Source organism: Sus scrofa, chromosome 2 (genome assembly GCF_000003025.6).
Source record: "Sus scrofa isolate TJ Tabasco breed Duroc chromosome 2, Sscrofa11.1, whole genome shotgun sequence".
NCBI classification, from domain to species: Eukaryota; Metazoa; Chordata; class Mammalia; order Artiodactyla; family Suidae; genus Sus; species Sus scrofa.
This window is the reverse complement of record NC_010444.4, coordinates 18056309-19209741: the sequence shown is the minus strand read 5'-3', so window position 1 is coordinate 19209741 and position 1153433 is coordinate 18056309. Positions and strand designations below refer to the sequence as shown.

Sequence of the window (1153433 nt, the reverse complement as noted above, 5' to 3'; positions counted from 1 at the left end):
TGCAAAGATAAAGTTTTGAATAACATTTTGAGAAATGTTAACTTAGAGATATCAATTAGATATCCATTGGAGAGATCAGAAAGGACTGGAGTTAAGAGTTCAGGGGCTGTGTATATAATTTGGAGCCTACTATTAGAATAATGAAGGCTGCTAAAACAGATAAACCCCAAATTTCCAGGAGCTTTTCAAAACAGTTTATTTCTCACAGGTGAAATCCAAACAGATAGGTATTTCTGATTTGGTGAATGGCCTTTCTCCTGGTTATTCAAGGACCAGACTTCTTCAGTCTATGACTCTGCTCTGTGTCAGAGCCCCTCTGCAATCAATCAGAGTGTAGGGAAACAGGATGAGGACAATCTTACGAGGGAAGTGTCTATGGACCAGGTCAGGAAAGGACAAAGGCCACTTTGCCACATCTAATGGCAAAGATGGCTGAAGTAGATAGTCCAGCTATGTGCTCAGGAAGAATAAGACATGGGTTTAGTGAGTTTTACTTGCTGGTGTCTGCTACAGGCAACCCTCCTGGTGGCCAAACACTCATTTCACCTTATTCTACATATGCACACATACTTCCTCCCCAAAGGATACAACCTCAAATTCCATTCAGTCCCTAGATCCAACTCAAATCCAGGCACTGCAAATATGTACAGTCCTCACCCTTGAATCTGGGCATGGCTCCTCATTATTCATCCACAATCCATCTATGAACAACAACAACAACAAAAATGAACTGCTTTTCCCCACACTCTCAGCCAGTGTTCACTACAGGAATAGGGAAAAGATAACCGCAATTAAAACTCTCACTCAGGAGTGTCCATCGTGGCGCAGTGGAAACGAATCCGACTAGGAACCATGAGGTTGCTGGTTCAATGCTTGCCCTTGCTCAGTGGGTTAAGGATCCAGCGTTGCCGTGAGCTGTGGTGTAGGTCGCAGACAAGGCTCAGATCTGGCGTTGCTGTGGCTCTGGTGTAGGCTGGCGGCTACAGCTCCAATTAGACCCCTAGCCTGGGAACCTCCATAAGCCATGGGTGTGCCCCTGAAAAGACCGAAAAAACAAACAAAACAAAACAAAAAACCTCTCACTCAAAAAAAGGAAAGCTAAGAAAAATACTGCAGTCACTGAACTCCTGCTGGGTGAGCAGTGAAGATGCCTTCCCTGCAGGTGAGAAAAATTCCTTGTCCATGCACCGATTTTGCTCTCTGGGAAGAACTCCCTTCCCCATTATTCTCTGGGCAGACATCTGAGCTGCATGCTCTGGAGTATGCCCTTCCATGCGGCTACTCAACACTCTCAGCCCATTGGCCACTGGTTCAATTTGGAGGCTCCCAAAATGGTGTTAGAGCTTGAATAATCACAAGCTTTTTAGTGTGAGCTTATAGTTCCTTGGCAGTACAATCTCCTCATAACTGCAATTCTGTCTGCTGTCAGTACCCTTGTCAGCTACTGTACCTCGATATAATTCTCAAGCTGATGCTGACCAATGATTTGGCTTCCTTGCTTCTTACTCTTTCACCCCTAGTAAACAAAAGCCAACTTGAAATCAGCTTGAAAAACAGGCTTATGAAGAAAAATCATATTCTTAATCTTATCATTGCTTCAAGCCTCAATCATAACGGGCTTATGTCCCTCAGAGTCTTTTTAAAAATTGTATCTCTTACCATTTGGGATCTAGAAATAGCAGTTAGCTCTTCCAACTGAATATCTGTATTCTTTCTATGCCTTTCCTTCTGTTTATAAACCAGCTTATTCTTTCTGGAGCTCACCTTTTTCTTTTAGCTCTTTATTAAATGCAGCCAATGACAACCAATATACACCACCACACTTCTACTTTTTAATACTTTTCCCTAGAGCTATGAGTTCTTTAGCAACATGTCTGCCTCCCAACTCATCACAGAAAATGTGTTAACCAGATGTTTTTCTCTTCTTTACACAGAAACCATCAATGCCGCCTGCCATGCAACCACTAAGGAGCACCTCATAGTCTAGGTTTCTGTTATGGTAACACCCATCCCATATACAAATTTCTGTCTTAGTTAAGGTAATGCTAGCTACTGTAATAGCCAAATCCTGAATTCTCAGTGGCTTAACATAATCAAAGTTCAAACTAATGTTCTTTCTCAATGGGCAGTCTTTCATCTAATTATTCACGGATCTATGCTCTTCCCATCTGTGGCTCCATCAGTGGAGTCCTCTGCATGTAGCCAGGAGAAGGGGAAAAAGGACTGAAGAGCAGAAGTGGGAGATGTTTCCGGGCTAGGCCTGGAAATAGTGCGTGTCACTTCTCAACTGCATTCTTTGCCTTGGCCTCAGTCAAATGGCTGTATCTAAATGTAAAGAAGACTAGAAGTGCAGTCTAATTGTGCCCGCTGGATGAAGCAGCTATCTAGTCTCTGACATAAAAATAATCAACATATAAATGGATATTTAAAACCAGAAGACCTGATGAGATCGTGGTGGAATAATTGCAGATTAAGAAGACATCAGAAGACTGAACCCTGGGGCACTCCAGAATTTAAAGGTCAGGAAAGTAAAGAGGAATCTGCAAATGAGACCTAAAAGAAACAAAGGCGAGTTCAGAGGAAAACCAAGGAAGCAATGACTCTCAGAAGCAAAGACAGCTTTTCAAGGAAAATAGAGATGAACACTTATAAAATGCTGCTGATAGGTCAGGAAAGATGAAGAATGAAAGCTGAGGACTAAATATTACAATGTGGAGGTCACGACTGCACTTGACAAAAGCATTTTCCAGGAAGAGAGGAAATGAAATCCTGGGTGAGGTGGGACTAGAGACAGCGAGCATGTGTAAGTCTTTTTTTTTTTAAGTTGTATTGAAGTATAGTTAATTTACAAAGTTGTGATAATTTCTGCTGTACAACAAAGTGATTAAGTTATACATGTACATACATCCATTCTTTTTCAGCTTCTTTTCCCACAAAGATTATCAAATTATATTGGGTAGAGTTCTCTGTGCTATACAGCAGGTTCCCATTGGCCAATCATTCCATATACCTCAGTGTGCCTATGCAAATCCCCCATACCTGGGCTTCTATCCAGAGAAATCATGGCTCAAAAAGATACATGTACCCTAATGTTCATTGCAGCGCTATATACAAAAGTCAAGACATGGAAACAACCTAAATGTCCATCAACAGAGGAATGGATAAAGAAGATGTGGTACATATATACAATGGAAAATTACTCAGCCATAAAAAAGAATGAAATAATGGCATTTGCAGCTACATGTTTAAGTCTTTTAGAGAACTTTGTGGTGAAGGACAGGACATAAATGGGCTGGTAGCTGAATTAAGATGTGTGGACAAGTGAAGGTATGGGGTTTGTTTATGTATTTGTTTTGTTTGTTGTTTATTAAGATAGGAACTATTACAGTATTTTTCAGTATGGATGGGAGACTGAAGAAAAGGGAAATGTTATGATGCAGAAGAGAGACGGGATATTTGAAGAGTATCTGTGATAGCATAGAGGGGATGTGATGAAATGCACAAGAGGAGAGCTGTCCTCAGATAGGAACAGAGGTAGTTCATGGTAGCAAAAGGCAGGCAAAGAATGTGATACAGATGCAGGGACCACTGATCCATCCTGTCCAGCATGTAAGGAGCTTGGAAGTCACCACTCACTCTGTCCTCATGACAAGAAAAAAACTGAAAAATCAACAACTCTTCTTAGGTCCATTGGAGAACTGAGGTCAGAAGGCAAAGCACTGCCTCCAAAATTGAGAAGACATACAGGTGGCTACAGAGGATCACAGCCTACCAAAGCAGAACCTAAAAGCAGAAATCTCCCCTGGAATCAGTAACAGGATTGGAAAACTTAAACTGTAAGTGACAAAATGCTGGTGATTCTGTGTGGACAAGGTTGAGAGTTAAAAGACTCCAGAGGGGCCCAAACTTATGGTGACTTCATCTTTCACGTGATTTACCTAAGAAGCCCTAGGAGCTTCTGGCAATGGGAAGGGAAAAGTAACCATTCTGAATACGTTCTGAACATTCTTTTTTTTTTTTTTCCTATGTAGGGCTGCATCTACTGCATATGGAAGTTCCCAGGCTAGGGGTCAAGTCAGAGGTACAGCTGCAAGCCTACACCACAGCCACAGCAATGGGCGATCCAAGCCGCATCTGCAACCTATGCTGCACCCTGCAACAAGGCGGATCCCTAACCCACTAAGTGAGGTCAGGGATTGAACCCACATCTTCATGGATTCTAGTTGGATTCTTAACCCACTGAGCCACAATGGGAACTCCCAGAATATTCTTTTCTTAATGAGGCTTTCTCTCAAGGGAAGCTATTTTACCAGAGCCTAAACCACTTGAGGAATGGGAAATCTCCAACTCCAGCCCCTTCTATCCTTCCTATCTCACCTAAGAGAGAAAAAAAAAAAAAAAACAAAACTGAGAAGCACTTGTGAAGGTCACAGTCTAGAGACAACAGCTCACTAAATGACAGACTGAATCATAGAACTCTAGAACACTTCTCCTCCCCTCACACCTCACTAGCACATCAATAGGGCTCCAGGACAATGCAGAGAAATACAAATGAAAGAATCGTACATCTCAGCTCTCATTTAAGAAGAAGTTTCTAGGGAAACTCAAAGACAATAAGAGAGATTAAAAATGAGAACATCAAAGGACATTCTACCTGTAATACCTACAGCTACAGCATAGAGTAGATACAGCCTAACTCCTAGCCAGACAAACATGAAATTTTATATTAAAGGCCTATTCACCTCAGTTCCTTTTACCCAGTACATATGCCCAGCTTTCAACCAAAAAATCACAAATCTTACTGAGACAAAAACGCAATTTGAAGAGACAGAGCAGGCATCAGAAGCAAACTCAGACCTTGCAGAAACTGCGAAATTATTAGGCTAAGAATGTAAAACAACTATGATTAATATTCAAAGGCTATACTGGGAAAAAGTGGAAAATGTGCAAGAACAGATAGGTAATGTAAAGAGATAAATGGAATATTAGAAAAAATTAAAAAAAAGGCTAGAAATAAAAAACTCTGAGTTGTTCCCTAGTGGCCTAGCCATTAAAAGATCCAGCATTGTCACTGCTTTGGCTTAGGTCACTGTTGTGGCACAGGTTCAGTCCCTGTCCTGGGAACTTCCACATGTAATGGGTATGACCAGAACAAAAACAAGAAAAGCACTCTAACAGAAATGAAGAACGCCTTTAATAGGTTTATCAATGAACTAGACACAGGTAAGGAAAAAAAATCAATAAGCTTAAAATGGTTAATAGAAACTTCCAAACTTAAAAAGCAAAGAGAAAAAAGAATGAGAACAATGGAACAGAAGATTCAAAAACTGTAGGATAATTACAAAAGGTGGAGCATATGTGTAATGGGAATACCAGAAGGAGGAAAAAAGAAAGGAACAGATGCAGAGCGTTTATTCAAAGTGATAGAGAGGAAATACATTCTCTTTTAATTTCCTCCATTCTCTCAGGGAAACAGGAAGCAAGGTCATCATCTGAGAGTGGGGATGGAAAAGGAGGTTTAGAGGTTTGAGGAGAAGGGGGTGGAGAAGGGGAGAGAAGGAGAAAGAGAGACAGACTTGGAGAGTGTTTACCACACATAAACGATCCAGAATCAAAATGGCATTAGCAGTCCTGACAAGAACAGTGGACATCTTCAGAATTCTTCGAAGAAATTATTAACAACCTAAAATTTTTTTTTATCCAGCCAAATCATAAATCCAGCATGAATAAGACATCTCCTATGTACTCCTTCTCAAGAACTTTCTAGTTTCTCCAGAAAAATGAAATAGCCCAAAAAAGAGAAAAATATAGGACCCAAGAAATAGGAGATAGAAAACAGGAGAGAAGTAAAGAGAATTCCAGGATAATACAGAAAACATCTAAGATGACTTCTGGGTACTAGGACTAGAGAGGGTCCACACTGGAGCAGAAGCACAGAGGTTCTAGGAAGAATACTTCCAAGGAAAATTAATGGAACTGATGTTTGAGCACATGGATGAGAATTTTATGGTTCTGATGCACAGTTTGATGTGTGTGTGTATATATATACATAGAGGAGGAGGTGGGTAATTGGGTTGCTTTACAACAGAAATTGAAGAAATATTGTTAATCAACTATACTTTAAATAAATAAATAAATACCCCCAAAATTAAATTAAATTAAAAAAGAAAAAGATCCCGTGGTGAGAGAGAGGATGAAGATGTGGGCTGGAGGGGGGGGGATTGTGTTTAAGGGTAGTGGGAGGTCATTGCTGGAGCAAGGTCTCAAAGGAGATTGGGGAATAGGAGCTTAGATGAGGATTTGGTCTTGATTAAGAGTCGTAGAAGATATGGTTCATCTTCTGAGACTGGAGGAAAGAAGGGTGGATACAGAAGATGGATAAATGGGTTGGGTGGGCAGGGGTATATTAATGGTTAATAGAACTCCAAAATTCACATGTTGAAGCCCTAACCCCCTAGTACTTCAGAATGTGACTGAATTCAGAGATAGGGCCTTTAAAGAGGTGATTATGTTAAAACGAGGCCATCAGGGTGAGCCTTAATTCAAACTGACTGGTGTCCTTAGAAAAAGAGGAAATCTGGATGCACAAGGAGACACAGGGGTGCATATCACAGAGGGACAACTATGTGAAAAAGCAGCAAGAGGTCAGCCATCTGCAAGCCAAGGAAAGATGACTCAAAAGGAAACCAACTCTGCCAGGCAGATCTTGGACATCCAGGCTCCAGAACTGCAATGAAATTCATTTCTATTGTTTAAGCAACCCAGTTTGTGATATTTTTGTTACGGCAGCCCTAGTAAACTAATACGGAGTGGGTAGAGCAAGCTTTCTTAGTGACTTAGAAGATGATGTGACCTGAGCATCAAGGGAGGCACTGTGGCAGCTTAAAAAGACTGGTAAAAATTGGAAATAGTTGTAATTTAGGATTGTTTCATTGGGGGCTTGTCCCCTCTTAAAATAAATGTATACTGTGGCCAGATTACATAATGAATATTATACTTCTGGTCCTAATGGTTCTCAACCTGGGACAATTTTGACCCAGAGGGGACATTGGACAATGTCTGGAGACATTTTTAGTTGTCACATCTGGTAGAGGGAGGCTACTATGCGTACATAATGAGTTGACACAAGGATGCTGCTAAGCATCCTACAATGCACGGGCAGCCCACCACAAAGAATTATCCAGCCCAAGTTATCAATAATGTTGAGATGCAAAACCCTGATCAAGACAAATCAGAATCAGATTCCTAGCACAGTGTCAGGTTCTGACACATGGGTTTACAGACAATAAAAATCTGTAGAGATGGGGAGCACAAAGACAAACTTTTATCCAGAGATTCATGTTCAAAACAATGTCAGCCTTCACCATGCTATCCTATAAGAGCAGCATAATGAAAAGAACATGGACTGAGATGCAAATAAGATTGAGTTCAAACCCCAACTCTGCCACTTTATAGCTGTGTGATCTTAAAGAAGTTATTCGACAGTAGTGAGCCTCAGAAGATTGAGGGGAAACAACAGCTTGAACAAGTATGTGGATAAAGAAGATATGCACATAAAACAACTGCCTCAGAGTAATAATGGCTAACTTTTTCAATGCTAACTATGTGCCGGGTGTTTTTCTAGTTATAAGAATTAGCTTATTTCAGAGTTCCCGTTGTGGCACAGTGGTTAACGAATCTGACTAGGAACCATGAGGTTGTGGGTTCAATCCCTGGCCTTGCTCAGTGGGTTAAGGATCTGGTGTTGCCATGAGCTGTGGTGTAGGTCACAGACGCGGCTGGATCCCGCGTCGCTGTGGCTGTGGTGTAGGCCGGCGGCTACAGCTCTGATTAGACCCCTAGCCTGGGAACCTCCATATGCCACGAAAGCGGCCCAAAAAATGGCAAAAAAGACAAAAAAGAAAAAAAGAGAAGAACCAAGAATTAGCTTATTTCATCCTCACAACAACCTTATGTGGTAGGGACTATTATTATATCCATTTTAGAGAAGAAGAATCTAGAAGGGGAGCTATCTTCCAGAACATTCCTCATCATCCTCATGTAACACATAAAAATATATATTAGGCATTCATTACATATTTGACCTTGATCTAAACCCTAGTAGAAACAGTCTGGTTCTACCTCCCCAGTCTACAAAAATCACACAGAATATTTACCAGTTTTAGAAATTAAACAAAGGTCTAAAGGGGAAGGAAGTTTCCTTACTCATTTCTCCCCACAGGGTCAACCTCTTCTTGGCACTTTTTCTGTACAAGATTTCTCCTACATTTGCCAATTTCACTACTGTATTAATAATGGGCTTCCAGAGAGGGGAGTCCTAAAAAGTGTGTTTTCCTGACCTTCCTCCTCAAAGCTTTGGATTTAAGTTGACCACTACTTATCAAAATCATTCTAAACCAGGAGGCTATAGAAGATAGGCTGAAAAGCAAGGTCCGTCCCACAAGTAGCTCACACCCCCAAGGGAAAGCAAATTCTGGAACAATTCACTAATCTCTGCCAAGAGTGATAAGTATAATTATAGGGAAGAAGACAGAGTATTGTTAAGAGAAAAAAGGAGTTCCCGTCATGGCTCAGTGGTTAACAAATCCGACTAGGAACCATGAGGTTGCGGGTTCGATCCCTGGCCTTGCTCAGTGGGTTAAGGATCTGGTGTTGCCATGAGCTGTGGTGTAGGTTGCAGACACAGTTGGATCCTGCGTTGCTGTGGCTCTGGCATAGGCCTACAGCTATAGCTCCAATTAGACTCCTAGCCTGGGAACCTCCATGTGCCGCGGGAGCAGCCCTAGAAAAGGCAAAAGACAAAAAAAAAAAAAAAAAAAAAAAAGGAGAGAAAAAAGGAAACAGAAGGAAAGTTCTGAACATAAATCTGAACATAAAGGTTATGAAGACAACAGAGACTGGTAGCAGAAAAGAGGGACAGTGGAGTGAGAATGTGGGGACAAGGTCACAAAAATCCACCCTTTGAGACAAATTATCAACAGTCAACATGTAACAGTTAAGATCAGCCATCTTGAGAAAAAAATGATTCTGAGAAATGAACTTAAGTCTTACCAAAGATCACAGTCCAACAACTATACTAGATGCTAAGAATCGAAAACAACCTGTCTCACCATCAGAGAGTTCGCAGATTAGAGGGGGAAACAAACAAGACATCACAATACGATGCAGTATCTGCCATGGAAGAGGCAAGCATGCCACGAGCACCTGGCTGGGCACTTAAGCCAGGCTTGAGGGGCAAGGGAGAGGTTCTGGGAGCCTTCTGGAGAGGGTGACAGCTTCCTCTGCATCTTGAAGCTGTGTAGTTGGCCATTCATGGGCCCAGGAGAAAGAGTAGAAGCGTGTTCCAGCCAGAGTCCATTGATGTGTCTCAGACAGAGGAGGCTCCTAATTAGATTTGTATTTTAGAAAACTCACTCTGGATGCAGTGTGAAGAATGAATGGTGCAGACAGAAGCAGTTATGAAACTGTTGTGGGGACAAGCACCTGAACTAAAATAACATCAGTGAGGATGGAACATACGGATTTACATGGTGTTAAGGAATCGTAGTCAACTCTAAGACTTTATTTAAATAAAAATATTAGCTAACACTATTTACTAAGTGCTTGCTGGGCCCTGTTTCAAGTACCTTCTGGGTATTAATATGTTTGTCATTTATAGCAACCACATGAAGAACAGATGAGGACATTGAAATGTCTGTTGAGTGGAAGAGTTGGAACTCAATCTGAGGTAACTGATCTAGAGTCTAGGTGCTTAATCACTACCCACCCTTGGCAACCAGCTTTCTACTTTCTGTTTCTATTATATTGACTATATCAGATACTTCACATAAGTAGACTCATATCAGCATGAGTAAAAGAACAGCATTTGCTCTTTGTGACAGATTTATTTTGTTTTTTGTAACATCCTAGAGGTTCATCCATGCTGTCTCATGTGATAAGATTTTCTTTTCTCTAAAGTTGCAAAATATTCCACTGTATGTATATACTACATTTTTAATCCATTCATCTGTCGATGGACACTGTTTTTTCCATAATGCAAAAAAAAAAATTCAAAGTTTATATTACAAAGAAACTTGTTCTCAAAGTTGTGGTTATTTCAGAAGACACACTGGAAAGGGCAGGAGATTCCAGGGCAGACAGAGTAAGAATCTGGATTCATGTGAAAGCAGGATAAGATACCAACTCATGTGTACCTGTCTATACTTCAAGACTGAAATCTGTACATCAAAATTTTAATTCAAAAGCAATAATATCACTATCCTCACCACCATTATTCAAATTAAAAAGGAAATTCTTTATCTCCTCCTCCAACCAGTCAGTTTATCTCCTCCTCCAACCAGTCAGATTATCTCCTCCTCCAACCAGTCAGAAGTGATTCTCAAATTCATAAAACCTGGAAGGAGGGAGAGATAATGCAAGGGAGACTACATTTAGCAACAGACTACTTCAAAGTGCTTCAGACAAACCATAACTTATGTTGAAATTGACAATAAAAGACTTAAAAAAGAATTTATGGTCCTCATGCATTAATAACAATTGCAGAGGTATTTATTTTAGTTTGTTTCTCCATATCTCTTATTACAAATACCCTAAATCAGTGAAAAAGCTATTTACTCCCTTTTAATGTTCTGCATATTCTAGGACAATGATATCTAGCTTCCAACATCACCCAAAAAGAGGAAATCAAAGAATTTCTGCAATGAGATGTAAGAAGCTAACTCCTTCCATCAGCTCAGATTTCCCTAGATTCTTTCTCAGACTAATTGACCAAGGATGAAGAGTTAACTTTCGTGCAGGAGACTCTTTTCATCTTCAGCCTCTGTAACTCCGCATTTGAACATGTTTGTTTAAGATGCCTAACTGGGCATACAATCTACACCATGTGCCAGACCCATCCTGATTTAAAATAATCCAGGAAAGCAGATGAGGAAAGAGTTTCCATTAGAGACACATTACAGAATTCAGTCGTGCTGACACATAATAATCTTGTCTGCATTACAGCCAATGTTTTAGATAATTACTGTCATATGTGAATTCAGCTCTGTCCAGCACTTGATTGAATGAGGTACATATTCTAAAGCTGTGAAGGGGAATGAGTGGAGGTGAAACACCCACTCATGCATAAGTTCCAGGGCAGGGATCGAACCCAAGCCATGGCGGTGACCCCAGACACAGCAGTGACAGTGCTGTATCCTTAACCCACTGAGCCACCAAGGAACTCTGGAAATTTAAACGTTCTGTGGAGATTATGCTTTGGGAGAGAATCTTAATGGAAAAGGATAAGTATTAGGCTCTCAAGTGGAAGAAGTTCTATGTTACCACAGGCACCACTTTCCCCAGACTTCAGCAAAGTTTTCTTGAGGTTTCTAATAGTGTTTCTAGAAACCAAAGAGCTTCTCAGGATTACTGCGGAGATATGCTAGGTGGGCAAAGACAAAAGAGCCACAAGAGCAACTGTTACGGAGGAAGCATCATAGTAGCAGCATAGGACATTTTTTGCGCCCTGAATTAACAGCAGGCCAACTCTAGAGGAGATGTAATTACCTCATATTGAGAATAGGAGAATAACAGGTCAAATGATACACTGGCACAATCCCTAATGTCACAATATCTCAACAAGCTAAGAACAGAAAAAACAAATTTACACCTTCAAGCATGTAATTTTCTCTACTCAAAATACAAACATGACCTATTAATTCAAATCAAACCAACAACTTGTGACATTTTTCTCATTTGAAAGATTAATATTCAAGCAGGCAACTTAATTTCTGACCCTGAATTCAAAAATCAAGAACTTAACCCCGCAAGGTTCAAGAACCCTGGTTCCTCTGAGGCAAGAAACACAATGCAGGATAGATTGTGATTCATTAGTCTCTTCACAACGTCATGAATTCTCCAAGGGTGGCCAGTCAAACTAACCTCTCCTGCCAGATTCAGACCGGGGAATAAAGGCACGTGAACTCAGGAACTGCCCCATCTGCAGGTGCTAATTCAGTTCTCTATCTTTAATTGTTCTTACTCTGCACAATGTGAATCTCTTATATAAACTCTTTCTACTATGTGTTAGATGCTACATGATTTCTGGAGATAAAATAAATGTTATATTTGTTAAGTCACACATTCTCACTAGGTCTTCCTGGCATGCATTTGACACTATGAAGACAAACTTCATAAACCCATTTATGTCTCAGTACTCCAGTGCTGGACTCATTAACTGAATGCCCTAACTAAAGAGAAGAACTACTCGTTGATCATACCAATCACACCATTTGTACAGCAATATCCATAAATATCAAGAAATGATACACTGTTAACTTTTAATTATCCACACTAATGAAGAGGAACAGTGCCATGGTTAATCCAAAAGAGTTTACAATCCAATAATAATTTCTATTAGGATTTGGAATTTATTATGTGATTTTCTTCCCAGAAGATTTGCCTTCTGATTATGTTTTCCATGATAAATATTCAAGTGAGAAACTTAATTTCTATCTTAAGAGTTTTAAAATGTGTATGCTTCAGCCTCCATCCCAGGCTTACAAAACTAAGATGAAATGTCCTTCACTAAAGTTTATGATACTACCACAACTTCAAATAATCGCAACTTGAACTTCCCATGGATGATGAGTTATCATTAGGTTCCTAATGTCATGCTTTTCCAAGAAATAAATGCACAAGGCTTCAACTCATAACTTCAACCTCTTCATCTCTTATCTTTTTACTTCATCTTTCTTAGGCTGTTTGGGATGCTATAACAAAATACCACAGACTGGGTAACAATACACATTTCTTTGTCACAGTTCTGGAGGCTGTCAAGTCCAGGATCAAGACACCAGCATGGTCAGACTTTGATGAAGACTCCTTTTATCGTTCATAGCTGGCACCTTCTAGCTGTGTCCTCACATGTCTAAAGGAACTAGGGATCTCTGCGGGGTGTCTTTTATAAGATGCTAATCCCATTCATAAGGGCTCCACCATCATCTTTGAGGGCTAGTATTTGAACATATGAATGTGGAGAGGACACAAATATTTGGACCACGGCATCATCTTATTTTCTGTATTACTCATCCATGTATTGGTTCAAACATTCGAGTATCTATATTAGTCAGCCATCCCTGTAATAATACTGAGTGACAAACTACTTTGAAGCCCAGTGACTTACAGCAACAGTACTTATTTCTTGCTCACAGACCTCAAACTGGCTGAACTCAGGTCAAGCTTTTAATTGTGCTTAATTCTGCTCCACATGTGTCCCATTTGCCTTGGACCAGTAGCCCCAGTGGATTTCAGGAGCACAAGAAGACAAGACAAGTCATCCAGGTGCATTTAGAACCTCTGCTTATATCATGTCTGCTCACATTCCACTGGCTAAGGAAGTCATACCACCAGGCTTAAAGTCAGTGAAGCAAAAGAAGTTAGACCACTCACCCCAAAAAAGGAAAGAATGAAGACAAATTTTTACTGAAAAATACCCCAGTCTATCATTTAATATGCATAAGACTTTTCAGTAGATTCTGGAAATACCAGAATGAATAAGTCATGATTTCTGTCCTCAAGGAACTCACATTTCGAGGGGAGGGAGGAAGTACTAAAAAGGCAGTGTTAAAACTGCTAAGTAAAGATCCATCCAGGGAGTTCCCATTATGGCACAGCTGAAACAAATCCAACTAGCATCCATGAGGATGCGGGTTTGATCCCTGGCTTGCTCAGTGGGTTAAGGATCCAGTGTTGCTGTGAGGTGTGATGTAGTTCACAGACACAGCTCAGATCTGACGTTGCTGTGGCTGTGGTGTAGGCAGCTGTTGCTCCAACTGGACCCCTGGCTTGGGAACATCCCAAAAGCAAAAAAAAAAAAAGAAAGAAAGAAAGAAAGAAAGAAAAATTCATCCAAAAATGCTAGGTGAGAAAGGAAACAAATGATGACGGACGGAGTCTAATGTTTCTTGAACTGTGGAACCAGCAAAGACTTTACATTTGAGTGCCTGAGGTGGAATTTGAAAATAAATATGTTTCCAAGGGAGAAGATAAAAATGTAGAAGTATGGGAGTAAATGGTCCCTTCAGTAAATGACAGATCATACAGTATGATTAGAACTCAATATATGTGAAGGTGGCTGAGGACAAAATCAGTCCTATAAGCTAAGTTCAGGTTATAAAAAGCTTTATGGACCTTATTAATAAGTCCAGAATTCATCCTCTTGGCAATAAGGACACTGATATCCAAACAGAGGAGCAAGAAATATCCCTGATATCACCAGGACTTGATTTTTGAAAAGATACTCAGTAGCAGAGTGGAAGAGAAATTGGAGGGATGAGGGAGATTGGGGTGGGAGGCTCAGTTAAAGGGCTATGACAGTATTTCAGGCAGAATAATCAGGACTTGAACCAGGACAGCACCAGAAGCAGGGAGTGAAAGAAAGCCAATTTGAAAATGATTTGGATGTAGAATCAGAAAATGATTAGATGAGAGGGAGAGATGAAGGGAGCTGGAATTACTGTTTTCTAAGCTTTTACACGTAGTCAAAAAGTTAAGCGATTTCTTCTTTCTGCTTTCCAGAGAACTCTGCACTCCTGCTCCTCCTTTCCGAATCTACCCGGAAGACAAAGAATTTTGCCTCTTAGCCTAATTGAAAGTCCTAAGGTAGCAGAACAGAAGAGGGGTTTAGTCAAAGGAAGGCTTATTTGATGAGAAAAGATTGATATATCCCCTTCCATAATCAGTGGAACACAGGTGAAAGGATTGAGCAGGTTCTTTATTGAGTGCCTTTAATCACCTAATTCAAATCAATATTCCTTTAGAGGCACATAAATTAATTCTCCAAACAAACAGCTAATGTCTGTGAAGAGACGCCTGCAGTGTTTACACACTCCAGCTCCTTGGTGATGGGGAGTGATGAAAGAAAGGGAACTATGAACCCAAAGGAAGAACCTATACTTGGAAGTGCACAAGGTCCAAGGGCAAAAACTCCTAACTGTACCGACACTTAAATCTATTACTTTAACAGCTTCCAAATTGACGCAAGTAGACGGTTACCTGCAGATGGATATGGCCCCCTACTGGTCTCAAGCATTCAGATGCTAGGGAGGATGGTTCTGCTATTTCTTCACCCTGAGCCCTTCCCATCTTTCCACATCCACTAGATTGGAAGGAGAAGTAGTGAGAGGGAAGGAGCTCAAGGTACCTCCAAGAACTCCAATCTCCCAACAGAGCCTAGTGGAAAAGACCAGAGATGGAGTTCCCATTGTGGCTCAGCAGGTTGTGGATCCTACTAGTAACCATGAGGACACAGGTTTGATCCCTGGCCTTGCTCAATGGGTTAAAGGATCCAGCATTGCTGTGAGCTGTGGTGTAAGTCGCAGACACGGCATGGATCCCCATTGCTCTGGCTGTGGTGTAGGCCAGAAGCAGCAGCTCTGATTTCTAGCCTGGGAATTTCTATATGCCGCAGGTGTGGCCCTAAAAAGACAAAACAAAAAACAAACAAGCAAAAAATGAAAAGACCAGAGAAGGACCTGTGTTCCAAGCCTGGTTTATCAGCCACGGGACACTGGACAAGTCTCTTCACCTCCGAGTCCCCATTTCTGCATCTGTGAATGAAAGTTCATACCTACTTCTCAGCTTATAGAGGTGTTGGAAGAAGATAACCCCAAAGGTCTACGACCTCAAGTGCACTTGAAAGTGTTAGAATATTTTCTCCCTCATCCAATACATTACTTTGCTAAATAGGGCTGATTTGTTTAAAGGACTGTCATGTAAAATTGCTTACAAAACTTCCCCAAGTTGAAATTCTGCAGAGATAATATGCAGTTTGTGTAATAAGAGCTAGCACGATGCTTATTTCTTATCATCAATCTTTCCCCTGCTATTTCCCCTGCCAGGAAGAGCCACACCAACATTCTAAAGATCAGCCATGCATGCTGAGAGCAAGGCCAAGGGTTAACACATGCCTTTTTAAATGATCCCAGTTGTTGTTCTAAATAATGGTAGTCATTATCAGTATTATTAATAAGGGCTATTCCAACAAACTGGTGTGTGTGTCCTGCTTAAATGGAAGGCAAAGAGGTCAAGGCATGAAGGATGAGACTGGATTTCTTTTTTCAGAATGACCTCAGGGCAATTTCTAAGAGATGCAACCAACAAAGGAAATAGGCACACAGCTTCTTTCTGCTTCAGGCTCCTTCCTCCAGATCTGATATCCTTTCTGAAGCATACAATACTCCTCCAGTTAGAGAATTAATATGCAAATTCCCTAATTAAATAGCCAAGAATTTTATAGGTCTCACCTGGAGTGGTAAATGATTTCTTAGGTTTCTGCCTTCCTCAGTAAAGGGTCTAGGAACCTCAACTGTAGAATTGTCATTGAAAAACCTTTAGTGTCAAGAAACCAACCAGCCCTCAGAATTAGTTAAGGAAAGTGTGTATTGATCTGACTAAGCGATGTGAGAACAGAAGCACTTATTTTTACGATGAACCTTTTCAGAGGTCTTCTTAGCCCACTCATGCTTCTCAGCTGATGGAAAGATTACTGAGGAATCATTAAAATGTTCCTGGAACCACAGAGTCTTTGTGCCACTATTTTTCTTAAAATAATCAAATTATTTCTACCTTCAATTGTAAAGCTCTTTTTAGAGTTATTTAAGGCAAAGATATGTAGATATGGAAATGTAAAATAATGGTCCCTATCCCTTAGGAAACTCACCATTTAATAGATAAAATTATCGTTTTCTACATCATGCCAAAGTTAACAAAAGGCTTTTCATATAATTCCATTAAAATGTTCACAACTATAAGAGATGGATAGTACATTTATCTTCAATTTATAGGTAAGAATAATAAGACGAAGACAAGTAACACAATTTGCCAAAACTCTCATAGTATTAAGAACCTAGATGAGGGGCAATTAAGATGGAGTGGAAGTATGCAAGATCAGGAAAACCTACAGAGAGTGATGAGGTTCTGGGTTCTGAAGGACCAGCAAAAGTCCGATGAATCAAAGAAATGATGTATAAAATATCTACCATTATCTGAGCATTATGCTTGAGACTGAGGCACATAGATGCAAGGCAGCTATCATCCTCGCCCTCTAGCGACTTACATTCTAACAGTAGACAAGGCTCACCAAGGTCACCTTAAATTCCACCTGTGATCTGTGGGTAAAGTTCAGCTTAAATCCCACTGGGCACTGTATGCCTCCACGTTGGCCACCAGTTCTCCCTCTCTCCATTAAACCATTAGTCACACCAAGGGAATGGCCAATAAGTAGCTTGGAATTTTTTATCAGCAGCCTACATCTGGAATCCAGTTGGTGAAAAGAAATGAAAGCAGGAAGATGGCCCACTCCTTGGGAGTCAGGAACCCTCTGCAGCAATTAATGTGCCTAGGCAGTCCTGGGCCCCAGGGGTCATAGGACTAATCTCTTACTGGTCAGAGAGAAAACAGCAGAAGAGTCTTCTGAGGGATAGGTACTTGTAACCAGGCTTTAAGGATCTGCTCAAGATTGTAGCCTTGAGAGTTCCAGTCATGGCTCAGTGGTTGACGAACCCAAATAGTATCCATGAGGATGAAGGTTTGATCCCTGGCCTCACTCAGTGGGTTAAGGATTCAGCATTGCCCTGAGCTGTGGTGTAGGTTTCACCCCTGGCGGTAGTGTAGGCTGGCGGCTTTAGCTCTGATTGGACCCCTAGCCTGGGACACTCCATATGCCGCAGGTGCAGCCCTAAAAAGACAAAAAAAAAAAATGTAACCTTGACACAAGGGGGACAAGAGGACCCATTAGATGCATTGGTTTTGGGAGGGGGTGATAAATAGAGGTAACACAGAGCATTTGAAGGCCAAACTACACTGATTTGAATGTCAGCTTTACCATTTAACTATATGACCTTGGGCAAGTTATTTAATTTCTCATGATTAAGTTTTCTAATCTGTAAAATGGGGATGCTTAATAATAGTGTATACTTCAAAGAGTGCTGTAAGGATTAAAAGAGTTCATTTAAAAATGCCAAGCACTTAGAATAATGCATGGTACATAATAAGCACCATTTAAGTGTTAGATATTTTTATATGTCAGGGCTGAAGGTTAATAGAGAGACTCAATCATTCTGACCTGCTTCAAAACCATGTCATATAATCAATTAAATTCATTACATTTGACTCTTCAAATAATTGATTCCAATACACAATTCAAATGATCACTCCAAAGCAAGTCATTTACCTCCTTCAAGCCTAAGAAAGCCCAACACCTTCAGAAATATGACAGATTCCTGGGATGATAGCTTTTATCAGTATCGTTTGATATTGACTCATGATTTGCAAGAGACACTTACACATATACTTAAACACACACACACACACACACACAAACACAGCAGTATGGTGTAAGTTCTTTTGTGTCTGATAAACCCAGGTTCAAATCCCCTACTATTTACTATGTGATAGTGGGCAAATTATTAAATTTGCTGGTTTCAGTGTCCTCATCTTAAAATGGGAGCATTAAAATACATCCTAAATAAAATGAACTCCCGTCTCTCAGCATGCAGTCAGGATCTGTCATGAGGAAGCAAGCATTGCTCACCTGGAAAGGGGCCTCATAGAAATGATGCAATTTTTCTTTACAATGAGGTTATTGATTCCCTTTAAGGAGACTCTCAGCAGGATAAATGACCCTTCATTATTTCTGTGGCAGACTCCTGGCATTTTGGGGTTCCAAACAAATCTGATTTACCACATCTGTGAGTCCCAAAGGTCAAAAGACATTGCTTTGTAATGGCAGAAAATTATCACATCAATAAAAATTGACCATTGTTCAGATACTGAATTGACCATTGTTCAGATACTGAATTCCTCCAAAGAGCATTATCTGGGGACTTCTGGAATGGGGGAGGCAGGGCCAATCAGGATCTACCATCTTTATCCAGAGGATCCTTAAGGGCAAACCAAGCCAGGTGCAGTCACATAAGAAACCAGAACATAGAAAAGAACAACTGATTTTCTGCCTCCTGAAAATCATCAATCCCCAACACTGGTTCTGAAGGGATTCTTAAAAGCCATACTGAGTAATGTCACTTCCTCTTTAGAATACTTCAGTGGATCTCCATTTCTAAAATCCACCGGAACTTACCTTCCCTCACTGCACCTCTTCAGCCTCATCTTCACCATTCTCCCCACTGATACAACCTATACTCCAGCCCACAAAATCTCAGTCAACTCATCACACCCCTCCCCAGACTCAAGATATTTTACACATTATCTCTCTGAGTCAACCATTCTATTGTCAGCCACTCTGACTGCAATTCAACAGACTTTGTGATGATTATATACCTTGCTCACCTTTCAGTCATGCCAAATCAACAAACCAGAGAAAGACTTTTATAGTGTCCAATCTTGCATGCCTTGTTTTAGATCATAACCAACTTCCCATCATTTCTGACACCTATGGGGCTTATTATTTAACTTTACTAGAAGATCAAGCTCTGCATTTGAGAATGTCTCCAGTGGCTGAGCTCACTCATTCAAATTGTCCTTATACTTCAGCTCACTTTGAAAATAGCACCGGGAGTCCTCATCGGGGCTCAGCAGAAATGAATCCAACTAGTATCCATGACGATGTGGGTTTGATCCCTGGCCTTGCTAAAGGATCAGGCATTGCCATGAGCTGTGGTGCAGGTCACAGACACAGTTCAGATCTGGCCTTGCTGTGGCAGTGGCGTATGCTGGCAGCTGTAGCTCTGATTCGGCCCCTAGCCTAGGAACTTCCATAGTGCCACATGCGGCAGTAACTGACTTTTAAACACTTAAGTGAAGGAATTTATTGAAGGGGTTGATTGGAAGTTCTAAGGTCCAGACATGAAAACCAGACATGAACCAGGATTGCTGCAGAGCTTGACAGCAGGATTCCCTGGCAAGAGTCACACAACACGGACAAGCTGGCACACAGGACACACCTGCCACCATAAGAAACCTGACATTCAAACCTCCCTCCATATATGGGTCCCCCACTCAAGGCTTAATGCCTCTAGATCTAACAACACCTGGAGCACATGCGTGCCCCCAGCAGTGAGAACACACATGAGGAAGGATCTGACCTCCTTTGCTTACAAAGAAGGGATAGGCAATGTCAGGAATAACCCTACTACCAACAGAAGGAGGAATTTCCAAGCAGGGGATGTAGATACTAATAGAAAGAAAGGGTTAGATGGTGAGCAAGCAAAAATGACATTCATACACATTGAGAAAAAAGGGAGATAAATGACCTGCATCACTCTCCCAGTTTTTTTATTTCTTTTTTTCTTTCTTTCTTTTTACAGCCACACCTGTGGCATATGGAAGCTCCTGGGCTAGGGATGGATTGGAGCTGCAGCTGCTAGTCATGGCAACATTGGATCTGAGCCACATCTGTGACCTACATCACAGCTTGTGACAACACCGGATCCTTAACCCACTGAGCCACAACAGGAACTCCTTTTCTCCTGGTTTTGAAACTGGCTCCAACATACCTCCATCCAATCAACAAGCATGTACGGACTAACTACAATTTCCGTTCACTGAGGAGACAGTGGTCAAAGGCTCATGATGATCCCTACCTACAAAAAAAGAAAATAAATAAAAACAAGTAACTGTCATAGTAATGTAACACCTGCAAGTAAACACATGTCAGGGAACCTGATCCAGTCCTGGAAAAGAGATAGGCAACATGATCTTAAATTTAAAACACAAAGTAAAAAATAAATCTACCTCTTTGCCCAACATCTGTACTTCTGTACCCACCACTTGCTTCCTATCAATAGCTGTATCAGGCCCATCCTTTGAGAGTCTGCTCTGATTTAACCCCAGACGTCCTTATCTCTCGCCTACCCCAGATCAATAATAATTAAACTAGCTGGCTTCACCCTTATAATAAGGGGAGGGACTAAGTCCAGCTCAGAGCTAAATTTTGGAGCAAACCATCTGTGACTTTTTCCCACTTCTTTTTCTGTCTTTGCTGCACCCTCTCACATCCTAACCACCTTTCTAGTAGATACTCTAAAATCCCAAACGTTCACTGTACCTACACCCACACCCGAAACGATCCAAAAGTCCACCATCAGCACTTAGAAATAAAAACTTGCAAGAAAGAAAACAAAACCGGCTTATAAAATTTATATTCTATTTCATGGGGGTGGTTAGCATCCCCCCACACAGAAATCTGTAAATAAGTAACAGAATCATTATGTAAATTCAGGCACCTAAGTGGAGCATTCTGCTAGATTCCTTCCTCTCACCCCTCCTGATCTATTCTTTATCTTTCTCTACTCTGTCATTTCCTTGTGAAGTCAACCTGAATAAACCATATCAATAAGCTCCCTTAATGAATCAGCTAACGAGAGGTCAGAGGCAGCAGGCGAATGGAGTCAAGCATTTACTACCCTGGCTTTTTCTCTCTTCCAGATTGGCTACCTCTTTACTGGAGGTCACAGTACCTGGCAAGCAGCCCTCTCCTGATTCTGGGAGCCCCTCCCTCCATTTGCCCCTCCAGTTCTGAGTAATAAGAGGTCCCAGACTGGTAGCTTCAGTGTACTGAAATATCCCTTGCTGATTTCTTTAAATCAAGGGTTGTCAACTTTAGTTTTGTTAACATTAGGACAGATGACTGTGGGAAACTGTCCTGTGCATTATACATAGGATGTCAGCGGTATCCTCAGCCTCTGCCTACTAGATGCCAGTAGCACCCTACCTCCCAGCTGTGAGAGTCAACAGTGTATTCAGACATTTCCAAATGTCCCCAAGAGGACAAAATCACCCCCTGTGGAAGATAACTGATCTAAACCTTTCTACAATTTTACTAATAATCCTTTCACCAAACTTTCCTCAAATAATCCAATTTAAGTGTTCTTTCCTTTTCCTACCTAGACCCTGAAGGACAAAAGTCTGTGCACAAAGCTTGCAAAATTACCATATTAAAGCATAGTTAAGGAGTTCCTGTTTGGCTCAGTGGTAACAAACCCAACTAGTATCCATGAGGTTGCGTGTTTGATCCCTGTCCCCACTCAGTGGGTTAAGGATCCAGCGTTGCCAAGATCTGGTGTGTGTCACAGACGCAGCTCAGATCTGGCACGTACAACAGATAGGAGATGAAGATTTGGCCAGTGGCTTCAAGTACTGGGGCCCCTCTGTTAGGGCAAATCTCACTGTGGAATAGTCCCTCAATCTAGCTTACCAGTGGGACTAATACTAGGATCATATCGCTTTGTCATACTTGAATTCCAAGCTTATCAAGACAAACTACCGTATAAATGCCATCAAAGCTGAGATATAGCCTGCTCAGTTCACCATTATATACCCCTGCCTTGCTCAGTGTTTGACAAATATTTGCCAAATGAGTGAATCAATGAATGGGCCATCTGATTATGATGAGACCTCCAAGTGACTTAGCCATAGGGAAAAAGATCTGGTCTTATGACCATCACGAACATCAAGAATATTGTTTTAATATATACTAGTAAATGGAAATTATAGTATTTCTCTGTCTTGTATGCCTTTTAGTTATTCTGACCAACCTCACAGAGGCTGATCACTCCTGACTCAAAGAAAAGTCAGTGGATTAGACAAGCAGAGTTCGATTCTGGAATGTGGAAACTTAATTGAAGTTCAGAGTAAAACTGCATGGCTTCTTTGAAAGCATCCAGTAGCAAAAACAAATAAAAACTGAAAATGAAACAACTTTCCTACATGGCCAGATAAATGCCTAAAGATTTAAATATTAGCATAAATACATTTTAGTATAAAGGTGACTACACTTTACACCTTAAATTTATATCATAAATCAATTACATCTCAATTTTTTAAAGATTTAAATATTAGAAATTAACTTCTTTAACACATGGTTTTGTCCCCTATTTTAAAGGTGCATGTATTTGTTATCTGTTGCTGCATAACATACTATTCCCAAAACTTAGAGGATGAGACAACACACATTTTATTATCTCAGAGTTTATGTGGATCAGGGATCTGAACACAGCATAGCTGGTCCTGAACTTCAGAATCCTTCCTAGGCTATAATCAGTGCCCATGGAACTGTGGTAATCTCAAGGTTCAACTAGAGAAGGATCGGCTTCCAAAAACCACTAAATGGCAGTTGATAAGATTTAGTTCCTCAAGGACTGTTAGCCAGAGGCCACACTCCGTTCTTTGCCACGGGGAATTCTCCAGCATGGCAGCTTGCTTCTTCGAAGCGACCAAGATGAAAAGGCAATAGAGAGCCTGCTGACAAGGTGGAAGACACATCTTATATAACCTAATCACAAAGATGACATCTCATCACCTTTGCCATACTCTATTGATTAAAACAAGTCACTGTGCCCAGCCCACATTCAAGGAAAGGGGCTAACGGAAGAAAATGAGGACCAGGAGGTAGGGATCACTGGAGACCAATTTAGAAATCTGCCTAACACAACACAGATTACCAAAAGGAAAATGATCCTTTTCACGGATTCAAAGGAATCTGTGGAATTTGTGGAGCGGTGAAGTTTGAAGCCATCTGATGTCTTGGTTGGAAAATGAGGATAAAGTGGAAGCTCAGAAAAGTGCTAGGGGCATGGAAGGTACATTTTGTCAAATCTAGTATTATCTTGAATATTGGAGCAAAGGCATTCAGGACCCCAAAGCACAGAGGAGGGAGAGAACCAGCTTTCCTTTTGTTTGTTTGTTGTTTGCTTGCGTCTTTTTTTTTTTTTTTTTTTTTTAAGGGCTGCGCTCTCGGCATATGGAGGTTCCCAGAATAAGGGTCTAATCGGAGCTGTTGCTGCAGCTTACACCACAGCCACAGCAAAGCCAGATCCAAGCCGTGTCTGCGACTGCACCACAGCTTGCAGCAACGCTGGATCCTTAACCCACTGAGCGAGGCCAGGGATTGAACCAGCAACCTCATGGTTCCTAGTCGGATTCGTTTCCACTGCGCCATGATGGGAACTCCCCAGCTTTACTTTATCATCTATTACTTGGAACATACTTTAAGTTTTCACTTCTTCCTCACTTTACTATTAAAAGCTGGATATTCTGCCTAGTTATACCTAAGGAAATTGATGAACAATAAGGTTAAATTTCTATTCTGAATCAGCTAGTAAATAACAATTCTAATCAACATAAACATCAGAATCAGACAGAAATGGACTGAAATCTACACCCCACCACTTATTTGCCATGTGATAATTTGAAAGTAACTTGTTTGTATTGTTTATGGCTATATCCTGACTGCCCAGCAAGCACTTAGTAAATGTTTCCAAGAATTAATTAATCAACTCAGTTCTCTCTGCGTAAGATGGACTTAATAATGGTACCTACCTCAAATGTTGCTGTAAGGATTATATAATTATCCAGAAACTTAGCATAATGCCCAACTCTTGGAATGAGCTAAAAAATGACAGGTTTTACAATGAGATACCACCTCACACAGGTCAGAATGGCCATCATTAATAAGTCTATAAACAACAAATCTAGAGAGGATGTGGAGAAAAGGGAACCTTCCTACACTCTTGGTTGGAATTTAAATTGGTACAACCACTATAGAAAATAGTATGAAGGCTTCTCAGAAAACTAAATACAGAACTACCATATGATCTAGCAATCCTACTCCTGGGCATATATCCAAACAAAACCACAATTCAAAAAGACATATGAGGAGTTCCCATCGTGGCTATGCAGTAATGAACCAGACTAGCATCCTTGAGGACATGGGATCAATCCCTGGCTTGCTCAGTGGAGTGAGGATCCAGCATTGCTGTGAGCTGTGGTGTAGGTCGAGACACAGCTCAGATTCCACGTTGCTGTGGCTGTGATTGTAGTGTAGGCTGGCAGCTGTAGCTCCAATTTGACCCCTAGCCTGGGAAATTCCACACGCAATGGGTGTGGCCCTAAAAAAGGGGGGAGGGGATACATGCACCTGTATGTTCATAGTAGCCCTATTCACAACAGCCAAGACACGGAAGCAATCTAAATATCCATTGACAGATGAATGGATTAAGATGTGATACTTAGTATGAGAAAAAGAAAGTGTATATATGTATGTCTGGGTCACTAAGCTGTACAGCAGAAATTGATATGATACTGTTAATCAATTATATTCTAATTTTTAAAATGTGTTATATATACTAATCTCTCTGTGTACATGTATCTTAAATAAATTTATGTTTATATGTCCTTGAAAAAAACAAAAAGCAAACGAAGATGATGTGGTACATAGACACAATGGAATACTACTCAGCCATAAAAGAGAATGAAATAGGAGTTCCCGTCATGGCACAGTGGTTAACGAATCTGACTAGGAACCATGAGGTTGCAAGTTCGATCCCTGGCCTTGCTCAGTGGGTTAAAGATTTGGCGTTGCCATGAGCTGTGGTGCAGGTCGCAGATGCAGCTCGGATCCCGCGTTGCTGTGGCTCTGGCATAGGCCATCGGCTACAGCTCTGATTCAACCCCTAGCCTGGAACCTCCATATGCTGAGGGAGTGGCCCTAGAAAAGGCAAAAAGACAAAAAAAAAAATGAGAATGAAATAATTCTATTTTGCAGTAACATGGATGCAACTACAGATTCTCATACTAAGTGAAGTAAGTCAGAAAGAGAAAAATCAAATACCATATGCTATCACTTACATGTGGAATCTAAAATACGGCACAAATGAACCTATCTATGAAACAGAAACAGACTCACAGACATAGAGAACAGACTTATGGCTGCCAAGGAGGAGAGGGGAGGGAGTGGGATGGACTGGGAGTTTGGGGTTAGTAGGTACAAACTATTGCATTTAGAATGGATAAGCAGTGAGGTCCTGCTGTATAGCGCAGGGAAGTATATCCAGTCTCTTGGGATAGACCATGATGGAAGATAGTATAAGAAAGGGAATGTGTATATACGCATGACTGGGTCACTTTGCTGTACAGAAGAAATTGGCACATTATAAATCAACTATACTTTAATAAAAAAATTATAGTTTTTATTATGTCACTTGCCCTGATTCCAATCTTAACTTCAAATTCTGTATCTAGTCTAAACACAATTTACCTATAAGATACAATAAGTCTCCAACTTTCCAGTGCCCCCTCACCTAGTTTCTTCTTCACACCAAGTGTTAGATCCCAGTTCATTAAAACAGACATTGTCTGCTCCAGGAAAACTGTTCCCTACCCATCCTGCCTAGGCATGGTCTCCTATGGTATGGTCTCCACATCCTCTGCTCCAGAAAAACTGGACCCCACTCATTCCCATATAGATACTTCATGGTTCCACATCTTCCACACCAAAAGAACTGGACTCCACTTCTTCCCACATAAACAACACATGGTTCTCCCCTCCTCTATGCCAGGAAAACTAGTCTCTAACCTTCCTTGCATAGGCATGATATGGTGCCGTATTTTCTGTTCCAGGACACTGGACCCCACCTCTTCCCACATGAACACTGTATGGTGACATTTTCTATACCAAGAAAACTGGGTCCCATCCTTCTTGCATGGACACCACATGGTTCCTGTATCCTCTGCTCTAGGAAAACTAAACACCATCTTTTCCTACAGGGATACTACATGGTTTCCACATTTCTATGATTGCTGACATTTGTGCCTTGTTTGGTTACATGGAGACAAACCAACCTAGATCCAACTTCCAGCTAGTTCCTAAGCCTCTCTGAGCTTTGAATGCAATAGCTGGGCAATGTAATCCTTAGCAAATGACCCAATGAAACATGCTGAACAATTACAGTGTCCTTGGCGGAAGCCAGCAAAGATGGTTGCCCTCTTTCGCTGGTACCTTGCTTTGGGCTGTACAGGAGCTTAACCTCCAGAATAACACTGCCTTTTTTTTTGCTTTATTTGGCCTTATTGTTTCTCCATTTGGGAGCCAAATTATAGTCTCATAAAACAGCAGGAGTGCCAAAGAAATTGCTTAAATACAGTAACTATTAAAACCTCAAACTGCTGTGCTAATTAAATTGCCTTATTGCAACAAATTTTGTAATACAAGGCAAGTAAAAATGCCAGTCTCTCTCTTTGGCAAGAGGAAACAAACTAGCTATGCTCATATTTGACTCCAAGGCAGACCTTGGCCCAGGAGGAGAATGTATGCTCAGATCAGCTGGCTGCATTTCCCTCTTATCCGGGGAGGCTTCTTCCACTCAGTCAGGGAAGGTTACTTGGGGCTGGTGGGTAACAACAGGAAAACAAGGGCCACTGAATAAGGGTTGGTTGCTGACGGATCTGAGAGTTCAACAGAAGAGCTCTCAGAGGATTTCGTGCAAAACTGGTAAGTAATAACTGACACCTGGTGTCTACATGTAATACATTAAGTCCCCTTCACATGAAAAAATGATGTTAGTGTCAAGTTCTTGCATAAAAGAGATAGACTGGCCAAAGGAAAAGAATACATAATGTAAATTTCTAGGTCAAGAAGGTTAATAACATAGACTCTGGAGTGGGGTCACCTGATTTGCACTCTCATCTACCACTTACCAGCTGATGTCCTTGAATTAGTACTTGGCCTCTCTATGCATCATATGTAAGACCAGGCTAATACCAATAAGTGTAAAAGAATACTTAAATACTTAGGTTGGGTTGAGTGAGAAATAAATAAATAAATACATGAGAAGAGTTTAACGTGAAACCTGACACAAGTCTATCTGCACTGAATTTGGGGAGCATTCACTACAATTAGTATCACTCAACAGTGTGAAAAATACTGATCAGGAAATCAGAATGCCAGTCTCAACTTTACCTCTTATCTGAGGCCCTTCCCTTCTGTGTCTCTAAATGTATTCAATTGTAAACTAGATGAATAAGAAAGGAGAGTTGAATTATCTCTAAAATTCCTTCCAGCACTAAAATATTATGACCAGCTAGGGTTGTACCCATTTAAATGTGCACAGTATGGCATGGAGCAGGGCGTCAAGAAAATGATACTAATTCAAGTGTCTACTGAGCACCTAATGGGTGCCAAGCATTGTGCTAGGCACTAATTATTTGCCAGAGTCAATAAAAGAAGGACAGTGGGTTGAGTCCACATACATCAAAATATAAGCTCCTGGCTACATGGACCTGACTCTCTACCCTCTGCCTTTCAGAGTCCAGAAAACATGCATGGTGCATCAGTCAGGGTCACAATAGGGGGAAGCTGCATATCAATTAGGATAATTAAAGGAGGGTTTGCTAAAGGGACTATTTATAAAGGGGAGGGTAATATGTGTAGGGAAACTAAAGAAGCCGCCCTGTTAAATGTTCCTAGGATTTTGTTTTTAGTTAGATATGGTGAGATCAACAGACCAGAGATTACAGCCATTGAAAAGATAGCTTGCTACTCATAGTTCCGAGAGGAAGGGGCATCTCACATCATGGGGGTCACATGGGGAAGCAACAGGACCAGTCCGGAGGCAGAAGAAGCAGGAGGAAAATGTGGGCAAGAGCCTTTATTTTGAATTCCTCAGGAAAGAACAGGCCCACAGCTGTGGGTTCTAGTTGTCTGGTACCCAGTCCTGTGCAGGGGGGTAGTATCTCTGATTACAGGAGTTTTATCTTATAAAAGAAGGTGGTGGGGGTGAGGACTTATTGTTGGTAGGTTTTCCTATCAGACATGCTCCGGCAAGTCTTTTACTATTTCTAAGAATAAGCTATTAGGGGAGGGACAGTCTCACCCTTTCCTTGGATCCACAAGGCCCAAGATGTCAAAGCATCATAAATACAGTAAGTGAAAAACATGACGAATGCACATCTGCAGACCCAAAGGGACAAGAAAGAAGTGGTTACCAGAACCCCAAAACAGAGAATCACATGAAAAGGGACACTTTGAAAGGACCTGCATCCCAGTCAAAGGATCAGCAGTCAATGGTGACCAAGCATAGACAAGCAAGGAAGGAAACATCCAACCTCTCTCTTCCTTTCCTCTGACTCCTTAGGGTGCCCCAGTGGCCAATCCCAGCTAAAAGCCAGAGGGCAAGGAAAACTACTGATGTGGTCCACACAGGTCTGTCAGCCCTCAGAGAGCAGGATGGAGAAGGATGGAGAGTAGAACTGGAGGGGCAGAGAGAAGACATAAACACACACAAGGAATACATCCAAATTTGGACTGGAACCACACCAGAAAAAAACTGCAACTGCTTCTACTTCAGGGAGAACTTGCAAATGGTCTACCAAAAAATCTGGGTTGAAGGCTGCCTAAGGTGAACAACCCGAGATGAAAGGAGAAATTTATTTCTTTCATCCCAGTCCTTAGCCTCTTCCTTCATCTCAGCACAAATGTGGAACACCGTGGGGAGAGGCAGATATGAGTTCATTCATCTCTCTACAGGAATCTTCCATGAGAGCATCCTTCAAGGTATTTAAAAGCCTATTGTGTTTCAAAGACTGCTGACCTCACCTCTGCTGCCAGGAAACCTGCTGCAGACCCTGGTGCCCGAGCACCCACATCACTGCTATCCCTGGTGATTCAGGAGGAAGCAGTGGGCTGCTGCTGCTGCCTATGGTTGGAGTGGAGTGAGCAGCGCCCAGCTGAGCCATGAGAGAAAGCCAGCTCTGTCCCTGCAGCTGAGACTAATGCCTGCAGGACAGAGTCCCAACAGGCTGTTGAGGAAGAGTGAACTACATGGTTCAAAAATGGTTAAGTGAGCCTACCCTGGCCTTGGTTCTAAGACTATGAGACAAGCATAAATGGACCCTGCCCTCCAGGAAGAGGAGAGAGAAATAAACTGATGATAACAATGTGGTGCAGAAAATCAATCACAGAACATCATGTCTGGTCTGCTGCTAGGGATGGTAGCAAAAGTCTGATCAGCCCAGACCATGGGGGTAAATTTTTTTTCTTGAGGGCATGTCAAAACAATCTTACTCTTTTCATGTATAAGGTAAAGCTAGACATGCAGTACATAAACAGATATACAGTTCTGTGGCATTTCAATTTCATAAGGAGTGGGACAACTGGGAAATAAAATCTCTTCTAATTTTTTAAAAGTTTTATTGACATATACTTGATTTACAACGTTGTGATAATTTCTGCTGTAAAACAACATGATTCAGTTATGCATATATACACATTCATTCTCTTCCAAATTTTTTCCCCCATAGATTATCACAGAATATCGGATAGAGTTCTCTGTGCTATACAGCAGGTCCCTGATGGCCAATCAAGTAAATAAAATATCTTAAAAGGCTCCTTTTTTTTTTTTTTTTGGCCACCTCATGCATGTGGAGTTCGTACTCCAGAGATCAGATATGAGCCACTGTTGTGACCCATGCCACAGCTGTGGCAGCTTTGGATCCCTAACCCATTGTACTAGTCCAGGGATTGAACTTGTGTCCCAGCACTCCAGAGATACCACCGATCCCATTTCACCTCAGCAGGAACTCCTTAAAAGGCTTCTAAATGAGATGATAATGGAAGAAAGGCTGGGAAACACTGAGCTTCATGACTAAGAGAACAGGACTCCGTCTAGACTCTGAATTCCAGTTCACTTCTCATAGATGTGACTTTACACTTGGCTTACTCAGCTGTGCCTCAGCTTTGTCATCTGCAAATTAGAGGTAATAATAGCACCATCTCCTATATACATTGATTAAATGAAATAACACATATAAAATGCCTAGAAGAGTATCTGACACATAACAAATGCCCAACAAAACATATGCTATGGTTATTAATCCATTCAACAAAATGTACATCTACCAGTACAAGAAAGTATAAAGCCCAGCTATGGTCCTTAAGGAAAGTTAAAAGCACAGAAGATCAGAGCTTCAGCTCTGAAGGCAGACAGGAGTTTGAATTCAAGATTCACCACCTATCATCAGACCATTTACCTTCACCCAACTTCAGGCCTTTCTTCTATAAAATGGTCAGGAATAATACCTACAATATTTACTGGGTTCCTACTCTAGACCAGGAAGGAAATGTTGACAATAGAACAGAGAGTGAAATAGTTTCCCTCCTTTTGGAGCTTATGTTCTAAGAGAGTAGATAAATAGTAATATATAAACCAATAATTTGGTTTAGAATGTTAGGGAGTGATAAGAATCAAAAAAAAAAAAAAAGATACAGCAAAGCGGTTGTAGAATGGAGAGTGATAAGGAGTGCTGTTAGAGTTTCCAGGGAAGGACTCTTGGAGGAGGTGACATTTAAGCACAGACTTGAATGAAGTGAAGGCATAAATCCTGCAATATGTAGGAGATAGTGTTCCAGGAAAAGAAAACGAAATGCAAACATCCTAAGATAGGAATACGCGTGGTGTCTGGGGACTAGGGTTGCTGGAGCATAGTGTTCAAGGGAGAATGTGGTGGGAGGTGAAGCCAGAAAGTGAGCCACGGGCCAGGATTTTATTTTAGGTGTGACCGGGGACAAGAAGAGGGAAACAACATGATCTGACTTAGGTTTCAGGAATATCTCTGACTGCTATGTGGAGACATGCAGAGGGGCAGGAAGGAGAGCAGAGAGAGCTATTGGGAGGCTACTGCTGTGGGTAAAGCACTTAACACTACAGCTGACATAATGCAGATTCAATAAACAGGACCTTAAAAAATATATACTGAGAGGCAAACAGCATGAAGAATTTTCATCATGCCTCCTCTTTATTTCTTGGTGTTCATGTCAGGGCTGTATCCAGGGCCAAATAAAACCACTGGTCTCATCCAATGTGATGTCTCATAAGGAACATTTTATCAATGCCGAAAAAGCTCTAAAACTATACCATCATCAGCTTCCCAAACTCCCTTTTTAAGGCAAGACTTTTCTAAGCCTATGGCATAGGTAATTTCATCCTGGTAGCATAGGACATCTACAAAAAAATCTGCATATTAAAATGGTATCAACTTAAAATGACCCTACCAGATCAGGAATATATTTGAGAGTTGTGCTTCTCACTAATTTTATTTTTTTTATTTTCTATTTTATTTTTTGTCTTTTTGCCATTTCTAGGGCCGCTTCTGCAGCATATGGAGGTTCCCAACTAGGGGTCTAATTGGAGCTGTAGCCGCCGGCTTACACCAGAGCCACAGCAACTCGGGATCCAAGCCACATCTGCGACCTTCACCACAGCTCATGGCAATGCTGGATCGTTAACCCACTGAGCAAGGCCAGGATCGAACCCGCAACCTCATGGTTCCTAGTTGGATTCGTTAACCACTGAGCCATGACGGGAACTCCATGCTTCTCACTAAATTTTAAGCATGAACGAGCTTCATATTTCTGCGCCTGGAATACATGCTAGGAAATCAGCAAATTTCTGTTGAAGAATGAATGAATGAATAAACAACTTTAGAACAAACTATACTGTGACACAAAGAACCTAAAGAAAGACTATTAATTTGTCCCTTTGGGGCTGTTTATCTTACAATTAGTAGAAGTACAGTGTCTCCTCTTGATAGCGTATTTTTAGAATTCACTGGGTATAAGACCAACACTTGGCTATACACTTTAAAATGAATTTCAATCAAACATAGTTTCATAAATGGAGATAATTATAACAGTGATAACAAGTACAGTAATACCTACAAAAGATCAATGCCTAGGCTTTAGTAGATACCAAGTAAATATCTGCCAGTTTAGTTGAAATGCATATTAGTGGGATTCTGTCTGAAAGGATGTCTGTGTCATTTTCCTCGTTTCAATATATTAAACTCCTATCCAATTCCCTGCATGTAGAAAAATCAGTGACTTCTGCTTCACTTAAAACCCATTTTGGGAAAGTGATGGGCAAATAAAACAAAGGTCCTTTTTCACCCTGAGAATAATGCCTTGTACATCAGGAGTCAACTCCAAAAGCTTCATCTTGAGCACATTGGCGAGCCAATGGATGTAACGGTGCTCAATGGAAAACCCTACTGGAGTCATGCTTATTACTCTTAATAATGGCTGTCAAGTTGAGCCATCTATTCAGAGAGGAGGAGATCATACATCACAGAGGATAGAACAAGGATTGATGAGACAGCATCTCCTATCCATAAAGCAACAGGCTGAAATGGAAGAGATTTTTCAGATACATCTGTCTTTGAGAGACAGCATCCCCCACCTTTTTCATCTGGAACTGGATTACCTGCCTGGGATTAGATACTTGAGGAGTTCCCCGACACCAAGGCAGTTTGAATTTACATACCCTTCCTTGACCCTATGCCTCTGCCCTCCACTGTCACCCATCTGAAACAGAACAGAATGCCTTCCCCAGTCTCCAACCACTGGAAAATGAAAAGAAATCTGACTTTCACCCCATATCATTTTCATCTTTTATCTTAATTATCAGCACCCAAAGTACAGAAATCATTATCTTTACAATGATGAACGTCCAATTAGCATTTCCCATATAAATTTCATATTATAAAGGAGGTGGTAATGGATAATGCAAATTGCTAATAGCCTTTTTTCCTGATCTAAAAAATTGAGGTGCTTACCAAAATGAAATTAGATCTGAGCCATTTTCAAACAAGTCAAGAACTTTAATTACTTGATGAGAAAAGAGAAGGAGAGACAAGCTAAAATTTTAAATGATCATATTTTTAAATATTTTCCCTTTCCACCACACTGCTCAAGCTGTCCCTCTATATAGCTAAGCGCTTGTTTTGTTGAGCTCAATAGGTTTTAAACCACTGTGAAAGTTGTTAAATGTGAATTTTTCATTAGCAGTACTATTTAGTAAGTTGGAAACTTATTCCAAATAAGCATTCTGTTTGTTCTATGGCTGTTTAACTGGTTCCCATCCACCATAGTTCCTCACGAAGACAGATATTGTGGGTGACACCATTCCCCCCACCACCAATTAGAACATGTTTATTTAAGCAACAACAGAAGATACTATGATTTAATGAAGCAGACTCCTAGAATTATCCAGTCCAGTCAAGCTTCCCTATGTGGTAGGCAACATGACAGTGTTTGAATATCTCTGTTCTGATGTCACAGACCTAGGTTCAAAGTCTGGCTTCACCTCTTATTTCTGTTACTTAATCTTAAAAAAAAAAAAAAAAAAAAAAAAAAAAAAAAGATGAAAGCAACCTCTGAGAACTATTGTGAGAATTAAATTATATAACACCTAGAACAACGGCTGAAAAATAATCAGTGTTCAATAAACAGTAGAGAGAAAAGTAACCTTAATTCTGACTTAAAAACTTATGAACGAATTTATCTATTCATTCAATAAATATGCATGGAGGACTTCCCCTTGTGGCTCAGTCGGTTAAGGACCTAACATTGTCTCTGTGAGGATGCGAGTTCGATTCCTGGCCTCGCTTAGTGGGTTAAGGAGTCAGAACTGCAGTAAGCTGTAGCATAGGTTGTAGGTCGCCTCAGATCCAGTGTAGCCATGGCTGTGGCACAGATTGCAGCTGCAGCTCCCAAATCAACCCCTGGCCCGGGAACTTCCATATGCTGCTGCAGGTGTAATCATAAAAAAAGAAAAAAAAACATGCCTTAACACTCAGTATATACCAGACAATGTTCTAGACACTTGAGATATATCAGAGAAGAAAAAAGATCCCCAAAAAGTCTCTGGGAAGATAAACAATAAATAATAAACATAACAAACAGGTAAATCATGTAGTAAGTGCCCCCAAAGAGACATAAAAATAAGGCCAGGTAAGAGAGATTGAGAATGGGTAGATAGTTTGCTTGTTGCAATTTTAAAAAGGGTAACCCAACTGAATTCTAGATTTTGAAGGTAGAACCAAAAAGATTTACTGAAGGATTGAATGTGGGATGTGAGAGAAAGAGAGGCGTTAAGGATGACTCCAAAGTTTTCTGGCTTGAGCAACTGCGAGGATGGAGTTGTCACCAACTGAGACAGGAAAGACTGAAAGTGTTGCCAGTTGGATGGTGAGTGTCTCTGTGTGTGGATGTGAGATGTGAGAAAAAGAGTTAAGAATGACTCTAAAGTCCTTGGCCTGAATAACTGCAAGGATGGAGCTGCCACCAATTGAGATGGGAAAGACTGGAAGTGGTGCCAATTGGCTGGCGAGGGTCTGTGTGTGCTATACCACCTCCTTAGCATCCAGAGATGGCAACTGCCTTAATAAAATGTTAGGGAAACATCCAGATCTTCCATTCTATGATGTTTTTACTTGGCTCTGATGATGTTTCATTGTATTATCTCAGTAGAGGTTCTGGTTTAACAAACCTCCCTTTCTCTGTTTTATAGTGGCAGGGTGTACATATGCATTAGAAATAGTCATATATCACAGGCATTTATACATGTGCATGTATTACTAACTGGTTATTGGAACTAAAAGTACTCAATATGCTTTTTAAAATAAATATGACCACATGACATGAAGAAATGAGCAGACTATAACAGAGGGCCATGAATAGTGCTGTGCAGTGACGATATGGCATAGCAGAAGTTACACCCACAGGGAGTTAGGGTGCAACCATTCTTGTCAACATGAGACTCTCCTGGGTTTAGCACTGAGAGTCGTATAGCCCACAAAACCCCCCAGCTCCAGGAAAACTAGGACAGGTGGTCATCCTATCAGGAGATGTTAAGCTTGGCACATGTTAAATCTGGAATGTCTATTTGACATCCCAAATATAGGTGTTAAGTAAACAAATATATGAATCTGGAGTTTAGGAGTGAGAAAAAATAAATTTGACTGTTGCCAGCATAAATATGGAATTTAGGATTTTCCATGTTTTGGCTCAGTGGTAACAACACCAACCAGTATCCATGAGGACGTGGGTTTGATCCTGCCTTGCTCAATGGGTTAAGGATCTGGCATTGCCATGAGCCGTGGTATAGGTCGCAGACACGGCTCAGATCTGGTGTTGCTGGGGCTGTGATATGCAAGCAGCTGCAGCTCCAATTTGACCCCTAGCCTGGGAACTTCCATATGCTGCAGGTTCTGCCCTAAAAAGACAAAAAAAAAATTAAAAACATGGAATTTAAAACAATGAGAATGTACGATCAGCACACAGTAAAAGCCAAGCCCAAGGAATATAGGTAATAGTTCAAGCCCTTTCAACAGGCATGGTATAGAAGGAAAAACAGACAAATAACCAATTCTTTACAATATATTTTGATGTGTGTAAGTTCAGTGGTGGTCCCATTAATGATAAATGAGAGTAAAAGGTCTTTGAAGGATGAATAGGAGCTTTCAAGGTAGATGAAGTGGTAGAGGAAGAAGACAGGAATTCAGAGCAGAAACCGTCTGAGAACAACAAGCCAAAAAACCCTCTAGCTTATCTTTAGTATCATGTAGGGACAAAGTAAACCCTTATTCCATGTCTTACCAACCTTAAATCATTCTTACATATGATCACGCACTCCAATTTTTTAATATATACCTCCAAAATAAATGTACTCTCATGCTGTAAGAATTCCTAGCTGTACTTACTAGAAAGCCTATGATCTCTAATACAGAGTTTCTAAGAATTGCTGAAAGGCCAAACATAAAAATTATCATTCAAGAAAAACAGGCTCCTATTGCTACTCCATTGCCCTCCTCCCTACTTTTCACCCAGTCCCACACTTTGATGCAGGTTTATTGCAAAAGAAAAAAAAAAGGCAAAGAAGAAATCCAAAAAAAGGAATCGGTTACACTACATTTTCAGGAAATCTACTTCCCAACAGATCTCAGCCGTGAGAGTGGGAAATTAGCACAGACACACAAAACAAGATTGAACTGAATTATGCTTTATTCACTGTCTCATATATCCAGAGCCTATTCATTCATACTCATTAAGTGCAATCAATATTTTATAATGGAACCATCAACTGCTATATGCCTGACATAAACAACCAACACACCCAATCCAAATTAAGAAATAGGCTTGGCTTCCAAAAATAGGCTTGAAAATCACTGCTCAACAGTACAATGAAGAGTTCCTTCCCCCTGGGAGGCAATCACAGCATTATAAGTATCATTTCATATCATATTTAACAGTTTCTCCTGTCCCCTTACCCTCTTCCTGAAATCTAATTCCTATGTCCATTTTTATCTCTCTTTAAACAAATAATAAAAAGTTATATTCTGTGTTTTCTCTTCCATATTTTAACTAGTGTAAGTTAAGAGCTTTCTTACCCATAAACATCAATCAAGAGTATGTATTCCTACAGATGGCTCAAAAACACATGGAAAGATGTCCAACATCACTCATTACTAGAGAAATGCAAATCCAAACCACTATGAGGTACCACCTTACACCAGCCAGAATGGCCAGCATCCAAAAGTCTACAAACAATAAGTGCTAGAGAGGGTGTGGAGAAAAAGGAACCCTAGTACACTCTTGGTGGGATTGTAAATTGGTGCAACCACTGTGGAAAAACAGTACAGAGATGCCTCAGAAAACTAAAAATAGAACTACCATTTGATCCAGCAATCCCACTCCTGGGCATCTATCCAGAGAAAACCATGACTTGAAAAGACACATGTACTCCAATGTTCATTGCAGCACTATTTGCAATAGCCAAGACATGGAAACAACCTCAATGTCCATTGACAGAGGAGTGGATCAAGAAGATGTGGTACATATACACAATGGAATAGTACTCAGTCAATAAAAGGAATGAAATACCAGCATTTTTAGCAACATGGATGGACCTAGAAATTACCATGCTAAGTGAAGTCAGCCATACAATGAGACACCAACATCAAATGCTTTCACTGACATGTGGAATCTGAAAAAAGGACAGATGGAACTTCTTTGCAGAACAGATACTGACTCACAGACTTTGAAAAACTTACGGTTTCCAAAGGAGACAGTTCGGGGGGTGGGGGAATGGGCTGGGGTTGTGGGATGGAAATCCTATAAAATTGGATTGTGATGATCATTGTACAACTATAAATGTAATAAATTCATTGAGTCATAAAAAAAAAGTGTATGTCTTCCTTGTAGCTTTCAAAATAAATCTAAAGAGCCCTAGGACTTCCAACTAAAGGTAGAGGATTGGCCCCATACCTTTAATTACTACCTCTCCCAGGACTCTCAAAATTATAATAAAGGAATCAAAAAACATAAATTCATAATGACATAGAGAATAAGAGAGAGAAAGCACTAAACATAATAGTGCAATAAAAATTCCGGAAGACAGAAAGAGGAAGAGACAAGGAATTAAGGAGGAGAAGAAGTCAGCTTGAGTGAATGAAGAAGAGAAAGTAGCAGTTAAAAGAGCTAATTTTTTTTCACTCAACTCCGCAAAGTCTCAATCAGGGCTTAGAATCACCAGATGCAAATGATGTATGCAGGGTTGCAGGTCAGAACCTTGAACTTTGGCTAAATACCAACATTTGGAAGAATCAGTCTCCCTCTTCCCCCACACTCCCCCTTGCAAAGACTTGAGTTACCATAATGAAAGGGCACACTGAGTGACCAACATAGTAATGGCAAAAGACTGACATCACCGCACATCAGTGTGAAATTTCAGAATATCAGTCATAAAGAGCTGGCCCTACAAGTTTCCAGAAAGAAATATCACCTTTAAGGGAATGAGAATCAAGAAAGCATCAAACTTCTCAATAGCACAACAGGTTTCTAGATGACAAGACATACTTAAGACTCTCAGGGTAAAACATTGGGTCAAAAATTGATTTTTATGTGCAGTAAAACAATTTAAGTATAAGGGTAGACAAAGGGTGTTCCCGTCATGGAGCAGTGGTTAACGAACCCGACTAGGAACCATGAGGTTGCAGGTTCGGTCCCTGCCCTTGCTCAGTGGGTTGGGGATCTGGCGTTGCCGTGAGCTGTGGTGTAGGTTGCAGACGTGGCTCGGATCCTGAGTTGCTGTGGCTCTGGTGTAGGCCGGTGGCTACAGCTCCAATTAGACCCCTAGCCTGGGAACCTCCATATGCCGCAGGAGCGGCCCTAGAAATGGCAAAAAGACCAAAAAAAAAAAAAAAAAAAAAAAAGGTAGACACAGAATTGTGTGAATATGCAATAATTAAGGGAATATTGTTCCTGTAACCCTTTCTTGAGGAATTTCTTATGGACCAAGACTCAGCTATCAAAATAATGAGAAATAAATGGACCAAAGGCCAAAAGATGAGTATAAATATATATTTACCTGTAAAACTAAGATCAAATGATCTTTATAAAGGAGATGGTATAATGGGTATATGCTCTTACAATGTAGACATAGAACAATTATCAAAAACTAGCCTAGAAAAAAAGAAGGGGTGTTCCCTGATGGCTGGTGATTAAAGGATCCGATGTTGTCACTGCTGTAACTCAGGTCACTGCTGTGGCATGGGTTTGATCCCTGGCCCAGGAACTTCTCCATGCTGTGGGCATGGCCAAAAATAAAAGCAATTTTTAAAATAAATTTTTTTTAAAAAACTAGCCTATGGAGTTCCTGTCACGGCTCAGTGGTTAATGAATCCAACTAGGAACCATGAGGTTTCGGGTTCGATCCCTGGCCTTGCTCAGTGAGTTAAAGATCCGGCGTTGCCGTGAGCTGTGGTGTAGGTTGCAGACATGGCTTGGATCCCGTGTTCCTGTGGCTCTGGCGTAGGCCAGCGGCTACAGCTCCAATTCGACCCCTAGCCTGGGAATCTCCATATGCCACAGGAGCGGCCCTAGAAAACACAAAAAGACAAAAAAAAAAAAAAAAAAAAAAAAAAAAACTAGCCTAGAATGGTGAGAGTATTTGAAAAGTAGATCAAACTCACTGATTGTCTTATAGACATTAAGTGAGAATAAAAGAACGCTACTTCAAATCAATTGCTTGATATAATGGGGGAGTAGAAAGAAAAGTTTACCAGCTGGTTTCAATACTGTTCATAGTTGGGAACAAATACAAAACAGACCAAGAAAAGAGGAGACTAAAGAGAATTATACAAATGTATTTGAGTAAAAGTTACCATTAGAACAAAAATATAAATCAAACCGCCCAAAATAAATGAAGAAACATACCCCCCAGAAAAGATAAGAGAAAGTAGATAAAATACATAAACTACATAATGAATTACTTTGTAGGTGTGTATTCTTGTTTATGTACTTATATGTCTGCTCACGTCAAAAAAAATTGAAGTCAACATATTTTTTAAAAGATTACCCATAGAGTGCAGAAGGAATAGACTGGAAGAGACAGGATTTGAAACTAGGAGTTCTTGGAAAACACCTTGTATTACAGATTAGACTTTGTAATAGTGTAAAAATTTTACATAATTATAAAACAAAATTAAACTAAGAGCAATTCTTAAAATTTAAATAAATTAGCATAACTACATATGATTAGTGATATAGTTATGTGACTTTAAATTATAATAACTTGGCTGTGCATTCCAAGTGGAAGTATGCCAAAAAAATTTATTTATTTTGAGTCATCATATCATTGATGATAGTACTGGTACCATTATTCTGAGACTGATTACTGTGTAATGCAGGATAAAGCAAACAAGTATTGCTGTTATTAGCACCAGGATTTTAACACTGATGAAAATATACAGATGTAAAATTGACAAGATTAAGAAAAAAACCCTGTAATCCTAAATTCTAATTGAAAGAATCAATATAAGACTATGAAATACTTTTTCTCTAAAAATTAAAAATATACATTCCTTAGGTTTCGGTCAAGGCTCAGAAGCAATAACCCAGCCAGCAGTAATGAGTACTCCTAGTATCCATACTGTGGCCTCTAAAAACTATTTCCCATTGAAAGGAAACAGATGTTTGTGGAGAAAAGGCTGAATCTATATCTGGGGCATAAAATTCCCATCCTGTCATTGGAAACATAGATTTTTGTCATGGATCATAGCAAAAAGATTAAGGAATAAAATCTCAATAAGTTTCCATTGGGCAAAGGTGGGCTCATTTGAGTATCAGTGAAGACAATAACTAAACAAAAACAGTCTCATACACAGAGAACAGACTTGCGGTTGCCAAAAGGGAGAAGGAGGGCAGGGATGGACTGGGACTCTGGGGTTAGTGGATGCAAACTATTACATTTAGAATGGATAAGCAATGAGGTCCTACTGCACAGCACAGGGAATTTACATCCAATCTCTTGGGATACAACGTGATGGAAGATAGTATGAGAAAGAATGTATGTACATGCATGACTGGGTCACTATGCTGTACCACAGAAATTGGCACAACACTGTAAATCAACTATAATTTGAAAAAAATACAATGGAAAAAAATAACTGCAATTACTTTAAACACATGGTATATATTTAAATGCATAAGATCATAATTACCCACAAAAAAATTTATGAGTGACTTTTGGAGAGTGGTAGAAAACAAACTCAGTCTCTTAAACACCAGTGAAAAAGAGGAAAAATTAGGCAACTGTCCTGCCTTTACTATATATGTCTATAGGGAAATTATAAAGTTGGAGAAGAAAACTGAGGCATAGAAAAAGCACCATGATTAAGACCAATATCTAAGAAAATGGAGATATGGAACCTTGATAGAGTGTCCAGCTCAAACCTGTCCCTGGTTTAGCACTAAAAGCCCCGTATCTCAGGAAACCTAGGACTGATCCTAGGCAAACCAGGACAGTTGGTCACACCACCTACGGAAACCCCCAAGGTCAAAAGCTCACATGGGGACTGAAGCTAGGTTGTAACAAAACTAATCTAGCACTTATTTGAAGGCCTAGCTTCTATCCTTGTAGCTGCAACTTTGTTCATTTTAAACGGGTTTCTGGTATTGAATTGCAGTTTGTACATAATGATTTCTTTGGATCCATAATAATAACAGTAGCTTTTAATTACTGAGAACCTATCTTCTGTCAGGCATTGTATAGCCTTTTACAAGGAATTTCTCATTGAATCTCCATGCTATATAAGTACCATTTAAATTTCCATTTACAGATGAGAAAACTTTCCATGGGTTAAGATATACTCCTAAGGTATCCCAGCTCCTAAGGGGTAGAGCCTAGATTAGACCTTTTAGGTCAGTCTTACTCCAAAATCTTTCCTCTGCATCATTACACGATATTGTCTCTTGCTTACTCTTAACAAAAAAATATCCCAATCATCAGTAATCAAGAATTAAACACAGGCTCATCCATCCTCTGTAAGTTCAAGAAATGTTTTGGATGGGCTCAAATATAGAATATAATTCAAAGAGTATTATTCTCCAAAGTACCAAATCTAGGTCTAGACTATCCAATATCAATTTAGCTTTACTTTACAGACAAAGAGAACTACGCGTCCTTATAGCCTGTAAATCTAATTGGTGTTTGTCTTATAAAAGCCAAAAAGATTACATGGAAGAGTACCAAAGTTTTACTACCACACCAGAGAAATAACCACAGAAGTTTAAACTTCCTGACAGGAAACAAAAAAGCAAACTGACAAGTGAGAATCAGTGGAAAAGTATGCAGTGGATCCTCGAAACGCACTCATTAAGATGTCTTAATAGTGACTGGCAAGTCATTGCATTTACGGAGACAGAAAGGTGAGCAAGGAGACCTCTTTCAAGTTCCTGACTGACAGCCAAGGATCCAGTTTCTAAAATGCAGTCTTTCCAAGAATTAATGCAATATACCCATCACAAAACTAAATAGAGACCTTTTGCAGTGAGAGAAATCAAACTCTGAGCCTTGAGCTCAACTGAGGCTCTACTACTACCAGGGTTACAGCTGGAGATAAATACACAGATAATACAGCTATGACAAGTGATTAAAAGAAATTATTAAAAAGAAATTAGTGGGAATCCATTCATTTAATGAATATGTGGGAGTCATAGCATAATACCTGGTATAAAACAAAAGTGTGCAGACCTTAGACCCAAAGAGATCCAAGATCTCATCTTAGCTCTTCCAGTTAGCAATAATAATCACAATTATTACTATTGGTAGCATTTATGAATTGTTGAGGTGTTCCCAGGACTGCAATAACTATGTGATTTATCTTTCCATAAAGGTCACATAAGTGGTGAGAGCTTCTAATCCAGGTCTGACTTTAAGATCTACTCTTCACACCAGAAAGATCTTACAGACAACTGAGATAGCCTTGCACTTCCAGAGAAGCTGGATTCCTTCCTCTCTAGCCTTCCCACGCAGCCCCTCATTCTCATCCAATGTACTTAACCAGATGTGGGAATTTGAGGAATTGCTATGAAGCCTCAACTTCTTCATTTTTAAACTGTTAATAAAAGCATCTGCCTCTTTGGGCTGTTGAGAGAATTACATGAAACCACAGCCCAATAGAGGCTTACCTCAACGCAGGATTTTAGTAAGTATTAAGCTCCCATTGTATATAGCTTTACTAGGTAATAGTGTGAAATTCCAAAAGTATAAACTCCAGCCTTTTCCCTGAAAATGTTTATAGCAGATTTTATGTTATCCATTAGGAGGAGCAAATATTCTAAACTTACTACCCATGCCTTGATATCCACATTTGGGCAAAATTCTGGGCTAGATGATGTGCTCATTTGATCCAATGCAACATTTCATTGTCTTTAGGTTTTTAGCTTGTATAATGCCCTCCCTTGATCAGTTTCTTACCTCTCAAGGAAAACAGACTATCCAAAATCTTGTTCTAAGACTTGGTCTCCAACAATGGAAATGCACCAAACTTCCTGGCACAACCATGACCTCTGCCAGGCATCTTCCTGGAACAAAGTACATACCATGTGGGCTTTAAAATGCTGATAACAGAAGTTTTGAAATGCAATATGTCCCTGTTCTTATGAAGACAGAGTCATAATCCATTTGTTATCAATAATAGTAAAAATGCCAAAATCACCAACTGCCTTTTTCATAAATATGACATCATCATAACAATTAAAATATTGTCAATATTATTGCTAGCTTTCTGACATACTTTGCTGAGTGAGAGAAAGGGTGGAATTATGATCTGCCCACAGGAAATTGTTCACATGAGGATCATCCAACATAGACGTCATGCCAGAAAATTAGAGAATTATGATCTGTTGGGCCAGCAGCTTTGGGAAAAAAAGCGAAAGGGATATTTATCCTGAAATAGAGTATCAAAATATATTTATATTATAACATCTTCTTACATCACCATGCACTCTCCTAATACATGAATTCAAATTACCAGAGAATAATTTAATTTACTACCTACCCAGGTTATAGATGCCCTGTTTCAAATAACATTCTCACACTGTCTTTCCTCTCTTACCTATTGTACTTCTGAGTTTTCTTCTCCAACCCCAAGTTAAAGATTATCTAATTATTATATCGCCATCACATACAATTAGAAAAGAGTCTCTTCTACCATTTTCAGAATTCTACAACCAATAAAAAATGATCTTCAGTTCCTGCAAAAAATACCACTGTTGAAATGCACATCTCCATTTCACCATTAATGGTGACTATTAAGCAAATATTTATTAAGCATCTACCAACTGCCTGGCCCTCCATCAAGCATTCACAAGGTTAAATGAAGACCCTGCTTTGGGGGAGTTTATAACGCTGTCTTGAAAATAAGATATATCCATCAATACCAATTTATTCACTACAGAAAAAATAGTAAAGCACAATAGTTAAAACTTCCACCTTTGTATTCAGGGAGCTTAGAGCTGAATTCTGGCTCTGCCACTGCACAACTCTGTTCCTGGGAGGGACAGTGGTGACAGCTGTCTTACTGGGGAGTATTACACTGGTAAGGTCGATTGTGGGGGTTGCAGATTAGGGTTGTTGTGGTGAATGTGGGGGCTGATAAAAAAGGAGTACACACGCAGTGCTGCCAAGTTCCAAGCAGGGAGGGATGCATCCGAATTGAGGTTATCAAGAAAGGCCTCGTGGAGAATGTGGCATTCCAGCTTGGCGTGGAAGGATGAGTAATTACGGACATATGGAGGAAGACCAGAAAAAGGGCATTACAGGCAAAAGAAAAACATGAATTAAAGTAATGGAGATGTAAGAGGTATGCTTTGGAAACACAGGTAATGCAATTTAACTAAAGGACAGAGACAGAAATAAAGTTGGAAGGTAAGGTGCAGGTCAGACTGTAGAGAATTTTAAACTTCACATAAGCTAAGGGATTTAGAATTTAATTAGCATGAACATTCACAAGAAGCGTAGGAGTGCTTCTTAAGGGAAAGTAATCTTTGTGAGTAAAGCATAGGTCCCAATAGAAGGTGATAGTTTAATAAATTTCTATGACTATTATCACAGAAAAATCAATAACTCTACAGTGTATTCCATGCTGGAATCATGCCTGCTACCTGTCAACAGACCAGTGAGAAATGACTTCTGGCAACTAAAAATGTAAGTTGAAGGGAAATGTGTTTATTGATGCTTAGTTTAATTTATTGCTGCTTCAAGGGCTTGAGAAAAAGAAAAGGCAAACTTGGAGGAAAACTTCAAGGGTGGTAACATGGCTCAGATCATTTTAAGGAAATACAGAAAAGTTTTGTTCTCTCAAACTACCAAGACACAAAATTGAGTTACTATTGAAGGAGGCTCTTCAAGGATTTAGAAATTGAAAGAGATTCATGAAATCAACCCAGAGGTTACCAACTCAGGTTCCCCCATGAGTAGTTACTCACTTTTTCACATTGCAGCTAATTAAATAAAAATTCTTTGAGGGTAAAAAATCAAAGCACTCTAAGACTTCATAAAGCACTGCAATTACATATGGCTCTCACTTTAGCTTCTGGTTATATTAGCCAGGGCTCTTTAAGCTGTAAGTGACAGACACTCAACTCGAACTAGCTTAAAAAGAAAGAAAATAATTAGCTCACATAACTGTAAAGCCTAGGAATTTAGACATGTACACTTCCAGGTGTTCAAATGGTGTCACAGCCCTCTTTTTTACCATCTCTCAACTCTGCTTTTCTCGGGGTTAGCATCATTCCTTTCTTAAGGAAAAAGGAATAGCCACGGTAATGCCAGCTTATTATTATTCCCCCTCCAAATTAAAATACCATCTCTCTGTTTGTGTCACATATCAGGTTTTCCAGAATGCTCTGATTGGCCATGCTTAAAACATGGGACCACTCCTTGAGTCAATCACTATAATCAGAAAAATTCCAGCCTGTTCACCTTTATCATTAAAGGTAACACCCTTAAAACAGGGTATCATAACAATCCTGAAATCTCATAAACATAAGACAAGTTTATTTCTTGATCACTCATGAGTTCAGAATGGATGTTCCTAATTGGCAGAGGGGATCCATGCTCCGTGCAGTCAGCCAGGGTCTATGTATATACTCTACATATATTAGAATAGCAAAAGATTTTTGAGCAGGGAAATGAAATGACATGTTCTGATGTCTCTGTTTTACAAAACAGAGAAAGGGATATAAAGAGACAATGTATGTCCATTACTATTCTGTCCAAAATATCAGTTCTAGACCCCAAACAGTGACTTGTTCACCATGTGACCTGGAATACCTCTCTTTGTCTTATCTGACAATCCCCTCCCTCGTTTGTAAAATGAAGGCACCAGGCCATGTCACTCCTCTGCTCCAAACCTTTACTTTTTAAATATCTACACAGTGTATACAGATACAGTACTCAATATTCCTCATAAAAATTAATTTATCTCTGCAAAATATAGATAACTGAGACTCACTATGATAGAATGAGAAGGATAGAATGAGTGAAAATGCTGTGGGAGTTTGACCCTAGCCTATCTGGATATCAAAAACAGAGGTGATGCTGTTCTCAAAAGATAGAAATAATGCTCCCTACACCCACCTATTGACACATGGATGTGGATGCGTATGGCGTTGTGTTGACAGTGTGAGGAGCTATTGTAATTTTAAAGCTTATATAATTTTATGAAAGCCTTATTCTCCAAATCAAGCTTGGATTAGGAAATTGTACCAATAAGATCTCCTAAAATTCTATCTGCCAAAAAAAAGTCTCTTATTTATCTCCTGACTTCAATGGAGTATAATTTACTAATAACAACAGGAAGGGTGGCTGGTGCTTGAAATGTCTAGATTCTAAGACCATAGATTTGATTGCCTAGCATAGATTAAGCATCAATAATGTTTGAGGAAGGAAGGAGGGAGGGAGGGAAGGAGACAGAGTGGAAAGGAGAGAAGGAGTAAAACGGAAGCAAGAGAGGAAGAGAGAAGGGAAAGGGAAGAAAAGATTGGTAAATTGAAGGTTTTATAATGGTTGGAGAGGCTTATCTCACGCCACACACACACACACACACACACACACACACACACACACACACTTGCCCTCTACTATAATCTTAAAACATTCCCTTGTGCCCAAGGAAACTGCTTTTAGCAAATTTCCCCATCAGCTGCTCTCAGAAACCTTCCCTAACAGGGATGAAAGGGGACTGTTGTAGGAAAAAAGAAGGCTCATTAAATATCATGTTGTCTGCCTGCGCCTATTTTGTGCAGATGACATTCCCATGTGTGTCTGTTATGGAGACCAGTCAGGAGGGAAATATTTTGTTTTTGATAACCACCCTTGTAACAAGTAAATACCAACAGAGGAAGTCAAATGCTATAATAACTCCAAAGTGTGATTAACTTAAAATAGAGACAGGCAAGTTCTCCTATCACAGTGTAGTATGGGTTAGCCATGTGGAAATGGGTCATTCCGTGACTTGAGCTCCTTCTATCTGGGGGCTCCACAGTCCTCTAAGTCTTTGAAATTCTCAGCTATCAGCTGGTGACAAAGAATGGAGAATCGCAGGAGGTGCACCAAGCCTACAACTGCCTAGAATCCACCCACGTCTGTTGGCCAGCACTCAGTCATACGGCCCCACCTAACTGCAGGGGAGGCTGGGGATGTAATCTAGCTATGCTCTGGGGGAAAAGGAAAATGGTTTCATGAAAAACTAGCTGGTCTCTGACACATATTACACATGATTCCACCACTAATTCCAGAATCGTGCTACATTTCTGTGATTTCCAATGCAAACAACTTTTTTTTTTTTTTAATAATCTTGATGCTGGCTATAGTCATCCAGGGAGGATTTGACTAACTGGAAATAAAGAGGCTAAGACAACACTTCTACCATCTATCTCTCATAATTCAATAGAACTTTAAGAAAAGCAGTAAAGAAAAGAAAACATTGAGGTTGCCAAGGTGAGCATCCCATGTTAACCAACAAGTAGATTCTGGTCTCTGATCCTCTCTCCAGTCACAGTCTAAGCAGGTGCTCCAGAAATGTGAGTAGCCTCAGCTCTATGGCTGAGAAAGAAAACCTAGCTATGCAGAAAATTGCCTGGAATTCTCGCACGAATCCTGTCATATCCTTTCTTGTCAATAATAATCTTGATGCTGGCTATAGTCTTATAAGATCATCAACCAAAAAGCTGTATAAATTCCATCTTAAGACTCCCTCCCTGTCCATGGGGAGAAAAGTGGCAGAGTTTATCCCCTGGCTTCCTTCTCCCACTGGAAAAGATTTGCCTTATTAGATATTAACAGCTTTTGGCACACTTTCTGGTTACATGGACATGTGATCTGCTTAAAGTCATGTGGCATTATACATCACATTACAGGTCAATATCAACAGAGAAATCATGAGGCAGGAAGTAAGAAGTATGTGAGGTGGGCATGAAGAGAGGTACTGTCACTTGTGCCTATGTATAGTCAGGCAGAGGCCAAACAGCTAACTGCTGCAGCAACTGAGGCCAGGAGGATCTAAAGTGTTGCAAAGAGGAGTTCCTGTCATGGCACGGTGGAAACGAATCTGACCAGGAACCATGAGGTTGTGATTCGATCCTTGGCCTCACCCAGTGGGTTGAGGATCTGGCGTTGCTATGAACTGTGGTGTAGGTTGCAGATGTGGCTCAGATCCTACATTACTATGACTGTGGTATAGGCCAGCAGCTTCAGCTCCAGCTCTGATTCAGCTCCCAGCCTGGGAACCTCCAAATGCCATGGGGTGGCCCTAAAAAGCAAAAAACAAAAAAATAAATAAAGTGGTGCAAAGATTCCTCAAGAGACCTGATACAAGATTCCTCAAGAGATCAAGAGGCCAAAGTGGGTTCTTCCAAGAAATAATATCCTGGAAATCTAGAGGATAAAATGAATAGTCAGAATTTAGCTCACAATGGGGTGAAATACTCCTAGAGCTCTTACCTGCACGAAGAAGGCAGTGAATGGAAATGCTGTTTATTCAAGAGTCAGAGCCTGGACGACACTTTGTCTACTTTTGGATGCAACTATGAGCCCCTCTGAAGATACTAGAGAGCTGTTTACTTCATATTTCACAAAGCTTAGGCGACTCTTTCCTGATATCTCCTTGGGGGTGAATCCAACTCTCTTACTTATGCTATAGTCAAATACATTTTACTTATAAGGGGTCTTCAGAAAAACCTTCAAGTTACAAAGAAAAAACATCCTCTTGGCTATTATCAAGTAAAAGGTTAGCTTGAGGTAAGTGTTCTGTGCTATCTCATGGAAATCCAGGAAAAGCTGAGCAAACATACCTCAGCAACAGCAGAAACTGAAGCAGTTCCACAGGACAGCCACTCCCCATCTCCATCGTTCCCTCAGCTGCCTGCTTCCCTCTTTCTCTCCTGAGGTCCTCTCGATTTTCATTTCTTTCCCAATCACATTTCTCTGAGTACCGTTCTCTCAATATGTGGTTATGTATGTGTCCCCATGGTGACTACCCCAACTCAAATATTATGTGACCCTTTAAGTACAAATACTACTTGTAAGTCTCCCTGGTCCTCTTTCAAATTTCCAGATGGGAAATCTTCAGTTTTTTTAAAGCCATTCCACAAATATCATGAATCATTAGCTATACTGTAGATTTTCTCACTCCTAGTTGTATTGACTGTAGCTAAGGGGTAAAGCCCTCAAGACAGCAACCAGGGAAATCCTTAAGAAACATAAATCAGATCAGCCATTCCCTTGTTCCAAACCTTGCAATGGCTTCCTATGCCACTGAGAACTTTGGTTTCCCCAAGTGCATATAATAGTACAAATAGCTGCACACACTGGGTGTAAGCAAGAGCCAAGGGAACAGAAAAGAAAACCATGAGATAATAGGAGTAATTTGGTTTTTTCTTCTTGAGAGAAATGGCAAGGTAAAAGAAGGGACAGATAAGGTGGGGGGGGGGCTATAGAAATGGTGTGAATATGAGGACCAAGTAAGGTAAAGGAGCCAGTGGAGAAAACCCTACAGCGTAAAAATCAAAACCTGTTATAAACAGAGATATCCAATATTCAGTTTGAAGTTGCTTTGATAAGCTTCTCCTGTTTCCTCAACGCATAAATCTTGATTAAACTTACACTCTGCCTTATGCGCAGTTGAAGGTAAGGCACCAGCACAAAGTACCCAGCCCTTCCATCTGGGCAGATGGAGAGCACCAGGCAGGAGGTGCAGGAAATACAATCAAAAGACCAGAATCTGAGTTCCTGTGCCGTCACTTCTTAACCATAAATCTCTGGGCATGTCTCCAGGCTTTGGTTTTCCTAACTGTGTATAACAGATACAAAGAGCTACATGCATTCGAGATACAAATACAGGGAGTTCCTGTCATGGCTCAGAGGTAACAAACCCAACTAATATCCATGAGATACAGGTTTGATCCCTGGCATTGTTCAGTGGGTTAAGGATCCAGCATTGCCATGAGCTGTGCTGTAGGTTGCAGACCCAGCTTGGATCCCATATTGCTGTGGCTGTGGTGTATTCAACCACTAGCCTGGGAACTTCCATATGTTGCAGGTGTGGCCTTTAAAAAAAAGCAAACCAACAAACAAATACAGTCACATCATTACTCTTAGCTTTATTGGTAATAAAGCCAATATCCCCCCTCTTGAAGCTCCTCATTCCCATGAATTATCCAAGAAACTCAAGGGATTTAGAGACCCATTAAAAATGTTTTCTGGAGTTCCTGCCATAGCACAGTGGAAACGCATCCGACTAGGAACGATGAGGTTGCGGGTTTGATCCCTGGCCTCGCTCAGTGGGTGAAGGATGTGGCCTTGCCATGAGCAGTGGTGTAGGTTGCAGACGTGGCTTGGATCTGGCGTGGCTGTGGCTGTGGTGAAGACTGGTGGCTACAGCTCCAATTCGACCCCTAGCCTGGGAACCTCCATATGCCGCGGGTGCGGCCCTAGAAAGACGACCAAAAAAAAAAAAATGTTTTCTCTTATGCATGAGAATGGAAACTAGAGTCTGATCAGATCAGTCAACATACCTGCTCTAGTTTCTTTGATGGAGCTTGTTTTTTTTACAAAGTTGCTGCAGGTCCACCACTGTGATATTTCACTGCTCCAGATTCCAGCACAGCCAGCAAGTCATTCTTCAAAAAAAGTAAGTCTTAACCCCTTTACAGTTAGGGTCAACCTACAAAGCCCCAAAGTTGGACTTCTGCCAGTTATAGATCTAATGGCCAATACTTGTAGTCCCATATAAAGCCACTTTCCAGGAAACCATCCAGCCCCAGGAGTATGGGATAACTCTTGTGTCTTTATCCTCTGCTTTTCAGATCCAGAACCACCTATCCGCCTTCTTTCTCAACCAGAGATTCCCTCAAAACTAAAAAGGTCTGATTATAGCCTTTGACTTCAGAAAGGCGTTGGTTCCATCCCCAGCCAGCACAGTGGGTTAAGCATCTGGCATTGCTGCAGCTCTGGTATAGGTCAAAGCCAAGGCTTGGATTCATTCCTTGGCCGGGGAACTTCCATATGCCAAGAGTGCAGCCAGAAAAAAAAAAAAAAAAAAAAGAGAGAGAGAGAGAGAGAGAAAAGAAAGAAAAAGAAAAAGAAAAAGTGGCTGTCCAGGGTCTTGAGAAACACAGAGCCCACCATTTTAAGTATAACTAGCTGCTGTGGCTTTAAACACATTTACCCTTTTTAAAGGATGGCCCCTATGTGATACTAAAGTCACCACACCTATATGTTGATTCCAAGATGATTTCCTGGCAGCCAGATAAAAGAAAAAAACAATCTCTTTGGGGCCACAATGCTATATATACATATTGGAAGGATTGCATGTAATAATGTCAAGATGCCTCATAAACCATGGTGCAATATGCAAACATTAATTGTAACCATAAACTTGGATGAAAAAGTCTAGCATAGTGCAAAGAACATAAGCCACAGGGTAAAGCAGACTAGGAAAAGAACCCAACTCTGCCATTTACTATGTATGCAACTTTGTGCAAGTTAACTTAAGCTCTCTGAGCATTTGTTTATAAAATGGGAATATTGTATTAATATTATAATATTAATATATTATACCAATAATATAATATTAAGAATTATATCTTGGAGATATAAAAGAATATCAATCAAGGTATCAAACAGGAAAAATATCTGCATTTGATCCAGCCACAGAGTAGTTAGTGCTCAACAAATTGCAGCCATGATTATTATACTTACAGCCCTAAACTATAACTAATGTTTATTAACTACAAGATACAAAGACACTTATATGTATTAATTCATTTAATACTGCCTATATGGTAGCTATAACACTGCCCATATTGCAGACAACACAAATGAGACTTAAAGAGAGTGGTGTGCCGTCAGAATTATACTACTAGAAGGAAGCAGAGAGAGTATTTGTATCCAAGTGTCTCTACCAGCTGCAGAACAAACCACATGCACATGCTCAATGACTTACAACAACATTTCTTTTCAGGCTCGGGAATGTGCACGTCAACGATGATGCAGCTGATAAGCTACTCTCAGTGGCAGATGGTAGGTCAGCTCCATTCATTACCTAACTCTTGAATCCCAGGCTGAAAGGGTAGTGGCTGTCAGAACTGCGTCCTTTCTGTGATGGATAACCAAAGCACAAGGGGGCAGCCAACCACACAAACACAGTTCAAGTCTCTGCTCCCATCACCTCTGCTAACATCCCAAAGCAGGTCACATGGCTCAGCCAAACACCAGCATAGAAGGGAAGAATACTCCACAGTGCTGTACAACAGGGGCCAAAGATTTTCAGAACAATAACTCAAACTATCACATCAGGTCTCACCGACTCCAGAATCTAAGTTCTTATTCATTGTCCTACAATTCTCCACTGTTCTAAGACAGTACCTCTCTAACCAAAAAGTCATTACTAAACCTCTTTCTCACTGTTAATCTGCATGGGATCCTGGGTTGTTGCTTTTACTTATTGCCTACAGTCACCTGGCTGGGCTCTTCCCAACAGCTCAGAGGGCCCAGCTGGAGGGTAAATGTAAAGTGGATAGCCCATCATTCCATGCTCATAGCAGAAGCCAGACTGTGCAGCCCCAATAAGCAACCTGCTGGGTCTACAAATTTGCCATGCTTCGCTCTGTAAAACTTTATTGGGCACAGTATGGTAACTCAATTAATAGTGAGAATGACACTGGCAAGTGTCACTGGAATTGCAACCAATTATTTTTTCCTTAATATCTTTTTAAATCACAAGCTGACCAAGCTCAACAGGAGCCATGTCCTTCCACAGGGCACATTTAGTCTGTCTCTGCCTTCCCCATTAGCCTCCATCGCCAGGGTCCATCAACTATGTCACCAGCTATAAGCCTCTCTCTTCTCCCAACAGCAGCAGTGCAGCTTCCCCCCAAAGGAGCTAATTGAAAACACAAATCAGACTGTTTGGCAGGATTTTGTGTCATTGGTAGATTTTTGTTTTGTTTCCTATAAATCAAAAATTTGCTGATTTTATTCCCCCTTCTTACACTTGTCCTTACAGGCAGAAAGAAACCTTGAAGTCAACCTGAATAACCACTGAAAGAAATGCATGAGAATGGATTCAAAACCACCAGCTCCTGCCTTGAAAAACCCATAAGTACCTTGCCTTCCAAAGGTCCTGGATCCCAGTTGTCCCATTGGACTTGACATCTTCAGTCCAGAGTTGGAGCATGTCTAGCTCACAAGTAGCCAGCTGAGCTGAACATCCTCATGGCTAAAGGTCAAGGGATGACTGATTTTATGGATAAGCAATTGGCTCGCCAATCAATGAACTTAAAAAAAAAATTCTACTATGCACAATGTTCAAAACAGAAAAGTATCATGATTGGGAGTTGTGCCAAACCTTTTAAATTAAGGCCCAGATGGGCAAGGGATGATCCTATATATTAAATACATATCTGTCAAGGTTGAAGAAGTCCACGTCATTGAAAAGAGAGGATATATGTACCTAGAGTTTCTCCCAAAAAGAAACTTCCCATCGTGTCCTTGGGGTTTGAACGTTATCGACTGAAGAATAGTCACCTGAATGGGTACTAGTACACCTGTTGAAAAACTGCAAGATCTGCCATCCCCAGTCCTGGTATTCCTTGTCCCCACTTGAACAGTACAGACAGAAGAGACTCTCCACAGTCTCAAGTCAAAGCAGATTGAAATTGTCTTCAGGCCAGATCCCCATATCCTTATGACCAGCTTTGGGGTTAATGTTGAAGTACAAAATTTCTGGACTCAGTCCACTCCTAAACTGATGATACATCTGGTAATAGGTTTCCATAAAAGCTTCAGCTCTAGCTCCATGTGGTCAGCAGTCAGAGCATGACGTAAACCCAAAGCCAGGGTTCCCTAGTTAAAAAAACACATTAAATGATCCATCTTGGCTTAGAATTTGCCATCCACAGCTTCTCCCACAAAACTCAGCTTGCTGGGCTCAGACTGCTGAAGCAAGTACTTTTTACTCCTTCTGTGGCTTCAAGATAGTCTTGCAGCAACCGAATTTCTTTCTTTCTTCCTTGGATCCACTGCTTCAGCAGACCTCTGGTGAAGATCCACTGAAAGGAAGAAGCCACCGTCGGTATAAATGAAATTTGGCACTAACCCATTATTCTTCCCGGCAGAGAATGCATACACTTTGTCACTTTCATCACAATCTCCTGAAATGTCTTCTCTCCAGCGAGACGAGAGAGAGCTAGGAACTCAAAACTGAACGCTTGTCATTTTTGACACTATGTGACATCTAAAAAGACCTCAGTAGTGACAATGTTTCTATCTATGGAAAGAAGTTCACACCCAGTCAGAAAGTCTCTGAGGAAAATAATGAGAAACTGTAAAGGTAATGTCCCTTTTCCCATACAAAGCATCCCTCACCAGCGGCGGCTCACTAAGAATGCTAGTCACTAAGGTCACTCCCCAAGGCGGTGGTGCTGCCTCGGAGCAGACAGACATCAGAAGACTTTTAGCTTCGTTCAGCTTCCGGTTTCCTTCGAGGAGCACCGCCCCCACCAGAACCCCGCCCCCACCAGAACCCCGCCCCCAGCACTGCGCCTGCGCCTGCGCCTGCGCCTGCGGCTCAGTTTGGCCAATTTTTAAACTGAGGGAAAGTTTGGTTCCTTACGCTGTAGGCATTGGGCAGACCTAACCTTGTGGTTTAATAGCGCTGGACGACACTTTCTGTTGTGAGAATCTCTTTCAGTGGGCTAATGAAAAATAGGACCGGTAAACCACCTCGGCACAGAGACGTTTTAACTAAGCCTCCAACGAACTCTTGAGCAATGCTTCTCAAACTTGTGCATGCCTGAGACTTGTCGGAGGGCTTATTAAAATACCCGCCGCTTATGCCCTCGTTTCCAGAAATTGTGTTACAGCAGATGTAGAGAGGAGACTGCATTTTTAAAGGTTCCCACGTTCTGCTGATGTTGCCGGTTTGGGAACCTCTGCTCTGATTCCTGGCAGTTCGGGAAGAAACTGGTCAGAGGAAGGGGAAATGTCAAGACTTGGGACCATCTCTCGCCTCCTAACATCAAACAAGGTATTACCTATGTGTTTTACATATCGGGCTTCAGGATGAGATTTCATTTGGGTTAATGTTTCTCTCCTTAAAATGGTTGGAAAACCACTTCTCTAGACGAAATCAATGGGATTGTGCAAACTAAAGGCAGGGAAAGAGTAACTTACTTTACTTCAAGAAATCAGAGGCAGGAAAGCAAAAGTTTTCCTTTCATTTATTCAACAAAATCTGAGAGTTACTAAATGTTCAAAGGTTGTGCCTGTTGCTGAGGCAAAAAGACAAACCAGAGCCCTATACAGCAGGACTCATATCCAGAGCAACAAGATAAATTTGTGAAACAAATGAAGTCAACTAATGTTACATAGTTTCTAGGACAGAGGCCCCTTTTAATGTGTGGCTCAGGAAGTATCTTCCCGCCTCCCATTCCAGAAAAGATTTTACTAATTGATCCTTCCCAACATATCTCAGACTTGACCTCAGAATCCCTCTCAACCTATTACTCTAACACTGAACCACAAGCAATTGGCTGAAGTTAGCACTCAAATGGAAATAAGCAGACTATTACTGATTCAGGTTCTAGTGGGAATACTCTCATAATTTTATCTATATAGGTTCCATAGACTGAATGTATGCGCCTCCCTCCAATTCATATGTTAGAACCTAATCACTGGTGTGATGGTATTTGGGTGATGTCTTAGGGAGTCCTTATTAATAGGATTAGTGCCCTTATAAAAGAGGTCTCAGAGTGCTTCCTTACCCTTTTGGCTTTATGAAGACAGAAGGAATGAGGAAACTGGTCCTTACAAGACAGTGATTCTCCCAGTGCATTGATCCTGGAATTCCCAGCCTCCAGAACTCTGAGAAAGGATTGTGTGCCCTTTATAAGCCATTTATGATATTTTGTTAGAACAACCTGAATAGACTAAGAAAATAGGTTTAGGAAACAATTCCTGGAGGAGATGGTGCTTGACAGGATCATGAAAGATGAATATAAGATATTCAGGAATTTAGGTGAGAAAAGAGGGAGGTGGTGATGGGATATTCCAGCAGGTGGAAAGGGATGAAAGAGGATTAAGAAGTGGATGGTAAGTGGAGCCAGCAATTATAGACTAATGAATTTTGTATCAGAAAAGGGAGGAAAAAAGTTATTAGAGGTACCTAGAAGTGCTTGCAGGGTCAAGGGACAAATTTTTAAAACTTAACCAGGTCTTGATTATGGGCTATGGAAAATGACATAGAGAGGTTGGAGGAAAAAAAAAAAAAAAGACAAGAAAGGGAATAATATATTGAGAAAATCCTCAGAGGAAACCTGAGGCCAGTACTCCCTCCCAGCATTGCCTTGAAGTTGTCTGATCCCCACTCTTGATAGGGAGGCTGTGATAGAAGTGGGGCTGCACAGCCGCAGAGGAGGAACACCAGACATCATATCTGAGCGAAACCAAGGTTGAACCACAGAAGTGTGCCAACAATGGCTTGAGGAGGGAGTGTCAAGGAACTAGTGAAGTCAAAATAACAAGCATCAGAGTTCTCTTGTGGGTTAAGGATCTGTTGCTGGAACTGCAGTGGCTTAGGTTGCTGCTGTGGCGTGGGCTTGATCCCTGGTCCAAAAATTTCCATATGCCATGGATGGGGGGGGGTGATGGGGGGAGGGTGTTGTGGGGGAGGGGACAGTTGCCTGGAGGCTTTGTAGAACAAAAAGAGATAACATGCCCATTATGCCCATTGGGATTTGCACTGCTCCCGACAAAGGTCTGTATAGAAAGACCAAGGAATTTTTTAAAGAGCTAGGTTAAAATAGACAGAAGCTCCATTCTAAGATTGTGACCAATCCTTAAGGAAATCATTTGCCCAACCATTGTTGTTGTTGTTGTTTAAGGTTATTATTTTTTTTTCCTATAATGAGAATAACCAAACTGTGCCAGGCAGTATGCTGAATGCTTTATATGTGTCATCTCCTTTAACTTATTCCTTATAGTACCAATGAGGCATGGACTATTGTTACTTTAATTTTACATATAAGGAAACAAGTTTGTAGCAGTTAAAGCACTTGGCAAGCATGTGTGTGTGTGTGTGTGTGTGTGTGTGTGTGTGTGTGTGTGTGTGTGACAGAGCTGGGATTGTTAGCTCCCAGGGCCTAGGCTTCTTCCCTATCAACCCTATTCTATTCACTTTTTTTAAAACCACCTCTGGCCCCACAAAAATGCTTGACTCTTCACTTTTTACTGAACAGAGGTTGTTTGTTTGTTTGTTTGTTGTGTTTTCTAATCTTCCTTCAAGGCCCATCAGCCTTCCCCCTGGGAAACCTTAACAAGCATTCTGGAAGTCAGTTAGGGCTACCCTGCTCTGCCTTCCCCTAGGGTCCCTGAATACTTTATACTTACCTCTCCCAGAGCTTTCACCCATTTGATGATAGTCAGCCACCTGTTGAATTTCCCTCTGCCATTGGGCTGAAGCAAGGCATAGTGGAAGAGACATGGGCTTTAAATTTAGTGAAAACTGGTTCAAAATCCAATTCTTCCTCTTTTTAGCCTTATGAACTTGGGCATATTTTAATCTCTATGATTTGGCTTACCTCATTTGTAAAATCAGGATAATGCCATGAGGGAATTGCTGTGAAAATTTAAATGAAATAAGATTATGTTAAGCACTGACCCATGGTAGATACTCAATAGATGACAGAAATTATTATAACTGTATAAACTGTTTGGTGAAGGAAAAGCAATTTTATCTTGACCTGCCATTGGTTCTAAATGAAAATTTCTGAAATTCTGAAAATTTCAGATAGCAACATTTATCTGAAAACATTTATTAGAAGCCTTTTTATAAGCACATATTTACAAACAGTGAAGATATTCCTTTAACTGTCTCTCTACTAATTATCAAAATAGATTCCAAAAGACCTTGGCTTCTCAACAGTTAGCTTAATTTTAGTTAGTAGAAGACTTTAAAAATAATAAAACTACAATTTTCTTTAAAAGGCTTGCAAGTTCTTGCTAAATTTGATTCCAACCTCCTTCCTCTAATTTCTCTCAATGAATAAATTTTATTGTGTTTATATTTCAAGTTCAAGAGTAAAGTAAGTAGGACAAAGAAATCTCAAATTCAAATGTTGTTGGAGAATCATATCAAAAGTTTCTTTCAGATTGGAATTCCTGTTGTGGTGCAGAGGAAATGAATCTGACTAAGAACCTTGAGGTTTTGGGTTCGATCCCTGGCCTCACTCATTGGGTTAAGGATCTGGTGTTGCTGTGAGCTATGGTGTAGGTTGCAGACACAGCTCGGATCCCACATTGCTGAGGCTGTGGCATAGTCCAGCAGCTAAGCTCTGATTAGATCCCTAGCCTGGAAACCTCTGTATGCTGCAGGTGCAGCCCTAAAAAGCAAAAAAAAAAAAAAAAAAAAAGTTTCTTTCTGATTAATTGTAGGATAAAGTGCTGTTACTAAAGGAGACTGAAAACAATCCCTGTCTATAGCAAATACATTATCATCTGAGGGTATGTGTAGACTAGCCATGAGAGGGATGGGTACATTGGGTTTCACTGTATTCCCTCTATATTATAGAGATGTTTGAAATTTTCCACAGTAACAAAATGGAGTCCCTCTTGTGGCTCAGCAAGTTAGGAACCCAACTAGTATCCATGAGGATGCGGGTTCTATCCCTGGCCTCACTCAGTGGGTTAAGGATTCAGCGTTGCCATGAGCTGTGGTGTAAGTCACAGATGTGGCTCTGATCTGGTGTTGCTATGGCTGAGGCACTGGCCAGCAGCTGCAGCTCCCATTTGACCCCTAGCCTGGAACCTTCCATATGCCACAGGTGCAGCCCTAAAAAGACAAATAAATAAATAAATAACAGAATGTTTAGTAAGAAGCCAAAAATAACCTCCTCCTCCTCTTTAGCATCATCAGCATCATCACTGTCACTTGCTAAATATATTAAGAGTTTTCTAGGCATAGCATCTCTCTTAATTCATGAAAAAACTGTTTCTTCCTTTTGAAGAGAAGGAAACTTAAGCTTAAAGAGATTTACATACATTTCTCAAATTCACACTCCTAATAAGTAGTGTATTTCAGGACCCCAAATTTTAACCAGTTCAAGATATTCAGAAGGAGAAGGGGTGGGAAATTGGTATTCTCCAGGGAAAGGAATGTTTCCTTCTTCTCTGCAAAAACTTTTAAGTTGCATTCAAATAAAGACACCCTCTCCTGCCCAAGCTGGAAGCAATGCAACAGCTAGAGACACTTCTGTGGCCTGTGGATGCCTGGGGAGTGGAACCAGTAGAGCAGACCACAGTATGCCTGGGGAGTGGAACCAGTAGAGCAGACCACAGTACTAACTGGAGATGGAGCTGGCAGAAGGGAGAGAATAGCACATCCATTGGGATCTATCAGAAAGGTAGATGAATAAGAAAGTTTGTTGAATCAGAAAATTCAGAACATGCTGTGTGCAAAACCTGGAGAAGGAAAGAATAACCTCCCTAAATGGAGATTCATCTAGATGTTTCTTCTCCAAGAAGTGTAAAGTGAGTACTTTCCATTGAGTTTCAGGAAATGCAGGCAGCGTAACCAAATGAAGCACATATCCTAAGATATCCTAGGCAGAACAGGGTCTCCCTGTGGGTAGAGGGAGAGAGTGGCCATTCAAAGCCCTAAGTCAACCAGAAATTCTCAATGATAATGTGAGATACTCACACTCAATGTTTTTTGTCAACATGTAACAAATATGTATTACATTCTGCTTGGTGCTAGATGATTGGTTTCCCCCACTGACTTGGGAGTGAAAAGTGAAGAAAAAATCTATCCCAGGTCAGTGGAGGAAACCAACAAAATAAGTCAAAGAAAAAATATATAAAATTAAAAAAATTTTAAGTACCACTGTGTTTGTTTTCCACACTGCCACAGCAAAATATCAGAGTGGGTGGATAATACATCAGAAACTTGTTTTTTCACAATTCTGGAAGATTAAAGTCCTAGATCAAGGTGTCAGCAGGTTTGGTTTCTTTTGAAGCCTCTGTCCTTGGCTTGCAGTTTCCCTTCTCTGTGGCCTCACCTGGTTGTCTATCTATGCACTGTCTGTGTTCTAATTTCCTCTTCTTACTAGGACATCAGTCAGACAGGATCAGAGCCTACCATACGACCTCATTTTACTTAATTACCTTTTTAAAGGCGCATCTCCAAATATAGTCATAATCTGAGGAAGTAGTGGTTAAGACTTTTAACACACAAATTGTGATTTGTAACCACCTGAATAGATTAGACCCTAATTTCTCATAGCATGGGGCACAGCCTCCTCTTGGTGCCTTTGCAGTTGCAACTTTGTTTCCTTGTGTGATCACCTCACTGTAAACTCCAAAAGGATGAATCTCTTCTGCTTTTGCCTATCATTGTATCCTAACACATAGATCGTTGCCTGAAACACACCAGGTAAGATGTCCATAAATGTGTTAATTTATGGAAGTTCCCATTGTGGCTCAGCAGATTAAAGACCCAACATTGTCTCTGTGAGGACGTAGGTTTGCTCCCTGGCCTGGGCTCAGTGGATTAAGGATCCAGTGTGGCACAAATTGCAGCATAGTTCACAGATGTGGCTCAGATCCAGTATTGCCATTTTGCCAGTATATTGTTTCTATATGTATGAAACAAAGAAACGAATGAATGAGCATCAAGATTGAGAGCAATACTGGGGCAAGAGAGGCCATCTAAACTGAGATCTGAAGGTTGAGATGCATAGGTAGCTATTGGAATAGTATATGGGAGAAATACAACTCTTGCCAGGGGAGCATATGTGTGAAAGTGATAGGGATGGAGTAGGCACAGGTAGTTGTAGAAGTTCCAGTAAAGGACCATATTTAAAGAGGGAAACTTAGAGGACATTGGGAGATCACTGTAAGCTGATAAATTGCTAAAGAAAACCATTAGCACAAGGCAGGCTTGCTTCATTAGTGGAGCCTTGAGAATTGCCTCAGGTTGTTGGGTAGAGATGGGATTAGGCCTGCATTCATATTCAGACCAAGAGCAAGAGTTTGAGGACCACACTTCTGTGGATTTGAATACACACCTTACTGGATACTAAGGAGGAGCTACTGCTCCCAAAAAGAAAGAGGTGGGCTTTTCCAACCCCCACTCCCCTTGGATGATAAAACTAGCCCACCAGATCCCTGGGGCAGAGCTCCCATTCCTGCCTGCTTGCATCTCTCACAAGCGTCCTATCTTAATAAATCTATTTCTTGCTTATCACTCTGTCTCTCACTGAATTCCTTCTGCACAGAGACATGAAGAACCTGAACCTCAGTGAGTCCGACACAGGGAGTCCTGGCACATGGGTTCAAGTCCCAATCTGTGTTCTGGCTAGGTTCAGGCCATTAGTGCTGCCAGTTTCAAAAGAACCTGACATGTTATGAAATATATGCATTACACAGTGCCATATGTTAATTAAACTTAATATGACACTGATGTAAGATTGTTTTTGTTTCAGATATTCTTGGATTTGTTGAGAATGTTTAGAAGAAAGGGCTAACAATAGCCTATGAAGCTAATTCAAATAAAAATTAACTAATAAGAAAGAAAAAAATTTTTTTTTAATTTTTAAGAAAAGAGCAGGGAGCAGTTGTTCATATTCTCTCCCCAACCTCAAACTAGGAAAGTGTCTTCCTTAATCAAAAGTGAAACTTCCCAGATTGCTAAGAGTAACAATCACCAATCTATAGAAATTTAGCTACCATGACTACCCTGTGACTCTAAGACTTTGTTGTGATTTTGCAGCTACATTTTGTGGGACTTTGGACTCAATGTATTGTTATTGTACATGGGCTTTTTAGAGCACTGAATCTGTTATAGGAATTCAAAGTTTCCCCCAGTGGTTCTGCAACTCCTGCAAAGGAATAATTCTTTCTGGGTGTGCACAAAACTTTGAAAGACTGATAACACAAAGCTTTATAAGTCTTCACAGAGAGCTGCAGTTGTTAAGATAAGCAATAAACATGTTCAAGTTTTTGCTTCTAAGTTACACATTACTGGAAATACATAAATGTGTACATCTTTCATTAAATACTCACCCACACAATGCACTGCTCACAGGGAAAGAACAGAGTCCAATAGTCAAAATATCCCATATTTGAATCCAACTTTGCAAGTAGGCAGCTGTATTACCTTGAGTACAATATCATCAGGATATATTCATTTGTGTGTGTTTATCTCCATCACTAGATTATAATTCCATAAGGGCAGAGGTCATGTTTCAATTTTTAAAAATCTTTACCATCTCTTTTGTGTCAGGCACTAATCAAATGAATGTTGGGTGACTAGATGGAATAAATAAACAGTCCTTGCAATAGCTGAAGAGGTATTATCCTGTCTACAAATGAGTTAACCAAAATAAAACAATTGCAACTTGAAAGTTATATCTAATTAAGGTAAAATGATATGGTATTTATGATAAGTTCAGTAAAAGAGAAAATAAGAAAACCCAACTTGTCCTTAAACTTAGCCAAAGTCATATTTGACTCACTTAAGAATAACTCTGGTTGAGTGTATATCAATTGTCTGGCAAGGAGGCAACAAAGGATTAGTGGTTGGTTGGTGCCTGGGTTCCTACCCTGGTTCTCCTCTTCTCCCTACTTCTTAAGCCCTTTAGAATATATCCATACTTAAGTCCTTCTGTAAAGGAAGTGATAGATTCACTTTTTTTTTTCAATTGTTATATTTTTTCAAATATTACATTTTTACTTGGTTCCATTTTGGAAGATTATTAATATCTTCCTTTATTTCCTTAAGTATATTTATCGTACTTGTGCTAAATTCTCTTTCCATCTGTTCCAATACTTTTGCTTCAGATGGTAAATGTTAACTAGTTTTGTGTTATCTCTCTTTTGGGGAAATGGTTCTACTCTGGTGTCTGATTGTTTGGGCTTGTGCTCTTATGTTCTCCTGGGTGACAACCAGCTCCTTTGGCCATGCATACTGAGTAAGAAAGATCCAAAGGCCAGGCGCCATCTTTGTCATTACAAAGAGGGTAGAGAACCCCAGCACTAGTGATAGGGATGTAGTAGGATAGTTACACAGGTAGTTGTGGAAGTCCCCCTAAGGGACCAAAGATAGAGAGGCAAAACTAAGGAACTTTGGGAGATCACTGTAAGTTATAATTGCTCAGAAGGCCATCAGAATGAGGCAGGCTTGACTGACTAGTGCAGGCAAGAGATATGCCTCAGGTCATTGGTGGGTGCTGCTAGCATTCAGGTTAGAAAGGGGCAGGAGTTTAAGGACCACCCTTCTGCTAATTAAATAAGCACCACAACAATCCTAGTTTGACCTCATAGGGTCAAATACTCTCTTACTAGATACCAAGGAGGAGCTACTACTCAAAGAAAGAGGAAGGGGCAGTCTTTTCCTTCCCCTACTCCCCTTGGATGATAAAACTGTAGCCAGTGTAAGCCTTGGGGCAGAGCCTCCTTGCCAGCCCACTTGCACCTCTCATAAGCATCTTATCTTAATAAATATATTTCTTGCCTATCACTTTGTAGCTTGTTAAATTCCTTCTGTGCTGAGGCACAAAGAACCTGAACCTCAGTGAGTAGTGATTCTAATTAAAAAACCGTGGGTTCAAGTCCCAATCTGGTTCAGGCTGGGTTCGAGTCCCAGTGTGGGCTCTGGCTAAGTTCAAGTCATTAGTGCTGTCACTTTCTCTAGAACCACCACTTTTGATGGCTGCCACCTCACCAGAGACCTCTGGCCAATTTCATCATTAAATCCTTGTATAGGAATGAAGGGGTTTAAAACAAGCTCCACATCCAAGGCTCCAAAAGTGTGCTACTTTGGCATGTGAATTACTTTGAGCTAAAGTCAATGAAAGCCCAAAAGACTGAGGAAGAGTTTTCACCTTTCCCTTAATTGCCTAAAGGAACTGAGATAGAGGGCCTTGTCCAGGAAGAGAACCATCACCAGAAATAACCGCAATGGGTTAGGTATAGTAAACTGGAAGGATGAAGGGAAGGGAGCTCGGCAGGGCCTGGAGACCAAAATCTTCTCTGTATCCTATTGCCTCTGCATGGCATGGCATGCCAAGCATTTGTTTACCAAACCTTTGCTCTTCCCATTTCCTATGAATTGTCTTCCTCTCAGACCCAGACACCTATCCCTTCTCCTTAGCTCAGAATAGCATATAAACCTCATTGTTTGACTGCCTATGGGTCTCATATTCTTGTAAGACTCCACATGTATGTAATTAAATTTCCCCCCTGTTAATTTGTCCTATGTTAATTTGATGATTAGACCCCCCAAAGAACCAAGAAAGAAAAGTTTTTCCTTCCCTAAAGGGAGAAGCAACATGGGGAGGAAGCATCTCTACTTTGCCATATAGAGGCTCCTAGGGTCAGGGGAATGGAGGAGTAAATTCCCAAGGTTCTTCAGTCCACATCTATTTCCATCAATTTCTCACCCCAACAGGAGTGTCACTAGCACCAGTAGCCTAGCACTGGAAGAGTCAGGCATAGATTTGTCTTAAGGCAGAGGTAAGGGCAGGGTGTGGGGAGATGAACCCAAAAGATTTCTGCTAGCCTCTGGCTTCCCTGAGCCTCTAGCCCCAGCCACCTACCTCTCCTGCTCACCACCCAGACGGTCCTCAGTGGCCCAGGGCTTCTCACACTTTGTTTGTTCCTGGATTCCATTATCGTGGATCCTTCTATAGATTCTCTAAGGTTGACTTTGGGTTAGGTTGCCAGAAGCCCAAGCTGGTTTGATTGTTTTTAGGACCTGGAAGCATGTCTCCTCAATGGGTTTCTTATAACAGAGTTTTGGGCCAGGTTTCAGGTATCATTAGTCAATATGCAAATTGTGTTTGAGAAGCAGTTTAGGCATATGAATCAAAGTCTTCTAATGTGCTTAGCCATTCCATTTTTTAGAAATATATCCAAAGGAGATAAGCCAGTACATATGCAGAAGTCACTATTGCAGTGTTATTGCTAATAGGAACAATATGGAAACAAATAAGTACTCATCAACAAGGGATTAGTTAAATAAAATCTGGTATACAAATGCAACATGATGCTATTTAGTCATAAAAATGATGATATAGACCTATATTTATGGGCATAAACAATATACGGAGTGATTGTTAAATTATATTTATAACATGATTCCATTTACATAAAATGAAAGAGGAAGAGGGGGTAGAGGTCTGGACCTCTTACGCACAGCAAAATGCTACCAATGATTATCTCTGGGCTTGGAATTGAGGATTATTATTACTTTCTTCATTATGATTTTCTATATTGTTTGATATGCAAAGATTTATTTTTATATCTCTATGATCAGAAAGAAAATATATCTATTTTTATATTTGAAAATTAAAAAACACTGAACATCCCCAAATATGAGGCCACAGACTAAACTTCCCTGACTTTAACCCCATACATATAGTGGCAGGGGCTTCAGAATAATATGCTGCAGGCCCTCAGCAGTAATACGCCCGTTTTATAACTTTTAAACTCCTGTAACCCAAGGGTACAAGAAAGTAGGAATGCTAATTCAGTGGAGCTGAAGGAAGACTAATTATCTGGGGAGAGGGCTTCCCTTGAGCTTAGTCACTTATAACCCATGGTGGGATCACCAGGGCAAAGATAGCAACTGCAAGCTGTTGAATTATTCATGATCTTGACTGCTTGGAGGGCTCCACTGAAACATTGTTTATGCTGGTATTTCCTGCAAGTTTGAAGTGACCAATCAGCAGATGATAGGCTGGGGAAGGGGGCAGCAATGAAAGCAGGAATCAACAATGGGTCAGATATCTTGTTGATGCTTCCTGGCCTTATGACCATGAGATTCTTGGTTAGAATCTGGAAACTTAATTCAAATGAGCTAATGGGCTCCCCGGAGCAAAATAGCTTTTGGTCTTGGTGATAAATGAAGAAACAGCTACAGTTTCCTGAGGCATCAGGAAAGGATCAACACTTGGGCCAAATACAATGGTTGAAGCTTCTCACAGTGAGAGGAAAATTACTCCAGGTCAGCAAGATCTGGGGGCTGCTTAGTGTTTATTATTAATATTAAAATGCATTTATATTTATGAGAAGCTTCAAGAAATTAGGTTTTCTCCACTATTCAAAGAGATACTGAAAAAAGAGACCAAGTTATTTCACAATGTACCTCCACTAATATAAGGGGGTACAAATAAGCAACCCCAGCTTGGCAGGTAGACTAAATGACCCACGAATAAGTCATTATGCTGATGATTTCAGAGTCAATTTTGTGACTAAAAACTGGAAGGAAACTTATCTACACTGTGCCACCAAACACTCTGCTGGGCACTTTACGTGCATAATCTCTATTTTTCACAAAAGTGAATAAGATAGGAAAATTATCCCCAAGGAAAAGTGAGGATCAAAAAGTAATTATCAGGAGTTCCCACTGTGGCTCAACAGAAATGATTCTAACTAGCATCTATGAGGACATAGGTTCGATCCCTGGCCTTGCTCAGTTGGTTAAGAATCTGGCATTGCCATGAGTTATGGTGTAGGCTGCAGACGAGGCTTGGATCTGGCATGCTATGACTGTGGCTGTGGCCAGCAGCTGTGGCTCCAGCTCGACCCCTAGCCTTGGAATTTCCACATGCCACAGATGCGGCCATAAAAAATAAAAAAATATAAAAAAAAAAAAAGAAGAAAAAGTAATTATCTTGACCTGTAGGAGAAAATGTCCCAATAAAATGTAGAAAGGAGAGACCCCAGCCATGATGACTAAGCAAAGTCTAGCCAACTGCCCCAACCAGTCCTCCCCCATGCATCTGCTTCTGTAAATTTGTTTCCGCATCTACTACCTTGCCTGATGTCACTCCAGTCCAACCAGCCAAGCTTGGACCCGGAAGAAGTAGCCCATAAAAGCCTTGTGAAACCCTTCTTCCGGGCTCAGACTCTGGAGAGCGATCTCGTCTGAGCCCGCTGGCGTAATAAACCTGAGTTCTCCAACTCTCCGAGTGCTCGCTTGGTTTCTCGCCGGGTAAAAGAGCTGATCCACTATGGCCACAGAGCTACTGGAGCTGGTACGCTACAGCCCGGGGCTGTCGCCAGAGCTGATACGCTGCAGCACAGGGCTGCTGGGTATCTGCCATAACAGGCCAAGATTCAAAGCCAGTTAAAAGGTTCATACCCAGGTTCAATATTCAGCTCTGTCTGGTTTACACCCACTTAGCACATTGCCTCTCAGACTCCTCTCATGGCCTAAATAACTGCAAATCAAATATACTGGAGTGTGAGCTCCACAATGAGTGTTAAGTTTGAGCCTCTAATTACATGGCTATGTTGGTTCAGTAGGTATATCAACCCTTCTACTATGGACTGAAAATTTGGTTATTGATCCAGTATTCAATCCTCTTTAGCTCTTCCTGGTTATACCTCCAAGTAGCCCTTATACTTGAGAAAAGCCTGACTCTATCCCATAGCTCCAGGGCTTAACCCTAATTTACCCAAGCCAATCAGCACATTCATCCTCCTGGCCACAATGATTGGATTCAGGTGGTCATGTGATCCAAACCAGGCTATGAAGGTGAATTTCAGGATTCTTGCTTGGAATGCTGGTGGGGCCTGGTGTGCAGATGCAAAGCCTGAAACTGCTGCAGCCTTGTTACCATCAAGTGGCAGGCCCAGGTTGGGATGCAGTTGACACAGTAAAGAGCAGAATGAAGGGGGGAGAAAAAAAGAATGAATGAATGAAACTGGGTCCTCAATAACAGCACTAAATTGCTAGATCAGCCAAACTTGTGTCTGTATTTTCCTACTATGTGAGTCAGAAAATCGTTATCTAAGGCAGTGTGAGTTTTGATATTGTTTCCTGATGCAAAATATGATATCAGAAGTGGAGTAATGGAAGTAATAAACCTATACATGTGCAATTGGCTGGATAGAGAAGGTAAAGGGAAGGGCAGTGAGAACCCATCCATCTTAAACTGACGTCTTTGTTCCTTGATTATGAAACAACTGGTTATATTACAACCTATTAATGTAATGATCATAGAGTTTATTGTCCGAGCTAGAGTATATCTGCAAATGAAATAGAGGTGCCATTAATAATTAAGTTAGATAATCCTTCACTGTTCACTGTTTTTTTTTCTTAACCCTTGGAGCCCAGCAGTGCATTTAGGGTACATATTTGTTGTAATTTATCCAAGCCCCGGTATTTTTTCAGAGTATGCAGCATATCTTTACAGTGAAAGCTGAAGTTCATAATGGTTTCACTATGGCTGGACTGAATTTCCATGTGAGGAAGAAGAAAGCCAGGAGAATAGAAAATAGGCAACAGAAAAGTCACTGAAAGCTTTTTGCTGAGCTAAGGATGCTGACTTTATCATGAAGGTGATGGGAAACCATTACAAGAGTAAGAAAAGTAGTGTCCTATCAATCTTACATTTTTTTTTTAAAGTCATTCTTGTGCAGTGAGAAAAATAGATAAAAGGTGAGGAAGCCATGTGCAGATTATTGCTCTAGGAATAATGAGTCTTTAACACTGATAGTGGCAGTGTAGAGAGGAGGGGACAGACCTGAGATTGAGAAGCAAGAAGGAATCAGACTGATTTACCTGAAGCCAGTTCTCATAATGATACATTGGCCTAAAATTCTAAGTAACAAATTAGCATTTCAAAACATGACAGCTTCAGCCTGTTTTGAGGAATTTCATTCTTTTAGGCTTCTTTTTTTTTTTTTTTTCCTTCCACATTGTTCAAGGAAGTTTCCTCAATTTATCTGAGGGCATTTTCATATTTAGATCTTAGAGCCTTTAAGTGTTTAACAGATACAATGCATTTTATATACAAAAATATTGGTATAGTCCCTTTTGTATATTCTTTTCATTCTTTCAGCCCTCTTTTCCACTTATGCCTACCACTGAGCTTTTCAAGGATTTTCATTCAATTAATCTAAGGGCACATCTGCCTAAGTTTCATTTTTCTAACATGCTTATCACATTTGTAGAATTCCACAGGACTCTCAATTTATCCCCTTTGAGGATACTTCCCTCTTTCTCACTGCATTGTGTGTGTGTTTATGTGTGTTTCACATCTTCTGAGTACCAAATGGATTTATTAAGCAAATTAGATCATTCTAATATTTTCCCAAGTTTCACTAAGTACGACTTGTTGTAGAGTAGATATCAAAAGATTTAATGGGAGAAAGCCTCTTTAGTGCCACAGAATTTCATATTATAGAATACTGGTTCACTAAACCCTAAAAAATAAAACCACCATAATATTGCACATTATTAGGAACTTCATGCTGATTATCAGAAGAATTTTTATGGTCTAAGTTCAATGTCATTTGGCTAATTTAATGAGTCCAGGACTTGAAGTCAGACTTGAACTTAAATGCTGGCCATGACTCTTCTAGGCCATGTGTCCATGACCAAGTTATTTGACTTTTCTGGGCCCTAATTTCCATCATCTCTATAGTACTAAGACTTATTTCCTAAGACCGTTATAAAGATTAAATAAAATAACAATTAAATAAATTTAATTAAAAATGATAAGAAAATAAAATAAAGGACTCAATGCATACATGCTTGGGAAGTACTTTTAAAATAGTAGCTATTGTCAAAGATTTTATTCCAGGTTGCTCTGCCCTCTGTGAATTGGATAAAAACCCAATGGTATGACAGCTAAAAAGCTTGTGGCAGTTTTCTTATCTGGAAAATGGGACATTAGTGTTCTCTCTTTTGTGGAGCTATAGCGAGAATTAAATCACATAGTGAGTGGGTTGGGGATCCAGTGTTTCCATGAGCTGTGGTGTAGGTCCCAGGTACAGCTTGGATTCCCCATTGCTGCAGATGCAGCAAAGTAAGTGGGAAATGTTGTCTTTATTTGGGGTGGCAATGTGCCCAGTTAAATCTTAGGGTTCTGTTATTATAGAAATTAAATGAGAAAAGATAAGAAGAAACAACTAACAAACTCTAATTAAAAGCAGTTTAGATTGGTAGTTAAGGATACACTCTGTGGAAGCTGAGAGCCCGGATTTGAGTCATGGAATAACAATTAAGTAGGTGGATTAGCTATCAATTGGCCGGGTGACCTTGGCAAAGATATTCATCTCACTAAGCTGCCATTTCCTCATAATATAGTACCTATTTCATTGGATTATTGAAAGGATTAAAACCACTAATCCAAGTAAATTTCTCGGAGTAATTCTTGGCACTTAGTTAAGTACTCAATAATGTAAACTATTATTATCAGTAATTAGGAACATCAGTTCCTCACGAGGGCATTCTTCTAGAAGGGACGGAGGGCAAGGACTGTATCTTGGATTTTTCTCTTGGAGAAGGTGTGAATATATTTTTGCATTTTTTTCCACATAGTCTCTTTAAGTAATCTCAGTATCACTGTGTTAAGTGTTGAAGGAAGTGTGCCCAGTTTTATAGGGTAAGTAATGATTCCCACATACTGTCTGGCCACTGGCTGCTTTAAAATCAACTGATTCTTGGTAAAACATATGGATTCCTAGGTGTCCCATAAACAGAATCTTTAGGAGTATGTTCCAGGATCTGTATTTTTAATAAGCTCTCAGAGATAATGCTGATGAGCTGCTAAGGTTTTAGAACCATTGTTGAGTAACAATACTAATACTAATAAGTGTTTGCTGTCACTAACAATAAGTACATTTACTTAGCCTTACTATGTGCCTGGCATGGGTCTAATGGGTTTATGCCATTAACTTAATCCCACAATAACCCTATGAATTATTACTTTATCTTCATTTTCCCAACTAAGAAATGGAAATAAAGAGTTCCTGTTGTGCCCAGTGGGTTAAGAACCCGACATAGTGTCTGCAAAGATGCAACATAGTGTCTGTAAAGATCTGGTGTTGCCACAAGCTGCGGCATAAGTCACAGACCCAGCTTGGATCCTGCATTGCTATGGCTGTGGTGTTTGCCTGCAGCTATGATTCAACCCCTAGCTTGGGAACTTCCATATGCTGCAGAAAGAAAGAAACCAAAACACAAACACTTAAGTCATTTTCCCCAATCACAAAGTAAGTAGCTGAGCCAGTATTTGGACCCAGCTGTGTTCAGAGTCCATATACTTAACCACACTATTCTGCCTCCATTGTCAGTGGAAGGGAAGGGAGAAGTGGAACTGGAGCCAACTGGGGGACAGTCAGGGCTCCATTACAATCTGAGGTTCAAGGAGCCCCCAGTATGTGTCCACCACCCCTCTTGTTCACTTACAGAAACACCGACGAATGCTACAACAAGCTGGAATAAACTGCCCCTTGAAGGGCATAACTCTGTAAGAAACATTTTTCCAGACATGACAAAAGACAGCCAAACTAGATCTGGGACTGTTAAATATCCAAAGTAGATAGAAACTACACTGAGCCATGCTGGGCACTTTCTAGCCATAAAGCTAATTTCAACTTTCCTGAAACAGATGCCCAGCTGAGCTTCCAGTTGTGCCAGGTTCCTCAGGGGGAGGGTGTGGGGCAATGATGCAGGAGTAATGCAAAGTTCTACTTGGAAAATAAAGAAGGGTTTCCAGGGCTAAGTCACCACAGCCATGACAGCTTCTCCCCACTGAATCTGCCCAGTACTCAGGCATTCCAGGACCCACACTGGCCCTTTCCTCAAGGAAATCTCTTGTCTTAAGGGAACTCCCAAGCTCTGTGCTGCACAGAGCATTTTAGAAGCCAATGAGATAAGCAGTCCTCATTTATAAGCCATTCTCAAAATACCTCTCACTTACCTGTTTGCACGTCACTTTTCTTCACCAGACCAAGTGACCTGGCAGAAAATAAGTGTGGTGGACTGCAAAACTGGTTATAAGTATCCCCACCACCACCACCCAAGTGGTGGAGTCTGATTCTCCATTCCTGAAATGGGTTGACCATGTGACTCACTTTGGCCAAGAGGACATTGGCTAACAGGGAGAGAGGAAGGGAGTCAACAGAGACTTGAATGTGATGGTGCACCGGGGCTTGCTCTCTTGCTGTGCTTAGAACCCTGAGACCAGCATGTGGACAAGACCAGAGCAGCCATTGAAGGATGAGAAACTAGGGAAAGGAGAACCAGGAAGCCTCAGCCACTGGCCAGTCAATCCTCAGACATGTATGACTGAGACCAGCTGGTTTCCAGCCACCTGTCAGCCGACCACAGACACATGGGAGGCCACAGTAGAGATTGGCTAATACAGCTAAGCCCCCAAAACCTCCCAGCTGAGACACAAAGTCATGAGCTTAATAAAATGACAACTGTTTAAGCCTATACTTTTTGGAATAGTTTGTTACCCAGCAAATGAGGTAAATTATTAAGGGAGAGGCTTTGGATTCAAAAATCCCTGGGTTCAAATCCCAACTTTTCCTCTTATGAGGTGTGTGGCTCTGGACAACTAATTTAATTTCTCTGACTCTTGGTTTCTTCATCTGTAAAAGTGGAAAAATAAACCTAGCTATATCCTGGGCTCTTCTAAAGAATCAGTGAGAAATGTGGGAAACACTGTATTTGTTACATGATTTGATGATGATGATGATGTTGCTTTGAACTGAGCTCTATGTTAGAACAGATCTATTGCCAGTTGCCAGAGATAAAGAAATGAATATAACAAGATACTGGCCTGAGCAAGGAGTCAAGGACCATCTACAGACAAGAATTGCCTGTGAAACCACTATCTGAGGTTGCACAGGGTTTGTCATTCCCAGAAAACATCACTAAATCTCCAGTTCTCAGGTTTTTAGGGAGAGGAGGGCAGGAAGCAGCAGCAATCGGATGGGAACAGGAGAATCCTATTTCTACGGAATAGCATCTGAGAGAGTGGGGTGGAGCACTGGCTTTAGATAGAAGTGTCCAGGAGGAAGCCCCACTGGCCTTCAGGATCCTTATGAAATAGAAATAAGAACCAAGCATCCAGGAGCAGCTTGATGTAATGGGAACAACACAAATTCTGGAATCAGAAAGACTAGTTCAAATTCCAAATGGGTCTTGGTTTGCTTATCTCTAAATTGGGATTAGAGCTCCAGTATGACTCATATGTTGTTTCCTATGGTGATTGTGAGAGTTTAACAAAATGCTAATATAAAATGCCTCACATAGTTCCTAGCCCCTGGTAGGTGATCAACGTAATTTCTTTCCCCACTTCTTCCACATTCATAAAGCCACTTTGTCGTTCATCTCCTGACATAACTAGTGTTCTATAATCTGGTCATGCCGTGATATCTGAAGGCCAGCACACTGACCACAAATACTAGTTTTGGTTTTGTGACCTTGACCAAGTCATTTGGCTTCTCTGTTTATCAGCTTCTCACTGATGAAATGAGGATAATACTTCCTATCCCTGATGTAGTGCTCAAGGATAATGGGATGATTCATTCAATTTTAAAACCTAACCCAGGGCTTGATGACGCTGTATAGAAAATAAATAAAACACAAAAGGAAAGTCAAATGACTAATATTTAAAGTCCTGAGGCACTGATGCATAGTCAGTGACATTTCCATCACTGCCAATTCCTTTTTGTCTCTCTCTTTGTAATCCTAGACCCTCTCATGAAGAGATGCCTCCTTAGCCTGGCCTTGCTGTCTCTCTCTTTTCCTCTTTTTCCCCAACCCAAGCCTCCTCAACAGGGACAGAAAGCCAAAAATGAGGGATGAATATGCAAGCAAGCAAACAGAGGTAGAAACAGGCCGAGGGAAATAACATATTAATAATTTATTGAGCACTGGCTCTGTGCTGGGCACTCTGCTATATACTTTAAATGTGTTGTTATCTAATCCCAACAATTCAATGGAGATACTACTTTAAACTTAGGAAGATTCACACCTTGTCAAGGTCACAGGGTTCATAGTAATGGCAGAGTTGGGACTGAAATACAAACTGGCTGACCTCAAGCTCGCTAGAGTTTTACCCTTTAGAGTATAAGGTATATTCAAGATCAGTATGGCATTGTGGTTGAGACCATAAGTTCTGGAATCAGATGCCTGGTTGAAACCCAGATATCCCATTTCAGAATGACTCTGATCAATCGCTTGGTAATACCTAAGATATATGATATATGGAGTTCCCTGGTGGCCTAGCAGGTGAAGGATCCAGTGTTGTCACTGCTGTGGGTCATGTTGGTTGATTGGTTTGATTCCTGGCCCAGGAACTTCCATGTAGTGAAGGCATGGCCAAAAAAAAAAAAATATATATATATATATATATACACACATATATATACACACATATATATATACACACACACACACACATACACACACACAAGATATATGATATATGTATAGTGGATTATGTTATAGGTATACCTACCTATATTCTACTGCCACCAGTAGTATATATGATATGCTACATATAAAGTATACATACATACTAATAATATATTAGTATAGTAATATATAATATAGTTATATGTGTGATATACATTATATAGTAGATATTGTTTATATATATTGTAGGTAGATATATAGGTAGATACGTGTGCATATGTGTTTATATGTATATATACATACATACATACATACACTTGCCAGAGTCCATGTGGAAAGTGATAGTATTGTCCCCACTATATAGGTAGATACGTGTGCATATATGTTTATATGTATATATACATACATACACACACACGTACACTTGCCAGAGCCCATGTGGAAAGTGATAGTATTGTCCCCACTATTCCCACTTTACTAATGGGACAATGAGATACAAGAGGTCAGGAAATTTGTCCAAGATTACATAGCCAGTAAATGGCAGAGGCAGGATTCAGAGTGTAGTTCCAGAGTCTATATACCCTTGACCACCACATCATTCAGCTTCCACTATATGTAGATGCTCCAGCTCCACTTTTACCCTGGCTCCTCACCATGCCCTTGAGAGCCTTCTCCAGCGTTGCTGCCCACCAAAGTCTGGGGGGCACAAATCAAGTTGTCCCCAGAACTCTCACCACACTCTTTCCAGCCAGGGAAGCTTTGGGAGCCCTGGAGCTCCTTCAGCCCAGCAAACATTCTCCCAGACTGGAGCACAGATGCAAGAGATGCCATGTCTCTCCTCATGCAGATAGCACGCTCTCCATGACACGTTCTCCAAGGGCCCCTCTTTTGGCTTGAATGCTGTGGTGGAGAGAGAACACTCTTTCTAACCCACAATTTCCCTTCCTTCTGTAAGAGAAACTGCTGCCGCCATCGCCACCACCGCACTAAGTCCCTGGGGGTCTCTTTTATCAGCTCTTCTCCCAACTTCTGCAAAACTTTGCTTCTAATAGGACACTCTTGACCTTCAGAGGCTCGCCCTTGGGCACCAAGAGCTAAGCGGAAGTACAGAAACCCAGCTCCTTTGCCACCAGACAGGACAACATAACTGAGTGCCATGGGGATCAGCCCAACCCTGAGACCCGAAATAGCGCCCTCCCTGTGTTCTCCTCCTCCCTGTTGCTCCTCTTTCTCCCATGCTGGTTCCTTCTTAATAAATTATTTGCACATGAATCTTTAGCTCAGGATCTGCTTCTGAAAGAACCCAACCTAATAGATAATTCTTATTTTATTTTGTCGTAATGACTTTCTAGTCTCTTCTTAAATGCACTTACTAAAAATGACCAAAGTTGGTGGACATCTCCTAGCAAGTCTTGTGTAGATATGATTGACATTTTCCTAGCACAGGGTGTGAGCATTTATCAACCAACGTCCTCAGCTTCAGGGCCACAGCTGAAGCTCTAGAAAGAGCAGGACATTTTCTATTTAACACCCTGTTCTGTGATTTTCCCTCTCTGTGCTGTCCAGACTCTGTGATAAGAGCAAACCTCTTTCTTTTCTTCCTTTTATGCCTGTTTTAAAGTGAAACTTTCTCCTCAGTTCTGACATATTCACTGGGGCTCTTACGCTTCAGCTGCCATGGAGATGAGTTTGGCACCATTTGGAGAACTGACAGGCAGGAAAAATATTTATAAAACAAAAATCAAAACTAAGACACCTGGCTGCCACCTGGGAGCCTGATGGTGTCACATGAAGGCTTTCTCCTCCACAAACCCTAGCCAGCACCTCTCGTGCTAACAGGCTGCACATACATTCTCTCCCTTCCTCTCTTATGTTCATTTCACAGAGGCCAACAAATTCCTTCACTATAAAGCAAGTCGTGTCGTGGGAAACCACTCCTTCAAGTCATGAAGTCATGACACATGCTGGGGTAAACAGATTAGGTTGCTAAGAGCTGTAAGTGATCTTTCTAGGGCTTCCTGCTGCCCCAGATCTGCACTACCATAGTGGCTCCCCGACTTGGATGTAGGAAATAGGCACAGTGCCTGAAATTAAAAGTATGATGGAGGAGTTCCCATTGTGGCTCAGCAGAAACAAAAATCTGACTAGTATCCATGAGGACACAGGTTTGATCCCTGGCCTCGATCAGTGGGTTTCGGGTCCAGCATTTCCATGAGCTGTGGTGTGGGACACAGATGCGGCTAGGATCTGGCATTGCTGTGGCTGTGGTGTAGGCCAGCAGCTACAGCTCCAATTCAACCACTAGCCTGGGAACTTCCATATGCTGTGGGTAACAAAAGACAAAAAAATAAAAAATACAAGTATGAGGGAGAAAACCTTTATTTCCCATTCTAATTCATGGGTTTAGCATCTGGAAATCCCTCACCAATAAGTAAAAGTTTCATCCTTTGAAGGAAGGATCTTTGTCAATAAAGAAGTGATATTTTCATCCTCCATCTGTCTTATGTTATTTAGCAGTTGGTTTAGAACTTAGCCATGAAAAAAGGATACTGCTTATTAGACCACTTCAGACACACCCCCTACCCCCGCCACCACTCAGCTGTTAAGACTCAATAAATGATGATAATAATAACCTTTTGCTTTTGTAAGGGTTCAGTAGTGACTCTTTCATAAGCATTATGTCATAGGCTCCTCCAACAAGACTGTGATGCAGACAGCATTAAATAGCGGCATGCTACAGACACTGCCCCAGAACTCAAAGGACCTGGGTTTTCACCCTTGCTCTGCCAACAAGCAATAGTTCCCTCACTTTCCTGAGCCTCAATTTTATCTACAAAGGGAGAATCTATAAGGTCAAATCCCAGCAGATCCTTGGTCTATTTTTATTTTCATTTTACCTAAGAAGGGAAAAAAAGGAAATTGCAAGAGATTAAATAGCTTAATTTAATTATTTCCAAAGTACGGTCCCTGAATCAGCAGCAGCAGCATCCCCAAAATTATTAGGAATGCAAATTACCAGGCCTCATTCCAGACCCACAGAATCAGAAACTCTGGAGGTAAGGCTCAGAAATTCATGCTTTAATAAAACCTCCAAGTAATTCCAATGCATGCTCAAGTTTGTGAGCTGCTGGTTCCATCAATATCCCACAGCAAAAGGTAAGTGGCTTCACCAGGACTTGAACCCAGGTCTTTGACTCTTTTCTGGTTGTCTGATGAATCTGGAGAAAAGGATCTGATAAGAACAAATTCATTTAAAGACAAGGCAAGTCAAAAAATATAAGTAAAAGAGTAGAATTAATTTTTTTTCTTTTTTTTATTTTTTTCACATCTGTAGTTGTATAATGACCATCACAATCCAGTTTCAAAGGATTTCCATCCCACAACCCAAGCACAGACCCCCATCCCCCAAACCGTCTCCTCCAGAGACCATAAGTTTTTCAATGTCTGTGAGTCAGCATCTGTTCTGCAAAGAAGTTCAGTCTGTCCTTTTTTCAGATTCCACATGTCAGTGAAAGCCTTTGATGTTGGTGTCTCATTGTATGGCTGACTTCACTTAGCATGATAATTTCTAGGTCCATCCATGTTGCTAAAAATGCTGGTATTTCATTCATTTTATTGACTGAGTACTATTCCATTGTGTATATGCACCACATCTTCTTGATCCACTTCTCTGTCAATGGACATTGAGGTTGTTTCCATGTCTTGGCTATTGAAAATAGTGCTGCAATGAACAATGGAGTACATGTGTCTTTTCAAGTCATGGTTTTCTCTGGATAGATGCCCAGGAGTGGGATTGCTGGATCAAATGGTAGTTCTATGTTTAGTTTTCTGAGGCATCGCCATCCTGTTTCCACAGTGGTTGCACCAATTTGCAATCCCACCAGCAGTGTACTAGGGTTCCATTTTCTCCACACCCTCTCTAGCACTTATTGTTTGTAGACTTTGATGCTGGCCATTCTGGCTGGTGTAAGGTGGTACCTCAGAGTGGTTTGGGTTTGCATTTCTCTAATAGCGATGTTGAACATCTTTTCATGTGTTTCTTGGCCATCTGCATGTCTTCTTTGGAGAACTGTCTGTTTAGCTCTTCTGCCCATTTTTTGGATGGGGTTGTTTGTTTTTTTGGTATGGAGCTGCAGAAGGTGTTTACAAATTTTGGAGATGAATCCCTTGTCAGCTGATTCGCTTGAAAAGATTTTCTCCCATTCTGTGGGTTGTCTTTTTGTTTTGTTTAGGGTTTCCTTTGCTGTGCAGAACCTTTTCAGTTTGATTAGGTCCCATTTGTTTATGTTTGTTTTTACTGTCAGTACTCTAAGAGGTGGATCTGAGAAGATGTTGCTGTCGTTTATGTCAGAGTGTTTAGCCTATGTTTTCCTCTAGGAGTTTGATAGTGTCTGGTCTTATATCTAGGTCTTTAATCCATTTGGAGTTTCTTTTTGTGTGTGGTGTTAGGGAGTGTTGTAATTTCATTCTTTTCCATGTGGCTGTCCAGTTTTCCTAGCACCACTTATTGAACAAGCTGTCCTTTCTCCATTGTATAGTCTTGCCTCCTTTGTCATAGATGAGTTGGCTGTAGGTGTGTGGGTTTAATTCTGGGCTTTCTATCCTGTTCCACTGATCTATATTTCTGTCTTTGTGCCAGTACCATGTGGTTTTGATGATTGTTGTTTTGTGGTATAATCCAAAGTCCAGGAGCCTGATTCCTCCAGCTCCGTTTTTCTTTTTCAGGATGTCTTTGGCTATTCTGGGTCTTTTGTGCTTTGAAACAAACTTTAAAATATTTTGTTTGAATTCTGTGAAAAATATCCTTGGTAATTTGATAGGGATTGCATTGAATCTGTAGATTGCCTTAGGTAGTATAGTCATTTTAATAATATTAACTCTTCCAATCCACGAGCATGGTATGTCTTTCCATCTATTTGTGTCCTCTTTGATTTCTTTCATCAGTGTCTTATAGTTTTCAGAGTACAGGTCTTCTGTCTCTTTGGGTAGATTTACTCCTAGGTATTTTATTCTTTTGGATATGATGGTAAACAGGATTGCTTCCCTAATTTCTCTTTCTGCTCTTTCATTGTTAGTGTATGGAAATGCTGTCAATTTCTGTGTATTAATTTTGTATCCTGCAACTTTGCCAAATTCATGGATGAGCTCTATAACAGTTTTCTGGCAGAGTCTTTAGGATTCTCTAGGAATAGTATCATGTCATCTGCAAATAGTGATAGTTTTACTTCTCCCTTTCCAATTTAGATTCCTTTTATTTCTTTTACTTCTCTGATTGCCATGGCTAGGACTTCCAAAACTATGTTGAAAAGTAGTGGCGAGAGCAGACATGTTTGTCTTGTTCCTGATCTCGGCGGGAATTCTTTTCAGCTTTTCACCATTGAGAATGATGTTCACTGTGGGTTTGTCATATATGGCCTTTATTATGTTGAGGTAGATTCCCTCTATGCCCACTTTCTGAAGGGTTTTTATCAGAAATGGGTGTTGGATTTTGTCAAAGTTTTCTTTTTTTTTCTTTTTTTTTTTTTCTTTCTAGGGCCACACCTGCAGCATATGGAAGTTCCCAGGTTAGGGGTCAATTCGGAGCTGCAGCTACCAGCCTACACCACAGATCACAGCAGTGCTGGAAACTTAACCCACTGAGTGAGGCCAGAGATTGAACCTGCATCCTCTCAGAAACTATGTTGGGTTCTTAACCCACTAAGCCATAACAGGAACTCTAAATTTTGAGTAATATTCTTTAAAAAAAAAATCTCAGGGGTCTACAATTGAGATCTTTTGATCTCTGCCCCTAGATGGGGCTGAAACTGTACTTCATCTTCATCTTCATGTCCCACACAGCCATCAGAAATTCTTGCTGGATTCTTCCACTGAGCTAAAACAACTGTCAGATGGCAACCAAGGATTCTGTAACTAGTAGCTATAGGCAGAGTGCAGCAGAGAAAAAGGAAGGCACTAACTGTTCAAATTCAGCACCTGCTTTTTTTTTTTTCATTCATGTTATTTCTTTTAACATATCCACCTATGTATTCAAAAATGCATAAACAAGATAAATTCGTGTATGCATTGGGTATTTTTAAGTTCCATATTTCACTTATTTTCCTTTTTCTTTTCTTGTTTCCCATCTCCCTCTTCTTCTCTACACCCACTCAGATAATGCATATCAATAACCGGCTGTATTTTTCTCTGTGGTGATGTAATCAAAACCACATATTTTCACACAGATCTTGTTTGATGAACACTTCATGTAAATTCTTCCACAATGAGAGATATAGTCTCATCCACGTATCTCAAAAGCTATGTAATAGTCCTATAATGTGAACCTACAGTAATTTATATGGGCAGTCCCTAACTAATGGGAATTCACTAGGTTTCCAATTTTGCACCACCTCAGGTGTTACTACAATAAAAAATTTTATACATATGTGCTCATATAGTAGTGATTTTATTTGTATAGGATTTCCAAGTATAGAATATTGGGCTTAAAGTCTGTATGTATTTTTCATGTAATAGATATTGTTACATGGCTCTTCAAAATGGCCATAACAATTTACACTTCCAGCACAATGTATGGGAGTGCCCATTTCTTGTATCCCAACAGACAGTGTTATCTGTGATTTTCAAATATGTTGTTGTTTAAACATTGGAACGTGATATCCAACTGCTATTTTAATTTGCATTTTCCCAATTTACATTTCAATTTGATCTTTTCATGTGTTCGCTGAGTATTTTGGCTTATATTCTGTGTCCATGTATCCATTCATACTCTTTTCCACTTTTTCCGTTTTTAGTCTTTTGTCCCATTCTTGTCAATTTTTATGAGTTCTGAATATATGAGAATAGTAGTACTCTGTCTTTCATGGGAATTACAATTATTTTTTGAAAGCTGACATTTCTCTCTTAACTTTGTTTATACCACTTATTATTGCCATATGTATAAAGCTTAAGAAAATCTGACTCTAGAGTAGATATACAACTACTTAAATTTCTTACAAAATTGTTATTATTTCCTTTATTGTGTTTATAAGGATTTCAGAGTTTTTGTACTTTTGTGAATAAATTTTTTCCTTTCTTTGGTGGTTACTGATAAAATAGAAAATAGTTACTGATATTTGTATATTCATCCAACTACTTACACATGCCCTTACCAATTCTAATAGTTTTATAGCAGAGTCTCTTGAGTTGATTATGTACACAATCATATAGTCAGAAAACAAAATAAAATCATCTCTTAATTTTCCAATATTTTACCAGTTTTTGAATATTTTTCATATTGCATTCACTAATTACATTGAAATTATTCAAAATTTCAAAATAGGAGTTCCCGTCGTGGCGCAGTGGTTAACGAATCCGACTAGGAACCATGAGGTTGCAGGTTCAGTCCCTGACCTTGCTCAGTGGGTTAACGATCCGGCATTGCCGTGAGCTGTGGTGTAGGTTGCAGACACGGCTCGGATCCTGCGTTGCTGTGGCTCTGGCGTAGGCCGGTGGCTGCAGCTCTGATTCGACCCCTAGCCTGGGAACCTCCATATGCCGCGGGAGCGGCCCAAGAAATAGCAAAAAGACAAAAAAAAAAAAAAATTTTTCAAAATAATATTTAACAATAACCAAGATAGAAATATCTACTCCTGATTTTAATAGAAAAATTTTATAAGTTGTTTATAAAATTATTTTTAAATATTTTTAATTATTTTTAAAATTATTTTTAAATTATAGGATATAATTTTTCTCCTATAATTTGTTAGTAAATTTTCTGTTTTTGAGTCACCTTTGCTTTCCTGGAAGAAAACTGCCCTTGATAATGGGATGTATTTTTATAGGTAGGTTACTACAATATCATTTAGAATTTATCCAATTTATATTTATATAAATAAGAGTGGTGTACGGTTTTCTTTTTCATACTATTTAAGTTAGGTTTTGTTATTAAAGTTCTATTGCAGTCATAAAACAAGTTGAAGAAGTTTGTGTTTTATTTAATGGCCTGGAATAGTTTAAGTAACATAAAACATATGCATATGTATGTAAGTATAAATAAAACTTCTCAATGGAATTTAACATTCTGGTAGCTTTTTCTGGTAAAAAGTAGGTTTTAAAAATCACTTTTCCATTTTTGTCTATGACAACTGACCTATTTTTGTTCTTTATTTCTAGAATAAGTTATAGTTTGCCAGAAAATTATCTACTTCCTGTAGGTCCAGGTTGCCACATGTTTTCTGCAAAGGGACAGATAATTTAGCCTTATGGGCCATACAGTCTATTGGCATTCAGCTCTGCCACCATGTTGCAAAAGCAGCCACTATGTGTAAATGAATGGGTATAACTCTATGTCAGTAAAACTTTATTTACATACGACTGACTTTTTGATTTTATGTACTTCTCACATATCTCAAAATGTTATTCTTTTATTTTCGTTATTTTTTTTTTTTTAATTTTTTAAATTTTTAAATTTTTTTTTTTTTTTCGCCATTTCTAGGGCCGCTCCCGTGGCATATGGAGGTTTGCAGGCTCAGGGTCAAATCGGAGCTGTAGCCGCCGGCCTACACCAGAGCCATAGCAACACAGGATCCAAGCCGCATCTGCAACCTACACCACAGCTCACAGCAACGCCAGATCCTTAACCCACTGAGCAAGGCCAGGGATCGAACCCGCAACCCCATAGTTTCTAGTCGGATTCACTAACCACTGAGCCATGACGGGAACTCTTCAAAATATTATTCTTTTAAATTTTTTCAACATTTTAGGAATGTGAAAGCCATTCTTGTCTTATGAGTCATACAAAAACATGCAATGCGTCAGCTTTTATCCAGGGGCCTTGGTTTGCCAACTCTTGCTCTAGATTTTCAAAATGTTCCCTTATAGATGTGTAGTATGTGTTCATATTTATTAATATTATAATTTAGGATATAATGTTATCTTATAAATACCTTCAATATCTGTGACTATTTTGCTTCACTAATTTCTAATGGGGTAGTGGTGGTTCTTGTTCTATTTTCCTTAGTGAGACTTACGAGGAAGATATCTGGTTCTTTACAAAGAACTAGCTCTTTTATATTTGATTATTCTCAACTTTTATCTTTAATTATTCCCTCTCCCCAATTCCTTTGGTTTATTTCATTGACCTCTTTCTCAAGGGAAAAAGGAGTAACTATGATTTTTCTTTACTAAAATTTTCTTGGCTAAAACTTTTCCCCTAAGTCCTGCAGTCACTTTTCTCTGCTTTGGGATGAATAGTGTCCCCAGCAATATGCTTAAGTTCTAACCTCTGGTACTTGTGACTGTGACCTTGTTTGGAAATGGGGCCTTTGCAAATGTAACCAAGTTAAAATGAGTTCATACTGAATTAGAGTAGGTCTTGATCAAATAAGACTGTTATCCTTATAAGCAGTATAGAGACACAGACACAAATTTAGGGAGAAGTCAACCATGTGAAGATGGAGGCAGAAATCAAACTTATGCTCCCACAAGCTGAGGGCAGCCAAGGGCTACCAGAAGCTGGATGAAGCAAGGAAGGAGCCTTCTCTAGAGGGTAAGGAGGAAGCATGGCCTTTCTAACACTGTGATACTGGACTTCTAGCCTCCAGAAATATAAGACAAATCTTGTTGAGTAAAGACACTCAGTTTGTGGTATGTTGTTGCAGTAGCTTTATAAAACTAATATAGGTTTCCCTTATAATAGATATTACATTATCTATCTCTTTTATACTGCCTTCTAAATGGGCTGCAATTTCTTTTTTGATTTATTTTTTGATCTAAAGGTTATCTAAGGCTATGCTTCTTAATATTCTAAGTAACCAAGACTTTTTGGAGTCATCTTATTTTTTTCAATATGTTGAATCATAATTGAAGAAGAGGGCCTGTAAAATCTCTATATTTTTGATTTGTAAATGATTCCTCCACATTCAAATTTTATGATTGATTTTTGTAAACATATATATGCAAAATTATGTGCATGTGTAATCGTATTAATAAATTTTTATTTTCTTAAGTAGTTTTTATCTAGCATACCTAAATAATTCTGAAAGAGAAGTATTGAACTCTCCCACTATTATTGTATGTTCAGCAAAATTTTCTGACATCTCTCAGCACTTTTTTCTTTTTATGTATGTATAGATATATGTAAGTGGCGGCTTTGATTCAATTTATACAAAAATGTATAAATTTTACATTTTACATTTTGTAACAAATCATTTATTTTAATTAATTCCCCCTTCACTGTTTATTATTTTTAACCTGCAGTTTCATTTTGTGTGATATTAACATCCCTTCTACTGATTTTATTTCCCTGGATCTCTTTGCTCACCCCTTTCTTCTCTTTCTATTTTGCTTACTTGCTTGCTTTCTTAACATCGGATGAATATATAATTGGCTTAGTTATAATACTTGTTCCATAAACCATTTATATGCTTTTGTTTCTTAAATATAACATTGTAACACACCTATAGATATAGATATGTATATAAATATCTCTATATATATCTTTATGTGTGTGTGATATGTATGCAATGGTATCAGCAGATGGGATCTTTGTGAGATGATTAGATCATGAAGATGGAGCCCTCACAAATGAGATGAATGCATTTTTAGGGAGCTAGAGACTAAAATTCTCCCTTCCACCATAGGAGGGCTCAGAGAGAAGGCAACCATCTATGAACGAGGAAGCAGACTCTCACCATGAATGAATCTGCTGGTATTTTGATCTTGGACTTAGCCTCCAAAACTGTGAAAAATAAATCTCTGTTGTTATAAGCCACCCAGTCTATGCTCACACATGCATACACACTCTCTCTCTCTCTCTCTCTCTCTCTCACACACCTCTAAATTCTTTTCTGATCAATGCTTCTGCAACTCTGTAAGCCCTTTCAGCCTGTAGACTCAGGCTTTATTAATGGCAAGGAAATATTTATTTTATCATTTGTTTGCTTCCTGACTTCCCTTTTTCTACTAATGTAAAGCATCTATTATTCTCATGCTATGTTTCATGGCTCTATTTATATTTCTCCTCTATTTTCCATTTCATCACATTTTTGTTCAGCATTTGGAAAGAAACTTCTTCCATTTGCTCTTCCAGGCCAGCTATTTTTATCTTAAAAGTGGTCATTTTGCCTTAACTCATCTATGGAAGTAGGAGGTGGTTTTTTAGCTCTAAAAAGTCTTTCAGGCTATACTTGAATGTTTTAAATGCACTTACTTTTCTGTCCGTATTGTCATGTCTCCTTTTGCAGCTGTCTATTTGTGGCTGAATTCTGTGTGCTCTGCTGGTTCTGGCTATCTCTGACTTGGACATATTGTGATTTTTCTTAATAACTTAGTCTCAGGGAGTTTCTGTGGTGGTTCAGCCGAAACGAATCTGACTAGCATCCGTGAGGACACAGGTTCGATCCCTGGCCTCGCTCATCAGGTTAAGGATCCAGCATTGCTGTGAGCTATGGTGTAGGTCACAGATGTGGCTCAGATCCTGCATTGCTGTGGCTGTGGTATAGGCCAGCAGCTACAGCTCCAATTTCACCCCTAGCCTGGGACCCTCCATATGCCATGAGTGTGGCCCTAAAAAGACAAAAACAAAACAAAACAAAACAAAAACAAAAAACAAAAAAACTGAGACTCAGGTGTTGGAATATCCTACCAGGGAGCAGTCCCCAAGTGAAGGAAGGCAAAAATGGAAATTCGCAGGAGCCTCCCTGTTCCTCAAAGGCAGAGATGACTAAGCCAGTATTTGGGGCTTACTCCTTGGCATCTTAGGTGCCATAGAGACCTGGCATGCCCGCGTGCGCGCGCGCACACACACACACACACACGCACGCACACATACAAGCCATCAAACTTCTTCCCCAAATCCACAGATCTCTTTGGACAAAACTCTTTTTTATATATTTTTTATGGCCACACTCACAGTATATGAAAGTTCCCTGGGACAGGGATCAAATCCCAGCTGCAGCTATGACCTGCAAGCTGTGACAACACAGGCTCTTTTAGCTCACTATACCCTACTGGGGATCAAACCTGCACATTCACAGGGACCCAAGCTGCTACAGTTGGATTCTTAACCCACTGTGCCATGGCAGGAACTCCTGGACCAGACTCTTCTTAGCATCCCCATTTTATAAACCCTGCTTCAAGAATTTCTGTCGCCAGTAGATAGACATTTTCCCAGCCCACAAAACAGGAAACCCTACACCAGTTCTCCCCATTGGGACTACCACAGAGTCCATGGCATCCTTTCCATTCAGCAACCTGCAGACCCAATCTAGTTGATTCAAGAGAAGAAGCTATATTAGTGTTAATTGATTCTGAATGGAAAAGAGAGTCAGGTTCGTGCTACTGTCTTTCCAGAAGCCCCTCTAGAATCAGCATCTTCATCCAACCCCACATCCTATTGAAGGTGTTTCTTCTACCACAAAGCAGGAAATCCTCCTGAAAGAGCATCACCTTTGGAGTTAGGTATTTGTGCTCAAATGTGCCCCTTATAAGTGCAACCTTGTGCATTCTACAGAAATAGTATTTCTGAGTCTCTGTTCCTCATTTATAAAATGGTACTTTTGTGAAGCATAAATAAAGTAATACATTTAAAGCACTTTACCCAGTGTGTAGCACATGATTGGTTTTGCAGAAATGTTAGTCCCTTTCCCTTGTAATTTGATTTTCAAGAAGTGATGGTTGACCAATTGGCCTCCTTCTTGGTTTGACATTTCAGCAACAACTCTTCTTCTCAGTTGCCATTCTTTATACTTGTTCTTACTCAATCCATCATCTTGACGTATACGGGTTAATGGTCAATGTTTCAGGCATCTTCACATCCCAGTACCTTCCTGAGGGTAACAACTAGGCCTTACAAATTATGAAAACCACATATCACAAAAGGGGAATCACCACTGACCTCGAACATACAGTTAGAGGCCAAACTGGAAAAGAATGTTCAGAAATCGGGTCTGACAACAAAAGCTGAAGGCATTAAGAACATAATTATCCTTTTAAAGGTTATCATGTAATTGAATCTCTAATTTTGCTTCAATGTAGATTAATTCACTGCACTGAGATCTCTGAGAAAAAGCAATATCCCCAGAGCTCTGCAGGAAAGCCAAAAGAATTTTTAATTGCAACAAATTACATGAAGAGATTCTGCCTTCTGAAAGGGGAAAACTGGGGGATAATGGAAGTGAAGATATCAAAGACCTGCTAATAAGGGCCCTAAAATTCATACACTGAAGAATAATGTCAGTGGACATTTTTGAAATGTTCATTTCTGTCTGTAGATAGATAGATAGATAGATATACACACACACAAGTAGAAAGAGTTCTTTCTCTCTTTTATTCACTTCACCCCCTTCAAAATAGTCAATGACTATATTTACTCTGTATCAGAATAATTCTGGGCAAATGATCTCTAGGTTGTCCTGACAGACATGAGTATTTATTACTAGTACCACTTTAAATAGATTAATTGACTGACTTAAAGTCTTGCAGTTAGTAAATGATGGCTCAAATACTCTAAATAGGCTTTCTGACTCCCAGTCCAGTCTTCTATAGGAATGAAAAGGATGGGGGCAAACCGTGCTCTTTGGCCAAATGTCAAAGAGAAAAAAAAAGAAAGGGGCAAACATGAAAAATATGTTCTCAACTCCCTGGAAATAGCCAAACTCAAAAAATGGCATTATTTTAATTCATACTTTCATGAATCAACAATACATCAAACCAGGAGTTCCCTTAGTGGTGCAGTGGTTAACGAATCCGACTAGGAACCATGGGGTTGCGGGTTCGATCCCTGGCCTTACTCAGTGGGTTGTGGATCTGGCGTTGCTGTGAGCTGTGGTATAGGTTGCAGATTCGGCTCAGATCCCGCATTGCTGTGGCTCTGGCATAAGCCGGTGGCTACAGCTCCGATTAGACCCCCTAGCCTGGGAACCTCCATATGCCTCAGGAAGTGTCCCTAGAAAAGGCAAAAAAAAAAAAAAAAAAACCAATACATCAAACCAAAGAGTATTTATTGAGTTCTTACCATGTGAAAAACACTATATTGGTGACAATTAAAAATGGAAAAGAGTAGTCCTTTCCCTGAAAGTGTTTACAGTCTTCAACAGGGAACACAAGGCTTTTTTGATTCCTACTCCTACCATTGGCCTCTGTGTACAGCTAAGTAAGAGAAGGTTACAAAGAAGTAGGCAATAAGAACCCAAATGGAGACAGAGGAAAAACTAATTTAGAAAATCTATTGTTTGTGCATACAAACCCATTTTCCTCCTTACCTCTACCCTAAGCACACATGCACACACACTTTATTAGAGGTCTGACAACTAAAATTGAATGAGAGGAGCAATTATGCAGATTTCTGATGGTACTGATAATGTCTCTGTTGAGAGAGCAGCTGGCAGATTCTCTGCGCAATGCAGCTCAGGACATGGTTCTGCCTGCCCCAAGGTGGCTTCTGATCTCTAAGTCAGAGTTTTAATACCTTCAGAACTTTTCCTCATTTTTTTTTCACCAATTTGGATCACTTATGAGTCTTCAAATGCTCTGTGCAAATGTACAAAAGAATTTCTGCGCCTGACAATGAAAAGTGGTAAAAACACTGCTAGAGGGAATTAGTATATATAAGGGACATTGGTAGATCTCCTTCCTTGTTTCCTTAAAGCGCAATTTGAATTGTTGTCAGCATGACCAGTAAAAGGATGAAAAAGCGGGAAGCAAACATGAAAGTCTGCTGGGAGGCATCACTTGAAGATGATTAACAGGCGTTGACAGAGAGAAGGGAGAAAATAGAGAAAAGTGGTATTGGCCCTAAAAATAAATGTGAGGGCCACATGAGAATACATAGCTGAGTGTCCATATAAAAAGTAGAATAAGTGGTGCTTCTAGCCATGGGATGCTGCTCAAAATAAAAAGGGAACAATTGATATACACAACAATCTTCAGAGAATTATGCTGATCACAAACAGCCAGTCTCAAAAAGCTACATACTATACAATTCCATTTATATAAACTTCTTGAAATCATAAAATTATAGAAATGGACAACAGATGAGTGGTAGCCAAAGGTTAAGGATAGGGTGGGGACAGGAGGGAAGTGGATGTGGCTATAAAAGGGCAACATGAGGGCTTTTTGCACTAATGGAGATGCTCTGTAGTTTGACTGCATCCATGTCAATATCCTAGTCATGATATTGTACTCCTGTATCTGTTGGGGGGAAACTGAGTAAGGAGTACGTAGGACCTTTCTATCCTATTTACTTTAACTGCATGTAAATTTACAGTTATCTCAAAATAAGTTTAACCTAAAAAATAAGGTAAAAATCCCAGAAAATAATTAACCAATAGAATCAAAAGTAGTTGACTCTTAGAAGCAATTATCAGGGGTGGAGAAGGGAAAAGGCTATTTATTTTCATTAAACACCTTGTACAACTACCTAAATTTATTGAATCATATGCTCATAATTAATTTTTAAGTGCTGAGAAATAATATCATGATGAAAGATACTAAAAAATGGAACGGACCTATGAGGTCTCACCTTTTTCTAACAGAAAAAAATTACTAACATTTTTTGAGTGCTTGTTAATTGCCAACCACTTCCTGAACTTTTTATGTGCATGGTCTCATCTAATCCTCAGGAAAGTCTATGAAGTGAGCACTATATCTTTCCCTCCATTTCACTCATATACAACCAAGGCTTAAAGAGTTTGAGGGATTTCCCAGAGATACCTGGCTAGTAAGTGGCATAGTCCAGCCAAGCATTTAAACTTCAGGGCGCTTGTTCTTCATGATATCCCTTGAGAAGAGAACTATGTCAGCTGCCAAAGTCTCTTGGTGCCCACACCTACTCTTGGGTAAGCAAATGGGGATGAAATGGACCTTGGAATCAGACAGAACTGGATTAGAGACTGAGGTTCACATATAAAAGTCATGTTACCTTGGATGAGTGCTTTAACCTGTGCAAGCCTCTGCTCCCTCATCTGCAACATAGGAGCAATAGTACCACCACCCACCTCAGAGGGTTATTGGGAGAATTGAATGAGATAATGTGTATGAAGTGCTTGGCACAGTACCTGAGAGACAGTTCTCAAAAAATGGATAACAGTTGTTACTGTGATTCTTGTAATGTTTGACATTGTAATTTCTCATGACAGGTTTCAGGTAAAGCTCTTTGTCCAAACCATATCTGGAAGCCATTGGACTTTCTTTCGAGATGACTCTGAACTTTATGTTTTTTATCAGATGAGAGAGCAGGAAGGAAGGGTCGCTTTTCATGAATGACATTAGTCAGAAAATCACCAGGGATTCTGTGATTGCTGAGCTCTCATTTGGTATCCAAGAGACTCAGAGGGGAAGAAAAAATGCTGGCTGGCTAAGTAGCTACTGCTTTTCACTTTGTTTTGTCATTTTGTTGTTTTCAAATGAAATATATCAAATGGGCAAAAAAGGCAAAGACTATTATAACACTCAAGTTCCCCTCTCTCAGGTTTAGCCAATATGAACACCTTTCCATATTTGTTTCACATCGTTTTATTGAAAAATAAAAACATTACAAATGCAGATGGAGGCTTCTCCCAGCCCCATCCATCTCAATCTTCTCCCTCCCTCCCTCCCCAAGGGATAATTGTCCAAGACAGCTTTGAATGGGTCTAGGTGTCTCGTGCAGCTCACTTGCTAGTCTTTGGGGTTGACATCACACAAAAATCCATCTACCAGGAAGTCGTTTTCAAGCTTCTGTTCGATATTAAGCATGAAAGAGGGGTGCAACATTTTCTTCCCAGTAAGAGTTTACTATTAAAATGGGGTGGCAGGAGTTCCCACTGTGGCACTGTGGGTTAAGAACCTGGCTGTAGGGGCTTGGGTTGCTGAGGAGGCTTGGGGTCGATCCTTAGCCCAGCAGCAGCTGGTTAGAAATCTGGCATTGCCTCAGCTATGGAGTAGGTCACAACTGCAGCTGGGATTCAGTCACTGACCTAGGAACTTCCGTGTACCATGTATGTGGCCATTAAAAAAAAGGGGGGGGGGAGTGACAGATTTTGAGCTAGACATACACTCTGATTTCTCTTTGGGGAACCCCTAACTCTCCACTCTTGTCTCTAGGGGCTGACTAATGAGGATCCCCCTGGCTACAACCTTTGGTTCACTAGTAGACATGTCATCTGAGTTGGGCTAATTAAAGCAAGCCCCAGAATTTTACTGGAGCTAACAGAAAAGAGGTGCTGCCTACCTGCTAGTGTGGAAAGGTATAAACCTAATAGACCACCACAAATAGAATATCTGCCTGGGAATCAAAGCAGCACAGAGAAAAAAACATTGCTGAGTGACACCACCAAGTCCCTGGATTATGTCGATGCCAACTGCAAGTCTCTTTCTGGACTTTCCAGTTAACTGGCCAATTAATTCCGTTGTTATGCTTACATGTGTTTGAGTTGAATTTCCATCCTGAATAATATAAAGCAAAACAATTCATGAGCAAAGCATGACAAAACAGCAAGCACTTATGTAGTCCTTGCTATGAACCCTGCATTCTTCTAAGCATTTTGCCTGTAGGAACTCATTTAATCCTCATGAGAACACTCTAAGGTGTAGGTTCTACAATGGTCCCTAGCTACAGAAGACGGAAGTGAGCACAGAGAAATAACTTGCTCAGGCACACTGAAGTATTAAGTGGCAGAGCTATGATTCAAATCCAGGAAATCTAAATCGAAATCTAAATTGCTAACTATTACTGCACCATGAAGAAAAAGGAATGGTTGTGGAATTCATGATAAAAGAAAAAAAAATGTAAACCATAGTTATCAAAAATTAAAAATATTTAAATTCCCTTGTGACACAGCAGGTTAAGAATCTGGTGCTGTCACTGCAGTGGCTCGGATTGCTGCTGTGGTACAGGTTCAATCCCTGGCCTGAGAATTTCCACATGTTGCAAGCATGGCCCAAAAAAACCCCAAAAAAACAAAAACAAAAAACCTCTTAAAGGATATCATACTTTTAACTGGGCTTTAAAGGATGGGAAGCATAAAATGATGGATGCAGAAAGGCAAGGAGAATTCCAGGAAGGAGAAGACGTGAGCAAAGGCAAAGAAGTGAACACAATAGTACTCTCTTGGGGGAGGATGAGTAAAGACCTTATATTGATTTTTTTTAATGCTAGGGAAACAAGGAAACTGTACGTAAGATTTAGCATGCACCATGGTGCCTTTACTCTGTAATTACTATTTCAGAACACTAATGGGAAGAGAATGAGTTTAGCCAAATCCCTGAGCATGTCTGAGTTGGAGCAGCTAACCAGGAGAGCCAAATAACCTTCTCTATGAATCTCCCAGGCTCTTCACCAAGTCAGAGCCTCAGAGAGCATATTCTGGCATCTGGCTAATGGTTAAGAGCTTTAGAATTGGATAAGTTGGGTTCAAAACGCAGCATTGAAACTTATTAGTTATGTGACCACGGGCAAGTCATTTAATATCCCTGAGGTTGTTTCCTCATCTGTAAAATGGGGTCAAGAAGCTAACCTCCCAGTATTGCTTTCCAGTTTAAGTGAGATTATGTACCTATGTGCTTAGCAGGGTGCCTGGCACAAGTAAATTCCCAATAAATGGTTGACACTAGCAGTAATATTATCAACATCAAAATAGCATAAGAATAAAGGAGCATGCTGGTCCTCACTGCTGCAAAGATCCAGGCCATTGGGCTGGATCCACTAAGCTGTCTGCCCCTCCTGGGAGAGGGAAAAAAGAGCCATCAAGGCCAATAGAAAGTATCATCACTTTCCCTTTCCAAGCCAGCCAGAGTAATATTTCAGTCACCGAAATAATAAAGAAGATACTCAATCTGCTGATAACTTGATTCTAATTAGAACCTCCATCCACAAATGCTGGAATTGCAAAGGAGGTTGGGAGATGGGGGGAGCAGAAATGAAACAGCAATTAACCTTTGGTTCTGAGCTTTATTTGCTCCTACCCAACATGGGTCAGTTGCCATAGAGATTATACCTACGTGATCTGCAGATGTGACCAAAGCCGCCTGGAGCCTCTGAACCGGCCTCCTCTCAGTGTGGCTTTGGGATAATTAAAAATCTGCTAAAAGAGAATTGAAAGTTGATCTGAAACCCTAATCCAAAACTGACCTGAATGGAAGTGGAAGGGAAGGGGAGAAGGCATGGAGAACTTGAAATCAGTGGGGGAAAATTAAAGAACACACTCTACTCTGCCTGACTTTTCATTTAAAAAGCTAGCTTTGGAGTTCAAGTCATGGCACTGCGGAAATGAATCTGACTAGGAACCATGAGGTTATGGGTTCAATCCCTGGCTTTGCTCAGTGCATTAAGAATCCAGTGTTGCTGTGAGCTGAAGTGTAGGTCACACACTGGGCTCGGATCTTGCATTGCTGTGGCTGTGGTGTAGGCCGCCAGCTACAGCTCTGATTAGACCCCTAGCCTGGGAACCTCCATACACCATGGGTGCAGCCCTAAAAAAAAAAGCAAAAAAATTAAAAGATTAAAAAAAAAATCTAGTTTCTTTCATCCACCACTTTCCAACATCTAACTGTCTTTGGCTTAGAAGAGACTGAGATAATGAGTAGGAGGAAATGAGGGGTGTGGAAAGTTGTCACCTCTATTAGAAGGGGACAGCGTGCTTCAGATTGTGATCCAGCCTCCCTTAGCCAGGGAACCTAAAGAGGAGAAGAGGGTAGCTGCAGTTATGCTCTAGAAAGGTGAGTGGGAATGAGGCAACCAAGCAAAACTAACAAGTGACATGCATATTTCTCAGTCCAGGTCAAACCCACACTAGCATGGGAACAGCTATCTGGACCGTGACTTCTAATGTGAAAGAACTAGAGGCTGACAAGCCCAGTCCCTGGAATCTTAACCTCCCTTCAGGAAGTCCATTTCCCATTTGCCTAGTGGATTCTTTGTGGCCAGATCAAGCCTGGTCCACCTGTCTCTACCACCCAGCTGGATCCTGGCCCCTTTCATATCTTTTGACTGAGCACTCACAAAATCAAGGTCGGGCAGATAATTAGGTTATTTTCCCCTCCAAATCTAAGAGCTGTTAATTACCCAAGACAGTGCCGATGACTATTAGGGAACAAACTAGTGCCTGACTTAAGTGGAGTCTAATTAAAACTTGAGTAGTATCTCCTAGAGCAGTGACTTTGAAAGTATTTTTTTTATACACACAAGCTATTTAACATCTATATAGCGATGCAGCATTCCCAGGAGCCTCCCCACATGCCCCCTCTTCAATGAAGCCTTCCCTGACTACACTGTCTAGAGTAGCATTCCCCTGATCATTCTGTTATGAATGAGTTCTTAGAATGCATTACTTGCTGAATAGTCTTGTTTTATTTGTTTGCTAATATTTGCTATAGACTCATAAGAACAGGGACATTGGTGCTTTCCTTTTTTTTTTTTTTTTTTTTTTTTGTCTTTTGTCTTTTGTCTTTTTAGGGCCGCACCCGAGGCATATGGAGGTTCCCAGGATAGGGGTCGAATCGGAGCTGTAGACACTGGCCGCAGCAACATGGGATCCAAGTAGAGTCTGTGACCTACACCACAGCTCACGGCAACACCAGATCCCTAACCCACTGAGCGAGGCCAGGGATCGAACCCACAACCTCGTGGTTACTAGTCAGGTTTGTTAACCACTGAGCCACTACAGGAACTCCCAAGTGCCTTACTTTTTGCTGTATTTGCAATGCCAGACAGAGAAAATACTTGATATGCCCTTGTTGACTGAATAATGTTCTGTAGGCTTAGTCAGTTTATGTACAATTTACAGCAAATAAGTTATCATTCATCCCCTCTTTCTTTTCCTCTCTAGAAAGTATTTCAGAATGTGTGAGTAAGAGTGACAGAATTATTGTGCTATTCATTCTTTCTTTCAACAAATATTTATTGCATGTTTACCACATGTCAGGTACTTTGCTAGGTGCTGGCAATAAAATGGTAAATAAGTTAGACAAGGGCCCAGCCTCATAGCAGTCCTATTATACTGGTGAGAATAGCTGCTGTACATTGATATACCAGTAAAAAGTAAGATTTAGTTGTTAACAGTGGTGATCATTGTTGGGAAACCAACAGGTGAGGTGGTAGAAAAGGGCCTCAGGACTGAAAGCGTGGAAGGCTGTCTTAGCTCAGGTGATCAGGGAAGTCCTCTCCATAAAAATAACACTGGCGTTCCATTACGTGAAGAGACAAAATAAAAGAATTCTAGGCAGGAATTCCTGTGGTGGCTCAGTGGTAACATATATGACCAGTATCCATGAGGACACAGGCCTGACCCCTGGCCTCGCTCAGTGGGTTAAGGATCCAGCCTTGCCGTGAGCTATGGTGTAGATCACAGACGCGGCTTGGATCCTAGCTTTGCTGTAGCTGTGGTGGAGGTTGACAACAACAGCTCCAGTTTGACCCCTAGCTTGGGAACTTCTGTATGCTGCAGGTGCAGCCCTAAAAAAAGACAAAGAAAGAAAGAAAAGGAAGGAAGGAAGGAAGGAAGGAAGGAAGGAAGGAAGGAAGGAAGGAAGGAAGGAAAGAGAGAGAGAGAGAGAGAAAGAAAGAAAGAAAGAAAGAAAGAAAGAAAGAAAGAAAGAAAGAAAGAAAGAAAGAAAGAAAGAAAGAAAGGAATTCTAGGCAGAGGGAGCAGAAAACAACAACTCCCTAAAGGTAGGAAAGAACTCAGCACTCTTTGGCGCTCAAGGGTAGTGGTCCAGAGGGTGTGGAGAGGTGTAGCATTTACTGCAGGGTCTTGAGGCTGGGGGAAGGGATTTGCATTTGGTTTTTAGTACAATAGGACAGCACCAGCATATTTAAGCAGGAGAATGACACGATTACTCTGGCTGCTGGGTGGAGAAGGAAAGGAAGGGCAAGGCTAAATGTGACAGAGCAGTAAGGGGGCCATTGCTCTTTGTTCTTGGCATGGCACTTTGTCCTTGGCATGGCAACGCTGAAAAAGAAAAATAAAGATAACCTCATCCTCTTCTAATAGTTATTACTATGACATTTAAAAAGAAATCACTTGCAAAGCTGTGTTCTTCATTATAGTAACAAAAACATTATACTGATTAGGACACACAAGCATGCCATGACATAATGACTGCCAGCTGCTGTTCTGGAAAAATTGACCCTGGTGCAGCAGACTGAGAAGAGACCTAGGAAGTCCAGTGTCTACACACATGCACTTTTGGACCTGTAGATATGACAGCTTTGCCAGCCTCTCCAAGCCTGTTATTGGAATTTGTCACCTCTTGTCACCACAGATTAACCTGGGGCTTGACCCCATCAATGCCACTTGGATCATGTCCCTTCAGGGCAGTGTCCATGGCTGCCTGGTTAGTTAGCACTCTGACTCCTCTGTCAGCACTCTCAAATGATCAATACTTCCCAACAGTGGCCATTGTAGGACACTCACTGGTGACCCGCTAGCAGGGAACTCAGTGATATTGAGATGGTGGTGGGGGTGAACAGTGCTTCACCATCAAAACCATTTGTCTCCTAGGATGGGCCAGTCCAGTGATTCTCAACCTAATGCACAGTGGGCATCCATGGTAGTCTTTTAGAAACTAAGGTTGCAGAGATAAGAATCTCTGAGTGTAGAGTTCAGAAATCATCATGTTTTTAAATCTCCCCAGAGGATGCTAATGGCAAGCAGGGTTGAGAACCACAGGCCCTAACCTGGCTGTCTTACATGCTCTGGCCTACATTGTTTAGGACTCTGTAGGACTTCCTGCTTCCCAATGCTTGTTCCCATGTTGGGCTTTGACAAAGGAATCCATACTTTTAGAAGACTCTATTAGCTGTCATTTAATTGGTGCTTACCAGATGCCCAGCAAGGTTGTCAGTACCTTCCCAATATACTTCATTTTACCTTCATAACCGCTCTCTGAAATAGCAACATCAAGAGAGGCTGAAAAAACTCTGGGTCAAAAAAGTTATGTAAAATGCCCAAGGTCCCAAGACTAAGACAGGTCAGGGTCTATACCCAGGTCTTATGACTCCACAGCCCATGTTCTTCATCAGTAAGCAATTGTAACATTGTCCCTTAGAACAACCAAAGTTTCAACCCCAGTCTTGCCCTTGACATGCTGTGTGACTTGGGGCAAGTTATTCAACTTCTCTGAATCCCAGGCCCCTCTCTATAAGGTTTTTTGCCCACTCCAGGTCTCCCTTCCCCATACTTTGTCCACGAAGAGTTAACAATTCGCAAAAGCACTGCATCTCTCTGCTACCCACCTTGGTCTCTATCTGCCACAGCCATCTCACTATGGGACCCTGCAAATCTTGACCAGGGACCCCAAGCACCTAGCACAAAGTAAGAAATAAATGTCCATGGAATTGAACAATGTGGCCTCCATCTGGTATATGTCACATAATTTGGGAATTTAGGTTGTGCTCTGGCATTCAGCCATTCACCCTCCCCTGACTAAAGCCACTTTGACCTTTATTGATCTCTCCTATAAGGCAACCAGGAGCACTTGGTGGAAAACTGCAAAGGGCAAGCTGTCTGTTTGACCCCAGTAACTCATTTAGGAGGACTGACTATATTTGCATCACTTTGCATATGTTTTGCCTCAATCTCTGATATACTATTCAAGGCAAAGAAGTTGCAGGTGTACAATACCAAATATAAGAGTGTTTTCCCAAATATAAGAGTGTTAGAAAACTATGCAATTCTACAGCCCTCTTCCCCATCATTGCCAAAGTTGGGACTTCCATACCATCAAAAGGTGACCCTTGTAGCATGAGAAAGAGGATAAGCCTAGGGCAGAGTTGAAGATCTAATCAAGAAAAGCATGCTTAAATCAGCATCCCTTGTCTCTAATCCTAGCCTCTTACTACTTTGAAATCTGAAGCCTAGAGGAGAGAAGATACAGTGCTCACTTTTGCACCCTAGACCTCTTGCAAACTACCAAGAGGATATTTGCAGTTTGAGGATACTTGCGTTAGAGAAAGTCGACCCTCCCTTCAATCCCAGAAAGGATTTTTCTTTAAAAGATCTTTGTGTGGTGGCAAGTACCTAATATAATAATAAGAATTTCACAGTACTGATTCTTGTCTTTTTTCATTTAGTCATTCAACAAATATGTGTTGAGTATGCACTGAGTACATTTACCCCCTTCACTGTGCTACAGGGGTTACAAGAGAGAATATGATGAGATCCTTATTGATATAGAAGTCATAATCCAAAGAGACAAAAAGCAACAAAATACCATAGGAAGCTGAGCAAATTCATTCATTGAGCCTCAGTTTCTTTACATAAAAAATGGAGAATAAACTATCAATTTTCCATGGTTATTGCAGTAGAATATAATAGTCTCAGTGTGATTTCTGGCATAGAGAGGGTACTCAATGAATGAAAGTCATCATCATAATTATTATTGCTATAAGGAAGTATCACGAAGGCACTGTGGAATCACAGAGGAGGAACACCTAACACTGAGAACGATTCAGTGGGGGAATAAAGACATCATGTCACCAGATCAACATCATACTCCAGAGTTTTAGAGCATCACTGCTTATGTACCACTTAGCAACTCCCAAATGCCTAATAATATGTCATTTGGAGACCTTAGCTCAGGGCTCTGTGTCTCTTTCCGTCCACAGCAATATCTGATGTCTGGCTCTTTCCTGATGGACCTGGGTGGGGGGTGTGTCTGCTAAGGAGAAATTGAGGGCACGTAACCATTAAAATTAATTGCTCACAAACACTAGAACCCAGACACCCACTGCAGTCATGAAATATGGATGAAGATTTGCTGAAAGCCATTTATATTAAATTACTTTTATAATAATATTTAACTTTTAAGCATTAAATATTTAGTGCTCCTCTTTGTCATTTGCAAAGAAGCTTGGAGCTGTTTCATAGCTGGAGGAATCTCTGCTCATCCTATCTTGAGAGCCTACTCGTCTAGACATCAGACCGGGAGCTCTGAGAGTTGAGACCAGCAGATGTCAGTGACTCAGTATCAGCCAACTCTCATTCATTTAACAAAACCTTCCTGAAGCCCCTGGTGTTCCAGATACCTGGTTATAAAGACATACAAAGTATGATCCCTGAACTCGAAAACTAGCAAGAAAAGATAGATACAAAAATTCCACAATTACAAAATGTTGCCTATGTTTCCTCCACGCTCATTGCCTGCGAAATTGCATAATAGTTTTTGAAATGCATCGGGCTCTTTTTCACCTCCATGTCTTTGCCCATGCCCATCCCCCTGCCTCAAACAGGTTCCCCCTGACCTGCCAACTCCCAATTCTCCTATGGGTTTACTTCAACTGACACTGCATCATCCCATCCAGGAGGCTTTCCTGGGTACCATCTACAGTGTGATGTAGATGCATCTCTCACTAACCCTCCACCAACCCTGTGCATACTTCAGTCATAACACCCATAACAATTGCCCTGCAATTGTTAATGCATTTCCGGGTCTCCCCTACCAGCTTGTCAGCTACTTGCCTTGAATTCATTGTTATATCCTTAATATCCTCCACATTGACTGACACAGAGTAGGTGCTCCAGAAATTTTTGCTAAGTCAGTAAATTTATCAAATAATTCATTAATTTGATATGTGTCCTAAAATATGTATTTATTTATTGTGATGTAAACATAATGGAGGACACAACCAACTTCCTGTGGGGATGAGGAGAAGGGATGCTATCAAGGGATACATAAAAATGATCAGGACATTTGAGCAAATTCCTGGAAAAACTGGATACATTGTAATCGTGGATATTAAGAACTGAAATTACTGTATTATCATCAAGCCCTCAAAAAACTACTTCAAGTATTTCCACATCTAATTAGCATTGTGTGGCCTCTGGTTCTCCCCTTACTGCAGCGTCCATCTCACCTCCATCACAATCTTACCAACACCAAAGGGCAAGCAGGAACCAAAGGAAGAAGAAATAGTCTTTCTTCGTCTCCTTCTCCTACCTACTTCAGATGATGTAAAGTCCCCTAACTGTTAGCCCTTCTCCTAAAGTAAACTAAAGAATTCCAGCCAGGCACTTAGCTAAGCATTAAGTTTCCTCATAGGCAAGTCTTCACCAAACCCCACCCTGTGATTCCAATCCATAAACTCATTAAAACCATCCTTTTTTTCTGGGTAGACCTTTTAATCTACCAGATACAATAGAAACAACAGATCCACAGAGATACCAATTGCCTCCTGCCTCAGAAGGTTTTTTCAAAAGACACAGGATTAAAGAAAGTTCTGGGATCCTCTAGTCCTAAATTAAGTAGAACCTGTGATTGTCATGATCTAATTACCAGATAAAGCTGCCACCACCAAGTAAAGTTGATGATACACTAAATGGGAATAGAAGTCTAAGTGTTACTATTTCTAGGAAAAGTTTCTTATGCGAGTAAAAGTTTGGCTGCTCTCTAAGCAATGGGGCAGGACCTTCATCTTCTTTCTCTATAGGTTTGAATCTATTAGGCTTTGCAATGCCCTGAAACTTCCGTTAAGCACACCCAAGAGAGATACCCATCCCTGTGTGGATACAGGCTTTGTTTCCTTCTGCAAATCCCTTTGACCCACACTCAATCTGTATTGAAACAGCCCTGCCATATCCTCTTGATAAAAATATCACATTCTGTATTATGTAAGCAACCTAAGAAATAAATAAATTTTTAAGTAGGTCCCAAATGTATGACAGTTAAACTTAAAAGAAGTTTACATGTCATGTTATGTATGTAACAATATAAGGAAGTGAACTGATTGTGGAGTGCATGGAGTAGGGGGTTAAGGTCCTACTTTACACAGTCATTCAAGGAACTACTCTAATCGATACCACCATCTTTCACGTATAGGTTCTGTTACCCCAAAGAAAATCTCCATGACAACTAGTTACTAGAAGACCACCTGGAAATGATAAGCCTTGTTTCTGCTCATCTTCCATTGTTTAGAACTAGGTCATATGGCTACTTGTACCAGCAAGCAAGGCTGGGAAGTGTAGTCTAGCAGTGTGCTCTAGAAAAAAGAAACACAGATTTTGCTACGCAGCAGCTGTTAACAGAAAACATATTGGATTTTTCTTTTTAAAGAGCATTCATGAAACAACCAGCCTGTCCTGGTCAACAGCAAGCTTAAGGCAGCAAGGGGCAAGAACACAGGTAGACCTCATCAAAACTTCCTCCTCATTCCCAGCTTCAGGTTCCCCTTTCCCAAAACAGAGATACCCCCTGACACAGGATTAAGTGAGCTAATGTGTGTAAAATACCTATCACAGTGCCTGGTACATGGTAGGTGTTCAACAGATCGGCAGGGCTGGTGGTAACTTGCAGTTTGTCATTTTCATGGGTAAGAGATTGTCATTTGCAGTACAGAAAACAAGTAAGCTCCAGGTTCTCTCCAGTGCCAGGAGAATCAGCCATCAATTCAGTTCACACTCTCCTTCTCCATCTCAGCACTTGCTCCCAGTGGCCCCTACTCCTTCTGCAGGGAAATTCTTAGCCCTTGATAAGAGACCAAACATCTAGTCGCTATCCTGAGAGTGTTCCTGTTCAGCCTTTAAAACTGCAGCCCGGACAAACCCCTGAGATGGTTCTGCCTGTCACTGCACACAAAATTCGAACCATCATATGCTGATGACATCGCACCCACCACCGGGTGCACAAATAAGCACTGGCTGGAAGGAGGTCTGATTGCCCAGCAAGTCCATTTGTTCCTTGCTTTAAAGCAATCAATCATTTACTCAGATTTCAGTGAAATGGCCTGAAACGGGTAAGGGAAAAAAAAAAGCACAGAGCTTGGGCACAGGAGATTGGAGGCAAGTCTCAGCAGTGGCACTGATCAGGCACCCATGTCAGGAATAGCAAAGCCCCCGGGCCCTGGTTTCTCAGCTAGGAGTCGAGGGACTGCTGTGTGATTTAGTCTCAGTAGGGATCTGACACTCCAGATCCCACTAAGCTTCAGCTGCAGTCACTACCACTGAGGTACTTAGAGCCTTTTCAGTTCAAGGTCATTCCTGGAGTACCTCTCTCAACTTCTGGAGTACCAGTCCCTTTGATTCATTTCAGCCAGCTTTTCTTTAGCAACTTCCAATAAATATGTATCTGGAAATTTCACCCACCCACTCAGATTCTCTGGCCCAGCAATTCTACCTTCAGTAATCCATCCTAATGAAATAATCCCGAATGTGCAAATAGCCTTACACACAAAGATGCTTACCAGAAATATTATTACAAAACAGTGGAAATAACCTATATAACTATTGGAAGATCATTGCCAGTCCAACAGTAAGAAAATTGTTTAAATTAGAGGGTGAAATCTCAAGACATTAAAATACATGTTTATCATGAATTTTTGATAAAGTGGGTTGACTATTATGTTAAGTGAAGAAGTAAAAAAGAACAGTAGGAGTTCCCTGGTGGCTCAGAAGGTTAAGGATCTGGCATTCTCATTGCTGTCACTCTGGTTACTGCTGTTACATGGGTTTGATCCCTGGCCTGGGAATTTCTGCATGGCACTGGTGTAGCAAAAAAAAAAGAAAGAAAGAAAGAGAGAAAGAAAGCAGTAGTATGAGTATAGCTCTGTAAAAATTAATAAATAGCAGAACTACAGTTATGTGAGATATTTTCATTGCCAGGTAAAGCTGGGTGGAGGTATACAGAAATTCCCTGTACTGTTTTTGGAGCATCTTGTGAGTCGTTATTTCAAAATTAAACTTATTTTTTAAAGAAAAGAGAAACAGTTGTGCTTGAGGAGGCACATAGAATAAGGGTTAATAGCACATGCTTTAAAAAACTAAGTGTAGGGAGTTCCTGCCGTGTCTCAGCAGAAACAAATCTGACTAGTATCCATGAGGACGCAGTTTCAATCCCTTGCCTTGCTTAGTGGGTTAAGAATTCAGTATTGCCCTGAGCTGTGGGGTTGGTCGCAGACTTGGCTCGGATCTGCTGATGCTGTAGCTGTGGCATAGGCCAGTGGCTACAGCTCTGATCGGACCCCTAGCCTGGGAACCTCCATATGTCACAGGTGCAGCCCTAAAAAGACAAAAAAACAAAACGCAAAAAACAAAAACAACGAAATGTAAGGGATCAGTTAAGGAAGGAATTTTTAATCTATTCTTTTCTTTCCATTTAATCTCTGCTCATAACAAGGCTCCCATAAGAACCCTTTCTGACAATGCCCTCCTCCTTGCAGCCAACCATCCTATTACTTGAGTCATTTTGGCAGAATAGTCCAGAAACTACAGCTAACTCACAAAGTTGGTCTCTAATAACCACAGTCATCCGAAGAGTAGTAGCTTTTATTCATTTACTACTGTTTGCCAGGCACTGTGTTGGGTGTTTTACAAATAGGAGTCCTCACCATAACTTTCAAAAGCAAGTATTAAGCATTCCATTTTAAAGATGAGAAAAGGAGATTGAGTGATGTCACGTGTCTTGTCCAGCATGTCATAACCAATACAGGACCCAGGCAGGACTTAAACCAGAGCCGTTTAACTTCAAGTCCCAGGTTCTTTGCAATACAAGGCATTTATCAATTATTTCATTTTTTTTTTTAAGTTTCTTTATCTGAGGTAACAGCAGATGAACCTCCAAGGCCTCAGTTTCTCATCTGTGAAATTGAGCTATGAATAAGGGCTCAGCCTGAGACACCAGTATTCCCATCACCTTTCCATCTCACTCTCCCTGAGATGTTTCTCCCCCCAAGAAATGGTCTCCTAAATCAGAGCTGCCAAACCTCTCAGAGAGCTTTTAATCCCACACCTGGGACCTCAAACCCAGAAATTCTGATTTACCTAGCCTGGGATGAGCCTGGCCATAAGTACCACAGCCAAGGATGAGAACCACCCTGCTGACATGTTGACCTTTCTCCTACTCCAATGTTTACCCTGTCCCATGACACCCCAACAGCACCCTTCGTCTGTGTTTTTAAATCATGCTCCTTACTGGAACCAGAACAATCTCTCTGAAACAGATATGACCATGGAACGCCCCGGCTAATACAACTTCACTAGCTCCCCAGAGTTTACCAGGTACAGTCCTTAAGAGCTCCCAGGGCCATTCCCAATGTGGCCTCAGACTACCCTACTAGCATCTTCTGCAGCCCCTCCAAACCAGCACCCCACGCTCAACTCTTGGTATTTCCTGACATATCATGCACTACCACACCACTCAGCCCAAGCCCAACCTCTTCCCCCTTATCTACCCCTGTTACTGTCTTTATCTGTTCAATCAGCCTTCAAATCCATGGACCCTCTCCTGCCTTGCTGTCACCCTCACACCTCCCTGCATCTTCTGAGAATTCTTTCCTGATTCCCTCAAGCAGAGCTAAGACTTCTGTCATTCACGTTCCTATGTATCTCATAGGCAGCCCCAATTTTGCTGAATTATTAAGGGCTCCAGTTTTGCTCACTTCTCCTCTGAGACTGTGAATTCCTTGACAGCTGGACCCTGTTCACTGCTGCACCCCCAGAGCAGAGTAAGAGTCTAAAATATCCCCTCCAGATTTGTTGCAGAATTGGTTGAATAAATAATGGAATGAATGAATGAGTGAATGAATGGACAGAAGCAAAGAACAAGCAAACGCTATGTTCAGGTTCCACTAAGAAAGGTCTGAACACTTTCCCCATAGCTTTCTCCTCAGCCCAACATGGTCTTCTGGTTGACAGCTGAAGTCAGGGTTCTAATACTGGCAGTCTACACACTAAACAAGCCCACAGAAGATTCTGTTTGACTCAGAAAGTGTTTTTAAAATGAGAAAATTTCACGCCTAATCAAGCTCTACACTTTCTCCTGAACTATGAGACTCTGGCAGTTTTCAACCTGCATTTCCACCAGGCTACAGCAACTGGAGCTCAGTAACTGCAGAGAAAGTGCATGTGCTTGCCAGTCTGCCATAGTCCCCACCTGTCCCTTTTATCGTCACCCACCTCACCTCTTTCGAGTGATGTTTCCTGCCTGCAGGTATTTGAGTTTGCAACCACTGGTTGAAGGAAACTGCTCGGCTTAAGGAGTTAAAATGCTTGGGCGTGCTCATTCTTTACACCAAGAAAAAGAGAAAAGATCTTTTCAGCTCCATTTCTTTCTAAGCTAGGGAGTTTAATAAAACCCAGCTAATGCCAGGGGCCAGGGCTAGGAAAGGAGACCAAGATGGGGGAGGAGTGGGCCGTGTGTGACACAAAGAGGCTATCTGGAAGTGTGACCCTTCGCTCCACTGGGCTGAGATAAGCTTCTCAGCGGGACTGTTTATGGGAGGTTTGGAAGGAGCTGGACACACACAGAGGAAATGGTCAGGCAGGAATTCCCGAGCCGGTCTGCTGGACCAGCAGCCATCTCATGAAGCTTTAGCTCCACTCACTGGCTGGCTATAAATTAAGCTCCAGAAAATCAGCAAAGCTGACCGAAGGCTTCATAGCCCCAAGGCACTGCTCAGAAGAGGAACTTCAGTTTGAGCTTTCACAGAGCCCCTTGATGGGAGTCACCACCTCTGTTAGGAAGAGAGTCAGCTAAAAAAGGGGTTAACAGCCCCCACCCCCGGCCACCCCTCAGCAGTGGTCCATGTAACACTCTGTTTCATCTTCCTCCTTCTGCTCTGAGACCAGACCATTGGAGAAAAGGCAGCTCACTTCTTTTAAGTATCTATTCCTGTTAGGCTCACAGACCCAGGTTTGAAGTTTAGTCAGATTCAGATGCCCATTTTCAAAAAAGGAAAAAAAAAAATCTACTAAATCTTGAATACAAAGCAGGCTTGGTGTCTTAAAAAGGGAAGTTCCTGATTAATCCCCTTCTGGCCAGGGGTTCTCCACATGCTATCTCAGAGCACAGGGGCTGGGCTCAACTTCTGATGCTGCCACCTCACAGCTGGCAGGCAAATAATATAACTTCTCTGTTCCTCAGTTTTCTTTTCTGAGAAAAGGGGATAACACCAGAGCTCACTCACACTGTTGTTGGGAAGAGAGAGGTAACATGTAGATGGTATTTAATCCATGTGAGTTGTTACTGTTACCACATTTATCCTCAGGACATCCCTGTAAAGCTGTCATTATTCTCTCTACTTTAGAGGAAAAGAGGGGAGCCCCCTCTCCCACCACCCCTGCCTTTGCTGGGTGGGATCCCAGAGCATCTGGACCTTCTTTTTTTTTTTTTTTTTTTTTTGCTATTTCTTTGGGCCGCTTCCGTGGCATATGGAGGTTCCCAGGCTAGGGGTCTAATCAGAGCTGTAGCCACCGGCCTACACCAGACCCACAGCAACGCAGGATCTGAGCTGCGTCTGCAACCTACACCACAGCTCACGGCAACGCCGGATCGTTAACCCACTGAGCAAGGACAGGGACCGAACCCGCAACCTCATGGTTCCTAGTCGGATTCGTTAACCACTGCGCCACGACGGGAACTCCTGGATCTTCTTTTTATCTCTTCAACTGTGACCAGGACTGACTAGTTGCCTTCTGCTCAGTGAAGGACAAATTGTTCATCTGACCATCCAGCTCAACCTGACAATACAGCTGTGGTGTGTGAACAGGCAATAAGGTATAGCAGTAACCATTTCCTCCTTGGTAGACATTTCAGCAGGAGTCTTTAGAAAAGAAAGCTTTTACCCAAGAGATGGAAATGTCGGGCCCAGGGAAGTGTCACTGAGAAGTATGAATCAAAAAGGAAGACATGATAGCACAGAAAGAGCATCCAGTTAAAGTCTGCAGACCTGCTAACTTGTGACCTGGTCAAATCAGTTTATTTCTCTTAAACTAGTGGCCTTATTTGTAAAACAGGAAGAATTAAAAATAGCATAGTGTTATTATGTAGTACAAATGAGGCCAATGTATACGAAAATGCTTTTGCAGTAACATCAAATGGATTGGGAGCTTGGGGTTAATAGATGCAGACTATTACCTTTAGAATGGATTGGCAATGAGATCCTGCTGTGTAGCCCCGGGAACTAGTCTAGTCACTTATGATGGAGCATGATAATGTGAGAACAAAGAATGTGTACATGTATGTGTAACTGGGTCACCCTGCTCTACAGTAGAAAATGGACAGAACACTGTAAACTAGCTACAATGGAAAAAAATAAAAATCATTATAAAACTAAAAAGAAAATGAAGCAGGAAAAAGTTTTTTAATTTAAAATTTTATAATTATATTTTTAATAAAAAATAACTATACCACTCATTTTCTGAGTACTTATTTCATGCCAGAAACTGAGTGTTTCCCATACATTAAGATTCACATTTAATATGCCCAAGAGCTCTGTTAGATTCTATTTTTTTGTCCTTTTTCAGACAAGGAAATTGACTGAAGCTGGAAAGCCTTTGACCAGTCTTAGGTGGAGGAGCCAGCAATAAACTGTGAGTTTTAAGATTACTCTGTATGACTGAGTTAGGGAACGAATAAATGAATGAACATTGCCAAAGCCCATCTACCCAGGCTTTTCTTCTCTGCAGTCTAGATGAACGTAATTTCCCACCTTTTCATATAATCATAACAATAAGTAATTATATTTCCTAATCAATAATAGATTTTTTTTTTTTTTTTTTTGTCTTTTTGCCATTTCTTGGGCTGCTCCCGCGGCATATGGAGGTTCCCAGGCTAGGGGTCGAATTGGAGCTGTAGCCACCAGCCTACGCCAGAACCACAGCAACGCAGGATCCGAGCTGCGTCTGCAACCTACGCCACAGCTCACGGCAACGCCAGATCGTTAACCCACTGAGCAAGGGCAGGGATCGAACCTGCAACCTCATGGTTCCTAGTCGGATTCGTTAACCACTGCGCCACGACGGGAACTCCCCAATAATAGATTTTTAATGCAAGAAGGAAGTGACTCCATTAACATTTCTGAGGAATTTCTGTGTCCTATATGTTTTAGCTTTATTATCATGCAAAGTTAAGTCTTACTGCCCCATTTTACAGATGAGGCTAAGAGATGTCAAGCAATTTACTTCAAAGCACAAAGACGTCAGTAGGGAGAAGTCTGTATTCAAACTCAGGCCTGTTTGACTACAAAGCCCGTACTCTAAGCTTCTCCACAGCCTATATTCTATGAAAAAAAATATATTTTCTTTGAGCGAAGACTATAATTTTCAAAGAGGAAGCAATTGCATAGTCTAGCCATGTGTCAATATATGAATTTTCCAATGAAAACTAACATTTTTAACATACGCTATTACCTCAGCATCCATACAAATTAAAAAAAGAAACTCTTCCATCATATAAAGTTTCTTATCGGGAAAATAGAGCATAAATGATTCAAGCAAAGGTGCATCTGAACTGAAAATATTACCCCAAAGGATACTGCCGAACGCTGACAGGACTGCAGCCTCAAAGGCTTCCCTAACAAATGTTTGTTTTGATGCTCACATTCCTTAAAAGCATGTAATCAAGGAGAATAAAAATAATACTTTATCTTCATTTGTAGGGGGTGGGGGAAAAGTTTTAAGTCAGGAGATCAAAAAAAAAAATAAGTTCAGACTCTGAATTGCTGGGTAATGTGGGTCCAGACAGTGATCTTTTTTTAATGGAAATATAGTTGATTTATCATATTACGTCATTTTCATGTGTACAGCCTAGTGATTTGGTATTTTTGCAGATTATACTCCATTGTGGGTTATTACAATATAATGGCTATAATTCCCCATGCTCTATAGTAATGTGTATCCTTGTTGTTTATCTATTTTATACATAGTGGTTTGTATCTATCAATCCTGTATCCCTAATTTGTCTCTCCCCAGTTCCCTCCCTCTCCTCTTTGGTAACCACAAGTTTGTCTTTTGTTTTTTTGGGGGGAAGTTTGGTCATGCCCATGGCATGAAGAAGTTTCCAGGCCAAGAATAGAACTTGCACCATAGCAGTGACCCAAGCCTCAGCAGAGATAACACCAGATCCTTAACCCACTGAGGCACCGGGGAACTCCACAAGTTTGTTTTCTGTATCTGCAAGAGACAGTGATCTTTTTTTGAACTTCAACTTGCTCATAGGTAAATTTGGAACAGTAATACCTATATCACAGAAGGCAACCTGCAGGCTGTTTGAAAGTGTAAACTCTTATTCTATATGAATTATCAATCCTTAAGACATTAGGGAAAAACCATGTAGGAGCTCAGAATAGTTTCTTGTTCCGAAGAGTATGTGCATTTTAAATGAGAGAGCCTAAAGAAGATAGTGTTAAGGAAATAGATCACACACTGCTCTTATGTTGTTACATCATTTCACCTATCATGAAAGGACAGTATTTGGGGTTGTCCTTTACATCTTTTTTTTTTAAATAGGAAGTATTTTTTAATTGAAGAATAGTTGATTTACAATGTTGTGTTAATTTCTGTTGTACAGCGAAGTGATTCAGTTATACATATATATGCATTCTTTGTTATATTCTTTTCCATTAAGGTTTGTCTCAGGATATTGAATATAGTTCTCTGTGCTATACAGTATGACTTTGTTGTTTATCCACTCTACAATATCTATAATAGTTTGCCTCTGCTAATTCCATATTCTCAGTCTATCCTTCCCCGACCCCTGCTCCCCCTTGGCAAACACAGATCTGTTCTCTGTGAGTTATGTTTTGTAAATAGGTTCATTTGTGTTGTGTGTAAGATTCCACATGTAAGTGGTATCAATGGTATTTGTCTCTCTTTCTGACTTACTTCACTTAGTATGATAATCTCTAGGGCCATCAAGAGTATTGCAAGTGTTACTGCAGTGTTGCTTTGAGTGGCATTATTTCATTCATTTTTATGGCTGAGTAGTTTTCCACTGTATGTATGTAACACATCTGCTTTATCCATTCATCTGTAGATGAACATTTAGATTGTTTCCATGTCTTGGCTATTGTGAATAGTGCTGCTGTGAACATAGGGGTGTATGCTTTACATTTTATTAGAGAGATAGCCTCTTGATCAAGATAGCATCTCTTTAAGTATTTGCCTTTGCACTGCATACAGCTAGCTAACTTAGGCAGGGCATTGCCCAAGAGCTAGTGGTACCATTCACATAAACTGTAGCAACTGGCACTTCCTAGGGTTGGATAGTGTCCAACCTGTACAACTGTTGACCACAGATCTGGATGGGTGTTAACAAGTTTACTAAATCAAAATGGGTTTCCCCTATGAATTCTCAAATGAGAAGATGCCATTGTTAGGATGGGGAATAAAGATCAACTTCTAACATCCCTGGTGTGAACCTCGCTTCTACTAAAGAACAGCACAGAAAGCTTCTGCTTCCATGCAGGGTGAGGTCAGAACCCAGTTTTCTCACTTTGTGAATGAAGTCAATAACGATTGACCACACAGGGTTGTTATATAAATCAAGATAGGGCATTCCCTATCCACCAGTAAAAAATTGTCATTAGTAAAGCGAAAAGGCTCACACAGGCCCTACTGAGGCTCGGATTTAGATTTCCAAGGTTAGTAAACAGAGGATCTGCCTAGAAATGCAATTTTGCACCATCTCTACATTCTAAGAAAGTGTCGCTTCTGTGAAACAAAGGTTTGACATCACCAAAGCTGTGGCTCTCAACCTTTTTATATATCAGAACACCTAGAGAGTTTAAAAATACATTAGTGATGGAGCCCCTCCTCTCCCCCCGAGACTCTGATTTAACTGGTTTGTGGTTGGTGCCATGTATCCAGAAGACCAAGTTCACAAGTCAAGAGCACTAATGTCACCAAGTCAGAAAGGAGACTTCTGTGAGACTAGAAAGGGCCCAAAGGAATCAGAAGACCAGATTTCTAGTTCTGGTAGTTTGTTCTTGGGCAAGTCATGAGCCCTCTCTGTAAAGCCCCTTGGCATATTTATAACATCAAGAATCTGACCTCCTGAACTCTAAGCTCCCATCCACTGATATATTATGAGATAGGACCCCAGATTTTTCCTTAAAGTGTGACTTTCAAAACTTTAGCTTCTTTGAGCCTCAAATTCTCCACCTGTCAATTCAGGGGAGGGCAATGGATTAAAAGAACAAGATTAAGGATTGTTGTAAAAAACCATATGCTCTGTCTCCCTGTGATTTTTGTCAGCCAATAAAAGACCTCTTGGGTGTATTTGGGAAAAACAGTTGCCCCTACATTTTCATTGGTTTCTCCTCACAGGAGAGGAAATGATTTATCTAACATGGGAAGTGGTAAGAGGCAGAAACATCCCATCATCCACACATCTCTACTGGGGAAAAGTAAACCTGCCACAGGTCCTGTGCATAAAAGACCATCCTCTCCTAAGCTCCCTGCGCTTACCTGGTGTGAGGCAGCTGGCTACAAACCCAGCCTTCCCAAATGCAGATCCCAATGTCCAGCTGCAGCAGGACTTTGGTGAGAGAATGAGGGAGGGCATTGGGCCATAAATCTAAGACATGAGATCCGATCCAAACAATAAACCTGAAATTGGAACCCCCAACTATTATATGTATTTTGCAAATGATCCAGGGTTCACAAACAGGATGAATCTGATTAACATGCCACTAAAATTCCAAGCTAAATTTCCCCCATATGTCTCCAGAGGGTTGTAGCAAGGATCCAAAGAGATAACGGATGAAACAGTCCTTGCTTCCCCATCACTCCTCCAGTAGAAGAAGGTGAATTTCTTAGACACTGATCAACCAGGCTCCAAGGCAAAATGTAGAAAACCACTTATTCCAGGGATTCTCTTAGATAGGCAACCTCACTTTTTTGTTTCATTTTGTTTTTTTGTTTTGTTTTATAATGATTTTTATTTTTTCCCATTATAGCCAGTTTACAGTGTTCTGTCAATTTTCTGCTGTATAGCATGGTGACCCAGTTACACACACATGTATACATTCTTTTTTCTCACATTATCATGCGAGACTCTCATACTGAGTGAAATAAGTCAGAAAGAGAAAGACAAATACCATGTAATATCACTTATATCTGGAATCTAATATATGGCACAAATGAACCTTTCTACAGAAAAGAAAATCATGGACTTGGAGAATAGACTTGTGGTTGCCAAGGGGGAGGGGGAGGGATTGGGATGGATTGGGAGCCTGGGGTTAATAGATGCAGACTATTGCCTTTGGAATGGATTAGCAACCTCATGTTTTAATCTGGACTTTTAGTAATTGCTTAATTAGCACGGCATTTTCTTTCCCCCTAGTGCCACTATTGTACACCACATATCAGAGTTCTAATAGGAATTTCTCTTCCAGCTAAGTCCATTCCTCGCCTTTCAAGAAAAAATTCAGAATGATTTTGTCATTCACTGTGTTTTTTGGTAAAGGGAGGAGGAAAGTAGAGCTGGAGTGAAGCTGTTGACAGTACAGCACAGTGCGGGGAGGAAAAGTAGCAGAGTTTTTAAAGACTATCAACTTTAGGATCAAGCAGGCTAAGCCTGCATCCTTGCTGCCTGTCTTAGCTCAGGCTGCAACCAAAGACTGGGGGGCTTCCAGCTAGCTGAAATCTGTCCTTCATGGTTCTAGAGGCTTGGAAGTTGAGCCTGCCTCCTGGTTCATAGATCACTGACTTCAGGCTGCACCTTCACAAGGCACAAAATGGCAAAAGAACAATCTAGAGACTCTTTAGTAAAGGAGTGATGGGGCTTTACTCTCGTGACTTAATCAACTCCCAAAGGCTCCCACCAAATAGCAGCAAACTGAGGAATTTCAGCACATGATTTGGGGATGAACACAAGCATTCAGTCCATAATACTGACTGTGAGACCCTGGACAATTTGTTAATTTTTTTTTTTTTTTTTTATGGCCACACCAGCATATAGAAGTTCCCAGGCCAGGGATTGTATCAAAGCCACAGCTGTGACCTACACTGCAGCTGCAGCAAAGCCAGATTCTTTAACCCACTGCTCCAGGCTGGGGATCACACCTATACCTCCACAGGGACCCAAGCCACCGCAGTCAGATTCTTAACCCATGGCACCACAGCGGGAACTCCAATTTGTTTGATTTTACTGGGCCTTTGTTTTCCTGACCATAAAATGGGGATAAATGGTAATTCTCGTCTCTGGTAATGTGGCGATTCCATAAGATGCTGTGTGCCCAGCATCTAAAGCAGTCCCTAGAAGGAGTTACCCACTCAATTAATGCAGTGACTGTATTTTCAATTAGTCAGTTACTAATAGCTGGGAAATATACTTGGCCTCCCTGGGCTTCACTATCCTCCTTGGAAAACACAGTTAATAAAAAACCTTCATTGAAGGGTTGTCATGAGAAATGGAAAGAGACTAACATCCTTTCTATCAATTAGAAGCTACTCAATAAATACAGCTATTATTAAAGTGATCATGAAACTGAGGAAATTAAATGTAAGTATTTATCAGAAAACATTTTCTAAAAGCCTCTGTTCAATAGGCTATTCAAGAGAAGAAATTGTGTCTTTTTTCATCTCTGCACTCCCAGTGCCTGATGCCTGCAACGCAAGAGGGACTTAGCACAACCTCGTGTATGTGAACTAGACAAATTCCCTCGCCCATACCTCAAGCTTGATTTCAAGGAGCAACTATGGTAAATTTTCAGCCAGTGAAAAAATATTCATTACGATATTGTTCCTTGGAATTCCCGTTGTGGCTCAGCAGTAATGAACCGGACTAGTATCCATGAGGACGCGGGTTCAAGCCCTGGCCTCGCTCAGTAGGTTAAGAATCCAGTCTTGGTGTATGTAGGTCACAGACTGAGCTCGGATCCTTGCTGTGGCTGTGGCTGTGGCTGTGGTGTAGGCCAGCAGCTGCAGCTGCAATTCGACTCCAAGCTGGGGAACTTCCATATGCTGCAGGTGCAGCCCTAAAAAGACAAAACAAAACAAAAAAATTGTTCGTTAAACTCCTGCATAACTTTCTAAATGTAGCTGGAAATAATACAGTTTTCTCCTGCAATATGTGGACAAGAAAAAGCCCCACACCTTTCATTAATCCCACAGTACGCCCTCTGGGGAGCTTCCTTCTTCTTCCCATCTTCCATCTCACATCTGTTCCTTCTTTCCTCAACCTTAATAGATACTTTCCTGGTCATTCTATAAACCTATGCATGCTCACTTCTAAAGGACTCACAGAATCAAGGCATCATAAAGCCATGTGAGTATTTTAAAGACCCTCCTGGGAAACCCCTCATCAGATGCAATACCACCTCTACAAAGAGTTCTGTTGAGTGCTTATTCAGTTTAGATTTAAAAATTTGCATGACACAAAACTCATCTTTGTATAAAAGAGTCCAACCCACCTTCAGTCAGTTCTGTTAGAAACTTACTTTTAGCCCAGACTTTTCTCTCTGTAGCTTCTATCACTTTCTTGGCCGGAGCTTTGCTTTTTGCAGGCTCCCAGTACGAGATGACTCTGTCTTCGATGTTACAAACTGAATTTAACTTATGGTGCATATATATCCTATCCTCACAACCAGATTAAAACTTTCTAGTGGGCTGTCACCATGTTTTATGTCCTTTGTGCCCAATAGGTACTTAATAAATACATACTAAATAAATGTTGGAAACGCTCCTTTACTGTGTCGCCCGCTTTCTCCTGGTCAGACTCATCCCACTGGGGCCACCATAAACAATTCCTTTTTCTCCTCAGGTGCTTAACAGCCCAAGTCACGTAATGCTGAGTAAATGGAACGAGAAAGGGAAGGAGCAAGAAACATTTTTTAAAATTCCATCTTCAGGTGCACCAGGAGGCAATTTTCTTTTGCAGGCACATTATTTGCAACCCTGACAGTCACATATCAAAGTAAGGAATAATCTAAGTGCCGTCCATTTCCCTCCCAATGTGCATAGGAGCTCACATTATGTTCTGGTGAGCTGTGAACAAATGGAAAGAAGTAAAATATATCCCTAATTGCTGTTTGCTTGGATTATTTTGAAAGTGGTCAGAGGACCTTCCACTTTGCTCAGCGTTTGATACAATGCATCCAAATTTCCACTCAATATTTAAATGTTTGGTCCACTTGCAAGTATTTGACAGTGAGTTGAGCTTTTTTAAACCAAAAGAAGATAAAGGGCCTCACGCTTCCTATAGAATATTGAAGAAGGAATTGTTTGACTAATGTAATACTCTCTAGAGTAAAAGAACTCAAATCTGGTCCAATTCAGAAAATATTCTGATTTTTTAATATAAGAATGATCAGTGTTTTGTCTGTTTTATACGGTGGCTGAGGAAGTAATGTGACTGGAGACTATATTCATTACAATTACACAAATAATAAACATCTGATTATATGTATCACTCTGCAAGAAAATATTAAAACGGTACTTTTCCTTTTGTCTGGACTGAAACCCTCAGATTAAGAAAAATGGATGTCAGGAGTTCTTCTGTGGAGCAGTAGGTTAAGGATCAGGCACTGTCACTGCAAAGGCTGGGGTCACTGCTATGGCACAGGTTAGATCCCTGGCCTGGGACCTTTCACATGCCACGGGCATAGACAAAACAAAACAGAAAAATGGATGTCAATTACGCTCACACTATAGAACAAGGTGCTAGGTTTGCAAAGATGATAGTATAAAACAAGGCTTGCAATAAGCCCAATAAGCTCGACCAGCCAGTTGAGGGGTGACTAGGAAAGTTTTGGTGGGTGCTGGGCAATTTCCAAGTGAGGGGAAGCTTTAGCAAAAGCATTTGGAAAGCTTGGCAGTGGCTCCTAGAATTTGGAATAACACAAAAACAGTTATGTGAAGGAAGCCGGGAAAAACTCTAAAAGCAAGAGTTTGGTCAGCTTAATAGCAGGGTAAAGACTAGTGGAAGTTGTTTGAAAAACAGTTTCAGGAGTTCCCATCGTGGCTCAGGGGAAACGAATCTGACTACTATCCATGAGGATCCAGGCTTGATTCCTGGCCTTGCTCAGTGGGTTAAGAATCCGGTGTTGCCGTGAGCTGTGGTGTAGGTCGAAGACGCTGCTCATATCTGGTGTTGCTGTAGCTGCCATGTAGGCCTGTGGCTACAGCTCCAATTTGACCCCTAGCCTGGGAACCTACACATGCCACCCATGCTGCCCTAAAAACACACACACCAGAAAAAAGGGAAAAAAAGAGAGATAAGGAAAAACAATTGCTCTCTTAAAGTTTAGTGAGACAATGAGCCCACCTCCTCTTGCAAGATGCCTGCCGTCTCCTCCAGCTCTAAATCTCTTTGATAAGGGGTTCATTCAAAATGACCACTTGGGGGTTAACATCCAGCAAGAGAAGCATTTTTGGCTTCAAGGAAACTGCAGGTGCATTAAAGAAATCTCCCAGGAAAAAGATAACCTCATTCCTCGTCTACTTGCAACCCTGGAGGATCCAGAGGTGGCACATTCAGGGGAAGAGAGGGAGGAGAAAAGCAAGGTAGAGAAACTGATGATCACATCCTTCCCCGAAAGCAGGTTTGAAGCCCACCTTAGGCCTTGGATAAGGGAAAGAGAGAATTTTATAATTGCATACAAATGTGGGGTTTTGATATTAAACTGAACATACATTTCATAACCTAAAAGAGATAAGACAATTTGTTCCTATCTAAGAGGAATCATAAAAGTAATGCTTCCTAGCCAAGATCTCATCCAGAATCTAGGAGGGAAAATGACATAATGGAGCAAGTTTAACAGAAAGTGATAAGAAAGAATGAACTTGTTTTCTGCTTGTACCCCACTGAGTCCAGCTGCCAAAATACATTAGCTATAAATGTCTTGCTTTAAAAAGACAAAAAGCAAAACAATAACAAAATAGTGCTCTTAGAATAAAGCCCCAAATCCTTGCGTGGCATGCCCCTGCCAAGCTTTTAAACTTTATTTCATGCCATTCTCCACCTCTGTGACTCTGGCCACCCAGCTTTCTCAAAACTCCTCAGAAATACCAGCAACTAATCCCTCAGGAACACACTCATGCCTCTGCCGTGGAATTGCTTGCCCCTTCTCATCCTCACCTGACTAATTCCTCCTTGTTCTTAGACTGTTTGGGTTGTAAGAAATAGATACTAACAGAAACTTAAGCAGGAAATGAACTTATTGGAAAGGGAAGAAGTAGCTCACACAATCAAAGACTATTAAAAATGAATTAGTGTAAAGACACATTTGGAAAAGTACAGAAGCCAGGGAAGCCTAAGCAGTTAAGAAGCCAGGAATAGCTATTTTTGGTTTGGTTTGGTTTGTTTTAAGGAAGAGTCAGTCCTATGTTGGGACATGTGCCCACTCCTAACAAGGAGAGGACAGAGTGTTTAGGTACAATGAGGGAACAGAAATTCCTCCAAAGAAAACCAGGACACAACCACCACAATAATGGTAGGCAGGCAACACAACGAAATCCACTTTGTTTAAGGACCACTTTAATGTTTCTTTCTCTGCCTGTTAATAGCTACAGATTCTTAAGTGAGCTATTTATAGCTTATGTCTATGTCTATGTCTCAGTTTATTAATCTCAAGATGGCACAAGTATCTGCCTCAGAGGTTAGTGGTGAAAAATAAATTAATGAATATAGGTAACCCCCTGAGCAGAGTACTAGCACATAGTGTAAGCTGATATTATTTTTTTAGCAAAATTTTCTATAACTGTGGTCATTAGTAGATGGTTCCATTTTATTCTCCCATCCCATCTTGTATTTCTCCTTTGAGTGCTCATCATATGTAAACTTGCAGAATTATTTCTGTAGTTTTTATTTAAATGTGTGTAGCCCACTAACCTCATTGGAGTTCCCATCGAGGCGCAGCTTAAACGAATCCGACTAGGAACCATGAGGTTGCATGTTCAATCCCTGGCCTCGCTCAGTGGGTTAAGGATGTGGTGTTGCTGTGAGCTGTGGTGTAGGTCGAAGACGTGGCTCGGATCCTGCATTGCTATGACTGTGGCATAGGCTGGCAGCTGTAGCTCCTATTAGACCCCTAGCCTGGGAACCTCCATATGCCATGGGTGTGGCCCTGAAAAGACAAAAAGACCAAAAAATAAAAAATAAAAATAAAAATAAATGTGTGTAGCCCTCTAACCTCATAAGGCCAGAAGAAACATTTATCTTTTTCACCTTATATTCTCAAAGCATAGTGCGTAGCATAGTGTATCAGGCTGAAGAATAGCCCCCAAAGATAACCAGGTCCTAATCCCTGAAACCTGTGAGTGTTTCCTTATATGGCAGAAGCAGTGTTGGAGATGTGATTAGGTTAAGGATCTTGAGATAGGAGGATCATCGTAAGATTATCTAAATGGGTCTAAATATAGTCACAAATATCCTTGTAAGAGGAGGCCAAAAGAACATTTGACTACAGAAGAAGAGAAAGCAATGTGACATCGAAAGCAAGAGGCTGGAATAAAGCAAGGAAGGGCTGGCAAACCGAGGAATGCGGGCAGCTTCCAGAAGCTAGAAAAGACAAGGAAACACATTCTTCTCCAGAACTTCTAGGAAGAAATAGCCCTGCCAACCTTGACTTTAGCCCGGGGAAACTGTTTCTGGACTTATGGCTTCCAAAAATATCTGAGAATAAATCTGCGTTGCTTCAAGCCACCAAGTTTGTGGTAATTTGCTATGGCAGCCTTGGGAACTAACACACAGACACTAAAAATGTACTTAACATATAAATAAATGAAGCTTAAAAAATGACCCCCAAAAGTATAAATCAAAGCTAGCATAGAAGCTGGAGTACAAGGCCAATCTTCATGACAAACATAGGAGTGATCAACTTACCTGACCCATACATCTAAAATTTCTTTATAGGTACTTCAGTTAAATACTAAACATCCCTATATTTTTCAAGGTTCTTTGTTGAAAATTGAAGATGTTATCATTGACTGGGTATAATAGGGGCAAGGAATTTATTTAGAGGATAGTGCATATCTCAGACTCACCAGGATGACTGAAAAACCAGGTTCAAGGCCAGCTGTGTATGTTGTGCATTGTAACAGAGCAGCCCTGTTGAAGCTATGCAGCCAGGAGCACCACTCAAAGTATGCCACACCACTGGTCTGGGGAAGATACCTTTGCCTCTGCCACCAAATCCAGATTGCTTTACCAAGCACTGACTGCCACTCTTATTACTGCAGGGTTTTTTTTTTTCTTTTTTTTTTTTTTTTCTTTTAAGGCCCCACTCAAAGCATACGGAGGTTTCCAGGCTAGGGGTCGAATCAGAGCTACAGCTGCCACAGTAACGCCAAATCTGAGCTGCGTCTGCGACCTACACCACAGCTCATGACAATGTCAGATCCTTAACCCACTGAGTGAGGCCAGGGATCGAACCCGCAACCTCCTGGTTCCTAGTTGGATTCGTTTCCACTGTGCCACAATGGGAACTGCAGCAGCTTCTAATCTTCCTCCAATACTGTAGCCAGAGGGCTTGTCAAGAGTTCTGAACTGCACCAAAGGCCAGGAAAATAGGACTCATCATCTTCAGCCTCTGGAGTAGGAGGCATCTCAGCCTGTCATCAAGATTCAGAATGGGGACAAAGGAGATTCCCAAACATAAGAAAAAATGGGTCAGGAGATGGGTGACCATAAAGCAAAGATAAATAATACTACAATCTCATAACCAAAGCTTACTGTGAACTTATTTTCAAGCACCAGACTTGAACATGAATTCATGAAAAGCAGAATGTGTAGTCATGCATCTATGACCTCCTATGTTTTATCATTTCTAAATTCAAATGTTTTATCATTTCTAAATTCAAATTAAAGCAGATAACAGAATATGGGAACTATTGACGTTAAATATGTCTTCTTCGATCTCTAATTTGATCATTAAATTAAATGAAAATACCTTAACAAATCTTTAAAGACTGATTTCCTTGGTCAGAACTACCAAATGACATGAAGAAATGCCTGGTTTTATCTCTCTGTCACATATTCCCATTAGACTTAATTAAAGCCATATTAACTACCTGTCCAAAAAATAAGTAATACCCTATTTGGGCAACCAAATAACTAAATTTGGAGGTAAATATTAGATGTCATTATAATAAAAGGAGAATTAAAATCCCAGATCTTGGGTTATCAAATAGCCACACAACTAGTATTTTGCCTTCTTCTAAGCACCGAGATTTTGGTTTTTGGCCACGCCTGCAGCATATGGAAGTTCATGAGCCAGGGATTGAACCCACACCATAGCAATGACCCAAGCTTCTGCAGTGACGAAGCCAGATCCTTAACCTGCTGAGCCACAAAAGAACTCCTACTGGGATTTTTTTTTTTTTTTTTTTTTTTTTTTTAGTTATTAAGAAGGATTCCCTAAAAGAATTTATATTCTACAGAGGGGTTAAGGAATAAAGATGTAAATAACTAATTACAATAATAATAATTTGTAACAAGTGCTCTAACAGGTGTGCTATGTGCCGATTTGAAGCCCCCCCCCAAAAAAAATTTTATATGTTGAAGCCCTAACTCCCAATACTTTGGAATGTGAACTTATTTGGAAGTGGGATCATTGCAAACTCCAGGAAGAAAACAAACATTGACATTAATCTTGACAATGATTTCTTAGATGTGACACCAAAAGCATATGCAGCAAAAGCAAAAATAGATAAAAGGAATACATCAAACTATAAAACTTCTTCACAGCAAAGGAATCAACCAACAAAATGAAAAGACAATCTACCAAAATGGGACAAAATATTTGCAAACTTATATCGAAAAAGGGCTAATATCCAAAATACATAAGGAACTCATACTACTCAATAGCAAAGAAAACAAACAATTTGATTTAAAAATGAGCAAAAGAACTGAATAGCTATTTCTCCACAGAAGACATACATATGGCCCACAGGTATATGAAAAAGTGCTCAGTATCACTAAGCATCAGAGAAATGCAAATCAAAACCACAATGAAACAGCTCTTCACACCTTTTGGAATAACTATTATCAAAGGCAAGAGATAACAAGTGCTGGGAGTTCCCCAGTGGTCTAGTGGTTAGGATTTGGTGCTTTCACCTCTGTGGTCCAGGTTCAATCTCTGATCTAGGAACCGAGATCCCACATCAAGCAGCTACAAATCATGGCTGGAGAAAAACAAACAAACAAAAAAGAGATAAGTGCTGAAAGGGTGTGAAATAAAGGGAACCCTTGTACAATGTTAGTGGGAGTATAAATTGATTCAGCCTTTATGGAAAATAGTACAGCCATTTCTCAAAAAAATTTTAAAAATTGACAATAAAGATACCATATGACCCAGAAATCCCACTTCTAGGTACATATCCAAAAAAATGAAAATAAAATCTCAAAGATATATTTGCACTTTCATGTTTCATTGCATCATTATTCACAATAGACAAGTGGTGGAAACCATCTAAATGCCTATTGATGGATGAAAGGATAAAGAAAATATGGCATATAAATGCAGGAGGATATTATTCAGATGTTAAAAAAAAGGAGAAAGAAATTCTGCCATTTGCAACACCACAGATGAACCTGGAAGACTTTTATGTTGGGTGAAATAACTGAAGTTACAATGTAATAATATTTATTATTATTATTATTATAATTAAATAAGGCAGAAGGAAACTTTTGGAAGTGATGGACATATATATGGCATAGATTGTGATAATGGTTTTACAGATGTATATCTCCAAACTCATCAGGTTTTATACATTAAATATGTACAGATTTTGTATGTCAATCATGTTTTAATAAAGTGGTTTAAAAAATCAAATCCGGAGTTCCCGTTGTGGCTAAGCGGTAACGAATCTGACTAGTATCCATAAGGTTGCAGGTTCGACCCCTGGCTTAAAGATCCAGTATTGCCATGAGCTGTGGTGTAGATTGCAGATGGGCTCAGATCTCTCATTGCTTTGGCTGTGGCTGTGGTGTAGGCTGACAGCTGTAGCTCCGACTTGACCTCCAGCGTGGGAACCTCCATATGCTGCAGGTACGGCCCTAAAAAGCAAAAAAAATTAAAAAATAAAATCTGAAGGTGTAACTCGCTCTACCGTCTTCAACAAATAAGCAGAAATTATATAATAATTATAATATAGGACTACATAAAAGGTGAAATAACATCGACCTAGTGCACTTTTAGTAATTACAAATTAGGCATTCTTGTTGAGAGGCTAGAATCTCACACCAAATCATGAAGAACACCTCTGTAATTTGGAATATTTATAGCTAATGGCATAGAGTTCCCAAAACACATTCTAAGTTACAAAATGTCTAGCATAAATGTCTACAGATGGTTCATTCATTAATTCCACAAATATTGATTGAGAGAAGCTTTGTGTTAGGCATTGTATGACGATAGATAAAGCTTTGCATAAGAATATCGTAAAGTAAGAAAGATACATAAATTATATACTAAATGGAGACATTTATGTACTTAGACTGTATAACTATTTCATTCTTTTTTACAGTGAAGAGTTAGTTTATATTCAAATTAATTGATAAATCCAAATGCATTGCTAACAAAAATGCTAACCATTTTTTGACGGAACATATATGTCCATTTAAAAATTCATATGCAAGATTAAAGGGGAAAGAATAATCATAATTATTCTGGGAGAACTAATAGAAGACCTACCTTACCAGATACTAAGATGTATAAAGCCATAGTAATTAAGACAGCGTTGTTTTGCTTCAAAGAGGACTGATTTACTAAGGAAACAAAATAAAGATGCCAGAAAGAGAGCTACATATGTATATGGAAATGTGGTATAAGTCAAAACTGGTATTTCTGATTCCTGGGAAAAGAATACAAATTCAATGTTATGTTGGAATCATTGACTTTCTATGTAAAATAAATTATATCCATTCATATATGAATTTTTATAAGTCCCAGATGGACGAGAGACTTGAAAGTACAAAGCAAACTTTTAGAGTTTTTAGGAAAAATATGTAGGAGAATGCCTCTATGACTTTAGAATAGGGGAATATTTCTTAGATAATGCATAAAATTGACCACATAAAAATTAAAACCTCTGCAAGACCAACGCCACAACAAGCAGAATTAAAAACCAACCAGCTGTTTGGGAATAGATTTGCAGTGTATATGACAAAGAATTAAATATGCAAAAAGGATGATGTTAGGGAAAAAAAGACTTGGATGAGAAAAACAGATCTAAGAACAAAACATTCAAGATCAGGAACCTCCAGCTGTCACTCCGTTCAGAGCTCACTGAGAGATGCAGGTTCAGCAGAACTGACTCTACCATAACCCCTAAACCTCTGATTCACATGTGGCTGGAAGGAACTTGTACATTGTCTCTTTTTGTAAACAGAAGCTATTTCCCTTCTTTCTCCTCTGTCTGAGAGAAGGGAAGGCAGAGCTTCTTCTTCCCCAAACCAAAGGAATACTCAAAACACTAATTGGTAAATTTGACCCTGGCTGCAAGAAGGACCTGTTGGTATTTTGCCTCTGGTAGAATGTTTACTTAGCCGCTGAACTTGCTGATCTTCCTCACACTAATGGACTAGGAGAGGAGAGACTTGGGAGTGATGGCATGCTGGCAGACCGCGAGGCAAAGAGAAGCAAAGCCAGGTCTCCTGGATCCCAAACTTGCATTCCAGTTTCCAAGAGGACTGCCGTCTTGCGGGTGGTGGTTACAACAGAAAGCAAAGGCACACTCAATTCAAAGACATGCTCTGAAAAGCTGCCAATTAAGGATCAGTGGAAGATAGAGCCAATGATAGAAGGAACACACAGTGCCTTTGGAAGCCGTTTGAGAGGAGGCCATCATCCGCTGAATCTGCTGGAGCCATTCTCTTCCCCTAGGAAGCCCATAGACATCAAGTTCAAACACCATTTAAGGCCAACCAAGGAAAGAACTAAGCCTCAACACTTTAGAAGCAGTGGAGCAGGGCAGAATCTGCCTCCTATCACTCTTGCCTGCCCAGCATCCCAAAGTGTGTTGAGATTAGACATGTCCCCCTCACACCCACACACACCCCGTTCCAAACTTCAAGCCCTGCAGGTCCCACCTATTCAGGAGAAAGATCTAAGATTTTTTTGATCAAATAAGAGACCTAGTTTTTAAAACACACAAGAGTAAATCTTAGAAAATGTGAATGAAAAGTAATGAAGATGCTGAGATACTGTCCTAGTGGAAAAGGAGGCTTCAACAGTACACTTAGTAACACCTATGTGAAAAGCAAAAGCATTTGAATTTTTACAGTTGAGATTCCTCACCAAAACACTAGGAATCGGCACCCGTAATATATAAAGAATGCATTCTAATTAATACCAAAAAAGAAATGCCTACAAGAAAAATGGGTCTTTTCATTATCTAAACTCAGTGGCTCAAAACAACAATCATCATTTCTTTGCTTTTGAGTCTGAAATGTTGGCAGGGCTCCAGTGGGAACAGCTTGTCTCTGCTCCATGTGACATTTGCCATGACTGGAATGTCCAAGGTGACTTCTTCACACATATGTCTGGCACGTCAGCTAGAATGGCTGGAACAGCAGGGAGGCTAGAGGGACATCTCTCTCTCTTCATGGCTCCCCACGTGGCTTGATTGGACTTCCTCACAGCAGGGCAGTCTCAGAGTAGCTGGACCTCTTGCATAGTAGCTGGCTTCCTCCAAAGAGCAAAGGCAGAGCTTGCCTTGTTTTCTTAGGCCCAAACTGGCACTATGTCAAGTCTGCCACATTCCATTAGCTGTCCTAGAGAAACGCACCCTCATTGTGCCAAGACATAAAGATGTTCATCACAGCATTGTTTGCAATATCAAAATACTGGAAACAACCCAAAGGTCTAATCAGTAGGCCTTAGATGACTAAAATATGTTATATTTATGTAACGAAGTGGAGGAAAATTAACAAAGGGGATCATCTTTCATCAACAAAAATAGACCCCAAAACAATATTGAGTAGAGTTAGAAATCATATACTATCAAACAAATTATACAATTTTGTGAAAAGCACAATACAGAATTACAATTTTTTTCTTTTTTTCTTTTTTTTTTTTTTTGGTCTTTTTAGGGCTGCATCTGAAGTATATGGAAGTTCCTAGGCTAGGGGTCGAATTGGAGCTGTAGCTGCTGGCCTACACCACAGCTACAGCAACTCAGGATCCAAGCCGTGTCTGCCACCTACACAGCTCATGGCAATGCTGGATCCTTAACCCACTGAACGAGGCCAGGGGTTGAACCCGTGTCCCCATGGATACTAGGAGGGTTTCGTTATCACTGAGCTACAACAGAACTCCATACTTTTGCACATGTATATATATATATATATAGTGAAAGTATTAAATCATGGACTGTAAGGAGTTTGCGACAGTGGGGAAAGCATTAAGTTTTAAAGTATAACTTTGCCAGTTTGAATCCCAACTTTGCCACTTTATAGCTTTATGACCATTAGCAAGTCACAACTCCTATAATCCTTAGTTTCCTCAACAGCAGGATGAAGAGAGTATTTAAGGATATGTAGTGAAAGTAAATCCATGGGCTGTAAGGATTGCCTCTAATTGCCTCCAGGAAGGAAGAGAAAAGCAGTGTTCTGAGAAAAGGACACAGCAGAATTCAGATTTATTTGTTATGTTTCAACTATTTTATTTTTTAAGTCTGATGTAAATAAGATGACATTTTAATATTTTTGATAGCTCTTTACTATGAGTATGAAATATTCTGAAGCTTAAATCATCCTCAGAATTAAGAGTTTGTTGGTATCAAAACTGCTAATCTAGGTGGTAGGCCCAGGATAATGTTGTTTGGAAGCTGTCAAAAACTATAAAGGGTCTGTGATTTTATCTTATTTATAAGATAGCCATGTAGCCTGCCACAGTTTTATGTATGTTAACAAAACACATGAGATTTCTGGGTCAGAAATAAAATGCTTACTACTTATGATAATAACAATAGCCAGAGTCTCAGCATCTGTGCCAGCTCCCCAAATCCCAATTCCCATAGGACAATACAAAGAATGCTGTATTATAGGAGAGTAATACTTAGCTTACAGAACCTTCTTTTTCTATAATGAGCAGAAGACTACTTTGCCTATGTTCTAGATTCTCTCTCTATTTTCCAAGGTTATAGGCAAATCTGCTCCAGGAGATATTATATCTCTCTTCCAAGGAGGAATGCTATACAAGCATCCTTGAAAAGACAGTCCAGGACAAAGGCAGTCAATGCTTTTGTTCATAAAATGTTCAGGAAGGTAAGTGACCTATGGAAAATTGTCTCCTAACATAACAAATTTTAATGTGTGCAAAGATACCCCATTGTAATAGCAGTCTCATAGGACTAATTATTACATGGGTTAGATAAAGACGTATACCTAAAGTTTTCAAATTTCAAAAAGTACTTCACTTATTCTTACTATAAACCCCTCTGTTGCAGGGAGGTCATTGAGGAGCGACTGCTGGTGATTGGAGAACCAGACTCAGGTAAACGGAAGCTCCTCCTCACCCCTTCTCCTGTCCTTGGACTGTATGTTGTTCCCACCATGCCCATAGCCAGAGCTATGTCAAGGACACGGCCTTGGGAGTGTAAGATGTTGTTGAGACCATCTGGACCAGATATGTGATGGAACTCAATTAAGGCCTCTATATAAACATTTTAAGATGTTGGCAGGTGGGTGCAGAGATGTACTTATGGTCACCCAAGACAAGTCTTGTAAATAATTTCTCTTGCTCCTTAAAACTGTCACCTACAGTCTGGAGAGGTCCGCCTCTTTCTTCAGTCTCTCCTCGCCCTCCATGTATGAGGCCCAGTTTGCAAACCAACACTCTGCAAGCTAAAAAGTAAGGATTATGTAAAAAGCTAACTTGTAACAAAATAAAACAGTCTTGCACCTCAAGTACAGCGTTTTTTAAAACACAAAATGTCATTTTAAATTTTTATCAGGAAAGAAAAAATAACTACATAAGACCAGAATATTTAAAGGTATCCTAACCCATAAATATGCTACACTATAAACAAGCTACCATAGCATAAAATAAAATGAGCTATAGATACGCTTTAGAATTAACTCCAGTACACATTATGATGCATAATAGCTACTGCAATCTTTAAAAAAAAAACTTATAATGTATGTTTTACTTCTTTATGTTAGTACAAGAAAAAAATTCAAAATGCCATACAAAGTTTTTTTAAAGGCCTACATTGAAATTCCAAGAAAGTCAACCTGAGTTCTGACATAAGGATAATGATAATGGATACTTATATAAAACTTTTTGGTCTATAAAACACATAAAACATTTTTACATGCAAAATATTAAAATGCTGATTCCCAAACAACTTAGAAGCAAAAAAAAAAAAAAAAAAAAAAAAAAGAAAATTCTTATACTATGTCCCTGTAAGGGCTTTTGAGTACACAATGGGTACTCATTAAAATATGCTTACTGTAGTGTCCAGGCTCTGGACAGGAGTTTGAGACAGTGTGAAAAGGAAAAATTTTCAAGTCCAACTTTGCAGTTGGACTTGAATCCCAACTCTGCCATTATTGCTTTATGAACTTTAGCAAGTCACGATTTCTACAATCCCCAGTTTCTTCAACATCAAAATGAAGAGAATGATATCTAAATTATATCTCAAACGGCTAGCTCTGTGTATGGCACGTAATGGGTCTCAATATTAATTCTTTAAGTTCTGAATGTCTCTATATTTAACGATACTAGTACATAGATTAAAAAGTAGAGGTCAGTGTGGGTGTGCACTTTACATACCAAAGAGGGGCGTGGTTGATTGATTCTTATTAGGGAAAGCAATTTAAATGTGCTATCTCTTACCTAAGTTCCAGGAGAAACACATAACTTGTATAAGTTAGGCCATTCTGTCAAACATTCGACAAATAGAAAGAAAACATATTGCATTAACTTTTCTGTAAGGAATAAGACAAAAACAAGGATGTGGCTTTACTTACAGGAACAACTCCAGGCCAGAAGTTAGCACTGGTGAGTTAAATTTCCATTTATTCTCCTAAATAGCTGTATGGTCTTAAGGAGGGGGGAATCATATATTTCCTACTCACTGGGCCCCAGTTTATCTGTCCAAGAGAGTTTCATTTATTCTAATACTTATGGATTTTTTTTTTTTTTTTTTTGGTTAGGCTCAAGTATTTCTAAAAAAATGAATCAGGGAAAACCCTTGCCTGTGTATGGGGACACCATTAGATTCCTTTCCTATCAACATTAGCTCTTCTGCTCCACAATATTCACAACTTAAAAAAAAAAAAAAAAGAAAGAAAGGAAGAGAGGAAGGGAAGGAGGGAGAGGGAAAGAAAAGAGGAGGAGAGGAAGGGAGGCAGCAAAACCCTGTTTTGGTCAAGCATCAATCTACCCGAATCCAAAAGATAAGTCATGATTTTTCTCAATGAGTCATGACAATTCTTTTCCCCTTTGCACAATATTCTCTTTCCTAGCCTCGCTTGAAATTAAAGGATGGCTACATTGCCCAGTTCTGGTAAATAAGGCATAAGAGATCATCAAGTGATTTTCTGTGATAAATTTTTTTCACTCATAAGGAGATGTTTTCCCTACATAACTCCCCTTCTTCCTGCTTGGAATGCTAGAGACACAGTATCTGGAACTGTGGCAGCCATATTGTGGCCATAAGGTCACAAACGCAGAGATGAATCAATTCCATTCAGGATGATGGGAAAATATTGGGCCTTTAATAATAATCATTGAGCCACTGAATATTACCTCAGAACTTTTTTTTACTGAGTAAACGATATATGTCATTATGATTTAAGCTACTCTTTCTTTTTTTTTTTTAAACGCCTTTATTCTCCTTTATTTTATTTTATTTTTGTCTTTTGTCTTTTTTGTTGTTTTTGTTGTTGCTATTTCTTGGGCCGATCCCGCGGCATATGGAGGTTCCCAGGCTAGGGGTCCAATCAGAGCTGTAGCCACCAGCCTACGCCAGAGCCACATCAACTCAGGATCTGAGCCACGTCTGCAACCTACACCACAGCTCACGGCAACGCCGGATCCTTAACCCACTGAGCAAGGGCAGGGACCAAACCCGTAACCTCATGGTTCCTAGCCGGATTCGTTAACCACTGCACCACGACGGGAACTCCAAGCTACTCTTTCTTGGTATATTTTTTACTCACAGCTAATTGCGTTCCCAGCTGATACACTGCATTCATGGGAGTTTTCCATCTGGTAGTGGAGGCAGACAAATTATTAGAAAAGTGCTATAGAGTTAAATAATTACTGTAATAGAGATGTAAATAATTACTTTACCTAGCTGACAGGTTCCTGCAAGGACAAAGAAGCAAAGATATGAAAACATTGTTGAGAAAGATACGCAGTTCAATACAAAAGATCATATTGGTATGAAAATATGAGTGGCATCAAACATACAGAAATGCTAAAATCCTGCAAGAGAATAGGGTGGTAATAATGATAACAGCTAACTCTCATTTGAAAAATATCTCTATGACTTCCCTTCATGGCTCAGCAATAACAAACCTGACTGGTATCCATGAGGACACAGTCAATGAGTTAAGGATCCAGTGTTACCCTGAGCTGTGGTGTAGTTTGCAGACATGGCTTGAATCCAACTTTGTGGCTGTGATGTAGGATGGCAGCTACAGCTCTGACTTGATCCCTAGCCTAGGAACTTCCATATGCCACAGGTTCAGTCCTAAAAAGCTCCCCCCCCAAAAAAAACCCTCTATGTATTTGTTACAACAAAAATAATAATGAGTTGAAGTTAAGTGATCAAGCTATTTGAAAATGCTCCTAGAAATTATTTTCCCTCTATGATGGAGGATATTAACATTGATTTTTCTGATGGCATCTTTTTTAAAAATAGATGCATTTAGTGAATATCTCTCCTTTACCCTAAATATTCCATTGTTACTATATTTGAGCTTAACTTTAACTCTTTTTTGTGCTGACATGGGATCAATTCTCTTAAATCTTAAAAATGTAATACATTATTATTGACTATATACATGTATATAACATTACACAGCAGATTTCTAGAGCATGTTCATCTTACTTAACTGAAAGTTTGTGCTCGTTGATTAATAGCTCCCCATTTCCGTCTCCCTTAGCCCCCAGTAATCACCATCTAGTCATTGACAGAGTTTTACATTTTAGATACATCATATGAGTGAGGTTATATAGTACTTATCCTTGGCTTAATTTCACTTATTTGTTCTCAGGGTCCATCCATGTTGTCCCATATTGCAGAATTCCCTGTTTTTTAGGTCGGGTAGCATTCCATTGTATGTATATGGCACATTTTCTTTATCCATTCATCTGTTGATGAACATTTAAGTTGTTTCCACATCTTGGCTATTGTAAATAATGCTGCCGTGAACCTGAGAGTGCTAATATCTCTTTAAGATCCTGATTTCAGTTCTTTTGTATATATACCCAGAAGTGGGATTTCTGAATCAAGTGGTAGTTTTATTTTTAACTTTTTATGAACTGCCATACTGTTTTCCACAGCAACTGCACACCAGTTTGCATTCCCACTATTGGTGTGTAAATCTTCCAATTTCTCCACATCTTTGCCAACACTTGACCACTTCTAACTCTAATAAAGTGATCCCCTTGGCCCAGGACTTGTTCTGAGGCTCTACATATATTAATTCATTTAATTTTCTAAACAGCCCCAGGATATCAGCTGTATGACTAGCTCCATTTTAGGATTTAAAAGTAGCAAAATTTGCACAGATAGTAAAGCAGCTGATATTTGAACCAAGGCAATCTTATGCCAGAACTGATGGATTCAACCACCATACTCTTCTACCACTCTGCAAAGTTTTTTTTTTTTAATTACTTATCTTACCTATTTTTTAAAAAGTAACAGGAGTTGACTTTTAATTTTAGGAATAGTCAAGTCCTTCAAGAGATAGTTAATACCAGAGCACAGTCCTCATTAAGTGCTGAGAAAATTGCTCTGGATAAAATGGTACAGAGTGAATCATTCTGCCTTTTATTAAACAGGAATGAATACACATTCCACACATTTGATGAAGGCATAATTAACTATAAAAGAACTAATCAAATGCCTATAAATCATGTTCCCTCCTCTTCCATGCTATCTGTGCAAAGTTGCTGTTCTGAAAGTTACTTGCATGTAGGGCCATCACACAGAGCTGCACAAGCTGTGTACTACACAGCCCTGGAGATGCTATTCACATTTTAACTTATGTGAATGGCACTGCCTGGAATGGTAGAGTGTGGCAACCCTGCTGACACCGCCTTGTTCAATCTTGCTTTCTTGCCATATTCCTTACACCTAACTGGTATTTTATTTTATTTTATTTTATTTTTTGTCTTTTTGTTGTTGTTGTTATTGTTGCTATTTCTTGGGCCGCTCCCGCGGCATATGGAGGTTCCCAGGCTAGGGGTTGAATCAGAGCTGTAGCCACCGGCCTACACCAGAGCCACAGCAACGCGGGATCCGAGCCGCGTCTGCAACCTACACCACAGCTCACGGCAACGCCGGATCGTTAACCCACTGAGCAAGGGCAGGGACCGAACCCGCAACTTCATGGTTCCTAGTCGGATTCGTTAACCACTGCGCCACGACGGGAACTCCCTAACTGGTATTTTAAAAATATGGCATTCCCTTGTGGCTCAGCAGGTCAAGGATCCAGCACTGTCAATGCTGTCGTTCATTTTGCAGCTGTAGAGCAAGTTTGATCCCTGGCCCAGGAACTTCTGCATGCCATGGGCATGGCCAAAATAATAATAATAATAATAATAATAATTGAAGCACTAAGCAAAATGGTTTGGAAGCAAAATAAAAGTTGAACATAGCCATAGACAGTGTATGTGCACATGCACACACACACACACACACACACACACACGCACGCACACACACACAGAGAGATATAGATTCACATGACTATAATGACAGACTGATTATGTTGAACCATTTTGCCACTTGTTAATGGAAACTTAGTCTATGTATAAGAGACTGACCAGAGGCCATCTTCGGTGACATTACCAACTAGACTCAACCCTCCGAAAAGTTAAAATACTTTAACTAGAATCACTAGTTAAATGTCATTAAAATACTTTATCTAGAATCTCAAGATTATTCTGGTCTCTTACCAGTCAGAACAAGTTCAGAAAATGTCTCAGGAACACACATAATGCAGTAAGAGCTTTGAGTCAATCTTGCAACCAGTAAATGTGGCATCTCAATTGCCAGGTTTATCTGTCACTTTACTAAATGTTTACTCTGTAACAGGAATGGTGCTGAGTGCTTTACGCAGATCATTTTACTTAATAGTCTCTGGATACATGACATATGCATATGATATTGATGGAAAATGTGAAGCTCAAAGGAGGTAGCAAATTGCAGTGTGTACTCTCTCTTTTCTAACAGACCATCAATTTTGTACAGGTATCCACTCCTCCCTCAAATTATTCAGTGTGATCTTCATCTCAAACTCCAAGACTAGAAATTTTTTAGCTTCAGTTCATCATAATATTCCTCTTCCCATGTCATGATTGATTTATAAGTGGACATATAAGCTTATTCCGTCCAATGAAAAGTGAGGAGAATTTTGCTATGAGGCTTTTAGGAAAGATGCTATCACTTCTATAGAAGAGACAGAGAAATAACTAGTCTGCCTTAGTCTTCTGGAGAATTTCCCATCTGGGTGTGTTACCCAGAATCACTGCTGCCATCTTTCCACACACTTGAAATTTAAGCCCACTGCTTGGCAAGGACAGAACCAAGAGAATCACAGACACAGAGCCAGGGTTCTGACATACTGACTTGCAGCCTACCTTGCCTCATCATTTCTTTCTTCTTTTCTTTCTTTCTTTTTTTTTTTTTTTTTTTTTTTTGTGTGTGTGTGTGTCTTCTTAGGGCTGCAGCAGTGGCATACGGAGGTTCCCAGGTTAGGGGTCGAATTGGAGCTATAGCCGCTGGCCTGCACCACAGCCACAGCAATGCCAGATCCAAGCCATGTCTTCGACCTACACCACAGCTCACAGCAGTGCCGGAACCTAACCCACTGAGTGAGGCCAGGGATCAAACCTTTATCCTCAAAGTGCTAGGTCTGAGATTTGGGCATAGGTCTGTCCATTTCCAAGGCCAAAGCCCTTAACCAGGGCACTGTATTTCCTGTGAGTGCTGAATATTTCTCTGGTGTCTGAGGCATAGGCATAAGCATTTCTTCACATCCTTCCCAACACACACACTTGTCCAAGTCTGTGAAACTCAGCCTTTGACTTGTTCCTCCTCCTACCCCGACCCAGCACTCGTATTTCCAACTACTTGAGCTCATTTGGTAATTAGCCTATTTAGTGGAGACAGAAATTGATTTAGGCCTAGTTCAACGTGCAAGCTCCATCTCAACTCTCTCAATCACTGGAATGGCTGCTTCTTAGAACCACCACCAAAACCACCACCAAGGACTGACTGGTCATTTCCAGTCTGAGATGTACTTACATTGTTGAGTTTATGCAGAGGTCATTCAGCTCATATCTGTTTCCACTATTTGAATGACCTGCTATGTCTTACTTTGTCTCTCAACCCAAATGATATAGAGCTCTTCCTCAAATAAAATGTTTCCCTCACTACTATATTCTTCCTTTAGAAACTCCAAATATCAGATTTTAGATCTACTGTAACTTGAAATAATTTCATTGGAAAAAAAAATACAAGAAATTGGACACCTAACTTTGTAATCAGGAATTACCACTGTCCCTTGGGAGCAGTAAGACAGCATCCACTGCCAGAGTTCCCATTGTGTCTCAGTGGGTTAAGAACCCAACTAGTATCCATGAGGGCATGGGTTCAATCCCTAGCCTCGCTCAGTGTGTTAAAGATCCAGCATTGCTGTGAGCTGTGTGTAGGTCACAGATGCTGCTCAGATCCCACTTTGCTGTGGCTGTGGCATTGGCCAGCTGCTGCAGCTTCAATTCTACCCCTAGCCTGGGAACTTCCACATGCTGTAGATGTGACCCTAAAAAAGCAAAAAAAAAAAAAAAAAGCATCCACCACTAGTCAAAGAAGAGAAGGAACCCAGCATTAATTCAGCATCTTTGCCAGACTCTGTGTTAAACTTTTTATATTACCTCATATTTTACTCAGAATAATCCTATAAGATAGCTGTTGCTAGTGGAGTTCCCGTCGTGGCGCAGTGGTTAATGAATCCGACTAGGAACCATGAGGTTGCAGGTTCAATCCCTGGCCTTGCTCAGTGGGTTAAGGATCTGGCATTGCTGTTAGCTGTGGTGTAGGTCGCAGACGTGGATTGGATCTGGCATTGCTGTGGTTGTGGCCTAGGCCCATGGCTATAGCTCTGATTCGACCCCTAGCCTGGGAACCTCCATATGCCGTGGGAACGGCTCAAGAAAAGGCAAAAAAGAAAAAGATAGCTGTTGCTAGTGCCTCAATGGACAGACAAGCAAATGAAAATAAGATTAAGTAATTGCCTTTAGGCAACATAACTAGTAAATTTAGAGTGAGAATTGGAACCTGTGTCCAGCTGAGGCTAGTCTCTTGCAAAGAAGATCATCCATGAGCATTCTAAACCATCCCAGCACACTTCCCTGATTAAATAAGTGCACTTATGGGGGCGTAGCTCTGGCCTTTGGTGTTATTTTAGCCAGGGATAGGGCCTGTGCTTTTCCTGCCAGATACATTGCCTGATGCATTGGTGAGGGGGAATCATAATAAGAAATTAGATATGACTATTGTAAAAGCTTTAATGATAGTCATGACTGCAGAGAAAGAAGTAAACAGTGTCATTATCTACCTTAAAAGAAAGTGTGGGTCAGGAAATAGCTAAGGTTAAACTAAGTCTGGGCTCATCATAATTCAGCACCACGGGCAGCAAAAGAGGGGCAATAAAACTGAAATATGAGACAGACAAGAGATAAAGGGAGAAGAAAGAAAATGCTTAACTCCCAGGTTCCTCCAAAAGAATTTCAAACTGTTGAGGGTTTTATTCACCCTTTCATTCAGAGCTATTTGTCTTCCTTATGCCATCCAAACTCCTTCCTGCAGGAAAGCCATTCTCCCTCTTTCTTGACAATGCAGATCGCTTCCTCTGTGGTACCCACACCAGTTTATTTAAGGCCCACAGTGGCTTAACTGGTACAGAGGTCAGCCATCTTTCTAAGAAACATTTTGAGGAGAAGGAGGTGGGGGCTGACCACGTCCTTCTCTGGTAAAGGTCCAGCAGCACCCAAGACCAGAAAGGATGTGGCATAGGACTCATCTGTATTAGTTATGCAAGCGAAAATTGTTTCCATTTTATTAATACTGTGAAGAGGACTTTAAACCTAGTGAAGTGGAGACTCTGATAAAAAGCTGATCGTGGCTCTTCATCCTTCATAAACTACAGAAACAGCTCATCAGGAAGGAGTGTTGGGAACAAAACTGAAGTTAAATAGGGGAATATTGTGAAGACAGGCAGGAGTTTACCCAGGAATATGCATGAAAGACAAAGATGAACATTTCTGATTTTAGCATATGTGTTTCCGAAGCAAGAACATTTCCGGAAAAGAATACTGCATTATATGCATTCCCTGAGGGATTTGTGAATACGTTCAATCTATTATGAAGCCAAACTACAAATCTGTAAGAATATATCAGAGCAGTCTCAATTAAAGTGTTCACATTCTAATGGATCCCAATTCCACTCTGACCATCCCTGCTCTATGACCTTCATTGGATCATCCTGCCCTGGGCTTACGCTCTTCTTTGAGGATTGTACTATTGTTAGACTATATATGTACAATCATATATTATCTTATGATACCATTATACTCTATAAAATATTAGACTCTATATAGTATTCAGCACATATATTAACATATATGTGCTATAGATATAATGTACATATATATGTAACATATATTATTATATTAGATGTTATGTTATACCGTTATACTACTCTTTGAGTTTATTGGGCAAGAATATCACAACTTTTACATTCCTAACAAGCTTATGAACAAATGTCAGAATCAAAGTTCCATGTTTCTCTTAAAATGAGCCTAATAGTATGCTTAGACTTTAGTAGGAAAAGAGAACTACTTTATACTTTTTTTCCAAAGAAAAGTTTTCTTCTGTCTGAGAAAGTTGTTCTTCTCAGTGGAACAGAAAGTCATACCTGAAGTATTGTAGAAAGAATAGACTATCTACACCAGCTATCAAATCAGCCAGACAAACCAAGGTGGAAGCTGTCCCATAGGGTGACGATATCAGGAGTGACATACAACCTCATTCTTAGAATTAACTCCCAAGCTGACTTATGAGTTGTGGGAGACCCTTTATTTAACAGTGTGACTAAAAGAGCACTTTTCATTGTGGGATACTAACTGGTATTACTGAAAGTCAACTTTGTTTAGGAAATTCTAGGTTAAAGAAATCTTTTTTTTTAATGGAAGCACTTCTTAGATACTATCCTGTCCATCTGTGTTATGAATTTCAAAGAGTAGTGGCACATTATGCAGAATTTTCCAAATAGGGGAGTCCCGTCGTGACGCAGTGGTTAATGAATCCGACTAGGAATCATGGGGGTGCAGGTTCGATCCCTGGCCTTGCTCAGCAGATTAAGGATCCGGCATTGCCAGAGCTATGGTATAGGTCACAGACGCGGCTCGGATCCCACATTGCTGTGGCTCTGGTGTAGGCTAGTGGCTGCAGCTCCTATTGGACCCCTTCCCTGGAAACCTCCATGTGCCATAGGAGCAGCCCTAGAAAAGGCAAAAAGACAAAACAGGGGAGTTCCCGTCGTGGCGCAGTGGTTGACGAATCCGACTGGGAACGATGAGGTTGCGGGTTCGATCCCTGCCCTTGCTCAGTGGGTTGACGATCCGGCGTTGCCGTGAGCTGTGGTGTGGGTTGCAGATGCGGCTCGGATCCCGCGTTGCTGTGGCTCTGGTGTAGGCCGGTGGCTACAGCTCCGATTGGACCCATAGCCTGGGAACCTCCATATGCCGCGGAAGCGGCCCAAGAAATAACAAATAGACAAAAAAAAAAGATAAAACAAACAAACAAACAATTTTCCAAAGAAAAAAAATTTGTTTGGAAGTTCTTTTTAACATGGAGCAACTTTCTATACTATACTAGTGTTCTGAGGAAACACTGGGAAATAATTGTACATGACGCAAAGAGAGGATTATTATCTTGAAGCTTGCATTTAATTGTAGGTATAGTAACCAGATCATAAAGGCATCTTCACTGACAGAAGAAGAAGGAGGGGGAGGAGGGAAGGGGGAGGAGAAGAAGGAGAAAAAAAGAGGAAGGAAAGCTAAAAGGCCTTTCATTTGTATGATTTCTATGACTCTGACAGTGTTTGTTGGTGTGTCAAGTGGGAGATAGTATAATATTTAAACAGAAGATAATTTAACTGAAAGAACTGCCTCAAAGACTGTGCCTATAATGTGAAATTATCTGAGATTGACTAAAAGGTGCAAGCAATGATAGCCCTTAACACAGATAAGGAACTTGGGCTTCTTTTTGTAAAACTCACGAGAATGAAGGCCTCTTTGATGAGAGAAAACTGCATGCAGTTTAAGAATCAGACAAAAGAGATGATTTATCATAAAGTTAATTTTATGAATATTATCCTTTCTGGGAGGAGAAAAAGCTTTCATACTCTGAGTCCTACTTTTCTTCCCTAAACTTTCAAAACTCCACTTCCAAATTGGTGACACGGTGTTCTTATGTGAATGACCAACCGAGTGACTATTTGGTACCATTATGAGCAGAAAGTAATGTTCAGGGTAGTCACACTTCAATTAGTTATCTTTTAGAAAGAAATAAAGAAACAATCAAACAGCAAGTATACATATGTTTGCTCCAAATAGTGATCTGTTTATGTACATGCTATTAGTACAAAAAGAAAAAAGAGGATATGAAAACTTTCCCCAAAGCCTATTTGGATCAAATCATGCAGCAGATAGAAAGCTCCTACTAATCCAAAGGAAACAATGAATTATTCTTCCATAATCCCTCTGCAAAATGGATCAGTTATAATTTATTCCTCCTCTGTACTATACCAATGCCCTCTAGAAGAGATGGTAATTCTGCCACTATTTGCCAAAGAAGCTTTGAACACTTGAGCACTTTGTTTATTAAAAGACACAGTAAGGCGCCTAATATCTTCAGACTTAGACTTTCAGAATAGCCCATGATCTCATTCTTCTTATGCCCCAAATGAAAGAATTAGGGGCAGGAAATGAGTCAATGCCATCTCAGGTCTCTTCACTTAAGAACTTCAAGTAGCAGAGACATATTCATCTCTTTATACCCCCCACTTCAAGCATGAATATGGTGGACATTAGGTTTTTTCCCCTCTTGGAAAGAAACATTGTTTTCCAACTTTGTTTTAAAGCATTTCTACCTCCCTAGAGATTAAATCTTAAATCTAATCTAAAAACAAAAAGGTAGAGTTTTAGAGTTACAGTCTCCACTATTGCTGCATATCTAGATCTCCAGATCTATTTGAAACTGTAACCTCCTCTGAGACCATCCTTAATTCTCAACAACTGTTATTACACATTGTAATTGGTTAGCAGCACCTAGCACAGTGCCTGGCACATAATAAGTATTCAATATATATCTGTGGAAGAAGGACAATAGCAGAAATGGGGTAGTTTTACCAAGACTAACTAGAATTCACTCCTTCATTCATTCATTCACTTAAGAAATATTTGTCAATCGTGGCACAATGATACGCTCTAGAAATAGAACAGTAGTCTGCATCTATTAACCCCAGATTCCCAGTCCATCCCACTGTTGACAACCATAAGTTGACAACTACGAGTCTCTTCTCCAAGTCCATGATTTTCTTTTCTGTGGAAAGGTTCCTTTGTGCCATATATTAGATTCCAGATGTAAGTGATATCATGTGGTATTTGCCTTTGTCTTTCTGACTTACTTCACTTAGTATGAGAGTCTCTAGTTCCATCCATGTGGCTGCAAACGGCATTATTTTGTTCTTTTTTATGGCTGAGTAGTATTCCTTTGTGTATATATACCACATCTTCTTAATTCATTCACTTATAATCAAAAAAATAAAAATTATTTAAAAAATAAAATAATTATGATGGGTTTAGCTAATGACCAAAAAAAAAAAAAAAAAAGAAAAAAAGAAAGAAAAAAATAGAGCAGTAAACAGAATCTAGGCTCTACCATTAGGACTTTTCCAAAACCCTAAACAAAAGCAGTGTTTCTAGACCTCAGAGATCAGGGAGAAGTACATGGAGGCCACATTATTACAGAGCCTTATAAGCCATGTTACAACCCTCTGTCTTTTTCCTGAAAATAAAGGAAATCATTGAACAGTTTTAAATAAGTGAGAGAATTATATATGACTTGTCTTTTTAAAAGACAACTTGGATTCTTGGGGAGGCAAAGGGGTGTACAAGATTCGAACCATTACTGGATTTTTCTATAGAAGATAAGCTCAAAAAGTTCTACATCATAACTGAGATGTTCTTAACAAGTCAACTGGGTGATATCATGGGCACCAAGATAAACCTCTTGCCCAGAAAACCCCTAATCTGCAATTGTGTTAAACACAAAAAGGCCTTTAATTCCATAATTCAAGGGACTCTTTCAAAATCAGATATTCCTGGAGTTCCCGTCGTGGCTCAGTGGTTAACGAATCTGACTAGGAACTATGAGGTTTTTCAGGTTCAATCCCTGGCCTTGCTCAGTGTGTTAAGGATCCCACGTTGCTGTGAGCTGTGGTGTAGGTTGCAGATGCTGCCCGGATCCCACATTGCTGTGGCTCTGGCATAGGCCGGCAGCTGCAGCTCTGATTCTACCCCTAGCCAGGGAACCTCCATATGCCATGGGAAGCAGCCCAAAAAATGGGGAAAAGACAAAAAAAAAAAATCAAACAGTCCTGGGAGGACTGGTTTAATAAAGGAGAGTGAAGAGAATTGAGGATGGTTATAGTGATCCCCTGGTGGAGAAAAAACAAAGTGAATGAGGTAGAGGTATTAAAACACACTTCTGCTGGAGTTCACTGGTAGACTAGCAGTTAAGCACCCAATTTTGTCAGTGCTGTGGCTCAAATTATGGCTGTGGCATGGGTTCGATCCCTGGCCCAGGAAATTCTGCATGCTGCAGGCATAGCTGAAAAAGACAACCCACACTTCTACTTTACCCTAGTGCCTTAAACCATGTACACTTCTCTGTCTTAGAGGATAATTGCACAAAAAGTTGTCTGAGAACCAAAATCAAGCACCTTGACATGCCCAAATCCTCATTTCTTCAAATGTTCAAAATACATTTTCTCTGATCATATTTCTGTTTGCTTCCTTTTAGAGTTAAAACATTTTCACTGCTTCTGAAAACACATTGTTCTAAACACAATAAAATGCATTTCTACACGAAGGGAAAATTAATAAGCCAACTTTCATGTAAATTAATTTCTTATTCTTCCTTCAGGATTTCATGTTTCTGTTGCAATCATAAAAATAATGTAGAGAGCCCTCCAAAGGATAATTAAATTAATTACTTTAGTTTTTACCCAGTGACAATGTAGCCTACAAATTTCTCTTAGTATCTTGTGACTTACAGTGATCTGTTCACCATGTATATGGAGTTCTACTGATAGTCTCTCTTGAAAGTCTTACACTACAAAAACATCCCTTCATACAGGATGATCTATTTGATACAGGCTCAATTAAACCTGGAATTTGTTTTAAATGAGCTATGAGCACTTCAGGCAATTGATCATTTGGTTTTGTTACAGTTCAGCAAGTGGCTTCTGCTCTTGGCAACAGAATAAGACTGCTTCAGTACCACGGATAGAACCTGGCTCCCACCTTTGGCCATATATTCGCATCTACAACTTTCTCAGGCCAACACACTTCTGGCAATAAACAAAAATTCAATATTAAGTATAAGAATAATAATGAAGGTATGAGTAAGAAGTTAAAAATCAAGAGAGTTTGCCTTTGGAGTTCCTGTCGTGGCTCACTGGTTAACAAATCAGACTGGGAACCATGAGATTGCAAGTTCGATCCCTGGCCTTGCTCAGTGGGTTAAGGATCCAGCGTTGCTGTGAGCTGTGGTGTAGGTTGCAGACGCAGCTCGGATCCCGCGTTGCTGTGGCTCTAGTGTAGGCCGGCGGCTACAGCTCCAATTAGAACCCTAGCCTGGGAACCTCCCTATGCCCTGGGAGCAGACCTAGAAATGGCAAAAAGGCAAAAAAAAAAAAAAAAAAAAAAAAAAAAAAAAAGAGTTTGCCTCTTTTAATAACACATGAAGCATTTCTGGGGGAAAAAAAAGACCAAAATCTGAGCCAAGTATGTTAAAGCCCTACAGAAATAATACTTTCTTGAAAAAGTGTTCAATTGTAGGATCTTCACAGAAGCTGAGAACCTATTAAATTTCATTCCTTCATCAACTGCCATGCTGTTATAAGATTCATGCATATTTCTTGGGATATCAGTTTTTCTCAACAATGTTTATTAAGCAACTACTGTAGCTAATATGAAAAGGACTTGTTAACTCAGTCAAACTATACCAGAATGTTGAATACTTTTAATCTTTGCATAAGACCCACTCTGTTATAGGTGTTAAGGTCTTGGTCAAGTATGAACTCTGAGGTAGTTATTAAGTTATAATCACAGGAGTTACCATCGTGGCTCAGTGGTTAACGAATCCGACTAGGAACCATGAGGTTGTGGGTTTGATCCCTGGCCTTGCTCAGTGGTTAAGGATCCGGCGTTGCCGTGAACTGTGGTGTAGGTCTCAGACGTGGCTCGGATCCTACAGATCCTGCATTGCTGTGGCTCTGGCGTACGCCGGGCTACAGCTCCAATTAGACCCCTAGCCTGGGAACCTCCATATGCTGTGGGAGCGGCCTTAGAAAAAGCAAAAAGACACACAAACACAAAAAAGTTACAATCATAAATCTTGGTTCAGATAATATGAAAATATCCCTTAAAAAAAAAAAAGAAAAAAAATCCTAGAAAATATTTTACCAAAATAACCACACATGACATTACCTAGAATAAGCCAATGCAAAAAAATTTTTTTCCATTGTCATTTTGTACACCCAGGCCTCTCAAGTTGGCTGTTCTTTTGTTCTCTGTATATCCCCTGCCCTACCAGTGCCTGCTTCACCTACACCCCACATACAGGACTGGCCTTCCTATGTACTTACCCATAACCTAACTAGTGATTGCTGTTATCAAAGGGGCCAAGGGAGGGGCACAACATTCTGCTGGTTTCCCTGGTAACTAAGGAGCCTACCGGACTTCAGTTCCCCCTGTAACTGGCAATTTCCCCTTCTCCAGGGAGTGAAAACTGCCACCATGCCCTGCTCCCCTCCACCATGCACACTGGGACGTCATTCCAGGACTGTACTTCAGAGGTGTAAACTCCCCATTCTGAAAGCAAGAAATAAATACAGCCTAAAATCCCTTATCTGAAATCCTTGTACATCTCAGAATTAAGGAAATTTAAAAATTTTAAAAATTGTATAACTGCATATTATGTAGCTCCCCTAGAATTGTCTAAGACAGCAAAAGTAATCAAACACATATTTATGCAGTAAAATACATGAATATTCACTTTTGCATAGGGTCAAGACTATAAATAGCTTTGTATGATGAGGCAAAATTTTCTATCAGGTAAAATCAGATCAGATAGTTAAGGTTCACCACCAAGAGGGTTTTAAGAAAATAATTTTCACAACTTTTAGATTTCAAAATTTTGAATATAAGGCTGTGGACCTAGATTTGTTGAGCAGTGAGCATGAACAATACATTAAAATTTAATATTTATACAGATGGCAAACAAGCACATGAAAAAATGCTCATCACTGATTATTTGAGAAATGCAAATCAAAACTACTATGAGGTACCACCTCACACCGGTAAGAATGGCTGTCATTAATAAGTCCATAAATAACAACTGCTGGAGGGGGTGTGGAGAAAAGGGAACCCTCCTGCACTGATGGTTGTAAGCTACTACAACCACTATGGAAAACAGTATGGTGGTACCTTAGAAAACTACACATAGAACTACCATATGACCTAGAAATCCCACTCTTGGGCATATATCTGAACAAAACTTTCCAGATATATGAAAAAAGACATATGCACGTACATGTTCATTGCAGCACTAATCACAATAGCCAAGACATGGACACAACCCAAATGTCCATCGACAGATGATTGGATTGGGAAGATGTGGTATATATACACAAAGGAATACTACTCAGCCCCAAAAAAGAACAAAATAATGCCATTTGCAGCAACATGGATGGAACTAGAGACTCTCATACTAAGTGAAGTAAGTCAGAAAGACAAAGACAAATACCATATGATATCACTTACATCTGGAATCTAATATATGGCACAAAGGAACCTTTCCACAGAAAAGAAAATCATGGACTTGGAGAAGAGACTCGTAGTTGTCAACTTATGGTTGTCAACAGTGGGATGGACTGGGAATCTGGGGTTAATGGATGCAGACTGTTGCCTTTGGAATGGGTGGGCAATGAGACCCTGCTTGTATAGCACTGAAAACTGTGTCTAATCACCTCTGATGAATCTATACATGTATGTGTAACCAGGTCAACATTCTGTGCAGTAGAAAATTGACAGAACACTGTAAACCAGCTATAATGAAAAAAATAAATAATTAATTTTAAAAATAAAAAAATAAAATTTAATATTTATAATAAATTTATGAAAAACATTTTATTATTTCCACTTTATGGATGAGAAAATGTAGACTCAAAGAAAATAAATAATATGATTTATTTATTCTCACACACCAGAAAGAGGGGTTATCAAGAATCAAAGGAAGTCTTTCTGCCTCTACCCCTGGTGTGTTTTCTGCTCTACTTCCTCAAAGGCGCCATTGTGACACATAATTGGACAGTCATTACTTCTGTCTGCATTCTGTTCAGGCTCAGAGAGTAAAGGAAAGGAGTGCAATATTAGTTTTACAAGCTAAAATTATGACTACAGATTTCTTTGTTTGGGATTTTTTTTTTTTTTTTTAGGTCCCTACCCACGGCACATGGAGGTTCCCAGGCTAGGGGTCTAATCAGAGCTATAGCTGTCAGCCTATACCACAGCCACAGCAATGTGGGATCTGAGCCACGTCTGCAACCTACACCACAGTTCATGGCAACACCAGATCCTTAACCCAGTGAGCAAGGCCACGACAGGAACTCCTGTTTGGGATTTTTTTGGCCATACACATGGCACATGGAAGTTCCTGAGCCAAGGCTCAAATCCAAAATGCAGCTGTGACCTACACCACAGCTATGGCAACACCAGATCCTTAACCCACTGTGCCATGCCAGGGATCAAACCCCTGCTGTTGCAGAGACAATGTCAGATCCTTAACCCACTGCACGGCAGTGGGAACTCTGTAACTGGAAATTTCTTACACTTCACTGAACATGTTTGTAGCAGAGAACTTTATTTCACTTTATTCCACTTCAAGCATAAAAAATGGGGTCCATTTCCTAACCTAGTGTCATTTTGATATCTTTACTAATAAAGTCAGCCTCCCTTCTGATTTCAGTTTGTCATGAATATTATCTGACACTCATCAATTGATGAAAATTACAAATTCCACTCTCTGCAACTGGCAGGAAATGAATTAGCAACAGTTCCTGGAATGTACCCAAATTGGCTGAAAAAAAATTGCTAACATGATCCCAGGTCCTGAAATTTCTCTCCCTGTTGTGATTAATGGAAAATTTAAGGAATCTGAGAGATGGAAAAGCCTTTCGTTATCATCTAGTCTAAATCATAACAGTATAGATGAAGGATCTGAGACCCTGATACATATTTTTCTTTATCACTTTATAGGGCTTACTTTGAACTTAATTATAATTCCAAAGAGAAGTAAACTAATATTTACCAAGGAAACAAAACATGATGATTTATGCAGGCATCACCTTAAAGTAAAATTTTCCATAAAGCTACCAAACACCCCCATCAGCAGGAGCAGAGTTTGGGGAAACACAAGCAAAAGAAGAGGTGACCTGCAATCTGCCCTAGCCAAAAAGTATGCCAAAAAAAAAGACCAATTTATATATAATATGAGAGTATTGCCATCAAGCTAGACTTGACTTTTCAGATCACTAGATACTCTCTAAAATGAGCCGATATATCACATATGAATGTTGATTCCATTTGCCTCATTGGCTTTTCCAGCTATAGTTACTATCATGAGGCTGTTACCACCACCTCCAAAACTGGCTGGCGATTTGACCAAGAGAAGTTCCGTTAACCTATGTTAAAGACAGATGGCACTGTGCAAAACAAACAAATGGTCTGAACTGAGATGTGCCAGTATGTTCAATAACAATGAATCTGACCCTGTACGTGAGTCAGTCAAAGGTGACCCACCATGGGGAAATGGGTTCACACAAAACTGTGGTTGAAAGCATAGATTCCTCGAGGTTAGTCCCTTACCGTGCCACTTATTAGATCAGCATGACCTTAGGCCAGTTACAAATCTATTGTTTCAACACTTTGTATACTGATTATATATTACCTTCTTAGTAAGAAAATAATTAAATGTGTTAACTGAAAAAAAAAAGCTGCTTTTACTATCTATGACTGAGTTATGCTTCACTCACATGTTTAGGGCATCTAGAGGTCAGAAAAATATCAAACTAATATATGGGAGAAAATTGTGTCAGAGAAAGAGCATAAGCTAACACTGCCCTTTGTAGATCTCTCACTATTGTGCATTTTAGTTTCCTCCTGTTTCCTCATCAGAATATTTATCCAGCAAGATTGCGCAAATATTTGTATTTTTAAAAATCCATCCTTGTACCTAGTGCATGCTATCTGTTCAAAATATAATAGCTATCTATGATGCACATAAAGCCTACATATTTTCTTTAAACCCTGATTCAAATAAGTTCACAAAGATTGTTAGGAGTGATATTTTCTTTTTATCCAATTTATTTTTCTAAGCACCTTAAACCCCTAACTCTCTCCTCCTGTAGGGAACACAGTCTGTTAACTTTGGATTCAATTGAACTGAAACAGCCTGTATCCAGGTGATATCCAGGAAGTCTACTCAGGAGGAACCCAGACACCAAGGAAAGCCCAATCTGGTGCTTGGGAATATCTTGGCAGGCACAGCAAGATATAGGGAGGGAGAGAACTGTGGACCAAAGCAGCATTGTGTCCAGCTGTAGGGGGAATCCACTGAAGGGGCAGGGACCAGAATTAGATGATGCTGATGAGGAGGAGGAGGAGAAAGATGGTAATGATGAGGGAGAAGATGTCAGCAGTGATGATGAGGAAAGTGAATTACAGAACTGTTAAGGGAATTGTTCAAGTTTATACAGCAGGTAAGAGGTAGAATTTAAATCCACATCTTAGAAATCTGGCTCTAAAGCCCTTGCTCTTAACCTCAAAGCAATGAGGTAAGTATAATTCCCAATTCACAAAAGAGGAAGGCAGCCCACTTTACTGCCATGGGAGCAGGTCCAACTGTTTCTATTTAAAAAAAAAGAAAGAAAGAAAAGAAAAGAAAACCTACCACTCAGAACTTGGCTTTCAGACTTAACTGTTTCTCACTCCAAGCCATTTTTTTGTTTGTAATGATTTAGGTAAAGAACTTCCTAGAGGTGAGATAACCTGGTAAGGCTATCTTTATCCCTATAATCCTAAGATTTAGTCAAACCTTAAAAGGGGAATGTAAACCAAGCCTGGTTTTATCTCTGCAATTGTAACTCGTTATGACGTGGTTTAGGTGGACAACATCCTTGGTTGTTCCCAGTATAATTACAGCCCGCAGCTTTGATGAAACAGAATTTGAGAAACAAAATGAGCTTTTCTTTCTCTTTCTTTTCATGTCTTTTTCAGCCCTCCCCTGCGGCATATGGAAGTTCCCAGGCTAGGGACTGAATCGGAGCTGCAGCTGCCAGCCTACACCGCAGCCACAGCAATGCCACATTGGAGCCACATCTGTGACCTATGCTGCAGCTTGCAGCAACACCAGATCCTTAACCCACTGAACATAGATAGCCAGGGATTGAACCCATGTCTTCATGGATACTAGTCAGGTTCTTAACCCACTGAACCACAATGGCAGCTGCCCAAAATGAGTTTTTCTTAATGACTAACAAGGGATATATAAGTGCATGTAGCCACACAAATGAGCAAGATGTGGTGAATATGTCTGCTCATGTGTGCAGAAGGACAGAGAGAGAGGGGTTTTCTTCAAAGATATGCCACTGAAACCTGGAACTGAGCCGCTCCGTTGTATGAATGAGAACAAGCATCCTTTTAGGATGATTGCAGCCACAAGGGAACACAGCTTGACTGACATGGGTTGCTTCTGGGTGACTTAGAAAAGAGTACCTCTTTCTCCAGATGGATACTCCTCTGTAACAGCGTATATGGCCTGGCAAGCAAACCATAGAATAGTTTAGTCCCCACTTGGCCCTTGGTTAAGTGCTCTTTATTAGCAACTCTGAATATTTTATAAAACTAGTTACATGATAAGTGGAATGAGACATTTAATTTACACTAGGTTTCTGTGTACAAAATGTCTCAGAAACAATCAGCAAGCAGGCCGATTGCAACAGCTGACTCCAAAATGTCAAATGTAACTCAGTAGTCTACTCGTGGCGAGGGGTGCATTGCAGTGCCTTTAACCTGGGTTTCTGATATTAAGCGAAATGGGTGCAGCATTCCTTTGGGGGAAAAAAATGTCTTTTCAATTGGTACATTTTTCCCCCCTCATGTAAGTTTTCTTTAGAGTACATTGTGGATGGCACAATCTGCATAGCATACATGGTGCCCGTGCCTGGGGACATCTAGTTGTCCTGGAGTTCGGAGGAAGAAAGAGCCAACTAAGCCAGTGGCGTGACACTCTGGGAAACCAGTGGGAGCATTCAGACAATAAGTGTTGACAGAACATAAGAGTTACAAGCACTTCATAATTCAAAGAAATTTGCCAGCTCTCACCTTGGTGTCAGAGACATAATTACCTAGAGTTCATGAAGAAAAGACTGGACATCCAAAGTAAGGATGTCACATCAGAAACATTTGAAGCCCCTCGTGATTCCCCCTCACTTCCTCTACCAACCTAGTTAGACTCCCTAGTTATACTTCTGACCTTTGTCATCAGGATTGATTCGTGGGAACATAGGATCATTATTAGACTTACCCCAGTAATGCCCAGACTCGGCAGACATTCCAAGGCCTAAAAAACATTGCTGATGGAAACCAAGTCAAAAGTTAGAAAAATAAATCCTAGAGTTTCTGTGTGGGTTAAGGATCTAAGGCTTTGTCTCTGTAATGGCTCAGGTCACTGCTGTGGCACTGGGTCAGTCTCTGGCCTGGGAACTTCCATATGCCATGGTCATGGCCAAAAAAATGTTAGAAATAGCTTTTAAAAAATGAATCCTTATGTTACTTTTTTTTTTTTTTTTTCTTTTCTGTCTTCTTGATGATGTCTTCTGGCTCCTATCATGTTCCTGGAAGACTTTAGCTTTTTACACAGATCCATTCATTGGCGGTCATCTGCCAAAGAGTATGGCCTTCCCCTTTGTAAGAGGTACTTCAAACCCCTCTCCTCGTTGGCCTTTCCTACCAACCGTGTTGGCAGTGACATGCATGGCATGATTCACAGGACTCCAAGAGGGTCTTTACACCAAAATCATCTCCCAGAAAAGAATGTATATATGTATGTGTGACCAGGTCTCTTTGCTCTACTGTAGAAAATTGACAGAACACTGTAAACTAGCTATAATGGAAAAAATTAAAATCATTTTTAAAAAATCATCTCCCTAATTGTCATCTGAAATACTACTATTGTGCTTGCTTCGGCAACACTTTTACTAAAATTGAAATGCTACTGTTAACATTTTCTTTCTATGAGTTGAACATTTCCTTCTCCCTGGTTCTCTAGCAAAGATAATAGAACACTTCCCCCAGTTATCTGCATGGCTGTCTTCTTCACCTCCTGATCTTTACTCAAATGCTGGCGACACCATCCCCGATGACTTATCTAAAATTCAACTCCACACCATCTTTCTTGCTTTATCTTTTCCCATAGCACTTATCATCATCTGACATATGTGCATCTTATTCTCTATTTAATTATTCTGCTAACTCCTTTCCCCCCTTCCATCTTGGATATAAATTCCACGAGTGCAGAAATTTTCATATATTTTGTTTATACTTACATTCTCTGAGCCGGAAGAATACCCAGCACATAGTAAGAATTCATTAAGTATTTGCTGAATGAATAAATTTATTATTATGAATCAATAATAAATTAATGAATCACATATTTGGTGTAAATTTTTTTAGTGAAAAAGATCAGTCAGGCAGATTTAAAAGGAAACCCAGAAGAAGTAACATAAGAAAGAATTTGAAAAAGTAGAGAGAAGAGACCCAAAAAGCCCATCTTACATCTTTTGTTGTGTGATTTTTTTCCAGCATTATGTAGAGCTGCATAAAAACCAGTTTTTATAAATCAATGAAAAAATATGACTGTCTTCAATAGATATGACCCATTATAATTTAATTGTCCCCATCCAGTATGGGTCCCAATGAGTCTATTTTAACATTGCTTTCTTCAGTGATGCATGTATGAATTATTTTATCTCCCCACCACTTCCTCTACATTTGTATATGTGACTATGAATGTGTCCCCTTGGTCACTGAAGGTTGCATTTTTCTTTCTTTCCTCTACTTCCCTGTGTCTTCCCTTTAACTTCTCCTGCCAAAGCCACCTACCCAGACCTAAAATTCTGGAGGTTCCACAGACAGCCCAAACAGAAGAACCTATAAATAAAAGAGGTCTTTATATTCCATCTAATGGACTGATGAGAAGAGGGTCTATTAGAACCATAAAAACACTTTAAAGCATTATTTTTAGCAAAGCAGTCACTGTTTTGAAACTAAGTCCAAAATTAATTTCTAAAGGACTTAACATTTTACATGGTTTTATGTAAATTAATACTATTTAGGTCAACACAATTCAAAAAGATACATGCACTCCAGTGTTAATTGTAGCACTATTTACAATAACCAAAACATGGAAGCAACCTCAATGTCAATTTTCAGTGGAATGAATAAAGAAGATGTGGTACATATATACAATGGAATATTATTCAACTATAAAAAATAACAAAATAATGCCATTTGCAGCAACATGGATGGATCTAGAGATTATCATACTAAGTGAAGTTAGACAGTGAAAGATAAACATCATAGTATATCACTTATATGTGGAATCTAAAAAAAAGGATACAAATATTTGCAGAACAGAAACACACTCACTCACAAACTTTGAAAACAAACTTATGGTTACCAAAGAGGACAGATGGCGGGGAGGGATGGACTGGGGGTTTGGGATTGGCATAAGCACATTGTGGTATATGGGACAGATGATCAATGAGGACCTGCTGTATAGCATAGGGAACTCTACCCATATTCTATGATAATCTATGTGGGAAAAAGGATCTGAAAAAAAAGGAACGTGTGTTCATGTATAACTGAATCACTTTGTTATATGGCAGAAATACCAAAATATTATAAATCATCTATACTTCAATAAAACTTTAAAAATGGAAAAAAAAATATTATTTAGGTTAATGCTCAAGTTTTTAAATCACAGTTAATACAGTCGTTTTCTGTGTATTTTTTTAAGCTTTGCCTATTATTTAATATGGTTTTATTACTTCTTTGAGCCATATGTTCCCCATAGGTGTTCCCAACTCCAGGTCAGCCCTCTTCTCTCCGTTTACACTAAGAAGAGTCCCATTGCATTAGGAAACATTTATATGCTAAAATCAACTGCTGGAAAGGTAATCACAAGGTGTTGGGGGAGAAACAGGGTGTTATTAATCAATAGGCATAAAGTTTCAATTACAATGAATAAGCTCTAAAGATCTGTCCTACACTGCACCTGTAGTCAACAATAAAGGATTGTAGAGTTCAGATTTGTTAAGAAATCAATCCCATATTAGGTGTTCTTCCCATAATAACTTTTTTATGGCCACACCCACAACATATGGAAGTTCCCAGGCCAGGGATTGAATCTGAGCTGCTGCTGTGACCTATGCCGCAGCTACAGCAATGCCAGATCTTGAACCCTCTGTGCCAGGCTGGGGCTTGAACCCACACCTCTGCAGTGACACAAGTCACTGCTGCGGTCAGATTCTTAACCCACTGTGCCACAGCAGGAACTCCCGTAGTAATAATTTTTTATTGAGGTGTAGTTGATTTACAATGCTGTGGTAGTTCTACTAGTACTGCAAAGTGCTCCAGTTATATATATATATTCTTTTTCATTACAGGTTATTACAAGATATTGAATATAGTTCCCTGTGCTATACAGTAGGCCCTTGTTGGCTCTCTGTTTTATGTATACTAGTGTGTCTTTTAATCCCAAACTCTTATTTTATCCCTCCCTCCCCCATAATAATTTTTTAAATGATGGTATCTCTATGCTGCTAACTCCCTTGTATTTATTTACCTCTAAATCACATTTTCCCCTAGTGCCAGCTCATAGAGCCACTTGCTCCCTGGACATCTCCACTCAGACGTATATTAAGCAATTCAAAAGTAACAGGTCCAGGAGTTCCCATAGTTGCTCAGTAATTAACGAACCCGACTAGGATCCATGAGGATGTGGGTTCAATCCCTGGCCTCGCTTAGTGGGCTAAGGATCCAGCATTGCCGTGAGCTGCGGTGTAGGCTGGCAGCTACAGCTCCAACTCGAGCCCTAGCCTGGAAACCTCGATATGCTGCCCTAAAAAGCAAAAAAAAAAAAAAAAAAAAAAAAAAAAAAAAGGGTAACAGGTCCAAAATGGAGCTCTGGATTTCTGACCAGCATTAAACAGTATGTGAGGTATAAAACACTTCAGGTATGTTGTGAAGTGTAGCATTTTTTATCAAGGCTTTCATAAGCTAGAATAGGTTGTTATTTTCCGAGAGTTTTCCAGACGTGGGAATGCACTTGAGAAATGCTGTTCCAGAACACCCTTGGGAAATGTCAGTCCAGATTCAAACAGCCTGGATGCAAAACCTATGGTTTCAGGTTAGCTAGAAAATACGGAACCAAGTTTGTAGCCCTCAAGTGAAGCCATCCCTAGCAGCTTTAACAGGGCTGAGGGAGGGTGGGCTGCCTACAAAGAGCTGATGTTGTTAACAAAGGCAAGTTGATGTGCCCAATGGACCAGAGGCCGAACAAATGGAAAGGTCAGAGTGTGGAGCAGAGAAAGTCTTATTGCTGGGCTATGCAAGGAGAAAAGGTGGCTGATGCCCCAGAAGACCCCGAACTCCCTGAAAGCTGTCAGCAAAAACTTATTTTTTTAAATTATTTATAATGATTTTTATTTTTTTCATTATAGCTGGTTTACAGCGTTCTGTCAATTTTCTGCTGTACAGCAAGGTGACCCAGTTACATATACATGTATACATTCTTTTTTCTCACATTATCATTCTCAATCGTAAGTGACTAGATATAGTTCCCAGTACTACACAGCAGGATCTCATTGCTTATCCATTCCAAAGGCAGTAGTTTGCATCTATTAACCCCAAATTCCCAGTCCATCCCACTCCCTCCCCTTCTGCCTTGGCAACCGCGAGTCTGTTCTCCAGGTCCATGATTTTCTTTTCTGTGGAAAGATTCATTCGTGCCATATATTAGATTCCAGATATAAGTGATATCATATGGTATTTGTCTTTTTCTGACTTACTTTACTTAGTATGAGAGTCTCTAGTTCCATCCATGTTGCTGCAAATGGCATTATTTTGTTCTTTTTATAGCTGAGTAGTATTCTATTTTGTATATATACCACATCAAAGACTTTTTATAGGCCTGGTGAGGGCGCGGCATCTCAGCCTTGTGATCAACCTATGTGAGGTAAGAGAGCAGTGGGGGTTTTAGCATCTGAAAAACTCAGAAAACATGCATGGGATATATTATCTGGGTATTATAGAGAGGAGCTACAGCAGAGGATATGGAGAAGGGGGTCTTTCCCAGGTTCCATAGGGTCCCACTCAGTTACAATATCTGATTTACAGGAGCAGGTGTGTGTAACTGACTTCAATTTACAGTAATAATTCAAAATAACAAGGAAATGTTTTAGGAAGAGGAAGTTAGAATCTGACCTGATGTCTTGATGGGTAAATATCACAAACAACTTTGAGGACCATCAAGACCCAATTCTGGATCAAGAGAAAAGAAGCTGGCAGCCTCACTCTATAGCACTGGGAACTCTATCTAGTCACTTGTGATAAACCATGATGGAAGATAATGTGAGAAAAAGAATGTATGTATGTATGTGTGACTGGGTCACTTTGCTGTACAGTAGAAAATTGACAGAACACTGTAAACCAACTGTAATGGAAAAAATAAAAATCATTTTAAAAAATGTAAAGAATAGAAGAAGCTGGCAGACTCTCTACCCCTCCACACCTGAGTTTTTAAGAAGACACTGATACTGGACATTCTTACATCTTGGAATTTGAAACTAAGATAATATAATTTTCAAATTGCACCCATTCAAGTTTGACAGAGAAGCATCCTTCTGACTCTCTCCATCCGTTCATATCCCTCACTTGATCAGTGTCTTTCCCCTGGGTTTATGCAATATCTGCCATTCCAATCTCATATAAAATTTTATTTTTATTTTTATTGTTTTGCTTTTTTGGGTGGCACCTGCAGCATATGGAAGTTCCCAAGCTAGGGGTCCAATCAGAGCTGCAGTTGCCAGCCTACACCACAGCCACAGCAACATGGGATTGAGCCAAGTCTGTGACCTACACCAGGACTCACAGCAATGCCAGATCCTTAACCCATGAGCAAGGTCAGGGATCAAACCTGCATCCTCATGGATACTAGTCAGGTTTGTTACCGCTGAGCCAGAACAGGAGCGCTCTCATGTGAGTTTTTAAAAGATGATTCTATCTTGTTGCTAGGCCATGAAATCATAAAGATAAGGAGGTGAGGACATCAGCATACCTGCTGCTCCCAGGAAAAACGAGTACCTTCCTACAAAATGATGGTAGCAATGATGCTGCAGTCAAAGCCCATTATCACATTACGAACCCCATTGTAAGAGTTCCCATAATGGCTCAGTGGTAACAAACCCAACTAGGATCCATGAGGATACAGGTCAATCCCTAGCCTCATTCGGTGGGTTAAGGATCCAGTGTTGCTGTGAGCTGTGTTGTAGCTCACTACTACTCCTGCATTACTGTTGCCGTGGTGTAGGCCAGCAGCTGCAGCTCCAATTGAACCCCTAGCCTGGGAACTTCCATATGCTGCAGGTGTGGCCCTAAAAAGAAAAAAAAAAATCCCTTTGTATTATGCAAAGAACTAGCTCTGTAGTCAGGTTGACCTTGATTCCCAATATGGTTTAGTGATGATTCCATGCTCTTTGGAGTAAGTTACTTAACTGCCATGAGACTTCGTTTCCTCATATAGAAATAGGAATGATCAAACCTATCTGGAAGGGTTACAGTGAGAAGAATTAATTTATATATTCATGTATTTAAGTGCCTGGGCAGTACCTGTCTCATAGTAGGCTCTTACTATTAGATTAACTCTTAAGCCCCACAATATATTTTAAGGCACTACCATTTTAATACTTTCTATATTTTGAGTACTGCAGGAAGCTGCCTCCAAAAAGGAGAAGATTTATAATCTGAATAGGTTAGGGTTTCATAAAGCACAATGAAGCATGTGAGGGGCTCTATCAAAAACCATAAATAAGCCAACATGCATGAATTATGCAATTGACTCTCAATATTCATGTAAGGAAAGAAAGCAGATGGGGACAGTCTAAAAGAGTGAGTAATGTAAAAAAAAATCTTAGATTTTTCTTGACATTTGCAGTGAATTCAGATGTACGTGGTAATTCAGGAAAAAGGGATTTTTAATGTATTTTCTGAATGAAATCCAGGACAATCAGCCTGACCACAGCATTTCCCTACGTCTCTTCCCACACAAGGACAAAACAGAGGCTGATTCAGAAAAAAAAGTGCAGGCCAGTGTTCACTCACTCAAACTTCCCCAGTGATAGAGACAGCCTCATTCCCTGGATAAAATCTATATGCCCAATAAGTACAAAGGGAACTGTTAAAGAAAAAAGGCCCAGGAGTTCCCATGGTGGTGCAGCGGAAACAAATCTGACTAGGAACCATGAGGTTGCAGGTTCAATCCCTGGCCTCACTTGGTGGGTTAAGGATGTGGCCTTGCCGTGAGCTGTGGTGTATGTCACAGGTGCCGCTTGGATCCTGCGTTGCTTTGGCTGTGGTGTAGGCTGGCACCTGTAGCTCCAATTGGACCCCTAGGCTGGGAACCTCCATATGCCATGGATGTGGCCCTAAAAAGCAAAATAAAGAAATACAATATAAATAAAAAATAAAAATTAAAAATTGTTGCAATTCTTACTTAAAGTAAAAAAAAAGTTTTAAACTATTTTTTTTAAAGAAGGCCCAAAATGGCATCACTTGTTCTAAATCCCAGGATACCAAACCTAGACTTAATAACACCTAACCTAATTGCAGTTTTGACCTTCCCCAGAAATGTAATCTTAAACAATCAGTTTGGGAATTTTCTAGCCAGCACCAATGAGGTATCAGCACTTGAGCTCTGGCCAACTCCCTAGGGGAAGAAGATGTGATCTGTATGATAAAACCTTTGCCTTTTCTTTCCCAAAAAAGATATCTTGGCCCAAGAAGAATCCTTTCTTACCTTTTGCTAACAGCTCCCTTGCCCCACCCTTCTTCGTATAAAACTCTTCTATGTCATACAACCCCTCTGAGCACCCTACTCATTGCTAAAGGGAATGCTGTCAGATTCATGAATCACCTAATGACGCCAATGGGATCTTCAAACGGAATCGGATGCATTCTGCTTTTTAACAGAGTGAAATATGGAAATACCCACAGAGCAAGGGATTGAGTCACCAGGGATAAATCAAAACACATGTAATCAAAACATTAGATAATGAAGATTTGGGGTATGCTGTCCTTTGGCAAAATTTCATAGTATTAGTTTTGATTTGACAGAAGGCCTAGCGACAGAGATGATATTAGGGTGGTATAAGAACTAAAGAGAATGTTCCATGGAAACCCAGACCCAAAAAGCACTTGCCTTGGGCATTGCCTTGGTAATTGGAAACAAAAAGGGCATTTCACTCATTAACCATGGAGACTGCTAAACTCTAAAGCTACACTTTGAGGAGTTCCTGTCGTGGCTCAGTGGTTAACGAATCCAACTAGGAACGATGAGATTTCGGGTTCGAACCCTGGCCTCGCTCAGTGGGTTAAGGATCCAGTGTTGCCGTGATTTATGGTGTAGGTCACAGACGCAGCTCGGATCCTGAGTTGCTGTGGCTGTGGCGTAGGCCAGCAGCTACAGCTCCAATTAGAACCTAGCCTGGGAACCTCCATATGCCACGGGTGCAGCCCTAGAAAAGACAAAAAAAATAAAAAAATAAAGCTACACTTTGACGTTCATAAAAAATGAAGTCGTGTTTTTCCCAGGCTCACTGAGACCAAACCTCCACTGGCTTAAAAAATCATCCTAAATTTTCTCCATGCCATGAAATATTGCTTGAAAAACATGTTCTCAATGATTCCCCTCCTTATATCCACACCCCTTGCAATGTGACTTGGTAGATTTTTCTATCCAAAGCCAGAATTTATTTCCCCACCTCTCTAGTCAGGACTGGCCTTGAAACAGGCTTCAATCAACAGAATGCTGCAGAAGAGCCTATGGAAGTTCTAGAGTCTAAAACTTAAGAAGTCTGGAAGCTTCCACACTCACAGAATCTTGCCAAAACTTGCCATGTGAACAAACCCGGGCTAGTCCGCTATAGGATAACTGTCCATAGAGAGCAGAAATAAGCTATTCCCACTGAGGCCATTCTAATCAACCAGCCATAGGAGAGTCTGGCGGTTAATACAAATGAATGGGCCAGCAAGGAATAGAAAAGTCACCTAGCTGAGCCCAGCCCAAATCTCCAACCAATGGAATTATAAGGTATATACTGGTGGTTGTTTTAAGCCACTGTGTTTGGGGGAGGGAGTAATTTGTTACACAGCAAAAGCTAACAGACAGGAGTTCCCCCTGTGGCTCAGCGGGTTAGGAATCCAAATGCTGCAGCTCAGATTGCTGCAGAGGCACACGTTCAATCCCCAGCCTGGTGCAGTGCATCCGGTGTTGCCACAGTTGTGGTGTAGGTAGTGGCTGTGGTTCAGATTCAATCCTGGCCTAGGAACGTCCATATGCCCCAGGTGCAGCCATTAAAAAAAAAAAGCTAACTGACATACCATCTCAGGAAGAGATGTTAGAAAACAAGCTTCAACATGCAACATAGATAAGCCTGGGTCTCAGGATTTCTGGATGAAGGATTGACTACTGAGATTAGAGCAAAGGAGTTCTGACCGTGGGGTAATACCGTGGCCTGGCATCACCTCACAGACCTCCATGTGGCGTCTCCCCTCAGAACACTGTAATCATTACACAGAGATGAATTTTTACGGATTTCCTACAGTCATCAAATGGCTACTGTGAACAACTACGGTGCTTTACCAAGAGATAACGTTCACGTTCTGTAATTTCCAGCAAAGTGTCTTCTCTTAGTGAGACTTCATAGGCTCATAGATTTGCCCCACGAAAGACCTGACTGAAGGCCTCTGAGTCTCCCTCACATGGGGACTAATCTCCATGCGCTTCAGATCAGATGGCAACAACTCGGATCAGAGGGCTCAGAATTGCCCTTGGGAATTGGTCTGAGATGACCAAACCCCTTCCATTGTTATTTAAATCTTTGGCTGGAGATTTTCCTCAAGAGAATGAGATTTTGTTTGACAGCAACGGCACATCACAGAGACATTTGTAAAAGCATATTTTTTTCAGTTTTTATGAGTTACAATTAAAAAAGAACCATCAGAGGCCAAACATAACAGGCTTTCACAAGCCTTTAGAGTCAGCAGACCACACAGAGTTATAGGACATTGTTTCTGTTCCTTGAAAAAGCAAATTTCTTTGGACCCACAGAGAATGCTTAATGTTCAGTAACAGACAACTTGGGCAAACACAGGTGAGTGTAAAGTGGGTACAAGTTAGTAGCCTGGGAGGAAAGAAAGAAATTCACTTTGGTTTGGAAGTGTAGCTGAAATGTGGCCTCTGTACACTGGTACCAGTTAAGTCTTGGAGACAGACTCTTGGATGAAGCAGAAGGAACAGCTTTATTGCTCTGCCAGGCAAAGGAGACCACAGCAGGCTGATGCCTCAAACCTGTGTCCTCCCTTGAGAGGGGATGACAAGGGGCCTTATAAGTTTAGCTCAGAAGACAGGTTATTGATTATGCTGTCTACATCCTTCTCCCTCCATAGATCATTTCAGAGTCATCAAAGCCAGCATCAGGGGGTCCAGTGATGGTTTCTGGTGGTCTTTGGGGTTATGGCTCCTTGACCTTCTCTCTGGAATGAAGATTGTTAGGGATGTTTCCATTACAAAAAAAAAAAAAAAACACTAGGTGCTATATTACTCTGAAGAGTAAATATTAGTACAAGAAAGCAATTAAGCAAGGAAGAAATCATTTGTGAAAAGCCTGGAGTACCCTCGTGGCTAAGCGGAAATGAATCTGACTAGTATCCATGAGGATGCAGCTTCATCCCTGGCCTCACTCAGTGGGTTGAAGGATCTGATATTGCTGTGAGCTGTTGTGTAGGTTGCAGGTGCAGCTTGGATCTGACATTGCTGTGTCTGTGGTGTAGGCCAGTGGCTGTAGTTCATTCAACTCCTAGCCTACCTTGGCATGCCGTGGGTGCAGCCCTAAACACACACACACACACACACACACACACACGAAAAAAGGTCTGGAGTAAGTTCGTGGGCCAAGGTTGGACATAACATCATGGAGACTGTTTTAACTAGTTTTTCGCTGTAACAATATTTCCTAATTATTAACTCTTGAGGCAGCCTTTTGAGACTGAGGGGAGGCCTGCGAGGCTAAAGAAAAGCCTTTTACTTCAAAACACATGGACTCGGGGGCTTATACATGGTTTCAGAAGCAATCTTTGTGGGGGTTCCGGGGGGAAAGAAGTTTGAGGGAAAATTTTAAAAGTTGCACATGCCCAAGAAGGTCAGCTCGGGAAGAAAAAGAGAGCATAGGAATGTGTAGGATCAGGACAATTCTTGGAAGAAAATTCAGTTCAGACAGAAGCTCTGGGTTGGTCTTTTCTGCTCTATGGATTAATAAGAGGAGAGAGAAAAAAATAGACAGCTGAAGGAAGACATAAAACTCTCCTCCCTTAGTCCTGAAAAAGACATCATTTCCCTTTCCCCTCATCCATGACAGTGTTAAGGTTTGGTCCTCACCTCCAGGGGCAATAGGCTGACAGGAGCCACCCATTCCAGGGGTAGCTGCCCCCTCCCAGCCCACTCTAATCCTGGCCCTGCCAGGAGAGAGAGAGCTTAGGGCTAATGGCTCTTGCATAAAAGCAGCTTGATGGAAAAGGGGAAACATGGAGAGAGCTGTGTAGTCAATATCAGTGTCTCGGAGATACAAGGACACTGAGCATTTGACCTTTGGGGAGGCTGCCTCACAGCTCATCTCTCATCCGGGCACCAGGTCTCACCTGCTTTCTCAGAGTTAATGTAGCATAAGAGCTCTCTGCTCAGATGGACCGAATAAAAGTAGTCATCTTCTCTTGACAGTGTTCTCCCTACACCTTGTGCTCTTCTGTCACTGTTCTCTCTCCTGCTGCTCCCTCTGATACACACGAGTTTCATTTTTAGGGCCTGAATGGAGAAATTGTCCTTATATGAAATACCCTTGCAGACCCCCAGGGCTATCTGATAGAAACCACAGCCAGTTAATTCTTACGGTTAGTTTGGCTCTGTGGTCAGATCCCAGGAATACTGAGCCACGAGATGGTTGTTCTCAGGACGTCCTGTCACACATCATCCGTCCGACACCCACCCTGGAGTGTTGATACGGTTGACTCAGCACTGATCCAACCCAACGATGAGAAACAAACGAATCAACCAGGAGTCCAGGGCATAGCAGGCGTACCATTAACTCAAACAAAGAACAGCTCCTTGTTGCAAAGTGTTATATTTCTTTTCCCCATTCAGAAACCATACTTTTTCCACCCATGAGGAAATTGTTAGACTTCGCTCAATTGGAGCCCTGGTTTATTTCTTTTCATTCCTTTCTGAAATTTTCCTCTAGAAGACTTAGGTACGTGTCACTACAAAAGGTAAACCTTCAAAACAGCCAAAGAGGCACTGATCTTGCTTGCAAGTTTTTCTGAATCCAACATGAAAGGCTCATGGGAACAAGGCTCCTTAAGGACCTTCTCTCAGCAATGAAGTTGAAGAAACTGCCTCAGATCCCTTCCTTCCAAAGCAAGTCACACGGCATGGCAACAGGACTAACTGCCCAGATGTGTGGGTGTGGGTGTGTCTGGATTTGAAAATTCTGCCAGTATTTTGGCAGAAAACTTTTTTTAAAAATTCACAGTTCTATGTCCATTGGCTACTTGGTCTTAAACTTTCTTCTCTGCGATTTCCTATTGCAAAAGTCAACAGCAATTTTGTTGGTTGCCTACTGCCAGACCTCCCCAACGCTCTCTCTCCATCCATCCAACAGCTATCATTATGCAGCATTTACTGCACACCTGGTAGTGCACTAAGGCATTACTTACAGTATCTCATTTAATTCACAAATCTATACAGAATACATAATTATCCACTTCTTATGGATCATAAAGAGCTCAGAGAGGATGAGTGGCTTGCTTAAGGTCATAAAATAAGAAATAGCAGAGGTCAGGACTCAAAACCTTGTAGAACTGACTCCGAGCCAAATTCTTTGTGGCAGTGATCTATCATCCTGCAATTCATTCACCTCCTAATTGACTCAACCATCTCCCTGAAGGCTTGCTGAGCCCATTGCCAAGAACAGCTATTGACATCCAGGAAATCATGATGCAGCACTTGCTTAAAGGTCATGCATCTTGCTCCAGGTCCCCTTAACTATTCTGACCATGAAGTTCAGGAACAGAATTCATGTGTCCTGTCTTCCTAATGCCCACCAGTCTCCTCTGGGATCACCAGCCATGGGTGTTCCAATTAGAGTCTCCAACATTCGATGGTCAAATGTGCCTGTCTGAAGTCAGTCACCTCCAGATTAGAACAGCAATTCCACCTTTAGGGCAGTTCCCTTATCTCATGCACTTCTGTTTACTCACATGTTAAGAGAAAAAAAATCACATTGCACCACCTCTTATAGGATAGTTTGGGTGGTTAAAGGTAACAACTGAGATGAAGTGCTTAGTTGACATAGTAACGGACGGTAAGGTTAGCTACCTGGAAGTCAGGTGTGTTGGTATTGGAGCTATGGGTCAACATTTTTACACAGTGAAAATCAGATGTGCAGAAAGAAACATTAGTTTGCTTTCTTTAATTGCACATTAAGTAGCATCATATTGGATGATTCCATCCCATTAATCACTGGAGTGGAGGGGTTTCTGTCCTCTCAGCTCTATTCTTTCTAATCCCTACAAGGATTTCTACTTCCCCTTCTTGCTGGGTAGGAATTACCTGTACATCATACCTTCCTTCTTTTTTACTTTGCAGACACTGCTGCCCAGAAGGAAGTCCTCTTTCTCTTATGTGACACAAACTCTCATGGCTTAGCCTAAATGGTAGACAGGATTAGAGGAAAGAAGTGGACATGCCAGTAAAGCAAGATTAAATGGTACTTTATAAACACACTCCTTAAGAAATCCCATGTTGAACAGAGATGAGATCCATTTATCAGATTTGAAAAATTATATGGCCTAGGCAATATAATTATATTGGCTATATTATATATACACTATATATAATATTATAATTATATATCCTATGGAAGATGTGGGAAAATGGAAACTCACATGGCTGTGAAAAAAATTACAAATTGGTATAATTGCCTTAAAGAGCAACCCTGTGATTCTAATCTACTTTTTCCCCAACTCTATTTGAGCATGATTAATTTTCAGTACTTAAAATGTACCTGGAGCTTTTGTTTATTGATTTATTGATTGATTGCTCTATTTTACTTCACAGATACTATGTTTTGTACAAATGAAAGGTTTGTGGCAACCTTGCATTGAGCAAGCCTATTGGCACCATTTTTCCAACAGCATTGATTTTAATTAAGGTATGTACGATTTTTTTTAGACATAATGCTATTGCATACTCAATAGACTACAGTAAAGTATAAACTATAACTTCTACATGCACTGGAAAACAAAAAATTCATGTGGTTTACTCCATTGCAAAATTAACTTCATTGCAGTGGTCTTGAACTGAACCCACAATGCCTCTAAAGTATGTTTATACATATATATATATAGATATGTATTTATATATACTTTCTACTGTTCTCTCTGTCCTATAATTCTTACTTTTGTAACTCAATGGATTATCTAACATAATATAATGTAAAAACCCAAATTTAATCCAAAATTGGGTTACAAGTGTGATCCAAAATTACACTTAATTTTAAAACTGTATTTCATTAGAAGTTTGATGTTTAATTTTAACCCAAAAGTGATTAGCCTTTTTAAAAAAAAACTTCTAATACATATTAATGAGAATTCAAAATAGATGAACTAATTTCTTAACACAATGTCTGCATTTTCTCATAAAGTCAGATACTATCACCTGTAACAAACTCTCTGCATTTGAGCATTTCTCAAGTAACTTTCATCTTTGGTTCTTTGTTAAATGTTAGTGTTTTAGACAGAAAGATAACTTCAATTTAGTTTTGACTTGCTATATTTTATAATACAGAGTAGATAAGTGGATTTAGCCAGAAGAAATATTCTCTTGCCATCCTCTCCTAGACTCAGGGGACCTGGGCAATAGAATTATCATTTAATACTGAATGACAGAATGAGCAATACAAAACACACTTTTTCACCCAGGCAGTATAGCATAATGTTTAAGAAAGTGAGCTCTGGAGCCAGATAGCCTGAGTTCAAATGCTAATTTACATTGCTTACTAACTGTGTGACTCTGAGTAAATTAGATAATGTCCCTGTGTTTATATCTCAAACTGGATATATTCATGCCACCTGCCTTACAAGATCTTTAAGGATCAATGAGGCTGACCAGAGAGAGCATTCAGAGCAGTGGCCGGCTCTCCATAGATGGTAGCGTAGTTAGCCTTAGAATCATACTTTCCTCCTGATATTTTTCTGAGTAGAGGGGCTACTTACGAAGGAGGCTGGCCTCAAATCAGAGCCTCCAGAAGGGAAAGAACTGAACACTTGCTTAAGAAAAGCTTCAGGATATATATTGCTGCCTTTAAGTGGGCACATTTAATCATTTGGGTGATCAATTTCATCGATATATACCATGTACATACTAGCAACCAAGATCTAGTAAGGGTAACATTCTGGAATACTGCTCCAGTTTGCAGAATTCTAGACAAGTGGTTCCAGGACTCTGAATAAGGTCAAAGTAGAAAGAATAGCTACAAGCTCAAGAAACAATATTCTCGGAGTTCCTGCTGTGGCCCAAGGGATTAGTGGTTTCTCTGCAGCACCAAGACTCAGGTTCAGCCCCTAGCCTAGTACATGGGTTAAACTATCGTGGGTTGCAGCTGCAGCTCGGATCTGATCCCTGGCTCTGGAACTCCATAGGCTGAGGGGTGGCCCAAAATGAAAAAAATTAAAATAAATTAGAAAAAAACAAAGAAACAATATTCTCTATGTCTGTGAGTCTGTTTCTCTTCTGTAGACAGGTTCATTTGTGCAATATTTTAGAGTCTACATATAAATGATATCATATGGTATTTGTCTCTCTTTCTTTCTGACTTAGTTCACTTAGTATGAGAATCACTAGTTGCATCCATGTTACTGCAAATAACTTGTGGTTGCCGGGGGTGGGGGGAGAGGATGGAATGGGAGTTTGGGGTTAGTAGATGCAAACTATTACATTTAAAATGGATAAGCAGGGAGTTCCCATTGTGGTGCAGTGGAAATGAATCTGACTAGGAACCATGAGGTTGTGGGTTCAATCCCTGGCCTCACTCAGTAGGTTAAGGATCCAGCATTGCTGTGAACTGTGGTGTAGTTCGCAGACATGGCTCAGATCCTGTATTGCTATGGCTGTGGTGTAGGCCAGCAGCTTTAGCACCAATTAAGCCCCTAGCCTGGGAACCTCCATATGCCTCGGGTGCAGCCCTAAAAAGCAAAAAAAAAAATTTTTTTTAATATTTAAATAAATAAATAAAATGGATAAGCAGGAGTTCCCATTGTGGCACAGCAGAAACAAACCCAACGAGTATCCATGATACTGTGGTGTGGTGTAGACGAGCAGCTACAGCTCTGATTCGACCCCTAGCCTGGGAATTTCTATATCCCATGAGCATGGCCCTCAAAAGCAAATAAATAAATAATAGAAAAAAGAATTGATAAGCAATGAGGTCCTGCTGTATAGCACAGGGAACTATATCCAGTCTCTTGGGATAGACCATGATGGAAGATATTATAAGAAAGGGAATACATATATATATATATATGTATTGGGTCATATATACTGGGTCACTTTGCTATACAGCAGAAATTGGAACAACATTGTAAATCAATTATACTTTAATTTTTAAAAAGGAGTTCCCATCATGGCTCAGTGGTTAACAAATCCAACTAGGAACCATGAGGTTGTGGGTTCGATCCCTGGCCTCGCTCAGTGGGTTAAGGATCCGGCATTGTGGTGAGCTGTGGTTAGGTTGCAGATGTGGCTTGGATCCTGTGTTGCTGTGGCTGTGGCGTAGGCCAGCGACTATAGCTCTGATTAGACCCCTAGCCTGGGAACCTCCATATGCTGAGGGTGCGGCCCTAGAAAAGACAAAAATGAATAAATAAATAAATAGTCAAAGAAAGAAAGAGAAATCTTATTCTTATTCTGACTCTGGCACTACCCTCTGAATGCCCTTGAGTAAAGTCCTTTACCTCTTGGAATCTTGGCTCTCTCATCTAGGGCATGAGAACAGTGATAATCCATGTCCTATATTGCACATGATGCACATGCATGTCTAACTGGTTGTTTTGTGCAGATGAAAGGGAAAAGCTTAGCAGATTGTAAAATGCTATACAAATATGAGTTATTCATTATTATTACACTTAGAATCTTTCTTTGGGTGAATTGACCCATAAAAGAGCCTAAAGCAAAGGTTTATTGTATGTGCATAGTTAATTTGGAAACATTTTCCCTGGGATCAGGAAGAAGTAAGGGATGGGGACTGAAATAAAAAAGGGAAGACCAACCCAAACATGTCTTCTGGGTTCGCCACTGTGATGCTTACTGGATTCTCCAGAACCTTCTTGGATATATTCCAAAATGCATATCAGAACCATCCTCTAGGAAAGTAAAAGGGGAGAATTTTTTAATCAATTTCTGTCTCAAATTCATCATGAGTGGCACCCCAGGAGCACTGACTCCTTTGCATTTGAGAGTTGCCTCTATTTCCATAGATAATGGCAAGAAGTAGGAGAGAGAGCATAGGGCTTACCCCCACATGAAGCTGGTCTAAGCCTACAGAACATGTTGCCATATAATGGCTGGAATAAAAGACTTGAGATGATTTTAGTGGTTATTAATTTAAAAAGGGATGTCCTCAGAGCTCTACTCTAAGATCATAACCTTTATCATCCCTTTGCTGTCTCTGGATAATGAAGAAATGCAAGCACAGGGTCATTACAGTTTGGAGGACAGAATTTCTTATCTTGCAGGCAAACAGATAGCCATTTTACCAAACTTCTGCCATCCACCCTCACATCTTCCTCTCCCAAGGAAGAGGTGCCCCACCCTACAGCTACAAGATGTAGCTTTGATGTAAAATCCACAGTTCAAAGATTTTTCAAGAGAGCTCAAGGTTGGCTGGATTCATTTTTCTTTTTTCTTTTTCTTTTTTGTGGAATGAAGTGAAAAAATATAATTGGAAGGCTTGATGGCTGCATGAGCACAATTTCCTATCTTCCCAACTATAGCAGGGAGATGATGCAGCCATTGTGAACTGCCATTCTGATGCAGGGGGTCCTGATCTGTAATCAGATAAATGATGCACAAATCAGCATTTGGATGGCTTTAGTCACATATGAGGGGGAAAATGTCTCAATGCAGAGTATTGTACAGAGGAAAAAAGCGTCACCTTTGATACCTTTGGTGTCAGACACAGGATTCCTTTTCATGCTCTGGCACATGCAGCCAAGTGATAACAACCACCCCCAAGTCTATATTTTCCCGTCTGTAAAAAGAAACCAATACCACAGAGTCATAATGAAGATGAGACATTAGAGATGAAATGTGTTCTCCCCTAAAACGATGGCTAGAAAATAGGAAGCACGCACTAAAACGCACCATCATCATCACCACCACGATTATTTTTCTTAACCTTTAAATTTGTGATGCTTCTTACACAAAATGTAAGCTGATGTCCCCAGCTCCAAATTTGAGATCAGTTATAGGCCAAAGAGGAAAGTCAAATCTACTGAACAAAGAGACCCTCCAGTTCAGTGATATGTCTGCTAGATATAGAAACTCAGTCCACTCAAGAAACATTTATTGGAGTTCCCGTCATGGCGCAGCAGAAATGAATCTGACTAGGAACCATGAGGTTGCAGGTTCGATCCCTGGCCTTGCTCAGGGGGTTAAGGATCCAGCATTGCCACGAGTGGCTTGGATCTGGCATTGCTGTGGCTGTGGCATAGGCTGGCAGCTACAGCTCCAATTAGACCTCTAGCCTGGGAACGTCCATATGCGGCTGTTGTGGCCCCAAAAAGGACAAACAAAAAAAACCAAAAAAACATTTATTGAACACCTATTGTATGCTAGGCACTGTGCTAGGTACTGTACAGAATATAGACATGGTGAAGGCTCACAATTTGATGGGAAGACACCCACTCTCATCTCTATTATTGTTCAATTTTTATCTTTAAATTTATCCTCTTTCAAGTTATCTATTTTTGCTATATTCTAAGAAATGATAATCACAAAATTCTAAATTTGATGTGAGAGTAATATATTTTCCCAACACAGTTAGCACCCTCTTAATAAATAATGTTCACCTTTGTGCTACAAAGAATCACACAAACCACATGTTTGGAAACATTAACCTACCACAATGCCAAGGACACAAACTTGCCAATTGGAAAAACAAGTGAATAAATGAATCAGTGTATCAATCAGACCTGTGATTGATTCTAATAAGAACTCAGCTGGGAGAGGGAGGGTCTCAGACTGAGTTCTGAAATTCCTTCCTGAGCTAATAAATTAGTGTCCATTAAATGAATTGATTCATTAATCAATCTCATGCCTAAATCTGGAAGCTGAAAAAAAAGTACAGAAGTGGCTTCTGAAATTCCTGACGAGGAATTTCAGACAATGCGGTGTTTTAAAAGAAAGACATTTGTAATCATCATCAGGCAGCAGTTACAAGCACCTTCTGTGGCTGCATCTAAAGCTGTGTGAACATCCTTCCTCTCATGGTCCATTAGCTTCCAGGAAACAAGTAAAGGGTCTGGCAACTGTCTTTCACTTGATTTTTGCTTCCCTCAAATGAAGGAAAGTGCTTTCAGGCTGAGCTCTAATGGAATTGGAATCCGTCTTTGCTTTGGTCATTTTCGTTTACACCACAGCCCTCCCAAATCCAACCACTGCCTGAGCTCAGAGTGTGTGTCCACATGGGGGAGGGGGGCATCAGTAAGGAGTATGGCCAAGTTGCATGACTGACCCATTAACCATGTCTCCCAGTAGTCGCAACTTTAGCCAAGTGACTTTGCAGTTCCTCCGATAGATCATATTTCTCTGTCCCTTATGTATGCTTTGGTCACATGACTTTTCTTGAACCGAATGAGGTTAAAAAGACAGTGTGTCAGTTCCAAGCATAGCCTTGAGAGTCTGTGCGGGTTTCCACTCCCTCTCTTATACTCTACCGTAGCCCTAAGAAGAATATACCCAGGCTAGACCCCTGGCCTGAGGAGGGCGAGAAATGCATGGAGTAGAGCCAAGCTTCTCCAGCAAGTCCAGCCTAGATCATCTGATCCCCAGCCAACACCCAGACATGCGAGCACACAAGCCCATAGCTGAGATCAGCAGAACCACTGAGCGAAAACAAATCCATGTCAGCCAGTTCTCAGACAATCCATACATACACGAGTTAAGCAAATACTCATTGTTTGGGGTACTTGTTATGCAACACTAGTTAAGCAATATAACACCATAATTCATCTCTCTGGGCAGAACGCCAAACTTCCCTACAGAATTTTTTTTTCTTTGCCCCCAGAGCTCAGCAAAAGTGTGAACAATGTGCAGATCCCAAAGAAATGCTATTTTTCAAATTTTCCTCTCTCTTCTCCTACTCTCTCTGTCCAATTCTAAGAGGTCTTGTCCAGGCTGTGGCTACACAGTTTGCCCTCACTCATTGTTTAGTTAGTCCCCTCAAGGCCTAGATTCTTTGTTTTAACTGAATTCTGTTAAGTTAGGCTTTCACCTAGGCAGTGAGCATGAAATGCCTCGTCTGAATAAATGAGGGTGGGGGCGGTTGCTAGGAGGCTAGGAACATAAGGAATGGGAAATGAAAGGGGAAATTTTCCTTAATATTTCAAAATAGTACCAAATCATATTTGATATAGAGAAGTTGCCAATGTGGGATTTTTATAATGACTTAGAACCCTCAAAGTGTCCATTGCATAATGAACTTCTGAAAAGATGGCTCTCTTTCACAACAGCCACATTTGGAGACTATCCCATTTAAAAATATCCATCCTCTCCCCAGGCAGAATAGAAGAGAGTGGACAGAGCTTAATTTGAGAGATGTTGGAGGTCTCCTCACTCCAGAAATATCTTCCTGCCTGCCTATATTTGGAATCTGAAATTTCTGGTTGCACCTTCATCCATTTGCATCTCTATTATTACATTTTTTTTTTCTTCAAGAGTCTCAGGGTGATGATAACATCTTGAGTCTTTAAAAGAGATTAATTCCCACCTGAGTACTGGAAAGAGCATCATCTGAGATCAAGAGACCTAGTCTTGTGTCTGCATCTGACCAGCTGGGCAGTGTACTTGAATTCAGTTCATTTGGGGGCGCCTCAGATTCCCTGTCTATAAAATGAAGGGTCTGGACTGTTGCTTCTTATAACACCGAGTCCTAAGACATTGTGACTTATAAGACAAAGGATAGACCAATGCCTCTGAGAGAAGAAAATAGGCTAGATTGGAAAGAGGATGGGAATGGAGTGAGTATGGGAACAAGAGAAGGCGGGATTCAGGAAGGCTTTGTAAAAAGGCAGAGGGCCTCCACATTGAAGCTTTGTTTGTTTCCTAATTTTTTCCCTAGTCACTTCACCTCTCCCCTCCTCATCCCCTTGTCTCCAGCTGCAAGAACAGATGTGCAACCAAGAGACCCAGATGGATAGGTTTACACGTGCCACCTATTCCAATGGCAGCTCCCACTCCCAGCCCCCTCCCTTTCACCACACCCTGGCCACGCTCCATCCTCTGTGGCCTGTATATCATCTTTATAGGCTCAGGTACTAAAACCCAGGAAGTTATTAAAGCCCAGGTCTGGCAATTCCACTGAACTTGACACATCATTAAGAAGATTCATTCTAAATACATTCAGATCAGCTCTGGCACTTTCCCCAGCCTGAAAGATAGGCTCTCATCACACAGGGCAGAAGAAAGCCAGCTTTGTCCTATCAGCTCCCTTTGCCTCTAAGACTGTCAGGGATCCTTTGGTATACAATTCCCAGAGCAAGAACTGGAATTGTAGATCCTGGTAGCCAGTTCTTGTATCATGGGGCAACTCTTCTGCAACAGATAGTTTTAAGCTCTCTGTTTTTGCATATGGTTTGCTTATTTGGGGGACATAATTGACATTAATTTGCTGTCAGTTTTTGTCACTTCTCAAACTGATATTTTGATACTATTTTTCCTTTGAGATTGTGTCTTGATTTTCTTTTATCTTTTTCTTTTTTTTTTTTTTTTGTCTTTTTGATATTTCTTGGGCTGCTCCCATGGCGTATGGAGGTTCCCAGGCTAGGGGTCTAATCAGAGCTGTAGCCGCCTACCTACGCCAGAGCCACAGCAACGCAGGATCCGATCCTCGTCTGCGACCTACACCACAGCTCACGGCAACGCCAGATCCTTAACCCACTGAGCAAGGCCAGGGATCGAACCCACAACCTCATGGTTCCTAGTCGGACTCGTTAACCACTGAGCGGTGATGGGAACTCCCTTGATTTTATTTCTTATGGTCTATATATTATAAGTGACTGCTTTACATCAAATGTAAAGAGCACAAGTCAAGAGATGAGAAAGCCAACAGATTTTTTTTATTTTATTGGAGTATAGTTGATTTACAGTGTTGTATTAGTTTTCAGTGCACAGCAAAGTGAATCAGTCATACATATACACATATCCATTCTTTTTTCTCATATAGGTTATTACAAAATATTGAGATTTCCCTGTGCTATTCAATAGGTCCTTGTTAGTTATCTATTTTATATCCAGCAATATGTATATGTTAATCCCATTCTCCTAATTTGTCCCTCCACCACAAGGGTGTACCCTTTGGTAACCATAAATTTGATTTCAATATCTGCGTGTTTGTTTCTGTTTTATAAACAAGTTCTTTTGTATCTTTTTTATTAGAATCTAGTATAAGTGATATTATAAGATATTTATTTTGCTCCATCTGACTTCACTTGGTATGATAATTTCTAGGTCCATCTATGCTGCTGCAAATACAGCCAAGAGATTTTAAAAACCACCTATTCTTGGAGTTCCTGTGGTGGCTCAGTGGTTACCAAACCTGATTAGCATCCATGAGGACACGGGTTCAATCCCTGGCCTCACTCGGTGGGTTAAGGATTGGTGTTGCTGTGAGCTGTGGTGTAGGTCACAGACTCAGCTCAGATCCCAGGTTGCTGTGGCTGTGGCGTAGGCCGGTGGCTACAGCTCCTATTCAACCGCTAGCCTGGGAACCTCCATATGCCGTGGGCGTGGCCCTAAAAGACAAAAAAAAAAAAAAAAAGAAGAAAAGAAAAAAAAAAGAAAAAACCTACCTATTCTGTTTGGTATATACAGGTTACTCAGTTTTTTTTTTTTTTTTTTTTTTTTTTTTTTTTTTTTTTTTTTTTTTTGTTTTTTTGTTGCTATTTCTTGGCCGCTCCCGCATATGAGGTTCCAGCTAGGGTTGAATCGGAGCTGTAGCCACCGCCTACGCCAGAGCCACAGCAACGCGGATCCGAGCCGCGTCTTCGACCTACACCACAGCTCACGCAACGCCGATCGTTAACCATGACAAGCAGGACGAACCGCACCTCATGTTCTAGTTGGATCGTTAACCACTGCGCCACAACGGGAACTCCTACTCAGTATATTTTTGAAAGAATAAATGAATGAATGAATTCTTACTCCAAATGAGATCTTAGCTAGACATGTGTATCAATCGGTTGCTGTTTGCATTATAAACACTCCCAAACATACAGAAGTAAGTGTATACTATCATATGTGTCTGGCTATGCCTCACGTGTCTCGCTCTGGGGATCAGGATGGAGGAGCTGTAGCTACCTGGGGCATATTCTTCTTGAAGCTGAATTTGAAAGTTCTCAGGGCAGGAGGAGGGTAGTGAGTAGAAACAGCAATGCCTCTTGAAGGCCTAGGCTCAGAAAAGGTACCTTGTCATTTCTACTCACATTTCATTGGCCAAAGCATATTACAGAGCCAAACCCAACATCAGTGTGTGGGTAAGCCTTCTTCTCCCATGGAGGCAGAGCAGGTAGGGGAATTAATGTTTGAAAAAAAAAAAATCTGATCTATCACAGACTCCAAATATAAAATAGGAGCTATAGCTTCCTGGTGAATGGTTGATATAAGCCAGCCCAGAATCTTCTCTAGAAACCTAATTTTTCTCTCCTGCCCTCTATGGTGGTTCCTGAGACACTTCATCAGAAGCCAGGACTCTGCAGGACGCAATTTTTAAATAAAAGCAGTGCTTACATTTTCTCTGGATGTGGTATCAAAGTACCAGATTCATGAGTAGGGAGGGAATTCTAGGCTGACAGAACAGAATGAACAAAAGGCGGTTTGGGTTTTAACTTTTTATCCCTAGCACCAAGTACTATCCCTAGTACAATGGGGATAGTCATCAATCAAGGTTTGACATAAATGAATAAAAATCATAGTGAAGGCAGATTCAACCTAGCTGGACAGAACAATGTGTACAATTTTCAGCTACGTTTCCAATTTGAATTTAGTATCAAACACCCTTGGTCCTTCACCCCAAAAGCTGTTAATGGAGTCAGAGTAACTAGGACTCTCAAGATGCAGGTAGAATAAATTTTGTTCAGGACCCATGACCCTGAAGGCAAGAACCTCATACCTGATTTGTTGGGAAGAGCAGAGCTAGTGTCCAGAATCCTGAATACACTGAGAACTTACTAATAAGATGCTGAGGCCCAAGCAAAAGACATAAACATGCCCATTAAGCATTTTATCCTTATGGAACTGCTGACCCAGATCCAAAGACTTAGTCCAACCATTTGGCCATTCCAGATCTTACCTTCTGATCTCAGGGCCCCAGGGCTGGCTGACCCACTTTCTGAACTATTTAGCAACTTTTCAGGGAAGTGTTCATGCAGGCAGACCAAAGGGCCATAAACTTCATGACCAGCCCTCTCTTCCTAGTATAATAACTAGCAGCAATGAGGCTGGCTGTATTTATTACTATTGAGATAATTTTCAGGTAAGAGAAGCATAGCTGTAGAATTTTCCTCCCAGTTGCACCAATGCAGCTTTTAAAATCTGGACTATTTCCCCACACCCAAATGGGGCCACTTATAGTTTATCATCCACTGATAGGAAAAGTTATCTGCACAGCTGTGGATCCACATTAGTTATGCTCTGAGAAGGACAACATTGTAAATTATTTGCAATATGCTGGAACTCAACACTCACTGAGTTTATAAATATGACATAAAACTCTTAAGAGGGAGTTGCGAACCTTTTATAAAGCCATTAATTTTTTAAATGATTTAGAAGTCCAAATTAGCATCTGGATGTGGGTGCCATCTTCCAAAAACAGATGGCATTGGCATTTCTAAAAGCAACAAGATCCTGAGATCAAATGGGAAGATTAGGACTCCGATTTCTTTTGGAAATCTACTTCAAAGCCCTGAATAATGAATGATTCAAAGTCCTTTTCTTAGGAGTTCCCTTGTGGAGCAGTAGGTTAAGGACCTGACATTGTCACTGCAGGTGCTCGGGTTGCAGCTGTGGCAAGGGTTCAGGTCCTGGCCCAGGAATTTCCACATGCCTAGGGAATGACCAAAAAATTTTTAAAATGTTCTTTTCCTAGAGGCTTTCCTGACCACCCAGTCCATGGCCCGAAATTCCCTCTGAGCCACTATTACCTTGCTGCATGCTGTCCTCATTTTAAAGCGAATAATACACAACTTTGCATTATATATGAAATTGCATTTCTCTTACTTATATCATATTGTATTTCCTAACAAAATACTAAAACACTGAATGACTAAAATACTTCCACTTTCTATAAATCTTCTAGGAATATATTACATAGAAAGAAAAATTCCCCCATAATCTGACTTCACAGAGGTAACCACTGTTAACCAGTGCAGAATTCTTTAGAGATTATTATCAATCGAAGTACTGAGATATATATACACACACACACTCATATATATATATATATATACACACACATATACATATATATATATATACGTATTTTTAATAGAAATAATACCTCCTGCACTATTTTATGACTTTCTTTTTTCACATTCCCCAATGTGCATGGTAAATTCTTTAAAAGCAGGGATTTAGCTCAATAAATTTTTTAACCCACAGTTATTAAATACCTACTATGTATTAGGTGCTACCAAATATGAAAATGAATACAGCAAAAGCTTCAGTTTGAGGGAGATTACTACCTGGCAAGGAAAAAAGCATGAAATATAATTACTGTAAAACAGTGCGACATGGGCTGTAATGCAGGTTTATATAAAGTGCCATGAAGAAGGCTTTCAGTCAGCCTACAGGGAGAAAGAACACACATCTGTCTGACTAACCCAACCATCTACAAAGGAACTGGCTGGGATCAGTTCTCAGCTCTTTTTTTTTTTTTTTTTTTTTTTCTGCTTTGTTTTTTTGGCGGGGGCCAGGAACTGGATCAAACTGGAGCCACAACGGTAACCAGAGCCATAGCAGTGACAATGCTGGATCCTTAACCCTCTGAGCCAGAGGGAACTCCAGAACTCAGCTCTGGGCTCCTCTTCCCACATACCCTCCCAGACCCTGAAAAGTCTGGCTCTGTATGATTTCTGGGAGCCAGTTGGTGTGAGTTATGTTAAAAATTCTTGTTCTCTCCGTCTTTAGCTGACCACCCTGATGTAAGATGTAATTGCTACATCTAACTTTAGGGATCTCTGCACTCTCTCTGTCCCAGGGGATAAAGAAGTAATAATTTGCAAGGAACTTGGGATCTCAAATGACCAAGATAAGCACAGCTTTCTCCCTGACCTGACTTGTTTGCATCAGGAATGTTAAAATGAGAAACTGACTTTTTTGATTCTTTCAACTGCTCTGTTGTTGGACCTGTTTGTTAATAGCAGCTTAGCATCTCCTAATAAACACACTAGCTCAACTAAAGCTGCAGTCTCCATTCATTTAGAAAACTGGGGCAACAGATATTTCAGCATTTTACAGAAAGAACCTGAAGTCAATCCTAAGGCCCTAATGGCCCATGGCTTAAAAGGGGAAAAGAAAGCAATGGTTTGGGAGTTCCTGTCGTGGTGTATCGGAAACAAATCTGACTAGGAACCATGAGATTGTGTGTTCGATCCCTGGCGTCGCTCAGTAGGTTAAGGATCCAGCGTTGCCATGAGCTGTGGTGTAGGTCAAAGACGCAGCTTGGATCTGACATTGCTGTGGCTCTGGCTTAAGGCGGCAGCTATAGCTCCGATTAGACCCCTAGCCCGGGAACCTCCATATGCTGCAGGTATGGCCCTAAAAAGACCAAAAAAAAAAAAAAAAAAGGAAAGAAAGCAATGGTTTGGGTACTTTTAAGTAGATGTGAGTTATGAAGGTAGTGGGGGCGGGGGCAGTATCATACTCTGCCAATACTTTGTAAATATATTCATTCATCTAGAAGCTGGAATTCTTCTTGTTTGACAAATGCACATCATGAATCTTTAGCCTTTGCCTAAAGGACTTTTGATTATGATTGCCGGGACCGCAGAGCACCAGAACATTGAAATTCTGACGTCAGAAGTTGCTGATGGAGTCTGTCATTCACTAAACTTCCCTCCCAGCTGGAGTCTCTGAAAATGTGGAAGGATGGTGGAAACGGACTTGAAGCGTGATCAAAGAGATCTTCCAAATTAAGAGGAACGTCATTACTGAACTTTAAAGGAGGCTGGCAACTCAAAGGGAGAATCATATTGCTCCTCTATTTTTAAAATCTTCAAAGAACTCCTAATTTAAAATTTTGAACGAGGGCTGCAAGGCCTCTGAAACTACACCGCCTCACCTCATCTCCCTGCCCTCTTGCTTGCCTCCTTCCTTTGTTCCTACCTCTCTGGCATTTGCCCCGTCTCTCTGTTTGCACTCAATTTCCTTTTGAATGTCTCTGCCTGGATAGTTTTCTCTAGATTCTCTGCCTAAGCCCCATTTATATTTCAGACCAAAGCTGTCAGTTCCTCCAGGACATCTCCCTTGGACCTGCAGGCTAGGATGGAGCCCTCCTTTACATGTTCCTAGGACCCTTCAGAGCACTACAACAATTATAACTAACAAGTATTTCTTTAATGTTGAATGCCAGACTCACAGTCCCTTGAGGAAAGGAATTGTGTCTATTTTCTTTACAGCTACATACCAGCACCTAACCCAATATAGGAGACCGTCCATAAACATTGAATGAAAGGAATTCCTGGAGTTCCCCTTCCTGGCTCAGTGGTTAACAAATCCCACTAGGAATCATGAGGTTGAGGGTTCCATCCCTGGCCCTGTTCAGTGGGTTAAGGATCCAGCGTTGCCGTGAGCTGTGGTGTAGGTTGAAGACGCAGCTCAGATCCCAAGTAGCTGTGGCTCTGGAGTAGGCCAGCAGCTACAGCTCCGATTTGACCCCTAGCCTGGAAACCTCCATATGCCGCGGGAGAGGCCCTAGAAAAGGCAAAAGGACAGAAAGAAAAAAAAAGAAAGGAATTCCTGTTGTGGCACAGTGAGTTAAGGATCTGGTGTTGCAGCTGTGGTATAGGTGATCCCTGGCCAAGGGAGTGTGGAAAAAGAAAAAAAAAAAAATTTGCATGAAGGAATACATAAATAGATGAATGAAGGGGCAATGTCAAGGAGAGAAAGAAAGTGGGGGAGAGAGACAGACATAGAAACAGGACAGGCAGAGAGCATCAGCTTGCCTCTTGAGAGGATGATTCACAAGTCAATGAGATCCTGGGGCCCACACCCCCTCCTGATCCCCGGAAGACACAAAAACACCTCCTCTCCATGTCTGACTAGTAATTTCAGATGTCAGCCAACTTGCTTCGTTCTCCTTGGAAAGACACAGCCCTGAGGAATAGGAACACACCTCCCAGCACATTCCCTTGTAATAGCAGACACGGTGAATTGAATCAGCAGCCTGGGCTGAGGGACAAATTGCATTTGGAAATTGTATTTATGTATCAAAAAACTAATTACTGCCAAGTTCCACCTCAGTAGTACTTGATGATTTCATTATTAGATCTAATTGCACTTCTATTCAGGATAAGCATTTACTGTCTTTTAATTGATATGGAAATTAAAGATACAAAAATGTGAATGGCTGTGAGGCCTCTTGCCTTAGCTGATTTCTGGCTCTTGACAAACAAAATAGCCTTCACCACTTTCAGGCCAAAAATATAAATATTTATTTTATGTTTACCCAAGTTTTGTGGCCTACTGGGGTCTTCTGGACTCTAAAATTTAGTCGTAACAGTTCATACCCACTTTTAGGAATACACCCAAGCAACAATTTTCAGATCTAAAGTGCTCCCTTTTACAAAACCAGCAATGGCTTATTTCTAAAACATCCACCATCCTTCCTCTGATATAAGGAGCAGAGCAAAGGAAGATACATTGCTTCATAACCTCTCAAGTTGGTACCACTGTCTCTAGACTTGAGGCAGCTGTTTCCAGCTGAGATGGAAGGAGCTTCTGGCTAATCATATGGAGCCACTGGCAGGAGAGGGGAGGAGGGTATTTTATCCACTCACCAAACTGGGACCAGCAGGGTCTCCCGTCCCACTGGGTCCTGCCACATTCTAATGAGGTAAAGCACTGGATTTTCCCTGTTAATGTTGTTTCTGATTTGTCACTTTATTGAGTGGAGAAAAGCGAAGCCAGGCAGCTGAAGGAGAAGAAAGAAATTGAACTCCAAAATCTAGCAGGAAGATACCCATTCTGATTTACACCAAAAGAGAAGGAACCTCTCTGCCTTAATAATAATTTTTTTGATTAATGTATAGTTGATTTACAATCTTGTGTCAGTTTCTGCTGCACAGCAAAGTGACCCAGGCATACATGTATATACATTCTTTTTCTCATACTCTCTTCCATCACGTTGTATCCCAAGAGATTGGATGTAGTTCCCTGTGCTGTACGGTAGGGTCTCATTGCTTATCCATTCTAAATGTAGCAATTTGCATCTACCAACCCCAAACTCCCAGTCCATCTCACTCCCTCCCCCCTCCCACTTGGCAACATATGTCTGTGAGTCTGTTTCTGTCTTAATTTAAAAAAAGAAAAAGAAAAACGAGTTCCTGTCGTGGTGCAGTGGTTAACGAATCCGACTAGGAACCATGAGGTTGTGGGTTCGATCCATGCCCTTGCTCAGTGGGTTAAGGATCCAGCGTTGCCGTGAGCTTTGGTGTAGGTTGCAGACGCAGCTCGGATCCTGCATTGCTGTGGCTCTGAAGTAGGCCAGTGGCTACAGTTCTGATTTGACCCCTAGCCTGGGAACCTCCACATGCTGTGGGAGTGGCCCAAGAAATGGCAAAAAGACAAAAAAAAAAAAATCCAGGGTTATAGATCACTTAGGGCTTTGCAGATATTTTCAAAGCTGTGGCCTTCCTGCCACCTCTATCAAAGGAGCAAACATTGGCTGGATGACTGGATGGCTTGCGTGGTTCCTTCTTTTGACCAAAGCTCCAGTTGTCTGGCCCCTCACACCTTTACCTCTTCCCAGGGCCTCTCTCTGGCTTGTGACTCTTGAGCCTGGGGTCTCTGCAGTCCATCCGTTGGAGGGTGAGAGCACATAACAGAGGTATGCAGAGATCCGAGGGCCAATTGGCAGCCAGAGGGCAAAGACACATCCTCTTTAGGAGATGACGTTTGGCGGGGCTCCCACTGTTTAATCAAATTCTTAATAGGTTTCACTTCCTGGCTCCATCACATCCTGCTCTCTTCAGAACAACTGACCTTCTCACTGATGCTCTCTGTGTCTCTTTGCTGTTTCTTTTTCTGTCTTCCTTTTATTCTCATCCTCTCTCTGTCTCTCCCTCCCTTGCTCTCTCCCTCTCCCCACTCCTTCTGTCTCTCTCTTTCTCCCTCTCTTGGTCTACCTCTCATCTCTCTCTCTCTCTATCCTTTCTGTGTCCCTGCCTCTTCACATGTCTCCAATTTCCTCTGTCTCCATTTCTCTCTCAATAGGAGAGCAGAGCCCAGACCTTGCCGCCTGTTCAGGCTGAGCCAGTTTCCATCAGCCCCCAACATCTCCACAAGTTGGATGCTTTCTGGCCCCTCCTCTGCCCTTCTGCCTCCTCCCTAGAAATCCAGGACCAGCTCCTCTTTCCCATGGACCCATAGCAACTCTACTCCCTGACTTTGCTCCAATTCTCAAGCTCCACAGCTTTCCAGTTTCTCGTAGTGTTTGCTCCCCAGAGCCTTGATAAGCCTTTCCTGACCACCATCCTCCAGTGTCTCATGATTCCCCTCCCCCTCCCACTCCAGAGTCACTCCAATATTTCCTTCATTTTCCTGCCCCATGGAGCAACCCACTGGGGCACTCAATGCTTATCCTTTACTAACAATCCTGAGTGAACCACAGAGCAACGTTAAGTCATTCCTGTGCAAAGCCAATATGTGCATTTCGAATGTTCATTTTTAATAAGATTGCGCCATTGCTTTTGGCCAATTCAAATAAAGAAATGCCCAAAGCCATATCCATTTTGAAGATGAGAGATGTTGCTATACAATCTCTGCAATGTTTATTTGAAAATATTTCCCCTGCAGTTTTGAAAAGGAAGAATTTATTCATTCCACAAACTTTTACTCAAGACCTACAACATCCTAGCACACAGGGCCATTGATATCCAAATGAAAAGCCACAGTCCCTGACACGCTCAACAGGCCATGGATCCAGCACAGCCATCCCTTGCTTAATGACGCTCATTTGCTCCTGAAAATCCTGCATCTATGTGAAAAGCCATTCAATGAAACAATATTGTCATTAATTTCAATCGAAAAATTAGAATATGCATCATCCTAACCAACGATAACCAATTCACACAGATAGAATAATACATCATTTGAACAGTGAAGGCAAGTTTTTACAAGTAATAAACAACCTTTTGAAAATAAATGCAGTTGGTCCACGAAATATGGTACAATCAAGGTTTATTATATGCCACACCGGATGAAGAGCAGGTGGTGATGGGTGAAAGGAGGTGAGTGGGAACCAGTCTGGGAAAAATGCCTTCTCTTTTCTGCACCATCGGCATCATCAAAATGCACTCAAAATAAAGTTTTAGCACAGAAGAATACTTTTAGGGGGACGTAAAGTCCAAACAGAAGAAGGCTTCTAAACCCAGAGAGGTAATGCTCTTACCTAACACACTGAGACATGATCTCAGGGTGTGATCTGAGGGATGTGATCTCCTCTCCCTCACTGGGCCTCTGTGTGCAAAGCAAAATCTTTTGGGGTCACCCAAACATGGTGTGCAGGTCAAACAGTCCCATATATTCTCTGATGAGAAACTGCTGGGTGTATCTTTGCCAACAAACATAATGCCAGCTTATCACGCCTTATAGCATTTGTTAGTGTGTTTTGAGGTTTAAAAAATAAGCCATCACACCAAACACAGGAAACATCAGTGTCCAAAAAGTAGAGTAACTTCTCAGGAGCTATTGCAGTAGAGAGTCTTTAGCTGAAGAGTTGTCAAGTGACATGAGCCTGCAGCCTCGTAGTTCAGAGGCTGAGTGGGGAACATGGGGGAAGCAGGTAGTGAGGGTTATGCAGCTCCAAGCGACAGCTAACCTAAAAAGTAGGCTCACCCCAACCAAGACAAGTTGCTTCACAAGAACAGCATTTGCTCCAGAAAACTGAGTATCAAACCACTCAGAAATAAAGAATCCCTTCAGCCCGTCAGAGATCTCTGTCAGTCATACTTCACTATTAAATTTAACCTACCCATGACGATCTGCTGTCACCCTAATCCCACACAGTTGTCTGTCAAATGACAGACTGGATGAAAAAGTATGAACAACACTGGAACCCTGTTTCTGCTGGAATGAATGATATCAGCATCACTGCATAAGGCGCAATAAAGTACATTATTCTTCTAGGGTCCAATAAATATATTTATCTCAAAATTGAGAACCTCTTCTAGCCTGTACAGTGCCTTTAGCAATTTTGAAAAAGGTGTTTGGTCTGAGAAAGTCATTTAGATGCAGCACCAAGGCCCAGTTCAGAGATTAGCAAGTGAACACATTCTGTGTTTTAGGCCTTACTCACCAATTAGTCTGGGTGCTTTTGTGCAGTGCACAACATACACATCCATATACAACAGCCCCAATCAAAACCTGTATAAAGGAAGATGGCAAACCCAACCTACATACTATCTCTTTTTTTTTTTTTTTTTTTTTTTTTTTGTCTTTTTGCCATTTCTTGGGCCTCTTCCACGGCATATGGAGATTCCCAGGCTAGGGGTCCAATCGGAGCTGTAGCCACCGGCCCACACCAGAGCCACAGCAACGTGGGATCCAAGCCTCGTCTGCGACCTACACCACAGCTCAGGGCAACACCGGATCCTCAACCCACTGAGCAAGGCCAGGGATCAAACCCACAACCTCATGGTTCCTAGTCAGATTCACCAACCACAACGGGAACTCCCCCATACTGTCTCTTTTAAGGACTATTCAACAGTTGCTTACGTTTAAATTCCAGAACACAGAAAATATTCTGGAATCAAGAGATCAGAGTTACATACGTGGTTAAACCATAATAGAATGTGTCAACAACAATGCTTCTCTGTCTAATCACAGTTTTTCATCTGCAAAAAAAGAATTTGAACTTGCTTATCTCTAAAGCTACTTCTCCTTCTGGCCTTCAGGTTTCTAAAATGGTACCAGAAGTATACAGGGTAGCATTCTTTGCAGTGATAACGACTATTTTTTTTCATGATAAAGAAAGAAAAATAACACTGACCACCACCCAAATGCCCACTGATAAGGAATGGAAGTAAATAATGGTACATCTATGCACAGTAATCATGTGCAAGAGTATTTTAATGAACAAGATAAATCTATAGTTAATAATATAGAATAGTGTCCAAGATATGGTGTTAAATTAAAACGAAATCGCTGTCGGGAGTTCCCATCGTGGCTCAGCGGAAACGAATCTGACAAGTATCCATGAGGATGCCAGCTGGATCCCTGGCCTCGCTCAGTAGGCTAAAGGATCCAGTGTCCGTGAGCTGTGGTATAGGTCACAGATGTGGCTGAGATCTGGCGTTGCTGTGGCTGTGGCTGTGGCGTAGGCCGGCAGCTGCAGCTCTGATACTACTCCTGGCCTGTGAACCTCCACATGCAACAGGTGTGGGCCTAAAAAAAAAAAAAAAAAAAAAAAAAAAGCTGGAAAGATGAGATATGATGAGTATGATTTATACACATATAAATATATATTGTTTTTATTAAAAATTATCTAAAATGCCTAACACAAGAAATTATTTACAGTTGTTAGCCGCAAAGGGTGTGATGAACGGACAAGGGATAGAGGGAGTCTTTTATTTTACACCCCCCTGTGACTTTCTGAATTTTATCATAAGCATTGATTACTTTGAGAGTAAAAAGTAGGTAACATTTTTTGAATTAAGATTAAAATATAGAGGAAATTTTGTTAACTCCAAAAACTTTACATTGTTATCTGGCTACCTGGTTATTCCAGGGTCCACAGCTGTGCTGAGGGCACTCCCGTGGGGGGCGTTTTTAGCCTTTGGGTTTTCCTGAAGTGCTGTTCCTCCAGCCTCCAGCCTCCAGCCTCCAGCCTCCAGCCCCGCCCTGCCTCCTTGGCTTCTCCTGGTAGAAAAGAAGGCACCTCACAACATCCTCTTTTCCCTGATTTACCCTCTCCATGAAGCCCCTGGAGGGTTTTTCAGAAATAACAACACCCTCTTCTAGACCTTAATTAAAAAGTCCAGCTGCCATTTCACTGATTCTCCTAAGGTCCAAACAGAAAAGCCTCACTTCTCTGACTCCACGGAGGCCAATAAAGTCTCTCTGAGGAGACTTCATACAGGCAAGGAAAATTCATTTGAAAAGCTGAAGCCCATCTATCAGAGGGAAGCTCCCAGTCCCATGGCAGGTCCTTGCCAGTTGCTGGCATCCAGTGTAACAGTATCTGTTTCTGTGGAGAGTGAACTAAATTCCATCTGGTTTGGCTCTCAGGGCCCCAGTGCACAATGCAGCGACCTGTGCTGATGCCTCCTGAGGTAAATCTGCTTTTTCATCATCTCCCCCACTCCAGTTTCACCATCTCTTCAATGAGGATGACCAACCAAATATGTAAAATGCAACAAAACAATCACAGCAATTATAACTTAAAAACCCACCAGGGCCCCCAATCACTTGGGAAAAGCATTTTCTATGTGACTATAAGTCACGCCACCGGAGTTCCCATCGTGGCTCAATGGAAACAAATCTGACTAGCATCCATGAGGATGCAAGTTCGATCCCTGGCCTCACTCAGTGGGTTAAGGATCTGGCGTTGCCGTGAGCTGCAGTGTAGGTTGCAGATGAGGCTCGGATCTGATGTTGCTGTGGCTCTGGCGTAGGCCAGCAGCTACAGCTCCAATTCGACCCCTAGCCTGGGAACCTCCATATGCTGTGGGTTCGGCCCTAAAAAAATAAAAAATAAAATAAAATAAAATAAAACCACCTGCTGCACTCCCCTAGTGTTTAAACCAGATCACTGCCCAATCCAAACATCAAAGAAAGAAAACAAGACCATTTTGAGTTTTTTTGTAACTTCAGGCCTCTTCACCCCACAGCAGCTTACTTTTTCCTTCTTAGACCTAGGTCTTCCCCAAGGACATTCACTCAGATCAACTTCTCAGTTGACTGACTTTAAAAAAAAATGTATACATCACACACGCACGCACGCACGCACGCACATACGTGCCCTGGAAGGCACTTTCCAAATACTGAAGAAATTGGATTTGGATTATCCTTGTAGGAAGGAAGGAAGAGTTTTAGAAACTAACCAAACTAAGGGTATGAGTCCAAAGAGGTTGGTAAAATAGACCAGAAAGTAAAGGATCATCGTCACATGCAAATGTGTAGCCTCCTCCAACTTCATTCCGTAAATATGTATTAGTCACCTGCTAGGAGAGAGGGGGAAGGCTGGAAAGAGCACAGACTTTGGGAAAAGGATGAATCTGGCTCTCTGACTTGCTGCTTCTATGGCTCTGATCTGCAGTTTTCTATTAAGTGGAGATTTTAATATCTCCTTTAGACAGTTAAAACAACTGTCTAAAGGAGATATTAAAATCTCCACTTAATAATTAATAATAAATTAATTATTAATTTATTAATAATAAAGCATATGTAAAGTACTTAGCCCAGTCCTGGCATATGGGAGATATTCAACGTCTGTTATCTAGTCTCATTCTCTATCCCAAACAATGACTGGAAGAGAAACAAACAGGCAGCTCTGGTCCTCAAAAGTGCTCACCTCTTACAAGAGGAACGCTCCTCTCAAATCCTTTCTTGTTTAGGGAAATACCAGGTCACACCTAGATTGGAGATGTTAACATCTCATCTGCTTCCAGATCACAAGCATAGATGAATGACACGTACCCAAGGGAGGATCAGAAAGCAAGAAATGCTTTTTTAAGGAAAACTGGGGCCAACCCTGAAATGCAAAACTGTGTCACACCAATTATTTGATCCAGGCAGAGGTGTCTGGGTACAGTGGATAATTAGTGGCTGCCCCAGTCTTTGCACTGACATGACTGGTGCTATTTAATGTAATTACATTACAGTAAAATGATGATTTTCCCCATAATTGATAGTTACAGCGTAATTGTGACTACACAGGATATTAACACCCTAATTGCCAGAGTCTTTCAAAAAACGTTAGCTAAATAAATGTTTCCCTTCTCTCTGGGCAGCAAGTTGAGGGAACCAGAACAGCTTTCTAGGACAGCCTCTCACACCTGCCCTTCTTTTATTTCATACACCAATCTTCTCAGATTTTTCAAGGGAGCCCACTGCAACCTCAGCAAAGACCCATTGTCATGGACTTTCCACCTTGCGTCCCTATTAAACCTGCAGTGACAACCAGCAAACATCTGACAGATTCATTTCGCTTACAAGAATGATAGCAGGCCCTAGGCTCAGGGTGAGGCAGGCCTGGTTCAAATCCTGACTTGCCCGCTGATTTGCCTGTGACTTTGGCAATGATGTAACCTAGCTAAGCCTTCTTTCCCTCAGTAAAATGGAGACGACACCACTCACTATATTTACTTACTATATTAGTATTTCAGTACTAATATAGTAAGTAAATGAGAGCACAAAGTAGGCACTTAAGAAATGTTAGCTGAATTTGAGGATAACTTACTAATCTAAATTAATAGCATGTTATCCAACATTCCCACTCCTAGGCATATAACTGGACAAAACTGTAATTCAAAAAAAACACCTGCACCCGTATGTTCATAGCAGCGCTATTTCACCATAGCCAAGACATGGAAACAACCTAAACATCCATCAACAGATGGATGGATTAAGAAGACGTGGTACATATATACAATGGAATACTACTCAGCCATAAGAAATAACAAAATAATGCCATTTGCAGCAACATGGATGCAACTAGAGATTCTCATACTAAGTGAATTAAGTCATAAAGAGAAAGACAAATACCATGTGATATCACCTATATGTGGAATCTAAACGATGGCACAAATGAACCTATCTACAGAACAGAAACATACTCACAGACATAGAGAATAGACTTGAGGTTGCCAAGTGGGAGGCGGAGGGAGTGGGATGGATGGGGGTTTGGGGTTAGTTGATGCAAACTATTACATTTAGAATGGATAAACAATGAGACCCTACTGTGCAGCACAGGGACCTATGTCTAGTCTCTTGGGATAGATCATGATGGAAGATAGTATGGGAAAAAGAATGTTTATCTATGTATGACTGGATCACTATGCTGTACAGCGGAAATTGGCAAAACATTGTAAATCAATTATACTTTAATAAAAATACAAAAAAAATTAACCAAGTAATTAATAGGATGTTGTTCCCAGAATTATTTCCATTTTTAATGATAAAACAGATACTTTGAATTAAATCAAAGTCATTTTTCAATGGGTAGATATTTGAGGAAGTAGAACAAGTTTTTCCAAAACTCTTTAAGTCTCAGTATAGTGTTCAGCCGCTTAAGAGGTAGAGTAGCATGATGGTTTAATGCACATACCACAAAGCCATATGGCACAGGTTCAAATCCCAACTCTGACACTTTCTAGTCATGGGAACTTGAGTGAGTGACTTAGCCTCTGTTACTATCTCCATCTGCAAGGGAGGATTAGTAATTGTACTAAACTCCTGGGGTTGTTATGAGGACCAAGGAAGTTAAAACAGATAAAGCTAAGAGTAACTGGCACATTGTAAGCACTCAATAAGTATTGATGTTATCATGATTCTTCTTCTTTTTTTTTTTTTTTTTTTGTATTTTTAGGGCTGCACCCACGGCATATGGATATTCCCAGGCTAGCGGTCAAATCAGAGCTATAGCCATGGCCCATGCCACAGCCACAGCAACTCAGGATCCACACCACATCTGTGACCTAAACCACAGCTCGCGGCAATACCGGATACTTAACCCTCCGAGCAAGGCCAGGGATCAAACCTGTGTCCTCATGGATGCTAGTCAAATTTGTTTCCACTGAGCCACAATGGGAACTCCATGATTATTATTCTATTGATTGCTGATCTAATTATGCTTTCACTGATGAAAGGGCTAAAATAATCACTAGAACTGGAAGAATTTCTATTTGCATCATGAAAGGCTACAAATGCAGATTTACACAAGGAATGGAAGGTTTATAGTCTCACAGCAGCAATAACTCATATTCACTTTATGGCAAATGGTATAATCATTAGGAAAAGAAAAAAAAAGTGAATTTTCCCAAATCTCACCAGTGATATAAAAGTGTTCATGTTGGAGTTCCCATGATGACTCAGCAGTTAACCAACCCGACTAGCATCCATGAGGATGCAGGTTCAATCTCTGGACTTGCTCAGTGAGTTAAGGATGCCACATTGCTATGAACTGTGGTATAGGTCACAGATGTGGCTCAGATCCCAAGTCACCATGGCTGTGGCATAGGCCAGCGGCTACATCTCCAATTGGACCTCTAGCCAGGGAACCTCCATATGCCATGGGTGCAGCCCTAAAAACAACAACAACAAAAAGACAAAAGTTTTCATGTCATTTTGAAACCTCAGGCTACCTGGGAATAGACCAACAGAAGTGCTCATCACCAGAACTGGGAAGTTTGGCCACAAATAACGACCAAGTTTATCAGTAAAGAATATTTTGTTATTTTTAAATTCAAGGACTGTATTAATTAAGCTTTAGCAGAATATAAATTGATGCTTCTCCTTTTCAAGTTTAACCTGTTCAATGAAATGCTTTTAATGAGCATTTTGTTTGCCTTATATTTTCACCACCTTCTATCACCTTATATTTAGAAAGGGGATTGAAATTACTGAAAGACAGCAATTTGTGTCTTAAATGTCATCTCAGAATCTCCAGAGAGATGAACATCTAGGCAAAACAGAATTCGTTAAGTAAGAGGAGACAGGTTTACATCTAACAGTGGAACTGCTATCCTTTTGTCTACCCAGCATTTCCTTTCTGGTGGAAACACCATTCCCTGTCCACTCTCCCCACATACAAACTCTAACCACAAGGTTTATATAGGGGTAGCCACATTCTTACAGATCCCAACCCCATGACCACTAATGATGGGTCCTGGATTCAGGCTTCAGAGTCAAACAGGGCCAGTGATAACATCCCATCCACCTGCCTGCAAGTGATTGGCTCATGGGAGACCATCTAACTCCTCCCTTCAACCCCAGCAAATCAGGTGCTTTCCAAGGACTGGGGCCAGAGATTGTCTGAAAAAGTTGTCTCCCATCCTAGGAGCTGTACCATACAAAACTTAAAGCCACTAGTAGCAATGGTATCCCTCCCTGCCTTAAAAAGAGAGAAAAAGCAGCCTCCAGTGAGAAAAAATGTAAGTGACACAGTGACAAAGAAAGGGCTAGTGATGTCCTAGCTTGTGTTCTAGTCTTCTCTGTTCCCCATATTTCCAGGATTTGATTAGCCAGCCTCTCTTAGATTCCATGGGCTGATCAATTCTCCTTTCTGACAAGTTGTATGTCTGTCTCTTGCAAGCAAAAGAGCTCCAGCAAATGTGCCCCTAAATCCTGGGAAGAAGCATCTTTAAAAGTCGTAATTAGGTGAGCTTTGACACCTTCACCAGAACTTTCTCAACTGCTTCCCCAGAGGGAAAAAAGAGACAGGAGTGGTGAGTAAGACAGGAAACAGAAAGCGTGTCAGGCCGCAGGCGAGACCTCTCACCACTCTCTAGTTGCTTGGGCAGGCCCTTCAGCCTATTTAAGTTAGAGTTTCCCCACTTGTAAAATAAAAGGACTGGATTACAAGACTTCTAAGCCCCTGAATCTTAGTTTTCAGTTTCATTTCTCTAAGTCAACTGCTTCTGGGCTCTCAGGGTTCCCTGGCATCTGTCTAGCTAAAGTTGTTTTTCAAAACTTCTTCCCCATCTGCTTTGGTTTATCTGGAAGCTTGTGTTAGCATTTGAGCCACTAATTTTCTCACCCGTCCTTTCTCCAGTTAAATCCAGCACTCCTTGGAAACTGCTGGAAGGCTACAGCTTGGGTGGCAGAGAAAGAGGATTAACAAGAGCGGCTCATTGGTGTGATAAGACTAATGAAGAAACAGTGTGTGGTGATCGCCTCTCTGGAGAGGAGTTTAACCTTGAGAAGGATTTCTACCAGTGGCGGCTGAAGACACTGGTTCCTTTGAGAGAAGGTTGCAGAAATTAACCTAGGATTACTCTCAGTAAGGCAGGGGGCCTTAAGGAAAGGCACTTGGAATTTGTTCAGGCCAGTCTGTGGGGAGCAGATGTCACCAGGAGCTTGGGGCTGGGATGTGAGCCAAGGTCAAGGAAGAAGTCAGGAAAACCCTAGCGACAGATCTGCAGAGCCAGTGGCCATGTCTGTTATAAAAATGAAACGCTTACTTCCAGCACTTGCAGCCAGCTACGCAGTCTTTGAGTACAATCAGAAGGAAGATGAAAAGATGAAAGGTACCTTCCAAGCAGATGGAAGCCTTGCCTGGGACGTTTGAAATGGCACCTTTAATCACTGTAGTGCACTTTTTCCAGCCTCCTAATGACAGAAGGATGTTCCTAATGAAATTATTGCTCTGCTGACCAAATTAATGATGTCCAGTTAGGATGCTTGTAAACACACTGTTCACGTGTTGTTGAAGGAGACAGCACTGTGGGGACCCTGCCCCACAGTTAACTCATCACAGGTAGCAGAGTGTTGGGAGAAGATGGGGCTAACCAAGGGGAACCAACTGTGGTTGCCAGACCATCCTGAGCCTGGAAACGTACTTCTGATTAGGAAAAGGGGGAGACAGGAGAGAAGAAGATGAGAACTGTGTCTAAAGACAGGAAGGCAGGCGCCAGAGGACAGACAAAGCCACTCTGTCCCTGATGGGCAGCCTCTGCCAACTCCCCCACCCCCTTTCATACCTACTCTGGCACCTTCACCCTTCCCATCTTCCACCCCACAGGCTCCTCACACATCTCACAGTTTGAAGCCACACTGAATATATCTGCCCAATGGTGAGCTTCATACGCAGTGACCCAACATGTTGGAGAAGGAGAAAAAACAATTTTTTTTCCCCTGAATGTGTTTTTAAAGCCATCAGAAGGGTATGCATCTTCAGAGGTGACAAGCTCACCTGTGGCCTCGCAGGGTCCACAGCGAGGATGGCACACACCAGCGGGTTTCAGAGGTGACAGGCCGCATCTCACTTCCTGTGCTGCCACTGCTGCCATCTGCATCTGAGTCAGTCGGGGACGGAGGCGCAGCGGGCCAGGGACAGAGGCTGCCAAATTACAGAGCGAGCAGCGCCGAGGTGGTGGGGGTGGGGAAGAGGAAGCCCACTAATAGCTTGCAAGCATGTCTTCTCAAAGCGTGCTAACCAAACAAGCTGCCACCCCTTCATCCCCCCCCCCACTCCTGCCTGAATGTACACTAATTGAAAATTAAGTTTTCAATTTGAAGCCATTTTCTAATTCCATCTCATTCAGGAGCAGTGCCCCAGTGTGTTGCTCAATTCCCAACGTGTTTTTCAGGAGCTCCCTCAGGAAGCCGACAAAAGAGCCTTGTCAACGTGTCCCTGACAGCAGCAGGGGGGCAAGACCAGGCTAAAAAGTCTTCAATTCTTGATGGGAAGACATATCCTCATTGCTTTTCACATCCCCTCTGTCCTCAGTGAAACTGTCCTTGCAGCCTGGCAGAGGGAACCCTCGTGCTTATCACCCAGTGTGACAGGGACAGTTCCCAATAAAACCATAAGCTCCCCGTGGGCAGGTACTCTGGTACCTAGATGGCCCTTGATCTCCTAAAGTGATGGACTCCAGGAAAAAGACCCACTTAAAAGGAGAGCAAGATGTAGAGAAAATAGTGGAAAAAAAGGTTTATAGGGGTTCTGCATTAAAAACTGAAGTGAAGAGTTCCCTGGTGGCCTAGTAGTTTAAGAATCTGGTGTTGTCACTGCTGTGGCTTGGGTCACTGTCATAGGCTGGTTTGGATCCCTGACCCAGGAGTTTCTGCAGGCCATGGGCACAGCCAAAAAAAAAAAAAAAAAAAGCCACCTGAAGCGAAGGTTCTAAAAATTGATTTATTTTTGATAAAAATATGTCATCATTACTCCACAACCAAGAATAAACCATGCATTGATTCCTCCAGCATAATTTTTCCCCATTGTATGATTACCCAATAGGGCATTCTTGATTTAACTTTCATAGCAAGAACAAATAAGAAAGTCATTTTTAAAAAATATTTAAAGTCTTCCTCAGTTTTCCCAAGGAGTCCTCTCAGATTGAATAGTCTAATCATTCTCTCTTGCAGAAGCTCAGCCGTCCTCATCCTTGTCTCCTGCTTTAATTTTTTTTTTCATCTTTTGTCTTTTGAGGACTCCACCTGCGGCATATGGAGGTTCCTAGGCTAGGGGTCGAATAGGAGCCACAGCTACTGGTCTACACCACAGCCATAGCAACTCAGGATCCAAGCCGTGTCTTTGACCTACACCACAGCTCACAGCAACACCAGATCCTTAACCCACTGAGCAAGGCCAAGGATCAAACCTGCGTCCTCATGAATACTAGTCGGGTTCATTAACCGCCGAGCCACAACGGGAACTCCCTGCTTTAATTTTTAAGGGTTTTTCCCAATCCCGTTCTGCCAAATGATGGGGATGTCATTCAGACAGGCTTCCAATCTCAATTTCTTTTTCTTTTTCTTTTCTTTTCTTATCTTTTTTTTTTTTTTTTTTGTCTTTGCCTTTTTTTTTTTTTAGGGTCATACCCGCAGCATATGGAGTTTTGAAGGTAGGGGTCTAATCAGAGCTGCAGCTGCCGGTCTACACGGTCTACACCACAGCCACAGCAACAGCAACGTGGGATCCGGGCCGCGTCTGCGACCTACACCACAGCTCATGGCAACGCCAGATCCTTAACCCACTGATCGAAGCCAGGGATCAACCCCTCCCCCCATGGTTCCTAGTCGGATTCGTTTCCCCTGTGCCATGATGAGAACTCCCCAACCTTCATGAAATCCTACACCTTTCGCTGTATTTCCAGGTTTGCTTTGCAATTGGCTTTCATTGCATTTGCTTTGAAATGCAATGTTATCAGAGATTCACCCTTCACAAGTCATCAAGAGCCTGACACCACCCACAAAGACACTTCATGATCCAAGGGGGTCGAGAGGGGAGAATGTCTGACTGGGAGCTGTTGTCAGTGGCAAGTTCATTGGTGGATATTTTCACTTGCAAAGCCTTTCCTGTGCAATTTCACAGCACTCCCATGATTTGTTAGGTAACCCGGATATCTGCCACAAGTTGTTTACCAAGTGGTAATTTCAAAATAATCTAATGCTAATGAATGGCTGGGTTATCAGGAAAGAGAAGGAAGAAGACTTTGGGAACTTAATTAATGACATCTTCCTGAGGCATCACTATAAATAAACTATGATATAAGACACGGCCACTACACCCGTCTTCTCAATGTCTGTGTTAAGCAAGGATCTCAGATGCTTTGACTGAAATGTAGGTCTGAAAATGCAGATTTTATGATTAATTGGAACTTGAGTGACATAAGTGGAATGCTAGAGAGACTGAAATCTGGAGGACAGAAGGAAATGGGTAAATAATATGTGTGAATTTGCCTGGGGCTTGAGGAAGGAGGCAGAGGGAACAGGGGTGGTGATGCAGATGCTTAGGGAAGCTTCAGATGGCAGGTAAAAGAATGTGAGGAAACTCTAAGCTCAGGTTGGAGAGGAAAGGAAAAGAAAGATTCAAGAAGTTAAGGTATCAATTCCCCCTGCTGAGAAGGGACCAGGACACCAGCTATTAGAAGTGCAATTCACAGGGAGAAAAGCAGTGACTTATGGCTTGAACGCTTATAGAGAGTGTCATTTCAACATGGAACTTGAAAGTTGCGCTTGGTCCCCCACCAGACTGTGGCTGAAAAATCTGACCCAACCACTGCATGACCATTAGGTCAGTGACCTAACTTCTCTGACCTTCCGCTTCTCATTCCTAAAATGTTATGTCACTCTCCATCCTGAAGTCTTTGAGGGTTAGAACTAGTACCCATGTTATTGTGCTAGGTACTCTATACTGTGTGGCACACATCTGATAAACGTTAGCAATGATGATGATGGTGGTGGTGGTGGTGTGGGCAGGGCTAAGGTGTACCCAAGCCAACCTGGGAACAGACAGGTAGAACTGGGTTAGGCTCAGCCAACAACAGAGATGGATGCTGATTCTGTTACAAAGCAGACTTTGTTCTCTATACAAGTGACTAAGGCACAAACACTAAGGAAGGGGCCATCAAAGTGATCTGGGGAAGATCAAAGTGTGTCACAGTCCAGCATTGAGGGAAAGTGAAGAGAGGTGTCCCACACACTCTCAGAGTGGCCGGGACCCATGAAGGAGCAGCTTTCCCTGCATGTGGCCTGGACAGTGAGACCAAAATCAGAAATCAGTCAGTGTGTGTTGGAAAGTTTTGCCATTCTTGGCATTACAAGATTAGTGGCGGAATTCCCACTGTGGCTCAGTGATAATGAACCCGACTAGTATCCAAGAGGATTCGGGTTCTATTCCTGACCTTGCTCTGATTTGACTCCTAGCCTGGGAACTTCCATGTGCCACAGGTGTGGCCCTAAAAACAAACAAGCAAAAAAACAGTATTAGGAATTCCCTTCATGGAGCAGTGGAAACAAATCCAACTAGGAACCATGAGGTTGCAGGTTTGATCCCTGGCCTTGCTCAGTGGGTTAAGGATTCGGCATTGCCATGAGCTGTGGTGTAGGTGGCAGACACGGTTCAGATCCCACGTTGCTGTGGCTGTGGTGTAGGCTGGCAGCTGTAGCTCTGATTGGACCCCTAGCCTGGGAACCTCCATATGCCATAGGTATGGTCTTAAAAAGCAAATATAAGAAAAAGAAGATGTAATTGCAGTACCAGATCATGGAAAAGGCAGGAAGCTTGGGAGGTTAATTCCTGGTTCCTTGAAAATGATAGTAACAACATCAATCTAATGCTTTCCTCCTGGGTCTTGAGTTCCCTAGAAGCAGAGCCTGAGGCAGGGACTCAGATGAATGCAACTTATTGAGTCCATGGGCTCCAGAGGGATCTATAGGGAGTGATGCAATAGGAAAAAGATAAGCAAGGATGTGGTCTCAGGTAAAGTCTAGACTTGGTCAGTAAACCAGGGAGGGGAGGTCAGCCTCCCAGGCATCACCAACAAGGTGGTTCCTGTCAGTCAAGGACGACAGAGAAGGTCACTGGGGTGAGACGTTAGCCATAGATCAGAAAGGGTGCACCTGCTGGTGAAGGGATTTAGGAGAGTCGCGAACGATTTCTACTGCAACACTGTTCTAGGTAGGTGCTTTAGGTGTATTACTTCATGAGATTCTCCTGATTTACAGAGCAGAAAAGTGAAGCTCAGAGGGTCTGTGTAACTTCCTCTCAATCACCCAGCTTACGTGACAGAGCCAGCATGTACTCAGGTTCTGGATCTCACACATCCTGCCACTATTCTACCTTATGAGATACTGTTGCAGCTTGAATTGTGTTCCCTCCAAAAAAGATGTTTAAGTCCTAATCCCCAGTACCTCAGAATGACCTTACATGGATAATATAGGGTCATTGTAAATGTGATTTGTTAAAATGGGGTCATGTAGAGTAGGGAGGACTCTTAATCCAACATGACTGTTGTCCTTATAAGAAGCCACAGGGGGGAAGACTATCACATGATGACAGAGGCAGAGGTTAGAGTTGTGCAGCAGCAAGCCAGGGAATTCCAAGGAGTACCAGCACGACACCAGAAGCCAGGAAAAAGCAAGGAAGGATTCTCCCCTCTAGGCTCCAGAGGGAGTGTGGCCCTGCTGGTGGCTTCACCTCATACTTCTAGCCTCCAAACTGGGAGAGAATACATTTTTTCTGTGTGAAGCCCTCCGGTTCATGGTACTTTGTTATGGCTGCCCCGGGAAACTATCATAGGTGCTAAGAGAAGGTACTAAATACTGGGGAAGAAACTCTTCCTGTATTGCTATTCATTTTAAGCTCCAAAGGATGATTTACTCCAATGTGCATGATAATCATAGGCAAGTGTTTCAGAAGGACATACATACAAGGAATGGACGCAACCCTCAGAGAGATCTTAGGCAGCTGTGTTTAAGCTCTGGAGCTTGGAATCTCCCGGCTTGGGTTATAATTATGATTCTAGATCAGTCTTATATGTAGCAGTTGAGTGGCCTTGGGCCAATGTATTGATCTCTTTACTCTTCTTTTTGTTTGTTTTTTGTTTTTTTCTCTTTAGTTTTTTTCGTTGGCAAAACAGTGACAATAACAGAACTCTCTCCTTAGCATTGTAAGGAGGTTATATGAAACAATCCATTTAGCATTTAGCATATAACCTGGCATATAGTAAGCCCTGAAGTTTTGCTATTATTTCTATTACTGCTTTGAAATAACTATGGACCTGAGCTCCCGTCTGAGTTCTAACCTTGGGTAACCATACACCTCTGAGCCTCCCTTCCTCTGCTATGAATGGGGTTGAGCTAAAGTACTGTGGAAAAAGTAAAGCAGTCAAACAGGAGAACGCATACAAACATCTCTAGGAATAATAATTGCTCTTTGTAAATATGACACATGATGAAGAAGCCACTGAATTAAAGAGAACTAATCAGGGGGCTTTCCAGAGGAATTGTTTCCTTCTGAGATCTTGTGGGCCAGAACGTCTCAAGCTTTAACGACTGTACGTGTCCCCTGGGTTGCTGGTTAAAATGCAGATTCTGAATCAGCAGAGCTGGGATGAAGCCTAATGTTCTGCATCCAGGTGATGTCCACCCTGCAGGTCCAAAATTCACTGACCTGTACTTGCCTTACAAAATACCATGAGATTTACCATTCAAATGGGGTTCACAACCTGGAGTTCCCATTGTGGCATAATGGAAACGAATCCAACTAATACCCATGAGGTTGCCGGTTCGATCCCTGGCCTCGATCAGTGGATTGGGGATCCAGCATTGCCGTGAGCTGTGGTGTAGGTTGCAGACATGACTCAGATTCCACATTGCTGTGGCTGTGGCATAGGCCAGCAGCTGTAGCTCTGATTCTACTCCTAACCTGGGAAACTCCATATGCCACGGGTACAGCCCCTAAAAAGCCAAAAAAAAAAAAAGTAAAAAAATGAGGTTCACAACTTGACCGTTAGGACTGCACCCCCTCTGGAATTTAGCAAGATAATGTATCCTGTGCTGGGAACACAGTAGAAGGTCTTTTGTTCTAAAGATATATTTTGTATCTGTGCCTGATGTATTGGAGATTAAAGGCTATCAGAAGAGCCCTAGAGCAGTGCCCCTGGGGTGGAGGTGAACACCTGTTTGTGCCTTGGAGGGATGCTTCCTGATTCCCCAAGAAGCCTCCTTAATCTCAACAGTTTCCACCGCTCCCAGTGCCCCATCCCACCAGCCAGCAGCAAGGCTGAACAATATGTGCTGGAGGAAGAAAAATGATGGAGACTTATCGCCACCTATTGGATTAGGAAAGAAAAGTAAGGGTATTATCGTGAAACGTTTCAAGGATTCCAGCTCTTAAATCTGAGCAGAGCCAGAAAAAAAAAGAGAGGAATTATTATATAACTGGAAAAGATCTTGGAGACTGTAGGTTCAACCCCCTGATAATTGAGTTCATCCCTGGGCCATAAGCATCTAGGCCTGATGCCATCTCTTTCCTCAGTCTTTCTGACGGTTCCTGGAAGAATAACAGCTTTAATTCACTGAGGGCCTACTATGTGTGTCCAGGGGCCTTTTTTTGTGTTATCTCATTTAATCCTCATGGCAACTCTCAAAGAATATTTTTATCACCACCTTTGCAGGGGAGGAAACAGGCTTAGAGAAGCCACGGAATTTAAGGTCACCAGGCGGTAGGTAGCAGCCTGGATGTAAACCTGGGTCTCTTTGCCTTGAAGCCTGAACGTACCAGGTAACTGTGGGCAGGCTTGGACCCAACCAGCTCTCTGCCTTCTGGGCCTGTGGGGAAAGTGCAGTCACTGATGTGGGCAGGCAGATTTCCCTTCTCTTCTCTTGCCTGTTCCCCATCATCACCAAACCAGGTCTTTAAGCTTAGTTTTTGAAAAGACTCCAGAGTTGAGGCTTCTTTGATCTGCAAGCTACAGAATGGCACATTCTCCGTCCTTGAATGTATATTCCATGGCACTATTTTTCTACAGCTGCTGACTCAGGGTACTACAAACTGAATGGCTAAAAACAGAACTTTATTCTCTTAGGGCTCTGGAGCAAGAAATATGGACTCAGGCATCAGCAGGGGCCACGCTCCCTCTACAGGCTCCCACATTCCTTCCTTGCATTGTCGTGGCCTCCAGTGTTTGCAGAAATCCTCGGCATCCCTTGTGTGTAGATACCTTACTCCAAAGTCTGTCTCTACCATCCCATGGCCGTCTTCCCTGAGTGTCTTTTTATAAGATGACCAGTCACATTGGATTAAGCCCCCCCCCCATATAACCTCGTCTTAACCAATTACATCTGCAACAACTCTATTTCCAAATAAGGTTACATTCTGAGGAGTTCCCATTGTGGCTCCGTGGATTAAGAACCCAACTAGTATCCGTGAGAATGCAGGTTTGATCCATGGCTTCGCTCAGTGGGTTAAGGAGACAGCATTGCCTCAAGCTACAGTGTAGGTCGAAATTCACCTTGGATCCTGCGTTGCTGTGCCTGTGGCGTAGGCCAGCAGCTACAGCTCCGATTCAACCCCTAACCCAGGAGCTCCCAAATACCACAAGTGCAGCCATAAAAAGAAAAAGATTACTTTCTGAGGTTCTGGGAAGGGCTTGAATGGGGGGAGGGAGAAAGGACACTATTCAACCCAGCGTATCCACTCCAGTGGCTTTGAGAGTATCCACTGAGGTCCAGCTACCTAGGTTCAAATCCTGGCCTCAACCCTAGCCAGCTGTATAACTTGGGACAAGGAACCTAATTTTCTTAAACCTCAGTTTCCTCAGCTATAAAATGGGTATGATAATAATTATCTCCACCTCATAAGCTTATTGTGAAGACTAAGAGAGTTAGTACACACAAGGTAACTCTCAGAACCAGACATATGATATAATTTCTAGAGCCCAGTTGCCTGGGGGTTAAATCTTGATTTTTCTGCTGAGTAGCTGTATAGTCTTGGGGAAGCTACTCCACCCTTCAGAGTCATGGGATCCTAGTTTGTAAATTGAGGGTCAGTGATGATGATAATCATACCTACCTAGGAGTAGGGTGGTTGTGACATTTAAGGAGGTCAAGCAATGCTTGGCACACAATGCATGCTCAATAAATGTCCCTTAATGTTACCTAAGATCATCCCTCTCAGAGCCCTAGCAAAGGATTAAATGATAGAATCCATTTAGACCCTGGGTCTCGGTACCTCCTCAATAAATATTGATGACAATGATGAATTTACACTTGGCTTATAAGAGAGAGAAACAACTGAAGCCTTAGGCCAGAGAGACTCCATAGGCAGGAAAAAACAAAGGTAGTATTCTCCCTTCTCCGATTTTAACTTCAAAGTAGGGATTAGGAAGGTAACTGAGTTTAATGAGCCTCCAGACTGCTAAGGCCCCAGGGTAACATCTCTGTTCCCCTCCCTCGCACACAGGACCAAAGGCACTGCCATCTTCCAGCCTCCTGGTCTACCTCCTGCGTCTCTTTATCTCAGGGTGTGCTGTGATACGTCTCTCCAGGTCCTTCCTTCTTTGCAGTCCATGCCGTCAAGCCCACAGTTTACTTTTTACTTGAAGGGTTCGATTCATAATCTCTGAAGGAGAAATAAAATACAACAAACTGGGAAGGTGATCCTTGTTCCTTAACTTACTGCCTTATCCCAGAGACAGTCCACAGTCTGTTTCAAACTCCCTCTCTTCGATGACGCCTGCAGATCTGATGGTCTCCTTTTCTCTTTCTTTCCTGAACACCTTGTTCACCGGTCCCCTGACTATATCACAGATGCAGCCTTCCTACGTGCATAGGCCTAGTGGTGTCATCTAGGGAGACTCAAAATGAATAATTTGCATTCATTCATCTAAAAGATATTTATCAACAGTGTCCAAGGACACATGCTATACCAGGCTCTCGGGGCTGCAGCAGGAAACCCTGAGCTGGCTAGAGCTTTGCTGATATGTGGCTATTTCTATTTAAAGTAATTGAAACCAGGAGTTCCCTCATGATTCAGTGGGTTAAAGATCCAGTTTTGTCACTGCTGTGGCTCTGGTTATGTATCTGGTCTGGGTTCGATCCCCAGTATGGGAAGTTCCATGTGCCTTGGGCACAGCAAAAACAAAATTAATTGATTAATTAAAATCATTGAAACCCAATAAAAATTAAAATGTATTCCCTAAGTTTCACCAGCCACATTTTAAGTATTCAAAAGCCACTTGTGGAGTTCCTGTTGTGGCTCAGTGGTTAATGAATCCGACTAGGAACCATGAGGTTGCGGGTTCGATCCCTGCCCTTGCTCGGTGGGTTAAGGATCCAGCATTGCTGTGAGCTGTGGTATAGGTTGCAGATGCGGCTCAGATCGCACATTGCTGTGGCTCTGGAGTAGGCCAGCAGCTACAGCTCCAACTGGACCCCTAGCCTAGGAACCTCCATATGCCGTGGAGTGGCCCTAGAAATGGCAAAAAGACAAAAAAAAAAAAAAAAAGCCACTTGTGACTTTGGGCTACCACATGGGGCGGTGCAGATCTAGACTATTGTCCTCATTGCAGAATGTCTGGTCAGATGATGCTGGTCCAGAAGAGGAAAGGGGCACTGCACAAACCCATAAATAAATGGATTCAATACTTGCTTCTCTCAGCATCTCCAGAAAGGATGGTGTCAACCTTAAAGGCCCTCTGACCCACTTAGAAAAGTGTCCAATGCACCTCCTGGGTGTCCTTACACCAGGGGTCTCTGAGAGGGAGGGGAAGCCGATATCAGTTCTTGAAAGCCCCTTCCCCGCCTGGACTCTGGACGCAGAATGACACTCCAGGGCTGGGACTCTGCTCCTGCACTTTCACAGCTGAGGGAGCAGAGGCTGAGATGTCATGCCAGAGGGAGCTTGAGCTGAAGTCGCACAGAACCAGCGAAGGGTGAGCTGGGAGTTGAGCCTGCATGTGCACACAGCCTGGGCTGCCCTCCAGCAGAGTAAGCCCACTGAGAGCTCTCTTCCATGAAGCAGAACGCGATGACACAGAGAATCTTCTGGGGACTCCTGAGCCCTAGGGCCCCCTGAGTGACCCATGTTCTCACTTTCTGTCATCCCGCAGAAGGTCAGCCTTCTTGGGATCCACGGCCTAGAAAATCTGCCTTCCGGCCTGGGTCCCCACTATTTATTAGCTGTACGCTGGCCATTATTTAGCCTTTCTGCCCTTCAATCTTCTCACTTTTAAAATGAGGAAGGATGGCTTTCCCATTGTGGCTCAGCGTAATGAATCTGACTAGTATCCATGAGGATATGGGTTCAGTCCCTGGCCTCACTCAGTGGGTTAAGGATCTGGCGTTGCCGTGAGCTATGGTGTAGGTGGCAGACAAAGCTTGGATCCTGAGTTGCTGTGGCTGTGGCGTAGGCTGGAGCCTGGGAATCTCCGTATGCCACGGGTGCAGCCCTAAAGAGCCAAAAAAAGAAAGAAACAAACAAAAGGCATAGGAAAAGCTCTTACCTCCTCCCCTTAACCACTCAAAAGTATTTAGATAAAGGGCCTGGATGGATAACTAGAGTATAATATGCACAAGGTGTGGCCCACGGAGGCGGATGGGGGTGGGGAGACTTACCAAAGCCTGTTGGATCAAAGTCCTCTCTGTGCCCCATGGTCTCCCAGTGGCCCGGCAAACATTTGCTTATCAAATATCTGCCCTTGCTCATGTTCCTGTAAATTGCCTTCCTCCCCTTTGCAGTGCTAACTGCTACCCCCTTCTCTTCTCAGATGGCATGTAGGCTTCAAGAGACTACTTTGTGCTTGGGACCATATCCTAATGGAACTCCTGTATATATGTAATTAAATTTGATTTTCTCCTGTTAATCTGTCTCAAGTCAATTTAATTCTTAAGCCGGCCAGAAGAAGAACTAGTATGGAGAGGAATTTTTTTTTCCTCCCTGAAAAGGTCAAAGCTCTAGGTCAGACAACCTGGTTTAAATCCTGCCTTGACCCAGCCAGCACTAGCTTTGCCTCTTGGGCAAATTCCTATCCTCGTTTGTAAATTAAGGACAATGATGCCTACCGTAAAGAGCCCTGGTAAGGATTACATAAAATAATCTCTGTGGAGCACTTAGCATGGTAACTTCTCATAGGAACTATTGAAACCAAGGAAGACCATGTGAGGCTGTCCCAGGCCTAAAAACCTTTCTGGGTCCCAAGGAGGCTTTCAGCCTCCCAGACCTTCCCTGAGTTCCAAAGGGCAGATTGAAACAGTTACTAATTAGGAAAGTAAGGGAATTTGGAAAGAAACAATAGGGCAGGATGGGGCCTCGGCCTGGTCCCTCCTGGGGTTGGATGGAGATCTCTGAAGTCTTCTATAGGAACTAAGGCCTAACCTCAGCTGAGCCCAACCACCTGGACTCCAGACTGGGTGGAACCAGAGGAGGATGGAGATTCTTGGAGCATGGCTCTGTTACCTCACCACCACCGAGTCAGAAGAAGGTGACACATTCTGCAATCCTCCCCCTAAATTTTGCCTGTAAAAACTTCCCTTGGAGAGTTTGTGTCCTTTGAGCATGAGCCACCTGTTCTCCTTGTGTGGTCCTTGCAATAAACTTTTCTCAGCTCCAAACTCCGGGTGTTGGTTTGTTCGGCCTCACGGTAGGTGGGGCACAAGAATAACACTGTTAGGTCTCATACTGTTAATATAGTGCAATGAGAAAGAAGGGAAATAATCAAACCCCTGAAGTTTCGGGAATGGAGGGTGAGCACCATCTAGTGGCCCCTAACTGAAGGCCAAGTGTCCCAAACAGTACAGCCAAAGGCCCCAGACTTCATTTGTAATTGAATACTTTCAAGAAAAATCTTCTAGCTTCCTGCCCACTTCTTCAAAGTTATGTCCAGGCTCTAGAGGCTGATATAGGAACAGTGGAGGAGGGAAAAAGCAAAACAGTTTTCTGAAGCCTGCTAAGCCAGTCCTAAGTAAAATGCTCAAAACTGTAAGCGGCTGCTGCCAGGAAATGTTTGGAAAGCCCTTAAAGCTTCAGGGATAAAATTAATGGACTTCAGAGAAGTTAGGCTTCATCTCAGGCGCCTTTCTTTCCCACTCCGTCAGGGTCTTTTTCATTTACCCCAGTGTACAACGTAGTGCCTGGGGAAAAAATCATCTCAAACCCGAGTCCAAGCCCCAACTGCCCTCCACTAACTCTGAACTTCAGGAAAGTCATTTAACCTCACTAAACCTCAAGCTCCCCATCTGTAAAATGGGTCCGTCCTGCCCAGTGGGAGTGTGAGCGAGCTGGGTTCATGTCTTGAGCCCCAATTTGGCCTTTCCAAACTGCCGAAGTCTCTTCCACCAGGTGCAACAAAGAATTCCAACCATGGTGAATTGTTAAGAAAATGACATGAACAGAAGTTTATAAACCACTGGGCAGACAGAAGCCACTACACATATCATAGCTTTCTTCACTAATTATTCTGCATGTTTGTTGTGAGGTTTGAATGACATGATGTTTATGAAAGTGCATCACATGGTGCCTGGTCCACGGTAGAAGCTGTATGTTGTGGATGCCATGTGACATCACTCAGATCCGCCTAAACCCATCAGCACAGAGTGGGGAGAGCTGAGAGCTCACAGTGGAGTTTTCCTCTGGGAACTGTGCTAAAGACAGCAGGTTTGACCAAGGTCCCCACCCAATGAATGGCCAGTTTGTGGGTTTAAAGGCCCAACGCGATTGCCTCATTTGCATCAACTCTGCAGGGTTTTTCCAGCTTCAGAGGCTCCTGGTGGGATGACTGAGGCTTTGCTGCAGCTGAATCTCACCCTAGCTTCCTCCTCTGCCCATTCCCGCTTCTTTTACTTGCCCACAGCACTTCCAATGAACTTGCCACATGCAAATCTTCCCAGAGTCTGCTCCTTAGGAAATTCCCCTGAGACACTTAAACGCTCATTTTTTCCTGCCCCTCCCAACTCCTTGCTTCTTTCTTCCCCACCTGTAACCTGAGGGTCTGGAGCAAGTACACTTGTCTCTCACCAGCTTTATTGGGCAAGAATAAAGATAATTGGGACAAACAAACAAAAAATCTCACTTTCCCCTCCTTTGAAGTGAGATTATTACTGTACTGCATACTCCCAAAATTTTAGGCAAATCAGTGAGATATGGAAATGAGAACACTATAGGTAAAAATATAATCTACAAAAATTGAAGAAATTAGGAAAGTCCCTGGAATTGTGAGTTAATAATTATAATAAAGACAAATTACGTTGCTGTGGCTGTGGCGTAGGCCAGCGGCTACAGCTCCGATTTGACCCCTAGCCTGGGAACCTCCATAGGCCTCAGGTGCAGCCCTGAAAAAAAGACAAAAGACAAAAAAAAAAAAAAAAAAAAAAAGTGGATGGGAGGCAGGATTGGCTTCTAGGCAGTTTGATTCCCTTCTCCACCAAATACATGGCCAACTAGAGCTGAAATAGTCGCAAGGAGGGGCTGTCATTTCCTCGATGACTGTGCAGGAATTCTGATTTTTGAAGACCTTTACTTAGAATTCTAGGAATTTTAGTAGAAATTCTAGGAAATCTGAGACTTCTGGGCAGTCTGTGGATGAGTAGGTCAGAAGCTATCATTTTATGGGGATGGCCGAACCTTTCTAATGATGGAAGGAGAGTATCAGGCTCAGAGCTTCCATGGCGTTACTTCCACGGCCCCTCACACAGCGTGAGGTCATCCTGCTCAGACTCCTTGGAGCCTTGGGGTCCCAGGGCAGGAGGGGGGAGTGGCCCCCACTCAGGAACGTCAGAACCGGCACTGTCCACTCCCAGTGGAGGGAACATTTCCACAACCATGTCTTTTTGGCCCTTCTAGAACTTTCCTATGGGAGGCTTAAAACACATGCTGCTGACTTTCTAATGTTCCTGGAGTCAGGTCTTGGAAAGAAGGGCCTTCCACCCTGGGGAGCCATCGGGAATGAAGCCACACAGCGGAATGTTCTCAGGAATGAGGGCACCTGGAAAAAGGAGGCTACTGTGGCAGGTTGTTCCTGTTATTTACTGCCACAAAACCAACGGTCCCAAAACGTAGTGGCCTAAAACAGGGCCAGGAAACCACAGCCCAGGGGCCAATTCAGCTCATCACCTGTCTTTGAAAATAAAGATTTTTTTTTTTTTTTTTTTGGAAGACAGCCACACTTTTTTGTTTCTATGTCATCTACAGCCATTTTCCCACCATCACGGAAGAGTTGAGTCATTGTGACAGAAATCATATGACCCCAAAAGCCTAAAATATTGACTCTCTGGCCCTTTCCAGAGATAGTTTGATGACTCCTGGCCTGTCAATGATTTTTCATACTTCGCATTACAGTGGTTCGACTGTACTGGTTTTCCCAGGCTCACTCAGGCAACCACACTCAGCTAAAGGGTGCGCCGGGGGATGGACTCAGCGGAGACCCCTGGGGAAATGGAGCCTCTGTCCTTGGTGGGTCGTCGTACTCAAGGAGGCCAGACCACAGTTTCCCATGTGGTGCTGGCACAAGTCCCAACACACAAGTGCTTATCAACCCTCTACCTACATCATGCTTGTTGATGTTCCATTGGGCAAAGCAAGTCATGTGAGCAAGCCCAGGGTGAAGGTGGAAGGGTATGAGTGCTGGGGGGATGAATACTGGCAGGGCTGGTTCACTGGGAGCTACCAAGGTAACTAGGTACATTGGCTTCCAATATTTTTTGGTTGAATAAATAAGTGCAATGGACCTGCCTGGAAAATAGCACTTATTCATTTACTCATTCAGCAAAGATTTTACAAGCCCCTATCATACACCAGGCCTGGATCAGGTGATTGTCATGGTCCTGAAATTTATCTAAAAGTAAGCCGGTGATATATTTTTTACAAAAGCTAAACTTCTCTTGCAGTGAAGACATATTGAGCTTTGGTGTTTTACCCAGTATATAAGCATTTTAATGTATCCTAAGAATATTAAGCTCAATGCGGATGACATGCCTCCCAAAAAAGAACCCACAATAATTGTCCCTATCTCATATCCAGTTTATGAAATGAAACCATGCTTATGAGAAGGACATGGGGAGCTTCTCCATTTGCTACCATGAAGTGTCGTCTGGGTGTGGTGATGTCAGTCTTGCTTCATAGAGAGCTTATGGTAGTGCCACCTCCAGAGGGGAGGATCCTGGACTGGAGGTCTAGAGGTCTAGATTCTCAACCTGGCTTTGCATAAATGTAATAAGGTCAAGGTCAATATTTCACCAGACATTAACACGTTTTGTCAGTATCCTATTTCCTGCTCCTTTGGGGCACAAGGAAAGTTTGCACTCCTCCGCCACATGTGGTTAAGTGTAGCTGTAAAACTTTCTCTGGCCAGGGAAATATGGAAGAAAGTGACCTGTCACTTCCAGATGGAAGAATTAAATTGCCAGAGCTCAGTCTCCACCTCACTCTTCTGCTGAGGTGTTTTGACAGCACATGTAGAAAAAGGGTGCAACGTTCAGATATCATGCAGGATGGATGCCCCAAAGTCACTCAAGCCCACCAAAAAACAAACAAACAAACAAACAAAGAATACTTTACATGGGTAAGAAGTCAACCTTTCTTGTTTTAAGCCACTGAGATTTTGGAGATGTTTTTTACTGCAGCATAACAAAACCTAGCCTAACAAAACCAGATTTCTTAGAAACAGCACCACTTCTGTGCGTGAAAAATACTCTGACATGCTCTTGGTGCAAAAAAGGAGACTTTCTCTACAAGGATGTACACCACAGGGAATATAGCCAATACTTTGTAAAAACTGTAAATGGAATATAACCTTTTAAATTTTTAAAATAAATTTCTTAAAGAAGGAGCCTTTCTGACACACTCAAGCAATAAACAATAAGCTTAACATCTATGTGTGAGATAGGGAAAGAAAATATTTTGCTCCAGAGAAGGAGAGACAGCAAAGAGAGAGAAGGAAAAACCACAGCATGCTGGAACTCTGTATGCCTTGTGACCTCCCCAAGTCTTCAGTAAAGTGGACTTTAAACATGTATGTATGCTTAGTGCAAGAATGGAATTGTTTTGCTCATTTATTAATATGCTTTTGTTTATTGTTCACTTGTTTGCTGTCAGTTTCGTGGGGTTTTAAATTTTTGTTTGTTTGGGTGGAAGCCAGGAAGAGGCTGAGTTTCTTTGAGTCAAGCCAGGAAGAGGCTGAGTTTCTTTGGGTCAAGACACGGGCTGACCCAGGGAGTAGAGACAGCTAGTGCCATCACACACAGGACTGGAGGCAGAGGGGGCCATCAAGTAGAAATGAAAGCCCCTGGGAACCAATAGGGTTCACCACCACCAGCATTCCCACCACAATAGATGACACTTCCAAAGTAACTCCACGTGCCGGGCGATGATCTAAGCACCTTACACGATGGGCTTGTTACCTCCTCATAATATTACCTTTAAATTCAGTGCTTTTGTTCCCCTCATTTTATATGAAGAAACCAAGGCATTAAGTTGGCCATGTAAACAGCTCCCCTTGCGGACACCTCTTGGAATGACCGGTTCTCTCTTATCCTGCAGGTCTTAAGGCACAGGAGACCTTTCCCCAGGCACTTTATCCATCTCTGTCATTCTCTATCACAGCACCTATCACAATCCATGGCACGTTTTTTTGTTTTTTTGTTTTTAATTATTTATTTATTTATTTTTGTCTTTTTGCTATTTCTTTGGGCCGCTCCCATGGCATATGGAGGTTCCCAGGCTAGGGGTCGAATCGGAGCTGTAGCCACTGGCCTACCCCAGAGCCACAGCAATGCAGGATCCGAGCCGCGTCTGCAACCTACACCACAGCTCACGGCAACGCCGGATCGTTAACCCACTGAGCAAGGCCAGGGGCCGAACCCGCAACCTCATAGTTCCTAGTTGGATTCGTTAACCACTGTGCCACGACGGGAACTACAGAAATTTTTAACAAGAAATAATGAAATGCTCTTAGTGATTTGGAAATTTCAGGGGATGAAGGCAAATTCTTGTTCTGAAAGGTTCACATGTGTGCCAAGTACTGGGAATGCTTGTTTGAGTGCACTTTTTGTTGGGAAAAAAAAAAAAAAAAAAGGATGAATCTGACAAGGGGAAAGGACTGAGCAAGGGCAGGGACCGAACCCTCAACCTCATGGTTCCTAGTTGGATTCGTTAACCACTGGCCACGACGGGAACTCCCATGGCACGTTTTTAATGTTTTTAATTTTTGTTTCGTTTCCCTCGGTTCATTTGATCGTAAGCTCTGTGACCACAGGAGCAGCGCTTGCTGTGTTTACTGTTTTATCCCTCCCAGCGTCTAGTGCAGCCTTGGCTGAACCGACATGATGTGAAGGTGAGCTGAGCTAACGGTGCTTGGGTCAGTCAAGTGGGAGATCAGAATGCTTTCAGCAGCAAGTCACAAACTACCTGATTAAATGACGTTAAAAAATAGGAGGATTAGCACGACATTGTAAATGGACTATAATTTAAAAATAATAAAAAAATTTAAAAGGATGGTTTTTTCTTTTCACAGAACAAAAATTCCAGTGTTTTATATAAATTGGAATATATATTTTTTACCTGTAAATAAGAGAAAAAAAATTTTTCCAGCCAACATGCCAAAATGTTAACAGAGGTTATCTCTCAGGGTAGGCTAGCAAGAGACTTTTATTGCCTTCTTTGTGCTTTTCTTTGTTGTTCGAATTTTCTTCAGGGAGCATCTATTACATTTGTAATTTTAAAAAATAAACGTACAAATCATTGATAGTTTTTAAACATCTCTTCGCCTTTAAGTTTGTAAATGAATTCTGGGGTCATTCTCTTCCACTGTTCCTCTTTTTCTGGACAAAATGAAGCCAACGCCAACCATGTCACTCTGCATACAGTAGGCATTTCTACCTGTTTTGATTAATGAATGGGGAATGTGAAGGGACTCTGCTCATTCTCCAGGAGGGTAAAGCAAACGGAGGGAAGAATTTTCCTCACTGGCTTCCACGGGTTGTTGCAATGGAGGATAGTGGGAAAACACAAAACCAAGACCTCAGGTTTTAAAGTCAGATGGATCAGAGTTCAAAGCCCACTTCTATCACCAATCAAGCCAAGTAACCCTGGGAAATGCATGTAGCCTCCTAACCTCTCTGATGTGGCACAGAATTAAACCTTCACTTCACAAGCAGAGACAGAGAGATGGAAATGCCACAAGGAAAAGCACCGAGAAAGTGCTCGATGTGTTAGCTGCCGTCCTGTGGCCATCATTGCCGTTATTATCAGCAGCAACGCTATATCATCTCGGCCGTTCTCCTTCCCTCCCTCGTGGGCTCTCCACCCACTGAAACCCCATAAAGGGTTGGCAGTTGATTCATGCTGGGAAGGTGGGACCAGCCCTAGCCTTCAGGCACCTTCATCACTGTTATTCGCAAACTGTTAAATGTCCTGATAATCAAGGATGGACTATATTTTCAGAGCTCCTGTTGTGACTCAGTGGGTTCCATAGAGTGGGAACCCTATGCTGCCTCTCTCAGGATGTGGATTCAATCCCTGGCCTTGCTCAGTGGGCTAAAGATCCAGCATTGCCACAAGCATCCGCATAGTCTGAAGGTGCAGCTCAGATCTGGTGTGTCTGTGGCTGTGGTGTAGCCCTGCAGCTGTTGCTCTGATTCGACCCCTGGCCCAGGAACTTCCATATACACCAGGAGCGGCTATAAAAAGAAAAAATAAAATAAAAAAAATAAGGGTGGACTATTTTTTTTTAAACATTTTGCACTGCATAGAGTACATACAAAGCTTTGTTTTTTGTTTTTTTTTTTTGCTTTTTGGGGCAGCACCTGTGGCATATGTAGGTTCCCAGGCTAGGGGTTGAATCAGAGCTACAGCTGCTGGCCTATGCCACAGCCACAGCAATGCAGGATCCAAGCGACATCTGCAACCTACAGCACAGCTCACAGCAACACCGGATCCTTAATCCACTGAGCAAGGCCAAGGATCAAACCTGAAACCTCTTGGTTACTAGCTGGATTTGTTTCTGCTGTGTCACAGTGGGAACTCCCAGAGTGCATACAAAGATTTTTGCAGAAGTTGCCATCCTTCAGACAAAATGGACTTTCTTTAGGGAGGCATTTGCAATGATTCCTTTCAGTTCTACAAACTCCCTAGTTAGTTGAGAAATCTAGAGCAAATTTCCAGAGCTTTAAGCATTTTGCAAAGTAAAGTGGCTTTCAAAGGTAAGGTTGGGTTTTTTTGTTTTTCTGTTTTTTTGCTGTTTTTGTTTTCAAAAAAATGAAATAAGTGATTCCAGCTGTTAATAACTTAAACCTGGGCCCATATTCCTTCAAAGAAAACAAGTGAATCGTCTTCAGTGTGCTTTTAACTTATATCCTTTAAGTCTTCACAATACATTAATGTAGAAGTTGTTCTTTTCTGCAGATAAACCAAGAGACTGGGGGGGTACATTTCTGAGTGATTGGCAAAAGAAGCTTTATCAATAATTGTTGCTATTAGCCTCTTTCAATTTTACTTAATCTGAGAATCGCTTGTTTCATCTTTAAAGTGGAGGTGCCCAGGGGCATGTCACAGAGAAGCATTCAAATCTTGGTAGCAGTTTATTATTACTATTGGCCAGTCACTATGCGACAGGCTCTAGGCAATGCGCTCTCATTTTAACTTCACAACAGCCCTTTGGTGTGGCACTATTATTATTCCCATTTTAGGATGCTAACACTGGAATTCCCATGATGACTCAGTGGAAAGGAATCTGACTAGCATCCATGAGGACGCAGGTTCGACCCCTGGCCTTGCTCAGTGGGTTAAGGATCCAGTGTTGCCATGAGCTGTGGTGTAGGTTGCAGAAGCGGCTTGGATCTGGCTTGGCTGTGCCTGTGGTGTAGATTAGCAGCTGTAGCTCAGATTCAACCCCTAGCCTGGGAACTTCCATATGCCACAGGTGCGGCCCTAAAAAGTCAAAGAAAGAAAGAGAGAGAGAGAGAGAAAGGAAGGAAGGAAGGGAGAAAGAGAGAGAGAAAGAGAGAAAGAGAAAGAAATAAAGAAAGAAAGAAAGAAAGAAAGAAAGAAAGAAAGAAAGAAAGAAAGAAAGAAAGAAGAAGGAAGAAGGAAGGAAGGAAGGAAGGAAGGAAGGAAGAAAGAAAGGAAGGAAGAGAAAGAAAGAAGGAAAGAAGGACGATGGGAACCCTGAGATTTTACAGGGGTAAAAATTTGGTTGGTCTCCTCGGTCAGGTTTCCAATCCAGTGCCATGAACCACTGTCTCTCTCCCCACTGCTCTTTGGTAGCTGGGGTCATATTGGCCACCATCTGGGCTACTGCATGACGACAGGCAGCAGACCGCGTTGGAAGTGGGCTTTTCCCAGCAGGTGGCCCACCTGGAGCTCGTTTCCAGGTAAACAATTCAACTTTCCCACGGCTGTTACCCCACCCTTAGTTAGCACCTAAGAACACACTTTGGGATCTTGGGCTTTGTGACACAGTAAGTTCTCAACCAATGGTTTGCAGCATCGAACGGTAATCCTCCATGATGATTAAATTGCATGTGTCAAGTTCACTGGGCCAGGGGGTGCCCAGCTATTTGGTCAAACTTTATTCTGGGCATTTCTGCAAGGGTGTTTTTGAGTTAATTTACATTTTGGGAAGGGGGTGCACCTGAGGCATGCAGAAGTTCCCCGGGGCCAGGGATCAAACCTGCACCACAGCAGTGACCAGAGCCACAGTAGTGACAACCCCTGATTCTTAACCAGCTGCACCATGGAGGAACTCCCAGATTTATATGTTAATCTGTAGAATCAGGCCTAATAAAAAACTATGAGACAGCAGGCATGACTTAGCCCACCTAAAAAAATCAGCCCATTTAACCAAGAGGCAATTAGGTATAGGAGTTAGTGGTGAGACCATCAGAGGCAGAAAGCCAGGATAGGAACCCCCAAACTTCTACTCATCAGCTCTGTGACCCTGGGCAGGTACTTAACATTGCTGTGCCTTGATTTCTCCACCTCTTAAATGGGGATAATACTGGTATCTGGCTGTTGTGAATTAAAGCATGTAAGTATATAGGACGAATGCTGGCAGAGAACAGCCACTCCGTAAGGGGGAGCTTCTACTGCAACAACACAGTTAAGCACATGGATATTGACTATTATTATCATCATTAGTACAATTAAGATCCAGCTGGACCTTAATACTTCTCCGCTTCTTCTACAGAGTTGTGATCTTTTTCTACTAGACTTCAAAAGGCCTCCTTGAAAGACAGAAATTGGATTAAAATAAAAGCTCTCAGAATGTAGGCTCTCAGACCGATCCAAAATAAAAGGCATATAAAGTAATGGCAGGAGCGGGGGCAGTTCTTTCAGCCTTTCAACATATATTTAATAGAGATTTAAACTTAATTTCAAAATCCCAAAATAAATGGATTGAAAAATAGTCACAGCACCTGAAACGTCATAATTTATTAGGGCAATGAAACGTCATAATTTATTAGGGCAAAAGCCACTGATTGTTAGGTAGGTAGAGGGAGGGGAGGCCAGGAGAAAGAGAAGGGTTTTCCTAAAAACACAATAAAATAAACATCAGAAAATTATCACAACATTGTAAATCAACTATACATCAATAAAACTTTTTTAAAAAATGAAAAATAAATATACAAAATAATTATTTTTTAATAAAAATAAAAACAAAGTGAAAAATTCCTACTGCCAAGAAATCCTCAGGATTTCTTGCCATACTGTTATATACTGGGGTCAGAAAAGTTTGAACTACTCTGTTTATTATTTAGTTCATTCTTTCACTATTTAGCGTTTATTACACGTTAATAAGCAGTTCCAAATTTATTATCTAGTGGCAGTGTCTATAAACAACTGCAGTGTAGTCTGGAAAGAACTGAGGGCTGTAGCAGAACAACAACAACAACAATAATAAAAAAAAAAAAAGGAAGAAATATTTACTGCAGATTTTCAGGGAAAGTGCTAAACCAGACGACTGACCAGATCTTTTTCTGTGTCTGTAAAGCTAATTACAGACCATGTCAGCAATCACATCCCACAGTGTCTAGATATGCAAGCTGTCTATTGGCTGGTTTTACTGTATATCGATGTTATCAATCTACTTTCGTAAATCAAAAATATTTCACTTGTGCATTTTTTATTGTTTTTCTCTCTCTACCAGAACATAAGTTTCATGCCCGTTTGGCTGCGTTCTAAAACATCTGCCTGGCTCATAGGAAATGTTCAATAAATATTTGCGATGAGCCAAACCACAACCTCTATTCAAGCTCTCAGCTTGATAGAATGGAATCCAGATGGCCTTTAAGCATCCCCATTGATAGAGGATGCTACAGCAACACTCCCCTCACCTTGCCCTTCTCTGGGAACAGTCCCTCCTCCTCCATTTGTACCTGTGGGACCCTGGCTGCCATGTTTGTTTCCTGTGATCTTGCTCTCTTGGTCTTAACTGATTGGACCAAAGAAGATATGTGACCTAAGCTGAGCCAAACCACTTCTCTTTTCTGGGATTTAATTTTGCCTTTGTAATACTAGAGGGAGTTTGGAGTTCCCATCGTGGCTCAGTGGTTAACGAATCCGACTAGGAACCATGTGGTTGCAGGTTCGATCCCTGGCCTTGCTCAGTGGGTTAAGGATCTGGCGTTCCCGTGAGCTGTGGTGTAGGTCGCAGATGTGGCTCAGATCCCGAGTTGCTGTGGCTGTGGTGTAGGCCGGTGGTACAGCTCCGATTAGACCCCTAGCCTGGGAATCTCCATATGCCGCGGGAGTGGCCCTAGAAAAGGCAAAAAGACAAAAAAAAAAAAAAGACTAGAGGGAGTTTGACAACATGACCTCTGAACTCATTCACAGATCCAGTGGCAGGGAGAGACAAGGTATATGAAATTACAAAGTTGTAGAAAAGCTGGGATTTTCCATCATGGCACAGTGGAAACATGAGGTTGTGGGTTCGATCTCTGGCCTCGCTCAGTGGGTTAAGGATCCAGCATTGCCGTGAGCTGTGGTGTAGGTCACAGGTGCAGCTTGGGTCTGGTGCTGCTGTGGCTCTGGCGTAGGCTGGCAGCTGTAGCTCTGGTTGGATCCCTTGCCTGGGAACCTCTATATGCTGCATGTGCAGTCCTAAAAAGACAAAAGACCCAAAAAAAAAAAATTGTAGAAAAGCTGGACAATTTGGAAAAGCACACAGAAGGAGATCAAAATCACACAATTAGAGTTTTTGATGAAAAAACATGGGATACAAACTACCAGTCCAGAACAAAAATGTGTTCTGGACTGGTAGTGGCACACACACACATATATATAAAACTACAAAGTATATATAAAGGTCTGTAAGAGTCTAAGCCATACTGAGAGCCATAGTTACCTCTGGGGAAGAGGGATGTGGAGAGGAACTTTTGAGTTTTATGTGAAAAAATTGTGTAGCATTTAAATATATTAATATGATGTTGCAGTCTTATGTTAACTTGTTTAATTAAAGAAAAAACTCAAATTTTTTTTTTTTTTTTGTCTTTTTGCCATTTCTTGGGCCGCTCCCGAGGCATATGGGAGGTTCCCAGGCTAGGGGTCAAATCGGAGCTGTAACCACCAGCCTATGCCAGAGCCACAGCAACTCGGGATCCGAGCCGAGTCTGCGACCTACACCACAGCTCACGGCAACGCCGGATCGTTAACCCACTGAGCAAGGCCAGGGATCAAACCCGCAACCTCATGGTTCCTAGTCGGATTCGTTAACCACTGCGCCACAACAGGAACTCCCAAAACTCAAAATTATAAAAAGATACTAAGTAGTAACGTCTGCTGAGATCAGAGACAAAGAAACTGCTTAGGAAGCTGTGGGCATTCCTCAAATGTGAGGGGATTGGGCCTGAGCTGGGGCAGAGGGGACCATGAGAAAGAGATACACGTGTGATAGATTTAGGGTGTAGAATGGAGGCTTGTGATTGATTGAATGTAGCGGGGAGTGCCTGCGGGTGAGCCACGTACACTTTCACAGTAAAGATCACAGGCTTTGGAATTCGGCTCCTGGGGCACTGGACAAGTTAGTTCACATCTCTGGGTCTCCTTGCTCATTGGTCAACAAAGATGAGCTCATTGAGCTTTTTTGAATCAATTTGCGTAAAGTGTTTAGAAATTTTTTTCCTAGCTCATTGAGCTTTTTTGAATCAATTTGCGTAAAGTGTTTAGAAATTTTCCATTGCTCAATATATGTCAGTTATCAACAGAATGGCTCTGTCATTTCCATCCTCATCATCGTTGTCCTCAATATTCTCATCATTAGGACCAAATCTGGTCCCTGAGCTTAGATGACCAGCTGGAAATAGAGGAAAACATATAATGATTTGAAGCATTTTCCAGGACTGAAAGTCAGAAGAATGAGGAAACCAAGAAGAGTTCACAAGCCTGATTATTGTTAACTAATAAATGGTTAACTAACAGATGCAACAGGAATTCTGGTTGTGGCTCAGGGGGTTCTGAACCCAATTAGTATCCATGAGGATGAGGGTTCAATCCCTGGCATCACTTAGTAGGTTAAGGATCCAGCATTGTGTGAGCTGTGGTGTAGTTCATGGATGTGGCTCAGATCTGGTGTTGCTGTGGCTGAAGTGTAGGCTGTTAGCTATAGCTTTGATTTGACCCCTAGCCTGGGAAATTCCATATGCAGCCATGAAAAAAAAATAATAATAAGTGCAATGGAGAAGGAAGAAAATAATGCTGCCTGGCAAGTGAGTTAAGGACTAAATTTGAAGGAACTTGTATTACGTGGGTGTGGCCCTAAAAAAAAAAAAAGAAAAAAGAATGAGGAATCCGAGACCCAAGGAACTCTTTTGTAACAATTGCCTGCATATATTTTGCACAAGTGAACCTTGATGTTTCAATCTTTACATTTCAATATTAACACACATGCACATAACTTTGTTTTGTATGCTTTTTACAATATGAATATGATCTATCTATACCTATTTGGCCACTTCCATTTTTTTTTTCACCTAAATTTGTATGTTAGAGACTTTTATCAGTAAGTATATATGGTTTCATTTGTTTACTATACTCTTGGATATTAGACAAAAGTGGCCCTAACTTTATGCTGGCAGGAAGCAAAGATAAACTTTTTCAGCAGGCCAAATTTTACTCCTAGACTTGTTTAGCTTGGTGGACAAAAGTTTTTTGGGTTTGGGGTTTTTGTGTTTTTGTTTTACATAGAATGCTTTTTAAAATGACACGAGGAGTTGCCGTTGTGGCACAGCGGAAACGAATCCGACTAGGAACCATGAGGTTGAGGGTTCAATCCGCCTTGTTCAGTGGGTGAAGGATCCGAAGTTGCCATGAGCTATGGTGTAAGTCACAGACGCATATCTGGCGTTGCAGTGACTGTGGCGTAGGCCAGAAGGATTAGACCGCTAGGCTGGGAACCTCCACATGCCGTGGGTGCGGCCTTAAAAAACAAAAATAAATAAATGAATAAATAAAAATAAAATGACACTTGAGTGGGCTTATTTTTTTTTAATCCAAAATTAAAAAATAAAAATAAAAACTCGAAATCCATTGCTACAGATTTGCCCTACCTTCCTTGAGTCGTTTGGAGTTTATGATTTCCCATGCAGCTTGCACTCTCACTCATCATTCTGTTTTTCTCCCTGTAAAATTATTTTTTGGCCTAAGTGAGATTTTTTTAGGGGCAGAAATGCAATGGTCTTTGTATTTTCCTTCAACCCGCTCCAAGAGCTACTAGCCAGGCACAATCCTTCCAAAAATGATTATGGATTAATTTAATCCTCCCTGCCGCTTTTTGCACCTCCCAGCGCTAGAAGGCGATAAAACCCCCGATGGTGCATTGGAAGTCAGTGAAGACCGCTCTCGACGCGCACGTCTGTACGTAGACGTTGGGGGCGGAGCCGCCCTGTGCGCGGTGACTGGCGGCGGCACTGGCGGCAGCTGGAGGCGTAGTAGTACGGGTCGCAGGCTTGGAGAACTTCAGAGGCGGCGGTGGAGCCGGCGACGACCACGACAGCAGGAGCGGGCCCTGGGCTTGTCGCTCACCATGCCGACCGTAGAGGAGCTTTACCGCAACTATGGTATCTTAGCCGATGCCACGGAGCAAGTGGGCCAGGTGAGTCCTCCAGCGGCCTGCAGGGCCCGGCACTCTGCGGCCTCTCGAAAGCGCTCCCGGGGCCGGGCGGGGGCTGCTGCTTCGCCTTCCCGCTGGCTCCCAGCTGCCCCGGCTGTTTCGTCCAGGTGGCGCTTCTCCGAGTGCAGACTCGGGCTTTACCAGGGAGAGCGCGGTCCCCGGGTCCCAGGCTCCTCTGCCTCCCTTGGGCAGCCTTTTCTCACCGTGGCGTTTCCTAACTGAGGCGCTTCAGCCCCGGGTTCATTCTCTTCCCGAGCCTCGCTCTCTAGATTTCATTGAAGTCTTTCTTTTCGGTGTCGCTCAGTCCTTCGGAAGATGAGATTGAGAGTTCTGGAGAGAGCAAAAAATTTATTTCTCTAGGCAGAAATCTGCAGTTAATTTAGGAAGAGCTCTTGGGAGACAGAAGTTTTTGAAAGACAGAAGAAGAGCCCTTTTCGTACAGACTTTAATGAGGGCTTATGTTTTCATTATTCAGTACATTTTTCGAGCGCCTACCATGGATCAGGCGCTGCTCCAAGCGCTGGAGATTGAGGATGGAGAGGTGCTTTCCATACTCTCTCGGAAAGCACCTTCAGTGAGGGAGATTATTGATAAATAAGAAAGTTAGATTACTTTTTTTCTTTCCCCAGTGAAGAATGTTGTGGAAAAAAATATATAACGGAGCCGTGCCGGGGGCGGGGAAAGGCGGAGGGTGCAGCTTTAAATAGAGTTGTCTGGCAAAAGTTCTCTAAAGTGTTTGCCCAGACACACCGTTTTAGCAGTGTTTAATTGCCTCAGCGAGCCATTGTATCTTTGGAAGTTTTCAAGTACTGAGGTCCATTGAACTTGAGCTTGTAAGTGGTTGTGTGTTTTCTTGGGAAAAGGACCAGGCTCTCCCCGACGTAGTCCTGATCATTGTTAGAAATCCCATTCCGTATCTTTTCAGTGCTTAGAACGTCATGTGATTCATCCGCTTACCCATCCCATGGAGTTGCAAGTGGGAGATCCTAGAGTCTACTAACATTAGCAAAGCTGTGACTGTACCCCTCCCATCCCTTTTTTCTGGAAGGTGTGATTCAAGTAGAACCTTTTCGAGCCAAACCAAAAAAAAAAATTATTTTTTTTATGTTGGAACCTTATTTTAGCTTAATCTGGAATTGTGAATATATCATTTTCAAGTATCAGATGATTTTCCTTCCCTACATATTTCCATTTCAGTAGGAAATTTTGACGTCATCAATGAGAAGTATATATGACAGTCTGTTGAAGACGTATATAGGGTGTATCTTAGGTCGGCTGTGAAGGAGACGTTTTCTGCCCATTAAGGCAAGGTGGGAAAAACTTAAGGTCTTTCAGTATGTGTTTGTTGTTGTTCTTGTTGTTGGGAGAGAAGCGGTAGTGAGGATATTCTCTCTCATTCGTTCGACTGGGTTGGGAAAAACTGTAGCGAAGTGTTCTACCTAAAATTGACTTTGTTGCACATCAGCTGAGAGGATGAGGGAGAAAAGCTAGACAAGTGCTTCTTGGTCAGTTTGTAGATGGTGCTCTCCCAAAGAGTTGATTGAGGAATCTTCTGTGGAAACTCTGCAACTGCAAACATGAGAGCCCTCTCATAGCCCCACTCTCTCTTTTTTTTTTTTTTTTTTTTTTTGCTGGAATAGAAAAAAAAAGGTTGGCATCCACCTACTTAGAATATATTAGAGTAAATAGAAGCCAAACTGGCATTTATATATATACTATGAATAGTTGAGCGTTGCGCCCATTTTCCTCTAATGTCGTCTTTAATTATAAATACCAGTTTGGATTGAGAGTTCTGCGGAGTTCCCATCGTGACTCAGTGGAAATGAATCTAACTAGCATCCATGAGGACACAGGTTTGATCCCTGGCCTTACTCAGTGGGTTAAGGATCTGGCATTTCCATGAGCTGTGGTGTAGGTTGCAGATGTAGCTCAGATCTCAGTGGTGTAGGCCAGCAGCTATGGCTCCAACTAGACCCCTAGCCTGGGAACCTCCATGTGCCACAGTTTCAGCCTTAAAAAGCAAAAAAAAAAAAAAAAAAAAAAGGTTTCTCAAGGCAAAAATCTGCTTTTAGTTTAGGGGAAGTGCTTGGGAGACAGAATCTTGTGAAAAACAGGAGGGGCCCTTTCATGCAGACTTTAATGATGACTCACAATTTCATTTATTCAGTATAGTTTTTGAGTACCTACCATGTACCAAACACTGTACTACTAAATAAACTTTTAGCAGTTTCCTTAGATGATGGGAGATCAGTACCTTCATGACACATTAGTGACAACTGTCAAACAACTAAATAAGATAAAAAGTCCTCTTCATAATGAAGTGTAGTGATTTTCTCAGCCTGAAACAGTGAATTCCAGGAGAATTGAAGCTGAACTAAACCGTAATGCTAGCTAAAACTCCTCTATTGTGTAATACTTCTTCCCTTTTAGAGAAGAAACCTAAAACTGCTCAGCAAAAAAGGTATATTGGGCTTCAATATACTGCTTGTGAATTTTAAGTAACAAAAGCAAAAGCCAACTTAAATGGGAGGGACGCCATTCACATTTTTTTAAGGAGAGGAAAAAAATGTTTACCTTCTTAGTGTAGCAAACCAGAATCTCATGTTACCTTATAAAATTTAAAGTTGGGGAGTTCCCATTGTGGCTTGGTTGTAATAAACCAATTAGTATCCATGATGATGCAGGTTCAATCCCTGGCCTCACTCAGTGGATTAAGGATCCGGTGTTGCCAGTGAGCTGTGGTGTAGGTTGCAGGTGCAACTCCAATTTGACCCTTAGCCTGGAAGCTTCCAAATGCCACTGGTTGGGCCCTAAAAAGACCAAAAAAAAAAAAAAAAAGATTTACAGTGAGGAATTTAAATTTTGTAGCAGGTACCTATCTAGACACTTCTGAGCCCGTATTTAAGTTTCTTGGTCTAGAACTTCCTTCTGACTTTTGTTTTGATTTTCATCCTTTTTGAAGAGGTGAGTACCGTGGTTTCTCATGTAGCTGCTGCTGAGGGGAGTGCCTCTCTACTACTGTCAGTGCTCCTTTTAGGGTGTGCTCTCTAAATATGTCAGGAAAACACAAGTCCTCCGAGTTTATCAGCTGCTGTGCCTCAAACAGATCAGATCTTCCGCTTTTGGAAGCTCTTTGGTACTGTGTATTCATATATAGTACAGGTGTGTATTTTATTTCATGTGAGGACTTTCTTAATTCCCTTATGAATTGTGAAGTCTTGAGATTAAGGATTAAAGCCTTTTTATTTATTTTTTGTTTGTTTCTCTCCTTGCACTGCCCTTCAGTAGACATTTGAAGAAATGCAAAGAAGCAACGGGTACATACACATACACATACATACACAAAACCCTTGTTTTCAGGGATTATCTTTTGTGAATGAAGAAGGGAAGTATACATATACACACTCACACACACATTTATTTAAACTCTGAGCATGTGTTTTCTAATTAGCAAACTGCAGGTGATTCTAAGTGAAGCATCATTGATACCTCAAAACCTTCAAGTCCCTGTGTTATCTTTCCTCTTTGTAGCTCCAGTGTTCCACCTCCTTATTCAGCCTCCCTTTCCCCTACTCTGCCACCCCATAGTTAAATCTCCTTCCTCTGCTGTGTGGATTTTACCTCCCTAAATCCTTTTTCCAATGTGGCCCACCATTAACATTTGTCTCAAATGTTTAAGAATGTACTTTTTTTTGGTCTTTTTTTTGCTATTTCTTGGGCCGCTCCCACGGCACATGGAGGTTCCCAGGCTAAGGGTTGAATCGGAGCTGCAGCCACAGGCCAACGACAGAGCCACAGCAATGCCAGATCCGAGCCACGTCTGCAACCTACACCACAGCTCACAGCAACGCCGGATCATTCACCCACTGAGCAAGGGCATGGTCCAAACCGCAACCTCATGGTTCCTAGTCGGATTCGTTAACCACTGCGCCATGACGGGAACTCCGTACTTAATTTTAAAATGTAGAAACTTGGAAGTCCCATTGAGGCTCAGCTGGTTAAGCACCTGACATTGTCTCTTTGAGGATGCATGTTTGATCTCTGGCCTCACTCAGTGGGTTATAGATCCAGTGCAGTAGCAGGTGCAGCTCAAATCCAATGTGGCTGTGGTGTAGGCCTGTGGCTGCAGCTCTCATTCAGTCCCTGGCCCTGGAACTTCAATATGCTGCAGGTGTAGCTGTAAACACGAAAAAATAAAAAATGTAGATACTTAATTTTATATTAAATAGGCAGAAATTTTTAAGTTAAAAAAAAAAAAAAAACACTTGTTAGGGGATTTTGACGGTTAGGCTGACCTAAAATTAGATCAATCAATATAATGCCTAAACTCTCCTTTCTCCTATGTTCTCTTACACAGGAGAACGTGGCTCTTCAGGGTGGAAGAGTGTAAACTGTACTGACTTATATTTCATGAAATAGCATTCTTTTGTTTTTTTGGGTTTTTTTTTTTTTTTTTTTTGTATGCTTAAGCTAAAATCACAGACCAAAAAAGTTCATAAAACCTCAGAATTATGTAGAACTTGTAAACTTAAAGTTTACTGAGTTTATTAATTGGGTCTGAGGAAGACAGTAATACTGTTTAATTTACCTCTTTTTTTGTTATGTCATACTTGAAAAATTTGTTGAAAATACATCCTTTCTGGAGTTCCCATCATGGCTCAGCAGAGACGAATCTGACTAGGAAGCATGAGGTTTCGCGTTTGATCCCTGGCCTTGCTCAGTAGGTTGGGGATCCAGCGTTGCTGTGAGCTGTGGTGTAGGGCCCAGACGCAGCTCCCATCTTGCGTTGCTGTGGTGTAGGCCAGAGGCTACAGCTCCAATTCCTGGATTCCTCCATATGCCCTAAAAAGCAAAAAAAAAAAAAAAAAAGAAAGAAAATATATCCTTTCTCCTTTGAAATGAAGCTTTATTTAGTACAGGCTGCATCATGGTCCCAAACATGGCTTTACCTGGTGTCACTGACACTTAGGTATATGAGTTATGATTTAACAATCATAATTACTAAGTTTCTCTTTTAGGATGTGTCTGCTGAATGTGGATGGAATCGTAACTGACTTTTTACTTTAAAATATAAATTTCTTTAGAGTTTACTCTTTTAATTAGATATTAAAATCACACATAAATACACAGTTTTGGAAATGTATTAAATGTATTTATAATTAAAACTTCTTATTAGGATCATAAATTTATTTATCCAGCTAAAATATACAACTGTGTTGGATGAGGAAAAATACCCAGTGTTGTGTAGTATCTTAAATATTTTATTGTGGTTACATTCCTATTTATCACAAAATCACTGTGATTACTGAAAATATCATTTATATCCCCCTACTTGGAAAAGCAGAAATAGTAATTCCTTTAGGGAGATTCTGTTTTTAAAAAAATTCTTGTCCCTATACTACAATTAAAAGGCAAATAATTCAAAGAGCTGGCAAAGAAGAATATCATTTTTGCATTTCATAAAAGGTAATTATTTGAGGTCTATTAATGATGTTTGTGAAGTTATTTAATAAAACTGATGCCTATTAATGGTAGAAACTGATTTGGTTTCTAGTTTGAATATGTTAAAATGTCTAAACTTGCCAAGATAAGCAGTGAGGTCCTGCTGTATAGCACAGGAACTGTATCAGTCACTTGCGATGGAACATAATGGAAGATAATATGAGAAAAAGAATGTATATATATGTATAACTGGATCACTTTGCTGTACAGCGGAAATTGGCACAACATTGTAAATCAACTATAGTAAAAATTTTTAATTGTAAAAAAAATTAAAAATAACAATCTTAAAAAAAAAAGTAAATGAAGAAACTTTCCAAAGGTCTTACTGTGTTTAGGAGAATAGTATATCCCAATTTATGTGCCTGTGTGGAATCTATTTAGGACTCAAATTTTACCTTTGACGGTCCTATTTCTTTCTCTCTTCCTTTGTTAATTAAGCTCTCAGGATACTAATTTGAAAGACACCAATTAAAGCTTGGTATTAGGCACAGTTCTTGACTCAAGAGCCTATCAGAACTATGTTCAGGTCTTAGATCTGCTGCTTAACTAGCTGTATGGTTCGGACAGATTATTTCACTTCTCTGAGTCTTGGAAAACAAGACTCCTCTGAAAAACAGGGATAGTAGTAACACCTAACTCACAGGATTATTGTGTGGCATGTATGCAGCACATTCCCCAGTCCCTTGTAGGCTTCCTATAAATGTTGCTAGTAATTCTTTTCTATTCCAATTTTTTTTTTCTTTTTTTGGATTGGAGAATGATTCTGTTCAAGCATGAATTCTTCATTTAGTTTTAGGTGGCGAATTTTTGACAATTCAAAGGGTTTTCCAAGAAAAGTGTGAAGTTTGAGTTAAGATTGTGGTTCTCAGCAAAAAGGATGTCAGACTGCTTGGTTTTATAGTGTACAAGAAGCTGTGAAGCAAGCTGCAGGAATGTACGTGGTAGAGAGGTCAGCCAGGATTGTTTTGAACCTTTGCACTGAAAAGTGTATGTTTTTGAAGTAGTAACTCCTAGAGACTGCTTTTGTATCTGCATTTCATGAGGAAGATTTCATAGAATTTCTGTTACTTGGGGGGGTTGGTAATGTTTAAGATGTAGAAGGAGTTGTCGTTATTAATTAGATGGAATTTGTTCATTAGAACTATTTTTTTTTTAATATATTTCTTTTAGTTGCACCTGCAGCATATGGAAGTTCTAAGACTAGGGGTGAATCAGAGCTGCAGCTGCTGGCCACAGCCACAGCAATGCCAGATCCAAGTTGAGTCTGCGACCTATGCCGCAGCTTGCAGCAATGAATGCCAGGTCCTTAACCCACTGAGTGAGGCCAGGGATCGAACCCCTATCCTCAGGGACACTATGTTGGGTTCTTAACCGGCTGAACCACAACAGAAACTCCCATTTTTTAGAATTTATTGTTTAAATAGTTTGGCAGTATATAAACCCTTAGAGTAATCTAGCAATTATGCATATTATATTAAAATCTTTATCTTTAAAAGATCGAATTGTGACCTATAGCCTTTTGATACATAGAACACATTATTTTTGATCCTAAAAAGATAATAATAATAATGTCCTTGAGATCCCACCTAAATAACTTTGTATCCCTCCTTTATTTTTTTAACTTAAAATAGTATTGTCCATGAAAAGAATTATTACAAAACTAAATTTTTAGTAATTCTATAATCCATTGGATGTTCACTAGTCATCCCCTCTTCATGGCATAAAGTGAGCTCACATATCCAAAGCATCTAGAGCTTTGCCTTGTACAGAGTAAATCGTATGCTGTGACATATTTGGCATCAGTATTGTGTTTAAGGTTTTCCAGTAATTCAAAGTTTTGTCTCTATGTACAAACAGATTTATCTATAGTCTTGGTATTTTTTACTTTGTTTACCAGCTTGATCATTGTCATTAATAAAAGACCGGTTTGGAGGCACCTGTGTAAAGGGGATTGGGAATTTGTTGACTTTTTTTTTTGGTCTTTTTAGGACCACACCCATGGCATATTGGAAGTTCCCAGGCTAGGGGTCGAATTGGAGCTGCAGCTGTTGGCCTATGCCACAGCCACGCAGGATCTGAGCCTTATTTGTGACCTACACTGCAGTTTATGGCAACACTGAATCCCTAATCCACTGAGCAGGACCAGGGATTGAACCCATGTTCTTATGGATACTAGTCAGGTTCGTTACTGCTGAGCCACAACAGGAACTCCCAGGGAAATTTTTTGACTCTTCACATTATGAGTATCCAAGGAAAAACACTTCTGAAATTTTTTTTTAAGGAAACAAATGAGCTTCGAATGTATTATTCTAATAAAAAGTTAAATATATGACATTAGAATCTGTTTTAATCCAAATTGACTGGCTGTACAGAATGATATATTTTTTTCATATCCAAAAATATGGTGCAAAATAAAGCTTCCTAACCTTCCTGGTTTTGCTTAATTTCAGGAATGTATTCTCTCCACCTTCTGCAGGGTGCCAATTGGAAACAGATAAATATATTTAAGGAAATGTAACACAATTCTTTGAAAATTCTATGGTATTCATTACAGTTTTTTAAAGCATGATAACAATCACAAGGCTAGAGTCAGTAATCACTAGAATGAAGACCTATTGGTACACAACAAACTTATTTACTTTTTCCACTTAAGATTAGAGTCATTCTTCCCTTTTCTCAGTTCACAAATAGTAGCACAGGGGGCAGGAAGCAAATAGAAGGAAGGTTAAGTTTCAGATTTAAGCAGCTAGGAGTTCCCGTCACGGTGTAGCGGAAATGAATCCGATTAGGAACCACGAGGTTGTGGGTTCAGTCCCTGACCTCAGTGGGTTAAGGATCCGGTGTTGCTGTGAACTGTGGTGTAGATCGCAGATGCGTCTCGGATCTGGCGTTGCTGTGGTGTAGGCTGGCAGCTGCAACTCTGATTGGACCCCTAGCCTGGGCACCTCCATATACCACAGGTGTGGCCCTAAAAAAAAGCAAATTTAAGCAGGTAAAACTCCAAAAATAAGCCCTATTTCTTAGCCTATGTAAAATTTTACTAATTTAGACTCAGAGAAGTTTGTTTAGCTTCCCACCTTCAAAATTGTATTTCTTGGAGTGTCCGTCGTGGCCAGTGGTTAACGAATCCAACTAGGAACCATGAGGTTGCGGGTTCGGTCCCTGGCCTTGCTCAGTGGGTTTACGATCCGGCGTTGCCGTGAGCTGTGGTGTAGGTTGTAGATGCGGCTCAGATCCCGAGTTGCTGTGGCTCTGGCGTAGGCTGGTGGCTACAGCTCCGATTCAACCCCTAGCCTGGGAACCTCCATATGCCGCGGGAGCGGCCCAAGAAATAGCAACAACAACAACAACAAGACAAAAAGACAAAAACAAACAAACAAACAAAAAAACAAACCAAAATTGTATTTCTTTTCTGCTTTATTCTTTCTTTCAGCATAAAGACGCCTATCAAGTGATACTGGATGGTGTCAAAGGTGGTACCAAGGAAAAAAGATTAGCAGCTCAGTTTATTCCAAAATTCTTTAAGCATTTTCCAGAATTGGCTGATTCTGCTATCAATGCACAGTTAGACCTCTGTGAGGATGAAGATGTTTCAGTAAGTTTATGGTTGACACTTTTTCAATAAGCTTTCAGATGTTGCTTTTGCTGTTTTCAGTCATTTTCTATGTGTGGCTAATGTAACTAAAGTACCAGTCATATCAGTGCACAATAAAATACTGCAGTATGTCCTCGCAAGACAACACCCAGAACTTAAGTCTGCATGTGAGAAAATATATTAGCTCTTTCACCACCTTTCAACTGTGAAAAACACTTAGAATCACATAGTGCTTTGTTTTGCTTATTCATTAGCCACTGTTGAAAACAGTTGTGGCTCACAACATTTTCATAGTTTTTTATACATGGTGCATATGAAATTAGACTAGTGTTAGTTTGTAGTCAATTTATGCTTGTTTAGATATTTAAAATATTAATAGTATTGCAGCATAAAATATGGCATCAGCACCCCAAATAATTTGCATAGCAGAAAAATAATTGACCTGTGTAACAATTGTATGTGATTACTAGGATAAAAATAAACAGTTTTTCTTTGGAACAGAATTAACCATTAGCATTTCTGTCTGCTGATGAAAAGTTCCTAAGAATTTTCAACTCTTAGCTCTTGGCTTTTCAAATGAAAGTAGTAAATCACCAACATTTCATGCATAACTTGCTAGATTTAACTCTTTTGCATTTTTATGTTAAACTAGATACTCCAAGACTACATATTTGGAATTAAGTACACAGAATGTATTCACAAATTCTGAAGTAATTATTTACTAAATGTGACATTGCCACTGTAGCCATTCTTGAAGTATCATTCAAACCATCTTGAAGGATACTATATTATGTGCCCAAAGGCAGTGCATACCCCACAGTTGGATATAATCAGCACATAAACCATTGTTAGAATCCCAAATCTATCTACTCCAGTAAGATTATTGTATTTAATGTCCTTTTCCACATTTTGTTTTACTCATCTGTGAAACTTAAATTGGAGTAAATTATTTCTAAAATTACTGAAAATCTCATGTTCTATATTTTTGTGACTGAGATGCCCCTAGTTATGGTTTCTCTTTGGTTTTAGCTTTCTTTAAAGGTTGAGGTTGTTGTTTTTATTTATGATAGTATTTGGTTAATTTTTGTTTGAAATTGTATTCAGATTCGACGGCAAGCAATTAAAGAGCTGCCTCAGTTTGCCACTGGAGAAAATCTTCCCCGAGTGGCAGATATACTAACCCAACTTTTGCAGACAGGTAAGGAATTTTATTATTACCCTTTTATCTAAATATAATTTCTGTCTGAAATAGGGACTCTGGTTTTTTTAGTTTTTTTGCCCTGAAGGTGTTATCTGTGATAGAAATTTAAATTCTTTTTTTCATTGAGTAGTTTGAAGCTTAATGACTTAGAATTATCTAATTTCTAGTTTTGTGTTGAATTCTGTTTATAAAGCTATAATGACTGGATTCTTTGGGGAATTTTTGCTGTATCGTGATTTGCCTGCAAACCACCCCTTCCCACAAATTTCCTGTAGTTTCTTAATTGTACCATCTTAACATAAGAACTTTCCAGGCATGGCAGATCGGATTCTCTTCCCCTACAAGGAACATGTGTTTTCTTGGTACTTGAGAAAGATGCTTAATTATATGTCTCTTTCCAATGTAATCTGAGAAACTATGTTGAGCCTAAGTTTGAAAATCAAGTGTATGATGGAGTTTCCATCATGGCTCAGAGGTAACAAACCCAACTGGTATCCATGAGGATGTGGGTTCCATCCCTTGGCCTTGTTCAGTGGGTTAAGGATCCGGCATTGCCACAGAGCTGTGGCATAGGTCACAGACTCAGCTCGGTCCCGTGTTGCTGTGTCTGTGGTGTAGGCCGGCAGCTACAGTTCTGATTCATCCCCTAGCCTGGGAATTTCCATATACCAAGAGTGAAGCCCTAAAAAGACCAAAAAAAAAGAAAAGAAAATGAAGTACATAGTATGTTTCTTTTATTTTATATATTGTACCACTTTTTCTCTATCTAGATGACTCTGCAGAATTTAACTTAGTGAACAACGCCCTATTAAGTATATTTAAGATGGATGCAAAAGGTAAGGCCACTTCTTGTTCTGAATTATGTTTGATGTCCTAAAAAGTTGGGGAGTTTGGCAGTACTTGAGGAATAAAGTCTGAGATTCACCCAGAGATGTATTTCTTAAAAATTCTGAATGTTCTGGAGTTCCTGTCGTGGGGCAGTGGTTAACGAATCCGACTAGGAACCTTGAGGTTGCGGATTCAATCCCTGGCCTTGCTCAGTGGGTTGTCGATCTGGTGTTGCTGAGAGCTGTGGTGTGGGTCGCAGACGTGGCTCGGATCCCGCATTGCTCTGGCGTAGACTGGTGGCTACAGCTCTGATTAGACCCCTAGCCTGGGAACTCCATATGCCACGGGAGCGGCCCTAGAAAAGGTAAAAAGACAAAAAAAAAAAAAAAAGAAATTCTAAATGTTCTAAAAAAAAAAAAAAGGGCTGATTAGCCCAAGATTTTCGTGACTCAAAAAACCAGCAAAAATAATTGCAAAAACAGGTCAAACTTTTCCCTTAGATATGTGTTGGAAAAATTCTTTTTGCCACATAAAGAAATTCTTCTAAAATACATGAATTTATTATTAATAATAATAAAAAAATGTCATACTCAAGCTGATTCTGAAATCATGAGCAGAAGTGTATGACCCCTCTTATGGTTGGAGCTATGGGAAATTTCAAACTAGTTTAACCAGTATCAGTGATGATCAGGATGTTTATTAATTATCTCACTTGAAAAGAAATAACTAATTCAAATTTTAACTTGGAAATTTTCATTACTATGTAGAATTGACTTGCTACATGCAACTGTTTTGTTTTGCAGGGACTTTAGGTGGCTTGTTCAGCCAAATACTTCAAGGAGAGGACATTGTTAGAGAACGAGCGATTAAGTTTCTTTCTACAAAACTTAAGACTTTACCAGATGAAGTCTTAACAAAAGAAGTAGAGGAACTTATACTAACTGAATCCAAAAAGGTAAGCTTCGGTTATCATTTAGTAGAACTCTAATGCACAAGAACTTATTTGAAATTAGCAGTGTTCATCAAACTGTATGTAGCTTGTGTATAAAATGATGATATCCCATAAGGTCCACCATAGAACTTCAGGATTTTCTTATGTTGTATTTTGTGCTTAGGTCACTTGTAATGATGAATGAATGTGTTAATTTAAAGGGTTTGATCACATTTAAATCCTTTATGGTATCATCCACAAAATTTATGCGTTCATCAGCTCTCTGAACAAATCAGTTCCTTTGGGAAATTTTACCTAATTCCCACCCTTCTCCCAGAAAGGATTAGACCCACTGATGTGGAGTACTTAAAATTTGCATGGTCTCCTGTTTTGCGTACAGTTACCATATTAGTGTGAACGAGGTTGCTTTTAACCATAGGGAACTGATCTGATTTAATAGTTTACTGCAGAATATTTTTGATCTTAATTTTTGCTATCACTCCCTGGAGAGCTTTTTTATTGTTTTTAATTTTTATTATCACTATTTTTTTGGCTGCAGCATGCAGCAGCTTAGTGTGGAATCTCAATTCCCAGACCAGGGATTGAACCTGGACCACAGCGGTGAAAGCTTTGCATCCTAGACCCTAGACCACCAGGGAACTTTCTAGAGAGCCTTTTAAGACATTTGTTTCTTTAACCACATTCCCATGAAATTTTAATACCACAGATATACTGTAAATCTGTGTACTATATGTGTATCTGTGCTGTATATATATATAAAATAAAATTTTCTGAGAACCTAATTTTGTCCCCTTGGAAAAAATGTAACACAGAATTCATGGCTTATTCTGAAGCTAAATTGACTGAAGCTAGAAGTTGTCCTGTCTTTCATATTTCAGAACCGTTAGCAGCAAACTGACTTTTGCAAAATAAATTTGCTGTGATGTTTCAATATTGATCTTTCCCATTCAAGTGATGAAAATAATAATAACTATTCTGAATTGTGTCTTTCTAGGTCCTAGAAGATGTGACTGGTGAAGAATTTGTCTTGTTCATGAAGATACTGTCTGGTTTAAAAAGCTTGCAGACAGTGAGTGGAAGGCAGCAACTTGTAGAGTTGGTGGCTGAACAGGCTGACCTGGAACAAACCTTTAATCCCTCGGATCCTGACTGCGTGGATAGGCTCTTACAGTGCACTCGGCAGGCGGTACCCCTCTTCTCTGTGAGCTCTTTGTTTTACATAGCTGATAGTTTGATTATTCGTTTAGATTCCATTTCTATAGCTAGACGCTTGAGCATTCTCCTCAGACCTTTGCATTTAGCGCTGAAGTAGTCTAATGAGGTTGTTTCTGTGGTGCTGTAGGGAAAGCACGCTGTTGTAGCTGTAGTACTTGATGCTCTGGTACTCAGCATTTATTGAATGACACTCTGCTATTATATTTGAGAAAAAAATACATAAATATATAGAAACAACTCTATGTTCTTTGGATTTTTACAGAAAAATGTTCATTCCACAAGGTTTGTGACTTATTTCTGTGAGCAAGTTCTCCCTAACCTCAGTTCCTTGACTACCCCAGTGGAAGGTCTCGATATACAGTTGGAGGTAAGAGAAAATTTCTACTATTTTTTGGCCACACCTGTGGCATGTGAAAGTTTCTAGGCCAAGAGATCGAACCCACCCCACAGCAGTTCGACCCAAACCACTGCAGTGACACTGCTGGATCCTTAACCGACTGTATCTCAACAGGAACTCCAAAAATGTCTGTTTTTACCACTGGAAAGGCATTTCCATATCTTAACATAAATGTAAACCACTAACTTCAATCCCATTTCTAAAAGATTAAAGGCCTGGTGGTGGCCAGCTTGTAACCTGTTTTAGGATTAATTACGTAGGATTTCTTCATGGATTCAGTGAGAGTTTGCTACACTGAGAAAGCATTGACTGTCGTTTTCATTATGGTCATTCTCTAACTTTGTAGCTTTAATACTTGTAAATCCATTGTTCAGTCATGACAGTTCCTGTCTCTATTAACTAATAGAGTCAGATTTAAGCTGAATAAGACAAATGTCTTTTTCTCTCTCCACTTTGTATCTCAGCTGTAATGTACATATACATTTTTTTTCACTGCATATGTAATATTTTACGTTAATCTTCCCACATCTAACCTTATTCTTCTCTCAATCCCCAGAATCTAATGCAGAGCCTGATTCTGAAAAGCACTTAATAATGATTGTTGAAATGAAAACATGGCAATGTATGTGCCATTTCCCTCGTAGGTCTTTGGGATAGAGAAGAGTCTCAGTGTGCACTAAGACTGCAGTTTGCTTCACCTGTCCTGGGTTTGGCTTATCACACTGGAACTGAGTAAAGCAAAGATGAACCTCAGAAATAAGAGCAACTACCAGTCCTTTGAATTAGTGTCCAGAAATTAAGTTTGATAACAAAGGAGGCCCATCCTAAATGTTAGCAAATAATTGTTGGCTGTTAAGAGTTCTTGCTCATTGTCTCTTCATTGTACATTACTAACCTGTCGCAGAAAGTGGCACGCGTGTTCTTTTCCTTACTTATTCTCACAGATATATTGAGTCAAGAGGTCTGAGTTAAGAGTCTGCCCTGCCACTCACATACATTTGCTGAGTCACATAATCTCTGACTTTCTTCAGTTTCCTCAGCAGTAAAATACAAGGTTGAACCTCTAAATGTTATTTCCAGGTCAAACACTATTATTCTGTAAAAGCATAATTGAAAAATAAGCAGTCTTAAGTAGTTATCTACAATCATCCTTATCTTGCAGCCCCCACTCATTCAAAAAAAGAATGCAAATAACAGTGAATTATGTGTTGTAGGTATTGAAACTGTTGGCTGAAATGAGTTCATTCTGTGGTGACATGGAAAAGCTAGAAACAAATTTAAGGAAACTGTTTGATAAATTATTGGTAAGACCTTTTTTCTTTCCTTATGGCATAGTTGGTATAAAGCCCTAAAGTCTAATAGTATATAGTATTAATTTCTAGATTATGGAGAACTAGCTTTTGAAATGATTAGGTAATTCTAGCAGATGTTTTTAGCTGCTCAGCCTACATGTTGTGTACTTTTAAAAAGAAATCTGTGTTAATCTTTGACATTGCTTCTGTTGTTGATGCTTTAGACAAACTATAATACAAGATTTATATAGTAAGTCTTTCTGCTATTCCTTTATCAAAATATTTTAATGTTTGTTCCAGATCACCATCAAGTTTGCTGTCCAAGGCCAAATAGATTTAGTAGCCTGGAAATAAAGTCATTTAAGTCATAATTGTGGAGAAAATAGGCCATCTGATGAAATCATTATCAGCATAGTCAAGCGATTCTCTTGTTGGATCACTTGTATAACTGACACTTGTATAACTGACACTTGTGTAACTTGTATAACTGGCACTTGTGTAACTGACAAAGGGATAAGCATTTAACCCATAGCATGAATTGAACCATCCACACCTTGTGCTCTTAGACCTGTGGTACCTACTGGGGTGTTACAACACTGATACTGAATGTCTTTGGCAGTACTTTGTAGGCAGAGAGTCAATACTTAAACAATATAGACCACTGTTCAGAAAAGACTTGGAATTAGCATAATGTAGTGGTAATGAGCATCGACTCCTTCCTCACCCCCTTCTTCCCCCCAGTTTTATTGGGAAATAACTGACATACATCACTATGTAAGTTTAAGGCTTATAACATGATTTGATTTACATATATTGTGAAAAGATTACCACAGTTAACATCCATCTTCTTGTATAGATACAATAAAAAGGAAAAAAGTTTTTTCCTTGTGATTAAAATGCTTAGAATTTACTATCTTAACAACTTTCCTACATACCATTCAGCAGTGTTAGCTGTAGTCATAATTTTATGCATTACATCCCTAGTTCTTATTTATCTTGTTACTCAGAATTTGTACCTTTTGACTACCTGCCTCCAGTTCACCTCCCACACCCTCCTCCTCTGATAGCCACTAGATCTCTTCCTGTGAGTCTAGTTTGTGTGTGTATACATACATACATACCACACTTCTTTATTTATCCATCAGTGCACACTTAGGTTGATTCCATATCAATATAAAGAATGCTGCTATGAACATGAGGGTGCACGCAGATATCTTTTTGAGTTAGCATTTTCTTTTCCTTCAGGTATATTCTTAGAAGTAGAATTGCTGAATCATATGGTGATTCTGTTTTTCTGTCCTTTTTTTCTTTTTTGACTGCCCTGAAGTACATGGAGTTTCTTGGGCCAGGGATCAGATCTAAGCCATAGTCTCAGTCTGTGCCACAGCTGCAGCAATGCCAGATCCTTAACTCACTGTGCTGGTCAGGGATTGAACCTGCATCCTGACACTGCAGAGACTCCACTGATCCCATTGTGCCACAGCGGGAACTCATATTTTTTCATTTTTTGGCAGAGGTTCCCTTTTCTCCACATTTAGGACAGCATTTATTTTCTCTCTTGTTCTTTTGATAATGGCCATTCTAATATGTATGAGCTGATATCTCATTGCGGTTTTAATTTGCATTTCCCTAATGACTAGTGATATTGAGTATCTTTTCGTGAACCTCTTGTCCTTTAGTATATCTTTAAGAGAAATGTCTATCCTTTTGCCTGTTTTTTGATATAGTTATTTGGTTTTTTGCATTGAATTGTATGTATATACTTTGGATATTAACCCCTTGTCAGATACATGGTTTTGCAAGTATTTTTTCCCATTTTGCAAGTTGTCTTTTCATTTTGCTGTATAGAAGCTTTTCAGTTTGATGTTGATGTAGTCCCACTTGTTTTTGATGTTGTGGCTTGTGATTTAGATGTTATATCCAAAAAATCATTACCATGGCCCTTATCAAGGTGCTTTATTCCTGTTTTCTTCTAGGAATTTCATGGTGTCAGGTTTTACACTTAGGTCTTTTATGCTTTTTGAGTTAATTTTTGTGAGTGGTGTAAAATACATGTCTGGTTTCATTCTTTCACATGTGCATGTCCAGTTGTCCCATCAGCATTTATCGAAGAGACTATCTTTTCTCCATTGAATATTCTTGGCTCCCTTATCAAATATTAGTTGGCCATCTCTGCTTGGGTTTATTTCTGGGCTCTTGATTCTGTTGCATTAGTCTGTTTTTAGGCCAGTACTATATACTGTTTCGATGACTAACTTTATAATACAGCAAGAAATCAAGAAGTGTGATGACTCTTGCTTTGCTCTTCCTCAGGACTTCTTTGTCTATTTGGGGTCTTTTTTGTTTTTATATAAATTTTAAAAATATTTTTTTCCTAGGAGCACTGATTTTTTTTTTTCTTTTTTCTTTTTTGAGTTTAGTTGATTTACAATGTTGTATTAATTTCTGGTGATTCAATTATACATATATACATTCTTTTTCATTATGGCTCATTACAAGATATTGAGTATAGTTCCCTGTGCTATACAGTAGGACCTTGTTGTGTATTGTATATATAATAGTTTGTATCTGCTAATCCTAGTCTCCTAATTTATCTCCACCCCCTCCTTCTCCTTTGGTAACTATAAGTTTGTTTTCTATGTCTATGAATCCGTTTTATAAATAAAGTCATTTGTATCATATTTTAGATTCCATACATAAGTGATATTGTATGATATTTATCTTTATCTGATTTACTTCACTTACTATGATAACTTCTAGGTCTATCCGTGTTGCTGCAAATGGCATTATTTGATTCTTTTTTATGGCTGAGTAATATTCCATTATGTATATATACCACATCTTCTTCATCCATTCATCTGTTGGTGGGCATTTAGGTTCCTTCCATGGCTTGTCTATTATGGATAGTGTTGCTGTGAGCATTGGGTGCATGCATCTTTTCAAATAAGAGTTTTCTCTGGATTTATGCCCAGGAGTGGGATTGCTGGATCATATGGTAACTCTGTTTTTAGTTTTTTAAGGAACGTCCATACTGTTTTAGGAGCATTAACTTGACGTCAGACCTAGATTGAATTCTGACTCTTCAGCTTACCAACTTTCTCACCATCGTAAAGTTACCTAAGCTCTCAGAATTTCAGTTGCTTCATTTGCCTGGTGCCTAATAAATGTTAGCTGCATTCATGCTCATTGGCAGTAGTGATAGCACTATGCTAGTAGTAGTATAGTAGTACTGTACGTTAATATGGAGAGTTGACAGGCAGGGCCATTGATCCAGTATGTGAAAGGGATATCTTACCTAAATTTCTGATCTTGGTAATTTTTAATGCTTCATGTCTTAAAAGCATGCCTTATAATTACTTGAATATATGTTTATAGAGCAGATTGCATACATCTCTATGTTTTCATCTCTTAGGAGTACATGCCTCTCCCTCCAGAAGAAGCAGAAAATGGGGAGAATGCTGGTAATGAAGAACCCAAGCTGCAGTTCAGTTATGTGGAATGTTTGTTGTATAGCTTTCACCAATTAGGCCGAAAACTTCCAGATTTCTTAACAGCCAAATTGAATGCAGAAAAGCTCAAAGATTTCAAAATCAGGTGAGGTATTATTAAAGTGGCCCAATCCTTGACAAAGGTTGAAGACTATCTTGAAGCTCCCTGGGTTTTGTTTTCATTGTTACACAAGCTTTCTCCCCACCCTGCCTAACCACAGTGCAAAAGAATGGAAGATCCACAAACTAGGAATGCATATAAACATACAACTATTGTGACATAACACATCCACATTTTTCAAAAATGAACTCTGTATCTACCCCCTTGCTTTATGATCTGGGGTGGATTCCCTAACATCTGTAGCCTTAAATTTATTGATAAATAGTGCTGCCTTGTAGGGCTATGAGAATTAAATGAGACAGTGGATGAAAAGCTTTAAGCATAACGCCTGGCACATAGTGGGTACTCAGTAAACTGCAGCTGCTATTAATATCTTATAGTGGCGCTGGAGGAACAGCACTGGAGAAATCAATATAAGTGGTTTTCATGAAGATACTTTATATTAAATCATTCCACTAACAAATTCACATATTAAGTTTTGAGATGCTTGGCCACTGTATCATCTGTTATTATCTTCTGTGCTTTGGTAAGGCAGAGGTTTAATATTTGGTGAAACATTTGACCAGAAGCAGGCATCTCAGGAAAATACTGTAAAAATGAAAAAAACAATGATGTCATGTTATTAAGCACAGTTCCTAGAAGTCAGCAAGATGGAGTTATAGTACCACCTTTCTTCACAAATTACTTGGTAACAAATTTGAAAAAGAGATTACTCCGGACCCTTTGCAGTTGATATGAGTTTATAATAAATTCTCCAATCTGCAATTTTGTTTTATTTTTAAATTGGACCCTGAGTGCAAATGAGTCAACCACAGTCTCTTGTTAAAAACAAGGTCGAAGTGATAATTTGTTAATTAACAAATACTTCTTCATTTAGGCTGCAGTACTTTGCACGGGGCCTGCAGGTTTATATCAGACAACTTCGCTTGGCCCTCCAGGGTAAAACGGGTGAGGCCTTAAAAACAGAAGAGGTAAGAATTCTGGGTTACATCTTGTATGGAAATTTTTGTAATAGCTACTATTTATTACAAATTCAGACTGAATTCATATATTGAAATGTAATATTCGACTTTATTCAAACTAATGATATAAGTCTAAGTTGAAGGTATGTCAGAAAACTCCGAGTTTATTTACATGCTGAGTAATATATAAAACTTTTTGTCTATTGTTGAAGTGTCTTGAATGTTTCCAGTGTTTGTGAACAGTGTTATCAAACTTTGATACATATCAGTCTTTCACTAGGATCCCATTAACGGCACATTTTTTAAGAATATTTAACAGTTGTGGAGTTCCCGTCATGGCGCAGTGGTTAACGAATCCGACTAGGAACCATGAGGTTGCGGGTTCGGTCCCTGCCCTTGCTCAGTGGGTTAAGGATCTGGCGTTGCCGTGAGCTGTGGTGTAGGTTACAGATGCGGCTCGGATCCCACGTTGCTGTGGCTCTGGTGTAGACTGGTGGCTGCAGCTCCGATTCAACCCCTAGCCTGGGAACCTCCATATGCCGTGGGAGCGGCCCAAAGAAATAGCAAAAAGACAAAAAAAAAAAAAAAAAAAAAGAATATTTAACAGTTGTGATTTTTTTTTTTTTTTTTTCCACTGCACCCAGGGCATATGGAAGTTCCAGGGCCAGGAATCGAATCTGAGAGCCGCAGATGCAACGTACACCACAGCTGTATCAATGCCGGATCCTTAACCCACTGCCCCAGCTAGTTTTTTTTGTTTTTTTTGTTTTTTTTTTTTTTTTGTCTTTTTGCCTTTTCTAGGGCCAAACCCGCAGCATATGGAAGTTCCCAGGCTAGGGGTCAAATTGGAGCTGTTGCCCCAGCCTGCGCCAGAGCCACAGCAATGCCAGATCCAAGCCACATCTGTGACCTATAGCACAGCTCACAGCAATGCCAGATCGTTAACCCACTGAGCAAGGCCAGGATCGAACCTGCAACCTCATGGTTCCTAGTTGGATTCATTTCTGCTGTACCACAACAGGAATTCCCAGTTGTGATATTTTTTAATTTCATCTTTTTGAAACCCAAATATTAATGTATATTAGAAAAAAAAGAGTAGATTTCCAATCCTATACCAAACTATGGTTTGGCTTTCCTTGATCTTACCTGTTTTTTTGATCAATCTTCATCCTGGTCCTAATGAAATATTTATGTTTTCATTTTGTCTTCCTATAACTTAAACTGATATCTTTTAAAACAACTGCTATTCCCATGACCTGTCCGTTATTTGTTTTCCAAGTAAATTATAGATACAACAATTTAATGTTCTAACCTGTCAGAGGAATATAAAGATTTTTTGCTTCCTTTGACATTTCTGTACTTGTTTAGAGTCGAGAAATAGGGATAAGCATTATCTGTAAATATAAACCAAGTGGAGTTCCTGTTGTGGGTCAGAGGCAACAAATCCAACTAGTATCCATGGGGATGTGGGTTCGGTCCTTGGCCTCGCTCAGTGGGTTAAGGATCCACTGTTAACATGAGCTGTGGCATAGGTTGCAGACGCAGCTTGGATCTGACGTGGCTGTGGCTATGGCGTAGGCCGGCTGCTGTAGGTCCAATAGCCTGGGAACCTCCATATGCTTCAGATGCAGCCCTAAAAAGCAAAAAAAAAAAAAAAAAAGTGTGTGTGTGTGTATGTATGTATTGTATATGTATGTGTATGTGTATATATATATCTCCACACCCAGGATTTCTCTAACTGTAGAAATGATTCTAGAAGAGAAGGGGAATTATTCAAGTTCTGTATGGGAATGAAATATGCATCATAAAAATTACTGGCATTTTAATTTAATTTAGTTTTTTTTTTTTTTTTTTTTGCAGAACAAGATTAAAGTTGTTGCATTGAAAATAACAAATAATATCAATGTTTTAATCAAGGTAAGTCTTCCTGTCTTACTTATCCCAGCTAGCTAGAAAGTTAGTGCAAGAGGTTTTCATGTGTCTTTATGTCTATAATGGTACTGGTTGAGGAGAGATATACCATTGCATTCCAGACATTTGGCCTTTATAAAGCTTTATCTTTATGCCTTTTATAATACCAAGTGACATTCTTATAGCTATTATAAAATAATACAGTTTTATTTATTTAAAAGTTAAAACCCACTGTCCTTGCTCAGTAGGTTAACGGTCCAGTGTTGCCATGAGCTGTGGTGTAGGCCGCAGATTTGGCTGGGATCTAGCATTGTTGTGGCTGTGGCATAGGCTAGTGATTGCAGCTCTGATTCGACCCCTGGCCTGGGAACCTCCATATGCTGCGGGTGCAGCTCTAAAAAGACAGAAAAAGTAAAGTAAAATAATAAAAGTTATTGCAGAAGATACTGCAAACAAAGGGAAGCATACAGAGTTCTTCTGACCCAAGAAGAACATCTGGAGCAGATAGATTTAGACTTAGGAATTTCATTGGCTTAAGTTCTGGTGGTTTTAATGCTGTCAGGTCGTTTTGAATGGCCAATCAAATCCTGCTTTGCTTACACTAAGAATGGCCAGTCCTCTGTGGCACGTGAATTGTCCTGTGGTCTGTTCTGTTAACTTGTCTATGTAATAAATGGAGAGTTTTCCATACTGTAGACTAAGGTGTACCTTACCCTTAAGCCATATCCCTCAGTTCTGTTTACCCTCCCCAAGTATCTATTAGCCTAAACAAAAAACTAAACCTGAGAGAACAAAAAAGGAATCACAACAAAGTAGCTATCCTTTGATACTATAAGTTGGTTGGGGGATTTTTGGTTTATAAAAGGTATTTTTCTTTTTTTCCCTTTATTAAAATATAGTTGATTTACAATGTTCTGTCAATTTCTTGCTGTATAGCAGAGTGACCCACTCATACAAAAAATTTATTATCTTTCACCTGATACTATAAATTAACAGTATTGGAGTTCTCGTCATGGTGCAGAGGAAACAAATCCAACTAGGAACCATGAGGTTGCAAGTTCGATCCCTGGCGTCGCTCAGTGGGTTAAGGATCCGGCGTTGCCATGAGCTGTGATGTAGGTTGCAGACTCGGCTCGGATCTGGCATTGCTGCGGCTGTGGTGTAGACCGGCAGCTGTAGCTCCGATTCGACCTGTAGCCTGGGAACCTCCATATGCCTCAGGTGTGGCCTTAAAAAGCAAAAAAAAAAAATCTGCAGAAGCTAATGCAGATTACACCATAGTATTTTCTTTAAAGCAAATCAAATGACTCTCTGTGCAAAAGAAAATAACTTGTGGACTTTATTAAGGTTTATAAATACTGGTATTTTGTCCTGTGACTTGAAATGATATTCAGAAACTTAGTTGCAGTTTCTTAAGTGATGTATACAAAATAACATAAACGAGGATGTAATTTGTAAACAAAATTGTCACTGTTTACTTCTCTCGCAGTTTTTTGTTTTTTTGGGGGGGTGTTTAGGTCATTATTTTAGTCACTGGCACAAAAGCAAGAAGGATAAATTAGTTTCCTCTCTTAAAAAAATTAAGATGTTTCTCCGTTTCCAACCCTTATCACTACTCCCCACAGCATGAAATACATTAGAAATCTCTAATTTTGTCTCTTTAGGATCTCTTCCACATTCCTCCTTCTTATAAGAGCACAGTAACATTATCCTGGAAACCTGTACAGAAGGTTGAAATTGGGTAAGAAAATTTTTTTTTCCTTTTTGCATTTGGAGCAGAGAAAGGTTTATTAATCAAGAGGGCACTGACCAAGAAAATGGGAGACGTAGAGATGTCTCAGATCTACCTTTAAGAAACATTTCAAAGGAGTTGCTGTTGTGCCTTAGTGGTAACGAACCCAACTAGTATCCATGAGGACATGGGTTCAGTCCCTGGCCTCACTCATTGGCTTAAGGATCCATCATTACTGTGAGTGCAGTGTAGGCCACAGACTTGGCTTGGATGTGTTGCTGTGGTTGTGGTGTAGGCTGGCAGCTATAGCTCCAATTTGACCCCTAACCTGGAAACTTCCATATCCTGCAGATGCGGCCCTAAAAAGACAAAAAAATAAAAGAAGGAAGGAAGGGAGAAAGAAAGAAAAAAGAAACATTTCTAAAAGGGATTAAAGCATTCTAATATATGATTTATGGATGTAAAAAGTTGGAATTCAGATAATATATTTCTGTACAAAATGGTACATTAGTTAAATGAGTTTTTGTAAGATGTTAAAATATGACTATTAGAAGCATGACTTAAAAATGTAAAATCTAATCTAGTATTTATAAAATAAATGGGTGAAATTACAACCCTGGAATTTTCAGGCTTGTTTGTATTTCTAGAACCTAATTATACCGTATGGACAAGTTTTATAAGATGAGTCACTTGTATATGACCTCTGAAGGTACATACTTCAAAGTGTTTTAAAGTCTTATAAATACCCCTCTAACAATGGCTGCATTTTTAAAAAGCACAGTTAATTTGATGACATCAGAATGTCATTTCCTTTTTTCTGATGTGACTGTCATCTTTAAGATGTCTTTTGTAACCAGTGTGATAAATTACAAATATATTGATAGCTTCTATTATAAAACCATTTTTTAAATTGCTCTTCTTCTTTTTGTTATAGGCAAAAGAGAGCCAATGAAGATACAACTTCAGGTTCACCACCCAAAAAACCTCCAACAGGACCAAAAAGGGATGCCAGGCAGATTTATAATCCTCCTAGTGGGAAATATAGCAGCAATTTGGGCAACTTTAATTATGGTGAGCGTTTCCGTTTGGGTATAAGCTGTATGAAAGACTAGGCAGAAATTGTGTTGTGCTTGATTTTAATTACTAATTAAAAAGAGTATCATAACTCTTTCAAGTGACTTTTTGAGTTAGCTTGAAAACTTGAACTGTTGGGGAAACAATGTATCCCATTCCTTTCTAACCCAGCCTTGAGGGCTCACTGACTTAAGCATGTAACACTAAGAATTTAGAAAAATATGCCTCTTGTATTCAGAAGAGCCAATAGAAAAAAAGGTAGGAAGATTGCATGAACCATCTCTTCCTAGTTTTCCCTATTTTAGCTTCCAGGAAAGACATTTTGTGCATTCTCCCTCAGGAATGGAGAGCTTCTGGCAGATGCAGAATTAATGATCCTTCTTGGCCCTTGTCAGCCTACTGCTTGTCCTCCCATCTTCTGTACTGCTTTAGAAGGAGAAGGCAGAGTCAGATGTTAAAACATCACCTAGCGAGGAAGATGTGTCCTATTGCAATCTTCCTCACTGCTCAGAAGGGAGTCCTTTTACTGGCTTTAGCTGGTGGTGCCGGAGAGCTTCCAAGTAGCCCAGTCTCTCCTGGGGCTGTTCACTTCAGAAGTGGTTTGTTTCATTGGCTCATATCCTCATAATCTTTTTAAAGAAGAATAGACAAAGATATCACTGACTCAGATCCTTAATCTTGCTTAAGACTGATTTTAACCTTAGGAACTAAACATGCTTGTGATTGGTCTTAATTACAAATCAGAATTAATTCTGTAGTAATTATTCCCCCAAAAGTACATTTGGAAGCATATACTCTTAATTGTTTTCATGGTGAGATGATTGTGACATAAGTAAATTCCTCCTTCAGTGGCTAAATTCCTCTAATATCTGAGTAAATAGATTATAGAAAAGCAATTTTAGATTATGAAATGAACCTTTCTATTCCAATCAGACTCTTTGAGGAAACTTTAGTATAAAAAAGATTACTGAACTCTTTTACTTATATAATAATAGGTAAATATGCAGCTCTTAGCCTCTTTTCCTATCTGAAAAATTGGGATAACATAGAGCTTAATAACTTTAAAAAACTTTTTTTTTTTTTTTTTTTTTTTTTTTTGTCTTTTTGTCTTTTCGTCTTTTCTAGGGCCGCTCCTGCAACATATGGAAGTTCCCAGGCTAGGGGTTCAGTCGGAACTGTAGCCACTGGCCTACGCCAGAGCCACAGCAACACGGGATCCAAGCCAAGTCTGCAACCTACACAGCTCACGGTAACACTGGATCATTAACCCACTGAGCAAGTCCAGGGATCGAACCTGCAACCTCATGGTTCCTAGTTGGATTCGTTAACCACCGAGCCACCACGGGAACTCCTAAAAAATATTTTTGAATGCATTTTGTAAATGGGAAATACTTTGTTACTTCATTGCACCAAATACTGTCCTCTGTCAACTTGTATGATTTTTTCAGTTTTTATCAGAATTGTCTTTACAATCAGATTACTAACTTCGTTTGGCTTAAATGAAAGCATCAAGAGCTATGGCAATACATAGAGAATTGTATTCATTTTCACTTAGGCAGGTCAGTTACTCTGAGTTTCTATGAGGTTTCTGCCCTGTGAAATTCATTGCCTGCCTGATAGTGAGAAAGATGTGAAAAATGCAAAGCCTTAGGTTCTTTGTGATTTTTTTAAAAATTATCAATGTGAAAAAAATAAGCAGTTTTACTCAGGACAAAAATCCGGAGTCACTTCCCACTTCTCTTGTTCTGTGGTCGTCAAAGTAATAGAAGGGCAATACAAACCTGCCTGTTAATTGTCTTTTGTGTCTAATACAAATAACTTTAATATTCCTATAGGAGTCAACCTGATAATTGGAGTGCTTGTTATAAATTGAATTACAAAGCAACCTAAACTCTGATCGTTCTTGTTAGAAAGTAGTGACAAAATTTCTGCTAGTATTTTTGTATTTGGGAGTTGAATGTATCAGAAATAGCCTCACAATAACAATTTGAAGAGCTTTCACCCATTCAGTTGGAAACAGTTCTCAGTACTACAGATGAGAATTGGTGGACCTATATACCTCAGATTTTTTCTACCTTTTTTATGTCTTTAGGGAACTGGATCAGGAAGAAGGAGAAACAATGTTGGATTTTTTTTTTTTTTTTCTGGGAAGTCAGTGTTGCTTCAAAATTGCAGGGGAAAAAATGTTTTGTGTTCTTTAAGTCTTTAATACATAGATTTTATTATCCACATTTGGCAAAGTCATAGTAATTCCACTTTTCTATGTCAGCCAAGCTCAGTTTTATTTTTCTAGGAAAGACTAGTTGCATGGGGATTTCTTTCTTTCTTTCTTTCTTTTTATTTTTTTTAGTCATATACACTGAGGGATTGGAATATTTACTTCTTTTGTGTTAGAAAGAAACCAGTTAATATTAATGTCACTGCCTTATTACAGTGAACAAGTCTATTGCAAACAGAATAAATTGTGTCAGTGTCATGGGCCTGAACTTGCTCACTACAGAGAAAGAGCCAGAATTTGTGATTGTTCTTTGAGTCCATGCAGGCATATTTTGACTTTTCCTATCTAAGTTTATTACTTTCCTAGCCAATGTCTCTGTTACTTGCTTTATCAAGTGGTATTTGTTCCCACAACTTATTTTTAAGGTATAATTTTAATTAGGAGCAATGTTAGTAATGTAAGCTTGAGACCATTGAAAAGATCATTAATGTGCAGAATAGTCCCTTAGATGAAAAAAGAAAGTTTAGTGTACTATAGAAATGGCTGCATGAGTTGCAGATCAAAAAGCAATAGCCAATGTACAAAAGATAATCACCTTTTTGAAATAATACCTTCATAGCGTGTATTTAATATACTTATTAGATATAACTGCACAATTGAGGGGAGTTCTTCATATTGAAATTGAGGGTGTTCCCGCAGTGGCTCAATAGTTAACAAACCTGACTGGTATCCATGAGGACACAGGTTCGATCCCTGGCCTTGCTTAGTGAGTTAAGGATCCGGCATTGCTGTGAGCTGTGGTGTAGGTCACAGACATGGCTCGGATCTGGCGTTGCTATAGCTGTGGTGTAGGCTGGCAGCTGCAGCTCCAGTTGGGAACTTCCATATGCCATGGGTGCAGCCCTAAAAAAAAGACCAAAAATAAAATGAAACAAAATTGAGGAATTCTGTTGTGGTGCAGTGGGTTAAGGATCTGTTGTTGTCATTGCAGCAGCTTGAGTCACTGCTCTGGCACAGGTTTTATCCCTGGTTCACGAACTTCTACATGCTATAAGAGTGCCCCCCCCCAAAAAAATTGAAAAACAGTTGAAAGGATAGATATAATAGTCCGTTAGCTTAGAGCTAATAATGATAGCTCTGGGGTCTTAATTGGTTAAGTGTATTAATGTTAACCAAGAAAATGATGGTTTTTATAATGAGTATGACGGGGGAAAATATGCAGGATGAAGCCAAGCCTTTTTTTTTTTTGCTTTTGCTTTTTAGGGCTGCACCTATGGCATATGGAGGTTCCCAGGCTAGGGGTCGAATCTGAGCTACAGCTGCCAGCCACAGCCATAGCAACACAGGATCTGAGCCGCATCTGTGGCCTACACTGCAACTCACGGCAATGCCAGATCCTTAACCCATTGAACGAGGCCAGGGATCAGAACCCGAAACCTTATGGTTCCTAGTCAGATTCGTTTCCACTGCGCCATATGGGAACTCCAAAGCCAAGTCTTAAACAGTCAAAAATGCAGGACTTAAGAGTATAAAGAAGTTGCTATGTTAATGTTGCTATACTCCCATAATACACTACAGTCATTGCATCTACCACTGGAAGTTTCTTACCCACAGACTGCCTCTGATTTTCTGAGTATGTTAACTCCTGCTGGTTTCATTTAAATAGTTTGCATACCAATCAATTTAGAAAAATATGTTAAGAGAAGTGACTTTAAATCAGATCACATTCTGTTACACAAGTAAGTATTGGAAGCTGAGGAAAGGTCTAGTTAGTTTTCTGTCAGTTTCTGGAGGGGGAAAAAAAAATAGAGACAACAAAACATCACCCAAATAAGGTAACTGTATTTCTAGCCATAATGGCAAAAAATGAATTACAATACGGACTTAATAGGGATTTTTCAAGCCTCCAAAATTATGGATCAAAAATGGCAACACCAGATTGTTTTTACTGTTTCTGACAAGACTGCTGCAATGAGGAAGTTTGAAAGTTCCAATAAGGAGATCAGATCTCTGGAATTAGAAGTTTGAGACTCTTACTCATTTATGTATAATAAAAAGTCCAGCCTTGCTGATGACTTCAATCAGTTTTCTTCCCTGGAAGGACTCCTCTGAGGAATATTTCTCTGGAGCTATAAAACAGACTGACCAATAAATCAAAGACTCATTCTACCGTATGACACAAGTGACTTTATTTTTCAGCAAAAGATATGCTTAATTTACATGAGTAACCCAAACACTGTGTATACACATCACCATTTTGGCAGCACTGTGAGCAGCTCATATGTAGCTATAAAGCAGTGTAGCTATAAAGTGTTGGCATTTATATCAACATTATTTTGAAATACAGTAACTAAAACAAATGGACTATTGCACTTGAAAGATAGATTTTTCGAAGTTCCCATCATGGCCCAGCAAAAACGAATCCAACCAGGAACCATGAGGTTGCAAGTTTAATCCCTGGCCTTGCTCAATGGGTTAAGGATCCGGCATTGCTGTGAGCTGTGGTGTAGGTTGCAGACATGGCTCCGATCTGGCATGGCTGTGGCTGTGTCATAGGCCGGCAGCTGTAGCTGCAATTAGACCCCTAGCCTGGGAAACTCCATATGCTGTGGGTGTGGCCCTAAGCAAAATAAATAAATAAATAAACAAGACACATTTTTCATTCTAGCCTAATTTTTTAGAATTGATCATTGATAGCTTAAGATATTTTACACATGTGGCACTAACTTTTGAAGGCTAGTGGCTTTTTTGTTAATTCCTTACCAAGTATAGAAATTTGTATAGTTTCATTAATTATCTTTAGTAGTGGGACACTAAAATAAAGAACTAACATAGTTACTGTAATTGTCACCTTGACATATCTTTGTTAATGGGATATATTTAATTGAGTAACTACAATGAATGTATTTGGCACCTTGCCATAAATGCTTTGTTGTGTAGGATGCCCTGATTTTATGTACAAATTGAATTTGTAGATGGACCAGCAAAATACCAGTGCTGTTTTTCTAGAGCCTACTGTTACATTCAAAGGTCTAAGCTGCATTTCTTCTGTGTTTGCTTTCCCATGAAATCCTGAACAAGACCTAAATCCTTGTTCGCTTTTTCGTAGAGCAGAGAGGAGCCTTCAGGGGAAGTAGAGGTGGCCGAGGTTGGGGAGCACGAGGAAATCGTAGTCGAGGAAGACTCTACTGAGTAAGAAGTCAAATTCTTCAGCATTGCCGTGAGCTTAATATACTAAAATTCTACTACTCATTGGATTGCCGGGGATGTCCCTTTAAAAAGACTGCTGCCTTCAGCTAAAAACTTAATGTTCTTTATACCTTTGTATGTATGATCTACTTTTGTAACAGACCATGGTTGTGTCCAAGGTAAAACCACAGCGATATTTTTGGATGCTTTGTTCGCAATCTTGACTTGTTTTTGCAGTATCATCATTATTCATACTTCATATTGTGAATATTTTAAACATCTTGATAATTTGTTATTGAGAAGAGCTATTCAAATCTAATATGTAATGAAATTCAGTCCATTTCTGATAACTGGTAAAGACCATCAGTTTTGAAAGGTTACTGACTTTCTTGTCCCCTCTTCCTCCCTCCCCAACATATGGAGAAGAGTAATGACCAGTCTTAACATTTTGTTTTCATTGTTATTTAATGAAGCTGCTAGGCAGTGGTGCAGCATTCCTGCCTTGTGTCAGAAAAGCAAAATACTTATCAGCTTTCTTAAAATGTAGAAATGACATTACATTTTTAAGGAGGAAGTTGCTTTGCACTGCTTACTTAACTCTTCTCCATATGTTGTGATATAAACTTTTGAATATGGGATCTTACAATTTGCATAGAAATGTGTGTGTATAATATACATACATACATGAGCATATATCTGTGTGTGTGTGTGTATATATATATATGCATGCTGTGAAACTTGACTACACAATATAAATCATTTTTTAAAATTCCAGGAACGGGTAGTCTTTGACACGGTGATTATCCTTTTGAGGCTGAATCCATTATTAACTTGTTATCTAGTTTTCCTCCCAGTAGTGAGGGCTTTTGAGTCAGTTGCACTTACATGATTATTGTTATTTAAAACTAAAAATAAATAAAGGCTGCATTTTCAAAGATAAATTTAGAGATCCCTGTTGGAGAAATACAGCCAAAATATTGAATCTGATGTACATATAGGTTTCTACAGGATGAGATAGAATAATTTAGAATTTGGGGACTTAATAACCAGAGCAGCCTAGGAAAAGTGACTTGGTAACCTGGTATACCAACAAGTAAGGGGGGTGCTCTCTCAGTTTGCTTTTGCCACTTTCAAGATTTTAACTTCTCAGGTTATTAATCAAAATTATTGTATAAGTTAGCCAATAGAATCTTTAGGTTAAACAACAGATGGGGGGTTTGTGGAGTGTTTAATGTCATGGGCATTTTTAGTAGCATAGGCCCTTTGCTCTGCATTTGAATGTTTCATATATTTTTGTTCCACAGTTAATCTTCCCTCAAGTTTGCTATTCAAATCCAATGCCTGAGTGACATTTTCTAGTAGTTTGACATATTTTTTGAGGAATAGTTTGTGATTCCAAGGCAGGTGTCTTTATTACTGTTACCTCTACATTGGGGGGAGAAGCAAAAACCCCTAACAGTCTTAACAGACTGCACATGTTTATGGGGAAAATATTTTTTAAAGACTAGAGTGATGCGGGTGAGCAAAGAAGTCTGTCGGCTTGACTCTGGAGTGGTGGCAATAATCTCTATAAACATTCCGAAAGATTGTGAGCTAAACCTGAGCTCCCTTGGAATCTGAGCAGGCATAGGAACATGGAATTGCCATTTGAAAACTGTGACCAGGTAGTCTGGACCTCAGAGGCAGTTCAGCCACTGGCCTAAAGCCATTTCAAGTACAGAAGCTGTATTGGGACTACAGTTATCTAAATTTGAACATTGTGTAATTTTTTCTCTTTTTCTTTTTAATATTTGTAAACTCAAAGCTGAGCAGAAGTGACTTTACTTTCTCATGTTTGATATTAAGTTGACCATGTTCCATCCTTTACCACCTCATTGTTCCCCTTCCCTTTCCTAAGGCAATAGTGCACAACTTAGGTTATTTTTGCTTCAAAAATTTGAAAGAAAAACTTCATGGATTTTTTTTTTCTTTTGCAAGACACCTGTTTATCACCTTGTTCAAATGTAAATGTTCCCTTATGCTTTTGAAATAAATTTCCTTTTGTAATTTTGTTTTTTGTCTTGTTGTGTTATGATTATAGCTTCAGATTCTTGGATATTTATTAAACATTTATCGATTGCCTCTCATGTGCCAAACACAGTGTTAGACCATGAAAATACAAAGACTGCTCTGCCTTCAGGGAGTTCAGTATTGCAAGTTATCTTTAATTTTCATCCTTTTGGAATTTCCCCCCCTCCCAGGGCCAGGGCCTCATGTATAGCATATGGAAGTTCCTAGGCTAGGGGTCAAATTAGAGCTACAACTGCTGGCCTACACCACAGCCACAGCAACACAGGTTCCCAGCAGTGTCTGCAACCTGCACCACAGCTCACAGCAACGTTGATACTTAACCTACTAATTGAGGACAGGGATTGAACCCACATCCTCATGGTTACTAGTCAGGAACTCCTTGCATTTATTTTTAAAGATTTTTTTTTTTTTTGTCTTTTGTCTTTTCGTCTTTTGTTGTTGTTGCTATTTCTTGGGCTGCTCCCGCGGCATATGGAGGTTCCCAGGCTAGGGGTTGAATCGGAGCTGTAGCCACCGGCCTACGCCAGAGCCACAGCAACGCGGGATCTGAGCCACGTCTGCAACCTACACCACAGCTCACGGCAACGCCGGATTGTTAACCCACTGAGCAAGGGCAGGGACCGAACCCGCAACCTCATGGTTCCTAGTCGGATTCGTTAACCACTGCGCCACGATGGGAACTCCCTTGCATTTATTTTTAGAGGCTAATACACTTCTGAAAGAAGGATTCGGTTCTTTCTATCAAAGCAAAACATTAGATACTTGCCAAATTATTATGAAATAATTTCCTTCCTTAATATGTAAAACAACTTTGTAATTTGACTACTAGCCTTTATTAAAAAGTCTTCCTGGAATTCCCATCATGGCTCCGTGGAAAGGAACCTGACTAGCATCTACAAGGATGAAGGTTCAATCCCTGGCCTTGCTCAGTGGGTTAAGGATCTGGTATCGCTGTGAGCTCTGGTATAGATCACAGATGCAGCTCCAATCCTGCGTTGCTGTGGCATAGGCCAGCAGTAGTAGCAAGGGTGGTTAGGAGGGTTCTAAAGCTGAAGGTTTTTCTATGTCCATCGTTTCTTGCCTGGAGTTTCATAGTAGGCTCCTGATTGATCTCCTAGCTATTATACTTGATTCTTTATAGTCTGTTCTAAACACAGCAGCAAAGAAATGTCCATCCTTCTACTTGAAGCCGTTTAATGACTCCTCATTTTAGAATAAAAATCAGAAGCACTGCCATGGCTTTTCATTTCTGACCTCCACTGCTACTCTTCCCCCTCTGTCACTCTGCCCCAGTCAGTTGGCTTAATGCAGGCTAAGCAAAGACACACTCCTGTCTTAGAATCTGCACTAGCTGTTCCTTTTAGTCACATAGCTGCTTGTCTAACTCTATTCCTTCAGTTCCTCAAAGATCACCTCAGGGAATCCTATTTAATACTGCAGTGCCCCCTCAACCCTGCCAGGGCGCCAGTCCCACTTACCCTACTCTATGTTCTCTGAAGCATTTGCCAACAATCTAACATACTATCCTAATTATACTATATAATTTACCTGTATTTTTACTCTGTCTCCCCCTGGCAAAATGTAATGTGGATAAAATGCCACAAAGGTAAGGATTTTTAGATTTTGCTCACTGGCAACTGCAAGCATTTAAAACAGTGCTTGGTACTTAGTAAGCTTTCAGTAAATAAAAAGTAAAAGGCAGTGTTCTATGCTGAGGATGCAGTGGTGAACAAGACAGACTCATGCAGTTCACATTCCATAATGCAGAGCCTGATTAATAAGCTGATTTCAGAGAGAAGTGCTACGAGGACACTGAAGCATTCTACTGTGATAATTTCTAAGAGCAAGCATAGAAAGTATGGTTAGAAAATGTCTGGGGAATTCATTTTGAGCTCAGTCTTGGATGATGATTTGGAGCCAGCCTACTGAAGATCTCAAGGAAAGGTATTGATGGAGTTCCTGTTGTGGCGCAGCGGAAACAAATCCAACTAGGAACCATGAAGTTGAGGGTTCAATCCTGGCCTGGATCAGTGGGTTAAGGATCCGGTGTTGCAGTGAGCTATGGTGTAGGTCACAGACGAGGCTCGGATCCCATGTTGCTGTGGCTCTGGCGTAGGCCAGCAGCTGTAGCTCACGTTAGACCCCTAGCCTGGGAGCCTCGATGTGCCGCAGTTGTGGCCCTAAAAAAAACAAAAAAAGTCAAGGAAAGGTATTGAAATGGAGGCAGTACAAGGTGCAGAACACTTGGCTTTAAGAATACCAGGCCATGAGTATAGAACGGAAAAAAATATATACCAGGTTATGCTAAAAAAAAAAAAAAAAAAAAAAAAAAAGACCTTTCAAAACTCTCAAGCTCCTAATCTTGATCTCAGAACTAAATTCCTCACCTATAGTGAACTACTTTCAATAATTCAAAGGCACCTTACCCTTTATGACACTAGGGCAGGTTTCCTCTGGAAAACCTTTGTTCCCTGATTCCCTCTCCCATTCACCTGGCTGATTCCTTGCTCACATCAGACTAGATTTCATTCTCTCGGGGAAGTCTTTCCACCTTAGTTAGGTACAGGACCATCCATACCCATGTGCTCCCTCAGCTCACAATCCTTCCTCCAAAACCGTAGGAGGCCCACAAATAAGTTCCGGTGGGTAGAAAACAGCAAGTGGGATTTAATTCTAGCAAGTGTGATAGAAACTAAAACTTAGACAAATGAAATCTAATTTATCAAAATCCTAGGAAATTATAGACTTATTCCTAGACATTGTACATTTATTCCCTAAAACCAATACAGCCACAAATAAGAAAATCAAAATTCTGGTCATTTTAAAGAGCTGACATTAGAAACAGGATCTGAGACAAAGCCTAGATAGATTACTACATACAGTTCCAGTTTGTATTCTGCAAGAAATACCTAAGTAGAAGAGGAACTGAAAAGAACAAATAAAAGATGAGGGGATTGTATTTCTATGAGGAAAATCTAAGACTTAATATGCTATAAAGTGATAAATAAGAAAGCACAAACTCACTACAGGTTTGAATAAACTTGGATTTAACCATAAAAATTAGCATATCAAAACTTGGATGTATGTGAGAGAATAAAAGCTGGGGGGTGGCGGTGGGTATGACCTTAAACTTTATACAGATTGAATGCTCATAATACAGCCACTCCATAGAAACTGTCCTCCCCAAAAGCATTAACAGTTGCGATGATTTGGATAAGTTAATGGCTGGTAAGTTTGTATCAGGGAAATTCTTTTGAGGCCAGCTATCATGTTATCTTCAGAGCAGCCCTGGTGTCACTGTGAGTTAGAATGCAGGGCTGATTTGATACTTGGTCTCATCCAAAGTAGTTCTCATGCTTCAGACTGCCTGATCTATTTGGCAAACTATTTCTAAATGAAATTGCCATATTTTATAATCTCTAATGAAATTACTATTTAGGTATCCTCTGTCTCCCATTTGAAAGTCCTCTTCATTTTGCATATAGCTGTTGGGGAGATACACCTGTACAGCCCTTCCTGTAATAACCAGCCCCCTTTCCTATCCACCCCTTCAACCCTCACCAATTCAAAATCACTAAAGGAATTAACTATATGTACTAGGCTACCAATAATTCCTTCTACTTCAGATCAAACATGCTGCTTCATTTAGCAAGATGAGTCTATTTCCATTTCCCTTTAAATCTGGGCTAGCCTTGCTACTTTCTTTGACCAATAGAATGCAGAAGTGACACTTTACAACTTCTGGGCCTGGCCCTCAAGGAGCCTTACAGCTTCTACTTTTATTCTTTTGGAGCCCTGAAGCCTCTGCAATTACCCGGACTGAGAGAAAGAAGTCCAGCCACCCTGGCCATTTTAGCCACTCCTGCTAAAGTGCTAGACATGAATGGAGCCATTTGGGAACATTCCAGGCCCAGCCAAGGTCCTAGCTGAATGCATGCAACCTTATGAGTGGCCCCAACCAGTGGCAGGAGAAGCAGAACCACCAGCTGAGTCCAGACAAAAAACTGAAATATAGTAAATCATGTCTTACAGCTTAAAATTTATTCCACAAAGATTTAGTATGGTTTACTATGAAGCAAAAAACAATTAATAGAATTTAAAGTAGGGTGTCAACTTTCTTAGGAATATTTATATTGTAAGTAAGAAGGAATAAACAGTATAGAGATCCTTTGCAACACTCAAATAAAATGCCCAAAGGAGAAATTAATAATCCAGAAAGGTCATTCTATCATTGTCCAATTCCCAGATTCAAAACTTCTATAATTTATGACAGTAATAAATTAAAGGAACTATTTGCTAAAATACTTTGTTAAAACACCAAATTACATGCAGTTATGGGTTTTCCTATCATTTGTTCAACTAAGAACTGAACCATAATTTAGAGATTATCAGCAATTTTGATAACTACTATCTTATACAGGTTTTCTCTAAGCTAACAGAGAAAATACGTTCTTAATCTGGAAAAAAGAATATCAGGTTTTAGAACAACAGAATAAAAGAGTAACAAATGATCTGTTTGGCTGTAGAAAATTGGCAGCAACAATTTTATGTGAGCAACAAAAAATGGGAAAGCCACCTTTTAGCGGGTTTAAAAAACTAAGTCAACAAACTAACCACTTATTTATGGAAGCTTTATGTAAGATAAAAATAGATTAGCATAGGAAATGTTTCCTGTCCTCAGATGCTAACAGTCTAACTAGTTGAACAAAGAACTGCTCAAGAGTTTAGCTGTTCAAAAAATACAAAGTAATATCACAAAGCAACATGGTATTAACTGCCACTAGTGTTACAGAATTCAGAGACAAAGATGTTGACAAGCTTTTACAATCTGGGATTTAAGCTGAACCTTAAACAATATATTTGAAAGAAAGATCAAGGAAAGGATTTTAGGCAGGGAACAAGGTGAGCAGGAGCACTTCTAAGTGTTAACTGTGTGACGCTTAAAACAGTTGAGTAAGACTAGAGGAGTGGAACTTGGCAATCAGGACCGGTGGCAGGCAGAATTCTAAAATGACCTCCAATGATCCTTGCCCTTATAAAATCTCCTCCCTTGAAAGTGGGGAAAATAGGTGAGTATGATATTATTCCTCTGATTTTGTTATGTGGCAAAGGGAATTTTTGCAGATGTCATTAAGGTTATTGAATTCATTTGGGGTTATTCAAAAAAGGCATTATCCAAGTGGACCTTACCTAATCACATGAGCCCTTTAAATACGGGCCTGGTGTGCTCACTTCGGCAGCATGTATACTAAATATGGGCCTGGCGATCAGAGATGGAGGGAAGTCAAAGATATAAATGTGGAGACAGCTCACATACGCCATGCCAGATTCTTGACCCATAGAAACTGAGATAGGTGTATGTTAAACTGCTAAGTTTGTGGTAACTTATTACATAACAATAGAAAACTAATACAAGATCCAGCGTTGCTGTGGCTCTGGTGTAGGCCGGCGGCTACAGCTCTGATTAGACTCCAAGCCTGGGAATCTCCATATGCCGTGGGAACGGCCCTAGAAAAGGCAAAAAGACGAAAAAAAAAAAAAAAAAAAAAAAAGGAAGTTACTATTCTGCCTCTTTACACATTAACTTGTGCATGTCAAAGAAATTGCTGACTGGCAAAATAAGTGATGTAGCAGCTTCTTTCAAATTCCTCACCATCCTTCATCCATGCTCAGGCTCCAAAGTCAGGTAGATCTGAATTCAAATCTGAGTTAGATATCTGAGATCTGTTGCTTATTAGCTGTATGATATTGGCCAAATTACTTAACTAGCCTACACCTGGTAAGTTAGTAAAGATTAATAGGAACCATGTGTGTACAGAGCCCAGTATGTATTAAACTCAACAAATGTTAGATGATAACTGTCATTATTTAGTAGCTTTATATGCAAGTAAGAAGGTTTACCTCTTTGCCTAAAATCAAGATGCTGAGAATATACAAGAAACCCTTACAATCTGCCACTGATTTTATCTTTTCACACTTAGTGCTGATTTTGCCTGAAACAGCACCTTTGCTCCAAGCCCTTCACTAGGTTGGTCCATCTCTTCTACACCTGAGGACTTATACACCCCCACTATCCTATAAACTGTTACCTTGCCAGTATCCCACCAGATTGCACACTGCTCAGCAGTCAGATTTCCATACTCAGGGTCTAGCAAAGTACCAGGCAAAAAGCAGATAAGCCAAGTCCATGGTACGCAGAAGTTCCTGGGCCAGGGATCAAACCTGCATCACAGTGTCAACCTGATCCATAGCAGAGACAATGCAGGGGATCCTTAACCCCCAGGGCCACAAAGTAACTCCAACACACACATTTTAGACCAAATCAGATGCATTCAGGGTGGTATGGCTGCAGACAAGCCATATATTTTAAATGAATTTAAGGCTCATCACTTCAGTACTCTTAAGAAAAGCTGCTATAAGAAGGTATAAAAAGCCAGCACTGTGGTCTCATTGCTTCCTTAGCATGAAGTGATGTTTAAACACTTGACAATTATTTATTTTCTTTCAATATACCTGTGTAGGGAAGTGGTCAGGCAAAATTCTCATCATCCAAAGAAAAAGTCAAAAGCCGAAGGAACCTGAATACAATATGAAACACCTAAAACGAAAAAGCTAACTAGAAGCTAGAAGCCAGGCTTGCGCACTTGGCTCACCTGTTGGTTCACTAGAAAGAAGTGCTTCTCAAACTTTAATGTACATACCAGTCACCTGGGACTCTTGTTAAAAGGTGGAATCTGATGGGGAAAAAGAGCCAACGATGTGCTTTTCTAATATGCTCCCAGGTGATGCCACTGCTGCTGGTCTCCAGATCTAGCTAGACCTTTGATGCTCAATAAGGTAGCCACTAGCCATGTGTAGCTCTGAAATCTGGCTACTGTGAATTTAGATGAGCTGTACGTGTAAATTACAAACTGTTCTCGAAGACTTGGTACAAAAATAAATTCATCTCAGTAATTTCTATAGATTTCACACTAAACTGAGACTATATTGTACAAAATGAGTTAAACTTTAGTTAATCTATCCTTTTTCTTTTTCTTTTCTTTTTTCTTTTTTAAATTACATTGGGGTTCACGGCTCGTATTACATTTCTACTGGACAGCGCGGCCCTGTACTAACAACCTCCCAATTCGGAAGCTCCCACTATTTCGGGACTTTAAGAATAAAAGAAAAACCTATCCCTTCCTTTAGGTGTTTTGAAAGGACACTTTTTATTTCCAAACCATTTGGCACAATCAGAAATAAAAAATAGTTTCTTTAAACCAAAGATGAGAGGAAAAAAATAATGTACGTATGTACACAGATACATTCTGAGTCTTCTCGGTGTGATTTAGCTTCCAAATTGAACACTACTTTTCTCTCCCTCTGGTTCTCACGCTCCAAGATCTTATCGCGCACAGGAAAACAATAACAAAGTGGTCTCCGACCTGAAGCCAAACCGGGTCAGCGCCGGAGGCCACGCTTAGCGGTTGCCCAAATCAAGGCCGAGGGATCAGACTATCCCCCGGACAGCGCCCCCTCGACTCCTCCTCCTCCAGCGCCGACCTCACCAAGATGGCGAGCCGCGAGGACCCGTTTCCGCTTCCGGTGTGAGTGGCCGGGCTTGGGGGGGCAAGATGGCGGCGGCAGTAGGGGTCCGCGGCCGGTGCGAGCTGCCGCCGTGTTCCAGCCCAGGCTGGTTCCTCAGCCTTTCCGCCTTGCTGAGTGTGGCAACTCGAGGGGCCTTCGCCACCACGCACTGGGTCGTCACAGAGGACGGGAAGATTCAGCAGCAGGTAGCGGCCAGGGTGTCTCCGCCCGCGCCCGCCTCGCCCGGGGGGATTCCTTAGCCAGGCCCTGGCTTTTGGCTCCGCGCGGCCCCGCCCCCAGCCTACCTTCCCACGGTCCCGATGTCGCGGCCCGGGCGACCCCTGAGCTTGGACCCGGCTCAGTCCCCTCCCCACTGGTGTCCTGGCCCTCGCCTTGGCCACCTGGAAGTTCTCCGGCTTCCACCCCTGAGGTCTTGCGCCCCTCGGGAAGAATCGCATGGTTGTGGGGGGTCGGGCCCTGGGGACATTTTCTGGCGCTCCAGCTTTAGAAACCAGATTCATTATTCCTCCTCTGGTGCCTCTAGGGCCCACGCGTCACCAGCCCTCCCTGAGGAAGTAGAAAGCAGGTGGCAGCGCCCGGGTGTGCGGCAGTCCCAGCGAGTCCCAGGGCGGTGACAGCTTTGGCACCCCCAGGCAGTGTGTCATCTAATGTCATCTAACTTCCCCCAGTTTGCTCTCCCATGTGCTGGAATTCGTGTCAAGCTGTGGTGGTTTCAGCTAGTTCCGTTACCTGGGTCAACAGGGGCTCATTAGAGACAACACGCATACTCTCCTTCCAAAGGAATACTTAAGGATGCCTCTGGTGGCGTTGCCTGCATCTTTTCGGCTGTAAACTGCCCTCCTTTCCCAGTGTTCTTTGCATTGTTTCTTTACCTAGTTCCTGTGACCCAACCCCTCAAGGAGGATGTGCAATTTCCCGGATTCTTGTCAGGTTGAATTAATTCCTCAGGGGAGAGGCGGCTTTTCTTACATAACTTTGTGATGGCCTGCATTTTGTGAGTCCTGGTGATGCCTAAAGAGTGCCTGTGTATGTTTGTGTTCTGCTACAGAAACTTGTAAACTTAGTGACTGCCAGCCCTTGAGAACATTCCTGAGAAGTCCAGGAAACATTTAGAAAGTGACATGTGTACCCCATGCAATTTATCCCACTAATCTGTAATGTATTAGCTGTTGTCTCGTGAAAGTACTTGACCTAGGCTTGTGTGTAAAGAATGGTAATAGGAGCACAGTACAAAGTTTACTTTTGTGTAAAGTGAGGGTCACATTTAGATTCACCATGTGAGGACAAATTTTATTTCAAATGTAATGAATGAGTGAAACAGTTTAAAAGCCAGCAATGGTATTGGTGAGAGGTTTTCACTGTATAGCTGAGAAAAGACTTTCTACTGGGTGGCTTTTTATCTATACCCAACTTACATTAGAAATATTTTCTTGGAGTTCCGGTAGTGGCTCAGTTGTTAAGATTCCGACTAGGAACCATGAGATTGCGGGTTCAATCCCTGGCCTTGCTCAGTGCCTTAAGGATCCAGCATTGCCTTGAGGTGTAGGTCACGGATGCAGCTCAGATCTCGTGTTTCTGTGACTCTGGCGTAGGCCAGCGGCTACAGCTCCGATTCGACCCCTAGCCTGGGAACCTCCATATGCCGCAGGAGCAGCCCTACAAAAGATCAAAAAAAAAAAAAAAAAGAAAGAAACATTTTCTTTTCATGACCTTTCCAGCTGAGATTTAAAGTATGTATGTGTGTCTCAGAAACCCTAGACACCACTACAGGTTTATCTCTAACAAAAGATTGGATATCTTGTGTGAATCCTGGTTGCTTCTGTCCTTCTTCTGTTTCCTGATGGTGGTTTTTCTCCGAGGCCTTTATGAAGGGCGACATGGAATTTAGTCACTCCTGCTGCATTTTGAGGAGCCCTTCTCCTGTTGGCTCTTTACAGTATTGTTTGGGTTCACAGCTATGTATACTCCCCGACCATTGACTTCTCCTTCCCATTTTGATGTCCTGCTACTCAGCTGAGAAAGAGTCCATCTAAAAAGTGAAAGCTGGCAGAAATGTATTATATGCTGGACATTGCAATGGCAAAGTAGAATCTGATTTGGTTTTTGTGTTTTAACACATCACTTCTTTTTGCACATTGTATACGTGTTACATGTTTTACATGTGATACGTGTTTTAGTGGGAAAAGGTAGGGGTTACTGATAACTTGCTTGAGAAAAGGAGAAATCTAAAGAAAGAATCTTCTGGATCAATTTCAGGTCACCCCTGCAGTAAGTAGTTAGGCTTAAAGTTAGGAAAGCAAGATTTCTTTCTTGCTTGCTTTCTGTTTTTTTGTCTTTTGTCTTTTGAAGACTGCGCCCACAGCATATAGAGGTTCCCAGGCTAGGGATCTAATCGAAGCTGTAGCTGCTGGCCTACACCAGAGCCACAGCAACGCCAGGTCTGAGCCTCATCTGCGACCTACACCACAGCTCACTGCAACGCTGGATCCTTAACCGGCTGAGCACGGCCAGGGATCGAACCCAAAACCTCATGGTTCCTAGTCGATTCATTTCCTTTGCGCCACGAGGGGAACTCCTCTTTCTTTGTCTGTCTGTCTCTCTTTTTAGGGCTGCAGTCGAAGCATATGGAAGTTCTCAGCCTAGGGGTTAAGTCAGAGCTGTAGCCCCCAGCCTATGCCATAGCAACACCAGATCCTTAACCCACTGAGTGAGGACAGGGATCAAACGCGAATCCTCATGGATGCTAGTTGGATTCTTAACCTGCTGAGCCACAACAGAACTCCACCCCACTGTGCTTTGAAGGGTGTGCCCTGTTCCATTGGCTACTGTGACACAAAATTCTCATTTTTCTTTAGGAGTGAGCAGAGAACAACTCATTCTTAACTGGTGTTTTTTGTTTTTTGTTTTTGTTTTTTTGTTTTGTTTTTTTGTTTTTTTTTAATTCTTCCCCCTCCACTTCAAGACGTGGTTCTCAAACTTTACACAAAAATAATCTGGGATGCCTGCTTAAAATTCAGATTCCCAGGTCTCAGACTGTTTGATTCATTAGGTTGGTGGTGGAGCCAAGTTTTCTACATTTTTATCAAACTCATCAGGATATTATGATGCAGATGGGTCACAGATCATTTTGAGAAATTCAGTTTTAGATTTGGCTTTTAGATCCTCCAGCTTTTGGTGCAGGCTTTTTACTCTCTACATATACCTGGGCAATTTCATCCTTTCCCAGGACTTAAGTTACCATGTATATGCTGGGAATATCTACATATCTTTCTAAACTCGGATTTTTTTCTCCAGAGTTATAAATTCAAGACTTCTTTGTTAACTTTTAACTCCTTATGTATGTTCTCTAGGTACTAAAAGCTTAATATGACCAAATCTAAACTCAGTTTTACACGTACACCTGTGTCATGCCCTATTTTCCAAAACTTAAAGATACCACCATTCGCCATCTACCTATTTGTCCACATCAGAAATCTAGTTATCCTTTTAAATTTCTTCCTCTTCCTTTCCAACATCTTTCAGTTTTACTTTCTAATTATATTTTACTTCCTTCCATAGCCACTATCATTACTCTAATTCTGGTCACCTAATTAATCACCACAGCTTCCTAACTGCTCTTCCTGCTTCTAGTCGTGTCCTACTTCCAGTCCATTTTCTGCACAGTGCAATTAATCTTTTAAAACCTTAATTGTTTTTGTTTAATTAAAAATTTGAAGGACAGAAGTGATGTGTGGCGTTGTAAAAAATAAATATTTGACATTATGGGAGTATTTAAAGAAATAAAGTCCTACTACCTCTACACATTCTTACTCCCCAAGGAAATCTACCTTTAACAGGTTGGTATGCCTCCCAGGATATGGTACAGGTTCGCTAGTATGTCTTGTGATCTGGCCCTACTTTCTAACCTGTCTCTCCTTATCCTTGAGTGCCCCACTCTCACCTCAAAGTATATACACATACGCACTTAGCCATACTTTTGTCATACATTATCCCCAAATATGCTCTGTTTTTGCTCGCTTCTGGACCTTTGTGCATGTTTTCCACCTCCCACCCCCGACCAAAGTCTTGCTTTGACTAACTCACATTCTTCACAAACTTAAATATCACTTTCTTAGGGAGGCTTCTCTGATGCACACATTGAGTAAGTTGTTCTTTCAGTTCACTTTCAGAGCCTCCTGCATTCCTTTATGAAAGCATTTACCATACCATGTTGTGTCTGTTTACTTACGTAAATACCCTACGAGACTATTGTATACTCCATGAAGGAAGTGGCTATATCCATCTTCTCTGCAACTCTAGCAACCCTCACACTGCTTAATCACATAGGCTACAATAATATCTATTGAATGGATGATGTAAGGAAGTGTGAGAAGTGGTGCCTACTTTTTAGGAAATTACCCTTTTCTAAATGAGTCAATGTGTAGTTATCTGGGGACTAGCTTCAAGGAAGTCTCAGACCTTCTGGAAGATCTTTAAATCTCCACTTAAACCACCAGTGAATCAGCCCCGAGGCCTTCAGAAATGGTGCCGTACATAGGTCAGAGCCATGATTTCAGAGATTACTCTTGCCTCTCTGTTGTGGTCAGGCTGTGTATGCAAAGAAAGTCATCCTCTTCGTCACTGATGTTATATCTAAAAAGGTCAGCTATCGCTCAGACATAAAAAAGTATGGAGAAAAGACCAGAAAATGATAAACAAGAAAAGCAGAAGAAGAATCGGAAAGGGCTGAGGCAAGGTAGTTGGGAACTGGCACCTGCACTGCTGAAGAGGGATGAGGATCATCTGTGGGGCCAGCAGTTGCAGTTTGGAAGCAGCTCTGGTGGAAGTGAACAGAAGGCACCCTGACAGCGAGGAATAAGAGGGCTTACCAGCAGGCCAGGTCAAAAATTAGAACAGCTTTGCACTCCAAAGTGCAGGGAGCCTGGTGTGAGCAGTGCCTGCATCTCAGCTGTACTCCATGAGGGCAGGAGCAAGGGGGATTCCTCTGCTGTGTGGCTCTTTTATGGCCAGACACATCAGCAGGGTTGTCTGTACTCACAGACTCTCCTTTATCTCTTCATGTAGGTCTCTTATAAACCCAGTCCAACCAGTCTTTCATCCCCACAACTCTTTTTTTTCTTGTTTTGGCCATACACACAGCATGTAAAAGTTCCTGGGCCAGGGATCACACCCTTGCCAGAGTAGTGACCTGAGCTGCTGAAATGACAACACGGGATCCTTAACCCACTGTGCCACAAGAAAACTCCATCTCCACAACTCTTATCAAGATACCCAGAGCCTTCCATATTACCAAATTTGGTGCTCAGTTCTCATTCATCTTACTTTAACCTCTTAGCCACCAGGCATTTGTCTTCATACTTTCTTGAACTGTTTTCTTACCTAACTACCAGAATGTACAATCCTGGGAGTTCCAGTCGTGGCTCAGTGGAAATGAATCTGACTAGTATCCATGAGTACACAGGTTCGATCCCTGGCCTTGCTCAGTGGGTTAAAGATCTGGTGTTGCCGTGAGCTGTGGTGTAGGTCGCAGATGTGGTTCAGATCCCGTGTTGCTGTTGTGGTGGTGCAGGCCAGAGGCTACAACTCTGATTCGACCCCTAGCCTGAGAACCCCCATATGCCTTGGATGTGGTCCTAAAAAGACAAAAAAAAAAAAAAAAGAAAAGAAAAGAAAAAAGAAGGTACAATCCTTCTAAATCCTTGGCCCCGACTTTCTCTCTTCTGCTGAATTCTTTTTTTCTTTGTAAGTCTTAAGTATTGGTGTGCCCCTTTTCTTCCCTCTGTACATGGGCTCATCAGACAACCTTATGCAGTCTCATGGCATAAAATACATTTATCTGCAGTCCCCAAATCCTATGTGTAGGTGTCTCACTGTACTCCAGATTCAGGTATCCAGCTGCCTACTCAATATCTCCACTTAGCTGTCGAATAGACACCGTGAGCACATCATGTCCTAAACTGAACTCTTAATGTCCCAGCCCACCACACCAATTACCAAATTGTTCAGGCCCAGAATCTATGTATCTTCCTTGACTTTTCATTTTCTTATATCTCGTATGTAGTCTATCAACAGCGTGTCAACTTAACTTCCAAAATGTATTCTGAATCCCGCCATGTCTTTCTGCATCTACTTTTACAACTCTAATCCAGACTATCTTCATCTCTCTCCTGAACCTATTTAGTAGACTCCTAACTGTTCTCCTTACTTCTGTGTTTGGCCCATAGAGTCTTTTCTCCCCACAGAGCCAAAGTGATCTTTGAAAAAATAAGTTTTGTTCATGCCACTCCTTTAGGGGTCATAGGGGAAGGGAATCAGAGAGTAGCAGAAAACCTTCAGTGGTTTCCCATCACACTTAAGCAGTAAGACCTAGTTTTCACCGTGGCATGTAACCCCTGCAGGATCTGGGACCTCGCCCCTGGCCACCTCTCTGCCCTGGATACTCCTCTCCTTCTTGTGTGCTGTGTTTCAGCCATACTGGCCTTCAGGTGGTTTCCAGGGTACCAGGTTCACCTGATTTGGATTCACCAAGATCTTTGCTCTTGCTACATCTTCTGCCTAAAACACTCTTTTGCAGACATCTTCATGGCTCATCCTTTCTCTTCTTTTAAGTCTCTGTTCTCATGTCACCAATTTTCTGACCAAGCTAAAACTGTATCTCTTCCCATTACTCTGTTTTCTTACTCTTATTTTTCTTCATAGTATTTGTTACTGGCGCTATATTGTAATATATACTTTATTATCTGTCTTTCTATAAGAACATAAGCTCTATGAAGGCAACAACTTTGTTTTGTTCAATTAAGTAACCCTAGTGCCTAAAACAGTGCCTGACTCATGATGTACATTGAGGAGATACTGTTTGCATGAAAGAGAGAGTATGTACATATTTGTATATTCAAGCAATAATTATTCCTGTATTAGCTCCTGCATCTCATATCAGCGTACTGAAGGGCCTCCATTGTTTTAATAGTCCAGGGGAGGAGATGCATTTACTTTAAAGAGGGCAAGCTAATTCATTCATTCTCCCTGTTAACAATAAAAGGTCTAGACAGGGAGTTCCCATCGTGGCGCAGTGGTTAACGAATCCAACTAGGAACCATGAGGTTGCGGGTTCGGTCCCTGCCCTTGCTCAGTGGGTTAACGATCCGGCGCTGCCGTGAGCTGTGGTGTAGGTTGCAGACGCGGCTCGGATCCCGCGTTGCTGTGGCTCTGGCGTAGGCCGGTGGCTACAGCTCCAATTAGACCCCCTAGCCTGGGAACCTCCATATGCCGTGGGAGCGGCCCAAGAAATAGCAAAAAAAAAAAAAAAGGTCTAGACAATAAGACTTTTCTAAGAACGTGGTATTTCTAAACCAGAGTTGTAAAGCGGATGATCTACTTTCCTGTTGGCTATTTTGGATTTGTTATGTCTCCAACATATCTTTTATGATATGTTCAAAGAACTCATATTTGAGATTGTGATGTTATTTAAGTTAATTGAATATTGTATAAATTTAGGTAAGTTACTTTATATTTTGCTTTCAAGACATACTGTTAGGAATTCACACTGGACAGATCATGTTGTGCTTTGTGTACTTGTTTAGTCAGTAGTAACTACTTCATGAGTCTAACTTTTGAAAATAACTCATTTATGTATTTTTTTTTTACTGATGTTTTCAGTCTTCACTTTCCCCCGAGGAGCTTAGTTATTTAAAATCAGATGACTGGCAAGAAGCCCCACCCCCAATGGTCAGGCCTTTTCACTTTCCTTCTAATTGCTTGGTGGGGAATTGAGATTGGTAATTAATCTTCATCAGAACCCAAGAGAGTGGTACATGTCAAAAGGGGTCAAATGAAGTCAGGAATGTTTTTATTAAAGCAAGCATTTGCTAAGTGCTTTTTGTGTGCCCATTGCTGCACTTGGCACATTTAGCTCACTCATTGAACACATACTGGATACTTTCTGTATTAGGTACTTGAAATAAAGTTGGGAGGAAGATATAGTCTTTGCCTTGGTAGAGTTTGCATTTTATGCAGTCATACATGGAAGTGACTCTAACTTAGGATATCAACAAGTGACTTTTATTTTAATAAAAATAATTTAATATCTGTATTTTACTGAACACTTTACTCAGTATTTTCTTGTTCATTATCTAATTTTATCATCATACATACCCACTAGGATGTGGATATTGATCTTCTCTCTGTTAAGTAAATTTAGGTGGAATGTGGTTAAATTCCATGCCCAAGGCCATGCATGTAGGAAGTAGCAGAATGTGAACTCAAGCTCAGATCTGATTCTAAACCTAGTTCTCTTTTCTATAGTGCTAAACATTGCTACTGACGTAAAGAAAAATATTTCTGTAGTTTTATTTGTAAAGCAAATACTCATCAAAAATCAAAATTTTTCTTTTAAAAATTTTTTCAATTTTAAAATTTTAAATTATAAAATATATGATAACTGTTGAAATTTTTTCATGCTATTTAGTATGTAATCAAATGAAAAGTGAAACTTTCAGAACTACACACAGTCCTTCTTCCTAGAAACAATCTGAATTATTTATATATTCTTCCAAAAAGTTTCTATGTGTTTGCAAACACATAGTTTTTTTAAAATGCACAACTGGAAACATTTTGCCTCACCATTAGTTTTTATTCACTTCATAAGACTTAGATCTTGTTGAGACTACAATGAAAGAGATTAGTCAAGCTGATTTCTTTTCCCCCACAGTTGATGCTACTTTTTTCTTTTTTTGTTATATTACTAATGTTTTCATGAGTAATCCAGTTGAACTTTATCCAGTTGTCTCTTTTACAGCAGCAATTTCCAGTATGAAATAGCAGTGTAATTTCCTGGCTTTTGAGTTTGCCCTCACCTGAATAATGAGAAAATTCAATTTCTGGCACCGATTTTAGTGTTTCCAATATTTGATTGACAAATCTGTCTTATCTTGGGCTGCTGTAACAGAATGCCATAAACTGGTGACTTAAACAACCAAGGTTTATTTTCTCACAGTTCTGGAGGCTGGAGGTCCCATCAGAGTAACAGCCAGCATGGTTGGGTGCTAGTGAAGGCTCTCTTTCTGGTTTGCAGACACCTGCATCTTGCTATGTCCTAGCATTGTAGGGAAAAAGGGAAAACAAGCTCTCTGATATCTCCACTTATAAGAGCACCAGTCCCAGCATGAGGGCCTCAACCTCATGACCTCATCTAATCTGATTACCTCCCAAATGCCCAGTTTCCAGTTATCACATTGGAAGTTAGGGCTTTAACATAAGAGTTTTTGAGGGGAGCACAGTTCAGTCCATAGCACCTCTCTGTTTAAGCTCACACATGTTTTTTTCATCACCATAGGGCCTGGCATTATTTCTGGTACTTAGTGGATAATTGTATTCGTTTTCTATTGCTGCCATAAAAAATTACCACAAATTTAGTGGCTTAAAACAGCATAAATTTATTGTCTTACTGTTGTGTATGTTAGAAGTACAACCTGTATTTATTTCACTAGCTCAGATCGAAGGGATGGCAGCACTGCTTATCTTTCTGGAGGTTCTAGGGGAGGGTCCATTTCCTTGCCCTTTCCAGTTTCTGAAAGCTACCCATATTTCTTGGCTTGTGACCTCCCCCCTCCTTTTTTTTTTTTTTTTTTTTTTTTGCATCTTCAAAGCCAGCAATCTTATCCCTCTCCTGACTTCCGTATTCCACTTTTAAGGATGCTGTGATTGCATTGCTCCCCCGCCACTCCCCCCCCCCCCCCGCCGTATAATCCAGGTGAGACTTTCTTAATTAAGGTGATCTGACTAGCAGCCTTAAACTCTGTCAGCAACCTTAATTCCCTTTTGCTGTGTAACGGCATGTTCAAATGTTCTGGGAATTATGACATGGACCTCTTTGTTGGGCCATTGTTCTGTGTTCAGTATTTGCTGCTGGAATGAGAGTCACTTCTGAGTTACCTATAAATGTGCTCTAACTGGAGTTCCCGTCGTGGCGCAGTGGTTAACGAATCCAACTAGGAACCATGAGGTTGCGGTCACTGAGCCCTTGCTCAGTGAGTTAAGGATCCGGCGTTGCCGTGAGCTGTGGTGTAAGTTGGAGACGCGGCTCGGATCCCGCGTTGCTGTGGCTCTGGCGTAGGCCGGTGGCTACAGCTCCGATTCGACCCCTAGCCTGGGAACCTCCATATGCCGCAGGAGCGGCCCAAGAAATAGCTAAAAAAAGACAAAAAAAAAAAAAAAAAAGTGCTCTAACTGTACAGCTACACTGTTTCTGTGTTTACAGGAATATCTTAAGTATACAAATGAGAAATATTCATGACTCTTCTATCCTGATCCAGTGTTTTATTTTCTTTCCTTTTAAAGCTGTGAATTGTCTACTTTATTCATTGTCATTTGTATATTTCCTGGTGACATAAATCAGAAAATGTAGACTGATAACACTTTTATAAGAAGTTGTTCATTAGTTGTTAATGTTGAAAATGGTTACTCATAAGTTAGGAAAATGGTGATTGTTTGACATGAATGTTCTAGTAAAATTGGCTGTTCATGTTCAAATCTAGATTATAGCTATGTAATATACCTCAAATATGTACATTACTTTATGTGAGTTTAAATTGAAGGTAACTTTAGAAAATAGGGATATGAGGCCATAAAAATTCATGTAATGGTTAAGATTCAAGATTTTTATTTATTTAAAGTTTAATTTTATTTTGGTGACTTGGTATTCTATAAAATTGAGACTGGTTTTTAATTTTTCATTAAAATACTCTACAGGTACTCTAAGAGGGAAAAAAGTCATCTTTAATGAAAATATTTCCTAATCTCGACAGTTCATACCAATAGTATTTTATTGATCTCATACAATTAAATTTTTCTAGTAAAAGTTCTGTTTATGTTCCATATTAAAGTTTTGACAGTTATTATAGCCAGGAACCTGTGTAAGTGTCTCTTAAGAGCTGAAGCTCTGAAGGAAAAAGAAAAATACTGGAGTTCCCCTTGTGACTCAGTGGAAACGAATCTGATTAGTATCTATGAGGACGACGCATGTTCAATCCCTGGGCTTGCTCAGTGGGTTAAGGATCCAGCGTTGGCATGAGCTGTGGTGTAAGTTGGATCCAACCTGGCTGTGTGTGGCTGTGGTGTGGCATAGGCCTGCAGTGACAGGCTCCAATTCGACCCCTACCCTTCCCAGGGTTTGAACCTTCATTTGCCACAGGTGTGGCCCTAAAAAGACCAAAAAAAAAAAAAAAGAAAAAGAAAAACCCCAAAACCAAATCAAAACAAAAAAACCCCCAAAACTGAAGCTGAGCTAGTATTTTGTGCCATAACACTTCTCTAGACCTAGGATTCAAGACTAACGTCCATGACAGACTTGAATCCTAGAGAGAGATGAATACAAAGTCAGACAGCAGACTTTTCTGCCTCTCTCATTCTGTCTCTCTAAAACTCATCTTGTTGCCACTGTTTCAGCCTGATAGGATCACAGAGGTGAGGGCTCCTTAGTCAATCATTTGAAAATGGCCAACTAGGTTTGAGATAAAGATAAAAATCTAAGCGGAGAAAGGAATAAGAAAATGCTGTAGATGTTGCCTTTTTGAGTGTTTGCCTTGCCCAATATCTGAGAGGGATTTTTTTCCCAGGAATGTATAAAGAAAAGCTACAGGGTTATTCCTCAGATCTGAGCTTATACTTGTCATTATAGTTTGTTGTTGTTGTTGTTGTTGTTATTATAATACGGTAAAATGTGTTACGGAGTGCTCTAAAGTTTCTTTTCTTTCTTTCTTTTTAGGGCTGCACCAGAGGCACGTGGAAATTCCCAGGCTTGGGGTCGAATCAGAGCTGCAGCTTCTGGCCTTCACCACAGCCACAGCAACGTGGGACCTGAGCCGTGTCTTACCACAGCTCATAGCAATGCCGGATCCTTTTACCCACTGAAGGAGGCCAGGGATTGAACCAGCATCCTCATGGTTTTTAGTCATTTGTTTCTGCTGCACCACAACAGGAACTCTTCTAAAGTTTCACTTTAACAAGATGACCTGTTCATAGCACTTTAGAAAAAGAAATACTTTATATAAATTTAATTATATGTGTTCACTGAAGAAAAGTCAGAAAACACAAATGAGAATAATCATCTGGAGTCCCACCAACTAGAAACCACCATTCATAAGCGATGATATATAAACTGTCAGATGGATTTTAAAATAGGCAATGATAAAGATTTTTTTTTTATAAGTACACAAAAGAAGTATGTGTGGCCAACAGAAAGATTAAAATGTTTTTATGCTTTTTCTTGTGTTCTTAAGAGTGTATAAAAACTCACTGACCGTTGTTAGGAATTTCAGTTGATTCATTTATTCTGGAGAAAGCTAGTGACAAATGTAAATTTAAAAGTGCAGTCCCTTTAACGTAACGGTTTTTGTTCTAGGAAGGGAATAGACAGCTGTCGAAAAAATTTAGGTGTAAAGATATTCATCATAATATTGTTAAAAAGAGCACAAATTGTTAAAAAATATGTTATTGGAGTATAGTTGATTTACAGTGTTATATTAGTTTCAGATGTACAGCATAGTGAATCAGTTATACATCCATTCTTTTTTCCCATATAGGTTATTATAGACTATTGAGTAGATTTTCCTGTACTATATGTAGGTCCTTATTAATTATCTATTTTATATCCAGTAGTGTCTGTATGTTATTCTCATCCTCCTTTTGTAAAAAAAATTTTTATTGTAGTTGATTTACAGTGTTCTGTCAATTTCTGCTGTACAGCAAGGGGACCCAGTTATACATATATCTATATATATATATTCTTTTTCTCACATTGTCCTCCATCACGTTCCATCACAATCGCTTAGATATAGTTCCCTGTGCTGTACAGCAGGATCTCATTACGTACCCACTCCAAATACAATAGTTTGCATCTACTAACCCCAAACTCCCAGCCTCTCCCACTCCCTCCCTCTCCCCCTTGGCAACCACAAGTCTGTTCTCCATGTCCATGAGTTTGTTTCTTTTCTGTAGATAGGTTTATTTGTGCTGTATATTAGATTCCAGATGTAGATGATATCATATGATATTTGTCTTTCTCACTTAGTATGAGTCTCTACTATCCATGTTGCTGCAAATGGCATTATTTTGTTCTTTTTTATGGCTTAGCAGTATTCCATTGTATATGTGTACCACATCTTCTTAATCCACTCATCCGTCGTTGGACATTTAGGTTGCTTCCATGTCTTGGCTGTTGTGAATAATGCTGCAGTGAACATAGGTGTGCATGAATCCTCTTCAATGAAAGTTTTGTCCAGATGGATGTCCAGGAGTGGGATTGCTGGGTCACATGGTAGTTCTATATTTAGTTTTCTGAGGTACCTCCATACTATTTTCCATAGCGGTTGTACCAGTTTACATTCCCACCAACAGTGTAGGAGGATTCTCTTTGCTCCACACCCTCTCTAGTATTTGTAGACTTAGTAATGACAGCCATCACATCTGATTGGTGTGAGGTGGTACTTTATTGTAGTTTTGATTTGCATTTCTCGGTAATTAGTGTTGTTGAGCATTTTTTCATGTGCCTGTTGGCCGTCTGTATGTCTTCTTTGGAGAGATGTCTATTCAGGTCTTCTGCCCATTTTTCATTTGGGTTGTTTGGTTTTTTTGCTGTTGAGTTGTATGAGTATGAATTTTGGAGATTAAGCCCTTGTTGGTTGCATCATTTGAAACTATTTTCTCCCATTCTGTAGGTTGTCTTTTTTTTTTTTTTTTTTTTTTTTTTATGGTTTCCTTTGCTGTGCAAAAGCCTTTAAGTTTGATTAGGTCACATTGGTTTATTTTTGTTTTTATTTCTGTTGCTTTGGGAGACTGACCTAAGTAAACATTTGTAAGGTTGATGTCAGAGAATGTTTTGCCTATGTTCTCTTCCAGGAGTTTTATGATGTCTTGTCTTATGATTAAGACTTTAAGCCATTTTGAGTTTATTTATGTGCATGGTGTGAGGCTGTGCTCTAGTTGCATTGATTTACATGTGGCTGTGCATTATTCCCAGCACTGCTTGCTGAAGAGACTGTTCTTTTCCCATTTTATATTCTTTCCTTCTTTGTCGAAGATTAATTAACCATAGGCGTCTGGGTTTATTTCTGGGTTCTCTATTCTGTTCTGTTGGTCTGTATGTCTGTTTTTGTACCAGTACAACACTGTCTTGATTACTGTAGCTTTGTAATATTGTCTGAAGTCTGGGAGAGTTATGCCTCCTGCTTGGTTTTTTTCCTCAGGATTGCTTTGGGAATTCTGGGTCTTTTATGGATCCATATATATTTTTGGATTACTTGTTCTAGTTCTATGAAAACTTTCATGGTAACTTGATAGGGATTGCATTAAATCCATAGATTGCTTTGAGTACTATGGCCATCAGTAGCATGGAATATTTTTCCGTTTCTTCAAATCCTCTTTAATTTCCCTGATTGTTTTATAGTTTTCAGCATATAAACTTTTCACCTCTTTGGTTAGGTTTATTCCTAGGTATTTAAGGATTTAGGGTGCAATTTTATTATTATTTTTATTTATTTTTTATTTTTTTGTCTTTTTAGGGCCGCATCCACGGCATATGGAGGTTCCCAGGCTAGGGGTCGAATTGGAGCTGTAGCTGCTGGCCTATGCCAGAGCCACAGCAACGCGGGATCCAAGCCATGTCTGCAACCTACACCACAGTTCACGGCAACGCAGGATCGTTAACCCACTGAGCAAGGGCAGGGACCAAACCCGCAACCTCATGGTTCCTAGTCGGATTTGTTTCCACTGCGCCATGATGGGAACACCTAGAGTGCAATTTTAAAAGGTATTGTATTTTTATATTCCTTTTATAATATTTCATTGTTAGTGTACAGAAATGCAATTGGGAGTTCCCGTCATGGCGCAGTGGTTAACGAATCCGACTAGGAACCATGAGGTTGCGGGTTCGGTCCCTGCCCTTGCTCAGTGGGTTAATGATCCGGCGTTGCCGTGAGCTGTGGTATGGGTTGCAGATGCGGCTCGGATCCCACGTTGCTGTGGCTCTGGCGTAGGCTGGTGGCTACAGCTCCGATTCAACCCCTAGCCTGGGAACTTCCATATGCCACGGGAGCAGCCCAAGAAATAGCAAAAAGACAAAAAAAAAAAAAAAGAAAGAAAGAAATGCAATTGATTTCTGGACGTTAATCTTGTATCCTGCTACTTTGCTGAGTTCATTAATCAGTTCTATTAGTTTTTTATATGGAGTCCTTAATATCATGTCATCTGCATAGAGTGACAAATTTACCTCATCTCTTCCAATTTGGATACCTTTTATTTCATTTGTTTGTCTGATTGCTGTGGCTAGGACTTCCAATACTATGTTGAATAAAAGTGAGAGTGGGCATCCTTGTCTTGTTCCAGATTTTAGTGGGAAGGCTTTTCTCCATTGAGTGTTGTGTTGACTGTGAACATGTCATGAATGGCTTTTATGTTAAGATACGTTCTGTCTATACCCACTTTGGTAAGAATTTTTATCATGAATGGATGTTGGACTTGTCAAATCCTTTTTTGCGTCTATTGAGATGATCATATGGTTTTTTACTTTTGTTTATGTGTTGTATGACACTGATTAATTTGAGTATGTTGAACCATCCTTTTGAACTTGGGATGAATCCCACTTGGTCATGGTGTATGGTCTTTTTTATGTGTTGTTGGATTCTCTTGGCTAAAATTTTGTCGAGAATTTTTGCATCTATGTTCATCAAAGATATTGGCCTATAGTTTTTTTTTTTTTTTTTTGGTCGTATCTTTGCTTTTGGTATTAAGGTGATGGTGGCTTCATAGAATGTCTTTGGGAATGTTTCTTCTTCATCCTTTTGAAAAAGTTTAAGAAGGATGGGTATAAGTTCTTCTTTGTATGTTTGATAGAATTCACCTAAGAAGCCATCTGGTCATGGACTTTTGTTTGTAGGGAGTGTTTTTATTACATATTCCATTTCATTTCTAAAGATCAGTCTGTTCAGTTGATCTATTTCTTCTTGATTTAGTTTGGGCAAGCTGTATGTCTCTAGAAAGTTGTCCATTTCTTCTAGGTTGTTAGATTTGTTGGCATATCATTGTTCATAGTATTCTCTTATGGTTTTTTGTATTTCTGCAGTCTCTTTTGAGATTGCTTCTTTTTCAATTTTTATTTTTTTGTCTTTTTAGGGCTGCACCTGTGGCATATGGAGGGAGGTTCCCAGGCTAGGGGTCCAGTTGGAGTGTAGCTGCCAGCCTATGCCACAGCTGCAGCAGTGAGGGATCCAAGCTGCATCTACAACCCACACCACAGCTCATGGCAGTGCTGGTTCCTTAACCCACTGAGCGAGGCCAGGGATGGAACCTGCATCCTCATGGATACTAGTCAATTTCGTCAACCAGTGAGCCATGATAGGAACTCTAGAGATTTCTCCTTTTTCATTTCTTATTTTATTTATGTGAGTTCTTTCTCTCCTCTTCTTGGTGAGTCTGGCCAGAGGTTTTTCAGTTTTTTTTACCCTTTCAGAGAACCAGCTCTTGGTTTTATTGATTTTTTTTTCTTTTATTTTTCGAATCTCTATTTTACTGATTTCCTCTCTGATCTTTATGATTTCTTTCCTTTGCTGACTTTAGATTTTGTTCTTCTTTTTGCTGTTCCTCGTGTTTATTGTCTCTTTTACAGTATATATTTTTTTCCTTTAGATCTGTATACTGACTTATTTAAGTGATTGCTTTCCCATTGTGATATCCTCCATCCTTTTTCTTCCTATTTCTTTTTTATTTAGAGGAGTCCTTTCAGCATTTTTTTAGAATGGGTTTAGTATTGCTGTACTCTTAGTTATTGTTTGTTGGAGAAAATCTTTGTTTCTCCTATTTTTTAAATGATATTCTTGCTGGGTAGAATATTCTAGGCTGCAGATGTTTCCCTTTTAGAACTTTGAATATGTCTTGCCACTCTCTCTTGGCCTGTAGGTTTCTGTAGAGAAATCAGCTGATAGCCTTAAGGGAGTTCCCTTATAATTAACTCTTTGTTTTTCTCTTGCTATCTTTAGAATACTCTTCTTAACTTTTGCCATTTTTATTAGACTATGTCTTGGTGTGGGCCTGTTTGGGTTAAACTTGTTTGGGGCCTTCATGCTTCCTGTATCTTGATATCTATTTCCTTTAGATTTGGGAAGTTTTAAGCCATAATTTCTTCAAATATATTTTCAATCCCCTTTTCTTTTTCTCCTCCTTCTGGAATCCCTATTATGCATAGATTGGTCTGCTTGATATTATCCCATAGATCACGTATATTGCTTTCATTTTTTTCGTTTGGTTTTCTGTCTGCTGTCCTGATTGCGTGATTTCCATTATTTTATGTTCCAAGTCACTAATTCATTCCTCTGCATTATTCATTGTGCTTTTCAGGGCCTTTAACACAATTTGTGTCTCTGCAAATGAATTTTCTAATTTTTCTTGGTTCCTCCTTATGTTTTCTAGTTCCTTTCTAAAGTAATCTGCATTACTGTTCATATCTGCTTTTAATTCCTTCATATTCAGTCTTAATTCCTTCAGTATTTTCACTATCTCCTTTTTGAATTTGGTGTCTGTTAGACTTAAGAGGTTTGTTTTGTTGTTTGCTCCTTCATGTGTAATTCTCCTGTTCTTTTAACTGGGAATGGTTCCTGAGCATCTTCATTTTGCTTATATTTTTCTTATTATGTGAGTTTAGGGAAAACAATTACCATAGCCTTGGAGAGCTATTTATATGTGGTATTTTGTGTGGGCTTATTATTTATTTTTAGGATGCTGTAGTGCTTCCAGGGAGACGTAGGCAGTGTGTAGGGCTAGTAGCCACTGCCTGGTTGTTGGGCCCTTAAAAGTGCAAGGACCCATGGGATAGTGGCACAGGCTGCTCCTAGTACAGGGCCTTGTGAAATGGCAGTGATCCTCAGGCAGGTGTAGGTGGCACCCAGAGTGTTTGGCAGTGGCAGTGGTAGTGCATGTGCATTCCCAGGGGAGTGAGAGCAACAATTTATGGTGCTCAGTTGCAGTGCCTTCCTCTGTGCTGACCTCTGAGGTAATTGGGGCTGTAGGTGGTGCCTGTTCAAGGATCCCTAATGATGGCAGGCCACACCCACCACTGGAGTTTGAGATGACTGCTTTTGCCCCCGAGGCCTGTAGACCACACAAGAAGCTCCCCACTGCGTTTAGCCCACACAGGAGGGACTGCCACCCATAGCCTGTGCAAGAGGGGCCCATCATCCATAGCTCCTGCAAAAGGCACCTTGCTGCCCATGGCCCCGCCCTCTGAGAGTCTGGGTGTGTGCTCAGAGAAAGATGTTCCTATGGAGGTCCTCCCCTTCTCTTGCCCTCCCCAGCAGTGGCACCTTGCTTCCCCTGAGGGCCCAGACCTCCTCCCAGGTTCTCCAGCACTTGGAGCACGGCCCCCTAGCCCATTCAGCTGTTTCCACACAGCCAACCCTAGTCCTCTCCCCGGAACTGACCTTTGGAGCCTGAGTCTCAGTACCCAACCCCTGCCCAGGCATCTCAGGTTGTGGTGTCTTGGGAGGTGGTACCAGTGGTTTCTACTTTGCCCACTTCAGTCCAGCTGCTACGCTTTTCTCTGAGGCTTTGAGGTCCCTTGATATCTGCTGATCTCCCAGGGTGTGGGTTCCTTTCCTCTTTCACAGCTCTCTCTCAGGAGTGCTAGTCCCATCCTGATTCTTTTTTTCTCTCTCTCTCGTTTTCCTTTCGTTATACCCAGTTATATGGAGGGTTTCTTGCCCTTTTTGGAGGTTTAAGGTCTTCTGCTAGTGTTCAGCAGATGTTCTGTGTGAATCGTTCTACATGTAGATGGTTTTTTTGGATGTGTTTGTGGGAGAAGGTGAGCACCACATCTTACTCCTCTGCCATTTTGGTCCCATTCTCCATCCTCCTAATTTATCCCTCCCCACCATGCTTTCCCCTGTGATAACCATAGCTTGATTTTGAAATCTGTGAGTACAAATAAATTCTGTTGTATAAATAAATTCAAAAAGATAGTGAATTTTAGTAGGAACCTGGGTAAATAGCTTTAATATATTAACTGCTAAATATGGTAATGTAAATCTATATTTACTGGGAAAGAAATCTGATAAAATTTAGGGAGAAATAGAGAGTGGAATGATATAATCTCATGTATATGTATTATCTGATTTTTGTGAAAATATTTATCTATCTATATATCTTTGTAGAGAAGTTATCCTGCCATATGTATTTGACAGTAGATCTTTCTGAGGTGAGATTTCAAATAAATTTAGTTTTCTTCTTTATATTGTCTATAATGTGTTTGTTTTATAGTAACATGAATTTAGCTTATAATCAGAAAAAAAAGATGTTTTTTTAAGTTGATCTTTGTTAGAATTAAGCAGCATGACAGAAAGGACTAACTTTGTCAATGATACAGTGAACAACTTAACTGCTCAGAAATAAATAGCCACTGCTAATTGAAGCCTTGGTTTAATTTGACAAATTAACGGTTTAAAAGAAGATTTTAACCATAGCTTTGGAAATAGTCCCTGTCTAAAGTGAATACAAATTTATATGGGCCAATTTTAAAAATGATAATTTCATTCATTAGTATATCAGACTACCTCAGTGGTATAGGTTAGGCTGATTAAAAGTGATGCTTTTATGATAGTGTTGAATCTTTAGAGAGGTGGCATTGAAAAGTACAAGGAATTTTTAGAAGTCATTAGGCTGGGTTCCCTCAGGTTATAGATGAAGAAATGGAAGCCCTAAAAGGGAAGGTGATTTGCTTAAGGTCACAGCTGGTCATAGCCCTGTCAAGGAATTATTTCTTCCTGATTCCTGGTGGCATCTCTACTTATCCTCCTTTCCAGATAGTCATCAGTGAACAATGATGCTTTAGGAGATGGAGAATCTAACAGATGTTAGATGCTGTCAGATGTTAGATCTATCAGATACTTTGGTCAGCAGTGTATAATGTACCTAACATGTACCTGAAAGCGTATTGAGTACTGAGGATAGAAAGAGCAATATAAAATTTTTTTTTGGAAAGATAGCCATATAATAATTAAACAATATAATAAATGCTAATACAGAAATATGTATACATGAGTGCTATGAGAGCTCAAGAGAAAGATGGTGATTCCAAGAGAAAAGAATCCACTGATCAATCAGGCTTCCTATGTGGGAAGGATGCTTCCAGCCAAGCAAGGCAGGTGTTTTTCCATGAGGAAATTGCAGTCACTGGGTGGGAAAAAACTGTATTAAGTGGGGTCATTTAAGGAGAGGTGAAATCTTGATTGGTTTGAAGACTTTTATTTATGTTTTCTGTCATATTGTCTCTATTTAAATAATCTAAAATTCTGAAAAAAGATTTAAATATCCCATCCCATTTTTAACCTTTTTTGATGAATTATGGCCTAGTGTAAGATTTCATTAATCAGTTTTAAACTGCTGGTGGTAACAGTGAGTTCCTCATTAACATTGCTTCCATGTGCTCATTTGAATACCATTTAAAAAAAAATAGTAGGTAAAAATGTTCATCCTATATGAAGAATAAGTTGCATATGAGGGGTGGAACTAATCATAATAGATGGAGGACCAGTGGAAAGTGATTGACTCAAACTTGATTTTGTAGAACTTAAAAATGTTTATATCCTTAAATTGGTTATTTTAAGTTTAAAATGTTCATCCTTTATCTAACTTGGCAGTGTAATCATTACCTTTATATAGTGACATTTCTGTCCACTACCATGTGATTTTACTGAAATCACAAAGACAGGGCTCCATATAAGAGATGTAGAAATTAACAATATCTTGGTTAGAGATGGCAGCAAATGAAATATATGAAAATGAACTTGATGTGATATGTGATTCCATATAGCTCATTTCTAAACACATGGTCAGTTTTTTTCTTACAGTTTCAATTTTGCTCTAAAATGTATTTAATACTTTCTCACCTTCTTAAGTAGAGCAAATTGAAAATAGTTCCGCTTTTCCTTTTTGACTCAGGTCATTATAAACATCCATTTATTGTGCTGTGTAGTAATGGAAAGTTGTAGTGTTGTTTGTTCTTTGTGAAAAAACCATAAAGAGCTTTGAGATCTTGTGTATGCATCGTGTCGTTTTTAACCTACCTCTCTTAATTTCTGCTACTCTTTGCTCTTGGGCTTATAGCAGCCACTTCAAAATGCTAAAGGTTTTGAAGGGATATTACCATCCCTTTTTACATTGTATATAAATTAGGAATATATAGGCTCCAAATATTGACTCATAGTAGGCCTGGTTTATAGAGGCCTAATAAACTTTTATTGGTTGAAGAGATGTAATATTTTACAGAGTTGTCCAGCGTACCCTCTTTCATAATCTTCTGAGGAGAGGAATTCAAAAGAAGAGACATTCAAGCTGATTGGCATTTGCCAGAGATAATTAGCATAAATTCTTAAAATTTAAGAACTTGAAAGTACCTCAGTAAAAATATGTCAGGCTATAAATCTTCTGTAACTAACCCTTATCTGGCAGAGATCCATGCCATTTGCTGCCATGCCAAAAAGAGAAACACAGCTGTTAAGCTGTCAGTGGACTCCCTTCCTTCCTTCTACTAATAGTTTTATAGTTATACCTTTTCTTGCTACTGTATCTTTGTTGAAGTTAATGCTCCAAGGAAATGAAAAATACTTCTTCACAGTTGAATGTTGGCCAAATTCATGCTATTCAAATATGGTAAAGCCCTGGTTATCTGGTATATTTTTAAACTAAAATTAAGATTATTCTTTAATCATTTCTCTAATGTAAATCTTTGTCTTATTCTTCAGTTTCCTCTTGAAGTTCTCCAAATGTCATATAATCAGACTGATTGGGTATTGTGGAATGGGAATGTCATATTCGCATGTTCTTTCTCCTTTCCCCAATTTTTTCCCCTAAAACTTCATTTAAATATACTTATTGAGTCACTTATTAAACCACTACCTCTTGAGAGCCGGACAGAGTTGCAAAGTATCAGACTTGCTTTGGCTTCCTTTTAAAGCTCTTTTGTACACTGGCCACTGGCTATAGTTTTCACATTTTCTCCTATAAAAATTTTGCTGTGCTGTAATACATTACAAATAATACGTCATATGGTTGTGAATATTATAATGGCTTTCCCTGTCCTACCCACATGTGACTGTTAAATATGTTCAAATACAATGAAAAGAGAAGCAAAAATTTCCACCCTATTGACGTACACCTAGCGTTTTGCTTGCCGGCCTTTGCTAAGTTTGATTGATTGATAGAGAAGATTTACAGCTGAGGTGGTCAAGTATAGGCCTTGCTATTATATATTTTTTGTGCCTTTTAAATTTAGAGCCCAGTTGTAATGTAAATTCCAATATAGTAAGAAGGCCAGGGAAGCAGTGAAGAGATTTTGTCATAAAAGCAAGACCATGGGAGATGATAATTATCCATCACTGCATAATGATAATTATGTAGTTCAGACAATCGCGGTGAAAGTATGAGTGGAAGTTACTCCAGGCTAACACCTCTTTTTTTCTCTAGCACCTTTGAGACGGTAGAATGAGCAAAGGCAGAGGAGTTTTATATGCCCTCACCCAACATTATTCAGTTGTTATTGAGCATATTATTCAAGCAAATGTATTTCATGTTGTTCTTATTCCCTCTTTCTAAAATAGCTCCCATTTACCAAAGTCTAAGCAAGGCTGTTTTCTGCATTTAAAAAAGGTAGCTCTGAAATTAATTAATTGAGCTGATGTCAGGTTCTTTGAGATTACAGAAAAATATTTTCTGTTCAAAGCGGAATTTCCTAACGAGATGGTATACAGTTTATCCAGGTTACACTATTGGTTAGCAGGAACTTCAGTTCATCTCTTAGGTACTAAGGCCATTGTCTTAAGTTTTTCGTTGTTTTTTCCTTACTATGAATATATTGTGTGTACATTATAGAAAATTTAAAAATATAAGTGTGTAAAGTAAAAGATATGAATGTACATCTCCTCCTCTTAATCCCACTTCCCAAAAGGAATCACTGTAAACCAATTTAGTTTGGTGCATTTACAGTCATGTATACATTTATATCTATAAAAATATATACATGTAATTCCTTAAAAAAAAATCATAGCATACGCTTTATTCTTTATCACTTTTAGTTTCCAATACATTGTGAATATCTTCCCATGGTAGTAGATCGGTATCCCATTCCATTGGAAAATGGATTTCCCTATTCCCTCATTGATGGACTTAGGTTTGGTGTGTTTGTTGTTGTTGTTGTTTGTAGCTATAGGTACTGTAGTGAGCATCCTTCTATATATCTTTACCCACTATTTAAGAATGCCTGTGGGATAGTTTCTTAGAGTTTGTATTGCTAGGTCAAAGGGTATGTGCTTTAAACAATTTGATATATCTTGTCAAATGACCTCCCAATAGTAAATTTATTAGCCTGCTGCCAGCATATAAGTGTTCATTTTTCCTGTATCTTCAACAACATAGTTACTTGTTTATGATTCAGAAATGAATTATAAGTCTCAGGGTTATTTTATATTATCTCTGATTTATGGCTTTCCTACAAATAACTTTCAAAAATAGTTGCTTTTCATACTTTCCTTTTATTGCCTCCTAACCTATTCCAGTATGGAATGTGCTATCAAGGTAAACAATCCCTTTTTTATTAGTAAAGGTGTAAAATATCTTTTTTTTTTTTTTTTTTTGTCTTTTTGTTGTTGCTATTTCTTGGGCCGCTCCCGCGGCATATGGAGGTTCCCAGGCTAGGGGTTGAATCGGAGCTGTAGCCACCGGCCTACGCCAGAGCCACAGCAACGCGGGATCCGAGCCGTGTCTGCAACCTACACCACAGTTCATGGCAACGCCGGATCCTTAACCCACTGAGCAAGGGCAGGGATCGAACCCACAACCTCGTGGTTCCTAGTCGGATTCGTTAACCACTGCGCCACGACGGGAACTCCTGTAAAATATCTTTTAAGGAACTTATTGTTTGCTTCAAAATACTTCTCTTCTTGAATATTTCTTATATGACCAGTGAGGTCAACATATTCACTTCAAAATCTTGCTCTTTCAAGTTGGATTGCGAGAAACAGCTATTGAACCTCTGATTCCCTTTGCTGAAATTTACACGTGCTCACTTTTGAAGTACCCCTTGAGTTTACTGGGCACACAACACTGATTATAATGGTGATTGAATAATTTAAGAGATATTAAAGGAAACTTTACTAATCCAAACAAATGTTAATGAAATCTGAGCTTTACTTTTTGTTGTTTGTTTGCTTCTAGGTGGATTCACCAATGAACTTGAAGCATCCCCATGACTTAGTCATATTAATGAGACAAGAAACAACAGTTAACTACCTCAAAGAATTGGAGGTGAGGCAAATGGACATGTGATATGCAACTGAAATTTATTGCAGGGCCTAGTGTGCAGCCTATAGAAGTTTCCAGGCTAGGGGTCAAATTGAAGCTACAGCTGCTGGCCTACACCACAGCCGCAGCAACTCGGCATCCGAGCTGCATCTGTGACCTACACCATAGCTCACGGCAACACCAGATCCTTAACCCACTGAGCGGGGCCTGGGATCGAACCTGTGTTCTCATGGATACTACTGGGTTCATTACCACTGAGCCACAATGGGAATTACTGTGTGATTCTTGACTCATTTAATCCTTGAACAAAGTTTCCATGTGTAAAATTTTCCAACAAGTATGAAGAGGAATAATCTCTGAAGATATTCTGGAAGGAGAGTTTGAGTAAAATATCAAGAGGAAGAATGTTTTGAATACCTTATAAAAGTATAATTTTGTTAATCCCAGGTAACAAAAACTAGCATCTTTCTATTTTGTGTTCATAAGATTGAGGTGAAAAGCATTCATCACTTTGTACCTTGAAAACCTGATATTTATTAGTGCTAATAAAAGCTGACCTTTTTGTTTCTATATTGATTTTCATAAACTGATTTTGCTTACAGCAAAAGTATTAACTATTTGAAAAACAGTCCTTTTTTTCCCCCTCATAGAACCTCTGCTTAAAAGTTACAGTGTATATTGAATTCAAATTTTAAGGAAACTTTTAAGTTGTAGAAAAAATAATCTAATTTGCAAAATGAGATTTAGAAAATTATTGAGAATAATAAGAATAGAATCAGAGTTTTTGAGTAGAATCGTAAAGATCACCCTTGGAGTCCCGCTGCAGCACAGTGGGATTGGTGGTGCCTTGGTTAGCACCGGGATGCAGATTCAATCCCTGGTCAGGCACAGTGGGTTAAGAATCCAGCCTTGGTGCAGCTGCAGTTTAGGTTACAGCTGCTGCTTGGATCTGATCCCTGGCCTGGGAACTCCATGTGCTACGGGGCAGCCAAAAAAGAAAATAGGTAAATAAATATCTTCCTCATTTTAGAGGCAAAGAAACAGATCTAAAGACAGTTGAATTGTGTGATTTCACAAAGCAAGTTATAGCAGAGTCAGAGGAAAATGTTATGTCTCTTGACTTAAAAGCTGGCATACAAGTTAAACCTGTAAAAATTCTGAATTTCACTTACATAAATTCAATCTGGTACATCTATCAATAGCAGTAGTTATATATTTCTAAAATTTCTGTAAATTCACATGTATAAAGGAGAAGCATTTTAACACATGTTAATTGTATGTAGGTAGTAGCACTTTAGGAATATCTATAAAACTTGAACATCTCACTACTTTGTTCCTGCCAGTTTTATTACTTATAAATTTAGAAATGTTGATTTTTACGGATACTAGGAAAATGACAGTAGATACATTTATAGAATTACATGCTTGGAAGGTTGATCTGTTTTTACTTAAACACAGTATTCAAAAAGATGCAATGGTGCAGAAAATAGTTCTTATTTTCAGATGCATAGACAATGTTATATGTGTATTGATATCTCTCTTTTTAAGGGAAGTATTATTTGATATAGAGAGGAGACTTAAAATGAGAGTATATGTAGGGGGAAAATGCCATTTACCAAGTGAGAATGCAAATGAGAAATACCAACTCCCCCAATTTTTGTTTAAGGTAGTGTAATGACTTCATACCTAGTACACCCCTTCTGCTTTATATATATAGCAATGACAGGTAGAATACAAAATAGAAATCAAAATAAAATGTAGTCAGGCCTAAACACAAATATCTACATGGACTAGAAATGGAATGGAAACACTAAGTCAGGAATGTGGCTAAAACTACAAACCTGCTTGTCTCCAGGGCCAGGAAATGACTCTATTGTCTAGGGGTTTGGTTCTCTGGAGTAAAGGTGACAGTATTTTGTGCAAGATAAAGGAAGAGAACAAAGCTTACTACTTGAAGAGTGGAAATGGAGCCATTCTGTTTGCAAAAAGAGTCTGGCTGGGGGGAAAAGCTGGAGACAGAATAGAACCTACTGACAAAGAAATGAACTAAACCATTCAGTAGTTCGGTACTTGCATCTTTAATTCCTGAGCACCATTTCAGGGCAGATTATTACTCTGGGGTAGAAACTCCAAACGAAAATTATATGATCTGATTATGGACTTGGGAACTGGATAGAACCTGGAAGCAACTACAGAACTGCTAGACGCAGGAGATGGTCATGGAGTGGTTGGGAAGAGACGGAGATGGAGAGAGGGTAAAGGATGGCTCCCCAAATTTTTGACTTGAGCTGCGTAAAGGGTAGAATTAGTGTTAGCTGAGATAGAGACGGCTGAAGGAGATAGAAACTGGAGAGGAGTTTGGCTTTGGTATGTTATGTTTGAGATCCCTGTTGGGCGTCTAAGTGGAGCCATCAAGTAAGGAGTTGGTTTTTCTAGTCTGGACTCCTGGGTAAAGGTCTGAGTTAGAGATATAAATTTGTTATTCATTAACATAGACTTAAGCCATGAGGCTCATAACACAGTTTATCTACAAAGTAGTAACAACTAGATAGACACCAGAAGACAGTGGAGGAATAGCACCAAAATGTTAAAGCTAGAATTTTGTATTCTTTTAAATTATTCAAGAGTGAGGACAAAGCAGTCTCTGACACACAAAAACAGTTTACTAACCACGGACCCTCGCTTAAAAAAAAAAATTAAAGATGTTCTTCTACAAGATGAACATTGATGAAAAAGTTGCTAAATTGATTGAGTCATTCATTTTCTGTGTTTGAAAGGTAAAACTAAATAAAATTACCAATTTGTAGGTGGGTTGGGGCATGCTAGGTGATTCGTTAAAGCATGTTAGGCTATTTTGTCATGTTCAGAAGGCAAAAATAACTGAATAAATTAAAATCCTGTTGGAAAATTTATGCATATTAAAAATGGCATACATATTAAAAATTTAAGAATATTGCCACCTTTCAAGCAGTCCTGACAAAGAAATATGAATCTAATTAAATCACAGTATAATATGCTTTTCGGAATAATTGGTTTCTTTTGTCATTTTGTGTATTTTATATATTTTTAAATTTTTTATTGATTTTTATTTTTTCCATTGTAGTTGATTTACAGTGTTCTGTCAATTTCCACTGTAAAGCAAAGTGACCCAGTCATACATATATATTTTATATATTTAAATGATTAAGGAGAGGAATATAGGCTTTATCAAACTACCAAAGAAATCCGGACACAAAAAAATTAAGAACCTCTGAATTCTACTGTCAATATTCAAGAAATAGAGGACAGAAGAACATGTTAAACTTGTGGGATTCAGTCAAGAAAATCCTGTAGAGAAATAAACTTTATAGGACAAGTGACCTGGTTTTGTTTACAAATGAATTATAAGGATTTGAAAAAAAAGGAAGTAGAGTGGTAACCAGTAGGTTAAAAGAGACCTAAGAGAGAAATTGGCCAAATGCAGTATGTGGACCTTATTGGATTTTGATTCAAACAAACTATATTTTAAAATAAAGAGGAAAGAAACAATTGGGAATTTGAACACACACTGAATATTTGATATTAAGGAATTACTTTTTTTTTGTATGTGATAATGGTGTAGTGGTTTTATTTTATTTTTTTAAGTATGCCTTTCAGAAACATACAAAAATATTTATTGATGAAAAATCTAACAAAAAATAGAGTCAAAAAAATAACAATCTATAGTTTCCAAACCTACAAATAAAGTGAAGACACAGGAAGGGGGAGGAAACGTAGAAAGTACATCAAGCACATGACAGGCAGGAAATGAGAAGAAAATCAAAGGAAAACATAAGATAAACAGAAAACCCAAAATAATGTGGTTGAAATAAATCTGAATAGATCAGCAATTGCAATAAATATAAGCAGATTAATCTCCCTGATTAAAATTAATCCCTGAATTTCCTATTTAGTTCAGCTGTAGAGTACATATGAAAAATATGTACTATAACACAAAACCAATGTAGTGATAATTGGATGGAAAAAGTACTTACTGTGCAAAACTAAGCAAAAGAAAGCTGTTATGGCAGTATTTATACAAGTTCACAGTCCGTCATCCAAAATCACTGGGGCTATATGTAGTTAGAATATAGCATTTCTTTTTTGTTGTTGTTGTTTTTGTCTTTTTTTGTTTTGTCTTTTTTAGAACTGCATCGAGGCATGTGGAAGTAACCAGGCTAGGGGTTGAATCAGAGGTGCAGCTGCCAGCCTACACCACAGCCACAGCAGCACAGGATCTGAGCCACACCTATGACCTACATCACAGCTCAGGGCAACACCAGATCCTTAATCCACTGAGCGAAGCCAGGGAAACCCACATCCTCATGGATACTAGTTGGGTTTTGGAACCCACTGAGCTGCAATGGGAACTCCGAGCCTTTTCTTTCTTTCTTTCTTTCTTTTTTTTTTTTTTTTTTTGTCTTGTCTAAGACTCCAGAATCAGATGCATTAATACTTCTCCAGCAAAATGTATGAATATTCACACTAAGAGAATAAGACTGTAAAATGGCTTTTCATCAGCCTTTACTACTACATAAATTGTATTGCAAAACTCAAAAATCTCAGTGTTTTCAGAATTTTAGATTTTAGAGTCGTAAAGTATAATAAACCTGCCTCAGACAAAATAAGAAGAAAATTCATTAATAGAGATAAAAAGAGGGGCTCCATATTAACAATCACCAAAGGGATATATTACATACCTATGTCATGGATATGTATAGATTTATTTCAAAATGGCAAAAACTGACAGAATTACATGAAAAATCCATAATCAGAGTAGGAGATTTTAATAGTTCTTTATTAGAAATGGATAAATCCAACAAAAATATAAAATATAGGAGGAAATTAACATACTTGATGTGACAAGAAAAAGAATGTATGCTACGTTTTTCGTAATTGGTCACTACCAGGAAACAAAGACTATAAACTACAGGATTTTTTTTTTTTTTTTTAATCATGCAGAACATGTTCTCTGACCACAGTGCAGTCACAGCCAAAAAAATAAAATATACTTGCCCACTGGAAAAAAAGGAGAAAAAACTGAAGTACTTGAAAATTTCTAAATGCATTCTTAAACCATGAGATTTCAAAACTTGCACAATGAAGCTTATATATACATAGAGGCAAGTTTAGAGACCACAGTGCATTTATTAAAATAAGACAAAAGAAATGAGTTAGTTGTTCAACTCAAATTAGAGAGCAATGAAATAAAAACCTAATAAACGTAAAGAAGCAAATAACAATAGAAATTAAAAAGTCTTAACAATAGTTTAAGAAGTAAATTAGACAAAACTCTAGCAAAACATGTTAAAAAGAAAAGACAAAAAACTGTTAGTATGAAAAAGCAGATATAAAGATTTGTTTTAAAAGATCATTAAAAACTTTATGCCATTTGAAATCTTAAGTGTAATATAAAGAGTTTTAGGAAAATACAAAGTGTCAAATTTGGGGAAAGGATAAACTCTTTGTAAATGATATTAGAAAAGTGATTGTGCGGAAAAAAATTAGATTCTTACCTTTCTGTACACAAAAATTTTCTACGCCGTTTAAAAACCTGAATCCATTCAGGCTGTTTTAACAAAACATGTTATACTGGGTACCATGTAAACAACAAAAATGTATTTCTCACAGTTCTAGAGGCAAGAAACTCCAACATCCTGGCACCAGTATGGTTGCCTTTCTATGACGGTCTCTTTCCTGGTTCACAGTCAATACCTTCTCACCATGTGGAACCCTGGAACCTCTTTTATAAGAGCACCAATCCCATTCATGAAGGCACAGCCTCATGAACTAAGCACCTCTCCAAAGCCCCACCTCCTAATACCATCACCTTTGGTGGTTAGGATTTCACTGTTACCAATTTGAGAAAGACAATTAGAATATAGCACTAAATATGAAAAGCGAAACATTAACACTCAAAAAAAAAATAGAATACATTAATATATTTACACATCAGAATAGAGAAGGATTTCTTGAAAAAACAAATCACAATTAAGAAAATAATTGATGAAGTTGACCATTTTAAAGGAAAACCATCTCGTTAGCAAATGACACCATGAGCCAAATTAAAAGATAAGCTACAAGCTGGGAGAAGAGACTCGAAATGCATATAGACTTGAAATGATAAAGAATGAGTTTACAGATCTGTTTTTTTCATAAATTTCTATAAGTCAATTTTTAAAAACTAACGGGGAAAATGGGCAGAGTTGGAAAAGCAATTCACAAAATATCTCATAAAAATGAAAATATGTTTAATTTCATTAATGATTGCTTTGTTAAGACGGTCTATTTTATTGCAATATATTATCAACTTTTGTATTGTCAACAGTTTCAAAATCTCAGTGCTGTTCTCACAAAGGAACGTTGAGATTCAAGGAAGAAAACCAAACAATATGAGCATTCTTATAGTCTCTCCTTAGAGGTGGTACACATCATCTCTATTCTTATCCCATTGGCCACAGCAAGTCACCTGGCCAAACCAGAAGTCCATAGGGCAGGGTAGTATAGTTTATGTATGGGAAAACAGCAGGAAGGAAATGAATAATTGGAAAGAGATCCTTTATTTATTTATTTATTTATTGTGTGTTTTTCGTTTTTATTTTTTTATCACATCTGTAGTTGTATAATGATCATCACAATCCAGTTTCACAGGATTTCCATCCCACAACCCAAGCACATCCCCCCACCCCCCAAACTGTCTCCTCCAGAGACCATAAGTTTTTCAATGTCTGTGAGTCAGCATCTGTTCTGCAAAGAAGTTCCATCTGTCCTTTTTTCAGATTCCACATGTCAGTAAAAGCCTTTGATGTTGGTGTCTCATTGTATGGCTGACTTCACTTAGCATGATGATTTCTAGGTCCATCCATGTTGCTAAAAATGCTGGTATTTCATTCCTTTTAATGGCTGAGTAATATTCCATTGTGTATATGTACCACATCTTCTTGATCCACTCCTCTGTCGATAGACATTTAAGCTGTTTCCATGTCTTGGCTATTGAAAGAGTGCTGCAATGAACATTGGAGTACATGTGTCTTTTTGAGTCATGGTTTTCTCTGGATAGATGCCAGGAGTGGGATTGCTGGATCAAATGGTGGTTCTATGTTTAGTTTTCTGAGGCATTGCCATCCTGTTCTCCACAGTGGTTGCACCAATTTACAATCCTATCAAGAGTGTACTAGGGTTCCTTTTCCTCCACACCCTCTCCAGCACTTCTTGTTTGTAGACTTTTTGCTGCTGACCATTCTGGCTGGTGTAAGGTGGTACCTCATCATGGTTTGGATTTGTATTTCTCTGATCATAAGTGATGTTGAACATCTTTTCATGTGTTTTTTGGCCATCTGTATGTCTTCTTTGGAGAACTGTCTGTTTAGCTCTTCTGCCCATTTTTGGATGGGGTTGTTGGTTTTTTTGGTGTGGAGCTGCAGAAGGTGTTTATAAATTTAGGAGATGAATTCCTTGTCAGTTCATTCGCTTGCAAAGGTTTTCTCCCATTCTGTGGGTTGTCTTTTTGTTTTGTTTAGGGTTTCCTTTGCTGTGCAGAACCTTTTCAGTTTGATTAGGTCCCATTTGTTTATGTTTGTTTTTACTGTCAGTACTCTAAGAGGTGAATCTGAGAAGATGTTGGTGTCCTTTATGTCAGAGAGTTTTTGGCCTATGTTTTCCTCTAGGAGTTTGATAGTGTCTGGTCTTATATCTAGGTCTTTAATCCATTTGGAGTTTCTTTTTGTGTGTGGTGTTAGGGAGTGTTGTAATTTCATTCTTTTCCATGTGGCTGTCCAGTTTTCCCAGCACCACTTATTGAACAAGCTGTCCTTTCTCCATTGTATAGTCTTGCCTCCTTTGTCATAGATGAGTTGGCTGTAGGTGCGTGGGTGCAATTTTTTGGAATAGTTTCAGAAGGAGAGGCGTTAGCTCTTCTCTAAATGTTTGATAGAATTCACCTGTGATGCCATCTGGTCCTGGACTTTTGTTTGTTGGGAGTTTTTAAATCACAGTTTCAATTTCAGTTCTTGTGATTGGGCCATTCATCTTTTCTATTTCGTCTTGGTTTAGTCTTGGAAGATTGTACTTTTCCAAGAATTTGTCCATTTCTTCTAGGTTTTCCTTTTGATTGGCGTGTAGTTGGATGTAGTAGTCTCTTAGGATCCTTTGTATTTCTGTGATGTCCGTTGTTACTTCTCCTTTTTCATTTCTAATTTTACCAATTTGAGTCCTCTCTCTCTTTTGCTTGGTGAGCCTGGCTAAAGGCTTCTCAATTTCGTTGATCTTTTCAAAGAACCAGCTTTTTGTTTCATTGATCTTTTCTATGGTTGTCTTTGTTTCTATTTCATTGGTTTCTGCTCTGACCTTTATGATTTCCTTCCTTCTACTAACTTTAGGTCTTGTCTGTTCTTCTCTCTCGAGCTGCTTTAGACGTAAAGTTAGCAGCTTGTTTATTTGAGCTTTTTCTTGTTTCCCGAGGTAGGCTTGTATTGCCATAAACTTTCCTCTTAGAACGGCTTTTGCTGCATCCCATCGGTTTTGGAGTGTCGTATCTTCGTTGTGGTTTGCTTCTAGGTATTGTTTACTTTCCTCTTTGATTTCTTCAGTGATCCATTGGTTGTTTAGTAGCGTGTTGTTGAGTGTCCACGTGTTTGTGTTTTTTGCCGTTTTTTTCTTGTGGTTGATTTCCAGTCGTATAGCGTTGTGGTCGGAAAAGACGCTTGATATGATTTCAGTTTTCTTAAAGTTGCCGCGGTTGGATTTGTAGCCCAGGATGTGATCAGTCTTAGAGAATGTTCCATGTGCACTTGAGCAGAATGTGTATTCTGTTGCTTTTGGATGGAAAGTCCTCGGAATATCTATGAAGTCCATCTGGTTTACTGCATCACTCAGGGCCTGTGTTTCCTTCTTGATTTTCTGTCTGGTTGATGTGTCCCTTGCGGTAAGTGGGGTGTTAAAGTCCCCCACTGTTAGTGTGTTCTTGTTGATTTGTCTTTTTGAGGTTGTTAGCAGTTGCCTTGTATATTGTGGCGAACCTGTGTTGGGTGTGTAGATATATAAAATTGTTATATCTTCTTCTTGGATTGATCCTTTGATCATTATGTCGTGACCGTCTTTGTCCCTTAACATAGTCTTCATTTTAAAGTCTCGTTTGTCTGATACGAGTATTGCTACTCCAGCTTTCTTTTGATCCCCGTTTGCATGAAGTATTTTCTTCCATCCTCCCAGTTTCAATTTGTATGTGTCCCTAGAAGTGAAGTGGGTCTCTTGAAGACAGCATGTATTTGGGTCTTGTTTTTGTATCCATTCAGCCAGTCTGTGTGTTTGGGTTGGGGCGTTTAGTCCATTAACATTGAAGGTAATTATTGATATGCGTGTTCCTATTGCCATTTTCTTAATTGCTTTGGATTTGTTTTTGTTGCTCTTTTTTCTTCCCTTCTTTTCTTGTTCTCTCCTCTTCTGGTTTGATGACTATCTTCAGTGTTGCCTTTGAGTTGATTTGTCTTTGTTAGTGTATCAGTTGTAGATGTTTGGTTTGCAGATATTCCAAAGTTGTGATATAAGAGTCTATATGTATGTGACATTGTTTTAAGTTGCTGGTCTCTTAATTGCACGTTCATCTCCAGCGTCCTGTGTTTGTACCCACCTCTTCTCATGATTTCTGATTTGGGGGGCATCATTGTGCGTGGATGCTTTCGTCTCTTTACTGTGTGTATACCTTTACTGGTGAGCCTTGTCATTTGTGATATTTTTGTTTCCTGCTGCTGTCTTGTCTTTTCTGCCTAGAGAAGTTCCTTTCGTATTTGTTGTAAGGCTGGTTTAGTGTTGCTGAATATTCTCTCAGCTTTTGCTTATCTGTGAAGGGTTTGATTTCTCCTTCAAATCTGAATGAGAGCCTTGCTGGGTAGAGTAATCTTGGTTGGAGGTTTTTTCCTTTCATCATGTTAAGTGTATCATGCCACTCCCTTCTGGCCTGCAGTGTTTCTGCTGAAGGATCTGCCGATGATAACCTTATCGGGGGTTCCCTTGTATGTTAATTGTTTCTTTTCCCTAGCTGCTTTCAGGATTTTCTCTTTGTCTTTAATTTTGGTCCGTTTGATTAAATATGTGTCTTGGTGTAGTCCTCCTTGGGTTTATTTTACATGGTACTTGTTGTGCTTGCTGGATTCAAGTGAGTGGTTCCTTTCCCATGTTAGGGAAGTTTTTGGCTATTATCTCTTGGAATATTTTTTTCTGTTCCCTTCTCTCTCTCTTCTCCTTCTGGCCCCCTATAATGTGGATGTTGGTGCGTTTAACGTTGTCCCAGAGTTCTCTGAGACTCTCTTCATTTGTTTTCAGTCTTTTTTCTCTTTTCTGTTCCGCATCCATAATTTCGACTAATCTGTCCTCCCCCTCGCTTATTTGTTCTTCTGCCTCCTGTATTCTGCTGTTGGCTGCTTCTAGTGAATTTTTTATGTCAGTTATTGTATGTTGCATCTCTTCTTGTTTACGTTGTCTGTCTTGTGTCTCTTTGGTCAGTGTTTGCTGTAAGCTATCCATCTTTGGCTCCAGTTTATTTCCAGTGTCTTGCATCATCTTGAGCATCAACAGTCTAAGGTCTTTTTCCTGGAGGCTGAGAATCTCCTTATCACCTAGCTGATTTCCTGTGGTTTTTTCCTTTCTCCCTCCTCTGAGTTATAGTTCTCTGTCTTCTCATTTTTGTAGGTTTTTGGTGTGGTGACCTTTTTACAGATATTAGAGTTGTAGCCTGTCTTACTTCTGGTGACTGCTGCCCTTGTGGCTGAAGTCGGTATGGGGGCTTGCTGTAGGCTTCCTGATGGGAGGGGCGGATGCCTGCCCACTGGCAGGTGGAGCTGATTCTCATCCCTTTGGTGGGTGGTGCTTAGTGCCTGGATGGGATTAGAGGAGGTTGTGTGCCTGAGGGGTCTTTAGGCAGCCTGTTTACTGAGGGGCGGGGCTGTGATCCCACCTGGGTTGTTGTTTGCCCTGGGGCTTCTCAGTGCTGACTGATGGGTGGGGCCAGGTTTTCCCAAAATGGCCACCTCCAGAGAAAGGCATGCTGCTGAATATTCCCGAGAGCTTTGCTTTCAATGTCCTTTCCTCACAACCAGCCACATTCAGCCCTGTTTTCCCAGGATGTCCTCCAAGAACTGCAGTCAGGTTTGACCCAGATTCCTATGGAGCCTTTGCTTTGCCCTGGGACCCAGTGCATGTGAAAGTCTGTGTGCGCCCTTTAAGAGTGGGGTCTCCGTTTCCCCCAGTCCCGTGGAGCTCCTGCGCACAAGCCCCACTGGCCTTCCATGCCAGATGCTCACTCCAGGGGCTCTTTCTCCCAGTGCCAGTTCCCTGCACGTGAGAGTTTGATGTGGGGCTGAGATCTCTCACTCGTGTAGGTGAGTCTCTGTGAACCAGTTAGTTTCCAGTCTGTGGGGCTTCCCACCCGGGAGGTATGGGGTTGTTTATATCATGTAATTGCCCCTCCTACCCGTTGATGAGGCCTCTTCTCTGTCTTCTGGAGTAGGATATCTTTTTGAAGGTTTATGGTCCAATTGGTTGAAGATTGCTCAGCCTTTAGTTGTGAATTTTGTTGTTTTTAGGGGAGATGTTGTGTTCCAGTCCTTTATTCTGGCATCTTAATCCCATCCTCTTGAAAACAGATCATTTAATAACATCCTAGTAATCTTTTTCTTTTTTTTTTTTTTTTTTTTTTTTTTTTTTGTCTTTTTGCCTTTTCTAGGTCCATTCCTGTGGCATATGGAAATTCCTAGGCTGGGGTCTAATGGGAAGCTGTTGTTTCTGGCCTATGCCAGATCCACGGCAACAAGGAATTCGAGCTACGTCTGTGACCTATAGCACAGCTGATGGCAATGCCCAATCCTTAGCCCACTGAGCAAGGCCAGGGATTAAACCCGCAACCTCATGGTTCCTTGTCCGATTTGTTAATCACTGCGCCAGGACAGGAACTCCAACATCCTAGTCATCTTAATGGCTTAAAACAATAAGGTCATACTAAATGTCACTCTCATTCTTACGCCACCCCAGGCTGACACTCTCTGAATATTGCTATTCTCAGTAACTGAGAGAAAAGAGTGAACATAGTGAGGCATACATTGGGTCTAAAAATGCTTCCCTCCAGAAGGGGCAGATGGCACATCTCGTGTTACATTGACCAGAGGAAGTCATATTGGCTGCATCTGAGTCCAGCAGAGCAGTGATATAGAGTCTTCTTAAAAGGAGGGGCAGCAAATTTGTTCAGAAATTATAACAAGATGACATTTCATAACCATCAGGTTGACATAAATTAAAAAATAGGACAAAACCAAATGTTGGTAAGTTTGTGAGGAGATGGACATTATTCTAATCTGTTTGTAGAATTCTAGTTGTTATAAGCACTTTGAAGAGCAGGTTGACAGTGACTGAATAAACAAAAAGTGTGTGTCTAATACAGTCCCTGCTGGAACTCTTACACAATGACATTTTTGTAAGAATATATAGCATATTTAATAGCAAAAATATTTTTAAAAAGAACCTAAAGGTTTATAAGAAAATAGATAAATACATCTTTATACAGCCATTAAAATGAAAAATGTATAGCTATACCAACCAATGTAGATAAATCTCAAAAATATAGTATTATGTATAAAAAGAAAGTTGTAGAATGATATGTACAGTATAATACTATTTATATAAAACTTTAAAACTTCTAATGCAGTTGTATATGTGACTTTGGAGATATAGGTATGTATATATATATATATATATATATAAAGTAATATTTTAAGAGAATAAGGGTAATATAGTAATATTTTTTAAAATATACATAAAAATTATGCATAAATTTAAGGTAGTGAAAACTTTTGGAAGGGAGAGATGGATTTCAAAAGTGGTTAAGAGGGACTTCTCCTTTTTTTCTTTTAGGAAAATATGCACTGAGTATGGGAAAATGTTATAATAGATATGGGCAGTAGAAACATGGCTGTCATGTATGTTTTGGTCAAAAAATGTGACTGCCAGGAATTTTCATGGAGCACAGGGCATTAGGGGAAGTTATTCCAGGTATCCCCGTCAACATGCTGGATGTCTGGAACTGAACTATGACATGTTTGGACACTTCAGTGTAGTTTTAATTGCTGAGCCATTAAATTGCTGTGTTGATAGATGTAGGTTTGTAGGTAGTCAGAGATCATATTAAAGTACTCATGTGCCAGTACTGTTCTGTTGCTTTCTGTATATGGACACCTCTTTCAAGAAGCTTATTTTTGTCAGCAATCTAAATGTCCAGATGAATGGATAAAGATTGTGATACACACACACACACACACATATAAAATACAATGGAATATTACTCAGCTATAAAAAAGAATGAAATAATGCTATTTGCAGCAACATGAATGGACCTAGAAATTATCATAATGAAGTAAATCAGGGAAAGGCAAATATATATCACTTATATGTGGAATCTTAAAAATGATAAAAATGAGCTTATTTGCAAAATAGAAGCAGACTTACAGACATAGAAAACAAGCTTGTGGGAATGGGGGATTAATTAGGAGTTTGGGATTACAGATGCAAACCATGTATACAATAGATAAACGATAAGGTCCTGTACTGCATAGGAAACTATTCAATATCTTGTAATAAACTATAATGGGGAAAAAAATCTAAAAAAGAATGTGTGTATCTCTCTGTTCATAACTGAATCACTTTGCTGTACCTGAAACTAACACAACATTGTAAATCAATTATATTTCACTAAATAAATTCTTACATGGTATCTATTGAAATATTAGAAAAATCCATTGTGTTCTTATTTTCTTCTCAACAGAAGCAGTTAGTTGCTCAAAAAATTCACATAGAAGAGAATGAGGACAGAGATACAGGACTGGAACAGAGACATAATAAAGAGGATCCAGACTGCATCAAAGCCAAAGTGCCCTTAGGGGACCTAGATCTGTATGATGGCACATACATAACTTTGGAAAGCAAAGACATCAGGTAAAGAAATTCTCTTTTCAAAGATAAAACTACCTCTTCCCGAACAGACCTTTCTCAAATCAATAAAAATTATTTCTCTAATGAGAATAAACCTCAGTCACTGATGAGTTTATTGAAATTTGAAAGTTTAAAATATATACTATGTCTAGAATTCTTATAAATCAATTAAAATATTTAATAGCACAGTATAAAATTGAACAGTGTATGGTTAAAAAAATACAAATGACCAATAAACATGTGGAAAAAAATGTTTCTCAGTAATAATCGAGTAAGCACATACAGAAATATTTAGATAGATTTCATCTATCAAATTGGAAAAAATATATAAAAATTAATGACTGGTAAAGCAGTGTAAACTGGTTTAACATTTCTAAAAAGACTTTAGCAGTATTATATTAGCTTTTGAAAAGTCCAGCTTAACATTCCATGACTTAGCTACTATTTTCTCTCTAGCTCTTAGTTTATTTCCTTTAAGTTAAAATTCCAAAATATTTTACTCTAATATCAGCTATGTGAAGAAGGTTGCATGTTGACTGATAACGGTTGTAAAGTGAGATGCTTTAAGAATATGAATTAATTAAGGAAAATTGGACATTTTGTCACTTTTAGTTCATTCATTATCTCTTGCTTCTTGGTTTTAGCCCTGAAGATTATATAGACACAGAATCTCCTGTCCCTCCGGACCCTGAGCAACCTGATTGCACTAAAATTCTAGAACTTCCATATAGTATACATGCTTTTCAGCACTTACGAGTAAGTAGAGTAATTTAGGGTTTTTTTGTTTGTTCATTTTCATTTTTTCTTTAACCTCTTACACATACTGTTTTTCTTTCTTTTCTCCTAAATAGCTCTATAATTTAACAAACATCTCCTATTTCTTAAAATTCATTCAATGTAAATGATGTAAGATACCAAATTACTTGTGATTTTTTTTATGTTTTATAATCTCCTTTTCCATTTTTTTTCTTCTCTTCAGGGCGTGCAAGAGAGAGTTAATCTTTCTGCACCTCTTCTACCTAAAGAAGATCCAATCTTCACATATTTATCTAAACGATTAGGAAGAAGTATAGATGACATTGGTCACCTCATTCATGAAGGCCTACAGAAGGTAAGTTACCAATGACTTAAAGAGCTGGGAGCCTCTGTGTGAACAGAGATATTTTTCTCTCCTAGCTTGTTTTTGTCTAGAGAGTGATTTGAAGTCATTATTACATTAATGTAAACTGTATAGTCAAAGTTATAGAGAAGCATTGGTAATCCAGTTCTTGTTACCAGGAAGAGATACCAAAAAGTTTTATTTAAACTAATTCATGAAAAAGAACAAATTATAAACTAATATAAGCAACAAGGCTCACAGGCTAGATCATATATTTTGAATGTGAACAAAAATTTGACATTAATGTCTTTTATATATCTACACACAATAAATACATAGATTGTCACTGTTCTCTGAACAGAAAGAAAAATTGCCACCAACCGTTAAATCTTCATGTAATTTTCTTTTAACAGAACATTTACTTTTTTTTTTGGCCATACCTGCAGCATTTGGAAATTCCTGGGCCGGGGATCAGTTCCATGCCACAGCAGCAACCAAAGCCACAACAGTGACAACACCCAGTCCTTAACCCACTGCATGACAAGAGAACTCCAAGAGAACATCTCCTTTTTTTTCCTTCTGTTTAAAATATTTGTTTTTTAATTAACTAATTTTTTTATTAAAGTATAGTTGATTTATGATGTTGTGCCAATTTTTTTATGAGCTACCTATATATTAAAGATATTAAACATTGGCTGCCATGTGTTTTTCCTATTTTATCTTAAATCTTATGATTTTTTTTTACATGCAGAATTTGAAATTTCTCTTCTTAGGTAAACTTACATTGAGGTTTTTTTTTTTTTTTTGTCTTTTTGCTATTTCTTGGGCCGCTCCCGCGGCATATGGAGGTTCCCAGGCTAGGGGTCCAATCGGAGCTGTAGCCACCGGCCTAGGCCAGAGGCACAGCAACGCGGGATCTGAGCCGTGTCTGCGACCTACACCACAGCTCACGGCAACGCCGGATCGTTAACCCACTGAGCAAGGGCAGGGACTGAACCCGCAACCTCATGGTTCCTAATTAGATTCGTTAACCCCTGCGCCACAACGGGAACTCCAACATTGAGTTTTTGATATGGTTCAGTTTTTTTTTTGCTTTTGGTTTCAGATTTTTTTTAAAATAATTCTTTTGAAATGTAGTTGATTTACAATGTTGTGTTAATTTTTGCTGCACAGCAGTGATTCAGCCATACATATACACTCCCATATAGGTTTTCGCAGAACATTGAGTAGATTTCCCTGTGCTATAGCAGGTCCCTGTTGATCATCCATTCTATACATGAAAGTATGCCTTTACCATTCCCAGAACTCCAGTCCATCTCTTTTCCTTCCCCTTTGGTAACCATACATTTGTTTTCAAAGTCTATGAGACTGTCTCTTTTGTAAATAAGTTCATTTGTACCCTTTGAAAAATTCCACATACAAGTGATATATGATATTTGTCTTTTTCTGTCTGACTTACCTCACTTAGTATGATAATCTCTAGGTCTATACATATTGCTGTAAATGGCATTATTCTTTTTTGTGGCTGAGTAATATTCCATTGTATATATGTACCATATCTTTCTCTCTCTCTCATTTTTTTTTTTTGTCTTTTTAGGGCCACACCCGTGGCATATGGAAGTTCCCAGGCTAGGGATCGAATCAGACCTGTAGCTGCTGGCTTACACCATAGCCACCACAACAAGGGACGGGATCCAAGCCGCGTCTGTGACCTATACCACAGCTCAAGGCAATGGCAGATCCTTAACCCACTGAGCGGGGCCAGGGATTGAACCTGCGTCCTTATGGATCCTAGTTGGGTTTGTTACCACTAAGCCATGACGGGAACTCCTGTACTACATCTTCTTACCCATTCCTCTGTTGATGAACATTTAGGTTGCTTCCATGTCTTGGCTATTGTAATTAGTGCTGCAGTGAACATCAGGATACATGAATCTTTTCAAATTACGGTTTTCTCCAGATATATGCCCAGGAATGGGATTGGTGGATCATATGGTAGTTCTATATTTAGTTGTTTAAGGAACCTCCATACTGTTCTCCATGGTGGTTGTACCAGTATATATTCTACCAACAGTTTAGGAGGGTTCCCTTTCCTTCACACCCTCTCCAGCATTTATTGTTTGTAGCCTTTTTGATAATGGCCCTTCTGAGTGGTATGAGATGATACCTCATAGTTTTGATTTGCATTTTTCTAATAATAGTGTGTTGAGCATCTCTACATGTGCTTTTTGGCCATCTGTCTGTCTTCTTTGGAGAAATGTCTATTTAAATCTTCTGCTGTGTTTTGACTTCCATACGTCTAAAATTCAGTATATGTTAGAAGATAAAAAATCCGAGCCATAAAAGGAGCAAATCTATTTGAAGTTCTTTTTAACTTGATTTGAGCTGTGGCATAGGTTGTAGACACAGCTCGGATCCTTTGTTGCTGTGGCTGTGGTGTAGGTTGGCAGCTGTACCTCTGATTTGACCCCTAGCCTGGGAACTTCCGTATGCTGCAGGTGTAGCAATAAAATAAAACAAAATAAAAATAAAATAAATTAAAAAATGAAGTCCTAAAATAGGGCCCAAACAGTTGTGGCCATTTGGTGGGCTTTTTGGCTTTATTTCCCCCTTGGAATAAGAGCCTGGGGTCAGATGTTCTCTCTGTTTCCATCATACTTAATATACTTGCTCATCTAATCATTAGAAGACTCTTTTGACAGGAGTAGTTTATTTGTACTTTATCCTCTGCTTTATCCCTACTGTAGTAAGTCTTAATCGTCATCTTAAATTTCAAATGAGAGAAAGGTGTTCACTTTGAACATTATGAGTTGAAGAAACTGTCTTACGTTTAATAATCATGTTATTTGTTCACTTTCTAGAACTCTTCCTCGTGGGTACTATATAACATGGCCTCATTTTACTGGAGAATAAAGAATGAGCCATATCAAGTAGTAGAATGTGCAATGCGAGCACTTCACTTTTCTTCCAGGTAGGACTCCTCCCCTTCTGGACTTCCTGATTTTCCATGTAACTCAGCACTGTTAAAGAAGCGATACCTAAGAAAACCACAAGAAGCAGCATTGTGTTGTGCTTACATTCTTCCCATCCCTATTCCCAGAAATTAGTCCCATTCCAAAAATGATAGATATCAAAGAGTTCAAAATGATAATAGCATAATATACTTCTGATTTCTATTAAGGATAAAAAATATGTAATGTAGATGCCCTCTGATTCACTTAAGACTTGAAAGTAAGGACCTTGACTAGAGAAACTATGATAAATTAAAATTTTCTCAAAGTAAATTTAAGCCCTAGGTATAATCTAAAATCATAAAATCTCTGCCAGACCTTATATTTATGGCAAAATTTGTAGGTATCAGATTGAATAAGCATCATCAATTATGTAAAATTGAACATTAGGATTTTCTTAAATTATTTTCCCCATTTATAAGTAAACTCAAAGTTATTTTCTTAAGCTCAGTAATTTTGAATGTAATTTCCCCTTGTCAGGTAGTTATACGTAATTGTAGAGCACATGTTTTTTTTTTTTTCCTAACATCTAATTATGTCTCCTCTTTTAGGCACAATAAAGATATTGCCCTGGTCAACTTGGCGAATGTTCTGCACAGAGCACACTTCTCTGCTGATGCTGCTGTCGTGGTCCACGCAGCTCTGGACGACAGTGACTTCTTCACCAGCTATTATACTTTAGGAAATATATATGCAGTAAATACAACTTTTTGTTTATGTGAACAAATCCAGTTGGTATTTTTTCTTTTCCTTCCTCCCTCCCTCCCTCCCTTCCTCTCTCCCTTTCCCTTTCCCTCTCCCTCCCTCCTTTCCTCCCTTCCTTCCTCTCGCTCTTTCTTTTTTTCTTTCCCTTTTCAATAAAAAATACCTTTCCCCCTCTGTGGTCCAAACATGAAAAAGGATAGAAGTGAAGAAATTACAGGATAAAAACTTTTATGACAGTAATGAATTATAAGTGTCCTAGTCTCTTGACAAAAAAGAAAATAGTTAAATTGATAGGAATGCAGAGTACCCCTCTTAAGATGGCAGTACTTCCAGTTGAGCCGTCTTATATAGTGTTGCTTCATGTTATGGAGATTTGGCCACTGATTGAAATAATGTTCACTGTGTGAGACTTGGTGTGATTTTGTAAATCACTAGAGGGTTTGGACACATGCAGCCAGGCTAACATTTTTCTCCTTGCGTTTGTGTATGTGTGTGTGTTTGTTTTTGTCTCTACAGATGCTTGGGGAATATAACCACTCAGTGCTCTGTTATGACCATGCTTTGCAGGCTAAACCTGGGTTTGAGCAAGCTATAAAGAGGAAGCATGCTGTTCTGTGTCAGCAAAAACTTGAACAGAAATTAGAAGCTCAACATAGGTAATTGGGAGAAAAAATTTCACTGCATAAGCACCATAGAACCTTAGGTTAGACCTGTGTAGGATATCAGTGTTAATTTGTTCATTAGAATTAAGAAAAAACATCTTTTCACTACAGCTAGCCCTGTCCTTTTTCTCCAAATCCAGGGGGTTTAGCACAAGTCAGTGTTTATGTAAAGGATTCCAGGATATAGAGAATGTTAATAGTAAATGCTGTCAATCAGTTTTTTTTTTTTTTGAAAATCAGATCTTGACAATTTGGATCATCAGTTACTTTTATCAAGTTAGATGGAGGGGGTACTGCTGCCAGATGCTCAGTGATTTTATTGATTACATCTTTATTTTTATAGCGTACATTGTCAGTAAATCACTTGCATGTGCTATACTTTATCTTTCTGCCCTTTAACTCCTAGGGCTAGGCTATTGTTATGTTGGTTTAGTGATGTTGAGAGATTCTTTGGCCCCCATTTTAATCCGACTTGTGTAAGTTGTACAGTGATGGAAATCTATTGTACTTGGTTCTTGTAGTTTACATACTTAATTTAAAAATATACTGTATTTAATTCTGTAAATAATAGTGCCAGTAAAGGAATGTCACATAACTCAGAAGTGAATTGTTCATCTCTATAGAATTTGCCTTAATATTTTCAGTCTACTTGAATTATTAGAGAATTATTAGATACTTATTAGAGATTTATATTTCATTAAATTTTTATATTTGCCTATTTTCCAATCTGTTTAAAAGCCTAATGTAGTGGAAAGGAAAGAATGACAGCTTATTTATGCCTGGCTTCTGTTATACCTGATCAGAGCTTGCCCTGGCTGAACTTCCTCCAGCATTATACTCTTATACCATCTATACAGCTTCTAAATCTCCACATGTTTACAGTATAATAGGCATTAAGATTTTTGTGACTAAATATAACCAAGCAATACCAGGTGATAGGAAATATTCCTTCCTAAGCAAAGTTTCTGTGATTTCCGCCCCCCCGCCAAATCTGTAAGCCAAGGAACCAGAGCACAAGAGCAAGGTTATGTGCCCTTTTCTCTTAACCTTGTCTGTAGGTAGAAGCAAAGGAAAAGATGAAAAGGAATATTCTACAAAGGTCTTGAATGTCCATGGTACTAATACAATCTTTGTGAAGAAAAATAGTGTTGTTAAATGCGTAAAGCTTTATAGTGTACTGATATGTACTTTTTTTTCCACCGGAAAAGTCCAACATACCATTTAATGTCATTAATTGTGGTTTATGGGAAGAATTTCACACTCACCTTTTGCTCCCAAATTTTAATAAAATAATAGCATTTATTTAGCTCTATTATTCTTAAATTTGTGGTACAGTGATTGTGTGTTAAAAGGAGAAATTGAACAATTTTTCCTGAGAAACAGAAAATCAGTGCATTTAAGCGGGTTTAAAAATTCACAATTTTAGAGCTTTGTAACATTTCCTGGTATTAAAAAATGTTAAGATCCCTCCAGCGAACACTGAATGAGTTGAAAGAATATCAAAAGCAACACGACCACTACTTGAGACAGCAGGAGATCCTAGAAAAACATAAGCTGATTCAGGAGGAGCAAATCCTAAGAAATATCATCCATGAGACTCAGATGGCAAAAGAGGCACAATTAGGTAAGTGCTGACTCCAGGCCATTGAAGACAGGTTAGGAGCGGTTCTAGTGTGCTTTCTTTACTTTCACACTTCGAATAGCCGGAAAGCTGTGTAAGGTGCACTTCTGGCTTCTCTCAATCTGAAAATGAAATTCTCACTGTGGGTGTAGCAACAGGCCTGGGAAACTGGTTTGGCCATTCTAGCTTTTTTAAATTCACATTTTAAAGTAAAAAACAAATCTTTTGTGTCTTGGGAGTCTTAAGAGTTGTTTGCCCTCTGTGGCTTACCTTTGGTGCTTCTCTGACTTTAAGTATGCATATCAATCTCCTGGAGATCGTCCTATTTTATATTTTTTTTATTACTCAAATGAATTTATCACATCTGTAGTTGTATAATGATCATCACAATCCAATTTCACAGGATTTCCATCCCATAACCCAAGCACATCCCCCCACCCCCAAAACTGTCTCCTCCGGAGACCATAAGTTTTTCAATGTCTGTGAGTCAGCATCTGTTCTGCAAAGAAGTTCAGTCTATCCTTTTTTCAGATTCCACATGTCAGTGAAAGCCTTTGATGTTGGTGTCTCATTGTATGGCTGACTTCACTTAGCATGATAATTTCTAGGTTCCTGGAGATCTTCTTAAAATGAAGATTCTGATTCAGTAGGTCTGAGGTGGGGCCTTAGATTCTGCTTTTCTAACATCTCCCATTTGATGACTGTTGCTACTGGCCTGAAAACATTTGTGGCCCTACACCAATTTGACACAATTCTAGACACACCCTAGAAACAAAGCATACACACTTTTCAGCCAGCACTGGCAATGAGGCCAAACAGTCTTTTTTTTCCCTTCTTCCGTTAAAGAGAAATGTTTTATTTAGAAGTAAGATTTTAGACTAGAATTTGTCTCAAGCAAGAAAGTAATTAACAGATTACTTTCAGGGGATTCTGAAATCCTCCCCCAAGTTTTACACAGTATTGTGTCTGTGCACAATTTTTTTTTCTGAGACGAAGGTGTATAGCTCTAATTAAAATCTCTTAGAGTCTGTGACCGAGAAAAAGAACTACTGGTCTATAGAAACTTGGTTTTACATGATATCAATGATTTGGTTGTCTCCAGAATGTTTCATTTCTGATTAAACCCTATGGGAGCAGATAGCAAGCAGTACAGCTTGACCCAAAGAATAAATGAATAGAATCCTTCCTTCTCCCATGATAAATATATTGGTCTGTACAGCCTCTTACCCTTTGGACCTTAGTTGTGACCATTTAAGTCCATCTTAAAATTCACCTGACAAGTCTTTGCTATTTTAGTATAAAGAGTTATGTTCAGTCCTGGGAATCATTTATTCAGTACTAGAATGCAACCAGAGTTGTTTTTTAGGGTTTTTTTTTGTCTTTTTATCTTTTTAGGACTACACCCGCATCATATGGTTATCCCCAAGCTAGTGGTCAAATCAGAGCTGCAGCTGCTGGCCTGCGCCACAGCTGTAGCCACACAGGATCCAAGCTGTGTCTGCAGCCTACACCACAGCTCTCGGCAACATCAGATCCTTAACCCACTAAGCGAGGCCAGGGATTGAACCCATATCTCATGGTTACTAGTTGGATTTGTTATCACTGAGCCACAATAGGAACTCCCAGATTTCTTATATATAAATTTGAAATAGAGTTATGAAGTATATAAAGCAAATTCTCTCCAAAGAGATGGGCAAAGTCTTAAAACCATTTAATCAATAAATTTTACAGGAGTTCCTGTTTCAGCTCAGCGCATTAAGAACCCAACTCGTATCCATGAGGATGAGAGTTCAATCCCTGACCCCACTGAGTGGGTTAAGGATGCGGCTTTGCTGCAAGTTGTGGCATAGGCCTCAGATACATCTCAGATCTAGTGTTGCTGTGACTGTGGTAGGCCAGCAGCCACAGCTCTGATTCAGCCCCTACCCTGGGAACTTCTATATATATATGCCACAGGTGAGGCTGTAAAAAGGAAATAAATAAATTAATTAAAACAAACAGTTCAAGTTTAAAAAAAAAACAGATTTTACAGTCATAGAATGTAATTGCCAGAAGATATCTCAGTGATTATTTAGTGGAGTCCCTTTGTTCTATAGGTGGAGAAACTAAAGCTTCTTTAGAATGATTTAATTTAATTATCCATTTATGAGTTTTCCCCTGGATAAGTACCCCCTCTGCAAGTACTCTGCCAGGCTCTGAAAAATACAAGGTGATACTACATGATGTAGACTAAGAGAATCATTTGACACTGCTGATCTTTCACATCAATTTTAATTTACTTTCTTATTTCAGGAAATCATCAGATATGCCGTCTGGTCAACCAGCAGCACAGTTTACATTGCCAGTGGGACCAACCTGTGCGCTACCATCGTGGCGATATCTTTGAAAATGTGGACTATGTTCAGGTCTTTTTCTTAATCTCTTCCAGTTCTTAGAAACTTTGGCATATCTAAGAGTAGTATCACTCCTCCGATTAATTCCTTGTATATTTGATCTCTAAAATGAATGACTGTCATTTAAGTTTTTTTTTTTCTTTTTTTTGTCTTTTTGCCATTTCTTGGGCCACTCCCGTGGCATATGGAGGTTCCCAGGCTAGGGGTGTAATCGGAGCTATAGCTTCTAGCCTAGGCCAGAGCCACAGCAACGCGGGATCCGAACCGTGTCTGTCACCTACACCACAGCTCACAGCAACGCCAGATCCTTAACCCACTGAGCAAGGCCAGGGATCGAACCCACAACCTCATGGTTTCTAGTCGGATTCGTTAACCACTGCGCCACGATGGGAACTCCTCATTTAAGGTTTTGAGTTATCGTTTATGTTTAGGAAGTCAGATTTTTAAAAACATTTTTAAAATTTTTATTTATTTATTTACTTTCTTTTTTGGCCTATGGAGTTCCCAGGCCAGAGATCAGATCCAAGACTTAAACCACAGCTGTGGCAACGCTGGATTCTTTAACCAACCCATTGTGCCATGCTGGGGATTGAATCTGTGTCCTGGCACTACAGGGACACTGCAGATCCGGTTGCGCCACAGCGGGAACTCCTAGGAAGTCAGATTTTATGGAGAGTAGTCGGTTACCCATGAATGACATTTCTATTTCCCAGAGTATTAGCTTTGTTTGTGTATTCATATGTGTTTGATTCTTTTCTTTACCATGAAAGACTACAAGGTTGATACTACATGAAAAGTCAGAATTGGTCTATAACTCAAAGCCTTCACATCCCCTTTTAACTTATTTGAGTAAGACCTATAATTTAAAATTTGGGAAAGAGTAGCCATGCTCTTTCCTGAAGTCAACAGTCCAGTTATGTTGCTTCAACCAAATACATCAACAAAATGAACAACAGCAAACTTTTATTAAGCACCATTGCTAAGTACATGTTTTTCTCTCTTTCTTTTTATATGTCCACACATGTAGATACACACACTTAAAAGTCCTAGCCTGTCTAGTTAGGAAGAAATAATGCGTAAATATATAATGATACCAGATAGCGTGTAGCTGATGCTGATATGGAGAGTAAGCACAACCAGAGTTCCAATTATCATCCAAAAGGATACTGGTAATAAAATAACATTTATCGAGTCTTATAGAAAACCCATCATGTCCTAAATCCTAGATATTGAAACTTCCAGAGATAAACAGTTAATATAATTGAGGGATCAGGACAACTTTGATAGGAAGACAAGCCATGAAAAGTCAGAACTCTTTAATCTGGAAAAACCAGTACTGCATTGGTAAAGAGTAAGAACCAAAAATTAAGAGGCTGTTTAGGAGGAGAAGTAGTAGTAGAGACCAAAAGCTTCCTGTGATTTTTGGGAACCAGCTCCTAGCAATATCCTGTGTTTGATTTTCAAGGGTAGTAAAGGAAGAATAGACATGCCCTCTGGAACTGTAGCTTCCCGTCTTAAATCCAGGCATTTTAAGGGGGAAGAGGGGAATATTTAGAAATTAAATAGACTGAAACCCAATGTAACTTTAGATATAATGGTCTCAAGACAGACCATTTGGAAGACTGCCATGCACCAGTGTAGCTTCCAGGATTATATGTCCATAAATTTTATCACCACTATATAGTGAAAGAATCTATTCCTATTCATAAAGGTATAGAGCTACAAATTCATCATATTCATTCCTTTTTCTCATGTCTTTCCTACTCCATCCATCCTAGTCCCATTCTTTTTTTTTTTTTTTTTTGCTTTTTAGGGCTGTACCTCTGGCATATGGAAGTTCCCAGGCTACAGGTCGAATCGGAGCTACAGCTGCCAGCCTACACAACAGCCACAGCAACTCAGGATCTGAGCCGCATCTTCGACCTACACCATGGCTCGTGGCAACACCAGATCCTTAACCCACTGACCGAGGTCAGGGATCACACATGCATCTTCATGGATAGTAGTCAGATTCATTTCCACTGAGCCATGACGGGAACTCCCTAGTCCCATTCTTTTCTCTAACAAGATTTCAGAAATATGCAGGAACTGTGGTTATCTTGTGAGAATGTCCAATATTACTGTGCCTTGGTTTGGAGGAAAGGTGTAAATATTTGAAATTAATTGTACTGTCGTCTGTAATGCCTAAATGATAGCCGTATGTTAAACTCTCAGAACCTTTAAGCACACAGATTTTATAAAGTAGTGATCATTTCAGTCTAGATAGGGGAGGAGAATAATGAATCACACCTCTAATTCAGCTAAACGTTGAACCTAAAACAAACTAAATCCTAGAAAGGAAGTTGAAGGAAAACAATCCATGCTATTTTCCTCGTACATCAATGGCTTAGTTGACTGAAAGTTGCTGGCTATGCATTATCTATGAGAGAATACTCTTGGGGCATGGTTCTGAAAATTAAAAGATATTGTTGCTTTTTTACTGACCTACTTTGTGATTTCTTTCTGATTTTGAGTATTCACTAATGTTTTGGGGTTGAGTTAAAATTTTAGTCACAACTCCTTTTCTGCTTCCAATTTGATTGAACTTTTCATTTTCTAGTTTGGTGAGGATTCATCAACCTCGAGTATGATGTCTGTGAACTTTGATGTTCAAGCAAATCAGAGTGATATCAGTGACTTGGTCAAGTCTTCTCCTGTAGCCCACTCTATTCTCTGGATCTGGGGCAGGGACTCTGATGCATATAGGGTAAGTTAAGAGGATGAAGGAGATTTCTCAGACAAGGTTTCTTAAAGTAGTGGCCCTCAATTTCACTGAGGAATATGGCCCGAGTTACTGTTCAGGTTAGTTTAGCAAGCACTTGTTAGACGAAATGAATGGCATTCCGCTAGGTGGTGGACAAGTAAGACACAGGGTCTGCCTTGAGTTCTTGCCAGTCAAATAGGGCAAATAGGCCCTTGAATTCAACTGAAAGCTGTGAGTATAATTACCAACCCTCACAAGTTTCTAAACTTGGCTGAGTGTATGCTTGTATATACTTCACTTATTTGATCAGTATTCTTTTATTGATCTCCCAACTGTGTACCAGGCTGCTGTTATATAAATATAGTAAAGAAGTTCCTTGCTCTGCTGGGGCTTGTCTTCTTGCAGAAGATGCAGATAATAAACAAGTAAATAAGTATGTATTTCTAAGCTAATACAGAAATAATTATATGTTAACCAGGGGGATACCAAGCTATGAGAACAGAAACCATGTTTCTTTTTTATTCCCTATTACATTTTTGGAAATTGAGTTTTTATTCTAACAGAATGAATACATCCACTTAGATTTTTCTTCATTTTTACAGCCACACCTGTGACACATGGGAGTCCCTGGGCTAGGGGTCAAATCGGAGCTGCAGCTGCCGGCCACAGCCATAGTCACACTGGATCCAAGTCACATCTGTGACCTATATCACCGATTGCAGTAGTGCCAGATCCTTAACTCACCGAGCGAGGCTAGGGAGCAAACCTGCATCCTTATAGACATTATGTCGGGTTCTTAACCCACAGAAACTATTTATAATATATATATTATATATATTATATAAATTCTCAAGTTTGAAAGATTTAGGATATAAGTTTAGTAAACTTCTAGTACATGTTATTTATATTTAGAAAAATGAAATTTTACAAATAAAATAACAATCGTTAAACTTTTGCTTTGGCAAAGAAAAGGTTTTATAAGGTGCCAGTTTTATAAGTGTATATATGCTTCCAGGTACAAGTCACAAACTCCACCTTAAATTGGCTGAAACAAAAGAAAGTTTACCTTGTATTACAGGAAGTCTAAAGATAGAGCAAACTTTGGCTATAGTTTATTCAGTGGTCCAGTAATGCCACTAGTGACCTATTTCTTTCATTTTCTTTAATTTGCCATCCCTGTATTCGTTCAGTCCCAAAGCCTGTCTTTCTTATGGTCATGAGGTGAAGCCAGCAGCAGCTGGAACAACCTGGTTTTTGTTTCTTTGTGGCATAAGAGACTAAGACGGGCTTTTCTCTGCCAGGAGCCCCAGTCAAACCTCTCCCTGTGTCTTACTTGCTCAGTTGACTTAGTCCTGCCCAACCCTGAACCAGTGTGTGGTAAAGCTGGTAGAATTACTGACTTAGGCTAATAATCTTCAGTAGAGAGAATATTGAGAATATTATTGAGTTTATCACAGTGTCTATATATATCTTAAAATACTAAATTATGGTTTGGTCATTTATATTCTTTTCAAAGTTCGTTTAGCATGTTGAAATATTGAGTCCAAAGAAATTTATGAGAAACTTTCTCTCTTTATTAGGACAAACAGCATATTCTGTGGCCTAAAAGAGCAGATTGTGCAGAAAGCTATCCTAGAGTCCCTGTTGGTGGGGAATTACCAACATATTTTCTGCCTCCGGAAAACAAAGGACTCAGGCAAGTGCTGATGGATTTGGCAAAGCACTTGATTCTGCATGATTGTCATCTGGCAGTTCTTTGAGAGCACCAGCCTTGGACTTGAAAGGTTAAGTCTTTATTTTGAAGTCATCCAAACTTTGAGAATATGAATCTTGTTCCTTTTTCTTGTGCCAGGATCCACGAACTCAACAGTGATGATTATTCTTCAGAAGAAGAGGCCCAAACCCCTGACTGTTCCATAACTGACTTCAGAAAAAGCCAGACTCTGTCCTACTTAGTGAAAGAATTAGAGGTCCGCATGGATCTGAAAGCCAAAATGCCAGATGACCATGCACGAAAAGTAAGGCTCGCTTAGGCTGGTGTTTATTGCCGTCCATTCTGGGTGACTTCACAAGCCTCATAGGTGCAGCAAAAAATTGATAGAAGGTAGTTTTTTAGCTGAAAGTTTATAAAACTGAAGGATAGAATTAAAGAATTAGTGTAATAATTAAGAATTAACTTAGTCATGCTGTTGAAAGAATGCCATTTACGTAGACAAATGCTATTTACGTAGACAACCAACACTGTTCCTCTAAGAGGGCTACAAAGATGAGTAATACAGAACTCTCTGTTTACCTAACAGAGGCCATTCTGACTACCACAGTTTAGCTTGGCATCCTCCATACCTCCAGAAGGATTTATACATTGAAGGCTGGAAGATTCCCTCTCCTTGGCCTTATCAGTCCTGCTCTGGGCTCATGTGAGGTCCTCAGGAATTTGTATGAATTTGATAACCCGCTTTGCAAACATTATAAATATGTTTTCTTTGGTTCATATTAGTTATATATAACCAGGAATGTTATCTTCTGAGTATAACCTTCCTGTATTAGACACCATTCCATGGATACAAATGATGAGAAAATGTCCTTTTTACAAAGAAAACAGACCGTCACAGTTACCGTTTTTGTTTTTTTTTTAATTTAAAATTATGAGCTTTTACTGCTTACATTCCACAAACATTTACTGAGGCAAAAAACATTAAACACCAGGCACTGTTTTGAGTGCTAGGAATATATAGATAAACAAACCATGATCCCAGCCTAAGAGTTGCTTATAGTTATATAAGCGCTGTAAGAATATAAAGTAGATTGAGAATCTGGTGCTTTGCCAGCTAGGAAGTAGCACATTTTAATTGCATCAGGTATTGCATGCTTTGTCTTCTGAATAATTCCCCACTTGGTTCTAGACACTTATGTTGACTTTAATGGGGAAATGATAGATCATCTTAATAAGTACGTAGTGTATATATCTTTTAACTTTTTTTTTTTTTTTTTTTGCTTTTTAGGGCTATACCCACGGCATATGGAGATTCCCAGGCTAGGGGTCGAATCAGAGCTGTAGCCACCAGCCTACGCCAGAGCCACAGCAGTGCCAGATCCGAGCCTCATCTGTGACCTATACCACCGCTCATGGCAACGCTGGATCCTTAATCCACTGAGCGAGGCCAGGATCGAATCCACAACCTCATGGTTCCTAGTTAGATTTGTTTCCGCTGAGCCATGATGGGAACTGCTATCTTTTACCTTCTTCTAATAAAAGGAAACTAAGGCATACATATGAGCAGAGCAACACCTGTTGATATGTTAATGACTTCACGTTATTTATGTAATTATAAATATCTGTTCAAATTAGCTGTTCCTGAGGTGCTCAAGTAAAGACTGCCATCTATAGAAATTCTTTTCATGGCTTCCCTGTTATTTTCAATTGATTCAGTCTTCTTTTGATGTTTTCAGATTTTGCTTTCCCGTATTAATAACTATACTATCCCAGAAGAAGAAATTGGGTCTTTCTTATTTCATGCTATTAACAAGGTGAGTTGCCTACTTCAGACATCTGAAATTTAAATGCTCAGCAATTATAGGTTAAAATGCATTTATTAAAATTCTTTTTAGAACAAGTACTTTTGTATTTTTGTATTAATGAAGTGTTTGGGGTTTTTCAGCCAAATGCGCCTGTCTGGCTAATACTCAATGAAGCTGGACTTTACTGGAGAGCGGTAGGAAACAGCACTTTTGCTATTGCTTGTCTCCAGAGGGCTTTGAATTTGGCTCCACTTCAGTACCAGGATGTTCCTCTTGTGAACTTGGCCAACCTTTTGATTCACTATGGCCTTCACCTTGATGCTACTAAACTGCTGCTTCAAGCTTTGGCTGTCAATAGCTCTGAGGTGAGGTTTTATGTTTCTTTGTAGCATATATATTCTAAGTAATGATAACTTAAATTCAGAGTATAATTTGTATTTTTATAGAGAAGGCATGAAAAAGCTTATATGTTTTGTTTTTCAGAGTAGAATTTGCACATTTTGAGAGGGTATAAAACAGATTTTTGTTTTGTTTTATTTTTAATATGTTTATCTGTTTTTAAATGAATGAAGTTTATAAATTGTACAGTTAATTTTTTAGAAAAACATTTAAATAAGAATGACCTAGCTGTGAAAAATATACTGCCACATTTTTATGTCTGAAATATCTGCTTCTCATTTTGTCCTACTCATTACAGTATGCACATTGCTTAATATTATACTGTTTTACAACTTTAGTTTCTAGCTATCTTTATACCAACAAGGCCAAAGTACAGTTTAAAGGTTGTTTTGATAGGAATAGACAGGTAGATCAATACTCATGCCCTGAACCTCCCACATACAGTCCACAGAATCACATCACTGCTTTATGTTAATTCCATAGTTTCTTTTTTTTTTTTTTTTCTGTCTTTTTGCCATTTCTTGGGCCGCTCCCGCGGCATATGGAGGTTCCCAGGCTAGGGGTCTAATCAGAGCTGTAGCTGCCAGCCTATGCCAGAGCCACATCAACTCAGGATCCGAGCCGCGTCTGCAACCTACACCACAGCTCATGGCAACGCCGGATCCTTAACCCACTGAGCAAGGCCAGGGACCGAACCCGCAACCTCATGGTTCCTAGTCGAATTCGTTAACCACTGCACCACGATGGGAACTCCCATAGTTTCTAAAATATCATTTCTTTATTTTCATATTTTAACATCTCTGAAATAAGGATTCATGTTATAGTTGATGATATTTAGGTTTAATGAAATGTAGTTGTAATAAATATACAATTAAATTGCCTTTATACTTAGTGTCTAAATCTTTCTGAGTTTCATCCCCAAAGAAACTTTTAGAAGAAGTGTGCATAATAGCTTAGATTTATTTGAAGTGTCCCAAATATGTTTTTTTTCAATATTGGAAAAAAAAAAAATGTTGGCTGCGAAGAGTTTCCTTTGAAATAGGCAAATTCACAACTGGATTTTAAGTAAAAGTTTACAATCACTGTTTTATAGCAGGCCAAGTTGTCAGAGAAGTACATCAAATATTTATCAAATGTTTACTATGCACCAGGTGTGGGTATAGCAGAATAGATGCTCTATATGGGATGTGATGAAGTGAGCACCCAAATGGAACACTCAGCACAGCTGTATTCCCTTGATACTTCTCATGGTTCATGTTTTTCTGCCACCAGCTGAGGCAATTAGGCAGTATTTGTCTGAAGACAAAAGAGCACCTTTAAAGATTAGTTGCCTTTCCATATTTGAAACTTATATGAAAATTTCAGATAAATACTGTGATACTACAAGAATAAAAAGATGAATCAATGAATCAATGACTATCCCCAAAATACATCTTAATCAGACCCTATCTCCTGTCAGATCCTATCAGCATTTGGAAATACTTTTTTTTAATTATTATTATTACTCAAATGAATTTATCACATCCGTAGTTGTATAATGATCATAACAATCCAGTTTCACAGGATTTCCACCCCATAACCCAAGCACATCCCCCCATCCCCCAAACTGTCTCCTCCAGAGACCATAAGTTTTTCAGTGTCTGTGAGTCAGCATCTGTTCTGCAAAGAAGTTCCGTCTGTCCTTTTTTCAGATTCCACATGTCAATGAAAACTTTTGATGTTGGTGTCTCATTGTATGGCTGACTACACTTAGCATGATGATTTCTAGGTCCATCCATGTTGCCAAAAATGCTGGTATTTCATTCCTTTTAATGGCTGAGTAATATTCCATGGTGTATATGTACCACATCTTCTTGATCCACTCCTCTGTTGATGGACATTTAAGCTGTTTCCCTGGCTTGGCTATTAAAAAGAGTGCTGCAGTGAACATCGGAGTACATGTGTCTTTGCGAATCATGGTTTTCTCTGGATGGATGCCCAGGAGTGGGATTGCTGGATCAAATGGTGGTTCTATGTTTAGTTTTCTGAGGCATCGCCATCCTGTTCTCCACAGTGGTTGCACCAATTTACAATCCTATCAAGAGTGTATAGGGTTCCTTTTTCTCCACACCCTCTCCAGCACTTCTTGTTTGTAGACTTTTTGCTGCTGGCCATTCTGGCTGGTGTAAGGTGGTACCTCATTGTCGTTTGGATTTGCATTTCTCTGATCATGAGTGATGTTGAACATCTTTTCATGTGTTTTTTGGCCATCTGTATGTCTTCTTTGGAGAACTGTCTGTTTAGCTCTTCTGCCCATTTTTGGATGGGGTTGTTTGTTTTTTTTGGTATGGAGCTGCAGAAGGTGTTTATAAATTTAGGAGATGAATCCCTTGTCAGTTGATTCACTTGCAAAGATTTTCTCCCATTCTGTGGGTTGTCTTTTCGTTTTGTTAAGGGTTTCCTTTGCTGTGCAGAACCTTTTCAGTTTGAGTAGGTCCCATTTGTTTGTTTTTCTTTTTACTGTCAGTACTCTAAGAGGTGGATCTGAGAAGATGTTGGTGTCATATATGTCAGAGAGTGTTTGGCCTGTGTCTTCCTCTAAGAGTTTTATGTTGTCTGGTCTTATATCCAAGAGCATGGTATATCTTTCCATCTATTTGCATCGTCTTTGATTTCTTTCATCAGTGTCTTATAGTTTTCAGAGTACAGGTCTTTTGTCTCTTTGGTTAGGTTTACTCCTAAGTATTTCATTCTTTTGGATGTGATGGTAAACAGGATTGCTTCCCTAATTTCTCTTTCTGCTCTTTCATTGTTAGTGTGTGGAAATGCCGTCAATTTCTGTGTATTAATTTTGTATCCTGTGACTTTGCCAAATTCATGGATGAGCTCCAACAGTTTTCTGGTAGAGTCTTCAGGGTTCTCTAGGTATGGTATCATGTCATCTGCAAATAGCGATAGTTTTACTTCTTCCTTTCCAATTTGGATTCCTTTTATTTCTTTTACATCTCTGATTGCCGTGGCTAGGACTTCCAAAACTATGTTGAAGAGTAGTGGCGAGAGCAGACATGCTTGTCTTGTTCCTGATCTCAGCAGGAATTCTTTCAGCTTTTCACCATTGAGAATGATGTTCGCTCTGGGTTTGTCCTATATGACCTTTATGATGTTGAGGTAGGTTCCCGTTATACCCACTTTCTGAAGGGTTTTTATCAGAAATGGGTGTTGGGGAGTTCCCGTCGTGGAGCAGTGGTTGTCGAATCCGACTGGGAACCATGAGGTTGCGGGTTCGGTCCCTGCCCTTGCTCAGTGGGTTAAAGATCTGGTGTTGCCGTGAGCTGTGGTGTAGGTTGCAGACGCGGCTCAGATCCTGCGTTGCTGTGGCTCTGGCGTAGGCTGGTGGCTACAGCTCCGATTCGACCCCTAGCCTGGGAACCTCCATATGCCGCGGGAGCTGCCCAAGAAATGGCAAAAAGACAAAAAAAAAAAAAAAAAAAAAAAGAAATGGGTGATGGATTTTCTCAAAGACTTTTTCCACGTCTCTTGAGAGGATCATATGGTTTTTATTCTTGAGTTTGTTAATGTGGTGTATCACACTGATGGATTTGCAGATACTGAAGAACCCTTGTATCCCTGGGATAAATCCCACTTGATCATGTTGTACAGTCCTTTTAATGTGCTGTTGGATGCGGTTTGCTAGTATTTGGTTGAGGATTTTTGCATCGATGTTCACCAGTGAAACTGTCCTGTAGTTTTCTTTTTGTGTGGTATCTTTGTCTGGTTTTGGTATCAGGGTGATGGGGGCCTAATAGAATGAGCTTGGGAGTATCCCTTCCTCTGCAATTTTTTGAAGTAGTTTCAGAAGGAGAGGCGTTAGCACTTCTCTAAATGTTTGATAGAATTCACCTGTGATGCCATCTGGTCCTGGACTTTTGTTTGTTGGGAGTTTTTTAATCACAGTTTCAATTTCAGTTCTTGTGATTGGGCCATTCATCTTTTCTATTTCGTCTTGGTTTAGTCTTGGAAGATTGTACTTTTCCAAGAATTTGTCCATTTCTTCTAAGTTTTCCTTTTTATTGGCGTGTAGTTGCATGTAGTAGTCTCTTAGGATCCTTTGTATTTCTGTGATGTCCGTTGTTACTTCTCCTTTTTCATTTCTAATTTTACCGATTTGAGTCCTCTCTCTCTCTTTTGCTTGGTGAGCCTGGCTAAAGGCTTCTCAATTTCGTTGATCTTTTCAAAGAACCAGCTTTTCGTTTCATTGATCTTTTCTATGGTTGTCTTTGTTTCTATTTCATTGGTTTCTGCTCCTCTGATCTTTATGATTTCTTTCCTTCTACTAACTTTAGGTCTTGTCTGTTCTTCTCTCTCGAGCTGCTTTAGACATAAAGTTAGCAGCTTGTTTACTTGAGCTTTTTCTTGTTTCCCGAGGTAGGCTTGTATTGCTATATAAACTTTCCTCTTAGAACGGCTTTTGCTGCATCCCATCAGTTTTGGAGTGTCATATCTTCGTTGTGGTTTGCTTCTAGGTATTGTTTACTTTCCTCTTTGATTTCTTCAGTGATCCATTGGTTGTTTAGTAGCATGGTGTTGAGTGTCCACGTGTTTGTGTTTTTTGCCGTTTTTTTCTTGTTGTTGATTTCCAGTCGTATAGCGTTGTGGTCGGAAAAGACGCTTGATGTGATTTCGGTTTTCTTAAAGTTGCCGAGGTTGGATTTGTAGCCCAGGATGTGATCAGTCTTAGAGAATGTTCCATGTGCACTTGAGCAGAATGTGTATTCTGTTGCTTTTGGATGGAAAGTCCTCTGAATAGCTATGAAGTCCATCTGGTTTACTGCATCACTCAGGGCCTGTGTTTCCTTCTTGATTTTCTGTCTGGTTGATGTGTCCATTGCGGTAAGTGGGGTGTTAAAGTCCCCCACTGTTAGTGTGTTCTTGTTGATTTGTCTTTTTGAGGTTGTTAGCAGTTGCCTTGTATATTGTGGCGAACCTGTGTTGGGTGTGTAGATATATAAAATTGTTATATCTTCTTCTTGGATTGATCCTTTGATCATTATGTCGTGACCGTCTTTGTCCCTTAACATAGTCTTCATTTTAAAGTCTCGTTTGTCTGATACGAGTATTGCTACTCCAGCTTTCTTTTGATCCCCGTTTGCATGAAATATTTTCTTCCATCCTCCCAGTTTCAATTTGTATGTGTCCCTAGAAGTGAAGTGGGTCTCTTGAAGACAGCATGTATTTGGGTCTTGTTTTTGTATCCATTCAGCCAGTCTGTGTGTTTGGGTTGGGGCGTTTAGTCCATTAACATTGAAGGTAATTATTGATATGCGTGTTCCTATTGCCATTTTCTTAGTTGCTTTGGATTTGGTTTTGTTGCTCTTTTTTCTTCCCTTCTTTTCTTGTTCTCTCCTCTTCTGGTTTGATGACTATCTTCAGTGTTGCCTTTGAGTTGATTTGTCTTTGTTAGTGTATTAATTGTAGATGTTTGGTTTGCAGATATTCCGAAGTTGTGATATAAGAGTCTATATGTATGTGACATTGTTTTAAGTTGCTGGTCTCTTAATTGCACGTTCATCTCCAGCGTCCTGTGTTTGTACCCACCTCTTCTCATGATTTCTGATTTGGGGGGCATCATTGTGCGTGGATGCTTTCGTCTCTTTACTGTGTGTATACCTTTACTGGTGAGCCTTGTCATTTGTGGTATTTTTGTTTCCTGCTGCTGTCTTGTCTTTTCTGCCTAGAGAAGTTCCTTTCGTATTTGTTGTGAGGCTGATTTAGTGTTGCTGAATATTCTCTCAGCTTTTGCTTATCTGTGAAGGGTTTGATTTCTCCTTCAAATCTGAATGAGAGCCTTGCTGGGTAGAGTAATCTTGGTTGGAGGTTTTTTCCTTTCATCACGTTGAGTGTATCATGCCACTCCCTTCTGGCCTGCAGTGTTTCTGCTGAAGGATCTGCCGATGATAACCTTATCGGGGGTTCCCTTGTATGTTAATTGTTTCTTTTCCCTAGCTGCTTTCAGGATTTTCTCTTTGTCTTTAATTTTGGTCCGTTTGATTAAATATGTGTCTTGGTGTAGTCCTCCTTGGGTTTATTTTACATGGTACTTGTTGTGCTTGCTGGATTCAAGTGAGTGGTTCCTTTCCCATGTTAGGGAAGTTTTTGGCTATTATCTCTTGGAATATTTTTTTCTGTTCCCTTCTCTCTCTCTTCTCCTTCTGGCCCCCTATAATGTGGATGTTGGTGCGTTTAACGTTGTCCCAGAGTTCTCTGAGACTCTCTTCATTTGTTTTCAGTCTTTTTTCTCTTTTCTGTTCCGCATCCATAATTTCGACTAATCTGTCCTCCCCCTCGCTTATTTGTTCTTCTGCCTCCTGTATTCTGCTGTTGGCTGCTTCTAGTGAATTTTTTATGTCAGTTATTGTATGTTGCATCTCTTCTTGTTTACGTTGTCTGTCTTGTGTCTCTTTGGTCAGTGTTTGCTGTAAGCTATCCATCTTTGGCTCCAGTTTATTTCCAGTGTCTTGCATCATCTTGAGCATCAACAGTCTAAGGTCTTTTTCCTGGAGGCTGAGAATCTCCTTATCACCTAGCTGATTTCCTGGGGTTTTTTCCTTTCTCCCTCCTCTGAGTTATAGTTCTCTGTCTTCTCATTTTTATAGGTTTTTGGTGTGGTGACCTTTTTACAGATACTAGAGTTGTAGCCTGTCTTACTTCTGGTGACTGCCCCCCTTGTGGCTGAAGTCGGTATGGGGGCTTGCTGTAGCCTTCCTGATTGGAGGGACGGATGCCTGCCCACTGGCAGGTGGAGCTGATTCTCATCCCTTTGGTGGGTGGGGCTTAGTGCCTAGATGGGATTAGAGGAGGTTGTGTGCCTGAGGGGTCTTTAGGCAGCCTGTTTACTGAGGGGCGGGGCTGTGATCCCACCTGGGTTGTTGTTTGCCCTGGGGCTTCTCAGTGCTGACTGATGGGTGGGGCCAGGTTTTCCCAAAATGGCCACCTCCAGAGAAAGGCATGCTGCTGAATATTCCCGAGAGCTTTGCTTTCAATGTCCTTTCCTCACAACCAGCCACATTCAGCCCTGTTTTCCCAGGATGTCCTCCAAGAACTGCAGTCAGGTTTGACCCAGATTCCTATGGAGCCTTTGCTTTGCCCTGGGGCCCAGTGCATGTGAAAGTCTGTGTGCACCTTTTAAGAGTGGGGTCTCTGTTTCCCCCAGTCCCGTGGAGCTCCTGCGCACAAGCCCCACTGGCCTTCAATGCCAGATGCTCGCTCCAGGGGCTCTTTCTCCCAGTGCCAGTTCCCTGCACGTGAGAGTGTGATGTGGGGCTGAGAACTCTCACTCGTGTAGGTGAGTCTCTGTGAACGAGTTAGTTTCCAGTCTGTGGGGCTTCCCACCCGGGAGGTGTGGGGTTGTTTGTATCATGTAATTGCCCCTCCTACCTGTTGATGAGGCCTCCTCTTTGTCTTCTGGAGTAGGATATCTTTTTGAAGGTTTATGGTCCAATTGGTTGAAGATTGCTCAGCCTTTAGTTGTGAATTTTGTTGTTTTTAGGAGAGAAGTTGAGCTCCAGTTTTCTATTCTGCCATCTTAATCCCATCTCCTGCCTGGGAGCTCCTCTAGCTCCTGCCCTTGCCCGTGGCGCCAATGTCTTCATCAGCCAATCCCTTCCACAAGGTAGATGGGGGCATCATCCTGTCCAGACTGTGTCCTGCATTTGGGTGTCCTGCGTGGACATACTTCATTATAAGCCTCTCTTCTTTGCAAATATTTCGTAGTGTTGTAACTGTACTGGTGACTTTTTCTTGCGGACCGTGTGCAGAGCATGTGGAAGTTCCCCAGTCCAGGGATCAAACCTGTGTCACACCAGTGACCCAAGCTGCTTCTGGACAACACTGGATCTTTAACACACTGCACCATCAGGGAACTCCTGTAGTAGTAATCTTTAAGACATTATTCGTTAAAAAATTGGGAGTTCCCTGGTGGCTCTTTGGATTAAGGACCTGGCATTGTCACTGCTGTGGCTCTGGTTGCCACTTTGTTTCAGACTCCTCCCTAACTCAGGAACTTCTGCATGCCACAGTTGATGCAAAAAAAAATTTTTTTATTGCTACATGGTTTTTATAGCCATCAGTTTAAATGATTGTATAAATTTTCATGAATTGATATATCACAGCTTACTTCTCTGTTGCTAGACATTTAGGTTGCTGACAGTGCTTAGCTATTATTAGTAATGATTTTATGGATAAGATCGTTTCTGTATTCCAGATAATTTTAGCAATGATTGCTAGCAGGGTAATTACTGGGTCAGTAAAAAAATGAATATTTTGATAGCTTTGATCCAAAATAACAATCTACAGCAAGATCTGGGGCAATACATATTGCCATAATCAAAATGTATAAATATTCATTTCACTTATGTTATCATCAGGAGCAGACAATTAAAATAACTGCTAACTTTTATTGATTGTTTACTAGACCTAGGCACCATAGAAAGCACTTTACATGTAATAACTCATTTAATAACTGGTAAGAACCCTGTTAGCTAAGATTTACCCATTTGATAGAAAAAAGAAAGCCAGAAGGATTTACTGAAATTCATAGAGCTTGGATTTAATCTCAGAGAGATTGGCCATAGCATTCACACTGTTTATGGTCAAGTCACACTGCTTCTGTGTTAACATTTGTGAAACAAATTAACTTAAAAAAATTTCACTTCTCTGTTGTAACATAAATTTCTTTATCTTTTTAAAAATATATTTTATTGTATTTTAAAGTAACAGTTTATGTAGGCATTTTGTTAGAATTTGGGGTTTTTTATATGAACTCTTTATACAGTAAAATCTTTAACTCCATCTGTCGTGTTAAAAATATTTTCTCTTTGCCTTTTTATCTTAGCTCTTAAAAATTACCTTAAATTTTTCCATCTTTCCCTTTTGATTTCTAATGTTAGGTTTAAGATGTCCTTATGAGAAGTTTTGGGAAAAAAATAGTTTTATCTTATTTTTGTTTTTTTATGGTTTGTCTTTAAATAGTTGAGACTGAAACATGCAAATATCTTTTCCTCTGTTGTCTTCTAGATGTTTTATAGTTTCAGGTTTCACTTTGAGGCCTATTATCCATTTCAAGTTAAATTTTCTTTGTGATGTGAAGTAGGGATCAAAGTTGTTTCATCCAGGTTCATATCCACATGGATATCCAGTTGTTCTAGGACCACCTCTTGAGAACACAATACTTTCCTTATTGAATCACCTATCACCTTTGCTCTCAACTCCAGGTTCCTTTATCTGGCAGCTTAATTTACATTTCCACTTGAATGTCCAAAACAGACTCTAAAACTACAGGCCCACACTAAGCTCCTTAACATCCTTCCAATTTGTTCTCACTCTTCCCCATTTGAGGAAGTAGTAAAGCCTGTAGCCCAAGACAAAAACTTAGAGTCCATCCTTTATACCTTTTTCCTTCTCCCAGTGCAAGCTCAATCTGTTAGCCAACCTTGCTGGTTCTGTTTTTATAATACCCAGAATTTCACTATCATCCTCTCCACTGCCGTCTTATCCAGACTATCATTATCTTATATCTAGATTATTTCAGTAGCCTCCAAACTAGCTTCTTAGCTCTTTGCCTTGGTCCTCCTACACTCTATTCACAATGCAACACTCAGGGAAGTTCTTATTAAAAGTCAGATGTCATTTGTTTGTTCAAATCTCTACAGTGACTCTCCATGTAACTCAGAATATGAGACAAGAATTTATAATGGTGTAGAACATTCTCCGTGACCTTGTTAGTTTTCTGACCCTCATCTCCATGAGATGATTCCTTTGGTCATTCTGTTCTAGTCTCACTTGCCTCCTTGCCATTCATGATATTTCCTCAGGGCCTTTGCATTTTCTGTTCTCTCTGCTTAGAATGTTTCACCCCCACTAAGATAGCTTCCTTATAGCTGGCTCCTCATCTCCTTAAAATAATTTTACAAATATCGGGAGTTCCCATCGTGGCACAGCGGAAACAAATTTGATTAGGATCCATGAGGATACAGTTTGGATCCCAGGCCTTGTTCATTGGGTTAAGGATCCGGTGTTGCCATGAGCTGTGGTCTAGGTCACAGACACGGCTCGGATCACCTGTGGCTGTGGCTATGGCGTAGGCCAGCGACTACACCTCTAAATCTCTGATTCAACTGCTAGCCTGGGAACCTCCATATGCTGCAGATGTAGCCCTAAAAAGACAGAAACAAACAAACAAATACAATAAAATGAAAAAATGTTACAAATAGCAGCTTCTCGGTGAGTCATTTCTTGCTACTCGAAATGGCAGTCTCTTCCGCACTCTCAGTTCTTCTTATGTCTCTTCCCTCCTGTACTTTTCTGCATCCTGTTGCACTCACAGTTGTGTGACATCCCCACAATTGTGTGACATGAGACTATTATATCCACTAAGGCAGAGATTTCTCTTTCTTATTTTCCACTGTATCCCCAGTGTTAAAAACAGTATTTGAAACATAGTGAACATTCAGTAATTATTTTCTGAGTGAATTCATGAAAATTATTTTTTTTCCTAAAATGCTAACCTGTTCATCTCAATACAAGATACTTGCACAACTATCATTATAGTCATAGGGATAATCACCACACTTCGTTTCCTTATGGAAAATATAAAGACATTTTTGAAAACTAAGTATGGAATTTAATTTTATATCTGAGTGTGAACCACTAAGTAATACTTTAAATGTGATCTGAGAGCTTCTTAGATTAGGCGTCTTTAATCTGGAATATTTTGTACACCTTGCCTTGGTTACGTTGAGACATTTCTGATGACCTAATAACCTGAATCAAAAGCAAGTAGTTGATAAATTGTAAGCATTGCTTTCCATAGGGATACACTGTGCAGTTTGAGAATAAAACATTCTTAGAACTCTTAAAATATTTTTAACAGTAATAAGTAAGTGTAGAATAAATGGTTTGCACACAGCAGATACTAAGCATAGGTGTATTTCTGCTTAAATGATTTAAACAATACTTTGGGCTGCTTATAAAAACCAAGTCTCAGCAAACATTTGGAAAGTAGATTTTTTTTTTTTTGGTCTTTTGTCTTTTTGTTATTGTTGCTATTTCTTGGGCCGCTCCCGCGGCATATGGAGGTTCCCAGGCTAGGGGTTGAATCGGAGCTGTAGCCACCGGCCTACGCCAGAGCCACAGCAACGCGGGATCCGAGCCGCGTCTGCAACCTACACCACAGATCACGGCAACGCCGGATCCTTTAACCCACTGAGCAAGGGCAGGGACCGAACCCGCAACCTCATGGTTCCTAGTCGGATTCGTTAACCACTGCGCCACGACGGGAACTCCGGAAAGTAGATTTTTAAAACTATTTTAAAAAGCATCAAAAACATCAAATATCTAAAAATAAGGGAAGATGCATAAAATTTGTATCTTGATTACCAAACATTGCTAAGAGAAAGAAAACCTAAATAAATGCTGATATACATCATCATATTCATGGCTTGGAAGATTCGGTATTGTTAAGACTTTAAGTTCTTTTCAGTTGTATTTATAGATTCAGTTTGATTCCAAACACCCAGCAATCACATGTATATGTGTGTGTATTGATAAATAGATTCTAAAATCTACATAAAAATGGATCTAGGAGTTTTCTCTACACACAGTAATTAAAGAATTCACCTGCAGCAGCTCAGGTCCCCAGCCCAGCAGCAGTGTATTAAAGCATTCACCATTGCCTCAGCTGTGACCTATGCTGCAGATTCAATGCCTGGCTCAGAAACTTCCATATGCAGTGGATGCAGCCATTAAAACAACACCACCAAAAAGAATCTGGAGGAGGCCAAACATTTGGGAGTAAGGGGAAGGAAAAAATAGAGTTGGAAAGCTTTTATTACTAGATTTCAAGACTTGGTATAACTAAGTCCGTACAGTATTGGCACAGAGATACTTGAATGTATCAATGTAACACAAAACAGAAGTTAGAAATAGACCTCTGAGTATATGGTCACCTGATTTATGACAGAGGCACACCTGTAGTTCAGTGTGTGGCAGTACTTTCCGTTTTCCAATAAGTAGTAATACAGTACTTAGAAATCCCCTATAGAAAAAGAAATGAACCTTGATGTCCTATACAAGATTGGTTTAAGGTGGGTCATGTACCAAAATGGGAAAGTTAAAACAATAAAACTTCTTGATAAAAACATAGAAGAAAATCTTTGTTACCTTATGGTCTGCAAAGATTTCAGAAAGTACTCACTGTAAAGGAAAAAATATATAGGAGTTCTCTTGTGGATCAGTGGGTTAAAAATCCAATGTTGTCACTGCTGTGGCTTAGGTCACTCCTGTGGCACAGGTTCAGTCCCTGGCCTGGGAACTTCCACATGCCACAAGTGTAGCAAAAAAAAAAAAAAGAAAAAGGGAGGGAGGAAGGAAGGAAGGGAGGAAAGAAGGAAGGAAAAATGTATAAACTGAACTTCATTAAAATTAAGAATTTCTGTTTTATCAAAAGAAAAAAAAAATTTTAAACTACGGCTGCACCTGTGGTATATGGAAGTTCCTGGATGAAGGGTCAAATTGGAGCTGTAGCTCCAGGCCTATACCACAGCCACAGCATTGCCAGATCCAAACCACATCTGCGACCTACATTACAACTCATGGCAACGCCAGATCCTTTAACCTACTAAGCAAGACCAGGGATTGAACTCACATCTTTACTAGTTCAGCTTTTAAACCAATGAGCCACAATGGGAACTCAAACCTAGTTTTTTTTAAGAGGAAAACAGCAGGTACCTCAGAAATAAGGGTATCCAAATGGCCAATAAGCATATGAAAAAATATTCAACATTTCTAATCAAGGAGATGCAAATTAAAATAACAGGGAGATGCCACTTAAACATCTCACTAAAACAGCTAAATTTAAAAAACTGACAATATCAAGTCAGTGAATTCTCATGCTTGCTGGTACAAGTATAAGTTTGTACATCCACTTTGGGAAAATATTTGGTTTTTATCTCCTAAAACTAAATGGATACCTAATTTAATAATCACTACTAGGTATATGCCCAAGGAAAATGGGTACATATGTCTTTCAAAAGACACATGTCAGAATGTTCTGGAGTTCCCGTCGTGGCACAGTGGTTAACGAATCCGACTAGGAACCATGAGGTTTCGGGTTCGATCCCTGCCCCTGCTCAATGGGTTAACGATCTGGCATTGCCGTGAGCTGTGGTGTAGGTTGCAGACGCGGCTCAGATCCTGCGTTGCTGTGGCTCTCGTGTAGGCCAGCGGCTACAGCTCCAATTAGACCCCTAGCCTGGGAATCTCCATATGCCACGGGAGTGGCCCAAAGAAATAGCAAAAAGACAAAAAAAAAAAGAATGTTCATAGTAGCCTTATTTGTTGGGTTTTGTTTTTGCTTGTTTGTTTTTTGTCTTTTTGCCTTTTCTAGGGCTGCTCCCATGGCATATGGAGGTTCCCAGGCTAGGGGTCTAATGGGAGCTGTAGCCACTGGCCTACCCCGAACCACAGCAACTTGGGATCTGAGCTGCATCTGCAACCTACACCACAGCTCACAGCAATGCCAGATCCCTAACCCACTGAGCAAGGCCAGGGATCGAACCTGCACCCTCATGGTTCCTATTTGGATTCATTAACCACTGAGCCACAGCGGGAACTCCAGTAGCCTTATTTGTAATAGCACCAAACTGCTAACAATCCAAAAACCGCCTGTCAGTGAGAGAATGGATGAACAAACTGTGGTATATTCACATGATAAAGCTTGATACATCATTTTTTTTAAGAATGATCAAGTAGGGAGTTCCTGTCGTGGCGCAGTGGTTAATGAATCTGACTAGGAACCATGAGGTTGCAGGTTCGATCCCTGCCCTTGCTCAGTGGGTTAAAGGATCCGGCGTTGCCGTGAGCTGTGGTGGAGGTCGCAGACTCAGCTCGGATCCTGCGTTGCTGTGGCTCTGGCGTAGGCTGGCAGCTACAGCTCCGATTCGACCCCTAGCCTGGAAACCTCCGTATGCCATGGGAGCAGCCCAAGAAACGGCAAAAAGACAAAAAAAAAAAAAAAGAATGATCAAGTAGTACACAAAAAAACATTAAGTTTCTTGAATATTAGGTATGTTGAGTGAAAGAAGCTACAAAATGGTATGTATTATACACATAAGAGAGCAAAATGTTTGATTCTATTTATATGAAGTTCAAGAACAGGCAAAGCTAATCTTCGGTGAAAGAATCACAATATCACAGCGTGGTTACCTGTGGGTTTGAGGTTGGGGCACTAAAAATGTTCTAAATGTTCTAAATGTTTTATGTCTTTAGATGAGTGGTGATTACAGGTATATATACATGTATAGAAATTTCATTGAACTGTACACTTAATACAAGTGTGCATTACGCACTTAATTTTGCCTTAGTAAAAAGGTAAAAAATAATTTATATTAAACAGTTTAGAATTAGCTGATATAAATAAAATGGAAAATTGGAGTAGTATTTAGTTGGTAACCTGAAAAACCTTTAGGGGGTAACCTAAAAAGAGCCAAAAGACATCCTGTAAAGGCTTGTGACTTTCCAAAAATATTAATTCATTAACATTTTGCTGATTTTTTTTTCAGCCCCTGACGTTTTTGAGCCTGGGAAATGCGTACCTTGCTCTGAAGAATATCAGTGGGGCACTTGAGGCCTTTAGACAGGCTTTAAAATTAACTACAAAATGCCCAGAGTGTGAAAACAACCTGAAGTTGATTCGCTGTATGCAGTTTTATCCTTTTCTGTACAACATCACTTCTTCTGTTTGCAGTGGTAAGCAGCTGTTAAATGCTGGCAAAATAATGAGTTCAACCAGGATTTCTGTTTTGAACAGTAGAACACAGAAAATGATGTTCTCAATTTTTCTAAGGATTTTATATAACTAACATAATTCTAGGTACCTGGGAAACAAATTAATTCATTGTTTATAATACAAATGCTTTGGAGTGTCAGGCTTAATTTTCTCCTGGAACCCTAGTTTGAGAAAGACTGATTAAAGTATATTCCCCTAGTTTGAGAAAGGCTGATTAAAGTATTCAATGGAATTGTTAAGCTTGTGAGGTTGTTTTTTCTTTCCCCCAAAACTCTTTCTGTTTTATGACGACTGATATTTATAGTAAAGGATATTTTTTTTTCCTGCCATGAATTCAGACTGTAAGGAGATTTGATGCAGTGTTTCTATCCTCATTCACTGAAATACAGCTCCTTGACTTTGAGTGAAGGTGATCTGGACCTTTACTTCATGGTTAAAGTAATTGCCTTACATGAAGTGGTATCTACTTTGCATAATTTCACTTCCTCCCACAGCCACCATGCATATATACAAATGCCTGTGCATGAGTGTATCCACCTGGCTCAAAAATATTTGGGTTAGTTAATATCTAAACTACTGTAAATTTATCAGTTAGAACTCCCTTTCTAAGAATTCTGTGATACTTGATTATTTACTTGTTTCACCCTTCACCCTTCACTGGAAGAAAAAAAAATGTTTAACTTGAATTATGAGAGGTGCAGTTTACATATGTGTAGAGCACATGGTAGGTGCTCTGTTAATTTTCCAAATTAGATTCATTCACTTCAGCTATTAAAGAAAAAAACCAGAGTTCCCATTGTGGCTTATTGGAAATGAACCTGACTAGTATCCATGAGGATGTGGGTTTGATCCCTGGCCTCAGTGGGTTAAGGATCCTGAGTTGCTGTGGCCTGTGGTGTAGGTTGCAGAAACAGCTAAGATCCCAGGTGCTGTGGTGTAGCCCGGCTGCAGCTCTGATTTGACCCCTAGCCCGGGAACTTCCATATGCCACAGCTGAGGCCCTAAAAAGGAAAAAATAAATAAATAAATAAATAAAACAAAACCTAAAAAAGTGACACCTACTTTGTTAAGTAATCTGTCTAAAACAATAATTACTAGGTTTGGTGACCAAAACTGATTTTCCTGGTTCACTATACCATACTACCTTTAAATTTTAATGGAATGACAGGCAGTAAGCCCTTTTAAATATCAGAGCTAGTTTTTTGATGAAAAAAGAAAAAAATCTCTCATCAGTGTACTCAACAACTCAGTTTTTCTTTTTTGTTTGTTTTTATTTTTTATTTTTTATGGCTGCACCTACAGCTAGGGGTCAATTCAGAGCTGCATCTGAGGACCATACCACAGCAACACCAGATCCAAGCCACATCTGCAAGCTATGCTGCAGCTTGTGGCAATGCCGGATCCTTAACCCACTGAGCAAGGCCAGGGATCGAACCCAAATCCTTACAGAGACAACATAGGGTCTTTAACTTGATGAGGTACAATGGGAACTCCTACAGCTCAGTTGTAGATCAGTGTTGAGCACAGTCTAAACTGCTGTGGCTCTGGTTACAACTTGTGGTTTGGTTCCATCCTTGGCCCAGGAACTGCATGCCATGAGCGAGGCCCAAAAAATAAATAAACTAGAATTGTTATGTGAATGCTGAAGGCCTAAGAAATGTTTTCATAAGGCAGTATATTGGAGTGGCTGGTATCTGAGCCATGCAGGCTTATGGTTGAGCCCAGGCTCTGCCATGACTGTCTTTCTGTTTCCGGTGGTCATTTGTGTCCTAATCTATAAAATGAAAGTCAAATTTGATACACTTCTTGGGAGAATTAAATGAGATTGTTATCACACAATAGGTATTAGGTAAAGTAAGCTTTAGAAATTCATAATGAATACAGCATATGGCTTTAAGGGTGCAAGTTAAGGATCTTATCTTCTTATTAGAAAATATATTGTGGTCTTTTAAATTTTGTAGGTTACCTAAGCACAGCCTTGTAAACAGAATTTCACTTTTTTCAATGAGCTGCTAGTCTTTACTTACTGTCATTACCCTCACCTCTCTTGATTCTTTTCTGTTGTTGGGAAGAAGGGTTTTGTTTGTATATAATGATCCTTTTGCAAAAGCCTTTTCTTTAGCATTGGATTTACATGCTTTTGCTTAGTATTTTAGTTCCTTGAAGTGTATTCTTATTTTATGTCAGTGATATCAAGAGAGGAAATTCAGTTGTCTTAAGCTTTTTCTCCAGAATATAATCTCAACTAGCCCAAGAAACTATTAACTTGAAACATCTTTCTCAAAATTATAGTATCTGATAGTTCAGATTATTCCAAGAATATTATTGGATATGATACAGTAACAATAAAAGAAAATAAATTTTTTTGCCCACGCCCATGGCACGTGGAAGTTCCCAGGCTAGGGATCGAACCCATGCCAAAGCTATAACCCGAACCATAGCAGTGACAATCCTGGATCCTTAACCCTTTAGGCCACTAGGGAACTCCATAAAATAATTTGACTTGGGAAGAGGAAATACCATTTTCAGTTCTTTCAAAAAGCTCATTTAAAAATTTTTTTAATTAAAAAAAAAAGCCTTTTTAAAAAACCATTGTAATTGATTTAGAAAAGAATCCAACATCTGCTAATGCCTAAACAAATACTGTTACCACTAGTGGAAATATATGCTATAGCATTTTCTAAGTTTAAAAATTCATTGATAATGCTGAACTCAAGTTTCAGCATTAAATTTCTCTTTGACAGTTTTTTTGTATTATTTGTTTTCACAATAATCCTTTTGATTGACAGTTGCTTTGCTGAGTCCCAGCTTTGAAAAGCTGAAACTTGAAAGAAGCAAACACCTCTGTAGAAACTATGACCTTTTCTTTTTTAAATTCTTATATTCTAAAACCTAACAGTTGCATTTACTCCAGTTATCTCTGAGCTTTACTAAACAGTTGATGAAAAAAAAAAAAGGCAAAACCTCTCAGTAATGATTAGCATTTCCGTACCTGCAGATGAGTCTGTATGCCTTTTCCTTTTACAATATTGAAAGAAGCTTCATGAATTATCATCGAACTCATCTGACATATTATCTGGTTTTTAAAATTTTTTAATTATAATGTTCTGTCAATTTCTGCTGTACAACAAAGTAACCCAGTTATACATTTATATACTTTCTTTCTTTTTTTTTCGCATTATCCCCCATCATGTTCCATCACAAGTATCAGACATAGTATTATGGCTACTACAAAGGTTTCAAGAGACAAGTGAGTCTTGTGATTCTCTTTCCATGTAATAATCAAGAAATTCATATTGTAATTGGTTTTTATTGGACAAGAATTTGAACTGCCCTTATCCACCCTTTTCCCACCTAAAACATTTGCAAAGCTACCAATTTAAAAGCTTTTCAGATAAGTTTTTCAAGATAAAAAATAATTAAGTATTCTCAGAAAACATTTTAAAAACAAATTTTCTGACCAATGTTATTGATCTTCCACAAATTATTTTCTTTTAAAAATCCATGTTAGACACTGTTTTTAATAGTGACTGTAATACAATATATGATGTCTTGGGTAATAACTAAATGGTAAAATTATTGGCAGTCTTTTAACATCAGCAAATATTTGATTGCTTTTCATATATAGTCAAGGAGGTTTTCACACAGTTTTTCAGTTTATGTTTCTTGGAATATGTGCACAGGTAATGTTTTTAGCTTTGAATACTGATTCATTTAGCTTAAAATTAAATAATCATTATGCTCACAAAATTTTCCTTTATAGCTAAAAATGTGTCAATTAGTACAGAATCATTTATGTGACAGTTTTTCCATATTCTTATTAATCTAGAAATCATCTTATTGACTGCCATTTATTAGGTGCATATGTTCTTATAACAAGTGCTTATTGTCATCTCTCTCTCCTTTGAACAGCATTTAATAAATCCTTTTCTTTCATAGGTATTTTTATATCAGCATCACATTTTCAAGGATGCTGCGAAGGAAAACATAATAGGTTTTTTTTAGTTGCCCACTCTCAAGTTGATTGTGAAAGAGAAGCTAGTGCTTCCGATTTTGATTAAACATTTTATTTTGGCATTTTTGAAATACATACTTTTTCCTACACTTATTGGTTTGCTAGTTTACTTTTAAACTTAAATAAAATTGAATTGGCCACATTAACAAACTCATTCTTCAATAACAACATGCTTTATCTTTTTTAAAGTAAAATAGAATCTAAATAAACATAATGTTTTTGAGTGTAAGATCTCTTGAATGCTCAACACTAAAAAACGACTTTTTTAAAATTGGAAGTAACAGGTGTCACAGAAAATGAAATTTCATGAAGCAGTAATGGTTATCCTCTCGACCAAAAATGGAAAATAATTTTTAATAATAATACAGGCAAAATGTAGATATTGAATCTATAACATTCATGATCCTGGATTTTCCAAGCATGTTTTACTCTTGTGTATTTTCTAAATACATTTATTCTTCAACTTCACTGATTTGAAAGTTCAAAAGTTACATCTAACAAAGATGCTTTCTACTACTTAAGCAATATATATATTTTACGTTTTATGTCTCATGTACATAATTTTATTTTTAATAGTCTTTGTTCAGTATTGTTTTTCTTATACTAGAAAACATAAGACCAATGGTTGATTATATTTACTAGACTTCATTTACATGAGGTGCTTATTATAAGTATGCCATTAACAATGGCATTGTTATTAACTAAATATAATTAACATTCTGAATGTTAGTCTTTTCTTAATTCACTGAAACACATGCCCACTTAAAATTATTAGCCAAATCTTTAGAAATTATGAGTAAACATAATACAGAACTCAGGCTTTAATGTCTAGGTATGCTTACAGTTTTATATAAGTTTCTGTATAATATGTATTTGAAAGCTCGTCCCAATGTAGAAAAAGAATTTCCAGAACATTCACGTGATCTTTAATATCTGTTCCAGTGTGCAGAAGAATTGTTATCTTTATAATGTTTCTGTATATAAATGGATGTGTTTACTATTTACCTGGATCTTATCTCCTTTTATAAGTTGTTTCATTCCCTGTGGTTGTAGTCTGTATCCTTCAAACTAACTTTCTGTAGATGTATAATTTGTAGTTTAAAGCAGTTTACATGGAGTTCAGGTTTTGAAGAAAAAGAAATGGTGCATTTTGCTGCCCTCCTGTGGACTATAGAGCTTAACACTTCAAGTGTGGGAAGGGTCTTTGCCGGTGTTACAGTTACTATCTTGAGTCTCCAAAAAGGAAGTGAGTTATATTTTTGAGGTTGTAAATTTAAGTTTAGGTCATGGTACTGCTTCCTTTTTGCTCTCTGCGTAGTGTGGGACACCCACTGAAAAGCATCATATTTTGCTATCTCTTATCTACACGTGGGGTTCGAAAGTTATATTTAAACATCTTTCTTCGTATACAGGCTTCATTCTGCATCAGAAGCTTACTATGGTTTCCTGTACTCACAACACTGAGGACACAGGATTGTGCACACCAGCAAAAAATATGAGGGATGAGCAAGATGGGGTCTGTTTTTTCTAGCCCCCACTAGTTAGCAAACAGGATATTTTTTAATATGATTTATCACTGCAGTTATATATGTCTCCTGATAGGAACTGAAGGGGGCTAACTTTTTGTTCAAAATACTTTGTGTGTTATAAGTTAGGCAAGTCCCCTGGATGTTGTCTTTTACATCTTCAGTTTCCATTCATTGTTGCAGATGTTTTGGGAGATATTTCAGTTTTTGACATTAAGCTTTGCTATCTCTTTTTTTATATGTGATTTTTATTTTTTTACATTATAGTTGATTTACTGTGTTCTGTCAGTTTCTACTGTACAGCAAAGTGATCCAGTCATATATATATATGTGTGTGTGTGTGTGTATATATATACATATATATATATATATTCTTTTTCTCACATTATCCTCCATCATGTTCCATCACAGGTGACTAGATACAGTTCCCTATGCTATATAGCATTTGCTATCTCATATAGCAATCATTTGCTTAACTCTTTCCCACTCAAAAATATTCTTCTTTTTTTTTTTTGTTTTTGTCTTTTTAGGGCCATACCCACAGCATATGGGGGTTCTCAGGTTATAGGTCAAATCGGAGCTGTAGCTGCTGGCCTACACCACAGCCACAGCAACACCAGATCTGAGCCATGTCTGTAACCTACACCACAGCTCACAGCAACACTGGATCCTTAACCCACAGCCACAAGGCAAGGGATTGAACCTATGTCTTCATGGATATTAGATTTGTTTCCGCTGAGCCACGATGGGAACCAACTAGTTTTGGAATTTTTGTTTCAAACAATGAGAACCAAGTATTTAAAACCTTTAACAGATTTAATCATTGAATTATTTGTTTTACTCAGTTCCATAGCCTGATGGAAATAAAGAAATTGAGCCTGGTAATCACTAGAAAAGAGCATCAGTGATATTTAAAAATACATATGACCGAGGGTACCTGGCATATATATGTGGTTCTATGTGTATGCTCATTTGGGTTTTTCTCCCTCTTTTTTTCTTTCAGTATTAGTTATTACTAGTAGTTGAATTTGTTTCATACTAAACTATTATGCTTTTTGACCAAGAAAATCTCAGTAATCTGTTACTTTTCTTTTTTAAAAAATTTTATAGTTGATTTACAATGTTATACCAGTTTCTGCTGTACAGCAAAGTGACCCAGTTTTATATATATATATATATATATATATATATATATATATATGATTGGATATATATATATTTTCCTTTTCCATCATGGTCTATCCCAAGAGATTGGATATAGTTTCCTGTGCTATCCAATAGGATGTTATTTTTTTCTTAACCACCAAAGTTTATTTAGCATGATCTTGAAAATGCGGGGGAAATTTAAATCACATTTTTCATAGTTATTGAAAAGAGCACAGCCTTGGATTTCTGTCTTCTCCTTTAGTTGCTTTTTATAACAACAAACCTAAATTTGTCATTTAAAACTTGCCACTCTCAAAGCACTTTAGCTGTCAGACATTATTTAATAACCCAGTCAGATCACAAATATCCTAGGTGACGATTATAAAAAATAAAAATGCAAATCAGATTTCAGGGAAAGAGCTAGAGGTCAGTAGCAGCTGATAGGATGGGTACTTGGTGTTGAGCAAGACTTCTTTTTTTTTTTTTTTTTTTTTTTTTTTGTCTTTTGTTGTTTTGTTGTTGCTATTTCTTGGGCCGCTCCTGCGGCATATGGAGGTTCCCAGGCCAGGGGTTGAATCGGAGCTGTAGCCACCGGCCTACGCCAGAGCCACAGCAACGCGGGATCCAAGCCGCGTCTGCAACCTACACCACAGCTCACGGCAACGCCGGATCGTTAACCCACTGAGCAAGGGCAGGGACCGAACCCGCAACCTCATGGTTCCTAGTCGGATTCGTTAACCACTGCGCCACGACGGGAACTCCCGAGCAAGACTTCTGATTCCTGGTACACTCATAATAGTATAGCCGAATTCCCTCAATGATATAAAATACAGCTAGGAGAAAACCTCACATGCGCAAAACAAACAATTCACTACTTCCGTCTCACTGTACAATGCCTAAAAGCTATAATTGGGAGAGAGCTGGAAACCACGTTTTATCATGTGCAAAATGGCAAAGTGGAAGTGAATTCCTCCAGGTGACTTTAATGTGACATAAAGCAAAAGCAAATAGTGTGTACTATCATGTATTTTTCTATACTTTTCATTTGATTTAGTACATTGGCCATGTATACTTAGATGTAGGTAGATAAGCTCAAATTAAAGTCTTAATCCCAAATCCCTGAAGTAGGTCTACAATTCGGCAACTAGAGAACTTTCTTGGTCACATCTATAAGGCCTTCCAAAATATTCTGTGGTAGGACTTCAGTGGCCTTTTTTTAAAAACCTTGGTTTAAATAGCATACTTGGAGTTCCCGTTGTGGCACAGTGGTTAACAAATCCGACTAGGAACCGTGAGGTTGCGGGTTCGGTCCCTGCCCTTAATCAGTGGGTTAACGATCCGGCGTTGCCGTGAGCCTGCGGTGCAGGTGGCAGATGTGGCTCAGATCCAGAGTTGCTGTGGCTCTGGCATAGGCCGGTGGCTACAGCTCTGATTCAACCTCTAGCCTGGGAACCTCCATATGCCGCGGGAGCGGCCCAAGAAATGGCAAAAAAAGACAAAAATAAATAAATAAATAAATAAAAAACAAATAAATAAATAAATAAATAGCATACTTACTACCCAAACCAGTATAGAGACAGTTCCTAACCTTTGTCCTTATATCTAAGTCCTATGAGATACTAGGCTCAAGTCTTTCCTAATCATGGAATAACTAGGATCTTGTGTTCTCATTTAAAGATATTGTCCTTATTATTCACTTTGTCTGAGGAGCAAAAAAGACCAAGTAGCTTTTGACACATTATTAGCTTCAGCTTTGCATATGTCTTTGCTCCAGGAAAAAGGGAAAGCCTGAAGCAACAAGTACTTCTGATGGTAGGTCCCTTTCCCATTATTCATATCTCTGTACCTCCATTTGTAGTTTGGGAAAGAGGACCAGAGTTAAGGTCTATAGATTTTCCTAGTAGATTTTTTTTCTTGACATCAGCAGGTGACCAGTCACTTGCAGCTGGAGAAAGGAGAGGTAGATATAAACCACGACGGTTGTGAGTAGCTGGGAAATCTAAGCCCTCCCCTGTCCCTAGCCCCCAACCCTCTGTGGGCTTATTCTAGGTCTTAAGAATTGAGTGAAGCCACATCATTGCAAAGTGCATGGTTGACTTGAATAGGTGTGCTTAGTTTAAGCTCACTGACCACATAAGGACTCTTAATATCATTCCTTTTTTTTCCCCCCTGTCATTTACAAAGTCAATGGAAATTGTACCAAACTGTGACATACGATAATGCTACTGGGGGTAGCCTGTTTTCTTTACCACATACACCCTGTTTTCCTGCTTCTGTGTTTGCTTATGTTGTTTTCTCTAGCTCTTCCCCATAACCTTCTCTCCAGTATTCCCCACACACAGATTCTAATCTTGCTCATCCTTCAAGGCCCACTTTCTTCCACATGCCTTACCTGATCCCTTAATTATAAGTAATTCATAACCAGCCATTCTACCTTTGGCTCCTGTGACTTGCCATTACAGTTACTTGTGAGTTTCTTGTGTATAAGACACAACTCTCATACAGGACTTATCCAGCTTATTGGAAACAGGGGCCAATCCTTGTTTCATCTTCATACCTTGGCCCACCATGCATTCCACACCTTCCCCCCAATGGTTAGCCCATAGAATGTACTCAAATGGCAAATTTGATGGTACGAGTTTGAACTACTGAGAATATCTAGTAATAAAGGGTAATTAACTTGTATCCACCCACCGTTTACCTAAAATGCTTCATATCAAACCCCCACTCAACATGCATATATAGATAGAGATCTTCTTTTAAGGTCTGCAACTCCCACACCATAGGAGGGAGAAGAAAAAAGAAATTATGTTGTTTCCCTTGTCGGTAGAAGATGACACATCTAATAGATAGCCTATACTCTCACCTCCTGTCTGTACTGTTTTTCATGAAAGTTACAAACAAATGTCCTTGTTGACCCTCATTGAAAAACATGGGTAAATCAGTAAGTGAGAGAAAATCTTCTAGATTTGTTTCCCCAGCATTCTTGCTTGAAACAAATTTCCCTAGGCTGAGGTAAGCCAGAGATTTAACTTTAACGATAATGTTAATAATAACAGCAGCGGCGACAGCTATGGCAGTTCAGCAGCTACAGCAGTTAATTTTCTTTTTCAGTATTGTTTCTGCATGGGAAAATCTTTCATAGTAAACTTCCAGTAAATGTTTGAATTCCCTTGTACAAAGATCTAACCTGACCTTTCACATTTCTAGAGGAAGTTATAGCTGTGGAGAGTTTAGATTCCATTATTGGAAGTCATTTCTTCCACAGCCTACGTGTCACAGTATCTGTATCTCAACTGGTGCTGGCTTTGCTCCCTGTGCTTTAGTCACTTAAGGGAGGTTCACTTGGCAAGACAAAGAGGCCAGATTTATGGCTAGTTCTCCTTTTTCTCCTCTAAAAAGAGGCAAGATGTATAGGTCTATAGAAACCAGTGTATTTCAGATTCTCCCACCATGTGTGAACAGAGTGTTCCCTAGGATAGAATTTAACTCTAGAATATGTGGTAAAAAGGAATCAATCTCTCCATCCCTCTCTCCTTCACCCTTCTCCCCCTCACCACCCCCCCCCCGCCCCAGCCTCCACCCTCTCCCCTCATTTGTTTTTGAGGTTATACGCTTTCCTTTCCTAAACTCACTTCTGACTCATACATCTCACCATGAAGGAATGCCTGTGTAATCCTGAGGTTGCTGATTTCAAGTCTTCAACATGATCTGTTTTCTCTCTGGCATTGCTGCACTTTTAAGGTCAGTCAGTACATAACCATTACTTTGAAACTTCCCACAAAGAATTTCACTCAGCAGTAATTGCTCAATAAGAACGAGTCTTAAGACACCATTACTTTCATCTTTCAAAGTGGAGGGCAACACAGGCAAAGGAGGTGAGGCAACTTCACGTGACTTGGGTGCATTCATCAGCAAGCTAGGTTTCACCCAGATTCAAGAAGTTTGGTATGCTAATGTTCGTGATGGTTCAGCAGTGGGGCTGCCTGTCACTCCTCTAACTGTAGGACAGTAGCTTATCTCTCCATTTCAGATAAAGAACCTAAACACAGAGAAGTGAATGATTTGCCCAAGTTCATATGCTAAGGCTACAGCTAAGGCAGGATTTGAGTTCATACCATGGAATACTCCTCTTAGAACAAGGTCTGCAAGACTTTGTTACAACTTCTGGAGGTGGAAATCATAAAGGAATCTGCTCCCAGTAAGGTTTCTTACTTCTTCAGATATGCCTCACGTGCCACCCACAGTTAAAGTTTCCTGGTAATATTTTAAAGTAATCCGCAGAGCACTGTTGAGTAACTGAAAGATACAGTTTTGTTCACTTCACAATTTATTATACTATCGTTGCTTTAAAAAAGTTTATCTCACTAGAGAAATAAATATCAAATTGGGATAGCTAAAACTGTAGTAAAAGAAAACATTCAATTTGTTTCTAAGTTAACCTATTTATGGAAAAAAAATTGTTTTAGAGTTGCATAATTTGAGTGCAGTTGAGTAGAAAGGTAAGGAGAAAGACAAACACTGTAAAAAGTCACTCATCTCTCTTAAGAGAATGGTATGATCTATATTTTCCATCTAGGTACCTTCTATTTAATTTTATGTATCAGAATGCTTCCTATAAGGTAATTTTCTGATAGGTAGAAGAAAGGACACTTTAGAGTATGACATAATCCCGTTAGAACAGGAATGATAGGAATATCTTTAGACCATTTTTCTAACATTTGTTGCTTTGCCTTTAGCAGCATAAATTGAAATTTGAATTTTTATTCCCACTGCAAATTATTATTTGTGTCTTAGAAATTCATTATATAATAAGAAACATGGGAGTACACTTCCCTGTTGTATGGGGGAGGGGGAAGGGGAGAGTGTGCTAGAGGAAGAAAGATTTGTGGGAAGACAGAAGCAAAAATAGCAACCTACCACGAATTGTTGAGCAGCAAAGAGGCAAGTGTTGAGTAACTAAACGTAGATTCTATAGTGCATTTTCATCTTGGAAGGCAGTGGATTCACACTATCTATTAAAAATGTCCTTCAGGGACTTCCGATTGTGGCGCAGCAGAAACGAATCCAACTAATATCCGTGAGGTTGCAGGTTCAATCCCTGGCCTCGCTCTGGGAGTTAGGGATCCAGCTTTGCCGTAAGCTGTGGTGTAGGTTGCAGACTTGGCTCAGATTCCGAGTTGCTGTGACTGTGGTGTAGGCTGGCAGCTACAGCCCCAATTCAGCTCCTAGCCTGGGAATTTCCATATGCCATAGGTGTGACCCTGAAAAAAAAAAAAAAAAGCAAAAAAATAAAATGTCCTTCAGAGAATGCAGAGTGGTCCGTGAGGCTAATATTTAAATGTTTTAGATATTTTATGATTTAGATGTGCTGAGCAGTTTAATCTGAATTAATTGCTGTTTTCTTCTGAATGACTGGTAGAAATAACTCTATACTACATCTCCTACACACACATGTTGGAAGTTGAAATTAGGCAAATAACTTTGATATCTTCTTTTTTTTTCTTTCTAGGGCCACTCCTGCAGCATATGGAAGTTCCCAGGCTAGGGGTCAAATTGGAGCTGCAGCTGAGACCTACACCACAGCCACAGCAACACAGGATCCAAGCCAAGTCTGCAACCTATGCCGCAGCTTGCAGCAACACCAGATCCTTAACCCACTGAGCAAGGCCAGGTAATGAACCCACATCCTCATGGATGACAATCAGGTTCTTAACCCACTGAGCCACAGCAGGAACTCCCATAACCTTGATAACTTCTAAGAGCCAGTTGCTCATTCTAGAAATTCAAGGTTGGCTATAGCTAAAAGACCTTGTTAAAGAGATTATGTTGAGATAACTTCCTATTCTTTTGCAACTTTTAGGGAAACAGCAATAATAATAGCAGCATACCATGTGCTCAGCAAAGGTCTGTTTGCATAATCTCAACAATGAAGTAGATACTATTATTAAACTCAATTTGCAGATGATAAAACAGATAAAGAGATTTAAAACAAACATGAGTTCCCGTGGCTCAGTGGTTAACAAACCGACTAGCATCCATGAGGACACGGGTTCGATTCCTGGCCTCGCTCAGTGGGTTAAGGATCTGGTGTAGCTGTGAGCTGTGATGTGGGTCGAAGACGTGGCTCAGATCCCGAGTTTCAGTGGCTCTGGCATAGGCTGCAGCTACAGCTCTGATTCGACTCCTCGCCTGGGAACCTCCATATGCTGCTGGTGCAGCCCTAAAAAACAAAAATAAAAAGTAAACAAACAACAACAATAACAACAACAAAAAACACTTGCCCTGCTACGCAACTAGAAGCTAGTAGAAATGTGATTTGAACTCACTTAGTCTGGCTCCAGACTGTGCTCTTACCCACTGTGTTCTAACACTAAAAGAATTACACAAGTCTGTCAATAGTTTTACTTGGCTCACTCTAGTTACTTGGCTCTTACAAGGTTCTGATGCCTCTCAGTTTTGTGTCATTTCTTTATTATAACTAACCCTAAAGAATCTAAAGGAACCCTGAAGCCATTCCTATTCCAGCCAGGAATCTCTTAACCAACTTATGCGATTCAGAAGGGAAGAAGTATTTTTAACAAGTAAGTGCTTATCCAACTCTAGTTAGAAAATAAATATTATTGGACCTTTATAAATAGAATTATCATGAGAAGGTAAGAGATTTCCTTAACCTTGGTCATGATAGGAGTTCCTAAGAACTTAGTTTATTCTGAAAACCTGCTTAGCCACAGGATAAATTGTGCCTTTATCCCATAGGAGACTTAAGTTTTGACAAGGTATATTAAATATTTAGTTGTTTTCCTGAACATCCTTATAGGGTATGTTAATATTAATAACCCAATTTATTTAGGCAGTATTCTAACAGCAGAAAAGGATGTTGCTATGTCTAAGATCTCATAGCTGTTCTAGAATCAGAAATACACTCTGGAGTTTCAAGCTTAGTTGGTATTAGCGTATATTCTCTTACATCTATGAAAAACAAGACTGCCAGGATTTGAAATAGGTGCTAAATGCTTTGCAAGCAAGTATAGAGCATTAAGCAGAGAAGAGTGTTCCCATTTTCACTTGGGACCTTGTTATCTAAAGCATTTCATTTAAATCTTTAAATCACGTAAAAAGAAAAAAAAATAGCTCTCAAAATTAGTCTAAGTCATATAATGTCCTCACTTTTGAGTCAGCAAAAAATAATAGCCATAGCATGGAAGATTGACTTGTTACTTTTTAGATGTCTTTCCATTTTTCCTTCTCTAACATTTTCTTGTCTTTTTAATGAGAATATCATCTCTACCTTGCTGGGAAGAAATTTTTTCCACAGAGGCAACATTTCTAGTTCCCCTTTTGAGCTGGAGTAGACCTATATCATACTCCTAAGAGCAGAAACTTCTATTTTTCCTCAAGTTCTTCAGTTCTCCCTCAGACAGTTACAAGGAGTAATTTAAAAATTAGGCAATAGAAAAAAAAAAAAAAAAGGAGTTTCCGTCTTGGCACAGTGGTTAACGAATCCGACTAGGAACCATGGGGTTGCGGGTTCGATCCCTGCCCTTGCTCAGTGGGTTAACGATCCGGCATTGCCTTGAGCTGTGGTGTAGGTTGCAGATGCGGCTCGGATCCCGCGTTGCTGTGGCTCTGGCGTAGGCCAGTGGCTACAGCTCCGATTTGACCCCTAGCCTGGGAACCTCCATATGCCGCGGGAGTGGCTCAAAGAAATAGCAAAAAGACAAAAAAATAAATAAATAAATAATTTTTAAAAATTAGGCAATAGGACTTTTATTGCTAGCCCAGATAATCGTGGAAATCATACCAGAATGCTAAACCAGTCTGTTTTTAACTGCCAGCTTAAGAAAATTCATATTAATAGTTCTAATTTTAAAGCATGTAGTTTTTACTTGATCATTTTGATTCTGCCTACTTCTAAGAAATATCCTAACTTAAACTTGTTATTCTTCCTTTAATTCCCCCCTCCCTTTTTCTGCCCTCTTCCTTAGAGGAGTTGGTCCCAGTTTCCTGAGATGAAGGGCAAGACATTCTTAGAATGCACAAGGCTTGCTCTGGGAAGGGTTGGGTTTGAGGTCATGCAGGAGGACTAATTTTAGCTTCAAGATCTTTTGCACATCATAGCTTGTAAATTACCTATAAAGCATTTTTAAATATTGCAGACATTTTAAAAGATGAAACCAATTAAATTTTTATAATGGGAAGAGGGTAGGAGGAAAAATAAGAGATGCAAAGGTTGGAGGAAGAAATCACTGGCAGAAAACACAGCTAGAATTTCACTTGTTAAAGGTTAAAAGTTTGTCCTTTTGCATTACTCAGCCTGTGTCAAAATGAAAAATGCTTTAAAGGCAAATTCACCAAAGCTGAAGGCAGAGAATATTCACTGGGAATAACATATGCTTTAAAATCTTCAGTATTATTGTCTGCTTTTAATAGTCATGCTTATTTATATCCCAATTAAGAATTGTCTCTGAGAAGTGTGCTGTTCTTCACAGTTTTAGTCAGTTTGGTGTGTAAAATTGTCTGTTATCTTTACTCTGTTTTATTTATTTATTTATTTGTCTTTTTAGGGCTGCACCCACGGCATATGGAGGTTCCCAGGGTCGGGGTCAAATCAGAGCTGTAGCCACTGGCTTACACCACAGCCACAGCAACGTGGGATTGAGAGCCACATCTGTGACCTACACCACAGCTCATGGCAACACCAGATCCTTAACCCAATGAGTGAGGCCAGGGATTGAACCTGCATCCTCATGGGTGCTAGTCAGGTTTGTTTCCACTGACCCCTCACGGGAACTCCTTGCTCTGTTTTATTTTAATGCTCTTCTGCTTGGTTTTCCCATACTAACTTCCACATACCAGATGGTGAAGAGAGAAGTAGAGGCAAATCAGCAACCTCTGTCCTTTCAGGAGAATCCAGAGAAAGAAAGTGACTACCATTTCTCATGGCTTCTTTTCTGTTAGCCCTCCAGGACTCACACACTCGCTTTGCCTTCCATCTCTAGCAATTTGTCCTTCTTATTGTCTCCCAAACACAAATGAGAATTTCCTTTCCTGTTGCTTTGCTCAGCACATTATTCTTCCCTGCCTAGAATGCCACCTTCCCTACTTTTTCTGCAAAAGACGTAGGATTAATGAGATGAAAGCCAAGAAGCTTTGTAGTAACATAGAACTGATTCATATCCCAGTCTACCACTTAATTTGCTGTTAGATCTTGGGCAAGATAGTTAACTTCACTGAGATTCAGTTTCCTGATTTATAAAAGTAATATTTCACAGGGTGTTTTTGAGGGGTAAGTGGAAGAAAAAATAAAGAGTACTCAACAAGTATTGGTTCCCTGGGGTTCTCTTGTAGCATAGAGGGTTAATTAAGCATTAGGCACTGTCACTACAGCAGCTTGGGTTGCTATGGCGGTACAGGTTCAGTCCCTGGCCTGGAAACCTTCACATACCACAAGGTGCAGCCAAATATTACCTTTTTTTTAGTTCCCCTTTTTAAGCTCTCTGTTTTTAAGTCTTAACATATTCTTCAGAATTCAAGTTCTGCCTATTCAGAGCTTATTCTCTGAAGCATTTATTTGGCACAGTAGGCTACCTCATTATTGTTTGTTGTATTTACTGTCTCCCCAAGTTGTTTGTAAGTTTATTGAGAGCAAAAGCTCTCTTGAAACAGAGAATCTTTAGTTTCTGATGTAGCGTTGTTGAAAATGGTAGCCTTAGATGTGTGATAGTGTAGATTGAAAAATGGAAAGTGACCCCCTAAGCATCCAGTCCCCTTTCTTTAAACTAGTAAGTTGGGAACAGTCTCGAGTCCATTATATCTTCTGGTACCATAAAGGAAAATGGCTTGAGAAGTATTTTCCTAAATTATGGAATCTAAAAGGGAGTCATCAGATCCAGAAAGAGACTTCTTGTACTTTCATAGCTGTGAAGACAGCTTGACTGGGTACGTACATCTCTTTGAGACAACATTCTCTTTAAAAAAAAAAAAAAAAAAAAAAAAAAAACAACTTTTAGAGTATGTTTGGATATTCTGATAAAGGAGGAAAGTTACCTACACATCCTTACCCAGAGAATTGTCCTCTCAGAGGCATGTGGGCTTCCGCTGAACATGCATCTTCGGTAGTAACACATGTGGAACATAAGAAGAGACCTCTTCAGCCAGCCAGATCCCCACCACAGCAGACGTAAGGGCCCAGTAACACAGTCCCCTATGCAGAGAATGACCAGGTGGAGCTGGATAGTGGCTCTCTGCCCCTATTTATACACAATCCCTAATAAGATCAAAGCTCTTGGACTCCTGGGAAAATTGTCATAAGGGTCATGCTCACTATACATCAGAAAGTATCAAGGAGTGCTGTGATTACATTCAAGATGTGACATTTTATGCTTGGGTGAATCTTTAATCCATGATCAGATCTTGTTTTCCAAAAGAAAGAGAGGCTACCTTTGTGCTCTGGCAGTCTTAAATGTGGATTCTTTGCCACCGTCACCCCAAGTGCTTGGTTTTTAACTTATAATCCTTTACCTTTTGGTATAGCTTTCATTTTAGGCTCCAGTGCAGGAATGGTATGTTTCTCTGCTATAATTCCTCTATCTCCAGCCCTATTCAGATACTAATCCATCATTTCTCACCTTCAAAAAGCAAACAAAAGGAAAACCATTTTTTATGATGTTTTATGTTTCAGAGAAGTGTTTCGCAATCATTCATTATGAATAGAATGAGATCTTGGGACTTGATCTTTGGTGTTATAGTTTTGTTTTTTTTTCTCCTCAATACTTGGTTCTTACAATAGCCTAACAGATAAAACTTGAATTTCAGTGCAAAATCTTGAATCACAATAATGATCTGGCTTTGGGCACTCTAGCTCACTGATTTTTGTGTGTTCTGCTGGGAAAAAACAGACTGTCACTTTTTTGCTCTTCCTGATACTTAGGGACCTTGAGCTGTGGGACTACACAAGAGAGAGTTTCTAATGTGTTCTATCTGTGTCTCTTGTCATTGAGGTAATTGTCATGAGAAAACCCTGGACAGCAACCATGACAAACAGAAATATTTTGACAACTCACAGTCACTGGATGCCGCTGAAGAAGAGCCCTCTGAGACAGGAACAGAGGAAGACCCTGTGCTTTCTGTTGAGAATTCAGGGAGGGACTCAGATGTCCTTAGACTTGAAAGTAAGTTGATTTGACCTGAGCTCTGCTTCTGGGGTAAAATCAACTCTCAGGCTTTAAGCTTAGACTTTGCTCTGCTCTCAAGCATTTGTTTCCTTTTTAACAGTCACTTCCTATATTGTAGAATCATGAGGATGACGGAATGTGAGGCAGAAGACAGACTATAATGTAAAAATGCTCTTCACACTTCTTTTTTTTTCTCTACCTCAACATCTTTTTGGAGGACAAGTTTGATTTATATGCCAGTCTTTCTTCTTAATGTCATTAGTCTATTGAGTAAGTCATGGGGAAAAAAGCAAGTTGTATTTACACTAACCTAATAAAATTTGATTTACATTAACCAAATAAAGATTTGGAATAATGGGCATACCTACCAGGCCTACTAAAATTCTGTTTTATGACCACATTTGGAGCTGTGCTTTGTTGAGCAATTCTTAAGATTATCAGTCAATTTATAATCGCCAAAACAAGTGACTTCTTTTTAGTATTCACCCTCCTCAGCCTCTTCACTGCCTCTGGAAGTGTACATACCTTCCCACTAGAAACTCTCCTTCTCCTCTTGGCTTTTGCGCAGCCAGTTGCTCTTGGTTCTCTTTCTGTCCTCGGAATATCTCTTTTCAGTTTCATTCACTTATTCTTTACTTTGCCCTTTATTTTTTTACCCCAGGATCTTAACTTTGGACTTCATTTCTTTGTCCTCTGTCATCCCTTGGTGTTCAGATACTTTGGAGAATACCAATGACTCTAAATCTGTGTTTTCAGCCAAAATATTCTCTATGATTCCAGATCTTATTTCTGTGTTTTAATGGTCTCTTTATCTGGATATGCCACAGGCACTTCAAATTTAACATATCCAAAACTGAATTTGTCCTCATTTTGCCCTATATCCTGAACTGCTGCTAATTCTTATATTCCAGCTCCCTGTTAATGGCGCAACTCACCCAGTCATCACCATATCCAGTCAGTACCTAAGACCTATTAAGTTTATCATCTCTTCATCTATCCCTCTGCACTGCCTGAATTTAGACTTTCTTCATTCCTTCCTGAGCTATCACAATGGCTTCATGATTGGCTTCCCTATATCTAGTCCCATACATCAGTTTATGTATGGAGGGAGAGAGGTGGGGGGTATGTATGTGCATGTAGGAAAAAGAGAGATAATGCATATAAATTTGTGTACAATTTTAAAAACAAAAGCAACCCCATTACCAATGTATTGTGTGTCTAAAAAATTGTTTCTAAATCATATCTGATCCGTTAAGTTGCCTGTGTTTAAAATTTTCAGTGGCTCTCTTACCTTCAGGAAGAATCCAAATGTCTTAACGTGGAATATGAGGCAGTTTGGCCCTTGATTCTGTCTCAGCTGTACCATCTACTAGTGCTCTACATAGCAGGAAGTACAAATCTTTTATTATTCCCTCACATGCCTTGCTGCTTTGAGCCTCCACACCTTTGCCCAGGCTGGGAATGGCCCCTGCATACTCTTTGCTTTTCTTTTTCTTTTATTTTTATTAAAATATGGTTGATTTAATGAGTTCCCATCATGGCTCAGTGGTTAACGAATCCGACTAGGAACCATGAGGTTGTGGGTTCGATCCCTGGACTCGCTCAGTGGGTTAAGGATCTGGCATTGCTGCGAGCTGTCGAGCTGTGGTGTAGGTTGCAGACACGGCTTGGATCTGGCGTGGCTGTGGCGTAGGTGGGCGGCTACAGCTCCGATTAGACCCCCTAGCCTGGGAACCTCCACATCCACAGGTGCCGCCGTGGGAAAGACAAAAAGACAAAAAAAAAAGATTTAAAGTGTCGTGTCAATTTCTGTTGTATAGCATGGTGACCCAGTCATACATATAAATACATTCTTTTTCTCATACGACCTTCCATCATGTTTTGTCCCAACAGATTGGATATAGTTCCCTGTGCTGTACAGTAGGACCTCATTGCTTATCCATTCTAAATGTAATAGTCTGCCACTCTTTGCTTTTTATAGACAACTCCTGTGCATCTTCAAGATCCAGCTCAAATGTCATCTCCTCTGTGAAGGATTCACAAAGGTCTCCAGGCATTTAGTTGTTCTGTTTGCTGTCTTACTTTTAGTCAAGGCACATAATATTAGTTGCTTGCATGTCTTACATCCCATCAGACTGTGAGCTTCTTATATATTGTGTTCTATATAACTTTGTATTCCTGCATACGGTAAATATTCGTTAGTGATGAAATGTGAACTTTGCCTTCCTGGGTAAATTGGATTAACATATTCAGCAATTACAAAATCGTGTATTTCCTTCTAAATGGTATTGTGTGTGTGTGTGTGTGTGTGTATATATATATATATATATATAGTATGTAAATAAAAGGTCTAAGAGAAGCAAGCTAAACCTCAAAGGGGAAGATTGTGACCTTTATTTTTGCAGGTTTAGAAAATTAGTTTCCTCAATTCTACCAGAAATCATTGGACTTTGAGAAAATTAATTTCCCACTTATCAACTCAAAAGAGATTGATTTTTAAGCCAGATGGCTAGTTTGTTTAATCACAAGAGGGTTACTCCTCCCTGCTGCCTGGCAGCCTCATGTCTCTTTCTGGCGTCAGGTACCCACACAAACAAATGAACATCAAAGGTTGTTTGATAAACTCAGAATCAGCACAGATGAAACTGAGTCATGTTAAGGGATGTTTTTTCAGTTTATAGAAACTGTCCCTGTTCCAGTACAGCTCGATAATGACCAGAATCCTCATGACTACCGAATTAGTCTTTTCCTAGGACAGTTCCGAATGAAACCCAACCGAATCTTATTCTTTGTCTCTTCATTTTCTGAATACAACATTGCTCAACACAGATAACCTCGGGTTTCGATTAAGTTTCTTTAGTTCCATGTTTCCCATGCAGTTCCATTCTATCCCTATGCTGGGGCTACAGTGTAGTTGCCCTGACTGGGACTAGGTGTTTGCCAGGTCCCTTTAATATTGTGCAGACTGTCTCTTAGGGTGGATTCCTTTCCACATTTCTAATTTAATTCTAATATGATAGTGAATCTTTACTAGTTTTACTCTTAGGTTCTAATTTTTCTTTATCATATGAAATTCTGGGAGTACCTTCTTTTTTTCCCTAGATACTGACAAGTCCACAGGCACCACAGTTGTGATAGAAGTTGGTATGTTTATACCAGCCGACTTCCTATATAGTATGCTTAAGAATCAGAAAAACTATTTTTTAATGCAGATAGTACAGTTAAGTAAAAGTCAACTATAGACATTAAAGAATTTTTGAAAACTGTTTTTGGAGGAAAATTTGAAGAAACACAAGTAGTTAAGCCCTCTCCAGTAACCATAAATTATTATGATAATCACTACATTTTTGTGGTGCTTACAAAGTGTTATGAATTGAATTGTCTTAACGTTGTGACATAGATATTATTATTAAGCCCATCTTATAGATGAGAAAATTGAGATACAGGGAAGTTAGGTACCTTGCCTAATATCTTCAGCAGGTAGCATATAACTAACTAAAACTCATCCTCAGGCCTTCTGTTTCCATAACTGTGTCATTTGCCTGTGGCTCTTAGAAATAGGGGTTTGATAGATCAGAACTTTATTTTTTCTTTCATTTTCTTTCTTTTTTCTTTTTACAGGCACACCTGCAACATATGGAAGTTCCCAGGCTAGGGGTCAAATCAGAACTGCAGCTGCAGGCCTGCATCACAGCCACAGAAACATGGATCCTAGCCACATCTATAGCCTACACTGCAGCTTACTGCAACACCCAATCCTTAACCTACCAGTCGAGGCCAGGGATCAAACTTGCATCCTTACAGAGACTAATCAGGTTCTTAACCTGCTGAGTCACAATGGGAACTACAGAACTTTATTACTATTATTATTTTTTTTATTATTATTATTATTTTGCTTTTTAGGGCTGTACCCACAGCATATGGAGGTTCCCAGGCTAGGGGTCAAATTGGAGCTGCAGCTGCCAGCCTACACCACCGCCATAGCCACAGCCATAGCAATGCAGGATCCAAGCCACATCTGCAACCTAGGGGTCAAATCAGAGCTGCAGCTGCAGGCCTACACCACAGCCACAGCAACACAGGATCCAAGCTGCATCTGAGGCCTACACTGCAGCTTAATGCAACACCAGATCCTTAACCCACTGAGTGAAGCCAGAGATCAACGCTTGTCCTCATAGATACTAGTCAGATTTGTTTCCACTGCACCACAACAGGAACTTCAAAACTTTATTTTTTTAATTGGTAAAGTCATTTTTAAAGAAAACAAGTACCTGCTATTACCATTATTTTATAAAAGATTTTAATGTCAAAAAGGTACAAAGGCAGTCTTAGAATAAAGGTCAGTATTTCTCAAAAATGAACACTGGCAACTTTATACCAACAAATGTATAGCTGGACGTGTGTGTGTGTAGTATAACTTTAGATACATGTTCCTTTTTTGTTTCTGATTTTGCTAAGGATTGGTTAAAATTGTGTCACCAATTAACATTTGAAAAATCACTACTTTAATGCCTCATCATCTGATCCACAGTTCCTTCCTGGGAAACTATCTGTTGAAGGAAGAGCGTAGGTTTTGTAGTCAGAGATATTGTTCTCATGTCCTGGCTCTACCACCTAATTGTTTAATTTAAAAATAAACAAACCAGGAGTTCCCGTCTTGGTGCAGCAGTTAACGAATCTGACTAGGAACCATGATGTTGCAGGTTCGGTCCCTGCCCTTGCTCAGTGGATTAACGATCTGGCGTTGCCGTGAGCTGTGGTGTAGGTTGCAGACTTGGCTCAGATCCTGCGTTGCTGTGGCTCTGGCGTAGGCTGGTGGCTACAGCTCCGATTAGACCCCTAGCCTGGGAACCTCCATATGCCACGGGAGCAGCCCAAGAAATAGCAAAAATACAAAAATAAATAAATAAATAAAAATTAAAAATTAAAAAAATAAACCAAAAAAAAAAAAAAAGCCTCAGAATACTCTTGAGTATTTAAATAACTTACAGAAACATTTATTTTAGTTCCTGGTACACAGATGGAACTCAGTAAATACTCTCTTCTACAAACACAGGCATGAGTCTACTGCTTCCCAGCTTAAAGCCTGCTCGTGAGCCAAGTCCTCACATGTACATACACATCGTATCTGCTCAATAAATGTCAGGAGAGGAGGCCCTGGCATATTTGTACAAGAGTTGTTACAGGAGCAATTCCATATTTGCTTTTTTTAGGTTATCTTGTTGGAATTACCTGTTTTCTCTTGCGATCCTGACCCAGCTAAAAGAAGGAAGGGTACTATTGGTGAAAATGAAAACTCATGATTGTTTTCTTCTCAGAAGTGAATCATTTCCGACCTACCTTAGCATGAGCGATTTAATCTAAGCCTTGTGTGCTTTCTCATTACTGACTTGAAATTTTGTGCCATTGTTTATGTGTTGTCTTTAATCCACAGCTTTATACTCTGACTTCAAAAAAGAGATCACTGCCTTTTTTAAAAATTAAAGTATAGTTGCTGTACAATATTATATGCTACAGATTGACAATTTTTAAAGGCCATACTCCATTTATAGTTATGATAAAATATTGGCTGCATTCCTCATGTTGTTACAATCCCACCAACAGTGTACTAGGGTTCCATTTTCTCCACACCCTCTCCAGCACTTCTTGTTTGTAGACTTTTGGATGATGGCCATTCTGGCTGGTGTAAGGTGGTACCTCAGAGAGGTTTGGATTTGCATTTCTCTGATCATCATGAGTGATGTTGAACATCTTTTCATGTGTTTTTTGGCCATCTGTATGTCTTCTTTGGAGAACTGTCTGTTTAGCTCTTCTGCCCATTTTTGGATGGGGTTGTTTGGTTTTTTTTGGTGTGGAGCTGCAGAAGTTGTTTATAAATTTAGGAGATGAATCCCTTGTCAGTTGATTCGCTTGCAAAGATTTTCTCCCATTCTGTGGGTTGTCTTTTCGTTTTGTTTAGGGTTTCCTTTGCTGTGCGGAAACTTTGAAGTTTGATTAGGTCCCATTTGTTTGTTTTTCTTTTTATTGCCAATACTCTGAGAGGTGGATCTGAGAAGATGTTGGTGTCGTTTATGTCAGGGAGTGTTTGGCCTATGTTTTCCTCTAGGAGTTTGATAGTGTCTGGTCTTATATCGAGGTCTTGAATCCATTTGGAGTTTCTTTTTGTGTGGTGTTAGGGAGTGTTGTAATTTCATTCTTTTCCATGTGGCTGTCCAGTTTTCCCAGCACCACTTATTGAACAAGCTTTCCTTTCTCCATTGTATAGTCTTGCCTCCTTTGTCATAGATTAGTTGGCAAGACTGACAAGGGATTAATCTCCAAAATTTATAAACAACTTATGCAGCTCCACATCAAAAAAACAAACAACCCCATCCAAAAATGGGCAGAAGATCTAAGTAGGTTCTCTTTATTATAATTTCTAGTCCCTTCACCATCCTTAAAGTGCTTTCTCTGAAATTTTTTTAATCCTTCTAGCAAAATATTTTCAAGTCTGGGGGCAAGTCTGCATGTATGTGCAGTGTTTCAGCTACTCTTCCTGCTGCTCTTTCTACTTCGTACTCTTCCTTCCACCCCTGATTTCTTTGGTCCTTCTTCACTTAACATGATTTTGAATACTTTGATCAAGTTACTTTTCTATGAATGTGCTCCACTTTGAAAAATCTCTTGAAACTGGGGTACCCAGACCTAACCATGAATTTCCAGATGTGTCTGGAACGTTGCAAAGTTATAGTGAACTTTTTTTTCTCCTTTTTTTCCTTTCTTTTTACTCTTTTGTTTTTTTTCCTCTTCCTTCCTTTTCTTTTTATAGTCAAAACTGCATATGCTTCTCTCCATCTCTCTGCACTTCTTCTTGTCCCTGTGATTCTTACACAGTTACGTCACAGGGCTGAAACTCAGCTCTGAATTTTCCTGGTACGTCAAGATAGGATTCATCAGAATGAATTCATAGAAGCCTCACTGTGGGTGTTCACAGTCTTTTCACTTTACAATATTTATTCTCCTTTTTCCTGTGTGAAAATGGTACAGGTTGAAGATAATTTAAAAAAATAAAGATATGGGTCTCAGTCTCTGTATCCAGTTTATATCATACCATCTGCTCTAGGAGCAGCAAGCTTAAAATTTACTTTTTCTTCTTGTTTCACCTGTGATTTAAAGCCTTCTGAGATTCCTCTAAAATTCCTGACTTCTGCATTTCCAGATGCTTATTGGACAGTATCTAGAGATATGTCCCTCCATCCATTCTGGCCTAGACTATAAGCTCCATGGGTTGTTTTATTCTGAGCTCTCAGCACTTCATTAAGCACATAACAACAAATGTTTAAATGTAATCGACTTGCTTTTTTTTTTTTTCTTTTTTTGGTGCACCTGTGTTATGTGGAAGTTCTCAGGCCAGGGATCGAACCCATGCCACAGTAGTGACAATACGAGATCCTCAACCACTAGGCCACCAGGGAACTCAACAGATATTTAAATGAATTAAGTGTCTGAAATCCTAACACTTTATCTTATTGTCTTCTCCTAATGCCATCGCCTTTGTAAATAGCGTTATTATGTTTTCATATTCACAGATTCTAAAATTTCACATAGTGAAAAGCTGACTATTTCACATCAGGCTTTAAAATCTTGAAATTATCTTTGGATTTATTCTGTTTGCCATTATATCATATCCATTTAATTACCAGATTCTGTTAATTTTTCTTCATTGACATTTCCTTATATACCTCTTTCCCCTCCCTTTTTAAAAGTTCCCCTTTACCACCACCCTAAGTCAGCTTCTCTTTAGGTAACTCATGGAGACTGTTGAAACCGCTCTCTAACTGGTCTCTGAATCCTCTGTCCTCCTCCTCTCTTCCACCCCAGACCCCTAACACACCAACTGATTTACTGCTCTGTATAAATATTATGGCTCTTGTCTTGTTATTCTTTGCTTAACAAACCAGAGGAATCTTCTTCCCAACTTTCCCATTCTCAGTGTCACCCGCCTTCCCTAAGTATCGTATTTGCTGATATACTCTATATGCATTCTTTGTTCAAGTTCATTTGAAGTCAGTAGTGCCTTCACATATACCTTCCTTATCCTGTATCTGTATGTGTTCATGGGTATGTGAGTATATATGTACCTGATTTTTTAGTTTTGTCACTCTGGGAGTACCCTCCCTAGACTTCTCTTCTGTCTAAATCCTGCCTCGGGTAGTCTGCTTCGTGTCAGAAGCATTTTGCGACTACAATCAATTATGTTTTTCCTTTAGAAAAAAATATTTAAATGCGATTGTTCTCTCATTGTTTCATATATATATATATATTGTTTCATAACTATATATATATATATATATATATAGTTTTGTGCCTCCAACTTGATTATGTTTAATTCCACAGGATCAGATTCTTTTTGTCCCCACCTGTATAGCATATAGCACGGAGATGGCACATAGTAGGCTCTAAATAAATAAAGGTTGGTATATTCTTCTGCGTCATAGCACATTTATGATTTCCCCATTCCTCACCTTTCTTTAGTATTGTTCTTTAGGAATTGCTCTCACCCCAACCCTAGTAGCCTTTGAAAAGGCGGAATGGCTGCCAGCAGCAGAAACCTGCAGCAAGTTCTATAGTCTTTCTTGACTGAATATTCATTTCCCTTAGGAAGGCCCTTTCTCTAAGAACTTTTTAAATAATGTATATTATTACCTTGTGATAAGGGCACAGGGAAGTATTAACCTTTGGGACCTGGGCCTGCAGAACTCTTCGCAACTAAACATGAATGTTTTCTTTCTTTCTTTCATGAATGTTTTCTAAATAGTAGTAGTTACTGAATGGAAATAAGGCTTCCATACCCAGCATCCTTATGCAGCCTAACTATACACTGGAGAATTAGTTACCTGCCTTCTGCCTTTGACCAAAAGCCACTTTTCTTTAAGCCCATATCCTTGACTATGGCCACATCAGTCAGAAATCCTTTTCTGTCTCAGGACTACGTGCAGAGAATCCCATGATAGCCACAGGAGAAGGAAGGAGCAGAAGCTAAAATAAACATGAGGAGTACTTAGAGAAAACTGTTGCTACAAGTCATATGCCAGGCAATTCAAATTCAGTTCCTGGTTGGGATTCCTATAGCAATCTTTTTCAGCTGCTTCCTGGGTTAGCTACTGAGAAGTTTGTAAGTCACATAGGGTGCCAGACCCTCTGCTAAAGATGTTGATGTCTGCCTTTCTGTTGCCTACTTTTCATCTTGGTTGAAAGTACACTTTTTTAGAGTTTTAAAAGTCTTGAATTGCTAAAGCAAAAGAGAAACAGCAGGTCTTCAAAGACCTCACAAAGCAAATTATTCCTGAGTTCCCATTAATTGAGTCTACAATTTTTTGTGCCTGCTGTATGGCAGGTGCAATGCTAGACATTTGGAATACAGTAGCAAACAAGATAGAAACTAAAAATTAGAACTCTTCGTCAACCCTACATTTATACTATTGACCATGTAGTTTTAGCACGTAACCAACCATTTTAATCTAAATATCCTAAAAAAAGGAGTTTGCAGACTCCCATTTGACTTTACACTAATGTTAATAATAAGCAATAGAAACCAGCAGATTGGTTCAGAAAACCTAAAAGAAATTTACTTGAAAGGACAACAGTACATTTTGTAGTTACTTGCTAACAAATAGAAGAGCCCTATTTGCTTTCTCAAGAAAAGAATGATGGAGAATCTCTGGCCACATTTTGAGCCTCATATATTTCTAGGGGTCCCTTGTATAAGTAAGTAGTTAAAAAGTTTTTCCCTGTTAAAAAAAATGAAAGAAAAGAAAGGACGACAGAGGTTTCTAGTTTCCAGCCTAGCAGCAGACCTTCCCACCTTCTGGAATAGAAACTGGGATGGGAGATGCCACCAGAGAGCTAAGGGTGGTACTGTAGACCTTCTGTGAGAAGGGCTCAAAGCTTTAGTTGTTTTTAGCCATGACATTCAGCTACCTTTCTTACCTCAAGCCTCCTCAGAAACTAAAACTATGCGCTTCCTACCCCCACCACTCCTTTTTCAGCCACACCCACAGCATATGGGAGTTCCTGGACTGGGGATTGAACCTGAGTTGTGCTGCATCCTATGCCATAGCCATATCCTTAACCCACTGTGCCGAGGATCAAACCTGCCATACCACAGAGACAAGCCAGATCATTAAGCCAATGTGCCGCAGTGGGAACTCCCTAAAATGATACATTTCTAAGATGAGTCACTCACTTTGGCTATAGGCCTGGTGATGTGGATCTGAGGTTCCTGACCTTGGCCTTATTAATGCCATGTTCTAAATTACAGAACAAGCCAGAATTACCAATTAAAGGTTATTGGGATAACGTAGACTGGCATTTTGTGAGCAATCAACCACAAGCTCTCAGGCTGTCCAAAAGGAGTCATTTTACTTTGTTACTTGTTTTTGTACCCTGTATACTTCCAAAAGGGCCTGGAGATAACTCTCACAGAACACACAACATACGATTCAGCCATTAATTCAAAATAGCCAAAGTTAAATAGTAAAGATTTTTTTCTTAAAAAAAGAAACTTTCTATTAAGACTTTCAGACTAATTTTGTCCAAAGCTTTCCAGTTAAGCATAGAGAGGAACTTGTAGGGTTGTGTAACCTTCAGTTTAGAATAATGGAAACATTGACTTCTCAGGAGAAAGAATTTTTATTAGGCCATAGCACTGAGAAACATCCACAGAAGTCTACATCAGATACATGAGCAACATAATAAATATCCTGCTAACCATTTTAGGAAAAATTACACTAGTATATTGCTATTTCTTATATCAACCATTAGTGAAAATGGGAGACTTCATGTGAAATTAGGATAATTTTCCATTAAATAAATTATTGTTCAGTTAAGGCAACAGACTGTATGGTCTGAACATGCAGCTGTATTTCATATGCTATTTGAATAAAGCTTGAAGAAGCCTATAGATTAAATAGCATAATAAACTTTATCTTTGCCATCTATGTCTTATATCTAGAGCAGATTGGTCTTTTTTTTTCCAAAAAATATATGCATATAAAATAGCCATCTTTATTCTTACTAATGACATAATCTATGACTACCTGCCATCAAGCTGTTGCCATTTTTCTCAGCCAAGTTTTTTTTATAAAAGCTAGATGACAAAGATGGTATTTTATTATGAATTTTGAAGATGTCGAATGATGTTTTTAGGAATATGAACTATAGAAGTACCTCTGAGAAGAGCCAAAACTTTTCTCAGAAAGCAAAGTTGGAGTCACTCTGGTAGTCAAATGAGTCCTGTGTAATTTTTAATAACATACTGGCACTTGAATTTCAGGTACAGTGGTTGAGGAAAGCAATGGTTCTGATGAGATGGAGAATTCAGATGAAACAAAAATGTCAGAAGAGATACTGGCTTTGGTGGATGAATTTCAACAGGCATGGCCTCTGGAAGGCTTTGGGGGAGCATTAGAGATGAAAGGAAGGCGTCTGGATTTGCAGGGGATACGCGTACTGAAGAAAGGTCCCCAAGATGGAGTGGCCAAGAGCTCTTGCTATGGAGACTGCAGAAGTGAAGATGATGAAGCAACAGAATGGGTAAGAGTTTGCCAGCTCAGGTCTTAACAAATTGTAGTCCGTATTTTTGGATGGCTTAGTTTGCAAGTATAATGTTTCTGTTGGGTATGTGGCACTACTTTACTCCATGCTCGAGTCAACCCTCACATGGGAATTGTACTGCCAGAAGCATTTCACGTTACTTGGGTGTTGCTGGCTCCTCCAGGAAGCAGAGGAAATGGATGGGTATGAAGCCATCCATGCTCAAACCTGCAGACTGGGAATGGCCTAGTTCAGACATCTTAATTTTTAGTTTCCTCTGTACCCTTCAAGGCTAGGTTATTTTGCTGATTTCACTAAACACTTTTCATCTAGACCTTTAATAATTAAATGGAAGTAAAGACGCTAAGCCTAGCACAGAACTGATTCTTCTTAAAGCCACCAATCCCACAGCCCTGGACAGATGTGATAATTGTTCTCATTTGTCCCTAACATATTTTCATTTCCTAGATCACATTCCAAGTCAAACGTGTAAAGAAACCCAAAGGGGAGCATAAGAAAACGCCTGGAAAAAAGGTGGAATCCAATCAGGTAGAAAATGTACATCGTAACCAAGCAAACCTGGAGATCACTGGCCCAAAGGTGGCATCTCCTGGGCCACAGGGTAAATTTGAATGTTTAATATGCCACTTTCTTTCAGATTTCACTGTCTCAATTCTCACAAAGTGTGTGTTTGTGACTTGAAGTAGATCAGATGAGAAGGTAATTGAGCCAAGTAAACAAGAAACCAGTCACTGATGTAAAAAGTTTGTTTTGGAGTTCCCATGTGGCTCAGCAGATTAAGTATCTGGTGTTGTCACTGCAGTGGCTGGGGTCGCTTCTGTGTACAGGTTCAGTCCCTGGCCCAGGAACTTCTACATGCTACAGGTGCAGCCAAAAAAAAAAAAAAAAAAAAGTTTGACATGTACTTGATCTTTTTAAAATTGGCCATTTGGCTTATATTCTTACCATCTTAAATACCTTAATTCTTACCTTGACAGTCAAGTTTAATATTAGTTTAAATATTAATATTAAGTATTAAAATGTGGCTTTGAGACAGACTCCCTGAGTTTAGACACCAGTTTTTCCATTTAGTTCCCTGTGCTTCATTTTCCTTATCTATAAAATGGGGATAATTGCATCTGTCTTGTAGGGTGGTTGTGAGTATTACATGAGTTTATACATGTAAAGAGCTTTAATGAACTGGGCACGTAGGGCTCAAAAATATTAACCACCTAGTAACAGTTTTGTGTGTCACATATTTCTTTACGTATTCGATAAATGCTTTGGAACTACTTTGCATTTTCATCAGAGTTTGGTGTGTACGTTCAAGGTTCATAGTTGTTCCAAAGTCTGTCTTTGGACCCCAGGTTCAGGGCCATTGCCATGAGTCTATTTACTTTCTTTTCCAACAGTGAAATAGTGGTGATAGAATTTCTTTAAAAAACACACACACACACACAAAAACTTCTTTAAAAGGATATTTTCATTGTCTTAAACTTCTAAAGTTCAAGATAATTTCGTGAAAATGAATCTTAAGTTGTACTTACCAGAGCTGAAAGCAAGAGGACACATGATAAAATATAAAGATTGAGGTCAACTTGGCTACATCCAAGAATGATCTGTGACTTGAGAAAAATACTAAGAACATCAAAAAGGACATTTTGTCATGGCTGTTTAAGAAAGATAGCATGTTTTTAACAGGTTACGGAAAGAAAGTAGCACTTCCTCTAGTACATCTGTCTGCAGTAGCAAGGAAACAGATGTCCAAACTGTAAGACATCATTATAGCAAGGAAAATTCCAGTGGATTAAATAGTAAATGTAATAAAAACATAAAAGAGGAAATTTTACATGGATATTTAAATACTTTTAAAGTAAGAAAGGACTTTCTAAAGCACAGAGAAAAAGAAAAAAATAATTCTGGCATCGGAAAACACTGAAAAATAGAAAGACAAAGGATTGAAACAAAGTATTTTTGCAGAATATTTGTTTCTATTTACAGAATATAAGCAAAGGGTATCAACATTTAAAGAGCACCTACACATTGATAGGAAGAATACCACATTTTAATAAAATATGTGCAAAGTACATGGGCAGTTCACCAAGTACACACACACACACACACACACAAACAGCCACTAAACCTGAGAAAATGTTCAGTCTCACTAGCAATCAAGGGATTATAAAGATAAAATGTGACATGCTATTTTTTTCCCTAATTGATACAAGTCTCAACAAATACTTGATTTTGAAAATGTTTCTTCCCTTACCTTAAACCTGGTTTCTTTCTATCTTTTTTTAAATTATTACTCAAATGAATTTATCACATCTGTAGTTGCATAATGATCATTCACAGGATTTCCATCCCACAGCCCAAGCACATCCCCCCACCCCCCAAACTGTCTCCTCCAGAGACCATAAGTTTTTCAATGTCTGTGAGTCAGCATCTGTTCTGCAAAGAAGTTCCGTCTGTCCTTTTTTCAGATTCCACATGTCAGTGAAAGCATTTGATGTTGGTGTCTCATAGTATGGCTGACTTCACTTAGCATGGTAATTTCTAGGTCCATCCATGTTGCTAAAAATGCTGGTATTTCATTCCTTTTAATGGCTGAGTAATATTCCATTGTGTATATATACCACATCTTCTGGATCCACTCCTCTGTCAATGGACATTTAAGCTGTTTCCATGTCTTGGCTATTGAAAGAGTGCTGCAATGAACATTGGAGTACATGTGTCTTTTTGAGTCATGGTTTTCTCTGGATAGATGCCCAGGAGTGGGATTGCTGGATCAAATGGGAGTTCTATGTTTAGTTTTCTGAGGTATCTCCATCCTGTTTTCCACAGTGGTTGCACCAATTTACAATCCTATCAAGAGTGTGATAGGGTTCCTTTTTCTCCACACCCTCTCCAGCACTTCTTGTTTGTAGACTTTTGGATGATGGCCATTCTGGCTGGTGTAAGGTGGTACCTCAGAGAGGTTTGGATTTGCATTTCTCTGATCATCATGAGTGATGTTGAACATCTTTTCATGTGTTTTTTGGCCATCTGTATGTCTTCTTTGGAGAACTGTCTGTTTAGCTCTTCTGCCCATTTTTGGATGGGGTTGTTTGGTTTTTTTTGGTGTGGAGCTGCAGAAGTTGTTTATAAATTTAGGAGATGAATCCCTTGTCAGTTGATTCGCTTGCAAAGATTTTCTCCCATTCTGTGGGTTGTCTTTTCGTTTTGTTTAGGGTTTCCTTTGCTGTGCAGAACCTTTTCAGTTTGATTAGGTCCCATTTGTTTATGTTTGTTTTTACTGTCAGTACTCTAAGAGGTGGATCTGAGAAGATGTTGCTGTCATATATGTCAGAGAGTGTTTGGCCTGTGTCTTCCTCTAAGAGTTTTATGTTGTCTGGTCTTATATCTAGGTCTTTAATCCATTTGGAGTTTCTTTTTGTGTGTGGTGTTAGGGAGTGTTGTAATTTCATTCTTTTCCATGTGGCTGTCCAGTTTTCCTAGCACCACTTATTGAACAAGCTGTCCTTTCTCCATTGTATAGTCTTGCCTCCTTTGTCATAGATGAGTTGGCTGTAGGTGCGTGGGTGCAATTTTTTGGAATAGTTTCAAAAGGAGAGGCGTTAGCTCTTCTCTAAATGTTTGATAGAATTCACCTGTGATGCCATCTGGTCCTGGACTTTTGTTTGTTGGGAGTTTTTTAATCACAGTTTCAATTTCAGTTCTTGTGATTGGGCCATTCATCTTTTCTATTTCGTCTTGGTTTAGTCTTGGAAGATTGTACTTTTCCAAGAATTTGTCCATTTCTTCTAGGTTTTCCTTTTGATTGGCGTGTAGTTGCATGTAGTAGTCTCTTAGGATCCTTTGTATTTCTGTGATGTCCGTTGTTACTTCTCCTTTTTCATTTCTAATTTTACCGATTTGAGTCCTCTCTCTCTCTTTTGCTTGGTGAGCCTGGCTAAAGGCTTCTCAATTTCGTTGATCTTTTCAAAGAACCAGCTTTTCGTTTCATTGATCTTTTCTATGGTTGTCTTTGTTTCTATTTCATTGGTTTCTGCTCCTCTGATCTTTATGATTTCTTTCCTTCTACTAACTTTAGGTCTTGTCTGTTCTTCTCTCTCGAGCTGCTTTAGACATAAAGTTAGCAGCTTGTTTACTTGAGCTTTTTCTTGTTTCCCGAGGTAGGCTTGTATTGCTATATAAACTTTCCTCTTAGAACGGCTTTTGCTGCATCCCATCAGTTTTGGAGTGTCGTATCTTCGTTGTGGTTTGCTTCTAGGTATTGTTTACTTTCCTCTTTGATTTCTTCAGTGATCCATTGGTTGTTTAGTAGCATGGTGTTGAGTGTCCACGTGTTTGTGTTTTTTGCCGTTTTTTTCTTGTTGTTGATTTCCAGTCGTATAGCGTTGTGGTCGGAAAAGACGCTTGATGTGATTTCGGTTTTCTTAAAGTTGCCGAGGTTGGATTTGTAGCCCAGGATGTGATCAGTCTTAGAGAATGTTCCATGTGCACTTGAGCAGAATGTGTATTCTGTTGCTTTTGGATGGAAAGTCCTCTGAATAGCTATGAAGTCCATCTGGTTTACTGCATCACTCAGGGCCTGTGTTTCCTTCTTGATTTTCTGTCTGGTTGATGTGTCCATTGCGGTAAGTGGGGTGTTAAAGTCCCCCACTGTTAGTGTGTTCTTGTTGATTTGTCTTTTTGAGGTTGTTAGCAGTTGCCTTGTATATTGTGGCGAACCTGTGTTGGGTGTGTAGATATATAAAATTGTTATATCTTCTTCTTGGATTGATCCTTTGATCATTATGTCGTGACCGTCTTTGTCCCTTAACATAGTCTTCATTTTAAAGTCTCGTTTGTCTGATACGAGTATTGCTACTCCAGCTTTCTTTTGATCCCCGTTTGCATGAAATATTTTCTTCCATCCTCCCAGTTTCAATTTGTATGTGTCCCTAGAAGTGAAGTGGGTCTCTTGAAGACAGCATGTATTTGGGTCTTGTTTTTGTATCCATTCAGCCAGTCTGTGTGTTTGGGTTGGGGCGTTTAGTCCATTAACATTGAAGGTAATTATTGATATGCGTGTTCCTATTGCCATTTTCTTAGTTGCTTTGGATTTGGTTTTGTTGCTCTTTTTTCTTCCCTTCTTTTCTTGTTCTCTCCTCTTCTGGTTTGATGACTATCTTCAGTGTTGCCTTTGAGTTGATTTGTCTTTGTTAGTGTATTAATTGTAGATGTTTGGTTTGCAGATATTCCGAAGTTGTGATATAAGAGTCTATATGTATGTGACATTGTTTTAAGTTGCTGGTCTCTTAATTGCACGTTCATCTCCAGCGTCTTGCGTTTGTACCCACCTCTTCTCATGATTTCTGATTTGGGGGGCATCATTGTGCGTGGATGCTTTCGTCTCTTTACTGTGTGTATACCTTTACTGGTGAGCCTTGTCATTTGTGGTATTTTTGTTTCCTGCTGCTGTCTTGTCTTTTCTGCCTAGAGAAGTTCCTTTCGTATTTGTTGTGAGGCTGATTTAGTGTTGCTGAATATTCTCTCAGCTTTTGCTTATCTGTGAAGGGTTTGATTTCTCCTTCAAATCTGAATGAGAGCCTTGCTGGGTAGAGTAATCTTGGTTGGAGGTTTTTCCTTTCATCATGTTAAGTGTATCATGCCACTCCCTTCTGGCCTGCAGTGTTTCTGCTGAAGGATCTGCCGATGATAACCTTATCGGGGGTTCCCTTGTATGTTAATTGTTTCTTTTCCCTAGCTGCTTTCAGGATTTTCTCTTTGTCTTTAATTTTGGTTTGATTAAATATGTGTCTTGGTGTATTCCTCCTTGGGTTTATTTTACATGGTACTTGTTGTGCTTGCTGGATTCAAGTGAGTGGTCCCTTTCCCATGTTAGGGAAGTTTTTGGCTATTATCTCTTGGAATATTTTTTTCTGTCCCCTTCTCTCTCTCTTCTCCTTCTGGCCCCCTATAATGCGGATGTTGGTGCGTTTAACGTTGTCCCAGAGTTCTCTGAGACTCTCTTCATTTGTTTTCAGTCTTTTTTCTCTTTTCTGTTCCGCATCCGTAATTTCAACTAATCTGTCCCCCACCTCGCTTATTTGTTCTTCTGCCTCCTGTATTCTGCTGTTGGCTGCTTCTAGTGAATTTTTTATTTCAGTTATCGTATGTTGCATCTCTTTTTGTTTACGTTGTCTGTCTTGTGTCTCTTTGGTCAGTGTTTGCTGTAAGCTATCCATCTTTGGCTCCAGTTTATTTCCAGTGTCTTGCATCATCTTGAGCATCAACAGTCTAAGGTCTTTTTCCTGGAGGCTGAGAATCTCCTTATCACTTAGCTGATTTCCTGGGGTTTTTTCTTTCTCCCTCCTCTGAGTTATAGTTCTCTGTCTTCTCATTTTTATAGGTTTTTGGTGTGGTGACCTTTTTACAGATACTAGAGTTGTAGCCTGTCTTACTTCTGGTGACTGCCCCCCTTGTGGCTGAAGTCGGTATGGGGGCTTGCTGTAGGCTTCCTGATGGGAGGGGCGGATGCCTGCCCACTGGCAGGTGGAGCTGATTCTCATCCCTTTGGTGGGTGGGGCTTAGTGCCTAGATGGGATTAGAGGAGGTTGTGTGCCTGAGGGGTCTTTAGGCAGCCTGTTTACTGAGGGGCGGGGCTGTGATCCCACCTGGGTTGTTGTTTGCCCTGGGGCTTCTCAGTGCTGACTGATGGGTGGGGCCAGGTTTTCCCAAAATGGCCACCTCCAGAGAAAGGCATGCTGCTGAATATTCCCGAGAGCTTTGTTTCAATGTCCTTTCCTCACAACCAGCCACATTCAGCCCTGTTTTCCCAGGATGTCCTCCAAGAACTGCAGTCAGGTTTGACCCAGATTCCTATGGAGCCTTTGCTTTGCCCTGGGGCCCAGTGCATGTGAAAGTCTGTGTGCACCTTTTAAGAATGGGGTCTCTGTTTCCCCCAGTCCCGTGGAGCTCCTGCGCACAAGCCCCACTGGCCTTCAATGCCAGATGCTCCAGGGGCTCTTTCTCCCAGTGCCAGTTTCCTGCACGTGAGAGTGTGATGTGGGGCTGAGAACTCTCACTCGTGTAGGTGAGTCTCTGTGAACCAGTTAGTTTCCAGTCTGTGGGGCTTCCCACCCAGGAGGTATGGGGTTGTTTATATCATGTAATTGCCCCTCCTACCTGTTGATGAGGCCTCTTCTTTGTCTTCTGGAGTAGGATATCTTTTTGAAGGTTTATGGTCCATTTGGTTGAAGATTGCTCAGCCTTTAGTTGTGAATTTTGTTGTTTTTAGGAGAGAAGTTGAGCTCCAGTTTTCTATTTCTGCCATCTTATTCCCATCTCATACACCTTTTCATGCAGGGGTTAATCGTCCTCAGCAAACCGACAGGGTTCCATTTCTTTCAAGGAACTTCTACCTTCAGTCTGGAAAGGAGCTCCATCCCAGACTTGGCCCTATGGAAGTCACTCACTACACATCATCCCAGAGGCTCCCTCCAACAGCGCCACTTACCCCCTAAACCACATTATTAAACCAGTGCTTTGTGAGCCTATGAAGGGAAAGTGGAAATCATTAAGGGCCATGGTAGATTGTTCTAAGAATTAATAAAACCAGTAGTGTGTAACTAATTTCATTTTGTATTTTGCTGAGGGCTCCTATACTGAGAGACCAGGGGAGTGTCCTAGACATAATGTCTCTGGATTTAAACAAAGCATTTAACAGAGCCTCTTATGATATCCTTGTGGACAAAGTGGAAAGAGGTGGGCTCAAAGGCTCCCCAATGCCTGTAGCATAAAGACAGACTTGACAGCATGATGCATAAGACCATTTATAACCCAGCCTCTCTCCCCTCTTTGGCACCATTCTGTGGAACAACCATGCTCTTATTTTACCTCCTTGCTTTTGCACATGCTATTCCCACTGACGTCTCAGTGGTGCTAAAATGTCACTCGTCCTTAATCTTCACATTTCAATGCCATGTCTTCCTTGGAACCTTCAGGCAGCATTAGTTGCCCTCTCCTCTGTGCAGTTATTCTTACCTTATTCTGTACTCTAGTACTTACTCTGTCATGTTCCAATAATTTATGTTTAGTTTCCTCGCTCAATGTGAGCTCAAGGGCAGGCTCTTTTATTATTCCTCTTTGTATCCCTAGTCTCTTAACACAGATCCCAGTCCTTTATAATAGATGCTCAATAGATATTTTTCAAGTGAATTTCTTAAACATAAAAGAAAAATAAGCTTTATTATGAAATTTATGGTTTCACTATTTAAGTTATTAATTTAAACAGGTTTCATTTGAAACTTTTCCAAACTTTTTTTGTTTTTTTTTTAATCTGAATCTAAATCCCTGCCTGTATCTTAAGTAGTTGTTAAATTCATGTAGTATAAAAAGAGTTATACAAGGAGTTCCCGTCATGGCTCAGTGGTAACAAACCTGACTAGTGTCCTCTAGGATATGTGTTCCATCCTTGCCCATGCTCTGTGGGTTAAGGATTTGGCATTGCCATGAGCTGTGGTTTAGGTTGCAGATGTGGCTCAGATCTGGCGTTGCTGTGGCTGTGGCATAGGCTGGCAGCTGTAGCTCTGATTTGACCCCTAACCTGGGAATCTCCATATGCTGTGGGGGCAGCCCTAAAAAGACTAAATAAATAAATAAATAAAAGTTATACAAAACCAAAGTTCTCCATCATGTTCATTCCACTGGCATTTCTTCAGAAGAATCTTTCCCAGATAGGACTTAGTTCTGTTCTTTTTGGGGGCCATACCCAAAAGATAGTACCTTTGAAGCTTATCAATAAACAGAGCTTTAAAAGACCAGTAAAGGAGTTCCCATCGTGGCACAGTGGTTAACGAATCTGACTAGGAACCATGAGGTTGCAGGTTCGTTCCCTGACCTTGCTCAGTGGGTTAAGGATCCAGCGTTGCCGTGAGCTGTGGGGTAGGTCGAAGACGCAGCTCGGATCCCGCATTGCTGTGGCTCTGGCGCAGGCCGGCGGCTACAGCTCGGCTACAGCTCCAATTAGACCCCTAGCCTGGGAACCTCCATATGCCGCGAAAGCGGCCCCAGAAAATGCAAAAAGATAATAAACAATAAAAATAATAAAAGACCTGTAAAGCTTTAAATAGCATGATTGGGGACATGCACATTAGACCTGGATCTAGATCCCATTCTGCCACCTAGTAGCCAGATGACCCTGGGAAGTTCACTTGATTTCTCTGAGCCCCTGGTTTCTCATCTAAGAAACAAGGATTAAAACCTTCCTTATGAAGCTATGGATGTAACGCACTTAGCATAGGGCCTGAACACACTGTAAGTACTCTGGAAATAAGTGGTAACCTTTCATTGTGATCATTATTCCCTGTCCTGCTGCTTTTCTTTACAGCAGGGGTTCTCTAGCAGGAGTGATTTTGCCCTCCCAGGGAACTCTTGGCAGAATCTGGAGACATTTTTGGTCTGGGGGCAGGGTGCTACTGATAACTATTGAGTAGAGGCCGGGGGTGCTGCCAGCCATCCTCCAGAGCACAGGAGAGCGCTCACAGCGTCAGCGCTCACAGCGTCAGCTCTTCCAGGTTAAGAAACCCTGCTTTAGAGATGTATGTTCCTCCTGACTTAGAGTTGTCCTTACAAAATACAAATGTAGAGAGGTAAAAATTTTTGATAAGAATGTGAATATTGCAGAATATTTTAACTTTAACCTTAAATTTGTCTTAAATATAAAGGATTAATTTATTTTTACTTCATCATCTATCTTTGAGAACAAGGTTTACTCAAAGGTGGTCATTATTCCTATTGCTATGAGTGACAAGATTTTAGTTCTCAAGTGGTAGAAATTCTGTAGACAAGAAGAATGACTGGCACCTCCAATGTAACAATCTGGATGACATAATCGTCGGGGCATAAGACACGACACATTATCTTCCTTTGCAGTTGTGTGGATTGATGACATACTTTCCTTCCAGGAAAAAAGCGTGACTACCAGAGTCTGGGATGGCCCAGCCCGGACGAATGCCTCAAACTCCGCTGGGTAGAGCTGACAGCCATCGTGAGTACCTGGCTTGCAGTTTCTTCGAAAAACATTGAGTGAGTATTTTAAACCTCTTCCTCCTTCATGGCATTTGTGTACCAGTGATCCCACTGGGCCCCAGCTGACTTCAGGGATGCCCTTCTTTGTCAGCAGCTGTTAGAAGAGGCATCCTTTCGAGGCTCGGTGGTTCAGAGCATACCCATTGCTGACCACAGGCCACAGGTGGTCTCAGCCCATTGTGCCGAAACACAGCCTCTTCTCAGTGTCTTCACCCATACTTTCTAAACTATCTGGAAGTCAACTCCGTTTGAAGACTAAATCTCTCTTCATTAAAGCATAAAACCTTTGGTCTCTCACTAACCTCATGTGCTTGGAAAGGGAGCCAGAGCAAATCCACATTTATGAACACCTACCAGGAAACAAGTTAGCAAGGCTGCCTCTCCAATAACTGCTTTTTCCTCCCTGGATGTTCATTCTCTTTTGTTGGCCCCTTTTCTTCCCTTTAAGCATTGGCGTTGCCTAAGATTTACCACTAAGCCTTCTTATTTTACGATTACTCTTAGTTAGACTGCTCTTGCTCCCAGAACTTTTGTCAGCACTGATAGTTTACAACTTCCAGATTTGAATCTCAAGACCAGACCTTCCTTCAAATCTTTCAACTCATGTCTCCAGTTACCTATCTGGTCTCCCTGCCTGGATATCTCTCAGGCACCACAAGCTCAGGAAAACTGAACTCATCATTCTCCTTACAAAAAAAACATTTTTTTTTTGTCTTTTTTTTTTTAACCTTTTCTAGGGCCACTCCCACAGCATATGGAGGTTCCCAGGCTAGGGGTCTAATTGGAGCTGTAGCTGCCGGCCTACACCAGAGCCACAGGAACGCCGGATCTGAGCCACGTCTGCAACCTACCCCACAGCTCATGGCAACGCCGGATCCTTAACCCACTGAGCAAGGCCAGGGATCGAACCCGCAACCTCATGATTCCTAGTCAGATTCGTTAACCACTGTGCCACAATGGGAATTTCCAAAAAAACATTGTTTTGTTTGTTTTCTATTTCTTATTCTTATAAACAGCTCCAGCAGTGCTTAGGACAAACCTTGGAGTTGACCTTACCCCTCAAATCCAAGCCATTGCCAGTTCTTATCACTTTTACCTTCTGAATGTTTTTCAAAGCCATCTGCTTTTCTTCATCCCCATTGCTGCCTTCTTAAGCCAGAGCACTGGCATCTCCACTTAGGTTCATTCAGCAGCCTCCTAGCTGGCTCTTCTGTTTTCTCTTCAGTCCATTCTTTCTGCATTACTGAAAATACTTCCTCAACTATAAGTCAAGTGAGTCTCCAAATGCTCCAATAACTTCTTATTGCTATTTATAGTGGCCTAAAATGCCCTTCATGATCTGCTCCCTGCATGTCTTTCCATCTTCAATTCTGCCCTCCCTCCCTTCACGCCTTCACACATGGAGTCCCCTTGCCTGTGGCCATGTTCTCACCACCTTTTCCCTACATGGTTAATTCATACTCCTCCTTCTAGTCTCAGCTTAAATCTTACTTCCTCGGGAAATCTTTCACTAACCACCTCCCCCCTCCATCAGAGGAAATATATAACCCCCTGTAATAAAGTGACATGGTAGTATATTTTTATCTTTTATAACTCATCACATCTGTACTATCACCAGACTGTGAGCATCATAACAGTGGGAACTGGGTATGTTTTGTTAAATTTTATAACCCTGATATCTGACATGTAATAGGCTCTCAATAAATAATGAATGAATGGGAGCTCATTTGTGACACAGTGGGTTAAGGATCTGGTGTCACTGCAGTGGCCCTGGTTGCTGCTGTAACTCAGGTTCGATCCCTGGCCTGGAAACTTGCACATACTGCAGGTGCAGCCAAAAAAAAAAAAAAAAAAAAAAAAAAAATGAATGTTTGCCTAATTATATATTAAACTTTTTAAGTAGCTAGAAATAAAATTAGGCAATGCCAGTTTGCCACATCAGTGTATATGATAGTGTGTAACATTTAGCCTGTATATACCAGGAAAATGACCACTTTGGAACCATAAAGAGAAGTATTTTTATCTTATACATAGTTACAAGAAATAGCTGGATCTATGTAACACTGTCTAAACTTTAGGTAACTTTTTCTTTGGGGGCAAGTGTGCTTCTGTACATAAAGAGAAAATAAAAGAAAGGAACTACTTGTGGGTATTTATCACTATCTGTACCCTGGGAAAAGAAATCCTAGCAGAAAACACACTGGGGTTTAAAATCTCCCCAGTGAGAAAAAGTAGCCAAGCAGCAATAAGCAAATCAGATACCATGTTGCACGGCAAGGGGGCAGCTTGAGTAGATTGAGCAAATGCTGAGTTCAGAACTCAGTTCCCAACACTGCTACTTTAACCTGGGGTATGAGCTCTGTTCATACATGCAACACTCAATGCCCAGGCACTGGAGTCCTTGCATCTATAAAATGAAAGATCTGACTAAATAAATTCTGAAGTCTCTGCCATTGTGAGATTCTGCAGTTCCAGACAATTCTAATAATATCTTGAAGTTATGGTCAGCTGATTGTTGATACCTGCTCAACTTTTCCATGGCTAAAAAAGTGTTCACCTCCATTTTTCAGCATCACGGAACACATAGACTTTGCCACTCCAATACAACAGCCAGCGATGGAGCCTCTTTGCAATGGTAATCTCCCCACAAGCATGCACACCTTGGACCACTTGCAGGGGGTTTCCAACCGAGCCAGCCTACATTATACGGGTGAGAGCCAGTTAACAGAGGTGAGTGCTCGGCTTCTTTCAGCCTGTCTGTAGTTTTTAGTCCCACAGTTAGAATACGACTAATAGCAGAAAGCACAAGTGGCCAGGCACTTTTTTTTTTTTTTTTTTGCCTCTTTTCAAATGGGCTATCATTTAGGTGGCTTTTTAGGCCAAGCCTAATTTCTCTTAGGCCCTGTGGCTGAGCTTATCCTTTTTTGTTTGTTTTATGACCAGGAAATTCTAGCTGATTCATTCCTCGAAGTACATAGCATTCTGCTTGCCATCAGACAGAGCCTCTTTGCAAGAAATATTTGGGGTAGTTAATCCTTCTATTGGCATTCTTGAGGAAGGGAAGAAGGGCAAACCTAGCATATACCTAGCAAGGAGTTTATCTAGAAGAATAATTGGAAAACATGCCACAAATGACCAACAGTAAGAGGATTTGTTAAATCCTTTTTGGTATAGATGTAAGATAGTATATACAGTAAGAGCCATTAAGAAATATGGAGTAGAAATATATTTATTGGTAAGAAGAAATTTTTAGGATATATTTTGTGAAAATGTAGGTGACAGTATATAGTGTGATCCCATATTCTGAGAAAAGTAATATATGCATACATAGAAAAAACCTGGAAGATATATGAGGTATTAATAGTGGTTGTGTCTAGGTGACAGGATTACAAATGCTTTTTCTTTACTCTATTTTCTGTAATGCTATAATGAATGTGTTTTACATATCTGTAATTTTTGTTAAGTGAGAGAAGGCTAAGGGGTTGGTAAAATGGCCTTCAATATGCCTCCCACAAAACGCTTTGCCGACAGGACCACAGCCTGTACCCCAGAGAAATAGTCTGCTTCTGTGTTACAGCGCCCAGCTCAGCATCAGCAGTGTCGTTGGAGCTCTCTTATTTTCACTCCTCTGATCTATCATCTTCCTCCCTATACCAGGTGTTGCAAAATCTTGGCAAAGATCAGTATCCACAACAGTCACTTGAACAAATTGGCACTCGAATTGCCAAAGTTTTGGAAAAGGTAAGTCACCCTGTAGGAAAGCTTTAAACTGACTGCTCACTTTTTAACTTTTCCAGATTATTTGCCACTAAGTGGCTCTAACCTCTCTTGTTAGTTGCTTAGCACTTGGTAACTAAAGGGTTAATGTGAAATAACACCGCACAGAATGTTTTAATCACTTTAACATTACTTTTTCCATCGCTTAGTTGGTTTTTGTTTTTTTGGGAGGGGGTATTTTTTTGTTTGTTCGCTTGTTTTTAGCTGCTTTGCTTACTTTCTGTGCTGAAACTTACCTAGTCAGTTTTCTCTTCTTTATTCCAGCTTGGATATATTCAGGTGGTGCTACTAAGAACTATGGAATCTAGGTATGGGAGATAAGTTAGGTGTTCCTCTTCTGGTGATAAAGAATATTTGTTATTTTGGATGGTGGGTGGGAATCACATCTTGAAGTGGCTTTTTTCTTTGAAATCATGAAACAAGGTATTTACAAAACTATATTTTTATTCAGTCTACAAAAAATATAATTGACAGTCTTTAAGATTATCCATCTGTCTCTGTATGATGCTTTTATAAGGAAGAGGTTTTTAAATTTTTAATTATTTACAGTTAAGAGTCTCTCCATTTTATTAATATATGATATTGAAGAGGTAATATAATAGTGATTAAAGAAATCAATTCAACTTCTGTGGAGTTCCCGAGTGGCTTAGTGGGGTAAGGATCCAGCATTGTCACTGCCACGGTGTGGGTTTGATCCCTGGCCTAGAAACTTCTGCATGCCATGGGCGTGGCCAAAAAAAAAAAAAAGAATCAACTCAGCTTCCAGTATGAACATGACAGTATGGTATAAATAGGAAAATCACGTCAGTTTAAAAGAGAGGAAGTGGAAGGCACACAGCAGTCACTGTTCCATGGCAATTCTTAAATTCTATCTGGTTCCCTCAATTTCCAGGGTAGGAAATATTCCTTGGTTAGAGCCTGTTTTGATTCCCTGGAGTTGGTTCCCTAATCTATTACTCAGCTCTTTCCTCTGAGCTATCTTTCCTTTTCCTTAGAAGTGTCCTGTGGCGTTCCCATTTTGGCACAGCAGAAACAAATCTGTTTAGGAACCTTGAGGTTGTGGGTTCAATTCCTGGCCTTGCTCAGTGGGTTAAGGATCTAGCGTTGTAGTGAGCTGTGGTGTAGGTCACAGACTCGGCTTGGATTCTGAATTGCTGTGGCTCTAATGTTGGCCAGCAGCTGTAGCTCCGATTGGACCCCTAGCCTGGGAACCTCCACATGCCACGGGTGTGGCCCTAAAAAGCAAAAAAAAAAAAAAAAAAAAAAAAAGTACCCTGTATTTGCAGCTGAATACCTTACTCAGCTGCTGTCTGCAGCACAATTTCTTAAAAAAAACTTTATGGACTTTGAAGTCATAAGCTATTCCATCAGACAAAAGCCACACCCACAAGTCTCTTTAAGAATGCCCCTGTCTACTTTGAACGTAAGTCCAGGGTAATATCTTTAAGATTCTTAGATACTTTTGTTTGAGAGTCTATGAGGCTTAAAATCAGATTTTTTTCCTAGGTGGTAGTAACAAAGGGTCTTATTGCCATGCTTTTGATTTTACCTTGATCCTGAAGCCGTAGTTTTTGCTGGTAGCACCCTGGATCTCATTTTTTTGTCAAAACCTTATGCTGACTAGAGAAGCTGGCAGTTGAAAAAGTTTCATTTCCCAACCCTGAAAGTCTCAGGTTGGAAGAATTTTCTCTAAATTCTGCTTAGAAAACTGTACAGTTCCTTGTATAGTTCTCTTCTCTCTTTTAATACCTTTATTATAGGTGATTTAAAAAAAAATTTGTTAGGAGTTCCCATTGTGGCTCAGCAAGTTAAGGACCCAACATTGTCTCCGTGAGGATGTGGGTTTGATTCCTGGCCTCGCTCAGTGGGTTAAGTAGCCGGCATTACCACAGGCTGCAGCATAGTTCACTGATGAACTTCTGATCCAGCATTGCCATGGCTGTGGTATAGGCCTCAGCTGCAGCTCCAATTTGACCGCTAGCCCAGGAACTTCCCTATGCCAAGCTACTGCCTTTAAAAAACAAAACAAAACAAAAAACTATTTGTCACTTTCAGCATTCTTCCTAGAAGTCTTCCTAGCCAGACCCACAACTTCATCAAGTATTTTCCTATATTATAAAATACAGCCTCACTGTTTATTTGGCCAATAGATAATAATGCCTCTTCTCTAATCTCCATTAATCATCTCATCGCTGCTCCTTTCAGCAAGTGTTTTCAACTCATTCCCCAAACTAATGTCATGTGTTTTAAGTTTCTATTATGGCAACACTCCATTCTTGATACAAAATGCTATTTTCAGTAGTGTTTTTTTGTTTGTTTGTTTGTTTGTTTGTTTTGTTTTGTTTTGGCCTACTAAACCATGCCAAGATTTACTGGTTTAAAACTATTATTTGCTCAAGATTCTATAATCCGAGCTGGACTTTCCTCTGGTCTGACTTGGAATCATTCATGCAACTACAGACATGTGGAGACAGTGGGGGCTAGCCCCCAAAGAAAGCTGGAGCAATTAGAATAGCTGGGACACAGCTGGGTCTCTTCTCTCTCCAAATTGTCTCTCCAGCAAAGAAGCTGGACGTTTTTACCAGGTGGCTTAGGGCTCCAAGAGGGTGAAAGCAGAAGCTTCCAGGCCTCTTAGAGTCTGCACACAGAACTGAAACAGCACCACTTTCACCCATTCTGTTTGTCAAAGCAAGTCCCAGGGCAGGGGAAATAGCCTCTATCTGCTTGTAGTGACCAAGACTATGGGCCATCTTTAATCCATCGCTGTTCCTTTCAAAAAGAGCACCTATGAGACTGACAACTTTTCAATGGAAATAATGGGAACTAGAAGCCAATGTAATGACATCTTTAAAGTACTAAAGAAACAAAACTGCAACCTAGAAAAGATATTCTTCAAAAATTAAGGTGAAATAAAGATGTGTGCAAACTAGTAAAAATTTGGAGAATTGGACACCAATAGACCTGCACTGAAACAAGAATTAAAGGGAGTCCTTCAGAGAAATGATCCCAGATAGAAATATGGACATGCCAAAGGGAATGAAGAACACTCAAAGAAAATGTAAATGAAGGCGTTCCTGTTGTGGGGCAGCAGAAACGAATCCAACTGGTAACCATGAAGTTGCAGGTTCGATCCCTGGACTTGCTCAGTGCATTAAGAAACCCACATTGCCGTGAGCTATGGTGTAGGTTGAAGACAAGGCTCAGATCCTGCATTGCTTTGCCTGTGGTGTAGGCCGGCAGCTGTAACTCCAATTCAACCCCTAGCCTGGGAACCTCCATATGTTGCAGGTGCGCCCCTAAAAAGGAAGGAAGGAAGGAAAAGGAAGGAAGGAAGAAGGAAAATGTAAATGAAGAGTAACTGTACAAAATAATAACTGTACTGCCCTGAGGAGCTTCAACTTTATGTATAACTAAAATTCATGGTAATAATAACATAAGTGATGGAAGGGAAATAGTTTAAAAGTTGTAAGCTTTAATTGGTGTTGGTCAAGTAGTGAAAGAAATAATTTGCTATAATTAGTAATGCATATTTTAAGCTCTAGGTTAACTACTAAAAGTGTTTTTAAAATGTAATTCAGTAAAAACATTTGATTAATACAAAGAAAGTTAAGAAATGTAAAGGCACAAAAATAGAACACAAATAGCAAAACAGTAAATATAGTTTATCAGTTAACTACCAAAAAGATCTCTAATTTAAGCATTTTGTATGGAATGGATTTTTTAAAAAATCCAACTATATGCTGCTTATAAGAGAAACATTTCAAATATCAGGATAGAGAATGGTTGAAAATACAAAGATGGAAGATAATATACCATGCAAACAATTAAAAAAAAAAAAAAAGGAGTTCCCATCGTGCCTCAGTGGTTAACGAACCCGACTGGTATCCATGAGGACATGGGTTCGATCCCTGGCCTCAATCCAGTGGGTTAAGGATCCAGCATTGCTGTTAGCTCTGGTGTAGGTCACAGACATGGCTCAGATACAGCTCCAGTTGGACCCCTAGCCTGGGAATCTTCATATGCCGTGGGTGCAGCCCTAAAAAGACAAAATAAATAAAAAAGTAAAAGCAGACATAGCTACACTCTTATTTAAAAAAAAAAAAAAACACTTTGAAGCAAGAAGCATTCTGAGAGTTAAAAGGGCTAAAGTGAAAAGGATTGGTAATACAAATGTTGGAGACTATGGAACAATCAAAAATCTTATATGTTGCTAATGAGCGTGTAAAATGGTTCAGTCAATTTGGAAGATGGTCTGGAAACCTCTTAAAAAGTTAAGTTCCCGTCGTGGTTCAGCAGAAACAAATCTGACTAGTATCCATGAGGATGCAGGTTTGATTCCTGGCCTTGCTTAGTGGGTTAAGGATCTGGAGTTGCTGTGAGCTGTGGTGTACGTCACAGACGTGAGTCAGATCTGGTGTTGCTGTGGCTGTGGCGTAGACTAGCAATTGCAGTTCTGATTCAACCCCTAGCCTGGAAACCTCCATGTGCCACAGGTGCAGCCTTAAAAAAAAAAAAAAAGTTAAGTACTTGTGACCCAGTAATTCTACTGCTAGGTATTTATCAAAAAAACATGAAAACATATGTCCACAAAATACTTGTTTAAAAATGTTGACAGCAGGAGTTCCCATTGTGGCTCAGTGGAAATGAATCCAAATAGATCCATGAGGATGCGGGTTCAATCCCTGGCCTCGCTCAGTGAGTCGGTGATCCAGTGTTGCTGTGAGCTGTGGCACAGGTTGTGGACATGGCTCAGATCCCACATTGCTGTGGCTGTGGAGTAGGCCAGCAGCTTTAGCTTCAATTCGACCACTAGCCTAGGAACTTCCATGTGCCATGGGTGCGGCCCTAAAAAGCAGAATAAAAAAAAAGTTCACAGCAGATTTATTCATAATAGCCAAAAACCTGGAAACAGTAAGATGCCCATCAATAGAAGAATGGATAAACAGTGGCATATTTACACAATGGATATTATTGTGCAAGAAAGACCCTATATCTATATTGATGGATCTTAAAAATGTTATGCTAATAAAGATCATTAGACACAAAGAAGTGTGGCGTGTATGATCTCAACTATATGAAATTCCAGAACAGGCAAAACTAACCTGTGGTGATAGAAATTAGATCAGTGATTGCTTTGTGGGTGGAAGGGGTTGACTGGGAAGCAACTTGAAAGGATTTTCTGTAGTGTTGGAAGTTTCTGTGTCTGTAAATCAAAAATGAATATTACACCTAAAGTCTGAGCTTTTCTATTTAAATTATGCATTATTATATTGGCTATAGTTTTGTCATGAATGGCTTTCATTATGTTATGTTCCCTCTATACCCATTTTGGTAAGAGTTTTTATCATGAATGGATGTTGGATTTTGTCAGATGCTTTTTCTGCATCTATTGAGATGATCATGTGGTTTTGACCTTTCTTTTGTTAATGTGGTATATAACATTGATTGATTCGTGTATGTTGAACCATGCTTGTGAACTTGGGATGAATCCCACTTGGTCATGGTGTATGGTCTTTTTTATGTGTTGTTGGATTCTCTTGGCTAAAATTTTGTCGAGAATTTTTGCATCTATATTTATCAAAGATATTGGCCTATAATTTTATTTTTCTGGTAGTATCTTTGATCTTGATATTAGGGTGATGGTGGCTTTGTAGAATGTCTTTGGGAGTGTTCTTTCTTCTTCATCCTTTTGAAAAAGTTTAAGAAGGATGGGTATAAGTTCTTCTTTATATGTTTGGTAGAATTCACCTATGAAGCCATCTGGTCCTAGACTTTTGTTTATAGGGAGTGTTTTTTTACCTGTTCTATTTCATTTCTAGTGATTAGTCTGTTCTTCTTGATTCAGTTTTGGCGTCTGTATGTCTCCAGAAAGTTGTCCATTTCTTCTAGGTTGTCAAATTTGTTATCACATAGTATTAGGTCATAATATTCTCTTATGATTTTTTTGTATTTCTGCATTATCTGTTGAGATTTCTCCTTTTCCATTTCTTATTTTGTTTATTTGGGTTCTCTTGTCTTCTTAGTGGTCTGGCCAGAGGTTTGTCAATTTTGTTTACCTTTTCAAAGAACCAGCTCTGGATTTTATTAGTTTTTTTTTCCGTTGATTCTTGAATCTCTATTTTATTGATTTCTTCTCTGATCTTTATGATTTCCTTTCTTCTGTTGACTTTAGGTTTTGTTTGTTCTTCTTTTTCTACTTCTTTTAGGTGGTAGGTCCAGTTAGACATTTCACACTCATGAAATCAGCCTCACTTGGCATGGGCTTCACTCAGAAGGCTAAGAAGGTAGAACACCACAGCAGCATCACATGTGTACCTTAGGCCAGGGACCATTCTCTGCTTATCCATTTTTCCTACCATGTGACAGTCCAGGTGCAAGGGAACAAGTCAAATGATTAAATGGGAGGAGTTATGGCACAGGGGGTTAAGGATCCACTGTCGTCACTGCTATGGCATAGATTTAGTCCCTCACCCAGGAATTTCTACATGTGTGGGCATAGCCAAAAAAAAAAAAAAAAAAAAAAAAGGCTTAAATGTGGGAACAATCCTGGCTTAGATGTTCCAAGTTCCATTTGAGAACCATCATCTTTTATGATAGCCCCATAAGTGACTGCTAGAAAGGGACACAGCTAGCTACAAGAATCAAGGCACTTGAAAGCTCAAATTGGTGGCTTTCCCAGTTTTTCTTAGTTCCATTAAAGCTTATACCAAGGTCATTTTTATTCTAATCTGTCTTGCCTGGTGACAGCCGACATTACCCCTTTATAGGTCTTCAGGGAAACAGGGCTAAAAGGTAACCCAACATCAGTTTCCATTGTAGGCTTACAGACTGACCTCATTGACCTTGAATTATTAACTTTAGTACAGTAGTTCTCAGCTTTAGGGTACACCAGAATCACCTGTAGGGCTTGTTAAAACATTGCTAGGCCTTTATGACTCAACTTACTGATTTTTGGTAGGTCTAAGGTCAGGCTTGACAATTTACATTTCTAATAAGTTCCCAGATGTTACTAGGTGATGCTGCTGATCTGAGGAGCACACTTTGAAACCACTGCCTTAGAAAATGGCAGTGATAAAACATAAGTAGCCCTTTCCCATTTACCTTTCACAGAAGAACAGAGATCTCCATATCCTCTCTTGGCTTCAACTTTTAAAATAGTCATTATCCTCTATTATTTTTTCAAAAGCTCATCTGTAGTTATCTCTTTAGGAAGTTTTTAATTTGCATTACCATAATTATCACCATGTGGCTGGAGACAATGTGGTCAGACTCCATTTTAGGGCTAAACCATTATGTACTATCAGAACTCTCAGGGAGCTGCTGAGGTTGCTGTCTACATGTGGTGCCCAGAAGCCTCTGTGGTGGACTCACCCATGGCCCCAGATGCACACTACACTGCCACCATTGCCACTGCCAGGGTGCCACATAGTCCTCTTTGACCGTGTGGGCTAGTGTGGAGTAGCTCTTCTGCATTTGTCCCCCAGTTCTTCAGATGATGATTTGTGGGCACTATTTCTATGCTGATTAGGTCCATGGCCAATCCAACTTGCATCAGGGCTATGCTGCTCCATCCTCTTCTTTGATCCAGACCTAGTCACAAACATGGAGTCCTGAGCACATGTGTTTGTCTCCTCCCTGCCCTCTGTCAGGCATCAATGCCTAGTTTGGCTCATGTGCATCAAATGATCAATTGTGTCAGTTATATCCAGGCAGTATCACTCTTGCCAGCCAGCCCATTTGCAACTAAGTTTTTGTTCAGCTCCATTTCATGGATAGTGGGGCATTTTCTTTCAGCATAATATTGTCTTCACTTTTCATCCATTCCTACAAGGGGAAGATTTATCTCCTGTCATACAATGTCAAGCTTTTGCCATTAGCTCTGAGAAAGTTGACCCCCATTGAGGCTTCAGTCTTATTACCATCTCCCTCTCCATTCCTTTTGTGTCATAGTGCCTAGGCGATATTGAACCAAGGACTTAAAAGTTTCTTTCACTGCTGCTACCACTCTCAATGCCCACTGCCTATAGTTTAAGATCAGCTTGATAGATACTTCATACTTGTACGACTCAGTAAGGCACTTATCTTGCTATCACTCAGGAGGATATAGAACAGAAAATACAACATGCCAGCAAGACAGCTTTTCATGTGTTCTTCTGGGAGTCCCCATAGCTCTCTGGCAGCAGTCCTGGATTCTGTTCTCTATCCCAATCCCCCAACTGACAGCTCAGGAATAAGGAATCAAGATTACATGAATGAGTGTGGGAACCATCCTGGCCTGGAAGTCTCAAGTTCCATGTAAGAACCAATGCCTCTTGTAACAGTCCTGTGGGCCTAGAGTCCAAGATTTCCAACAAGGAACAAGAAACATCACACTCAAGAAAGCCAGAGTTACCAGGTCATCACAGTCTTCCAGTCCACTTGCAGTTTACAGTCAGGTCATCTTTACTATAAGCAGCGTTGCCTGGTAACATGGGTGACATTCTGCCTTTATTAGGTTTCCAGGGGAACATAGCTAAAAAGTTAACATGAGATTAATTTCTCATGAGTACACACAGACAAAGTGTTAATTTAACATCTCAGGAAAGTACTCAAAGTAATAATTTATATATTTAGTCTAGTAATTCAAAGATGCATATTGTACTTTTAGGCTAATCACTAAAAGAACAGTTAAAGAATATATAATTAAGAGAAAATGGAATAATAAAACATTTGATTAATTCCTAAAAGAGGCAAGGAAAACAAAGGAATATAAAACAGGCATATGAAATAGAATACAAATAGTAAGCTGATGGCAATAAACCCAATATATTAGTAATCACAATAAATATAAAAGGACTAGGTACCCCAATTAGAATGCTAACATTATTAGACTAGGTTAAAGTGTTGAACCCAATTATATGCTTTTTACAAGTAACACATCTTAATATAAGATATAAAATTGTTGAAATTAAATAGATGGAAAAAAGATACATCAAACAAACACTGATCCAAAGAAAGTATTGTAACTGTACTAGTATCAGACAAGTGGAATTTAAGGCAAGAAGCACTGCTGCAGAAAAAGACAAATCATAATGATACAGTTGTCAGTCCAGCAGAGTATTAAAAATTGTAGGAATTCCTGTGTAAACTCAGTGGTAACAAACCCACCTGGTATCCATGAGGACTCGGATTCAATCCCTGGCCTTCCTCAGTGGGTTAAAGATCCAGCATTTCCCTGAGCTGTGGTGTAGGCTGCAGATGTGGCTCAGATCTGGTGTTGCTGTGGCTGTGGCATAGGCTGGCAACTACAGCTCCATTTCAACCCCTAGCCTGGAAACTTCCATATGCTATGGTTGTGGCCCTAAAAAGACAAAAATATATGGAACTAATAGCATAATTCCACATCATATAGACAAACATTAAACACTGACAGGTTAAAACAGAGAAATAAATGAATCTACAACCAAAGTAGATTTTAACATACCTCTTAATAAGTGATAGAACTAAGCACAGAGAAAAATAAGGTATAGAACATCTTGCTAATAAACAAATGACATAACTGATATTTATATAATGTACACATTCAACTATGACAAAATTCTCATTTTAAAAATGCAAATGGAGCATTTACCATATTGATCATAAGCTGAATCATAAGCCTAAATATTAGACCATTGAAATAATTTAGTTTTTTTCTGACCAGAATGGAATTAATCTTTTTTAAAAATCATTTAAAAAAGGATAGAGAATCCCCAATGATTTTGATGAGATTAAGCAGTACACCTCTGAATAACCCATGGTTCAAGGAAGAAAGCAAAATTAGAATATATTTTGAAATGAATGACAATAGAGGTATGGCATATCAAAACCTGTGGGATATAGCAAAAGCAATGCTTGAGGGAAGTTTATAGCCTACATGAATGTATTAGTTTTAAGAAAAAAAATAGATTGAAAATTAGTCATCTTTGCTTCTATCTCAAAAACTAGAGAAAAAGAACAAAACTACACTGATATATTTCTTGCCAATCTCATTGGCAAAAATCTGGAAGTTTGACAGGATACCCTTGGTGAGGCCATGGGAAAACGCACTGTCATACATCGCTGATGGAAATGCAAAATGGAATAACCTCTATGGAGAGAAAATTAGCAATACCTAGCAAAATTATACATTAATTTACCCATTTAGCTCAGAGTCCTACTTTTAGGAATCTTTCCTAAAAACACAACGGCAGGAAAAAAATTTACCTGACAAAAATACCTATGAATGAGGCTGTTGATTGTAGCCTAATTTGTAATAGTGGATTAAAAACAGTCCAAATGTCCATGGAATTCCTGTTGTGGTTCAGCAGGTTAAGAACCTGACTAGTATCCATGAGGATGCGGGTTCAGTCCCTGGCTCTCTTTGTGGGTTGAGGATCCAGCATTGCCACAAGCTGTGGCATAGGTCACAGACGCAGCTCAGCTCCCAAGTTGCTGTGGGGTGGCCCTAAAAAAAGACAAAAAAAAAAAAAAAAAAAAATCCGCAATAACCCAAGTGCCCAGTAGCAGGAAGTCCCCTGTGGCTGCTTATTGTGTGTGAACATCCACACAGTGGAGACTTCTGCAGCTATTAAAAGGAATGAGGACCACCTCTACAAACTTATATAAGTAATGTCCAGGATATAGCAAGTGAAAAAAAGAACAATTGAAAAAAATTGTATCCTAGATTACTATTTTTCTCTTTGAGAAAATGACAATTAAAATAAATAAATAAATAAATAAAGGCGGGGGGAGTTCCCATTGTGGCACAGCAGAAACGAATCCAACTAGGAACGATGAGGTCGCAGGTTTGATCCCTAGCCTCACTCAGTGGGTTGCCATGAGCTGTGGTGTAGGTCGCAGAAGAGGCTCGGATCCCACTTTGCTGTGGCTCTGGAGTAGGCCAGCAGCAACAGCTCTGATTAGACCCCTAGCCTGGTAACCTCCATATGCCACGGGTGTGGCCCTGACAAAAGACCAAAAGAAAAAAAAAAGAAGTGCAGGAGAGGAATAAATGTTGAAAGAAACAGAAAGATATTTTAGAATGAAAGACTAAATTTGAAAAAAAATTTAAATGGTTTCCTGTGGAAGGAAGATGGACGTAAGATAGAAAAGACAAGAAATGAAGTTAGATTTCCTTGAATCTACATTGTTATTTGTTTTAATTTGACTTTGGAACCAAATAAATATTTTGCATAATTACTAAAAAATTTTAAATAAGGCAATTCCTAATTAAGAGTAAAATTAAATGAGCTTAACTCAGCATTCAGTTGGCAGTATAACCACATCAAGACCAACTATTCCAAGTGGTTTTAAAACACAGTTATTTGGGAGTCCCTGTTGTGGCTCAGTGGAAACAAACCTGACTAGTATCCATGAGGACGTGGGTTTGATCCCTGGCCTCGCTCAGTGGGTTAAGGATCTGGCATTGCCATGAGCTGTGGTGTAGGTTGCAGATGCAGCTCAGATCCTGCATTGCTGTGGCTGTGGTATAGACCAGCAGCTATAGCTCCAATTTGACCCCTAGTCTGGTAACTTCTATGTGCCCCCCCCCAAAAAGAAACACCCACGAAGAATTATTTGACTGTACATCCCTAATGGAATTTACCCTAAGGACAAAAGAAAACCTTATACAGTTTTCAGTAGTACTATTGTATTTAGTAATACTGTTATTCTTTTGAATTGTAAGTGTATGTATTGCAAAATAAATGAGTAGTTTTGGTGGTGATGTTGAAAACTGGAATTTGGGTATGGGTCAAGGACATAGAGATATGAGAATGATGATAAGTAAATATCTGTAGTTTTGAATTGGAAGTATTAGAATTCTGATATATTTACATATTTTCTAGCTTTATTTTGCTGAAAAGACTAGAATCTGTGACTAGCTCGATATTAGTTTATCCTTAGTGTCCAGATTATCTTTAGATACCATTTTCCACTTTAAAACAAAGATAAAGAAGGCCATTATATAATGATAAATGGATCAATATAAAAAGAGGATATAACATTTGTAAACATATATACACCTAATACAGGAGGACTTATATAAAGCAATTATTAACAGACCTACAGATTGACAATAATACAGTAATAGTAGGGGACTTTAACACCCCTTTTATATCAATAGACAAATCATCCAGACAGAAAAGTAATAAGGAAACAATTGCCTTAAATGACCTGCTAGACCACTTGGACTTAATAGATATATCAGACGTTCTATCCGAAAACAGCAGAATACACATTCTTTTCAATTGCACATGGAACATTCTACAGGATAGATCACATGCTGGGCCCCCACACAAGTCTCAATAAATTTAAGAAGATAGAAAGTATATTGAACATCTTTTCACACAACAGTATGAAACTGGAGATGAATTACAGGAAGAAAAATGGAAAAACACAAACATGTGGAAACTAAACAATGTGATACTAAAAACCAGTGAATTAATGAAGAAATCAAAGAGGAAATCAGAACATACCTTGATACAAAGAAAACAAAAACACAACTTTCCAAAATCTGTGGGATGCAGCAAAAGTAGTTAAAAGAAAGAAGTTTGTAGCAGTGCACAGATACCTCAAGAAACAAGAAAAATCTCAAACAACCTAACCTACTCTCTAAAGTAATTAGAAAAATAAAAACAAACAAAGCCCAAAGTTGGCAGAAGTGAGGAAATAGTAAAGGTCAGAAAGGAAATTTAAAAAGAGACCAAACACACACCACACACACACACCACACACACACACACACACAAATAAACAAAACCCAACAATACAAAAGATCAGTGAAACTAAGAACTGTTTTTTTGAAAAGATAAAATTGATAAGACTTTAACCAGGCTCATTAAGAAAAATAGAGGACCCAAATAAAATAAGAAAGAAGAGAAATTAAAATGTATCACAGAAATACAGTCTTAAGAGAATACTATGAACAGTTATATGCCAACAAATTGGACAACCTAGAAGAAATGGATAAATTTCTAGACATATACAATCTTCTAAGACTGAATCAGGAAGAAATAGATATTCTGAACCATCCAGTTACTAGTGTTAAAATTCAATCAGTAATCCAAAAATTTCCAACAAACAAAAGTCCAAGACCAGATGGTTTCAAAGGGGAATTCTACCAAACATATAAAGATTAATAATTTTCCCTCTCAAACTACTTTTAAAAGTTAAAGAGAGGAGTTCCCGTCGTGGCGCAGTGGTTAACGAATCCGACTAGGAACCATGAGGTTGCGGGTTCGGTCCCTGCCCTTGCTCAGTGGGTTAACGGATCCGGCGTTGCCGTGAGCTGTGGTGTAGGTTGCAGACGCGGCTCGGATCCCGCGTCGCTGTGGCTCTGGCGTAGGCCAGTGGCTACAGCTCCGATTCAACCCCTAGCCTGGGAACCTCCATATGCCGCGGGAGCGGCCCAAGAAATAGCAACAACAACAACAACAACAACAACAAAAAAAAAAACAGTTAAAGAGGAGAGAGTACTCCTAAATCATTTTATAGGATCACTATTACCAGATACCAAAATCAGACACTACCAAAAAAAGAAAGTTACAGGCCAATATCTCTGATGAATATAAAGAACCTCAATAAAATATTAGCAAATCAAACTCAACAATATGTAAAAAGACCATATGCCATGATCAAGTGGGATTTATTCCAGGGATATAAGGATGGTTCAGTATCTGCAAATCAATCCATGTGATACACCACATTAATGAAAATAAAAAGGATAAAAATGACATGATTATCTCATGGATTCAGTAAAAGGATTTGACAAAATTCAGCACCTATTCATAATAAATATTCTCAACAAAGTTAGTATAGAGGGAACATAATAAAAGCCATTTATGACAAACCCAGCTAACATACTCAATGGTGAAAAACTGAAAACTTTTCATGTGAAATTAGACACAAGACAAAGATGCCCATTCTCACCATTTCTATTTAACACAGTATTAGAAGACCTAGCCATTGCAATTAGACAACAGAAAGAAATAAAAAGCCATCCAAATTAGAAGGGAAAAAGTAAAACTGTCACTATTTGTGGATAACATGATATTGTAGAAAACTCTTAAATCTCACAAAAGAAAAACTATTAGAACTGGAGTTCCTGTCGTGGCTCAGTGGTAATGAACCTGACTAGTATCCATGTGGACACAGGTTCAATCCCTGGCCTCACTCAGTGAGTTAAAGATCTGGCATTGCCATGAGCTGTGGTTTAGGTCACAGACACAGCTCGTATCCCACATTGCTGTGGCTGTGGTGTAGGCCGGCAGCTACAGTTCCAATTTGACCCCTACCCTGGGAATTTCCATATACCCTGGGTGTGGGCCTAAAAAGACAGAAAAAAAAAAAAAAAACCTATTAGAACTAATAAATGAATTCAGGAAAGTTGCAGAATACAAGATTAATATACAAAAATCTGTTGTTTTTCTATACACTACTATCAGAGAAAATAAGAAAACAGTCCCATTTTCAATCATATCAAAAAAAAAAAACCTAAGAATAAACTTATCCAGGGAAGTGAAAGACCTATACTCTGAAAACTTTAAGATATTGATGAATGAAACTGAAGATGATACAAAGTGGAAAGCTAACCCATGTTCATGGTTTGAAAGAATTAATATTGTTAAAATGTCTATACTACTCAAAGCAATCTAGAGATTTAGCACAATCCCTATCAAAATATCCATGACATTTTTTTCACAAAACTAGAACAAATGGTTCTAAATTTTTATGGCAGCAAAAAAGGACCCAAATTGCCAAAGCAATCTTGAGAAAAAAGAACAAAGCTGAAGGTTTCATGCTCCCTGACTTCAGACTACTACAAAGCTAGTTATCAAAACAGTATGGTACTGGCACAAGAACGGACACATAGATTAGTTCATTGGAACAGAATAAAGAGCCCAGAAGTCGACCACAAACATGTTGTCAATTAATCTATGACAAAGGAGGCATATATATATATACATATATATACAATGGGGAAAAGGCAGTCTTCTCAGTAATTGGTGTTGGGAAAACTGGATATCTACGTATAAATGAATTAAATTAGAATATTTTTATATAAATAAAATATACTGAAAGTGGACCAAAGACCTAAATGTGATTCTTAGCAATATTTTTTTTTGATATGTCTCCTCAGGCAAGGGAAACAAAAGCAAAAATAAACAAATGAGACCTAAATAAATTTAAAAAGTTTTACACAGCAAAGGAAACCCATCAATAAAACAAAAAAGCAACCTTCTGAATGAGAGAAGATATTTGCAAATGATATGTCTGATGAGAGGTTAATACCCAAAATTTATGAAGATCTCATACAACTCAATATCAGAAAAACAAGCCTTAAGAAATCAGAAGACCTGAGTAGACATTTTTCCAAAGAAGACATACAAATGGCCAGCAGTCACATGAAAAGATGCTCAAGAACACTAATCATCAAGGAAGTGCAAACCAAAAGCTAGTGAGATGGAGCTCCCACTGTGGTGCAATGGGATTGGCAGCATCTTGGGAGCATGGGATGTGGGTTTCATCCCCAGCCTGGCACAGTAGATTAAGGATCCAGCATTGCTGCAGATGTGGCTTAGGGCACAACTCCAGCTTGGATTGGCCCAGGCTCTCCATATGCTGGGGGATGGTCAAAAATGAACAAAACAAAAGAAAACCCAGTGAGATAGCCCTCATACCTGTCAGAATGGCTTTTGTTAAAAAGACATAACAATTGTTGGCAAGGATATGGAAAAAGGGAAACCCTGGTTCACTGGACCCTGGTTAGTGGGAATGTAAATTGGTATAACTATTGTGGAAAACATTATAGAGGTTCCTCAAAAAATTAAAAATAAAACTACCATATGATCCAGCAATTCCACTCCTGGATATATATCCAAATAAAATGAAAACATGAATTCAGAAAGATACACGTACCCCAGTGTTCATGGAAACATTACTTACAATAGCCAAGATATGGAAGCACCCTAAGAGTCTGTCAGCAGATGAGTAACAAATAGAGAAGATACACACACACACACACACACACACAATGAAATATTAGTCATAAAAAGAAGTGAAGTTTTACCATATGGAACAACATGGATGGACCTAGAGTGTATTATGCTTAGTAAAACAAGACAAAGAAATACTGTATATTATCACTTATATGTGAAATCTAAAACAAATTAAGCAAATGAGTGAATATAACAAAAAAGAAATAGACACATAAATATAGGGAACAAACTAGTGGTTACCAGTGAGGTGACAGGTGGCAAAGAGGCAAGATAGGGGAGGGGATTGAGAGGTACAGACTACCAGGTATCAAAGAAATAAGACACAAGGTTGTAATGTAAAGTATGAGACATATAGGCAATATTTTATGATAACTTTAATGGAGTGTGATCTGTAAAAATACCCAATCACTATGTTGGACACCTGAAATTAATATAACATGATAAATCAACGACACTTCAATTTTAAAAAATTACCTTGCCAGATCCTTCTAAGAAAAAAGAAAGTTGCAAGTATGTATCCTTCCTTTCTAAATGAACAGTACTTTGGGGTAAACAAATAACTGAGGCTGGAATGTCTTTATAGGAATATTACAACTAATAATCTAGGAATAATAAAATTAGAATATTATAGTTTTATAACCCCCAACCAGTTTATGGCAGTGACCATCACTGGCTGCTAACATCACAAATAGAGACACAGACAGTATGTGTGTACTGTTGGAAGTTCATGAATCACCCATGAAATAGTTTTGCCCCCATTCCTCCCCAGTAAAGTCAAATCTAAATTCAGTCAAGTAAGTCTCTACCAATTCACAATAAATACAGGGGACAAAGGATCATGTCAGATGCTTCCATGAGGGTGCAATAGCCAGAGTCCAGTCAGTGCAAAACTACAGGATAAATAACCCTATATTCTACAAAAATAAATCTTAAAAATGGGGTGAAGGTGGACTCTAGAGATCAGAGACTTAAGGAATACATTAGCCAGTTGCAGTGTGTTATTTAGATTATGATTAAAACTGTAAAAGCAAAACAAGCTTATGAGAGAATTGGGGGAAATAGGAACACCAGAACAATTCCTAATGATATTAAAGAATGATTTTTAATATTTTAGGCCAGATTTTTAAGTTTATGTTTCAAACATGAAGTTTTATTTTTCAGATGTAGCATCGAAAAACTTATTGGGATTTACTTCAGATTAGCATGGATAAGGATTTAGACAAAATAGGATTGGCCATGAGTTGTTGATAAGTATTGGATCTAGGTGATGAGTACATGGAGTTCATTATACTGTTCCCTTTATTTGTATATATTTAAGAGTTTTCATAAGAAAACACCTAAAAGATAAAATCACAAAGGCAAGCAAAAAAGGCATATCAGAAATGAGTAGGTAATTTTTTTTTTTTTTTTGTCTTTTTTAGGGCTGCTCCCATGACATATGGAGGTTCCCAGGCTAGGGGTCCAATCGGAGCTGTAGCCTCCAGCCTATACCAGAGCCACAGCAACGCGAGATCCAAGCTGCATCTGCAACCTACACCACAGCTCACGGCAATGCCGGATCCTTAACCCACTGAGCAAGGCCAGGGATCGAACCCGCAACCTCATGGTTCCTAGTCAGATTCGTTAACCACTGAGCCACAGTGGGAACTCCGAGTAGGTAAATTTTTAAAAATCAGGGGGTTCCCTTCATGGCTCAGTGGTTAACAAACCCGACTAGGATCCATGAGGATGTGGGTTCGATCACTGGCCTCGATTAGTAGTTTGAGGATCTGGAGTTGCCATGAGCTGTGGTGTAGGTTGCAGACGTAGCTCAGATATGGCATTGCTGTGGCTGTGACATTGGCCAGCACCTGTAGCTCCGATTCGACCCCTAGCATGGGAACTTCCATATGCTGTAGGTGTGGCCATAAAAAGGGTAACAACAACAAAAAATTTAAAAATCAGTACCTCTTAAACTAAAAGTGTATTTGTTTAAGTGATTAAGTCAAATAGTCAGTGGATGAGTTAGATTTAGACACAGATAATCAGTGAACTGAAAGCGTTGTGTAAAAAATTACCCGGAGTATTATAGAGACAAGGAAATAAAGCAACAGATTCAGGAAGCACCAAGTATCCCAAGCTGGATAAATAAAAAGAAATCCATGCCAAGATACATTACAAAAAAGACAAAGACATCCTAAAAGCTTCCGTGTCAGTCAGAGTACTGTCAGGAAAACAGGAACAACATTAGGTATTTCCAGAGAGCAAATTTAATTTAGAGAATTAATTACAGGCAGACCTTGTTTTATTGCACTTCACTTGACTGCACTTTGTACATGCTATGTTTTTTGCCAACCTGACCTATCAGTGCCATTTTTTTCAACAGCTTTTTCTCACTTTGTCTCTTTGTATCACATGTTGGTAATTATCACAATACTTCAAACATTATTATTTTGGTGATCTGTGACCAGTGATTTTTTTTTTTTTTTTGTCTTTTTGCCATTTCTTGGGCCGCATATGGAGGTTCCCAGGCTAGGGGTCGAATTGGAGCTGTAGCTGCTGGCCTACTGCCAGAGCCACAACAACGCAGGATCCGAGCCACGTCTGCAACCTACACCACAGCTCATGGCAACGCCGGATCCTTAACCCACTGAGCAAGGCCAGGGATTGAACCTGCAACCCCATGGTCCTAGTTGGATTCGTTAACCACTGCGCCACGACGGGAACTCCATGTCACCAGTGATCTTTGATGTTACTACTACCCTTTGCTAAAGTTTCAGATGATTGTTAGCATTTTTTAGCAAGAAAGTTTTTGTTTGTTTGTTTTTTAGGGCTAAACCCAAAGCCTATGGAAGTTTTCAGGCTCGGGGTCAAAAAAGTTCAGCAGCCAGCCTACACTTCAGCCACAGCCACACCAGATCTGAGTTGCATCTGTGACCTACACCACAGCTCATGGCAACGCCGGATCCTTAACCCACTGAGCAAGGCCAGGGATCGAATTCACTTCCTCATGGATCCTGGTTGGGTTCCTTACTGCTGAGCAACAATGCGAACTCTAGGAAGAACGTATTTTTTTATTAAAATATATACATTATTTTTATAAACATAATACAATTGCTCACTTAATAGGCTACAGTGTAGTGTAAATATAACTATTACATGCACTAGGACACCAAAAAGTTCGTGTGACTAGTTTTTATTGCAATATTTTCTTTATTGTGGTGGTCTGGAACCGAACCCACAATATCTCTGAGGCATGACTGTACATTGTGGTGGAGGGCTGAACAAGAAAAAAGGAAACACAGGGGTAAACCAGAGATACTAACTGTAGGGAATGGCTTCTGCCCCTACGGGATGAGAGAAGAATGCAAGCAATTAAGGTTTGCAAAATCTAGGAGTTTATCAGAGAGCTCTGGGTGGATTCCTGCTTCTGAGGAGGGAGCTCAGACTGGCTGCTGGGCCTGGGGGTGCTGCCCATGCAAGTTGCTACTGCCAAAATGACAATGATGGGAGAAGCGTGCAAGTGGGAGAAAAAGTCCCCCTCTTTCTTCTCTTCCAATCCCCTAACACACATATTTTCAGAACCTTATGAGAAGCCAGGGAGCAAAGGAGAAATATGGTTTACAGAGTTGCAGCCACAGTATCACAAAGCAGATTATAGAATTTTGGATTTGCATCTGAGAGAAAATAGCTTAAGAAATAACACAGCAGGAGTTACTGCTGTGGCACAGCAGGTTAAGGATCCAGAGTTGCCGCTATTGTGGTGTAGGTCACAGCTGCAGCTCAGATTCAGTCCCTGGCCTGGGAACTTCTGTATGCCATGGGTGCAGCCAAAAAAGAAAAAAAAATTTTTTAAAAGAAATATCACTAAAGCCTTTCATTCATTCAGCCAACAGATATGTAGTAAAGACTATTTGTGGCAAATACTTTTGAGGAGCTTGGCACAAATGAGTGAAAAATATTTAGACGAAGATCTTTGCTCTGTGGAGGCAGAAAGGATATCACCTATAGAGGAATGATGGCTAAAATGACAGTCTTTTTCTCATAGCAACTGTCTAAGCCAGATGACAATTTTGGATGGATACTGGGCCCCCTAGAATTGTATATTTTATAATGAGGGAAGAATAAAGGCGCTTAAAGATAAAGAGCTGGAAGTTTACCAATAGCCGCACCCTAAAGGAACTTTTCTGTATGGTAACTAAAGAAGGACTGTCTGAAACAAAAGATTTACTAAGCAAATAAAATTATACAGGTGAGCAAACTCAAATAGACATTGTCTGTAGAAGGCACTTTGGGAGATTTTAAAAGAAATGACTGAACTGAAATACTAAACAAAATTGAATGTACATTTGAAAGTGGGATGATCAGAGTTATGGCATTCAAAGGCCCTTTTAGTGAGGGAGTGAGTTAATATATTACTAGGACTTTGTTAAATATTGAGTAAAAATTTAACCTTTAAAAGAATGTGCAGGGAGTTCCTGTTGTGACACAGAGGAACAAATCTGACTAGTATCCATGATGATGTAGGTTTGATCCCTGGCCCTGCTCAGTGGGTTAAGGATCCAGTGTTGCTGTGAGCTGTGGTATAGGTCTCAGATGCAGCTTGGATCTTGTGTTGCTATGGCTGTGGTATAGGCTGGCAGCTGTAGCTCTGATTCGACCCCTAGCCTGGGAACTTCCATATGCCATGAGTGCAGCCCTAAAAAGACAAATAAAAATGAAGTAAGAAGGGGAGGACAAAAACAAAAAATCCAAGAAGTGGCCAAAAAATGGGAAAAAAGCATTCAGGAATCAGGATAAAGAAAATAAATAAATAAATAAATAATCTTAAAAAGAATCTGTGATATAACAGTCATAATAATGTCAAATTGAAAAATTTTTAAAGGAGCTACATGTTTTTATAAGAACCATACCTAAAACATATTAGAAATATTGAAAATAATGGGAAAATACTAATAAAAAAGGAATATACTAATCAAAAAGAAGTAGATATAGTTATATTAGTTACCTAAAAAAATATATTTCAAAACAGGAAAAATTATTAGGGTCAGAGAGAATGACCATATAATGATAAAAGCTTTAATTTACCAGAAATATATACAATTTCTAACCTTACACATACCTAATAAAAGAACCTCAAAGTACATAAGGCAAAAATGATTGATTTAATGAAAGAAATTGACAAACCAACATATACACCTTTCTCTACTCTTGATAAGGCAATCAGTCTATATCTGAATCTATATTCGTGAAGTATATTAGTCTGGTTTTCCTGATATACTTTGTCTAGTTTTGGTATTGGGATAATAATGACTAATTATACATAATGAGTTGGGAAGTTTTCCCTCCACCTTATTTTTCTGGAAGTTTGTAGAGAATTAGTATTGTATCTTCCTTAAATGTTTGATATAAATTCACCACTGAAGCCATCTGGACGAGAAGTTTTCTTTGAAAGGTTTTTAACCATAAATTCAATTTATTTAATGAGAGTATTCAAATTATCTTAATTCTTGAGTGAGCTTTATTGTGTCTTTAAAGGAAAGTGTAAAGTCATTAAATTTATTGACATAAAGTTGTTCATAATAGACCTTTATCATAATAGTCCTTTAATATCTGTAGGATTTGTAGTAACATACTATGCTTTTCAGTTCTGATCTTGGTACTTCATATACTTTTCTCTTTTTTCCTGATCATATTGATTACAAGTTTATCAATTTTTATTGCTCTTCCCAATGAATGAGTGGATTGGATGCACTGATTTTTCTTTATTGTTTTTGTTTTTTCTTTCATTGATAATCTGTTCTAATCTTTATTATTTCCTATCTTTCCTATCTTTTACTTGCTTAGATTTAATTTTTTTTTTTTTTTTTTTTTTTAGTTTCTCAGTATGGAAACAGTTCTGTTTGTTGTTATTTTTCTTTTTCTTTTTACAGCTGCACCTGAGGCATATAGAATTTCCCAGACTAGGGATCAAATAAGAGCTACAGCTGCAGGCCTATGCCGCAGTCACAGCATCACCAATCCAAGTCATATCTGTGACCTATGCTGTAGTTTACAGCAACACCACATCCTTAATCCACTGAGCAAATTCAGGGATCAAACCTGCATCTTCATGGACACTATGTTAGGTTCTTAACCTGCTGAGCCACAATGGAAACTTCATTTCTTGTTTTTCTAATGCAGGGGTTTACTGTTAAAAATTCCCTCTAAATTCTGCTTTAGCTGCATGGCACAAATTTTAGTTGTAATATTTTTATTTTCATTCAGTTAAATGATTTATATATATATATATATTTTTTTTGTCTTTTGTCTTTTTTGTTGTTGTTGTTGTTGTTGCTATTTCTTGGGCCGCTCCCGCGGCATATGGAGGTTCCCAGGCTAGGGGTTGAATCGGAGCTGTAGCCACTGGCCTACGCCAGAGCCACAGCAACGCGGGATCCGAGCCGCGTCTGCAACCTACACCACAGCTCACGGCAACGCCGGATCCTTAACCCACTGAGCAAGGGCAGGGACCGAACCCGCAACCTCATGGTTCCTAGTCGGATTCGTTAACCACTGCGCCACTTGACGGGAACTCCCTGATTTATAATTTTCTTATCTAATCTCCTTTTTATTACCCATAAATTATTTAGAAGTGTGTTATTTGGTTTCCAACTATTGGATATTTTCCAGATGTCTTTCTTTAATTGATTTCTAATTTTTTGTGTGTGGTCTTTTTGTCTTTTCTAGGGCCGCACCCACAGCACATGGAGGTTCCCAGGCTAGGGGTCTAATCGGAGCTGTAGCTGCCGGCCTACACTGGAGCCACAGCAACACGGGATCCAAGCAGAGTCTGCAACCTATACCACAGCTCATGGCAACACTGGATCCTTAACCCACTGAGCAACGCCAGGGATGGAACCTGCAACCTCATGGTTCCTAGTCAGATTCGTTAACCATTGAGCCACAACAGGAACTCCTTGATTTCTAACTTCATTCCATTGTGGCAAATGAATATACTTCATGTGATTTGAATTCTTTTAAACTTACTCAGATTTGTTTTATGCCCAGAATATGTTTGATAAATGTTCCATGTGCACCAGAAAAGAATGCGTCTTCTGCTGTTAGACTGTTCTAGAAGTGTCATTTAGGTCAAGTTGGTTGATAATTTGTTCATGTCTATATTTACTGATTTTTTTTAACCTACTTCTATCAGTTATTGAGAAGCATGTTGAAATCTACAGCTATAATTTTGAATTTGTTTATACCTAATTCTATCAATTTTTGATTTGTGTATTTTTAAGTTCTGTTATTAGGTACAGAAATCAATGAAATAGAAAATAGAATGGAGATCAGCACTCCAAAAGTTGTTTCTTTGAAACAACTAGTAAAATTAACCTCTAGCAAAATTAAGAAAAAAGAAAGCACAAATAACCAATGCAAGGTACAAGGGGAAACAAAACTATAGCTATATCAGACTAAAGAAATAAGGATACAGGTAACAACTTTATGCCAATAAATTTGAAATCAGATAAAGAACACAAATTTCTAGGGAAAAGGTAATTTATCCAACTGATTTGGGTCTTACAACTCCGAAATAGATTGAAGCAATCGGTTTAAAAAAATCTTTTCATGGAGTTCGCTGCCAACTCAGCAGGTTAAGAATCCAGAGCTGTCACTGCTGTGGTTTGGGCCACTGCTGTGGCATAGGGTACAATCCCTGGCCTGGGAACTTCTGCATGCCATGGGCATAGCAAAAAAACAAACAAACAAAAATCTTCTCACAAAAAATAAAACAAACTCCATTGATTTTGCTGGTGAATTCTACCACACTTTTGAGAAATATACCATCAGATTCTTCTGGATTTTAGAAAAAGGAACAACTGCTCAATTTATTCCTAGAGACTAGTGTAACCTTGAAAACAAAACTAGACAAAGACATTATCAGAGAGAAAAACTATAGGTTAATCTCACTCACGAACATTGGTATCAAAACCATAAGCAAAATATTAACGGACTGAATCCACAGGCATATGTGTGTGTGTGTGTGTGTATAGTAGTTGCAACTTAACCAAGGTGGGTTTATTCCAGAAATATAAAACTAAACAGTCTAACTTTAGGAAAACCTTAAATTTCATTCAGCTGATTAAAGGGAAAAAATTACATAATCATTTCAGTAGATTGCATTTGATAAAATTCAGTACATCCATAAAGTAAAGCTAATGCAAATTAAGAATGGACAAGGACTCCTTAATCTGATGAGAACAATCAACAAAACGTCTTTATCAAAGATAATTCTTAATGGGGGAATAAGTAAAATAATTCTTCGAAATCAGGGAAAAGAATGCCTACCATTATCACTTCTTTTCAACGTTGTACTAAAAGCCCTAGCAAATACAGTAAATCAAGAAAAAGAAATTAATAGCATAAGTATTATGTAGGAAAAAACAACATATTATTCATAAATATTGATTATCTACATAGCAAACCTAAAAGAATCTACAGATTTTTAAAAAGAACATTTTTATCAAGATGGCTGTATGTAAATTCAATAAATAAAAATAAGTTGCATTTCTATACAGCAGCAATAAATATTAGAAAACATAATTTTTAAAATGTTACTTTGTTACAAAAATAGAAGGTTCCCAATACTAAATCTAATTTTAAAAAATCATAGGATCTATATGCAGAAATTAATAAAACTTTATTGAAAGACATTTTTAAAGGCCTCAATAAATGGAAAGATATGCAATGTACATGGATAAGAAGACGCACACCGTAAACAAGTCAGTTTTCCCCAGTTCGATTTATAGAGTCAATGCTATTAAAATAACAGGTTTTTTTCATGACACTTGAAAAGCAGATCTTTACATTTATATGGAAGGGTAAAGAATTGACATGACATTCTTGAAAAGAAGAACACTGTTGTGAGAATTGCCTGACTTTTATGAAAAAGTATATACTAAGATAATGCCATTTGCTTAAGGAATAAACAAAAATAACAAGGGGGAATAAATCGAATGCCTAGAAACAGTCTCCAGCATACATAGAACTCTGGAAGATCAACAGGGAGAGGAGAGACTGTTCAGGAAGCTTGCTGGGCACTTAGTTAATTTCAATCCTCACCTCACATCATACACAAAAAATTAATTCTATATGAATTAAAGACTCAAGTATCAAAAACAAACCTTTAAAAATTAAAATGCGGCGAGTTCTCTCGTGGCTCAGTGGTTAATGGATCCGACTAGGAACCATGAGGTTGCAGGTTCAGTCCCTAGCATTGCTCAGTGTGTTGGAGATCCGGCGTTGCCGTGAGCTGTAGTATAGATTGCAGACGCGGCTCGGATCCCGAGTTGCTGTGGCTCTGGTGTAGGCCGGCGGCTACAGCTCCGATTCAACCCCTAGCCTGGGAATCTCCATATGCCGAGGGAGCAGCCCAAGAAATGGCAAAAAGACCAAAAAAAAAAAAAAAAAGAAAAATTAAAATGCGGGAGATGATCTTTCTGGCTTTGCAGTAAAAAAGGGTTTAAAGAAGATATAGAAGCACAAGCTTAAGAAAAGAATGTTAATAAGTTCCACTACATTAAAGTTTAAAATTTTTAAAAATTAAAGACATTTTTTAAATTAAAGAGAAGGCAGAGTGAGAGAAAATTTGTATTACACACTTAACCTACAAAGATTAATATGCAGAACGTATAAAGTGATGAGAAAGATAATAGAAAAATGTATAAAAGATATTAACAGACATTTCACAGAAAAAAGGGGATATGTATGACCAATCAACACAAGAAACAGTTCTCAATCTCAATAATAATTAGAAAATGCAAATTAAGACCACAGCAAGATGCCACTTTATCCCCACTGATAAATTAGAAAGGATATAGAGCAAGAGGCAGTTTTAAACATTGCTGATGGGGTTGTAAATTGTAACACCTTTAAGAAATAATTTGGCTTTCTCGTTATGTTGGACATTTGCACATCCTATAACCCAGCAATTTCACTCCTAGGTATTTAGAGAAACTCTTTGCACATTTATTGGTAACAGGAAACTTAAAAACAGAAAATAACTCAAACCAACCCCCCCATTTACAGAAAATGGATAAATGCTATCTTATACTATTTTCACTTAATGGACATTTAATTGTGCAGCAAGGAAGTTGAATAAACTAAAGCTACATATAGCAACAGGGGTGAGTCTTAGATCTAGAGTATTGAATAAAAACCCCAAATCCCAGAAGAAGACACCTTATAGTATTATAGCACTTGTATAATACACAAGAAGTAAACTAAATATTGTATTGTTGGGGCAAATGTGTGTGTGTGAGTGATAGAACAGTGTTTAAAAACAACAGCGGGGGAGTTCCCGTCGTGGCTCAGTGGTTAATGAATCCAACTAGGAATCAAGCGGTTATGGGTTCAATCCCTGGCCTTGCTCAGTGGGTTAAGGATCCGGTGTTGTCATGAGCTGTGGTGTAGGTCGCAGACGTGGCTCGGATCCTGCATTGCTGTGGCTCTGGTGTAGGCCGGCAACTACAGCTCCAATTAGACCCCTAGCCTGGGGACCTCCATGTGCTACAAGTGTGGCCCTAGAAAAGACCAAAAAAAAAAAAAAAACCCAACAGTGGGATAATAAACACAACAGTTGGGATAGGATGTGCCTCTGGAGAAAAGGCAAGAGGATGGTGTAAGGACATACAGGTTCATCCTGTCTTAGAGTGGTGGTTTCTGCGATAGTCATTATTTTATGCTTTACACCGTAAGTGTTTATGTTATATAATTACATATAATATACACACACACTATATATTTTTCTCCCTTTGGTATGTATGTATCAAATATTGGCATTAAAAAAAGATAATTCTTTTAAAAAAAAAAAAAGAATCCTTTTGGGAAGCCAGTCAAAAGAATCAAGTCATGAAGAAGGACGAAGGAGGAGGAACATATCGGGCTAGCTTCAGATTTCTGTGCAGCACACATTCACACCAAGAGGCAATGGAGCAATGCCAGCAAATTATCCAAGAAAAGAAAGAAGAATGAGCCATGGTTTTATATCCAGCCAACTGTCCTTCAGGCGTGAAGGCTGCAAACAAAAAGTTTTGAACTTACATGATTGTATTAGTTTGCTAGTGCCACCATAGCAAAAATGTACATAAAAAGGTGGCTTAAACAATGGAAATTTATTTTCTCACAGTTCTGGGGGTTACAAGCTAGAGATCCAGGTGCCGGAAGGCTGTTTTCCCTTGAGGTTCCTTGGCTTGCAACTGGCTTCTTTCCTTGGCTTGCAGCTAGCCGCCCAGTTAAATTAGAGCCTCACAATAATGGCCTTTTTCTTTTTTGACCAACCACGAGGCATATGGAAGTTCCCAGGCCAGGGATCAAATCCAAGCGGGAGCTGCAACCTACACCACAGCTGCAGCAAGGCCAGATCTGGGCCAGGGATCAAACCAGTGCCTCCACAGAGACAAGTGGATCATTAACCCATTGTGCCACAGTAGGAACTCCTAAAGGCCTCATTTTAACTTAATCATTCCTTTAAAGTCTTTATCTCCAAATATAGTTACATTTGGAAGTATAGAGATTGTGACTTCAGTATATGACTTTTGGGGAACACAACTCAGCCCATAACAACAATCTCAGAGAATAATTTTCCCATCACTTTAGCCACCCAGGTGTAGTGTCTAGTCATCAGGGAATGTATTTTAACTGTAGAACCAATTCAAGAACAGAGATGGGAAATTGGGTGACAATATAAATACTACATGCCCTGCCAATGAAAAATGATAAAATTACCAAAAAATTAGATTGGAAGAAAGAAAGAAAATAGAGTAAGTTTTCGGATTGCCTCATCTATAATGGCTAGTAGTTAGAGACTCGCCATTGAAAGAGGCAAATGAAATAGGAAGATTCAAAACTAGACCTAAATTACCGAATATTAGACCTAAGGGAAGTATGAAGATTTTGTATATGGTAAAGTGGGGGTAGAGATGAATTATTCATGAAATATTACTAGGACAACTTAGTAGCCATCTGGAAAAAAATTAAATTGGAGCCATATCTTACTTTACACCAAATTAAATTTTAAATGGATCAAAGATTTAAATGTGAAAAATGAAACTACAAAAGTGATGGCAGAAAAACATGGTAAAAATTCTTGATAACCTTGGAGTGAGACCTTCCTAATTACAGCTGAAAATTGAGAAGCCGTCAGGAATAGATTAATGAACTGAACTATGCAGAAATCAAAACCTTAAATCACACAAAGCACCATAAATCCAAAGGCAGACTTCAGACACCTGAGGGGGTGTATCTATAATTCATATACAGGCAGGGGACTAATCTCCCTAATACATAAAGAGCTTTTTCATATATGTAAGGCAAAGACCTCACAGAAAAAGTAGCAATATCAGAACAGGTACTTCACAGAAAAGAAATACAAAAGGCTGTCAAACATGAAAGGATGGTCAGCTCCACTTATAAGGAGGGAAATGCAGATTTAAATCACATTTTCAGCTATCAAAGATCCAAGAGTTTAATAACAGGCTCCTTGGTGAGGCCACAAGGAGACAGGAATGTGTGTATATTTCTGGTGGGAAATTAAATTGCTACAATCCTATGGAGGGCAATTTGGTGGTTCCTACCAAAATAATGTATGTATTCCCTTAACATAGATAGCATGTCCCCATCTGGAAACGTATCCTACAAATGCAAAATCATACCTATACAAGGTCACGTTTGCAACATTGTCTGTAATAGTGAAAAATTGAGGGAGAGAGGAATATTCACTACTAAGGACCTAGTTAAATAAATAATGGTACTTCTAAACAATGAAATATTATGCGGCTGATAACAAAAGAATGAAGAAGCTTTCCACACACTGATGTAGAAAAATCTCCAGGGTGCATTGTTTAGTGAAAAAAGCAAACTGCAGACAAATGTTACCTCTTGTATAAGTAATAGGCTACCTCATATAAAAGAGGGGTGAGAAATAAGTCTTTATTCATATTTGCTTATATAAAGCATAAAGAAATCCTAGAAGATTACATAAGAAACTAAAACTGCTATGTAATAGAGGCAGGGATGGCAGGGAGACTTTTCACTGTGTAACTTTATATAGTTTCTGATTTTTGAAACATGAATGAGTTACCTGTTTAAAAAGCTAAGTAAATTTAAGAGTAGAAGAATATGGGCATGAAGTATAATTCTGTTTAGAAATGGGATTTGAACAAGATATTTAACCTCTCTGGATCATAGTTTTCTTATCTATCAAAAGGCTGTAATTGTAGAATCAAGTTCTAGGATTGTTATTAGGATTAACAAGAGGATAAACATAAGGTGCATGGCAGACTGCCAGCACCAGCCAGGTAAATACTCCGTTAAATGGTCGTATACGTGTGTTAGTCACTGCTTTTAATCTTAGTATGTTACTTAAGAGACATCAGCCTTCCCTGACCATTCTTTTGTAGAACCAGACGTCCTGGGTCCTCTCCAGCATGGCGGCCCTCTACTGGAGGGTGAAAGGCCAAGGGAAGAAGGCAATTGACTGCCTGCGCCAGGCCCTCCACTATGCTCCACACCAAATGAAGGTGAGTGGGACTCAGGGGTGGGAGTTTCCACCCCTTGGTCCTTTCCTTTGCCCGGTGGTCTACTCTGAGGTTTTGGCTCAGCCAGGAAGAAAGTGGCAAAAGGCTAAGATGGGGCAGAAAAACTTAACAGCCCCACTCGTGCCACCACAAGCCTGTGAGTTACACCCACTCTCGTACCCTCCCTACCTCAGGCTCAGCAAGGTGGCAATTGGGAAGATAACTGTAAAAAACTTACATTTAATACCCCTTCTCCTGTATTCAGAGCCACCCAGCAGACAGCAGACACACTGGGCTAGGCAGGCCATCAGCCTAGAAGTCAACCGGGTTTAGCTCATTGTGCAGGATCCTGGCCTGTTGTACTTGTTTTGCTTATACTTCTTTTTTTTTTTTTTAGGGCCGCCCCTTAGCATACGGAGGTTCCCAGGCTAGGGGTCAAATTGGAACTACAGCTTCTGGCCTACACCACCGCCACAACAACACCAGATTTTTTTTTTTTTTTTTTTTGTCTTTTTGCTATTTCTTTGGGCCACTTCCATGGCATATGGAGGTTCCCAGGCTAGGGGTCGAATTGGAGCTGTAGCCGCCGGCCTACGCCAGAGCCACAGCAACGAGGGATCCGAGCCGCGTCTGCGACCTACACCACAGGTCACGGCAACGCCGGATCTTTAACCCACTGAGCAAGGGCAGGGACCGAACCCGCAACCTCATGGTTCCTAGTCGGATTCATTAACCACTGCGCCACGACGGGAACTCCCTGCTTATACTTCTGACTGGCATTTGCTTCCAGACAGGGAAATAGGAGCAGATTTCCATTTCTTTGTATACATCAACCGGATCCTGGTCTTTAACTGAAACACCCAGCTTCAATCTTCTCCAAAAGCCATTGTTATGATGACAGAGAATGTAGTTTTTTAACAGCACATTTGTATCCTCATGTACTTAGTTCTGTGTTCATCCCCAGTCTCACACTTCCTAAAGACATGGCTGTGTCCTCTTTGCTCACACGAGCAGTATGTGGAATGGTGGAAGAAGCAAGCTTCCCTGTCAGACATTGCTGAGTTCTGCATACACTCACTAGCTTTGTGATCTTAGGCAAGTTATTAAACCTCTGGGACCTCATATAATGACATGTACTCCATGGGTGTCCAGCAGGGACAAAGATGGGTCTTTTTTTTCTGTTTCTTCTGTATCTCCTATAGAAGAACCCAGTGACCTAGAGCATTGCAATGTAAGTAGCAGCTGCTCAGGTGATGAATTTAAAGGGAATAAATATTTGTGATATTAGTAAATATTTGTGGTAACAATACTGCTACTTGTTCAACCCATGATTCTGTGCTCTGTACTGCTAGGTAACAGGGAGGAGCCAAGACTCTAGGTCAGGGGGCAAAGAATTTTTTTTGTAAATGGTCAGATAGTACAAATTTAGGTCCTGAGGCCAGACAGCCTCTGTTGCATCACTGAGTTCTGCCATGATAGCATGAAAACAGCCACAGAAATCCCTAAGGGAATGGACATGATATGTTCCAATAAAAAATTACAAGAGTAGGCGTTCCTTCATGGCTCAGTGGGTTAAGGAGCCAGTGTTGTCACTGCTGTGGCTATGGTTACAGCTGTGACATAGGTTCAGTCCCTGGCGTGGGAACTTCCACATACTGCAGGTGAGGCCAAAACAAATAAACAAGTTACAAGAATCAGTAGCAGGCTGGACAGGGCCTGTGGGCCAAAGCTTGCCAGCCCTGGCTTCAGATGGTACAGCAGTCCTTGCTGAACACACTGTGGCTCTGTGGCAGCATGCCTCAGAGTGTGGTCTGAGAACAGTGTCTGGCCTCGAACCATTCCTTAGCAGTCCTCAGTGAGACGAGCAGCTTGCAGCAGGATGGAAACCAGCAACCTCACTCAGCAGATTCTTTACCCAACTGACATTTTTGTTTTTGTCTCTTTGACTCTCTCAATGGAAGAAGTACTGCCTGGATGGGCCAGAGCGAGTGCCTTCCCAATCCCAGACCCGTAGCAAACAGCAGCCCCTCCCCATCCAGTTGCACGACTCTGTCATTTGCCAAAACACTGACCGTATTACTTATGAACACCACAGCCAAGACTGAAAGCTCAGAAACCAACCTGCCTTCCCTTCTCGCATTGTCCTTCCTCTCCCAGGACGTGCCCCTGATCAGCCTGGCCAACATCCTGCACAACGCCAAGCTCTGGAACGATGCTGTCATCGTGGCCACCATGGCGGTGGAGATCGCGCCTCACTTTGCTGTGAACCACTTCACGCTGGGCAATGTCTATGTGGCAATGGTGAGGTTGGCACGTGCCGAGCAGGCCTGCTCTGCCGCCTTCTCTCTGGGGCACATCTTTGATTTCAAACCTTCTTTGACCATGTCAGTGTCCTTCCAATTTCCTCTAAGTTTTGTGTCTAAACTTGCTAGCTCTCCACCAGAAGTATAATTTTATAGGTAAGGGATATGTTAGTTTTTTCTTTAAATAATACAGGAAATTCATCCAATGGTTTGCAACTACATAGTTCCTCACCATGGGTTTAACGCTAATAGTAGAGTCAGGTTTACCTGCAGTTTTCTGGAGACTCCACTGTTCCAGAAAACCTTACCCAGCGCTCCACGTGGACACACGCACTCTCTTCCTTCCAGGTCGGGCTTGGTCCTTGCGGTTGCACTTACGATGCCCTGTGCATGTTTCTCTCTTTGTATCTTCACCTCGTTTTATAATTTTTGAAGTATCTGTCCCTCCCCCTAGAGCAGGAGCTCTTAAGGAAAGACTCATTCCCCTGTTCTTAGCATTCCACAGTACTTGGTGCATAGTAGGTGCTCACCAAATGTTTAATGAATGATGGAATGCCACTGTATTGTAGGATACCAGTTACAGACAAAATGGCAGAGTTGTCATCTAGAACCCTCTATTCTGGTCAGAACAAAAACTGATTTCAAAACTTAAGTCCCAGGGGCCCGCAGAAGCTGTCATAGCTGAATTTACCCTGAGAATCATGCAATCCACTTTCATCCAAAGCTTAGGGTCCCTCATGGGGTTACTCCCAAGGTGCTCTCAATAAAGGTTAATAGAACGAGCAGCTTCAGGCTCGAAGTTTTATGTGTCATCCTTGATTTCAAAGGCAGGAAATATAATTTGGCCAGGTGGGTATTGCTGAGTGTGCAGCTTTCCCCCTCTGCTTCTTAAAATTGAAGAATCTATTTTCGTCCCCAGTAAATGTGAAAACTGCGGCTATGAATGAGGAATTCCGCCTCTCCTTTGGCTAGGAGGAGTCCTTTAACCAGCCGGTTAGGACTCTTCTTTGGGAGCATCAGTCCGAGTAACAGACGAACACCTTCAGTGTGATCGTGATCGCTTCCAGGCCGTGGTCATAGTTTCAAGGGTTAGAAGAAGAAACGGTTGTAAAATTTACAAGTCTAATTGAGATACATGGTTTTACTTCCGTCTTTCCAATTTCAGTAGAAAATCCGGGCAGATGCTTAATAAGTTTTTGCCAGACATAGTTCTTGAGGTTTCTGTGAGGATGAGAGGATTTCCTAAAGCACCGCGCACTGAGCCTGGCACGCAGGAGGTACTCTGTCATGTCGATTCCTACTGTCACGACCTCGATTGCTGCTGTTGTTGGGCCAAATCTTGGTAAAGCTGACGTCCCCTTTCCCTCTGGCCCTGGGGTTCTGCCATCGTTTCCATTGAAATGTACCTTGGGGATGGAGGTAGCTGTTTCTTCCAGACCTTAGACTTTTCCTCAGAGATTTAGATCCACTAAGAAGACACTGCAGGGTTGTCACTTCCACAGATGTGCTTTTCCGAAAAAAAGAAGTCACCATATATATTTAGTCTGGTGGTAGCACACCTCTCACATTTGTCCCTTTGCCCCTCACAGGAGGAGTTTGAAAAGGCACTGGTGTGGTACGAATCTACACTGAAGCTGCAGCCCGAGTTTGTCCCAGCCAAGAACCGCATCCAGACCATCCAGTGTCACTTAATGCTGAAGAAGGGACGGCGCTCTCCTTAGCTCACCCCTCCCTTCTCTCCCGTCTCTCTCTCTTTTCTCATGCTCTTCAAAAAAAGAATAAGAAACCAATCACTGTCAGTATCTACTTTTAATGATGTGTGTGAAAATAACTGAATTAAGTCATATAACAGGACTTTTACATATGTGGGAATTGGTTTAAGTTCCTTCTTTCCCCCAGCCAACCTCAGAAACATAAATTTCTTAAAAGGAAAATGCAGCTTAAAGATATTCTGTAAATACTGAGCCAAGACACTTCTGGAGCTGTGCTCTGTCTCCGAGACCTCGTTGCCTTTAGGGCTTTTCTCCTCTTTGGCAGAGGACGAAACCGCATTGCACGTTCTCTGCTTCCTGTCGTAGCCTCTGTGGTCGGTGGAAATGCAAAGCCTGTCTGGTGCCCGGGCGTGCGGAGCACTGTCCTGCGCTCTGTCCGCTAGATCTGCTGCCCCTTGGTCCTGTCCGTCCCACGCTGCTCGTTCCAAACTCTCAGAGGTAGTTTGCGGGGGAGGAAGGGGAAATGATTTTAAAAACAAAATACTTACAACAGAAACTCTTAGGATCACCTGACCTTTGTGATGTTATTTATGTTGGGGAGGGAGGGGGGCTGAGAAGGGGAAATCAGCAATGTACAACATCTGTATCATTTGTACTTTAATTACAAGTCACAAGGAACCAATAAGTTGAAATCCTATATAACAGGTTTATATATATAGAATATGTATATTTGAAGCCCTCTACAGACTGAGTCTGTGTTTTACTAATTCTTTGTTCACTGTGTTACCCATCTTGGAAAAAGGCGTGAGTGTCCGCTCGCTCTCTCTGAGGCCTTCAAACGTAGCCCCTCGGGAGAGTGATGAGCCGGGGTCGAGTGTTTCCGTACAGTGCTTATACCTCTGGTCCCAGGAGAGTCAGAAACTCCAGACTTTTGGGAATCTTCAAGGGCACATACTGAGGACAAAAATAAAAGTTGTTTATGAAGAAAACAGGTCTGTGGTGTGGTGTATCTTTAGAACCAGGCTTGTTTGCACAGCTCTGAAGCCTCGCTCTAACTCCGGACCAGATCTTCTCAAGTCTTAGGCTGAGCTGAAGAAAGTCTCCTTCTGTCTCTCTTTCCACAACAGCAGGGTGAGGGGAGAAACCGTCCATCACTAGGCTTTACAGTGGATGAGCTTACTAACGTGATACATTTGACCTGGAAAGATGCACCATCAGTTCAGAGTTGATACCTGACCTTCCCGGGAAGGGAAGTATCATCTAGGCCTTGAAGTCGCATCCCCGACAGTGAGCACTGATCCTAAAGTTCACCCAGTAAGCCTCAGGGGGAGCCTTGGTGAGAGCCACACCGCTGTGAAAATGAGCCTTCCCTCTGGACAGGACTGCGCTGAGCACAGGGTTTCGGTAGACCTTCCCAGAGCATTATCAGACCATGGTTCTCTCAAGAATTCTCCCCAAATTCTCACTGAACCTAGAGAATTTGGTTGTAGCACAGACTTTGCCATTTCTTAGAAGGAGGTGGGAGGTCAGACATACCTGTGAACTCTTTTATGCAGCTGGAGTCCTGTTTCAAACCGTTCTGTCAGATGACTTTTGAGGACGAGCCTGTTTGTTGCTGAATAATGTGAACTCTTCACTCGGAGAATACTTATGAATTAATGTGTCTGAATAGATTCCCCACCTGTCCACAATGTGGCATGCAGTTTTTCCTGAAACTCACCCACAGTTCGTTTTGGTTTGGTTTGGCTTTTTAATTTACAAACCATGAAATTCACTCTTTGGTGAACAGTTCTGTGAGTTTGGACAAAGGCATAGAGTCATGCAGCCAACACAACAATCAAGATACAAAACTTCCAACACCCCCAACAGACTCCCTCACCCTGCTCTTTTGAAGTCAAAACACTATTTTAACCCTTGGCAACCACTGATCTTTCTGTAGTCCCCCCCCCTCCATGTTACATAAACGAAAGAATTCAGACTCCGAAGGCCCTATCCTCTGTAATCCCTTTACATGACATGGGACAGCACAGGTAGATGTCAAAGTTTCAAAACATAGGCCAGTGTGGCTGAAGAGTGAGCAAGACGGAGAATAAGAGGAATAAGCCAGAGAGGTGAGCTAGATTATACAGTTTGACTGGGGTTTTTTTTGGGGGGACGGGGGTGTAGGACTTCATACGTCATTGATTTTGAGCAGAGGAATGACATGATCTGACCTCTTCTAAGAGGAGTCAGAATTACTCTAGGATCTTTTGACCTGAGTCATCAGGAGGAATTTGCTGTGAACCAGGTGGGAAGACCAAAGTTAGAAAAGAGCTTGGGGGGAAGGTAAGGAATTTAGTTTTGTACAGACCGTATGAATTTGTTGAGTGGACAGTTGGATAAATTTGGAGTTCACAGAGGGTATTTGTGCTGGAGGTGTAACGCGAATTCCAGCGCTGCAGGGTCAGAGCCCACACTCCCAGTAACAGGAGCGTTCCTGATGTATAAGAAGCGATAGAGCAATTTGAAAAGACTGCTGAAAATGTTAGTTAAAAGACAAGCATCCATGTAGCAGATGATGAAACATGAGCAGGTAGACATGGTGAAAAAGAACCACTTGGGAATCCTCTGGGTGAGACGTATTGTTGAAATTAAAATCTCAATGGACACGTTAAACCCGGTAGGTTAGACACAGCTGAAGAGAGAGTGAATTGGAAGATAGAAAGGAAATCCGCCAAAGCACAAAACAAAATTTTCCTCAAGTATTTGTATCAAATGCTCTCGGAGGGCAAATCCCTCACCTTCTAGGCTAGAATCACTTTCCTAAGCAATCAAGCTTTTGAATCAGTGTCCAGAATTGAACTAAAAGTCTTAATTTCTTTCTAGAATTGGGAAAAGATGCGGTGGCAGGATCGAAGACTCCTGCTAAGAAGGAGAGCTGACATCTGTAGGTCCTGCAGTGTGTGCGTGTCCCTGTTAAAAGTGCTTTACATGGGTCAGGAACAGCGGGTGGCTCAGGGCCGGGGCTGAGAGGCCGGACAGTAAGCACCCTGTAGGTTAAGTGAGAACAGCTTCCCCACATGTCCTCCCCGGAGTTGCTCCCGATGTAGTCTTCCCTCTCCCTCTCAATTACCAGTCTCTTCTTCCTGATGCCGCTATAGCTTTTCTAGGGCATTGCTGCATCCGTTCACCGTAAAATAAGCAACTGTGTACACCAGGCCCATATGTTGTAAGAGCAGGGGATGTAGATATTTTCAGACATGGCTCTAGGCATCTCGATGGAAATAAGAGACACAGTCGGCTCATTTCCATACAGGCAATGAGTGTCACCAAAGGGGTTATCACCCTTGCAGTAGGAGTGTGACGTCCTGGTTTACAGGGACAATGCCTCAGAAAACCAGTTGAATTCAGGGGAGAAAGGGGGAGAAGTGAGAGGAGTTGGCATTCAGGTAGTGACAACAGCGTGATCCCAGGCACGGAAATGTGGGAGTTCACTGCATGTGGGAAACACTGAAGTGTAGCTTCAAGTGCAAGCTGGAGGGGGGCTCTTCATTTTCCTCAGGATTGGAAACCCCTTTGGCTCAGCTTACGATGTCTTTGATAATCGGCCCCAGCCTCACCTCTCGCCACTTTCCCCACCCTCACTCTCTTCTCCCACCACATAGGATCACCAGCAGTGGCCAGCAGCGTCTGGCACATGGTAAGCACGCAACGCGTGTTTGTGGAATGAAAAATGAGTTGCAGGGATTCCCGTCGTGGCACTGCTGTGAGCTGTGGTGTAGGTCACAGACAGCGTTCAGATACAGCATTGCTGTGGCTATGGTGTAGGGCGGAAGCTGCAGCCCCGATTCAACCCCTAGCCTGGGAACCCCATATGCCACAGATGTGGCCCTAAAAAAGCCAAAAAAAAAAAATTTAAATGAGTTGCAAAAGAAAAGCATGGAAAGCCAGGTAGGGGCTGAGTCATGGAGGGCTCTTCTTGGAGTGTCCAAACTGAGGTGTGTGCCCCCAGAAGAGGCTGCACCCCCCAGAGGACTGGGACAGTGAATCTGTCAGAGAATTCTTTTTTTTTTTTTTTTTTTGTACATGAATGTTCATTGCAGCGTCATTCATAATAGCCAAAAAAGTAGTCCATCAACTGATAAATCAATAAATCAATGGTATAACCAGATAATGGAATATGATGACAATAAAAAGTAATAAAATATTGAGAGAATTCTGTTTCTGGGTCTTTGACATGCAGGAGTGGGCTCTGCGCCCTCTAATTCCCTCAGCCTCATCTCTTCAACTAGATTGTGACTCCTTGAGGGCAGAAGCCTTGTCTGTTGCGTCATTCATCTCAATGGGGGCTGAATTAAACGTTCGTAGGTAGAGCTGGACTTGTCTGTTTGCATCTCCACAGAAAAGGAAAGCATGGGTTAGATCCAGGGAGGCACTCTGACCAGTGGGATAACCACAAAAGCTGAAGTTCAAAGCCAGTCTGCCCTGCTGCTGGCTCGTCCACTGCTAGGGAGACAACAGCAGGCAGGGACTTCAGAGTGGATCCCTTCCCTCACTGGATCCAGGAAGGGGAGTCCTCTGTACAAAGCTGGCCTCGCCTCCTTCATCAGTGATGCGGGACCCTTGGGCAGTGACAGGTGACAGGGTTTCCTTTATCAGCCTATTAGCCAGACTGAGAGCAGAGACTCTGGGACAGAAGGGTGTGCGTGTGTGTTGCAAGTTCCATTACGGAGAAGCAAGATATTTCATTCCCTTTAGACTGGTTTACTCAAAAACCGTGCGATGTAGGTGGAAAGCCCAGAACCCCAACAGCAGGAAGAAGAAGATCACATGAAGAGTGCTATGTCATTCATTCAGCACTTACGAAGGGTTTACTATATACTGGGTGCCGCCTTCAGTGCTAGGAGACATGAGCAAACACACATGGCAGAGGAAACATCAACACGCCTGGAAGCACAACGAAAGATGGAGAACTTGCTGAAAATAATGTGCACGTGGAAGTGTAGAAGGACAGTCAAGAACACTAATCTGCTGCACAAATTGAGGCAAACCTGGGATTGGTTTGACTCTGAACTCTACCACACACTATGGGATGGGGAACCAGCTACTTCACCTGTGAGCCCTGCTTCTCTGATCTGTAAATTGGGGATAACATAATCTCCCTCATTTGCCGTTGGGAGCAGTAAGGTGATCACCAATGTATTCAGCACGGTGTTGGGCGTGCAGGCTCCAAAACTGGACTGCTTGGACACAAACCTCGACTCCATCACTTTCCAGCTGTCATCTAGGCAAGTTACTTCATCTCAAAGTCTTGGGTTTGCCATTCTTTTTTTTTTTTTTTCTTTTCTAGGGCCACACCCACGGCATATGGAGGTTCCCAGACTAAGGGTCAAATTGAAGCTATAGCCGCTGGCCTACGCCAGGGCCACAGCAACGTGGGATCCGAGTCGCATCTGTGACCTACACCACAGCTCACAGCAACGCCAGATCCTTAACCCACTGAGCGAAGCCAGGGATCGAACCCGCAACCTCATGCTTCCTAGACGGATTCATTAACCACTAAGCCATGATGGGAACTCCGGGCTTTCCATTCTTAAACTGGGAGTAACAATAGCATCTACATTATTGGGTTGGCATGAGGCTTGAATGGGTTTTATCCCATGGAAAACTTTTAGAACAATCTTGGCAAAACAGCAAGAACTCAACCATCTACAACAGGATAACAACCGCTGAGCTATTTTCACAAGAGAAATGAAAACCTATGTCTATGAATGTTTACTGCAGCTTCACTCATAATCTCCAAAAGCTGGAAACGTCCCAGAGTCCTCAACAGATGAATCAGTGATGCAATACTACTCAACAACAAAGAGTAATGGACCATGGGTGCATGCGACAACATGGATGCAATTCAGGACATTGTATGAAATGAAGGCAGTCAGATTCAAAAGGCTGTACTCAACATTGTAAATCAACTATATGTCAATAAAACTTTTAAAATACAAAAAAAAAAAAAACCAAAAAGCTACAGACTATACAATTGCATTTATATGACGGTATGAAAAAGGGAAAATTACAGGGAGAAGAGACTAGCAGTTACCAAGGGTTAAGGGTGGTGTTTGACTACAAAGGGGCATCTTTGTGGGGGATGGAAGTTTCATTCCTGGATTCTCTCAAAGATCCACTTGGCTCCCCTCCTCACCATCTTCTCTGGGAAGCTTCTCTAATCATGATATTTTAAATGGTGACATCTACCTCTACAATTTCCCCATCTTCTTTTCTGCTTTCCTTTTCCCAGTAACTTTTACCATTATTGAGTCTACTGTGTATGTTATGTATTGTTTGTCAGTCCCACATGTAAGTTCTAATGATGCAAGATCTGTCAGTTTTAGAGTTCCCATTGTGGCACAGCGGTAACAAACCCAACTAGTATCCATGACGATGCAGGTTCGATCCCTGGCCTCGCTCAGTGGGTTAAGGATCAGGCATTGCCTTGAGCTCTGGTGTAGATCACAGACAGAGCTCAGATCCCATGTGGCTCTGGCTGTGGCATAGGCCAGAAGCTGTAGCTCCAATTCGACCCCTAGCCTGGGAACTTCCATATGCACAGCAGGTGCAGCCCTAAACAGCAACAAAAAAAAAAAAAAAAAAAAAAAAGAAAAAAGAAAGAAAGAAAGAAAAAAGATTTGTCAGTTTTGTACCCTGGTGTATCTCTAGGCCTGGTACAGAGTAGATGACCAGATGAAGCTGTTGGATGGATGAATGAATGAGTGGTGTCAGACTTCCTCATATGACATTCTCTGTCCTTCTTTGGCAGGTGTTAACATCCGAGGAAATCCCACAAGTTCCTGGGATTGAAGACACCCCCCCTCACCAGGGAGGTTTTTGAAATGGCCTCTACTGGAAACTCTAGAAGGTCAAACATGTGTGTATGTTAGTTTCTGAGGTTGGGGTTTGCACCCAGTATGGACAGTGTGAATTAGGACCCCACCTTCCCACAGGTAGGAGGCTCAAGGTCTGTGTGTGTGTGTGTGTGTGTGTGTGTGTGTTTAGGGCTGCACCTGCAGCCTATGGAAGTTCCCAGGCTAGCGGTCAAATTGGAACTACAGATGCCACCTTATGCCACAGCTCATAGCAATGCTGATCCTTAACCCACTGAGTGAGGCCAGGGATCGAATCTGCATCCTCATGGATATTAGTCTGATTCATTTCTGCTGAGCCATGACAGGAACTCCAAGGTCCTAATATTTTTACCTGGTGCATAGGGGCTTGTCCCTGGCTCCTGGCCTCAGACAGAGTCCAGTTCCATCTCTCAGCTGTCCACAAGGCCTGATCCCTGTCCCCACCTGGAGCCTCAGACACAGTTCCTCAGGCCTGTAGGAATGCTCAGGCAGGCCCACTCCATTGCTGGCACCTGGCAATTCCTTTTTTTTTTTTTCTTTTTCTTGTCATTTATTTTTTTGGCCATGCCTGCAGCACGTGAAATTCTGTGCCTGGGATCAAACCTGCACAGCAACAGCAACCAGAGCCTCTAGAGTGACAATGCTGGATCCTTAACCTGCTGCACTATGAGGGAACTCCACCTGGCAATTTTTCTTTCTTGATTTTTGAGTTCACTCAATATTTTAAAACATTCTATCCTGGAGTTCCCCTGTGGCACAGCAGGTTAAGAACTGCTCCCCAGCCCAGCACAGTGGGTGAAGGATCTGGTGTTGCCCCAGCTGTGTTGTAGGTCAGAGCTGCAGCTCAGATTTGATCTCTGGCCCGGGAACTTCCATATGCCACGAGTGTAGCCAAGAAAACAAAACAAAGCAAAACAAAACACTCTGTCGTGCATTGTATGTGTTGGAGTTGGAGGTGCGGGAGTCCAGTGTGTGCTTTCCATGGGCTAACGTGACTGGAGGTATGGAGACGCCAATTCTAGTGCACACAGGATCTTACCTCCAAGAAGCCTGGAACCTTCCCCTGGGGGACATAAACCCCTGTGTGAGCAGCACTGCTACAGATAGACATGAATTTTATCCTTCACATGGGATGAAATAGAAAAGGACAGCCAGATGTGCTGGCTTCACAGCAGACGCCCATTCTGTATAGACGTCCCCTCCTCCATTGTTAGGCCATGCCCTCCAACCCCAAATCTCTGTGGGGACCTATCGCAGCAAGCCCAGCCTCTCTGAAAATACCCGGCTTCTCGGGGCAGGTGGGGTGGCCTTTATGACGTGAAAATAAGCCCAGACCCCTGTTGAAAGTAAAGCCCAGCCAGACCCTTATCACACGCCGACTCCATAAAAATGGCAGTTGGGAGCATGGAGCTTCTCCACTAAGGCCTCTCTAAGAGTTTTAAAATGTGTCCAGGCCAAGTGCCTGGGGGTGAGGCTAGTGAAAATCGGGAGGCCCAGCCATAAGAGACAGGCCAACCTCTGCCCATTGCTCTCCAGATCCTGCAGGTGGCAGCTGGACACAAGGCTGAGTATCTGAGGACCAAACTAAGGGGGAGTCACGTGGCCTTCCAGGCACAAGGATGCTCACAATCAGGGCAGCTCAGAGTCCTGGCTGCAGAGGATGCAGAGGCGAAAGAGAGGTGGAGGAGCCCACAGACCTGCGCCGTCCAGGGTGGTAGCCACTAACCAATCTGCCTAGTGATCCTGACTTTCCAATTCATCAAAATGGGATAAAGGGAGAAATTCAGTTCCTCGGTTGCACCAGCCACATTTCAAGTGCTCAACAGCCCTGGGGCTCCTGCATTGGGCAGCGTAGACGGGACACATTTCCATCATCCAAGAGTCCCATGGGGAGCCCTGCCCCACGCGTACCACCAGACTCCAGACCGGTCTGCGTCACCCCTGGAGAACGCCACTCCCAAGGCCCCGGAGTGCGGCCCTCGACGCAGACCCCTCCCCACCTCCTGCTTCTATTCCTCTCCAGTTTTATGGGGCTGTAACTGACACACAGCCCAAGGTGTGCAGGGAATACCACCGTGAGTTCACTGAACAGCCATCATCTCATCTAGACACAAAAAGAAGAAAAAGATAAAATGTGGTTTTTTTTTTTTTTTCCTGTGATGAGACCTCTTAGGATCTATTCTCTTAATATGACAGGATTAACTACGGCCATCCTGTTATACACCCCCAGTATGTTCTCATCTTATAATCACAAGTTTGTACCTTTTGACCTTTATCCAATCCGCCCTCCCGGCCTCCCTCTTGGGAGATAATTATTTCCCCTCAAACTAGGATGGTACTGGGGGAGTTCCCCTTGTGGCTCAGTGGGTTACGAACCTGACTAGTATCCATGAAGATACCGGTTGGTCCCTGGCCTCACTCAGTGGGTTAAGGATCCAGCACTGCCGTGAGCTGTGGTTGTAGGTCACAGACATGGCTCAGATCCTGCGTTGCTGTGGCTGTGGTGTAGGCTGGCAGCTGTAGCTCCAATTAGACCCCTAGCCTGGGAACTTCCATGTGCTGTGGGTACGGCCCCAAAAAGAAAAAGAAAAGAGCTGTGGTGTAGGATGGTACTAGGGATTTAGGGCTCCAGGTGGAACTGGGTGTGAAAGGGGACAGGGCCCTGGTTCTTCGGACTGAGAGAAAATCTGGAGAGGGGTTTTGAGGGCCAGCTACAGATCCTGCTGCCCCGCACCCCTCCAGGCCACAGTGCCTTTGAACATGCTGTCACCTCTCCCAGGGATGCTGGGATGCTCTTTCTCTCACACTGACTTGGCCAACCGTGAGCTCCACGCCAGGGTCGCTGGTGCCCACCCGTATGCCCCCAGCACCGCTTTGACACACCCACAGCCGCTGCCTCTCACTCAACTCTCTCTCAGAGTTGAGGGCTCTGTGGGGGCGGGGGGCAGGGCTCATTCTGGCTTGGGGACCCATTGGCCCTTGCACAGGTCAAAGGCCCCAACGAATGTGTGCTGGTGGGTAGAAATGCCCTAAGATCACTCTGAGGCCTGTTCTACCCTTACTCCCACCTGATTTCAGCTTTGCTCTCGAGGCCCTGTTCTAATGTTGTCCCAGAAGGGTATTTCTTAGTAAATTTAAATACGATCTCAATCACCATGCAGCCCTGAGTATGACTGCAGTCTTAACAAAAACACCCAGTTATTCAGAGTGTCACACTCCCCTCCTGTCTTTCTTTTTTTTAAATTTTTTTTATTTTTTGCCTTTTTTGGCCACACTCACGGCACATGGAAGTTCCCAGGCTAGGGGTCAAATCAGAGGTATAGCTGCTGGCTACACCACAGCCACAGCAACACCAGATCCGATTCACATCTTTGACCTACACCACAGCTCTCACAGCAACGCTGGATCCTAACCCACTGAGCCAGGCCAGGGATCGAACTCGCATCCTCATGAATACTAGTTGGGTTTGTAACCTGCTGAGCCACAAAGGGAACTCCCATCTTGTCTTTTTCAATGGGCATCTGGGTACAGGGAGAGCTGGCACACCTTAATGGGTGGGGGTGGGCCTGGAAGATGGGATGCTGCTCAATGCCAGCCCTTAACCTTGGGTGGCCTCATCTGCAACAAGATGAGTCGGGGCTTCAACAATTAAACCTCAAATCATCATTTGATCCAGCAATCCCCCTTCTAGAACTAAATTTCCAAAAGAACTGAAAGCCGCCGCTTGCACACCCATGTTGATAGCCGTGTAATTCACAATAGCCAAGAGGTGCAGACCAGCCAAGTGTCCATCAACAAATACAAGGATGAATAAAATGCGGTCTATGCCTACAACGGAATATTATTCAACCTTAAAAAGGAATGAAGTTCTGACATGCTGCCACAGGGATGAGGCTCGAAGATGCTCTACTAAGCGAAATCGGCCAGACAGAAAAGAAAAGATATTACACGATTCCTCTTCACAAGGGGCCTAGAATCATCGGGTTCACAGAGGCAGAAAGGAAACAGAGATTGCCAGGGGCTGGGAGAAGAGCGGCGTGGGGAGGTCTTTGTTTAAGGGGTACCGAGTTTTAGCCGGGGATGATGAAAATGTTCTGGAGATGGACAGTGCTGATGGTTACAGATGATGCAAACAGGTACTTAACGGCACTGAAAGGGATACCCTGAAATGGCTAAGATGGTGACATCTACGTTATGGATGTTTAACCACAATTTTTTTAAAAAAGGAAGGAAGGAAAGAGGGGAGAAAAGAGAGGAGGAAGGAGGGGAGCAGGGGAGGAAGGAAAATTGAGAGACTTGCCACCTAGTGGCTGTGGAAGTGAAGGAGAGGGGAAAAAAGTCTAGAATGACCCCCTGTTTTTGGCGTGAGTGACTGGACAGGAGAGCGCGCCATTCCCTGAGTAAGGAATGGCAAAGGCAAGTTCAGCTCCAGGTTAAAGGAGAGGAGTTGGGCAGGTGGATCTGAGGTCTGTGGGGCCCACCCAGCCATGTCTCGGGGGGAGCTGACGTGGCTCTGGGGAGCGATGGAGTCAGACACCAGCCATGTGGAGGGGGGCTAAGGAGATAGTGGGAGAGAGTAAATAAAGTGAGAAAACAAGAGTGACGACAGAGCCCTAGAAAACACCGGTGTATTCTCACCCTAGCCCTCACCCTGGGTCCGCTGGAAAATATCTCCATTCCCCACGCCTCTGCTTGCACGTCGCCTCTGAGAAGCCTCTCACCATGCCCAGCGAAGCAGAGCAGAGGACCTGGGGGTTCTCTGGGCCCTGCCTTCACTTTGGTGCAGCACTGGTCACCTTGCAATAATAACATGTGTCTACCCTCGCCCCAGCGTGCCAACGTCAGGGCTGGGTGCTGTCACATTCAAGTCCCTGGTGCTCCGTACAGTGGGCAGTAAAGGTTTGTGAGTGAATGAATTACTGAAAAAGCACTTCCTCTGAGGTTTGTGACATAATCTGCATCTCTTGTCCTTCTAGAAGGAGACTTTTGGCCAACCAGGTGTGAATGACCTGCCCGAGGAGCAGGTCCCAACCCCATGGCCTGGCTTTAAAGCCCTCTGTGGGGAAGGTCCCTCCTTTCCTCCATTGCCTGTCAAAATCCTAGATTTTCTTCAAGATTCCTATCTTTCTTGGAGTTCCCATTGTGGCTCAGCAGTAACCACCCCAACTAGCATCCATGAGGATGCAAGTCCAATCCCTGGCCTCACTCAGTGGGTTAAGGAGCTGGCGTTGCCACGAGCTGTGGTGCAGATTGCAAACACAGCTTGGATCCTGTGTTGCTGTGGCTGTGCCATAGGCCGGCAGCTACAGCTCTGATTAGACCCCTAGCCTGGGAATCTCCATATGCCGCAGGTGCGGCCCTAAAGATCGCATCTTTCCTGATCATGTCCTCCCAGTTATTTGGAGGAACTGCTCTAACCCTCTTAGCCCCTTGTCTGATCTCACTTGTGGCACTTTAATCACACCCCACCTTCTCTGTGTTTATTATACATACTCTGTATTTATAGCCTTTTTTTTTTTTTTTTTTTTTTTTTTTTTTGGCTGCACCCATATCATGCAGAAGTTCCCAGGCCAGGGACTGAACCCGCACCACAGCAGTGACCCAACTCACAGCAGTTCCAGTGCCAAATCCTCAACCTTCTGTGCCACTAGGGAACTCCTATACTCTTAAGAATATTTTACTTGCCATAGCACTTTGAACATGGTAGGTGGAAGATGCTCTGTCATATTTATTGAACTCAGAATGAATTTCCTTTGTGAGCAGTGCCTGGCCATTCAGTTATCTAGACAAGGGAACATCTACCGAAATCTCTGATGAAGGGGCTTTTGTATCAGTCAGCTATCACTGCGTAACAAACTACCCCAAACTCAGTGGCCTGAAACAGAAGTCACTTATTATTATACCTTACCTGTCTTTGGGTTGGCTAGGAGTAGGTGGACTAAGGCTGGGCTCAAATATGAACCAAGGGTCTAATGAATTCACTGAGCTCACTTCTGTATCTAGAAGTTTGTTTGGGGGGGGGTGGTTCTCTAGGCTGAACACCTTCATTGGGGCCGCTCTGCTCCATGTGTCTCTCATCTTCTTCCAGGGACCAACAAGCTAGCCCAGAATATTCTCATGGCAATGGCAGAGGCACCGGACACCAAGACCAGTCATGCGAGTGAGTTTAAACACTTTGCTTGTGTCATGTTTGCTATTATCCATTGTCCAGGAGTGTAGAATTACAATTTGCCTTCAAGCCACATGGCAATGGGCACAGATACAAGGAGTGAAGAATTGGAGCCAGTAACACAATCTACCACGGTCTTCTTCCAAGTTTTGCCTTCAGTGGGCCAGATAAACAGAATATTTGCTTTGTGCTCTGCCCAATTCACAGCCCTGGAAGGATGTGTCATTTGGGGTAAACAGTGCTTTTGGGGTGAGCAAAACACTGAGCTTTTGGGGTGTCACCTCCCCAGTTACCCATCTGGTATAACACATCCACGTGGTTCTACAGCTGGTTCTTTGTGTGTCGGTCTCCTCTGTTATCCTGGGCACTCCTTCTTGTTCACCTAGGGTCATAAATACCTCTAGAATGCTGAATGAACCGCAGTACATTCCTGCCCACCACAATTCCTCCCCGCTCTGTCTTCCTCTACATATTCTTTTTGCCCTTTATCTCATTTATCTCATTTTCTGGGTAGTGCTGGTTAATCTGTTATGCTTCCAAATTCATCATGATGGAGTCACTGGCTGACTCTTTCTGGCAGACCGTTCAAAGCAGTCACCTCCAAGGACCCTACTTCTCTATACCCTACCCCGACTCTGAGTGCTCAAGAAAGTCTCAGGATCTCCTGAAGTGATGCTGTCATGTTCACTTGAATACTCCTGAGGGTGACAAATCTTTGCCTTGTTAAGGTGGATGGAATTTTTGGAAACAGCTGACAGTCATTTGGATCCAAAGCTGGTGACTAAGGTGGGTGATCAAGCTGGGTCATTCTGGGAACAAAAACGAGATGTGGTCAGGAAGAAATGAGCCTGAGACTTTTCCGCAGTTTTAAAGCTATCCCTGAGGACAGGCCCAAAGGAGCCCGGGATGCAAGAGAAAACAGTTTCATCTGAGCATATCAGCCTCTCCCAACGTGACTATTCTGAAGGGGCCTGTTCACCAATGGGTGAGAAGGTTTTCATCTCATTTACTTTAGCTGTGATTCTGATTCTTTTAAATCCTTTGGGAATCTGATGAAAGCTCTGGACGTTCTCTCCAGAAAAATGCCTGTTTTGCCTATAATTTCAGGGGGTCCAGGAACCCCCTTGAGGTCCATCCAAGGATCCCAGTGAGACCTTCTGTTTGGAATGAACATACTAACCAGCTTGAAGGCACCAGAGAGCAACAGGTATGCTTTCTTCGTTTCTCAGTCTGCCCACACAACCCTCCATGAGCCCAGCCCAGGCCTGTGACATCACAAATGCTCCAGAAATAGTATGTGAACTACTGGTTCGCTCTTCTTCACTCTGAGATCATCTTTGTGAGTGAGATCCCCACAACCAGCTTGTCCCATCCACCACCCTGTCAGGATGGCAGTGGCAAGCCTTCTCAGAATGGCTGTTTCAATGTCCACAAGGTTCTTGCTTGGGAAGAAGCAGGAAAGAGCCTTGGTGCTCCAATTAGATTCCAGGGTCCAGGCTGGGAATGCTCTTTTTTTGGGTGCGGGGGGAGGGGGGGTGTGTGTCTGGCCAGACCAGTTCCAGGGCCTCTGGTGCCCCTCCCTTCAAGCACCTGGCAGGGGGCTCTGAGCTGCCGCCAAAGGCATGTGAGTGGAAAATGTCTGCCATGAGGCCTTGCGGCCACAAGAGGGAGCCATCTGTTCTGGAAGGACGTCTGGCTGGGATCGTGACTCCCGCCTTCTTCCCCCAACACCCACGCAGGCTCCTGGTCGTGCTGGGTGTTGACTGCCGGCGGGGACAGAGCTTTGGATGAAGGTGGCCACCCGCTGAGAAAGATTCTCCCCCAACCACCTGCTTCTATGCAGGCGGGTGCAATGGACACTGCTGACCCCACAGCCTCTGAGGGTCAGACCTTTTGCAAAGGTGTGCTTCATCCTCTCTTAACTTTGTCTTTATGGCAAAAGCAGCCCAAGTTCAAAGGGGAAAATGAGACCATTCAGACAAGCAAAGGAAACCCACAACCAGCCCCTCTCCAAGACAAGCCTGGTCACCATTAGGCATCACCTGCCCGGGGCCCTCAGAGGGTGAACGGGAATTGGGGAGCCTCTTAGAGAAAAGGGGGTGCCTTTGTGTGGACAGGCAGTTGGTGTAGAGCTGGTAATACCTCCAGGGTTCTGAGCCTCGGGGGCCTGGAAGAGAAACATGTGGCTGGGGAAGGAAGGGAAGGAAACTAATCCCCAGTGAGCCACACTGTGCACCCCACCCCCACCCCCGCCCCTGCCTCCAATCCTGCTCCGCAGCTAGGAAACAGACTTGGATGAAACCACTCTGGGTCACACAGCCAGTGAAGTGATGGAGCCAGATCTGAAGCCAGGGCATTGCCAATACCTTTACAAAACCTCGGGGCCTTGCAGGACAAAGGTCTGCCCTCTCACGGAGAATGTGGCCAGCGCCACACGCCTCACCTGCGCCCACAGCATCACACGCATCCCAGAGTTTGCAGGACAACCCCTTGGGCCTCTCAGGCCATCACCCTCCTGTCCTGGCCCTAAAGCAGCCCTCAGGAGTTCTCAGAGGAGGAAAGGTGGGCATTAAGGAAACATTTGCAGCCAGCTCAGCCCAGTCTCCACGTGGGTGGTAGAAGCTGCTGTCCCCTGACTCCCTCTGAGGGTCTGCAGAATGGGTTCACTGAAACTGATCACCTGCTCTGGAAAGAAGCCCCTGCCGCCCTTCCTTGGGGAGCAGGCAGCTCTGAGAACAGGCACACCCCCACCCCTGCCCAACCTCCCTCCCTCTCTTAGGACACCTCCTCCCAGACTCAGCCTGGAGGCCCAGGGAGAGGCCTCCCCTGGTTGCTAGGGCAACAGCTCCATTGTTCTTGTGGCGGGAGTGTAGCCAGCAGCCCCCTCCATCCACCAGTTCCTGGACCCTCTCCCTACCCTTCTTGAGCCAGAGGAGCCCATAGGGCCCCATTCTACTCCTCAGGGCCTCTTTGTCACAGCAGGATGCAGAGGAGGGGGAGACAGGCTGACTGGTCACCATGCCAACATCACATTGCCCACATCCCTGCGGCGAGGGGAGGGGCTGGGGCAGTCGGACCTGCAGCAAACTAGGGCGTGGTTTGTTTGTCCCTTGGGTCACCTGCCAAGGGTCCCTGCTTCTACCTCCAACCCCACCCTTTATTTATTTATTTGCTCAGTTAAGCAAAGCTTAGGCTTCCTCCTCCCCAGCAGGCAGGGCCTGGGCTATGGGAGAAGAGCTAGGCTGTGTCCCCTACCCAGCCTGAGCTACCCTCATCCCTTCACTCATTCACTCACTCTATCTCATTTATTCAGCAACATTCCCTGGGGCTGACTCAGGACCACTTCAATATTATTAAAACCACTTTACAGAAGGAGAACTCTTACTCCAAGAGGTAAATGGCCCAGAGTGCCCAAAACATTAAGTATCAGAGGCAGGTTTTAATTTCAGGTCTGGCTGGCTCCAACATCGCTGCTTCCAAGTCAAGAAGAGATTATATTCTCCCACCACTGATAGTATCTTATGACCCTGGACATAACGAGTGACTGATTACTGACTAAAAATAAAGCCATTACAAGGAAGTTAAGGGCAGGGCGTCTTGCACGTAGTAGCCGCGTAATAAGTAGGGAATGGATGGATGGATGAACATATTAACAGTTACTAGTCTATTCAGATTATTAAGGGCAACTGTTCATTCCCTCATTATTCATTCATTTGTACATTTATTCCAAGTGCTGAGGATTTCTGTGTGCCAGGCACTGTGCTGGGCACGGCAGGCGTAAGGGAAACAAGACCTATCTGGTTCCAAGTCTGGTGAGGGGGGCAGAGAGGTAAACTGTCCATTATAATACAGTGGGGTGAGAGCTAGAATGGGAGAGCTCAGGCTGATCTCAACAGCATCTCTCATCTCCTGAGTCACTGAGTCACAGATCCTCTGGACTGAAACAGATCATAAAACTCTTCTAGCTCAGTATTTATGCTTTGGTCATTTCATATACCAAATTCACCATTTTTAGTCTGCATACGACTAGCCATTATTTCACTACTATTTTTCTTTAAACTGACTCTCTTATTAGGATCTAAAAAGATTATGTAAGATGGAAACTTTGTGTCACTACCAGACATGGAAGACCAGGGGGGAAAATCAATTCATGGCAAACAAAACAATGTTATTAAATTCTAGGGACAGATGGTGGCTGCCTGGACCCTGATCATTAGACCCACTCTCTTTACTTTAAAAGGAAATTCACAGTAAAAATAGAACTACCGTATGACCCTGCAATCCCACTCCTGGTCATATATCTGGACACAAATATAATTCGAAAAGATACATGCATCCCAATACTTATAACAGCACCACTGACAATAGCCAAGACATGGAAGCAACCTAAATGCCCATCAACAGAGGAACGGATAAAGAAGATGTGGTACATATATGTAATGGAATACTACTCAGCCATGAAAAAGAGTGAAATAATGCCATCTGCAGCAACATGGGCGGACCTAGAGATTTATCATACTAAGTGAAATCAGTCAAAGACAAATATCATATGATATTGCTTATATGTGGAATATTTTTTAAATGATACAAATGAACTTATTTACAAAACAGAAATAAACCCACAGATATAGAAAACAAATTTATGGTGACCAAAGGGGAAGGGGAGGGGAGAGCTAAATCAGGAGTGTGGAATTAACATATACACCACTATATATAAAATATCCAGGAAGGACCTACTGTGTAGCAGGAATTATATTCCATTATTTTTTAATAACCTATAAGGGAAAAGACCGTGAAAAAGTATATATATATATATATACATATATCTATACATGTATATATGTGTATATATGTATACACACACACACACAAATAAAACTGAATGACTTTGTCACACTTCTGAAATTAGCACAACTTTGTAAATGAAATATACTTCAATAAGTAAAGGAAATTCACAAATGTCAGTGAGGTGTTAGAAACATGGGCACCAAGTTGATTCCTTCTCTTTGACTTAAAAAGCTTAAAAGAGGAGCTCCCATCATGGCTCAGTGGTTAAGGAGACTGACTAGTGACCATGAGATTGTGGGTTCGATCCCTGGCCTCGCTCAGTGGATTAAGGATCCAGCATTACTGTGAGCTGTAGTGTAGGTCACAGACGCGGCTCAGATCCTGCATTGCTGTGGTGTAGGCCAGCAGCTACAACTCCGATTTGACCCCTAACCTGGGAACCTCCATATGCCAAGGGTGTGGCCCTAAAAAGACAAAAGACCAAAAAAAAAAAAAAAAAAAAAGAGAGGCTTAAAAGAGAAGGACTTCTTAGCGGACGATTTAATGTTCTTTAGGGGCAGGCAGGCAGTGAATCCCTTATCATCATCTAAGGAGCCAGGGGTTTATTTCACTCAGCACAAATCCCGATGTGTCCAGCCCCTCTCTGCACAAGTTACCATGTCCCCATGGAGGAGCCACGTGGACTAAAGGGCGGGTCGCAGCTTCTGGATGACCTCTCCGCACAGCCCTCTGGGCCATGCTGTGGGCTCACCATGGCTCCCCTCTCTCCACCCCACCTGCCGCCTCCAGATCAGCACCGAAGGGTCTGTTTCCTCTGGTGCCGACTCCACAGAGTCAGCTGGTCTCCCGCTCAAGAGGGGAGCCCCCAAGGGCAGGGATCCCCACAACCCTTTGTGCAGGGTTCAGCAGGGCCCCCGCCACCGCAATGATTCATTGGCCTTCTTGATTCTGTAGCTGGTTGGCTTTTGACATTTTCCCTTCCAAGCATGTTTTGAGAGGAAAAATAAACGGGCTAGTTTTAGGCACAGGAGGAGGATCTGAGTCTCCAAATCCTAAGCCCTCCCTAAAACACACACACACACACACACACACCTGTTGCTAGTACCCAAGACTCCACTGTTAGTGCTTCATCCCTTTGCACTTAAAAGGAATTTAAGAAGAGAATTTGTGTCTTGCACATTCTGATCCTTTTTGGTTTGTTTGTTTGTTTGCTAGGGGTTGAACTGGAGCTAAAACTGCCAGCCACAGCCACAGCCACAGCCACAACCACAGCCACTTGGGATCTGAGCTGCGTCTGCAACCTACACCACAGCTCACGTCAACACCGGGTCCTTAACCCACTGAATGAGGCCAGGGATCAAACCAGAAACCTCATGGTTCCTAGTCAGATTCGTTAGCGATGGGAACTCCCTGATCCATTTATATGAATTGTCCAGAATAAGCAAATCATAGAGACCGAAAATAGATTGGTGGTTTCCTTGGGGGCCTTGGGGGGTGAGAACTGAATGATATGGGGGTTATGAGGTGATTAAAGTGTTCTATAATTAATTCCAGTGAGGGTTGCACACCTTTGTGGCCACAGTAAAAATCATCAATGCGCGTGGTTGTAGGGCCTGTGGATTATATCTTGATAAAGCTGTTATGGGGGAGAAGAGGGGAGGAGGTGGTAGCGGGTGTCTTCACCAACCCTGTGATGGAAAATACCAACAGCCAATGCCATTCCTTCCCGGCCCCTTATTACCACCAGATCTACGCCTCTCTCTGTCACCGCCATCCACCCATCTTCTATTTCTTCTGCGGTCCCTGACTTTAATAATAATCCGAGCCAACATTTTATGGGTGCCATGTGTCTGGCACTGTCCTAAGTGGCACCATCCTTCATTTAATCCCTTGGTGAGGTCATGTGCTCCCAAAGTTCACTAACAGGGGCCACCCATTGCCCCAGTGCAGAAGGGTAGACTGATGGGGGGCACTTCTTGGCGTCCTCTGGCTGCTTCCAGGCCCCTCTGCCAGTGGGTCCTCCTTACAAAACCGGGTCATTCGCTTATATCATCACCACCACCTCCCCTCTTCTGTGTTATCGACCAGCCTACAGGATCCCCTCCCGTTGAGTACGCACACCTGGCGCATTCATGGTGTCCGTCCCCTCCCTTTGTCCTGTTCTCACGTCCACTGATTTGCACAACCAGGCTAAGGACTTAACCGCTTGCACCACCTCCGCTTGAACTGATGTTTCATCCATGCTGCACTCAAGCCAGCCAGAGGCAAGGCTGTATCTGGACCTTGTCATCCTTCACAGCGGCGCTGCTCCTGAGTCTTGAGCTCTGGACACGCCTCCCTATATAATGACCTCGGCTGTCTGTTCCCTCACCCATTCACTCCTTCTGAACTTGCTCTTTGTCGTGAGGTTTTCCTTCCATCCCCAGATCATCTGCCAGTACCACTGGTTCACCCGAGCTCTTCTTCCTATTCAACGTCAGTCTGCCTCCAAGAATTTGCTCCTTCCATTACTTGCCATACTCTTTGCATCCTCTAGCTCTTCCATTCCATTAGGCTGTTTTCTTAGCCTACAAATATCTGTATTCTAGAAGTCCTTCATGGAGTTCCCTGGTGGTCTAGTAGGTTAAGGAGCCAATGTTGTCACTGCTATGGCTCCGGTTCGATCCCTGGCCAGGGAACTTACACCTGCCATGGGCATGGCCAAAAATGTTTAAAAAAAATAAAAAATAAATAAAGTCCTTCATGAGTCATGCCATCTCCTAATACTCTTTTCTTTGCCATCAAATGTCATGCTGGAGTTCTGTCCTCACCCTCTTCATGGAGCAATTTCTGTCCTAATTTATCATCTACAATCACATGGAATAGGTGAATTTTTAATGCTATGGCTTTGGCAGAACAAACAGCAAAGACCATGGCACGTCTTGAGAGTCATGAGGAGTACAAGGACCGTGAGAGAGGCTGGCTGCTTCTGACCATCCAAGAGAGTTTAAAGAAATAGAACGACAAGCTCAGGGCTTTAAATTCATGGGTCAATATTTAACAAGAATACTGAGGACGTCCTACAATTGCCTTAAGAGAACGTCTTATGAATGCCTTAAAATAATATCTTCTCTCTCACTGCTGGTGACTTTATGGAGCCAAAAGTCAAGTGTAGGTTCTCATTCTGTAGGTTTCTGATTTACAAAATAGGTTGGATTCATGGCCCACCAGATTTCTTTTTCTTTTTTTCCTTTTTACAACTGCACCTGTGGCATATGGAAGTTCCCAGGCTAGGGGTCGAATCAGGGCTGCAGCTGCTGGCACGGCAACACCTGATCTGAGCCACATCTGTGACCTACGCTGCAGCTTGTGGCAATGCCCATCGTTAACACACTGGGCAAGGCCAGGGATTGCACCTGCATCTTCACAGGGACTATGACAGGTTCTTAACCCATGGAGCCACAATGGGAACTGGCCCACCAGATTTCTCACATGAAGTTAGGGCGATGATTAGGAATGACCAGAGCCCCCAAATAATAGAATGGTGGTATTGAGGCGAACCTAGTTCAGTCTAATGACCCTGGACCCCTAACTCAGCAGGCTTCTCTCACTGGTAGAAACAACCCTTTCAACCTTCCTAAGGAGGCTGGTCTTGGCTTGCCTGGTGACTCTGTGACCATCCTCCACCCCGCAGCCTCACTCATCCCCCCAGATCCGTGGGCAAAGAGAATCTCCATGTGCCCAGGGAGGCAATTATAAAAGTGTGTCTAGTAGACACTTAGATGCCTAAATGTGCAAATTTATGTATCAACAAAAACCTGGGGGATTCATAGGGAGAGGCTCGAGCCACGGTAGAGTATAGAGAAGAGAATGCAGTTTTAAATCTGGCTGAATTTTTCAGTACACATGTGCTTACCAGAGATTCCAAAGCTGATCGAAGTTTTGTTTTGTTTTTATTTTCTTTGCTTTTTAGGGCCTCACCCATGGCACATGGAAGTTTCCAGGCTAGGGGTCGAATCAGAACTGTAGCTGCGGGCCTACACCACAGCCACAGCAACTCGGGATCCAAGCGGTGTCTGTGACCTACACTGCAGCCAGGGATTGAACCCATGTCATCATGGATACGAGTCAGGTTCATTACTGCCCCACAATGGGAACTGCTGATCAAAGTTTTATTGTTACTTCAATCGGTAAACTGAAGCCTGGCCTCAGTGATAGCCAAATGAAACCGATATGCCAAAAAGTTCCTGGGTATAATGTAGAAGAAATCCAAAGGGCCCAGGAACTAGCTATGAAGAGATTTATCCCATGTGACTGGTCCATCCAAGCCTTAACTATGGATCTTCAACTTGATGATGGCGCTACGTGAAGCTATCTTAGGTTGAAAACACCATACACTAAAAATGCTTTTAAGGAGTTCCCCCTGTGGTGCAAGTGGGTTAAGGATCTGGAGTCAATCCCAGGCCTAGGAACTTTCATATGCTGCAGGTGCAGCCATTTAAAAAAAAAAAGGTTTTAAAAAAAGGCTTTTAATGCACTCAACCTACCAAACATCATAGCTTAGCCTAGCCTACCCTAGACGTGCTCAGAATAATTATGTCAGCCTACAGGTGGGCAACATCATCTCACACAAAGCCTATTTTATAATAAAGTGTTTACTAGCTTGTGTAATTTATTAAATACCGGGCTGAAAGTGAAAAAAAGAATGGTTAAGCGTATGGATTGTTTACCCTCATGGTTGCATGACTGACCGGGAGCAGCAGTGACCACCCAGCATCACAAGAGAACCAAGTGCATACCACTGACCCGGGAAAAGACCCAAACTCAAAACTCGATGGAAGGTTTCTACTGAATGTGTGTGGCTTTTGCACCACTATAAAGATGAAGAATTGTTAAGTTTGAACCGTCAGAGGCTGGGGGCTGTCTGATATCCCCCCAAGAGGGACAAGAGGACTCACTCTTCACTAAGACATCACAAAATACATTGATGAGGAGACCAGCTTCCTCCAAAACGCTAGAGCTGCCGTCCTCTACATGCTGGGCGTGGCGAAAGAAGACACTGTCATCGAAATGTGTTCCTGGGTTTTAATTGGGATAATGAGATCCCAGCACTGATTCTGTAGTGACACTTACTGACCATAAGTAAGGTGGACATAGAAGGCATCAGGGCCAGAGTGACAGGACAGAGCAACATGCAGGCATCTTAGCGGTGGCTAACTGATCGTCAATACCAGGGGCTAAAATATACGTAGCACTGCATTAACACCCTACTGGATCTATAGAATTTATTTATTCAATTAATTAATTTAGTCTTTTGTCTTTTAGGGCCACACCTGCGGCAAAGGGTGGTTCCCAGGTAAGGGATCGAATCGGCACTATAGCTGCAGGCCTACACCACAGCCATAGCAATGTGGGATCCGAGCCATGTCTGTGACCTACACCACAGCTCATGGCAATCCTTAACCCACTGAGCAAGGCCAGGGATTGAACCTGTGTCCTCATGGATACTAGTCAGGTTCGTTAATCACTGAGACACAATGGGAATGCCTGGATCTGTAGAAACAAACTAGAGCTCTAATGATCTGACAGTGCCAGGAAATCAGAAGCTCTAGGTTTTCACTAAACTCCCATACCTAAGTCGGGTGAATAGAGAAACTGTGTATGCTGTACCACATGACATTACAAATTTATGCTGTGTACATCTTCCTCCCAATTTTTCCCCAAGGGAATTGTGGTCATTTAGTAGTGAGTGTGGAGTGTGCACTGAGAAGAGAGAAACAGCAGACTTTTCAGAGTGTATTACTGGTGCTGAGCTAATATTAATCCCAGGACAGGGGTTGAGTGGGAATTAATGGAGCTCAGGAAATAAATGGAGTTGGGGCCCAAACCACTTCATAGGGAGCTGCATAGATTCATATCCACCCATGATTGTCCTTCAGGTCCTGAATGTATGGTTGAAATATATATATACTTAGCAATAGGCAGAATACCCTAGGGATTCTGTGTGACTTATGGACTAAGGGCCATCATGATAGGACAAACCAAGTGAAAACTTCTGGTGAGCCTCTCCCTAACAGGGAAGGAAGGAAGGGAGGCAGGGAGAAAAAGAGAGAGAAAATGGCAACTACGTAAAGTAATGGATATGTTAATTCACTTGACTGTGGTGACCATTTCACATGCACTTATATCAAAATATCACGTTGTCAACACTGTCGATCAACTATACTTTAACTAAAAAATTTTTTAACCAACATCAAGTTGTATACCATATATATATATAGTGTATATATACATACACACCATTTGTATTTGTTACTGGTACCTCAATAAAGCTGAAAGAAAGAGAAAGTTATGAATAAGCCTAAGGTAAATGCTTCCACTCTCATATAGACAGGCTAGCACACTGTCCAGTGTGCTAGTTGACCCATAACCTGCATGGTTCATCATGTATTTATTTTTGACTCTAACACACCACCATATTCTCTTTGATGGACTGTAAATACATGTGGATACTAAAGTCCTTTGCAATTAATATGAAGATAACTAAAATTTATATGCTACTATACCAGTGGAGATTTCTATTTCAGCTATAAAATGAAAACTGATACCCCTATGAAAGTCTAGTTCACAAAATGTGATAAACAAAATCATATATGTAAAAGAGCATTGTAAACTTACAGTGCCCTGCTTAAAAAAATTGGAAGACGCTAATAACACTAGGTGGTTTCTAAACTCAACTGAAATGGAGAATCTTGGCAATTACATTATTCAAGGATGAAACTCTCTGTGTCTTTAATTATCTTTATGAAATCCTTTAATTGTATATTAGGTGTACATCTGATTTCAACTAAAATTAAAAGATGAATGGATAGATAGATGGTGTTTTGTATAAAGGGATGGTTATATTAGGTGGAGCATGTCGCTGTTGCTGTTGTTTTATTGGGATTTAACTGTGGGGATAAAGGTGTGCCTTCCCACACATCTGAGAATGAAAACCCCAAAGCTTCCCAGACTGTTTTGCCACTAGATTGTGACTCTGGTTCTGTCAATGAGAAACACTTGATGAGACTTGAATTTGAAATCTTGGGCCTGTATCCAAAATTGCTGCCCAGCTTCCTGATCCCTGCATGACAGCTAATGGGTGTGTTCCAAGGATCAGCAACTGCAGCAGTGGCTTCGAGGACTCCCTGATTTCCTGACCATGGTAGAGGTAGCATGTCCCCTTCAAAGGTCAGTGATGAGATGCCCTGGGTTCATTCTTGGAGTCTCAGTTTAGAGTTTGGACTTCCAGCCTTTCCAGTGATTTTTGTAAGCATCCAATTCACTATATTAAGTCCTTTTTTTCTTAAAATAGCTACCATGGATTGTTAGCTCCAACTGAACTCTGACTAATACACCCTTTTCAAGTTTTTCTTCCCCTCATCATCTCTACTATCCAGCCACCTCCCATCTTGCTCCCTAGAGATGAATCATCTCTTACATTTTAGGAAAAAAACCTAGACAACATCATTGAGGAATTTCTCAAATTCCTGCCTATCCACCTAAGGTTTCCGGACCCACCTCCACTACATCTTTCCTACAAGGATGAGCCAACCACCTTCGCTCTGGACCCTACCCTTTTCACCTCCGGAAGTCTTCCCTTTCAAACTCTCTATTTGACCTCTCCCCCTCTGCTACTCTGTTCCTTCATTACAGAAACACCACCAAGTCTTTCTCCTGGGGGCGGGGGGAACTCCACATCCTCTGTCCTCCTCTAGCTACAGTCTATTTTTCTCCTTCCCTTCACTGCCAGGCTTTCTAAGAGAAACATCCATACTACGCATCTCCACTTCCTCCCCTCTTGTTCATTTCTCAGTCCACACAACTGAACCTTTGCTATACTCACTCCACTAAAATTGAGCCACTGCCGTAGCCAGTGACCACCAAACAGCCAATCCAAAGGATCCCTTTCATCTTTTTTCCTACCTGATCTCTGAGGGGCCTCAGATGATATTAATTCTCTCCTTTGTGATGCTCACCAGACCTTTCTCCAGGATCATCTGGTTGACCTGACTCCATCTCCTTTCGAGGCTCTTCCTCTCACTCACACGTGGAGTGGCCTTTTCCTCAAACTTCTGTCCATGAGCCCACACTTCATTTCCATTCTAAAGGCTCATCCTGGGTAGCTTCATCCAAGTCCACGGCATCAATTACTGACAGCTCCCAGACCACTTCCCTGACTTCCAGACTATGTATACTACAGCTTTCTACTCTATATTTCTACCCGACTGTCCCACAAACATCCCATCACCCTCTCTTCCTCCTAAAGCCCAGTCTCGTGAAGGCCACCCTCATCCATGTAGACATTCAAACCAGATATCTGGACATCACCCTAAGTTCCCTACTCCCTTGTCCCCAGCCACTAAGTCGTCCCTAATAGATTTCAATTCTACCCCTAGTACTCTGCGTTAGTGGTTTCTCCCCTTTCCATCCCTACTGCCTTGGTCCAGCCCTGTGCTCTTTCTCTCTCACTTCCGCCCACTCATTAATCTCCCAGGCTCCCCTCACAACCTCCTCAGTCCATCCCCTACACAAAAGCCACATCTAATCCTCTCACTCCCTCCTTAAATCCCCTAGATGACGTCCCCCACCCCAAATACACACATACTCTTGACAAAGTTTTCAGGATAAGTTCACCTTCCTTATCCTGGACCCAAGGCCCTTCATGATCTGGCTTCTCTAAAGCATCTCCCTTCACTGACTCTGAAGCCATATACTCTCACCCACACAAATATGCTGTACCCACTCCCTCCATGGTTTTCCCTCCACATGCACCTCCCTTCTACTTCTTCTCGCCCTGGGCCACTCCTTTGTCCTCCATGGAGATTCAGGTCATGTCATCTCCCCCAGGAAGCCTTCCCTGATCCCCTCAAGTAGCTCAAGTAGAGCTGACCACACTGCTCTTTGTACCACCACTATGTTTTGTATACTGTATGCTTCCCTGTAAGGTTACATTAAACTGTGTCCTATATCAAGTGGGTCACAGAGACGTATGAAAATAAATTTATATTAGACTTTTTTTTTTGCTTTTTAGGGCTGCACCTGAGGCATATGGAACTTCCCAGGCTAGGGGTTGAGTCAGAGCTACAGCTGCCACCCAAGATCCAAGCCGCATCTCTGACCTCTACCACAGCTCAGGGAAACACTGGATCCTTAACCCACTGAGCAAGGCCAGGGATCGAACCTGCATCCTCATGGATACTAGTCAGGCTCACTACTGCTGAGCCACAATGGGAACTTGCTATCATAGCTCTTTAACAAGAGCTGCATTACAAGCTTTGGCATGTCAGTAGTCTACCACAAGATCAAGTGTATCTTTGGGGTCAAGCCCACACTGAACAGTGTATCTGGTACAGACAGAGTAAGCACCTGGTACATATTTGATACATGACTTTGTAAATCCTGCTTCAGTTTCATTTGGTAGTTGTGATGGGTTAAAGTGTCTCCTAAAAAGATATGTTGGAGTCCTAAAACCTGGTACTTCAGAATGTGACCTCATCTGGAGACAAATCTTTACAGATATAATCAAGTAAAAGTGAGGTCATGAGGGTGGGCCCTAATCCAATAATGTCCTTAAAAGAACGGAAATTTAGGTACAGACACAGACACGAGTGGAGGGAAGATAATGTGAAAAGAGACAGGGAGAAGATGACCATCTACGAGCCAAGGCGAGAGGGATCCCTTCCTCACAGCCCTCAGGAGGAACCAGATCTGCTGGCACCTTTGGTTTTGGACTTCCCATCTCCAGAACTCTGAGACCATAAATGTTTGTCATTGAAGCCACCCAGTCTGTGGAACTTCGTTATGGTAGCTCAGGCAGACAAATACAGAGGTATTTCCTATGCCTGTCAAGCCACCTTCTTTCACTGAAGCTCTGGCCATAAGCTAGTAACTCCTGGTTTCTCCCTGGAGTCCATGAGGTTTAATTTTCTAGCATCTCTATCTCTGTTTCTCTGTCTCTGTCACACACACACACACACACACACACACACACACACACCATGTGATCACATGTCCCTCTAAGGGACATACATGTCCACTTCACAAGCAAGTTCTTCCTTGCTTGTCAGAATTAGATCCCAAGTAATAGCTCCCCTTTTTTGCCTTCTCACTTTTCGGTAAGTATCAGGTCAAGAATATAGGAGTTCCTGTCGTGGCTCAGTGGTTAACGAATTTGACTAGGAACCATGATGAGGTTGCAGGTTCGGTCCCTGGCCTTGCTCAGTGGGTTAAGGATCTGGCGTTGCCGTGAGCTATGGTGTAGGTTGCAGATGCGGCTCAGATCCTGTGTTGCTGTGACTCTGGTATAGGCCGGTGGCTATGGCTCTGATTTGACCCCTAGCCTGGGAACCTCCATAGGCCAAGGGAAGCAGCCCAAGAAATGGGAAAAAGACAAAAAAATTTTAAAAATTAAAAAAAAATTTAATCCACTGCAATGTTATGACAGACAGACCACCCAATGGTTATGCCTATGAACCCAGATCACTGCCTCCAAGTTAGGCTTTCCTGGACAAGGAAAGCATCGCAACACTGTTAGCTAGGCTGGTGGTTTGGGCCTGCGCTAGCAGCATCACTTGTCTCTCCTTTCATCCCCACCACTGCTTTCCATGGTACCATAGCCAGCTTTTAGGATGTCAAATCAAGCTCCTCTCCTGCTCAAAACGCCACTGCACTCAAAGCCAAATCTCAGCTTGCCATAGCGGCTTCTCCTAGGTTCATGGAACATCTGGGAGACCCTTCCAGCCTCAGAATCTTTGAATTTGCTCTTCCCTCCTCTTCTCCCATCTCCGGCCCTTTGCCTGGCTAAGCACAGTGTCACATCCTCAAAGGAACTTTCTCTGAGGCTCCACTCCTCATTAGCCTCTACTAGATGCTCTCAGAGAAACTTGTAGTCATCTTGCCAAGGATTTATCATGGTTTCTATCTATGTATTTATATTTGTGCCTATGTGATTAATGTCCTTCTCCCCCACAGACTGAAATCACCCTGAAAGCTGGCTGTTTGCCTGATTTGCCATCGCCAACTCCCCCGTCCCTACCACAGTACATGCCACACAGGAGATACTCAATAAACATTTATTAAAATACATGAACCGCATTCTCCTTAACCCACTGCAATGAGACTAATTTATTTGGGTGAACGGGCTCCTTACCATCATAGAATTCATGTCATAAGCATCATCCAACCAAGTCTTGGTGGCGACGTTGAGCTCACACCAAGCTCATGTCACAGTTTCTACTGCATGTCATTTAATAGATTACGGTAATGGCTTAGGGTCCCAGCAGGAAGTGGTTGATAATCTCATATGAGGTAACTGAGGGTTTAATGAAGGGGCTGGTTAAATAGCGTGGGCAACAGTAAGGGAAAACAGTGAGCAATAGAGCTACTAACGGGGGATCTGTTACCATTCCAAGCTCTGGAGAGGCAGAGGGCAAGGTAGGTAACAGACTCTGAAGAGAACTGCTGTAGCAGGTCCCCCCCACCCACCGACAGGAGCTGAAGTCTTTATTTTATTTATTTATTTATTTATTTATTTTGTCTTTTTAGGGCCGCACTGGGAAGTTCTCAGGCTAGGGGTCAAATCCGAGTGGCCTGCACCATAGCCACAGCAATGTGGGATCTGAACCATGTATGCGACCTACACCACAGCTCACAGGATTGCCAGATCCTTAATCCACTGAGCAAGGTGAGGGATTGAACCCGTGTCCTCATGGATACTAGTTGGATTCGTTACCACTGAGCCATGGTGGGAACTCCAGAAGCTGAAGTCTTTAGAAGAGGGACACAGCCAGCACCCAGAGACCCAGCTGGGAGGGAGCCAGAGAATAAATATCCCAACTTCACTCTTCTCTCACCTTCCAATCTCCTGCTGGCAGACTCTTACTGGTTAAACCCTGCAGAAGCCAGAGGGCCTGAGAGCCCACGGATGCATCCATGAAGACAAACTTCCAGGACTGAGGGCAGAATGTTGAAGAGAGGATGGAGAGGAGAAGGAAAAGGAAAACATCTCAGGAACAGACTTGTGGTTGCCAAGGATGGACTGGGGGTTTGGAGTTACTAGATGCAAACTATTGCCCTTGGAGGGGATAAGCATTGAGATCCTGCTGTGTAGCACAGAGAATTATATCTCATCACTTGTGATGAAACGTGATGGAGCATAATGTGAGAAAAAGAATGTATGTTTATGTACAACTGGGTCACTTTGCTGTACAGCAGAAATTGACTAACATTGTAAATCAACTACAATTTTTAAAAAATTTAAAAAAAGAAAGGAAACATCTCACGCCCACTCTGACACCACATAAACATTGTCACTGAACCCAGAATGTCTTTGCTTCTATTTTTCAACAATACCAGGCTTTTACAATGTCCAGTTTTCATGGCAGATGGATATTTTCCCCTCCCTCTTTCTCTCAGAATTTCAGTTTAAGTTACTTGGATCAGGTGGGAGATGTTCCTGCCAACCACCATCGCCATGATCCCTTCCAGATGTCCTCTGTCCTTGGTTGAAAGTCCAATTTTATTTTATAGTCTTAGTTTAGAAGACCCAGCTCTTTCTTTTTGTTTTTCAGGGCCGAAGCAGCAGCTTATGGCAGTTCCCAGGCTAGGGGTCGAATCGGAGCTGTAGCCGCCGGTCTACACCACAGCCACAGCAACGTGGGATCTGAGCCGCATCTGCGACCTACGCCAAAGCTCACAGGGTCACCGGATCCTTAACCCACTGAGCAAGGCCAGGGATCGAACCCACGTCCTCATGGATGCTAGCCGGGTTTGTTAACCACTGAGCCACAACAGGAACTCCAGAAGACCCAGTTGTGATCTTTAACACTAGGTGACTGTTTCCCAGGGCTTGTTTCCTCTGTCAGGCTGACTACAAACAAGAGTAAGAGAGGGGCAAATGTTACTTGGTCTTGACTTTGGAGGTTCCATTTCCGCACCCCCCACCCCCGCAATTCCTGCGGCTTCCCAGGCTACCAAGTTACTAAGTTCCATCAAAAAGTAGCTATACCCATTCCTGGATCCTCTCCCTAGGGCCCAAAGCATGCCAGCTGCCTGGATGCTTCCATCTCAGGGATGTGGGCAGCAGGTCCCCCTGGATATGCTCAGGCGTCCCTTCCATCTCTGGGATCCTGGGGGTCCATGGTTCTGTCTCCACATCTCCATCTCAGTTTCTGGCTTCATGGTGCCACACCCAGACCACCTTACCTTTCTCTCACCTGACCTTGCTCAGGGCCTTCTGCCTCAGGCATGAAGCCTGCTGATTACAGAAAATTCTGACCCCAGTGGCCATAGGCTAAATATGGATGGGTTCCTTTGATGTTTTAATTTCCTTTAAGATCTCATAAACATCTAAGCAGCTCTAAACTGTCTTGAGTAACCCATGCCATTTCTCCCTCCCTTCCTGGAGCCTGACCCCTGAATTCTCTCTGCTCACTTTCAGGGGGACTGTGAGCTTCTGCATGCCTCCCCCACTGGGTCAGCAGAGGAGAAAATGCCCTGCAGAGACGGTGGGATCGCCTGGCCTCCCAGACCAGTAGAGGGTCAGACTGCAGGTGTGTCTGGGAGGAGCACGCAGGGGTGGCCCGTCCCTGTCAGTAACAGCCGGCCTCAGAGCTGCCCTGTGGCTGAATGGGTCTCCAAAGCGGGAAGTCCGCTGAGGCTTTGGGGGCTGAGGCTTTGGGGGCTCAGGAGAATGCAGGGATGGGAGGGAGCCGAGCAAGGCGGCTGCTCTGCTCATCATCTGAACCAGGGGCTCCCCATGCCTCTCCCAGCACCCCATCCTCCAAACTGCTGTCTTCCTATTCTTTCATGGGGGTGGATTTTTTTTTCTCCCTTCCAAATATTTTAAACATAAAAAAAAAAAAAAGCCAAATCCCCAAATCCTAACACAATAAAAAGCAAAGACATGAGGAAAAATAACAAGGGATAAAAGCTCTCAATCCCAACCCCAGACGAGAACCTGCTCTGACGTCCTTGGGCGCCGGGAGGGGTTAACCCTCTGCTGCCCGCGGGGAAGCCGCCTCCCTCCCTGCCTCGCGCCCCTCCGCCCCGCCCACTCTCAGCAGAGCCGGCTGCGGTCGTCGGCCTTGGGTCGGGCTTGGGATGGGTAGGTTTCCTTCTCTCTTTTTGCCAAACCTGCGCGAGCTCTTCTCCACCCCACCCCCACCCCCGAACCTTTTGTCTCAGCGCCTCCTTCCTACACCAGTCACAGAAATTTCCCCGGTGAAGCTGAACCATTAGCCAGACGGCTCCGGGGGCATGAAATGGATGCCTTGTGTGTGCTTCTCACCATCGCTTTGCCTTCTTTCTCACACACACGCTCCCCGTTAGCGAGCGACGGGCACGTGCCTTCCGCATCCCATCTTTGTGCCATGAGTGACAGCTTTTGTTGTCGTGTGGACAGAAAGGAAGTGGACAAAGGACCCCAGATGGTTTAAACCACACCCCTTACCTTCTCCGAGAACCCGAAGCCAGGTTCTTCCAAGAAGGAAGAAGGGAGTATTTTTAAAGCCCCCATTTTCTAAAGCAAATACCAAGTCCGCTGTAGGGTGTACCAAGAGAAGTATTTTCACCACCCCATTAAAATTACATTGTCTCAATTTTTTAAACAAAAAGGGAATTTAGGTTGAGGCTCCCAAAACTCCAGGACAGGGCAGTGAGATAAGAGGACCTGCAATCATGCAGCAGATTCTTGGACAAAATCTGACCATAAGGTGTTCAAATCCACCCTCTACCCCATGCCAGAGGGCCCCCCAGTGGGTCTCACACACCAGCCAGGACCAGTTGCTCAGGAATTGCACTGAACTCCAGGGTGAAGCTCAAATGAAACCCCACACAGAATGGGGAGAAAGACATACTTCTGGGACTGTGGACAGAGCACTTTGGAAAGCAGCCTCTCTCAGGCCTGAGACTGAAGTGGTTATTATTTAAGATATGGATCAGGACCAGCTGGTTTGTCCAAGTCCCTTCGGTGGGTGGGGGAAGGGTGCCTAATTGATAGAGAGGGAGACTGGGGAGAGAAGAGGAGGAAGTGTTACAGACACCTGGAGCTTATCTGAGAGACTCTGTGAAGTGTAAGCACAAATACCATGTATTCGTTCTCTCAAACCATATGGACTGTATCCCTGTCCTTGGGGATACTTCAGCGATAGCAACAGACACAGGCCCAGTCCTCAGGGATGTTAGTCTAACATAAAAGCCTCCACACCAAGTGGGAATATAAATTGGCACAGCCACTATGCAACAGCGTATGGAGGTTCCTCAAAAAACTAAAAATATAGTTGCCACACGATCCAGCAATCCCCCTCCTGGGCACATATCCAGTTAAAACTCTAAATCGAAAAGACACATGGACCACAATGTGCAGAGCAGCACTATTTACAAGAGCCAAGACATGGAAGCAACCTAAGTGTCCATCAACAGAGGAATGGATAATGAAGATGTGGTATATATATACATACAATGGAATACTACTCAGCCATAAAAAAGAATGAAATAATGCCATTTGCAGCAACGTGGATGGACTTAGAGATTATACTAAATGAAGTCAGAAAGAGAAAGTCAAATACCATTATGACATTGCTTACATGTGGAATCGAAAATGTGACACAATGAGCTTAATTATGAAACAGGAACAGATTGCAGAAAAAAAAAACTTACAGTTACCAAAGGGGAAAGAGGGTGGGAAGGGATAAATTAGGAGTTTGGGATTAGTAGATACAAACTATTATATATAAAATAGAGAAATAAAAAGGTCCTACTGTATAGTACAGGGAACTATATTCAACATTCTATAATAAACCATAATGGAAAAGCATATGAAAAAGAGTATATATGTATAACTGAATAACTATGCTGCCCACCAGAAATTAATACAACATTGTAAATCAACTATACCTCAATTACAAAAAAAAAAAAAAAAAAAAAAAGCAAAAAAAAAGGAGGAGTTCCTGTCGTGGCTCAGTGGTTAAGGAATTCGACTGGGAACCATGAGGTTGCTTTGGCTCTGGCATAAGCTGGCAGCTATAGCTCTGATTCCACCCCTAGCCTGGGAACCTACATATGCCGCAAGTGCAGCCCTAGAAAAGACAAAAAAAAAAAAGAAAAGAAAAAAAAGACCACACCAAGGATCTAGTTTCCAATTCCAGTTTCCAGTCTTAATCTCTTGCTCAGTTTCTGCATCTGTAAAATGAAAGTATCAAGTTCTTTACTGCCTTATGGAGCACTGAGAAGACAGAGCTGGAAGTTTATAATTTAATTTGAATTAAAATATAATAGGCTCGGAGTTCCCGTCGTGGCTCAGTGGTTAACGAATCCGACTAAGAACCATGAGGTTGTGGGTTCAATCCCTGGCCTTGCTCAGTGGGTTAAGGATCGGGCGTTGCCATGAGCTCTGGTGTAGGCTGGCGGCTGCAGCTCCAATTCAACCCCTGGCCTGGGAACCTCCATATGCTGCTGAAGCAGCCCAAGAAATGGCAAAAAACCAAAAAATATATATGTATATATTTTATATATATATAATATATATTTATGTATATTTTATGTATATATTATATATACTCTATATTTTATGTATATATTATGTATACAATATATAATATATAATGTATATAGTATATAATATATTTTTATATATATTATGTGTGTGTATATATATATATATATAAACAGGCTCATATAAACCCAAAAAAACTGAAAGCAGAAATTCCAACAGATTTTGTACCCCAGTGTTCCCAGCAGCTTTATTTACAATAGCCAAGAAGTGGAAGTTACCCAAGTGTCCATAAACAGATAAAGGCATCAACAAAATGTGTATCCATATCACGGAGTATTATCCAAGCCATGAAAGGGGATGAAGTTCTGATACATGCTTTAACATGGATGAACCTTGAAAACATGCTAAATGAGTCTGTCACAAAGAACAAATTCTATATGATTCCTCTTAGATGAAGTTCCTAGAATAAGCATATTCTTATAAACAGAAAGTAGAGTGGAGGTGCCTCTACAGGAGCTGAGGGAGAGAAGGAAATGGGGAACTACTGTGAAATGGGCACAGAATTTGTTGGAGATGAAAAAGTTCTCTAAATCGATAGTGCTGATGGTTGCACAACTCTATGAATGTTCTTTTTTTTTTTTTTTTTTTTTTTGTCTTTTCTAGGGCCACACTCGTGGCATATGGAGATTCCTAGGCTAGGGGGTATAATCAGAGCTGTAGGCGCCGGCCCACGCCAGAGCCACAGCCATGCCAGATCCGAGCTGCGTCTGCAACCCACACCACAGCTCATGGTAACACCGAATCCTTAACCCACTGAGTGAGGCCAGGGATCAAACCCGCAACCTCATGGTTCCTAGTCAGATTCGTTAACCACGGCACCACAACAGGAACTCCTATGAATGTTCTTATTGCCAATAAATTGTACACTTAAGATGGTTAAATATTTATATTACATCTGTTTTACCATAAAAATGCAAATGTGTGTGTGTGTGTGTGTGTGTGTGAGATATTGTACTAAGAAATATATATTGGATCTTCTGGCCCAGAGCTCCTAAAGCCCCTGAATTCCCTAAAAGAAGAATAAAGGAGAAAGGAACATCTTTTGTTATTTATTGCAAGCCCCCTATATATCACACCTGAGTTTATTAATGAGGTGACTTTTGAAAACCCCACAGGATGGCATCTGGTTGCCAGGGGAGCCAACCATGTGATTAGAGGGCTGGAACTTTCAGCCCCTGACCTGACCTCCAGAGAAGCGAGAGGGGCTGGAGGTTGAATTCATCACCAATGCCCAGTGAGTTGATCAACCATGTCCAAATAATGACGTCTCTGCAAAAAACCAATAGTGTGGGGTTCTGAGAGCCTCTAGGTTGCAGAATATGTAGAAGTGCTAGAAGAGCGCTGTGCTGGGGGAGCATTAGGCTGCACCCCACAGGCCTACTAGTCCTGTACTTGCCCAACTTCGAGACCCAAAAAAGACCCTGGAGTCAGCAATAGAGACATCAATAGTATAATGGATGGGGGAGCTTACATATCTGGAGCAAGGTCTTGGTGTGACACCACACCCTGTGTGGCAGACGGGTGATGAGGAGAGGAAAGGAGAGGTTACCAGTTCTAGGGGGGAATAACGTTCAGTTGGCTCATTGGGAAACCAGCAGAGGGGCACACCTCGAGGGGCACACCTCTCACTGCCCCTTTGATAAGCTATCATAGTGGAGATCTTCTCAGCTAAAGCTTAAAACAATCACTAGCCAGGGTGTGGGCATGTAAGAAGTTCAGCCCTGTGAGTAGGGTGGAGGTGAGAGAGGACGGAGAGCAAGAGAACAGCCATTTGGGGAGTTCCCATTGTGGTTCAGTGCGTTAAGAACCCAACTAGTGTCTATGAGGATGTAGGTTAAGGATCTGGAGTTGCCACAAGCTGTGGCATAGGTTGTAGATGTGGCTTGGATCCAGCATTGCTTTGACTGATGGGTAGGCCAGCAGCTACAGTTCCAATTCAACCCCTAGCCTGGGAACTTCCATATGCCATAGATGCAACCCTAAAAAGAGGAAGAAAAAGAGCAGTCATCTTGGGTAGATTGATCATGCACTCCACCCCTCACACCCTGCCTTATAATCTTGGTCTGCCCCTGTTTCTCAATGTCCTTGGGTATATATGTAAAGAGGTACTGCAACCAGATACCACAAATACAACACAGACACCAGCAGTTAAACAATATCAAGAGTAAGATACCTAGTGTGCCAAGAGGTCATTTTCCAGGATGTGGCAAATTTCAGAACCAAGTGATTACCAGATCAACGGGAGAAGAAGTCAAACCCAGACGGGAAGGCCCTGGCTCTAAAAAAAATATTCTGGTAGCCTAGGCAGGAGTCAGTAGTCATAGGCACAGGTCTGCCACCCCATGTTAAGTCGAATGCCATTAGGGGTGAACCTATTAGATCTTTCCAAACAAAAAACAGTTAATCCCACTAATTGGACTTGTGTATCCAAAAGCCAGCCTATCCACTCCGCACTGCATAGCCCGGGGCTCATGGGCTGTCAGCTGTACAGTAACACTTATGACGGAGGTCCTTCTGATGTGCTGACATGTGAGACAGAAGAGGGCGAGTCTTTCGCCTTCCATTGTCAGTCATCCCCACATGGTCACCTTAGCTGGGTGGATTTTTCATGAAGTCCAGAGGAGGATGACAACAGCATCTTGCTGTATACCCAGCAATTAGACTCAGTTGTCAGTGAGGCCAGTGTTGCTGCTCAGTTCTCAAATAGTTTCCCTTCATTCAGACTAGGGATGAAGTGTAAGACATCTAACAGGTACCACACAGCAGCAGCCATGAATATTCAACAAAATATAAGCTACACCTGAATTCTGAGATAATAACACACCTGCCTGTGGTTTTTGTCCTGGTCTGCAACACAGTCAAAAAACCCAAGTTTTCAGAAAGATAGAACATGTCCAAAATCACATCTACAATGGCCACCTAGTTTTACCTTGGCTGTCTCAACCATAGCTACTCCACTTTGACTTCCATAACAGCCAAAGCAGATGTACAATTCACATTTGACAGGCCACAAAACAGGCCACTGTGGTCAGTGAAGTTTAAGTTAAACCATGTAAAAGCCAAAATGACTTCCCCATAACTCCATATGTAAAGATTTTCCCATCATTTCCCCTTTTGATTGCAAATCTTTTGACGGACCAAAGTACCCATCCCTGGAAGCCAGCGTGCACACTGCCTGCCCTGGGTCCAGAGTATGTCCCTCAGTGCTAGGCCTCCTTTATATCTGCCTCATTAATTACACTGAGGGAAAACTGATCAGCTATTAGAACAAGCTCAAAGGCGTGTTAATGGCGAAACATTTTATAGGCTATACATGTTATCACTTATACTGAACTGTTACACAAATACTTTACATGTGCTTTTTGCCACCAACTTAAAACAAGCAGTGATACATCATGAGTAGCTATTCTCTGGGACAACTTCACTAGACAATTTTCCTTCCATGCTGAACATCAGGGCAAAAGTATGCCTAACATAATAACTTTCATGAATGCAGACCTCAATGAGCAGAACTAGAATTTAACATCCTCTGAAACATAATACTTTCCTCTCTAAATTACCCTCATCTCCAGAGTTCCCGTCATGGCTCAGTGGTTGACGAATCCGACTAGGAACCATGAGTTTGTGGGTTTGATCTCTGGCCTCTCTCAGTGGGTTAAGGATCTGGAGCTGCCCTGGGCTGTGGTGTACGTCACAGATTCGGCTCGGATCCACGTTGCTGTGGCTGTGGCTGTGGCATGGGCAGGTGGCTACAGATCGGAATCAACCCCTAGCCTCTGGGAACCTTCATATGCTGAGGGTGCAGCTGTAGAAAAGATAAAAATAAAAAGTAAATAAATTGCCCTCATATCCACCAAACACAACCAAATCAAGACTAATTTGCTTGCAAAAGAATTCTGGTCAACTGACCACATAGGCTCCTCCAAACTAGCTATGGTAGAACTCCTCAGAAGGAATCTTAGACTGGATTCCAAAAGGCCAGGAAAGCCAAGCCAAAGACCTGCCAGCAGACTCCACCTCAGTGGATTTCCCTCTTTTAGAGGTCCCCAGAATATCAGGATTCCTGCTCATGCCAGGAGACAGTCTTTCCCAACCACCTGATAAGACTACTTAGAACCCAAGAGTTTCTGGAGGGACTACGCAGAGAGAAACAAAAGTATTTTGATCCTATCCACAAGTGTATTTTAGTAAATTGCTGTAAGTCATAATGTGTTTGAGGGGAAGGGCTTCCCTAGACCTGGAAAACATATATCAAAACCAGTAATATTCCAGACAAAATCCTTAGAAAATTATAGTCATACTCACCAGTTTACTCATAACCAATTCCTTTGTTAACTTTTTAATGAAGCTATCAGGTTTTCATAAGGAATCTTTAATTCCTTAGCCATTTCAACAGTATAATCTGAAATTTATGAGACCTATACTTCCTATGAATCTTCTAGATGATGAAGCACTTTTACAAAAGCATCAGAGTACTTATACATTATAGCAACTTTCCGTAAACAGCAAAAGACCTTAAAAAGGCATAGACACCTTACTACAATGTAATCAATAAACTTGTTACAGTAACTAGAATTATGACTGATGGTAATTTTAACATTTAAAGAACTTAACCTCTGGCAAAAACTGAAAAGTAAGTAATTGTGAACTGTTTGCCATGCCAGCATTTCCTGATCAGACAGCTCAGGTTTTAGTCTTCCTCGTCTAAGAATAAAAAGGCAGTAAACTTAGACCCATTCAGCAATTAATGTTTTAATATTTCATCCTATTTGAAATGACCCAGATAGTCGATGAGTTCTCTTCATTTAACTTAATTTAGTTGACAGTTACCAAAATCTAGAGCGATTAATTTATTTTAATTTTTTAAATTTGAGTGGTTTTTGTTGTTTTTTGTTTTTTTACTTTTTAGGGCCATAGGTACGGCATATAGAAGTTCCCAGGCTAGGGGTCGAATTGGAGCTACAACTGCCAGCCACACCAACTGGGGATCCAAGCCATGTCTGTGACTTACAACACAACTCACAGCAACGCCCGGATCCTTAACCCACTGAGCAAGGGATTGAACCCGCATTCTCACGGATATGAGTCAGGCTCATTACTGCTGAGGCACAATGGGAACTTCCTAAAGGAACAAATTTTTAAGGCTGCCCCTGCAGCATATGGAAGTTCCCTGGCCAGGGGTCAAATTGGAGTTACAACTGAGGCCACAGCCATGGCAACACGGGATTCCAGCCGCACCTGTGACCTACGCCTCAGCTTGCAGCAATACCGAGGTCAGGGATCGAACCCGCATCCTCAAGGAGACAATGTTGAGTTCTCAACCCGGCGAGCCAGAACAGGAACTCCTAGAGAGACTATTTCAGATACACGTTCCCAAAACATATTATTCCTATAGGATTTTTAAAGACCTCTCCTTTTTTTCCCCCTTCATTCTCAGGGATCCAGTGATTACAGTTCCTGAGGGACCAGGTAGATCTTTACATTTCAAAGGTATAAGAAGAGAAATACCAATTCCTCCTAGAAAGCCAACTTCCTCTAACTGTTTTAGAATGTCAAGAGAGAACACCTTCAGGGATTTTTATTTTCATTTCTAAATAACCAATTCAGTTTAAACAATTAAGAGTAATACGCAATAATACATATTATTCACTCACATTCACTTTCCTCACTTTCAGAGGATTACCGGGACCTTTTAACAAAGGTCAAAACCAGGCAGAGAGGACAGGATCTGGACAAACGTAGTGAGGTACCGTGCATGCACCCCAGGTAAAGGCCAAATCAACTGCAAAAGATTCACTTTGATACAAGAGCCGAGCCATCAGGGGCCACTGTTCTCTTGGTGGGCCCCATTCCTCAAGGACAGACACCACGGGGCCCCACATACTAGTGGACAGCCACACCATGATTCCCCCCACAACTTTCGGGATCACCCCTGGAACTTTTGGGCCCCATATGTTAGGGGTCGGCCCCCGTAACTTTCCAGTCCTGGTCCTTATTTCCTGATACCTCAATGCTCACAGGAGTTACCTGGGTTTCCTGGCTGGCTCTGCCAATTGCTGGGCTGCACTGCAGGTCTGCAGGCCTTGGACTTGTCCAGCCTCAAGACCCAAGAAAGAGCCCGGAGTCAGCAACAGCGACGTCAGGCGTTTAGTGGATGGGGGAGCTTACCTGTGTGAAGCAAGGTCCCGGAGCAACACTCCACCGTGTGCGGAGGAGGGCAGGCCACCCGGGGGCGGCGAGGGGAGGGGAAGGCGGAAGGGGAGATTACCAGTTATAGGAGGAATTGCCGTCAGGTTGGCTCAATCAGTGATGTCAGATTAGAACAATCACCAGCTGGGCCTGGGACAAGTCTGTAGGAAGGTCAGCCATGCGAGCAGGTGCGGGGGGAAGCAGGTGCTGGGTGAGCAGGGGATGTAAAAAGAACATGAGAACAGCCGTCTTAGGTGGCCTGATCATACAAGGCTTGGAAGTTCCCCACCCTCCCCACACACGTTGCCCTTTGCATCTCTTCAATCTGGTTGTTCTGAGTTTATAGCCTTTTATGATAAACTGATTACCTAGTAAATAGGCTGTTTGCCTGATGCTAGCAAATTATCAAATCCAAGGAGGGGGTCATGGGAGCCTCTGATTTATAACCAGAAGGTGAGAGGCACAGGTGACAATCTGGACTTGGTGACTGGCCTCTAAGGAGGGGGAGAGGGCAGTCTTGTGGGACTGAGCCTTTAACCTGTGGAGCCTGTGCTAACAGGCAGTTATTGTCAGCACTGAGTTGAACTGTAGGACACCCTGCTGATGTCTGAAGAGCTGAAGAATTGCTTGGTGGGGAAAAACCCCCACACATTTGGTGGAAGAAGTATTCAGTGAGTAGTGAATAAAGAAAACAAGCGTTCTCCTTTCAATATTTAAAATAGGACCCATGAAAGGCGAGTTTAATGTTCTAGTATGAATCACAGGGCTTAGCAAGCAGTAGGTGTGCAGGGCAGGTTTAATGAATGGTGCTGTGCCAAGGGTCAGATCTACATCCCAAACTGAGGCTCTCCTCTGAGGGGGACGTCACCTGGGATCAGGTCATCCTAAAGGTGGTTTCTGATCTAGCCTCCCGCCCACTTTGCAGCACTTCTGCAACAAGTGTAAATTAAGACCACGCAGGAGCCAGGTGAGTCCCAGAAATGAGAGAAGAGGCCCTAGAAGAGGGCATAAGACATACCTACATGGGAATTTCCATCATGGCTCAGTGGAAATTAATCTGACTAGTATCCATGAGGACACAGATTCGATCCCTGGCCTCGCTCAGCGGGTTACAGATCCAGCATTGCCATGAGCTGTAGTGTAGGTCGAAGATGCTGCTTGGATCCTGTGTTGCTGTAGCTGTGGTGTAGGCTGGCAGCTGCAGCTCTAATTCGATCCCTAGCTTGGAAGCTTCCATATGCACGTGCGGCCCTAAAAAGACAAAAAAAAAAAAAAAAAAAAAAAAAAAGACATATCTGCATGTAAAATGGGCTTAATCTTTTTTTTTTTGCAAGTTAGATTATTTTATTTTTTTTACTCAAATGAATTTATCACATCTGTAGTTGTATAATGATCATAACAATCTGATTTCACAGGATTTCCATCCCACAGCCCAAGCACATCCCCCCACCCCCCAAACCGTCTCCTCCAGAGACCATAAGTTTTTCAATGTCTGTGAGTCAGCATCTGTTCTGCAAAGAAGTTCCGTCTGTCCTTTTTTCAGATTCCACATGTCAGTGAAAGCCTTGGATGTTGGTGTTTCATTGTATGGCTGACTTCACTTAGCATGATAATTTCTAGGTCCATCCACGTTGCTAAAAATGCTGGTATTTCATTCCTTTTAATTGCTGAGTAATATTCCATTGTGTGTATGTACCACATCTTCTGGATCCGCTCCTCTGTCGATGGACATTTAGGTTGTTTCCATGTCTTGGCTATTGTAAATAGTGCTGCAATGAACATTGGAGTCTATGTGTCTTGCTAGTTGTGGTTTTCTCTGGATAGATGCTGGGTCAAATGGTAGTTCTATGTTTAGTTTTCTGAGGAATCTCCATCTTGTTTTCCCCAGTGGTTGCACCAATTTACAATTCCACCAACAGTGTACTAGGGTTTCTTTTTCTCCTCTCCAGCACTTACTGTCTGTAGACTTTTTGATGATGGCTATTCTGGCTGGTGTAAGGTGGTACCTCAGAGTGGTTTGGATTTACATTTCTCTAATGAGTGATGTTGAACATTTTTTCATGTGTTTTTTGGCCATCTGTATGTCTTCTTTGGAGAACTGTCTGTTTAGCGCTTCTGCCTATTTTTTTGATGGGGTTGTTTTTTTGGTATGGAGCTGCAGAGATGTTTATAAATTTTGGAGATGAATCCCTTGTCAGTTGATTCACTTGCAAAGATTTTCTCCCATCCTGTGGGTTGTCTTTTTGTTTTGTTTAGGGTTTCCTTTACTGTGCAGAAACTTTTAAGTTTGATTAGGTCCCAAAATGGGCTTAATCTTAAGAGGGCAGCCATAGCTCAGCTCTGCTACTGATAGGCAGGACTGTCAATTCCGTGCTGCCAGATCTTCCAACACTGCAAAACAAAAACAAAAACAAAAACACAAGCCAAACATCTAGATTTTTTAAACAAAAAACTCCTCATCTATCATTGATTCATTGAAATCCTTAAAAAATACATGGCAGCCCAAACAATACACAGAATGGCTGCTGAGAAACTTGCCTTCTTCCAATTTCTATTCCTCATGGCTTCCCCAAGGAGAGGCAGAACAATGGTCTTCTAATATGAGTTTATTTTGGTCTCAGGCCCGGATGGATCCCAGATTGAGGACACTGGAAGCAAAGAGATAAAAAATTCTCAAGTCAAAACTTGTATCCTAAAATAAAACTACACTGGTCAGAAATGGTTAGGCCACTCCAGTTGGCTGTTCTCTTACCCTCTGCACCTCCCCTGCTCAACCAGGCCCTGTTTCTCTCACATGACTATCCAATCCTCTTAATTATAGGACTTAATTAGTCCTTAGTCACTGATGAGACCACCTGATGTCAATTCCCCCTATAAATGGTAGCCTCCTTCTCCCCCGTGTAGCAAAAGCTGCTGCTATGTCCTGCCCACCATCTGCCATACATGGTGTGGTGTTGTTGCTGAAACTCAGCCTCTGTCCACTGGTGCCAAATAGAAACACAGAGACAGGGTTTTGGGTGAAGGAGAAAACTACAGCTTTTATTGCATTGCCAGGCAAAGGAGGCCACAGCAGGCTAATGCCTTAATGACTGTGCCCTCTTATGGGAGAGAATAGGAGATGGACTTATAGTTTGGGAGTAGAAAATAGGGCCTCAGATAAGCATCAGGGTTGGTGCAAGCTTGACTTCTTCAAAGCTTGTATTTAGTAGCCCTGGGACTGGTTCTGGTGGTCCTCCTTCTTTCTGGAATGAATAATGCTTCATCAAGTAGTTAACATCTTTCATTTTGGGGGGTTTTGATTCTGCAGAAGAGCTCAAAGATATGTGTATCCCTTAAGGAGGACCCAAGGCCCTGCCCCAAGGCTGCACTGTCATTTCTTGCCTGTTCCTCCCTGGTCTCTGCATCCCCTCCCTTCCCTGATTAGCAACTGTTTGAACCCATCTTTTGGAATTCAGGGAAGGACATGGAGGCTGAAGCTTATTCCCCAAAAACAAGAAATGGGGGACACAAAAGCTTTTGTTCCCTGGGAACCCCAGAGGGCCCTGCTCAGTTACAGTGTCACTCCAGGACATTTTGTGTAAGATTATCCATGTCCAATAAACATAACTGTCTCTGTCACTGTTTCTGGGTTCTTTCCTTGGTCTGGAGGCTGGGCAATTACAAGGTCTGCAGGCTTGTGGGGTGCAGCCCAATCACAGGATACCCAGAATCAGAGCATCTTAGCATGGGAAAGTCCTCAAGAAGTAATCTCTTATTCAACCTCCCGCTGTTCTTTCCACAACATTCCAGACAGGTGAGCACTCATGTGTTGTAGCTTCTGGATCAGCCCACACAGCCTCAAAGAGGTGAATCACATATAGCTGGCACAGGAAAATCCAGAGGAAGACTGAAGGCTGAGGCTAGGGGAAAGAAGGTTAGGGAGACAAAAGAAGGAGATAAGTGATTTTCTCAGCAGAACATTTCATGCATGTCCATGTGAATATGTGACAATTGTGAATAAAGCCATATGGGTGGAGTTTGGAAAATTTTGTCCAGCCCATTCTAATCCTATTGCTCAGCTCACTTTTTGCAACACTGGATAAACTGGGTTATTTTTCAGTATATTTTCCTCGCCCACTGATGTTAGACCTGGCCTCCTGACTTTCTTTGGCTAAAGGAACGTGGGCAGAGCCACACATGCCAGTTCTGAGCCAAGGTCTTAAAACATGTAGTGCTCCCTGCCATGAGCTCCTATAACTCACCAGGAGAAGAATATGTCCCAAGTGGTGCTTGTTCTCAGGAAGATGAGAGAAATAGACCAGACCTAATCACAGTCCTTATCCTGAGGCCAACAACCTTAGTTATCCCGCAGCCCAAAGCAGAAATTACCCAACAACCGCACAAACCCATACATGAGAAAAAAAAAAAAAAAGCTAAACACTGTAAGTCACTGAGTTTTGGGGGTGGTTTGTTACACAGCAATAGCTGGCAGATACAGACTATTGTCAATAAATTAAACATCTGCTATTTTTATCACCCACCTTCCAATCAACCTTCCTCTTGTCACCTTGCCTGGGTGCCCCCTGAAAACCATCTCCTCTCAATTTCTCAGTCCTGTGTTTTGAATGGGGTGAAACCCACCCAAAATATAGGCACCTTCAGCCTATATCAATGGAGCATCAAACTCCCAGAACCACCACAGGAGAGATCTATGCCAAGAATGCTGGAAGAGGCCCAGAGGCCCAGAGGTTCTTTCCCAGTGGACTTGAATCTATGGGGAGAGGGCATGCAAGACTGGAATATCTGGAGCCATCTCACAGCCAGCCAAGAAGAAACCAGATCCTAGACAGAGAGAGAGAGAGAGAGAGAGAGAGAGAAACCAGGTGTCTACTCCCCCCCCACCCCCATCCCCCATCCCCCCCACAGCTGGATCCTTAACACACTGTGCCAGGCCAGGGATCAAACCTGCATTCTAGTGCTCCAGAGACACTGCCAATCGCATTGCACCACAGTGGGAACTCCTAGGTGTCTGCTTTAAGCCTCTACAGGAAGCCATGTCTGAGGGCTATTCTGCCCTATGGACTTGCCAGTTGTGTAAAAAAAAATAATAATAATAATGCTTTAAATTAAGTCAGTTAGGCTCCATTTTCAGTTACTTGCAATTGAAATAATCCTGACTCGGAGTTCCCGTCGTGGTGCAGTGGTTAACAAATCCGACTAGGAACCATGAGGTTGCGGGTTCGGTCCCTGCCCTTGCTCAGTGGGTTAACGATCCGGCGTTGCCGTGAGCTGTGGTGTAGGTTGCCGACGTGGCTCAGATCCGCGTTGCTGTGGCTCTGGCCTAGGCCGGCGGCTACAGCTCCGATTGGACCCCTAGCCTGGGAACCTCCATATGCCGCAGGAGCGGCCCAAGAAATAGCAACAACAACAACAACAAAAAGACAAAAGACAAAAACATAAAAAAAAAAAAAAAAAAAAGAAAGAAAGAAATAATCCTGACTCTCTTTAGAAGGATTGCCTTCGCTACAGCTCTGGTGAGACCCCCTAGCCTGGGAACCTCCATATACCAAGGGAGCAGAGAAAAGACAAAAAAAAAAAAAAAAAAAAAAAAAGTCACTCTTTGGAGTTCCCGTCGTGGCGCAGTGGTTAACGAATCCGACTAGGAACCGTGAGGTCGCGGGTTTGATCCCTGCCCTTGCTCAGTGGGTTAACGATCCGGCGTTGCCGTGAGCTGTGGTGTAGGTTGCAGACGCGGCTCGGATCCTGCGTTGCTGTGGCTCTGGCGTAGGCCGGTGGCTACAGCTCCGATTCAACCCCTAGCCTGGGAACCTCCATATGCCGCGGGAGCGGCCCAAGAAATAGCAACAACAACAACAACAACAACAACAACAACAAAAAGACAAAAAGACAAAAAATACAAAAAAAAAAAAAAAAAGAAGGATTGCCTTCTAACCAACTGAGATACACATCTTCCTTGGGTGGCCCTGGTACCCAGGGAAGTACTGCTCTAGGGGATATGGAGTTGGGGAGGGAGGCGAGTGTGTGTGTGTTTGGGGGGGGCAGTAAGCACTGCCTTTCAGGCATGTAAAGCACCGTAAAAGAAAAACCAAACCACTACCGAAGGTTGAATCATTCTGGAATCAATAGCATGCATTTGTTCTTGCTTAGCAGCATCTGAGGGGGGTGTTTGCCACCCGGGCATCTTGGTCAACAGGTATCCCTCTTTTAACCTAAACCAGGATGGAAAATGAAAGCAGAGGGCGGGAGTGAGGTTTTTACTGATCCAGCTCACCAGGAGAGAGAGGCTGGGTTGCTGAGACCCAAGCGACTATCGGAACCATCTATAGATCATCCTCTGAAATTCCTCCATGAACAAAGGTTGAAATCTTAGAAGGTCTGACATCTGCAGGGGTCACTCTGGGAGCCCCCAGGCCCCTTGCAGAGCCATCCAGACCCACCACTATCCAGTTTCAAGGCGTCAAGAATCTCATGGCAGTTTTCTGAGTTATCGTTGTTCTATTTTCCAGTATTTATTGAGGACAACTCTTTTGGTGGTAACTTAGGTCCATTTTCTCTGGGAAGACATACAACAACCAATCAGCATCCTTCCCCCAGTGACAACCCTTTGAAACAGGGCTAAGGGCAAGCTCCTAAAAAGAGATTCATATGTGGGAGTGGACAGTGGATGAAGAATGCTGCCCTATACTGTGCACACGCAGGGGGAAAGGTTGTTGCACCAGGTGGTTTCATGCCTCCATAACTGAGTAAGGAGGTTCTCTTTACAGGAATATTCTTCCCTGCCTTGTCTGCCCAAGATCTAATCTACTTTTGCAGTCAGTCCAAGCATCACCTCTGGAAATCTGTGGCAGATAGTATTATTAGTCCAGATATTCACCACCCCTTCCACTGGACCCATTCTGTGGAAAGATTCTACTTCCTGCTCTATTTATGGCCAACCTAATCACATGACTTTCTTTGGCCAATGACAACATGGCTGGGAATAACATATACCACTTTGGAGCATAAGCCATTACATGGCTCTGCCATCTCTATTTTCTCTCTGCTGTTAAGATTAGCCAGACCCAGACCCGGAGTTCCCATTGTGGCTCAGTGGGTTAAGGACCCAATGTTGTCTCTCTGAGGATGCAGGTTCCATCCCTGGCCTCGCTCAGTGGGTTAAGGATCTGGTGTTGCTGTAAGCTTCAGCGTAGGTCTCAAATGTGGCTTGGATCTGGTGGTGTGGCTGTGCTGTAGGCCAGGAGCTGCAGCTCTGATTTGACCCCTAGCCCAGGAACTTCCATATTCTGCAGGTGCAGCTCTAAGTAGGGAAAAAAAACAAACAACAACAACTAACCAGACCCATGCAACTTTACCTTTGGTTCCAGAATGAAGAAGAAGAGAGTGTGCAGCAGAACCACAGGAGACCTCTGGTGGACATGAATGCAAGAAAAATAAAACCTTGATTGTTTTTAGCTACTTGAGATGCTGGAGTCATTTGTTACAGCAGCATAATGTAGCCCAAGCTGATGGATACGCTCCCCAGGGCAGATTTCGGAGCATTTCATATTGCATCTCATGAGCAATCCAGTTATATCAATTATTTTGCTGAGATAAAATCATTTACTGTCTTCTCAGTGGACCCCAAACTCCCCACCAACAGAGACCCTATAATTTTTAACTGAGTCTCCCCAGTGCCTTGCACAAGGCATGGAACACAGTAAGCATCAAGAAACATGAATGAATAAATAAATGGTCAAAGGATCCAAAAGCTTCCTCCTCTAGGAGTGCATTCCTCTCCTGGGGCCTTTTTCATGTTTGCATATAAATCCGTTTTCAAGGTAATACCACCTTGAAAGGTTACAAAATCAAATCAAAAAGAACAAGCTGCTGCTCAAGTGTATGAAATGACTATGCTGAATAACAGGAATTCTGAGGACCGTGGCCTGCAAGGTAGAGGGCTTTCTGAAGGAGGCCCTCAAGCTTCTAATGTCCAAGGCTACCAGACTCAACAACCCCAGTACGCTGGAACACAGGAGGGCCCAGGGGACACTGAACCATCCAACCAGACTTCTCTTTTGGAGCTGAAAAATCTTGTTTGCACGGCAGCTTTCAAGAGCCTAATCAGGTCAAACTCTTAGCAGCTCTTGCTAGAGCCTTGAATCTCAACCCCTAGCCCTGCTGCCTCTCCCCTGGTGAAATCTCAGCTAGGGCAACTGCCTCCTGGAAAAGAGGGCCCCAGGTCTGTCTCTTACTTAGGGATGGCACCCAGAATCAACCTCTGTCCAGGGGAGGGGCAAAAAACAGCTTTCATACAGCTCCTCCCTTAGAGGAGTGAGCCTACACTCTTCAGCTCACGGTGCTCCCAATGGGGAGAGCGCCGGGTCTGATTTCTGTGCATCTCCTGCCTTTTTTTTTTGGCTTTTTTTTTTTTTTTTTTTAATATTTATTGCTCACCCTACCTCCGTGTTCAACACTTGCCATCTTGTCTCAGACCCTGCGTCAGCCGCATGGCAACCCAAGAGGAGAGAGACCTGGGCCAAGTTCTGCTGCCCAGTTACCAGAGGCAGCGAATGCGTCTTCTGGGTGCCCAACAGAGCCAAACCACAATATTTACCCCGGGGTGGACACGTGCGTGGGTGATCAACAAGGGGAGGGTGGAAATGAGCTGTTTAGGCTCCATCTACTCCTGCGGAGCCCCTGCTTGTTTTTCCACTGCCCCGTTCCCAGAGGGTGTAGTCTGTGGCCCTCCACCCCATCCACCCCCGTCCCCGCCAATACCCATGCAGACTCTGGCGGTAGAGATGTGGGATGCCCAGAGAAAGACAAGGGAGTTTTCAATGCTACAGAGGGCAACCAGATGCAGGACACACACAAGTGTCCTGTGGGGTGGAGAGGGACACGGGGGCTAGGCTTCGGAATGACCTGGTATGGGAGGCACATTACTTGGGTGGGGCAGGTAAGTGGGGTGCCTGGCAGCTGGGCAGACCCGAGGGTGGAAAGCTCAAGGGGCAAAGCTGGGAGCCAACCTCCCCGCCCCCGCGTACACGCTGCGGAATTCTGCCAGCACGAAGCAGAGTCACGAGCCAAGCCAGAGCAGCGGAGCGGGCAGGACATCATCAGCGCCGGGAGAGCACGCGCGCGTGGGTGGATGGGGGGGCAGGGTGTGAAGGGGGGTCCTCGCATTCGACTGCTCGCAGCTGTGTTCCGCATCCCTGCTTCTCCTCGTCCCAAACCTAGAGAAAAGCCGGAGGGTCCGGGAGAGCCTTCGGAGGGGCTAGGGGAGGGGGCCTGCCCGGGCGGAGGACGTTGTGCAGCGCTAGGCGTCAGCTCCCCCCCTCCCTCCTTCCCCCAGCTCCTCCTCGCCGGGCTCCAGCTCCCTGGGCTCCGCGACCCGCCCCCGCGCGGGAGCTCTCAGGGCGGAGGTGGCGCGCGCAGCGGCGCGGGGGCGGTGGCGCCGGGCGGGGAGAGGCAGAGCGGGTTGGGGCGGGCGCTGCGCTCCTACGCAAGCAGCCGCGAGAGGGGATCCTGGGCGCAGGCCCCGCCCCCTCACGTGCCTGCGGCGCAAGGCCGCGTGCCGCCCGCGTGACCCGCAAGCCCCGCCCCGCCTCGCCCCGGCAGCTGCTTGGCTCCCACGCGTGGGAAGGAGGCAGGGGTGGTCGGTCCTGGGCAGGTTGCAGGGAAGTTTACCTCCTGCAGCCGCGCCTCCGCCCCAGGCCTTAAGACCCTCCTGCCCCCGCACCCCCCACCACCGCAGGCCCCCTCTCTGTCCTGGAGTTGGAGGTCAGGGTTGCAGAGCGCCAAGCTTACCCAGATTTGGGGGTGGGGGAATGGGACTCGGTGAAAGGAGGTCGCTCTTCCCTACCCCCAACCCCCTGAGTTTCAGAAATGGAAGACGGAGGAAGAGTAGGGGAACTTTTCCACAAGCGATTTAAACCTAAGCTTGGATTGGGAGGGAGGTGGGAAGAAAAGGTTTTGAAATGAAGGGGGGGGTGCCCACAGCCCTCTGTAGCCCCCGTTACTGCGCCGAAGCCATGGCATAGCCACCTGGGTTGGTCTCCACTACTAGTCTCTGAGCTCAGTTGGGTCAGGGGCCCTGGCTTACTGGATCCTGGGCCAGCATCCAGTTGAACCCATGGGCAAGAAATCTGACGCCTTTGTCTTTCCTGGGTGGGTGACCTCGCTGACTCCCCCGGCCTCCAAACCTCGCCAAGAAATGGCAGGGGGAGCATTTGGAAAGAACCAGTCAGCCTTGGAGGCCAAAGGACAGGCCAAGCACCCAACTGAGCGTCCACAGCAACAGAGAAAGAAACCCATCATCTGTGCCTTTGCATTGTGTCCTTAAGTGACCCATGTTCCTGCAAGGTGGCAGGTGTTGAGAGAGAATCCACCTAGCCCTGTTGCTGCCTTGAAACTTGTGTCTCACTGCTTGCTGTTTCCAATGGCGGGTGAAATGGGATGGGGGTGTGGCTCCAGGGCCTTAGCCCCTAAAGTAGGTAAACCATCTCTGGGAAAAGCACGTATGATGTGGCACAGAGCCTAGGAGCAGGATGCAGGGAAGGTGCCAGGAGCTGGAGGAGGGGCAGAAGTGCTAGGAGGAGAGGGGAGCACACCACATCTGACCCAGGCCCTCTTTCCTGTCTCTCTATGGGCTTGGTATAGTCTCTTGAATGTGGATTATATTCTCTGGAGGAGAGAGAATTTCCCAGGAATTATCAGTTCTCTCAGGGAAGGCGAAACCTAAGTGTGTCCAGTTCTTAGTGTGTTTAGGGGATAGCCAGGGAATGGAAGACAGATAGTGGCAAGGAGATGGGTTCCCTGTATGTCTAGATGTCAGTGTATCTGGACAATTGCCTTTCTACTCTTGACTCTTAAAGAGGCAGCCTGGCTTTCAACACTCACTATTAGGTCTGAGGGTGGTCAGTATAATTCAGTGGCTACTGAGTGCCAGACACTATGGAGAAAACAAAGGGAATGCCCAGTAATGTCCTTGACCAAAAGGAGCTTATATCTCCCAGGGAAAGTCCTATGTTCTTGAAATACATACTTAGGAAAATGGGAGTTCGAGATTAAGAGCCAACATGGGTGGTGTAGACAAGTGCTTTGATAGAAGGAAGAGAGCAATAGAGGCCAAGGAGTCAGAGAAGAATGGGGAGGCTTTGAATAAATGGAGCTGGGGAAAGTGTCCTAGGTGCTGAGAACCAGAAAAATAAAAGCAGGGAGGAAGGGATGATTGTGCACAGCCCCCTGCTTAGGGAGAAGGCTGGTCTGGCTGGAACAAAAGATTTAGGATTGAAGAAAGTCAAAGATCTCCTTAATGAATGGATATACAGAGACCCAAAGCAGATGCTTCCAGGTTCCCCTGCAGCCTCTAGTTTCCCAGTGCTCTCTAGAGCTCAGCTCTGCTCACACAAAATCCTCCTTAAGAACCTGCTGTGGCTCTCCATGGCCCGAACTCTGTCCTGGCACGCCAGGCCCTCTGTGATGTATCCCAAATCCACCAGACCAATCTGACCTCCTAGTCCACCTTGTCAGGCTCCCTGTAATCCACAGAATTACTCCTGGGCCCCAAACATGCCTTCTCTTTCCCTTTTTTGTGCTTTCCCTCGTATGTTTTTCTTTCTTTGGAACGTCCTCTCCTCCCTCGCCATTTCTACCCACTCATCCTTGAAGACACAGCTCAAGTGCCAGCTCATCCCACAGCCAGATGTAATTTTCATCTGAGCTCCCACAACACAGTGTACTCTATCTTGGCACCTCACGTTTTACGTTGTGTTATGGATATGGAGAGGCAGCAACTTTCCCAGTGGATACTGACGATCCAATCGCCTCTTCCTCTGATGTCAGCCTCGCGCAAGCCATCTCTTGCTTGACTGCCATGATAGCCTCCTGACCTGTCCCAGTGCTTCCGCCTTGATCTTGTCAGTCGGTTCTCCATGCAGCAGCAAGTGTGACCCTGGAAAAACATGAACCAGCTCATGTTACTTTTCTACTCCAAACCCTACAATGGTCTCGCATCATATTCAACGTAAATCAAAATTGACATGACCCTCAAGACCCCATGTCATCTGGCCCCATCTACTCTCACAGGCTTACTGACCTGTAGCCACCCTATTTTTCCTATTTCTGGAACATTCCATTTCTGCTTCAGAGCCTTTGTTCTTGTTGGCCCCTATTAAAGGAATGCATTTCTCATAGAATTTACAGGGTTCACTTCCTCATCTTGGTCAACTTCCTTCTCTTTAGAGACTTCACCTTAGTTCCCTGACTACATTCTCTAGAATAGGCCTTCCTACCAGTTACTCTCCTTACCTTTGCTTTCTTTTTCTTTTTTCTTTACTTTTTTCCTTTTTTTTTTTTTTTTTGCTTTTTTAGGGACACATCTGCGGGATATGGAAGTTCGAAGGCTAGGGATTGAATCAGAGCTGTGGCTGTGGGCCTACACCAAAGCCACAGGAACTCAGGATCCTTAACCCACTGAGAGAGGCCAGGGATTGAACCTGCATCCTCATGGAGACTAGTCTGGTTCGTTACCACTGAGCCACAAGGGGAACTCCCTCCTTAACTTTTCTTAAGAGCCATGACCACTGTCTGCACCATATTATGCTGCTTTGGTTAGTTCCCTGTTAATTGTCTCTCACTATCATGAAAAGATAAGCTTGGTGAGGTCAGGAACACGTCTTGTTCACTGATGCAGAACGTGCTTCCTTGCACATTGCAGGTGCTCTTCTTTTTGGCCGCCCCGTGGGGTATGGATCCAGCTGTGGCAACACTGGATCCTTAACCCACTGCACCTGGGCTGGAGATCAAGCCCACTGCTGCAGAGACACGGTGGATCCTGTTGTGCCACAGCAGGAACTCCTTAATCTGTTAAATGAATAAATGAGTGGACGAATCTGAATTTTTACTCAACTATAAGCTCCTTGAGGGCAAGCACCATGTTTTATACACGTGGGTCCTGGTTTCTATACACATAAGTCCACTCGGATGCTCACTGAGGGAATTTCAGGTTCTGGAGAGAAAATCTCCAACTGATTTTTGTCCCCATTAATGTGTCTACATCTGTTTACCTATTCTATCACCTCCAAGGATGTCCTCATCACATTGAGCCCCAGAAGATCCACCAGGTCACTGTTTCTCCGTTGATGAGCTAGGACCCACATTGTGTGTGTGTGTGTGTGTGTGTGTGTGTGTGTGTGTGTGTGTGTGTGATGAAATAAAACAAATGAAGAAATATCAGAGTACACTGCAAATAGTAAGGCTAAGAATTATTATCTTTCAGGTTTTGTGTATGTTATCTTCAGGTCCGGATATAGAATGAATGTCTTACTGTTTGTTGGCTGTGGGCCAAAAACTCTGAACGTTCTAGATGCCCCCATAATGGTCATCTGTAGAAAGCACATAGTCTTAATAGTTAAATAGCTAACATTTGTCATGGGTTAACTTTGTGGCAGACGCGGTGTCACGCACTTTCACATACATTACCTTATATTGTCCTGTCATCATTCCTCTTAATTCTAAGAGTAGAGTGTTGTTATCATTAGTATTCCCATTTTACAGGGGAGGAAACTGAGGCTTAGAAGAATTAGGTAACTTGCCCTTGATCACAAAGCTGGTGAACAGCTAAGCTGATGGTCCACTTTCAGAGCTCCCCTTAACTGCAAGCTATCTCCAGCAGCATCTGTTCTTTAATGTACGTAACTGAAAAAGCTCCCCTTGTTTTATGTCCATAACACAAACCCAGCATTCTGATGGGAGATTTTTTTCGGTAGCCAGTAGGAGCCAGTGAGGAAGGTGGCTTCAGGGACTTGTGCCCTGCTGAAGAGGAACACAGCCACAGACCACCCGTAGCCTGGCGGGAAGGAAGATGCCGCTGTCTTTCTGTCCTCAAATTTCCCTGGCAGGGTCCCCCATTGGCTGAACCAGAGATCTCAGCCTCTTAATGCAGTTGATGGTGGTCGACATCTAGGGGCACAGAAAAGAACAGAGAAAGTGCCAAGTGGACCTGGAGGGGCAAATGGAGACTCCCCAGGTCCCCATCCTCGGTGTGCAGACCAGCACGAAGTCCAGGGCCTTGGAATGCCCAGTCTTGGCTCCCGCAGTACTTGACAGCTCTCCACGACTCTCACCTCTCCCCAAAGGACAAGATCTGAACGGGCCAAGTGGAGCACTGTGTAGTCTTGGGCCACATTGCAAGCCCCTCCCTTGGCGCTCTCTTTGTTCACCAGGCTGCCAAGAGAGGAAAACCAAGCCAGAAAAAGAATTGGCCCCCCTCATCCACCTAGGCATTTGCAGCTCTGCCAGCCCCTGGGCATCTCATCCATGATCTAATCATGGGCGAGGTCAGTAGGTTTTTATACAGGCTGGGGATTCAACCATCTGAATGGCAGAAATGTGTGCCTCCCAGGGAAGAAAGCGGGGCCAAAAGTGTGTGTGTGTGTGTGTGTGTGTGTGTGTGTGTGTGTGTGTCTAAGAGGGGTGGGATAGAATATAGCCTTCTACCTAAAGGCATTTCCTGCTGTGCACATTTGCTCAGCCTTTGCAGGCAAATGTGTGGCTGCAGTTGTGGCTAAAACATGAATGAATGTCGTTGTGTGCAGGTGCATGAATGACTGTAAGTTTCTGTGAATGAATGCATTTGTGATGAGGAGTATATGGGAGCCTTGCAAGTGGGGTGGTGGCTTGCAGGTGTCTATCTGGACGGAAGCAGGCACTGATCAGTGTCTTTACCAAAGTCTGTAAATACTGGGTTGGGGGGGGAGAGAGGAACACTGGGATTTCTCATAGCGTCTCCCTTTTTGCTGCTGCTGCTGCTGCTGCTGCTGTGTTTGCCTTGTCCTCCCTGAACCCCCGGAGGGGAAATAAGGGAAAAGACAAGGAAAACCACACGTGGTCAATCTGTCATCAGTTGACGTTTGCTCCAAACACCAGAAACTGTCCTTAGATAAACTCTAGCCCCACAGCCTCCAGATTAGTCCTCAATGCTTCTCCTTGGTGCTCAGCAAGGGGCAGATGGGGTAAGGTTTCCTCTGCCCTCTACTCCCCTAACTTACTAGCCTGGCATGGTAGAATTAAGCATTTTCTGTACTTGTCTGAAAGTGTGGAGAATGCAAGATCTTACCCTTGTCTCTCTCTCTCAGCTAGATCTCAGGGAATTAAAGATAGGGCTCATTCATTTAGGAAATAATGATAAACCACAAACAATTGGGTGATGATGAACTGAACACCTGACTTTGTGGGTACATCAAAAAAAAAATTGAAGGCCCTCTTAATTTTAAGTTACATTATTTAAATACATCACAGACACCCCTTCTACGCCACCCAAGGCCCCCCACATCCCTTGTCTTCCAAATACGTCCCAAGAGGGCCCTGTACACAATCGCCCTAATTAGTCCCCTCATTAACAGTCTCAGCAGAGGCCAAAGACTGAATGGGTCAGAGAAACCGAATTCTTTTATCACCCAGAGGCACAAGTACAGCACACTGGAGGAGACTGGGTCAGGGAGAGAGAGTTGAGACGCAAGAAATGTGGGCAATGAAGACTCTACAAAACTACTGTAAATTGTCCCCCTGAAAATAGAAAAATCGGAATATCCCCTTCCCCAAAGTTTTGACAGCGTCATCACTCACTCACTTTGCTTCTAGGGGAGAGGCACTGTACATTCACATATATAATTCGCAAGTATACAGAAAAATATGTGGTTGTAAAATAGACCTATTAGAACTGTATTACGAGCTACGTGACAGGGGCAGTTGCTCCCCTATAAAAAGCAGGTGTTTAATACACGCAAATTGCAATAATATAATCTAACCATCAGATTGACTATGGAAATTCCTCCCCCCAGTTTAATTTAAACCTGTTTGGGTGGGCTGCTGTGTCTTTTCTGCCAAGCAACCGTGAGAGGAAGGAGGATCCCAGAGCCTTTGCTTATGAATGTACTGTCTGCTGAGTGTGAAGGCCCTGGTGCTTTGTGTTTGTATGAATGGGGGTTGCATGTGCTGGTCAGAGGCCACGTGAGACACGTGGGGTGGGAATCATATCTTAAAAAGCTGAATTGGAAAAAAAGGAAACAGTAAAGTGTGAATGGCATAGCTCTCCCCAGAGCGCCCCCTCTTCTTTATTACCCACCACCACAATGAGACGCACCTGTTTTATTAAAATTAATTCCTGGCTTTGCAAATATCAATAGATCGATATCTGCACTGTGTTCCACCCTTCAGCAGGACCACACCGCTAAAAGCAGAGAGCTGCAACACAAAAGATACTGCAGTCAGCTCAAGCAAGGGGTTATTTTTAGATCAGAAAAAAAAAAAAAAAAAGAGAGAGAGAGAGAGAGAGAAAGAAAAAAAAAAAAAAGAAAGAAGCAGTTCTGGGTTTTTGCAATCTAATTTGGTCCCTTTTCTTAAGGAAGAAAAAAATCCCATCAATGGCATTTTCCATACAATCTGATTTCTATTTGGCTCCTAGAAAAAGAAGAAGAGATCTAGGGCTGAAAATTCTGGAGTTTTATGGCTGATTCCAGCTAGTAGCCTTTCTTCACCAGGCTCCAACTGAATTAATTTGATACTATTTTTGAAAGTCAGTGTTTCTAAGGGAGACCTAATGACGCACTGACGTCAATGCAGGTCAATAGCACACACTGCTGGAACTGGGCGTGCTACACCAAGCCAGAGCTGGAGCCTTTTCAAACAGCCCCAACTCTGCAAATATCCCAGCTTTGCGGGGAGGGGTGGGGGAAGCCAGGGTCTGGTAGGCACTGAGACCCCCCCATCCCCCTCCAGCACCTTCAAAATTGATGCATGTTTTCCTGATGCCAAAAAAGAAAAAAAGGAAAAAGAAAATCCAAACAGATATCATCAGACGCACTGCAGTGCAAAAAAAAAAAAAAAAAAAAAAAAATTTAAATCATACCTGTCAAAGGAACCGTATGTAATCCGCGCACACATTTACGCTCAGAATGCAATGCATATCATTAGGGTCTGTCTATAAATAGACCCTGAGAATGTGTGCATCGGGATTTAGTCCCCAAACGGGGTTTTCGAACGTGGGTGATGAGTTCTTTGCTCTGATCAGTTACTCAGGAGGTGCCTGAATGTGTGGGGGTGGGAGCGTGGGAGGGGGGCTGCCTCCTCTCCCTCCTCCTTTCCTCTGGCTCGCCCCCTCCTTTCTTCTCTTTCTCTCCCCCCCTCCGCTTACCTCCCCTCTTTTCTCCCTCTCTCTCTCTCTCTCATTTCCTCTCTTTCTCTTCTTCTCCGTCTCTCCTCCAGTCTCCCCCACCCTCTTTTCTTACTCTCCCCCTCCCTCTCTCCTCTCCTCCCCCTCCCTCTCTCCTCTCCTTCTCCCTCCAAGTCTGGCACTGAACGCGAACTGTTTTGCTTTGCTCCGGGAAGAGTGCAGACACAGAACGTGAAATCCCGAGCTTTTTTGCGTGGTGCATTTAAAACGCTTCCTTATTTATATTACCCTCATTCCCTCACCTCTCCCACCCCCTCACCAGTCCTTCCAAATTTCCCTAGAAATCTCTGTAAAGCGTGCGGAGGGGAAAAAAGTGAAGGAGCTCGCCAAGGTAGGTAATACCATGCACTGTCTTGTGTTTGGCTTTTGCAAAGTTTATGATGTCAGTTGGTGGATGTTTGGAGGAGTAGAGCTGCATGACTGGCCATGATTCCTGTCTTTTTCATTGAACAATTATATTTGTACAAATCGCCTAGACTTCTGGAGCAGGCTTTCTTCGGGTTGGGTGTGTGTGTGTTTGTGTGCGTGCGTGTGTGTGGTGTGGTGTGGTTTTTGCAGGAGGCATGCCAGTTGGAAGACAGTCCTGTGGTGTCAAACTGGGGAGGGGAGGCGGTCTGCTCTCCTCTCCACCCTGATGGTTTGGTGTGTTTTGGGGGGGGAGGGGGCTTCTGGAGTGGGCAGTTTGTCCACTTTGTCATATTTTGATTGATTCTCATTCACCAAGTGGCTTCATTCTTGTAGTTATTTTGCATATGAAAATTTAGTTCGGAAAAGGCTTCATGAAGTCAGAGCAAAGTGGGGGAGTGTGGAGAGATGAAAAGAGTCAGGGCATGATGGTGGTGATGGTAGTGGTAACAGTTCTTGCATAAAGGATTTAATCTCTCTTCCTATTATTTGGAGAAAGGCCAAGTATTCAGTGGGTGCAAGCACAATAATTTTTTAAACCCTTATTAGCGGGTAAAATCAAATTTAAAAAAATGTTTCTCTTGCAAGAGCAAAAACTGCTACAGCTCACAACCACCTGTAGAGGGAAATCTTTATGCATGATTTCTAGGGCCGGTTGTGTGGAGGAAAACCGCCGGAAAAGGCGCCTGGCAAACTTTGCAGCTTGAAGACAAGCGAGGCTGAACTCCGCAGGGTGGACGGGTAGATCTCGGGGGCGGCAGCGGAGGAGGGAAAGGCTGGCGCCCAGCCAGGGCCTCGCACAGTCTGGGTAGCTGCGGAGTTGGCCTCCTTGTTTTGGGAGGCGGGTGCTGGGATGGGCCCGGACAAGGTGAACCAATGCGGGCGCGGGCTTGCAGGCTGTGGGTCGTGATGAGGGGGTGGGGGCGTTCTGCGAGGTCGGGGACGGGGTGGTGCCCGACGCCACGTGGGGGGGGGGGGAAGGTCAGAGGCCAGTTGTTCCAGCTGAGCCCTGGCTTCGCTGCTGCCGCCCACAGCAAGGTGGGTACCAACAAGTGTTTCTCCCGAGAAGATTAGTTTTGACAGAGACTTCAAGGGCTTCTCTAATCTGGGTAAATCCACCAGGGCTTTATTGTGTGTAGCAAAGAGAGTCATTCTTTGTTGGGAAGGAGCTTGGGGAAGAGAGGTGGTGGAGGGACAGAGAGAGGGGACTCTGAACATCAGCCATTTGACCTTGGGGGCCAGAGTTCAAATCCTCTAGAGGGTTGAAAAGGCTGAACCCTATCCCTTCTCCCCACCCCCCCATCTTTCCTCCTGAGCCATACGTTTAATGGGAACAGTTCAAGGCCTGGTGTTGGCTAAACCGCATCAATGGGAATTCCGTGACTGAGAGCAGGCTTTTTTTGGTTTTTTGTTTTTCGGTTTTTTTTTTTTTTTTTTTTTTTTTTATAATCTAGGGAAGCAGGCAGCACTCTCAGCAGGAGTACTGTATTTTCCCCTGCAAATGATCTTCTAGAAAAGCTGAATCACCTCCACTCGGATGAGTGGCCACTTCTGGGAGGTGGAAGGCAAGTCTCTTTAGAGGGGGGAATCCCCCATCCATTGTCTTTAGATAGAGATGTGGGGGTGCCGTTTGAATGCCTGGTTAAAATGCACGTGGAAATATGGCAAAGATAAAAGGCAGTGGTTCTTTGGTGGGCTGCTGGTGAGAAGGACCACCCAGATGGGGATGTGATTCTGAGGCAGTGAGGTAGTGGCTTTTTTCCTTCGGTGGAGCTGGCTGGGTTACCAAAGTAACAGGAGAAGGGAATTGCTTTCAGCAGAGGGGGTGGGAGACTTTGGGGGGGGGTGCTTGGACGTTAGAATCAGTGGTGCCCTTGTTAACCACCTGGCTCCAGAGCTAGACTCCCCCAGAGGTCTATACCAGGGGTGGGGGTGAGGGGGGGTAGAAGGGGGCGCAGACCAGCACTGAGCCTGCTGTTACTGTGAAGCACTGTCCAGCTAAGGAAGGCAGAGAGGATGGTGACTCCATCTGTATGGACCCGCTGTTGTGGGGTGAAAGCAGGCCAGCAGGCCCGACACCCACTGTTCCCATCACCTGTGGGCCTTGTTCATGAGACGGTCCCCTCGTTTTCCGTCCAGTGGAGGGCATAGGCTTTAGCCTAAGAGGCAGTAGGGTCACTTGTGTCCCTCCTTTCAGAAGGAAATTAAAATCGTTTCAGTTCTTTCCCTAAGTCAACGAGGGTTTGTCTCCTGATGCTATAAAGGGAGAGGGGCGTGCTTATTAGAAAAACTAGTCCTGGAAATATAGCCATGGGTCCCCCAGAGTCCCCCAAGCCCATCGGGATGGCTCTCCACCTTAGCTGTGGTCTCCCGAGGACCAGGTTCCAGAAGGACCCCTTTCACCGTAGCCTTAAAGCTGTTTCATGTAGGTCATCCAGCACCCCCACTTCCCCAGGAGCCATGTAAAGACCACCTCTCTCAGGTGTCACCAGGTGCCCAGGCACGTGTCACACACAGACCCTTATGTGCAGTGTACATGCACGAGTATGTGCCAGGACCACAGGTGCATGTGTGTGTGTATATGTGCGTGCAGCGTTGTCTCCACACATGAGCTCAAGAAGAGCATACAACAGAGCGGACCACCTTCATCTCTGTCAAGTGTGAAGATACCCATGGAGAAATGCCACCTTCGGTTTCGGGGTGGATCTGACATCCCTGAGTGTATGTGGTGAACCTGAATTTGCCTTGGGTTTCCTCATATTCATTCAGGAGTGTCAGTTCCCCCTTCACTCAACGTTGGAGACCGTTACGGCCAGCAGATGTCCACCTGCTTAGAAGACTCAAGTCCAAGTTTTCCCTTCATCGCCCTGGATGAGCTTCTGTTTCTCAAAAGAAAAATAAGGGTAGGGGCAGGGCCAGCTGCATAATTCGTGGGACCCAGTATGAAATACAAATGTAGGGGCCTTTGTTCGAAAAGCAGGAAAAAAGTGCTGTAAGAGCACTAAAATTTAATGCTCTTTTCCCTTGAGTCTCTCTCTCCTCTTCTCATGATGTGTCTTATTTGCTGTTTAATGTCATGCTAAATATAAATAAAAACTTTTAATTCTTAGCATGAATTTTACCATCCATCTTTATAATGCACAATGCTAGTTTTAAATGCAAATATACGAGCATTTAATTTATCTGCATATCATCACAATTGCAGTTTGTATTTTATAGGTTGCGTATGCATGTGTATTTAGTTCTTACCAGAACACACTGGACACGTTGAACAAAGTGAGCTCAGCTGCTTTTATCTGACTTCTTAGATGTGAACATTCTACCAGCATCTCTGACTTGAGCTTGTTGATGAGTAAGGAAGGACTGGAAGGAAAAGGAACTATGGGCTGCTCTATCCTTCCCTTCTGCTCTGCATCATCTTTTTGAGCATAGGTGGTGGCCATATACAGGGAGGCAAGGCAAGTAAGAAATGAAAGGGTAGGTTCCTTGGACATTAGTGAATCATAGAACCCCATTGCTTTCTTTCTCCATGTGAGCAAGTTCTGGTTCCAATAGCATGACCTCTTGGTGCTACCTCTGCCCCCTCCCCGCCTTCTCATAGACTCACCATTGACTTGCTTTGTGTCTCACTGGGCTCCCACTGGAATTCTGTGCTCTGGGGGTCCTGCCAACCCTGTGGAGCAGAAAGGAATGGTGAACACATGTATGGCACTGGCATATCTCCTCTACTCAAGCATCCTCCATTGTCCCATAGACTTTACTTACAAAACACAAGTTTAAAGATAAAATTATTAAGAATTTCAATGACAAATGCTGTCCATTTCAATGACAGCAGAGGATTGAACCAAGCATGCAGCCCTTCTGAGCACAGGGACATGTGAGACGACACAAGTTGCACACCCATGAAGCCAACCTAGGCAGGAGGAGGTGAGAAGTAACCCAGATCCCAAACTGAGAACACTGTTGCTCACTTTTTCTCATCAAGCAAATAACCCATCTGCAGCAGAAAAGCTTCAGCAGCCTCCATTTTTCACCCATTGGGGTTTTCTTCTCCATTAACCAAGTCTCACTTTGTGAAAAGTCCACCACTTCCTGGTGATGGTGTCACAACTTTGAAGAGAGAATTCATCTCCTGATCTCTTCTGGGTCTGCAGAAGCCTTGGGTAGGAGCCCAGACCTTGGAAATGAAGCATCTGTCTAATGCCCACCCACCACTTTTAGGCTTGGCTCCATCAAGCAGATCTTCTGCCTGATATGTACATAGGTTTTACTATCTACAGTCAAATGCAAAAAAAAATACTTAGCTTGCTTCATGAGTAATTTTGCTAATTGTTTAGTACTTAATTATTATTTATCTCACCAGTACTCTGAATTCTGCCCAGGGATCTCTCCGTCTAGGATGACAGGTTCTCAACAATGCCTTTGGTAAAAAATTCAGTTGATGTTAATATGGAAGAATTAGGGTTTGAGTCTCAAAAGGTCAAGAAGAAGACAGTCATATTCCTGATAGACCTCAGAAGAAAGGAACATTTTTCCTTCCATCATCAACTGCCTCCCTGCTCCTTATGCTCAAAGGAGCAAAGCTAGAGGGCACCTCAGATATTTAAAGTGGACTAGAATGGAAATAGAATGGCATTAAAAATGCATCCAACATAGAGAGCAAAGACACTATTGACCTTCCATCATTGGTTCAGGGACTTTGAGATTTGAGTTTTTCAACCTTAATCTGGTTTTTCTTTCTTTCTGGTCCTTCAGATGACAACAACACCCTTTTGTGAAATACTGAGCTTGTACTTAGCTACTGAGACTACCTAGAGAAAAGAGGAAAAGGAATTACTCTTATTTACTTTTTTATATAAACTTTACTAGATTTGGGGACTACTGCAGTGATAGCTCAAGTTGGTGGACTAGAAGAACCAAGCCATGAAGAATTATTTACTCTTTGGGAATGAGCTTAGCACAGTGCTTAATCCACACTGGATGCTTAATAAATGCAAGCTGATTCTGCATATGTCTCATTATTGTGGCAATCTGTTATAGTGAAAGACTCATGGGTTTGGCATCCAGCTACATAGATTCAAGAAACCAAGTGAATGTGTGATCTTGAGCACATTTAGCTTCATTGTGACCTGCTTACCTCACCTAAAAAGTGGGAGTATTCCCATTATAATGCCTCCCCCATGGAGAATGAAATGAGAAATGAGATGGCTTATCCAAAAGCACTCTGTTCTGCATACACAATACATGTGTCTGCACATATGTGTGTGCATAGAGGAAGATGTTAGATTTTAAAAACAAAAACAAAAACCCTGCCTTCCTCTCTCCAGTTTCACTTGACTGTAGAGGGAGATACAGGTCTCTGATAGGCTAGACTCTCACAAGATCATGAGTATAATGGTGAATAGTTCAGGCTTTGCAGCTGAACAGACATGGGTTCAAATCTTGGCTCCTGTATTTGGTTGGTTCGGTGGTTTTTGACAGGTTATTTAAATTCTCTAAGTCATGGTTTCTTGACACCAAGAGAAATGAGTGTAGTAATAGTACCTACTTCAAAGAGTTACTATGATTTATTGAGTAATTTGCAAAGGGCTTGGCACAGCATCATCCCAAGTATCTGATATATTACTATTATTTTTATTGTTATCTTTATTATTATACCTCTGGCCACCGATGGGCCCAAGGAAGCATCAGAAAAGTGGCTTGGAAACCTCTTTTCATGGCATGTTATGGGCCGGCATTTCCACTTACACCTTTCTTTCCTGGGTAGATTCTTCCTTTTCTGAAGCTAGCAGAGTTGTTCGTAGATCTTTTCACACACACGGGTGCTCCTCTTGGGAGATGCTGGGTAAAATCTACCTTCCCCCTCCTTACCCTCCTGAAAGTCAAAGGAACTATTTTCATTGACCCTGCCCAATAAGGAACAGGCCTGGGAAACTTTCCAGGACCCTTCCCCTTCAGCTCAGACCCCACAAACCTTTTTCTTCCAGCAGCTCCCTGTCCTGAAAGTGGAGGCCCCCAAGAGAGGAGAAAGTGGCCTAGTCAGTACTGAGCACAGGTCTGCACCTCAAGACCATGGGTGAAAGAAGGTCATCTGTGTTTGACCCACTGGAGCCCAAAGGGCAAGACTTGAGCCTCCTCCTCTCCACTGGGGCACACGTTCCAGGTTCTCCTTGGACATTGTGAGAGTCCCTCAGTGATTCCTGGGGGCAAGTATGACTGTCTCCTCCTCCTCCAGGTCTTGATTTTCAAGGACCTATTCTCTAGTGGAGAAGAGACGAAAGCAATTATTTACTTGATCCCCACAGCCTCACTGAAATCATGGAGGGTCCACTAGCTAGCAGGCCGTGTACTAGGCGCTGTGCATTCAGAGATGACCAAGACCTGGATCCTGTCTGCCACCACGGCGCTCGTGGTCTAAAACATGAATGTGGCCTTTAGCAGCCCACATTTTCTTTTGGTAAGACCTAGTCCTACCCTGAGTCCTTATGAACTTATATAAAGCCATTGCCTGACCAATAAGCCACCACCGGCTTCCTTTCCCTGTTCCAAACTCACGTGTCTTGGGTCCCACTATACCAGGAATTCTTTCATCCATCCATGAGTTTATATGAGCATGTTCATTGGTGTGGATGTACAGGGTGGAAAGGAAAAAGTTCCATCAAGATCCAGATTTTGGAGTTCCCGTTGTGGTGCAGTGGTTAACGAATCCGACTAGGAACCATGAGGTTGCGGGTTCGGTCCCTGCCCTTGCTCAGTGGGTTAACGATCCGGCGCTGCCGTGAGCTGTGGTGTAGGTTGCAGACACGGCTCGGATCCCGTGTTGCTGTGGCTCTGGCGTAGGCCGGTGGCTACAGCTCCGATTCAACCCCTAGCCTGGGAACCTCCATATGCCGCGGGAGCGGCCCAAGAAATAGCAACAACAACAACAACAAAAGACAAAAAGACAAAAGACAAAAAAAAAAAAAAAAGATCCAGATTTTAGTGCAGAGACTTGGTATTATGTGGTGAGGAGACCAGGCTTTTATGGAAGTTCATCTTATTGACATTCCACCGGCTGATTATGATAGAGTTCTTGGGTCCCAGAATTACAGGACTTACCCAGGGAAGTCCTATAATTGGATATTAAGAACCACCGAGTCTGAGAAGAGAGTGGCTTCGTGAGGGTCCCAATCTCTCACCCTGGGGCAGCCGTTAGGATCCCAATTCACCACAAGGGCGATTTGCTTCGACTCATTTTTCTCTACAGAATTCACACAGATTGGAAAACAAAAATTGTTTGGAGAGGTGATGTAAGAGAAAAGGGAAGAACAAAATAGCCGCTCTTCCTCCCCGAAAACGTTTCTCTAGCCCCTTCCTCCATGGCAAGAGGGTTTCTTCTGCTCTGCATTAACCTGTGGATGTATAAGCTCTTCAGACTTTTAAAAGCTAACCACCCACCACCTATATCGTGTGTGGTGGACATTTGGGAAGCGAAATCAATGAGCTCATTCCCTAACTTGGCCTGTGAGCTGGTGCAAGCTGACTCTCCCCCCAGGCTTTAGTTCCCTACGTAGGTTAGAAACACACCTTCCTTTCTTTTCTTAGAAGTGGGGTCCTGATTATTGGTAGCCTCCCTTATCAGCAACGACTGTATTCTCTTATCTGTCCCCCAGTCTTCAGACACCCTGTGATCAGATAGCTTGACAGAACCAGGAGTCAACCAGGTTCTAGTCTAAGCTTCGCTGCCCTAACCTAGTGGACTTAAGGCGATTCACTTGGCCTCTCTTGACCTCATCTCTAAAACAAGGGGGTCAGAGTCCACCTGCCCTATAATTTATGTAATATCATGGCTGTTGCTCAGAGCAAGTTGAATAATTCTTGTCCCTAAGGAGCTCCTAGGGTGCCTGGAGGGTGTGTATGTCTTAAAGGTACTGGTGTCACTGTGAATCACAGTCTTAGCTTCTGTGGCCCTGGGGTGGAGAGGTTAGAGGTTGCTCAAACCTTTGATGGCAGGTTTCTTTGAGCCAATCAATCCTTGCACTGTCTGACTTCTACAGCAAACACACCACCAGCCCGAATATGGATCCCTTTTCATTTGGGACCTATACATGCCCAGCGTCATGCCAGCACCTTGGAGATCCTGCCATTCGGAGGAGAGAATCTCGCACAGGACTCAGAGCATGAACTAGACAGCCTGGATGAAAATCCTGCGTACTTAAATAGCTCTGAGACCAGTCTCTTCCCTGTCTCTTCATCTATAAGATGGGAATAATGATAGCGCCCACCTCCTAGGATTACCTGGAGGAGTAAATGAGGACGTGAAGTGCTTTGGACACTGCCTGGTGTATAACAAGTGATCAGTGAATGCTTAATATTTTATTAATGTTTTCCCCATTCTTAAGGCATCTCTGTCCCTAATACCCCGCCCTTTGGAGTCCCTCTTAGGAGACAGTCATGCATGTGAAGGGGATTTCAGGAAAAACGTAAATACTCTGCAATCAGTCTGACTCTGGAGGGCTCTGCGCAGGATGCAGATGAAGAAGTTGCAGCATGTTGAAGGCTGGTCCTTGCTGAGGGCTCGATGCATACTTGTTTAAGTAAACTAGCCCACAGACCCCTAATCAGAGTGAACCCATCATGTACACGAGCCCTAGATATAGCCCTAGATATAGATTAGTAATTCCCTGCGTTACAATCCAGACCAAAGCTTTGTTTGGATTTGTAGCTGAATGTATCATTTTAAATCAGTTGGAACCTATATATTTGCTAATACTAGTGGCCCAGAGCAGCAGTTTATTCCCTGAGTCAAAACATTTGGTATCAACCCTAGAGATGAGAGGATAAGAAGTCAGGGCAGGAGGGACCTGGGACAGGCATGGGCCCTCTTCCTGTAGCCAGTGGTTCTCAGGCTCTTAAGGCAGTATCTTTTTTTTTCCTTCTTGTCTTCAGAAGCGTACCTTCTTGTGGCTGTGGTGTAGGCCAGCAGCTAGAGCTCTGATTTGACCCCTAGGCTGGGAACTTCCATAGCCACAGGTGTGGCCCTAAAAGGACTAAAAAGAAAAGAAAAGAAACCTACCTTCTTATTGGACAGCTTCCCTTTGTTGCCTCAAGGAGTGGAGGACAGCAGGACCAGTCAAGTTCATGGGGTGATGCAAGGCAGGGCCTTTGTCCTCTATGGTCAAGAAGACGTGCCTCCTAAGATGTTGCTACACCAGCCTCTGCTTTCCCTGCCTGGTCCACGCCGCTATATCAAAGGCGCCAGCAGGGATCCTTAACCAGAATTGGGTAAACAGAGCCCAGCAAAGTTACAAGTCAGGGTAGATGGAGTCAGGGCTTGAGAGTTGCTGATAAAATCCATTACCTGTCCCCAGTACCACCCCCAGATTAATGGCAGTTCCCAACGAGTCTTTTTTTTCCTGACATAGGGCCTAAAGAATTCTATTCCTGAATGAGATCCCCAGCTGTCAGTCTTCCAGCTCATCCCCAAACTCTAAAAGTCCGGTGAAATTTCCCAAGATGTAATGAGTCCCTCCCTTTCGTTCTTTGGGGCTTGGCCAGGTGTCAGAGGGATTATCTTAGAGATTGAAAAGGAAGTAAAGAGCTTCATCCTGGTGGTAATTTCTTCTTCCCGAGACGGGTCACACTTACCCTATGGAAATGAGATGGTGGAATGAGAGGGAACATCAGATGCTTCCACTGGGCCTGACTGGGACTCAACAAAGCGTATCCCACTGTCCAGATACCCCTTGCCCTTGGACATGTCCCCCAATGCTGAAGGGAACTCCACTGTTGTCTGTTCTAGAGCATCCAGCTAAGGCTCAAAGAGGGGTTGCTTTGTATTGCAGAGTACGGCTAATACACTTAATAGCTCTTGGGCTCAAGGCAGGTTGTTCAGCCTCTCCAAGCTCCAGTTTCCCCATTTTAAAATGGAAATTGTAAAGGAACTGTTTCACTGGTTGCTGTAAGGATTGACTTGGAAAATGGATACATACCTCTTAGCACAGTACCTGAGGTTAGCCATACTCAATAAATACCAGCTGTTGTTACCCTCGATATCATTCCAGCAGAAAGAGGGAGAGGAGCATTCATATGTTCTTAGCTTCCTGCATGGCAAATCTGCATCTTATTCTGGGTTCCTCTTGAGCTATGCATCATCCTGTAAGTAGGTGAGACACAGAGCCCCATGGGTACCCTAAAAGAAAGGAGGCCACTTCTAATCAAAACCAGACTGTGAGCAAATGTTAATTGTAAGAAAGACTGGAAAGATCTCCCGCCATCTCTTGGGGCTCCTACTATTGCATTGATTAACTATAAGCCAGAAAATAAGTGTGGGGGAAAATGGGTTTGTGCCCTGATAGGGGGTTTCCTGGTTGACCCAAGGAATCTGAGCAGAGAAGGAACCGTAGAAAAACGTGGCTCAGAGCTTCAGTGGAGTCCTTCTTGCAACCTCTTGGCAGCTACTTTAGGTCTTTTACCTGAGAAGGATTTCATGTTCATCATTTAGTTTCTCAGATACATGCATTTAAAGACTCATTGGGGAGTTCCCATTGTGGCTCAGCAGTAACAAATTCAACTAGTATCCATGAGGATGCAGGTTCAATCCCTGACCCCTCTCAGTGGGTTAAGGATCCGGTGTTGCCGTGAGCTGTGGTGTAGGTCACAGATGTGCCTTGGATCTGGTGTTGCTGTGGCTGTGGCGTAGGCCGGCAGCTGTAGCTCTGGTTGTACCCCTAGCCTGGGAACTTCCATATGCTGCATGTGTGGCCCTAAAAAGCAAAATGAAGTAAAAGGCTCTTTTGAGCAGGGAAGGACTGCTTCCTTCACTCTGCTGCTACACAGCCTGACTGCCTTATGACAAATTTGTAATAAGATCTTTTTTAGGGACTATGAGTCTAGGTTTTTGTAGGGACAGGAGGATGAGAAAGTTAGAACATATACAAAATTTTAAGGGTCAGAGAAGCATTGCCTTCAAAAGTCTCAGCCCCAAGAGAAACTTTCTGTTCCAAGTTGCAACTCTAGTCCAGGAGTGAACCTTGGCGTGGGACTCAAGCTGTCTCTAAAGTTCAAGAATCCTTGGGTTCTCTGAAAGCAGGCCTGGGTCCAGTTCTTTTGAGGAGGGCTCCAGTTTTCTCTTAGTAAAAGATTTCTGGTAGAGAAAAAGTCTGGAGCCTCTGGGTAGAGATTTGTTTTACAGAGAAACGAAGTGCAATGTAGACCAGAGAAGCATAGTTTTACTTGAGAGCTCCCTCTACTGGCTCTTTGATAGAAATTCCATAGCAGTCATTCTGCCCTGCCCTGTGGGTAGCAATTGGAGGCATCTGAGCATCTTGGTGTCTTGAACCAAGGAGAAAATAAAGTATTCTGAGGCACCAAGGAAGATGAAACTCCAGAGAATGGTTTCTTCTGCCTCCTTCATAATTTAATTTAACATTTACTGGGTGCATGGAGTTCCTGTCGTGGCGCAGCAGAAATGGATCTGTCTAGGAACCTCGGGGTTTTGAGTTCCATCCCTGGCCTCATTCAATGGGTTAAGGATCTGGTGTTGCTGGGAGCTGTGGTGTAGATTGCAGACGTGGCATAAATCTGATGTTGCTGTGGCTGTAGCGTAGGCCAGCAGCTGTAGCTCCAATTGGAACCCCTAGCCTGGGAATCTCCATATGCCACTAGCACGGCCCTAAAAAGCAAAAACAAAACAAAACAAAACAAAAAACCATTTTCTGGGTGCCAGCACAGTCCTAAGAGTCTTACTTGCATGATCTGATTGAATACCACAACTGCAGGAGTCAGTGAACACCTGGAGAGATTAAATAAGTTCCTGGCATCACCAGAGACTAGCAGGATCCATTCCTCCCCCACCCCCCCACCTCCATGGGCTTACGATTCTTAGAACTCCCCTGAAAGAGAGAACACAAGAGAAGCAAGGACCAAGGGACTACATAAAATTGGAAGTGTTCTTATCATCGAGATAACTTGTTCTTATCATCTAATATAAACACTTTGTGCCTGGCTCCATAAACTTCCTGGATCCTAGAGCATTTTGGTCCTGTTTTTTTTTTTTTTTTTAAAAATTTCAGTCCAGAAGGCAATTACTTCCATGGCAATGCTTGTCCAATCTGTGGTCTCTGAAGCCCAGACTGAAAAAAGCAGAGTAACTATCACAGTGACTAAGAAGAATTTCCATTACAGAGGTGAGGCCTTTTTAATTTGGGGAACATGTTCACACCTATGTTTTTAAAAATAAAATCCTGGGAGGGAGGGAGGGCAGGTAGCAGTATGCACATTTTAAAAGATGGGAATTTAAGGTACTGAGTGCTGTGTTCCCGATTTCAGTTAGGAGCAAATGGCAGAGTCAAGACCAGAATCTTCACTCTCAGCTTAAGTTCTGAGTTTCTGGTTGGTCTTGGTTGAAACTGAGGTCTGGATTGGGCTTTTTAGCTGCAGAAGCTAAAGATAAACCATGTCCTTGATTTACACACAGATGCTGTCCTGAGTTACTCCTTTCCCTGTTTCAGGGTGGTTCATGATTGGGCTCCCTTGATATAGAGCCATTCGGGATTTGGGAATTAGAGAAGCCATTTATCTCTTTAAAGGTGGTCTCACACCAGCCCACATTTTAAAGGTATCTAGGTCCCTGGGAAAACCCCCTATATTATTTCAGCTCTCCTGTGCCATGGTAAAGATGTAATTCTTTTCACTTCATTCAGGAGAACCTTAAAGCGTTTTTCCATGTTCATTCTTTTGGGGCTTTGAGATAAGGGTAAGTCATAGGATTCCCACTCCTCTCTTTGGGTTGGGTGATAGTTTCCAGTTTCCCTCCTGTGTCTTTAAATCAACACAGTGGGACAGCAGTCACATTAGATATTACCTACGTCCCCCACCCCATCTCAAGACCTCCTCCTATCTGCCTTTCCCTAGAGGCAGAGTGATGTCATACCGGAGCCAGGATGGTACCTGCCAATAATAACACAGCAGATACACGAACAGGCTTTCTGCAGCACCTCCTGAGCAATTGGACTGCCCTGTCTTAAACAGAGTAGTTGAGTTAAATATATTTGTCCACGATGTAACCTTCTGGCCCTCAGCAACCAGTGGAAGTAGCTCTCTCTGGTTTGACCTGTTAATATCACAAACTGGATGCCAGAAATGGGGCTTCTTGATGAATCGTTGGTCCAGACCTGCCAGTTTGGAGGGAACTCATATTTGGCCACCTGCTGGTAACGCTGAGCATCCCTTTATCCAACTGTAACCCTCGTGTCCATGCCGTGACCAAAGAAACCAAAGTGATACCACTGATGGAAAGGAGGGGAGAGCCTGGAACTGAGTGCTCACAGGGAACTGAGTGATGGCATGTAAAACGCTGACACCCTTTCCCTTTCATTCTTGCTGTTGTAGGAGCGCCAGAGACGGAGAGGAGACCAGATGAGTTTTCAAAGCAGTCCTCAAACACCCAGGACACACCTCATCCTTTGCCTCGTGCTTTCTGCAATGTTGCTGCTCACATTCATCTTCCTGTGTTAACCCTCGCCATCATCACCCCTTCCTGATCACCATCCTTCCTCCATTCACTGCCCGCCCAGTTCTTTCTCCGAGGTGCCCCTCTTAGGGGTGGTGGCTTTGCTCTCTTTGCAAGTTCCCCTCTGATTGACATCCAGACAGCTAACATTAGTTTCTCTCTCTCCTCCCACTGCCGCGTGCCCGGCTCAGCCCAGCACTTAGCCCCCAGGTCAGGAAAACCACAGCAAATTTTACCTCTTCCAAAATGAAGTTGCAAGACTCTCTGCCAGAGCAGACACACTCAATGACGGTACCCAAGGTATCTGAGAGTGATGGAGAGACCAGAAATCCCTTAATCCCAGTCATATACAGAAAAAGAGCCTATTTAGGACAGTTTAGACTGATTGAGAAGGGGGGGAGGCAGTAAGGAGGAGAGAAAGAGAAAGATCCTCAGAATTGGATTGCCTCTGAATACAGGATGGAATCATCGGGATCCAATTAAATTTGCATTTCATTCTACCTCATTGCGATGGCTTCACTCCAGACATTTTCATTTGAGATTGAAGGCTTTTCTTCATGGGTTCTGAGCCACAGGTTCCTGGATGGTGAGGTAAGTGACATTTGCCAGCGCCGTCTAGGATGACTGGTGATGACCTCAGAAACCAGTGCTTGGGAGACAGATCCACCCCGTGAGGCTGTAAGATATGCTGTCTGTTGGTTCCTTTTGACCTGAATTGCCCTTTCGGGATCCCAGCCCTGCCACAGATGTTAGTCCAGCCTCACCGTGCTCATTTCGCCCGCTGCAAGACAAAACAGACCCCCCAGAATCTAACAGATCAGACTGTGTGGAAGTCAGAATGCTCTTTCTCACAGTCACTACAAACAGTGTAGTTCTGGGAAAGCCCACCATACCTAGAAAGTGTACTTTCTCTCCCTCCCCCCTTTTATTTTTACTTTTAGGAGTAAGCTGGAACTGATGGAAGATGCCAGGGTTTCACATGTGAGCTGAAGATCTCTTCTCATGAAAAGATTCAGATCCAGTTCATTATTTGACTCATAGTGTGGCCAGTAAGTACAAAAAAACTGGCTGATCAGCAGATAGGTTAGTCTAGTCTTCCTCTGTTCCACAGCCTATATCTATTGGACTAGGAATTAAAGAGATGCAAGGCTTTTTTTTTTTTTTAACTGTTGCCCTATTAGATATAGCCATCCAAGTCTAGTAGACCAACAGCTAATTGCAAGGTGTTTGAATAGTGAAAGGCTAAAACGTTCAGCCAATTCAGACCTACTGGGAACCACCCCTCTCCCATGAATTTGTGCCTACTGATTTCAGGTGGGGTAGACAACTGTCCACCCCGAGATTAAGGCCACCCTCAGGCAGGTATCTTGAAGCACCCCTTCACATTGTTCTTTTCTCCCCATGGTGCAAAACTCTGACCCTTTTCTACTTAGCCTCTGCTACACTAAACCATGCTGGCTTCCTGAGCCCCACCGCACCCTACTGCTTCAGCCGCAGCCTGCTGTCATGTGCTTGCCCTGGCTTCCTTGTCTTTGCTTAGATCCTCACCATGAAACCCACTTGAGATATTCCTGGGTGACTCTCTAGATCCCCATTCTCCCACATATGCCTTTTATCTGGCAAGGCATGGGAAAGCCTATTATCAGATTCTCCAAGCAGTTAGACTGGCCTAGGTTAGGGAGGAGAGCCTTTGAAAGAGCTTGCTCCTTGATAACAGAGGTGTGCAGAGAGCAGATGCGGTCTTGACTGTTCTGGTACCGAACACTGCAAGCACTTTCAGGTGGATAGAGGGTTGAGACTTTAGAGCGCTGATGGCCACAAAAGGCAAGGGGGGTGGGGTGGAATTTGAGTCCCTTTCCTTCAGCATGCAAGTGGTCCTTAAGAATATCACCCTCAACCCTCCTAATATGCTGGCTTCTAAGAAGTGTTTTCCAAGAGCGAGTGTACCTCTTGATCAGGGTAAGTGATGAAACATGTATTTAACAGAGGCAGGGGATGGTGGAAGAGCTTGTATGACGCATGCTGGGGCTCACCTCCCCCACCGTGCTAATGGCTTGGCCTCTGAAGTTTTCAGAGCAAAATCAGGGAATCGGGGAAATGATCAGGGGTGCCAGTTGTTTCTAAAGGTGTGAAGGATGACTAGCCAATGCAAAGGCAGATTTCTGCTGTTCTCACCTTAAAACAGCTTTCTTGGGAGACAGGCCTGAGGGGTACCTTACTCCTCCCAAGTAGCACTCACAGGATTTCCTCAGTGGAGAAAGAGACATGGGTGGGTGTAGCAGCCTGAATGGACAGAAAGTTGACGGCATCTCCACCTCATACTGGCTGGTGTCAGACAAGTCCCCTGAGTTTTGGATGAGATTGAATCAGCTAGGACGTTCCCTGATAGAGAAAGGGGATGTCTCTTCTCATAGGCCGGTAGCCTTGCTGAGGGGGTGGGATGCTGCATTGGTTAGCGGGCTCCTTAGGAAGAATACATCAATTTCATTATTCAGGTCACTGTGGAAAAAGTCTCAGACATCACTAATTTGTAATGATGGAGCCTAGACCTGGAATATAAAAGACCAGATATTGGAGTGGAAACATGATGGAGGGATGCGAGCATGAGTATGGGAGCCACACAAACACGAACTTGATCGGATCCCTAGTTTTACAACTTCAAGCACAACTTTTACAGCTTTTGCACAATCACTCAAACTGTCCACTCTCCGTTTCCTCAACTTTAAAATGGGAAAAAGATTAATATTTGGGGACTGATTTCCATGCTCAACAATTAAATGGGGGTAGGTAATATTATTTTAATGACCCCCCCCATAGAACCACTGTATTATATAAGATGATTTATGTAAAAGCACCCAGCACAGTGTCTGGGACATAACAGGTACTCAGAAACTTTTTTTTTTTTGTCTTTTTGTCTTTTTTAGGGCTGCACCGGTGGCATATGGAGGTTCCCAGGCTAGGGGTCGAATCGGAGCTGTTGCTGCTGGCCTACACCAGAGCCACAGCAATGCCAGATCTGAGCTGCGTCTACAACCTACACTACAGCTCACAGCAATGTCGGATCCTTAACCCACTGAGCGAGGCCGGGGATTGAACCCGCAACCTCACGGTTCCTAGTCAGATTCGTTTCCGCTGTGCCATGAAGGGAACTCCCAGAAACTGCTGATTTATTCTCCCCCAACCCTGTGCCTTACTTAAGCCGAAATGGTTCTACTCCCTGATGGAGGCATCTTTAGGCAAAGAGGAATCTCTTTCCTGGACTTCTTTCCTGATAGACTCCCCTTGGTTGATTTCCTGGGACCTGGATTTTTTTTCTTCTTCCAAACCCAGTGCTTTACCTCCTGGCATTTTCTTTAGTGCTTGGAGAGGAGACAAGAGACACAGGCTGGACATTTCTGGCCTTCACTGACCCTGAAAGAGAGGAGACTCAGTTCTTTTCAAGGGCTTCATGACAGCAGCCTGCCCCCACAGGCCCTCTGGGGGAGCATTAGGGGAAAAGAGTCCTCTTCATGCTTGGGATGCACAGGGATGGGTTGGCAGTACAGAAGGCGGTTTTCACCTTGGACAGAGTCCACGTCAGGCTATTAATTCCTGGGCCCTTAGCTTGACTGCTCAGACAGGAATTGGGCACCACTGTCCTTAGCGAAGAATGGTGGGACGGCTTGGAAAGCCAAGGTCACCAGCTCCAGTCCAGGAATGGACCAAAGGACCTTACTGATGTGTAGAGAAATTAGAGACGCTGTCTGTGGAGGATGAACTTTCTGCAAATGTTTCTGCTGAGCTTCCTAGGCACCTCCCACCCCCAGTGTAACCAGTCAGCTTGATTAGAGTAGCAAGACCAGGACAGGGAAGAGGAGTGTCCTCTCCTGGCCGGGGGGCGGGGGGAGGGCATGGGGAGGAGCAGAAACATGGAGTCCATCAGGCCACCAAGGTTAGATTAGTATAATTTTGTTTGCTGCCCTCAAAAGTTTGAAACGCAGAGTCTGAGCACATTTCTTCTATTTCCAACTAGGGCTACATTCAGGGTTTGCTGACAGCTGTTGGGGGGCCAGCAAAGTGACCTTTAATGAAGCTGCCTTGGTCTCAACATCAGACACTACCCAACCACTGAAGAGAACCTGGAAATAGAATGCAGGTCACACAATTCTAAATTATCCCTTTTCTGTACAGTTTAGTCTAATTAGGAACTGTATAGGGGAGTTCCCGTCGTGGCGCAGTGGTTGACAAATCCCACCAGGAACCAAGAGGTTGCGGGTTCGGTCCCTGCCCTTGCTCAGTGGGTTAACGATCCGGCGTTGCCGTGAGCTGTGGTGTAGGTTGCAGACCCGGCTCGGATCCCGCGTTGCTGTGGCTCTGGCGTAAGCCGGTGACTACAGCTCCGATTCGACCCCTAGCCTGGGAACCTCCATATGCCGCGGGAGCGGCCCAAGAAATAGCAAAAAGACAAAAAAAAAAAAAAAAAAAAAAAAAGAAAAGAAAGAAAAAAGAAAAAAAAGAAACTGTATAGGAGTTCCCGTGTGGCTCAGTGGTTAACGAATCTGACTAGCATCCATAAGGACGCAGGTTCGACCCCTGGCCTTGCTCAGTGGGTTAAGGATTCAACATTGCCATGAGCTGTGGTGTAGGTTGCAGACGCGGCTCAGATCTGGCGTTGCTGTGGCTGTTGCGTAGGCCAGCGGCCGTAGCTCCAATTAGACCCCTAGCCTGTGAACCTCCATATGCCTGGGGTGTGGCTTAAAACCTTAAAAAAAGAAAGAAAGAAACTGTATAGTTATCTGAATTTATGCTTACAAATACCTAGTTTCCTATCTCTAAAAAATACCTACTCTGTGCCTTTAAAAACACACTTATCCTGACACTTTCATTAATACAACATGACTTCATTGAAACGCATAATGGGGAAGCTTTCCTGATGAACAGCTGATCCCATGTGATAAGCCTTCTTCAGTGCAAGAACCCAGGTGGACTATCTCATTGATATTTCTTCTGACTGCCCACCTCCCCACTGCAGCCATTCTCACATGCATACCTACCGTGCATTCATAGAGCTAAAAATAAACAGCAGTTGATGGGCTGCCAGAGGGTGTCCTCCATTCCCTGTTAGTAGGCAAGGCTTAAACCACAGACAGGAATTGAGGGTACAGGACGTGAGTTTAAATGGAAATCTCTCAGGCAAGTTAACAAAGGTTAGGAGGGGCTGAGGAGGGAAATGAGAAGGTATTAAAGACCCACACTGATTAAATGTCAGCTCCATGATCACTCTCTCCCAGCCCTTATTCCCCAAATCCTAGTGGTAACCTTTGGAAAATTGTTTATTGGTATTGACAGGGAAAGTTAATAATTAAGGTTGATAAAGGAGATGGATCAGGCATCAAGCCACCATGGAAACAGCTCTCTGCTTCTTCCTGTAGGGTGGTTTCTTCTTTCTCAGGGCAGAAGTTATGTGAGGTGGCTCTGGGGTGCTGTGTAGATTTGGGGAGGGTGAGCGGTGTATGTGATTTTGTTCAGATATTCCAGTCTGCAAGAATTCTTCCCACTTCCATCACATCCCCAATCAATAAACTCTCTGTCATGCTGAGGTGTGGCATGCCTTCTGCTGAAAACCTCAGATTCAGATACAACACTGAGACACAGGCGCGTGCATGCGCGCGCGCGCGCGCGCACACACACACACACACACACACACACACACACACACAGAGTCATCCTCATGAAACAAGCTCCATTCAAATCGGTTTAAAAATAGCACCAATCCATTCAGCTCATTTTTCAGGGACCCTATTTTAAGAAGAAAAATAGAAGATCCCCTGGCCTTTGAGAGGCAGAAGGTGTAAAGAAAGCATCACCTAATCTTAAAAAGTCTTGATAATGTCGCTAGAGACTTTGCAGTCTTTGTTCAATTTTCTCCTCCTTCTACGATTCAACAAAAGTTGTTCATTCGCTAATACCCTGCCATCTGGGTATTTATAGAGGTGGGTTTCCTTTCCGGGTGGTGATGCGAGGGCAAAGCTGCAGCAGCAAGCCCTGTCCTTCGACTCTCTGTCTGCTGGCTCCCCTCCGCTCCCAGCCCTGACTGGAGGCCGGTGGATTTGTGAATCAGCTTCCCACACACACAGGGGCGCCCCTAAACGCTGTTGGCCATTTGCAAAAGGCTGTGCATATGTGTGTTTAATTGCAAGTTTATTTGTTCCTGCTCTGGGAGTCTGTCTGTCTGTAACTAGGATTATTGCTCTCTGGGAAGCTGTAGCTGGCTGATTCCGTGGGCGACCGAGAAGGATGCGTGGGCGCAGGAAACAGAAGAGGGAAAAGAAGGAGGGAGGGAGAAAAGCGGAGCAGGAGAGAGAGCGGGAGCCGTAGAATCTGTTATTTGCGTCACTGGAGGAGCCGGGGCTATCTGCCTGACAAACACACAGAATTAATCCGAGTTATAGCCATAGCTGTCTCCGTTACAGCGGGCAGTTGCGAAAGGGCGGGGAAAGGACGCTCGCCTTGCGTCTCTGCGGAGCCGAGTTTGCACCGAGCGGTGGACGGGGTTTGGGGAGGGGGCTGTCCTGCTGGGCACGCCCTTGGGTCCCCGCAATCCAGGCGCACACCAGGCTGCAGCCTCCTCTGCAGCTGCCCAGCCTAAGCTTGGGGTGGCGCCCGCCTCGGCCGCCTTGCTCGCTCAGTGGCTGGGCCGAACACAAAGCGCTGTCTCCCAGCCGAAGCCTCTTCGGCTGAACCAGACCCACCAAAGAGGAGAATCTGCACGTGACGTCAGTAGCTGATGACTGACGCAGGCTGGCAAAGGAGACTCAAGGCGGCTGCTCCGCGCTGCCTTTCTGAGTCTATTTTCTCCAACCCCCTCGTAGTGAATTACTAGAACGCAAAACACACACACACACACACACACACACACACACACACACACACACACAGCTTTCAAAACATACATTTCCAAAGGCGGTGTGTTGCAAACACAGCGCGATTTTGCAAAGCATGAGTGGGAAACGTGGGAAGGGTATGGAGGATTTTTTTTTTTTTCCTATCCTCATTTGGGAATCTCCAGCACGGACAGCATTAGACTCTAGAGCTTTCTTGGGAAGCTCCTCTGGGGAAGGGACCTAAGCAACCCCCTCCCCCCTTTTCCCCAGCATGTAGGGAATCTGGTCAATGGAGACATGCAGCTCTAAAAAAAATACAACCAGTCCAAAGCCTTCTGCTCGGGGAGACTGAGAGGAGCTTGCAACAGGCAGACGGGAGTTAAAGGGAGGGAAGGAGAATATGAGCAATATTTAGTAGGCATTTTTCTGCTTTGAAAAACATCTGCAAGTGAGTCTGGTGGTGCACGATAAAGTGGGGAGGGGGCGCTTAATGCACATTTAATGTTTTGGACATAACGTTCCAGCGAAATGCCTTTGTGTGTGGAGGTTTTTTTCAGCACTTGCTAAAAATAGCATCAGGGTTTGATCGTGTTCCAGAAATAGACCGAGGGCTGCACTGGGATAAAAAGCCAGCGCGGGTGGAAGAAAACCTGGACATCACTGCATCCCCCCCCCAACTGTGTCTGAAAATTAATTGTTGGATTTTTCCTTTCCTTTCTCCTGTCTCCCTCTCTCTCTCCACTTTCTCTTTATCTTAAGGAGTTCCCGTTTGGGTAAGTAATATTATGTCATGTGCATGCCGCAGAGTGTGAGTATGAGCTGAGGCTTACTTTGTGCATGCTCCGGGGTTCTTTTTTGGCTGCCTTTTCACCCCATTCTAAAGAGGAGGGTGGGAGTGAGTACGGAGTGAGGGGTATAGTGTGTGTATGCTTACTGAATTTTAGGTTGCATGAAAAGGAACTGAAAGGGGGAATTCTTGCAGAGCCGGGAATCACCCTGACCAATCTCTGAATCAATAGCTGCAACTCTCTCTCTCTTTACTGGTCGGCGCTGTTGAGCCTGGTTCTCCTGACTGCCCCCTCCCCTCTCCATTTTCTCTTTCTTAAAGGGTGCCCAGATAAAACCTAATGGGCCGTCTCTCTGCGAGATTAATGGAGACAGTGCGATATAGATTAAAATTGCATGGATGGGGCTGAGAGGTAAAGAGAAGGGGAAAAAAAGATTTCTATTCCTTTGACAAACTTCCCTGCTCGCTCCGGTCCAGAAAGCCGAGGACCACGACCCTGGCTGGTCTCGGTTGGCTCAGGCCGCGGTAGCTGTCCAGGGAAGGCAGGTGCTGAAAATTCCCTGGTCCTCTGCGAGTTCAGCTCCGAGCGCCAGGGGGCGGGGTTGGCGCCAGCTGCGGATAGCCCCGCCCTGAATGCAGAAGAAGCTACGGAGAGGAGAGGGTTAAGGATGTTCAAAGGGGATAGTCGTGACTTCGGTGAGAGCTTTGGGGAAAAGGAGGGGTGAGTGGGAAGGAAAGAAAAAAAAAAGTAAAGGAGGGGGAGCAAAGTGTTAGATTCGAGGATGAGCCGAGGCCCAGCGCTCCAGGAACCGCAAGACGGTGGCTAACCGGCTTTCTCCGCAGAGGCCAGTCACTATCAGGGTCTCCATTCCCAGGCGCCCAAGCCTTCCCGCCAGTGGGTTTGAAGGATTTCTCTCCAGTGATGGTGCCTTTCAATGTAAGAGGCTATAGGTTGCTTTATTTGGACCCTCGTCCCCTCCGTTCCCACATTCTGCAGTTTCCAGGAGGTGTGTAAGGACGTTGTCTGTGCATTACAGCATTTTTCTTACTATTCCCCTTCCTTCACGTCCTAGTCATAGGAGCCCCAAATGAGTTGGTGGAATGAGTGAATTAGAAGCCAAAGCACAGGAGTTGCTGATGCGATGCGCAGAGATTCCAGGCTCGGAAACATCGCACGGCTCCTTAAAGCCAAAAGCCAAAGGGTTTCGGAAAACCATCTCAGAAGGAAACTGGGGGGTGCGGGGGGGGGTTTCTCCAAGTTCCCAAGTGTTATTGGTGAGACCATCAACTCCCTGGGGTTGTGGGCTTGACCCAGAATGAGATTCATTGCAATCAGCTCCAGACACTTTGGCCAAACCTGTAGCCAGACAGGTGAGGAGGGAGGAAGGTTAACAGAGGCCAGAGGGGGGATGAACATCACGCGCATACAAAGACATTCATGCAGATTAACTCCTCCGGGAGGAATAATAAAAATGCATCCTTAAATTGGCCCACAAGGGTGGGCTGTAGACAATGGGAGGGGAGAAATGAAGCAGTCTTGCAGATCTGCAGTAAGCGTGTGTGCATGCAGGGATAGTTTCTACAAACCTGTAACAATAATTAAAAAAAACAAAAACAAAAACAAAAGCAAAACCTCAGAACGGTGAGGTAAGTATCTGCGGGGGCAAGCTTTCAAGCCAAAGAGAAGGAGAGCCCAGGTACTCTCCGCTCCTTCTACCCCATCCTAATCCACTAACAACCTCTGGCTTTAGTGACCTGACCCCCCATGCAGAGCACCCAAGGCGCAGCCCTAGGGTGCAGGGGGGGAGGTCGAGTTATTTTTAGCTCAGAAACAATCTCTCTCTGGGAAGATTCCCTGGCTGAGACGGAGTATTCGTCAACTCATAACAGTAACAAGGACTGTTACTGATGTTGTGGAGAATAACACAAGTAACACTGCAACCCACACTTTGTCTTGACAATTCAGCTCAAACCAAAGCTGCTCGCAGCCTCTCGGCCCACCCCTCAGCCTCCTCGTCATTCACCCGGACCTACTCATTCCCTTTCCCAAGCCTCGCCCCTCTCAGCCCTACAAGTTGCGTGGTTGTGTTTACAAATTCTGCCACATTCGCAAAAGCAATAGTTGGGGGGGGGGCGAGCTAAGAGGGGCGGCAGCGCAATAAAACATTTGCTACACGTGGAGCGGTGGTCATGGGGTCCAAGGGTCATTAAGAGGGAAAGGAGGATGCCCCATGTCCTCATTTCCCCCAGTCGCCCCTCCCCATCGCTTGGCACAGTGCACAAGTTTACCCCTGAACTGGATCCTATTAAATAATTCAATGGTAGCGGTGTAATTTTGGTTGGAACCAGCACGGATTCCCAAGTCGTGACTGCAAAAAGTGAGTAATGCGCGCTGGCTGCGTCATGGCTCTAGTCACAGTTCATTCCGAACTGAGAAGGAATCGTGACTTCGCCTGGAGACGTCCCCTACAAGGGAGACGGGGGGGGGGGGACTAAGCCTGGGGGGACGGGGGTCGGGGGGAAGACCTATCCAATGAAAACCGCTGCCAGGGGGACATTTGAACTCCGCCGCTCGCTGTCTGGCTCTCCTCTCCCGGCCCAGTGCACCTCTCTCCCCCCCTCCCGGCCGGCGCACTCGCTAGCGCGCTCGCTCGCTCGCTCTGCCGCTACCCGACGAGTCCTCAACAAGTTGGAGTAAGGCAGGAACGCAGGGGTTAAGCTCGGAAAGCCGCAATTACCAAGATCGTGACCCTCCCACACAGTACTGTAACTTATATACTTACCTGGAAGAGCCTGCTTTGCCACTGGGCCAACACCCGTGGGGGGCGGGGAAGGGCGGGAGGGGAGCGGACCGGTTGGAGAGGGGCTCCTTCAAGCTGGCTGCAGTGCGGACTGGACCGGCGCGCCCCCGCGGCCTCGGGACCAGGTAAGGAGAAGGGGGCTGGTGCACCGCTCGGCCGGCGGTCGGTAGGCTCAATGGTCGGCTGAATAGAACTTTTTTTCCCAGCGGCCCGCACCGCAGGAGCGGCGGCAGCGGCCGTGGACTGTGGAGCCCCCTCTGGCGTGGCGGGCGCGCGGACGCTTGGAGGGTGTGTGCGTGCGTCTGTCGGCAGCAGAGCCGAGGGGATGCCGTGGGAGGGTGGGTGGGTCGCAGAGCTGCAGGAGGGTGATGGATGGGCGGAGGGGGTGGGCCGATAGAGACTTGGAAACAGTCTTGATACGTTTTCTCTGGGCAAGCCGAACAAGAGTGTGCGTGTGCGCCCGCGCCCGCCCCGCACGTCGATGCCAGGGTGCCAACGAAAAAATATGGCAACTTTACCCCTAAGTTCTTACAATGTTTGCAGCCTCCTACCCTGACTGAATTTTTCCCCACTGGGAGACTACCGTTGGGAAAGGAGGTGGGCCGAACGTTCCTTTGCCCGAGCCCTTCTTAGACCGTGACGGGGCGGGGAGGGGGGCACGGAGGGGAGGAAGACCGTCAGAGGAAGGGTGGCGCTGCTTTGGGAAGAAGGAGGGCAACCCCTCGAAGTTTGGATAGGTTGGATGGCAGAAGGGGCCTTAAAGGGAGAGAGGGAAGAGGGAAGGAGGGATAACGTAGGAAAGAGATCTCCCTCCTCCTTCCACCCTAGTCTCCCTTCCCCTCCCCTCTCCCTCCTCCTGCAGAGGCTGGAATCTCCCTACGTGGTGGGAGCCGGCGGTCAGTGAGGGACTCACCCCTTGTTATTCCCCTCAACGTCCTGCAGAATGGGTAGGGAGTGTCGGGGGGCGGGGGGGGGGGCTGCAGCAATGAAAAGGCACCTGAGGCAAGTGGGCCATTAGACTCACAACATCTAGACCGGCTGGGGGAGGGTACGGAAGGAGGAGCTTCACCCATTCTCTTGAGCTTTCAGAACTTTTTTTGGGGGGGAGGGATTGACAAATCCTCATTTTTCTAGAAATAGGCTGGCTAGCGTGCAATTTGGATATATTCTGTGTTCATCTGGGCCTGTCATTTTACGTCTGAATCTTCTGGCTTGGGTCCGGTTTGGGAGAGGTCGCTCTCTTAAATCACCCCACCCCCCACCCCACCCCACCCCGCTTTGCCCAATATCTCTCGCCCTTCCCCTCACTTGGGCTGGAATGGGGGCAGGGGTCGTGGCTGGATTTTTTGCAACAACAATATTTTAACATGTTCCAGTCTGGGTTTTGTTAAATAATTAGAAATGGAAATATTTTTTTCCTCCCTCCCCCTTCTGAAAAAAAAAAAAAAAAAGGAAATGTGAGCTCTCTCCTGATTGGTGGGTGACGATTTTAGTCCGCACCAATGAGCTGGCGGCCTCGTCTGTATTTATTTAGTGCTCTGGGGGAGTTTTTCTCTTTACGCAGCGCCTGTAGTCACGGCTGGAGCCTCTGCTGGGGGACTAGGAGAGACAAGAGGGGGTTCAGGGGGAATCCGAACTGTACCTGTTCAGAGATCCGCGACCTTGCAGCCGGGGCTGGCGGAACCCTGATAGGAGAAAGAGGGTGATAGGACAGATAGGCGGGGAGGCTCGAGGTGCTGGGGTACCGGAGAGGGGTGGAGGCTGGGCGCCGGGATCCCTAGTCCCTCTCCGCGCTCCTCCTCTCGCCCTCCACACACCTCACTCGAGGCTGTGAGGGCTAAGTTGGGGGTTCGCGGACCGTGTGGAGAAATGGAGGGATGGGTCTGGGGGCGCTGGGAGTGGCGGGAGCCGGTCGGGCGGCGTTCGGGGTGGGAAGACGGAGCCGCGTTGGAGCGCGCTGGGGAGACCCAGCCTGCTCGGCTCCGGGGTTCGGAGCCATCCTGGGCTGAAGGCGGCGGCAGCGGCGACGGACTGAAGAAGCCGGAGGACTCTGCCCTTCGTGAATCTTTTTGCGGTCTGGGCTTGCTGTACATAACTCAATAGCCGGAAGCCCTTACCCCAAAAAGCATTCGCGGAGGGCGCACTCTTCGAAAAGACAGCAGCCACGAGCTATCGCCGAAGTCTGCACCTTCCCGAAGCGGCTCGGTCCGAGCCTTTCCCAGCCCTCTCCCCGTTTTCCACGGAAGACTCGATCCTTTCTCTCCCGTCCTTCCCGCGCTCCCTGAGGCTTTGGTCACCAGCCTGTCCTCCACGCAGGTCCCCCACCCCCAACTTTTTAATCGACTTTGTATCACAGGGGGAATTGGAGCAGGCGGTGTGCGTGTGTTTTCAGAGAAGTAGGAAGAAGCTTAAAATACAATAAAAGTTTACACAAGTTGTGTCTTCCCCCCAACCCCCGCCCACACCCCGAATAACCCCGTTCACCCACTGCAAAAAAAGGAGCTGGTCTTAGGGCCAAGTTGGTACCTGGAATATGAAGCAGTTTAGGACATTTTCTGGCCGTTTTTTGGCCCCAATGATCCACCTCTGCAATATTGGGGTGGGGAAGCCCTCAGCATCCCCTGTCCTAGCGGGGGATCCAGAGGTGAGGCAAGCCGCGGTGCATTGGGCAGCTCCGTAGAAGAGGGAAAACATCCAGGCACCGCCCGATCCCTGGAGTCCCTTCTTCCCCCCACACCTGCTTCCAACCTAATTTGAGGCGGTTTGCAGCCTCGGGTCCCCCCCATCTCGTCTTTTTCAAAACTAAGTGACACAGAAGGGGGTAAAACAGGCAAAAACTGGGGAAACTCCCCCGCAGAGAAGGAGCTTTTAAGAGATGCGGCTGCACCCGACTCAGAAGCTTAGCAGTAGCAGCAGCAGCCCAGTCCTGGCCTCTCTAGGTGCCCCGTCCTGGGGAGGGAAGCAGAGCTGCAGGATTGGGGGTCGTCTTGGGTCCCCCTCTTCTCCTTCCAGTCCTTGTAGTCGTGACCACTTCGGTCACAAGTGGCACAAATCAGGCCTTCACCATGCTCTGCGTCCCGTGCCCTTCGTCAGCTAGAAACACTGCTAGACGCCCTTAGGGACTGGACCAGAAGGACATACAGACATACACGGGCGCCCACAGAGATGGACACAGATAGAGGATGAGTCTAGGGATATGAGTGTCCAAGCCCTGTGGACCGTGAAGCTTCGCATTTTTGGGGAGGGCCTGAATTCCCCCCGCACCCCAACCACCGTTCTTCCAGCAAACTAAACGCCCACCTTCATTTCTCATCTCCGTTAGCTGAGCACCCAGATTCTACCCTCTCTCAAATAAGAAAAAGGGCTCTGAAGTCCGAGAGTGCTGGACAGAATCACTCTTTTCTAGCACAGCCTGCGAGAAGTCACGGAAGGCGAGGACTCCAAGGTCCAGGGCTAAATCAGAGCCCCTCTCTCCAGATAAAGGAGATTTTCCCTCCCTGGTTGCGTTTTCTGAAAGAGTAAAAGGGTCCCTAAGATCTGCAAAGGAGATGGAGCAAAAGCAAAAGCTCTGGGGGGGTTCCTCCCTGCCTCTCACTTGGGGCCGTCTGTGGAGCGATAGCTTCCCGGCGAGAGAGGCGTAAGAGCCACGCTAGATTAAAAATAGCTTCACCCTGTGTCCCTTCAGCTCTTCTTTTGTCTTTTGCTTCTTACATCTCCCTTCTCTCCCCAGCCAGATAGCCCTCCTGTCTACCAAAGCCGGGAACCTCCACCAGATTTTGGAGAGAGGTGACCTAAGCGAAGTGAAGTTGCACCAAGGGGTTGAGCAACCTGAGCGCAGGCGGCTCGGGGTTACTGCGCCCCTGGTCCTCTCACTGCTCCCTTGGAGGCTAGGCTTGGGGCTGGGGCTCCAAAGCCCAGGAGCACCCGGCCGAAGCCGGCGTCGTGCGCGCCGGAGCGAGTCCTCGCCTCGCCTCGCCTCAGCCAGACAACTGTTGCTGCCTTGAAGAAGCTACTGCTGCTGCAGCACAGCTGCTGGAGCGACCGCACGCCAGGGCTGCGGGTGCTCACTTCTGATCCGGGCCGGAGGGCTTGAGGAGAGGGGTGTCTAATTTCGGGTGGGATCAGAGGAAAGCCCCCCTCCCCTTCCCCCTCACCATAGGTGAAAATCAATGGCTTTTTTGTGCATCTTTTCTTCCCTCCTTAGGACAGTTGCGTCAGCCTGAGGCCAGTGGGAGCTGGTCTCCCCCCTTCTCCCCACTTTGTCTTTGCTGAGGAAGGAGGGCAAAGGGGGGGGGATTTTTTTTTTCTGAACCCTCAAACTGCTAACGCACTCATCTTTGAAAAAAAAAAAAAGCCACGTCATCCAGTAAGCCAGGGGCCTGATGGAAACTTCCAGGCATTTGCATCTGATGCAAACTCTGGAGACCTTAATTTAGGGAATGGAGTAGCAGCTGGAGACCCTTCCTCACCGTGTGCTTCTCCATGAGGAGTGGGAAGTGTCTAGGGAGCCACTGGGGATACTTGGTCCCTTGAGCCTGTCAACTAGCTTAGCTTTTGCCTGTATTAGAAAATCAAGACCGGGGGTGGTCTCTGGAGCTGGGGAAGGGGTGAAGACACCACGAAGCCCCCTCCCTACCACCTGCCCCCTAGCGGCTGAATCAGGCTAGGGGAGTTCTGAGTCTTCTCACCCTCAGGCCCACTTTTGGCTGCTCTATGATAGCACTGCTCCCCCTCTGCCTCTCCTCTTCTACCCATAGCTACAGCCAGGTTTCCTCTCCTTGTCTTGCGTTTTTGCTCTTTCTGTCCTCTTCCCAAAACCTATGGTTGCTTTGAATCCCCGCCTTACTCGCCTTAGTCTAGAGGAAAAGGAAGGGATCCCACACTTGCTGCAATCTCTGGCCAAGACCCTCTTCTCTGTTCCAGCAACTTCTCCCACTGGGAAGGGGGCCACCCCCCAAGGGGTGGGGGATCATGGGCATCTCTTAAAAGCTCTCCTCTTGCTTCAGCTCCTCTGCCTTGTGGCTCTTGGCCCAGATGCAACCCCTGCCCCTTTCCTTCCCTGTAGCCTGTTTACTCCATGATTTCCTGCAAAACGTCCCAGCCCCCACACTCTCCCATTCTTCTCCAGAGCCAGCAAAGTAACCTTGCCCATCTTTGACCTTTCAGGTGATCAAAAGTGCCCTGACACCCAGAGGTCTGCGTGAGGGGCGGCCACCAAAGGAAGGGGTCTCAGGCCACAGGAGCTGAAGAGTCTGGACAGATGAACTCTGGAGTCTCAGGTGAGTGCCAAGATACCTCAGCCCATGGCCCCTTGGCCTGGGCAGTGCCTATACACTCCCTGCTTGGTGATGAGACACAGAGAGATCCAGTGCTTGGGGATGGTCCTAGATGGCTTAGCCTTTGGCGAAGAAAAGCATTCCTCACAGAGGTGGTAAGGAAGGACCCAGTGCCCCATGAGACAGGCCCCTTTCCTGTTTTCTCCCCTCGCAGGACTTGCGCCTGAGTGCTTGGTAGCTCCCAGGTCCCCAGCACTGAGGGATGCAGGCTTTCCTCAGTGGGGCCCGCAGTTGCCTCTCTGCCCCCACAGCCTGAGTATGTCAGGCCTCTCAGGGGCTCAGGAGAAGGCTAGATTTGAAGGATCATTCGCACCTGGGCTTGGTGTCTCTGAGGAAGTCAAAACATTGTTCTGCCTCCCTGACTAAGGTTCATCATAGGAAAGATAAGAAAAGTTTCAGGTTATGGATTCTTTTTGAGGGGCAAGGCATTAAACGCTAAATACATTTGCTTTTCCTGCTAACTAGCAAAATCCTTTGCTACAAAGCTTTTGTTTAGCTACCTTTCTAAGCTTCCGAGTCATACTGTGATTCTTCTTGAGGAATTCAGTTCGGAGCTCGGCAGAGAATTTTGAAAACTCAGGGCTGTTAGATTTGTAAGGTAGGGAGAAACTGAGCTACCTGACTAATCCTTGGCTGGTATGCGAGCAAAATGTAGGAAGCTGCCAGAGGTCTTACAAGGAAATTTGAGGCTCATGGCAGAACAGAAGTCTATTCCATGGAAGACCTTCAGATCATAATACAACAGACCTAATTGCTGTATTAATTAAATGACTGCTACATGGATTTTGTGAAATGTTTGCATCTGGAGACTGGAACTTTAATAATAGGTTAATTGACTGATACCCCCTGTAATCTCACCATGTAAAATGAGGGCAAGGTCTTCAAATCATTGGCTGAACCTAACTTCTTTTAAACTCCCCTTTGGAATATGAGGGTCTGAAGTTTGCCCATCTGCCTTGGAGCAATAAGGCCGTTGTTCATTCCAAGAGGTTAACATCTAACCCCACCCCCCGCCCCGTCCCCTCTTTAATTGATATTCAATTGCCCTGTAAAGAAATCTAAGAAAGTAATAATATAGGGGGTGGGGTTTTCTTGCCTGAAGGATGACCTCGTCTAAGCACATTTGAAAAAACCTGTCAGTGGGTTAATCCTCAAACTTAGATATAATACATAGCATGCAAAAGCTGGAAAGAAGCTATAGATATACAGACCTATACCATTCTTTTATAAATCAAGAAACAGGTTCAGAGAGGTTAAGTGATTTTACCGAAGTCACACAGCTAGGGCTCTAACTCTGGACTCTTCTTTTTTCACTAAGTAATTCTTATCACTAGCAGACAATACAGGTAATCCACAAACACAAATCATAACAGATTCCCTTTCAAAATGACTTGCATTTTGGATGCCAGGGTTCAAAGAAGCGTTGACCTAAACTTTCTTTTGCTAGCAGTTAGCATTCTGGGGACGTCAGTAGGTTAGGCACGGCGCTCTCTCTCACCTCTGACATGGCTTAGACCTCAGAGCCTCCGTGTTGGCCTCGATCTGCTTAGGAAGTCATCAGCACAAGAAATTTGCTGTGTCACAGAATCCGAGCGCTGGTCTCTTTCACAGTCTCTCCTAGCATGAAGCAGTTCCATGAGGCCCAGGCCTCTCTCCCTTATTTCTTTCATCTGGGGGAGTAGTTTGAATCTCAAACTACCTTGCCTTCTGAGCTTGACTATGATCTGTTAGGAGGGTAGTAAGCCCTGATTGAATTCTCCCAGGATCTTTTAATTACTTTACAAACAAGGCCCTCCCAAGGAGCTTCCAAACCGAGCTGGGATCCATTTGATCCTGTCTCTCAGACCTGCTCCTAGGACAGCGGCTTGGCCTGGTAGGTTTTAAGCTTCAGATTTACTGCTAACCCCTCGCTCTAACGTCCCTGTTTCAGCTTTACATCCATCCATCAATGGTAGCCATTTTGATGCCATTATTAATCAGGTCCTCAGCACATAGGAATCTTAGCCATGCTGTGCTGCTAACACCAATGAATTATCCTGATGGCCTTTTTCACACTCTCCCCAGTGTTGGCTCCCCATCCCCACTTCCACTTCTAGATGTGCGTTTACCGGCAGCTTCTAACTAGGAAGTAAGATGCATTTCTCTGCTTCATGTATGGCACAGCAGGTTAAGGACCTGGCATTGTTATGGCAGCTGCTCAGGTAGTCGCTGTGGTGCGATCCCTGGCTGGAACTTCCACATGCCTGCGGGTGAAGCCAAAAAAAAAAAAAAATCAAACAACAACAACAACAAAACAGCCTGGGAGGAAGGAAGATGAAATGGAGTGAAAGATTCAATTAGGTTAAAATGTAAAACAATGGGGAGTTCCCGTCGTGGGACAGTGGAAATGAATCCGACTAGGAACCATGAGGTTGTGGGTTCGATCCTTGGCTTCACTCAGTGGGTTAAGGATCTGGCGTTACCGTGTGCTGTGGTGTAGGTCACAGACATGGCTGGGATCCCGAGTTGCTGTGGCTGTGGCGTAGGCTGGCAGCTGCAGCTCTGATTGGACCACTAGCCTGGAAACCTCCATATGCCTCAGGTGTGGCCCTAAAAAGACAAATAAAGGAGGCAAAACGATGAGATTGACAAATGGTGGAAATCATTAACAGAGCTAGCTCTATCTGGTCTTGACTACTTGGGTTCATGACCCTGAAGGAGTAATTTTATCCTTCCTAGGCTTCTACGTCTCCATCTGTAAAATTAAGTGCTTTAGAATTCAGAGCCTTTTTAGCCATTCATTTATTCAACCAATGTTGAATGTTTATTGAGTCCTTACTATGTATCAGGCCTTATTATAGGCATTGGAGATGTAAGTAACTTATTCTCCTTTTGATAACCTGATGAAGTTATGGACCTTCTTCTCAGAAAAACAAAACAAGAAAGGGACATAGGGAAAAAAAAAAAAGAAAAAAACACAGATATCTTACATACAATTTCAGAAGATCATGACCTCCCTAGGCTCCATGGGCCCCAAATTAAACATTTTTCATCGAGTTAGTCCCAAAGTCCTCTGTTGTACAGTATTAAGGTTTGCAGTTTAGGCTGTATCATCAAATCTTGATCTGTAGCTGTCTTGTTGTTGTTGTTGTTGTTTACCCTCTGGTAGCACTCTGTTGCATTTTTAATCATGATTCTTGGTCCCCCTTTTTGGTAGCACAAATATTTGGAACTTAATTAATACTGCAAAAGTCTGGAATAAGTGCTGAACAGAAAATTAGCACCTAAAAGGCAGAGCAGGCATGGAGCTGAGGGATAGAAACAGACGAGAAGTTTTAATGACCAAACCTAGCCCAGTCATGCAGAGTTTCGAAGTGACAATCCATCTTATGGGCTAAATGTTCTTGGCAAAGTCTGGTGCTTTGGCAAAGGGAACAGAGGTCGGTGCTGGAGCTGGACAGTACAGTGTCTTGACATCAGTGCTTATAGCAAAGATGGATTTCCCCTGGTACTTCTGACCACCCAGGAAAATCAGAGCTAGACAGGACAGGGATTCCTTGAAAAGGAAAGGAACAGTCTATTTGTTGGATTATTCGGTTGGTAGACTGACCCCACTGGGTTGGCCCTGTTGCATTGCTAGATTGTTTCTGCATAGCGCAGCCAGGGGCTTTATGGCAGGCACTTCTGCCGAGGTCTTTTGCAAAGGAGAAATTGAGTCTTCAAGATTCAAAGTGGACATGGAGTGGTCAGTATGCAGATGTTTTGCCCTCGTTCCAAGTCTTCCAAAGCCTCTTTCTTCCCTGCCCTTAGCAGCCTCAAAATTCCTTCTTGCAACGAGGAAGGCCTGGTCTCTTGCCTTCAGGGTAAACGGTGTTTACAGACTTTAGTGCTAATCAGCTTCTGATGCAAACGTTACTTTCAGGGAGCTATAGATGCTCTTATTCAACACTCCCAGGGTGAACAGCTAGTGGATGTCACTGCTGGGAGATGGCCTTGTAAGTGGAAGGTCTGGATTAGGATCTGAATTTGTAAAGACTTTGTGGTAGATTGTGGGAGGATCTGGTGAAGTGTGTGAATTTCTACTTAAGCAAGAAAGCAACAGATTGCTGATGCTGAGGGTAAAAGATAGATCCATTTAAATGTACACCAGTCCTTTTCGTCTTCTCAATTTCCTTTTCTGTAAAATGGGGATGACAATAGCAACCATGAGGTTCTGGTGAGGATTAAATGAGATTATACACGTAGAGAGTTTCACACCTAGTCAGTGCTCAATAAATGTTACTTGTTGTTGCTATTTTTTCCTGCGTGACACATATAGCAATGGCATACAAGCCTTAGATCATAGAATCAGCAGTCATAGGACCAGAGCTATTCCCTAGCAGGAGATAAAAGATAATCTTTTCTGAAAGCATCTGTCCATTTGCTCCATAGCCTGCCAGTGCCCAGGATTACCCGGCTGGGAGCAAATCAGAAGGGCTGATGGGAAAATCTTTTTCTCTACTTGATGCATCCCTCCACAAAGATTATCTCTCTGTAGTTTCATTCCCCTTTAATTCCTTGCTTTTAAGTTCTTTTAAAAATCTATTGAATTTAATCACAATTGTTTTTGCAAATCATTCCCTTTTTACTTTTTTAAGAAACTTTTTGATCAGCGAGAAAAAATGATTCCCCTAGAATACTTACCATTCACCATTTACTTTCAGCTTATATACAGTCCTAAATTTTCAGAGCTTAAGGTGAATCCCACTAAAGAAAGAGTAAAGGAACAATAAAAGGGCAAGAATAGATAACACTATTTGCTCTTATAAATGATGTGTTCTTTCCTTTTCATAAATACTTTGTTCTTTCCTCCCTCCAGCTTCACTTTTCTCTGTCTTATAAATCTTTTTTTGTCTCCTTTACCCCCCCACCAAAAAAAACCTTTTTTTTTTTTTTTTTTTTTTTTTTGCTCTCTTCCCTTTGATTCACTTAACTTGTCTATCAGGCATTTCCTTTAAGTCTTGGCTGCAGACTACAGGGTAATTATAGGAAGAATTTGATGTGGTCTCTACATTTTCTGGGTAACACTAGAAAAAATGGGCCAGGGCTACTGTTTATACCCCTGAACCTATAGAGCACATCTGAAGCCATTCCAAAAGACGTTTGGTTTTGGTTACTTTTTATGTATTTTATTTAATGTGCATAGAAAGAGGTGCCGTCTCTAGAGACCTTTGCACATTTTTACCTAGAACCCACCCATTGACTCTATGCAGTGATTTCTCTTTCTTTTTAAAAAATCATAATAAAAACCTCAGAGGCATGTCAAATGCACTCTGCATAGTGGTCTGCTGTCTCCTCTTTCAACCTTTTAAGGGGAGAGTAAAAGCAGCATAATCCGAGGAAGCAGTACAACCTATTCATTCAGAGTCATGGGCTATGAAGCCAGTGAGAGCTAGGTTTACTTGCCAGTTCTGCTCTTTTCAGCTGCATGCCTTTGAGCAAGTCATACCTCTGAGTCAGTTTCCTCATCCGTAAAATGGGGCTACTCCAGTACCTATGTCATAAAGTTATTAGGAAGATGAAATGAGATGTCAGTGAACCCACAATTTGGTACTTTCGGTATCTAGTATACACTCAATCAATATGAACTGTTAGTGTTAAGATAGGTCCCTGTGGACCCAGGGTCTAGATAGAGTCCTGGCCTGGTTGAAATAGGAACAAGGAAGCAGGTAAAGTCACTAGGAGTTGTGAGGTGGGAGATGAGTCTAAAGTCAAGGAGTGTTGGGATCATACTGAGATTTTCCAGGTGTTATGAATTGGGCTGAGAAGGGGTCTGGAACTGAACAAATAGTGATAGCCTCTCACGGGAACTGCCATTCAGACTGCAATAATTTATACCACATTGACACTTTAATATCTAACAGGCAAATTAATTAGATTAACCCTGTAAGAAGTCATGTTCCCCAGGGTCAACCCCTCTTTAAGGCCCAAATATTACGTTAGTAAAAAAAAAAAAAAAAAAAAAAAAAAAAATCAACTAAAGAAATAGTTTCACTCTTTATATCAAAATGGAATTAGTGATTTTTTTTTAAATTAAGGGGTCTCCACCCTTTGAATTTGTGGCAAGAATACTGGGTCAGGGATAAGAAAAAGAGCAGAAAACCTACTTGCCAGAGATAGGGAGTTCTATGAACCAAAAGGAAATTTTCCGAGAAGTCCTGTAATTCTCAACTGATTAGGGGGCGGTAAGTAAACTGGCAGCCTATAAACTGATTTTGAAAAAAAGGAAGGGTGAATTAGCTATAGCCCTGCAAATTTTATCCTTTAGATTTCCACTACCTCTGAACCTCCACACTACATTGAATGAAATGACATTTAAATAAAAGAGGAAAACATTTCCCTCCTAGTGAATTTCCTTATGCCTTTCTTTTTTAATTTTAAAATATATGTAGGTAATGGAGCACAGAAGCAGTCATTTATAGTAAAATTTTAAAAAGAAAAAAACAATTTATTGCTAGCTTCCTGAATTAAAATTTGCTCACTAAAATGTTAGAAAGTTAAAATTAAAATATTAAGAGAATACTTTAATCTGTAACACTAATTTAGTGTTTTCATGTATTTGCAAGCTCTCAAGACCCCTCCAGTTTATAGCTATTTTCCTCTCAAACTTACCATTCAGGAAGTTTATCCAGAAAAAAACCTGCTTCAGGTATTTTACACAAGGAATATTTACATTTAAATATGAAGCAGTTGTGAAAACAATTGTTATCTCTTCAAACAACAAATTATATTTTAAAAATACAAATACAGGCTTACTTTTTGGAGGATTAGCTGTTAGCTTTTGGATTTTTTTTTAAATCATGCTTTTTATTCTGAGAGAAAGAAAAATGTTTTTTAAAAGAAGGTAAACATTCAAAAAATAAATTGTAAATTTTTTTTTCATTTTATGATTGAAAATTTTGTCAGTGAGCTACCTCTCCGCTAATCTAAGATTTTTAACATGAAATTTTGTTTCTTTTTTATTTTGTTTTCTGTATCAACAATTTGTATAACACTAAAGACAGTTTATCCCAGTAAAGCCCATCATTTAACCAAAGCTCAAATATCTAAGAAGATATCTTATTTATGGTTACAAAACATTATTTTTTCATATGACACAGAGGAAATATAGCTTTTCACAGAGATATGTGTGATATGCATTAATATGCTTATTTGGGGGAGATGTGCCATTTTCTCCTTTTATTCATAAATTAATTCCTTAATTTAAAAATAAGACCTCTTTTTAAAAAAAACTTATTTTATATATATACTGTATATATATTAATTCCAATCTCCTAGTTTATCTCCCCCCTCAGCTATCCCTCATAAATTTGTTTTCTATGTCTGTGAGTCTATTTCTGTTTTGTAAATAAATTCATCTGTATCTTTTTTTAGATTCCGCATATAAGTGATATATGGTATTTATCTTTCTCCGTCTGACTTAACTTCACTTAATTTGATAATCTCTAGGTCCGTCCACGTTGCTGCAAATGGCATTATTTCATTTTTTTTAGTTAACCCTTTTTAAGTTAGAAATTAAGTTAGAATTTTTAATTTTTAATTTTTAAGTTAGAATTTTCAGTGAAAATATTTTGCCAGATATAATTTTAAACAAAGCACATTTTTTTAAATTAACGTAAATTTTAAGAGTTTACTTTTTAGCACTAGACTGAGTCTATCTCTATTTTTCCTCTCTGTATATGCTTATAGATTATAAAATTTATAGAATTTAATATTACACATCAAAATAGGTTGTTTTATTTAAAATATTAATACTTATAAAAGGATTATACATGGTACTAAATAGGAACTGTTTATTGCTTTGTTTTTTGGGCAAAAATTTTTTTGTTGTGTTTTCTTTTTAATGTAGGAGGGCCTTCTCGTAAGTTAACATAGTAGATTCTGACAGATGCTTGAGGAGTCATAGTATAGAATTAAATGAAGTTTATGGAAATTTCACAAAAGCATTAAAATTTAAAAATCATCTATCCCCCCAAAAATATAAAACCCTAGGTCACAGAATTGCTCCAAATTAAATTTTTTTCCAAAAACTTCACAAATCTTTCATTGTTCTCATGATTACCAGCCTGTTGCATTTAAATGTACTAAGTCTGCCTGAAGCTGAGACATGAGGTGATTAAAATGATGAAATTCCTCAAGCAATCGCTCACCTCCTCTCACTGCCATTTTCCTGGACAGTCAGGCACAACCCCGGGGACAATTTTTCCATATACACAAGTCTTTTTCTTTTGTCTTTTTTTTTCCTGTTGCCTGTTAATATGCACCCTTACAGGGGAAAATATGACTTATAGAGCTACCTCTTTTTTTTTTTTATGGAGATTTTATGATCGTCAGGAAGAAAAGTTGATGCCTGTTAATTATTCTCTCATTTCAATGGGGTCAGAATTATATTTTTGATGTCATGCACTCTTGGAGGCTAAAATACATTTTCTCAAAGTAAGCGAGGGAGGCTCTGATCTTAAAAGATCCTCAAAGAATGAGGGTCACTAGTTAGGGAGTGACTCGTGGAGGAGAGAGTAAAGAGAGATACAGGGACCTTATCCCAACATCTTATAGCTCGTGATGTCATCAAAACACTGACTTTGTATGCTTGACATCTGTCCATATTGTTTGTTACTTTAATTATGGCTTTTTTGTTGATACACCTGCGTGCATATACACGCACACATATGTGCTACCACAAGCAGAGATGCTGGCCCCTCTTTCTTTCCTAGAAGGTGGAATGTAACCACTTGCATCTGAAGTTACTGTAATGTTAAAACAAAGTCTCATGCTGGCTTAGGCTGACTGTATACTAGAAGACATGAATTCCTCCAAATTTCATTTAAAATTAAAGAGGAGTCTCCACATAAATGAACTAAATGTAGACATTATTTTTGACATAGGATAGGCTTTTCATCAAAAGTAGGTTACCCTCAACTCTGAATTAGACCTTAGAACCTTTTGGCCTAAAAACCACAAAAAAAAAAAAACCAAAAAAACAAAACGAAACAAAACTATGTCTGACAATACTAAATAAAAACATCTTTATATAAATAAAAATTTAATCTCCAAGCTTGACTATGAGAAATTCCACTAATGACGTAGAAAAGACACTATCCAGCATGGTTTAGCATCAGTATCACATACCCCTAAAAATTAGAATTGTTAAATTTCTAAATCCTGTGACAAGAAAAGGAACAGTGGTTTTATTTTCTCTTTGTAAACTATCTTGAGATCCTTAGAAGGAAAGCAATAAATAATATAATTATAACCTTCACTGTTGCTGTAACTACCATTATTTACTGATGATCTTCTTATTAAAAATATTGCTAGTGAGCAAAAAAGGAAATAATATGTATAACAGGATAATTAAAGAAAGAAAAAGTAAAACATAAAAAGAAAAGGGAAAGAAAAAATCCTGACCATAGGAAATTAAATTTAGAGGACTATTTGAGGTAGATTTAAACCCCTAGTATAAATATCAAAAGAAATTCTCTGCCCCTCTCTACTTGCAGGAACACACATACAGAAACCTAAGATTTATACAAAAGAAGTATTTTTTAAATTGACAAGTCAGGCTTATTTAAAACGTCACTGCTGTTAAATTTGCCATCATCTTTTAGTAAACATAGAACTCAGTATTTTCTGAAAGAGATTTTTTTTTTTTTCCAAACTAGAAATAGGATTGAAAAGAGAAAAGGTCAATTCATCATTTACCCTGATAATTGGATTAAGGGTTTTCTGAGTCATAAAGATCGTTAACTTTTAAAAATCTTAATTACTTAATGGCACAATCCTTAAAAAAGTAGTAATTACTTTTAAATATCCTGAATTAAAAAATGCAACTTTAGGGAAGGATTTTTTTTTTCAGGAAAAAGAAATGCTAGCAAATTCTGTAAAAATAAAAAAGTTAAATCTATTTTATTAATATATTGAAAATACAGATTTGGAGGGAAATGTTCTTTGGGGGGAATCCTCAGTATAAAAAAATACATATTTGATTTTAGCAAAGGCATTCAGGGCAGTGAGAAAAAATACTTTCGAAAAGATATGTATTAAAATATATGAGGACATTTTCTTAAAAATATTCTCTTGAAATTTTGGCTGAAAATTTTATTCACTGATTTGGGTTTCTTTCTTTTAAATTTTTAAACATTATGTTGATTTAACAACATCGATCTGAAATTGTGCCCCTCCGTGTAGACTGGCTTAGTTTGGCCTCCTAAGAGCTAATGAACTGACTGAAATGGTCTCTGTTTCAGAAGAGCCCTTCTGCTCCCATGTTTGCATTAAAAATATGCTTTACCCTGTGAAGTACACCAGTCACTCTGCCCTGTTTCTTTTGAATATTTTCTTCTCTTCCAAATTTTACATCATGTGACCCACCCAATCCCTCTGAAAACTACCCAATCAAAAAAAGTTTTGTCTTCTTTTTTTCCTCTGTTTTCTTAAGTTTTTTTTTTTTTTTCCCCCTTGCCGAGCAAATACCTTTTACTTACAGCAAACTAATCGTTCTTATGTAGTCAGAGCATTTTTACTGGGGCCACCGTGGCATTTCTATATGTGAGACCCATTATTATGCGCCTTTGGCTAAAATAGTCCTGGTGAAATATCAGAATTGCACAAAGTAAACATTTGACGGAAACAAAGATGTGAGTCTGACCTTGACCCTAGCAGCCCCCAAGCCCTTGTTTATTCTTGGTTTTCTCTGACAGTAGAGGGGAAATTCCCTGTATCCCTGGGGAGGCAGAGAGCTGTGGTGGGCCCCACCAAAATCAAGCTGGAGGTTCCCAGGCTCCTGTTGCTATGTGTATATGCCCACGCTTGGTATATAAGCTGTGTCTTTTCACCCAAACATGTCCAAGGGGAGATTTAGTCCCATCGAATTGATGGTTTTGAAAATAGCTGAGTCTAGATCAACTGGTTATTAAGCAGTGAGTGATATGCTTTCACTGACTATCTGACTAAAATCAATTGTTACACTCTCCGTCTCTCCTTGTAGAAGTTGATGCAATACTGTTGATTTATTCATTCATTGAAAAGAAGATCCTTCTGGATGATTAGTCATATGCTAGTTGTAGATGAAGAGAACGTACTTGTTAATGTTGATCATTGAATTCTATAAGTCTGTGGATTTTTTTAGGCCATTCTCCATTGTAAGATTAACGGATTTAAAATTAACCTTCATTAGTTTCTTATTAACGACAAAAAAAAAATGGTAACCCCTAGTGGGGAGTAACTAAACAATGTTTTTCATGTTTAGGTATTCACTTGAATAAATTTTAAAATGTTTTAAAAATAGACTTTCATGGATTGACAGCTTGCCACCTCTCCCCTCAGTGCACAGACACAAAATAGTCTCAGAACACACACACACACAGAAATCTATTGTCGTGGTTACATAATGTCCCATATTTTGGTGTATGCAGGTTGGCCTGAAGAATTAGCCAATTCCCAAGTCATTTTGTCTCTGCTGATTCAACACAGAATCTTAGGATTTTATGGAACTGATAGGGACCCTGAGGTCATCTAGCCCAAACCCCCCATTTTACATAAGGGAAAAACTGAGGCACAGTGAAGGCCTCTGTCTTGCCCAGAGTTCACAGAGAAGTAGTGACTGGTCTAGGCTTAGAACCATCTAGCCTGTTGAGGTCTGGCTCTGAGCAGAACAGGAGATGTGATGCTGAGTTCCTGGGTGGGGCAAAGAAAAACAAGCAGAGAAAAAGATGGTGTTGTTTCTCTGGCTATTTTTCTAAGATAGAATTATCAAAGACAACGTATTTATCACCCCTTCTCTATGCCATGCAACTGAGTTGATCAGTCTCTTTCTCTCATTTTTTTTCATTAAGTCCCCGAAAGGAGATATATTTTAGGGACCTCCCCTCTGAAGCTCAGAAATCAAACAGTTCCCCTTGTCTTCATACAACGACCATTTAAGAACACCTGAAATGTGTGAGCATATTAGTGCATATTAGCCATGAAAGGATAAATTAGATGATGTCTGTGAAAGCGCCTGGGATCCAAAGTAGATGTTCAATAAATGTTCACTCACTTACTGCCAACGAGGACAGATTTCAATCAAGACAGATTTTAACAGTACGTAATAGAAGGCAAAATGAATTAACTCTAACTAGAAGTCAATACAAATTGCTGCGGCCCTAAAAGGAAGGAAGCATAATTCCGACGGGAGGGCAGGGGTAGGGAACACATGTGCTGTGCCTTGTAAGTTGAGTAGGATTTTGATAACAAGATAGCGAAAAAAGGCATTCCTGGCTGTGGAACTTCACGACAGAGGTTGGGGGTGGGGGAGTGCATGGTACATTCTGGAAATGTGGTGTGATATATTGTGATGGGAGCGTTGGCTGATTGGGATGATGGGATGGAAAAGGAAACTACAAAGGCAGTCAGGGGCCAGGTTGTGGAGGAAGCCGAGTGCCGAGCGAAGGACTTCGTACTAAATTTCAAAGGCATTACAGAGCCTCTAAAGGCTTTAGACCAGGCAGTTGATCTCTGATGATAATAGTAGAGAGTGGTTTCGAAGAGCAAGAAAATGGAAACAGGTGGCTCAACTTGATTCTGGTCATTAAGAAAGACCTGCTCCTTTTGTATTGCTTCAGGAGGTCAAGCTATTATGACGATACTTAATATAAAGTCGAACAGGGTGACACGTTCAGCTGATCTCAGAGTCCGGTGATCTGAGGAACTCTGTGGGTCTTGGTTATCTTCCTTGTGGAATTCAGGGGACCTGGGACCAGTCAGCACCCTTCAAGAAGCATCCAAGTTATCGGGCATCCTGTTGTGTATGCTATGAAGTGTCCCTCCTAGGGTGAAGAAAGCTCATGGTGTGGGTGAAAGGGTGGCCTCTGAACACCCAATGTCTTTGCCCAGAGTTACATTATGTGTCTTATGTGTCTGGTCTCTTGGGTCACTTATGCACCTTTTGAACTGCATCCCCAGGTAAAAATAGTACCTCCTCCCCCAGGTAAGGGAGCCCAACCTGGGTCAGGTGTCTAAGCCCCATCTTGCTCCAGGGGTACTGGATGTAGGCCTCTCTGATAAAGGCTGTTTTCTCATCATGATTTTGAACCTCTGATCAGTTCCTTGTTCCCCAAAACTCAATCTCAGTGAAGTTGATCTTCCCTTGCACCCCTACTCCTGTTCATGCCAGTTCACTGCCAATAGGAAAGGGTCTTTCTATGGGACTTTTACTTCATTCTGCAGCACTCCTTCCTTCTTGCTCTGTTTCCTCGCCCGCCATGCCTGCCTCATGTCCCTTTCTGCTCCTAAGGGGTCATACTGCTGTTTAAGCCCTTTCCCTCTCTTAGTCCTCTTGGCTTCAGCTGCTCCTCCTTTTGAATCTTTTCTCTTGTATGGATCCCAGGTCTCTGCTCTGATGTCCCTGTACTGTGCCTTCTGTGTCATAGTGACAGATCAGGCAAGGGAAATCCTTTTTGTGGGTGCAAATAAGACTCAATCAGACCTCAGGATGCTCTAGACACCAGGCGAGCAGGCCGTATATGTGTGAAAGTGGCACTGCCCAGCAGTGTACTATCTAGTGAGGCAAATATACTTGAGGGCCTAGACCCTAAACTGGGTGTTTAAAGATCTGGGCCTGATTTCTTACGTCACTTTGAACAATATCGGGGTTTAGGAATTAAGCGGAATCTTTTTGATAGTAAATAGCACATATAATCTCATTTCATTTAACTTTTTGTGGGCTTCCCAGCTGGCTCACAACATAACCACTCATTAACTTTTTGTTAAGCTTCCTTTTTGATCCCTTTTTGCACTGTTTAAATTCCTAATAAGAAATCAGAATACTGGAATGGAATGAACATTGCTCAGATCACAACAGCCTATGTGTCCCTTAGTACTTAATCTTTCTGGTTTTGTTTTGTTACATTTCATACCAGTGACTCATTTATATTGTAACTGAAAATTTGCACCTCTCAATTTCCCTCACCTATTTCTCTCACCCCCCCACGCTCCTCCTCTCTGGCAACCACCTATTTGTTTTCTGTATCTATGGCTCTGTTTCTGTTTTGTTAAGTTTGTTCATTTGTTTTTTAGTTTCCGCATATAAGTGAAATCATACTTTTTTTGGTCTTCCTCTGTCTGATTTATTTCACTAAAAATAATACCGTCCAAGTCCATCCATGTTGTCACGAAAAGCAAGATTCCATTTTTAAGGCTGAGTAATATTCCCTTGCACAAAAGGCAATGTTTCATTTTTGAAGGCTGAGTAATATACCACATCTTCTTTATCCATTCATCTATTGATAGACACTTAGGTTGCTTTCATATCTCAGCTATTGTGAATAATGCTGCTATGAACATGGAGGGGGTGAATATATATTTTTGAATTAATGTTTCTGTTTGCTTTGAAAAAAAAATGCCCAGAAGTGTGATTGCTGGATCATATGGTGGTTCTATTTTTAATTTTTTGAGGAACTGCCATACTGTCTTCCATAGTGGCTGTATACATGCTTGTTTTTTTTTTTTTTACCATATAAAAGAGGAAGAGATTTTAAAAGGCCTGTCTAGTCCCCCAAATCCATTATTATAACTTTATTTCTCTCTTCAAATAAAAATCACTTTGTTTTTGCTTTTAAAGACAGTTTATACTTTTGAAAACTGTTTGTGATTTTAAAGATTTTTTAGGTACACACAAACAGAATGATGAGGAGTTCTCATTGTGGCTCAGAAGTTAAGAACCCACTGTAGTTGTAGCCTCCGTGAAGCTGTGGGTTTGATCCCTGGCCCCCTTAAGTGGTTAAGGATCTGGTGTTGCTGTGGCTATAGTGTAGGTCCTCAGCTGCAGCTCTGATTTGACCCCTAGCCCAGGAACTTCCATATGCCACAGGTACAGCCATAAAAAGAAAAAAACAAAAAAACAGAATGATGGATGGATGAATGCATGAGTTTTGTGAGCCACAGGGGAAGTCCAAATGAATGAATGAACGGATGGTGATAGATGCTCAATATATTATTGCTCTAATGCAAAATGAGATCATACTGCTATTTTGAAATAGAATGATTGCATTTAATTTTACTTAAAGAAGAAAAAGAAATTGAAAGAATCGCTAAACTTCAAGTAAACATTTCTTATCACAAAAAAATCGCTTCTTAAAATATCTCTTGTAATTTTAAGATGATATCATGAAGTACCTTAAGAAGTTATAGCCCTTATTTTTTCAGTCTGAATGATTCTGTTCTAGGCAGTATTGATTTATTTCCCACATGTAAGCACTCTTCTTCTTCCTCCTACCTCTTTCTTCCTCGTTTTGATTTTTACTGTTATATCACATTATTTTGTTATTGTTTTTGGTTATGTTATTATTATTTGTGCATTGTCATGTTTTGTATCTTTTCTATAGCTATCATTCATAGCTGTTGTATAGTATGTGTTCTTTTATTATATTCTTTTACCACAGCTTCTCCATCCTTGAGTTCTTTATTTGGATTCATTTTATAATTCACTGAAGTTCATTATAAACATTTTTTCTTCCAAAACAATTTACTGGTACTGGTTTATTGAGTTCTTTTATATACGTTGCCTTTATATTTGAATAGGCATACTGTTCTTGGATCACATTTTATTTCTAAAGAAATATGAAATATTAGAAATAACTATGTCAGTTATTTGTCAGGATATCAGTATGATTATTTCTCATTTTAGGTAATTTGCATTTTTTGACTAAATGTGTGAAGAGTTTTTTCTTTATCCTTGATGTTATATTTTGGCCTCGTGAGTTTTACATTCCATATTTCTGGAACCCAGGGAGTACTTTTCAGGAGCCAGATTCAGTTCTACTTGGCTTAATATCATTAATTGTAAGACCTTAGCAAGTTGTTTAATCTCTTTATGCCTCAGCTTTTTTATCTATAAATGTAAATAATTAGGTCCTCCTCATAGAACTGCAGGACAATTTGAATTAATGTATGTAAGGTGCATAGGATAATGTCTGGCACATAATCATCTCTATTTTAAAAGTAACATTTTTTAGTGAAATTTTCTTATGTTAGGTCTTTTAATACTTTTTCCCACTTTATTTGTTGAGTTTGCTGCTTTAAAGATACCAATTATTATTATTTTTATTATTATTAATCTTTACCCCCCATGTTTATTGGCTTCTCCCTGACTTGCTTTAATTTGTCTTTTCCACATACATTTACTTGATATTTCAACCTTAATTCTATAACTGTGATTTATTTTCAGCTCTGTCTATTCCATCCCTTTGGTATTTTCATCTATCTGTATTTTTTTAATGATATTGTTTTAGCATTCATTTGTGCCTTTGATCAGCTGTTTTCTTTTTACATCTCATTCTGGTTTTCTCTTAACTTTTCAAAAACAGCTTTATTGAGGTATAATTTACTTAAAATGAACCACACATATTATATTATAGTTGATTTACAATGTTCTGTCAATTTCTGCTGTACAGCAAAGTGGCCCAGTTATAAATATATATATATATATATATATTTATATATATTTCTTCACATTAGCCTCCATCATGTTCCATCACAAATGATCAGATATAGTTCCCTGGGCTATGCAGCAGAAGCTCATGTCTTAACCATTCCAAATGCAATAATTTGCATCAAACCATGCATATTTTAAGTGTGTGATTTGAGAAGGCAGAGATTTTATATATGTGTGTGTGTGTGTGTGTATATACAACCATCAACATTGTCGAGATAATGAACATATCTAAAGTTTCTTTGTGTGCCTTTGTAATCATCCTCTCCCGCTCAGACCATTCTCTGGATAACCACTGATCTATTTCCTGTCATTATACGTTAGTTTGTCTGACCTAGAGTCCTGTATAAATGGAAACATATGATATACTCTGTCTTCTTTCATTCAATATTACTTTGATAGTCTTCAATAGTATAACAGGTATAAATTATTTGTTAGCTTTTTCCTTAGTAAGCAGTACTACATTATATGAATCTGCTACACCTTGTCTATTCCCATGTAGACGATGTTTAGTTTCTTTCCAGTTTTTGGCTATAACAAAGAAAACCTTTCTGAACATACTGGAGAAGTATTTATATGCGTATCTCTGTGGGTTTTCATTTCTCTTGAGTAAATAGCTAGGACAGGAGTGACTGGATCACATGGTAGGTGTAATAGTTCATTTTTTAAAAGAAATTGCCATTTTTCCAAAGTAGTCTACACTATACATTCCTCTATCATTCTGGTGTCTTCGTTTTTTTATTTGTTTTCTTTTTTTCTTTCTTTTCTTTTTTTTTTTGGCCACCTGTGGCGGCATATGAGTTCCCAGGCCAGGGATCAGATCCGGATCATATTTGTGACCTATGCCACAGATATGGCAAAGCCAGATCCTTTAACTCACTGTGCTGGGCTGGGGATTGAACCTGCATCGTGGTGCTGCAGAGATGCCACTGATCCTGTTACAGCACTGGGGGAGTCCTCATTCTGCTGCTTTTGGTCATCTTTATTTTATTGGGGTATAGTTGATTTGCAGTATTGAATTAGCTTTAGGTTTACAGCTAAGTGAATCAATTATACATACACATATATCAGTTCTTTTTTCCCATGTAGATTATTACAGGCCATTAAGTAGAACCCCCTGTGCTAGTAGGTCCTGTTAGTTATCTACCCGGTATATAGTAGTGTGTATATACCAATCTCACTCTCCCAATTTATCCCTCCCCCTTGAGTTTCCCCTTTGATAACCCTAAGTTTGACCTCAAAATCTTTGAGTCTATTTCTATCCTACAAACAAGTTCTTTTGTGTTATTTTTAATTAGATTCCACATGTAAGTGATATCATATGATATTTGTCTTTCTCTACCTGGCTTACTTCACTTAATATGATAATCTCTACTTCCATCTATGTTGCTGAAAATGGCATTATTTCATTCTTTTTTATGGCTGAGTAGTATTCCATTGTATATCTGTACCACATTTTCTTTATCCATGTCTCTGTTGATGGACGTTTAGGTTTCTTCCGTGTCTTGGCTATTGTGAATATGGATCCTATGAACACTGGGGACACATGTATCTTTCCGAACTATGCCTTTCTCCAGATATATGCCCAGGAGAGGCATTGCTGGGTTATATGGTAGTTCTATATTTAGTTTTTAAGGGACCTCCATACTGTTCTCCATAGTGGTTGTACCAATTTACATTCCCACCAAATGTGTAGGAGGGTTCCTTTGATCATCTTTGAACTCGTGTTCTATTCAGTTATTCTTTAGTTAAATGCACATGTGAGAAATTTTTCTTTTCTTACTTGAGTTATATTTTCTAGGTTGATTATTTGCATGCCATATGGTATGTGTGTCTCTGTGTGTGTCTTGTATAGACTTGTCTTGTTGCCATTCCATTTCCTTTTTATCTTGGTCATGCTTTGGGAGTTCTATCTATATTATATTTTCTCTTTACTTTTACAGTGTTAGTGATGTCTTGACTCTCATCTCACAGTATCATTTATTTTTTCCTTAAGTCTACACTTTAAGAGCTATTCAGTTTTGTTTTTGTTTTTTCTATAGCCTGAGAGCAAGGGAACAGAGAGACTCACCTAAGGCAGGCTTTGTTAAAAGATAGCTTGGGCTCTGCTGTCCCTTCAGAAGTTTTATTAGTTGTCCCAGACAAGTGTTCACACCACCTCATTTGGGTGGAGAATAGGTCTCTTTTTGCTGATAGGTAACTTCTGGCCTCTGAGCCATGCCGCATTCAGAACATACCATGAAGTCTGCAGTTCTGCCAGAGGCAGCCTCCTTGTCCACTTCCTCTGTTTCTTTCAAGCAGCTTGTGGCTATTTCCATTACTTCCCAGTAAAGAAGGAAAACGCTAGGATAGCTTCAACCTTCATCTTACCAGGTTTGGAATTTTAAGTGAGAATTCTCATGGTTGCTGTGACTTATCCCAGAGATTTTGAGAAATCAGGATGTAGTTAATGGCCTTGCCATTCTGCTGCTCAGTTCCATCCCAGAATTGACTTCCTTTTCTATCTCACTTTTTTTTTAATTGCCACACCCATAGCATATGTAAGTTCCAGGGATTGAATCCCAGCCATCACTGCAACCTACACGCACCAGTGGCAACACTGGATCCTTTAACCCACTGCGCCAGTAAGAATCGAACCTGTGCCTCTGCAGCAACCCTATACACTGCAGTCAGATTCTTAACCCATGCAGCCACAGCTGGAACTCCTTAGCTGTCACTTTTTGAGGCTTGCTTCCTGTATTGGCTGTGCCCTACACTTGTTAGTTGCTAGTAGCAAACGTTGTTGTTATTGCATTAGATACTGGGGAAGGCGTTTATGCGAGGCAGTTCTTTTCTCATAACCAGGGTCTTTCTCTGGACCTCATTCATTTCCATCCGTCTTGCTTTTGTCTCTCTGGAATATCGAAGGATTGATGGTAAAGTTTAAAAAAACTTCTATGGAATTATATTTAGTTACAAAACAAATACATGTTCATTTAAACTAGTTAAATAATACAAAGATGTATAAATACAAAGTTCATAGTTCCTCCCAGCAAGTGCCCATTTCCATTTCTGTGAGATGACAGCTTGGGTGTGGGAGGTAATGTCTTTAGAACATGCCTTTAGAATCAAGGTACACTGTGAATCTGCTTACCAATGATGTGCACACACAAATTTGGTCCTTTTATAAAACTAGCTAATTTGGTGGGATATTCCCAGTGTGGTCTTGGGAGACAACATGGAGAAGGATAGAAACTCCATGACAGCAGGGATTTGGGCTTTCCTCACCTGACACACACTGCAAATCCTCCATGCCTATAGCAGCACCTGGCCCATTACAGCACCCAGTTCATTTTTATTCAATAAATAAGAGAGTGGATGCATAGCAGTCCTCAGGTGTTTTTGTTTAGAAAGGCATTTATGCCATTTGTCTCAGTCAACACAAGCTGCTATAACAAAATCCACAGACTGGGTGGCTTAAGTAGCAAACATTTATTCCCATAGTCCGGAGGCTTGATGTCCAAAATCAAGGTCCTGATAGATTCAGTTCCTGGGGAGAGCTAGCTTCCTGGCTTGTGGACAGCCCCCTTCCTCTGTGCGCTCCCATGGCCTTTCCTCAGCAGGTGCGCATAGAGAAACAGGCTCTGGCTCTCCTCCTCTTCTTATGCCATCATGGAGCTCTACTCTCATGACCTCATCTAGACCTAATTACCTCTGAAAGTCCCTGCTCCTAACACCATCACATCAGGGGTTAAGGCTACAATATATGAATTGTGGGGGAACACAAATATTCAGCCCATAATACCATTTGAGGGCAATAGGTAAGGACTGGAAAATATGGCTCTAGGCTATTTGAGTTAATATATGTCATATGGCTGTGTCATCTTTTTAGTATTTATTTTTAAATTAAGTGTAGTTGGAGTTCCCGTGGTGGCTCAGTGGTTAACGAATCCGACTAGGAACCATGAGGTTGTGGGTTCATCCCTGGCCTTGCTCAGTGGGTTAAGGATCCGGCGTTGCCGTGAGCTGTGGTGTAGGTTGCAGACGCGGCTCAGATCCTGCGTTGCTGTGGCTCTGGCGTAGGCTGGTGGCTACAGCTCCAATTCCACCCTAGCCTGGGAACCTCCATATGCCGTGGGAGCGCCCAAGAAATGGCAAAAAAAATAAAAAAAAAAGTGAAGTTGATTTATGCTATTGTGCCCATTTCCACTGTGTGCGTGTGTATGTGTATAATGTCTTTTCTTGTATTATCTTTCATCATGTTCTATCCCAAGAGATGGATGTAGTTCCCTGCACTGTATAGTAGAACCTTATTGCTCATCTATCGTAAATGTAACAGTTTGCTTCTGCCAACCCCAAACCCCCAGTTCATCCCATTCCTTCCCCCCCCCTTGGAACCACAAGTCTGTTCTCTATGTCTTTGAGTCTATTTCTATTTTGTAGATAGACTCATTTGTGCCATATTTTAAGTTCCACATATAATTGCTGTCATATGGTATTTGTCTCTCTGCCTGGCTTACTTCACCTGTCCAAGAATCTCTAGTTGCATCATGTTGCTATAAATGGCATTATTTTATTCTTTTTAATGGCTTAGTAGTATTCCATTGCATATATGTGCCACATTTCTTAATCCCTTCATCTGTCTTTGTATATTTAGGTTGTTTCCACGTCTTGGCTATTGTGAATAGTGCTGCAATGAACATAGAAGTGCATGTGTCTTTTTGAATTATAGTTTTGTCTGGATACATGCCCAGGAGTGGGATTGCTGGATGATTATTCTAATTGTGGTTTTGCATCAAGAGATGGATGGGAAGAAGCACAGGACATGGATCTAGGAAGAGAGTTGAGTCTGGGTATGGGTTTTCCCTTGTCGAGCAGAAAGGATTATTTCTTCTCCGGGCTAACCTTAGGGTTCATTATGTTCCAATCCTCTCGTTAAGGGTCAGGATTACAGATGAACCTAGACAGGATGTTTTATTTCAAAGACAAGACTTCATCATAGAAGCTTCCAGAAAGCTGTATTGCAGACACATTGAGGGTGGGGGTGAGATTGTGGAAGGTTTTGTGCCCACCCAGCTCCTGACAGAAAAGCTCCATGCATCAAGACTGGCAGAATTCTAGTTTGGTCAGTTTAAGAAGGCGGGAGTTCCCGTTGTGGCTCAGTGGTAATGAACCTGACTAGTATCCATGAGGATGTGGGTTTGATCCCCAGCCTCATTCAATGAGTTAAGGATCCAGCATTGCCATGAGCTGTGGTGTAGGTTGCAGACACTGCTGGGATCCCACATTGCTATGGCTGTGGTGTAGGCCAGCAGCTGCAGCTCTGATTTGACCTCCATATGCTGAAGGTGTGGCCCTAAAAAAAGACAAAAAAAAATTAGAAGGTGAAGCTGCAATTGACTCCACTTGACGTTTTCTTCTGAGGATTCTTTTCAGATTTTTTAGTCCAAAAGGACAGTACAATTGGAAGTGTACTTTTGCTGTTAATCACGTTCCACATTTCCTCTGCAGGGATGAACACACATCAGTAATGAGTGAAACAAATCTTAGTTTGGTAAATTTTAAAATCCTTTTGAGTGAAAAGATGCTGTAAAATGTGACTGTGTTTTTATTAAAAGTTTTAGTGTTAAAAAAAACTTAAGATGTAATTTTACTTTGTGTGTATGTGGTTTCCAAGCATCTTGTCTTATTAGGATGCTATCTTTTTAAAAAAATATATATTAAAGAATCAGCATTTGCATTGTGGGTCAATGGGTTAAGAACCTGACTAGTGTCCATGAGGATGAGAGTTAAATCCCTGGTCTGCTTAGTGGGTTAAGGACCTGGTATTGTCACAAGCTGCAGCATAAGTTGCAGATGTGGCTCAGATCTGGCGTGGCTGTGGCTGTGGTGTCGGCCGGCAGCTGTAGCTCCGATTTGACCCCTAGCCTAGGAACTTCCAAATGTAGATTTGGCCCTAAAATAGAAAAAGAAAAATATTTAAAAATTATGTTAATTTGAGAAAAAATTCATTCCAAGTGGAAGAGTGGTACAGAGGAGACATATAAATTTGCTGGTATTCGTAAAGGACACTTTTGTTGGCCAGTTTGAAAAAAGATACTGTAAATGATGGGTTTTAGAAATGAATTTGGAATAATTATTATTTATAATTTAAAATTCCTTGGCTTCATCTTTCAAAAGATCTTATTTTATTTTTATTTTTTTTTATTTTGGTCTTGGTTTTTGGTGATTGAGTTTTTGTTTGGGGGAGTACATAAATCTATGCCCCGATTATGCCGAATTAAGTTTGCATTAAGCTTTATTTTAATATGTTATTTCTAATTAAAAGAATCCTTCAAAGAATCGGGCCAATATTTTCTCATATTTATTTTTAGCTCAGTGGTAAAGTTATATAAGAATTTAATCCAAAATTGTCTCTGAAAATGTAGATGTAATCTGTTAATACAGAGGAAGACATATAAAATTGATGTACCAACCTGATAATTTTGTAGCCAACATTTAAAAATTGTGATGCTGTTTGAGCAATATTTGAAATAAATGAGATAACATGGGGCTTTTGTGTTTAAAAGTCATTATTATGTAACATAGGCTTATTTTGCATTATAATATCTCAACTACATGCTTTCATTCTCCTTATTAATTCCCAGATATATTTTACCTTATAATATGCACTGTGTATGAATAAAATGTGTATTATTTAAAAATAAACCATAATTGCAAATATTGAATAATTTCTTATTTCTCTTCTTTCCATTATTGAGAATTTATTATATGGAGATACATACTCATTTTGGCCTAGACTGGTTGAGTTCTTTGATGCTCAAAATTTGCCAGGCAAAAAAATCTTTGATTGAAGTAGAGATCCTTTATTCTATAAAGAATGGCAATGTTAAAACAGCATTAAGGGGCTTATATGGGTAAAGGTCCATTTTATTTAGATTTACTGTTGGTGAAAGTTGGCGATTTTGTCAATGTACACCTATCTGAAAATGCTATACTTTATCTGGGTTTTGTGATTTTTAATATGCTTTAATGTTTAAGTGCCCCAAACATCAGCTGAAGTAGCTACTACTGTTAATAAAATAATGGGGTCGAAAAAAATTGAAACACAAAACAAGAGAAACAGTTAAAGCCAAGGTTGCCATCATCATCTGTTACCCGTACCAGATACAGGATTCTTCTAATGAGTTAGTCTCTGTCATGGATCCACAGCCCCCTGAATCTGGGTTGTGTACCAGCTCACATTGTAAGACAAATCTCAGCTTCCTATGTTGTATGTAGTTATGTGGTCTTCCTTCTACCTCTTAAATGTGATTTGAAAATTGCTTAAAGTTGAGGAGTTCCCATCGTGGCTCAGTGGTAACGAACCCAACTAGTATCCATGAGGATGCGGGTTCAATCCCTGGCCTCCCTCAGTGGGTTAAGGTTACGGCGTTGTGGTGAGCTGTGGTGTAGGTCGCAGACACAGCTAGGATCTGACGTTGCTGTGTCTGTGGCGTAGGCTGGCAGCTGCAGCTCCAATTGGACCCCTAGCCTGGGAACTTCCATATGCCGAGGGTGTGACCCTAAAAAGACAAAAAAAAAAAAAAAGAAAGAGAGAAAGAAAAAGTTGCTTACAGTTGAGAACTTTCCAATAATTTCTTAGAGTTCTCATGTACTTTACAATGATGCCGTTTTCTACTTCTGTCACATTGCAACTGCCCTTCTGCAACCCTCGCCAGCTGTTAATTCTGTGTTTAGGCAGGATGGAAACTTGGGCTTCCTAGAGTTAGGTCCTCCATCCTGGAGTGTCTTTGCAAGAAGATTCCAGGATTTGCTGTTAGGAGCTGCTATGTATGGGAGATTCCCATATACACAAGAGTAATACTTAGGTTTTCTGTGGTCAGAGTGGGTAGAATATCTAATTCCAGAAAAGCAGGTCTAGCTTAGAGAGAATTACCTGGGACGGGATGAGTAAATACCTATGTGAAGACTGGCCTGGAATTCCTTGTCCTGTCTTAGCTGTTTCTGTTGTAGGTGGTCCATGGAATGAAAGTGGATTTTTTTTTTCTGTGAGTGCTGGAAAATGCTCTGGATCTAGAAGTTAGCTCAGCTACTAACTGACTGTGTGGCCTCAGGCAGCTTGCTAAACCTCTGTCTTCAATTTGTCTTTTGTAAAATAGAGTGTAATAATTGCTTATCTGAAAGTTCCCATTGTGGCTCAGTGGAAACAAATTAGACTAGTATCCATAAGGATGCGGGTTCAATCCCTGGCCTTGCTCAGTGGTTAAGGATCCAGTGTTGCCGTGAGCCATAGGGTGGGTCACAGACTTGGCTTGGATCTGGCATTGCTGTGGCTGTGGCCTGGGAGCCTCCATATGTCAAGGGTGTGGCCCTAAAAAAAAAAGGAACTGCTTATCCATATTACAGTAGTATCTCTAAATCTAATGAAATGGAGTATACTGGAGGGTATAAAGCACTATACAAACATGATATTTATTATCATCATAAGTGTTAATTACAGACTTTTCTGGAGAAATTTAGTGCCATAGTACCTTGTACTCTGAGGTATGTAAGAGTCAACATGTGTTCTTTGGAGACTGTGCTTGAAAACACACCAAAGAAATTAGACAGTCCTAATGAGTTACCTTTGGTATTGTGGATGCAGCTGATTTAATGGACAAGGAGCCCAGAACATCTAAATGAGGATGCTTGGCCACACCAAGGAAAGGGGTCTGATGCTGGAGCATCAGGGCCACACAGAAGTAGAAAAGATCTTAGGAGGTCATTTCATCCAAGCCTCTACCTCTAGTCAGGCCAATTCTCAAAACATTCAAGGGAGAAGGATCTATTATATTTTAAAATATCTCTCAAATGGAGTTCTCAGAGTCATCTACTTAGTGTAGTTCTTCCTGGTGTCCGACTATGCCCGTTACTGCTACAATTCAAGCACATCTCTGTACACTGGGTGCTTTGAAGATATGGGAGATGGCATAGCTGCATCCTGATGAAATCTGACTCTGGGCACATCACTCCCAGCGCCACCCAACTCAGATGTTCTCCGAGTGGCATGGATGGCTAAGGTTGCTGTTCGTGGAAGTGGAATCAGGCATCACTATGCATTTATAGCTGGGGTTCATCAGAAGGACATTTTAGGAGTTCCCTTCGTGGCTCAGTGGTTAACGAATCCCACTAAGAACCATGAGGTTGTGGGTTCGATCCCTAGCCTTGCTCAGTGGGTTAAGGGTCTGGCGTTGACGTGAGCTGTGGTGTAGGTTGCAAACTCAGCTTGGATCTGGTGTTGCTGTGGCTGTGGTGTAGGCCAGCAGCAACAGCTCCGATTAGACCCCTAGCCCGGGAACTTCCATATGCTGCAGATAGGGCCCTGAAAAAGACAAAAAGACAAAAAAAAAAAAAAAAAAAAAAGAAGGACATTAAAAAATTATTTTATTATAGTTGATTTACCATGTTTTATGTTAGTTTCTGGTATACTGCAAATTTCAGTTATACCTATATATACATATTCTTTTTCATATTCTTTTCCATCATGGTTTATTACAGGATATTGAGTAGAGTTCCCTGTGCTATACAGTAGAACCTTGTTTATCTATTCTGTATATGAGTTTGCATTTGCTAATCCCAAACTCCCAATCCAATCCTCCCTAACCCCCTCCCCCTTGGCAACGACAAGTCTGTTCTCTGTGTCTGTAACAGGAGGACATTTTTTTCAATAAACAATCATCCTACCTCCTGTCTGTGGTTCATTATGGTTTACAGGACACTTTCTCAAACATTAGTACATTTGGCCCTAACAGCAAACTTCTCTGTCACTCTTTCCACTTTGACTATAAAGGACATGATGCTTGAAGAGTTTAAATCAAATCACTGTGTTCACCCAGCAGCAAAGGGTGAGAAGGCAGGAATCAAACACAGGACTTTCGCCTCCAAGTGCAGAGCAGTAATTAGGGTTCCCTGGGGAAGATTCTCCTGTCCCCAGTAATTCCCGAAACAAATTAGGAAAGCCAGTGCTCTCTGCAAAAGAGAGAGGAAGTAAAACTGGGACCACCAGTGTCTTCTAGTTTGAGACCAAGCAATTAATGCTCATTCTTCTAGAGATTACTCCCCTCTGGGAATTACACGCACCCACATAACAATAGAATGACTTGAAAACGCATATCTTCCCAGGACTGCCTTTGGAGTCAGTGGGAATAGTGCTGTGTGACCTTGGGCAAATTACTTAGCTTCTCCAGACCTATTTTCTGTATCTGTAGGCAGGGAATCTCAAGAGTTGCTATTTCAGATAATTCTTGTAGAAGTTAAATGAGTTAATATACATAAAGTGTTTTACTCAGATGAGAGCATATTCAAGGCATAGTATGTATTAACTTAGTTACTATTGCACTTTTCTTTCATTCTAGAAATGTCCTAGTTATATCTTAAATCATATTGCCTTCTTCTGCAATTTTTTTTTTCTTTTTAGGGCTGCACCTGCAGCATATGGAAGTTCCCAGGCTGGGGGTCAAATCGGAGCTATAGCTGTTGGCCTACTCCACAGCCACAGCAATGCCAGATCCAAGCCTACACTACAGCTCACGGCAAGGCTGGATCCTTAACCCACTGAGCAAGGCCAGGGATCCAACCCTCATCCTCATAGATATTGGTAGAGTTCGTTTCCACTGAGCCAAAATAGGAACTCCCTTTTGTGACTTTTTGATGATGAGAGTTCAGGGAATCAGAGGAGAGAAGAGGAAGGTGATGGATGAACTGACACGTATGAAGTGTGTGAGTGTGTGTGTGCACACGCATGCATGTGCGCATGCTTGTGCACACACGTGTACGTGTGCACCATCAGGTATAAAAGGCCTGAGAACCACCAATTAAACCAGGAAAGTTTCCAAGAACAGAAGATAGATGTCAAAGATCATTCCATAAAGCTCAGGCACTTTGTTCATGTCAAAGCCCTTCAAACTCTGATTCAGAACCCACTTGTTTTTAATTAACTCTAATAATTTTTCATTTTTCTTTAATAAGCACTTACTCATTACTTTATATGTGTCAGACCCTGGTCTATGTGCCTTACAAATAATAAGACCTTTGATTGTCACAACAAGAGTATGAGGTAGGTACATTAATATTCCCACTTCCCAGATGAGGAAACTGAAAGAGAAATCCTATAAATGTAAATCCATTCATAAAATAATAGCAAAAGCATAAAATAATTGGAGCATATATATTTTCAGAGTACTACCATGCTTTCTAGATGGTTTTCATATGCATTTCATATGATGATTAATTTCCCACCCCACTTCGGATTAGAAGGTGTGGGCTAGAAGTTGAGGGGAGGGTGGCACTGGTGGTGACAGGACAAAAGAGCTGATCTTGAGATAGTAATTGATGGTGACAGGATGGAAAAGCTGAATTTGAGATAACCCACAGAAAGACTATAAAGGCAGTCTTGAGAACTCAAAGAGCACACTGGTCCAAGACTGTTTAATGTAGTGGAAACAAACCCGCCACATTCCAGTACATCTCGAGTACATACCTCCTGTCTGGGGCAGTTACAGGGTCATGCTAATGACTGGGCCCCCAGGAAGATGAAGCGACATTCCTCTGAAGATGAAGGGAATATATATATACACTTTTTAGTTTGTCAACATGACTTTTAAAAATTGAGCTATAATTGACATATAGCATTAGATTAGTGTCAGGTGTATATGATTTGCTCTATGTCTATGTTGTGAAATCATCACCACAATAAGTCTAGTTAACCTCCATCAACACATAGGAATTTTTTTTCTTGTGATGAGAACATTTAAGAGCTAGGATCTCAGCAAATTTCAAACCTACCATATGTTATTAACTGTAGTTACTATGCTATATATTGCACCCCAGGACTTATTTACAGTTGACCCTACAGTTGGCAGGGGGCAGGGGTGTTAACCCTCTGTGCAGTGGAAAACCCACATAAGTTTACAGACTGCCCTCTGTACCCATGGTTCTGCATCCGTGTGTACAGCCCACTGTGGATTTGTAGTGCTGTAATATTTACCACTGAAAAGAATCTGTGTAAAAATGGACCTAGGGCAGTTCAAACCCATGTGGTCCAAGGGTCAGCTGTATTTTAAAATTGCTAATTTGTACCTTTTAACCACCTTCACCCATTTTTGCCCACCCCCACATCCCATTTCTGTATGTCTGAGTTGGTTGCTATTGTTGTTAGTTTGGATTCCACACATAAGAGAAGCCATACAGTCTTTGTCTTTCCTTGACTTATTTCACTTAGCATAATACCCTGTAGTTCCATCAATGTTGTTCCAGATAGCAAGATTTACTTCTTTTATGATTGGATTATATATGTATTTTTCTTTATTCGTTTATCCATAGATGGACACTTAGGTTGCTTCCGATCTTGACTATTGTAAATAATGCCGCAGTGAACATAGGGGTGTATATATCTTTTCAAGTTAGTGTTTTTCATTTCCTTTAGATAAATGCCCAGAGGTGGAATTGCTAGATCATATGGTAGTTCTATTTTTTTGTAATTTTTTTATGGCCGCACTGGTGGCATATGGAAGTTCCTGGGCCAGGGATTGAATCCAAGCTGCAGCTGTGACAAAGCCAGATCCTTTAACCAACTGCACTGGGCCAGGGGTCAAACCCAAACCTCTGCAGCAACCCAAGCCACTGCAGTCAGAGTCTTAACTCAGGAACTCCTATTTTTAATTTTTAAAAGAAGCCATACTGTTTCTGAGAGTGGTTGCACCAATTTGCGTTCCACCAACAATGCACAAACATTCCCTTCTCTCCATATCTTTGCCAACACTTATTATTTCTCATCCTTTTTAATAGCTGTTCTAACAGGTGCAAGGTGATAGCTCATTGTGATTTTGATTTACACTTCCCTGATGATTGGTGATGTTGAGCAGATTTTCATGTACCCGTTGGCTATTGTATGTCTTCTTTGGAAAATATCTGCCCATTTTTAAATCAGGTTGTTTGGGTTTTTACTATTGAGTTGCATGATATATGCATTTTTAAAATGTGACAATAGCATTTTCTTAATTTAAAAAGCAATTTATTTTCTTTGGAAAGAAATTAGCACACTCAACCAAAAAGAAAAAAATATACCCATCATCCTAACACTCAAAGATAGAATCTTAGGGTGTGCATCTGTGTATGTATAGTTTAGTTTTACAAAAACAAGCTTATGTATAGATTTTTCACATAGCATATTGAAAGCAAGTTTTCATGTAATATCTATTCACTATAACATAATTTTTAAACGGCTGAATAGGGAGTTCCCGTCGTGGCTCAGTGGTTAGCGAATCTGACTAGGAACCATGAGGTTGTGGCCTCGCTCAGTGGGTTAAGGACCCTGCATTGCCATGAGCTGTGGTGTAGGTCACAGACATGGCTTGGATCCCGTGTTGCTGTGGCTCTGGTGTAGGCTGGTGGCAACAGCTCTGATTCGACCCCTAGCCTGGGAACCTCCACATGCTGTGGGAGCGGCCCAAGAAATGGCAAAAAAAAAAAAAAAGGACAAAATAAATAAATAAAATGGCTAAATAGAACTCCAATACATGCATATTATCATGATGTAATTAACCAATCCCTTATTGTTGAAAAATTTTTCAACTTAACAAAATTGGTGGGGGAGAGTTCCTGATGTGACTCAGGGGGTTAAGAATCTGCCTAGTATCCATGAGGATGCAGGTTTGATCCCTGCCTTGTTCAGTGGGTTAAGGATCTAGCATTGCCTTGAGCTATGGTGTAGGTTACAGTTGTGGTGCAGATCTGGCATTGCTGTGGCTGTGGCTGGGGCCAGCAGCTGCAGCTCTAGTTCAACCCCTAGCCTGAGAACTTCCTATATGCTGCAGGTACGACCCTAAAAAGAAAAAAATATATATATATTGTTGGGGCGGCAGGGGCGGGGGGGGAGGGCGATTATAAGTAATGCAGCAATGAAAATATTTGTAGCTAAATTTGTGTGAACATTCCTGACCATTTCATAGACTAAATTATTGACAAATTGCTTTTCAGGAAAGTTATTCCAAATAGTGAAGCACTTTGGAAGGTCTTATGTGAATAGCAGTTGAAATGAGAGTTAAAGCAAGGGGGGCAGGGAGGCTGCATAAATGGCTGTGCTTCAGTTAACTGGGAAAGTCCCTCTATTGAGACATGTCTCATTTCTAAATTAAGCCAGATACCTAAGGTCCTGCTACTTTTCTAAGGCCTCAAAGAGCAGGAGTTTCTTGGTATATTATTCTGTTTCTCTGCCTGCCTCACACTCAGTGGGTAGGAGTTGTAAGATAGTAGATCGGAAAAACCCAGATAGATGTTCTGTCTCTGCCAAGTGCTGTGTGACATTGAGAAAATAGTAATATTCTGCTGAGTCTCACTTTGCTCATCAGCAAAGTGTGAATAGTAGTTTCTCCCCTCACTGCCTCATAGGGGTCTTCTGAGATTTTAAAAATCTCAAAATGATAACGTTCGTGTATCCCCTTTTTTAAAAAATGAAAACCTTTACACATGTAAGATATGATGGATGTAATTTAGTAGATATTAATCTCCTGCACCCCTGTTGAAGGAGGAGAACCCCCAACCTAACAAGGAGGCATGGGTTCTAATCCCACTTCTGCCATCAGATAGCCCTGACAGTTACTTTAAGCAAGTCACTTTCTCTCTCGACTATTTCCCCGTTTGTGAAAAGAGGGGGTTGTACCAAACAGCTTCCATCAGCAAGATTTTGATAGGATCCCTATTAGTGAGTCTGATATATATTCTGGACAGGAAATATTAGTCCCATAAAGAAAGCAAGATCTAGAAACGTTAAATCTATTATCTATGGTTGCATAGTTTATGTTTTCATCTGCTCCTTCCTGGAAGGCTAGTATCAAGAGCTAAAATGAAGGTGATTTTTCCTAAATATTACTAGAAAGAAAAATTTGGAATATCGTTTTCCCACCCCTTTTCCCTAAAGAATTCCTTTTTCATTGTATTTTTTCTCCTTTAGCCACTTGGATTGTCCATTATCATTTGGCTAAATTCAGATATAAATGGTTCAAAAATATATTTGGTTGCAAACATGTTGCTGCAAATGGCGTTATTTTGTTCTTTTTACAGCTGAGTAGAATAAATGTATCACATTTATATGGTATATATGTACCACATCTTCTTAATCCAGTCATCTGTCAATGCACATTTAGGTTGTTTCCATGTTTTGGCTCTTGTGAATAGTGCTGCAATGAACATAGCGGTGCAAAAATTCAGTCGTTTTGAATTACAGTTTTGTCCAGCTGCATACCCAGGAGTGGGATTGCTGAATCATATGGTAGTTCTATATTTAGTTTTCTGAGGAACCTCCATAATGTTTTCCATAGTGTTTGTACCAATTTACATTCCCGCCAATAGTGTAAGAGGGTTCCCTTTTCTCCATACCCTCTCTAGCATTTGTTGTTTATAGACTTGTTAATGATGGCCATTCTGACCAGTGTGAAGTTGTACCTCACTGTAATTTTGACTTGCATTTCTCTAATAATTAGTGATGTTGAGCATTTCTCATGCCTACTCACCATTTGTCTGTCTTTGGAGAAATGTCTGTTTAGGTCTCATACTTAGTAAATGAAGTCAGAAAGAGGAAGACAAATACCATATGATATCACTTGTACGTGGAATCTAAAATATGGCACAAATGAACTATCTTCAAAACAGAAGCAGTCTCATGGACGTAGAGAACAAACCTGTGGTTGCCAAGGGGGAGGGGGGAGGAAGTGGGATGGACAGGCAGTTTGTGGTTGGTAGATGCAAACTATTACATTTAGAATGGATAAGCAATGAGGTCCTATTGTACAGCAAAGGGAACTCTAATCTCGTGGGATAGACCATTATGGAAGATAGTATGAGAAAAAGAATGTATATATATGTATGACTGGGTCACTATGCTGTACAGCAAAAATGGACACAACACTGTAAATCAACTATATTCTAATAAAAATAAAATATATGTGGTGTTCAGGTACCCAACATAAAACTGAGTTCCTTAATACATGATGAGATCTTTGAGACCAGAGATGCCTTATACATTTTCATATCCCCAGCATCTGATATAACGTTTGGCACATAATTGGTGATTAGTGATGATTGTTATTAAAGGCAGGGTGATGGGCAGACAGGAGTCCAGACAGAATACAAGGTATCTGGCTTCTAGTGGATTCTTGGTTTCTGACAACTAGCTCAGGAGGTGTCTTAGGACATACGTAGAAGGTACAGGAACTTAGGAGGAAGCCAAGTGAAGATGAGGATGTGGACTGAAATTCTGACTCTGTCACTTACTAGCTGAGTGGCCTGAACCTCAGTTTCCTCATATGGAAAATATTGGTAATATTGCCTACCTCACTGTCATGGTTGTTTATAGTAGGAGGATATAGTAAGGGCTCATTACAGAAGGGTAAATATGCTTTGGTGGGGGACTATGAACAGCAGGAGATCTTTGGAAAATTTTGTTCTTGGGCATCTTCAAACTAATACCACTAAAAAATGGTGTTTTTCATCATTGCTCCACTCACCAGTGGAATGCGTGCATGAACCTGCATAAATACACTGATGGGTGCACCTACTCTTCAATCTCATGGATAAAATGATACCTGGGGAACAGATAAGGTGTTCTGAAGGAACATGATATTTTTCCTCCTGTGGGCATACTTTTAGCACTTCAGAGATTGCCACTCGGCAGACAATGAGCACATTTTCTTGGAAATCATTAGGAAAGTCCAGTGTTTCAAGAGCTTTAAATCTGGTCCTTCCTCAAACCCAGTGTATTTGATTTTCTGTTGTCTGCATGCGGACTGCCTATTTCAGGTGTAGTAAACTCGGCCATGCATCCAGCCCGTCTTCTTTCTGACACGTTAAATAACTCCAACAAAAACCCTGGATAGGAGTTCCCATCGTGGCTCAGTGGTTAAGGAATCTGACTAGTATCCATGAGGATGCAGGTTTGATCCCTGGCCTCTCTCAGTGGGTTAAGGATCCTGTGTTATTGTGGCTGTGGTGTAGGCCAGCAGCTACAGCTCTGATTTGACCCCTAGCATGGGAACCTCCACATGCCACGGGTGAAGCCCTAAAAAGCAAACAAACAAACAAACAAACAAATCCTTGATATCTTTAATTGAATTGCTCAGGGAACGTGTTATTTTATTTTATTTTATTTTACTTTACTTTATTTTATTTTACTTTATTTTGCTTTTTAGGGCTGCATCCATGGCATATGGAAGTTCCCAGGCTGGGGGTCGAATCGGAGCTATAGCTGTCAGCCTACACCACAGCCACAGCAACAACCACGACAGATCCGAGCCATGTCTGCGACCTACACCACAGCTCACGGCAACGCTGGATCCTTAACCCACTGAGCAAGGCCAGGGATTGAATTCACATCCTCATGGATCCTAGTCGGGTTTGTTAACTGCTGAGCCACGAACGGAACTCCTGGGAACATGTTATTTTAATATAATTTTTTTTTTTGTCTTTTTGCTATTTCTTGGGCCGCTCCCGCAGCATATGGAGGGTCCCAGGCTAGGGGTCGAATCGGAGCTGTAGCTACTGGCCTACGCCAGAGCCACAGCAACGTGGGATCCGAGCTGCGTCTGCAACCTACACCACAGCTCAGGGCAACGCCGGATCATTAACCCACTGAGCAAGGGCAGGGACCGAACCCGCAACCTCGTGGTTCCTAGTCGGATTCGTTAACCACTGCGCCACGACGGGAACTCCTAATATAATTTTTTTTAAAGGAGAACAACAACAAAGAAAATAGTACCACAAAGAAAATCTTACTTTAAAAATGTGTAGATGGGATCCCAAATATTTGGGGCTACCCTATGCTTCTGAATTACTCATCCCCTAGCTGAAATCTCATTACCCCACAGGAGAATGTTACCCATCCTTCCAGATCCAGCTTGAATGACACTTCCTGTATGAAGACTTCCCTCCCCCCAACTCCAGAGTGGTCAATTAATTCTTGCTTAGGGCCAGTTTTGTAGCAACTCAGAGACTTTAATTTGTTTAATGTGAATAAAATATTACAAATAAAAATTTACAGAAAAGGAGGGTGAGTTGTGCCCTGGTGGCTCCTGGATTAAGGATTCAGCATTGTCACTGCCGTGGCTCTCGTTGCTACTGTGGTGCAGATTTGATACCTGGCCTGGGAACTTCTGCATGCCATGCATGCATCCGAAAAAAAAGAATTTACTATATAAAATTTATGTTTGAGTTGTTAGTGCTTTATTTTGTTTTGTTTTTGTTCTTCAAAACAGCAGACTCCCAGATTGCTTATGGAGCCTCACTGGTTCTGGCCTAAGAAGGATATAGTTTCCTCAGTGATCAAAAAAGCTCTGGACATGAGTTTCCTTGCGGTACAGTGGGTTAAGGATCCAGCATTGTCACTGCAGGGCTCAGGTCACTGTTGGGGCAAGAGTTTAGTCCCTGCCCCTGGAAATTCCACATGCCATGGGTGTGGCAAAAAAAACCCCAATAGTTAATATTTTCAGTTCCTTCTTATTGTATACTAGCTACCCATTGTATATTATTTCAAATTCTGACAAAAACCGTGTAGTAAATTTTCACCATTTCAGGGACAAGAAAGTGAGGTTTAAAGAGGCTAGGTTATTGCTGTACAGCAGAAATTGCCACAACATTGTAAATCAACTATACTTTAATAATAAAAAAAGTCTCAAAAAATACAAAGAGGCTAGGTTGCTTTCCCAAAGTTACCTCGTATATACTGATTCTGAGTTAATTGTCTGGCATAACTTAGTCTTGCTTGGGCTCATAATAAGTTATTAGTAAATAGTGGTTGTTTTGATTATATTTTAAAGTGATGAACATAGGTCTTCCAGAGACTTCCAAGTCCCATGTTCTTTCCACAATGTCAGGGTAATGCTGTTGCTTTCCTATGTCTGACTCCTTTCTGGAGAAAATAACAACAGAAAAAGATGGCTCTTCTCTTGGTATCGGATGATAGAATTCATAGGAAAGTGCTTTGAAAACTAGAAATTTCAGGTATTAAAATGACAACTAATAATTACGAGACTATTACAATGGTTTAATTATTATTATTGGTCTATCTTTATCGTTATTAGATTGTGAGTCCTGCTTGCGTAGGAATCTTGCTTCATTCTCTGCATCCACAGAGCGAGTAGTTACGTGATGCTTAGTATATTGTGCATGATCCATGCATTTTACTTGCTTTAGGATGTAGACTGGGATCTGTGGACAAGTCTAAGTTTGGTTTGGGCTGATGGAGAGGTAGGCTGGTTCAGTGGCCTGATGGGCTCATTCATCATTCAAAAAGTATATTGAGCATCTAATCCCTGCCAGGTATAGCTCCAGACAAAGGGAAACAGTTGAGAACAAGAGAGAGAAAGTCTGGCGAAGGAAGCAGATAATGCATAAATGGGAAAATTACCCACTGCACTGAGGAGTGAAGAAAATGAAAATGGCTAAAGTGAAAGAGAGTTTTTGTAAAGTAGGGCAGAGGATGTGTCTACTTTAGATAGGGTGGTAGAGAGAGGCCCCTCTGACACCTGGATGAGGAGAAAGTATCAACATGTCCAGATCTGGGAGGACAGTGTCTCCGTCAACATTAAGACCAAGAAGCAGAGACTGGTTTTGCACACTTGAGGGACAGTAAGGCCAGGGTGGCTGGAGTGTAGTGAGCAAAGTGAGACAGAGGCCATAAGATGGGTCAGGAAAGTAGTCAGGGAGTTCCCATTGTGGCTCAGCGGCAGTGAACCCTACTAGTAACGGTGAAGATGAGGGCTTGATCCCTGGCCTCACTCAGTGGGTCGGGGATCTGGTGTTGCGGTGAACTGTGGTGTAGGTCGCAGATGTGGCTTGGATCCAGCATTGCTGTGACTGTGGTATAGGCTGGCAGCTGAATCTCCGATTTGACCCCTCACTTGGGAACCTCCATATGCACAGGTTATGACCCTAAAAGGCCAAATAATAATAATAAAATAAAACAAGAATTAAAAAAAAAGTAGTCAGGAGCCATGCCATTTAGACCTTGTTAGTCCCAGTCAGGAACTGGGGTTTAATTCCAAGATCAATGAGAAAGCCAGTGGAGGGATTGAAGCGGGAGAATGACGTGCTCTGACTGACTTATTCTTAAAAATATCTCTTTGGTGACTGGTGGAGGATGGATTGAAGGAAGGCAAAATGTAAACAGGAAGACCAGGTAAAAGACTTTTGCAGGTGAGAGAAGACAGTGGGAGATGGTGAGGAGCATATGTGTCTTTGGTCTATTTTTTTTTTTTTTTTTTTTTTGGTACGACTCACGGAGTGCAGGCTCTCAGGAACTTGGGATGGCGCATGGCTCCCACTACCCTAATTTTCTCTAAGGCTTAATGAACAAATATCTGCCTATTCAGGGCAAAAATTGGAATCTTAGGGTGGAAAATGATGAACTTTCCCATTTTACAGATGGAGATAGATGATGGTAAAGTGACCCGTCAAAGTCGCAAGGTTTTTTACTGGTGAATCAGGCAATAGGGCACTTGTCTCCCAGAGCTCTTCCCATAGCAGAAAACGATTCCTCCAGAGCAGTGCTCTTTGTCTCTGTTTTGGCCTAAACCTGAAAGGTCAGGGGATATTAGGGGGATTTCCTGGCAGTTGTCTACATGGTTATGTGGTTTGGTGACTGGTGATGCAGTCAGCAACCTCACTGGTCCTGATCCTGTTTCTAGTACAAATGTCACCCAGGAATAAAAATAGTTTTGCTGCTGCTTTTTTTTCCTCTCCCTTAAACTTTATGGATTCTGTTTCTTTTTTCTTTCTTTCCTTCTTACCCTGCCTAGGACATTCGGTACAAGGTTGAGAAATGGAGAAAGCAGACATTTTCACCTTGTTCCTGAACTTAATGGGGTGGGGGAAGTTATCCGTAAATGCCCTTTATCGGGTGAAATAGGTTCCCGACAGTCCTCGTTCACGAAAACTGTTTTTATTTTTTCACGATTGGTCATTGTAAGTTCTTTTTCTACATATGTTGAAATGATTGTGTTAGTGTTCTCCATTATTTTGGAAATGTGACCAATTACATTGATTTACAAATATTAAACCAACATTGTTCCTGAAATAAGTTTTACTTTGTCATGATATATTATGATTTTTATGTATTGTTGGATTTGGTTCGCTAATATTTTATTAAATATTTTTGTCTATGTTCATGAGAGATATTTATTATAATTTTATTTCTATATAATGTCCATGACTATTATCAGTGGCATTATAATGCCTCATAAAGTAAATTGGGAAATAGTTCCTCCTCCTCTGTTTTCCGAAAGAATTTATATAAAATTGTTATCATTTCTTTTTTAAGTGTTGGTTAGAATTCACCAGTGAAACTATCTCAGCCTGGAGTTTTCTTATAAAAGGTTTTTAATCCCTTCCCATAGGTAAAAGATACAGAATTATTTGGATTTTCTATTTCTTCTTATATCAGTGTCTAAGACACGAATTCTATTTCAACTAAATTCTCAAATTTATTGGCATAAAGTTGCTCATAATAATCTTTTATTATCCTTTTAATGTTTGAAAGATCTGTAATGATATCCTACTTTTATTCTTTATATTGTTAATTTGTATTTTCTTTGTCTTTTTCTTTCTTTCTTTTTTTTGTCCTTTTGTCTTTCTAGGACTGCACCCGAGGCATATGGAGGTTCCCAGGCTAGGGGTCCAATTGGAGGTGTAGCCACCGGCCTACACCAGAGCCACAACAGGGCAGGATCTAAGTCTGTCTGCAGCCTACACCACAGCACTCACGGCAACGTCAGATCCTTAAGTGAGGCCAGGGATCGAACCTGCGTCCTCATGGATTCTAGTCAGGTTTGTTAACCACTGAGCTACAATGGGAACTCCCTCTTTCTCTTTTTCTTTATCAGTCTCCCTAGAAAATATTAATTTTACTGATCTTTGTCAAAGAATCAATTTTTGATATTGTTGCTTATGTTTTTCTGTTTGATCTATTATGATTTATGCTCTTTATCATTATTTTTATGACATATTTTGGCCTAATTTCCTCTTTTTCCAGCTTATTGTATTGTTTATTTCAGTTTATTTATTTTTTACTAAAGTATAGTTGATTTTAAATTGGCAGTAATATTGTGCCAATTTCTGCTGTACAGCAAAGTGACCGAGTCATACATGTATACATTCCTTTTCTTATATTATCTTCCATCATGGTCTATCCCAAGAGATGGATATAGTTCCTATGCTATACTGTTGGACCTCATTGCTTATCCATTCTCAATGTATAATTCCATCCCACTCCCTTCCCCTTCTCTTTGGCAACTAGTCTGTTCTCTATGTCTGTTAGTCTGTTTCTGATTTGTAGATAGACTAATTTGTGCCATATTTTAGACTCCACATATAAGTGATATCATATGGCATTTGTCTTTTCCCTTTCTGACTTAACTTCACTTAGTATGATAATCTCTAGTTGCATCCACATTGCTGCAAATGGCATTATTTCATTCTTTTTTACGGCTGAGTAGTATTCCATTGTACATATGTACCACATTTTTTTTTTTTTTTTTTTTTTTTTTTTTTTTTTTTTTTTTTTTTTTTTTTTTTTTTTTTTTTTTTTTTTTTTTTTTTTTTTTTTTTTTTTTTGTACCACATCTTTTTAATCCATTCATCTGTACATGGACATTTAGGTTGTTTCCATGAAATAGTGCTGCTATGCGGGAGTGCATGTATCTTTTCGAATTACAGTTTTGTCTGGAGCAAATGTGTCTTTTCTAATTATAGTTTTGTCTGGATATATGCCCAGGAGTGGGATTGCTGGATTATATGGTAGTTCTATAGTTAGTTTTCTGAGGAAACTTCGAACTGTTTCCCATAGTAGTTTTTCAAATTTATACCCCTGCCAATAATGTAGGAGGGTTCCCTTTTCTCCACACCCTCTCCAGCATTTGTTATTTGCTGACATATTAATGATGGCCATTCTGACCAGTGTGAGATAGTACCTCACTGTAGTTTTTTTTAATTTGCATATCTCTAATACTTAGTGATATTTAGCATTTTTTCATGTGCCTACTGGCCATCCATATGTCCTCTGTGGAGAGATGTCTATTTAGGTCTTCTGCCCATTTTTCAATTGGTTTGTTTGGTTTTTGTTATTAAATTGTATGAGTTATTTATATATTTTGGAGATTAAGGTCTTGTTGGTTGCATCATTTGCAACAATTTTCTTCCATTCCATAGGTTGTCTTTTCATTTTGTTTATGACTTCCTTTGATGTGCAAAAGCTTATAAGTTTGATTAGGTCCCATTTTTTTTAACTCAGCTAAGACAGCAGATAATTTATTGTACATGTGTTACATTCAGCCACAACTGAGAATAGAACTAGTCCAGAATGTCACAGGTCCAGGGCAAAAAACTAAAAGGGACCATTTTGATATGAGCAAGGTGGGTCTCAAAATGGTTGAGGCCATCAAAATGGCAAAAAGTTGTTCTAGATCCATTGAGAAAAGTTCTAGACAGAAGGCATGCAGTCCAACAAATTGTACCAGCGTCCCTGGCCTCTGGGGTTTCCTGGTTTCTGCTCCCGTGGCTTCCATGGGTGTACAGGTTTCCTTGGATCTCTGCCTCATTGTTCGTTTTTTGTGTTTCAGCCTGTACATTTGTTTCTTCCTCCACTTCACTCTCATGGAGCAGAGGTTTCTCAGAAGATGGCACTAAGGCCGAACAGGTCCCATTTTTTAATTTTTGTTTTTATTTATGTTTCCTTGGGAGACTGACCTAAGAAAACATTTATACAGTTTATGTCAGAGTATGTTTTGCCAATGTCCTCTTCTAGGAGTTTTATGGTGTCTTGTCTTATGTTTAAGTCTTTAAGCCCTCTTGAGCTTACTTTTGTGCATTGTGTGAGGGTGCGTTCTAGTTTCATTGATTTACATGCAGCTGTCCAGTTTTCCTAGCACCACTTGCTGAAGGGACTTTTCCCCATTTTATTTTCTTGCTCCTTATTCGAAAATTAGTTGATCATAGCAACTGGGTTTATATCTGGCTCTCTATTCTGTTCCATTTATCTATATGCCTGTTACACACTGTCTTGATTACTATAGCTTTGTAATATTGTCTGAAGTCTGGAACAGTTATGCCTCCTGCTTTGCTTTTTTACCCCCCCCCCCCCCCGCCTCAGGATTGCTTCCTCCTCACTCTGGGTCCTCTATGGTTCCATACAAATTTTTGGATTATTTGTTCTAGTTCTATGAAAAATGTCATGGGTGATTTGATAGGCATCACATTAAATCTGTAGATTGCTTTGGGTAGCATGGCCATTTTAACAATATGAATTCTTCCAATCCAGGAGCATGGGATATTTTTCCATTTCTTTGAATTCTCTTTAATTTCCTTGATTAATTTTTCCCCCAATATTTAGGGCTGCACCCACAGAATATGGAAGTTCCTAGGCTAGGTGTTGAATGGGAGCTACAGCTGTTGGCCTATACCATAGCAACAGGAATGCAGGATCTGAGCCATGTCTGCAACTACACCATAGCTCAATGGCAATGCCAGGTCCTTGACCCACTGAGTGAGGCCAGGGATCAAGCCTGCGTCTTCATGGATACTATTTGGGTTCATTTCCACTGCACCACAATGGGAACTCCTTGATTAATGTTTTATAGTTCTCAGCATATAATACTTTCACCTCCTTGGTCAGGTTTATTCCTAGGTATTTTAATTTTTTGGTGCGATTTTAAAAGGTACTGTTTTTTAATATGCTTTTTCTAATATTTCATTCTTAGTATACAGAAGTGCAACTGATTTCTGAATGTTAAGCTTGTATCCTGCTACTTTTCTGGATTTGTTGATCAGTTCAGTAGTTTTTGTGTGGAGTCCTTAGGGTTTTCTATGTATAGTATCATGTCATCTGCATATAGTAACAATTTTACATCTTCTCTTCCAATTTGGATACCTTTACTTTCTTTCTCTCTTTCTTTCTCTCCTTCTTGATTTCTCTCTCCCTTTCTCTTCCTTTCTTTCTCTCTTTCTTTCTTTTTCTTTCTTTCTTTCTTTCTTTCTTTCTTTCTTTCTTTCTTTCTTTCTTTCTTTCTTCTTTCTCTCTTTCTTTCTCTCTTTCTCCCTTCCTTCCTTCCTTCCTTCCTTCCTTCCTTTTTTCTGTCTGATTGGTGTGGCTAGGACTTCCAATACTATACTGAATAAAAGTGGTGAGAGTGGGAATCCTTGTCTTGTTCCAGATTAGGGTGGGAAAGATTTCACCTTTTCTCCATTGAGTATTACATTGGCTGTGGGTTTGTCATAAATGGCTTTTATTATGTTGAGATATGTTCCCTCTGTGTCCACTTAGATAAGAGTTTTATCATGAATAGCTATTGAATTATGTGAAATGCTTATTCTGCATCTGTTAAGAAAACCATGTGTTTTCTTCCTTTGTTAATGTGATGTATCACACTGATTGAGTTACATATGTTGAACCATTCTTGTGTACTTGGGATGAATCCCACTTGGTTGTGGTGTACAGTATTTTTTATGTGTTCTTGGATTTGGTTGGCTAAAATTTTGTTGAGAAATTTTGTGTATATATTCATCAAAGATATTGGCCTCTAATTTTCCTTTTTTTGGTAGTATCTTTGTCTGTTTTTGGTATTAGTGTTATGGAGGCTTCATAGAATGTCTTTGGAAGTGTGCCTTCTTTTTTCAATCTTTTGGAATAGTTCAAGAAAGATTGGTATAAGCTCTTTGTATGTTTGGTAGAATTAACCTATGAAGCCATCTGGTCCTGGACTTTTGCTTTTAGGGAGTATACTATTATTATTATTATTACATATTCAATTTCATTTCTAGTGATTGGTCTGTTCAAATGACCTATTTCTTCTTGATTCAGTTTTGGCGGACTGTATGTTTCTGCAAAGGTGTCCATTTCTTCTGGGTTGTCAAACGTATTGGCATATAATTGTTAATAGTATTCTCTTACAGTTTTGTGTGTGTGTGTGTATTTCTTCAGTATATGTTGAGATTTATCCTTTTTAATTTCTTATTTTTTGGGGGGGTTTGCACTGTTTATTTTAAATCATTCTTCTTTTCTAGTAAAGAAAAATATATAACATCCTAAATTTCCCTCTGAGCACTGCTTTAGCTGATTCTCATAGATTTTCAGATGATATTTTAAAAATTATTATTTATTTCAAATTCAGTTTAGGAACAGCTTACAACTCTTCTTGCTAATGATTTATAATTTAATTCTTTTGTTTTCAGATAACATACCATATGTGACTTTAATCCTTTGAAAATTATTTAAAATGGTTTTATATCCCTATATACGTTCTATCTTGTTGAGCATTCCCTATGCACTTGGGGGAAAAAAAGTGTATTCTTCAGTTGTTGAGTGGCATTAATTAGGCTAAGGTGTTGATAGTATTGTTCCAAATCACATATTCTCACTAATATTTTGTCTGCTTGTTTTTTCAGTTACTGAGACAGGAGAGTGAACATCCTACAATAATTGTGGATTTGTCTGTTTCTCCCCTTAGTTCTGTTTGTTTTGGTTTATGTATTTTGAATCCCTGTTATTAGGTGCATACTCAATTAGGATTGTTATTTCTTCTTGATAAAGTCACTCATCATTATGAAATAATGATTATGTTTATGCATTATATCTTTTCCCACTTTTTTTTTTTTGTGTGTGTGTGTGTTTTCTAGGGCCGCTCCTGCAGCATATGGAGGTTCCCAGGCTAGGGGTCTAATGGGAACTGTTGCTGCAGGCCTAAGCCAGAGCCACAGGAACGCAGGATCCAAGCCGCGTCTGCAACCTACATCACAGCTACATCACAGCAATGCCAGATCCTTAACCCACTGAGCAAGGCCAGGGATGGAACCTGCAACTTCATGGTTCCTAGTTGGCTTTGTTAACCACTGAGCCATGAAAGGAACTCCTCTTTTCCCTCTTTTTAACTCGCCTGTTTTTTATGTTTAAAGTTCAACTCTTGGGAGTTCCAGTCATGGCTCAGTGGTTAACGAACCCAACTAGGATCCATGAGGATGTGAGTTTGATCCCCAGCCTTGCTTAGTGGGTTAAAGATCTGGCATTGCTGTGAGAGGTGGTATAGGTCACAGATGCAGCTCAAATCCCGCATTGCTGTGGCTTGTGGTGTAGGCTGGCAGCTGTAGCTCCCATTTGATCCCTAACCTGGGAACTTCCATATGCTGCAGGTGCAGCCCTAAATATAGAAAAGACAAAAAAAAAAATCAAAGTTCAACTTTTAGCATAAAGTTAGGTGTTGCTTTCTTATGTGGCCTGATAACAACTGCCTTTAATTGGAGTGTTTAATACATTTACATTTAACGTAATTGTTAATATAGTTGGATTTAAGTCTACCATCTTATTTGTCTTCTATTTGTTCCATCAGTCTTTGGCCTTTTTTTTTCTTTCTTTCATAGTAATTTAGTATTCTGTAGCACTGTTTTATATCCCCTATTAGCTTTTAACTATTTCTATTTTGTTGGGGTTTTTTCCTTGTTGGTTTAGGAAGTATTATTTGCATTTTTAACTTATCAAAACCTTCCATGAATTTGTGTCATGCCATTTCATGTATATTGTAAGATGCTTACAATGTGGTATTTTCATGTATTTTACTTTTTCATGTATTATAAACCTTACTTTCACACAATTACTTTTAAGGAAATTATAAAATCAGGAAATAAAAATTCTTATATTTACCTACATATATAATGATGTTCCACTTTGTGCAATTTTTCCTTCAGCTCAATGGACTTCTGATATTTCTTATACTGTTCTAATATTTCATACTGTTAGTGATGAATCGTCTCACTTTTTTGTTTATCTTAAAAAGGCTTTATTTTGCCTTCACTTTTTGAAGGAGATGAAATTCTCAGTTGGCAAGTTTTTCTTTTTTCTTTTTTCTTTCAGCATCTAAAAGAGATCATTCCATTTTCTTCTGGCTTTCATAGTTTCTGATGAGAAGTCAGTATTTATTTATTTATTTATTTATTTATTTATTTATTTATTTATTTATTTTGTCTTTTTTTGCTATTTCTTGGGCCGCTCCCATGGCATATGGAGGTTCCCAGGCTAGGGGTCCAATCGGAGCTGTAGCCACCGGCCTACACCAGAGCCACAGCAACGCGGGATCCGAGCCGCATCTGCGACCTATACCACAGCTCATGGCAACGCTGGATTGTTAACCCACTGAGCAAGGGCAGGGACCGAACCCACAACCTCATGGTTCCTAGTCGGATTCGTTAACCACTGCGCCATGACGGGAACTCCAGTATTTAAATTTTTGTTCCTCTGTATGTGATTGCCTAATTATTTAACTTTTTCTATTTATTTTTGTCTCAGAAATATAACTACAATGTGTCTAGGTGTTGGTTTGCTAGTACTTTTGCTTCTTGAGAGTGATTGAATTTCTAGGAACTGTGGGTTAATATGTTTCTTCAATAATAGAGGAAAAGTCAGCCATTGTGTCTTCAGATAATTTCTCTGACTCAATCTGGCTTCTCTTTCCTTCTGGGACTCCAGTTACACTTACATTAGACCATTTTATATTGTCCCTCAGATCCATGGTATCTATTCGTTTGTTCAGCCTTTTTGCTTTCTGTACTTCAAGTTGTTTGATCTCTTCTTCTGCAATGTCCAATCTGCAGTTTAGGCCATTGATAAAATTTTAATTTCAGATACCATAATTTTTACTTTTGGGATTTCCATTTGGTTCATTTTATAATGTCTACTTTTATATTAATATTTCATATCTCCTCACCTTTATGTCTAGTCTTTGCTTAAAGTTCTTGTTATGTTTTAAAGTCCTTATCTACTAATTCTAATATCTGTGTTATCTCTGGGTCTGTTTCTTTTGATTGTTTTTCCCCCTTGGTTATAGGTCACATTTTAAAAATTTCCTTACATCACTAGTGATTTTTTTCATTGTATATTGGAAATTGTGGTTTTACAGTTTTGCAAATGGCTTATTTGTCTTCTTTTGAAGAGTGTTGACTTTTGTTCTATCAAGTAGCTAGCTAATTTACTCACAGATTAGCTTGATCTTTTCAAGACTTGTTTTTAATTTTTATTTGTTTTTTGCTTTGTTTTGTTTTTAATTTTTTAAGAAGAGTATAGAGTAATTCTTTTTCTATAGCTAGAATAGACTTACTCCTAAGTCTTTGCCCTTTCACAATCTGAAATGAATTCCCAGTGTGTACAGTGAAGTCTTTCTATTCTGGCTTGTCAGATGTCGAGTTTCTCCAACCACTATGCAATGTCTAGTATCTTTGTACGGGTCACAGTTTCTCTGAAATTATTCTCTGCCATGGCTCACAGAGCCTTTTTCTGTACATGAACAATTTAGTGTCCAGTGAAAGTTTCAGGGAGAATTATGCATATTTCAGGGTTATCTCTCAATATACAGCCTCTTTCTCTCTGGTAATCAACACACAAATTTTGGCCGCCTAAGCAAACCTAAACTGCAATCGTTATCTGATCAACTGAGTGGTATCATTGTGTTTTAAGTTACCCCTTCAGAAGGTGCTTCTAGGCAAGAAACTGAAGGTAATTATGGGGCTAACATCGTGTGTTTTCTTTCTCTTGGGGATCACATTCCTTCTCTGATTGTTGTCTAAAGTGTTAAAACTTCTGTTTCAGTTTTATATATTTTTTGTATCAGGAGAACTCATCTGCTACTAATTATTCCATAATAGCTGAAGATGGAAGTCTGCGAATATGACTGGTTCATATTCAATTGTTCATACACCTCCATCTTAGATGGCTCTAGTTTGTTTTGTTTTGTTTTGTTTTGTTTTAGTCGTACTTGATTTACAATACTGTGTTAATTTCAGGTATACAGCAAAGTGATTCAGTTTTATGTGTATATATATTTTTCAGATTCTTTTATATTACAGGTTATTACAAGTAAGATACTGAATATAGTTCCCTGTGCTATATAATAAATCCTTGTAGTTTATCTACTTTATGTATAGTAGTATCTGTTAATCTCATACTCCTGATTTATCCTTCCCCACCTTCTTTGCCCTTTGATAACCATAAGTTTGTTTTCTACATCTGTAAGTCTCTTTCTGTTTTGTAAATAAATTCATTGTGTTGTTTTTTAGATTCCATACATAAGTGCTATCATTTAATATTTGTCTTTCTTTGACCTACTTCACTCAGTATGATAATTTCTAAGTCCATCCATGTTGCTGCAAATGGCAATATTTCATTCCTTTTTATGGCTAAGTAATATTCCACTGTATATTCCATATACACATGTAAGTGTATTCCATATGTATATACTACATCTACTTTATCCATACATCTGTTGATAGACATTTAGGTTGCTTCCATATCTTGGCTATTATAAATAGTGCTGTTATGACCACTGGGGTGCATGTATCTTTTCAAATTAGCTTTTGTATTTTCTAGATTTATGCCCAGGAGTGGGATTGCTGGATCATACAGTAATTCTATTTTTAGTTTTTTAAGGAGCTTACACGCCGCTCTCCACAGTGGTTGCAGTAATTTATATTCCCACAACAGTGTAGTTCACTTTTCTCCATACCCTCTCCAACATCTATTATTTGTAGACTTTTTGATGATGGCCATTCTGAGCAGTGTAAGGTGATACTTGAATATAGTGTGTTTCTCTATAATTAGCAATTTTACAGGTGGCTCTATTTTTACCTTTGAGAAATGGGATGTCTCTGAAAATGCATGTGAAGCTGTATATATTTTACAGACAAAGAGCATGGCCAAGGTGATATGTGGAATTCAAGATGTTGTTTACAAGTTCTTGTTTAATGTTTTTCTTGTAAGTGATTTTGTATATTTGTGTGTGATAAAGTAAGTGTTCGAGAAAATGAGTATTAGAAGAAGGAAAAGAAATCAAGTAAATATAACAGTAGGGAAGACACACTGGAAAGTTCAAACTCTTTATATATATAAAAAATAGGAGTTCCCTGGTGGCTCAGCAGGTTAGAGATCTGGCGTTGTCACTGCTGTGGCTCGGGTTTGGCCCAGGAACTTCCGCAATTGTGGCATGGCCAAAACGAACAAACAAAATGCTATGTTTTAAACCTGTGTACTCCTCTCAGACCAGAGAAGGATCTTGTTACTCTCTCTTCCCTCCTTCAAGTCCATGTTCCCAAACTAAAAAAAAAAAAAAATCCATGTTAGGTTTTAGTGAACTATGAAAACCTCACTAGGATTTGGTGCTGATGAGAGAGGCTTGACAACTGAAGAGACAAGCATTCTGTTGGTCCACACATTTTTCACTCTGGACTCTGAGCATCTTCTGTTTCATCAGCTTCAGTAACCAATATCTCTTTTGATATTTAAGTGACCTTCAAATATGGGCAAACATTGATGAGTGACTCAGTGAGATTTTTTAGTGCCTTATTTCTTAATGGGGACTGCTTGAGAAACCAGGTGCCGATTGTCATGACCCATCTTTCTTAAGATATAGGAAGTTGTTGGGAAAAAATCACTTCCCTAAGTCATTAGTAATTCAGATCGGGAGACTTTGATTCTGCTTCTGGCAGGGATGGTGAGATTGGGAGGGTGGGTTGGGATCCTGATCCAGACTCGAGGCTCTGAGGCTCTCTTGGATTTTGGTTCCACTTTTCTACCTGAGAGTTGATATCTTCCTGGGATGAGTTCATCCTCTGATCTTTGAGATTTCAAGAAGGAAGAGGATAGCAGATTGCAGGCTATTATTATGGCGAGATCAGTTCTCTTAGGCCACCAAACAGTTGTTCCCTGAGTCATAAACCACTCCGTTCTGTGTCTGTCAAACTAAACTGCCTTTGAAATTTAGAGGAGAAAGTCTGTGTGTGCCGAAACAAGCCCCTGAGTCACCCAGCACCCAGCAGGAAGACAGCAATGGATAGGGTTGGAAGGAGTGCCAGGAACCACGCCTTGCAGCTACCGTGGACCTTCGAGTGCCTACTCCATAGATGTGGAGGATTTCCAGGTCATAAAATCTCAGGTCCTCACAGACACGAGGTGCCATTTTCTACTCTCTGTGCTGTCTGGAAGGGTCCTGATTAATGAATCATCTCCCTAAGTATCTTTTTACACGGATTGAGTCGTGTACCAGGGAGATCATATTTTATTTGTAATGTCTAAGGAAACTGCATTAGACATTACAGTTTATGAAACAAAATAAGGGGAGTTTGTGTTCGGAAACATAACATTTTATATACTAGGAAGACCTGAATTTGGACAGATCTACCTGGGCCCATTTGAACACCAGAAAACTAGTGTCCTTTTTCTCTTGTCAACCAGAGTTCTGCAATTATTCTATATAATTGTTATTTTTCTTTTCTTTTTGGAAGGAGTCTCCTGCTGAAGAAAGAATCTAAAGAGATGCCTAAGTTCCAGGGAATTTTCCTCTAAGACTAATAACATCAAGATAGCTTTGATTTTATTTATTTATGTTCATTATTTTTTTTCCACGAGAGAAATATATGTCATCTTCAGAGATCCTGGGTTAGATTTTTTAATTGTTCTTGTGCTGATTGAAGACGAATCTCAAACCCTGATGCTGTTTTTTGTTTCTTTCATGAAGAATTTCAGATGGTGCATGACAACTGATGCCTCCTATAAAACCAAGAAAAATTTTCTTATATTATGTGTATTAAAGAGGTCTTCCAAGTGTCTTTTCACCACGCAAAGAAATGGAACCACCTTGCACTATATATTTTTGGTTAAATATTTAAAAACTATTATTTTAAAAGTTACCTATAGTAATCACAGCCAAGTCAAAAAAAAAATGCCCCACAGAAGGGTCAATTAAATTTGGGCTCTACTTCTACATTTATACCCCATCTTCTCCCTCTTTAATTCTTCTGGAAACAAAACAGAATAGCCCTCCTCCAGCAAACCACTTGCAAAATTCCACGTAAGAAAATGCCAAACTTCAAACTGTGAAACATCCTCATCAGTTTCTGAGGATTGCAGGGCTAGAACTCAACCAGAAACTTTATAATTTAGGACTCAAGAACCTAGAACATTAACTTCTGAGTTGAATGGTATTGGCTCCAAGGTTAAAATAGAGACCACAGTTTATTGCGTGTGATCATGACATACTCCCCGTGAACCTCAGTAGGGCTCAAACGTGTACTGAAGACAACCAAAGGGTAAATAAATTAAACAGAAGTGACTCAGAAAGCACCTATGGGGCTGGGAAATGCTGTGGCAATATGGGACTTTGTTCTTGAGAACAGCCCTTCTCAGAACTCAAGGAAGGAGTTCCCACCGTGGCTCAGGGGTTAATGAATCTGACTAGGAACCATGAGGTTGCGGGTTTAATCCCTGGCCTCGCTCAGTGGGTTAAGGATCCGGCGTTGCCGTGAGCTGTGGTGTAGGTCGAAGACGCAGCTTGGATCTGGCATTGCTGTGGCCCCGGTGAAGGCCAGCGGCTACAGCTCTGATTAGACCCCTAGCCTGGGAACCTCCATATGCTGTGGGTGCAGCCCTAGGGAAAAAAAAAAAAAAAGAACTCAAGGGAGAGAGACTCCCTAGAAACCTCAAAGAACTATAGTACTAAAATGAGTTCCATTTATAAGCTTTTTCTACCGATATGGAAAAATATATATATGATGACTTAAGGGGAAGACTATTATGTTTGGAAGTAATAGGCATTTCCCTACATTCGAGTCAATGCACTTTTCCTTTTAACCCAACAAAATACCTAGATCACACACACTGTGAATGTCTGCTAAAGAAGAGAGACTAAAATATGTTATGTTAAGACCTTGAGACTTTCTTCAATTCCTCTTACCAGCTTGCTTCTTGAAATACAATGAGCTACTCCTGAAGCTCATCTTTGTAGCATTATTTTTTTTTTCTCAGTGAGTTGCCTTTATGACTTAACCTTGCTGCATTTTTCTATACCAAGACAAGACCCTAGTCGTCCATGGACTTTCATGAAGGCATCTGTGGAAGGTTTGAAGTCCACTGGTTAAGAGGAAAAAGTGCTTTTGTGTTTGATCAGTAAGTGGGCAGAAGGTGGTTGGGAACAATGCTGAGTCACACTTTAAAACTGCTGCATTGCAAACAAAGTGAGAAGACTCCGTCGTAGGCTTTGAAGGCCGCACGCCTGGGTACTGCTCTGTGTCGCATCAAGGGCATGCCTCTCAATGTCTCTCAGCTTCGTTTACCTTTTTGTTAAATACCAACATTTACTGAGCACTTATTCTCTGCCAACCACTGTACTCAGCACTTTTATTCATTTAAACCTCACAACAATCCTGTGTAGTAAATGTTATCATCACCCCCATTTTACAGATAAGTAAACCGAGGCTCAGAAAGTTTATGAAGCTTATTCGGCATTATATAGTTAGAAAACTAAGAGGACCAAGATTCAAATTCCCATCAGTCTCATTTCAGAGTCTGAGCTTTCAACCATCCTGAAATGGATCTAATAATAACATCACTATTGATGCTGTGAGGATCAAAAGAGAGAATGTTTGTAAAAGCACCAAATTCTTATAAACACAAGTAAGGTGTTATAATTATTACAATGAGGTCGTTTAAGAACTAAGACATAGTTATATGACATGGTTATGGAAAAGTCCTTTCAACTGTCTATAAACCAGAGCTTACCTGTTCTACATAAATCAAATTAGAATTTCCTAAATACATTATTTTTCTTGACTGTACCCCATTAAAATATTAAATATGATATGTTACATAAATCAGGTATGATGAATAACCATTCCACCTTAGATTGTATCTGTTTTTAGAAATCTGGGCAACCCAAAAGGTGAAGAGAAGCATCTCTGGTCCATTTGTTACCTCCGAGCCAAGCTGTACTAGTTTGCTTATTTGTTTAAGTTATGAAGACATTTGCACAGAAATTCAGCCCCAAACACCCGAGGAGCAGTAATGTAGGTTACTAAAAGTGCTATTTGTTTGCTTATAGGACATAAGAGGATCAGAGTATATGGGACAGAGACATGGTGCTCCTTAAAACACCACCACAATAAAATATACAAAATACCAAGTTCTTTTACTTTCAAATAGAAATTTAAATGGGAGTTCCCATCATGGCACAGTGGAAATGAATCCGACTAGTATCCATGAAGATGCGGGTTTGATCCCTGGCCTTGACCATTGGGTTGGAGATCTGCATTGCTATGAGCTGTGGTGTAGGTTACAGAGGCAGCTCAGATCCTGAGTTGCTCTGGCTGTGGTGTAGGCTGGCAGCTGTAGCTCTGATCTGACCCCTAACCTGGGAACTTTCATATGTTTTCATATGCTGTGGGTATGGCCCTAAAAAGCAAAAAAAAAAAAAAAAAAAAAAAGAAGAAGAAGAAGAAGAAATTTAAATGGACTCTTAGAAATAGTAAATTTAGAGACAGAGTGATCAAAATGTTTTGTAGATTTTCAGTTTAAAACAGCCCAAATGGGAGTTCCTTGTGGTCTAGGGATTGGGATTTGGCACTTTCCCCTTTACGGCCTAGGTTCGATCTTTGCCCTGGTCTGGGTACTGAGATCCCACATCAAGCTGCTGTATGCTGGACCAAAAGAAATTTAAAAAAAACAAAACCAAAATCCACAACCACAATTACAACCCAAAGAAACAACAACACAAAATCCCAAGGATTTTGAAAAAATTTATTTGGGTTCCATATGCTCTTTCTCAGAAATTTATAAAACCCAAGTGTTTGGGCCACAGAGCCAAAATGTACTCTCTCCTCTGTGGGATCCGTTGGTTCCTCAGATCCAACAAGCCCTTGGCTTCTGCTGTCTGGCCTGTCTTCTGCGCTCAGAGCTCTGTTGACGTGTGGCCCGTGAGGTAGAAGAGAAGGCTCAGGTCCTTCCTTCCCTTCCTCTGTTGACTGTGTCAGGGACTCAACAGAACCCTTCAGTCATCGGGGGAGGTCACGGCTGCGTGGGCCAACCAGGAATCTCTCGTGCAAACTGCCTTTCAGAGTCAAACTACTGACTTGCCTTTTTCTAGTTCCTACAGTCCTGATGGAATTGATTAAAGTGATGGTTATTTTAGGGTTATGTAAACAGATATGAATGGATAATAGGTGGTCATGAGTATGTTTCAAAATAAAAATACAAACCCAGGAGTTCCCATCATGGCGCAGCGGAAATGAATCCAACTAGGAACTATGAGGTTGTGGGTTCGATCCCTGGCCTTGCTCAGTGGGGTAAGGATCTGATGTTACTGTGGCTCTGGTATAGGCCGGTGGCTACAGCTCTATTGAACCCCTAGCCTTGGAAACCTCCATATGCCACGGGTATGGCCATAAAAAGCAAAAAAAAAAAAAAAAATATATATATATATATATATATATATATACCCATACCCTTTGGGGAGCCAAAGACTGAAAACTTAGAATTGACACTTATATCCTTTATAAAGATTTTTTTGTTCCAAATTTTTAATCTTGATGGTGACAATAATTCTCCAACTAGAAATGGGAATTATTTTATCTGATTGGTGTCTTTTTCCCGAATTATGAGTCTGTTGATAGAAAAACTCTTTCAGAATTATAAATTTGCATCCCATTTCGTGCATGTTTAAGAATTCACTTTTACTGAAAAGAATAACATGTTCTGAAATTGGGGCTGTACCAAAAAAGCCACACAGAATGAATGGTCTCCATACTTATGGGTTATCTTAGCTGATCTCCATCTGCTGGGTTGTAGAGGCTTCTCTTCTGAAAACCAAAGCTGCCTATAGCTGAAGGTTTAGTTGAGTCATAGCCCCATAGCTGGTGCTCCAATCTTACCCTTTTTTGTCCAAAAATAGGAAAGGGTTTGCCCCCTAAACAAGTTGAAGTGGTTTTGTAAAGTTTCATGAGCACTGTCCTTGGAGAAGGTGAATCAGAGGTGGATTATCCTAGGAAAGAAGATAAAGGATGAGATAATTGAATGCACTGTATGAAGTTTGAAGGACAGGGAATTTTTCTCATTGTTTTGATCCCTATGGGACCCTGCTGTCTTCCAGAGCCCTCGGCTCCCAACCATTCAATAATAGCTGTTATTATCTGAGGTTGGACCCTCACTTTCATTGCATCAGGCAGAATATTGAAAATTACTTTTAGGAGTTCCCATGGTGGCTCGGTGGGTGAAGAACCCAACTAGTGGGAGTTCCCATTGTGGCAGAGCGGAAACGAATCTGACTAGTATCTATGAGAATGCAGGTTCAATCCCTGGCCTCGCTCAGTGGGTCGGGGATCCAGAGTTGGGGCGAACTGTGGTGTAGGTTGCAGACGCGGCTGGCAGCTTGCAGCTCTGATTTGACCCCTAGCCTGGGAATTTCCATATGCCATGGAAGGAAAAAGAGAGAGAGAGAGAGAGAGAGGGAGAGAGAGAGAGGGAGAGAGAGAAAGAAAGAAAGAAAGGAAAGAAAGAAAGAAAGGAAGGAAGGAAGGAAGGAAGGAAGGAAGGAAGGAAGGAAGGAAGGAAAGAAAGAAAGAAAGAAAGAAAGAAAGAAAGAAAGAAAGAAAGAAAGAAAGAAAGAAAGAAAGAAAGAAAGAAAGAAAGAAAGAAATGAATTACTTTCAGAGTCAATAGGAGAGGATATGTGATAAAGAAGGTGACCAGATTTTACAAAGACAGGATTTGCAGCCAATCGATGAAATTTGCAATTTAGGGGGAAGGTGATTGTGTAGACTCAGTAGCCCAGTCTCCTCTCTCCTTAATTTGACTAGTTCATGCACTTTGAGAAGAAAAGACGGCATAGGTAAGGAACCATCACAGGAAAAATGAAGAGGTCAATCCCCTTGGGAAATTTTTTTTTTTTTTTGGACAGGAAAGTCCTATGAGAATTTATCTAGTGCACCCAGACCAAAATGGCTTAAGAAAGGACCATTTTCAAAAGGTAATCTCATGAATTTTAACATCGGGATAGAATCTAACAGTTCCATAAGGTTTGTGATGAAATCCTTTTTTGCTTTGAATATGTTTTGTCAATTTGTCAACTTAAGCTCAACTTGTTAATAGTGAGGAGGTACCCAGAGTTCCTGTTCTGGCTCATTGGGTTAAGAACCCAACATAGTATCCATGAGGATGTGGGTTTGATCCCTGGTCTTGCTCGGTGGACTAAGGATCTGGCGCAAGCTTCGGTGTAACCGCAGGTACAGCTTGGATCTGTCATTGCCGGCTGCAGCTCCCATTCAGCCCCTAGCCCAAGAACTTCTTGTGTCACAGGCGTGGCAGTAAAAGAAAAAAAATAGTGAGCAGGTACCCTTTGTGATGTTAAAGAGCTACCTTATGGGTTTCAACAATAACGACAAGGAAAAAGAATATTGCTAGAGTAACTTTTTAAGCCTAATTGATTAACAAAATTCAAGTGGTTGTATAGTTTGGGACTTTGTGGCTGATGCTCTACTCCCAGGTTTTAATCTGGAGGGAGAAGGAGTAATTTATTTAAAATGGCTGAAAATAGAGAGCTCCCATTTTGGCTTAGCAGAACTGGAACCCAAGCAGTATCCATGAGGATGTGAGATCTATCCCTGGCCTGGCTCAGAGGGTTGAGGATCCAGCGTTGTAGTGACCTGTGGTGTAAACACAGACACAGCTCAGATCTGGAGTTGCTGTTGCTCTGGCTGTGCTATAGGTCGGCAGATGCACCTCTGATTCAACCCTTAGCCTGGAAACTTCCATATGCCCCACCCATGGCCCTAAAAAGCAATAAAAATAAAATGGCTTAAAATGAAGGATTCCATGCAAGCTCTTGTTCTGTCAATATAGCAATAGCAATTATTGGAGCCCTAAGCTGACAATTATTAGAGCTTCCAAATTGATCATGTTTTTAAATTTTTTATATCTTTTTATTATTTTTATTTTTCAGTTTCATTGTTATAATTAACATACAGCACTGTATAAATTTAAGGTGTACCAACATAATGATTGACCTACATATATTGCAAAATGATTAACACAATAAGCTCAGTTAACATCTATTACCTCATAGTTATAAAAACTTTTTTTCTTGTGATGAGAAACTTTTGAATTTATTCCCTTCGCAACTTTCAAATGTACCATATAGCAGTTAACTACAGTCATCAGGTTGTGCATTAATCCCCAATAATTATTTATCTTATAACTGGAAGTTTGTGTATTTTGACCATTTTCATTCAATCCCATTTTAAACTCTTTCCAATCTGCTTTTAGCCATTTGAAAAAGCAATGACTCGGAGTTCCCACCATGGCGCAGTGGAAAAGAATCCGACTAGGAACCATGAAGTTGTGGGTTCGATCCCTGGCCTCTCTCAGTGGGTTAAGAAGATGTGGTGTAGGTCACAGACTTGGCTCAGATCTGGCGTTGCTGTGGCTTGTGGTGTAGGCTGGCAGCTGTAGTTCCGATTTGACCCCTAGCCTGGGAACCTCCATATGCTGCAAGTCTGACCCTAAAAAGAAAAAAAAAAAAAAAAAAAGCCACAGTGATTAAAACTTCAGACTTTTTTGCTTATTCTTCAAACAACATCATTTTTTAAGTAGCCTATTTTTTCTTATGAAATGATCAATAAAGTTTTAAAAAAGGGTTTCAGCAAAATGTAACTGAACAAATCTAACAAATTAAACCGTTGCTACATTTAGGTTTTTTTTTTTTTTTTCTAAAAAAGAGTTACCTTTAAATAGGCTTTTAGCAATGTGTTTAAAAAAACCCACAAATATAGATTTTTTTTTTCCATTTGTATAAAAAGGTGAAATACTTGTATTTGTTCATGAAAACCGGGTAGGGAGGAGAGATGATTTATGTTTTCCTGCATATATATCCCGCATATACATGCATATATATTTCTGGATGACTGTTTAAAACGTCACGAGATTACGAGATTTTCGGAAGGCCTCAGATTCAGACAGTGAGGTTGCGTATGGGAGATAGTAAGAAATAGAATGCAAAATGCAATTTCAAAAAAAAAAAAAAAGGCAGTTTCAAAAATCATAGTCCTTCCAAGCCTTATTCAGTGTAGTTTCCTGTCTAGACATGCAAATTGAACTGAAGAGTTGAAGCAATTATTCAGATAATTCAAAGGAAAAAAAAAAAATCTCCTCCCTGAAAAAAGAAGATTTTGAGGAGCCTCAACTAAGTGAATTGTTTGTCCTCACTGATCAATTCACCAGATAATTGTACTTCACCCTGAGAGTTTGAAAAAGGCCATAGGATTTGAGCCAGAAAGAAATTTCATGAACATTTCTTTTTTTTTTCCTATGCATTCAACCTCAATGAAATGTGTATAATTTATAGGAAAAGAAAATAAAGCTCTTGGAATATCTTTTTTCAAGAAAATCTGAGGTTATTTTGTATTGATAATGATATCCCTCTCCCCTCAAAATTTTTTTTTCTTTCAGGTCTAACCTTCTAAGTACCTTTCTTTTTCAGATGAGATGACAAGATTTAACGAGAAGACAAAAGAAACTCATTAATCTATCTTCACCTGGGTGTGATACCCTTTGGTTTTGTTCACGTGGTATTTGTATGTTCTTGTGAATTACACGATTTAAATAAAGGAAGGAATTATTACCAGCATCTAGTACACATCAAGATTTTTATTGATAGATGCTAAAATAACAGCCAAGCCATGTAATTATAAAGGTTCAGAAATTCAAAAGTAATTGCCTTAATCCGGTCAGCTAAAGAAAGATGATCTTTTTAAAAATATTTTAAAAAATACATGATCAGTATATTTTAAAAATTTAAAGAAAATGTACACATAAAACTGAACTGGGCTGCAAATTTCAAGGTAAAAATCAAGTAGATTAATAGCCCATGAAATATATCAGATATTTAAATTAAAACAAAATTCAAAACCCATTTATGCCAGAAATTACTCCTGCCAAAGCCTGTGTATGTCCTATTAGAAAATTAGACGTATAATATTTAAACCAGGAATAGTTAAATAAGTATTAAAAGGAAGCTTATTATTCATCTCACTGTTCTTCAAATATAGATAAATGGAATATAGTCAACAGAATCACATTAATTCTAATACTGGTTTAAAGAAAGGTTCAGGCATACAAAATTTCAATAACAGTTCTGCTACAAACAAAAGGATCAAAACAGTGATTTCAAATATCAGACATGAAATGGCTGTTATCTGTTTGCAAAAAGCCTAAATTATATAGATTGACAAAATATAAAAAGCGAACAGGACCAAAAATTAAAATTTCTCCAGAATTAACTTTTAGGATCTTTTCATTACAATTTTGTAACATTTGAAGTTTTTTTCAAGATGGCCTAATTGTTTTAAACCCTTAACATAAAGCTCTTATAAAGCCTGTGGCCAATACTGACCTTAATCACTAAATGTTAAACTCATATTTCCTGTTAAAAACTATGTGCATATTTTTTTTAAACTTCATGTATCTTCAGGATTAAAGTAAAAATAGATAATTCTAAAATAATCTGAAAAACTAAATTTTGTTTATTAACAATCAATTTGACAACTGATTTATAGTTTAGAATAAAAGAAGATATGATTAAAATATGTTTTCTTGGGAATAAAAATCTTATAAAGATGTTGTAAGCATGTCTAGGTGAACCTTATTTTAAAAGAAACAATCAAATCATAGAAAAAGGATGTTATGTTTATAAGTTACATTGTTTAAATTTTTGCCAAGTTGGAACATTTTGATGAGGGCATAATTGATAACTATAGAAATTCATTGTCAGCACAGTCCTGAAATCTGTCTTTAATAATTCAAAAAAATATTACAAAGACCAAAACAAACAATTTTGGACAAATAGTTAACATGATACTGTTAAAAACCAATATAATTCTCTATCTTTTCCCATAAGAAATCATTGACAATTTCTAAATTTTAATATGAATTATTTTAAATTCACAAATATTTTTACTTAGGAATAAAAATTGTAAATATTGAAAACCCTTCTCATGTTTTTAAAAGCTAAAGCTTAAATTCTTGATATTTGAAATACTAATATTTGAAAATCTAAAAGGAAGATAGCTTAATTTCATTAAAGTTTTATTTCCATGAAAAGCAGAGTTGCTAAGAAAGTATTAATTGCTTAAAATTTTTTTAATTTAAATTTTTGAAAAATTGAATTTAAAAACTCTGCATATATCTATTTGTAAAACAATGGAAAACTATACATTCCAGGTAAAAAATTCTATTTAAAAACATTTGCTAAAAACCAAAAGTACTTTCAACTAAATAGTAACAATTTTTAATTATTTTAGCTAAGCTCTTTTTAGATTTGTAAAGCAGAATAACAAAATTTAATTTTGATTGCCAAACATTTAATTAAGTTGGGATTTTATTGCCCAGATTTTTGTACCCTTTAGTTGGAATATGAACCTCCTACTTACTTCAGTTTACTTATAAATTCTAAAGATAAAGTATATATTCTAGAATTAGCCACATTTTTTTTTACTGGTTTTAAAAATGCATATAAAAATAAGGCAATTTTGTTTTTACAAATAAATGAACTAGTAGCCAGAAACAGAAACCATATGGCATATCAGAGATTTCTTACATTTTATTTTTTTTTAAGTTGCTAAAACAATTATTTCAGAAGAAGGATTATTTTTATCTGAGACCTATGGTAAAATAAGTAACATTTACAAAGGAAAATAATACCATTCTTTCTAAACTTTCCATTTTGCCAACTATTAAATGATGCAGCAGATTACAATTTCGATGCAAAACATAACTCAAAACATGGTTTGTAATATATCTAATAAAACTAAGTTTTTACATTGATATAGTAATAAATATTACATGTTGTAGGGTATAAAAAAAATAAAATGGATTTACCCAGCACGTAAGAACTACTATAGAAAGAATCCATGAGGAGGGAGATTGTAATGCAGTTTTAGAACCTTCAAATCCAGGACTAACCAGTTGCATTTACTTTGCTTTACTTTCTTAATGAATTAATCTTACAATTTTGAAAGCTACAGAGGGATAGCTTGGCTTTAGAAGGTACACAAACGTTATATGACTCTGTTCTAGCAACTGAGGTTTATACACATCCAGTTCTTAGCTAACAGAGTCCTGTGCAGATTTTTGGTTTTCATACAGATATACTGACATTATAAAAACACAGTAATGGGTTTTCTAATGATTATATGGAACTATATCAACATTAAGAGAAATGTGAGGGATAAGCCCTACTGTCTCCCGAATGTGCTATTTAAATGTTTAGGTATTAGTCCTTGATTTAAAAAAAAAATCAACTCAATTGCAATGAACTGCATTTAAGAAAAAAAAAAAAATATATATATATATATATTTAAGTTAAAACAAAAGGATATGATTTAACAAAAAATGTATAATGATATTAAATAGGAATCATAGATGAAAACCACAATGGCATTTTACTGTTTTACTATTTACTATTATGCATTCCCTAGATATTAAAAACATTCAAAAAATAGTGATATTGTATCTGTTAGCATGTAATTTTTAATTAATTTTTTTAAATTTCATAGTATTAAAAAACTATATTCTGATCTCAAAGTAGGTACCAATATCAATGGAAGCTTATAAGTAAATTGTTTCTATTTCTAAAACATATTTTCAGATATTCTAAATGATAATCCTCTCTTTAGTTTTTGATCAAAGTCGGATCTAAAGCTAACCTTTAGAACCTTAAATATGATAAATAAATATTTAAGAAGTTTCATTTTACCTAATGTAAAAAACTTTTATCTGTATTTTAAAAGTATTTTTAGAAAAAAATTGAAAAGCAGTGGTAAATTTTTTTTGCCAGTTTTAATGGAGGGAAAAATAATGTTTTAAAATTCTCAGTATTCGTCCAGAAGTTTTTGTCCTTATGACTTTTTTTTTTTTACAAAATATCACATAAGAAGAAATATAAACAACAAGGATTTACTATATAACACAGGGAACAATATTCAATATCTTTTAATAACCTATAATAGAAATAACCTGAAAAAAAATATGTATACAGAACTGAAATCACCTTGCTATACGCCTGAAACTAACACAAATTGTAAATCAACTATACTTTTAAAAAAGGAAGTAGTATATAATTATGGTTTAAAATGTTTGCAACATGCCACATAAAATAAGTATTACAAAGCAATATTTTTTTAATTACTAGAGAAATTGGGTCCCATTTTAATGAAGTTTTCTTTCATTTTTTTAAATAATTTTTTTTAATTTTCTTTTTTGGGGTCAGCTTCTCATGTTTTGTTTTTATATAAATATCTCAATTTCCTAAAGAACTTTCTGTTTGAAACTTAACCCCCCAAAAAATCAATGTGAGCCTTCTCTGTGACATTATTGGTTCAAGCTTGGCAGCCAGGGACTAGGTTTCTTTTGCTATCCAAATGTTAACAAAAACAACAACAAACAAAACCTCTGGGCTTGATCACTTTTCACTGTCACTATTGACTAGAATTTCAGAAGCATTTTTAATTCTCAAGATTTGTTAGATATTCAGGTGAGCACCGGCTCACAACTCAGATGAAAAAGAAATCTGCTACCCAAAAAGAATATGCCGTGCAAATACAACCATTAATGAAAATGGACAAGCAGACCACTTCCCCCCTCACAATTTTTCATGATTTGCCTTAAAAACACTGTATCCTAATACACATTTGGCTGGGTTAGAACTAGTCTCTAGAGCCGTGTTAACTTTCTAAAACTTTTTTTTTTTTTAAATCTGCATTATAGGCATAGCCAAAAAAAACAAGAAATGAATGGATGTATATGTATAGGCTCCCCAAACGTACCTCTATGGTCCCCAAAGAATATAGACTTTTGTTTTTATATATTTATTGTATTCATGGTTCTAACTCAACTGTCATAGAGCTATCCCGAAACTCTCTTAAAAAGCTCTGAGATTCATCTAAGTCATTTTCAAACAAGTCCTGTTGACTTTTGCCATGTCTTTTGACTGGCTTAATCAAATGCGTTATGAGCTATTCAAGTGAGCATTTAAGAATGTCAATCATCTTTACTGATAATCTATATCATTAACTGCAGGACTACATTTCACCCATGGCCTGGGTCTATATTTTAAATGATGCAAAGCAGTTACATGGCCAAACATGATACTACCCCGGCTATTTTTTTTTTTTCATGTTGATGGAATTGGAAGTTGATTTATTACCTAGGCCTATTTTTCCAGGGAAACATAGATGAGGAGTGGGGAAGAAGAAGAAGAAGAAACATCTTTATTCCTCTCTGTCTACAAACCTGGAAAGACCTACTTCATTGCCAATTTTGCAACCCCTTTGCGTTGAACACATTATCTGGACTTCCTGACAAAATATAATCATTTTTATAATATCATAATTTTCCAAATGAGCAGCGTCAAATCATTCTAATGAGGTCCTGTAACGTCTTGGTATTTCAAGTTGTGGTCACACGTGGCATTTCTCTTCATAACAGGAGTAAGTCTGGTTCCTTATTTCTGAATGTACCTTGAGAAAGCTACTATTATATCTTTGTTTGTCCTTGGTATCTGTTCCATTTTCTCTCTTTCTAAGCTTTAAATGTATTGAATGATGTTAACCAACATAGATTATGGTGTCCTTAGAAGAGCCCACTGGCAGATGGTTCAAATCTCTGACGGTCCCATTCATGGAGTTTCTTGAACCTACCTGGTGAGATTGCCTCTGCAGTTGTCAATGCTCCCTAGCTCCAAACAGGAATTGCTACCTCGACCATAGGCTCAATGGGCTTTATACCAATTTAATTTGGTAAATTCCTGGTGACCACACTTTCTTTTTTTGTGTTAAATGATTGCTGTGAAATAGGAAAGCCATAGGATTGGACTTCCCTCCCAGGTATGGCAAAACCAGACGTTAGGCCAGAAGGTAATTTACAAATCAATACATTCTCCGTAAGTGTTCAGTGGGTAGGTGGCAGTGTTGAAATTCATTTTCTTTCTTTTTTTTTTTTGCTTTTTAGGGCTGCACCTGCGGCATATGGAGGTTCCCAGGCTAGGGGTCCAACAGGAGCTACAGCTGCCAGCCTACGCCACAGCCACAGCAACATGGGATCCAAGCCACATCTGTGGCCTACACCACAGCTCACGGCAATGCTGGATCCTTAACCCACTGATCAAAGCCAGGGATTGAACCCATAACTTCATGGTTCCTAGTCGGATTCCTTTCCACTGCGCCACAACAGGAACTCCTGAAATTCATTTTCTTGAGGGAACTATTTGTATTTAGCCTGATCTCCAATTCAAACAGGATGGGTTTAATTGTGCTTGCTTTTTTTTTAATTGTTTTTTTTAAAAATCATAATATACAAAGTAGGAATGTAGACCCTAAATAAACAGAAACTATTGTTTTCAGACCTCAGTTAAGGAGAACATCTGATTCAATGTCTAGGAGATCTGACTTTAATTATGATTCTGGCAGTGACTTTTAGTATAAACTTCTATAGTAATTTCTCTGTCTGGAAAATAGGGATAACTCTATAACAGAGACTTCCTTACAGGATGAAATGAGGTCATGAATGGTTAAATATTTTGGGAAGGTGAAATCCGGTGCAGAGAAAACAAACAGAATTGGATGGGCAGGCGGAAGTCCTGGATTTTTCGACCTGTTGGTTGTATGACTTTGAGTCCTTTCCCTCTTCAGATCCCAGTTTCCTTATTTACAAAATGTGAAAGCTGAACTAGAAGAGCTTTAAGTCCTCTCATAGCTTTGACAACCTGTCTTAGAGGATGACAAGGAACATGAGGGCCAAGGTCTGTTGACAAGATAGCAAGGTTCCGAACTACTCCCCAAATGGGGGCTGCCAGGGTGCTTTTTAATTTTCCCTGGGCTCAGGTTAATAATACCCTACATTTCTGTTTGCTTCTCGTGCCTCCAACCTGTTTAGGGGATATGGCCCTGGAGGGTATTAGAAACCATGACAAGCCCATGGGCATCCAGGTATCTGTGAAAAGCAGAAGAACTTTGGTCCAAATGCCCCACATTGGGGTATCTTGCCACAGACTGAACTGTGGACGAAGGCTGGCTATTCAGCCACCTCAACTTTTGTGTCTCTGTGACGTTCATCTCGTTGTAAGCACCTGATTGGATAGCTAACTGAATGGGTAAAAAGGATGAAGGTTCCAGATGGTTGAGTTTTTACTGCCTTAATTAATACATCACCTCTATCAAGCTTCCCCAGCATTGGCCTTCATGCCCCCTAAATGGAATCTTAATAGTCCAAGAGGTTTCCTTTCTTTAGAAAAAATAATGTACCTTTGTCTGTCTAAAGTCGTTTGCTCGGACACATGACTTAGACTACAAAGGAGATTTAGGTTTGATGCAGTTAGAAAACAGATGGTGGATGGTGTGGCCGGGGGTTAAGAAAAAAAAAAACTATAAAATGTTCTTGAACAGATACAGATTGGGTAGAAAGTAAGAGATCTCAAGTGTCTCTTTATATGTATTTAACAAGAGAGCTCCTCTTATTGTAAGAGGACGTTCTAAAATATATTTTAGAAATAAACACAATTTACTTGTTAAACTTTCATTGTTATTGGCAAGTACTTTAAGAAGCCAGACTCTAAGTTTTTAATACTATAAAAAATTAAGTTAATTAAAAGTTATCCCATGTCAGGAGACTGAATGAACCACCACCAAAAAAAAAAAAAAAAAAAAAAAAAAAAAAAAAGGAAAGTTTCTCTTCTTTCCCCTTCCTTTCTTTCATTGTTAAGAACTGTCCTCTATTAACCCTGAGCTGCTTGGCCGTCAAGGTACCATGCAATGAGCTATGGAATCTCACAGGAAGAACCCACCTTATCAATATTTGATTTGCTGCTGACTCTGTAGGGATCCTGACATTCTCTGAACCGTGGCTTGGACTGTGTATCAGGTAGCCTGGATGTCCTATAGCCAGGTCCTGCTCCCCCCCCCTCCGCCCCCCCACCCCCCGTCCTCCCATCTCTCCCTCTCACTGCACCTGGGCTGGAGAGGATTCTGGGAGGCAGCTGGTTGACCCCTCCACAGCAGGGTGTGTAGGTGAGGGAGCGGGAAGCGAGAAAGGAGGGATGGGGAAAATGGTCAGAACCTTTCCTTCTTCTGAAAAGCTGGCAGAAAGGACAATTCTTCATGTTTGAGCTTTGCCAGCTCTTCTCTAACATGCCCCTGGCAGTTCCTTCCTTTGAGCTCTCGGCTATCCTTTGAAGAAGACGAACGGTTCGGGAAGCTGTGTGACCTTGGTAAGTCATTTTACCCCTCTTGGCTTCCTCTGGAGAGCACGGACATTGAATTAGATGATCCTATGGACCCTTCCATCTTCCAAGACCAATGTTTCTATTACCAGGCATGTAGAGGTAATCAATAAGGATTTATTAGATGAGTAAGTGATGCCAATATTCTGTTTCTTGGACATTCTGTAAAGGACAGTATAATACAGGATTACTTATACTGTAAATTTCACTTAGGAAGTGACTTTGTAGAGGGAAATAAACTCCTTTCTTGTGAGGCATTTAAAGTCTTCTGGGTGTGTGTGTGTGTGTGTGTGTGTGGACGTTGTTTCTTGTAACATCCTGTTGAGTGAGGGCAGGAAGGCATCCATAGGGATGACCACAGGGCAAGTGTGGTCACGTGGGCAGAGACCGTCTGTCCATCCGTCCGTGTATACATTGAGTGGCTCTGCAGGCAGTGTCTGAATTTTAAATCTCCACACATCCCTTACACCTTTTTTCTTTCTTTCTTTTTTTTTTTTTTTAACTTTGTGTGTATTTGCCATTTTCCTTGCCTTACAGCCTTTATTCAGGAGAGTGGTGAGGGGAGGTAGCCAATAAGTAAGTTATTTATTGTTTTTTCTGAAAAGCTTTGTGTAGCCAAAAGAGAAGACTGAGGACTGTCTTTGGATTCTGTTTTCCCAAACTGGCTTTTGGTCCCATTTTTGGAAACAGTTCACTCTGGTGTTGTCCACTTAAATTATCATATCAGATGTAAACGTATCCACACATATATTTTTGTAAATGTACACATAGGCATGTTGGCATGTCTAAAAGAATGAGGTTCTGGGAGTTCCTCTCGTGGCTCAGTGGTCAGGAATCCGACTAGTATTCATGAGGTTGCAGGTTCAATCCCTGGCCTCGCTCAGTGGGTTAAGGATCCAGCGTTGCTGTGGCTGCGGCATAGGCCAGCAGCTGCAGCTCCTATTCCACCCCTAGCCTTGGGACTCCCATATGCCACAGGTGCAGCCCTAAAAAGACGAAAAAAAGAAGGAGGTTCTTCAGAGGGCAACACATGGCTCAGTGCTAATGTGCACGCCTCACTCATTTCTGATATTATCTAAATAGCATAGTAAATACTATTTAGTATACTAAATCCTAAATTTTTCTGCCTCATACTTTTCTTATAGTTCCCTTATTGAAAAAGAAAAAAGAGAGAAAAAGAGTACTATGCTTTTGATTACATGGGAAAAGGGAGCTATCTTTATCTTTTTCCCACACAGTTTTACCTCAGTGAACAAACCAAAATCTGTTATTTCCTTAACCAGTTCAGTCAGTCATAGGTAAACCAACAAAAACACGAATTTAAAAATAATAGGAAAGGGAGTTCCCTGGCGGTCCAGTAATTAAGATTTGGTACTTTCACCGAAGCATCTTGTGTGGATTGGGCCATAAAGACCTGTACAGAGTGATCAGGCAAAACAACCCCATTTTAAACTGTGTGACTGTATTTAGGGTTTGTGGTCCTCTGTCTCACTCTCTTTGCTTCCCAGTGCTCACTGATTATTGAGAGGAAGCATATGTCTGAGATTCCACAGGATTTTTTTATCCAGTTCTCATCAATGTTTGATTTAATGTGACATCCCCACAGGCCAAAGAGCAAGAGGAGAAGGTGCCTGCCTGATGGTTCACCAGATAACAGGCTTGGAGCAGTTTAGGGTGGGCACTGCTTCCTTAGAAGAACTGATTGAAATTAGCCACTTTAGAGGTGGCTTTTATTTAAGACATGTGTATACTGTCACTGATGACAGAATAGAGACTTAAGGATATTATCAAGAAAATTAGATTTCAAGTGGAGAAATTAGAATATGGCCTGGGTAATAGGGAATTATTTTTAATTTTGTAGGAGTGGTAATGGCATTCTGGTTATGTAGGAAAATGTCCTTACTTTTTAGAGGCGCACGATGAAGTATTTGGAAGTGAAATGCCATGATGTCTGTAATTTCCTTCAGATTACCTCAGCAAAGAAAAAAAAAGGAGGTGGGGTTAAAGATGAAGCAAATATGCCTAAATGTTAATAGGTATTAACATTTAAATAGAAATGATGTATGCATGGACGTTTATTATACTCTGTTTTTCATTGTTTGAAAATTTCCATAAGAAATAGTTTAACACAAGCCAACAAACAAAAAACCCTCAGGATCCAATGTTTTAATGTTACAAAAATTCCATGTAAAATCTTACTGAGATAATATTTTTGCACATATGCAAGAAGGGAGCATGAACTTAAAATTTCTGTGAACTAACTGATAGGCAAAGGCAAATTTAAGGTTCTGAGATGGGGCTTCAGTTCTGAGAGTATGGTTAGTAACACATAAACTAGTACAAAATGAAAATCCTGGGTCGTTCCCATGGCGGCTCAGCAGTAATGACTCAGATTAGTATCCACAAGCATGTTGGTTCCATCCCTGGCCTCACTTAGTGGGTTACGAATCTGGCATTGCCACGAGCTGTGGTACAGGTCGCAGACAAGGCTTGGATCCCGTGTTGCTGTGGCTGTGGCATAGACCAGCTGCTGTAGCTCTGATTCAACCCCTAGCCTGGGAACTTCCATATGCCGCAGGTACAGCCCTAGGAAAAGAAAAAAAAAAAAAAAAAAAAAAAAAAAGAAAAGAAAAGAAAAGAAAGAATAAAAGAAAATCCTGGGCAAGAATGCTATTTATTGAATTTTCTTAATGCATTTAAAATTCCAGAATTGAAACTATACAAAAAGCACAGTACCCATTTAAAAATGAAGAGATGTTTGTTTTTATTTACCTGAGCTAAATGATGAAAAGTGTGGGGTTCTGACCTCAGGGCATGGTGGAATGTTGCTTGAAGAAGGTCACAGAAGTAAAAGGGATTGAGGAACTTGGATTCTTGGATAAGAAATTGAGAAGAAATTAGAGTAGCCAGTATCATGGCCATATAAGCTAACTGAGAGTCTGATGCTAATGATGTAAATTATGAAATGATAAACTGTACCGAGATGATTTTATTTTAATCATCTTTCGAATTACCAGATTTCTGTGCTTCTTAAAAATGCTTCCTTTATTTTTTGAACAGTAATTTTATTTTTTGAACACAGTAACCACAGTAGCTGTGTTCTACCCAAGTAATGTAATACCTTTTTGGTATGTTAGTACAGCACTTGTGTGGCACAAAATGTGTATGTTTATTTACTGCCATGAGGACACAGAAAGAAAACATACCTCCAGCAGCAAAAGGGTTGTTTCTACATAAAATTCTAGAGTACAGAGCTCAGCTTCAGCTGTGTTGACATCAAGCCCTTTGATTCTTTGCTGTACACAAACGCATGTCCGAAACTACAGGCATCATAATTAATATGTCACATTGATTTAAAAACATAAATATTACCCGCACAACCTTTGCAAGTCCTGGTTTTGTTTATACAGGGAAGGAGATCTATCCTTCTGAGTACATTTTTTTTCAGTTGATAAATATAAAATGGGCTCATTTTCAAGTATGGGGCCTCTGGTGAGAAATACATTTCACCAAATCAATATCACCATTTGAAAAGACTTTAAGCCCATAGTCAAGATGGAGGTCATTTGTAAAAGATACAAAGCCTCTGGTGAGCTTGCTCATCCAAAAACTGTTAGCTGCTGCTGACTTACAGGTTAGCAAAGCCTAGCTGTGCACTAGGAGGTGAAGACAGGCAAATCCAGACACTTCGAGTCCCTGGAATTTGCCTTTTAGCAAGAGCAGTGTGGTTCAATAGCTAAAGCCCTGGACTAAGAAATATCAGTCGTGGGATATTTTAAAGTCTTAAAATTTAAGTGAGTCTCTGTGGTTAGCCTTGCATTAGGCAAATGGTATTTTTCAAAAAGAAGCAGGTGCATTACTCCGGGGTTCCAGTCCTAGATTTTCCACTAATTTCTGACCTTGGTGTCTTAATTTGCCAAGTGAGAGCTCCCCCATTAAATAATTGCTGATGTTTTTCAAACCATTTACTCTGTGCCAGGCACTGTTTTGCGTGCATTACGTTACATGTCCCCAATTCTCACAACTCTATAAAAGTAGATATTCTGATTATGCCTCAATCATCAGTTAAAAGATTAGATATTCTGAGATAGTTAATGCTGGGTAATCAGAAGCTTTTAGAGTGGGACCACCCAGGGCCGTTATTTACGCAGAGAGGCAGTGCATTGTGGTGGTTAAGGGTGCAAGTTCTGTCCCCAAAAATGTGTGGTTTTCCAACATGGATCCTTCACTCATTAGGAATACGCCTTGGGCACATGCCTTTGTTTACCTCAAGTTCTTCATCTGTATCCTGGGGATGATAATAGCATCTGCATTCTAAGGTCGTTAAATGTGCAGTGCTTAGAACAGTCATTTGTCTTCTAGGAAGCTGTCATAAATGTTGTAGATGAGGAGGAGGAGGATGATAGTAAATACACACTATTGTTTGACTTAGATATGTTACAGTGTTATTAGGAGAACCTCAATCAAGTCAGAAAAAGGCTGCCGGTGGTAGTGATGGTCTTGATGGGGAGGGTGGCGTTATCACTATCAGTGATACGGATGGTTTCTTAGAGAAAGAAAATCATTACAATTTGAAGAAGCAAGGAGAAGAGCCCAGGGGGGCAGGAACATGTGTGTTATATTGTAATTCAGCAAAAAGTTTATAGAAACATAGTGACAGCAGGAACACACATAGCATGGAGGTCCAAATTTGGGTGCTTGTATGGAGTTGTTCCAGTTTCTCTGGATCATCAGAGACACATATAGAATGTTAGAGCTAAATGGGACCTTGGAGATGGTCCTGGACAACCCCCTCATTTTCCAGCTTACATTTCTATGAGAACAGAGTTTGCAGAAATTTGGCCAGGAGTGCTGTACAGTGAAGCCAGGGAAATTTGTGGTATGTTTAAAGAGGGATGTCAAGTAAGGATGAAGGGAAAGGGGGAGGAAGTTTTTTAGTTTTAAAGGGATCACCAGGTAGAAGAGCAAAGTAGAGAAGGGAGTGAATTTTCCCAAATTAAGTAAAAGAGAGAGGGAAAGAAAGAGGAAAGGAGGGAAGGAGAGACAGAGAGAGACTCTAATTTTATGCTAAACAGTGTTAGACTGGATTCGTGGTTAATGTTTAAAAGCCCATGATAAAGAAAATTTAAAAAAAAATTATTTCTAGGAACGTGGTTTCTAAAAGGAAAAGGAAGTTTGGAGGAGAGTTTTGCAGCATTGATGCTTCCAGCAAATGAAGAATCAATCCATTTGCAGCTGGTGTTGAAACTGCTAAGCAGTTCATGTTCATCTGTTACTATTCAGGATGAATCTCTCGTGGCTTTTTTTTTTTTTTTTTAAATCACTTTTAACTAAGTTTAAGCTTAGTGCTTTCTCTTAAATAACGGAGTGTCTCAATAGGAGCTAATGAATCAGATTAATCTGGCGTGGAGTTCTGAACAGGGGAGAGGGCAGGAATCCTCCTAAACACTCATAATGCTTTGCTGAGTTTCCTTACAATTCGCCCAAGCCAGGGTTAGGTTGGAGGGAGTTTCTCTGAGGGGTTTAAATGCTCCCCACTGCGTGTGCTCCCCCAGTTACAATAGCGTTGGTTACTGAATGAGGACTGGTTTGCCTGTCTACATGGAGAAAAAGAAGCCAACAGCCCTGAGGCTGAAGCAAAGATAAAGGTTTTTAATGGCTCTGAACCCACTTGTAGATTCTTCTTTACAGAAAGCATTTACCTTCCATGTCAGTATTTTAGACAGAGGTTTTTGGTCTGAATTTTTTTTAATTAAAAAAAGAAAAACATTACTGTTATTTCTGATCATAGTATTGTCTGCACTGTTGTAGGGTTTAGAGATATTGGCGGCTCTCCATTTTGTACCCCTCAACCTCAACCAAACCACAGACCACCTCCGTTGCTGGGAAGCTTCAGGAAAATGGGTGGAGCTGAGAAGTAAGGCCAGATTAGTTTAAGTCTGTCTTCTTTTGATGCTGCCTTCCCTGGCTTGTCCCACTGCAGCATCTGCTTGTTGTCCTGGGTCAGGGAATCAAGTTGGAGATGAAGACACTGAGGCTCAGTGTAGTTATATGCTTATCTGCAATCCCTCAGGAGCACAGGACACGCAAAATGAGAACTCAAGCTTTTATTAGTCTGGGTGGAGACCTCATAGGTCACGTTGCTTCTGCCCTAGAAACTGGTTGGACCTGTGAATGGCTGATTCACCTACCCTCAAAAGAAACCTTGGCTTTGCAGGTGCACGTTATACCACGAAGGTGACATCCTTTGAAAAAATGGCCAAGAGTAACATAAGGAAAGGAATTTTCTAGTGCTTTTGCATGTGAATTTTTAAAGCTCTAAAGCATCAAGGTAATTATGAGCAAGACACTTTCAGAGATGTGACTAGTGATGTCTGTGGTTGGCATTCTTTCTTGGGGCTCTAACTCACCCATGCTCTCCAAAACTTCATTCATCCATATGTGAATCCCAAATGGGATGTCCTGGTGAAGAACGAGAAATTGCTAGGGTTGGAGTTCCCCTTGTGGCTCAGCGGAAACAAATCTGACTCGCATCCATGAGTAGGCAGGTTCGATCCCTGGCCTTGCTAAGTGGGTTAAGGATCCAGCATTGCCACAAGCTGTGGTGTAGGTTGCAAATGCGGCTCGGATCTGGCATTGCTGTGGCTGTGGTGTAGAGGCCAGTGGCTACAGCTCCAATTTCACCCCTAGCTTGGGAACCTCCATATGCCATGGACGCGACCCTAAAAAGACAAAGAAAAAGAAAGAAAGAAAGAAAGAAAGAAAGAAAGAAAGAAAGAGAAGGAGAGAGAAAGCGAGAAAGAGAAAAGAAAGGGAGAGAAATTGCTAGGATCTGGTAAATGAAAGCCCATAAGTCCCTAGTGGGGAAGGAAAATATTTATATTTGGAGTGTGAAGACGTACCATTAGCCAGACTGTGATACATGCATCAAAACACAAAAACAAAATTAGAATATGTTCTCGAATGTTGGGGAAAGAATTGTTAGACAAATCTTGTTGGTGTTTAAAAAAAAAAAAAAAACTAAGTAGGGTTTTTTTGGAACAATACCAGAAGGAAGAATTAGAAAACAGGCCTAGGAAAAGAAATTCAGGGGAGAAACGCATAATTAATACTCATTAGTACTCACTTTGAAATAGTAGATCCTTATGTGAAAATAAGGGAAAATGCAAGGAACCTGAAAGTTTTCCAAGCAGAAGGTAATTTTTTTTCTTTGGAGAGAAGGCATGTGAGTTAATGAATGTAATCCTGAATTAAAGTGGAGAGAAAATTATGAGCACAAAGAAGAGAAGGAGGAGCAGGATAATTGTTTTTTAAAAGTTCAGCCTAATCTTACTCTGTCTTACAGTAATAGTATATCGGCCACAGAGCATGTAGCATTTAAACATCTCTTTGGGGGGGAATTGATTTGAAACTAGAAGAAGCCTTTTGAAAGTTAGAAAATGTAGCATTTGGATTTTTTTTCTTTCACATATTTATTTGAAATTTAGACAAGAGAAACTACATATAAAGCAAGCATTATTATGAACTAGAAAACGTCTTAAAACAGATAAGGATAGCTAGTGACTTCAATATATTGAAAGAGAATTTAAAATACTGAGTCTTACATAAGAACTACAAAATATTTCAATGGCAGAATTAAATGCAGAACAACGAAGCATAAGAAACTACTACCTTGTGATAGTTCTGTGATGAAGTTTTGTGAAATCACAAAATTTTTATCACAAAATTACAAAACAAGACGATTTTGAAATGGATGGCATTGATTTAATTAAATTCTATTAAGGCCCTGCTTTCTAAAACCAAGACTCAAAAAATTCAAATATCCATCACATTATTATGACTTTTCACAGAGTAGAAGTGATCATAATCATTAACCTGTATCTTTTTATTTCTGCAGGAAAATAAAAGTTTTATCTCCTGAGGAACCTTGAAGATTCTTTTAAAGGTGAAACGTTTCGTCTTTCGGTAAGGAAATATTTTCCATTATCTATCCACCTGTTGAAAAGAGAGCATTTGGACTAGAGGAAAGAAGTAACATGTATTTAACCTTTGCTCATTCTAACTGATGTCAAACATTATGACGAGGAGGGAAAGCAAGGTTTTTAAGTTAAATAAAACAAGTTAGGTGGACAAGTTTCATTTAAAAAGGTCAATTTGTTGGGAAAAAAAAAAGAGACCCTTTTTTGCACTTTCTCATAGACTGATATAATAGGATTCCCATCATCCAGCTTTTCTAAATAGTTAAGATATTTATTTAAAATTATATTTAGCAAAATCAGAAACTCGAGATTTTTCAGACAACAAGAATACTCCTAAACATAAATGTAAATGTATGGTGATAATAAAAAGTAGACTATTTTGAAAAATTTGAGAAACTGGTCACTGCTTTAAAAGCAGGTCAATGAATTAAAGTTAATTAAGATTTCAGCAGTAACAGAGAAGCTTAAACGCTGGGATAGACTCACAATATTGCTTTGTAGGATTATAACGTAAATGTAAACAATTAGTTTAATCAGGCAAGAACCTATCCTTTGTGTGTGACCTCTTTTCAGTTTTTGCTTGTGTCATACCGGTAATGTAAGAAAAGATAAGAAAAGATGAGACAGGCTAACTTTTTGAGCATAATAGAGTATTAGCAAACTCATTCTATTTTTGGCAGTAATTCTATTAGTGAGTTTACTTGCATGAACAGTATAAATTACATATATGAAAATCAGATGTTTTAAAGCAGATAAATTAAAAATACAGTTAAAACGTCTAAACAAGCATTTAGAGATGCTTTGAAGTATGTTATGAAGTTAAAAGAATAAAAGAAGCAGTTACTGAAATTATATATAGAATCTTTTATAAGGTCTACAAGTCTGTACATTCTAGCTTTGTCACCAATATCACATTTGGAAAAAGAAATAGATTGCAATGTTTATCTTCTGTTAACATATATTCTCAAGATTTAACAAGATTTCTCCTAATTTTAAAAACAATAATACAATTACATATGAATATTTTAAAAAACTGTAGTAGAGAGCTTTAGGTTTTTAAGAAATAGACGTAAAATTCATGTGATATAATATAAAATTTGGGAAGAAAAATACTAAATTTTGGTATGAATTTGAAGAATTCATTTCTAGAATACCTTTGTTTTCTCCTTATAAAGAAATTTATTATTAATATTAAGTATATGGATTAAGACGTGCTTAAATTACTTAATTAGGGTATACCAAACTTTTCAGGTTATTTTTAAAAGAAAAATTATGGTAACCTGGAAAAAAATAAAATTACTTTATTGTAATCTTTAAATGAAGCCTTTTATATATTATACCAATATTTAAATCTTGTATTTAGAAGGATAAAAGAAAAAGATGACTAACCTCCTAATGGAAAATATAATTTCATAGCACTGAGGAGAGAGTTGTAAGCCTGTGGTAAATAGACGAGGAGTTCAGTTTCATTTCTGACTTGCTTTTGAGCCTTTCTTTATGAATCATATATTTTAACATCAGAAGACTAATATATAAAACATGCATTAAATTTTTATGGTCCGGAAGCTATTTTTAAAATGGGGGGAAAAACAATGAAATTTTTCCTAAATTCTAACTAAAATGTTAAATGAAAATTAGAAAAATACAGAAGCTAAAATACTACAATGAACTAAAATTCAAAATATATTTGTATGTACAATTTTTAAGTCTCGGTATGTAGCATTTACCTTAATTGTTAAGGAAACTACATGCTATAACATGAGTGAAAAAAATGATGGAGAAGTATTTTGCTCATTGTAGTTTGCTAGATCAAAAAATTTAGCAATAAGCTAAAGCAATATTAAGGGACACATTTAAAATAGAATACTGTATAATAGAGTTTTGCTGAAGACGTTATCTTTCCACAATGTTTTGGGGGTTTTTATGTGTATTAGGATTTCTGAGGTCTGTGATTCGAAATTCCTGATACATTTTGACTGCTCTTTCAAATGGCAAAATGTTTCAGTGGAAAAACCAGACACTGCGTACATTTTATTTTATATTTGGGCATGAGAAAAATAGCAGATACTTTAGGAGAATTCTAGAGGTTTTTTTAGTGCATGCATCAAATACCAGACAATTATTTTGCCTGTCAGTCAGATAAACGTCTGAGCAAGTTAGTTTGTGTACGTACAGCTTAGATATTTAATTTATAGTGATGATACAGTGATCTCTAAATGTGATTGTCATCCTTACTGAAATTATGGGCAATATATTTAAAAGCAATGTATTTTAAACCTTATTTTTAATTAAAATAAGAAAGACTTTGAAGGAGTTCTTTCGTGAGTAAAATGTGCTTGTGCAGTTTTCTGAAAGAATGAAGTCTTTAGTTTATTTCTCAAATTATATTAAAATGTTTCTTTACCTATTGTTTGCTGATATTTTAAAGTCGGAAAGGAATAAATTAGCAGTAAGTTATATCGGATTATCCATAGAGAGAGAAAAAAGAAAGCAAAGTATGTTGGCACATAGGGTTTTCCCTTAAAAAAAATTAACTTGAAATTCAAAAGATATATTGCCCATAACTAATTTGTCTTATTAGGACTTATTTGGAGTTTCATGAATTATCTGAGTCAGATATTTGAGGAAATTCATCTTATAAAATGGAGAGATGTGGAATATTGTGGTCAGTTATAGGATAATCTTTCTCTCTTGTAACATGCCAGAACTTTAAAAACAGATTTTTAATTAATAAAGTTAGTACCAAAACCTCTAGGCTATACTAACTTAGAAAAATGCCAGAAAATTATAAAGGCGACAGGGAAGATTAATTGAAGTGAAATATCCCTTAAATGATAAACATTTGGTACTGTAAGGCGAGCTCTGGAGATAACAAAAAGTTCTCTGTCAGGGATAATTCTCTCGGCAGCTGAGGTTGCTTATGAGATAGAAGGAGGCGCCGAGATAGCATAATTGTAGTTGCTGGACAAAACTTCCAAAGTTATTTTCGGATCGTGAGGATAAAGTAAGTGCAACAATTGGGTGTTAGGAGGGGGAGGGAGCAGCGCCAAACCCGGCGCCACGACAGGGTTAACGGCGGCGCCGCCCGGTGCACTCTGGGAGTTGTAGGCCGCGGGCATTGTGGGAGTTGTCGTAAAAGTTCGCTTTCTTGCTGTGATGGCCGCCGGGGAGGCAGGAGTTGGAGGGTTTTGCCTTTTTGGACGGCTTGGGGGGCTCTCTGTACCGTTAGAGGGCCACCAGCAGCCCCCAGGTTGCCATGGGCCTGTTAGTCGTGTGCTTGGGAGGTGGGAGAGCGGCCTGACGAGTTAATTTGGGGCCCTATTGCCGTTAGAAAGGCCAGGGGGCCTTTGACGGCTACCGGCTAGGTGAGGGGCCTCAGCCTTCTGGATCCTGACTTTCTGGCCTTTTGCCTCTGGAATATCTGTGTGGCTAGCACCTAAGCGTTTTGGAGTCTGCATTATTTTGTTGTGGTTTGTGACCTGAGCCCCTCCCCCCTTTCTTACAGCGTTCGACTCTGTCCCTGTAGCTGTTGATGCTCACTATCCTGTTTGGGGTTGGGTTGGGTTCGTTTTCTTGGGTCTGGTGGGCTTCTTTACAAGAGCTGGGATTTTGGAAAGTTGTAGACAGAATATCAGGGTGCTGTGTTTCTTGTTTCAGATGTGGGAGATTGCATGAGTTATCAGCCTGCGTGTAATTCGCTTTCTTTTGCAAGTAGTGAACTTGCCCTTGTTTGCCAATGCTGAGAAACAGTGGCAGGCAGTTTCTGCTTGTGAAATGCTTTTCTGTTAACTTGGATGTGTTCTGAAGTTTTTGGAGCCTTCAGAAAAGTGTTTTGCAGTTGTTTGTAGAAAGGTATTGGGTGCAAAAATGAGTTTAAAACAAATGCCAGCCTCACAAGTACATGTAGTTCTAGGGAGTAAGCCTCTTTGGCTGCTCAGATGCTGTAAAGTTGTTTGGAAACTTTTGTGGGAATCAGACTTGCTTGTAGGTGTGTTACCTTACTCTTGGCTCACAGGTTTTTCTGCATGTCAGGACACTTTGATCTTTGTTATTGAGTACTTTCTCATGGTGTGGCAAAAATGCAACACTGTACAATGACATGTGTCAGCATCTCAAGATAACACCAGATTGCCAAGCAGCTCAGTACCTATTTTTACCGGTGATTTCCGAACAGGTCAGCACCTGCCTTACTTATATACTTGGACCTCACTCTTTCTGCTGCCAGGTATTGCTCCATAAATTTTGCCTTATTTCAGTAGTCTGGTTGTTGTCTGTGTAACTGAGGCCAACCTGGCCATGAAAAGGCATTTCTCGGACAGAGTTATTTAAAAGCTCCCTACTCCCCGCCCCCCAAGTAGAACTGGTGTCTAGAAAGGTTTTACACTCACGTTTGGTGAAGTAGGGATTTGAAATAATGCACAGTAGGTGTTTTGGAAATCAGCCATCAGTTTTTAGTTTGGGGTACAGGCCTAATGACAGAAATGATTAAAGAGAGTAAAGAAAATTATGTTCCATTTTTTTCTGGTATTTTGGTGTCTAAAACCTATTTCTGTGTTATTGCCTTGGACTACTTCATATATCATTGAAAAGCCATTTGATGCTTTGTGGTGAAGTGAGTTTTCATAATTCTCTTGCCTGGGTTTCCTTAGTACTTGACAATTTGAGAGTATAGCAATGGTAGAAAAAGGAGCAAAGCTGGATGGGTTTGTATGTGCATTTCTATTGAATGTGATTTCAGGTATTAATTGATAGACTGACATTGTTGCTTGCTGTTCAGGTCACTTCATTTCTGCTGCTGGTATAAAATGTGTTTTATAATACATATAAGTCATTTCCTTTCTTCTGACCTGACCCTAGTGTATCTCAGAATATTTACCAGTTTTCCAGTTGAAAAAAAATTGGGAAACATTTTTAAATGATCTATATTGTCCATATTTGTTATGGTTTGGTGATGTAGTAGAGTAACTGGTGAGATGGTTCTATATCTCAAAAAGACTGGATAGCTGGAAGCTGTAGATTTTAGAATCATTCAGGATCATTCAAAACCCACCATAATGACAATTTGCTTTGAAAGAAGGTGCATAAATTTTGAATTGCCAAGTTACCTCTGACTTAAGCAGAACAGATGGTTCATAAGAAAGTGCTTTGAGAGAGGATGAGTATATATAAGTTTAGAGGCAAACTTATCAATGCATTTGCAAAGAGCCCTTCTGGACATGCATAAGTAGACATATCTCTTGACAAAATGCTGACGTTTTACACCCCAAAATTCTGACATTTGATCTCTGAGGCCTTTATTGTGTACTCTGCTTTCTGGCTCCAACACTTCAGTTCTGCTGCTGGTGTAAAATGTGTTTTGTAATGCATAAAGTCAACAGGAGTTTTAGGAAGGATTAAAAACAAAACCAAAAAAGCATGACAAAGTCCACTACCTTTTGGAGAAGATGATCCCTGAGATTATGTATTGCGTACATGTGTCAAAAGCTGTCTTTTTGAAACTTAGACTTCCCGTGGTTTGATGAAACTCCTTTCAATGAGATAAAGCAAAGAGAAACTTTCCTGACCTAGGTGTTATAAGTGAAAGCCTTTGGTTCTGCTGTTCTTTCAAAAAGAAACACAAACTTAGTTCCAGATATAGGCATACTTTGTTTTATTGTGCTTCACTTTATTGCACTTTGCAAATGCTGAGGTTTTTTGTGGGGATTTCTTTGTTTTTTTGGTTTTTTGGGTTTTTTTAACAAATTGAAGATTTGTTGCAACCATGCATTTAGCAAGGCTGTCAGTACCATTTTTCCAAATGCATTTGCTTGCCTTGTGTCTTCATGTCACACTTTTATAATTCTCACAGTATTTCAGACTTTTTTTATGATCGTTATGTTTGTTATGGTAATCAGTGATCTTTGATGTTACTGCTGTGACTGACTGAAGGCTTAGACAATGGTTAGCATTTTTTAGCAATCAAATATTTTTTAGTTAAGGTCTGTACATTTTTTAGACATGTTGCTATTGCACATGTAATTGACTACAGTACAGTGTGAACATTACTTTTATGTGCACTAAGGAACCAAAAAAATTTGTGTGACTTGCTTTATTATAATATTCTCTTTATTACGGTGGCCTGAAACCAAACCTGCAATATGTTCGAGGTATGCTATAATAGAATTTGGAAGATAATAAAAACTTAAGATTTCATTTTAGATTGTAGCCAAAATTTGGTAATATTTGGCGGGGGGGAAGGAATATTTGTTTGAGGCTTTTACTCAAGTCCGTTCTAATTATTTCCTATACAGAATTGTTCATTTTGCTGAAAGTAAGCTCTCCCTTTTTTTTTTTTTTTTTTTTTTTTGGTCTTTTTGCCTTGGGTTCCCAGGCCAGGGGTCCAATCGAAGCTGTAGCTACCAGCCTACGCCAGAGCCACAGCAACGCGGGATCCAAGCCGCGTCTGCAACCTACACCACAGCGCTCAGCAACGCTGGATCCTTCACCCACTGAGTAAGCTCTCTTATTAATGTATTTCTGTATCTGTGAACATTTAGGAGAGGCAAAACTGCATATAGAAGACAACAAATCACTGATTCAGAATTTGCCCTTATTTTTCATTTACATTATTTGGAGAGGAAGAATTATTGATTGTAGTTTATGCCCTTGTATGTGTATGTTGTTTTTTGAGTTTAATACATTTGTTTTTAGATTGCAAGACTCTTAAACATAGAGTATATCTCCACTGCTCACCTCCATTTTCTTGAAGGATTATAATGTTTCTGGGAGAAAGAGGAAAGGTATTTAAATTTTTTCCATGCCCGTCAATGAGTTTTATTTTTTGATTCTTCTTCCTATATATATTTCCAGGACAGAATATATTATCTCTGCTCTCCTGGACCTTATTTTTTTTTTAAGCCAGAGTGTTAGGCATATGATTTGTATGGGCAAGACACAGCAAACCCAACAATTACTTGAAAATACTGTGTCTAGGGGTTCCCGTCGTGGCTCAGTGGTTAATGAATCCTACTAGGAACCATGAGCTTGCCAGTTCGGTCCCTGGCCTTGCTCAGTGGGTTATGGATGCGGCGTTGCCATGAGCTATGGTGTAGGTCACAGACATGGCTTGGATCTGGTGTGGCTGTGGCTGTGTCGTAGGCCAGCAGCTACAGCTCCGATTGGACCCCTAGCCTGGGAATCTCCACATGCCCCAGGCGCAGCCCTAGAAAAGACCAAAAAAACACAAAAAAACAAAAAACCTGTGTCTAAATTTTAAAATACTAATTCATTTCAGTCAGGAAGAAAACAAGATCATGCGCGTACATGTCATATATCCTGCCACTTAAAGCACTCTAGCTACATGTTAAAGCTTCAGAAGACCTTAAGAGATCATTTGCTCTGTCCTCTGTCTGCCTTGTTTTTCTTTTTGTTTAACTTTCTGCCTCCATGTGCCTTTCGGTTCCACACTTAAATGACACTTTAGTTTGGAATTTGTTTTTCCAAATTAATTTGCTTCAACTTTAAAAGCGATTTTTATCTGAAATAGTCATAATAAGGACATTTTCATAAAGGATTCTTGTCATATTACAGTTTTTTTTAATAAAAATGCTATACTTATTATATTTTCTGTGCTGGGGAAAAGTGAGTTAATAACTACCTTAAACCTGAGCACAAAGTGCCTGAATTTGGCCTGCAAAAAAGTCCAGGGCATATGACTTTAATTTGCTTTTCTGTAATTAATAGTCTTTAGTTAAATGAAGAGATGCATGACTTGTATTTCAAACAAGTTTATCTGAAGACATTATTACTTCTTGCTTGACACTCATGAAATACATATTTGTGAGAAGTTTTACTGAGACTATTAGAAGTCTTTGAATTCACATAACAGAAGAATGCAATTCTGTGTGTTTACTAACCCCCCAAAAAACTATTTGTGTATGTCTTTCATAGTTTGCTTTTTTTAAAATAAGTTTTTTGAGGGGGTGAGAGCCATATTGTCAATGAAATTGTATTAAAAGAGTGGGTGACATGTTCCTTTTTATTTTAGTATTGTCCAAAGGTATAAAGTATATGCAGTTTATGAGGGAAAAGAAAAGGCCCATTGTACTAGAAAGTTAAAATGAAGACATCAGTGATTTTAAACTTTTTGTGCCATTTCTTATAATTACTCTGTTGTAGAATTTGAATTTTTAATGTAATAGGGTTAATCTAAAGTTTTTTTGGGTTTTTTTTCCGGGTCTTTTTAAGGCCACACCCACAGCATATGGAGATTCGCAGGCAAGGGGGCAAATTGGAGCCACAGCTGCCAGCCTATACTACAGCCACAGCAATGCCAGATCCTTAACCCACTGAGCGAGGCCAGGGATCAAACCTGCATCCTCATGGATGCTAGTCAGATTTGTTTCCACTGAGCCACAACGGGAACTCCCCTTAAAGATATTTAGGAAATGGCTTATTCCTTGGTAAGATCCTATAAGATGTAGCATTAATTTTTTGACACACATAGATTGAAGTAATTTTTTTTATCATAACAAAAGGTTTTTAAGAGTTCCCATTGTGGCTGTGCAGGTTAAGGTCCCGACGTTGTCTCTTTGTGGATGTGGGTTTGATCCTGGCCTTGTTCAGTGGATTAAGGATCCAGTGTTGCTGCAAGCTGCAGTGTAGGTCATAGGTGCAACTGCGATCTGGTGTTACCGTGCCGTGGCTGTAGTATAGGCTGCAGCTGCAGCTCCAGTTTGACCCCTGGCCTGGAAACTTGCGTATGCCATGTGGCTGTAAAAAGAAGAAAAGGCGGGGCTGTTTAGAGGGAAACTAATAGTGAAGTAAATGAAGCTGTCATATTTTGCTACCTGAGGAGAAAAACTTGGAAAAAACGTAATTTTTATAAATGAGAAGTTTTGAGATATGTGATGTAAGTTTTTATAAATCAGTAGGAAAAGATGGAAAGGCTAAGCCATGGTTTGACAATTCACAAAAGAAAAAAAATCAATTAATAATGTGGCAGACTGTTTTCCAAAGTTGGCCACAACATCTTCCAGCTCGCATGCTCTTCTGCAGTGTGATATCACTTTCATCAAAAGGTAGCATCTCTCTACTTCCTTGATTTTGGGTAGGGCCTTTGACTGCTTAGACCAGGAGAATATGGTAGAAGTTCCAGTTGTTGCTTTTATCTCGCCTGACAACTTCTTCCTGTCTTATGGAAGCCAGCCACTATGTAAGAAGTGTAATTACCCTGAAAGCACTACATTGTCAGAAGCCCAAGGTCATGAAAAGAGGCCCTGGAGGATGAGATATCAAGTAGAGAATTGAAGAAGCACCAAGAAACCACAAGTGAAGTGTAAGTGAAGAAGACATTTTGGAAATGGATCCTCCAGCCGCACTGCCTTGACTATTGCTGCGCAAATCAGGTGAACTGCCCAGTTGGAGCCCCTCCCAATTTTTGACCAATGACGTGATGAGCAAAATAAAATGGTTTTTTTTTTTAAACTTCTGAGGTTTTGAGTGCTTCATTATGCATCCGTAGATAACTGTAAAAATACTGAGAAACAAATTTCATAATTTATGATAGAAAAGAGTATTGGTGAATACATTTGCAAGTCAATCCAATAAGGAACTAGTATCTGTGATATAACAAGGAATGCCTAGATCATCAAACAAAAAAAACAAGACCAATAGAAAAATGCACCAAGATTACAACGTAGAAAGATGTACTCAAACTCATTAGTAATCATAGGTGTTCAGAAAAAAAGCCACAGTAAAATATCTCTATACCCAGAAGACTAAAAAAGTTTGAAGAGTAAATAAATCAAGTGTTGATAGAGATGAGAAGGTAGGAACCCACGTACACTGGTGCTGAGAATATAAAGTGGTAGGACCATTCTGGAGAGCAACCTGGCGGAGTTCAGTTAAATGAATACAGATATTAATAAACTGTTTCTGGGTATGTATGACTTAACACAGGTCTCCAAAGGGACAAAATTGTGAATATTGATCTCATTGTTTTTGGTGGCAGATGCTTAGAGCCAACCTGGAATGCTTAATCCCTTTGGGGAAGTGGGAGAATAGGTAAAATACGGTGAGAGCACATATATAGAACTATGCTTTAGATAGAAGCAAAGTACTATGTGTACCCATCATGTAACATATTTTTTTTGAAAATACGGTATTTAGTGAAAGTAATAATGAAATCGATAATGTAATAGCATTTGTATGCATTTAAAAACATATGGACAGGTGTTCCCCTTGTGGTGCAGCAGAAACAAATACGACTAGTATTCATGAGGCGGTGGGTTCAACCTCTGGACTCAGTGGCTCAAAGATCCCACGTGGCTGTGGCTATGGTGTAGGCAGGCCGCTACAGCTCCAACTTGGCCCCTAGTCTGGGAACTTCCATATGCTATGAGTGTGGCCCTAAAAAGCAAAAAAAATAACAAAATACATGGACACAAAAATGTCTTATAAGAAAATATTCAAAAACATGTCATACATATGATGGTTTCCTAAGGATGACGGAAAAGTTGCCCATAGAAGGATAAGGAGAGAGAACAGGAGTGGGAAATGAGGTGAAAGAAACTAAAAGACCAACCATTGCATACGATCAGACTTTCTGTGCCTGAGGTCCAACAATAAATCTTCCCCAAAAGAAAACATAATTCTCCAATAGTTAAAGTAAATTCAAAGAGTAGAACTATCTTTTAAGTCTACCACACTTGGAAAAAATTTAAACGAGATCAGCACTTAAAAAAGTGTGGTCAAACAGGCATTCTCATATGTTGTTGGGTATACAAATTGGTATGACCTTTATAAAGGACAGTATTTAGCAACAGCCTTAAAAATGCTTGTGTCCTAGCAACAAATTGTAAGTTGAAATTAAGAAATAAAAACATTTAAGTATCACCAGTAAACATGAAATACTTAAGGATATATTTAACAAGGTGTGTGCAAGACCAATATGCTCAAGTTGCTGAGAGAAACTAAAGAATATCTAAATAATGAGAAAGTTACCATGTTCATGAAATACACAATATTGTTAAGATTTCACCTCTTGTCAAATTTTTCTGCAGATCTAAAGAAATCCCAATTACAATACCAGTAGGGGTGAGGCCTCTCCCCCTCCCCACATAGATAATTCAAGAGGCTAAAATTTATATGGAAGTACAAAGGCTAGAGCAGCTAAGACAAGAAGAACAAAGAGAATTTGCGCTATGTGATTTTAAGACTTACTTTAAAACTACAGTAATCTAAGTATAATTTTAACATAATGAAAAGCCAATGAGACAAAGTGCAAATGTACACAAGTAACATTGAGTAACTCTCAATAAAAGTTTCAGGCTAAGTCATTCAACAAAAATAATCTTTTCAACAAACGGTGCTGGAATAGTTGGGTATCCATATGCAAAATGATGAGCCTTGTCCCTAGCCTCATTCTACTCACAAAAATTAATTTGAAATGGGTCATAAATCTAAACATAAGAGAAAATTTCTAGGAGAAAACAGGAGAAAAGTCTTTGTGATCTTGGGTAATTCAAAGACTTCTTAGATAAGACAAAAAGTAGGAAGTATAAAAGAAAAAATTGATAATAGTATTTCATCAAAATTAAAAACTTCCTCATCAGAATACACTCTGAAGAAATTCTCTTGTGACATAGGGGGTTAAGGATCTGGCATCACTGCAGCAGCTTGGGTCACTGCTGTGGTGCGGGTTTGATCCCTGGTCCTGGAACTTCCACATGCCGCAAGTGCAGCCAATAATTATAATAATAATACACTTTTAAAAAATGAAATGGTAAGCCAAAGTCTGGGAAAAAAATATTTGCGACACATCTCAGTAGTTGCATTTCTAAGAATTTAATATAAAGAAATAATCAGATGTGTATAAAGACGTACTAGAGTGTTGGTTTCAGCATTATTTATTATTTTTTAAATGATTTTTTATTTTTTCCGTTCTAGCTGGTTTACAGTGGTCTGTCAGTTTTCTACTGTACAGCAAAGTACTATATATAGTTCCCAGTGCTATAGAGCAGGATCTCATTGCTTATCCATTCCAAATGCAAAACTTTGCATCTATTAACCCTAGATTCCCAGTCCATCCCACTCCCTCCCCCTCCCCCTTGGCAACCACAAGTCTGTTCTCGAAATCCATGGGTTTCTTTTCTGTGGAAAGGTTTATTTGTGCCATATGTTAGATTCCAGATATAAGTGACTTCACTTATTATGAGAGTTTCTGGTTCCATCCATGTTGCTGCAAATATCATTGTTTCATTCTTTTTTATGGCTGAGTAGTATTCCATTGTCTATATATACCACATTTTCTTAATCCATTCATCTGTTGATGGACATCTAGGTTGTTTTCAGGTCTTGACTATTGTGAATAGTGCTGCAATGAACATACAGGTGCATATATCTTTTTCAAGGAAATTTTTGTCCAGATATATGTCCAAGAGTGGGATTGCTGGGTCATATGGTAGTTCTATGTTTAGTTTTCTGATTTACTTCCATACTATTTTCCATAGTGGTTATACCAATTTACATTCCCACCAACAATGTAGTAGGGTTCCATTTTCACCACATCCCCTCCAGTATTTGTTATTTGTGGACTTGTTAATGATGGCCATTCTGATTGGTGTGAGGTGGTACCTCATAGAGGTTTTGATTTGCATTTCTCTAATAATTAGTGATGTTGAGCATTTTTTCATATGTTGTTGGCCATCTGTATATCTTCTTTGGAGAAATGTCTGTTCAGGTCTTTTGCCCATTTTTCCATTGGGTTGTTGGTTTTTTTGCTGTTGAGTTGTATAAGTTGTTTATATAGTTTAAAGATTAAGCCCTTATCAGTTGCATCGTTTGAAACTATTCTCTCCCATTCCAAAAATATAGAATGCTTCATAACTTTACGTGTCATCCTTACATAGGGGCCATGCTAATCTTCTCTATATCGCTCCAATTTTAGTATATTGTACTGCAGAAGCAAGCACAAGAATATTGTTTAGAACTATCTATGGTATATCCATTCATAGAATCTGTCAAGCCATTAAACTTATATAGAAAATAGAACTTGTTTACTCTTTTAAGTGCAAAAGCAGATTACAATAGAGTATACACTAATTTTTTTGCTTTTATTTTTTTTGAAACTGGCAGTTAAAAGAATAAATTATTCACTATCTCATTGATAAATAAGGGGTGAAAGGGATTTTTGTGATCTTGTGCAAATGAGATCTAAAAATCTGCCACCTCCATGTCTGTTTTCTTCTCATCAGAGATGGAAGTGATTAAAATTTAAGACCAGTGTTCTTTAGCACCAAGGTAGACTAAGTTCACCGTTTCCTTTTACTATAAAACAGGGATTATACTCACCCAGAAGGATATTGACTAATGTTTGCAAATCCCCAAACTGACACCCTTCGGTTTGACTTATTTAAAAAATCTCTCTAAATCAGATTAGGAGGACTCTTACTCATTTGTGCCTCAAATCAGAAGAGAGTTGAAACGAGGTGTCAACAAGGGCAAAGTTATAATTAAACATGGATCCACAGCACATTCCCTGATGTACAGGAAGGGTCAGAATATCTCATCTCAGGTATAGCCTGCACATAAAATTTCCCATCTTATTGGTTGAGTAGCCCCAGAGCAGGAGTTCAGGGCCGCTTAGACTCTTGAATATTTCCACCTTGAAGCAGGGAGGATAATACAGGTCATCTGATTAGTGTTTGAACCCATATTCCATAGGGAATAAAGAGCCTATGAAATTCTTTCATTCATCTCTATCTTGGTGCCCTGAAATTTTCATTTCATGATTAAAAGAAAGAATGAGTTAATTCCAAGGTCTCCAACTTTGCACTTCCAAATTTGACCAACCCTTAAAACATCAAGGAAGTATCCAAACAGGAAAAAGAATTATTAAAATAATTGTATAGATTTTCAGTATCAGTTAACTTTTTGAAAGTAAAGTAGAAAAATGTTAGAGGTAGTGTTCAAACATTTTAAAACCATGTCTTCTATATACTTGGAAACCTGGATTCAAAAATTATATTCTTGGGGGTTCCCGTGGTGGCTCAGTGGAAATGAATCCAACTAGTATCCATGAGGACGAGGGTTCAATCCCTGGCCTCAATCACTGGGTTAAGCATCCAGCGTTGCCGTGAGCTTGGATCTGGTGTTGCTGTGGCTGTGGGGTAAGCTGGCAGCTATAGCTCCAATTCGACCCCTAGCCTGGGAACCTCCACATGCTGTGGGTGTGGCCCTAAAAAGCAAAAAAAAAAAACCCAAAAAATTATATTCTTGGAGTTCCCATCGTGGCTCAGCGATAACAAATCCAAATCGGATCCATGAGAATGCAGGTTGAATCCCTGGCCTCACTCTTTGAGTTAAGGATCCGGCATGGCTGTGGCCTGGGGTGTGGGTTACAGATGAGGCTTGGATCTGGTGCTGTGGCTGTGGTGTAGGCTGGCAGCTACAGCTCTGATTCAACCCCTAGGTGTGGCCCTTAAAAAAAGACAAAAAAAATCTATAATCTTGTCCACGATTTTTTTGTTGTTTTCCTCTATAATGTGCAATTAATTGGGTTTTTAAAAACAAGGTCTTTTGGAGTTCCTGTCGTGGCGCAGTGGTTAACGAATCCGACTAGGAACCATGAGGTTGCGGGTTCGATCCCTGGCCTTGCTCAGTGGGTTAACGATCCGGCATTGCCGTGAGCTGTGGTGTAGGTTGCAGACGCGGCTCGGATCCCGAGTTGCTGTGGCTCTGGCGTAGGCTGGTGGCTACAGCTCCGATTCGACCCCTAGCCTGGGAATCTCCATATGCCGCGGGAGCGGCCCAAGAAATAGCAACAACAACAACAACAACAAAAAGACAAAAGACAAAAAACAAAAAAAAACCAAGGTCTTTTATGTTCAGCCCAGTTTATTAAACACTTTACATGAATAATATATATTCTTAGTTTTAGAAATCATCTTTTTCATATTCCCATTAAAGGATTAAAATACCTCATTCATGAAATGATGAATGAGAAGTTTTGTTTGTGTTTTGCTTTTTGGGGCCACACCTGTGGCATACGGAAGTTCCCAGTCTAGGGGTTGAATTGGAGCTACAGCTGCTGGCCCACACCACAGCCACAGCAATTTGGGATCTGAGCCTCGTCTGTAATCTACACCACAGCTCAACACAACGCCAGATCCTTAACCTACTGAGCAAGGCCAGGGATCGAAATCTCATCCTCATGGATCCTAACTGGGTTCATTAACTGCTGAGCCACAAAGGGAATTCCCTGAGCATCTTATTTATGAGGGACTTGTGAAAATATTAAAACTGAGCCCTTTGGTCTCCCTACGAATTCAAACTAAAAAGAGACCTATGTTAAGTAACTTATAGAAAGAGTGAGCATTTGTGCATATCTTTTTTAAAACACACGCACATATATATGTATGACAAAGTGCAGAGACCTATGTTAAGTAACTTATAGAAAGAGTGAGCATTTGTGCATATCTTTTTTAAAACACACGCGCATATATATGTATGACAAAGTGCAGAATATTGTTATACTTTTTTTGTTTGTTTTTTTAGGGCCGCACCCGCGGCATATGGAGGTTCCCAGGCTAGGGGTCTAATCAGAGCTGTAGCTGCCGACCTACACCACAGCCACAGCAATTTGGGATCCGAGCCTCATCCTCGACCTACGCGACAGCTCACGGCAAAGCCAGATCCTTAACCCACTGAGCAAAGCCAGGGATTGAACCCACATCCGCATGGACACTAGTCGGATTTGTTAGCCACTGAGCCACAGTGGGAACTCCAGAAAATATAAATAAGACAATTCTGAAGGAAAAAAAAAGTCTAAGGGACAGTGAGTGTATGATTTGGTAATAAAAAAACAGAACCCTAAGGACTACACATAAACTCGCACAAGGATTATTTATTTATCCCTAACAAAAAACTCAAGTTTCTTTTCCTTTTCTTTTTTTTATTTATTTTTATTTTATTTTATTTTTTTTGCTTTTTAGAGCTGCACCTGCGGCACATGGAGGTTCCCAGGCTAGGGGTCAAATCAGAGCTACAGCTGCTGGCCTACGCCAGAGCCACAGCAATGCAGGAACTGAGTCTTGTCTGGAACCTACACCACAGCTCACAGCAATGCCGGATCCCCGACCCATTGAACGAGGCCAGGAATGGAACCTGCATCATCATGGATCCTAGTCAGGTTCCTTTCCTCTGTGCCACATTGGGAACTCCCCAAAACTGAAGTTTCAAAATTTTATTTTCAGATAATTGGCGTCAAAGAGCTATTCTCATTTGCACCCATATTTTCCCTTCCCCTCTGAATTTCATTTAAGACAAGTGTGCTTGAACCAAGAGCAGTTTTTTCCCTTTGTGTCTAACTATAAACAAAGTGCTCCAAGAAGGAAGCTATTTCACCATAAGAATATTCACATTTTCTATTTCTTTTTTTTTGTCTCCCTGGTGGTATTCAGAAAGTGGAATGTTTTCTCCTAAACGGACCTGGTTTACACATATTTCTCATGACTCCTTTGTGGTCAGTCTCGTGGCTGATTTTACATACATTTTTAGCAACTCACTTCCAGTAGTTCTTTGGGTAGTTACCTCAATAGCCATTTTCGCAGCTTGTAAACTTTTTTCATGTAATTCTACTTTCTTGTCTATTTTACCTGGTCATCAAAGTGTTCTCAATTTGATGAATCTTCCATGTATGTATGCTTGAAAATTTCAAAGATAAAAAACATTTGTGCTGTGTGATGTAGTAGCATTATAGTTTTCAAAAGAGCTGTTCCAAATGCCAGGTTCATGTGCCAGAGGCACAGTGAGGCCAAACAAAAACATCAGCATTTGGAGCAGAGAAAGGTTTATTGCACAGCCAAGCAAGGAGAATGGGTGACGAATGCTCAAAAAAACCGGGTTTTCATGGAGGAGTTCTTACAGGCAAAGTTAGGGGTGAGGACTGCAGGGTGTGAGACTTTCTTCGGATTGATTGACTGTGAGGTGACAGGATGGTGATCCAGGATTGTGCTCAGCCTGCTGTAACCATCTTCCACCTAGGTGGGGCCTTGGTTTTGGTAGAAGCGCTCAAAGATATTGCATATCCCTTGAGGAGGAACCAGGACTTAACTGCTGCACTATTGTTTATTTTATTTTTTTTTATTTTAAAAAGTTTTTTGTGTGTCTTTCTAGGGCCACACCCTTGGCATATGGAGGTGCCCAGGCTAGGGGTTGAATCAGAGCTGTAGCTGCTGGCCTACACCATAGCCACAGCAACGCGGGATCCGAGCCGCGTCTGCAACCTACACCACAGTTCACGGCAACGCCGGATCCTTAACCCACTGAGCAAGGGCAGGGACTGAACCTGCAACCTCATGGGTCCTAGTCGGATTTGTTAGCCACTGCACCACGACAGGAACTCCTGTTGTTTCTTTTTAAAAAAAAAAAAAAATTTATGGCTGCGCGACTGGCACATGGAAGTTCCTGGACCAGAGACTGAATCCAGGCTATAGCTGTGACCTACACTGCAGCTGCCGAAACGCTAGATCCTTTAACCCACCTCACCAGGCTGGGGATTGAACCCTCTCATCAGCAGAGAACTGAGCCACTACAATTGTGTTCATTTTTTGGTTTGTTTTTTGTTTTCCTAATGGAAAGGAAATTTCCCAGGAATTTCCCAGACTAGGGGTCAGAATCCGAGCTGCAGCAACTGGCCTATGGCATAGCCACAGCAACGCCAGACCCTTTTACCCACTGAGTGGCCTCACCAGGGGTGGAACTCACATGCTCCTGGATGCTAGCTGTGTTCTTAACCTGTTGAGATACAATGGGAACTCCTGCAGTCAGATTCTTAACCCACTCTGCCACAGTGGGAACTCCCACACTATTATTTCCTGATTTCTTCTCCTTTGTTTCTGCATTCCCTCACTTCCTGGGTTAGTAACTATTTGGATCTGCCCCTTGGAACTCAGGGAAGGTCTTAGGAGGCTGAATGAAGCCTATTTCCTACAAACAAGAAACGGGGGACACAGAAAAATTTGTATTTGGGTGGGACCCTGCTCAGTTTCAGAGCCAGTATAATTTTAGATATACATGCTGAAATACTTGACAGATAAAATGATGTTTCCTGTGATTTGCTTCAAAATAATTCAGGAAAGGGGATGTGGATAGTGGTATAGATGAAACAAGAGTGGACATGAGTTATGGAAGTTCATATTCTGTCTTTTCACATGTTTGAAATTATCCATACTATACCAGTAAATGTATTTTGAGAAGGGTTAATCACTGTATACTAATAACCTTGTAATAACATTTTACAGATTATTAAAATAAAAAGAATTATACCCGTGAGCAAAGACATGAACAGGCAATGTACAAAAGCAAAACATATAAATGGCAAATAAACATTGGAAAAAAAACTTCAGCCTCAAAAAAATCCAAATTAAAACTGTTGCAGGAGAAGGGAGAACAAGAGAATTGTCATACTCCAGGTCTTGGGCGAATTCCTGAGACAGGCCACCAAGTGAGGGTCCTTGGCTTAGCACAGGAAAGAATTCAAGAGCCAGCCATAACAAAGTGAAAGAGAGTTTATTTAAAGAGATACAGGGAGTTCCTGTTTGGCTCAGCGGTAATGAGCCCAAATGGTGACCACGGGGATGGAGGTTCGATCCCTGGCCCTGCTCAATGAGTTAAGGATCCAGTGTTGCCATGAGCTGTGCTGTAGGTCACAGATACGGCTTGGGATCCTGTGTTACTGTGGCTGTGGCATAGGTCAGCAGCTATGGCTCCAATTTGATCCCTAGCCTGGGAACTTCCGTATGCCATGGATGTAGCCCTAAAAAAATAAAATAAAATAAAGAGATACACATTTGGAGTTCCCATTGTGGCTCAGCAGGTTATGAAACTGACTAGTACTCATGAGGATGAAGGTTGATCTCCGGCCTTCTCTCATTGGCTTAAGGACCCAGCATTGCCATGGCTGGCTCCCCCAATTTGACCCCTAGCCTGGGAACTTTCAGGTGTGGCCCTTAAAAAAAAAGAAGCAGGGAGTTCCCGTCGTGGTGCAGCAGAAACAAATCCAACTAGGAACCATGAGGTTTCGGGTTCCATCCCTGGCCTCGCTCAGCGGGTTAAGGATCCGGCATTGCCCTGGGCTGTGGTGTAGGTCTCAGATGCGGCTTGGATCTGACCTTGCTGTGGCTGTGGCTTAGGCCGGCAACGACAGCTCCAATTAGATCCCCAGCCTGGGAAGCTCCATGTGCTACAGGTGCGGCCCTAAAAAGACAAAAAAAAAAAAAAAAAGAAAAAGAAAAGAGGAGTTCCTATCGTGGCGCAGTGGTTAACGAATCCAACTAGGAACCATGAGGTTGCAGGTTCGATCCCTGCCCTTGCTCAGTGGGTTGATGATCTGGCGTTGCCCTGAGCTGTGGGGTAAGTTGCAGATGGGGCTCGGATCCCGCATTGCTGTGGCTCTGGCGTAGGCCGGTGGCTACAGCTCTGATTCGACCCCTTGCCTGGGAACCTCCATATGCCTCGGGAGCGGCCCAAGAAATAGCAAAAAGACAAAAAAATAGTAGTAATAATAATAATAAAATAAAAAGAAAAAGAAAGACAAATGAACAAACAAATAAATAAATGAAATAAATAGAGAGATAAACATTACATGGGCAGAATATGACCATCTTAGAAAGTAAGCGAGGCCCTGAGATGTGGGCGTTGTTAGATTTTATTTATCCATTTACCTATGGGTAATTTCATAGGCTAACAAGTGGGCAGATTATTCCAATTATTTTCGGGAAGGGGTGAAAATTTATAAGAATGGGGCCATTGCCCACTTTTTGGCCCTTTATGATCAGCCTCAGAACAGTCAAGGCTCTTGTAAATGTGTATTTAACATGCTAATATATTACAATGGATGTATAATGAGGCTCAAAGTCTACTGGAAGTCAAACCCTCTGCCACCGTGAGCCTACTACCCCATTTTGAGGGGGTATCCCCATCAGCTCTGTCATTCTTCTAAATGTTCTGCCCAGACCCCTTCCTGCCTCAAAACAATGCATGATATTGTGATTTACAACGAGAAACATATGTTTTGTCTTCCTCCGCTGTTCCTGCTTCACAGATTTCCAAGCTGTTGGAATTTCCTAGTTGAAAAAAACAATGGGAGGGGGCATCGTTTGTTGTAATAGCCACTCTTTCGTGATCAGTTCCTGAAATAGCTCCAGAGGCATAAAGGTGAAAGGAGTGTCTGGTTATTCAGGCCAAGCCCCATTCAGCCACTGCTGAGTTTATGTTAATGAAGTGGCTTTTGGAAAACTCCTAAAGATGGGCGCTGGTTGCCAGCAGAACCAACCATGATTGGAGTGTTGAAACGTTCAGTCGCAACCCTCTGCCCACTTCTAGGGAGGAGAGAGGGCTGAAGGTTGAGTCAGTTGTCAGTGGCCTGTGATTTTTTTTTTTTTCTCCTTTTTCAGCCACCCCATGGGCATATAGAGCTGCCAGGAACCTCAGTTGTAACCTATGCTACAGCTTTGGCAATGCCAGATCCTTAACTCACTGTCCCTATCAACACCATCTACTGGCAGATAGCATCAGGCGCCACAGACTGAGTCCCACAAGACGGCCCCCACTTCGGATACCAAATACAAGTCCAGGTTGTTACTTCTCTTCTGACCACCTAGTTACAAATTGGAGGTTCCTATTGATAGGGATGGAGTAGGATGGTTACACAGGTAGTGGTAGAAGCCCCAGTAAGGGACCATAGATAGAGAGGGAAACCTAGGGAACTTTGGAAGACCATTGTAAGTAAATAATTGCTCAAGGCATCAGAATGAGGCAGGCTTGCTTAACTAGTGGAGGTGCCAGATATGCCTTAGATCATTGGGTAGAGGATGGGGTGAGGCCAGCATTTAGGGTCAGACCAAGGGCAGGAGTTTTTGGGGGGTTTTTTTTAGGGCTGCTTTCATGGCATATGGAAGTCCCCAGGCTAGAGATCTGAGGCATGTCTGCGACCTACACAACAGCTCAGGGTAATGCCGAATCCTTAATCCAGTGAGCCAAGGCCAAGGATCAAACCTGCATCCTCATGGATACTAGTCGGATTCGTTCCTGCTGAGCCACAAGGGGAACTTCAAGGGTGGGAGTTTAAGGACCACCCTTCTGCTGATTTGAATAAGCACCCTGCACTCCTAGTTTGACCTTACAGAGTCAAATACTCTCTTACCATATACCAAGAAGGAGCTACCGGTCAAAGAAAAAAGAAGAGGCAATCTTTTCCCACCCCAACTCCCCCTTGGATGATAAAACTGTAGCCCACCTAATCCTCAGGGCAGAGCCTTCTTGCCTGCCCACTTGCATCTTTCACGAGTGTCCTATCTTAATAAGTCTATTTCTTACCTATCACTTTGTCTCTCACTGACTTCCTTCTGCACTGAGGCACAAAGAACCTGAACCTCAGTAAGTCCAGACAGTGGGTGAGTGATTCTAATTTAAAGCTGTGGTTCAAGTCCCAGTCTGGGTTCTGGCTGGGTTCAAGTCATAGTTAATCTACTTGCTTATTGGTGTTAGTAAACACACATTTGGAAATGTGAGACTTTTTTCACTTGTAGGATTTAGAAATGCGTTGAATAATGACAAGGGCTGTTGACAAGGGCGAGGTGAAGCCAATAATCCACCCACCCCTAGTGGGCATGGGAATCCAGTGGGCACCCCAGGTTGTCATCTCTATCTTGTCAGGAAAGTAGGCATTATTTGCCATCCCCAATGTACACGGAAGCTAAGTACTAGAAACGCCCAAGGTCACACAACTTAGGGCTTGTTCTTTTCCTCATACCACTGAAAAAGGAGATTCTTTTGATGAAATATTTTTTCAATATATATGATAATGAGTTGTTTTCTGACCTGGGTGATCCAAGAGGATTGTGAAACAGAGCAAACATAAGCCCAGCCCATGGGCTGGAGCCAAACCTTGTCCCCCCAGGGATGTGAGAGTGAGATATCTATGTAGTTAATCACACACCCAGGAGGCATTGTGGGCTTTTCACCTCACCTCCCTTTCATACCCTTTCCTGCCCTAAGTCCCTTGCACGCCAGTGACCTGCTCTCTCTTCCCTGAACTCTTCAGACCTACAGCCTTAGGAATAGAAGGGAGCTAGAAATAGGAAAATATTTTAAGTCCCCTTTCTAGAAAATGTGAACACAGTTCCCTCATGATGAACAGAGTCGTAACCACTCTTCTGATGTCTCCACCTCCCCGTAAACTGGGTAGCAGGGTGGAGGTGGTATGCCTAAGATCTAGTCACCTCGGGTAAGAGGTGACAGTGAAGTTGGTAGACCTACCGGAGGAGCCTAAAAATCATGACAAAGAGTAACCAGCCCATTGTGTACTTCTTTTAACAGCTTGCTTTTCCTCCTGCAGAGAGTAAACAAACTGATTTGAACTAGGTGAGGCAGAAAAGTGTGACTTCTTTCCAATTCTTGGTTTCCTTAAGGAAAAATCATGAGTTAGAACTTAAGACAACACCCAGAACCAACAGAGGAGCTATTTAGTTTAAAAACTGTGACTGGGAGTTCCTATCTTGGCTCAGCGAAAATGAATCTGGCTAGTATCCATGAGGATGCAGGTTTGACCCCTGGCGTCACTCATTGGGTTAAGGATCCGGTGTTGCTGTGAGCTGTGGTGTAGGCAGCAGACGTGGCTCGGATCTGGCATTGCTGTGGCTGTGGTATAGGCCGGCGGCTACAGCTCCAAGTCGACCCCTAGCCTGGGAACTCCATATGCCACAGATGCGGCCCGAAAAGACAACAATAATAATAATAAAGACAAAATGTTCCTTTTGGAGGTTCTTGGGGAGAGTTTGTTTCCTTGACTGTTTCAGCTTCTAGAGGCAGCCGACATCCCTTGGCTCTTGGACGGCTTCCTGCATCTTCAAAGCCAGCGTCATTGCATCTCTCCTTCCACAGTTAAATCTCTCAAAGTAAGGCTGAGAAAAGTTCTTGAATTTTAAGGGCCTGTGTGATTATATTTTTCTCACCTGGATAATCTCCTCACCTCAAAGTCCTTAACTTAATCATATAATCACCATATGTTGTCCTATAAGATAACATTCACAGGTTCCAGTGGTTAAGACAAGAATATCTGGAGGGGGGGAAAGGCATTATTCTGCCTAATACACACAGTATTCTGCCTAATTCCCACTGTGGTGCAGTGGGTTAAGGATCCAGCGTTGCCCCAGTTATGGTGTAGTTTTCAGCTGCAGCTTGGATTTGATCTCTGGCCCCGGGAACTTCTATACACCATGGGTACAGCTGAAAAAATAAATAAAATAAATAAAATAAAAAATATATATACACACACAGAGTTTTTTCTTAAAAAATTTGAAACGAAGGAACAAACAATAATACTGTATCCCAAAACAGCTCTTTTTGGCCAAGGATAATTCCCATAGAGGGAAACAGCTGTGAGCCCTCAGCATCTGTTTCTTTCTGCAAATGCAAGTGTTGGTCCTGGGGTGGGTATCTGGGTTTCATGTGCTAGCATTTGTTTACACTGTGGGTTTTTTTGCTTTTTTGTTTTTTTGTTTTGGTTTGGGCTTACTTTGGCCAGGCCTACTGCATGCATAAGTTCCTGGACCAGGGATCAAACCTGCACCACAGCAGCAACCCAAGCCACTGCAGTGACAATGCCCAATCCTTAGCATGTTATGCCACAAGGGAACTCCCTCACTATCATCTTTTTAAGGGTATGTTGAGTGGAGAAAGGAAGTGGTTGGCTTATGTTTGTATGATCTCAGCTTTTACTTTTCCCCCCTTTTTATTGAAATGTAATTGATGTACAGCATTTTAGTAGTTTTAGATGTTTTACAGAGTGATTTGCCAATTGCATATATTATGAAATGATCACCCCAATAAATCTAATATCCATCTGTCCCCACACAAAGTTACTGCAAAATTATCAAGCATATTCCTTATGCTGTATATTAAATGCCTGTGGCTGATTCATTTTATAGTAGAGTTTTGTACCTCTTAACTCCCTCTATTTTCACCCACCGTACTCTCCTCTGGCAAACACCCATTTGTTCTCAGTATCTGAGTATCTTTTCATTTTGTTTTATTTTTTGTTTAGTTTCTTAGATTCCACATTTAAGTGATATCATACCTATTTATCTTTGTGTGACTTGTTTCATTAAGCATAATACCCTCTGGGTCCGCTCATGCTGTTGCAAATGGTAAGATTTCACTATTTTTTATGGATGAGTAATTCTTATATATATGTTATGTATATCACATCATCTTCATTCATTCATCTGTTGCTGGATACGTAAGTTCCATATCTTGGCTTTTGCAAATAATGCTGCTATAAATATTGGTGTGCATGTATCTTTTTGAATTGTTTTCATTTTCTTCAGGTAAATACCAGGAGTGGAATTGCTGGGTCATATGGTAGTTCTATTTTTAAATTTTTTTTTTTGAGGAACCTCCGTACTCTTTCCTATACTGGCTGCACTGATTTATAATCTCACCAACAATGTATGAGGGTTCCCTTTTCCCCACGTTTTCACGACACATGTCATTTGTGGTCTTTTAGTTGATAGCCATTCCAAGGGAGTAAGGTGTTTCTCATTGTGGTGTTGATTCAAATTTATTTCCCTGATGACTAGTGATGTTGAGCATTTTTTCAATTTCATTTGCCTGTAAAAATGTGTATTTAGGTCCTCTGCCCATTTTTTTAATTGGGTGTTTGTTTTGTTTTGTTTTGTTTTGCTGTTGAGTTGTATGAGTTCCTTACATATTTTAGATATTAACACCTTATTGGACGTATTGTTTGCAAAGATCCTCTCCCTTTCGGTAAGAAGCCTTTTTGGTTTTGATAATTTCCTTTGCTGTGCAAGAGCATTTTAGTTTTCTTTTTCTTTTGCCTTTTAGGGCCACACCCTTGGCATATGGAAGTTCCCGGGCTAGGGGTCAAATTGGAGCCACAGGTGCCAGCCTACACCACAGACACAGCAATGCTGGATCCGAGCTGCTTCTGACCTACACTACAGCTCATGGCAACACCGGATCCTTAACCCACTGAGTGAGGCCAGGAATTGAACCCGCATCCTCATGGGGTGTCAGATTCATTTCTGATGCACCACAACAGAACTCCCAAGAGCATTTTAGTTTGATGTAGTCCCATTTGTTTATTTTTGCTTTTGTTTCCCTTGCCTGAGGAGACATTAAAAAAAAAAAAGGAGTTCCCGTCGTGGCGCAGTGGTTAACGAATCCGACTAGGAACCATGAGGTTGCGGTTCGGTCCCTGCCCTTGCTCAGTGGGTTAACGATCCGGCATTGCCGTGAGCTGTGGTGTAGGTTGCAGACGCGGCTCGGATCCCGCGTTGCTCTGGCTCTGGCGTAGGCCGGTGGCTACAGCTCCGATTCGACCCCTAGCCTGGGAGCCTCCATATGCCGCGGGAGCGGCCCAAGAAATAGCAACAACAACAACAAAAAAAAGACAAAAGACAAAAAAAAAAAAAAAAAAAAAAAGGGTACAAAGATCAATGTCAAAGAGCACACTGTCTGTGTTATCTTCTAGAACTTTTATGCTTTCATTGCAGGAAGATGGGGTGCAAGAGGATGGTCCTGTCCCAGGTCTTGGAGAGGTCAGGATGCCACCAGGTGAGGATCCTTGGCTTCGAACAGGAAAAAATCCAAAAGTGAAAGCTGGTTTCTTTAGAGAGATACACACCCCATAGGCAGAGTGTGGTCTGTCTCAGAAGGTAAGAGTGGCCTTGAAATATGGAGTGGTTAGTTTTTATGGGCTGAGTAATTTCATAGGCTAACAAGTGGGAGGATTATTCCAATTATTTTGGAAAGAGGTGGGGATTTCCAAGAATTGGGCCATCACCCTTATTTTTCTTTTTTCTTTTGGTTGTCTTAGGGCCACACTCACGGCATATGAAGTTCCCAGGCTAGGGGTCGAATAGGAGCTGTAGCTGCCCACCTACATATACCACAGTCACAGCCATGCAGGATCCAAGCAGCATCTGTGACCTACACCACAGGTCATGGCAATGCCAGATCCTTAACTCACTGAGCAAGGTCAGGGATCAAACCCGAGTCCTCATGGATAATAGTCGGGTTCTTAACCTGTTCAGCCATGGTGGGAACTCCCCATTGCCCATTTTTTTGACCTTTAATGGTCAGCCTAGGAGCTGTCATGCCTGTGGTTAAGTCATTTAGCATGCTAATATATTATAATGAGTGTGTAATTAGGCTCAAGGTCTACTGGAAGTTGAATCTCAGGCCAGCTTGGGCCTAGCATGTTCTACCAGATTTGGTTGTGCCCTCAAGGGCTAATGGTTGTGCCCTTCCAGCTTTGCTCCTGTCTCAGTTTCAAGCCTTACATTTAAGTCTTTAATCCAGAGTTAGAAGTGCCTCAGTGGAAACGAATCTGACTAGTATCCATGAGGACGCAGGTTCTATCCCTGGGCTCGTTCAGTGGGTGAAGGGTCTGTGTTGCTGTGAGCTGTGGTGTAGGTCACAGACGCGGCTCAGATCTGGAGTTGCTGAGGCTGTGATGCAGGCCAGCAGCTACAGCTCCGATTTGACCCCTAGCCTGGGAACCTCCCTATGCTGCAGGTGCAGCCCTAAAAAAGACCAAAAATACATACATACATACATAAAATAAATCTTCAATCTACTTTGAGTTTATTTTTGTATATGGTGTGAGAAAGTCGTCCAGTTTGATTCTTATGTATGCAGCTCTTTGGGGCTTAGTAGCACGCTCCTCTCTGGGCAACAGACCTATGTGCTCTAGGGGTGCCCCTTATGTGAGCTGTGTGCACCCTTCTGCTGTGATCTGGTGGACTCCTGTGGGCTTGCTGGTGGGGGGCTGGCCCCTAACCAGATTGGCTTCAAAGCCGTGCCTCCTGCTGTGGGTGTGGGCTTGCTGGGGAGCGGATATGAGGCAGGAGGTACATGGGCCCCTGGGCTGAGAACAGCTGGGAGTTGTTAGGCCAAGTAAATTGGGCCTTGCTTCTCTTCGGCACTTCAAGGAAAAATGCAATGATGGGAGCTGAGCTCTGCTGGCGTAGAAAGATAAGATGACCCCTTCAGTCACTCTGGGGGTCAAGGAGACTTCCCTTTCACACATGCGCAGTAAGACTCCTAGGGGTCCAAAAGGGAGGGGTGCCAGGACGCGATAAGTCCTGATACTGTCCTGGCACACGTGGCTCCGGAATCCATCTTTGCCAAAATTATGCACACGCATATCGGGGAGGGTCCTGTGTCATCAGGTGTGAGAAATAAAACAAGGTAATTGGCCAAAGGAAAGCAGAGACGTGCAAGAACTGTGCCATATGAGTGATTTAAATCACCTCTCTGGCGCGCTCCTCATTGGGGGCGGGTACCTGCCCCCACACACCTCTTTAGGGTACGTATTACTTTTTTGCTTCTGACTTAAACTGCTTCTCTGCGTGCTCTCCCATGTGTGGTGCTCTGTCTCCAACCATAAACTTCATACCTGTTTTCACAGTCTTTGCCTCCTTGAACATTCTTGCTTTCAACAGGGGGCTAGAATCAGGGCAATTCTGCTTTAAGCCTCAAGCTAGTCTAGTGGTTGGGATTCCTGGTTTTCATCCAGGCTGCCCAGGTTCAATTCCTGAGCAGAGAAGTAAGATCTTACTCCAAGCCATCACTCACTGCTGTCTCTCCGAGATCAGGTAGGCTTCCCTTGAGGCTGTCTGCGTAGCCTGGGGTCTTGGGGCCTGGGGCCTGGTGCTCCTAGGCATATAATGGAGAGTTACAGAATGGCACTTGCCAGCACCAGTGTTACTGAAATAGAGTAAGCTTCTCAAAATAGCTGCCACCAATGTCTCTTTTCCCCGGGGGAATTCCAGTTGCCTCCTGCCTCTCTTGAAAGTGCTCCAAGATCAGCCCAAGGGTCTGACCCAGGCTCTTTTCAAACTCCTGCCTCTATGCTGGGGCTTGGGGCATGTGAGGTTTTGCACACATCCTTAAGAACAGAGTCTCTGGAGTTCCTGTTGTGGCTCAGTGATTAATGAATCTGACTAGGAACCATAAGGTTGAGGGTTCGATCCCTGGCCTTGCTCAGTGGGTTAAGGATCTGGCGCTGCCGTGAGCTGTGGTGTAGGTTGCAGACACGGCTCGGATCCCGCGTAGCTGTGGCTCTGGTGTAGGCTGGTGGCTACAGCTCTGATTCGACCCCTTGCCTGGGAACCTCCATATGCCGCGGGAGCGGCCCAAGAAATGGCAAAAAGACCAAAAAAAACAAAAACAAAAACAAATAAAAACCAGAGTCTCTGTTTCCCGTAGGTCCCTGGCTCCCCCAAACATAAGCCCTGCTGGTTTCCAAAGCCAGATGTTCTGGAAGCTTTGTTTTTGTTTTTTTAGGGCCACACCGGCAACATATGGAAATTCCCAGGCTAGGCAGTTGGAGCTGAATCAGAGCTACAGCTGCAGGCCTACACCAGAGCCACAGCAATGCCAGATTCAAGCCACATCTGTGACCTGCATTGCAGTTTGCAGCAATGCTGAATCCTTAACCCATTGAGTAGGGCCAGTAATCAAACACGCATCCTCATGAATCCTAGTCAGGTTTGTTACTTTTGAGCCACAACAGGAACTTCTGGAGGCTTATTTTTCTGGTGCGCCACCCCTGGCTGGGGAGCTGGATGCGGGGTTTGGACTGTTCACTTCGTGGAGAGGACGGCTGTGATATGCTATTTCTCCCGTTCGTGGGGTGCCCAAGCAGGGGTGTGGATAGTGACTATACAGTGTCTCCACTCTTGCCATCTGTCTCATTTTGTTTCCTTCTTTGTGTTTTCCGTTGTGAAAAATCTTTTCTGCTAGCATTCAGGTCATTCAAATAGGCAGTTGCTTTGTAAATAGTTGTAATTTTGGTGTGTCTTAGGCAAAAGGTGAGTTCAGGGTCTTTCTACTCCACAGTCTTGGCTACCTCCTCATTGTTTTTACTTAAAAAAAAAAGTATGTTGTATATATCATATACACAGAAAAAGAAATGGAAGCATGCACTCCAAACTGCCAGCTGCAATTAATGGGAATAAGAAATAGGATGGGATACTTTTTCATTGTATATAGTTCTGTGAGCTTTTGAAACTTAACAGTGAAATACTAAAACATATTTTTAAAAATCCCTTTTTTCAAAATGATTGATTTCATTTTACATGTTTACAGAAGATTGAATGAAATGTGAGCAGAAGTTCGCTTATAGGAGTTCCCGTTATGGTTAAGTGGTTAACGAACCAGACTAGTATCCATGAGGATGCTGATTCAATCCCTGGCCTTGTTTAGTGGGTTAAGGATCCGTGTTGCCATGAGCTGTGGTATAAGTTGCAGATGGAACTCAGATCCCACGTTGCTGTGGCCGTGGTGTAGGCCAGCAGCTACAGCTCTGATTCAACCCCTAGCCTGGGAACCTCCATATGCCGAGGGTGCAGCCTTAAAAAGACCAAAAAAAAAAGTTCTCTTATAAACTAGGTGATAGAGTAGGAAGAGCCCTGGATTTTTAGCAAAACATCTTGGCTCTAGAAATAGGCCCATTGCACCAGTGTGGTTCTTAGGCAAGAAGTTCACCTCAAAGAGTTTGCTTGTTGGGAAAATGAGTGCTGTTGTGATATTTGAATGCATGATGTGTGTGACATCACTTTGAACATGATAATGCAATATCGAAGCGTATAAATGTTCACGTTCATATTCTATGGTGAAATTAACTTTTAACTTTTTGGAAACCTCAATTTCTAATGTCAAAGGTTTGTTTATCATTGCATTTTTTTTTTCCTAGAATTGCACACCTTCTCATCTGAGCTTAAAGGAGACGTTAAGTGTGATATTTTGAACTATGTTTAAATGAAGATGAGATAGAAGACAATAGAACTGTTAGAAATATGTAAGTTTTATTGTACAGCCAAATAAGGATTCAGCTGTTGTAGTGTGTTCTTTAAGATTCCTAGTTTCTATGTAATTCTCTAATTTTGTTTCATTCTATTGAACTACTCCTGATTTCACCCTGAAAATCTGACCTGAAACTCAATTACAGAAATACTGCCAATGAATTTAAAATCAAATGGGAACATTTGTATATGAATACGATACAATATTGTTGATTCACATTTCTTTCCATATTAAAGACTATTCTGAACTCTAAATCTTTTAAATAAATGAGACTGAAATCCAGTGTGGTGGTGTCTAAACATGTTATTTGTGTAATCAAATATTTCTAGAGACTATTCTGTTCTCCCTTAAGCACTTTTTTATTTTTATTTTTACTTTTATTTAAAAATTTTTATTTTATTTTATTTATTTTTTGTTTTTTGTCTTTATAGGGCTGCATCCACAGCATATGGAAGTTCGAAGGCTGGGGTCGAATGGGAGCCACAGCTGCTGGCCTACACCATAGCTCACCACAAAGCCGGATCCTTAACCCACTGATCGAGGTCAGGGCTCAAAACCACGTCCTCCTGGACCCTACCTGGGTTCATTAACCGCTGAACCACTAAGGAAACTCTAAATGTGTTCATTTTAAATAAGAAGTACTCCTGTTGGTTTCACGGCTAGTGCCCAGGCTTTATAGAAAAATTATTAATACCAGAATGAGGTGGTTTCAATCTTCAGTGTTCCTTGAGTTAAAACAATATACTTAACATGAGTTCTAACAGCAAGGGTACCTGTCCTTATTTATTTAAAAAAAAAAAACAACAATTATTTTTTAATGCCTGATTCATTTTATGTCAAGTGCTATGGTAGGTGCTAGAGGCATCTGTATGTATTCTTTATTTTATTTTTTTGTCTTTTTGCCTTTTCTAGGGCCGCTCTCGTGGCATATGGAGATTCCCAGGCTAGGGGTCTAATCGGAGCCGTAGCCACCGGCCCATGCCAGAGCCACAGCAACGCTGGATCCAAGCCTCATCTGCAACCTACACCACAGCTCATGACAACGCCGGATCCTTAATCCACTGAGTAAGGCCAGGGATTGAACCCTCAACGTCATGGTTCCTAGTCAGGTTCATTTCCGCTGTGTCATGTGGGGAACTCCTAATGCTCTATTCCTTTCTTTTTTGTATTTATTATAGTTTTTATCATGTATTAGTTGGACTTTGCCTAACGTTGTCTCTCCTGCTAGACTGTTTTCCTGTATTCATTCATCATTCATTCATTCAACAGGTTTTTATTGAATACCTACTAAGTGTTAGGTATTCTCAGGTACACATCTGAGGTGGAGAGATACAGTGGTAAATAAGAAAAGGTCACCGTCCTTAGGAACTTAATGTTCTATTGGCAAGATAGACAAAAATTAAACAAAAAATTTGAAGGCATTAAATATAAGGAAAGCGAATTAAGGCAAAAGGACAAGCAGTGATGGGGCAAAGGAGATGAGGCCATTTGGCCATTTGGCTTATGCAGGACAGTCAGTGAAAACTACTCTTAAGTGGGAGGATGCGTGAGCAAAAGCATAAATGATGTAAAGGAGTGAATCTTGGGAAATGAAGTGTAAGAGGTGCCAGGTAGAGGGAACAGAATATAGAACTGCTTTGAAGCTGCAATGAACATGACTTATTTGAGGAACTGCAAAGAATGTGGCTGGAATCAAGTGAGCACAGGAGGGGTGGTTGATATTTTTGTAGCCACCAGGGCAGATAAACTAGTATTGGAGGATTTTCTTTTTCATGTGATATGAAGTCCTGGAAGGGATTTGAGCAAAAGAAATATCTAACTATTGTTTGTTTGTCTGTTTGTTTGCTTTTTAGGGCCGCATTCATGGCATATGGAGGTTCCCAGGTTATGGGTGGAATCGGAGCTGTAGCCGCTGGCCTATTCCAGAGCCACAGCAATGCCAGATCCGAGCCGAGTCTGCGATCTACTCCACAGCTCACGGCAATGCCAGATCCTTAACCCACTCACTGAGCGAGGCCAGGAATTGAACCTGTGCCCTCATGGATGCTAGTCAGATTCATTTCCGCTGAGCCATGATAGGAACTCCAATATCTAACTAGTTTTAAAAAAATTCTAGTTGCTTCATGTAGGACAAACTTCCAGAGAGGCTTCAGGGAGACCAGTTAGGAGGCTATTGCTATACTTCAGGTAAGGAATGCTTGTAACTTGCATTAAGTTGGTGGTAGCAGAAGTGAGGAAAGTTGGCCCATCGGGATGTATTTTGGAGGTAGAGTGAACAAGACTTGCTGAAGATTTGGATATGGGAATGAAATGGAAAGAAAAGAATTAAATTGAGGTGGACCTCTAGGTTTTGGGCCTTAGAAAGAGGGCATATAGTGGTGCCTTTAACACAGATGGGACAAAGAGGGGAAAGGAGGTGTGTGTGTGGTGGGGGTAGAGTTCTGTTTGGAAGATGTGAAGTTTGAGATGTGCATTTTTGTTGTACATCTGAGTGGAGATGTTGAGTAACTACTCAACGTAAGAAAAGGTCACTGATCTCAGGAACTTAATATTCTATTGAGAAGACAGACAGAACTTAATTTGAGAGTTCCCCTTGTGGCACAGCAGAAACGAATCCGACTAGGAACCATAAAGTTGAGGGTTTGATCCCTGGCCTCGCTCAGTGGGTTAAGGATCTGGCGTTGCCGTGAGCTGTGGTGTAGATGGCAGAAGTGGCTTGGATCTGATGTGGCTGTGGCTGTGGCGGAGGCTGGCCAGCTGTAGCTCTGATGGGACCCCTAGCCTGGGAACCTCCATATGCTGGGGGTTTGGCCCTGAAAAACAAAATAAATAAATTTTAAAAATAAATAAAATTAAAAATAAACAATATGAAAGTGTTAAATATAAGGAAAACAAATTAGGGCAAAAAGATAAGCAGTGATAGGGCAAAGGAGATGAGGCTATTTGGTCTATTTATGTAGGATAGTCAGCGAAAACCACTCTTAAGTGGCAGGATGTGTGAGAAAAAACTAGGTGGAGATAATGTATGTGGGGTGTGTGTGTGTGTGTGTGTGTGTGTGTGTGTGTGTGTGTGTCTGTATACAGAAGTTGACCCTGGCCAGAGACATTTAGAAGTTATCTGCTTACAGTTGATATTTCAAAATATTTTAAATATTTAAATATTTAAAAATAAGGAATCTGGAGTTCTCATTGTCAGCGTATGTGAATCTGACTGGTTCCGCGAAGAGGCAGGTTTGATCCCTGGCCTCACTTGCTGGGTTGGTGATCCTATAGGGCCCCATCCAAAGCATATGGAAGTTCCCAGGCTCGGGGTGGAGTCGGAGCTGTAGCTGCCGGACTAGGCCAAAGTCACAACAATGCGGGACCCCAGCCACATCTTCACCTACACCACAGCTCATGGCAACGCAGGATCCCCAACCCACTGAGCAAGACCAGGGATTGAACCTGCATCCTCATGGATGCTGGGCAGATTTGTTTCCGCTGAGCCACGACGGGAACCCTGAAAAAAGATATTTAAAAATAAGAGACTAAGAGTTCCCTGGTGGCACAACAAGTTAAAGATCCAGCATTGTCACTGCTGTGGCTTGGGTTGCAGCTGTGGTGAGGGTTTGATCTCTGGCCCCATAACTTCTGCATGCTGTGGGCGTGGCCAATAAAATAAAAACAAGAGACGAGATAATGTAGGTAGACTGTATTGCAAAGTAAAGAGAGCTGGGTCTGAGACCAAAGGCACTGCATCATTTAGAGGCCAGCAAGAGCATTGACCAGCAAAGGACACTGTGAGGGAGCAGCTGGAGAGGAAATAAATAAAACTATTATTAAAAAAATAGATAAAAGAAAAAATAAACTATTTGAAAGCATTAAATATAAGGAAAACAAATTAGGGCAAAAAGATAAGCAGTGACAGGGCAAAGGTCACCTACTGTCGAATGGTAAAATTGTTCACTATTGTATACCTGGTACCTAGCTCAGTTACTGGCACATAATTAGAGCAGGATAATATTTGTTGAATGAGTGAGTCTTTACTTCTACTTACTTGTTAGCCATTTATTGAGTGGCTCTAGTTTCCAGATACTGTTCTAGGTCCTGTGGATTCACTGCCTCGTGTTCCCAATTTAATCATAAATCCTAGTGCAGGCTGTACATACATACATACAAATGCAGCAGAATATGTATTTTTAGTTTACATAACTCACTCCTCCTCCTTCCACCCTCTTCTAAGAAGAATGGGATTGAATAGCTGGAGGGCCCTTTGTTGGTGAGCAGTGATGAATAGGGATATATACATTTGGGCTGAACGGAGGCAGAAATCTCGACAAGAGAGAGAGGAGGAAGGTGAGGTGGAGGGAGAGGAGTGATGAGACTTCAGCTGAATTGGACAGAATAAGATATTAAATTCAAATAAAATAAAATATGAGATTTCCTGTCGTGGTTCAGCGGAAACGGACCCACAAGTACACAGGTTCAATCCCTGGCCTTGCTCAGTGGGTTAAGGATCCTGTGTTGCTGTGAGCTGTCATGTAGGTCACAGACGTAGCTCAGATCTGGCATTGCTGTGCCTGTGGTGTAGGCTGGAGGCTACAGCTCCGAATGACCCCTAGCCTGAGAACCTGCATATGCCATGGGTGCAGCCCTACAAAAGACAAGCCCCTCCACCCCCCAAAAAATACGCACCAGCTCAACTCACATGGCTGAATTTTGCTGGACAATTGACAGTTTATGAAGAAGTAACAGACCTAGGGGCAATCCAATTTATCCTATAAGAGGAAGTGGAGAAAGAGGGAAGGGGTTGGGCAGGGAGAGGGAAGTCTCTTTAAATGTTAGAAAAATTTGAATTTAGCTGCAAGATATGTTGAATTGTTGACCCTTAGAATTATTACCCTTAAAATTTATTACCCTAATTGTTGCCCTGCCTTTTAAGAAACTTTCTCAAGTCTTGAATCAGCAGCCGCTACTGACTAAGATAAAATTTTAGGTATCTTTCTATGAGCCCAAATCCCTGCCAGAAAGGAAACAAAAACTCTTGATGGGCGTACGAAAGAATATGTGTGAAGCACTTTAGGGCATTACACAATTTCTTTAAAAAATTCTTTTTTTTTTTTCTTTCTTTTTGCCTTTTTAAGGCCACATCCACGGCATAAGGAAGTTCGCAGGCTAGGGGTCGAATTGGAGCTGCAGCTGCTGGCCACAGCCACGCTGGATCCAAGCTGTGTCTGTGACCTATACCATAGCTCACAGCAACTCTGGATCCTTAACCCACTGAGTGGGGTCAGGGATCGCCCCAGTCCTCATGGATTCTAGTTGGGTTCATTACCGCTGAGTGACGACAGGAACTCCTAACATTTTTAAAAATTAAAGTGTAGTTGGTTTATAATGTTGTGCCAATTCCTGCTGCATGACAAAGTGACCCACATAGATATACATTTCTTTTCTTATATTATCTTCCATCATGGTCTATCTCAAGAGACTGGATATAGTTCCCTGTGCTGTACAGTAGGACCTCATTGCTTATCCATTCTAAACATAGTAATTTGCATCTACTAACCCCAAATTCCCAGTCCATCCCACTCCACACCTCCCTGCAACCACGAGTCTGTTCTAAATGTTTGTGAGTCTGTTTCTGTTTTGTAGATAGGTTCACTTGTGCCATAGTTTAGATTCTACATATGATATATATCATACAGTATTTGTCTTTCTCTTCCTGACTTCACTTAGTATGATATCTCTAGTTGCATCCATGTTACTACAAATTTCATTCTTTTTAATGGCCGAGTAGTATTCCATTGTGTATATACACCACATCATCTTAATCCAACCATCTGTCAATGTACATTTGGGTTGTTTCCATGTCTTGCCTATTGTGAGTAGTGCTACAGTGAACATAGGGGTGCGTGAATCCTTTTGAAATATAGTTTTGTCTGGATATAAGTCATTAGACAATTTCTTAAACTTACCTTGGACTCTACTCCTCTGGAACTTTGGCGAGGTGGTTATACATCTACTTGGACTGTACACTTTTGTGCGCCTTCATCATTCCTCCCTCTGTAGCCCTTTAAATCCCAGTTAAAACATGGAGTCCTCCAAACTAATTGTTCATCAAGCTGTGTTCCCATAATCTATTTTTCATTCATTTTATAGATCTAAAACCGTTGGGTATTATAGTCATTTAACTCTGTGATCCCTCTTATTTACCTTTCAGTCCAAGACATTGGGAACTATGTTGTTTAATGCCAGTGAGGGAGGGAGTCTGGCACTTAGAAAGCCCTCCATTAGGATGTGTAACCGGAGCGAAGGTGTGCTGTGGGGACCGTACAGAAACAGGAGATGAAAACATTTATTCGGAAAAGCTTATGGGAAAAACGACACCACACTTAATGATGCAGAATTGTTTAATAAAGACATGAAAATAAAACCGAGGCTCCCCGTCCACTTCTTACTACAATATTTCCTTCCATTCACCCATTTCCTCCTCAAACCCAGCTCAAAGCAGGTTGGATCTGATTGGCCAATCCGAGCACACGCTACCGCTGGGGCCAGGACTCTCCAGCAATGAGAGACCCGGGCAATTTGGTGAGGGTGAGACGTCCTGCGCTCTGGCGGAATCCTGGGGCGCGTTGCCGCGATGCACAGGGCTGAAGCTTGATTGGCAGGTGAGCGATCAGCCGCCTTAAGACGGAAACGCCAGTGGGCGACAGCTAAGGGGAGTCTGGGCGGGGCAGCGCAACTAGAATCAGCCAATGGCTGATGAAGTACGCGCAGCGAGACCCACAGATCCACCAATTGCGGCACGGAAATGGTGCCATAGGCGGGGTTTAGGCCAAAATCTTTGTAGGAGCAGCGCCTATTGCTGTAGTCTTCACCGTCACGGCCGGCGCTTCTTCTTGGATTCATTCATTCGTCTTTTTCATTCGCGAAGGTAGTGAGGCCCGGTTGAAAGCCATGGAAACAGCTCTGCCTGCAGCGGGCTTCCTGTACTGGGTGGGCGCGAGCACCGTGGCCTACCTGGCTCTGCGCATCTCGTGCTGGTTCTTCACGGCCCTTCGGGTCTGGGGTTTGGGTCACGAGGCGGGGGTCGGCCCGTGGCTCGGTGAATGGGCAGGTGAGTCGGCTCCAGCGCCGCCATCCCCCTCGCTCCTTCGGCGGCCCGCGCGGCTCCCGGCTGGGCCTGGTCTGCGCTGACCAGGTCCTGGCCCAGCGCTTGGCCTTCTGGTCCCCAGCTCCCCTCTCCTCTTTACTGAGACTCCTTGGTTCCGCGTACCCGCCTGTTCCCTGTTCCGCGTACCCGCCTGTTCCCTAAGCAAATCTTCCGGCTTGCTTAGACTTGTGGAGTTTGTAAGTACTTAATACATTGCTGGCCTAACTCAGAGAATCTGAAGGGCCACTTGGTGGGTGCGGGAGAAATCTGACCCCAGCTCCCTGGATCTTGTGACCTTTAAATCTTTCCGGCTTCACCGACTGGAGTTCGTCGCCCGGCTGCTTGCTCGGTCACACTCTATCCACATGGCTAGTCCCTTATGAGTATTTTTAAAATAAAGTTTTTGGCTTGAACACTTGCCTTGTGCTAAAGATGAAAAGCATTCTGTTGCTTGTTTGGGGTGAGGGTGAAGGAAGAGGACAGAGAATTTCAGAAGACTTTCTGCTCTTTGGAGCCTTGGGTTTGGTCTATTTCATATAATTTACTTTTTTTTTTTTTAATCTTTGCTAAATTGGTCTGGAGTTCTAATGGGTGGCAAGAACTATTGCTTTTGCAAAAACGGTAACTCTTCAAGTAGAATTCAGAATTTTTTTTTTTTTTCAGGACATTTGCAGGAAAAAGTATTCCCATAAAGAGTGAGCTAAACAAATGGATCTTGTTTATCTAGTTAGAGGAAAATGGAAGGGAAAGGTCAGATTAGAGAAGTTGAGAAAATTATCTGCAGGGAAGTTTTGCGTGTGCCTTTTTTCTTTCTCTGCCTTTTTTGTTGATTTTCTTTCCTTATTTTTCTTTTCTTTTAGGGTTTTTTTTTTTGTTTTTGTTTTGTTTTAACTGAGTGATGTACAGATCGAAGATGTGATTATGTGTTCTTCAGTTTTTTTTTTTTTTTTAGGGCCTCCCACGTGGCTTCTGGAAGTTCCCAGCAAGGGGGTCAAATCAGAGCTATAGCTGCTGGCTTACACCATAGCCACAGCAACGCCAGATCCCAGCAGTGTTTGCGACCTACAGCGCAGCTCAAGGCAATGTGGGATCCTTAACCCACTGAGGGAGGCCAGGGCGAACCCACGTCCCAATGGATACTAGTTGGGTTCATTACTGCTGAGCCACGATGGGAACTCCTGTTCTTCAGTTTTATAATAAAATGTTCACAAAGCATTTTATGGAATGCTGAGTGGTTCGGGGTTGCATTCAGACTAGGCTCAAATAAGATGTGCAAATAATGGTACTCTATATTCTTTATTCACTTGAAAACATTTCAACAACTTGGTAGGAAAAACAAGATAAATTACACTTTGGGGATAGCAACATAAAGAGAAAACATCTCAAGTAGGAATGAATCTGTGAAGCAGCTGTTAACATTATAATATGTATTTTAAAAAGTCACTGATTTTCTAATCGTTGAGAAAGCAAGTGATGTGTAATCAATTATAATTTCACAGTTGGTTTGCTCAAGTTCTTAGTTGTTTGGCTCGGAAAACTTGCTTGTCGACTTTCGAAATAGTTGCATAAAACTCCAGTGCCTTAGGAAATTATATATTAAGATGGATTAGTTTTGTAATTTATAAGTAAAACTCTTGGCAGTCCCTGTTGTGGTACAGCGGAAATGACTCCGACTAGTATCCATGAGGACTCGGGTTCCATCCCTGGCCTCGCTCAGTCAGTTGATCCTGCATTGCCATGAGCTGTGGTGTAGGTTGTAGATGCGGCTCAGATCCCAAGTTGCTGTGGCTGTGGTATAGGCCGGCAGCTGTATGTAGCTCTAATTCAACCCCTAGCCTGGGAAGTTCCATATGCTGAAAGTGTGGCCCTAAAAAGCAAAAAAGACTCTTGGGAATAACTTTTTTTTTAGCTATCTAAAATTGACTGTAGTTGCTGATAACTCAGATGGTCTAAGTTGTTTCTATATGAATCCATAGTAAAAGCCAAGTGATGTGACATTGTCATTTTATGAGTAATACTTATATTGAAAAGATTTGGCCCCAGAGGAAAGATGTTTGATGAATTAAGGGAAATACTGACAAGATTTAGAAGTAACATTTAACCTAGAACAATAGGATATAGCAGAGAGGCTCACAGTGTGGTAAAGTGAAATACTGTTCAGTTTGTGTTTTGGGGAATCTCTTTTCAAGTATGGAAGCAGAAGAAATGATCAAGTTATTTGTAACACTACACACGTGTGGTGGCCTGGATATTAAAAGAAACTACTTCTTGCTTTCTCTCTCCCAATTCAGGGACTCTTTGAATAACAAAGAAAAAGTGAAATTTTTGGAAAACAAACCAGCGGAGATAACACTTGCATAATTACGGTTAAATTTTGATTAAAAGTAGGTAATTTGTTCAACCAAAGTTTTGGGATTTTAGAATTAATGTTTGTATGTAATACTGATAAGTTTTCTCCTACAAACGCCCTACAAAACTTTTATCATAATCTTGTGCAACCTTTGAATAAATGCTAGTTGCAGGCCATGTTAGTGAAACCAAACCAGGATCTTGTGCCTGTGGCGCTGAAAGCTGAACTCCGACAACTGGAGTGGGAGACAAGTCTCGGATCCATTCCAACTTGGTCTCGAGGTTAGGATTTTTGTTTTTTGTTTCTTAAAGGGGAAGAATAGGAGTTCCCATTGCGGCTCAGCAGATTAAGAACCCAACTCTACAGGAGGATTCAGGATTGATCCCTGTTCTTACTCAGTGGGTTAAGGATCAGGCTGCGTTGCTGCAAGATGTGGGCGTAGGCCGGCAGCTGCCGCTCCCATTCAACCCTTAGCCCGGAAACTTCCATATGTTGCAGGTGTGGCCCTTAAAAGACAAAAATAAATAAATAGGAAGAAAGACTGGGATGGTCATCATCTACTTACAGTTCTATGTTTTTTTTTTTTTTTTTTTTTTTGCCGCATCTGCTGCATATGGAAGTTTCCTGGCCAGGGATTGACCTATGCCACAGCTTCAGCAGTGCCAGACACTTAACCCACTGTGTGGTGCTAGAGATTGATTCCAAGTCTCAGAAGAAACCTGAGATGCTGCAGAGACAATGCCAGATCCTAAGCCCGTTACACCACAGCAGGAATTCCCCTGTGACATTTCTTAATTACAGTTTCAGGAATCAGGATATCTCTGGTTTATGATTCTTAGGCCAAGTGGTCCATGGCTTGGGGGTCTGTGAGCTCTTAGCCAAGTGGTCCATGGCTTGGGGGTCTGTGAGCTCAGCGTGCCCTGGAGAAACAGCCTGAGTTGGTTTTTTTTTTTTTTTTTTTTTTTTTTTGTCTTTTGTCTTTGTTGTTGTTGTTGCTATTTCTTGGGCCGCTCCCGCGGCATATGGAGGTTCCCAGGCTAGGGGTTGAATCGGAGGCATAGCCACCAGCCTACGCCAGAGCCACAGCAACGCGGGATCCGAGCCGCGTCTGCAACCTACACCACAGCTCACGGCAACGCCGGATCTTTAACCCACTGAGCAAGGCCAGGGATCGAACCCGCAACCTCTTGGTTCCTAGTCGGATTCGTTAACCACTGCGCCACGACGGGAACTCCCTGAGTTGGTATGTTAATGACACCTACAACAGCAATTTTAGTACTTTAATGATGTTATTGGCAATGGCAGTTTTAGTCACCTGGCTCTGGTTGATTATTGTTCAGTTAGCACAGGATTGAGGTCAAAGGGAAAAAGAAAGGGGATAAAGTTTTGGATAGAGAGAGACTAATCATAAACTCTATCAGGGAACTCAGTTTTAGGGGGACTTGGTGTCATTAGGGAAGCATTGCCTCTTTTTTTTTTTTTTTTTTTTTTTTTTTTTTTTGATGGCTGCACTTGTGGCATATGGAAGTTCCCAGGCTGGGGCCTATGTCACAGGCACAGCAACTTGGGATCTGAGCCACATCTTTGACTTACGCCACAGCTTGCAGAAGCATCGGATCCTTAACCCACTGAGCGAGGCCAGGGATCGAACCTGTGTCCTCATGGATACTAGTCAGGTTCTTAACTCACTGAGCCACAGCAGGAACTCTGGCATTGCCTACTTTCTAATATTGATGTTCATTTAACATTTTCCTGTCCATAACCAATTAGTTTTAGCATTATAAAATAATGTTAAAGTGTGTTTGATTTGGTAGTATCTTTTTATACCAGTAATTTCTTCCCCTCAGATTTTAGAATCTGAGAGGCAGGGACTGTGGGTCCTCATTTTTCGTCTTTTCCCACAGTAACTGGCACTTTTATAAAAAAAAAAGCTTGGAAAATCTCTGAAATACAGTTGTGCTTTGCAGTCTGTAAAAATATTCCAGACCATAGAGTCCTTAGTCTAGCGAGTTTTTCAGACCAGCCTTAACATGGCCCATCCTCTAATTTATCTCCATCTTATCAAGACCTGTGTCAGCCCTTCCCTAGTTCTCTCCAGTAATCGTTCAAGTGAATTACGCTGATTTCATTAGGCCCCTAGCAGGTGGGTTTAGCCAATTTAGTAGGTAAGGCTCTCTTGCCAGCCCATTGTCATGCAATGCTTTGCGCATTTCTTCTGAGAGCAAAGAGATCCCGCTAAAGAGGATCTTCAAGTTGTTTGCGGGTCACTGTAGGAAGTAATGAACAGAAGATTGCGAATGAAGTTGGTCAATTTTTTCCAAGAGAACTGTCGTTGGTGTGGAGCAACGAAGAATGTAATCTGTAGACTTTGGTTGGAGCGTGGACACATTTTGCATTTATCTGAGCTAGTTTCCATCATTGGAGTTCATCTTAAATGATTGGTATTGAAATAAAGTGGAGATGACAGGTGCAAGGGCAAGGTAAGCGAACTACCAGAGTCATGGTATTTTCTCTTTAAATCTCAGACGGCAATCCGGCAATCCGAGCTCTTGGTTTTTAAAGGAAAGGATATTGCTTCAGGCAGTGAAGAATAAAGGATCCACTAAGAAGTTAATGAGTTGCATTTAAAAAAAATGTTTCTTAGGGCCGCATGCTCAGCATAGGGACGTTCCCAGGCTAGGGGTCAAATTGGACCTGTAGCTGCTGGCTTACACCACAGCCACAGCAACATGGGATCTGAGCCACATGTGACCTACACCACAGCTCATGGCAACACTGTATCCTTAACCCACTAGGCAAGGCCAAGGATCAAACCCTCATCCTCCAACAGTGGAGTAAGTTGGAATTTTTAAATCTGCTTTATTGGACTATAATTCATATACCATACAGTTTACCCATTGAAGTGTACAATTCAAGGTTTTCATGTATTCTAAATGGTTGCGCAAACACCACTGCAACCTAAATTCAGAACATTTTCATCTTCCCTAAAAGAAACCATGAACTGATCAGCTGTCACTCCCTAATTCCCACCCCTTTGAACCCTCCTCAACCATTAATCTACTGTCTATATACATTTCCTTATTCCGGATATTTCATGTAGATGGAATGCTACAGTATGAAGTTTTTGGCAACTGGCTTTGATTTAGCCCTGTATTTTCCAAGTTCATTCATGTGGCATATTTCAGGGCTTCCTTCCTTTTTATGGCTGGGTAATATTCCATTCTGTGGAGCGAGTTCGTGCAAAGCGTCTTTACCTTTGCATTTTGCCCTCTGCACATCTGCATTAGCAGATTCCTGAGATTTTCCAAAGCTCATGAAACTCATTTGGCTCTGTAGTGTTCTAGGGTTTCCCTAATTCAGTGAGGCCTTAAAAAGAGTATGAGGTGCTGGTGTTCTCTTGTGGAAAGGCCATCCATCCACATGGGCCCGATTTAGCCAAGCTCTGGGAATCAAAGGATTCTCAAAATCAGGTGTGGTTCATAATTTCTGTTTTTACGTTGGATAGCTATGCAGGAGTGGACTAGTTACCTCAGATACTTGAAGGCTCTTCGAGGGACCAGGGCCCATTGACAGCAGGTCCGTTTCTTTAATTGGGCTTTGAGGTATCACATGAACTATATAGGTACATATGAATGTATGAAATGTGAATTACTTAATTTGGAAAATCCAGAAGAAATATTGATCACTACCCTTTATTGAATGAATGAATTGTTCCAGGCACTTGACTTAGATTATCTTTAATTTCTCCTTGAACTGTGCTGCATTATCCATAGTGTATAGAGGAGGAAACAGAGGCTTCCGTAAATGACTTCTCTTGTCTGCAGTTCCACACCTCGTGAGTTACAGAATCAAGATTCGAAGCCAAGTTGTCCCTTATGCCACATCTACAGGCTGTGTGTGGTGGTGATTGGCTTACAGACTGCGTGGGTACTTGGGGGTGGATTTCTTTATACCTTAGGAACTTAATTGCCTTTTGATTTAAGGCACACTTTCAAGTTTGGACGTGATTGGTATTTCTGGAAGCATTGCATAATAGGTAGCACATTTTAGAATCGGATAGCTCAGGATTTTCTTCAGATTTGCAACAATGAATCTTGATGCATGGGAACACACTGCAAAATCACTCAGGGTGCTTAACAAAGGAAAGGGTTTGACTGTCACCAGTATGGCTGAGTCTGACCTTGACTGCTATTTTCTGTTTATCCCTCTGACATCCTCCAGTGGTTTTAGCGACTTTCTGGAGGTCCAGCTTGGCAAGCGTACTATGCTCCCTGTTGACGTTCAGGAAACTAGTAGACCTATTCTTGCGGGTGAGCTTGTTCTTGATGTTGATCACAATAGTGCTGTATTTTTTTTTTTTTTTAAACTGGATTTTGTGTGTATGTGTGTGTTTATTTTATTTTTTTCTTTTTAGGTCCGTACTTGCAGCATGTGGAAGTTCCCAGGCTAGGGGTCAGATCAGAGCTACAGCTGTCGGCCTACGCCAGAGCCACAGCAACTTGGGATCCGAGCCGCTTCTGTGACCTACACCACAGCTCACAGCAACACTGGATCCCCAACCCACTGAGCGAGGCCAGGGATAGAACCTGTGTCCTCATGGATACTAGTTGAATTTGTTTCCACTCTGCTGCGAAGGGAACTCCATGTATTTGTGTGTGTGTGTGTGTGTTTTAAAGACGGGCAGGTGGTAGAGAGTAGAGAAACAGATGAACTTGGTCATAAAAGTTCTTGAAGATATTTCTGCACTTCAGCCCTGAAAAGGGAGTCCATAGGCCTGAATGGAACAAGTTCTCCAGACTGGAGTTCGCAGGGCAACCCTAAAGCACTGTTGCTAGAGCTGTGTGAGAGGAGGCAGATACAACTGGAGAATCGGACCTAAACGTATGCCCTGATCTTATCTGGAGGGAAAAACCAAAGGGGATGGTTTCTTGGAATTAGAAGTACAGCCTCCGTGCTCTGAGCTGGAATATCTCCCCATTCCCTCAGACCAGTCCCCATTGTTTCCTGCTTCCTCCTTTTATCTACCCCCCCCCCCCCCCCCGTTCTTCCTCTTTCTTTGCAATATTGTTTCCTATTTAAGGATCAAACCTGAGACCTTGGAGACTCAAACCAAGACTTGGATTCTAGTTCCTCTACTTAATTAGAGTGTGACCTTGAGTAAGGCAGTAAACAGCTGTGAGCCTCACTTTCTGCATCTGCAAAATGGGGATCATACCGTGTCTGTCCCACAGGATTGCTGCAAAGGGTAAATGAGAATCCTCATTCTGTGTAAAACAAATGGAGCAGTGCCTGGTACATAAATGCTTAATAACTTCTTAGTGATAGTGTTCGCCTCCGTAGCATCATACACTAATTACTTCAGCTAATTGACAAGGTAAAGCTCAGTAAGAAAAAGTTACTGCTTGGGTGGCTTCATCGTCAGAAAACTGAGATTATTTTCGCTAGTGCGTGAGAGTGATGAGCTTCAAGACGAATTTTTTGTTTGTTTTTGTTGGTTGAGAATAATTTGTTTCAGTTTCAGAAAAAAATTTATTGAAAGATTTAATGAGCAGAATCCATGGGTAAGTGGATTTGAACAGATCAGTTCCAGTGCCATTAAATGCCATTCATAGATAAGGGTAAGTTTCAAAAAAAGTTTTTAAAAATAGTATGTCTTAGTGCACTTGGGCTGTATAACAAAAATACTACAGACTAGGTGGCTTCAATAACAAACGTTTGGAGTTCCTGCCGTGCAGCAGTCAGTTAAGATATAGGACTGCAGCAGCTTGGGTTTTTGCAGACATGTGCCACTTGGTGCATTGGGTTAAAGGATCCACCATTGATGCAGCTGCAGTGTGGGTTGCAGCTATGGCTTGGATTCAGTCACTGGCCATATGCCATGGGTACGACCACAAAATAAAAATACAAAATAAATAAAAAGAAACATTTATCTCTCACAGTTCCGGAGTCAGATCACGGTGTTGGCAGATTCTGGTGAGGACCTGCTTCCTGGTTTACAGATTGCCATCTTGCTCCGTCTTCACATGACAGAAGGGGCCAGAGATCTCCAGGGTCTCTTATGAGGACACCGATGGTGTTTGTTAGGGCTCCATGCTCATGACCTGATCACCTCCCAAAGACCCCTCCTCCTAAAACCGTCACACTGGGGGTTAGAATTTCAGCATATAAATGTCGCCTCTAGCAAATGAATTCAGTTTGTAGCACAGTGGGCCCTTTATTCCATCTCTCTCCTGCTCTTCCTTCATGAAAATAACAATATTAAAGTGTCACAGCCATTTGTATCTCTGCCTTCTGGAATCGATCACGATTAAGGCTGAGAGGCAGGGAGGGTAGAGTCTTCACTTTCTTGGTGGAGAGTGTGATCCAGCACCGTCCGTGTGTCTACCCACCATCCAGATCCTCCTGAGCACTGGCTGTGGCCTTGCAACAGACTGGTGGGAGGGAAAACGGGGGTCAGGAACCAGCTGCCCTGTTAAGGGGTGGGAAGCAGACACACTTGGTTCTATGAGAGCTTGTGATGACTCAGCTGAGGTCTGAAGGGAAGTGAATGAAGAGTAGCAGACAGAGCAGAAGGAACAGCAGGTGCGAGGCTCCTGAGATGGGGAAGAGCAGGGCCCCCTTAAAGCAAGGCCTGAGGGCCTGGAGCCCAGAAGGGGAAGGCCTGATGTCAGATGGGAGTGGAGCCGGGAGAAGGAGCCAGGGAGCAGGGCTGTTTAATCGAAGACCATCAAAAACAATTGTCAGGGATTTTAAGCAGAAGGGTAATGCTGAGTTGAGCTTTAAACAGAAGTCTTTGTTTCCTCCTGAAGTTGTTGCATTGCCACAGAGATACACCAGTGCATGTTATTCATATAATTTCAGTTAAAATTGCCTTTTAAAAAATTGCAACTTTATACTTGATAGTAAAGGGAGGCCATTTTTGTGCACTTTCTGGTTATCATCTTTCAGAGACTGCTTCTCTCTGGGGTAAAATCTAATCACTGTGGTGTGGGAATTTTTACTCTTAACTAGGGACTGGGTAATAGCATTGCTGAATGACCCCTGAAACTGGGTATCGCTTTCTCGAGGTCACTCCGTAAAACCACGGTGTGATAGTTGAAAAGCCGCCATACATTGCTTATCAGAGGCAATGCGTTGTTTCATGATTCATTTTGTCTGGTGCAGCAGTGTGTTTGCCTGGTCTCTCACCAGCAATTCCAGGGAGACGATCCAGTCTCTGAGAAGCTATCCTTACTACTTTTAAGCGAAGTTATTTCTCTTCAAGTGATTTAGTCTTTGGCAGAAGGGAGGAAAGGCTAGAAAACGACAAAGTTTTGAACCAATTACTGCCTCTCAAGAGTGTGACATTGGGGACAGGAGTGCTAATGGGAAGACTGGCTTTGGGGTCAGTGCAGCAAATGTGAGCTTTGCTACTTGCTAAGCTGCTCGACCTTGGGTGAAGATTGCTAACCTCTGAGCATAATTTCCTTCAACTATCAAATGGGGTGATACTTTTCAGGATTATTATGATAGTGATAGGAGGTTTTCGTGTGCCCTTTTGTGTGTTCTTATGGATACCAAGTAACATATATTTAAGAACTTTTTTTTAATTTGTAGACATTGCTCTTATTGGATGCAAAGGATTGTTGAAACCAAGAAATAATGTCATGGAGTTCCCGTTGTGGCGCAGTGGTTAACAAATCTGACTAGGAACCGTGAGGTTGCAGGTTTGATCCCTGGCCTTGCTCAGTGGGTTAAAGATCCGTTGTTGCCGTGAGCTGTGGTGTAGGTTGCAGATGCGGCTCAGATCCCGCGTTGTTGTGGCTCTGGCGTAGACCGTTGGCTGCAGCTCCAATTAGACCCCTAGCCTGGGAACCCCCATGTGCCGAGGGAGCGGCCCTAGAAGAGGCAAAAAGACCAAAAAAAAAAAAAACCAAAAAACAAAAAACAAAAAAAGAAATAATGTCATTCACTCAGTAAGTAAACTGTTGGAAATCTGAAGTTAGGAACACATTGATTAGGAGGCGATATATGCGACCGCAGGAGAACTTCTTGCTTTGTGAAAGGACTTATTACTAAGTGGCTCCTTGAAATAGAGTTTTCCATAATGAACCTAAGATATGATAGACTTAGAAAAATTGGGTTCTATGCAGCTTTTCAATGACATGGGTCAAAACCTTGGGTCATCTTCACCTCTTCTTCTTTTACCCCGTATACCAACCCTTAGGAACTCTTCTTGACTAACTTCAAAATATCTAGAATCCAGTCCCTTCTCCCATTCTAGTGTAAGCCACCAAAATCTCATGTCTCCACATTATAACAGCCTTCTGTCACTCTGATTCCACCTTGGCTCCCCTGCAGTTGATTCTTAGAGAGCAGCCAGTGGTCCTTGAAAAGCTCTGGTAAGATCGCGGGATCCTTTGCTCAGATCCCTCCAGTGTTTTCTCTTCCTGTTCAGATGGAAACCCCCGTTCTTCCTGTGGTTGATGAGGCCTTTGGCTACCTGCCCCCTGCCTTCTTTTACCTCTGATCTCCTCTCTGTCCATGACTCGCCTCCCTCTCTCCCTCCCTCCGAGCCACACTCCCCTTGTCCTTGAACTCACTTCCTTGAACATGCTTGGCATTGCTGCCCTGGCTTTTGGTCATTCCCTCTTCCTGAGTGCTCTTCCCCCAGAAATGCAAGAGGCTAAGTCTTCTTACTTCCTTCGAGTCTTTGCTCAGAAATCACCTTCTCAATGAAAGCTTCCCTCCAATCTCCTCCTCCCCTCTTTTGATTCCTTTTACCTTGCCCTGCTTGTCCCTCTTGTCATAGCACTTGTCACCATCTCCCGTACTGTATACTCTGCTCCTTTATGATGTTTCTTGTTTATCTCCCTGTTAGAATGGAAGCACCCTGAAGCCAATATCTGTCTTCTCTGTTCACTTATGTATCTCAAGCACCTAGATCAGAGCCCGCCTGTAATAAGTGCTCATACATAATTGTTGAATGAATGAAAATATTTAGGAATTCCAGTATTTTCAAAGGATCATATTTTTTTTTTTTTGAGGGCGATTATCTTCTCTTTCTACATCCTCTTAAATCATGAGTTATAAATCTAAGATATATTAGCAGTCTCCCCACCTCTAAAAATGAAATTATTTAGTCTAAAAACAGGAGTTCCTATTGTGGCTCCGTGGGTTAAGAAACTGACATAGTGTCCGTGAGGATGTGGGTTTGATCCCAGGCCTTGCTGAGTAGGTTAAAGATCCGGTGTTGCCACAAGATGTGTAGGTGGACCATGTGGCCCAAGTCCGGTGTTGCTGCGGCCGTGGCGTAGGCCTGCAGCTGCAGCTCCGATTTGACCCTTAGCCCTGGATGACTTTCTGTGTCCCAGACATGCCTGTAGTTGCCCGCTTCTTTCTGCCTCTGTGTCTCTTTGCTTGTGCAGAGATATTTAAAAGTTTCAGTGCTTGTTGAATGTTGATCTCACTCTGCCTGGCATGCTCTTTCTTCTGTTGCTCACTCTTTACTCCTTCTGTTCATGAAATTCTACCTGCTTTTCAGAGTCCAGATTATGAATTTTTCCAGGCAGCTGCCCAGGTGGAAGTCGTCATGTTCTCATGGAAACTCTGATAGTGCTTGTTTTGTTCTTTTTCGTGGGCTTTTTCACACTTTACCGTTTCAGTTGTGCGTGTGTCTGTGTGTGTGTGTGTATGTGCACGTGTATGACTTTGCTCTAAACTGTAAGCCCCTCCAGAGTTTACAATAAACAATATGTAGTGAATGAATATATATATGGGGTGGGGTGTTCTGCTTTGGTTTTATAATTTCTTGGTTATATTTCACAAAATAATTTGTAAGCTGTCTTCCTCTTTGTTTTAAAACCTCAAGTGACACTTAAAAAGCTAGATTCAAATTAAACCAAGGTTGGTTCGACAAAGACTGATTACAGGACTTTTATAGTGAGGCTGGGATAATAGTTTTGAAAGTGTGAAATGCAGTGGGAGAAATCTTTGCATAGCAAGGGTAATAAGTTAATCTTCCTTCATACACATGTGAGGAAATTGCTGTAGGAAACCGAACACTTTGCCAGATTTAATAAATATTTTGGTAATATATTTACTATTCATCCTCAAGTCTTTATAAAATTGTTACAAGTAGACTTTCTTATAGTAAGAAAGACTTCCAATGAAAGTTTCAGTAAAGCTTTTTAATTAGTAAGGCTGAGGTAAACTGGTGAAAAGAATTGACTTCTAGGATGTGTTGACAGAAATGGAGTTTTGTTATCTTAAAGGCCTGATAGAATGAACCCATGCCTTCTAGAGCCTTTGGGGTTTTTGAATCGTTGGGGACATTGAACTGAATTCCTTGGAAAATCTTTGGTAGTAAAGGCATCGAATGGTCAAGGGGTATAGTTAATAACTGCTCTAGTTAACCATGCAGCATTGAATATATGGTTTGTTTTGCTATATGGAAAGAGATGAATACTATGATTGGTGGATAATCTACAAAAGTTTAGTTGGCCAACTTGTGAGGACCTTGAGAAAACTGAAAACTCATTAAAGGCAGAAGAAACTAATGATAGACTAACAAAACTGGAAGAGCTGTTGGTGTCCTCTTCAGTGGACCCATCTGGGGAACATGCTGGAAGAGGGACTGACTCGAAGTTCATGCATCCAGTTAGAGCATGGCTAGGCAAGAAGGTCGGTGGCAAAGGACAGGAAGTGGGGGAGATGCATCTGTGATGGGGCTGATTAAAAGCCCTGGTAGGAGTGATGAGCAGCAGGCTCTGACCGCAGAATAGAGATTTGTCAGGGATGAATTAAGAGAGGAAAACCCGTGAGAGGGACAAGCAGAGGAGATAAGTGGTCACTGTGAGGAGCTGGCAGAACTGGACTTCATCACACATTTCCACAACTGGTATGGGACAGAAGCCCTCTGTTCAAGAGCCTGAACTCCTGAAGACATGCCACTCATCTCTGTAGCCCCCTAGAGTAGCAGTGTGCCATGCTCTTGGTACAGTCCTGCGTGGACATTAAGACTTTTTCAATGTGTTACAAGCTAAGTGGCTCGATCCAACATCTCTTACCTATAGTCGTGGCTGTTCCTATAGCCCTAACTACAGATGATGTTGAGAACACTTAATGGCCAAGGAAATAATGCACAGTTTTAGGATCTGCTCCTCAAGATGGCCCGGAAAGGGTATAGTATCCTTTAGAAGTTTCAATTCCAGTTAAAATTCCTTTAACCTTCCTAATATGTAGAACCTCATTCTCCAGATTGGTTTTACTGTAATGCCTGGCAGTAACGGCTCACCACCAAGCTCACATCCAGTAGAAATATTGCCAGGCTTGCTTTAATGATCACTAAAACTCCTGTCTTGTCACATAAGCAGAGCTAATAAAGTAAACAAGCTCCCCTAATCTTGCACAGGGCGCCGCTGTGGATCTGTGTGTTCCAATACGTATCATTGCCTGTCATGTGAAAGGGATGATCTCTTTCTAGATAATGTGAAGAAAACACAACGGGTTAGACAATGATGTTCACGCCTTCCGAACTAGAGGAGGCCGAAGTAATGAAATTTTACTGTAACGATGACCTCTTCATTTACAAATTGCTTTCGCAAGTATTCTCAAGTGGTTCCCACAACCACCCTGCGGTCGTTACTTCCACATCCTATACCGAGACCAGAGGGAGCTGCAGTGACTGGTGTAAGGGTTGGTTACACAGCTAGTAAATAACAGAAGAAATTGAATCTGGGTTTTCTGACTCCAGGTTCCTGCCAAATTTCCTGCCAAAGCCTCCTGATAAGGGTTATTTTAAGGCAGTTTGCTATACCTGTACCAGAGCTTATGTGTCAGAGAGTCCCTCAAATACTGTCTGAAAGCGAAAGGTCTCTTTATGCCATGACAATATCCATGGGATGTAAGAATCAGTCGGATGTTCTTGTTAAAAATAGGGTCTAGGGCTTCACTACAGACTCACTAGATCAAAATCTTTAAGAAAAGAACATGGGAAAATGTGTTTTTAACAAATTAAGTTGAAGATCACGCATTTGGGGAAACACTGGACTGTGGTCAGGCCAGCCCTCGAAAAAGGCAGTGGACTATACATGCAGGCTTTCTAGCCAGATAGCTATTCTGGGTACCAGGGTTTGGTTTATAATAGTGTTAAGACTTCCCATGATTTCTCTACTAAATATTTACTTATAATTTTGACAGTTAAATAGAGATTCTATTTTAGGCTAGTTCTGTGTTTGTGCATTTGAAATAGATTAGAAAAAAAGAGAGAGAGAGAGAGAACATTTGAAGCTTCCCTATGTTGCTATGCAGTGAGCCCCACAAGCAGCACATCCAGTGTCGCCCAGTTTTGACTAATTGGAGGTCAGGGGGTGAGGGTAGGGGAGTCAAAGAAGAATGGTTTTTGGAAGAGGCAAATCATGGGAAATTTGCTTTGCTTTTGGTAAAACCATAGGAAGGATAGCCTATGAAATAAGTAACATTTAATACAAGGTGTGGGAAGATATAACATTTAATCTAAGGTGTGGGAAGAGAGCCTATGAAATAAGTAACATTTAAGCCAAGTAGACGGAAGATGATGTTAATAATGGTAATAAGGCACAATGTTTATTAAAAAGCTTACCATGCACCAAATACTCTTAAGTACCTCAGTGAATTCTTTACTCCTCACATGATCCAATGAGATAGATCCTGTTAATATCCTCATTTTACTGAAAGAAAGCTAAGATAATAGAGAGGTCAGCAATTTGTCTGAAGTCACATATGAGTAAACGGAGGAGGCCCTGGGATTCAAACTCCTGTGAACTCCCTGCAGACTGCATTGATACGTGAGAAACAGGTGCAGGTGAAGGGGGTGGAGGGAGGACAGGGGAGTTTTTGCAGCAGAGAGAACCCTCTGGGTGAAGACCTTGAGGAAAGTGAAAACCTTCGGGAACTTTGGGCAGACAGTCCTTGGGAGGAGGGAGGCAAGAGAGAAGACTAGAGAAATGGGCAGAGGGCCAGTCATAAGGGCCTTTGAGGCCATGTGGGGGTCTCGTTTTATCCTAAGGGCAGTGGAAAGTTGATTTGAAGCAGTAGATGTTATGATCAAGTTTGTAATTTCGGATAGTTTCCTTTGGCATTTTGGAGGTGGAGCGAGCAACCCAGGAGGTTGGGAGACCAGCAGGAGGTTGGAAAGCTAGGCTCCGATCAAGGTCATGGGCAGGGAATGAATGAGGGGGTCAGACATGGGAGAGGTGGGAGCTGGAAGTCGTGGGCCCTCGTCTTACCGATAGGCTGTGAGAGTGAAGGCGGTGGCAAAGTCAAGGACTGCGAGGTGTCTGGGCAGATGCTGGCACTGGTCACTGACTTTGGAAACAAAAAGGAGGAGCAGGGTTTGGGAGGAAAATAATAACTTCTGTGTGGTTCTCTGTGGGTGTCAGGCAGCCTTCCTGTCGATGAGCATCGGGCTGAGCCTGATGTGCTAAGTCCCTTCCCAGAACCCTTTGGCTCAGCAATCATTTATGGTTGTCGCAATGATATGCTCCATCTTATAGTCCACAGAAAATTTGGAGCCTCAGCATGTGATGTTTCAGGAAAAGGAGCGCATTATTTTTGAGCGGTTTGAGTGTATTCCATGTAGTGCCTGAGTTTGGTAAAGGTTTGTTATTTCCATTTTAGGCAGAAAAGCAGGGAAGCAGACTCAGAAGACCTGAGTTCATAGACCATCTTCCCACCTTTGACAGTTACTAGCTGTGGAATCGTTAGTCAACCACTCTATCTAATATGTCTAAAAATTATTTCATCTATCAAATATGTCTAAAAATACCCACTTTGTCCATCTTCAGGGATACTGAGTCTCTGAATTGTGTTTAGAAGCATGTGTACAAAGTACGAAGCGGTTATGGACAAACAAGACATCAGGCCTTCCCCCCCTCCCCTTCCATTTTCAATTAGAAACCTAGAAGTAGAATTGCCCCCTGAGTTGATCAGATCCTTTGTGTGAGGTTCAAATTGCTTCAGAGATTTATTTTGGGGTCTGTTGCACCTTTATTGGGACCAACACCTAAGTCTCTTTTGATGTGATTATCTAATGCATGTCCATTTTAGAATGTACCTAAAACTGTTTGTTTGTTTGTTTTGGCCGTACCCATGGCATGTGGAAGTTTCCAGGCCAGGAATGGAACCCGTGCCACAGCAGCCACCCACGCCCCTACAGGGGCAGTGCTGGATCCTGAACCTGCTGTGCCGCAAGAGAACTCCTAGATGGTCTTTTTTGAAGACTTAATCCCACCCAAGTTATTTTGTCCCATTTGCTACTTTAAAAAGTTAATTTGGTCTATCTATAATAAAAAAAACTATCATCCTTTGTTATTTGACCTAATAAAACATGACTCCCTGGGTAATATCCATAGAGTTGTTCTCTATCACTTTACTTTCAACACAATAAAAGCTTGGAAAGCTTACTGATAAGTTGAAGCCTAGAAATGGTTTTATTCAAAAGCAATTTTTAAAACTACAAAAGACTGTTGTTTTATAATCTCCTTTGAAAGCTGTACATTTATTGACTTTATCTAGAAGTGCAGTTTTTAATGTGTCTTTTTACTAATCTTCTTCCTAAGCATATTGAAACTGCACCCTCCTCATTGATTAGGTTTGTAAAGCAAAGGCAGCTGTAAATGAATTGCTGACTAGCATCCCCTATTGGCTTATCTCTAAAGTGATAATGCAAAAAAATAGAAAATAAAAATAAACTGGTTTCGCTGAGCATATGATTTATGTTATCACAAAAGAACGGAGTGATTCAAGACCTTCTCACCGTGCTGCCTTGTTGGGGCCGCAGGAGTCGTGTATATGCTTGTCGAAGAGGAGAATTTCTGTACTTACTCGTTAGATTATTCTGTACCTAAAGTGGGTCATTTTCACCATTTATTTTTAAAAAATCATTCTTTGCTTTCTGGCTCATCTTTCATTTATACTTTATAGACAGGGGTGTTTGGGCCATAGTTTTTTGTTTTAGCTGTTAACCAATTAGTGATTCTCTTTTATAATGGCTTTCAAGAAGAAGGAGTTCCCGTCGTGGCGCAGTGGAAACGAATCCAACTAGGAACCATGAGGTTGCCGGTTTGATCCCTGGCCTCCTGTGGCCAGCAGCTACAGCTCGGATTAGACCCCTAGTCTGGGAACCTCCATATGCCATGGGTGTGGCCCTAAAAAGACAAAAGACAAAAAAAAAAAAAAAAGAAAAAAAGAGAGAGATAAGTCAAATTCAGAAATACTACTGAAACATCCTTTCTGAGAGCAGCTTTAACCTCATTTACCACTCATACTTTTTCTGGAACTGTAGAACAGACCAAATTAGATTTCACCAAATTTTCTTTTAGCTAACTGTGCCCTCCAGTGGAGAAAACACAGGGCAGTGAAGTAGCTCAGGTAATAAGCAGCAGAGAGGAGATGATGTAACATCCAGGTAAAATCCGAGGTGCATAGCTAGTTTCTACAATGAAAGAAAGAGCTTATTTTCACACCTCATAAGCAGGAATACTGTGCATAAGTTCTCCTCTTTATGAGTCTGTTGAAGATCCAAAAAGAGAATTATCACTAGTGCTTTGACGTCATTGCTTTAACAAAGTGGTTGGTGCAGTTCTTTTTCTTTTGTCCCCTCCATGATGACATATTCAGTTTATGAGACATCAGGCAAGTTTAGAAAGAGTTGAGAGAGGGAGTAAGAATGAACTCAGTGACTTTTTTTTTTTTTTTTTGCTTTTTTTTAAAGGGCTGCACCTGTGGCAAATGGAAGTTCTCTGGCTAGGGGTCGAATTGGAGCTACAGCTGCCACAGCTAATGCCAGATCAGAGCCACGTCTGCAACCCACACCATGGCTCACAGCAATGCCATATCCTTAACCCACTGAGCGAGACCAGGGATCAAACATGCATCCTCATGGATACTAGTCACGCTCATTACCACGGAGCCTCAACAGGAACTTCCAAAATGGAGGCTTTAAAAAAAATTTTTTTTTAAGAGACAAAAGTAAAACCCCAAATTAGTTTAGTGGGTGTAAACAACATTATGCCTCTGTATAGCTATGAATATTTAAAGCAAAATAATTTAGTGGGTGATAGCTAAGAAATAGTAGAAACTATTATTCTATTCATAGTCTTTTTCTTGACTGCTAAAAAACCTGGTCCTTACAATGAACTGCCATTTGAAATTTTCAACATATTCAAAAAATATAAGCTTCCTTTACCTTATTCTAATGGAGTATATATTGTGTGAACTTTTTTTACACAGACTGGTTCTTAAAATTTAGGCATAAGGAGGACAACTAGAAATAAAGCATGTGACTTAAAAATCTTAAAAATATATGTTTTGAGTAAAGATCTTTGCATAGTATTTTTCTTCAAACTTCAAAAGGCATAGTATCTTTCACTTGAACCATTTTTTTTTTTTTTTGCAAAACAGTGAATGAAGAGGCACTGCCAGACTGAGCTCAATTTTTTTTTTGTATTTTTGTCTTTTCTAGGGCTGCACCCATGGCATATGGAGGTTCCCAGGCTAAGTACAGGTCTAATCGGAGCTGTTGCCGCCAGCCTACTCCAGAGCCAGCCTACTCCAGAGCCATAGCATCGTGGGATCTGAGCCATGTCTGTGACCTACACCACAGCTCACTCACAGCAACGCCGGTCCTTAACCCACTGAGTGAGGCCAGGGATTGAACCCAAAACCTCGTGGTTCCTAGTCGGATTCATTTCTGCTGTGCCGACAGGAACTCCTGAACACATTACTTAAAAAAGCACACGTGCACTTTTAGAGGGGAACTTTGAAAATGTTGGGGGGAAATTATGCTATGACTGTGATTTAAGTTCTTTAAAAATCTTTATCACATTTATTTTAAATAGTGAATTACTATGTTTTAAGATCTGGTTCACATTGAAATGTAATAATGGACTCTAGAGGGCGTTGTTGAGCACAAACACTTTCTGAAAATTTGTATTGAAGGTGATATTTATTAAAGTTTCCTTTGTTTTTTAATTTTGCACTTGAACATAAATATATTTTTGCCTCCCAAGAAAGCCCAAAGCAAATAATTACCATTATACTTTGAAAGTCTTTGAAAATTCCATTCAATTTGTACACTTTCTGTAAACTGCTTTTGCATCCAGGTTTTAAAAGTTTGTTTAATGTGTCAAAAGAAATATTTGTATTTAATAGCCTACTTAATGGATATAAAATACAAATTTTAGTACTAGATACATTTTTCATCTTTTAAATTCGGGTACAGAGATGTTTATTTTTATTTTTAATTTAATTTTATTTCTTTGTCTTTTGTCTTTTTAGGGCTGCACGCGAGGCATACGGAGGTTCCCAGGCTAGGGGTCTAATCGGAGCTGTAGCTGCCGGGCTACTCCACAGCCACAGCCACACCAGATCTGAGCCTCGCCTCCGAACTACGCCACAGCTCACGGCACTGCCGGATCCTTAACCCACTAAACGAGGCCAGGGATTGAAGCCTCAACCTCATGGTTCCTAGTTGGATTCGTTCCGCTGCGCCAAGACGGGAACTCGCTATTTTTTTATTTTTTGCATTATAGTTGGTTTACAGTGTTCTGTGAGATATTATTTTAGCTTTAGCAAGAAGCCATTAAAAACATGTATCTAAAATTGTATTTTATAGAATTAACACTTAAGCTATTAGAGTCCCAAATAAAATATGCTTTATATATTTTAGCAGATAAAATACTATAGTGCGATATATTAAAAATATGAAGAAAATGATCTTTTAAGATGGGAAGGTTTTTAGACGTTTGCTCCTTTTACCTGAACTCCAAAAGTGATGGTGTTGAACATGTATCTTAAGAAAAAGATCTATGTTATAGGGAAAAAATTTTGCTAAACAGAATGAATTGTCACTGATGGAAGAGTAGTCACTTCAAAGAATGAATTTTTATGGAAACTTCTGCATCCTATCAACATATGAAAAAAATATATTTCCTTATTTCCTGACTACCTCTTCTGAAATATCACACTGTTTTCATTACTTTAGTCCGAAAGCCATACTGAAAGAATTCTCTCACTAATCTGATGTGAAACTGTTTCTTTCACTGAAGGCAGTGTTGTCCAATAGAATTTTCCATGACAATGGAGATATCCTATGTCTGCACCCTATGATTTGGTAGCCACCAACTCCATGTGACTTTTGAGCATTGAAATGTGGCTAGTGTGACTGAGGGACTGAATTTTTAATTTTATCTAATTGAAATTTCATTTAAATGAATAGCCATGCGGTTAGTGACTGCTGTGGTGAACAGTGTAGATTTAAAATGCCTCTGCTGTTGGAGTTCCCTTGTGGTACAGTGGGTTAAGGATCTGGCATTTTCAATGCAGTGGCTCAGTTTATAGCTGTGACATGGGTTTGATCCCTGGCTGGGGAACTTCTCCAAGCTACAGGCGTGGCCTAAATAAATAAAGAATAAATAAGTATCTCTGCTGGGTGATAGATGTATATCAGGGATTGAATTATGACTCTGATGGTATGTATCTTTATCTGTTCAGTCCTCTGCATTTTTATAATCTTGTCCGAGATACTATAATATGTGAACATCTTGCTTTCAAACAAGCACATTTAATGTGGAAAGAAGAGGAACTGTGTCCTGAAAACTAAGCTGATGCATCTATTTAGGTCTAGAATTCTGTGCCTCTGAAAAACCCACAAACTAAAGTTTTTTTGCCCTTTGGATGTAGCACAAATCATGAAGCTTTTCTTCATGTTAAATACAATTACATGTTAAAATAGAGTTACACAGGCTATGGCAGCTGACTGGAAAATGGAGTGACTGATCAAAACAAAGCAAAAAACGTAGAAAACCCGAACAAACCAGAATTCACATGAACCTGCATAAGAACTTGAGTTTTGGAAAGAGGAGATTTGTGTTCATGTCTGGTAAATAACGTTAAAAAGTTTGAATGATGCTTTATATCTTCCCAGGCAGTTGCAATTCTGTCTTCTCCTTGTATTATTAGCCCCATTTTACAAGTGAGGGAACCATGATTTAATCAAAGTTTTAAGGCTCATTCATTCAGTAGACATTTATTGTTCCTTTACAATTATATATAGATTTCTAGGACAGAAATGGAAGGAACAGTCCTTCCCTGGAGGAACTACCAATCTAGTGGGGGCAATTAAATGAATGAATAAGAAATTATAATATGGTATGTTCAATACTATGCTCTATATATGCAAAGGATGCAGTGAAAGAGCAGGAGAAGCACCTGACTGATGGGGGCATCAGGAGTCATCCAGGTGAAGAATGTGAGAGAAGGGCACTCCACAGAGAGGAGACAGCAGGAGCAAAGGTGTGAAAGTGCGCATGGTCTAATCAGGAAATAAATTTAGTACATTGAAGATACCTGAAAACTCAGGTGTATAAAATTTACCAGTGGTATTGCGTCATCTTGACCTTGTTTTTCTTCTATCTCAGCCTGAAGAAGGTCTGGGCTAAAAATAGCTCCTGATACAGTGATAAAGCATCTAAGTAACAATTTCAAGGAGAAAGTTAAAACTCGATTTAGTTATTTGACAAACACTAACTTATAATATTGATGTGCTAACTAGGATAATTTTATTTATTAAAGCAGATCCCTAAAGGGCTCTCCTTGTTCCCACTTTTCAGACCTTTGCATCTGCTTTCTCCACGGGGCTTTAATTCACTGCTGTTTTCCAAGGGCCTAGAACAGTGCCTGGCACTTATTAGATACTCAGTAAATATTTCGTGAGTGAAGAAATGAATCCTAGGTTATTATCCTAAAGTTCACTGTGAATGTTTAATGGCATTAAAATGTGTTTTTTCAAAATTGAAAAATTCAGACATTTCCATTATTCAGACTGCCCCTCCCCTAATTTTCACCTACCTATTGTATACGATGAACTATCCTAAAACTCAGACGTTTAAGAAAACAACTAGCTATGTTATTGCTAATGATTTGTGAATCAGAATTCAGGCAGGGATCAGTGGATACAACTTGATTGCACATAATATTGGCTGGGGCAGCTTCACTGGGGCTAGAAGGTTCAAGATAGTCCCACCTGCATATCTGGGGCTCTGGTACTCACTGAGGAGCGCCTCACTTCTCTATGTGGCCTCTCTAGATGGTCTCTCATCATTCACTAGACTGGGTTGAGCTTCCTTCCATGGCACTGAAATTGTCCCATGAAGGTAAAAACAGAAGTTGTGGGGTATCTTAAGGCCTTGACCTGGATATCATACATTGTCACTTATGCCACATTCTTTTAGTCAAAACAAGTCACAGGATCCTCCCAGAATCAAGTGGAGGGGAAGTGATTCCACCTTATGATGGAAGAATGGCAGATTCCTATAGCAAAGTGGCATAAGATGGGAGGTATTGTTGCAGCCATCTTTGGAAATGATCTACCACTGTCGGCCCTCTGAACATAAGAATTCACATCTCTTCCACATGCGAAGTACACTTAGCCTTCTCCCAGAGGGGCCTGTGAACTCAGACCTCTGGAAGTCTGTGAACCAAGAAGACTAGTTGCCCACCCGACCCATACCCAGCATACCCTTGTGAGACAGGGACAGAAAAAGTGCTATAGGTACTCCTATTCGAAAAAAAAGAAGGGGAGTTCCTGTCGTGGCTCAGTGGTTAAGGAACCCAACTAGTATCCATGAGGATGCAGGTTCAGTGGAGTTAAGGGGTTAAGGATCTGGCATTGCCATGAGCTATGGTGTAGGTGGCAGATACAGCTTGGATCCCACATTGCTGTGGCTGCGGCATAGGCCGGCTGCTACAGCTCCGATTCGACCCCTAGCCTGGGAACCTCCATATGCTGTGGGTGTGGCCCTGAGAAGACAAAAGACAAAAGCTAAAAAAAAAAAGACTGAAAAGAACATAGCCTTCACTGGTCCATAGCAATTTTGAAATCCAGCTGGGCATTATGTTGCCAGATTTCTTACTGTACATATTGACCATGTTCCTTGATTTTTGCCCATTTCTGCTCAGTGGGAGTTGTTCCCCACTGTATTGTTTTCTGAGGCTTTTAGCCCCACTCTTTGGTCTTTTGGTTTTCTCCTCTGCTGCTTTTCTTTTTCATAATAAATGAGTTATATTGGCAGCTGAGTAGCATTTCCAACCTGCTTCCTATGTATATGAAGTTGGGACCCTCAGACACTTCTTTTTCATTTTGAACTGTTTATTTCTCTTTTAGTTCAAGATGATAGTACTTTTAGCATTATAGTCCTCTTAAAAACTTTGAGGGTTTTCTATGAATTTTATTAAGAGTTGATTTTGTGTCCCCTAAGTTACATCCGTAATTTTTTTCCAAGACAGACTTGTCTTTGCTTTGCATCTTTAAGACAAGCTCTTTAAGATTCTTAGAAGTTCCTTTGTATAGGTGAGAAGAGTCTTCTAGGCAATGTCTTTCCAAGGTCTCAACAAAAGATTTTAGGGACAAACCCTTGATTTGATGTCTATTCTGCGACCATCTCTTAATTCAAGAATCTTTTGCCAATTGGAGAGTCTGTCCCATGCCCTCTATATCCTTGGTAAATTTAGCTTGAAAATTAAACACGTCCCTATTTAGTTTATGTCTTTCTGAAAAATTTCATCCAGGAAGTTGTATATCTGACCCCTCTTCAACAATAGTAAGCTATTGTACTGTGCCTGCATTTCCACTGGAAATTGCCTGCTTTACTCACTTAGGCCACCTGCCTGCTTCTTTGGTATTTGAGTTTGTATTCTTTGCTGCTGTAGATGATTGATTTATATGGTAGGTTGTTAGGAGGTACAGTGATGTGTAAGACAGACGTAGAGATTATATTCAAGAAGGGAAAGTTGGGTAATAATTAGCTCCATAAATAATAGAATCACAGATGGTGATAAGTGCTTTCATAGAATAAAGCAAGGATAAAGAGGATAGAAAGTAACTGTTGTGTGAATGGTGGGACTATTTTAGATAGAGTGGTAGTCGAGGAGGCCCTCTGAAGACATGATATTGAGTGGAGACCTTAGTGATGAGAAGGAGCCAGTCTTGTGAAGCTCTACAGTAAGGATGTTGCGAAGGGAACGGCAAAGTAAGAAGACCCAGGCATGAGACCGGGCTTGGTGTGCTTGAGCAAAGGCAAAGCCTTTGGCTGAGTTATGTGAATAGGTGGGGAATGAAAGGTGGGGAAATGGTAGTAGGAGAGGTAGGCATGGATGAAGTCATGAAAGATTCCATAGGACCTGGAAAGGACGTTGGGTTTTATTCATTCTGAGGAATGAGACGTCATGGAGGAATTCAAGAAAGGTAGGGCTGTAATGTGATGTCATTCCTTTGTGTAAAGATGACTTCGGCCGATGTATGGTGAGTAGGCTGGAGTGGCCAAGGGTGCATTTGTTTAGGGGAGCTGTGAAGGGTGGTGCCTTGGACTAAGGTGTGGTGCTTTAGGGAATGAGAGGTACTCATACATGGTGTGTGTATATATATATATATGGCAGAGAGCAGACAAATCTTGTGGGTGGATTGGGTGTGGGATATGGGAAGGAGAAATCAAACCTGACTTCTGGGCTTTTGGCTTGAGCATCTGAACAGGTGGTCCCATGGGGAATCTGAAAAAGGAGCAAGCTTGGAGTAGGAATCAAGAGTTTTACTTTGATCACTATTAAGTTTGTGATAACTACTATGACAATAATATTGCTCATAATAGAAACTCCTAAAAATGAATTTTTTATAGCTATTTATATGTGTTTTTTTTCCCTTCTTATTCATCAGGAAACCTTGCTGATAATTTAGATTGAGAGGCAAGCTGCAGTGGAGCATATGGATGTGTATTGGAGGATGTATACTTTTTAATGTGAAGCCATCAGTTGACTGAAATGAGTAGCACAACTGAATACCTTCAAGAGTTAGGCATTGTTTGTTGTACTTTGTTGTGAAAACTTCATTGATCCCTGAAGAAATGTCAATTTCTTTTTTTCCCACCTATTTATTCCAGCTGGGTATGGTCGTAAAGGATCATGTGTCATTTTTGTAAAATTCTTTTTGCCTTTCTTTTTTAGGGCCACACCCATGGCATAGGAGGTTCCCAGGCTAGGGGTTGAATTGGAGCTACAGCTGCCAGCCTCCATCACAGCCACAGCGATGTGGGATCTGAGCTGCGTCTGCAATCTACACCACAGCTCACAGCAACGCCAGATCCTTAACCCACTGAGCGAGGCCAGGGATTGAACCTGCAACCTCATGGTTGCTAGTTGGATTCATTTCCACTGCACCACAACAGCAACTCCTTTGTGTTGTTTGTTGTTCATGTTTAGTGTATGGGGAATTCATTCATCTTTACTATTAAAAATGGTGGCATGATAGTTCTGGGAGAGTCTTCCAGAGATTTGCAACTCTTAGCATTGAAACCAGGATTTAGCTGAGACCAGAATCATAACTATATAAGGCAGGATTGAGGAAGGTGAATGGATTTGATGAATTAAAGTGCTGCTTGTGAAGGACAGTAACTTCACTTTTCCGTTTGAGCTAATAGCTTTTTATTGTGGAATTCAGATGCAAAATGAGATAATAGGTTTCTTACCCCATCTCCAGAGTCATTTGGAGATAGCATTTTGACTAGATCTGCCATTGAAGTCAGCATGCTTTAGAAATAATTCATGATTTTATTTTATAATTGCGATTTTAGGCTCTTATCATGAGATGGCCATGATGCCCCTCTATTTCACTCTAATTGGTCTGGGAGGAAATAATCTTTTATATAAGGTACATTAATGGTTTATTGCTATTACCACTTATTTTACCCTTTTTAGTAAATGAGAATCATTTCAACTTCAAATTCAAATGTATATTCTATAGAGTGCATAACTGATTGAAAACCACATAAAATGTGTTCTCTTGCTAAAAAATGAGGTTTTTTCCAACCCTGAGTCAAAATGTACTAGTGAGTGAGGGTGTTTGTATTCCAGTGGTGTAGCTGAACCAGACAGGTCTGCAGTGCAAAGGGTTATTTTTAGACACTGGGTTGCCATTTTTATCCTGCAAAAATATTCATCAGTATCTTGCTGACAGGCCTTCAGTTTTATAAATGTGTCACACAGACCAGATTTTACTCTTTGTCTCATTTTCCCTCCAACTCTTTTCTTTTCCCTTTGCTTTGTTCATACAACTGTTTAGAGAATTTTTTTTTTAATTTCAATTCATGTATCAGATACTTCAAGTCACAGATTTTCAGCATCACATCATTCATTCATCTGTCTGCAGCTGCTTATGCATTTCTGCTTATTATCTAGGACAGGAAAACGGTTCCAGATCACTGAGCTGTAGGCAAAGGAAAGAGGAACATATGGGATGGAGGCTCTCTTCATGGCTCCACTCAATTGTTGGCTGCCTTTGCCAGATATGTTACTTTATGTATGTATTTGTATGCAGTGTGGGTGTTTATTTACTTGTCCCATCCAATTTGGGACTAGCATTATTTTTGCATGAGCAGCAGCCGCCTGAGGGCCTAGGGGTCACCATATGTGGCAGAAAGCCTATTGATATGTGTTGAAAAAAGTCCATCATTATCTCTAAATACATACAACACCAATCATTTAATTTGTTAGGAGGCCCTTTTTATAGTTGAGATAGTTGAGTGGCAAATGCAACCACAGCAGAAAGAGAATCTCTATAATCAAGAGAGAGCAAGGGGAAACTCATAAATAGAGAACATTCATTTTTTTAAAAATTGTTTAATTTTTATTTTTACGGTTGCACCTGTGGCATATGGAAATTCCTGGGCCAGGGATTGAATCAGAGCTGCAGCTAAGGCCTATCGCACAGCCACAGCAAGGCTGGATCCGAGCCGCATCTTGAGACTTACGCTGCAGCTCACGGCAATGCTGGATCCTTAACCCACTGAGCCAGGCCAGGGATTGAACCCACATCTTCACAGAGACAATGTTGGGTCCTTAACCTGCTAAGCCACAGCAGGAACTCCCCCCTCCCCTTTTTTAATTAAAACAGGCTATATTTATGTCTCATTGTTATGAAAGTTTAGCTTTCCAAAGTGGGTGTGGTATTTACTTGTCCATCTTTCTAACAAATGTTTACCAAGTATATGCTTCAGATCCTAACACATTAATTGTCCTGGTAGATACCAAGGCTTGGAAAACAGGCTTCTTGACATGTAGAGCTTCTAGTTATTTATTTATTTTTAATTAAAGTACAGTTGATTTACAGTGTTGTGGAGCTTATAGTTATTTTAAGGAACGAAGATATTTCACAGACATGGCTTGTTGACTGGGTAAGAATGTAGGCGCAGGAGCCAGAAATTTAGGTTTTACAGCTTGTGCTTGTCATTTCCTAATTCTGTTATCTTGGGCACATTGTTTAGCTACTCAGAGCCTCAGTTTCTTCCCTTAGAAGTGTTTGACTGTAAAAGTTAAAAAAGCTGGCGCTTATTTAGCAGTGTGCTAAGAATATGGACCATCTTCCCTAGCATATAGTAAGCACATAAATGCTATTTAATTTATAATAACAGTAATGGCAACAACAAGGGAAATAACACATAATTGATGAGTATTCTATAGTGCTTTTTAAAAAAAATTTAATTTTATTGGCGTAAGGTTGATTAATAACATTGTATTGGTTTTAGGTGTACAGCAAAGGGACCCAGCTCGCAGCATCCTTAACCGCATCCTTAACCCATTGACACGGCTAGGGATCAAACCCTCATCCTCATGGACACTATATCCAATTCTTAACCCGCTGAGCCACAACAGGAACTCCCTTTTTCTTTTTCTTTTTCTTTTAAGAGTTCTAAATTTAAAAGTTTTTCTGGGAGTTCTTGTTGTGGCTCAGCGGGTTAAGAAGCCGACATAGTGGCCGTGAGGATGTGGCTTCCTCCCTGGCCTCATACCGTGGATGAAAGGTCCGGTGTTGCTGCAAGCTGCAGCTCAGTTCTGATCCCTGGTCTGGGAACTCCATGTGCCATGGGGCGGCCAAAAGAGAGGAAAAAAAAAAAGTTTTTCTGTGTTATGGTTATTATTCTCACTTCATGTAACCATTAGCCATCAGATACTTCAGACAACAATACTGATCCTATCATAATAATGGACTTTGATGTCAAACACTGTTCTAAACAATAACGCTCATAAAACATCAGGGCTGACACGTATGATTAGCACATATAATGCTCATTATGTGCCAGGAACTAGTGTAAGGATTTGATACCCATATTCATGCTCTAATTCTCTGAGTTAAGTACTATTACTCTTGCCATTGGATGCACTGAAGTGATTTAGGAACTTGGACCAAGGTTATTCGTCTTTGAGAACGAGGAAAGAGGCTGCCAGAGAGATAGCATCTCATTCTGTAGCTCAGAGGATTGAGAGGATCCTCAATGAGAGAAATGCTAATGGGGTACAAGTAGGTTAATCCCTAAATCCTGAGCAAAGGAACAAAGGAGAAATCGAGGGCATGAGTTGGCCTGAGATGGCTCGCACAGACACTGCTACCCCCGATTTCTACACCTCAACTTACAAAGTTGGATGCTATTTGGTCCAGGACACTTCATCATTCGCAGGTAGTCTTCCCACGGCTAAGCCTCAAGCTCATACCTTTATCAACAGGTACCATTAGCATCCTTTGCTCATAGAGTGTCTTTTTTTGTTTGTTTCTTTACTTGGTTATGTCTTGAATTAAAGGAAAAAGGAAATTTCCTAGCTTCAACGTTGGTCTTCTGATGGACTGCGTTTCCAAAATTAATTAAGTACATTTAGGTAGTATTTGAATAGCTCTTATAGAACAAATGTTATGACATGGCTTGTCTCTTAAATTTTCCGTCTGTTTCTTATACACATTGTCCTAAATTAGAAGCTGCCAGTCTGTCAGAGTACAGGTGTAGTTAGTTCACTCTTAAGAAAATCTGGTGTAAGGAAATATAAATTTACAAAAATAGCTGAAGTAGGAGGGGATGTTTGCCTTCCAAAAAAGATTCTTAAGGCTTCTATTAAGTTAATTGGGGAGTTTCGCTTTACGTAATGATTCGAGGCACAGATTTTATTTAGACAGTGTATAAATATGAGACCACAGTTATTACCTAAAGGGTAAACGTATGTGTACTTCATATTGAGGACTCGGTTGTGATACAATGTCAGGCTTATTCTCAGGGGAAGGGACCGTTGTGTAGCCAGGTAGGTCATGCAGAGAAGACTGTGGCCTGTCAAAGGCCAAGAGGCATCAGATTCAATGTGAAATATTACAGCCGTCAGTCCTTGCTATTTTCCGTGGATGTTTCCTTAATCATTCTTACGTTATATGGTATCAGATAACTCACCAAAAGTGGCTCTGTTGCCTTTTTTTTTTTTTCTTTTCTTTTGGCTGCCCCGTGGCATTTGGAGTTCCCTGGTCAGGGATCAGATCTGAGCCACCGTTGCAACCTGTGCTGCAGCTATTGGCCTTGCTCAGTGGATTAAGGATCCAGTGTTGCCCTGAGCTGTGGTGTAGGTCACAGATGTGGCTCAGATCCTGTGTTACTGTGGCTGTGGCGTAGGCTGGTAGCTGTAGCTCTGAATGGCCCTCTAGCCTGGGAACCTCCATATGACACAGGTTCGGCCCTAAAAACCAAACTAGAGAAAGAAAGAAAAAAGAAATCTGAGTAGAAGACTCCAGGCCTGAAACATCCAGTTTAGAGGCAACTTTGTAGGAACTTCGGGTCTGCATCTTCCGCATGCTGGAAAAGTCACTCATGACTGTAAGGCACTTTGTTGGTATAAATTACCTTACAGAAGAAACCATCATCTCTTTCTTTTAATTTTTTTATTTTCCCACTGTACAGCAAGGGGGTCAGGTTATCCTTACATGTATACATTACAATTACATTTTTTCCCCCACCCTTTGTTCTGTTGCAACATGAGTATCTAGACAAAGTTCTCAATGTTATTCAGCAGGATCTCCTTGTATATCTATTCTAAGTTGTGTCTGATAAGTCCAAGCTCCCAATCCCTCCCACTCCCTCCCCCTCCCATCAGGCAGCCACAAGTCTTTTCTCCAAGTCCATGATTTTCTTTTCTGAGGAGATGTTCATTTGTGCTGGATATTAGATTCCAGTTATAAGTGATATCATATGGTATTTGTCTTTGTCTTTCTGGCTCATTTCACTCAGTATGAGAGTCTCTAGTTCCATCCATGTAGCTGCAAATGGCATGATGTCATCCTTTTTTATGGCTGAGTAGTATTCCATTGTGTATATATACCACATCTTCCGAATCCAATCATCTGTCGATGGACATTTGGGTTGTTTCCATGTCCTGGCTATTGTGAATAGTGCTGCAATGAACATGCGGGTGCATGTGTCTCTTTTAAGTAGAGCTTTGTCCGGATAGATGCCCAAGAGTGGGATTGCAGGGTCATATGGAAGTTCTATGTATAGATTTCTAAGGTATCTCCAAACTGTTCTCCATAGTGGCTGTACCAGTTTACATTCCCACCAGCAGTGCAGGAGGGTTCCCTTTTCTCCACAGCCCCTCCAGCACTTGTTATTTGTGGATTTATTAATGATGGCCATTCTGCCTGGTGTGAGGTGGTATCTCATGGTAGTTTTGATTTGCATTTCTCTTCTAATCAGCGATGTTGAGCATTTTTTCATGTGTTTGCTGGCCATCTGTATATCTTCTTTGGAGAAATGTCTATTCAGGTCTTTTGCCCATTTTTCCATTGATTGATTGGCTTTTTTGCTGTTGGATTGTATAAATTGCTTATATATTCTAGAGATTAAGCCCTTGTCGGTTGCCTCATTTGACACTATTTTCTCCCATTCTGTAAGTTGTCTTTTTGTTTTCTTTCGGGTTTCCTTTGCTGTGCAAAAGCTTTTCAGTTTGATGAGGTCCCATGGGTTTATTTTTGCTCTAATTTCGATTGCTTTGGGAGACTGACCTGAGAAAATATTCATGATGTTGATGTCAGAGAGTGTTTTGCCTATGTTTTCTTCTAGGAGTTTGATGGTGTTCTGTCGTATATTTAAGTCTTTCAGCCATTTTGAGTTTATTTTTGTGCATGGTGTGAGCGTGTGTTCTAGTCTCATTGCTTTGCATGCAGCTGTCCAGGAGAAACCATCATCTCTTAATGCTGAATTTTATGACTCTCTTTCTTCAAGGATTTGGTATTGTGGTAAAATACTAGAAAGCCCACAGTAATTCCCTTCTCTCTACCCTCTTACCCTCTGACCTTTGGCCAGTCTTGCTTCTCCGTATTTTCCGTGCTATACCTCTTTGGGTCTCAAGTCGAGAGAGATGGACTGAAGTAAAGAGTTTCCAGTGGGTGATGGCTCTTTACTTCGTTAGAAGTGGTAGGATAGGTTCAGTTCTTTATTTTGTTTCATTCTAGAAAGCCTGAGTTTATTAAGTGCTTTCTTATCCTAGGCTTTAAATGCTAACTGAATCAAACAGACCATTTCACTGTGGTAATAACCACACAGGAGCTTCCATAGTGCAGGTCTGTTTAAATTGACACTTACAGAATATAATTTTATTTTGAATTTTAAACTTTATAAAAAATTACATAAGGGAGTTCCCATTTTGGCTCAGCGGTTAACGAACCTGACTAGTATCCATGAGAACATGGGTTCGACCCCTGGCCTCGCTCAGTGGATTAAGGATCCAGTGTTGCCGTGAGCTGTGGTGTAGGTTGAAGATGAGGCTTGGATCCCGTGTTACTGTGGCTGTGGCGTAGGCTGGCAGCTACCGCTCTGATTTGACCCCTAGCCTGAGCACCTCCATATGCTGCAGGTGTGGCCCTAAAGAGAAAAGACAAAAAAAAATTGTATAAGAAATATATTTAATTATTGTAGAATAATCAGAAAATACAGCTAAGTAAAAAGAAGAAGATAAAAATTATAGTCTTCTACCTAGAGGTACCTGCTGCCAACTTCTGGGTCTATGTATGACTTTCTAGACTTTTCCCAACATAGACACACATTTTTACAGCTGCACTTGTGGCATATGGACATTCCTGGGCTAGCAGTTGAATCGGAGCTGCAGCTGCCAGTCTACACCACAGCCACAGCAAAGCAGGATCTGAGCCGCATCTTCGACCTATACCACAGCTTGAAGGAACACCAGATCCTGAACCCACTGAGCGAGGCCAGGGATCGAACCCACATCTTCATGAACGCTATGTCATTTTCTTAACCCGCTGAGTTACAACAGGAACTCCTAAGCTAGGTTTTTGATAAGCTTTTGTTGGCTCATCATTAGATAATGATCATCAGAAATTCTAACCAAGGGTCTTTAGGAGAAATAAATAGCATTTAAAAAATAGCCTTTTTTGTTCCTCGTGGTTTTTTCCAATTTGTCTTCACTCAGGAGTATATCATAGATACTTTCCATTGTCAATAGCTGTTCTTTGGTGCTAGAATTTTTGATAGCTGTATTGTGTTTCCACTGTATTGATATTCTGTCATATATAATATAGATATTGTGTATTTAATATATATAGTATACATATGTGTTTATACTACATGTTACTATGTATACTGTAATTATATACTATATATATGCTATATGCATATACCCTATATCTATTCTTCAATTATATATTATATGCAATTTATTTAGTGCTCCCTTATTGTCGAATAGTTTCAATTTTGCTCTTGCAAACATTGCTGCAGTATACCAGCATCTTAAAAGTCATGTTCATTATGAAAAACTAAAAAGCAAAGGCAATAGAGCATTAAGTTAATAAGGGCCAGCCGATAGCAGGGGAAGGCGTGACATTTAAAGAATTGCTTCAGATGCCCTCATTTCTTAAGGATCAATGACCAATTAGGAAAAACAAGGGCTACTGTAGATCTATCAGAATCTAGTAGAACACTGACATTCATGAGTTTAACCGGGAGTTCTCCTAATCCAGTGAGGAACTGAAGGTGTTTTCGAAACATTAAAGAGCAGATAGTATTAATTCTTCCATCATACCTGTAAGGTAGGTGAGTTTTCACATCAGGCATCCTTTTTTCTTTTCAGCTCTAGTTCAGATAGTGAGACTTTGTTGAATAATTTACATTCAAAAAAGTGGAAACTTTCACTAGAGACCAGTGAGTTTCCACAATCCCTATGCAGAATAAAAACAGGTAAAAGTAAATAAAGGCTGCTAAAAAGTACATAAGATGGCATTTTAATCACCCTTCTGTTAGAAGGTCTTTATTTATGTAAGAGGAAGCTTTCTGAAGGGAGGAGAGCGTGCTTCCTTTGATTCCGTAATGCTCCCAGACAGCTGTCCATGCCACTTAACCATTGCATCTGGGACAAGGACCTACACCACAGCTCATGGTGATGCCAGATCTCTAACCCACTGAGTGAGACCAAGGTTCAACCCACATCCTCATGGACATTAGTTGGGTTTGTTAGCAGTGGGCCGCAACGGGAACCCCTTGAAGTTCTTGACCAGGCCTGGGTCAGGCATGACAAGTAGATGAACTTGATTTCTCCTAGGGGTAAATTACCTAGGAATGTGGTGAGGCCTCTTTGGCTGAAGCACTAACATTTAGGCCTAGGAGGAGTTCCCACTGTGGCTCAGCAGGTTAAGAACCCAACATAGTGTCTGGAAGGATATGGGTTGGATCCCTGGCCTCATTCAGTGGGTTAAGGATCTGGCATTACTGCAGGCTGTAATGTAGGCCCCAGATGTGGCTCAGATCTGCCTTGCTGTGGCTGTGGGTGCTGCTATAAAAAAAAAAAAAAGAGAGAAAAGCAAAAAAGCATTTAGACCTGGGGAAGTATTTGATCCTTGAATTAGAAATTATTCACTGGGAGACTCTGGCTCAAAGTACTACTTTATTGTAGTGTTACTGTGATAAACCTGTGGCTTGAAAGCAGAATAGCTTCTTAGTGGGGAAGACTTATTTAATCAGTGTGACTAAAATCCAAGGTGTTTTTGTTGTGGAGGAAACGATCCACTTCTTATCTGAAGGATATTGTTCAGAGCTTAAAACTGGATGAGTTAGGTTGAAATAAACCAAGTAATCTTCACTAGACCCTCCTTATATATATTTACCTTGGTAGATAAAAATTTGACCATTCACAAGAAGTTAATTATTGCAATTACCAAGTAGACATCATTGTTAACTTTCACCTTTATCAGACCTGAGTTATATATTATATGAGGACACTTGTGTAATAGACACTGTTGTCCTACTAGTGTGTTTGCTTGCTGTTTGTAAGCTAAGGAAATGTTTGATTTAGTTATTACTCTACCAGTTAAATGTATGTAATCATGAGATATGTTATATTTGGGAAACACCGGAGAGATTGGCTGGAGTTAATAGACTGGTTAAGGACTTTCCTGGTCTAGCTTTTGGTGAGAAGCTAATTTTTATTAACTTTTTTTTCAAAAGAGATTTTTAAAAATTGAGGTAAAGTTCTCATAACAAAAAATTAACCATTAACTTTTTTTTTTTTTTTTGTCTTTTTAGGGCCGCATCCACAGCATTTGGAGGTTCCCAGGCTAGGGGTCGAATCGGAGCTGTAGTCACTGGCCTGTGCCACGGCCACAGCAACGTGGGATCTGAGCTGCATCTGAGACCTACATCACAGCTCATGGCAACACCAGATCCTTAACCCACTGAGCGAGGCTAGGAATTGAACTTGCATCCTCATGGATACATGGATACTAGTTGGGTTCGTCAACTGCTGAGCCGTGAGGGGAATGCCCACCATTAACTATGTTAAAGTGAACACTTCAGTGGGATCTTGTATGTTCACAGTGTTGTGCAACCTTCACTTTTGTCTAGTTTCAACACATTTTTCTCACCCTAAAAGGAAACACCATACCAAGTAAGCATTCACTCTTTATCCCTCTTTCCCTGGCTCCTGGAAACCACTAATCTTTCTTTGCTGTGGATTTACCTATTCTGGATGTTTCATGTAAATGCAGTCATATAGTGTGTGAAATTTTTTTTTCTGCTCTCTCTTTTAAAAAAATTTTTTTGATAGAAATATAGTCTACAATGTGCTAGTTTCAGGTGTACAGAAAGTGATTCAATTATACATATAGGTTCTTTTTTACATTCTCTTCCATTATAGGTTATTATAAGATATTGAGAATAGCTCCCTGTGCTATACAGTAGGTCTTTGTGGATTATCTATTTTATATACAGTTGTATGTATATTTCAATCCAAAACTCCTAATTTATCCCCACCCCCACAAGAGTTTGACCTTCGTATCAGGCTTCTTTCACTTTGCAAAGTGTTTGTACTTCATTCCTTTTCATGGCTGAGTAATGTTCCATTGTATGGATATACCACATTTTATTTATCCATTCATCAGTTGATAGACATTTGAGTTGTTTCTACCTTTTGTCTATTGTGAATAGTGCTGCTGTTAATGTACAAATTTCTGTTCCAGAGCCAGTTTTCACTTTAGGTATATATATTTGAGTATATACCTAGGAGTGGAATTAACGGGTCACATGGTAAATCTGGGTTTTATCTTTTTGAGGAACCATAAGCAGTTTTCCTCAGTGTTTGCACCATTTTGCTTTCCCACCAGCAATATATGAGGGCTCCACTTTTTCGACATCCTCACAAACACTTGTTATTTTCCATTTTCTTTTTTAAACTATGGCCAAAGTTGTTTATCATTTTGGATATTGGTCCCTTATTAGATATATGATTTGCAAATATTTTCTCTCATTCTTTGGTTTGTCTTTTCACTCTCTGATATTGCCCTTTAATGTACAAAAAAAGGTTTTTTGTATTTTTTTTTTAGGGTCACACGTATGGCATATGGAGTTTCCCAGAATAGGGGTCAAATAGGAGCTGTAGCCCACTGCCTACGCCACAGCCACAGCAACGCAGGATCCAAGGCATGTCTGCAACCTCCACCACAGCTCACGGCAACGCTGGATCCTTAACCCACTGAGCAAGGGCAGGGATTGAACCCGCATCCTCATGGATACTAGTGGGGTTCGCTAACTACTGAACCACGATGGGAACTCCAAAAAAGTTTCAGTTTTGATGAGGCCCAACTTACCTTTTTTTTTTTTTTTCTTTTGTTGAATATACTTTTGGTGTACTTTTGGTAGCTTCTTAATTTTCCTCTCTATACCAGCATATGGAGGTTCTAGTACTCCTTGTCTATTGCTAACATTTGTTGAGAATTTACAGTGCGTTAAATTCCATGCTAAGTACATTGTATTCATTGGAGCTGTTTAATTCTCAAGCAATCCAGCATGGTGGGTACTATTACTAATATTGTTTTTGGGTCTTTACAATAGCTCTGTGGGACAGATGATGTCTTCACCTCATAGAGAAAGAATCTGAGATGATAGAGGTTAACTAGCTTTTGTGATAGATGTCAGAATTGCATTTGAACCTAGGCTTGAACCTTAATGGTCTGAGTTTAGCACCCTGGTTCTTAACCACTTCACATGCTTCCTTAGTATTAAAATGGCAACAGCCTAAAGGCTTTCTGCTGTGGTTTCTCACTAGGTCTGTGATCCAGAAATGGTAGGCCCTTTCTTCCCACTCAAAATTCCAGGACCCCCCCCTCCTGTGTTACCCTCACATTTTGGGTATTCTCAAAGGAAGCCACAAGGCAGTTTGAATCCACTAAATCACACTGAGGCATAAGGATTGATAGCCTTTTAATTCTTATACAAGGGTTTGCATTTTTAAAGAGGTTGTGGTATTAGCCGAAATGAATCATTATGTGGAAAGGTTTTCAGTTAACCAAGTAAAGTGAAAAAATCAAGGCAGAAGGTATTTTCAGGTTTTGGTGCCACCAGAATGTATTACACGGCCTTGCCTGGAAGTCGGCCCACGGGATGAGCTGCTTTAAATGGATCCTGCTTTTATGCAGTTTCTTCCTTTTCTCTATTCGGAACCTGTAGGTGCTTTGAATGTTGTTTTGTTCTGTTTTGGTTTTGTTAGTTTTTTAAGTGACAAATGATCCCTGTCTGTAATATTTGGTTGAGTTAAGAGAAGAGGTGGACAAGATAAGAGGGAGGGCTGTTCAATAGGGAACCCAAGAGGACTTCCTGGGAGAGCTAGCACATACGACACTGGGACAGCATGTGTGTAAATGGGGCTTTTTCCTTCCATAGTAATATACTTCCCATGAGGTTGTGGGAAATGCCCACCCTATCAGGGTTGATGCATAATTGATTTTTTTCCTGTAAATTATTTTTTATTAAAATAAGATAGGGGAATATGTTGGAATTGTCTTTTCTAATTTGCATCACTTTTACACTTCTCTTTAATCAAAATGCAGGAAGTTGCCACGGTTTTATTAACTTGCAGGCTGCATGCCTTCTCTTCTTTGTTCTTTGTTAAATATGAGCTGGCATGTGTTTGACTGCCTTAGCATTTGCTCTCTGGGACTTCAGTGGTTTCTAAATTCAGCCCAGCTAAGCCAGTTCCCTGTTTGCCTGAATCAATTGAGACTGCTATTTTTAGCAACAAAAGGGAATTGAAATAGCAATTTTCTTTCCATGTAATAGATCCCCAAGAGGAATACTGATGCAAGCTCTATCATTTTCCATTCTCCCCACCCCCAAAAGCACTCAGAGGAAAGGCAGCTGTCATGGTTTGCGGCAGTATTAATCTTTAATCAATCGAGTGTTTTCTGCATTCAAGTGTTCAGGGCCAAAAAAAAAAGGGGGGGGGGTCACAAGAAGGTACCTGCCTGGAATAACTAAGCTCTTATGCATAGGCTCTGCAGTCAGAATTTGGTGGGTAGTGGCAGGGAATAGACAGAGGAGCTAAAAATAGCATGTTTGCTTCTAGTGTTCCTCTAGTCTATTTTTGATGTTTGCTTTTGATAAGGTTGATTGGATTCTTACTAAATATATCTGTTCCTAGCAAGTTGAGGACAAAAAGAGTAGAATATTTTTAACCTACACAAACCAAAGCATTTTTGTCGACTGTATAAAATCTGGAAGCCGAGCCCTGGTCAGTTGCCAGTATTTTATATAATCTGTACCAAGCTAGACACTTCTGGATGCCAAATTGGGATATTCTTTATGGTTGTCAGTTTCCATCTTCTCAAAGGCTTGCAAATGTGGTTCTGGTGTTATATTTATATATGAAAACATGAGCCTTTTTAAAGCTCCCCTCCCCTCCCCTCCCTCCCTTCTCTTCTTCCTCTACTTCCATTCTGGTCCTGTTGGTCTTAAACACTCTCCCAGCCTGTAGGGTTGTAGGTAATACCCAAGGCCATTGGGTTATGAGCGGCCGTCCCTGTGGCTTTTTCCTGTGCACTGAAAACTCCTTTAACTTTGCCACTCGCTTATTCCATAGCAAAATGGAATCTGAGAAGGGTACGTGTTAACTGAAGAAGCCCATCTCCATGACAAGAACCCCAAGCTGTCACTACTTTGGTCATTTGGCACACTTGGTAAACCAAAAGGATTCACCTCCCCTTCCCCTAATTCTGCTGTGGATTCATTCCCTTCCCATCCAGCCTGGCACCTGAGCAGGGAAGTAGTTTTCGCTAGCATTGAAAGTCGTCTCTTTTTAGGGACAGTCTCCGAATCGTGGGAAAACGTGTATCTACAAATCAGTCATAAACGAAGTTAAACTTCTCTCTGTAAGATTTCTTTAATTTCTTTTTTTACGTATTGAACTGCACCCGCGGCATGTGGAAATTCCCTGGCCAGGGACTGAACCCGCGCCAGAGTTGCAACCCGAACCGCAGCAGGGGCAACGCCGAATCCTTAACCTGCTGCCCCCCAAGGAAAGTTCCTCTTACTTTTTACTTTAGATCACTGATTCTTGATGTCAAGAGGGGCTGAAAAGTATGTGGGGTTGTGTACAGTGGGTGATGAGGTATTATTTCTAAAAAAAAGTGTGGCGAAAACCATGGGGAGTGTCCCAAGAGGCTAGTTTTCCATTCCTAATCTCTTTTCATTCCTTGACTCCTGTATTCGGCCCACAAAACCTCATTCACCATCTACTTTTTGCCGGGCACCAGGCGAGCACTTAGAGGGTGGTGACCCAGACGCTTCTGGAAACCTACAAGATGAATGTCACTGGGAGAAGTACAACAGAGTGCCATGGGGCCAGGCAGCTACGAGAGCCTGTTAGGCTAGGGGTCAAGGAAGGGTTAAGGGAGAGGAGATGTCAAGTGAAGACCTCAAGGTTGAGGGACAGACACAGGTGGAAGTGAAACTGGGAGTAGAGGGAACAGCATTGGTGAAAAGAGAGCATGTTACCTTGTAGGAACTGTAAAAAGGTCAGCATGACCTGGGCAGTGGGTGGTAGGAGGAAAGTGATGGACTGTAAGGTCCGCTCAGGAAAGACCTTGTAAAGAATAAGGGCAGGGGGAAACCAAGGACAGATTTTTGGGCAGGGACCTGATGGCAGATTTGCCCGTGGGCGTGATCACTTGGGCTGCAGTGTGGAGGGTGAATTGGAGAAGAATAAGAAAGGGAAGAGGTGATGTGTTAGAAGAAGACTGTCGCAGTAGTTCTTGGGGGAGATGAATGCTGGTCGCCCTGGGTGGTGGCGGTGGGGAGACATGGATGGATGTGTGTTCCAGGTTTAATGTAATTGGCCATAGGAAAATATCGTCACTTCTCGGCAGAAGAATGAGATCATAAAAACGGCGTTTGAGAAAGATAGGTCTCAGCTGTGTATTGCATGAATCGAGCGAGAAAGAGCTGAAAGGGTCATTGCACAAGTCCTTGTGTGTTGGGATGATGGCTTACACTGTGGTGAGAGCTGTGGGGAGAATTAACTGGATGAAATCAATGAAGCACCTTGAGCCAACATTCCTATAATGACGTGAATATTCTTGATGAAGATAATCAATAGACAATCACTAATAAGATTAGAAACAGAGTTTTATTTGAACCAAATTGAGGACTATAACCCAGAAAACAGCCTCTCAGATAACTCTTGAGAAACTGCTCTGGAGAGCATGGTTTTCGGCAAGGTTAATTTTTTTTTTTTTTTTTTTTTTTTTTTTTTTTGCCACAACCATGACATGGGAAAGTTCCTGGAACAGGGATCAGACTGGAGACACAGCAGTGACAATCCCAGGTCCTTAACCACTAGGCCACGAGGGAACTCCTCAGCACAGTTTTATAACTTGTCAGAAGAGAGAACATTAAACAGGTCAGAGATACATTTTGTCAAAGTTTCCAAAAAAACAGACTAGCACATCCACAGGGAGTCAGTATGGCCTTGGCACCTGCGAAGGAGCCTTATCTTCAAAGGAGAGCTAGCCCTGGTGTCCCAGGAAGGGAGGCATTTCATCTTTATTTTTAACATGGACATTTTTGCTTCTGGTCAATGCGCCCTTTTCTTTAATAATTAAAGCAGATGTACAGCGTATGCTTGATAGGCCACAAACGGGCTGTTTTAGTTAATGTAGAATTCGAGTTAACTCATATAAAAGCCAGAATGGCTCCCTCATACCTCAGTATGTGAAAGTTTGTTTTAACAGTGCTAAATATTTTGTTTTAATAATTTTACTTCACTGACCACTTCCTCCTGCTTTTCTGGGTCTATACCCGTGACTTTAACAGTGCAGTTGTTTATTTTTCACTCAGTTTAAAGAAGACTAGAGAGACTTTGTGTATGTTTGATTCTCTGTAGTAAGCAGTAAAGAAAAGAAATGATTGGTTGATAAAAATCAGCATAGACATTCCATCGAGTTGTTGGAAACGTTGATTTCCATGAGTCTGTTCCTTCATTTTAGCCCATGGCTTCTACCGTCAAGGTTACTTCATGGTTTCAAGACTGCTGGAGCTACAGCCATCGCTTTTGAATTGACTAGATGGAGGGCAAAAGGGGCCTCCTCCTGCTGAGTCATCCTTTAAGCAGTGTTTCTTAAAGCTTCTCACAACACTGCCCGCATCTTATTGCCAGGGTTTAGTCACATGGCCACACCTAGCTGCAGGGAAGTTGTATTTCAGGCTGCAGTTGCTGCAAAGAAGGAAGGGGAAGAATGAGGACTGAGGAAGGCAGTTAGCAGGCTCTGGCCCATATGTGGATTTAACATAGGAAGGACGGGTCCCCAGGGTTGTTTTTGCACATTGCATCTTTCGGTGTGGCTGTGAGTGCCTGATTTTTTTCATTTTAAGAAACCACGAAAAACAAGCAGGACTTCTAATTTGGACAGTTTGGAAGCTGGTCTTTTGGGTGCAAGCTGGTAGGTATATGAGGGTGATGGTACCTAGATACTGTTTCCCAAAAGACCAACCAAGAGGTGATCTTAGGTACTGCATTGATGACTAAATTTTCTATATATATATAGTTTACATTAATATTCTATTTATATTAATTGAAACTGGTGGTCTTTTGCAGTAATCAGAAATAAAGCGTAATCTAGAAATAAAGAGTAACTTTCCTATTAAATATTATTTCTGAAAAATCAGTTTTAAGGAAGTATTAAGTGACTTTAGGGAAACACTGATTTAAGCAAAGCTACACTGATTTTGGGGAAACTGGCATAGATGAAGAGTCTGCTAGATCAGTTTACACCACCTCTCTGTTCTTACTAGGAAAGGATTTGGTTTTTGTTTTTTTTTGGAAAGGCAATACATGCACATGGTTAAAAAATACCACAGGTAAGAAGAATAAAAAATAGTAACCTCTTTCCTGTATGTCCCCAATGTCTCAGAAGCAGCTGCCAAAAGACTTTTGATTAAAGAGGATATGCTTGGTGTTCCTCTTGTGCTGCAGTGGAAATGAATCTGACTAGGAATCATGAGGTGCGGGTTTGATCCCTGGCCTCCCTTAGTGGGGTAAAGATCCGGTGTTGCCCTGAGCTGTGGTGTAGGTCGCAGACGTGGCTTGGATGTGGTGTTGCTGTGGCTGTGGTGTAGGCCAGTGGCTACATTAGACCCCTAGCCTGGGAACCTCCATATGCCGTGGGTGCGGCCCTAAAACGACCAAAAAAAAAAAAAAAAAAAAAAAAGCAAAAAAATAAGAGGATATGCTTTAATTAGTCTTCCTAAAGACTAAAGTTAATGATGAAGGGTTGACTACCTGGACAATAGAGTAACATCTTAATAGCCAGAATCACACAAATAAATAAAATTTATTTGATTTAATAAATTAAGTACAAAAAATTATTGAACTTGATTAAGGGATTTTTTTTTTCTGTCCAACTACAAGTTGCTGTATCTGCTGCTACTGTTGGAAGATATGTAGCTTTAAAGCAAAGAAAATATCTTCATTTATTTTTATTATTATTATTATTTTGTCTTTCTGGGGCCGCACCTGCGGCATATGGAGATTCCCAGGCTAGGGGTCTAATCGGAGCTGTAGCTGCCAGCCTACGCCACAGCCACAGCAATGGCAGATCCGAGCCACATCTGCGACCTACACCACAGCTCATGGCAACGCCAGATCCTTAACCCACTGAGCAAAGCCAGGGATCGAACTTCAACCTCATGGTTCCTAGTTGGATTCGTTTCCGCTGCGCCACAACGGGAACTCCAAAAGCAAAGAATGTATCTTTAAAAGCAAGGCGGAACAATCCTTGACCCCATCCTCCCTGTCTTGAGGTTTTTTGGGGGGAGGGGCATCAAGTAAAACGTTTATCCTTGACTACGTTTGACAGATGACTGATGACCATGTTTGGACATTACTACAAACACATTATCTACCATTTGACTTAGAGAACTCAAGAATTTGTCATTTCCTTCTATGGGGAAATGATACTCCATCCCCCATTGCCTAGCCATTGTAGATGACTCTGATTATTATAGAACTGCAGTGGTGCCTATAGAGATGACGAAGAGAGGCTCTGGGTTTCCAATTTTATTCTTTATTCCTTTGTGCCCATAAAAATAATTTTTGTACTTTTCTATTTTCTCAGAAAAAAATGTACTCGTGAAGCAGGATCTAACTTATGTGTAACTCTACAGTGCTGGATTCGGTGTTGAGAATTATTAAAATATGGAGGAATGAATTTGTATCTATCTAAAAAGATCAGAGGCTAAATTTTTAATATTTATACAATTTAGAGTCATTGTTTCTGCTTCATATTTAAAGTCCTAACCACGAAATGGGCAATTTATGGAACACCTAATATCCACAGTGGATCTTATACATCATTGTATTCTGTAGTCGTGCACATAATAGTTTCTAAAAACTGTTAGTTTGATTTAAATTTGATAGTTAGTAATGGGAAATGATAGAGAAAAAAATGTTCTTGCTAGGAGCATAAAGCTCAATCCTTTTGAGAAACGGGCTTAGTATCTTATTCTCAACTAAAGGTAGTCCACTTTAATATATGTTTAAGAGGGACCTTAGGGAACTTGCAGTTTTAAAATGGACAAGTAAGAGTGTTTCTGGCTTTAGTCTCTTGGAAGTCCTTTCAAATAATTAGGAGAATAAGAAACAGAAAGCATCATCTGATGAAGCTTGGGAACTTCTGAAACCCCTCATTCCCAGTCACAGCACATGAAGTTGGAAGAGTGGTAACTGACCTCACAGAGCAGACACCTTGGTGGTCCCAGATGGTCCACAATGGGAAGCAAGCAGGTTTGCCTTGGGCCCCAGAAAAGCACAGGCGTTTGAAGTACCTCAGAAGATACGGATAGGGAAGGGCCCTGAGCCAGATGTGCTTGAGATCCTGAAAAACTGGGCACAGACGAGGCCCGATGTGAAATACTTGACTGAGAACGGGGATTAAGTGGAAAGTCTATGAACTAATTGCGGCCCAACTACCCAGCAGTGGGAAGACTGGAAATTGGAAACTGCTGAAGAGACGGGAAGGTTCCCAGAAACAATACAGATACTGACTTTTGTGGATTTCCTACCCAATGAGCTGGTTTGCGCTTTGATTATCCTATGGTGAGGGTCGCAGTATCGCTGTCCCACCCATGCGCACTAATCGCCAAGTTATTGCCTCCAAGATGAGACCGATCAAGACAACCAAAAGGAACTTAGAGGAGACAGAATAAAAGAATACAATAAAGTATAATTAAGTCTAATTAATGGGCTCAGAGATAAGAGAAGATAATGGATTTATAGGAAGAACAAGATGCTGCTTTAAAAAGAGAGAGTAAGAACAATCAGAATAGAGAAGAGCTCTTTACAATTAAAAAAATTGACAACCTAAGTTTCAGAAGTCAAGAGAATGTTTGGAAGATGAAAGTTGAAGAAATTTCCAGGAAAGTAAACAAGAATAAAAATAAGATTAATAGAGAAATTGTTATGTCCGAAGTCTGATTAATAAGAAATTTTAGGGAAAAATGTGGGGAATTAATTATCAAAGAAATAATACATTAAGAAAATTGCCAGGGAGTTCTGTTGTGGTGCAGTGGAAAAACAAATCCAACTAGGAACCATGATGTTTTGGGTTCAATCCCTGGCCTTGCTCAGTGGGTTAAGGATCCAGCGTTGTCATGAGCTGTGGTGTAGGTCGCAGACGAGGCTCCGATCCCGTGTTGCTCTGGCTGTGGTGTAGGCTGGCAGATGTAGCTCTGATTGGACCCCTAGCCTGGGAACCTCCATATGTCGCAGGTGTGGCTCTAAAAAGCAAAAACAAAAAAAAAACCAAAAACCAAAAAACAAAAAAGAAGAAAATTGCCAGGATTGAAGATCATGAATTTTAAGGTCCTTCAGTGCCTGGCACCAATGAATGGAAAAACATCCCTTGCAAGGTCTATTATCATGACAGAGTACTAAAAATTAAGTCGAAATCCTAAAAGCCTCAGTGACCAAAAAGCAAGTCATTTGCACATTGTCTGAAATCAGAATGATGAAACTTTTTAAAGCAATACTGGTGCTAGAAAGCAATGGAGAGTTGTTTTTACTTTTTTGTTAAAAGTGGTCTCCTGTGCCTAGTGTCAACTGGAAAAAAAGGCACGACGTTAAAAGTTGAGAATTATGTTTTATTCAGTGGTCATACTGAGCACCTAAGCCTGGGAGACAGCCTCTCAGATAGCTCGGAGGGACAAGGGAGGAGCCAGGATATATAGGTGTTTTTGCCACAAAAATCAAGTAATCACATGATTACTGTTAATTAAAGAAAACCAGATAACTCAAGTTAATGAATTTATGATATATGGGAAGTTGCAAGAGTGGGCTTACCAAAATGCTTTGAAATGTACCCTACCTGGCCAGCATCCTCTTTTTCTCCATCCTGAATCCCCTCGGGGTGCACAGTCAGGGGTGGCTGTAGCGCATGGCTCGATGTACACAACATCCTTTGTCCACACTAGCTAAACTCTTACATGTGAGGTTAGACTATAGACTTTGTTTTTAAAGATATACACAATTTAAAAAAATTTGTGTCTTACCACACGAAGAGATGTGATAACTAAATTTAATATGATATTCTGGAGGGCATCCTAGAACAGGATATTCAGTAACAAGACAGTCTGAAAAAAATAGTAACTTTAGTTAATCATCATGTATCATTATTGCTTCATTAATTGCGGCAAAGTTACCATACTCATGTTAGGATGTTAGTAATAGAAACTGACTTGGCGTATAGGGAACACGCTGTATTAGCTTCACTTTTTTAAAAAATGAGTCTCAAACTTTTAAAATTTAAAAGATTTTTTTTTTCTTTTGTCTTTTTAGGGCTGCACCCGTGGCATATGGAGGTTCCCAGGCTAGAGGTCCAATCAGAACTACAGCTGCCGGTCTACACCAGCGCCACAGCAACTCGGGCTCCAAGCCATGTCTGCCACCTACACCATCCCTCATGGCAATGCCAGATCCTTAGCCCACTGAGCAAGGCCAGGGATCGAACCCATGTCCTCATGGTTAGCAATTGGGCTCGCCAACCCCTCAGCCATGACAGGAACTCCTAAAATTGAAAAGATTTCTTAAAAAAGGTACACAAAATGTGTCTTCACACATCCTATCTTGGAAGCTACTGGTGGATGCACCCTGTGATGAGGGAATAGAACATGGTCTGGAGAACAAGAGCTTCAGCGTGAGAGTCCCAGGGAATTCCCAAGATTTTGTCTAGAAGAATAGCTGTGCCACAGAATCTCCACTCCAGATTGGAGTAGGATAAAAGCCGGCGTGCTCTGTGACAGTGATTGCTGAGGGGGAAAAAAACAACAAAGAAAGGGAACAAACTGATGGGGTTGATTGTGCGGAAAGTTGTTTTGCGAGGCTATTGGAGAGTGGGGGAAAATTTTAAACGAAAACTACACAAGTGTAAGTAAAAGGCAATTTTAACTGCAGGAAAAGAAAAATGTTGATTAGGAAAGGAAATGTAATTCTATACTCTTTGGTTCAGTAGTGGGTAATGTATTTTTCTAGCCACAGCGATTGTTGTATATTAAAGAATTTGACTGGCTTTTGTCCCTGGTTCCCGGGAGAGAACATCTGTCCTTTGAATTTAGAGATTGATTGGAGCGTCTTTTTTATTCATGGTGGGCCCTGATAATTTATATTAGCATCACTCAAGGCGGGTGGGACCCCATGGAGCTTCAAGTTGGGACTGGTCCTGCCAGAAACACCAATGAAGACTGGAGGTGTGTGATAACCAGCTCATCCTTTCATCCTCTGGGGAGGGAAATGAAGGGGGGAGATTGGGTTCAGTCATGTGGCCAGTGATTCAGTCAACCACACCAGGGTTGTAAGGAAACCCTGTAAAAAGTCTAGACCCTGGAGCTCCAAGTAGCTTCTTCCTGTGGGTGAACACATCCCTGTGCTGGGGGGAGGGGTGACACACCCTGATTCAGAGAGGGTGTGGCAGCTCTGCCTTTTGGACCCTCCTAGACCTCACCCTGATTGGCTATTCATTGGGTTGGCCCTGATTTGCAGCCTTTATTACAAAGCTGTAATCATGAATTTAAGTTCTCTGGAGTTATCTAAGTTATCCTGAGTCATTCTAGTTAATTATTTATTATACCTGAGGTGGTATGGGAACCTGGAACTTGGTAGCCAATTAGTCATAAGTGTGGGTGGCCTGGGGACCCCCGAACTTGCAGCTGGTGCCCGCGTGGTGGGCAGTTTTGCTGGGGACGGTCTTTAACCTGGGGGATCTACTGTCACTCTGGGTGGTTAATACAGAATTGAGTTGCAGTATTACAGTGTTGTGAACATTGGCTGTTGACACACTCATGTGCTATAACATCATTGGAAGATTGGGGAAAGGAAGAAGGGAGTGAAAGTTCTCATCAACCCGAATGAGTCAAGTAATATAAAAATTGATTAATCAGGAAATCACAGTGTAACATGGGATTTAGAAAATGGACATACAGATAAAGAAAAATAGTTAAAAGCAATGAAAATGGTTGCTTTCTGGGGTTAGACTAGGAAGGTGCGGAAAAATGGGGTAAAGTACTCCGGGGGTTGTTTTCGATGTTTGGTTTTGGTTTTGGGTTTTGGCCATGCCCAGGGCATGCAGAAGCGTCTGGGACCCGAACCACAGCAGTGACACAATGCCAGATCCTTACTCTGCTGACCCACAAGGGAACTCCAGTGTTGCTGTTTTTTGGTCTAAAGCTTTTATAACTATTTTCTTTTTCAAACTAAATTATGTATTACTTAGATATAAGTACAATCTCTTTAAAAAGAAAGGAGCTTGACTACAGGCTCTTCCATCAGAAAACGGACTCAGACAGTGAGATGTGTGTACATGGGGTATTTGGGGGATGCTCTCAGGAATGACACTTGGGAGGAAGCAAAGGAAGCAGAGGAGGGCAGAGGGACAAGTTGAACTGTGATGCAGGAGTCATAGCTAATCCCATGGGCAGCTCTGAACCTGGGACGGCCCTTCAGAGATGCTTAAGTGAGGTAAGGGAGCTAGATCTTTGTGTGGACCAGTCACACAAGGCAGCTCCCTTTGGCTGCGGGCAGCTCCTGGGAGGGTGTCACTTGTGAGCTGACCTCAGCCAACACTCCTGACAGTTGCGTGAAGGTCTCTGTCCTGGAAAGGAGGATATGGTTGGTGCTCTAACAGTGCTCACTGCAAACTAAAATCTGGGGAATCTGGAAGAGGAAGATTTGATATCCATTAGGCAAATTTTATAATCTTTAGTCTTGGTATATTCTGGGCTTTTCAGGACTTTTATTTTTTTGGCCTTGCTTGAGGCATATGGAAGTTCCCAGGACAGGGATCAAACCTGTGCCACATTGGTAACGTGAGCCACAGCAGTTACGATACTGGATCCTTAACCTGCTGAACCACCAGGGAACTCCCAGGACTATTTTTAAAGTTTAGAGCAGTCTGGGGTTGACATTTTTTTTTGTCTTTGATCTTTTTAGGGCTGCACCCTTGGCATGTGGAGGTTCCCAGGCTAGGGGTCTAATTGGAGCTGTTGCTGCTGGCCTACGCCAGAGCCACAGCAACACCAGATCCACCAGATCTGAGCTGCGTCTGCAACCTACACCACAGATCATGACAATGCCAGATCCTTTAACCCACTGAGTGAGGCCAAGGATTGAACCCACAACCTCATGGTTCCTGGTCGGATTCATTGACCACTGAGCCACGAAGGAAACTCCCTGGGGTTGACAATTTTAAATACACACATATATACGTACACACACCACAGCTATCTACTTTTTTTTTTTTTTTGCTTTTTAGGGCCGCACCCATGGCATATGAAAGTTCTCAGGCTAAGGGTTGAATGGAAGCTCCAGCTGCCGGCCTCTGCCACAGCTATAGCAACTTGGCATCCAAGTTGCATCTGAGACCTACACCACTGCTCACAGCAATGTCGGATCCTTAACTCACTGAGCGAGGCCAGGGATCGAACCGAGTCTTCATGGGTCCTAGTCGGATTTGTTAACCACTGAGCCACGCCAGGAATGCCCATTTATATATATATATTTTGAAATATACATATTCCAAGCAAAAATTCTAGATGCATTATTTGGAGTGATTTTATTGTAGTTTAGTTACTGAGCGTTTTCTTATTGAGGGATTTTTAAGCACCCACTCTGAGAAGTCTGATATTGCCGCTAATGCAATGCTATAATCACATACAGGATTTGCGTTACTCCAGTTGGAGAGAATAAACAGACCAATCTAGGTTCCAAGGCTCTGTGAAAAGACAGACGAGCAGCAGATAGGTTGGAGAATTATGGTCTATACTTGTAAAGATCTGAGAAATCAGGTTCTCAGGGAAGCAGTCTCAGCCTTGGGTGTGTTGTAGTTTGTAAGGCCAATTGACTGTCAGCCTCATCCATGCATTCAGCAGGTGTCTACTGAGCATCTGCCTGGTGTATGGCACACAGCAAGGAGCCTGGACTCTGGTGAAGAGCTCAGATGTATGCACATAAGGAAATGCGGTTCAGAGTAGAAGGTGGTTAAGTGCTGTAAGCTAAGTGCATATAAAGAGCTAGGGGAGCTTAGGCGGGAGAAAGGTTTCCTTTGTTTGAAGTGATCTAGACAGTGGAGTTGGTTGGTGGAGTTTGAACAAGACCTTGGAAGGAGAGTGAAGGAGGTGAGGTTCTGGGGATTTTGGAGCGAGCAGAAAAGTTTAACACAGGAGAAGGAAACGAGAATTAGAAACAGAAAATATTTATCCTTCATGTATGAAACATTAGTGCATCGGTAACAGGAATACAGTATAAAATTTGAGTCTCCATACTTCCAAAATACTCAGGAGATGAAAAGTTACAGAAATGTGCAACTGAATTGACCCTGAGGCTGGAGGAACTTTCCTAGGATACTTAATTTCCTGTAGATGGCTTCTGCTACAAATGTTCAAATCCATAATGTTTCTTGTAAACAAAACCACAATCATAAAAACAGGTGGGTTATTTTTGGGAGATGCCAGAGAACCAATTTATTTTGAAAATTGGTAAATAAAGGAGAAAAAAACCCAAACATTTATCTTGTGTTCCTGTGCAAACTCTGTATCATTGTAAAGAAACAACTGATGAGGAGTCATTTCTCTATGGAAATATTCCATAGATGAAATGATGCTGGGATTCAAATCAAACATCACCATTTTGCATCCATGTTGCTGCAAATGGCTTTATGGCTGAGTAGTATTCTGTTGTATGTATGTACCACATCTTCTTAATCTGTTCATCTGTGAGTCTTATTTCTATTTTGTAAATAAGCTCAATGTATAATTTTTAAAAATTCCACATAAAAGTGATACCATATATTTGTCTTTGACTTATTTCACTTGGTATGATAATCTCTAGGTCTGTCTGTATTGCTGCAAATGGCATTATTTCATTCCTTTCTATGTTTGATTAATATTCCATTGTGTAGATTGTCTTGTATATCATTGTCTTGTAGATTAATATTTTGGCATGTTTACCAGCTATGGATAAATAAAGCTAACATGGACATGCTTTTGGTAGACATGGTGTTTTTTACTTCTTGGGAATTATTAAGTCATAGATAGGTACACGTTTATTACTGGACATACTGCAAAATAATTTCCCCAAAATGATTGTCAGTTTACAGTACTTTCCAGCAATGTATAAGAGTTTCAGGCGCTCTGTGTCCTTGTCAACACTTGGTTTTGCAGCCTTTAATTTTAGCCATTGGGATATTCATTCCTAAATTTGAACCTCTGGCAATTGCTTCAGATTTTATATCAAAGTACAGTTGATCCTTGAACAACTCAGGGACTGGGACACTGACCTTCCACGTAGTTGAAAATCGAAGTATGATTTTACACTTGGCTCTTTGTGTCTGAGGTCCACATCCACTGATTCAACCAACCTCAGATTGTGTGGTACCCCCGCATATTTTTATTGGAAAAAATCCTTATATAAATGGATCCGTGCATTTCAAACCTGTGTTGTTCAAGGGTCACCTGTTTTACACGGGTCCTCATGTCTAATAGGTGAGTCCTAACTATGATCAGTTCTGCATTGTAATTCCTAAACTAAACTGACTTTTTCCTTTTCTCAGTTGTCACAGGTGGTACTGATGGAATTGGAAAATCATATGCAGAAGAGGTAGGTAATTTTCAAGTCGTTTCTTTTTGGTATAAAAATATAGGAACATATATAGAATGATCTCTTACACTTGTTTTGATTTTCAAAATTCAAAACGCAAATACAGTGTTATACAATATAATAGATGCACTTTGTTTCTCTCTTGCTGGAACTACTATGTTTGCTTAAACACAATTTTAAAACAAATTTTTGTGCCAAGTACGTGTAAAACTTTTTATCCTGGTAAGTTGGAATTGTCAAAAATTTAGTGTAATTTTATTTTAGATTGTGTAACCGCGGACAGTCCTCAGTTTTTAAAGTTAATCGTTTTGAATTATTTTCTGAAAGGTAGATAGATTATTAAAGAGTGGTTACACTCTCCAGATAAGTCCACGGCCTCATTTTCACAAGGATCATGATTGACAGACTCTGACAGACAGAGGCAAAGGATTCTAGTTCTCTGTCATGTAATTGAAAGATAGGAAACCATAGTAGTTTGATGATTATTATACAAAGCAGGAGCCTTGGCAGAGCTGTTAAGGCTAGCTTCCCTGCCTTCCAGCTCCACAGAGGTACCTGTAGCCTCTGAGCTAGCTCGGTTGTGTTGAAGATCCTGGCACAGATCCGCTGAATCTCTCCTTTGTCCTTTCAAAAGAGTGGTTTTTTTTTTTTCTTTTTTTTTAAGAAAATCCTTTATTTCCCCATCTTTTCATTTTGAATATTAAAAACTGCAGAAAAGTTGCAAGAAGAATTCAGTGACTATCCATATATCTTTCACCTGAATTTACCAATTGTTAACATTTTGCCACGTTAAACTTTATCATTATAATTACTCTTTGGCTGGACCATTTAGGAGTTATGGATATTGTAACAATTCACTCCTATATATTGCAGCACGAATCCTCTAAGGACTAGAACATTCACCCTTATAACCGCAGTACAGTGGTCACACATAGGAAGTTTAACTTCACACAATACTATTATGCAATATACAGCCCCTGTGGAAATTTCCCAGCTGTCCCCATTATAGATTTGTCAGTTAGGATATGTCTGGTCATTTCCTTATGATTAGATTCAAGTTTAACATTTTTTAGTAGGAATGTTATACAGGGGATCCTATTTCCTTCTGAGTTAATATCTTATAAGGAGCCACAAAAAGTCCATTTGTTGCTTCATTGATTATGTTGAGATAAATCACTTATTAAGATGCTGTCTCCTACAGGTTTCTGTTTAAAAGGTACCTTCCCCCCTTTGTAATTAGTAAGGAATCTGTGGGATGGTACTTTGAGACTGCATGAATATCTTGTTCCCCAATAATTTTCCACTCAACATCTGTTGCGCATTTTTGCCTAAATTAGTTATGACTGGGTGGTTTAAAATGGTGATTTTCTAATGCTATCTTTCCTTCTACATTTATATTAGTTGCTATTTTTCTATAAATAGAAGCTTTTCCTTTTTCTTCCTCCCCCATTCATTTTTTAAAAAGATAATAAGGGAGTTCCTGTCCTGGCTCAGTGGTTAACGAATCCGACTAGGAACCATGAGGTTGCAGGTTCGATTCCCTGGCCTTGCTCAGTGGGTTAAGGATCTGTCATTGCCGTGAGCTGTGGTGGAGGTTGCAGATGTGGCTTTGATCCCATGTTGCTGTGGCTGTGGCGAAGGCTGGCGGCTATAGCTCCAATTAGACCCCTAGCCTGGGAACCTCCATATGCTGTGGGTGCGGCCCTAGAAAATAAAAAATAAAAAAATAATCAGTATATTTTCATGAGTTCTTTAGTGGGTTTTTTGTTTTTTTTTTTTTGTTTTTTTTTAGCAATTTAGCAAATTATTACCAACCTTAATTATGTTTTTATAAAAAAATTCTTCCTTCTCATTTGCAGTAGCACTCTTTATTTAATAAAGGTTGACTTTAGGATTTAAGACTGGAAAATTAGTTTACTAAATCACTTATAGTTCATAGCACCTAATTTATTTCCATTTACATACTGTCTGGAATGGTTCACTGAAAAGGTTTGTATATATCAGTGGTTCTTTTTCCTCTCTATCTATTTTTAGGGGTTTCTGGGGTAGAAACCCCATTCATGTAAATCTTATTCATTCTCGATAATGCTTATAGAGGGGAAGCACGGAGAGGTACTCCTCAGGAAATCGCTATGAATTCATCCAGTTAACTTTCTTAGTTTGCCTTTCTTGTCATAAAGTATGATGTATAAGCATTTAGTTTATTTTGTTTTTTGTCTGTTTAGGGCCTCACCCATGGCATATGGAGGTTCCCAGGCTAGGGGTCTAATTGGAGCTACAGCTGCCGGCCTGCACCAGAGCCACAGCAATGCCAGATCCGAGCCACATCTGCGACCTACACCACAGCTCACGGCCACACTGGATACTCAACCCACTGAGCGAGGCCCAGGATCAAACCTGCGTCCTCATGGATAGTAGTCAGATTTGTTTCCGCTGAGCCACGATGGGAACTCCAAACATTTTTAAATCAATTCTGTTTTTAGGAATTTCTAACATTTTAGCATTTTAACGGGCACTCCCTTATTTATTTTAAAAATTCATTGTATTTTTTATTTTGGGCCTCATCTGTGGCCTATGGAAATTCCTGGGCCAGGGATCAAATCTGAGTCACAGCTTCGACCTACCTAGGCCATAGTTGTGGCAACACGGGATCCTTAACCCATGGCACCACTGAAGAAAGTCCTAAAGTTTTAATTTTAATTTTAAAATTAAAGAAATGATAGATGATACTGACAATGAAAAAAACTATGTAGACAGGTACAAAATAAAAGTAAGTCTTCCTTCTTCTAAAACCCTTTGACTTTTATATACTAGCTTCATTTAGAAAGATAACCCTTTGGTGAATATTTTTGTAAAGTCTTAATTTTGGCTTGCCCGTTCATTACACTTGGGTTTATTTGTCTTTTAACTTGGATTGTCATATGGTCAGGTTTTCTTAAAATGGGACTGTGTCTAATTTACGTTTTCAAGTGAAACGTGCGGGTGTGATGCAGCTGTTTGGTGTCTCTTTTATTGTTTTAGTTAGCAAAGCGTGGCATGAAGATTGTCCTTATCAGCAGATCCCAGGACAAACTGGACCAGGTTTCCAGTGAAATAAGTAAGTTCTTATTATCCCTGTCCATTACTTTTATGACCGCAAAAGGAATACAGCTCATCTAAATTTAATGTTTCCAAGCAGATATCTAGTACTGATACATTTATTTATAGTTCAGAAAGCTGCTTTTTCCTGCCAGTAATGGGATGTTTCAAAGATGGATCATCAGTTTTTTCAAATTAATACAGGACTATTGTCATTTCCTTAAAATGTCTTTTACTGACTCATTTCGGTTCTTTTGTCAGGAATCTAATTCCTGATTGTTTTATCACGTGCTCTTTAAACATCTGAACTCCTTTTCTGTTGCTTCTTTTAAATACTTTCATTTTTTCTCTTTGACTTCTTGTCTTTGAATATCTATCATATATGATTGAGGAAAAAATGCAAAACGGAGCATGTATATGTGGGACAGGGAAACTATTTTGAACTGTCTTCTTAGACTGCTGTGCTGGAGATGTGAATTCTCATATGGCCAAAACTCTTTCAAGTGATATCCAATTAACCAACCAGGTGGATAAACCAGTGCTGTCCATTTCCCTGGTAAAATGTGCTGACTGATATTCCCAGTATGCTGACCATTTGTGGCCGAAAGGCTTGTGTACTTTTATTCCTATAAGTCAAACGGTTTACTTATTACCGGTCAGCTTTGTTAATTTCCAAATGTACTTATTCTGGGTGCATTCGTTATTAAATATTCTGTAAATTGATGCAATATTATTGTAAAAAGGGGAGTACAAATACTAAGTTGAGCACTTTGAACAAAATGAGAAAAGGGAGTTCTTTTAGAAATTGGCTGTCAACTTAGGGGTAAACAAGAGAAAAAGCAAAATGTTGGGAAAAACTGTGAAAGGTAAGAAGAAGTTTGTTTTGGTTGCCTCGTATGTGTTGAAGTTTTTGTTGCTTATTATAAGAACTGAAACTGCACTAATAATGTATTAACGGGGCGGTTCATGTAAGAAGGACTGGAATTCCAGGCTACAGATCTAAACTCAGATGAAGCCTTGGCCCTACACAGAGGGTGGGTGGATGAATTACCCTTATTCATGGTTTAAATGAAAATAAAATGGTTACAATGTGTAGGTAACATTTTCTAGGATTCCTTGCTTTAACTGACTGCTCTGAGCAGCCAGCTAACAAACTGCCCTAATTCTTTCAGAGGAAAGAGGATATCAACCGTATTCTTCTCTTATTTTTTTCCCCAGCGTAATTGAGATGTAATTGACATATAAGTTTAAGGTACACAACATGCTTTACGATTAACGTTACCCCTGACTCCTCACATTTATACAGTGTGTTATTATCTGTTTATTCCCTCACAGGTATTATCCTCTTTGATCCTCCAAACATCCTTGTGAGGTGTATATTTTTGTTATTATTTCTACCCATAGCTGGTCCTGCTGGACAGATTACACATTGATGTACTTCATCTTTAGGTGAAAAATAGATCTTCATAGATTCTTAATGTAAAACGTTAAATTTTTTTTCTAACCCTCTTGAGAGCACAAATCTTTACAAAGGGGAGACATACAATAAGCTTTTGGCATATAAGGATTTTAAGTTTCAAGATTTCAACCATGCAAATGCAACCCTGAGGTTCAAGACATATGATATCTTGCAGATTTGCTAAGGTGTGAATTTGAATTAAGCTGTGACACTAATGAGCCTGAAGTAGGTAGGTAATAGGTCAACTTAACCTACTGCCAGGATCTTAGTGCTGTTCCTCTCCGTTACTTGTAGTCATGTGCATAATAACTTACAGGTTAAAAATGTTGCGTGTGTGTGTGTGTGTGTGTGTGTGTGTGTGTAAAGCTAGCTGTTAATGAAAACACTAGTTGCTAGGCATAGAGGTTCATAGGCAGAAAATAGAAGCTTTTGATTAAACAGAACATTGATTTTGAAATGCTGTGCTATGAATGAATCCACCATCTGATACAGAAACAAGAAAAGCTACCTCATGACACTCACAGCAAGTGCTCCAGCCTGTGCGAAAATTGCCCAATGAGTCAGAAGATATACTTTAATGATATTTGAGAATTTGGTTAACTTGTGATACAAGGTGACACATGACTGTGGGCAGAAATGTGATTCTGGAGAAAGACAGGATCCTGTTCAAACATTTTTCATGAAGGAACAGATGGTGAAGGCACTGAATTGACCTTTATTATGAGAAAAAAAACAAACAAACCTGTTTTTAGTTGTTGAAAATTGTGAGAAATGTTTTTCTGGGCATAATATAAATTTAATGGAAGAGGATATCAGCAGACTAGGTCATCCATTCTAAGCTGAAAAAATAAATATGCAAAGGAGATTTATAAGTTTGTACAAGTTTTCAACTCAGATGTAAATCATCTTTGGGAGGGTAATGTTTTCATGAACATATCTATTCGAGGAGAAGGAAGGACCAGAAGTGAATGTTGGTGAAGCTTCGGCCCTCTCTATGGAATGCCTGTGTACCAGGTACCTGCTAGGCAGTCCAGATACAGCAGTCCTTGCCCTCAGGGAATGGATATGCGGGTGGAGGAGACAGGAAACTAATAGGTTAAAAAAATAAATTAACCCCCCCCCCAAAAAAGACAAATAAGTTAAATAATTGCAGTGGTAGTAAGTGCCAGGAAAGAAACAAATCAGAAGCCAGAGAGAAATCGGGGAGGTTCTTAACTCATAGCAACATGTTTAATTTTATAACTGGTAGAGTGCTCAAGGGCCAGACTAATGATCTTGCCCATGTGATGGACAAGCTGGCGCCTTGGTGAAGAGCTATGTGCAGGGTCTGCTTGGGGGTGTAGTGGTAGAGGGATTGTGTGTGCAAGTTGCAATGATAAAGGCACTCTAGCATTTCTATTTTCTTGGGCCTCTGGGTCCTTGACCCTACATTATGCTGTGGGAAGTAGTGGCTTCCCTGGTTTATTAACTGGGCCATCATGGCATCCAAGTTTAAGTCAGCCAACCAAGTTAACTCTTAGAGCCCCTTCTAGCTGTCTAAGCTAACTATTAAACCCTAAATCTCTACTAAGTGACTCATATAAAATACGGTGGTCCAATCTGCTGTTATATTTTGTTTCCCTTAGTCTAACACTCTTGGAATCTGTTCTCACACAGATTTTTCCAGGTTTCTACCAGCACAAATTAGCAAAATTTTACAGTTATTCTTGTGTCTTAAGTTATTACTGCAGAGACCAGACCTTGTACCTGTACCCCAAAGAATGCCAGTACCTGACCCTGTTGTGAGGGGTGACAAGACATGGCCCAGCACGGTCTTGAGGAGAAGTGGAATTGCCTTGTAAGCAAATCGCCCTTATATTTATGGTGATGTTATTACCGGATTTTCAACCAGGGAAAGCTAATCTCTTCGGACACAGACAGCGGACTCTTTCTGTTTCCCCAGGCAAGGAGTAGCAAGGGGGGCAGAATCCAGGATTCTTAGCTTCGGCAGAGTCCACTCAGACATCCTTGTCCCTGGTCTCGGGGTCTCATTCTTCCTCCTTCGGTTTCACTTCATGTGTGACACATGGTGGGTGTGGGATTCAACATCCATTGTAATTCTGCAAGTGGCACAGTTAAATCTGATGTTAGCTAGGTGAGCTCTGTGGCTGGAAGACATAGAAGTTTTTATTGCGGTTGCCATAGATGCTCTCTGGATCCTGATCATAACCCTAATTGTGAAAGCTTAAAGACCCAAGCTTGTCATTTTCTTTTGGTAAGAGCTCCAGTGTGTTCAGAAGAAGCCACAAACTACAGTCTATTTATTGTGTGTTTGTTTTTCAGTGAAATATAGCTGATGTCCAATATTATATGTTACAGATGTACAGTACAGTGATTCACAATTTTTAAAAGTTATCTTCCATTTATAGTTATTATAAAATATTGGCTGTATTCCCTGTGTTATACAATATATCCTTGTAGCTTTTTTTTTTGGTTTTTCTTTGTTTTCGTAGCTTCTTTTATATATGATAATTTGTATGTCTTTATTCCCTACCCCTGTCTCGCCCCTCCCCTCTTCCCTTTCCCCACTGGTAACCACTGGTTTGTTCTCTATATCTGTGAGTCTGCTTCTTTTTTGTTATCTTCACTACTTTGTTGTATTTTTTAGATTCCACATATAAGTGATAACATACAGTATTTGTCTTTCTCTGACTTATTTCACCTAGCATAATAGCCTCCAAGTCCATGCATGTTGTTGCAAATGGCAGAATTTTAGGGTTTTTTTTTTTTCATAGCCGAGCCGTGTTCCATTATATATATGCATATAATACATATATATTTCTTCTTTTTTGTCCACTCATCTGTTGATGGATACTTAGGTTGTTTCCATATCTTGGCAATTGTAAATAATGTTTCTATGAACATGGGGGTGCATGTATCTTTTTGAATTAGTATTTTTGTTTTACTGGATATACACTCAGGAGTGGAATTGCTGTTTTTGGTCTTTTGAGAAATTCATACTGTTTTCCACAGTGGACCAATTTACATTCCCACCAACAGTGTAGGAGGGTTCCCTTTTCTCTACACCCTCACCAAGGTTTTTTTGTGTTCTTTTTGATGATGATCTTTCTCTTAGGTGTGAGGTGCTATCTCATTGTGGTTTTGATTTGCATTTCCAGTCCTTGTATTCATCATTTCTTCCAAATTCAAATGCAGCCGTTTACTGGGTCCCTTAAGGCCCTTCAGTAGATTCTTTGCTATAATCAGCAACTACCATTAATTTGATTACTAATGCTACGGCATCAAATCAAACCAAGATAGAAAGATTTGAGGTCTCTATTTTGGGCTTTCACTCCCGATACCAGTTTCCCTATCAGCCAGAGTTCAGTCAGGAGACAGAGGTCAAGCAAGTTTGTTTAACGGGACCAATTTGTGTCTCCTAGTCCAGTCCTTAAAACTCACCCCAGTGGGTTAAACTCATCCCTCTTTCCTCCCTATCTCATTGAAAGGAGAAAAGGGGAAAGGAGGAGATTGAAAAGGAAACAAAGTGCCAACCCAAGAAAAATAGACTCCTCTAACCTTCTCTCTACTCTCATGGCCTAAACTTGGGGACTCTGGCCTTGAGAAGTAATTCCTTGTGATTGAGGGGGGTAGCCTCCTCATCAAAGTTCTTCAAAAAAAGGTTAAAAGGATACAACTTCGTAGAGAACTAAATGGTTTGCCAACCATGGATAAATGCTTTCTCAGGATTGACGGCTTTGATGAAATTTCGCTTCTTTGTAAGGATACCTGTCACCCATTGAATTAAGACAAGCTGAAAGTCATCACACATATAATAAGCTTATTTTCCTATCATTGTTAGCCAGGATTATGAATATGTTAATTGTTTTTATCAATTTTGATTTGTCAAAGAAAAACACTCCTGGAAAATTTTTGCGCTCTGATTTTTTACTTGCAAGAAAGCACAATGCAAAGGAGGCTGGCTTTCAGAACAACCCATTCTGAGTAGAGTATAGAGATGGGGATGTATTGTTATGTGACAGAAATTCTGATTGTGTACAGTTTAATCAGCTTTGATTTTAAAAACACATTTCTGTCTTCGATTTAAAAAAACAAACATGATGTTTCTCTTTTCTATAACTTATGCCAAGGAGAGAACCACTAGGATGGCCCTGAAATTCTATGGCTTTATCTCTTGAAATGCAAAGCTTTGAGAAATGTCAATCTTACCGGTCTATAGTTGACAGAGGAATAAGTTAAGATGAAAAATACCAGTTTTACTTCTTCAGTCTTTACCTGTGATCATGCCTGTGCAGTTAAGATGTGGTTTTGACCAAAGGGGTTTGTTCCACAGTTTTCTGATGCCCTCTCGGTAGTGTTCATATGATGCTTTGTTGTATTTAGCTTATTTTGTCTACATAAGGACAAGGAGGCATTATTGAACCACATGAAGATCTTTTTGTTCTATGTTTAATAAAATTAAAACCACATGATAGTAGGATCAGCGAATTAATCTCATGCAGCCCTAGAGGCATATCTTTTGGGGGGTTATTTCTATAGTATCAGAAATGTTCTTATTGCTCTTAGAATACATATATTTCAAGGTCGGGAACCAGGAAACCATCCGTGTACCTCTACTGACTTTGCTTGTGGTACTTATGACTATGGAGGTATCTTTTACTTCAAGATCCCTAAATTCTTCAATGTTTCTGGACTTCCAGAAAGTGACCTTCTATGCTCCCTGTAAGACTGAGACTCCTCAAGCCATAGAGCAGGAACCAGGAGAGTTACCTGCAAAGTCTTTGCAGACATTGTTTCTCCATGTGGGAATGTAATCCTTGTTCCTCACTGGTGAGCTTGTCATGCCTAATTAAGTGAGATTTACCATTAAATGAAACATTTCTGCCATGGTCATAGTTACAGATTTGTTTTATGTAATTATATCTTGGTTGGGAGAAGGATAGATTCTTACTGAGCCTATGCAAATAATTATATTGTCATGTAAAGTAAAAGAACTCAGTAAAGACATGTTTTTTAATCATTTAACCTATTGTTCTGAAGGCTAATCAATATGTGCTGTATTTTCTACTCAATTTCCATCTTTAAAGTGACCTAACAGTTTACTAGTTATGATCCAGTTATTCTCGCTGCATAACAAACACCCTGGACTTATGAATGTAAAATAATAACCATTTTAGGTGCTTATAAATTCTGCTATGAAGGAATTTTGCTAAGGCTCAAGGTGACAATTCTTTTGCCCAGCAGGGCATGCCCAAGGGCACTCAGTGATACTCAGAAGGTGGATTATCTGGCCTGGAAGATCTGAGATGGCTTGTTTCACAGTTGGGTGCCATGGCGGGGAGGGACCAGAAGACTAGACTTGGCTGGAGATGTTGACCACCATGTGTCTGCATCGCTTCTCCAGCATGTCCATCCATGTCCAGCATGGATTTTTAACATGGTAGCTGCCTTCTCCCAGAGTGAACGTTCTAAGAGAACCAAGCAGAAGCTGATGTATTTTAGTGACCTACTCTTAGAATTCAGATGGTATTGCTTTTACCATACTCAATTGGTCAAAGCAGTGATTAGCCTGCTCAGATTCAAGGGGAAAGGAAAATACACCTTTTGTGTGTGTGTGTGTGTGGCTATGTCCTTGACAGCCAGGGATCAAACCCACAGCAGTGGCAATGTTGGATCCTGCCAAGGCATCAGGGGACTCCGAAAGAGTGCCACCTCCCCCCTCCCACTTTTTTTTTTGGCCATTCAGTAGCATTTGGAGTTCCTGGGCCAGGGATCAGATCTGAGCCACACTTGCAACCTATATGGCAGCCGTGGCAATGCCGGATCTTTAACCACCATGGAAGGCCAGGGATCAAACCTGCGTCCTGATGCTGCAGAGACGCTACTGATCCTATTGCGCTGGAGGGGAATCTCCCCGTTGATGAGGGAGTGACATGGTAACTTTGGGAAATATGTGGGAAGGGAGGTTTTTTTTTTTTTAAAAAGAAATAAAATCTGGGGAGTTCCCATCATGGCCTAGGAACCATGGGGTTGCGGGTTCGATCCCTAGCCTTGCTCAGTAGGTTAAGGACCCGGCGTTGCCATGAGCTGTGGTGTAGGTTGCAGACCTGGCTTGGATCTGGCCTTGCTGTGGCTCTGGCGTAGGCCGGGGGCTACAGCTCCAATTCGATCCCTAGCCTGGGAACTTCCATATGCCCTGGGAGCGGCCCCAGAAAAGGCAAAAGAAAAAAAAAGAAAGAAAGAAAGAAAGAAAATCTGGATTTGGAAAATACTTTATACCACATTTTATCAGCTATATTAGGATTTCCCAGAGAATATTTTTCCTGAATTCAGAGGGATCGTAGGAACAATGTATCATTTGAAGAGTGCTTCACTCCAGTTTGCCCAAGTATAGCCAGCCACCAGAAGACTTAGTGGAAAATTAAGAAGAAAGATGTTTTCTCAAAGCCACTATTAAATTTCCCTCATTGGCTCCATTCTGTCTTGCAATTTTTTTTTGTTTTGTTTTGTTTTGTTTTTTAGGGGGATATGGAGGTTCCCAGGCTAGGGGTCAAATTGGAGCTACAGCTGCCAGCACATGCCACAGCCACAGCAATGTGAGATCCGAGCTGCGTCTGTGACCTACACCACAGCTCACAGCAACGCCAGATCCCCAACCCACTGAGCAAGGCCAGGGATCGAACCTGCAACCTCAGGGTTACTAGTCGGATTCATTTCTGCTGTGCCACAATGGGAACTCCCTCTCTTGCAAAATTAATTCTTGTTCCCACGATCTAACTCTGGATCCTGGGTCAGCAGCGTGAATTTACAAAGTGTCTGATTTTCAAATAAGAGTCTTGTAAAAATACTGACTCAGTTTCCTGGTACAGTCTGTCTAGTAGTCTTCTCTTTGATGGCACTGTTGGGTTACACTGGGAAGGAAGCCTGACCCATGCGTCAATAAGTTATGAGTACTGATGCAGGTCTTCAGAGATTTTATTTTTCAAATGTTTCTTCCTAAAGATTCAGTTTTCTCACCTGCAGTTTATGGCTTGGCCTTTTAGCATACTTGAAAGAAAAGTAAAAACCACGTGTTAATAAGATTGATAGTCTCTGGTTAATATATTACAGTAATTAACAGTGTCAGAATGAATTCCCCTATTGGGGTACAATATAGAGCTAATTAATGATTTAGTCAATGATTATCCTTATGGCATGAGCCTTATGATGGACACTAAAGGCATTGGTAAGTAAATTTCTAGGGGCTTTTATAAAGTATGTGTTAAACCTGCCCCCAATTAACCAGAGTATTTAATACTTAGAAACAATCTTAGAAATCATTTTGTTTGCATTGTTGTGCGGTCTTTGCACAGGATCACGAGACTGTTCCATTTACCTTGAAAGGTAAACCAATGTTGAACCATATTCGTTATTCGTTACACCATGGGTCTACCCATATTATGGGCTTGATAAACAGGGCAGCTCTCCTAATAGAGATGAACTAATTAGAGCTGTGGAGAATAGCTATGTCTAGTTCTTCCTAATATCCTCTTTGCTCAATAGTGCTACCTAGTGGCTGTCTTGGAAATACCAGAGATAGTTTGAGCGTAAAATATACCTTAATAATTTTATTATTTTTAATTTGTGACCCAAATTTGCAAAGACAATATCATAAAAAGTTCCATTCTACCCAAAAAGTTGCCAGAATACTAGTGATTACAGCAAATTATAAGCATAAGTCATAGGTGCCCAAGACAAGAAATGATCACCATCTTGGTTTGGAGCGACAGTAATGAAAACACAGCATGGCTTCGGGAAACAGTAATTATTATGAAATCCAGCTCTTTAAGAAACAAGAAACTTGTTAAAAAATGAGTCAAGGGCATGACAAAAGTCTACACTAAAGCTCAATAAGTTAACTGTATTAGGAAGTGAAAGTGTTCTGGGAAGAAAAGGAACCTTTGCTGGCCAGGTTAAGTACTGGCACAGAATAATTTTTTTTATAGCTTTCTTGTTATGTGAAGACTATATTATCAAAGATCAAGTTTCTTAACAACTGGTTTTAAGCTGTTTAATTCATAAACTTTCTTTGTAGATTTTAATAAATTTTATACACCCACTTATACGTATATTTAGATAAGTTAACACTTTCACCTGTAACTTAAAATGTATTAACTTTGTGTCCTCTTATTACAAGATGATGCACATTCCACAATGAATTTGCTATCCTATTTGGAATTTTCTTTAAGAATTTTAGTCTTTAGAAATTGGCCAGGTAACCAAAGATTCTTCCTTATTTAACTATAATATTAGTGTGGCATCTTAAGGCCAGGTAAGAATTAGAGAAATTTAGAGTTCCCGCTGTGGTACAGTGGGTTAATGATCCACCATTATCTCTGTGGCGGCTCCGCGTTCCAGGGATGGAACGCGGAGCCTGGAAACTTCCATATGCCCTGGGTGCAGCTGAAAAAGGAAAAAAAAAAAAAAAAGAATTAGAGAAGTTTATTTACCACGATGTTGCAGAACAATGCAGCTATTATTGATACCAAATTTATCAGCGGTGGCATTTGAAAGGTTTACCCAGAAGATAGGAAGAGTGGTTAAAACAAATGATTTGTGGCATTGTCTGTAATTTAGAAGAGCTAATTGCCCTTTAATAAAGACATTGATTTTTAAAACATTAGTTTGCCAAAGCAGTGGTGATACATCTAACTGGTGAAACCTATATAGAACATTTAAAAGTTCAAAGAATGAAGTGTTTCAGTGTATTATATTTTGTACTGTGATATGATAATTAGAAAGAAGACATGGAGCTATTTTCAAAGTTAAAATGATCAAACCATTTCTAATTTAGCCAAGGATTTACCTTAATTAGGAGTTATGTACAAGATGGAGTCTTAACAGTTGTTAAAAATATCTCAAAGAATTATATTAGTGCAGTTCTAAATAACTATTAATTACTAGCTAAATGTCTGTTTGACTTTTTAAACTATCACTGCTTAAGCCGATCATTTCTTTGAGAATACTTTTTCTGAAATTTCCTGCACGTATAAAACATTAGAAGTTTTGTCTGTCCTTGTTTGGTAAGTTTTGAGTCTTCTCAGATGTGAGTGAGTCCTTGTTCGTCTCTCTAAGCCAGTAAGAACAGGTACTTTTTAAAATTTAAAACAGACTTGCTTGATAGTATTGTTCCTTGCACAGAAATCTACTGTGTCCAGCTTTCTTTTGATCAGTGTTAGCATGATTTATCTTTTTCGTATTTATTGTCGTGTCGTATTTTTTATCGTATTTATTGTTGCTCTATATGCTGCACTTTATCTTTAAAGTGGGTTTCTTGTAGACCACATATATTTGGTCTTTGGTCTTACTTTTTATCCCATTTGATGATTTCTGCTGTGTAATAATATGCTCAAGCCATTACATTTAATGTCATGATTGGGTTGAAATTTACCAATTTACCCTTTGATTTGTTTGTCCCATCTTTTTGTTTCCTTTTTTTTTTTTTCCTGCCCACAATTGGATGAATAGCACAGTTTTCACTATTCCATATCATTTTCTTCCTTGGCTTACTGGCTGTCCATCTTTTTTGTTTCCTTGTTTTTAGCGATTGCTTTTGATTTTGCAGGGTACGACTTTAACACATCACAGGGTTGTACTTCGTGTGTAGCATACGAACCTGATAACCCTATACTTCCACTGCATATGTCCTATTTCTCTATCTGTTAGGACTGTATAACATACTACTTTTGATTTAGTCGATTATATTTTAAAGAACATTTAACTTTATTTTTTAAGTCTTTTGTATTTACATACGTATTACCATTTTTGATGCTCTTCGTTCCTTGGTGTGAATAAACACTTCAATTGGGATTTTTTTTTTCTGTCTGAAAGATGTCCTTTAACATCTCATGTAGTGCTGTTCTGCTGGTGATGAATTCTTGTATATCTGGAAAAAACAAAACAAAACAAAAAAACCTTTATTTTTGAAATACATTTTCTCTGGGTATAAAATTTTAAGTTGACAGTCTCCCCCCCCCCTTTTTTTCCCCTCCTCTAGTTATTTTAAAGATTTTCCTCTTTACCACTGGCTTTGCATAATTTAGTATTTTTGTCTCAGTGTAGTTTTTGTTTGTTTGTTTCTCCTTCTTGGAGCTTGTTGAGCTTAAATTTACGTGTTTGTAGTTATCATATTAGGAAAAATTTTGGCCATTAGCTCATCAAATTTTTTTCTATCCTTCATCCTTTTCCTGGGACTCCAGTTATGCGTATATTAAACCAGTTGAAATTGTCCCTCAACTCACTGATACTGTGCTCTTTCTATTTTTTTCAGTCTTTTTCTCTGTATTACATTTTGGATGGTGTCTCTTGCTCTGTCTTCACATTCACTCACCTTTTGTCTGCAGCATCTAATCTGCTGTTAATCCTGATACTGTATTTTTTTTTTTAATCCGGACATTGTATTTTCCCTCTATATAAAAATTTAGGTCTTTTTTATATCTTCCTTACCTCTTTTTAAAATGTTCACTCCTTACATTCTTGACTACTTAGAATGTAGCACGTTCTCTCTCTCTGCCTATCACCCTTGAACAACACTCGTTTGAACTGCATGGGTCCACCTACAGGTGGATTGTTGTCAGTGCCATACTCCATGATCTACAGATGCACAGCCGTGGTTACGGAGGGCTGACTGTAGAGTTGTATGTGGATTTTCTTTTATTTATTTATTTATTTATTTATTTATTTATTTATTTTTTTGTCTTTTGTTGTTGTTGTTGCTGTTGTTGCTATTTCTTGGGCCGCTCCCGCGGCATATGGAGGTTCCCAGGTTAGGGGTCTAATCGGAGCTGTAGCCACCGGCCTACGCCAGAGCCACAGCAATGCGGGATCCGAGCCACGTCTGCGACCTACACCACAGCTCACGGCAACGCCGGATCGTTAACCCACTGAGCAAGGGCAGGGACCGAACCCGCAACCTCATGGTTCCTAGTCGGATTCGTTAACCACTGCGCCATGATGGGAACTCCTGTATGTGGATTTTCAACCATGCAGGTGCCCCGACCCCCGAATTGTTCAAGGGTCAACTCTATGTGCCTGTTTTTCTTGCTCTTGTTCACACTCTCTCTCTTTAGTCCGTCTGCTGATTCTACAGACTCTGTCTCCCCCAAATGCTCAAGTCTGTTTCCTCAACTCAGGGGGTACTGTTAATCTCCACGTGAGTTCTTCCCTCTTCATCCCAGTTTAGAAAATAGAAAACCTAACTGGGCAATACGCTAGGGCAAGCATAGGGGTCACAGTATTTCCCTTCTAGTAAGTGTTGTTCTCCTGAACTCTATTGTCCAGTGTCTAAAAACCATTGTTTCATATATTTTGTCAGGTTTTTTTTTTTGTTTGTTTGTTTGTTTGTTTTTTAGTTTAAAGTGAGAGTAAATCTGGTTTCTGTATCACCATCATGGCTGCAAGCACAAGGCTCCCCTCCCTGCCTTTTTTTTTTTTTTTTTTTTTTACCATTATAGATCTCCTGGTAAATATAATTACTGTCTTTACACACGTCTGGTCTGCAGACGACTTCAAAGAGAGAAAAGGACTCAATTCTTCTGCAAATGTTTGCAAGGGGCCTGCCATGATTAAGGGGAGGTGCCCATTTAGCAAGTATTGTTTTGGTGACTGAAGAGTCGTTATGAAACCTCATCGTATTCTTAATATTGCACAGAAAGATGCTTTTGACATTTAGCGGGTGTTCCAATTTTGGCACAAGTGTTTTTCTGAGCTAACGTGGGATCCTGTTGTAAAGCTGTCCAACCAAGCAATTTCACCAAGTGTAGCTTATTTCAACTTCATTACTGTTTGTTACCAGTCGTTTACTCTGACAGAGAACAACATCTGTAATATGGGTGGATATTTTGTTAGAAATGTAGCATACCTACCAATTAGTTGGCCCAGCCAAATTAGCATGTGTTGGTCTGCATCTCCAATTAAGGCAGCTGCTTGAATACTGTTATTCTACAGCTGGCATCAGGCATGTGGGAGTAGACTGCACCATGGCCAGACACTAGCTATACCTCTTAATTAAGATATTTGCTTATGTTTGTGTGGTTTCTTTAAAACAGTAAGTGGTCTTTCCAATTGGATTATTGATGGTTCAGTGACTTTTGTGTAAAACACTTTTTTTCTTTGGTTGGGGAGATGTGGGACCAAGGTGTTCTGCAATGGCTTTCTTTTAAATAGATGATTGGTGTTTCTCCTCTCACTTTTAAATTGTTAGTTGTTGTTTTAAGTGGATAATTGTAATTTGGAGTACAGCCTTCAGCTTTGGTAAAAGAATTTGTAGAAAGGCATATTCTTTGAAACATTTATAAAAGTTCACTGGTTTTATATGGGGATTGCTTTCTTTTATATGGGGATTGCAAAGTGTTTTTGAAAGTTCTATAGCAAAGTTCCACTTTATCTTGATTTTTCCATCCGGTGAAGTTATATGTTTACTTAGCAATTACCCATTGTTTTAATAATCACTTTAAGCCGTCACTTGTTACTAAATGCTTACTTTATGTTATATGCTAATAGTTACAATACCTTCAAGTCAACCAATTTAAATGGCATGCTGTTGTATCTAATCCTAGAACCTAAGAGAAGATGAATCCATTAAAACTGACAGGAAATTTCACAAATTTTGAATTATTTTATTCCTTTCCTATTAAAAAACAATGGAATTAATATTTAATGAGAGCAGGCCACTAGTAATAGAAAGAATATTGATAGAGTCAGCTATTATTGTGGTTCCATTCTTTTTGTTGTTGTTGTTGTTTTAGAGCCACACCCATGGCATATGGAGGTTCCCAGACCAGGGGGTCTAATCGGAGCCACAGCCACAGCAATGCCAGATCCGAGCCATGTCTGCGACCTACACCACAGCTCATGGCAACGCTGGATCCTCAACCCACTGAGTGAGGCCTGGGATCGAACCTGCAACCTCATGGTTGCTACTCGAATTTGTTTCTGCTGTGCCACGATGGGAACTCAGACAAATATAAATATTTTCACTTTTGTAGAATACATAGAATCATGTAAGCATGTGTAGTTTGAAAAGCACACTCCACGCGATTTTAAAAGGACCTCTCTCTTTAGGAACTACTGATGGACTAAAAGTCTCAATTTATAAATAATGAAAACGAAGTCTGAGAAGCCAAGTCATACCTCGTTAATGGCAGAGGTGGGCAGAGTTCAGATCTTTGGCTTACTGTGCTGTGTTTTCTGTTAACCCCATCCTCTTACATATACTGGACATATTATAGTCGGGTAACGGAATAACTTTTGAGGAGGAACATTCCAGAAACGTAGTGTCAGAATTAGCATCAAGAGAGTAAGGAACTAAGTGAAATTTGTGTTATGACTATTTTTTATGATTATTTTTGAATGCAGTTGCCTATTGCAGTTATTATCATTGGATCATTTAAAGGACATTTGAGCATTTGGATTAAATGGATGTACTTGTTCTTTTCCTTATTTTAAGATGGCTGTGTCCAGCAGTGTTAAGGAGGACTTCAAATTAGTAAAACTCTTATGTAACTAAAAGTATTTACACTAAAACAAGCTTTGATTGAAAGCAAATAGGAGTTCCCGTCGTGGCTCAGTGGTTAACGAACTTGACTTGAGGACATGGGTTCAATCCCAGGCTTTGCTTAGTGGGTTAAGGATCCCTCATTGCCATGAGCTGTGGTGTAGGTCATAGATGCCACTTGGATCCTGCATTGTTGTGGCTGTGGCATAGGCCAGACTCTACACCTCTGATTGGACCCCTAGCCTGGGAACCTCCATGTGCTGAGGGTGCGGCCCTAAAGAGACAAAAAAAAAAAAAAAAAAAAAAAAAAAAGGAAAGAAAACAAATAGTCTTCTAGTAATATGTGAGATAGTCCCTGAATAGATAATGAAATAAATATTCATAGTTGATCCTTAGAACAATTATGAAGATGACCTGGCAAGGTTACCCAAGATGGCATAGTAGGCAATATGATCTTTAATTTCAGGCCATCTATCTATAAATCTAATTCTCCTTCCACTCCTAGGTGATACTTCTCATTATTCATCCCTCTTCCCCCAAGTTATCCTTTGTGGTGTTAATTGAGATTCCCAAGGTGTCTTTTTTTTTTGTCTTTTGTATTTTTAGGGCCGCACACATGGCATATGGAGGTTCCCAGGCCAGAGGTCTAAATTGGAGCTACAGCTGCTGACCTACCCCATAGCCACAGCAACACAGATCCTTAACCCACTGAGCGAGGCCAGGGATCAAACCCACAACTTCATGGTTCCTAATCGGATTCGTTTCCACTGCACCACCATGGGAACTCTCCAAGGCATCTCAAGCGTGTGCCTTGTTTTCCAGTCTTGAATCACTTAGAATCTGTGTTTTAGACTCCATTTCTGAATGGCATGGAGGGATGCTGCCGTCACACTCAATTCTAGAAGGCCATTATTCATCCTTTATGTGTATTTCGGTAGTGGTCTGCGTGATTGGATGTTGGACCTCCGCCAAGGTAGGGGGGGCACTCTGATGGGTAGGACTCCTGCTTTCATTCTGCTTTGGTATTGGCCAGTCTGCCTTGATTGGTTTTGTACATGGAGTTTTGTGGTCTTTTGATAAAAGGGCCTGTTGCTGTGAAGTTTGGGAACCATTGCTATAGAGATCTCCCCACGTTTTCTCTCTGCCATTCCTTATTGTTTCCTTCCAACAAGGGACCCATTTTACTCAGCGTATGTCTCAATATGCCTAGACTTTTTAAAATTTATTTTTTATTAAAGTATAGTTGATTTATAATGTTGTGCCAATTTCCTCTGTACATCATAGGAATCCAGTCATATATATGGAATGTATATATGGAATATATAGCCAGGAATATATATATATATATTCCTTTTGTTATATTATCTTCCATCATGTTCTATCCCAAGAGATGGTATATAGTTCCCTGTGCTGTGCAGTAGGACCTCATTGCTTCTCCGTTCTAAATGTAATAGTTTGCATCTACTAACCCCAAACTCCCCGTCCATCCCTCTCCCTTCCCCCTTCCCCTTGGCAACCACAAGCCTGTTCTCTGTATCTGTGAGTCTGTTTCTATTGTGTAGACAGGTTTGTTTGTGCTGTATTTTAGATTCCACACAGAAGTGATATCATATGGTACTAGGACTTTGTCTTTCTGACTTACTTCGCTTAGTATGATCATCTCTAGTTGCGTCCGTGTTGCTGCAGATGTATACGCCTAGATTTTTATCCTCTTCAGAGGAAGAAGTGTTATCTTCTCTAAAAGCCAACCTTTTGCTGAATCCCAGTCTCTTGCTGGTATCTTAAGGGCTCCTTCCCATAGCAGTCTTCTCCTGTGATATCTCAAATATGTATCTTTTAGGTAAATTTTATGAGGCTGCCTTTTCTTTTAAAAACAGCATGTATCCCTTAATTACGTAAACCTTCATTTATGTCTTTTTTTTTTGTCTTTTTGCTATTTCTTGGGCTGCTCCCGCGGCATATGGAGTTTTCCCAGGCTAGGGGTCTAATCGTAGCTGTAGCCGCCAGCCTATGCCAGAGCCACAGCAACGCGGGATCCGAGCCGCGTCTGCAACCTACACCACAGCTCACGGCAACGCCGGATCGTTAACCCACTGAGCAAGGGCAGGGATCGAACCCGCAACCTCATGGTTCCTAGTCGGATTCGTTAACCACTGCGCCACGACGGGAACTCCCATTTATGTCTTCTTTTGAAAATCCAAATGATCTATTAACCCTAAGTCCCACATTCCTCTAAGGCGTCAATGAGCTGATGCGACCCACTCGCCGTTTAGGTAGGGACTCTCCTGTCAGGGGTGTCCCAGCCCTTCCCCCCTCGCACAGTCTATGCAGATACACTTTTATTAGGCCCTCTTCACACATGTGAGCAACATACTTGGCCCCTGAGGACATTTGAGTTTGCAACTTCTGTTAACCTGTTATCGTCTTTCTAAAGCAAGCACATCTAGAGAGACAGTCTTTTTTATTTGCGGGGTGTTGCAGAACGTTTGCATCACGTGGCTCTGCCTTACTGTCAATAAAATATACTTCTTGTAGTATGGTATAGGTACACCCTGTAAATATTCTCTATATTAATTTTGCTTGTGTCTTGTAAAGAAACATACCTATAAATGTGAGTACTGGAAACAACATAAACTTAGGATGTAGGCAAACCATCAGATATACTCACGTAAAGGCCAGTGAGTGATCAAAACATTGAGGGTGTCACACGCTCCTTCCCAATTACTACGCCTTCTTTCCTCCCCTGAAGGAACCACTCTCTTAATTTCTCATATTATCATTCAATTTTGACGTCGTTGGGCTTTATGTACCTTGCATAATACACTATGTGTTTTTTCGAGTTTTGTCATCAACTCAGCATTATGTTTGTGCGTGTCGTCCAGATGTTTACACGTAGCTCGAGTTCTTTCACTTTCATCCCTTGATGAATATACCCCAATTTAATTATCCATTCCATTATTGATGGACATTTGGGTTATTCATACCAATAATGTTACCGTGAACAATCCTGCGCATGTTTTTGGAGCACACGTGCATGTATTTCTGTTGGATCTATACCACAGTAGACCCGTATTCTTGACAGCCTCTTTGTCATACATAAGGCATAGCTATTTATTTCAAGGTCTTTGGTAAAGCGGTATCAAATACATTTCTTAAGATTATGTTGCAAATACAGCTGCAGACTCAAAGCACTGAAGACCTTGATTCCTTCTGTGCACTACCACCTTAAAAACAAAAAAAGGAAGGAGTTCTGATTGTGGCTCAGCAGGTTAAGAACCTGACATAGTATCCATGAGGATGCAGGTTTGATCCCGGACCTCACTCAGTGGGTTAAGGATCTGTGGGTTAAAGATCTGGCGTTGACGTGAGCTGTGGCTCAGATCCTGTGCGGCCATGGCTGTGGTGTAGGCTGGCAGCTGCAGCTCCCATTCAACCCCTAGCCTGATTCAGCCCCTAGCCTGGGAGCTTCCATATGCCACAGGTGCAGCCATAAAAAGAAAAACAAAAACAAAAGTGAAATAAACCAAAAAACATCTAATGAGAACACAAAGAGCACCTCTTTATTTTTATTTCTTTAGTTTGGATACGTTTTATGAATACACACACACACACACACACACACACATATAAAGCTTGAACATCTAGCCATTTTACTGAATTGCTTTAAAACTTTTGAAACCTAGAAGGATTTTATAAGTTGGTTCATCTGGCAGTTTGCCGTCATAAGGCATGGCTCCAGGTACTCAGAAGTTACAGTGAGGAGCTTAAAGTGCATTTTAAAGATCATGCTAGTGATAATGGAGACTATGTGGTAAATTACTGCCTTGAATGAAAGATAAGAGTTGTAAGCTCTCCGCCCCCGCCCCACGCCTCACCCGTTTTCTCTTAAAAGTTCATTCTTAAAAATGTTGCAGGACAGATATGTGTATTCATATAATTTCGCATGTACCATCCTAATCAAATCATGAATTAAAATACTTTTATTTTTCGGCTTTGCCTTTCCATCACCCTTTCACACACAGAGCTGAAACGTTATTAATTGAATTTTCTCTTGGCACAACTACAAGATGATTTCTGCAAGAAGGGCTTAATGTTATTTAAATCACCATTTTACACAGCAGCATTGCCTCTGGGGCTTTTGTACAATGCAGCTGCTTTTGGTAGATGGAGGAAACCAAGTACTGCTGCACAGACTTTTAGGAATATTAATGTGTTTTTAAAAGCAAGTAAAATAGCCTGTGTACTAGCTTGTGGACCTTTATGAGTGAAGACTACATCCATAGGACTGGTTACTTTTTCTTGAAGAGCAGAGAGCATCCTGGGAATGTGGACTGTTTCCAATTTTTTTTTTTTTTTTGTGAAGGGGTTTTAAGTTGTCAGATTCTTAGGAAGGATTTGGGGGGGAAAGAAAATACTTTCCAACCATTTTGACGATGTTGAGAAAAATTGAAGACTATTTTATGAAGCAGACATTATCTTACTAGATTTAAAAAAAATTGTAGTTTATTTTTTAAAATAGGCGTCATTCTTTAGAGATGGTTTTGGAGTCACAAACTGAATGGATGGTACAGAGATTTCTTATGTACACATAGCCTTTCCCACTATCAAAATCCTACTCCAGTGGTAGCATTGTTACAGGTAATCAATCTGTGTGTTGATACAGCATTATAATACCAAATCCATAGTGCAGTATAAGTTTTTCATAATCTTGGAAGGAAGAAATTTAAATCTCAAATTTGTGTTGTTATATACTGCCTATAAAATGTTTCTCTTAGATGTCTGTGTTTGGATTCCTAGGCTTATCTTTGGCTTAAAAAAAGGGGGGGGTATGGAAAGCAAATTTTTTGCTTTTAACTGTTTTATATTTTTGTAAGTTCAACATTTAATGTTTTCAAAATAAATATTTTACTATGTGCTTCTTTTCTGCTTGTATATTGTACACTGGGCATAGGCTGAAAGGGATCAAGTTTAGACCCCAGGTCACTAATACAGATGCTTATGGAAACCAGGAAGGGGTGGAAAATGAATCAAGTGGTCTAAAATGAGGCAAGAGGGAGTGGTGAGGCCTGGAGAACCAGAGAGCGCTTGCTCCACAAAGATTTTGGTGCTCGCTAGTTGTTACTATGTGCCAGTACCTCATTTTCTATTATTTAAAAAGACTTTTTTTTTTTTTTTTTTTTTTTTCTTTTTTGGGCTATACTTGCAAGGTATGGAGGCTCCTAGGGGGTTGAATTGGAGCTGCAACTGCTGGCCTACATCACAGCCACAGCAGTGCAAGATCCAAACTGCATCTGCAACCTACACCACATCTCATGGCAATGGCCAGATACTTAACCCACGGAGTGAAGGCCAGGGATCGAAGCCACATCCTCATGGATACTAGTCAGGTTCTTTACCACTGAGCCACAGTGGGAACTCCTAAAAAGAATTTTAAAAGGGAACTAAGATTTCTTACATAATAAAATTTTACAATTTTACATCAACGTAGCCCTCACAGGGGCCAAACAAAATTGAAGAGGCCCCTACAGTCTGTGGGCCACTGTTTTCATTTATTTATTTTTACCAAAACACTATTTGTATGATCATTAAATGTATTGGTGACTATTTCAAGAGCTTTGTCGAAATTAGCTCATTGAATCAAACAGCTCTCTGAGATTGCTACTTTCATTGTCCCCATTTGAAAGGCAACAGAAGTCAGATACAGAGGGGGAACTGTCTGTGAGGAGCAAACTTCTAAGACGCTCCTGTCGATTTGTGCCACATCCCCCATGGTGGCCATCCTCCATCTCATTCCCTCCCCTTGAGCCGGGGCAGGACAGGGCAGGACAGGGCAGGACAAGGCAGGACTTCTTGTGATCAGGTTCCCTTATATGGCAAAGGTGAAAGGAGTTTGCAAGTAGACGTAAAGTCTCTTCATCAGTTGCCTTTGAGTTCATCAAAAGGGAGATTATCCTTGGTGGGCCTGAGCTCATTAGGTGAGCTCTTTAAAAGCTGCCTCAAGCCTTCCCTGAGGTTAAGAGAGTGGAAGCTGGAATCCATGCCTTTTAGAAAATGTCCCATTTTGGAATGTGACATCAACTGACAACATTGTTTTTAGCCAGCATGCTCTATTAAATACCAAGAACTGCTAACAGCGTATGATCCCCTAACCATGGATTAGCCTTAGGTGACCTGGATCCATCTCTGGTTTTCCCCTGAGGACCTTTGTCCCCTGAGGCACCTGGTTGCCTATTGCACTTTGCTAGGACAGGTAGATTCCCATCTATGATATTGATATAAGAGCTGCTTTCTGTAACTTAGAGGATTGTTGTAAGGATCAAACAAGATACTATACTTGAGAAAATTTTGCTTGTAAGGGGAAAGCTTACATTTCAGTCTTTGCCTTTCTGGGTATAATATGTTAATTGATTTCTTGGAGCAGAATGAGAAATATATCTGCTGTTTACCCAGGACCGTCTGCAAAATGTCTTCCACATGATCCACTACTGCCTTCCCTTTTGGGCAGGATGCTCAAGGAAAGCTCATGAACTTTTGCTTATCTTTCTGCTTTTCATCATCCTGATCTCCAGTACCTATAGAAAAAGAAAACTTTGTCCCATTTCTGATCCCAAGTGGCTGCCACCTTAAGAGTTGTTGGAAACTGACATTTGCAAAATAATTTTGTGGACTTGGATATTTGAGAGAATAAAGGTTAGTGTCTCTGTCACTTCCTGGGAGACATTGGTAGCAGGATATGGGTGCTCCATCCCCCGGTCCTCTCCCTACTTCCTTCTGCCCCATATTCTATGCTCCACACTCTCCATACTCTGCCCCATACTCTCTGGTACATTTGTGACATATCATACATATGTTGCATAATCATATATTAAGGATATGATCTCATTTGTATCGTCTTAGTCTTTGTAAGGAAGATGCAGAAATTTCTTTCCCTCCTCCTCCTCCTTTAACAAAATTCTGCAGAGAACTGCTTTTCATGACTTTCCACTGTAATGTAATTCATTTACATAGCTCTTTCTTTAAAGTTTTATTGACGTATGATTGATTTACAATTTTGTATTAGTTTCAGATATATAGCAAAGTGATTCATTTATACGCATTATATATACACCTATTCTTTTGCATATTCTTTTTTTCTTTTTCATATTCTTTTCCATTATAGGTTATTATAAGATATTGAGTATACTTCTGTGTGCTATACAGTAGAACCTTTTTTGTTGCTCTTAATTCTTGTTTATTGGTGGCATTTGATAATGAGGACTAGGAGAGGATAAAAGGAAGATAAAAGATGTTGGCCCTTGCCCTTCAAGTTAACTTTTCATGGCAGTGGCACTGTGGTCATTATTGAATCCTATAAAGGAAAAGGAGATGGTGCTGCAGAAGGATAGTGACTGCGGGACTAGTTCAGTGACTGCCAGGCATCTGGCTGGGTTTATTACCTTTAGGATTTATGAATTGGTTTCCTCAAAATTGCAGGTTAGACTTCCACAAAATTCAACTGGAAATGCGTATATCAAAGCATGAAATTAATTGTTATTATTTTTTTTTTTTTGGTCTTTTTGCCTTTTTAGGGCCACACCGGCAGCACATGGAGGTTCCCAGGCTAGGGGTCTAACCAGAGCTACAGCTACCGGCCTACACCACAGCCACAGCAATGCCAGATCCGAGCCACATCTGCAACCTACACCACAGCTCATGGCAACGCCGGATCTTTAACCCACTGAGCAAGGCCTGGGATCGAACTCACAACCTCATGGCTCCTAGTCGGATTCATTTCCACTTCACCATGACGGGAACTCTGAAATTATTAGTGATGGATACATTGTGCTTTATATTTTATATTAAATTGTATAACATTTATCGGAAAAATTTCAAGCGCTCAGTTTTTGCTTAGAAATAATCAAAAGGTATAGCAAAAACAAGTGAATAGAAACTACTTCTTGAGGATTTTGCATTCAATCAGTTGTATAATTTGATCCATTAATTACCTGTGATACTACAAATCTGTTGCACAGTCAGAATTGGCACAGAAATTTAAACAGAATGTTGTACCAGTTTAATATATTTGGAATAGACAGTTTCTTAGCTTCCAAAAGCATGCTCATTCTTGAAGAATTGTTGTTTAGTCATTCCTTTTCCCTCTTACCTAGGTTTTTTTTTTTTCCTTCATGACATTTATTACCAAACTTGATGCATTGTACTTTTACCTGTTTCTTTCCTGGTTCCCTCCTCGCCTCCCTCCACTCTCTCGCAAGAGATAAGTTTCAAGGTAAGCAGATTGGTTTGAGTCGTGGCTGATGGTCCCACACATTGCAGGCACTCAGTGAATATGTGTTGAGTGAATGAATGACTGTCCATAGCAGCAACTGCCTTATAAAGAAACGTTGGAGGGTATGCTTTTTAGGTGCCGAGACTATCCAGCTTTGAAGTAGACTAGCCCGACTCAAGGTGTTCAGGGCCATGTTTTCAGATATTCGTACCCTGAGAGTTTCAAAAGTGAATTTATGGGTCAATTTAAATGTATGGGTTCCCTGTAGCAGTAACCCTCAGCAAGGCAAGAGTAATTCTGAAACTGAAAATCTTGTTCATTTTGTTCCTCGCCAAAATTTGGATCTAAACGTAAGGCTGCCGGCCTCGGGAAATAAGGAAGCCGCGCCGGACATCATCAAGCGAGAGCGGGCTGCGGGTAAGGTGCCTTCTCCAGCGCCGGATGCCTGGCTTCCCCTCTGGTCTCCAACAGAACTTTCTGATGTGAGACAAGCTATTTCCCTCCGTTTAACGTGGAGATAATCCTAGCACTCTGTTTTAGGATTGCCCTGAGAACTCAATTAGATGATTCATGGAAAACACTTGGCACAGTGCCTGGCACGTGCGAAGGACTCAGAGGTTGCCATTGTGATTTTTTTTTTTTAAGAAGAGCACTGAGAGATGAGAGAAATTTTACATCAGAAATAGAACAAGAGAGTTCCAAATCGTAAGAGGCATCTGGCTGTGGGCGGGCTGCTGTGGCCGAGGGGCCGTGTGCCTGGAGTGGCACAGTATCGGTTGCTGCCAGAGCTGGGGTGGAGAGAGTCCATGTGCCTGCGTGCCGAAGACTGAGAGCTTACATTCCACAATGTTTCATGCAAAAGGAAACTCCTGCAGAATTGGTGAAGATTTAGAAATTGGCACATGCATTTGTCGACCCCGAAACCTGATTTTGTCCGAATGAATGTGCCTTTCAAGGGTAAATGACCTGAAACCGAGTTTAGTAGCTGATAAACAAAATCAAATGCCCAGCTTTATTTTTTTATTTATTTACTTATTTATTTAAAGGAAGTATAACTACGGTAGAGGCTCTCATACTCATCAGTGTACCTACTCCCTGTGGGCAGATGTACAGAGGAAGGCAAAATAAAAGCAGAAGTTCCCTTCATTGGCATACCGTCTATCGCGCAGGGAATTTGTGTGCGTAGGGGCATCAGGTGAAAAGAGTCTGGTGTCTCCGTTTCCACAATGGGAGCGGCCTTGCCAGGAGACCTAACTCTTTGCTGCCTCTGGCTGACTCCCCTCAGCCTGTGCCTGGGTGAACATTTCTCTGACTTGCCTAAGTGACTCTCATTGTTCCTACCATTCAGATCTTTCCAGCATTCCCCTCTTTCTACTCAACACTTCGTTTCTTTCTGCATTTGACGGCTTGCAGCCCGGGCCTCTTAAGAGCTGGGGTACACCTGGGAGCCAGTCTTAACCAAAGGAAGTATTTTCTCTTTTAAAGTAAGAGACGCGCCCCTGGCTTTCTGAAATTCATCAGCTAATTAATTCAAACTGTAAATAGTGAGAGTTGATTCCCCTTTCTTCTGTACTCAATCTAAAAACACATATACCCTTTGATCTGACTGTTCTACATCTAGGAATTTATCCTGTGGAAAAACTTAAGTAGCTGCACAAAGATTTATGTACAGGCTATTGAACACAGTATTATTTACAGTAGTGAAAAATGAAAAACTATTTAAATGTCTATCAGTGACTCCCTCATCCATTCTCCTGTGTGAGCAGAGGCAGGGCCCAACCTCTCGATGGAGATAGTAAGAGCTAGATTGCTCCATGTTAACAGACCAGCTTAAACACAGGGCAGTGGAAGCATAAGCCACCTCCTCTTGGTCCGCCATTCCTTCCAGACCGTGATATGTATGATTAGAACTGCAGCCACGTGATTTGTCTTGACCAGAGTTATGAGGGTAAAACTGGTGATCAGAAAGTCCACAAATACCCTTTGCATGCTTTGTCTCAGTGTGGCTTTTTAATATAGGACTCAGTTTTTTTCCTTTATGACTTCATGCCTTTGTTACCTTTTTGGTACAGCCTTTCCCCAGTTCTAACCTAGACCATTCGTCCAGGTGGCCTTAACTAGACTATAAGTAGCCCTGCCTTGAATTATGATTTATTTTCCATACTTAGTATATGAATTTTTTTTTTCTCTTTTATTATCACGACTTTGGCCCGGGGCAGGGTCTCGAAAGCTGGGGTGGGTGTGTGTAAGGAGAGCAGCCTTGGTTGCAGCCATAATTCCTTTTGGCCAAACTGCTTTCAGCTTTGGTGTTAACAAATGCAGACATTCTGTAGTTTCCTGGGTTCTTATTTTGTCTTTTTGTACACACACGTATGCACACACAGGTACAAGATCCTGGTGACCTACCAAAAATCCCTCTGAATTCCCTGACTTTTCACATTCTGTTATTATAACTTGCCAGGATACATTCTCCTTCCATGATACAATGAATTCTTCCTTTGATCTGTGCCGGCTCATATGATGCTTTGAATGGCTGATTAAATTATGGCTTAGCAATTAGATGCAATTAAAAATGTCTCTCCGTATGTCCTGACATGGAAGGCCATCTTTAATGAAAAAAACAAGGTGCATAGTAGCATATTTTTTTTTGGTCTTTTTAGGGCCACGCCTGTGGCACATGGAGGTTCCCAGGTTAGGGGTCCAATCAGAGCTGTAGCCGCCAGCCTATGCTGGAGCCACAGCAACGTGGGATCCGAGCCATGTCTGCAAACTACACCACAGCTCATGGCAACGCCAGATCCTTAACCCACTGAGCAAGGCCAAGGATCGAACCCATGTTCTCATGGATGCTAGTCAGGTTTGTTAACTGTTGAGCCACGATGTTTATAGAAAGTTTAGTCTTAACTTTAAAAAAAAAAAATGCCACATACGAACAAATACTAAACTCATGAACCAACTCTGTGTGTCTGTAAGTTGATAGGCATCAAAAAGGTCTGTAAGATCACAGCTCAGACTGTTCATGGTGATTATTTCTGGGAAGCAGTTATACCAAAAATGTTTACTCTTTTGAGGGTCATGGACCATTTGGTGATTCCAAATGATAAAAACCGTATTCCTATAAAAGTATTTTTATATACAGAATACTTTGCCCACAATTTTAGGGAGTTTAGGGACTCTTCTGGTAACTGCTTTTGAGTCAACCAGTGCATATTGGTATTACAGTCTAATATCTATCTTAGTTTGTCTGTTTTTAAGTACTGAGAAAACTCCTGCTTTTTGCCTTCGTGATACCCACATTCTAATAATATCTGTTGAGGTTCTGTTATAAGGGCAACTATAAGGTCAATGGAAATGACACTGCCTCTGTCTGCTACAGAGACATGTGTTAATTAATTTGTTAATCAAGCTCGTATTTCTGTGACCTTTTTTTTTAAAGGCCCATACTGCCCAAATCATTTTTGCAGATTCTAAGAAGGCAGTTTTTATTGTATATTAAGTGGGACTCACTAACACGTTTTAAGGCCAAATTTATGATATGATATTTACTTTTTTATATGCTAAATATATCCTTTTAAATTGGGTCCCTAAGACAGTCAGTAATTGGGAGCATAACTATACTATTTTAAATTATTACGGAGGCTAATGGTATTATATGTTTATGTATTTATGTTACATTATCGGGCTTAGCTACGATTGACTGCAGTAAGAGAAATTCCAATTACAAAATTGTTTTTGTGGGCAAATAGGATCAACTTTTCAATAGCTATCTGGTATACTTTCTGGAAATGCTTTGAGCAAAGTGTGAAGTGGTGTATATATATCTTTAGCCTGGAATTCCCTAAGTAACCAAGAGCTTGTTTGCCCTATGCAGCTCAATATGTTTTTAGACTTAACTATCAAGTGAAGGCCACAAATAAAGCTATTCCTTCTTAAACTAAGGCTTAGATTCCAGTGTTTTATCAGCCTTTATTACACATTAAATATCAAATCCATTTACATATGTAGTATCTAAGATGATTTACAATGTTCCAAGCTCTGGAGAAGAACCCCCAGGCCCAAGCACTGCATCTTTGCCTCCTCCCTCGAAGCCTCGCAGGTTGTGTCTCTCAGCGGCAATTAAGTCCTCTGTGGGACGCTACCCGATGTGTGTGACACTGCACAAAACTGGTTGCCAAAGCTTATGGTCTTTCCTGGGAGCAGCAAGACCCCACTCACAACAAGCAAACTTAGGACCCAGATTTTAGTTTCTAGATACTGTTTTCTAATAAAGGATCCAGGGCTCCTGGGAGAAGTGGCTGGTTCCAGGGCTGGGCAAGGAGCATAGAAAGTGAGCCTGGAAGATCTTCGTGTGCCAGAAAGCAAGAACGTATTCAAAGAATCATGGGGACATGTCAGAAAGACACAGAAGCCAGCTTGAAAAGGGGTTCCTTCCCATTATTTGAATCTGGGATACATTGAACATTAAACTTAAAATGATAGAAATTATAATCTGCTGAATAAAATAGGAAATTATAAGCCTATACTAATAATGAGAAAGGAATACATTGAAATTTTGACGAGAAATGGGATTTTACATAGCCTCAAAATGTCTCTCTGCAAATTTCCAAAACACTTGTTAATTACCTAGGGGAAAACAGTAACCTTACAGTGGAGAACCAGGCCGACACCACCTTAAAGAGAGCAAGCGTCATCTTCACTGGTAAAGGAACAACTGATAGGATGCAATGAAACACAATTTCATGTATACGATCCTCCCACCAAGGATGTATGTATAACCTGAATCGAATCATGAGGCAACATACAAGCCTCCACTGGAGGCTATTCTACAAGACAATGGCCTGTGATCTTCAAAGTGTGGAAGTCATAGAGGTCAGGAAAAGACTGGAAAACTGTTCTCAATTGAAAGAGACTAAACAACCATGGCAGTTAAGTGCGACAGGTGATTCTGATTTGAATTTGAATCCTTTTGCTCTAAGGACATTGTTGGGACAATTGATGAAATTTGAACAGACTCCAAGAATTAGAAGATGGGAATGTAGCAAGGTAAATTTTTTGATTTGATGGTTATAGAATATATAGGAGACCAGCTTTGTGGGAAATATTACCAAAGGAACACTCTCAAGTGTTTTTAGTTTCAGGACCCCTTTATACTCTTAAAAACTATTGAGCACCCCAAAGAGCTTTTTTTAAATATCGATACAGCTGTCATTGTTTATTGTGTTAGAAATTCAAACTAATTTTTTAAAATATTTAGTTCATATAAAAATAGTAGCACTAACTCATTCTATGGCAACATTATACACACACACACACACACACACACACACATATATATATATTTATTTTATTTATTTTTTTTGTCTTTTTAGGGCTGCACCTGCGGCCTATGGAGGTTCCCAGGCTAGGGGTCTAATCGGAGCTGTAGCTGCTGGCCTACGTCAGAGCCACAGCAACGCCAGATCCGAGCCATGTCTGCAACGTACACTGTACACTGCAGTTCACAGCAACGCCGGATCCTTAACCCACTGATCGAGGCCAGGGATCAAACCTGCAACCTCTTGGTTCCTAGTCAGATTCGTTTCCACTGCACCATGACAGGAACCCCAACATGATATATTTTATAAGAAAAATAACTGTGTATTCTGAAACAAAACAAGATTCAGCGAGAAGATGGCATTATTTTACATTTTGGCAAATCTCTTTAATATCTGGCATAGAAGATAGTTGCATTTGCAGATCTGATACTGCATTCAGTTTCCTGAGATATTTTGGTTGAAGTATAGGAAGAAAGTCTGATTTTACGGATATGTAATTGGAAAAGAGAAAATAATTTTGTTTAGTAGCCTCTTCAGCTAAGTGTGGATGTTTTTCTTTGATACTACATCAAAACTCCTTAAGTGGAGTTTTCTTGAAAGTTAGATGCAGTATGGAGTCTGAAAATGTATTAATGAATTTTTCATACAATTACCTTTTTTTTTTTTTTTTCTTTTAACAGCCGCACCCGTGGCATTTGGAAGTTCCAGGGCTAGGAGTTGGAGCTGCAGCTTAGGCCTATGCCACAGCCACAGCAATGGCAACACCAGTTCTGAGCTGCCATCTGTGACCTATGCCGCAGCTTGAAGCCACACCAGATCCTTAACCCACTAAGAGAGGCAAGGGGTCGAACCCGCATCCTTACAGACTATGTCACGTTCTTAACCTGCTGAGCTACAATGGGAACTCCTCATACAATTACCTGAACATCCATTTGTCTACCTCGTATTTTGAATCGATTTTTCGGTCCACCATATGAATTGGTCATTGGAAAATATTGGTTCTTGAGTTTTGCAGATCTTACACATGTTGACACAGTACCAGAAACATTATAATTATTTATATTTCCCCTAATCTTATCAGAAAAATCTTTTCCTTCAGGCTCATAATGGTAGATACAGATTTTCCAAAATCCTAATTTTCACCTAAAATCTCAAATTTTATCATGGACAACAACTACTGTTGCTTTTTTTTTCTTGAAGTGACAGTCTCACTTCATTCATTTTTTAGGATTTGTCTGCCAAATTTGAATAAGCATAATTTTTCTGTCAGCTGTTCTTTGAAGTAAAATGATGCTCCATTAAGAAAAGGGGGGGGGCGCTCATTCAGCTGACAAATCAGTTGCACATGCTTTTTCTCAAGAAGGCCATTGTATTAGGTACACAGAAAAAGTGCTTCATGCATTTTGTCACACAGAACTTTAAAAAGAGGAGTTCCTGTCGGGGTTCAGCAGTAATGAACCTGACTATGAGGATGCAGGTTCAATCCCTGGCCCCACTCAGTGGGCTAAGGATTTGCCATTGCTGTGAGCTGTGCTGTAGGTCGCAGATGCCGCTCGGATCTGGTGTTGCTGTGATCTCTGGTGTAGGCTGGAGCTGGAGCTCCAGTTCGACCCCTGGCCTGGGAACTTCCATATGCTGCGGGTGTGGCCCTAAAAAAGACAAAAAGGAAAAGAAAAAAAAGAACATTAAAAAGACATGTACACAAGGGTAGAGATTTAATAAAATTAATTCTTTTACTTCATCAGGAGACATTCTTAAAGGAAACGGACTTTTTTTCTTTTTTACTGCCATTACGTGAAGAATACAGGGACTTTTAATATAGTTGGGTGCTACTACTTTGCTTCCTGTTACAATTCTAGCAGTTCTACCCACCGTTGCTTTTGTATCATTGGTGCAGTTGTCCCCACACTGAAGAAGCCAAATCATGTCTTAGTACTTTTGACTCTCAGGAACCCTCAGGGTCCTGGACCGAAGTTTGAGAGCTGCTGCACTGAAGTCTTAATGGGTGATGGTGTCTTCTTAGTAAAGGAATGAAATATAGTTCAGGAGAAAGAGTTAGTTCCTTGTACAACATTTGCAACTTTTCTTGAGATTATTTTAAAAATTAAAAAAACCATAAGTAAATGATTATCTTTTACATGATGAAAACTGAAATTTACGAGCATAGTCATTTGCAAGTTTCAGCAGGATACCACTAAATTCTTGGGCCGATTAGGTGACATGGTGTCATTTAGTAGACTTTTTGGCATCTAATTGATTTTCAGTAATTGATAACTACAATAGTTATTTCTTCTGTTTAGTTGGTAGAATATCAACTGCAACCTATGCATTTTACATGGTACCTCTCAGTTCTTTTGGCCATCCTCGAGTCAGGATGATTTGTGTCAGGTTCTTATCCTTAGTTCCAAGAGTACTGGAGGAAACTTTGGAGTTTCCATTGTGGCTCGGTGGTAATAAACCCGAGTGGTATCCATGAAGATGTGGGTTTGATCCCTGGCCTCACTCAGTGGGTTAAGGATCTGGCGTTGCCATGAGCTGTGGTGTAGGTCACAGACACGACTTGGATCCTGCATTGCTGTGGCTGAGGCATTGGCTGGCAGCTGTAGCTCTGATTTGACCTGGGAACCTCCATATGCTGCACCTGTGGCCCTAAAAAGCAAAACAAACAAACAAACCAAAAAAAAACCCCCCAAAAACCAAAACAGTATTAGTATTGGAGGAAGCTCTAAATCAAGCACTTGCTTTTTACTTTGGTATAATGTGTGAAAACTGGATCCTTAACCCACTGATCGAGGTCAGGGATCAAACCTGTATCCTCATGGATGCCAGACAGATTCGTTTCTGCTGAGCCATGATGGCAACTTCTCTTTTAACATTTTAAAAGAGGTGTGTGTGTTGAACAGAAAAAATGGTTCTACTCATGGCAAAATGTTGAACTATATTGATCTTCAAATCATGAATTGCCATTAAATAAATACTCATTTCAATACTGATATTTTGAATCTATGGTAACTTTTTTCAAAAGTTCCTAGTTTTGTTTTGTCTTTAAAGAAATAAAAGTAACTGTTAAGCTTCCCTTTATTTAAATACCAAAGTGAGAGACCCAGATCGCGAAAAGAATACTTTTCCTTGTGGCAAGATTTCACAAAGCCAGAGTGGAATCTTGTAAGAACAAAGTGACAGGTTGAATATAAAAAGAGGTCATTTTTTAAAAAAAAGTAACGTAATCAGCATTTTTAGAAGAAAGGTACTGTGAGATGTTTGACCTCTAATTAATTCTGGCTATCGTTCTCTTTGTAAGAAGAAAGGAGAAATATTATGGAAAGTTGGGTTCCAAAAATATCACTTTTGATTTTCAACTTGATTTTTAGTTCATGGTTTTCCTGCATGGAAAATTGGTCAACTGTGGCCCGGATCTTATTGGTAGTATCCCTGGAGCTCTGTATCCACAGGTTCCGTATCGTGGATTCAACCAACCACAGCATCATGTATTGACTGGTTGAATCCGTAGATACAGAGGGCTGACCACGGACTTGAGCCTCTGTGGATCCTCTCTGGGTACCAAGAGAAGGGCTACAACTTTGTTTCTCAAGCCAACAAAGAGAAGTAAGCCACCTCTAGAAAAAGTTTCTTGGAGTTCCTGCTGTGGTGCAGCGGGTTAAGGATCTGGCATTGCCACACCTGTGGCCTAGGTTACAGAGTTGGCTTGGTTTCTACCCCTGGCTTGGGAACTTCCATATGCCGCAGGGGTGGCCAAAAAAGAAAAAAAAGAAAAAGTTGCTTTACTAAAAAACAAACAAAAAACCCCAGAGAAGCATTTTATGTGATTTAAAAAAATTCTGAGACATCATCATAGGCATGGTTTCGTACGTGAAACCAGCAAAGACTGTTTCAGCTAAGATATGACAGTTCATAAACTAGACAGAGCAAATGGATAAGAACCATGAGTCCTCTCTCTCCCTAACTCAGACTCTAACTCCAACATCTCCCATTTCCCCTGCCGCCCATTACTTTTGCTCACAGGCTCTGTGTCCTCTCCTCTACCCCAGCATTTGTTTCCTAAACACAAATGTGCTCAAGTCGCTTCCCAGCCTGAGAACCTCTGCCACGTACTCTTTACACACAGGACACTGGTCAGCCTGTTACAGGGCTGCCTTCACAGGTTTATATCCTGTGCGTCTGCCCAAGGCCCCTTGGTTTAATGCTCTGCTGTCGCCATCTTGCAATTCTTCATATTTGAACCAGGGGCCCTGCATTTCTGTTTTGCACTGGGCCCCCAAGCATTATGTAGCTGCTCCTGCTTGTTGTCTTGGTGCATACAGCCCCTACTAGTGTCCTTCTATAGAACTTCTTTTTTCTACTTCCCCCTGTGTACCACCTGCTCTGTCCATGTGCTGTTTCTTTTCCCCACTCTCTTCCTTTGCCTGCTTCTGCTTCTCTCCCAGCCCGTTCCTACTCAAGGACGCAACATCAATCTCACCTCCTATTTAAAACCCCATTCTGCAAGAAGAAGGATTGCTTTCTCTTTGTACATTTTGTTTCTATTTATCAGCACATCGGTTGGGTTCTTCACCAAACCATGACCTGTTTGAGGGTATCTGCTGTTATCTTCTAGGTAAAATCTGACATGTGGACACTACTCAGTGTGTGCTTCTTGAATTTAATCGGTCCAAATGTGTTTATTGAGCTCCTATCATGTACCAGGTACTCTTGGGCTCTGGGTGTATAGTGGTAAAGAAAAAAAACGGACATGGCCCCTGCCTGATGATTTAGGGAATGAGATGCTTTGCATCAACTCCATGAGTGATACAAGTAATAAATAAATCTTTTTGTTGTTGTTGTTTTTGTTTTTTTAGGGCCACACCTGCGGCATATGATGGTTCCCAGGCTAGAGGTGGAATTGGAGCTGTAGCTGCCAGCCTACACCACAGCCACAGCAACGCCGGATCCTTTACCCACTGATCCAGGCCTGGGATCAAACCCGCATCCTCATGGATACTGGTCAGGTTTGTTACCACTAAGCCACGATGGAAACTCCACAGATTGAATCTGACAAATTTAAATTTAAGAAGCTAAGCTTGTTAGTACTATTTCCCCAACTTTCTCTCTTCTCCCCCTGTTTATCTCTTTTCAGGACTGGGGAGAGGCCGAGTAGTCCCAGGACTAAAATATCTTAAACCTTCATCTCTGAGTCCCTGAGCTGAGGTCCTGGAATACGTCATTCATGAGAGTGGGTGGTTTCTAATATCTCTAAAATGTTTCTGCTCCCGTGTGGACTATAGTCCAAATCACGCAGGACACATGCAAGACCGGGGTTTTTTCTCAGTTTCCTTAATGCTTTAAAATGCCTAATAAGTACCTTACGTTGTTATGGCTCACAACGGCATCTCTTATCAGCGTGTAGTTTTATTTCTATAGAGAGGAGTTCAAGACGTACTGAGAAGATGATTTCGATAAATCAGCTGGGTTGGCCCAGATATATTTATTCACTCAACAAACATTTGGGTGACCTCTGCTATATGCCAGACATTGTGCTAGGTGCTGGGAGTACAAAGATAACAAAGAATGTGTTTGTTAGGACGTAGAGACTCTTTGCATAATATATTATGGGAAGTGCTTTATGGGGTTAGGTAGAAATCATCCAGGAGCACCTTTGAGAGAAAGTTAAGTAGCTTTACCTTGGAGGTAATGGGAAATCATGAAAATGCAGTCAACAGAGGTGGTGACACAACTTGAATCTTAAATGATGATATATTTCTAATATGGAAAAGATGAGGAAGGATGAATGTAACAGGAATTACTTTTCTTTCTTTCTTTCTTTTTTTTTTTTTTGTCTTTTTAGCACCGCACTCATGGCAGATAGAGGTTCCCAGGCTAGTGGTCGAATCGGAGCTGTAGCCTCTGGCCTACACCACAGCCACAGCAACGCCAGATCTGAGCCACATCCTGGCCTACACCACAGCTCATGGCAACGCCAGAGCCTTAACCCACTGAAGGAGGCCAGGGATCGAACCTGTGTTCTCATGGACACTGGTCAGATTTGTTTCTGCTGAGGCACAACAGGAACTCCAAGAATTTCGTAAATAGTACCTGAAACTTAGGGAGAAAGGCAGATTGTTTATTTACAGCAAATGTGGAGATAAAGAAGAATCAATATACTGTTTTTGGTTGTTATTAATAGAAAAATTATAACTAATACATGTGTTTCTGTAGATTAGACTTCTTTTCTAGCATTCTCAGACCTAATATCCCCAGATACCCAGTGGGGAAAATGAGGAAGGTCTTTCCAAGACTTAGGAAATTATTCTTAGAGAAAAACTGTTAGATTTGAAAGATGTCCATTTGTTGAGCAAAATGAAAAGTGACATCTAGACCTCACAGTGAATGAAACATAAGGCTCTTATGAATATGTTCAGGACCTTTCTAGGTTTGAACCTAAACTCATGTTAGTTTTAATACTGAGAGGTGTTTTAGCAGCATCTTGACCCTACCGTGGGGGTGAAGTTCCTTCTCTGTCAATTCCTGACCTGACCTTGACCGCATTCAGGCTGCTTTGAATGAAAATCAGTTGTGTGAGAGCAAGAGTAGGGCATTCATGCTTGGAAGTGACGGACTGACTCAAGGCAGTGAGGACACCCACTGCTGTAACTCTGTATTTATGAATAATACTTGCTTTCTGTTATTCCACCATTGTTATTCCGCCATTGGGGTTATATGGTTCGGTGGAATAATAGATAAAAGGGGATGAATAGAATTAGCTCAGGTATTTCTTAGCTTCATTCCCCACTTTTTAAGCCAGAACCGATTTTCTGCCCCCATTTCTAATGAGTTGACTGCCTTGAACAGATCACATCTCTCATCAAAGAGTCTTTTGCTTCTTAGTGTTTGGTTTTAGCCACTAGGTGAAGAGATAGTGGGCCCAGACTTTATCAGAATCATATCAGAATCAGATCAATCTGGAGTTCCCGTCGTGGCGCAGTGGTTAACGAATCCGACTAGGAACCATGAGGTTTCGGGTTCGGTCCCTGCCCTTGCTCAGTGAGTTAATGATCCGGCGTTGCCGTGAGCTGTGGTGTAGGTTGCAGACGCGGCTCGGATCCTGCCTTGCTGTGGCTCTGGCGTAGGCCGGTGGCTGCAGCTCCGGTTCAACCCCTAGCCTGGGAACCTCCATGTGCCGCGGGAGCGGCCCAAGAAATAGCAACAACAACAGCAACAAAAAGACAAAAGACAAAAAAAAAAAAAGAATCAGATCAATCTGCAAAAAGGAAGGGGGCACATGGTTGTATTTGACTACAGCTGGTAGCTAGGATGCTAGGCTATCCAAGTTCAATCATTAAATGGTTTCAGTCAGTACAAATATTCAGTAGTATGGAGTGTCTTTGCATAATGGTGTGTCGTATTCTAACAATGGAGTTCTTTAGTTCTTTAATTATTTATTCTTTAATTTTTTTTTTCTTTTTCTTTTTAGGGCTGCACACATGGCCTGTGGAAGTTCCCAGGCTAGGGGTTGAATCAGAGCTGTAGCTGGCAGCCTACACCACAGCTCACAGCAACACCAGATACTTAACCCACTGAGTGAGGCCAGGGATCAAACCTGAATCCTCATGGATACTAGTCGGGTTTGCTACTGCTAAGCCGCAGTGGGAACTCCCTGGTTCTTTAATTTCTTTAAGAATTTTTATTTATTTATTTATTTATTGTCTTTTTGCTATTTCTTGGGCCGCTCCCGCAGCATATGGAGATTCCCAGGCTAGGGGTTCAATCGGAGCTGTAACCACTGGCCTACGCCAGAGCCACAGCAATGTGGGATCCGAGCCGCGTCTATAACCTACACCACAGCTCATGGCAACGCCGGATCGTTAACCCACTGAGCAAGGGCAGGGACCGAACCCGCAACCTCATGGTTCCTAGTCGGATTCGTTAACCACTGCGCCACGACGGGACCTACTAATTTCTTTAAGAATTTATAATGCTGGATTTTACAGAACGAGCCGGGAGGGAAAGCCACGTTGTCATTCTTCATATATTTAGTTGAAGTGTGGAATGTAAGCCCAGTGAAAACCAAGACTAGACAAGAAAGGATAATCAATAAACTTTTGAAAAAGAGTAATAGTAAAGGCGCATTGCACCTCTAGAAATAGTGAAACATAAAGTTAGAACAATTAAAACTGGAACATTTTGAAAGAACGAAAAAACAGGAAATAGACTGTACTTTTGGAATCAGAACCTGGTTAGTAAAAGCTGTCCAATGGTTTTATTTTCACCTTAATCACTTATTGGATGTGGACATCTTGAGGGAGGCGTGCTCTTGGTTCAGACAACTCTCTGAGGCTGAGGCAGTTCCCTAAAGGGGCTGATATCTGAAAGCTGTCTCCTGATGATACCCCAGCAGCTGGGCCAACTAGGAGTTCCTCGAAGGGGCAATTGAGATGCTCATCTCTTTTCATTGCAGCCTTCAAATTCGCTTGTTTGTGTATCGCTATCCCACACACACTTGTAGGGTATTGATTTTAATTTAGCACAGCTCCTGTCCTAGAGGAAACATCTCATGGAAGCTGTCATCTCAAGGACCTTTGTGGTGAGCAAGGATCGGAGTATTCAAAAGTATGTCTCTGAAGGGTTTGGTAAAGTTTTTACTCTTCCCCAGCAGTGGGCAGTTGCTGAGTTGTGGACTGATGGTCTTATGAAGAGCCTTGGGTAGGGGAGGTGGTGAAGGTGAAAATGAAGTCTGTGTTATGAGTATGTGGTCCCCACTTCCAGGTGCTTCTTTTTTTTTTTTTTTTTTTTTTTTTTTTTTTTTTTTTTTTTTTTTTTTTGTCTTTTGTCTTTTTGTCTTTTTTTGTTGTTGTTGCTATTTCTTGGGCCGCTCCCGCGGCATATGGAGTTTTCCCAGGCTAGGGGTCTAATCGTAGCTGTAGCCGCCAGCCTATGCCAGAGCCACAGCAACGCGGGATCCGAGCCGCGTCTGCAACCTACACCACAGCTCACGGCAACGCCGGATCGTTAACCCACTGAGCAAGGGCAGGGACCGAACCCGCAACCTCATGGTTCCTAGTCGGATTCGTTAACCACTGCGCCACGACGGGAACTCCCCAGGTGCTTCTTACATCTTTGTACTGATGTTTAACATTGAGGATTCATCTGTGTTGGCTTCTTTTGGCAGGGTCAGAGGAGGGCCGATGGGCTCTGGGAAGGGAGAAGATGCCTAGCTTTATTTTCCCAGTTCCCGAGGAAGCCAGCTATTGCTCACCTCAGCCTTTTAGAACATCCAGCATAATCTCTTCCGATTGCCTTAGCCCAGAGAGAGGCATCTCCTGTCTTCTTCTTACCTATTTTTGACTCGCCCCACTTGGTGGTAGTGGGCGCAGTTCATGAAGTCCAGTTCATATTAGCCTTTCCCAGAATATTTCCCATAATCCTGTGGAAAGAAAATGTGAGGGAACTCTGCTGGGTTCTCCTGGGGAAGTTTTCTTCACTATGAAAGGGACATATAACAAGCTGTTCCATTTCTGCCTCTGAACATTGCTGCATGGATGCTTGAAATGGGAGTGGCCCTCTTGAAGCCAAGAGAGGAGCCAGCCTAGGGGAATAAGAGAGGAGGGAAGAAAGGCCCTGGAGCCTCGGTGACATTGTTGAGCCACTGACTAAAACAGATCCAAGCCCTTATCTTCACAAAGTGTCATTCTAGTGGGAGCAGATGACAGACCACAAACACATGCGTAATTAAAATACATAGTGGTAAGTGTGATGGAATGAAATAAAGCAAGAAAGGGGAACAAGGAGAGCTGGGAAGGAGTGGTCACATTTTTTGAAAGGTGATCAGTGAAGTCTTCTCTAAGATGGTGACATTTGCTTGAAGACTCAGCGAAGACAAAGGATGCGGAAGAGCATTCCAGGGAGAGGGTACAGTAAGTGCAAAAGCCTTGAGTGTATCTGGAGAACCTTCTGTGTTTGAAGAACTGCTAGGACTCCCGGGAGCAACTGGACATAAGTAGGTAGAGATGTGTTCAGTATCAGGCTGTTGCTGAAGACTTTGGTTCTTACTGTAAGTGAGATGGAATCCTCTGGAGATTTGTAAGGCGGGGGTGACAGGATCCGACTTAATGTTAAAAGGAAAAAAAAAACAAACCAACAAAAACTCTTGTTAACTGGAATAGAACATGATTCAGGGTAATTTAAGTATAAGTTCAGATTTTTAAATTTATCTTGAAAAACGTGCATCGGAAGCCATTCTGCTTATCCTAATGTGAAGACAGGAGAAAGAGCTTACTGGAGGGTTCTTCTTCAGTAATGTTCTTTCCAAAAGGATCTCTGAAATTTTTTTTAGCCGCGTATCTATATGACACTGTGCCATATAAGTACATTCACCAAATCCTGTGAGATCTAAAAGTAAATTTGATTCAATAGTTGTGAAGTAGCTTTTATTGCTAGAGAGAAATTTTCCTAAATGTCAGTATGCTCGTGTGGAAACAGACTTTGCTTTTCTCAAATAAATAGATGCATTTTATCTTATTTTATCCTTGGAATAAGGTTTAACATTTAATAAAAGTTACCCTTCAGTCTTTTGATTTTGGTCTTTTTTCTTGTGAATTGGTGACTCTAATAAAGAAAGGCAGAGCTCTTCACTTACTTGTGGTGAATTCCGTAGGACATGTTGGACCATGACAGCGCTGTGTCTGGCTGGCCATTACGTGAACACATAAAATAACTCATTTATATGGGAGTGGTGGGTATACCTTTAACACCAGAGAAGGTATTTTCCAAGTCAGTTATTATCCTCTCTAGTTTATTCAAGGATTCTTATCTAGAGTTGATACTTTTCATTGAGTCCAACTGAGAATCAAATCTCTTGTGAACCAGCTCTTTAGTTTTAGACATAAGTCCTTTTAGATCAGGAATGGAAACCTCCTGTGTGAGTTAATGCTGCATATTCTAGGATGAGCCGGCATTGACTTCGAATGAAGAAGATGTTATTTTTGAAGCTGGATTTTTAAATCAATTCCTTTGCATTCTCATCAAGTTCCAAAGAATAAGCATCCTTAGCCAAGGGAACTTCACTAAGTGAAGGGAGAGTAGGGTTCGCTGAGGAGAGAGCGAGACTTTCTGAAGTGCCTCCTGGATGCCCGCACATGGTAGTGTTGATGGTGCTAAAGGTAGTATTTTGATACCTTCCTGCTGGCAGCCCTCAGGTGAATATTATTACCCTCGTTTTCACAGGAGGATACGGAGGTCCAGAAAGGATACATGACTTGCTCAAAGTCATTTAGCAAATAAGTGTGGAAGTGACATTGGTACCCATATTTGGGTGACCTTGCAGTCCACGCCGTCTTCTCAAAGCGGCTCCCTAGTGAAGACAGAAGTCAGCATGACACGTTCCTGCAAATGAGTTTGGTTTCTCTAGGGTCTCATTTCTTTTTCTTTCTTTTTTCTTTTTTTTTTTTTGGCTTTTTAGGGCCACACCCACATCATATGAAGGTTCCCAGGCTAGGGGTCGAATTGAAGCTAACACTTAACACTACAGCCCCAGCCACGCCAGATCCGAGCCACATCTATGACCTACACTACAGCTCACGCAAGGCCGGATCCTTAACCCGCTGAAGGAGGCCAGGAATTGAATCTGCGTCCTCATGGATACTAGTCAGATTTGTTTCCTCTGAGTCATGGTGGGAACCATCCCCAGGGTCTCATTTCTGAATCTGTGGTTTCTCTTAGCTCTGTTTGGACCCGAATAGCCCTGTATGAAGTAGAACATTGAGGTCTTTCTTGTGTCACTTTGTAACTCTGTTACTGCGCATTTTGTGTGGCTTTTTTCAATGTAGTGACTATTCACTGTTAACCAAACTGCTAAATTCCAATATGATCATATTCATTTTATTTCTATTTTAATAAGATGGATTTTTTTGTTTTAATAGATCACTCTTCAAAATTTTTGATGACGTAGACTTCTTGAAATTATGAAGTATCAGTTTGCAATTAAAAGTCAAAAAACCAGTGATATTTAAAGAGTATAGAACATTATGATATGAATCATGTTTTATTATTTGTACCTAATGGTTTAAAAAGTAGTCATTATTGATTTATAGGAGAACTGATTAAGACACATTCAGCCAGCTCTGATAACATTGAAATTTTTATTGCAGGACTCTTGTGTTGACTCTGGATCACCTCTTAAATGGTCTCATGATTGCTTAAAATTACCCTGGGCTACATTTCTTTTTTGGTTTTGGCCATGCCTGCAGCATATGGACATTCCTGGGCTAGGGATTGGGCCCACGCCACTACAATGACAACGCTGGATCCTTAACCTGCTGTGCTGCAAGAGAACTCTCTAGTCTAAATTTCATATCAGGAGTTCCCGTTGTGGCGCAGTGGTTAATGAACCAGACTAGGAACCATGAGGTTGCGAGTTCGGTCCCTGCCCTTGCTCAGTGGGTTAACGATCCAGCGTTGCCGTGAGCTGTGGTGTAGGTTGCAGACGCGGCTCAGATCCCGCGTTTCTGTGGCTCTGGCATAGGTCACCGGCTACAGCTCCGATTCGACCCCTAGCCTGGGAACCTCCATATGCCGCGGGTGCGGCCCAAGAAATAGCAACAACAACAACAACAACAAAAAGTTCATATCAAACTGGGGAGAAAAAGTGTTTGAAAGGATAATATCATTGAATGCTTTCATCCGAGTTACTGTCTATTAATTTTTCCTCTCTCCATTTTTTTTCTCCTAGGTGAAAAATTCAAAGTGGAAACAAAGACCATTGCTGTTGACTTTACATCAGAAGATATTTATGATAAAATTAAAGCAAGCTTGGCAGGTCTTAATATTGGTGTTTTAGGTTTGTATCTTTGTCACATTTATAGATGTTTCTCACATTTATTGACGGACTGTTTTCTTTTTGGATGTTAGATGTTCAGTTGGTGAAATGACTAGTGAGAAGAAAATTGTCTTGTTAATGCAATTGATCATTAGATGATCATTAGATGATATAAATCTGCACACGCTGGTATCTGTGTTTGGGGTTGTATCTTAATGACGATTCTATAATTTGGGTTGTTATGTTAGAGTGTAAGAAAGATCTAGACATTATATTTATGGCTGTCCCATATAAACTGAGGATGAGAGACACCCAAGGCGAACTAGAGCAAGATGACCAGTGCTGGGCACATGTGGCTACTGAACACTTAAAATGTAGCTAGCCTGAATGGAAATCTATTATAGTTGTAAAATACATGCTTGACTTGAAGGCTTAGTATGAGAAAAAGAATACAAAATATTTCAAAGAATTTTATGTGAATTAATGGTAAGGTGATACTATTTTGGATATAGTGGGCTAAAATAAAGGACATCATGGAGTTCCCTTGTGGTGCAGCAGGTTAAGGCCCTGTTGTCACTGCAGTGGCTCAGGTCACGGGTTTGATCCCTAGCCCGGGAATGTCCATGTCCCGTGGGGACAGCCAGAAAAAAAAAAGACATTATGCAAATTAGTTTATTTTCTTTCTTTCTTTCTTTTTTTTTTTTTTTTGCTTTAAAAAAATGTGGCTACTAGAAAGATGAAAATTACGTGTGTGGCTTGCATTATATTTGTGGGGGGCAGTGCTGAACTTGTGCAAAAAATTATCCCTCCCTCACGCTCTACTTTCCAGGCAGCCTTTGATGACAGAGAGCTCTCTCCTTAGCTTTCTCTTTCCCTTCTCTCCATTCTCCTTGGATCATGTCCAGTGTCCTCTCTTCAGTGGGTTTACCACTCAGAGATGACTTACCTCCAAACTCTAGTTCAGAGCTCTGTTAAAATGTAGACCCGTATGTCTAGCTGTCACCTTAACAACTCCACACTCGGACATCCTAGAGGCACCCCAAACTTGAATGATCCTCATTCCCAAAAAAGGCTCCTTCTCCAGCATTCCCCATCTTATTCGATGGCACTATCGATATAGATGCTCAAGCCAAAAACCTGAATGTCATCAAGAGGTCCACCTTCTCCTAAGGTGGACCCAATTGCAGTTTCACACAGTTGCACTTTCACACACGTAAAGTCCTGCTGCCTCCACTCCCTCAATATTTCTGGACTCATGCTTTTTCCTACCCCACGGGCTAGGCCACGTCACCATTATCTCACCCCATATCGATTCCCTCTTCCCTTCGAACGTGCTTATTACACCCTGCCCTTCCCTTCTCAACACTTATCCCACAGGTAAGTATTTTTGCTCAGGGCTCTCTTTCCTATTAGAACATTATATGACCTAAAGTCAGGTGCTTTTTTGTTCATTGGTGTAGTTCCCGTTCACTGACTGGTGAATGAATGAAGAGGGTTTAAACTGCTGACTCACAGGTAGCAACTTACTAAGGAGCTGGACGATGAAAACAGTGGTTCCCTTAGCATAGGTGGCCCAGGAAAAGCTCAACCCTTATGTCTAATTATCAGTGCTTATGTACTGACACAAGTCCTAGGATTCTAGAAGTGGGGAAAACGTGCTTGGGTACCATGTACACTGTACCCTTATCTGCAGCAGATCTATCTGTTGTGCCTAAACTCACCCTGCAGACTTTCTCTACTGGGTCAGGAAAGAACAGCTGAAGAGTGCCTTTTATAGCCCTCGAGCCCTGCAGCGACCTGATGCCAACATCTTCCATCTTCAACAGCACAGTCTCAGAGTAGTTCTCGTTTCATAGTTACCCAGTGAAAAGCAGCTGAAATTTATCCAAAGCTAAGAACTGTGGTGATTAACTGAACTACTTCTGAGAGAAGGTTATTCTCCAAGAACAGAAGTTCGAGATATGTCTCCTCTCATTAGGGTTCCTGGATCCATCTCCTTGCTTAAGCCCGCCTTCACTTCCCATTCCATTGCTAGTTTGAAAGGGGTTTGGAGTGAACCATAGCAGCGTCTATCCTCACCAGTAAGTGAGAGCTGCTTCTGATGTGGAAGTTCAAAAAGTCAAGAACTTTACGGATTTGGAAGTTTAAAAAATCAAGAATTTTATGGATGTTAGTGGTGCGTAACCCTAAGCTGAAGGAAGAAGAGCTTGGGGAAGATTCCAGGCATATTAGAGAAGAGCCCAAGGCAAAACAGACCTGAGTGTTCATTCCTCTTTTGCTGCTGGTTTTCCCGTAAGTGTGGGAGTAGCTGCGGGTGTAGGTGGGGCATGGGGGTGTCTGATACGGACCAGGCAGGGGCTGAAAAATAGCAGGTCAAAGCCAGGGTTCACCTCAGGCCCAAGAGTACTGCGTAAGCCTCTATGTGGTTAACTTTTTAAAAATTGCCTTATCAAGAAATTATATGAGATCATTCTTTTATGGTGTGTGGAAGAAAGGAGGGGTCTTGACTAAAGAAATGTTAGGAAACATTTTTTTAAGTATTTTCTCTTTATTATTCCTCCTTTTAAATTCCAATAAAGAAAACAATGGCAGTGAGCAGGTTCACAGCAACTTAGGCAGTGGGATAAAGAGATTTGGGAAAGAAGTGACATTTTTCTAGAAGAAAACTGGAAGAGAACCAGATGCTCTTTATCTTTCTAGAAATGACTCAGAATCCTGGGTAACTTTTTGAAGCCTGTTTTTGTTTGTGTGTTTAAGATCTGGTGAATCTTTCATAACATGGTCCAATACTGCCACATCTCAGCAAAAGCATCAGTTTTTGGTAATAAGAATAAGGCATCTGAAATGTAACACGAAGGAGTAGTAGACACAGAAAAAACAGACAGTGGCGAAGTCCCAGATGTGGTGCTCAGTCTCTGTGTGAACTTAGGCCAGTCGCTTATCTCTCTGAGCCAGGCCTTCTCTGCTGGATGACAGCTCCTCCAAGGGGTCAAAAATTGGTTCAGGGGTGTGGTGTGAAATCCTATCCTTTTTATGTTTAAAGCACAGATAGACTTACAGCAGGGAAACAAGATAGGCAGTGTATCTGTGGTTTTACAATTTCATGGGAGGGAGGATCAGGGGAAAATAATACCCAAAAAGGCTCCTTGTGCAGGAAGGGGTAATACTGAACAAAAGGCTAAGAAACACCTTTCTAAGCCTTCATTTCCTCAGCTGTGAAAACAGGTAGTAGGAGTTCCCACTGTGGCTCAGTGGATTAAAATCTCAACATAGTGTCCACGAGGATGCAGGTTTGATCCCTGGCCTTGCTGAGCGGGTCAAGGATCCGACCTTGCCCCAGTCTGTGGCGTGTGTAGGTCGCAGATGCCACTCAGATCTGGCGTTGCTGTGGCTGTGGTGTAGACCAGCAGTTGCAGCTCCAGTTCGACCCCTAGCCTGGGAACATCCAATAAAAAAATGGGTCAGTATCACCCACCGTAAAGGATTGTTATGCTATAACTGTATCTGGGAGTTCCTGCTGTGGTACAAGAGGTTAAGAATCTGGCTGCAGTGGCTCGGGAGAGGTGTCGGTTCAATACCTGACCTGGCTCAGTGGATTGTAGGATCAGGCACTGCTGTAGCTGTGGTGTAGGTCACAGCCGAGGCTTGGATTTAGTCCTGGCCTGGGAACTTCTGAAATATGCCGTGAGTACAGCCATTAAAAACCACCACCACCACTGCAATATCTAAATATATACAGAGAGAATGAGAGACTGGAAATAAAGCAGACGGGGGAAATATGGTTTCCACCAGGGACAATTTTGCGATGTCTGGCAGTGTCCAGACGTGTTTCTGGTTGTCACTAATTGGGGGGAGAGGGGGGAGGAAGTGCATCCGGCCCCGAGTGGGTAAAGGGGAGGGACGCTGCGAAACATCCTACAGTGAGGAGGACAGACTCCCACAGCCAAGAGTTGTTGCTCTGAAATCGCAACAGTGCTGAGGCTGAGAAACCCTGCTTGAAGCTGGTCTCCGATTAAACAGTGCTGATGGAGTACTTTCGGAGAAACACACGCACAGACAACTTAATTTTTTTTTTTTTTTTTTTTTTGTCTTTTTGCTATTTCGTGGGCCGCTCTCGCAGCATATGGAGGTTCCCAGGCTAGGGGTCGAATCGGAGCTATAGCTGCCAGCCTATGCCAGAGCCACAGCAAGGCAGGATCCGAGCCGCGTCTGCGACCTACACCACAGCTCACGGCAACGCCGGATCGTTAACCCACTGAGCAAGGGCAGGGACCAAACCCGCAACCTCATGGTTCCTAGTCGGATTCGTTAACCACTGCGCCACGACGGGAACTCCACAACTTAATTTTTGATGTCTGGGTCGGTTACAGGTCAATAATAAAAATGATCACAGCTCATGTTTACATAATCCTTTAACGTTTATAGCAGCACTTTTACATACATTTTACCGTTCACTGGCTATACATTTCCTTTTCTTCCGAATCTACTGGAAGACAGAACTGTCTCCTTAATCACAAGCTTGGTATAATTATTATTGACATTATTAGCAGATACCACATACTTGCATTGTGATTTTAATTTGTCAAGATTTTATTTATTATTTATTTTGATTTTTAGGGCCACACCCGCGGCATATGGAAGTTCCTAGGCTAGGGGTCATATCAGAGCCACACGGGCTCTGAGCTGTGTCTGCAACCTACACCACAGCTCATGGCAATGCCGGATCCTTAACCCACTGAGCAAGGCCAGGGATCAAACCTGCAACGTCGTGGTTCCCAGTCAGTCCACTGCGCCACAACGGGAACTCCTATGTTTTCTTTTTCTTTGATTATTTGGGCCTACAGCCCCCTCGCTTAACTTCCCTCTCTTCTCCCCACCGAGATCCCACATATTCCCAACCTTTGTTAATAAGAGGAAAACAGCCTTATTTCTTCTCCTTCCTCCCATGCTCAATGTCAGTCTCACCTTTATAACAATCCTTAAAATAACCGATGTGTACCCTGATTTCTAGCAAGATGGACCAAGCAATCCATATTAAGTCATAGGAAGGAATTTTTTTTTTTTTAACCAAGTGTTAATGAAACCAGTAAAGATGAAAAGGAATATAAATTATCCCCAAGGTCATTCCATTGTTTGAATAGCATTAGCCACCAAAGCATAAGCAGTGCTTAATAAAGAACATTAGTATTTTCAGAATTACAAAGAAAAATGCTGAAGTGCTTTGTCATGAAAGAACCATGGGGTTTTCAATAAGATAAGCAGGAAGAAAATGGCCATGAGTTGTGTGAATTTGTACTGAAAGGTCACCGTAACTCAATAAGACTATACGTGTGTAAGGTTGAGCCAATGGACTGTTAACTCTGTTGTGTAAAGCCAGCAAGCACCTGCTGTCTTCTCTCAGGCAAATGCCTGGAACCACAGATTTGAGAAAGCTTCAAACCCTGTTGAGGGAAAATGACAGCATTCCTGCTTTTAGTAAGCACACAATCATGACTGCTATAATGCGTACTTGATTCCTCAGGAGAGACTCATGTGGGTTCCAAATTGGTTTGGGGACTTCATACAATACATTACAGGAGGTGTCGTTTAGCAAGTCCCGAGAAGTAGCCTGGGATTTGCCTGTGTGCCACAGAAAATACTTTTATCAAATTCCGCTATGTGACTTTTTTAACTTTTAAAAACTGGTATTCTTGCCGTTCCCTGGGGGCTCAGCAGGGTAGGATCTGGCGTTGTCACTGCAGTAGCTCTGGCTGCTGTTGTGGCACAGGTTTGATCCCTGGCCCAGGAACTCCTGTATGCCAAGGGTGTGGCCAAGATTTTTTTTTTTTTTTTTAAGTGGCATTCTTTATTCTAGAAGCAAAAATAGAATGGTCCTCCTGGGGAAAGATGGTTACTTAATTAGTGATTCATTAAAAAAAAAATCAACTATAGGGTTATTCAGGCTTTTACTGCATCCTGGACCAAGAAGATCACCGTGCCAAATGCTGTGAAGTTCTTCTCCACCCACATTGTCATTTTTTATGTAAGTGTATTCAAGAGAATCAGTTGGTTAGGGTGACTTGTGATGGCTTAGTTCTTCAGGCCTATTTATTACCTATCACCTTTTTTTCTATCTGTACACACTGCCCATAATTTTATTAAGAAGCAGCATTTAAATAACAATATGTAGAGATAACAAAAGTCGGCTGATTGCAAAGAATCATTGATTGCAAAAGCTGGAATGGACCTTTATTATTCTCTTTTTTTTTTCCTATGCCCTTCATAAATGAATACTTGCTCCATTAATGTATTGGGTGAGTTATTTTTTAATTAGTATCCTTCCCTTCTCAGCTGAATGAGAAAATATCTCAATTATTTTTGCCCAGGCAACCTTATGGATGGGAAATAGTTGGAAAGCATTTGTGTTCTGTTTTTCTCCCCTGCAGCCCAATATTTCCCAGAATGTTCTGGGGTAGAGAATAGTCGAGTGTTGGAAATAAATATCTTAAAAGATAGTTTGAGCAGAGATGAATAGTTCAGATCAGTCAACTCTATGTCTGTTTATACTTAATTTTCTAAGCTTCTTAACAAAAGACTCAAGAGTATTATTAGTTACTTGGGGGAAGGAGCATTTAGCATCAAAACAGCAAACTCCCAGATCATTAATTTGGTTGAGATCCAGAGATGGCTTCCTTCTAGTTGAGTCCGCAAGTGTCAAAGGAAGAGGAAATAGATGGAGGCCTAGGAGAGGGAGCCATAGGGCTGCAGGAACTGGGTTGAGGAAGACTTTTCCAGGAGCCCTGGGGAGGGAGAAAACTTGAGCACACTGGGAAGTTAGGTGACTTTCCAGTCCTAACGGATGAAGGAGTTTACAAGCAGAAGAGTCTTGCTTCTTCTTCAGAGGTTTAACCATATATAAAGCTACAGATTATCTTCTTGGCATTCTCAAGAATGTTACTTATTAGAAGTTAGTTTAAATCACCTTCTTTTGAAACATAAATATCTCTGAAAGAGCAGTGACATCTTCATTTACATCTTATTGGGATTCGTACATTCAGTTTATTACCTGTCTACGTGCTGGATCAGTCCCCTGAGGAAGTGGCTATTTTAGTTGATGAAAGACATGGAGAAATCACTTTGAAATGGAGAATATTATTCTAAGTACATCGGAAGTGTTTCTAGGAGCATGGTAGGGTGATAGTTTGCAGAGTGTGTGGAGTTGATTATGACAGGATATGAGATGCGTGCCTTCTACGGGGTTAGGATACTTGCAAAATTTCCCTTTTATAATGCAATCGAATTCTGTCCCTCACCACTCAGAGTTAGTGTAGGCTCCACAAGTTCAAGGACACAGTCCCCAATAAGACCTCCCTCACATCAGACACCAGCTGCAAGTATAGGGGTCCCCAGGCCACCTGCACTTGTGACCAACTGGCTACAAATTTGGGGGTTCCCATGACTACTTAGGCTTGGATAATTTGCTCTGTGTAAAATTACAGTTTTATTAGGAAGGATACAAATCAAGACCAGCCAGATGAAGAGACACAACGGACAAGGTCTGAGAGGGTTTCGAACTCAGAGCTTCTCTGCCCTCTTTTTGTGGAGTCAGGACTCATCACCCTTTCTGCACATCTGTGTGTTTACCAACCAGAAAGCTCCACTGAACTCAGTGTCCAGAGTTTTTACTGAGGTTTCCTATGTGATGTGATGAATCAAATCATTAGCCAAATGATTCAGCTCAATTTCTAGCCCCCTCCCTCTTCCAGAGGTTGGGCTGGCTCAAAGCCCCAGCTCTGGTCACACAGTTGGTCTTCCTGCTGACCAGCCCTTATCCTGATATGTCTTGTGAGCATAAACTCAGGTGTGTGCCAGAGGCCTGCCCTGAATAACAAAGACGTTTGCATGACCCTTGAAATTCCCAGAGTTTAGAACCCCTGCAGGGATCTGGGACAAAGGCCAGGCAAATTCTTTGTTATAAGGCCCTTTTCTTTCCTATTTGTTGATTGATTCCTTCCATCAGTCATCCACTACTCATTCAACAAGTAAGATTCCAGAGGTATAAAGCCGTAAATGTAACTGATAATTGTTTCTGCTTTTATGCAAGACAGACACTGAACAGGTCGTTGGGAGCGTGTTGCACGTAATTAGAGGTTATGCTACTGAGAAGGTGAAAAGTGTCTGAGATGATCCTTCTGGGAAAGTAATGTTTAAGTTGAGACCTGAATGAAGGCTGATGAACGCTGGGAGAAGAGAGGTTTCCAGATGGAAGAAATTGGAAGTACCAAAGCCCTGAGGTGAATGTGCTTCGCAGGTTGGAGGCACTGACCAAAGATCTGTAAATCTAGAGCCTGGACTGCAAAGGGGACAGTGACTAGAGTCTGAGGATGAAGCAGCGCCACATCGCAAAAGGCTTAGAAAACCAGGTTGATACAGGTTGGACTTGACTGGAAGGACAATAGACACTGTAGAGCTTTAAGCAGTAAATTGATATCAGACCAGAATTTTAGAGAGCGCGTTCAGGCCCCCAAGTGGAAGAGGCAAGAATTGGTACAGGAGCCCAGTAAGGCCATATCAGCAATGAAATATAAAATGAGGATGGCTTATATTAGGATAATGGCAGTAGGAATGGGTAGAAATGAATTGACGAGAGCGATGTGTAGGAAACAGAAACAGGACTAATTTGTGATGAGGTCTTGTCTGACAGAAGGAGTGAAGCATAGTCATAGGAGTTTGTTTTTAATTACTATTGCCAAGATTCATGAAGGGTTTTTTATGTGCCAGGCCATGCTAGTGAATCTCATTTAATCCTCAACAGTCCAACAAGACAGACATGAGTATTTCTATGCCCATTTTACAGACAAGAAACAGACTGACAGTGGTTAAATGCACTGTTCAGGATTATACAGTTACTAATTAGCAACTTCCAGGTCAACTTGAGCAACTGGGTGCTATCTGCCTACGACAAGAGACCCTGGACCAGGAGCAATTCTGTAGAGAAAAAAATGAGAATTTCCTTAGGCGATATGTGAAACACGAGAGAGCTTTGAGCAATCCAAGAAGAGATTCAAGTAGGCAGAGGGATCTGGCATAAGTCCCCTCTTTGTGTTGATGAAGCCGGAGCCTGGTATAGCCAATCATGGGGAGCAGAATAGGTATGTGGAATTTTTTTTTTTTTTTTAATATACTAGGAGACTCAGCAGGAACATTATTAGACTAAGTATAGGGCTTTATAGTTCCATTCGATGTATTGAATGAGATTGGATTTCTAAAGTGAGAATAAGACTGAATTCCAATGTATTTCCTTTTCCTTGAAAACCACTCATGGTCTTAATTAAAAGCAAAACCTTTACCTTAAAACTGGGTAATTAGTTGTGGTTTCAGAAATGTAAGCGGAACCATCATTCACGGAATTGATACCTCTTTCTGCTGTTTGCTGATGTTTAACCACCAACCTCCTGCCCTGCTTCTTTCCTCATCGTCTCTTCCAACTTAGTGTATGGCAGATCTTACATGGTTTTGTAATGAGCATCACGTAGCAGTTTATAATTAAACAGTGGAAATGAAAGGTTCTGTTGTGTTGCTTCTGACTCAATCTTAATTTTTCAATTTCTGAGTAAAAGCGCTGCAAATTTAAAGCCTTGTAAACTCTCTTTTATTTAGAAATTGCTACTCACAAGTGTATGAAAACTGTAAAGTTTGCAAAATGTTTTACTTGGTGTTCCAAATATCATCTGTCAGAGTAGGAACATGTGCTAGCTACAGCAATATGTTAAATAAGGCAAGGAAGGAATTTTCTTTGCATCACTTTCCAAACTCCGCAGACTGTAAGATCAGATCTACTCGACTGAAGTAAAGAGAGTAGGGGAGCAATTAGGATAAATTCAATCGGTAGAAACCATTATTCTGGTTAACTGTTGCCTAGAAAACTCTTTCCGAAGGGTCTCTCCACTTCGATGCTGGACCCATACAATAAAAGCAGAGACCTTGGCTGTCCTGCTGCCACCTCAGTACCTACCTTTCAGTAGTGTTGGGTGCAAAATAGGAGTTCAGTGAATCCTTGTTAAATAAATGACCTTGCAACAATGACAACTCTTTCTCCTCCATTTATCAACATAGTAGTGTGTTCTAGACATTGGGGTAAAGATTTTATGCCTATCATCTCCTCCTTTAATTCTGAAATGGATGTTCCCATTTTGTATATAAAGGTGATGAGGAAACTGAGGCTTATTGGGGTGAAATCGCTCCCCCTTGTTAGGATTTGGTCATAGTAGAACAGGACTGAGCCCCAGGGTCTATTGGACTGCAAGATCCATCCCCTTCTAGTTCAAAAGCTTAAGAGAGGAGAGGTTTCTCCCCACTTGTGGTATTAATTAGGTCTACATTTAAAATTTGTAGTGTATTTGGAAATATAGTGAGGTGGCAGCGTTTTTTAAATTCGTTTTTATTAATAAACTCTAACAGGCTTCCCTTTTCTCTAGTCTTTGCTTTGGATGCTTGCACTGCATCAGTGTATCTAACTACCAATGTGAACAAAATGTAAACGTAATGTTTTCTACTTCGATATGATGGGAAAGAAGTGGAGGACCCTTGGCTTATTTGATATCTTTATTAGGAAGCCCAATGTATTGTTAAACCACCTTAATTTCTTATCTGGTTAATTTGGGAAAGGCAGCAGGTGGAAGGTGGTCTGTCTTTACTATCGTGTTTGTTCAAATGGACTTTTATTCTCTAGTAATTTATTGTTATTTGCTCCTCCCTCATGCCCAACCCAGATACCAAGAATCTAATTTCCTAATGACATCATTATCTCTATAGCAGCTGGTTTTGATAAAGGAGTCTTAAGTCTATAAGGTCAGAGGCAGCAGCAAATGAATTTAGAAGAAACAAATCTTGTGGGTGTTCTCATCATTTTTTTTTTAATAGTGTGAGATGTGGAAATGATTTTAAAACAGGAGCACGATGTAATTTAGAATCTTTATGTAACATTCAGAAATACGCTGGATTTTCTGAATTTGAAACTACTACCCTTATCGGTATTGCTGCTTTTGAAACTTCGGGATGGTGGGCGTGGAGAGCAGCCCTGCCCATGGTGAACTGACCTTTTGTCTCTTCGAGGATCCCGCCACCTCCTTTTCTTTCCATGGACCTTGTCCTTGTCCTTGTCCTTGGTCTGTCTCCATCTCTTCTCTGCCTCATCTGTTCTCTTGAGCTCTTCCCAATCTTAGAACGCCATTGAGAAGGTGATGGGAAAGATTTTGTATCTGTTCATGGTCCTGTGGTGATTATTGGGGTAGAGGCTGGAATTCTGAGGTTACGTGGGCCACCTTCATTTTCTGAAGGACATGATGAGTTGCATGAGTTTAAAGGGCTTTTCAGCTCATTGAATAAAAAATGTTAAATCTGCCTCTGGTGCCTCACTTGAAGAATTCAAGAAAACTCACTCATGAACAGATACTTAATGCCAATTTTTAATGCTCCCATTTAAAAGAGATTTTCTACTATCTGAATCATGTTGGAATATCTTGTAGCATTGTTTGGTTTGGTGAATCCTATAATGAATCCTGTAATATATGAAGATGGCATTGCCTGCACCCATTCTTAATGAGATTAAATTATAATGGAAGTATTTCCATCCTTCACTTCCCTACCCAAAGCCTCTTTTCTTCCAAGTCCCTGAAAGCTTTCTGCCTGCCATTTGGCAATTGCTGCCACCTAATGTCTCAAAATAAAATTGCAGTGAGTTTGCCTTTTCCAAAAGATTCGCCGCATTGTGCGATTTATGGAAATAACTATTTGAGAGCAACAGCTGTTTTTCTCTAACTCTGAAATAATAGCGCTCTGAAGTGATTACTTATTGTGGAGAGATTATGAGTAGCATCTATTCTACCAGTAAAAGATGCAGCTAATAAAGCAGCAAGGAATTTAAGAGTCCTAATTCCCGGTAAAGGACAATTTGCCAGTGTGACCTTGGCGTGCTTGTATTTCCCTTCGTAAAGTCAGGCTCAGTGCTCTGAGAGATCTATTCTGGCTTTCACGCTTTTTTTTTTCCTGGGTGTATTTTTGGTTATAAAAGCATAGCCCTTATACATGATACTGTTTATTTCTTTGGGCTAAACTTCTCAGGGTTGACTGTGTTTTCTTTTGCGGCTGTGTTAAGTAGATGGTCATGTTTTCATTGTGTGAGTACAAAGCTTTGATAGCTTTCCTTCGCTCTATTAGTAGAGACAGATCTAAAGACTTTCGGTTGTAAATACAGCCTTGACCAGTGTATCACTTCCTTGCTCACTTATCTGTGGGCTTCCTTAGTTCAACTTTGGCCTTGTAGCACAAGCTGCAAAGGTCGCAGTTAACTACTGCTTACAAAGTTCCTGGATTTTTTTTTTTAATCCAAATCCGGATTTTTAAAGATTCATAATTCCACGATTTCATTTTCTTTACGATTTTGAAGTTGAGTATGACTATCTCCATGAGGTAGGAAGAGATCTGAAAATAGAAAGTTTTCTAGGTGTAGGATAATGAAGGGAGATAAGAGTTCCCTGTATGGGACACAATTGTCTTTCTTCCTTTTTTTTTTTGTCTTTTGTCTTTTTAGAGCCACACCCACGGCATACCAGGCTAGGGGTCTAATCAGAGCTGTAGCCACCGGCCTACCAGAGCCACAGCAACGTCAGATCCAAGCCGCGTCTGTGACCTACACCACAGCTCAGGGCAACACCGGATCCTTAACCCACTGAGCAAGACCAGAGATCAAACCCGAAACCTAATGGTTCCTAGTTAGATTCATTTCCGCTGCACCACGACGGAAACTCCGAGACACAATTTTCTTAAATCTTGAAGAATATCATAATTTGGTAAAACCTTTCCTTGAGGATTTTGTAATCTCAAACTGCCTTTGGAAAGAATATTTTGTGTACGTGTATTTTAAGAGATTTTTAAGGGTAACAGATGTTTTGGTTGTTACTACTTAGTAACACTATAACGTTCATTCTTTGTAACTGAAGATGGTTAAGGCAAAGTCAGAGAACATAAACCCTCACCTTCCGCTAGTTTCGGCTTAGTTGGTAACAGATCTTTTATAGAAGTGATTCCTAGAACCTCTAGTGCGTGGAGAACCTTTTGAATAAAATAAAAATGGATTCCAACCTGCTATCATTTTTTTTTGAAGTCCCTGTTCAGATGGGCATGAATCCTAATTAAATACCATTTGCTTTGCCCCTGTCCTTTGCTTCCAGCTTTTCAGACGGGTTTCAATGAACTTGTTCAAGCCATCCTGACCGAATTGTGCCAGTAAAATCTTGAGACTCACAGCCTCAAGTGACTGGCTTACTGCTAAATATAGAACTCTTATTGAGTTCCTTTGAACTACTAATTGTGTTCGTCTATTGAAAAAGTTACTATTACTACTATCAGGTTTATCTGGAACAATTCTTTATAAGCTTGAGCAGACAGATCAGAATTTCATTATCTTTTTGCTACTGAAACCTTTCTTTTCTAATACTTTACAGTTTTATTAAATGTTGCTATCAGATTTCTGTTTATTATCCATTGATTTCTGACATCTTTCCCTGAACTGAATACTGAATGTTGACATAAGATGGCTTTAAAATAGTGGTTAAGAAGAGCCTAGTCTCTGAAGTCAAATTTCCTGAGCTGGAATCCCAGCCTTACTTTGCTCGGTGAGCTTGGGCAGGTCGTTTCACTGCTGTGAACTTCAATTTTCTAATATATAAAAGAAAGATAATAATAGGAAATACCTAATAGGGATGTCATTATGATTAAATGTAGATAGGTGATCCAATTCATTAACAGTTACAATAAATTCTGAGATGGGCGTTCCCTGGTGGTCTAGTGATTAGGACTTGGTGCTTTCACTGCTATGGCCCAGGTTCAGGCTTGGTCTGGGAACTGAGATCCCATATCAAACCACTGCACACTGGGGCCAAAAAAAAAAAAACCCTGAAAAACAAAAAACCCTACTGAGGCTCATTCATTAAAAATAAATGAGTAAATAAAATACATTCCAAGATAGTTTATTCTTTTTTGATGCCTACAAATATTCCTTATTCTGGATTTGTCTTTCCAGGGCTAGGGAAAACCATAGGATATCTGGGCATTAATCATGTGACTAATTACATATAAATTATTCATGGCTTCTCGATTGTCTTATAGCCCCAAACTCAGGTTAAATTATTGTGGAGAGAGGATAACAAAGAAGACTTAAGTCATGACCTTGACTTTCAGGGCTTATGGTCTAGTAGGGCCAGATGAATCACTGGAGGTAGTAGGTCCACTCTCTTGGCCTCCAGAGAGAAGCTTTCCCTCACGCCCCAGATGAGGATGGGGACAGGCTTCCCTGGCGTCTGTCCTTGATGGTGAAATAATTGCTTAATCCTTTCTGTTTAGTGCCTTTCTCTTCCCACTGGTTAGTTTGCTCCATGATGCCAGAAACTGCCTTTTTTCTTTCTGGTTTTCTTTTTTTTTTTTTCTGATGTGTCTTGCACATGAGTGTATGGCAAATTCTTGTTGACTGGTCAAATGAGCTCATCTTAAAGATGAGGAAACAGAGATGCGAATCCTGTGTGCCTTAATCCCAAGTCATGTTTTCTGAAACAGTTATAAGCAGAACTCAAGTTTCCGGTCTCCCACACTGTAGCACTACCTGCTTTTTCTACTACACTGTGAAAATTAAAGATCTAGGGTTAAGCGATGTCTACCAATTGTATTGCAGAGGCAGAATACACACGTGGGGCTGTAGAAATTGAGAGGCAAATAAAAAGTTCTATTGCCTGGGGTTGGGTAGTAGGTAGAGGAAGGCTTAAGGAAGGAAGAAACTTCTGAACTGTCCATGAATTCCTGGTAGATTTTGGATAGAAAGTTCACTCAAGACATAAACAGCATTTTATGTAATTGTTTCATTTTAGTCTTCCTATCTTTAATCTCTGTATTTCAATAAATCTATAAAATGTGCATGCTAGCCAGCTCATGATCTTGTTTTATTTCAGTGAACAATGTGGGAATGTCATACGAATATCCAGAATACTTTTTGGACGTTCCTGACTTGGACAATGTAAGTCTTTCCTTGTAAATTATGGTGACAAAAAGGATGCATACAGGAGTTCCCTGGTGGCTCAGCTGGCTAAGGATCTGGCATTGTCATTGCTGTGGTGTGGGTTTGATCCCTGGCCTGGGAACTTCTCCACGCTACAGACATAGCCAAAAAAAACCCAAAAAACAAAAAAAATTACAGGAGCTCCCATTGTGGTACAGTGGAAACGAATCCGACTAGTATCCATGAGGATGTGGGTTCGATCCCTGGCTTTGCTCAGCGGGTTGGGTATCTGGCGTTGCTGGCAGCTGTGGTGTAGGTCGCAGATGTGGCTCAGATCTGGCGTTGCTGTGGCTATGGCATAGGCTGGCAGCTGTAGCTCTGAGTCGACCCCTAGCCTGGGAACTCCCATATGCCGTGAGTGTGGCCCTAAAAAGAAAAAATGAAAAATTAAAAAAATAAAGAATACATGCAGGTATGGGCGAGGCAAAATGGTGTAGTGTGCAGTGTTCAGATTGTGGGCACTAGAGTCCATCCGCTAACTGCCCAGATTCACACCCTGATCCTTCTGCTTGGATTTGGTACGTTAGCATGACTTGTTGCATTTGGTGGAAAGGCACTATATAACACAGAGTAAAATAAAGTCTGCCTCTTTACCCCAACTCCTGTCCTCTTCCAAGGTCTCTACTTTATCTGGGGAAACTTTCAATGCATCTCTGGATCCCTTATATGTGTATATCTAATGCAGTTACTTCCACGATCAAATCTATATAAAATTATGAATCCTTCTGTTGCAGACCATCAAGAAACTGATAACTGTCAATGCTCTTTCTGTTTGTAAGGTAAGCAGCTTCTTTATAAATAATGTCATCTTTTGGGGGTTCTTTCTGTTTAAAAACACTGAACTAATCGGTGTATTCACTTCAGTCAGCTCTTGTTTCGATAGAAGTATGTATTTCAGAGGAATGCAGCTATTTCCTTATGTCTTCAGGAAGTAGAAAGCATTAAATACCAGACAGGTGTCTGTACAATTTTACTTTTTAACAACTGAACATTTATTAAATGCCTCCTATACGCACACCCTGGGACTTTACACACTCACTCGGGCTGACGGTTGCTTTTTCACAAAGCCCTCCTCTGCATGTAATTCATCCCTGATAAACTGTTTCCATTCCATATCCTCTGTGGTCCATGTGCGTTGATGAGCTAAATGTGGTGGGAAAGCTTTATGTGGGGAGTGTGGTACCAAAGAGTAATGAGGATGATTTTTATGAGCCCGCACATAAAAACTACTCTTGTTTCCAGTTGTTACGCGTGCATTCTAGCCCTGTCACTGGTATATGCCGACAAAGGGATACCACGGCTAATATGTGCTAAAAGGAAGGACAGTTGGCAAGTATGAGCAACTGAGCACCATTTCCCTTCTATTTTAACAGTAACCACAATGAGGTATCATACCTCGATTATACACACCAGACCAGCAGAAAATATTGCCTCAGGCAGAATTTCCATACCTAATGCTGGACGCTTTAAATTTGAACACGCACATTTGGTCACAGACACAGAGAACAGACTTGTTGTTGCCGAGGGGGAGGTGGGAAGAAGTGGGATGGATGGGGAGTTTCGGGTTGGTAGATGCAAATTATTGCATTTAGAGTGGATAGGCGATGACATCCTACTGTATAGCACAGGGAATTATGTCCAATCTCTTGGGATAGAACATAATGGAATACAGTGTGGGAAAAAGAATGTATGTTATTAATTTTCACTTTGTGGCGTAGTATTTATTTAGCTTTTTCTCTATTGTGAGTGTTTAAGGGAAGGTTCTTGTGTTTTCATGTCGCGAGGAATCATAACCCTTACAAAGGTGGATTTCAAGTTCAAGGACCCTAAAATTGTACGCCTTGTTCAATTTTTCCTATATGGCTGTGCTTCTTCCTGGGTAATGTAGATACTGCTTTTAAAGCATGTAGTTAATTCAGTCTCTATATGATTTTAGCAATATGGTTGATTCAGGTAAACCAGCTCTTCCAAAAAGAACTCTCTGTCATTGATGCATCATAACATTTGGCAGCTTGTTACTTAAAGGAACTCCAATGAATCAGACTGTAGTATGACAAATAATTTTATAAAACAAATAATCACTCTCTTTTTCGTTGTTGTTATTTATTTATTTATTTATTTTTGTCTTTGTGCCATTTCTTGGGCCGCTCTCGTGGCATATGGAGGTTCCCAGGCTAGGTAGGGGTCGAATCAGAGCTGTAGTCACCAGCCTACACCAGAGCCACAGCAACGCGGGATCTGAGCCGCGTCTGCGACCCACACCACAGCTCACAGCAACGCTGGATCCTTAACCCACTGAGCAAGGCCAGGGATCGAACCCAAAACCTCATGGTTCCTAGTTGGATTTGTTAACCACTGAGCCAAGACGGGAACTCCTCGTTGTTGTTATTAAGCAATATTTTTTCTCAAGTGTCCATGTAAGTGAGACAAACTACGAACAGGTGGATTTGTGAGTAGATTCAGAGCAAGACCCACATCCAGAAAATTGTTGCTTTTAAAACATGGTTATCTGTATAGTTTTAAAGGTATTTTCTTTGGTATCCTTCTCCAATAATCTGTATGAAGTTTCAAGTTAATTAAATAACTCCATCCTTTACTAATCATGTGATCTTGAGCAAAGTACTTACCCTCTGCTTCAGTGTTTTCCCTATAAATTGAGGATGATCATTCTCTTTACCTCACAGAGATGTTTTAGGAAATAAACACGGTAATGTGTGCAAACCTCTTAGAAGAGGGCCCAGATCAGAAGGAGGGCTCTAAAAAATGTTACTGTTACTTTGTGAAACTCAGAGGTGATAAAGATTCTTAGTAAATTTGTGCAGCTATGACTTTTTTAGCAGGCAAAGGTTTTTGATCACAATTAATATCCCTTCTAGTCTCTAATTTGCTTGTTTTGTGGTTTTGCCTTTTGAAATGACACATGTGTATGGTTGTTGTGATAATCTTGTCCAATTCATCTGGGCACATTCTTAAAAATAAGGAGTGTGAAAAAATAAGGAGTGTTGTATGGTGTACATGTGTTTCATAATATATTGTGAGGAGTTAATGAGAAATATGTTCAAGTATTTAAATTGCCTTTTTTAGAATTGTTCATGCGTGCTCCCAACTAGTGTCCTGATAATTTTAATTCCTCTGTCAGGTAAACTGTGTAAAGCTTTTACTCTAGATGCATCTTTGTTTTCTCCTGTCACCTCCTGCTTGTCAGTACTTTTGTGTTTGTATACCCTTATAGCGTAACACCCAGGTCTCCTCATGTTGGGCCGCATTTGGGGCTGGGAGTCTACAGAATAGTAATGATGAAAGGCCAAGGTCCTGACCTTGATCTGTTGAGAGCTGGTCAACCTGCTATGCTCCACGGTCACCCACGGCACCCTCCCAGACCAGGATGTGCTGGTGGCAAGCGCCTTCTGGTCCTGCTGAAAGATGAGTAGTACAGTGGGTGAAGCAGCGGCAACCCCACAGCACCACGGAGTACCTTTCAGCTTTTATGAAATGACAATGAAATAATAAGGGGGCACCCGTCCTAGTATCTTGACAAGTTATATAGTGCTTCTCCCACCTCTTCATTCTTCCTCTCCTACTTTCTTTTTTTTCCTGTGCACACAGATACCCTCTCCCACGAAATGAGTTAGTAGAGATCAGTGCCAACTTACTCCATCAAACCCTATCCTCTTGTGAGCCCTACAGATGGAAAGTATCACCCGCAGAAGAGCCGGGTATATGCTTAAAGTGTTGGTACGTAAACTTCTCTTTGCGAGTCACATCCCATTCACAAAGTACTAAGGGAGTTTGTGTGCTATTGAAAACGCTTCTTCATTAAACCACATAATCATCCTCTAATTTATCTTTAGTGTGGGTATGCCTTTTTCTTGTCCCTTTGTGACACGCACTTTTAGGGAAAAACAGTACAGAACTCTTGATTTATTTGTCATGGAATTCATAATGTCTGGAGGACAGCCTTTTAGTCTTCGCTGTCCTGAAGGCTGGAGCTATGTCGTTATCATCTTTGTAGCACAGGTGACTGGTGACAGTGCAGGGATAGACACCGTTTGGCTCTGACAGCAGGAGGGGCCTGGTGTGCGGTGACCGATGAGAAGGCCAGGAAAGTAGTTAGGCCATGATGGTGCAGCTCCCTGAGTGCTGTGCTCAAGAGGGCAGAGAGCCTGAAGGCAGAAGTAGGGTGTGACCTGGAGTAGCTCGTAGAAAGGCAGTTCTTGCGGCAGAGCGGCCTGGCGATGTGTGTTTTATGGTAGATGTGTTGATCTTGTTTGTGCTGAGAAGAGGGCATTCACCTTGATGGAATTCTGTGTCTGACGCTCCTGGGTTTAGTGTTCTTTTGTGCTGCTGTGATTTGCCCTAGAGTATATTTTGATGAATTGTGCCTATTGTCCTTCGGTTGACTGTTATGTCACAGACCAAGGCAACATTTTCCATTGCGGTGGCCGTTTGGAGCCCTGGGGTAACTTCAAAGAAGATGAAGGAGTTCCCGTCATGGTGCAGCGGAAACGAATCTGGCTAGGAACCATGAGGTCGAGGGTTCGGTCCCTGGCCTCGCTCAGTGGGTTAAGGATCTGGCATTGCCATGCTCTGTGGTGTAGGTTGCAGACAAGGCTCCGATCTGGCATTGCTGTGGCTGTGGCGCAGGCTGGCAGCAAGAGCTCTGATTACATCCCTAACCTGGGAACTTCCATGTGCCGCTGACACAGCCCTGAAAGGACAAAAGACAAAAAAAAAAAAAAAAAAAAAAAAGATGGAAATTGGTCTGCCTCCAGCATCCTACAAGATTTTATGGTGGCTGGACATCAGGGGACCCAGGGTGTGGATGTCTACAGCCTAAAACCTTAATAAATGTATTGAAAAAGGCTTCTATGGAAAAGAAAATAATCTCTTCTCAATTTCATTATTGGTCCAAGTTTGAACTTCTCACCAAACTACATGATAGGGAGTGACTGACTGAGAAGCGTGCCAGGAAAGACCGGAGAAATCAGCCTGCTCTTGCGAGCTTGGGTTTGTGCCCCTCATTTGCAGACACTGGCTGCACAAGGCCCAGCATCTAGTTGTAAGCCCTGTGCTGCACCATGAGCGTTGAATGACCTAGCTTGTCATTCCTTCAGGTCCAGGATTAGTGCTTGATCTACATGTTCCTGTCCTGTATCAGTAGGTCAGATGATAAAAATCATGTAAGTCCCCCAGTCCGGTAGAGGAATAATAAAAGGGAAGTACCCCAACCGAAGGAATTAAAAGGTCATCACACCAGATGACGTGGCGGTGAGGGGTCCCCAGGATATCAGGGAAGAAATATTAACAAGAATAGTTGTGACTCTCGACCCCTGATGTTTAATCGTCAAGTTCACTTTCGCTTCCCCAGGCCTTTATCCCTCCAGTTCCATCTGATTATTTCAATTTTCACCTTATCCAATAATTTGGGAGTATTCCTATCTTCTCTTTCAGTGACTTGCTCAACTGGACTTTCCCTTTACCAGGTTAGTTGAGATAACCCAAGGGGTACAGAGAAGCCTGCGGCCAATTTTGCTCTCAAAACCTTCAGGGAAAGAAAAGTTCTCCTCCTCCTAGCCAGGGCTTTTTTTTTTTTTTTTTTTTCCTTGTGACTTCAGATGTTCTGTGACTAAAATCTAAGAAGGCTTATTTTTCCTGAAGAACAATGACCTTCAGACCAGACATGGTGGAGTTTACAGGTAATTAAACCTCCAGCTCTGCTACAGTAGTTCCGGGTTTTTGTGCCTGGAGGGGTTTCCGTCTCAGAGTCCTGAGATGGAAATTGTTGCATTGCTCTTGGTTTTTCTTAGAGAAATCACGGGAGGTGGAAAACGTGCCACAACTCCAGAGGCAGGTCAGTACAAGTCCAGTTCCAAATCGGCACTGAGTGCCACTTGTTCAAAGACAAGTTCTGAAACAGGTCTGATCTTCTTTGCATTCAATCAACTGCAGTTTGTTACCGCTTCGAGGTCACTTGTTTTAACATCTGCCAAATTCGGAGTTGGCTGCCTTCTCTACACCTGGCTGTTCTTTGATTCCTTTAATAACAGTCTTGGGACTCAAGACACCCCAGATTCTTTCACTCCTTTTCAGACGAACATGGCCTAAACAATATTATCTGCACTGCCCACAGCTAACCTAAGGGTGAGAAAACCATCCCTTCTGAAGGTACTGGGCCCTGAAGCGCCCAGTAGCAAATACAGAGGACAATAGGGAGTGGCCCTGCCCACACCTGGATCCCTTAGGAAGTTTCCAGACTATCTTTCTGACAAATGGAGGGGATATCCCAACCTTATTTATGACCTTTCTGACAGCAGAGAAGGAGGTTGGTGGAGATGTGACCCAAGGTAAAATTTATTAACAATTTCCCCTGATAGCGAAGTATTGCTGAGTTTTGTTTTGTTTGGGGATAGGAAGGAGGAGATAAGCAGGGGATCAGGATGTAGTTCTTCTTTCATCAGATTATCTGAGCCAAAGTGGAGATTTGAAACCATGTCCTCCTAGGAGTGGTTGAAACAACTAGTGATGTTTAGCATGGAGAAGGGAAGCATGACGTCTCTCACACACACATACACACACACACACACACACCCTAAGCAATGCCAGTCAGTTCTACCTCCTAAGTGTTTTGTAGATCAACTCGCTTCATTTTATTCTCAGTGATTCCTTCCAGGTTCCAAGCCCATAGATGTCTCAGGGGGATGCATCAGAATAGCCCCGCCAGCCTTTTTCATCCAGCTGGTCTTGCTCCAGTCCAGTGTCCGTGCTCCAGCCAGAGTGTTATTTCATTTCAAGTCTTACCATGCGCCTGTTAAATCCCTCTGTGGCTTCTTTCCCTCACATCCAGAATCTTTAGTGTGACCTGCACGGATGACCCTACTGAATGGGCCCCACTTGCCTCTCCCTCCCACTTCGAGTCTCTCTCCCCCTGTGCTCAATCTCCCGAAGCTACTGTCCCCCTGAGCTTTCCCTCTCCTCGGAAAGCTCCTGCATCCCCCACTTTACAAAGTCTACTCACCCTTTAGTTCCCAGCTAAAGGGTTACACAGTTGGTGGGGAGGGGCTGGGAGGCTTCCCGACCAGACTAAGTGTCTCAGCCAAGCAGTTTCATCACACGCTGCGTGTCTTCCTTTCATTTTTAAGTTACTGTCTTGCTACAGGTTCCAAGCCCTGCAAGGGCTGGGACCATGTCCTTTTTGTCCTCTGCCATTTCCTAGCCCCAGTCCTCACCTATGGCAGATATGCAACAAATGCTTTTTGAATGCATAAATGAATTTAAAAAAACCAGAAAATTCTAGTCCTTTAGAAATAAGGATCATGCTTACTGTGTGTGGCCCTGGAGGGCTGGCCTGAGGTCAATTATTGATATTTGCACTGAAGTAAGTTGAAAGAACTTCCTAAACTTTGGACCTGCCAGAAGTAGAATGGGCAGAAGGTGAGTTCTAGGTCAGAGGGTGCAAACCAAGAGTCTGGGATGGATGTGCCCTGCAGCATATTTTGGTTGCAGTTCCAGCAGTGTTTTCAAAATGGGACATTTCACAGCTTCTCTTGGGAAAAATCTGAAAACAGGGTAACATAGGCCTGAACTCCTGCACAGCAACAAGTGATTCAAGCTGAGTAACAGCTGAGCATGCTCAATAGCTAGGCCTGCACACTCTAGGTTACCACAGTCCCCACTGGCCCCTATTGTCTGACTTATGACACTCATTTATATTAATGTCACCTACCTGGTGGCCCTTTTAGGCATTTGAGTTCATGTTCCCCGTTCAGTGACTCCAAGTATTCAGTCAACTCAAACTGAATAAATGCTTTCTTGGTGGAGCGGAAGGATTAGAATGGCTTTGACTAAATCAATCAAATCCCTTGGAGTATGAGGCCTCTGCAGGCTTTTGAGAAGCCAGTTTCTTTCCTTATAATACCACTATGTATTCATTCTATGCCACTTGGCCATAATGCTCTACTCTGCCTATGAAGTAGATAATAAATGTATGGATGGATGGACAGATGGATGAAAAGGCACAGGAGAAGCATTTGTTTCCTTTTTGGTTTTTTTTTTTAACATGGATTTGCCTCTGGCATGTGACATAGTACCAGCAGGGGGAGCCCTCTGTTAATCTGGAAATCCATCAGAAGAATCTGTTCAGCAGTCTAGTTGTATTTAATTTAGGGATTATGCTAAGAATTTATCCCCCACTCTGCCCGAAGCATTCAGATTAACAACATTAGGGGAGTTCCTGTCACGGCTCAGCAGAAATGAATCTGACTAGCTTCCACGAGGATGCAGTTTTGATCCCTGGCCTCGCTCAGTGGGTTAAGGATCCGGCATTGCCATGAGCTGTGTGGTGTAGGTTACAGAGGTGGTTCAGATCTGGCGTTGCTGTGGCTGTGGTGTAGGCCAGCCGCTTAGAGCCCTAGCCTGGGAACCTCCATATGCCACAGGTATGGCCCTAAAAAAAAAGAAAACAATATTAGGAAATTGATAAATTGTAGGCAGAAGAGTATGACCCTCCCTTCTGCCCCTCCCAGGGCTTTTCAGGATCAAGACATTCCAGGTTAATATCTAGAGCCTTTTAATTCCTTTGAAAGCAGCTATTATTAAGCTCTTAAAAATTTCCCAATGTGGGGGCACATTTTAGCCCTTAGGGTCTCGCGGTAATAGGCTGTTTCAGGCACAGCTATAAAATGATGGGTTTGCCAAACTATTTGATGACCACTCTTTCCAGAATGTGCATCTTTAAGAAATGAGGGAGTAGTTGGAGATTGGTTCTAAGGTTCTTTCCAACTAGTTTTTAGGAAAAATGCTTTATAAATGGATGAAGATGTACAAGTCTCTTTGAGAACTTTAGCAATTATTTTTTCCTGCCCCAAACTGTCACTTTTGGAGAAGTCAGCTTATTTGGGGAAAATGTGAGCATTGGAAACACAAAGCATATTATAGAATGCTCAACTTGGAAACGGTGTGATTGTATTTGCGTTCTTTTTATTTTCATTTTTTGTTTAGAGTTTATAAATGGTGGCTTCAGTTTCATTGTTAATTGGCATCCAGTTCTCTGTTCTGGAACGTTCTTTTCTTTTTGTTAACTTATTTTAACAAAATCAAGCCAGCATTTATGACAAGAGGAAAGGCTTTGTTTTTTATGGTGTGGGGGTGAAATTTCAGGTGCCGTTCAATGAGGGAGGGAGGAAATGGCCAGGAGGCTCATAACTTCCAAAAAGACCTGAACATTAGTACAGATGAAAACCGTATAATCCTCAGAGATCTCAAAGCACTCTAAAAACGTTAGCTAATTAAGCTTTTCACCCCCTGTGCAGTAAATATTCTGTTAGCCATCCAGGTGAGATTCTAAGAATTTCTCATTAAGTTGTATTCTCAGTACCACAGAGCTCAAATTATACAGTTTGTCAAAGGAAATGTGTGCTGTGTCATTCTAGTACGACTTCCAGTGGAGTTACTACCTAATTTTTCCAAAACAGGCATTGTGTAACATCGTTGCTACTTCATGCAATTCTTTTTGCTATTATACTGTGATTTTTAAAGTTATTGTTAATGATTCCAATGGAAAATGTGCTTAAGGCATTTGCATCTATTTCCTTCTAATTTTGTGCAGGTTCATTTTTTCAGTTGCTTGAATTCAGATCCTGTTTACTCGGAGCAGCCTTCTCTGGAGTAGAAAGCAAGGCAGAAGTGGACCAAGTGGCTATTTGTGGTGTTCTAATTATTTGTAGGAATAGCCTGGATTCTCGAGGCTTTGCTCAGATTCTAGGGCAAGTTGTTACACTTTATTTCCTACTTATATGTAATGGTGATACAGGTGGCAAGATTTATTTTCTTATTTTACGAAAGTATCTTGAATTTTAATTGATTTTTTGATTGTATCTTTTGAGCATTATGCCATAGTGTTTTATATTTATACAGTTCTCTCCAAAAATGACCAAACGCCAGAAGTTACATGATAACAAAAATAATTTGCTTGTAAAAAGAAATTACTTGCTGGAGTTCCCATCATGGCTCAGTGGTTAGCGAATCCGACTAGGAGGTTGCGGGTTCAATCCCTGGCCTTGCTTGGTGGGTTAAGGATCCGGCGTTGCCATGAGCTGTGGCGTAGGTCGCAGACACAGCTCGGATTCTGCATTGCTGTGGCTCTGGCATAGGCCGGTGGAACCTCCATATTTCTTGGGAGTGGCCCAAGAAATGGCAAAAAGACAAAAAAAAAAAAAAAAAAAAAAAAGAAAGAAAGAAAGAAAAAAATTACTTGCTTGTAAAATAATTTTCATAATTTGTATAATTTGCTTGTGTTATCAGTTTTCATACCAAACCAAAAAGTGGGAAACTTAGACTGGCTTTTGAGTATAAGATGCGGTTCCTTCTTCCAACTCTTGATTACTGATGCCAGAGGAGTAAAAAGAAAAAGAAATTCACGTTAATTTCTTTTAGAAATGACATTAATTGTGGAGGCTTTTCTAATTGTGAAAGCAATGCAGTTGCCAAAAATAAAATTATTTCAGAATACTAAAATGGTTACAGCTTAATATAACATTTTCAAGGATTTTCTAGGCCAGCCAAGGCATTTTTGAGTTAGATATCTCAACCGAATGATCTAATAATACAGATTTTGATTTTATATGAACTAATTCAGCTTCCTATTCATTTTATTTCTCAGCCAGACTATTCATAGTTGTGGCAATAAATGCCAGTAAATATTTCACTCCTGAAATAGAATATGTAGTGTCCCCAAGAGGAATTCTTTTTTGTTTTTTCTTTTTTAGGGCTGCACCTGTGGCATATGGAAGTTCCCAGGCCAGGGGATGAATTGGAGCTTCAGCTGCCAGTCTAAGCCACAGCCACTGCAACACCAGATCCAAGCCATATCTGGAACCTACACCGCAGTGTGCGGCAACGCCAGATCCTTAACCCACTGATTGAGGCCGGGGGTCGAACCAGAATCCTCATGGATACTAGTTAGGTTCTTAACCCACTGAGCCACAACAAGAACTCCCTCAAGAGAAGTTTGAAACTGAACTATCATTGGTGAAGACTCATGCATCTTTGTATATGTGTATGTTCTGTGGGCAGCTTGCATACAAAGTGTAATATCTAGGTGTAATATAACATCTATTGACTTTTCTCCCTTTGACTTTAGGCTTCTGGGTCTTTTTTATGGTAAGGATTGATGAAATTTACTAAAAATATATATCTATAAATAGGAAACGTTTTTTTTTTCTGCAAGGATTTAAAGCTTCTATTGTTGTAGAGGTGCTAGTACAGGACTTTTATCTACCTTTTAGGAAAGACATTTAAGTTGTTTGCTATATACTTTTGGAAACAGTTTCAACATAGAAGAAAACAAGTGCAGAAATCATGTTTCCTACTATGTTTCTACTATTCTTAACCACAGAATTTACACGAGTTCTGGTAATCTTATTTTAGCAATATCTTAAGAGGAACAAAAAATTTCCTGGTATAGCAATTATCACCTGCAGATGGCCTAAAATTAGCATAGTGAGTTAACTCCAGAAACAGCTTGTGAGCTGTGAAATGGAGTTAGGATAGATAGTGCGATTTCACAGAAACAGTTGGTATATGGTATAAATAACTAGATATCAAGATACCAATCGATGCATATAAAGAAAATGAGACTACTAATAGCTTAGTTTAAATAGCCTATGTAAAACTTGATGTTAAAGAGAATTTAATTCAATATTAACATATTAGTGAAGCCTTCCTACTTATATACAGAATATTAAGAATTATTTGTATACACATACCCAAACAAAGAAGGCTTGAAATTGAATTTATTATGATATCAAATCTGATTAGAAGGAAAGATAAGTACAGGTAAAAAGCCTGCAGATTTCAGGCTAACTCTTCTTAGGCTTTTTCAGTGTTGTTATATTTGACAGATACAAGAAGATATTTGATTTTATGAGGAGAAATAATTTAGAGTCAGAATTTAAAAGGAGAAGCTAATGAATAATACAAAAGAGTTTAACTTTTTCATGAGTGGATTTCTGTCTTTGCTGGTGAATCATTTGGTCATTGAGCACTCCAAAAAGTTTTTCTGGCCCTTTAATAGGCAGGCATTGAAAATATTACCTCTTCCTTGTGTTAAATTATTAAAACTCGAGTTTTTGGAGTTCAAACTTGAGTTTTTGGAGTTCAAACTCGAGTTTTAGGAGTTTCCCGTTTGGCTCAGCAGTAACAAACCAGACTGGTATCCATGAGGATGAAGTTTCGATCCTTGGCCTCGCTTGTGGGTTCAAGATCCGGTGTTGTCATGAGCTGTAGTGTAGGTCACAGACAAGACCCCGATCCGGATTGCTGTGGCTGTGATGTAGGCTGGTGGCTCTAGGTCCAATTTGACCTAGCCTGGGAAACTGCATATGCCGTGGGTGCGGCCCTAAAAAGACACACACACACACACACACACACACACACACACACACACACAGAAGAATATGTTTTAATGCTCTTTTCAGCAGCACATATACTAGAAATTGGAATATACAGAGATTAGCATAGTCTCTGTGCAAGGATGACACGCCAATTTGTGAAGCGGTCCATATTTCGGGGGGTGGACACTGACAGCATATGGAAGTTCATGGGCCAGGGATCAAATCTGAGCTGGAGCTGCAACCTACATCACAGCTGCAGCAAAGTGGGTTCCTTAACCCAATGCGCCAGGTTGAGATCAAACCCCAGGGTGGGATCAAACTGGTGTCTCCAGAGAAATAAGCAGGATCATTAACCCACTGTATCATAGCAGGAACTCCTAAGCATTCCATATTTTTGATATTAACTAAACTGATTGTGGTAATCATTTCACAGTATCTGCATATATCAAATCATTATATTGTGTACTTTAAACTTATGAAACGTTGTGATCCTAACTACAAAGCAGAAACAGATCATGGCCAAGGAGAGCAGACTTGTGGTTCCCGGTGGAGAGGGAGGAGGGTGGGCGATGGATAGGGAGTTTGAGGTTTGGGGAGTCAAACTGTTATATTTGGAATGGATGGGCAATAGGCCCTACTGTACAGCACAGGGAACTGTGTGTGATTGGGTCACTTTGCTGTACAACAGAAACTGAATAAGCATTGTAAATCAACTATACTTTAATTTAAAAAAAAGATAGAAAAGTAGGTGACACTTGTAGCCACATATAGTGTAAGGCAGGAGAGCTTCTGTTAATTCATTCAAACTCCATTATATCTGTCAAAAATGGGGGCTTGCTCATCACTGGTCTCTGGTCTCATTCAACAGAAAAAGCCAGAAGATGCTCTGAGTTACATTATTTTGCGTTTAAACTTTATTTGTTCATTGCCGATGTCTTGACTTTTTTGGCGTGTTATTGAACAAAAACAAATATAAAGTCAGTTTGTCAGGGCTTACAGAGTCTGGTAAATGCTTACCAAACTTTTTGGCAGTTGTGAATATTATATAAAGGCACATCCTGAAGTAAGATGTGTCCCAAAAAAACTTATATGTCAATTATATTTCAACAAAACTGAGAAGAAATAATAATAGATTTCAAAGGTGTCTAAGCATCAAGACCGATTTATTGTTTAGCATGCCGATGATATAATTTTGTAAGTAAGATTGTATCTTATGGGGGGGTCTCAGATCATTTTCTGGATAATTTTTGCTGTTCAGAAAGGAGACATTTAATATATGACACGCACACAATGTAAGGAAAAAATAGCTCCCAATGTGTACATTTGTATTTCCTTAATATCCCAGCTTAAAGTGATATTTCTTATTGGACTATATCTGAATGTGTAAATTTATGTCTTGGGAAAAAAAACCTAAATTGAACTTTAAAACTCCACAGGACCACTTATTAAACACTTATATGTGTACTGAGATACCCTGGTCAGAACAAAGGAATTCATCAGCGGACCTTGTAGACTTTCCTGGTTGTTCTCTAGATCAATGCCTACAAGTCCTACCCCTCTTCCTCTCCTTTCTTGTCATAAAGCTAAAAGTCAGTGGCTACTCCACTAGCTACTTTGCAGTTAACAAGTCTCTTTCTCTCTTGCAAATGCGCATCTGCACGCACATGTGTACACACACACACACACACACACACACACATGCACACTTACCTCTGGGTGAGGACATTTTTATTACTAGTCTTCTCCTTCCTCATCCTCTTCCTGGTGATCTCAGAACTTTGGGGAACTACATAAAAGATTCTCTTCACAAAATGCTTGGGGACCTCTTTATTATACAGTAGCTGTGCATTGTGGTCCCCTGATGAAATGTACTAAATAAAAAAAATGTTTTCAGATACAGCAGAATGCACATTCATCTATCCTTACAAAGAAAATCCTCCATAACAGTTACTATGCCTGATGTACTTCTGTTTGAACCAGCATGGGCAGCTGTCCGTGATGCAGTCTGATATGCAGGTTATGTGCCATGTATAAGAGGATGCCAATATATTTACTTCTTTGTATACTTCATGCCACAGAAAGTTTTAAAAAAATGCACCAGTTCTCTAGCGTACATTGTAACTTCTTGCAGCCATTTGCATTATGTATTCTGTTCCTTTGTAGAATGGTTTTTTCTGCCTAGTCAACGCTTACTTATGCTTTCAAAACTTATCTGAAATGTAATCTGTGAAGCTCTACCTGGATTCCCCACACATAACTAGACCCTCTCCCAAGCCTTAGTGCCCTCTGACCTTCCTGCTATTGTACTACTCATGGCATTGTCTTGAAATGATTAATTTATTCAAATATCTGTTCTCCTGCTTGATCTTGAGCCTCCATTGCCCAGCCCTAGTTCATGTGCATGATGTGCCCTCTGCTGGGTAGGGAAGAATGCCTCTACTGCTTAAAGTCACTCCAGGCCATGAGTTGATATGCAGAGAGCATTCTGAGAGCTCTTTTGTTTCCTGTGTTTGATAAAGTTACATCAGATATATTTTGTGATTCCAGTTTATTATGATCCAAAGATTATGGAAGTGTTCTCTTAAAAAATAGCTTTACGAGAGTTCCCATTGTGGTTCAGCAGGTTATGAATCCAACTAGTAACCATAAGTATGTGAGTTCAATCCTGGGGACTTCCCTGTGCCACAGGTGCAGCCCTAAAAAAATAAATAAATAAATAAATTTTTAAAAAAGAGGCAGGATCCCTGGAGTTCCTGTTGTGGCACAGCGGAAACGAATCCGACTAGGAACCGCAAGGTTGCGGGTTTGATCCTTGGCCTCCATCAGTGGATTAAGGATCCGGCATTGCTTTGGTGTAGGACACAGATGCAGCTCAGATCCTGAGTTGCTGTGGCTGTGGTGTAGGCTGGCAGCTGTAGCAATGATTCGACCCCTAGCCGGAAACCACCATATGCCATGGGCGGGGCACTAAAAAGCAAAAAAAAAAAAAAAAAAAAAAGAGGCAGGATCCCTAATGATTGTGGAGCTACTATGCCAAAGCTTGATTACCTACCTGGCTTTTTATCTGACAGAGAAAGAAATTTCTATTTTGTTTAAGCCATTACAAGATCTCTGTCATGGCAGCCAGTATTCTAGTCAACATATTTGACCATGACCATTTGGGTTGCTAAAGACCAACCAAGGTTAACATTTTAAGACTTAGAAGAGAAACAATCCCCACAGCAAACCGAATCAGAAATTCTGCTGACAGCCCAAATGGCTTCAATATTTTAGTTTGTTAAAACATGACCCTGTTTCTTCACTGTTCTGTGTCTGTTTGACTCAAGTCAGAATGCGCCCCGCTTGGCCTTAGACCAAATTGTATAGAACCAAGGCAGAGAAAAGGCTGATTTCAAAATTTATTCTTTCAACAGTCACCTCGTCTCAGATTAAATAACTCTTCAAATTTGCCCGCATGTTTCCTAAGATTTGTCTTTTTTATGGGAGTATAATCATTGCTCAACACGTACATAGCTACTGAACGTTTAAGGCCATGTGGTATGGAGTCAGGCCATAGTGCTAATTCTGGCTCTTTCACTTACTGATGGTGTGGCCTTGAGTTTGTTCCTTATCTTCCTCTGCAGAGTCCTTCTGTACTAAATAAAGAAAGTATCTATAGCACAGCTTATTATATTCTGCATCTCAAATAAGATAATGGACCCAGCACAGAACACACCACAGAGCAAGCCCCTGAAAGGAAATTAGTGTTCCTTATTGCCAGCATGCACTATGCTTTCAGGATGCAGCACCGCTAAGTATCTAGGCCTCCCCTAAGCATGCCGGGCCCTTTGCAATTTAGAGCCAAACACAGTGACACATTTAGAGGTTATCTAGTTCAACTCACCCCACAGAAGTTTCTGGATAGTTCCAGCAATATTTTAAAATACCTCAGTTAGGAGTTTCTTCGGGTAAAAGAATTGTTCTAAAATTAGATTGTAGTGGTCACACAATTCTATAAATTTACTAAAAACCATATAGTTGTACACTTAAAATGGATGAGGTTTATGGTATGTACATTATCCCTCCATAAAGCTTCTTTTTTTTTTTTTTTTTTTTTTTTTCTTTTTAGGGCCAAACCCGCAGCATATGTAAGGTCTCAGGCTAGGGGTCAAATTGGAGCTGCAGCTGCTGGCCTATGCCACAGCCACAGCAGCGCTGCATCCTTAACCCACTGAAAGAGGCCAGGGATCGAACCCACATCCTCATGGATACTAGCTGGGTTCTTAACCTGCTGAGCCACAATGGAAGCTCTTTTTTTTTTTTTTTTTTTTTTTAAAGTATAGTTGACTTACAGTGTTATGCCAGTTTCTGTCTCTTTTTGTCTCATTGCTCTGCTACCAACAGCACATGGCTTTCACCTTGGGGTCTAGGGTGACTAACTCTTTCCATCACATCTAACCATCAAGAGGAGGAACAAGCAAAGAGAAGGACATGTATTTTTTTTTTTTTCTGCTTTAATGGCATGACCAAGAAGTTACATACATTACATGTATTCACATCTTATTAGGTAGAACATATTCATGGGGCCACATGCACTATGAGAGAATAATGCAGGATGTAGTTTTTTTATGGAAGGCAGCAAGGATAGGAACAAGGACATACCTCCAAGTGAAAAGTCAATTGTTATATTAAAGAAAGGGTGAATGTTGGGGGCATGTGGCACCGACTGTTCTATGAAGAGTTTAACATGAAAAGTGTAGATTATATATAAAAAGGAGGGAACTATGGAGGCTTCAGGCTGAACTTTTCTCATAGTTGCTCCTTTTTCATCTGGGCCAGAAGATTGAGCCAATCTGGATACTTCTGTTGAAATGATTCCTCTAGGCTTTGAAGACACCACGTGGTCTGTTTCAAAGTGGGAGGTGTGTTAGTCTATATTTTGCGATGCAGAGTCAGTTTGAAATCTTGTTTTTCCTGGAAGAGTGTATGCAATGGCTCCAGGGTTGGTTATCTGGGTTGGAAGTACCGCAGAGCAGATTCTGTGTTTGGGTAAAGTGTGGACGTGTTTCCTTCCTTCCTTTTTCCTTTCTTTCTTTCCTTCCTTCCTTCTTTCCTTCCTTCTTTCTTTCTTTTGTCTTTTTTAGGGCCACATCCATGGCATATGGAAATTTCCAGGCTAGGGGCTGAATCAGAGCTGTAGCTGCTGGCTTACACCACAGCCACTGTAACGCAGCAGGATCAGAGCCGCATCTGCAAGGTACACCACAGCTCATGCCAACAACAGATCTTAACCTACTGAGCGAGGCCAGGAATGGAGCCTGCGTCCTCATAGATTCGTTACCACTGAGCCATGATGGGTACTCCTGGATGTGTTTTCTTTCTCTGAAATATTTCTAGGAAGAAATGCTCATCAGAATGACAATTTAATCAATACAATGCTATTTTAATTAAGACACGGTATCATTCAAGATAGAAGGCTTAACGTTGCTATGCTTGGGGTACACACAAAATTTTCTGTAACAAAATGGCATTTATTTCTCAGAGAATTGTTGAGATGTGGGAGTCCAGAGTTCACGTACCAACCTCAGTACTTAACTGATGTGACTTTGATTCGTGGATGTCTTAACTTTTCTTAGTTAATATCTTAGAGTTTAGAAGTGGTTTCTCTCATCAGAGTATACATGTTTAGCCAACGATTATGAAGTCCTTTAAAAATGCAGGTGTCATTTTTTTTATTGTTGTTGGCCACTTGAGATCACAGGTTTCTTCAGCTTTCTCAAAGAATGAGTTTTACTCACAGCTAGCTTGGACAACCCAAGAAATAAGTGTGGAGATAGACTTGGTCTTTGCCAGCCTGTCACTTGACGGCATTCTTCTAAAGGCCTTTTTGATGGGAAAAGATTATTTGAGGCCTTGAGATTAGAAAGCTTAAGTAAGCTGGGTAGGCAGGGTATTTCTTGTTGATAACATATGTCCTTTTCTGAGAATGCATTTTGGGAGACATGGATTTCACCATAAATCCTTAATTCTTTGAAGATTTCGGTGCCAGTATTACGTTTCAGGCAAGACTAATTTCAGCCAAGTTCGCTGAAGGTGTTTCCAGTGTTATTGCCAGTAATTTCATGATTCCTTTTTATGTGTGCTGGCCACAGCCAAATCATAGAGGGTATGTGAAGTCAACGACTGTCTGCCGAAGTGGCGAGCGGTTTCGGGATTCTCTCCTTGTTTGTGTGGGTGACTTCTCTCTACTCTCTCTCTCTCGCCTGCATCCTCAGTCATCACGGATGTTTTGTTTTTCTCTTTTGCAGATGACACGGTTGGTACTGCCTGGCATGGTAGAAAGGTGAGTCATAAGCTCACACACAAGCACTAGAGTGACAAGCTCATGATTATTTATAGGGAGAATCCTTTCTTTGAAAAATTCATTAAAGTGACTAATGAACCTCTCCTCCGTGTCTTAGCGACAGAGTAATGTGCCAGGCGAGTCACAGGGTGCAGCGTGAGTCATCTGGTCGTGGAGGCCTCTTCCACTCGATTCCCTTTTTATTTCCCTCTCCGGGGTTGTGGTGGTTCCTTTAGATCAGGATTAAAAAGTCTGCCTGAGTCACCATCACTAACTCAATTGCCTGCTCTTCTGAGGGGGCGGACAGAGTTCCCGGGATATTCCCTGGAATGCCTTCTTAAAGTCATAGGCTCTCAGAGCCCAATCAGTGGAGTTTCATGAAGCGAGACCCCCATCCTCTGGTTGTTCTGTTCTTACTTGGAGAACAGATGTGCAAGGAACTTAGGTGTGTTGTAAAATGATTATAAGATGTCAAACCACTCCCGCCCCGCCCTATCTGTGTTCCAGTTTGAATTGGGTTCCACTGGGATACACAAGGTATCTTCATCTTTATTGATAAAGGGGTGGCACGTCCTTACTTTTGAAATGGAAGTACGTGTAAGAAGGAAATGAAGCTCTGGTTCTCCCTTGGAGAGGCCTGGGTGAGGGCTAGACTGTCAAAGAGAACCTGCTGCACAGAGCTGGGCTTGCTCAGTCATTTGCTAAATTTAGGGCTTCATAGTCATCCTTCCTCTGCAAAATAGCTTTGAGTTTGGAAGGGAGCCAAAGGAATCAGGTTTGCAAAGGGAAGACCCAAGGACCCCTCCTCTCTCTCTCTCTCTCTTTTTTTTTTTTTTTTGTTACAAGTTAAATACATAGTTTATTTAAACTGCAGACATCACAGTTCAAGAATACGATTTGATTCACAAAAGTTTTCTTCACCCACTTTCCCAAGGACCCTGCTTCTGTGAAGAAACCTCCATGACCAGCGTCAGGCAGGAATTACAAGCCATGTTTATTGAGTACATATTATGTGCAGAGGTTGGACTGAGGACTCAGTATGAGTTTGCTGATTTAATTCTGATAGCCTCCCGCCATAGCACAGATGAGGAAACTGAGGTTACGAATTCATTTTGTGGAGTTCCCGTCGTGGTGCAGTGGAAACGAATCCGACGAGGGACCCATGAGGTTGCTATTTTGCAGAGGAAGGATTGATCCCTGGCCTCACTCAGTGGGTTAAGGATCTAGCATTGCCGTGAGCTGTGGTGTAGGCCAGCAGGTGCAGCTGATTCGACCCCTAGCCTGGGAACCTCCATATGCCGTGGGTGCGGCCCTGAAAAAACCAAAAAAAAAAAAAAAAAGAATCCATTTTGTTTGGCATCTACTTCTTTTTTTATTTTTTATTTATTTATTTATTTTTTTTTGTCTTTTTGTCTTTTGTTGTTGCTATTTTTTGGGCCGCTCCCGAGGCATATGGAGGTTCCCAGGCTAGGGGTTGAATCGGAGCTGTAGCCACCGGCCTACACCAGAGCCACAGCAACGCGGGATCTGAGCCTCGTCTGCAACCTACACCACAGCTCACGGCAACGCCGGATCGTTAACCCACTGAGCAAGGGCAGGGACCGAACCCGCAACCTCATGATTCCTAGTCGGATTCGTTAACCACTGCGCCACCACGGGAACTCCGGCATCTATTTCTTAGCAAGTCTCTTTGTAACTGCATTTTATATGTGGTTTTTGTATATTTTAGTCGCTTTATTTTATTTGTTTTAATTCCCTTTATGAAGTTCCCTTACAGCGCAGTGGGTTAAGGTTCTGGCATTGTCACGGCAGTAGTTTGGGTCACTGCTGTGTTACAGGAACTCCCACATGCCACTGGCACAACCAGTGGGAATGTGCCCCTGATGATCAGATATGGAAGTGACAGTGGTCAAACCAGACCAGAACCCTGGAAGATTACAGAGAATTAGGGCAGACTCAAAAAGGATGCAATTTGGGCCATTAACTTAATTCTAGTTTTTTTTTTTTTTTTTTTTTTTTTTTTTTTGGTCTTTTTGTCTTTTGTTGTTGTTGTTGTTGTTGTTGCTATTTCTTGGGCCGCTCCCGCGGCATATGGAGGTTCCCAGGCTAGGGGTTGAATCGGAGCTGTAGCCACTGGCCTATGCCAGAGCCACAGCAACGCAGGATCCGAGCCGCGTCTGCAACCTACACCACAGCTCACGGCAACGCCGGATCGTTAACCCACTGAGCAAGGGCAGGGACCGAACCCGCAACCTCATGGTTCCTAGTCGGATTCGTTAACCACTGCACCACAACAGGAACTCCAATTCTAGTTTTGATATCTGTAAGTGACACGGTATTAATTCAGGATAGTAAGTTCCATCCATTAAAAAAGAAACACTTATATACCACAAAGGAATTTTTAAATGTGTTGGTAAAAGCCATAGCAAGAGAGGTATTGGTTATGAAATCATTTTGCAGACCATGAAGTATTAGATTTGAAGAGTTGTAGAATTTCAGTAGTTTGAATTAATTGAAACCAAGCCCCATCATTTGACATAAAAAGACCCAAAGAAGTTATATTATTAGAAATTATATAATTAGTTAGTCAATGATACCAACATTAGGTGCTCACCCCTCTCTCTAGACCTAGCGGCTGTTATCACAGTTATAGCTGGAGCATTAGGTAAAGACAAAGAATGCAAGGATCCATCCATTTAACAGGCGTTCACTGAATAAAATTTATCATCAGAAGATGAATTGGATCCTTGCCTTTAAGAAATCAAATTGGGAGTTCCCGTCATGGCTCAGTGGTTAGCAAACCTGACTAGTATCCATGAGGACTTGGGTTCAATTCCTGACCCCACTCAGTGAGTTAAGGATCTAGCGTTGCCGTGAGCTGTGGTGTAGGTCGCAGATGTGGTTCGGATCTGGCATTGCTGCAGCTGTGGTGTAGGTTGGCAGCTATAGCTGTGATTCCACCCCCTAGCCTGGGAACCTCCAAATGCCTTGGGTGCGGACCTAAAAAAAGAAAGGAAAGAAAGAAAAGAAATCAAATTGATTTTACACTGAGGCTGCAAAATGATCTGGTGGAAAGCCATCAGAGACTATGGATTGAAACTGATGTCAGAGGGGTGCTAAGAAGTAGTAAGAAGTATAAGTGGGTTTTATGAATGGGCACTTTTGGATAGGAGAAGGACCAGCCATGTCTGCCAGAATTAAAGGAGTTACTAGTTGCATTAGTCAGGGTGGGCTGACTGTAACAGACCCCCCAGACCCTCAGTGGCTTCACACCCTACAGGTCGATTTTTCCCTCACGTCCCAATCCAGTGGGGGTCCGGGGTCCGGGCTCTGCTCTACGCAGTCATTCAGGGATCTCAGATTCCTTCCGTCCGGGGCGGGGGTCCACTCTTCCCTCAGGCTTTGCAGTCCTTTCTAGAATCCTCTGCATCCAGCCAAGCAGGTGGAGGAAGAGAGAGGAAGGATGGTTTTATGGGAATTTTCACGGGCCAGGCCTGTGAGTGACATACCTCACTTCTGCTGTCGTTCCATTGTCCAGAACTCAGACACAGGAGACAGCTAACTGCATGGGAGGCCAGAAATATTAGCTGTGTGCCCAGGAGGAAAGAAAAACTCCCAAGATCACAGATGATCTAACCCATTATAAGTGATTTGATGATAGCCTGCCCTTTATCCCATCCCCAAGTGGCATATTTCTATGGTTGGTTACCATAGGTTTCGTATCTCCATTGAGGAACAGCAGAGTTCTTTATAAAGGTCCTTTGCTGTTGCTGTTGTTTTTTTCCCTTTCACTGATTCTACCTCTGATGTATGCGATTTTCCAGACCCTCTAGAATGATACCCTACGGCCAACTGACTATCACTAAACAAGTCTCTGTAATCAAACTAAGGTGTTATTGCCATAGAAGTAGAGAGTGCATAATTACATTATAGAGGAAACTTGCTCTTTCCACTTCCCTGGAATTATAAACATTGTGTACAGCTGGAGCCAGAAGGTGGTTGCCATAACAACCGTGGAAAAGCTAAAAATAGCCTCTTTCATACTGTATTGCTTAAGGTGGAATTATGACATGTTATGGTGTTTTAGAGCAGGCAGTTCCCTTTCCTGTGGGAAAATGTTTGCAAACTTTCTTCAACAAAGCAATATTTGGATAATGTGTAGAGATTGCTGGTTCTAATTATGTACCTGACCCCTGTGATCCAGGATTCTTTTCGACATAGAAAAAAATGTTTTGATGCCTTTCTCAAGTCCTTCTTGAGAATCTGTTAAGAGAACCATCTGTACCAGTTTCCGTGTTAGATTTAAGCTTAAGAAAGAAAGTAATGACCCTCCAAGAGCACACTTACATACTCCCTGACAAGAGACTTGGGATGTGGTCTTTGTTTTTATTTTTGCTTTTTTTTTTTTTTTTTTTGCACAATCTTTCTGGTCTGTAGTCACACTCTGTAGCCAGGTAGCTGTCCACATTAGGACCGATCCTATGTTCCCCTGCTTCCCAGCAATATTTATGCCTCCCCTTCTTGTTCTCCACACCTGCAGTGTGGGGTAGTGATGAGGGTTCCCCGGGAAGGCAGAAATCAGTGACTTGTTTAATGGAAGACCTATCACTTCCCCTATGACAGCGGTATTTTAATAAGCGCTGTGCACAAGGACACTACAGAGGAGGCTGATAGAATAGTGGGGCGTGTATGGAAGAAAAAAGGCGTGGTAATTCTTTTATCCAAGTGATCATTAAGGAGAGTTTTCTAATTGGGAATGTCACAGGACTGAGGAAATTCTAGGGAGCGTACCTATAGGAAGATACCGAATTGTGTAGGGTTGGGTGTGTTTAGTGTTTGGCTTGTGGGAGTGCTAGTAATTGAAGAGAATATTTTTATACAAAAAGGTGCTTCTTTATCAGCTGTGGTGTCTTCTGCTTTGTTTTTGCAGTATTTAGTTCTAGTAGAGCCTCGGTAACTTACACCACTGAGACACCGTGGCGTGGCTGTTAGCAAGTAAGCAGTGTGATGAATTAAGAATGCTGGTATCGCAGAGAACATTACTTGACTTGTTTATTTGGATGTCTGTCATCACAAACTGGAAATGTGCAGAAGTATGAGCAACATGAGTCTTCATTATGGAGCTTCAGCAAATATTCTTAATGTGCCTTTGAATCTTAGAATTGTTCCCCAAGTCCCCTGAAAATGAGAGATTAACCAGGGTTTGTTTTATGTTTGTTTCTGCGTGCAATTAAGCACGGCCCATTTTGTGCTTCTGCATGATAGAACAGAGTTGTCCTGAGTCTGGCTGTGCCATGGAAACTGGTTTGACGTCACTAATTCTGCTTAGATGGTGGATTAGTGCTAGATGAAGTAGTTGATTTTAAAGACGACTCCTTTGTGCCCCCCAGTCCCAAATGTTCAGCCCTATCTCTCCGTAAAGAATAGATACTGTAGACAGTGCAAGGATTAGGATGGCTATGCAAGTGTATTCTTTATGATTCAGACAAAACTAAGTTGAATATCATCATCCTTGGAGAAAAGGAGAGAGGCTTATATGCTATTGGGAGTGGGTGTGGGAGGAAGGGTTTTTGCTAGACAAATACGCATGCTTCTGTGTATCACAGCGTTTTTTGGCTGAAGGGGTGTTTTCTCTGCTATCATTTGGGTTCAGTGATAAATTCCTTTAGTGTTTACTTAGGTCTAGTGCATTCTCACTTTTTGCTCTGTTGGCGTTGGATTTGTTTTACTGCATTTTAGGGTACACATAGGGTGTTTTGCATAAAGTATCTTGCAATTCTGCCTTTTTACTTAACTCTCTCTCCCGTCTAGAAATTTTAAATTAGGGTAGAATATTTGAGAAACAAAAATCTCTATTGCCTCAAGGAGGAAACAATTCAAAGCATATGCTTGCATGATTGTGGCATATTTGATTATTGGTCTGTATTAATTTTGCAAACAGGAACGAGTTTATTATCTTTAAATGAATTTTCCTGTATTGAAATCCTTGCTTTGGTGAGTGAAGGTTTAGGAATCTATTTTGGTGAGGATAAAATTTAATTTTTAGAAGGTTTTTGATAACATTAAAACTTTGATTTTGGAAGACTTTTTTTTTGGCTGCACCTGCGGCATGTGGCAGTTCCCAGATCAGGGATCGAATCCAGCTGCAGCTGCAACCTGCGCCTCATAGGCAGCAACACCAGATCCTTACTCAGCAATCCTGGTTCCTAAACACACTGCACTGGCTGGGGAATGAACTTGCGCTGCCAGAGACAGTGCCTGATCCTTAAACCACTGTGCCACAGCAGGAACTCCCGGAAGACATTTACACTGTATTTCATTTGTGAGGAATGAGATAAAAAACGTGAGATTTTTGTTCAAGGGCACACGCAACCACCTGAGCTGATTTAAGTATAATGGAGCACAGAGTGCAGCTGATAAAACCAGCAGTGGTAGGCTACAGGGAAAAACAACGTCTTCTACAACTACTTCAAACCGGCTTTTCTTCACTTGCTGTGAATGGGTGAGGACATCTCAAGTCCTGGTTATATTAGAAAAGGGTAAAATAAAACACCCCCTAAACCTACAAGGATGCTCGGGGCTCAGGATGGAGTGCAACTTGTCAGGATTTGAGGTCACTTCTCAGAAAGCATGTTGTATTGCAGAAGATAGAATAGCTCTCTTAGCTTCTACTGGATTGGGATCTGCTCTGAGCTTAAAGGTGATACATTCAGATATGTCATAAACGTATTTTGCGTTCTCTCCCTTTAATAGATTTATTGAGATATATTTCACATATTATAAAATCCACACATTTTAAGGCATACAATTTGGTGGTTACTAGTATAGTCACAGAGTGTGTCATCACTGCAGTGTAATCTCAGAACATTTTTAACATTCTAAAAAGATAAAGCGATTTTAAACATCATAAATTAGTAACATATTAAAAGTCTCCAACAGTGGTTTTTAACCCATTTTCATCAAAGGAATTTCTCACAAATACCAATAAAATGAAATTGCTAGATAATCATTACTAATTCACCAGTTTTTATCATAGAGCAGTTGGGTTCTAACTTCTGATAGGCAGTCTTACTCTTAAAATATAAAAAGAAAGCCTATTCTGTCTGAGAGACACAAGCAAAAAATACAAGAAATATGTCCAACTTTCTTCAAAACAGTAATAGAAGAAGTTTGAGATTTGATTTCTGTGATGAACGTGTTAATAGATTTCACTGCAAATGAAAGTGTATCTTGCTAACAACTCGGTTTCAGGGACTTTTTAAACTGAGGGTCCAGACTTGCATTTGATGGTTGAAGTGGCGTCTTTGCCTAGAGGATGGCAGATGGACTGGGTGTCCTTTGTGGATTATTTCTTTTCAGATTTATGTCTGAAGTAACTGAAATGCCATTTAATCATGTTTCTTTTAAAATTTGGCCTAAGAAGTGTCTATATAGTCCCTTATTTTAATACCAAACAAACAAACAAACAAAAAACCCCCAAGGCCTTGGGAAGTAAATTCAGATAAAGAATAATGAGAAACTAAGTCAAAGGAAAGGATCTGGAGGGTAGGAGGTAGGTGCGGCCAAGTTTCAGTAGCTTAATCCAGAGACCGGCTTCCCTGAGAAGAATGGATTTGAGGGGGAAAAGTTGGTGTTAATTCTGTCTAAAATTCCTAAAACCCTGATTTCACACCCAAGCCATATACAACTAACAACTTGCATAGGTACAGAATTGCTTTTCTCAAACTAATTTCCATTTATTTCTAGAACTAATAATTTCTGGTAACTTTCTGACTTTGAGCTTTCAGTAGTCTCTAAAAGTTACAGTGGAAGTTGAGCTTTGCCTTTTGGCAAAAGAATATGTTTTGATAAACCCCAGCATCACATGATTTTATTTTTATTTTATTTTTTGCTTTTTAGGGCTGTACCTGAGGCATATGGAAGTTCTCAGGCTAGGGGTTGAACTGGAGCTGCAGCTGCATGCCTACACCACAGCCACAGTAATGCAGGATCTGAGCCATGTCTGCAACCTATACCACAGTACACAGCAACGCTGGATCCTTAACCCACTGAGGGAGGCCAGGGATCGAACCCGAATCATCATGGATACTAGTCGGATTTGTTACCGCTGAGCCACAATGGGAACTTCAAGTCACATGATTTTAGAGTCAACTCTTCATGTAGTACCTGAAAGTCTATAACCCAGGGAAAATAGGAGGCAGTACATAACCATTCATCCATGTAAGTACTGTTCTATCCTCAGAGTGCTTTGAAGAAAAGCATAAAACAAGGGCTGTGATGTCCAGAAGTGTATTTTTTTTTGAAGGAGAAAAATGTTTATACTCATAGAACAATCAATTACTATATGTAATGTGATGATATGCCAAATTAAAACCATATAAGGGATATGAGTGTTTTTATGAGTGAGAATTCTTGGTGCTATAGCCAGAGAAGACCTCAGAGGAGAAAAGTCAATTTTAGGGAGTTCTCCTGTGGCAGCGGGTTAAGGATGCTGCAGTGTCACTACAGTGGCTTGAGTCCCTGCTGTGGTGTGGGTTCGATCCCTGGCCTGGGGAACTTCTACGTGTCACACCACAGGGGTGGCAAAAAAAAGAAAAAAGAAATCAACTCAAGGAGACTGAAGATCTAATCTGGTCCTGCCCCAGATTGCCAAACCTCAGAAATGAGCTAAGTGCAAAGAAGAGCTATTTTCAGTTGAGTTATGCCTCCTCATTCATTGATCAAGCATATCCCATGCTAATGAAAGGTAAGGAAAGATACGTGTTAGAAAAACAGCAGCCAGGTTATTCTGCTTCAAATAATTATACATCTTGATCTATAATTTGCAAACAATTGTATACATGATTTCATTCTGTTTACTTGAATCTTCCCTTTTAGATCTAAAGGGGCAATTCTGAACATCTCCTCTGCCAGTGGCATGTACCCAGTTCCACTGCTGACCATCTACTCTGCAACCAAGGTGAACAATTTTTTAGTAAATCATGTCAGATTAAAAACAAGGAATGGAATAGAATGTGTGTGTGTGTGTGTGTGTGTGTGTGTGTGTGTATATGTTTGTGTGTGTCTGTATGTATAACTGAATCACTTTTCTGTACACCTGTATCTAACACAACATTGCAAATAAACTACACTTCAATTAAAAAAAAAGAAGGAATAATTTACAGTCTGAGAAATAAACATGGAATTTTCTTAAAGTTCTATTCTTGGGGTTCCTGTTGTGGTGCAGCAGAAACGAATCTGACTAGTATCCATGAGGCTATGGATTTGATCCCTGGCCTCGATTAGTGATCCAGCATTGCCATGAGGCTCGGATGTCGTGTGGCTGTGGCCAGCAGCTGCAGCTCTGATTTGACCCCTAGCCTGGGAACTTCCATATGCCTGGGGTGTGGCCCTAAAAAGTAAATATATATATAATATTCTTAGCAATTTCAGATAAACTGGGAAGAAAGGGAAAATAGGCAACACTAGTTTCAGAGGAGCCAGAGCTGGAGATACACTGATTGGTATCAAGTTTACAAGTGAGGCACCGAGATCTCAGATCCACAAATGCTTTTTTCCTCCCAGTGGTTTACTGGTTTTAAAATTGGTATTTGTACTTTCCCAGAGAGAGCTGGTCCAGGCCAGTTAGCTCAGTTGATCAGAATGATGTTAACGAGTCTAAGACTGGGGGCGATGATTCATGAATGACTCAGCATACAGCTTAAGTTCTGCGTGTGCAGAGCTGAGTAGAAGGATCACAGCCAATCAGCACATGGGCACACATAGTAGGCACAGGATAGCCGGGGGAGAGTGTGCAAGTGTTTTGCCACCTTATTGAAAATTCACAGACATTTATTGTCACTTCTGAAGTGAGACAGGAATTTCCCAGAGCTCTCTGTAAGATGTCGGTTGTACACAACCTCACCATTCAACCTTTTCACATTACTGCGAGGTTGATAATTTAGAATGTATTCGGTATCGCCTGCAGGTCAATAGCATCATTTTCAAATACATTCTTGACGCCTAGGATACGTCTCTGAAATAAAAATGACCACTGAGGAACTGAAATTAAACAAGCTTTCAGGAGGAAATGAGCAAAATAAAATGTACAATAAGAACTTGCACTATGGCAGGGAAGGAAAAGAACAAAACACCTGCCTTTTTCACTTGGCTCTGTGTCCCCTGGAAAAATGTAAAGGAACTACCTACTGTATTTTGAAATAAGCTTGGTACCACCCCCCACCCCCGCAATCTACTTGCTTTCTTTGAAGCATACAGTGGGCATGTTTAAAATGAATACCATCTTTCTTTTCTTTCTCTTCTTTTCTTTCTCTCTTTCTTTTTTCTTTCTTTCCTTCCTTCCTTCCTTTTTTCTTTCTTCCTTCCTTCCTTCTTTCCTTCCTTCCTTCCTTTCTTTTCTTTCTTTCTTGGCTGCACGGGTGGCTTATGGACATTCCCAGGCTAGGGGTCAAATCGGAGCTTCAGCCTCCACCTTACACCGCAACAGCAACATGGAATCTGAACTGCGTCAGAGGCCGACACCACAGCCCACGGCAATGCCAGATCCTTAACCCACTGAGCAAGGTCAGGGATCGAACCTGCATCCTCATGGATGCTAGTCAGGTTCTTTACCACTGAGCCACAGCGGAACTCCAACACCATGTTTCTTGAAGCAGTTGGCAAATTTGACTTCTTTCTGCCTGTTCTCCTCCACAGACACAAGACTCTTACTGATGGATCCTGGTAGAGTCATCATTGATGCTTTACATTTCAGGCCTGAGGTTGAGTCAGCACATAGGCACATTTGAATACATTTGAAAAAATGGTACATTCGATTTTACAAATAGATTTAAAGTTGTTCTGTTGGAAGATGATGATCACATTCATCTCTCCACTTCTTGGATCTTGCTGTCCTAAAGGACCAAGACGAGGCTTGCTCTTTCTTCTCTTTACTGACAACAAAAAATCCCTGTAGAACAGATTTGAGCAAAATTTATATTGTGTCTCTGTTGAATGGCAAGTGGGGAGGAGGAACACATCCTTTGTTATATAATAAGACATTTCTTCTTGGAAAGTAATTTTCTGAAAAAAGACAAGACATACCTCTTCCAATTAAGTTAAAATTTGATCTAGATATTATAGTTGGTAAAAGAAAACTTAATTGAGTGGCAGATACAGAAAACTTCAGGTTTTAAGGGTTTTTTTTTAAGGTCTTCTGTATTTGAAATGAAAAGAATGATTAGAAACTATAGTGTTAAATGGTTAGTTGATTATTTCTGTTTCCATGGCTACGGACTACAGATCAGGCTGATTGATGTAATGTACATGTGTGTTCTCCTTCCTACCCCCTCCCAGGCTTTTGTAGATTTCTTCTCTCAGTGCCTCCATGAGGAATATAAGAGCAAGGGCGTCATTGTGCAGGTGAGTGGAGTTTGTTTCAGTTAAGTATCCCTGTTTTTGTGAGGTTTCCACAGCAACCATTGCTGTCTTGGCAACGAAAGAAAATCACATTCCTAAGTAAGTGAATGTGACGTTAGCACACCATTAAAGACACAGTTTCTTTTCCTTTATGCATTTACGTCTAGGTTTTAAACAATTACTCCCTAGAATTTTTAAGTGGTTAACACCTAAAGTAGAACAGCGTAAATGGTTGGTGCATAATAATTGTAAGTTCTTATGATTTTATTTTGAGAGAATTAGACTATCCATATCTCTCAGCTGTCAGGTATGTAAGGAGCACCGTGGTTATTCCAAAGCCACAGTGTAATAATCACAAGAGAGGAGAGAGCTGACTAAAGCTAACTTTTACTAGAGTGAGGATGACCGCATACACCAGGAAGACGTATGTGCGGTAGTGATTTTTTTACTTTTTAAAATTTTGGTTAAAATATATATAATCGAAAACACCATCTAAGTAACTTTTAAGTATTCAGTTCAGCGGCATTAAGTATATTCACATTGTTGGGCAACTCTCACTACCTTCCACCTGCAGGACTTTTTTCATCTTCCAAAACTGAAGCTCTGTATCCATTCAATAGTAACTTTGCATTTCCCCCTCTTGCAGCCCCTGATAACCGCCATTCTACTTTCTGTCTCTCTCACTCTGACTACACTAGATACTGTGGAAATGGACAGTATTTGTCTTTTTGTGACTGTCTTGTTTCACTTAGCATATTGTCCTTGAGGTTCATCCCTATTGTAGCATGTGTCAGAATTTCCTTTTTAAGGCTGAATCCCATTGTGTTTATTCATTCATCTGTTGATGGATATTTGGGTTGCTGCTGCTTTTTTTTTTTTTTTTTTTCTTTTTAGGGCCAAACCCGTAGCATATGGAGGTTCCCAGTCTAGGGGTCAAATTGGGGCGACAGCTGCCAGCCTACACCACAGCCACAGCCACGCCAGGTCTGAGCTGTATCTTTGACCTACACAGCAGCTCACAGCAATGCCAGATCCTTAACCCACTGATCGAGGCCAGGGACCAAATCCTCATCTTCATGGATCCTAGTCAGGATCGTTAACTGTTTGAGCCACAATGGGAATTCTGAGTTGCTGTTCCCTCTTGACTGCTACGAATAATGCTGCTGTGACCATGGGTGTACACCTATTTTTTTGAGACCCTGCTTGCAGTTCTTTTGGATGTGTATCCAGAAATGGAATTGCTGGATCATGTCATAATTCTTTTTTTTAAGGATCACTTTAATGCTTTTCACAGTAGCTACCCTATTTTACATTCCCATCAACAATGCATAAGGGTTCCATTTTCTCCACATCCTCCCCAATACTTCTTTTCTTTTCTGTTTGTTTTTAATAATAGCCATCCTTATGAGTGGGAAGTGGCATCACATTGTGGTTTTGATTTTGATTTGATTTCCTTAATGATTAGTGATATTGAGCATCTTTTCAAGTGTTGATTGGCCCTTTGGTTATCTTCTTTGGAGAAATGTCTATTCACATTCTATGCCCATTTTTTTCATTTGGGTTGTTTACTATTTAGTTTTGAATTGTAGGAGTTCTTTATGTATTCTGGATATTAACCCTTTACTAGATACACGATTTGCAAATGTTTTCTCCCACCCCATGGGTTACCTTTTCTCGCTATGGCTAGCGTCCTTTGTAGCCCAAAAGTTTTAATTTTGATGTAGTCCAATTTGTCTATTTTCTGTGGTTGTCACCTGCGCTTTTGGTGCCTTTTCCACCTTTTAATCATTGCAAAATTAAATGTCATAAGGCTTTTCCCCATGTTTTCTTTCAAGTGGTTTATAGTTTAGCTCATAAGATCCATTAGACCTTCAATCCATTTTGACTTAATTTTTATAGAGGCTTTGGATTTTTTTTTTTTTAATGTAGCTAACAAAATACAAGAGAAAGCAAATGTAGGAGTTTTATGGGTATTTATCTCAAATCAGTTACTGTTCCACACAAAGAAATAACAGTTCACAGTATTTTCGTGCTTAGGCAGACTTTAAACAATGTCTTGGGAGAAGCTGCAGGTCTTTCCCTTTCCTGCTCACGCCCACAGCCTTTAGCCACCTCTTTACACGTCTGGTATTCACTATGGTTTCAACCCTCGGATTTTCCGTTTTGTACCCTGATGCCCCAAATGATCAATCATAATAACAATAGCTACTATTTAAGGGGGTACTTTTTGGGCACAGTGCTGAGCACTTCTTATGTTTCCATGTATTTCATTGCATGTCATATCGATTCCCCTAAGATGGTGTGAGCCTCATCTTTAAATTTATGGAAGTCGGGGTTCAGAGAGGTTAAGCCCAGACTGAGGTCCGAGTCTGTTTGGCACCAAAGCCTTTGCTTTTAACCACTGGGCGACCTGCTCCAGGCCTTTGGGACAGCACTGAACACTCATTCATGCTCAGGCAGCTACGAGCCAGAAGGTGCTGGTCTGCTTAGTTCCGTTTCCTCCCTTATGTCCAGAAGGTAAATGTTTCCTCAGTTTCCAGGGTCAATTTTGAGCCTCCTTCCTCTAAATCCTTACCCCCCAGGGATCCTTCAATGTCATAGCCCTTTGGTGTTAGTCTGAGTCTCAGCTTCCCATAAATATAGGGTACCCTGGGGAGGACGGAGTTGTCGAGATTCCTGAATTTGAAATGGAGCTGCCATACTCCCTCCTTTCCCCCTTCCCTCACACGAGTTACTTTAATGCTAACAGCTTGAACCTGCTGCGTGGCATGTGTTGTATTTTGGTAAAAAGGAAATTAGCAAAACCCTTGAGGGAGGTCGGGCGTCATGTGCCACCCAGTGTTGTGCCATTTTCTCACTCTGATGAATGTATTATATTCAAGCTATTAATTTAATAATTTTTAAACACTGCTGAGACCAACCGGGAACCTTAAAGGTCCATTAGTGGGTGACCTGGGGGCAGAGTGACCAGAAGCTGCAAGTGTTTCAGTGACAAAAGGGAGCCTTAGGCCTTGTGAGCATAGACGAGAGATTTCTAAAATTCCATGAACAGATAAGACTGTGTCTCTCTCATCTCCACGTCTGGCTTCCCTCAAGAGATCCTTTCTGCATATTCTGCCCATTGACCTGATGTGGCTAGCAGCTACTACGAAAATGTGATAGCATTTGTTTTCTGAAATATTTTGCTTTGATAAACTTTTCTTTTTCCCCAATATCGAGTTGTACGTGATGTAATGCCATTGACCCCTGTATTCCTTCATAGGTATTCATTCAAGGTTTAAACTTACAATGAATTTGGTGAACAAAAACTGAAAGATTTGTGAGGAAAAGTACTGCTGTCATTTCTATGTGAACACATCAGAATGCTGAAGTAGAAGAGAATCTCATGCTAATTCTGACAAGGGATTTAAAAAAAAAAAGAAAGAAAGAAAAAAATCTGCTCCAAATGAAGCTCAGTTAAAAATTATTGGTTTTTCTCTGGTGCTACATTATGTCTGCCCGCTTTTTTGGTCTGGGAGTGTTTATCAGCTGGTTTCCCCTTCCACTCCATCCCACGTACTCTTTTCTGGGTGATCTTATTAAAAACAAGTCAGATGGGAGTTCCCTGGTGGCCTAGTGGCTAAGGATCTGGCATCTTCACCTTTCCTCTGGTTGGGAAAATGAAACCTTAAGGGATGGTTTTGGTTAGCAAGTGATCTCCTTGTTGAGAGCATTTCCAGAGACATGCTTCCCAGCTCAAAGGAAGAAAACTATGGCGTAGAGTCGCACCCTGGGGAGAAGCAGGACACCCCCAAAAAGAGCACAGACCTTGGTGGTATTCAAACCCACATGACCAATCCGGATGGCCTAGCGGGTAAGGATTTGGCATTGTCACTGCTGTGGCTCAGATCACCAGTGTGGCACAAGTTCTGTCCCTGGGCCCGTAACCTCCACATGCCACAGGAGTGGCCCAAAAAAGAGTCAGATGACGTCGTCGCTTTTCTTCATCGTCCTAAAATGTCCTTTAGTCCTTCAAACCACATTAAATCTGTATCCAGAAAGGACTCAGATATTCTGGTGGTTACGTCAGTCACTTTCTATAGAAAATGGTGTTCTTACACCTCTTACAGGATATAGAAATTCAGCCAAGTTTTTCTTTTATTTATTTATTTTATTTTTTGCTTTTTTGAGGGCTGCACCCGCAGTATGTGGAAGTTCCCAGGCTAGGGGTCGAATCAGAGCTACAGCTGAAAAGAAAAAAGTTACCAGGTTTGGCTCCAGGGATTTTTTTAATAGGCTAAGCAAGGACAAAATATCACCAGCTTTGCTTTATGGCCTAGTTAATTATTTTCAGTTTGGGATTCTAAGTGCAAAGACCAGGGCACTTGCCTGCATCTGTGGCTGTCAAGGTTCAGGTTGTTTCCAAGCTGGCAATATTTATTGATGGCAAATTGTTGAGTTTAAGCAACTTTGAAATTTGTTCTGCCCTAAATACTTCCTGCAAAAGTACAAGTATCTTCTTGACCTGTTCACTCTAATAGTTCCCTGAGTAGACAGGAAAAGTGGATTAATGATCATTCATTGGGTTTTTGTTGAACTGTTTATGGATATGCCTAGACGACACTGACAGATAAGACACTTCTTTACTTCTACATAACTTGAAATACTCCTTTTAAAATTCTGGGCAAGTAACTGAGACCTGTAAGTTTGCCTTTGTTTAGATAATCTTGCTTAAGCTTCGGAATGTCTAGAATTTTGGTTTAAACTCTTATATTACACTGTCACCTTCCTGGTAGCATTGATTTTCTGGACTGCATTAGAAGAAAGGGATGCTACAGCTCTATTCAGTGTTGCCGTAATGAAGTGCTCTGTTGCTAATTCATTCAGTAGATCTTTGTGCCGCTCCTGCGTGCTAGGCTAGGGCCATGTCATCACAGAGTTTATGCTGTGAGGTACTGTGATGTACTGGTGGCGACTGGATTTCGTTATCAGCACTGTCTAGCCTTCCTCTCACCACTGCTTCACACATTTCCAATGTTGGAACCGCACTGAGCTACTCATATCCCTGAGAACATCCTGCTCCCTGTATCCCCTTTGCTTTGCTCCCGCTGTTCCTATTACTCACCATGTTCTTCCCTTCTGTTTACCTGGCGAACTCTTCCACTTTATTAAGACTTAGCTCAAAAGTAATTTCATCTCTGAATCCTTTCCATCCTCTGCTAGGCCATGTTAACTGCCTTGATTCTAAACCACTGTGCAAACAAATACCCTTTCCAGAATAGAATTTCCTTGTGTATCTGGTCCCCTCCTCCAGAGACAGGACCTTGTCTAGACCAACTGGATGCTTGAGCTGAATGATGAGTTAACCTGTGGCACCATCAAGTGGTTCAGCCAGGCAGTGCGACTTAATTCTTCTATGAGATCAAAACAGTCCAACGTTATGCCACAGAGAGAAAAGGAGGGAGGATTATAACATAATTATGTGATTGGAAGGTATAATTATTAGAGCATTTTTATCCTGAGAAGCTCAAAACTATGCAGGCAATACTCTTGGCAGACTTATGATCTATATATGGGGAGGTTTTTTAAAAAAATTTTTTTTCCCTTTTTTGAGGCATAGGTGTGTGCCATGGTTCACTTATATTCCTTTGTTATTTGAATCAGAGTATATGCACGCTCTCTTTACTTTGTTTGCTACTCAGCTCAATGAACCAACTTTTCTTTCCCTACCCACTATTAGAGCCTCATTGAGCTCTGCATTTCATACTCTGTCTTTGGTTTGGGCTTTCATATACTGGATCCTTGTAGCAACATGATTTTAAAAATAAAGACCTGGCGTTCCCGTCGTGGCGCAGTGGTTAACGAATCCAACTAGGAACCATGAGGTTGCGGGTTCGATCCCTGGACTTGCTCAGTGGGTTAAGGACCCAGCGTTGCCCTGAGCTGTGGTGTAGGTCGCAGATGCAGCTCGGATCCCGCGTTGCTGTGGCTCTGGTATAAGCTGGCAGCTATAGCTCCGATTCGACCCCCTAGCCTGGGAACCTCCATGTGTCGGGGGAGCGGCCCTAAAAAAGGCAAAAAGACAAAAAAATAAATAAAATAAAAATAAAGACCCGTTTGACAAAAAAGTTTTCCTTTTTTTAGGGAGGAATAAGTGTATAGCACTAATTCCAATAAACAAATTCTAAAAATCCAAAGTCACCTAATCAAAGTTGGCCCAAGTATTGAAGTACTTTGGGGAAGTTAGTTTACTTCGTGTAGGTTTGTGGCTGCAGGGATTAAGAGAAAGCGAGTGACAGTCGTAGGCCCTTGGGGTTCATGGTTCTAACAGGCGAGCTGAAGTTACATGAGGCAGACTCATACCTGGGAGTGGGAAGAATACAAGAGATAAGGGAACGGCCCAGCTCTCAGCAGGAAGACAATCTAGGGTCTGGAGCACATCTGTATCTTATTGCTCCCTCAATTAATGAAGTTTCTGATGGGGCCCACCATGCATTGAAATAGATCCTCTTCCTTGATGGAAGTTTCATTGTAGTTTACACCTTTTCCTTTCACACATGTCAGATAAACAGCGTCCATTCACTCCTTGGTATACAACTATGTCTCACTATAGAAGCAGCCTCTTGTGTCATGATCCAAGCCTTGCTGCCATAGAGTTTCCTTACTTTCTGTGTTGAAGCATCTCCAAAATGCAGCAAGTATAAGCAATAAAGAACCTAACCTGGTTAAGTTCCTCTAAAAGGTAGTATTCAGATATTTCATCCCGCATCAGTCCTGTCTAGAGTCTGTTAGTTACCCAAGTTGTTTCCATACTGTTATCCTGTCTCCCTGAAACAAATAAAGAAAAGGAGGGGGTCCTATCTTGTCACTGGCAAAGTTTATAAAACTCAGAAGCAGAATAGTAAGAAACTAGGGAAGAAAAGTGGTGACCAAGGAGTTCCTGTTGTGGCTCAGCGGGTTAAGAACCCAACTAGTATCCACCAAGATGAGAACTCTTACCTGTGGCCTCCCTCAGTGGGCTAAAGGATCCCGTGTTGCCTAGAGCAGTGGAGGTTGCAGGTGTGCCTTGGACCTGGTGTTGCTGTGGTATAAGCTGACAGCGGTACCTCTGATTCGACCTCTAGCCTGGGAACCTCCATATGCCGTGGGTGCTGCCCTAAAAAGAAAATGAAAAAAGAAAAAGGTGGTAGCCCAAAGCGGAGAATGTGAAATATTTACTTTAGAGGGACCAAAGCTAATCAAGCTTATTAACCATAAATGATAGAGAAAATTAATGTTATCTCTTTAGAGGGATAAAATGTCAAAAATCTCCTATGTAGTGGAGATATAGTTTATGCTGTTTAGTCAGAGTAGAAAGCATTGTGCCCCCGAATCTCCACCCTCTAGATTTAATGCCTTCCTTTAAAAGGCTCAAAAAAAGATATGTTTCTGCTTATTTCAAATACTTTCTCTAGTCTCAAACTGTTGTATTGATAGGTTGGTTTTTTATAATTTGTTTTATGCTGTCATATGTTCTATCCAGGTAGCTTCACATAGCTGCTTCTCTTTTCTTCTCTCTCTGAAGATACAAAGTTTAGATTTCTTCAGAATATTTCTGCCACAAAGAACAGTCAAGCATCACCAAATTCTGAGTTTGTAGCCTTTCTAATCAATGGTATGCTTTTCTGGGGGCGGGTGTATCGCCTTTCTAGAGTGTCCTGCCCTACTATGTCGCCACAAAACTGGCTAAAATTAAAAGGCCAACTTGGGACAAGCCCTCTCCAGAGACGTTTGTGAAGTCTGCAATGAAAACCATCGGCGTGCAATCTCGAACCAACGGATACCCGATCCATTCTCTTGTGGTATGTAGATTTTTTAAGTCCCAAATCAGTACTTTCGTTTGAGGTTTCTTTCCCATTGCATCCCAAAGTAGTATGTGATACATTAGCATATAGACATTGTCTAGACTTACTAACAAGACATCTGTGTTTTATTTTAAACTGTATTACCCAAGACTCTAAAATCTACCTATCAATAAAAACAACATAGAGTAAAACTGTAAGATCCTATGTTTCAAATGAGTTCAAACTGTAGGCCTTAATTGCCAAATCTCCCCATTTCTTTCCCTAGGCCTCAGTAAGCGCAAGCCTGCCTTCCTGGCTGTATTTCAAAATCGCCATGTATTCAGGCAACTCCATACGGGTTCGCTATCTGAAGAAAATGAAGATGAACTAAGCATTGATAACTGCATTGAGTAACTTGGCCAGATGCTGCAGCCTAGGCATGTTCACAGCAAGGCACGCACCATCTCCAAATCTTCGGTTGTCATGTTAACAGTTACTGATAAAGTTAAATGTTGTCATAATTGGAAGGAAAGCAGAAGTTGCTCTCGGGAGTGCCTGACATGTATTCTGGATGCTACTAAGAGCAATTCGAAATTTAACATGAAAAGCTCATATAAAATGGCTATAAAACTTACATTACCAAGACCTGCTTAACAGGAAGGAACATGATGATAGCAAATCACAGAACGAGAGTGTCAGACATAAGGCTTCAGAGCTTCATCTGGTCCACCTGCCAGTGATAGCTATCCTTGTATTTTCTCTGAAACATACTCTAAAAAATAATAGCCCGCTACCCCCCCCTTTTTTAAATTTTTTAAGAGATTTTTTATTTTTTTGCTTTTAATACTTTGAAGGAGTGGAGATTAATTGATTCACTCATGGTAGGACACACTGCAATTTGCATAGCTCTCTGTTAAGGTTTTCTAAAAGTATGTCTCAGATCACACATTTATATGGAACTTTTCTTTCTCAAGGGGTAGCTGATGACGTAAACATGATGAAATATGAAGTTATTTTTGACTCATGAAGCCCATTGAAATATGCTTTCCTCTCATACATATTTCTTCTCAGTTTAAATGTATGCTTTATGGTGTGGTTTATAAAGGTAAACAGGCCAAAATGTACACTGAGAGGCCAAAATGTACATCCAGTGCCACCCAGGAAGGTGGCTTCTTTGGACCCCCGCTTCTTTGCTTTTGCATTGTACCAGTAGTGCTCACATGTGTGACAATAGGCTACTCCTCAAACAATAATGACATTAGAGAAGCTGCATTCCAATTTTAAATTGGTATCCTATATAGCTAGCTTTAATAAAAGATGAATATAACCATGGTGTTGATTGAAAATGTATTTCTTTGGTGCGGGAAATTACGGCCATGTTTATACTGGTTTAATATAAATTAAGACTTTCATCCTGCTACATAACTTGTGTGGGAAAATTGCTAAGAAACAATTCAATGTTGTAAACATGCAACATGGAAGGTAAGTCTTCACCTAGGCTGGCCCTGAGTTTTAAGCACTAGTAAATTTGCAGAAGACATTTTTTAAATTGGGGTGTTTAAGCGTTTCTAGCTTTCTGACTTGCCAGCTAAGGACCTAAAACAAAAACAGAAAAACCCAAGTTACCATCTGCTATTGGCATCATTATATAAAAGAAAAGACATTTTAGCACTCCCCAAATAGGAAGAGCATAATTTCAGAATAAAGAAGTCACGTAAATTGAATAAATTTAGTCTGATGAAAAACGCATTGCCTTCTTTTCCCTCTTATTTTGTTGTAGTAATGTTGACACCACAGTGACCTGGGCAGTGTGTCATTTGCTCTCACACTTCTGTTGGTTGGTTGTGGTCGTGGTTTTGGTGGAGAGTTGGTAGTGAGGGAGAGGGATTGGTTCACAAGTATATAAAGTACTTCTCTTTATATCCCATTTAGAAAATAGTTGTCTTCTGGCCGAGGGATCCCTTAGCACACTCAAAACTTCTAAGCTATGGCTTTGACTGCTTCAGCCTAGCAAGTATCCTCTTGTATTTTACACTCCAAGTTGAAGATGACAACATGAAAAATCGATGTTTCCAGGCACATGAAAAATAGTACTGAAAGGGAAACCACTATTCCCAAAACCTACAAAACAGTGATGCATGATTTTTAGACTTAACTTTACACTGACTTGATTTGATAGTCTGATGTGCACTAGAAAGGGTTTGAACACTAAAGTAGAGTAGAAGATAGTATTATTTATCTAGACTCAGCTTACCTCACGGCATAGAAAGCTGGATTTTAATTTATTATTCTTTCATTTTCCTTTCAGTATAATAGCATGAGGGGTGGACTGGGGTGGGAGAGGCCTTGTCCTACACACAGAATGATGTGTGCCATTCTGATTTGTCCTCAGGTCAAGCCCACATGCAGTGGGAATAAATAAAGATATTATTGGTCATCATTTCCTCAAAAGGGGCTCTACCCTAATGAGAAATTCTGAGTTCTCATTTGATATTTGTTGCATTGAAATACAAGAGAACCTAACTTTATATAAACAGCAATGCCAATACCAATACAAATTGTGCTGATTCCGTGTGAAAGAGGAGATTTACTGTGATAATAGTGCCCAATGAGGAGGAAATGAGCTGAAGTAGTACTATAATTTCTGAAGCCTTTTGACACCAAAAACTGCCTGAGATTTTGGTAGTCCTGGATTCTGCGACTTCGCTCTGTAGATTACCAGTATCAAAACAAATAAATCTGGAGTTCTCTTGTGGCACAGTGGGTTAAGGATCTGGCATTGTCACTGCAGTGGCCCAGGTCACTGTTAAGGTGACAGGTTTGATTCCTAGCCCAGAAACTTCCACATGCTGTGGGTGTAGCCAACAAATAAAAAACAGCACAAATGATCAAAGCTTATTTAATATGTTGGAAACTAAATTAAAAAATGTTAAGGACTCACTATTTCGTGACTTTCTATTATTTTTAGGTTAGCATATTTATGCTATTCATGATGCAAAACAGAAATATGGTCAGAATTAAAATTCCCTTGTGGAAATGTAATTCTTCTTTCCACTGAGATTTATATGGAAATATCTAGAAATGAACCATTGTTTCTAGCATGAACACAAACATATTAGATGAAAAAAATGTGAACATGATAAATGGTAATATTCTGGCTTTGTCCACTCTCCTTACCTGTGTCAGTGAAAAGCAAGTGAAGTGGTGAAATTACCGCAAACAGTAATCCTTAAAGGAAATAAGGCTAGCTTGTGTTCCTTGTCACAAAATTTTCTAGACAAACTGTTGTGTGCGGTTTGGCTGCCAACCATGTGCCATTTATTCTGGATGCTGGAGAAACTACAATGAACAAAGCAGACAAAAATTCTTGCCCCAGTTGAGCTTACACTTGAGCTGGGGCAGGGGGCGGGGAAACGGGGAGGGAGCAAAGGAGGAGACAGGTAATAAACAGAAGGAATAATAACGCAGTGTAAGTGCTACATGCTGTGGGGAAAGTGAAAGAAGGTTAAGTAGGCTGGGGAATCCATGTGTGTCAGGGTGAGGATGGGAGGCTTGCAATGTTACATAAAATGCTCACGGCATTTGAACAGTCTTGAGCAACCCTTTCTGCTCTCTGGGGCAGAACATTTCAGGCAGGCCAGTCCTCAAAGAACCCAAGGAGAGAGCACACCTGGTATGTTTCAAGCATAGTATCTGAAGTCCATACTAGGTTCCAGAAGATTTAAAAGATCTTGCTTTAGTTTAGTTTCAACTTTCTAGTATTAAATAAATCATCTTTACATTCTTGGCCTTATTTCACTATCTTTATTCACTACTGAATTCAGTTTGCTGGTGTTTTATGTGGAATTTCTGCATCTGTATTTAAGAAATGGGCTTGCAATCTTTCTCATATTTGCCTGGGTATCATATAAAGATATAACTGCATTAAATGAGCTGGGAGTGCTGCCTACTTTACTATGCTCTAGAAAAATCTGTAAGATTGAGACAAACTTTGCTTTAAAAGTGTGTAAAATAACCTAGCCCTAATATTTATTTGTGGCAAGATTTTTAACTACTGATTATGTTGCTTTAAAGGTACTAAGACTACTCAGGGTTTCTATTTTTTCCTTCAGTTAATTTTGAAAAAAAAGTTTTTTCTAAGTATTTACTCATCCCTCCCCCCCAAGTTTATTAGCATAAAGCAAACTGAACTTTCTTTTTTTTTTGTCTTTTTTCTTTATAAGGCCACACCCCTGGCACATGGACGTTCCCAGGCTAGGGGTCAAATCGGAGCTGTTGCCACCGGCCTACGCCACAGCCACAGCAATGTGGGATCTGAGCCCCGTCTGCGACCTACACCACAGCTCATGGCAAGGCCAGATCCTTAACCCACTGAGTGAGGCCAGGGGTCGAACCCTCAACCTCATGGTTCCTAGTAGAATTCGTTTCCGCTGCACCACAATGGGAACTCCTGAGCTTTCTTATTTTTAAATTCTCTGTGCTTATGTTTCCTTTCCCAACGTTGTTTGTGTCTTCTCACTTTCTTTTCCTTGACCATTTTGCCAGAAGTTTTAAAGAACCAACTTTTGGCTTTGTTGATCCTCTCTGCCTTTTTGTTCTCCTGCTTTTTGGAGGTTTGTTCTGCTATTTTTCTTATTTCATAATTTGGACATTAGGTTCAATATTTTTTCCTATCCTTACATAAACATCTAAGGCTCTAAGTTAAATTATCTTTTACTACACCCCACAATTGTGTGCACACAAACATGTATATATACAAATGTCTTCTTCTTCAGTGCTAATGTTAACAAATTGACATTATGATTTCTATGACCTATAAATTGTTTAGAAATATCTTTAAAGGCACAAATTTAAGGGCATTCCCCTTGTGGCACAGCGGAAACGAATCTGACTAGTATCCATGAGGATGCAGGTTTGATCCCTGGCCTTGCTCAGTGGGTTAAGGATCCAGCGTTGCTGTGAGCTGTGGTGTAGGTCGCAGACATGGCTTGGATCCCATGTGGCTGTGGCATAGGCCAGCAGCTGCAGCTACAATGGGACCCCTAGCATGGGAACTTCCACATGCCACAGGCACAGCCCTAAAACGCAAAAAACAAAAACAAACAAACAAAAAAACCCCACAAATTCAAGTTTTTGTAAATGTATTTCCTTTAAAAAAATTTGTATTCCTATCACCATTAATAAGACAATTTTACATTATGTGCGTTCTGATGTGATGAGCTAAGAAGCTACGACATCACTTATGTGGTATTCCTAGCAAAAATGTGTAAACTGAATGTAATCAAGAAAAAAGGTAAAAATAAGCTGAAGGACATTCTACAAAATAACCAGCTTATGCTTGTCAAAAGTTTCAGATGAAAGAAGACAAAAGAAATGGGACAGGTAAAGGCAAAACACATGATCTTAGATTGAATCCTGGTTGAGAAAAATTTCTTTTTGCTATGAGGGACAATTTTGAGACAACTGGTGAGATTTGAATAAAGTCTGTAGATTAGATAATAGGAATGGTATCCATGTTAATATCCCGAGTTTGAACACTGTGCTGTGGTTACTTAAGAAAAAGTCCTCGTTTTTTTAGCAAATCCACACTAGAGTATTGTAGGGATAATGGGACATTATATATGCAAGTTTCCAAAAACAGGTATATAGAAAATGATAAAGCAAATGTGTTAAAATAAGAAGGAAGCAGAGAGGAATTCCCCTTGTCGCTCTTTGGAAATGAACCTGACTAGCATCCATGAGGACGCAGGTTCAATCCCTGGCCTTGCGCAGTGGGTTAAAGATCTGTGCTGCTGTGAACTGTGGTGTAGGCTGCAGACACGGCTCAGATCTGGCATTGCTGTGGCTGTGGCATAGGCCAGCAGTTGTAGTTCTGATTCCACTCCTAGCCTGGGAATCTCCATATGCCCTGGGTGCGGCCCTAAAAGGACCAAAAAAAAAAAAAAAGGTAAGCAGAGAAAGATCTCAAATAGAAGAGGAGAAAAAAATGTGACCACAGAGGTAGAGACTGGAGTAATGGAGCCACAAGCCAAAGAATGCTATGAGCCACCAAAAGCTGTTAGGGGCCAGGAATGGATTCTCCCTGGCCATTCTGGAGGAGGCAGGGCCCAGCCAACACTGACTTGGACTAGTAACTGAATTTGGACTTCTGGCCTCCCGAACTGTGAGAATAGTCTTATTTTAAGCCCCTAAGTTTGTGATACTGTTACAGCAGCCACAGGAAACTAATACAAATGTAAACTTTTTAAAAAGTACCTCTTAAAAAAAAATTTTTTTTTTTTTGGTCTTTTTATGGCCGCACCTACTGCAGAGGAGGTTCCCAGGCTAGGGGTCTAATCAGAGCTGTAGCTGCCGGTCTATGCCACAGCCACAACAATGCCAGATTTAAGCCGAGTCTTCGACCTAAACGCTGGATCTTTAACCAGGGATAGAACCCACAACCTCATGGTTCCTAGTTGGATTCGTTAACCACTGAGCCACAATGGGAACTCCACCTCTTAGAAATTTTTGAGGCTCATTTTATGTCTAGGTATGACCAATTTTTTAAATGTGCCATATGTGCTTAAGAAGAATGTTTATTTTCTGTGATTTTTCAATGTCCATTAATATATGTCCATTTTCATTGTGTTCAAATCTTCCAACTCTTTACTAACTTCTGTCTGCCTAACTGTCAATAACAGAGAAATATTTCGAATTCTCTCACTGTAAAGATGGAGTTGTCAAGTTCCCCTATTTTATCAGTTTTCACTTTATACACTTTGAGTCTACTTTTTTAGGTGAATAAACTTTAGAATTCTGTTTTCCTGGCGAGTTGAACTCTTTTTTGGTCCTGTGCTGACAGCCTTGTTAAAAAATCTGTTTTCTATGATATCAAATTAGCTACTTCTGCTTTATTTTGGTTAGTCTTTAGTAGTATTTTAAAATTCCGTTCCCTTCTATCATCCTACATATTTATGTTTTGTAAGCCAAATAAACTTGGATTTGGGAGTGGGGTTTTTTAATTTGGTAGTCTTTGCTTTTTATAGGCAAGTTTATTCCACTTACATTTATCATAACTCTTAAAACATGAAGACTTCTTTCTATCATGTTATTTTGTGCTATTTATCTTTTGTATGTTCCTTTTTTCTCCATTTTTGATTGGCTCAAAAAAAGGTTTTTTTTAGTCCATTTCTTCCCCTGTACTAGTTTGGAAGTTTTATACTCTATATTTTCCTTGTCTTTACTCCTGAACATTTTCAGTGCATATGCGATACAACCTAAAGTTGCCTGGGATCATAACCCCTTCTTTAATAACATATGGTCTTTAAAACACTATTATTCTGATCAACACTTTCCTAACTTACATGTTTTTTGTAGATCAGAATTTTAATTTCTGGGGTTTTTTTAACCCTATAAATGAGAGGTTTTCATTATACAAACATGTTGGCATACAATAAATTACTATATGTTTATCACTTTGCACACCTCTCATATCTCAGAACTTTCTGGTGCATAGAATAGTTAAATTGGCACTCTTTTTTTCCCCTTTGTTGGTGCTATATTTAAAACAACGGCATGATGTAGAATTGATAGCATTTTACTTTTTTTTTTTTTTTTTTTTTTTTTTAAGGCTGCACCTGCAGCATATGGAAGTTCCCAGGCCAGGGGTCGAATCAGAGCTACAGCTGCTGGCCTACACAAGAGCCATGGCAACTTGGGATCCGAGCCTCATCTGTGACCTACACCACAGCTCACAGCAACACCAGATCCCCAACCCACTGAGCAAGGCCAGGGATCAAACCCAAATCCTCATGAATACTAGTTGGATTTGTTTCTGCTGTGCCATGATGGGAACTCCCAGAATCGACAGCATTTTAAAGTTAATGAAATACATGATCATTCCACTGACTCCTGGCATCTGTTGTTAGTGTTCAGAAGTATCTGTAGGGCATGGAGGTGATATATCTCTAGCCAGTGTTATTTTTGTGTGTGTGTGTGTGTGTCTTTTTGCCATTTCTTGGGCTGCTCCCGCAGCATATGGAGGTTCCCAGGCTAGGGGTCGAATCAGAGCTGTAGCCACCGGCCTACACCAGAGCCACAGCAACACAGGATCCGAGCCTCGTCTGCAACCTACACCACGGCTCACGGCAATGCCAGATTCTTAACCCACTGAGCAAGGCCAAGGATCAAACCTGAAACCTCACGGTTCCTAGTCAGATTCGTTAACCACTGAGCCACGACGGGAACTCCATCTGGCCAGTTTTAAGATACCCTTTAACTTGGGGTTCCTTAGCATTATGACAATGCATCTAAGTGTGGAATTTTGAAAATGTATCCTATTCGGTTAACATTATGCTTCTTGTACCTAAGAATTCATGTCTCTTGCCATTTCTGAAAAGCCTTTATTCTCTCCATCCAAGTCTCTTGTTACCTTTATTCTGTCTCTTACCCTCTCTTTCATATTTCCCATCCTTCCTGTCTCCCTGAGTTATGCAGGCTGCATAACTTCCTGACATCTACATTCCAGTTCCCCGATTCTCCCTTCATGTATTTTATCTGCTGTTAAAGCTTTCACTGCTATTTTAATTTCAGTTACATTTTTCATTTTTAAAAGTTCTTTTTAGTTCTTGTTTAAATCTGCCTGGTCATTCATGGTTTTTTAGTGCAGGCTTATTTTAAAAATTCAGTTGTAAAGGTTAACAAAGGTGTTTCATACCTTGGCATTTCACATTCCATATCTGGTGATTCTTCTATCTGAAATTCTTAGAAGTCAAGATACTTCTGCTCTTACCTGGAGTTTTGTTTGGTGTTTTTATTTTGAAGTCCTATGAGGTTGATTGTAAACCTGGAGAAGAATCCTGAACGGTTTGTGTCTGTCTATCTGTCAGCAGCCTGGGCCCTCTCCCAACGCAGCTCCAGTCTCACCTCCTTAGATCAGGTAAATCTATCATTTTCTTAAAACAAATGGACTTGACAACAGTTTCAAAGTATTCTACGAGATAGAAAGTAAGAAAGGGAGAGTGCATGTTTAATGTTAACCATATACTTCATCTCACATATAAATTAACATTTAATGTTTATTATGCTTCTGATGGCCTGCACCATCTGACTCCTTTCCACCTCATCTTAGAAAACTCTTTCCCTCACTCTCTGTTCCTATGTGAACTTTCTTTCCATTTCTCCAATGCTCCCACCACATGGTGTGGTAGAATGACTGCAAAAAAAAGGCTCTAATACTCTACTCCTCTCAGTATCCACACCTGCATGTGACGTTGCAACAACTTCAATCAAGAAGTGAAGTCTATTTCCCCAATCCTTGAACCTGGGCCAGCCTGCTTTGGCCAATAAACGAAGAAGTGGTTCTGTGCCACTTACAAGCCTCAGCCTAGAGAGGTCTCCTGTATGTTTGTACACACCTCCCCTGATGCCACTATTAAAACGCACATGCTGAGCTTGTTCAAGGATGAGAGACTACATGGAGCTAAGGGGAGTCTAGACCAGCCAACCACCAGCTGCTAACCCGCCAGCTGAATTGGGTCCAACTCACAACCAACCTAGGACTCAGCATACAATGGGGACATTAATTCACTAGGTTAGGTCTCCCTTTGATAGCCTTATATAAAATAGGACAAACGGAATATTTTTAAAATGTCCACCTCCCTGGCTAGACTACAACCTCCATGAGGGCAGGAACTAGGTCTGTTTTGATTAGTACTTTGTCCCTAGCATCTAGCACTGTGCTGGCTATAGGCAGTACTCATTATTAGTTGGTTAATTTAGTATATCAGTGAATGTACAAGTGAATCTTCACACAATCCAATAGATGAGGAAAACTAAGCTTGGGAGGGCTTAAGTAACTTTCCTAAAGCTATCCACCAAGAAAGCAGCGAGGCTGAGACACAGTTCATACACTTGAAATAATGCAGTTCACACCGCTCTGAGGACTGGCTAACTATAAAGAGGGATCTGCTAAGCCATCTAGAGAAAGCCATCAGGAACAACTGGATCTGCTGGATTATATTGCTACCAACCCTTCACTTTTAAAGTCATTGAAGGACACTAGCTGTGAGGTCCCAGGAAATGGCTCCATGTATCATTCCTGGAATGGTCCTGTCTTTCCTAACTTGACTTTCATTTTGCCAGGCAGTTGTAGAGAAGTGGCATGGTGGCATCATGGAGCAGGATAGTTCAGTTTTCTCCTTTGTAAATGGGACAGATATTTGTATTACTACATCATAGCCTGCTCTGAAAATTACATCAGTGTATGCACGTAAGAATTGAAGCAGCACTTAGCATGCAAGAAGCTCTCACAAAATGTTAATTTATGATATTATTTGCTATTATTTAGAAACATGGATGTGGAACTGTAGCCTACTCTTTTTAGGGGTAGTGTAACTATCAGAGTATATTTGAACCATTTGAATGCTACATCTTTTTTTTTTTTTTTTTTGGTTTTTTGGTTTTTTGGTTTTTAGGGCGCACATGTGGCATATGGAAGTTCCCAGGCTAGGGGTTGAATTGGAGCTGCAGCTGCCAGCCTACACCACAGCCACAGCAATGCAGGATCCGAGCCGCATCTGTGACCTACACCACAGCTCACAGCAACACCGGATCCTTAACCCACTGAGCCGAGGCCTCATGGGTACTAGTCTGATTCATTACAAGCATATTCATGGGAACTCCCTGAATACTACATACTTTAAAACCCTACATAACTCCCTGTTTGCCATAAAGGTCTTTGCTGCTGACCATTACCTCTAGTGGTCTCTCCTGTCCCTGATTTCTGTCTGCTTTCTATAATTTCATATCTCATGATACAGTTCTTTCATTGTACCTCATATCATTTACACTCTGGTTCACTGGAAGGTTTTATTTCCAGCAGCATCTGCAAGCATGCTGGGCACTGAACGGGAGGAGTTCCTGTCTGGAGCCTAGAGAAGCATCCCCTCTCCCTTAACACTGTTTAAAGTTGGCAGAGACTTGAAAACCTCCCAGCAAACACCCTCCTCCCTCGAGCCAGGAAACACCAAGCCTCTGGCAGTTGAGACATGAGCTGGGAATTTCTCCATGACACCTTAACTGAGAGCTATTAGCATGCTGGCCTTGGATTGGATTTTCTCAGGAATTCAGCATCTAGAGCTCCACAAGTAGCATATAACTGAATGTTTGGCAAGAACCTGGAGTGAAAATCAGCAAGTGAAAATAGGTTACGGTGTGTGGCTCACCAAGCATTATCACTGAAAGTATCTATCAGTTTTGCCATCCAGGGATGAGAAAACTGTTGGGTGAAAACGTAATCACCTGAAGAAAGCAGGCAGCTGGGAGGGGTAAAGTGAACTCTGAGAGCTTCTTGCAAAATGAAACAAGGCATGGAGTTCCCTTCCTGGCTCAGTGGAAATGAACCTGACTAGTAACCATGAGGACACAGGTTCAATCCCTGGCCTCGATCAGTGGGTGAAGGGTCTGACTTTGCCGTAAGCTGTGATGTAGGTCACCAACACAGCTTTGATCCGACTTTGCTGTGGCTGTGGCTGTGGCCAGCAGCTACAGCTCTGATTCAACCCCCTAGCCTGGGAAGCTCCATATGCCATGGGTGCAGCCCTAAAAAGACCAAAAGAAGAAAAAAAGAAGGCATCATTATTGCTGGGCCCTGCCTCATCCCACCTACGTCAGAATCTTGTTGGGGGCGTGGAAATTTCATATTTACAAGCAGTCCCTGCTGACTCCGGTGCAGATGGTCCTCCAACCACATGCTGAGAAATGCTGATTTTGCCGTAGAAGCTAGATAACAGATCCAGCAAAGCTGGTTTTGAACTAGAGACAAGACAACAGATCCAACAAAACCTATTGGGACTCCAGGGAGGTTGTCTCAGGTGAAGAGACTCAAGAAGGTATGTAAGGAGTTAAGAGCCAGGGATAATAAGTACCCAAATCAGAGGCAAACACATTACTCACAGTTTAAAGCCCACCCTGGAGGCAGCCACTTGGTAGCCATTGCTATCACATGCTCACTGTACCAGTCAGGACTCGGAGTTTCCTTCGTGGCTTAGTGGTTAACGAATCCGACTGGGAACCATGAGGTTGCGGGTTCGATCCCTGGCCTTGCTCAGTGGGTTAAGGATTCCACGTTGCCGTGAGCTGCAGTATAGGTTCCAGATGCAGCTCGGATCCTGCATTGCTGTGGCTCTGGCGTAGGCCGGTGGCTACAGCTCTGATTTGACCCCTAGCCTGGGAACCTCCATATGCCGAGGGATCGGCCCAAGAAATGGCGAAAAGACAAAAAACCCACACAGTCAGAACTCAAGCACGAGACAGAAACCATGTAGTCATTCAAACAGGGAAGAATAATAATTAACTATAATAGGGTATTACCTACAAGGGGGAAAGGAAAACTCTAATATACAGAACTAGAAGATACAGAGAGCAGCCCCTGCCTACCTCTATGCTGAAGCACAACAAAAAAGGAAGCACGAATCCAAAAGCACTCCCTCCCTTCAGCAAGCACAGACCTAGGCTGTACTTTTCAGGTCATCTGCTTCAGGTGAAGGTTTCACAGGGTTCTCAAGAAAAGGACTAGTCTTCTCAGACACAGGAGAGCAAGTTGCTTCCACTGCCAAGGGAGGCTCGGGGTGCTCAAGTGGTCAGTTTCATCTGGGTTCAAGCAGATGTTCCCTATTTCAAGCTTAATAAGGGTGTAAATTCAACTCATTCAGCGCACAGAGAGGAGCCAACCACAGCTGGTCCCCAGGCACCTGCAAAGCCAGCTGAGACGCATACCCTGGAGTCAGGGAAAAGAGCCCTTTCTTCCTCTAATATTCCTCCAGTATCCTTCACTGATGAAGCTTAACCCTGAGCCAAGTGGCAAGAGAGAAATGTAATACCACTGCAAGCAGGGCAGTGAAGGATGGCATTGGAGCCGAGACTCAAAGAGCTAATGACTGGCAATACATCTCATCTTCATTCTCTCTCCCATGGTTTCCACTACCGCCCCCTAACAAAAACACAAATACTGCAAATAGAAATGAGGAAACCCAGGATGCCAAGACCTATGGAGAACATCTTTCTAAAACTATACACCCACATGTTTACAGTGTGACCAACCATCTTGGTTTTCCCAGCACTGTTCCAGCTTTAGCACTTGATGTCCTGTGTCCTGGGAAACCTAAGTCCCAGACAAACTGGAACAATTTGTCACCCTACATGCATCCCAAAGGTTTTCAAACATTCTCAGAATTACCTTGGGCACTTGGTAAAAAAAATACAGGCGATTCTATTAAATCTGTTAGAGGTGACGTGGTTATTTGGGGGTGCAAGCAGACCATGGACTGATTTTTAAGAAATGTTCTACTTTGAGGACAATCCAGGACTTCTTTGTTCCTGTTCCAAAACGATAATCATTGAAAAGAAAGAAATGACATCCTTTGGAAGATACAGATAAGTTCCTGAGTTAGGAGCAGACACTGAAACAGTATTAGTTGATGGGGGCAGGGGAGATAAAAATTACAGGCTGAACTTACCATTTTCCTCTCCTTTCAGTTCAAGGATAAATCATTTCCCTTCAATGTCACAAAGTATAACAGAGAATAATGGATGCTATGAAATTAGACTTGATAGTAGCAACAATTGAGGGTTGTTGATGGGGTACACTGAGCTTCCTGAAGGTAGCACTATATAATATAAAGTATATTTTGAAGACTTCCACAGTGACTACCTATCCTTTGGTAGAGCTTAGAGAAAAACGTGCACAAAGTAGTTCATTTAGTGCTACTTTCGCTATTTTCACACTGTGAGGTACTTGGTTTAACATGGCTAATTTAAAGATGTTTCTCAAGAACTCGGGGTGAAGGGAAGACACTCTTCTATCAACCTTTACTGAGTATCCATTGCGTTCCAGGCATTGTGCTAAATTATTTAAATGCACTGTCTCATTTAAATCCTCCCGAGAGAGCCTAAGTCCACTTTATACAGAAGCAGGGTACTCGACCTAGATTATACGCCTAGTAAATGATGGCATATAGACTCTAAAGCAAAATTTGTTAGCACTGTAGAACCATGATGAATAAGGCGTGGTCCCCAGTCCTGTGCTAAGTGCTATGACTTAGGTATGTACAGGCGGCAATTGGAAGATAAAGTAGGTGCACCTTACACTATCAATGGCTTTTAGGGTAAAAGTCAAATCCTTTCTTTCAGCACATTATGACCAAGTTCCCGAATGCCTCCGCCCTTCCACCAGCCCTCCCTAGTACTCAGTCGCTCTCTCGGCACAGACCAAAGAGGTGGGAGGGAGCTTGGACGTCTCCAGTTTGGGAGAAGGGAACGTGTGAGGGTGATGTTTAGAGGGACCTCGACCTTGGAAACACATTTCATTCCTACCTTCGCCACATCCCTGCCCCTCTCGGGGTTCCACCGCACCTTCAGTCTCTGTGCTCCCCTCGAAGCCCAGCCCTCCCACCTGCACCTTCAGCGACTCGGCCCTCTCGCCGCCGAGGATGCAGAGCTACCCGGATTTCGGGCGGTGGCGCCGGAAGTAGCGGCGGCGCGTGACGTCAGAGGAAGTGCCTGTTGCCGCGGCCTGCGGTTGGCAGTTACTGGAGTCGGTGCTCCACTCTCAAGGTTCCCCCGACAGCAGGCGGTGGAGCAGGCTGAAGCAGCGGGAGCAGCGGGGTTTGTTTTAGGACCAGCGGCTTTGAACCTGCGCGCCCGGCTCCGAGGGCAGGTGCGGTCTCCTGGCTTCCCGCAAGGTGCCCGGGGCTGCGAGTGTGGGGACTGCCCTTCACGGACGACCGCAGGGACCTTATGCAGGGTCGAAAATAGGGAAAGTTGCCAAACCTTAGTGAGAGGACCTGGCTCTTGCACCTGCGAGGATCGCTTAATATGCACTTCGACCGTGAGGAAAGTATTGGTTCCTCTGTTTACAGAGGAAGAAACGGGCTCAGAAAGGTGAAGTCATTTGCCCCAGGCCTGCAGCTGAGAACTGTCAAGATTCACAGCGAGTCCTTTGGTGCCAGAGCCCTTGCTCTGCACTGCCCCAGGTTCTCATGCATAATTTGGGTAAAGAATCCTGGCATGGACGGTGGGGTTAGTTAACAGTTTCTGGGACACTGAAAATGCAGTAGGTCAGGAATGGGGCTCTGGAAGCTGTATTTTCAAAAGCCGTGGGAAGTATAACACATCGTTTCCCCGTGAACAGAGCAAGAGCGATAGATAATTGTCATGTTAAGCTTTTAAGGCCTCAGTTGAGAGAAAATGTCAAACGGCGGCTTCCTCTACAAATCTTGTGGGATTGGAAAGTTGGTATTTGATTCTGTCATTCACTATTGAGGCAGATGGCAGCCTCTGTCCTCTCCCCACCTATTAAACGAGAAGCCTGACTTAGTACAAGGGGGAATTTGTTATACATACACATTCCCGAGGCCAGCCTGTTTCTACTGAAATCGGAAGGTCTGGGGGTGGGGCTGGGAATCTAGGCTAAATTAGCTATACAGTGAGCCTGTTACCTTTGAGAACTTGAGATGTAAAGCTGTCTTAGACCCATGAAGAAATGGATTTTAGGTTCAGAAGGTGCCCAGAACCTTCGCGTTTTTGTTTTGTTTTGGCTGTGCATGCTCCTATATTTGCTGTAGGTTAAACTTTCATTAGCAAAAATGTTGAATTAGTGTTACTGGGCATTATGAGGTGGATTTTTTAATTAGCTGAATACTGAAACACAATAACATTTGAACTTTAATCTGCCTACTACTGATTGATTTCCTGGGTGACACAGGGTGAGCCACTTAACTTGTGGTCCTTATATACTTGTTTGTGATGCTCTCTTATGTCTTATAATCATGTCTTGTTACAAATACCTGTATCCATCCTACATCAGATCTCCTAAGACAGGCCATGGGTATTTTTAACAAGCTCCCATAGAAGTTTGATGCAGCCTGTGATAATGGAATATGGAAATGCCCTAGGAAACTGAGTCTTAGCCTATTTCTGAGTGTTCACGTAGGTGGAATTTTATAGTTTTCTAATATTCTGCTCTTGGGAGACTCACAAGAGTAATGTATTTTATGATAGATCCTGGGTTTAGTTTTTTTAGTTTTTGTTTGTTTATTTTTGCTTTTTTAGGGCTGCACCTGTGGCATATGGAAGGGGTCAAATTGGAGCTGCAGCTGCCAGCATACACTGCAGCTCATGGCAATGCAGGATCCTTAACCCACTGAGCAAGGTGAGGGATTGAACCTGCATCCTCAGGGACACTAGTTGGATTTGTAACCTGCTGAGCCACAACAGGAACTCCTTAGAATTTTTTAACATTTACTTTCTTGTGAATGAAATGAAAGTACTGTGCTAAAATAAGCATTACAAAAGATAAACATTAAAAACAACATCCCAAAGGAGTTCCCGTCGTGGCTCAGTGGTTGGCGAATCCGACTAGGAACCATGAGGTTGCGGGTTCGATCCCTGGCCTTGCTCAGTGGGTTGACGATCCGGCGTTGCTGTGGCTCTGGCGTAGGCTGGCAGCTACAGCTCCGATTAGACCCCTAGCCTGGGAACTTCCATATGCTGCAGGATCGGCCCTAGAAAAGGCAAAAAGACAAACAAACAAACAAACAAAAATCCCCAGGTGATTTAGTAGGCTCCTTGATTGAGGTATTGTGATGACAAGTTGATTTTATGTAGAAGCTATGATTGCCATTGAGCCATCTTGTCTGCGTGAAAAGATTATAATTACCTCTTGGTTGTCCAAGCCGTCACAACTCCAACTAAAAAGCATCTTTTTTTTTTTTTTTTTTAAACAGATACTATTGTGTGATCTAAATCAGGCAATGAAATCTTCTGGAAGCTAAGAGCAGAAGCCTTTTTGGTCAACATGGAGGACAAAAGACGGCGAGCTCGAGTGCAGGGAGCCTGGGCTGGTCCTGCTAAGAGCCAGGCCATTGCTCAGCCAGGCAAGAACCTATGGGGATCTCATGTGTGGGGGTGTGTGTGTGTGTGGTCGAGTATCCTCTTCTTTTATATATATCCTTTTGGTTGATAGTGGTCTCGCATTTCAGTGGATGTTATTTAAAATGAGGCTGATGTTTTTTTCTAATTCTGTTGACGATGAGCTAAGGCTGATCTTTAGTATTCTTCAGTTTAGTCACGATGCTCAAAGCTTTCAGGTGTGTGTTGAGGTCTTCGATTGACTTTCCTAATTACTTTTTAGATGTCAGAGAGGTCATCTCCAAGTGGATCTCATTGGTCCTTGCTCAGTAGAGGGTGATGAGAGCACACTTTCCCCTGGTTTGAGTCTCCTCTCTCTCCTTGCTTCAGCTACCACTACTGAGAACCGTCTCCCACAGAGACCTGGTCAGACCTGGATGAACAAGGAGCATCTGTCTGACAGACAGTTTGTGTTCAAAGAACCCCAGGAGGTAAATTCTTGTTTCTTCTTCAACAGCAGCAAAGACTTCTTTGCAAATAATACTCATATAGTAGGTACTCAAATAGTGACTGAATAGAATCACTGGGAGGAGAGTTGAAAGGAATCTAATAATAATGAAATGTGGAACATCAGTTTCTTAGTATGTCTGAGGAGTCTTTGTGTTCTGCCCCCAATTTATAGGAATATATAATTCCTGTTTTGTTTTGTTTTTTTGACAACGAGGCACACCATGACTAGAGGTTAGAGGTTAGACCATGACCAGAGCTTGCATTAGTTATCTTGGTTCTGACAGTCCTGAAAACATGCTAGTGCAGCAAATTGCTCTGGAATTTGAAATTTTAGCTACTACAATGCCTGATTTTTCTAAGCTCCCCTCCCCCACACCATGGGCAAAATGTAAGAAATGGTGAAGATTCACTTTTTTAATAACGTAGGGAAAAAGAGCTAAAAATCAGTCATCTTGCTATAGTAATAACTGCATAAATAATGATTAACCCCTTTTTTTCTAGTATATTTTCTATTTTTAAAAATCTCTTGAAAAGAAGGTTTTTCCAGAGCTGCTGGCTGCTGGGAAAATGGATTAATTCTAATTTTTGTCATCGTTTACTGCCCACTAGCAACTATGAAGTGGTTCTAAGAAGAATAAAAACAAGAGTTTCTGGTGGCATAGTAAGAGCTTGGAATAACAAAGGGATAATTTTAACCCTGATTTATTTTGACTACAAATGAGAGGATATGGCAGTCCTGCAGGTAAACCTCCCTGGGGATTTGGGATCATTTCACAAGTAAGATCTGGCTGTTTTCCTGCAGGTGGTACGAAGAGCCCCAGAGCCAAGAGTGATCGAGTAAGTAATTTGCTGCCTTCCTGTAACTGTTGCCTACAATGAAATGAAGGGCCCAAGATCTATTCCTATCTCAGATGTCTTTAAACTTGGTCTTTTGAGAAGCCTTTCTGAATTTGCTGATGGTGTGGAAAATGCAGCAAGATATCTGTACATTAAACTCTGACTCTGGTGTAGATTTCCTGACCCTATTTCACTGATGTATCTGCAGAGAGTAAGCTAAAATATCTCCTAGGTAGAGACAGAGAGGCATTTTTCCTGAGTCATTGAAAGATGGCTCTTTGAAAAACCCTTAGGTACCATTTTACTAGCTGTGCTTATAAAAACTGCTGGAAATCTAGATGCTCTTTCAGTTCATTTAAAGCACATAATTGTTCCAGAGCAATTAAATGAGAGTAAACTTTTCTCTTATGTTGATCTGTGTCTAAAGTATTCTTTTCCAAAATTGATGAAAGATGCTTTGACTCCTCTTTTCCTTCTTCTCATTTTCCATATGACGTAGATAAATTATCAGTAGAAAACATCCTTTTATTTTAGCAAATTAGCATTATTGCTAATGCTTATTAGCAATCTGTTACGTTGTCTGGCTCTTTGCAGATTGACGTACCTATATCTTAGAAAAATTTGAAACTAACACATGTCATCGTACCTTCAAAGAGGGTATGTAGTTGTGGCCTTGCTACTAGTTAGCTACATAACTAGTTGTTAGGCAAGTTATTGCCATCTCTCTGGACTTCTGTTTCCTTGTCTGTAATATTTAAGGTTTGAACTACATAATCACTTAAGACGCAGGAAAGGTTTAGAGAAGGTGATCCTGAGCTGAGATTTTGAAGGATGAATTAGAATTTTCTCCTGGACCAAAGCTGGGGGTGCTGGACGGCAGGGAGGCATTCCAGTAGGTAGAAGAAAGCATGGGGTACATGGTGGGGTGTATTCAGGAGATTCCAAGCAGTAATTACTGAGGATGATGAGTCCGTGGGAAGTGTTAGTAGGTGGAGCTAGATTGGGGGACCTTGTACCTGTCTACTGTATCTCTGTTCCAGGACTCTCCAAGGGGGTGCTCTATTTGGTGCCCCTTTGTGTGATAGTTTGTTGCACCATATCAGCCTCCATTATAAAGGGATGGAACCAGAGTTAATTTTATCCCAGTCTTTGTCTCTGTGGTCTGATTTTGTCAGATTCTATTCCCAGTGCCATTTATGATGTAACACCATCTCGCCACTTACCTCAGTGATAGAAGAAGGGGAGGCTGTGCTTGCCTCATAATGCACACTTACCATGGAATTATTTTGGTGAGCTAGCACTTTGTGAACTCCAAAGGACAGTCCTTCCTTCTACTACATGGAGTATATTGATTTATCTGATACTAATAAGTCTGTTTTCTTTGTTTCTTTAGTAAAGAAGGTGTGTATGAAATCAGCCTGTCACCCACAGGCATATCTAGGTAAGTAAATCCTCTCTGGAAAGGGACTATAATTACCACTGAGTTATAGTCTCTTAAAATATTCTACTCCCTTGCTTAAAGTAGGTAACTTCTGCCCCATAAATTCATGGGGAGCAAGTGTTTGGTAATATCTCCTTTTTTGTTCGTTTTTTTAGGGCCTCACCTGCAGCTTATGGAAGAAGTTCCCAGGCTAGGAGATTGAATTGGAGCTGCAGCTGCTGGTCTTTACCACAGCCGCAGCAGCCGGCCTTTGCCACAGCCGCAGCAATGTGGGATCTGAGCCGCATCAACAGGAACTCCCATTATATCTCCTTTTATACAGTATTTCTAGTTTCAAAACTTTTTTGTAGCCTCTCTGTCATGTATAGTAACCGTTATTTCCCCAGTTTTTCAGATGGGGAAATGAGTTCCAGAGAGATTGAGTACTTTTTCCTAGAGCCTAGAGTTGGGTCTAGCCTCAGCTTCAATGCTGAGAGTGATAGGTTATATCATTATTAGATTACATAATATGCATCACTACATATGTTATTATATTAATCATATGTTATATATATTATATAATAAGTTATTGTTACATAAAGTTAGATTTCAGTAGAATTAAAGCATATGTGATTTGGGGTATGTTAGGCATTAGTCATTGAAAAACACTTTGGGGAGCTCCTGTCGTGGCGCAGTGGAAATGAATCTGACTGGGAACCATGAGGTTGCGGGTTCAATCCCTGGCCCCGCTTAGTAGGTTAGGGATCTGGCATTGCTGTGAGCTGTGGTATGGGTCGCAGACGCAGCTAGGATCTGGCGTTGCTGTGGCTGTGTCATAGGCCAGCTGCTTAGATCTAGCCTGGTAACCTCCATATGCCACGGGTGTGGCCCTCAAAAGACCAAAAAAAAAAAAAAAATTTTTTTTGGAAGCATCACCTTAGTGCATGTCACTATAAAATAATGAGACATTTAAAACAAATAATCAGAAGTTACATATCTAAATGAATTGCTTAAGAAGAGTTGCAGTTGGACTTGTAGTCTCTGTAATTAGTCCAATGGCACTGCCATTGTTATAAACCTTTTTGGAACTTCCTTTTTAAAGCAAGTTTTAATAGTCGCACAAGAAAACCAGTTTGCATTATTTTGGTTATGGCTCATTTTTAACCTGGTATGGCTTCAGGTGATCTTTGGCTCTTTTAGTTTAGTTTAGTTTTTTAGGGCCACACCTGCAGCATACGGAGGTTCCCAGGCTGGGGATCGATTTGGAGCTGTAGCCACTGGTGTATGTCATAGCCACCGCAACACAGGATCCAAGCCATGTCTGCGATCTACACCACAGCTCAGAGCAATGCCAGATCCTTAACCCACTGAGCCAGGCCAGGGATCGATCCCACAACCTCATAGTTACTAGTCGGATTTGTTTCTGCTGCACCACAGTGGGAACTCCAAGCTTTGGCTCTCTTAAAAAATCATTTTACAATATGTGTAAATCAACTCGCTGTGCTGTACTCTATAAACGTATACAGTGCTCTGGGTCAATTATATCTCAGTAAAATTGGAAAAAATAATAATTCAGATATACACATTTTAAATTGGGCAACTGGTTAAAATTAATTAATAAACTACGTGTTATACTATTAAAAAATCAAATGCACCTTCAAAGAGTGAAATGTTACTACCAACAAGGCTGTTGAAGAGAATGTTCCATGAGCTTTCAGAACGTTTCTTAAGAAAGATGCCCAGAAAGATTTTGAGCTGAGTTGGCATTGTTGAAATAAGTGCCTATTCAATGAGAGGAAGAACCCCCTCATTCGGATATATTTCTTTTGACGCAGTTATCAATGGTCACTTTCCCCTGCAATTGGCATAGTCTCAGAAGACTACCAGTTGTTAAAGGAACACAGGGCCAAGTATTTTATTAGTTACTTTAATAGTCACTTTTCACAGTCACCCTATGAGGTGGAGATCATCTTTGTGTTACAGATGAGCACAACCAAATTTCAGAGAGGTTAAGTAACTTGCCTAAGGTTTCACAGCTAAGCAGTGCTGGAGCAATATTTGATTTATATCTATGAAAGCTGCCATGTACCTCTTTATCCTTCACTGCCTCTTTTATTTATCTTAATATGAAGGAATTTATTGTACATCCAGAGCATTGTGACCTGGGTGATATTAAGCTCTGCTTGCCACAGGAGGTGTGGTGAGATGATTTTATCCACCCACCAAAGGAAGCATCATCCAGATTAATTTGTTCTGCTGATGGTTAGAGTCTAACCCATCTTGTTCTGTGCTCTTTAGTTAATAACTGTTCTTTCTGCATCAAGGGTGTGTTTGTATCCTGGCTTTGTTGACTTAAAAGAAGCCGACTGGGTATTGGAACAGCTTTGTCGGGATGTTCCCTGGAAACAGAGGACCGGCATCAGAGAGGGTAAGCAGATCTCTGAGATCACGGTTGTTGCTGCCTGGTCTCCCTTTCCAGGACGTTTTCCAGTACCATTGCTTCTTTGCACCACAGCATCCTAAATAGATTCAAGCTTAACTGGTTCCCTAAGGATGAGTAGGAAGTAGCCTGTCAAAGGGGACAGGGAAGAGTGTTCTGGCAGAAGAAACAGCAAGTGGTTCTCAGAACATAGCAGGATATGGGAGTTCAGGGAACCAAAGGAGGTTTGGTTTGGCTGAACTGTGGTTGACACATTTATCTCCCTTTGTGTTTGCTCACTATTTACTCCTTCAAATGGTGCCAACCTTCCTCTTTCTTCGTAGAAACTTCCAGAGCTTTTTTTTCTGATTCTATTTGGTGTAGGCTCTTTTGTGGTACTTCTTACCAGCTTTTGATTCTCATTTTAGTGTCCCTTAGCTTCTGCATCTGTAGTATGCTCCTGAGCTTGTCCAGGTTACGTGACTTGGAACAAGCTCCTCCGTGGGCATCCACAAGTGACAGAACCTGCTATACCAGAGGTGGTCACTGGGGGGCGTCTGTGCTCTAGCATAGACTTTCCTTTCCGGCACATTGAGAAGTTTAAATTTTCTGTGAGGAAAAAGGCAAAGAAAGTATACTGGCATTTTTGTGACTCAGGCATCAGAATGAGACTCTGCTCTTTCAGGGCAGCCTTCTCATAATTTCTAGCAGTATCTTTTGCAGAGCTTTTGGTGACAGACTTGGCTTTGATTGCTGGCTCTGTCTTTCAAAGTAATTGTTAATTTTAGCAATTAAGTCATTTTCTGATCCTTAGTTTTCTGATCTATAAAATAGAGGTGATAATAATACCTATCTTAAAAGGTTATTGTGATAATTAAATGAGATAACACATGATAAGTACTTACCAGAATGCCTGGTATATAGTAAGCCTTCAATGGATGTTATCTGCTTTTATTCTTACTGTTTCTATTTGTAGTGGTTGATATCAGTTGTAGGAAAAATAGCATATCGATGAGTCACTCCCTCTCCAAATAAACTGCACATCAAAAACTTTTGACTAGGAGTTCCCGCTGTGACACAATGGGATTAATGGCATCTTTGCAGCACCAGGTTGCAGGTTCGATCCCCAGCTCAGCACAGTTGGTTAAAGGATCCAGCATTGCTGTGATGTTAGTCAAAGTTGTGGCTCAGATCTGATCACTGGCCTGGGAACTCCATATGCTGTGGAGCAGCCAAAAAGAATTAAAAAAAAAAAAAAAAACTCCAAAACCCAAAATAACTTCTAAAATTAGCTACATGCGCTGGTTGATCAGAGCACTTTTCTTCATTTGGGATCAAAAGGGCTTATACAGTGGTGGCACACGGGTGAACAGATTGTCTTATGTGGATGTTGGTGCCCCAGGTTCTTGCCTACAAGGGTTCAGACTCCATATCGTACATTTTAGACCTTCGCTAATCTGAACCTGTTCCACAGTGTGACTCTCACTCTTGTTTATGTCAATCACTGATGCAAATAAGTCATACGCATCTTCACCTCAGAGCTTTACCCATACTGTCTCTGCCAGTGTACCTTCTCTCTTGTCACCCCTATTTTAGCTGTAAATCCCACGCCCTAGAGGAAGGTAGAAATTTGGGTCAGAGCTCATCCTTGCTCTTTTCTATTTCTCAAAGCTTCTTCTACATGGCAAGGCGTGGTGTTGCCACTCAGTAGGTACACCTTGAATAGCATTAAACTGTTTCAAAGGCCCTGTATTTTCTTTCTTAGATGTAACTTACCAGCAACCAAGACTTACAGCATGGTATGGAGAACTTCCTTACACTTACTCAAGAATCACTATGGAACCAAATCCTCACGTATGTTGGAATGTTGTTGTTGGTATGACTTTATAGACTATATACTATAAATGTAGAGTACTATAAAATGATAAATTACCTTGCAGAGCTGCTCGATGGCTCCTAGCTCAAAAAATCCTCTGGGTTCAAACCCTGAGTCTTTGTGCTCATGCCCCTTGATGTGCTTTGGATCCACATCGAGTCAGAGGATGAGAAAAAAATGAACTAAAATAAACTAGAACCAGACTCAAGGGTTTCAGAAAAAAATGAATCATTTCTTTTCCTAATCTCCCCCTTCACCAAGCTGTTCTGACTGTAGCCCTTCTGTGTCCATCCTGGTACACATTTGCTGGGGGAACAAATCCTTATGACTGGACATTGAGGTCAGAATGTTTCTTTCCATTTCTCAAGCTCTTTTGCCATTTGTGAAAAAATCCAGTGCCTTTCTTGTTGACTTTGTATGCATTCTATGGCTGCAGTTCTTAGACTTCTAGCTTATCATTGCTTTGGCTTGTTTCTACTGCCTCTTTTGTTTTTAAAAATTTCCATGACAGACAAAGGATTGTAGTATATAAATTAAGCTTGTCCAGATGACGGAATTAAGATCCAAGAAATAGCTCTCTGTTTAGTCCCTGGAATCTTGCCTTTGGCAAATAATAATATGTTTTTACTGAAAGAGACTTTGAAGGAAATGGAGTTTCGCTTATGGCACTGGAATAAAGAGAAATGTGACACATTGTAGAGCCTCTGGTAATTTGTAATCATAAACTATTTTGCTAAGATGTTCAAGGATAAAATATTGACTGAAGGGAACGTGGCTTTTTCATGTGAATAGATAGTCGTATGCTTTGGTTTCTATGGCTGCATTTAAAATGTGATCCAGGGAAGTGTGAGACTCTTAATATCTGATTTGGGACCATGAAGAGAATTGAATGAGGTCCGTCCAGCATAGACTGCTGGCCGTGTTTCTGTCAGAATTAGTTGTCTTCTTGTCAACAGCCATAGCAGAGAAGTTGAGGATTAAACAGCCTGTGGGGAGGAAGTTCTTTCTTATTCAGTCTAGTTAATCTTTTAGAACAAGACTTCTCAACCTTGGTATTACTGATAATATTATTACTTAAGCTGGATAATTCTGGCCTAATATTACTGATTGTCATTTAAGCTGGATAATTCTTTCTTGTTGGGGTTGTCCTGTGCCCTGTAGGATGTTTAGCAATATTATCCATGAATTCTGCCACTAGATGCCAGAAGCACCCCTCACCCAGTCATGACAACCAAAAGTGACTCTAGACACTGCCACACATCTGCTGAGCATTGCCCTTGATCAAGAACTGCTTTAAGACACATAAGATTTGCTGAGTAGAGCGGCCACTTATGTTTAGGGACATTTTGACAATTCTTCAGAAGAATTTTTAAAATGACCATCCTTTTCTTATAATGTGAGTAGTAAGCATTTATTATCGAACATTTAGACACTATAGATAAATATGAAGAATATTAAATTTTTTTGGTCTTTTTTTAGGGCCACCCCTGTGGGATATGGAAGTTCCCAGGGTCAAATAGGAACTGAAGCTACTGGCTTACACCTCAGCCACAGCAACTCCAGATTTGAGCCATGTCTGAGATCTACATCACAGCTCGTGGCAACCCTGGATCCTTAACTCACCAAGTGAGGCCAGGGATCAAACCTGCATCCTCATGGATACTAGTCGGGTTCATTATCACTAAGCCACAATGGTAATGCCAAGAATATTAAAATTTTGGGTAACACTTCTGCCTCATGTTTTGGTTCCAATCTTTTTTTTTTTTTTTTTAAGAGCCATACCCACAGCATATGGGAGTTCCCAGGCTGCAGTCAGATCACAGCCACACCCATAGCAACGCCAGATCCAAACCTTGTCTGCAACCTATACCACAGCTCATGACAACACCAGATCCTTTAACCCACTGAGCAAGGCCAGGTATCGAACCCATGTCCTCATGGTTACTAGTCATGTGCATTACCACAGAGCCTCAACTGGAACTCCCGAATCTTTTTTTTTTAGACAATCATATGTAGAGAATTTTTCTATAAAAATAAAACCAATTATATATATACGGCATTTTACTATATCATTAATATACTTTAGTGTCATTAAATGCCCTTTTACAACATTATATTGAATAGATAAGTAGTAGTTCATAGTCTATGTATAATGTAGTTTATTCAAGCAGGCCTCTTTGTTGGATATTGAGGTAGTCAAATTAGAATTCTTTTTTTTTTTTTTTTTTTTTTTTTTTTTTGGTCTTTATAGGGCCGCAACCACAGCATATGGAGGTTCCCAGGTTAGGGGTCGAATCAGAGGTGCAGCTGCTGGCCTACACCACATCTCCCAAAAACCAATGCCAGATCCTTAACCCACCGAGCAAGGCCAGGGATCAAACTTGTATCCTCATGGATGCTGGTCAGATTTGTTTTCTGCTGAGCTCCCAAATTAGAATTCTTAATTTGAATTTGGCTGGTTCATAACTTTGTATTTATTATTTATTGCTAATAGATTGAGTTTTTATACCATCTGGAACAAAATTAAAAGAGATGCCCTTTTCTCAGATTTTTTAAGGGGGAATTTGCTAGTGCGTGTGTGTGTGTGTGTGTGTGTGTTGGGGTACTAATTTAATTTAAAATTTTTTATTACCTTCAGCCTAGTATCCCTTAGTATAGGGGCAGATTCAGTCACAGGAAATTAAAGTTTTAGTCTTTGTTCAAATTAATCTTATATGAACCCAGTGTGTGAAAATGAAAATGTGCCTCGACTCCCTGGTCGACCCGCCAGCTTGACCTCTCCTTTCTCCTGCTGTGATCCCAGAGGCATCTCTGTGGAACCTAGCTCTCTACAAAACACTGTTTGAAATCCACTGAATAGGTTCTTTTATTTTTGTGATTCATGTTTTCTCATACTCTTTTCCTCAAATGTCTTTTAAGGATAGAATGTCTTCACTACATGGTGAGATGACGCTGAATTTTAATGTAGACGTTTGGTTCAGAGGGATCTGTATATAGAGTATTGGTTGGAGAGTCTAAATTAATCCTCTAGATCATTATTCCCTTTTCACTCCTTTCCTCCTTACTTCACCACCAAAAATAACCAAGAAAAAATATATACCCACTTAGAAACATAATGCCAACTTGGTGTTATCGCAGTGCTCTGTCCCTAAGCAAGTCAGGGAAGTGCTAATTAGTTTCTCAGTCACAGTTTGAAAAGCTATCATCCTCCTCTACATCCTTGCGATTTTTGCTAAGTGTATAATCCTAATAACATCTGATCCTTATCCCAATGAAGATAAGTTTAAAGCTGTAAAATAAATGGAAAATACATCTTGCTAACATTATTACGGAATTTCACTTTGAAATTTATTCTCTTGGGCATAGGTTAATTTAATAACATTTGTTTTATTTATTTAAGCTCTGTTTGTTGTTATGGCTTTTTATTTTTTAAAATCCTCTGCTTCGAGTTGCTGAATAGACATTTTTCCAAAAAAAGACATACACATGGACCACAGGGACATGAAAAGATGCTTAACATCATTAATTATTAGGGAAATGCAAATCAAAACCCCAGTGAGATATCACCTCACACCTGCTAGGATGGCCGTTATCAAAAAGGCAAGAAATAACAAATGCTGGTGAGGATATGGAGAAAAGGGAGCCCTCATACACTGTTGGTGGGAATTTAAATTGGTATAGCCACTATGCAAAACAGTGTAGAGATTCATCATCAAAAAATTAAGAACTACCATATCCAGCTATCCCCCTTCTGATTATCTACCCATGTTTGAAAAGATATGTGCACCCTTGTGTTCATTGCAGCGTTATTTACAGTAACCAACATGTGGAAACAGCCTAAGTGCCCATCAGTGGGCGAATGGATAGATACCGCCCCTGCCACACACACCACATTAGAATACTACTCAGCCATAAAAAAGAAGAAATTTACCTTTTGTGAGACCATAGGTGGACCTTGAGTATATTCTGCTAACTGAAATAAGTCAGAAGGGAAAAGGACAAATACCATATATTTAACTCATGTGGAATATTTAAAAAAAAAAACTAATAAAATAAATGAACAAACCAAACTTGTAGATGCAAAAGACAGAGTAGTAGGGGAAGGGACAGAAGGGAGGGCAAAATAGATGAAGGGGATCAACTGTATGATGATTGATGAAAATTAGATTTTTGAGGATGAGCTTGTTGTATATAGAGGTAGAAATATAATGTTATACACATGAAACTTCTATTGTTATAAACCAGTGTTACTTCAATTAAATAAATAAAATTCTCTGCTTAGAATGTAATAATGATATCCATAACAAAGAATATCAGCTTTTCGTATGATTTCCACCTTACAGCAAAGCTGAGTGATTCCCACATATGCTCCCGGAATTTTTCCCTCACAGTAGTCATGGAATATACCTAATAGTAATAATACCTTTCTTTTACTGAACATCCATTCCTTCACTGTCAAACGTAGGCCATGGACTTTGAGGGGGTTCTCTAAAGTAGCAGTTCTTAAAAGTAGAATCTGTGGGATTTCCTGTGGGGGCTGGGCAGGTTACGAACCCAACTAATATCCATGAGGATGTGGGTTAGGTCTCTGTCCTCGCTCAGTGGGTTAAGGATCCGGCATTGCTGTGAGCTGTGGTGTAGGTTGTAGACGTGGCTCGGATCCTGAGTTGCTGTGGCTGTGACATAGGTTGGCAGCTGCAGCTCTGATTTGACCCCTATCCTGGGAACTAACTGCCACAAGAGCAGCCCTAAAAAGCAAAAACAAACAAACAAAAGTGGAATCTATGGATCCCTGGAGGAGGTCCATGAAATCCTTTTTTGGGAATCCACAAGGTCAGAATTATTTTTACGAAGTACTAAGGCTAGGTGACATTTTTCACTGTGTTGAATTTGCGCTGGTGATACAAAAGTAATGGTGGATAAAACTACTGGTGCCTTAGCATGAATCAAGCATTGTCACCAAACTACTATTAATCATTATTTTCTTTACCCCTGCACTTCCAGTAAAAGAAAATATATGTGTATATATTACACACACACACATGTTTCATTTAAGAATTCCCCTTGATTTTATTAAATCTTGATCTTTTTCAATCATTTGATGAAATGGGAAGTATACATAACGCACTCTTGCTACAAACCAAGTATGATGGTTGTTGAAAACTACTTGTGTGATTGTTTAAGCTGTAAGCTGAGCTAGCTACTTTTATCATGGACCATTCTACTTGTGAGAACAATCACTTGTAAGAACAAACTAATCATTCAGACCTGAGTATTCGGCAGACGTTTTCTCATAAATGGATGAAAATGATGGATAGAATTTGTTACTTATGATAAAAGTTGAGGTTTCAAGGAAATAGGAATTTAAGAAAAATAAAGGAATCTTCTAATAAAGGAATTTTAGAAAAATTCATACCCACCTCCTGAGCCTGAGCTCTTCCCATCACTTAGCTTTTTCCAAAGAGGTGAGGGGCCATGTTAATAGAGGTGATTTTGTTGATATTATATAATGAAATGTGTCAACAGTGAGGGCATATGCAGTGAACCAGTATTTTCCAAAAGACTAATGCTCGATGTTACAAAATCACGCGACATTAAAAGATCCCTTCAAAGTGCAAGCTGGATCAGTGGATTTAGATGTGCTAATATGAAATGTTTATCGAGGGGAGTTCCCGTCATGGTGCAGCAGAAACGAATCCGACTAGGAACCATGAGCCTTTGATCCCTGGCCTCGCTCAGTGGGTTAAGGAGCTGGTGTTGCCGTGAGCTGTGGTGTAGGTCTCAGACGTGGCTTAGATCTGGTGTTGCTGTGACTGTGGTGTAGGTCGGCAGCTGCAGCTTCGATTGGACCCCTGGCCTGGGAACCTCCATATGCTGCAGGTGCAGCCCTAAAAAAAAAGAAAAAGAAAAAGTTTACTGATATGGTTTCAGATTCCACATTGTATCTAACCTTTAAGAAGATAGTACCTGTTGAGTTTCGGTGTAATATCAAAGAATATCTACAATAATCTGAAAAGGCTATAAAAGGTTCTTCCTTTTTCTACTCTCTGTGTGAAGCCAGTTTTCTTCAAATGTTCAACAAAAACAACATGTTGTAACAGATTGAATGCAGAAGCAGATACTAAAGTCAACTCTCTTCTATTAAGCGAGACATTAAAGAGATTTGCAAAAGAGTGCCACTGTTCTCACCAGGTTTTTGTATTGGAAAACAGTAAATTTTCATGAAATAATACTTAGGTTAACATGTAATGGGGTGTTACTTTTTAATGAATTAACCAAAAATTAAATTTTTTCAGTTTTATTTTTAATAATGGCAAATATCATAGCTATAGTGTATGTAAACAGAAGTTCTTTGGGGTCCTCAATTTTTGATAGCCATGTGAGAGCCACTGTCCTACAGGAAGCTCTGTAAAGCACTTGAGGTTTCTCAGAGGCAAGAAATAGACTTCCAACAAGAGCCAGTACGAGCTATGCTGATTGTAGCTCCCGAGTACGACCTAGGGTCAGGGGTCATAGCTTCCCAGAGTATACGTGGCAAGATGATGAGTTCCGAATACCAACTACAGAAGTGAGCTCAGTACTCAGGAGGCAGGACTGTGCACTCTGTTTAAATCCATAATGCGCAGCCATGTTGTGTTCCATTCTGTAGGTTGTTTTTCCCTCCAGGTTCTGTTTTTAGGAAGTTAGCCACTCTGGAAATATTAAATGTCTTAAAGAGCAGTTCTGCCATTCAGGATAAAATAGGAATGGACCAGAGGGCCACCCAGAGAGTTGTTTCACTCCTCAGACCTCAGTCTGCATCTGCTAACTCTCAGGGCCCATCAGCTGTGATGGCAAACCAGGCTTGCTGCTCCACTTGCCACCCCAGTGCCTTCCCCAGGTGACCGACCGCCCCAAGTGTATTGGCAGTTGTTTCTCTGCGAGGGTAATGTATTTAACATGGAAAGGGTGAGTTGGGTAGATAGGCCTGGTCCTCAGGACATTACTATACCAAATTTAGTACCTTAATAAAATTGCAGAGATCAGCTTGCTTCAAAGTAGAAATAGTCAGAGGGAATTAAACTACTCATTTCAGGTGGTTTGCTCCTTCCATGCCCTTGTTTATAAAGTGACTGATTTTGCACTTTCTATTTTTCCATGTGGCTGCCACCTTGTGTCTTGTGTGAACTGACTCTCCCTTTTCTTGGCTTGTTGATTGCAGTGGCATCCTGTGTTGCTCACACTAAAGAACCAAATCGAGCAGAACACTGGCCACACCTTCAACTCCTTGCTCTGCAATCTTTACCGAAATGAGAAGGACAGCGTGGACTGGCATAGTGATGACGAGCCCTCGCTGGGGAGGTGCCCCATCATTGCTTCACTCAGTTTTGGTGCCACTCGCATGTTTGAGATGAGAAAGAAGCCCCCACCAGTGAGTAGTCTCTTTACTTCTTTATTCTATGTTCTTCCTGCCTCCTAATATTCTGTGAAGAAAAACTGAGCTCTTAAAAGGCTCCTATTTTCAGATTCAGAGGACAGGAGTAAGGGTTTTGCTGCTGAAATGTTTTCAACTGGTTCCTTAGCCCGTGGTTAACCTTTGACTTCCAAAGAGGCCATTGGTTCATTTCCTTATGCGACAGAAATTGCCTGCCCATATGCTGGGTGCTGGGGGCTCATTTCCATCGGCTGGAAGGACAGACACGGGCCCTGTCCTCATGGAGGCAGGCAGCAGACAGATTTTACTGATGACTCAAGTAATTGGAATTATGGTAAATGCCAGGAAGGAGGGCTTCTAAAGGCAGGGTTCAAGCTAGTGGGGGCAAGAAGGGAAAGGAAGGAGGCTCAAGGAAGATGCCCCAAAGGAGTCTTTAAGTCAGTGTTCTTCACGGCAGTGTCACCTCTGTTCTGTGAGGAGCGTCACGTGCATCCTCAGTGCTTTCTTAGCCTACTCCAGAAATCCAGATGGATCTGTAGTTCTTTCAGAGAGAGGAAATTCATGCCAGATTTCAGACAAGCAGTTACTAAACTGTATAATAACGTTAGTTATCCACCCCAGCTCTTACCTATATTATAAGACATTTGAGGGTTCTGAGGGCTATTCGTTTTTTAAGTCGAAGAGTATAGAACTTTAGGATTAAAATAGGTAGAAAGACAATAGGAACGCTAAGCAAAGAGCAGACCTCTACCAAAGTTTGTGTCTTTTTCTAACAGGGGTTCCTAGTCGTTGCGCTTATAACATCAAACCAGACCCAGTCAGTGTGGAAGGCCCACAAGGCTGTGTTTTGAGTATGACCTAATCCAGACCACATAATTATCAGGCAGCCAGTGCTTGTGTCTGTTCTTCATCAGATATACTTCTTTGGGCTGTTTTCCTGACATGTATTTGGGTTTCCAGACATGGTATTTTAAAGCATAGTGTGTTGTTTTGCATTTATGCCATTGAGCCCCTTTCGTTGGTATATTTTTCCATTGACTGGGTTTTCTTTTTTTCTTTTCTTTTTTTTTTTTTTTGTCTTTTTGCTTTTTCTAGGGCCACACCCCATGGCACATGGAAGTTCCCGGGCTAGGGTTCTAATCGGAGCTGTAGCCACCGGCCTATGCCAGAGCCACAGCAACGAGGGATCCAAGCCGCGTCTGCGACCTACACCACAGCTCACAGCAATGCCCGATTCTTAACCCACTGATTGAGGCCAGGGATTGAAGCCACAAACTCGGCTTCATTAACCACTGAGCCACGAAAGGAACTTCCCATGGGTTTTCTTTTCTTTTGTTTACCCAGAAACTTTTTTTTTGAAGACAATATAACTATTATTTATTTAAAATTATTTTTTATTGAAGTAGAGTTTATTTACAATATTGTGCCAATTTCTGCGGTACAGCAAAGTGACCCAGGCATACAAACATATACATTATTCTCATATTATCTTCCATCACGTTCCCTCACAAATGATTGGATATAATCCCTGTGCTATACAGTAGGGTCTCATTGCCTATACATTCTAAATGCAGTAGTTTTCATCTACTCATCCCAACCTCCCAGTCTGTCCCACTCCTTTTCCCCTACCCGGAAACTTTCATCTGTTAGTGGGGGATTGTCAGTTGCCAGCGACATACCGGGTGAACTCACTCCCTGAGCACTTTGAATAGCCTTCACAGTTTCTTTGGCTGTCAGCCTTCTTGTGTACTGTGGTACCACTTAAGAAGCAGGCTCTCCAACCTTTGCCATATTCTTTTTAGGTATGGTTATGCCTTCATATGCAGATTTCCACTCAGTTAAATCCCAAGTTCACACATGGGAAGAATTCATCCTGCCCTTAATAAGTCTCCTGTTATATGAATAGTAGAGAAACACCACATGTCTGAAGTTGCGGACCTCAGAGTTCCCACTGTGGTGCGGTGGATTAATAATCCAACTCTAGCGGCTTGGGTCGCTGCAGAGGTGCGGATTCAATCGCCTCGCCGGCCCTGCACAGTGGGTTAAGGATCTGGAGTTGCCACAGCTGTGAGGTAGGTAGCAGCCACAGCTCAGATTCAGTCCCCAGCCTGGGAACTTCCATATGCTGCGGGTGCGGCCATAAAAATAAATAAGTAAATAAAATTCAGACCCTCTTCTCAAGCCAGACATACAGAACACCAGCTTTTTGCCCAGGGTGGTCCTGGGAGCTGGGGCGATAGAGTGAGTAAGTAAGGTGAAGTCATCTTTCCCCTCCTGGAGCTCATGATCTAGCATGTGCTTGTGCTCCGCCTTCCTCCCAGCGTCATCCTTCCAGCTTTCTGATGGGCAAACTGTAATCTATCCAGTATAGCCTTTAGTATAATCCTGGTCTTTGGTTCTTTGCAGTTATTTCTTTGTTGCCAAGTATTTAAGTATTCAATTACTACTCCTTTACACACGCGCATTCACCACCACCACCATCCCTTTTAAAAAACATTTTGGCCTATTTATTGATTTTAAGCGTAGGAATTCCCAAAGCATGCTTTCTGGATAATTAGTTTTACTGTACAAGCAGTTTCCAGCTATTAAGCATTAACAGTGTTTTGGTGTCCAGAACACCCCCATTCCTTTTCACTTCTAGCCAGCTGAAGGTCTTCGCTTTCTTAAATAAAAACATATTCATGGTGATTAAGAGCTATTTCTTGGTAATATAATTCAGTTATGCTACAGGTTAATGCATGGATGGAAAATATAAGTACCATGTAGTATTATTTCTGAAGCCAGCCATTTGGAACAAAATCTCTATGTTAGAGGGAGACTGATGATATGTAACTGAAACTTTGTCTTCTCACGGCCTCTTATTTTTAGTAGAAAGCACAGACCATGAAAGGTGTGGTTAAATCCCTTTAATTGTCTGCCGGTAGCAGGAGAATCTGCACTATAACTATGGTAGCTGATTTGATGAAAATGCAGATCTGATAAATAAGAAAATTTGAGATCTTGAAACAAAGTTGGCTGAGGAAATAGATTTGGGAAGAAATATGAATGTATCAGTACTGCAGGTTACTGACTCTAGTAAAGTGTCAGCTTCTGGCATAGTCTTAGCTGTGATTGAATTTGATGGAGTTGTATATTCTTTCAGTTCTGGCTTTTGTTTAAGATGGGAAAATTGAAGGTTAATATATTTGGAATTATAATCATGTATGACTGAATATAGTTTAAAATTATTTTTCCCCCAGTACCTATGAACTCCATTCTGGGTAAACAAGACCCAGGTTGGAACTTTTGGAAAGATTTCTTGAAGTCTCTTTAACAGGTTTAAAAAATCTCAGGCTCCACAAATCTAGCTAAACTACAAGTACAAAAGCCTTTCTTTGAGTTGACAGCCTTGGAAATGTACCTTAGAGTACATCAGCTTTATCTTAGGATAATGACTCCTTTTCTGAAGGATTGAAAGGAAATGGTTTTTGCAAATCTGTCTACTTTTTCAACTACGGTGATAGCTGTGAGAACATGACTCATGATTCATACAACTCAAGGCAAAAGCATAAGTTAAAAAGTATAAATTAGGTTAGTCTTCTGTGTGGGATTGTTAGGAGCCTGAATTTCTGTATCTCCTAGTAACTTATCTTGCTGTGCCACTATAGATTGTAATTTTTGTGTCTGTCAACAAGACATTTGGAGTGTGCTGGAAGTTGTGGAAGGGAATCTCCTTCAAACTCCAGTTAGTTTTAACCTATCAGAGGGGAAGGTCATACCGTTTTGACTTAAATCAAAATTTCTCATCTAAAGCTGACATAGAAGGAAGAATCATGAGATTTCCTGTGCTTCATTTAAGTATGATGTTTTGAGATAGAAAATCATGTTTGGGGCCACTTTCAAAGAGAATTAGCCTTTTTTTTTTTTTTTTTTTTTTTTTTTAACATTCAAACTCCTCCACCCCTGCAAAAGCTATTTGTTTTGCAGTCTGGCACCTTAAGTAGTTCTCTGTAGCTGCTGATCTTCTGGAAGCTGCCCCAGTTCCACACATCGCATTCCTAACAATTTCTCACTGTGCTGAGATGGTGAGGAGACCTTTGTTTCCTAAGCATCAGTGCCCCTCTGATTCATGTTATTGGCTCAGGAGCTTCATGCATGCATCATCCCGGGGATTAAACAGTCACTCCTCCAAGATGCCAATCCTTGTTTCACTGTCCTCTAGTCCAGGTCTGTCAACTCCTGCTCATTCATTTTGACTTCAGCGTCAGCTCCTTTAAAGATATTGGTCCTTGGGGGCATAGTACACCTGCCTGATCTTGCTCTTCCATTCATCCCATTCCTTCTTTTGTTAATTCAGTTAAACCTGAGTGAATAGCATCATATCTGTCTTCTGGCCAACGTCAGGATATACCGTCTTAAGACAAAAGTAAAGCTTACCAAATATACCTCAGTAGACATTTTTTAGAAACCAAGAACCTTTTTTATTCTACCAAGCTGAGTTCATTAAAGCTTTTCTACATTCCTGTCCCAAACCCAGTTGTACTTTTCAAACTGTATCGTGTCCCTATTATAAAGATTAGTCTGATTCTTTTCCCAGGATAGCTTTAATTTTATACTGAAAAACAAGCTGGAAAAGGAACTACAAAAGCCATTTGGCAGGCTGCTATTTCTCTGTCGGTTACCATGGAAACAGTGATGGCTGAGTGGGGGGGTATTAGATAATAGCAGGAAGTTTGTGATGCATTGGAGGTTTAGATGCCAAAAGCCCTGTTTTTCTAGAAAATTGCCCATGAATAAGCTCTGTCCTTCATCAGCTGAATCCTGAAAATGCAAGTGGCTTCTGTCCACCTCAAGGTGATTGAGTTGAGGCAAGCTGGGCATTTTTCTAACCATTCCTCTCTCTGGCATCTTCTAAAGGATGTGAACTCTGTTCATATCACCAGAAGAGATGGTTGTGAAAGCACTTGTAATGGTAGAGGTTCTGAGAGGTCCTAGCGCCTCCCTTGCTAACTGGTTTTTATATACTGCTGAGAAGAGTGAAGTAGGAAAAGGTCGGTTCGATCATAGATACCAACATTTTCCCAGGACCTTAGAAGAAATGAAGATATGGGAATCCAAAATAATACAAACTGACTAGCTTAAAGTTGAAAATTGGGTAAACTAGATGATATACTATTTCATGGAATGGTGGCTGAACCTTGACCTCAGCCAGAACCCCCACTGTGGCTCCTCCAGGCAGCCATGCTTCTTACTAGTCCGTCTTCTGTTACAGCATCTCTTCTGAAAACTGACAAGAACTACTTGAAAGAAACTGTGGATACCCATCATCTTTTTAATACATACCTTAATGAAATATAGGAAATCAGGTTTTGGTTCTTGTTTCTGTCATTGATGTTTGTAAAAAGCACTTATCTGCCTTATTTATACTTACTCCTTTTTTTTGTAAATGGGGGTGATAATTAGAAAGTAATATTATGGGAGTAATAGAAAAGTTTTCCCATGAAAAACACTATGAAAGTTGTTGCAGTAATCAGTGAATTTTTAAGCTATTATAAATGGTGGATGCTAGGGTGACTTTTCTGATGTGGAAATTGAAAATGAAAATGAATAGCAGTGAAGCTAACCTTCAAGTTTCCCTTGGCCTGTAAATGGCATTCGTTGAGAGAGTGCAGGGGAGACTAGGGGAAGGTAAAGTGGCCTGGGATTAGGAATGATGACTGTCTTTGAGCTCCTGTCTCTAGGGTCTTGTGATGGTTTGGAGAGTGTGAGTGAGTGAGTGAGTAAATGATTATGCATGTTTAAGTGGATAAAGAGAAGTAGTCTGGGAGGATCTGGTTTCTCTGCAGATGAGATCTTTTGGGAGTTGGAATCAGCATTTGCTTCCTTGGGGCCTTGTCTCAGGCTAGAATCTATCCATGTCCTGACGGTCAGTGGAAATAGTTCATTTTTGCAAAAGGCTTCCCAGTTTTGTATTGCCACCAGGAGTAATTTCAATCTTGAGAGAGCAGCCTTTTCCCAAGTGATCTGTCAAGTTTGTGTGTACCCTGATCAGGTATGAGATCTGCCTGCAAACTTGGATTTTTTTTTTTTTAAACCCCTTTCAATGGTAGAGTTTTTTTCCCTCTGCTTTGCCATATTCGAAAAAACTACTCCTAAGCCTTCTGGTAATTTTCTCATTTTTCAAAAGTCACATTTTCCTGGTGGATGACTGCTTAACTGAGGCAGAAAAGAGCTTAGTGAGTTTGAGGAAGGAGGAGGGGGCCCCACGCTGGAGCAGAGGGAGCAAGCAGGAGAGTGAGTGGCAGGTGATGAGATCGAAAGAGTGGGCAGGGGCCGGATCATGCAGAGACTTATGAGCCTCAGGAAGGAGCAGAGTTTTAGTTCATCTAGAGGCCACTGAAGTGTGTTAAGCAGAAGAGCGACATGATCTGATTAAAATTTTACGAGATCAATTCCTTCTTTGTGGAACTCAGACTAGACAGGAGCAAGAATGGAAGCCAGGGACCAATTAGGAGGTTGTTAGATCTTGTATATTCCTGGGACCAAGATAGAGAAGAGAGGTGGACAGGTTCAATGATGTCAGCTCAAAGGAGCAAGGATCTTGAAGAGAGGCATGGGAATATGGTCTGAAAGTGTTGCTGAGGAATATAGATCTTAGAGACATGATCGTTTTCCACAGGGGAGGATTTCACAGAATCTGGAATCTTCTGGAGAGAGCTAGGTTTTGACTAGGTCAAGAAGTAGGGGGAACCTTCAGAGCACATGAGGTTGAAGATCTAGGGGTATTTGCTCATCACTGAGTGGGAATTCCAGTGGATACAGTGGAAGGCGGCAGGGGTGGGTGTGGGGAATTATGCCTGATCAGGTTATGTCCAGGAACAGTTTGGAAGAGTGTTCTGATGTAATGGATCAGAAAACCCTGCACTTTTTGCTGGTGACTGGGGTCAGTTGGATGTCAGGCTTCATGGAATTTGTTCTTGTATGATCTTCGAGGAGAGAGAGCTTTTATTTGTTTTCTTTTTCTTTGTTTTTCTTCTTTCACGGCAGCACCCAGAGCAGATGGAAGTTCCCAGGCCAGGGATTGAATCCAAGCCGTAGCTGCAATCTATGCTGCAGCAGCAGCAGTGCTGTAGCCTCTAACCCATTGTGCTGGGCCAGGGATCAAACTTGCACCTCCTCAGTGACCCGAGCCACTGAAGTCAGATTCTTAACCCACTGTGCCACAGTGGAAACTCCTTTTTTAAAATTGATTGATTGATTGATTTGAGAGCTTTTATTTCTGGCGCTACAGTCTTGAGTGGAAGCTCTTTCAAGATAGTAGTTCCTTTAAGTTGCGTTTCTTGGAAATTTATCAGCAAGAGTGGAATCTTCATTACATTGTCCTCTGGTTTCAAAAGTACATTCAGTGTAGCTAGAATAACTATAACAGTAAGTGTAAAGCCAAGCTTGTTTTTTGCTTAAAATCAGTAAACTCCTCATCCCAATCCCACCCCTGGAACTTTATCAACAACAAATCTGAACTACAAACGCCATGGGCAGGCAGGTGTTTCTCTGTAAACTGCATTCACCTTCTACCATGTCCAGTCTAGAAGGAAAGGCAGGAGTCCTCATGCTAGTCTGGTCTGCGGTGCTAAGCTTGGGTGCCTGTGGAGAGAGCCTCTGCTGCACTGAATGACTGCCCAGACCTCCCAGACCCGCCTCTCTGAGTGAGGTGTAGGTGAGGTCCTGCCTTACTGAGCTATGAGGATCACTGGGCGGCCCTCTGTAGGTTGCTTGATTGCACTTGCCAGTCCCTCATGCTTGGTATTCTCACGCACCTCACCAGAACCTTCCGTTCCAGATCCAGGCCCCAAATCAGGGGAAAGGTTTGATAAAAATGCCAAGATTTCTGTGTGGCAATTGAGCTCAAAACCATTTTGAACAGATAACCTCAGTCATTTCAAATTTATGCTTTTCCAGTTAGCCTCCAACTTTAGCAGATCTTATTTCAGAAACAGCTGCTTCTCTTTTTAAAGTAATGTTTTTCAGATCAATATTGAGGATGCCATCATTGGAAGTGTGGTTTGAGTCAGCAGAATAACTGTAGAGATGACTTTGTGGGGTTGTGGCTTTACTCTGTTTCCATAATTTCCATAACTAATGTGTTTTGTTTGTGTCAGATTTAAAAGATGTTACGGCCATGAACAAAAAGTCCAGCTGTGTTCTTATATCTGCGCTAGAGGAACAGCTTTGCTGTCCAAATATAGCCGCAAGCTTTGATGATCCATGAAGCCATCTAGAAGCCAGGTTCTCAAGGACAAGGCTACACCACAATTTGATTGGGAAACCAAGCTGGGAATAAAGGACTTAAAATGAGGAGCAGGCAGGAGTTCCTGTTGTAGCTCAGTGGGTTACCAAGCCAGCTAGTATCCATGAGGATGCAGGTTCAATCCCTGGCCTTGCTCAGTGGGTTAAGGATCCAGCGTTGCTGTGAACTGTGGTGTAGGTCGAAGACGTGGCTCAGATCCCGTGTGGCTGTGGTATAGGCTGGCAGCTGCAGCTCTGATTTGACCCCTAGCTTAGGAACTTCCATATGTCTTGGGTGCAGCCCTAAAAAGCAAAAAAAAAAAAAAAGAAAGAAAGAAAGAAAAAAAAGAGGAGAGGGGGACATTATTGGCATAGTTATAAGTTGGGAGGTAGGGCAAGTAAAGGGACAGTTGGCTCCAGCAGGCTAAGTATCTGTAGCACATGGTAGCATTTAATTTTTAGTATCACTTCAGTCTGCAAAAAAGCCTTGACCAGACCTGTCAACAGCTCTACCATGTAACTGACTCTTGGACCGGAGAGCTGGGGAAATCCCTATTCTGTCTCTCACCATCTTGAGAAAACCCTTTGCTGGATTCTGCAGACACTCTAATATCTCGGGGGTTTCTTGATTTTGAAGCACAGATTCTGGAATACATTGTCTACATCTGCAGTTTCTCTTTCCTCTGACATAACTCACTTTTGTAATACCTGCTCTTTAGCGCCGTCCCGCCCTACTGCTTAATGTGCTGATACCACTGTTCTAAAGAGCGAGTACTCTGTCCTTTTCTTATTCTCCTCTGCCTTGTACTGCTCATCACCAGTATCCAGCACCTCTCTGCCTGAAACTCAGCCACTTGTTAGCTGCTTTTGCTTTCTCCTTTTGGCTTCTGAAATATTGTATTATCGTAGCTATTCCCACACTTATTGCTACTTTTCTGCCTCCTTTGAGATTTTTTCCTTTACATTCAATCCCTTAAATATGGCTGCTCAAGATTGTCTTTGATTCTGTTATCTTTGTCTACATTCCTCTTTTTTTTTATTTTTTATTTTTACTTTTTTGGCCATGCCTGCAGCATGTAGAAATTCCAGGTCCAGGGATCAAACCTGCTCCACAATAACAACCCAAGCTGCTGTGGTGACAATGCTGGATCCTAAACCTACTGTGCCACAAGAGAACTCCTATCTATATTACTTTTTAGGAATTATGAACCAGTAGTAGATTGTAAATGCTGTATAGGCAAGATCCGTTTCTCTCTTGTGTACCATATGTCCCCAGCGTTTAGCACTCTGTGTCTATTTTGATTGAATAAATAAGTAAATGAGATTTCATTTGTTCTTATAGCTTCAACCATTTCTTGTTTGGTGGAGCAACTTCTGAGTCTTATTTCCATCTTTGACTTTTATCTCAGGTTCTAGTTACCATTTTGTACATGTTCCAGTTGCAACAGCATATGTAACTTCTAACCTGAAATTGAAAATTAGATTTATTATTGTTCTCTCAGAAAACGCCACAGTTTTAAGTCCCTTTATGTTCATGATGTCATCATTCTCTTGGTCAGGCTTACATCCTAAGTTATTTTCAGTTCTTCCCTATTCTCTCATTTTAATTGTTTCAATCCCCAACTCTTCTTAATTCCTTCTTGAAATGTCTGAAAAACGCATCCTTCTAACAGCGGCTTCATCCCAGGCTCTTTTTACCACATGTCTGAAATACTAAAATGACCTTTTTCCACACTGATATCTTTAATTCCAATAGTTTCTCCTTCAATTCTGTCTGATACCCAGGTGCCAGGTATTTTCAGGAATAGCTCATTCATTTATTCTCTCCCCCCCCCAAAAAAAAATTAATTAAGCACCTACTATGTGTCCAGTACTACACTGAACTCTGGGGATATAGCAGTAACTACAGCACACATAGGCCCAGCCCTCACAGATGTTACAGGAACTAGAAAATAAATAAGCAGAGAGACATAATTACAACTTGTTAGAGCTCTGAGTTTGGATTTTACTCTGAGTGCAATGGGAATAAATGAAGTTGTGACATGATCTGGTTTATAATTTTAAAAGAGCACTTTGGCTGCTGTGTGAAGAATAATTCAGGGAGAGGCAGGAGTGGGAGACTGAATAAAAGGTTGTTGCAGTATTTTTAGAGGGAAACTGTTGACTTGGATTCATATGGTGTCAGTGGAGAGGAACGCAGTGAATGAATTTGAGGTAGATTTTTGAGGGCGAACCAGGTTTCTGGCTTGAGCAGTTGGTGGTTGGAGGTGTTTACTCAGATGGAGGAGGAGCGGGGGACGGGGGCTGCATTTGATTGTGCTCGTGTTTGGGGAGGATTTGTAGAGGGAATCTAGAGTTCCTGCCTCTACGTGCTGAGTTTGAGATGTTCGAGTCTTCCAAACGTGAAGTTGGACATTGGCTATGAAGTTCAGGGTTCAGATGTCAGGCCAGTTCTGGAGGTATATCTGGGAATTGTCAGGATAGGAACCACAGTAACAACAGGAAGCGGATAGTGGTAGATAACAAGTGTATAGGACTGACTGTGCCTGGCTTTGCGCCGAGTGCTTTACATGCAGTCTTCCAGGAATCTTCCAGAGTCAGTACTGCTACTCTCCCCATCATACAGACGAGGCGGCTGAGGCACCACATTGAATCACTTGCTCCACGTGGCATAGACAACTCTTTGTTGAACTGAATTGAACCTAATAATCTAGATAGTATGTAAAGCTATGGAATTACACATTATCAATTCAGGGCAAAAGAATAGAGAAAGAGGAGCAGAGAGCCAAGATTGAGCTCTCTGCTGTCATCAGTTTGTTTTCCAACTCAGAAGTCTTTATTTGCTCCTACTGGAACAAAGGATAAAATGTAAACTCCTCAGCCAGACTGTCAGATCTTTACATAACCTGTGCCCGACCTCCTTTGGTGTCTGACTGTTCCCAGTGTGATTGCCCCCTTCTGCTGCATTCTCTCCTTGCTCCTCAGGCATGGACTCTGCCTTCTCATTCGCTTAAGTTCTCTCCATGCCTCAAGGGCCCACTGTTGCCTCGAAGCCTTTCCCAATGCCTCCAGTGAAGAAACTAATAACAGTTACTGCACGTCCAGTGCTACCCGTGAGCTTGGGGAATGAGAAACAGATAGTGGGCTTCTACTTTGTTTTGTCCGACCTTTCTGGTCATTTGTGTTTTGTTTTTATAAGCATCTTCTTAGTAACAAGATGGACATTTTTCTAGGTAAGTAGTTCATCTAGGAGATCAGAGATGACTTGGAGAACCATTATTTCTCACTCTTGTTTGAGATCATTAATTTGAAAGCATCTTTTGCCTCCAAAAGATGGCCTTTTATTTTATTTACTTATTTATTTATTTGTTTATTTATTTCCACTGTACAGCATGGGGACAAAGTTACACATACATGTATACATACTTTTTCCTCCCATTGTGCTCTTGGAATGGATTTACAATGAGATCCTGCTGTGTGGCATTGAGAACTATGTCTAGATACTTACAGCACAACACAGCAATGGCCTTTTCTAATTGCGTTGGGGTCACTGAGATTAAGAATATGACACTTGGAGTTTCTGTCGTGGCTTGGTGAAATCTGACTAGTATCCAAGAGGACACAGGTTCGATCCCTGGCCTTGTTCAGTGGGTTAAGTATTGGCCACTGCTGTGAGCGGTGGTGTAGGTCGAAGACACGGCTCGAATTCTGCGTTGCTGTGGCTGTGACGTAGCTCCGCTTTGACCCCAAGTCTGGGAACCAACATATGCAGCAGGTGTGGCCCTCAAAAAAAAAAAAAGAAAAAAAGAAAGAAAAGAAAAAAAAGTATGACACTTAGAGTAGTATATGTGTCCTGAGCTTTCTGTCAGACACTACCACGTGGAATGCAAAAAAGGAGGATCAGAGAAGGCCAGCAGATAACACGTGGCCTTGCTCGGGAGCTGACATGGGACAACAGCCATGGGCATAAAAGGAGTCATGTGATGGGTCCACCAGCAGTGCAGTTGGACAGCTCTTAAGCTGAAATTGGTCCTCAGACTTGTTTTGTTTATACTTCCCAGTGTTTTTTTTGTTTTTGTTTTTGTTTTTCAATGGCCACACCCTTGGCATATGGAAGTTCCCAGACCGGGGACTGAATCCAAGCTCTTGCTGTGACCTGTTCCACAGTTGTGGCAATGCTGGATCCTTTAACCCACTGCACCAGTCTGGGGATCAAACCTGCACCTCCACAGAGGCCCGAGATGCTGCAGTTAGATTCTTAACTGCCACGTCAGGAACTCCCACTTCGTGTTTTAAAGTTGCCAAAATTTATAACTCAGGAGATTTCACGTAAAAATCCCACTTACTGCTTTCCTGGAAAACTCAGAAGATTGGGCAACACCAGAGGAGCAATGAGGGAGCTGCAGTGTGGCCACCCCTGTATGCAGGCCCCATGCTCTCTAGTTCTCCATGGTCCCCACTGTGTTGTACCTGGCCCCATCCCTTGTTTATGCTCCTTGCTGACATTTGTGACCCTTACAGAATAGTCAGGGTGCCATATAATTCAGGTGGGAAGTATTATAGGATTTAAGAAGGAAGAGCTACCACTTTAGAGAGCACTGCAAGGTGGAAAGAATGCAGGCTTTTGAGCCGAAGATCGAAGTCTAATACTTGCCTACCTGCCTTCTGCCAGCCTTTTGCCTTAGAAATGTACTTTCCCGCCAGTTCCCTTTGCTTATAATAAAATGAGGGATAGCACATTCTTAACAGGGCTGTGGTGAGAATTAGCAATGGTGGGGACATATAGTCCCTAACATGCCTGGCACTTTAGCAGCATACACCATGGTTGACCGAGTGAGTCCACAAAGTCTAACAGGAGGCTTAGTTTGAGTACCTGGAAATTGTTGTGAAAAGAAGCCTGGGACAGAAGGTAGAAAGCCAGCGCCAGATGAGTTAAAGAGTTAAGTTTTAAAAATGTAGACTTTTTTTAACTAAAAGGAAATGGAGTTGTATATTTAACATCCTAAGGATGGGAAATGGCTTTCTAAGCATAAAAAATATGAAGGAGAGCCAAAGAAAGATAAGTGGAGTTAACTCTTAAAATTTTGGAGCTACTCTATGTTAAATATAAACAGTTAAAAAGCAAATAACAAATGAGAGAAAAATATTTACAGAAAGTATAACAAAGGGAAAATATCTTTTACTATCTATGGTTATAGATCAATAAGAAAAACAGTAACACCCTGTAGAACAATGGACAAAGAACGAACAGAGAGTTTACAATAGAAGAAATGCAAACAGCATGTGAAAAAAAAAAAAAACAGTGAACTGGGTTAGTAATTAAAGAACTCTATGTTTGAAGAGTGAGTTGCCATTTCTCTCTCATGTTTTTCATCATTATCAGTTGATAACATTCCATGTTGGTAATATGGTCAGAAGATAGGTACTGTCATATTTTTCTTGATGGAATTATAAATGGCTGTAACCTTCTTAATGAAGCAGTTTGTAGTATAAATCAAAGTGCCTTAAAATTTGTACTCTTAGATCCAGTTATTCTGTTTTAAAGATTATAATCTAAAAAATACTCAGAGATGTTTTGTCCAAGATCTACTAGCAGCAGCTTTTTCTTTCTTTTTCCTTTCTTTCTTTTCTTTTCTTTTTTTTTTTTGAAGTATTCCTGGTATATTAAAATCTTTGTTCCCAACCATGTACACATCACTGTTTGTCCTTAGCACTAGCCCAGCACCTCACATATACAGGTGATCAAAAAATAACTTGTGAATTTAAAAAAGAAAGAACATATTCATACAAAGGAGTGTTATATAACCATATTTTAAAAATACTGTATATCGAAGATGCAGAAAATGCTCACAATGTAATGTTAAAAATGAGTACATGATTGTGTGTATAGAATATTCACTATGTACGTGTTGTATGAATTCCATGTGACAGGATTAAAAGTGATTTTTGTATTTTCTCGATGCTTTTCCTCAGTCATTTAGGACATATTTGTCGACGTGTGATAGGCACTGAATGTATTTCAACAGGGAAAGACATAGCTCTCCCCTTATGAAGTTTGTCAGAGAGTAAGAAGGCAGACACTGCACAGGACATTGCAGTTGTGTCATTTACTCTGATGGACTTATGTTACTTTTATAGTAGGAAGAAAAAAAAAGGTGCCAGTGATGATTTTCAAGTGTCAATGTTTGTAATTTCTAGGACACCTTTTTAGGTCAAGAAAGACACGATTACATGAAAAATCCACAAAGATCTCGTACAGGGTGAAGTTTCCTTTCCAATGAAAAGAAAAATGTTTAGATTTCTTGTCTGTTGGGTGGTTGGTAATGATATAACAATAAATGCACCCAGGCTTCCCCACCCCCCAAAATAGCATTTTTCTAAAGGAAGCTGAATAGGTTCAGATCTTGGTGAGAGTTGTGGAACTTTGGAAAGCCCCAGCATTTGCTGCAGATTATAATTAAGCATTCAAATGAATTGGCTATGGTTGGAGAGGGAGTGAGAATATTGATTAACATTAATATAAAAATATCGTAGTTAGACCCCTAGCCTGGGAACCTCCATATGCCGCGGGTGCAGCCCTAGAAAAGACAAAAAAAAAAATCATAGTTTTTGCTTTTCCCTTCTACTTGTGTGGTTTCAAGTCTGTGGAATGCCAAGAATATCAACAGCAAAGCCCACCTGGTAGACTGATTGTGACCCTAGAAGTTTCTTGAAATGGGGATCGGGAATGGAAAATTTTATCCTAAGCCGTGGCTCTTTTAGGAGTGTCTTGTTTTGTTTTGAAGAAAGACCTGAGTAAATCAGAAGGGTTACAGAGCTGTGTTTGGGTAACTTAACCAGGCTTAATGGCTGTGAATGTTCTCCTCTAAACAGTCCGACCCAGCATCCCTGTCACTTCTCCATTTATCAACTCAGCCCTCATGCACAACCTTGCGAGCTCCTCTGCCTTTTATCTGCTTCCTCAGTGGAAAAAGTCCCTGTGCATCTTGGTGAAGTTAAAGGGAGGCGCTGTGGCCTGGTGCCGCTCTGGTCTCAAGAGAAGGAAGCATTGCCTTGGTAGGATCCCTTGCTCTCTTCTCTGTCTGTCCTCTGTGAACTAGGAATACACTTCCTAAGCCAAGAGTGTCGGCAGGAACCAGTAAGAAGCAGCAGAGTAACAACGTCACCTCTCACTGTGGGTGCGCTGGTATCACCGTCTCCTTCGGGGACTGAACAGAGCAGCTCCCTCCAGAGTGAAAGCTCCCCCTCTCTTGCTCTTTGGTACAACTCATGGTGATACTGGATGTAATGTGTTTTATACCAACCCGAGGCTTTCTCTCATTTGAAAAACTCAGATCTTAGGAACAGGAAATGAAATGTGTCCCTCTCTGTCCATGGCGATTTTTTCCCTCTTGCGCATGAATTCTCTTTCATGTGCTTCACGCCTCCAGGTAGAGTTACAGTGCTCGCATCTTCCCTTCCACTCGCCCTAGCACCGTCCTCCTCCCCAGTAACGTGGGGTTTTTTCCTGTTTGGAAAACAGTAAGTAGTTCCATTTATTTGGAGCACAGGGTGCCCATGAGAGAGATGTAGGAGGTGAAACTACAGAGAAAGGCAGGCAGGTCCTCAGGCGCTGTGGGTGCCAAGCTAAGGGATTTGAACCTCATCCTGAAACCTTTGGGGTGTCATGTAAGCATTTAAACAAGGGAGAGGCATTTGAAATTATATTTGCACTTTATCACAGCGGTTCTGGCAGAGCAACACCAGATTAGAAAATGCTGGCTTTTAATTTTTCCAGCGTCTTCTCCAAATCACTCCTCACACCTACTCTCTGTGTACACAGGATGAACCTTGGTTTCTTGGCCTCTGGGTTGTTGCATAAACAATTCCTTCTTCTTAGAACATGCTTTTCCTCTTTAGAGTATTTTTTTCTTTTCTTTTTTTTTAATTGAAGTGTAGTTGATGTACAGTATTATCCCAATAATGTTTTAATGTTCTACTTCCTCTCAGAATTGTCTTCATGTTGTGGTTAAGCGTTTTTCCTGTCTACTTCATTTGACTGTCCTGGCCTAGTGTCTGTGCTTGATGTAGCACCAAGTAAGGCCCTGCTGAACTTCCGGATTATGTAGAGGGCGGCAGCAGTTCTGTTTCTAGCTAAGCTTAACCCTGATCTGGTATGGACTTTACACCTTACCTCACGGAGCCTTGGGCCCTCTCATCTCGTGCGCAGTGCTTTCCCTTGATACCTTTCCCTCAATAGAACATACACCTCTGCTGTCTGGAATCCTTTTTTCAGAGAGCAAACTGTTGCTTTTCTGAGATGGAGCTGGGCCGCCTGAGGACAGGGTCATCTTCCCATTGCTCTCTGGTCGGCTGAGGGGTCAGAGGTAAATGTTGTGGTGCTTACTTATGACTGGAAGACAGAAGGTGTCAGGCACAAAAATCAGTCACTGAGACCGAAAGTTGTTTCAAGCCTTGCTTTATCATCGGCTTGTAACAGTTATGACAGTGCTTGATAAAGTCACTGCCAAGGGTTGGGGCCTGGAACCTAGACTGTTTATGAAAGTTCATTACTGTTTTGATTTTGATTTTCCTGGGGGAAATTATTGTAAACAGTTACATTCTCAGAAGCACCCCTACAATAATAAACATAAACAGAGCACTGCAGTGAAATCAGTCCTGCAGTAACCCAAATGTAATCTCTTGCATTGGAAGCAAAGCAGATGAATGGACAGATCTGCCCAGAATGGAGGTGAAGAAATCAGGAAGCTTGGGTCTGTCCCCATCTCAATTCTTGAGTTGTTCTTTGTGGCTGTGAGCAAGGAAGTTGTTTAATGCACCCCTTTGTCAGCGGTGGAGGAGGAGTAATACCACCTGTTGGCCATATTGCAGCCTGTGCTGCGAAGCTTCATTCCGATAATGGACATGAACTGACATTGAGCTCTGGAAGACGGACATTGGTGTCCTAGGTCCTCAGGAGTTGCCGTCCATTCTCCAAGGCTTACAACAGCCAGTCTCAGTACTGTTCTAGTCAAGGCAGAGCTCGCCTCTTTGAGAAAATCTTGCTGTTGACTGTTCTGGAAAGAAACAGGAATCTGTCTCCAAAATACCAGAATAGCTCTTGGAAGAGTTGTGACTAGTTTTTAACATAGATACTGATTAGTGAATTAGCATAAATTGTGAAAAGGTGATCAAAACTCATCACACCGTGTCTTATTTGAAAGCCTATTCTCCTAATACTACGTCAAAACACAGGGCACAGCATAAAGCAGATGTAAAGAGTTCTTGTATAAATGACTGAATTCCTTCATAGGCCAGAATGTGCTTTTCTGCATTTTGGATGCTGATAATACTAATGCTAATAGCTGTTATCTGGTACTTAATATGTGCCAGTCTCCAGTGATTCACACATATATCGGTTGAGGCTCACATGAGCCCTATATGGCAGGTACTGTCATCATCCCATTTTACAAATGAGTAAAATCAGGAAGAGAGAGGTGAAATAACCCACCTAAGGTCAAACAGCCACCAAGTGACAGAGCCAGTAAATGAAGCCCTGAAGTCTGGCTGAGTGGAGGTTGACATTTCTTTGACCAGTGTCACGTTCTGTTGAATCTCGATCATAGAAGCAAAACCATTCAGTACAATGAATGCTGTTTTCTAGGAAGAGAATGGAGACTACACATATGTGGACAGAGTGAAGATACCCTTGGATCACGGGACCTTGTTAATCATGGAAGGAGCCACACAAGCAGACTGGCAGGTGAGAACGTGCAAGTCATGTGGCTTCATGGTCATGTGGAGGCAGTCTCCCAACTGGCTTACAATTATTCATCTCTGCAGCAAATGTGGTGAACAGCAAGTTGCTTTAATAATGAGCAAGAAGGAATAATATGACATCACTTACAAGGAATTTTGATGCTAGTGACAGGCAGATGGCCTTCTACCGCAGCGGTGTCCTCTAGAACTCTCTGTAGTGAGGGCAATAGTCTGTGTCTGCGCAGCCCAGTGGAAAAGCCACTAGACACAGTGACTGTTGATGTCTTAAGATGTGACTAATGTGCTCAAGAACTGAATTTTTAATTAATTTAAAGAGCCCCCCCCCCAAAAAAAAATGGAATTCCCGCTTTGGCACAGTAGGTTAAGGATCCAGTGCTGTCTCTGCAGTGTCTCAGGTCGCTGCTGATGTATGGGTTTGATCCCCAATCTGGCGCAGTGGCTTAAGGATCCTGTTGCCATAGCTGTGGCATAGGTTGTGGCTGCAGCTCGGATTCGATCCCTACCCCAGGAACTTCCATTCACTGTGGGTGCAGCCAAAATATAAATAAATGGATGGATGGATGGATGGATGGATGGATGGATAGGTAGGTAGATAGGTAGATAATAGATAAGATAGCTTTAAGCAGCCAGTGGCTGCCATTTGGGGCTGCACAGGCCATCTTTAAGGTGTGCAAACCAATGTGAGAACACTTAGCATGAGAGGGGAATCTGATGCCTTTCAGTGGTCTCAGCCATTTATGTGTTTTCTTATGAGCTTTGGGGAAATGGCAGGAGGCCAAGAGGAAGAGCAACACTTAGAAAAGATGAAAATATCTCCCCATGAGGGTACTAGCATGTTGTAGTGAGGGTGGGAATGAGCATTTGTTTCGGAGACGATCTTTCTCCATAAGACTTTAAAGAGCTATTGCTGCTCATTCAAGAGGGATAACATTGTAATATGTCTGTCTTCATGAATAAGTTTTATTGCTTTGGAATAAAAGCATAAGTGTGTTTATGTCAGGGTTATTCATATTTCCATTTAGCATCGAGTGCCCAAAGAGTACCACTCTAGAGAGCCAAGAATAAACCTGACCTTTCGGACAGTTTATCCTGACCCCCAAGGGGCGCGCTGGTGATGGGAGATCTTGGAGAGAGAAGCTGTGCTGAGACTGAACAAACCTGCCACCATGAAGACACTTCCAGAGCTGGGCCAGCTGCTCTTGTGGTGTGGCTGTTTGGAAGATGAGGATGGGATTTGCTTCCCAGCTTGGAGTCCTATTGAAAGACAGCAGTTTGTGTTCATAATATGTTTACTGTGGAAACAGTAATCCCTAATCACATTTTGAAATCACATCTTTTCTTTAGGCAAATTAAACACTGCTGTGGCTGTGTTCACAGATGATTTTGTCCATAAGCGGTTTTTTCCTGCCCTCTCCTGCTTCATTTGAAGAAATATGAATGGACTTTGCGTCTGGCCTAAACCCGCACGTGTTTGTTCCTTGTGCCTTTAGCAAAGTGGAGAAATAAATATGCGTCAGTGACTCTGGAGCCTTCCGTGGGTAGACAGCTGCTGAAACCCAAACAGAGGTTTGTTGAAGTCTGGCTTGACTCCTGAGCATCTTGGCTGTGTGCTCTGTGATGGAAAGCTGCACACTCTGGAGCACTGTATTTAACTGTGTCTCCTTGCTTGTCCCCCCTCCCAGGACACCTCAGACAGGGCACAAGCCTCTGGATAAAGAGGGAAGGTGGAATTCTCCAGAATGTCTCCAAGCAGCCACCTGGACTACTTGCAATACGAGGGAAAACAGGCCTCTCAGAGGGAGGAAGAATTGAGTGATGTCATGAGAAATTTCCGGGGAAGAGCAGCAAATGCCCTGCTAGTTGCAGCTGTTCCACATAGATTAGTTTCCCCCGGAGAATTCCTTGAGTCATTTAAACCCAAGCCAGATAGGAGCGGGAGCAGTCCTGCAGGGCAGAGACTCAGTTACCTAATAGATTTTAGATTTCAGCAGCCCCATGACTAAGGCTTTCTTCTGACTCAGTGTTCTCTTCTGCACACATTCTTGAGATTCAAAGGTTAGTTTGTGATATCACCAAGGTTCCCAAAACAGAGCAGGGTGGCTGCCCCTTATTGCGTCATGAAAGCACGTGTCTTCCTGACCTCTTGACCTAGGCACAGCCTGCCAGATCAATTCCAACCCAAGACAGGAAAAGCCAGAAAGAAGGAGAATGGATGAGAGGAGGGCAAGAGAGTTAAAGTTTCCCTAGCTCCCTGTGGAAAGGTTTAGACAGCCGTCTTGCTTTTGACGTTGTTTCTGTTCTGTGATGTAAGATTGATGACCCTATGATCATAATAAAGTGCCCGAGGCTGGCCGGGCTCTTCCCTAGAACTGAGATGAGTGCCTGCCTGGCCAGGCTCTGTTCTCTGACAAACTCTCTGGCTTCTTGAACCAGAGTCTCTTTCTTTTAAATGTTGCTGCCTATGTGTGGCTCCTTCCTCTAAGGAATACCAGTTGCTTTAGAAAATCTGAGCATCTTACTAAGCCTTCTTGTGAGGGGCTTACAAATCACCATAACAATAAAATAAAAGCTTTTTAATTTCTAGCTTTACTCCTATTCAAACAAACAAAACCTGGCTAGGGTCGTGGAGCCAGCTTTGGTTATGAGTTGGATACACGACCTGGGGAAATTCCTCTTCCATTCCCACAAGCGAAGGAGCCGGCGGATGACTCCAAGTCTTACCACATCCCTCCTCATGCAGGGTCATGCTTTGCCCTTGCGTCAGCTGCAGATTTGATCCCTTCCCTCATCGCTGCCATGTCTGCCAGGGAACGAATTCCTGCCTTCAGCACACAGCCTGGGCCGTCACCTGAGTTTCTTCATCTGAGAGCAGCAGTCTTAGCTTTTGTTTCTTGCTGTCAGGTGCCAGAACTGCCATTCTTTCTACCATTTCTAAGATAATGCCCTTTCTGAAATGTCAAGGAGGTACTTGCCAGAGAGTAAAAGCACAGGGTTTAGGACTAGACAGGAATTCCAGACCGTGGCACAGGGCGCCTGTGCTTAGTGACTGCACCAGCCTGTTGCTCTGTTTTTACTGGGGGTAGGTCTCAACTAGGAATTCGGGGTGAAGCTGTTTTTGCCACCATTACCTATAGAGCAGAGGGAGCAAATATAACGGCTAAAACATGAAGAAGAAGAGGTAGTTTTTTTTAGCCATCCTTCTTTTGAGCTGTAATAACCTGCCAGGACAATTTAATACCCATCCTAAGAGATTTTTGTGCGGAATCCCTAATCCTTCCTGAAGCCCTGACGGAACAAGATCCTGTTCCCATTGTAGAGACTAGGCAACTGAGTCTCCAAGAGGCGAAGTGATTTCCTAGGACTTAGGAACAGCAGAACCAGAACATATGGCTCAGGCTAATCGCTGGACTGTGCTTTTGCCTCTGCTATGCAGAATTGAGGCAGCATAGTCTACTGGGCACCCCAGGCCCCTGAGCCTCAGGGCTGGCGACCCAAGTTCACCCTAGTGCCCTGCTTGGCTGGGCTGGCTGCCAGGCCAGTCTGTTTCCTGGCTTCCTGTGCACCAGGGCAGGCATCAGCCCCTCATCTCTCCTTAACTGACATTAGCATCTCCTGTTCAGCAACTCTGTTGCCACCCGGACGAGAATAGCCCAGTTTACTGGGGAAGGCTCATTGGTGGGGCGGGGAGAACACAATCCATTTTATGGCACATCAGGCAAATTCTCGTCCAGCCTTCCTGGCAAATGAGAACCGTGTTCCTGGCCATGTTCAAGCAGACTTTCAGAGCTAGACAAGCAGTCCCTTCCTTCCTTCCTTCTCATGTGGGAGTACATTCGGGGTCTCCGACACCCAGTCTCAGCATCTGGCCCCATCACAATCCTTACCATCACCGCCACCACCACCGCCACCGCGCTCATCAACAGCCGGCCAAAGCAGCAGGCCGGGGCTGTACACCGAAAACATGTTGACAACAGGCAGCTTGCTCAGCACACAGGTCGGAACAATGTGACACTTAACATCCATTGTCTCCTCTGTATTGAAGTCAGGATCCTGGTTGTTGTGGACTAAACCACTAATTCACACGGCATTGATGGTTCCAATAAGTTTGGTTCACAGCTTGTAACCCTGCTGTTCTCCTGTGACACATTCACTCCCTGCTGCCTCCACGGCTGGTATGACCTGCCCTCGCTTGTGGCAGGTCTGTCTGGACCTGGTCAGTAAGCGGCACCGTCTCCTGGCTTGTGTCCTGGCAGCCCCAGAAGAGTTAAGTGGGCGCTGCAGTGAGCAGAGCCCTCCAGTTGGAGGGCTTCAGAGAAAGCCCTGACACATGATGGGGCCCTGCCCTCTGGGAATATTTCTTCTGGGTTCTGGCAGCTTTTCCTTGGCTGTGGAATATGTAAGACCCACTTTGCCTTTTCTGGTCATAAACACTTGTAGTGTTGAATCTGAAGTCTTGATTGCTTTCTTTTTCTTCGCGATGCCTTTGAAAAAGCCGACTGTTTCCATAGTGATGCATTCTGTTTGTTTAAATCTTACTTATACATGGTTCCACCCACATGCTCGCTCAGAGGGACCTAGTCCACAACGTCCCCTCGCCCCCTCCCATCTTCTCTTTGCAGGCAAGGAAGCCCTTTGCAAGACCCCTCTCAGCTTCGTGCTTCTGGAATCCATTCTTGATACGAGGATTCCTACCTACGTCTGGAGGTCATCAGGGGACTATTTTGATGTTTGTTAATGAGAGTGAAACACAGGCTAATGGTGCCTTTTCCAGCTGGCTTAGCAATGCTGTGCCAAATTAGAAAAGCCTTCCCAGCCTGTGAACAGAGCCCCACGCTGGGCTGAGCTTTCAGCTGGGCATGGGGGCCGGTGTCAGAGAGGCGTGTAGGAAAACAGGAGAAATTATATAGTATTTTTGTAGCCAACATTACCCAAAAGATTGTTTTCTCAAATGAGCCAACTTAGTGCTGACCGAGATGTGTGTGCCAGGGTTATCATTGCAGTTGTTTCTATGTTGTCACTCGCCCTCCATGTAATGGTGACATCAGCTCCCTGGACCCCAGGGAGAGCCCCTGTTCTCATGAGGCCTCTGCAAATATAGACGTGCTCAGGCAGGATCCTGGCCTCTGAGTCCACTAGCTTTTAACTCTGGACACAAGTTCTAGGTTTCTGAAAGGAAGGGAAAGCCAGGGAGAGGCTTAGAGTGTTTACCAACCGTATTATGTTCATAATCTGATTTATTCCTAAAAGCAGTCCTGTGAGGTGCTTGGTTGGTTTTTTAAGCAGATGCGGAAACTGAGCCAGATAGATCAGATCCTGAGATCCGGTGTCCAGTGGGGAAGCTCCTGCATGGTTCCTGGACAGCAGGCATTTATGTGGTCTCTGGGCCTCCTCTGGCCCCAGCCCCGGGCAGTGGGTGGTGCGGAGGGCTGTAAACAGAGTCTCCTGGGGTTGGAGGGACTGTGTGTTCTCGGCCCCTTCACCCACTGGCAAAGCCTCAGGTCCTTGCCTGGGAGCTTGGAAGCTTTTCCCCGTGGGGCGGGAGGCAGGAGGAAGTGGTGGGCCAGGCACGGGGCTCTCAAGGGCCGCGTGATCAGGTTGCAATTAGCCTCCCACTGCAGGAAGGGCGTGGGCGAGCGCTGTGACAAGCGCCTGCCTGCCGTGCGCAGCGCCTGTGATGCTCCAGATGCCCCTGAGAAGGCAGCGCGAGTCTGCCTGAGCAGCCTCTGGCACCAGACAGAATGGAGGCGCACCGGACTCTGCTACTGGGTCCCTCCCCGCACCCTGCCCCCCCTTATCTGCACGTGAATGAAAGGGAGCCCGCACCCTCCAAAAAGCGATTCTGAGTTGAGGGCTGTATGCTCCCTGCCTAAGGAATGCTTGTGGGATGGGTGGATGAGAGCGGCCATGGGGGCCTCCCAAACTCTGGCCCCAGGTAATCAGGCTGTATTCAAGGGTCTACTCATGCCCTTGTTGGTTAGAGAAAACTTTTCTGGAATATTTTCTCTGCAAATGTATCAAGAGAATTAGCCACGGATTTCTTCCCTGCACCCTCTCTCTGATGTTAGCTGTTAGCCTCTGTTCGCCTTGTGTGAAGGAGACAGGACAATTAGTCTAGAGGCTTCCCTGTCACCGCCCTCCCCTGGCCCCAGTCTGCCTGGGGGCTGGGAGGGCACCGGTGAGCAGAGCTGGTGGACTCTTGCACACGCCTTGCCTGTTGTTCTGAAAGTCCTGTGAGGGTGTAGGTTAGGAACTGCTCTCCCCATTGAACAGATAATAAAACTGAGGCCCTGGGGAATTACATGCTCATCTGAGGGCCACCCAGGGAACGAGGCAGAACCAGCTTGAGCACCCATAACAAGTACTAGACCAGTGTTCTTTCCACCACTCTTATGTTCTGTGACCTCTTCTGAGATCTGAAGCTAAAAGCAGAACCTGGTGACAAGAGGGAACCACTGGCACAGACAGCCCCAGAAGGTCACAGTGCCTGTTGAGGCAGCCCTTCAAGGAGTGGTATTGACAGTCTCCTGGCCATACCAGCCAGGTGGCTTGAGGTAGCATCCTCCTGCCAGAAAGAGTACAAGCTGAGCTCAGCACCAACTGCTCAGGGAAGCCAGCTGGACAGCTTCAGGCAAGACTGGCTCAGATTGATTGCTCTTCGCAAGGGGGACTGTACGCCCCTTATAGTCATAGAGCTGCCTGCAAGGATGGAGTTAGGAAAGAGCTTTGACACCCCCGCTGCCCCAGCCTCCACATCTGCCAGACTTACTGCAGACAGAGCCCTTGTGGCTCGAGCCTCAGCTTGAGCCAGGCTGACCTGGGCTTGAATCCCACCTGCCCTTCTGGGCTGAGTCACTTTGGACCCATCAATCCATTGGTCCCCAATCCTCGGTCTCTTCAGTTGTGAAATGGACACAGAAGCAGCCACCTCTCCAAGGTCTTGTGAGGGTCAAGAGGATGAATGCGACATGCCTGATGGTAACGTGCTTAGCAGTAGAATTGTTTTAAGTAGCACATTACGTGTGCCCTGCAAGCTCCAACTCTGACCCTCAGGCTGGGTGGGCAGTCCCACTGTGGCTGACAGATGGCCCTATGACCCTGCCCTTCCCCTTGCCAGGCTCCCTGGGTGCCCGCACCTCTGTTGGCATCAGCCAGGGGAGGCCCAGAGGCTTTAGGGAGGAAGGGCAAATGGAAATGGTGCACAAGAAGGCCGATCATATTAAGATCCAGCTGCACTTAAGCGTCTCCTGGGAAGTGCTTTAGACGAAGCTGAGGAGTGCTCCCAGATGCCAAAGTGGCCTCACATCGAGGTTCTGTCACTCTCGGCAGCCCGACCACATGCTCCCCAAGTAATTGGTCTCCTAATGCATCGGCCCTGGCCTGGTTCCATGCCAATTCCCACATGGGATCAGTTCATGATGTTTCCCAGCCGGGTCAGCGGGTCACAGACCAGAGTGACGCACCCCTGCCCGTTGCGTTGTTTTCTTGTCCCTGCAGGCCATTTCTAGATTCTGTACAGAACGCCATGGCCTGGAAGAGTAAACAAGATTTCCAGGCTGGGATTCTGCTGAAGACCAGGGCTTTTATGTCCAGAAATTGTGTGTTAGATGCAGAGGGACCATATAAAAGAAAGACACGATTCTCTCCTATAGCAGATAGAAGTAAACCAGCATGGCTTTGATTTTCTTCCTCAAAATTAGTTTTTATTCCTAACTACAAAAGGATCAGGTGTTCTTTGCAAGAAATTTAAAAGAAAGATGAAAGGAAAAAGGAAAATCATTCGTAACTTTATACCAGAGATGACAACTCCTCACATTTTGCAGTGAATTTTTTTCCTACACATTTATACAGTTAAAAAAACAAAAGCAACTTCACACTGAACTCATCATCTTGTAGCCTTTTTGCTACTTGTTTTTTGATTGGTGTATGAAATTAATTGTTGTTCCCTAAGGTGATGTTGAGTGTCTGCATAGAATTGTATAGAGTTGTATCATTATGTAACCAGTCTTATTGTGTTGGATAATTCAATGGTTGATGAGCTTGGAGTTGTTTTTTGTTATTAGTAACCATTCTGTTGACTTTGGAAATCATGAGAGTGGATGTGGATGGTGGGAAGCAGGGTTGGTGGTGTAGCTAAGAGTCCAGAATTTAGTCTCAGTAAGACCGCATTCAAAAAATAAAAGAACAGGTAATTAATATTTTTATAGAGGCGGAAATGGCACCAGGCACTGTGTTAAGTGCTTTACGTATGTTAACTCATGATTTATGAATCCACACAACAGCCCATGGACTAGGCACTATTTTTATCCCCATTTTCCAATTGATGAAATTGAAACAGTGCCCCCTCCACTTATGCAGCCATCACGTGGCTAAACCGTTGTGCACATGTATGATTGTTTGTTATAATGCATTCCTGAAAGTGGGGTCCTGGCCCAGATTCAGAAGGCTCTACATATTTTTAAGGCCTTGAGTGTCGTATGCCAATAATGAGCCAGGCCGGTGTTCTAGAAATCTCCTCTCCTTGAAGGAGAGGCTGTCCCATGCCCAGCATGGAGGAAGCCAGCACTCAGTACATCTTAGCCAGTGCTGGCACTGTTCTGTTCTGAGTCATTCATTGAGAAGACAAGACACACACTTGAGGAACCTCCATATCAAGGGGTCCTGACAGTGAGGCTATAGGCCTTGGAGGGACATGGGACAGCACTGGCAGTGGTGGTCAGGGAAGACCGCATGGTGCAGGAGGCTCTTGGAGAATCAGGAGGGGGACCCTGAAGTGACAGCCCGATGGCTCCTGAGCAGTGGAGCCCTAGGTGGTTTGTGTCCAGGGCTTGTGTCGGGAGTGTTGCGCTGGAGAAGAGATGGTGAGAGGAAGATGAGCCCAGATCAGGCTCGGGAGTCCTGATCTGGGAGGCAGAGGGCTCTGGTGCTGGGGAGCTTCTGAGGGCTGAAACTTAGGAAAACTTAGGAGGGAAGGAGGGGGTAGGACTAGAGGTGGGGAGACCAGTGGAGACCAGGACGGGAGCCCAGGCAGAGAGACCTGCGTGTGTGGCCTGGTAGGGTCCTCCGGGAGTGGTGAGGAAAAAAGATGGGTTTCCTGGTGCCGGAACACCCCTTCTTGCCGTGAGCACTGAAGCAAAAGAAAAACAGACACAGGACTCAGCTGTGAGGTCAAAATATTTGACAGAGCTGGATGGGAGACCTTGGCTTCCATCCATGACCACAGTCAGGCTCCTGATACTCGCTCAGCAAGCCTGGGCCTCGGGGCACCCTGTTCAAGGAAACAGCCAGCTGCCAGGAGAGTCACTGTCAGGCCCGCTGCACCTGCTCGTGGAGAGCAGAGGCAATGGCCCTTCCTGGTACCCTCCCTCCCAGGCGGGGGACCCAGGAGCCGAGCAGCACGCACACTCTCTGTGGGCAGGCAGACCTGAAAGTGGGCAGGGAAGGGATTCCCCATCCCCCAACCCACTCCCTTCTCCCAAGCTCCCCTCTCAGAGAAGGGGGTCAGGGCACTCCGGGGAGCATTGCCAGTATTCTGCCCTCCCACAACTGCCTGCTGTGTGCCTTCCTCGTTGCCACTAAGGTAGGAGATGCTGGCCCCTCCCCCACGCTGTCATCCTGCCCCATCCAGGATCCTTTGGAGGAAAGGCTGCCAGGGATCTGCCAGGTGGGCAAGTGTCCACGTGTCCATTCTGATGCCATGTGGACCCGGTTCTAGAGCCCACTCCTCGACTCCCTGCTGCGTGACCGTTGGCAAATCTCTTAGCCTGCGTTTCTACCCCTATGAAACGGGGCTGTAAGAATTGAGTGTGACAGTATGGCTCTGTCTCGGTTATGAGTAGCTGTTACCATCAAATAATGCAATGGGAAGGCAAGTCCCCCAACCGGCGGGCTCGGGGCAGACCTCACTGCGATGGAGATAGAGTGGCTGCCATGTAGACCCATCAAGAACAACGCTTGGGGGAGAGAGGGCCCGGCATGGCCAAGAGAGACCGGAAAGGCAGGTGTACAGGGGCCTTTGCGGAGGCGGATGGGAAGAAGTGGGGGAAGGGACCAGATTCTGGGGTGTCCCCACAGCAGGGTTGGGAGGAGGGAAGGGGGCCAGGGAAGAGCCAGAGAAAGGAGAATGTTTGTCCCAACACTCCCATCCAAAGCCCCTACAAAGCCCTAGATTCTTTCCGCTCTCACCTGGGAGCAACGCAGAGTGACCCGTGTCCCAGGTTAAAAGGTGAGTATGCAGTCAGGCCTCGGACAGGCAGCCCCTGGGCACTGGGGCCGTGGGGTTCCAGCATCAGGACAGAGTCCTGTCTCTGGCCCCTGGTTTTCCTATCTGCGGAATGCAGAGGCTGAACACATTTAATGTTTTTTGTAGCAGTTTTGTCCACAATTCATGGTAATTAAAAAAAAAAGTTTGCCCCCCCCCACATTTTACTAACACTGAAGCTTCATGACATAAAGCATGTGTCTTCATCACGTGTGTCTTCTCTGGGGTTTTCTGCTGTGCATCCTTAAAAAAACACCGGTCGTGGCCCCCTACCTGATGTGGTGGCCCCCTAACGAGTCCTGCCCCTTGCTCTGAACGCTGACCCAGCTCATGTGGAAGGTTCCTTCCTGCTCTGGCAGCCTGCAGTCCTAGTCCATTTCCTCTGGCCTCATGACCCCCATCAGCCAAGCCTTTGTGGTTTTCTTCTTGGTATCTTCAAACGGTAATTTCAGCTCGGGAGGGAGACCAGACCGAAGCTGCTCCCAGTGCCCTCCCACCTCCTGGGAGGTCCTGGCCTGTCCACTCTCTGCTGGGCGCTCTCTGCTCTGCCTCGAGTGCCTGGCGTCCGTGGGTGGGGAGGGGCCCCTGTGCCTTCTCCCGCCTTCCCCACGGGACAAGGAGTGGGTCGGATGTCATCCCCACTCCTCTTGCCACCCCCCCACCCCTGACTCCTGCCTGGGCCAGAGGACACCCGTCTTCTCTCTAGTTGAAGTGGAGCCTGGCTTCTCATTGGAATTCCAGACTCTTCTCCAGGCCCAGCCTCTTCACCCCGTCCCTCCTCACACTGAACCGGGCTGGTCCAGGAGTCACCATCGTGGAAGCTGCTTATGGATGATGAGATGAGCTTGGGCAATGACAAACCTGGGTGCAAATCTCAGTTCCATCTCTGCCTGGCTGTGTGGCCTTGGGAAAGTTCCCTAACATCTCTGAGCCTGAATCCTCAACTAGGGTTTAGAGAGAGTAACCCCTGTCTAGGAGGATAAACTTGAGGGTGAGAGGTACAGAGTGCTTTGTGTTGGTGCCTGGCCTGAGGCAGATGCTTGGGAAAACTCATTCCTTTAAATCCCATCCCCTTGGGTGTCCTTGTGACAGCTAGAGAAATGGCTGCTGTTGTCACCTCGTAGAAGGAAGGGGGAGATGCCTTCCACGGGCCCGTTATTGGGTGCGGGCGGGGGGGGGCAACGTTGAGGAGAAGCTGCTTTAAGTGGGCTGTTCTGGGAGTGACCCCTTCCACCCCAACGTGCCCCAAATGTGCAGAGACTGGGGTGTGGCCTGTACCTTGTGTCTGCTGGGCAGCCTGAGACAGTGTCTGAGGAGGGAGACACGAAGGGACCATGGAAAATGGACTCCCCGGGGCCCCAGAGGGGGACAGTGGCTTTTCACAAGGATGCTGGTGTGTGCCAGCTCAAGGCCAGGCGCTCAACAGGCCACAACGACAGGGCATCATTTCAACCTGATTTTTTTGGACTCCATTTAGAAATTGACCCTCCTGCAGGGCACGTTTTGCCCCAGTATGCTCTCATAAAAGAATCTGGTTTGATCCTCATAACTGCCACCCCGGAGAAGGACAGGGCAGGCACAAGGCCTCCACATTCACCGGGTAGCGAGAAGGAGTTTCTAGCAAACACTAGATCCAGGGTATCCAAGCAGGCAGTCTGGATGTGCCGTTTGCCTCTTCTCGTGCTGTTAACCCCTTACCAAGGCTGTGTGAACGTCATCTTTATGGGTTGTCTTCAGAGCCCACAGCACTTCCCTTTTGCCCCCCACTGTGATGGTAATTATTGACAGATCCATATATTGGCTCAGATCCAGATGATTCTGGGTCTGAGCCAAGCTGGGGACAGGCACGTGGGCGCCTCTGTCTTCAGGGACTGCTGTTCCTGGGCAGCTGCTCCCAGAACATGGAAAGCTGTTCCTCCCAGGGCTCCTGTGCCCATTGGCACTTGAATGCTGTAGGCAGCAGGGCTCTGATAGCCGAGGTGACTCGCCCAAAGTCACAGCTCCAACAGCAAAGCCCTTCGCAAGGCTGCCTGCTGCAGCGGGGTCTTGGCACTGCCTCGGAAAGCCTCTGCCCCCTTGCCTCTGTGTTCCTGGCTGGCTCCTGCTGCCCTCGCTCTGTTTTGCTAATAACCAGAAGATCTCCTTCCCAGGCAGAGGCGCTTTAACCTTGGAACATAAATAAGTTCCTGTGGGTTGCTTTAAGGAACACATGGGGCTGGCTCGTGGTTCAGTAGAGACTGTGAAATTTCTCAGGATCTGAGGTTGCAAGCGCTGCCTTATCCATACCAGCTGGGGCATGTCGTTGGGCCTCAGTTTTCCAGCCTACATGTGAGGGCCAGCACCAGAGAGAACCGTTCCAGAGAACCTGTCCTTGCAGAGGGCAGTGAGGCTGGACCAAAGTTCAGGACTGGTGGAGTCAGTGGGTTAAGAACCCGACTAGTATCCATGAGGATGCGGGTTTGATCCCTGGCCTTGCTCAGTGGGTTAAGGATCCGGTGTTGGCGAAAGCTGCAGTGTAGGTTGCAGATGCATCTCCATCTGGCTTTGTTGTGGCTGTGGTGTAGGTCAGCAGCTGCAGCTCTGATTCGACCCCTAGCCTGGGAACTTCCATATGTTGCAGGTACGGTCCTAAAAAGAAGAAAAAAAAATGTTCAGGACTGGCTTCCATTCTTATTCTGCCAGTGCCTTGCTGCTTGCTGTGTGACCGTGGTCTAGTTCCCTCCCCTCTCTGAGCCTCTGTGAGCCTCTCTGGTCTCAGCTCAAAAGATAGCAAAGAAACCCATGCTTTTCCGAGGTCATGGAGGGGAAGGTAATAGCAAAGCTCAAGGGCCACCGATTGTGTGGGATTTTATCCTTATCTGTGTAGTGATTCTCAGGCCACTGGGCCCAGGAGAGGGACACTCAGTCCTATAAAAACAATCATGTGGGAAGGATTGAGCCACAGACCCTGGGCTGCCAAAGCTGTGCCAGGGAGCTAGCCCTTGGCAGGGAAATGTGCATCCAGTACTCACATCAGCATAGCCAGGCCCATAGCCTGGGCAGGATTCTTGGGGGGGGGGTTTCCTCTGGGCTCCACCTCCCTCTGAGTCCCCAACAATCTCCCTGCCCCCCACTCCAGCCTGGTGTTTGCTGGAGCTCATCCTGGGAGTGGGGGGTGTCAAGGTGCCTCCCCCGGTGGGAACAGCCCTGCCATGCCAGCTCTGGCAGCCTGCCTGCCAGCAGCTGGTATTCTGTTGTGCTGTGTACAGTGAGGCCCAGATTAGACAGTGAGCTCATCATGACATGAATGGGGCCACTGGAGCGGGGGCACTGGAGGCTGCAGATCTGACTTGGCGATATCACAGGGGACCTCCCTGGACCCTCTCCCCTCCTCTCGGTGTCTCTCAGGCTCTCTCCCCCTCCCTCCCGTGCACACACGGACACCCTCTCAGAGCTTGTTGGGGATTGTCATGGCAACCCTCCAGCAAAATCATCAAAACACTTTTATGCTCACAATCGTTCCAGACCAAGTGCTAATTCTGAGTGAGGCAGAAGCAGTTGGTAGGATGCTGAGGCCATGCGCTTTGTGTGCAGGGCCCGCTAGGGGCTAGAGTGGGCAGCAGCAGGAGGTGAGGGTGGGGCCAGAAGGCAGGACCACTGGGAAAGGCCCTGTCACTTGTCTACCACAGCTGACTCCTCCCCACCCCCTACGCCACATTCACATTGCATTCCATCTCTGCACACCTGGATTCATGTACATGTACACACACACACACCACACATGCACACGCGCACACACATGCACACAGGCAAATGATAGCTGAGCCAAATACACCCAAAGTACAGACTGACCCAAACAGCAACATCTGGAATAACCATGACCTCGTTCAGCACTCAGAGTCCTGAGATCCACTCTGGGAACTTCTGGGTGAGCATGGGGGCACAGCCAGCTGACCCAGTCTTCTAGCTGGCAGTAGGTCTGTGCTGGGGCAGCAAAGCAGCCACAGGAAGGGGTCCGGCCCTCTTCTTAGGAAGCAGAGAAGGACCTGTGACCAGAACCACCCCAACCTGGTTCTTCCCACCTTGCTGTGACTCCTCGGAGCTCACTGCCTCTCTGCATCCCAGGATGACTCAGCATCTCAGTTCCTTTCTGACCCAGGCCAGGGTACCACAGGCTCCCCTGGAAACAAAGCCCTGTAGTAGCTGATGAAATGGTGGTTGCTATTTTTAAACCCTGGCTCTGCCCCAGAGCCAAAGTGTGGGTGAGGATGGTGGAGGAGATGATGGCACAAGCCCCTTCCCGGGCTGCTGCCATCTTCCTGCCCCATCTGCTCCCCCAGCACCCCCTCCGTGGAGGCGAGCCTTCCCCCACAGCCTTAGCCGGGCTGCTTGCCATTCTCTGGCCCAAGAGGAAGCATCTTCTTCCTGCAAATGGGTCCTGTCGTCTGCACATCTTTCTGAGGATTCTAGCATATTGGACTGAAGGGGTCCCCAGCAAATCAGAGTCTAGCCTCCTCACTTCATAGATGGGGAAACTGAGACTCAGAGGTGGGAAGCAATGGATTCCAACCACAGGGTACGTGGATGATGGAGCTGATGCTGCAAACTGGGCATCTGACCTCTATCCAGCGCTGCTCCTGTCACATCAAAAGGATGATGAGATGAAGTTTTTTGCCAGCAGCAAGCACTGATTTGGGTCAGGCAGACCCGGTTTGAGTGCCAGCTTCAGCGCTTAGTGCCAAGAGTGGCCTGATAAGCTCCACAGCCCCCTCAGTCCTCATCTGTAAAATGGGGTGATAGTACGATCCCCCTCAAAGGATGCCGTGAGGATGATTTCAGTGAGGCACGTGCAGAGCACCATTGACCCATAGTAGGTGTTCAACAGATGACACTCTGTGGTCCTCCTCTGCAGTCCCAGGGCGACAGGCCTGCTGAGAAGAAGGGCCACCTGTGTCCCAGGGGGCCAGGGGAGGCACCCCAGCCCGTGCGGGAAGAGCAGACCACACTGACGGGTACAAAACACAGGAGAAGGCCTTGCAGAGAGCGCTCCAGAGTGACCGAGGGGGAGCCCTGAAGAGGGCGTCCAGGCTGCCCTGAGGAGGACAGCCCTGGAGCTGAGACTCCACAGGGTAGGGAAACAAACGCTTGGCCCAGGCCTCCCAGCAGGTTCGGGCGAGCCAGGCTAGGACTCACCTCTGAACTCCCCTACCCATCACCCCCCTCCTGGTGTCCCTCTCACCCTGCTGGACGTTGCTTCTCTGAGTCCTTGACTGGCTCCCTCCTCCTCCCAGTGTTGGCTGGTCCCCCTCTTGTCTGTCTGGAAGGTGGTGCTTGACCCACTGCCCTGTCTACACCCTCATGACTTCCAAACCGCCTCTCTCCTCTAAGGCCCGGTGTCCCTCTGGACCTCTCCACCCGGGTGTCAAGTGGTTCTTTTGGTTAGGACAGTCTGAGTCAGTGTAATAGAGACCCAGATTAGAGTAAAAATATTTGGCTGATGGTTCTCACACAAAATAGCTCAGAGTTTCAGGTTGGTGGAGAGCTCTGTTGCGGGGGGTCATTTAGGGCTCAGACTGATGGCAGCAATGCTCTCTCCAACACAAGGTCTCCAGGGCCTCTCTGGTCATCACTCTTCCAGCCAGTGTAAGGAGAGGAAATGGAAGTTTTGGACAGACGTTTCCTCTTAAGCAAGTGAGACCAGAGCGTTTGACTTCTGTTCACATTCCACGGCTGAGGGCTTAGACCCGTGGCCCCACCGCAAGAAGCTGGGAAGTGGGCCCAGCTGGCCAAATTCTGCCCTCATCCACCCTCTAGAACAGAGAGGACTTCCCGCCCTGGTGGGAAGGCCCCTGGTCCTGTGTCTCCCCGGCCCTGGGCTTTGGCCTTGGGAAGTTCCTTCTCGTCTGTGGCTCTCCACTACCACCCAACAGGGGTTGAACGTTGGTCCTCTCATGAGTTTGTTTAGGGACGTCATGGGCTTTTAAAGTCCAGCCTTGCAGTTTTGTTGGTAATAACAATTCCTTCAGAAACGTAGTAGGCTTTGGGTCTTTTTACTTCTGGTCCGTTCCATATGCAGTAACCACACCCCAAATTCGTTTCTTGATAGAGTTTTTAAGTCTGTCTGTGTTGCCCAACCCATCTTTCTCTCTCATTTTAAGGAAAGTTACCCTAAAGACATCTGAAATAATAGACTTGGATGACAAAGCAACACCCCCTAATAGAATATTTTGCCACAAGGGTGATCCATTTGTTTGTTTGGCCTAATAGACAGGCTTGGAGAAAGGCTCTGAGCCACGATGGTCTAATCTGCACTTTGGACAAAACCAGTTGGTCTCTCCAACCCTGAGGACAGTGACTTTTCTATAGGTTCTCCTTTTCTCTCCATCTCTTCTTGCAAACTAGCCAATCTCTTTCCTGTAATATCTTCCCAATGGCAGCATCCAGCCGCCAACACAGGCAAATGTTTTTGCTCTTTCCAAGCATTTTTCTAGAATTAGAGGCTCAAGTAGGCATGTGGTCTGCCTTCCTAATGATCTCAGGTAATGTTTTCTTTTTCGTTTTTTATTTTTATTTTTTTATTTTTTGCTTTTCAGGGCCGCACCCGTGGCATATGGAGGTTCCCAGGCTAGGGGCTGAATCGGAGCTACAGCCACAGCAACATCAGATCTGAGCTGTGTCTGCAATCCACACCACAGCTCATGGCAACGCCGGATCCTTAACCCACTGAGTGAGGCCAGGGATGGAACCCGCAACCTCATGGTTCCTACTCAGATTTCTTAACACTGCACCAGGATGGGAACTCCCAGGTAACATTTTTAATAGATGTTTTGCCACAGCATAACAAGAGTCACTGGTTTTCCATTCTCCAATATTTGTTTCCATGTTGCTCACCACCTGTTGGCTAAGCCAGTGCCACACATTTTAGGGGTTTTGTACATGGCAGCTTCCCATTCCGGTCCCAATTTCTATATCAGAGTTTTGCTAAGATGCTGTTGAAAGGAACTCTAAAATACAGTGGCCTTAGGATTATAGGAATTAATTTTTCCTTCACATAATGCAGTTCCGATATGATCATTTTAGGCCTTGGTGCTTAGTGGATTTGGATGGATAACTTGCAGACCCCACAATGACTCTTCCCTCCCCAACCTTCTCTTCCCCACAACATTCCCTATCAATCAATGGCACCACCATCTAACATTTGCTCAGGCCAAATACAAATATGTCAACCTGGATTTTCACCCCTTCCCCCCAACACTGCCCCCCCCATTGAATCCATCAGCAAGTCCTCTCAATTCAATTTTCAGAAAGATCCCAAATCTGACCGTTTCCCTACCTCTCTGTTTTCTTCACTCTAATCCATGTCTTCAATGTCTTGTATCTGGGGGTCATAGGTGGGCTCCCTGCTTCTTCCCCCAACCCCTTTCCCGTTACTCCCCGCATGGCAACCAGAGTGAGCTTTTCCAAACATAAAATGGAACATGTAGCGCCTGAGCACAGAACCCTCCAGTGCTGTACCATTGCCCTTAGGATAAAATGCTACCTCCTTAACATGGCCATCGAGGCCTCCGTGACTGTCTTACTTCTTGTGCCCCTTGCCCTCTCTGCTTTAGCCACATAGGTCTTCTTGCTGTTCCTGGAATAAGCCAGGCTTCCTCCTGCCTCTATGCCCTTGCACCACGTTCCCTCTGCCCTAAACACTCTCCTCCCAGTTGTCACACACTGGTTCCTTCTTTGTCCTCCACAGGGCAAAGGGCTTCAGCATAATGGATAAACAAGAGGCCTTAGGAACTAAGTCGTCTGGGTTTGAATCTCAGCTCTGCTATTAACTAACTGTGTGACCTTAGGGGAAGTTGCTTAGCTTCTCTGTGCCTTCGCTTTCCTATCTGTAAATGAGCATAATAGGAGTTCCCGTCATGGCTCAGCAGAAATGAATCTGACTAGCATCCATGAGGACACAGGTTCCATCCTTGGCCTCGCTCAGTAGGTTAAGATCCAGCATTGCTGCAAGCTGTGGTGTAGGTCGCAGATGTGGCTCAGATCCCGCATTGCTGTGGCTGTGGTGTAGGCTGGCAGCTACAGCCCTGATTTGATCTCTAGCCTGGGAACTGCCACATGCCACAGGTGCAGCCCTAAAAAGACCAAAATAAATAAATAAATAATAAAAATACTTGTTACCTGGAGTTGCTGAGAGGATTAAACAAAATAATGAGCACATTAAACGAATTAATGCATAAACAGTACTCAAAGCATGGCATCTGTTAAGCACTTAGTAGTGCTATTATTGTCCTTCTGAGGACACCTTAAATATCACCCACTCCAAAGAGCCTTTTGTGCGCCATCCCCCAGCATCTCTCCATCTGCATCCCTATCACCACCCACAGCTCATTTCTTGTTTAGGTGTTTAGTGTCTGCTCTGCTCCCTTCCCTGGACTGTAACTTTCCCAAAGGCGGGGACCCTCCTGAACCAGTACTTAGTATGTTCTCAATAAGTCTTTGTCGGATGGCTATGGAAGGAATGGCGGCCAATTTCCATTGATTTCCTCCTTTCCCAGCCTTCCCATGAGCCTTGCTGGATGCTAGCACCCCAGGCCCACATGTCAGAGCAATGCTTATTTATGGTTTCCTCTTGGGAATGTGGGAAACCCAGGCAGAGGATCTGCTCTGAGAAGCCTTGGGGGCATTGGTGGCTCTCAGCCCTTAGCAGGACTCAGCATTGGTGGCTCTCAGCCCCTGGGGTTGAGCCCCCTTGGTGCCATCAGCCTCTAGTGGACGAATTGCTTCTCCTCTCTGTGCCTCCGTTCTCTCATATGTAAAACTGGGAGACTACCAATTACCTCGCAGGGCTGTTAGGAAGATTAAGTAGGATAATATATGTAAAGCAAAGCTCACTGCCTGGCTTGGAGTAATGCTCTCCAGATGGTTACTTATCATTATTGTTGTTGTTGTTAGTCCCATATCTAAGTGTCATTCTTTGAGCATGAATGTGGGTGCTCAAGGGACTTGGAGGGTGCAAGTAGTGAGGAGACAAACATAGAGAAGACAATTAGGGAAGCGAAGTGGAATGGAATAATCCAGTGTGTTTGTATTTGTGTGTGTGTGTGTGTGTGTGTGTGTATGTGTCTGGGAGTGCTGGCATGAGTCCAGAGAAGAAATCCAGCCCTTCCTCCAGACTCAGTTTTGGGGAGCCAGGTGGCATGGCTCTCCCTGCAGCAAGGAGACTGGGAGCTGCCTCCGCTCCGCGCGCAGCGCAGAACCCTCCGCAGCATAACCAAGCGTCTTGATTGTGTGCCTCTGGGATTAGGAGGCTGGAGAGGGGGACCTGCGTCCCCGCGGCTACCACGTTTCCTCCAGGCTTGGGGGAGGCCCAGGACAAGACCCTGCACCTGGGCCGCCCGCCCCTGCACAGCCGCGTGCTTCGGGGCCTTGGATGCTCCCGGAACCCCCGCGGGCGGGGCCCGCCTTCCGGAGCCGGGTTGGCGGGCGGCGCTGGGGAAAGGGCCGCTACTTTCCCAGCGTGGCGGGGCGACGTCAGGCGGAAGGGCGCGGGGCGCACACGCTTTAAATGGCATTCGCTGTCATCCGAGCTCGCAGCCGTGTGGGCAGGAGCCGGCTATATAAGCGGTGGGCCGGGCCGCCGCGGGGCAGACGGCGACAGCAGCGGCGGCGAGCGCCTCGGAGCGCAGCGGAGCAGCATCCCCCAGAGCCCCGTTCCCCACGACGGGCCCGCCTGCCCGCCCTCCCGAGGAGCGCCGACCCGGGCCCGCGAGGGCCGCCGCCACCCCACAGCAGATTTGGATCCCCCGCCCGGCGAGCCCCAGGCTGCTGCCTCCCGGGGGGCCCCGGCGCAGCGGCCGCCCCTGGAGAGCCCCGGCGCCCCGCCGCCCGGCCCCGAAGACACGGGCAGCGCCATGGCGGCCGCCAAGCCCAGCGAGCTGATGGGCATCTGCTCCAGCTACCAGGCGGTGATGCCGCACTTCGTGTGCCTGGCCGACGAGTTCCCGCAGCCCGTGCGGCCCGCCAAGCTGTCCAAGGGCAAGGGTCGGCTGCGGCGGCCGCGCCAGTCCCGCTTCAAGACGCAGCCGGTGACCTTCGACGAGATCCAGGAGGTGGAGGAGGAGGGAGTGTCCCCCATGGAGGAGGAGAAGGCCAAGAAGTCGTTCCTGCAGAGCCTGGAGTGCCTGCGCCGCAGCACGCAGAGCCTGTCGCTGCAGCGGGAGCAACTCACCAGCTGCAAACTGAGGAACAGCCTGGACTCTAGCGACTCCGACTCGGCCCTGTGAGGGGCGCCGCCCGCAGCCGGGACACACGCGCCTCGGAGGCCCGCCGGCGACCGGCGTTCGAACCCGAGAGAGCCCGCGCCCGCCTCCCCGGGGCCCAGGAAGACCGGGAACCAGCGCCCCTCGAGCACTTGGACCTTCGCTCGGCTGCGAACTGGTTGGGGCGCCTTGCGCCGCGCCGCGCTCACCCTCGGGCGACAGGGAGGGGGGCCGCTTTCTTTGCCCTTGTAAATGTTTATTTTTAAACTCCTTCCAGTACGAACTCTGCTGTGAGTGTGTGCGGGGACGCGCCCGCGCCGAGTCGCCCCGGGTCACCAGGGCTTCTCGGAGAGCAGCTCCACGCCCTTGTCCGATGGTTGCAACTCCGACTTTGCACACCGCTCCACCGTGCCCCCCAGCGCACTCCCGTTCACACTCACGCCGACACACTCTCGCTGAACACTTTTGTAATTGTTAGGCTCGGCCGATGGGACTTGGAGCGCAGCTCAGTTGCTGCTGTGGCCGAAGGATTGATATTTATTTTTGCATTGCGATGGCTGACGGCGTTTATTTAACGATCTTTTTACCTGATATGTCTGTGAGGCTCCCGAACGGAGACAAATAAAGTCAATATATTTGCACAGTGCATTTCTCAAGGCTCTTGACTTCTTGAACCTTGGGGGTTCAGGCTCTCAAGACAGGGGGAGGATTGGGGAAGATTAGCTGGAATGGGGGGCCAGGAATCCCCGGGTGTAGAAAACGTCACCAGAACGAGGTCGCGTCTTGGGTGCATGGGTCCATTACCTGCCTCCCCGACTGAACGACTGAATACACCGGGCCCAGAGCGCTCCCACCTCTTGGGTCTGTTCCCCACTTTGTCCAGGATGGGGTGGATGGAGGCGAAGGTTGGTGATGTGAGGATGGAAAGCGCCTGCCTGGGTGCATTTGACCTCTCAGGGAGACCCTGGTCGGGATCGTCGCCCTGTACCCACTGCAGAAGACCTCGCTCACCCCATGCCCTTTCCAGGTGGAGAGTGGGGAATGCCCGCGCCAGCAATGCGAGACCCGGGCGGGAATATGTGTGTGTGTGTGTGGGGGGGGGATCCGAGGGAGAGCTGGGAGCCCGAGAGAGAGTGAGTGTGCACTCAAAGTCTCTTTTAGGTGAGGGCCCCCCTGCTGTCCCCTCTGACTCAGCGTAGTGGCCGGCGCCCCAGCGCGGTGGGGAGCAAACAGCGACTGTTTCTGTTCTTTGGTTCTTTTCTCCAGTTCTTTCCTTTTGCCCTTTTTAAGGTTCCACAAGGAATCTGTCTTTGGTCAGAACCTGAAGGGCACTCGGATACCACGGAGATCCCCCCAGCCCCCGCCTTTGTTTACAGATGAGTAAACAAACCTTGCAGCGAGGGAAAGGTCACATGAAGTGTAGGGCTGGGCAGCCAGCTCTCCTGACTCCGCGTCCAGTGCTCCTTCGGTCACACCACTCTTTCTCCACTGCTTTCCAGAAGCTGCCCTCATCCCTAATCTATACCCTAAATCCTCTGGGTTGGCAGCCTGGCAGCAGGAGGCGATCAGGGTAATAAACAACATTCGGTTGAGGAAGGCCGATCCGCACACTTGGGGCCTCCTCCCCAGCCCACCCCTTCCGGATCACTCCAGAGTTGAGCCACTAGGGCCGGTCTTTCTGCGGACTTGTTCAGAGAGACACGGAGAGGGTGGATGCTCTTCCTACTCTTCCTTCTGTAGGTAGCCGTGTGTCTCTGCTCGGGTGCCCCCTGGTGGTGGTGAGGGCTGGTGCTCAGCTCAGTCCAGCCCGCGGGGCATCTGAACTGCTTTTTACTCTTCATACCGCCGCTCTTGTAGCGCTGAGTTCTGCAGAAAACCTGAAGGCAGAGGAAAGGAAACAAAGAAACAATAGAACACACCAGGTCTAAAAATATGTTCTCCCTGCTTGCTCACTGAGCTCTCAACGTCTTGGGGACTGTCGCCTTTGGTGCTGTCTGGCCCATGGGAACACACTGACCCACACACTGCCCAGTGGCAGTCAGTTCCATTGTGCACATGACCAAGACACTTAACTGCAAAGGCCTCAGCCCGGTGAGGCAGCTTTGTGTTGATGCTTTCATGCTACTCTCTGCAGCGGCCACGGCTAGGCTGGTTTGAGCTTCTTGGGGTGGGAGGAGGGTGGCTGAAGCGCAGAACTACCTCCCTGAGCACCCTCCCCATTTTCTTCCCTCATTCTGTCCCCCCACCTCATCTTATCTTACATCTTTAGCAGTAGTTCCTGTTTGAACTCTTCAAGAGACAGGTGCCCCAAGCCTTCCCATGGGTTCACACTTCTGATCGGAGATCCTGGCTAGGCATCCCCCTCTAGGCATGTGCCTCTGCCAGTACCCTTCTTCCGGCTGGAGAGCCTCCTTCTCCAGACCCCTGCCTTAGCCCCTACCCCAGCTGCAGGCTTCCTGAAGGGTCTTCTTGAGTCACCCTGGCCAGTATCTGGGGTTGTTGTGGGGACCACATCTGATCACTCCAATTCCTGCCGAGCTGCTGGCAGAGCCTAGCACCCAGTGGGTGCTTCCTCCCCCAGAATGTGTTGGTTTAAAATGAGTAAGGGGCTGGAGTTCCTGTCCTGGCTCAGTGGTCAACCAACCCGACTAGTATCCATGAGGACCTGGTTTGATCCCTGGCCTCACTCAGTGGGTTAAGGATCTGGCTTTGCTGTGAGCTATATGTAGGTCACAGATGTGGCTTGGGTCTCGAGTTGCTGTGGCGTAGGCCAGTAGCTACAGCTCCAGTTCGACCCCTAGCCTGGAAACCCCCATATGCCACAGGTATGGGTGTGGCCCTAAAAAGACAAAAAAAAAACAAAAAAAATAAATGAAATAAATGAGTAAGGGGGCAGTGAGGAAGATTGATACTCATTTCACCTACGTCCTGGTTGGTTTTAAAATTATTCTAATGTTTTATTACCCAGGAAATATTTGTTCATTATAGTAAAAACAAGTCACTCCTCCTCCTACCACCCGAGATAAATACATCCAAATTTTTGAGGTGATGCCTATATTATGTATGTGTATGTATCTGTATATTTACATATGTATGCATATGTTATTTACAAAATGAGTCTATGTTCTAAATGCTATTTTTTAAGCTGCTCTTTTTCTTATTTGGGTTTATATTTAGTATGAGTATGTATCGATCTACATCACGATTTTATAAAATTCTATTGAATAGATTCTCTACATTTAATTAAGCCAATTTTCCACCCTTTGGTATGAAAGTGAGTCCTATTTGTCCTCGGTGCATAGTTTTGCCTGTAACTGGCAGTTAGTTCTTAAGATTGAAGTGACACAGAGAGAATCTGGGAAGGGGAGAGGGAGATTGCAATGCTGCAGCCTTAGAGGCAGCAGCCTGGGTCTCGTGTGCTGTGGCCCTTGCACTGCACTGGACACTTTGTGGTTCCGAACATCTGTGCTGTGCACAGAGGAAGAAGGAGGAGCTCCTCCCAGGGCCCCGTAGAACTTCTGGGGCTCAGCTCCTCTCTGGGGCTTGAAGTCAATCCAAGGCAGCAGGCAGCTCCAAGGAGGCGGCTGAGCTGGGCCAGGGCAGACTGGGAGGCCAAAGAGTGGGAGAGGAGGAGAGAGAGAGAGAGAGACATGGGCAGGGAGCAAGGGAGCAAGAGAGCATGAGAAACAGAAAGATGGAAGTAATGAGGCCCTCGGGAAGACAGGGAAACTCAGAGACATAGAGAGATGGGGAAATAGAGAGAGGGAGCCTGGGAATGTCAGGAGTCTAAGTAGAATAAGGTTCACCCTTGGAGGGAGAGAGAAGGGGGCTGGGGGGAGATAGAGAGAGAGGTGGGGGGAGAGGAAGGGGCGCACGAGAGTAGTGGGGAGGAAAGGCGAGATGGAAAGTGCTCCGAGAATGGGCACTGGAAGAGAGAGAAGATGGAGTGAGAGCGCCTCTCTGGGAGCCTAGAGCCGGCTGTGAGCTGGGGTGGGTGGAAGCCTGCCCCGCCGTCTGGCTTTATTGCCGCCACTGTCTGGATTTACAAGCTTGTCCAAGGAGACGCCTCCTTCCTTCCCTTCCCCACCTGGGCCTTAGCCCACAGCCCCAGCCCAGGTGTTGAGTTTTCAAACAAGCCGGAGCCCAGAGGAGGTAGTGTGTTGCCGTCCCAGCCCTGACCGACAGGCAGCCTCTTCTAAACATTTCACCTTGGCCCTGGGGGAGATATGTATCAGGGCGTTTCTTGGACTCATTTGAAAGCAAAGTTGGCCTCTGCAGTCTGCTGCGTGCCTGTGCTGGGTCTGCGTGGAGGGGGGCTGAGAGGGAAGAGTTGTCTGTGATCCCAGGGAATCAGGGTCAGTGTGAACTTGGGAGTCCTCCCTCAGGGAGCACATTTGGCGTAGCCCCTAGGCCCCCTGGGCTCTGCCAGATGAGGAGAGAATAAAAACCACCACTTAGTGAGCACACTCCACTTTCATCCTGAGAATATTTCGCAGGCATTTTACAGAAGAGAAAACTGACGATCAGAGGGGTTAAGTTTCTTGCCCGATGCCACACAACTATTCACCAGTGAACTGGGTTGCAACGCTTATTTTCTCGTCTATCCCAAAGCCCGTGTTCTTTCCAGAATATGATTCCCATCTTCTTCCTATGTCCCTCTGGGGAAGCGATGAGAGTGGGCCTTGCCAGGCTCTGGCTCCAGGGGGTGTACCTGACCAGGATAGAGTGACTCTGGCTTTGCAATCCATCCCCTTCTTTGACAGCAGCTGTGCCCCCGCCCAGTCTGCTCCCCACCAACAAAGGTGTACGCGGCTGGGATTCTAAGGCAGAGTTGTTCTTGGGAGACACAAGATTTCTTTGTGGGTGGACTTGGGCGGAGAGATTTCTGATGGCTCTGCTGAAGCTTTCTCAGACGCAAGGCCCTTCACAGACACCCTCTCTCCTTCTCTCCCGGTCACTGTCACTTTGGCAGCCTGCTGGCCCCGTCTCTATTTCATTTCACACTGGCATGCCTCCTAATGAAATCCGTGCACACTTACTCCTACCTTGGTGTCTGCTTCTCAGAGAACCAGGGCTGGCACATCCTTCCATTTCCTGGCAGGTCCGTGCCGCTGCCCTGCATCTCCCTCAGGCCCCCACGGCCCAGAGGAGGATGGCGAACATCATTTTAGGAAGAATTACAGGGGAATGACAACATTTAGCAAGCAAATATGTGTTGGGAGAGTCCTCTGGTCCTGCGCCCTAGATGCGGAATCATCCGCTGTGGGCTGTGTGTGTACACGGGGTGAGAGGGTGAGGGGCTCCCTCGCGGACAGTCATCTCAGCTGACCCCCAAGTCCACGAGACTTGCACAATGGCCACGTGCCCATTCAGCTCCCAGGCCCACCGTGGAGACTGCTAATTGTCTACCAACGCGGATTTTGCCCTCCTCCAGGGCGCACAGCCAGACTCTGTGTTCCAGATGCTCTTGTACTTAGATCTCTGTGTGTTAAGTTTTGGCCAGGGGCATGCATTGGGAAGTAAGTGTGTTTCTCCCAGGCCTCAGCCTTAGAATGTACCCTCCTCTCCCCCATGCCCCATGCTCTCTGTCCCCTTCCCCCAAGTGGGAACATGGCTGTGCCTGCCCCCCAGTGATCAAGCTGACAAGGCCAAGGGCATAGGGGATGGCAGAGAAACATGATGGAAGGACCCCTGTCCCCCGAATGACCTTGTGGAACCCAGCAGCCTGCTGATCTAGAATCACCGTGGACTATTACACATGAAAGAAACACACTTCTGTCTCTTTCCAGCCACTAAATCATTACTGGGTCTCCAGCACAGCAGGCTTCCGTTGCCCTGAATAAACAAAAATGACTGCCAGCAGTGGGGCACTGTCCTAGCAAAACCCCTCCCGGACAAGGCATTGACTTAATGATTCTGCTGGATGTGAGGAGGGTATAAATATTACAGGCTGGAAAGCTAGAGGCCCTTGTTATACTTTGGAAGAGTATTTAGTAAACGATTTTTATGAGACTTTGGAAGACTGATCATGGCTGAGCCCATCATCCTAGAAGAAGGGATTGGAAAGAGCCAGAATGTTAGTGTACATTGGCTGCTCTCTGTGGCTTTTAGCAAATTATTGTAAGAAAGACCTGAGCGATGGGAAGAAATAGAGAGTATCTAGAAACAGGGGGCCTCACAGAGGTGAGAACCTCCCCTCTCTGAAACCTATGCAGAAGGAGATCAGCTGCTGTGGCTCAGAGCCTTTCACCAAGACCACCCAGGAAGCCCAGCCCAGGATCCAGCCCTGGAGCACTGGTTAGACTCGGGTATCATCTTTCCACTCAAACTCACTGTGGGAGAATTTCCACTCCCCCCGCCCCCCGACCCGGACGCAGCCCAAATTAAAGTGAGGGCTGGGCCAGGGCAGGAAACAATGAAATAAAACAGGCCTCAGGATTATGCTGAGACAACATCTTTGCAGGATTCTTGGCTCCTAGAACTAGCTAGAAGAACACGACCAGACGCTTCTGAAGGGAAACTGCCAAGGCAAGTAGGAATTGGCCGTGATTAGGATTGTTTGGGCCCCAGAGAAACCCTCAAGGAGGCCAGACTATTTAACACCTGCTTCCGATGTAGCCACAGAGGATGATGGGGAAACCGAATCTTCCAGAAGCAGGTTGGCCAGATGAGCATCCTCTGTCCTCACGGTTCGTGCCAGCAGGATTTGCCCACCTCTGTGCACCAGTGACTTCCGAGTGTTTCCATTCTTCCCTTTTCCACGTGGGAGTGTGTGCTGTGGTTTTCCTGTCCTTGTCCACTGTTGCTTCAGGAATGGGGAGGGGGGTGTGCCTGGGGCGGTGGGGGAGTGGCACGTGACTTGTCTTGCAGTTTATGTCACCAAACTGAACCGTGAGGACCCGTAAGGGGCTCTGGAGAGGACTTCCTTTCCCGCAGGTCTCCTGCGCTGTGATCTGGAAGGGTAACCAGAGTCGGGGGCGGACATGCTCGGAGAGGGCGAGCGTGTGTCCTGCTGTGGGAAGGAGGATGGCAGGGGACTCTGGTAGCCAGTCAGGTCGACCCCAGTGGAGACTGCTAAGAGCCCAATGAAATCCGTTCTCTGTGTCTTCCTGGGCCCAGGGCCAGGCTGCAGTCTCCCTCCTTTGGGATGCGCAGGGCCATGTGCCGAGTTCTCTGGACCAAGCACGTGAGGGGAGCATGCCACGCTAAGCCTAAGGCCTCAGGCGCATGGCTCGTGTGGGTCCCCAAAGACAAATGTGGGGCATCCGTGTGGCCTGCCTTTGACCAAGCGTGAAGGCGTTCCGGGGGCCTGGGGCCCTCCAGCTGTGGGGAGGTGGAGTGTGGACTCAAGATGAACTCACCACCTTCCTGCCGGGTCTCTTTGTGCGAGTCCTTTCCCTCAGGCCACAGCAGAGCAAGGGGGCGCTTCCCACCAGCCTGACCACAGCGGGCTTTGCCATAGCACGAAAATGTCCCGTCCCTTTGACTGGGGCAGACGTGTCAGACACTCCCTCCCCCCATCACGTGCTACAGCAGCAGAGGGTGGTGAAGATGAAAGTGGCTCAGGACCTGGACACATAAGACACTCGCCCCAGCGCTGCCCCTTGTCCTGTGGTCTTGAGCCAATCACTTCCCACCTTTCCTTGAGACCCGCTTTAATTGCTGAAGTTTATAAAAGACCCCGAGCACCTTAGGGCCTTAGAATCCTGGCCCTGGGGGAACAGGCAGGCAGGCCGTGTGCACAGAGACAGACTTGCAATCCCATCCTATACAGAGGGGGAGACGGAGGCGCAGAGGGACAGAGTCTTCTCCCAGAGGACAGTGCCTTTTCCCTGCTCCTCCTTCCCAGCCTTGGGGAGAGTCCCAAAAACTCTGGGCTGGGCTGTGTCTGTGCTGAATAATTCATGCCAAACCCAAAACAACAGCCTGAGAGCCAACCCACTGCAGGCAGGGACCCCGGCCAATGTGCCATTGCCTCACAGCCCTGCGTCTGCCCCCACCAAGGGCTGTTCTGGGCCAGTTGGTTGGCCTTTAGGAAACCTCTGCCCTTCCCTCTGATCTTGTGGGGAGGATTCTAACAGAGCTCCCCTTTGCCCTGAACCTGATATTCCAGAAGAAGCCAGGCCCCATGAGCTTGCTACTCCCAGATTCATGCCCCATAAAACCCATTTTATTGGTGGTTCTATGTGTTCTGAGGTTTATTGGTTAGCTGTTCTTTGGTCTGCTGTAAAATGTAACCCCATAGAAAGCTGCCAGGGACTCTGGATATGCTTCATCAGTGAGTAACCCATATGTGGGACCAGGACTTGCTGAGCCCTGCCCTGAGTGCTGCGGGAGGCATGGTCTCTAGGCCTAAAGAAGCCCGATGGCGGTGTGAACGCACGTGCATGCGCACACACACACACAGACATATTTGTAAAGCAGTTCAGGATGGAGAACAAGCTCTCACCTTGAAGTTGGGGGTTAAATACTGACTCTGGCTCTGCTCTGAGTCACTGAGGTTACATTTGGCTTCAAAAATGTAGTGCAGAGTGGCATGGCTCAAAGCACAAAAACAATAGTTATTGCTCATAGAAAAACATCTGAAGGAGGGTTGAGTGGCTTAGTGATGCCATCAAAGACCCAGATTCAAAGAGCATCCCATGGATAGGAAATACAACCAGACCCTTAATGAGTCTGAGGATCAGAAAGCCACCAGGAGCTTAGCCACCCTCTCTCCATTTCCAGAGTGCGGAAGCAGGGGGTGGTGGGGGGAAGTCAAGTGTCAGAAACCAGACAATAAAGATGAGTAAGTCTTAGGGGGAAAAAGGGGGACCCAAATTCTAACCATGTTCTCTGTCATCCTTGACGAAGTCTTTTTTTCCCTCATTGGTTACAAGATGGCTGCCACAGCACCAGCATCACATCAGCTTCCCAGCATGAAGGCTGGGGCTGGCAAACAAAGACTTCACCTGGGAGCTCTCTTTTATTCCATTACTGTATAAGCTCAAAGTCCATGAATCTCCTTGTCTAAATTATATCTAAGTTCAATGAGGCTTATCAGGTGCAGTCCTTCAGGTATGTTCCTCACCCCCATTGTTCCTCTTGATCTGAAGACCTGTGAACTGCAGGGACAAATTATCTGTCCCTCACACACCCAACATACAATAGTAGTATAAGCACAGGATAACTGATACAGACACTTCTGTTCAAAAAGATGGAAAATGAAAAGAACATGGAAGTCACCAGTCCATGACTATTCTGAAATATAGCTTCTTCTAACATAAACTTTACATTTTTACTGTCTATAATGTCCTTCCAGCTTCTGTCTGCTACCTGGCCCCAAAGATATTCCAAAATGTTTAGGTTTTTGTTATGGTTGTACCTACATCCAGTTAACAAAATCTGTATTGTTGCAGAACTAATACCTTCAAACTTGGTGGCATAGACAACAATAATTATTTAATAGCTTTCATAAATTTTCTGGTCGGTGTTTGGGAGCACCATGGCTAGCTGGTTCTGACTTGGAGTCACTTATGAGTTTCACATTAGCTGAGGTTGTAGCCATATGAAGGCTTGATTAGGGCTGGAGCCCCCAAGATGGCAGACTCACATGGCTGGTAAATTGGCACTGCCATTGGCCAGGGGTCTCAATTATTCTCCATGTAGTTCTTTCTAGAGGGCAGCTTGAGTGTCCTTGTGACTTGCTATCTGGCTTTCCCCAGATTCTGTGTGGGACAGATTACGTGTGAATCCCAGCAGAAAAGGATTATCAGTTACCATCTTTGAGCCTGGCTGCCACATGATACCTTTTTTTTTAATTTTCTTTTTAATTCTTGCCTTATTTATAGAGTGATTCTTTGTAGCAGGTTTTGCATCATGAAGGGCCTGGAAACTATTAGCAATAGAGTTAAGTAAATTGTGGTATATCTGTTAAGAATGGAATAGTATGCAGCAATTAAAAATAAAGAAGTTATGCACTGATAGGGGAAAGCCCTTAACATACATTTTTATATAAAAGAAGCAAGATGAAGAGTAGTGTGTTTATTAGGGAAGCTAAAAGGTCGTATATGCATAGAGTATCTTTGGAATGATATTCTGCCAGGTTTGATAATGATGCTGAGTCAGCCCTCTGCAGAGACAGGAAAGAGGAGGCACCAGGCAGTTAATTGGCTATCTAAGCAAACAGTCTTCAGATAATTGAAAACAAGCACAAACCGGGCTCAGTAGCCTGGGTAAAATGATCCTGCAGCCTTGATGGGGAATCCTTGGTTTCTCTTGCTAGATCTGCTATGTGTTTCTCATAAAGAGATAACCAGAGACTTGGAGATGGGGGTGTTGGCTATTTTTGTGTATTTCATATTATGCAGATGATACGCAAATCACACAGATGATGCTACCTCCACTCCTCCTCCTTCTCATAAGCAAAAGCATTGGAAGACTCTCAGCCAAGATGGAGCAACAGGTACTGGGTTAAACTTACTGCCTGAAATAGCAAAAAAAAAAAAAAAAAAAAAAAAAAAAAAAAGTCAGAGAAAATATGTAGGAAACAACAATTTTCAAGTCACTGGACTTCAGCCAGTGAAGAACAGTGGTTCTTGAGATAGGAAATAAGTCATCCAAGCCTTGCATTGCTCTGGACTATTGTTTTGAGAGCATTTCAAGACTGTGGCTCAGGAAGGGTGACTCAGGTGAAGCCTGGCAAACTCCCTGAATCATGAAGAAGGAGCTGAGAGCTTGGGGCAGATGGAGGTGACTAGAATTACAGGGCAGAGTGCTGGAGAAGAGAAAGCTGGGGAAAGAACAAATTCCAGATTTCTGCACAGGGTCTCCTTCCAGCATTCAGCAGGGCACTAATCACCACGTGCATGTGAGGCTGGGGAAAGAAACATCCCAGAGGCATTAGAGGAAAACCTACCTGGTGCTCATGCAGGGCTGAGAACACACCTGTTCCTAGCAGCCAGACTGGAAAACCTCAAAATTCACGGGGTATTGAGAAGAGTACTCAGAAGAGCCTTGCCTCAGTAGTGGGGATAATTAATATTACTCTAAACACAGCTCTGATCCTGCATTTAAAAAAAAGCCTAAAAGCAAGACCCAAAAGGATACTTTAAAGCAAATATCCAATGGGCCCGTTTTATTGAATCTTTTTATAAAGAATGGGGATGAATGTTAAATGTCTTTTTGGCAACTATGGAGATGACCATGATTTTTATTCCTCCCGGGATCAATTTATAAATTATACTAATAGATTTGTTATTATTAGGGCACCCTTAAAATGCAGGAGAATATTCCTATGTCAACTTGATGTATTGCTCTTTTAATACACAGGCAGATTCTGTTTAGTGTTTTATTTAGATATTTTGCATTGTTTTTCACAAATAATGGGCTGTAATTTTCCTTTTTTGGTCCTGCCTGAAAAAGATAACCCTCAACATAGTTCTCTCTTTCCTTGAGAGAAATGATCTGTTAAGATATTTTTCTTTTTTTGGATCAATTTTGATACATTATTTTCACTTAGGAAATTCTCTATTTCATCCATGTTTTCATGTTCATTTCACATAATGTGGAACAAATCAATCTCATGTGAGCCTCTTAATTTCTTCCATTTCTGTGGAATTCTCCCTTATCATTTCAGATTGTGTGTATTTGCATTTCCCTGCCTTTTGCTATTGGATTATTTTCAAAAAATCAGGTTTTGAGTATATATATTCGTTATATAATATTTTCTATTTTATAACTTATTAGTGCCTTCATTTATCTCTAGCAGTTTGTCCTTTTCTTATTTTTCAATTTATTGTTGTAACTTTTTGAATTGGGAGCTAACTTTACTTCTTTCCACTCTTTTTCCTTTATTGATACAGATATTTAAGGCTATGCATTTTCCTCCAATGACTTCTGTAACTATATTTCATTTTCACTGTTTTATAGAAATACTGCAGGCTTTTTTTTTTTTTAATGTCTTTTTAGGGCCACACCTTCATCGCATGAAAGTTCCCAGGCTAGGGGTTGAATTGGAGCTATAGCTGCTGGCCTACACCACAGCCACAGCAACACCAGATCTGAGCCGTGTCTGTGACCTACACCATGGCTCACGGCAATGCTGGAGCCTTTAACCCACTGAGTGAGGCCAGGGATTGCACCCACATCCTCAAAGATACTAGTCAGGTTCATTACCACTGAGCCACGTTGGGGACTCTCAGAATACTAAAGTTTTAGTTTCCTTTTTGACCTGAGTTATTTAAATACCAGATTAAATTTTTTCCAAGCAGAGGAGTATATATTCTTTCAGAATATGTTATTAATTTCTTTTTCTTTAATTTCATTGTGGCCAGATAATGTTTTCTATAGCACTTCTCTTTTAAGAGGGTTGTTGAGATTTTCTCTATGACTATGTGAAAGAGCCATAGTCACATGAAAAGATAGTATGTTTACCAGTTTCGTGTGTCATATTTGCACAGTAAGTCATAATGTTAATATATTGTGCCTGTGATACAGACTAATAGGATATTGTCTGTCATCTGTTCTCCTATTCTGCCCAGGGACAGGGTTAGACTACATTTACCAGACCTTCTCATAGAGGGCTGTGCCCTTGAGACGAAGTTCTGTCCCATGGAATGTAGTAGAAACTTGGATGCCCTTTTCACACTGAGGTCTTGTGGCTGTAAATATGCCTCTCCCACATCTTCTACCTTCTTCTTGCCAGTTGAAACCTAGATATGGTGGTGGCTTAATTTCTACCATGTGGTTGAAGACACAGCCATAGAGATGGTGGACTAGACATTGAAAGGAAACGGGGAGTTCCCGCCATAGCTCAGTGTAACGAACCTGACTAGGATCCATGAGGACCTGGGTTCAGTCCCTGACTTCATTCAGTAGGTTAAGGATCCGGTGTTGCCCTGAGCTATGGTGTAAATTGCAGACGCGGCTCAGATCTGGAGTTGCTGTGGCTGTGATGTAGGCTGGTGGCTACAGCTCTGATTCGACCCCTAGCCTGGGAACCTCCCTATGTCATGAATATGTCCCTAAAAAGACAAAAAAAGACAAAAAAAAGAAAGAAAGAAAGAAAAAAGAAACTGCCAGCTTGGAATGCTTACCTCTTTCTATTACATGAGAAAGAAACTTGGTTCTTTTTTTTTTCTTTTTCCTTTTGTTGGCTTTTTTTTTAACTCAATGAATTTATTACATTTATAGTTGTACAATGATCATCACAATCCAGTTGTATAGGATTTCCATCCCACAACCCCAGGGCATCCCCCCAACCCCCAAAACTGTCTCCTTTGGAGACCATAAGTTTTTCAAGTCTGTGAGTCAGTATCTGTTCTGCAGAGAAGTTCCGTCTGTCCTTTTTTCTGATTCCACCTGTCAGTGAAAGCATTTGATGTTGATGTCTCATTGTATGGCTGACTTCACTTAGCGTGATAATTTCTATGTCCATCCATGTTGCTAAAAATGCTGGTATTTCAAGAAACTTGGTTCTTTAAGTCACCATTCTCTCTCTCTCTCTCTCTCTCTCTCACACACACACACACACACACACACACCAATTCTTACCTTAATTAGGATCAAAATTGGCACCAAAAATAGGGTGCTGCCATAACCCAAACCTAGTGGGCAGGCAGCCAGTGGCAGGAACATAGATATTGTAGAATTGTGGGCTGAAAATCTGGGGACTCTTGGCCACATAATAGGTGAAATTGTTTCCTGCAATGACCTGAAAGGCAGATTTTGTACCTCTTAAGGTTGTAAGTCAAGGAGGAGTTGGGAGTTAGTGCATATTGGCTGCTCCATGTGGCTTTTAGCAAGATATTCAAAGTAAAGAGATGACCTCCACCCATACTGGCCAGATTTCAAGCAAAGATGAAAGGGAATCGTGTCTCGAAATGTAAGGACTTTGGAGGGTAGAAAAAGCCTTCTGCTTCTGTCACCCAGACAACAGGAGATCTGACAGTTACCTCAGAGCCTTCCTAAAGACTATCCCTTAGCAAAACAGTCATTTAAGGCATCCTGCCCCAAGGCGAGGATCAGGCTAAGGGCACTGCTTCTCAGTAAGCCTCTTATTTCTGTGGGACTCCAAATAGCTGGCATTAATGTGAGGAAGGAGCTGTGGCTAGAGCTAGGAAGCAAAGAAATGGAGCCAACTTGAGAATTATGTGAGAAAAAAGCATCAAGTGTGGTTATGGCTTATGAAATGACTGAAAGCAAATAGACTCTAATAGATGTCTCTCAATAGATATATTGATCTCTAATACATCTTCCAGGGAATTGTTTTTCCAAGAAACCATAGAAGCCCATAATAGTTTAAGCTGCAAAACAGCCCTCAAGGCAGACATATTTTCTGATACCCACTTCAGATGATGCAGTAGACAAGGAAGAATGTTCCAGAAGGCAAAACCAGAGCAGAGAGAATATCCACTGCCAGGGCAGGGGTCCTGACAGTTCCTACCCTGGCAATACTGTGTGTTGCCCATGCTCTCTCTTCTGAATGGGGGGTCTTTATTGTGGTCTCACTTTCTGTTTCATTACTGTCTATTGGCCAGTTGGGTGGGACAAAGGAATTGTCTTTGAGCATACAGGTCATTGGACCACAAGGAACCCCATCTGAACCTGGTGGAGAGGTCTGTGTATCACTAAGAGATCACCAGTACAGAAACTGGTGGTCCTCCATGGAGAAGGACTGAATGTGCCCTATTCATGGGGGAGTGAGCACCCGAGGGGTGGGCTGTGGCACACACTGGTCGTGATCCCCTGAGATCTGTTCTATCCATTTTCCTAAGCATGAAGCTGGACCACTACCAGATCATCCCACTCCTTGGATTTAGGTTGATCCAGGGACAAGTTTTCTCCAAAAAAAAAAAAAAATGTGAATGCAAGGAGTATTTGCCACCATCTCTCTTCCGTCCTGCCAGGAGCAACCTGGATGTGGTGGTAACTTGGATTCTACCCAGCAGGTGTTGCTGTAGTTGCAGGGGATGATGGAGTCACAACTTGGAAGGAATTTGGGTCCCAAACTATTGAGCGAGCGGAGCTCTCTATTACCATCCTGGACTGTTGTCAGAGAGGAAAATAAAGATGTTTCTTCTTTTAGGTACTGTAGGTCTCTGGTGTTCAGTAGAGCCTCCTAACTTTATACACGATCTTAGATTTTCTGCCCCTGAGACCCTGAGAGAGATGAATTCCAGTCTCCTACTTCACATGTGCTCTGATTTGCTTTGTGCTGCAGTAATTAGTCCGGCCAAATGTAGCCACTGGGTTATCTGTGCACAGATATTCATATTTGTTATATCTGCACTTGAGTGGCACCCAGGTACACAACACAACTCCTTTTCATTTTGTTTAATGCTTTGGCATAAATTGCACTTTGATAATGAAATAATGACTTCTGCTAATCATTATTATTTTTTTTTTGGTTGGTATACTTTGTTATTTAGTTTCAACTTTTTTTTTTTTTTTGTCTTTTTAGGGCTCACCCTTAGCATATGGAAGTTCCCAGGCTAAGGGTCAAATCGGAGCTGTAGCTGCTGACCTACACCACAGCCACAGCAATGCCAGATCCGAGCCGTGTCTTTGACCTACGCCGCTAGGTCATGGCAATGCCAATCCTTAACCCACTGAGCGAGGCCAGGGATCAAACATGTGTCCTCATGGATACTAGTCAGATTCGTTTCCTCTGAGCCACGACAGGAACTCCCTAGTTTCAACTTCTTTATATTATATATGTCTCTTTCATATAATGAAGAGTTAGTTTTTATTTTACTTTGAGACTTAATCTAATACATATATAATCTAATATACATATATATTTAAAGTTAGTTAATTATAGACCTATAACAAGTAAAGAGATTGAATCAGTAATCAGAAACCTCCCAATGAAGAAAATTCGTGGGCCAGATGGCTTCACTGGTAAATTCTACCAAACATTTAAGAGGAATTCACACAAATACTTCTCAAAATCTCCAAAAATTAGAAAAGGAGGGAATACTACCCAACTCATTCAGTGAGGCCAGTATTACACTGGTACCAAAGCCAGCCAAAGACACCACAAGAAAAGAAAACTATAGACCAGAATCTTTTAAGAATATAGATGCAGAAATCCTCGACAAAATGCTAGCAAACTGAATCCAACAGCCTATCAAAAGGATTATACATCATGACGAAATGAGAGATATATCCTAGGAATGCAAATGTGGAACTGCAAATCCAGCACCTTTTCGTGATAAAAACACTCATCAACTAGGAATAAAAGGGAACTTCCTTAATGTGATAAGGGACATTTATGAAAACCCCACAGCTCACATCCTACCCAATGGAAAAAAACCAAAAGCCTTCCCTAAGATCAGAAACAAGACAAGGATGCCCACTTTTGCCACTTCCATCCAACGTGGCACTGTGAGAGTTCTAGCCAGAGCAAATAGAATTCTTATGTAGGAAAGCTTCTTCTTCTTCTTTCTAGTGTTTACCTTCATAATTACAGTATTACATAGAATGCTTAGTTCCCTACTTGATTAGGCAGTGTCTATTAGTGTCCCAGAATGAGAGTGAAAAACTGGTACACTTCCCCATCTCCCTGTCTTTTCCCTCAATGAAATGCAAAACGATTTCTGCACATGTTTCTCTTTGTCTTATTAAACTTGCTACATTAAAGGCATTACATGATCTTCCATTGTTTGATTTCTCACCTTGCGATGACCTCTTTAGCTCTTACAGACAGGGCCATCAGGGAATATGCTCTACCCTCCTTTTCTTTCCACTCCTCCCCCCCCTCCACTTTTTCTTAGAAGTGAAATTTCTGCATTGTCGTAGCGTCTATGAATTTACATTCAGATGTCTACATTTATTTTTGTCTCCTCTCTGCATCAAATATTCCATGTATTTTCTCCTGGTCCTCCTTTTGCTGTAGTTTCCCTGGTCACCACTTGGTGGGCTACAGTTTGTTCTCTGGTAGTTTTCTCAAGAAGGGTTCATGGGAACACTACCCTCTGAGTCCTTGCATGTCTTAAAAAAAAAAAAAAAAAAAAAAAAAAAAGTTGTTTGGAACTTTTATACTTGAGAAACAGCTTGACAGCATATAAAATCCTTGGCTTACACTTCTTTCCATAAATATCCTATGAGGATTGTGCCACTGTTTTGGCATTGGAAATTGCTGGGGCTAGCCTGATTTTGTTCTCTAATGAGTAATCTGATTTGTTTGGGGGGCCTGTCTGCTCAAAGGATATTTTCTTTATCTTTAAAGTTCAATAATTTTATTAAGAGAGTCTTGAAATTTTCTGTTCTAGGTCAGCTTTCTCTGGCACACATAGTACCTTTTATGTAAGTTCAGATCCTTTATTTTGAGAAAGTTCCCTTCAATTCTATTTTTAAGTATTTTTTTGTATTTAATTGTCTTGTTTTTCTTGTCTAGAGACTCCAATTATGTGTATGTTGGCTCTCTTTTGTCTCTTTTCTGTATTTTTCATTTTTTCTCCAATTAAAAAAAAAAAACTTTCTCCATTTTGTCTCATTCTATTCACTTTCCTTATTTATAGCCTCCCTTTCCATGGTGCTGTGTCTAGGTCCTCTTTCTGATTGCTCCCTCACCTCTGAAATTCTTTTGTTTCTCTTATTCGTCTGCCTTCAGTTCTTCCAGCTCTCATTTCCTCTCTTGCCATTGTCTTGCCATCTCTTCACTGAGCTGTTATATGTCTGCCTTGTATTCTTCAGAACACATTAAAATTTAATTCATAAAAAATGTTTGGTCAAATTTTTCATCTATTCCATGGTAACATTTTTTTCTGGCCAAGGTTCTTTGTTAGTAGGTTTAATGACCTTTCCCACCCTTTTTGGAAGGCTATTTGGATTGCTTCTGTGCTAACTCAATTAAAAAAAAATTACATCCTTTGGAACTGAGTTGAATTCCCATGCCCCAGCTATTTGTAGAAGTTTCTTTCAGGGAGTGTAATTTTGCTGGCTCTTTCCGAGATCTGCTGTCACTAGGATATTGAGCTTGTCACTAGGGTATTGAGCCATCTTCTCTGTGCATTAGTTGCCTCACCCCACCTCCCACCAGCCACCAGCCACCACCCACAATGAGGCTTATCTATCTCTACTCTGTGCTTCTCAGATCAGTAGATTGTGTTGAACACAAGAGATTTAGGGTTATTATTTTAGATCAGTGGTTCTCAAACAGGGGCAATTTTACCCTTCAGGGGATATTTAGCAACATCTGGAGACATTTTTGGGTTGCCAAAACTTCTAGTGGGCATTGATGCTACTTGCATCTAGTGAGTAGAACCCAGGGAAGCTGCTAAATGTCTTATAGTACATCAGCCTCTATAACAAAGACTTATGTACTCAAAGTCAGTAGTGCCAAGATTAAGGAGCTCTTCTTTAGAAGGAGCCCTCAACTAAAGGCAAAGTATTTTTTGCTGGAGTTTTTTTCTTTGGTTTTTTGTTTGTTTGTTTGTTTTGTTTTGTTTTTTAATTGGCCACTCCTGGACTAGCTGGCTGTTCAGCTCTCCCCCAGACCCCACCATGCAATTTCTGTTACACTTCATCTTCATGGTTTTATGTGAAATCTTTGCTTGTGCTGGTCTTTATATATATTTTGAGTGCTTGGTTAATATAATAGAGTCTGCATTATTTTTTCTGTTTTACCTTTTTGCTTTTGAACATCCAAGAAAAGAGAAGCACCTTCCCACTTCTCTAGGTGAACCAAAATCTCTGGGTGGACATTTATCTAAAACTTCAGCTCGAGATGTTTCAGTTTAACCAGGAAATGTGAATTTATTTATTTATTTATTTATTTGGCTGTACCTGTGGCATACAGAAGACTAAGTCAAGTTCTTACCCACCAAGCCACAATGGGGACTCCTGGCGAATGTGAATTTTGGTTTTAAAACCACTGACAGCCCATTTGTGACTGTGAAATCTCAAGGAAAATGCTTTTCCCCTCAACTCAGTGCTAAGATTTCTTTCTGAGTTTTAGTGGGAATGGTGAGAGGTGGGTTCTGCCTTTAGTTTCTCCCTAACCTGGTGGAGAGGCCGCTGGAGATCTAAATTCTGTGCGAGGCTGGGTCTTCTGTTAGTGTCCACCTTGGGTGGGCTCTGGGAGTTGACTCTGCTGTTTCTTGTCTCTGTCAGTCTATGAGAACTAATGCCAAGGCTCGTGTGATTTGGCAAATGCTCTCAAGGTAAAAGGCAGCTCTGCCCTGCCCACCTCTCTGGGTCCCTGATTTCACTTATTTTTTGGCTTCTGAGTGTTCCATACTTTCTTGCAAGGTCACTGATTAATCAAAAACAAAACAAAACAAAAACTTATTTTAGGATTTCCTTGGTGGCACGGTGAGTTGGGGATCTGGCACTGTCACTGCTGTGGCTTGGGTCACTGCTGTGGCTCAGGTTTGATCCCTGGCCCAGGAACTTCTGCATGCCTCGGGCTTGTCCAAAAAGAAAAAAAAAAAATTCTTATTTATTTATTTTGGTCCTTTGGGGGCCGCACCTGCGGCATAGGGAGGTTCCCAGGCTAGGGGTTGAATCGGAGCTGTAGCTGCACCATGGCTCACAGCAATGCTGGATTCTTAACCCACTGAGCAGGTCCAGGGGTTGAACCCAAGTCCTCAAGGATACTAGTCAGGTTCGTTAATGGCTGAGCCACGATGAGAACTCCAAAAAATGCTTATTTTAACTGGCCTTTTTAGTTGCTTTCAGCAGAAAAGTCAGCTAGCAGATCCATTCTGCTATATGCCCCAAACAGAACTTCTCTCCTTACCTCTCTAAACCTCTGTTTCCTCATCTCTATGGGAAGAGGGGGTAATAACAGTTCATCTCAGAACTTGCTGCGATGAGGAGTTCCCGCTGTGGCTCAGTGCAAACGAATCTGACTACCATCCATGAGGACGCAGGTTTGATTCCTGGCCTCACTCAGTGGGTTAAGGATCCGGTGTTGCCGTGAGCTGTGGTGTAGGTCACAGACACAGCTCTGATCCCGAGTTGCTGTGGCTGTGATGTAGGCTGGCAGCTGTAGCTGTGACTCGACCTCTATCCTGGGAACCGCCCTAAAAAGCAAAAATTAAAAAAAAAAAAAAAAAAAAACCAAAAAAACAAGAACAACAAAAACACCCCAAGAACTTGCTGTGATGAGTAGTGAGGTAATATATGTAAACCACCCAGAGCAGTGCTTGGCAATGGTGGGTGCCTGGCAAATGTTAGCTTTTCCCCTTCCCTTCTACCCGGGCCTTTCGGCACCCCCTTCCCCTCTCCCTGTGGTAGGAGGGAGCCCTGGGACAGGGACTCTGGTCCCCAGCAAGCCCGGCTGACACACAGACCCTGCCAGGATCCCACCTCCTGCCCACGCCTCCGCTTCCCGGCGCCAGTCCTCAGGGACCAGCTCCTCAGCCGCACAGAGCTTTCGCTGTTTCCTCTTGTTGTTTCCTCCTGCGCTGGAAAAGGGCCAGAAATAATGTTTCTCACTGTCAGCACCATTCCCTGCCAGCCGGAAACAACTCTGTCTACACACAGAGGCACGGCCCCCCGGGTTGGTTGGCCAGTTGTACAGATCTGATCTCAGATCTCTCTCTCTCCCCAAAACAGCCATGGGGGAGGGTTGAAGTATTTTTATTTTTGGATAGCTTTTAATTTTTAAAATAACTTCAGATTTAGGGGAAAAAAGGTGAAAAAATAGTACAAAGAACTTCTGTACATCCTTAAACCCGATTCCCCAAATGTTCACATTTTACGTAATTTGCTTTATCATTTCATCTATTGATATATCTACACACACACACACACGCACGCACGCACGCACGCACGCACACACGCACATCAGTATTTTATTCTTTTCAGGACCATTAGGGAGATAGTTGCAAATATGAAGCTCCTTTTCCCCCCAAGTACCCCTTCGTGTGTATTCCTAAAAACCAGGACATTGTCTTTCATATCCACAGCTCAGTTATCAAAAATCTGGAAATTAACATAAAATGTCATACTATGATATAACCCAGAAACATTCGTATTTTTCCAGTTGTCCCAATAATGTCCTTGATAGCAAACAAACAAAAAAAATTTTTTTTCTAGTTCAGGGTCCTATCCAGGATCACGTGTTGCACCTAGCTGTCAGGTTTCTACTGCGGAACAGTCTCTCTGTCTGCCTTTGTCTTTTGTGGCCTTGTCACCTTTGAGTATTACTAAGCAGTTTTTTTGTAGAATGTCCCTAAATTTGGGTTTGTCTGCTATTTCGGCATGATTAAATTCAGGTTATGCATATTTGGCAGATATACCACAGAAGCGCTGCCATGTCCTTTTCAGGGCATCTTATCAGGGGGTACAGGATGTCAGTCTGTCCCATCACTGGTGATGTTAACTTTAGCCACTTGGTTAAGAGGGCGTTTGCCAGGTTGGTTGGTTGGTTTGTTTTTGTGTTTGTTTTACTGTAAAGACTCGATTTTCCTCATAGTAATTAATAAGTATTTTGAGAGTACATAAATATTCCATTCCTCATCAATCTTTCACCCAGTGGCTTTAGCATCCATTGACAACTCATGCCTAAATCAGTTATTAATATGATATTTGCCAGCTCAAGTTTAAAAAAAAAAAAAAACCACCATCTTCTACATTCGTTAGTTGGCATTCTTTTTTTTTTTCTTTCTTGAAATAATATTTACTCTGATTTTTTCCTATGGATTTTTTATATTACTCAATGAATTATTATTACATTTAAAATTGTACAATAATATAGCATTTCCATCCCAAACCCTCAGCATCCCCCCACCCCCCAACCTCTCTCCTTTGGAAACCATAAGTTTTTCAAAGTCTGTGAGTCAGTATCTGTTCTGTATCATAACAAAGAATTTTTCTTCCCCCCATTTATTTGTTCATACTGGTATGGACTCATGAGTTCCTGTTTTATTCAACACCTTATAATTTTTACTGTCATTATTTCTCTGGAGGTGCAGACTTGGTCAATGGGAGCCCAGCAGCACTTGAACTGTTCTTCTTGTATTTAGGAACAGGGCCCGAGTCAGTAAGGACTGGGTGACTGTAGGAATGACATAGCCCTTTCCTTTCTCTCCCACTTTTTCATTGACTTTCCCCCAGAGTTTTGCAGCAGAGCATTCTCAGCTGTAAAGAGCAAGAGTACTCTTGACAGTTCAGAGAAGAAATGGGCCTGTTTCCAAAAATCCCACACCAGCTGGAACGCAGGCTCATCCTACAGTTGGACTTATGTCCCCCGCTGTCCTTCACCTCAGTGTTCAAATTCCCAGCTCCAATGGAAGCAGCTTTGGACTCCTAGAAACCCATGCAGGAAGACTCTGGGTAGTAACTAGTTCTTAGGAAAATGAAGTCATTTGTCTTCCTAATACTTCGTTTTGAAATGTGTATGATTGAGCTGTTTCTGGTGATTCAGGCTGGTACCAGGAGTGGCTTCAGACCCATTTCAAACTGACAGCTATGCTTGCCTGTGCAGTCCTGCAGGTGATCAGAAGAGACTTTTCTGGAAAGACCTCCCAGGTCACACCTCCCAGGAAGTCTGGACCCACCTGATGATAGTAGGAGTCAGGGCTAAACCCAGCAGATGAGGAGATACCCTAGGATGCAGGTGATTTGCTGTCACTGACAAGCATGAGAAATGAGTTTCTGCATTAGCTTTACCTATAAGGCCAAGTACAGGTTGAATGTAAATTAAAAGGAAAAGGTCACATTAACCCAAACCCTAAGTCAGGATCGGGGGAGAACACCCAGGAGCAGGATTTCTCTGCTTCAGAATCTCTTTGGGAGCTGGTTAAAGGCAGACACCTCAGTAATGCTGAATCACAACCTCTAAGCTGAATTTTTATCTTTTATGAGCATCCATCTGCCCAAAGTAGTATTGATGACACTGGACTTTGAGATCCAATGTCTTAGAGAAAAGAATGCACAGTGTACCTGGAATGAGACATATCCAGTGCCAAAAAATGGGTGTGAACACAAATTTTGTGAGATAATCCAACACCGTTTATCCCAGGCAGCTAAGTAATTGTCTTATGTGTTCTGTGCACAAAATAATTCTGAATGGTAGGTTGAATGTGCGAATGTTCCATTTATGGATTCCATACGCATAGGTCATGGAGGTTTTTTAAAATAAATGATACCTTGTTCTTTGGTTGGTTTTGATATATATACACTGGAAAAGAAACCTAAGTATATGTAATAATAGTTTGCAAAGGAATAATGCTTAATGTAATACCATCCCCCTATTATTAATAGTCTAAAATATTACTTGGCTTGCCTTCAACCTCTGTAGACTAGGGCAGGGCCTTGTGGTTGCATTTGATGTAAAAGGGAGCTCCCAGATCAGGAAAGAAAGAGAAATGTCTAATGAAGGGGGAAAAGTGGAGGAACATTGAAGTGGTTCCAGTAAGTATTGAGAGAACTTAAAGAATGAGGTTCTAAGGAAAATTCACTCCCCGTGTTTCTCTTGAATTAGGCTATGTCACATTCCATATTCATTTATTAAATGTAAACTTTCACCCCAGAACTTTCTTAGTTTTCCTCCAGGGGATATATAGGATTTTTTTTTTCTACTGTACAGCATGGTGACCCAGTTACACATACATGTATACATTCTTTGTTCTCACATTATCATGCTTCATCATAAGTGACTAGACATAGTTCCCAGTGCTACACAGCAGGATCTCATTGCTAATCCATTCCAAAGGCAATAATTTGCATCTATTAACCCCAAGCTCCCAATCCATCCCACTCTCTCCCCCTCCCCCCTAGTAACCACAAGTCTATTCTCCAAGTCCATGATTTTCTTTTTGGTGGAAAGGTTCATTTGTGCCATATATTAGATTCCAGATATAAGTGATATCATATGGTGTTTGTCTTTCTCTATAACATGGGGGATTTGAAGGAGCCTAATCACCAAGACATTGAACTGATATTCACTGGAATGAAAGCCCCATGAAGGCAGAGATTTTTGTCTCTATTGTTCACTGTCCCCCGCAATGAGAACAATATCTAGCAAATGGTAGGTGCTCAATACCTAGTTGTGCAATGGCCATTATGAAATTCCAAAAGGAAAAAAGAGGAGGAGACTTATAGCTCAAGGTATATATACATCTTTGAATTTAGAGCAAGGATCACATTAATAGGCTGACTTCCTGTGGCAGCCAATTGTCATAGAGTCATCCAGGTGCTGGAAATTAACGTGTTGGTAGGGCAGGTTCCTTCTGAAGGCTCTGAGGCAGAATCCATTCTGTGCCTCTCTCCTAGCTTCTGGTGGCTTCCAGCAATCCTTGGAGTTCCTTGGGTTATAGACATCTATCTTTAAAATTCATGAGAATACAGATAAACTTCCATTTCTGTTAATGGCAAGCTAAATAATTTGGATAAATTCTTACTGGTGGCAACTTAAAAGCTGGGTGAAATATAAATTCATTTTAATAATAAATGAATTCATAAAAATAAAAAATTCATTTTTAATAAAAGCATTAAAAACTTGAAAAGATAATGATGGAGTATTGAGCCAAAAATCTAGAAGATGAAAACTCAGAGAAGTAAGCACAACTCAGCTCTCTTTGCAAGGAGGTCATTTGCTTATCCAGCAGCATCGGTTACTCTTTTCCTTGAAGTTGGAACCTCAAATGTCTACAACTTCAGGATAAGGGTATACGGGAAGAAAACCAGTCCTTAAGCAGACTTGAAACTCAGGTTTGCTTCACTGGGCAGGTCAGGGAATCCCAATCCTGGAACTCAATTAGAGTAATCCCAGAATGTTAATATTTCCAGGTGCCCAGCAGAAGTAAATAGTAATAATAATAATCCTGTCTGAAGAAAAATATTTTATGAAGAAGAGCACTGCCATACTGTTCTCAAATTATTTTTATAACTAATTTATCATACGCAATGTCCAGCACGCCAAGATAACCAAGTACATAAGGAAATATGAAACCATGAGTGAAAACCAACAGAAACAGACCTCCCAAAAACTTGAGATGTTGCTATCATTAGACTCAGAAAAAAATGCTAATGCTTATTGTGTTTAAAGGAATGAAACATGGGCTTGAAAATGCTCACACAAAATAGGAAACTATAAAAAAGTATTAGCAAATATTTGAAAAATGGAATAACTCAATGAGTAGTTAAATTGTAGATCAGTCACATCAGAATAGGGAGTTGGTAAACTCGAGATAAGTCAGAAGAAAATATGCAGACTTCAGCAAGGAAAGATTAAAATTGTAGAAATAACGATCAGAAATATTAAAGGGTGCAACTGGAAGATCTAACATGTTTCACCACAGATATAAGAAAAGGAGAGAGGAGTTCCCGTCGTGGCGCAGTGGTTAACAAATGCGACTAGGAACCATGAGGTTGCGGGTTCGGTCCCTGCCCTTGCTCAGTGGGTTAAGGATCCGGCGTTGCCGTGAGCTGTGGTGTAGGTCGCAGATGCGGCTCGGATCCTGCGTTGCTGTGGCTCTGGCGTAGGCCAGTGGCTACAGCTCCGATTCAACCCCTAGCCTGGGAACCTCCATATGCCACGGGAGCGGCCCAAGAAATAGCAAAAAAAAAAAAAAAAAAAAAAAAAAAAAAGAGAGAGAGAGAGAAAAAAAAAAGAAAAGAAAAGGAGAGAGTTCCTATTGTGGCTCAACAGGTTAAGAAGACGTCTAGTATCCGTAAGGATGCAGGTTTGATCCTTGGCCTTACTGAGGGGGTTAAGGATCCAGCATTGCTATGAGCTGTAGGGTAGATCACACATGTGGCTCAGATCCACCGTTGCTGTGGCTATGGAGCAGGCCAGCAGCTGCAGCTCCGATTCAACCCCTAGCTTGGAAACTTCCAGATGCATAGGTGCGGTCCTAAAAAAGCAACAACAGCAACAACAAAGAGGAAAAGAAAAGAAAGGGAGAAAGAATAAGAGGCAATATTTGAAGAGATGATGCCCAAGGATCTCTCAGAAGTGATGGACAAATCCTAAATGTCCAAATAATCTCAAGCAAGATAAATAAAAAGAAATCTCTACTAGACATATCATAGTGAAAATGTAGAAAAATGCTAAAAAAGAGAAAAGCTTATTAAAAGCAGCCAAGGAGAAAAGAAGGATTACCTTCAAAGGAGCAATTTAGACTGAGAATTGAATTGTCAGTGGTAATAGAACCAGAGGATATTTTAATTACTTCTTCAGTGTGATGAAAGAAATTAAATGTCAAACTACAATTATACCTTCAGTGAAAATATCCCTCAAGGAGTTCCTGTTGTGGCTTAGGCGGTTAAAAACTCCACTAGTATCCATGAGGATGTGGGTTCAATCCCTGGCTTTGCTCAGTGGGTTAAGAATCTGTCATGGCCACAAGAGGTGGCATAGGTCACAGACGTGCCTTGGAGTTGTGGATGCAGCTGGGATCTGACATTGCTGTAACTGTGGCCTAAAAAGGAAAAAAAAAATATCCTTTAAGAACATTGAATCCATATTCTTCAAGCAAAGTAATAGATACAAAAAGACGAACGCACTAGATTATTCATTGCAGTACTATTTGTATTAGAAAAGACTGGAGGAGTTCCTGTCGTGGCGCAGTGGTTAACAAATCCGACCAGGAACCATGAGGTTGCGGGTTCGATCCCTGCCCTTGCTCAGTGGGTTAAGGATCCGGTGTTGCCGTGAGCTGTGGTGTAGGTTGCAGACGCGGCTCGGATTCCGTGTTGCTGTGGCTGTGACCCCTAGCCTGGGAACCTCCATATGCTGCGGGAGCGGCCCAAGAAATAGCAAAAAGACAAAAAAAAAAAAAAAAAGAAAAAAAAGAAAAGACTGGAAATAACCCAAATTCCATCAATAGGAAGCCTGTTAAATGAACCATGACACATCACTCCAGAATAGCATGTAGAGATATACTTCTTTCCTTCTTATAGAAGGAGCTATAAGAAGGACTACATGCTATTCTGGAGTGATTTCTAAAGTATATTAAGTCCACAAAACATGTTTAGCATGCTACCTTTTATTTGAACTTGTAGGGTACACACATACACACATATGTGTATGTGTTTATATTACCCAAAAGGGAAGACTGCGGGTTTTTTTTAAGATGACATATAGGAACATCGTGGGAGGGAACAGAGATGGGGATGGAAGTTAGACATCTTTGAACAAACTTATTTTGTAAGTTTGACTTTGGAATCATATAAATCTCTTACGTAATTATAACACAGAATGCCATTGAAGAACTAATCCCTAAAATTAAAAGTAAAATAAAACAAATGAGGAGTTCACTGCTGATTCAGTGGGTTAAAGATCTGGTATTGTCACTGCTGTGGCTCGAGTTACTGCCATGGCATGGGTTTAATCCCTGGCCCCAGAACTTCTGCATGCCACAGGCATGGCCTAAACAAACAAACGAGCCCAACCGAGGCTCAGTGGCATCAATGATATATTAAAGAATTATGCCAAGCATTTTAAGTATAGTAATTTCCTGTACATCCCACATAGAATACAGCCAAGAAATAAAGAACTGCCAGAACAACAACAGCACCTCAGACTCTTTCTAGTAATCATGTCGTTGGTCCTCGTGTGGGTAATATCGTCCTGAGACTGTTGTGTGTATAGAATTTGTTTGGGGCCAGAACTCTGGGTGAGGCGAGTGAGATGCCTAGGGCTGAGAATGTAAGGAGGTACCCATCACCTGCACCACCAGGAGAGTGATGCCTCCTTAAATTTTACACAATATGTGCCTTACTTGCCTCACCCTAGTCCTGGCCCCATGTAGGATAAAGCAAAGGAATAAACATGTTGATGTCACTGAGAACTGGGATTTTTTGGTACAAGAGAGTGATTGATGGGATTAAACAGAAACCCCCGCACTCCTAAATTTGAGTTGGAAGTATCAGTATCAATTCATATGATTTTTCTTCTTGTGATATATTTTATCTTAAAAATAAGAACAGATTTCCTAGTTTTGTCTGCTGAAAAGTTCAGAAACAATGACTAGCCCAATGAAAAGAAGCACCCCTGCTGCCCAGATGCTGGTCTTTAAGTACCTCTGGCCACTGAAAGGCACCAGTGGAACTTTTGAGAAATGTACAGGGTGGGTCTGGACTGTCTTTTACCAGAAAGCAGGGAAACTATTAAAGACTACTCGGGTAACTCAAAAGAATTCAGAAGCCAACTTACATAAGCTCATAGTGACCATGGATGGAACAATTGGAGCATCAATGAGGATTATAGCTGCAGTGGTTTGAAGCAATTCAGGTATGTTTAATTGCATAAAACTATAGCGATAAAAAAATCTCATGAATCGCCTTTGGAGATAGCAAGGAACCAAGTTGTTTTGGAAATGCTAAATAAATGGAAAAATCAATTATTCTGCCTTGCCAATATAAACTATACCTCAAGATCACCAAATGATTGATGAGGGAAACCTTTTTTTCACAGAAGTATTCCAGCTAATGAGTGAAACAGACCTCCTAGCATAAGAATATCACCATTTTCTAACCTTTAGTGAATTCATGAATCTAGGCAGTGGTCCTCAGCCCCTACTTACATTCCCAAGAGCAACAGCCCACATTATGTGCTTCTTGATGGAAAAATGTAACTTCACTGGTGAAGTATTCTTGCCAAATATTGAACCTGAATTTAAGTCTCCAAATCCAATGATAGGAAATACAGAGAACAGAGAAATGTGTTAACTGACAGAATAGAGAGGCAATTAGCAAAACCAATTCTTCAGTAGCAACAGCAAAAAATGCAAGAAAGAGAAAAGATGGGGGCAGGGGAATCTATAGAAGACCCTTAAGTGACAAATTGACCAATAATAAATAATACAGAGAACTTGTTTGCATGGCAGTTCAAATAGATAAACTGTAAGAACGATTTTGTTTTTGTTTTTGTTTTTTGCTTTTTGGGCCACATCCTCAGCATATGGAAGTTCCCAGGCTAGGTGTCAAATTGGAGCTAGAGCTGCTGGCCTACACCACAGCCACAGCGCCAGTCCCCGACCCACTGAGCGAGGCCAGGGATCGAACCTTCATCCTCATGGGTACTAGTTGGATTCATTTCTGCTGTTCCACAACGGGAGCTCCAAGAACAAAAATTAATAAGACAATGGGGAAATGTGATCACTGACAATATATCTGATGATATAAGGAGTTATTGCTGATATTTCCCCCTTTTTTCTTTTTCTGGTTTTACTGAGATATAATTAAAATGTAGCTATTAGTTTAAGGTGTACAACACAATGATTTGATATATATATATATCAAAATGATTATCACAAGTTTAGTTAATATCCATGACTGATATTTTTGAGAGGATGATATAGTTGTGTTTAGGAGTCTCCGTTTAATATATACATATTAAAATATTTACAGGTGGAACAGTATGATGTCTGGTGTTTGCTACTGAGGGGTCATGCATGAGTGGGGACACCAAGAAACAGACTTATCCATGAGTTGATAATTACTGATACTTGTGTTGGGTAAATGAGGTTCATTACATTCATTTCTTTTCTATTGTTTATACCTAAATTTTCATAATAAGGAGTTTAAAAAGAATAAAATCAAAATAAAGATTTTTCAGGCGTCTGTAGTTGTATAATGATCATCACAATCCAGTTTCACAGGATTTCCATCCCACAGCCCAAGCACATCCCCCCATCCCCCAAACTGTCTCCTCTGGAGACCATACGGATGTGATAAATTCATTTGGGTAATAAAAAAAAAATAAGAAGAATGTGCATATATGTATAACTGGGACATTTGCTGTACAGCAGAAATTGACAGAACATTGTAAATCAGCTGTAATTTAACAATAAAGGAAAAAAATAAAAGAATTTCATACAACCAAAAAAAAAAATATTTTTCAGACAAAAACTTCTGCAGTCAAGGAAATTCTAAAGGAATTCCAGGCAGAAGAAAGATGATTATAACTGGAAGGTTAGAAATGTAAGAAGGAATGAAAAAGAAAATGGTAAAGAAGAGATAAATCAAAATAAACCTTGAGGAGTTCCCGTCGTGGCGCAGTGGTTAACGAATCCGACTAGGAACCATGAGGTTGCGGGTTCGGTCCCTGCCCTTGCTCAGTGGGTTAACGATCCGGCATTGCCGTGAGCTGTGGTGTAGGTTGCAGATGCGGCTCGGATCCCGTGTTGCTGTGGCTCTGGTGTAGGCCGGTGGCTACAGCTCCGATTCAACCCCTAGCCTGGGAACCTCCATATGCCGCGGGAGCGGCCCAAGAAATAGCAACAACAACAACAACATCAACAACAAAAAGACAAAAAAAATAAATAAATAAAATAAACCTTGACTATATATAAAATGATAATAACAATGCCTAGTGTACTTTTTAAATCACATTTTAATGTAATAAAATGAAGAAAATAAAAAGAATAAAAAACAAAAGTAGCCTGCAATTGAGAAGTCGAATAAATAGAGTTAAAAGAGAGGGAAGCTTCTCTCATAATCTAGAAAGAGGCTCAGGTATGAAGTTGTACTGGGTCCGGGCAAGTTTGGGATACATGTTACAATTTCTAGGATAATGACTTAAAAGAGTATGAGGAGCGCATAAGGCCTGATACTAATTGTGGGGAAGGGAAATGGAACGATTAAACAATGTCCAATCGATTCAAAGACAAAAAAGCAGAAACTCAAAAGGAAACAGAAAAGGGGGGGCTAAAATAGAAATACCAAAATAAAAGGGCAGATTTAAACTCCAATACATCACTAAATATATTAAAAAATTAACAGGCCGATTACTTTAGGTAAAAAAATAAGAGTGTCAGACCTGATTTTAAAAACTGACCTATGTGCTGTTTACAAAAGATGACTCTGAAACATAAAGTCACACTGAAATGAAAGAATGACAATTATCCTGTGTAGCTTCCCGACACTAAAAGGTCCTAGGTGGACACCACGACTGTATTACAACCGTTAAACTTGCTAAGAGACGAGCTCTTAGTTGTTCCTAAGAACACTAGAAGAAATGATAATTATGTCCTGATAACGCATTAGCTACCATGGGATGGCAATCCTATTGCCATATGCATGTATCGAATCACTCTGTGGTGCTCCTCAAACGTACACAATGTTCTATGTCAGATATATCTCACTAAAAAAGTGGTGGTGTGGTTGTAGTAATAGTAGACAAAACAGGTTTTAGTGCAAAAGATATCATGGGGGTAAAGAGGGTAGAACATGATTGACATTTCGGTTGCACTGAGAGTCTGCACAGTCCTCACCTCTGGGGTGAGGGGCGATTAAAGGACAGGTGGAGGTTATGGTTGCGACAATGGTCAGTTTCTTTGCTGGATAGTGATTATATGGTGTCTTCTTTATAATTGTTGGGTATGGGATGGAGCATACCTTTACTTTATGTCTGTTTATGTGTCATATTTCACAAAAGAGTTTTTTGGGGGGGATTTTTTTTTTTCTGTTCTTTTAATGAATGAATGATGAGGGCAGTTCTGTTCCAGGCAGGTTGACATCAGAGCATAAACCCTTAATCACATTAATTCTGTGCTTACAAATTGAGTGATCGTAGGCGAAATTCTTTGTACACATTGACCAGTTTAACTCTTAAAATAGCCCTATGAGGTGGATTCAATTTTTCATCCCTGTTTTAAGATGTGGAAATTGGGACATAAACATTTTAAGCTCAAGTTCAGAGAACTAGAAAGGGACAGAGCTGGGAATTGAACCCTCTAGTCTGGTTTTGGAACCTCTGTGCCTGATCACTCTTGCTCTGCTCTAAGACCACTTCCCAACACTCTGATATAAAAGAGAGGTTTTTTTGGGAATGTACTGACAATATTATTTTACTCTGGAACTAAATCTTTGCTGTCAAACTGGGGGCGGGGGTGGATTCCATATTGAAGAATAATTAGCCTAGAAGATCAACGTTTGGGAGAAAAGTGGAGAGGTCATCCTGTGAGATACTAGGATTTACTAAATCAATAGGAATTCAGTGCTGTGTTTTGGAGAGGCCAGTAGACAAACAGACCAGTAGAACTGAGAATCTAGAAACACACCCACATAAGTATGGAAGTCTAGAAAAACAGAGAAGCACTACAAATCAGTGAGGAAAAGATGGACAGTTTAATATATTCTGCTGGGGAAAATGACTATCCATATGTAAAAACATAAAACTAAATTGCTACTGCACACCACATGTAGTTATAAATTCTAGACAGATTTAAGGCTTTTTTTTTTAGAAGAAAACATAGGAGAAATGCCTTTATGTCTGTATGCCTACACTGAAATTATATTTATTTTTAAAACCCATCCATTTATATGACAAAAATACCATATACCAAGTAAAAAGGTGTGTCACAAATGGGGAAAAAATATTTGAAACTCATGAAACTGACCACTTGTGTCCAGAATATATGAATTCTAGTTTCCAATTATTTTTTTTAAAAGTTAATAGAGGAGTTCCCCTCGTGGCACAGCAGGAACAAATCCTACTAGGAACCCTGAGGTTGCGGGTTCGATCCCTGGCCTCGCTCAATGGGTTAAGGATCCGGCGTTGCCGTGAGCTGTGGTGTAGGTTGCAGACGCGGCTCGGATCCCTCGTTGCTGTGGCTCTGGATAGGCCGGTGGCTACAGCTCCGATTTGACCCCTAGCCTGGGAACCTCCATATGCCACAAGTATGGCCCTAAAAAGCAGATAGATAGATAGATAGATAGATAGATAGATAGATATTTAAAAATAAATAAATAAAAAGTCAATAGAAAAACAAGTAAAATATTTGAATTGGAAATTCTCAGATACAAATATAGGACTTATAAAACACAAATAAGTTTTTAATGTAAGTATGTCCTATATTCCTAGTATATGCATGTCTTGGGCTTCCTGAGCTTTATCTGGCAACTTTACTGAAAAGATGTTCAAGCTTATTAGAAATCAAAACATACAATTACAACAACAATAAAATTTCACATTCATCAATTTAGCAGAAGTGATCAAATTAATAACATTTTCCGGTGGGTGTGTAAAAGGGTACAACCTCCTTAGAGACAATTTTGCAATACCTGCTAAAGTGGAAAATGTTCCCTATAATTGACCTAACAATTCTACTTCTGTCTGTCAAGAAACTTTCTCATCGGTTCATAGATAAACAAGTACAAGGATAGTATTTGCATACTATGGAAGCAACAAAACCAAACAAACAAAAAAGATGAAGACAGCCCTATTGTCCTTCAGTGGATCAAATCTTTCATCATATACTTGTGTCATCATAATAATCTAACAAAAATCCAAACAGCAGTTTAAAAATGAACTAGAGAGGTACATTTCAACATGGATAAATTTCAACATGGATAAATTGCAGATATAGGATATTGCAAATATATTGACTAATTAGGGCAAATGACAAATGCATGCTTAGAGTAAAACTTAGATATTCAAAATCATAGAATGTACTCCTTCTTGATATGTACACATGTCCAGGAGGTGAAAGACTCACCTTTGAGTGAGCGTATGTCTTCATGGTTACCTCTGCTGAAGGTGGGAGAGGTGAAAGCATGGATGAGTTTTCAGCTCTATTTATACTGATTTCTTTTGAAAAAGAAGACATAAGGAGAAGCAAATATGATAAAATGTTAAATTTATTTAACCCAGGTGAGGGGGTATAAAGACAGCTGCTTTTAACATTTTCGATATATTTAAAAGGGTTCAAAATTAAGACTGAGAAGTATTTTTAATTGAAGTATTTTTAATTGAAGTGTAGTTGATTTATAATGTTGTGTTAGGTTTTGATGTACAGCAAATTGATTTAGTTGTATATATATCTATATATGAAATCATATATCCTTTTTCATTATAGATTATTACGCATTGTTAATATAGTTTCCTGTGCTATACAGTAGCTCCTTGTTGTGTATCTATTTTATATATAGCAGTTTGTATCTGCGAATCTCAAACTCCTAATTTATCCCTTCCCCCACTTTCCCCATTGGTAACCACAAATTTATTTTCTATGTCTGTGAATCTATTTCTGTTTTGTAAAAATGTTCATTTGTTTCATATATTATTTTACTATTTATTTTTTTTTAATTTTTAAAATTTTTTTGCTTTTTAGGGCCACACGCACAGCATATGGAGGTTCCCAGGCTAGGGGTCAAATCGGAGCTGCAGCTGCTGGCCTACGCCACAGCCACAGCAACACCACATCTGAGCCACAACTGTGACCTACACCACAGCTCATGGCAACGCCAGATCCTTAACCCACTAAGCAAGGCCAGGGATCAAACCTGCATCCTCATGGATGCTAGTTGGGTTTGGTAACCACTGAGCCACAAAGGGAACTCCTGTTTCATATTTTAGATGCCACATGTGAGATATGATATTCCCCTTTGACTGACTTACCTCACGTAGTATGATAATACCCAGATCCATTCGTGTTGCTCCAAATGGCATTATTTCATTCTTTTTAATGGCAGAGTAGTATTCCATTGTATGTATGTACCACATCTTCCTTATCCGTTCCTCTGTTGATGAACATTTAAATTGCTTCCATGTCTTGGCTGTTTAAATAGTACTGCCATGAATACTGGGTGCATAGAAGTAACTTTTTAAAGGAAGTGAATAATCTGGTAGGTCCACAATGCCTAGACGCATGTCTAGTTCAGAGGTAGTATTTGACATCATCTCTGGCTCAAGTTATCAATCTTGTAGCTTTCCTTGGGTCACCTCCAAAGGGGAAGGTGTAATATCTCCAGTGAGCCATTTCCAAGCCAGCGGTTTCTATCAAGTAAGCCATGTGTGTGGGGGTGGCAAGGTAGCATGGACTGTAAGGATAGCATTAAGATACCTTTTGTGTGCATTCATCCTGCCTGAGCTACACTTGATGGGCGGTGCTAGGAAGTTCCTTGTTCACACCGGACTTGTCTCGGCAGGGTTTGTCAAAGAGCAGGGGCTGTCAACCCAAAAGTCTGTCCTGACCTGTCCTAACTCAAGCCAGGCCGTAGTGCAGTAAGCCGAGCCGAGCCGGGTCCTACACCTTCTCTCAGCTCCCTCCTCCCTTTTAGCATCACCCTGTGGATCTGAGGCCCAGCCTCATCCTGCCCCCTGGGCTGAGACTTCACTGGAGCTGCTTTGCTGGCAAAGAGAAACAAGGAGTCTTGGGAGAATGCACAAAGGTGGTGTTGGAGAGGAAGGTACTAATGCTGCCGATAAAACTTCAAGTAGCTGCTGGCCAAACCCCTCAAGGTACCTCTCTCCCTGCTGGGGCCTTCTAAATAAATGTCTTCAGAGCAACTGGTTGGTGGGTGCCAGTTCTTTCAAGGTTACCTTTTCAGCCAGGACCTGCATTTAGGTCCTTAACCGAAAAAAAGCTAGTCCTATATACCTTAATGAAGCTTTCCAGATCCAAACCTTCAATCCTAAATTGTCTACTGAATTTGGTATAGACACTTACTCTGGCATTTAAGGCCCCTAACCTTCCTTTCCAGCCATCTCTCTACTACCTCCTGCCTCAGCACCATGTTCTAACCTAGCTGAACCCCTAGCACCCCAGGTCCAGGCACACTCAGCATCACACACATGTGTATTCCAACATGTCTGTTCACATTGGGATCCTAGAAAAGCCAGTGGGAGCTTGTTAATTCTCTGACCCTGTTTCTTCATCTGTAAAATGGGAATAAAATAGAACTAAAATGTCTTGGGGAGGAATCCATGAGATAACATCCCGGTGTAGAAACAGCCCCAAGCCTGGTGCATAGGTGTTGTTCAACCAACATGAGTTCAACCAGCATGTGTTCAACCTTCCCCACATCGCTTGTCTTTAACCATCTCTTTTAGGAGTTCCCATCATGGCTCAGCGGTAATGAACCCAACTAGTATCCGTGAGGACACGGGTTTGATCCCTGGCCTTGCTTAGTGGGTTAAGGATCCAGTGTTGCCGTGAGCTGTGGTGTAGGCTGGCAGCTACAGCTCCGATTCGACCCTTGGCCTGCGAACTTCCATATGCCTTGGGTAAAGGCCTAAAAAGAAGAAAAGAAAAAAAAAAAAGACAAACTTTCAAAATTTGCACTTATTGCTCACGTCCCCCTTTACCTGGTTGGTATTTTTCTCACTAGAAAACTTTCTTTCTTCCCTGCTGTCATCTTTTACACTGTAGCCTTTGGTACTAGGTTTAGCCTACTCTATTAGCCTTCCTTTTTGTTTCATTGTGGTAAAATATACATAACATAAAAGTTACCATTTTAACTATTGAAGTGTACTGTTCACTGGCATTAAGTACCTTCACACTGTGCATCCATCACTATCATCCATTTTCAGAATTGTTTCATTTTCCCAAACTGAAACCGTACCAATTAAACACTAACTTCCTGTTCCTCCCTCGCCCTCAACCCCTGGAAACCACTAGTCTGCTTCTGAATCTACAGATTTAACAGAAGAATCACATATTTGTTCTTTTGTGACTACTGGCTTATTTCACTCAGCGTAATAGCTTCCAGGCTTATCCATTTTGTAGCAGGTATCAAGTTTTCCTTCCTTTTTAAGGCTGAATGATGTCCATTGCATGTATATGCAGCATTTCTTTATCCCCTTATCTGTCACTGGGCCATTGGGTTGCTTCTATTAGTCTTTGAGTGTCTGGAAGGCCAGGGTTGGGTCTCCTGGCAGAGCCTGGCCACAGAAGGCGATATCAGACTTCAAGTGTTGTTGAGACAATCCTCCTGGAACTTGAGCCCAGAAGGCAAGAGAGGCCACTACCACCCTGAGAAGGAAGCCAGAGAAATTCAAGGCAAAAAGGAAGACCCAACTGGTCCCACTGCCTCCACTCTTAGCCCTGCAGTGCCTGGTCCTCACTGCAGCTTATGCCAAGATGCCATGCCAATCCATTCTCAGAACCTTCCCTGTCTCCCTAATGTCCTCAGGATACAGTTCAAGCTTTTTATGATGGTTCACAAAACCCTTCATGCCAGCCCCAGCCTGTCTCCATTCTCATCTCTTAGTGCTCCCCACACCAGCTGAATTCAGCTTCTTCTAAGTCATTAAACATGTCATCTGCAGGTACATGCAGCTCTGTCCACCAGGAACACTTGCTGGGGCTCTCTCCTCCTATCCTTCTGAGTCTAAGTCTGCCATTTGAATCCTTGCCTCACTGGCTGAAGGATAAAGATTAAAAAGCATGTGTTCATCTGCAAGTAACAGGAGACTTACTATACAGTGGTTAGTCAGGAAGGATTGTTTGTTTATTGTCCTTACAAGAAGTCTAGGATTGGTTAATCCAGGTGGCATCCAGGATCCAGAGAGCCTCTGTCTTTCCTCTCTACCATCCTTCGGTGATTGTCTCTTCCTTTTGTCCAGGCTCTCCTCCTGGTAGCAAGATGCTTGTAGTAGCTCCAGGCAGGGTCCTTTTTATTTTGTATTTTTTATTTATTTATTTATTTTTAGGGCTGCACCTTGCAGCACATGGAAGTTCCCGGGCTAGGGGTTGAATTGGGACTGCAGCTGTGGTCAGTGCCACAGCCACAGCAACACCAGATCTGGGCAGCATCTGTGACCTACACCACAGCTTGTGGCAATGCCAGATCCTTAACCCACTGAGCAAGGCCAGGGATTGAACGCACATCCTCATGGACAGAAGTCAGATTCTTAACCTGCTGAGTCATGACAAGAAATCCAGGCAGGGTCTTTTTCAGACACAAGGGAAACTTTCTTAGACGCCCCCTGTCAGATATCTCTGAATCTTTGACTGGCCAGAATGATGTCACATGCCCTTCCCCCAGCAAGTCCCATGGCCCAGGGAATGAGATCATGTTGCATACTCAGTCAAGAACCTGCTCCCAGGTTAGGTGGGGAAGGACCTGGCACAGTGCTGCATGGAAATTGAACAAAATCACCGTCTTTTGGCAAGAAAGGAGTACGGTATAGCTCTTTCTTAGTCTCTCTCCTCTGTATCCCCAGTGCCTAGCCAGTGCTTGGTACACGGTAAGCATTTCATAGTTATTTGTTAAGGGAGTTCCCTGGTGGCCTAGCAGTTAAGGACTTGGCATTGTCACTGCTGGGGCACAGCATCGATCCCTGTCCCAGTAACTTCCACATGCTGTGGGCATGGCCAGAAAAAAAGGAAACTTGTTAAATAATGTCACCAGTTTCAAAGGGAAGATGTGGCATTCTTTACTCTGTTCTAAGCAGCCATGAACCTCAGATGGGTCAAGGATAGTCCTTTGAGTGTTTTGTCACACGATGTGCCTCATGACCACCCCATCCCTAACCTGTTCCATGCTCACCATAATACTTCATCATGAAAGCAGAAATACAAACCACCATTACACCCCATTAATACTCAGGAGGGGTCTTGAGACATGCCAAGAGAAATAAGCTACCATTTCTTACCTAACATGTTGGCTGAAGTGAAACAGCTTGATGACCCTTAGTACTGGCAAGGTTTTGGGAAAACTGGCACTTGCATTCACTATTCATTCGAGTGGACATGGGTACAAACTGAGGGGGAGGCAGTTTGCCGATAATCCTTCAACACAGGTATATGAGTGAGCCTTCGGCCCCAGCAGTTCTCCTTGTAGGAACCCAGTCTTCAGAAAGATGGCTGCACAGGAATGTCCATGGTATGTTATTTATAATATATATTAAAAAAAAAACTAGAATCATTTGAAATATCCACAGAGCGGGGATTGGCCAGGTAAAATTACAGGACAACCTTATACCTAGAAATTTAATGCTATTAAAAAACTAAGTTAGTATTACATTTAATCTTAGTCCAAAGTCTGAGAAGTGGCAGGGTCCATAGTTAACAATGTGTATTGTAGACTTCGACATTTGTTAGGACAGTAGATCTCATGTCAAGTACACACAGACACACACAGACACACACACACACACATACACACACACACACACGAAAGTCTGAGAGGTGTTGGGTGTATCTATTATCTTGATTGTTTGCATATGTCCAAACTCACTGAGTTGTACACAATCAATATGTGTAGTTCTTTGTGTATCCGTTTTACCTCAATATAGCTTTAAAAAAAAATCACCTAAATAGATCTACATGTACTGAAAGATGCCCCTGGTCTACTGTTAAGAGAGAAAAACAAGTTGCAAAGACAGCATTTGTATCAAGATACAATTACCATATTTTCCTTATAAGTGCGTGCTTTATATTTGCCTAGTATTAATCGTTCTGAAAAAGTTAACAAAACTGGAGCGTCTGAGTAGTTGCTAAGGGAATGACAGCAGGAGTATCGAAGGGCCCACACTGCCTGGCATACACAATAGAACTTTATTTCTGGCTCCTAATGTCGAAAACCAGTGTCTGGGCCAGTGCACCTCTCTCCTCCAAGTGTTGATGCAGAGTTCCCGTTCCATCCCGAGGTCTACATTTTCCATGCTCTGGGTCTCGAGGCCCCGGGGATGGACGTAACAGGAGGAATCCTGGGACCCGACCTGGAAGTGGTGCACTTCACTCCTGCTCACTGCCAGTGGCCAGAACATGTCACGTGGTAGCACTGGACTGCTGGGAAAGAGGGCCCACTGTGTGCCCAGTGAGAGCTGGAAACAGGTTGTGATGAACGCATTATCGTCTCCCCCCATTACCCACTTCTGTTATGCTGGAATATCTTGCATGTGCAGGTATGATTCTTATAATGGCAAACGTGAATAAGAATGGGTGAGTAATCCTCACGCTGCGTCTTTCTGACCCCATCAGGACCAGGACAGGGTACTTCCCACTGATGTTCCTGGCCTAGGAATAAGTTTCTTGGACATTTTGGTCAGACCAAGTCAGTTTCTCAAACACCGTGGGTAGGTGAGAACAAGACCCCGGGTTTGGTGACTCCCTGGCGTCACAGTGTCTCTGAGTATGGTTCAGAATAGCTTCCTCCCCCACCACACCCCCAGGGTGTCCGCATCCTAATGCCCAGAACCTGTGAATAACATGTCATGTTACATGGCAAGGGGGAATTGGGGTTGCAGAAGGAACTAAGGTTGCTGATCAGCTGATTTAGAGGAGATTATTCTGGATTATCTAGGTGCGCCCAGTGTGCTGACATGGGGACAAGGGATGCAGGAGAGGAGTGGCTTTGTGAGAAAGACTTGATTGGCCAGTTGCTGGCTTTGAAGGTGGTAGAAGGGCCCACCAGCCGAGGAAGGTGGGCGCCTCTAGAAGCCGCAAGGATGGAGAAATGGATTCTGTCCTAGAAGGAAATGTGGCTCTGCCAACACCCAGTGAGACCTACTTCAGACTTCTAAACGCTAATATGAAACGTTTCTGTTGTTTCAAGCCGCTAAGTTTGTGCTAATTTGTTTCAGCGGCAGTAGGCATTGAATATACTGAGCATCCTGCTAAAGGAACCCTAAGGAACCAGTTGTCTGGAGACATCTCTGAATCTAACCATAATTTTTGCTTGTGGAGTCGAAATGACCTGGGTTAGAATCTTGACCTCACCACCCCTGAGGGTCAAGAATCTCTCTGGGCCTCATTTTCCTCATCTGTCAGGTGGGAATGACTGGGCTCTTAGGCTGGTTGTAGGTAACAAACGGCGTCATTTCCTGTAACAGGTAGGATATGCTCCATGACTAGTGGGCAATGACAATGGACACACTTGCCCCTGGGAAGCTCCCGCTCAAGCCACTCAAGTCTTATCCTTGGCTTGCCATTTCGTCTAATGTTTTTGTTAGCCCCTGAAGTATGGCTGGAAGATGTAAACCTCAGCTTACAAGTTCATTCAGATCCCTGTGTGAGTAGCAGGCGCTCCTGAGGTCCCGGTGGTGGGAAGCTCCCTGTTGGCCCCCCACCGCTGAGGTCCCCTCTGCCCACGCCCGCAGGTGGACAGTGTTCCCACCTGAGCAGGGAGGCCCCCTCTCTCCCATCCCCCACTCCTTCTGGGGTGGGGAGACTTGTTTTTCCATCCCTGCTTGAGACAGGGGGCACCAGTGTTGCGGGAACCCTTCATCTTCCTAATGCCTTAAAACCCCGCATGAAATGGATGAAACTTCCTGGCGGAGGTGGGGTTTTTAGCAATAAAAGGGAAACTGCTCTGACCTGGGCTCTGCGCCTCTCCTGTTCGCCAGCGTCCGTCAGTCAGTAAGGTGTTTTCATTCCTTTTCGTTACCGGTACCACTTCAACCCCGAGTGGGAGAGGTTGTGCTTGGGGCTTTCCTCAGGAAAGCCTTCCTGTACCAGTTAGTGTTGTTATGATCATTTCTGGGTGAGGAAGGTTTACAGCTGCCGTCCCTTAAGCCTGGGGAAGGCGCCAGGCTCAAACCCAGGAGCTGGCTGGTTTATAACTGGCCAGAGTAAAATCACTCATGGTTTCTATCTCGTCAGAACCTAACCCAGCCTGAAGTTTGATGAGACACAGACCGTGTCATGAGGGCTGGGACATGAGGGCCTGGTTGTTTGGTGGCAGTTTGAGCCTTTTATTACCAGGAAGAAAAAAAGCTGCAGGCACTCAGAGAAGCTTTAGATCCACCTAATGTGTCCTCTGTTTGATCTATATATCGGTAGAAATGGTCGTTTTCCAGTATATTCTCACTCATCCCCTAAGATGTTAAGTCTCTGCCACAGCAAGTTGAGGCCACTCTAACTTGATGCCCTTTCTTTTCAAATCCATATAACTTTGTTTCTAATTAAAAAGTAAATATTTTCTCATTGCAGAAAATATGACAACTATTAAAAAATACAAAACAGGTACAGAACAACAACAAAACCCACCAATGTGCCCCTTCTGGTAATATTTTGCTCTTCTTCCAGCTTTTTTCTTGATATTAATAGTAGCCTTATTATTTATCAATTATTAGTAAGATTAATTGACTAATGGTATATAAAATATATATATTAGTATTAATCTATGGTGCATGTACTATTTTACGAGCTTTCTCCACTTAAAATGAGACTGTTGTAGGATACCTCCTTGGTGTTAGAATTAATTACATGGCCTTGGGAAGCGGAGTGGTGATGCTTGCATGGCGACCCACTGGCTCAAAAGAAGATGGAGAACAGATGGGTATGGATTTTTCTGATTATATACCTACTTAAAATTTTTAAGCATCATAGAAATGTATAGCTTACGTGTACAAAATCTCTGTAATCCTGAACCTCAAAAATAATTTCTGCTACTTGGTATATGTTATTTCCAAATTTACCTATCCAATTACAAAGATTTACAAGGATATATACAAGTATTATTATAATCAGAAATATGATTTTGGAGTTCCCATTGTGGCTTGGCAGGTTAAGGACCCAACATTGTCCCCATGACAATGTGGGTTCGCTCCCTGGCCTCCCTCAGTGGGTTAAGGATCCAGTGTTGCTGCAAGCTACAGCATAGGTCATAGATGTGGCTTGGATCTGTGGCTGTGGTGTAGGCTGCAGCTGCAGTTCCAAGTTGACTCCTAGCCCAGGAACTTCTATATGCCACAGGTGCTGCCATAAAAAGGAAAAAAAAGAAAGAAATATGGACTGCTGTTTATAGAACTGCATGACTTATACCTCACAGTAAATTTTATCTCCAAAATACAACACCTGTAAATCTTCCTTTTTAATGGCTTTCTAGAATTCAATTGTTTGGATATACCATCATGCATTCATTTAATTCCTATCAACCACATTTGTGTTTTAGAAAATTTTTCTTTTTTTGGCTGTAAATAGATTTATTAAGATAGGACACTTGCGAGAGAGGCAAGTGGGCAGGCAAGGAGGCTCTCAGAAATTTTTCTTTACATAATGTTGTAATGAGGGAGTTCCCGTCGTGGGGCAGCGGAAACAAATCCAACTAGGAACCATGAGGTTGCGGGTTGGATTCCTGGCCTTGCTCAGTGGGTTAAGGATCTGGCATTACTGTGAGCTGTGGTGTAGGTTGCAGATGTGGCTTGGATCCTGCACTGCTGTGGCTGTGATGTAGGCTGGCAACTGTAGCTCTGATTCGACCCCTAGCCTGGGAACCTCCATATGCCGTGGGTACAGTCCTAAAAAAAAAAAAAAAAAAAAAAAAATGTTGTCATGAATATTTTTCTACGGGAACCTTTTTGCACAAGTGTGGGATTTCTGTTTTGAGGAACTCTCCTAAGCGGTTTGTGAATTTGAAATTTGAATAATAAATTACCCCAGGGAAAGATTGGAACAATTTGTCCTTTCTTCAGCTGTTTTTGCCACATCCTTATCATCAGAGGATATTATCAGTCTTTGAAAAGTGTTGCCAATTGGATGATTTTTATAGGATTGAATTACTATGGTTTTCTCAGTGTCTCTTTTCTAACTAGTGAAGTTGGGTTAAACATCGTTTAATATATACATTATGGGCACTTTCATTTACTCTTCTGTGATCATGGGTTCATGTCCTTTGAATAAGAACTTTGAGTCTTGTGTTTATCAGGGATAATAATGGGTTGCTTGTCATTTGTAAATATTGTCTGTTATTCAGCTCTCTGTTTTATGACCATCTATTAATCACAGCTAGTACTTTTTGAGTGTTTACCATGTACTAGATACTAAGAAAATTGCTTTTCATGAATTATTTCATTCCATTTTTTCAACGAACTGCTGAGGTAGGCACTATTATTATCACCCCCATGTAGCAGGTGAAAAAGTTGAGGCTCAGAAGGCTTAAGTCTCCCAGAAAGGAGAGGGATTTGAATCCAGATGCCATTATATGGCCTCCTTCAGAGAAGGTCATCATCCCTGGTTATTTTTGCTTCCCCCAGAGGTGAACCCTCAGGTGGGTCTTGAATGCGGTTTATTTGGGATGTGATCCCAGGAAAGGCTAAGATGGTGGGGAAGGGAGATGCACCAGCACAGAGTGCATTACCGAGCAGGTTGTGGCTGTGGGCAGCTGGCATCCATCGGGCTGGGGACCTCTGGGGGAATGGGTAGCACATCACATAGACCCACAGGAGCAGCAACAAGCAGGGCATTTATCCATTGATTCCCTGCAGCACTGGCCAAGGTCAGGTCCCAAAGGAGCTGACCTGCTGCCGCTTCTGACCCCGAACACTGTTTGCCCTGCGTCTGGAGGGAAGCCCCAGGCAGAGAAGCACAGATGCTTGCTGTATGAAGCTGCAAGTCAGGGCACATGGGAACCTGCAGGAGGAGAAGGGTCTGCCACAGTAGCCAACTTTATCTTAAAAAAAAAAAAAAATAGACTCATTTTATCCGACTAGGAACCATGAGGTTGCGGGTTCGATCCCTGCCCTTGCTCAGTGGGTTAACGATTCGGCGTTGCTGTGAGCTGTGGTGCAGGTCACAGACACGACTTGGATCCCGAGTTGCTGTGGCTCTGGCGTAGGCCAGTGGCTACAGCTCCGATTCGACCCCTAGCCTGGGAACCTCCATATGCCACGGGAGCGGCCCAAGAAATGGCAAAAAGACAAAAAAAAAAAAAAAAGACTCATTTTTAAAAATTTTATTTTGGACTTCCTGCTGTGGCACAATGGGATCGGCAGCATCACTGCAGCGGCAGGATGCAGGTTCAGTCCCCAGCTGGGCACAGTGAGTTAAAGGATCTGGCATAGGTCACAAGTGTGGCTCGGATCTTATCCCTGGCCTTGGAACTTCATATGCCGCGGGACAGTCAAAAAAGAAAAAATAATTTATTTTATTGAAGCATAGTTGATTTACAATGTTATGTATAGCAATTTCTGCTGTACAGCAAAGTGGTTCAGTTATACATATACATTCCATTTCCTATTCTCTTCTGTTATGGTTTATTACAAGATATAGAATATACTTCTAAATAGGGTCATTTCTTTTTTTGGCTGCACCCACGGCATGTCGAAGTTCCCAGGCTAGGGACTGAACCCAGGTCACAGCAGTGACAGTGCCGGATCTTTAACCACTAGGCCACCAGGGAATTCCTAAATGGGGTCATTTTTGATCAATGCTTGTGCAGTAAAGGAGAGTTCTTTTCTCCCCAGCAACATCATACATGCCCTCTCAATTTTTAAAAAAATTCAATGCATTTTATCATATTTATAGTTGTGCAACCATCATCACAATCTAATTTTAGAACATTTCCATCCCAAACCCCAAGTCTCCCCCCAACACACAAACCCATCTCCTTTGGTAACCATAAGTTTTTCAAAGTCTGTGAGCCAGTTTCTGTTCTGCAAAGAAGTTCATTGTGTCCTTTTTTTAGATTCCACATGTAAGTGATAGCATATGATGTTTGTGTCTCACTGTCTGACCACCTTCACTGAGCATGATAATTTCTAAGTCCATCCATGTTGGTGCAAATGCCATTATTTCATTCCTTTTGTGGTTGAGTAATATTTCCTTGTGTATATGTACCACATCTTCTTTATCCGCTCTTCTGTTGATGGGCATTTGGTTGCTTTTATGTCTTGGCTACTGTGTATAGCGCTGCAATGAACATTAGAATACACGTATCTTTTCCAGTCATGGTTTTCTGTGGATAGATGCCCAGGATTGGGATTGCTGGTACATATGGGAATTCTATTTTCAGGTTTTTGAGGACATACTGTTTTCCATAGTGGTTGCACCAATTTACACTCCTACCAACAGTGTGAGAGGGTCCCTTTTCTCTACACCTTCTCCAGCATTTATGTTTGTAGACTTTTTGGTGATGGCCATTCTGGCTGGTACAAGGTGGTGTCTCAGAAGTTTTGATTTGCATTTCTTTAGTAATTAGTGATGTTGGACATCTTTTCATGTGTTGTTGCTTTTTTTTTTGCCATCTGTATATCTTCTTTGGAGAACTGTCTGTTTAGATCTTCTGCCCATTTTTTGATGAAATTGTTTGCTTTTATTTTTTTGGTATTGAGCTGTGGGAGGTGTTTATATATTTTGGAGATTAATCCCTTGTCAGTGGTTTCATTTGCAAATATTTTCTCCCATTCTGTGAGTTGTCTTTTCGTTTTGGTTAGGCTTTCCTTTGCTGTGCAAAACCTTTTAAGTTTAATTAGGTCCCATTTATTTATTTTTGTTTTTATGCCCTCCCAATTTTAGCCAACTCCTCCTTCCCGTCACCCCACATCTGTGGTGTCACATGGGAAGGAATTCATCTTTCTTGCTCTGACTCTGAGAACTTTGCCTTCCAAAGTGCAGGAGACCAGTCCAGCAGCTAAGCTCTGGGGACCCTTTGCTCACAAGCCTCTCCCTGGATGTCTTGGCCGAATGCCCAGGCGGGGAACTATGCAGCCTTGGTATCTGTGGCCATAATCAGTTTGGGTCAAGATTTTGAGAGAAGGAGGCTGGCTTTCCTCTGCTGCAGCCCCTCTGACTGCAGGGACACTGTCTCTCCCTCTCCTTTTCTCTTTTTACCCACAGTCAAAACATTCTCCCTGCAGAGGAACTGAAAGAAGAGGGCCAGTTACTGGGTATTGATGTGTTTGTGACTTTGGTTTTTTTTGTTTTTGTTTGTTTTTTTATTTTAGCACTGCAAGTGGAAGTTCCCAGGCTAGGTAGGGGTTGAATCGGAGCTACAGCCGCCGGCCTACACCACAGCCACAGCAATGCCAGATCCAAGCCGTGTCTGCAATCTACACCACAGCGCATGGCAACGCCAGATGCTTAACTCACTGAGTGAGGTCAGGGATCAAACCTGCATCCTCACGGATACTAGTCGGGCCTGTTTCCACTGAGCCTCAATGAGAACTCCTGTTTGTGACTTTGAAGGTGTGAAATAGCCAGAATCCATCTACTGAGAAAGCTTCGGTCAACATTGGTGACATAAGCAGCTCACTAGAGCAGAAGGGGGGCAGTTGGTGGGTTGATGGAGCCTCTAACAACCCCCCTTCCTAATTCACAGGGTGACAGAGCCTGAGCTCCACCCAGCACGAAGGCAGCTGGGAGCTGTGGACAACGGGCAGCACCCTCATCTACCCCATCATTCCTCTTCGTCTCCTGCAGAGAGGCCTTCCCAGGGCACCTTCTCACCTGCCTGTCCTCCCAAGACCCTCTTGACCACTTCCCTCTGTTTTTTTTTTTTTCTTTCTTTTCTTTCTTTTTAGGGCCACACCTGTGGCATATGGAGATTCCCAAGCTAGGGGTGAATTGGAGGTACAGCTGCCAGCCTACACCAGAGCCACAGTAACGCAGGATCTGAGCTGTGTCTGCGACCTACACCCCAGCTCACAACAACACCAGATCCTTAACCCACTGAGCGAGGCCAGGGATCGAACCTGCAACCTCATGGTTCCTAGTCCCATTCGTTTCCGCTGCACCATGAAAGGAACTCCACATTCCCTCTGTTTCTAAACTTTTCTTTATACAATGTGTCACCACTGTAAATTACTGGTTTTCTTTATAGGTGTGTGTGTGTATCTGACTCACGTGGTGGAGGGAGTGAGCTGCATCTTCTGAGCACAGATGTGCCCAGAGCTCAGGCCTGGACCTGGTACACCATAGCCTGAACTCTCTACTGGAGGCCTGGGAGACAAGGGTCCGGGGCTCTGGTCTAGACTTGGCCATGGGATTGCTGGCGGACCTGGAAGTCTCTCCTCCCCTGGTCAGGGCCCCCTGGAACCAATTCTGAGAAGGAGACATGTGTCCAGGGCCACAATCAGGGAGTGGCTCAGGATCCACACTGCAGGACAGGGGAGAAGAAAGCAGGGGTAGGCGGCAGAGCTGAGGCCACAGCCAGCCACCCACCTGCCAGGTCACCCCAAGGATTGGTGGCCTTGCGGTGCATTCTCCAGGGGGTGCTGAGAAGCTCCCCATGTCGGTGAGCCTGTGGCTCCAGCTGCCTGAGAAGGGGCAGGTTGCTGAAGAGGCCCTGTTGGGCTAAGGTTTCCTCCAAAGAGAACAGACCTGGAGGTGGGGGGATCAGTCTTGTCAGCCTGAAAGGGGGTCTGAGACGCAGCGTGGCCCATCTGCCCCCACCAGGGATGATTGCCACTCTTCCCCAAGCACTCCAGGGACTTGAGAAGGTGAGGAGGAGAGAGCAGGGGTTAAGAGGTTTAGAGTAAAGATGCTCCTGGGAAAAACGCAATTACTGCTTCGAATTAATTAGAGAGAAACAGGAGGCCAAGTTTGAATTAGAGACTATTCTTTAAAAGAAAAGAATGTCATGATTTTCATTTAATTCATTCATTCAGAAATACCTATTGCACACCTTCTATGTGCCTGGAACGGGAGATATGGGCCTTTCCTGCGTGAATGCACGTTTTAGTGGGAGAGGCGGACAATCCCCCAGTCAGTGCTGCGAAGGAAGGAGGAGGGAGTGACAGGGGCTGGGGAGCTAGTTCAGATGCTGAGGCAGAGAGGCTGCTCTGAGATCCCCGCACAGGCAGAAGGAGCCAGGAGCCCTGCGGGGGAGGAGTGGGAGCAGGGAACGCTCTGGACTGCGATCATGATATGAAGGGACTCAAGGGGACACGAGTAACTTTTTAAGGAACACTCTGAGCAGATGGAGACGTTATGCTGGGGTCACTTGTAAATCACCCGTTAAATGTTGTTCTTAAAGATAATCTTAAGGGGCTTGGTGAGGGGCAGGGGGAATCAGATCTAGTTTGGATTTCAGCTTCTTAATTCCCTAACTGTGGCTCGAGTGATAATGCAATCTCACAGAGCCTTGGTTTCCTCATCTGTGACACTATTAAGAAGAAAGAACACCAATGACCAGTATCAAGAATGCAAGAGTGGACATAGATGGAACTAGAGACTCTCATACTAAGTGGAGTTAAGTCAGAAAGAGAAAGGCAAATGCCATATGATATCACTTGTAGCTGGAATCGAATATATGGCACAAATGAACCTTTCCACAGAGAAGAAAATCATGGCCTTGGAGAATAGACTTGTGGTTGCCAGGGCAAGGGGGAGGGAGTGGGATGGATGGGGAGCTTGGGGTTAATAGATGCAAACTATTGCCTTTGGAATGGATTAGCAATGAGATCCTGCTGTGTAGCACCAGGAACTATGTCCAGTCACTTATGATGGAGCATGATAATGTGAGAACAAAGAATGTATACATGTATGTGTAACTGGGTCACCATGCTGTACAGTAGGAAAAAAAAATAATGTATTGGGGAAATTAAAAAAAGAGTATTAAAAAAAAAAAAAGAAAGAAAGAGTGGACATAACTAGAGACCCTACAGACATTAAACCAGGAAGGGAATTTTATGAACAGCTTTATGCCAGTATAGCAAAAATTCAGATACAAAAAGTTCTCTGAAAGATGTACATTGCAAAAGTGGATTCAAGAAGAAAAAGAAAAAATTTCAATAGTCTTTAATCAATGAAAGAAAATTAAAAAAAAAAATCTGATTCCCAACCCTGTTTCTGGCACGTGGTAGATGTCCAATACATGCAGGCTTTGTCATGCTCTTGTTCCAAACTATGATACAAGTATTTCCTCATCTTCAGAAACTCCTTACATTATAAAAATATCCTATATAACCTCTCCATTCAATTCTCTCCTCCACCTACTTCTGCCCCTACTAGCCCCCAAAGACATGGTCTGCTTTATTATTAGACTTGATACACAAGACTTTTTTGCTTGTTACTAAAGTTATATTACTTGCCTGCCTTGGGAGAGGATGCCCAGATGCAGGTGTGCAGGCTTAGACCGCCACTAAGAACAAACGAGAGGTTTGGGTGTGCAGAAGCCAGAAGGGTAGGTAATGCACTGCTTCTGCCACTCCACATGCACTTGGCAATGACCTAGCAAGGCTCTGTGTTCAGGGATGCTTCCAGGACACAGCACTGTAGCCAGGCTCTAAATAAATGAGCTGTGACCCAGAGTTCATGGTGTCCAAAAGGACATTTTTCTGTCGATCTTGCCAAGATATTCATTTCAAAGAAGGCCCTGGCTCCTTCAGGGCGCCTTTCCCGTCGGTCACGTGGCTCCCCTGTCAGGATTGTGTTGCACAATTGGCTTTCCAAGCAGAGGTCGAGTCCTGTCTCTTTCCTGTCACAGCATTTCCCAGCCAAGGGAAATTGTTCTAAGCCTGGCCATCAGCCTTAGATGTAACGAGCAGGTGGCGAGCGTCTGCTGGACTGAGCAGAGGCTCTGGGAAATGGAGGAGGCTCCCGTGGGACCACTTAGCATGGGGCCACCAGAGGGGTGGCCTTGGGCAGGTGCAGTGGAGGTGGGGTGAGGGCTTTCAGATCACAGCCTGGGGGAAGCTCAAAGCTGGGGTCCCAGGACCTTCAAATCAGAGAGACACTCAAAAAAAGGCAGCGTTGCCAGAGGACTGCCCAGTTTCTCCCAGCTTCCCATTTGTCAGATGGGGAAACTGAGGCCCAGGGGAGAGAAAGGGAGCTGGCTAACGCAGCACAGTGGGTTCTTTCCAGACTCCTCCACAGAGCCTGTGGCATGATCTGGAGGACCTTGTTGTCAGAGGGTAAGCCTGGATTGCAGAGCGTGGAACAGCGTGGAGGGTGAGTGGCTTTCCCATGGCTGTGTAGAGAGGTTCCCTGTGCATGGCCTTGGATGTGACCTGGGCTTTCCCCGGTGCTGCACTCTTTTTCCGCCAGCTGTCACAAAGCCCACAGTGCCACCATCCGTGCTCCTTTCTAGTGGTTTCTCTGCTGTTCTGTTTGAAAGGCAATGTCCCAGGGGACCAGAACACTCCCAGACTCTTTATGAATTCTGGTTGTGCCTACACGGCTCTCCAGGCTTCTTCCCTCGCTTCCTGTGGGGAGCAGCAATCAGATGGGCCCTGCCTCCGCCCACCTCCCCGGGTAGTTTGAAGGATCACTCAAGATAATGGCAGGCAGCGTGTTTTGAGAACTGAAGTGCAGCGCCTGTGTAAGAGGTGATTCTGGTTAATGATTTATGCCTGGAGGCTGTGTTTCCCGGCAGGAAGCTGGCAGGAGGGAAGGAGAGCGAAGCAAGAGATGGGAGAGCCAGAAGCCAGCAGGGAAGTTTCCCGAGGGACCAGCCTGCGCCATTTCCTTAGGTGGGGTCTGTCATGGGGGGCTTGATTTCCAGCTCCATCCACATCCAGCAGCCTCTCCCCACTCAGTTTATTTCACAAATATTTACTGAGCACTTCCCCTACCTCCCTGCCCACCAGCCCAGTTCTGGCCTCGATGCTGAGAACAGGGTTAGGAACAAAGCCAGACTCAGCTCCTGTCCTCGAGGCACACGGCAAACAGGAAATAGAAACGCGAGAGCATCACAGTTGTTGTCATTGCTGTGAATATGCAACTGCCCCCTTCACACCTCCCCTTGGACGTCTAAAGGCATCTCTAACTTGACTTGTCCGAAGCCAAGCATTTCATTCCACTGTCTGCCAATCTTGTTAAATGCCATCCACCAGGTTACTAAAGCCAAAGCCATTCTTATTTCTCCCTCTCTCATAGTCGCTGACTACTTCCACAAGCCCCGTCATTTCTGCCACCTGAAGTTATCTTCAGGCAGCCCGCTTTTACCAACAACACTGCCACCCTTCAGGTGACAGCATCTCTCATCCTGATCATTGCACAGCCTCTTTCTCATCTCACCCTTATCTACCCTTTATTCAGAGCAAAATACGGTCTTAAAACATAAATTAGATCACCCCAATCCTCCTGCTTATAGCCCTTCCCTGGTTCCCTGGTACTTTCAGAATAAGACCCTTGGATTGCCTCACAGACCTTACTAGAGCCTCCCCCTGCTCCATCAAGGAGCTCAAGCTATCCATTGTAGCCTTTCATTGGTGACACTGCTGAGATCTTGCTAACCTCAGGGCCTTTGCACCTGCTGTTTCCACTGCCTGGAAAAGCCCTTTCTCTAGAGCAGTTCCTTCTCTCTCTGTGGACTCAGCCTAAATGCCACCTCTGCAGAGAAGCAATCTAGACCCCTCCCTGCCCTTCTTTCCACTCAGTGCATCCTAATTGCAATTGGTCATCCCTTATTCCTTTGCTCGCTTGTGTGTTGGCTGTCTCTCCCACAAGTGCAGGAAGCTTGTTTGGATGGTTTGCTGGGTGAATTCCATGGTCAGCATGTGACACCCCCCTAATAAACATCTGTTAACTGAATGAAGGGCTGTGTTCCCTCACCACTCCCATCTCAGAAGAGTAAATAAATTTTAGTGATGCCTCCACTCCAAGAACTGGCATGATGTGGGCCCTGCAGGACCCAGGACCCTGTTCCCTCACTCTAGTGTCCTGGTCCCCTAGATTCTCCTTTAAGAAGAGCTATTTAATGGATCCTCAGTTCCCCCTGTCACTGTGTTAGGGGAACGTGCATCAGGATTTTTGCAAATGTACCTATGCGTGCATGTGTTTCTTCTAAACTTCCTGACAACCTGGAGTCAGGAGACCTGGGCCTAGGTGTGAGCTCTGCCACCAACCTCCTGTGTATCTTTGGTCAGGCCTCTGCTGCATTCCTGTACCAAAGGGGAAATGAGGGCTGGACCTAATGGACCGACTTCTTGATTCCATCAGAAGTGGCATGGGTACGCGGCCCCGGAGGGAGCAGGTGGGCTGTAGAATGCTGACCCCCAGTCGGCAAACTCGTCTCAGTTTCACTCACAGCAAGGAGATGACTGTTCTGTGGGTTTCCTGCTGGCCTGTGGTCATTGTCCAGCCCCAGCTAGAGTCTGGGAATGGAGGGAATTGGGACAGGAAGTGAAATCTGGGTCACCAGCCCACCCAGCCTCCCCACTCCCCCAGCCACATTCCCAGGCTCGCTCTCCTCCTCTGAGCCAAGCCTTCATCCTGGACCATGGTGGTGGCCCACACCCCGGGCAGTATCTGTCTCTGTCCATGGGAGGAGGGGGGAGCACAGGGCGGGAGGCCTAGCAGACTTCCCAAAATAGGCCCACATCTCTTCCCAAGTGAACACAATCCAGATAATCCAGCACTCTGAAGTTCAAGGCCAAGGCGGGGCGGAGGTCCCCGCAGAAGGGGGTCTGAGGCTGGGAGATGGCAGAACAATGATGTGCACTTGGCAGGCAGAGAAGATTTTCCCTGCAGGCACTTGAGGCGGATGCCTCTCCCCCCCCCACCTCCTGCAGGGAATTTCCTTGGGCCAAGGACCTGCAGACCCTGGAAGAAGCTGCAGGGAAACTGATTTTCCTAGTTTCTGTCCCAGAGGTCAGATATGCAGCCCCACACCAATCCCAACAAAAGAAAACAGGATGGATGAAGTCCCTTGATGTTCTAGCCTCGGGCAAGAGTTTCCATGTGTGAAACCCTTTTTCCTATGGACTTGATCTCAGTAGAAAACCGCCTTCCCCCTTTCAAGGACATCAGTTTATGAAAGGAATTCATACCATGGTATAGACAACTCCCTGCTGGCTTTCACCTGCCCAGTGTATTTGACTGTGAACTCTTGGTGGGGGATCTGGCATTGCTGTGAGCTGTGGTGTAGATCGAAGTTGTGGCTCCCATCTGGTGTGTCTGTGGCTGTGGTGTAGGCCAGCAGCTGTAGCTCTGATTCGACCCCTAGCCTGGGAATTTCCGTATGCTGCAGGTGCAGCCCCAAAATAATAATAATAATAATAATAAATAGTTGATTTACAATGTTGTGTTAGTTTCTGGTATACAGCAAAGTTATTCAGTTATACACATATATAATCTTTTTCATATTCTTTTCCGTTATGGTTTATTACAGGGTGTTGAATATAGTTCCTTACGCTATATAATAGGACCTTGTTGTTTAATCTTTCTATATATAAGAGTTTGCATCTGTTAGTAGCAAACTCCCAGTCCGTCCTTTCCCTGCCTAATCTCCCTTGGCAACCACAAGTCTGTTCTCTGTGTCTGTGGGTCTGTTTCTGTTTTGTAGCTAAGTTCATTGGGGTCATATTTTAGATTCCACATATAAATGATATCATATGGTACTTGTCTTTGTCTGACTTACTTCACTTAGTAAGATAAGCTCTAAATCCATCCATGCTGCTGTAAATGGCATTATTTCATTCTTTTCTTACAGCTGAGTAATAGTCCCTTGTGTATATGTACCACGTCTTCATCCATTCCTTTGCGGATGGACCTCTAGGTTGTTTCTATGTTTTGGCTCTTGTGCATAGTGCTGCTAGGAACACATGGCTGTGTGTATCTTTTATAATGATAATTTTTTTCTGAATATATGCCCAGGAGTGGGATTGCTGGATCATATGGCAGCCCTATTTTGAGTTTTTTGAGGACTTTCCATGCCATTCTCCATAGTGGGTGTACCAATTTACATTCCCACCAACAGGGTAGGAGGGTTTCTTTTTCTCCACAGGTAGTTACTATCCTTATTCTCATTTTACAGAGGAGGAAACCAAGGCTCAGGAAGGTTAAATAACTTATCCAGAATCTGAGGTGATGGAGCTAGGGTTCAAATCAAGGCAATCTGACTCCTAAGTGCACAGTCTTACCCAACAAGCTAAGTAAGTTCAAACCAAGGTTAATTAGGCTGTCTATAAAGTTCTTCTTTTATAAGATAACACTTCACCTCCCTTCCCAGCGTGTCTCTAATGATGAATTTGGGCTTCCATGAGTTTGTGTGGGGGTGTGTGGTTTCTTCCTGGAAGACCCCAAATCCTAATCAGAGTGATTCAAGAGAGGATGGAAAGATACTAATGGATGTGGTTTTCTTTCTTTTTTTTTTTTTTAAATGATTTTTATTTTTTTCCGTTATAGCTGGTTACAGGGTTCTGTCAATTTTCTACTGTACAGTACAGTGACCCAGTCACATATACACATACACGTTCCTTTTTCTCACATTATCCTGCTCCATCATAAGTGACTAGATAGAGTTCCCAGTGCCACACAGCAGGATCTCATTGCTTATCCATTCCAAAGGCAATAGTCTGCATCTATTAACCCCAGATTCCCAGTCCATCCCCCTCCCTTCCCCTCCCCCTTGGCGACCACAAGTCCGTTCTCTAAGTCCATGATTTTCTTTTCTGTGGAAAGGTTCATTTGTGCCATATATTCAATTCCAGCTATAAGTGATATCATACGGTATTTGTCTTTCTCTTTCGGACTTTCTTCAGTCAGTATGAGAGTCTCTAGTTCTATCCATGTTGCTGCCAGTGGCATTATTTTGTTCTTTTTATGGTTGAGTACTCTTCCATTGTGTATTTGTAGCACAGATTCTTAAGCCATTCATGTCGATGGCTGTTTAGGTTGTTTCCATGTCTTGGCTATTGTGACTAGTGCTGCAATGAACGTACGGGTTCATGTGTCGGATGTAGTTTTCTTTCCTACTCTCTCTCCTGCTCCCACCTGCCTGGCGAAAATAGGGGAGCCCCTGGGATGCCCAGCTTCGGCGGGGGGGCTAGAAAAGGCTCAGGGAAGACAAGCCTTTGCGGGGGGCAGGGAGCCTCGATCTGGGTTGCTCTAAGCCCCTGTTTTCAGGAAGTCCCCTGTTTTCCCTTCTCATGGCTCTGTGCTTTCCCTGGGCTCAGTCAGCACAGATGCTCAACCACGCCTCTGCTGGCCCATCTCCCCCGCTGGACAGGAGCTCCCCAAGGCCAGGATCTGTCTGGTTCACCAGACCATCCCCAGGCAGGGCCACTATCCCCTGGTGCACAGCAGGTCCTCAGAAAGTGGCAGCTCTTTTGGGTCCCTCCCAATTCCAGCCCCTTCTGGGGCCCCAAAGCCAGGAAGAAGGTCATAAGCAGGGCAGTCTTCACCTAGACATCTCATGGAAATGGAAGCTTCCAGAAGCACAGGCTGCCGTAGCCTCCATGCCCCATCTCCATCACCTGAGGCCTGGTCTTCCTCCTCCAGGAAGCCCTCCCTGAAGAGCCCAACCCACGAGTCCTGCTTCTGCAGCTCGAGTTCTAGGAGGCCCTGGCTACTCTCCTGCTCTGGAGAGAAGACCCAAGAGAAAGCCTCAGACTCTGGGGAGGTTCAGAATGGGTCTTGAAGTTCAAGATCACGGTTCCTGTCCTCTCCCCTGTCTTTTTTCCCACAAAGGCTCGCTCATCCATCTTTCCTTCTCCCTCTCTTTTTCTTCCTTCTTTTCACTTCTTGCCACTTTCCCATCTTCCTTCCACATCCCCCTCTGTTTCCTTGCTTTATTCCAGCCTTGTTTCATGGAAGACTTGAGGCCACTGCAGCCCTCAGCCCACCTCCAGACCCCCGGGTGTCCAGACCGGCCCCAACGTCTGCTCACAAGGCTGCCAAGGGCAGAGCTAGCCTTAGGTGCTGCTGGTACTTCCTCGGGGCTGTGTCCCCACATGGCAGCCTTGGGGTACCCAGCAGTCCCACCCTGCTGGGCCCAGCCAGGAACCAAGCTGCCCTGGTGGGATGGAGCCCCCTACCCCTGCTGGCAGGTGCATGAAGCAGTCCTGGGAACAAGGAAAGGGCCCTGGAGTAGGTGTCCTGAGACTAAATTCCCTGCATGCATGGTCCCCATCTATATTCCCAGGCACAGCAGGCACCCAAAATATATTTGTTGAGTGACTGAATGAAAGCCACAGACTAAAGTCCTGGCTGGTCACCTCATTTCAGATGCATCCCTTTCTCTCTCTGAGCCTCAGACCCCTAAGGCCACTGAGAGGAGCAGATGTGAGGATGTTGCCGGTTGTAAAGCCCGGGTCAGCAGGTTGTGTGGGTGATGAGCAGGTGGGAGAAGGGTGAGCCAGGGCCCCACTTTGAGGCTGGAAGATGATCAAATACCCTATGCTGAGTGATTCTAAGGAAACCACCAAGCAAGGTTCATGCTGAGGGCCCCTGCCTTCCTCCCCAGCAGAACCCTGGCAGGACCCCAACCTCCCTTCCCCACCAAGCCACCTATTGCCCCGGCCCCCCAGGGCAGGTGAACCAGTGCCGCCAGGCTGGTCCTCACCAGGCTATCACTGGTGAGTCACCAACTTGGCTTTCAGGGGGAGCTGGTCTAAGGTTAGATTTGTCCAAAAGGCAGGAGACTCCTAGCAATTTCCGGAGTGGGCAGGCTGCAGGCTTTCCTATCAGGCCGCATGTCTCAGCCTAGGACTCAGGCCCACTCAGCTCTGCTGCTTGCCAGCTGTGTGGCCTTGGACAAGTCACTTTACCTCTCTGAGCCTCAGCTTCCTCATTTGCCACAAGACAAGAATCCCTGTCTTACAGCCATGCCATGAGAGCCCACAGAAGATGAACAGAAAACCGGGCAGGGAGAGGCACTGGGTGATGGTGGGCGTCTGCTTGGCTCCAAGCTGACAGGCAGCGGAGCCCAGCCACACGCTGCTCTCCCCTCCCCCGCCTCTCTTCCGGCCCAGGCTCGGCCAGATGGTGGGAGCAGGGAAATGCAGCCGAGCTGCATGCTTCTGGTCTATTTTGAGATCCCTCCTGTTTCCTTTGCTGCCTGGGGCTATGTGGTGGCTGTGGGTCTCTGCTCACAGGATGGGCTCAGAGCTGGACCTGTCCTTTCCTCTGCCCCTCACCCCCAGCCCTTCCCTTCTTTGTGGCCGGGGCCTCCTGGCTCCCAGCTGGGGCACCACAGCCTCACTCAGGGGGACAAAGGTCAGGTGCCCAAAGGGGCTTTGGGGTGGGCACTGATCACTTGTCAACAGTATCGAGGTAGTGGGGAGCTGGAGTTGGCCCCTCATTGCCATGGCCCAGGCCCTGCCAGCTCAGGCCCCACTTCTACAAGCCTTGTCCCCTGTGGCTTAGCATCCTCAGACACCATCCCCCTGCAGCATTTATCACTGCTGGGGTTGAGGGTTGGGTGGAATCACCTGCATTCCACCCACAGCTTCCTCCAGAGCCACCTTGGGGTCCCACAGAGAAACACGGTCACCCAGAACACTGGCCTGGCCGGGAGGTGAGGCAGTCCCCTGGCTTTCGGCCTGGCTGGTCTGAATTCCAGGAAGCCGAGGCCCTGTATCCCTCAGTCATCAGAAACCTAGGAGCCTCCTTCCCCTCCTCTCCCGCCCTGCCTCCTCCCTGCCCAGAGCTCTGACCCCAGTGTGCCTGGCTTTGGGTCCCACAGCCCTCACTAGACCCATGACCTTTCACCTCTGTGCCTCAATTTACTCATCTGTGAAACGGAGCTAAGGAGAATCCCTACTTCATGGGCCTGAGAGGAAGAGGTATTGTTAATACTGGCAAGATGCTTAGGACCAGGCCTGGCCCACAGTAAGTGCTCCATAAATTATAGCTCCTGGGATCTGATTGGTCAACAAAGTCTGCCCATTTCAGTTCTTTTATATCACTTCCGTTTCCTGCACTGCTGTCCTCGTCCAGCCTCTCCTGGGATTGCTCACAAACCCTTCTCACTGGCTTTGCCTCTTCTGTTCCCCGTGCCGCTGAAGCCAGGGGCATCTTTCTAAATAAAAATCTGATTAGTGTGGTAGGATTTGGGGATTAGATAGATTCATTCCTTTACCCCACAAATATCTGAGGGCCTATTATGTGCTATAGCAGTAACTTAAACAAAGTAGGAAGCTTAGATTCCAGGGGTTCAAGTCCCAGCCCTACAACTGGGTGGCAATGGGCACGTTCCTAACCTCTCGGAGCCTCACTTTTGTCTGCAAAATGGGATCACAGAGAACCTACCCCAGGGGCTTGCCATGGAGCTCAAGGGAGGTGCTGTTAGCAGAGAAAACAGCACGTGAAATACTTTCCACGTAGTAGTTCTGGGGTGAGGATGATAGGGAAGGTGTTATTCCCTTCCCCCTAATCTTCCAAGGCTCATGCTGGACTCAGGCTTGGCATTCAAGGCTCTCCGTGGTCCCCCTAGATGCCTCCCCTACTCCTCTACCAGCCCCGTCTCTAACATGCTACTCAGGATACTGTCCCCATGATACTAGGGTCACCCCGGCCACCTCACCACTCCCCAAACAGCTGGAGGCTTCCACACCCCCCGCCCTTGCCGTTGGACCCACCCTCCTCCTCTCTTGGAATTTCTAAGCCCCCTTCTCTTCTTTTCTCAACCACTCTCTCCTCTTTTTAAGGCAGCCCCCGTTACATGGCATTGCCAGGTAAAATCTTTTCCCCAGGCAGGGCGAGTCCTGGATCTGGGCTCGTCCTGCCAAGCATTCGTGCCCCCAGTACCTCCCTCCCTGTGATGATCATCACTCTGTGGCCCGGGGTCTGACCCTCAGCCCCTGGGCAGGAATGGGTCACGCTTACCTGGTACCCTTGGAGCCTGGCACTGGCTTGGCATATTGTGGACCCTCAGCATTTGATGTGTGTGTGCACGGCTGCCGAGATACCTCTAAAGGTCAACCTTGGTTTCAAGAGGAAGGTGGGATCAGTGTTAGAGATTCATGCTCCACTAGAAGGGAAAGATCTTGACAAACGCCATCCCCTCTGCCAGCTGCAGCAGATGTGACCTGGGGGGGTCACTCTATGCTGGGATAATGGGATGTGTTAGCTGGCGTGGACCATAGGATGGTACAAAATGCAGTGGAACTTTGCTTCTTGTTCACATAAGCCTAAAATGAACGTTCCAGTCTGCACATGGCTTTCCTCCACACACTGATCTGGGGCTCCTGGCTCCCTCCATGTTGACGCCCCTCCACTGTTTAGCTCCTTGTTCTCATCTGCATCCAATGGCAGAAAGAGAAAGAGAGGATGTGGCAGAGGTCCAGCTGCTCTTAAAAGCTTCGGCTCATGGAGTTCCCGTCGTGGCTCAGCGGTTAACAAACCCGACTAGGATCCATGAGGACGCAGGTTTGATCCCTGGCCTTGCTCAGTGGGTTAAGGACCCAGTGTTGCCACAAACTGTGGTGTAGGTCACAGATACGGCTCGGATCCTGAGTTGCTGTGGCTGTGGCAGCAGCTGCAGCTCCGATTCAACCCCTAGCCTGGGAACCTCCATATGCTATGGCTGTGGCCCTAAAAAGACAAAAAAAAAAGCTTCAGCTTAGAATTGGTACATGTTGCTTCAACTTGTGGTGTCCATCATTGCTGAAAACCTGATCACACGGTCACCCCTGAGAGCAGGGGAGGTGGGCAATGCATCTAGCACGTGCCCTGGGAGAAGGGGAAGCTGTGGATTTGGGTGACCATCTCTGCCAGCACAGCTGCCAGTCTAACTTCATTTTTCTGGGTCCCGTGTGAGTGTGTGGAGACCACAGGGCAGACCCCTAGGCCACAATGAAGGGGGTTGGGCTCCTAGCCCGCCTGCCCCCATGTGCCAGACATCGCTGGACTGAAATAACTTGAGCAATTCATGGATCACAGCCCCTTCAGGTCTGTTGAGCAGACAGAGAGGCTGCTCTTTGGTCAGGGCCAGCATGGAGGTAGCTCAGGGAAGCCTAAGGGGGGTTGGAGGGTGGCTCAAGGTCAAGTAATTTTCCTGGCGGCCTGAGGGCTCTCTTGGGCTCTGGGACAGAGTTTTACAGCTGGAGGAGTCCAGAGCCCAGCAGGTTGACACTCTCCTTTCTTTGTGCAGTGGCCTGGCTGGGTCCTAAGTAATGTCCCACCCTCTCAGATAGTCATAGCTGCTTAGAGGACAAATATCTGTGGCTCTAGCTGAGAGCTGTGAGCTGAGACCAGGCCTGTTTTCATGGCCAAGTGCACTCAGCTGCAGTGTAAAAGGCCCTTTGGAAGCCAAGCCCCCCTTTCCCTGAGCACCTTTAGGCACTGGAAGCAGAGACCAGCCCTCTGGCCAACCCCCTGCTGGGGTGAGCAGCACCGCTCAGCCAGGACACCTAGCACCCCAGCTGGCTCCCTCCTCCTGCTCCCTCCAGTGCCTGCCCCCTCTCAGCCAGTCCCACGCCAAGGTCAAGGATCTCAGGAAATCTGAGAGAGGAGTCCCTGGACCATCTAGTCCAGTGGTTCTTAGCAGGACCACTCTTAGCAGGGATGCTTGGAACTTAGTGGAAACATTGTGGATGGCTGCAGTGACAGGGGCGGCACTGACCAAGGATGCTTTGGATTCTGGGTTGGGCGAGAATTGTCCTGCATCCCACACAGCTCTCCACTCCCAGTCACATGTTCCTTCAGGGCAGTGCTTCCCAGACTTGAATGCCCGGGGCCTGAAAGCCCAGATCATTCAGCTCCACCCAGGTTCCTGGTTCATCGGGTCTGCGATGGGCTTCAGGACTGTTTCTAACGGTCCCCAGGTGATGCTGACACCAACGGTCTGGGAACCACACTTTGAGAACCACTGTCGTATGGGGGAAATCTGTTTTTAAGCCTCTGAACCTGGAACATAAAAATTGTGTTTAACATCAAAATGCAAAGTACTCTTTGCAATTATATATATATTATATATATTTATATATTATAAAATACATATTTTTAATATATTTATACGTATAAATATATATTATATATTTATATATATTTATAAATATATATTTTTTGTCTTTTGTCTTTTTAGGGCTGCACCCGCAGCATAGGGAGGTTCCCAGGCTAGGGGTTGAATCAGAGCTGTAGCTGCAGGCCTTCGCCACAGCCACAGCAACACCAGATCCGCGCCATGTCTGTGACCTACACCACAGCTCATGGCAATGCCAGATCCTTAACCCACTGAGCAAGGCCAGGGATCAAAAGCACATCCTCATGGATACTAGTCGTGTTCATTAACCACTGAGCTCTGACGGGAACTCTGCATTTTTATATTCACCTAATTTTTCTGGATTGCAACTACTGTATAAATGAATCTCTTTTGCTTTGTTTGAAGCTTTACCGGGAGTTCTTCACCATCTCAGAAAACAGAGTCCTCCCTCGGTGGCACTCTGCATTTGCAGCTCAAACCTTCTCAGTGATCTCTCAAGCATGTGCTTTCATTGTGGCCTCAGTGTAGTCATACCATTGCTCAAATAGTTTTGAAATGGCCACGATTTTCGTATAAAATATTTTCCTTTTATTTCTCCCTTATATTAGCGTTAGAGCAATATGTGCATGTGTGTGTGTATGTATTTCAATTTAGCAAGTGGGTGGTTTTTTTTGTTCCTAAGAAGTTCACCTTGGAGTTTCCATTATGGCGCAGTGGAAACAAATCAGACTAGGAACCATGAGGTTGCAGGTTCGATCCCCGCCCTTGCTCAGTGGGTTAAGGATCCGGCGTTGCCGTGAGCTGTGGTGTTGGGTCGCAGACGCAGCTCAGATCCCACATTGCTGTGGCTGTGGTGTAGGCCAGCAGCTGAAGAAGCAGCAGCTCACCTTGAGGGGTAAAGGGAATATAACTAAATATTATTATGAAAAGGGGGCATTGCGTCTGTCAGAGTTGAGACCACTGATTTAGTCCAACTCCCACTACAGACAGAGTAAAATACACCCCAGACAGAGGGAGTGGCACTGGGGGCCCCCGCCCTGCCCTGACTCCTAGCTCTGTACTCTTTCCCCGCTGAGAATGAACCCCCTGGGCGAGCTGCCTAGAGGCCACAGCACCAGGCGTTATGGGGGAGGGGAGTGGCTGTCATTAGGCTCCTTGTTCAGCGAGGACTCTGTGCTCAGGAAGGTTAGGTGACCTGCCATGACTTTCGGTTGTGGCATTGGGCTTCCAACCTGTGACCGAGTCCACAGCTGCTCAGAAGGCTGCTCTGCCTCCGTGTTGAAGGACGGCCTCTTCATGCCATCCGTGTGACACTCAGCACGTACTGAGGACACGCGTGGGACCCCAGGATGACAGCTGTCAGCAGAGCTGATATAGCCTCTGTCCATCACCAGGGAGCTTACCGCCTGGTGGAAAAGACAGAAGGTAAATAGTTCCTTGCCGTGTAGATGTTCTAAAAAGGTGTAGAGGTCGAGGATTGTGTGTCTCGGGGAACATGAACCTGACCTGGGCGTGAGGCAGGGGTCGGGGAGGAGAGGCTGGGATGGGGCTGGGGGTGGGGGCAGTGGGCGTTGGTAAGTGAGGAGGCAGGAAGGAGAGAGTCCTGCTCCCCAGGAGACGGTGGTAGGTGAGCGGCAAGGAACACCGTGCATTTAAGAGGAAGGAGGCCAGGGAGTTTGCAGCCTGGAGAGCAAGAGAGAGAAGAAAAATGGAAAGGTGGCAGGGCCAGACCTCACAGGAACAGGATGGCCATGGGAAGAGATTGGCTTTTATCCTAAAAACAATGGGAAGCCTTTTGTTAGGGCTGAATTGTGTCTCCCCCCCCCCCCCAAAGATGCTGAAGTCCTAACCCCCATCCTGTAGCTCTGAATGGGACTTTATTTGGAAACAGGATCTTTACAGATGATCAAGTTAAGATGAGGTCATTAGGGTGGGCCTCATCCAGTATGACTGGTGTCCTTGTATAAAGGGGAATTTTGGACCCAGAGACAGCCACAAGCAGAGGGAAGACCGCCTAGAGACACAAGGAGAACCATCTATAAGCCATGGGATGCTTGAGGCTCCCAGAATCACAGGGAGAGGATGGCACAGAGTCTCCCTCACAGCCCTCAGAGGGAGCCACGCCTGCCCACCCCGGCCTCAGCCCTGTGGCCTCCAGAATGGTGAGACCATAGCTCTCTGCTGTAGGAGCCCCCCCAGCCTGTGGTTCTTTGTTACAGCAGCGCCCAGTAACTGATACACCGTGGACGGATTGAAGCAGAGGAATACCATGGCAAGCTTTGATGTTTCAAGATGGTCTCGCTCAGTGTGGAGTAGAGAATGGACATAAGTGGCTGCAGGGACACCTGTCAGGAGAAGACTGGCACATTCTGGTGACAGTTGGTGTGGCTGGGGCAGGTGGAGACGACGGAAGTGGACAGAGGTGGGCGATGCCAGAAGGTGGTGTTTGTAGGGTCAAGGATGAGTCCTAGGAAGCTGGTTTCTGCTCTGGAGTGGATGGCAGGCCCTGAGAAGGGGGACGACTGGGCCAAGTCTAGGGGTAAAGACCATGAGTTTATGTGTGGATTTAAGGTGTTTTTACGACATCCTGTGGAGCTGCAGGCTCTATCCCTCAGGCAAGTTGGGACTGGAGATAAAGCCTGGGCCCTCATTCCAGATGTTCCAGAAGCTTCTGTCTTAGAGACCCAGCTAGGGCAACTTTGATGGACCTCAGTGGAGGAGATGAATTCACGAGACATTCATTCTCAGCCTTGGCTTCATATCACGCATATGTGGAAAGATCTTAAAATCCCAACGTCCAGGCCATATCCCAGACCATTCAACGAGAATCTCTGCAGGTGGGACCCTGGCCTCAGGGTTCTGGTTTTGGCTTGTATGTTTTGGAAATCCCTGGTGTGTGTTTCTTTCCTCCTTCTCCTCTTCCTCCTCTTCCTCCTTCTTCTTCTTCCTCTTCTTCCTCCTCTTCTTCTCCTTCTTATTTCATTTTTGGCCACCCAGAGGGCTGTGGAGTTCCTGGGCCAGGGATCAGAGCCAAGCCGCAGTTGTGACCTAAGCCAAAGCAACGCTGGATCCTTAACCAACTGTGCAGGGCTGGGGATTGAACCTGCGACCCAGCACTCCCAAGATGCCACCAGTCCTGTTGCACCACAGCAGAAACTCCTCTTTTTTTTTTTTTAAGTGTCAGTTTCTTTGGGGCTGTGGGGGTTCCAGAGAAGATGCTCCCAGAAGATTCTCTGGGGTCTGCTAAGTCAGCTGCAACCTCCTTGGCTGCCTACCAGCTGCCACCTTTTTCATGTTGTCTCCCAATCTCCCTGTCTTTGTAGTTTTATGGCTAAAAAACATCCCTTCACTATCATTTCAGTGAGGTTTGGGAAAGCATCAAAAGTAGGTGGATGTGTCTAAGCTTTACCCAGTCAAGAAACATGTGTGAACTGCAGATCACCTGTCGCCAGCAGAGCGTCAGGAAGGCTTTTGGCTGCATGTAACAGGAACCTCTGAGGAACGTGGCTAAAACAAATGTGTTGTTTATCCCACGCAGGAGGGAGACCGAGCAGCCGAAGACTTCGGTTCAGGGGCTCAGCAGTGCTGGCGGCTGCTGCTCTTGGCCTTGCCTTGTGGGAAGAGAATGTTTCCCTTTTCCAGCACCTACGGGGGAACAGGCAAGGGGGAAGGGGCAGGGAATGTCCTGAGCGAGCCCCCCAAGGGTGTCTCTCTCACTCCCAAGGAGCCAACAGCGCGGCACGGTGGCTGAAAGCATGGCAGTTGGAGTTAGGCAAACTTTGGTTCAAATCACAGCTCTGCAGTGTCTCAACTGATTTGAGCCTTTAATTACGCATCTCTGAAAAAGGAATTATAGTAGCACTCAGTGAGCAGGGGGTTGTGATGCTTGAATGGAACAAAGTGTGGGAGTTCCCGTTGTGGCTCAGAGGAAATAAATCTGAGTAGGATCCAAGAAGACGCAGGTTCGATCCCTGGCCTGGCTCAGTGGGTTAAGGATCTGGGGTTGCCGTGAGCTGTGGTGTAGGTTGCAGAAGTGGCTTGGATCTGGCGTTGCTGTGGCTGTGGTGTAGGCTGGCAGCTATAGCTCAGATTCGACCCCTAGCCTAGGAATCTCCATATGCCGTGGGTGTGGCCCTAAAAAGCACCCCCCCAAAAAAAAAGTGTGTAAACAGTTTGGCCAGGAGCTGTCTCACGGTGACAACTAAATAAATACAGGTACCCCACATCAGCCTCACCACCATGTACAGATGCGAGCCCAGCTTAAATTGGCTTATCACAGCCTTTAATCCTTCACTTGACCCTGTGAGGGAAATAGGATCAGCCCCTCCGTATCTGTGGGTTCTGAGTCCATGGATGCAAGTCCCTAACCCTAACCCTGTGCCATTTAATTTTTTTATTTTTTGGCTGCCCCAAGGCATATGGAGCTCTGGGGCCAGGAATCATATCTGAGCCACAACTGCAGTCTATGCTGCAGCTTTGGCAACACCAGATTCTTAATCCACTGTCCCAGCCGGGGATCAAACCTTCGTCCCAACGATCCAGAGACACCACCAATCCCATTGCACTGTAGCGGAAACTCCTGTACTATACCATTTTATATAAGGAACTTGAGCATCCTGGGATTTGGATATCCTTGGGTGGTCCTGGACCCAATCTCTTGAGGATATCAAGCGACGACTGTACTGTCAGCCCATTTCACAGGTGAAGAGGCTGAGGCACAGCTAGTGTAAGAAAAATCAAGCCAGCATAGCACAAAGAACTCGACCCATTGTTCTGTGACAATCTCTGTGGGAAAATAATCTGAAAATAATGGATGTGTGTATATTGTATAACCAAGTCACTTCGTGGTACAGCAGAAATTATCACAACATTGTAAATCAACTCTACTTCAATAAAACTTTAAAAAATGGAAAGAAGAAAAAAAAGAAAAGAAAACCGAGCCTGGATTCAAACCCAGACAGTGTGATTCTGGAGTTTGTCCTTAGAACTTTTCACGAAGCTGCTCCTGAAGATGCAGTTGCCATTATTATCATTATTCAAACATTACCTAATCACCTGTTTTGTGCCAGGTCCTGCCCTGGGGATAGAGGTCTTCCAAGATATAGTCCCTACCATCAGGGAACTCCCAGTCTTGTTGGGAAGACAGAAACAAACATGTAATACTGAGCCATGTGGAAACCAGGAACCATTTAACCTGCAGAAAAATTGGCGAATAATACTCATTACTGGTACGTGAAATGAAATCACAACCAAGAATTGTACTTGCATCCAGGAACAAAGCTTGCTGCCCAGCTCTGGGTGGTGATTTATTTCCACGTTTCCCCATGGGTTTTTTTCTGGCTATTTCTGTGCACTCTTTTGCTCCTAATAGCAACGGGCATCCAAGGTTTAAAAAAAAAAAAATGGAGGAAAACTATCCAAATGATTAAAATTGGGAAATGTTATAAGACTCTGGGGCGAGGCCATATGGAAAAGAATGGAAGTGGGCGCTTTGTCCTCTGTGACTTGCCGGTGGCAGAGACTGGCCTCAGTCTGTCCATCTGTTCAATGGAGATGCATTCACGCTTTCCTGTGTTCATGGAAGAAAAGGGGAGATTCTACCCTCCCACCTTCAGCGCTGAGTTATAAACCTAAACTGTAAGAGGACAGACAGGGAATTATAGAAACGGAGACTCTGCCTCACAGTCACGGCTGGGGTCCGGGGGAGGCTGTGTAGGTGAAGGGTGTGTGGGTGTGTGTGTGTGTGTGTGTGTGTGTGTGTGTGAGTGAAGGAGATCAAGCCCTGCTTCCCCACAGGCTCCCTCCCCCACCCCCTGGGGTTGAAAGGGCCTAGGGGGCTCCCAGTCCCTTTCCCCCATGTCTCCTCACCCCACTGTACCCTGTGACAGGGCCTCTCAGGGCCAGGGTGGCCCTTCCCAGTATTAGTGGCCCAGGAAGGTGGCCTTTGTGGCAGCTGCTCAGGGAGAAGGAAATGGGTCTGCAATTATCACCTTTGTTTTGTTTTTCTTTTATTTGCAGGCCAAGGAGGTGGGGGAAAGCGTGTGTCCCTGTCCCTTTATCCCTGTTCCTGGGCCAAGTGACACAGACCGGCCTCCCTCCTGTGTTCTGTGGCCCCAGACCTCCTGCGGGGGTGGGGGTGGGCATTCTAGTGGGGGCAGGAGAGGGGGTCAGGGCTAACCTGGCCTGGAAGGCAAGACACCCCTTCCGATGCTTCCCCAGACCATCCGCCTCCCTCACCCCCCATCCCCACCACCTTGGCCTGTTTGCTCCCAAGTGGAGCCCACAGGACCCCAGGAATGACTCACTCTTAGGACGAAATTGCAGCCTCAGATGATTTTCAAGGAAAGCTTACGACGTGAGGGTCTCTCTGGCTTCTGTTTATAACTTGTCCTGACACAGGAGGACCAAAAGTCATCCCCAGGGCCAGCCCAAGGTTTTTACCACTTACTTCCCAAGAGATGGAGCTTTGGGAACTGACAGTGATTCCAGAGGCTTCAGTCAGGCCATCACTCCCCAAGGGTCACCACCCCCTTACTCAGGCAAGAGGGTCTCTCCCAGGCCCTAAGCGAGTGTGGCAAAGGGCAATTTGGGAATCTACCTTCCATGGGTCTGAATGCTGTGTGATGTCAGGCAAGCCGTTCAACCTCTCTGAATCCTCTCAGAACCTCACTGGTCACCTTACCTGGAATGATTTTCATGGTGGAGGTTAAATGAGATGATAAGCAAAGGGCCCTGACAAGACGTCTGGTGGAGAAGCTGTTCCATAAAAGGGAGTGGCCGCTATGGCCTTGTTGGGGGCAGAGGGCTCCGGATGGGGCGCTGTGAGGGTGGCCTCTCAGGGAGATGAGAGGTGACTCTGTAAAGGCTCCAGGAGGCCGGAGCTTCGTGGGTGATGTTTTATTGCTTAAGCTGGGTGGGTGTACATGGGTCAGACCTTGTGGTTCCTGTGAATTATTTCACAGCAAACATTTAAAAATGTAAACGGTTATTACATTTCACAGGAAAGTAATTCAATGACTAGAAACCTGTTTTTAGAACGTGAAAAAGAAAGAAAAATTAAAATACAGCATGATGGAGTTCCCATTGTGGCATAGAGGAAACAAATCCGACTAGGAACCATGAGGTTGCGGGTTCAATCCCTGGCCTCGATCAGTGGGTTACGGATCCAGCGTTGCCGTGAGCTGTGGTGTATGTAGGTCGAAGACGGGGCTCAGATCCCACATTGCTGTGGTGTAGGTCGGCAGCTATAGCTCCGATTCGACCCCTAGCCTGGGAACCTCATTATGCTGTGGGTGCGGCCCTAAAAAGCAAGAAATAAAATAAAAAATTTTTAAAAATAGAAAATTAAAATAATCATGATGTTCTGGCTTTCAGCAGTGAAGGGCTCTAGAAGGAACTGCTCAGGGCCTTTTCAGCCACTGCCACCTTCTCCCCATTGACTGTCCACTGCCCTTTAGGCGCACAGCGTGGAGAGGCAGCCGGGGAAGTCTCCAGGAGCCCTGACTCTGATCACTGCCCATGCTCTGCAGGTCTGGGTTCTGCCAGGGGCACCCGTGACCCACCAGGTGGGCACCTAGCCCTGGAAAACCCTCACCCCAGGCCTGCACCCTGTTAGCAGCAGCCCAAAGCGCTGTGATCCCGCCTCCTGGAGAGAGGAAGGTGATCGTTCCTGGGAGAGGCCGGGGTCATGGTCACCAGAACCAGACATCCAGGACCCTGAGCAAAGACTGCCTACCTGCCTACCTGCAACCTCTAGTTCTGATGGGTGCTGAGGACTCAAGATGGCTGAGCCTTCGGGGCGGGGGGGGGGGGACTGAGGCGGGGTGGGGGGGGTTGTTCCCAGGAGTGAGTCAAGGTCAGGAGGCAAAGTACCGGGTTGCTAGAGGCATGTGCACAGAGGCTTGGAGCTGAGAGAACCCAGAGCAATTCAGTCCAGGGAAGGGCAAACTCTTTCTTGGTGTCTGCTGGTGCGTGTGCCTCCCTTGGAGACCCCCAAACCACCCACGGACCCCAAGATTAAGAAGTGAGAGAAGCAGTTTCATCAGCCTGTTCTGAAATCCGAGCTCCAGCTGAGTCCCACCCCGACCCAGGGCTTTCTGGGCCAAGCCGAGGTCGGTCGGGCCCCTTCCCTTTAAATGCGGTTCACCAAGGGCTCGGTCCCAGCTGTTTTCCCATTCGTTCTTAGCACATTCCTGTGAGGCAGGCATGGTGTCCCTTTTTCTGCATTAGGATAACGAGGTTAGGGAATGAGGGGGCTTGCCCAATGTCATAGAGCTTGCCCCAGGGTCTTCCCCTCCCTTCTGCCCCCTCATCCCCAAGACGTGTTAGAACTTTGCTCCTGAAAGTGTGGTCCAAGTCCAAGAGCACGAGCGGCATGTGGAGGATGGTTAGAAATGCAGACGTTCAGGCCCCCTCCCTGGACCCTCAAACCGGAATTTACATTTCAGCAACAACTCCCGTAATTTGCAAGCCGTTTACAGTTGGAGAAGCGCTGCTTTAGAGAAGTTCCTTCCCCTTAAGATAATGCAATCCCCCCTCTGCTCATCCCTCCCTCCCGCCACCGGGGAGAGGATAACTGCTTCAACAGGGTCGACCCCTAATGAGGGACGTTTGGATGCTCACAGGAGATCTATTTTGTGGGGGCGCACTGTGGTGAGGAGGGTGGCCTTGTCTTCAAAGACCCTTCCCTGCCTGCGCACCACTCCCGCGTCGTCCTCCCTCCCCCGTGCCAGTCGGCCCCGCGCTTTTCAATTCCCAGCAAGCGCCCCCCACCCCTTCATTGTACGCGGCAGCTGGAGAGGGGGTGGGGGTAGCCGTTTCAAAGGCTGCCTCCCCGAGACTCCCAATCTTGCCCTGCCCCCAGCTCCCCTGCCTGGTGAGGCTGATTGTCCCATTCAGCACCCCCTCCCCGCATTGGCTGATGGGCTTTCAAACCCCCTTTGCTGCCTAATTACCGCTGATCAGGGGCTGCACGTGCAGGCTTCTGTGAATAAGTGATTCTGTAATTACTGCTGGCACCCGGCCTGCCTTGGGAGGGGGGAGGGAGGGTTCTGAGGACAAAGGGGTTTCACTGTGGGGAGGGGGATGCTGAGGGCAGCACCGGGCTTTGTTCTGCTCCTGGGTTTGGGGGCTGGGGGCTCCGGCTCTGGAGGCAGATCCTCTGTGCGAGGCTGGGCTGGTGGAGGGAGCCGCAGCTGAGCAGAGGACCTGTTAATGCAAAAGCAGTTTTTGTGCATTGAGGGTGTTCTCAGCCAGGGTCTGTGCTCCGTGCCTTGCATACTAGCTTGGTGTCCTGGGGGGGACAGTTCTACCATGTCCCCAGAAGCCACCCACCCTCCCCAGTTCCAGGCAGACCTGATCACACTCCATCTAATTCTCTCCACAAGTGAAAGAGACCCATTAACCCCATTTTTCAGATGGAGAAACCAGAGCTCAGAGGGGTTGAGGGTTTTGCCCAGGGCCAAACAGCTGCTAAGTGGCAGAAGCTGGATTTGGACCCAGGTCTCTCTGATTGCAAAGAATTCGCAGTGCGTGGAATCTGTCCAAATGCCAAAGTGCAGGGGAGGGCAGGTCCTCTGGCCCCATGTTTGTAGTGTATCCCCCGAGCCTCTGCTTTTCTTTGAACCCTGGCCTTGGCCCAGGACCCCCCCACTCACCCTCCCTGGCTGCTCACAGAGTTTCCAGCCTTTCTCTGTACAGACTGTCTCTCCTGGACCCGAGGACTGGGCCAGACTCAGGAGGGCTGGGCTATAGAGCCAGGACCTGTCTAGCCCCTTAGGGACAAGGAGTTCAGGGGAAAGGGCAGAGCTCTGGCCTTGGAGTCTGGGTGACCTAGGCCTGGACCTGCCACCAAAGTGCAGCCCCCTTGTGGCGAGGAGGGGTGGGTTTGAATGCAGGCAGGTCAGGCCCCTTCCACCTCCTCAGAGTGGGCTGAGAGTCCATGTGCCTGGCTTTGCAGCCCTAGCGGACAAGTGACCTGGGGCAAATTATCTGACCCCTAGAAGGGGCTTCCTAAGAGGGGATAGTGATGTTACCCACCTCTTTAAGGTCTTAAAGAGACAGTGCATGGAAAGCTCTTTGTATGATGCCTGGCAGAAATAATAGCTAGTTGTTGCTATTATTGTTGTTATTATTTTTAGTGATCTCCTCCTGGGGTTGGGACTCAAGCTACCTCCAACACACACACACACACACACACACACACACACACACACCCTGCATCAAGGGTCCTGGCGCGCACACACACACACACACACACCCTGCATCAAGGGTCCTGGCAGGACTGGCTGATGTTTGAGCCAATGAGAGAGAGCTGCGGAGAGAGACCAGACCGACACTACCCTGGGGCCTAAAATAGAGACGAAGCCGACTCCAAAGCCAGGCTTTCCAGGACAGTTTTGCCCATACAAGGCCAGAGTCAGTGTCACCTGGCAGCCCCTTGGGGCAGGGAGCTGCAGGGCAGACTGCCTCAGGCCTGCTCTGCCTTTTGCCAGATCTGCCTGAGGCCGCCCCAGAGTGTCACGTGCTCCTTCTCCCTCAGATTGATGGCTCTCTGGGGGCTGAGTTTTATTGAAAATCAGTTTGGGAGAAGCAGCCCCTGGCTCCAGGCCCCCCTCCCGGCCAATGCCAGTGTCTGGACGAGAAAGAGGCCCCAAGGCCCGAGATTTCCCAGATGCCCCTCTTGGATGTGGAATTTGGAGCTGCTGCTTCTGGGGAGTGTCTGGCAAAAAAGCTGGGGCCTCAAGATCCCCGCTAGAAAGGGACTTCCGGGTGACTGTGCAGTCATGGGCCACCTAGGTCCTCTTCTCTGTCCCAGCTGAAGCAAGTTGCTCAAACAAAGTCCTTAGTTTTCTTTTATCAAGTCATGTCCCTGGATTCAGTCCAAGAAAATGCACTCAAGTGTAATGGGAAAGACAGCACTTGAAACTTGCCTCTGCCAGGCAAAAGCTGTGTGACCTTGAGCAAGGCACTCGACTTCTCTGAGCCTCAGGCTTGCCTTCTGATAAATGAGGATGATAATACATGCCTTGCCAGTCTGTGGTGAGGATTCAATGAGACAACGGCAGGATGGAATGAACAAACCCAGGGCTGGCCCACAGCAGGCCTTCTGTGCATGCGCTTCTTTATTCCTTTGGTCACAAGGCTGTACGGGCGAGAGCTTGGATGGTGCAGTGACACAGTGCATGGGATTCAGCGCTCCCTCAAGGCGGGTCAGACACTTGAGCACAGGAAGAAGGTTCTTTTGTAGACAGCATCCACCCAGCACTGTGTCCATGGGGTGCTGATCTAGCCTAGAGGGGTGTATGGCGGCTGATTCTCCGGCCCAGTTTCCAGGCTTCTGTCTCACTATCCCCATTAAATACCACATAGAGACGGAGCCATGTGGTCCCACCATCGGGGTTACGTTCGATGTCGAGTGACAGTGCACACCCAGGCCTTGGGGGAAGCTTTGCACGCACAGGGAGATGAAGGAAGAGGGCTGACCTTTGGTGCCTCCAAACCACCTTGGGTCTTGACACTCCCGTGAACACCTTCCTCCTTGGTGAGGCTGCACCCTCCACCTTTGCTGTTCTCCAGCCTTCTGAGGTCTAGGGGGCTCAGGCCCCTCCTGGGGACGGTATACATAAAGGGGTCTCAGCTGCATACCAGTGAGTTCTGAAGCTAAGCCCTTCTCCAGGCAGCCCAGGGTGGGCAATGAAGGCTGGAGTCCAGGGGGGAGTGAGGACCCCTCAATGTCTGGGTCAAAGCCCAATAGCCCTTGTTCTTAACGCTTTGGTGCAGCCAAGTAGGGACATTAAAGACAAGATCCACTGGGCAAGTGCATGGTGAATGAGTGGTTAAAGGAACAGACAGTGGCGCTACCCTTAGGGACAGCATGCTGGCATCCCCAGTGGAGGCCAGGATGTCTTGTAGGGTTAAAGGGTTGAAATGGGCAGAGTGATGGGATGGGTTCTAAAAATGAATCTATTGACTATTTCTATTGACTATTTCTGTCAATTATAAGACAAACCATTGACTCGATCCTAGTTCTTTGGAGGGAATCAAAAAAAATCTGCCTTGGCGTCCTCTTCACTGTTCAGGGGTTAACGAACCCAACTAGGATCCATAAGAATGTGGGTTCGATCCCTGGCTTCACTCAGCGGGTTAAAGATCTGGAGTTGGCGTGAGCAGTGGTGTAGGTTGCAGATGCAGCTCGGATCCCGAGTTGCTGTGGCTATGGTGTAGGCCGGCAGCTGTATCTCTGAATGGACCCCTAGCCTGGGAACTTCCATATGCCACGGGTGCAGCCCTAAAAAGCGGGGGGGTGGGGGTGGGAAAAAAAGGCTGCTTTTTATAGACGCATATCACTTGGAAGCCTCATTCAAATATCCAGACTATTCAAATGTGAACAAATTGTGCATCTTGGAATCTAGGGACTCTGGCTGCTCACAGACAAGGCATCCTCGTTACTCTGAATGGACAGATCATTCCCACCAGCCCTCAGGTCTCTCCTCCCTCCATCTTTCCTGGCCTTAAGGGTCTTCTCTCTTAATAAGTGAGGCTGCATGTTGAGACCAGAGCTGCCTACTCCCATCATCTATTTGGTGATGGAAGAACCACAGCAAGAAGCCTGAGATGTAAATGGGAGATAACAAAGCATCCTCTGGTTCATTCATTCAACAGATATTTTGGAACATGTAATATGTGCGGGCACTGCTCTGGGACCTGGGGAATCAGGGATGAACGTCCACAAAATAAAATGGACATGGGAACCTCGTTAACTTGAGTTTCCAGAGGGGACTTATTCTATGGCTGGCAGTGTTTAAATCAACCCCTCTCATGTCCAAGTGGATAGTTTGAGAGGAAGGGTCTCCTGTCTCTCTCCAGCTTGCTCTGCTGTGTGGTTCTGCTGGTTCATGTGTAACTGAGCCAGCTGGCAGGTCACGGGCCACATGCTGATAGTGCCCTGAAGGCATCAATTCCAGGGAGTCAGAATCAAAACACGAATCATAGAGGGTAAGGTACCGAAAGCGAGGGATGACGGATTTCATTTGTTATCTAAACTCAGAGCCCTTTCCACATCTTCCGAGAAGTCATCTGGTTTGGAAAATGGCAAAAGAAAACTGGAAAATAGAAGAGGGAACAGGAGGTACAAACAACTGGGAGAGGTTTTGCTGACATGGAAGCCAGGACTGTGGAGTTTGCACTATATTTTTAACAGGAATCTGTAAACATGTCCATGTAAGCTACCTCTATCCTTAGTCGGTGAGGGTGACTCAAGTACGGCAAATTGCGTGATGGAAAAGCTGGGAAATTAAAGTCCAAATAAGTTAAAATTTTGTGTTGCCTTCAGGGCCTATAATCTGGGGCTCTTCCAATCTTTCAACCCTTTGGAGAAACAAACACAGGAATCCCCCTCGCCTCCCTCCCCTCGTCCCACTGTGATTTGAAATCCTGAGTGTCTCTCAGATGGGTTCCTGTCTCCCCATTGCCCCTGTGACCTATTTATCCAGGCTGCCTTCGCTTCCTGCCTGGACATCTGCTCAACCAGCATCTTTTCCCTGCCGTCCCCCCACCCAGCCCCCCATCAATTAAGCCAAATCCCTCATCACTGGCCCCGACACTGGCCCTTCTTCATAGCAATTATCGTGGTCCTAACTGTGCATTTATTACCGAGCTGCTTTAAGTAAGGGCTGCCTCCCCCGCTTCATCACAGCGGCCTTGAGAGCAGGGACTACATCTGTTTTTGCTCATGATTCTGTCGCCTGCACTTAGCACAAAGCTAGGAAGGCATTTGAGACGAGTTTTGCCCAAGACTTTGTAAACATATCCATATAAGTTATGTCCTTATACTCAGCCTCTGTCCCTCCTTATCCTTAGCCACGGAGAGTGCTTAATAAATATTTGTCGAATGAATAGATAAAGGAATAAATGAGTTTTAAACATGAAAAGATAATTTTTATATGTATAAAATCAGCTTTTCTCCTCCCCCACAAAACAAATGCTACAGAAATATTTCAAGACTATCCATTTGGAAAGACACAGTGGCCCGTTCAGAGCTCGCCTGCGGGTGGTGGAGACCCTCATAAATCCTGCGTGTGTGTGTGTGTGTGTGTGTGTGTGTGTGTGTGTGTGTGTGTTTGAGAGGTTAAAAGATTATTCCCTGGGGAGTGTATAAAAGAGGAAGATGGCGAAGGTTCTATCTCATTACCTATTGAGATACAAGCACATCCAACAGAGAATCCAGGAGCCTTATTTTAAGTAGAAACATACTAAATCTTTGTGTAATGAGTGCAGATGTGAAGGAATCATTATCTTGGTGCTGAGGCTGAGAAAGGCTGCAGGAGAAAAGAGTCTTCCTTCCAGTCTTTTCGCTCTCATCGTGCCAAGGACTTCTCCTGAATGATCCTGCGGGCTCCTGCTAGGAGGTGATGGCCCAGGCAATGGCCACTGGGGCTGGGGTTTGGCTCTCAACATCCCCCGCCCCCTTTAGGCCCACCTTTGCTCAGTCTTCCAAAAAGACCTGGTACTGGCTAAGTGTGCAGAAACAGGCTCTCCTGTATACTGTTTTGGGGAGTATAAATTTGATCAACTTTTTGGCAGGGCAATTTAGCACTATCTGTCCAAATGTTAAAGACGTAGATCCTTGATGGTGGCAAATTCCCTTCTAGGAATCTACTCCATGGATCTACTTGAACTTGTGTGCAGGGATGGATCTACTTGAACTTGTGTGCAGCTTTACCATATGCTAGCAAAAAATCAGAACAATTAAATGTCTAACAATAGAGAAAGGGCCTAATACCTTGTGGTCCAGCTATATGGGCAATATTATAAAGCTGCAAAATGCCTTTCTCCATATCATTCTCTTTTGGTTCTTCCAAACTTGAGTGTTCCTTCTCAGTGTCTTTTTCTGAGTTCACCTTCTCTCAACAATGAAGAATTATCTGGTCCCAAATGTCAATAGTGCTGAGGTTGAGAAACTGTAGGCTAGAACAATGCCTGGAACGGAGGAAGCATTCACTATATATGTGATGAATGAACAGAGCCTGAGACATAGTAGGTGTTCAATACATGATTGTTAAGTGACTGAAGAAAAGAGAGTGAGGTAGATGCACATGTGCCAATGAGAAAAGGTGTTCCCAAAAAAAAAAAAAAAAAAAAATGGAGTTCCCATTGTGGCGCAGCAAAAACGAATCTGACTAGGAACCATGAGGTTGCGGGTTTGATCCCTGGCCTTGCTCAGTGGGTTAAGGATCCGGCTTTGCTGTGAGCTGTGGTGTAGGTCGCAGACGTGGCTCAGATCTGGCGTTGCTGTGACTCTGACGTAGGCTGGCGTCTACAGCTCCGATTAGACCCCTTCCTAGCCTGGGAACCTCCATATGCCACCAGTGTGGCCTTGAAAAGACAAAAAAAAAAAAAAAAAAAAAAAAAAAGACAAAAAAGAAAAGAAAAGGTGTTCCGGACAAACAGTAATAAAACAGCAAAGTTCAAAACAGTGTATGTTACTATTACTTTGGGATTAAAAACAGATATAAACAAAAGAACATGCTTGTCTATGAGTGGGAAATTCATAAAAACACAAGTCAGTCTCATAATGGTTATTTCTATGAGTGGGATAGAGTTTGGAGTGGAGAATAAGGGGAAATATTGGCTTTTTTTTCTTTTTTTGGCCGAGCTAGCAGCATGCGGAAGTTCCCAGGCCAGGGATCGAAGAAGGTGTGCCACAGCAGCTTCCCAAGCTGCTGCAGTGACAACACTGGATCCTTAACCCACTGTGCCACAAGGGAACTCTAAGAAAACACTGGCTTTAATTTCATAGTTTTGAGCTCTCTTAATTTTGTATTACAAGCATGTAGTGATTCTAGCACAACTACTTCTACCACCAAACCTAGTTTAATTAAAAAAAACAAAAACAGGTGTTCCCATTGTGGCTCAGTGGAAACCAATCTGACTAGTATTCATGAGGATGCAGGTTCAATCCCTGGCTTTGCTCAGTGGTTAAGGATCCAGTGTTGCTGTGAGCTGTGGTGTAGGTCGCAGATGCAGCTTGGATCTGGTGTTGCTGTGGCTGTGGTGTAGGCCGGCAGCTACAGCTCCAATTCGACCCCTAGCCTGGGAAGCTCCACATGCTGCTGGTGCGGCCCTAAAAAGACAAAACAAAACAAAACAAAAAAACAGGACAGCCTGGTCCAGCTTGGTTGCAACAAGACTTGTATGGTCATTTGAGGCCTTGGAGATTGAGCCCTCAAGGTCAGTAACAGCTGGATGTGAGTTTTTACAGCCTGCAACTGTTCAGAGCCTGTGAACCACTCCTGGCTCTGCACTCATGTCTGTAGGTCTTCATGTCAACACTAAGAAGAGGGCCTCTCTGTTGCCATTTTTACTGATGAGGAAGCTGAGGCCCAAAGCATTTAGTACCTTGCTGAGTGGGAGACAACAGAAAAGTAATTGTTTGCTTTGACCCTATGGGTGCTGGTTGGGGGGGGGGGATGTATTAGTCAGCTATTGCTGTGAAACAAAATATTCCCAAACTGTATCCTAAGATAACAAACATTTACTGTTTCTCAATTTCTGAAGGGCAGGGTTTCAGGAGTGGCTTAGCAGGTGATTCTGGTTCAGCATTTCTTGGGAGGCCACTACCAAGCTGTGGGCAGGGCTGCCATCATCTGAAGGCTAGATTGTAAGAGGGGCCTACTTCCAGGCTCACTGTATGGTCACTGGAGGCCTTGTGTCCTCATTGGCTCTCAGCCAGAGATCCCAATTCCTGAGCCATAGGCTGCCTGAATGTCATCAGGACATGTCACCTGGCTTCCCAAAAGGCGATGAGGTGAGAGAGAGAAAAAGATACCCAAAACAGAAACCCATCTTTCCTAACCCAATAGCAGAAGTGACATGCCATTATTTCTGCTGTATTCGACTGGTCACGCCTCAGTGTGGGAGGGGACCACACAAGTGTGTAGTCGGCTACCAGGAAATGGGATGGTTGAGGGACATCTTGGGGGCTGGCAGAGCCTTGCTCTGCAGCCTAGATTTCATCCTTGAGTGGCCCCTGGGGCAGGAAGTTAAGAGGACCCACCTGGATGAGCGCTACGGTGCAGCGGGAGGCACTGTAGAGAGATGCCCGGGAGGAGGGAAGGGTGTGGGCTTGGCCTCCAGAGGCTTCCCCAGCGTGGGCTGCTGCTCCAGCCCCAAGAAATCACAGGCAGGTCATTGTACCGCGGGGGTCTCCGCACCTTCACCCAGAGTTAGTGATGACTTCTGCCTTCTCTCCTGTGGGAGATGTAATGATATAAATGCAGGGGGTGCCCAGGAACCAGTGGGCACTGTCTGTGCCATTATCACAGGCACGAGCGAGCTGCTCTGAACACACAGTCTCCCCTAGCTGGCCATGTGATAGGGCTGGATAAACACTTGGTGATGGGTTAATGGCTTCTTTTCTAAGTACTTGTATTGAATGCTTACATGCATACTAGGTCCTTTGATAGGGCACTGTGCATGCATTATAACAGTGTTGTCTCCAGTATACATGATAAGGTGGCTAACTACAGTAGCCCCATTTTGCAGATGAGAAACTGAGGCTGGGAAGGTTAAGTGCATTGCCCAGCATCACATAGGACTTGCGCCCAGACAGCCTGGCTCCAAAGCCTCTGCTCTTGCTCCAGTATGGTGCTTCCTCTCACCCACTCTCCCCCTGTGGGAATTAGGGCTGTCTGACAGGGAGAACATTAACCTGGGACCTAGAGGGACCTTATACAGGCCTCCAAGTCCTCCATTCTTCACTAAAGATGGGGGGGGGGAATGGATTGGGAATTTGCGATTAGCAGATGCCATATCTATATATATATATGTAATCACTTTACTGTACACCAGAAACTAACACAACATTGTAAATCAACAATGCTTCGATAAAATAAATTTTTTAAAAAAGAAATGGAGGGAGTTCCCATCATGGCTCAGCAGAAATGAATCTGACTAGTGTCCATGAGGATGCAAGTTTGATCCCTGGCCTTGCTCAGTGGGCTAAAGGATCCAGCGTGGTCGTGAGCTGTGGTGTAGGTCACAAACGCATCTTGGATCTGGCATTGCTGTGGTGTAGGCTGGTGGCTACAGCTCCGATTCAACCCTTAGCCTGGGGACTTCCATATGCCTCAGGTGCAGCCCTAAAAAAACGAAAACAGAAGAAAGAAATGGAGAAGGTGAGTCCCTGAACAAGAAGCAACTTCTCTCCTTGAGAGGACAGCAGAGCCCAGACCGAAAGCCTCCTAAGGGCAGGCCAGTGGTCTTTCACTTCTGTCTGGAAGCCCAGTCCTCTTAGCAGATCATGCAGAAATACTGCATGATACTGGGTTCACTTTCAAGGTCGGAGCTAATGCCCAGCAGGATGGCATGCTAGAAAGAGCCTGGGCTGTGGTAAGAGGCAGATCTGTGAGGACATCCCACTGCTCTATCCTTGGGCAAGTATTTAACCTTTCTGAGCCTAGTTTTCATAGCTGTCAAATCTGAGTTCGTCGTGAGGATTAAATAAAACATAAGCAAGAAAAATACGTGGCATGTAGTAGGAACCAAATTATATTGATTTCTTTGTTTCCTTTGGTCTTTTTTGCTCATATTGCAAAAGCTGCGATGTTCCCTCCAATAAAAATGTTCTTTGGGTTGAAAAGGGGGCCCCCAGTCTAGCCTGCTGGGTTTTTCCTTGATGTGGCCCCAACAGTCCCAGACAGCTCTTCTAACCAATGAAGGTCTCTGCAGCACCGATGGGGACTTTGTTTTCTGGGCTTTGATTAAAGCCAGACCTAAAGACCCCAGAAAAATGGGGGCCTGACACAGCTGGCTTAGTTGCAGTCAACTGCCCCTATGATGGACCGGCTCGGGGGAGGTTCCAGTAGTATTTCTGGAATGGAAAAACCCCAGGTTGCTGGGTGGTGGCTGTGGCAGTACTGCTGGCCAGCTTAGTCACTGGGGGCAGGCCAGCAGGTGGCTGGATTCCAGCAACTGATGTCCCTTGGGGAGTCGCTGCTTCTGTCCTAGAGGAGCCAGAGGAGGGGACACCAGAGAGAGGACATTGAAGAGACACTCAGCTGGCCCCCAACAGGATGGGCAAGGATCCTAAATCCTCTCCTAGCTACTTTGACCTGAAGTTTGGGGGGAAATTAGGCCCCTGTATTGCTCACTCACAGATGGTTGACTTAATAGAAGAAGGCAAAGATAGCGTCCATTCTCGGCTGGGAGGCGGGAGGGGCGCACGCGAGGAGGTTGTCTCTGGGCAAAGGAGGACAGCCCTCAGGAATTAAAGGATGATTGGACCAGGCCTTGAAGGTCCTTTCCAATCCCAAAAATATAGGGCTCCGTGGTGTAGGGCTTTCCTGGAGATGAAGGAGACCAGCGCTGGGGTTCACAGACAGACCTACTGCTGCATTTCTGGGGATCAGCAGGGCCAAGAGCCAAGATCCAGGGTGGTCGGTGGAAAGAGCACTGGACAGGGAGTCAGAGCTCTGATTGCCCTTGTGACTCCAGGCAAACCACTTCCCTCTCAAACCTCGCTTTTCCTGCTTATAAAATAGGCAGGTTGTGTCCTTTCAGAGGCCCCCTCCAGCTCTGAAAATCTTGCATTCATTTCTGGGGTTTTTGTCTCATCCTTGGTAAACTGGAGACCTGCCAAGGCACACATATTTATAGAGCCCTTGGCATCTTGTCAGGTGAGGTGGGAGAAACAAGTCATTTCAAAGTCAGCCTCTGCCCTCCTGGAACTCATCAAGGACGGTCAGCTTACACACAGGCTCATACACAGAAATGGCTACCCAGTACCCAATGGATGGCACCTACCTACAGGGGCCAGAGAAAAGAAGATCAAGGTGGCCTGGGCTGGTCCGGGAAGGCTTCTTGGAGGAAGGAGAAATTTGAACCAGGCCTTGTAAGCTCAGGAGAATTCACTAGGTTAAAAGAAGGGAGAAGAGTGACTCATGAAAGGCCTGATCAAAAGTCAGGGCTGGGTTCCCATTGCGGCTCAATGGTAATGAACCCAACCTGTAACCATGAGGATGCAGGTCGAATCCCAGGCCTCACTCAGTGGGTTAAGGAGCCTGTGTTGCCATGGACTGCAGCGTAGTTCAAAGATGTGGCTCAGATCCTGCGTTGCTGTGGCTGTGGCATAGGCTGCAGCCTGGGAACTTCATATGCTGCAGGTGCAGCCCTAAAACAAACAAACAAAAACCAGTCAAGGCTCACACATACAGTGGTGTGGGAAGTGCACTGCTCAACTCCAGGAGGCACCACAGATATGTAGCCTGTGTGACAAGCACTGCCCATGTGCAACCTACATGGTCTCAGGCAAAGTCCCTGGAAAAAATGCTGGGACTGATGTCTTCCACAGTCACAGGAGTGAGGAAGACCAGCCCCCGGGCTGCCCATTTGCCCCTTGGCCTGAGAAGTGGTACTGTCCTCCTGGCCTTGGGGGTTAGTTGTGCTCATTCTCTGAACAAGGCTCCAAGTGTCATGAAAAGAGTGAAGTCATAGAGTTCAGGTTCAGATCTTTCCTCTGCTTTGTGGGATCCTGAGTAAGTGACAACCTCTCTAGGACTTGGTTTCCTCCTTGAAAATGGGCATCATGAAAGTCTATCCTCCTGGGCTGTGGAGGAGAGGAAAACGGATGGTGTCTGTGAAGTGTCTAGTCCTGGGCTTGATAAATGATACTGACTTGAAGCACAGAGGGAGAGAGGTTGGGTGGAGCGGTTTCTGGAAGCTACTGGAAGCTGGGGAGGGGCAGGGTGGGAGTGAGGCTGGTTGGGCTGGGCATGAGCTACTGCCAAATAGTGGGGATTTTCGCCAAAAACTTTTAGATGGTTTCCAGGGCACCATCAGGATCTCCTGGGAGAACTGTTTTAGGAAAAATGTTTTATCAAGAACATTGGAGCCAGCGACCCAGAGGACCAGAGTTCTTTTCCCTGCCCACCAGGGACGGAGGGCCTCTCCCTGCATCTAAGCCCCTATCTGTCCAGTGCCCCTATTAGGAGAAGGATGCACAGTGCCCGGGCCCCTCGGATTCCCTGAGCATTGCCCACCCCAGGCCCTGCTGGGAAGACAGAAGATGCAGGTACCTGGGAGAGGCTGTGCTTCCCAGGGAGCATCACGACTCCAGGCAGACTGGGTTGTGAGCTCACGGCAGTGGGGTCTATAATAGGAGTCTTAGCTTCACCCACTCACACCAGCTCTGCACACATGGGGCTGAGCAGCAGAAGGCCCCTGCTCACCCCAGCCCCACTCAGCTTTGCCCTTCTGTCCCAGGAGGCTATGGCGGGTGGAATAGAAGCTTTGCCCCCGGGCTTGGACTCAGCCCAGACTTAACTTCCTCTTCCCTTGGCCTGTGTAGCTAGAGGATGAGGAGACTTCACCTGGTGGGGGACACCAACACACCCCATCCTTTGAGACCCATTCTGGAAGGGTTTCCAGGCTTGAGGACAGGGTAATAATAAAAATAAAAATCTGAGTTCCCATCGTGGCTCAGTGGTAACTAAACCACACAACTAGTATCCATGAGGATGCGGGTTCGATCCCTGGCCTCTCTTAGTCTGATTCCACCCCTAGCCTGGGAACTTCCACATATCACATGTGGCCCTAAAAAAGAAAAACCAAACAAACAAAACCACCACCAAAAAAACCCCCAAACAAACAAAAACTTAAAAATAAAAATCTGTATCCATTAATAGTCACTCTTCATTCCTGCTTCCCCACCCCCGCCCCTGTCCCCCCACCCTCTCTCCAGCCCCTGGCAACCACTAATTTACTTTCTGTCTCTATGAATTTGATTATTTTGGACATTTCATATAATGGAATCATACAATATATGGTCTTTTACAACTGGTGTCTTCCACTCAGCATAGTATTTATTTATTTATTTATTTTTTATTTTCCCACTGTACAGCAAGGGGATCAAGTTATCCTTACATCAGCATAGTATTTTTAAGGTTCATCCACATTGTTGCACATATCAATACTTCATTTCTTTTTATTGCCTTTTTTTTTTTTTATGGCTGCACCTGTGGCACATGGAAGTTCCTAAGACTAGAGTCGAATCAGAACTGCAGCTGAGGTCTACGCCACAGCCACAGCAACACTGGATCCAAGCCACATCTGTGATCAAGCTTGCGGCAATGCCAGATCCTTAACCAATAAGCAAGGCCGAGGATTGAACCCATATTCTCACAGAGACAGCAGCTTCCTAACCTGTTGAGCCACAGCAGGAACACCCTATTTTTTTTTTTTAATGAAGATTTCCTTGTATTTTATTTTATTTATTTTTTGGCCATACCTGCATCGTGTGGAGGTTCCTGGGCCAGGGATCAAATGCAAGCCACAGTGGTGGCAATGCCAGATCCTTAACTCCAGACCACCGGGGAACTCCATTCCTTTCTATTGTTTAAGGGTATTCCATTGTATGGATGTATGCATTTGTGTTTCCAGTCATCAGTTGATAAAATGGGTTGTTTCCTCTTTTTGACTATTATGAATAATACTGTTATGAACATTTGTGTATAAGTTTTTGTCTTTACATGTGTTTAAAATTCTCTAGGGTATATATCTAGGAGTGGGATTGTTGGGTCATAAGATGACTCTAAGTTCAACTTTTTGAGGAACTACCAAACTGTGTTTCAAAATGCCTGCACCATTTTGCAATCCAGTCAGCAATGTATGAAGTTTCTGTTTGTTCACATTCTTGTCAATACGTGTTATTATCTGGCCTTTTTCTTCTGTCCATCCTAGTGAGTATAAATTGGTATCTCATTGTGGTACTGATTTGCATTTTCCCCAATGAATAATGATGCTGAGCATTATTTATGTGTTTATTGGCCATTTTTATATCTTCTTTGGAGAACTGTCTATTCAAGTCATTTGCCCACTTAAAAATTAGGTTATTTTTCTTTTATAAATGAGTTGCAAAATCTTTACATGTTCTAATTACTGGATTCTTATTAAATATTATTTGCAAATATTTTCTCCCATTTTGAAGATGGTTCACTTTCTTGATAGTATCCTTTGATAGCAGGGTTTTTTTTTTTTTTTTTTGTCTTTTTGCCTTTTGAGGGCTGCTCCCGTGGCATATGGAAGTTCGCAGGCTAGGGTCTAATCGGAGCTGTAGCCACCGGCCTACGCCAGAGCCACAGCAACACGGGATCTGAGCTGCGTCTGCCACCTACACCATAGCTCATGGCAACACCAGATTCTTAACCCATTGAGCAAGGCCAGGGATCGAACCCGAAACCTCATGGTTCCTAGTCAGATTCGTTAACCACTGAGTCACGAAAAGAACTCCTGATAGCAGTTTTTAACTTTACAAACTCCAATAAATTTTTTTGTTACTTCTATTTTTGGTGTGACATCTAAGATACCATTACCCAGCCCAACCCATAAAGATTTACTTTCATGTTTTCTTCTAAGAGTTTTATAGTTTTAACTCTTACGTTTTGGTCTCTTACTCATTTTAGGTTAATTTTTGCATACGGTATAATGTAGGGGCCAATTTCACCCTTTTGTATGTGTATATCCAGTTCCATATCATTTATTGAAAAGACTATTCTTGCCTCATTGAAGAAATCAATTGACCATAAATACAATGCAATGAAAAGGAATTTTAGTAGTTTGTGTATTTCTAGGTATTTGTTCTTTTTAGTTTAAATTATCTAATTTGTTGGCATACAGTGGTTCACAGTACTCCCTTATAATTTAGTTATCTTTTCAAAGAGTCAACTTTTGGGTTTATTGATTTTCTGCATAGTTTTTTTATTCTCTATTTCATTTCTTTCTGCTCTAGTTTTAAGTATTTCTTTCCGCCAGCTTGTGTTGGGTTTAGTTTGTTCTTCTTTTAATTTTTTAAGGTAGAAAATTGGGTTATTTATTTGACCTCCTTCTTCTTTTATAATATATGTGTTTATGGCTGTAAATTTTCATCTAAGCACTTCTTCAGCCGCATCCCATAAGTTTTGGTATGTTGCGTATTCATTTTTATTTATCTCAAAGCATTTCTAATTTTTCTTGTGATTTCTTCTTTAATCCATTGGCTTTTTAGAAGTGTGTTATTTTCCACCTATTTGTGGTTATCCCAAATTTCCTTCATTATTGATTTCTAATTTACTTCATTGTGTTTAGAGAACATACTTTGTATAATTTCAATAATTTTAAATTTATTGAGACTTATTTTATGGCCTAACATATGGTCCATCCTGGAGAATGTTCCATGTGGGCTTGAAAAGAATGTGTGTTCTGCTCTTGTTAGGTGGTGAGTTTTACAGATGTCTATTAGACATGGTTGGTTTGTAGTGTTGTTCAAGTCTTCTCTTCCATGGCTGATCACCTGCCTAGTTGTTATATTCATCATTCAAAGTGAGTGTCAAAATCTCCAGTCCTTGGAGTTCCCATTGTGGCGCAACAGATACGAATCCAACTAGGAACCATGAGGTTGTGGGTTCGACCCCTGCCCTCGCTCAGTGGGTTAAGGATCTGGCGTTGCCATGAGCTGTGGTGTAGGTGGCAGATGCAGCTCGGATCTGGCGTTGCTGTGGCTGTGGCATAGGCCGACAACTGTAGCTCCAATTTGACCCCTAGCCTGGGAACCTCCATATGCCACGGGGTGCGGCCCTAAAAAGACAAAAGACAAAAAAACAAAAAAAACAAAAAAACTCCAGTCCTTAATGTTGAATTGTCTGTTTCTCTCTTCATTTCTGTCATTTTTTGCTTCACATATATTGGGACTCCATCAATAGGTGCATATGTGGATATAATTGTTATGTCTTCGTGACGGATTTATCCTTATCATTACAAGATACCTTTTTTTTGTCTCCAATAACATTTTTGTCTTAAAGTCTACTTTGTCTTAGTTTAGTATAGTCACTTTCTTTTACATATTCTTTCTAGAGACTATCTTCTTCCATCCTTTTACTTTCAACCTATTTGGTATCTTTGGATCTAAAGTGTGCCTATTACAGACAGCATAGAGTTGGATCATGTTTTTTATCCTTTAGAGTGCTTTGTTCATTTACATTATTTTAATTACCTGTAAAAAGGGGTTCAAATCTGCCATTTTGCTCTTTGTTCTCTGTGTGTCTTATGTCTTTTTCTTTCTATATTCCTACGTTAAATTACTGCCTTATTTTGTGTTACATAAATGTTTTCTGGCATACATTTTTAATTTTCTTCTTTTTCTTTTACTATACTTCTTATTTATTTATTTCTTAGTGGTTGCCCTGGGGGTTATAATTAACATACTAACTTTAAAGAACCTGGTTTGGATTAATACTGACAATTTCAGTTGTATACAAAACTTCGCTTCAATATAACTTCATTATCTCCCCCTCTCTTTTCTACTATTATTGTCGTGCAATTTACATCTTTACTTTTTTAAAAATAATATTTTTATTTTTGGCTGTACCTGTGGCATACAGAAGTTCGTGGGCCAGGGATGGAACCTGCACCACAGAAATGACAATGCCAGATCCTTAACCCACTTAGCCACCAGGGAACTTCCAACTTATGTACTATGAGATCTTTATGCACTATTAAGATCATCAGCAGTTTTCTAACTATTGCTTTGTGCAGTAGTCTTTTAAGTCAGATAATAAAAGGAAAGTTAAAAGTTTAAAAATATACCTCGGAGTTCCCGTCGTGGCACAGTGGTTAACGAATGCGACTAGGAACCGTGAGGTTGCGGGTTCAATCCCTGCCCTTGCTCAGTGGGTTAAGGATCCGGCATTGCCGTGAGCTGTGGTGAAGGTTGCAGACTCAGCCTGCATTGCTGTGGCTCTGGCATAGGCTGGCAGCTACAGCTCCGATTAGACCCCTAGCCTGGGAATCTCCATATGCTGCAGGAGCGGCCCAAGAAATGGCAAAAAGACAAAATAAATAAATAAATAAGTAAAAATAAAAATATACCTTTATGTTGTTTCTATATTTACTTATGTAGTTGCTGGTGCTCTAAATCTTCATATGGGTTTGAATTCCTGGATAGTGCTTTTCTATTTCAGCCAATCTTGTAGGGCAGGTCTGTTGTAATGAATTCTGTTTTGTATTCAAACTAGGAATTTATTAATTTCCCCTTCATTTATGAAGGAGAGTTTGGCTGGGTATAGAAATCATATTCAACAGGTTTTCTTTCAGCACTTTGACTATGTCGTTCCCTTGCCTTCTGAGCTCCAGGGTTTCTGATGAAAATTAACTGTTAGTCTTATTGAGGATCCTTTGTGCATAATGAGTTACTTTTATTATTTTAAGATTCTTTCTTTGTCTTTAGACTATTTAACTATGATTTTTCTAGGTGTGGAACTCTGTTGTTTATCTTACTCTGAACTTGTTGAACTTCTTGGATGTGCTGATTAATATTTCTCATCAAACTTGGATCTCTTTCAACTATTACTTCTTCAGATATTCTTTTTGTCCCTTTCTCTTGCTTCTTTCCCCTTGGACACTCATTATGCATATATTGGTATACGTTATGAAGTTCCACAAGTCTCAGAGGCTCTGTTCAGTTTTCCTCATTCTTTCTTTTTGCTAATCAGATTGGATAATCTCAATTATTATTATTATTATTATTACTATTATTTTGTCTCTTGTCTTTTAAGGGCTGTATCCACAGCATATGGAGGTTCCCAGGCTAGGGGTTGAAACAGAGCTATAGCTGCTGACCTATACCACAGCCACAGCCACAGCAACACAGGATCCAAGCTGTGTCTGCAACCTACACCACAGCTCATGGCAACACCGGATCCTTAACCCACTGAGCAAGGGCAGGGATTGAACCTGCAACCTCATGGTTCCTAGTTGGATTTGTTTTTGCTGCACCACGATGGGAACTCCCAGACTGGATAATCTCAACTAATCTGTTCTCAAGCTTGCTGATTATTTTGCTGAATCAAATCTACTATTGACCCCCTCTCATTTCAGTTATTGTGGCTTCTACTTCTTCAGAGTTCTGTGTGTATGTGTGTATGTGTGTGTGTGTGTGTGTGTGTGTGTGTGTGTGTATACACTTTCCCTTTTTTAAACTTTCTTTTTATTGATAGTGTCTACTTGGTGAGATATGTTCTTACACTTTCTTTTAATTCTTTACAGTTGGCTTCCACTAGTTCTTTGGCCATATTTATAATAGCTGGTTTAAAGTCTTTGTCTGGTGCTATGCTCTGAATGTTTGTCTCTCCCCAAAATTTGTATGTTGAAATCTTAATACCCTCTTTTTTAAAAGTGAATTTTATTAAAACAATGTTATCTTAGTTTCAGGTGTACCATAAAGTGAATCAGTTATATATATACATATATACATTCCTTTTCAAATCATTTTCCCATATAGGTTATAAGACAATATTGAGTTATTTTCCCTCTGCTGTACAGTAGGTCCTTATTACCTATTATTTTATGTATAGCAGTGAGTATCTGTTGATCCCAACCTCCTAATTTATCCCTCCCCCCATGTTTCCCCCTTTGATAACCATAAGTTTGGTTTTGAAATTTTTGAGTCTGTTTCTGTTTTGTGAATAAGTTCTTTTTATCATTTTTATTAGATTCCACATACTAGTGATTTCATATATTTGTCTTTCTCTTTCTGACTTCACTTAGTATGATAATTTCTAGGTGCTTCCATGTTGCTGCAAATGGCATTATTTCACTCTTTTTATGACTGAGTAGTATTCCATTGTATATATGTACCACATCTTTCTTTATCCATTCCTCTGTTGGGCATTTGGGTTGGTTCCATGTCTTTTAATGCCCAATTTGATGGTATTAGGAGGTAGAGCTTCTGGAAGATGCTTAGGTCAGGGGGGTAGAGCCTTCATGAATGGGATTAGCACTCTCAAAAAAGAGGCCTGATAGAACTCCCTAGACCGTTCTGCCATTTAAGGATACACCAAAAAGTCTACAAGCTGAAAGAGGGCCCCACCCAACAATGCTGGCCCCCCGATTATGTACTTCCCCCCTCCAGAACTAGGAGAAATAAATATTGTTGTTTATAAACCAGCCAGTTTATGGTATTTTGTTATAGAAGCCCTAATAGACTAAGACACCTAATCCAACTTCTGGACTTCCTCAAGGCTAGTTTCTATTGACTGCTTTTTGTTCCTGTGTATAGGCCATACTTTCCTGTTTTCTTAGTGTCTTATGATTTTAGTGTTGTTGTTGAAACATAGACATTTAAAATAATATAATATGACAACTCTGAAGATCAGATTCTCTCCCCTTACTATGGTTTATTATTTTGCTCTCGGGTTCCTTAGTGACTTTCCTGGACCAATTCAGGAAAGTTCATGTTCTTTTTCATGCGTGGCCCCTGAAGTCTCTGCTTATTAGCCTACTGGCCAGCTAATGATTAGACAAAAATTTCCTTAATATCTAGATCCAATAAGCCCTCACCAAGGGGCTCTGCAAATTGGTATTGGAGCATGTGTTCAATGCTCTGGTAGAGAGTTTACAACTTTAGCTTTCCCTTCCTTCTGTGCAGAGGCTCAAAGTCAGCTAGAGGAAAGAGGTGAGGGCCTCTCAGATATTTTCTGGGGGAGCTAACAGCCCTGTGCAGGTATGCGGACTTCTAGATTCCCAAGGATACACTGGCCCTTTTCACAGTCCCCTATAGACATGGCATTCCTGTTTTTACTTTTAAGCCTCTGGCCCTGAGTGGGACTGAGGGAGGGAGGAAAAAGGAGGTGGGAAAAAGAACCACCTTTGGTAAGCACTTACTGTGTGCCAGGCTTAGTACTGGCTCTCACTATAACCCTCTTTACCTGATTCTAATAAAATTTCAGTTGGTTCCTTATTGGAATTTACTTTGCAGAATTCAGAAAAGTGAAGACATGTGCCCAAGGTTGCATAGCTGGTTAAATGGTGGAGTCTTTTTCTGTTTCCAAAGCCCATGCTTCTCTACTAGAGTTTCTGTCATGAGATGATTTAAGGTAATACATAGATAATCATTCAACAACTTTAATTACATCTTTGTATGTATGTATAATTTGTATACTCAACCCGTGAGTTGGTGCTTAGGACCAAGCATAAATCAGTATTTAATTTTTAAAAGTTAGTCATTTTAAAAACGATGATTAAGTAAGATATGGTTCAGGTGGTGTGTTGTCAGGGCAAAAGTTGAGAATGTTGGAAGTTGACACCTGCTACACACAGACCCTCCACTCTGACACTGGGACTTAGGTCGGGGAAGCAAGAAATGTTGTCAGTCTAGCACTGTCCACTAGAATTTTCTGCGATAATGGAAATGTTCTGCTATCTGTATCGTCCCATATGGCAGCCACCAACCACATGGAGCACTTGAAATGTGTCTAGTAACACGGCAAAATTAACACTTTAATTATATTTCATTTTAATTAATTAAATTTGAATTTAAACAGCCATCTGTGATTAGTTGCTACTGTGCTGGCCAGTTCAGCCAGAGACCAAATCCATCACAGCTGCTCCAAGTCATCCTTCATTGAGCAGAGAGTGTAGCTTAAAGGGCTCTTAGCTGCCGGTTGGTAGACATGGCTTCTACCAACACAGTCGCGAACTTCTGGATTGTGTGGCTGTGCAGCCTTGCCTGAGGCACTTAGCCTTTCTATGCCTCAGTTTCCTCATCTTTAAAAATAGGAATAATTATGTCTGCCTCACATGTCTCATAGGCTTGTGATGAGGGTCATGTGGAATAACCCACGGAAAGAATGTTTCATACACCATAAAATAGGAGAGAAATGAAAGAATTTGTTTAAAAACTATTTTTGGAATGGATGAGCCCCTTGAGACAAGAGTGTTCAGGCACGGCCAGGGTGTGGAAATGTGTATGAGTGAATTTGGGGTAATGGAATGTAGCATAGCCTTGACTTAGGCCATTCCTGTCTGCTGCACTGCCTGGGGCTGAACGCGGAGGAGGGCTGTTCCAGACTTAATGCACCTGGTGATCAATGAAGGTCTGGGGGCTGGGTCGGGGCTGGGATCGATTCTGCCCTGAGGCTGGATCCACGTACACAGTCCTGATCTTCCCCTCAGATTTACTCCTCTCATGGTTTCCTTACTTCAAAAAACTCCATCTTTGCTGTTGCTCAGGCCAAAGCCCTGCATCATCCTTGATGTCTTTCTTCCTGTCTCAGCCTATGTGTGATCAAACAGCAAATCCTATGGCTTGCCTTCCACCCAGAATCCACCTGCTTCTCACCATCCTCATACCCCCAGCCTCACTATCACCATTTCAGGCCGGGTCACTGCAGTGTCCTCCCATCTGCTCCCACCCTTGACCCTTTCCAATAGCATCTTTTCCATTTTATAATCATAGGAAGCCTTTTCGATGCTAAATCAGAGCAAGTCTTGCTCAAAACCTTGCAAAAGCTTCCTGCCACATTGGGGGACGGCCAAGGCTCTTCCAGTGGCCTACAGAGCCCACCTATTCCATCTCTGACCTCCTCCCCAAATACTCCACTCCAGCTATCCGGCCTCCTGCTGGCACATAATGCACTAAGCCTCAGGGCCTTTGCACTCACCATTCCCTCGGTCTGGAATGCTCTCTTACTGGATATCATCACGGCCCACCCTGCACTGCCTCCAGGTCTCTGCTCAGACGTCACACTATCAGAGAGGCTTTCTGTGTACCTGACAAAGCCGTTGTCTCCCACCTTGCATGCCCACCTACTTGTGACAGGGCTGACCGCCCAGTTGGTGCTCAGTCATCCTCGTTGGATGGATGACATTCTGGGTCGATGGTGTCACTGGCAGCTCTGCAGTGCAGCAGCGTCAGGAGACTTGCTGTGTGACTTGGACAAGCTGTTTGTCCTCTGTGGACTTCAGACGCCTCATCAGCACAGTGAGGCTGAAATAAGGGACTTGACAATCTTCAAAGGGTCGTCATTCGAAGCCCCTTAGAGCCCCTGCGTTGCTCGCCCTCTGGCTTGGTGAGAAGGCCCTCCAGAGGAGCCTTAGATTTTGGGCTGGATGAGGGGCCAATTAGGAAGGTGAAGGACAGAGTCTGAACTGGGGTCCCTGGGGCCGGGATGGAAGGGGTGAGGGGACGACTTCTGCAGAACACAGGCCTCTTAGAAGTGGCTCCATTGGCCTGGCTTCCTTTTTAGACACTCAAACCAGGCTCCCCTGGGCCTTGTTTGTTTTTATTTTTCTTCTTTTTATGTACTAAGGGGCTCCTCCTGGTCGTTCTCGCTGGCTGGCAATGGTCTAGCAAAGCCTAGCCCGGCCCCTTCCTTTTCTTGCTTCTAGGCAGTATTTCCTCAGGATTCTCCGGCTCCAGGAATCTGGGGAGTCCGGACCCGACCATTTCTTCCTCCTCCTCACCAGGAAGTCTCCTCTCCCCACCTCCTCCTCAGACCCCCCACCCCCACAGGCCCTCTCCTCCTGCTTCTCAAGGACACAGGCACCGGGGAGCCAAGGCCCCCTCCTTCCATCCCTCCCCTCCTCTTCTCTGAGCCCCAAAAGGGGCCGCCTGCCGCTTGGCTATTTTTATCCCAAGAGCTTTCTCAAGGAGAAGGCGGCGTGGCCCCTGAGCCAAGCACGGGGCTCTGTCCCTGTGGAAAACCTCCCCTCATGGGGAAAGAATTTAGGGGATTTTTTTTTTTTTGGGTCCTGGCTGAGATCCTTTGATTTTTGTGTGTTCCTCACTCATTTGTCAAGGTTTCAGCTGTTAATGTGTTGGGGTTTTTTTTTAAGTAGGAATGAAGGCAAAGCCAGATGGTGATTCAGGTCTGGATATCGACTCTTGTGCAACTATGATCAGCCTGAGGTTTGGGTTTTGTAAAAAAAAAAAAAAAAAAAAAAATTGTTTATCTCATTTCTGTCAATAGCAGAATGGAAACAGCATGGTGTAATGGAAAACTGGCTGGCCAAAAGGCAGGGCTGCGGGTGTGGGGGCAGAAGTAATACGTTTTGAACCCCCACTAGCTGTGTGACTCCAGGCAAGTGGCTTCATCTCTCTGAGCCTCATGCCTTCACTTGTAAAGTGGAGGTTCAGATACCAGCTTTATGAGCATTGGGGAAGATGAAGTGAGGTAACTGTGTGTAAAGGGCTTGGAGCAGAGAAAAAAATAAATGCTAGCTTGTCATCCCCCAACCCCCCCAATTCCTTCTGTGGAGGCTCCCAGGTCAGGTCAGTTCCTGAAGAGCCAGGTGTCTGTCTGGCTCCCCCAGGCATGTCTGCGGAGGTTCCTGCGCTTTTGTTTTCTTTGTCGTTGGAGTTTCCCTCTTCTGTGGCCTTAGAGCTTCTGAGCTCTGGATGGTAGTAACCTTTGCAGATGTCTTTTCTCCTGAGAGGAAAATGGCTGGAGAGAAACAAAAGGAAGCATCAGGCTGAGGCTCCGTGGGTTCGAATCTCAGCTTTGCAACGTGTTAGTTCATGTCCTCCGAGAAGCAGACACCAAACTGGGATTCAAAATGCAACGTGTGGAGTTCCCGTCGTGGCTCAGTGGTTATCGAGTCTGACTGGGAACCATGAGGCGGTGGGTTCAATCCCTGGCCTCGCTCAGTGGGTTAAGGATCCGACATTGCCATGAGCTGTGGTGTAGGCCAGGTCTGGCGTTGCTGTGGCTCTGGTGCAGGCTGGCAGCTGGAGCTCTGATTCGACCCCTAGCCTGGAAACCTCCATATGCTTCGGGTGCAGCCCCAGAAAAGACACAAAAAAAAAGACAAAATGCAACGTGTTAATTGGAGGAAACACCTGTGAAGGGTAAACGGGAGGGAGTGGGAGGAGGCGGAAGAGCCTTCAGACTGTGGTTCTCGGGTGGAAGAAAGGAGAAGGGAGCACTGCGGCAGGAAGAGTCTGACACCAACACTCAATTCCAAAAAACCTCAGCCCGTGATGGGGAATCCTTGAACCAAAGGAGGCTGAGGGGGGAGTTCCACATCTTCTAGGACCAGGCCTGTGCCCGTCCCCCTGCCACAGCCCATCATGGGCTGGGCATCCCCGCAGGTGATGGGGAGCAGGAAGCCTGCCTCAGGAAGGATGCAGTGCTGGGTCCAGGGCATGCAGTTGGGCTCCCGGACATCTCAGCATCCCCAGCAGGAGATCCAAGTGCTGGATTTTTTGTTTTTGTTTTTACCACTTTTGCTTACTCAACAGGCAACCTTGGGAAATGTGCTCAGGCTCTCCGAAGCTCAGATTCAGCATCCGAAAAATGGGGGTGCTAATAATAGTATTCAGGTCTCGGGGTTTGGTTCAGTTTTCTATTGCTGTGTGCCACATCATCCCCTGAACTTAGGGGTTTAAAACAACAATGATTTATTATTTCTCATGATGCCGTGTGTCAGCGGGGCTCAGGCTGGGGCTAGAACGTGCAAGATGGCTTCTCACCCTCCAGGCTCTCTCTCCACAAGGCTCCTCATCGCTCCAGAGCCTGGCCTGAGCTTCTGTACAGCGTCGCACCTGGCATCCAAGGGCAGGTGATCCAAGAGGACCAGCCCCAGGCACCTGTCAAGCCTCTGCTTGCATCATGCTGGCTGATGTCCCACCAGCTGACACACGACACATGGCTGAGCCCGGAGTCAGTGGCAGAGGACTGGGCATCATTTGCTCTCGTCACCAGCATTACAGGCGGCCACAGGGCTGTGAGGGGGACACGATAATGTCACTTACTGCTCAGCACAGTGTCTGGCCTGCTTCCATATGTGTGCCCACTACACGTGACGGGCATGACGCAGCCGTTCTCTGGAAGGGCCTGGGGTGAAGGAGTTTTCTCTGACTCTGAGGAGAATTCAGCAGAGGGGGCTGCTGGGGAAGGGGAACTTTTGGGCCTTGTCCCTGCCCAAGAATTCCTAGGAAGAAAGGAAGTGGTGGAGACCAACTTTGTAGATTCTGGGTTTAGGGGAAGACCCAGGTCAACAGAAGCCCAGTAAGTCAGAGCAGGCCTCCCAGGGGACAAGGAAAAGACTTCCTGCCAAGAAGATTCCCAGTGGGAAGGAACTCGGAAATGCGGTGTGACTGGAAGAAAATGTCCTGTGGAAACTCTCAACCCGTCATCTCCTAGGTCTCCTGGGTAAGAGCGAGAGGCGTCAGCTCCTTCCAGAACATTCTGTGTAATGACTTCAGTTTCAGGAGACTGGCAAGCCTACAGTAGCTGTCAATCAGCATGGATTGAAAGAATGAATGTTTCAAAGATCAAATGGAGGAATGGTGTGGTGGATGGCTGGGCAGAATTTGGAAAAGGGAGGCTCAAATTTATATTCTTTCAAATAATTCTCTCAACCTCTCTTTCCTCATGTCGCTTCACAAATGAGAAACTGCTGCACAGAGATTCTTAACAGCCTGTAGCCATACAGTTTTTAAGTGGCTGAGCTGGGACTTGAACTTGTGACTTGACCTCCAGATCCCTGATGACAACTCCATATAGATCACATCACACCATACTCTGTTCAGAGAAAGGGACATTTCAGGGGATCCTAGCCAGCAGGTCCAGACAGCAAGCAGCTGAGTTCAGTGCCTGCCAAAGCCAGGCAGCAGCACCCCCCAACCCCTGGGAGCCAGGCCACCCAGTGACCCCTCAGCTGCAAACCCCAAGACCAATGTCACTCAGTCTCCCTTTCAGGACCAGGGCTCCTGAAGGGGCCCCCCTCAGCTTTGAAGTGTGTGTGACAAGAGTAGATCGTGGAGTTCTTGTTGTGGTTCAGCGGTTAACAAACCCAACTAGCATCCATGAGGATGCAGGTTCAATCCCCGGCCTTACTCAGGGGTTAGGGATCTGGCATTGCCGTGAGCTGTGGTGTAGGTTGCAGACGCGGCTTGGATCCCGAGTTGCTGTGGCTGTGGTGTAGACTGGAAGCTGTATCTCCAATTTGACCCCTAGCCTGGGAACTTCCATATGCTGTGGGTGTGGCCCTAAAAAAAAAAAAAAAAAAAAAAAAAGTAGATCATGCCCGTGGATAATAAAACAAAACAATTTTCTTTTGTGCTGAGGGTATCCTGAGTCCTGGGCAGAGGGGAGTGAGGGCGGCTGGCACAAACTCCTCTTTGACAGCCGAGGCAGGAAGACCTTGGGGAAAAGCAAACAGAAAGAGCCCAGAAAAGACTGACTTAACAGAGCCACAGCCCTGGCAAGGAGAACAGCTTATTCATATTTGAAGAGGTATTGAATGCTGCCAGCATACTAAGTACTGGAAGGAAAGGGAGATGCTGCCATCAAAATAGATTGAGGCTCAGTAATGAGATGGAGAAGCCAGAGGAAAAGGTATTGGCAGGAGGGGAGGGGTGTGGGAGGCCGGGGAGGGACCGAATGGGAGGGTGGACAGGGCAGTGAAGGCTCAGGGCCAAGGGCTGTCATCACACTTGCCCCGACAGACCCACTTTGTTCGCTTTGGAATATGATCCCCCATCTCTGGGGGAGTCTGAAGAAAGCCAGGTCTCTACCACCTTTTAACACCAAATGTACCTGCAGACAAAGTTCGGGGTGGGATAAGCAGTCCCCTGAGGCCCATTCACAGCCCCTCTGAGACAGTCATTCTTCATGAGTGGCATTCAGCCCTGTGATCCATCCCAGAGACTCAGGACCAGCAAGACAGACGTGGAACCTGGCACTGGCTTTGGGGAAAAGCTTGCCAGATGACTTGGACATGGCCCCTGGTTGAGAATATTGCCCTGGGTGCCTTAGCCAATGTCGCACAACTAGAAATCCTCAGTGGTAGGATTGGAATCCAGATCTGCAGAACGCTGTTCGTCCCTCCCTCCCCTCCCCCTCCTCCCAGCTCTTTTGGGCATCTCTGTTCCAAAAGCAGAGGAAGATTCCAAGCTCAGGAGTTCCCACTGTGGCTCAGCGGTTAATAAACCCAACTAGCATCCATGAGGACATGGGTTTGATCCATGGCCTTGCTCAGTGGGTTAAAGATCTGGCGTTGCTGTGAGCTGTGGTGTAGGTCACAGACATGGCTCGGATCTGGTGTGGCTGTGACTCTGATGTAGGCCGGCAGCTACAGCTCTGATTGGACCTCTAGCCTGGGAACCTCCATATGCTGCAGGTGCGGCCCTAAAAAGAACAACAACAACAACAAAAAAAAAAGATTCCAAGCTCAGGGTCTGGCTTGGCCTAGTTTAGAAGGCCCTGGGGTCCTCCCTCCTGATGGGGAAAGCGTGGAGGTAGGCAGTGGGAGGTGGGAAAAGGCCGAGTTCCTTCCTCAAGGACCCAGACCCAGCTCCGTCAGCTCCCCGCTCCTCCCCTCCCACCACCCTCACCCCATGGCCATGCCCACCCTAACCCCAGCCAGCTCCACAAGGCGGTCAGTCACTCAGACGCCAGGTCTAGAAAATCTGTACCTTCTTACCCATCGGGCTCAGAATAAAAGCCAAAGTCCTTATCAAGGTTCGCAAAACCTTGTGAAATCCTTTCCTCAAATATAGCAAATACATGTTCTCACCTCAGGGCCTTTGCACGGCTGTTCCCCCGCCTGGAGCGACTTCCCCGCAGATCTGCATGGACCCTCCTTCGCTCCGCATGGGTCTTTGCCTGACGGCCTTGTCTAGAGAGCGGTTCCCTCTCACTCTCCGTCCCCTGCCGACCTGGGTTTTCTTCGCAGCACTTATCCAATTATATTGGCTTATATACATTGTTCATTTTCTGTCACCTGCTTTAGAAGGTATATGACAAGAGGGCTGCCCCTGGTTTGTTGCCTTTTGTGTCGCCCGCACCTAGAATGGTGTCTAGCACAAGCAGTTGCTCAGTAAGTATTTGTTGAATGAATTAACAGTGATACTTCGCTCCACTCTATTGTCCCACAGGATACAGATGTCATTTTCGAATTTGGTTAAGAACTCCCTGAAAACAGGAAGCTGCTTTTTAGATCTGTTTTCCCATGTAAACAGCAAACAAGTGAACAAAAAGCAGCTCCTTGACCCCTGCTGTATGCTCAGCCCTTATAGGCTAAAGGGACTCTCTTCAAGGTCTTTACAATCTCGTTGGGGATGAGGGCTCAGGTCAGAGAAGGCCTAGGCGGACAACGGATTGTTGTCGGCTCTCTGAGGGGCTGCGGCAGTCAGAGGGGCTTTCTGGAGGAGGCAGCACCTGCGGTGCCCTTTGAAGAACAGGGCCTGCTGGGTAATTGGCTGGAAGAAGACTCTTCCCCAAAAGGCAACTATGGGGCCACCCGTAGGGTAACTGGCCCTCAGGTCCTGCAGAGAGAGATGGGTGGAGTGGACCAGAGCCACTGGACCCCGACCTCATGGCCTTCCTCCTCCTTAGGCTCCCCACTCCAGGTCACCCCATACAACCTGGAGATCAGGCCAGAGCTAATGGGGTTGTAAGGATACTGCTGCTGTGGCCCAGGAATCCAGGAAGAGAACACACTGGGCAGGGATTCAGACACACCTGGAGTCAGGCCAATGCAAGCAGCATGAACTTGCACAAGGCTGAGGAAAGCTGGCTGGGCCTCAGTTTCCCCACCTGTAAAATGGGACCAAGGACACTTTCCTCACTGGATTGTTGGGAGGCCCACTCTGTGGATCTCTGGATCCATGTCTCCAAAGAGAGCCCCTATCGTTATAGATTCCCAGGTTCTGGCCGCAAGTGTGCACAGCTGGGGTTTTCTTAGGTTGCCTCCTCTCTGGGCCTCAGCGTCACTGCTGCCTGACTCTGAGATGGGTCAGGGAACTCTCTGCAGTCTCTTCCCCCTCCTGCCTTTACCTCTGTGTTCACCAGGCTCCTATCTCCCAAGTGACTTTATGTGTAACCAAGTGGCTACCTAAGAAAACAAACAACAACAACAACAAAAAAAAATCAAAAAACCTAAGAAATTGACAGAACATTATAAATGAACTATACTTTACTTTAAAAAAAAAAAAAAGTCCAGGGAACTGAAATCAAGGGAGCAAGAGTGGGAGTTCCCGTCGTGGCACAGTGGTTAACAAATCCGATTAGGAACCATGAGGTTGTGGGTTCGATCCCTGGCCTTGCTCAGTGGGTTAAAGATCTGGCGTTGCTGTGGCTCTGGCATAGGCCAGCGGCTACAGCTCCCATTAGACCCCCTAGCCTGGGAATCTGCATATGCCACGGGAGCAGCCCTAGAAAAGGCAAAAAGACAAAAAAAAAAAAGGGGGGGGGAGCAAGAGCTATGCAAACCCAGGTCAGGGTGAACCTGGGGGTGGGGGAGGGGGGAGCCCAGGGAGCTGGGTCTGGGTCTTTGGGGGAGGAACTCATCCTTTCTCCACCTCCCACTGCCTACCTCTACACTTTCCCCACCAGGAAGGAGGACCCGAGGACCCTCTAAATTAGGCCAAGCCAGACACTGGGCTTGGAATCTTGCTCTGCCTTTGGAAAAGAGATGCCCACAAGAGCTGGTGTTGGGGACCCACAGCGTTCTGCAAATCTGGCTTCTAATCCTACCACTGAGGATTTCCAGTTGTGCGACATTGGCCAAGGCACCCAGCCTCTTTGAGCCTGGGGTCCTAGCTGAAAGAGAGCCTAGGAGACCCTAACACAGGGGTCACGCTGGGTTAGATGGGAATCTCACTGCCCGCCCTTAGCGTGGTGCTGGGCTCGTGAGGTCCCGCAGTCACAGTGGCCGCGATCTTGGTCCCCAGCCTTCTCCAGAACTCTGGCTGCACTTGGCCCATGTTTCCTCTCGTCCTCACTTTTTTTTCTGCGTCTGCAGAGGCCAATGCCCTGAGTTTGCCTCACCAGGAAGGAAAATAAGGGCTTAGCGACCCCTCTTGGCCAATCCATGTTACAGCTGATGTGGCCAGACAGGGCCCCACAGGAGAGAGGCTCTGCCAAGTTGCAGGAGAAGCAGGTTAAGGGAAATCAGGGTTTTCCTCTGGGAAAGTCTTCATTCCATTGTGGGCAGTCACCTGGTGACTATAACTGCTTGGTTCCTTCATTGCTGTCCTCAGCCACCCACTGAATCATTACCAATAATGGTCAACAAACACTGACTGTGAACCCCCTCTGTGCCTTGGAACCTAAGAAGCCTACTGCCCAGAGGGGGACCCAGACCTTAGATAACCGCATTATGGTATTCATTCATTGGTTTCTTCCTTCCTTCCTTCATTCGTCTACTTTCTCATTCACTCATAAACGTCATTGAGCTCCCCTGTGGGCCAAGCATTGTTCTTTGCACTTGAACATCAGTAAACAAAACAAAGACCCTTGATCTCATGGAGTTTATGTTTCAGAAAGGGAGACTGAAAATAATGCACATAATAAGTAAGTATAAAGTAACTTTGGAGTTCCCCTTATGGCGCAGAGGAAATGAATCTGAATAGGAACCATGAGGTTGCAGGTTCGATCTCTGGCCTTGCTCAGTGGATTAAGGATCTGATGTTGCCGAGAGCTGTGCTGTAGGTCGCAGACACAGTTCAGATCCTGCATTGCTGTGGCTGTGGTGTAGGCTGGCAGCTGAACCTCCGTATGCCGCAGGTGTGGCCCTAAAAATCAAAAAATAAATACAAATAAAATTGAGTATCTTTGAGGGAGAAAAGTGCTATAAAACGTGAAGCATCGAATGGGAGGGGGGAACCCGAGTGTGGTAGGGGTGGGAGCGGGTTGCAGAATGAGATAGGGGGGCATAGTAGGCCTCTGGGAAAAGGTGAGTTTTGAGCAAGTACTTGTAGGAGGTGAGGGAGTGAGCTGAGCAGATATCTGGGGGCAGAGCAGTCTAAGCGTTGGAACCCAGCTACAGAGAAGGCCCTGAAGCACTGTCCACCTGCTGTTCTTTACACCACAGGCACGGGCCAAGAGCACAGGGATATGGGCTTGGGCCCCTGAACTTGTCTAAGGAGTCAGCAAGGAAGATTTTTTGGAGGAGGTGACACGCAGGCACAGATGTGAAGGAGAAGCAGGAGGCTGCCACATGGGCAGGTCAGCAAAGGGCTTTCTGAGTGGAGGGAATAGCACGTGCAAAGGAATGAGAGGTCACAGGAGAGTTACAGGAGCATCAGTGTTTTGGGGTTGTCAGGGGTGGGGGGGAGATGTGCAAATAATAAGACGAGGCAGATACTTGTGACTGGTTATTCTAGAGGTCTGATATGCCACAGGAAAGGGTTTGGATTCAGAGGTTGCAAATTGATGGCTGGAGGGCTGAAATCAACTGGTAAACCATTTTACTTAGCAGTGCTTAGTGCTTGCCTTTTTTTTTTTTTAAATCTTGAGGGCACATGGGGGGGGGGGCTATGCAGGCTTCCCCTTTGCCTTCAGCCAGCTTTGCCCATTTGTCACCCTTGTGTCCTTGAAGGTACCTGAGTTTATAAGCCCAGTAAGGCGAAGGGGGAACCATTGAGGGATCTTGAGCAGAGGAAAGATGTGATGAGACTTTTCTATTGGAAAATGTCTTCTGGGGCTCCTTGAATGCAGGGAACTTTCCTTTCGTTTTCACAGTCGCAGGGTCTAGCCCAGTGCTTGGTGCATAATAAGCACCCAAGGAATTGCTTTTTAGTTTTGTTTTTTAATGAGTGGGGAATGAACAAAGAAATGACAAAAGAGCCGGGCTGTCAGGCAAGCCAGGCTGGGGGAGACGCGAGGTCCTCATCCTTTCAGGTAAAGCGTCTGCTCACTGCTCACGCTTCCCCTCAGTGTGGAGTCCGCAAGCACGGTGTCTCTCCAAGAGGAATCCAGAATCACCTGCCATGTTTGTTGTAAAATGCTGACTCCTGGCCCCACCTATAAGACCTACTAAATCGAAATCCCTTAGTGAAGCCCAAGCATTCACATTTTATGTATTTATTTGTTGGTTTTTTCAGGGCCGCACTCGCGGTATATGGAGATTCCCAGGCTGAGGGTCGAATTGGAGCTGTAGCTGCCCGCCTACACCACAGGCAGAGCAATGCCAGATCCTTAACCCACTGAGTGAGGCCAGGGATCGAACCTGCATCCTCATGGATGCCAGTCAGATTCGCTTCCATGGAGCCATGATGGGAACTCCAGCATCCGCATTTTAAACAAGCACCCACTGAAGTTAGAGAAGAGTCACGGGGCAGGGTATTTTCAGACCAGAGGTAGCTTTTGGCCTTGCTTCTGTTTGCTGACCCTCAGGGAAGGCAGGCCAGAAGCTCCAAATGCATGGAGCTCAATAACATATGCCATTTCCCGCCCTTTGTGAGGCAAGTCTCATGACCTCCTCCTTTAATGGGAAGAAACCAAAGACCAGAAAGCCTGAATGGATTTACCAAGGACACACAGTCAAGTAGGACTGGGGGGATTGGAGCACCGCCCCCCCACCCCCTGCTGGAAATCACTCAGGGCTTCCTCAACAAATGCCCTTCCTGCTCTGGGTGAGCCCACTGCAGCCTGCTCTCACCTGGAGCCTCCCCCAAAATGGGCAAGATTAGTAGCTCATTTGTGCTTTAATTGAGATGCACTTGCTCCACTGGTTCTCAGACATTGCCAAGTATTTGAATCACCGGGTGGTCTTGAGCTACTACCCAGGCCCAGGCCCTGGCCCGCTTCCAATAGCCTCCTGCGCTTTGTTAACTCTCCAGGTGACGCCAGTGCCTCCAGAGTTTGAAAACCACCCCTCCAAAGTGTGGTTCTCCCAGGTGTGGGCTTTACTGAACCTGTCTCTTGCAATGGTGCAAAGAAAGGCCATTTTATTCTTAATTTTTTGAGGACTCTCCATCCTGTTTTCTAAAGTGGCTGGACCAAATCATATTCCACTTCTGAGTATTTATCTAATGAATACCAAAACACTAATTCAAAAAGATACATGCACCCTAGGAGTCATTGCAGCATTTTTAAAAATAGTTCAGATACAGAAACAACCTAAGTCCTATCAATGGAGGAATGGATAAAGAAGATGTGGTGTACATCTACAATGGAATACTACTTAGCCATAAAAAGGTGAAATCTTGCCCTTTGCAACAACATAGATGGACCTTGAAGGTATTATGCAAAGCAAAATCAGTCAGATGGAGAAATAAATACTGTATGATTTCACTCCCAGGTGGAATATTTAAAAAAATGAACAAAAAGACAAAATAAATGAACGGACTAAACCAGACAGAAACAAACATGGAGATACAGAGACCAGAGCACTGTTTTTCAGAGGGGAAGGGGAGTTGAGGGTAAATGAATAAAGCGGATCAACTGTGTGGTAACAGATGGAAACTAAACTTTTGGTGGTGAGAGCGTGCTGTCATGTTTACAGATGTTGTACACATGTAACTTAATGTTTTAAACCAATGTTACTTCAATTGAAAGTAAATAAGTTTAAAAAAAAACAAAAAAATAAAATTTGCAGAACTATTAACAATTAAAGTTCATTAAAACAAACCAAAAAAAACCAAAAAAAAAAAAAAAGAAAGTAAATAAGTTTTTTCAAAAAAATTTTAATGAGGCCATTTTAGGTCATTGAGAGCTCCTGGGGGTAGGCCCTTGAAAAGGTCAAGGTGAATCTACTTGTTGCCCTTGGAACTACCTGTGCTTAAAAGCCGAGCATGCGGGCCCCAGGCAGCTCGCAAGCTTAGTGAGAGAAGGAGGGCGGAGGAGAGGCCGCTGAGCCCCAACGGTTAAGGACCATTTCATTGGGGACATAAGGACTTTAGACCAGAGAAGAAATGAGTGGAAACAGGGCCAGAGGTGAGTGTGGTGTAGCTGGTTGGGGAGCAGCGGATGTGGAGCGAGAGGGGGGCTTCGGGCCAAACATTGCCTGGGCTTCATCTGTTCATGTGGGCTCTTGGACCCCCGAGGGTGGGGCCAGCAATGGACCTAGGGGCTTATGGGTCCCCACAGGTGAATGCTAAGTTTTTTGGGTTTTTTTGTTTGTTTTTGTCTTTTTGCCATTTCTTGGGCCGCTCCCACGGCATGTGGAGGTTCCCAGGCTAGGGGTCTAATCGGAGCTGTTGCTGCCAGCCTAGGCCAGAGCCATAGCAACGTGGGATCCGAGCCACGTCTGTGATCTACAGCACAGCTCACAGCAACGCCAGATCCTTAACCCATTGAGCAAGGCCAGGGATCGAACCCACAACCTCATGGTTCCTAGTCGGATTCGTTAACCACTGCGCCACGACGGGAACTCCAAGAATGCTAAGTTTTGAGGGGATGTGCCAGCAAGAGGCTTCAGGGAGGGATAAGTAAGAGGGCAGTGGGGCCAGGAGTTCACAGACTCGGGTTTCAAGCTCCCCTTTCCCATCCTACTTGTGTGATTCATCGCCTGCTCTGAAGCCTTTGTTTTCTCATCTGTAAAGTGAGGCTAATGTGGTGCCCTCCTGATGGAACCACTTTGAGGATTAAATCAGTGGGTGCACGCCAAGATCTCAGACCAGGAGTTTCTGTTGTGGCTCAAGGGGTTAAGAACCCGACATAGTCTCTGTGAGGATGCAGGTTCCATCCCTGATCTTGCTCAGTGGGTTAAGGATCCAGTGTTGCTGCAAACATAGGTCGCTGATGAGACTTGCACCTGGTAGGGCTGTGGCTGTGGTGTAGGCTGGCAGCTGCAGCTCCAATTTGACCCCTAGCCTGGGAACTTCCATAAACCCCAGGTGTAGCCCTTAGAAGAAAAAAGAAAAAAGATACGAAACAGAAAACAAAGATCCCAGGCCAGAGCCTGGCTCAAAGCAGCCCCCAAACAGTGTTAGCTGTTGTTGATAATGTTGCGGTTTGGGAGGGGCTGTGACCCCCACCACCTGTAGCTTGTACCATTTATAACTCATTCTGGATATACTGGGGGACCATGTTAAATTCACCAGACTGTTATAAATTATGTCCTTATTTGCCCCACCTGAAAGTTGGGGATAACTCTTACCCACTAGCAGCGAGGATTAAATGAAAATGAAGCTCCAAGGGGTTAAGGTTGCTGGGTAGTCACTGGGCTCTCTCATTAGTTAGGTGACCCAGACTGAAGATGCTGGCTTAGTGTTTACTACCAAAGTCTGGCCAGTGCACACATATGACGCGGTTGGAGCTGTGTCCCAGTAAAACTGTATTTACAAAAAGATGAAGTGGGGCTCTATTCTATAACTATACTAAATTCTCTTGTAGAGCAGCTGTTAATTCTTTTGTGTCTGCCTGGTAGGCAGATTGCTATCTGCAGATAAGCAATAATCCAAATTCCCTATTTTTATCTCCAGTTTCTTTCCTTGCCTAATATTTTTGGCTGAGATCTCTGATACAGCGTTAGCTCTTTCAGCCGTATCTCTCGTTTCTGAATTCAGTTTCTCAATTGAGCAGGAATCTGGCTTTTTGGCTGAGAGATGTCTTATGTTAAAGAGATATCCATTCATCATATTAAGTTGTCTAAAGCAAAAGTGGATGTCTAATTTTGTTAGGTGTCTTTATGGCATCTATAGACCAAATGACTTTTACCCCCTTAGGATACATTAATGAAAAGTAATATGTCATAGAATTGAACTATCCTTCCATTCTCGGTATAACCCCACTTGGTCATAAGGTTATTTATTAGGCTGATGGATTCTACTTGCTAACTGCTATTCAGCTTTTAAGTATTAATATCCTAATCATAGGTAAGATTTGTCCATAGTTCTTCATGTAAATGTAATCAAATCTAGATATCACTGTTTATTTGATTATAAAATGTGGATGCTTTTCCTTTTCTCTAGAACAATTTAATGGCACTGGAATAATATATTCCTTTACATATATGATAGAATTTCTTTATGAGACTGTCTGGGCTAGATGCTTTTTAAGCTCTTTGATAACATCTATGGAAACTGTATTTGTTTAGATTTTATTTCTTAGCTGGGTTCAGGAAGAATAAACTACATTTTTAAGCTAAATTATCTGTTTCTTTCAGACTTAATACACATATCCAGAGAATACTTCAAAATAGCCTTTAGTTCATCTTATTTCTGCGCATGTGCTTTCTCTTATTTTTCTTTACCAAGTTAGTTTGTGCTCGCTTGTTCTCCCCCCCACCAAGAACTTTCTCATTTTTTCCACTATAAAATAATTATGCAAATATCCCTTTGTGTATTGGAGCTTGCTCTCATACTGGTCTTTATACTTGAAGAGCTGGCATTGGAAACAAACTCATTTAGCTGTTGGTAGCCTAATAGAGCCTTAAATTAGCTACAGCTGCATTTAAAAACCTACTGAAATGTAAAATTTGTAAATGTACACTTTGTGCTTTGACAAACGGTATAGCCATGTAACCATCACCTTATCAAGATACAAATCATGTCACCTCCCCAGAAATTTCCCTGTACCCCATTACAGTCAGTTTCCTAGCCCCTTCTCCAGGGAGCCACTCTCCTGATTTCTATCACTACCGATTACTTTTGCTTGTTTTATAAGTAGAACTGTACAGTATGTACCTTGTCTGGTTTCTGTCACTCAGTTGGTTTTACCTTCTAAAGGCAAAATTTCTTGCTCTGATTTGTAGAGTCCTCTGCAGTAAATCCAGCCCCTCTAGGGAGAGAAATTGGTACTGCCTATAGAAATGTTTATCCTGTAATGGCTACAAGATTCTAGGTTGGGAGTTACTTCCTTTCGATACATTGAAAATAGCATTTTGCTATCTTCAGCTTTCCGCTCTTGCTAATGTCAGCTTTTGATTTATTATTTCTTTAAGATAACGTTTTTTTTTTTTTTTTCTGGGCAGCTTTGGAAATTTTTTTTGGTAGTTTCACCATGATGTGTGTGTGTGTGTGTGTGTGTGTGTGTGTGTGTATATATATATATATATATATGTATACAGGTATAGATGTATTTATCCTAATTTGCATTTGTCAGGTTTCCTGAAGCCATTCTTTGGTATCTGGTTACTTGGCACTGATGAAAAACATCTTATTCATATTGCTTCTGCCCTGTTTTTCTCTTCACCTTTGGGACTCCAAATGAAGATGTATATTTTATTTATTTATTTATTTTTTGTCTTTTTTGTTGCTATTTCTTGGGCCACTCCCGCGGCATATGGAGGTTCCCAGGCTAGGGGTCGAATCGGAGCTGTAGCCACTGGCCTACGCCAGAGCCACAGCAACGTGGGATCCGAGCTGCGCCGCGTCTGCAACCTACACCACAGCTCACGGCAACGCCGGATCGTTAACCCACTGAGCAAGGGCAGGGACCAAACCCACAACCTCATGGTTCCTAGTCGGATTCGTTAACCACTGTGCCAGGACGGGAACTCCAAGATGTATATTTTAAATCATGTATCTTTTGTCTTACTTTCTTTTGTGTCTTCATGCCACCTTCCAGAAAATTACTTCATCTTTTTTCTAGGTCACTAATTTTCTCTTTAGCTGTATCTAATATGCTATTAAATCCTTCCATTGAGATTTTTCATTTTTGATCATTGTATTTTAACCTTTAGAATCCATTTTTCTGGAGTTCCGTCATGGCGCAGTGGTTAAAAAATCCGACTAGGAACCATGAGGTTTCAGTTCGATCCCTGGCCTTGCTCAGTGGGTTAACGATCCGGCATTGCTGTGAGCTGTGGTCCAGGTCGCAGATGTGGCTCGGATCCTGCGTTGCTGTGGCTCTGGTGTAGGCTGGCAGCAACAGCTCCGATTAGACTCCTAGCCTTGGAACCTCCATATGCCATGGGAGTGGCCCTAGAAAAGGCAAAAAGACAAAAAAAAAATCTATTTTTCTTTAACTCTATTGCTTTTACATAACTTCTAATTTTTGTCAAACTTGCAAGCTTGAGTTTTATCTCCTTGAACAAAATAGCAATTATTTTACAGTCTATTCCTAGTACCTCAAGTCCTGTTGGTCTTTGTTGCTTCTGCTGGTTTTAGTTCATGCTATTTATTCATGTGTCTGGAATTTCTGTGTGCTGGACACTGTATTTGAAAAATAATCCTCTTGAGAAATCTAAAATCTCAGGTAACTGCTTTCATAGTATTTGTTTGCGTCCCAGGAATTTGTCACCAGTGGTACAAGATGACAATACCATTGGAGAAAGTTAATCCATCTTCGAAACTTGAGACTTCTGGGGCATTATATGATGTGAAGTCAGGGTACAGTCTGTGTGAGGACTGGTTTTCTGCCAGTTTGCTCTTCTTTTCAGGAGTTCTGAGCTAAAGTAGGAGGTCTTAGGTTTAAATCCTGGTTCCTAATAGGATACTAGAAGTTACTTAGCTTCACTGAGCTTCACTTTGACCTTTGAGGTAAGTATCTTATCTTGTCTGAGTAACTGATACCCAGATGGGGGAGATAATCCTTCCAATTGGTGAGTGACAATTACAGAATAGAATCTAGTCTCCTCAAGGCTGCTTATACCTGAGTTTTCAGTTTTGCAACCTATATTTAAGGGTCTGTATCCCCAAGCACTTTCCTTCCCATGCGCATAAAGACTGGACAATCCTTTTCCTAATTATTACATTGAAAAGGAAGAATCTGAGTTAGGTTAGAGTACTGAGACACCAGGGGAAGCTGGTGCATGGTGAGAGGAAGGAAGGCCAGTGGAAAAGATAGAGCTAGAAGGGAAGCAGGGGACTAAGAAAATGATATTTAGAAGTATCCTAGTATAAATGGTATACCCATGAGCTGGATCCCAAATGAACAGGAGGTCAGCTTGCTACCTAGTTCATTTCCCATGTTCCCAACTCCCCATTCCCAGTTTCTACTGTTTTTAAGATCTGTCTTCCAGATTTTATGAGAAGGGTAACAGCTGGGCTGGTTCTGAGAGGCTGCAACTATAGAAGGCCCCTGAGTGTGGCTTCAGGCGTAGATGGTTGAAGGATGAGAATACTGAAACCGAAGAAGAATTGAGGAGAGAGCTTATATATCCCAATAGCAGACAATTTAGGACTGAGATTGAGGGACATTATGACCTTTGTGGAACAATGTCATTCACAACAGACTTTTCAATCACGAGAGACTTTTCTGTAGCAAAGACAAGTCTTGGCAGAGATCCAACTTCTAGGTTTCCTCTGGCTTTGCTGCACGCTTGCTGCCTTATCAGAAAAACGCATTTGCCAGGAAGACACATTTTTTGCAATTGCATGCTTTCGTCCCATCTTCAGTTCCCTAAACCTGCCTGGAGAGGTTCTCGTTCCAGCTGCTTTAAACCTTCTCCCTGCTACACTGACCTCCAGCTTCCCTACCCCATCCTGATCCCTCTTCCCTAAGAATCTGGAGTCCCTGGCTTAAGGGCTGGGTGGATGGAACAGAGTAATGGGCAACTTGTAACAGCAAGATCTTCCAGGGTAGGAAATACAAGAGTCCCTAATCCAGCCTGAACTGGAATAACTACTTAAAATTCTGGGCCTGTGTGCTGTCATATCTTTGATTTTTGTTATGAAGGTGATACAGATTAAGTACCCTCCATATGTGACAGCCCAGGCCTAGGAGAAAACAGAAGCCTGGTGAAAGCTTCTTCCCCATAGAGGAGAGGTCATCTTCACCATCTTGGCTCTTCCCCCCCCAGCTCATCAGGACCAACAGGGATAATGGGTACCACCTGCAGGAAGGCAAAAACAAAGGAATCCCACTTGACCCTTAAATGCTTCTGTGCCATACAAGTTTCTGGAAGGACAGTGTGACATGATTGCTCCCAGGTTGAGAGCCCCATTGAAATGACCCTCTTATTTGTAGGGGACAGAGCTTGAGCCAGAACAAAGCTTTTGCTTGTGAAACAAACGGCTGGTCCAGGACTAAGAGCTTATATTCATTCAATGTCTTTCTAAGTAGTAAGTTTCTAAACCTGGTGAGTGAAGTTCTTTGTATCACTGTTGGTGAAAGGTTGGCATCCTAAGTCAAGACTTTGTACTCCTTTGTCCAGTGGCTTCTTCTGGCTGTTGGTCCATCTTCCATAGCTTAGTCTTCAGTCAAGTTCATCTCTTCCCTGACTTGACCACATCCTTGTGGTTGTGCCTTTCTCCTAGTTAACCTATGTGCCAGGCACTGTGCTAAGGATATGATGATGAAGGCTGACCAGGGCAGATACTGAACAAGTGACAATATTGAGTGTCATTATGGAGAGGTATAGGTTGCTATAGGAACATCACAGACTGAAGAAAGATGATCTGGAGAAGTTGGGCAAAGTGTCCAATACTTTTGAAGTGCTGGTGCCACAAACCTGTAAAAGAAGTAACAAGGTCTTGTGTATGTGGGGGGATGCAACATAGTAAAGAACTTGGAAGATGGGAAGTTCCCATCGTGGCTCAGCGGTAGTGAATCTGACTAGTATCCATGAGGATGCAGGTTTGATCCCTGGCTTCACTCAGTGGGTTAAGGATCTGGCGTTGGATGTGAGCCGTGGTGTAGGTCGCAGACATGGCTAAGACCTAGTGTTGGCTGTGGCTGTGGTGTAGGCCGGTGGCTACATCTTAGATTCGACCCCTACAAATAAGAGGGGAACTTCCATATGCCATGGGTGCAGCTCTAAAAAGTCAAAAAAAAAAAAATTGGAAGATGGCATTTGGTGGAAGGTGTACAAGCCTAGATTTTTAGAGAGGCCTCAGTGTCTGGGGATATGAGGATTGTCTTAAAATGAATGAGAGACAGTGAGCAGTCAGCCGTCAAGATTTTTTTCTTACCTCCTGGCTTCTTGATATCTGATCATTGGCGTTTTTTATTCTTTGAAGCTTTAAAAGGGTGTTTCTTAAGTCTTATCCCACATTTTGACTTCATTTCAGACAGAAGGTTGGTCTGCATAGTTTAAAGGTTCCCAAAGTACAGTCCCAGGAAATTGTTAGAACTGCAAATTCCCAGGTCCCACCCCAAACCTGCTGAAACAGTCTGGTGGTGAGGATGCCCACTTGTGTCCTCACAAACCCTTGGATGGAAGTCCCAGGCAGCTGTCAGGATGAGCAAGTTGAAGGCATTTACAGAAAGTGATGCAAAGTTAAGTGGCTGGAAGGACTGAGCTTTGAATAGCTGGTATGGCTAACTTTGGAAAAAGGCAAAAAAAAAAAGAAAAAAAAGGTCTGATGTTCTAGAAGAGGGTTTGGCAAACTTCTTCTGTAAAGGCCCAGACAGTAAACATATTAGGCCTTATGAGCGATATGCTCTGTGTCACAACTATTCCACTCTGCTACTGTAGTACCAAAGTAGCCTTGGCTAATAACATTAAACAAGTGACACAACTGTGTTCCAATAAAACTTTATTTACAAAAACAAATGGTGGATAAACAACAAGGTCCTATTGCATAGCATGGGGAACCATATTTAACATCCTGCGATGAACCCTAATGGAAAAAATATAAAGAATATATGTATGTGTGTACATATATATGAATAAGTGTCCTCTATAGTAGAAGTTTACACAACATTGAAAATCAACTATACTTCAATAAAATTTTAAAAAATTTAAAATGGAAGGCTGGTTTGGCCCTTGGGCAGTAGTTTACTCCCCTATTCTGGCAGAATGACGTAGAGTTTTGGATTGGTTTGGTGTTTCTGTTTTTGATTTTAGCAGCAGAATCCCTTTTCTTCCCTAGAGCTCTGCAAAGCAGAAGTTGCCCTGGTTGAGGAATCTACAGGATACCTGTTCAATTTTCCCCTTTTCTTAAAGTGGGCCCAAAGGCTCTCTCTCAGAACACATGTCAGTGATAATGCTCCAGTGTTTGCGCTTGCAGCCTCTTGGGCACTGCCCTTGAATGAGTGGGTATCTCTTCCTGAGCCAGTCTGGGCTTATTACCAAGGTGTGTTGGTAGGAGGCACTAGTGACCAGCTCGAGATCAGGCCTGGACCTGAGGATCAGCAAGTCCCCTTTGCTGTAGCACATGTCTTTCTCTGCAGGTACCAGGCAGCCCGCGGAGGCCAACAGGAATACTAGGCGTATGAGCAACCCATCAGACATCTCCCCCACGCCCTGTGGCCAGACAGGGGACCAGACCCTCAGAAACCATAGCATCTACACGCAGCTGATGGAGACAGTGCTGTCCTTCATGAAGCTGATGACCGGGGACCAGCAGCAGGACCCAGCGCTGGAGGAGCAGAAGGACAGTCAGGCCAGCAGGGAGCAGGAAGCCCTCCTGGGTCACCTGATGATCCAGACAGTCAAGCACCTACAGTCTGGGGTCACAGGTGGCCACAAGTTCCAACTGCCTTGCCCTTCCATGCACTCTAGGGACAATGTCCGAGGCGGGCAGCAGGCCCAATCATCCAGGAAGACTTGCCGAGATACATTTATCAGCTCTGACCTGTCCAGCCGTGGCCTCGACATCTCTTCCTTATACCACTCCAGCTTCCAGGACTACAACACCTACCAAGGAAACAAATACGACAAGAAGAATAACACCCTGGTGAGGATGGGGGAACATGCTTGTGGGCCCTGCCGCTAGGTTCTTGAGTCTTGTGCCCAGTCCTGGGCACGCTCACTGATTCTTCCCAACCCCATCAAATAGGCACTAGTGTCCTCTTTAAGGGGCTGGGCACAGAAACGAGGTGCGTGGCCAAGAAAGTTGACGAGCTGGGTCTGGCTTCCTCTCCTATCCCAGCTCTGACCCACTCAGAGTTGACGGTGTTCACCGTGGTAAGCGGACCTACCCCCAGGGAACTCAGTCTAGTGATGGATGCCATCAACTATTGGGAAAATGAACATGAATAAGGTTTCCAAGAGCACTAAGGGGGTGCCTGCTTTGGGTGGTCAGAGAGGGTGTTACAAAGGTTGAATCAGCCAGCCATGTGGTGATGGGGGTGTGCGGGGCTCTTCTGGGAAGGAAGAACAGCATGTGTGAAAGCTTTAAGGTGGGGAGGGGGGCTTGGAATGACGGGAGAGGAGGCCCGTGTGGCCAGAGCAGAGCCAGTGAGCGCTGTGACAAGAGGTGTGCATGGGTTTGGCCATTGAGAACTCTTCGGATGTTATCTTGAGGGTGATGTGGGGGGAAAAATTCGAGCAAGGGAGTCACAAACAGCGCTCAGCCAGGGCATGGAGGACCACACTAGTCGCACCTTTCCTTCTGTTCCCATCTAAGTGATGTGTGGCCGAGGGCCGTCTGCTTTTGCGGGGGCTGAGTGAGTCAGATGTCTCCACTGGCCACTAAGGGATTGCCGCTCTTCCAGTAACTTGAAGGGCCCTTCCAAGGAAGTGGAAATAGCAGAGATGGATACAGGCAGGGCCTGTGCTGGTTAAGGAGCCAGACTCTGGGGCCAGGTGGGTGGAGTGCTGCCCATCACCAAAGTCACATGGCTCATAGCTCATTCAACCTTTCTAAGCTTCATTCCGTTTAAGTGGGGATCATGGTAGAATTTTTTTTTTTCCCCCAAGAGTTGTCAGAATTAAGACAGTTCACACGAAACAGTCTAGTGTCTGGAACATGATAAGAACTCAATGATAGCTGGTACATAATATAATTATTATCTATATGGCTCTAAAGGAAATTTGCAAGCTGTAAGATTTGGAGTTTGTGGCAAGCTTTCTAACATGAAAGTGGTCAAACATGGGCTGCACTGCCTCATGGGGCAGGGAGATCTTGGTTTGAGCTAAGCCAGGATGAGGACTTAACATGTTTAAAGGGGTCCGTGTAGGACAGGGTGAGAGGACTGATCTTGGCTCTATCTCCAGGGCTTCATCAACCTTGGTACCAGTGAGAACAAGCTCTGTATTGATCTGCTGACGGAAAGGGTAAGCCATGTTCCAGACTGTGCTGGGACTCACCTTCAGGCCCAGGCCCCCTAGAATGCCCCCCTGCGTGTGGGAAGAGACCTGAATAAGACTTAGAAGGTTGGGGAGGGGGGTAGGGAGACAGCTTCTAGCATAGTACATCTAGCCTCCTGGCTGGCCTTGCTGTGTTGGAGAGTGTTCCATGATGAGTATCTGGTGGGTAAGCTGCCAAGGGAGCCTCCCGCCCAAATCTAGGGCTTGGGAGGTTGTCCAACACTTATATGCACGTGACCTTTGGCAAGAAGATTGAAGCCTCCATTCCTTAGGGAGCCTAAGGCTGGTGGACCCATTTCCCTCTGGGAGGTCCTGTGTTGAGGCCAACAACCATATGCATCCTAGGAGTAGGAAGAAGCCTCTTGGGCTTCCCTGGTCTGGCTGTGCTCACGCTCAGATGTGTCCACAGTTGAGGCGGAGTGACATGAACTACGTTGATGACAACCTACTGCAATATCCAGACTGGAGAGGGCAACCATTGTAAGTAGCCTCCTGATTTCTAGGGTCTCTGGGTCCATAGGCACCTGTCTACAACCAGGGAGGGACACAAGATACCAGATTCTGTGGGTGTCTACCTGGTTTCTTTGGGTAATGACTTCTAGAAGATGCCTAGCCCAGCATATCATAGGAGGCAGGCTGGTATAGTAGAAATGGTACTGCCCTATAATTCAAAAAAGCCCAAGTTCTTATCCAAACTCTTACACAGTCAATGTCTCTGTCACCTGCGGAGCTGTTAGCCCTATAAGGACCCTGAGGTTAGATGCTTTGTTCTTTTGAAAAGACTGAAAATTAGACTGTGAGGACAGTCCGTGGGCCTGCGAACCACAAGGTCTTTCTGGGTCTGTCCACAGCCTGCGGAAAGAAGTGGCCCAGTTCTTGACCACCTACTGTAAGGCACCTGCTCACCTTGATCCCGAAAACGTGAGTCTCTTTCCAGCCTTCTGCCACCCAAGAACTGTATTCTTGGGATTTTGTGCATTTCCCGTAGAGCCCCTCAGAGTCAGGGCAGAGCAGAGGCCACTGGGTCCTAGCTGAGGAAACTCCTTCTGTCTGTCCTCCCCGGGGAGGGGAGGTGGGGGAGCGAGGGCCAGTGGGTCCTAGCTGAGGACACTCTCAGGTCTTCCTGCTGGAGGTAGGGAGACAGGGGAACCACCCCTTCCTGCATGAGGACTGGTTTTTGACATCTGCCTCCTGTGGATCTTCTTCAGGTGGTGGTTCTAAATAGCTGCTCCTCTGTCTTATCCTCACTGGCCATGGTCCTGTGTGATCCAGGCGGTAAGTCGGTGGCTCTGCCTTCACTCAGGGCAATAGCAGCACATAGGTGGGAGCCATGGGCACTGGGCCTCGGAAGAGAAGAGCATCTGGAGTCTCTGGTCGGAACATCTTCCTGCCATTTCTGTAGGAGGAGGGATGGCGATCCCTGTGGAATATGGACCTGGGACATTCCTCAAGGTCTGCCCCGGGAATGGTGACAGTGGGAGTATTGATCGGACTTTTGATCTCAATACCAATACAGAGCCCTAGTAAACTGGCTTAGGCTATAGAGGTTGTCTGTCCCCTCAGCCACAAAACCAAAACCTGAGTTCTAGACCAAATAAAGTTTGAGACATCTGCTCCTAGTCTCCTCTTTAACAATGGCTCTTAACAATCTGAAATAAGAACTTCAGATTTCTTGATGAGCCTGCTGCATGGGAGGCTCATGACCGTGATGGCCAGGTTCACTCAAAGGAGCAGGTCCTCAATTAGCTCATCACTGAGGCCCAATGGATGGAAAGAAAGGAACACGTGAGATCACCAGGCCCAGATGACCTGAGCCGTGCAGAGAGATGAGAGCCCTCGCTGTGCTTGGACATCAGCTGACAAGGCTGCTCAAGGACCCACATTTCCCCCCGCTAGCAAGCCTGGCTTGAGTCCCTAGGTTTGAGTCACTTTCAGCAATATTCTCCCCTTTTCTCCTCTAGTGTACCCACAACAGAGAAACTTGTGAGTTTTGTTTCCCAGTAACATTTATGAGAATGGGTGACTTTTCTAAAGCCTATGTCCCATACCATTAATCCCTAAGGAAGAGGAATTCCCAAACACCCTTCTCTGAGGGTAGCCTTGCCGCTGGTCTGGGGGTCCTGGCAGGTTCTGACTGGGAGACCCGGGACTGACAGCTGGGTCTCTCTGTGCTTCCAGAGGCCTTTCTGGTCCCCACTCCCTTCTCCAGTGGCTTCATCTTCAGTGCCTGCTTATATGCAAAAGTTGAGCTGCTTCCTGTACACCTGGATAGTTGGGTCAGTATGGGGCTCCTTCCCTTGCTCAGCCCACCTAGCCAGTGGAATATTCTAAGGGAACTTCCAAGGTTGTAGGAGGCCTTTCTTTCCTCCCATATGCATGATGATGGGAGAAGGATGGAGCAATTGAGGCAAAGAAGGCCCGTGGGACTAGTGCCCTGGGTTTGAAGGTAAAGGAATGGGGAATCAAGGCTTGGCAGCTTCCAGATAGGTGGTTCTCAGACAGTATTTGTCTTCCAGGTCTCTGGTGCCAACACCTCTCCATTCCAGCTCTCTGTGGGCAAGCTGGAGCAAGTCCTGTTTGAGGCTAAGATGGAGGTAAGGAGGGAACCAGGTCATCAGGGTGGACCCTGCTGCCCCTGAAAGGGGTTGAGTACAGAGACCCTAGTACTACTTGTTCACCAAGATGGTGTGGGCTTCTTCCTCAAAAGAGGGAGTATCCTGGGGCATGTTCCCCCTAGGATCCCTGAGTCCTGTCTCTGGACGTCCCCAGAGCTCCTTCCTGATCCCCAGTGTGGGCAACATGATAGTTGCTTCTCCAAGGTCCCACCTCGACATCAATTAGGCATCCCATACTGGGTGTCCCGACCTGATCCTTGGCTGAATTTGATGCAGGTGGTGAAGGACCGGTGTTGACTTGGTTATGTTTGGTTCTTTTTAGGGGAAAAAGGTCAGAGGCCTCCTGCTAACCAACCCTCAGAATCCTCTGGGAGATGTGTACTCCCGAGACTCGCTGATGGACTATCTGGAATTTGCCAAGAGGTATGAGTTCCACCCCTTGAGAACTCTTATTGTTACTGTATGGTCCACTTTGCAAAGTTGTGAACAACTAGGTGAAATCGAAGTGGAGGAAAATGCATCCACCTGCTCACCATTTCCATCAACCAGACTTTCTTGCCACTTCCTTTCCAGCCCTTACCTGTGTGCATGTTCTAGTTAACAGTCATCATGCATTTCTGCTGCTCTTCCACCTCTTGGAGCATGAGCACTTTCTCCCGGCATCCATTTCCCAAGCTTCTTGGCCTGAGATGCCAAGGAAAACAGACTCTCAGACTTGTGGGATGAGTTGCTCCAGGACTTTCCTAAGAACATGTTTACATCGGTTATCACTGGATCCAGAAATAGCCCTCTTTGGGTAGATAATCTTCCCTTGTCTAGAAGAAACACACTTACTCAAACTTCATAGCTCATCTAGACAACTCATTGCCGGACCAGGGGGACCAAGAATAGGAAGGCTGGGAGTCACAGGCTGGAGTCGGACAGGAGCAAGTCTGCATTCCTGCTCTGGCACCGGCTAATGGAGGGCACGAGTCTTCTGTCTCAGAAACTCAGTTTCCTTCTGTGAAATGACATAAGGGAACTGCTTAAAGGGCTGTGGGGAGAGTAGGGAGGTGAGTCATATGAGCCCTCAGCCCACTTCTACTCGGTTCAGACCCCGGGTGGGAGGTCCAGGCTGCTCCAAGAAAACCCTGCAATGCCCAGCTCCTTCCCACTGGCGTCTCCTTGGTAATCGAAGGGTGGGGTAGAATGTTCTCCTGTGTGTGTGTCTTCTGGTCCTGTTCCCTTCTCGTCCCCCCTACCCCGAGTCGGGTGAAAGGTCCTCTCTGGTGAAGAAGCCCCTTCTACCTGGCCATGCCCCTTGGAAGGGACGGATGGGTCTGCTGGGGTAGTAGGAGGGTCTGATGTGTGTCCCAGGAAGACCATCAAAGGAAGCGAGTGAAGATAGAAAGAACTGAGATGGTGTTCTCCCGCTTTCATCCAACCTGCAGGTACCACCTCCATGTGATCATAGATGAGATTTACATGCTGACTGTGTTCGATGAAGCCATCACTTTCCACAGTGTTCTGAGCATAGAGAGGTGAGTTGGTCTCAGCCTGGGTTGGGAATGAGAATCGGGACATTCCTGCTTGGGTGTGGGGAGTCCGTGGGCCATAAACTCAGTAGGCTATGTGCTAGGAACTGAGCTGAGAGCCACCAGGAGTGCAAAAATGAGCAAGGCATCATTTCCCCGCCAAGTGTCTTCTCTAAATGCCATCTGAACACAAGATAACTTGAGAGAAGGGTAGAAAGTGCCCTGTCCAAAGTTAAAATAAAACCCTATAGAAGGTCAGGATAGGAACTTCTTGATAAGTGGAATGCAGGGAGAAAGTAGAAATAGAGCTGAACTTTTTTTCCTTTTTTTTTTTTTTTTTTTTTTTTTGTCTCTTTAGGGCCACACTTGTGGCATATGGAGGTTCCCAGGCTAGGGGTCAAATAAGAGCTATAGCTGCCAGCCGACACCACAGCCACAGCGACTCAGGATCTGAGCTGTGTCTGTGACCTACACCACAGCTCATAGCAATCTGGATCCTTAGCCCACTGAGCGAGGCCAGGGATTGAACCTGTGTCCTCATGGATACTAGTCAGATTCATTTCTGCTGAGCCACGATGGGAACTCCCTGAACTTTCTTGAAGTATTTGGCTCTAGGATAGGACCGAGCAGGCAAAATAAGGGAAGGGCATGTCTGGCAGATAGAAGAGCTTCACCAGAGGTGGGGCAGTAATTAATGGGTGAACACACTGTAGAATTGGGGGGTGGCCCACATGCATAACAAGCCAACTGCCAAGAAGGTGGCTTCGGACCAGCTGTAGGAAAACCACGAGCCGGGCTGAGGATCCTAGACTTTCTTCAGTGGGCACTCGAGAGCCGTCCCGTCCCATCTAGCTGCACAAGACTACATTTTTGTCAACTTCCTGGCTTCACTGGGGCAACTTGCACTTTGGGTCCCCATAGAACCTCTCTTCTAGGAAGGCCTTTGAGGCCACTTTCATCTTCCCTTCAGAGACTCCAGATGGTCATCTTTCAAATATTTCTCCATAATCCTGACTGAACTTTCTCCCCTCCAGTTTGCCAGACCCCAGCAAGACCCATGTGATCTGGGGCACCAGCAAGGTGAGCCCGGCTGCCTGTCCTTGGTGGGGGAGGACGTGGGGGCGGGAGCCGAAGGCATCAAGCGAGCATTCCCTTCCCTACTTTTCTTCCTCTAGGACTTCGGCATCTCCGGCTTGTGCTTTGGCGCTCTGTACACCTTCAACAAGGCGGTGGCCTCTGCCGTGAGCTCTTTCGGCTCCCTCCACAGCATCTCCAGCATCGCCCAGTACAAGCTGAGGCAGCTGCTCCAAGACAGAGGTACTGAGCCCCATCCCACGCCAGACCTCATGGCCACGCGGATTCCCAGGTCTGCTCGCAGCTCTGACATGCCTTCAATACACCGAGAGCCTAGTTGCTGTCTCTGGTTTCGCAGTGAGGACAGGAAGCTTGTGGGAGGCCAGGATGCAGCTCAGATGAGGCGGTAGGGTGTAGACAGAAGATGGAGGCGCTGACCTAAAACACGGGCTGCCCAGGAGCTTGTGCTCTGCCTGGAAAGGGGATAGTCTGTTGTACCCTAGGACTTGAAGGTGGGAACTTTAGAAATTGGCCCTTCCTTGAAGGTCAACTTGCCTTCCCCCATACCCACTTGCTTCAGGCAAAGAAACAGCCCGACTCCTAGAATATGATTTAACTTTCTCTTCCAAGGGGACCAAAGGAGAGCTGTCATTTGGGTGAGCTGGCGTGGCTACATCTGTAGCACCTGAACTCGCCTTGCCCCTTGGATCTTAAGTGAATGCTGGCTTCGGGGGGGGGGGGGAGTTCCCCCTCCCCCATTTAATACCATGGCCCAAACTTAGATAAGGGTTCTTCCTGTAACAGAGCAGATGCTGGAGGACTGAAATTTTAATCCGATTTTTCTGGCTTAGAAAACAATTTGCTTTCAGCTCTGGAAGGGGGAAGGGGTAGGTAGGAGAAATCCAACTGGATGCCTCCCTGCATGGCTGCATGGTGCCAGGACCTTTGATACTTGGTAGAAACCAGATTCCCAGCTTCTTTTTTAAAAAATTTTATTTTTTCCATTATAGCTGGTTTACAGTGTCCTATCAATTTTTCTACTGTACAGCAAAGTGACCCAATCACACATACATATATACATTCTTTTTCTCACATTATCCTCTATCATGCTCCATCATAAGTGACTAGATATAGTTCCCAGGGCTATACAACAGGATCTCATTGATTATCCACTCCAAATGCAATAGTTGGCATCTATTAACCCCAGATTCCCTATCCATCCCACTCCCTCGCGCTCCACCTTGGCAACACAAGTCCATTCCCAGCTTCTTGAACACAGGTTCTCAACCCTGAATGCACATGGGAGTTAACTTGGAGAGTTTAAATACTCATGTGTAAGCTCTATCCCCAAAGATTCTGACTTCAGCGTCTGGGTATATAATGTGGGCATCAGGCCTTTGCAAAGCTTCCCAGGTGGTTCTAATGTGCCGCCAACGCTAAGAACAGTTGGGCTAAGATCATCCCCAAGCACGTCTATGCCCATTTGTTAGCCTCTAATAAGGAGCTAAGGGAGTTATGGGTACCTGCTACTTGCCCAGTTAACAACAGCAGCATCAGCCTTGTTTAGGGGATACTTCCAACTTCTTGCCTCGGGTGTAAACTCAAACAGAATTTTCCTACTCGACGATGGAGAAGCCCAGTGTCTCCACCAGAGCCATAGGTAAGTGGTGGGTGTGTTGGGTATGGAAGCCATCAGCTCAAATACAGTACAGTCGGGTGTGGACAGAATCAGCAGGGAGCACACATTTGGTAAGGAATCCTCTGGCAGATCTGAGCTCCGCGATCTGTGACAGCCCTCTTCCTCCACGCGTCCAGAATGGCTTGACAGCACGTACCTGCCCATTAATCACTTCCGGCTGCGCACGGCTCACAAGTACATCACTAACGAGCTGAAGGCATTGAATGTCCCTTTTCTCAATCGTGGCTCCGGCCTCTTTGTCTGGATCAACTTGAGAAAGGTGAGCTCTGGGAGTGATGACAGATGTTCCCGGGCAGACCGGCCCAATGGGTCATGGACTCAGCTCTGCCCCTTGCCTCCCTAGTACCTGCACCCGTGCACGTTTGAGGAAGAGCTGCTTCTCCATCGCCACTTCCTGGACAAAAAGCTGATACTGTCCCCTGGCAAGAGCTTCATGTGTAAGGATCCTGGCTGGTTCCGCCTCGTCTTTGCAGACAACCACCTCCTGCTAAGAAGCGGTGAGTAGAGCTGACCTCCCAATCCTGCCATCCTTCAAAGGAACCAGCCCCAGCCACTCCTCTATAACCCAATAGTGGAGGCTCCCTTTTTTTGCCTTTGGCAGCCTATAGGTCCAGCCCTTCTAGGTCCTCCATTTCTACTTTCAGATCTTTAAGTTCCTCTGTAAACAGGAACTGATAGGCAGTTGAGGTGTATCATAACTTTTGGGTGTCTGCTCTGTGTCTGCCATTGTGTGGGGCGTTGAGACTCAAAGCTAATGAGAAAGGAGCTCTGCCCTTGTGTAGCCTGGCCATCCATTAGGTGAGAGAGATGGGGAGATGACCTAGAAGTCCCTCTGTTATACTTTGGAGTTCAGATTCTCCTCAGAAGATTATAGATACAACGAATGTCATGCCTCTATTACATCCGAACCCCAGCAGGACCCAGTTTCACCGGCTGGGAACATAGCAATGAATAAGAACATTTATGTTACACAGATACCTCTGGGACTAATGTGGAGAACAGACTGAATAAAGGGCCACTAGAGGCAGGAAGAAATGAGGCTAAGGCCATAAGCTAGTTATGGGGTTTGAGTCATGAAGGTATCTGGCAGGCAAATGCTGTGACCATGAAACCCAAAAGGGCCATCTAAGATGTGGCAGGTAGACTTGGAAATCTCTCCCAAGGAAGGGAAAGCTTAAGTTCAGCATCCCTGAACAAGAGGTCCTGCGGTGGCCTACGGGGACCTGGGTATATGTGGGGCCCATGTGCAAACCCACTAAGTATTTCTCTCTGTTCCCATTTGGACCCTCCAGCCATGCATCGGTTCCATCAGGTGCTACTGGAACAGGAGAGGAATTGGACAAGGAGGCAACTGGAGGACGCAATAGAGGAGGACTTGCTTACCTCCAACACAGCGGCTGCAACCAATCTGAAAGGCTGAACACTGGGATCCTCCAGACATGAGCCCCTTAAGCTCACCATCTGTCATTCCAGAAGCTTTGCATCTTTTTAGTCTCTGCTAAGCCATTGCATGCGTGCAAAATGTTTTTATGGGGGTCCCAGTGGGAAAGCCTAGAGAGGAATAAAGAGAGCTCCTTGGGCCCCTGTTTAGATGGATTTATTTTTATATTCAATACATAATAAATTCCATATTCTCAAATCTAGCCCTGTCTTATTTCTTATTCATTCCTCATAGCACCTTTTAGGAACTAGATATTTAAATTCAGTTTTTCAGTTTTTCATTAAGTTTTAATATTAAATTTAACATTAAAATTCTAAATCAAGTTACATGTGAAGAATACTTTCTGGGGCAGGTCAGAAAGAAAGAGAAAGGGTGGAGTTCCCGTCATTGCTCAGTGGTTGACGAACCTGACTAGTATCCATGAGGATGTGGGTTTGATCCCTGGTCTCGCTCAGTGAGTTAAGGATCTGGATCATTGCCGTGAGCTGTGGTGGAGGTTTCAGATGCGGCTCTGATCCTGCTGTGTTGCTGTGGTGTAGGCCAGTAGCTACAGCTCCGATTCGACCCCTAGGCTGGGAATCTCCGTATCCCATGGGTGAGGCCCTAAAGAGACAAAAAACAACAACAAAAAAGAAGTGTGATGTCCAGTTGGCAGAGCACTTTCTAGGTGTTGGATGCAATGTCCCTTAGTCACGCCCCCAAAACACAAGTGGCTAAGTGGCAAGGTGGGGATATAAGTCTGGTATTACTGCTTCCAAGTATATGAGTTCTTTCCATTCTTGCCTTTTTCATAAGGCTTTAAAAATGAATCTGATGATAAGCCTGAAGTCTTCTGTTTTCATCTGTCTTTAGCTGTTCAAATCGTACCTCCTATGCATTTTCTGCAAAGCCTTTGTTGGTCTGAGCACTGATGTGTGAAATGAATGGAGCAGGGACTCCACCATTTTGTAGATGATGAAAGAGCTGTTGGCAAACACTGATGACTTTGGTCAGTCACTTGGGTTTGCGACCTTCCTCCTTCTCATGGGCAGCTTTGCAGGGTACCAACAAATCCTGATTCTTTGAGATTTTTTTTTTTTTTTTTTTAGACACCAGACAAGTTTCTTTAGAAATGGACTTGACTAATAGACACAGAAAGAGAATTCATTGGATGCATGAGGGAGTTCTCGGGACCAGAAGAGAAGGGGAAAATAGGAACCAGAGATGCTGGTCTGATCAGGGCCCTGTCCTAGGAGGAAGAGGTGATACCTTCCATGGAAGGGATAGGCCATTTCTGTCTTCTGTTCCACCCAAGATTCAAATGGTTGACTGGGAAAAATTTATTTTCCTATCCAGGAACACAGACTCCCTTCCATTCATTTATTATTTTTTCTTTTTAGGGTTATACCTATGGCACATGGAAGTTCCTGGGCCGGGGTCAAATCAGAGCTGCAGCTGCTGGCCTACACCTCAGCCACAGCAACCCCAGATCTGAGCCGCATCTGTGAACTATACTGCAGTTTGTGGAAATGTCAGATCCTTAACCTGCTGAGACATAACAGGAACTCCTCTATTTGGACTCTCAGCAAGGTCTTTGCAGGTTTCAGTGTACAGGTCTTAGACACTTCTTATGTATTTCTCACTATATTATACCTTTTGTGTTATTTTAAATGTAAAATTATTCTTTGTTTGTTGCTAGTATATTAAAAAATTGATTTTTTTTTTTTTCGGCCATGCCCACAGCATGTGGAAGTTCCCAGGCCAGGGACTGAACCTGTGCCACAGCAGCAACTTGAGCCACAACAGTAACAACACTGGATCCCTAACCTGCAGAGCCACTGGGGAACTCTGAATCAATTGATTTTTTTTTGCATCTTGTATCAAGAACTTTGAAGGCTCTGAGGTTTTACCTTACAGCATCATGGATGCTGGGGGAAGGCATGAGAATTCCGGGTCAGAGAAAAACGAGCTTACTTGTCACAGCAATAGCAGGAATCAGTATCAGGGTTCTCCAAGCCCTGATTCCTACAGGGCAAAGCGAAGAGGACCCGTGATGCCTGCACATGCAGTGGCTGTGCTGCAGGTGAGGAAACCCAGGCTTAAGGAACCTGATTCTTTTATAATGAGCAGTAAACCTGCTTGAACTTTGGCCCAAAGGGAGACATTAGCTTTTTACTGAATAATAAGCAAACCTACCCTTTGCTCTGGAAGCAGACACTATCATACAAGGTTGGTCACTGTACATATAGGTACATACATACACACACATTCATATATATATATGAATATATATAAACATGCAAAATCCAATATAGCCCAGGACAAAGGAGTCAGTGTCCCTGCTTGCAAGATAGGTAGAAACATGAGAAACCCTGGAAAAATCATCTCCTGATAGTATCTTGTGACCTTTTTTTTTTTTTTCATCTTTTGTCTTTTTTTAGGGCCGCACCTGCAGCATATGGAGTTTCCCAGGCTAGGGGTCAAATCGGAGCAGTAGCCACTGGTCTACACCACAGCACTTCGGGATCCGAGCAGTGTCTGCGACCTACACCACAGCAACACCAGATCCTTAACCCACTGAGCGAGGCCAGGGATCAAACCCGCAACCTCCTGGTTCCTAGTCGGATTCATTTCTGCTGCGCCACGACGGAAACTCCTTGTGACCTTGTTAAATACACTTATTCGTCCTAGTCATTTTGGGGGGATTCCTTTGAATTTTCAGTGTCCACAATCGTGTTGCCTGTGGATAAAGATGATTTTCCTTCTTTTTAGTATTTTTAAAAAATAAATTCTATTGGAGTATAGTTGAGTTACAGTTTCAGGTGTACTGCAAAGTAAATCAGTTATATAGATACATATATCCATTCCTTTTCAGATTCTTTTTCCACATAGGTCTTTACACAGTATTGAGCAGATTACTCTGTGCTATACATCAGGTCCTTGTTACCCATTTTATATATAGGAGTGTGTATATGTCAATCCCGACCTTCTTTTCTATCTATCTAGTCTCCCCAATAATCTCAGTGAGAAGTCCACAGTCCTTATCAGGGTTTATTTATAAATACTCATAACCTGATCCCTTCTCTATCTTCAGCCTTCCTCCCAAACCCTGCAAGCTCCAGAAGTATTAGATTTGCTGCAGTTCATTTATGTCCCACACTCGCTCTAACCTTCAAGGCCCTATCAAAGGCTTCCTATTGCTTCCAATATCCCACCCTCCAGCTAGTTAACTAGGACTCAGCCATCACTTCCTGTTTAGGGTGAATGAACGTGTGTGTTGGGGAAGGGGGACTTCTATGGGGGGCCAGATGGTGTGTGTGTGTGTGTGTGTGTGTGTGTGTGTCTGTATGTGTGTGAATTGGAGACCAGCAAAATTTCCCTCTTGCATGCTTCCAACCCCCCCCCCCCCAGGAATCTTTAGTGATCACATTTGTATGCCTGCTTTCCCAGTCAACCACGCAAGCTGGCAGTTTGGCCCATCACTGTATGCCATCACTCTGTAGAGATCTTGCACCACACAGCCATTCCGTAGGACTACTTGGCCGAGTTAAACAGAATGATATGCCCAAATGGAGAGAACTGGCTTATTTTACACACCGTGGAGGACCAAAAAGTCTTGGGAGCAGCTCAAGGTCACAGTATTAGCCGCAAGGCCAAAGTGCAGACAAGAAGTGGAGTGATCCGAAGAAAGATCCTGCTTATTTCTTTTCAAGGCTCTGCGGGGTCAGGGTGGAGGTTGGGGAATCCGCCTGGTCTCATTCCCAAAGGCCCACCATGTGTAAAGTCTGTGGCAGAGTTCAACAAATGTTCTGTAGAATGAAAGGAAGAGAAATTACAAATTCAGGTCAAAAACTCTCATAAGGGAAGAATGTTTTAACGCTGCCCTCGCCTTACTGTAAAGATTTTTCCATGGGCCACAACTAGTTATGCATTTGCCCAGTGACTTTGGTGACTCTACCCTGAAATGAAAAAACTAAGTTCTCGCTGCGGCACAGAGGATTAAGGATCCAGGGTTGTCCCTAAGGCGGCCAGGGTTCGATTCTCCGCCCTCCGCAGTGGATTAACATCAGACGTTGTGACAGTTGCGGCTTCAATTCAGTCCCTGGCCTGGGAACTTCCATCTGCTGCACCCGCGGCTGAAAAAAGGGAGGAAAATCAAGGCCAAAAGGCAGAGGGAGGTGTCCGCGAGCGCCAGGGAAGAGGAGACTGGGCAGGAAGGCTGCTAGGGAGCCCCGGGGTGACAGCGGGCCGCCCGCCCCTTCCTGGCGGAGCTCTGGCCCTGGGTCCCCTCCCCTTCCCCGGCCTCCCCTCCGGCTTGGGCGGCCAGTGGCGTGGCGGGTTCCCGGAGGGAGGCGAGAAAGAACGTGGGTCCCGCGGTGCAGCCGAGTGTCTGCCTCCTGCGCCGCAGGTCATAAACGGGCGTCCTGCGGCCTTGGGCGCCAATTAGCGAACTGCGCCCCGAACCTTCCAGAAAGCCCGACTGGGCGCGGACGGCCCCGACTCACAGCGTGGGAGGGGGAGGCCAGTGAGGACTCGGACCTAGAGCGCCTGTCCCCCGAGTGCCAGCGCCGGCTCCTCCAGCTCCGCAAGTAGGTGCGATCCCAGCTCTGCAGAGCAGGGAGCCCGCGGGCCCGAGGCCCCTCTGCAGGAGTCCCGGCCCTTTCGCCTGGAAGCCCTCGGCCCAGACTCGCACTTCCTCCTCCCGGAAACCTGGAGCCGGTGCCCGCCGCCCAGCGGGGCCTTGTGCTTTGCCATCCGCCTGGTCCGCCCTCTCGCGGATCCCCCGGGGTCGGGCCGCGCGGGTGGTCGGGCTTCTGACTCACCCGCGCCCCGCGGGACGCCCGGAGCCCGCCCTTCGCTCCCTCGGGAAGCGCGAAACCAGCGCCCCGCCTCCGCTCCGCCGCCCTGTCTCGGCCTGGGCTGCGTGGGGACAGGGGTGACGCTCCGGAGAGCCCAAGCAGGCGGGGGCGGGGGGGGGGTGTAGGTTGGGAAGGGCGCAGGAAAAGACTTTGTGGAGTGAAAGGGGGAGTCCTTTGGGTTTCCAGACCGCCGGTTGGTCTCCCATCAGTTGGTGTGGAGGCTTATGCATCAGGACTGGGAAAGTGGGCCAGGAGTTAGGACGCAGCATTTTACTGAGCTTTGGCCACGGTTTGTTCCAGGCGATTTACACGAACTCATGTATGTCTGTCCTCTCTGCCTACCCTATGAGGTAGTTAAGGGTTACACCCACTGTGCCCATGAGGGCACTAGCTTAGAAGGTGGACTTCACATCCCGTGCCTGGGGCCACAGCTCCCCCACTTTGGAAGTGAATTTCATTCTGGGCCTTGGAGTCTTCCCTGGGGTCCTTGTACTTGTGGAGACCCTGTTGCTGGAATTCGGCCTCTGTCTGTTGTGCTGAATTGAATCGTAGGCAGTTTCAGGTAAAGGAGAAAAAAATAGCTTTACTCCAGTAAGCTTTGCCAGGCAAAGGAGGGTCACAGCAGGCTAATGCCTTAAGACTGCCCCCCTACCCCTTAGAATTGCAAGGAATTTTATAGTAAAAAGGAGAAAAACAGGTTTTCAGATAGGAATCATGATTGGGACAAACATGCATTTTCTTTGGAGGAATCTTAGTCATCAAAGCCAGAGTCAGGAGATCTTGGCCTGATCATGATGGTGGTTTTCCGGGTTATTGCTGGAATAACAGTGCGTGCGAAAAGGGCATATTGATCAGAGATTAGAACAAACTAGGAAAGTACCTGAAAAAATCATGTGCTAATAATCTTTAACCCACAAGCAATTATGCTCAGGGTGCCTAATCTTTAGCTTATGGGTGGTTGTTTTTAGGGTGTAACTAAGTCAGGGAGAAGGTCAAGGAAGGACTCTAAGCTGTTCAGTTTCAAAGTATTCATTTCAAAAAGAAGCATAAAGAAGATAACTTTTCTCTCAGGGATATGAGGCACCTGCATCAACCCTACTTTCCTCCTCTCAGGCCTCATCCATCATCTGCTCCAGACCAGCAAGTAATCTCATCCTGTCCTTTACCCATGGTTACACACCTGCAAAGCCCCTGTAAAGCTGACAGCACTATCGCCCTGAACCTAGCCAGAAGACAGATTGGAACTTGAACCCACGTGCCAGGACTTAAAGCCGGCCTAAACCTAGATTGGGACTTGAACCCACAGTTTTAAATTAGACTCACTCACCCAGTGTCTGGACTCACTGAGATTCAGGTTCTTCATGTCTCTGCACAGAAGGAATTCAGCGAGAGACAAAGTGATAGGCAAAAAATAGATTTATTAGGTTAGGCCGCTTATGAGAGATGCAAGCAGGCAGGCACGGAAGCTCTGCCCCAAGGATCCTTTGGGCAACTGTTTTGTCATCCAAGGGGAGTAGGGGTCGGAAAAGACTGCCTCTTCCTTTCTGGGAGTAGTAGCTCCTCCTAGGTATCCAGTAAGGTGTGTATTCACATCAGCAGAAGGGCGGTCCTTAAACTTCCTTCCCAGATGTGAATCTGAGTGCAGGCCCTATCTCATCCAGCAACAAACAACCCGAGGCATTTCTCCCACGTCCGCTAGTCAAGTGAGCCAGCTTTGTGCTGATGGCTTTCTTGAGCAGTCACTAACTTACAGTGATCTCCCAATGTCCCCTGAGTTTCCCCCTTTATCTATGGTCCTTTATTGGGACTTCTAAAACTACCTGTGCCTACTCCATCCCTATCACCTGGACTTCACACTCTTTCTGCTTTAAGTCAGAAAATTGAGGTCAGCAAGGATGGAAAAAGAACACTGTTGACTCTTTAGGCTACAGAATGAAACACTTCCACAAAAGTAATACAACCTGGTGCAGCCATATATTAAAGTCATTTAAAGGACTGGGAGTTTGGGCTTAGTAGATGCAAACTATTACATTTAGAATGGATAAGCAATAAGGTCCTGCTGTATAGAACAGGAAACTATATCCGATTTTTGGGATAGACCATGATGGAAGAGAATATAAAAAAGTAGCAAATACATTCCCTGGCTGCAGAGCCTTAACAGAGTTTATGCCCTGAAGACTGCGCATGTCTGTTGCACACACGGTTACACCTAGTAAGGGACCCGGCAAGCGGTGGGTGTTTAAACTTAAAGGAAGGGGCAGATAGAGAAGGCAGAGGGCCCCGTGATTCCCAGTTCACTTCTGATGCTTGGTGCTATGGAAAACACTTGATCAGATCAGGCATTGAGTGCTTTTATCTATCTGCAGATGTCCACCCTCTGTCAGAAGGAAACCAGGACACCTGCCACCTGTCTGGGATCAGGCTCCACACAGGGCCTGCACAGTAGCAATGGGGATGATGTGGAAAGAGAATGCTCCAGAAAACCAGACCAGAAGCCACTGAAGTGCTATAGAGTGGGTGATCCCACCGCCATGTTCTCCCCCAACAGCCCCCACCTGTCCTCTAGAGGAAGCGTCATCAAATGGTTCTGGGATTCAGCTGAGGAAGGCTACAGGACCTACCACATGGATGAGTATGATGAGGATAAGAACCCCAATGTGAGTGAAGCTCCCATCCCCACTGGGACCCAGAAGAGCATTGCAGTTGAGGGGACACCCTACCTTGACCAAGAGGGCAGTGCCCAGCTTGCTCTTGTCAGGTTGGAGTAATGATCCTCTGACCTCTCAGAGGATGTCTGATGTAGCTCACAGAGAGCCAAGTTTATCTCCTGGGTCAGAAAACGCCTGTTTATAATTCAGGGGACCTTTATTTTCAAGAACCTTGGATTCTGATTTGCAGCCAATCAACTGTCCAACTAAAGTTGGGACAGAACTAGGTAGGATTCAGGTTGCAACTATTTTGCTTACAGGATGTGTCTCCTTGAGCTAATTGGTTGGCCTCCTTGAATCTCAATTCCTCTCTATAATGGGATAATAATACCTGCTCTATGGAAGTGTCACAATTAAATGGGCAGGTATGTAAGACATTAGCACAGTGTTTCTACGTAGTGCATTCAATAAGTGCTTGCATTATTATTGTTACCTGCCCCGATTATTGTAACTTATTACTGGTAATACCTTCAGAGGGCAGAAAGCTGTCACAAACAACCCTTTAATAATCTTTATTTTTGAGCACGTACCAGGTGCTGGCGCTGTTCTAGATGTCAGGGTTATGGCCGTGAACAGAAATAAAGTTCTTGCCCTCATAGAGTTTATCGCCTAGTGTGGGAGACACACAGTGGATAGACAGAAATATATGTAATATGTAGTTACAAATGTCGTAGAGAAAAATAAGGTCATAGGATAAAGATCCGTGGGGTGGGCTGGGGATGTTGTCTTTTTTTTTTTTTTTTTAAGCTGCACTTGGGAGTTTCCGTTGTGGCACAGTGGTAAATGAATCCGACTAGGAACCATGAGTTGGGGGTTCAATCCCTGTCCTCACTCAGTGGGTTAGGTATCCGGCGTTGCCGTGACCTGTGGTGTGGGTCGCAGACGTGGCTTGGATCTCGCATTGCTGTGCCTCTGGCATAGGCGGGCGGCTAGAGATCCGATTCGACCCTAGCCTGGGAACCTCCATATGCGTGGGAGCAGGCCTAGAAAAGGCAAAAAGACAGGAAAAAAAAAAAAAAAAAAAAAAGCTGCACTTGTGGCATGTAGAAGTTCCCAGGCTAGGGGTTGAATGTGAGCTACAGCTGCTGGCCTACGCCACAGCCATAGCAACCCTGGATCCAAGCTGCATCTGCAACCTACACCACAGCTCACAGCAATGCCAGATTCTTAGCCCACTGACTGAGGCCAGGGATGGAACCTGAATCCCCACTGATACTAGTTGGATTCACAACCTGCTAAGCCACTTGGGAACTCCTGGATGTTGCTATTTTATGTGAGGTGGTCACAGAGGGCCATTTTAATGTGATGACATTTGAGCAGAGACCCGAATACAGGATGGAGTGTATGAGTTATCTCTTGCTGCTTAAAACAAACAATTCACAAGTTCTGAGGTTCAGGAATCTGGGCTGAAGACCTTCTGTGAAGATGCAGTGAAGCCTGGGCTGTGATCTCATCTGAAGACTTGACAGGGCAGGGGATGACCCCCTTCCCAGCTCACTCACACGGTTAGTGGTAGGCCTTTGTTCTTACTGCATGGTCTTCTCTATGGTGCTGCCTCATCATATGGCAGCTGGCTCCCCTCTGGGCAAGTGACCCAAGAGGGAAGGAATGAGAGATCACGAGTGCCCAAGATGGAAACCACAGGCTCTGGAACCTAATATTAGAAGCTCATCACTTCTGCATAATCTGTTTATTAGAAGCGGGTCACTAGGTCTGCCCACACTCAAAGAGAAAGGATTCTACAAGGGTAGGAACACCAGGAGGTGGGGGTCACCTTGCATTGGCACCCTCTGCCGTGCTCATGTGGCTCTGTACTCTCACTTCCAGGGCATCATTAACTTGGGTACCAGTGAGAACAAACTCTGCTTTGACCTGCTGACCAGGCGGGTAAGTCCCAGCACACCTCTGGCTCCAAGGGGCTGTCTTCTCTGAGATTCCCTGGAGTACTTCCTGGTTTTTTTTTTTTTTTTTTTTTTTTTTTTTTGGTCTTTTCTAGAGCCGCACTAGCGGCCTATGGAGGTTCCCAGGCTAGGGGTCTAATCGGAGCTGTTGCTGCTGGCCCATGCCACAGCCATAGCAATGCCAGATCCGAGCCATGTCTGTGACCTACACCACAGCTCACAGCAATGCCAGATCCTTAACCCACTGAGCGAGGCCAGGGATCGAACCCACAACCTCATGGTTCCTAGTCGGATTCATTAACCACTGAGCCACGACAGGAACTCCCTTGGAGTACTTCTCACATGAGAACCTGCTGCTTGCCTCAGTGGCCCTGGCCTGGAATCAGGAGACCCAGATCTGCCTCAGGGACCACTTACCCTGCCATCTTGGGCGAGTCACTTCCCTGCTTGATCCTGCTTCATCTCTTCCGGCTCCTTCCCTCCTTAGTCTCTCCTGCAGCTCTCAGGGAGAAACAGCGTGGTCAGTGTTTAACAGCTGACCCTGAGGGAAAGGGGACCGTGATCTGAAGCTCTTGCCAATTCCTATAGTGTAAATACCTCCACCATGGCCGATTTCAAGCTACTGCTCTGGCTTCACCCCACACAGACCTGGGAAGAAAGGTGCAGAGCGCCAACACATGGTGTTCCCACCACGCAACACGTGGAAGGAAAGCACCTCCAGAACACAGATGAGAGCAAAATGGAGTAACCTGGGCAGGAGTAATATGGTCTGAGTACTTTTCCACTTTGTCTTGAATATTATTGATTTATATAATTTATTACAGTTTATATAATTTAATTTTTGAAAATGGCTGGTTTTTAGCACACTTTGCAAAATTCCTAAAAATTTCATAATCAGATTACAGGTATACAATATAATGATTCACATTTTAAAGGTTATATTTCATTTATAGTTATTATAGAATATTAGCTATATTTCCCATGTTATATAATATACCCTTGCAGTTTTTTGTTTTTTGGTGTTTTTGGCTGTGACTGTGGCTGTGCGTGGAAGTTCCCTGGCCAGGGACTGAATCTGAGCCACAGCTGTAAGCAGAGCCACAGCAGTGACAATGTGGGAGCCTTAATCTGTTGAGCAAGAGGGAACTTTTTTTTTTTAATTTTGTACTTTATTTTGTACATAACGGTTTGCACCTCTTAATCCCCTACCCTGATGTTGCCCCTCCTCCTCCCTCTCCCTGCCAACTCACAGATATAGAGAATCATCAGATTTCTTTTTTTGCTTTTTAATGCCGCCCCGGCAGCACATGGAGGTTCCCAGGCTAGGGGTCGAATCGGAGCTGTAGCCACTGGCCTATATCACAGCCACAGCAACGCAGGATCCGAGCCGCATCTGCAACCTACACCACAGCTCATGGCAACGCCAGATCCTTAACCCACTGAGCGAGGCCAGGGATCGAACTAATGTCCTCATGGATGCTGGTCAGATTCCTTTCCACTGAGCCATGAGGGGAACTCCGAATCATCAGATTTCTTGAGCTGGTGTGAGCCATCTCTAGCAAACCTCTGGGACTACCTGATAAATGTGTCTGTCAAGGCCTTGGAGTCAAGAGTTTGGGACTGGAGAGAGAGAGAGAGATAATAAACCCAAAGGGGAGAACTCATTAAAAATTCATTTTAATAGTGTATTTTATTTAGTCCAGCGTATCTACAATATGGTCATTTCTTTTTTTTTTTTTTTTTACTTTTTAGGGCCACACTTGCAGCATGTGGAGGTTCCCAGGCTAGGGGTTGAATAGGAGCTGCAGCTGCCCACCTACACCACAGCCACAGCAACACTGGATCCTTAACCCACTGAGCTAGGCCAGGGATCAAACCTGCATCCTCATGGATACTGGTCGGGTCCATTACCGCTGGGCCACAGGGGAACTCCTACAGTATGTCTATTTTAACATGTAATCAATATAAAAACATAATAGATATTTTACATACTTCTTTCATATGTCTTCCAAATCCAGTGTCTCTGTTCAGACGAGTCCTACCTAAGGGCCCAAGAGCTACAGGTGGCCATTGGCAGCTGTGTTGGACAGCACAGCTCTCAGGGACAAAGGAGAGCTGACAAAGGCTGGAGTTAGGGACACACGGCTGAGTCCCTTTCCTGCTTTGGTCCCACCGCCCCAGGCTCCTGTCTTTCCTCGACTTTGTGTGTATGATGCCCTGGGCCTCGCTAACCCAGCCCCCCGGGCAGGGTGGGGGTGGTCTGGAAACGGCCATATTTTCCCAAAGTCTGAGGTCGAGCTGAGCCTGCAGGAGGACACTGGCCTGAGTCCCTCCAGGACCTAGAGCCGAGTCCCAGGGGAGGGCACCTCCTCTGGGACCTCTTCTGTCACCCATGGAGGAGCTGAGGAGCGCCGTCTCCTGTTGCTGCCTCCACAAACCCACCTCTCTGGTTCTTTTGGGTGGCAGTGTCATATAAAAAGCCCTGGAGAAGGAGGCAGAAATTCTGCTTTGTCTTAGCTCTGCCACTTGCTAGTGCTGTGACGTGTTTAAGCCTCAGTTTCTTCATCTGCAAAAGGGGCGTGAGAATGCCATCCTGGGGCTGCCCCACTTCTGGTTTCTTTGATGAGCAGACCAGGCCCTTGGTTTTGGAGGCCCCGGTTTTGCGTGGATGCGGGTGGCGGTGCCGGCCCTTGCCAGGGGCATGTGCGGCCCTCAGCCCTACTCTTCCCTCCTGTCCCCAGCTGAGTCAGAGTGACATGCTGTGGGTGGAGCCGTCCCTGCTGCAGTACCCTGACTGGAGGGGACATCTGTTGTAAGTAGTACCTGAAGGCCAGTGCTTCTCAGCCCCAGAGCGGTTTTGCTCCCCAAGAAATGTGGCAGCATCTAGAGACATTGTCGGTTGATGTCACTGGGAGGGGATGCTACGGGCTTTTATTGGGTAGAGGCAAGGGTTGCCGCTAAACCTTCTGCAGTGCCCAGGGCGGCCCCTGCAGCAGAGTTATCTGGCCCCAAGCATCAACAGTGCTGGGTTGAGACAGCCTGCCCCAGGCTGAGGGCCTAGCCCTTGGGGGCTGCCGGTCCTGGGGACCCTGGAGCATTGGCAGGGAACTGCTATCTCCTACCCATCCCTCCCCCGCTAAGGAGCTCCCGAGCTTGGTTTCTCTGAGTCTGAGGCAAGGGGAGGGCCTTCGGGAGAGGAGTCTTTGTGTCCACTTTCTCAGGTGCTTTAGAGGAGCCAGAATCAGCTTAGGGAGAGCTGGCTGGGGCCTTGTGCTGTAAGATGGGAGATGGTAAATAAAACTAAGAAGAGTTTCTGTTTATCGAGTGCTTCCTGGGGTCCAGATGCTGTCCTGAGGGTGCAGTGTCAGAGCAGAGCTTGATTCCAAAGCAGGTGCTCTTTTGGTAGTTAGGATGGTGGGCCCTGGAGTCAGAGCGCTGAGCTTGAGTGTGGACTCTGCCACTTACCACAAGTGACTTAATTCCTTTAAGCCTCAGTTTCTTTGTCTGTAGAATGGGAATAATAATACTAGTAGTTGCATCAGAGGGGTTTTATGAAGATTAAATGCGGAAAATTCTCCAGGTAACACTTGGATAAGGTAAATGCTTAGAAAATATTAGCAATAACTATGATAATAGTTATTGTGATTGTAATAGTATATGTTATTATATATTATTATAATAATATTATAGCATTATAATCTGAAATCAATAAAGTTTTGATGCATAATATAATCATATAATTATAATTATATTCTAATTATTACTAGAATAATTATATTCTTATATTGATATATTATAAGATAAATTATTAACATATTATATTATTATATGACATATAATATATTTATGTATTATAATTATTACTATTAGCTAGGGCTGTATAGAGAGTGTTGCTTTTGATATTCCTGAAGTCCACGAATTAGGTGGGGTTGGGTGTCCTACTGGACTTGAAGTTTTGATGCACAGGGTGGTGTTGGCGCTGGGGAGGGAGGTGGGTACCAAGGAGTGGAGATGAATACCGATCCCATTCCCTAATGACAGCTGCCAGAAGATTCAGTGCTGGAGCTTTGGGAGGGACTGGTGCTTGGAGCCCCTCTGACCAGCACTGCCCATCTGTCTGTCTTATCTCCAGCCTCCGGGAGGAAGTGGCCAGGTTCCTGTCTTTCTACTGCAAGAGCCCTGCACCCCTTAAACCGGAGAACGTGAGTAGCCCCCCTCCCCTGCTCTTCTGCCTGCCCCCCATCTTCTGTTGACGGGGGGTAAGGTGGGCTCACTGGGCTTTGATTTGGAGTTAGAAGGAGCCCCTCCCTTCTTTCCCCTCATCCTAGATATTTAGAGTTTGGGTAGAATTTCTGCCCCACTTTGTCCTGTGGCCCCTCTTTGTCTCCATACCTTTGGGCAGGACTCTGAGTGCCCAGCGCCCTCTTCCTTGCTCGGTTGATCTAGAACGGGGTCCCCACGAATGAGCCGCACAGATGGACTTGGCTGTTAGTCAGGCGGTATCTCCTGTGGCTTTGCTGTGACGGCGCCCTGGAGGACTCTTAGCTGGGACCTGGCCCTCCCTCGCGTCCTCTGGGATAGAGGCTGCAGGCCCTTGCTCCCTCCTAGGACAGACCCATCTTTGTCCCATGGTGGTTGTCCCCTCAGGTGGTCGTTCTGAATGGCTGTGCCTCTCTCTTCTCTGCTCTGGCCACGGTGCTGTGTGAGGCAGGCGGTAAGTAGTACTGGGGGCTGCCCTGTGCCTGCAGTGTCCCCAAGGGCTGCATCAGAAGGCCTTTGCCACAATAGACTGTTAGACCACGGGGGGCTTAACTAAGAGGCCTGACAAGACACTACTGGTTGGCAGTCCCAGGGGAGGGCAAGGCGATGCCAGGGTTCTGGGCCGTCTCTCTGACGATCTTGGCTTTTTCTCATGCCCACGAATAGCTGTCGTACCTTCACACGACAGCATGTTCTAGAGCAGGAAGAAAGGGAGGTTGTGCTTTGTCTGTCTCTTTTTTATGGGGTGGTGGCGGGGGAGAATGGGGCTACTCTTTCCCAGGAGAGTCCTCACGGAGCTCCTCTTGCATCTTTCTGGCCGGAACTGACTTGCAAGCCCACTCCAACAGCAGTCCCTGGCAAAGAGAACCCTGGTTGGCTTAACCCAAACTTGGTTCATCCCCCACCTTCCTTGGACATAGTGCTGGTCAGAGCTGAAAAAACTGGTGCTCCCTTAGCAAGGAAGAAGATTGGAATGCCTGTGGACTGGTTAGCCAGCAGTGCTAACCAGTTAGCCAGCAGTGCAAGCAGTGCAAGAGTCACAGCTACACAGCCACATCGTGAACATACTGACCTTGACCTTGTTGGCTGCCAGGAACAGAGGCCCCCTCATACTAATATTATGATAATCATAATATTAGTAACATTTATTGACCACATACTATGCTTCAGGCGCTGGCCCAAGGCTATGCATAGTCTGTCATTTAATCCCCACAACAACCCGAGTGAGGTTGATTCTATGCTTACACCCATGTAACAGATGAGGAGAGTAAGGCTCAGGGTTTGTATTACCTGTTACAATCACAGGGAAAGAGAGGGGGTTGGCAATAGCCAGGTTTTGAACCACAAAAGGAAGATTCATTGCAAGGATGTAATAGGCAATTTCCTATTCTAGAACAATCAAGAGGAGTATCAGTGTCACCTCCCTGTCTCTCCCTGGGGTGGGGTATGCAGTCTCCCCGACCCTTATTATGCAGGCTTCTTTCTGCACCTTCCTCTGCTCTGTATGGGCCAGGTTTGCTGGCCCAGCTCTGACTCCACACGACCTTGGCATTCAAGGGCACGCTCTCCTCTCACAAAGGTCTGTGCTTCTTGGAGCAGGGTCTTGAAAGAGAGAGAAAGTGATGGGTGTCTGGCCAGCCAGTGCATTGGCTCCTGGGGTCATTTGTCTACCTCCAGTCTGATCCCTGGGGCCAGGGGACGGAACCTGTAGGACAAAGGCTGCCTCTCCCAGAGCTGCCAGGGGCGTGGATTGTGCAGAAGGGAAAGTTGGGGAGGGAGGGCGGCTTGCCCCATTCACAACTGAAGGAGTGCCTTTGGCTCTGCTTTCTTCCGGACCAGGACAGCATCTCATCAAGTCCCATCCCCCCACATCGGGAGCCTTCATCATGACCTCCCCTCCCCCCATAATGGTCTCCGGCGTTTGTTTCAGTGCGTAGAGTGTCCACTCCTCCTGAAGCTGCACCTTCTGTCTCTGGGCAGTTCTGTATGTTGTCCAGGTTTTCCATTTGTCGAACCTGGATCATCACCCTGCAGCTCTGACTCATGGTTCCAAGTGGGGTGATCCCGAGGAGTCAGAGTCACAGTTTCCTCATCTGTGAAGTTAGGATAGTAACTGTACTTACAGAGTGATTGCGAGAATCAAATGAGATGAAAAAAATATATATTTAGCACAGATCCCCACGTGTTGTAAGTGCTCAGTAAATGTTAGCTACTCATTATTAGAAAAAGAGCTGATTCCAAAGTATCCAGGCTTTAGAAAGAGTTTTGGGAGTTTAGATTCCCACTGTGGCTCAGCGGGTTAAGAACCTGATTAGTATCCATGAGGATGCGGATTCCATCCCTGGCCTCCCTCAGTGGGTTAAGGATCCTGCATTGCCGTGAGCTGCGGTGTAGGTTGCAGATGTGGCTTGGATCCCACGTTGCTGTGGCTGTGGTGTAGGCCGGCAGCTGCAGCTCCAGTTTGACCCCTAGCCTGGGAACTTCTATGTGAACTTCCATATGATTCCTTAAAAAGACCAAAAAAAAAAAAAAAAAAAAAAAAAAGAAGAAGAAGAAAGAAAGAAAGGGAAAAAAAAAAGGGGGGGAGTTGAAAGAGGGAGCATATGTTCCTGGAATGTTCCCCAAAGACACTGAAGGCTTGGGGAGAGGGGTGGAGTCCGCGGACAGGGGTCTGGGCGGTAGGGCCGAGGGTGACCAGCTCTCTGCTGCCCCCAGAGGCCTTCCTGATCCCTGCCCCTTACTACGGATCCATCACGCAGCATGTGTGTCTCTACGGCGGTGTCCGGCTGGTCTGCGTCTATCTGGACAGTGAGGTAAAGAGCTCCTGGGCCCTTCCTGGAGGCCAGGACTTGCCTGCATCTGAATTTGAGGGTGGACATGAGAGGAAGTCCCTGCTGAGGGCGCTGGGGTTACGGCTGAAAGGAGAGTGGAGCCTTCTGTCGGCCAGGGCTGCCCTCGTCTGGGTGCCTTGGGGCTCCCGATCTCCCAGCTCCGGGATCCCTGGAGCGATCGTAGAAGCCAAGGGCAGCCCAGGGAGACCACACTGAAGGGGCGGGGTGTGAATGGGGCAGAGAGGATCTCAGCATGGGAGCCTTGGGACCTCAGGGGGCCTAAGAGTGATGAGGGTGTCCCTGCTGTGCTGGGGCAGGTGGCCCTGAAAGGGGAGTGACACTCGCCATCCCCCCGGTGCCCATGTTTTTCAGGGACTGTTCTAAGGAGGCTGGAGATGACAGGGAGAGGAGAGGGTCCTAGAGTTCAGGTCTGGGGGTCGGGGTGAGGGGCACTGAATTTGCCTGGTAGCTTTTGCGGCTCTTTTTTCCAGGTCACTGGGCTGGAGACACGTCCCTTCCAGCTCACAGTGGAGAAGCTGGAGATGGCCTTGCAAGGAGCTAATTCTGAGGTCTGGGGATCAAATTAAACCCAAGGCTAGGGAGTTCCCATTGTGGCCCAGCAATAACGAACCCGACTGGTATCCACAGGATGCGAGTTCGATCCCTGGCCTCGCTCAGTGGGCTAAGGATCCGGGTTGCCATGAGTTGTGGTGTAAGTCGCAGATGCAACTTGCGTCTGGCGTTGCTGTGACTATGGCATAGGCTGGCAGCTGTAGCTCCGATTCAACCCCTAACCTGGGAACTTCCATATGCCTTGGGTGTGGCCTTAAAAAGAAAAACAAAAAACAAAAAACCAACAAAACTGGAAGTGGGTGGGTCTGAAGAAGGCACGGACCGCCCCCAGCCCTTCCTGTGGTTGATCTCCTGGGAGTAAGGTTGGCACTCCGTGGTGGGGATGGGGGGATTGGGTGGTGGCATGGAACCATCCTGGGGGTCAAGCAGGTGCCTACCCTTGGAGGGTCTTCCCGCTAGAGAAAATCAGAGACCTCAGTGAACAAAGAATCAACCAAAGCACTTGATTAAAAGTACTGCCCCCACTTCACCCGATTCTGATCGGGTGGGTCAAGCATGGGGCTTAGATATCTGTGGTTCACCAGTCTCTCTGGTGGTTTGAGGAGGGGGATCCCCTCATCCGAGGGGCTCTGAGGCTACCAGAAGAAAGGCAGAGACCAGCCGCCCCCAGTGTTTCCTGTTCAGTTCACGTTTCAAAAATCTATCAATTTTTTTTAACTTGGGTCATAAAAACCATACATGTCCACCGTGGGAATTTTAAAAGCACAAACCCCCACCCATACGTCTCCCAACAAAGGCAACCTCTCCTAGCATCGGGCATTTTTCCCTCTGAGCTTTGTTCGCTGCGTTTGTTTTCTTTCACTGCTGACACGACGCTGCCGATATAATTCTTTGCCCTTGTTTGTTTCATGATGGGTGGTGAACACAGTTCCCTGGGATCCTGTCCAGCCCCCAGCCCGTCCATGGGACCCTGTGGCTGTGGCTTTGGGGAGGAGCTGAGGGTCTCCTGCCCCATTGATGGTTGCAGGGTGTAAAAGTCAAAGGCCTCATCCTCATCAACCCCCACAACCCCCTGGGTGACGTCTACTCCCTGGGGGAGCTGCAGGAGTACCTGGACTTTGCCAAGAGGTGAGGTGCCCCACGTTCACCCCACAAAGCGTGTGACAGATCAGGGTTCTGATGTGAGCATGGGTGCAGGGCCTGTCACGCTCTTTACCCCACTGTGGGTTTCTGCCTGCTTCGGCCCCTCCTGGCAGTAGAGTGGGGGTGGGTCGGTGGGATGCTAGATCTCTCTCTCTTTCTCTGTGTAGCAGCGGCGGTCACACACTGCCCTCTCTAGGGCCAGGGCCCTGCTAAGCACCCTGCCCGGTCTATCTCCTGTGATCCTCCCAGGGATCTAATAGGGGCAGATCCTGTCATTGTCCCCAGTTTACTGAGCCTTAGAGTCGGGTGGAGCCAGACATGAATCTGGGCCATCTTCCGTGACTTTTCATGGAGGTGCCTGAGGGCTCTGCCCCTGACACCACAGCTCTTCCAAAGCCTCACTGTCATCTGCTTTGTGTATGTGGCTTCTGGTTTGTTTGAAAAAAATAGACAAAAGTGTTCTTGGAAAACCCAAGTTTGGTAACCCCGGACTCAGGATCCTTCTGGATGTCTGATTCACTGCCATTCCACCCTGGGGGATGCATTTGGCTGCAAACCAAGCTCTTCTCCCCCATCTCCCACCCCCCCACCCCGCCCCTGGCCTCCAGGCATGAGCTGCACGTGATAGTGGATGAGATCTACCTGCTTTCGGTGTTTGAGAAGTCGGTTGAGTTCCACAGTGTCCTGAGCCTGGAAAGGTGAGCTGGCTGCCTGCACCCCTCCCCTCTGGAGCTGTGGCCCCTCTGAGGCTCAGCCCACTGGGCATGGCCGGCCCCAGGGCGATTCCTATTCCTTCTGGCTGATCCTGCTGTCAGTCCCCTGCTGTGGAGATGGGAGGCTGGGCTCATCAGTGGTTTCTAAAGGGTAGGCTGGGGGCTGCTTAGGATTCCTTGAGGGAAGGCTGGGGCGGGGGGCGGGCGGAAAACGGGCCTCCTCCGCTATTTCCTCATCTCCAGAGGGGCTCCATTTTCATCCACTCATTCATGCACTCATTCATTCATTCAGCAAATACTTCTGGTGTCCCCTGCAGATATTTTTGGATCAGATGACAAATATTTTAGGCTTCACGCATTAAATGGTCGCTCATTCAGCTCTGCCATGGACAGTATTATGGGGAAGAGCAAGATCGTGTTCCCATAAAGCTTCCTAAGAGGGAGCAGGCTGGATTTAGCCTGCAAACTGTAGTTGACTGACTCCCACTCTAAAGGATGTATAGGAACTGGCGCTTCCAGAGATAAAATCAGATTCATCCATCCATCTCCTCATTTGTTCAACCAAGCATGGGAGCTCCGGCGGGTCTGTGTTGCCTCTGTTCCCACACTGTGCTCTCCGCAGGCTCCCTGACTCCCAGAGGACTCATGTGATGTGGGCGGCCAGCAAGGTGGGTTCCTGGCTGGTCTTAGGGGTGTCAGGGAGGCGGGAGGGCAGAAAGGTGGGAGGAGCCAGCTCCATCTGAGGTCTGGCCACTGCCCAGCGTGCCTTTCTCCCGCAGGACTTCGGGATGTCTGGGATCCGCTTCGGCACGCTGTACACAGAAAACCGGGACGTCGCCACTGCGGTGGCCTCCCTCTGCCGCTATCACAGCCTCAGTGGCTTGGTCCAGTACCAGATGGCACAGCTGTTCCGGGACCGTGGTGACTGCCTGGGCCTGGCCACCTGAGGATGGGGGAGGGTTGTGGTCAGGCTGGGACAAGCCAGAGGTCATGGAGGCTTCTCCCGTGAGATGAATTTCGGGTGGTGTTTGAGAGTGCCGTCTCTGGGCCCAGAGTGGGTTCAGTCCCCACTCGGTCACTTCCTGGCCATGTGGCCTCTTCCTTCACCTCCTCGAGCCTCCGTTTCCTCTTCTGCAAAACAGGGATCATAATGGTCTTGTCTTGTAGGGTTAGCATCATTTGTCATTCAATTAGAATAGCACCTGGAGCCTAAGAGCCACTTAATCAGAGTTCCCGTCGTGGCTCAGCATCACGAAGCTGACCAGTATCCACGAGGACTCGGGTTCGATTCCAGGCCTTGTCCAGTGCATTAAGGATCTGGCGCTGCCATGAGCTGTGGTGTAGGTCACAGATGAGGCTCGGATCTGGCGTTGCTCTGGCTGTGGTATAGGCTGGCAACTGCAGCTCTGACTTTACCCCTATCCTAGGAACTTCCATGTGCTGTGAGTGAGGCTCTAAAAAGACGAAAAAAAGAAAAAATAGGCACTTAGTCCATGTGAACTCATAATTATTAGCTGTGAGCACTTGAAAAAGAGCAGAAGCTACTAAGAGAAGATTGTTATAATGGAAGTACTTCTCTGTGCATAGATCTGTTCTGTTCCTGGGTTCAGCTAGGGAGCTTAGTAGCAAAGGTTACCTCTAATTGCTGTCATTCACTGAACCCTGCAAGATGCTTTCAATGCATCGTCTCATTTGTCCCTCCCCAGACTCCTAGGAAGCAGGTGTTCCTGTCTTTCGCCCATGATTTTCTAAAGGAGGAAAATGAGGACCCGGTTCTACACACCTGCGTAACAGCTAAATTTCAAATGGTAGTGATAGTGTCAAGTGTTGCTAAGGATGTGGAGCACCTGGAGCTCCCATTTGCTGCCGGTGGGAATGGGAGGGGGAACAGTCACTTTGGAAAATAATTTGGCAGGTGCTTATGAAATTAAACACACAATTACCAAATGGCCCTGGAATCTGAATCCTAAATATGTGCCCTTAAAGACACACAAAAACCTCTCCATGAATGTTTATAGCTGTTTTATTGATGCTCACCCCAAACTGGAAACAATCCGATCCAAACAGAGGGATGGAGAAACAAACTATGGTTTGTCCACACAATACAATACCACTCTGCAATAAAATCCATGAGAGCACAGACCCATCTCAAAGGCATTGTACTGAGGGAAGGAAGCCAGTATCAAAAGTTACATCATTGCTGTGTGATTTTCTACTTATGTGACCTTTTTATTTTTTTGCTTTTTAGGGTCACACCCACGGCATAGGGAAGCTCCCAGGCCAGGGGTCAAAACAAGCTACAGCCGCTGGCCTACGCCACAGCCACAGCAACACGGGGTCTGAACTGGCTCTGCGACCTAACACCACAGCTCACGGCAACATGGGATCTTTAACCCACTGAGCAAGGCCAGGGATCGAACCTGCACCCTCATGGTTCCTAGTTGGATTCGTTTCTGCTGCGCCACAACCAGGAACTCCTTATGTGACATTTTGAAAGAGACAAATGTACAAGGATGGAGAACAGAGCAGTGGTTGCGCAGGGAAGGGGATGATGTGGCTTTTCACGGCACGAGGGTGCTCTTTGGGGTGAGGGAACCTTCCAGTATCCTGCCTTTTGTGAATGTCACACAAATCTGTGTGTGTGTGTTAAAATTCATTAAACTGGGCACCAAAAACAAAGGTCAGTTCAAAAGATGGGGATTGTGGAGGTGAAGTTGCCCAAGGCCCACACCTTGTCGGCGGCCACACTGGGATCTGGTTCTCAGCCTGGGTGACTTGGAAGTGTCACTCTGTGAGTGGGTACACCGTTGGTTAGGCTCTGTGTCCTGAGGGACTTTGTGTCTGGGCTCCTGGACAGCATGTGGAGCCTGGAGCCTTCAGGGCAAGTGTCTGGATTTAAGGTGTTTTACCCCTTGCCCCCAGTCAGCCAGCTGCCAGAGGAGCTCACCCAGCCTTGGCAGCTTGTGGCCTTTTTCTTTTCTGTGTTTAGACTCTCAGGACTGAGTGGAGGGTGGGTGGGAGGTTTATCTTTTGGCTTCTCTTTCACCCAAACAGATTGGATCAACCAAGTGTACCTGCCGGAAAACCACGCCCGGCTCAAGGCTGCCCACACTTATGTCTCAGAAGAGCTCCGGGCCCTGGGGATCCCCTTTCTGAGCCGTGGGGCCGGCTTCTTCATCTGGGCCAACTTGGGGAAGGTAATGCAGGTGGGGGGAGTTTGAAGCCCCTCCAGCAGGCAAGGGGAGAGCTGTCCTGTCTGCATCCTGAGCTCCTTTCATCTCCCCAGTATCTGCCCGAGGCCACCTTTGAGCAGGAGATGCTGCTCTGGCGCCGCTTTTTGGATAACAAGGTGCTGCTGTCCTTTGGCAAAGCCTTCGAGTGCAAAGAGCCCGGCTGGTTCCGCTTGGTCTTCTCCGACAGGATGCACCGGCTTCGCCTGGGTGAGGCGTCTCCCCTCCTTACTGCATCCTTCTCTCTGCCCTCCCTCCTTGGCTGCACCTGTAGCCCAGCAGCCTGAGCTTCTCATCCCCACCATCAGTGCTGAACCTCCCTTCCCCTTCCCAGGGATGCAGAGGGTCCGGCAGGTGCTTGAGAGCGAATCCCAGGTGGCAGCAGACGCCCCTTCCTGCCAGACCCAAGAGCCGAGGGGGCCTCGCAGCCACTGTGAAGACTGATGGTGGAGGAGCCCTTTGCCAGGCAGGTACCCTTCTTGGCCCTGCCCTTGAAGACAAAGGACCGCTCCTTGTTCTCCTGGTGGCAGTGAGACACGCCTTAGGTTATGGTTCCATTTGGTCCACCCCCCTCCCCTTCTATTAAACAAAACTGGGAGAAACCTGAAGCCTCTGCTGTGAGTCATTGGCGGAACAGAGGAGTCGTGACTGCTCCTCGCCACAGCCCTCAGCCCCCCAGGACGTGAAAACAAACAATCTGTACCTGCTTTTGACGGGCGCCTTCATTCTTCTGTCTTTGTTGCCAAGGAAACAAGTCAAAAGAGCAACACACGTAAGGGAGGCATGTCCCCCAAAGAAAAAAAGAGTGATAATTTCCAAAGTACAAGGAGAAAGGCGTTAGTTCTGTATGTTCAGATCATTCTCCCCATGGGTAGGATGTGGGAGCCCACGGCATACCTGGGACTTGGGACCCGCCTCCGCCTTGGAACAAGGTGAACAGACCCCCGGTGGGAGCCGGGAGGGGCGTCTCTGGCTCCAGGATGCTCTTCTTCCTGGGACGGAGCCGCCTTCACTGCTGATCCCCAACCAGAGTGAGCTGGCCCTGAGTGTTCAGGGAGATAAAGGGCTGGGCCCTGAACTGAGGCTGCTGTGGGCACAAGCTGACCCAGGCTGCCCTTTCCCTCCTAAGCGTGAAAGGGCTGCCCATCCTGTCCTCAGCAGGGCTTCAGTTCAGAGCCCCAGAGAGCTTTCTGAACTGACCTTAAAGCTGGTGCTAAGGAACCTTCAATGGTGCTAACACTCCTGTTTAGGAAAACAAGGAGTTCCCTGGTGGTCTAGCAGTTAAGGGTGTGGCATTGTCACTGCTATGGCTCTGGTGGCTGCTGTGGCCACCAGAGTTCGATCCCTGGTCTGGGAACTTCTGTATGCCATGGGCATGGCAAAAAAAAAAAAAAAAAAAAAAAAAAAAAAAAAAAAAAGCTGTCTCTTTCCTTATTCCTCTTTTAGGATCATGTCAGTGAAATCAGCATTTCTTTTCTTCTTCTTCTTCTTCTTCTTTTTTTTTTTTTTTTCTTTTGGCTGCCCTGCAGCATATGGAGTTCCCTGGCGAGGGATCAGATCTGTGTTGCAGTTGCAACCTATGCCACAGCTGGGGATCCTTAACCCACTGTGCCACTGTTCTGGGCTAGGGATCGAACCTGTGTCCCAGCACTCCAGAGATGCCGCTGATCTCTTTGCACCACAGTGGGAGCTCCTACTTTTTATAAACCATGCTCTAGGACTTGTTTTCTTCTTTCTTTCTACTTTTCATTCATTCATTCCTCCTCCCTGTCTTTTCTTGAATACCTGTCTGCGTGGGACACTGTGCTTGGTAATTTACATGCGACATCTCTAACTCTAAGCATGCTGGGAAACTGGCATTATTATCCCCACTTTAGAGATGAGGAAACAGTCTCAAGTAGACAGAATGATGTTCTCAAAGTCATGTAGCTTAAAAGTATCTGAGCCAGGATTCAAAGTCTGATTTGGTCAATGTGGGTTAAGTAGCCTTCATTTCTCTTCCCACTTCCAGGAAACCTTGGTGCTAGGATTTGCTTTACTGGAATGCCTGCCGCTTTTACAGAGGGTCGGAACGAGAATGGCCTCACTCAGAGCCCTCTGCATCCTTTCCAGGGGCCTCTGTTGTGATGCTGTCACTGTTGTTCGCACCCCCGCACGCACACCCCCCCCCGCCCCAGGAAGGACCCATGTGGTGAATTCCATTAAGAATTCCCAGAAGAATGATGCCTAGTTCTTCCTTGGAGGGGATCCAAGCTGGCTTCCTAGCAGAGGCTGATTGGACCAGGGATCTGGGTCTGACCTGAGCTCATCTGTTTGAGTGGAGCTGGCTTGTGCTCTGCTGAACAGATATGCATCTCCCTGTCTGCAGCACGGTTGGACCTATCCGACACCCATCTCACATCTCTGCTCACCGTTCTGCTCTGCCTGCTCCTGCAGCCAGTCACCAGTGTGTGCACATAGCTGGAAGGCACTTCAGCCGTACCATGTGCCACAGTCTGTCCCACGCTTCTCTCTCACAACCCCATGGGGCACAGGCAAACCAGGAGCTCTGAGGGAGTTAACACTTCTGGGGCAACCCTTGAGCAGGGGGGGACAGGAACTCCTCCCTGCCCTGGACCCTTGTGCAGCAATAGAAGTGTCCTGATATTCTGCAGGCTCCTCAGAGAGCCCCTAATTGGACTGAGCCGCAGGTGCTCTCAGCAGTAGCCAGCACCCTAATGCTCCCATGGATTACCCTTCTCTTTTCTCCGGGTTTGCGCATTCCCATCTTTGTGACTTTTCCTAAGATCGCATCCCAGGGTGACTGCCTGCTCTCAAGTCTCTCTCTCAGGGAACCAAGCGAGACAGAGTGTATGTAAATGGTGGGTGAAAAACACCCATCATTTATTTGTTCTCTGAGCTCCGGCTACTTTCCCTGGCAATCCTGGGATGCAGGTCTAGGTTCACACACCAAAGTGATTGGACGCTTACCTTGTGATTTCTGAGAATCCTTGCAAAAATCCTCTCTAGTTGACAATTCCAAGGAAAAATATTCTTCATAGAGAAATGTTTCCTTTTTTCAATCAATGAGAATTCCTAGGCTATTTTACTTAAGACTGTCTTGTTTATAAGTGACTCAAATGGTAGAAATAGCTGTATTTAAACAAAAAGGGGGGTTAATCAAATTAACATAACTAGGAAAGGGAAGGACAGATGTTTCAAGCATGGCTCTAACCAGTTTAATGATGCCAACAGATTTTGTGTTCTCTCTTCTCATTTCTTCGCATGGCTTCATTTTCAGACATGCTTCGTTCAGGTGGTGGCAAGATGGCTTCCAGATGCTCCAAGTTACAGGGTCCTTGGAGCAGACACCTACAGGGTAGACAACATTTCTTCCTCAGCGTTCATTTCTTTCCTCCTCTAGGAGGCCAACTGGCATCAACTCAATCATCTGCCCATCTATGGGAAGGCAGTACTTGTAACCCACCTTCTATTCATCTGTCCACTTTGCCATCCCTAGTGTGTTGGCTTTCCCCCTTAACCTCATTTCCTCATGGTCTCAATATGGCTACAGAAGCTCCACACATCACCTCCTCACCATCCACTTCCAGAGACAGAAAAGAGACTATGTTTTTCTGCTGCCCCTTTTCATTTTATTTCATTCATTTATTCACCTGTTCACTTAAAAAATATGTGTTATGGAGTTCCCGTCGTGGCACAGTGGCTAACGAATCTGACTAGGAACCATGAGGTTGCGGGTTCGATCCCTGGCCTTGCTCAGTGGGTTAAGGATCTGGCGTTGCCGTGAACTGAGGTGTGGATCGAAGTCACGGCTTGGATCCCGCGTTGCTGTGGCTGTGGCGTAGGCCGGCAGCTACAGCTCCAATGCAACCCCTAGCCTGGGAACCTCCATATGCCATGGGTGCAGCCCTAAAAGGACAAAAAAAAAAAGACCAAAAAAAAAAAATGTGTTAAGCCTCAGACTTGTAGGAGGTCTTTATATGTCTTGAAAAGAGTATTTATTTTGCCAGATACCCTTCATTTATTAACATTCTTACTTTATCATTTTATTTTTCCTCCTCCTCCTAAGGTGGGAACTGATCTTAGAACATTTAACTCTTACTCCTTTATTTTCATCTCATGTGATATTGTTGCCTCGTATTTTAGTTAATGCCTCTGTTGTTATTGTCATTTCTTCTTCTTCTTTTTTTTTTCTCCCTCTGGAACCTGTGCTTTGAAAACTCATGAGAACCCCGGTTTGGGTGAAGACCCGGTCAAACAGAACCTCTAGTTCTAATGTAAACATCTCTCTCTCTTTCTTTCTTTCTCTCTTTCTCTCTCTCTCTTTCTTTCTTTCTTTCTTCTTTCTTCTGTATAGTTACTTTAAAATCTTGTGTTACTGTGATGTGAGCATTTCTTTTTTCTTTCTTTCTTCTTTTTTTTTTTTTTTTTTTTTGTCTTTTTAGGGCCGCGGCATTTGGGAGTTCCCAGTCTAGGGGTCCAATCAGAGATAGAGCTGCTGGCCTACACCACAGCCACAGCAACGCCCAATCCAGGCCGCATCTGTGACCTACACCACAGCTCACAGCAATGCCACAGCTCATGGCAATGCTGGAACCTTAACCCACTGAACAAGGCCAGGGATCGAACCCAAAACCTCATGGTTTCTATTTGGATTCATTTCTGCTGCACCACAACAGGAACTCCCTGATGTGAGGAGTTCTAATAACAGTCCTAAGAGGCTACAGAACTCTCAACAAGTTCTTTAATGTCTGGCAACCTATTTTCTCAGACTCCATCACCCTCAGTCAAAATTCAGGGCATTTGTTTTCACATAAAGAGTCTGAAAAATAATTCAGAAGAAACTGAGAATAGTAGTTGCCTACGGGGTAGGGAAACTGGGAGGATGAGAAACGAGGAGAGGAAGGAGAATTTTTACTGTTTATTTTGCTGTTAAAGCTTTTTGTCTTTTAAATCATATAAATATCACAACATTGTAAAAAAAAATAAATTTCAAAAATTCTATTTAGGGAAAGTCCCTAGGAGAGTAAGAGTACCATCTAGGTCTAACACTGCTCTCAAGTCTTTTGAACTTGAGATAAAACATTGTTTTCTATTATTATTATTTTTTGAAATTGAGGTAAAGTTTACCTACAGTGAATTGGACAGATCTCAGCTGTGATCTCAAGATTGTCAATGACTGTGACAGATACGTCTGTCTCTGTGACCAGGAGCCTCCTGAATACTTCCATTACTGCAGCAAGTTCCTTCGAGCTTTTACGTAACTCTCCCAGTTCCCTACAGGCAACCGCTATTCTCATTTCAAGCTCCATGCATAAAATTTCCCAAAGGAATCATATGGTTGTTCACTTTTTGTGTCCGGAGTTATTTTTTTTTTCAACTTAAATGTTTTGAGGTTCATTTATATTGTTGTGTGTATCAGTAGTACTTGCTTTTTCCTTTTTTCTCTCTGTAGTAATATCCCCTTTTATTTTTGATATTGGCAAATTTTTCCCTCTCTCCTTTTATTTTTGTCATGAATAGTCAGTTTTATAATGGTTTTTTTAAAATCAATTTTGCTAGTTTTATTAGTTTTTTTAACGACAAGCAGTTACTCCTGTTAATTCTTTCTATTGTATATTTGCTTTCTAATTTGTTTCTTTTTGTCTTTTTGCCATTTCTTGGGCCGCTCCCGTGGCATATGGAGGTTCCCAGGCTAGGGGTCGAATCGGAGCTGTATCTGCCGGCCTACGCCAGAGCCACAACAACGAGGGATCCGAGCTGTGTCTGCAACCTACACCACAGCTCACGGCAACGCCAGATCCTTAACCCACTGAGCAAGGTCAGGGATCGAACCTGCAATCTCATGGTTCCTAGTTGGATTCGTTAACCACTGCGCCACTACGGGAACTTCCTTTGTTTCTTTTTTTTTTAAAGGTGCTTATATGAGTATATGTGATCTATGGTTTTTGTGTAAAGGAAAAAAAAATCATTGTTTTTCATCCTTTCTCCACTATTAATTGTCCCCTTTACTTGCTAAAGCTATTGTTATTCCTTAATTTAAAGCAAACATATAAAATGTCACTTTATTGTACATAAATTTTATATGAAACAAGGAACAGTAAAATATTGAGCTCTATATAAAGCTCAATAAAGTATAATGATACACATTCAATAAAGTATTCAGATGTAACTGCTGATATCTGCAACTTATTTTGAAATGTAGCAAAAAATGATGGATCAGCAAATAGATATGTGACCAGTACTGTAAAATATTAATTGCATAATTTTTATGGTAGATATGTGGGTATTTGCTGCAAAATTCTTTCAATTATTTTTACCTTTCACCCCTTTATCCATTTCTTCCATTCCCCACTCCCCACCTATGACAACCACCAATCTATTCTCAGGGTCTATAAGCCTGGTTTGTTTGTTCTGTTTTGTTTTTTAGATTCCACATATAAGAGAGATCATGTAATATTTGTTTTTCTCTTATTTCACTTAGCAAAATGCCCTTGCAGTCCATTCATATTGTCGTAAATGACAGCATTTCCTTCTTTTTCACAGCTCAGTAATATTCCACTGTACATATATACCCCAATTCCTTTATCCATTCATTTGTCCATAGACACTTAGGTTGTTTGCATATCTTGACTAGTGTGAGTAATGCTGCAGTGAACATGGGGGGGGGGGCAAATGCCTAGTTTTTCATCTCCAAATTTATTATTTTTATTTTTATAGTTTTATGGCCAGTATTTGTTTTGATTTACCCATGAGTTTGTTCATTTCATTACTTCTCTATTTTATCTCAGTACTTATAGTTCAATGTTCTTTTTCCTGAAGTACATCTTTTAAGACATTCTGTTAGGAGGGGTTTACTGATGGTAAGTTCTTTCTATTACTGTTTGTCCAAAAACGTGATTCCTTTTTCTTTTTCTTGAAGGATGCTTTCACGAGATATACATTGTAAATTGACTGCTAGCTTCTTTTGGCACTTTTACCATTTTCTTATGACGTCTTTTTTGTTTGTTTTTTGATGAGAAATCTGCAGTTCATATTATTGTCCATCCATTATAGGTGATCATCTCTGTCCAATAATGGAAAATTCTGGACTGTCTCTTGTCTATTGCTATTACTGCATTTTCTCTGTTCCCTCCTTCTTAATGTACTCTGGGTTTTCTTTCTTTATTCTCTCTCTGTCAGTTTCTCTGTCCTATATTCCATCTCCTTGTTCCTCTTCAATCTGCATTTCTGGGTAATTGATTCAGATCTATAGCTCGGTTTATTCATTGTGTCTAACCTATGGTTTAACTTATGCATTGAGTTTTTAATCTCAATTTTTTTTTTTTTTGCTTTGCTTTTTAGCACCACACCCACAGCATATGGAAGCTGCTGGCCCACACCACAGCCACAGCAATGCTAGACCCAAGCCACATCTGTGACCCACATTACAGCTCACCGCAGTGCTGGTTCCCTAACCCACTGATTGAGTCAGGGTTTGAGCCCACATCCTCATGGGTACTAGTCAGGTTTGTACCTGCTGAACCACAAAGAGAATACCTTCATCTCAATTTTTATATTTAGTACTTTTCCATCTTCTTGATCTTTGGGGAAAAAAATCATCTTGTTTCTTTCTAAAGGTTATAGTTCCATCTTTTAAGTCTTTGAACACCAGGAACTTCCTTATGTTCTATTTATTTCTCATAATGCAATTATCTGTAGTTCTGAGGTTAAATTTCTGCTGTTTGTAGTTTCTGCTGACTGGTTTATTCTTCATGTGCTTTGTAATCCATGATCATGAGCTGCCGTTTGTCAGGGTTTTATCTGGCAGGATCGTAGGCAGCTTGCGTTGAGGACATGACCCTCCAGAGGGGATCTGTGTTTCTTTTGGCAGGTGATACAGACCTGGGTTGGCAATGCTTCACGTTGCTTTTCAGGTGGGGTGCTTCCTGGGTCGCGCTGGTGTGTTCATTTACATCCCACGCGGCTGTAAAGCTCGCTGGTAACGATGCTCAGCAGAGACTCTTCTTTTCCACTCTTTGGACAAGACAGACCAATTTTTTGTTTGTTGTCACTGATGTTGAGCCAATTTTTCCAGTCTCCTATCTCAAAGCCTTAGCTTTACATGTTCTCCACATTCTCTCATCTTGTATACCCAACTTGTAGCTTCAACACTCAGTTTTCCCACTTCAGCTTCATTTCCTGCTCTTGCATATTTTCTTTGCTTTTATTTGTATAGAAAGAGCATAAGGTGAGCAGATTCTTCAAAGGCTGTGCCTAACACAGGTCTTTTTTTTTTTTTTTTTTTTCTTTTTAGGGCCGCACCTGCAGCATGTGGAGGTTCCCGGGCTAGGGGTCAAATCGGAGCTGTTGCTGCCAGCCTATGCCACAGCCACAGCCACTTGGGATCCAAACCGAGTCTTGCGACCTATGCCACAGCTCACGGCAACGCTGGATCCTTAACCCACTGAGCAAGGTCAGGGATCGAACCCGAAACTTTATAGTTCCCAGTCAGATTCGTTAACCACTGAGCCACGACGGGAACTCCAAAACATGTATACTTTTAATACAGAGAAAGACAAAGAAGAAAGTGAAAATACTCTCCACTTATCCATTTCTCACATGTGGTATACGAATGCTAAATTTCTCAATGTTTTTTGGGGGGAGATATAGATTTGGAGAGCAGAGCAAGTGTTCTCTTGATGTGGGGAGTCAGAATGTGGGTTTCCTGCCTTCAGAATATTCTCGTCCTAATCTCCCTGGATCTGTGACAAGCAGGCATTAACTCACAAGAATATTCCTGGAATCTCTGTTGCTTCTGGGAGCCCCAGTGGGTCTCTAGACTCAGAATCATCCCCATGAATATTTAAGCTCTAAGTGATAACTTCCACCAGATGGTGCTAAGATACAGCTGGGACCAGATGGATTTGGATTCTGCAGCCAATATCTGTAGACTGCATAGATTCAGTGGCATCATTTCATTAACTTCTCCGTAACATTACCCTGCATTTGACTGAATTTTTTAGACTCCAGTCACTGTCTTATGATAGGGATTTTGCTGTGTAGTAGAAGACTAGATCATGTACTATGAAATGAAGAAAGAAATAAAATGAAAGTGAAAGTTTTTCTTCCCCATATCTACCTCCACAATTAATCCCTCTAAAACTGTTTATTGCTTCTTGGATTCCTTCCAGAAAAAAATGATATATATGCCTGAAGTTAAGCATCTACCTATATATTTTCTCTCTTCTGTTTTTGCACATATATATATAATTACATAAAAGGGAGCATACTTGTCTATTTTAAACTGTTTTCATATTAACATGTCTTTGAGATCTTTCCATACCAACAATATACATTCTTTCTCTCATTATTATTCTAATCATAATTTATTTTGATTAATATAAAAATTTCAATAGTTTATTTTGGTTGTTGCTGGGTTTATGCTATTCTTAGAAACAACGCTGTAATAAATATTTTTGATAATAGTTGTTGAGAATATCCATAGGGGAGACTCCATACAGAGGGGTTATTGGGGAAAATTATCAGCATTTTACATTTGATGGATAAGGCTGACTTGCCCTTCAAGAATGTCGCATGCTCATCAATAGTGATTACAATAAAACTTTTAAATTTTTGTCAGTTTTATAACTATTTTATAAGTGACGCATAATGCCTTGGTGTTTAGGTTTGCAGTTTCTTTATTATGAGGGATGCTGCAGGTCTTCGAATTTCACTGTGGAACCTAAGCTTCTCCCGCCCGCCTAGGAGAAACGCTCAGCGGTGCCTTGACTCCTCCCGTCCAGTAGAGGGCGTGGGCCCGGCCCCGGCGGCTTCCGCATGCGCAGTGCCCTCGGTGTCAGACCGCCGAGCCCAGTTGCCGGCTCTCGGCTCTCCGCTGGCTGTAGCAGAGCCGACACCGCTGGTGGCGACCCGCAGCTCCGCACGATCCCTCCTTGGCGGCTGTGGCCCACGCCCAGCGGCATGAGCTGGTGACCAACAGGAGGCAGCCGTGGCCGAGGTAAGTGCGGCCTGGAAGGGCCTGGTGGGCCTTGGGTGCTGGCTTGGGCCTCTCCCGGCCGCGGCGGAGTCGGGCCCCTATCACCGGGGGAGCGCGGACGGCGGGGAGGTCGGAGGGCTACTGGAGGAGACCCTCACCCCCACCGGAGCCACTCACGGTGCTTTCCCGCTTTGGGGGCGCTTTGACTTCTGCCCCGCCCTCTCCTTCACCACCTGGCCCGCCCTGCACTTTGGTTTCCCACCTGCCTCCCTTGCTCACACCTTTCCTTTCTCCCAGAATCCTGTGGCGTCCTTTCCGAAGGGCCCACCCTCTGCCATGACCCCTCTCCGCTGCCTGCTCTTTCCTGCGAGCTGCAGGGATCTGCTTCCTCCCACGGGGATTCTTGAGCTTTGGGCCCTGTGGTGGCCAGTGGCGTCCTGTGCAGGACCTGGCGCTCCCGTGTCAAAGGTGGCCAGTGGTGTCCCGGCCCTGGGCATGTAGTTGAAAGTCAGAAGCATTTGGAGTTTTACTACTGGCTGCAGAAACAGGTATATCTATACAATTTTGAAGTTAAAATTCCTTGGTGTTACTTACTGGGAAGTGCTAATTTAGAAGTGTTCTTATTTGTCTGAAGATAGCTTGAAATAGACATGTGTCAATTTCAGTTCTTCTTTGTCAATGGAGTGCCCTAAGGAGATAAACTGGACTTTGTTTGTAAACTTCAGAGCTCAAAGGCTAGATATGGTGATAAAATATATGACTCAGTTTCTGTCCTTCCTGGCTTCTGCTGACTTGAGCCATGGGGTTGCATATGGCCATGTGAATGGGTAGATTTTGCCTCTCTCAAGTCAGCTGGCTCATTGAGCAATGCGAAAGGTGTATCTAATTCCGGCTTTTAAGGGTAGCAGGGGAGGCAGCTTCACCTGGCGGTTTAGACAGAGCTCCGGCTCCAGAGCTAGGCTGCCATTCTCTATATGCCTTGGCATTTTCTAGTTGTGTGACAGTGGGCAAGTTACTTAGCCGTCCTTGTTACACTTTCCCCATCTGTAAAATGAGAATAATAATAGCTTGTCACATGGCACTGTTAGGAAGATGAAATAAGTTAACTCAAAGTACTTAAAACAGACCTTGGCGTGTAGCAGGGCCAAAGTCATGTGTAGTTATCAGTCCTTTAATTACAAGCATTGTGTTCATTATAGTACAATTCTTGTAAGGGGGCACATGTCTTTATTTTTTATATAAACCATTTTTAGGCGTGGTTAGCTATAATGTAACTTTAATTATAGAGACCCTTATCAGGTAAGGCAATGAATCACAGATTTTCCTGCTTTTGCCAGTATCTGATTCCTTTCTTTTCAGAAACAGTTGGGTTAAGTTCCAGTGTAACAGCAGCCCCAGGAGTTCAGCTGTGAGGGTTTCTCTGAAAAGGTTAAGACAGGAGATTGTGATTGAAAACTAAGTGGATTGGGAGTTCCCGGCATGGCTCAGGTGAAGTGAATCTGACTAGTAACCATGAGAATGAAGGTTCAATCCCTGGCCTCACTCAGTGAGGATGTGTTGTTGCTATGAGACCTGTGGTATAGGTCGCAGAAGCAGCTCGGATCTGGTGCTGTGGCTGTGGTACAGGCCTGTGACTACAGCTCCGTTTCAACCCCTGGCCAGAGAACTTCCCTGTGCTGCAGGTGCAGCCCTAAAAAGCCAAAAAAAGAGAGCGAGAAAGAAAAGAAAACTAAATGGATTGGACGTAGCCTAAAGCACCGAGGAAAGGTTACTCAGGCCAAGTTTAGGAATAAATAATTCCAGGAACAGAAAATGCGAATCATTCTGACAGTAGAGTGGCACTGAAAGATTTTTCCAGTGATTCAGTGCTTGCCATCTGGCCAGGTGATCCCATTGTAGGGATAGTTTTGATGTGCCTCAAGGAGGCTAAAGTTTGTAGGGTTCTGTTGTGAAATTCTTATTTTAACCCAGGTTGGTGTATTATATGGAACAAACATTCACTAGTAGAAGATCCTTTTGGTTTGTCCTCGTCAGGGAAGCTCAGTGTTAGAGGAGAGAAGGGTGGTCATGGGGGGGGGGGCAGGTACAGAAAATTCCATCTGTGGAATTACCTAGCCATTTTTTCTTCCTTTGGAAATGAATTCAAGAAAGAAATTAATCAGAGTTCATCACTGTATAATTCCTCAAAACTTGGTCCTTGAACAGTATGTGCCCTGATGGAACCAGGAAGGCTAGAGACACTCCTTTCTTCAGCAAACACTTAGGTTTATGTGAAATGTGTTCTAGACCCAGTATTAGAATAGTAAGATGCTGACAGGTGGTGGGTTGGGGTGTGAGATGCCCTGGCCAGCACTGGCACTCTAGTGCTTGAGCAGTGTGCAGAAGGGTCCCCCTAAGGCTGGTGGAGTTGGTTGGCTCTTGTTGTCTCCCCGAGAGACCCTGAGGTGTGATCAGGCTCACATTAGCCAGATATCTACTCAGGACCGACTGTGAAAGACAGAAGGCTCCGAGGCAGCATTTCCTGCACCTGGAGGCAGACTGTGTTGAAAGCCAAGCCCGGAATTTAATCCTAACTGTGGCAGAACTGCAAAGGAAGCTGAATGCACAGCCTGGATGGCCACTTCTGCTCACGTCAGGGCTGTGATAGGGAAGAACTGGGCGCCTGAGACGTGGGGTGGAGGCACTGAGGATTCTGAACTCCCCGACTTGCTCAGATCCTCTGGACCTGCAGAAGTATCTCCTGGTCCCTTGTGGAGAAGAAGCTCTCTTGCCTGGAGCTGTGCAGGGCCCTCCCTGGAAGTGGATACCTTGCAAGGTGGTGCTTCTCCTCCCAGGGATCACCTCCCCCACCTCACCCCCAGCCCTCAGCATTGGCTCAGTGGGGAGGTGCAGTCCCCACTGCTGGAGGGATAACCGCGGGACCTGGCTCAGGTGGGCCAGCAGGAACTGGAGGATCACGTGGGACTGAATCTTGAGAGTGTCAGACCAAGACTGGGTAGTGGTGGACCGCAAAGCCCAATGGGAGAGACTCTTGGGGGTATTCTCATGATTCAGGATTTAATGCCCTGGCAAGGACAAGCCGGTCCAGATATGCTGCTGGGCAGGCTCCTAGAAGCTTGGACATGACAGGGACACCCCATTGGTTTTCAGCTGGGGGCGATTTTGCCTGCCCAGTGGATTTTTGGCAACTGTCTGGATATATTTTTAATTGTCACAACTAGAGGTTGCTTCTGGCTTCTGTTGAGTAGAGGCCAGGGATGCTAACGACACCTTCCACATTGTACGGAGCAGCTCCCCACAAAAAAAGAATCATCTGGCCCCAAATGTCTGTAGTGCTGAGGTTGAGAAACCCTAGTCCGGAGTAGATGAGGGGTAGGTGCCAGAGTGGTGTTGCCTGAATATTAAGGAAGGGATCAGAAAGTTCAGGAAGGTGGGATTTGAAATGGATTTGTTACTTGAGGCCAGAGACACACCTCCTGCCCTTGTTCCCGGGAGAGCCCTCTGGTGTATGGAACCCAGGGAGGGGACCAGCATCTTTGAGGGGCTTGTTGGTTCTCCTCTGTAGGCCAGGGTTGACTCTATGAGTTGTGACCATGGAACTGGGTTTCCCGGTAGCAGTGAGGATGATATAGCAGAGCCAGGGTAGACGCGATAGACATGATATCCAAATAGTCCGTGTGTCTGAACCTACTGTGATGCTAATAGAACCTGGCCTTCCTGTAGATAATATAGGTGGGCAGCCAACTAGGGTATTGCTTCACCTGTGCAACCAGGAAAAAAAAAAAAAAATCAAGAGCTGGCAAGTAGAAGGGACGTTGGCTGCTTCAGTAGCAAAATCCCTCTCACCTAGTTTTCAGATGTGAGCCGACTCACAGCTCCCTGCACCCCCACCCTTGTCTCTGATTCGTTTGTGGGGGCACTTATGGGGGGAACCCAACTGTGACAGGTAGGAAGCAAAATGGGATGCCTGGGACTGTAACATAGTGGGTGTCAGCCTCTCTTCTTTCCAGCCCTCCTGCTGCCCACTCGAGACTGTGGAGCAGGTCATGCTCCTGCCCTCGGAGTTCCCGTGGCTCCTGGTCCCCTCCAGCACTTGGTGTTTGAAGCGTACATTTTTCCATGCTGGTGGGTAGACGATACCTCGTTGTGGTTTTACTTTCCCTGTCCATTAATTAGACTAAACATCTTTTCAGGTGTTTATGTGCCGTTTTTGTTTACTCTTCTGTGATATTCCTGTTTAAGTTTTTTGTCTAGTTTTCTAATTTTGTTTGTTTTGGATTTTTTGTCTGTTTCTCATTACTTTGTAGGAGTTCTTTATTCTGGTTGCTAGTCTTGATTATGTATATTTCAGGTATCTTTTGGATGTGGAGTTTTCTTGATAGGAAGATTTTTAAATTTTGACTCAGTTTCTTTAATGTTATAGAACTATCCAGGTTTGTTATTATTTTTCCTTGAGACTTCTGATAAGGAATATTTTTAAAGAATTTGTGCATTTCATTTAAGTTTTCAAATATTTTGGCATAAGTTTATGGATATCTTTTTTTTTTTGGATTTTTGGGGCCATACTCGCAGCATATGGAGGTTCCCAGGCTAGGGGTCAAATCAGAGCAGTAACTGCCGGCCTAAGCCACAGCCACAGCAACATCAAATCCGAGCCACATCTGTGACCTGCACCACAGCTCACGGCAATGCCAGATCCTTAACCCACTGAGTGAAGCCAGGGATCAAACCTGCAACCTCATGGTTCCTAGTCAGATTCGTCTCCACTGCACCACAATGGGAACTCCATGGATATCTTTTAAATAATGCACTTTTTAGCGTTACGATCTCCTTTTCATTCTGGGTATTTATTTGTGCTTCCCCTGCTTTATCTTGGTTAACTTTACCAGAATTATATCAAATGTCGATTTCTTTAGTCTTCTTTAACAAAAGTTTTAGCTCATTGATCCTATGTGTTTTTAATTAATTTCCAGGCTTGTATTTATTATTTAATTCCTTCTATTATCTTTGGATTTATTTTCTTGTGATAATGTCTTTTTTACAGTTAATCTGCAATGCATGAAAATTCGTAAAGCTCATATGTGGATACTGTTTTTGTCCCCTTAACCTCAGTTTGGTCATATGTGAAAACAGTGTTTTTCAAACTGTGGGTGATCGATTATTGGGTGGTGTAATTGCTCTCGTAGGTTATAGACAGTATATTGACAAAGCAGTAGGATAACAGACTAGAAGAACACGGTGTGGATCACATGTTCTGTGGCCAGACTATGCACTAAGGTTAAACATTGTTTTGTGAAACTTACTTCGAATACACACACATCTGTGTCTGTATTGGGTCACAATATAAAATATTTTCTTTTTTAAATTTAAGATTTTTATTTTTTCTATTATAGTTGATTTACAGTGGTCTGTCAATTTGTGCTCTACAGCAAAGCGACCCAGTCATAAGTATATATATACATATATATATATACTTTTTCTCACATTATCCTCCACCATGTTCCATCTCAAGTGACTAGATACAGTTCCCTGTGCTACACAGCAGGATCTCATTGCTTATCCACTCCAAATGCGGTAGTTTGCATCTACCAACCCCAAACTCCTAGTCTGTCCCACTTCCTCCCCCTAAAATATTCTTATTGTAGGTTTTAGTTTAAAAAAAAAAAAAAGAGTTTGAAAGTCACTATGTTAAAAGGTAGTTTGTCTAACATTAGTAAAGATTTCAAACCTGGCTGCACAAAATAAACATGTGAGGGAGGGGCTTGCTAAATTGACAGAGTCTGTGATCTTATTTTAGACCTACGAATACAACCCTCTGGGTGCTATGTTTTAACAAGCTCTCTCCATGTGATTCTTTCCATTTGGGTGTTTGGGAGCCTCTAATTCAGGATAGAGACAGACCTTGAGAGCCTGTTGGGAAGTTCTAACATTGGGCATGTGGAGAGGGCAGCTCCTTGCATGCGTGTGTCCCAAGACCTCCTCTCTTCTAGCTCCAGGAGAGACACGTAGAGAGGCAAGAAAGCCATAGTGTGGGCCTGGTGGTAGCAGGGGTTGGAGGCAGGTTAGGAACATCCTGATCTTTGTTAGAATGACAGAAAAAGTGAACCAGCTCTCATACCTGCCTTTATGTCGTGGGATTAGTGAGCATGTATTGAATGGCTGACATATACACCCCAAAGATGATACTCTTTAAGCTTAAAAATGTATGAACGTTCATACAGTAGTCCATGGCAAGCACGTTTCTTGATATATTCCAGATCTTGTTCTCAGAAAGACACAAGTTGAAATCATTCATGACCATTCAGCACATTTTACCCAAAAAGCTGACAGTGATTGCAGCATTCAAGGCTTGACAAGACCCCACCAGTAGGCAGGAAGCAGCTTTTATGAAGTGGGCACGACTGGGGGGAGAAGTCCATTTAGCCAGAGTGAAAGTGGCTGAGAAACCCTAAGATGGTCTGTGAGCTTTCAGTCATTTCCCATTAGCATCTAAATTCCTCTAAGGTAGGTCTTTGCTTTCTTCTTTCTTTCACAGCACGTGGTGGATGCTCTGTGACAGCGAGTGAATGAAGGAGTGAATGCAAACAGACTCTAGGAGAGCCAAATGTTGGTCTTTCCAGCTAAGCATCAGTTTGTTAGGCGAGTGTTTAAAAACAAAATGAAGCAACTGTCTTCGGCTGTCCCACTTAGGCTTTTTTTTGCTTGGTCAGTGCCGTTCTTCCTAGGCCCACACATTTACCAGCTTTCGCTTTCAGGAATATGTAGTTATAGAATATAGTTATATTTTACATGATGTAACAGTCTTTCTATTAAGCAGTATATGTAGTTATTCAATATATCACATAGCATGTATTCATATGTACCAGTGTTTATTTACTTCTGTGTTTTATTTGTAAGGAGGGTCAAAAATGCCTTTGCCTTATTTCATCAAGCCACCTAAGGGAAGGAAATAGGCGTATTTCAAGTCGAACAGCCCTTTCCAGGGCCCCTTGGCACCCTCCAAGCTTCATTCTTCTCTCTTGTCCCCTGGTAACCAGGCGTGTGAGGGCGAGGCTGTCTGTGTCATTATGTGTGCGTCGGTCAAGTACAACATCCGGGGTCCTGCCCTCATCCCGAGAATGAAGACCAAACACCGCATCTACTACGTCACCCTCTTCTCCATCGTCCTGCTGGGCCTCATCGCCACGGGCATGTTTCAGTTCTGGCCGCACTCCATCGAGTCCTCGAGCGACTGGAGCGTCGAGAAGCGCAGCGTCCGCGACGTGCCGGTGGTCAGGCTGCCGGCCGACAGCCCCGTCCCCGAGCGCGGCGACCTCAGCTGCAGGATGCACACGTGCTTCGACGTCTACCGCTGCGGCTTCAACCCCAAGAACAAGATCAAGGTGTATATTTACTCGCTGAAGAAGTACGTGGATGACGCGGGGGTCCAGTGAGCAGCACCATCTCGCGGGAGTACAACGAGCTGCTCACGGCCATCTCGGACAGCGACTACTACACGGACGACATCACCCGGGCCTGCCTCTTCGTCCCGTCCATCGACGTGCTCAACCAGCACACGCTCCGCGTGAAGGAGACCGCGCAGGCGCTGGCCCAGCTCTCCAGGTGTCCGCCAGCCTCCAGGGCACTGGAGGGAGGGAGGGAGGGAGGGAGGGAGGGGCGGGCAGAGGTGGGTTCCAGCCCCGCTCTTGTCTCCGGGGCGGCGATGCGGGTGAGCGCCTGGCCTGTGTCCCACGTTCCCTGCTCCTGCTGTGGGTTCCCAGCTTTCCAGCATTGAGAAGCTAAGGACGGCTCTTCTTCCCATACTTCTTTTAAATAGTTCCCCCTCTCTTACTCACATGGTGCACATTCACTGTAGAAAGTCTGAAAATACAGGTAAGCAAAAAAGAATGCAAGATTCGTTCCATAATCCTGCCACTAAGAGATAAGCCTTAGTATTTTGATATTACTTTTCAGTCATTTTTGTATAAAAAATATACTCAGGCATGTATGAATGTATTTTTGTATTATGTATATATATACGCATGTGTATATGTACGTTTTTGTCAAGAATGGGATCACACAGCAAAACATGTTCTTTTGCTGCCTTTTTCCTTTAATTTATTGTGAATATGTATCCAAATAATTTCCTCTTTATTTATCAGTTCTGTATAATTTTAAGGGCCGTATAGCATTCCAGTTTACACACATTCCATAATGTATTTAACCAGCCTTCTGTATTTTATTTATTTTTTGTTTCTTTAACCAAATGATGACCTTTCAGGTTTTCATTCACATCAGCAGTTCTGTAGTGGACAAGCCTGATGTATACATCCACCCAGTTTTCCTTTCTTTTTATTTATTTATTTGTTTGCTTTTTAGGGCTGCACCCGTGGCATATAGAGGTTCCCAGGGTAGGGGTCAAATTGGAGCTACAGCTGCTGGCTTACGCTACAGCCACAACCATGCAGGATCTGAGCCACATCTGCGACCTACACCACAGTTTGTGGCAATGTTAGATCCTTAACCCACTGAGTGAGGCCAGGGATTGAACCTACAACCTCATGGTTCGTAGTCAGATTCGTTTCCCATGCGCCATGACAGGGACTCTCCCAGTTTTCCTTTCAAGGGGCCAGGCCAGTGTCTGACGCACTGTTGGGATTTCCAGGCGTTCACTCTGCGTACCTGACAAGGGGCCCTGTTGTGGGTTGGAGATACTTGCTGCTTGTCATCCAGGAATTGACTTGTCTGTTTCTTCATAGTTGACATGTGAATTCTTCTCCATGTTCAATTTCTTAACAGGTGGGATCGAGGTACCAATCACCTCCTGTTCAACATGTTGCCTGGAGGTCCCCCAGATTATAACACGGCTCTGGATGTCCCGAGAGATAGGTAGGTGTGTTGGGGGTTGTCCCCATGATAAGTTTCTGGGGATTAGAAAAACGCAAGACCCTTTGGTTTGTGTGAAATCATATTTCTAAACCCACTGGGACATACTTTGCAATCAGAATTGTTCGTTAAAGTGGAAAACTGTCCTAGGCCTTTCCCTCCTCAAAACACGGAAGCATTGAGACCTGCCTGTGTCTGTAGTGGGAAAGTGATGAGAGCTTTAGGTCTGGTGGAGCAGCTTAAAAAGCACTTTTTGTCTTAGTCTGGGTGATATGCTCCTGTGTGCAGCACTCACACACCCTAAAGCTGGCTTCTTCACTGGCTTGTGTCAGCTCCCTCTGCATGCGACAGCATTTGCCAGAAGTAGAGCACAGCTAATGAGGGGGAGGGTGTGAATGCGTGAAAGTGAAACCAGGAGCCTGTATCATGTGGGAAGCGAGGCCACCCGGAGTATCATATACTCTGTGTTGTTTTGGTCAGTGCGCTTCTTACCCTCCTCCTAACAAAACTTCCAGGCAGGCAGATGTGGTCAGAGGTGGCCACCGTCACATGATTGCAGTGGTTTTTGTTTTGTTTTGTTTTTGCCTTTTCTAGGGCCGCTCCCGCGGCATATGGAGATTCCCAGGCTAGGGGTCTAATCGGAGCTGTAGGTAGATGCTGGCCTACACCAGAGCCACAGCAACTCAGTATGCAAGCCACATCTGCGACCTGCACCACAGCTCACAGCAATGCCGGATCCTTAACCCACTGAGCAAGGCCAGGGATCGAATCCACAGCCTCATGGTTCCTAGTCAGATTCGTTAACCACTGAGCCACGACAGGAGCTCCAAGATTGCAGTTTTGAGTTCACTTACTTTGTATCAGCCCTTTCGTCCAGGGACTGTACCACTTTGGTCAGAGGCCTCCTGGAAAGCTCAGGAGGGAGGCGCCGCCTAAGGTTCCTCTTGTAGTACTTGGTTCAAGGCTCTGAAGAGAGCAGAGTTTGGGCCCAACATAAGGGTCCTGGGAAATGCTCAAGGTAGGGGATTCTTGTAAGGTTGCATATGAACTCATTTATAACCAGCATTACTAGAGTTGGTGTTTAATTCTTGAAATCATTGCTGTTGAAGAAGATGAGAGAACAACCCGAGGCCAACTGTGGTCTCAACTTATTAGAGGCCAATGTTGTTCATTTATGAAAATCTACACTTAGTACTGCTTTTCCCCGGAAGATTAAACCTAAGCCCTCTTTGCTTTAAGTGATTATCTAGAGTCAGTGTTGAGTTTCTATCTGGAAATACAATTATCACCAGCAAAGACATACTCCAGGACCATTTCTCAGCTTTGGTGTAGAAACCACTTTGGACGATAGAGGGCAGGCAGGCTACACAAAGTCTGTAGATCCAGCTAGATCCCTGATTTGGCTCTCAGCCTCAGCGTTTCTGAGTGGGCTACTGTTTTATGCATTTGGTTGTGCTGGGAAAGTGAAATACTTTAGGGAAAGGAAAGAGCTGTTAGGAATGCAATGTCTTCACCTGCTGTTCTGGGTTTATTTTGAGAAGGGCTTATTTCTGTTTAGGACATTTCACTTTTTGCTGACATTTTGGTATATGTATCTGTGTGGGAGATGGATTTTCTTTTTATCAAGTGCACATGTTAAATGGGGTTTCATTTCTCTATAGGAGAGTGTCAAGTAGTCAGGAGAGAGTTTTAAGTTCTTGCTAGCACTTAGGTGTTAAGGATCAGAAAGGTTAAATCATTTTCCCTATGCATGCAGTTTTTGTAAGTGATTATAGGCAGTCCTGTAGCAAGTAATGAATCACCGTGTAGTCCTCCTTTATCTTTGCATGCGGGAAGTTTCATTGTGAAGCCTAGGTGGTCTTCTGGTTGGGGTAAGGAAGAGTAGATTTGTTTATTAATTTTTCTTGTTCTTTGTCCTGGCTCCTGGATTCAGAGGAGACGACCCATGAGTGTAGAATGGCTTTGGCAGGAGCCGCATATCTGATTATTCATAAATTAGAAAACACGCTGGGTTAGATTGTTTCTAAGATTCCCTTGAAATCTAAAGTTGTAGGTGTGATTAAGAATTATTCAACTCAGGAAAATGCAAGTTCCAGGACTGAAGGAAATGTCAGCTCAGCAAATATATCTTTTATGCTGTTTGAGTCTGTTTTTTTCTTCTCAATTTTTAAAAATCACATGCATGATACGCATACACTTTCGTCGTACAGCTGGAACAACATGCAAGTGTGCGAGGAGTATGCTTTCAAACCCTCCTCTGCTTTTACTCCCTTACTGAAAGGTAATCACTCTTCTCAAATACTGTCAAATACTGTGTGTTTTTCTAGTCTTTAGTCAATGAATTTATTGTCCAACACACACACACACACACACACACACACATATATATACACATACCCATTTTATCTCATTTTAACTTAAATGAGAGCAATTTATACTTTTCTAATGCCTGACTTTACTGATCTTTGTTTTCTCAGATACCTTCTGTAATTTTACTACTACCTTAGATTTTGGTTATCCTTTCTTGTTATGGAAAAATTTAAACCTATATAAAAAAGGGAGACTGGTACAGTGAGCCCCACATACCGACTGTCCAGCTTCGTGAATCATCGATTTATCTGTTCTCCTCCCCCACCTCCCACCAGATTGTCTAGAAGCAAATCCCAGATGTTGTATCATTAGATCTATAACTATTTCCATTTGAGACTCTGCATGATAAGAGCTTTTTAAAAAATATAACTACACTACTATTCTTATATCTTAAATGATCAATTCTTTAATATCACTAGATAGTCACCAAATATCTAACCATTCCTCACATTTACCTGTCTTATAAATACATATATTTTTTACAGTTTATGAGTCAGTACACAAAGATATCTAGTAGAATTGGTCAGCTTTTTTTTTTTTTTTTCTGTAAAACCTAAAACTTGAAGCTTTATATCTGAGGAATTTGCAGGGCTGATTAAAAGGAAGCAAAAGCTGTGCTTGCTGATGAACTGGGTTTAGGCTCTGTGAGTACTCGCCTGGGAGCTGTGTCGGGGAAGACCTGGCCTGGGGCGATGAGGCCTCGAGGCGGTGAGGCTGGGGGGCCGTGGTGATGCCCAGAGTCGGGAAGCCCTGGAAAGTGCTGAGCTGAGAGGCTGGCGGACACGTCCAGTGTGAGTGTGGTCATCTCAGTAAAACTTCCCCAGCTGCAAGTTTTCCACGCAGTCTCTCGCCGCTTTGGAATGGAGCTCTGATTTGGGGATAGATAATGAGAAAACAGAATGCGCTTCTCAGAAATTCCCTTTGCAGTCAATGTAAAACACGTGTTCTGTAAAGCAAGGGATGCTTACAATTTTTTCTCCATTCTAATGTTCGGGAACCCTTGGCAGAAGATACAGTGACTTCGAGTTGAGGTCTGCTCGGCAGCAGGGCGGGTGTGAGGCTCGTTTGACTCATTGCAGCGGTGGCTTTTCCTGAGATCACAGATGAGATTGCACGTGTGTGATTTGTGACATGAGACCTGCCCCCGCTTGCATACTTTCCTACTAGCAGTGGTTAATCCCACGCTCCCCCCTCGGGGGCCCCAGGGACCAAGTAACAGCAAAAGTTGGTGTCACGCACACCTGCTTCCTTTCTCAGCACACATGCACGCTCCTGTCCTCTGGGGCACGGGCCTAATTACCTATTCACCCACTCTCCTGGCTTACCTGGACCGCCCGGTGCCTGTGTGTTGGATCCATGTTTGCTTCTCTGCACGTAGGTTGTGGGGGCCCGTGGAGTCTGCTTGCCATCACGGTCATGGAATCCACCCAAATTCACATCGGATGGATTCATTGCTGAATGCTAATCAGGAAAAATAAGACCGTATGTTGGTACTAAAGCTGGTCATTAAGTTTTACAGAGTGGACTGGCAGCTGGAGAGGTTTTTAGCCTGCACATTACTTCCCTAACCAGTTCTTGGTTTCATAAGGCTTAAACAAACAGATTGGGATTTCCAGGGGTGGTTTGAAAATCTTTGAACTTAAACTGGTCATGTTAGAAGGGAAAGTAGGCTGTCATCAGGGCAGGGAGGGGATTGGTAGCAATCAGTATTGCAAAAAATGTGGCTTTTCAGTTCATAGGTTTTGGCTCAGACTGTGCAGTGCATGGAACTGGCCAGATTCTGCACCAGTAAGTGATTCGATGGGTTTGGGCCCCCAGGGACAGAATAACCGTAAAAGCTGGTGTGATATACACCTGCTTCCTTTCTAATGAAGTGTCATTGTTCTCCTTGCTGGATCCAATTAAAACAGTGTGTTCATGGCTTTCTAATCAAGGAGAATAAAAACTCGTGCATGCAGGCGGCAAGAGAAGCACTCAAGTCCAGTTCTGGTTTCTGAGTCCTGCAGAGGGAACTGGGTTAATAAGACTGAGTAGGTGGAATGGATGGTGAGAGCTGGCAGAGGCTCCGTGATTCACACGCATCTTGGGGACAACAGAGGAAAGAGCTGCATGGGGTGGGAATCGGGGAGGGGCTGGGGCTAAGCAGCCTGAGATGTGGTACTTTGCCATCACCACTGACTGTTTTGCACATCACCCCGGAGATTCCAGGCAGTGGGTGAGTGAGCCACTGCCGCAGCCAGTCTTCCTGAGCAGGCCTGTTACCGTTTCTGTTACTCTAAGTGTGTTTAAGGGTAGTATGACTTTTGGGGGGGTGAATGGGATCTGAATAAGGCAGCAGAGGGGCTGTCCTCCTGGCTGTGATGTATTTTAAAACGGAAAGTTAGGAAAGACTGCTTAGGGCCCCAGGGGAAGGCCGGTGCTTCAGGAGTAGGCTACAGCTGGTGTCCTGGAGATGTGATCGTGCAGCACTTAGTACAGTGTCTTTAGAGGAAAGTGATGGGTGAGCATTAGCTGTGGTTGACATCAGTATAAGTATTCTGTTTCCCCTTTCCACAGGGCTTATCGGAATGAAGACTTTCTTTCTTTCTTGTTTGACAAGATCCTTTGTTTTCAGGGCTCTGTTGGCTGGTGGTGGCTTTTCTACATGGACCTACCGGCAAGGCTACGACGTCAGCATTCCTGTCTATAGTCCTTTGTCAGCCGAGGTGGACCTTCCAGAGAAAGGACCAGGGTAAGGTGCATTTGGAACAGCCAGGTGTACTGTGAGATGTGGGCGAGGGCTGGCGGGGCAGAAGTCACAGCGATCACAGCATCGATTGCAGGCCAGGGCCCTTGAGTACCATCTGTCCCCGCCCCATCCTGTTATCCTTCGCTTCTCTCTCAGCACATTTATAGCGCTGTGCACCAAGCTTTTCAAATCAGGACTCTATGTGATTAACTTCTTCCCCTTCCTCACTTCCTATATCAAAATAATAAGTCCTGGAGTTGCCTTTGTGGCTCAGCGGTAACAATCCCAACTAGAATCCATGAAGATGCTGGTTCGATCCCTGGCCTCATTCAGTGGGTTGGGGATCCGGCATTGCTGTGAGCTGTGGTGTAGGTGGCCGACGCAGCTCAGAACTGGCGTTGCTGTGGCTGGGGTATATAGGCTGGTGGCTGCAGCTCTGATTCTGACCCCTAGCCTGGGAACTTCCATGTGCAGCCCTTTAAAAAAAAAAAAAAAAAAAAAAGGAAAAGAAAAAGAGAATGTCCAGAATGGGCAAATCTGTAGAGACAGAAAGCAGGTGGTTGCTAGGGGTAGGTGGTGGGAAGTGTAGGGTCAGTGATGGAGACTGACTGCTAAGAGGTATTGGGTTTACTTTGGGGCTGCTGAAAATGTTCTGCAACTAGACAGTAGTGATTAGATGATAGCTGTGCAGTTTTGCTAATAACCCAAAGAATGAATTGTATGCTCTGAAAGAGTGACTTTTATAGTATATGTATTATATCTCAGTTGAAAAACAACACAGTAAATCAATGCTGGGAGTCCACTCACAGGCATATCTGTAACGGTGATCTAAGCAACGAGTTCCTTCACCATTCAGTCTTTCTTTGCACTCGCTTAATGTGAGAGAAAGGTTTCAAGCTCATTCGGGCTTTACACACTGTCCACAAACATTTGCTGTGCCTAAAGGAAGTTCCAGAATTGGGCCCCAGGGCACACAGAAGAACACATACACAAGTAAAATGTCTTCTCTTCGGAAAAGTTCTCTTCTCAAAGAATCCATAAAGGCTTCTAAGGAGAAGTTTGGGAGCTTTGAGAGTGGATCTAACGTTCTGTGAGCAAACTTTCTCCTTGAGACTCATTTGCGACGCCAAATGCTCTAGGTGGGTTTTTAGCTCTCATCCAGTACGTGTAACATTTTTAGTGTGGCAGTATTCAAATCGGGCCCCTTCACACATGAGCACTTGTCACGTAAGTAAAGGCTACTGTTCTTATCACCATGCTTGTTTAAAGCTCACTGAGATTCTCAGCATGCATTAGCACTCTACAGGAAAAAATAAAATAAAACCTCCTGCACATCCACGCCATCAGCCCTTTTCATTTCATCACTCACGTCTCAGAAATACGAGCCAGTGTGTGGCAGGTATGTGGGACCTGGCAGTTCAAAAACAGACCTGGCTGCAGTTTACAAAATCCAAGCTCCAAAGCAAAGATGGTTGAAGCAAGTCATCTCGAGGCATGATGAGGGTAACTGGGAGGAGGACCATTCCAGGGCTTGAAAGTGCCCCTTGGCTAAGTGGTATTCAGTGGTATTCAGGTTGAAACCTACAGGGCAAGCAGGTCATGAGTCTGATGAAAACAAGGAAAAGGATTTCCAGACAGTGCAGAGTGTTCACAGCCCAGAAAAACAGAGAGAGCAAAGCTCGCTCTAAGAACAAAAAGGGAGAAAAAAAATAGAGATGGAGACAGTGGTCATGGGGTCCGGGGTCTTGAAGACGTCTAAGTACAACGTGATGCCAACAGGCCGACGGGAGGGCAGCGGACTGGAGGCAGAAAACCGAAGTGGAAGCGTTTTCAGCAGTCCACGGGGGAGAGGACAGTAACCTGGTGTGAGGCATGTGCAGAGACAGAGACGGGCTCGGAGATGCTTAGGATGTAGAACCAACAGGACTTACCTTTTTTTCCTTTTTTAGGGCCGCAGTGCAGCATACGGAGGTTCCCAGGCTAGGGGTCGAATCAGAGCTGCAGCTGCAGGCCTACACCACAGCCACACGGCAATGCCAGATCCTTAACTTACTGAGCGAGGCCAGGGATCGAAGGCGTGTCCTCATGGATGCTAGTCGGGTTTATTAACCATTGAGTCACAATGGGAACTACCCATTCTGGACATTTTCTATCAATGTAGCCCTACAATATGTGACCCTTCTGTGTCTGCTTTCTTTCACTTAGCATAATGGTTTCAGGGTTTATCCATTTTATAGAATAGAACCAATACTTCATTCCATACTTCATTCCTTGTTTGGCTTAATAATATTTCATCGTATAGATAGACCGCATTTTGTTTATTTTTCAGTTGGTGGGCATTTGGGTGGATTCCGTTTTTCAGCTATTATGAATGATGCTGCTGTGAACATTCACGTACAAGTTCTCGTGTAAACATGTTTTCAGTTCTCTGGGTTGTAGATCGAGGAGTAGAATTGCTAAATCGTACGTTCACTCTATGTTTAACTTTTTAAGAAGCTGCCAGAATGTTTTCCAAATCAGCTGCACCATTTTACATTCCCATTAGCAATGTATGAGGTTTCAGTATCTCCACATCCTTGCCAACACTTGTTATTATCTGTCTTTTATTCCAGGGGATGTGAAGTCATGTCATTGTGGTTTTGGTTTGCATTTTTCTAATTAGTAATGTTGAGTATCTTTTCATGTGCTTATTGGTCATGAAAGTTTATACACTCACTTAAATGACTAGTCAAATCAGTAGCCAGTTTTTAAATTGGGTTGTGTTTTTATTGTTGAGTTTTAAGAATTCTTTGTATATTTTACATACTGGATCCTTATTATGTGATTTGCAGATATTTTCTCCCATTCTGTAGGTTGTCTTTTCACTTTTTTGATAATGTCCTTTGATACACACAAGTTTCTAATTTCGATGAAGTCTAATTTGTCTATTTTTCCTTTGGTTGCTTGCATTTTTGGTGTCATTTGTAAGAAACCATTGTCTAATTAAGGCCACAAAGATTTGCACCTGTGTTTTCTCCTAAGTATTTTATAGTTTTAGCTCTTACATTTTGACGTTTGTTCTATTTTGAGTTAATTTTTTTATATGGTATGAGGTAAGGGTCCAGCTGCATTCTTTTACTTGTGGAGATCCAGTTGTCTTAGCCATTTTTGTTGAAAAGACTACTCTTTTCCCAATGAGTATCTTGGCTCCCTTGTTGCACATCAGCTGGCGCTAAGTATATGGGTTCATTTCTGAACTCTCAGTTTTCTAATATGTCGTAATACCACTACCACACTGTCTTGATTATGGTAGTTTTATAATAAGTGATAAATGTGAGTCCTCCAATTTTGTTCTTCTTTTTTCAAGGGTTTTATTTTTGTTTGGTTATTATTTTTGGCTGATCACGATCCCTTGCCCCCCCCCTTTTTTTGGCATATGAAAGTTCCTGGGCTAGGGGTCAAATTGGAGCTGCAGCTGCCAGCCTATGCCACAGCCACAGCAACACGGGGTCTGAACTGGGTCTGCGACCTACACCACAGCTTGGGGCAGTGTTGGATCCTTAACCCACTGAGTGAGGCCAGGGATCAAACCCACATCCTCATGGATACTAGTCGGGTTTGTTACTGCTGAGGCACAATGGGAACTCCATGGTCCCTTTCTTTTTCATTGTTTTCTAAAATAGTGCAATCTGAATAAGTATAAATAAAAAATCTAATCTTCCTTGTGCTTATACAACTACAAAACTAAAATTGACAAATACAAATTTATAAAACTAATAACATTCAGATTAACATGTCATAGCTGAGGCTTTTTACTTACAACTGAATCCCCCCTCAAGGTGAATATGGCATTACTTACGGATTTGGGGGCTTGGCATGCCTGTACTCTTGCATGCTGGGTGGCGAGGTACTTTTTCCTGCCACTTTTTCTACTTGAGCCACTAAGGAAGCTTCCTTTTATTTGGTGCATATGGTGACATTATTTATCTTCATCTGGTACAGATGCATGATTTATATTTTTTCCCTATCATCTTCTTATGAAAATCTCCAAGCAGATGACGAAGTGAGAAAGTTTTACAGTGAACACATGTATACCCATCGCTTAGATTTTACCCTTAGTGTTTTACTGTACCTGCTTTATGTGACTTACATTTTAAGTCTTTCTTCTCATTAGCCCATCAAATACAGACTTGGACACTGAAAATCTTTTAGCAGTATACATCATCAAATATGAGTAAAAATATGCCTATACTAATTTTTTGGCCATTATCATGATGCAAATACAAAAATAAATCTGTAGAGCATTTGTAGCCTAGAGAAACTGATACGGTTCAATGCCGTGTTCCCATAAACTGAGAAAGAGTGATCTGTGTGAGCCCAGCTTTACCTGTTGAGGCAGAACAAGTTTTATCATGTACTGAGGACCTTAATTTGACATATTTATGTAGCACTAGGTATGAATAACTTCAATGACGAGAGAAAAGTCAGTTGAAATTGAGAAAGGTTTACAACTGCTAGCTGCTTCTGTGAGCATTCACTTTAAATCGATTGTGTGATTTTAAACAGATTTTTTAAACGCCCTTTTTCTTTTCCTGTTGTTCTGGAGATTATTTAGTTCAATTTAATTCCATCAACTTCAGTTCAAATCAGACTTTTATTGCAGGCCTCGTTGGACCAGGTGTGGCCAGGCTGGTGGTTCTCAGCAGGGGAGGGCAGTTGATTTGGCCCCTCTCTGGGGATGTCTGGCAATCCGAGGAGCCAGTTTTGACTGTCATGACTGTGGAGGTGTGTTGGGGTCCTCACAGTCACCTCCAATTTTGAAGATTTCCCAGGAGGACCCACAGGACTCAGTGTGCAGACATACCCCTATGGCCATGATTTATTACAGCAAAGGATGCAAAGCACAGTCCTCAGAGGGAAAAGGCGCATGGGGTGAAGTCCAGGGAAGCCAGGGCCAGGCTTCCAAGGGGCCTCTCCTGATGGGACGCTTACCACCCCCCACCCCCGCAACAAGTTGTGACAGCACATGTGAAATGTTGCCCACCAGAAGTTTTGCTGAGAGCTGATCACATGGGCGGTCTCTGCTTGGCATGCACCATAATTCCAGGCTCCCAGAAGGAAAGCAGGTGTTCGGCATGAACCCTGTGGTTTGTACAGTTTGAGCCCAGGGAGCCATTCTCCCCAGTTCTCCCCCCAAGTCGAAGTTCCCACACACCAGCCAAGGATCAGCCTTTGAAAGAAGAGAGCCGTCAGGCCTGCCATGTTAACGCTGTTCTGCCCAGGGTGCCCCTGGCATCTAGTGGGTTGAGGCTGATCAACCGCTAAACCTCTGCAAAGCACAGGGCAGCCCCTCACACACAAAAGAATCATTGGATCCAGATGTCAGCAGTGCTGGGTGAGACAGGGTGCGCAGGTGAGGGTCCTCTGGGCCTTTTTCTTAGGACCGCTGGGGCCAGGCCCTCTTTACCATCTAGTCTCACGAGTGTAGTCCTGCTCTCACATTGGTTGAGGACTCTCACTTGCCTTCCTTCAGATTTAATCCATGGAAGAAAATGTTCAGAAAAGAAAAGATTCCGTGAAAACCAAACAAAGGAGCAGAAGTTTCCGCTGTAGTGCAGTGGGTTAAGAATCCAACTGTAGGGGCTCGGGTCACTGTGGAGGTTCGATACCTGGCCCAGTGCGGTAGGTTGGAGGATCTGGCGTTGCGGAAGCTGTGGTGTAGGTTGCAGCTACCGCTCAGATTCAGTTCCTGGCCTGAGAACTTCCATATGCCGTGGGTACATCAATAGAAAAACCAAAACCAAACCCAAAGGAAAGCAGACCTTTCTGAATAGCAAAAATTATCCTCCAACGATAGTGTCAGCGATTTACAGGCTGTCTATTGGTATTTTCTTGGTAGCTTAAATCTCTTGTTTTTACATTTAGCTTTAGATGCCTTAAGGTCACAGTGGCTCTCTAAAGTCAGGGGCAGCAGAGGATGCTGAAGGCTGCCATGGGCACGGTTCTCCCTCTGCTGGCCAAGTGGTGGATTTCTGGACCCACCCTCTCCGTTTCCCCACCAGTTTGCAGCTTGGCTCCTCTCTCTCTGAAAAAAAAAAAAAAAAAAAAAAAGACAGACTTCAGGCTCATCCCTCTTTCCAGGGGCTTGGGAGGAGGTGGTGTGGGTGACCTCGTGGCAGCATTTTGGGATCTCTTGCTCTTTGTGAGAGTGGCTTTTTAAGGGAATTCCCACATCTCTTAAGGGCTGCGGAGAGTAGCAAGAGCTTTGTTTTTATTTTTATTTTAAATCTCTCTCAATATTTTTCAATGGGAAGCTGAGGATTGTTGCTATTGATAGCTTCTTCTCACAGCTGTGTTGGCCTCAGCTGGAATTCTTGTCATTTTCTCTCTACAAGGAACTAAATTGGGAGTTTACCACTGTTGCTATTGAGGGAGACTTAGAGTTCTCAGCATGATTTTACTTCAACGTCGATATCAGCACTGCTGGGAGGAAACATGAAAGTCAGAGCCGGTCATTTTGGTCCTAGAAAGAAAAACAAACCCACCTTAGGATTTTGTTTGCTTAAAACTAAAATGGGCTACCCCATCGACCAGCCATCTGCCAGGTCAGGGAGAGCCAGCACGCAGGCAGGGGGAACGCTTTTAGACGCCTGTTCACATCTGCACGTTTCTGTAGAAAATGGTAGCGGTAGGTGGGGACCGAGTGTCTAAAAAGAGAACTGTGTTTCTTAACAGTGAAATCTAACCCAGAGGCTCTCTTTCCTCAAGAGTTTCTCTGAGCACCACACGTCAGCATCTGCATTTATTTCTCTGTCTATCTAGAAGGATCGCTCTCTCTATCTACATGTACTGAAAACCACGCATTCACGTCGGTATCTCCCATCCCATCCAGCACCCCAGGGGCGGTCTGGTTTTCCCTCTTTCCATATTCCTAATTCCCTTCTCCGACAGCGAGAGGTCTGGCTCCCATTATCCTCAGTATCTTTCCTTATTTGATCAGCCCTCTTGTCTGTAACCAGAATTCTGTTGTTCCCACCGCCCCTTCCTTGCACAGATGCCCTCTCCCCCCACCCCCCCGCCCCACTCAGTCCCTGACCCCCCACCTTGTGCTCCTGCTCCCCCTCATCGACCCAGGACAGAGCCCCTCCTCACCCTCCTTGGGTGCTAACACCCCACATGGAAGCGGTGTTCCTGTTGCTGTCACCCTTCCTGCCACCCTCTCCTGGGCTCCCACAGGCCCTCCTCACCTCCCTGGTCTCCAGCACCTATGCTCGGTTGCCATAGCTACCTCTGCCCCTTCCCCCAGTGCAGAAACCACAGCCGCTCTTTTCGGGATCTCATCCCCTGTGCCCGGCCACCTCCCTGCTCTTCCCCCTCTTAAGTAGAAGCTCTCCGCTGACTCGGACTTCAGCACTCCCCGTGGGCCGTCCCCCGCTGTGAGAAACACCCTCTTCCCCCCAGGACTCCAGCAGTCTGCACCCTCCCACACGGGACACCTCCTTGGATACCAAGGTGACTATTCTTATTCGAGGCAGCCTGGGGCACTGGATTTATGCTGGCAGCTCCACTTAAATAGAAGGTCTCCAGGAAGGTCCAGCCAGTCCTAGTGCTCCATGGCATCCCTGGCATCCATCAGCACCGGCAGCTTAGGAATGGGAAGGACCTTTCGTGGCCGTTTAGCTCTAACTCGTGTATGACACTTTCTCCTGAAACTTCTTAATGAAAAGTTTTCTGATTTGTAATTTAAAAAACTCGGCACCTCACAGGGCAGTTGATTTCATTTTCAGGTAGCCTTAAGAGTTAAGCTTTCCATGCTTGACTTGAGAGCTTGACTGTCAATCTCTTCCCTGTTTAAACAGACACTTTTTTTTTTTTTTTTTTTTTTTGTCTTTTTAGGGCCACACCAGCGGCATATGGAAGTTCTCCAGCTAGGGGTTGAATCCCAGCTGCAGCTGCCTGCCTATGCCACAGCCACACCAGATCTGAGCCTTGCCCTCGACCTACATCACAGCTCATGGCAATGCCAGATCCTTAACCCAATGAGCGAGGCCAGGGATCGAACCTGCATCCTCATGGATACTAATTGGGTTCATTACCACTGGGCCACCACAGGAACTCCTAAACAGACACATTTGATTACAGAAGCACTTGGGCTGGAGGTGTATTCGATCTGAGATGCTCTGAGGATGCTCCCTGTGGTGCTCCTCCCGCCATAAATCTTCCCTCTGGAAAGGAATGCTTTCGCCAAAGAAAAATGAGCGAGGCTCAGGGCTGGGAGTGGAATGCAAGAGTCTGTTTCAGTGGCTGCAAGGAATGCTCTTGGCTATAAATAGTCAGCATAGTGTTTGGTGAAAAGGGAACTTAGGGGGAAGTCGCCCAGGATGAGAGAGGAACCCAGTCCATACAGCTGGTCCACACTGCCTCCATGACCGGCTGCTGTCCATGTCTCTCTTAGCCTCTCTGGCCCCTAGCCTGGGCTCTGAGTCTGCACTACCGCCCAGAGCAGCTCTCTCAAATAGAACTTTCAGGGAGGAGATGACCATTATTTGTGCCACCAGGGACCCACTGGCTGCATATGGCTGTTGTCACTAATGGGACAGAGACACTGGATTTTAAATTTTCGTAGATGTAAATGGCCTTATGTGGCTAATTGCTGTCAGACAGCGAAGTTCTAGGGAATCTGCTTGTCCCTTTCTTTCCCACCTGTTGTGTGGGCAGTACCCTTTGCTTTGGGCTCAGCTGTAGAAAGAAAGTACCAGAAGTGTTTTTGAGGATTTCCGACCCATCGAATCCTGCCTCTGCTGCTCTGTTTGCTGGAGTTGAGCTGATCTGCTGGCGGTGGAGTTGTTCACGGCCCCTGTTCTGGGCGTGAAGCCTGATGCTTGGGGAAGATGATACCCTCTCGGTTAGAGAGTGAGTCGTCTTTGGCTGTGGCTGTGAGCCTAAGGCTCACAGCTAGAACCTCCAAATAAGTTGGAGAAACTGAAGAAGGATCAACCAATTACCCACCCTTTTTTTCTCCCCAAAGCAAGAAAAGGGGGTGGGGTGAGTTCAGACTGTAAGCTTCCTCTTAGCTTCCTCTTAGCTTCCCAGGCGGCGATGTCTGGAGGTGCGTGTCCTCAGGATTTTCCCTGGTCTGTACCAGCTTGAGGTAGAGTTAAGTGAGCACCGCTCCTAGGTCTGATTCCATTTCTTCTGGAACCTGCTTTATGTAATTCCCTTCTTCGACAGTGATCCCTTGTCGGTCCTTCCGCCTCAGTAGCGTTTATGCTCTGTCACTTCTCTGCCTGTGGGGATCTTGCCTTGCAAGAGGGAATTGCCCTCTGGTCCCCCCCAGAGTCTTCCCCTCGCCTCCTTGTTTTCTAACTGTGCACATTTCGTCTCTCCAGGGGGTCTAAATGGCACTAGACCCTTGGACATCCTTTCTTCAGTCCATTTTCTGTAAAGCACCCTCGCTATCTGAGTTTTAAGACTGGTTCCATCCTTGGGTGAAGATAGGTTTTTTCACTGGTTCCTCAGTGACCAATTTGGTCTGCCTACATGCGGCTTGACGACGAGGGCTCGCTCGCTCGCTCGCTCTCTTCTCCATAGCATAGGGTGTGCCACCCAACAGCTGGAAGCATTCTTTCACCTCTTCTGCTTTCATGGCCAGTGCTGTCCATTATGATCCCTTGTTTTCCTGTTTGAAGGCTACAGGCTGCTGTCAGTTCCTTTTCAGAGCAGAAAATTCAGATCTAACTAATGATAACATTTGGTGATCTTCCAAATAATCAGCCAGTCGATTTCCTCCTTTACACACACACACACACACACTCTCTCTCTCTCACACACACACACACACATTTTAAGCATGCTCCCTAAGCTCAGCATGTTATAAGCATTTCCTCAAAACATTAAGAGCTTTTCCCAGGTGAAATCTTGAATGACGGCATGGTGTTTCATCACATAAATGAGTCATACCTTGGTTTCTTAGAGTATATAATATTCAGCAATGCCACAGAGTATAGTTTCCAAAAAAAAAATGAAGGATGCGAATGAAGACGGGTGAGAAGACACTTGCCACCTTAAGTCAGTTTAATATCAAAGTTGGTCTCACCTTGAGTAGCACTGAGTCCCTTGTCTTCTCCTTTGTAGCCCTCGGCGGTTCTTCCTCCTGTCGTCCCAGGTGGCTCTCCACCCTGAGTACAGAGAGGAGCTGGACGCCCTCCAGGCCCGACACGGAGAGGCAGTGTTAGTCCTGGACAAGTGCACCAATCTCTCCGAGGGCGTCCCCGCCGCCCGGAAGCGCTGCCACAAGCACCAGGTCTTCGATTACCCGCAGGTGCTGCAGGTGAGGGCCGCGCACCCCCTCTCCCGGGCTCAGCAGAGGCCACGTCCATGGTAAAACTGACCCCAACAAATAGGAGTTGTTGCATCCAGCAGATCTCCCCAAGGGGGAGTGAAACCGAGGACTGCTCCTGGCTGGAGCCGTGGGCCTCCAGGTGCTTCCACGTCTGTGTACAGTTTGCGCGTGTCCCCACTCCTTGCAAATCTCCATCTTACTTCAGAACCGCAAATCCAGTAGATTTACAAAGAAACCACGCAGATGGAGCAGGCACCTGTATTTTCCTTTTGTTCCTGTGTTCATCATCCAACCCAAAGAAGTCTCCTTTTTTAAGGTGCAGCTTGTATCCTCTGACTGTGCCAACCCACACGGCCACCATCAGCTTTTCTGGGAGTGGAAGATTTTTGTTTGTTGTTACCAATTTGTCTTCCAGTGTTTTTGCTGCACTCAGTGTGTCCTGCTAGTGTTGTGGGGATGGCAGGACTTCATGACCACGGGCAGAGCTGTCCTTTTGGGGATGTTTTATAAGCAAGATATCTGACACTCCAAGGGCCTGGGGGCCAGGAAAGGAGAAATTGAGTTTTGTCCTCTCACGTATTTCAAATACAGACAGGTAAGTTCAAGGAGAAATATCAAGAAGCTGGTGTGAGGTTTTTGTTTTGTTTTTTGTTTTTGTTTTTTTTTAAATCTCCAAAGAGAATTGGCCCATGCTGAGATTGTTAAAATACTTTCAAAAAGTGCTGCGTCTCCTCTGGAATGTCTGACTGATAACAGTGGTGATGGGAGCAGGAGTATTTATAGTAACCTTTGTCTAGACAGGAAAAATGGTTATCAGCACGTGTGTCCACATCTGGACGCCGCCTCCCGGGCTGGCTGAGCTGTCCACCTGCGCTTCCAGGCGCCGTGACGGATGCCCTTTGTCCACTCTTGCTGCTTTTTCATTTATCCCCCGAGGAATTTGCCATTCTGAGTTTCTTTGTATTTTTTCCCTGAGCTTGCCTTATCTCTAGCTTTAAAAATTAAACAGCATTTTAAAAAATTTTTTTAATTTATTCTTTTTTTCTCCTGAAGAGGTAAAAACTAGGAGAGACTGAGTGTTAGAGATAGGTCTTTTCTTATTTGGGTTGACGTAACAGCAACTGTTTTTCCTCCTGTACAGCTCTTTTCCCGAACATCCCCCACATCCGATGGGTTTGAGGGAGTGAATGGGGAAGAAACTTTTTGAGATTTTGCTTTTTGTTCAATTAATAGTTTCCAAGTACAGCATATCTGGAGTTCCTCTTGGTGGCTCAGCAGGTTAAGAACTCAGCTGATATCCATGAGGATGTGGGTTCAATCCCTCACCTCGCTCAGTGAGGTAAAGGATCTGGTGTTGCTGCAAGCTGTGGCATAGGTCACAGATGTGGCTCGGATCGGCTGTGGCTGTGGCTATGGTGTACTTAGGCTGGCAGCTTTGGCTCCGATTCGACCCCTAGCCTAGGAACCTCCATATGCCGTGGGTGTGGCCCTAAAAAGCAAAAAAAAAAAAAAAAAAAAAAAAAGGTAGAAGAAGCTGTCTGTCTTCATGTGTTTTCAAAGGCATTGCATTCATGAGATGAATGTCTTCTCTATGCAGAGCACACCGGGGAGTGGAAAGGTGAGATTTGATACTTTCTGGTTAGGGGGTCCTCTAGAGAGCCCGGGATGCCCAGACCGAATAATTAATTCTGTTCACAGGTAGGTGGGGGTCAGTACGCTAAGCACTGGGCAGCCACTGTGCCGTGGGGTTCCACGAATCCAGGCCGTGGGAAGTCACACTGTTGAGTGTCCAGAGGAAGAGCTGCACGTGGGTTGTGAACATTTGCAGAATGTCAGCAGTGGAGGCTTTGCCGTGACCCCGAAGAGTAAAAAAAAATCCAGAACACTGCAACCTCTTAAGCTTTTCAGTCTTATGGTGTGAGCTATTATCTTTTTAGCATTTTCGGTATGACTCGGCTTCAGCCCCTGGGAGAATGTCTGTGGTCTGCAGGGATCAGACTAAGTGGATCAGCGAAAGTGGTTTCTAATCCCCTCCCTCTGCCTGTGTTCCTGCAGGAGGCTACTTTCTGTGTGGTCCTTCGCGGAGCTCGCCTGGGCCAGGCGGTCCTGAGTGATGTGCTTCGGGCTGGCTGCGTCCCCGTGGTCATTGCGGACTCCTATGTTTTGCCTTTCTCCGAAGTTCTTGACTGGAAGAGGTGGGTGTTCCCTTCTGATCAGCTTTACACCAGGGGTTCCACACGTGTTAGGTTTTAAAAGTCCCCCAAACACCTGTAATGCATACCTGGGTTTGAGAACGACTCCTTGAGACTGGTTTTGCTGTGTTTTCCATCAGAAGAGTTCAGTCCATTGGCCTGGAGCAGAGGTTGGCCAACAGAGACCTTTGGCCAAATTCGACAGGCTGCCAGTGTTGGAAAATAAAGCTGTACTCAGTCACGGCACCCTATTCGTTTATACGTGCTCTTCGGCTGGTTTTGTGCTGCAGTGGCAGAGTTGAGTTGAGTACTGAGGTTTAAATGACAGAGAGTTCACGGTCCGCACAAGCTGAACTACTTACTCTCTGGCCCTTTACAGGAAATATTCACCTGGGGCCCAGAGCAGCAGTTCACAGCTGTGCCTCACCTGGAGAACTTTTAAAAACATGCCTGGGCCTTGTCCTTGGGAATTTATATATTTATTTATTTATTTTTGCTTTTTAGGGCCGCACTTGTGGCATATGGAGGTTCCCAGGCTAGGGGTCTAATCGGAGCTATGGCTGCCGGCCTACACCACAGCCACAGCAATGCCAGATCCGAGCTGCATCTGCATCCTACACCACAGCTCACGGCAACGCTGGATCCTTATCCCACTGAGCGAGGCCAGGGATTGAACCTGCAGCCTCATGGTTTTTAGTCGGATCCGTTTCCACTGTGCCACAGCGAGAACTCCGGGAATTTATTTGGCCATGCCTGCAGCATGTAGAAGTTCCTGAGCCAGGGATTGAACCCATGCCACAGCAGCGACCCAAGCCACTGCAGTGACAGTGCCAGATCCTTAAGCTGCTGAGCCACAAGGGAACTCCAGGAATTTTAAAGCTTCCGAGGCAATTCTGATTTGTAGCCACAGTTGAGAGCCACTGTTTGTTGAATTTGCATAAAGTGCTGGCTGGAGGTGGCGTGCCTGCACACGGGCGAGGCCTGGGAGCACTGATGTGTCCAGACGGAGACCAGTGGGCTCTGCCCGGCTCTGGCTGTCAGTGCCCAACTCCATGGAACAGTCTGCTTGTCTCATGCTGTTTCATTTCCCCAGGATTTAGGAGCTTAAACATTTTTGAAAATGGGTTCCTTTTGTATATACTTCTCAGGCTTTGCCCCCAATTTTTAATGGCTTCTCCTCTCCCACTTTTTCTGATATCATGTCCAAGTCTGGTCACCCCAGGTATTTGAACACTTTCTGTGGCATTCCTCCATGGGTACATTCATTCTTCTCACGCTTATGGGAAAGTCCACTGCGAGTAATGCAGGCTCTGCTCCTAAGGAGGCTAGAATCTAGTGGGGAAGACAAACCAGCAGTTCTCATCCTGTGGGATAAATGCTGCGACAGATGCCGCAGGGGGCGAGAGAAGCCCAGGACAGGGAGGGAGCGCACTTGAGCCTGGGAGAGGAGGGTGTGAGTCTCTGTCCTCGGGGGTGATGAGCCACTTTCGGTCCCTGACTCCCGGGAAAACCTGTATCGAGCGCCCTTTCCTTGTAGGTACTGAGTTGGGGACGGGGCTACCCAGATAATCAAGGTCCAGCCTGGCCTCGGAGAAGCCCCCGGTCTAGTGGTAGGAGAGGCAAGTAAGGCAGCGATTACCAGATGCAGTGCTGAGCTGCAGCCCTGCTGGCCAGGAAGCCAGGAGCAGGAGGAAGACACACTCCCCCTTTCAGGCCTAAGGGTGGGGAGACTTCTCAGAGGCAGTCCCCCTCAGCTGAGTCTGAAAAGCTGCTTGTTCCTACGAGGCCCTGGGTCTGCTTGGCGGGTTATAATTATGGGTCAGTGGTGGAAGGGCTCTGGATTCGAAGCCAGGGGACTGGGGTTCAGATAACCAGCCGTGTTGCTGGTTAACTTCATGATCTTGGCAAATCATTTAATCTTTTTTTGAGCCTCTGTTTTCTCCAAATATGTGTAGAAATCATCTACTTATTTGTTTATTGAACAAGTATCTGTTAAGTGCTGTGTGTGAGAGGCAGTGTGCAGGGGCTCAGGTATGCTGGTGAGTGGAACCCGGCGTGGGTCCATCCAAAAGGACCTGGCTGGCGGGCAGAGGGGGTTTGGAGTTTAGTAAATTCACTTACACAAATACAATGACAAACTGCTAAATCCACGAAGGCAAAGTCGCCACCGAGGCCCCTCTCCCTTACCCACCGTCTCTAATGGGGTCGCAGGTCCTGCCAGTCCTCTCCCCCCGTCCCTTCACCGGCCCTTGCAGCGCCTCGGGCTCCTGCTTTTCTGTGGTTTTCTGTAGTTCTGACCCTCGAGGCAGAACGGTCCTGCTGGAACATAACCAGATCAAGCCACGCTTTGCCAAACCCCTTTTGTGACTCTCTAGCTCGGTGAAAGCCCAGGTCCGTAAATGGCCCGAGAGGCCCCAGCTGCTTTGCTGTGCCCCTCCCTCCCCCGCTCCCCCCTTCATTGCCTGGCATCCTCCACCCTCTTTACCGTACTCCAGCCACACCGGCCTCCTTGCTGTTGCTGGAACATTCTGATTTCTGTTCCTCGGGGCCTTTCGCTTGTTGGCCCTTATGCCCGGAATGCTCTTCCCTCGGGTATTCTCCGTGGCTCTGTGACCCCCTGGCCTTCCTTGTCTGATGTGTCCATTGTCATATTGCCAGGACTTGGCACGTAGTAGGGGCTCCATAAGTACATGCTGAATAAGTGAATGGATGGGGCGTATAGCTAAAGGCGAAAAGTCCTTGTTAATTCAGAGCAGGCAGTGAAGAGCGAAGGAGGGACCAGATTGGTGGGATTGCATATGCAGAGACCCTGTGGTCGGGCAGAGTGATGTGTTTGGGAGACCGAAAGGTGCCAGTGTGGCTGCAGCACTGTGGGGAGTAGACGGAGGCTGGGAGATGAATGGAGTGGTGAGTAGGAGGTGAGAGATGGAGCTAGTGGGAACACCTTTGAGCTGGTGGGTTCCGACAGATGGGGAACTAAGAGGGGCTACTCACTGCAAGGACGGGCTGACGGAGGTTTGGGGTGTTGTTGCTTCTGCTTGTGAAAATTAAACAAGACACGTATGTAGCAGAGCTTTGTGGAAGAGGCCATACGTACATCAGCTGTTTTGCTCTTGTCTCTAGAGCATCTGTGGTCGTGCCAGAAGAAAAAATGTCGGATGTGTACAGTATTCTGCAGAGCATCCCACGCAGGCAGATGGAAGAAATGCAGAGACAGGTAAGGGGCCAGGCAGTGCTACTGGGGAGGCAACGTGGGTGCTGTGACTGCTGCATACGGAGCAGGATGACAGCCACTGAACACGGGGGTGGGATCAATTTCCTCCACTGTGTCGACCAACCACACTTAGAGAGGAAGTCAGTGTTAGGGAACTGCATCAGGTGAGGTTGGGGGTAATAACTGTCAGAGATTTAGAGACACTCCTGAGGTGAGCCTAGGGTGACGTTAGGGTCCCTCTGCAGAGACTGCTCAGGACGCAGGGCCGGCCTCTCGGGAAGGTTGCTTATGCAGCATGTGAGTTCTGTTTGCCAGAGACGCCGTGGAAGCTGGCATGACTCAGGGTGATGCTTCCCAGGTGCTTTGGGCTTGAGAGTGTCAAGAACAGTACCCCCCCCCCTTCCCCCCACCCCAACACAGGTCTCCCTCCACCTTCTGCCACCTCTTCCCCTGGGCTGCTCGCCACTGTGTAATGCCCCCTCCAGGTGTCCCGTTGAGCCCTGTCCCCTTTCTCTCTCCTGAAAGAAGTCTGGTTGGGCTCAAATGTGAAAAAGTTAAAAGATTTAAAAAGACTATCCCAGTGCTGGTACTGTGCATGTTGTTTCTTTTTTTTCTTTCTTTTTTTTAAAATGGATTTTAACAAGTTTTTATCACAATTATCTATGTAGGTGACGAGCGGGAGAAGAGGCTGGGAGGGCTCTCAGCACTGAGGATAAAACTGCCCTGCACACCCCTGTTTTCTCCCCGCGCCCACCCCGGGCGGAGGGCCTGTGTCTAACCGTGTCCCGAGAACAAGCCTCAGCCCTCTGTCCGGGTGAGGGCAGGGTGGTCACCCGGCTGTGTGGATGGGCAGGGGATCCGGACTTCTTACTGCTCCTTAACCGAATTTTCAGCCTGTCTTGCTCTGAGCTCCGCCTTTATACCCGGAGCCTCTGCAGCAGGACGCGAGGTTTTCTTGGCTGATTTCAGGTGCGGCCCTCTTGGGCCTGTAGGGTCATCTGCCACTCCTGCTTTTCTGCCTCCACACTTTGTTGCTGTTATCTTCTCTCCCCTTTTCTTTATCTTTGAGTGAAATTTTAAAAATTGCCCCATAATTGTCATTTGGGGGTTTTAGGAGGTAGCCAAAGTTAGTGAATGTAGTTAATTCACCTTTATTATTGATACTGAGCCTCTTAAACCAAGGTGAGGGCTCATCACACAGTAATTAAGTCTGTAGGTTCTTACCTGAGACCGCCTGTGCCAACGGCCAGCTTGGCCATTTACTAACTCCTTGCCCTTGGCCAAAGATCTGCCTTCTTTGGACCTCGGTAAGTAACCTCATCTGCAAAACATTTTGGCATTCTGACTTGAAAACAAATCACAGGTTGAGTTTGGCCTCCTTGTAGTTTTTTCGTAGCATACCCGTGTTCATTTTAGGTTTCTGGGCTTCCCTGTTGTTACTTAACCGCTGACCTCATCTGAGTTTTAGTGAATTAGAAAATCAGTCTAGAGATCTCTAGATTTTTTATCTAAACTTGTGGTTCGTACAACTTGTGTAGGAGAAAATGTTCCTTAAAGGGCCCTGGTGTTTGTGCTCTTTATGTTTCTTATTATGGCATCTTGATTTGTTAGCAATTCAATAGAGAATTACCTGCTAAATCAGATTATCGTCTTTTACTAGTTTGAGTCTAAAAGGCTAAGAAAGTACTGGGGAGGTAAAAATGAGCAAATTCTGTTTAGTGACCTTCTCCACCCCACCACCGTCATGTTGGAAGCAGGATCACTTCGTTTTTGGACCAGAGCACCCATGGCACTCAGAGAACATGCTTGGGAACCGCAGGTCTGAGTGAGCTTGCAGGCTCAGAATCATAGAACTGTTGAGATGGAATGACAAAGGTTATTATGTTAAAAACAGTGTACTTGGTTATTTGGGTTTGGAGAGACGCGCTTGGAGTCAGGAGACTTGGGTTTGAGCCCTGGGTCTGTCCTTATTAATTGTCTGACCACCAGTTACCGAAGCTCCTTGGACTTTCCTCATTTGTGAAATCAAGGGGTTGGCTAGATCATTTCTCATGTTATAGTCAGCTGTTTAAAAACACTGAAACTCATGTCCTTGACAGTGTTAGTAATTAAGTGGTCCTCTCTTTCCCGTGACCACCTCCATCACGAGGGCAGTTTGCTCCTGTGGTGAATGTGGTTCCTGTGTCAGCTGGTGGGAGGGAGGCAGCCCTGGCGCTTCCCTGCCTCCCTTTCCCCTCCTGCTGGCTGCTGCCCCTCTTCTCTGCTACTGTCAGACCTTCTAACGCACTCCGCTGCCGTGCCTGTTGAGTCCTGCTCCCCTTGCTCTGAATATTCTGTGTTCCATGCTCTGCAAAGGACCTCTTTTCTTCTCCCAACCTCAGGTTTCTCGACTGGGTGAGATTAGCCAGTTGAAGCAGTTCCCAGACAAATATGAAGGCTGACTAGGCTCAACTACCAGATGCCAATAGGACACCTGTGTCCCAGTTTGTGACAGCCAGAAATGGCTCTAGACATTGCCAAGTGCCCTCGTGGCGCAAAATTGCTATGATTGAGAACTACTTTTCTGTTGATAGGTAACGACTCATCTTGCTAAGATTAGAGATGGTTGTTTTGTTCTGTAGGGCCCTTTCCAGAATACCCTTTTGCATCTCTCTATTTATTTAGTCTGACTTGGCAGGGGTAACTGACAAAATAGTACTTGGTTCTGGAAAGTTTTTAGACCTTAGTGAATCCTATATAGGCAGGTCAAATTCTAGTCTTTTTTGTAAGACAGACATAAACTTTTAGGGGAAAACCTGTTGCATCAGTAGTTGATACCTTAGAAGCCCTGGATGGTGTGTTAGGATGAGCTGAGACAGGAAGGGAGGCTGTGATTTTCTTGCTGAGCAGCTCAGCTCTAGCTCAAGGGGCTGTGTGCACAGTGGTGGCCAGCAGAGGGCCCCATCCGCTTTGAAGTGACTCATTTTCTTTTTGAGGCTTTAACTGTCTTGGAGAAATCCTGAGTGCCATCAACTACCCTGACGTCGTCCTCAGAGCCGCTCTCTAGAGCTTAGCATGGGATTTTGCTCTTCATAGATGGACTAGACCCCAAGTTTTTGAAATGACCCCAGAGCTGTGGGGCGGGATCTTGGTGATGAAGGCATTGCAGTAACGTTTTGCAGTTTAGGGTTCAGGGTCAGAAAGGCCGTAATCTGACGGAGGAATACATGGTCTAAGTCCTTATCACAACTCAGAAGTTAGGATGCACCAGGAGAAAAAGATATCCTGCTTGACAAGGAACTAGAATTAAGTTTTCTTCCTGACCTTACATGCGATAGTGAAGCAGCCATGACGTTACATGCAGGGCGAGAACCTGAAGGAAGAGCTGGAGTTAAGCTCAGATCTTGGAAGTACGACCTGCGTCTGTGTTATCTACCCCTGAAGGCCAGCAAGGAGCGGTGCCGGCACAGATGGCATGGGACGAGCCGGGGTAGCTTACAGGGTTTTTTGTGGTTAAGTTAAAACCCTGTCCTTTCAATTAGTAGAGGTTAATAGTTACAGCAGTATAAAGCCAACTTATCAGCCAGCCTTTTATTGTCCTGTGAGCTCAATGAACTAGTTAATTAATTTAGGGAAGCCCTAACGATGTTGTTGTTTTCTAAGGGGAGATGATGGGAGATAATAAGAAACCTGTGATCCCCACCCACAGAGGCCTGACAGCCGTCTTGGGGATACGTGAGTACCAGCCAGAGAAAGCTGAGAAGATGGTACAGATTTTCCACAGGATGTTAAGGGTCTGAAATGGGAGGGAGGAAGTAGGGGGTAAAGCTGTCAGGGACAGATTTACTGGGGAGGTAGCATTTGATGTAAGCCTTCAAGAGGCAGGGTCCCTTCAGCCATCGTTCTCACCCTGGAAGCCAGGAAGATGGATGCAGCTAAATGCTCCTCTCTAGTCAAATGGAACTTTCTCGTCCCCTGTCCCCCTGGAATCAGAGTGAAAACGAAAGCAGTCTGGGACATGGGAAGGCTGAATAGACCCTGGACCGTAGAGTTAGCAATGTTTGTATGGATAGGAAGGAAGGTGTAAATGGATCCTCAGTTTATCTGTTGAGTGGAGTTTCCAAACATTCTTTTATTGGTCAGTGGCTCCACCAGCAGTGACCTCTAACCTCAGCCACCCTAGGAGGTGGAAGTCAGGAGCCTGCCTTGCCTTTGAACTCTTCTTTGTACTCGATTGACTAGGAGCCTTTGAGGTGGCAGAAACATTCAGCATCTTCTTTGCGCTCTCTCCTTTAACGCTTGGCTAAGTTAAAATGTCAGTGTCTTTTCAGTCTGCTACACTGCCCAGCTCAGTTTGCCTTCATGTTTTCCTATGAAGCATCTCAAGTACTTGTGCTGTGGGGGAGTGCATGAAGATAGAATGGGCTGATCAGGAAAGAGAGCACTTCTGTTGAAGAAAATAACCCCCCTGGCATGTGGTACCCTCACCTGGCAGGACTGCAGTTAGGCCTGTGATGCAGGAGAGCAGAAGAGACCACAGGACGGCACAGCAGAGGTCCTGCGTCTCATTCAGAGGAGAGCCCCCACGAGGAGGAGGCCCGCTTCTCTTAAACGTGATTTCAGTGCACTGAGCTGCCCGCTTTCTGGTCAGCCGTGAATAGAGAAGATGGGAAAGCTCTTTTAAACAGAGAGCCTCAGCACTTTGGGTAGGCAGCAGGCAGCTGTACTCGCTTCACGACATCCGGGTGTGTCATTGTGAGAGGGCAGAAGTACTTACTTGATTAAAAGAAGCATGCATGTGCTTATTTTTTGCTTTTTTTTTTTTTTTTTGGATTTCTAGCATCCAAATGAGTCTTACCATCGCTTTGAACATTGCATAGAGTTTCATTTCTTCCCCTTGAAGCTGTTATTGATGGGGCATCTTAAAGTGGAGGAAATTCAGGTTTGGCCATTCTTGGGGATGCCCTACAATCTTTATGTGAAGGTTTAAATTGTGTTCAGCACATATATACATGGATCTTTTTAAAATATTGACGTTTCTGTGACATATTTCATAAATTTCTCTATCTAAACTGTTCGTTTTTATTTTTTAAGAGTGTCTTGTGGTTCACTTAAGGGTGTAAGCCCTCGGATGTCTAGAAGCCTCAGCACCCAGATGGATGTGTTCTCAGAGGGTTCCCTGTGCTGGTGGCGCAACTGTTGTGTCCCTTGATGGTTGTGTAGTGGTCTGTGCTCATTTCTTCCTCCCTCCCCCCAACACACACACTTTACAGAGCAAAGTCTGTCAACAGAGCCGGGAGAGAGGTGGTGAGAGGAGTAATCTGAATTTTTCAACGTGAGGAAACTGAGGAAAGGGGTTGTCCCCAAACCACACAGTGTGTGAGGGACGGACAGGAAGCAGACCCTGATTGCTGCCCACAACTTGATTCCAGGCGCACAGCTGTGTGGCCTGGATTGAGGCTCAGCTCAGGATGAGCTTCCTGATAATTCAACCTAACTGCTTATTGACTAGTCTTCCCCGGAAAGTGGCTGCTCGAGACATTCGAGACTAGGCACATCCCCGGAAACAAATGATGAAGAACGTGCAAAAGATTTCCCTTCCAGTTTCCAGGATCGATTTGTGATGTCTGTCATTGAAAACATTTCCATATACGTAAACTGAACTCTCTGGGGGCTTTTTAAAAATGCCCACTCCCTGCCTCCCTTCTTCCCCTCACCCTCCAGGCCCAGCGCGCTGCTCCAGGCTCTGGTTCCCAACCTGCCCTTAAAAAGCTACTGGATCACTTACCCTTCAGCGAGGCCCATTGGAGTTCTTCCTGTGGAACAGACAGCCGTGGTTCTGATACAAAGCCAGGCTTTTTGGCCAGTGGGAGAGCCTTGGGGAAAAGTGTGATTACGGGATATTGTGAACTTGGTAATTTTGTTTCAATAGCACTGTATATGGAGTTTTCCTGAATGTATAAATCCCTATTGTGAAGAAGACAGGTCAGTGTGCGTTTAAAGCAGGATAAAATAAGGACTCATTTGATTGGAACTCTTAAGAAAGAGCATTTTTATGTGTTTAACTTTTTTTTTTTAGCTTTAGTATTAAGAATCTTATTGGAAAAAGACTTTTGCCAAGTATCTGATGGGAAGCCAAGGAAAGCATTTTAATAGAACTGTCTCAAATTTATAGCGCACTAGGGCCTGTAAATAAATTTCCCTGTCTTTAAGGTTGGGGCCGATTTGCAGTTATTCTGTAACGCTTCTGAGATTTAAACCCTCACCGTCCAGATGGAGAGGCCATAAAGCTGCTTTCCTTGGCAGCCTTGGCATACCCTGTGCACGGCACGCATCACGAGTAGATGGAACACTGTACATGCTCACTTACTGTATTGTGATGCCAGTTGTAATTGTTTTAGCGACTTGTCCTGGAGCAGCCCACCTAAATAATCTTTAAATCTAGGAGAATTCGAGCCCTCAATTTCATAGTGCAAACCCATCAAATAAACATGTGTTAAGTAGCCACTTTGTTTCTAGAATCGTATAGGCTTACTGATGGGGATTTTTAAAAAAGGGGAGTGGGGATACAGATCATGTCTGTAACAAAGGGCCTTAGGATGTTGGGGAGAGACCCTGCAGTGATGTAGGAATGAAGAGGCCAGAAGTGCTGTCACTCAGTTTACGTGGGGAGTCAGGAATGGATCAGGCAGGGACAGGAGGCTTCACGACTGGGTGGCCTCCAGGAGGGAGAGAGGCTGGTCTGGACGGTGCTGACCTCCGCCCAGAGGTCGGCTTCCGTGGGCAAGACTCGGTGGGTAAGATGGAGTAGCCCGAGGTAGGACGGGGATGTACGGGGATACCAGCAGCAGAGACCTTGGTAGGGAGCTGGAAGAAAGGGAAGGTTGGTGCTAAGTGGAGAGGGATGAAAGGGAGAAGCGGCGTCAGTGAAGGAAATGGCGGGCAAAAAAGTCAAAGAGCTGGAAGGGGCCTTGGACTTGATTCAGCCCTTTCCTCCTATCTTCTAACTGACATTTAAGCCCTAGAATTCAAGTGATTTTGAGAATCAATTGTTAGAGCCAGAGTTGAGCCTACCTGGAACCCAGATCTCCTGACTGCAGCTGATGGTTTTTTGGGGGGCATTGTGTACTGCAGTATTTTCCAAACTGAGGGTCGTGATTCATTAGTAGATGGTGAAGTCAAGTCTTGCCTGGCTTTTTGTTTTTAAAAACTGAAAAAGAATAGAAAGGAAAATACCAACGTACTGCATAGCTAGGGTAAATGTTTCCTGAAACCTTTGTTTCTGTTTATATGTGCAATGGGTTGCCGTATAAAATGTATTCATATGTTTCTTAGTGTGGATCCCAGTCCAGAAAATCTGACAGATGTCGGTAGGGGAGAGCGCGCGGGCTTTTGAGTTGGAGAGACCTGAATTCGCGTCCCGGCCTGTGCCGTCCGTTTGACAGCTTTGTGAGTGTGGGCAGGTCACTTCGCTTTTCCAAGCCTCAATTTTCTTATCTCAGAGCTGGGGAGAATAACACGACAGAGCAGTGGTGTCGATTAAATGAAAGCATTTCCTTAAAGCATCTAGATTCTGGCTGCCTGCTCCGCGCTGGCCGTCATCTGGGAGTGCTCTGCTGGGTCTGTGTTTGGCAGGAGCCTCCTGGTGTGGAGCTTGGTCTTCAGGAACCACAGTGAGTTAGCATCACGGATGTATTATGCATTTGCTTCTGGGCTTGGAAACTTGAAACAGAACTTATTCCTGTGGGTCTGGTGTACTTTCTGCATCTTGGCATGGAGGGCGGTTCACCTCCCTGTTTTTCTCTTAGGATCAGGCTGGCTTATTAAAATCAGTGGTTCTCTAGCTAGCCCTTAAAAAAAAAAAAAATCATTGGCACATTTGGATACAGTACTTTTCCCCCTTTCCAGTGAAAAATTTTTTGCACTGAGTCTTTTTTCCCTCTTTCAACATCTCCCCCGCCAGATCATGATTTTACTCATTTTTTAAACTAGCAGATTAAAAAGTCCAAATCAGAATTGACATTTGGTTGGTGAACAGTTGAAGAGCTAGGGTTTTACTAGGTATGAACTAAACAGAAAGGAAATTTTTATGTGGATTTAAGAGGACAGGTCAGGTATCTCTCAGAAGTAGCTGCTGTTCACCTCCTGCTGACACGAGAATGAGCTCTGTTGCACGTCTTGCTCCTTTCGTCTTGTCTTGCCTTGTCTTGCGGGTGCTGTGCTGCCTCTGTTCTCCTCCTGCCTGCCGCTTCCACCGCCCTTCCCCCAGTCCCTTCCAGGCAGCTCCATCCTGTACTTGAAATCCCGCTGGAAAGCAGAGACGAGGGCTTCATCCCCAGATGACTCGGGCCAGGGGCTAAAACACTGCCGTAAATCTGCAGCTCATTTTCATGCCACGTTAAAGCAGTGTGAGCGGCTGGTTTCCGTGGCCCCTGCCCTCTTTCTTTATGGGCTTCTTTGGCTCTTCTTTATAAAGAGGCCCTGTGGAGTCATTTTAAAGTTCTTATCAGTTTGTTGACAGCTATATGGGCCTTTCTGCCGAGCCCAGGAGCTCAGGCAGGCGTGTGAAACTTCTGATATTAAAATTGAAGAAAAATGCCAGGCAGAAGGGATTGAGTGGCGCAGTGGTGCCTTGGAGGAAAAAGGCCAGCGAGATCATTAACCTCTGCAGGTCCGGATCACTTGCTCCTGCTTGGCGGGGGCAGAGTAGCAAGGGCTAGCTAGCTAGGCAGTGGAGGGCTTTCCAAGCGTTTTTATTTTCATCTCCTGGTTTGAAATGCTAGTCTGCTGGCAATGTGTGCTTTCAGGCAAGTTGGGCAGCCCTGGAGGGCGAGGGGGGCCAGGTTTACAATGGGTGATTTTTTTTTCCCTAAAGGCCGTCTGACCGGCTGGACCGATGCCCGCTTGTCTCTGCCAGCTCCAGCTCGCTGTCTCTGTGTCCACGGCATCGCTGTTATCAAATTTGAAGGAACTTTCATCAGTCTGCATCGCAGCCCCTTTTAGACCAGATTGCTAACCTGCAGTAACCCTCCCAGGCTGCTTCAGGGAAGTGCCAGACCCTCCATAAGTGTCACCCTCTCGGTTACAGAGAGTGGACTGGAAGCTGCTCCTCCTTCTCCTCTGCCACTTTTCCTTTCTCTCTTTGCTGGAAAACTCTAGCAGCAGACAACTGAGGAGAAGGAAAAACCATTACCTGGATCAGGGCCAGTGGTTGATGGAGCTTTGAAATCTCTGGCATCTCCTGACCAGAGTGTTTTTCCAGGCATTTCAGGAAGTGCATCCTCACCCTCCTTCTCCTGCCAGCGTTCCAGCCTCGACTCCGGAGGGCTGGCGGGCATCTACTTTATATCTGCCTGCTCTGCCCTCACGAGAGCTTTCAGGAAGAGGTCAGTGGAGATAAGCAAAATCCAGTGGACGTATATTTTTAACTGCTCAGCACTCTTGACACAGACACGTTATTTTTTGTTTTTCAAATAGTTTTGGCTGTGAGCACTTTTTTGCAGGTGTGCTCAATTAAAAAATACCCATTTAACTTGAGGTTGAGGCAAAAGCAAGGGATTTTTGCAGTAAGTTAGTCAAATTATATGGCCATTGATCTAGGATTGATGATTTTCATGGCGGTAACAATGAAAAACACTGGTTTGTTTCATTACTCACATGGCTCCTATGGGGAGAGTAATTAGGTATGAAAACCAAACGAGCAATTAAACAAAATAAAATGCCTCAAACTCCAAAGCAACAAAACTACTTCTTTTGTACATTTCAGATAAATTGATATCCTCTAATTAAGATGTTTACTGAACTGGACATTCTTATTGATGGTACGATTTTAATAAAGTTACTGAAAATATGTACAAATAAGTATATTGGAAGTTCTCAAGTGAATATACAATTGTGAACAGTCTTCATGACACAGTCTTTTCAAGGGGTGTAGACATAGGGAGTGGTCAGTTTCCTCTTTGAACATTGGTCAGAGTTAACCATGGGTTAATCCTTTGTAATGAGTCCCCAGTATGGGGTGTTACTTCAGGAAATGGCCTTGCTAATGAAAGTGTTAAATATTAATTTGCAGGCTATATAAGGACTGTCTGACTCTTTGGGGCTGGTTTCCTACAGGGTGGGACTATTTGTGAAGCATTTTTGAGAAATAACTGCTCATTACAGGAAACAAAGTGCAGGTTTTGTGAATTCATTGTATGCCTACTTAGAAAAATATCTGGGTTTGTTTACTAGTAAATTATCAACTGTTGATACGTTTGGTAGAATTCATTATTGTCAAGTCATCAGTAAAGGTCAAACCAATTCATTAGATTTCTGTCTATATTTTTAAATCAGTATAGATTATTTCATATTTTTACATGTTTTTCTGACACAGCATTAAAGAGATTGAGAGAATTTGGAGCTGCCTGAGTATTTTCAGCTTTATAATAACACAGTTAATCTTATAATTCTAAGCTGCTCTTCTTGGGAATGCAAGACAGCAATCATGTATATTTGTTTCACCGAAAGATTTTTCACTTGAAGACCTTTTAATAAACTGAATGAGACCAGGATTGGTACAGAAGTGACTCCTGTAAACTGTTTCTGGCAATACGGTTCTCTCTCTCCTTGTATCTTCAAGGCTAATTGGTTGTATTTAAATGTGTACTTATCTCCCATTTTGAAAAGACTTTAATAGGAGGTGAGCAGTTCACTTGCTGTCTTTCAGAGTCTAGTACTTTGTATTGAAAGGAGCAAGTGGTTTGCCCTCAAGTATTTGAAGTCTTAACTTCGAGGTGAATTAGGCTAGGTCTTGAGGTCTTATATATGTATTATTTGTATTTCATTTGAAACTGCAGACTGAGGGCTGAGTTCTTTCAATGCTCTCCCATCCAGATTCTCCAGTGCTCTTTGGGTGAGGGGTGGGACATGGATTTCTCTTGCCAGTCTTTGCCATGATGCACCTCAGTTTTTCTCTATGTGATCCTTCACTTAAGAAAGGGTGGGGGTGGGGGGGGGGAGTTCCCGTCGTGGTGCAGTGGTTAACGAATCCGACTAGGAACCATGAGGTTGCGAGTTCGGTCCCTGCCCTTGCTCAGTGGGTTAACGATCCGGCGTTGCCGTGAGCTGTGGTGTAGGTTGCAGACGCGGCTCAGATCCCGTGTTGCTGTGGCTCTGGCGTCGGCCAGCGGCTACAGCTCCGATTAGACCCCTAGCCTGGGAACCTCCATATGCCGTGGAAGCGGCCCAAAGAAATAGCAAAAAGACAAAAAAAAAAAAAAAAAAGAAAGGGCAGGGGGAAGAACAGAGAACCACTGGCAAAGCAAGCGTAGGTATTTTTAACTTCTCCCTTGGTTCAGAGTCCCAGTTTGGGAAACATACATTGGGTTTCCACTCAGGATCAACAAGAGAGATAGTCTTTTTTTTTTCCCCCCTTTCTTTTTCTTTTTAGAGCTGCACCTGCAGCATAGGGAAGTTCCTGGAGCTAGGGGTCCAACTGGATCGGCAGCAGCCGGCCTATGCCACAGCCAGGGCAACCCTGGATCCGAGCTGCATCTGCAACCTATACTGCAGCTTGCAGCAATGCTGGATCCTTAACCCACTGAGTGAGGCCAGGGATCGAACCTGCATCCTTGTGGATACTAGTTGGGTTCTTAACCCACTGAGCCACCACAGGAACTCTAAGAGCTTGTCTTAATAACACGTAATCAGAGGAAGGAACTTCTCAGCCACAAGCAGTTGATAGAGAGCTCTGGTCAGCTGGACCCGTAATAAGCAGCCAAGGACCCACGCAGTTGTCAGCTTCTCTCTCTCTGGGACTGTGTGGGGACAGTGGAAAGGGCTCCCATGCGACCTGACTGCTGAGTTAGTATCCACAGCCAGAATAAAAAGAACCTGCCAAAGAGCAGCTCCTTGGCCTTCTCTGGCCTTGTTGCTCCTGGGGAAGCGGAGTGGAGGGGGATCATGGCCCTGCTTGGCATGACGTGGGGTGGACCAAGCCTTCACGTCGGTCCTTAGTCCCTTCACGTACTCTGTTTGTGTGTGTGTCTTAATTAAAAAGGGCAGGCCTTTCAAGTTTGCCTGCTGGAGCGAGACTGGTTTGGTATTTGCCTTCTCTAACCAAACAAACCTCCGCTTGCTTTCTCCTGGCTTTAGCATAGCAAACATGGAGAAGCTCACCCCGGGGAAGATTCCTTTACAACTGGTTGACCCAAGCCGTGCTCTTATTTATTTGTTTTTGGTGACAGCCCCTGACTAAAGGTTTCTAATCCACCTCTCAGCTATTCTGTGGATCCAACCCGGAGAGAGCTGGTCAGCTGCCGATGACTAAAGAAGCTCCCCCGTCTGATCAGGCAAACAGTGGGATTCAGAGCTGTGGGTAAAACAGGGCACAGCAGAAATGAATCTCCAGTCTCTTTGCTGAGAAGGTTTGACCAAATACAGTTTCATTGGTCAGCGGCCCCTGCTTTAGTAACCTTTCACCCCGTGGCTCTTGGAGGTGCAAGCCGCGGGCCGGCCTTGCCTTTGAACTCCTCACGGCTCCTGCCGCCTCAAAGGCTCCCAGTTGGAGGCTTGTGTTTTGCTTGGGGTCTCTCCTCACAGCAGGGGGCCAGCAGTTGGGAAAACTGATCCACCCTTAGAACCTTGACATATTTGAAGGTGATACCCCTGAGACCTGAAACCTGTGGCTTTCTATTTCAGGAGCTGCCTGTCACATGTCAAGAAACACGACTCAGGCTACCCCCTCGTCCTCCTCCATCCCTCCTTACTTCCCACAGGACAGGAGCGCATAACATTTGTGCATTCCCTGCAGGTATTTGCAGTCCTCCCCTACCTGCAGGTTTTTACAAAACCCTTTTTCTTCTGACTTCTTTTGAAAGACACACACACACACACACACACACACACACACACACACACAGCTGAGACATGCAAATCAAGCCATCTTTGGTGCCACGGAGCCTAACCAATGGTGACGATGGTGTAGTGAAAGTACCATGGGGCTTGCATTGTCAGTCCTGCTGCCTCTGGATCAGATGAGCCCAGCTGCACCTTTCGCTGTCCTCCAGATCCTTTCTAGGTCTTGCAAGAAGAGATGGAAATAGCACGGGTTGCTCTCCCACATCTGCTTGGCTTCTAGCCTAAGGAACAAGAGTGAAAGCTTTAGTGTTGAGAGGCAAATCCAGGGACCCATGGATATTAGATGACTTCAGTATAGCTTCTTTGGCAAGAAATCAAACCTCTCATTCTAAGAATATTGAGTAGAAAATGCCTTCTGCTTAAGATGTGTTTGGCTTAGAAAAGGAGCCAGTGATCTCTATTGAGTTGCTCTGCTTTTTTACAATTCAAATAGCATATTACTGAGACTCCTTAGTGCAAAGGACACTTTGGCAGGGTCTCTTCCTGCCTCAGAGCAAAGGTTGAGTTTTTAGCAGGTACCCAGGCATCAGAAGAGACAGGCCTGGTTTTACTGGGTCTTGCTCTGTGGTCCTGAGCTTACACTTTCCATTTGACATTTATGTTGATGCCCGGCTCTCTTACTGTAGTAGGAACTGCCTTAGGATGAAGGAATTGTTGTTCTCATTTTTATAAAGGGGGAAGGTGAAACTTAGAGGCTAATAGATGGCCTGTAGTGACAAAGCTTTAGTGTCAGCCTTGGGCCTGGGGAAAATTTGTGGCGTATGATTAAAAGGTTCACTTTTCTCACCTTTTCTCCAGGGGCATTTGCCCTTTACAGTGAGATAAGCATGTCTTTTGGGACATGCCTATATTGGTGATGGTTTATAGGTTGCTTCTCTTTGCCTCTGTTTTTCTGTTTTCCAACTGAAGACAGGGCCCATTTCGGATGTTCGCATTTGATAACCATAGTTGCTAATATACAAGGGAATTTTATTTTTCTTTTCACTACCTGGATGCCAGCTGGGTAGAGACTCTTTTAAACGAGATGAAACAACAACAAGCTTTCTGTGGGTTCTGAATTCTAATATATTTTCAGAAGGCAGGGAATATGGGATAAAGTAAAAATACACTTGAGATTAAATCTTAGGAGAGGTTAATTCCCAGCAAGTGTTATTGGGTTCTATATGAGATCCTGGGAGAAGAGCAGAAATCTGCTCATTAGGTGCGAGACATCAGAGCTTGCACTAGGCCACAGCTGCATTTATAATTGTAAACGGTGCTTGGCTGTTCCCCTGCAGTGGCACAACTGAAAATAAGAGACCCTACTGGTGAATAAGCCAAGTCTCATCCTGCTTTGTTGCTGCTGGTGGGAAAAACAAGACATTGAGGATGACCATCTGTGGCTTTAGTCTGTTCCTTTTTCCCAGGATGCTTGGGCCTTACTCTAGAAGAACTGCAGGATAGCGTGTGAAGGAGCTGTGAGAACCCACAGAAACCCACTAGACCCCCTAGGTCTGTAGTACTGATGGGCTAGTGTTTTGAATCCTCGCCCTTGAGTGGGGCCTAGTAAATTTGGCTTTGTGTTTTGGGCCATCACAGAGTTTTCAGTCTAACTGGGAAGATAAGTCTCTCCCTACCCCCCCATAAGATAACAACAGGACAGAGACTAGATGCTGACTCTTGTGTAAAAACTATCAGATGAATTAGGAAAGAAGGGCCGCAGTATAGTTGCAAGGAGGAGATGGATCTCAAAGTGCAGGTAGAATTTTTTAAATTACTAAATGTTATTTCTCAGAGCAGTTTTAGGTCCATAGCAAAATTGAGCAGAATGTAGGGAGAGTTCCCATATACTCCCTGTCCCACAGATGCACAACCCCGCTAACAGGGCACCCCCACATCCTTTTCTCTCAGAGGCCCTAGTGGACATTAGGGTTTGCTCTTGGTGGTTTACATTCTGTGGGGTTTAGCAAATGCATAATGACATGTTTCCTCCATGTCACTATTTTTAACTCAATTCCATTGTGGTCAGAGAGCAGACATCGTATGAGTTCTATTCTTTCATGTTTGTTCAAGTATGTTTTATGGCCCTGAATGTGGTCTGTCTTGGTGAATGTTACATCTGAGCTTGAGAAGAAAGTATAATCTGCTATTGTGGGATGTAATAGTCTATAGATGTCAGTTCACGGTGCTGATTTTCCACCTGCCGGATCTTGTCCACTTCCGATACAGAGTGCTGAAGTCTCCAGCTCTGACAGTGGATTCATCTATTTGGCCTTGAAGTCCTATCAATTTTTGCCTCATGTATTTTGATGCTGTTTTGTTGGTTGCATACACATTGGGGATTGTTATGTCTTCCTGGAGTATTGACCTCTTTATTGTTATAAAATGCCACTCTTTATTCCTGGTCATTTTCCTTGTTCTGAAGTCTGCTCCATCTGAAATTAATATAGCCAGTCTCACTGACTTTTTATCTTTCTCCATCCCTTTACTTTTCATTTATATGTGTCTTTATATGTTTGTCTCTAATGGGTTTCTCATAAACAGCATACAGTGGGGCTTTTGATCTACTCTGACAAGCTTTTAATTGCTGTACTTAGACCATTAACATTTAAAGTGATTATTGATACAGTTGGATTAACATTGGACTGTTTTCTATTTGTTGGCTTTGTTCTTTGTTTGTGTTTTTGTCTTCCACACATTTTATGTCTTTCGTGGTTTTAATTGAGTATTTTATATGATTCCATTTTTCTTAGCATACCAGTTACACCTTTTTAAAAAAACCACTTTTTTAGTGGTGGCCCCAGAGTTTGCACTACACGTTTACATCAAATCCAAATCCATTTTTAAATATCCCTGCTTCAAGGATAGTGGAAGTACCTTCCTTATATTAATGAAGTCATCCTAATTCTTCCTGTTGTCCCTTGTATCATTGCTTTCATTTGTTTCACCTGTGCATATGTATACATAATCAAAGAAATCTGTTGCCGTTATTATTTTGAATAAATTGTTATCTGTTATATCAATTAAGAATAAGAAAAGTGAAAGTTTTTATTTTACCTTCACTTACTCCTTCTCTGATGCACTTCCTTTCTTTATGTAGGTATGTTTCTGACCTACATCATTTTCCTTCTCTGTGAAGAATTTCTTTTAACATTTCTTGCAAGATAGGACTACTGGTGACAAATCTTCTGAATTTTTGTTTGAGAAATTATTTGTTTCTTCTTCACTTTTGAAGGATAATTTTCCAGGGTATAAAATTCCGTGTTGGTGGATTTTTTCTCTGAACACTTTGTGTCCCTCCACTCTCTTCTTGCATGTGTGGTTTCTGAGGAGGCAGATGTAACTATTACCTGTGCTTCTATAGGCAAGGTGTTTTTTCCCCCTCAGGCTTCTTTCAGCATCTTTAGAATATTTGATTTTCTGAAGTTTCAATATGATAAGCAGAAGTACAGTGTTTTTGGTATTTATCCTACTTGGTGTTCGCTGAGCTTCCTGGGTCTGTGGCTTGGTGTCTGACATTAATTTGAGGAAATTCTCAGTCCTTATTGCTTCAAATATTGCTTCTCTTCCTTTCTCTTTTTCTTCTTCTGGTGTTTGTATTATGTGTGTGTAACACCTTTATAGTTGTCCTACAGTCCTTAGATATTTTGTTCTCGCTCTCTCTTTTTTTTTCCCTATCTTTTTTCTCTTTGCTTTTCAGTTTTGGAACTTTCTATCATTGTATTGTCAAGCTCAGAGATTCTTTCCTCAGCCATGTCCAGTCTACTAATGAACCCATCACGGGCATGCTTCATTTCTGTTACAGTGCTTTTGATCTACAGTATTTCTTTTTGATTCTTTGTTAGAATTTCTCTCTGCTCATGTTATTCACCTGTTTTTGAATGTTGTCTGCTTTTTCCATTGGAACTCTAGCCTATCAGTCATAGTTTTTGTTTTTGTTCTTTTGCTTTTTAGGGCCATACCTGCAGCATATGGAAGTCCCCAGGCTAGGGGTGGAATTGGAGCTATAGCTGCTGGCCTACACCACAGCCACAGCAACACAAGATCCAAGCCGTGTCTGAGACCTACACCACAGCTCATGGCAATGCTGGATCCTAAACCCACTGAGCAAAGCCAGGGATCAAACCTGTATCCTCGTGGATCCTAATTGGGTTTGTTAACCACTGGGCTGTGAAGGGAACTCCTCAATCATAGTTTTAAATTTCTGGTCTGATAATTCCAACATCCCTGCCATTTCTGAGTCTGATGCCTATTCTCTCTTCAAACTGTATTGTGCCTCACATATTCCTTTTTTTTGTTGTTGAATTCTGGTCATAGTATACTAGGTGAAAGATCTCTGGTAAGTAGGCTTTTGGTGGTGTGGTGGTGAGGTGTGGGGTCGGGGGACAGGGAGGTGTGCTCTAGTCCTGTGAATAGCTCTCAGTCTTCTGGTGAGCTCGTGCCCTGGCATTTGAAACTTTACCAAGGCTTCTCAGTTTTGTTGGTTTGTTTTTGTTTTGTTTTATCGTCTCCTCCTCTTCCCACTTTGCTGGGACAGGATGACCAGAGGGGGCTGGAGTTGGGTATTTCCCTTCCCACAGATTGTGGAGGACCTTGAGTATTAGGCAGAGGAGATGAGTCTCTCCTATGGGAGACACTCAGTTTTTGAGTAGAGGAGACAGAAATCTGGCTGGAGAATCACTGAATTTCAGGTGTGGAAGAGTCCTTAAGACATGTAATCCTGTCTCAATTTTAAGGTGTGAAAATTGAGATCTAGAAAGTTAAGCTACTTGTCAACATTTATTTACTATTTAACGGGCAGAACCCAAATTAGAATCAGATCTGTCCTACTCTAGTGCTTTTTCTACTACACTGTTAAAGTTGGTGTCACCAACAAGAGACTAAGTTGCCGGCCACCCTCCAGTTGATACTCTGCTAAGGATGCAGCACAGTACCTCGTTTCCCTGGGAAACTTCCCATTCATACACTTTGGAACCATAATCATTCTTAATTGTGTAAGGCTTCTCTCACCTAATTTGAACATGTGGAATTATTAATGATACTGCCTTAGCAAGGGGTTTGTGAATCAAGCTCTGTTTAATGATGTTCAGAGAAATCTGTGTTGGAGAAAAGCCTTAATGGATTTCTCCTTTAAGGCAGTTTATGGTTTCATCAGTACCGTACTGAAAAAAGAATGTAGGACTTCAGAGCTAGACAAAATGGCTTTGTGTTTCAGTTCTTTAGTTATAAGGTTTGTTACCATGGGCAAGTCATTGTTAATCTTTCTGAGCCTTGTTTTCTTATCTCTAGAACTATTTCTTTTTATAAAAGATTATTGTGAGGGTCACGAAAAAAGTATATACCATGTTTAATTGACCCATGTTTTTCACACTTCAGAATCTGATGAGGATTGTGTTACAACTGATACAGTTTCAGCATTGTATCTTTTTTTTTTTTTGTCTTTTTGCCTTTTCTAGGGCCGCTCCCGCAGCATATGGAGGTTCCCAGGCTAGGGGTCCAATCGGAGCTGTAGCTACCAGCCTACACCAGAGCCACAGCAACACGGGATCTGAGCCACATCTGCGACCTACACCACAGCTCATGGCAACACCAGATCCTTAACCCACTGAGTGAGGCCAGGGATCAAACCCGCAACCTCATGGTTCCTAGTCGGATTCGTTAACTACTGAGCCACGACAGGAACTCCCGTTGTGTCGTATCTTAATTGAAAGCTTTTTCTGTCTTAGTGTTGTATAAAATAACCTTGTAGTCATTGGTGTAAAGCAGCTATCCCACATTGACATGAATACCTCGGTCCCCTGCCCCCCCAAATATAATTGAATCTAGAAGTATGCAAACATGTTTAATGTATCAGAACCAAATGAGATCGGGAATATAAGATTAGTTTAACATTAAAATCTTAATGTTCTTTACTGCATTAACAAAGTGAAGGAGAAAAACCCACCTGATCATCTTACAGATGTTGGAGAAAAAATCATTTCATAAAATTTAGCAACGATTCTTGCGAAAAACTCAGCTAAATGAGGAATAGAAAGGAACTTCTGTAATTTGATAAAGGATATTTATGAAGAACCTACTGCTAACGTTATTCTTACTGGTTCAATATTGAATGCATTCCCCTCAGATTGGGATCATGTCAGGGATGCCCACTCTCACTTGTGCTCGGTGTTGTTCTGAAGGTCCTAGACAGTGCAAAAGACACATAACAGGCGTAAAAATAGGAAGAGAAAAAGGAAAACAGCCTTCATTTGAAGATGGCGCAGTTATGTATTCAGAAAAACCAAAGGAATCTGCAGACTACTGAGTAAGTGACTTTAGCAAGATTAGAAGACAGACTATTTGGCTCTAAAGAAAATTCAGATTTTTGTCTGAATTTTGGCTGAAACACTTTTTCCAGTTTTTTTCTTGTTGTAGGGCAGGTGATCTTTTGTGACCTTCTATAACAACTAGAGGCAGAATCAAACAATTGATTTTATTATGTATATTGTGCAGTTGTGCACCTCCCTGGATTCGGTAATTACTTTGCATATTTCTAGCTGATTCTCTTCAATCTTCCCTGTATAAAATTCTGTCATCTACAAATAATGATTGCTATTGTGTTTAAGGACATGAAGGCCAGTTTATGATCTTCACATAGAGGACAGTATCAGGAGGATAGTACCTACCTGAATATAAAAGAAATGTTCACCTACCATCGCTAAAGAAATCAGCTATCTCACATTACTCTCACATTAGAAGAATCTGGAAATAGGTGCTCCAGAGCAGATGTAGTGAGTCACTAATGCCATCGGAGAAATGGGCTTTTTTTCTCTGTTTCTGCTTCCTCTTCTTCAACATGCTGCCTTTGTCTTTTCGGTTACAATATATTTGCTTCCAGCCAGTCATGTCTGCTTTCCAGCCAAGCAGAAGGGAGAAGGCCAAGGGAAAAATCAAAAGGCTTGTCCTCATAAGACTTTATCGTTTAGTTAGGAAAACTCACATCTCCAAGGGACTGCACCAGTACTGTCAACGTGGTCAATCCATTGCTGCAAAAGAGGGTGGGAAATTTAAGTTGATTTTGTTTGTAAAGATGAGGAAGGTAATGGATGTTGGAGTGGCCCCTGAGTCTATCAAGAGGACTGAGAAAAACAGTGGACTTTGAGAAGCTAGGGTAATGGGATGAGCTTTGCCACTAGCTCTGTGTGTGTGTGTGTGTGTGTGTGTAAAATCTCACTGGTTATTGTTGGAATATAAGAGGTTTTATTTATTTTAAACATTATTCTCTAGCTGGCTACTTTACGGAACATCCTTGTTAGCTCTGATATAGCTGATTCTCTAGGATTTTCTTAATAGCCAATCAATGCAAAGCTGGAGTTCTTTTCAAATTCCTTTCTTTTTTTTTTTCTTTTCTTGTGTGTGTGTATGTGTGTCTTTTTAGGGCTGCACCGTGGCATATGGAGGTTCCTAGGCTAGGAGTCAAATCCAAGCTGTAGCCGCCAGCCTATGCCACAGCCACAGCAACTCGGGATCCAAGCCACATCTGCAACCTACACCACAGCTCACAGCAACATCGTATCCTTAACCCACTGAACGAGGCCAGGAATCAAACCTGCATCTTCATGGATACTAGTTAGATTTGTTTCTGCTGAGCCATGACAGGAACTCCATTTTTTCTTTTCTTTTTCTTTTTTTTTTTTTAATTAATTACTTCTACTAGTTTTCTTAGGGTTTTTAAAAATTCCTTTCCAAATTATCAAATTAGGTGCTTCCTTTATTTTTGGACAGTAATTCCATGTACATATCAGAGTAGAGTTAAAGTATGAGGTGAGAAGCAGCTGATAATTAGAAATATTTGAGTCCTCATTAGATTTCATCTCTAAGATTTCTAATAAAAACTGGCTATATGCTTTTCTGTTTTCAATACATGAGATAAATTATCTTGCTTCAACTTAACATTTAAGGCAAATGTCAGATTTTTTATTTAGTGAAATTATTAATGAGGGAAGAATATATTTCTGTCAGCCACAAATCCACATAGGCTTAAGGATTTTAATAAAATTCCATACAGTATGTACATGGATGAGGTAGAAAAAAAATGTAATACTCAGTGAATACAGTTTTATAGCTTTTAATCCTTTTAAAGAGCACTAAAAATAGAATGCTCAGGTCTTTGATACTCCTTCCTCTAGGAGGTGGAGCTTAATTATCCATCCTTTGAAAATTGACCAAACATAGTGACTTGCTTCTAATGAGTAAATTATGGAGCGAGGATCAATAGTACCCTCACAGGGGAGATACCTGGCCAACCCCACCTTGACCAGGTGATCAAGGTTAACTTCCCCTGCAATAAGTCATGTCTGTACCACATGTCCCCGGATAGGAAGTAAAGAGAGGGGGCTGTCATCTCTGCAGTAGTCCCCAAATCCATCACCTCTATCTAGTCATCAGAAAGCATAAGACCAGCCCAAATTAAGGGACATTCTATAAAATTTTTGACCACCCTAGGCAAAAGTGTCAAGGTCATGAACTACAAAGAAAGATTGAGAAACTGTCACAGACAAGGAAGCATGACTGCTAAACGTGCAGTGTGCCGTCCTGGATTAGCTCCTGGAACAGAAAAACAACCGTAGAAGAAAACTGGGAAAATGCAAAAAGAGAAAGTCTGTGGTTTAGTTAATAGAATTAAATGTTAATGTCTTAGTTGTGACCATTGTACCTTGGTGATACAGGCTGTTAACATGAGGAGAAGCTGGGCAAGGGTGTTCAGGAATTCTCATTGCAACTATTCTCTAAGTCTGAAACTATTTCCCAAAGAAAAGAAAGCAATTACAAATTTGTGTGGTAAAGAAATTTAAAAAAATTTACACCTACCAAAACCTGGGAAATGAACTCTTGCTACTGTTATATGAACAGATGTCCGTGGCTTTGTGGAAAGTTCCAGGGAGAGTGATCTATGCGGGTTCCTCAAGTGCTGTGTCCAGGTAACTGAGGTGAGGGGCCTGGGCCGGCTGCATTAGATGACAGAAACATATGCCTCCAGGGGATCGGGGACTTGGAGGTCGAGGAGGCAGGCAGATCGAGTGGGTGAGCCAAGGGGCTTCACCAGCACGGGAGTGAAAAAAAGCACTCTCATATTTTATGGAGTAAGGTATTTAAAAATGTAACTAAATTCACTAAATGCATATTTTAAGTAAAGGCAAAAACTGCAGTGCTGATAAATCCCAGATGTATTCCCTTTTTTGCTTCAGAAATCTCTATTTTCAAGAAAGTAAATCCTATTTATTACTCTTTGTTGAACCATTGAGTAAAGGTATCAAATGTTTGTGGACTCCCTGTTTTCTGGAAAAACTGGCCACACAGGCCTAGGACATTTGTATAAAACCTTTAGTCCTTGAGAAATGCCCCGGAGGGGTTTTGCTGATGCTTTGTTCCCTGCCTAATTTTAAGTCTGTCGTCATCTGACTCTTCCTATGTTTATAAAAACGGAGTGGGCGAACTTATAAGCAAAGCCAGTCTTGCTGTCATCCTCCTCTAGGAACCAGGATGCTCGGGTTATCTTTTGCCCTCACTCCTGTGGCTTTCAGCTGCAGGTGGAACTTGTTAGAGGCGGTCTCTGCTGCCTCCAGGCTGTTGTAAGTTATCCACGAAGGGCTCCGGGCTCTTGCCCTCTCTCCTGTGCGGGACGGTGGTGAGGAAGAGAACCCGTGTGACCCTGCAGAGCTTGCAGCACGGGAGGCTGTGGAGCGAGAGCAGGAATGCTCGTTGGTTCCATTTGTCACAGCACACAGATGAAAAGGAGTGGGCATCCTGTGGTGTTTGGAAAGACGTGGAATCCCTTTGGACGTTTTCAGATTCGTCTTCAGACACAGCTTTGAAAAATTAATCCGTGAGGCGTGGAAATATTTTCCAGCCCTTCACCTGAGATAAATGGTTCTGTCAGGGTTAGGGAGCCGAGAGAGCGTCTCCTGCTCGGAGCTCTGGTGTCTCCCAGGTTGCTCGGAGGCAGAAGTCCTTCTGCATTTTGAACGTGCAGCTGTTTCTTAAACTTCCTGAGGGAGGAGGCGAAGGCGTTGTTTAATCTGTCCTGCTTCTTGGTGCTCATTCAGTCTGTTGTGTTGTTTTTCACTCATTTTGGAAGACGCTTAGCCGTTGTTTCTGTGAATGTGTCTTTCGCGTTGTTTCCTCCGCCTCTTCTGGAACTCCCGTTACAGGACCGTTGGGCGTTCATCATGGTCCTCCAGTTCTTGGATGCTCCGTGTGTTTTCCTCTACTTTGTTCTCTTCGCGTTTTGGTTTGGATAATTTCTTTTTTATTTTCAAATTCACTAGGGTATTTCTTTCCTCGGCTGTAGCTAGGGTACTGATTAAGCCAGTCAAGGGAATTCTATATTGTGTATTTTCTTTCTAGCATTTTCATTTGGCTCTTACTTACTTATTTATTTATTTTTTGTCTTTTTAGGGCCACACCAGCGACATATGGAGGTCCCCAGGCTAAGGGTCCAGTCAGAGCCATAGCTGCTGGCCTACGCCACAGCCACAGCAACGTGGGATCCAAGCCCACTGAGCGAGGCCAGGGATCGAACCTGCATCCTCATGGATACAGTCAGGTTCCTTAACCACTGAGCCACAACAGGAAGTCACATTTGGCTCTTTTTTATAATTTCCATCTCTCTGCTGAATACTTCGTCTGTTTGTGCAAGTTGTCCACCTGTTTTCACTAGACTCTTTAGTGTATTAATTACAGTTATTTTAAGTTCCAACGTCGTCATCATCTTTGGGTCCTGTTCTGCTGATGGCTTCATGTTATGAGAGTGGATTGTTTTCTCTCGTATTTTATTTCTGATAAATTGTGGTTGAACGATGGACATAAAGCAGATGTCACATCCAGAAGTGGGTAAACCTGTGAGCCATCAGTATGGGAGGTTGACTCAGTCTAGTGCCTAACTGGGGTGGGTTTGGGTTTTTCTGTTGCTAGACTTGCCTTCAGCACCACAGACTTCAGCTGCTGCTACCTTGTTCTTAGTGTGGGGCCCAGGGTCCTGGGGTTTTTCTCAGAGCTCCAGCCTCAGCCCCCACCTTCAGCAGTCTCCTGCCTTGTCCCTCTCTGCAGGAGACTTCCGTTGCTTGCGTGTGGTGCGGGGCTCGTGGTGGGGCAGTAGGGCTCAGTTCTCCTGGTCCAGCCACAGCCTGGCAGGCTTGTTTGCCGGGGCCTTGGAGGTGGGGCTTTCTCTGGGTTCCTGCTCCTCTGCCTGCCCTTTATATGTGGGGCTCGGGGGGGGGGGGGGGTTGGAGGGAGGTGCCTGCCCCTCCCTTGGTGATAGCTGACTCTGCGCTGTGTCAGTGCAGGGGTCTGACCTGAGTGCCTTTGGCGGCTCGTCCTCCCAGGCAGCTGGCTTTTGCTTCTGCTCCTCCCACCAGGGCAGTGCCCTTTTGTCTGGATTGCTGTTGTGAGGGTGTCCTACCCTTCCCAGCAAAGCAGGATGCTGTGGCTTGTCCCTCAATGCAAGCTTGGGGTACAGCCCCTCCCTCCCTTGGGAGCAGAAGGCTCTTGCTTCGCCCCCTCTTGCGGCGGTGGCCTGCTGGGAGCTGGAAGGCTTCCTCTCCTCCCCGGGACCGTGCAGGCTGCCTTGGTCCTCCTCCCCCAGAGGCAGAGGGTCTGCACCTGGACTTTGGGGATGGGGACTTTCCTGCTTCTCCCGCAGCAGGTGGAGGTTTTTGCTTTGAATGAAAAAGATCCAAGAGCTGGACAGGGTTTTCTACTTGTGTACTGCTGGTGGGGGGGGGGGCTCTTTGGTTTCCTCCTCTGCCCCAGGCTTTCTCAGGAACATCCAGCAGAAAAGAGCTTGCAAGTGAGTGTGGACGCTGCTTGTGTCTAGAATTGCCAACCTGTCCTGCTAGGCCACACTCAGTTTTAAGTTTGTTAAAATTTTAGCTGTTTTCTTTGACTGCCTTTGTGGTAACCGCTCCTACCTTCTGTGCTCTTCCAAAACTGAAGAGTTTGTCCCATTGCTCCTGGAGGAGCTTGTCACTCTTTGGAATTTGGTTTCCCAGATTGCCTTATGACCACAGCTCTCTGATGGGCCCAAGACAAGGTCTGGTGTTAGTGGGGTGCCTGGTGGCTTTTTCTCACTGTTAGCATAGATTCCGCATTCTCCTGTGTTTGCTGCATCCTAAGCAGGAGCAGATCCTTTATGTTGTGAACAGCCAGCGGAGTGGGGGGTTGGGCAGTATTTAGGCACCTGCTGACCCACAGTTACATGGCATCGTCAGGTGTTTGGACAACGTTACCTCTTGGGATTTGGGGCAGAGGCATGGCTGGCTGGTTTATCATTTTGTTTTCTTTTGGGATTTTCATTAGACAAGTCCATTAATAGACTAAAATGAAGCTCGTAGACACGGGTCACCTTCAGGAGGTGCTTCTGGAGAGGGCAGTGCAAAGTCGGCTGCTGACTAAAGGGCACTGGGGAGCCGTCACCGTGCTTGGGGATGCAGATGCCCTTGCACGACTTTGGGGTCCTGAGGTTCTCCTGTGCAATCTTTGCTCTTCTGTCCGCTTCTGGGAGCAGACTTACATGGTGTAGGTTTACCGACTCTTTCTCTCTCTTGATCTGTCCATCCATGGTGTGAGGGACTTTCATGGTCCCCTTTCTGTTTCACCCAGAAACACATTTTCCTTCTCCCCTCAAATCCACTTCCTGCGTCTTTTACTTTTTTAAATTCTGTATAGAAGTTATAATTATTACTATTAAGGGATGATTTTCCTTCTTGAACCTCGTACTTAAGTACCTCGTGGGCTGGTACTTGGATTTGGAAAGTTCTATGAGATGCTTTTGGTTCCTGTTGAGGGAGGTGGATTGGTTCCTTCTGCAAACACTGAGCACCCCCTCCTTGCCAGGCGCTGTGTTAGACCTGGGAGATCGGGTGAGCACAGCCAGCTGTGTTCCCACCTTCGTGGTTCCCAGAGAAGCCCTGTCCGCTTCCTTGGAAGCTTAGAGATTCGGGCAGAAGGGGCACGTCACGGGCTGCTGCGCTTTAGCAGAGGTGTGCTCGTGTTTGATTTATTTTGATTGTAGCTAACTCTCCTCTCTGACCAGACGGATTTCTCCACTGGCTTCAAGAATTGAGATGAAAGGAGTGTAAAACGCTAGGATCCCATTCTCTCTTTCCTCTTCCCCCTCCTGCCTTCCCACTGGGAGGCAGTGCTGAATGTATTGCTTGTGAGTGCCAGAGACCCTAGGGGGACAGGGCGTGTGCAAGTGTCGAGGAGGCGAGAGTGAATGTTTTCTGATGATGTGTTCTGCACCAGCACTGAGCCAGGGGCTTTGCAAACTTCATCGCAATGAATCCAGCGCCAGGAGGTAGGTGGTGTGGTCTCCGGCAAATTCAAAAAACAGAGGTTAAGTAGCTTCAAATTGGGCAAGATGCTCATTGTCGTGGCTCTTGCTATTACACCGCGCTGGCTTCCTTTAAACACTTGTCAGTCCTCTTGGCTTTATGTTACTGAAAATCAAAGAAATTAAACCAAAGTAGCCATTACAGTTTGAAGTACTTATTCGCTTATGATAGTTTTAAGTTGGCTCAGTTCTTGCACTTTGCTGTATGATTTTCAACGTTTGAAAGCATCGTGGGAACTTTGTAGTTCTTACCCTTTGAATTCTGCACATTTTACGAAATTAGGGTGCTATCTGTTTAATAAAGGCTGCATGCTTTGTTCAAGGTTCTGTTGGTGTGACAAATTCCTATGTGACTGACCTTTCAGCTGTGTAGCTCCACAGTTCAGAGTGCCTGGGGAATTTGCGAAGCTGCTGGAGAAGCCCTCATTTAAACTTTTCAGGTAGCAATAAGTGTGGCCCATGTTTTAGAGTGAAAAACCCAGAACATAATAAGCATTTGCATTTGCTCCCTGGATGGGAGTGCTTTTGTGTGCTGCCAGCATAGCTGAAAACTCCTTCCTCTCTGCCAAAAAGTGGCGAATGCTGAGTCCTGGAGGGACTGTAAATTATGCCTTCTAAACACTTCAAGGTGTTAAAGAGGTCCTGCAGAAGTAATTAAGCCTGAGAGGGTCACTTATCCTCAGGCTGAGACACTTGAGCTATGATTATTGGCAAGGCTTGCTTCCTTTCCGAGAGAACTGCAATTGGGTGGACAGGGCGAGATGATTTGAGACATCTTAAATCAGAAGTTTGTCCTACACTTGTGCCTTTGGCTGGTATTCTAGGTGGATTTGTTACCAATCATTGTTTCCTATAAATCCCAAATGCTGCTGTCTCCTCTGTGATTGAATATGCACATAAAGCTTTGGAATACTTAAGTTTGAGTGTGGTATGATTTAAAATAAAAGGACATATGACAGTGGGCCCATTTAGGTAGAAAAAGAGATAAATATGTATATATAGGTTCTAAAGGTCTGTATATATTTTTTTCTTTTTTTTTCCCCCGCCCCCGCTTTTTTCAGGGCTGCACCTGAGGCATATGGAGGTTCCCAGGCCAAGGGTCTAATCAGAGCTGCATTTGCTGGCCAGATCTGAGCCATGTCTGTGACCTACAGCACAGCTCACAGCATCGCCGGATCCTTAATCTACTGAGTGAGGCCAGGGATCAAACCTGTGTCCTTATGGGTACTAGTTGAGTTGGTTACCACTGAGCTACGGTGGAAACTCCTAAAGGTATATTTTTAGAATGACAGAAAGCACAATTAATTAAAAATATAAACAGCTGACAAGTATCACAAATGTTAAAAAGCCAGAAAAATAACATTTTAACTAATTGCCAAATACATTTATATTACATTTTTTCCTATATATTTTGGCCGTATGTTTCTATATCACCTTTCTTACAGTGATTCAATACTTTTGTGGCTAGAACAGGAAGATAATTTGGGAAAAGGACATAAATATTTAAGTATTGTGTGTTTATGTGTGGACTCGTAAAGTGAATTTTAACGCCTTTCAGTTCCTTGGTAGAGACCCATTTCCTAAAACTTACTGTGGGCTGCTACTCTTAATACTATAGGATGGGATCATGGGTTTGAGTGGTGGCTTTGTACCTAACAGCTCTGTATCTCAGTGTCCTCACATATAAAATGAAACGTATCTGCCCCAAATAAGTGACAGACTGGTTATAAAGAGCAGATGAGACCATGGGTACCAAAGTGCTTGGCAACAGGTAAAACATTGTAACATTTGCAAAAACACTAATTTATTTATTTATTTTATTTTTTATTTTCTTTCTTTATTTATTTGGTCTTTTTGCCTTTTCTGGGGCTGCACCCATGGCATATGGAGGTTCCCCTGCTAGGGGTCTAATCGGAGGTATAGCCGCCGGCCTACTCCAGAGCCACGGCAATGCAGGATCCGAGCCTCGTCTGCGACCTACCCCACAGCTCACAGCAATGCTGGATCCTTAACCCACTGAGTGAGGCCAGGGATCGAACCCACAGCCTCATAGTTCCTAGTCGGATTCATTAACCACTGCACCACGATGGGGACTCCAAGGACACTAATTGAAAAACCTGCCAATTTCGCCACCCAAGGAATTCAGTCTAGCTCGAGAGAGAAAAGTGATCACCTGAAAGAAAGAACAGTGAAGCAATCATAGAAGAGTCTATAACCGAAGGAACCTGTCAGGCAAAGGCTGTGAGTGCTGTGGGCTGTCAGAGCAGGGACGATTGTTGATGTGGGGGGTGATCAGTCAAGGTTTCACAGAGGAGATAGATTCTTTTAGGTCTCAGAAACCGTCGGTATTTTGGCTGATGGGAGGGAAAACAGCAACGTGACTGAGCGGGAATGAGGTTGGAGTGAGTGGGATGTCTCTGAGAACCAGCAGCAGGCAGCCAGCAGGCCCCCAGGCCATACCCAGATGGCAAACCACAGGACAGCTTAAGTCAGATGCCCTTGGAAGCGAAATCTGTTTCTGATTTTCTCAGAGTGGGAGAAACTCTCATGGTGATGCTTTGCCTTCTTCTTCTTGTCAGTGGAAACAATAGGCGTCCCATAACTCAGAAGTTACCCTGGGCTTTGACTAATGAATAGAGGACTTGCCCAGCAAACAGAACCGAAGTCCACAAGTCTAAACTAGAAAGTGCCTTTTTCCTCTGGCTGTTGTGGTTTTACTTCCGTTTCTTGTGTTAAACTTTGCTGCGTTCACCCTCTTGCAGAAATGCTCACGGCCTCTGGTTTTGAGGGGCGTCAGAGGCCGAAGGGGGTGGCGGAGGTCGTCCTGCTTTCCTTAGGAACTGAGTTTAAACTCTGCTTGCATGAGCAACTGTCTTCTTTTAGAGAACTGTATTGGACTGTGACAGAGCAGCTGGTTTGGGAGTATCCCTCCTGTCCGTAAAAGAAAAAGAAATAGAAAAGCCTCTTCAAATACAGTTTAGAGGCATTGGGGAGCAACCCAGGCAGTCAGTGCTTAAGGATGGTTCCCAAGAGCCAGGGGCACACCGAGGGGAGCAGCCTGCTCGCTCTGGCTTCTTCCCCCAGGGCACGTCCTCATTCACGGGGGAGGGGGGATGCAGGCTTCGCAGAAAGCAGCAGTCCCACAGGGCTTCCAAACTATCTGGGATTTGAAGGACAAACTCCCAGGAGAAAGGAAACCACGAGAAATAAGCAAAAAGTGGGCGTGCAGTCTTCCCTTGAGGTGTTTGCCGACTCCGAAGGTTCACATAGTCAGAGCGGGACTCCAAGAATCTGCACCAAGAAACAGTGGGAGCCTAACAAGCTGTGCAGATTTTACAGCAACCGTATATAGTGCTGATGAGATTAAGTTCAGTGTTCAAGGCTGGCCAAAATGGAGGGGTCCTGCCCAGTACCCCAGGCTTCAGTTGAAAATCCAGAAGGCCACACCTTCAGAGTAAGGGAAGGCTGAAAAAAGCTGGCCCTGACCAAACTCAGAACCAGCCACTGGCAGGATTGAGAGTGGCCTGACTGCACGCTCTGTGCCTGCCAGAGGGACACGTTACATTCCTAGGAGGAAGGTAATCTTGATCACACGCGCCTCTACAACGTTTAATACCGAATGTTGGCATCCAATAAGAAATTAAGGTGGATGCTAAAATTGAAACCAAATCACCAAAATGAAGAGTAAAAACAGATGGTGGAAGGAGCCTTAACAGGTTATTCAGATACTGGAATTATCAGTCAGGAACAATGTTTTCAATAATATAGAAGAAAAGAAGGAAGATTTCAACAAAGATATGAAATCTTCTTTTTAAAAAGTCAAATGGGAGTTCCTCTTGTGGTTCAGTGGAAATGAATCTGACTAGTATCCATGAGGACGCAGGATCGATCCCTGGCTTTGCTCAGTGTGGGTTAAGGATCTGGCATTGCTGTGAACTGTGGTGCAGGTCGCAGACACGGCCTGTAACTGGTGTTGCTGTGGCTGTGGTGTAGGCCAGCAGCTACAGCTCCAATTTGACCCCTAACCTGGGAACCTCCATATGCTGTGGGTGTGGCCCTAAAGAAACAAACAAAAAGTCAAGTGGAGGAGTTCCCTGGTGGCCTAGTGGTTAAGGATCCAGTGTTGTCACCACTGTGGCACTGGTTCTATCCTGAGAACGCCTGCATGCCACAGGTGTAGCCAAAAAAAAAAAAAAAGGCAAGTAGAAATTCTAGAACTGAAAAATATAAGAAGTGAAATTAGGAGTTCATTACATGAGTTTAGTAGCAGTTTAGACACACACACACACAAAGGATAAAGGCTTATTGGACCAGAAGAAAAATTAGTAGAAAATACCCAGATTGGAGCACAGAGAGGAAGAGAGGCAAAATACAGAAAAGAGAGGATGAGACCTATGGGACGTGGTGAAAATATTTTATATACGTGTGTATTTGGAGTCCTAGAAGAAAAGGAGAGTCTGACAAAATCAGTATTTAAAAAAAAAAAAAAAAAAAAAGCTGACTGGAGTTTTCTGAAAACAGTGAGAGACATCAAAGAAGCTCTACATTTCCCAGTGGGATAAATACAAAGAGCCACACTGAGATACATAGTTTAACTGCTGTAAGCCTAAAGCAGAGAAGAGCTTCAATGCCCTCGGAAAGAAAAGGCATATTATCTCCAAAGGAGCCAATAACACTGATTTATTAGCAAAAATTAGATGAAGCCAGATGACAATGGAAGTGTATTTTGAATGTGCTGAAGAAAAGTAATTGCTAACTTAGAATTCTCTACCCAGCAAAAATATTCTTCAAAAATGAATGGGTGGGGGTGCAGGGAGAGAAACTTTTAAACAAATAAAAATGAGAGAATTTGCTGCCAGCTAACCTGCAGTGAAAAAATAAATAACAAAACAAATTCTTTGAGCAAGAGGAAAATAATTTGAGATGGAGGCTCAAGTATGCACGAAGGAATGAAGAATGTCAAAAGGGCAAATATATGGTAAATATAAATAAAAATTTACTTTTAAAGGCAATAATAATGATGTCTATGGGATTTAAAATATGTAGAAGAAAAATATTTGACACTAAGATCATAATGGATGAGAGGATAAATGGAGGTTCTTGTATTGTTTGCTAAGTTGTAAAATTACTAATTGGAAATATAATAAGCTAGTCATACTTACTCTAATTACTGGATAGCTACTAAAAAAAATTGCTTACTCTAATTGCTAGGATAGCTACTAAAAAAAAAAAATCAGAAGACTAAATAACCAGCAAGCTAATGGAGAAAAAAAACATGGAATAATAATAAAATTTAATCAATTCTAAGGGCTAGAGAGGAGGAATAAAGGAACAGAGAACAGATAAAACAAAGAGAATGAGCATACACTTAAACCCAGACATATCAGAAATTGCATTAAGTATAAATGGACTATATGTATTATTGGAAGCCAGAGATTTTTGAATGGGATAAAATATTAAAATCCATTTGTACCCTTTTTATAAGAGACAATCTTTTTTTTTTTTTTTGGCCCCACTTGCAGCATCTGAAGTTCCTGGGCCGGGGATGGAACCCACACCACAGCAGTGACCCAAGCCATTGCACTGACAACACTGAGTCCTTAGCCCTCTGAGCCACATGGGAACTCTTGTAAGAGACAGTCCTGAAACAAGCTTTGAGAGCACAAATTTGAAAATAAAAGTTTCAGAAATAAACACACACACATACATGCACACACACAAGCAGATAAAAATCAATGAGGATATGGAATATTTAAATGTTACAAATAATCAACTTACTCTGCTTGACAGTTGTAAAACATTACAGTCATCAACCGCAAAATACTCTTTTTTAAAAGTGCACACAGATCATTTACAAAAATAAGCAATGTGCCGAGCCATAAACCAAGTTTAAATAAATTGTGAAGTTTTAAAATAACGTGTATGTTCTCTAGTATAGTACAATCAAAGTAGAAATCAGTAACAGGAAGATGTATAGAAAATCCCCAAATGTTTGGAAGCTGAACAGTATACTTCTTAATGACCTATGGGTCAAAGAATGTATCACAGTGGACATTTAAAAAATTTTTCCTAAATTATAAAGAAAATGATATATGAATGTGTGGGATGCATTCAAAATAGTGAATGCCTAGAAGTAAATTTATAGCTTTACTTGTGTTAAAAAAGAAGAAAGACTGAAGTATCTTAATATCTTAACCTTAGTCTCAAGTAGCTAAATGAAAGATGAATTAAGTCCCCCAGAACAGAATAAAATAATATTAAGAGCAGAAAGGAATAAAATAGAAAAAAAATGTAAGATAAAGAAAATCAGCAAAACCAAACATTGGCTTTTTGAAAAGTTTAATATAATTGATAAATACTTAGTAAAACTGATCAAGTACAAAGAGAAAACACAGATTATCCATATCAGGAATGAAAAGAGGTATATTATCACAGATTTTGTAGGCGTCAAGTAGACTTAGCACACATTTAGTCCAATAAATTCAGCAATTTAGGTAAACTGAACATATTTCTTGAAAAATACTACCAACAAAGCTGACAGACATGAAAATATGCATAATCTTATGTCTATGAAAAAAATTAATCCATGATTTAAAACCATTACACATTAAAAAAACAAACCAAAACAAAAAAACCCCACCTAGCCCAGATGGCTTTTTTGATGGATTCTAAATCTTTCAAGGAAAAGGTAATTCTGACCTTGCATAAAATTTCTCAAGGAATGGAACTTTTCCTACTTACTTTTCAATTCATTTTATGAGGCCAGCATAACCTGACACAAATCTGATTTTCATATTAACTGTGTTGAACAAAAGAGGTCAGGTACAGAAGCGTAAATGCTATTTGATTCCATTAATATGAAATTCAGTACTGAGTATAACAGAAATCAGAATTATGATTCTTGTGGGGGTGAGATACTGACTAGGAAGGAGCGTAAGGGAATCCGGAATATTCTGTGTCTTTAACGGGATAGTCCTCATACAAGCATGTATATATGTAAAAATTCGTTGAGTTGTACTCTTAGGATTTATGCACTTTATGTATGTTGTATTTTTAAAAAAGGCTATAAACTTACTCTGGTTAGACACGCTGATATTTCGTCACCATGTAGTTTCTCTTACACCGAAAGTGACTCCAGTGTGCGTCTCACCTGCTCACCTTCCGTTTTGGCTGCCTTGACCTGGGGTCACTCTGATGGAGCTGCTCCAACAGCAGGAAGCCTTTGCTTTGGGCTCCCCCATCCTCGGGGATAAAGAACTTACCCAGACCCGGGCTTGGCTGTGATGGAGCATCTAGTTCTTTCCACTGGCTTTGCTCACTTCATGCAGTGTGGTTTTCTCCACAGGCACGGTGGTTCTGGGAAGCCTACTTCCAGTCAATCAAAGCCATTGCCCTGGCCACCCTGCAGATCATCAATGACCGCATCTACCCATATGCCGCCATCTCCTATGAAGAGTGGAACGACCCTCCCAGTGTGGTAAGTGAATCCCAGGGCTGGCCACGTCAGGCATGGGCTAGCTCTCAGGACGGAACGATAGAAAATGCGCTGAATTTATAAAGCTTATTTACATTTGAGCTTTCTAAGGTGGGAGTGTGCTATAGTACTTGTGGCCCAGTAGGACCAGCTTCATTCTGAGATGATGACAAAAGTAAGAAATAACCGAAGCAGCAGCTTCCAGTTTGTTTTAAATGTGCTTAGGAAGACAGTACGTTTATCTATTGCAGAAATAAATGGGAGGCCTGGGTCTTGTTGGAAAACTTCCTGATGGCTTTTGCAGGTGTAGTGCTTTGAACTCTTTTGAGAAGATTCTGTGAGCAACTTAATAATAGTAGCTTATATTTTGAGTACCTCCTCTTGTGCCAGGGACTATGTTAAATGCTTTACGTGGATTTTGTCAGCTAACCTTTCATCATCAGCAGAAGTGATCTAGAGGCATGAGGGATGGTGCAGGACTATGACTGAGGTCCCTGGCTCTTAGCAGCAGCACGATGGAGCGGTTGGAAGCTGCTCTCAGGGCTTCGTCCTTGCTGGAAGGAGACACGAAGCACCTGTGGTCTTGTAGGAATTGTGGCTGTGGCCCTGGCTTCTTTCTCACTGAAATTGCCCGAGGCTGTGGGGGCTGCATGTGTTGGTTCCCAGCTACCCCGGAGGACACCTGCCGTCTGGCTCACAGACCCCAAGGCCTCTGCGGGAGAGAACTAGACTCTTCACCGAATCACTGTTCTTCTAATCGTTGCTCTCTCTCTGGCCGTCCATCCTCACCTCTGGCTTCTGCCTTCCCTAAGTAGTGCCGTGTGCTGCCACCTGGTTCATCTTCACGTGGGGCCCTCCTTTCCTCCTTCCTCCCCTCCTCCAGCCTTTATTCAGTGGTTGCTATGTGCCAGGTGCTCCATCAGGGGCTGAGAAAGCAGAAGAAAAAACCAGGCCCTGCCCTCAAAGGAACGCTGCACTAATGGGAAGCCAGCAAGTAAGGTGGCAGTTGTATGAGTGGCCCCATAACAGAGCCATGTACAGAAAGCCCAGGGAGCACAGCGGCAGGCCCCTTCCTGAAGCCGGGGTGCCTGAGGGGAAGGGAACGGTACAGTGAAACCAAAGACAGCCAACACATTTCTGTTTTGTTTGAGGTTCAAGTTTCTTTCTGTCCACCACCTCCCTTGAATCCATTCCCAAAGGTGACCTTCTAGAATGTTTCTCTTCCTACATGAACATAGCTATATAATAGTAGAACACAGACGGGGTCACACCATACATATTATTTGTGCACTTTGCCTTCTTGACTTTCATAGTAGATCATAGACTTACTTCCATTTCATTCTGTATGGGTATCCTTCAGTTTTAAGGATGGCTGTATACTATTCCACTGTCTAGGTATCTCTTACGTGCAGCTCTATTATTGATAGAGATTTAGATTGCTTTTTTTTTTCCTCTTCTCTAACGGTAATACAAGGGACACCCTTTCATATGTGTTTGCACATAAATGTGTGACTGTATCTATAGAATTAATTCCAGCTGAGAAATTACTTAAAGAATAAACACATTTTTGACAGAACACTGTAAATCAACTGTCCTGGAAAAAATAAAAATCATGTAAAAAAAGAAAAAAAGGAATAAACACATTTTGAATGCTGATAGATACTAACAAATCACCCTTTCAAAAGACTGGGTGCATTTATAGTTCTACCAGTAACATTTTGGTTATTCTGGTTCTCCACGCCTTCAGAAACCCTGAGTGCTTGAATTTTAGTTCATCTGATCTTACATGTGTGAATTTTTCAAGTGGAAGGTTGATATCTCTGTCAGGTTTCTCCCAGAACGCAAATAGAAATTCTCTTTGGTCACACCGAATTTTTAGATTGTTTTGGGCACTTATTCATTCAGTAGGTATTTATTGAGTACTGCTGTGTTCCAGGTGGTGTTTTTGGTACTTGAAATGTGTCAACAAAGCAGAGAAAAATTCATGCCTTTGAGGGGTTTGCATTGCAATAGATCCTGCAATCAGGAAGCAAGATTTTCAAGCAGAATTTTAAAGTTGTCTTTATGTAGTTTCTTCACAAGTCTTGAAAATTTTTTTCTTAGGTGTTTTATCTTTCTTATGCTCTGATAAAAGAATATGTATTTTCTGATATTATAGTTTCTTCTCTGTATGAAGACATATTTTTGGCTTTTATATATAAATTTTGTAATACTCTTTTATTGAATTCTGTGTTTCACTTTTTTAAAAGTTGAGAGGAGTTTCTGTTGTGGCTCAGCAGAAATGAACCCGACTAGTATCCATGAGGACACAGGTTCAATCCCTGGCCTCGCTCAGTGGGTTAAGGATCCAGTGTTGCCATGAACTGTGGTGTAGGTCGCAGACGCAGCTCAGATCCCACGTGGCTATGGCTGTGGTGTAGGCTGGAAGCTGCAGCTATTAGACCCCTAGCCTGGGAACTTTCATATGCCGCAAGTGCGGGCCTAAAAAGCAAAAAAAAACAAAAAAACAAAAAAAGTTGACTCTCTTATGTCTTCTAGATGTACAACTGCATCTACAAAAGCTAATTTTGCTTCCTTTTTCCAGTCTTTGAACTTTTTATTATCTTTTATCTAATTATCGTCGCTAGTAATGGTACATGATGACCCGAGTGTTAAAAGAGAAGGGTGTTGTCTAGTCTGGGAAAGGGAGAAAGTTAGCTTCCTTCCAGAAGGAACAGCAGATTCTGAGGTCAGAGGGACAGGAGAGTATGGCGGTTTAAGGAACTTCGAGGAGATCAGTGTGGCAGGAGTGAAGGGGGCTTGAGAGGGAGAGACGGAGGTGAAGCCTGCAGAGGGCCCAGATTGAGAAACACCTGGTATCTTAGGGAAGATGCTGGGATATTATCTGTGGGTTACAGGAAGTCACTGAGGCATTTACCCAGGAGTAACGTGGTGAGATTGCCTCTCAGGTCAGTCTGACATCGGTGTGGAGGGTGGGTGAGTTCCAGGGGAGGAAGCTGGAATCTGGGTGAGAATTGCTCGAGAGCAAATTTGAGCCCTGTTGGGGAGGACCCACAGTCGTTTACGCAGAAGGGATGTGGGTGCATGGGCGTCATGCAGGGGGTGGGGGTGGGGGGTCCAAATGCAGTCTGCCTGCAGGGCCTCCCATGGTCCGGTGCCAGGCTGCCGTCTAGCTTTATTTCCTCCTCTTCCTTTTCAGGGAGCGCTTGATTTCTAGCAACACAACCTTGCCCTCCCTGTGTTTGCTCCCTGCTCCTCCTCCCCTCTGTCGTTGTGACAGTTGGTCCTTCCACTGAGGTGCCTTTCTTCACCATCGCCTCTGGTCATCCTCATCTCATCCAGGTTTCAGGGGCCTCCTCCTGAATCCCTTCCTCTGGGAGGTTTTCCTGGGCCCCTCAACAGAAAGTAATCTTTCCTCCTTGTATCTCTTTTTATTTATTTATTTAGGAAGTTCCCAAGCTAGGGGTCGAATGGGAGCTGCAGCTACCGGCCTACACCACAGCCACAGCAACACCAGATCCAAGCTGCATCTGTGACCTACACCACAGCTCACGGCAATGCCAGATCCTTAACACACTGAGCAAAGCCAGGGATCGAACCCGTGTCCTCATGGATCCTAGTTGGGTTCGTTTCTGCTGCTCCACAATGGGAACTCCATCCTCCTTGTATCTCTTAAAGGATATTATTTGTTTCTTTCCTGTCAGTTAACATACACAGAAGTATCATTTCCTGTAAAATTTTAAGCTTCTTAAGGGAATTTCTGCGTTATCTTGGTATTCCTCACAGTACCTAGGACAGTTTAATTCAGAGAGGAGGCCCTGGGTACATGAAGGAGGGAGGGAGGGAGGAAGAAGGATTGGGGTCCCAGGACTTGAGCCATCCAAGGCTCACTGATGTGACAGCCATTATTTTATTTGACCTTCACCCTGTTGGGAAGATAGGGAAAGTGATAGATTCTTTCTCGTCTGTAAAGCAGACGTAATGAGACTCACAGAGCTTGATGGCCTGTCTGAGGTCATATAACAGGCAAGTTGTGTAAACAGGCAAGAACCCGGGTCTTCTACCTGCAGAGTATCTTGAATTGCTCCTGGTGTTTTATGCAAGCCATTGAGCTTCCTCTGGGTTCAAACATTTCCCCTCTTCCGAGCATATGGTACAAGCTTAAGACAAAGAATATCACATCTGTTCCTCTGCGGGAGAATTCCCACAGGTGGGATGGTCGTGACCCAGCCAGAAAATGTGGAAGCAGTGGGACTTTATTCTGCACTTTTATCTAAAGCTCTAAGAAAAGCATATAAGAATAAATGGTTGGAACTTTGGTCTCTGTCTTTCTTAAGAATATAGACTAGGAGAAAATAGTATATGAAATTTTGTAGTTTTGAATCTGATCCATTTTAATTTAAGAAAAACAGTCAAATTTGGAAAAGAATATAAGTATAAAAAGCAAAGATCTGGATATGCAACTGGAAAATATAATCTCTATTCTTTCCTTTAACTCTTAGGTAGCCCTTTTCCAGGAAGTTTAGTGTTGACCACATTTTGAGGAGACCAGGTGATGAGAGCCCTGATTTAAAGCTGCAGGTTGTGCTTTTCTGTTTCTTCAGTGAAGGCGGCTGACAGGAGTAGTGCTGATTTATTTACAATTCACTTTCCCCCTCCCCTTCAGCAATATCCAGCCTACTCTAGACGTGATTACCATGAGTCCAACCAAGCTGCAGGGGAGTCTCCCCTCCAGATTCCAGCACATTCACAGTGCGGACACCCCGAGGTGGGAGTAGGTGTGGACTGCAGTCAGTAAATCAAGGGAAGGTCTGGTTTGTTCACAGATCTTTGTCGGGGCCTCAGCCACGCGCTGTGCTCGCTCAGGTTGGAGAGCAGGGGGTGGGAGCAGAGAGTCCTTTTTGGCCAGATGCCGCTGCCTCAGTTGAATGTGCACAGAAGGGCTGTGCATGTGGATGATGAAGACAGCAAGGGGTGGCCCTGCAGAAACCGGAAACCCAGCGCTGGTGTCAGCAGATGCTTTGTCCTTCTCAGCTGTGACCAGAGAGGAAGCCGATTTTACAGTGCACTGTACTCTCAGAACTGGATCGAGTTTGACAAAAATCGTTTGGCAGCGTAGCTTTTTTTTTTTTTGTCTTTTTGCCTTTTCTAGGGCCGCTCCTGCAGCATATGGAGATTCCAGGCTAGGGGTCTAATCAGAGCCATAGCCGCCAGCCTGCACCAAAGCCACAGCAACTCGGGATCCGAGCTGCATCTGCAACCTACACCACAGCTCACAGCAACGCCAGATCCTTAACCCACTGAGCAAGGCCAGGGATCGAACCCGCAACCTCATGGTTCCTAGTCAGATTCGTTAACCACTGTGCCACGACAGGAACTCCCGTAACTTTTTTTAAGTAGCAGATCTGTCTGGTCTGGAGAGATTGGCCCTTTTTTTCGAATCTTCTCTTTCAAAGGAATTTCTCACCCACCAAGGTTCTTTAATGAGGGAAGATGTGTTTGTTTTGATCATTTTCTTAGCTCCTCCTGTCAAAGATGCCTGCATTTTACAATCTTTTTAGTCTCTCCGTGCTGTCGTTTTTTTTTTTCCATTTATGCAAATACCAGCAACACTCGTCTCCCCAAATACTCCATACTTGAATCACTTCCCACTTCTGCATCATTTCTGGTTTTGCCCTTTGCCCAGCCTTGTCCCTGCATCTGGGCCCAGCCTGTGTGTCTGGGGATCCCCTGGACACCCTCCCTGCCTTACTTCTGGTCCGTGAGCACGTCAGGAGGATGGAGATTGAGGTGGTGAGCGTTACATTGGACACAGGCACGGACTGGGCCAGGAGCTGTGCGTGGCTTTCTGACCTGTGCCAACAAAACTATATCCTCTCAGTGACAGTTTTTCTAAAAACTAAAGGTAATGTAGTCCTAAGGTCATGTGGTAGAGTCGGGTGGACTCTCTTCCCATGGTATTTTCTACAACGAGATTTGGAAGATTACACTCCACCAGCAAGATGTACAATAGTATTTACCCGGTACACCCCCCCCTTTTTTTTTCCTTTTTGGGGCGACACCCAGTCCTTTTTGATGGACAGTTTTTGTTGAATTTGCTCTCATAGAGAACGCTAGTCAAGATACCCCAGATTTTTTCCTTTTCACCCTTGACCATTCCAGTCCTAGGACAGAAAGGGAAGATAGCGGGGGTTCCACGGCTATTGGCAAAAATTGATGAGAAAAATGGGGAAGTGCCCTAAAAATGGATTGTTGAATCCAGCATAAGAATAAGGTTGAAAACCAGAGCTTGTTCCTATGAAATCGAGCCAGGGCGATGCCTTAGCTGCAAGCAAGGCCTCAGAGGAGGACTCTGCTCTTACTCAGACATCCTGTAAGCCTCAGTCCAAGGCCAGCTTTTGAAAGTAGGAAGGGAAGGATCCGAAGCCGGGAGTGTTGAGTAAGAGCATTACTTGATTGGCAGTTGTCACCCAGGGAAGCAGGGTTCAGAGCTGTGGGGACAAAGCAGCAGAGCTTGCTGTAGCCCCTAGTTCTTCAAGGGAAGTGGTTCTCAGACCTCAGTAGGCATAAGAAGCCCCCAAAAGGCTCATGAAAACAGAGATTGCTGCCACTCCACCCCTAGTTTCAGATTGCGCAGGTCTGGATGAGGTCCTAGAATTTGCATTTCTAGCAAGTTCCCAAATGGTACTGACACTGCCGGTCCAGGGGCCAAGCTTCGATGTGGAATTGATTCACTCTATGTGTCCTGACTCACTGCCTGGAGAAGGCGCTCCTCCTCTCCCCATCCACTTCCTCTTCTGCACCCCTGGGGCTTGGATTAGAAGCATCCAGAGACCGGGTTCAGCCCACATCTGCCTCAGCTACATGAAGAACTCTGGGCTACTGGTACTTAAATGTCCAGCCCTCACTCACAAAGGTTGTGGTTGTACAAGCCAACTGAAAATATCACTCAGCTGTAAATACTAACAAGCAGTAAATCACTCTGCAGGCCGAAGAAGCACCCACTCGGATGCAGAAAGCAGAACTCCGAGTTGAAAAGATACCTGGTTAACAAACAGCCTGTTTAACTTAACTCTGTGCCCTTTTAACTTCCAGGTTGTGGAATGTTTCTCCGAAATTCAAACACCTCCCCTGCCCCCCAGGAGGCCTTCTTGGCTTATTCTCCCCTTCTTCCTCCCACTGCCCAGCTATGACTAAAGTATGCGTGGAATTTAGACATTTTAGCTTAAATTTTAAGTATAAGTTTAAGCTTCTTGGAGTCTTCTGTTTTTAGAGGTGCCACATTTCTAGGATCCCAGTTGCACAGGAGGTTCACTCCACTGCCTTCAACTCCAGACCTTTCTTGAGTAGCCCTGCCATTGAGTGCTTTCAGATCCGTAGTTGCTGCCGTGGAGACTCTCGGGTCATCTGTTGTCAGGGAGTTAAGAAAGCTGAGTTGGGAGTTCCCGTTGTGGCGCAGTGGTTAGCAAATCCGACTAGGAACCATGAGGTTGCGGGTTCTGTCCCTGCCCTTGCTCAGTGGGTTAACGATCCGGCGTTGCCGTGAGCTGTGGTGTAGGTTGCAGACGCGGCTCGGATTCCGCGTTGCTGTGCCTCTGGCGTAGGCCGGTGGCTACAGCTCCGATTCGACCCCTAGCCTGGGAATCTCCATATGCCGTGGGAGCTGCCCAAAGAAATAACAAAAAGACAAAAAAAAAAAAAAAAAAAGCTGAGTTGGGTCTGTGGATGGAAAGATGCAGGAAGATTGGAGGCACTTGGTCCAGGGTCCTAAGCCAAGAACTCGGCCGGTTCTGTGGGTCGGATGGAGAATGGAGAAGAAGGTCACAAGTCAGAGCCCAGTGGGGAGAATGGGGAAGGCACCTGAAAAGGCAGACTGGAGGCTGTTGCAGAGATTGTGTCAATCAGAGCCTCCTTCCTCAGAGACTAGTCTACCCATGGTAGCACGCTCTTCGCGGCAACTCCAGTGGTGGCAGCAATGGGTGAACCCCACGCAGCGTTTCCTTGGATGCAGGCCCGCCTCTGCTGCTTTTGCAGAGTTCACTTTTAGGGCTCTGGCTTTGTGAGTCAACACCAGACTGCCTCCTTACCTCACATGTAGGAGGGCAGCGAGTGGAATAGTTTTTCGGAGCCTGTGGGAGCTTGATCTGGCGGCAGATTAATGGAGAACATGTTGAGTGTTTTGGCAAAGCCGTCCTTTATGCACCAGCTATCACTGACTAACACATCAGATTCCCTTTCCCCTCATTTCAGGAGCCGCTTTCATTCTCCCTCGAGTCTGCTTAAGTGGTTCAGTAGCAAAGGTTACCGGGAAAATGAGTTGTCAGGTATCACAACATCAGGATAACGAATTACGTTTCCATTTCTACCATCCTGTAGTATTTACATGTCTACCAGTTGATTCATATTTGAGTGGAATTTTCTAGTAAATGAGTCGTTACAGCTGCAGAGTGGAAAGAGTTGCACATTGCTGCAGCTGGAGGTTGAGTCTTGATCTTTGGTTTGCTTTTATATCTCAGCTGTATTTCTTCATTTTGTATTTAAAAAAATAGCACAGCTTAACATGTGTATGGTTTAAAAATTCAAATAGTAAAATAAAGGATGTAACTAAGACGAAGGCTTGCTCCCAAGGGCAACTGCTCTCAGCCTCTTTTAGCTTTCCTCCGATATTTATTTTCCCATCTCCTCATAAAATGCTGTTAGTGCTACTTTTTTGACGTCTCAGTCATAGACATTATCTTCTGCTTCCTTAGAGCCAGCACTTCTTTTCCTGTTCTTACCTCTTCCTCTGTACATGTCTCCTCTCCCTTCTTACCCGTAGGGCGGTATCATCATTTTCCTTAAACCCTGCTTATTGTTACATTATTAGGACCATATAAATGGTGCTTTCAATAGAACCAAGGAGTAAAGCATGATTATGTTTCTTGTATAGCTTCTTATTTTCCGAGGCATAAATACGTAACTGCCTCTTTTTTCCTCTTAGTTTTTCCATGTTCCTATCACTGGTTTTTACTGAATTCTCCAATAAGTAAACTGTCGGATTTCCTCCCTTTTTCCCTCTTTTTTTCCCTCTCTCTTTCCCTCCCTCCCTCCCATAGCCCGGCACCTGCAGCTCCAGTGTGGATCGCATCTCTCTAGGTTTCCTGTGCAGAGGTCATCTTAAATTCTCTGATCACCGTGGTTCTCCGAATTCCCTTCTTTTCTCTCCTTTGTTGGATTCTTTGTTTCTAAGTTCTAACATTCCTCCTTTTTGGTTTAGTTTTTCCAGTACCTCCCCAAGAAAGGGGACTATTGGGAGATTAATTTGCTGTCACCTTGCATGCCTGAAAATGAATTTATTCTGTTTCACATTTGATTAATAGTTGAGCTAGTTTAGAATTCTGGTTGAGTTGGGTTTTCTTTTGAATTTTGAGAGCAGTGCTCCATTGTCCTCTAAGCTTCCCATTTTAATCTCAAAAATTGAGGTGCATTCTAATTCCCCATCCTTTTATGTGAAATTTTGTATCTTCCGGGAACATACCATGTTCCGAAATGTTATGATGATATACCTTGATGTGGGTGGGGGTTTTTTGGTCATGGATACTGATTTGGGCCCTTCATAAGAAAATACACATCAAATTCTGAGACATTTTCCCGTTTTAGATCTTTGGTTCTTTTTTCCTCTGTTTTCTCATCATGGGAGTTGAGTCAATATTTCGATGATGAACATGCCAGACTGGTCCTTATTTTTCTTATCTTTTCCGTCCTGTTTATCATTTCTTCCTATTTTAATGGACTTTTTGCTTTAATTTCGTAGACATTTTCTCAATTTTATCTTCCTACCTTCCTTTTGATTAAAAAAAAATTGTTCACTTTCAATTTCTGAGTTTTTCCTTATAGCTTCCTGTTCTTGTTTAAGGATACTGTACTTTCTCTTGTTGGAGGTATTTGTGGTTTTGTTTTTATTTTTTTTTTTAGCTCCCTGTATTGTTTGTTTCCTTTGCATTCCTTTTTCGGGTCTTTATTTCTATCTTTCATGTTAGAGACTTTCTTCAAACACCTGATATTTCTCAGCAGTCCACTCTTATTAAGAGCGGGGCACTGAAGGCTGCTTGGAAGCTCTGTGTACACGCATAGGCTCGTCAACTTAGGGGCGTTACTAAAGTTAGGAGGGCGGGGAGCTGGTTGTTTGCCCAGTGTTTGTATTCATGGTTATTACTGTTGGATTGGATCACTGATCCAGAAAGTAATCTTCCTGCCCCTGGGAGTAGGGAGAGGATGGATCATGAGTCCGGGCTGCACACATTTGGGGAGCTGAATGGGGGAAGGAGACGGGTGCTCACTCATCCTTCACCTGATAGAGCATCTCTTAATCTGCTGAGTTTGGTACTGCGCTGCCTCGCCCTGCCTTCTGTGCGGTGCCTGTGTGTCTGCGTATGGGATCTCTCTAATTCAGTTTCTCCAGAGACTAAACCTCCTTTTCCCTGTTTCTTATTCTTGTTTTCAGACAAGAATCCTGGCACCTAGCACCTCCAATTTCTTCGGAAGGGCTAGCTTTTTATACTTTGCTAGGTAGTTTTTGTTCCTTTTGTTTGTTTGCTTAAGCAGACCTAAAATTCTCTATATTTTTTAACTTTTTATCTTGACATAATTTCAAACTTAAATTCCAAAAGTGTAGTACAGAGTTTCTGTATACCCTTCACCCATATTCCCCAAATATTAATATTTTACCATATTTCCTTTATTCTTTTCTCTGTGTATGTTCGTGTGTATGCATATATATGTATATTCATATTTATACATTTTTTTCCTGAACCATTTGGAAGTTGCAGATATGAGGCACATTTACCCCTAAATATTTCTCATAGAATCACAGTACAGTTTCCAAAACCATTTGAAAGTAAACAGTAAGACAGTAGTATTATTTGATCCATAGACATTATCTAGATTTTGCCAATTATCCTTTTAATGTCCATTATGGCAAAAGAAAGTTCCAGACCATACATTGCGTTCAGGTGTGACGTCTCTTTAGCCTCCTTTAGTTTAGAATAGTTTCTCAAGTCTTTCTTTGTCTTGCATGACATTGGCTTTTTTGAGAACATGTCAGTTATTTTGGCATGTGTCCCTTGTTTTGAGTTGTTCTAATGCTTTTGCATCAAATTATGCATTTTCGACAGGAATTTTGGGTTCTCAGTCTAGCCCGTTGGAGGACATGTGATGTCAGTTTGTCCTCTGGGGGGTTGATAACTTCAGTCACCGATTTCAGCTACATTTCTCCAACGTGAAGTGATCTTTTCTCTTAATGTGTCCTGTGGGGAAAGACTTGGAGACTCTGTAAATATCGTGTTACTCCTCAAACTTTCACCCGCTAGTTTCAGCATCACTGATGATTTCTTGCCTGAATCAATTGTTACAATGGTTGCCAAATGGGGATTTTCTCATTCCCGTTTGCTCTCTGTTTTTGCGAGTGATTTTTCTCCTTTAACCTGAGGGTTCATGTCTTTAATCAGTGTTGGAAAATTCCCAGTCTTCTTCTCTTTGAATATTGCATATCTGTCATTCTCACTAATCTTTCCTCCTAGAATCCTGTTAAATGTATCTTAGACCTCTCATTCTGTTGAGCTGTCTCTCAGGCTTTTTTTTTTTTTTTCCCCTTTCCCCTCATGCTTTCCACATTTTTATCTTTGTGCTACATGCTGGATAGTTTTGCTGTTTTCTTTAGCTGTATCCAATGTGTTTTTTACTCATCTATTGAGATTTAAATTTAAATTTCAGGGAATTCCCGCCGTGGCTCAGTAGTTAAGGAGCCCAGCTAACATCCATGAGGTTTGATCCTTGGCCTTGCTCAGTGGGTTAAGGATCCGGCGTGGCTGTGAGCTGTGGTATAGGTTGCAGATGTGGCTCAGATCCTGCGTTGCCGTGGCTCTGGTGTAGGCTGGTGGCTACAGCTCCAATTGGACCCGTAGCCTGGGAACCTCCATATGCCACGGGTGCAACCCTAGAAAGACAAAAAGACAAAAATAAATAAATAAATAAATTTAAATTTCAGTAAATTAAATAGAAGCTCTGTTTAATTATTTTTCAAATCTGTTTAATCTTTTTTTTTTTTTTTTTGGATCTCTTTTTAGGGCCGCACCCGAGGCATATGGAGGTTTCCAGGCTAGGGGTCAAATCAGAGCTACAGCTGCTGGCCTACCCCACAGCCACAGCTTCATAGTATCTGAGCCACATCTGTGAGCTACACCACAGCTCACAGCAACACTGGATCCTCAAACCACTGAGCAAGGCCAGGGTTTGAACCTGGGTCCTCAAGGATGCTATAGTCAGATTCATTTCTGCTGAGCCACGATGGGAACTCCTAATCTTTTTTATAGTATATTTGGTTTTCATGTTTTCACTTCATTGTTTTATCACTTTTTTTAAGCTGCACCATGGCATGCCGAAGTTCTCGGGCCAGGGATTGAACCTGCGCCACGGGCAGTGACAATGCCAGATTCTTAACCTGCTGAGCCACCAGGGAACTCCCTCTATCTTTAATTTTTTGTGATACTCACTTTATATTCTCCAGTCATCCAATTTTAAAATATCTTGTAAAGTCTAATCCTGTTATTTGTCTACTGTCTCTTGGTCTTGTTGCTCTGTTTTCTTTATGTTTTATAATTTTGGAAGTGAGTTCAATGCTGATAAGGTTTTCTGTGGAAATCTTTGCCACCTGGGGTAAGGGGGTATTTTTCCAGAGTTTGTTTGTTCTTGGGGTTTTGTTGTTGTTTTGTTTCTTTGTTTTTTCTTCTGCCAGGTGTTCCTTATTGCTTTTTAGCATTAATTTCTCAGGAGGAGGTTTCCATATGGCACAAGGAGAGTCCATTTAAATCCAAACCTGTATGAGGGAGCTAGCCGCTATTGAAAGCACCCCCAGCCCGGACTCACATTGAAAAAGAGAACTGTCTTTCTGCTGTCTCCACATACCAGGGGGGTACTTTCTGGAGCACCTTTTCACTGATCGGGCAGGCCTTTAAGGATTTTGGCCTAATGTGTAGATTTCACCTGGAGCTCCCTTCCTTCCTGTGCCCAGAGCTGAGCCCCTCTTCCAGCATGGATGTGGAAACCCAACCAAACCCCTGCAGTGCTGACAGCAGCCTCTGCCTTCCCCAAGGTATCACAGTGCCACTGAGCTCCTGTGCCTTCAGCTCTCGTTGGCAACTTTCATTTTTGGTCCCTGGCAACTTCCCATTTCCTGAATATTTTAAAAATGTTGTTACATTTATCCTGCATTTCTTGTGTGGCATCTTGTAAGAAACTCCATCTGTTTCACCTCTCAGAATGTTTTGAACTCCTGTCCATTGTTGTCTCCTTGCCTCTTCTTTTTTGCCCCCCCCCTTTTATTTTCAGGAGGAAGCAGAGCTAAAACATAGCAGATACCACATACACCTTATTGGAATTCCAGAGAAATTTAGAATTAAGAAATGACTACATTTTAGGAGTTCCCGTCGTGGCGCAGTGGTTAACGAATCCGACTAGGAACCATGAGGTTGCGGGTTCGGTCCCTGCCCTTGCTCAGTGGGTTAACTATCCGGCGTTGCCGTGAGCTGTGGTGTAGGTTGCAGACGTGGCTCGGATCCCGCGTTGCTGTGGCTCTGGAGTAGGCCAGTGGCTACAGCTCCGATTCGACCCCTAGCCTGGGAACCTCCATATGCCGCGGGAGCAGCCCAAGAAATAGCAACAACAACAACAAAAGACAAAAAGACAAAAAAAAAAAAAAAAAAAAAAAAAAGACTACATTTTAGAGGGTATTCTTCCCACTTCGTATCGACTTTAATGGTGGTGGTACACTCCTGTCGGCTCAGAACTATACCAGAGCTTTGGTCTTCTTGGTCATACCTGTGTTGGTGCTTTGCGCTTGGATGCCACAAGCTATAACTTAATCTTTCCCAAGAGTTTCTGTTTGCCAGGCTAGTGAAGTCTTGCTCCATACCAAGGCTGACCTCTAGAATACAGTCAGTGGGCCGCCAGCAAACATTTTATGCCCAGCCAGAAAGAATGAGCCTCTCTTTCAAACTGTGAGTATTTCATGTATGAGACAGGTGAAATCTCTTGAGAAGCAGTAGTTTAAGTCATCATCAACATTCTCGAACACTTTGGATTATAGATTAGCCTTATTTGTTTGAATCAGATAAGTTACTGGTTTTTCACTGAACTGTTTCTTTTAAGTGTTTTACAGATCCAGAGATGAGGAGTGTGTGTTCAAAGACCATGTCATAGAATAATCCACATCTTTTGCCTTCAAACAGATGACCTGTTATTTTAAACATACGAAATTATGACTCAGTAAAAGCGAGGTGTTATATTTGCCCCTCTTTTATAATATTCACTCACCTAATTGATTAGACAGTGTCTTAAACCATCTTACCATAGATATATTTAGCACAATTTATTGCTTGCAGACTGATATAACTCATGAATTATTAAAAGCATCAGCATATGGAACCTGCTCTTTCCTCATTCCAAATTCTTTTAATATGGCTTATGTTGAGCCATTTAACTGGCTTCTGTCCATCCCACTGATGGAAGCCGCAGCCAGACGAGGGTTCTTATAAATGATTGGCTTCCTCTCCAAGCAAGAGAGGATGAAATGTCAACTTTTTCCTCTACTACCTGAAAAGCAATCAGAGGCAACCCTTCCCGCTCTTCTTGACAGCAGTTTGGCTGTATAGAAGAAGGGCGGGCATGGAGCCAAATGTGAATGTCAGTACTATAGAAGGAAGAGAGTTAAGTGGCTAGAAAAAAGTTAGTAACTGGAATTTTCAGAGAGGCGTTCAGATGGGTTTAACCTGTGAGCCTTCAGAAAGCTAACTCTAGCTCAGAATTCCTGAACTGCAAGTTTTAATCCCCTGTTTCCTGGTGATGATCTGAGTGACTTGAGGTTACTTGCTGAATCTCTCTTTGCTGCAGTTGGCTCATCTGTAGGACTGGCTTTAGGGATAATAATAGCTTCAGAAGAATAGCGTAGCAACCAGCAACTGATTGCTGGCTACTAATCAAGGCCCTTGAAGAGGACACTTTGGAATCAAACCTGAGTTCAAAACCATTTATTAGCTTGACATTGTGCTTTCTTAGCTCTCTGAAATTTGTTATCTGTATAATGGGATATTACTTATTTTACAGAATTATTAAGAGAGATTAGTGAAACAATATATGTGGAAGCATTTTATAAGTGGTGTAGTACTATAAAAAGCAAAGTGGCATTGGTTTAAGGCTGTTAGTATTAGGCTTAATCACATGGCAAGATATATTGCAGAATCAGGTGGGACTCTGGGGGGGGAAACCGAAATTTGCAGAGGGCGTGTTTCGGTACCCTGATAGGCTCTGTTGTGTATTTTCTGCCATTTGATCCTTACAACTCAAGAGTAACATTCTGTTAGTGCCATTCTTACCGATAAAGAAAGAGTCTTATTTTTTTTTTTAAGGTCTACCTCCTCATACCATTTTATAAGTGGGGAAATGGAGGTCTGAAGAGATGTGGTGACTTGCCTGCTGCAGAGACTCCCAGTCCTTCATTCCATCTATTATAACACAGTGCTGTGTTTTCACAATAATTGTTTTTATCTTGCACACAAACTTGGCCCTCTTATTAAATAAGGAACACAGTAGCACCTAATTAGATGGGCAGTGTAAATATAGAAAGACTTCTGTCACTGGCTTCATGATGGATTAGATGTGCTAAATAACCTTCCCAACTGGACAATGAAGACACTGAATGAGGTGCTCTAACGCCTGTTGCTAAGCTGGCATGAAAGTAAGACATTTGTTGACCCTAAACAAAGTAAAACTAGGTGTCCTGGGAGGCGAGTAGGGGCCCAACCTGGCTTCTGCTGCAGAGATTTTGCAGGGTTTGATGACCTGGAGCTTCCTACCTGGTAACTGTCTGAAGGAGGGGACAGGGAGGCAGGATTGAAAGCCTGCGGCCTGTGTAAGTTGGGGAATCTATCAAGAGCTTCCCGGATGAAGCCAGGAAACTGAAAGGCAACCTCTTTACTAAAAGGGTAGAGTCTGTATTGACCCTGGTGTTGAGCGCTGCAGTCATAAGCCTTCATGGTGTGTTGGTCCAAATTTGTATTGTACTACAAGTATGATTCGAATAAACCATACGCTCCTTAAGAGGAAAATCTCATGGAAAGTAGCCCTGAGTTGATAGGGACGAGCAGAAGTAGACACAGGACCCTCTCTGGAGGAACTCATTTTCAATCCAGGTCTCAACTAAATCTTACAAGTAAAGTGTCTATGAAAAATGAGCAGCTCACAGTTAAAAAACACAGAACCATAAAGAAATAAGGCAATATCAAGAGTGAGAACCAGCAGAAACACAGCTGCCAGGACTTCAAATTACTGTATTATTAGATTCAAAGAAATTGTTTAGAATGCAGCCCAAAGAGACAGAAAATATGAAAGAGTAGTGAAGTGATGCGGAGAACAAGAGGGGCAAGGACCCACATATGTCTAAACGGATTCCAGAAGGCAGAGAGAAAGAATGAAAAGAGGCCCTTTTGAAAAAGCAATAACTGGGAATTTTCCAGAATTGTTGAATGACACCAGATCTCAGATCCAGGAAGGCCAACAAACCACAGGCAGGACAGTCATAATGACACTGCAGTGCACCAAAGAAAAAGGTCTTAAATGCATCTAGAGGAAAATTTGGACTTGCTCCTATGACCCTAAATTAGTCTCTGTGGCTTAGGTTTTTTGCATGTTAGAAAGTCACAGTAGCTGTTACTCCAGTCCTCCCAGATGTGGTTAGACTTCCACCAGAAAGAACACTTATTGGGAGTTCCCATTGTGGCTCAGTGGTTAACGACCCGGACCAGCATCCATGAGGACGGGAATTCAATCTCTGGCCTTGCTCAGTGGGTTAAGGACCCGGCGTTGCCTTGAGCTGTGGTGTAGGTCATAGGTGCAGCTCAGATCTGGTGTGGCTGTGGCTGTGGGGTAGGCCGGCAGCTGCAGCTCTGATTGGACCCCTAGCCTGGGAACTTCCGTATGCCTCGGGTGTGGCCCTAAAAAGACAAAAGCCAAAAAAAAAAACCACTTATTTCTGAACAAGTTGTAAGAAGTCTAAGTTGTTAACTCTCTTCCTCAGTTGAGTCTGCAGCCTTTGCTTTTCTTCATCTCTTGTGTGTCTGTCGAAAGTGAAGTCAGATTAAGCCGTCTGTGTTCTTGTTTTTCAGAACAATCAGTTTGTTTGTTTGTTTGTTTGTTTTTGGTCTTTTTTGTCTTCTTAGGGCCATACCCGCAGCACACGGAGGTTCCCAGGCTAGGGGTCTAACTGGAGCTACAGCTGCCGGCCTACACCACAGCCACAGCAATGCCAGATCTGAGCCGCATCTGCAACCTACACCACAGGTCATGGCAACGCCAGATCCTTAACCCATTGAGTGAGCAGGGATCCAACCCGAAACCTCATGGTTCCTCGTTGGATTCGTTTCCACTGCGCCATGATGGGAGCTCCAGAACAATCAGTTATTTTTTATGGATGGGTGAGTGAATGACACAGCGTAGCAGGTAGACTTCAGACTTGTCCCCAAGTCTTTTCTCTCTCTCCCCGAGCCTGCTGGAAGTCACCCTTCGGTCTCTGTCATCCTCCTGCTTCCCAAGTCAGCGCATGCCCAGTGGAGCGTTATGCTACCGAGTGGAGCTGGAGAGGTTTAGCAGTTCATGCAGCGTGGGCTGTGTTACTGATCGCCCCTTTCAGGTCTCCCAGCGCTATTAACATAAATATCATCTCACCATTTTGGACAGGGGACAACACCCTTATGCCCGTTAGTAATACAACGCTAATGCTTAACCCTTCCATTGCTCTCTCTACTTCAAACGCCTTGCCCTATATCCATTGATAGGGAGTCTCTCTGAACCAACAGGAGAAATGAAAGGGTTAATTCCTTTTGGTTTTGCCCTTTGACCACTTCAGGATGAGAGGCATGATGAAATACTTTTCAAAGTCTTCAGTGGAAACACATCATGCATAATTGGAGCAAAAAGGAATAAATCAAAGCTCCCCCCCCCTTTTTAGTCTGGTAATTCGTAATTGAAACCACATTGAGGTAAGGGTTGATAACTTCAAAACAACCTAGAAAACTGCCCTTTCTGTCAAGGTAGGGATAGGTAAGGCTCCTTAGAACCAGGGGCTCGAAAGCTCCTGTGTAACAAGCCTGTCCTCTCCTCTTCTCCTCATCTGACTTCTCACTTTCCCGCTCTGCCACAGTATCTTCATTTAAATCAAGTATGGGTGGACTCAAATATCTGCTTAATTCTCTTCTTGTCACATAAAGTTATTGTACATAGTGATGTTTTTTAAAAAGTCACTGACATGGTGTGTAATAGGGGTTAAATTTCGAATCATCCTGCTTTGAGTCTGATTTCTCCTGTCTGGAATTTGGTTGGTTTGGGGTGAAAGAGTCCTTTCGTTGGTGATGGAATGTGGTCTTCCTGGCTCTTGATTTTATAATCCTCCAGTCGTTCCGGCAAGAACATTTCAGAATGGTCAGCAAAAGGCCATTTGCTCGACCTTCCTCCACTTTCTGTATTTTAGGTAACCTTGGCTAGAGTGGTTTTGGTTAGGCTTTTATAGCACTCCCATGACCTTTCCACTTCCTCTGTGTGAGATTGCCAGAGGCACACCCAACTAGTTGAGTCTGAAAACCCTTTCTTGAAGGAGAAGACCCCTTTGAACTGGTGGTTGACTTTAAGCCTGGCCTCCCAGAGCTTCTCTTTCAGGGGATCCTGACACCTGAACCCACGACTCCCTCCTCCTGGCTTGTCTGTTCACTGCTAGCGCGTTCACCAGGGCTTTCCAGAATAAGCGACATGCTAGAAAAGAACGTCTCGAAAGCGGGCATGTGATGTGATGGTTGTCATGGCTATCATGGATTACTTTAAGAGTCTGGATTTCTCACTGGAGCTTCCATAATGAATATTTGTAGGAGGCGCGGGGGGTGAGATGAACGAGCTCTCTGGGCTCAGTGGCCCTGTCGAATGACACACCCTCCTCCGGTGTCTCCTCCCACTGTGGCATGAACAGTTGCATGGAGTGTATCTGTCCATTGAGTTGAGAGCCAGGGATTGAGGTGCAGCTGCCAAAGCTGGGCTTAGCCTTTTCCTCAGGTCTCTACTGCCGGATGCCTGGGTTCATGCCCCATCTTGCCATGATGGAGATTTAATCAGGCCACAGAGTTAATTGCCTGCATTGTTTGCCTTTTCCCTGGCAGAAGTCAGAGCCCTGAGTAAATTATGGAGCTTTAAATTTGCTTGATTTCCTGCAGAAAGTGGGGTCAAGAGGTCCCAGACTGTAGACACTCTCTTTGGTCAGCCAGCAGGGGGTCGGTTCTAAAAGGTATTTCAGAGGTGACTAAATGCCATTTTTGAAACGTCCTTCTCCAGTGCGATTTTTCCCTCTGGGGGTTGGTTTGTTGACCTTCGCCCAGCGGAGTGGGGTGTCTGTGTGAAGGCATACGCCCCAATTAGAGCTGCCTTTCTCCACACTGTCACTGAGCTCCAAAGGCAAATGGGATTACGTCTGAGGAACAGGGGAGCAACCAGCACAGAAGCCTAGCTGCAGATCAGCATTTCCCATTTCTGACCTTTTGAGATAGAACATAAAGTAGCCGAGTTAATTTATAAGTTAAACAATACTCAGAAAGTTTCAAAAGAAGTCGGCAAAAAGCTAGTCGTGAGTTTTCAGAAGAAACTCTGTCTTAGGGGCTTTTCCTGACGTGGCGCCAGCCTGCGTGCCTCTGAGGTCCCTCCCTCGTCCTCCCGGCCCTGGACCTGGTGGAAGCAGATCTTGGCACAGCCGCTCGGTTCACCTGGGCTTCTTTCTGCTGCTCGCAGTCCCCTCCTCACCTCCTCTTGGGAGACGGAGGTGATGGTGTGGCCCTTCGTGTTCCCACGGGACTTTAGGACTTTGGTTTCTTTGCATCGTAATTTGGCTTTTTACCCAGCTCTCTACCCTACCAGAGGATGAGCATTTTGTCAGGAAGGAATTTTTTGTCTTTGGATCTTTATCACTATTCTTGGCTTATAGTTTGTCCTCAGAAAATGTTGACTGGATGAACGAGCCCCGGGAATATTGGTCAGAATGATTGCTGAACTGCCAGCACCGTCGTTTTAGTGGACAAGAATATGAATTGGAGCGAGCTAGGAATTTTCTGTGTTTGCTTTCAGCTGCCATTTATGGAGTTCTTTGTTGAGTCCTCTGCTAGGTCATAGTCTGATTTAATCATCACCTCCCTGGGAGGAAGGTACGATCCTGCTCTCCATTGTGCAGGCAGGGAAACTAATAAGACAGACGTAGTGCAGCATCCAGATTCAAGCTCCCTACTAAATACCCTAATCCTACACTTCTTCAGAATACTTAGCACAATAAGATTGTTTGTGTTTTAAAATGAAGGAATTGAGGTGTTCCTGCTGTGGCACAGTGGGTTAAGAACCTGACTGCAGTAGCTCAGGTTGCTGCAGAGGCATGGGCTTGATCCCCAGCCCTTTGCAGTGAGTTAGAGGATCTGGCGTTGCTGCAGCTGTGGCATAGTTTGCAGCTGCAGCTTGGATGCAGTTGGATTCAGTCCCTGGCCAGGGAAGTCCATATGCCACGGGTACCACCATAAGATAAATAAATAAATAAATTTTAAATAAAGGAACTAAGTTCGAAATCATTGCAGAGCTCTGATGTCACTTGTTTGCGTGTTTTTTGTTTGTTTATTTTTTTTTAATTTTTTAATTTTCCCACTGTACAGCAAGGGGGTCAGGTTATCCTTACATGTATACATTACAATTACATTTTTTCCCCCACCCTTTCTTCTGTTGCAACATGAGTATCTAGACAAAGTTCTCAATGCTATTCAGCAGGATCTCCTTGTAAATCTATTCTAAGTTGTGTCGGATAAGTCCAAGCTCCCGATCCCTCCCACTCCCTTCCCCTCCCATCAGGCAGCCACAAGTCTTTTCTCCAAGTCCATGATTTTCTTTTCTGAGGAGATGTTCATTTGTGCTGGATATTAGATTCCAGTTATAAGTGATATCATATGGTATTTGTCTTTGTCTTTCTGGCTCATTTCACTCAAGATGAGATTCTCTAGTTCCATCCATGTTGCTGCAAATGGCATGATGTCATTCTTTTTTATGGCTGAGTAGTATTCCATTGTGTATATATACCACCTCTTCCGAATCCAGTCATCTATCGATGGACATTTGGATTGTTTCCATGTCCTGGCTATTGTGAATAGTGCTGCAGTGAACATGTGGGTGCGTGTGTCTCTTTTAAGTAGAGTTTTGTCCGGATAGATGCCCAAGAGTGGGATTGCAGGGTCATATGGAAGTTCTATGTATAGATTTCTAAGGTATCTCCAAACTGTTCTCCATAGTGGCTGTGCCAGTTTACATTCCCACCAACAGTGCAGGAGGGTTCCCTTTTCTCCACAGCCCCTCCAGCACTTGTTATTTGTGGATTTATGAATGATGGCCATTCTGCCTGGTGTGAGGTGGTATCTCATGGTAGTTTTGATTTGCATTTCTTTCTAATCAGCGATGTTGAGCATTTTTTCATGTGTTTGCTGGCCATCTGTATATCTTCTTTGGAGAAATGTCTATTCAGGTCTTTTGCCCATTTTTCCATTGATGGATTGGCTTTTTTGCTGTTGGGTTGTATAAGTTGTTATATATTCTAGAGATTAAGCCCTTGTTGGTTGCATCATTTGAAACTATTTTCTCCCATTCTGAAAGTTGTCTTTTTGTTTTCTTTTGGGTTTCCTTTGCTGTGCAAAAGCTTTTCAGTTTGATGAGGTCCCATGGGTTTATTTTTGCTCTAATTTCTATTGCTTTGGGAGACTGATCTGAGAAAATATTCATGATGTTGATGTCAGAGAGTGTTTTGCCTATGTTTTCTTCTAGGTGTTTGATGGTGTCCTGTCGTATATTTAAGTCTTTCAGCCATTTTGAGTTTATTTTTGTGTTTGCGTGTTTTTTAACGGTTCACAGCTACACAGGAAGAGGATGGAAAAAAGAGGATCCAGGTCATTTGGGCCCTATCATTTTAAATAAGTTTCTGTTGAGTAGCACCAAGCACTGTGCTAGGGTACCGGGTGTTATAACAGTTAGGGCTCCTGTTTTCAGGGAGCTTTCAAGATAGTTCAACTGTAACAGGTAAGAAGAAAAAGAAAACTGTGGCAGTAAGAACAGTGTCTTTGGAGAGGAAGAAGTAGAGGTGGAAAATCCAGGTAAACCAAGACCCCAAAGCATAGTAAGGTAAAGGTAGAGAGGATGGGAGGGTTTCATTTCAGATCTCAGTGCTGGAAGATGCCTCGTGATCACTTAGCTTGCTCCCACCCTAGTTTTGACACCTGCAGAAAGTAAATCCCAGAGAAATTGCTATTGGCTCCCTTTGTCAAATGCTTGTACAGGTCAGATGCTTCACATGTAATACCTATGTACATCTGTTAACCTCTAGATAGTTAAGAAATGATAATTGAGACATGAAAATTAAGTGATTATTATGTTAAGTAATACTACCTAGAAAAGTAGTCATAGTATTATGATCTTATAGATACAGGGGCAGGAGAGGTTAAGTGCTTTGCCCAGGTCACAGTTTGTAAGTGAAAGAATTTGGGTTTAGATTGAGAACATGTGATTCCAAAACTGACCCCAAACGTGCTGGCTCACTTTTCGAAGTCATTTGTATCAACCTTGGTGTCAAGCCTGTAGCATAGTAAGTATATGCCCAGCAGCTTCTGTGTTGCCTCTGTGTTCATCCCAACCTCTGTGTTTTATGGGGAGGCGTTGGCAGGATCTCAGAGCTTGTCATGCTCCTTTCCGAGCCCTGTCTCCCCAGCATGCTGCCTTTTCTGCCTCTCTGGTCTTCAGGCCCTATTTGGTATGCAAGTGAGTGGTGCGGAAAACCAAGCACTAAGTTCCCGAAGTTACCATCCGCTTCCCACCCTCCGTTCCTTGGCCTCCTTCCCCATCCTTACCCATCCGCCTCCCAAAGGGAGCTGGCGAAGGGATGAGGCCAGATCCCTTGTCTTGCCAGAGACTCTGTTCCTGCTCCCTGGCAGCGCCATGAAATCAGAGCTGTGATGCCTTTCAGGGGATGCCTTGGTTTAAATTCCAAGGGATTGATTTCTGAAACCAAGCTTCGCATCTCGCAGGGAATTTTCCTCTCCTTTTAGTGTCATAGAGGCATGCAGGAGTGCTGGCATCCCCCACTTCTCCCAAAGAACAGACCTCATTTTGTTGGAGGTTTAATAGTTTTTCCTTCTGTGTTAGAAGTGTATTTACCTTTTTAAATTTATGCGTTCCCTTTGTGTCGGTGTTTTATATTCAGTGTGTTTTTATTTCATGTACTCTCTGAAATCGTAGTGTTTGGGTGGGCTTTTCCTTAATCGGCCCAGATTTGCTTATCAAGGATAAGGAAAATCTTCGGCGTTCTTGTCTCCCAGGAGAGATAAACTCCGCGTTTCCCGCAGTCCCAGTTTCCAGAGCCTGTGCTTACCCTGCTCTCAGTTGGAGGGCATGGGGAAAGGCTGCCACCGTCCTGCAGCCCTGGGTCTTTGCCCCTTCTGCCACAGGTTATGCAACCTTGAAGGTCATTCATGGTCTCTTCCTTCCTTTTGGGCTGGCGAAGCAGATCGTTAGACGTCATTCACTGCTCCCGATCCCACAGTTTCATCATCTGTGAAATGAGAATAAGAGCTAGCTCTTCTGGGGTAGTCGAGAGGCTCACATGAGATAATATATGTAGAGCACAGTTCCTAGCATGCCTAGCCCTCAAGTAAATCTTGACTGTTTGGACATCACGTGTTAAATTATTTTACACACTTCTTTAAGAAAATGTGTGTGTGTGTGTGTGTCTTCCATTTAAAATGGTGATTGTCAGAGTTCTCATCATGGCTCAGTGGTTAAGGAACCCAACTAGCATCCATGAGGACTCAGGTTCAATCCCTGGCCTCACTCAGTGGGTTAGGGATCCAGCATTGCCGTGAGCTGTGGTGTAGGTCACAGACGTGGCTCAGATCCTGAGTTGCTGTGGCTGTGGTGCAGGCCGGTGGCTACAGCTCTGATCGGACCCCTAGCCCGGGAACCTCCGTGTGCCACGGGTGTGGCCTTAAAAAAAAAAAAAGACCAAAAAATAAAATGGTGATTGTCGAGTATAAGAGCATTGTGTTGGGAGGAGTAGAAGAGTGAGCTGGGGTGGTGAGGGCAGAGGGACCACGAACCTGGGGGGTTACTTGTGACCGAGGCACAGGGCTGCTTCCCAACTTCAGTTTCCATACAAGTCAGGAAGCTGTGAAGAATGAGACAGGAGTAGAAAACGAAAAGGTATTCCTACAAAGGTAATCAGATGTTAGGGTACAAATTAAAATCCAGTCAATGTCCTGAGAATACTGCTTAAAGCCAAAGCGTGATGCGATGTCACGGAAACAGAAAGTCAGCATTAAGAAGATAACCTTTCCTGTTGTGTCTCTTGGTTGTGGAATCTAATTATGGCCTGTTGTGGACATTTTGGCTTTAATATCCTGATTGCATGAGGACTCCAGGAATCCCACTCAGTCTCCTTGAGTTCCCGTTCCATGTGTATTCCATGTGTTTGTGTACATTTCCTGTCCCATACTGTTACATCTGGCAAACAGCTGTTGTCACATACGTGGTGATGGGTGTCCATCAGTGATATGGATGAGGTTGATGAGGGGAGGGGGCCTTGGGAATCCCAGAGTATGAGAGACTCTAGGGAGTGTCAGCAGCCAGAATAACAAGACGTTGCACATTCAGCCTCCTCCCGGCCAAGATGAAGTTAGGTCCGGGGCTTTCCACATACTAACATGGGAATGTGAATGTAATTAATGCCACTGAATTGTACACTTCAGATGGTTAAAATGGCACATTTCATATTTTACCACAGTTTTTAAAATTTAGTAACCATAATATACCCAAAACCATTGTATACTTTAAGTGCATACCTTGTAAGTGTACAAATTACATCTCATACAGCCGATCGAAAATAAAAGAATGTTTTAAGTCTTTTCCTATTTTCAGTACAAAAAAATTTTTGTTTACATTGCTGCATTAAAAATTACTTAATATTTTAATGGTAGCAAAGAATTTGAATTTTTTCCACTACTTTTTAAACTTTATTTTGTAAAAAATTGAGACTTAAGTTGCGAAAATTGTACAGCGAACTCTCATGCTCATCATCGAGATACGTACATTTCATTGTCTCTGACTCAGTGCTCAGAAGTGATGTGCTTTGATACGGTTTTTGTTTCACTGGGCTTTTTGTTGTTGCCATTTTGTCTTTTTGTCTTTTTAAAGTTCAGTGTACTGATGCTTATTCAGCCCTTTCAATCTGAAAGTTTGCGTCTCATAGCTTCTATTCTGAGTACTTAACTTAATTTCTTTGATATTTTTGTTTCTTCCATATTCTGTGTTTTCTTTTTCAGGAGCCTCCTATTAGATGAATGTTAGACCTCCTGGATTTGCCTCCTCTTTTCTGTCCTGCTTTTCATCCCTTTTTGTTCACCAGACTGGAATAAGTCATCATCTTTATCTTTGAATCCTGCCTTTTAAGAAGATTTTAAGCTGTCATGTTTTTAATGTTCAAGAGTTCTTTCCTGTTCTTTGGTAGGTCTTTTAAAATGAAAAGAGCAATTCTTATTTCATGAATGAAAAGTCTTCTCTCTCTGAGGATATGATTTGTCGTTATTCTTTTAATTTCCTTCTACTTCTTCTGTTGTCTCTGTTTCCTCTGAATTCTGGTTTTCCTCTTTGTTTATTTGGTTTCTGTTGCTCATGCTGAAGATGTTCTTGAAATGTCTGAGTCTAGGATCTGTTTGTGATTAAGAGGGAAGCACTAAAAACATGATCAGACGTTCTTTGTTTAAGGGAAGTGTGTTGCCTGGAGGGGCTTCATGGTAAGATGACGGAGCTTCACCCTTAAGATGATGGAGTTTCAGTCTTAGGATGATGGAGCTTCATTGTAAGGTGATGGAGCTTCCCTGAAAGATGCTGGAGCTTCACTGTAAGAGGGTGGAACTTCACTGTAAGATGACAGAGTGGCAAGGGCTGCTGATGTTTGGGGATTGGAGGGGGAAGAAGGCCATAGAGTCCGTCTTTCGAAATACAGGCTTTAGCTGCATTTCCCTCTCATTTGTGCTGCTGTTTCCGTGTCTGGAGCTTCACTTTTCTCAGAGAATGAACCTCCTTTCTCTAGCTCGGGCCGGAAAGAAGAGTAGTTTTCTAACTGAGTGGGCAGGCGACGGGAAGGCTTGGGCCCTGGGTCTGTCATTGCTCCTCACAGATATTTTAGGCAGATATTTTAGGATATTTCCCCCTGTTTTCAAGCCCCACCTCTTCCTCACGCCCTCCCACTGAGTGTAATCGCGGGCCTTTGTGGGGCTAACAGTTGGGACTTGCTTGGCTTGTTGCCCCCTCCCCCTTTGTAGGGACTTGGGTTTCAGCTCTCACTCTCCTGCTCTGTCAGCACTTCTCCAGTCCTTTCTGTCTTTCAGAAACATGTTTCTGCTGCTCCTCAGCTGTTCCCATTTGATTGTCTGGGTCGATTTATATTCCATGTCCATTAACTGCCATTTTATGGGTTTGGGGGGTCTGGTGATAAATGCATGTGTTTAAGCTGCCGTGTTTAACTAGAAAATCTGTTCTCTGCAAAAATTCTCTGCTCCTTGTTCAGAGAATTTTTTCGTATCGGAGCCGAATTAATTAGAGTGAGTCAGTACAAATTTTGAGAAGGGGAAGACTTTGCACAGTTGCTTGGCTCTTGGAGTGGTCACGGGAAATGCCCCGAAATCTCCCATGTCTGGGTTTATCAGTGAGGCTGACGGAGAGATGAGCCTTGTTGTTTCTAGACCCTTCTCGGACCCACAGTTATCTGTTCTCTTGCAGAAGTGGGGCAGTGTGAGCAACCCTCTCTTCCTCCCACTGATCCCCCCCAGTCTCAAGGTTTCACGGCCATCGTCCTCACCTACGACCGAGTGGAGAGCCTCTTCCGGGTCATCACAGAAGTGTCCAAGGTGCCCAGTCTTTCGAAGCTGCTAGTCGTCTGGAATAATCAGAATAAAAACCCTCCGGAAGGTAAGACGAGTGGGGAAGTGGTACTTTCAGGAAAGGCCCAGTTGGGGTACCTCTTAGCTTGGTCAGTTTTTGGATGGCCAAGTTGTTAGCATTCCTTGTTTTAGAAGAATTTGCCTGCTTTGTCAATAGTAATGCCATTTCTGAGTCAGCATGACCCCAATTTTCTCAGTCATCCCCCTCTGTTCTAGGGTGGCCCATTTAACTCTAAGCCCATGGCATGCTCTGTAGCCACAAGTGTTTGAGGGCTTAGGAATCAATAGGATCAAAGGCCATCAGCCTTGGGAAAACAGATCTCGGCTCCCCTCAGTCATCTCAGCTGATTTGTTTACACGAAAACTCAGTTTAAAAGGCATTAGTTTTCTCCTTCCTTATCTCAGCTCTGATACTGTGCTCTTCTTCAAAAAAGAATGGCCTCACCTCTGATAGGGAAAGTCAGCAAAGCATGCCCTCCTCAGGCTTGAATCAGCCCCTTAAAGTGAGCCCTCGCTGGATGCTCCCGCTGGCTCATCCATAATCACTTTGTTCCTTGCCTGGGCCACCCCCGTAATCTGCTGGCTGGCACGACTGCTTGATTCATTGGATTTGTTTTTAATTCAGGACGCACAGAGTACCTTCCACCTGCATTTCGTTTCTCATTCAGTCCGTCTATTACTGATCCTAATCCCAGAGACTTCAAAGCTCCTGCCCTTTATGGCCTATTAAAGCCAGGAAGTTTCTGATGGATTAGAGCAAGGAATGAGTTTGAAGTTTGTAATGTGCACCACTGTCACCGATAAGGTCTAGTTTATTGCCTGACAGTAGTATCTGCACTTTTTATGGCTGTTCCCATTTAATTGGCCATACTGAAGTCGGGACGGTCAACCCTGGAAACTCCTGGTAGTAGATCCGTAGTCTAGGCTGGGAGAAGAACACACTTCTGTCTGTGAGGCAGACGAGAACTTAAATGTCCAACTGAGACATTTAAGAATTTTTTTCTTGGTGAGACTTTTGTTCTCTGCGATGCTCAGTACTTTGTTTTTAGATTCAGGAAGCCCCAGTTTAGTAAATGAAGTAGCTATTTTAAACAAAGGCCTATATTATACCCTGAAGCACACAGCCTTTGTATCATTACTGTTATTATCTTTCATGCTCAGTTTTTTCCTCCCAACAGCTAGTTTTCTGGATCGTTTTGTTTTGTTTGTTCGACTCTCAATAAAGGAGAAAGAAACCGTAGAAGAAAACGGATCTAAGAGGAGGGAGGATGAGGCGGCGGGAGGGGCAGGAGCGGCGCAGGGAGAGTCGTGGGGGTTCCCGAGGGAGGGGGACGGAGGTACTGAGGTGTGGGTCCACGTCCCCCTTTGTGGAGGAAGGCCGGCTGTCGTGATGTGGGCTCGCTCCTGCACGGAGGCCCCAGCTTGCAGAGAGAACCCACCCTCCGGCCCAGATAGGCAGAATTCTGGGGCAAACTGCAAAAGAGGCTTCTCCTTAGAACCCTTGGTTTAGCCACTGTGGGCTTAAGTAAGGTGAGTTGTTTTTTATGAAATTGAGTTACTCCTTTGGGGCAAGTATCACTGCAGACTCCAAGAAGGGAGAAATCTTTTTCTTCTTTGTGGGTCTAAGCCCCTGTGTTGGTGTAACGAAAAGCAGGAGCACAAACCTAAGTATTGGGGCTGGGTGTTGTTTTAATTTTTGGTACACCCTACTGAAGTGTAGTGGTTAATTTTATGACCAAGAGTTTCGTTTATTTCTGAACTGTTTCGGCTCTAGGGAGGAAAGAAAGCCCTCAACGACAAGGTCCTAATTTTGACACGTGTAGAGGCTGGACCAGCTTCTTTTCTAACCATGGTTTTTAGGTCAGGGCTCTGGCTCTGGCGTTGCGGTTGTTTGGGGGAGAACATGAACCATGTTTAATCGTCTGTGGGGTGTTTGTTCAGTTGGTAAATGGGCCTGTCAGCTCTGGCCCTTATGCCAGCAAAGGCATCTGATTTCTCATGTACGGCATTAGTAATATATATATTTTTTAAAAAGCAAGTCCAAGGCTTTGAAATAGTAGAGGCAAAAGTGATGTTTTTCACTTTCTCTACATTTACTAAAATAAATATTGTGGTTAACATGTCTGCTGCCGGGAGGATTAGTGTAGGCAGAAATCCCCCCCCCCTTTTTTTTCACTCTCCAACCCAACCAAATACTTTTTTCTTTTTGGTTACATTTAAGTCTAAATTGCTGGGTTTGAAGTTTAAGTAAATACTTAGACGAGGCAATAGAAATTTCCAGCGAGCTTTCATCACGTTGGCTTTGAGCTCTGTCAGAAGGCAAGGCAAGCCACCACCTTCGTCCTCCCTAGCCCTTCAATTTCCAAACGTGATGGATAGAGAGGTTATTTGGCTTGGCCCCTGGCCTCAGTCTGAAGGAAGCTGTTACTTGTACATTTCAGATAGGTTTAACTCAGCCTTCTGTTTGAACCGATTTCGGTTTTAAGTTTGAATTGATCTTGGGAGTCAGACTGCGACTTTCGTAGCTCTTGGTAAGCAGGATGGGATGGGCTGAGCATTGCAGGATGGTCCCCTCGGAAGAGGTGACAGAGACGGACATCAGCTCCCTTCCTTCGGGCTGAATTCTGGGATCGTGGGGAATGAGGGTCGTGAGGACCAGCTATACCTCGAGCAGCTCAGGCACCCCTGGAGTGAGCTCAAGATTTGTACGAAGATAACCTGACCGTCTACTCTGTGGATCTGCAGTTGTTTGTGACAGTGATCGGACGTGGCAGGATAGGCGTGGGGTCCTTGTCACCAACCTGAATGCTTCGTAGTGCATCTGCCAAGCGGAGGAGGATTCTCCTTGTTCACATCTCTCTTGGCATCCAGCTGGGAGAAAACTGTTAATCAACGCACATTAGAAAAAGCAAAAATCCTTATCACAAGGAGTTCTTTTTCTCCTTCAAGCTGGACTAAAGCTCAAAACTAAAGTTGTTAGTCAGCGGACTCAGCTGTTTGTTTTTCATAAATTCGACAGTTTTTGAGAAATCTTACTTTTCAGACTACTCTGGGAGTAAGAGCCTGAAGATTTCCAGCTGTGACTCTATGCCTCCTTCGGCACGCTAAGAAGTGACCCCAGATTCTTCTGTCTACGGCTCTTCAAGTTGTCGGAGAAGTGAAGTGCGTAAGACTTTACAAGAATCCAATTGTGAAGATGAGAGTGATGGAGTGTTATTATCACCCTGTATTTTATAATAGCTTTTATATGCAAGGAATAGGAACACATTCTGTTGTTAGTCTTTATGACAAACCTGCAAGGAAGCTGTTATTATCCCCATTTTCCAAAAGCGAAACTCAGATTGGTGGAGTAATTTGCCTCAATCACAGAGCTGCAAAATGGCAGAGCCAAAAATAAACACAGGTCTCTCTGGATCCAATGCTCATGCCCTGTACACTAGGCCCCGCTGTAGCGACTCAGATTGCCATTTAGCGGTAGGAAAATCATCACGCTTTGTCAGGTCTCCGGTTTGGGATAATGCAGATGAACCAGGTTCTTATCTCGGGCTCAAGGAGAGGCAGAAAAGTAAATCTATTCTTTTGAGAATACTAAGGCAAAGGAAAAAAAAAAATTCCATTCTTTCTCACCTATATTTTTCTTTCCTACCTTGTGCTCCTCTCCTGTTTTTAAAGCAGAATTGAAATCCCATATCAGAATTATCTGCTTTAGGGCAGGGAGTAATTATATTCTTTGACTGCTACCCTCTTCTCCCTGTATTCCACAGAAAGGATGCTAAAGCCTGAGAGGAGAAAGGTAGTTCCCTTCTTAAAGGGCCTGTTTTATTTGAAAATGTGAAAACAAAAAGCTGGGAATTCTTCTTTTTTTTTTTTTTTTTTTTTTTTTTTTGGTCTTTGTAGAGCTGCACTAGTAGCATATGGAGGTTCCCAGGTGAGGGGTCAAATCAGAGCTATAGATGCCAGCCTACATCCCAGCCACAGCAATGCCAGATCCGAGCTGTGTCTGTGACCTAAACTGCAGTTCATGGCAACGCTGGATCCTTAACCCACTGAGCAAGGCCAGGGATCAAACCTGCGTCCTCTTGGATGCTAGTCAGATTCGTTCCCACTCAGCTACGACAGGAGCGCCCCAAGCTGGGAATTCTGTTTGGAGTCCCAGCTTGTGGTCATGATGGTTTCCATCTTCACCCCGTATCATCCTCTTTGGCCTTCCTCACCCTCTGGAACTTCCCCATCAGAGACTTCATGGAGGCAGGTTAGTTCTTTACAGACATTGTCTCGAGAAATTTTTTGGATATACGCAGGTGGAGAATGTGGAAAGTGGTCTGTTGGACATGCCGTGCACACTCCGCACATGAGCGCCTCATCCAGGAGGAGCACCGTCCACACTTAACACAAGCAGCTAGTCTGTTTCCTATACACTTTGCAAGAAGAGCGGCTCTTTGTTGCCTTGTGAAATTAACGTGGGAAAGACCCCATGTTCTTCGGTACCTTAGGTTTTCATTAGTTCCATCAGTGCCTTAGGTGTTCTCAGTTTTAGAGGATTCATGGCAGGGGTTCTGTTGTTCTCGAAGTGGACATTGAAGATACAAGCTGAGGACATGCTGCTGGATTGTCCGAGTAATGTACCCGTTCTAATATGTCCCACTCTGCCACCCCTCCCTAAGGTTCAGAAAAAATCCTTTGCTCTGGAAATAGATGCCGACTTTCAAGGAAAAGCTCAGCTGACATTTAGTGCATTTCTAGCACGTGCCAGACTACTAGACACGTTCATGTTCATTCTCACACCTTCTCATGTGTGAAGATGATATTACTGTTCCAGCTTCATAGTCAAAGATGCAGGTACCAAGTGGTTGGCTTATTCAAGATCACGTGGCTTGTAAGGAATACACCTGAGATTTTTAAGCTCTCTCCAAAGGCCGTCCTTTCTGTGAAATGTTTCTGCCTCATTCCGTCCTGAGACCTCAGAGGCATCTAGTTTGGTCTCTAGAGTTAGAACATTACAAGTAAAAGGGCACATTGTATTGCTGAAGGCATTTTATTCCATCAGAAAATTCTTACCTATTTTGAGTCTAAATCCGTCTCCCTGTAACACGAAGAAAAGCCCCTGTCCTCTCCGAGCATCCCTCCTGTGCCCTCTACTGCCGAGGCTTAACATCGTGCCAGCTGCAAAGCAGAACTGGTTACAGGGTCCGGTTCCAGTATCACCAACAGGGCAGTGAAGGGTGAATTTGAAGCTAAGAGACAATAAATTGAACGTGAGCGTATTTCGTTTCTTTAAGCACCCTCTAGAAATCCTGGATTCAAGTACCTACACTGTCCTCATTGACTTATAGACTCTTTCTCAGTTGTTGGTACTGCTTTCCTGTTGTGATACCAGATATGAATACACAGGTCCACTGGAGGTCTACAGAGGTTCTCAAAATGCAGTCCAGGGACCCCTGAACATCCCTGAGTTCCTTTCAGGGGGTCTGTGTGGTTAAAATTATTTCATAATAATGCCTTTCCTGCACTTTCCTACTTTTTCAAGTGTATAGTGGAGTTTTCCAGGGGCTACGTGGAATGGGTTGGCATCCACTCCAGTGGCCGATGGAATGTGTGCTCATGGGTATTGGATTTTAAAATTCCCTTGGTTTTAAGTTAGAATACAATAAATGTGTGTGTGTGTGTGTGCGCGCGCGCGCACACGCGCGTGCACAAAAACAACCTCTGGGGTTCTCAGCAGTTTTTTCCTCTGTAGAGCACAGAGGAATCCTATTAACAAAAGGTTGAGAACCACTGGTCTAATCGGTAGAGCTATAACTTCCTTTACTTTAGGTGTTGAAATTTATTCATATTTTATAAGGATTTGGAAATTTATGACAGGATTTATTTTCTTTATCTGGAAGAGGGAATGGGAAGCAAAGGAGAATAAGGGTGACAGCTGGGGAAACTTACTTAATGTCATTGTTTTGTTCCAGATCTAGGAAAACATGGGATTTTTCATGCTGTAATAGATGATACAGGTCCTCATTGCTTGTTGATGTTAAGCAGATTTAGATTTAAATACTGGCCTCATCCTTTATTAGCTCTGTACCTCGGCCAGCTTATATAACCTCTCTGGGCTTTGTAAACCCTGCTTTGTAAATGATTTCTGCCCCACAGGCTTGTCAGGAGGCTGAATGACATTGCAACTATAAAGTGTCTGGAGTATACTGGTTGCTTAATAAAGGTCCTCTTCTCTCTGCTCATTCTTCTTGGGAAGAAGGGACTTGCTTAAGAACCCTGTGGATATTGCAGAACTCAGGAATCCAGTCTCTCAGTCCTGTGCCCACCCATTTATCCCGAGGATATTTATTATATAACTTCGGACCAGGAAAGAAACTAAGATTAACCATAGGTTTATTACTGACTGAAAGGCAGTGACCCATAGGATCGTTTCCTTGGTCTCTATCTCAGTCCTTTCCCAAACATGCTTCTTTTTGGAGTTAACAGAATTTTTTTTTTTTTTTTTTTTTTTTTTTTTGCTCCTTAGGGCCACACTTGTGGCATGTGGAAGTTCCCAGGGTGGGAATGGAATTGGAGCTGCAGCTGCCATCCTACACCACAGCCACGCAGGACCCAAGCCGTGTCTGCAACTGACACAGCAGTTCACGGCAATGCCAGATCCTTAACCCTAAGCGGGGCCAGGGATCAAACCTGCATCTTCATGGATTCTAGTTGGATTCGTTACCTCTGAGCTACAACAGGAACTCTGAGTTGACGGCTTTTTTAGGCTCTGGGCTTATTTAGAACTCGGAGGATCTTCCTTAATTATAGGGCCTCTTACTTGCACAGGCTTCTTCTGAGACCCGTGGAGCACCCCAACAATGTGTTGCATGGATAGATCGTAAATTCTGGAGACGTAAGATATTTATTTACGGTCGGTTAAGACCGCCCTTTCCCCTCCTGATTGTCCCTGTCATACTTCTTCAGCGTGGTGATTTTGGAGTGGCCACAGGCATTTTAGGGCTTCAAGACTCCCAAAAACTAAACCTTCCCACAATTATGTGATGGGCTTTTGGAAGCCGTGTGATACCTTTTCTGTTCAAATTGGCGCACTGCCCTCTGTAAAGAACCCTGAGCTCCATGACATGGATCCTGTACCAAAGAAGTATTAATTTCATGCTATGCTAAACACAGCATTTTAAAATAAGGAACCTGAGGTTGAATTGCTTCAGTCATTTCAAAGCAGACTGGGAAAAAAATGTAAGGCGAGTCATGAGTTGGTGTTTCTTCAGTATACCAGAAAATCCCACGTAATTGGACCTAGAAACTTGATAGCTACTCTGTAAATTGGTCGTGATGAGAAACCAAACCCAATGAGTCAGGAGAGCGGGGCTGTCGACGGGGTAAAGTGCTAAGTTAGGAAAGCAGAACTCACTCGGGGCCGCGGTCCGGCGAGGGCCGAATTAGGCAGCCTGGGGGGCCGTCAGGGAGGGCGTGGTGGAGGTGGGGGCCTGGGGGCAACGTCTTCGTCTTCAGCACACGTCTTTCCTAGCGGAGCTGCAGGCGGGTTGTGAGCCGGGGTGTGCCTTCCTGAAAGGGCTGCGCAGAGGCCGAAGGGGCCTGATGTTCAGACCACGGGCTGGGGTGAGGCTGCCCAGGGCCGTTCTCCTCTTGTCCTCTGACCTTCATCAGGTCGTGCTCCTGTCTCTCAGTTGTGAGGGAAGGCAGTTCGTGGATTCCGGTTCAGACAGTATTGAGAATCAGTAGTGTTGTGAGGATGTAGAGAGGATGGAACCCTGTACAAAATAAAATATGCTCGTAAGAATGCATTTGTTAGAATTGCCCCTCGCACGGCTGTGCGTGTGGGTTTCATGAGCGTCATGGGCGTAACTTGACTCTTCTGTCCCATTTGGGATAATGATGCTCTCACCAATTTACCTCCTCACAAAAGATACAAGAGTAATCAATACCCTGGTGTTTTTCGTTTTTCCAGATTCTCTCTGGCCCAAAATCCGGGTTCCATTAAAAGTCGTGAGAACTGCTGAAAACAAGTTGAGTAACCGTTTCTTCCCTTACGATGAAATCGAGACGGAGGCCGTTCTGGCCATTGACGACGACATCATCATGCTGACCTCTGATGAGCTGCAGTTTGGTTATGAGGTAGGAGGCTTCCCACAGCACATTCCCACGGTTGATATTTACTGCCTAGTACAGCTTGTCTTTCCTCGTGAAGCGTGTCCTATTAGGTGCTCAAGGGCACAATTTCTAAATCCTCGTCGAGTCCAAAAGCTGCACTTAGGAGTGTGGGCTGTGACGCTTCCTTCAAACTTTGGGGCAACCCTATTCCAGAATGACAGCTGTGCCGTCCACCAGTTTCGGGAACTCCCAAGGAGAGTCCCAGGGGACATTTTCAGAAGAGCGCCTATGGCATTTAACAAGCGCTTAATTGATGTCTCCTTGCCTAGCACGTCCCCGACTCAAGCAGCTGGGCTTGGCAGCAGTAAAAACATCAGTAAGCGAAGAAGCCGGCGACGTTGACAAACAGAAAGCAGACCCTGTTGATGGCTTTCTTTCTGAGTTTTAAGTGGAGAGGCTGGCTGCCTGTCTTTGGGGAGAAACATTCTCTATCACCGTTCATTCAGTGCCGCTGATGGATTAGACTGGGTTCAAGGGTTAAGTATGGAGACCAGGAAAGGTCTCCCCCGGGGAAAGTGCCAGAGCCGAGGCCTGGTGAAAGCAATAGAAATTGATGAGTCCATGAGTCCTGTCAGGGAGGATGCATGGAGATGCACGATGGCGACAGGCAGAGGCTGCGGCTGCCCGGGCATGGTAGTGGCATCAGACCAGGCGAAGCAGAGTGTGCGAATCAATTAGCTACGGCTGGCACGGGGAAAGGGTGGAAATTTATCCCCTGTGCTCGCCCTGCCTTTGGGAGAGAGGGGACCATCTTTGGTTGACTCAGGACTTGTTAACTTTGAGATTCTAAGAAATGATGACATTGTATTTAATGAAGCCATATTTGATATATATATATATATATATTTATTGTAGAAATCTGTTTTCTAAGCCTTAAATTAAAGTGGATTTCAAGGGGAAGAAGTAAGAATCCCCCTGCCACCACCAAAGATCAAAAGCTCAAGTTTCACCAGGCTTTTTATTTTATATATGTATATTTGAGTGTAAAAGAAATTTTTTGTGAAACAGACTGATGTGTGATACCCTGATCGATATCATTACTGGCCAGTGAGAGGCCTGAGGGTAGCTAATAAACATACACTCGTCTTTCTGGATTGATTTCATTCACAGAGCTGTCTTTTATATCATTGCATGTAGGGTGTTGGATGATTTTTAGTACACTATCGTTCCCGGGGTTTTTTTTTTGTTTTTTTTTTTTTTTAAGTAAATTACCTACTCCTCTAGCCAACTCGTGGCCAAAAGATCAGTTTTTTTCTGCCAGTGTTTTCTCTTTCCATTCACATATGATGGTTTCAGACAATCCCCAATGTGTTTATTTTCGTGGTAAAAGGGAGGCAGAAAAGAGAGCATTCCAAATGAGGTAGCCAAGGTGGACAGAGTGCTACCTGTTTGGTATTTGCAGTTGGTCGAAATGAAGTCTAAGGAAAGAAAGGTAGATGAGATGAATTGTTTTCAACTTCGAGTTGGAACCTGGAGACCTCATGAGACCTGGAATCTCTTTCAACCTTGAATTTGTTTCAAGCAACAAAAACAAATCTGTTGATGAGAGGAGGGGCAAAACCCAGCAGGACTGAGCTTGAATCTTGCCCTCTTTGCTCTGACGCCGTGTTTATGCCACATCACCTCTGGAGAAGCCGTTGCCTTTCAGAGGAGGAGAGGCCGGGAGAGCCCTCATCCCCACGGCCTGCAGTCTGCTCTCAATGCTGTAGAAGGAACGGCTTTTCCAGCCACCGTCTCTGTACACGTACTCTGTTCCTGTCAATTTACTGGGGGGTTACGGACATCTCTTAGGATCTTTTCCTAAACCTGCAAGGCAGTTCATTGTTTTTCTTTACTGAGCCTAAGCAAGGATAGATAACTGGCACATAGTCACGCAGCCAAATAAGTAGGAGGGGTTTAAATCCGAATTTGTATCACACTATACTCTCTTCCCTGAGGATTCTACCCTGCCAGAGATGACTGGTCCTCAGAAGTAGTCCTCAGAACCATCAGCATATCACTTGTCCCTCCCTCACTACATCACCTCGGTGCTAAGGACAACAGGTATTTTCCTCAGGTTCCCTACCACTGGCGCTTTAGGGTAACTCTGTCACATTATTTCTTGCATAGGAATTAATTTCGCGAGCAAAGTTAGGATAGCCCTGGGTCCAAGATTCTGCTCTGTCACCACGGATAACTTATGTAACCACTCTGGGTTGTGGTTTATTCTTACATAGAATGGCAGTGACAGTACATCCTTGGTTGGGTGGTCATGTACATTAGGTAAGGTTGTGTATTGCGTAGCGCCGCCACTCGGGCGGCACTCAGCAAGTGCACGTTCTGGGTCGGGGGCCATGTGCTCTGTCTGCCCTTCACGAGATGCCGAGTTAGCTGCTGCTGTCCTTCTCATCAGTCTGCTGTGATTCATGAGAAAGGTTGGTGGTGGTTTTCATCATTCGAAAGGGATGTTTCTCTTTTGGAGATGGTACAGTTTTGTGTTGAGTCAGAAGACAGAAGATGGTGCTTCTAAATCCCGTTTTTTTGTGCCAAAGCCTGGGATTATTTTCGTGCAGCCTTGATGGATTAAGTGAATAAACAAATCAGTTAACAGAAATTTATGTCCTGGGGAATTCTGTTGACACCCAGAGCTAGCTCCTTGTCACACTTAACAGAGTGTTAGGCCATATCTATCTTGTTGACTGCTAGTCATCCTTCAGCACTCAGCACAAACATTTCTATCTCAGAAGGTCTCAGAGAGTCTCCCGACTCTACCTCTTTGTGAGCATATAATTAACCATGAAGGGTGTTGGTTACTGTCTGCTTTTCTTCTAGAACGTAAGCCCCATAAGGGCAGGAACCAATGCTGACTTGTTCACTGCTGTATCCTCTATGCCTAACCTAGTTCAGTCCATTCAGCAGTTACTCAATAATATTTGATGAATGAATAAATCTCCAGTACAGCCATGCATATAAAAGACAGGAGACAGATTATTAAAGAGATAGGAGACAGAATATTAATATTGAGATATTATTCTAGCCTGCATGCTTGTCATGCTTCTCCACTATCTGGATACAGCCATTTTATTTTATTTTATTTTATTTTTAGTATTTTTTTTTATTTTCCCACTGTACAGCAAGGGGGTCAGGTTATCCTTACATGTATACATTACAATTACATTTTTCCCCCACCCTTTCTTCTGTTGCAACATGAGTATCTAGACATAGTTCTCAATGCTATTCAGCAGGATCTCCTCGTATATCAATTCTAAGTTGTGTCTGATAAACCCAAGCTCCCGATCCCTCCCACTTCCTCCCCCTCCCATCAGGCAGCCACAAGTCTCTTCTCCAAGTCCATGATTTTCTTTTCTGAGGAGATGTTCATTTGTGCTGGATATTAGATTCCAGTTATAAGTGATATCATATGGTATTTGTCTTTGTCTTTCTGGCTCATTTCACTCAAGATGAGATTCTCTAGTTCCATCCATGTTGCTGCAAATGGCATGATGTCATTCTTTTTTATGGCTGAGTAGTATTCCATTGTGTATATATACCACCTCTTCCGAATCCAGTCATCTATCGATGGACATTTGGATTGTTTCCATGTCCTGGCTATTGTGAATAGTGCTGCAGTGAACATGCGGGTGCGTGTGTCTCTTTTAAGTAGAGTTTTGTCCGGATAGATGCCCAAGAGTGGGATTGCGGGGTCATGTGGAAGTTCTATGTATAGATTTCTAAGGTATCTCCAAACTGTTCTCCATAGTGGCTGTGCCAGTTTACATTCCCACCAACAGTGCAGGAGGGTTCCCTTTTCTCCACAGCCCCTCCAGCACTTGTTATTTGTGGATTTATGAATGATGGCCATTCTGCCTGGTGTGAGGTGGTATCTCATGGTAGTTTTGATTTGCATTTCTCTTCTAATCAGCGATGTTGAGCATTTTTTCATGTGTTTGCTGGCCATCTGTATATCTTCTTTGGAGAAATGTCTATTCAGGTCTTTTGCCCATTTTTCCATTGATTGATTGGTGGATACAGCCATTTTAGAGAACAATTTGGAGTTTAAAATGTTAAACGTGTTTCTACCATGTGACTGGTCCCACCAGTCTTCCCACAGAGGTTTACGCTAGAGAAATAAGAGCATATAAATGCATTAGTATTTGTACTCGCGGAAGTCAAAAACTGGAGGAAAATGAAAAACTGGTGTCTCCCACAAGTTGAATGAATGTCGTATCCATGCAGGAAAATACTGCTGAATAAGAGACGGGCCATGACCCAGCAACGTGGATGTATTTAAAAATAGTTATGCTGAATGAATGAAGCAAGACGAAAAGACATTTCATGATCTCATTACAGAAAATACAAACTGGTCTTTAGAGATCAAAAGATCCGTGGTTACCTGCAGACGGGGTGGGGATGGTGAATCTGGGAAGGAGGGAAGAGTAACAAAGGGGCACAGAAGACTTTTAGAGGGAATGGCTGTGTTCGCTGTCTTAATTGGTTTTACTGATGTATACAGATGTCAACTATAACGGTTTTTAAATAGGTTCAACTTATATGTCAACTATATTTCAAAAAATATAATTATGTTTATACTCTTACAATAGCATAAAAATGAAATGCTTATAAAAAATAATAAAATGGGTTCCAGATAAGTTCTGTGAAAACTACAAAATATTGGAGTTCTCATTGTGGCTCAGTGGTAACGAATCCAACTAGTATCCATGAGGACGCAGGTTCGATTCCTGGCCTTCTTCACGGAGTTAAGGATCCATTGTTGCCGTGAGCTGTGGTGTAGGTCGCAGATGCAGCTTGGTTCTGGTGTGGCTGTGGCTGTGGTGTAGGCCGGCAGCTATAGCTCCTGTTCTACCCCTAGCCCGGGAATTTCCATATGCCGCGTGTGTGGCCCTAAAAAAGAAAAAAAAAACAAACAAAAAAAAAAACAAAAAAAATCCACAATTACAAAATATTGCTGAGTGAAATCGGATGGCTTCATAAATGGAAAGATGTTATCATACATGTGGATCCGAAGACTCACTATTATTAAGGTGTAAGTTCTCCCTAAGCTGAGGTATAGATTCAAAGCAAGCACAATCTAAATCCTAGAAGGATTTTTTTTGTTTGTTTGTTTTTGGTGTTTAGGGCCATACCTGAGGCATATGGAGGTTCCCAGGCTAGGGTTGAATTGGAGCTGTGGCCACCGGCCTGCACCACAGTCACAGCAATGCAGGATCCAAGCCAAGTCTGCGACTTAACATCACAGCTCGTGGCAACTGAGTGAGGCCAGGAATCAAACACACAACCTCTTGGTTACTAGTTGGATTCGTTTCTGCTCCGCCACAATGGGAACTCAGGCTTGCTTTTTTTTTTTTTTTTTTTTAATTAAATGAAATCAACAAGCTAGTTCTAAAATTGAAGGGGACTTTTAAAAATGAAAATAAAATAAAATTGAAATAAAAACATTATAGACCTGAGAAGCCAAAGCAATTTTAAGAAAGAAAGACAAAATTGGAGGACTATCTTATTTTAAGACATAGAAAGCTGCAGTAATCAAGACACTGTGGTATTGGTATAAACATAGATGGATAGATCAGTGAAACAAAGAGTCCAGAAATAGACCACACTTGTGTGGTCAATCAGTTTTCAGCAAAGAACCCAAGGCAGTTCAGTAGAGGTGGGACAAGCTTTTCACTACATGGTGCTAGAGCAATTTGCTACCCATTTGTCAGTTCAAAATGCAGGAATTAAAATTATAAAACTTCTTAAAACAATGGAGAAAATCTTAGTGTGTCTGAGCTGAACAGTGATTTTTTTTTCAATAGGCAATAGCACAATTTATATAAGAAACAAAAACAGATAAATTGGACTTCATCAAAATCAAAGATGCTTAAAAAGGCACTTCCAGGAAAATAAAAAAGACAAGTCATTTTCAGAATATATAAAGAACTCTCACACCTCAGTAAGAAAAAAATAAGTCAATTAAAAATGGGCAAAACATTTGAGCGATTAGTTCACCAAAGAAGATATAGGATGCATACTAACGTATGAAAAAACTCTCCCTGTCATAGTCATTAGGGAAATTCTAAAGTAAAAGCACAATGAGTATCCCTATGTACCACTGGAATTACTAAATCAAATTGAAAATACTGACAATGCCGCATGTTGGTTAGACTGCGGAGCACCTTAGAACTCTCATACGTAACTGGTAAAATACCCTAAATGATACAACCGGTTTGGAACAATGTTTGGCAGACTCTCATAAAGTTAAAAAACTTGCGCTTTTCATATGACCCAGCTTTGAAAAGAAATAAAAAATATGTCTACACAAGGATGTGTACTCAGTGTTCATAGCCTTATTTGTAAGATCCCCCAGGTAGATGTATCGGCTGGCAAAGGGAGAAACATTGTGGCATATCTATGCTGTGGAATACTATTTAGCAGTTAAAAAAATGAACTGGAGTTCCTGTTGTGGCTCAGCAGGTTAAGAACCCAACATAGTGTCCAGGAGGATGCCACTTCAATCCCTGGCCTCACGCAGTGGGTTAAGGATTGGTATTACCACAAGCTGCAGCATAGGTCACAGATGCAGCTCAAATCTGGTGTTGCTGTGGCTGTGGCGAAAGCTGCAGCTGCCGATTCAGCCTCTAGCCTAAGGAACTTCAATATGCTGTCAGTGTGGGTACAAAAAGAAAGATAAAAAGGAAAGAAAATGAACTACTAACATGTGCAACAACATGAATAAGTCTCAGAATTGTTATACTAAGTGAATAAAGCCATATGCAAAAGGCTGCTTACTGATATGTTTTGTGTGTGAAATTCTAGAGTAGGAAAGACTGTATCGCCAGGGCTGGGGAGTGGGATTGACAACAAAAGAGCAAGCGGGAACTTTGCAGATGATGGAAAAGTTGCTGCATTAGGGTTGTGGTGGGGGTGGTGATGCGACTGTGTACACTCATCAAAACACACTTTGAACTGGTGATTTTATTGTGAGTAAATTATTTTCCAGAGCTGAAAAGAAAATTGTGGCATATAGCTAAAGTGGTTCTTAGGGGAAATTTATAGCATTAAATGCTTATATTAGGAAAGAAGAAAGGTCTAAAAGCAGTCACCTAAAGTCTGTTCCTTTAAGGAGCCAGATAAAGAAGAGTAAGTTAAACTCACAGCAAGTAGAAGGAAAGAATAAAGTTAAGTGCTAATCAAATCAATGGAACAGAAAACAGACCAACAGAGAAAAGTAACAGGTCCCAGATCTTTTTGAAAAGATTAGCAAAATTGATAAATTCCTAGCTGAATCCCCCCCTCAGAGAGAACACAGATTATCACTAATCAGAAATGAAAAGGAATTAAAGAAGGGTCCTACAGGCATTAAAAGAATATAAAGATAGCATGAAAATTTATATGAAATTTAAGAATTTTTTGAAAATTACAACTTACATAAAATTAAGCAGAATTTGTAGATAACCCTCTAGTAAAGAAGTTGAAGTTCTTATGAAAATCTTCCTGCAGAGAAAACTCCAGGACCCTGATGGTTTTACTGGTGATTTCTTGAAAATAAAGTGATGGTTTCAAGTTGGAAAGAAATTTAGAAATAATCTAGCTTACTCACTTTTACTTACAGATAAGGCTCATCCATCCATAAGCTATACGAAGCCCATAAATGACGTATCCAATAAAATCACAGAACTCGTTTCAATGCTATTTTCAGCATACTGTGCCACCTATAAAGCTTTTCTTACATAGATGTTCTATTTTTGTCTCTGTGCCATTCAAACCTATTTGTATGAAGCTTGTCTTCAGTGAAGGTAAAAACACCTGAACATTTTGTTTCATATTCTAATATTCACAAGTAGGAATCCATATCACTCAGGAATCTATAATAGTTGTTTCAATAGAAGGGACTTAATGTATTTAATGTTCTAATACAAGGCCTTAGAGAGCTGAGAAGGCAGACGGGAGTGCCAGTGCTGAAAGTATAAAGAGGCGAAACCGGCAGGGAGTGTCCACCTCGCCTAGAAAGGGAGGAGCAGAGGAAGGAGGGGAAGAGGTTGGGCTTGTTAGAACCTAGAAGTTTGGAAGGGATACCCTACCTCATCCCCACGGGCTGGGCCTTAGACTTTTAAGGAAGGGGCCCCTGGCTGGCTCTTCTTCCGAGGGTCCAGGCTGAGGCTGATTCTGCTAGAAGAGACAAGAACCGTCTGCCATTTCTGGAGTAAAATGTCTACGGTTGGGGAAAAAAACAGACAAAACTGGAAGTAATTCTCCTTTTCTCCAGTCAATGACTTTATAGCCAGCACAGTCTGCCCCTTTGGCTGCTCCAAAGCATCCATACACACACCCTTCCAGGCGTATTTGAACTTCTATGCAGCAACAGTAACAACTTTATATTTCCACTAAGAAGATGCGACCGTGCCCTATGTATTCCCTCCCCTAGAAGTGGATAGTCACAATATCAATCGCTGGGTAATTCTTAATTCCTTTTTCAATTTAGTCACTCTTCTACCTGAATATTCTGTAACATTATGAAAAAATTATAGGCTTCCAATTCTGGACAAGATTGAGCAAGCGCATGCCACCTTATTCCTGGAAAAAGAAGACAGACTGGCCAGGGTCCTCCGCTCCAGCAGTGACTTCCCTTGGAATTTTTTCCTTCCTCTCTCCCTCCCTCTCCACCTCCCTCCGTATAGCTCAGCCTCAGTGCTCGAGAGGGCCATGACACTTACAGGCACAGATAAAAATAAACAAAAAAGAGAAAGAAAAACCCACTTTCTCTTAGAAGGACTAGGAGGAGGACAGCCCTGCAGATGGACCCCTTTTGACTACACTCGCTCTACACCAGGCAAACTCCACAAAAGAAACTGTATGTCACCCTCCCAACTAGATGCAGGGACTAGAAAAAGTAGAGATTGTCATACAGAGGCCTGTTAACCATGCCTAACTTCACTAACAGGGAATAGAAGTGGAAAAAACACCTCTCCCCCAACGCCACTCCACTCTGGAGACTGGAGTGGAACCAGTTGACCGTCCATGTCTTACGCAAAGTGAATGTCAGTGAAGAGGCAGCTGCAGAGACGTGGGGCTGGGGATGGGTTCTGCCCACCATCCCCAGCCTGTCCCAGACAGCAGAGGCAGCACCCCATCCTCTCCTAGCTAGAGAGTGGGGGGAAGGTTATGGAAAGAAGGGATTTTTCACATCTATGTGTGAACTCCTGGGCACATTCTCACCCCTCTCCCTTCAAAACAGTCCATGAAACTAACTAGAATCAACACAGCAAAAGCTTTGGGAAATAAACTGTGGCGTAGAATACTACCCAGGTTTCAAATTAGCCTCTGGGTAGCACACAAGTTGGGCAGACCAAAATAGCACGATACAGTCTTTGAAAACTAAATTGATATTCAATCCACAGCCCACAAAACTGGATTGGGACATGCATTCTGAACCTAAACTCCTTATTACTAAAATAGAAAATGTAAAAGGAAGCAGCGTCTCATAGTAACACTCAACATGTTCAGGAAACAATCCAGAATTACTCATCATACCAAGAAAACCAGGAAAATTGCAACTTCGATGAGAAAAGATAATCAACAGATACCAACACCAAAATGGCACAGATGTTGGAATTATTGACCAGGATATTAAAACTGCTATCATAAAAAAATTCTCTAATAAGCAATTATGAGCACTGTTGAAACAAATGGAAAAACAGAAATTCTCTGCAGAGAAACAGAAGATATAAAAAAGAACCAGATGGAAAGTTCAGCACTGAAAATTGCAATAACCAAAAATTTAAAATTCATTGGATGGGATCCACAGGGGAATGGAGATAGCAGGAAAGAATTGGTGAGCTTGAGGATAAAATCAACAGGAGTTCACCAATCCGGACAACACAGAGAAAACTGATCGGAAAAAAAAAAAAAATGCACAGAGCCTCAGGGACCTGTGGGACAATCACAAAAGATATGACATTCGTATCATCAGTGTCCCAGACGGAGAAGAGAAAGAATGTGGGACAGAAAAAATATTTGAAGAACTAAGAGCTGAAAGCTTCCAAAGTTTGCCAGAGGTCATTAAATTTATAGACTTAGAAGCTGTGGAAGCCGCCAACATCTGAAGAATAAGTGGTTTGAATTACATACATTGTGTATACAAATAAATCATAACAGTAATTCTTGTATCAGGTAGTAGTAACTGGAAAAGGAAAAGAGACAGACAAGCAGATGAATAGACACGTAAGGAAAAGAGAAAAGTGCGTGGCTGCTCCGTTCTTGCTTCTGCAGCTTAGGCATGAGCCCAGGCTTGACATTTAGAACTTGATTCTTAACTCTGCCCTTTGGCCTCAGCCAGTACTCTAGTCTGCTTATCACAGACTCTGTTTCTTCCATGACCGGAGTGCTATTCAGACTTTCTGCTGCTTCTTGTGTTAGTTTTGAGAAGTTGTGTTTTCCAAAGAATCTATTCATTTCAACTAACTTGTAAAATGCATTGCTATAAAATCATCCGTAATGTTGTCTTTTGTGTGTGTGTGTCTTTTCTGTATGTTTAGGGCTGCATCTGCAGCATATGGAGATTCCCAGGCAAGGGGTCTAATCAGAGCTGTAACCGCCGGCCTACACCACAACCACAGCCACAGCCACAGCCGCGCCAGATCCCAGTCTCACGGCAACACCAGATCCTTAACCCACTGAGGGAGGCCAGGGATCAAACCCACAAACTCATGGTTCCTCGTCAGATTCATTTCCACTACGCCACAGCGGGAGCTCCTGTAGTGTTATCTTATTAAAACCTGTAGGATTTGGAATGATGTGCTCTTTTTCATTCTTGATAACGATCCTTTTTGTCTTCTCTCCTTTTCTCGATCAGCCTTGTTAGAGATATATCAATGTTATATCTTTGCAAAGAATCAAATTTTGATTGTGTTGATTTTTCTTTAGTGTTTATTTCTTTTGTGTTTCATTAACTACTCTTTTCTTGATTAATCTCTTCGTCTACTTTGGTGCGCTTAAGTTGCTGTTGTTTTTCTAACCTCTTGATAACTTAGATCAATGATCTCAGTATTTATTTTTCTAATATGTGCATTAAAGCTCTAAGTTTCTCCTAAATTACTGCTTTACATTGCCTTCCCGAGTTTTGATTTGTCATATTTCTTATTATCCTTGAGTTTCAATATTTTCTAATTTCAATTGTAGTATCTTCTTTGATTCATATAAAAGTAAATTGCTTACTTTTTCAGTTTTTGAAGCTATCTTTTTCTTATTGATTTCTTATTTGGCTCCACTGTGGCCAGAAAATATATTTGGTAAGAGTTCATTATTTCGCTCAGGAAAAGGTCTATTTTGGTAAATGTTCTGTGTACCCCTAAAAAGAATGTACATTTTATGGTTGTAGATTTAAAGATCTTACTAGGTCATTTAGGTAAGATTAGTTACATTGGCACTTTTAATATAAGCAAAATATCCCCCTGCTTATTCCTCTTTAAAATGGGCATCTTCATTTCTTCTGGTTTGGTTGTGTGTGTGTGGTATGTAACCCTTATTTCTGTAGTAGTTGGATTCATTTTCCTAGTTTAAATAAAAAACAGTTTAAACACAGTATTTAGTGTGTGAGAATCAAAGAGAAACCATGCAGCAGACCTGTCTTACTGTAGCTCCAGAAAATTCTTAAAGAAATCTGGAGAAACAGTGGCATCTCCCCTTTCAGAAAGGGGTGGCCAGCAGTCCTCTATTGTCTAAGGTAGTTTTACAAGTCCTGCCTGGAGCCAGAAGAATAGACCACATGACGTCCTGATCTAAGAGATCAGGAGTGCAGGCACATGTATAAGATATGGTTTCATCTGAAAAAGGGTCAGAAATTCTATGCATAGGAAGTGTCAGACACCTTCACGTTCCTGTGAAACCCAGCGAGATGGTGCGTGTGAGGATCCAGGGCATTTGGCGGCGATGGCCAGCAGCGTGTCACGAGTGGAGGGGAGAGCACAGCTGCTCCCTTCGTGGAGGAGAGTGTGGTGGCCCAGGACCTGTTTTGATCATGGTTCTGCTGACACCTCTTTTGAGACCTAACACGTAGGCTCAGACACCAGAGTCCCAGCTGGTTTTTCACAGACACATTTTAAGGCGGTGCTTTTGTTAGAGGGTCGGAAGCATCTCTTTACGGAGACCATTTTAACACAACAGGCTCCACGGCTCCCTGAAGGGACACGGAGCTGAGGCTGAAGGCAGCTCGCAGATGGAAAGGTAGCCTAACGTCAGAGCCAGAAGGTGAGAGGGGGGTGATGGAGAGGATCTACCTGGGCAGTTAGCTTGGAGCCGGTCGTGACCTCTAGCGTCCCTTTCTGGGAGGAGGTTGTGAGAGCCACAGCAGTGCTGCCGCCCGGCCTCTGTGCATCCACAGCACATGGAGCAGTGTTAACACTGTCCCCAGATCAGGCTGCTGCTCTGGCTGTGACCAGCGCAGCCTCCCTGCCCATCTGGCTGAGACGATCCAAGTCACCACCAGCCTGTTGACTGCTCACAGCCCGCCGGTCGGAAGGCTGTTTTAAAGAAACCCGGTGTCAGAACGGGAAGGGACCTTAGAGACCATTCTTGCATGCTTCATTGCAGAGAAAACTGAGGTGCAAAGAGGTTAAGTTGCTTCTCTAAGGTGTTAAATATACACTGAATAGAACCCTTTAAGGGACGCCCTGGCAAGTTCTTGGGAAGGAAGGCCAGACCCTGTCAGAAAGGGCTTTTTTCTTCCAGTGTCTGTGACTTGAGCACACAGACATTTGGATTTGAGACCTAATGCCTGGGTATCATTATTTATTTAATTGGAAGAAAACACAGGGGTCATTTGCCCATTCAAATGGGTCATATTCCCTGATGGACGGCCAAGAGCTTTGGGAAATGTTACATTCTCTTGCCAGCCCTGAAATCAGTGAAAGAATGATCTTCTCTGGCCCTGCGTGTTTCTGACTTGTTTGACAAGCTCTAGTGAGCTACCAGATGTGGAAATTCTTTTCAGCCTGGGATAATTTATTTATCTGTTTATGTATTTTACCAGGAAAGTATCTATTGAGTTCTTGATACTCATTTGCAGGGAGCTCCTGGGGGAACAGTAGCAGCGTATAGTGTTACTTGAATGTTTGATTCCCCCACCCACCCCCGCCCCAAGTCTGTCTGCTTCTGCTTTTATTTCAGACCTGAAGAGCTGGGAAGTAAAATGCGACTTGTTGCTGCTCCCCTCCCCCGCCTTTAAGAGAGGCCGTTTTTAAAACATGTGGCAGAAAATGAGCTGTGCAGACTTGGCTGAATGTAGGAACCTGAAAATTTATTTTTCCTTTTGTACTTTGATCCTCATTTCCAACCATAAAAATTATTAGCGGCACCTAAGTGTTAAACATTTTTCACCTGAGAGATGTGAAACACTCTTGGCTAATAATGCTGGATGTAAAGTCAGTCCTTCGTGTGGGGATGGGAATTGACTCAAAGCAAATGTGTGTTGTAGGTGCACAAAATGCTGACGCCTTCCTTTTACTGCCTGGCTAGTCGGTGGTAGTGGCTAGTTAAACCTCTGGGGTGCTAATAAGCTACGATCATTTATTTGGATTATCTTGCTCACAACTCCCCATGGTAATGGCAGGTATATACTTGTAAAGACTTGTGAAAAGACAGCAAAATAGCATGGAATGCCCCCCACTATTTTTTTGGGGGGGGGCCTGCACCCAGGGCTCTTGGAGGGTCCCAGGCTAGGGGTTGAATTGGAGCTATAGCCACCAACCTGTGCCACAGCCACAGCCACGCTAGATCTGAGCCGTGTCTGCAACCTACACCACAGCTCACGGCATCACCAGATCATCCTTAACCCACTGAGCAAGGCCAGGGATTGAACTGCCTCCTCATGGATACTAGTCAGATTGGTTTCCACTGAGCCACTATGGAAACTCTTGCCCGCACTGTTTTTCATGAGTATGTAAACACCATCTCTGAGTGGCTTTTCCTGGTGTAAGAAGGCACCTAAGTTAGAACGAGCTGGGCCCGTGTGGTCGCATAGGGGAGTCATACACCAGTTGCTGTGCCGAGGGCAGAACTTGTGATGGGGCAGACATTGGGAGTTCGGTTGGTTCGGCCATATAGGGCCAGCTGATGACAGGCTAAGAGGTCAGCTGAGAAGTCTAAGTGGTGCAGAGGTTATTGTAGGTTCGCAAAGAGGTGTCTGGCCCAGGCAGTCAGATCACAGGAAAAATTCAAGATGATGGAGTGAAGACAGGGAAAGCCAGGTATGTCGTAGTAGTGAAAAAGTCTAGCAGCTTAATCAGTGTTTACTGAATCAAAGAACCAAGGAGAAGGAAAAGATAGGCTTAGCCATAGCTCAGATTTAATCGGGGATGAGGGAACTTGGTTAATTAGAGAATTCCAGAGCTGAGGCTCTGTATAACAGTTGCCTTTTAAATAGAATTAGTTAAGTTTATAGCTAGCTAGCTATTCATCCGGGGAGAGTGGTAGAGATGATATATTCTGTGATTCAAAATAAACGATTCCACTTTTCCTCTTCTTACTAGAAGAGCAGAAAGATGGAAACAAGCTATCATCGAATTAGACTTCAGAATGGCCTCTTTTAAAAGCCAGTAGGTAACTTTAAAAAGAAAGAAAGACTGTGTTCTTCTGTTTGTCCCTCTGAACCGTCTGCCAGTAAAAGTGCCACAGATCCAGGTCTTGGCCTGGGTTTCAAGATTGTTCCTCACAGACTTGGGTTATGATCCTTCTGGTAGCAGGTTAACCACTTTCCTGCCTGGCTTTAAGCCCCAGAGCCCGGAATCTGAAAATGTACCCAGAGCTGTTGGGAAGCCAGGGAGGGTTTTCTTTGCGGTGTGTGGCACCACCTGTCCTACCCTGCCATGGGCCCCTAACACCCTTTGGGGTCACGTAGGACACTGAGAAACAGGGTCCTTATAACCAAGACTAATACAAATGAAACATCCCCAAATGCAGGGCCCTCCCTGCCGCAGACAACCTCAGCGTGAGCCAGAGCTAGGTTTCATCCCTCGGCCTCTCGCTGACTCGGATCCTTAACATAGTCTGAGCTGGTAGCTGCCCGGAAAGATTGGGAATTCAGGTGTTTCCTTCTCTCTGGATGATGGGCTGTCACCACAAGGCCCCCTGGAGCCAGGGCGGGCGTCCCAGCGAGCCGGGCCGTCTTGGGCATGTGCAGAATCAAAACCTTGTCAGCATTTGTGCTGGATCTGCGCTAAAGCTTTGCAGCAGCTAGAGCCACTTTGCCAGAGCTGAGCTTTGAAAACTAAAATGTGTTTAGGGCTTGCAGTTGCTCTCTTCGTTGAGGACCTGCAGGAGATGAAGGCTAGAGGCTCTCTTTGAGCCTTGTGTATAATATCTGAGCAAGTGACAGTCCGCCCTGAATACATTCCTAGTGGCAGTCATCCAGATCAGTACAGTATTGAGGGTTTTTTGTTTGTTTGTTTTGTTTTTTTGCCTTTTCTAGGGCCGCTCCTGCAGCATATGGAGGTTCCCAGGCTAGGGGTCTAATCAGCTGTAGCCACCAGCCTACGCCAGAGCCACAGCAATGCGGGATCTGAGCTGCATCTGCGACGTACACCACAGCTCACGGCAATGCCAGATCCTTAACCCACTGAGCAAGGCCAGGGAGCGAACCCGCAACCTCATGGTTCCTAGTTGGATTTGTTAACCACTGCGCCATGACGGGAATTCCCAGTATTGAGTATTGAAAGGACATCTGTCTGTCTTTACCTCCACCTTTTCACTTTTCTTAAGTGCAGCCTCTGGAGACTGTTGTCTTCAGAAGAGGGCGCGGGCCAAGTGGCTCGCCCTGTGAGTGTCCCTCCTGCGGTGCCGTTGGCTCCCTCGGGGGAGGCACGTGGGAGACCGTGGTTGGAGGAGCCCTTCTTTCTAGAGATCCTCCCTGGGGTCTTCTCCACACGGCTCCTGGAGGAGAACTGAATCCTCTGTTAGGTCCGTCTGTCTCCAGCTTGCATTGATTTACACCCCCAAGACCCTGGGGGACCTGGAGGGAAAATGGTTCACGTGTGCCGCGCTGAGCCCAAGCTGCTGAAAGCAGACCCCGAGCAGTGGGCTGGAGCCCACGGAGGTGCTGAGAGAAGCTGCAGTGAGGTTTGACCTCTCGGAGCTTTTCTAAAGCACCTAGTCCCCATTGGAGAGGAAGTCAAACAAATATTAAGGGAAGGAAATCGAATATGTCTGCTGAACATTGAAATAACATCTGATGGTTTAAAAAAGCACTCAGTTGGGAATTGTGATGGAGTGACACTTTTTCCTTCCCCACTGAGCAAATTAAAACAGCAAGCTCAGAATTTGTTTGCCGAGCCATTAATGAGCCATCAAGTGGAGGACTAGGCTCCCTGCCCCAAAGAGGAGGGAGCGTGCTGCCCGATGGCACAGCTGACTGTCAAAGGGCATCGCTTTCTCCCACACTCCCCCCCACGCCAGGAGGTCAGGTGAGTTGGTTTCATTGTTTTGCATAAGCTCTGAGTTTAAGTCAGACAGTGCTGGTGAGGTGAGAGCTTGCCTGGTCTTTGCTCTCCCAGCCCTGTGTGCCCCCGCCCAGCCTCACCATCTCTCCTGTCTGCAGCCCAGGCAGCCCCACCTGGCTCCGAGTTCTGTGCCTCAGGAACTGATGCTTATAATATGGGATAGTTATTTTAAAGAGGTGTTGGTTTAAAGAATGCACACTTTCCCTCCCCCTATTCAAAAGGAGATAACTGCTATGATATCCCAGCCCTGAGAGGATCCATATGTTGGCGGGTTATTGTTCCAGAACCTGCCTGTTGTCTCTTTGGGATTGATTACAGGCTTTGGCCGCCCCAGGAATCCAGAGCTTCAGGATTTGGTTTATGATTTGAGGATAGGGAAAATTTGTCTTGCATTGGCTGCTTATCTGTCTTGATTTTGATAGAGATGCTTGAAGGAGGTGTGTGGGCAGGCTTTGGCCCGGGACCAGGGGAAATGAAAGTCGTGGTAGCATCCAGGCCCTGAACGCCCCCCGTGGCTCTCTCAGAAGGGCAGCACCTGGAGCTTTCCGAGCAGAATTCTGCGGTGTGGTTCCCAAGTGTGATGCCGCACCCTTCACCGCCAGCCGTGAAACTGCTTGCAGATTCAGAAGGTTGAGACAGTGGTTGGTGGTTGCTGTGGCATTAGACCTACCAATTCCCCATTCTGGATGATTAGATTGAAAGGAAACTTTAAAGGATTGGAATAGTCCCCTGACCTTAGAAATATCACACCTGAAAGCATGAACCTCAAGAAAGCAAGGTGAGATGGTCAGTGTGATATTTACAGCTCACCTCTTAGATCAGAGTTATTTCTTGGTGCTTAAAAATTGGTGCATAGGGTTCCCATTAACTGTGATTGTAGTATATCTCGTACTATCTGTTGGCTGCTTTAGATAGTTGACGGCCTTTGGAGTTCCCTTGTGGCATAGCAGGTTAAGGATCCAGCATTGTCACCACAGCAGCTTGGGTCACTGTTGTGGTGAGGGCTCAGCCGAAAAAAAAAGAGTTGACAGCCTTAAGAAGTAAAAATTCTAGGAGTTCCCATCATGCCTCATCGGTAATGAGCCCAAACCCGACTAGTATCCAAGAGGATCCTGGTTCGATCCCTGGCCTTGCTCAGTGGGTTAAGGATCCGGTGTTGCTGTGAGCTGTGGTGTAGGTCACAGATGTGGCTTGGATCTCTTGTTGCTGTGGTGTAGGCCAGCAGCTGCAGCTCCAATTTGACCCCTAGCCTGGGAATTTCCATATGCCGTGGGTGCGGCACTAAAAAGACCAAAAAAAAAAAAAAAGGAAAAAATTCTAGGCTCCCATCCAGATGAAGATTTGAGGGGTGAGGGCAGAGGTCCTGATCCCATGTTGACACTGCTCCTGGAGAGAGAAGGAAGGGGCTGACCTTTAGCTGAGGCCACTAATACATCCATGGCATAGATCTGGGGCTGGAATGACAGACTCCCCTTTAGTACCTTCCATCAAACAGGATTGTGTCTTCCTAGTTACTACTCTCTGCCTGCTGCTTGACACACAGCGGGTGCTCAGTAAATATTTATTGACTGAATGAGTGAACTTAATGTGATTGGACATTGAATTTTCTGATATACACATAGTTTCTGTGATTGAAATTATAAGGAGTTTTTCAAAATTAAGTGGTGCTGTATTTTATATTCAGTGGGAGAAGTCTGATCTTCTCCTTGCTGGTCTGCTAAACAGAGAGCAAAGAATAAAATTTTGTACTGATTATTTACCTGGTTGGGGGCAATGAGAATCTCAGCCCCCCACTTTGTAATTGAAATTCTTTTCCTTTCTCCCCTTAAAATGAAATCCATGAAGCCTTTCCCTTATTTCCTGCTTTCCCACCCTTTTGAGTGTTTTTCCTGTGTCCTCGCTTTCTTTCATCTTTAGCTTTTTTTCCTTTTTCAGCACACCCTCAGCATATGGAAGTTCCCAGGCCAGGGATCTAATCTGAGCTGCAGCTGTGACTTATGCCACAGCTGCGGCAATGCTGGATCCTTAACCCACTGTGCCACAGCAGGAGCTCCCCATCTCTGGCCTTTTATGCATATGTCATGCTTTTCTAAATGGTAAGCTCCTTGTAACATGACACATGCTCTATTCTTGTATTCAGTCTTTGAAGTGGAAGGCAGTCCCTAAAAAATAGTTGGGGGCAACTGATTCTTGACCAGAGGTGCCAACACAATGCGGTGGAAGAAAGACAGCTTTGTTAATGAATGGTGCTGGGCACATTGGACATCCATAAGCAAAACTTTAACCTTGACCCAAACCGCACAAAAATTAACGTAAAGTGAATCATGGACTTAAATGTAAAACGTAATACTATGAAACTTTCAGGAAGAAAAGAAAAAAAAAACTTCAGGATCTAGGGCAAGACAAAGAAGCATGATTCATAAAAGGAAAAATGGATAAATTGGACCTCATCAAAACTTAAACCATGGGAGTTCCCTGGCGATGCAGCAGGTTAAGATCTGGTGTTGTCACTGCTGTAGCTCAGGTCACTGCTGTGATGCAGTTTGACCCTTGGCCCGGAACTTCCACATATCACCAGCACAGAAAAAAAAAAAAAAAAAAAAACTTTTGCTCTGTGAAGGACCCTGTGAAGAGGATTAAAAGAAATGCTGCAGATTGAGAGAAATATTTGCAAATGACATATCCAACAAAAGACTAGGATGTATATCTAGGATATATCACTCTCAAAACTCAACATTAAAAGACAATCCAATTAGAAAGTGGACAAAGGACACGAGCAGTTATTTCACTGAAGAGGATATACAGATGGTAAATCATCCCATGAAAAGTTGTTTGATATTATTGATCATTAAGTAAATACAAATATAAACTGTAATTGTATACTGCTATACACCTATCAGAATGGCTGAAATTAAAAAAAAAAAATAGTGACAGCACCACATGCTGGTGAAGATAGAGAGAAACTGGATCTCTCATACATTACTGTTAGAAATATAAAATGGCACAACCACTCTAGAAAATCAGTTTGGGCTATTTCTTACAAAACTAAATGTGTAGTTACTGTATGATCCAACAATTGTACTCTTAGGCATTTATTCTGGAGGCAGGAAAATTATGCCCATACAAGCACCTGTACATGAGTGTTCGTAGCAGCACCATTTGTAGTTCCAAAAATGAATCAGCCCAGGTGTCCTTCAAGGGCTGAATGGTTAAACAAACTGTTGGCCCAGTGGAACACACCATGGAACACTACTCAGCAATGAAAAGGACTGGACTATCCATACACAGAACAACTTAGAAGAATCTCTGTGTGAAAAAAGGTAATCCCAAAGGATTACATACTTTGTGATTCTGTTAATAGATAGCCTTTTAAAAATTACAAAATTGTAGAACTAGAGAATAGATTAGCAATTACCAGAGGGAACCTGGATGGGTGGGACCCTCGTGGTGATAGAAATGCTCTGGATCTGACTCTATCAGTGTCAGTCTGATACTCTCTCACACTGCTCTCTCAGGAGATGTTATCACTGGGAGAAGCTGTCTAGAGTAGACAGGATCTCTCTGCATTATTTCTTTCAGCCCCTTTTGAATCTACAGTTATCTCAAAATAAAATTTTAATTAAAAAACAATGAGAGGAGTTCCCATCGTGGCGCAGTGGTTAACGAATCCGACTAGGAACCATGAGGTTGTGGGTTCGGTCCCTGCCCTTGCTCAATGGGTTAAGGGTCCGCGTTGCCGTGAGCTGTGGTGTAGGTCGAAGATGCAGCTCGGATCCCGCGTTGCTGTGGCTCTGGCGTAGGCCAGTGGCTACAGCTCCGATTCAACCCCTAGCCTGGGAACCTCCATATGCCGCAGGAGCGGCCCAAGAAATAGCAAAAAGACAAAAAACAAACAAACAAAAAAAACAAAACAATGAGAGCTCCATAAGTATCTAAGAGTTCAATGAGTAAACAAATTAATAAATAGGAACGATCCAATCTCCCTGTCCCTACCCTGTGGCTGGCTTGCTGTTGGATTGCCTTTCTAGAACTTGCTATCAGGGTTGATAGATAATTGTAAGGAAGGTGGAACATCTTGGGCTTTTTAAAGAAATGCTGTTGGTCATCATCTGTTTCGATAGTTTGGACTTTGTTCTAGCTCTTGCCTTTTATGTAAGCCAACCCAAATCATTTTTTGGAAATAGATGGGATATAAGTAAATAATTGAAAGGAGTTCCTCTGCTTCTTGATTCTCCACCAAGAGATAATGGGGTTTAAGCACCCATATAGGGCGCTATGATGAATTAACTCATTAGAAAATCATTTTAGGAAGTTCCCTTCATGGCTCAGTGGTTAATGAACCCGACTAGCATCCATGAGGATGTGGGTTCGATCCCCGGCGTAGCTCAGTGGGTTAAGGGTCTGGCCTTGCCATGAGCTGTGGTGTGGAGCAGCTCAGATCCCACATTGCTGTGGCTGTGGTGTAGGCCGGCGGCTACAGCTCCAATTCGACCCCTAGCCTGGGAACCTCCATACGCCATGGGTGCAGTCCTAAAAGACAAACAGGCAAAAAAAAAAAAAAAAAAAAAAAAAAAAAAAAAAAAGGAGGAAGAAAGAAAGAAAGAAGGAAGGAAAGAAAGAAAGAAATCATTTTAGAACCACATTTATGCTTCGAAGTCAGCCAGGATTAGTTTGTAGTCAGTGCCATTTCCTCCCACGCGCAGGAAGAAGAAAACAAATCTGGCCAGGTCTGCAATAGCGGCTGTGACCGTGAGTGATAGGCGCCACCGGGGCAGCGACTTGAAGGAGGAGAGTTACTTCCCCCGGCTGGTCAGGGCTGACGTCTTTGGTCCCCAGTCAGTTAAATCCAACCTCACCGAGATCAACCTGAAGTTTGAAGGCTCGGTAATTTATAAAAGCTAAAGTCTCTGTTTCTACGTCGTGCACGGTTTTGAAAGAGAATAGCCATTTGGCTTGTGATCACTCTTGTAACTTCATTAACCAACCTCCTGGGACCAGACTTAGAAATAGGACGACCCCCCCTGGAGCTGAGGTTATGGAAATAAAAATGATTTCACGTTTTAGTGGGTCTTAAGGAGCGCAAAATTAGAAAGCCCGTGACCCGACCCTGACCCACCTCCTCCTCCTCCCTCCCCTCAGCCCCCTCGCGTCTCTCTTTCGCTTCTTTATTATCTCTCAGGAGATTCATTGCCTCATGAAAAATAGTCGTTGAGTTTAAGCTTTCCTTCAGCTGCTTTTTGCTTGTACTTCCTCTCTGCCCAGAGCCGCCTGGATTACCGGGTTGCAGTGGGCCCTCGGATGTCACAGGCGGAGTCCCGCGAGCGCGCTGCAGCTGCTGGGAGTCCCTCGTCTTAATGGCGCGCATGTGGCTCTCTGTTCAACGGGAACCGCGTTCATGAAGAGCCTCCAGCTCTTAGAAGACGAGTTCTGAGGGGAGCAAAAGACTGTGGTGTTTTCCCCACCGCCTCTCCCTCCCCCATCCTGTCCGAGGGCCTGAGCCTGGGGAGAGGAGAGGCTTCTTAGAATCAGGAGAGCGGGAAGTGACTTCATGAGCAGAGGGCTGGACTGGGAGCTAGGGGTGGGCTGGCAGTGTAACTCGGGACAGCCACTTGCTCACCAGCCCCAGTTTCCTCATCTTCACTGGAGGAGCTGGACCACATGGCCTCTGTGGCTGCAAACCCCCGAGTCGGTGTGGCCAGGTCTGCAGCTCAGGCTGCTGGAGTGTGAGTCTTGTTCCCATCTGCAGAAGGCCCATGGTTACACTGCCTGCTGAGATGGTGCACGTCTTCCTACCAGCGATGCTCCAAGCTGGTCAGTCTCCTTGCTTCCGTCACTGCCCAGGCCTGAAGGAAGGAGAGGTGTGATCATGTCCCCCAGCACCAGGGCATCACCCTCCAGCCAGACTGGGACAAAGAGAATTGCCGCCAGGATCCCAGGATCCCAGGAGCCTTCCGTCCATGTGCTCTTCCTGTTTGGCTTATTTTAAGCAGAATCCCGCCTAGGCTTGGAAAGATCTCTCGAGCAGACGGAAGTGATCCACATAGGTAAATCTTAATACACAGCATAGCACGGACATGTATTTGTCAAAACCAATGAGCCTCAGGGCACTCCTGGTGACACCGTCAGGGCTTCTTTGCTCTGCATGCATAGCATTAACATTTATTGGTGTCCCAGGCGTGGGCAAAGGCTTTTTGGCTTTTCGCAAAGCAACCCCTTGGCAAAAACTACCGGCCAACCACCATTGTACTTAAAAGCGTGAGCTGAAAGGGAAGCCAATCAGTCCCTCCATTTCACTTCATTTCAGGAAATTACAAATATAAAAGGTGAGCTTTGTTCCCAGAGGGCTGAGAGTGAATCTGGTAACTGGCTCCTTTGTGGAAACCAGCTAGAAATTGGAACCCAGCCAGCTACTCCCTTCCCATCTGGGCAGCACATAGGACAAGCCCGACGGGAAGGAGGGCCACCAGTTCAAAGGCGTTTACAAGCTGGCTTCCATGCAGCAATGCCATGATAGACCTGGGCCTGGGGCCCCAGGGCTTGGGCTGGGTCCTGGCCTTCTGTTCCCCTTCGATGGTTAGGGATCGACAAAACTGGGGGGCGTGTGCAAGGAGAGATGAACTTTGGCCCAGTGCGGGGTACCTTGGGTCCATATTCCCCCGGTTCCCTTAGCACCTCTTAGTCCATCTCTGGGCTCAGGAACCCTGGTACATGGGGCACCCTCTCACCCAGTAGCTGTATCCCTGTGGCGCTTCCCCTTTGAAAGTGGGACGATGCTAGCAGCCCCTACAGTCCCTTTCCCCCCAAGCTAGCCTGTGGTCCCCTCATCAGTTATCCCAGATGGGCACCACCTGTTGTTACACCGTCCCCCCTCCCCACCCCCCCATCTGTTTCCTGAATCTGACTGTGGTTAGCACACACCCTAAGTTTAAAACGCACTCGCTAAGCTGGCTTAGAATACAGTGCATTATCCTCTTTTCAGGAACATTTATTGGGTACCCGTATGTGTATGGCATTTTAAACAAAGTTAAATAATGCAGGCCATGCTATTTAGAAACTTACAACTTGTGACTGATCTCAGTGGCTGAGTTAGTTTCCTTGAGAATAGGTTAGTGGGGAAGAAGATATAAGAATTTAGCCCTGAAAGTGCATTAGAGGTCATTCATCCAAACCCTCATTTTGCAGAGGGTGGAATGAAAGCAGGGCAGCTTGAGCAGGTCTGGCACACAGCTCATCGGCGGCAGAACTAGTCCCGGGTCTACGTTAACCGTGCTTTCCGCACACACACCCCCACCCCCTGCCCATAGGATGCACTTCCTACAGGTGGTTATCAGGGCTGCCTCCTGCGCCTTCTAAACAAAGGTAAGATCTTAGTTTGATTCTGTAGTGATGGGAAGCCACCAAAGACCTCAGGAAGCTTAAAAAAGAAAAAAAAAGGGGGGGGGAGAAGAGGTAGGTAGAGGCCTCTGAAAACAGCCAGGTGAGCACAGCTCCATAATCCAGAGAAGAGGAGGTTGGGACCAGGATTATGAAAGTTAGAATGGAAGGGGACAGAGGACAGTATTGGTGTTGTTACAGTCTCTGTTTGAAGAGTGATGCGGAATAGGCCCCCAAAAGTAAGGACTATTCACATTATTGCTAAATAAGCCCCAAACCAAGGAGTAGGGTTTGTTATAACAGACATAGGCCTCTGTCTTCAAAGACATGTGCAGTTAAAAATAGGACTCTATTTGTGGACCCCGAAAGTATAGGCAAACAATTGAACATGGCTTTGTGACCTGAACGCAGCTTTGGGAGCCCTGTCACTTGAACTGGGGAGGTAAAGTGACGGTTCAGTTGCCCATGCTGTAATGTATGAAAGCATATGTGAGTAATGACAAAAGGCTGACCCTAGAGCATTTCCCTTAAGTAAAAAGAAAAGGGTTGAATTAGAGTGGGAGGTGCATAGCAACAAGGAGTGGAGGGGGTCGGAGTCGAGTTCTCACTCCTCTGGCTGGGAATATGCTTTACTATATACATAATCAACATCGTACTATGGCGGGGCTCGATTAGAGAGGGCCCAGCCCCTTCTTTTCCACTCCGTTTTATCCTGTAGTCAGCTGCAGAGTTATAGATGAAGTGACAAGGATGGTATCTTGATTGCATCCAGCTGCCTGGAATAAGTCAAGGGCAGAGAGGCCCCTCCTGAGGCACTGCGCTTGCCGAAGGCTGCAAAGGCGTCTGAGATTCAGGACACCGCTGATGCTTTCAGAGCAGCGTCATTTAGCATCCTGGGATGCGTGTTACCAAACTAAGTCCCTCTGGAGAGAAGTCTGGTACGTGGCTTCAGCGAACAGGAAGAGGACTGCAATCTCCATGGCATTCGACCCTGAAACTGACCCGTGTACTTGACAAGTAGAGCGCCTTGGGAAGTGATTGGAACTTCCTTGGTGTGGATTAGAGAGCTGAACTGACTTAGGGTAAATACGGGAGGAAAGGAGGGGTGGTGCAGCTTCCATCCAGCAGAGGTGCCAGCTAAATGGGTGCCCCCTGCCTCTTTTCCTCTGCGGTGTCCACCCTTGAGGGTAGTCAGTTGCCCTTTGGAGCCCTTCAGAAATCTCTTCAGTTCCATTTAAGTGAATTGGTGACTGTGGTCCTGGTGTGACTTGAACAGGCAGATAGATGCCTGGTGCCGAGCAAAGGGACCTGGAGGTGCACTTGAAGGGGGTCTGTCCGGGCCCAAAGGTGGCAGAAGTTATGGCCACAGCCTATGCTGTTGCTCTAGGCTCTAAAACTGTAATAGTATCATATTATTTTAATCTGCTGAAATGCAAACCCCAGAGTAGAGAACCCAGCAGCAGCATCACACATCTGAGGAAATGTTTGACATGGATTCATTTGTCTGCAGCTATTACGATGATGCCTGTGGCCGATTAACTCTCTTGGCTACAACATGGTGTTAATGAGGCCAAGGTTGTGGTTGGCGAGGCCTGTTAGGTGAGCTGGTTCCGCAGAAAGGAAACCTCTTTTCACAAATCCAGACCATGCTCAAGACCCAGGTCAGACATCCCGTAAAAGCATGTCGACGATCACAGGGACTGGGCAAGACGGCGTAATGACTCAGCAAACGTCCCTTTACCCGCTCCTGGAAAAGCGATTTAAAACATGTGCTTCAGTGCTGGTGAATTATGACTGTGATCTTCTCACACAGAGCCTCTCACATTGTTATTGACGGTTAGCTGGTGAGCCGTACTGTTGCAGACTTCCTTCCCGAGTGAAGGGTGTGCTGGCTCCGGCTGGGAAGAGAAGAGGAGGGATCTTGGCTCCTTCTCTCATACTCGGCTTTCTGCTGCCGAGATCTTGCCCATCCATCCTTCAACAAGGGTGCGTGGAGTGCGGTTCCGTGCTCTCGGCTTTGTGCTCAGGATGCCGCCGTGGATGAGACTGTCCTCATGGAGTTTAAACTCTGCCGGAGGAAAAGAGATGACACCTAAGTAGACAATAAATAGCCAAAGCAGTCTGAGGGAAAGAGAGTTTGGTGAAGAAAAGCATGGGATGAAGGGGGATGATGCAGAATGGCATTTACCTTGGATGGAAAGGTCTGGAAAGGCCTCTGAAAGCAGGTGACATTTAAGCAGAAACCTGACTGATGAGCAGGAACCAGCCTTTGGAAGAGCTGGGGGACATTCCAGTCAGAAAAAAAGAGCAGGTGCAGAAGGCTTGAGGTCTAGTCACAGTTAAAGAACAGGGAAGCTGCTGGATCGTGGGAGGATGTGGTGAGAGAGGCTGGAGGGTAGGAAGACCCTTCAGAACGTACTCAGAGGAGTTTGGATATTTTTCTTAATCAACAGGAAGCCACTTTTTGGCTTTGTTTTAGAGGTGGAACATTTTTTAAAGGTTTGGAGGGGTGAGGATGTTACAGGTTGAATGTATCTAAAAAAGATATGTTGAAATCCTAACCTTTGGAGTTCCCGTCGTTACGCAGCTGAGACAAATCCGACTAGGAACCATGGGGTTGCAGGTTCGATCCCTGGCCTCGATTAGTGGGTTAAGGATCCAGCATTGCCGTGAGCTGTGGTGTTGGTCGCAGACACAGTTCGGATCTGGCATTGCTGTGGCTGTGGCGTAGGCCGGCGGCTACAGCTCCAATTAGACCCCTGGCCTGGGAACCTCCATAGTCCGTGGGCGCAGCCCTAAGAAGACAAAAGACAAAAGATTAAAAAAAAAAAAAAATCCTAACCCTTAGTAACCTTATTTGGAAATGAGGTCTTTTAGAGGTAATCAAGTTAAAATGAGGTCCTATGGGTGGGCCTTAATCCAGTTTGATAGGTATCCTTATGAAAAGGAGAGATTGGGGGCGTTCCCATTGCGGCACAGCAGAAACGAATCTAGGAACCAAGAAGTTGTGGATTCGATCCCTGGCCTTGCTCAGTGGGTTAAGGATCTGGCGTTGCCGTGAGCTGTGGTGTAGGTCACAGACATGGCTCAGACCCTGATTTCAGATTTCTAGATTCCTGTTGCTCTGATCCACTCACTTTGTTACTTTGCAGCCCTAGCAGACAAGGCAGAGTACTAGCACACTGGCTCTGCCTTTGAGGAAGCAATGGAGCATCCTCCCTGGACTCAGGGACACTGGGGTGTTGGGAAACCTCTTGTCGCTGTAGTATATGCATGACCATATGACTTCTGTATGTGTGTGGGTAGATAGATAATTTAAAAACATATAATAACAAATGTATAAATTAATAGGATGGAGCCCACTGATTGAATTACCCTGTACAGATACCCAGCTCTCCTTTTAGGGATGGTCCTTTTAGGGGTGCTCTGTAAATGCTGGTTTGGAAGGACAAGAGTGGAAGCAAAGAAATAAGTTGGAAGCCTTTTACAGTAGCCTGGTAACCACGCCATGTCGTCATCGAGTCATGATGGTGTCTTGAGCTGGAGAGAGTGGTAATAGAAATGGCAAGAGGTACTCAGAAGTAGAGCCAGCAGGACTTGCTAATGGATTGGATGTGGGGAAGGAGGGAAAGGAAGGAATAAAAGCTGACTCCTTAGCCTTTGGGCTTGAGCAGTTGACTTCGAGGATTACTGAGATGGAAAAGACGAGACAGTGGGGATATGGAATCAAGAGTTATGCTTTGGACCTGTTAAGTTTGAGATGCCTATTGTTTATCCAGTGGGAGATAATCAGTAATTATAATGGTCGGTTGTTTGAGAAATGTTCAGGGCCAAGCATAAATTTAGGTCATCAGAGTATAGGCGGTATTTAAAGTGATTGAAACTAGATGTTACCTAGAGGGAGAGTTTAAAGAAAAGGGTAGGCTCCAGGACGGGGCCCTCAGGAACTCTGCTGTGTGAAGCTCTGGTCACGATGAGGACTCGTGATGCTGAGAAGCAGCACCAGACAGCCAGTCAAATGTCAGCACTCACTGATGTTAATGGTTTAAAGGTTAAAGTAAATTATATGGAAATACATGGGGAAAAGTATTGCAAGTACCCCCCCCCATATCTCAAATTCTCTTTAACAAAACTGTATCTAAAACTTTTCCAAATACAAAAATCAAATTTTTGTTTTCAATATGTTACTGGTTATAGAATCAGACAAATTCTCTATACCTGATGCTTCCAAAAGGTGATAAGAATGGTTTTATGCTCCAGATAGATGTTTTTTTTAAGAAACAGATATTTTGTAAATTTTCATAGTCATCAAAATTTAATATAAATCCCATTTCCATTTATTCTTCATTTGTACATTCATTAAGAATGAAATCTATGGAGTTCCCGTCGTGGCTCTGTGGTTAACAAATCCAACTAGGAACCATGAGATTGCGGGTTCGATCCCTGGCCTTGCTCAGTGGGTTGATGATCTGGCATTGCCATGAGTTATGGTATAGGTTGCAGACACAGCTCAGATCCTTCATTGCTGTGGCTCTGGCGTAGGCTGGCAGCTACAGCTCTGATTCGATCCCTAGCCTGGAAACCTCCATATGCCGCGGGAGCGGCCCTAGAAAAGGCAAAAAGACAAAAAAAAAAAAAAAAAAGAATGGAATCTATTTCATTAATCATATGTTAAGAGATTACCTACCTTGGAGTTCCCATTGTGGCTGAACGGGTTAAGAACCCAACATAGTTCCATGAGGATACAGGTTCGATCACAAGCTGTGAGTTAAGGGTACAGTGTTGTCACAAGCTGCAGCATAGGTCGCAGATGTAGCTCAGATCTGGTGTTGCCGAGGCTGTGCTGTAGGCCTCAGCTGCAGCTCGGATTTGACCCCTAGTCTGGGAATTTCCATATGCTGCAGATGCAGCCATAAAAAGGAAGAAAAAATTAAAAAGTGATTCCCTACCTTGGCCCAATTCAGGAAGCTACTGCTTTACCTTTCCCATTACACTGAAGTTCCCAAGCAAGCACAGGGAAGTGTTGCAGGAAATTAGAATCAACATCTATCTTTGAATATCGGCAGAAGAACTAGCACCTGTTGGGTCTTAGTTTGTGAAGATTCGAACCTGGGGATTCTACTGATCTGTTTAAAGAACTGAGCAGGAGCCCAGCTATTGTCTGAACTGGGAACTGACTGTCGATGTGTTTCTGTCCTCAGGTCTGGCGGGAATTTCCTGACCGGTTGGTGGGTTACCCGGGCCGCCTGCATCTCTGGGACCATGAGATGAGTAAGTGGAAGTACGAGTCCGAGTGGACCAACGAGGTGTCCATGGTTCTCACTGGAGCAGCTTTTTATCATAAGGTAAGTCGGGGCCAGGGCAGGCTTGCAGCAGGTGAGTCTGAGTTGACAGCACCGAGAATGTGATACTTGTTTTATTGGGCCCAACTTAATTTTTGTTGAGCTTAGGAAAAATGTTCCTCTCAGAGGTCCATGTTGTGTGATTTTATTAAAGAATGAAGTTATTTTTCTAATTATAAAAAATATGTGCTTATACTACAAAGTATGACAAACTCAGAACAAGTATTGTTTTAGCAAAGTACATGTAGTCTTACACTTAGAGATAAACCATTATTGTTTGGATGTTTTTTCCAGTTTGCCTTTTGCTGATTTATTTTTCACATATGTGCATATACAGCTATCAGTATTCTCATTAGCTTGCTTGTTACATGTGTGATGATTATTTTTCTTACATCATTAATATTTCTTCATAAATAATTTCTCCTTAACATAATTGCTAATATACTATTAATATTCCATAAATCATGTATAACTGTTTCTCTGTCACTGGACATTTAGTTAGTATCTAAATTTTTTTGCTCGATAAAAGCTTTGTATCAAATGCTTAAATAATGATCAGTATCCATTTTCATAACTGTTCTTATAATCATTATGACAGATTCCTAGAAGTAGAATTTTGAACATTTTGGGAGGGTTTTGAGATCGATATATATTTATGTCAGTTGTTTACAGTATTGTCTGTGCCAGTTTGCATTCTCACCAGCAAAATATAAAACTATCTTACTATACCCGCTCTTTCATATGTAAAAAATACATACCCATTTTTTTGGTAAGTGAAAATGGATCTTATTATTTTTGCTTTGGTTTGATCACTAGTGAGGCTGAAATTCCTCACCGAAGGAACTAATGTCAAGAGAAAGCTCTGCTGAGTCCTGCGCAGTTAATTTAAACTTTTCTATTTGAACCGATTGCTTATGGTTATCTCAGCCCTGCTGCCCTCATATGTTTCAGGGTTCTAGATCCAGAAATCAGTTTTTGTTCTTAGCAAAGAGTAAATAAAGTTTATGATTCTTCGGGTTTGTGGCAGTAGACTGATAACCCTTTTTTTTGCCCACACGTTTCTATACGATTGCATGCGTGTACGTGCGGTAGATTCAGAATTGCCTCATTATTGTTTGACTTTAAAAAGCACTTGCCTTTGCAGTGTCAGGCCACCATTAATTAGCTCTGTTTCTGTTTACAGTCTATGGAGAGACTATGGAAAACAGGACAGAGCGGCACTGTGACTCAGAGGGAAGGATTTAGTAGAGATCAGTGTGTAGTGTGTCTCTGAACAATATTTATTCAACACATGATAATCATCTATCGAAGGTCCTGCATCCCAGAAGCCTTCCCATTTGACCATTCCGCTCCTTACTGTAGGTGGTTTTTGAAAGAATGACAATATTAAGGACCCTTGGCCACCTGACCAAAAGCAGTCTAATACTTCCTTTGCCCTTCCATCAATATAGCGTCGTGACTAATCTTAAGAGAGAAAATGTGTCCCCTTGCTGTGGCTGAGTTGCCTGTGTGTCTCAGCCCCAGGGACCCGCTGCTTGAATATGTCTTCTTTTTTGTCTCACCTGACAGTATTTTAATTACCTGTATACCTACAAGATGCCTGGGGACATTAAGAACTGGGTAGATGCTCATATGAACTGTGAAGACATTGCCATGAATTTCCTGGTGGCTAACGTCACCGGGAAAGCGGTCATCAAGGTAGGAGGCATCCTTATCCAGCTCGGCCACCAACTGGCTTTGTAATCTTGGGCGCATTCCTGTTTCTGAGTCTGAGACGTTCTTGTAACCATACGAAGCCTTGGAATAGATGAACTAACTTTAAGCTCGCTTTTAGCTTTAAGATTCTATGATTGATGCTGTGTGAGATTGTGAGATGTGAGATGCTGTGTCACGTTGTGAGATGAAGCTAGGCTTTGATGGTTTAACATACTTTCTCTTTTTATGTAGCTTCTTTAGTTATCATTTAAACCTTCAGTATCAGAGTATAGGTGGTCAATCTGTAAATCATTTTTTTAAAGAAATGTAATTTTATTCTCAAAGCTGATGGAGAATCTAGTTCTGTTGGATAAAGAATGCAGTTTACATCTTTCTTAAGGTAGCTGATTTTTTTTATAGATGTTGAGAAGCCAGCACACTTTGTACAGTTACAACTGTAGTTGTGCTGAACATTGTTTTAAGATAGTGATTACCGGTTTTTAAAAGTACCTTTCCTGTAACATATTAAAAGATAAGAGACCACCTGGGGATCTTCTTGTTTATAATAAAGGTCTCTTCCTGAAATGTAGATTTTGTTCAAATCAGATCCCTGGAAATGCAGAGAGGAAACACTTCTTTCCATCAGTGGCTTCATCTTGACCGTTTTCCCCTTCTGGATTAGAGTTCCCTGTGTGAAGTTGGGCAGTGCTTCCAGGCCAGATTCCCACATGGGAAGCTTATTTATGTTGGAAGCGTGGTATGACATTCCCAAATGATTCTTCAATGCCATTAACTGGCGAGAGAAGCTAGATTCAACCAAAGTGCCCAAGGAAAGAGAGGAGTCATCTGTCCAGACCTGACCCAGTCTCTACCCTATCCCTCAGCTCTCTGAATAGCTCAGTAAACAGCTCACTACAAGGAAAACAGATTTTTTTTTTTTAATCTTTTTAGGGCCACACCCATGGCATATGGAGATTCCCAGGCTAGGGGTGGAATTGGAGCTATAGCTGTCGGCCTACACCACAGCCACAGCCACGGGGGATCTGAGCCACTTCTGAGACCTCCACCACAGCTCACAGCAACGTGGAATCCTTAACCCACTGAGCAAGGACAGGATCAAACCTGCATCCTCATGGATACTAATCAGATTTGATTCCGCTAAGCCGTGACAGGAACTCCTTACAAGGAAAATTTTTAAATGTAAACTACAAAACTAGTTTTAAAGGAACTCCCCTTATCTCCAAGTTTGCTTCTTGACATGCTTCAAGACGTTCTTGGCTCCACCTGCTCACTCTGCACGTAATTCCTGATGTCTGTATGCTTCTTAGCCTGGTCTTAGTTATCCAGCTTTCTTCCCCTCCCATCCCTCTGCTGTTTACTTTTCTTCACTAGGTTAGAATAGCAGGCTCCCCCGAGTTTGCTAGAAAAATACTGGAAGTTTAAAGTGTGGGAGGGCGGTAGGGAGAGACAGAGAAAAGGATTCAGAGGGTGAGGGACCATTGCATTTTCTTTCCTGATTCAAAGGGGTTGCAGAATAGCCTAGCATCTCCAAGAGCATGGTCCGAACACTCGTGGCATTTGCCATTAGCCGGAAGAAGGAGAAAGAGCGCCTGTTGGAACCAAGGTTACGGTGAAAGTTATGGGAAGCTGTATTTCATCGCCCTTATGGCTGCAAGAACAAATGGTGTTTATACAAGGACCTTGGCAGTGAGAAAACAGTCATTAAACAGGAATTAAGGAGCTTGTCATCACCACTTCTTTCCAGTTACAGAAGGCAAAAGCCCTCCAAGCCTTTTTTATTGGGCCCTTGTGAGTTCCGCTGTTGGCCGAGCCAGACAGAACTGAATGGAGGAATGGCGAGGTGCATGTGCGCGTGCGCGTGAGCGTGTGTGGTGTGTGTGTGTGTGTGTGTGTGTGTGTGTGTGTGTGTGTAGAGGGAGCAGGCCTCTCGGCTTACAGAAGCGCACAGGCTGGTGTCACAAGCATGATTTTATTGTCCTGGGCACTGATGGCCAGGTATGTTTTTGTGCTCCCCTGGCAGGTAACACCACGAAAGAAATTCAAGTGTCCTGAGTGCACAGCCATTGATGGGCTCTCGCTCGACCAGACACACATGGTGGAGAGGTGAGTGAGCCTCTAAGCACAAGTCTGCCCTGGCCTCTGATCCCCATTTCCTGCCTTGGGCCTGTTTATGGGACTTGGTTGGAGATATAAGGACAGCAGCTGGTAGCCATAGTCACCTCCTTTTGCACATGGGAATTGGGTTAGTTCAAGCCCAGGTCACCCAAAGAATTAATTTGGAATGCTACTCACTCAATTTGTAATGGCTGGAAGGCTCTTAAAAATATAGCTGGCCTTAAGCTCCAGAAGCGAGCTTCTCCATGTGGACTAAGCAGCTAACCATGCACAGCCATTCGAGTGGAAGCTAGCTAATTCCAAGGAAATACTGGATCGTTTTTCAGGGCGATTTCTCCATGTTACACTAAAAGTTTGAATAGAAAGAATTAAATCCAACCCACCAGAGACAGATTACCTTTGCTGACCTTGAGAATGGAGTTGAAAGCATAGTTCTTTGCATTACAGAGAGAGAAGCTCTGAAATACTCCCTTTCTTTGGATTCAGTCACTTTCTCAATTAGCATACCTTGGTGTGGCTGTGATACAGGGCCTTATGGGCGAGTGTGAAGGAAGTGGGAGTTGTCGGTCCTTCCTTAAGAATTTTCTACTCTCATAGTAGACCTGACAGTTCTCACTTGTATCCCAGAGGTTCTCAGGCTTTGAATTTTCTGAATCAAATCTAATTCTTCTAAAATGCCAGCTGCGACATCCAGTAGCCCTGTGGTCAAGGGGCCAGGGTGCACGCGGAGAATGTTGGGGTAGCCTTGTGGGATGAGATATCTAGTTCAAGTTTCCCTAGGTCTCACAGGCATCTGCTTGCAGCTTTCATTTCTGAAATCTATGAGGCCCATCAAAGTCCTTCAGGCCTGGAGGATTCTTTTATACAGTAAGTTGTTTCAGTTGGCCTGGGTTCTTCTGTAATGCTTTACTCCTTCTTCCTCTTACTTCTCATACATACTCTCTAAATACTCCCTTTACCTCTTTTCTAGGTAAATACCTTACCAAAATGACGTGATTTTTTTTTTTTACCCCCACTGATGTGAAATAATATATGATTGTGACTTTAAAAATATCCCCTCACTGGTATCAAGGATTATGTTGTCAAGGGTGGTGAGGTTAACTGTCATGGCTCATTCGGAAGAGACTCCCGTTTTAGTTCTAGTCGAGCACATGAAATTGATACTTGAACCTTCCTCTGTTCTGTATGGAGGAGAATGTCACAGTGTTAAATAATTGGGTACTGATTGGGCTACGTTAAAACGGTGGGGTTATATGGATCAAGAAAGGAATCATGTGGAGAAAATGACTCAAGTTCATTCGAAGGCTAAACAAGTCCTCTGTAGCACCGCCGAGATCATAACACATGCAATGAGAAGGATGCAAGGTAGATACAATTATTATTAAACCCTGAAGACAGTAACCAAGGGGAATATGCACCCTTCCTCTTGGGAAGAGGCTTGTGAATGTGGAATAGGCAACTTGCCCAGATGTCGTTAGGCTTGATTGTATGAGAGTTTATAATCAACGACAACAGATGCACACGTTTATATGTATTCATATCATGGTGTGTGTGTATAAAACTCAGTCCAATGCTGTATGTCGTAAGGAAGGCTCACAGTGTTGTAACTGATCGGAGGAAAGAGAAGTGCTGTCTTGCTGGTGTGATAATTAGGAACGATTTTGTAAGAGATGGCACTTGAAATGAGCCTTCCGAGATCACTAGGACTCCGACCAGTGGAACTCTGGACAAGAGAGCAGATCCTCGGCAGGTGAACCTGGGTGGTCGGCGGTACAGGTGGCAAGCAGTCAGGATAGCCAGTTTGGCTGGAACATAGCGTTCTGGCCCCCTCAGTGCCGACTTCAAAAAGCCCTGGATGCCAGTGAAGGAGCCAGAGGTTTTTTCCTCTAGGCTCCAGCCATAAAAAGTTTTGAATAGCCATGAGCTGTGGTGTAGGTCACAGATGCGGCTCGGATCCCATGTTGCTGTGGCTCTGGGGTAGGCCAGTGGCTATGGCTCCGATTAGACCCCTAGCCTGGGAACCTGCATATGCCACGGGAGCGGCCCAAGAAATGGCAAAAAGCCAAAAAAAAAAAAAAAAAAAAAAAGTTTTGAATAAGGGAGTCGCTTGACCAAAGTGTTGTTTTGAGATTGGTTTGGAAGAAGTGCATGGAATACAAGGAAGGTGAAGAGATTGAAGAGAGAAGAATTAGAAGCCTTAAACCAAGTCGAGGGTGGAAAGGAAGAGTCCAGTTAAATGGCAAGAGACATTTTCTCCCCCCAACAGAAGCTGTGCTAACGCTTAATTTCCAATTGAGTAGGCAAGGGAGGTTACAGAGCGGGAGTTGATAGAGATGGTCAAGAAGAATGGCAGCGCCTTTGACGGCGTAAGTAATATAAACAGGAGGGATGCCGATCAGGGGAGGGGAGGAGATGACTGTGGTACCTGTGAGAGTATAATTAACGAGGTCGGGCGATGTTAATCATGGGTGCAGTTGGGGAGCAATAAAAGCAAGTGAGTTTCAGGTCTTGCTCTCTGTATATGCAACCATAGAGCAAGCCAGTGGAAATTTGAAACTAGAACTTTAGAAAGAAGACCGAAACAAAGATGGATATTTGAAAGACATCTGCCCAGAGGTGGCAGTTGACTGAGGAAAAGCTAAGGGCAGAATCCTGAGAAATTCAGACATTTAGGAGACAGGAAGAGTAAGTGGAAAAAAGCAGCAGCCCCTGGAGAGGCCACGAGGAAAGCATGGTCTCCAGTGCTCAGCAGCGAGGGCAGAGCAAGGAGCGTGCGGACCAGGAAGCGGTCTTAGAATTAGATGGTCATTGGCGACTTTGAAAAAAATAGTGTCATAGAGAGTTGGGGCTGAAGGGTTATGGGGTTAGGGTGTGAGGAAGTCAGTGAATGTAGACTACGCTTTTGAGAAATGGGGTAAAGAACAGAAGGAAATCAGTCCTGAAATTAATTAGAAACTTGGAACAAAACTATTTGGATTAAAATTGAATGACTGGGCATTCTCGTCGTGGCACAGCGGAAACACATCTGACGAGGTACCATGAGGTTGTGGGTTCAATCCCTGGCCTCACTCAGTAGGTTAAGGATCGGGCATTGCCATGAGCTGTGGTGTAGGTCACAGATGCAGCTCAGATCCCGCATTGCTATGGCTGTGGTGTAGGCTGGCGACTACAGCTCCGATTCAACCCCTAGCCTAGGAATCTCCATATGCTGTGGGTCCGGCCCTAAAAGTCAAAAAAATAAATAAGTAAAATAAAATTGAATGACTGAATCATGACATAAGGTGCTTAGATTGGGAGAGAGGTAGACATGATTTAAGCCCTCATGGATAGGGTAAGAGATGGGGTACAACTGCAGAATTGTTCATTTGTTTTATTTTTTTAAAGATTTCCCTTTGCAGAATCCACGATTTGCACAAACACTGAAAAGGAATTAACCGCTTTGCAAGTCATGATCTCGTGTTGAGTTGTGTGGTTCATTGAGCTTATTTATGCTTACATTTGGGGTCTGGGATCAGAAATCTCAGTTGCGGAGGAGAGTGGCTTTTACTACTCATCACCCATTCCCAGGACCTCCTGTTAGCTCTTTAAGAACCAGAAGAATTTGTAACTGTTCACTTTGGCCAATGCCTTTATTGCCCAGGTCAAGACAGTATGGCAGACAGACAGTGTTGATTTAAGAAAACAAACACTAGGAGTTCCCATCGTGGCGCAGTTGTTAACGAATCCGACTAGGAACCATAAGGTTGCGGGTTCGATCGCTGGGCGTGCTCAGTGGGTTAAGGATCCAGCGTTGCCTTGAGCTGTGGTGTAGGTCGCAGACACGGCTCAGATCCCATTGCTGTGGCTGTGGTGTAGGCTATCGGCTACAACTCCGATTAACCCCTAGCCTGGGAACCTCCATATGCCGCGGGGAGTGGCTCAAGAAAAGGCAAAAAGACAAAAAAAAAAAAAAAAAAAAGAAAAGAAAACAAACACTGTATTTTGATTCAGGCCAGTCGTTGTTCACATTATGAGTTAGCCATTTATTAGCTGTCTAACTTAAGGAAATTGACGTACCTTATCCTGAACTTCCAATCTTTTCATTTTCCTAAAATAGATATATTAACTCTCATATTGCAGTAGCCATTCATGGGTTCAACAAATATTTATTGAGCATCTTTGTACCAAACACTGTGTTAAAGGCTGGAAATGAAAGAAGCAGTGGTACATGAAAGCCTGTCGCATGTGCCTGGCAGAGTTAGTTTGCTTCCCAGTTTCCCCTGCACTGGTTCTGAAGGCTCCTGGTTGCTTTAGGTAATTGTGTGCGTTTGAAAGGAAAATAGAAAACCATTCACCCTTTCTCCCCCAGACACTGCCAACACTTCAGAGATAGACATTGGCCATAGGCTGGCTGTACTTGATTAGAAAACCAATCCAGGGGAACAGTTACCGACATAGTAGCTGCGCCCCTGACAGCACAACTCAGGTGGGCCACCAGCAACCAGCCAACATCATGATCTACCCTGACCTGCTCCCCAGTCCCGATCCCCTGCATGAGCAGGGTAGGAAAACACTGTCAGTACCTGGCGGGAGAGTTAAGGCCGTCCACCATGCAGAGTGGCTAGCCGCTTCCCCAGGACAGGCCTGTGGAGAGAAAGAAGGACTCGCTAACCTGGCTTAGGTTAGCCAGGGGCAGCTGTCAACAAGTCAGGCTGGCCTGAGCCCCAGTGGCCTCTTGCCAGAGGCCTGACCCTGTTGGCAGATCTGATTACAGAGGAGACACTGTCCTCAGTGCTCGCCAGGGCCACAGAGCCACTCTCCTCGGCCAGGAACCATGAGTCTTAATGCATGCTTGCTGGCCCTCTGCTGGCATGGCCGGGCTTCTCTGGCCAGAGTCTACAAGCATACTAACTGGAAACTGGAAGACTCTGTCCATGTTTACAGGCAGAACAACTGTCAAACGTGAGACCTTGGGATTGGAATTAGTTGGCCACTGCCTTGACCCCATCGTTTACAGAGAGGAAAACGGTTGTCCGGGGCTCACTTCAGACCGTTGTGTTCAAACTCCTCAGTGTTCTCTCCTGCCAGTTTGCAACCTAAGACGACCACCTCCCGAGTCTCAAAAACCCTGCCAACAGGAGGGCCACCCGGTGACCTGTGGGTTATGGGAGAGTGAGAAAGAGCAGAGGCTCTGCGCCAGGGCAGGCCCGGGTTCAAGACCCAGCTTGGGGTCCTGGGCCAAGTGCTAAAGCTTCTCTTAGCCTGAATTTCTCAAACCCTAACAGGAAGGTATGAAACATCAACCCTTTGGCATATGAGGCGGTGCTTTAAGGAATCAATGAGGTCAGGTGTGTAAATTACCTGGCACGGGATAGGTGCTCTACAGTTGTTCATTTCCAGCTCCTGCCTTTGGGCCCTGGCATTATGTTAATAAATAAATTCATATCATCTCATAATGAAGACGTTCGCCTCAGGAGCCAGAATGCCTCTTACCGGTTATTTGGCCTTTGGTCCTGTCCCTTAGCCTCTCTGTGTTGTGTCTCTGTCACCTTCCCGGTGTACAGGGGGCAGAGTAGTAGGACCTGCCTCTCAGGGTTGTTGTAGGATGAAGTGGGTTGTGAATACATGTAAAGCACTTTGAAGGCAGCCTGGAACACGTAATAAATACTAGTTGCTATTGATCCGTGGAGGTGGGCACGGTGCTGTTTACTAGCTGGAAGCGCTCCAAAGGAAATAGTAACGCATTTTGACCGAGTGAGTGAGCAAGAGAAGAGAACTGCTGATGGCTGGCTTCTTTATTAATTGGTTTCTTGCTCAAGCTCAAAGGACTCAAATAAGAGCTGTTGATTAAAATAATTTGAAACAAGGCTTACATATCAGCAAGGATAGGCAGGCCTTCTGGTCTGTGTCTTGAAATTCAGCCCCTTCTTGGTAAACGATTCTGCCTCTGATTAGTTTGTTGTTGAAGCTCTCAGGTGCCGTGGGCCTGACTGGGGACATGAACGCCGGCCTCTCTGAAATCCATCCTTGAGGTCCCCTTAACTTCAAAAGCAGTTTATACCGGCTTGTTTTCCCCCTCTGGTCTGATGCCAAAGTGTCCTCATTATCCAGCTGTCACACTCAGTTGGCCTGATTGACCAGAACTGTTTCCCGCCCGTGTGCCTGACCCGCTCACCTCTGAGGAGGCTGCTCAGCAGACTGGGGGGAGGGGAGGGGGGCGAGCACCCCCTTCCCCAGCAGGGCCTGCCGTGCTGGCACTAAGTTGCTTGCCGCTGCTGGTTTAACACGGGAGTGGCGAAACTTAATGAAAGTTGTCCCGCGTGACCTTACCTTCAGCTTTCAGCTTTCATAGAAGAACAGATGGACGTGGACTGATGATTCCCAGAGATTGCCACTCACTGGCCCCAGATAGGGGTCCCTTGAATGACCCAAGTGTTTGTAGTTTGAAGTTGAGGCCCCGTTGTCTCCTTTTGCCGTCCACTGCTGCCGTGTCACGTCCGCCCTTCTGCATTTTAGATTTGAGTGAGCTGAAGCTCCGATCCAGTGCTGTTCTCCTTTCCTCCCCTTGCCTTCTCTTCGGCTGGCAGAGATGGGGTTAAGGATCGTTGACAGCTAATCCACCTTGGTTTGAGGCCAGCTCGGAGGGAGCTGGAAGAATGACTGGAATTTGAGGAGGAGGGGAAAAGATACTCTGACCTCCGCAGGCCCCTGGCCTCAAACAGCATCCTCAGCTCCCTTTCTCCCTCTGAACTAATAGGTGAGGCACCCCTGGACCCCTTCCTTTATCCACCCGCTCCCGACCGGTTTAGGAACCTGGGAGCACTTGCATTTCTTTCGTTTTGGTGTCGAATACTATGTGTTTTGCGCTCGTCTCTCAGCCTCTTGAACATTTTCTCTTTCCCCCACCCCGTCCCTCTCATCTGCTCCACTGCCCGCCCCGCTCCCAAACCCCACAGGTCTGAGTGCATCAACAAGTTTGCTTCGTCTTTGGGACAATGCCCCTTAAGGTGGTGGAACACCGAGCCGACCCCGTCCTGTACAAGGACGACTTTCCTGAGAAACTCAAGAGCTTCCCCAACATTGGCAGCTTATGAAACGTGTCACTGGTGGAGATTGAAACACTAACCCTGGACAGAGGAGGAGCCCGCGGCCCCCCAGCACTCTGGTACCCGGACTTGAGAGTGGAAGGTGGGCACGGCCCCACGCAGCCTGCTGTCCCGAGAGCAGGAGCCTAGGACATCTCAGCACCTCGAGCTGGGCATCCTCCTTTCTGATACTCTCGACGGGTTCCTTCTGAAAAGACCAGCTGGATGGACGTGGCAGGCTCCGGGGGGAAGGCCGGCGCAGCCATGCTTTGTCTGAGAGGAAACCTCACTGGCTGTGAGAGGGGTGGGACGAGAACCCTCCCAGCCCATTTCAGATTTGCGAAATCATGCAAGAGCTACCGTTTTTTCACTTTTTGTTATTTCCAATCAGTGGGTCTTCAGAGGAAAAGCCGAGCCCAGAATTGGGTGCAAAATGCAAACCTCCTAGTGGCGTTTGACATATGCCTCGGGACCCGGGGCCCTGGCCTCATGTGGAGGAGGAGCACCAGCTGCTGAGTAGGGATCCTGTAAGTTCCTCTTTGGTTTGGCTTTTTGATATTAAAATTATTTTTTATTCTGTTTCCTACTATGTCTTAAATATTGGTTCTGGAGCTTTTTTTTTTTTTTTTTTTTTTTTTGTATTTAACTCCATCTTCAGGCCTCAACCCCAGTTTCCTGCCCGTGTCTGGGCAGATGTTCCGCCAGAGGAGTGTCTGGTGCCATGTGCATCCGCAGAGGGAGGTCCCCAAACTGTACACATTCTGAGAGAAGATGTGTCCCAAACCCTCCGCAGGAACCGGAAGCTCTAGCTGATCTTTTCTAGCTATTCTCAGGGAAACAGAGGGCCTCACGGGGCCGTATGCTGAGTGGCTCTGGCTAGTTCCGTAAGACTTGAGGGACTCGTGACCCTCACCCCAAGGGGATGCCAACATTTCCCTCATTCTTTGGTATAAACCTAATGTTAGCCAGGGAGGTTCTGGCTAATGTTAAAGGCTGCTATAACAAATGCTTTGCAATAGTTGCCAGGATATTTAAATGGTTACATTTCAGCATTTAGTAATACTGCACATGTGTGAATTATACCTCTTTAAGCCTGGTTGATGAACAAATCTACTCTGGCAAATGTTAGATGTTGTGGATTCAAAACAGACTTATCTGGCTCTAATATTAAGATTAGCCACAGTTTGGGCTTCAGCCATAACATATGTCCCCAGAACACAAAATACATAATAATTTGCTTGGAATATGGATATAGTTACTGAAACCTAGTTGTGTGCCCGTCTGCGTCACTAGTCCGCCACCCATTGTTCTGCTCAGTGACATGAAGGTGAGCAGTTCCCGTGCTATAGTTTTTAAACTCAAAGATTTTAACAAGAGTCACTCAAGATGTATTCTGTAGACTTTGAGAGGTGAGGAAACTGTCAGAAAGTGGAAATCATGAGAGTCTCGTCTTTCATAGTAAGGTGCAGTAGAATCGGAAACCGTCATTGGTGGAGAGGACCAGACGGCACCTCCAGTTCATTCACTTTGCAGATGCGCACATTGAAGCTGTGATTTATTTGTGTCATGCAGCTGCGAGCACAGGTACTTATCAGTGCTTTTGATTTCAGTAATTATGTTCTAGTCAGTAGGGGACATGGAAGGCATTTTGGCCTCATATTCATAGTTCTGGGGATGGTGTGATGGAAACCAAGAGAAAGGGGCTTCTGATGTCACCCAGAGACCAGTAGCTGACACAGTGAGTACCGCCCGCCTTTCCAGGGTTCTCTAGCTTATTTTCCAAGGCTGTTTTCCAAGAGCTGGGGCAGGTGGAAGGGGAGGGCCTCACATTTAAATCCGGCTAAAAGCCAAGAACTGTACAAACATTACACGTGTGTTATCTCACCCTCCGTGTGTAACACTCTGCTCTTTCAATCACCAACTGCACTGCCTTTGTGGCCGGTTCCTAATCCAGTTCTCCCTCTCAAAGAGTATTTAATTCTCCCTCCCTCTCCTTCCTCCCTCCCTCTTTGTTAACCCTTTGATTCTGGAAGAGAAATGCTTCAATCTGAGGTGCTTGGGAGCCCCAGGGGACTGAATGAGTGTGACTTTTATCACCTTCTTAGGAATCACTGGACTTCCAAGGGGGTAAAACTCCATTTCAAGTACCTCACGACCCCCAGAAATATTGGGCGTTAGATCTTGCAACACAGCCTGGAAGAACTGATGTTACAGAAAGTGTTACATCCTCAGCCCTGGAAACCACCTCAGAGCTTCTGTCCTGGAACTGACGAGGTACAGGTCACAAGGAGAAATCGGACAGGAGCATATCACATGATCGTGCTTCATGGATTCAGAGGGGACTAGGGACTCCACCCCTGTCTTGGTAGATGTCGGAGCGGCTCACCAGCAGGCCTCACGCATAAGCCTGGGCCGGGACCCTCCGCCCTTGGGATGCCACAGGGGCTGCTTTCAGAAGCCAACAATGCTAATTAAAATGCCATGTTCTGGCCTAGAGCAGACGACAGCTGGGTTTAGATTAAGAAATCTTTTTAAGAAATTGCCTCCTACTGGTGTGTACAGATGATGAACCTGAGCTGGCCCTGGCCTTGGCCCAGATGGACGCACTAAATCACTTGCCTTTGCCCTAGGGACCTAATTATAATGAGCCACTTGGGATGCCAAGGTTGGAAATGGTTTTTGCTGATTAGCACTAGATAGCTATTAATATTCTTATCTCATGTATTTTACCAAGCCTCGTACATGTTTAGGCAAAAAACACCTTTTCTGGGAAAATTAAAAAGGAGGACATCGGGAGTTCCTGCCATGGCTCAGCAGAAACGAATCTGACTAATATCCATGAGGACACAAGTTCAATCCCTGGCCTCACTCTTGGGCTAAGGATCCTGCGTTGCTGTGGCTGTGGTCTAGGCCGGAGGCTGTAGCCGCAATTCAACCCCTAGCCTGGGTACCTCCATACACTGTGGGTGTGGCCCCAAAAAGACAAAAAAAAAAAGAAAGAAAGAAAAAGGAAGATATCAACTTGTGTTCCCTGAATCTCTGGTTATTTCCCGCAAATCTCTGTCTCCTTACTCAGCGTCACGAAGGCCAAAAACTCTGGCAACTCTGGCTTCTCTGCCAAGGCCTTAGGTGTTTCCAGCTTGTGGTTTTAAGGAGCTAGTTTCTTTGCTGCCTTTGGGAAGAATGGCCATCCTCCTGGCCTGTGCTGCCCGGGACCAGGAGCTGCAAGAGGCTTGCTGAGGGGTGGCCCGTGACTCCGTGATCCCGGCTTCTTCCCAGGATGGTCTCTGACCGGAGGATCCTTACCACTGACAGGCAGCAGGCGTCTCGCCACGAGTTCTAAAGGTCTGATTGTTGGTTCAAGTCCAAGACCCTTGGATGGTAGAGTGAAGAAGTAGATGAAGCAGAGACTGGGTTGGGAAGTGGTTCAGTTCTGGGGAACGTTCTGGCTCTGCAGTCATAAGATCCCGTGGGAACCCAGCCGAGAGGAGAGAGGTTTGGGGGGTTGGAGACCTCCCACCAGCCGGCCCCACTGTACCCGTCTGTGCTCCGGGGACAGTAGCATCTTTAGGAGTAGGCTGCTTTTTCCCGTTCTCTGGATCATCGTCTTTGCAGCAGCAGAAGCCACAGCAGGCCATTCCCCAAGCAGCCCTGGCTCAGCGAGGCAGAGGGAGAATGCCCAGCTGGCACCGAGCCCCTGCAGCCACTCTCTGAGGAGTAGGCTGGCAGGAGCGCCAACCATATTGGCAGGCGGCTGCCATCCAGGAAGGCTCTGGAAGCGATTCGAGCTTCCCACACAGGGCCTGGAGGCATATGAAAACCTGGGGGTGGGGTGGGGGCTGCTCATCTCACCCCAGAGCCCTGTCCTAAGCCCCGGGTCTCCCATCCTAGGCCAGTGACTGACACTGTTACCTGCTTCTCAGTACCACTGGGGACAGCTTTTGACCCCATGATGCCAGCCAGGCCTGGTCTGACGATCTGAACGGGCTTCATGGAGCTGCTGCTGGCAGAGGAAAGTTCGGCAGCAGGGCTCTGCTCTCAGTTGTAAGGTCCCCCCTCTCTTTTTGGGGTGGAGCATGATAAGCTCTGCCCACACCCCCTCTTCCACCCCCATTCAACAGACTGCCTGCCAGGGGTCCCCGCAGCAGGGTTTGTGATGTCCAGCCTCCCAGGGAGGCGGTGTGGGCTGCCCAGGCAGCGCTGTGCCATGGCTTTCTAATTTCAGGCACACCTCTGCTGGTGACATAGGACAGGTCCCTTTGCAGTTCGACCTGCTCTCCAGCTCTCCAGCCACTTTCCTTTTCAGGACGTGGTTGAGTTGCCAGCATCTGGGTCTAGCATTGTGTTCCCTCAGATTTACAGCCCCTTCTGTATAGAGTTATTCCCTCTTTTCTGCTCCCAACTGGTTGAGCCCCTGGTTGCATTTCTGCCCAGTCTCTCTGAAGGGCACAGAGCTGTTGGGCAGAGCCGAATAAAGGGAAGGGTGCCCAGTGGCTCTCTCAGAGGTATGGGCAGCTGCGTCTGCTAGAAGTCCCCTCAGTGAAGCGCCATCTCATCCACGGCGTCTTAGTTACTGCATGTGGAGTGACAGCTGCTGACAGCGGGGACCAGAATCTACATGTCTTAGACCCAAACCACCAGCCACACTACCCACTCTGCAGAGCCTTCTCTCCGCGATGCATCCATTTGAGCTTTTATTTTCACCTGCCAACTATCATTAACGACTATGTCCAGGAATAAGCTCAAAGAATGTCTGGTTTTCTGGCGATCACAGCTGAAGACAAACCAACCAGGTACTGATTCAGTGAGGTAAGAGAGCATTTATTCAGTCATTCGATGTTTCTAATGAACAATTCATCATCGAAATGCACTCATTCATTCGTCAGAAAGTGCTCTGTGCCAGCACCTCCTGTTGAATAAGACACAGTCTTGATCTCCAGGAGCTCCAGTTCCAGCAGGAGTTCCTAGCTCTGTAAGATGCTCGAGCCGCGGCGGCATAGGGCGCTACGCACAGACCTTGTCGTCCCAGCTGTAAAGGAGAATTCCGTTCCTCTGGAATCCTCCTTAACCATCTTGTCTGGTGCCTGGAGGATGCAAGGATTTTTGAATTTCCTCTTCTCATAGTGCCTTCCTTTGAGCTGCTTTGAGTCCACTCCTGTGCCTTAGTTTCCTCAACCAGAAATTGGAAATGGCAAGAGCACTTAGACCCGAGCGGGTGGGATGGAGTGAGCACCGGATCTCTCCCCCTTTCCTCAAGCAGGGCCCTTGCCACATTGTACCTGGCGAAGCTGGCAGCCAGCCCTCTTCCGGCCCCCAGCTCTGCTCACCCTGTTACCAGAGAGCTTGGGGGTCTGGATCCTATCTGGCCCCGTCAGGGTGGATTACCGAATGAGTGGTTCTTTTACCTCAGTCCCTTTCCTGTACTATAAATAAGCCCTGTGTTTATTTTCTTATGTTATTGAAATGAGCACTTGGGATTTGGGCCTCTTGACGAGAGAGGAGAGGAGAGGAGAGCGCGTCCATCCGGTGCCTGGTGAGGGCCCCGCGTGGCTGGCTGCTGTCTGAAGCTATTGGGAGTCCTCCCTCTGTGTTTTGGATGTGGCTTAATTTCAATAGTAAGGGCTGTACGCAGCCCTGTATCTGCTGATTTTCAGGTTTCAGCTTTCTGCCAGCCTCACTGCCTGCTTAGAAGTAAAGCTGTGTTTCTCATTAAAGGGATAAAAGCCACAATTGAGGTAATTAACGAAAATTGTGTCTTGGTGGCAGCAGCTCCTATAGGATTTCCAATAGTCTTTCTCTGGTAGATCCTGAGGGGCTTACCTTCATCTCCTCCCTTCTGCCTACCCTGTGCCCAGTCTCTGTTGCTGTTTTCTGGATAGAGTTCTGGTAAGTTCTCTCCTAACAGCCTTGTTCCTGTCACCAGTTTGGTGCGATGTATTGACAACTTGGCCAAATGAAGATCCCAGTAACTCCGTCTTCTCCAAGACATGAAGATGCAAGGATTTTTTTTTTCTCTTCCCATAGTGTCTTCCATTTGCCAGTTGTACCTTGGCCTTCTTTAGAAGTTATAGTATGAATATCCATCAATAACAGATAGAGTCTCCCTTTAGTATCATGGCTACATCATCTCAATGGAGAGGGTGACCTGGGACAGTGCTGGGATAGGTAGGAAACATCTGGAAGCTCAGCTTAGTGTATTATATACTATGTGGTAGTCTGGGAACTACAGTTAGGGTGATTTCTGGCTCCTTCAGGCTTTTGACAACTTATCAAAAGTATCCAGCGAGAATGAGGACGCAGCATTGTGTATCAGAACTGGAAAGTCACTCAGTAGAGAAATCATTTCATGGACACAACCAGAACCTGTGTAATGTTAATGAAAATTATATCTAACAACCAGATTTAGTTCGCTTTCAGACAGGGAACCAGGAGAAAATAAATTTTCACTCGTGTTTTTAGTCTACTGACTCCTAAAGATTCTTTTTCCTTAAAAGTTAAAAAGTCTTTTGTGATGGAATCATATTTATTGAGCATTTATTATGTACCAGACACTGTTCTTAATGTGAAAATGCTGCATCAAACAAAACAATGCCTGTCTTTTATCAAGTATACTTTCTAAAAAGAAGACAATCTAAACAAGTAAATGAGTATAATTTCAAATGGTGCTATGTTCTGTGGGGAGAAAAACCCCAAAAGCAAACAGAGTAAGGCGAGAAGGATAGTGACTTGGGCATGAGGAGGTATTTCAGGTGGGCTGGGCAGAAGTGGCATTTAAGCGCAGATCTAAATGTTGAGAAGGAGTGGACCATGAGCATACCAGGCAGAGGGAAGAGCTAGTATAAAGGCCTTCAGACAGGAACAAGATCAGCTCATTTTTAATAAGAGCTAGAACTGCTGTGTGACCACAGTGTTTGAGTATGGAGAGCCTGGTAAAGATGATGCCAGAAAATTAGGCCAGGGCCAAATTGTGTTGGCACTGTGTAGGCTAAAAGGGTTCTGGATTTTTTATTGTGAGTGTGATAGGAAGTCACCGGAAGGTTTTGACATCTGAATGGGATTTTGTTTAAAGATGATTTTGGCTACTATGTGGAAAAAAGGCAGTAGAGAGCAAGAATCAAAGAAAAGAAATCATGCTAAGTGAACTCAGTCAGATAATGAGACACCAACATCAAATGCTATCACTTACATGTGGAATCTAAAAAAAGGACACAATGAACTTCTTTGCAAAACAGATACTGACTCACAGACTTTGAAAAACTTATGGTTTCCAAACGAGACAGGTTGCGGGGGGGGGGGGGAGGTGGATGCACTGAGGGTTTGGGATGAAAATGCCTTAAAATTCGTTTGTGATGATTGTTGTACACCTATAAATGTAATAAAATTCATTAAATAATTAAAAAGTTAAAAATAAATCAGGAAACTACTTTTGGGAGTGCAAGTGAGAGATGGTCATGGATTAATTGGACTAGGATGGTAGCAACAGAGTAATGAAGAGTTATATTGGGAGTAGAATCTATTGGATTTCCTGATGAATTTAGTAAAGGAGATGAAAATAATAGAAGATTCACAGATAACTGCTAGGTTTTTGTTGTGACCAATTGATATGATTAAATGACATATGGCAGACCAGGCAGGGATAATGGCAGGGACGTGCGAGAGGGAAAAATCAAGAGCTCCATTGTAAATGTGCTGAGTTTGAGGTGTCTTTTGGACATCTGTGAGTAGTGTTATTAAGCAGTTAGCTATCTAGAGCTCAAGGGAAACGTTAAGACTGAATATAAATGGGATTTAAAACCATATGGTTAGATGAGATGACCTGGAGAGAGAACTGGAGCCTGATTGCCAGGCTCACTATAACATTTCAGTTAGGGAAGAAAAGGAAGAACCAGAAAAGGAGACTGAGGAATTGCCAGTGAGTTGGGAAGAAAACCAGGATGATATCTGTAAGACAGACTGTGAAGATACCCATTGTAAACCTAGAGAAACCGCTGAAAACAATTTTTACAGATGGAGATGGAATACTGTAAAAATATTCAAAAGAATTGATTGAGTGAAGAACGAGTAAACAAAGGACAGATGGGGCAAATAAAAAAGCAAGACAGTAGACTTAAACCCCAATGTATCAATAGTTACATTAAATATAAATGGTCTAAACATTCTAATCAAAGGACAGAGATTATCATTCTGAATAGACAAGAACTGTTATATGCTATCTACAGGGGAAAAAAAAACTGTAAAATAGAGTTAAAGTGAAAGGGTGGAAAAAATATACCATCCAAAAATGAATCACAAGGAGTTCCCGTCGTGGCTCAGTGGTTAATGAATCTGACTAGGAACCATGAGGTTGCGGGTTCAATCTCTGGCCTTGCTCAGTGGGTTAAGGATCCGGCATTGCCATGAGCTGTGGTGTAGGTTGCAGACGCAGCTCGAATCCCGCATTGCCGTGGCTGTGGCTGTGATGTAGGCTGGCGGCTATAGCTCTGATTAGACCCCTAGCCTGGGAACCTCCATATGCTGTGGGAGCAGCCCTAGAAAAGGCAAAAAGACACAAAACAAAAATGAATCACAACAAACTAGGAGTGATTATGTCAATAAAGGGTAAAATAAACTTCAAGAACTTTGACAGGAAGAAGAATTCATAATGATAAAGGAGTAAGTTTATCAAGAAGACAAAAGAAGTAATTGTGAAAATGTAGGTAAATAACAGTGTAGCACTGTTATTTGCTAGCAGTTTGTAGCACTAAGTATGTAGCACTAAATATGCTGCACAGTTACAGTGCTAAATAACTGAATAACAGTGCTGCAGAATACCTAAAGCAAAAACTAACAACTGAAAGTGAAATAGAAAATCCATGGTTATATCTGCTTGTTTCAATACTCCTTTCTCAGTAATTGATAGAGCACGTTGATAGAACAATCAGAAAGCTGTAGATGACCTGAATAACACTGTCAACCACCTTGGCTTACCTGGCATTTATGAAATACTTCATCTTCCAATAACTGCATACACAGTCTTCTCAAGTGCACATGCAACATTCACCACAGATATGTTGCACATTAAAATAAGTCAATAATTTTAGAGGAAATGAAAGTGTAAAAAATCCATTCTCTGATCACAATAGAATTAAATCAATAAAAGACATCTGGGAAAATCCCTAATAGTTAGAAATTAAATAACACTTCTTGGAGTTCCCGTCGTGGTGCAGTGGTTAACGAATCTGACTAGGAACCATGAGGTTGCAGGTTCGATCCCTGGCCTTGCTCGGTGGGTTAAGGACCCAGCGTTGCCGTGAGCTGTGGTGTAGGTCACAGACACGGCTCGGATCCCACATTTCTGTGGCTGTGGTGTAGGCTGGTGGCTACAGCTCCAATTAAACCCCTAGCCTGGGAACCTCCATATGCCGCAGGAAGTGGCTCTAGAAAAGGCAAAAAGACCAAGAGGAAAAAAAAAAAAAAGGAAAAGGAAGAGACACCAGAGCTGTCAGCATGAGAGAAGAAAGGCCATAAGGACAAGTGAGAAGGTGGCCATCTATAAGCCAGGAAGAGAGCCCTCACTAGAAACCACATCTGCAAGCACATTGATCATGGACTCCTAGTTTCCTGGAATTGTGAGAAAATAAATACCTATGATTTAAGCCACCCACTGTGTGCTGTTTTGTTATGGCAGTCCAATAAGACCAATATGCACTCACACCAGATCCCTCACCACTGTCTTGCCTATCCCACAAATAATACTGGAGCTTCCTAGTGCTTTATATTCTGGTGACGCTGCTTTGTGAAATAGTACCCTAGCCTTTGGCATCCTGCCTTAGCCTCTTGGATGGACGTCAACCCCACTGGCTCTTCCCAACCATCGGAGTACATGAGTCCTTCAGTCTACACAGCTCTTCACTATTTTCAAGTATTTTAACTCTTTTAGACTTCCTCCCCACTTATCTCGCCTCCTTTAAGATAAGCAGGAAAGAGTTGGCTGTACCCACTTTACAGATGAAGAAATTGAAAATCAGGATTTTTATGGCTTGCCCAAGATAACCAAGCTAACAAGTTGCAAAGTCAGTTCTTGGGCCACACCTGCAGCATATGGAGGTTCCCAGGCTAGGGGTTGAGAATCATAGTTGTAGCTGCCAGCCTATGCCAGAGCCACAGCAATGCTGGATCCAAGCCGCATCTGCAAACTACACCACAGTTCACAACAATGTGGGATCCTTAAGCCACTGAGCAAGGCCAGGGATGGAACCCTCATCTTCATGGATGCTAGTCAGGTTCATTACTGCTGAGCCACAGTGGGAACTCCACAAAGTTCTTAAATCCAGCTCTCCCATCGCCATCACGTGGCTTCCTGGCCCATGCTTTTCTATGCCTTTGCCTAGACAGAGCTTCCTGTTCAACCTCTTATGGAGAGGAGATGTGGGCAGCCTTTGAGTCTCATGCTTCCTGTCCGTCTCTTGGCCTTAATATTATAGCAAAAGGGAGCTCTTCCTTTTTCCCCAGAGTCTGGCAATGGTGGAGACCCACTGTGGGTGGAGGACGGAGGAGGGAGGAGGAAGGGGCTTGCCATGCAACTGAAAGAGAAATCTCAGGAGATGTGGCATGAACACTGTAGCCCTTGAGGGGTTTTGTTTGTATGTTTTGGGTTTGGGGCTTGTCACCTGAAGTGTGGCACTTGCCATCAGCCTCTACATGGATTAAATCAGGAGCCACTACAGCTGCCCACCCGCAACACCCCTGAGTGGAGCTCAGGGTGGAGACCAGGAGTGAGGCACTCTGTGCTCTGGGAAAACTAGAAGAACAGGTCTTCAGAGAGTCATTATTTCCAGGAGGAAATTGTATGTGCCCAATTCTTGCATCTCCTGATACCTAGAAAAACCCTAAAATCCTTCATGGTGTTGTCTGCTCCCTCGCCTTTATCACATACTGATATTCCCCCCCCCTTTCTTTGGGCTGTGTTCATTCATTTCTGTGAATGAGGGGTGTGAAAATTTGGGATAGGTAGCTGAGGTGCATATCAAGGGAATGATTTCACTGAGCCAGATCTCTTTTGTTCCTGCTGCCCACTCTGTTGCAAAAATTCCCATATCCTAGCTCCCCCTTGACGCTCTCAGAGCACTTTCTCAGGGCTACCTGAGATGCTGTCTCCTGGGCTTAAGTCCTAATTTTGCCCCAAATAAAACTTAACTCTCAACTTTCAGGTTGTGCATTTTTTTAAGTCAGCAGGCTGGGAGTTCCCATTGTGGTTCAGTGGTTAGCGAATCTGACTAGGAACCATGAGGTGGCAGGTTCGATCCCTGGCCTTGCTCAGCGGGTTAAGGATCCGGCATTGCCGTGAGCTGTGCTGTAGGTCGTAGACGCGGCTCGGATCCCGCATTGCTGTGGCTCTGGTGTAGGCCAGCGGCTACAGCTCCGATTAGACCCCTAGCCTGAGAACCTCCTATTAAAAAAACAAAAACAAAAACAAAAAAACGGGCTGTACCTGCAGCATGCAGAGGTTCCCAGGCTAGGGATCAAACCTTTGCGGGAGCAGTGACCAGAGCCATAGCAGTGACAATGCCAGATCCTTAACTTGCCGAGCCACCAGGGAACTTCGCTGGGGTTGTCGGAACCACAGCCTGAGCAGGGCTCTGGGGAGATCTCGAACAGGCCCCACAGTAAGTTTGCTCCCAGCTACTTAAGGCAACACCTTAACACATGGCGAGCACATGGTCATAAACTGAAGCCTTTTCGGAAGTTCGCTCTTCCTCAAGCCTGTTGGTCTGTGTTGTGCTAAAAAAAGAAAAATCTGTTTGGAATCACAGAATTCCTGGGAGCATGTCAACTCTCACACCCCATTGTCTCTGAAGCTGGCATGCATCCTCACTTCTGAGCCCTATGGTGAGGGGAGGGTTGTTTGTGGAGGGCCTATTGTTCCTGAGCAGCTGCGCATGCGAGTCGGGGCCTGGCTGAGGAGAAAGACCACCACCACTGCCTCACCCCTCGCCTCACGGGCCAAATCGAGGCTTTCTGCCAAATCCAGGAGCAGCCAGCTTGTGATGCAGTTTGTGGGAATTGTTCTGGTAGGAAGACCTGGGACAATGGGATTGGTAAGAAAATGAAGGCAGGAGCTGTTTCGCTTTGAGTTGGAAAGAAACTATCTACAGACCGCCCCTGGGGCAGAGGCCGGGTGTGGAGGGTTTAGGGACAGGAGCTTATCTTGAATGAGTGGGAAAAGCAGGGCTCGATCCCAAGGCTGGGTGGAAAAGCTCTGGGATGCGCACTCTTGGACACAACACCTCTTGGGCCATCTTGGGGAGCTGGCCTTGTGCCAGCCCAACCCCAGGGACACAAATCAAAGAAGTCAGGATTCCCGTCCTGGCCTTGGCTTATCAAGGCTGCACATGACCCCAGAGGAACAGGGTGGGCAGGGTCCAGGGCCAAGTGGAGATGCTGGGTTCACTCCAGACTCATCTCTAGCCTTCCTCTTCCCATCCGGAACCAAAACATCTTCTCTTGCCACCTTTCCATTCATTCACTCAATTACTCAATGTACTAATTTTTTTTCTTTCTTTTTTTTTTTTTTTTTTTTTTTGGTCTTTTGTCTATTTAGGGCTGCACCCATGGCATATGGAGGTTCCCAGGCTAGGGATTGAATCAGAGCTGCAGCTTTTGGCCTACGCCACAGCCACAGCAACGCCAGATCCGAGCCTCGTCAGCAATGCCAGATCCTTATCCCACTGAGCAAGGCCAGGGATCACACCCACATCCTCATAGATACTAGTCATGTTAATTAACCACTGAGCCACAATGGGAACTCTGACAATGTACTTATTTTTTGAGGCATTCAGACATGAACAGAATTGGCCTGTCTTTTCTTGGAGATTTATAGGCATGTCAGGCCATCAGGCATATACATAGGTGACCCACATGGTATTATATGCTGAGATACTGTTATAAACAGTTTGAGGGTGGAAATTGGGATGGAGCATGGGATTAAGAGCTTTGCAGAGGACATTATCTGTTGGAAGACGCTGCAGACGAAGCACAGGAGTTCTTTAGGTAGAGAGGGCTGGTGACCAGGCACAGGCATTCCAACTAGGCAAGTTTAGCACTATGGCCAAGAGAAAGGCCCCAGGTGGTTTGGGGAACAATGAGTGAACCTGGTGGCCAGACAGGGAAGGGCTAAGCCATACATAGCTAATATTCAAGGAAAGCCCTTCTGGCCTGGTCCTCCCAGCAACTCTCCTCAGAGGCTCAGGTCCCAGGGTTGGGTTGAGTCACCAGGGGAACCCAAACGATCCTATTAAGCAGTCTGCTTTTTGGCAGTAGCACTCATCAGGACTCCAGGTTTTGGGGGTTGCTGAGCTTCCACAGACAAAAGTAGGGTTGTGAGACAGGTGGCATTCATCCCTCTGCCTCAGTTCCCACCCTGGGACTTGTCGGTGACTTGCTGTGGAGAGTCCAAGTGCTGCCATGACCTTAAGAGATGACAAGGATCTTTTTTTTTTAAGTCCCCAACTCAAGTCAACCTAAAACCAGCTGGATCTTTACTGAATGAGGAATTATGCTACAGGTACCAAATCTGAGATGTGGCTGCAGGAAAGCCACATTTATATAGTTGGAAAGAGTTGACAAGAAGTTTCCGGTTGGCCTCAAAGCTGGTAGTCAGAGGAAGATGCCTTTCTCCTGGAAAAAAAATTGTGGTTCTTCATGTCACTCTTGTCACATCAGCTTACAAAGCCCATGCACATGTCACCTCCACTTCCTCCTCCTCCAGTGCTGGTAAACTGGGCAGGGATAGGCTTAGCCCCTCCTTCAGACGGGAGAGCTGAGCATCAGGTCGTTGGGGCCACAAAGATGCCTCCTCCTTGGCACAGGGGTCCCTCAGAGACTAAATGCCTCTTCCTTGAGTCACCTTCACACTGGGAAGCAAGGAAGTGCCTATTCTGTAGCAGAAACTGCCCTCCCACCCCACCCCAGCTTCATAATTTACGTGTAGAGCTTTGCTTTAAAAATCACCTGACCAGGCCTCCTGCAAGCTCTCTCAGCCACTAAGCGCAGAACCAGGACCGGGCCCTGCTTCTGCGGGAAGCCTGTCCTACGCTCTCTGTGCCAAGCAGCCAGGTCTCCGCACCCTGGACCTCCAGGCCTTGGCTCCCACACCAACCTCTGAAAACACAGTTGGCACTAGTGACGTCAAGGGGCTGAGAGCTGAAGGCCTGGGCCATGATGAGCGTGTTGGAGACACCGGGGTGTCCCCCGGTTCCCCCCTTCGCCCCCTCCGCGGCTTGCCCACAGGTCCTCTGGGACGAAGGGGGCACCCCAGCCCCTCGCAGGCCACGCACCCCTCTTTGTGCAGGAGCCCTGGCCGGCCACCTGTTGTTAATCTAGCCCTCGTAATCCACTCTGTACTGTGTCAGCAGTTCAAAAGGGCACTGTTAGTATTTTTTGCCGACTTCAATTAACGTGAGATTTCAGAGGCCCCTCTGATCACATTTCATCTGTCACAAGTCAGGAACAAAACAGACAGGTTCCAGTTGAGAGGAGGAAGGAGAAGGAGTTTATTGCAAACAAAAACCAAACAGACAGTGTGGGCTGTGCCCAGCAAAGGGGGCGCCGGAGCAGGCGGCGGAGTCCGCGCTCCTTTGGACCCCGCGGCTGTGGCCCCAACGTGCCATCTCATCAAGAGTCCTCCCCTCCCCCCAAAGATGTAAGTGCAATAACTTACTTTCAAAGGCAAGAACATTTTCTTTTAATATTTTGCTATAATGTAGTTACATGGTGGTATAGGCAGTAAAACTTTAGGGAACCGACCTCATTTTTTTTTTAATACATTTTCTGAATTTTCATGTCTTTTTCATATATATATATTTTCATATTCCACCCCAGGCCATTAAGCTAAAGGAAAGGTTGCGTGGATACAGGGTTACGATATCTTACAAGGAGAACAGTCAGTATTGATTGAGGTTCACGTTCCTTCAGGCACTCAGCTCTCTTGCCAACCACTGCACACCAGACAGACGATTCGACATTGAAAACTGCCCTTCAAAATCAGTAGTATAAAGGCCTAGCTCTATGAATGGAAGTGAAGGGGAAGAAGGGACAGGGCAAAAGCAGGTCACGTTTGGTTCGCCGGAACACCTCTCCTCCCTCCAGCATCCTCTAGGAAGTCGCGTGGGCTCCCTGTGACTTGGAGAAGCCGCGTCTTTGACGTCTTCCTGGTTTTCTCTATCGCGGTCATGGATTCTTATCCTGGGGCCCGTTTGCCGGCCATCCTCACCCTGCCGCTAGGCCTGTTTGCTTTTGCACCTGACAGTCGTGGCCATCGAGCAGACCAGACGCCCCAGCGTGTCCAGCCCAGGGAGAGAATGTGGCCGGGGAAGCAGGATTCGTGGTCATTTTCATGGACGCGTTCCTCTTGCGGACCCAGCCGAAAGGAGGGCGGAGGGGACCCAGGCGCTGGGCCCACGGTGGCCGCAGTCATGGGTGCTGAGGACCCACCTCAGGATGGCTATTCCCCACCCCCACCCGGCAGTGTCTTTGAACTAACCTGGCCACCACGCTTCCCCAAGCTGGAGCCGCGGTGGTGAGAATGGAGAATCAAGTATTGTTGAGAAAATTCAAGGCGAGTTCCCAAGCCCGCGTCCTCCAAGTGCCCCTGAAGACTTGGGGACAAGCCTCTCTGTGTGTCCCCAGAGCCCCCTCCTCCTGTGCCCTGGGAGCAGCGAGGGCATCTGAGGGTGGTAGCAGCACCTTAGTGTCAAGCCTTGGCTGCCGAGACTGGTTCCCAGCAGGGATGGGGACAGCCGGTGCGGGGAGGCAGCCACCCACGGCCGTCCCTCTTGAGACCTTAGGCAAACAGCCAAGGAAATCCCACCTCTTGTAGCTTATTGGCTTAGCAGTGACCCACAGAGCGGGTCCCTTCTCTGCACCTGCCTTCATGAGACCTCGCTCCTGAGGATGCTGCTGCCCCAGTCACCCGAGCTCGCTGGGTCATCACAGGGGATGCTGCGGGGCGCCTCCTAGTAGCCGAGAAGGTAGAAGGCCTGGGCCCAGCCTCCCGCCGGGGAGAGCCCCATGTGCCATCTGCCAGCAGAGCCCAGAATGCCTGCCTGGGCCCCTGGGCCTCAGGTTCAGCGCGCTCAGGACAATTCCTTCCCCACTGGGGACCCCTGGGGCTCCTCATCTCTGTCCTGAAGGGGTTAGGCTTTTTAGCAGCTTGCTAATCCCTCCTGCTGGGCGAGTCTGTGATTCTTAGAGCATCAGGCAGGCCCCAGGGGGTTGGCACAGAACAAGCACAGGCCTGGGGGTGGGCAGCCACCCGTGGGGAGCTGCAGAGGGACGTGTTCCACTGACATTTTGATGCTAACTACTTGGCTGTGTTGGTGGGACAGGCAGCCAGCGCCTCGGAGCCTTCTTTTACTTATTGGAAGCTTTTTCTTCTCAAGCTTTGAGTTGAGATTCGCCTGACAGGTCTGGCCCAGGCGGAAGGCAGACACATAGAGGAATTGATCCCCAGAGGTCCCTTCCAGAAGTTTCCACTCAGAGCCCTTTCTCTCCCTTCCCTCCGCTTCTGGGGCTCTCTTCATTGTCCAATTCTCTCCCAGGAGAGAACATAACCTCTGATGAAAGTTCCTTCTTGGCCACTAGTGCATTTGGGGAGGACCTGGGGAACCGTCCCCAGCCAGAAGCAATTTCTTCCTTCCCCTCCTAGATTCTGGGAGTCTGAGTTGTTTTAGTCAAACTCAGTTAGAACTGGAAAAGGCTTCCTAAGCGTCATTCCAAGAGCCTCAAACGTATGAAACACTTAAAGCCAAGCCTTCGAGAACATTTAATTCAACGTCCAAAACCCTTTCTGCCTCTAGAAGATCAACATTAGCTACGGTTCACAAAGAGGTCTGCCTCTCATTGAAGGAGCAACTTCCCTAGGCTTATTCCCGGAGCGTGAGAGCACGTGACGCGGAGATGGAGCCTGCGATGCCCCCCAAAACCCAAGCAGCTTAAGGGGGAGGGTCTCCCTCCTCCCAGCCCACCCAAGAGGCTGTCCTGAGTCCAGGCCCCTGTGCCTGGTGGACCTGGCCCTCCTCGCTGACAGGATCAGGCTAGAAGGTACAAAGGGCAAGCCCTTCTCCCCAGGGGCCACCTGCTGGGCGGGGCTGGTCCCCAGGGGTCTGAAAACCTGCCTCAGAGGGCAGGTACCCTGTGCCTGGAGCCTAGATGACAGCTGGGCCCTGGTGCCGAAACTACTCAGGCCTGAAGTTCTCACATCAGACAGAGGCGCCTCACTCCCTGCCCCCAGACACGGAAGGACCCCTTCCTGCAGGCAGAGGAATCTGCTTCCAGAGAAGATCTGAGCCCTGTGCCGGGAACAGAGCAAGTGGCCCCGGGTTCAGCCCCATGAGCCTCTCTAGAGGCCAGAAGAGGGGCTGGGGTCTCCCGTCCCCTAGGACAAAAGTGCAAGGGCAGAGCTCTCTGCCTCTGCCCGGAGGAACACGGGCCCCACCCTCTGGGACGCCCTGGGCAGGTGTGGCGCTGCCCTGGAGATGACGGGGAGGCCGCGGGGGCCGACCTGCTGCCCGGAGGCCGGGCGAGCGTGCACTCATCCTCTGGCCGATCCTGCACGCCGCCCTCCACCCTCTGGCCCTGCTGGTGTGTCCGAGGTGGAAGTCCTTCCACACTGGGATGCTGCTCGGCAGCCTCTGTGAGTGGCCAGGATGAGGCACAGGCGGGACAAGCCTCTCCAGATCCTCCTGGCGGGGCTTGACTGGATGAAGAAAGCCACCCAGACCTGCCCACTGTCACGGTCGTCCCGTCGGGGGCCGGGTGTCAGGCGGCTGGACGAGCCCCTGCCCCACACGGACACCTTCCTGCAGCCTTCCCCCACCCAACCCCCCTGGATGCTTTCTTCCAGCACCGTGGGTGCCGTGGGTGGTCTGCACCTGCCCCTGCAGCGTTCGCCCAGATCCAGAGTCTCCAGGCTGTGAGGGGACTGTGCCTCCTCCCAGGTGCCGGCCTTGCTGGGTGACAGCTGGATCTTCCTCCACTTCCTCTCCTCTCTGCCCAGTCTCCGGTGTGTCCAGCACAGGGGATGGCAGGAAGGGGACTCCTCGCCATCCAGGGTGATGGCGAGGCAGGCACCTTGGGTCTGAGAGGTTGGATTCCTGGGGCTTTTAGGAAGAGAAGGGAGAGGGGAAGGCAGAGGCCGATTCTGCAGCACAGGCTGTCTTCTAACAGTTATGGGCCTGGTGACCCAGGGACCACGCAGCAGAGGGAAGGACGGACGTGACGGCGCTGTCGCCATGGCTGAGTCGCTATCCTCGACTCAGCCGTCAAGCTGGGCAGGGCGGAGGAAGCAGGTGGGGGAGGGTCTTCAGCTTACAATGGATGCAAAGCTGCAAACCTCGGGCACCCGGCCTCTCCACTGCCTCTGGCCAAGAGCGGGGGGTGGGGGGGGCTCGGCCTTGGTGCCCGCTGCCCCCTCCCTCCCAGCAGTCCTTGGGGCCTCAGACTTGGGGCGGCTGAAAGTGCTGAGGGTCAGGCCCCGGGCCCAGGCCAGGTTCCGAAGAGGAAAGTGGGAGGCTGGGGGCCTGGGAAGCGTGGGTGTGGCCAGCGCCCCGAGGTGGGGGAGGGCGCGGGGATGGGGACGGGAGCTGCCCTGTCATGTGGCCCAGGAGATGGCCGCGCTGTGCTCCTTGGCCTTCATGCGGAGGGCCGCGATGCTCGAGGTCTTGCGGTCCGGCTCCCCGTTGAGCTCATAGCCGTTGAGGCCCGGACTGAGACCCGCGGCTCCGAACAGGCTGCCCATGTGCGTCTGGCCCACGTGGCTGCCGGCCCCAGAGACACTCAGGAAGTCGGTGGCCCCGGAGCCAGGCGGGTGGGCGTGAGGGGACATGCAGGCAGGCACCGGGTCACAGGGGACCACGCAGGCTGGCACTGGTGAGGCGGCACCGTTGTTGCCGATCCAGGACGGGTTCTGAATCTGGGGAGAGAGGAGGGAGACGCGTCACAGGCTCGCTGGGGGCGGGGGGGGGGAGCCCATCGGGGGCTTGCCTGTCCCCACAGATGAATTCCGTGACCATGACCATGGATGACGCCCCGACCCCTAGGAGGGTCTGGGTTTGTGCTCTGGCTCCTCTGTTCCCAGGGCCATGGGAGCGGCGCACAGAAATTCTGGTTTAAGGACAGACCCTCACCTTTCATCAAGGGTCCGGTGAAAGGGCTGCCGCGGGGCACAGCTCAGCAGCTGAGGGCAGCCCCTGATTTTAGACACAGATGCAGAGTTTGCCTCTCCATTCCTGGCCCCCTTGAGGTCAGCGACTATGTCTCACTCACCTCCAGCTCCTCCCCAGGCCTGGCGCATCCTAGGTCCTTGACAAATGGGAGCTGATGCAACTCTGAGAGCTCCGGTGTTGGGAACCCGGGCTCTGGGCTTGCAGGGTGAGGTGTGTGGAGGGGGTGGAGGTGGGCAGTGGCCGAATTCTCTCAGAAGCCAAGGTCAGTGGTGGAGGTTCCAGAGCCTGGTGCCTTTGAGACTTCAGAACTCACTCGGGGACAGAAAAGACCGCCTTTGGAGACAGCGAGTGGATGGATGGAGCCCAGCAGGAGGCCCATGTGCCAGGGCTGGGGCTGGGGCTGGGGTGGGCTGGGGGCTGGGAGATGCTCGGGCAGTGAGAGTGGGTTGGACTGAGCATCTCCGCTTCTAGCTGTGCACCTGCAGTCCCTTCCCCCGCCCCATCTTTCACCTCTGGACCCCATTTTCCTCTCAGCATCTATGGGAAGGTAGAGCTGGAGACCCCACCCCAAATTCACCTCTCCAAGTGTCCTGGGCAGGGGACAGGGGGAGCGGGATGCGCTCTGAGGAGGAGACGGTGCAGCTCTCAGCTGCGTGAATGGTCTTCTCTGTAGCCCTCCAGCAGCTTCAGCTGGCCTGCCCCTGCCCTGCCCTGCCCCCGCCCTGCCCCCGCCCTCAGGGCTTGGAGTGTGTTCTGGAAAGGCATTTAAAAGGAGTGAGGAGGGGACTCTGCCCCCAGATCCCACGGGGACAGCAGTGACAACAAGAACTGCTTGCAGGTTGGGGGGGTGGGAAATGGGTGGGCCTTTGACAGCTCTGGGGGGGTGTGTGATGGGTGGTGCTGCCCCAGAGGGATGAGCATAGCCCCGGGTTGTTCCTCTCCCTCCAGCGTGTGAGCTCAGACAGCAGAGATCAAGGTCAAGGAGTCGGGGCTGGAGGTCCCTCCCCAGGGGATGGAGGGAGGTGGGTTGGGGAAAGAAGAGAGGGAAGAAAGAGATGAAAAAGCTGATTGCAGGTGGCGTGTATGCAGCCTCATCCCTGGGCCTGACCCCTGACCCCTTCCATGTGAATCCTGGGAGGGGGAGGGGCAGAGCTTGTCCTGGTGGGGCATCCAGGGATTGCGGGCTGGTGCAGCCCAGGGACAGCCAGAGGTAAAGGAGGCTCAGGAAGGCCTGTGCCCTGGTTCACTGCTGGGCGAGGCCAGGCCTGGAGCTAAAGGCCACAGGGAGGGCTAAGGGGGAGGAATCGGCCAGACACGGGAGCAGTGTCAGGCGTGGACTCAGCCCCAATACATCTCTCCACATGTCCTGGGCGCCTGATGTTACTCACGTTGCTTCTCGTCCCTTTGCCTCCCACCGAGGTCTCGAATGCCACTAGGACGAGGGACTGGCTGACAGGTAGGACTCAGGGGATGGGAGAGCTGAGAACACGCAAAGCAACCCATCTGAAGCCATATAATTCTCAAAACACTTTCCCCCAATCGAGTCAGACCTTCCAACAACCTCATAAAAGAGCCGGGGCAGGCGCTTTGGATAATGCCCAGCTTACAGGGGAAGAAACCGAAACTCAGGGAGCTTGAGACTTGCCTGAAATGAGAAAGATCTGGAGCTGGGATGACAGCCTAAGTCCTGGTCTCAGAATTCCAGGTTCGTCCAGCCTTGCCTCGAGTCCTCCAGATTTCAGGATTTCAGACTTCCTCTCCTGGGAAACGCTGAGTGGCCCCTGCTGGAGTGGCCCTCTGGCCCTCAGTGTTCCTCCTTCTTTTTTTTTCTTGTTTTTGTTTGTTTGTTTGTTTTTTAGGGCCGCACCCATGGCATATGGAGGTTCCCAGGCTAGGGGTCGAATAGGAGCTACAGCTGCCAGCCTACACCACAGCCTCAGCAACGCCAGATCCGAGCTGTGTCTGTGACCTACACTGCATCTCATGGCAACGCCGGATCTATAACCCATTGGCCAGGGATCGAACCTGACACCTCATGGTTCCTAATCGATTCGTTTCCGCTGTGCCACGATGGGCACTGCAGCGTTCCTCCATTCTGATGCCCGAAGCAAAAGTGGCCAAGCAGCAGAAGAGGAAGCCATTCTCCCACCCCAACCTGCCTTCCTCTGAAGTCCAGCCAAGCCCAGGTCAACACTTGTGTTGGACAGAAAGAGCTCTGGGCCTCCCGGGTTCCGAGGAACAGGCACACAGGCGCAACAGGCCTGGAGGACAACTTGGGGCCCTGAGTCCCCTCTCTGGGAACAGTGCCCCCTCCTCAGAGGGCAAGGAGCTGGGAGCCAGAGCAGGTAGCTGGGGCAGGGGCTTACCTGGGCGTAGTTCTCTGCTCGGGTGAGGAGGGGCAACTCGTAGGCCGTGGAGAAGTGGGTTCGAACCTGCTGCATCTGCCCGAAACGCTCCCTCTTCCGCCACTTGGCCCTCCGGTTCTGGAACCAGACCTACAGGAGAGAGTGGTCGTCACTGGGGTCGGGCCTTCAGGCAGTGCCAGCCTTTCCCTCGAGTGAAGGTCATGGCCAGGTCAAGGCCAGGGGCTACAGATATGTGTCTGTCGGGGTCTTTATCCTCAAGGGTTTACAATCTAGAATGGTTGGCACTGAGAGTCAGGAAGGCGGTTTACACCAACGAGTCTCGAGTATGATCTTGTGCCAGCAGCTTCATTTTTCTGAGCTTCCGCATCTAGAGCAGGCAAGCGTCGCACATGCACAAAACTTGTCACCAGTCTTCTTAGCGGCCATCTAACCAACCCCAACGAGAGTGGCCTAATCCCTGGGGCCACAGACTCCTGGGCAGAGTCTGATAAAAGCTGTAACCGTGGCTCTAGAAACTCACTCTCCTAGATGATCAGCCACAGCAGTTTTGCCGTCGCTTTCCTAAAGGTCTGAGCTTCCTCTTGGCCCAGACTCAGAGCTCCTACTTCCTGTGCAGCCTTTTGTTGGAAAGCGTCTCCCAGCTCAGAACCCCACCCCCACCCTGTGTTAAAGCTTCCCTGGGCGACAGGGGTTCCACGGCCACCAGAGGCGGTCAGAACGGCTTGGTAGAGGGAGGGCTGGGGCTGGTCCCCGAGTGCTGGCTGGCTGGAGGGTCAGAAGTCCAGGTTGTGTTTAGAAACACGCCTTCAAGAGCAGAACGGTGTCTGGAGTTCCTGTCGTGGCGCAGTGGTTAACGAATCCGACTAGGAACCATGAGGTTGCGGGTTTGGTCCCTGCCCTTGCTCAGTGGGTTAAGGATCCGGCGTTGCCGTGAGCAGTGGTGTAGGTTGCAGACGCGGCTTGGCTCCCGCATTGCAGTGGCTCTGGCGTAGGCCAGTGGCTACAGCTCCGATTTGACCCCTAGCCTGGGAACCTCCATATGCCGTGGGAGTGGCCCAAAGAAATAGCAAAAAGACAAAAAGAAATAAGAAAAAGAAAAGAAATAGCAGGGCATGCTCAGGAGACCTCAGGAGGCCACACTGCCAGTTGGGGGAGTGATGGGAGAGAAAGGACACAGAGGGGGGAGCCAGATGGTGGGGGGCCTCAAATGCCAGGTGGAGGGGGTCACCCCGATGCCATGGAGAGGCAGCTGCTGCAAGATCTTGGGCGAAGAGCAGCCTGATGCTGAGGAGGAGAGGAGTCCCACCTGTCACAGAGTAGGGGGCTGGGAGTTGGCTTGACCGGGGACCTGATGGGGAGCGTGGTCTCAGAGACAGGTGTGTGAGCCGGGGTCTTTGGTGGTGGGTAGGGGTGGGTCCTTTTCCTTTGCGGGAGCGTTTCTGGCAGGCTGAGGGCTTTTCCAAGGCTCACGGGCAAAAGCTCACCTTGAGGCCTGCCACCCTGCCTGGGACTTGGCAACTGGAGAGGAGGTGATGGGGGGAGGGGATGATGGGAGACGGGGAATTAGCAGAGCTCAGCTCAGAAAGGGCCGCAGGCCGAGTCAAAGGCAGACCTCAGAGCTTCCTGGAGGGAGATTCCTGGCAGTTTGAGGAGCACCTGCTTGCTGACTCGGGGCATGAGGGCGCACCCCAAACAGTTAAGCGTGGGCAGCCTTACTGAGCACCCTTGGAGGAGGGAGAGGGGGGCTGGGCCTGAGGCTGGAGAGACTGGCCCAGGGCAGCACAGAGGCTGCTCGGCCCACGGAGGGACCACTGGAGTGCTTACTGGAGCGCTTGCCATGACCATTGGCCTCAGTTTCTGCATTTGGAAAATGGGGCCAATGTCTGTGCTCTTCCCAGGGGTGGTGCCTCCAAGAGCAGCAGGTGAGAGAGGTTTAGGGTGCCTCCCGCTGGTTCATTTAAGGCTTGTTCTAGAAGAAAGAGGTCAGAAAAGAAGGGCTGTGTGTGCTTCATGTTTGTGTGGGGAGGGTGGGGCTGAGGAGGGAGAGTGAGGCTGCACCTCGTCGCAGTGAACAAGCCCAAATATCACTCACACACACACTCACCACACACACACACACACACACACACACAGGGTGCTGCCCGCATTTCTTTGTGTCACTTCGTTTTCCGTCTTGACTCAGCTGCAGGAGAAGTGCTCTCCTGGGCACCCCCCCGCCCTGAGCCGGCCCTCTTCCGGGCCGGGGTCTCCACTGCTGCCCCAGAGCCACCAGGGGCCCCTTTTCCTTCCCAGGGCTCCTGGGATCTGGGTCCAGGCCGCCCACTGGGAGCCAAGGACAGATCAGGTCTCCTCTCTGCGCCACTGAAACGGGATCCCCCTTTATCAGTGGCCTGGAATGGGGGACTGGGGGGCAGGATGAGAGAATGAATCAGAGGCGTTGTTTTCATTTCATGTTTAATTTCCTGCAGGCTTAGCTCAGTCTTTCCGCTCCTTCCTCAGCCTCCCAGGGTTTTCTTTGAGGTGGGGGGGAGAGCCGGGGGAGGGGAGAAGCCCACTGGAAGCATGTAGATATATGACTGCTGTCTTTCTTTGGGGCTCGGGAGAAGGCTCGAAAAGGTGACCTTGCCACACTGGGGGTTTCCCTTGAGTCTCTGGGGACTCGGGTTCCATGGTGGGTGCACGGAGGTCCAGAGGTGCTGGTGGAGGTGACACGCAGACTCAGGATGGACTGGGAGGGACACGGATGGGGAAGGAGGCAGCCAGTGTCCTGCCATAGGGCCTGGGACTGGGGGAGGAGGGAAATAGGGGGAGATGGAATGCGGGGTGGGGGCCGGAGCTGCGGAGGGGGAACCTGGGTTATCTGGGAAGATAGATGAGCAGCGGGGGAGAGGCGCTGGCTTGGGGAAGGGAGTGGAAAAGGCTCAGGCTGAGGGATTTATGTGAGGGCTAAAGAGGGAGATTGTGGGGGGTGGCGGGTTGCAGGGAGTGGGTCCCTCCCCCCTGGGCCTTACCCTGCCCACAAGGCTGGGATGTTCCTGCCCAGATCAGGCTTACGCTAAGCTAGCCTCGCTGGTCTTCAGTCTCCAAACGGGCCCCTTCTGTGCGCACATCCAAAGGCCCTGAGGCTCACGGCAGCCTTCCCGTCTGACCTGGGGCTCTGATGGCTGCACCCTAGATGCTCCAGGCCCCAGTTCTGCAGCCCTAGACCTGCCCCCACTGGGCAACCCCAGGGAGGAGAGGGGACCGCGGGGTCCCAGGTTCCCATTCTGCGTGTCACACCCCAGGACCACCCTGCTCCAGGCCCACCCCAGCCTGGGCCCACTCCACACAGGCCTCTCCCCAAGGAACCAACCGTCTTGGAGGAGGCCTCGCTAACCGCAGCCCATCTGGGGCCAGGGCGGGGTGGCCCAGGGCGGGGACGCCTCCGTCTTATTGTCTTCAGACACCAGCTGCGGAGACTGGAATCCCAGACAGCAGAGGGAGGCCCCTGCCGCCCCTGGAGCGGGGCCAAACCCCAGACTCCTTCCCAGAAAAGGTCCATCTCGCGGGCCCCATCGCCCCCTCCCTGTCCCCACTGCCACCCTACACCAGGCACCTGGCTTCCCACCAGCCGGGTATGGACCCCAAACAAACGCAGCAATCACGGCTCCCCCCACCGCCGGGGCACGGCCAGGGGCAACCCCGGGCTCTGACGCACAGGACGATCCCACCCACCCTGCTGCCTTTGTACAAAGAAAAGTCTCAGCACAATCTGGCCTGTGTCCTGTACACAGACTAAAGCAGAAGAAGCACTGGGCTGGAACTCAGGATCCCACATGGTGGTCTCAGCACTGCCACTGAATCGCCTTTCCCGAGTCACCTGGTGACAGGCAACTGTTTCCGCCTCTGGGCCTCTTCTTCCTCGATATCAAAGGAGAGGACCAGGTGATCCTTTCCAGCACTGGCAGTCTCAAAATCCTTGGTCCTCCCCTTGGATGATAAGCTATCAGAGTTTCCCTTTCTGCCTTGGCTGCCAGGAAGCTCAGGGAGGAAATTTGGGCTGAGTGCCCACTTAGGATCCTTAGCCTAGATCTTTGGCATAATCACCTTCCTATTTCATGACATCGCTCTTGTTCTTGGATGAAAATAATAAATCTTTAATTGTTAGCTACCTCAGCTCCTTCTCGGAAGTAGGCACCAATGTGCGCATGTGTATAAGTGTGAGTGTGCGCGCGTGTGTGTGCAGAGAGACCACTCTATGTTAGCTGTGCTGTGGTGCCTGAAAAATGCTAAACCTACTTCAATGTCATTTCCATGTGTACCAGAAGGCCCATCCTTCTTTCCATACCAAGTGAATTAGATTCCCGGGCCCTCCGGTCCATTTATTAGGACACAGAAAACAAATGGTTTGCCCCACACCAACACAGCACCCACAGGACAACGACCAGGGCCCACCAACTACACTTTTGGCTCCTCCCAAATCCACTGGCTGAGCTGAGGCCAGAGGCTGGGGTTCCCATCCAGACCCCGAGGCACTGGAATTTGCAAGGCTGGTTATCCCGCATCAAGTGAGATGGTGGGGCAGGGCGGTGAGAGGGTTTCTGGAGTGCCAATGTTTCCTTCTGCAAACATTGCCTGTGAGCTGGAGAGGATAAGCCGGGAAGCCTGTCCTCAGGGACCTATGGTTAAATGACCCGACCGTTCCAAAATCCCTTGGGCTCCTTGCCATTTCTGGGTGGCTGTGTGTTCGTTGACAACTCCCGGTCCTTTTTCCCATTAGCCATATGAGATGAAACATTTCTGGACCCCAATGCAGATGCCGCTGCCTTATTAAGCAGAGCATGGCTGAGATGGATGACCCTTTTATGGACGCCTTAGAAACACTGCTGGAGATTCTTTAGTGCATGAATACAGTAGGGGGTCTCTGTGGGGTCTGCTAAGTAACAGCGCTCTTTGCCTTGGTGCTGAAAGGACCCTCAGCTGAGCTGTGTGGCTTAAAAAACAAAACAAAACAACACTCCTCTTTGCTCTCAAGCTGTTGATTCTGCAGCCCACTGAAGGGGGAAGAACTGCCAACATCTGATTTGCTCTTTGTAACATGCTCTGGGTTGGAAAAGCAGGCTGGACATGACATTTCTTTTGTGTTATGCTGAAGCTTGACAGCCTGGATCTTGTCACCTGTGTTTTGGGTCCTTGGAGGGCTTTGCTTCCTTTCTGGTGCTTTCTTTGCTGTGATTTCATGGAAGGAGGGGAGCCACACCTCTCTGGACAGAGGTCAGCTGGTCCACATACATACATTCATTTTTTGCCTTTGTTGTTCTGTTTGGCCTTCTCTAACTGGTAGGAATACAGTGATGGAAATCAGATAGTACCTCCCCTCAAGGCACTCACATTCTAGTGAAATGAGACAGATAAAACAATTTTTTTTTTTTTTTGGTCTTTTTAGGGCCGTACCCACAGCACATGGAAGTTTCCAGGCCAGAGGTCAAATCAGAGATGCAGCTGTCGGCCAAGGCCACAGCCACAGCAACGCTGGATCTGAGCTGTGTCTGCGACCTACACCACAGCTCACGGCAACATGGGATCCTTAACCCACTGAGCGAGGCCAGGGATCAAACCCGAGTCCTCATGGATACTCGTCGGGTTTGTTACCACTGAGCCACAGAAGTAACTCCCCAGGTAAAATAATTTAAGCCAGTCATAAATTCTACAAAGAAGATAAAATAGGATAATGTGGTAGAAGGTGACCTAGTTGGCCAGTGTTGTGTTGTGTTAGTTTGGGCTGAGTTGGGTTGGGTTGGGTTGAATTCTATTGGATCCTATGGTGCTGGGTTGGGTTGGGTTGAGCTGTGTTGGGGTTTGTTGTGTTGGGCTTTGGGGGTTCTGTTATTGGGTTGAGCTGCATTGGGTTGGGATCTGTGGGCTCTGTAATTGGGTTGAGCTGTGTTGCGTTGTGCTGTGTTGAACTGTGTTGGTCTGGGTTATGTTGCACTGTGTCTGTTGCATTGTGTTGAGCTGTGTTGGGCTCTGCTGGGTGAGTGTTTTGGTGGTTGGATGATGGTAGGGGCTACTGCTTTAGGCATGGTGGTTAGAAGGACTTCCTAGAGGAGGCATATTGAGTTGGAACCTGAAAGATGGAGGCGGAGCCAGCCATCCTGAGCAAAAAAACCACTGGATTTTCTCCACGTCTGCCTGCTGGGCCACTATGGATGTCTTAAGTTTGTCAAACTGTTTCCTTTGTAAGAGATAAGCCCCCCAGTCATCACCTGCTTCATGAAAGGGCCTGGACTCACACCCCAGAGAGCTCAGAAGTCCTGCTGGCAGGCTTCCTGCCCCTCCCCTGGGAGCCCTTCCCTGGCTCCAAAAGAGCAAGAAGCCAGATAGTCAAGTGAATACAAGCAGGCTGGGCTCTGGTTGGCGCAGGGACACGAGAGATGGGCCCCTTGGACGTTGGTGCCGGAAGCCCCCGTGCACCTGGGGACAGTCAGGGGGTCCCCGCTCCAGCCGCCAGGCCAAGGGCAGGCCCTGCTCTCCCACGCCCACCCCAGGCGCCCTCTCTGACCTGCACGCGGGCCTCGGTGAGGTCCGTCCTCATGGCCAGCTGCTCCCGCGCGTACACGTCGGGGTAGTGGGTCTTCTGGAAGACCTTCTCCAGCTCCTCCAGCTGGTAGCTGGTGAAGGTGGTTCGGTTCCGCCGCTTCTTGCCCTTGTTGCTCTCGGAGTCGGCCTTCTCCAGTGGGCTGGGGAGGTCGGCGCTGGCGCGGTCCTGGGGCCCCTTCACCCCAGCTTCCTTCACACTGAGGTAGCTGCTGTCCATCCCCACGGTGTCAGAGTCGGGCGGCAACTCCGGCTCCCCCAGGGAGCTCTCCTTGGCTGCGGGGGGAGGAAACAAGGTCAAACACCGAAGACTGAACCCAGCACGAGAGGAGGAAGGGTCAGGGAGCCACCTGCTGCCTCCCCCTCTTGGGGATGTACTGGACGTGAGGTCAGGAGGCCCGGGTTCTAACCCTGGCTTGCCATGAACAGGCTGTGTGACCATGGATGAGTCCCTTTCCCTCTCTGAGCCTCTGCCATCCATCAATCATCTCAGAATGAGGACGATCCCGTTGTGGCTCCATGGTAACGAGCCCAACTGGTATCCCTGAGGATTCGGGTTCGATCCCTGGCCTCACTCAGTGGGTTAAGGATCTGCCTTGCCGTGAGCTGTGGTGTAGGTCACAGACGCGGCTCGGATCCTGCGTTGCTGTGGCCGTGGCATAGGCTGGCAGCTGCAGCTCTGCTTTGAGCCCTAGCCTGGAAGCTTCCACATGCTTCAGGTGTGGCCCTAAAAAGCAAAAAAAGAAAAAAAAAATCTCCGATCAGGCCTTCTTCAGCTCCAATGTTCTGTGACTCTGGGTCAGCCAATTCGACCTCTGCTCCATTTAATCTCCACCCCACTGGCCCTGGGCTTCTCCCTGCAGAAGGCCTCCCTTTGCTAGAACTTCTCCTCAGGCACTGAGGATGCTGTCTCAGGGCTTCAGGCTCCCAGAGTGGAGCTTTGGCCCCACAGGGTTTGGGGTGAAGAGAGGAGGCCCCTCCTTTCCCGGTCTGGTCCTATGTGGGGTTCAGGGGGGACGATGGAGACTGCCTGAGAATCCAGTGCTGAGGGGGCCCATCCCCTAGCCCTCTGCACCGGTCTCACCTAAGGGTCCGACAGCGTCCTGCCCCTCCAGGTGGGGGCTGCGTGTACTCAGGACGGTGGGCGCCTCCCCCTCCATGCCCAGGACGGTGACAGGGGCCCCAGCAGATTTATATAAAGCTCACGGCCGGGCCCACAGCCATTGCTGTCTAAAAGAACGGGGCTCTGCTGGCTGATGCCCAGACGTTCAGAGCTGGAAGGGCCAATCCACCCATGCAGGTTGAGGGTGGGGAGGCGGCGGCCAGGGTGGGAGGCTGGGACGAGGAGTAGCTTGTTCGTGTCCAAACCACACACTTAGCACCCTGAGCAGACACACTCACTCCAGGGCAGAGGTTAGAGCACAGGCTCTGGGACTGGTACCAGGGTGTGAATGTCACGTGCGTGACTCCCCAGCTGTGTGTTTTGCACGGTTCACTTAACCTCTGTGCCTCAGTTTCCCTCCCTATAAAATGGGGAGGAAGACGTCTCTAGGATCTTGTGGGATTAAAAAGGCTGACATGTGGGCCGCACAGGCTTCTGTCCATACAGCTAGGAACTCCCACTTTTGGTCTGGACTTGTGAGCAGCAGAAGATTCCGACCCTGGAGAAGCCCTCCACATGGGCAGGCCCTCCCCGGGGCACCCAAGAGCAGGAGTGAGCGCGGGTGTGGTGGGAGGGGTGTTGGGCTGGTGTCTGGAGACAGGGGTGTGGGTCCCTCTCTGAGCCAAATTCCATTGACTGTGACGCTTGTAGAGCGAAATAACACCCGTGTTAATAAGACGTGTGCGGAGCAGGTGACAAGACCTTTCACTCGTGAAAGCTCTGACCATGACAACCATTTGTGGCTGGTGTGAGCACCAACCCCTCTGACCCTCGGTCTCTTCTTCTGGGAAAAGAGATCTGAGCAGTGGACATTAAGTGTCAAGACCATGCCTCTAGCCCAGGCCTCCTGACGCTGCCTGGGTTCTGGGGCTGGAGCTTCAGGTTCACTCTCATCCCTGGCTTTCTGTGTAGACTGGGGACTCTCTTTGTGCTGGGGAAGCCGACAAGGCCATTTTGCCTCTGTCCTCCTCACCTCCCACCAAGGCACTGCAGAAAAGCGGGCAGAGGTGAATGCCCAGAGTGGGCCTGGAAGCGGCTTTGGGCGGCCATCCCCGGGGGCCACCGGCAGCGTCGATGCCAGCGGGGTGGGGGGCCAGCCCTCAGGCATCATGTATGACAGCCATGTGAGCCCAGGCGCACGCAGACTACCACGGCTTCGGTGACAGCATTCTGCAAACTGCAGCTGGCAGCCGAGCCAAGAGCTTTCAGCAAAGATATTTATCTTCCTGGCAGACAAATAAGTTTTATGTTTTGAGTTTTTTTTTTTTTTTTTTTTTTTTTTTTTAAGAGAAGAAATCCCACCCAGCCTCACCAAAAATAAACATCTCTGTTATGCAACTTCCTGGAGGCCAGACGAGGGGGGCAGCCCCTGCCCCTTCTGCCCAAGCAGTGCCCCCCAAGCCCCATGCCATGACCTCACGGAACCTCACAGTATCCTCTGGCATTCAGCCTGGGATCAGGACTACCCCACACAGCAACAGGGGCTGTGCCGTGCAGAGGAAACGCTGTGTTATAAGAAGCAAAGGTCAGAGTTCCTGTTGTGGTGCAGCGGAAATGAATCTGACTAGTATCCATGAGGATGCAGGTTCGATCCCTGGCCTCGATCAGGGGGTTAAGGATCCGGTGTTGCCATAAGCTGTGGTGTAGGTCGCAGACACGGCTTGGAGCCCGTGTAGCTGTGACTGTGGTGTAGGCCAGTGGCTACAACTCCGGTTGGACCCCTAGCCTGGGAACCTCCATATGCCACAGGTGAGGCCCTAAAAAGAAAAAAAAAAAAAAAAAAGTGAGAGTTGGTAGGGACCAAACGCCTCATGTTAATTCCAGGGACACTGAGGACTTAGAATGCCGGAAATGTGCCCTAATTAGTCCTTGGTCGGTCCTCTACTCCGAGGATCCTGGGGGCAGAGGACCAGGCTGCAAGGAGGAAGCCCCTCAACCCTGAGCTGGTTCTAGGCTCAGCCCAGGAGAGGCGGCAGAATGCCCAGCTTTCCAAGCAGGAAGTAAGCCTCCATTCCCCCCCTCCAATCGCCCCCCAACGAGACAGAACGAAGGGGCAGGCGTGGGATGACAGCATATCGTGTGCAAAGATCACAAGACCAAGGGTTGCGAGATCTGGTCCCAGCTCTCCCACAGTCTGCCTGTGACTTGGGACGATGCCTTTTAAGTCTCAGAGCCTCATCGGCAAATGGGAGCAGGCACGCCCCGTCTGGAGCCCACCCCGTCTGGAGTGGGAGCGCAAGCGGGGACCATGTTACAGTTTCGGCCTCCTGCCTTAAGCACCAGTGGGACCTTCCCCTTAGGCTCTGGAGTTGGGGCGGGGGCGGGGCGCATGTCCGTACAGGCAAACACCTGCTAACTGGAAAGGCTTAGAGATGGAAGGGAGTCTGGCAAACCGAGGTTCTCTGGTTCCCAGAGAGGGAATTACCCTTCTAAATCTCAGTGTTGATTACTGGTCATCTGGCTTTACATTCCGAGGCTGGGCCCCTCACTGAGACAGCAAAGGAAAATTTCCCCAGGGTTCTGTGACTTAGCCAGCTGCCCAGAATGACAAGCCAAGGAGGGCCCTCTCAGGTAATGAGTCCCAACATCCCAGCCTCGGGGGCATTTATCTCCACCTGCTGTCACCCTACAGCATCTCCACCAAGTGCTGTCATCCAGGCTTTGGTGACAGAGAGCTCCCAGCCGGCAGACCAGCTGGACTGTTGGCCCTCAGGCCCCGTCCGTGTCTGTCTCCTGTTGTTGTGGCTCATTGGTCCTGGTTCTAAACCTCCAGGGGCCTCCCCCAGACACCACTGTGGACACGTACGTGGAGGCAGCCGCCACACCTTGAGCCTTCCATCCTCCTGAATCAATAGCTGCAGTGCTCGCGGCTGTTCCGCAGGTGACGCCGAGTTTAACCAGCCTGTTGGAGACAGGTGGGCGCCAGGGATGGGATGGGTGACGGTGCTGGGCTCCAGGCAGAGCCCGCAGATCGCTCGCCATCTGGGTGATCCAGAGGCGCTGAGGGAAGACGCAGCACGGCAGTTCGAGTCCCGGGGCCCATCAGGATCCGGCTCGCTCTGTAATGCCCTCCTCAAGACAGCCGCGGAAAACAGAGTCTGAGACTCAGGCTGAATTACTCCTGACCAAGCGCAACCACTCACCTCCTTGGTTTCTGTCTGACCACCTGCCTGGAATGTCCCTTTTTCCAGCTGGACCTCCAAGGCCCTGTCAGTGCCAGCTCCTCCAGGAAGCCCTCCCAGCCCAGGACAGTCTTACAGATTGTCCTCCATCTAATTACCACCAGTGTTTCCTGACTCATGTATAATCACACCCTGAATGTCCAGTTCCTCCTAGAGAATCAGGTTGGGACATCACGTCCTTTGTCCCTTTGTAGCCCCGGGCTTAACCCAGGATGAGGCAGGCTGCCGACAGGCAGGCATAAGTCCCTGAGGAATAAAGGAAAAATTTCTAACAAACATCCTGAGCTCTGACCCTGCCCAGCTCTCTTTGTGCACCTACTGTGTGCCAGGAGCAACAGTCTACATACAGAGATGTTTGTTGAATGAATGCAGTGAGGAGAAAGGTGGCTCAGATACATGAACAAGAGGCCTGCAGGGACCAGTGCCTCCATTCAAGGCTGACAGCTGAGATGAAAGGAGATGAGATGGGGCAAGAAGAAGGGAGAGGAGAAAGAGCAGGCAGCCACCGAAGGATGTCCCCACACAGCGAGCAAGAGGGAAACAGGGGAGTTCCCGTCGTGGCTCAGCAGTAGTGAGCTTGGGGGGAGTGTCCATGAGGATGTGGGTTTGATCCCTGGCCTTGCTCAGTGGGTTAAGGATCCAGTGCTGTCGTGAGCTGTGGTGTAGGTCGCAGATGCGGCTCAGATCTGGCATTGCTGTGGCTGTGGCGTAGGCCTGCAGCTGCAGCTCCAATTCACCCCCTAGCCTGAGAACCTCCATATGCTGCAGGTGCAGCCCTAAAACAAACAAACAAATAACAACGACAACAACAAAAACAATGAGGGAAATGGGGCGGGTCGGAGGCAGGAGGAGGAGCACAGAGATGGGCTTCAGAGAGCGGGCTCTGGAAGTGAAGGGTCCGGGAAACCCAGCCCAGCATCTGTAGGAACCAGCTCCGCACCCACCACGCTGCAGTGTGGGGGGAGGCAAAAGGCCCCTGGAAGCTCCCAGCTTGCCCTCCCACTGGGCTCGTCTTCTGGAGGCCCAAAGGCATCCAGCGAAGGCACAAAGCTGAGTGGAGACAGAGCCTCCTCGGGTACAGGCCACCTGCCTGGCCAGCTGGCTCCCCCACCATCCTCCCTGGGGCAGCCCCCCACGTGGCCTCTGGCCAGTGCTATGCTGATGCCCTGTCCCAGAGCGGGGAGGGATCCCTGGGCAGGATTTGTCCCAGGCTGTGGGGCCCACGACAATGCCATCACAAACTGCAACTTCCCATGGAATGTCTGGATCTGGAAATAAGTCCCAGTCTGCCCAGAAGAATCAAGAAATGTGCATAAAACATCAAGAGTCTTCAGCACCTGCCCCACAGGAGGGACACACGCGGTGGTGGCCACGATGGTGCTGCACACCCTTCAAACAACCCCAGGCAAAGACTCCCATGGACCACTTCTGATGAAGTGGGAAGCACTTGGCTGAAGGTTGTATTCGCCATCAGAAGCCAGAGCAGGCTCCTGGGTCTCCGCCCGAACTCCCCTGGGGACAAGGCCTGGCCTATTCTAGGAACCCTGGCTGTTGGATTTGGTTGGATTTCGAGAAATGCAAGACATGGAACCTTTCTTCACTCCCTTAACCTCTATTCCTTCATCCTGGTTCAACCCTATGGTTTGGCTCTAATCTAGTCTAACCTTATTTTGGACAGGAACGGCCTTGAAAATTTTCCAAAGGTGACTGTAACTTTTTTTTTTTTTTGGTCTTTTTAGGGCCATACCCGTGGCATATGGAGGTTCCCAGGCTAGGGCTTGAATCGGTGTAGCCACTAGCCTACACCACAGCCACAGCAATGCCAGATCCAAGCCGCATCTGCGACCTACAACTGGCTGAGCGAGGCCAGGGATCGAACCTATGTCCCCATGGATTGGTTTCCACTGCGCCATGAAGGAAACTCCTGTAATTTTTTTTATGACTGTGATTTCAAGAGAATTTTTTTTTTTATAGCTGTGATTTAAAGAGAAGGAACCTCTGAAGCCGTTTGGGGAGAGGGTGCCGGAGGCTTCTGTGCGCGTATCCCTTCCGTGTGCTTGGATGTGCACCCTACAGCACGGGGCACAAGCCTGAGGTTGGGAACGGGTGTGGGGAACACACGCGCAGTCGCCTGCGGATAGGGCTGGCACGTGGGCAGGCTTGTGTGGTGAAGCTCGGGCACACACGTGGGACGTGTGTGAGTGAGCATGACCCGTGCAGATCCACGAGGGGGGGTATGGACATGGAGAGTGTGTGTGTGTGTGTGTGTGTGTGTGTGTGTGTGTGTGCGCGGTTGTGCACACGCTCTTGCACATGGTGTGTGTGTCCAAGGGGTCTGAGTAATGTTATCCTCCACGGTTTTGATTACATCTATTTTCCTCCAAACATCTGCTTTGTGGGGGACATGCCGCTCGCTCTGTTCCCGGGTGAGCCGGCCTCACGCGCCCCGTGGCAGAGCGCACAGCGCCGATGTAATCTCCTTAAACAAAACAGGCCAGCGTGACGCCCTTTCATGCTATTTAAAGGGCACTGACGAAACCCACTGCTGTCCAAACAGTTGTGCGGGGGTGGGGGCAGAGGTGAAAGGTGAGCCATTGATCACGTCCCCCGCCCACCTCATCTGCCACTGGACTCTGCCCAGGGTTCAGCCTGGATGTCCCTAGTTTAGCTCCAGGCTCATTAAATAACCTCGGAACGGCAGCAGCGGAGTTCCCATTGTGGCGCAGTAGTGATGAGTGACATGACTGGGTGACATTTCAGCAAACACGCACAGAGCGTATCTGCATGTACCTCTAGAGACGGGGAGGGTCCCTGCTCTGGTACAGCGATTCGCAGGGGAGAGGAGGCACGGGGGCTCGGGCCAGCGGCCCTCAGGGCGATGTGGGCACTCCTGTCCACCAACATGCACCCACCCAAGCCCTACATGTGCTTCCCAGAACAAGGGAAGTCCCCGAGAACCTGTCAGGGGCACAGAAGGCTAAGGAGCCACGAGGACTAAATGTGACGTGGCATCCTGGACGGGGACCTGGAACAGCGGGGACATCAGGGAAAAACGAGTGAATCCAAATACAGTGTGGAGCTCAGTCAGCAGCAATGTTAACACTACAAAAAGAGGAAGTCATGGCGCAGTAGAAACGAACCCGACTAGGAGCCATGAGGTTGCGGGTTCGATCCCTGGCCTCGCTCTGTGGGTTAAGGATCTGGCGTTGCGGTGAGCTGTGGTGTAGGTCACAGACACGGCTCAGATCCTGTGTTGCTGTGGCTGTGGCGTAGGCTGGCAGCTGCAGCTCTGATTGGACCCCTAGCCTGGGAACCTCCATATGCCTCAGGTGCGGCCCTAAAAGGACAAAAAGACAAAAAGAAAAAACAAACCTACAAAAAGAGTAGTAAAATATGAAAATGGACATTCGACCCAAGAAGACATACATGCAAATAACCATGATAACATGCTCAATGTATTATCCATTATGCGTCATCCACTCTGGATGTTCAAATGAAAACCCCCATGAGGAGATGGGAGCAGCAGCGGCACTGCAGCACTGGGACACAGGTTCGATACCCAGCCTGGCACGGTGGGTTAAGGATCCAGCATTGCTGCAGAGGCACATAGGTTGCAACTGTGGCTCGGATCTGATCCCTGGCCTGGGAAGTCCATGTGCTGTGGGGCAGCCCAAAAAGAAAAAAAATAAAAGGTCAGCCCTAATAAAGTTCAGTTGTGTCAGTAGAGTCTATATTTGAAAAAAAAAAAAAAAAAAAAACCATGAGATATTGCTACACACAGACTGCAATGGAAGTAAAAAAAAGCAAGAGATACCAAGCGATGTTATCAAGTGATAGTGAGGATGCAGAGCCCCCGGAATGCTCACACAGCACAGCTGAGCTGCTGGGGAAACAGCGCAGCAGCGTCTTATGTAATTAAACATACAGAAATCCCACTGCTAGGTATTTACCCTAAAGAAACCAAGACGTAGTTTCATTGCAAACTTGGATGCAAATGTTTATAGCAGCTTGTTCATAATTGCCCCGAACTGGAAACAACCCAAATGTCCTTTAACCGGTAAACGAATAAGCAAGCTGGAACAGCCAGGCAATGGGGTGCTCCTCAGAGATAAAGGGAGCAAATGAGTGATCCAGGCAATGGCATGGATGACTCTTAAAGACAGCATCATGGTGTGTAAAAGAAGCCAGTCTCAAAATAAACCTCGTGCATGACTCCACGTATTTATTGTGTGGCATTCTGGGAAAGGCTACAGTCGAGAACAGGTCACTGGTTGTCAGGGGTTGGGCCAGGAGGGTGGGTCTGACTGCAAAGGGCTGGTGTGTGGATCTACCATACCCTGCATCCAAACTGTGATGATGAGTACACGAATCTATACAGGAATGCGTTCTAAATTCACAAAATCATTTTAATTTTATAGGATGCTATTTTTACTTTTTTATTTTTTATTTTTTTGCTTTTTAGGGCCCCACCCGAGGCATATGGAGGTTCCCAGGCTAGGGGTCTAATCGGAGCTAGAGCTGCTGGCCTACGCCACAGCCACAGAAACACAGGATCTGAGCTACGTCTGTGACCTACATCACAGGTCAAGGCAATGCCGGATCCTTAACCCACTGAGCGAGGCCAGGGATCGAACCAGGAACCTCATGGTGCCTGGTCGGATTTGTTTCTGCTGTGCCACGACGGGAACTCCAGGATGCTATTTTTAAAGTAGAAAAAAAAAGCAAAGAGAAAATACAAAACTGGATTTAAATAAGGTAAAGAAAAACTAAGTAAGCAAAAAGCTTGTAAGTTTTCACCCAGAAATCTCACTTCTAGGGATTTAAACTAAAGACAGAATTATGGATGGACACAAAGAATTGACTAGAGAGAAAGTTTATCGTGGCATGATTATATGGAAAAGGTGAAAAGAACCAAAATATCCAGTAATAGGAGACTGTGAAATAAAGGAAGATATTCCCAAACATGGAAGATCCTTCCTGATTTTCTTTATTCAAAGACTGTTCCTTTCTTGGTATTTGTTTTCCCCTGTTGATTGTCTCTCTCGCGCTCATCCATAAAACAGGGACTGTATCTGCTTTGTTTACCCCTTTTGTTTAATGCCTTGTATTGTGGTGGGCAATGCAGAAGGGGTTCAATAGACATTTCATGAGCAAATGAATGAAACCAATGTTGTAAGAGAAGAGCATTTTAGTAGCTGAAAGATGTTTGGGTGATATTAGGTAAATCTCATTTTGAAAAAAAGAGGACGTAGGGTGGGCTATCTGTCCTTAGAAAGTACTAGAGGTTTGCAGAGGTAAGAATACTAGTATCTGGGTTTTGTCCTCCCCCTTTTTTTTCTGGTCTGACTTAGTGTTCTATTTGTCCAGGAATTACTTTGATCATCTTAAAATGCTATGTGAAAGCAGCACTTAGAATCCCATAGGATGCTTGCTTTGATAGGTGTTAGACCCGCTGTGTGGTTTGGGGAGGGGGAAGGTGAGCGCAGCCCCTTGGAGGGAGGTGGAGGAAGGGTGAGGGTGCCTCAGAGAAAGACCCCTTTTGTGGACTGGCCACTGTCCTCACAAACCAGGCCCCCAGGACTCTCTCCTGGAGAGTCCCCTTCCCTTCAGACCTTACTGGTTTCTCCGAACACAGACGCACCACCTTCAAATACAACCGGAGAAAGTGTCTAAAACACACACATCTGGGAGTTCCTGTTATGGCAAAATGAATCTGACTAGTCTCCATGAGGATGCGGGTTCGATCCCTGGTCTCACTCAGTGGGTCGGGGATCCGGCTGGGTGTAGGTCACAGATGAGGCTGGGAACCCAAGTTGCTGTGGCTGTAACATGGGTTGGTGGCTGCAGCTCTGATTGGACCCCTAACCCTGGAACTTCCATATGCTGCAAGTGCAGCCCTAAAAAAGCAAAAAACAAACAAACAAAAAATCACAAACAAAAAAACCAAAAAGCCCACACACATCTGATCTAGTATGACCCTCTCTAAAGGTCTTCACTGGCTCCCAGAGCCCTCATTAGAGTTGTCAGATAAAATACAGAGTGCTCAATCAAAACATTAGAGTTTCAGAGAAACAGTGAGTCTTTTTTTTTTTTTTTTTTTAAGGCTGCAGTTCCCAGGCTACGGGTTTTAATTGGAGGTGCAGCTGCCGGCTAGACCACAGCCACAGCAACACCAGATCCAAGCCACGTCTGTGATCTACACTGAAGTTCATGGCAATGCTGGGTCCTTAACCCACTGAGCAAGGCCAGGAATGGGACCCGCATCCTCATGGATGCTAGCTAGGTTCATTTCCACTAAGCCACAGCAGGAACTCCATGGGTCATTTTTTTAAGGATAAGTATGTCCCGAATATTGCATGGAAAATACTTATACTTAAAAATTATTGTTTATTTGAAATTCACATTGAACAGAGCATCTTGGTTGGGTTGCAGGGTTTTCGGTGTATCTTCCAACCCTCCAAATCAGGCTGACTGTGGCTTCAGGATCCCCCAGGCATGACCGGCCCCTGTCCTCTCGAGAGACTTACCTCTTGCCCCTTCCTCTCCTGCCACTTCCGCTTCCGGTCCCACAGACCTGCCCTCCCTCCCCAGCACGCTGCTCCAGCTGAGTGGATTCAGGCTTCTATTCCTGCATGTGCTCTTCCTTCTCACTGGAAGGCCCCTCTGCCCCCCACACATCTGGCTAACCACTTCTCGCATCTGGACATCTTCCTCTAAATTTTGTGACTTTCCCCTCCCTGTTGCTTATAGTTATCTATGTTCTATATGGAAATTTAAAAAAACAAAAAACAAAGCAAATCTAGACGACTATAAAACATACACACAAACAAAAAGGAACTTTTTTTTTTCCTCCACCTAACACTAGCCTATATATCTTTCCATCCTGTTCCGTAGTTTTTCACCACATTGTTTTTATTTATGTATGTATTTTTTGGCTTCTTAGGGCCTCACCTGCGGCACATGGAGGTTCCCAGGCTAGGGGTCAAATCAGAGCTTTAGCCACCGGCCTACACTATAGCCACAGCTGCGCAGGATCTGAGCTGCATCTTCGACCTACACCACAGCTCATAGCAATGCCAGATCCTTAACCCACTGAGCGAGGCCAGGGATTGAACTTGTGTCCTCATGGATGCTAGGCAGATTCATTCCCACTGAGCCACAATGGGAACTCCTACCCCATCATTTTTAATGTCTGTATAGCATTTCACTGCATGGACAAACTATTTCATCAAATTTTTTTTTTTTTTTTTTTTTTTTTTACCATGGGGCACACAGATTTTTGATTGTTTGAAATTATAACAGACCTGTAATGGACAATCCTTGTAATCCAGTCCCTTGATACTTTTATGGTAATCACCTTAGAAGAAGCTCCAAGAACTAAAAGTACTGAGTTAGAGCATAGTCACACCTTCAGAGCTCTGATAAACGTGGCCAAAGTGTATTCTAGAAACATGCCAATTTCCTCGTGGGCCTGCCTGCTTCAGGGCCAGTAGCAGTCATTACAGTGTGTTTCTTTCTTTTTTTTTTTTCCCCCCCTTTTTAGGGCTGCACCCACAGCATAGGACAGGAAGTTCCCAGGTTAGGGGTTGAATCAGAGCCACAGCCACTGGCCTACACCACAGACATAGCAATGCCAGATCTGAGCCACATCTGCAACCTATGCCACAGCTTGCAGCAATGCCTGATCCTTAACCCACTGGAGCGAGGCCCGGGATCAAACCCACAATCTCATGGATACTAGTCGGGTTCTTAACCCACTGAGCCGCAATGGGAACTTCTATAGCGTTCTTCAAAATTTTGGCCAGTGTGATGAAAAAAGTGAAATCTTCTTTGAATGTACACTTTCTATTACTTTCTTTAGTGAAGTTTATCTTTCGTTGTATGTATTCTTTTGCAAAATTGTTTCTACTGGGCTTCTGAGGTTCGGTGCAAGGGTGACACCGTCTTCCTCCCTGATCCCGGGGCTGGGCTGCTCTGAAGCACTGGTGTGTGGCCCTGCCTCCCCCTAGCCTGGGAGCAGTTCGGAACAGGGGCTGCCCTGATGCACTGCTGTGCCCTCCAGCCTTTGGTGGCACTGGGGCAGCTCTGTGTGCCCTGATGAGGGTGACAGGGGTGCCCCTAGGAAAGGGACCCAAAGCCACGGGGCTGAGCTCCAAAACCTGGCGGGCCTTGGCCCCTCAGCATGCACGGCTGTGTGGGGTGGCTGCAGCCTGGGGGTGAGAGAGTGGGCTTTGCAGGATGATGCAGCTCAAAGGAACCAGCCACAGGGCAGGGCATGAAGGACCAAAAGTGGCCCTGGGCAACGCTTTGGCTTCTCTGCTTCCTCGTTTCAACAAGTAGTGCCTGATTTCCTGCCAGGGAGAGAAGGGGTTATGGAGGTGGCCCAGCCTGGCTCTGGGACACGCTGTTCACTCACAGTGCAGGTTCCTGGGTCCCTGTGTGAAGGCTCTGGGGTTCCCCCATCCAGCCAGTCAGGATCAAAGCTGCAGTGGCTCACACTGGCCACCAGGAGGCACTGCAGTCCTGATTAAGTTCTTCAGGGCTGGAGGTGATGTCCTGGGGCCCCAGCTTCAAATGGAGTTTCTCCTGGTTTGGTTAAAGGCCCAACCCTCCCTGGGAGGGTCAGTCAAACAAGCAGTTATTCCATTCTACTATGTATCTACCGATGTCGCATCACAACAAGGGACACAGAGATGGATGGGGCGGGTCCTGCGCTTCCCGGCAGAGTTCTTTCCTCCTCCAGTTAAATTCCCACAGGGTAGCTCTCTGGAGCACCCCTCATTCCATGGGCAAACAGCTCAGAGAGAAGGGACCTGTCTGATGTCACCAGCCACTGGGTGGCAGGCCTGACCTGAGCTCCTCTAATTTCCCGGCGTTGCCTCACCTTTGTGGACACCCTGGGGAACCCTCGGCCCTCCAGCTACTTGCAAGCGAGCCAGGCAAACACCGCCCCTTCCCTGTGTTTTGGCCACTGCTGCCCGTGTAGCTGGTGGATTTGTCGCCAGCTCCTCTGTGGGCTTTTCTCCAGGGGACCATCAGCAGAGGCAGGGGCTGTGGCCCCCTCCTCCATCACCCCCAGACAGCTCTCTCTGTTCTTCCCACACGTCATGGGGGGGGTCCTTCGGGTGCAGAGGATGGAGGGGGCTTCCCAGAACCAAGGAAGGAAAACAAGTCAGCACTGGACTCTCACTAAAGACCAGGAGCTGTGCTTCATGCTCCACCCAGACCGAGGACACTTTCATGCCACCACTGCTGCTCTGGTTGTTGACTCTTTATAACAACCATGGAAAATCTGCCCACTGTACAGCCCTGGAGACTGAGGCCAGAGGGAGTAAATGTCTCGTCTAAAAACACACAACTGGTAGAGGCAGACAGAGCTGGGGTTTGAACCCCAAGCCTAGGGCCCTCCTGGAGTGGGTACCCTGCGTGGGGCTGGGATGGGCAGCCAGGAGACAGGGTCAAGGCAGAAGGGAAAAGACGGGGAGTCACAGGAGAACAGCACCCCCCCCCCAGAGGCCTCTAAATCTGCCCCATCCCATCCAACCTTCAGAGCTGGCCCAATAAAACTGTCCCGATAGAACTTCAGGGAACATCTGGAACCTCAAATGTTGACCAATGCAATGTCTTTTCTCAGGACCTTATTTTCAGGGTCCCCCAGCTCACACCAAACTCATTCTCTCTTTCTTTCTTTCTTTCTTTCTTTCTTTCTTTCTTCCTTCCATCCTTCCTTCCTTCCTTCCTTCCTTCCTTCCTTCCTTCCTTCCTTTCTTTCTTTCTTTCTTTCGTTCGTTCGTTCTTTCTTTCTTTCTTTCTTTCTTTCTTTCTTTCTTTCTTTCTTTCTTTCCTTCCTTCCTTCCTTCCTTCCTTCCTTCCTTTCCTTCTCTCTTTCTTTCTTTTTCTTTCTCTGTCTTTTCTTTCTTTCTTTTATTTCCCTTCCTTCCCTCCCTCCCTCCTTCCCTCCTTCCTTCCTTCTTTCTCTCTCTCTCTTTTTTTTTGGGGGGGGGGCTACACCTGCAGCATATGGAAGTTCCCAGGCAGACAAATCGGAGCTGCCAGCCCACACTACAGCCACAGCAACATAGGATCTGAGCCACATCGGTGACCCACATGACAGCCCACGGCAACACCAGATCCTTAACCCACCAAGTGAGGCCAGGGGTCGAACCTGCATCTTCATGGATACTAGTCAGGTTCTTAACCTGCTGAGGCACAACGGGAACTCCCAACCAATTCCTTCTTGTTCTATTCTGGACACCAGGTCTCGATTTGCATTCGTTCTCTGCTAAATACCAACATCTTTAGAGGTAAAGAGGAATCCCTCTGCAACTCACTCTTAAACAGCTCAGAAAGAAATATGTATCTGTATGTGTGCTTATATCTTAATATGTTCATATACACAGAACGCAAAGAGAGACAGGGAGTGATAATGCAAATATAGCAACACAACATTTCGTGGCAAGGAGATCTGGGAATTCTCTTGTTTTACTTTCCTTGATGGCTGAAATTAGGTCAAAATGAAAAGCTTGTAAAAAGAAGATGTAGACAAGTAGGAAGAAACCACTTAATCTAGGAATCCCACCTCTGGAGCTGGCATTTGTCATAATTTGAATAGGACACCTTCCATGGCCTCTGTGATGATGGGCTTGTGCAGTGAAAGCAAAATCAAAAGGCGGAAGCCAACTCTAGGCACCAACCTTGCCTCCCCAGCCCTATGAGAAATCTCACTTCATCCACAGAAGCAACTGGCAACCCCATTAGAGCACATGTTTCTTCTAAGGCCTGTAGGAGGCAGTATTTTCTTAGCTGAGGTCAAGCTACCCTTGGAACTTAAAAGTCATCGAAGTGCTTTCTATTATTTAAACCTATTATAATTTCAGTTCTCTTACAATTAATCTAAAAAGAGTGAGATTTCCTCGTATCCGAAGAGAAGTGGTTAGAAAAAAGGGCTGCTGGAGTTCCCGCTGTAGCAAAGTCAGTTAAGAACCTGACTACAGTGGCTCCGGTTGCCATGGAGGTGAGGGTTTGATCTCAGGCCTGGGGCAGTGGGTTAAGGGATCTGGCAAAGGTCACAGCTGCAGCTCAGGTTCAATCTCTGGCCCAGGAACTTCCATAAACTGCACCTTCAGTTATATTTAAAAAAAAAGAAAAAGAAAAAAAGGACAACCCCCCCCCAAATAAAGCCCACTGACAACAGCTGGAATGTGGGAGGGACCCAAGTGTCCAGTGGATGAATGGAGAAGCCAGCTGGTCCCTCCATACAGTGGAGTATTATTCATCCCCCAAAAAGGAAGGCAGTTCTGACACCTGCTACAACATGGATGAAGCTTGAGGACATGACGTTGAGTGAAATGAGCCCGTCACAAAAAGGCAAATACTGTGATTCCACTTATACGAGGTCCTTAGAGCAGTCAAGTTCATAGAGACAGAAAGCAGAACGATGATTCCCAGGGACCGGGGGAACGAGGTTTTGTGTTGAATGGGACAGAGTTTCAGTTTTACGAGATGAAAAGCATTATCAGGATGGATGATGGTGATGGTTACAAAATGTTATGAATGTATTTCGTACCACTGAGCTGCACCGGAGAATAGTT

At 43.0% G+C, this 1153433-nt stretch overlaps 9 protein-coding genes, 7 long non-coding RNA genes and 1 other non-coding gene across 32 annotated transcripts; 12 read left to right on the top strand and 5 right to left on the bottom strand.

Annotated features, from left to right (window-relative positions):
• On the top strand, positions 55043-127536 carry LOC102159429. Its single transcript, XR_002341498.1, has 3 exons — positions 55043-55482; positions 107808-107873; positions 126678-127536. It is a non-coding gene; the product is annotated as an uncharacterized LOC102159429 (long non-coding RNA).
• On the top strand, positions 215507-247480 carry API5 (apoptosis inhibitor 5). 2 transcript variants are annotated; one of them, XM_005660984.3, is made up of 14 exons: positions 215507-215734; positions 224688-224849; positions 225954-226047; positions 226821-226886; positions 227682-227833; positions 228825-229031; positions 229308-229412; positions 230657-230746; positions 234147-234328; positions 235221-235314; positions 237166-237222; positions 238881-238957; positions 239883-240019; positions 245355-247480. In XM_005660984.3, the coding sequence occupies exons 1-14, from the start codon at positions 215666-215668 to the stop codon at positions 245375-245377; spliced, it is 1515 nt and encodes a 504-aa protein (XP_005661041.1). In that variant the 5' UTR covers positions 215507-215665; the 3' UTR covers positions 245378-247480. The 2 variants fall into 2 exon arrangements, with proteins under 2 accessions (XP_005661041.1, XP_003122904.1); XM_003122856.4 differs by having other exon boundaries at positions 215520-215734; positions 245350-247479.
• TTC17 (tetratricopeptide repeat domain 17) lies at positions 255075-402221 on the top strand. 5 transcript variants are annotated; one of them, XR_002341497.1, is made up of 26 exons: positions 255075-255271; positions 279336-279425; positions 293248-293417; positions 294059-294170; positions 294394-294525; positions 297375-297484; positions 298076-298220; positions 298746-298885; positions 300355-300515; positions 302805-302917; positions 305505-305651; positions 307229-307344; positions 307501-307666; positions 309099-309176; positions 309308-309532; positions 324161-324347; positions 342078-342248; positions 353566-353825; positions 354294-354447; positions 363779-363899; positions 366473-366632; positions 367560-367643; positions 367944-367987; positions 397099-397218; positions 399373-399516; positions 401108-402221. XR_002341497.1 is itself a non-coding variant. In XM_021083170.1 (25 exons), the coding sequence occupies exons 1-25, from the start codon at positions 255113-255115 to the stop codon at positions 401237-401239; spliced, it is 3597 nt and encodes a 1198-aa protein (XP_020938829.1). In that variant the 5' UTR covers positions 255075-255112; the 3' UTR covers positions 401240-402221. The 5 variants fall into 5 exon arrangements, 3 of the variants coding, with proteins under 3 accessions (XP_020938829.1, XP_020938830.1, XP_003480754.2); XM_021083170.1 differs by lacking the exon at positions 367944-367987; XR_002341496.1 differs by lacking the exon at positions 367944-367987 and having other exon boundaries at positions 397099-399516.
• LOC110259275 lies at positions 451462-475863 on the bottom strand. The gene is made up of 5 exons (XR_002341494.1): positions 473438-475863; positions 468500-469579; positions 463052-463117; positions 457951-458051; positions 451462-453759 (listed from the first exon to the last, which is right to left on the bottom strand). It is a non-coding gene; the product is annotated as an uncharacterized LOC110259275 (long non-coding RNA).
• Positions 459083-591472, top strand: LOC100521654. Of its 2 annotated transcripts, XR_002341493.1 has the most exons (6): positions 459083-459370; positions 480559-480572; positions 488554-488666; positions 561232-561299; positions 586873-586933; positions 591081-591472. It is a non-coding gene; the product is annotated as an uncharacterized LOC100521654 (long non-coding RNA). The 2 variants fall into 2 exon arrangements; XR_301659.3 differs by lacking the exons at positions 459083-459370; positions 480559-480572 and adding an exon at positions 483116-483512.
• Positions 485443-485522, top strand: MIR129A (microRNA 129a). The gene has a single exon (NR_038576.1). It is a non-coding gene; the product is annotated as a microRNA 129a (primary transcript).
• LOC106509367 lies at positions 567754-570775 on the top strand. The gene is made up of 2 exons (XR_002341495.1): positions 567754-567805; positions 570496-570775. It is a non-coding gene; the product is annotated as an uncharacterized LOC106509367 (long non-coding RNA).
• On the top strand, positions 597981-748255 carry HSD17B12 (hydroxysteroid 17-beta dehydrogenase 12). Of its 2 annotated transcripts, XM_021083164.1 has the most exons (11): positions 597982-598289; positions 649418-649464; positions 652486-652561; positions 693838-693945; positions 708906-708970; positions 709747-709791; positions 727689-727723; positions 736601-736682; positions 739058-739123; positions 746791-746940; positions 747209-748255. In XM_021083164.1, exons 1-11 carry the CDS (start codon positions 598130-598132, stop codon positions 747311-747313), a joined length of 939 nt encoding a protein of 312 aa, XP_020938823.1. In that variant the 5' UTR covers positions 597982-598129; the 3' UTR covers positions 747314-748255. The 2 variants fall into 2 exon arrangements, with proteins under 2 accessions (XP_020938824.1, XP_020938823.1); XM_021083165.1 differs by lacking the exons at positions 649418-649464; positions 652486-652561 and having other exon boundaries at positions 597981-598289; positions 747209-748249.
• Positions 738240-761430, bottom strand: LOC102168147. Of its 3 annotated transcripts, XR_301658.3 has the most exons (4): positions 761275-761430; positions 755693-755893; positions 750100-750261; positions 747819-748518 (listed from the first exon to the last, which is right to left on the bottom strand). It is a non-coding gene; the product is annotated as an uncharacterized LOC102168147 (long non-coding RNA). The 3 variants fall into 3 exon arrangements; XR_001306861.2 differs by lacking the exons at positions 747819-748518; positions 750100-750261 and adding an exon at positions 738240-738671 and having other exon boundaries at positions 761275-761422; XR_001306862.2 differs by lacking the exon at positions 750100-750261 and having other exon boundaries at positions 761275-761423.
• Positions 761457-800755, top strand: ALKBH3 (alkB homolog 3, alpha-ketoglutaratedependent dioxygenase). Of its 3 annotated transcripts, none has more exons than XM_003353890.4 (10): positions 761457-761617; positions 763686-763835; positions 764200-764300; positions 765122-765156; positions 766550-766597; positions 768901-769004; positions 770761-770849; positions 778073-778282; positions 796194-796292; positions 797332-800753. In XM_003353890.4, the coding sequence occupies exons 2-10, from the start codon at positions 763757-763759 to the stop codon at positions 797422-797424; spliced, it is 858 nt and encodes a 285-aa protein (XP_003353938.2). In that variant the 5' UTR covers positions 761457-761617; positions 763686-763756; the 3' UTR covers positions 797425-800753. The 3 variants fall into 3 exon arrangements, with proteins under 3 accessions (XP_003353938.2, XP_020938826.1, XP_020938827.1); XM_021083167.1 differs by having other exon boundaries at positions 761461-761642; positions 797332-800755; XM_021083168.1 differs by lacking the exon at positions 761457-761617 and adding an exon at positions 761653-761793 and having other exon boundaries at positions 797332-800755.
• ACCSL (1-aminocyclopropane-1-carboxylate synthase homolog (inactive) like) lies at positions 778162-938676 on the top strand. Of its 2 annotated transcripts, none has more exons than XM_021083163.1 (15): positions 778162-778282; positions 928270-928775; positions 930038-930097; positions 930540-930610; positions 930982-931051; positions 931339-931405; positions 932309-932406; positions 932647-932724; positions 933068-933168; positions 934176-934265; positions 935294-935339; positions 935435-935576; positions 937149-937291; positions 937376-937529; positions 938325-938588. In XM_021083163.1, the coding sequence occupies exons 2-15, from the start codon at positions 928311-928313 to the stop codon at positions 938450-938452; spliced, it is 1713 nt and encodes a 570-aa protein (XP_020938822.1). In that variant the 5' UTR covers positions 778162-778282; positions 928270-928310; the 3' UTR covers positions 938453-938588. The 2 variants fall into 2 exon arrangements, with proteins under 2 accessions (XP_020938822.1, XP_020938821.1); XM_021083162.1 differs by lacking the exon at positions 778162-778282 and adding an exon at positions 920045-920202 and having other exon boundaries at positions 938325-938676.
• Positions 815831-817448, top strand: C2H11orf96 (chromosome 2 C11orf96 homolog; the record flags this gene model as incomplete). The annotated part of the gene is made up of 1 exon (XM_021085053.1): positions 815831-817448. A coding segment is annotated over one exon (996 nt), but the record flags the coding sequence as incomplete, so codon positions are not given.
• LOC110259274 lies at positions 909359-914644 on the bottom strand. The gene is made up of 2 exons (XR_002341492.1): positions 914057-914644; positions 909359-909978 (listed from the first exon to the last, which is right to left on the bottom strand). It is a non-coding gene; the product is annotated as an uncharacterized LOC110259274 (long non-coding RNA).
• On the bottom strand, positions 939680-943402 carry LOC102167839. The gene is made up of 2 exons (XR_002341491.1): positions 942958-943402; positions 939680-942261 (listed from the first exon to the last, which is right to left on the bottom strand). It is a non-coding gene; the product is annotated as an uncharacterized LOC102167839 (long non-coding RNA).
• On the top strand, positions 942531-970495 carry ACCS (1-aminocyclopropane-1-carboxylate synthase homolog (inactive)). Of its 4 annotated transcripts, none has more exons than XM_021083160.1 (15): positions 942531-943041; positions 945678-945968; positions 947847-947906; positions 950662-950732; positions 952053-952122; positions 952568-952634; positions 954896-954993; positions 955503-955580; positions 956612-956712; positions 957336-957425; positions 958063-958108; positions 958220-958361; positions 960495-960637; positions 960727-960880; positions 970418-970495. In XM_021083160.1, exons 2-15 carry the CDS (start codon positions 945678-945680, stop codon positions 970456-970458), a joined length of 1452 nt encoding a protein of 483 aa, XP_020938819.1. In that variant the 5' UTR covers positions 942531-943041; the 3' UTR covers positions 970459-970495. The 4 variants fall into 4 exon arrangements, with proteins under 4 accessions (XP_020938819.1, XP_013849846.1, XP_005661034.1 ...); XM_013994392.2 differs by lacking the exon at positions 970418-970495 and adding an exon at positions 961005-961272 and having other exon boundaries at positions 942538-943045; XM_005660977.3 differs by lacking the exon at positions 970418-970495 and adding an exon at positions 961005-961272 and having other exon boundaries at positions 942544-943041.
• EXT2 (exostosin glycosyltransferase 2) lies at positions 970513-1109952 on the top strand. The gene is given in 18 exon segments (XM_021083158.1): positions 970513-970670; positions 974660-974774; positions 977687-978074; positions 978077-978251; positions 979428-979517; positions 984499-984615; positions 994726-994921; positions 996989-997128; positions 1000249-1000342; positions 1033915-1034046; positions 1060954-1060990; positions 1060993-1061142; positions 1069072-1069238; positions 1098319-1098462; positions 1100029-1100157; positions 1102196-1102278; positions 1109226-1109248; positions 1109251-1109952. Coding segments are annotated over 17 exon segments (2184 nt in total). The 5' UTR covers positions 970513-970670; positions 974660-974768; the 3' UTR covers positions 1109364-1109952.
• ALX4 (ALX homeobox 4) lies at positions 1124057-1139016 on the bottom strand. Its single transcript, XM_021083157.1, has 4 exons — positions 1138583-1139016; positions 1137464-1137774; positions 1130923-1131051; positions 1124057-1128303 (listed from the first exon to the last, which is right to left on the bottom strand). Exons 1-4 carry the CDS (start codon positions 1138656-1138658, stop codon positions 1127983-1127985), a joined length of 837 nt encoding a protein of 278 aa, XP_020938816.1. The 5' UTR covers positions 1138659-1139016; the 3' UTR covers positions 1124057-1127982.

Bases quoted from the DNA above. Each gene is read 5' to 3' on its own strand.
- API5 (XM_003122856.4), top strand. From the start codon at position 215,666: ATGCCGACCGTAGAGGAGCTTTACCGCAACTATGGTATCTTAGCCGAT. The intron at 224,850-225,953 runs GTAAGTTTATGG...AATTGTATTCAG, and splicing joins GTGAGGATGAAGATGTTTCA to ATTCGACGGCAAGCAATTAA. The intron at 229,413-230,656 runs GTAAGAGAAAAT...TATGTGTTGTAG, and splicing joins GTCTCGATATACAGTTGGAG to GTATTGAAACTGTTGGCTGA.
- TTC17 (XM_021083170.1), top strand. From the start codon at position 255,113: ATGGCGGCGGCAGTAGGGGTCCGCGGCCGGTGCGAGCTGCCGCCGTGT. The intron at 302,918-305,504 runs GTCTTTTTCTTA...TTCATTTTCTAG, and splicing joins AAAATGTGGACTATGTTCAG to TTTGGTGAGGATTCATCAAC. The intron at 367,644-397,098 runs GTAAGTCACCCT...ATTCTTTTGTAG, and splicing joins TTGCCAAAGTTTTGGAAAAG to AACCAGACGTCCTGGGTCCT.
- HSD17B12 (XM_021083164.1), top strand. From the start codon at position 598,130: ATGGAAACAGCTCTGCCTGCAGCGGGCTTCCTGTACTGGGTGGGCGCG. The intron at 709,792-727,688 runs GTAAGCAGCTTC...TCTCTTTTGCAG, and splicing joins ATGCTCTTTCTGTTTGTAAG to ATGACACGGTTGGTACTGCC. The intron at 727,724-736,600 runs GTGAGTCATAAG...CTTCCCTTTTAG, and splicing joins CTGCCTGGCATGGTAGAAAG to ATCTAAAGGGGCAATTCTGA.
- ALKBH3 (XM_021083167.1), top strand. From the start codon at position 763,757: ATGGAGGACAAAAGACGGCGAGCTCGAGTGCAGGGAGCCTGGGCTGGT. The intron at 763,836-764,199 runs GCAAGAACCTAT...TCCTTGCTTCAG, and splicing joins CCAGGCCATTGCTCAGCCAG to CTACCACTACTGAGAACCGT. The intron at 796,293-797,331 runs GTGAGAACGTGC...ATTTCCATTTAG, and splicing joins CCACACAAGCAGACTGGCAG to CATCGAGTGCCCAAAGAGTA.
- ACCSL (XM_021083162.1), top strand. From the start codon at position 920,181: ATGAGTGGAAACAGGGCCAGAG. The intron at 930,611-930,981 runs GTAAGTAGCCTC...GTCTGTCCACAG, and splicing joins GACTGGAGAGGGCAACCATT to CCTGCGGAAAGAAGTGGCCC. The intron at 935,577-937,148 runs GTACTGAGCCCC...CCACGCGTCCAG, and splicing joins GCAGCTGCTCCAAGACAGAG to AATGGCTTGACAGCACGTAC.
- ACCS (XM_013994392.2), top strand. From the start codon at position 945,678: ATGTCCACCCTCTGTCAGAAGGAAACCAGGACACCTGCCACCTGTCTG. The intron at 954,994-955,502 runs GTAAAGAGCTCC...TCTTTTTTCCAG, and splicing joins GCGTCTATCTGGACAGTGAG to GTCACTGGGCTGGAGACACG. The intron at 958,109-958,219 runs GTGGGTTCCTGG...TTTCTCCCGCAG, and splicing joins TGATGTGGGCGGCCAGCAAG to GACTTCGGGATGTCTGGGAT.
- ALX4 (XM_021083157.1), bottom strand. From the start codon at position 1,138,658: ATGGAGGGGGAGGCGCCCACCGTCCTGAGTACACGCAGCCCCCACCTG. The intron at 1,137,775-1,138,582 runs GTGAGACCGGTG...CTCCCCCCGCAG, and splicing joins GGACGCTGTCGGACCCTTAG to CCAAGGAGAGCTCCCTGGGG. The intron at 1,128,304-1,130,922 runs GTAAGCCCCTGC...CTCTCTCCCCAG, and splicing joins GAGCAGAGAACTACGCCCAG to ATTCAGAACCCGTCCTGGAT.